Here is a 960,797-nt window from a genome sequence, read left to right as displayed (position 1 = left end):
CCTGAGTGCTAGAATCTAGTATAATGCTGGACGGTGCTTACTATTAGGAGAAGCAGGTCAAAGTTAATGTTGTGCTGAAGGGGGCGCCTCCCAATGTAAGGACTCAGAGAGAAGGGCTGGTGACTGCGGCTTCAGAGGATGCCTTTGGTAAGAGGTGATAAGTCTGGTGCACTGGGGAGATTGCATGAGAACACAAACTTGCATAGGACCAGGCTTTAGATAACTAGCAATGACCAGCTCAGCCACTTGTAAGTAGTTTGGCTTCTTCCTGTTGATTTAATTTGTACAAGCCCTTGTGTGGGAGTTTTGTATTCCTTACTGAATGAAGGGGACTTCCATTCGTCTTCCTGCTGGACCTGTTCCTTCTGTCCATGAGACTCATGGATAAAAACCATACTAGGTGGGTCATATATCGGTCATAATACATGTTCCAGTGGGTCTATTTATTTAGTAGTAAATATTAGGTCATTTGAATTACAAAAACTAGCCCATTGCTGTTCACATAAAATATACAGCATACGACTGCCACAGAGATTGGGGCATAACACCATATCCCAGTTACACACAGACAACAAACATGGGTGGGGAGTGATCTAGGGAGGCTAAACCATGGTGACATCTGACTTCCAGTGACAATGCCATTAGCAGTTGTAATCTCTGGGCTGCATTTAGTGTACTATTTATCATGGCGTGGGTGATTTGTTCCATAGGCTGTGGAGTGAAGAGGCAAATTGCGCACAGCTAGACAGAACTATGGTTGCCTTTTTATGTGAATTATGTTCACACAGCATGCAACAAGTGTGCTGCCTAAACTAGCAGCACAGCCTTTCAAGTGGAAAGTTGGGAATGGCCAGTGCTAATGACTAATAGAAGACAAACAACTGTTCGCATTCTTGGATGACACAATAGCTGAACCCACATCTGGTGAAGACAGACTCATATGCAGTTTCACTTCCCACCTTCAGCAGCTAATATGAAATGTTATGTTGGGGGCTGGGTGAAACTTTGATAGAGCTGATGAAATAACCAGCCACCCTTCCTCCAGGAGAAATGCAAAAGCAGTTATGCTCCTTTATGGACTAGAAAGCTAAAACAATAGGAGCCTCTGCCCAAAACACAGGCCTCAGGCCAAGCTGGTTAGGAGTCTGAGCTAGGTGGGTGGAGGGCTTTCTCTAGGGGCTCACCAGTGGCTGGGTATTGTCTGGTGGAGCTGTGTGAGTGGGAGAGAGCAGCACCAGAAACACCACTGAAGGCAGTGAGGTAGCACCAAAGACTGCTTGGAAAGCACTTGTAGCAGGCCCTTGAGAGAAAGTAAAGATAAAAAGCTTTTTAAGAAGAGCGCTGGCTAGAAAGAGGCATAGAACAGCGAGCAAAGTAAGTGTTTCCTGATATTTTATTCCTACTGTGTTCAGGGAAACAGGACTTTGTACATTTTTTGTAGATAAACAGGATTGCATAAAAAAATAAAATGACCATCCTCAATCTCCCCTCCTAACCTGCCAGACCCCCAAAACTGCTTGGTTTATAAGGGGTGACAGAAGCATAATCTTGACACCTCAGCTAGATATAGTAAAAAAAGTCTCCAGTGAAGCAGATCAGTTGCTAAAATGTATTGCTTTATTTGGTACATTAGTGACAAGAAATTCCTCTGCTTTGTAATTCTAGTGTTGTACAATCTGCTATAAAATCAGCTTTTCATCCTGAAATATTTTTACTTCTTCCTCCCTTGCCCCCTCAAATAGCTTCAATAAGTGATTTGTGTCATTTCCATTCTCACCAGTGTGATGAATAGTTTCTATGGGTTTGTCTACACTAGAATTTTTTACCAGCAAAGTAAACCGGGGGATGGAAGGTTAATTGGGATGCATTTAAAAGATGAGTGCACTCACCAAATTGTGAGAGGGAGGAAGGGAGGGTTGATGGAGAAGTGATGGAAGGAATGGGGTGGAGGAATGGCATGCTGAGTTTCCAACCCACCTCCCTTGGTTTATTTAACCAGGGGAGTGATGAGAAGTTGCACCTATCAGAATCCATCAGTTCCACGTGTCCTCCTGGGATGGCACAGTTGCCACCAAGAGGCAGTCAGGTTGGGTCTGGATTGACTTGGTAAGCATGCCTCTGTTCCTTCCCCTTTGCCCAGCCTTGGACTTTATCTCTGGCATACTCCAAGTTTTTCCTCGCTTTCAAAAGGCCACCACCCATACCTTTCTGCCAGCAGACATGCTAGAGCTGTAGACACATACACTCCTCTCTCCACAGGCCAAGAAAATCCAGACTCTTTCTCCAAGAGCAGGGATTCTCAGCCTTTTTTTTTTTTTTTTCCCCCTGAGACCCATCCCTCAAAAGGCTATAAAAACTTCACGGCCCACCTGTGTCACAACAACTATTATATAAAAGCCAGAGGCTACATTAGGGAGTAGCAAGCAGGACAATTGCCCAAGGCCCCACACCACTGGAGCCCCTGCAAAGCTACATTGCTCAGGCTTCAGGCTCAGGCCCTGGTGATGGGCTTCAGGGCCCCAGGCATCAACCCTATGCAGTGGGGCTTTGGCTTTCTGCCCTGGGCTCCAGCAAGCCTAATGCTAGCCCTGATTGGCGGACCCCCTGAAACCAGCTCGTGGCCCCCCAGGTGGCCCAGGACCCCTGCTTGAGAACCACTGTCCAAGACCACAAAGTAACACAAGGATGAGAGGGAGCCATGCTTGCATCACTTGTGAGAAAGGTAGCTGGTAACAGGAACACATATAGCTGCAAATGTGCTAGGTATTTCAAATAGGAGGAGGGGTTTTAGACACTGCCAGCAGAGTTCAAAACTTTGACCAGACACGTCACAGCTGAAGGGACAGTTGCATTGTGAGGTTGTTGTTGGAGGAATGTTTATAGCAGTAGGACACAAAATTAAGCGTGGATGCATGCCAGGTTGTACCAAACACAAGGCAAGTTTTGCCAATCAAACTTTCTAGCGTAGACTCTGCCCCTCCCTTGGACTGCAGGCTAGGGCTCTAACTCCCTCTTTCTGAATACACTGCTATTTTGGGTTCACTTGTACTGTGGATATTTTCTGAGTGATCAGCTTAGATTTTGATTTAAATCTTATAATCCAGGCCACGTACACTGTTATCAATCTTTTTTCTTGTGTGGCCTGAGGTCACATTAAAAGTACTGTTATTTATGTTAGTTACCACAGGCACAGACTCCATTAGGCACACACTTTCACACAGAGTCATGTTTCTCCAATAGATGTTTCTCTAACATAAATGACACATTCCTAGACTACTCACTGCAGGCCCCTACTGTATAAATAAAGTGTTCTCACAAATAGGAACTCAGGCTAAAATGTTCCAACTTGGGTTCCTCAAGTCAGGCACCCAAAGCCACATCCGCCCCTAAATGAAGATTGGCCTGATGTTCAGAGGTGCTGAGCAGTTGCAACTCTCATTGATTTCAGTGTGTCGGGTCAAAGTACCCTGATTTGGAGGCCTGGTTTAAGGGTGAAAGTATGGGGTTAGCTGGCAGACTTCAAGCACCCAAGTTTGAAAGTTTTGACCTCTTTGTGTTATTTGATTGGTTAATGTGTGAACAACACTATGAAAATATGGTTATGGCTTTCTTAAGGAAGCACATAGATCACTCAGGTACTAGTGTCTAAACAAGTTTAACTCAGTTCACCTTAGTATTCACATTAATCAAACCTCGCTTTAATTTGGGAGTATTTTCCACAGATATGCTGCTTGTAACGAATTCATGAAGGAAGGGGAGACAAGAAAAGGACCAGGGGATTTTTAGATACACCAGGAAAGAGCTATATCATATTCAGCTTGTATTCTTTATACAATTTGGAGAGTAATGCTTTGGGAACATGTCTACACCATGTGTTTACACATCTGTTTTAGCCCATATGTTGACATTAAACAGTTTCCTTACAGAAGAGACTCAGCCAAGAGGAAACTCCTTTCCCCCCACCCCCCGCTCCCTTTAAAGTCTGTTTCCAGACCTCATTTTCATGTTTTGATTAAAGGGAGATTTACGTAACACACAGGTTTTAATTAAATAGCAAAATGTCAATGCACTGACTTTTCAGCCTTGGAAACAAAAGGTAAATAACATAATTATCAAACAAGCATGGGAAAAATTCATATAAGTTTTAAAATTTTAAATACTGAAGCTCAATATACTTTGGCTACAGGACAGAAATTTTGTAATCAAATTGTAAAGATATCAAGTAACTTAATGGAACTAAATGGGTATTATTTACTTTATAAACTGAACCAAGACAATAAACTAATCAGCTGGAAGCACAAGGAATATCTGAGAAAGGTACAGAATTAGAATTCTGATAACTCAGGGTTCTGACTGAGAATAGTCTGTGTGACAATTTTCTTTAGGGTTGCCACCCATCTGATTTTTACCTGGACAGTGTGGGTTTTGGCTTATGTGTCTGGGTGCCATTTAGCATTGCCAGGTGCACAGTTTTCAGGGATCTGGCAATCCTAAATGGCACCCAAACCAAAAACCTGGTTACCACGAGGCAGGGGGAGGCGCCAGATCATTAACTCACACCAGCTCCTGCTCAGTCAGGGCTGCCTCCCACCTGCAGGGCAGTTCCTTGAGATGATCCTGCAAATAATTGGGGGGCTCAGGGAGAGAAGTGCATGACAGGGGCAGGGCCTTGGAGGGGAAGTCAGAGAATGGGCTGGGCCTTGGGAGACGAGGCAGAGAAGAAGGCAGGACCTCAGGGGTCCAGTTACCAGGAATTAGAAAGGTACACTGGCAACCCTAATTTTCTTAGGAAATGCAAGATTGTACAGGAGTGTTAGAACCTTCAAAGCCCATTGAGAATCAGGCGCTTTCATCTAGAAATGTTAACAAGAGGTGAAGAAGAGGAAGGGCCAAATAAAATGGCAGCAAACAGGAGACACTAAGGAAACTAGGAAATCCAGCATTAATGTTACAAGGACCTTGAAAGAACACTAGTCTTGCAAACATTAAAACTATAGGAGCGAAGTTATGAAAATCATTCCAAACGATTTGAAAGTAAGGAAATGCACAGCTCAGCTCAAACAGCCCGAACTCTGCTCCCTATCTTCCCTTTATATTGGCTTGGTAAGGGTGTTATTTTTGGATCCAGGACATTTCCCTTACAGAAGTCTATATCCGATGGCCAAGATGTGCAAAAGTTAGTATTGGTTTTGGCTTCCTCTAATTTTGGATGTCCAACTTGAGACTTCATAAAGGGGCCTGATTTTCAGAAAGTGCTGAGTACCAGTGCCCACCCTCTGATAATCAGGTGTCAATTTGGGCAACCACAAAGGGGAAATACCTATTCACTGTTGAAAATCTTGGCCACAGGCTACAGCCATCTTACATCTGGAGAATCATTGTACTGTATAATTTGTGGGTCACGCTTTTCAAATATGAAGCCATTCATTGCTTTTAAAATTGGCTTCATTCATAAATGTATCTGATAATAAGTGATATTTTAGCATGTAAAGATGAGGACAGTAAGTTCTGTAATTTCCTGATGCAGGTTATGGTTCCATTAATGCACTAGGACCATGAATGACGACACTTGTGTAATTGGTGGCACAGGCTGTTTGGATGAAATCTTGCCCCCAGTGTTTTGCCATTGACTTCAATGGGGCTAGGATTTCACCCTTGTGAAAATTTATAACAAACTGAATTATAAATGATATTTCTAAAATGTTTCACTTCAGAGTCAGAGCTGGTAATTTTGTAATGCGACATTTTAAAATATAAGAATTATAATCCATGATCCAAAAATCACATGGCAATTATCACTGAGTCTCATTATTCAAACTCATTGAGGGTGCTTTCAAAATTACACTGTTGGAAAAAGGGTTTCAGAGTGAGTTGGTTCTTTGAATGTAATAATAATGTGTGAATTCAACTATATCATGCTGTTCAGGTAAATGTCACCTCAGAGCATGATGCGGAGATAAAATTTCTATCCACCCATAATGACGGCTTCTTGAAGCAGCTACTCTTGGAGTCCACAAGGGGAAAGGCAATTCTTGATTTAGTCCTAACTAGAGCAGAGGATCTGGTCCAACCGGTAACTATAGTTGATCTGATCGATAATAGAGACCATAAAGTAATTAAATTCAGCATCCTTGTGGGGGAAGGAGGGGACCAAAAAGACCCATCACAGTAACATTTAATTTTAAAAGGGGAACTACACAAGAGCGAAGACTCTAGTTAGATAGAAATAAAAAAGAGCAGTCACAGGGGTTAAATGCCTGCAAGCAGCATGGAAACTACTTAAAAACACCATAATAGAGGCTTGGACTAAATGTGTACACCAAATCAAAAAGAAATGGGAGGACCAAAAGAATAACACCATGGTTAAACAGCGAACTAATGGAGGCCATTAGAGGCAAAATGGCATCCTTTAACATTTAGAAGTCAAATCCTAATGAGGAAAATAGGAAGGAGCACAAAGTCTTAACCAGTAAGATATAAAAGTATAATAAGGCAGGCCAAGAAAGAATTTGAAAAGCAACTTGCGAAAGATGCAAAAATGAACAGTAATTTTTTTAAGTATATCAGAAACAGGAAGCCTGCCAAAAAGGCAGTGGGGCCACTACACATTAAAGGAGAACTCACAGATGACCAGGCCATTGCAGGGAAGTCTAATGAATCCTTTGCAACAGTCTTCACTGCAGAGGATGTGGGCGAGATACTCACATCAGAGGTATTCTCTTTGTGTGATCAATCTGAAGTCCTGTCTTAAATTGATGCATCAATAGAAGAGGTGTTAAAACAAATTGATAATCTAAACAGTAATAAGTCACAAGGACCAGATGGTGTTCCCCCATGTGTGCCGAAGGAACTCAAATATGACATTTCAGAAACACTAACGATAGTAAGTGTGACATGTAGTATGAAAACACCAGATGACTGGACAGGAGCAAATATAACGCTGATTTTTCAAAGGGGCTCCAGCGGCGATCCTGGCAATTACAGACCAGAAAGCCTAACTTCAGTACTGGGCAAATTGATTAGAAACTATGTAAAGAATAGAATGAGCAGACACATAGATAAAGATGATTTGTTGGGGAAAAGTAAATACGGCTTTTCTAAAGGGAAATCATGCCTCACCAATCTATTAGAATTCTTTGAGGAAGGCAACAAGCATATGGACAGGGGTGATCTGATCAATATAGTGTACTTGGATTTTCAGAAAGCCTTTGATACTGTCCCTCACCAAAGGCTCTCAAGGAAACTAAATAGACATGGGGTAAGAGGGAAGGTCTTCTTGTAGATCAGTAACTGCTTGTAAGAGAGGAAACAAAGGTCAGTTTTTACAATGGAGAGAGATAAACAGTGAGGTCCCCCAAGGATCTGTAGTGGGTGGGACCTGTGCTATTCAGCATATGCATTAATGAAATGGGAAAAGGGATTAATGGTGAAGTTGCAAAATGTGTAGATGATACAAAATTATTCAAGATAGTTATGTCCAAAGCCAACAGTGAGGAGTTAGAGAGGGATCTCACAAAACTGGCGGACTGAGCAACAAAATGACAGATAAGATTCAACATTGATAAATGAAAAGTAATGCACAGTAGAAAAACTAATCCCAACTATGCATATATAATGATGGGTTCTAAATTAGCTATTACAACCAGATAAGGAGATCTTGGAGTCACCATACATGGTTCCTTGAAAACTTCCGCTCAGTGCATAACAGCGATCAGAAAGATTAACAGTATGTTAGGAACTATTAAGAAAGGCAGAGAAAATAATACAGAAAATTTCATAATGCCACTATATAAATCCATGATGCAACCACAGCTTGAGAACTATGTTCAGGTCTGACCACCCCATCTCAGAAAGGATCTAATGGAATTGGAAGAGGTTCAGAGAAGGGCAACAAATGTGATCCAGGGTATGAAACAACTTCCATAGGACGAGACGCTAAGGAGGGATATGACAGAGGTCTATAAAATCATGAATGGTATGGAAAAAGTGAATAAGGAAGTGTTATTAGACACAGACACAAAGAATGGGGTAGATTAGCTTGATTTTGCCAAACAAAATCCATGAACTACATAAAAATAAAACTTTATGCTAGATCAGACGAGTTGGAAAAAGCTTTCTGGGAAAAACAGACAGATGGCCCATCCCCTGAAGGGTGAGCTCACTCTACAGAGCCTGCAGCTGCAGTGCAGCTTCTCAGCCATCACTGAAAGAAACCTGCAGTTGAGCAATTCGTGGTGATCAGTCTCTCAGGCAAGTGCAGAGTTGTTAACTCGTGCAATTATATTAAAAGTCTTATGATACTTGGTGTTGGGTGTTGTCATGCCCCTGCACTGCGTATGGAGGGGCATGCATGCATGCATGACATGCATCTGAGGAAGTGGGTATTCACCCACGAAAGCTCATGCTCCAAAACGTCTGTTCGTCTATAAGGTGCCACAGGATTCTTTGCTGCTTTTACAGATCCAGACTAACACGGCTACCCTCTGATAATTGTGTCATCTGGTTGTCCATTAGCTGCAATGACAGGCTGTGATCAGTTTGAAATCTGAGTCATCTCGTTCTGCATCTGCCAGCTGTAGAGTTTGCTCTGTTGATTGTTCTTTCTGAGGAACAAACTGTAGATGCCAACAGTTCCTGTTGGACTCTCCACTGTAGTTCTTGCTCACAGATGGTGCAGGCACTGAATTCTTTTTCTTCACAACAGTTGGAATTGTCCATCCCTTTTCTCCATCCAGTTTGACACACGCAGTCTCCAGGTTCTAGACCCAACAGTTCTCTGAGTGATGTCTGTTGTAAAAGCTCTTTCAGCCTTTTTATCCAGTTTGGCTTCTCTCTTCATGTCTGGCTACTTTGCACTGAGGGAGGGGCTCCTCTCCTTGGCAGCTTTGGCAGGCCTGGGCCGGGCTGAGGCAGGGGCTCCTCCCCTGGCTGAGGCAGGTACACCCTGGGGCCGGGTGGGGGGGGGGAGGCATCTCTCTCTGTCACGGCCCTGAGTGGGGCTTAATAGGAAGCTGCACAGCCATGCAGCTTAGAGGAAACTTAGGTGCCAGGTACGAGGACAGGTGGGTCCGTCCTGGGGGCCCAACTAGGCATGGAGGAGTGGAGAGCTCTGGAAAGGGAAGGTCAGGTCAATCGGTTACACCCCCTGTGTGAGAGAGGTGTACAAGAGAGTGTGTGTCACCTCTCCCCATGTGTGTGCATGTGTGGGGGATAGGGACGCGTATGTCACCCCTCCCCATGTGAACCCTAAAGCCTTAAAAATAAGAAGGTAAATAAAAAGAATCCAACTGTGCAATATTTCTTTTTAACAGGGGCTCAGTCAACTTTATGCTAATTTGAACATTTATACGATTGATTGCCATTGAACTTGCTTGAATATGAGTAATTTTACCGGGTGTCCTGCACTCAGCATAGGGAAATATGGTCACTCTATCTTTAATACTCTCCCAGGTATGGCCAATGTTTATTTGAATAAGATATTTTACACAAATAATCACCACCACCAAGTGGCCAAATAGTATAATACAGTTTAGCATTCTATTACAGTTTGAGGGTTTGCTTCAAGTTTCACAAGAACTCATAGTTGCTGAAGTCAAACTCAAAATATTTCCTTTAGTTAATAATGGCCATCGCCCATTACTTTCAGTGGGATTTAAGCCAAGCTGCCCATCAGTTCCCTGGTCTTTACACAAGGGAATGAGGGTGCTCTAATCCAATGGTTCTCAACCGGGGTACACATAGCCTGGGGGTACACAGAGGTCTTGTAGGGGGTACATAAACTCACCTATTGGCCTAGTTTTACAGCAGACTACATAAAAAGCACTAGCAAAGTCAGTACAAACCAAAACTTCACATAGATAATGACTTGTTTACAGGACTCTATATACTATACACTGAAATGCAAGTACAATATTTACATTCCAATTGATTTTATAATTATAAGGTAAAAATGAGAAAGTAAGTAATTTGTCAGTAATAGTGTGCTGTGACACTTTTGTATTTTTATTTCTGAATTTGTGAGCAAGTCATTTGAGTGAGGTGAAACACGGTTTACAAAAGACAAATCAGACTCCTGAAAGGGGTACAGTAGTTTGGAAAGGTTGAGAGCCACTGCTCTTATCAAGACAGGTCTCTGGCTACATCTACTCTGTGAGCTAAGAGAGTGATTCCCAGCTTACGAAGACGTAACTGTGCTAGGTCTCATCTTATCCAGTATGCTAAAAATAGTCAACATGATTTTTTTCAAATCAGCATCTTTTTTTCTCTCTCTCACTCACTCACTCACACCCCACTTGCCACCTCTGAGGTTCTCCAAGACTGGGAAGAATCTCAGGGGGGTAAAGTCACAAATGCATATTACAAAAATGCTATCGTGGCCTCAGGTCACCAAGGACAGGGCCTTTATCATATATGGAGTGCCTGGCCAACCTGAAGGGGCAAAAAAGAAAGTCTGGATGAGACATTTTCAGACTTCATAGCAGTGTCTTCCCCCCAAAAGCAAAGCTGGGTGAGAAGTGGAGGCAGTACTGAGGACCCACAGGGAGAAATAAATGGAGCTCACAAACAAGATCGTGACAGTGGCTGAGGACAGCATTGCAATCACCAGGGAAAGCATTACCATAGCCAAAGAGAGCTTGGAAATGGACACAGAGATACAGAGCTCATGGAGGCTATATCAAGCCAAAATTCACTGCTTCATCAGAGGCTGATGCTAGGACAGCAGGCGCTGCAGCCCTGTGTACTGGGTGCTAGGCATGTTCTTCAGCCCCTCAACAATACAATAGTGGGACCACCCCGCAACTCCTCCTCGACCTACCTCTGCAGCAGTGGTCCCAGAGGCCATTCTCCTTGTAGAGTTAACCTCTGGGCACGGAGGACAGTTGCACCTGGGAGGGACCCCACCACCCCTGATAACTTTGCACCATGCCACTCAATCCCAGAAGTTCTGTGAAAAACAAGAGGCAGAACCAAGGCACGTACTCCCTGTGACTTTCAGGCCCTCCACCTCTTAACTGTTGTTCTGCCCTGTATTGCATCTTCAATTTTAACTGCACTATTATTTCTTAAATGTATGTTTGACTACAAGTTGTTTTAGTATTGGTTCTATAACAACTTTATTTTTGGTCTGCTACATCACCGTTGTTTCATAATAAAAAATTTAAAATTCATACATTATGACTCATTACTGCATGAAAGTCAAACACTTTTAAACAAAGTTAAAATAATGTACAGGGTTTTTAAAAAGTTCTTGAACAAGACTGCACTTGCATCACCCATAAGCACTGCATACAGTGAACCCAAATTCCCCCTCCATGGGCTAATGGCTGATTGTACAGTCACACATTTTCAGGGATGAGACTCAAAATAAGAACAATAGGTATCCCTAACAATATTTCCCCTTGTGTTTCCATTTACTTTGGGACATCTGCTGTTTTCACCACCGAGCAAATATCTGGACAGTCCCCAGCAGTAAGACTTTTTTCCCCTTATTCTCAAGAATATCGTGCAGAGTACAACACAGTGATATAATGGTTGGCATGTTTTTTTCTGGTGCTTCCAAACTATTACACAAATAGCACCATCTCCCTTTTACACAGCCAAATGCATACTCGACTATCATTCTGCAACTACTGAGTCCGCAATTAAAAAGTTCCTTCCTTCTATCCAGATGGCCTGTGAATGGTACATTAACCAGTAGGGACTAAGTTAGGTCTCCTAGAATAACTGAAGGGACTGGAGACACTTAATTCAAACTCATATGTCCCGCCACTAAAACCTGGATTCTCAAAAACCATCAGTACAACTACATTTCTCATGAGAAATTAATGCTACTTTATATTTGACTTAGCACTTTTTATCCAAGGATCAAAACATGCTTTAAAATTTAGTCTCGCTACACATTTGACAAACAGGCATTTTACAGAGGAGGAAACTGAGGTATAGAGAGAGTCATCCAAGATTACACAGAAAGGGGGACAGAGCCAGGAAAAGAACAACCCTAGTCTCCTAATTCCCGTGCCTTTCTCACTAAAACCCTCACTTCTCATTGCTTAGAAAATTTAAGGGTGTGTATTCACATGCTCTAACAGTAAAAACAATGAACCAAACACAAAATCCTCACTACTGCCATAAAATTCTTACTGATTTATTTTTTCAAATAACCAATACAGAGCAGATACATTCAAAACTAAAGAAAAAATCTGATTAAAATAGTGCATTAGATATGACAATTGTGTGACTGCAGTCACACGGCATTTTTATACACAAGTATTGGACTGTATGGAAAGGGTTGCAGATTATTGGTCTTGTTCATGCAGTACATACATTAGTACATGCAGTCCAGTATTTAATAAAGATTATAGTGTAGACTCTCCTATGTTTTAGACCAGTTTCTCTAATTGGTCCATGAACCAATGTTGATCTGTGAAGCACTTACTGGTGGTTTGCAGAAAGCAGGTCACAAGTTTATGTCTCCTTATTTCCAGCAGCTAAATTGCATTAATACTTCCCTAATATTATTTCTCCATGTAAACAATTGATACACATGCCACAATGATACTATTTGATGGTCAATGGAAGGGAGGATGTTTCAGGAGACAATCTCTGCATTCACAATGAATAAATTTGAGCAACGTTCTAGGCAATTTCGTGTTTGCAGGAATATGTTTTCAAAGTTTTTTAAAATAGTAGATGTTAGTATTCATTAATAATACTCAACAGGCAATGCACACCTTCCCCCAGTCTCAACAAGCAGCCTCAGCTCTGATTTGGAGGGATCCTCCCTAAGAGTAAGAGGACTAAGTTGACTCTTCATGCACATTCAGTACCCCAGACCAAGATTGCCAGCAAGGATGATGATTATGATGATTACTGTTGTGCTTAGCAGTCTTAGGATGCCAATTAATGCAAATTCTGGTAGCCAGCAGACCAACAATTCATTTCACACTGGTCTCCCAACCCTTTTCCCATTGTAACAACTTCTGGGTACTGCTAATGTGGGCTACATTCAGTTCACTCATTTCAGAATTAATGGCTTAATAGCCCATTACCAGTCCCTGGCACCATTTAGAATTTATCTGCACTGCAGCTGGGAGCATGCCTTCCTGCCCAGGTAGACAGACACACACTAGCTCTGCTTGAGCTAGCATGCTAAAAATAGCACTGTGGACACTGCAGCACAGGATAGCCACCGAAGTACAAACCCACACAACTCCTTGGGTCTTTACTCAGGTGACTAGCTCATGCAGCTACACCCACGCAGCTATTTTTAGTGTGATCACTCAAGTAGATCTAGCACATGTCTATCTGTCTGTCCGTCCGTCTGGGCTGGGAGGAACATACTTAGCGGCAGTGTAAACATACCCTCAGTCAGCTTTGTTGTGCTACTGGGATAAAATTCAAAGAAAACAAAATGGTTAGTATTATCCTGAAAATAATCAAAGGACAAGCCACGTATCTCATTAGGCCCGGCTGCCCAAACAGTGAATGGGGACTTGAACACTTGTCATTTTAAGTTTGATACTTTTTACTGAGCTCTGTCAGTGTGCTTGGATCTATACAAATATAGAAGCCAGCTTGGCCTTTATTCTAACGGACTTTTTGATTCAATTTTTCTCGTCTATAAAGAACCAGTCCCCTTATGAACATTTTTTTTTCTTTTGAATATTAATATGCCTCTGGTGTAACCACAAGAGTTTCCCTCTTCCTTGCTCAATAGCTTTGCTTATTTTGATTTGTCATTTTTAAAATATTTTTGCAAATCATGTAATTATCATCAGACTTCTCTGTGGGACTGATTCTGATCTCATTTCAAGAGTAACACTACTGAACTCAATGAAGTTATATACTGCAAAATTGAGCTTCAGGACTGAGTCCTACTTGCCTGGACACTTCTAAAGATGGCATGCTCAAAAAAAGATTCTAGGATTTCCAAGTGTAATTTCCAGAAATTCTAAGTTTAATGCGATAATCTTCAAGGGACTCCTTTGACTACTCAGTTTGATTCAGCATTTTCTTTTAGTTAGAGGAGAAGCACTGCCTTAAATATAGATTCAGTGCCCTTTTCTACAGAAGAGGCTGTGTTCAGTTAAGCCATTTCAGTCAAGGAAGTCAATGCATCAACTGGGGAAGCAGCTGGACGGCCAGGAGAGATCTACAGTGACAAAGGAGTAAGATGATAGGATGGGGCACACGGAGTGACAATGAGTGACAAATAAACAGGAGAAATGAAAAACAGAGTAAAATATAGAAGATAAAGCCAAGAGAAAATGAAACAGGAGAGTGACAGAGAATCCAACCAAACCTATGGCCATAGACAAAATCTTGTCGACACAAACAGGAAGCACAATATCCAAACCAGATGACCGAAGTGGCAAGAGGAACAGCGAAGCCTCCAGTTACTTGACAAATGGCAGGAACATCACAAATAGAATTGAAAACAGAAGTTAAGGGAAGGAAGAATGGGAAAAGAGAAGTTCTATTTCTTGTAACTTTACGAAAGAAGAAAGGAAGGGATTTGAATATCCTGGCGATGTTTGAGTAAGCTTGCGTGGCCTTAGCAACAGCCTGCTTTGGAAAGAGACTGTCAAGAAGGAAATCAGCATCCTGTCTGCACTGATGGATACTGTCATGGTAAAGAAAAATTTGTTTAATAAACTGGAAGGGGAGGGATAAAAAGAATTAAGTGTGATTCCTTTGCCTGGCTACTGGCACATATTTCTCTATGTCTGTTAAAGAGAACAATAATATGAAGTCAAAATTAACAGATGATGAAATGCATTAAATTCCTTCAAACAAACTGGTAGTTTTCAGTCAAGTAAGTGATGCTAAGAGAAGTTGAATGCATGTATGTATGGAAGGCAACACTCCCTCCAAGAGAAAGACCAGCGGAACAGTACAATACCTCAAAATGACTTTGCAGGTATGCACTGATCAGCTGTGGTCAGTCCAAACATGTCCAGTGTCACATATGGTTGCACTATAGTGTTTCACTGGAAAGGGGCTAAGACAAGCAATTGGTTTTTGGCTTCCTTATTGTATTCTGGCAAATTCTCAGAAATCAGAAATTCCCTTGTATTAAAGAATTCTTCAGATATGGATTGATTTTAATTTCTTCTTCAAAATCTGTATGTTCTAGAACTTCCTCCTTTTCATTCTCTTTGCAGTTCTCGAATGAAGAATGCAGGGACTCACATAAGCCTTTTTTTGATATTTCTAGATGCTGATGTTGGATTCTCCTGGCAGGCATCAAAGCTGAAAGCAGCATTTGACTCCTGAAGTCTTGTTCTGTAACTATATATGGAATTGATGGTGATAGTGGTTTTACAACTTCATATTCTTCACCATACAAAATCTTTTTATGTCCATTACCCATGTCCTTTTTACAAACATTTGTATGTTTAGAATCATAGTTCTCATGACGCTCTACTAATAATGCAGTATGGTCTTCAGCAGGAAAGCATGATTCCAAAACATAGATGCCTTCAGGATCTACTGTCCCATCCTCAGATTGTACTTCCTTCAGAGGCGAATTATTCTGTCAGTACAAAAAGGAAACACTTGAAACTTACATCAGTACAAAGGAACATACGTTACAAAAATCTTTTAAAAACACCCCCACCACTTCAGCTCTGTTCAAGTCTGTATGTTTAAGAAGCCACTTAATGAAACCTTGAAATGCATTTCTCTTGAAATACAGTTTTCTGAAAAGTGACTATGAAAATGGCAATGTAAAGCTCCACATTTATTGTCTCAATGAATCCATATCAAAATTTTCTCAGTATACTAGTAAAATGACTGTTTTCTAACTCACAAGCCCTTCAAACTCAATCTGTGCCAGGAATCACATTAGAGTATTTTCATTTTGCATATGACGACCAGTACATTCTACAGGAAAAATTTTCCCTAAGTTATACCTGCAATCCCATTGTTTTTAAATTACACTTTTAGTGACATCTGTCCAACTCTATTAGATTTCAATAAATGAAAATTGATTCAGTGACAAAACTGAAGATATCATATGATAATCTGATAGGCACTAAGAAGGAACAGGTAAGTTGGACTTACTCTACTCTCTATGCCATTGGGTGGGGAAGGTGAAGGCTGAGGATAAGCAAGGCACAGACACAGCTCAACGGACACTGCTGGCCAAAAGATTCTGATCTCAAAAGAAAAATACACAATGACAGGCACTCAGAGAAGAACCTTTATCTTAGTCCTCCACAGAAAAGCTGAGAGGGGGCCTGGGAAATTGAAAACTGAGAACTAAGGGTGACAGAGAAGCACACTCAGACCCTCTCAGAGACAGGAATACAGACTCCTGCATATCTGTCATCTCCTGTGATGGGTCAGGCTAGGGGCCGGTCTACACTACGCGTTTAAACCAAATTTAGCAGCGTTAAACCGATTTAACCCTGCACCCGTCCACACAACGAGGCCTTTTATATTGATATAAAGGGCTCTTTAAACTGGTTTCTGTACTCCTCCCCGACGAGAGGAGTAGCGCTGAAATCAGTATTGCCATGTCAGATTAGGGTTAGTGTGGCCGCAAATTGACAGTATTGGCCTCCGGGCAGTATCCCACAGTGCACCATTGTGACCACTCTGGAAAGCCATCTGAACTCAGATGCACTGGCCAGGTAGACAGGAAAAGCCCCGCGAACCTTTGAATTTCATTTCCTGTTTGCCCAGCGTGGAGCTCTGATCAGCATGGGTGGCGATGCAGTCCCAAATCCAAAAAGAGCTCCAGCGTGGACCGTACAGGAGATACTGGATCTGATCGCTGTATGAGGAGACAAATCTGTTCTATCAGAGCTCCGTTACAGAAGCCGAAATGACAAAGCATTTGAAAAAATCTCCAGCCTATGACAGACAGAGGCCACAGCAGGGACTCAGCACAGTGCGGCGTGACAAGCGTAACGGAAAGCCAAAGAATCAAATGGACGCTCATGGAGGGAGGGAGGGGGACTGAGGACTCGAGCTATTCCACAGTTCCTGCACTCTCCGAAAGGTATTTGCATTCTTGTCTGAGCTCCCAATACCTGAAGGGTCAAAAACATTGTCCAGGGTGGTTCAGAGCATATCTTGTCAGTTTAGCCCCCCCTCCACCCCCGTGAAAGAAAAGGGAAAAAAATCATTTCTTGCCAATTTTCAATGTCACCGTATGTCTACTGCATGCTGCTGGTAGACGCGGTGCTGAACAGCACCATCCCCTTCCCTTCCTTTCCTGATGGCAGATGGTACAAAATGGTGGAAAACTGTCATCAGCCCGTGAATGCTTCTGGCTGGCCTTGGTGAGGTCAGCTGGGGGCGCCTGGGTAAAAATGAGAATGACTCCCTGTCATTCCTGGAAGACAGTGCAAAATGCTGGGTAACCATCCTCATCATAGCAGCTGGAGCCTGAGCTCCATCAGCCCCCCTACCTTTCGTGTCTAAAGAAAAGATTCTGTACTCCCTGGACTATCATGGCAGCTGGAGGCTGCGCTCCTCTCCCGCCCACCCTTTAATGTCCTGCCTGGACTATCATAGCAGCTGGAGGCTGCCTCCCCCTCATTTTATCTCGCTAAAAAGTCAGTGTTTCTTATTCCTGCATTCTTTATTACTTCATCACACAAATGAGGGGACACTGCCACGGTAGCCCAGGAGGGGTGTGGGAGGAGGGAAGCAACAGATGGGGTTGTAGCAGGGGACCCCCTAGAATGGCATGCAGCTCATCATTTCTGCGGGATCTCTTGGGCTTTGATCCGGAGCAGCTGTGCTCTCTGGCTCTCTAGTAGACTTGCCCCATATTCTAGGCAAGACTGACTCTATTTTTAGACAAAACATAAAGAAGGGAATGAACCGGGGAGTCATTCCCATTTTTGTCCATGCGTCCCTGGCCAACCTCAGCGAGGTCAGCCAGGAGCACCCATGACAGCAGCAGACGGTACAATATGATTGGTAACCGCCATCACCACTTTCCAATTGCACACGGTACAAAATGATTGATAACGGTCATCTCATCGCCAATTTACAATGGCAGTCGGTGCAATAGGGATGGTAACCATCTCTGCTACCTTGCAAAGGCAAATGAATGCTGCTGTGTAGCACTGCAGTACCGCCTCTGTCAGCAGCATCCAGTACGTATACGGTGACAGTGACAAAAGGCAAAACAGGCTCCATGGTTACCATGCAATGGCGTCTGCCAGGGCAATCCAGGGGAAAAGGGCGCGAAATAATTGTCTGCTGTTGCTTTCACGGAGGAAGGATTGAGTGATAACATTTACCCAGAATCACCCGTGACACTGTTTTTGCACCGTCATGCATTGGGATCTCAACCCAAAATTCCAATGGGCCGGGGAGACTGTGGGAACTATGGATAGCTACAGGATAGCTACCCACAGTGCAGAACTCCAGAAATCTATGCTAGCCTCGGTACATGGGCGCACATCACCGAATTAATGTGCTTAGTGTGGCCATGTGCACTCGACTTTATACAATCTGTTTTACAAAACCGGTTTATGTAAAATCGGAATAATCCCGTAATGCAGACATACCCTAGGACATTTTTCATGGGCATTTGACAGTTTTTTGTTAAGTTTATCTTTCTCTGCAATACAACTTCCCAAAGTATAAACATCTGTCAGTTTTTGTAATATGTTTTTGTTTACATCTATTCTGTATGAATTTTATCTTGTAAAAAAGAGTAATAAATGCTATAATTTTAAACATGCTACTCTGACTCATATTTTAGGATGCAAACTCTTAAAATATGTTGTAATCTAATGAGGATGGGTGAATTACTTTAGAGATGACTGCCCATTTAATTGGGCAGATAGATGAGCATCTGGAACATAGGCCACACCACAGGCAGAAACTCATCTCATTCAAGACAAGTTGGGGAAAATGAACTACAAGAGTACAACATATCGTGCTATATAAAAAGTAGTAAATATAGGTGCCTATGGAGGTATCTATAAAAGAAGGTTACATTTGGTCAAATTCATCCCTGAGAGAGCATCATTATAATCATCACTGATTTAATGAATCTAGCCCACCATGCTTCAATTGTTTATCAGAAAATTTACTCACATCACATATTTGTTTTTCTTAATAGCAATCTGATGTTACCTTAAGCATGTCAGTAGGCCAATCCACAGCAATGCTCTCTGCAGGATTTGGTATATCAGGCCAGCAAACCTTTTTCAATCTGCAATTCAGAAAAGAGATTTGGCCTTCTGATGTAGGAATCAGATGACTGACATGATGAATGCTGTAGGAATACTGTACCAGTACATGAATGGATTCAACGCAGAAAATGTTTAACCAGGAATAGAATGACAAACATTTATCAAGGGAAGTCCTTTCCCTGTATTCATTATCTAAATTATTATAATGAGGGGAGCTGCTTTCCCTCAAGTCAATTCTTATGGGCTAGAGAAAAATCGTTTAAAAGCAATAGCAGTGTGTTACCTGGGACCGGAGTTTTTGGTTTAAACCAATGTTTACCATTAAATACAGAAAATAAAGCTGCAATTATAACTATTCAAGCTACATAAGCCAAAATTTTATTATGACATGCCTAAAGTAGGCTTGGAATGAAGAGTGTCTGAGTTACTTTATAGAGTATGTCCTCATTGTAAAGTTAACTTAACTCCTCTGGAGTTAACCTAGCTCAAATGACAGCAGCTGCAGTGCAAAACAGTACAGGAACTCCACACTGTGGTTTTATTAGCAGCTTTATGAGTTGTGCTGACCTGAGCTGAAGCCAATACCTAAGGCTATGATTCTGTCACAGATTCTGTGCAGGGTTTGGGCTTTGGCTTCAGCCTCGGGTGGCGGGGCTCAGGCTTTGCCTTCAGCTGAAGCCTGAGCCCCACCACCCTTAACTTAGCTTCACAGGGTCCCCTGTGGTGTGGGGCACCAGGCTATTGTACTGATGTAGTGGAAACTGCATTACTGTGTGTACATTTCTGTGATTTATTGTTTATTGCCCAGTAAGGCGTTTGACACGGTTCCACATGGGGAACTGTTAGTTAAATTGGAAAAGATGGGGATGAATATGAAAGTTGTAAGGTGGATAAGGAACTGGTTAAAGGGGAGACTCCAGTGGGTCGTATTGAAGGGTGAACTGTCAGGCTGGAAGGAGGTCACTAGTGGAGTCCCTCAAGGATCGGTTTTGGGACCGATCTTATTTAACCTTTTTATTACTGACCTTGGCACAAAGAGCGGGAATGTGCTAATAAAGTTTGCTGATGACACAAAGCTGGGGAGTATTGCTAACACGGAGAAGGACAGGGATACTATTCAGGAAGATCTGGACCACCTTGTAAACTAGAGTAATAGTAATAGGATGAAATACAATAGTGAAAAGTGCAAGGTCATGCACTTAGGGATTAATAATAAGAATTTTAGATATACGTTGGGGACGCATCAGTTGGAAGCGACAGAGGAGGAGAAGGACCTAGGGGTATTGGTTGACAGCAGGATGACTATGAGTCGCCAATGTGATACGGCTGTTAAAAAAGCAAATGCGATTTTAGGATGCACCAGGCGAGATATTTCCAGCAAGGATAAGGAGGTGTTAGTACCGTTTATAAGGCGCTGGTGAGACCCCATCTGGAATATTGTGTGCAGTTCTGGTGTCCCATGTTCAAGAAGGATGAATTCAAACTGGAACAGGTCCAGAGACGGGCTACTAGGATGATCTGAGAAATGGAAAACCTGCCTTATGAAAGGAGACTCAAAGAGCTTGGCTTGTTTAGCCTGGCCAAAAGAAGGCTGCGGGGGGATATGCTTGCTCTATATAAATATATCAGGGGGGTTAACGTTAGGGAGGGAGAGGAATTATTTAAGTTTAGTACTAATGTAGGCACGAGGGCGAATGGGTACAAACTGGATATTAGGAAGTTTAGACTTGAAATTAGACGAAGGTTTCTAACCATTAGGGGAGTGAAGTTCTGGAACAGCCTTCCGAGGGAAGTAGTGGGGGCAAAAGACTTATCTGGCTTTAAGACTAAGCTTGATAAGTATATAGAGGGGATGTTATGATAGGATAGTTTAATTTGGGCAATTGATCTTGGATTATCACCAGATAAGTCTGCTCAATGGTCTGCGAGGAGATGTTGGATGGGATGGGAACTGAGTTACTGCAGAGAATTCCTTCCTGGGTGCTAGCTGGTGAGTCTTGCCCACATGCTCAGGGTTTAGCTGATCGCCATATTTGGGGTCGGGAAGGAATTTTCCTCCAGGGCGGATTGGCAGGGGCCCTGGAGGTTTTTCGCCTTCCCCTGCAGCGTGGGGCATGGGTCGCTTGCTGGTGGATTCTCTGCAGCTTGAGGTCTTCAAACCAATTTTGAGGATTTCAATAACTCAGTCCTGGGTTAGGGGTTGTTATAAAAGTGGATGGGTAGGGTTCTGTGGCCTGCCTTGTGCAGGAGGTCAGACTAGATGATCATATTGGTCCCTTCTGACCTATGAGTCTATGTCCTCTTCATGCCTTTTATTAAAAATACCCAGGCCAAAATCATAGCCTTACCAACACCCCTGAGAGGCAAGCCAACTTGAGTGAAGGGTTTGTGTGTGTGGATGACATTTGAGTTAACTCTGCAGCAAAAATATGCCTATTGTTTTTTTTTGTTGTTTTTTTTAACTGCAACACAATTATCCATCTATTTAACAGAAAAGATTGACTGCATTCAAGACACTGTCTCCAAATCAATACTCAGCAGACTGTGGCAGTCAGAAAAAAAGTTTAAAATTAGAATTTATATGGGAACACAAGCTGAACAGTAGGATCTCCCAGCCAAAATAGGGCAGAGCCAATTCCTGTATTTATATATAAAAAAGTGCCAGAATGATTTTACTAATTTTTATTAATCAAAATTAGCTTTGTGAATGCTTTAAACAGAATTGCTGCCGGTACCAATTCTATCCTTGAACTCACAATTATTTACATGTGTGCATAACTTTACTCACATGAGTAGTACCTTTGAAGCCTGTGGACTATACATATGAGTAAAGTTATGCAAGTCTATAGGTTTTTGCAGGCTCAGGGCCTCATAAACATATTAAGAGAGAGTGCCAAATATAAAAGATAAGAGAATACAACAGCTTTGAGGCTATAGAAATTATATGTTACAGTGGGCATTATAAGTGGAGCTGGAATTGCTACCTATTAACATGACTCAAAGCTTCCTATTTTAAGACCTTGTTTTCAATCACATATAACTTTAACAAATTTTAACATTTGGGGGCTGAAATTTTCCACATCACGTGTCTGCCTTAGGCAGATTTTTAAGTTTCAGCCTAAACAGCTCAGCCTTTTCTGACAATAAGTTTAGGGGGAAAATATGGTGTTTTCCAGTGTTAAGAAGTCTTAGGACCATTTCTTTGAGAAGTTCTAGGAATCCTATGCTTTGGAGCAGGGACTTGAAATTTGGCCAGGGATGGCCTTTATGTCAGGAATATGTTTTGTGCTCTTCATATGAAAATCTGCCCAAATTTGGCTAAACTGTAACCATTTAAAAAAAATCAGTTTGCACATGCTCAGTAGAGACTTCTAATGGTTTAGTAGCTAAAGTCTCCAAAGATTTTGTCATCAGAGAGATGTGCCACACCTCACAGCATCTACATGTGACCAGACTGCGCATGCGCCAGTCTCACAGAACAACTGAGCAGGTTCCAGCCCAGGACTTCAGGCGCAAAGCCACACTTTCCTTGTAATTCTGGTCTAGGCCAGGGCTGGGGCAGGCACCAAATATGACAGTAGAGAGACTCTCTTCTGTGCTCTCAATGACATTCTCATCAGCAGTGTGGAAGAGGACAGTGCCTAACGCAAATGCAGAGGACCAAGAACCAGACAGAAGGTGAGAGAAGGAATAAATTGGGACAAGAAGTGTGAGGCAGGAATAACTGGGATTGAGGCTGGCAGGGGAAAAGAGAAATTGGGACTGGGAAAAGTTGCAGGGGGGAGAACAAAGGAGAGGAACGTATCTGATGAGAGGTGTGGTCCAGGCCAAGAACTGGGACTGGCTGGGCAGAAAGATTGGGACAAGGAGCTATGAAGAGAGGACTGGGAGCCAGTGGAGGGAGAAATCAGGGACAGGGAAAGAGAGACTGGATAAGGACCCAGGAGGGGGAAATTGTGATTGACTGGGCAAAGAATCTGGGACTGGGATGAGGAACCAGGGGTGGAAAAAGACTGAACTGGAACAACAGGTTGGAGGGGATGGGGCAGAAAGTGTGACATGTGGTACGAATAGGCAAAAGAGTCTGTGCCGTTTAGAGAACACTCCCATTCAGAGACTGGAATGGAACCCAAGATTCCCAAGACTCAGCCTTCCCCTGCTGTCAGCAAATACCTGGGAAACCCACTGCAAAGGATGTGGCATCATATTCCCCTCTAGTGTTGGTCCACACAGAGGATGACAGCCTACTACTGCTATCAGTTATTCCATTAGCTGACGTGGCAGAGATGGAAATGTTCCTACATTGCTTATGAATCATATGGGTATCAGTATGATGCCACATGGTAGAATCTCTGCTTTTTCCATTTGCTTTTTTAAAAACCTAGGAAATTGTACAAACTATGTTAAAAGAATATGCCAGAATTAAGGTTGCCTGTGTAACCTTAATCTAATACGTTGTGTGTATGAATTATGTTACAATTTTAATCACATGATCACTTACTACTTTCCCCCACACACACAGTTCCCCAGTCTCATTTGGTCCATAGGATGGAGAATGCTCACTTAATAAGGCGGCCCATTACAGACAGTTGACAAGAAGGTGTGAACTTCATTTCCCCAATACTAATTTCTCCCTACGGTTACTTGCACCTTCTTGTCAACTGTCTGTAATGGGCCACTCTCTTACCACATCAAAAGTTATTTTTCCTCCCTTGGTATCCTGCTGTTTATTGATTTCTCTCATTAGACTGACCTAACACTTGGTAAAGCACCCCCATCCTTTCATGTATTTATACCTGCTCCTGTATTTTTTACTTCATACAGCTGATGAAGTGGGTTCTAGCCCACGAAAGCTTATGCTCAAATAAATTTTTTAGTCTCTAAGTGCCACAAGGACGCCTAATTTTTTTTTTTGGTGGGGGGGGTTTAGATAGAAAGTGTGAAAAATCAGGATGGGATGGGGGGGGTAATAGATGCTTATATATAAAAACAGCCCTAAATATCGGAACTGTCCCTATAAAATTGGGACATCTGGTCACCCTATTCAGCAGATTGAGGAAGTTCAGGATGAGACTTGAGGGCAGGATGACATGTAGAAGAGATTGGAAAATCAGAATTGTCTGGGAGCGACCAAAATGTCCATTGCTCTGCCTCATCGGCTCTTGTGCATCACTCCAGGCAAGAGTGGTAGTGGAGGGAAGGCATAGATGACTTGGTCTGATCAGGAGTATCACCCTAGGAACAATGGCTGAGGGCTCCCCAGAGCATTAGGTGGTGCATCTGGGAAGAAAATAGGTCTCTGGTCGGAGTCCCCCATCATGTGAACATGTCATATACCACTGAATTGTGAAGTTCCCACCTGACAGTCAATAGTGTGTCTGATGAGCAAAACGTCTGATGAGCGAGTCTTTGACTATCTTCTGCATCCCAGGGAGAGAGGCTGCAGCCAGGAGGATCTGGGGATTGATGCACCAGTTTCAGAGATTGACTGCTCTATATGCAGAGGTGATCAATCTTGTTCCCCTTCTTTGTTGATATAGAAAACAGTGGTGGCATGGGTGTGCCACTCTATCCTGGCTGGCTCCAGTATGGCTTCATTAATCAGTAATGCTATTCTTGCCGGTTCCGATGACACTCATTGAAAAAATAATGCATTAATTAAATTTGTGACTGCACTCCTTGGGGGAGAATTGTCTATCTCCTGCTCTGTGGTTTTACGCACATTCTGCCATATATTTCGTGCTATGGTACTCTTGGATGATGACCCAGCACATGTTGTTCGATTTAAGAACACTTTCACTGCAGATTTGACAAAACGCAAAAAAGATACCAATGTGAGATTTCTAAAAATAGCTACAGCACTTGACCGTAGGTTTAAGAATCTGAACTGCCTTCCAAAATGTGAGCGGAATGAGCTGAGGAACATGGTGTCAGGAATCTTAAAAAAAGCAACACTCCAATGCAGGAACTACAGAACCCTAATCATCAAAAAAGAAAATCAACCTTCTGTTGGTGGCATCTGACACGCTCATTTTCATCTTCTGTGTCAGTCCACGCTGCTTTGGACTGTTATTGAGCAGAACCTGTCATCAGCATGGACGCATGTCCCCTGGAATGGTGGTTGAAGTATCAATGGGCATACAAATGTTTAGCATATCTGGCACGTATATATCTTCCAACACCGGCTACAACAATGCTATGTGAATGCCTGTTCTCACTTTCAGCTAACATTGTAAATAAGAAGCTGGCTCCCATAAATGTAAACAAACTTGTTTGTCTTAGCGATTGGCTGAAGAAGAAGTAGGACTGAGTGGTCTTGTAGGCTCTAAAGTTTTACAATGTTTTATTTTTGAGAACAGTTATGTACATAAAAAAATTCTACATTTGTAAGTTGCACTTTCATGATAAATAGACACACTACAGTATTTTTATGAGGTGAACCGGAAAATACTATTTCTTTTGTTTATCTCTTTTACAGGGCAAATATATGTAATCAAAAATAAAGAAAGCACTGTACACTTTGTATTGTGTTGTAATTTAAATCAATATATTTGCAAATGTAGGAAACATCCAAAAATATTAAATAATAGAATACTATTTATTTAAACAGTGTGATTAAACCTGAGATTAATCTTGATTTTTTTAATGCAATTAATTGTGATTAATTTTTTTAAATTGTTTGACAGTCCTAATCTTAACGCATACACACAAGTAGGCCAAACTAAGGAAATCCTAGTTCTGACATTTCCTAACTTTTGATTGTCTGACTTTGCAACCTACACGGTCTTTAAACATAGGGTGAGTGTGTGTGAGTGAGAGTGTGTGTTAGTAGGCAGAAAGCCATTCAATTTCTCTTAGCTCTTTTATTCTGGCCTATCACATTTTATATAAATAGTATTTGTTTTTGCAACTATAGTGAAGAAATACATCTATTGGCTGAAGTCACAATAATTCTAAACATATGGCTATTTATTTAATTTCAGCAAATCAGGACATTTTCTTATCTCCATATAGATTTGAGTCTAACAAGCCAGCATTGTTTTTAAATAAAGATACTAGCCTTTTATTTGTTAAAATGCATTATTTTCACCTTTAACAAGCACACAAAAATTTACTTACGTGTGTTTTTTTAGAGTACAGGTTATCCCAAGGATTAATAATAAGAGCATACAGAATCCAAACGATATTGTTATAAAAATAAAGTCTTCTTTACCTTTAGAGAAAGAACAAGCACTGAAATATTGCTCAGTACTGTATATTGCACTACAGAGCAAATTTTCACTTTTAGACTATATAATTAAAGCCATCTTATTAGCCCAAGTTAGAAAAGCTCTGATTGTCACATCCTTGACCAACTGACTAAGGTACTGTATGCCACTATACAACACATGCTAAGGCCTTGTCTGCACTACAGGGGGAGATCGATCTAAGTTATGCAACTTCACCTACATTATTCACGTAGCTGAAGTTGACATATTTAGCTCTACTTACAGTGGGGTCCACACTATGCTATGTTGATGGGAGATGCTCTCCCATCGACTCCCCTTGCGCTTCTCATTCAGATGGAGTACAGGAGTTGACAGGAGAGCAATCTGCAGTTGATTTAGCGGGTCTTCATTAGACCTGCTAAATTGACTGTCGATGCATCGATCGATGTGCATGGATCCCCAGGTAAGTGTAAACAAGCCCTAAGTGATGTGTATTTTGCAGATCAAACCAGTCACGACTAGAGTTGGGCAAACAACTGATTTTTTGGTTTGGCCAATGAAAAAAACAAAAAAACAAAAAAGCAGAAAAAAATATTTGGTTCATTTCCGACAAATGTTCAAAATCTGTCATCAAATCGGAAAAGTCTGGGTAGCTTCAGCAAACTGTCTCTCGGCATATCCATCACTCATAATGTTTAGTCCAGTGGTTAGGGCCGTTCCCTGGGATGCTGGAAATCCAGGTTTGATTCTCCTTGCTAGAGCAGTAACTCAGACTCAGCATTCCCCACTCCTACATGAGCATCCTAATCACCAGGCTACATGCTATTCTGCAGTTGGTTTCTCTCAGTATCTCCTGTTGAAGCTGCTCAACATTGTATAAATACTTTAATATTCACAAGACCAAAGAAAGAGAGAGTAAGACTGACTCTATAGTCTGGTGATCATCTGGGAGGCAGGAGATGTGGATTTAAACCCCTCCTCTGAATCAGGCAGAGAGCAGCCCCCAAATAGCCTTTAGCTTTGCAGTTAGACTGCTCACCTTGGATGGGGGAGATCTGAGTTCAAGTCCCTGCTCCAGAATCAGGATTCAAACCTGAATCTCCTACATTCCAACCAAGCATTCTAACCACTGAGCTAAAGGTTCTGAAAGGACAGACACACTCACCCCAACAGTTTACTGAAGCTGGCCCTGTAAACTTCCTCCCAGCTGCAACTAACTGAATCAAATTTGAGAAGTCAACCAAAAAACAACATATTTTGGTGAATAATCTATTTGTCAATTTTTTTTTGCCTAGCTCTAGTCACAACTACAGAGCTACAGACAATACTGTGTAATGGGGCTTTCCTAGGATCTCAAAACAGCTGCTTCCAATTTTAGCTGCTGCTTTATTCCAGGAGCTGATCCAGTGCCAACCCCCTTCACCCTATGAAATGAACAGAAAGTCAGATACAGGGGACATGTCTCAGAGTGTTCTGTCAGGAAATGTTGGCATTCATTGTTTCTTCCATTTAACATCTTGATACAACAATTTTAACTTCAATTCATAGCTATCCTACGATACCCCTAGGAGAAAGATACAAATATAGACAGTAAGAAAATAAGAAAAAGATTATTTTATATTAACCACAAGTGTGTATTGAGTATCCTACTGGGCATGTTCAATTCAGAGGAATATGTGGTTTGTTAGCAGGGAGCTTTTCCATATAGGGAGGGAAAAAAAAAAGACAACAAGAAATCACAATGCATAATTTTGAGCCCAGTTCCTTAGGGTACGTCTATACTACCCACCGGATCCATGGCCAGTGATCGATCCAGCAGGGGTTGATTTATCGCTTCTAGTCTGGATGCGATAAATTGATCCCCAAACTCTCTCCCATTGACTCCTGTACTCCACTGCCACAAGAGGTGCATGCAGAGTTGATGGAGGTGTGGCAGCAGTCGACTCACTGCAGTGAAGACACTGCAGTGAGTAGATCCAAGTACATCGCCTTCAGTTACGTTATTCACATAGCTGAAGTTGTCTAACTTAGATCGATTTCCCCCTCCCCCTGCCGTGTAGACCAGGCCTAAGATAGACATTTTACCCCTTCTGGTGACATAGTAGGCCCCAGTCCTGTAATTAACAGCACAGAGGCAGACTACTGCATGTGCACAGAGCCACAATCTTCAGTGGCGATTCATGCGAGCACAACTGTCTGCCTGTGCATCGTCACTTGCAGTATTGGGACCTTAGTTTTTAAAACTTTTAATCTATTGTAGATTTGGCTTACAATGTCTTCCAATGAGCTGAATTAAATTTAAATTAATTTTTGATTATTCTTCTTTGTTTTGTTCAAAAAGTCAAAGGCAGAGTAGACTAGGATTGGCCTAAGAAATGCCTAAATCAAAAAACGATATTTCTTACACAAAAATATTGTAACAGCAATCACAGTTAACATGGAAAATTACTTACTGAATTTCAAAGTGCTGAAAGTTATTCGGTTTCCATGGGTTCCGCCAGCTTTGGTGGCTGCCATGACATGAGCAGTATACTGGGTGTTTGCTTGCAGAGACTTCAGTCTGTATTGCAGAACATCAGAGTTCACAGTTTCATCTTTTCAGACAAAGATATTATATATATATTAAAAAAAAGATATACATATTAAAGAAAGGTAAGTGTTAACTATTACAATTTTACATTTATATAGCACTGGTCACATTGAAAGATCCCAAAATGCTTTAGGGACAAGCTGAAATACAATATAATCAAGGGGATCATCAGTGTGCAACACTGAAATTGTTAAACAGAGCATAACAATGCAACATCACAGTTCAGGACAGAAAGTGCTTAATTCTATATCCAACTGAAAATTCACTATTGAGTTGAGATATGTAAAATATAATAACCAGAGCCAATATTTTACCCTTAATAAAAGTATTATGGCATCTCTATTATTGCAAGCTGTAGAACGTTGGTTTTCTGTCTGAATTAAAAGACAGCATTACCATCCCATATTTGTTCAGTATAGCACAGTCCAATCCAGACTCAGAAGGAAGATTACCACCCTACCTACTTGACAACATCATTATACGCCACACCTACGTGTTTCTTGGATGTCTTCCATCCAAGTACTGACACAGCCAAAAAAGTTTAGTTTATGAGAGCTCAGAGAATTACAGAAAAATGGTAGGGCTGAAAATATTTAGACCCATTAACACAAGGAAGATCAGGCTGAATTACAGAGAAGAACTCAAAGAACTACAAAAATAATGATCTTTCATGTTTGTATAATTTCCTTTGTTAGACTATCCACTGTCTAAACATTAATTAGAAATGCAAAATTAAATTGTTGTTAGGGACAAGTGAATTGGTTAAGAAGCTAAGATTTCTAAATATTTGGTAAACTATGTGTTGTATAATTTTCACAGTCCTGCAATTTAATTGTTTCTGTGAGAGATTCTGCGGTCTGCCACTGAACCACCCACAAGATGAGAACTCCAGGTCTGAGTAATGAAGGATGTGAGACATAGGTGCTGACTCCATGGGTGCTCCAAAAAAATTAGTGGGTGCTTAGCATCCACTGGCAGCCAAGTTCCTCGTCCCCACCCCCAGCTCCTCCCATCTGCTGTGGATCAGCTGTTCTGCAGCAGGTAGGAGGCACTGGGACAGAGGGGAAGGAGTGGGGATGGGACATACTCAGGGGAGGGGGCAAAAAGAGATGGGGAAGAGGTGGAGTAGGGCCTTGGGAGGAGGAGTGGAGTGGGGACAAGGCCTGGGGCTGAGTGGGGGTTGAGTACCCCCAGGGAAAACTGAAAGCCAGCACCATTCATGAGAGAGTAACAGAATTGTCTTGAAAGCTGAGTGGTCTTCAGGATGGCAGAGAACATACTGCGTAAAACCAGACAGGAAATAAGATAGCAAGAATAAGTATGGAGAAATCTACATCATACAGTAATAGTTGCAACTTCCTTCTTCCATTTACATATTGGCAAGTCTACTCTTGGCCCATACTGTGATTTGGGCATCCAGAAGCAAATGAAGTTCGAACAGGACCCACTAGTTTGAGATCTTAAAAAAAAAAACAAAAAACAAAAAAAAACCCCTAGAATGCCTTATGTGGCTACAGATCAAGAGAGAAGCTTAAAGCAAGAAGAGGAAAGAACGCTTAGCAATTCAAATGGGCCTCGACATAATAAGCATTTCTGAAATATGGAATGACAAAAAGCAGTGGGATTCAGCAATACCCATCTACAAAATAGGCAGGAAGAACAGGCTGGGTCATAGAAGTCAGAGAATAGCACTATACCTAAAAGATTCCATTTAAGCTTACGATATGAAAGTTTGAGTGGACAGGATCATAAAGACAACTCTGTAGGGATACAAATCCCAAGTGAGAAAAATATGAATATACTAGAATGGTTGTACTACCAGTCTTCAAAACAGGAAAATGTACTGAGTGTGTAACGTTTAGCAAGAGGGAAAAGGCATGTAAGTCTAATAAAAGAACTACAATTGGGTGACTAGTTCAGAAAAGCAACTTTTTGACAGCTTAAATGATTGCTTCTTGGATTGGCTAGTTATGAAGCACACAAGATGACAGGCTATTCTTGACTCAGTCCTAAGCAACACACAGGAGAAGGTTCAAGAAATAGCTACAGTTGACCACTACTAATACCGAACACAATATAAATAATTGCCACATCCTCAAAAACTGATATTGAGACACCAAACTCTAGAAAGGGGATTTTTAAAAATAAGGAAGATTCTATACTGAAACTACAATATATATAGTTTTTCATTAAATCGTTACTGTCAATTTTTCATTTATTTATTCGTTCATTCACTCTTGTATTTATAATATCATCTTAGAAGCTTGAAAATAAGTTTGTTCCCCATTTAGCTAACATCTTTTTCTATGTTACATTGCTGCAGGGGCCACTGACCCTTTTGTTGACTTCTGTGTCTGACTGATGCTAGCAGATGTGTAGAATTCTGAGTATAGCATTGCTACTCATCTGTTGTCATCAAGCTGTAAGACTTGAGCAATCTGCTTATAGCTACTTAGTTTTAATGTGTCATGTTAATGACTGGAGGTTTGGTTGGCTGGATTTTTTTTTAAATACCTTGGCAACAGTCAGATTTGTTTATAGAAAAATTTACCCTAATTGTGAGTTCAACTGTAAAAAATGACTAAGTTCATGAGAGAGCAGCAAAGAATCCTGTGGCACCTTATAGACTAACAGACGTTTTGGAGCATGAGCTTTCGTGGGTGAATACCCACTTCCTCAGATGCATGTAATGGAAATATCCAGGGGCAGGTATATATATGTGAGCTAGCAAGCAAGCTAGAGATAACGAGGTCAGTTCAATCAGGGAGGATGAGGCCCTGTTCTAGCAGTTGAGGTGTGAAAACCAAGAGAGGAGAAACTTGCCAATTACAGAACCAGTTTCTCCTCTCTTGGTTTTCACACCTCAACTGCTAGAACAGGGCCTCATCCTCCCTGATTGAACTGACCTCGTTATCTCTAGCTTGCTTGCTAGCTCACATATATATACCTGCCCCTGGATATTTCCATTACATGCATCTGAGGAAGTGGGTATTCACCACGAAAGCTCATGCTCCAAAACGTCTGTTAGTCTATAAGGTGCCACAGGATTCTTTGCTGCTTTTACAGATCCAGACTAACACGGCTACCCTCTGATACTTAAGTTCATGAGAGGTTACAGTAACTTAACAACAAATGCTGATGGGAAAAGTTACGAAAGGGAGACAGAAAGACTGACCTAGTCCAAACAAAAAGGCCTGAAAAAAAAATCAAGGACTGTTTTAAGATCATGTTTAATAAAAAAAGAAAAAAAGTGTGGAACCAGACATCAGTGAACTCAAATTGGTGTGTCAGAAACAAGGCTTAATTGGTAGACAAAAGAATGAGGGAATGGGCTCTTCCACTCATCATTCCCTCTGTGGAAAATGAGACTCTGGCTAGAAAAATTGGCTATTGGAGCAAGCTTCACCATCATGGCTACCATTGCCTGCTGGAACCCTGGGGCTTTGTCATCCTGATTCAGAAAGAACCAAAGAGAGAGGGAGCCAAATGACATTGCCACCTCCACTGGCTGAAACCCAAACACTTCCTGGGATGTGAGACTTTGTCTCCCTCTTTTTTTCCTCTCCCCTCTCCTCTCTATTTTATTTCTTCTCTTTCCTTTTTCTCCCCTTTTTCCTTTAGCCTAATAAGATTCTGGCTTAGCTGTCCAAGACAGCGTATTTTGCAACATTGCTGTAAGCCTGTGATCAGAGAGGCAACTAAAAGCAATACACTAAACAACTGGTACAAGTTTGCCAAGTCTCACAGTGGCTGGTCAGACCATGTACTGTGCCTGTGTATTTCCAGCAATGCGGTTCCAAGTCAGAGTCAACACCAGAGACAGAAGCTGCATTTTCTATTGTTGCTGTTTCCCCCCGCCCTTTTGTGGATGTTTGTCTTGCTTTGTATTCCAGGAAATGGATCCAGACTTTAACAGCAGCAACCCCAGTTCCAGCCCATCTCTACTCATGTCTCTTTCCCAAAAGGACAGTTACCAGAATCTTTGCTAACAGGACCGGCTCTAGGCACCAGCAAACCAAGCATGTGCTTGGGGCGGCACAATTCCAGGGGGGTGGCATTTCAGGAAGTTTTTTTTTTTTTTTTTTGCTTCAGCAATTGCACTCTCGGAGATTGTTTGTTGTTATTTTTTCACTTGAGGCAGCAAAAAACCTAGAGCCGGCCCTGCTTGCTAACACCTAAAAGACTGTCAAACAAGAGTTTTTTCCCTTCTAAAATCTCTCTCCAACTAAACGGAACAAGGAATGTTAAAATTAAAAGCTTATTCAATACTTTACTGTATTTTTAATAAAAGGTTTAATGGATTTTTAATGGTGTGTTTGCCATGGTATACAGCAGGCTGAGGTCTCTGTATGCCAATCACCGAATCTTGTTTAAAACTAATATTGGACAGCGACCGGGTTATGTTAATGCTTTTGGCCAATATATTCCATCTAAATTAATATAACAAGTCATATTCTTCAACAGAAAAAAAAAGATTCAATTTGGGTTTATATAAATTGAGTAAGTGCCTTTAATGAATATGTAGTTTAATCTAGAATAAGTAGCTAATCATACCGGACTAGATCATCCACTATACAGGAAAAATCCACAAAGTAGACAGCAAAAACCACAAGTTCTGACTCACAAACTTTCCACCATATTGATCCAGAAACTAGGAGCAGCTTCCAAGAACAGGCAAGAAATTTCTAAACCCACTATTCCCAAGAGCCACATTAGATTCCTGAAAGCAAAGAGGGTCTATGCCTCTGCAACACATTTTGGCTCTAACCTTGAGCCATTTTACTGCTCTCATGAACATCTCCACTAACTGGGAGATGGACGGGGGGTGTTAATAGTGGTCACGCACATCTGAGAAAATCTGTGAGGATCTGTATGATAATGTCAAGTATCAGAGGGGTAGCCGTGTTAGTCTGGATCTGTAAAAGCGGCAAAGAGTTCTGTGGCATTTTATAGACAAAGTGGGTATTCACTCACGAAAGCTCATGCTCCAATACGTTTGTTAGTCTATAAGATGCCACAGAACTCTTTGCCACTTGTATGATAATGTTGACTGAATTAACAAAATCTTAAATAATTGATCCTTTACAGCTGTGCGGGTGAAGTTGCCACCAAAACCTCCCTAAACATGAGCTTCCATAGGTCTGGGGAAGGGAGGGAAAACGCTTTAGAGCCATCACACCCTACCACCACATTGCACATCCATTAGATTTAGGTCCTCTCTCCTTATGGAAGCAAAGAGGATAATCTGAACAGCTGTAATTATTGTACTACTATAACAGAGATTCAGGTCCATTTCACCAGGATCAAGTGAAACTATGGAAAATGAGACAAACTAAGTAAGTAGAACTAAGACAGTCCTACATAAAGTAGTATTAAAAGAAAGAAATTTAAAAACAAAAACAAAAAACTGTTTACAGCAAATATTTTCCAAAAATTCTTCATAAATGGTGATTTTCTTTCAGTTACATCACTGACATACATGGAGACCATAAAATATGCACAGATCCTGTAGGAATTATTTTGTTGGAATACCCTATTGTGAAGTATAATTCTAAAAGATATCATATCCTATAAACTTTGGGTATTTTAGCAACAGATACTTTCAGATATATAGCTGTGACATATATCAGCAGAGAGACTAATCAGACAATTTACGTAATGCTCACCAGTGCAAGCTAGGGTTCTATTCTATTCAGGCTCTGTCTGAATCAGAGGCAGGATTTGAATCCATATCCCTTACTTCCCAAGGCGAGTGCCTTAATCACCAGGTTAGAGCGTCATTTCACTCGCTCTCTGTTTTGCCAAATGAAACAGCTTCTGCAGGAGAGACTGAGATCAAAATAGTCTATAGCCTGGTGATTAGGGCACTTACTTAGCAGGGAGGTAAGGGCACTCACCTAGCACCCAAATCCCTGTGCCCATGAAATATTTAGGTAGTTTAAGTAATATTTAAGAACAAAGTGCAACAGCTTCAACAGGAGAGACTGAGAGCAATACACCCAGTTTAGCCTATCAGCTGATGGTTAGAATGCTCACCTGGGAGCGGAGAAAGCAGAGTTAAAGTCCCTGCTCCAGAGTGGAGATTCAAACCTCAATTTCCCACATCCCAAACAAGTGTGTACGTGTACACACACACACACACACACACACACATACATATACACCCCCTCTGAAGCCAGCCCTGATAAACCTCTTCTCAGACAAAATGTGTTGAGTCAAACTCACTGATAATAAACTATATTAGTCAAGAAAATTTCACACAGCTTTAGTCATCACTTTAATATCTGAATGCCTTCCAGAAGTGCATTAAGCAACATGACAACCTCTCTCACATTTTTGTTTGTTTCGGGTTTTTTTTACTATGTAGACATACTTTTAGATATTCTGGGCCTGGGTTCTACATAACTGAGCACTTAGCATTATATAATTGTGAAGAGAATGACAGAGAACAGCAAAGCGCATTCGGTGACCATGATAAAACACACAAATCATAGATAAACTCTGCTGCTCCCCCACTTGAAACATATAACATTATCTGGAAAGTGACCAGTCACCACTTTACCCTACAAAGATGTGAAATTCTCTCTGGCAAAACTTCCTGGTGTTGTAAGCGGCAATAGCTATTGTATGCTAATATCTTCATAAAGTAACAGACATCCTGGGTCAGCACGCTGGTGTAACAGAGTAGAGAACTTTTGCTTACTTAATTCTTTTCCACCTTCAGGTTTATAAAATATTGTATAGTTAATGATAAAGCCATTTCTTTTATCTTTTGGAATCTTCTTCCATTTTATCATAGCCTCATTTTTTCCCAGATTGTTTGTTTTAGCCACAGGACCAACTGATGGACCTACAAAAAAAAATACAGAAAAGTAATAAATGTACATAAAGTATTTTAAATGGCACAACTTTACTAATCCATGCAGAGCAGTGATATAAGGGACAGGCACTATTTACTTAATATACCCTTTATCAAAGACCAGACACTATTCCTAGCTTTTCTCAGCTTTTCAGAGATGCCATCTACTTAGGTGATGTTTGCACCTTCTCTCTTGTTACTTACTGTGGTGATGATGGTATGTATCTGAACACCTCACAATCACTGAAGGATTTTATCCTTAACACTCATGTGAGGTAAGAAACTATTATATCCATTTTACAGATGGGAAACCAGGGCAAAGGACAGGTTAAGTGACTTGCCCTAATGGCACAGGGCATCTGTAAGTGCGGAATTGAACCCAGGATTCCCAAGTCCCAGTTCAATGCTCTGTCCACAAGATCAGCCTCTCTACCTATGTAATCTAACCTCTACATGCACAATTCAAAAACTATTTAGCAAGATCTCTGTATGTTCCAGTCCACTCAAAAGGCATAACGTCTCCTCTCTCTCTCAATCAACCACCACTACCATCAAAGCATCTTAACTATAACTAAATTGCATTCAAAACCAATCAGCGATTGTCCCTTCATAAATAAGCCAATACATCTAGGTTTCCTTAACAATTATGTGCTCTATCATCATTGTACTGCACCCAGTTCCCTGGAGTCTTCACCAGTCCACAGCCTGAAATCTTGAGTCTACTACCAAACTTGGTTCTTACAATTAGCTGTATAATTCATCCAACGTGAATTGGATGAATTATACAGAATCTGTGCGGAAATCGTGCATTATGTGAAATGGCAAGATTTTCTACCATTAAAAAAATATTAATACCGCAGGAATGTATATTTTCCATTACACCGTAAAAAGAGAACAAAACTCAAACTTTTAAAACTAGCCATTTAGTCTGTGCCCCAAAATCACCCTTCCACTAGAAAAAGTAAAATTGAACATAAAAAAGTTCAGTCAGTTATATCCTTGAGAAATAGCATAAACTATATCTAAACGAGACTGCAATTTTTAAGACTTGACCCATATTTACAATAAAAAAAAACAATTTTAATACATTTTGTGGCAGCTTTCTTCTGGTTCTGAAAGTGCTTTACAAACATTACTCAAGCCTACAACAACCCTGCAAATTGAGCTCTATATCCATATCACAAAATGGGAAAACTGACACATAGATTAAATTACTTTCTATGAAATACACAGCAAATCAATAGCTGAACTGAAAATAAAAACCAGGAATCCTAATTCATAGTTCTATGCACTAAACACTACTTCCTTCCCTTAACAACACAGGTCTTAAGCACATTGCACAGATGCTATTACAAGACAGAGAGTAATACAGAGGGTTTGACCGAATTGATAGTTTCATATACGTACGTCCTTCTTGAACATAAGCTTGTATGGAATGTGGAGTTCCTATTTTATTTCCATAGAGAGGATACACTGAGATATTATAGCATTTGAAGGGTTTAAAGGCATCTGTAAGAAAAAAATATTTTTCAGATACATGTCCTTCATTTAAGATTTACATTTACATAAGGAAAATAAAGTTGTATTTTCTTGCTAGTATTAGATGAATTTAGGAATGCTCCTTACTGGTATTTTCCCTCAGTTTTGATGAATGCAATCTATGCTTATTCTTTTGCATACCCATTGATGTACTTAAGCATGGAGAGAAAACACAGAATGAACTTTATTTGGCAGCTTTTCTAAAAGCATTTGAATTCAGACTAATTTTTCCACTAGAAATATTTTGATTAAGGAATAATAATTATACTTTTTCTTATGTTGCAATTTACATGTTCACAGTATCTTACCATCACTAGCATTTGACAAGGCTAATTATTGCACATTTATTGGGTAGGATTGAGGATATCGAGTAGCTGATGATCCTTCAGTTCTTTTTCTGAAACTACTTCTATTTTTTTATTTTTATTTCTAGTCAAAAAGAGGTATTCTTTAAGATGTAATAAAAGCTTTTAAAAGTAACAAGAGAGCTCCTGCTGGCTCCAGCTGTGCAGAATGCAGCTGCTCATCTTGTAAGTAGCTTGACATCAGGACACCTGTAACTGAAGTCTCTACAGTGGCATCTTATTTCCAGGTATAATTCTTGGCAATTATCATTCAAACCCTGATGGTCTAGCAACCAGTTATGTGAGAGGGCATCTCCCTCCCCAACCCCTATTCAGTCAATTGAAATTTAATGAGAAAGGCTTACCCCTGGAATTAATGTTTGAACACTCTGGGCCAGATTCTCTAGTGTAGCCACACCACCAACCTAATCTTATCTAAATCTACAACCAGTTTATTCAGGTTAAGGAGGATCACCCCATGATTTATCATCAGTTGTGTAAAGCCAGAGCAGAGGCTCTTGCTATGGTGCCACTCCATCTCTGTGACTAGTATAGCAGGGAAAAGTGGACATGGCCAGACCCTCGAACTATGTCAATTCTCCACTGCTTTTTCAGCTCATTGAATTCATTGCTGACCATCATAAATTAGAGCAGTCTCATGCTGCTAAAATGGTGCAGGGAGATGTGACTTTAAAGAGTAGCACCAGACTCAGGGCAGTGCCAAGATGAACTTTAAGCCACCTTTGCATACACAAGCTGACTTGTGCTCTGTGTATTTCAGCTATATGCACAGTTCTACCCCATATGCCTAATGGTAGGGTCTTTTTAACTGAGAGCCTCCCTTCATGACATTTGCTCTTAACTGGAGTCTGTCAGTCTGAGTGTAGCAATCCTCAGAACAAGAACTAAGCCTCACTTAGCTTGTTTAACATTTGATTGACTGTTCTTGTTTTGTGTTGTTTTCTGTAATGGAGGCATCTAAAAGGACTTTATAAACTAGTAAAATCAATCTATTGCTTGGTCAAAGTGCTTCTCTGACAAGTCAGTGATGTCATTTGCAGTTGCGTGTTCTCTCATACTTTTAAAATCTGAAGTGCTAGTTTGCTGAAAAGAGTTTGCTATTTTTAATTGTGCAATTTTATATAATGGAAATCAGAAAAGGACCCACTGATCAATTAACAGATTTCTAATTTCAGTTTACCACCAATGAAGAAATGTTTAAAAACTAAGGAAGAATAACTTAATTTAATGATAACAGATCATATTCTTTCCACTATACTTCCCATACATGTAAAATAAAAGTACAGCAAGATTAGCAAGAATCTCTGTGCCCCTTTTTGCACCCACTTCAGTGAAGTAGTGGTTTTTAAAAATTGATTTAGTTCTCACTTATTGTACATAATATGAACAATACTGGGGAAAGATTTAAACAGTCACAAATATATACACTAGACAGACAAACTTCCATATCTGCAGATAAGGAGCACGAGTTATTCCAGATAAGACTGACATTAACACGGAAGATTTCTCCTTCATATGTTGGTTGAGTTCAAATCTAGATACTATAATACAGTTTAATGTTTTATGAGGATTACATATACTTATAACCAAGCCGTGATTGTTTGGGGAAACTGCTCAACAAAAATTATGAAATACAGCTCTGTTGAAGGGATAGATCACATCGGATCTTAATTCTTATCACAGCTTTGAGCAGCTCCTAAATGCGCTAAAACTTCTGAGATTTTTCATGTGGATCTGCTGGTGTCATATGGCTTTAAGTAGCAGTGTACCAGATGGACCAATAATATTTCTTTGTTTCTTCTGGTCTTATTTTCACCCTGTAGCAGTAGTTTGTGCTGTATTACTACTTCTCTTTCCTTCTTTGGGTTCTATTTTTTAAATCTCTTTGTTATTCTATTGTATATGGTTGTAACTTTCACCATTCACAATTTCACTTTTGAAAATCAGGCCTAAACATGAACTTAGGAGTCTAACTTTAGGAACCCAATTTAAAAAATGTTGCCCTTAAATCACAGATGGATAAATTTTCAAGTGCATCTCCTAATGTGCATTAAAAGTACAATCTTGCAATAAGCATGATGTGTAAAATTACAAGAGACAATAAATTATTTTAGAATTATATGTACAGACTTCAATAAAACAAGGCAAACGTTTTTGTAGTTATTTCTTTTTATAAAAAGACCATATGACAAGCTGCATGAGCTCAAACCCAATCAGACAAGCTTGTGAAAAAATGTAAGATCTTTTAAAATTAGTCCTGCTTCGCTTTAGTGTTGAATCTGCATTAAAACCTTGATCCAGCAGAGAGATTTTCAAAACCACCAAGTATAGTTAGGTGCCCAACTCCGACTGACTTTCAATGTTTTGAAAGTCAATAGGAATTGAGCACCTAAAACCCCATCTGAAGAAGTGAGGATTTTTACCCACGAAAGCTAATGCCCAAATAAATCTGTTAAGTCTTTACGGTGCCACCAGACAACTTGTTTTTGTGGATACAGACTAACCCGGCTACCCCCGATACTTAAATCCCCTTTATGCCTTTGAAAGTCTCCCCGCTCTTAAGTACATGCTTAACCTTAAACATATGAATAGTCAGTGGAACTACTCAGTTAAGCATATGTTTAAGAATTTTGATGGATTGGGGTTATTAATTACTTTCTATTTGACATAATAATGTGAGTTTTGTTTTCAGTTTGACAGTTTGGAAATTCATTCTTCTTGATTCTGTTTCCTAAAGTTCTTTTGACATTTAGATTAAATAGTTGTACTTTAAGGGTGAAATCCCTGCCCCACTGAAGTCAATGGGAATCCCCTGGTGTTACTGAACTAAAAGACACCAAAATATTTTTCATTTCTTTAGAACAGAGACAAGTATACAGACAGCAATAAAACTGCAGAAGCAGTTTACCAACTTACTGAAAGGAAAAAGGGAAACAGACACTCAGACCTGCTTAAAAAGAATCTTTTCATGCTGAGAATTCTGAATCACCATCACAGGAAGGCAAAATATTGTGTCAAAGGATTATGTCAAGTGAACATATTGAATGGGAGGAATATTACCACAGCATTTATGAAAGTAGTTCAAAACAAATGCCTCTTCTCAACCTAATAATGAGTTAACATAGAAAACACTGTATCAATGGATTTTTTTCACAAAGCAGCTTTATCAAATCTTCCACTTTTATAAATGTTTCTTTACCTCATTAAAAACACAATATAATGTCAGAGCATATGAAATGAAAGCTGTAGATAGGTCTTCTGATCCTAAAATATGTCCTGTTTTAACTCTAACATTCCCAAGAATTCCAGCAAGGCCTGAAGAGCAATGGGGAAAGCCTTTTAGGAAAGCCCCAGAGTACAAGTCTTAATTTCCTCATAACTCCCCTATGGTGAGTTGGAGAAGACCAGTAGGAGCGGTCAATTGGAACTGCCTCAAGACTACCTCAAGACACTTTTAGTAACTAACATATTTACCATCTGACGTGCTACTTTACCAATTCACCTCCCAAGCCTAAATCTATTTAGGTGGGGTGGAAGGGCAGCCCATTGGATTAGTAATACATTGTCTGACAGTTGGACACCAGGATAAAAGTGGGATGGGTGAGATTTTAAGGAAGTAAAAAATTAAGACTAACAAAATATTTTCAGGTTTTATATTTTGCTTGCTTGTTGTCTGCCTATTACTGTTTGTCTGTCTTGTCATATTTTCCAGATTTAAGATATGTGAGCAGCGCCAGATTAGTGCAGGGGCTTTAGGGGCTGCAGTGCAGGACCCCAGGCTAAGGGGAGCCCCAGCGCATGAGGGCTCAGGTAGGCTGCCTGCATGCTGCGGCCTCAAGCCGCTCCCGGAAGCGGACGGCTGCTGGCACATCTCTGCAGTCCCTAGCAGCGGGGGAGGTGGTTCCACGCACTACTCCTGCCCTCAGCACTGTCCCCCCAGCTGCCACTGGCTGGGAACCAGCCAATGGGAGCTGCAGGGGAGGTGCTTGAGGCACAGGCAGTGCGTGGAGACACGCTGTCCCCCTCCTACCAGGGGCATACAGAGATGTGCCAGCAGCCAGCCACTTCGGGGAGCGGCTTGGAGCCACGGCATGCAGGCAGCCTGCCTGAGACCTGCTGCGCTACCGGCCGAAAGCCGCCTGTGGTAAGCACCTCCTGCTGGGAGCCTGCACCTTGCACCCCCTCCTGCACACCAACCCACTGTGCCAGGTCAGGATCCCCTCCTGCACCCAAACTCCCTCCCAGAGCCCACACTCCTCACCTTCTCCTGCACCGCAACACTCTGCCCCAGCTGGAGCCCCCTCCGGCCCCAAACTTCCTCCCAGAAAGAAACTAATAGAACAGCTGTTTTAAGGTAAGTTAATTAAAAATAGCCTACTTCTTAGCTATATTCTACAAGTTTTAAGACTGAAATGTAACCACAGAACAGCTTTATGTTAATTAAAAGGCAAGTTTAGTATAGTGTTAATAGCCTCGATGCCATAATTGTGATCATCTTGTTTTAAATTAGGAAAAAGACTTGTATACAGGGACCCCACAATTTCTAATAGCCCCAGGCCCACAGGAGAGTTAATTTGGCCCTATATGTGAGGCAAGGACCATATCTTCCTATATATTTGTACCGAATCTAGCGCATGATGCTTTTAGATCTGCTTTTATATATAAGGAGGAAAAAAGAAAAAGGATTTTTTAATTTGAACAACCTGAAGAATCTTGAATATTTAGTAAAAAGATAGAATACTCAGTGTCATATTGTAGTTCTTGACTTGTGCAATTATGTTTTTATGTTCAATAATTTCCTGCTGCAATGTGTTGCCAAAGAGATTCAAAAATATGTTCATTTCTCTTTAACTAGAATACAAATTTCCACTCCAAAATTACCTGTCTTCATTTTCCAAGAACTGGCAGACATTCAATTTTGTATTTTCTTGTTGCACTTATGTGATCACACCTAAAGAACTATATATTTTGTAATTGGCCCTAATAGTACTGAAGTTGAATTTTTATTAAATATCTGTTTTGCTGCTATTTTAAACTACTTTCTAGTGATGTCAATGTTTTGTTTATGTTTTCAAAAGATTACTTCAAATTAAAATTATTTATAAGTCACTACTTGTTTATATTAGTCAATTTATATGCAAAATAGCTGCTCCTACAAATACTGAATTGAAAGGTTCAAAGGCTACTATCCATTTCTGCTTCTGATTACAATTTTGTCCACTGTTTGCTGTCATGCACTGGTGACTCTCAGGCATATCGTCTTACTAAGCAGTGAAAAAAAATTGTGTCTGTGTGTCATCATATTTTAACTAGAAACAAGAGTATGTTGCCCACATCTCAGAGAAAGATAGGCTGTATTTTATACTGTGCAATGTTAAATAGAGAAACAAAATACTTTTTCTTGAACAAAAAATCTGTGTTCTAGATTTAGGTTAAGAAGTAACTGATAGAGATGTGAAAACTATAAGGTCACGCAAGCATAGTAAACTTACCTTTCTGAGCTGTCCACTTGGTAGTATTTAATATATATTGCCATGATCTACCCAAGAGGTCAGTCTCCAACTCCTCATACCATTCAATGACATATCGGTTTATTTCTGAAACTGATGCTTCCCATTCCACAACCATTTGTTCATTTAAATTAAGTGTCCTCACTGTATCAATCCATTTGGGAGCTGCAAAATAACAAGACGTAAAAATTAAACAGAAATAGTTATAAAAATTTTAATAGAGCAAACAACCATAATAGTATAGCAATTCAGTGATGAGAGATTTAGATTTTTATTTACAGAACAGTATTTGACTTAGCAAAAGTCAAACAAGAAATGCAGCTTAATTGTGTAAAGCATTGTTTTATTTATTTATACATGTACACACATACACATAGAGAGAGTATCTGATAACACAGCAAACAATAATGGAATTGTTACAATAAGATGTGAAAGTAGATGGGGTGCGTACACAAGCAAAGACATGAAGAATTGGAATATATATCCATACAGAGACCTACTTTACATTTTATTGGTTGAAGTAACAAAGAAAAGTAGGTTTTGACTTGTGTTTTAATAGGAAATAAGGAATCCATGACAGTGGCCAATTAGTTATAATAAATAACATAATAAACAAACATAATAACATAATAAAACAGTGACTCCTATTAATGGCCTTATAAACAGGAAGCACTATTACTAATAGGAAAATATATGACAAGCTGATGTACAATGACATACCAATGCTTTAATACATTCTCTTCCATACCAGAGTATGCTGTTACATTGGTCTATTGTACTTGTGTTAAATAAAGTAGTGAAATTAGACAATCCTGTACTGACATAGTCAGAAGCTAGATGACTTAGTACGTCTTCTCCACCTGTAGAATCCAGGACAAAAAAAATCTCTACCACAATTTCACTTTCATTGCAACAGTACTTAAGACAGGCAAAATGAATTATCACATGGATACAGAAAAGGCTGTTTCAGTGATTCAAGGGAATATCTACCAAACCATTTTAAAAAAACGTACTTTTTTCACCAATAGATGGAATTCTTAGAGTAGCCTCAGGAGACTCTCCAACAGAGTTATATGCAACAACAGATATCACATAGGCTTCCCCCATTAAAAGGAGTTTGGCCACCTTGTCAGTAGTGTTGTGTGTCATTTTAAAAGAAGCATTATTTTCTGGACAGTACTGTATTTTGTAGCCAAGTAGACACTCCGAAGATGGATATTCTTTTAACACCTGTTTAAAAATTAATACAAAAGTTGTGTGTGTTTTGTAATACTGCTTCTATAATCAAAAGCACATTGCCAGGACTCCAGAATATTTCCCTTCTCTACCTCTGGATTATTTTCATGCAAACATATTTCAGTTTCTCGGTAATCTGTTTTCCAGTTTGCCTCATTTGGTTAATCAGAAAAGATTCCTGAAAAATATTTGGTGAGCCCATCAGAGGGTCAACATCCAGAATGTCTTCCAACTGCTTCACAACAGAAATTTTGGAAACAATTTGAAATGTTTGAATATGCCAGTGGGTATATTGGATTACTTTCTGGATAATTAACAATGTTGAAGTCTAAAAACAGATTTTATTGGATTCTAATAAATGTAAAGGCTTAAAAAGTCTGTTAAAATTACAATTGGTCAAATAATAGCTGCTAAAAATATTTATACTATGAATATTACTGTTTTTCCATCAAATTTCTTCAAGGAATTCAGTTTTTGGAATAAATTATTCAACAGATAACTGCAATACTCAAATTATTCATTTTTCTTGCATTTGACCAGCTCAAATTAAAATATATTTTATTAGTATTTCAATCAAGATTCTAAAAGCACAATGTTACCATTCAGTTCTTATCTCCAGCTTAGTCAAATGGTGATAATTTAATGGAGGTTTCAAAACTGCAAATTAGACTAGAACCATGAGAAGTTATATTAACTAACTAGTTATATAGACTATTGACCATCATGGCTTAGCAGTCAGTTTTTGTAGATCATGTTGAATATGATGTCAGCATGGTCATAGGGTAAATTCTGACTGCAAAGTTGTAGTCAACATCATGTTACTTAACAGAAAACTTCTGTAGGTTCTGTTCTAGCTTTGTATGGAGCTCATCTGAGCCACACTTGACAGACCTTTATGTCCTATAACCACAGATAATAAAATGCAATTTCTACTGTAAGAGGCAGTTCGGATTTTAAAATCATGGATGTATATACCTTCCACATAAGATGTACATATCTATTTTCAGCTGACGGTGAAGATTCAATTACTCTCCACAAATCCACTTTTCTTGAAGGAGCTAGTAAAACAAATGATAAAAAGTAGAAAACTTCCTGTTGTTTTTTAAAGAAGATTAACAGCAGTGTTGAATTTTTTTCCCCCTTATTGAGCCATATATACCTTTGCTCTATGTCTCTTATTTCCATTCTTTATGGTCATTTCGCAATTCTTTCCTAGCTCTAGATTTTTATTTCTTTTAAACAATCCCTTTTTTCCTCTTCCATTCTATATTCCTCACTGATCAGATCTCTCTGTCCCTTTCAGTTAATCTCTTTTTCTGCCCTCCCCTCTTCTAGCCATCTTTAATTGAATGTATTTGTTTTCACAGTTTCAAAGCCAAACTATGACATCAACTAAGTGATAATATGTTGAAAGTAGTCTGCTAATATTAACTTCTGTGCCAAAAGATTCAAAATTAATCCTGCGAAAAACTACGTTGTAAACAATTAGCCTGCCTTGTTGTTCTGTTCTTCCTATTTTCTCTTCACTCCATTCACTCCAGATTTCTGATTCAACACCAACGCATTGAATGGCAATAGCATACTCTGTAAAATCCCATAGATCCGTGAGATTAAATGATGATCTTCTTTCATTTTGATTCATAGTGAAATTAACTGTTACCTAAAAGTGAAAATATGAACACAAAATATGTTGTCTTTATTAACAAAAAAAATAAATCTCAGCAGATACTTTATCTACTTAAAAACCTCAAAGACTATATCTATCATGCCTCCCAGATCACCCCTCCATTATAAATAAAAGGGAAAGCTACTCATCTTGTAAATAGTGCTTCTGAGTGTAGCTTTCTCATTTCTGGATCTTTGCAATTGTTCTTAAGGTTACATTTTACCCTTAATGACAGTAGTAATGGAGTAGAGAGCATAAGCTAGGCTCTCTGTTGGCCATTGCGCCCTGCCCTCTCTGAAGCATCAATGCTGCCCTACAACTGTTTCAGTCATCTCCAACTACATGAGAACCAAAGGTCCCAGCAATAAGACAATCTAAAGATAATCAACACATGATCAAAATATCTGTACCAATGAAAAAACAGAAAAACCATGTGCCAAAAGAAACTCTCCCTGAAAAATTATCCTCCAAACTCTGAGGGGAAACATGTAGATGAGTGGCAATAATGATCACTTTGAAGAAGAAGAATTATATGGTTTGTAATTTTCACCTACTCTAAAGAGGTGATCAGAACAAGAGTCTCAGCCCAGGAAAGCAAGGAAGTTCCATGACTGTCCCACAATAAAAATGAGAGCAAAGCTAAAACATGCAGTAACCACAAGCCCGACACCAACAGTGGGAATAAGGTGGATTTTTTTTTAAATGTATACTGAAAGGGGGTAAGATAACCTCTTAAATCAACACTGAAGAAGATAATGAAGTGTGACAATCAATAAGGAAGGAGGGAAACACTCAAATCTCAGCCAACTGAAAAGAGAAATGTATAAAAACACTTTTGGGGTGGAAGTGGGGAGTTTGGCTACCGCTACGTTGGAGACAAGCTTCAGAGTACAGAGAGTCTGAAATCAAAATTACCACCTGGAAGGAAAATCCAAGAAATAATGCTTTGTAAATGTGTGGAGAGAGGACCAGAAATCTATGACGGCACCCCTGGTGCTGCCTTGTCTCTGATTAAGTGAGCCTTGATATGGCTTCTTCGTTTCAGCTCAGCCAAATAATAGCAATACAATCAGACATCCCTGAAATGGTCTCCAAAACAAAGAAAGTTTTGTGGATCTTCTACAAATTTTAATTCACTCCAGACTTAACACTGAACATATGAAAAAGCACTTCCGTGGGGAAGGACATGTGATTATAGGAAGAATGTTGGATGATAGACTCATTAACAAGTGGCACTTCAGACTACGTTGGAGAAGAATGTCAGTTAAGTCCACAGCCCCATCTCAGTCCTATAAAATCTAGTTAAGGTAGATCCATCACTAGGGCATGATGCTCACTCATTGTGCAGATTGAAGCCACTGCAGCCAGGAAAATGACCTTCTGTGTAACAGACTTAAACTCACAGGAACTGGGTGGTTCAAAGAGCTTTCTTTCATCAGCTCTGTCAGGACCACATTCATAACCCCATGACAAAAGGGTGGTTTTTTTTAAATGAAAGGTTTTAAAAGTATCAAGCCATACAGAGACCTTCAGCTAGTTTATGATAGGCTCAAACAGCTGCTAACTGTATCTGGAGTTATTTTTATAAGTTGGACTCAGACAGGTGGACAGCATAGACAAGCTATTTTTGTGAAGGGCAAACAGAGGGGCCCACAGCGAACCATTTCCACTTAGAATTGTAGGTCAGATGGATTATGAGATGCCAGAAAGACATAAGCCCCCTTCTCGAACACACTGCTTACACATTTCTACCCTGCCAGGAGCCAGGCTGTCAGAGAACCATCTCCTACTTTTGTTCTAATCTAAATCTAGAGTAAACATATCTACTGTATTTGCCAGAAAGTAATAGGAAGAAAAACATTTTTGATTGTTGGTCTGACTGAGGGTACCTCCACTGAAATTTTCCTAGGACAAATAAGGAGTAAGATGGCTCTGAAACAGACAGAAGGGCAAGAACAATTTACCATTGACAGTGAAACAGAAGGTCTTATCCATCTCTATTTTCTAATATTCCAATATCATGCATGCTTATATTACATTTGATATGTTACTAATACATGAGTTATTAGTGATCTTACATCCTTGCCTTTTGTGATCAGCATTTAAAAGGATCAACATTTACGTCAGTGACAAATGATCTAATATTCTGAAAATAATGATATAACTTACCGAAGTATTTGAATTTGTGTTTCTGTATCGAAGACGACAATTTAAATCTAGTATTGTTGGATCAGGTTTGTCCCAGGTTACGTTAAGCAATTGCTTTACACCAGGAATTTTTTCTACTGAAACTATCTTAGGAGGCTTAGTTTTCACTGAAATTGAGAAAAATACTCATACTTTTAATAGAAAAACATTCTACAACTTGACTTCAAATAAAAGTTTAGAATAGTCTGAGTATGTAAATTCTAGGAATAGTTACTTTATTATTCTAACAACGTAAGTTGTAACAGATTTGCACATATCAATGCATATTACATATATACCAACTGTAATGATGAAAAACTACATATAGCACAGAGATTACATACACAGCTAACTATACTGTTTGTAGACTAACTTGCACACAGATGTGCAAGTTTCTTTCAAATTCAATACATGTACATATGTTTCTATTTCTAATGTGACCACCACAGTTTCCTCTCAAAGATGGGGGACAGAGAAAATAATAGAGCTGCAGCTGAGTCCTACCTGGAGAAATAAGGGAGAACTCAGCTGGAAGATGTTTCAGGGGTGACAGGAGTTTGAGGGAAGGGCTGGCAGAACTGTTAGGGAATGGACAAGTATTGAGAGGAGAGGAGAGGAGAGGAGAGAGTAGGCTAGAAAACTGCTGCTGATGTAATGGTGGATGTTACAGCTGGGAAATACCCACTGAGGAGGTTGTACTTTTTTTCCTCAGCAGGATCACTACACAGGCAGAGTTTTCACATGAATAAAACTGAACTGTAATTCACGAGTCTTTATGTAGAAATAAACATGTGGATTCTACCCTATTCAGATTCTAACCTAGCTAAGCTATGACAAAGCAAGAACAGAGGAAGAAGTGGAATCAGGCAGGATGGAGGGAGGAAGAGGTACACAACATGTTACAGTTGCTTGGTTTTGTGATATGCATAATGGATTGATTTATTTTAAATAATTAACTAGAAGAATGGCACAGTGGTGTGAGCAATGTAGGTATTCTGGGAAAAGAAAAATCCATCTGTTTACTTACAGCCAAATCTTAATCCTTTTGGATGCTGAACAGCACTTCAAATCATCCAATTTAAGTCAAAGTGCTACTTAATATGCCTGATGGTTGAAGAATCTGACCTTCATTTAATAATCCATAAAAATTCAGTAATTTACACTAGTTCTCCCAGCCATTAGTTTAAATATTGCAGTAAATAAATGTACTGCATTACATGTACAAGACTGGAAGGGCGTTTAATCACACATTGGTAATGCACTAATGAAAGTAAAGTTTTTCAGCACTGCTCTGTGCAATATGCTGAGAGAATTGATATGGAAAGGCAAGGAAGCACAACAATAATCAAAAACCTTTTTCAATTAGAGACATACAAGTCTTAAAACAGTTGATGAGCTCTCACTGGACAAACCTGAACATCAGAGAACCACAGTGTTCTTTGACACAACTGATGGTTTCTGTTCAGGAGACACTTAAGTTAGAGAAGTGTTGAGGTGATTGGGTAGGCAATATAGTAAGAGTCAGACTGACACAGCTTGCATGTATCTGGTTACAAAAAGAGCTTTTGCCAATATGCTAATCTCTTCAAATATATAAATACATTTTACATGAAAATATTATTTACAGTATATATTACACTTTAGGAGGGAACAGCAAGGTAATGTACTTTGATTAATAAATTTTGTAAATGTTCAAACAGTAAGGCAGATTCAATTCTGGCTTTTGGGTGGAGGGTACATGGGAAGGGTTTGTTTCTTCTTTAAATAGCATATTCTTGCCATCAATTGAAGAACATGGCTGCTTTGATTCTGCTTCCCCACTGAATCATCCAAAGAGCCCTACGCAGATACAAAATTTGTATCTACATCCAATCTGCAAAAATGATCCATGGATATAAAGCAGATTTGCTGGGTTCTAATAATCCATATCAATGTATTCCACTGCTAATTTTTTAATGGTAAAGGTGCAAAACCAATGCAAGAGAAAAGAGTGGGGCTTTTGCGGTATTTCTTTTATATAGGCCAAAATTTTCAAAAATAAAAGACCTAAACTTTGGTACATAAATCCACATTGAGGCACTCCAAGAAGTAGCATGATTTTGAAAAGTGCTGAGCACCCACTAACTTCAATCTCCTGGCTAAGGGTCTCTTTCTCTGCTACTTCTCCTCTGTGCCTATGCCCTCGAACCAGTAGTCCAGCTGTGGACTGCTGACCAAGGCTGAAATCTGACATGTATATCCCCTAGTGCTGTTCCCCTTTCTCCTCCAGGAACACCCACAGTTGGTAGTGCTGATCCCCTCATGAGGAGCACAATTACTGAAATGAGGACATTTCTGGAAGGGAGAGGTAGATATACATGCAGGGGCACATGCCTTGGAGTATAACTTAGGGAAAGTATGGTCAGGATCTTGGGTGTTAATAATGTGGAGATGGGGTACAAAGGGGCAGATATTGCAGTCTTAGCCAATAAATCAGCTGCAGAGTGGGCGTGTTGGTGGGGAGGGCAACTATATAAGTGTAGAGAAGAGGGGAATATCTGTTTATAAAGTTAAGGAGGTTTACTGGCTGAAGAAGCTGTCAAAAGACACAACAAAATCAGCGTAAGGCAGCTCCAGAGTGGATGTTAGGGCAAACCATACACCAGTTCAGGTGCATAGTGTGGACTCACTCAAATCAGTGCAATGCAATCAACGAAGAACAATTATTCAAGTGCTAAGACAGAAAAGTCCCAAGAGGCAGAGCCCTCTACCATTCTCCTTGTAAACTGGTTTCTTATAATGCTAGAGTACTGAGTGACACCAAAGTACAGTCTTTGCAGCCAGGATTTGAATTTGGTTCTCCCACATTGTAAGAGAATACTCTAACCACTGGGCTAGAGGGTAGTATGGAGCCGGTCTCTGTCAATCTCTCCTGTTTAAACTGTTCCACTATGTGTAAATACTTAAATAGTAATGGGGAAAGAGAGAGAGAGAGAGACTTTATAGCTTGGTGGTTAGGGCACTCACCTTGTTCCAATGGTTAATTATTTAAAACAAAGTGGAACAGCTTCGATAAGAGAGATTGAGATCACCAAAATATCCCACAGCCCACTGGCTAGGGCACTCACCTGCAAAATAGGAGATGCAAGTTCAAATCCCCTGCTCTGGCGGAGGGGGAAACGACCTTGGGTCTCCTGCATCCCACCGGGCTAAAAGGGAGGCATCACTACCATCCCATTTGGCAAATGCCACTCCTCACTCTCTCCCTTCCCCTTCCCACTTGCCCTCCCCCACCAAAAAGTTGGCCAAAACGATTCAGCAAATTCACGAATAGCTTCAATCAATCACAAAGGGCATTTCTGGCAGATAAACTATTCATCCAAAAAATATTGCTCACTTCTAATCTAAAGACCTGAGACCCTCAATTCTTTGCAGGTAAGTAAGATGGAATTATCAGGAAAGACACATGAAAATTGTTTTGCATAAAATTCATTATACCTTTGTGCAAATGTGAATTTATTAAGTTAAGGTTGAGAAAAATAAGCATCTATATAATTTGAATGATTTTTTTTTTCAGTTTAGGTATAGTAACAATGACAAAAAGTTGTTAAGAAATAAGAAATTCTTCAGAAGAACATTCACTAATTCAGTTACATTAAACCTGACCATGACGACAGACTACTGAAATATGCAACAACATTGTCATTTAGTAATAATCTACCTTTCCACTTGATATTTTTGATACATATTTCCATGTGTTGCAGAAAAATATGGTATGACATTCACAAGTGATTTAGGAAGAGAAATTTAAATTAAAAAGCCTTTCAGCAGCTCTTCTTACACTTTCAAGTTATGTTTGTTCAACTGAACTCTTCAGCACATATAAAATCCTTACCACTCACGGTACATGTGTTAACCAGGTCTGCCTTAAACTTAAGTGGGAAAGAGACATAATATTTAATACTCAAATTGTAAGCTCCTTCTGGCAGGGACTGTGTTTTTTGTTATCTGTTTGCACAGCATCTAGAACCAAGAGGTGCTTCGTCTTTGAATGGATCCCATAAGTGCTGCCTTTTTACAAATGAAGAACATACAGAATGTAATCAGGCCTAGAGAGAATTTCTAAAGAAAAATACATTGATATAGAAAGATTCCTTTTTTGGCTGATATACAAGAAACTCAATAGGTTATCATCCCAATTACAATCTGAGGAAGCAAGGTAGAATGCCCTAGATCCAATGTATACCAAAGAGACTCCCTTTCAGTCTATTTCACACTTGCAAACTTTCCACACTTTCTCAGGATTCAGTTAATCTTTTCCCAGAGCAAACTGAGGACCATTATGTGCTTGCTCAGAATGAAAAGCTATAAATATGTGGATCACCCCATTTATTTCCTATTCTAAAAAGTATGCTGTATCCTCAATTTGATATTCTATTTTTATTTTTTGTTGTAATGTGTTTCACTTGATTTTTATAAGAAAGTTATTTTGTGTAATTAAATGTCAGCGTGGTTTTATTTGATCTCTTGTTATGTAGTACTTTATCTTTAAGTATTTTACAAAAGAAATTACCTATTTTATTCATATTTATAGGAACGCAATCAGATATGCCTACACCCAAGACATTTTCAGCTTTCACCTGACAACAATAGTCTTCAGCAAATGGAATATATGGGGGGAAAAACGAACATGATCCGTTGTTGCTTTGACAGGTATCTTCTTGAAATGCATCCATCAAATTTTGATCCCTGTCAATACAAAAAACAAAGAAAATTTAATTTGCAACCCTTTCTTAAATCAAGGACAACTAAATGAGTTAATGAGCTTAGTTTTAAATAGAGAGGCAAGGTGGGTGAGGTAATATTTTTTATTGAACCAACTTCCGTTTGAGAGACAGAGAGCTTTCGAGACCTGAAGAAGTGCTTTGTGTAAGCTCAAAAGTTTGTCTCTCTTGCCAACAGAAGTTGGTCCAACAAAAATATTACCTGACCCATCTTGTCTGTCTAATATCCTGGGATCAACACCACCACAACACTTGTTAGATTCTATTAGCAATTACAGTTTAAAACAAATATTCACTAAATTCCATACAACAAGCTATGTTCTTCTAGTGAACTTCTCTTAAAGGAAGCTTAACTGCTAATAAATGCCATTCCCTTAATGTATTGCCCCTATAAATCCATACTGTATGATTTTGTTCAAGTCTTAGTACCATTTAAAAGCTGTTAACTGTTAAGGAGGCATATGTGCAGCCAGCACGGATCCAAACAGATGTAATTGCAGTGAAAACAGCCACGTTCAAGGAGCAGCAGTGAACAGAACAATCAATTTAATGGGGAATCCATAAGCCTAGTTAATACCAGGTTAAAATCCTAAGCAGGAGTATTACAGACAGATGTACACACACAGCACCCCTCTTGAAAAGCATTTCATAGCAGGATGCATGAACACAGAAGCATCCTCCATAAGAAAAAGGCAAAAAGCAATGAACTGCCACATACATTTCAAGTATGGAAAAAGACAAGCCCAACTGTACCAGTGACAAGATATACCATGGGAGTAGGAAACAAGAGAGACTTTTTGAAAGAGTTTGTTCCATTTCAGCACATGCTTTCCTCATAGATAGTATGTGATGTGAGACTAACAAAACCTATTTCATTTCATCTGACCATAAACAAAATTCTTCATCAACTACAATGCCTCTAAATCTACCCACTTCCTCTCTCCCAGTCCCAGTTTCCTTGCCCAGCCAGGCAGGACTGGCGCTAGGGATTTTAGTGCCCTACGCGCACGGCAATTTCGCTCCCCTCCTGTGCTGGTCCCGCAGCTCCAGTGGAGCTGCCACAGTCGTGCCTGCGGGCGGTCCACCGGAGCCGCGCGAGGAGCCGACCGTCTGCAGGCACAATTGCAGCAGCTCCACCGAGCCGCAGACCAGCGGACCCTCCGCACGCACCACTGCGGCAGGTCCACCGGAGCCGCCTGCCGCCCTCTCCGGCAAAATGCCACCCACCAATAATCCTGGTGCCCTAGGCGATTGCCTAGGCCGCCTGAACGGAAGCGCCGGCCCTGCAGCCACTACCAGTCTTCCCCACCACCTCCACCAGTTCCTTCTGACTAGAACAGGCTGCTTGTCCTAACCTACTCTTTTCCCTTCCACTAGATCCAGCTCTCATCTCCTCTGCATTTAAATGAAGTGGCTTCCTCCTCCATGTTGCCTGGGTAACAGCAAGGGAATCACTGAGAGCACAGAAGAGAAAGGCTCACTGCCCTTCATTCTGGTGTCCAGTCCCATCTTGGCCCAGAGTGGACAGGAGCAGCAACTACATGTCCAGTTTTTCACTCCTGGGCTGAAGAAGTTTGCAACACTGTGTGAGGGTAATGCAGGTACAGCCCAGTTAGACCAATGGGAACTGTGGGGGAGATGCCTGGAGGCGGGGAGGAAGGGTGCAGAGCCCCCTGTCCGCCCCTCCACCTAAGATCCGGAAGAACATGTCACCACTTCCTGGGAGCTGCCAGAGATAAGCGCTGCCTGGAGCCCACACCCCTTACTCTAACCCCCTGCCCCAGCCCTGAGCCCCCTCCTGCCCCCAAACTCCATCCCTAAGCCCACACCCCCTCCCACCCCCCAAACCTCTGCTGCAGCCCCCTCCTGCATCCTGAACCCCTCATTCCTGGCCCCACATCAGAGCCTGTACCCCCAGCCCAGAACCCATACCCCCTCCCACACCCCAAGCCCCTGCCTCAGATTAGAGTCCCCTCCCACACTTCAAACCCCTTGGCCCCACTCACAGCCTGCACCCTCAGCCAGAGCCCTCACCCCCTCCCACACCCAAACCCCCTGTCCCAGCCCAGAGCCCCCTCCCATACCCAAAACACCTCATCCCTAGCCCCACTCCAGAGCCTGCACCCTCAGCCAGAGCCTTCACTCCCTCCTGCATCCCAACCCCCTGCCCCAGCCGGAGGGTAGGGGAGAGCAAGTGATGGTGAGGTGGAACAAGTGTGGGCAGGGCCTTGGAGAAGGGGCTGGGCAGGGGCAGAGCTTTGGAGAAGGGGCAGGGTGAGCGTGTTCAGTTTTCTGCTATTAGAAAGTTGGCAACCCTAAGCCCAGTAACAAGTGAGCTGGTGAAACATGCTCAGCCACTCTGTGGGGCTGGTGCATGTGCAGTCTGGTCAGCACCAGAGGATGGAGCACACTTGGTGAGGATGGAATATTCAAAGATTTTAGCTGCTAACCTCTAACATGCCTATTGAGACTGTGTAAACGGAGATTTTTCAAATTCTTATAATTTAGCCACATTTGGAAGATTTTCATAGGAACAGCAAAAAGTTACATCTCTGACACAATGGTCATCCCTTCTGCCAAATTTGGAGTCCCTGCCCAAAGCATGGGGACACTAGAGAATCTCAAAGAAAAGGTCACTAGAATTTTTTTAACATTGCAAAACAATTTATTTTTTGCTAACCTAGTTTTCAGAAATGGCTGAAATGTTTTTGCTGAAATATTTCATAAATAATAATAATAATCAGCCCAAGGCAGATAACTAACAGAAAATTTCAGCCCAAACGGTTAAAGTTTGTCAAAGTTAGGAGCAACTGAAAATAGGGTATTATGTGAAGTGTTGGTCAACCTTTATAACAGGTGTTGCTACCAACCCTGATTATATGTTTTCATTATATAAAAATGTTCAGAGAAAAAAATCCCAAATCTATCAACACAAAAGCTGAATTCAATGTCAAAGCTGCAAATACAAGAGAAAGGGTGAAATGTCAGGACTACTGAGAGAAAGCAGGATATCAGGTAAAAAATACTGATTGGTGTCCCTCTATACAAACCCTGACATTAACCCCCTCAATAGCACTATCCAGTGCTGTGGTGGGGGTGGTGGCAGGCAGAAATTGGCCTAGCTAGCCAAAAAGAGAACTGAAAGGATGGGCCGGTCAGGTTCTCATATATGGTAAATGTCAGTGTTTTCAGAACCCACAGCAGGGGCAACTGAACTATTGCACTCCAGACGGTGTCAGGAATAAATCAGTGGGAACAGAGCAATTCCATCTGATAAAAGATTAAAGCAAGTAAGCATGCTCTATCTAAAACTGCAGTTTATTAGATTCTAGCACACAGACATAAGCAATAGGTTTAGAACAGGGGTTGGCAACCTATGGCACGCGCGCCAAAGACAGCACGCGAGACGATTTTTAATGGCACGCTGCTGCCTGCCAGAGCAGCGTGCCATTAAAAATCCTGCCCAGCCTGGCCCAGCCCACTCTTCTTCGCCCTCCGCCCCCCCAGCAGAGGCAGAGCATAGGCGCGTGCACGGGGTATGCCCAGGCACACCCTAATGCAGGGGTGGGCAAATGGCCCCACTCTCCTGGTGCGGCAAGCCGCAGGGTCTGCACTCCTGGGCCGGAGCGCCGGCTGAGCACAGCAAGCTGCCGGCCCCTCCCCTGCCTTCCCCCCTCCCCTGCAGCCATGTCGCCATGTGCAGCACTTTGAGGGCTGGGGCTGCGCGCTCCTGTGGGGCAGTGTTTGGCTCCGCAGGGAGGCAGACACACTCCCCCCTCCCCTGGAGCCATGCCGCCTTGTGCGCAACACTCTGGGGGCTGGGGCTGCATGCTCCCATGGGGTGGCGTGTCTGGCTCTGTGCCGAGCAGAACATGCTGCTAGGAGCCTCTTGGTAAGGGGGCTGGGGCTGGAGGGGGTTGGATAAGCGGGGCACAGACAGGGGACGGGGAGCTGGGGGGGGGTTGGATAGGAGGTGGGAGCCCGGGCGGAGTGATTAGGGGCAAGGGGTCTCTGGAGGGGGCAGTCAGGGAGGTTGGAGGGGGCATGGGAGTCCTGGGGTCTGCAGAAAAGATGTGGGGGCAGAGCCAAGGGGCGGAGTGGTGGTGGAATAGGGGCATATCCCCTCCAGCCCCTTGCCCTGACCCCCCCACAACACACATCCAGCCCTCTGCCCTAAGCCCTGCGCCCCGCACACACCCCAGGCCCCTGCCCTGAGCCCTGTACCCCCCTCATACACACCCAGCCCTCTGCTTGACTCCTTCACCCTCCCTCCATGACCCCAGCCCTGACTCTGGCACCCCCGCACATACTCAGATGCCCCTGCCCTGACACCTTCACCCCCCTGACATGCCCTCAGCCCTGACTCTTGCACCCCCAATATATCCAGCCCCCCCTACTCCCTGCACCCCCCCCACATCCCCACCCCTACCCTGAGCACCAAATGGGAGCTGCCCAGGTAAATACCCCACACCCAAACCTCTTGCCTCAACCCTGAGCCCCCTCCCTCATTCTAGCTCTTGGCCAGACCCTTCACCTCCAGCCCTGTGCTCAGTGCACTCCCACCCTCAGCTCAGTGCAGACAGAAGAAGAGAATGGGCCAGAACCAAGGAGAAGGTAGGCACCCACTGTATGTGGGCAGGGCCGGGACCGCAGACTGGCAGCGGTCTGAGCTGGTCCAGCTGGCAGGAGCCAGCGGATGGAACCCCTGAGCGGAAGTGGGCTGAGCCACTCAGCCCACTGCCGATCTGTGATCCCGGCCACCAGCCCTGCACAGCCCGCTGCTGGTCTGGGGTTCTGGCTGACGGACCCTTGCCAGCCAGGGTCCCGGCCACAGGCCCCACTCAGCCCGCTGCCGGTCTAGGTGAACAGAACCCCAGACCAGCAGCAGGCTGAGCGGGCCAGCGGCGTAATATCAACATTTTAATTTAATTTTAAATGAAGCTTCTTAAACATTTTGAAATGTTTTGAAAACATTTAGAGACCTTCTAAAAAACATTTAAATGTATTATCAGCACATGAAACCTTAAATTAAATTAAATAAATGAAGACTCAGCACACCACTTCTGAAAGGTTGCCGACCCCTGGTTTAGAATATTCCAGATATTTAACAAAGCTCGGGATTGGTATTGAGTAATTAACAGTGGGTACACAGTGGCAGTTGCTTACCCACCGGGGACATAAGGTGTCAGGAAAAATGTCTCTCAACATGGCTTCAGAGGATTGCTCCAAAGTACACTGTATTAGCTAATCTTTTAAAACAAATTTTTACAAAACACACAGGTCATAATGACCACTACTAAATCATCATTTTTTTTAAACTTTCAAGAAACTTTTAATATCAGAGGAACTGAGACTCAAGGTCTTCCAACCACTAAGATTTTCAGTCTTACTTGTTTACTGTTCTTTCCCCTCTTTCCATTCTGCTTAGCAGAAACTGCCAGTTAGTTTTGACCTTGCAACTAAAAGCCTACTTTCCAATTAACCCTTAACTATGTGGTGTTCTATTTTATTAATTCTTGATGGCTGAATGCATGTAACATAGTTGCAATTGGCTTAATTATATGCTGGGGTACACACACCCCTCAAATCCAGGTAACACAAGCACAAGACTTTTGCTTTTTTTCCTGTCCATCTACTAGAAGGAGGAATTATACCCACTACACCTGGGTTGGCAGAGAGGTACGCTGAAAATGTGCCTAGTATTGACCAATAATTTTTTCCTTCTTTGTACTTAAGCAAATAACGGGGATCTTACTGTAAGAATTGCAGTACTAATACTGAAATTAGGCTTGTTGGCAATTTCCTGCAATTTTTTTTCTGGTTTTAAGGACTCTAATTTACTGACCTGAAATCCTATGTAATATATTTAGTGACAGAGATGGCAATGTCCTGCCACATCCTTGGGAGACCATATTGAATTAAGTTTAAGTATCTTTGGCGTACACTGTATTAAATGAAATGTGATAGATGTGAGGCCTGGGAATTTAAAAGTCAGGCAAAAAAACTGACTTTTCGGACAACAAGCGTTCAGTGGATTTCCTGGGGAGAACTTAGAGAGGTTAATGCAAATTCCTAATCTCTGGTTATTCAAAAACCCAGCCTTTTGGAGCTACACCCTGAGGAGATGGCGATGGGCTGCTGATTACTTCTTGACAGAGACTGGAAATTAAAGGCTGTAGCTGTATAAAGAATTGGCTGAACTGCCCAGGGGGCAGAGAGCTATGAACTTATAACCACAGAGAGAACCCAGCTGTGGGTTTTGAAGGACTGACACCTACCGGAGGTTGAGATTGGAGTTAGGGGTGACCTTTGGTAAGCTTTTTAGTATGCATACAGATTATTTATTGTTTTTTCATATTTTCTCTGTAACACTTTCACTTTAAGAATAAATGTGCTTACTTTTATAGATTATTTTAGTTTATAACTGGAAGCAATATACTGGAGAGAATATTATGGAGAGATAGCAAAGTGTAGATGCTAGCCATTTAGGCAGTCTGGCTTGCTGGGGATATCACACCTTAGGAAGGCAACTGTGCAGTTTTAAAGATTGCCCAGTAAGGAGGGACTGAGATGAAGGTCTCTGCTCTAAGGAGGTGGTGGCTGGAAGCCAGAAACCTAAGCAGGTGTCCTTGGTGGATCACGGATGGGTTAAAAATGATCTCTAGTGGTTTCTCAGTTTTCTCTACTAATTCTTTACACTTATATCATCCACCTCTGCTATTTCATTCAATTTATTCAGGAACTGTTTCACTACTCTGTCACTAATCTTTTCAACAGAATTCTCCAGCCATTCACTATCAATTCTGCGCTTCTCATTCAAAAAAAAAGATATTAGCTGCTGTCAGTGTCTGTTACTTCCATGTCCTCTATAAAGTGGGTTCTTTACTTATTTAGTAGTGATCCTACCCATTCTTCTCTTTTTCTCTTAATCACAAACTCTTTGATTACTAGAGACCTCAATATTAACAGCATAAACTGACCTTTGCTATACCAATGCAAGTACCATTGAAGCCAAAAGACGTTGTACATGCATATCTGAAGGCAGAATTAAGTCTATGGTATTTAATTTTCCAACTATTTGTATTTATCTAACATAAAACATTAAACATAGTTGTAGATTTACCAAAGCAAGTATAAAACTGACTACTAGGAGATTTGTACTGCATTTATCCTTGATGCCAGCAGTTTTGTTCTTTTATCATTCCAAACAAATCTGCATTTACATTGGACGTGTTGGTGTTCATTTCTCAGCAACCTCAATTCCAGTTTAAACAGATAGGATTAGGGCATGGAAATATATTGCATAATGAATACCAGAGAACTGGAAAGAAATGCATAAAGACACATGAAAGACTGCAAAGGAACAATAAGCAGCACTGTTTCATTAGCTGTGCAAAGTGCTAAGAACTAGATAGTTCTGAATTCCAAATTTAGCTTTGCCATTGATTCAATGTGTGCTCTTGTCAAACCATTTTATCCTTCTGCATGTTTGCCCATTTTATAATGAGGATAATACTTGCCAATCTACCTCCCAGGTGTGTTGAGGGTTAATTAGTTAATGTTTTACAGCAGTCTGAAAATGTAAAGTGTGTATTAATGCCAAGTACTGTTACTGCAAATTAAATATGTACAGTTAGTTTCAACTTCAATCATTCCAAAACTTTCTTATGAGAAAGGTATTAGATACTTACTGAATATTAACCTGAGCGTATTTTGTGTTATTAAGATAGGTAACTTTTCTTGCAGTCCATCTGCGAACACAACAGCCATCATAAAAATAAACGCAGGTAATATTTTTTATCTTGTCTGCGGAGACTGTAAAATGAGATAAAAACAAGAATTGATCTTCAGAAAAATAGCATGTTGTTGTAGTACATTTAATTTTTTCTTTTAGTACTTCTAATCTTCTGTAGATAACTTCCATAACGGCTTTTCTCATCTTAAGCTAATGGATTTCATTCTTCAGTTGAACCAGCAGAACATTTACCTAGGAAAACTCTTAGTTATGTAGCGAATGAAAACTATTAAGATAAAAAACAATCTCTGCCCAAACCTGGTATAAAAAAACTAACCAATGATGCAACGTAAACTGCATCTACTCTGCATCTAAGTTCAGTCTATGGCATTAAACAAACAAGTCAATTTCGGATTTGGATATTGTGGCATAGCCAGTTCTCCAGTAGTGGGGAAAAAGAAAAAAACAATTACTCACCTTTTCATAACTGTTGTTCTTCGAGATGCATTGCTCATATCCATTCCAATTAGGTGCGTGCACGCTGAGTACACAGTCATCGGAAAGTTTCTCCCCTAGCAGCATCCACTAGGTCGGCTGTGGAGCCCCCTGGAGTGGTGCCTTCATGGCATTCAATATATGACCCTGCCAACCTGGTGCCTCCTCAGTTCCTTCTTGCCTGTTACTCCGACAGAGGGGAAGGTGGGTGGCTTTGGAATGGATATGAGCAACATATCTCGAAGAACAACAGTTACGAGAAGGTGAGTAACCTGTTTTTCTTCTTCGAGTGATTGCTCATATCAATTCCAATTAGGTGACTCCCAAGACTTACCTAGGTGGTGGGGTCAGAATTATGGAATTGCTGATTGGAGCTCTGCTCTGTCAAAAACTGCATCATCTCTGGCGTGCCGGACGATGGCGTAATGAAAGGTGAACTTATGTACTGAGGACCAAGTTGCTGCCCTGCAGATTTCTTGTATTGGGACCAAGGCCAGGAACACCACTGTTGAGGCCTGAGCCCTCGTGGAGTGTGCCGTAAGAGCCGGGACTGGTATTTTGGCCAGCTCATAGCACATGTGGATGCATGATGTGATCCAGGAAGATATTCTTTGAGATAAGACCGGGAGCCCTTTCATCCAGTCTGCCACCGCTATGAACAACTGGTTGGACTTTCTGAACGGCTTAGTGCGCTTGATGTAAAATGCTAGTGCTCGCTGAACATACAGAGAGTGCAGCCTCTGCTCATGGCTACTGGCATGAGGCTTAGAATAAAAAACAGGCAGGAAAATGTCCTGACTAGTGTGGAAGTCTGACACAACCTTAGGAAGAAAGGCTGGGTGAGGTCTGAGTTGCACCTTATTCCTGTGGAAAAGCATACAAGGTGGGTCTGAGGTAAGGGCCTTTAACTCAGACACCCTCCTTGCTGATGTAATGGCGACCAGAAAGGATAATTTCCATGACAGACAGAGAAGGGAGCAAGTCACCAGTGGTTCAAATAGGGGGCCCATTAGCCTGGAGAGGACCAGGTTAAGGTCCCACATGGGTACAGGCTGTCTGATCTGGGGATGTAGGTGTTCCAGACTTTTGAGGAACTGACCAACCATAGGGTTGGTGAAGACAGAGCATCCAGATGCTCCCGGGTGGAAGGCTGAGGTAGTAGTGAGGTGTACATTTATGGAGGATGCTGTTCCAGCTGCAGAAGGTACTCTGAGAGGTACAGGTGCCTGACAAAAGGGTGTACAATGCTGGTCGCACCAAGTAAATTTTTTCTACTTTGCCAGATATGTGGCTCTAGTGGAGGGCGTCCTGCTGATGAGTAGGCCCTCCCTTACTCCATGGTTCAGCCATGAAGCTTCCAAGCCATGAGGTGCAGGGACTGCAGGTCAGGGTGATGAAGGCAACGGTGGGAAGGAGAGGGAAGGAAAGGAAGGGACTGCAGGTCAGGAGAGGGAGAGGGAAGGGACTGCAGGTCGGGAAGGAAAGGCAACGTGACCGGAGAGACCACTGATAGTTCCAGGAGCGTGGTGTACCAATGTTGTCAAGGCCACGCTGGTGCTACCAGAATCATCTCTGCCCCATCCCAGCAGACCTTGAGTAGGACCTTGTGCATGAGAAGGAACGGGGGAAAAGGCATAGAGCAGGTGGCTTCACCAGGGTAGCAGGAATGCATCTGTGATTGAGCCTGGGCTGTTGTCTCTGGAAGGATCAGAACATTGGGTGCTTTCTGTTGCTCTGGGTGGCCAACAGATCGATCTGGGGAAACCCCCACCTTTGGAAAATGAGGTGTATGACATCCAGCCGGACGGACCTCTTGTGACTGCGGAAGGACCTGCTGAGGTGGTCCACCAGTATGTTCTGAACTCCTGGTAGATAGGATGCTTCCAGGTGAATGGAGTGGGCTATGCAGAACTCCCATAACCAGAGGGCTTCCCGACAGAGGAGAGAGGACCGGGCTCCACCCTATTCGTTGATGTGAAACATGGCAGTGGTGTTGTCTGTCAGAACTGCTATGCACTGACTTTGTAGTCGAGCCTGAAAGGTCTAGCATGCTAGTCAAACAGCTCTCAGCTCCTTGATGTTGATATAAAGGGAGAGCACATCCTGCGACCAAAAGCCCTGCATTTGGAGATCTCCCAAATGCACACCCAGTCCCAGAGCTGACTCATCCATTACTAGGGACAAGAAAGGCTGAGGGCTTTTGAAGGGGACTACGAAGTATAGGAATCACCTGCGTGCAGGCTGAATAGCTATATGGAAGTATGTGTCTTATGTCGGGGCAGCATACCAGACTCCCAAATCCAGAGAGGGAATAATGGTGCCCCAGGAGACCATGCAGAACTTCAACTATACCATGAACTTGTTGAGTCCTCGCAGATCTAGAATGGATCAGAGATTAAGAAGTATCAGGGAATAGAATCCCTTGCCCCTGAGCTCCTGAAGAACCTCCTCCACTGCTACCCTGCTGAGAAGTGCCCGCACCTCCTGGATAAGGAGTTGCTCATGAGAAGGATCGCTGAAGAGGGATGTGGGAGGGAGGGTAGGAGCAGAATTGAAGAGAATATCCCACTTCTACCATATGGAGAACCCAGCAGTCCAACGTTATTCGGGACCAAGCATGGTAGAAGTGGGACAGATGATTCAAGAAAGATGAGGAAGGATCCGGAACTGAGGCTGGTGCACCATCCTCGGGCGCAACTCCAAAAGGCCTGCTTTGAACCCAACAATGGGTTAGTCGGGACCTGGCCCTGCCCGGGTGGAGGTGTTGAAGGCTTTTGTCTGCCATTCCTGCCCCTTCTCTTATAAAATTCCTGCCTCGGCTGAGGAGGGTAGAAGCGCTGCTGCGGCTTGAAATGCTTACATTGGGTTGCCAGGGTGTGCATACTCAAAGATTTCATGGTAGCCCTGGAATCCTTTAGGCTATGCAGCCTAGAGTCAGTCTGCTCCACAAACATCAAAAGGCAGGTCCCGCATGGTCTGTTGAACCTTGGGCAGGAGTCCCTAGGCCTGCAGCCATGAGCTATGCCTCATGGCGATGCCCGAGGACAAGGTACATGCTGATTCCGCAGCATCCAATGAGGCCTGTAAAGAGGTTCACGCCACCGCCTTGCCCTCCTCCACTATCACTCCAAACTCCTCCCTAGATTCTGTTGGCACCAGCTCCTTAAACTTGACCATCGAGTTCCAAGAATTGAAGCTGTATCTACTCAGAATTGCTTGCTGGTTGGCAATCCTGAGTTGCAACTCCCCCCATAGAATATACTTTGCGCTCAAATAAATCTAGGCACTTGGCATCCTTGGACTTAGGTGCTGGGGCTTATTGTCCCTGCCTCTCCTTTTCATTTACTGCAGCCATTACAAATGAGCAAGGTGGGGCTGGGAAGGAGGGCAGTCTCTCCTCAGCAGCTGAAACCCTGGAGCTGGGGAAAGTCACCTCCATCACATTAGAAAGGTAAGACTACTGATATTATTATATGATTTGTGTGCTTTTATTTGTAGAATAAAAAAATGTTTACTTCTTTTTATATAGTGCTTTTGTCCAAAGCGCTTTACAATAGTTAGCTAATGGTACAAACTTCATTTGGAAAGGTCATTACATGGTTTGCCGAGATGCTCAGCAATTTTCAGGTGTTCCACACAAAAATAAAAAAGTTCGAGAACCACTGTTCTATATTAAAGAGCCCATTATCAAATTTATGTTCCCCAGGTAGGTACTTATTGACTAAGCAAATCCCATTCACCTTTTCTTTGGTTAAACTAAACAGATTGAGTGCCTGCAGTCTTTCACTAATAAGGCATGCTTTTTAATCCTTTGATTGTTCTTATGGTTCTTCTCTGAACCTTCTCCAGTTTATCAACATCCTTCTTGAACTGTAGACAACAGAACTAGAAATTGTATTTCAGAAGCAGTCATTACAGAGCCAAATCCAGAGATAATATAACCTCCTTAGTCCTACTTGAGATTCCCAGTTACACATCCAAGGATTATATTAGCCGTTTTGGCCACAAAGTTGCACTCAGAGCTCACGTTCAGCTGATGCCAAATCTTTTTCAGATCACAGCTTCCCAGAATAGATTCCGCCATCCTGCAAGCATGGCCTGGATTCTTTGTTCCTAGATGTCTGACTTTATATTTGACTGTATTAATAGCCATATTGTTTCCGTGCACACAATTACCAAGCAAACCAAATTAAATGAAATAGTAAAAACACTCCAATTGCCCAACGGTCGCAGGTTTTATTGAATGTGTGTAGTCATCCCAAAGACATCCAAAGACTGGACATCAGGAAGTTGGTTTCAGAAAAGTAGTTCCAGTCTTAAATAGCACATTTTGTCTTGGGCTGGTCTTTAAAAAGGTGCTGGGCAGATTTTCAGAGGTATTGGGCACCAAAAGCTCCCACTGATAGTCAGGATGTGCATACACTTATGATATACATTATTCTATCAACAAAATAGAACTGCACATTAAATTGCCCAGTCAAAACACAACGGTTATGGATTACTTTTAACATAACGATTAATATATGGACACAGTGTTTGCAAGAAGTGCCTTACTGGGTATTTTTCACTAGAGCTCAGCAGAGGATGGAATTTCCATTTCACAAAAGATTTTGAGATTTTAAAGTTTGGTTTCATTCTGAATTGGAACAAAACCTGAAAATTTCAAAATTCTTTTGCAAAAGAAAATTCTAGAAATAAAAATTATTTCAGATTGACTTAAATGTTTCATTTTGACAAAAATTAATTGTTTTGATTTTTATATAACATACAATACAAAATTTTAAAAAATTCAAAACAATCATTTCAAAATGAAATATCAAGATGTTTACATTTCAACATTTTTGGAAGAAATGTTTCAATATTGTCAGAACTTTTCGTCATATTTCTCCCTAACCAAATTTTGGCAAAACGGACGTGATTTTGCAAAGCATTTCAATTTCAACCAAACTATATATTCCAACAGAAAATGGTTCAAAGTTTTTCCAACCAGCTCTAGTCTTATCTTATCCTGTGTGGGTTCCTTTTACCTGTAACCTTAACTGTGAATTTCCTGCATTAGTAATACTTGGTTTTGGGTTAATAACATCCCAGTAACTTCTTTTTTTTTGCCCTTAAGGAGCTTATCAAATATGTACTTTCAAAACAGGCTCCATCTTAATGTAGTTTTTGTCTAGGAATACCCAGGAAATGAAGTTATTAATAACTTAATGAATTTACTCTATGGTCATCAAATACTGATATGTACATCAAATTACCTGATTTTATATCTTGCATAGAATGAAAATCCAATTTGTCTTCAACTAAAGCATCTTCCTCTCTCACATTAATATAGTCTGGATCAAGGAACGGATAAAAAAAATAGCATATACTCTGATTTGTTCTTGGGCAATTATCATCACAAGATGTCGCCATAAAAATGGGTCTGTTACCAAAAACAAAGAGCAGAAAGAGGAAAACACTTAAAATCATTCTAAAATATAGAAAAAAATATTTAGAGGCTATCTTCAACAGCTCTTCATTAAAATTAAAATATATACTACTATATATTTTCTCTCTAGATAATTTAATCTTGACAGCCATAATAGGAAGCATTTTATAAAGGTACTTTCCTAATTCTTCTGCAGAATTTATTGCAGAAGTTAATGGATTACTTTACCAAAGAAGTTTTTCCACTCACTCTGTTGTGTGTTTTCTGTATATCTATATTTTCTAAAAGTCACCATGTTTTTCATTATTTAAAACATGTTAATCATCTTCATGTTTAATACTCTCAGTTCTAACTACTTACAATTCAGGAGGCTTATTAGAAGACCAATTAAAATTACTTAATTACTGGACTAGACTAGACCAGAGTATCAAGACCCATTTTAGACACAGAATCATAGAAATGTAGGGCTGGAAGGAACCCCAAGACTTCACTTAGTCCAGTCCCCTACACTGAGGCAGGACCAAGTATACCTAGGTCATCCTTGATAGCTGTTTATCTAACCCAGGGGTTCTCAAACTGGAGGTCAGGAACCCTCAGAGGGTCGTGAAGTTATTATGTTGGGGGTTGCGAGCTGTCAGCCTCTTCCCCAAACCCCGCTTTGCCTCTAGCATTTATAATGGTGTTATATATATTAAAAAGTGTTTTTAATTTAGGGGGGGGGGCAGTCACATTCAGAGACTTGCTGTGTGAAAGGGGTCACCAGTACAAAAGTTTGAGTCTCACTGGTCCAACCTGTTCTTAAAAACCTCTAATGACAGGGTTTCCACAACCTACTTTGGAAGCTTATTCCAGTTCATAACTACCCTTATAGTCAGAGTTTTTCCTAATATCTAACCAAAATCTCCCTTGCTGCAGATTAAACTGATTACTTCTTATCTGACCTTAAGTGGACAAGGAGAACAACTGATCACCATCCTCTTTATAACAGCTCTTATATTTGAAGACTGTTCTCAGGTGCCCCCTCAGTCTTCTTATCTCACAACTAAACAAACCGAGATTTTTTTTAACTTTTCCTGATCAGTCAGGATTTCTAAATCTTTTATAATTTTTGTTGCTCTTCTCTGGATTCTCTCCAATTTGTCCATATCGTTCTTAAAGTGTGGGACCCAACACTGGATATAATACATAGTACTAACTACAGCAGAACAATTATCTCTCGTATCTTAGGGCTGGTCTACACTACCGTGGTAAGTCGACCCAGGTTACACCACTTCAGTTACAGTAACTCCTCGCTTAATGTTGTAGTTATGTTCCTGAAAAATGTTACTTTAAGCAAAACGACATTAAGCGAATCCATCTTCCCCATAAGAATTAACGTAAAGGGGGGCGGGGGTAGGTTCCAGGGAAATTTTTTTCACCAAACAAAAGACTATTATACACACACACATACAGTATAAGTTTTAAACAAACAATTTAATACTGTACACAGCAATGATGATTGTGAAGCTTTGTTGAGGGGGTAGAGTCAGAGGGTGGGATATTTCCCAGGGAATGCCTTATGGCTAAATGATGAACTAGTACTCAGCTGAGCCCTCAAGGGTTAACACACTGCTGTTAATATAGCCTCACGCTCTACAAGGCACCACGAATGGAGAGAGGAGACACAGCATGGCAGAGAGAACCAGAGACACACACCGCGTGCGTGCGTGTGTGAGAGAGAGACACACACCCCGCGTGAGAGCATGAGAGACAGAGACACATACCGCGTGTGGGTGAGAGACACACGCAATGCCCTTTTAAGTACACTGACTCCACTCTACGTACACTGCCTTTTTAAGTAGATCAGCAAGTTGAGACAACAGCTGCTGCCCGCAAGCTCCCTGTCCTGAACCCTGTCATGTCCCCCCACTCTCTGTGGAGATGAGGTACAAGACCGGAGGCAGGAGTTGGTGGGGGTCTTCCTGCAAGCAGTGGACAAAGCAGGTGACTGCCAAACATCATCATAAGGAAGCACTGTGCAACTTTAAACGAGCATGTTCTCTAATTGATCAGCAACATAACAATGTTAACCGGGATGACATTAAGTGAGGAGTTACTGTACATAAATAACATAATTGAAGTCGATGTAGCTTAGGTCAACTTACCGCAGTGTCTACACTGCGCTGTGTCGACGGGAGATGCTCTCTCGTCAACTTCCCTTACTCTTCTCGGGAAGTTGGAGTACACCAATCAATGGGAGAGCGCTCTCATATTGATTTAGAGTGACTTCACCAGATCCACTAAATTGACACTCACTCCATTGATCGCAGCAGTGATAATCTACTGATAAGTGTAGGCATGGCCTTACATACAATACTCCTGTTAATACACCCAAGAATGATATTAGCCTTCATCACACTGTTGGAGTTACAATCAAGAACTACACTATGTGTTCTAACAAAATACAAATGCATTTATAGTACTTATAATAAATAGTGGGGTTTACACTAGTTATGCTCCAATGTACCCTTCTTATGAGTAAGCCCACACAAGTTCAAGGCTTGAAATTAAAGATTTGTTGGTACGGCTTTGAGCAGGGGATTGGACTATATAACCTCCTGTGGTCTCTTCCAACCCTAATCTTCTATGATTCTATGACTTATTCCAAAGCATTCTTATGTGTAAGACATATTACTATAAAGTAATCTAATTTGGTGTAGCCAGACAGGATGGTAGGGAGCATGTTTTAAGTGATTTTCAGTTGAAAGCCTTGAAGAAAAAAATCATTTATTTATTCCCATAATAGATGCAATGACAAGGAAAGTTTCTTCACACTACTCCACCAAAATGCCTCCACACTGACTTTGAAGCACAACGTTTAGTGTGAAAAGGTGTTAGGTCTCCATATACATTCAGTTCTTGATTTCTTTGGTGAGATTGCAAATAAGGATATAAATGCCAAATTATTATATGGATATTTGCCCATTAAATAGTGGATTAAAAGCATTAATTCATTTCACAGAGGAGACTAACAAGATAACAGAGTAGAATAACTTTTCTCATTAAAGGCCTCAAGTTAAATGGGTGACCAAACAGTGACAGTCTTCATCCACCATAGCCAAACTCATATACTTACAGCTTTCTAATAAGAGTATATTTTGTTGTAAGATAGGTTTCGTTTCCTGGAATCCAACTGCAAGTAAATTTAACATTGTAATGGTAAATGCAGGAAATATTCCCTGGTGTGCTTGGTGGAACTATAATCAGATAAAAAAAAGAGAATTAAACTCTAAGACAAAAACATATAATTGAATACTGTACAGAAATAGTATGATCTCAGCCAGTCAAAAGGCTTAGGTTCATGGCAAATTTCAGTAGATTTACAATATGCATATCCCTTCTTTGACTCACTACTGCCCTTAGAACTCAAACAAATGTTTTAAACCAAATTAATTCTCAAAAAATATATAACTAACCATTTTGGTATAACAAAAAACAGCAGGCTTGAAAATACTTTCAGTAGCAATCTTATCTTGGGCCAAAAAACACATAGACCTTCAGTCTCAAAGTTTATTTTTCTCAGATATATATTTGTGATTATCTCTCTAGATATAGATATACAGATAGATATAGATATATCTTACTTGCCTTGTAAATAAGATGCACCCTCAAGTTTTCTGCTATATTACAAAATCAAACCATAGAACCAGTGATAATATGATGCAAAGGCAGGGAATTAACTCCCTTCTTAGACTTCCCACACGCGTACTGAGTTGGGGCTGAAGGCCAAATTAACTGTTTGGAATAAAGGAAGGAAACTCTTTAGAAGTGTAGTAGTCAGAGAGAGAGGCAGCCAGCTTCTGAAAAGGCAGAGTTCCTACTGGTTCCTTCTCAGCATTTTTGACTCCACATTAAGTAATATCACTGATCTAATGACCTTGCATGAGCCTCTGAGGGTTGGGAGAGTTACCTATATTATTTGTCAGCATCTCACACTAAAGAGATCACTGATTTCCTTCATCTCCTAAGAGCTAGGATACCCCTCCCCTAAAAAGGAAACCGGCTGTAACCTTTACAGTCGGGAGGTATCTAGGATAATGAGACTCCAAAGAGGTTTCTGTGTCAAAACCAGGCTCCCCATACAGAGGAATGGGAGCTGGGTAGGATGGAACTAGTCTCAATGGAACAACCCAACTGAAGTACCCCTCAAACTAAAGCTGTCCTCCCCCACCCCAGATAACAAAAGCAACGAACCTCTCCTTTAATAAAGTGCTTGTGGCACACTGGACTTCCTGCCTTCTACTCTCCTCTCTAGTGGTGGACTTCGCTGCACTGATCCTTGGATCCAAACTTGACTGAAGTATTGGCCCCCTCCAGTGCTTAATTTGTACTGAAAGAGGTGCCAGAGTTCAAGCAACTAGATGCCAGGTCTCAAGCAACCTTTTCACTTTCATAGCTGATGCGGCAAACCCAGAGGTGCCATGACTCAGCCCCAGCAAGCCCTGCCAGAAATTAAGCACTGGCCCCCTCTCACCCCTAAGCAAAAATCTGTAGATCCTGCCTTAATTCATCCCCAGTCACAGGAGCTTTAGACTGAAATGCATGTTTGTGCAAACGGTCATCACTTTCAGACAGCTTATAGGACAATTATAATTTGCTGGACAAGAGTAGCTTACTCAGTATCTTCCCTGGAGATTGTTAGGGTAGGGTAGACTAGATGCAACATTTTAGAATCCAAGAGCTTGAACAAAAGCCCACAGAAGTCAAGAACTATGAACACGCATCAGCAGGGGAAGCAGGTATTCTTCTGTCGTTTCAGAAAAATAGAAAAAATGCTTGTACGTAGATGTCCTAAAAATACAACAAACTAGCAAATGGACTAATAATTTTAAAACATTTAAAAGTTGTCCACTATAACTATTAAAGGTATTGTTTACATTAGTATTTTTTAAAACCATTTAATTTCAAAATCATGTATTTCTACTTACAGCCAGATTTAACTTCAGTGTGAACCAGCAATTGTTCTTTATCTGGATATTTAATGAAGCATTTCACACATGCACTTTCATGGGTGAAATTATGGATGGTTACACCAGCAACAGTTTCATTGATAATGTTGTAGTTTTCTTGTGCAATCAAATTCTGATTCAACTTCCAGATAATATGACTTGCATTTCTGTAAGGCATGTCGTAGTTTCCAAGAATGCAAAGAAGTTTTAAGGTTGAACCTCTTTCAATTTCAGGAGACTCAGGAGAAATGCAAGCATTTCTCATAGAATTTCTATCTGGAAAGAAAAAAAGAAGTCAGACTATGGGTATGTCTACACTGTAATTGAACACCCATAGCTGGCCTGGGTCAGCCAACTCAGGCTCGCAGAGCTTGGGCTAAGGGGTTGTTTAGCTGTAGTGTAGATGTTTGGGCTCTCTGGGCCCCCACAAGGGGTGAGGGTCCCAGAGCTTAGGCTCCCGAACATCTAAACTGAAATTACAAACTAAATACTTCATTAGTTTTATTCTTCCATGTATGTAATGGCTGTAGTTGCCACTGGATCATTAGATGATCCTGAATGGGAGAACAAGCAATTCACATGATAATCTCCATTAAAATGCATTCCTTACTACAGTAAAGCTTGAGAACTCCTGGTGTTAAATTTACACAGTATCCTACTTCAGTTCATTCGAACAGGTGGAGCACCTTGTAAGTTAAACTATTTTTCCACTCAAATGTCATTCCCAGATCTCAAGGAACAGTTGTCACCACAATCAGCAACCAGGTCCTGCATTAAGATAATTCATTCATTAAAAGGTGAAATACATTTCTCATACTAACACAGAAGTGAAAGAAAAAACTTGAAACCCCAAACTAAAGTAGCAATAAGTACAGAACCATAATACATTGTTGAAATAGTATGTCCACAGTCTGATTCCAGAAAATCCTCTTAAATATATCTCCTATCCCTCTGTTCTGGTCCTATTTGACAATTAGGGATTCAATTATGTGCAAAGCAAAAATTGCCAGAGCACTAGGTGGCAGGCTGGAACATACTAGTGCCTAAGAGCCATGTGGACCAGCATTCAAGACCCACAGACCCTGACATCACCTGCATCCTCAATAATTGTCTACATACTAAGATGGGTGAACTTGAGTGCCTGGTATTAAATGAGGATATTGATATAACAGGCATCACAGAAACTTGATCTAATGATGACAATCCATGGGACACCATAATATCAAGGTACAAAATATATAGGAATAACAGAATAGATTGGGCTACGGAGAGAGTGACACTATAGGTGAAAGCAAGCATAGTGTCAAATATAGTAAGTATCTTAAATAAATCAAACTGAACCACAGAATCTCTACAGCTAGAAATTCCATACTTTAAAAGTAAGAGTAGAACAGCAGTAATATACTACTGACTACCTCATCAAGATGGCAATAGTAATTGTGAAATGCTCAAGGAGATTTAGAAAAACTACAAAAATAGAAAACTCAGTAATAATGTGGGATGTCAACTATCCCCATATTGACTGGATACATCATCTCTGGATAGCATGAAAAAATAAAGTTTCCAGACACCATTAATGCTTCTTGTAGTAGTTAGTCTTGAAACTCACAAGGGGAGAGGAAATTCTTGGTTTAGTCCCAAGTGGAACACAGGATCTTGTCCAGGAGGTGAATATAGCTGAACCACTCGGTAATATATATAATTAAATTTAACATCCCTATGGGAGGAAAAATACCAAAGAAGCCCATCACAGTAGCATTTAGCTTCAGAAAGTGGACCTACACAAAAATGAGGAAGCTAGTTACATGGAAATTAAAAGGAACAGTCACAAGAATGAAATGCCTGCAAATTGCATGGGAACTTTTCAATAACACCATTATAGAATCTCAAATTAAATGTACACCCCAAATTAAAAATAATAGGTAAGACGACCAAAAAATGCCACCATGGCTAAACAGAGTGAAAGAGGCAATTAAAGATGAAAATTTGAAGTAAAATCCTGCTGAAGAAAATAGAAAGGAACAAACTGGCAAATCAAGTGTAAAAGTATAATTATGCTGTCCAAAAAGAATTTGGAGAGCAATTAGCAAATGACTCATAAACTAACAGCAAAAAAAATTTTAAGTACATCAGAAGCAGGAAGCCTGCCAATCAGTGGAGCCACTAAACATTCGAGATGCTAAAGGAGCACTCAGGAAAGACCAGGCCACTGAGAAGAAGATAAATTACCATAAATCTTGCACAGGTATTCACAGCAGATCATGTAGGGGAGATTCCCCACCGGAGTCATTTTTAAGAAACAAATCTGAAGAACTGTTTGTAACAGAATACACCCCTATATTCACACCAGACACCTTATTGTAATAATCTTTGTGCAAAGCATGCTTTTCAAGATATCATTTCAAAACTCATAATTTGCTGGTCAGTATTGTTCCAGTAAATGTGTGGCAACATTGTATGTGAAGTTATAAAATTCCCCTGCATGGTGTTATTAACACATGTTCCAAATGTCACAGCCCTGCACAGATGGAAGTTGGCAAACAGATCTGTCGTAAACAAAGGAATGGGTGCTCTAAATTTGCATTTAAGCAGTAAACAGAGTCATCAAGCAAGAAGTGAAGATAAAGAAAGTTCAAACAGGTGAAAAAACCAGCAGAGAATTTCCATCCACATCCTCTCTTTGGCTCCTGTGTCTCAAGTGGAAACGTTTTTTAAGAGGGGTGCCTGAAACTGTACAAAGGAGGGACAAACACACCAAGGCATCCCTCTTTCTCTCTCCCCCCTTACCTATCGCACTCACTGCATCTGAAGAGACAAAGGAAGCAGGAAGAGGGGTACAGAACAAAACCATTTGTGATCATTGTATTACAGCTAGCTGAGCCATGCATCCTGCCCCTAGAGGTTGCCATATATTTCATATCTCATTATAGGAGGGGTTGGTATCACAGTGTATTATTAAGGTTGCCTGATACTTCCTATTATTATATCCTGTTTCGATTGCTTATAACTTTGCCAAACTAACTAATTTAAGATGCACAGACAATCTTAATTCTGACAATTCCTAACTTTTTAGTGCTTGACTTTGCAACCTCAATAATGTCCTTTTAACATAGCTGATATTATAAACACACACACACACACACACACACACACACACACACCCCTTCATTAGAATGACCAGCTCTATGAATATGAAAATAACAAGCAGATAGGGTGGTCGTCTGGCACTTTAAGAAGTGCTCATTATCTAGTTCATTCAGTGAAATAGTCAAATTTTGTTCCAAATGTGTGTCATTTTCCTCTATACTACACACTATTAACCAGCTCTCCTCTCAAACACCCTGTTTGTTAGGGAAGTTGCAGAAAGCAAATTTCCTTTGCTTTTCAGTGGTGTTTGTGCTCCATGGTACAGAACAACACTAATATGACTAAAATGCAAAGCTTCCAAAACTGCTTTCATATGTAGGTGATCTTTTATTCCTTTTTACTTCTGCACCCCAACAAAGAAACTCATCTCTTCCATGCTTTCTGCTGTTTTTCTCTAATGCCATATGTTAACCTACATGTATGCATTTAGGTAGGTTGCATCATCTATTTACTTCTTTTGTTACACAAGTGTCCAAATCAAAGATTTTAAATACTGGTTGCATAGTGATATATGTGATAGGTTACTGTTCAGCTATATATATATATATATATATATATATACACATACATTCTGTATCCCTTTCATAGAGTGTTCTGGCTTCTGAAGACATTTGTATATTTCTTGCATGCAACTCAAAGCCAAAAAGAGACAAAAAATCCTTTTAAACATGATCTTGTTGCCTGTCTTGTGATTACTTTAAAATCTTTGCAAAGTGATGCATAACAATTTGCATGTGAACTGCCAATTTAGCCACTAAAGACTCCATATTTTGCCAAATTAGCAGTGTTATTTCCTGTTCTAAGGATAAAGGAAAATTGGAATCTCAAATACTATTTTGCAGTGACGACAAATACCAACTCTTTAAATTGGGGGCAATATATGAACATTAAGGTTTATTAAATTTGTCTCTGAATAGGGAATATGTGGCTGTACGCATCTTCCCTGTAAATTAAATACTGTTAGTTCACATTTGTTTAGTCTAAAATTCTCCAAAAAAGCTGCATCCTGACTGGCGGACAATGAGAAGCTCTGTCATGGCTTTTCAATACAGATGCCCTCTTCTTCCCTAAGCAACAGGGAAAGAATTATCTAATTAATGTGGTTTGGTCTGTGAGTTTATAATGAGATTAAGCAAATACTGATATTATATTTATTGTCTGCTTTCTAACTGTAAATTGAGATCAGCTACAATATTTGTGATTACTTCATTTGTTGCTCTATGCTACTCCACAAGTACCATTTCCAATTAACTGGGAGACAGCTGAATACAATTAGATATTTAATCGAAATTCTAGTGTTTTAAATGTACTTTTTCTATTCAATTACTCTTGAAAAGATAGCAGTTTTTCCTTTTCTTTGGAAAGATTTCTTAAAATAAGACACAAGTTAGTAATACAGAAGTGTTTCATCCTACCTGCTTTATAGATTCTGCAAAGCACAGTAAATATCCAAAGCAAACAGTAGAACATTTTCTTTACAATAACTGGGAGCAGGGAACACTGTAATAAAACAGACATAAAAAGTTATCTATTTCAATTGATAGGACACCTCCTCCACCTCTCTCAGTGCTGTACACCAATACAATAATCCAAACATAAAATAAATACAAAGGTAAACTAACATTTATTTTTAAGTCTTTTTTCCAGTTGACTGTATTTCCCAAAGGAGGAAGTCAAATTAATAATGTTTTGCCTTATTGGAATCCCTAAAGTTATGCCTACTAATTTAGAAACTTCCTCACATCATCTTACCAACAAACCTCACCTCTGTTCAGAGAATCATACTTTAACAGGAAGGATGTGGTACATGTGTCCCAATATATGTATTAATAAGCATTATGAAATCAGTTACTCTATTGGGTGTTATAGATCAACACTCCAGTGTAGTTACTGTATAGTAATAAGCTTAGGATAGGCACTTTTTAGGAAAATATAACTCAAAATAAAATCTCTTAGAAGGATTTTCTTTTCTTTCTATAAAGGGGTTAGCTCCATCTATTAAGGTCTTAATTCAGCAAAGCACGTTACCATGTGCTAAACATTAAGCATAACCCCCAAAATCCCACCAAAGTCAGTGGAGCCATTCATCTTCATAAGTGCTTTGTTGAAACACAACTCAGATGAGTTACTGATGGACAGTAAAAGTTCAAGTGTAACATCCTGATAACAATGTTGTTATTTCCATGTTATTTATTTATGCATACACCCAAGTTATCCTGGATTTTAAGGGGCATATGTTATTTCCACTCTCTCCCATGTCACTAATGGACAATTTTTTGCCTTGACTATTTCCTGTCTACTAAATCCTCTCATTTTTTTATTATTCATTCATTAGCATTTTCATCACTGATGGAGCCAGTCAGAATCAGGGCCCTGTTCTGGTAGGGGTCATACAAATGCATATGAAGACATAGGGAGTTCACAATCCAAGGGCTTGCAACTATGCCCATGTGAATACAGGTCACTGTGGATCAATTCAATTTTAGATGCATATCTACAGAATTTAGTGACAGATCTCTGTAGCAAAGAAGAGTTGAGTTGATTTACTGAAAGGCTTGGTACATTCTAAGTAAGAAGCCTTAAGACGCCTCTCTTCACTGGTTTTATGCAGTTTTGGGACAGAATACCGGGAGGAAGATGTCTTGGTTCATATGGATGGTGGAGACCACCTTTGGCAGGAAGGCCAGGTAAGGCCTCAACTAAACCTTATCTTTATAGAAGACTGCGTACAGAAGTGCTGACATCAAAGCTTTAATTTCAGAGACCATTCTCGCTGACATCACCCCTACCTGGAATGCAACCTTCCATGACAGGCGGGACTAGGAGCAGGAACCCAGCAGCTCAAAGGGTGGCTCCAGTGACCAAGTTAAAATCCCACTGCAGGACAGGAGCCTGTACCTGCGGGAAGAGTCTCTCAAGCTCTCAAGAAACTGACCATCATGTCATGGGAAAACACTGTATGTCCTTGGATCGGCGGATGAAAAGTGGAGATGGCTGTGAGATGCACTCTAATGGAAGAATGTGCTGGGCCCCGATTCCTCAAATGGAGCAGGTAGTCAAGGACAACCTGTATGGAAAAACACAAGGGAGAGATGCCACCGTCGGACACCCAGCGGAAAAACCTCAGCCATTTGGCCAGGTAAGTCAGTCTAGTTGAGGGCTTCCTACTCCCCAGGAGGACCTGTTGGACTCCTTCTGAACAGGTCTGCACCTCCAGGCCGAGAGGTGGAGGGACTTGAGGTTGAGGTGTAAGAGCCGATCGTGGTCCTGTGATAGCAGGTCTAGTTGGTTGGGCAGGGGCTGCTGACAGGTTCCTGAGCGTGCAGAACCAATGCTGGCGAGACCATGCTGGGGTGATCACAATAACATATGCCTTGTCTCTACTGATCTTTGTCAGGGCCCTGCTGATGAGCGGAAATCGGAGGGAATGCATACATTAGGCTCCCTGACCATGTAAGGAGGAAGGCATCAGAGATAGAGCCTTTGCTCAGACCTTGCCAAGAATAAAACCAGTGGCATTTCCTGTTCTATCTGGTAGCGAACAGTTCCACTTGGGAAGTTCCCCACCTTTGGAACTTCATGCAGGCTACCTCTGGATGGAGCGACCACTCATAGTGAAAGAAGTCCCTGCTGAGCTGGTCTGCCAGCATATTCTTGACATAGGGGAGGTGCCAAGCTTCCAGGTGGATTTTTTGGCTGATGCAGAAATCCCATAGATGGGATGCCTGCTGACAGAGAGCTGACGAGCACGGTCCCCCTTGCATGTTGATGTAGAACATCAATTCTGTGTTGTCTGTCAGGACTCATGCCACCTTGCCCGACAGGTGGGGCAGGAAGACTCCGCACACCAGCCAGACTGCTTGGAGCTCTTTGATATTTATGTGCAACTGTGCCTCCTCTGGGTACCACATCCCAAGTCTGGAGGACACTGAGATGCGCACCACAGCTGAGGTCCAAGGTGTCCGACACCAACTCGATAAAGGAAGGCTGTCGAACGGAACCATCTTCAGGACTGTCCTGTGGTCGGTCCACCATCGCAGTGAGGGAAGTATCACCTGGGAATGTTAACTATCTTCTCCAGGGGGTCTCGGGACTGGGAATAGATCATCCTCAGCCATTGTTGCAGGGGCCGCATCCAGAGTCCGGAATGGCAGACCATGTAAGTGCACGCTGCCATGAGACCCAGCAGGTGCAGGCAGACCCTGGCTGTAGTCAGAGGAACAGAGACTTCCATGATGAGGTTCGTTAACATGTGGAACCTTTCCAGTGGCAGGAACATTCTGGCACAGCTCGAGTAGAGAACTGCTCCGATTAACTCTATCCTCTGCACCAGCACTAATATCAACTTTTTGTTGTTTACCAGTAGGCCCGGAGAGCAGCACGTGGCTTGAAGCACTATGACATCCCTTTGGACTTGAGATCTGGAGCTGCCTTTGATGAGCCAGTCATCAAGGTACGGGTAGATCTGGATACCCCAACACCTGAGGTAAGCAGCCACCACCCACATGCACTTGGAAAACACTCTTGATGCTGTCACCAGGCTGAATAAGAGGACCGCAAACTGGTAGCGGTGGCGTTCCACCGCAAACCGGAGGAAACATCTGTGCCCTTGAAAGATGGCTATGTGGAAGTATGCATCCTTCAAGTCAACGGTGGCATACCAGTCTCTCAGATCCAGGGAGGGGATTGTGACGTTGCATGCTATATGATTTTTGAAATTAGTTTGAATATAATGTAACTGAAATATGGTTCATGCAAAAGGTCTCTTGTAAGGTATCATTACAAAGCTTATAATCTATGGAGTGTGGTCATCCTGTTTGTATAAATGGAGGAGGTATAGCTCAGTTGTTTGAGCACTGGCCTGCTAAACCCAGGGTTGTGAGTTCAATCCTTGAGGGGGCCATTTAGGGAACTGGGGTAAAAATCTGTCTGGGAATTGGTCCTGCTTTGATCAGGGGGTTGGACTAGATGACCTCCTGAGGTCCCTCCCAACCCTGATATTCTATGATCAATCCTGTATCAAACTAGAAATATAACTCTGAGGGCCTATTGTAATTATGCAAAGTGTGGGTCATTAATGGTGGTTTGGAATCTTGATGACTCCCATTAACCAGGACAATTGTCTTTAGATGGCTCTGTTTTATTGGTAAGTCTTCCTTTATACATGTGTGCTGGCAAGCAAGTAATGAAGTCTTACAGTGACATGTGATCATGTCACCTGAACTGGAATCCATCTTTAACCTGGTGCTTTTCCATTGAGAAGGAGGGTTGGGAACCCAGAGGGACAAAGGATTCCCACCTTATGCAAAAGATATATAAATTGGTGGAAGAGAACAGAGAGGGCAGCCATCATGAGAAATCCCCTAGCTACCACCTGAGCTGGAACAAGGGCTGTACTAGGGGAAAGGACTGTGCCTAGACTAGGAAGGCATCCAGTCTGTGAAATAATCTTATTGAAATATCTCTGAGGGTGAGATTTTATCTGTATTTAGTTTTATTATTGTATTAAGCTTAGATTTGCATGTTTTATTTTATTTTACTTGGTAATTCACTTTGTTCTGTCTGTTACTACTTGGAACCACTTAAAACCAACTTCCTATATTTAATAATCACTTTTTACTTATTAATTAACCCAGAGTATGTATTAATACCTGGGGAGGCAAACAGCTGTGCATCTCTCTCTATCAGTGTTATAGAGGGCAAACAATCTATGAGTTTACCCTGTATAAACTTTATACAAGGTAAAACAGATTTCTTTGGGGTTTAGACCCCATTGGGAGTGGGGCATCTTAGGGTAAGTCTACACTACGGGATTATCCCAATTTTCCATAAACTGGTTTTTTAAAACAGATTGTAAGAAGTCAAGTGCAAGCGGTCACACTAAGCACATTAATTAGGCAGTGTGCGTCCATGTACCGAGGCTAGCATCAATTTCTGGAGCATTGCACTGTGGGTAGCTATCCCATAGCTCCCGCAGTCTCCTCCACCCATTGGAATTCTGGGTTGAGATCTCAATGCATGATGGGACAAAAACAGTGTCACGGGGGATTCTCAGTAAATGTCATCACTCATTCCTTCCTCCGTGAAAGCAACGGTAGACAATCATTTCACGCCCTTTTTCCCTGGATTGCCCTGGCAGATGCCATAGCACGGCAACCATGGAGCCTCTTTTGTCTTTTGCCACTATCACCATAGGTGTACTGGATGCTGCTGACAGATGCGGTACTGCAATGCTACACAGCAGCATTCATTTGCCTTTCCAAGGTATCAGAGATGGTTATCATCCCTATTGCACCATCTGCCATTGTAAATTGGCGATGAGATGATGGTTATCAGTCATTTTGCACTGTTTGCATTTTGAAATTGGTGATGACGGTTATCAATCCTTTTGTATCGTCGGCTGCTGTCATGGGTGCTCCTGGCTGGTCTCGCTGAGGTCGGCCGGGGGCGCATGGACAAAAATGGGAATGACTTCCCGGGTCATTCTCTTCTTTATGTTTTGTCTAAAAATAGAGTCAGTCCTGCCTAGAATATGGGGCAAGTGTACTAGGGAACCAGAGAGCACAGCTGCTCTGGGTCAGAGCCCCAGAAATCCCGCAGAAATGATGAGCTGCATGCCATCTCTAGGGGGTGACCCTGCAACAACCCCTCCCATTGCTTCCCTCCTCCCCCAACCCTTCTGGGCTACTGTGGCAACGTTCCCCCATTTGTGTGATGAAGTAATAAAGAATGCAGGAATAAGAAACACTGAGTTTTTAGTGAGATAAAATGAGGGGGAGGCAGCCTCCAGCTGCTATGATAGTCCAGGCAGGACATTAAAGGGTGGGCGGGAGAGGAGCGCAGCCTCCAGCTGCTACGATAGTCCAGGGAATACAGAATTTTCTTTAAACATGAAAGAGGGGGGGCTGATGGAGCTCAGCCTCCAGCTGCTATGATGAGGACGGTTACCAAGCCTTCTGCACCATTTGCCGGGAATGACCGTGAGTCATTCCCATTTTTATCCAGGCGCCCCCGGCCGACCTCACTGAGGCCAGCCAGGAGCACTCACAGGCTGATGATGACGATGGATACCAGTCATTTTGCACCGTCTGCCACCGGGAAGGGGATGCTGGTGTTCAGCACTGCAGCACTCCGTCTACCAGCAGCATGCAGTAGACATTGGGTGACATTGAAAAAAGGCGAGAAACGATTTTTTTCCTTTTCTTATGGAGTGGGGGAAGGATGTAAATTGAATACATACACCCTGAAACACCCGGGAAAATGTTTTTGACCCTTCAGGCACTGGGAGCTCAGACAAGAATGCAAATGCTTTTTGAAGACTGCAGAGACTGTGGGATAGCTGGAGTCCTCAGTCCCCCCTCTCTCCCTCCATGAGCGTCCATTTGATTCTTTGGCTTTCCGTTACACTTGTCATGCAGCACTGTGCTGAGTCCCTGCTGTGGCCTCTGTCTATCATAGCCTGGAAATTTTTTCAAATGCTTTGTCATTTCGTCTTCTGTAACGGAGCTCAGATAGAATAGATTTGTCTCCTCATACGGCGATCAGATCCAGTATCTCCTGTATAGTCCATGCTGGAGCTCTTTTTGGATTTGGGACTGCATCGCCACCCGTGCTGATCAAAGGTCCAGGCTGGGCAAACAGGAAATGAAATTCAAAAGTTTGCAGGGCTTTTCCTGTCTACCTGGCCAGTGCATCCAAATTCAGATTGCTTTCCAGAGCACTGTGGGATACCGCCCGGAGGCCAATACCATCGAATTGCGGCCACACTAACCCTAATCCATCATGGCAATACCGATTTCAGTGCTACTCCCCTCGTTGAGAAGGAGTACAGAAATCGGTTTAAAGAGCCCTTTATATCGATATAAAGGGTTTCATTGTGTGGACGGGTGCAGGGTTAAATCGGTTTAACGCTGCTAACTTCGGTTTAAACGCGTAGTGTAGACCAGGCCTGAGTGTTAAAGACAGGAACACTTCTGTAAGTTGCTTTCAGTTAACTCTGCAGCTTTGGGGCACGTGGTTCAGACCCTGGGTTTATGTTGGAGCAGATTGGTGTGTCTGGCTCAACAATACAGGTGCTGGAGTCCTAAGCTGCAGAGGGCAGGAAAGCAGGAGCAGATGTAGTTTTGGCACATCAATAGGCAGTTCCCAAGGGTGTTTCTATGATCCAACCCGTCACAGGGATGATAGAGGCCAGGGAGACCAGGCGGAACTTTAGCTTCGTTAGGTACTTGTTGAGGTCTCACAAGTTGAGGATGGGCTGTAGACTGCCCTTGGCCTTTGGGATTAGGAAGTACGGGGAATAGAACCCCTTGTTCTTGTACTTGAGAGGAACTTCTTCCGCTGCACCCAGCTATAGCAAACTCTTTACCTCCTGTGCAAGGAGACTCTCTTGAGAGAAGTCCCTAAAGCAGGATGGGGAAGGTCAGTGGGAAGAGGGGGTAGAAAGGAACTGGAAGGCATAACCTGCTCCACTCTGCTGAGGACCCATCGGTCTGAGGTTATAATGGTCCAAGCAGGGAGGAAAAGGGAAAGGCAGTTGGAGAACAGTGGGACAGATGGATCCAGGGAATAGTCTGTTAGGTCGCCCTCAGGCATACTCTTACAATGACCGTTTGTCCCCTTGCTTGGTACGGGTCAAACCCGACTGGGAAGAGGATGGGGGCGGGTGACTTGGACAGCACTTGTAGCCCTTGGCTCGTTTGTGGGGCTGGCCCTGAAGAGGCAGTCTGGCCCTAAAGCTGCTGCGGTTTGAACTGCTTACGCAGTGGGGCTGGGACTAAAAGACCCAGAGTTTTCAGGGTAGTGCGGGAGTCCTTGAAGGCCATGCAACTTGCTGTCAATCTGCTTCACCAATAGGGCTCAGCTGTTAAAAGGCAAGTCCTGCATAGACTGCTGAGCCTCAGAAGACAACTCAGAGAGGAGCAACCAGGAGGCTCACTGCATGGAGATAGCAAAGACATGGCGCTGCATGGAGGGCCACCCTGGCCGCAGTGGTGCCCTCATCAAGGATCACCCAGAACTCCTTCTTGGAAGCCTCAGGGAGCAACCCTTCAAACTTGGCCATTGCTTGCCACATATTAAAGTTATATCAGCCAAGGAGAGCCTGGTGGTTGGCCACTCTCAGCTGAAGGCTGGAAGATGAATAAATCTTATGTCCAGAGAGATCCAGACTCCTCGAGTCTTTATTTTTGGTAGGTGGCCACGGGCTGTCCTGGTCTCTCTTTATGGTTAACTGCCTCAGCCACAAGGGAATTGGGTGTAGGGTGGGAGTATAAATACTCATGGTTGGCACAAGGTACTTGCATTTGACCCTCTTGGATATAGAGGCCAGGGAAGAGGGGGTCTGCCACAGGGCATTAGTGATTTGGAAACCCCTTCATGAAGGGGTAGAACCACTCTGCCAGGAGCCAAGGAGCAAAGGACATCAAACAGAGTCTGAGGGCCAGAGTGAGTGCCGACTCCATTAGGAGTGCTTTCAGATGGATATCACACTCCTCCTTTGTCCTAGGTTTAAAGGATTTGCAGATACGGCACTTGTCGCTTATGTGCCCTTCACTTAAGCATAATATGCAGCGGGTGTGTGGATCTCTGACAGGCACAGGCCTTTTGCAGCAATAGCAGGGCTTAAAGCCTGGGGACCGAGGCATGTCCTGTTCCCCAGCTGAGTCCCGTTCAGGACTAATGAACAGTTGAGAACTACTCCTAAGGATAACTAAGAAACGACAAACTATATACAATTATATTACAGGTTTTCAAAGTTCACAAGAACAGACAATGAAACAACACTAGCCAAAGCAGCAGATGTTCAGGCACCGCCACTGGCGGCAAGAAGGAACTGAGGGTGGGGGAGCTGGTGGCGCCCCTTATACCACACCATGCGGGTGCCAATCCGGGGGACGCCAGAGTCAGTCCCTTACTGATTCTGCTGAGGAAAAACTTCCAGCACTGGTGTATGTGGCGAGCACACACACCTAATATAGAATGGACATGAGCAAGCATTCGAAGAAGAAACAGACACGATTGCTATCAAAAATGCCACATTAATGTTTAGAAAGTAATGTGGCATCTTCAGGAGTGGTTCAAACAGAGGACCCTACTAGCACTGAGAACCAGGCAAGATCCCATAAAATAACTTTATGCACTTCAGGAGGAGGATACTTTCACAAGAAAAAAAACACTGGATATCTGGGTAAGATGAAACTCTACTTGTCTGCTCCACTAAGGATGCTAAACAAAGCACCAACTTGACTTTTGAGAGTCTGAACTGCCAGGCCTAGCCTGAGTCCATATTGAAGAAATGTGAGAATCTGTGGCACCTATGTAGTAGTGGGGGGTAAGAGCTTTGTCCTAGTACCAAAGGGTAAGCCTTAACCTGGCCCTTGAATACACAGAAGATATAATAAATAGTAGATTTATTTCTGGAAGGTAAAATAGGGGTTATTACCTCTCTAAATAACCTTTTTGACTTAAGAGGCTCTGATTAAGCACTAGGCAGCTACATTCAGAGTGTCTGGATTCTGATGCGTGATTGGACTTTGTAATATCTACCATCTGTTTTCTGTCCAGAATGGAGATGATATTTGTACCATGTCAAGGATATCAAAAAACTAAGATCTCCTTAGCCAGAATGAGGCTACCAGAATTACCAGTGCTGCATCACTAATAGTCTTCAGTAGCATTATGGCAAGGAGAGGACAAGGGAGTGAAAGCATATAAGAGTCCCTTTTGATCATCTTTGTAACAAGGCACCTGTTGACTTCGCTTTATGATCCCATCAGCAAGAGCAGAACATTGAAATCTTGTCCATTCAGGTAGGCAAACAAACATCTGTTGCTAGAAGACCAAATTTCTTTGCCAGGAAATGGAACACCTCTGTGTAGTTCACATTCTGAATGATCCAACTTTTGCCTGATGAGCCAGAAGGCCATTAACATTCCATTTTCCCACAGAAGTGAAGGGAGTGAATTGACTGCATATTATTCTCTGTACAGTCAATAGGAAGTGAGCGTCTCTCTGCAGAACTGTAGACCTTATTCTCCTTTGTCTGTTATGTAACATGGCTGGGTGTTATCAGTCACGATCAGTGCATGCGGGGAATCAAAACACATGAGTAAAGCCTTGAGAACAAAGATTGCCCTGAGCTCTAGCCAAATTATGCTGTGCTTGCTCTACTGTTTGATCAGATCCCTTACACAGTTCTTGATCCTGTGTGAGTGCCCCATGCCTGCAGGCTTGCATCTCTGATCTTTGTCCTGACTGGTTTGCCTATTTGAAAGCCTGACTTTAATCTACTTGGACTCAATCACCATCTGAATGAGCTGAGAATCCTCCTGGCAAGAGATACCTTTGCTGAGGCATGAATAAGAGATAGGTGAGAGAGTTTGCATAAGGTATAAACAACAAGGAGTCCTTGTGGCACCTTAGAGACTACCAAATTTATTTGGGCATAAACTTCCATGGGCTAGAACCCACTTCATCAGATTCATGGAGTGGAAAATACAGGAGCAGGTACACATACATGAAAAGATGTGAGTTGCCTTACCAAGTGTGAGGTCAGTCTAATGAGACAAATAAATTAACAGCAGGATACCAAGGGAGGAAAAATACTTTTGAAGTGGTAATGAGAGTGGCCCATTTCAGATAGTTGACAAGAAGATGTGAGTAACGGTAGGGGGAAATTAGTATTGGGGAAATTAGGTTTAGGTTTTGTAATGACCCAACCACTCCCAGTCTTTATTCAGGCCTAATCTGATGGTGTTCAGTTTGCAAATTAATTCTAGTTCTGCAATTTCACGTTGGAGTCTGTCTTTGAACTTTTTTTGTTGAAGAACTGCCACTTTTAGCTCTGTTACTGAGTGATCAGGGAGACTGAAGTGTTCTACTGGTTTTTGAATGTTATGATTCCTGATGTCAGATTTGTGTCCATTTATTCTTTTGCGTAGAGACTGTCCAGCTTGGCCAATGTACATGGCAGAGGGGCATTGTGGCACATGATGGTATATATCACATTGGTAGATGTGCAGGTGAACAAGCACCATGATGGTGCGGCTGATGTGGTTAGATCCTATGATGGTATCCCTTGAATAGATACGTGGACAGAGTTGGCCCCGGGGTTTGTTGCAGGGTTTGGTTCCTGGGTTGTTTTTTTTGTTGTGTGGTGTGTAGTTGCTGGTTAGTATTTGATTCAGGTTGGGGGGCTGTCTGTAAGCGAGGCCTGGCCTGTCCCCTAGGGTGTGTGAGAGTGAGGGATCGTCCTTCAGGATAGGTTATAGATCCTTGATGCGATGGAGAGATTTTAGTTGGGGGCTGTAGGTGACAGCTAGTGACATTCTGTTACTTTCTTTGTTTGGCCTGTATTGTAGTAGGTGACGTCTGGGTACCCTTCTGGCTCTGTCAATCTGTTTCTTCACTTCAGTAGGTGGGTATTGTAGTTTTAAGAGTGCTTGATAAAGATCCTGTAGGTGTTTGTCTGTCTGAGGGATCAGAGCAAATGCGGTTGTATCTTAGAGCCTAGCTATAGACAATGGATCATGTGATGTGGTCTGGATGAAAGCTGGAGGCATGTAGGTAAGTATAGCAGTCAGTAGGTTTCTAGTATAGGGTGGTGTTTATGCAACCATCACTTATTAGCACTGTAGTGTCTAGGAAGCGGACCTCTTGTGTGGACTGGTCCAGGCTGAGGTTGATGGTGAGGTGGAAATTGTTGAAATCTTGGTGGAATTCCTCAAGGCCCTCCTTCCCATGGGTCCAGATGATGAAGATGTCATCAATGTAGCACAAAGTAGAGTAGGAGCATAAGAACTGAGGAAGCATGGTTCTAAGTCAGTCATAAAAATGCTGGCATACTATGGGTACCAACAGCAGTTCCCTGACTTGAAGGTATAAATTGTCTCCAAATCTGAAATAGTTATGAGTAAGAACAAAGTCACAAAGTTCAGCCACCAGGTTTGCTGGGATGCTATCGGGGATGCTATTCCTGATGGCTTGTAGTGCATCTTTGTATGGAATGTTTGTGTAGAGAGCTTCTACATCCATAGTGGCTAGGATGGTGTTTTCTGGAAAATCACCAAAGGACTGTAGTTTCCTCAGGAAGTCAGTGGTGTCTCAAAGATAGCTGGGAGTTCTGATAGCATAAGGCCTGAGAAGAGAATCTACATAGCCAGACAATATTTATATCTGCTCCTGTATTTTCTGCTCCATATACCTGATGAAGTGGGTTCTAACCCACAAAAGCCTATGCCCAAATATATGTGTTAGTCTCTAAGGTGCCACAAGGGCTCCTCATTGTTTTTTGCTGATACAGACTAATACGGCTACCACTCTGAAACATGTATAAGGCATGCAAAGGAATCCACATATTGCAGTATTTGGGATGGCAGACACTGCACTGAAATACAAACCAAAAAACATTGTTGATTGCTTTTACAGAAATAGTTAACAAATCTTAATGTTAGATGGAGGGGAAATATTTGCAAAAGCTGACAAAATCTATGTTTTTGTTGTCCTAGCTCAAAGTCTTACATTAGCACATACAGTACTGCTGCTTTAAAGAGAAATCTGCAAATGAGGAAGAGAAACAATGGGCTTGTAACCTTTTTTTTTTGCTTGTTAACATTCTCTGATTTTTAGTTTGTTTCTAAATAAGAAATTAAGGTAATCTGCCCTGGAACACACTACAATGACAGGAGAACCTCACAAGAGTCAAGAGAACTAAATTTGAGCAATTGCTTAAAATTCTTGGTTTGATTTTTTTAATACATATTTAACTTCAATTACTAACATTTTGGATACAGGATACTCTTTTGTAAAGAGTAAAGAGTTAGAGCTCAAAATAAACATACTTCAAAACCCTCAGAGGTCATTTAGCAAAAATAGGAAGTTTAGACATGACGTTGCTGATATTTCTAAGATAAAAAACAAGCAAAAAGAAAAAAAAAGTTAAGAACCTTTCAGGTTTTCATTTTGCATCATGAAGAGGCAAAAAACCCCGCATCCTTTTAGTTTTTAATAGACCCTTTGGATGTCAATTTTACAGGTTCTTTTTATAAAGGTGTTGGTATCCTGGTCAAATTCCCACTTGAGTAATTATCTAAATTCTTACAGAAATTTCAGCTAAATACCACTCTTTACTTCATGTTAAACTACTCTATAATGATAGTAGTGTTATCAAACAGTTGTGTTCTACATCAGAGGCTGTCTTTCAATAGTAAGTGGGGTGGTTCCTGTACCATGTGCTCAAATATTATGAAAATAACTTTTGATTCCTTCAATTAGTACTAAATAAATAGGTTTATAAACATTAGAAATGCTTACCTAGTTAAATGTAAACAATTTTCAAAATGCTCGTTACAATTATTGTGGCACTAATCTTGCAAACATTTATATACATGAGGGGATGACTCCTCAGTGTGATGTTAAGTATGTGTGTAACTGTTTTATACGAAAAAGCTTGATAAGCAGCCAGTATTCAACAATGAAGAGAAGTGTAGCTCTTTTCTAGTTTTTGCTCTTGCAAATTCTTAATCACTAACAGCACATACAAAAATGTGGGGAAAATTTTGTTCTCAATTTACTGCATTTGCTTTTCCAGTAAATTAAGACTTTTCAGCTAAATACGTACAACAGATTTTTGTATCAACTGGGTTAACCGTTTGAATTTCACAACCTTTGACTAAAAGAAATAAAGTTGAGTAACCAGATTTCCCCCTGATGTTTTAAGTCACTGAATAACTATATTTAGTGACAAAAAGGCATTTAAGAGCTACAATAAGATTAAGAGTTAATGACATGCCAGAATCAATTACCAAATTTATAGGAGAAGTTCAAAAATATGCAGGTATATAAAGGGGGTTCTGAGAGAGAGATTAAAAATAAAACAGAAGGAGCAACACCATGTGCAGGAGACAGTTTTTGTACCTACTGCTCCAGGGATAAAGTGTTAATTGAATTCCCTACCTCTGAAAAAGCCACCCCCAACTAATCAGAAAGTAATGACTAACGGCCAGCCCAAGGAACTTCAGATGCTCGGCTCTCCCTGTGCAGGATATAAACAATCCTCACTGAAGTTCTAGGAGTGGAAGAATTTGACCTCCCATACCTTGGAAACAGTTTCAGAAGCATGAATCAAAGGGTACGTCTACACTATGGGATTATTCTGATTTTACATAAACCGGTTTTGTAAAACAGATTGTATAAAGTCGAGTGCATGCAGCCACACTAAGCACGTTAATTCGGTGGTGTGCGTCCATGTACCGAGGCTAGCGTCGATTTCTAGAGCGTTGCACTGTGGGTAGCTATCCCATAGCTATCCCATAGTTCCCGCAGTCTCCCCTGCCCACTGGAATTCTGGGCTGAGATCCCAATGCATGATGGTGCAAAAACAGTGTTGCGGGTGATTCTGGGTAAATGTCATCACTCAATCCTTCCTCCGTGAAAGCAACAGCAGACAATCATTTCGCGCCCTTTTTCCCTGGATTGCCCTGGCAGACGCCATAGCATGGCAACCATGGAGCCTCTTTTGCCTTTTGTCATTGTCACCGTATGTGTACTGGATGCTGCTGACAGAGGCGGTACTGCAGTGCTACACAGCAGCATTCATTTGCCTTTCCAAGGTAGCAGAGATGGTTACCATCCCTATTGCACCATCTGCCATTGTAATTTGGCGATGAGATGAAGGTTATCAATCATTTTGTACCGTCTGCTGCTGTCATGGGTGCTCCTGGCTGGCCTCGCTGAGATCGGCCGGGGGCGCATGGACAAAAATGGGAATGACTCCCCGGGTCATTCCCTTCTTTATGTTTTGTCGAAAAATAGAGTCAGTCTTGCCGAGAATATGGGGCAAGTCTACTAGAGAGCCAGAGAGCACAGCAGCTCCAGGTCAAAGTCCCAGAGATCCCGCAGAAATGATGAGCTGCATGCCATTCTAGGGGGTGCCCCTGCAACAACCCCATCCGTTGCTTCCCTCCTCCCACACCCCTCCTGGGCTACCGTGGCAGTGTCCCTCCATTTGTGTGATGAAGTAATAAAGCATGCAGGAATAAGAAACACTGAGTTTTTAGTGAGATAAAATGAGGGGGAGGCAGTCTCCAGCTGCTATGATAGTCCAGGAAGCACAGAATCTTTTCTTTAGACACAAAAGGGGAGAAGGGACTGATGGAGCTCAGGCTCCAGCTGCTATGATGAGGATGGTTACCCAGCATTTTGCACCGCCTGCCAGGAATGACAGGGAGTCATTCCCATTTTTACCCAGGCGCCCCCGGCCGACCTCCCCCAGGCCAGCCAGAAGCACTCATGGGATGATGACGGTTTTCCACCATTTTGTACCGTCTGCCATCAGGAAAGGAAGGGGAGGGGATGCTGCTGTTCAGCGCCGCAGCACCACGTCTACCAGCAGTAGACATATGGTGACATTGAAAAATGGCAAGAAATGATTTTTTTTCCTTTTTCCTTCACGGGGGGGAGAGGTGGTAAATTGACGAGATATATCCTGAACCACCCAGGACAATGTTTTTGACCCTACAAGCACTGGGAGCTCAGACAAGAATGCAAATGTTTTTCGGAGACTGCAGAGACTGTGGGATGGCTGGAGTCCTCAGTCCCCCCTCTCTCCCTCCGTGAGCGTCCATTTGATTCTTTGGCTTTCCGTTACGCTTGTCACGCAGCACTGTGCTGAGTCCCTGCTGTGGCCTCTGTCTATCATAGCCTGGAGATTTTTTCAAATGCTTTGTCATTTCGTCTTCTGTAACGGAGCTCAGATAGAACAGATTTGTCTCCTCGTACAGCGATCAGATCCAGTATCTCCCGTACGGTCCACGCTGGAGCTTTTTGGATTTGGGACTGCATGGCCACCCGAGCTGATCAGAGCTCCACGCTGGGCAAACAGGAAATGAAATTCAAAAATTCGCAGGGCTTTTCCTGTCTACCTGGCCAGTGCATCCAAGTTCAGATTGCTTTCCAGAGTGGTCACAATGGTGCACTGTGGGATACCGCCCGGAGGCCAATACCGTCGATTTCTGGCAATGCTAACCCTAATCCATCATGGCAATACCGATTTCAGCGCTACTCCTCTCGTCGGGGAGGAATACAGAAACTGGTTTAAAGAGCCCTTTATATCGATATAAAGGGCCTCGTTGCGTGGACGGGTGCAGGGTTAAATAGGTTTAACACTGCTAAATTCGATACAAACGCGTAGTGTAGACCAGGCCAAAGAGGCGTATGGAGATTATGAATGTCGACAAAAGTTAGTTCAAGACTTTCAGCAAGCCCACGAAATGTGGTAGGTGGACGCTGACACCAAAGATGACAAACTAGTTCATGCAGAGGATGACCTCTCCTGGCAGCATATGCCCTTCTTCATCTGGGAATCAAATTACTCATTCTGCACAGGTCTTTGATAAAGTGTTGCAAAAAAAACAAAACACCACACACGCAGCCCCATGGCTGGTACCTGAACATGGGAACTGTCATACTGGATCAAACCCATAGTCCTAGTCAAGTACCCTCTCTCTAAGAATGGCCAGCACCAGTTGCTTCAGAAGAAGGTGCAAACAACTTTGTTAAAGACTGCCTTAAGCACTGAAGAATGAAGTTTAATATCCAATTAAAATCTATTTTATTATTACAGGCTGGGCTGCTAATACTATTATTAACGCAGCCTGACATTTCTCATTATAAAACTCTATTTTCAATTGGTTATACCTCTGCCAAACTAACTGTTTGGGCTGAAATTTTATATGCTAGTTATCTACCTCAGACTGAATTATTCTGGAAAATTTCAGCTAAAACAGTTTAGCGATTTCTGAGAACAAGGTTAGGGATATGTAATTGTTTTGCATGTTAGAAAATTCTTTAGGGATCTTCTTTGAACAGCTCTAGTGTCCCCATACTTTGGATCAGGGACTTGAAACTTTGCAGGGAAGTGGCCTTTGTATCAGCGATGTGCTTTGTGCTGCCCCTGTCAAAATTCTGCCCAACTGGCCTGTAGCGAGGAGTAGGGTTGACAACTTTCTACTTGCATAAAACTGAACACCCTTGCCCCGCCTTTCCCCCGAGGCCCTGCTCCATGCTCGCTCCATCCCCCCTCTCTCCATTGCTCATGCTCCCCACCCTCACTCACTCATTTTCACCAGGCTGGCTCAGACGGTTGGGGTGCAGGGAAAATCAGGAAACTAGTTGGGTGTTGAACAAGTATGAGAGTTGGTTTACCTCTTCCAATCTATGAATAAGAAAGAGGTGTAACAGGATGAGATCTACAATTTTTAAAATCTTTGAAGGACATGGTGACCAGAAATAATCAGTTCAATTCACTAGTTACAGATAATATTTCCTTCATTTAATAAATCTGTTAATTTTAAATGCAAAGCATATTTTGATAACTTCCTTTTTTTTTAATATAGGACATTTAAGATTATTTTTATTAGTTAAAACTATTTTTAAAAGCTTCTGTGCATTTTTAATTGAATTCCAATTTCCATCCAAATGTACTTTGACAAAATATCACAAATAAAATATTAAATCAGAGTGCATAAGAGATATGTCAGTCACTTTTTTCTAACATAAGAAATGTAAAAATTAAGAATCTGAATAATTATATATTTTAAACTATATGACTGCTTAAATAAATGTATACAGAATAACATAATGTACCCTGGTCATCAAGAAGTACCACCTAATTTAGTTTAAAGGCTATATTTAGTTGCAGATCAACATGTTTCAATGGATATAGCCACCAATGAGAATCAACCAATCTTTAGGAAGATAACTAAAAAGTACAAATGCAAAACAAGATTAAAATTATTTAAATTAAGATTTCCCATTTGATTTAAATCAATGATTTAACTCAATCCACTCTGCCTGACACTGATGATGCTGATCCTACAGAAGGCGAAGGTGCCAAGGCTACTACACTGAATCACAGAAATGTAGAAGTGGAAGGGACCTCAAGAGATTATCAAGTCCAGCCCACTGTGTTGAGGTAGGACCAAGTATACCTGGATCATCAAATAATTGTCCTGTTCTGTTCATTCCCTCTGAAGCATCTGGCCCTGGCCACTGTCAGAAGACAGGATATTAGGCTAGACACATCATTGGTCTGACTCAGTATGGCTGCCTTATGTATGTTGATCATTTTAGACCATCCCTGACAACTGTTTATCTAACCTGTTCTTAAAAACCCGCAATGATGGGGATTCCACAACCTTCCTTAGTAGCCTATTTGTCTTTAACTATCCTTACAGTTAGAAAGTTTTTCCTAATATCTAATCTAGGTCTCCCTTGCTGCAGATTAAACCCATTACTTTGTGTCCTACTTTCAGCTGATATGGAGAACAATTGATCGCTGTTCTCTTTATAACAACCCTTAACATATTTGAAGACTTAGTCTTCTCTTGGGCTTCTTTTCTCAAAATTAAACATGCCCAGTATTTTGGTTTTTTTTAAGCTTTTCCTCATAGGTCAGGTTTTCTACATAACATTGTTATGCTACTACAGAGTGTCATGAAACTCTTATCTTCATTGTTTCCTCTCCTTTATCTATGAGAAGGAACAATATTGCTGAAAAAGAGAGTCTTACGAATATGTCTACACTGCAATTTGACACCTGGGGCTGGCCTGTTTCAGCCAACTTGGGCTAAAGAACTGTTTAATTATGGTGCAGGCTTGGGCTGAAGGACCCTGCAAGATGGGAAGGTACCAGAGTTAGGCTACAGCCTGAGCCCAACAGCAGGGGAGCCTGAGCCAAGCAAACTGGCATGGGCCAGCTGTGGGTTTTCAATTGCAGCAAAGACTTAAGTGACATGCGGATTTTATGTCAGTGTTCAAGGGGTGCTTGATCTTGGAGCAAACCCCTTCTTATTCACTGGGTTGAACTGGGGGGAACCACATGTTCAAAGGACAGTGTAGAATGACTCTCAGCATTGGAGTCTGTGCCATAAGATAATTTAATTAAGTCCTTGCACATCATGCTTCCTTTGTGCATGAAACCCACCTGGCACTCAGTAGCTGGCTATAGATTGAAACGGAATCTAGTCATGAACTCTTCTAGGCAATCTGCCTCAGGAGACAACACCCACATAGCCAACTCTAAAAGGAAAGTTTAAGGATGTTTTACTAGGTTCTGCATGTGGTGTTTGTGAAAGCCTTATATACAAGCATCAACTCATTATGTGTTCCTCCGCTAGGCAAAGCAGCACCAAATATGTTTTTCTGCTCTAGACACTGTATCGTTATAGAAATGAGTTGTCTGGATGCTCCACAACAGCCAGAAGCAGCTCAGTGGAATCAAGAGCAAAACCACAATGCCCTAAACAGCAAACATCTGGCAAAAAGCCTACACTACATAAAAGTATAGCAATTAAACTTTTTAGAAAAACAGTGCTCAAAAAGAGACTGACAATTAGTCTGAATTTCAACTTTTACTGATATAGGCAGTGAAAAAACTGAATAGATGCTTGAGCTGCAACCTTCTTACATATCCTCTGGTCAGAACTGAAGATATAATCAGGCTGCTCAGCACCAATGGAGACTGCTATCTATTCTAGACTGTTCTGAACTCATGCAGGCATCACTTCCAGCAAAAATCAGTTACTCTTCCACACCGGACATCCTAGAGATTTAACAGAAACACCACTATTCATACGATAAGTCTAACTTATTGTAGCTGTACAATAGGGATTTCTCTTTAAGCGAGTGCATCCTCTCTCCCCCTCTAAAGATTAAAGGACGCTATAATGAAATAGGAAGTTACTAAGCAAAGTACAAGTAACACTTTTTCCTGTTTGGACCCAAAGATAGTTAAAAAAAAAAAAATAAAAGACAAAGAAGGAATGTCTGGGCCCCTGGGGAGCAGAGTGTATTTAGGAAACAAAATCCCACAGAGATTCTGTGTATTGGGGGTTTGGGCATTTAGGAAACTAGAATTTTCCTCCATATGTGATGCAAGTTCAGATTGCTTTCCAGAGTGGTCACAACGGTGCACTGTGGGATACCGCCCGGAGGCCAATACCGTCGATTTCTGGCAATGCTAACCCTAATCCATCATGGCAATACCGATTTCAGCGCTACTCCTCTCGTCGGGGAGGAATACAGAAACTGGTTTAAAGAGCCCTTTATATCGATATAAAGGGCCTCGTTGCTTGGACGGGTGCAGGGTTAAAACTTTCTAACTGTAAGGATAGTTAAAGACAAATAGGCTACTAAGGAAGGTTGTGGAATCCCCATCATTGCGGGTTTTTAAGAACAGGTTAGATAAACAGTTGTCAGGGATGGTCTAAAATGATCAACATACATAAGGCAGCCATACTGAGTCAGACCAATGATGTGTCTAGCCTAATATCCTGTCTTCTGACAGTGGCCAGGGCCAGATGCTTCCAGCCTTAGGAAACAAACACAATACAACTAGCATATATACATCATCTTTCATATAAATTACATCCCAAAGAGATTACAGAGTTAAATAACTGGAAGAGAGAAATCCAGAGTTCGTAGGAAAGATTTTCAGGTGAGATTTGGAGAAGTGACAAAGTGTCAGTGTGGTGACAAGACAAAGAGGTTCTTCCCCAGGACAGGAGCTAGTGCCAAACCTGGTGTGCCCACAATGTTACAGGAGCACGGTAGACTGGTACTGGACATAATGAAAGAGGGGGAAAGTAGCAGAGAAAGAACAGGGTAGGTGAAGCAAGTGTACAAGCACACTCCACAAATCACACTCAGACCTTATAAAGATCACAGTCCCCGTGCATTCCTCCAACCTACTCGACACACGCTGTCTCTAACTGAATCCCAGTCCCCCGTGCATCCCTCCAACCCACCCGAGACACGTCGCCTCTGAGTGGATCCCAGCCCCCCGTGCATCCCTCCAACCCACCCGAGACACGTCGCCTCTGAGTGGATCCCAGCCCCCTGTGCATCCCTCCAACCCACCCGAGACACGCCGCCTCTGACGGATCGCAACCCCCGGGGAACCCTCCAACCCACCCGAGACACGCCGCCTCTGACGGATCGCAATCCCCGGGGAACCCTCCAACCCACCCGCCGCTCACAAACCTGCCAAGCCCCGCAACAAGCACCAGCCTCGCCCCCGAGACGCGGCCCGGGCGCCTACCCGCCCTGCGCGGAGAGAGGCGCTTGGAGCCGCCGCGCGGGCTGAGGGGCGGGGCCACGCGCGCTCTCACCTGCTGATAGCGGCCAGGGAGCCGGCCCTGCGCGGGGCAGACAGCGCCCCTCAGCCACAGTTCCTCAGCTCGGCGCCCCCTGCGCGGCCCCCGGCTCCCGCCCCCTGGGGAGGGGCAGGACCCGCTGCCGGGAGAGAGACCCGAAGGGCCCAGCCCGATGCCGCCAGCTCAAGAGACACGAAGCAGCTGCGGACGCGGGTCTTTCCCCCAGGGCGCTTTTCTCCACGCGCAGGACCAGACGAGCTGTGAGTGCCGTGGCCCCGCGCCCTGAGACCCCAGCGGGGGGGCTTCCCTCCATACCTCCCCTTCCGAAAACGATCAGGAGAGGGGGTAGGGCCAGGTCCCTTCCCCCGGCCATAGGCTGGTATCCCAGCCAGGGATAGGGCCGGGGGGGGGGGCGCGCTAAGTACTTCCGAGGTAGTTAAGGCATCAACAGTGTAAACCAGAAACGATCAAAAACGATTCTAAGCTGAAATAGTTTTACAGTAAAACCCTTCATTGTATGAATAAGGAATCACACCAGACCCCGCACAAGTTGCAGAGTGCTTTCTTCCCTTTGCCGTACTACTCCGGAGATTTCAAATGCATTGAAACAATTAGAATGGGAAAGGATGTTAAGCTAGTCTTCCTCAGGAACACTTGGTGATTTCCCCACCACCACGCCCTGGGGAAAAATGATTCATACAACGAGGCGTGCATAGGAGTTATGCTGATAAAATTGAGGTTGTAGGGTACTTTTTAGAAGGCTTATGCCCTTGATCTAGGAAAAGGATCCCTCCTTCAGTATCACAAAACAATGAAAGGCATAATATGACTGAAGCAGACGTACAAAACAGGGGAGGAAAGGACTAGACTTGCAAGGATGTAGATATTCTTACCCCTTTTTAATCCAAGCGTTTAGCACAGCTTCAAGGCCCCGTGGATTGTTTCCATTAGGAGGAGAAATTGATAGAGTCCTGCTTATTTACCAGGATGGTTGAATTGTTCAATGAGACTGAGGATTCAGAAGGCTCTGTCTATACACCAGCACTAACGATAGCCTACTGAACCTTCAGAGTGATTGAACTACTCACCCCTCCCACCAGATTGTCAAGGGGTGTGGTTTTTGTCACTTCCAAGAATCTCACAACCTTCTTGAAACACTCTGGATTCAAAGTTTCTCCCTTGAGTTGTGTGTAATTCACCTAGTAGGAGGAACCCCAACTCTGATGAAATCCTTCACTAGAACCACTTATGCTTTTACAGCCTCTTGGTTTCTTAGGATATGGCTACACTATGGGATCATTCCGATTTTACAGAAACTGGTTTTTGGAAACAGACTGTATAAAGGTCGAGTACACATGACCAAACTAAGCACATTAATTCAGCGGTGTACATCCGTGGACCAAGGCTAGCATCAACTTACAGAGCATTGCACTGTGGGTAGCTATCCCATAGTTCCCGCAGTCTCCCCCGCCCATCAGAATGCTGGGTTGAGATCCCACTGCCTGATGGGGCCAAAAATTTGTCATGAGTGGTTATGGGTAAATGTCATCAGTCAATCCTCCCTCAATGAAAGCAACAGCAGACAATCATTTTGAGCCCTTTTCCCTGGATTCCCCAGGCAGATGCAATAGCACAGCAACCATGGAGCCCATTCAGCCTTTTTTCACTGTCACCATATGTCTATTGGATGTTGACAACAGATGATATATTAGCAACACATGATTGAGCCTCCCACTGGTCCTTGGGTGGGTTGGAGGGATGCACGGGTCATTCTCTTTTTTAAGCTTTGTCTAATGGAGATTCAGTCCTGCCTAGAATTTCAGGCAAGCCTACTAAAGAACCAGAGACGCAAACGGCCAATCTGAGTCAGAGCCTCAGGCATCCTACAGAAATGATGAGCCGCATGCCATTCTAGGGGGTGCCCCTGCAATAACCCCACCCATTGCTTCCCTCCACCACCACCCCAGGGCTACTGTGGCATTTATCCCATTTGTGGGATGAAGTAATAAAGAATGCATGAATAAGAAACTCACTTTATTGCCTCTCTAAGCAGAGATCAAAGGAGGGGAGGGGAGGGCAGCCTCCAGCTACCATGATATTCTAGGCAGGAATGAATCTCCATTAGATAGAAGAAAAGGAGCTGGAGTCATTTCCATTTTTGCCCAGGCACCCCCGGCTGATCTCACCGAGACCAGCCAGAAGCACTCACAGGACAACGATGACGGATACCAGTCCTACTGTAGTGTCTGCCGTCCACCAGGGAAGGGGATGCTGCAGTGTAGTGCTGCAGTGTAGTGCTGCAGCACTGCATCTGCCAGCAGCATCCAGTAAATATATGGTGACATTGAAAAACGGCAAGAAACAATTTTTTTCCCTTTGCATTCATGGGGGGGATGAGGGGGGGGACAGGCTGACAACATATACCCTGAACCACCTGCAACAATATTTTTGACCCTTCAGGCTTTGGGAGCTCAGCCAAGAATTCAAATGGTCTTCGGAGAGTGCAGGAACTGTGAGATAGCTACAGTCATCAGTCGTCCCTCCCTCCATAAGCGTCCATTTGATGCTTTGGCTTTCTGGTATGCTTGTCTCAGCTTCTTAAGTTTCACGCAGCACTGTGTTGAATCCCTGCTGCAGCCTCTGTCTATCGTAGCCTTGGAAATTTTGTCAAATGTTTTGACATTTCGTCTATTGGAATGGAGTTCTAATAGAACAGATTCATCTCCCCATACAGAGATCAGCTTCAGTACCTCCCGTATGATCCATGCTGGAGCTCTTTTTTGATTCTGGGACTGCATGTCCCCTATGCTTATCAGCTCTCCATGCCCGGCCAACAGGAAATTAAATTGAAAAGTTCACAGGGCTTTTCCTGTCCACGCATCCGAGTTCAGATTGCTGTCCAAAGTCACAATGGTGCACTGTGGAATAGCTCCCGGAGGCCAATACCGTCAAATTGCGACCACACTAACCCTAATTCGAAATGGCAATACTGATTTCAGCACTACTCCCCTCATCGGGAAGGAGTACAGATATCGATATTAAGAGCCCTTTATATCGATATAAAGGGCTTTGTTGTGTGGACGGGTGCAGGGTTAATTCGGTTTAACGCTGCTAAATTCGAGATAAACTCATAGTGTAGACCAGGCCTAAGCCGGCAAACTTCAGTTGCTTTTGTGAAGTCATTAGGAACTAGCAAATATTCATTGTCATCCTCAGTCTCGCAGACAGAAGCCCAAGCACATAAGTAGCAATGCACTGCACCAGTGCACCCAACATATGGCTGCATTTGGGCTCTTCCTGTCTTACGGGAATCCTTCTTTGAAATTCCAGCATCACATTGGTGCAGGGAATTAATCTCTACATCCTGACAGCATTTTCTCAGTAGAAATCCTCCCTTAGCTTGGCTAAAGTTTTTGAAACTCCAAAATGTTCAGCAGTTTTAAAATCACAACAACCTCAGAACCTCTCTTTTCCTGTTACAAGCTGCTATGCCCCTGTCCCCGCCCCATACAATATTTCATCTTTAAAGTCCAAGCTTTCTCACTGTGACCAGAAAGCTTTTATTTTATTTGAGGTGATGCTACCTTCCAAGATAGTTCCATTTGTTAAATGATTTTCCAATCATGCAGTATGTGGATATCAAGTTCCTCCCTTTGGGAAGCTTTTAGCTGTTCTGCAGTCCATTCCTGCAACCTCCACATGCATTGTCCCAGTGGAGGAACCAAGAACGTTTGCACTTCTACAAATTATGTGAAGGGAGACAGACATCTTTTCCTGAGTACACACATTCCCTTGAGCAAACAAATTCCTTGCTCTTTTTATTACAGTAGTGTCTGTAATTAGCCTCCCATCAAAGTAGTCTGGACAAGGCATCAAGCACCAGGTCTGTGTGCGACAGTGAAATCATAGCACTACAGTTCTTCCAGTCACCTAAAATCGAAAGAGGTGTGGCAAGGGTGCATTCTCTGTCTTAACCACAAACTTCCCCTATAAATAATAATATTGTAAGCCTTCTACAGATTTAGCCACTTACAGGAATTCAGTTTTGATGGTGCAATAATTTAAATCTGGAGAACTTAGACTTTTGATGTAATAAACCACTACCCTCTTAAGTCCTTTGTGTTTGTCACAGGTTCTGCTCACCACTTGTTTCCTGCTGGTTGTCCTGGGAATTAGCTCTGCCAATTTGTACTCTCCCTCTGGTGGCATCTTCCCCACATCCTGTCTCGGTCTGCAGCCCCACTCACTCCTGGATCTGCAGCCTCCTCTTCATGGCTTGGCTGTCCAGCCAGGTCACCAAAGTCCTCCCCTTCCAGGGAATTCAGTCTTTCGAGACCTGCTAGCCGGCATTCCCCATGCCCTGGCCTCCCCAGTGGTGGGTAGGGGAACCCAGGCCCACTATCCACAGTAGGTTCCAGTCCAGGGACCCTCAGCTCAGCAGTCCTGGGCTTTCCCCTCTCAGCCCTCACTCCTCCTTCCCCAGACTGCTTCCTACCACTGTACAACTCCTCCCCCTTCCCAGGGAGTGTCTACCCTTTCCCAGTAGCCTCTGTCTGTAGCCCACTACCTGGCTTTATAGACCAATTTGTTCCTGCACAGGTGAGCCTCTTTCTAATTAACTGCCTCCTAAAACTCTTCTGTTTGCAGCATAATTAGCTGACTGGGCCCTCCTAGTCTAATTCAGCTCCTGCAGGGAGCACACCCCATCAAAGTGTTGTTCTTTCAAAACTGCCACCACACCACAAATACAAGCATCTGTGTCAAATATGAAAGGGGATTTGTAACACGTAATTGTAAGGTAAAATGGGAGCAGTTACAAGAGCCTTTTTTTAAACTCTGAAAATGCTAATTTGCACACTGTTGACCACAGAAATGATTTTCCTGTCTCATGCAACCTATGCAGTGGTTTTGCAATTTTGCAACAAATAAGCTTCTTGTAATAGGAGCAGAGTCCTATTCTGCACAGAGTGGGGAAGTGACCATTTCTGTACAATTTCAATTTTCTCTTTCCTCAGTGGAAATTACTCCTTCACCGATTGTGTGCCCACAGTAAATATTTTTGTAATAACTTTTCTTTGGGTTCAGTTTCAGATTGCCAATCATAAATTTATCAAAGATTATTTTTAAGTATTAGCTCTTGTTCAAAGGTTTTAACATGCACCAAGGTCTCACCTAGGCATAGCAAACCAGCTAAGAGGGGCATGCCATGTAATACCCTTTCCATTAGCCTTTCAAATGTGTCTGGTGCGTTGTACAAGCCAAAAGCCAGCACTTTATGTTCCCACAAGCCGTGAGCTGCTGTGAAGCAGTTGTTTCACTGATCTTTGGCTCAGTTTCCACTTGCCCATGCTCACTTTTAAGATCCAGTGTGGAAAACCAGATTGGATCTGTAACAGCATCCAGGGTATCCTCTGTTTGTGGCACTGGATAAATCCTTTAAAGTGACTTCATTTAATTTTCTCTATTTCAGAGTCTGGTGCTGCCACTCTTTTTCTTTACCAAAACTATAGATGAGACCCAAGGACCAGTGGGAGGCTCAATCATGTGTTGCTAATATATTTCCTCAATGACTTGCGATGCCTCTTCCCTCTTAGTTATTGGTAAACAATAAGGTGGCAGTTTAATTGTCCAGTGTTTCCCAGTATCAGTCTTGTGCTGGACCCCTGCCATACAACCTATATCTTTCTTGGATTGGGAGAACAACTCCTGATTCTCAGCCAGAACATTTTGGACCATTCTACTGTTGCTCATTTAAATGAACAGCACTGCACTGGACCAAGTCCAGTAGAAACTCTAGGAACTCACTTGCACCCCTCCCCTTTATAGTTTTACTCTTAGCATTTATTAGATTCATTGGTTTACATTTTGTAAGCATGGTTCTCCCCCCCCCCCGCCCCTTTTTTTCCCCAAAACTATTTACAGCTGGTCAAAAACCATTCAGCAAATGGTCAGGAATCTGTTCTGGATCTGAACACAGAATTTTAGCAGCTAAAAGTTGCCTGAGCTCTAGGTGGCAAAACGGATTACAACTACTTGCCATGTTACTTTTGCTAGAAAGCTACCACAAAATGCCTACAAATCATCTGCTGCATCTCAGCCACATTTTTAAAGGCAATATCCACACATTTGTAAGACACTATTCCTGGTATTCATTACATTAGCCATAATAAAATCCAAACCAATTATTAGCTAATGCACCATCTTAGCTATCCAGACTTCTATCTAAATTCCAGAGATCCAGTTTTCAAAAAAGTGCAGGTTCCCCAGTCAGGTTTTGGATCCCCTATTCCCTAGCTTTTTCAGCAGGTCTTATGTCTTAAGTTTACGTTTAACCACCATCCACTATCTCCATACCTGTCACAGATCCTATTACACACTCAATAGTTAGGCTCTCATTATTGTTTAACTGCCCAGATCTAAAACTGTTGGGCTGATCCTTGTACCTCCCTACATCCCCCATTTCCTGAACTGGATGAAGGATCTTCATAAGCACTTGTGTTGCTCTGCCCTAGCCAGTCTAACTTTATAACAATCCTTTCTGTGGCCATTTTCCACAGTACCAGCACATTTAACTCAATCGCTTCCCTTCATTTTTGCATTATTGCCAATTTCCCTTGCTTAATAGAAAAATTCATTACTTCAGCTTAATCCTTCAAAAGCAAACCAGAGTAGAATCCCTTTCCCCCCCATCATGCATATTAGACATGGAGCTGTATATACAAGGCTCATGGCAATCAGATTTCATCTTCCTAACTAGAAATGCTTACTCTTCCGGTGCACTGCTGCAAGGAGAGTCAAGTTCCACGGAAAATTCTACAGTCTTTCAAAGTGCCTTTGACCACCTTTTGCTGAACCTGATCTGCAAGTCTAAATCCAGCTGAGTGTCTATAAATCTGTCCATTGCAAATTAATCCTGGAAGTCCTTGGTGGAATCGGGATATTCCAGGAAAACAAAGTCTCCTCCAGTCGTCTGCCAGTGCAGGTATCTTCTTTCCCTCACTTTGTATCTCAGTTGAACCCCAGCCAGCTTCAATTGATGGTTGGCCCCAAACTGCGTATCAAGAGTTGGTACCAAATCTAGATAACAAGAACATCAATTTCACTCTGCAGCTGCCCAAGCTCCCAAAGTCTGCAACTCCAGAGAACTCCCATCATGCAGATTCAGACTTTGCAGAAAGTGAAATTGACAAGAGTTGTCCTGGCAAGCAGTCAGGGAGCCATTATCCTGATTTTTTTGTTGGAAAATTGAGTATTTTTGGCAAAAGTTGTTTTCTAGTACAAAATTTCCATTTTGCGAAAAGGACATTTTTCATCAGAAAATCATTCAGATTAAATTTTTTTGACCAGCTCTAATTCCATGATTCTACTGCAGGGCAGAGTTAAGTTTGTTTGGGTGCACTAAGTGGACATGTTTGGGTCACGTGCTCCAGGAGATACTCTTGTTGTGTTTTGTTTCTGCATTAAAATATATTAAAATACTGCTAAACAGTATTTTAATATGATAGTGTACCCCAACATTTTAAATTTCTTAGTTTTTTTAACTATTTAGATACTTTGCAAGCTGTAAACTCTTGTGAATCAATAATTTAACAATCAGTGCTGACCAAAATCATGGACTAAACCTGAACTCACTACTTATTCAGACAAAACTCCCCTAGATATCACAAAGTTTTGTCTGAATGAGGCATGAGCAAGTAGTTCAGGGTTTGGTCCTATGTTTTTATTTTTGTAGCATCAGCAGCTGTATCCTGGATTTTGTCTAATGATTCCCTGTGCTGACAGACAATGTATTGTTTTTAGTTAGTACCATCAACTCAAAAATGGCTCAGTCCTGCAGAGTGCTGAGCACTCTAACCAAATCTAGCAAAGTTTTTAAGCATGTGCTTAACTTAAAGGAATGCGAGTCATCCGTTGACTTCTATGGGACTACTTAGATTCTTAAAGTTAAGCACATACTTAAAGGTTTTGCTGGATTGAAATAGGGTTCTTATCACATGACAGGATAAAGTCCAGAAGCAGTTAGTGAAATCAGCATAAGTTATCGAGGCTGTTAAACCTATTTGTAATGATTCAATGGGAAGAAACTAAGTCTTTTTTTTTTCTTTTTTAAAGTGTCTTATGTGATTTATCAAATGGAAGCACTATTATGTATCAGATTGAAGGACATTTAGAAACAAATAGACTCAAACAATAAAATTAAATAGCAAATATAGAGAAAAAGTGTAGTCATTGAAATCAGTACCAGAAACATGTTTTCTGGTCCACAGTGTGCACTTTGCATTTAGGGCACAGCTACACAGTGACATGTGGGAATCCCCTCAAATGGGCAGACATCTCCTCCCATCCTGAAATTGTCCTAGCTGCACAGTGGGCAGTCAGGCAGGAACTGTATTTGCTAGGTTGCTGCTCCTGCAATGAGGGAGAAGAGGGTAACCTTGAAGGAGAAGGCCCAACACACAATCTCCTTCTCTCCACTACCCCAGTAATGTCCTAGCTGGAAAGTAGGGAGTGGCTGGGCCATAACCATGTTAGTATGGCTGCTGGATCATGGCTGCTGCTTCCCTCTCCCAGTTACGACCTTTAAAGAGGGTAGACCCCATTTACTAAAATTGGCTCTAATAGGTCAAAATCAGTGTCCGCTTGACAATTTTTATCCTAAGGCCTGGTCTACACTACAAGTTTAGTTCGAATTTAGCAGCGTTAAATCGAATTAACCCTGCACCCGTCCACACAACGAAGCCATTTACTTCGACATAAAGGGCTCTTAAAATCGATTTCTGTACTCCTCCCCAATGAAGGGTGTAGTGTCAAAATAAACATTGCCATTTCAAATTAGGGTTAGTGTGGCCACAATTCAATGGTATTGGCCTCCAGGACCTATCCCACAGTGCACCATTGTGACCGCTCTGGACAGCAATCTGAACTCGGATGCACTGGCCAGGGAGACAGGAAAATCCCCGTGAACTTTTGAATTTCTTTTCCTGTTTGCCTAGCATGGAGAGCACAGGTGACCACGCAGAGCTCATCAGCACCGGTAACCATGCAGTCCGAGAATCAAAAAAGAGCACCAGCATGGACTGTACGAGAGGTACTGGATCTGATCACTATATGGGGAGAGGATTCCGTTCTAGCAGAACTATGTTCCAAAAGACGAAATGAAAAAACATTTGAAAAAATCTCCAGGGGCATGATGGAGAGAGGCCACAATAGGGACTCACTACAGTGCCGCGTGAAAGTTAAGGAGCTCAGACAAGTCTACCAGAAAACCAAAGAAGCAAATGGAAGGTCCGGGGCAGAGCCGCAGACATGCCGCTTCTACGTTGAGCTGCAAGCTATTCTAGGGGGGTCCGCCACCACTGCCCCACCCCTGTCCGTGGATTCCAAGGAGGGAGTAATCTCAGCCACGGCTGAGGATTCCGCGGACGGGGAAGATAAGGACGACGATGAGCTTGCAGACAGCACATAGCACTCCATTCTCCCCAACGGGCAGGATCTTTTCTGAGCCTGACTGAAGTACCCTCCCAAGGCATTATCCCAGACCATGAAGCCATGGAAGAGACCTCTGGTGAGTGTACCTTTGTAAATATAAAACATGGTTTAAAAGCAAGCTTTTTTTAATGATTAAATTGCCCTGAGGATTTGGGATGCATTCGCAGTCAGTACAGCTACTGGAGAAGTCTGTTAATGTGTCTGGGGATGGAGCGGAAATCCTCCAGGGACATCTCCATGAAGCTCTCCTGGAGGTACTCCAAAAGCCTTTCCAGAAGGTTTCTGGGCAGGGCAGCCTTATTCCATCCTCCATGGTAAGACACTTGACCACCCCATGCTAGTAGCAAGTAATCTGGTATCATTGCATGACAAAGCCTGGCAGCGTATGGTCCCGGTGTTTGCTGGCATTCAAGCAACATCTGTTCTTTATCTTGCTATGTTATCCTCAGGAGAGTGATATCGTTCATGGTAACCTGGTTGAAATATGGGAATTTAATTAAGACGACAGAGATGGCCATTACTACTGGGCTGTTTGCCTGTGGCTGAAAAGAAATCCTTCCCTGCAGTTAGCCAAGCCGGGGGGAGGGGAGGGGAAATTGGCACTGAGCTTTTCGCGTTTGGCTAGCAGGGATCTTCTCTGATACCAGCCATATGGTGGTGGGAGGGGTAAAGCGATCATCCCAGAGAATTGGATGGTGAGGGGGGTTAGTTTAGTTTCTGCTGCTGCATGTTAACAGGAAAACCACAGCACTCAAGGGGCTTTGCTTGGTATGTGGGAAAGACGGGCGCTACTTTTATGAAGGCTGCAGAAGCCAAAAGACAATGGCTTACCATGGCCACATGCAAGCCAAATTCTGTTGCCCGGACCTGCGTCTGTGATCTCTAACACCAAAGCCGCAGGCACTCAATATTAAGATGCAAAATGCAACCTTGTACTGAAATCACATATGCTATGTAATGTGAATAGCGTTGCTCACCATGAACGGGTATAAGCATTGTTCTGTAAAATGTATCTTTTTAAATACTTCTTTCCCCTTTTTTCCCCTCCCTCCAGCTGCAAATTTTTCAAGTCTCCCTCCTCCGTCCCGAAGGCTCTCTCAGATACGGCGGTGGAAAAAAAGGTTGTGACACGAAATGTTCTCTGAAATCATGGAATCAACCCGCAATGAAAGAGCTCCTCTGAATGAGTGGAAGATGCAGTATCAAAGTACAGGAAAGATGCCAGTGAACGTGAGGACATGAGGGACCAACATGAGGACATGAGGGATGCTCGAGATGAGAGGTGGCGGCAGGAAGATCAGAGGAGGCATGATGCAACGGTAGGGCTGCTGCATAATCAAACTGATACTCCGGCGTCTGGTGGAGTTTCAGGAACAGCAGCAGGATCACAGAGTGCCACCGCAGCCCCTGTATAACTGCCCTCTCTCCTCCCCAAGTTCCATAGCCTCCTCACCCAGACGTGTAAGGATGCGGGGGGAGGTTCTGTGCACCTGCCCACTTCAGCCCAGTAGACAGCCCAAGCAAAAGGCTGTCATTATTTTGAACTTTTGAAGTGGCCTTTTCCTTCCTTCCTATCCTCCTCCCAAACCCTATCCGGGCTACCTTGTCAGTTCTCTCCCTCTTTTTATAATTAATTAATAATGAATATGTGATTTTTAAAGGATAGTGACTTTATTTCCTTAGAAAGCAAGCTGTGATCGAAGGGGGAGAGTGGGTGGCTTACAGGGAATGAGTCAATCGGGGGGGCAGGTTTTCATCAAGGAGAAACAAACAGAACTTTCACACCGCAGCCTGGCCAGTCATGAAACTGGTTTTCAAAGCTTCTCTGATGCACAGCGCACTCTGCTGTGCTCTTCTAACCACCCTGGTGTCTGACTGCACATAATCAGCGGCCAGGTGACTTGCCTCAGCCTCCCACCCCACCATAAATGTCTCCCCCTCACTCTCACAGAGACTGTGGAGCACACAGCAAGCAGTAACAACGAGGATATTGGTTTGGCTGAGGTCTGAGCGAGTCAGTAACGTGCGCCGGCGTCCCTTTAAATGTCCAAATGCACATTCTACCACCATTCTGCACTTGCTCAGTCTTTAGTTGAACAGCTCCTGACTACTGTCCAGGCTGCCTGTGTATGGCTTCATGAGCCATGGCATTAAGGGGTAGGCTGGGTCCCCAAGCATAACTATAGGCATTAGAACATCCCCAACTGTTATTTTCTGGTCTGGGAAGTAAACCCCCTGCTGCAGCCGTTTAAACAGTTTAGTGTTCCTGAAGATGTGATCATCATGAACCTTTCCCGGCCATCTCACGTGGATGTTGATGAAACGTCCCCTGTGATCCACCAGTGCTTGCCGCACCATTGAAAAGTACCCCTTGCGGTTCATGTACTGGCTGCCCTGGTGCTCCGGTGCCAAGATAGGGATATGGGTTCCATCTATCACCCCATCAGTTAGGGAACCCCACTGCAGCAAAGCCATCCACTAGGACATGCACATTTCCCAGAGTCACCACCTTTGGTAGCAGCAGCTCAATGATTGCTTTGGCTACTTGCATCACAGCAGCCCCCACAGTAGATTTGCCCACCCCAAATTGATTCCCGACTGAGTGGTAGCTGTCTGGCATTGCAAGCTTCCACAGGGTTATCGCCATTCGCTTCTCAATTGTGATGGCTGCTCTCATCTTGGTATTCTAGCCCTTAAGAATGCGAAAGTTTTGCAGCCACTGGGAATCGTCCCACACCTGCAACACTGTGGTCCCACCAGTCTGTGCTTGTTTCCCAGGCCCAGAATCGGCATTCCACGGCTAGAACCTGCCTCATTAAACAGCATGATCTCCAAAGTGCCAGGGCCCATGGTTTGAGAGAATTCTATGTCCATGTCCTCATCACTCATTGCTGCGCTGCCATAGCCACTGCCTCCTCCCCTGGTTTTTAAGGTCCTGGTTCAGCATAGACTGCACGATAATGCATGAGGTGTTTACAACGTTCATGACTGCTGTCTTGAGCTGAGCGGGCTCCATGCTTGCCATGGAATGGCGTCTGCACAGTTCACCCAGGAAAAAAGGCGTGAAATGGTTGTCTGCCATTGCTTTCACGGAGGGAGGGGTGAGGCTGTACCCAGAACCACCAGTGACAATGCTTTTTGCCCCATCAGGCATTGTGATCTCAACCCAGAATTCCAGTGGGTGAGGGAGACTGCAGGAACTATGGGATAGCTACCCACAGTGCAACGCTCCGGAGGTCGACGCTAGCCTTAGTACATGGACGCATACCGCCGAATTAATGTGCTTAGTGTGGTCGCATGCACTCGACTTTATACAATCAGTTGCCCAAAATCAATTTCTGTAAAATCGGAATAATCCCATAGTGTAGACATAACTTAAGTGGTGATAAGTCAATGAGAAGTTAAGCCAAGAAGCAGGAACAGACCTCAAATGTCACAAAAATGTACGGTAGAACCAGGAATAGAAACCAAGTCTCCAAGTTGTCGTTTAAAACAGTTTTAGTTGAGTAGGCCTGATGGGGCCAAATAGTGATTTTTAAAAAGCAAAGGCCATTGCCCAACATATTGTGGGGTGAGTGTGCTTGTGGTCACATACTTTTGAATCATAGTTGCTAATCTCAAATTAATGTTGGGTTCCCTTTTCCTTTGAATAAAAGTACTCTCTTATATGCAAACTCGTTGCTTGTGAGTGGGGAAGTACTGCCTCTTAGAGGTGCCCAGCGGTTGGTATTTAGTTTTCCCGGATTATTGGGTGGAGGCTTGAGTTGGTTTGGTTTCATATGGTTAAAAGGTACTCCTGGATATTGAACCAGGCGCGTGTTGCTATCAGCTCTACCTGGCAGAAGGGTTACACAGATTGAAATACTGCTTTCCCAAACTTGGCATCAGACCTAGCTTCCATGTCAAAGGCATAATGTTTCACAAGAGTCAGTGGATTGCTCCACATTGCCATTTTACAGATCTCACATACTGGCATGTTCCTGAAGCAAGCTGGAGGTACTACCTGATTCCTGGTGGAGAATACCGTGACATTCAGAGCAAGATGCTCACCAGCTGATACGGATCATGCAATGTATCTCCGCATCTTGGAGATTCTCTGTGATGAGATGGCTTGGTGTTTCAAAGAGCTCAATATAGCCACAAAGACAAAGAGGCTATCTGTCCCATCAAGGTAACAGAGCAGGGTAGGAAACATCCAAAGTACATAGCTGCTTCTCTTCTGGCATCAAGTGTAGCTTTGGGAAGAAGACTAGTAGGTTAATCGGCTGAATGAGATGAAAGTCTGACACCACCTTAGAAATGAACTTAGGATGCAGTCTCAGAACCGCTCCGTCCCAGTGAAAGGATCTCTACAGAGACCTGGCTTGGAGCTCACTGACCTCCACACTGAAGTGATGGTAACCAGAAGGATCACGTTAAGGATGAGGCAACATATTGAACAATCCAGTAACAGCTTGAATGGAGGCTCCAGGAGTTTCAAGATAACTATGTCACAATCCCATGTAGGAGTTGGGTCTCTGACAGCTGGGTAAGGATGTAGGAGGCCATCTTGGTACTGTTGGATGTGAGAATACAGAGTATGACTGCACTGAAGCATGACAAGTAGATATTGCCACAAGGTGGACTGTCAGAACTGTTAGTCCAATGTGTTTCAAGTGCAGTATATAAGTCAAGGATCTTTAACTGGGTCCAAATTACCTTGGACTGTCCAAATGGAGAACTGCTTCCATTTGGAGGAGTTAGGTCTTCTTAGTAGATGGTTTCCTGCTCTGTATGAAAATTTCTGAGCCTGTCAAGAACCTCGTCAATAAGACTCAACCATCCAACATCCAAGCCAACAGGTCAATAACTGTGGTTTTGGGTACAATAGATAAGTGTGGTATTGAGATATCATGTCTGGGAGCAGTGCACTAGGTGGTAGGCCAAGTGGACATTTGCAAGATGCCTGGCAGCCAAAATGCCTTAGTCAGTTATCAATGTGGCTCTGATGGGGTGTATTGGGTCCTTTGAGGCCCCTTACTGGAGTCCTCACAGTCCTACCACATGGTGCCCAACATAGGGAACAGTGAGTGGGTCCCCCAGGACTGCTTAGAAAGGCTGCAGGAAAGCAGCCAGAGTGCAGCAGGCTCAGTTAAAAGAAGCTTCAGGGGCTGAGCACATCAGCTTCTGGCTGGGACTAGAAGGGTGAAGCAGGACTAAAAGACTGTGAAACTCCACAGGTAAAGAGACTGGGGAGAAGGGACAGGACTGTGAAGCTCTCCAGGCATATAGGCCTATGAGAGAGAACCCTGACTAAAAGGGGACAGACAGTAAAGAGGCCTGAGACATGACCCTGAGAAGTCAGGTTAGAGGCTGAGGAAACTCTCCAGGCAAGGAGGTCTGGGAGAGATCCTGCACAAACAGGGAATAGACAGAGGATCCAAGGTGGTGATGGGACAGAGTGGGAATCAATCCAGGGAATGCAGCAGCAGCAACTATTAAAGATAGCAGCAAGGGACTTCTATTTGTAGGGTCCCTGCGTTGGGACCTGGAGTAGTGGGCAGACCCAGCCCCCCCTAATCAGTCACTGTGGAAGTGGCCCAAGCCCCAAGAAAGGGGCCACAATTTAAAGCTGACAGAGAATCACTGAGGACAAGTCTCCAGGGAGAAAGCCCTGGGGGACTGCTCTATACAAGGGCAGGCACAGGCTTACAGTTAGCCCAGAAGGGGCTGAGAACTGAGCCCAGAGACAGGGCTAAAGACATCAACAAGGGTTCAGGGACAGACCCTGTTTGGACCCTTCACCCTGGAAGGGGTACCTTCATGCATTTAGACTATGTGCAACTTAGCGGGAGGCTGAGCAACTGAGGACCTACCCGATAAGGTTAACAGCCAACAGAGAACACCGGGAGTACTCACGTTCATGTGATACTTGGACGGAGTACACTGACCTCAGCCAAAGTTGCAAGGCTGACAGGTAAAAGTCTGGCAAGCAGCATCATATACATGCATGCCATGTGGCCTAGTAGCCTCATATGTATGAACCGCTGCTGTCAGATTTGATAATAGGACTTGTGTCATTGACTGGAGACTACAGAACCTATCCTCTGGTAGATAAGCGCTCACTGACTGAAAATTTGATCATGGCTCCTATAAACTCTGCTTTACATTGTCTGATGACGCAAGACAAGATTTCATATAGTTCACAGGAGTCTTACTTGGGAGAAAAGGGAAAGGATGTATTCTAGGGCTGTTGCAGTTTCTTTCTGGAACCTACCTCTGACCAGCAAGTCATGCATGTATGGTAGACATAGATTCCCTTTCTCCTTAAAGGTACTGCTGTCACGGGCAAGCATTTTGTGAATACTCATGGTGCCATGGAGAATCCAAAGAACAGTACTCTGTATTGGTAATAGCCAGGTCCCACTGTGAATCTTTGGTACTTTTTGTAGACTTGGTGGATGGCTATGTGGAAGTATGCATCCTGGAGGCGGAGAACCACAAACCAGTCTTGAACTTCACGAAGTGGGGTCAAGCATTACCATCCTGAACCAGAGATGGTATGATGCATTTGTTTAGTCTTCGCAAGTCTAGGATAGAACAAAGATCTCCTTCCTTTTTTGAGATAAAGAAATACCCTGAATTCAGGAGGCACCTTTTCCCTGGCTCCTAGATGAAGCAACAAGGCCACTTCTGTTTGCAATGGTCTCTTGTGAGACAATCCCTGAAGAGAACTGGGAAAGCAGATGGATAGGGAGTAGAGAGAAACTGGATAGGGGAGCCACGGCAACGATCTATGAGCTAAGGTTGGCTTGCTTAGTATTGACTAGTCCAATGCCATTCCTGACAAGACAGTGGCTGTAATGGAGAGCCAGCAGGCTTTTCTGTGGTGTCATCCACCAATCTCAGAGGAGAGGGTTCTCTGTTTAAAGGTGGTAAGAAGATTTGCCTCCACAGTCTGAGGGGGCTGGAAAGAGATCTTCTTTAGGGCTGGTGCCAAGGTATATGATGCTATTGGTACCAGTAGGTGCCTGGGTAGCAAAGATCACCCTATCTCTTCCAGAGATAAATTTTCAGCTTGGGTGTTGATGCCAAAGGTTTATCGCCAGAGTTGGGGTCTGTATGGGAGGAGGTCTTCCTCTATGCCTCAGGCTGCTCCTTGTCACCAACCCTTGACAGAGCAGGGCTTGGTGCTTCTACCACAAAGCCGTAAGTAGTTTGTTCTTATGGGATTACATAGAGGTCTGCTTGGAATGTCTGCCTGTGTTTGGAGTAAATTTCATTCCAGAGGTAGCAGCAGCAGTGCTGGGGAGTCTGCTTTGGTGCCAGGTCTTTTCTTACATGAAGGGCCAGCTCTAGCTTTTTTGCCACTCCAAGTAAAAAAAAACAAAAAACCTGTGCAGCGGCCGGAATAGCAAAGGGGGTGGGGGCGAACCAACCTACTACCCAGCTGGAGAAGTACAGTGGTGGGTCTGATCATCAGTATTAAGTTCAGACAGGTAGATATTCATGGCTGTCATAAACCAATAAACTGGAGAGTTCGGAAGGTTTTTGAAGAGTGAGGTTTAGCCAAAGTTAAGAACTAGTGGGTCATACACTCACCAGTTTCTGCCCTGCTGCCATGGGCGGTAAGAGGGAACAAAGGGAGGAGCATGGCTGCTCTGCCATTTATACTTTTATACAAGAACACAAGGCTCACATGCGACCTCCATGTGTACAACTATGCAAATGACACCAATCTTATATATATGAGCACCTACAATGGAATTCATGACACATACTCTAAAGAGAATATGCTTACCTACATCCAAACTGCTCAAACTGTTTGAAACTAAATGTTTAGCACAATGGTACCAATTAAGCTCCAAACACTTGTCACCTGATTATCTTTTTACACGCAATGCTGTATTATTACAATCTTTCAATGAATAAAGATATGACCTGAATCCTGAATAGTTAATGTATTTCAGTTCATATAAAATATCTTCTTTAAACAGAGTAAACATTCAATGTACATAACTAAACACTCTGTACAATATCTTACTGGGTACTGCAAACAGACAAAAATAAGTCAATTTCTTCTGTTTCAGCATATTTTAGAAAAAAATTACATGAATAAACCATCACCCCATCTCTTAGAATAATGTGTGCATCCTCCATTGTGCTGATGGTAGGAAAAGCAAGATAAACAACATCACTTAAAGTTCACAGCTATTAATAGAGATTAGATTAGACGTATTTAAATCAGTTTTAGCTGGCTTAGTTAAAAGGAAGGACACAGAAAAACTGTAGTGCAAGGAAATTCCAAATTTATGGTGTAAATCAATCACCAAGTAGTGCTGACAATTTAATGATCAAATTGCTTAATCAGTCACGTATTGCAGTTTTCTCACCTAGTACTATCTCTAGCAGGTCAGGGATAGATTTGGGGAATTCCACATATAGCATGTTTGATACAGGAAGGAGAGATCACTTATCTGTACAGTAATTTTGAGTTTGAGATGTTTTGTCCCTATGGGTGCACCAATGTATGATGTGCACATGACCATGGGCTTTTGATTGGAGACTTCTATTAGTGTCCTTAAATCAACAACAGCACAACAGAATCTGGCTGCCTGTTTCACTTCAGTGTTTTTCCCCATTCACTTAAGTTAACTTTTGAGATTACACAGAGCTCTTCCTTCAGGTCATTTCTTAATACCTGAAGAAGAGCTCTGTGTAGCTCAAAAGATTGTCTCTCTCACCAACAGACATTGGTCCAATAAAAAATATTACATCACCCAACTTGCTTAATATCCTGGGACTTACATGGCTGGCTACAACTCAATGTATTATCTTGAGTATTTCTATGCCTCATTGCTGTTGAATCTGAGCACTTCATAATCTTTAGTGTACGCATGCTCACAACCCCATGTGAGGTAGGGAAGTACTATTATTTCTATCAGAGGGGCAGCGACACCAAGGGCCAGATCTTTAAAGATATTTAGGTGCCCAAAGATGAAGAAAGGTGCTTCTGAAAATCCCTATCGGCATCTTTAGGTCTCTAAAATATCTTTCAAATATGGCCCCAAGTAACTTGCATATGGGCAAATAACATCTGTGGCAGAGCAGAGAATTTAATGTCAGTTACCCACAGGCCAGACTAGTTCCTCCATCTTTTGCCCTCATTGTAACTTTTTTTACTTCTGTTCAATGAAAGGAACAAAAACATACCTATATTTAAGGGTACTACATAACATACTGTAGTTTTGAAGATTAATAATATGACCCATGAAACAATTTTAGTAACACCTGGCACAACGTCTTTGTATTTGTCTGTGCTTGGAAACAATCACACACTTTATTTTAATATTTCCATAAACTTGGAAGATAATTAGAAAGTTACAGGGAACAGAGCTGGGGCTCAGTTTTAGCAGAACGCCATTTGTATTCAGAGGACGATATATTCCTGGTAGTTCACAAAATGTGGGTGAATAGCTGGTTTGGTCTCTTACTGCTATTTAATACCTACTGCAAGTTATAAAGTAAAATGCAACTCCATCTCATGCAGAAAATTCATTGAAAAAAATGCAAAATCAAGACTAAACATAAGTAATATATTCTAGGGAAAGCCAAATCTACGGCAATAGAATAACTACTAGGTAAAAACACAGTCCTCGTGGTAGATCTGGTAATATTCGATGATTTTTAGCACATGTCCTTGCTTCAAGAAGGGGATGTAATTCCAAGCTCAAGGAAACATACCTCTGTTAGCATGCTAAAAATAGAGTGCAGGCATGGCATTTTAAGAAGCAGGAGGGGCGGACCAGCCTACCCAACTAGATACCCATCCTAGACACTAGTCATGTATACATATGGGGGTGGGGGCTAGTCCCTCCCACTGATTGCAGCTCCCCAAAGTTATACTATTTTTAGCATGCTAGCGCAAAGCTAGCACAGGTATGTCTCAAACTGGGTATTATAACCCCAGCTTGAAGTGCAAACATACCCTTAGTGGGCAAGATCTGAGCTAAAGAACATTCACACAGCTCAATGGTCTTGCTGAGAACTACTTACTTGTGACAAAGGGATAATTTCATCAGTTCTATGCCATCAAGGGAATACACTTGTTCCTGGTGGCCAATTCAGGCAAAGCTAGGGTAAAGAGTACACAGAACGTAGAATGAGAGCCCTGTATTGTTCTCTTGTGATCCAGTATTTGCATGCTGACGGGGTGGGGGGAGGGGACGAGAAGCTGACTTAGAAGCATATTTTGGAGGAGGGAAAATATATAAATATAAATCTCTTTTTAATGAGTTTACAGAGAAAGACTATAAACATTCCCTGCTGAAGAGTGGTTTTTAAGAGAATTGTTTATTTTATTAGGGGTTGCTTTCCTGTGCTGCAAACAAATAGTCATGGAATAGACAATCTTCAAACAGTGAAATGAAATGTTGCCAGGCAAGACACTTTGAAATTAAGCAACAATTTTAAAATATTTATATTACTTTATTCCGTATGCTTTTAAATAAATCTTCAAGTCTCTTACCTCAGTAAACCAAATTTTATATCCAAACACCAGAATTATCCAAATGGTGCAATTGCAGATCTCACACGGGTTCAATCAGACCTGGCATTTTCACTCAAGGCTGGCAAGAGGTTGCAGCATTGACTGTGCTGTTGCAGTAGATGCGGATGACAGCAGTTAGTAGTATTCCATGTGCTGCTGAAGCACAAGTAACATTTTGCAAGTGACACAGAGAACTCCCAACCCAACCTATGTGCTTCAGAATGCAGGCCTCTTTGCAAAAGCAGCAATTTCAGTGTAGCTAGAAGAGCTGGAGTTAGCAGCACTTACTGGTATTGTTTCAAAGAAAACCAGGAAAAGAGCATGCATCATTCAACATATTACTGAAGCGGGCCTGGTAAGACTGTACACAGCAGCCAGAGAGGTGCATGCAATACATCACAGAACTACTTTGTCAATGAAAATGAGGAGGTAAGAATTAGCACAAGTCACTGGATGGAGCAGAGTCGACATAAGAGTAAACCAATTATTGTATTGTACATAAGTCTTCATTGAAGTTGGAAACTTGGTGGTTGAACTTAAAATTGGTCTAAATAAGGGGAAGGCAAACTATGGCCCACAGGCCACGTCCATCCCATCAGACCTTTTAATCCAGCCCTAAAGCTCTTGCCAGGGAGCGAGGATCGGGGGCTTGTCCTGCTCCGGTGCTCCAGCCAGGGAGTGGGGTTTGGGGGCTTGCCCCACTCCACCCGCCTGGCACCCCGCAGCCCAACTCACAAATTCCTTGATGCGCACCTGTCTTCACACATGCAAAGCCACACTGCACGGGCGCAACCAGCACCGCTTACCCAGACTTCACCAGGCTATATCTGGGATTGGAGCCCAACCCTTACACGGCAGCATGCCCAAGCCCTAAAGTGCCATCCTCCTTGCACCAGCCTCCACCTAAACTAGCCCATGATCAAGTCCAGCAGCATCGCGGGATAGCACCCCTAATAGAGTCCAATTAGGAATCATGAGCTCCTTTATCTATCACTCCCTGAGGCACCACTCCTCCCAGAGACTCTCCTCATTTCTTATCAGCCAATCCTCTAGGCCCAGACCCTCCCCGTCTCCTATGGCCCCACCCTTGAGACTCTTGAAACTGCCCAGGCACTGCACACATCCCAGCTAGGGTGCCTCCACCTGTGGTGGTGCCTTGGTGTCACTGCTGGCAGGGCCCCCTAGAGTCCCTGGTACTATCCCTGTAGACCACTCCGCCACCCCACCCCCGCGCCACACCCCACGAGTCCCCTTTCCCCCACCTCGGTAATCCTGTGAGCTTTCATGGCCCGCCATACAATTTCCATACCCAGACATGGCCCTCAGGCCAAAAAGTTTGCCCACCCCAATCTAAACCCTTTGAAAAAAATACCATCCTTACTCCCATATATGGGCCAAATGCTGCCTCCATTATACCCATGAATAATAGCCCTGTGAGCATATGACTCTAAAGGAAACGATACGTTTAATCTGACAAGAATTTGTGATAGCAAGACGATTCATGCTTCAAGTAAAATATCTTCTTCTTAGCAGAACTCTTACCTCACTAAGATTCTGGGAAATTATTTTTACTAGATTGGACACAAAACTAACAGCAAGGAGGGATTCTTCAAAAACAAAACTCACATGCTGAAGATAATACTTATTATACCAGAAATAGAGCTTTAGACATGTCAGTTTTTCCTTTTGTTCAAAACACCAATCCTCCTCTCCTCCCACTGTTTCCAAGAAAAAACCCAAACAGGCAAATGTGTTTAGAAATAATCAGCAGCTACTAGTTTCTCCATAGATGAGAAACTAAGTAGTTCTATAAGGGGACAGAGCCAAAACCAGTGCAAACTCTCTCAGTACAGAGGAAGGTACGGTCTATGTAAGGGAATACCAACTATTAAAATTAATAAAAATTGTATTTCCTTTGCTAAAAGTAGGATAATCTTCAAATGCTTATGAACCCTGTTGCCTCTACAGTGCTAGCCAGACAGATGCTCTACCCTGCTCTGGACTCTATAACGTCTCCCAATTTGTTTATTTTGTAGAAGGTTCCTGGCTTTGACCAAAGGGAAAAGTACAAGACATCTCTAATAATCAATGTGGGACCAAGTATGCCTCCAGGTAAGCGGCATCTTCATCTAGGTGCTATTTTTATATTTCTGAAAAGATCCCTGATGTTTGGTTAATGCCTCTGATAAACTAGGTATTTCCTTTAAAGGTATGTGCCTATTTAGGGAAGAGCAGTGAAAACTGAATGCAGTCCACAAAACCTTGAAGATTATCTTGGTTTTAACAGAGGCGGCATGATTTATTAAAGCATCATGTGTGAACAATTTGCAGTTTCAAAACAGAATTTTGTGTCCTGATAAGACATATCAAGAAAGTTTCTGCAACACTGAAGCAATCCCGAAATAAACAGGACAAAAAAATTAGAATGCAAGTGTGCAAGAGAAAACCAAGTTACAGCTAGTGATTTGGAGCTGAGACACTAAAATTAAGGGTACAGGACAGACATTCCTTCTGTAATGACATAGACGAAAACACACATACAATCTCATGTCCCTTTACTTTTCAAATACTCGCCTCTTTTAAATTGGCAATAAAAAAACCACGCATTTGATTAGGATAAACAGAACAAGATAAAAGAAAAAGGTATAGTTATGGGGAATTGCCTTTTTCTGGCTGCTCATTTAGTCAGCATTTTTAAATTCATACATGAAGCCAAAAGAGACAACAGTGACCATACTGCCTGATCTCCTGCATAACACAGGCCACAGGACTTCCCTGAAGTTATTCCTGTTTGAACTAGAGCAATTCTTTCAGGAAAAGATCATTAAAACAATCTTGTCTGGCAGTTAAAGCTCAGGTTCTTTTATACTGCAAAGCAACTGGACAAAAGGAGGGTCTACACTAAGCCTCACCTTTCTAGGGTATATGGTCTTGGTGTCAGATAGTGTGGTATACCCAGCAGCTGAGTGCATGAGGCAAGGGAGGAAAAATGGGAAAGGTTTGTTAAATCAGATTTGAGAGAGAAAGAGGCCCCAGATAGCTGTTCCTTGGGACAGGGCAATGTTGCTACCGTCCACTAAAATTACATACATTTAGGTCAACATGAAGGCAAAATGTTGTTTAACATCTAGTAAAATCAAGATTTAAAATGTGAGTCTTGCTATTTTAAGAGAAGTTTTTTTTTAAAAATCCCTGTGATTAGCTGTTTTGTAAAACGACTTCAACACAGCCAGACTCAGGATGGACCCCACTGCCCTTTTGTTTTGTACGGAAATAGTGTGCTTAGAATACACCATGTGATGTTTGGTATTTAGCTGACAGACTTCATGCGTCGGAAGTGGATATCATAAAAGCCTACATCATAATAAAGTCAAGATAAAAGCAAAGAAGACATAATCCTCAAGTTTTTATTAAGTATGTTTACAACCAGTAATCTGCAATAGCTCTTTACAGGCTAACGTGACATGTCATCTGGTGCATACAGTATTTTACCTTTGACATATTTGAGAAGTTAAATTATTTTGCAATTCCAATTTAAATATAAGTAAGCACTTTATAACGGATTCTATATTCTCAAAGCGTCTTTTTGCACGTTGTGTAGTTCACATACAGACTATGGACTTGTAACTGGTAACTTGGACCAATTTACTAGTTTCTTTTTAAAAACAAAAAATGAGAGAAAAATGTAAGAGGAATTTCACACATTCTGCAACAAAGAATACTCAGTACCAAAGTATCATCAATAAACATTCTTAATGATACTTTTTGTAATATATTTTCAAGAGTGGAAGTCTTGGACCAGGACATACGAAGCTTGTTAAAATGTCTTTCACAAAGTATACCAAAGTGGCAAGCAACTCTTGGAACACTGTACATTTAGTAAATCCACATTTCTGATGGAACCACCACTTTTCAGTAACACCAACAGTTTTTTAAACATTTTAAGTATTTTACTTAACTAGCCAGTAAAGAATTTAGTTATGTGAACATCTCTCACTTTATAAGTCTTTAAAAAACAAAAACTTTTGTATCAAAACCAAAATCTGTAACTTGGTACTGTTTTAGTCTTAATCCCATGACTCATCAGCTGCACTTGTAGTATATGACATAGTAAATCCTCCTGTGTTCATACTGTCTTTGCCTTGGTAAATCTAGAAAATAAAGTTGATACTAACTTGTAGACATTTTAAACTTAAAAAAAAAGTTTATTTGTTTTATTCTGAGTCAAAGCAATATAATATCTTACCCTTACCAGGACTGTGTGTGTGTGTGTATATATATATATATATATATATACACACACACACACACACACATATATATTATATATACACACATACACGCACACACACAGAGTAGAAAATTTGTTAGTGATTTATTTCCCTTCTGGGACTGATCTCTCCCCCACAGTTAGACAGTTGGGCTGTGGCTGCCTCCCTGCAAATACAGACAGTTCAGATTTGTCCATACGATTATGGGGTTTGGCCATGTCCATTTTGCTATTAGACCAAATAAATTCTTACAAAGTTATATGGAAACAGTGAATTCCTGAGCTCAAATGCTCCCCACTGCAATCCCCGAAACAGAATACTGACATTTCCTGGTCTAGTCTGTAGCAAATAGGTCTATTCTTGGACATTCCCACCTTTGAAAGATGCTGTTCAGGATCTAGTTGTTGACAGAACATTCATGATCACCTGAAAATTGCCTACTGAGCTGATCTTCTAGGACATTCTGTAAGCCTGGTAAATATAGAGCCACTTGATGGGATTTTATGATTGTGCCAATTCCAGATATTAAAACCTTCTTTATAAAGGGAAAGAGGCGAACTGTGTTCCTTCCTGACATAATTCAGTGCAGTTATGTTGTTTGTCATTGTTTGACTTGTCTAACCCTGCTGCATGGATCAACAACTACTGTGCACACTGGACAAGTGGCTCTGCATTCTAGAACATTTACATGGAGGTGACTTTTCAAGTGAATCCAGAAGCCTTATGTCTGAGGGTGGCCTATCTGAAAGGAATTCTCAGGCAACCTGTATCCTCATGTCCATATGATATCTGCTGGGTAGATACTGATTTCAGCTTCCTTTGAATGGATTGTAAGTGAAGTCTGATTTGTGGTATGATAAGTATATAAGTCTGAAGTATGCTTTTACAGATGTCTGTGGGTAAGCATGTAGATGGCTGAGGAGGTCTACCAAAGTCTGGAACCTCTCCTGCAGTAGATAAATTCTTGCTGTTCTCAGATCTAATCTGGCTCCTATTAATTCTATCCTTTAGGCCGGCAACAGTGTGGTCTTCTTTGTTGATCCCAAGACCCAGTGTGAAAAGAAAGTTCTAGTATCAAGTGGAATATTCACCTATTGTGGTGATCTCCCTTGAGTAACCCAATCATCGAGATTCGCGTATACTGTCCCTTGTCTCCTTAGGTGAACTGACAACTGCTAAACATGTGAATAACCACGGTGCTGTTGAAAGGCCAAAGGAAAGGTTTCTGTTCTGGTAGTAGGACGATTCTACTTTGAATTGGCGATATTTCCTATATGCTGGATGTGGAAGTAGGCATCTTGTAGGTCGAGAACCATAAAACTGTCCTGGGGATCTAACAAAGGAATTATCAAGGCACGAGGTATTATTCCAAATCCGAAACTTGAAATGGCTCCAGATTAGCTCTTGAAAATGACATCAAACTTGCTGCTGTGAGGCTGATATGGGGTGTGCAGTAGAGGAAGAAGTCAGAGGACCCGCTTGTGTTGAAACCTCTGCATTTTCCTTGACAACTTCAATTCTCTTTGTGGATTACAGTAGTAAGCAAAGGGCCTCTATTTGGGATCTGGCCTGCCTTATTTAAAGAGCTGGCATAGAGGCTCCAAACAAGCAAGGCACAGCTCTTAAATCTGAGAGAACCAAGGGTTACCTCAGTAGGGACCTTAAACAGGTCACAACATTCAAATGGGAAGTCTTCAATGATTGTTTGGACCTCTTTTGGTATTCCTGAATATTGCATCACGGAGCCCTGTATGGGCAACAGAAGAGACCATTCAGTGTGACACTGTATCAGAAGTGTTTAATGGTCTACAGTAATATTTGGACCATTAGCTGTCCATCAAACACAATGGATTTCAGTTTTTCCCTATGTTCTTGTGGGAGTCATTCTATAGACAGTGATACCTTGTCCCGAATGAGGTAATATTTTGACAGACGTGTCTGGTGATTTGAGATGCACACCTGTAGACTCAAAGGCCCAGTTATTTAGTATGGAAGTCTTCCTGCCAAACAAATCAATGTTTTGCTGAATCTTTGTCTCTTGGAGTCATCTTTGGAAGGCTTTGTTGTTTGTACAATCATCACTACCAGTAATCCAGGAACCGGATGGAAACATAAATATTCAAACTCCTTAACCAGGACTTGATAAGGTCTACCTAATTTTTAGATGTGTGTGCCAAAGATGGGGGGGGGGGGACGGACTTCTATTTGCTGGTTCCAGTAGCCCTTTGTTAATGAACATGGCAAGACTTCCAGGCCTTGAGGAGTGCATGATGTCCAATCTTCAGCAGGATTTTTCTTGCACTATCTCCACAGAGATCTCCAAGGTGTCCGCCATATGATGTAAAAAATCTTGAAAGATTTAAAAAATGATACAGGTAACTAGAAGAAGAAACTATAACCTTTTCTGGTGAGGAAATGGATATTGCTTCTAGAATCACAGGCTCTTCCATTTCCTGCAGGTATTCTTCCTCACTGTCCTGTTTTTGCTGATGTAGGTTGTGGAACAGTACTAACAGACTCTTCAATCGACTCATGCCACTGGATAAGGGAGGGAGACTGAACTCTAAAGGAAGCAAGCAGAAGTTTTCCTAGCTAGTTACACATTCAAAGAAGGCCAATAAGGCCAAGACTGTATATTGTAGGGGTAAGAGGCTGGGGCCATGGGAATGGATATCAAGGTGACTGCTCCCCATGAAAACCTTGCAGTCTGCTGCAAATTCCCTATGAGACCAGTAATGCCCATTTAGAGTGAGTTCTAAGTAATTGGATGGAGCATTCCTCCCTGCTGCGTTCAGACGGGAAGGAAGAAACAAATACTCTTTCCCTAAGTGGGGACTACTCTTGATGGTGTCCTAGGGAGTTCTTGAATCCCCACCACAATCCGAGCAGCAGCATTCATCGGTACTGTGGTGTATGCAAGATAAACCAGACTCCTGAAAGGGATACAGCAGTCTGGAAAGGTCAAGAGCCACTGATCTAGAACACTTCTTGATGAAAGAGCCATCCTTAGTTATCTACTGATAGTTTATTCAGCCTACTGTTGTTTACTTGATCCACTTGACGTTTGGATGGCCTCCATGGAGTTAGCCAACCTTACATTCAAGGGAGATCATTTAGATAACTTGGGAAAGGACACTTGTAAGCCTATGTCACTGTGTTGTCTGACTGAACCCAAATGGGCTGCTCTCTCTGAAAAGCAAACAAGGCCACTTGCATCTCTAGAGTATTAATGCTTCAGTCTCTCAGAGTTATGCCATGCTGCCTGTATATTGTGGTGTCCCAAATGTATCCCCCCATTCTGAAAAGCTGTTCTCTCTTCAACATTGAGGAGATAATCCTAGCATGTGGGCTACCCGTTTACAGCAACTATGGGACTGCATCACCACAAACTCTAATGTACAGTCTTGCCAATGGAGTAATCCCTGTTTGTGAGAGACCAGAAGACCTAGTAGCTGCAGGTACTGATAATGCTGTTACATGCTAGATCTTTTAAAACTTTGCTATATGAGAAGACAATGGTGCCTCCTTATATGTCTCAGACTCAGATATTAGGCCAACAGTCCTCAGAGGTAAAGAATAAGAGCTCTTCCTTAAATCACAAATCCAAGTGCCCAGAGCACTGTAGGCAGAAGGCTTTTGGCTTGCTTCCTGAGAGGTCCACAAGCATGGTGTTTTGATGAATATGTTGTCTAAAGACGAACTTCTCACTCAGTACTTTTGTGAAGACACTGAAACAGACTCGAGTAATATCTTTTGTACTAGTAATGATGAATTTCATGAGAAACCTAAAAAAACTGCTTTGACAAGAGCCACACAGAATATGCAGTTTCTGCCAGATTCATGGATTTAGCATGACTCCATTCTGAATTTTGTTTTCATTGACTTGTCCTGTCTTTTGACCCACTTTTACTGACTTTTTAAAACTATGTTCGAATACAGAGCACTGCCTTGGGCATCTCTTCTTGAGTGATAGGTTCTTGCCCCTAATTCTAGAAGAAGAAATCTTTCAGGATTGTTTGATCTTTCCATCCTTAAAAAAAAAAAAAAAAAAAATCAGGAACCTGAAGCTGCAGAAAGTGCTTCACAGATACCATCTTCTGCATCCACCTATTTGAAGTTGACAGGAACCAAGTGTTTGAGAAATGAGACTCCTGGCTCCGCACGCTTTTTCTGGATGAAGATCTGGTTGTGGAAGTGGGGAATCTGATCTGTTCCCTGGTTTTACTGTACGTCATACTGCATGTAATTAATAACTGTATATATAACTAGGAAAGCCGCAAGACGGAACATCCCTAAAAGATATCAGACCTTCCACTGGAGAACAAAGGGGATCCTGGAGCTTCTCCGTTAGAAGTGATTGGACCAGGAGTTTGAGAGGATCTTTGGACTTACCTCTTACAAGACCTTGTTCAGTGTGGTTTGTTGACTACCAAGAAATGAAGAGGACTGGTCCCCCATCCCTATAGAAGCATCACCAGGGGCATCTCAGGAGATAGAGAGGTCCCAAAAGTCCATGATCAGAACTATGGAAGAGCTCCTTTTCTATGGCTCCTGAGGTGCTCTCCAATCAGCTGTTATTGTCCTTTGTTTTCCTTTTTTGGCCTGCCATGCCACAATCAGGAAATGAGCAGATGTAAGCAGAGCAAAAAAAGTGGGCTCATTTGGTCAAAAAATCCAGGATATTTTGGTCCCATAAGCAAGATTTGCGAGGGGGGGGGGCAGATTTTGGCCACTGCTGCCCCAAAGTTATGCTATGGAAATGACAATAACAATGGATGAGATGGGAACACTGAACCACTACTTCATTTGCACAGCTGGAAGTAGAAATCTAAAGCAAGGGTGAAATGAAAGGTGACCAAGCCCCGAGTCCCACAGACAAGTCTGAACTGCTCCCGTATGCACGGAAAGACAGGCATAGCCCAAATGTCTTGAAACCAGAAGAGATGTCAGGATCCAGAATATGTTCTGCAATGGCTTTTCAGCATGATCATGGAATTATTTTGCTCCCATAAATATCATGTCTGGATAAAGAGCACAGACAATGTGCTCACTTCTACATATAATCCCCTTCCAGCTCAGACTGGTGAACATGTGACCCATACCAAAGCAGCTGAATGAAACTCAGCATGCACCTCCTTCATGGAAGGCAGATGCAACACTTTCACAAATATAGGTGCCTCTGCTTCTAGATTAGAAGCTTCAGTAAAGCTAAATGTCAAAGAGCAAAGGAATGAGAGAAACAACTAAGGGGGGGGAGGTAAAGAAATGAGAACACCAGGCAAAACTAGGAGATTGAAACAGAGAATAAAAATCCCCCCAACACCCAATCAGAAATGGCACTGTCAGTTAAAACACAAAGCTGCCTTGAGAAAGGCAGATTCACACTTCTAGATGTCATAGAAGCAATTGGAAAACTTGTCTCCTCTAAAGGCAGAAAAATCAACAAAAAAAGCCTCTAAACAGGGAACAATTTTTGGTTTTAATTAGGATTGTTGATTAATCGCAGTTAACTGATGCGATTAACTCAAAAATATTAATCGCGATAAAAAATTAATCATGATCAAGCGCAGTTTTAATAGCACTGTTAAACAATAGAATACCAATTGAAATTAAATATTTTTGGATGTTTATCTACTTTTTCAAATATATGGATTTCAATTACAACAGAATATAAAATGTACAGTACTCACTAATTTATTACAAATATTTGTACTGTAAAAATGATAAAATACGTACTTTGCAATTCACCTCAGAAGTACTGTAGAGCGATCTCTTTATTGTGAAAGCAGCAAAGAATCCTGTGGCACCTTATAGACTAACAGACATTTTGGAGCATGAGCTTTCGTGGGTGAATACCCACTTCCTCAGATGCATGTAATGGAAATATCCAGGGGCAGGTATATATATGCTAGCAAGCAAGCTAGAGATAACGAGGTCAGTTCAATCAGGGAGGATGAGGCCCTGTTCTAGCAGTTGAGGTGTGAAAACCAAGAGAGGAGAAACTGGTTCTGTAATTGGCAAGCCATTCACAGTCTTTGTTCAATCCTGAGCTGATGGTGTCAAATTTGCAGATGAACTGAAGCTCAGCAGTTTCTCTTTGAAGTCTGGTCCTGAAGTTTTTTTGCTGCAGGATGGCCACCTTAAGGTCTGCTATAGCTTGCTTTCTAGCATATATATACCTGCCCCTGGATATTTCCATTACATGCATCTGAGGAAGTGGTTATTCACCCACGAAAGCTCATGCTCCAAAACGTCTGTTAGTCTATAAGGATTCTTTGTTGCTTTTACAGATCCAGACTAACACGGCTACCCCTCTGATACTCTTTATTGTGGAAGTGCAACTTATAAATGTAGATTTTTTGTTACATAACTGCACTCAAAAACAAAACTATGTAAAACTTTAGAGGTTACAAGTCCACTCAGTCCTACTTCTTGTTCAACCAATCACTAAGACAAACAAGTTTATCTCCTGTAAATGTAAACAATGCTACCAGCTACTTATTTACGTCACTCAAAAAAGTTAAAACAGACATTCCACTTTTGTAGCCAACGTTGCAAGGTATCAACATGCCAGATATGCTGAGCATTCGTATGTCCCTTCACGCTTCAACCACCATTCCAGAGGACATGCTTCCATGCTGATGACTCATTAAAAAAATAATGTGTATTAAATTTGTGACTGAACTCCTTGGGGGAAGAGTTGTACATCTCCTGCTCTGTATTTTACCTGCATTCTGCTATATATTTCATGTTATAGCAATTTCTTATGGATGACCCAGCAAGTTTTCCATTTTAAGAACACTTTCACTGCAGATTTCTCAAAACGCAAAGAAGGTATCAATCTGAGATTTCTAAAGAGAGCTACAGCACTCAACCCAAGGTTTAAGAATTAGAGGTGCCTTGCAAAATTTGAGAGGGAGATGTGGAACATGCTTTCAGAAGTCTTAAAAGAGCAACATTCCGATGCAGAAACTACAGAACCCGAACCACCAAAAAAGAAAAAGTCAGCCTTCTGCTGGTGACATCGGACTCGGATGATGAAAACGAACATGCGTTGGTCCACTCTGCTTTGGATAGTTATTGAGCAGAACCCATCATCAGCATGGATGCATGTCCCTTGAAATGGTGGTTGAAGCACAAAGGAAATATGAATATTTAGTGCATCTGGCACGTAAATGTCTTGAAACTCTGGCTACAATGGTGTCATGCGAATGCCTGTTATCACTTTCAGGTGACATTGTAAACAAGGAGCAGGCATCATTATCTCCTGCAAATGTAAATAACCTTGTTTATCTGAGCGATTGGCTGACCAAGAAGTACGACTGAGTGGACTTGTACGCTCTGAAGTTTGATATTGTTTTATTTTTGAACACAGTTATTTTTTGTGCATAATTATACATTTGTAAGTTCAACTTTCATGATAAAGAGATTGCACTACAGTACTTGTATTAAGTGAATTGAAAAATACTATTTATTTTTACAGTGCAAACATTTATAATACAAAATAAATATAAAGTTAGCACTGTGCACTTTGTATTCTGTGTTGAAACTGAAATCAATACATTTGAAAATGTAGAAAACATCCAAAAATATTTAAATAAATGGTATTCTATTATTAACAGTGTGATTAACTGTGCAATTAATTTTTTTAATCGCTTGCCAGCCCTGGTATTAATATTTGTCACAAAACTGTTCTTCAAGAAACCTCCCCTTCCAAACACAGAATTTAAGTTCAGCCTCTTTTGGCAACTCCTGATAACCAGCTGTAGTACAGATGTGTCTCCCTTCACTTTCTCTCATCCTTGAATTCTACACACATTGCTAACAGTTCTTATTTCAAGAGCCGTCTTGACCAGACTGTCCTACCCACTCAAACTACAATATTAAAGGACATCAAAAAGACATTTTACACTGGCATGGACTTAGCTTAGCTTATAAAACATTTCCAAAACCAACAATTTAATTTCTTTGTTCCAAACATACCTTTCGAGTATCAACAGATGCAAAGATATTTCCTCTTGGATTGCTAAAGCCAGTTCCCTGAGCACTAAACGCAATTTCTTCCAGCCATGATGGAACTTCCTGCTGAGCCTACAGAAGAATAATTGCAAATTTAAATACTGACGATTGCCAAATTATGTATTAGGAGTTTTTCAAGTGCAACGCAGGACTAATGGCTAGTCTATGCATTAAAATGAAGTCTTAGTAGTATATGAAATGAGAACACATTTAATTTTGAAAAAACTGGTCAACATACATCTGAAAGCACTTTAACCAGAGGTTGGGCTATGTGGCTGTCTGAAACAGAATCGAAGAAAGAAATCGCTTTTCCGATGTTCCCACAGCGTCCAGTTCGCCCAATCCGGTGAACATATTCATCAATAGTGGAAGGAAGATCAAAATTAATAACATGTTGAACTTTTTCAATATCCAGGCCTCTTGCTGCTACTGAAGTAGCAACAAGAACAGGACATTTTCCAGAACGAAAGTCCCAAAGAGCCTCTTCTCGCTCTCTCTGTTCCCGATCACTGCAAACAAAGAAAGCATTGGTTAGAATACAGATTTTTCTCTAAAGGCAAGTGAATGCTACAGATTAAGATATTGCAAGTCAAAGATCAACAAGCTATAGATAGGTTTCAGAGCAGCAGCCATGTTAGTCTGTATCTGCAAAAAGAACAGGAGTACTTGTGGCCCCTTAGAGACTAACAAATTTATTTCAGCATGAGCTTTCGTGAGCTACAGCCCACTTCTTCGGATGCATAGAAGTGAACACACAGACAGGAGATATTTATACATACAGAGAACATGAAAAGGTGGAAGTATGCATACCAACAGGAAGAGTCTAATCAATTGAGATGAGCTTATCATCAGCAGGAGAAAAAAACTTCTGAAGTGATAATTAAGATGACCATAGAAGGTGTGAGGAGAACTTAACAAGGGAAATAGATTCAATTAGTGTAATGACCCAACCATTCCCAGTCTCTGTTTAGGCCTGAGTTAATTGTATCTAATTTGCATATTAATTTGAGTTCAGGAGTCTCTCTTTGGAGTCTGTTTTTGAAGTTTTTTTGTTGCAAAATTGCCACCTTCAAGTCTGTCACTGAGTGGTTAGAGAGGTTGAAGTGTTCTCCCACTGGTTTTTGAATGTTATGATTCCTGATGTCAGATTTGTGTTCATTTATTGTTTTGCTTAGAGACTGTCCGGTTTGGCCAATGCACATTGCAGAGGGGCATTGCAAGCTATGGATAGTAAGACACATGGGCAATACTGGTATTTAAGAAAAAAGAATGTTTCAAATTTTATAAAACCAAATTGGCAACATTTCACTGAGAAGTAAAACTATAAAAATATACAGCGGGGATCCGTAACTTGCACCTCCGGATATACATTCAGCTCTGCAGACCCCTAGCATGATGTTTTGATAGGACCTCCTCATTTCTGGCCCAGGAGTGCAGTGATCATAGGAGCACTCTTGCAAAATGGTCAGGGGACACAAATGTGATGGGTGGAAGGAGGGGTCTGAAGTAAATAGCCAGAAAAGAAATGTGAATGAGAAAATATGAGATGCTGGAAATTGCAAATCAGTTTTGTGCTTAGAGACACAAAAGTCTGATATGTTTCTATGTTCGTACTAACATTGCTTCAAAATACATTTGCAATATTATGCTGCAGTGTACTGCGGTGATGAAAAGCTTTACCTAAGACTACAGACATCTAGTCAAGCATCAGTCTACCAAACACACTATTTCTCCTTGTTACCAGAGCCCCAAGAGAAGATGTCATGGATTCCAGCTGAATGCCCCCTCTTGATCACTCATTACACTGTAGTGAAGGAACCCATCTGCTCAGTCCTTGGGTATTTTATGCTTCCAGAGGCTGAATGGAGCCCAGCTACTGCCCCAAGTCTTGGGGCCTAAATACACTTGGTACACTCAGGGCACAGACCCTTTGCTTAGAACATGGCAGCTGGACAGCGGATTCCAGCTTTCTAGTCCTTGGGCTCATTGCTGACCCTTCAGACACCACCATAGTTTCAACACACCATCTCTCAGATCTCCACCCCAACATGTGAGCCTTTTGGATTACAAAAGCAGCAAAGAATCCTGTGGCACCTTATAGACTAACAGACGTTTTGGAGCATGAGCTTTCGTGGGTGAATACCCACTTCCTCAGATGCATGTAATGGAAATATCCAGGGGCAGGTATATATATGTGTGCTAGCAAGCAAGCTAGAGATAACGAGGTCAGTTCAATCAGGGAGGATGAGGCCCTGTTCTAGCAGTTGAGGTGTGAAAACCAAGAGAGGAGAAACTGGTTCTGTAATTGGCAAGCCATTCACAGTCTTTGTTCAATCCTGAGCTGATGGTGTCAAATTTGCAGATGAACTGAAGCTCAGCAGTTTCTCTTTGAAGTCTGGTCCTGAAGTTTTTTTGCTGCAGGATGGCCACCTTAAGGTCTGCTATAGTGTGGCCAGGGAGGTTGAAGTGCTCTCCTACAGGTTTTTGTATATTGCCATTCCTAATGTCTGACTTGTGTCCATTTATCCTTTTCCGTAGGGACTGTCCAGTTTGGCCGATGTACATAGCAGAGGGGCATTGCTGGCATATGATGGCATATATTACATTGGTGGATGTGCAGGTGAATGAACCAGTGATGGTGTGGCTGATCTGGTTAGGTCCTGTGATGGTGTCGCTGGTGTAGATATGTGGGCAGAGTTGGCATCGAGGTTTGTTGCATGGATTGGTTCCTGAGCTAGAGTTATTATGGTGTGGTGTGCAGTTACTGGTGAGAATATGTTTCAGGTTGGCAGGTTGTCTGTGGGCAAGGATTGGTCTGCCACCCAAGGCCTGTGAAAGTGTGGGATCATTGTCCAGGATGGGTTGTAGATCCTTGATGATGCGTTGGAGGGGTTTTAGCTGGGGGCTGTATGTGATGGCCAGTGGAGTCCTGTTGGTTTCTCTCTTGGGTTTGTCTTGCAGTAGGAGGCTTCTGGGTACACGTCTGGCTCTGTTGATCTGTTTCCTTATTTCCTCGTGTGGGTATTGTAGTTTTGAGAATGCTTGGTGGAGATTTTGTAGGTGTTGGTCTCTGTCTGAGGGGTCAGAGCAGATGCGGTTGTACCTCAGTGCTTGGCTGTAGACAATGGATCGTGTGATGTGCCCGGGATGGAAGCTGGAGGCATGAAGGTAGGCATAGCGGTCGGTGGGTTTTCGATATAGGGTGGTGTTAATGTGACCATCACTTATTTGCACCGTGGTGTCAAGAAAGTGGACCTCCCGTGTAGATTGATCCAGGCTGAGGTTGATGGTGGGGTGGAAGCTGTTGAAATCATGGTGGAATTTTGGATTACAGTTTAACACTCTCAGGAGGCCTCTGGTAATTGTAACACACTACACAAGATTCTCAACATCACTGTCCTTTCAGTTAAGAGGGCACAGATAATTTAGAAGATAAATATCCTAGATGCCCCTCACTAACTCTCTCCTCCCTTGGGAGTCCTTGGGAGCACCATGTGGTCAGGAACATAGACAGGGTCCCCTGCCTCATCATGTCCCTACATACTGGGCTGCTACTCCGTCTTGCGCTGGAGAAAAATGTAGAGGTTTTTTGTTTTGTTTTTTTATAACCATCCAGTCTCCTCTGTCAGGTGACCAGTGCACCTACTAGGTAATTCTCATTGCTACAGTATTTATATTACAAGTGATTTATTTTATAATTAAATGCTACAGTGACCTGCCCCGAGTTCAGACTTGAAAAATGGTTTGCCTTGGCAACAGCCATCTATCATTTAGATGGACAGTCAAAGTTTAATTACTGTTTAATTAGGCTTTTGTCTTGGAATTTCAATCCAACATAGAAACAATTGCACAAGAGACATGACAACTAACCCCACATTCAAAATGGAGTTTGCAGCTTGGTAAAGATACAAAGAGAGTCAATCTCAGACAGAGTTAATAAATTGTAAAGATTCTCCAAATGCTCACAGGGGAGATATGCAGGCATCTCTCTGCCATTCCCAGATGCAGGTACAACTGTTAGTCAAAGGCAAGTGAGTGGTGCAGTACTCACCCTTAACCTCTTGACTTTCTACAGCTAAAATTTTTGGCAACTTGATTGACACAGTAACTATTTATATATGCTAGGCCCAAGGAATAGGGCTTATATTTGCATTTCTGTTTTGTCCAAATCAAAGAAAAAGAAAGCAGTCCGGTAACAAACACAAAAATAGATGTGGAAATAAGATAGGAGGGCAAAACTGAACTAAAAGGAATAAAGTGGAACAATTAAGGGAGAAGGCAAGTTAAAGAGTTATTGTAGGGCAGATCTTCCTGCCAAAGATGGCAATGGCTTCATTTATAATGGCTAATAAACTTGTAACTTGGCCACTTTGGACATTTATTCTCATGCTATAAATGATTTCTAAGATGCGGGTGTAATAGATCTGGAAGAACCTGTGCTGATGTCCTCTTGCATCGGTGTCATGCAATCTCTTCCAGCTGTAGTTCACCCACAGATGTGGGCCATGTTCTGTTCTCAGTTATACGGGTGTAAACTAAACATGACCCCCTTGAGTAATAATTATTTACACAAGTATTAAATTAGAGCAAACATTAACCTAGGGTCTGTGCGCATGCCTTCTTTGAATCTGTGGGAAAAAGGAGAATACGGCACAGATTTCTAAACAGCCCAGATGTCCCAACGTATATTACAAATGCTTTCTTTATTTCCAAAGAGTATCTTTTTTCTGTGTTCAGATAGAGAGTCGAAAGATGGAAGATCTCTACATTGGGTTGTACAGTAAACTGTACTGCTCCTCAGGATGAATTCTTCTATTGCCCTACATATTAAAAAAATGCAATACGTGATTCTGTAAAGAAGCATCATGAAATTCTTGGCCCGCATTATAGCTCTTCATCCTCTGCCACCATGACACCTTTTTTCAAGACTGTACCCAAGATTGGTAGTTTCTGAAGTCTGTAAATCTCGTCTGTTTCTAAATTTGTGAACAGTGATGAGAATACTACAGATTAAATAGGACAGATTAAAATAGGGTTGGGCATTTGACTTATCCAAAAATAATTGGGCTACTGACCAGTCAAGTATTGGTCAAATATTTTGTAGCACTAATTTACTAGCTCAGTAACAACAACAAAGAAGAGGAAGACTTTATGGTCTTCAATATGCTCAACTTTAGATACATATGCCTAATTACAAAAAACAAGTTATTTAACAAGTTGTTTTAACTTTGAAAAATACAGCACACAATTAAATGAAATTGTAAAAAAAAACCCAAAACACTTTTTAGCAGTTTAAGTCAGCATTAAAATGTGAACGTTATTCAAGACCAAAACAGTTACAAAAGAAAAACTAAATTAATCAAAAATAGAACAAACAGCAGCTATAAAAAATTTTTAATTGTAAATGCACTTATGCTATATAGGCAGCAGGCCACCTCTTCAAACAGCTCAATAGCTGTGCATCTTCTGTGTGTATTAGGTGCAGAAGTTTAATGACTGAACCCTCCTCTCTCTCCCCTCCACTCCCTTCTGAGTTAATTTCTGTATGTTTGTCTAGTCAGTTTAGACTGTAAGCCTTCAAGGCAGGAAATGCATCTTTAAACTTGTTGAATGTTGTTTGTAAACAGCCATGCACGATGACGGCCCGGTTTACAAGTAAAGGCATACATAATGTGTTTGTTCTAGAAGATTCTAGCCAGTTAAGATGCTCAACTTTTGATTAGTTCACCTTCTTCCTAACATGTGGCATTACCATGTGGTAAAGAGAGTGCAAGAAATTTAAGCAGGTTTGCTAACAGATGGCACCATGATGCAACAAAAAAGGTAGGCCATCACCTACAATAGGGTATTCTTGCAGAAATATTTGCCCATGGTCAAACAGGCAGTCAAACTGACTGCCTTACCAGCCTAGATTAGAAGCACCTTCTTTTCAGACTTGATCTGTGTTCTATGCCTGCTTTAAAGGAGGTTCCTGCTTTTTTGCTTTAAGGTTTCTTGTTGGTTATACTGCAAGGCTGCTCCAGACCCAGTGTAACTTATCAGATCATTCTTGCGGGGAGTCCGAGCATCTGCATTGGATTTTACTGAACTTAAAACCAGACAGGTCCTCCTTCTCCTGAGATTTGTCTTAAGAGTCTGAAGATTTGGCACATTTATGCTGCTCAGACTTCTGTTTTCTAGGCTTGTATTTTGTCTTCAAGGAATTCTTTGTCCCCGGAGATAAATAAACTAGCTATGAATAAAACAGATGTTCTAAAACTGCTATGAAAAATTCCTAAAAAGGCAGGAACTTTTGACCAGAAATGTATGGGACAGGTCCTAAGATCTTTACTATTCCTGAGAAATCTAGCTTTAAATGCTGGGAAAGATACTAATCCTCGAAGAGTCCTCAGACATAGCTACTCATGAGAAAACTTTAGCACTGAGTGGGGAGTGAACAGAGATATTCGGACATTGAAAATCGAGGAAAGAAGAGTGTGGGAATCAGGAAAAGAAAAGGAGATAAAGGTAACAAATGTAGCTATATTTGGTATTTCAGTGTTTCCTCCAAACCACTGCTCCTAACTTCATTTTAATTTGTTTGGCTACAAGTCTAGCTATCTGAGTCTCTTGGGTCTGTAACCCACCAATATGAATTTGGCCCAGGCTGCTACTGCCCAAAAGTACTCCTGGAAAAATTCTGCACCACTGTGCACATGCAGAATTCGTATTCCCCACAGATTTTTTATTCTTCTCTGCAGAAAATACATCCTCCTGGGAAGGCAATGCAGTTACACCTCTCACCCACCAGGGGCTGCTGTGGTGCCAGAACAGAAAGCAGCCAGCCACAAAAAGGAAAAGAAGATACTCCACTCCTCACAGTGCCCTGCCCACGGGGCCAGGTGATGAGACATTGGATATGGGGGGGACAGAGAGGGGCACACAGGGCTGCTAGGAGGGTCACAGGAGCTAGTGGGGTGACAGCATTGATCCAGGGGCTGAACGGAAGTGGTGGTGCAGGGACAGATGGAGACGAGGAGATGGGGTGGCTGAGTGAGGTGCACAGGGACACAGAGGGAGAGGGGCAGATGTGCCTGACTGAATGGGAGAGGCTAGAGATCAGCCTAAGTCTGCATGGGGAATACTCCAACTTCCTAACACTCCCTTCCCTCCCAACAACAAAATGTTCCATACTTCTCCTACCCACACCCAACAACCCTCCAGGTTCACTCCCCGGCTCCTTCCCAGCAATTCTTTCCCTCTCCCTCAGCTCGTCCATTACCCTGGACTCCCCCAAGCCTTTGCATTGCTTTGAGGGATGCAGGAAACATTTCCGTATTGTAAATTAAATGCATTATTACTCAAAATTCTGTATTAATATGCCTAGTAAGGGATTTATTTGTCAAAAAACATTTCCTGAATATTTTGTTGTCTGTACCGTTATAAAGATACTTGCTGGCATGTATTTTAAAATAAATTACCAAAATAATTGAAAATGGCATGATTATATTGTGTTATTATGACAAACATGCAGAATTTTGCAGAACTCTAAAATATTGTACATAGAATTTTTAATTTTTTGGTGCACAATTCCCCCAGAGTACTGAAAGGTAGTCAGACTCATAAGAGGAGTTTCTGAGGACCTGTAAAATTAGCTGGTTCTCACTCCAGGCCCTGCGAGGGCGTTGCTCTGCACTGAAAATGTCACCATCATAAATGACAATCTTGACAGAAGCCAAGGATTAAATATGTAAGATGACTACATTACCCTTTCATCCTTGGAGCAAAGTGAGAATCCAAGTATATCTGGGGCAGTAACTTGCCCCTCTATTTCTCATGCTCTACAGATCTCCAAGCAGGCCAAAACATTTAGCCACAGAGCCAGAAAATAAGACCCAAATCCCATGAGCTTCCAAAAAAGGGAAATGAAAATAAAACATAAAAACTCTCAGCAGCAAAATGCAGATGGTAAAAAAAACATATTATTGCTCTCACTTTCTCACGTATTCCTGCTCCACCTCCTTGCCACGTGTTTTTAACATGAGAAGTGAATGCTAGTGTTGGAAATGCCAACTCCAAATGCTTGTGCTCCCTCTCTATTTTCTTTCATTGCACTACCACTATCTGAATTAAAGCACACCACATGGGGAAGTTATGAAGTTATCCATGTTCCCTCCACTGAGAGACACATCTGTAGGCTTTAATTTGACCAGTTCTGATTTCCTTCTTTCTGCAGATAAACAGGACTTGAGTCTCAAGGATGGAGTCTGGTACCTTTCAAGAGTTTTAAATTCAATTTAAGTCAATATATTGAAGCTGGCCAAAGCAATTTGGCTAAATAAAGTGTTCTACAATGTGACAGTTCAAAAAAATTGGTAGCTAGTTATTACAAAAAGTTTACTTATAAAACCATATGTTTTTATGATACAGAGTAAAAAGCTAATCAAATAAGTTATAACTCTGTAATTCAAGTTTCATTAAAAAGTCAACCATTTTCTCTGTCTATAAAATTGTATTTATATGGTAAAAAAGGCCACAGCATTATGGATTAGATGGACACTATTACCTCAGTTGTGCATTGCAGTAAAGATGGGGAATCAGTGTCTCAGGACAGCACCCCAGTGGTGCAGTGTACAAGGAAAACCACTTTGTACATGCTCTATGTATAATTATATGTCGATAGGGCCCTTTGTTTTCAGTTTATTTAAATTTTCCCCAGGAATGTATCAGTTTTTATTACAACAACAAAAACAGATGAAACTCAGTGCAAAAAACTATTAATTTTTCTGGGTAAATATTGGGGTTTATTTTGGTGAACGGAAAGACAGGAGGGGAAAGCATTCAGTAGATTGATGTTTTGAATTCCATTAATCAATGTGGTTTGCTGCAGAACTAAAACCAAACTCAAAACACAATGCCACCTATGAGTTTAAGAAAACAATACCCTAATACCCAAATAAAACTTTTCATTTGAACAGCTTATTGTTGTAGCTTAGAACTATTAGTCTATAAACATTTAAATTTAATAATTGGCCACACCATTTGCAGCATGTACATTCAACTTCAAAAGTTTAAAAAAACAAAAACAAGAGAAAAGAATCAATATTTCCTTGTGCTCTGAAATGTATTCTGATACAAATTTTCGTTTTCTTCCCATTTTAGTGTGTCAAATTTTTAAATCGTTATCTGCTAACAGCTTGAAATCTTTACATGATGGGTGTGAGATTCATCAGTACATTCAGATGCGCACGCACTTCAGAGCTTGCGTGCATGCCTGTTTGTTTATTATGCGCATCTTCCAGACTAATACATAGCCTTACTTCAACAGGCAGCTTTGCATATTGTGATAGACCCAGGCCAACTGGGTACAGCAGAGAGATAGAAGGCAAATATACTGGCCACTGGATAAGCAGTTTTCTGTTCCCTGATTGACCAGAGTGGGGGCTGCTCCAGGCTAGGGTGGACACATGACTCCAATTAGCCTGCAGGGAGTCAGTTGAGGCCCTTAAGCTAATCTGAACACCTGACTCTAATTAAGGCCCCTCTGATACTGTAAAAGGGCTCACTCTGGTCAGGCCATGGAGAGCCAGGAAGTCAGAGGAGAGGAAGTGTGGTTGAAGGGCTGGCTAATGAAGACACCCTCAAGCCACTGGAAAGGGAGCCCTAAGGTAAGAGTGAAGAAGACGTTAAGAGAGAAGCAGGCGAGCTGTGGGGAAGTGGCCCAGGGAAGTGTAGCAGCTCTGGCCGTGAAAGGTTGGCTGCCAACAGCTGCTGCCACTAGGGTCCCTGGCCCAGAACCCAGAGTAGAGGGAGGGCCTGGTTCCCCACAACCCGCCACTACAGAAACAGGTCCCTGTCAGGACAGGAAACTAAACTGTTCTTGAATATGCCCGCAGGGAAAACAGAGACTGAGAATTGTCTCACCAACCTCCTTGCTGGCTTATGATGAAAAAGGCTCAGCAGACTGTAACCCTGGCCCTAGAGTGAGAGAAGGGCTACATGGAGGGTCACAGTGAACCTCTGAGGCTAGTATAAATCACCTAGACGTGCAGGACCCACGGGACAAGGTTGGAGCTCTGCCACAATATACAGACTGATGTATTATCATAATACATACATCTCATGCAATGTATTGTATTTTCCTAATAAAACGTTATTTTTTATATATTTGAATGATACAAAAGGAGGGTGAAAATTGGAAAAAACTGAGTAATACTTTTTTTTTTTCTTTTTTTTACAACCCCAGAATTCTTTGGTAAAAATCAGTTTAAACTTAAAACAAAGAGGCTTGTATGTACAATTTATCCCAGGGAAACAACTGAAAAATATTTAGCCATTTAGCAAGGGGGACAGGATTCCTGCCACCCCCAACTCTTACATTGCCCAGTAAGCACTGAGATTCAGAATCCTGGTTCCAAGTGTTTTGGTCCAGTAATGGTTTTGCTCATGACAAACGAGTTAACAGAAGAGATCATTTTTAATTTAAATAAACCACAGCAGACCAAAAGAATTTATTCAGTAAAATACTTACCCATGAATACTGGTGGTTGGTATTTTTTCTTGACAAAGGAAGGTTGCAATGAAGTCTGCTTTCTTCTTTGTTTCCACAAACACCATAGTTCGCTCATCTCCTGCAACAGATTAAAGACACACACTGGTAAAGGAGGAACATTACAGACTTCCTACACTCTCAAAAGCACTAATGTGTTTTTATCATTTATACCATGAACATATTGCCATCATTTAAATAGATTCCACGTTTAAGACCACAGGGAACCAGTCTGATCATCTTGTTTCACCTCCTACACAAACAGGCCACAGAATTTCACCCACTAGTTTCTGCATCAAGCCAATACCTTTGGGGTAAAACATTCTGTATTGTATTCGCCAATTCCCTATGCCCCATGATCCAACATCTGCAGCTCCTTTCCTATCACCTTAATCTTTGCTCATTAATAGCAAGAGTAATAATTAGGGTTGTCGATTAATTGCAATTAACTCACTCAAATCAAAAAAATTGATTACGATTAAAAAAATTAGTTACAATTCACTGAGGTTTTAATCACACTTAAAAAATAGAATACCAATTGAAATTGGGGGAGGGATAGCACATTGGTTTGAGCATTGGCCTGCTAAACCCAGGGTTGTGAGTTCAATCCTTGAGGGGACCATTTACGGATCTGGGGCAAAAATCTGTCTGGGGAGTGGTCCTGCTTTGAGCAAGGGGCTGGACTAGATGACCTCCTGAGGTCCCTTCCAACCCTAGTATTCTATTAAAAATATATATATTTTGGATGCTTTTCTACATTTTCAGATGTCTTGCATTCTGTCCTGTAATTGAAATCAAAGTGTATATTATTTTATTATAAATATTTGCACTGTAAAAATGAAAAACAAAAGATAGTATTTTTCAATTCACCTCATACAAGTACTGTAGTGCGATCTCTATTGTGAAAGTGCAACTTACAAATAACTGCACTCAAAAACAAAACAATGTAAAACTTTAGAGCGTATAAGTCCACTCAGTCCTACTTCTTCTTCAGCCAATCGCTAAGACAAACAAGTTGGTTTACATTTACAGGAGATAATGCTGCCCTCTTGTTATTTACAGCGTCAACAGAAAGTGAGAACAAGCATTTGCATGGCACTTTTGTAGCCAGCACTGCACACTCGACACCAGCAGGACAACACCACCTCCTCACTTCTCAGAAAAGATTTAACAAGACATGTGTTGGGGCCTAACATTAGTAAGAATTTATTACATTTACAAGATACAGAACACATTTAATAATGTAGTATGAAGTATCACATAATTGAACAACACCTATCAATTAGATAAAATCAATTTTGTGATAGAAGTATTTGATTGTATCTGTACTTTGCATTTCTACAAGTGGACCAATGATCTGGAAACTGGGATGTTCTTGCTTCCGATAGCTTTCCCAACCAATTGGCAGAAACCTTCAGTGCCTTTTCCCCCAACTAACAACTTGCCATCACTAACTAGTGATCAATATTCCCCCACAGAATTCCAGTTCCAAAGAATAAACTAAAATTGGATCAGGGTACAAAGTAAGACTCGCAGGTGGAATTGTAGATTGCAGAGTTCCTTCACAGAAATTACCACAAATCCTTATTTTTGCTCTGGGGGTGCCAGCAACCTGGAAAACTGTTTTTTGTCTAGCAGTACCCAATACTAGTGGACTATCTAGAGAACACCTATATACAACATAAATATGTTTAAAACAAAATTTATTACATTAGGAAAGGTAGTGAAATTTGCTAAAGAAAGAAAATACTCTACTGAAATGGATATTGTCTTCTACTAGATAACAGTACAGTGCCTAGAAAAGTGGGGCCCTGGGCCTGACTGAGTAGCAGAATCAAGCGCTAAAATAAATTCCTATTAACTTGATTCTCTCTCTCACTGGAAAAGGCAATTTAAAAAGGTAACAAAGAAAGTTACTTATGCTTTGTAGAATTTCAACCAGTTTCTCTCTCTTGGAATATTGGGAAACTTGAAGAATGGTCTGCTGAACATCACTGCAGGCTCCACCTACTTGTCCAACAGCAACAAATAAGTAATCAGGTTTCAAAAATTCTCCAGCCAGCCTTCAAAAAGAACAAGGTTTAGATTATTGCAGTGGCTCTTAAAACTACTTATAATTAGCACAATACAAATCAGGTAAGTTGCATAAAGCTTTTTATTATATATAAACCTACTCACCACAACACAGCAAAAGAATATACATTTAGACTTAAAAATTAGAGCTTTCAGGCCAAATTATATCCTGGAATATACAGTACTCCCATTAATGTTACAGGAATCCTGCATACATATTCCAGGGCAGAATTTTTGCCTTAAGTTTTTAAAATAATCAACACATTAATCTTTATTAAGAAAAATTAGCAGTAAGTGCTTTGCATTCTCAAATTGCAGGATTAGAAGTCAGGATTCCTGAATCTCAGCAAGCTCAGCAGTCCACCAGACCACACTGCTTCTAGCACAAGTCAGCATCTCCTCTGCTTATGTGCCAAGGAGAGACTGACTTATGCAGCAATAATTGAAGTTAACTCTTTTACATAGTGAACACAAACCACACAAAATGAGCTCAACTTGGGGTCTTTACAATAATAAACTTAATATCTTATTAAGTTTGTTAAATGTTAGCGCTCAATTTATTATAATAGTACTAAGTAGCAACTTCAAATATTTTTATTTGATTGTCCAAATAAGCAAAGTCCGATCACAGATCTTAAAAACACATTTTATCAGCTACATTTCCAGCTTCATGCAAACTGTCACACACCTTTGAATTTCTCCTGGGAAAGTTGCACTAAACATTAGTGTTTGACGCCTGTCTTTTGATGGCATGCCTGGGCAAGAGATTAATTTCTTCATCTCTGGACCAAAACCCATATCGAGCATACGGTCAGCTTCGTCTAACACCAAATATCTCACTTTATGTAGTCCAATCTTTAGTGGATTTTTATTTAAGTACAATAAAGAAAGAAAACAGCTTTAAAATATTTCAGTAAAGACACATTCAAAACAGAACAGGCTAAAAAGAAGAAACTTTTCTGCCAATGCCATTTTCTGAGACTCTTATCAGTGATAATGGTAAGATACCTCCCCCCCTCTCAGATAGCAGGTCAGTCACATTTAAAATAATTCCTGTTCTCCCCAGAATCCCCTTATTCCTGTTCATTTCTATTCAGTACACAACTTAAAGATCTTAACTTACTTTACCTCCGCACTATCTATCTACTCTACAATGTGTGTCAGGGAATTTCAGTACAAAACTGTTTCCTGATCTAGTTCAGCATAGTTAAAAATTTTAGTCTAGTTGGAACACATCCATTTTGTCATAACCATACCTCTAATGTTTACTAGTGACAGGCACCCAACACACCCTTTGTTCCCTGATATGATCCCTTGGTGTCACTAATGCAGACCTCCACCAAGTCACAAAACAAATTAGCAGCTACAGACAGAAGTTATTTTGTGACTACTGTCACCAATCAGGAGTGAGGTTCTGACAAGTAGTCCTAGGAAAATGGATGGAAAACCAACACTAGATGCTTCCTTGGTAGGAAGGAAAACACAATTCTGTAGGAGGGACTGAGGTATCTTCACCTGCCCAAGGGCCCATTTACTGTGCACTACTTTAACACTACACCATAGATTTTGTGTTTTTCTGCCAACATAATCACCAAAGTGCAAATAATAGTCAAATTTACAAACTGATTAATGGAAAAAATAAGCTATTTTCAAATATGTTAATTTATTTCATATTAAGAAAACAGTTCCATAAAGACAATAAAAGCTGCTAATCCTAATACTAAGGATCTTACTACCAACGGAACACTAAGCCAGTGCAAGTCAGATGGAGATTTGCCCCAAACAGAGACACCACTAGGGAGACTTGAGTTCATGTCCCTGCTCCAAAGTTTTAATTTTCTGAAAATCAAAACAAAGAAGACTGAGCCCATAAACAAACAAGACTGTCATTATCTTTCACTTCTGTAATCCTTTTCTTGCCACATAACCTTCCAAACAGTTGCCTGGATCCCTGGCTGGTGATATGTCCGACTCCAGTTTCTTAGGGAAAGAATACTGTCACAACTAGATGTCTTAAAGTGCTCTATATATTTATGGTGTTACAAAAGAGTCCAAACATAAATCCTGCTAAGTGCTCTAAATATGCATCTATTTACAAACGTATATATTTTACACTGGCTAGTTATACTACTGCAACAAATTTAGCATTTATTTAAAAATGCTACCTAGTTAGGTCATGCAAAAGGAACCACTGCAACCTCATCTGACTGCCAAATTCATCCATTCTAATCGATGGTGACAAGTTTGCAAATCTGTCTTTGCTTGCATCAAGTTAGACTGATGCACTGATCTGTAAAAAACATGCTGCAAACTGTTTTCAAGGAATTCAAGGTAAACCATATTCTTAAATGTAATCGAAACTTAAGGTAAGATCTTACCTTTTCTTTACCTATGATGTCCATAAGCCTTCCCGGTGTAGCACATAATATATTACAGCCTTGCATTATCTGACGAATTGAATGACCTGTTTGCGTACCTCCATATATCACAACTGGCCTTATGCAAGTTCTATTAAATTGGCAAGAAATTGTGATTATGTTCACAAGTCAATTCTTAGTTACACAACTTCATTTATAAACTCCCCTCCTTCTCAGCCCAGGAATTACTGTCCTGTTTCATAGTTACTGCATTTAAAGCTTCCCCACAAACTGCTCAAGTCAGGAACTTACATAATGGGTGACTGTGGCTGATGTTGAAAGAATCAAGATTTTGTGAGAGGATGTAGTATGACAAGCACTACCATTAAGTAATTCTGCATCTCTCAGTTATTTGTTAATTAATCCTCCGTACAATTACTATAGAGCTAAGACTAACAGCTACTGTTTTTAGAATCCTGATGCCAGTCCTCTGTATTTTGTTTGGCCTGGTCTACACGGGGAGGGGGGGAGGACGACAGTGAGAACCTGCTGACAGATTTACTCCAGACCGATGCTATAATAATTGCAAGTAGAATTTACCCACAAAAACGTAGATCCCATTCATTATGTCCTTGCTTTATTCAATATGCACCAACAACCCACAATCTGAATGAGTTAGGCACTCTTCAAAATTTTACCCAAGACTCCTAAGTAACCTTGCAGCTGAAGTCCCACACATGCTTGAAAAACTGTACTCCCTTTTAACAACATCCATTATACAATTATTTACAACTACGGTAACAAATAAACACAAAGGACAAGTTTAATGCTGAGGTTTAATGAGAGATTTAATGCTGAGGTTTGTTTTTTAAAAAAGCATTTAAAATTCTATTTAACTGTTACGCACACATATATATGTAGTGCCAACTGAACTTTGGAAGATTACAAAATTGAAGTGGTTGTGTGAAACATTTTTCCAGCTATTCCATTTGCCAAGACATGGGACTTCATTTTACTAAACAAACACACACACACACACCCCGAAGACCCTTATTCAACCTAAGAGCTGAATTTCTATCCCTCTCCTTTGAGGCAACAGAACTGCTGTTAAGAAAAGACTGAAAACTTTTAAAAAAGAAATAGCAAGAGTGTTTTGCCTCAAAGGATTCAAACCAAAAGAAATATTAACCATTTTTGCTCAGACTTTCAATCAGATCTCTCTTTGAACCTTAATTTAGAGTTGATTAGAAACACTGAACCGTAGCTACTTTATTTTTATAGTCAAGATGAGTGAATGCCAAAAAACTTAACTATAAATTATGAAAGCAAACTAGATTTAAATTAATTACTTCATTTCACTAACAAATTGAAACACATTTCATAGGAAGACTCTTTGTGCTTCTATAAAGATTTGTCACAAATCACCTTACAAACTCCTTTTGCCCATTCCAACTTCTTATCCATATATTAAATGTCAACTAGACTTCAAAAACAGTCTTTTGTGGCCTAAATTCAATTCCTTGCTGAAGTGAATGTAGACAAACTGAATTGGATAAAACGTGTGTGTGTTTTTAAGGCAATACCATTGCAGCAATTCTTTGATTTTACAGTCATTAAATTAAGCTTCATACTTTTGCAATGTAGCCTGGTTGTATTTTTTTTTTTTAAAAAGCTTACCCATATGAAAACTTTCTTGCTTCCAGAAAGATCTGGTTTATCAGTTCTCTAGTTGGAGCTACAATAATACATTCTGGTTCCTGCTGCTCTCTGAAGTGACTGGCAGTTACCCCATCTTTCATCATGTGAGCCAAAATTGGCAAAAGAAAAGCTGCCTGGAGAGCAAACATGAATGCTTTATTAGCATTGGGTTTGAAACATTTGTTTCAATAGCATGAGCAATTTGTGAAGCAATGAAGTTAAAGGAAATTAAGTTATCTGAAGACTGAAAAGTTATAATAAACCTAGCAAGTTCTACAGAAATTCAGAGATGGGGTGATGCAGGTGGGTAGCAGCCCAGGGGGCGCCACAAGCTGCTTGGGAGGGCTGCAGGTACTCATCAGTGCTATTCGGGGGGGGAAGGGACATGTGTGGGGGGTAGCAGCCTGGGACAGGCACTGGTGCTGGGGGCGCGGAGTTGGCAGGGCTGGCAGGCTTCCTACCCAGCTTCTCGGAAACAGCAACTTATTCCTTCCTACGCTCCTCACTCCGTGCGCTGCTAGCTCTGCAGCTCCCATTGGCTGGGAACCGCAGCCAAAGGAAGCTGCAGGGTCAGTGCCTGACGCTAGGAGCTGAAGGAGGGACATATCTGCCATTTCTGGGGAGGCCCCCAACAAGGTAAGCACCACCCAGATCCCTCAACCCCTCCCATGCCCCAACCCCCCAGCCCTGAACCTCCTCCCACACCCCAAACAACTCCTCCTGCTGCGGGGGGGAAGGGAAGAGAAGGGGGTGGGGCAGCGGCATGGACTGACACTGCTCGGGCAGCTCCAGAGCCAGCCATGCCAGCCGCTGCAGAAGTCACGGAAAGTCACAGAATCCATGACCTCCATGACAGACTCTCAGCCTTACTTGTCAGGTATCAGTTGAAAACTAAACTCACTGATCATTAATATTCTTGAAAGATGTATGCATGCAGTGGGTAATGAGTTATGGACATATGCTGGAATGATAACTAAAATGTATTCAAGCCAAGCATGTCAGAAGAGTTAGTAAACAGGCCTGCTTAGACACAGGAATGTGTATTTGAGTCTGACCAGCCCAATCTTCAGGCAAAGACACCGAAAGTCCATATTTACATATAAGCAAAAACAGGACCATCAAGACAGCATGAGGAGGAGATGGAGGACACTGATCAATTTGCATTTCAGCAAACACAAATGGGGGAAGAAAGAGCATGGAGCTTCCTTCACCACCGGATTCCATGTCGCCTTCCTCACAGCTTAAATAAACTTTACTTTCAGTGGTAATTGTCAGAAGAATCCATTTAAAAGGTTCACTGGTCTATAAATACATCAGGTCTGAACCTCAACCAAGAAGCAACCGAGGCAACTTATTGTAAACAATATTACTATATTAATCAGAGTGTACAGAGTGAAGTCTTTTCTCAAAGCTAATTACACTGGTGATTAGTATAATTGTGAAATGTATGTATTAACACTACGTAAGGAATTATGGATACTCATTGATATTAGGCTGTACAATCTGCCCAGACAGGAGGGAATGTCACAGCTATCTTCCTGTCTCCTGTGTAAATAAAGCATTGGGACATTAGAAACAATGGAAGCCCCCTTGATACAAAGGGGTGGGAACTTACCGTTTTTCCAGATCCTGTCTGGGCACATGCCATTAAATCTCTCCCTGCAAGTATAATAGGAATACTATACTTCTGCACTGGCGTAAGTTTCAAATATCCAGCTTTAGCAATGTTCTTGTTTAATGTTTGACAAAGATTAGCTTCTTCAAAAGTCTAGAAAAGAGAAAGAGTCTATAACAGTATAGGACCATACTAAAATTATTCAAATTCAGAAGTTGAGAAATATTGGTGGTAAGTAGTCTAGATGCTTGAAACACCAGAACTACTCCACTGCTCCTCAGGATTCAGAACTTTTAATGTCTATAGGTACTTGAGTGTCCCATTACCTATTTAATTTCCCTCCACCCCCTGCAACAATATATTGCAACTACTGCAGTGACTATTCCTTCATATGAATGCCATTCACAAAAAATTAAAAGGATTGCCAGAGTGACATGGAGCGTTTCAATGGCTGAACAGTTAGGGATTTCAGGACAAAATTCAGATGCCATGTTGATTATCTGAATAGGCAGAAGCTCAACTGCTGTATGTGGCTTCAGAAATCTACAGACAGATCTGAAAGCAATTTCTTCAGATTACAGCACTTTACTGAATTGAGAGATTTCCCACAGTGCACATCTCATTGCCCCAAGTCCAAATGAATTTATGCTGATTCTGTCTTTTGAATCTGATCAACATTCCCCAGACTGATAAATTGCCTAGTTCCTCCAGAGTCCGTCAGACTGGCTTCTGTAGTGGAGTATCAAAGCAATTTCTACGACAATGTATGGGAGCATATAAATTACCATACTGGATCAGTCCAGGAGTCCATCAAGTCCAGTATCCTATCATCAACAGTAGCTAGCAAAAATATTTTAGAAGAAGTGCAAGAAACTCTGAAGCAAGCAGTTATGGGATAACCTGGCTCCAGGGAAAGTTTCTTCCTATCTCATCCACCACCAACAGTCAGAAGCAGCCTTAAAACCTGAAGCATGAAGTTTATATTTCTTCCAAACCTTATTTAATATTTACAACAACTCTGGATTATTCTGGTTATCTCTATCAATGTCTAATCCCTTTCTGAACCCTACTACACTTCTGAAGCTCTTGGCCTCTGTATCATCTTGTGGAAATAGTAGACCTGGTGTCTTAGCTGGTCTAGAACCTTGTCTGTTCTAGATTTAAACAGCCCTTCAACATCAAGTGGAGTCTTTTACCTGCATTCTTGTTTCTACAGGAAGTACTGACAAACATAGCCACAAGGGGTACTTCAAATTGATCTCAGCTGCTACTTCTAGAGGCCTCATCAGAAGCACTGAATGATGCTCTCAAGGTACCCTTAGCAACTGACTGACCGACCTTCAGAAATAAAAGGTTTGGCTAGTCTTGTATTGTCTTTCAGCAGTGACTGGGTGAACAATGCTATTTTCTCCCATAGGTAATACTGGCAATTGCATAGAATGGTAAACTGTCAGGTGATTATAATGCCCAGAATGACAGAAGAGAACATATTTCTGCCTAAGATTCTTATCTTCTCTATCAAAGGATTAGAGTGGATTTTATCTGCTTCAACACTTTGAACTGCAGTCACATCACTATCAATGAGGCAAGAAGCAGCCAATATAATGGTAATAATGAGTGACTTACAACAGATGTCAGGGTAGTTAAAGTAGTACAGCAAAACACAAAATTTCTAACCACCATTCCAGAAGACGTATGTCCATGCTGCTGATGGGTTCTGTTCGGTAACTATCCAAAGCAGAGCAGATCAATACACGTTCATTTTCATCAGCTGAGTCAGGTGCCACCTGAGGAAGGCTGATTTTCATTTTTGGCGGTTTGGGTTCTGTCGTTTTGCATCACAGTTTTGCTCTTAAGACATCTGAAAGCATTCTCCAAATCTCGTCCCTCTCAGATTTTGGAAGGCACTTCAGATTCTTAAGCCTTGGGTTGAGTGCTATATCTATCTTTAGAAATCTCACATTGGTACCTTCTTTGCATTTTATCAAATCTGCTGTGCAAGTGTTCTTAAGTGAACATGTGCTGGGTCATCATCCGAGACTGCTATAATATGAAATATATGGCAGAATGTGAGTAAAACAGAACAGGAGACATACAAATCTCCCCCAAAGAGTTGAGTCAATTTAATTAGCGCATTATTTTTTTAATGAGCACCATCAGCATTGAAACATGTCCTCTGGAATGGTGGCCGAAGAATGGGGGGATATATGAATGTTTAGTATACCTGGCTCGTAAATACCTTGCAATGTCAGCTCCAAAAGTGCCATGCAAATGCCCGCTCTCACTTTCAGGTTGACATTGTAAATAAGAAGCAGCCAGCAGTATCTCCGGTAAATGTAAACAAACTTGTTTGTCTTAGCAACTGGCTGAATGAGAAATAGGACTGAGTGGACTTGTTGGCTCTAAAATTTTAGATTGTTTTGTTTTTGAGCCCAGTTATGTAACCAAAACTACATTTGTAAGTGACACTTTTATGATACACAGATTGCACTATAGTACTTTTATGAGGTGAATTGAAAAATACAATTATTATTTTTACAGTGCAAATATTTGTAATAAAATAAAAAAGTTAGCACTGTATACATTGTATTGTGTGTTGTAAGACATCGATATATTTGAAAATGTAGAAAAACATCCACAAATATTTAATACATTTCTATTGATAGTCTGTTGTTTAACAGTGTGATTAATCACAATTAAAAAAATTAAGTTGCAGTAAAATTTTGAGTTAATTGTGTGAGTTAACTGCGATTAATCCACAGCCCTAGTAGAAATGTACAACTTAAAAAGGGAGATATAATAGAATGCTAAACTGTATTATACTGTTCAGCCACTAGGGGGCGTTGGGTGTAAAATACCTTTAAACGCTAACCTCAGCCATACATGGGAGACCACTGAAGGATCTTATGAACACAGCAGGTGTGTGTACAAGCAAGCTCTGTAGCCACTCCACATCTGGTACAAAAGTACATGACAGGAAAATTACTACTGTACATCCTACATGAAGAATTAGGAAGAGCTTGGGAAAAGTGCCATGAGAAGCTTTTGGATGCTTTCTTCCAGCAGATGCATCCTTATCAAAGGAGAGGTTTCCTTGTTGGAATTGACTCTACTATCTAATAACTGCAGGGGAGGAAACTGGATGATACTGCTTAAGAGAATGCAGAATCAACCCGTCACAATGAAAAAAAATTGAATTTAAATAAGTTAAGCATCTGACCCTTCTGCTAGCATACACCTGTAACAAATTCCATTTATGACATGTTAGTATGGGAGCCCTATTTAAGATGAAGCTTTTGTCCAACCTGCTTAAATAGTTGAAGAGATTCTTGCATAGGGCGCTCACACTGCTGGTTTGTTAAATGAGGCAACTTTTCAGCACTATCATCAAATCCAAATACAGACTCAAATGCCAGTTTTAATTTTAGAAGTGTGTTTAAACATTTATTAATAGTGAGAATTGTAATCTTCAGCTCTCTTGTGGCTAGCCTGAGCAAAATGGGTTCAATCTTTTTTCTTAACCTAATGAAAAGTTACTCAGAGGAGTAGTTTACTAAAGATATTTCTCCAAAACATTTTTACAGTTTTTACAGCCTTTTCAAGCTTTTCATGGTTTATAATTTGGGTTATAAAAATAATCTTCCCAGAACACCTGGACCTTCAAGTAGAAATTTTTTTTCAATAAGCAATTTTAAAATCCAATTCTTTATGCAATTATGAAGTGCATGCAACATCAAAACCAGAAGAGAACAAGACTGAATAAATACCAAACAAATTGTTATATAACTGTTACCACATTTATTGACCGAAATATGAACAATTTTTAAAAAGTCAGTTCCAGTGGTGTCACTTGGAGCTGTGCTGGCTTTTATTTATTTGTTGTTGTTTTTTTAAATAAACATAAAATAAAAATCAGGTATACTAATTGGCTCCACCATGGGGGGGGGGAACTCCACAGCAACAAATAGCCATAAAGTTTTTGGCCAAAATGTTGTGAGTTGTACTATACTAGCAAGGTCTGGACCTCACTCTCAGTTCTCTCTTTGGTATCCCTACATAACCCTCTGAAGTTCTGGAGTTTTCTCTTTCTTTCTTTTAAATTAAACACACACCTGTGACATAGACAGATTAGACCAGTCTTAAGTATCAGCCATCAGTAACCAACTACAAACACCTACTTCAGTGGTCCCCAACGCAGTGCGTGTGGGTGCCATGGCGCCCACCGGGGCATTTATGTGCTCCCACCTAGTGCCTAGCAGGGGAGAGAAGCCACGGCCCCGCACCTGCCAGGGACCGAGAACAGGGCTGCAGGCTGTGGGTGCCTGTGTTCTCGATCCCCGGCAGGTGTGGGACCCACCTAGTGCCCAGCAGGGGAGAGAAGCCAGGGCCCCGCGCCTGCTGGGGACAGAGAACTCCTGAGCTGCAGGCTGCGGGCGCCAGTGTTCTCGGTCCCTGGCAGACATGAGGCAGCAGCTTAAGCTGGAGAGAAACTGCGGCCCTGCGCCTGCCAGGAATAGAGAACTCCAGGGCTGCAGATTTCATTCTACGTTAAAGTAAGAATAATAAATATATTTGGACCAGCAGTTCAACAATGTTTTACTTTTTTAAAATAAATAAGATGAAAACTGTTTGATATTTATTTTGTAAAAACTCCTTAATTTTTTTTACAGGTAGATAAAGTGCAAATTCACATGGTAAGGTGAAAGCGTAATTGCCAAATAATTTAATTAATACCTTTTACATGTAAAATTACCCTTTTTATCTTATGGATCCATATATTATGTAATATTTAATTTTTTTGTATTATTTAATGTGCAAATACAAAATAAGCCTTCAAAAAAATGTTGGCGCCCCCCACACTCCTCCTGAAAATATCAATGTGCTACTGGCCACAAAAAGGTTGGGGATCACTGACCTACTTCATTAACTTCTTACCAAATAAGATGTATCTACACATTGATTCTCTTTCTAATGCTGGGAAGACACACAGAGAAAGAAAGTTTACTGTATTTCACACAGCACTGCATTTGCTCCCACAACATAAGAAATATCCAAAAGAAACAAAAAACTGCTCCTTAAGCAACATCATTTCTTGAAGTTGACGGATCATGCTATCATATGTAGAAAAATAGTTTAAATTATATTTACTCTTCCCAATTTTCTGTAAAAAACTATATTTTCTGATCACAAAAACTCTTATGCTTACTATTTCCATTCTTCAGTGTTGCAGCTTTTTATATATGGTATCAATTAAAAAAAAGTAGGTCTCCTCAGGTAGCATATTGAAAGTATTTGATTTAGAGAGAAATTAGTAGTATGTATTTATTTTTGAAGAGCAAACAAAACAAAATTTTAAATTTATATAACGTGGAATGTTAAAATCACCACTTCCAGAGATCTAATACTGACAACTGTACATCATCTTTACTTTCTCAAAACATGCTATTTTAGTTTTTTCGTTTCTCTCATTACGGACAATGGAAACAGACCATCAAAGGTGAAAAAAATACTAAAATGTACTCTAAGGATTCTCATTTGCTTTAAAATGAACAGATTTCAGAAGACCTTTTACTAAAACGTTCCTAATGATTTTCTAGAGGTCAGTATTTTTTTTTAATAAAGAAAAAATTATTGCAAAGGGAAAAAAATTGGGTTTTACCTTTTGCTTCTTTGTAGTGTCTAAAGAAGGCCCCAAAGGTTGCTTTGGTTTTTTACTTTAAAAATTAGAGTCCTATTAAGCATGGAAGAATATTATGGAGGAGGTGGTGAAGTTTCACAACACTCAACGGACACGACACAGAGCAATTGAGAGGTGAAAGGATTTTCTTTAAGTCAGGCTTTGGTGTGTTTGACAGTTATTTAATTTCACAGTAATTTGGAAAAAATTAAGATTCCACGCTTCCGTTTCTGTCACCCTTCAAAGTTGTGAGAGCTAACAAAATAAGTCCTTGAAACTCTGTCCGTTAAAAGACATCACCCTACAAAAAATTCAGAGCTCTATTTTGCCATTTGTTATATTTTTAATCAAAAGAAAAAACTTTTTATATATCATAAAGCAGCAAAAAAGGGAACAAACTCATTTTTAAAATACCTTTTGCCAGTAACTTTAAGTAATAGAGGACAAGAGTTCACTAACCAGTATTGCTGGTGGAGGATCAAGCCCTGACACTTCCACAAGAATTGTGTCATATTTATCAAAATTAATTCCTGTCTGGTAGTGTGCAAAGATGGCTTCTTCATTGTCAGGTGGAGGTGGAGGCACATAGGTCACCTTTGGACCTTTAGAATACAAAAGAAAACCAATGGTTCAGATACATGAACAATAATCTGAGGGAGCATTTTAGTTAAAGTAAAGTAATTTGTTCCATTCGGAGCAGCCAGACAATTGAGTAGAACTTCATTAACCTGCACTTTATAATCCAGGTATGAAAAATCCCTTCTCATTTCTCAGCAAAGATTCAATAGTGTGCTACAGAGGTTATCTAATACTACATCCTTTTTTTAAAAAAAAACACAAAATATACTAGTGTATGTTTATTGCACAAATATTACAATTGAAAAACAAAAAAACAAAAAACTTACCTGTAGTTGTCAAAATCCAAGTTTTTGTGAAACATTCTATTTGCTTAGCATTTGTTCACTTCTCACAAATGGCTCTTCTAATCAATAGGAGAGAATTAGCAGAGTTCTACTGGGTAACTAAAAAACTAGAAGCTCAATTTTACACCTTTACAGTCTTGTTTACACTACAAAGTTTACATTCTGCTGAAATCAAGTCTAGACCAAAAACTCTGTCTGGCACATCAGTAAGCCATATGGAGAACTTGTATGTGGATGTGAGGTGTTCTTCAAGTGCATTAGAAACATGTTTGCGTGACAGAAGGGAATGTCTTCCCTACAATTAATACATCAGGAAACGCACACATAGCAGAATATTTACAAAGAAGTAGCAGTAAACGCTATAACTGTGAAAAAAAATTCCGATGTCTAGTACCCAGCTTGGTCACTGATAACGCTGCAAATCTATCCAAGATGAGATGAAATTATTTAGAAGAGAGTTCCAAGCTAATAACATGGTTGCAGTGCTCATTTGATGCACCTCCTAGCCAAAGACGTCAGTGTTCCATAAATAAAGGGTAATGTTGTTGAAATTGCAAAATACTTCCCTAACAACCACTTTGCAGCAGCTGCTCTGAAAAAAGTGGGAGGAACTACACTAACTCTCCCACAAGACATGCAATGGAACTCCGTAATGGACTGTTTTGAGCACCATATCAAGAATTGGTCTAATCCGATTACAGTTTGTGAACAAAACTGTGAAAAAATAGATGGCACTGTCACAGCCAAAAGTTCTCAACATTGGGCTTAAGAGAAATGTTGAACACATGTTGAGCACCCTGAAGCCTATTTCTGTAGCCTTGAACAAAATGCAGGGAAATAGCTGTTTTATTGCTGACACTGTTGAAGTTTGGAAGGAACAAAGTGAGATCTTAAAAACAGAAGCATGCAATCATAGAGTTAAATTACAAGCATTAAAAAAAAAAGAATGGGACAAGACCTATCTCCAGCTCATTTTCTTGCAAACATTCTCAATACTCAGTACCACAGTCAATCCCTAACTGCTGAAGAGGAGAAGTTGGCTATGACATGGACATCAAGCAATCATCCCTCCATAATACCAACTACCATATATACTTGTATACTCGGGGGAGGGATAGCTCTGTGGTTTGAGCCTTGGCCTGCTAAACCCAGGGTTGAAAGCTCAATACTTGAGGAATCTGTGGTAAAAATCTGTCTGGGATTGGTCCTGCTTTGAGCAGGGGGTTGGACTAGATGACTTCCTGAAGTCCCTTCCAACCCTGATATTCTATGATTCTAAGCCACATTTTTTTAGTAAGAGGGAAGCTACTAGAGAAGAGTGTCGGTTTATGAACAGGTATAGAAAGGGAGAGGTGGGACACAGCCCCTCTCCCCAACAGAGGAAGGAAAGAGAGAGGCAGCACAGCCAGAAGGGAAGAGGTGGGGCCAGAGTCTCTCTGCTTCCAGCCACGCTGCTCTCCTCCCAGCCTCCAAAGCAGCTGCAGCTCCAGGGCTGGCAGGCTGCAGCAGTGCCGCTCGGCCTCGCCCCCCAGAGCAGGCTCTGGCCGCACCACCCGGCCCACTGGAACATGCTGCATCCATGCCACCCAGCCTAGCCCGCTGGAACACACGGCAGCCGTGCTGCCCAGCCTGCCAGAGCAGCTCCAGCCAGGTCAGAGCCATCCTCCCTTGGTCCTCCCCAGATAAGGAGGGAAGGGATGGGATGGGGAGAGTGTGAGGTTCCCAGGCTAAGGATGGGGTGATCACAGCGGTTACTCTCCTAACCCCCAGCTTCTTCTTTCCCCCCACCCCCAAAATTTCCCCACCAGTTGCTGTCCCACCTTGTCAGGGTAAGCAGCTGGCACGCTGGGACACTTGGTTTACTTAGGTTTACCTCCGTGCCTGCAGACGCTGAGGTAAACAAACCATCTCTACCTACCAGCAGCTCATCCTGATGGCCCAGGAGCCAAAGTTTTCTGAACCCTGAATTACAGGGTCGGCTTATGAACTGGTTATAAAAAATTTCCATTTTTACTTATCCATCGGGGAGGGGAGGGGGGAGAGAAGGGTGTGTGAACCATTCAAGAAATACATGTTTGCTGATGATGTTTTAAAGAAAGTCACACCAGTGAACTGGTGGAAGCTGCTTAAGCACTTGGATTCAGAGACTGTTGAAGTGATAATCTCACTTTTAACAGGAGTAACTTTTTCTGCCAGTGTAGAAAGAATATTTCTCTCTCTTTGGACTAATTCATTCCAAATTGAGAAATTGTTTGGGACCTGAAAAAGCAGGAAAGTTTCTTTTTCTTTTCCAGTTTACGAACAAACAGGAAAATGAAGGTGAGGAGTTAGCTCCAGAAGCCAATATTTTAAGTTTCTATGTTGACCTGGCTGACATAGTCGATTTATATTTATTAATAATAATAATAATAATAAAAAAGCCATTTAACTATTTTAGTTAACAATTTTAACAAAAACAAACCTGATTTAAAAAAACTTGAATGTTTAACTACATTCAAGTATCAGAGGGGTAGCCGTGTTAGTCTGGATCTGTAAAAGCAGCAAAGAATCCTGTGGCACCTTATAGACTAACAGACGTTTTGGAGCATGAGCATGGAGCATGAAATTTCCACTACATGCATCTGACGAAGTGGGTATTCACCCACGAAAGCTCACGCTCCAAAACGTCTGTTAGTCTATAAGGTGCCACAGGATTCTTTGCTGCTCTAACTACATAAAAAAATTCATATGCCTGTTTTGTTAAATTATTATATGCTTGCTGTTGAAGAAAAATATCCAGAATACATAACGCTGTTGTTTTAGTTAAATAAAACAATTTAAATGTCTGTCTGGTGATGTTCTCCTCCTAATGCAGCACGGCAAGAAAATCCTCTGAATATTAATGATTAACCTGTTGAGTTGGTGATAGTTTACCTCCCAATGACTTCATAAATATCTGCTTCAAATAACTTGGGTAAATTAAATAACCAATCATTCATTTTCTGATATAGCTGTAAACTAATTTGAAAAGTCTTAAAAATAAATCACCTGTGTAAAAACATATGTGTATCTTCTAAAAATGAAAACCTACATCTATCTCTGAGTTGTGAAGAATATGTATTAAGGTTGTAACAACCAACAAGAATGCGCTTTTATGTAGAAATGCATGGATTAAATAGCATCTTCCTGACTAGTGATTTAAATCAAATCCACCCTGAGGATAAATATAAAATTTAAAGTTATTTTAAGTTTCCATAGCCAACATATATATGTATTGTAAAGAAATGCTCTGACTAGCAAGTAGAAGAAAGGCCTTGAAAATAAAAAGCGATAAGGCCAGAAGAAGTAAAGTAGGAAGGACGTCTGGTTCAAAGAATAACTCATGAGATAACGATAAGTTTCTGGGGCGGGGGGAAAAAAAAGGGCCTCTGACTGACAGGGGCAACTACAGATGGTTTTAAATCAAATAAAGAGAATCTATCTTAAAATGAGCCAACACAGCTCTTTCCACCCCACACTCCAATATTAAAGCTTATATGAAGCCAAGTGCAATGGGAAAACTGTTGGACAGCCAGGAGGAGGGGAGGAAAGGCAATTGTAAATCCTGTCTAGATTAAGACTGGAAATAAGGGTGAACTGTCTCCAACTGGTTTTTAACTAAAATCAGTAATTGGCAGTGTGACAGACCCAGACCAGTGGGGTACAGGAATCTGGTAGAGGGCAAATATACTGGTCACTGGCTGAATAGTTTTCTGTTCCCTGAGTGACCACAGCAGGGGCTGCACTAGATTAATCAGGAACCTGCTAGAACCAATTCAGGCAGATAGGCTGATTAGAACACCTGCAGCCAATCAAGGCAGGATAATCAGGGCACCTGGGTTTAAAAAGAAGCTCACTTCAGTTTGTGGCACGCAGGTGAGGAGCTGGGAGCAAGAGGCGCAAGGAGCTGAGAGTGAGAGGGTGTGCTGCTGGAGGACTGAGGAGTACAAGCATTATCAGACATCAGGAGGAAGGTCCTGTGGTGAGGATAAAGAAGGTGTTTGGAGGAGGCCATGGGGAAGTAGCCCAGGGAGTTGTAGCTGTCATGCAGCTGCTACAGGATGCACTCTAGACAGCTGCAATTCATAGGGCCCTGGGCTGAAACCCAGAGTAGAGGGTGGGCCCGGGTTCCCCCCAAACCTCCTAACTCCTCCTGATCAGACACAAGAGGAGTTAACCCAGACTGTGGGTTCCACCAGAGAGGAAGATCTCTGAGGTGAGCGCAGGACCCACCTAGGTAGAGGAGGAACTGTGTCACAGCAGTGACATCACTTGTTTGTTAAAGGGTATAAAAAGCAAACTCTTAAAAAGAGTTCATTGCTAACACAGTAACTCCCCACTTAACGTCCTCTCACTTAACATTGTTTCGGTATTACATCCCTGCTCCATTACAGAACATGCTCGTTTAAAGTTGTGCAAAACTCTCCTATAACGTCGCTTTTACTCCCCCCCCCCCGATCATCTCCCCTATGCCGCCCCCCGCTCCCGTGCCTCATGCCCACCGGACTCCATGGATCAACACCTTCCCCCTGTTCCCCTTGCCTCCCACCCATGGCAATCAGCTGTCTTGTGGCATTCAGGAGGCGGGGGGGGAGGAGTGAGGACGCAGCACGCAGCACCCCCGTGGCAATCAGGTGGTTTGTGGCATTCAGGAGGCTGGGAGGAAGACATGAGCCACGTCCTCGCTCCTCCCCCCAGCCTCCTGAACATCACGGGCAGGAGGCAGGGGGAAAACGCTGATCTGCGGGGTACACCAGTGGTCGGGAGGTGCTGGAGGAGGAGTGTAAGGGAGCTGATAGGGGGGCTGCCACCCTGTTTAATACCTGTATTAAATTGCTTGTTTAAAACTGCTTAAAAACTATATAATGCCTTTTGTCTGGCAAAATCATTTCCCTGGAACCTAACCCCCCTATTTACATTAATTCTTATGGGGAAATTGGATTAGCTTAACATCATTTTGTTTAAAGTTGCATTTTTCAGGAACATAACTACAACGTTAAGTAAGGAGTTACTGTAGCTGCCTGACCACATTGGAGCTGATCAATATGGGTCTAAGCACCCTGCGTTTAGCCCATTTGTAAGTATATTGATCAAATACTTATAAATGTTTTGTTATTATTTGGATGTAGTAAATTGCTTATTATTTGGGCTTTTTAGGCATGTTATGAGCAATTGTATACCTTGAGATTTAATAAATGAATTTATGGTTAAGTTAGTGCTTGGTATTTTCCCATATTAATAATTTCAAATATTAATAATTGAAACAAATCCCCTTCCTCCAGAGAAGGAATTAATTGCCAGAGGCACCGTTCTGAACTCTTGAGGATTCACAATTTTGTTCAGTCTTAGCTCGAAGATCTGCACGCAAAAGCCATCCTTTTTTTGTACTAGGAATTATTCTGAGTAGAACTCTCTGCTCCTCTAAAGGGAAGCTTGTGAGAGGAGTCCCTGAAGAGGGACGGAGAAAGGGATGAAAGGGACAGAGTGGCAGATACTGAATGATGTAACCTAATATTATGACCTTAAAGACATTCGTCTGAGGTGATCTGCTCCCAAGCCTGATGGAAATGGACAAGACATTCCCTAAAGGAAGGAAGGTGGATTAAAGGATGCAACCTTAAAATCAGAAGAGTGAAGGCATAGGGACTGTGCATGGGCCAAATGATAACTGCTGGCTAGAAATCTCCTATTGGGGGATCAAGAGGCATATGTGCACTTGAAATGCAGCATCCCTAGGGGGGGCTAATCAAGAAGAACTTCAGCCTTGTGTCTTCCTTTGATCATGGGACAGGAAGGATCTCAGAGAAGATACCTTAGACTTCTTTCTTCAGCATGCTTTAGAGTTCCCTGAAATCATCTACTATCTCTAAAATATCCTGTGATGAAGTGTCATTTGTGCCAATGTGACCCAGCACCAGTGGATCCTTGCCTATCAACTTCAGAAACCTACCCACTGTAAGAGTGATGTCTTTCGTCTTGGTTTCAGGAAAGCAGCACATTGTCCAGTAGTCTGTCTGTAGCTTGCAGAATGTTCTACTCTTTTCTTCTGAGTAGAATCTCCAGCAAGGATCATGTGTCTTCCTTGAATAGTTGGAGAACTCTTTATGGGCAAGCCTGATTTTCTTACAGGTTGCAACAAGCACCACATGTGTCCTAGATCTCTTTCCAGGACACATGGACCTGCTGGATCGCACATTACCAAATCTTGCATCACTCCTATGCTCATCTTTGAGTCTGCCTTTCTCAATAATGTATTTTAAGCCTGGAATACCTTTACCTATCCTGTACAGCAACTTTCCTACCTTCTGTCTTTCAAGTAAATTCAATACACTTAAGTGAATCCTATTAATCTAACAACTAGAGAAATAATACTTAAAAAATGTCACAAGAACTTTGCACCAATGTGACAATTCCAAATTCTGGTCACACGGTACTCTGTGCAACTGAAATGTTTTGAAAAGTTAAAAAAAACAAAAAACCAGTCTGTGGATTGCCTTAGATTATAAATTCCAAGATGGGCACTCCGTGTACGTTGAGGCATTTACAGTATGTTTTTATATTATTTGCTTAGTACTGTTCATTGTCACTCAACTACATTTATAGATTAATGAAATCTAAATCAGAATTAAACTTTACAAGTTGCATCTTCTTGCCTTACAAGTAACCCTACATACATGTATCCCAATGAATTCCTTAATTTACCTTGATTATCACCATTTTCTGTTTTGCCGTGTGATTTACAGAAACCTTAAGTGGAAAAGAAATTGATTAGGAAAAAGAAATAGAAAAGTCAGGCAATAAAAAAAAAAAATACCGAATTCTTGACAATATACCTTATAGAGAATCTACTTACTTCTTCCTGAACCTGCAATTACTTCTTCGTTGTAACCTCTGTATCCTCCTGTTAAAATGCGTCACATTTATTTTATTTTGATTTCCAAAATAAACGAACACTTCTCAGGCTCTACTGCTTTTCAAAAATTAAAAGTACAGTCACAACAGACAAACATGCATGAGGGACAGCATGGAAGATTCTTAGGTCCTTGTAGAAGTAAATAAATGGGTGATAGGGCTGGACAGTTGGCAGAGTAAACACAGTGAGCTAAGGGATCAAGAAAGTAAGGTGAGTTAAGCTACTGATGACAAGGACCAAAACTTTAACACAGTGGATAAGGGAGAGTGACTTGACCAAAGCACTGAGTTGAGAAAAAGGATTCTGGCAGCAGCAGTCTGATCAGACCTGAAGGAACAATGTTGCAGTGATGATGACCAGAGGAGAGATGGATGCAATAATCAAGAAGCAACATGAGGGCATAAATGATAGTTTGCTAGTATGGTCAGAAAAGAGACCAGATGTTGATCATTTGACCAGAGGTGAGGAATCACCCACATAGTCCAGTATGGGGAAACAAACCACAGAAAGGAAAAATCTATCTTTGGATACCTCAAGGCCAGGGTGGATAAAAATCAATGATTTTTTTTAAAAAACCCTGACTTCTTTTATTTAAATTGGATATTCTTGATAAAATGCTTTTTGAGAGAAAAAACCTTTCTAAAGGATTGTTTTAATTAAGATCCATGAGGAGCTCTCTTTTAGCTATAATGTAATAGGAATTATAAATTCAAATTCTTTAGTATAAGACAATATATTAATGTAATATTTAAGAAAAGTTTTGTAAATGAGTTCCAATAGTTCATGGATTAGGGACCCAATCTTATCGCGTTCCACAGGCTTCTGTATAGATTTAAGGTTAATCTTTCTATCTATCCAATAGGACTCGGCGCTAGACTACAAGATACCATCAGAGATGCTTAGTTTTGCAGTTCTCAAACTGAGAATTTGTGTCTCCAAAGGTAACATGCTTGTTAACAGCAAAAATGTTTTTAAAATAAATAAATAAATAAAATATAGAGAGGTGAGAAACAGACCTTAACTTTATTGTCCCTCTGCAAATTTGTGTACACACAATCAATCCCTTAACTCTCGGGCCTGGTCTACACTACGGGTTTATACCGAATTTAGCAGTGTTAAACCAAATTAACCCTGCACCCGTCCACACAATGAAGCCATTTATATCGATATAAAGAGCTCTTAATATTAATATCTGTACTCCCCCCCCCCGACGAGAGGAGTAGCACTCAAATCGGTATTGCCATTTCAGAATAGGGTTAGCGTGGCCGCAATTCAACGGTATTGGCCTCCGGGAGCTATCCCACAGTGCACCATTGTGACCACTCTGGACAGCAATCTGGAGTTGGATGCATTGGCCAGGTAGACAGGAAAAGCCCCGCAAACTTTTGAATTTCATTTCCTGTTTGCCCAGTGTGGAGAGCTGATCAGCACAGGTGACTATACACTCCGAGAATCGAAAAAGAGCTCTAGCATGGACCACATGGGAGGTACTGGATCTGATCGCTATATGGGAAGAGGATTCCGTGCTAACAGAACTCTGTTCCAAAAGACGAAATGAAAAAACATTTGAAAAAATTTCCAAGGCCATGATGCAGAGAGGCCACACCAGGGACTCAGCACAGGGCCATGTGAAAGTTAAGGAGCTCAGACAAGCCTACCAGAAAACCAAAGAAGCGAACGAAAGGTCCGAGGCAGGGCCGCAAACATTTCGCTTCTATGCTGAGCTGCATGCAATTCTAGGGGGGGTCCGCCACCACTGCCCCACCCCTGTCCGTGGATTCCGAGGTGGGAGTAATCTTAGCCTTGCCTGAGGATTCTGCCGACGGGGAAGATGAGGAGGAGGAAGAGGAGGACGAGCTTGCAGAGAGCAGACAGCACTCCATTCTCCCCAACAGCCAGGAGCTTTTTCTCAGCCTGACAGAAGTACCCTCCCAGCCTTCCCAAGCCACTATCCCAGACAATGAAGCCATGGAAGGGACCTCTGCTGAGTGTACCTTGTAAATATAAAACATGGTTTAAAAGCAAGCGTTTTTAATAATTACTTTGCCTTGAGGACTTGGGATGCATTTGCAGCCAGTACAGTTACTGGAAAATTCTTAACATGTCTGAGGATGGAGCGGAAATCCTCCAGGGACATCTCCATGAGGCTCTCCTGGAGGTACTCCAAAAGACTTTGCAGAAGGTTTCTGGGCAGGGCAGCCTTATTCTGTCCTCCATGCTAGGACACTTGACCACCCCATGCATGTAGCAAGTAATCTAGTATCATTGCATGACAAAGCCTAGCTGCATATGGTCTCGGTGTTTGCTGGCATTCAAGCAACATCCGTTCTTTATCTCGCTGTGTTAATCTCAGGAGAGTGATATCGTTCATGGTAACCTGGTTGAAATATGGGAATTTAATTAAGGGGACAGAGATGGTTGGGCTGTTTGCCTGTGGCTTAAAATAAATCCTTCCCTGCATTTAGCCAAGCAGGGGGACAGGGGAGGGGCAGATTGGCGCTGAGCTTTTTTGCGTTTGGCTACCTGGGAACTTCCCTGCTACCAGCCACGCGGTGAGGGAGAGGGTGGCTAGCAGCAATCTTCCATGATACCAGCCACGCGGTGCGGGGAGAGGTAAAGCAATTATCCCAGAGTATTGTAAGGGGGCGGTTCTGGTGCTGCATGTTAACAGGAAAGCAGCAGCACTCAACGGGCTTTTCTTGCTATTTGGGAAAGGAAGGTGCTGCATATATGAAGGCTGTAGAAGCCGAAAGACAATGGCTTGACATGCAAGCTGAATTCTGCTGCCCAGACCTGCGTCTGTGATCTCTAACACCAAAGCCGCAGGCAGTCAATATTAAGATGCAAAATGCGACCTTGTAGTGAGATCACATTTGCTATGTAAGGTGAATAGTGTTGTTGACCGTGAAAGAGGATAACTATTGTTCTGTAAAATGTATCTTTTTAAATACTTCTCTTTTTCCCTCCCTCCTGCAGCTGCAAATTTTTCAAGTCTCCCTCCTCCGTCTCGAAGGCTATCTCAGATAAGGCGGTGGAAAAAAAAGACGTGAGAAGAAATGTTCTCAGAAATCATGGAAGTGATCCTCAATGAAAGAGCTCATCTGAATGAGTGGAAGGACGTGGTAGCAAAGTACAGGAAAGATGCCAGTGACTGTGAGGAGAGGAAAGGAGAGACGCTCGAGATGAGAGGTGGCGGCAGGAAGATCTGAGGTGTTGGGATGCAACTCTGGGGCTGCTGCGTGATCAAACGGACATGCTCCGGCATCTGGTGGAGCTTCAGGAACGGCAGCAGGATCAGAGTGCCACTGCAGCCCCTGTATAACCATCCTGCCCCCTCACCATGTTCCTTAGCCTCTTCACCCACCAGACGACTAAGAACGCATGGGGGGAGGCTCCGTGCACTCGCCCATTCCACCCCAGTGGACAGCCCAACCAAAAGGCTCTCATTTTTAGTGGCCTTTTCCTTCCCTATCGTCCGCTCAAACCCCACTTGGGCTACCGTGTCAGTTCTCTCCCTCTTTTTATAATTAATTAAAAAAGAATACATGATTTTTAAACGAGACTGACTATTTCCTCAGGAAGCAAGCGGTAATCGAAGAGGGAGGGTGGGTGGCTTACAGGGAATGAGTCAATCGCAGGGAGGGGAGGAGGTTCATCAAGGAGAAACAAATACAGCAGTCACACCATACCCTGGCCCGTGATGAAACTGGTTTTCAAAGCCTCTCTGATGCGCACCGCTTCCTGGTGTGCTCTTCTAATCGCCCTGGTGTCTGGCTGTGCGTAATGAGCGGCGAGGTGATTTGCCTCAGCCTCCCACCCCACCATAAAGGTCTCCCCCTTCCTCTCACAGAGATTGTGGAGCATACAGCAAGCAGCAATAACAAAAGGGAAATTGGTTTGGCTGAGGTCTCAGCGAGTCGGTAATGTGTGCCAGCGCACTTTTAAACGGCCAAATGCATATTCTACCATCATTCCGCACTTGCTCAGCCTGTAGTTGAACAACTCCTGACTACTGTCCAGGCTGCCTGTGTATGGTTTCATGATCCATGGCACCAAGGGGTAGACTGTGTCCCCCAGGATAACTACAGGCATTTCAACGTCCCCAACTGTTAATTTCTGGTCTGGGAAGTAATTCCCTTGCTGCAGCCGTTTAAACAGAGTGGTGTTCCTGAAGACGCGAGTGTCATGAACCCTTCCTGGCCATCCCATGTGTATGTTGGTGAAACGTCCCTTGTGCTTGCAGCACCATTGAAAAGTACCCGGTGCGGTTTATGTACTGGATGCCCTGGTGCCAAGATAAGGATATGGGTTCCATCTGTCGCCCCACCACAGTTAGGGAATCCCATTGCAGCAAAACCATCCACTATGACCTACACATTTCCCAGAGTCACAACCTTTCGTAGCAGCAGCTTAATGATTGCTTTGGCTACTTCCATCACAGCAGCCTCCACAGTAGATTTTCCCACTCCAAACTGATTCCCGACTGACCAGTAGCTGTCTGGCGTTGCAAGCTTTCAGAGGGCAAGAGCCACTCGCTTCTCAACCGTGAGGGCTGCTCTCATCTTGGTATTCTGGCGTTTCAGGGTAGGGGAAAGCAAGTCACAAAGTTCCATGAAAGTGCCCTTACGCATGCAAAAGTTTCGCAGCCACTGGGAATCGTCCCACACTCGCAACACTATGCGGTCCAACCAGTCTGTGCTTGTTTCCCGGGCCCAAAAATCGGCATTCAATGGCTAGAACCTGCCCCATTACCAGCAGGATCTCCAACATGCCGTGGCCCGCAGTTTGAGAGAATTCTGTGTCCATGTCCTCATCACTCTCGTTGCCACTCTGCTGTAGCCGCTGCCTCCTCGCCTGGCTTTGCAGGTCCCGGTTCAGCACTGACTGCACGAGAATGCGTGAGGTGTTTAAAACGTCCATGATTGCTGTCTTGAGCTCAGCAGGGTCCATGCTTGCCGTGGAATGGTGTCTGCACAGTTCACCCAGGAAAAAAGGCGTGAAACGGTTGGCTGTTGCTGCTTTTACGGAGGGAGGGGTGAGGCTGTACCCAGAAGCACCAGCGGCAATGTTTTTTACCCCATCAGGCACTGGGATCTCAAAAGCCAGCATTCCAATGGGCAGGGGAGACTGTGGGAACTATGGGATAGCTACCCACAGTGTAACGCTCCAGAAATCGACACTAGCCTCGGTACATGGACGCACACCGCCGAAATAATGTGCTTAGTGTGGACGCGTGCACTCGACTTTATACAAAGTGTTTTAAAAGAACAGTTTCTGTAAAATCGGAATAATCCCGTAGTGTAGACATACTCTCTAAAAGTGCAAAGTTTCAAAAAGTTCATTGAATAGAAGATTGTTGGGGGTGGAACAGATCTGGACAAGGAGAAGAAGTCTGGACATAAATGTGAGAAGTGAGGGACATATGCTTGTTTTGTTAAAATATTATGTTTTCTGATGAAGAAAAAAATCCAGAATACTTAATGTTGTTGTTTCAGTTAATTTTAAATAAAACAATTTAAATGTCTGTCTGGTGATGTTCTCCTAATACAGCATGACAAGAAAATCCTTCAAAATGTTAATGATTAACCTGTTAAACTGGAGATAGTTCACCTCTCAATGACTTCATAAATATCTGCTTCAAATTACCTTGGATAAATGAAATAACCAAAACAATCATTCATTTTCTGATATAGCTGTAAAACTGATCTGAAAAGTTCTCAAAACAAATCACTGTTTAAAAATGTATCGTGTGTACCTTCTAACAATGAAACCTACATCTATCTCTGAGTTGTGAAGAATATGTATTAAGGTTATAACAATCAACAAGAATCACTTTTATGTAGAAAACCATGATTAAATCTAATCCACCCTGCTCAAGGCAGCTATTAACCTAAAAATTCTAAGAATGTAGATAATAGTCTGCTTTTGTCTTATGGTCTCGAGGGCAAGGAGCTCAAAAACTTACCTACTAGAACACTTATGTTGCTTACTGTAAAACTCTGGGCTCCTCCAAAGAAACCATCACAATCGAAGTGAAATTTAAGATACAGATTAAAAAAACAGAATACTCTGATCCATCCACAAGTTCATATTTTTTCAATTGAACATTTTAAAAACGGTAAGTATGATGTCCAGCTTGGCACAAATTTAGAATTTGTAGAAAAAGCTTTTATATATACACAAGCCATAAAAAACAGTTACTAACCTTTCCTAACTGTTCTTCAACATATGTTGCTCATGTCCATTCCAATATAGGTGTGCGCACGTTACGTTTCCCATTGCTGGAAGACTTCCCCCCTACTCAGTATCTTGGGGCTCTGGTGCCTCCTGGAGTGGCGCCTCCATGGCGCAGTATATAAGCACTGTTGGCCCGCCCCCTCCTCTGTCAGAGTTGCCAGCAAGAAGGAACTGAAAGGCAGGAAGGTGGGTTGTGGAATGGACATAAGCAAACATCTAAAAGAACAACAGTTATGGAAATGTTAGTAATCATTTTTTCTTCAAGTGTGTGCTCATGTCCATTCCAATACAGGGGACTCCCAAGCAAACACTCAGGTAGTGGGGTCAGAGTTTCTGTGAGACACGGACTTGAGGACTGTTGCACTGAAGGTTGCATCATTCTTTGGCTGCTGAGTAAGGGTGTAGTGTGCCGTAACCGTATGGCTAGATGACCAGGTGGCCACCCTGCAGATGTCTACAATTGGAACATGGGCCATGAATGCCACTGATGAGGCCTGTGACTGTGTGGAGTGTGCCGTTAAACATGGAGGAGGAACTTTTCCCAGTTCATAGCACATGCTCATGCAGGACTTCATCCAGGAGTAAAACCTCTGAGATCGGGCTGGCCTTCATCCTTTCTGCAACAGACAGAAATAACTGGGTGGATTTTGGAAGGGTTTGGTCCTTTCTATGTAAAAAGGCAAAGCACCTCTAACATCCAGAGTGCAGCTTCTGTTCGTGGTTAGCCGTATGGGGCTTAGAATAGAAGACGGAGAAAGATGTCCTGACTGTTGTGGAAATGGGAGACCACTTTTGGAAGGAATGAGGAGTGCAGTCGCAACTGCACTTTGTCCCTGAAGATGACTATGTAGGACGGCTCGGAGATGAGGGCTCAGATCTCCAAGACCCTTTGAGGTGATAGCCACCAGAAAGATGGTCTTCCAGGACAAATAAATGAAGGGACATGTTGCTAGCAGCTCTAACGGTGACCCTGTCAGTTGTGATAGGGCCAAGTTGAGATCCCGGGGGGCAGAGTTTGGCATACCTGTGGATACAGGTGCTCCAAGCCCTCTAAGAACTAAGAGCTAATTTCTGTGAGCACGGAAGGTAAGCAGCCTCCAGGTGAATGGAGTGGGCTAAGCAATAGTCCCAAAGTTTCAATGCCTCAAGGCTTAAGGTAGATGATCAGGCTCCCGTCCCTTGCTTGTTTATATAGAACATTGCCATGGTGTTGTCTGCGAGGACTGATACAGACTTGCCCCGGAGGTTGCGGCAGAACACCTGGAAGGCAAGATGTGCTGCCCTTAGTTCCTGGACTTTGATATGCAAGTGTACCTCCTCTGGTGCTCACAGACCTTGTGTCCCAAGGGGCTCCAGGTGGGTTCCCCATGGATGCCTCAGCATCCGTGACCGGTTCCATTGACGGTGCAGGCCCTGCACATACTATATCTTGATTTAGCCACCACTGAAGGGCATCTTGCGTCGCTTGGGGAAGAGTAAGCACACTGTCTAGCAGGTGACACCCTGGTATGTACACCAATGCCAGCCACAGCTGTAGAGGGCAGAGTCCGAGGCATGCATGCTGCACTATATAAGTGCAAGAGGTCATATGCCCAAGGAGTTTTCGGCAGTTTCTTGCCCTGGTGGTGGGGCATGCTAGCAGGCCTTGAATGAGCGTTGAGATGGTCCTGAAGCACCTTTTTGGCACGGAGGCTCTTGCCTGGTTTCCATCGAGGATATCCTCTAGATGGGCATGAGCACGGACTTGTGCTCAGGTTCTCGAAAGTGGACTGCACAATCTGCACATGCTGTTCCACTAACTCCCTGGATCGACCTCTCACCAACCAGTTGCCCAATTATGGGTAGACCTGCACTCCTCTCCTTATGAGGAAGGCCGCCACCACTGCCATATATTTTGTGAAGGCTCTCCAGGCCACCAATAGGCCGAAGGACAGAACCTTGAACTGAGAGTACTCCTGATTTTCTACAAACTCAAGGTATCTTCTGTACCGCTGGAAGACGGCTGTATAAAAATATACAACTTTCAAGTCGAGGACGGCATACCAGTCCCCTGGATCTAGGGAAGGAATAATTGAGGCCAGAGAGACCATGCAGAACTTCAGCTTCTTCAAGAACTTGTTGAGGGGTTCCTGAGGTCTAGGATAGGGTCTGAGATCCCTGTTGGATTTTGGGATCAGGAAATAGCAGAAATAAACCCCTTTGCCTCTTACCACTGTGGTAACCTCCTGTACTGCTCCCGCCCTTAGGAATAACTGCACCTCTTGGGCCAGGAGGTTTTTGTGAGAAGGGTACATGAAGAGGGATGGGGAGTGGGAAGGAGGGGAGGAGAAACTGCAAGGTGTATCCCACTTCTACTATGAGGAGCACCAATCCGTCAGACATGATGTTGGCCCACGCCCAGTAAAATTGGAACCAACAGTCTAAAACCATACGGGTATGAACGTGAGCATCGCCCTTGGGCACATCCTCAAAAGTTTTGTCTGTTGCCCGATGATTATCTCATGGGTGCAGATGTTGAGGCTGTTGAGAAGTGAGGGCTCTGTCTCTTTCTGAAACATCTATTCCTCCTTTGCCCAAAATCCGACCCATAGGCTGCGGCTTAAAATGTTTCCAGGAGGGGGAGGGGAGACCCAATGATTACAAGGTTATCCTTGAGGCTGTGGAGCCGGGAGTCGATTGTTCTGAAAACAAGGACTGCCCCTCAAATGGGAGGCCCTGAAGCATTTGTTGGACCTCATGAGAGAGGCCGGACGACTGTAGCCAGGAGCTCCTCCTCATTACCACACCTACGACCCTTGCCCAGGCCGCCACATCCATGGCAACTAGAGCCGCCTTGGTTATTGCTCTGCCCTCTTCAGCCAAGGTCCCAAATTCCTCCCTAGAGTCTGCTAGTAGGAGCTCTTTGAACTTCTGGATTGCCAACCAGGAATTAAAATCATAACAGTTAAACAGGGCCTGGTGGTTAGCAATTCTAAAATGAAGGCCCCCTGTGGAGTACACTTTTCTCCACAGGGACCGATCCTCTTTCAGAAGGGACCAGAGGGGGAACCCTCCCCTCTCAGGGTGCCGAAAGACAGCATCACTCTGTGGGAGACCTAGACCACTTGCGGCCAAGGGGTCTACACTAGCCACTGAGGAGGCATCTGCCATTGGCCAGACCCCACCCTGTTGGGACAGGTTCCTGGGTCCTGCCTGCAGGGCATCTGTCATCCACTCTGGATCCAGTTCCTCATGAGGCATACAACTCTGCCTGCGATTCTGAGCCAGAGGACCCACCCCTAGATGACCAGGGTGGTGCCGTGACCTCTGGTGACGAGCAGTGTCTCTGAGGAGAGTAGTGCTACAATGAATAATGGTGCCACCATGGGGAGCTTTGCCGTGATGTAGAGCAGTGTCTCAACAACAAGTGGTGCAGACAGCGAGCAATGCCATGGCAAAGAGAGGCATGGAGATTGTGATCAGCGCCTGGAGTATGACAGGTGCCAGGAGTATGACCGGTGTCTAGGTGGGGTCCCACATCGCTGCGGTGAGTGTGGTCTCCGTGCCAACTCTCCCAATGATGAGCGGGATGGACAGCAGTGTCCAGCCATCATTGTGGGCTTACTCAGGGCTGGTGCTTACCCTTTTGTGGCCGGAAGCAGTGGTACCTGGTTTATTCCCTGCAGCCCTCAGCTTGGGGACAGCAGTGCCTGGAGAGTGAAAAGGTTTTGTGCCTCCTCATATGCCTCTAGTGTCAAGGGTGCTGCTAGGGTCGTGTCCACTTCTTAGCTCACCCTATGTGAGGAGCCTCTTGATGCCAGACTCAATGGTGCCGGTTGAGCTGCCTCCAAATGAAGAGTGGTCTGCCACAGATGACACTCTCTCAGCAGTTTCTCACAAGGGGGAATCTCCCCGATCAGACGTTTTTGACCACTTCTTCAGCACTGGTGATGGGGATCGGTGCCAAGTTGTCAGCGCCTGAGAAGCATGCCAGTGCCAGGAGGATGGTACTGGGGAGCCCAAGCCATGCTGGTGTCCCAAACAGATACCTGCACATTCCTGGTAGAAAAGATGCTTGGTACCAGGTCTGGTTGCTGCTCTGAAATGGGACTGAGTGCTGCCTCTGTAAGTAGGAGCTTCAGACCAAGGACCAAAAAAGGAAGATGATCAACTGAAGCTCCTACAGATCTGGCACTTACCCTGAATATGACCATCTCCCAGGCACTTTAAACAGCTCATGAGGGCCACTGACTGGCATGTGCTTGCTGCACACCGCACACAGTTTGAAGCCCTGGGACCGAGGCATGACCCGAGTCCTGGGCAGGTGCTTACCGACTATCTATCATTATATTTATGCTAACAAACTAGTTACAATTATTTATAGGAAGACTACCACTACGGGGATCACTTGCTGAGCAAGAGAGAGGAGTGTTCCAGTGATGGAAAGAAGAAATTGAGGAGGGGACGGGCTAGTAGGTGCCTATATACCGCACCACGGAGGCGCCACTCCAAGAGCTGACCCGACAGATAGCACTAGGGGAAAAAAAAAGTGTTCTGGCGATGGTGCACACAACGCACACATGCCTACATTGGAACGGACATGAGCAAGAACCATTAGAAATCTCTTTCTTAAAAGGTAAATAAAGGTATTCCAGCAAGTTCTAAAAACAAAAAACGAAACAGTGCTCCATAGTTGCTAGTGACAAAGTGATCTGGTATGCTTGGGATACTAAAACTATCCTACGCCTGTTTGGAAAGCAGTCTATATTCCTTTGTCAGTGGGATTAGTGACTAGCTAAAAAGTTAAATTGTGAAGGAATCTTGATGGACAGAACTAAACAACATTTGGAGAACTAAGAATCATACCTTTTTTAAATTACATACAGTGGCTAATCCTAATGGTTTGATGGAAGGAAAAAGATGGATGACAGCCAGGACTAGAGATTAAGCATATGCACAGTACCCTGTACTTTTAGCGTAGTATCTATTAAATAGCTAGTTTGCCCTGCCTGCATACCAAACACTACAGCCATATTGCAAACATCGGTCTAGTGTTTGAAAACCTAAAACAGAAATGGACTGATTAGAAATCAAACTGGCTACTATATTTTCATTATCCAAGATGAGCGAAATGCAATAGTAAATAAGTAAGAGTGAAAAGTAAATTTACCTTTTTTAAAAATGTTTCAGTTTTAACAAAGTTATTTGGTACAAAGTGGACAAGGAAATTTAAGACACCAGTGAAATGTAACTTGACGATGTCACTTTAAGATGCTTCTGCTAAATTCTAGCAAATGCATCTTAATATTTTCATTTTTCTGCATTTAAGCAGCTCACAAGCACTTCCCAAAAAATGATAAAATAAGTCTCAGTCTCTCAAGATAGATATTATCCCATTTATAAACGAGGAAAATGAGGCATGGAGTGACATATGATTTGCCCAAGTTGTCAAAGAAAATGAGTATCAGAGCTAGGAATACACGACTCAAACTTCCTGACTCCCTCCCCTTCCTTTCAATTACTAGTTAATACACACAATCTTTGTATAATCAATACATAAGAAGCTGACCTTTGCTTCCAAATCCTCTGCTTCTATTACTGTCATTATCACCTGAAAAACAAAGGCAGAATTGTTTACATGTAATTGGTTGTAACAGTGCTTCACAGATCTTAACACAATATCTTAAAGCTGTTACGACTACAGGTAACAGAAAGTAGGATCCCTTCCCAGTAAGAAAAATCTGGCAGTGGTTTTGTCAGTCGTTCATTATCCATCCATCCAGTAATTCTTTATGTAAGAATGTCAACTCCTGCTTTCAAGCAGCAAAGGCTAAAAAAAGAAAAATCAGTAACATGCAGTCCATAAACTCATTCCATGCCTTCTCTATTATAGTGTCTTTTAGGTCATAGTATCAGAGGGGTAGCCGCGTTAGTCTGGAATTGATGCATCCGACGAAGTGGGTATTCACCCACGAAAGCTCATGCTCCAAAACGTCTGTTCGTCTATAAGGTGCCACAGAACTCTTTGCTGCTTTTAGGTCATATATAGTTATGGGACATCAGAGAGGACTTAACAGCTTGTCCAAACTACAAAGCTCTTCACAACACAGTCATTCCAGTAGAGCTCTGTAGAAGAGATGCAGAATAAGCAGACAGGAGTTGTTGTTCTGCTGGCATAGCTACACCACATGCCAGACTAACACCAGCTAAGCTGAAAGAAACACACTATTGGTACTGTGGTGTCTACACTGAGGGTTTTGCCAACATAGCTATGTAATTTTTTCACACTACTAGCAGACATAGCTGTGCCAGCAAAACTTGTCCTTCCTTTCCACTCAAACTTTGTAGACTATGATTAAAGTAGTTCCAATTTTTTGTCTCCAGTTGTCCCATCCTATAAGGAATACCTCAATTCACGTGACAAAACAAATCCCCACCCAAAAAGCAACCCTGCATTTAATAATGGCACTTTTTTTCATTTTGTTCACTAACATTTTTCATCCCAAAATGTCATTGAAGAGAACCAATGGTCCATGCAATTGTTAAATGTGTGGCAAATATCATGAGGGTCTCTTACTGAGAATGGAAAATACAGTACAACAATCATTAACTTGAACACCTACTAGAGTAGGGACCTCCCACCATTCTACTTCTACTACATTAAAAACTACTTTGATTATCCAAAGCATTTCAGATTACTCAACATCAAACTCCACAAGACACATGAATAAACAATTCTAACATGGAGAGTGGGTATAATAGGCAGCCAGGCCCCCAGTTGCAGAATTTTACGGGAAAATTTGTGTTTTATTATGCCCCACACAGGGTGGCTCAGGAGGTGGTATGTGCTATTCAGCTTCCCTAGTTTATCAGTAATCTCCCTGGACTCCAGAGAGGTTACTGATGAATCCAGAAAACTGAGTAACAAGCACTGCCTCCTCAGTCATCCCAGACCGCTTGCTTCAAATATCCAGTTGGAAAATAAACTGGAAGCTACAGCAACAGCTTGCCTTTCCATGCAGAAAGTTGTTCTACAAGTTAAGCTAGATCTCCCCACCAAGAAGTTTTGCCTACTAGTATCCATACCAAGAATCAGTGGAATGTTAAAATAACTGTATAAACTATTTAGGAGAGAGTAAGCAGAAGCAGAGGGGTGGTGGTAGTGCATCAAGGATGCCATTACGTGGTTTAGTTATTGACGATTAAAGACAGACCCTAGAATATTTTCCTTCTACCTGATAAGTCCCAAGATGGGGTTGTAGGCAGGAGATCTGTCACTGAACACCAAATCAGACACAGGAACAGTACGTGAAACTCCTTAAATAAATCTATCTAAAATATATAAAAATACTTCCATGATCATGAGGGACTTCAATCTAGGAAGCATATGCTGCCACTTCTAAAATATCACTGGAGTGCCAAAAAATTATAGGAACATGAGTACTTGGGGCACCTTGAAGATTAACAAATTTATTTAAGCATAAGCTTTCGTGAGCTACAGCCCACTTCATTGGATGCATGCAGTGGAAGATACACACACACACACACACACACACACACACACACACACCACATGAAACAATGGGTGTTACCATACACACACTAACAAGAGTGATCAGTTAAGGTGAGCTATTACCAGCAAGAGAGCGAAAAAATTTTTGTAGCGGTAATCAAAATGGTCAACTGCTGCAAATGGACAAGAGGTTGTCAGGATCAGTGAGGGGGGGATAAATATGGGGCAATGGTTTTACTTTGTGTGATGACCCATCCACTCCCAGTCTTTATTCAAGCCTAATTTAATGGTTTAATGATAGCTAGGAGTGCTGGTAGCGCAGGGTAACCCAGGAACCTATCCTTGCAACAAAGCCCGTTGCCAACTCTGTCCACATATCTATTCAGGGGGCACCATTGTAGAACCTAACCACATCAGCCACACTATCAGAGGCTTCTTCACCTGCACATCTACCAATGTGATATATGCCATCATGCGTCAGCAATGTCCCTCTGCCATGTACATTGGCCAAACCGGATGATGCCACAGCACAACTGGCTGCTGAGCTCTGTGCCTTTATCCTCACACACAACTATTTCAAATTTGATGACAATATATATCTCCAGATCAGTGGCACCGCTATGGGCACCCGCATGGCCCCACAACATGCCAATATTTTTATGGCCGACCTGGAACAAAGCCTTCTCAGCTCTCGTCCACTCACGCCCCTTCTCTACCTACACTACATTGATGACATCTTCATCATCTGGACCCATGGCAAGGAGTATCTGGAAAAATTCCACCACGATTTCAACAGCTTCCACCCCACCATCAACCTCAGCCTGGACCAATCTACACGGGAGGTCCACTTCCTAGACACCACGGTGCAAATAAGTGATGGTCACATTAACACCACCCTATATCGAAAACCCACTGACCGCTATGCCTACCTTCATGCCTCCAGCTTCCATCCCGGGCACATCACACGATCCATTGTCTACAGCCAAGCACTGAGGTACAACCGCATCTGCTCTAACCCCTCAGACAGAGACCAACACCTACAAAATCTCCACCAAGCATTCTCAAAACTACAATACCCGCACGAGGAAATAAGGAAACAGATCAACAGAGCCAGACGTGTACCCAGAAGCCTCCTACTGCAAGACAAACCCAAGAAAGAAACCAACAGGACTCCACTGGCCATCACATACAGCCCCCAGCTAAAACCCCTCCAACGCATCATCAAGGATCTACAACCCATCCTGGACAATGATCCCACACTTTCACAGGCCTTGGTGGCAGGCCAGTCCTTGCCCACAGACAACCTGCCAACCTGAAACATATTCTCACCAGTAATTGCACACCGCACCATAATACCTCTAGCTCAGGAACCAATCCATGCAACAAACCTTGATGCCAACTCTGCCCACATATCTACACCAGCGACACCATCACAGGACCTAACCAGATCAGCCACACCATCACTGGTTCATTCACCTGCACATCCACCAATGTAATATACGCCATCATATGCCAGCAATGTCCCTCTGCTATGTACATCGGCCAAACTGGACAGTCTCTACGGAAAAGGATAAATGGACACAAATCAGACATTAGGAATGGCAATATACAAAAACCTGTAGGAGAGCACTTCAGCCTCCCTGGCCACACTATAGCAGACCTTAAGGTGGCCATCCTGCAGCAAAATAACTTCAGGACCAGACTTCAAAGAGACACTGCTGAGCTTCAGCGCATCTGCAAATTTGACACCATCAGCTCAGGATTAAACAAAGACTGTGAATGGCTTGCCAACTACAAAACCAGTTTCTCCTCCCTTGGTTTTCACACCTCAACTGCTAGAACAGGGCCTCATCCTCCCTGATTGAACTACTTCATTATCTCTAGCTTGCTTGCACATATATATACCTGCCCCTGGACATTTCCACTACATGCATCTGACGAAGTAGGTATTCACCTACGAAAGCTCATGCTCCAAAACCTCTGCTAGTCTATAAGGTGCCACAGGATTCTTTGCTGCTTCTAAAAATTATAGGTAACTTTCTAACATAAGAGTATTGAAACCATCTTGTGGTCATTCTATAATAAACCTGATAGAGAGAGAGAGAAAAATAAATTGATCACGGGAATCAAAATTGATTGTTGCCTACATACAAGTGATCATGATCTATTTATGTGCAAACAGAATATAGTCCTACCCAAGAATAATTACTTGCACTTTAAAAACAGATTTCTCAAAGCTGAAAACAATCATGAGCAAAACTGAACGGGACAAAAAAAATAAAACAAAGGCATAGTAATTGGGAACTGTTTAAGTATGTTTTCAGTGCCTACAAACAATTCCAAAATAATCATAAAACCAGCCACCTTTGGGTAAAATGACTAGTCTATTCAAAAGGGGAAGCAAAAGCAGCAATAATAAATCAAAAAATTATAATACATGGTAAAATGGGAAGCTGATACCAATGAGTACAAATCAGCAGTTAGGATATGCGGACAATTGGTAAGGGAAACTAAAGGTATCAATGAAAAAGGTACTGCTAGTATATTTAAGGAGGAGGAATTCTTTAAATACATCAGTAAACAACAAAATTCTAGCAATGGTATAGGTCCGATCCTAGATAAAGATGGTAAAATCATCTATCATGATAAAGAAAAGAATATATTAAATTCACATATCTGTTCTGTATTTGGAAAGAAGGATAACAAATTAGTATTTTATAGGAGGTAATGAATATTACCTATTCCATCAGTGACCAGGGAGGATGTTAAACAGCAATTAAAAAATTTTTTAAATGCAGTAATTTACATCCAAGAAAGAATCAGTAAGTTCTCTGAACCAATAATATTGGTTTTTAACAAATCCTGGAACATTGTGGAAGTTACAGAGCACTGGATAAAAGCAAATGTCATATCAATATTTAAAAAGGGTAAGCCCAGGTTAACTATAAGCCAGTTAGGGTATGTCTAAACTGCAATTTGACACCTGTGGCTGGCCCATGTCAGCTAACTCAGGCTTGCCCGGCTTAGGCTAAGGTGCTGTTTAACTGTGGCGTAGACATTCAGGCTCAGGCTGGCACCTGGTTCTAGGACCTTGTGAGGTGGGAGGGTCCCAGAAGTTGAGCTGCAGATGGAGCCCAAACATCTACACCGCAACTAAAAAGTGCCTTAGCCTAAGCCTGGCAAGCTTGAGTCAGCTGACCTGGGCCAGCCGCAGGTGTTAAACTTCAGTGTAGACATAACCTTAGCCTCACTTCTATCCTAGGCAAAGGCTCGTATGGACACAATCAGTAAAGAATTAAAATACGGCAGCATAATAAATATCAATCAACAGTTTTATGGAAAAATAGGTCTTGTCAAACCTGTTTTTTTTTTCAAATGAGATCACAAGCTTAACTTTATCAATTAACTCTTGACACAATATACTTTAATTTAGTTCTTCTGCATGACATTCTGATGAAAAATTATAACTCTATAAAGTCAATATAGCCGATATTAAATAGATTAAAAACCGGTTAAACAATAGTTTCCAAAAAGTAATCATAAAAATGGGGAATTCTCAACCAATGGTGGTGTTTCTAGTGGAGTCCCATGAGAGCCATTCCTGGCCCAAAGTCAATCTATATCTTTATCAATGATGTGAAAGAAAATATAAAATCATTGTGGGTAGGATTTACCATTTTACCAATTTTTGTCATCTGCAAATTAATGATGGGGACAGGTCAGTTATACTGGCCGACCAGGACTGCTTGGTGAGATGGATTCATCAAAATATCAGGTTTTTTAAACACAACCAAATACAAGGTAATCCATCTAGGAACAAAGAATATAGCCACACATGCAAGATGGTAAAGAGTATCCTGGAATGCAGAGACACAGAAAAGGATTCCAGCCAAGAGAGATAAACTGAACATGAGCTCTCATTGAAATGCTGTAGCTAAGAAGGCAAACACAATCCTTGGTTGTATAAGCAAGGAACATCAAAGAGGAGTAGAGAGGTGTCATTTGCTCTGAATAGCAGGACCATTACTGAATACTGTATCCAGCTCTGGTGTCCATGCTTCTAAAAGGATGTTGAAAAACTGGAAAGGGTTCAAAGGCTGGTTCTATAAGGCCCATCAGAATTACATTAAAGCTACAGGGCAGGAGACACTCCCAAATGCAGAGGATATACATGAACTAGTCCTTTTAGAAATTTTCAATCAAGAGGAATGAGAGACTGTGGTATATATTTAAGCAAAGGTGTATAACTATCAGACAATAGTTTCCAAATCCAGTCACTGTCACGCAAAGTAACTAGAGTCCCTGGAGGACAAATACTCGAGCTCCTTGTAAAATCTTTTCTTTGGCAACTAGACTAGAACCAGGAAAAATCTAACAGAGGTGGGCCAACTGACTGGGCATCAAGGAACTCCTGAAAACAGAAGATGACCAGGGACTCAAGCAGTTAAGAGACATATGGTCAGGATGTACAGATATTATCTGGTACAAATGAATTATCAACAAGTAATTTCTGACCCATAGTGAACTGGCCGTCAGATACACCACTGCATTGGTGAAGAAAAACAACAGAAGTCAAAGGGCATAACCTGGAATTGAAAATGGGTTTGCAAAGTTGCAGGTTGGATTGGCGGCACAGACACATGGGGACAGCCTTTGTTGTAGGACAATGAAAAATGCTGACACAAATCAGAAAGGCCAGGCCTCAATGCAGAAATGACCCTTGCACACAGTCAGCTTAGGCAGAACTAGTATTCGGCTAAACTTGTCCGCTCTCTTTCCCCTAGGATAAGTCTTAACTGAAAACTCCAAAATGTCCTCAGAAAAAGGAATAATTGTTTCTGGTGAAGTGAGCCTTGCAATGCTGTTCTTCACTAGCTTTTACCTAGACCAAATGAAGGAGGGCAACAAGATGGATGACAGAAAGGAACTTAAATCTATGGGAAGACCGTTCATTTTGAGAGCCAAATTTGTCCAACGTGGATTTTTAATTTGATGTGGAAAGCTTGAAAACTTTGACAAAGTTCTGTTCAAAGGGGGTGGGGTGGGGTGCACAGGAATAGAGCAGCCTAACGGAGTGTGGGAAATTTTTGTGTTTTTTTATTTTTCTTTCCTTTTCTCTTCTTGTTTCCATCCTAGGATGCTGATGTTGTGTGTGTCATGGTACACCAAAGCCTCTTCTTGAAAACATGAACTAATCACTTCAAATGTGGTAGAAACTCCCCTAACCTACTGGGCTATCCAGCCTCACAGTTGCAAAGTCTCTGCTGCTTCTGCAGCAGCTACAGCTTTGTTGCTCTTGCAGTCTATGACTTGCTCCTTGAAGACACAGAGGAATGCCTTTTTATTTTAATCCTATGTCTAGAAATAGAGGTGATACGTAGAGAGGGGAGGAGAGCAGGGCTAACCATGAACACTCACGTTTGAAATCACTTCCTCAAAAAGCTCTAAGCTTAAAAGCCTTACTGAAGTAGCACACCTGTACCACAAAATGATATACTCTCCTCCCTTAATGGCCGGACTGGTACTCTGCTGCGTTTTCTCCTAGAACATAGGTTTTCTACAAGCTTCTGTCCTCCAAAACTTGTCTCCTTATTGGTCAGGCACCATGAAGAGGGATAAAAATTAAAAGTGTAATGGAAAAAAGGAGTGGGCCAGAGGAACCGCATGCTTCAAGTGGAGGCAAGACACCAGGGAGTTAGCAAGGCAGTCCCAGTTCTCTGAACAGCTTCATCAGCTAGCAATAAATTTTAACAGCTCACAGAGCACTTAAATAAATAATCAAATCTCACCCAAACTCTGGCTTGTGTATTTCCAAATATTGGAATCTTGCACCACTGTGACGCTTTTTCTTGGCAAATTGTTCTATGATACTGTTCCGCTTCAATCCTGCAGTCTCATCTTTCTCAGGTGCAAGGAAAGCAAGGTCACTCAGCTGTGTCTGACACAGTGTTGAATGCATTGGTGAGAGTCAACACAACATTTCCAGAAAAGCATCAAGAAAACTTGACATTATGAAATTCAAGTAGCTTTGGACTCCAAATGACAAACTAAAACACCTCCACGGCATTTGCAAAGTAAGACATCTTGAAAGACTCATGAACCAAATCTAAAGAAAAATATGACTATTTTCCCATGAGTTTAAGAATTTCCTCCTTTGACTCTTCTAAAGCTATATTTTGAAGTCGCCAGGGATGGAGGAACCAAATAGTGTAGCTACCTGTTGAAATCCCTCACATTCAAATGTTAGTTCCCCAATCTTATTGCCAAAACCTTGAAGCATTTCCTTTGATGGTTATGCTTGACTTAACGCAGAATCATGTGAAATTTTGTCATCCTTGCAGCATACGTATCTATTCCTGTGGCTTGGATAGTTTGCATTTTCAAAACCCATTGCTTCCCACTGTTCTGAGATTCTTTTACAATTTCCTTCACATCTGAGTTTGCTGAAATCGTTCACTATGTTCTCAAATATTTGTAGGACTTAGAAAAAGGTAAATTTTCTTTGACTGCAAGATTCCAGAGACTGCAGTCCTGATAACTAAGCTCCCATGCCATAACAACAGATTGAGGAAGAACATCAAATCCAACAAGGACAGTTTGCTTTTTGCTCAAGGTGTGTCCTCACTCCTCCTGCATTGAGTGACAGTTCTATCTTCTAGGCATTCAACTATACTCTGAAAATTTACTATCATTGCCTCAGCGGCTTTCATTTGAGTTGCCCATTTAGTCTTGCCGAGTACTTTAGATGTAAAGTGTAAAACTGATTAATTAAATTGTTTTTAAAATGTTCACTTTATCAATATAACTTCTGTTCACCATTACACTTGTCTATATTGTAACTTCTGTTCACTGTTTGCCATATTGTAATTCAAACCCCATTTTAAAACGCTCACTCCATTTTGTAAAAGCTTCCTCCAACCTTCATTTTTGCAAATCCTGCTGTAATCTTATTAGTTTAGTTTAGATGTATGAATGAGGTATGTATGGATGATGGAATCAACCTCCAGCCCCAGCCTGTCCTGATGAAAGAGAGTTCAAAACACCACAAGCTGAAGATGCAGACAAGAGCCCTAATAAAGTAAAAAGAGTCCACCCTAAAAAGAAAAAAGGTACAATAGAAGGAAAATCAAAGCCAAGTCCTAGGCTGAAAGTCACGCCTGCAATTGACGAGCGATCAATCACCAAACCCAGAGGCAGCGTGACTGAGCAAGACCTATAGCCTCTGGATTCAAACTAAAGCCTACAAAATAGATGGGTGAGATAGAAGATTTTGGAAGGTAACATTCTGCTGTCAACATGGAAGGGCATCGGTGCATGTCCAAGAGACCCAGCTCGTCCTTGTACCCGGCTTTCCTGGCCAGTTAGCCGCCACAAGTTATGAACCCAAGCCGCAAACTCAATCCATATTCAGGACTGGTAACTATGCTGCAGCTGCAGAACGTGTGTGTGTGTGCGCATGTACGTGTGTGCGCGCGTGTGTGTGTGTGGATTAACATATTAGTTATCATAATAAAATTTGGCATCTTTGTTTTGCCCCCGAAAAGATCCTGTGTAGTTTTGTCTGTACAACAAAAGGTGGTCTTTGTTCTTCAGAAGCCTGTTCAATTTATTCTGCTACATCAATCCTGTCAACTTCTTTAGAGGCCTGAAGTACATCAAGTTCCTTTATTCTTTACAAAACTGTACTCTCTTGAGTAAGAGTTTGAAGATAAAGATGATTTTTAGGCTTCATTAGTTTTTGCCCATTGATAGAGTCTGAAATATTCATATATTTCCTGCAAAGCTATGAAGAAAACCTTCAGGTCTATACTGGCTTTACGTTCACCAGCATGAATCAACTAGGTTAACCTGATGTCTGGGCAATGGTTATATGGTGCATACACTATCTCCCTTGCCTGAAAGATATTCTCTCATATTTGCTTGCAATCCCCCATGAACTCTGGCCATAACACTAGCCATGATATCCCTGGTCAGACATGTATTTGAGGTTTAATCTGTATTTGCAGAACAAAACATTAGTTAACTGATCAAACAAGGATTCAGCATCTGCCTGCCTCACTGCTACAACGCGCTCTTTTACATCCACTTTTCTTAAGTTAAGCAAAATGGCTATTTGATCAACATGGCTAATATCCATAGTTGCATCTGCAATGACAGTAAAAAGAAAACAGAACCTCTTTGCAACTAATAAGTATGTGTCTCCAAATATCTGATGTTAAGAGACTTAGTTCATCAGCAATTGTCTTGCTCAAGTACTTGATTCTCTTGGCATCACTGATATGATGGGCAAAAGTTGTATTAGGTCTGGCAAGCAGCTTAAGGATGCTCAAGTAAACATCACAATTGTTGCTCTCCAGCACTCCGTGGTGGCTGTGGAAGGACTAAAATTTTGACTGTGTCAAGCAATATTTTAAGTATTTCTTGCCATTTCCTAATATTTTCAGATCTTTGTTTATCAAAACATGCATTGATACTATGATCCTATGAATATACTAAGCCACTGGATATGCAAACCTTCAAGCAGTGCATTTTTCATTCTGTAAATGAAAATGAAAAGTGGCAGTTTGTTTGGGCTGGCAAGGACCAATCATACAAGGATACGCAATCCTTCAGATTATAAAGCTGAATCTTTAAAGTAACTTATCAGATGGGGACTTGAAACCTATTTCAGCAGGGAGACTGGTTTGTCCTGTTTCATTGCTGACCTGCTCATCTACAAGGCCTTTGGTTTTGTTCCCTTCAAGTTTGTCTACACGTTTTAAACAATTGGCCTACCTATCAGCTTTCAAATCTCACACCTGAGGCTTCAAATTCTGTAACAGGAATACACAAAGACACAGGAATATACAACACTTCTTAGAGAATCAACACAAACATAGGAAAATTACCAAAAACAGCTAATTCAAGATGGGAGTGGGGGAGAAAATCTTTCAGAAAAAGAATGTAGGGACTGGGGGGGGGGGGGGGGGGAAGAGTTTGTAGGCCCCAGATATCAAACCTGTGAAGTGCAGCCCTGGAACAGTAGCTAAAGACTATGGCTGCCAATTAATCACAGTTAACTCAAGCTAATAACTCAAAACAAATTAACTTGATTAAAAAATTAATCACAATTAATCGCAGTTTTAATCACACTGTTAAACATAATAGAATACCAACGGAAAATTATACATATTTTTGGAGATTTTTGTACTTTTCAAATATATTGATTTCTACTACAACGCAGAATACAAAGCATACAGTGCTTACTTTATATTTTTTATTTAAATATCTGCACTATAAGGAAGATAAAAGAAACTGTTTTTAAATTCACCTCATACAAGTACTGTAGTGCAATCTCTCACGAAAGTGCAACTTACAAATGTAAGTTTTCTGTTACATAACTGTACTCAAAAATAAAACAATGTAAAACTGCAGAGCCTACAAGTCCACTCAGTCCTACTTATTCAGCCAACTGCTAAGACAAACAAGTCTGTTTATAGTTATGTGAGATAATGCTGCCCACTTCTTATTTATAATGTCATCTGAAAGCGAGAACAGGAGTTCACATGACACTTTTGTAGCCGGCGTTCAAGGTATTTACATGCCAGATATGCCACACATTTGTATGCCTCTTCATGCTTTGACTTTTTATCTTGTTACAGTGCAAATATTTGTAATAAAAAGTGACCGCTGTACACTTTGTATCCTGTGTTGCAATTTAAATCAATATACCGTATATACTCGTTCATAAGCCAAATTTTTTTAATAAAAAAAGGAAGCACCAGAGAAGAAGGTCAGCTTATGAACAGGTATAGAGAGGGAGAGATGGGACACAGCGCCTCCCCCAACAGAGGGAGCAAGGAGAGGCAGCACAGCCAGCAGAGACAAAAGGGAAGAGGTGGGGCCAGATTCTCTCCACTTCTGGCCACATTGCTCTCTCTCCAGCCTCTAAAGCAGCTGCAGCTCCAGGGCTGCAGCAGTGCCGCTTGGCCCTGCCCCTCCCAGAGCAGGCTGCGGCCGTGCCGCCCAGCCCAGCCCGCTGGAATATGCTGCTGCCGCGCTGCCTGGTCGGAGCAGCCTACAGCCGCGCTGCCCAGCCTGTCAGAGCAGCTCCAGCCAGGTCAGAGACATCCTCCCTTGGCCCTCCCCAGATAAGGTGGAAAGGGATGAGATGGGGAGAGTGTGGTGGTCCCAGGCTAGCGGTGGGGTCATATGGGGGGTGGTCACAGGGGTTACTCCTGACTCCCAGCTTCTCCCCAGCCAAAAAATTTCCCCACCAGTTGCTGTCCCAGCCTGTCAAGGTAAGCAGTTGGTAAGCCGGGACACTTTGTTTACTTAGGTTTGCCTCCATGCCTGCGGACGCTTGAGGTAAACAAACCATCCCGGCCCACCAGCAGCTTAACCTGATGGCCCGAGAGCCAAAGTCTGCTGATCCCTGAATTACAGAGTCGGCTTATGAATGAGCTATACAAATTTACTATTTTTACTTATCCATCTTGGCAGGGTCGGTTTACAAACGAACCAGCTTATGATTGAGTATATACGGTATTTGAAAATGTACAAAACACCCAAAAATATTTAAATAAATGGTATTCTATTATCGTTTAAACAGTGCAATTAATCGTGTTTTCAATCTCGCAATTTTTTTAAATTGTTTGACAGCCCTACTCAACAGCAATGCTAGTAATAGTTCTATTGTCTGATAAAGAATCAGACCACCAGCTCAGATATCCACCACCACCACAACCAATACACCCTGCTGAACAAACAATCTGAAAAACTGAATAAGCTAGTTGCCACCTACAATTTAAAGGCCTGAAACACTGATTCTTGGAGAACCCATAAATTTCAAGTACTAATTCTAAACCAGTGATCAGGAAGGTGCTGTTTCAATCTTTATAAAGTGTTGAGTAGTTAAAGGAATCCAGCCTGCTTTTTTGAGGGTTGAGGACATCATCATTCCAATGAGTGATTCATGTATTCTAGTAAATAGAAACCAGCAGGGCTGGGAGTATACATGTAGTTGTGTAAACATATCCAATGTCAGTAGCAACAAAATAATTCTATAACCTGGCTTCTGCATGTGATACCCCAGTTGCAGACACCCGGCTTTTCTCTTTAAAAAGAGGTAAGACTAAAAGCTTTGCAGACCCCTCCCATGTCTGTTAGTTTATCTCTACACTCAAACACAGAAGAAACTTAAGTTAATACAACTGTAAGAAAGAATGTTTAGGGTTAGTGAAGAGGAAGAGAATGAGCCGAGGAGCAAGCAGCCCCAAATAAATCAAAAAAAAGATTTAAATACTTTACAGAAAGTCTAGTCTTACCTCTAGGACCTCCAAACCCTCCTCTCCTAGAGATAAAGACGTTGCCAGATTGCTGTCCTCGTTGCTCATTTTCAGTATCTGTAGTAATTTATACCCAAAGTAATCAGAAAGTAATTATACAAAGTGGAAGTGTTCAAGCCTGAATTAGCAATTTCAACTCAATGAACTAAAAAAAAAGTGGCAATACCATCAAGTTATCTTTCATAAAACTATATTATTCCTAAAAAACTCCCACTCCGCAATACCAGAAGTGAACCTGTTCATGTACATTTTAAGTTTCCATATATTTCTGAAGCACAAAGACCATTTCATTAACTTGTACCTTCCTGTATGCCTTAAATCTTCTGGGAAAGCCCTCTGTCTGCTCAAGCAGTAACTGAATTTAATTTTTGCTCCATGATGAATACAAAAATCTGGATGCCATACAACTTACTTTGACTTTGTCCAAATCCTCCATGGCCACCTCTGACACCACCTGCAACACCTCTTCGTGTGCCAAGACTTTCTGAATAGCTTCTTTCCTGAAAACCTACAATACAGAATAATAGCAATTTACCACCTTAGTTTACACTATTATTTTGCATCCACAGACTTCAAAGCACTTTTTAGAAAGGAGAATAAACATCATGATCCCAAAATTATAAGTGGGAAACCTTAGGTATAGTGATTTGAAGTGACTTGTCCACAGTCTCAAGAATCAGGTCCTTTTCAGTATGCTACTCTTTACATTCAAGCAAATTTATATAAAAGCTATTCCAGGAGAAAACTGGTTCATTTTAGCCTCTAAGGATAGAACAAGAAGCAATGGGCTTAAACTGCAGCAAAGGAGGTTTAGGTTGGACATTAGGAAAAAGTTCCTAACTGTCAGGGTGGTTAAACATTGGAATAAACTGCCTAGAGAGGTTGTGGAATCTCCATCTCTGGAGATGTTAAAGAGTACGTTAGATAAATGTCTATCAGGGATGGTCTAGACGGTATTTGGTCCTGCCATGAGAGCAGGGGACTGGATTCGATGACCTCTCAAGGTTCCTTCCAGTCCTAGAGTCTATGAATCTATGAAGCAATTATTACAGTTCGCAAGACAACAAAAGTGAAAAGCTACCTTTTCTGTTGGTATTCCTTCTTGGTACTACACAGTGACATATATACAAGAGGAAGGAATTAAGACCTTGGACTATTCTCCCACATTGCACTTCTACATTTGTGGATTAAGATACACAACTCTCTACCCTCCAATCTTCCACTTTAGTACAGATTCTCCAATGGTTAAACCAGAAGACTGAGCCAGATCAGGATACTATACCTATCTCCACCACAGCACATGACACTTCTAATGAATCGCTTGTCTCAATGCACCAATAATGTAATGAAGTAGTCTCAGTTTAACAACTGTCTAATCCTGTGTACCTGTACTTTTATTTGATTTTACTCGTGAAAAAACGGCTAAGAATATGGAATACAGTACAGCAGATAATTTCAGATTTCTGGTACCAAAACTTCTTGTCAAGTTAGGGTTTCAGCTGACACTTATCAAGAAAACCTTGCTCCACTTTGCAAGGTTAAGTGTGTCTGGTAGTCCTTTCTGCTGTTCACTAGAAAATTCCAGACAGGAGAAGAGTACAACTGCAGCAGATGAGCTGAGAGAAGAAGGAATTTGAGATCCCTTCACTCTGACACAGTACACATAAGAACACAGGCAAGGTCTTTGGCTGGGAAACCAAAAGGTTCACAACATCTGGGAATCAAACTGGATCACGCAGAAGTGATCCGTATCAGCTTGGCAGAGTCCTGAATAATCTTGAAGAACACTCTAGAAATCAGTGGGACCAGTGAGTAAGCATAATCATGTGATCATCTCTGATGTAAGAAAGCATCAGACAGGAATTCTGAACTCAGACCTCTCCCTCAGGTCCACTCAAGCGTAGCCCACTCAAAGGAGATGTCCTGGAGAATGGAGTTTGATCTCACACCTGTGACTGGAAAAGAAGAGCCTGCTTAACTGGTCTTCTACACTGTCCTACAGGCCAGTATGCATACTATCAAAAGGGAGATTTGGTATATGATACACTAGATCCATAGTCTGATAGCTTCTTAATTTAGGGTGAAAAATCTCACCCAGTGCTGCAGGTTGGCACAGACCATGGTATGCATAGTGTCCATTGTTATTAGTATAGAACAAGTGATGGAAAAAACTCAAGCAGCTTTGTGCATTGCTCTGAGTTCCCACAGACTGAAATGCATCTGCGTCTCTCATGCAGTTCGAAGGCCCTGCACTTGCAGACCTTTCATGTTAATTCCCTACCCCAAGAGCATGATCACTAGATTCTTGGATGGGAGGGAGAGGTGCAAAGGAGACTCCTCTTTTCAGACGTTTTGGGGTCTACCATTTCAGGGAGAACAGAAAGGGACGTATCCACATGATGCTTGGTGGGGGCATATACTGACCTCAGCCAGACTGACATGCATCCAAAGGCATAGTCTAGCATGTAGCACAACAAAGGGCACAAAGCCATGTGCCTAAATGTGAGAAATCCTCACTGTGGTCTCTGGGTTAGATTCCAATTGTGCTAAGATATTCAGGTTCTCGAACCCATCCGCAGGCAGAAAGGCTGTGGACTTGTTGAAATCCAACACTGGAATCTTTGAGCAGTAGTTAGGTTGGACTTCTGCATGCTGACTTTCAAGACCAGATGCACCGTAACTGCTAACACCTTGGTGAATGCCCTCAATGCAATCAATAGTCCAAAGGTAGCAACTCAATACTGAAAATGTTCATGACCTGCCACCAACCCTTAGGTACTTCCTGTATCATGGAACAGATATATGGAAGCATGCATTTTGGAGGTCAAGAGATGCAAGTCAGTCCCCTGGATCCAGGGAGATAATCATCAAAGCAAGCATAATCATCCTGAACTTGATTTTCAATCTAGGAACATGTTAAACATCAAGCCCAAGACGGACTGTCATCCCCTTTTCTTCTTTGGGGATGACAAAGTATTTGCTGTAGAATTCCCTCCTTAGGTATTGAGGTAAGACCCTTTCTTTCACTCTAAAAGAAGCAAGAGGACCTCTTGATATAGCAGATCTTCATAAAACAGACCCTTGAAGAGAGATTGGGAAAGAGGGTTGGGAGTAGGCACAACATGAACCTGGACAGAGTATTCTGTTGTAATCGTATCCATAACTCATTGGTCTGAGGCGACACAGGAACACGTGTGCCTGACAAGGGCTAGATGGTCCCTAAAAGAAACTCCGTGGTTCTGGATCAATGGGAGTAGGTTTGAACCTTCTGATAGTCCTATCAAAACAAAAGTAGATATAGAACATTGTGGGTTCTATATTATGTTTTGCTGGGATGGAGACTGCAATGAGTGAGCTGCAAAGGTTGTCTGTGTCCTCTGGAAACTGGAGAGATGTGTTTCTGGAAGGGTCAGCTAGTCTCTGGTGACAGGAAGAAGATGGAGCTGATCTTTATGAGATGTATAATTGTGGTCTGATGTGCTTTCTTTTAGGGACTAAAGTGAAGATTCTGAGGGATCTAAGTTGACTTGGAGTGCTTCAGTGTGTGAAGGGTTTCATAAGTTTTGGAGCTGAACAACACTGATCCTTCAAATGGCAAGTCCTCCACTGTAAATTGCACCTGCAGATTAAGCCCCATCCTTGCAGCCACAAACTCTTCCCAACTAAACCTCTAGTCACCGAGTAAGACACTGTATGTAACACATCCAGCCCAGCCGAGAAGCTGGTCTTTGCAATTAGATGGCCTTGTCTTCCCTTTGCATCTACGAGTAGCTTGTTCATAAAACACATGAATTTTTCAATTCAATTCAGGAATTCATACTTGCCCATCAGGCCTGGTAATTTTTAATACAGCATTGCAAACTAGTGGCCAAATAAACCATCTTTTAGGATCACGGTCTTTTATTCTGATGTGTATGATGGGTTGATATACTGATTAATCAATCTGAGACCACAGTGATCAATAAAGGTTTGGTCTCCCGAAGGCTACAACATCCGGAGTATCATCAATATCATTAAAATGAGAGACCCTAAAAGTACACGAGAAACTGCAATTTCTCATAAGTCCCTTTATTAACGTATCTACCAAGCAGATAAACAATCCCACAAACAAATATAGGAGCAGAGAGAGAAATAAGCCAAAAAGTGTTCAGCCCTACAACTGGCATCCATTACATCTCCTGCTGGGGGACCCCAAGTATGAGTCATTATCTTCCTCGTTAGTCATCATTACCATCCTCACCTGTAGTTGTCATGCTAGCATCTTCCCAGGTGTTCCCCCACAGCAGAGAGGTTGGGCAACACCTTATCCTGAGTTACTCTTATGCCTACAAAGGCTCATACATATGTGTAAGGGTTCCAACCCTCTTTTTCTTATCTATACTTCCACATACCACTCATTTAGGAGTGCCCCATTTTCATAGGCTACCTCCTGAGTTCCTTCTTTGCTCATTAACATCAAATAGTTACCATTGCAACTTGTGGTCAAGCTAAAATTCTCAAACATGTTACTATGGATCATACTGGGATATAAAATGGTTACTTACCTCTCATAACTATTGTTCTTCGAGATGTGCTGCTCATGTCCATTCCGATAGGTGTGTGCACGCGCCACACGCACGATTGCCAGAAAGCTTTTTCCTAGCAGTATCCGTCGGGTCAGCTGTGGAGACCCCTAGAGTGGCATCTTTATGGCGGTGTATATACGTCCTCGCCGACCTGCTCAGTTCCTTCTTGCCGGAGTACTCCAACAGAGGGGAGGCGGGCGGGATTTGGAATGGACAGGAGCAACACAACTCTAAGAACAGTTATGAGAGGTAAGTAACCATTTTTTCTCCTTTGAGTGATTGCTCATGTGCATTCCAATAGGTAACTTCCAAGCAGTTACCCTGGGGGAGGGGTCGGAGTTCACCTAATCGCCAAGTGCAGGACAGCTCTACCAAACCCAGCATCATCCCTCACCTGCTGGGTAATGGCGTAGTGGGAAGTGAAGGTATGAACTGAAGACCAGGTTGCTGCCTCGCAGATATCCTGGATAGGGACGTGCGCCAGGAATGGTGCGGATGCCACTTGAGCTCTGGTAAAGTGCACCATAAGCGGAGGGGCTAGAACTTTAGCCAGGTCATAGCAAGTCCTGATGCAAGACGTGATCCATGATGAGATGCGCTATGAGGAGATTGGGAGCCCCCTTGTTCTTTCAGCGATAGCAATAAAGAGCTGCGTTAACTTACAAAACGGTTTTGTGAGTTCAATATAAAATGCTATGGCAAGTATAATATTCAAGAATGGAACATGTGCTCCCTGTTAGTGGCATGGGGTTTAGGAAAGAACACAAGCAAAAATATATCCTGGCTCATAGGAAACTGGGAAACAACCTTAGGCAGAAACGCAGGATGGGGGCGTAGCTGCACCTTGTATTTATAAAATACTGAGGTTGTCGGCCAGCTTGTTCTGCGCTCCCGGAAGGTGCGACACCTGCAGGTGAATGGAGTGGGCGATAAAAAGGTTCCACAGCACGAGGGATTCCCAGAGGGGAGAGGAGCAAGCACCACCCTGTTTGTTTATATAGAACGTTGCTGCAGTATTGTCTGTGAGCACTGATACGCACATGTCCTGAAGATGGGCCTGGAACGCTTGGCATGCCAAGCAAACCGCCCTCAGTTCCCTCACGTTGATGTGCAGTGATAGCTCTACATAAGACAGAGGCTCTGGGCTCTGATATTGCCCAGATGCGCTCCCCAACTAAGCACCAAGGCGTCCATGACCAGGAAGAGCACAGATTGGGGTTTTGCAAAGGGTACTGCCACATAAACCAGCTGTGGTTGCAGCCACCAGTGGAGAGTGGAGACCCCGAGGCAGGCGGGTCACTATTGAGTCCATTGAGTCCCTGCCTGGTCTGTACACCTGTGCTAATCACACCTGGAGGGGTCAAAGGCACAGCCTGGCATGTTGTACCACGTATGTATAGGCTGCCATGGACCCCAGTAGTCCCATACAATTTCTGGCCGCGGTTGTAGGGAAGTGGAGTAAGGTCTTGATAATGTCCATGAGCACTCTGAAATGCAGTTCTGGAAGGTACACTCCTGTGTGCATGGAGTCCAAGAGAGCGCGGATGAACTCTATTCTTTGTGTGGGAGTCAATGTGGATTTGGGTTCATTCAATACAAGTCCCAACCTGTGAAATGTAGCCCGGGCCAGAGATACGTGCTCTGCCACATGTGCTTGGACCTCGGCCTTTATGAGCCAGTCATCCAAATACAGGAAAACCTACACCTGGTGCCTGCGGAGAAAGGCCACCACTACCGCCATACACTTGGTGAACACCCGGGGGGGGGCCACTGAAAGGCCAAAATGAGAGCACCCTGACCTGGTAGTGCTGGCTGCTGGCCACAAATCTGAGAAAGCGTCTGTGGGCTAGGATAACAGCAATGTGAAAGTATATGTCCTTCAACTCAAGGGCGGCATACCAGTCTCCCGGATCCAGGGAGGGAATGATAGTGACCAGAGAGGCCATGTGAAACATCACCTTTTTAATTAATGTGTTGAGGTCTTGTAGGTCCAGGATAGGCCAAAGCCCACTCTTGGCCTTGGGAATGAGGAAATAGTGGAGGTAGAATCCCTTGCCCCTGAATTCCTGAGGAACCTCCTCTATTGCCCCTAGAGCTAGGAGTGATTGCATCTCTTGTACAAGGAGTTGTTCATGACAGGGGTCCCTGAAGAGGGACAGGTAAGGGGGGGGGGGGTCAGATGGCAGAAGGGAACAGAATTGGATAGAATATCCCACCCCTACCATGCTGAGGACCCAGCGGTCTGATGTGATCTGAGACCAAGCACAGTAGAAGTGGGAGAGCAGATTCACAAAGCGTGGAGAAGGATCCAAGATGGCGACTGATGCGCCGTCCTTGGGCACATCTTCTAAAGTTAGGCTTGGAGCTGGGGGGCTGTTTGGCTGAACCCTGGCCTTGGCCCAAGGAGGACTGCAGTGGGTGCCTCCTATTACATATGCCTCTTCTCCTAGGTGGCTCTCATCAAGGAGGCCTCAGGTAGAAGCGGGACAGGGGCTGAGATCTAAAGGGCTTTCTCTGAGGTGCGGAGGCGTGTAGCCCTCGAGACTTTAGAGTCGCCCGAGAGCCCTTTTGGCTGTGCAGGCGCGCGTCCATGTTCTGAGTAAACAGGCCCTCACAGTCAAAGGGGAGGTCCTGTATGGGGTTCTGGACCTCTGGCGGGATACCCGAAACCTGGAGCCACGCACTGTGCCTCATTGCTATGGCGGTGGCCATGGTTCAAGCTGCAGAGTCCGCTATGTCCAGTGCTGCCTGGAGGGCGGTCCTAGATACCGCCCTACCCTCCTCCAGGAGCACACCCAACTCCTTGCGAGAGTCAGCCAGGATAAACTCCTGGAACTTAACCAACTAACTCCAGGAATTAAAGGCATATCGGTTAAGAACTGCCTACTGATTCGCTACTCGAAGCTGGAGCCCACGAGTCGAATAGACTTTATGGCCAAAGAGATCCAGCTTCTTGGTGTCACATGACTTAGGTGCGGGTCCTGCTTGTCCTTGCCGTTCCTTGTGGTTTGCTGCATCAAACCACCAGAGTCCCCAGTTGGGGGTGGGTAAAAAGGTGCTCACAGCTCTTTTGCGGCACAAAAGAGCGTCTCTTGACCCCTTTAGCCATTGGTGCTATAGAGCCTGGGGTTTGCCAGAGCACCTTCGTGGTGTTCTGAATTGTCCTTATGAGGAGCAAAGCTACTCTAGAAGGACCCTCAAGAGTGAGACTGTCCACCATCAAATCGGAGTTCTCCATAACCTCCTCTGCCTGGAGGAGAAGGTTAACTATCACCAATGGATACCAGGGGCCACCAAGACCTGCTTGGGAGGGCAGCAGAGTGGTGGAGGTGCCCGCCCCCACCTCGTCCGGTAAGGAGGAGGAAAAGGTTTCCCCGCTGGGGTCTTCCTGCCCCTCAGGTTCTCTGGAGGTCGGGTCAGGTACTGTGGAGCTCCCTGTGACTGGAGGTTCAGGTGCCACCAACATCGATGGAAGAGGGGCTGTGCTTGTCTGTGGCTGTTCAACAGCCCTGTCCCGTATTGGGTCCCCAGGGGCCCTAGAGATGTAGTGTGTCATTGTTGTCGCTGATGGAGGGACACAGGAGGCCGATACCACCCAACACTGGCCTAGAGCCCTGACCCTGAGCCTGGTGGTAGGCCCAAAAAGTCCAAAAGGGTCATTGCACTGGGCCCTGCCACTAGGCAACTGATGGCTGGTGCTGGTTGTTCTGCTGGCCTACAGAGCCGGGATCAGTTCTGGGACACGGAGTGGTAGTGGCTGTTATGGGACACAGATGATTCTGCTTCTGACGAGTATTCTGTACCTGACCATGGGGGAGCGGAGCCAGACAGTGCTGGGGAGCCCGAGATTGGCGCCGCAACATCATGAGTTCCCCTCCCGCGTGAATCAATGGTGGTGCCACCATGGGTGCTGCCCTGGTGCGGTGTCGTAATCGTCCACGGTGCTGGGCATTACACCGCAATCGGCGCCGGGGCCGGTGCCACTGGTGGTGCCTGAGTTTGCGAAGTCAGGTCCTGCACCTGCAGGGCCGGGTACTACGCTGTCATGGCAATGAGGTCTCGAGCTGCCTCATGTGTGTCCAGAGTGGAGGGGAGATCAAGCTCTTCCTCCAAATCATCCCAGGTAGGAAAGTCCATTCTCACCGAACTCAATGGCTTTGCAACTGGAGCCGGAGTCAATGGTGCTGGTTCTTGGGGTCTAGATCAAGGGTGTCCTGCTAGAAGATACGCCCCACTGGAATCCCTCCTTGGCTTCCTGACAGGGAAACGTCCCATCTGGTTACTTTTTCTTATGCAGCACCAGGGACTGTAAACAGTGCCACTGCGTAGCACTGGCCTTCTGGGCCAGGGAGCGGTGCCATTGCTCCCTGATGAAGTTCTTCCTCAGTGCTGGGACGTCCCGCACTGAGGCCGGTGTGCTACGCACCGAGGATGCTGGTGTCAGCTCAGGCTGTGGCTGAAGGGCCAACTCCATCAAGAGGTGCTTCAGATGGTAGTTCCGCTCCCTCTTAGTCCTGGGTCTTAAGCTCCTGCAAATAGAACACTTATCTGTCTGATGGCCCTCTCCAAGGAATTGAGACAGGCAGCGTGCAGATCACTTGTTGGCACAGGTTTTGCACACCTCTTGCACGCCATAAACCCCTGCGACTGAGGCATGCCCGGGCACTGGGGAGAGTAAAACGGGGGGAGGGGCAGCCCCTCGAAGTAAGCTAAACTAATCTACGACAACTAGCAACTATCGAACTATTTACACAGAAATAAGGGAACCACTAGGTAAGGCACTTGGCAGAAGCAAGAGACTGAGCTGTTCTAACGACCGTCATGGGAGGTAAGAAGGAATTGAGCAACCGGCAGGTTGGCAGGGACGTACATACACCACCATGAAGGCCGCACTCTAGGGGTCTCCACAGCCAACCCGATGGGAAAAGATTTCCGGCGATCGTGCACGCGCGCATACACACCTATCGGAATGCACATGAGCAATCACTCGAAAAATAACTGATACACTAAGACATTCTCTAGTCTATTGTTGCACAGTTTCCAAAACCTCAGCACTTCATCCTTCACTGTAATTTTGTATTTTACTGGTACAGGGATCTCAGTAAACTAGTCATGTCAACCTGTTTCAGCCCTGAGGCCTATGGCCAAGCTACATCTCTTACAGATCTAACGCCTGTAGACCTTGTGTTACAGACTTGTATTACTTACACAACTAATATACAATCATCAGTGACACAAACTTATTGGCCCTATATCCCTGTAGTGAAAGTCAAATCTAATCCATTACTCATACATTGATCACATATTGTATTTAGCTGCAGATATGACTTTTCATTAGCAGTCATCACTACTACTGAGGACAGTGCTGCATAATTATAAAAATAACTCAGCCCCTTCCTCTCAACATTTGAGATTTTGTCTGCTTTGTAGGCAGCAGGGGCACTATAGATGTGTCAGCCAGATCACTTGTGCGGGGTCCATAATGGCCTCGTTCATCAGAAGTGCTATCCTTCTCTGAAAAAACAGATTGTTGAATATCCATTAGTTTATGCATAGTTTCCTGGATCTCCTCCACTGGGATTTGTAAGGAATCAGACTGAGTCCTGAAAACTCTGAAAGTCATCCCACTGAGGCATACCGGGGATGAAAAGAAAACATAGTGGTTCCCAACAGACCCACCAAGGAAGAAACTGTGTTTGGTACATCCTAACACTGGGAATAAGGCTGAGCAGGTGGAAGTTCAGAAGCAGACTGCATAGCCAGGGCGTTAGGAAGAGTATCAGAACTATCCAGACCAGCCTTTTATTACCCTTTATGCCAGGGAAAGACCAAGGCCCCCCAGTATGGCACATTGACAGATGGATAAGGGCCTGGTGGATACGGTGTTAAACTACGTCGCACATCCAGGACCTGCTGCGCAAGAGTATTTGTCTCACAGTGAGTACTTTGATCCCTTATTCAAAACCAAATAAAGGTGGAAGAAAACTACTAGAAGAATACTTATGGGAGTTTTCCATTCCCTGCCTACTGTCTGACACCAGAGAGGAAGCTGACAAGAAGGAACACATCTACTCTAAGTAGGCCCCACAGACATGGGCACTGATGGCAGCACCATCAAGGCACTCTGGGCCACAGGTTGTGGAGCCTATGAAGGTAGTTCTGGCATCAATGGAGATTCCAGCTCCGGCAGCACACCAAGGTCCATCGGTGTCATAAATGTCAATGGTGCCCCATGGTACTGAGGCAGAGACAATGCCATGGTGTCCCCCAGGCCAGCATAGATGCTGAAGCCTGTGGCACTGGATGCAGTGGCATCAAAACAGTCTTTGCCCTCCAAAGAGCCTTCATCAGTCTTTGATAAAGCAGCTTTCAGCAGTGGCACTCTCAATAACAAATCCAAGTATAGTCTGCTTGGGTCAAGGACTTCACACCGTCATGAGGTCAAGCTTCAGTATAACCACATAGGACCATGAAGTCTCAGAACTGGAGAAAGAGGGTAAAGCTCTTCTTTAAGCTCTTTGTTTGGAATCTACTCCTGGGGCTCCTTGTGACCTATTCAATTTCTGAGAGTGTCTTGTCAGATTTGGTTGATCTTGGAAACAGGACTGAAGATGAAGCCCTGTGCATCAGCACCCACACTCTTCAGAACAAAGATCATATTTTCGGGGTTTAGTGGGTTTTTTGGGGGGGGGTGCCCTTTTGTGATTCAGGGTTCAATGCCAGCCTCAGGGACTTGCCCATTAAGTGGATTTGCAACTGGGTTGTGACGATTTTCCTTGGATCAGCTAGTTATTCCTTGTTTTCTGAGGCAAGCAACCACCACTACTAGGCATTTGTTGAAAACCCTTGTGAATGCAGACAAACTCAAGAATCAGACCCTAAACTGATAGTGGTTTTATCCTTCTTGAAACTTTAAGCATTTTATGCACGGCATGTATGGCGATATGAAAGCAAACATGCAGGTCAAGAGCCGCAAACCAGTCCTGTGGCTCTAATGAAAGAATTATGAAGCCTAGAGTTACCACTCTGAACCTGATGCAGCAAATAAAGGCATTAAATGCCCTCAGCTCCAAGACAGGGCAGCATCCTTTTTTCTTGAGGATTAGAAAACAACTGGAATAAAACCCCTTCCCTCTGCACTGAAGCAGTACTTCCTTTACTGCTGCCACAGAAAAGCAATTTCACTTCCTGCTGAAATAGTCTCTTTGAAAAGGAGTCTCTGAACAGAGACAGAGAAGGGAGCGGGCAATTGGGTTAGAATTGTAGGAGGTATATCCTTGTTTCTATAACCCAGAGATCTGATACTACTACGTTCCATGTTGAAAGACTGCCTCCAAATAGAGAGTGGATGAAGATTAAAGATCCATCTCCATCGTTGTACAGCAATGGTTTCCAAACTTTTTACGCCCAAGATCACTTTTTGAATTTAAGGGCAACCCAGGATCTAACCCACCCCTTCCCCAAGGCCCTGCCCTGCTCACTCCATCCCCCTGCTTGCCATTGCTCACTCTCGCCCACCCTCATTCACTTTCAGCAGGTTGGGGTAGAGGGTTGGGGTTCAGGGGGTGTGCAGTCTCTGGGCTGGGGCCAAGGAGTTGAGGTGCAGCACGGGGTGAGGGGTGCAAGCTCTGGGTTTAGGAGAGGGCTCCAGGCTGGGGCACAGTGCTGGGATGAAGGAGGGGGTTGGGGTGGCACTTATCTTGGGCAACTCCTGCTAGGCAGCAAAGAGGAGCTGCCACTAAGACAGGCTCCCTGCCTGGCCAGGCCCCAGGCCGCTCCTGGAAGGGGCCCAACACCCCCCTGAAGTCCCAGGCAGGGGGGCAGGTGGCTCCACACACTGCCCCTGTCTGCAAGCACCGCCCCCAAAGGCCACAGCTCCCCGTTCCTGGCCAATGGGAGCTGTAGGGGCAGTGTCTGCAGGCAGAAGCAGCATGCAGGAGACCCCTGCCGCAGGGGCTGCATCGGCCACTTCCGATAGCAGCTGGACTGGGGCAGGCAGGGAGACTGCCTTACTGGCAGCCCTGCTGTGCTATCGGAGATCGCGATCAATTGGGAGGTTCTCTAGGATCAACCAGTTGGTGACTACTGTTGTAGAGCACCTCTAGACCAATCGTCAAAATGATTACTTCAAAGTTGTGACAGGACGGGGTGTGGATGTTGAGGCCAAAGGACTCCTCTTTTGAAAGCATAATCTCCTTCCATGGACGGTCAGTGGACCTGATGGAGGCTATTACTCAGCATCTTTTATTATGTGGTGCAGGGCAGCTTTCCCTGCTTCCTTCTAGGAGTTAGTGTATATATTCCAAGAGAACAAAGTGCAGCCTAGGAGTCCTTCAACAAATGAAGAGCCTCATCTTTCCTTGCAGTAAAAAGAGCAGGACCCTCAAAGAGAAAAATTTAAGTAGAGCATCCTGGCTCCAAACAATTGAAATTTTCATCGAATGGAATGTGGTGTCAGAAGCATCCAGAGCTTCTTGAAGCAATGTCCTGGTTATCAACTGTACCTCAGAAATCAAAAATTTAAATTCTGTCATGCCTCTTGCAGTAGTTTGTCAACAAAATCCAGGAACTTATAATAGCAGGATATGATTATATGAGCTAAAAACACTTGGTAGTTAGTGATCCTAAATTATATGCTGGCTAATGATTAACTCCTAACAAATCAAACTGTTTTGGTTCTATATCCCAGTGGTTCTCAACCTTTCCAAACTACTATACCCCTTTTCAGGAGTCTGATTTGTTTTGCATACACCACATTTCACTTCACTTAAGAACTACTTGCTTAGATACTCAGATATAAAAATACAAGTGTCACAGCACACCATTACTGAAAAATTGCACACTTTCTGATTTTTACCATGTAATTATTTCAATTTTTTTATTTTATATAAATATTGTACTTACATTTCAGTGTACAGTATGTAGAGTAGTTTAAACAAGTCATTTATGAAATTTTGGTTTGTACTGACGTTACTAGGGACTTTTACGTAGCTTGCTGTAAAATTAGGTAGATATTTTAGATGAGTTCATGTACTCCCTGGAAGACCTCTGCGTATTCCCAGGGGCACATGTACCCTGGGTTGAAAACTACTGCCATATTCCAACATTAAAAGGGATAGCTCCCTTTAAGAGGGAACAGTTTTAAATCCCAGGGATTTAGAATCAGACAGGGCTAAATCCCCAGGAAAAACAAACAAACAATCTTCCTGTCAAAACAAAACCAACTGAACTATACAAAATATTAAACTCATAAGCTATCCTATGTTAAACCTAACCACACTATTATATTCACATCTATCTACACATCTACACTAAGATTAGAAAAAAGTGTGTTGTGACATGGACACTGACGGTATGTCTACACTACGGGATTATTCCGATTTTACAGAAACCTGTTTTTTAAAACAGATTGTATAAAGTCGAGTGCACGCAGCCACACTAAGCACATTAATTCGGCGATATGCGTCCATGTACCAAGGCTAGCGTCGATTTCCTGAGTGTTGCACTGTAGGTAGCTCTCTCATAGTTCCCGCAGTCTCCCCCGCCCCTTGCAATGTTGGGTTGAGATCCCAGTGCCTGATGGGGCAAAAAACATTGCCGCTGGTGCTTCTGGGTACAGCCTCACCCCTCCCTCTGTAAAAGCAGCAACAGCCAACCGTTTCACGCCTTTTTTCCTGGGTGAACTGTGCAGACACCATTCCACGGCAAGCATGGACCCTGCTGAGCTCAAGACAGCAATCATGGACGTTTTAAACACCTCACGCATTCTCGTGCAGTCAATGCTGAACTGGGACCTGCAAAGCCAGGTGAAGAGGCAGCAGCTACAGCAGAGTGGCAATGAGAGTGATGAGGACATGGACACAGAATTCTCTCAAACTGCAGGCCGTGGTGTGTTGGAGAGCCTGCTGGTAATGGGGCAGGTTCTAGCCATTGAACGCTGGTTTTGGGCCCGGAAACAAGCACAGACTGGTTGGACCGCATAGTGTTGCGGGTGTGGGACGATTCCCAGTGGCTGCAAAACTTTTGCATGCATAAGGGCACTTTCATGGAACTTTGTGACTTGCTTTCCCCTGCCCTGAAACGCCAGAATACCAAGATGAGAGCAGCCCTCACAGTTGAGAAGCGAGTGGAGATAGCCCTCTGAAAGCTTGCAACACCAGACAGCTACCGGTCAGTCGGGAATCAATTTGGAGTGGGAAAATCTACTGTGGAGGCTGCTGTGATGGAAGTAGCCAAAGCAATCATTAAGCTGCTGCTACGAAAGGTTGTGACTCTGGGAAACGTGCAGGTCATAATGGATGGTTTTGCTGCAATGGGATTTCCTAATTGTGGTGGGGCGACAGATGGAACCCATATCCGTATCTTGGCACCAGGGCACCCAGTACATAAACCAAAAGGGGGACTTTTCCATGGTGCTGCAAGCACTGGTGGATCACAAGGGACGTTTCACCAACATCCACGTGAGATGGCCAGGAAGGGTTCATGACGCTCGTGTCTTCAGGAACAACTACTCTGTTTAAACGGCTGCAGCAAGGGAATTACTTCCCAGACCAGAAATTAACAGTTGGGGACGTAGAAATGCCTGTAGTTATCCTGGGGGACCCAGCCTACCCCTTGATGCCATGGCTCATGAAGCCATACACAGGCAGCCTGGACAGTAGTCAGGAGTTGTTCAACTACAGGCTGAGCAAGTGCGGAATGATGGTAGAATATGCATTTGGCCGTTTAAAGGCGCGCTGGCGCGTATTACTCACTCGCTCAGACCTCAGCCAAACCAATGTCCCCTTTGTTATTGCTGCTTGCTGTGTGCTCCACAATCTCTGTGAGAGGAAGGGGGAGACCTTTACGGCCGGGTGGGAGGCTGAGGCAAATTACCTTGCCGCTCATTACGCGCAGCCAGACACCAAGGTGATTAGAAGAGCACACCAGGAAGCACTGCGCATCAGAGAGGCTTTGAAAACCAGTTTCATCATGGGCCAGGGTACAGTGTGACTGCTGTGTTTGTTTCTCCTTGATGAACCTCCACCCTAGCCACGATTGACTCATTCCCTGTAAGCCACCCACCCACCCTCCCTCTTCGATTACCGCTTGCTTCCTAAGGAAATAGTCACTCATTTAAAAATCATGTATTCTTTATTAATATATTATAAAAAGGAGGGAGAGAACTGACAAGGTAGCCCGGGTCGGGTTTGGGCAAAGGATAGGAGGGAAGGAAAAGGCCACCAAAAAAAATTCAAAATAATGACAGCCTTCTGGTTGGGCTGTCCATTGGGGTAGAATGGGCGAGTGCAAGGAGCCTCCCCCCACAGGTTCTTAGTTGTCTGGTGGGTGAGGAGCTAAGGAACATAGTGAGGGGGCAGGATGGTTATACAGGGGCTGCAGAGGCACTCTGTGATCCTGCCGCCGTTCCTGAAGCTCCACCAGACACTGGAGCATGTCAGTTTGATCACGCAGCAGCCCCAGAGTTGCATCCCACCACCGCTGATCTTCCTGCCGCCACCTCTCATCTCGAGCCTCCCTCCTGTCCTCATGGTCACTGGCATCTTTCCTGTACTTTGCTACCATGTCCTTCCACTCATTCAGATGAGCTCTTTCATTGCGGATCACTTCCATGATTTTCGAAAACATTTCTTCTCGCCCCTTTTTTTTTTCTGGAGATAGCCTTCGGGAATGAGTAGGGAGACTTGAAAACTTTGCAGCTGCACGAGGGAGGGAAAAAAGGGAGAGAAGTATTTAAAAAGATAGATTTTACAGAACAATGGTCATACTCTTTCACGGTGAACAATATTCACCTTACATAGCACATGTTTTCACTACAAGGCCGCATTTTCCATCTTAATATTGAGTGCCTGCAGCTTTGGTGTTACAGATCAGGTCCAGGCAGCGGAATTCCGCTTGCATACGGTCATGGTAAGCCATTGTCTTTCGTCTTCTGCAGCCAAATAGCAAGCAAAGCCCATTGAGTGCTGCTTCTTTCCTGTTAACGTGCAGCAGCAAAAACCACCCCGTGGCTGGTATCATGGAAGAAAACACCCCCCTTTACTCCCCCTCCAAACCACGTGGCTGTTAGCAGGAAAGATCCCTGCTACCCAAACGCAGAAAAGCTCAGTGCCAATCACGACCCCCGTCTTTCCCCCCACTTGGCTACCTGCGGGGAAGGATTTCTTTTAAGCCACAGGTAAACAGCCCAGTAGGAATGGCCATCTCTGTCCCCTTACTTAAATTCCTGAATTTCAACCAGGTTACCATGAACGATATCACTCTCCTGAGGATAATACAGCGAGATAAAGAACGGATGTTGCTTGAATGCCAGCAATCACCGGGACTATACGCAGCTAGGCTTTGTCATGCAATAATACCAGATTACTTGCTACCTGCATGGCGTGGTCAAGTGTCCTACCATGGACGATGGAATAAAGCAGCGCTGCCCAGAAACCTTCTGCAAAGACTTTTGGAGTACCTCCAGGAGAGCCTCATGGAGATGTCCCTGGAGGATTTCCTCTCCATCCCCAGACATGTTAACAGACTTTTACAGTAACTGTACTGGCCGCAAATGCATCCCAAGTCCTCAGGGCAAATTAATCATTTAAAAAATGCTTGCTTTTAAACCATGTCTTATATTTACAAGGTACACTCACCAGAGGTCCTTTCCATGGCTTCATTGTCTGGGATAGTTGCTTGGGAGGGCTGGGAGGGTAATTACGTCAGGCTGAGAAAAAGCTCCTGGCTGTTGGGGAGAACGGAGTGCTGTGTGCTCTCTACAAGCTCGTCCTCTTCCTCCTCATCTTCCCCACCAGCAGAATCCTCAGCCATGGCTGCGATTATCACCCCACCTCAGAATCCACGGACAGGGGTGGGGTAGTGGTGACAGACCCCCCTAGAATTGCATGCAGCTCAGTGTAGAAGTGGCATGTTTTTGGCCCTGCCCTGGACTTTCCGTTTGCTTCTTTGGTTTTCTGGTAGGCTTGTCTGAGCTCCTTAACTTTCACATGGCACTGTACTGAGTCTCTGGTGTGGCCTCTCTGCATTATGGCCTTGGAAATTTTTTCAAATGTTTTTTCATATTGTCTTTTGGAACGGAGTTCTGTTAGCACGGAATCCTCTCCCCTTACAGCGATCAGATCCAGTACCTCCCATGTGGTCCATGCTGGAGCTCTTTTTCGATTCTCAGGAGACTACATTGTTACCTGTGCTGATGAGTTCTGCGTGATCACCTGTGCTGATGAGCTCTCCATGCTGGCCAAACAGGAAAAGAAATTCGAAAGTTCGGAGCTTTTCCTGTCTACCTGGCCAGTGCATCTGAGTTCAGATGGCTTTCCAGAGAGCCGTTACAATGGTGCACTGTGGGATAGCTCCCGGAGGCCAATACCATCGAATGGCGGCCACACTAACTCTAATCCAACATGGCAATACCGATTTCAGCGCTACTCCCCTCGTTGGGGAGGAGAATAGAAATTGGTTTTAAGAGCTCTTTATATCGATATAAAGGGCTTCGTTGTGTGGACGGGTGCAGCGTAAAATCGGTTTAATGCTGCTAAATTCGGTATAAACTCGTAGTGTAGACCAGGCCTGGAGTGCCATCTCACAGCCCTGGGTAGTAACAAGGAATGAGCAGTAGGAGGGCTTTTAGAGCGCATGCGTGGCCTCAGACTCCAATAGTGAAAAGACTGAAATCTCTAGCACATGGGAGCATGTGCACCAACAGTTGAATTTATATGGTCACTCACTCAAAGAATGTTAGACTCCCTTGGAAATAGAACAAACAGATCTGCTATCAGTGTCACTTCATCTTTGTACCTTACCTCCTCTCCTTGAAGGTGCTCTTGCTTGGCCATCTTCAGTAGATTCTTCAAGAAAAATGCATTAAAATTAAAATTTAAACAAAACTTTTTTTTATTATTATTATTATTATTATTATTATAATAAATAGGACTGAGCTCTTACCTCAATATGAGAAATTGGGGCTGTACTTGTCTTCCTGAAAATACTAAAGGCAATTCAGGCCATGGCTACACTGGCGTTTTACAGCACTGCAACTTTCACGCTCAGTGGTGTGAAAAATACAGCACTGTAAAGCCTCAGTGTAATCAGTGCTGCAGCGCTGGGAGCGCGGCTCCCAGCGCTGCAAGCTACACCCGCAAGGGATGTGGTTTACATGCAGCGCTCTCCCAGCGCTGACGCTCCGACCACACTCAAGTTCTGTATCACATTGCTTTTTTCCCCTCACAGAGTATAATAGAATAATTTAGTAGAGCTACCTGGAGGACTTAGCTGGGATGGATGGTGGAAAGATCAGCCCCCAGGAAAAACAAGTAATATATTCTTCATTCTGGATCTTGAACTCTTTCCACTTCCAGGTGTCTGACTAACAAAATGCATAAGGAAGCAGAAAGAGAAACCCACATTCCCTCCTTTCCCCCCTAAAATCAGTAGCAGTATTCTATTTTGGGACCATCCTTTGAAGTGCCTTTCTCCTAAAGGATGCTTTAGCAAAGCAGTAATGATCAAGCCTGATGGATGATCAGCTGAGAATTTTAGTGATTTCAACCCTGATGGCTGACACCTTTTCTACAGAGAATGATAATGTGAAATATACTGAATGGGTTCTAATAGCTTCTGGAATTGGTTAATTAGGGGCTGAATATGCTTTAGTGACAGCATTTAACTCTTAGCTTTGGAGAGTTGGACGCCATCAGGCACTAGATTTAAGGTGGATGGAAATAAATAGAGGTGATGTTCTTGTGAACTTAATAAGGCACATTTCAACTTTTTTACATAGATGCTTTTTCTTTCAGATATTGAAATTCTGGGTAACAATGAAAAGTGAGATGAATAAGATCAGAAGACCTAGGAACTTCAAATGAAAATTGATGGAGACCCTCTCCCACGACACTTAAGTAATCAGTGATAGGATTTGGCAAATTTTACCTAAGGAATACTGGCTCTTCCATCAACTCAGAAACAAGGTGCAACTATTATTATTTATTCAGAATAAGGGTAATTAACCACTGGAATACCTTACCAAGAGATGTGGTAGATTCTCCTTCCCTTTAATCTGTAAAGCAGGACTGGATGTTTTTAACTAAAAGATAAATGCCTTTGACTCAAACAAGTTACTGAGTTTGATCCAGGAATTACTGTATGAAATTCTATGACTTCTTTTTTGCATAAGGTCACACTAGATCAGTGGTTCTTCAACCTATTTACCATTGTGGGCTGCATATGCAGTTCTCTGTGTGTTATGTGGGCCACATCCACATAATATTATACATACACACACACACAACCTATATGGATGTCACATTGGTTGCAACTGTGTGCTGATTGGGCTGCCAGTGGCCTGCAGGTTGAGAAACACTGCATTAGATGATCACAATGGTCCCTTTTGGCCTTAAAATCTATTAACCTATCTTGATTCCTAGGACAATCCTGAGAGGGGAATCACAGAGCTATTTTAAGGCCTTGGCTACACTGGCACTTTACAGTGCTGCAACTTTTTGCACTCAGGGGTATGAAAAAACACCCCCCTGAGCGCTGCAAGATACAGCACTGTAAAACCTCAGTGTAATCAGCGCTGCAAGCTACACCTGTAGAGGATGTGGTTTACATGCAGTGCTGGAAGAGCTCTCTCCCAGCGCTGGCGCTCCGACCACACTCACACTTTGAAATTGCAAGTGTAGCCATACCCTAAGTTACCCAACGAGCACACATGCTAAAAGTAAAGGTCACTTTCTGCAAGGTTCTTGGGGACAGTGCCTTTGACTAATAAGTTGAAGAATATGTATAGATCATTCCCTGAAGTCCTATCAATGTCTTGTTAAGGATCCTGGGAATTGACAGTATCTTGTTTTCTATGGATACTGGCAATTTTCACAAGTAAACGAGGCATAAGCAAATTATTTGAAAACTCCGTATTAGACCTAAACTTCTATCAGATCCACCAATACCAGGCAACCTCTTTGAGAAAGTGCAGAGAGAATGAAAGCTGGGGTCTCCATCTTGAATTTAACCTTCACTGCTCTATTTCACTTCTTTTGGTCTTAGGCAGCCTAAGGAAAAGGCTATCCCTTAGGTCTATTTTTGTAGGGAGACAGACACAAATGGAGTCATGCTGTTGGCAGGGTTTGAAAGTAGTCTTGGATCCATTCTCTGATCAAAGTTTTCCCATACAAGTTTTATCCCAGACCTGATAGCTCTCTTGTGGGTATCTATTTAAGATACATATAAGGCCACCATTACCATTCAACTGCTTCTATCTTTTTAATATATTTATGCTCAGCAACCTGTGAGATGGGCATAATAGTTCTTCCCTATTTTACAGATGGGGAACTGAAGGCAAAGATCAAGTGATTTGCCCCTAGTTGATCAGAAGACTCTGGTGGAACAAAAAATTCAACCTAGAGCCATGGTGTCTCAAGCTTGCACCTTAACCACTGGACTATTCCTCTCTCAGAACAAAAAAAAAAAGCAGCTTTTGCCCATATGAGAAACCCTAATTCTTGGATTTCATCAGAGGTGACAGAATGCTTGGGTCCTTGGTGGTGGTAGCTACCACTTTATGAAGCTTCTCTCCAAAGAGGATTTTACCTGACAATTTTGAAGCAGAGGGTTTGATGAGAACAATTATCTACTGTCCACAGTGGCTATGGTCTTTGCTGCCAGCCTTGAGTCTATAAATTCAGCAGCTAGACTTAAATTTGCCTTGGTCCAGAAAGTACAGGTTCTTTTGGCTGTCACACCAGGACAACGTGGTTCTAGTCAATGAGGTGGTTGCCAAAGAGTCCCTGACAAAGCTTTTAAGTCCATCAAAGGTGGAAGGTGTCTATTTTTCTGTCTGCAAGGCTTTTTGCAAAGATATCACCCTTGGCATGAAAGATTTTGCTTGTTGCTGCCACAAAACCAGATTTAATAGCTAGAACAGGAATAAATAAGTTGCAAGTGCTAAACAGTCACAGACAGAATCTGGCATAAAGGCTGAAAGAACGTGGCTGTCTGAGCTACACTGTTATTTGCAGGAAGAGAGGTACTATCCACATGTCTGGAGGAGAGTCCAGGACCTATAAAAATGACTGGACAAATCCTGAAGATAATGGCATACAGCTAATTCAGTTACAGAAGGAAGCTACAATTATTCTATATTTGATTCAAAACAAGACTATAGCTGACTATCACACGGAACTTCCTTTGAACCACAACCTCCAGAGTTCACTTTTAAAAGTTAGGAATATTCTTTTCTGATAAGCATTAGCTTAAATTTTATGCTTTTCTCCAACCAGCAATTAAGACATGTTTTTGCTAAAAGGTTACATTTTATTCCAGTGTGGAACAGCAAGTTCTTTAAGTTCACTGCTAAACTGCACCCTCTGCTCTGACCATATTAACCTTTTGTCCAGATTAAGAATACAGTTTTACACTTAAGATTGGTACTATGAAAAACTGCATTTTTAGCATTTCTAAAAATGTCCCAGTCTTTCAGTTTAAAAATTTAATAGACATGAAAACACTGTCAAAGAAGTCTCAACATGAATGCTTTAAGAGGGAACACTGACATACTTTTAATAGGAATTACAAAACACACTGCATAAAACAGCTCAATAATTGCCCTGCAAAGTATTTAACACATGATCATATCTACACACCGAAATAATGTCAGGCACAGCCATATCAAACCACCTACCACACTGGAAAGAGACTGACTGAAAGTTATTATAATTTAACGTGACATCTCTACAATACGTAGACATGTACTGATGGTGAATTATGCTACAAAATACAGACTGGAAGAATCAAGCTTACCTCTCTCAAATCCAGAGTTTCTTCTTTCTTCAAATTTATGTCCTAGTGCAATTACAGGGAATAACAGACAAATAAGCTATAGCAGAAGAATCAACATATGTATTACCATAGATTCATATTGATAGTGTTTAAGAGTCAGACAGGACCATTATGAACTAGTCTGACTATCCAGATAGCCCAGACCACAGAACCTCATCCAATAATCAGAATGGAATATTAGGATCAGAGTAACCTGTACTTGAAGGTCTTTATCAAACCTTTCCACATCAGAGATACTGAAGACAAACCAAACAGAATTTTGGCCTGGCAATCAAGACTGCAGCCATCCCAACATCTTGTGTAAAAGTGATGGATGTTTTGTTTTCTTTTCTTTTTGGGGGTGGGGGGTAGGGGCGGGAGAATAGACAAGTCTATGGCATGTCAACTCCATTTTTGGAGACCAACTCTAAAATCTTTGTCCTTCAGAGACCACTCCCCCAGGTACTCTCTCAATTTACATACTCTAGCTTCATCCATGAGGTCAGCAATAGTCTCCCTACAGGCTTTTGCAGCTAGCAACTTCCTGGCAATTGATGCATGCCACTACTACTGTATTGACCATTCCGAAGAACACATAACCACCTTTTTGCATGGGTCGTTCAGGGTAATCAGGGCTAATAGCTGCTTAAATTATTTACCACAAGTCTGAAGGGGACCTAATTTCACACATGAAACTAACATTTGTCCATTTCAATACCTCTGGGTTCAGCAGCAGTTGTGAAATTTAAAATTGTTAATTTAATACTGTTGCTTACAGTTTTGCCAAGACAGCAGTCGATGCAGCCACTGGATTTAAAGAACTCAGTTTATTCTTAAGATTTCAAAATACTATGAGGAATTTAAGTTGCAGTAACATTGCACCCACCATTAAAAGCCATAAAAATTGAATGAAAAGCATTCTAGAAAGCTCTTTTCACCCCCACTTTATATTTTACAAAATTTCCACTAAGGCTGAAGTTTCTTACATAGCCTCAGCCCTAAAAGTCTTTGGAATAAAATTTCAACGAAAGGTCAGTCAAGTTATTTTGGTCTTAGAGGAGTGCGAGGGAAAATGCAACATAAAAGACACACACACACCACAAACCCACCACACACCTCATCTCTGAAGGACAAGAAAACCAAGGATGGAACTCTATCTAAATCATACATCTTATCAACGTAACCTGTTCTCTGTACACTGATCCCTCAAAGCTACCTCTACCCTGGAACCATCCTCCCTTTGGCCAAATTCACATCTTGGCCTGACTTTCTGACATCTCCTCATGAGTCTTTCAACTCAGCCTCCACATCACTGACACCCTCAATTCACTCATCCAGGCCCACATTATGGGTGTCAACTTCAATGTTGCACCCTCTCTCTACATCTACACACAACCAGGTGTCAAAACCTTGTAGCTCTGTCTTACAAAAGATCCAAGACATATGCCACATGCAGCATTTAACAGTCAGGTCTCAGTAGATGCCCATACACCTAATAAAAAGGAAACAAACACAGCAAAGTACCTTCCTCTCTCCATATGATCAAAACTCTTGGCCATGTCATCATCTTATGCCTAGACTCCTAATCTGTCCCTGAGTACGGCAACCTTGTCTCCACATTTAAAAAATTGCCATTAATCTCTTCCTGGCTACACTACCTTCTTCTGAATCCTTCCACTCACTCCCTATCTCCTCCACATCAGACACCTGCTTCCCTTCTTTTACCACTTATGGCCCTATCCTAGCTAGCTGTTCTATTAGCTTACTGCTACTTCAAGCACCTTTCCTCCAACTGCATGGCTACACTGGCGCTTTACAGCGCTGCAACTTTCGCACTCAGGGGTGTGAAAAAACACCCCCGAGCGCTGCAAGATATAGCGCTGTAAAGCCTCAGTGTAATCAGTGCCGCAGCGCTGGGAGCACGGCTCCCAGCGCTGCAAGCTACACCTGTAAGGGATGTGGTTTACACGCAGCGCTGGGAGATCTCTCCCCCAGCACTGGCGCTCCGACCACACTCACACTTCAAAGCGCTGCCGAATATCAAGTGTAGCCATACACTTAAGATTCCAGCTTTCACTAGACATCAGTTAGCACAAAAGCATTTGAGGGAGGAACTTTCCCCAATATAGCCCCAATGCATATTTGATGCTCTGTACCTCAAAGCAGAACCCTGGAACCTCCATATTCACCACTGTCATACAATTATGATACATTTTGTACAAAGTATGCCTTGTGAGGCATCATTTTACAAGATTTATCTGCTGAATATTAATATCCTGTTGGATTAAATGTGCTTTCATTATATGCGAAGTTATGAAGCCAAATTGCTGTATATGTTAGGTTGGGGAAATGCCCACAGCCAACTTTTCAATTGCAACAAAGAACCAGCTAGAAATACGCTGACAGCCCATTAAAGGAATCCACTCTCCCAGTGGCCATCGCTGAGACTTCTTAGAGAAAGCACATATGTAATGGAGACTGCTTGAGGGATCAGGCAGTCCCGATTGGTCATCAGAGCAAAGATTTTTTTCCAGCAAGCTGGAAGAAAATATGAAAGAGGGGAAGTGACAACACTTAGCCTCTTTCCCCCCCCCCCCCCCCACTCCATTTCAAGGCCTGGAGGAAGGTCTGGAAGAAGGAAGAAAAAAGACCTTGAACAGGGGAAGGGTGGTCCCAGGCTGGAAATTAGTTCCAGTCTGTTTATTGAGAAACTGTAATCTGCTTTGTAACATCAGTCAAGGTGAGAAAAGCTGTTCAATTCAACTCTTATGTAGACTAAAACTTTAGGATTTAGAAAGCATGATTACTTCTTATTTAAAGGTAATGTCTCTAAACTTTATGCCAATAACGTTAAAACACAGATTTATTAACTATGAAAGATTTTTATTTTACCTAAAACAGCGTGTTTTAGTTGCAGTGCTTGGGAATCTCAACTCAGGGCTTGTCTACATCAGAAAGTTGCAGCGCTGGTGAGGGAGTTACAGCGCTGCAACTTAGGAGGTGTACACATCTGCAGGGCACCACCAGCGCTGCAACTCCCTGTTTGCAGCGCTGGCCGTACTCCCGTTTTGTCTCGGGTGTAGAGGATCCAGCGCTGGTGATCCAGCGCTGGTAATCAAGTATAGACACTTACCAGCGCTTTTCTTGACCTCCGTGGAATAAGCAGGTATCCCAGCATACCTGAGGAAGCCTCTGGTAATCAAGCTGGTCTCCTTCCCCGGCTTGCTCTCGCGTTCCCCGAACCCCGAGCAAGCAGGTCTCCTTCCCTGCGGTTTGCAGGGTGGTTCCGGGAACGCGAGAGCAAACCGGGGAAGGAGACCAGCTTCGCCGCGGTTTGCTCTCGCGTTCCGCGAACCACCCTGCAAACCGCAGGGAAGGAGACCTGCTTGCTCGGCGGTTCGGGGAACGCGAGAGCAAACCGGGAAAGGAGACCAGCTTCGCCGCGGTTTGCTCTCGCGTTCCGCGAACCACCCTGCAAACCGCAGGGAAGGAGACCTGCTTGCTCGGCGGTTCGGGGAACGCGAGAGCAAACCGGGAAAGGAGACCAGCTTCGCCGCAGTTTGCTCTCGCGTTCCCTGAACAAGCAGGTCTCCTTCCCTGCGGTTTGCACGGTGGTTCGCGGAACGCGAGAGCAAACCGCGGCGAAGCTGGTCTCCTTTCCCGGTTTGCTCTCGCGTTCCCCGAACCCGAGCAAGCAGGTCTCCTTCCCTGCGGTTTGCAGGGTGGTTCGCGGAACGCGAGAGCAAACCGCGGCGAAGCTGGTCTCCTTTCCCGGTTTGCTCTCGCGTTCCCCGAACCCGAGCAAGCAGGTCTCCTTCCCTGCGGTTTGCAGGGTGGTTCGCGGAACGCGAGAGCAAACCGCGGCGAAGCTGGTCTCCTTTCCCGGTTTGCTCTCGCGTTCCCCGAACCCGAGCAAGCAGGTCTCCTTCCCTGCGGTTTGCAGGGTGGTTCGCGGAACGCAAGAGCAAACCGCGGCGAAGCTGGTCTCCTTTCCCGGTTTGCTCTCGCGTTCCCCGAAACCCCTTGAAGCCGCCCAACAGCGCTGCAGTGTGGCCACATCTAACACCACTTGCAGCGCTGGTTGCTGTAAGTGTGGCCACTCTGCAGCGCTGGCCCTAGTACAGCTGTACTAATACAGCTGTAACAACCAGCGCTGCAAAATTTTAGATGTAGACATGGCCTCAGTTTACAAAGACTACTGTGTCTCCTCTCCACAGTGAAGGAGTGGCAAACTACTTAATGAACTTCCACTGCCCAAGGGAGCCTTGAGTAGCCTAAGACAGTATAGCCCTGGGGTGAAAGACCAGGGAGCTAGGGGGGGAATGGCCAGAGCCTCTCTATTGCTGGCTCTTGAGTGGCTGGGAGGTCATTCATGTAACTCAGCTGGGTGTGTCCCTGCCTGTGGATGTCTGCATAAGTGCAGTGCTCATCAGAGGTTTGAAGCTCGACATCAGCATCACAATGTGAGGGACAGCCTAGGCTGGTGGGATAGAGGACTCAGCAATCCCACAATTCAGGTTGCACCCCAGGGCCCCAGCCACAGCATGGGAAAACCTCCCTGAGAAACAGTGTAAAACAATCACCTCATCGTCCTTCAAATCCCAGTAGATCTCTCTGCAAAACCCTGCTTAATGACCATAACTCAACAAACGGCAAACTGAGGGCTTGTCTACATCACAAAGTTGCAGCGCTGGTGAGGGGGTTGCAGCGCTGAAACTTAGGAGGTGTACACATCTGCAGGGCATCACCAGCGCTGCAACTCCCTGTTTGCAGCGCTGGCCGTACTCCCGTTTTGTCTCGGGTGTAGAGGATCCAGCGCTGGTGATCCAGCGCTGGTAATCAAGTGTAGACACTTACCAGCGCTTTTCTTGACCTCCGTGGAATAAGCAGGTATCCCAGCATACCTGAGGAAGCCTCTCTGGTAATCAAGCAGGTATCCTTCCCCGCGGTTTGCTCCGGTGTTCTCCGAATCCCCCCCCAAGCGGGTCTCCTTCCCAGCGGTTTGCAGGGGGGTTCGGGGAACGCGAGAGCAAACCGCGGGGAAGCAGGTCTCCTTCCCCGCGGTTTGCTCTCGCGTTCCCCGCACCCCCGAGCAAGCAGGTCTCCTTCCCCGGTTTGCTCTCGCGTTCCCCGCACCCCCGAGCAAGCAGGTCTCCTTCCCCGCACCCCCGAGCAAGCAGGTCTCCTTCCCCGCCGTTTGCAGGGGAGTTCGGGGAACGCGAGAGCAAACCGCTGGGAAGGAGACCTGCTTGCACGGGGGTTCGGGGAACACTGGAGCAAACCGGAGAAGGAGACCTGCTTTCCCGCGGTTTGCTCTCGCGTTCCCCGAACCCCCCTTGAAGCCGCCCAACAGCGCTGCAGTGTGGCCACATCTAACACCACTTGCAGCGCTGGTTGCTGTAAGTGTGGCCACTCTGCAGCGCTGGCCCTATACAGCTGTACTAATACAGCTGTAACAACCAGCGCTGCAAAATTGTAGATGTAGACATACCCTGAGACTCTATGCTGGTGCAAAATATACTTATTTCACTGTAACCTCATCCTCTTTCTTCACCCCAATGCTTGTTTTGACCACCTATGTTCTGTTACATTTTGTCATAAACCAAGACTGTAAGCTCTTTGAGGCAGGGACTGCAATTCTTGTCTGTACAGCATCAAGTACAACTGAGTTCTTATTCCCAACTCGGGCCTCTAGGAACTACTATAATACCATAACTAATTTTAGTTTTCCTGCATTAAATATTTTCTGTCAATTTGATGTTCGTCCACTTGCCCGATCTTCCCCATACCCACCAGTAATTTGTTTCTACTGCAGCAAAGATGGACTCATGAAAAAACACTACATGGGAAAGGAAAACTTCTGCAACAGGAAGAAGCTATTTATATACTTCCCTGCATATGTACAATAGCACTTTTCCAGCAGTGTGATATTACAAGCTATTACGCATTTATGATTTTTTCAGATGACAACAAAACTACTATTGTGAAGAGTGCAAATGTGATCACATTGATTAAAATAGACATTTATTTTGAGTCATACAGTACCTTTTAAAGGTACAGAGGCAATAAAGACATATTAGCTCCTAGAGTAATAAAACATACTGCAATGTTAGTGATCACTGTACTCTGTATGGAAAGGTAATACCCGACTTTGCAACCAACCAATTTTTAATAGCAATGAGTGTAAATGAAGTACCTGAGAGCTGTACTACTCTGACAGAAATATTAAATTAACCTACTTGAAAAGTGAACCAAATGAAGGAAGCAGATACATTGTCTTGTGACAAAATCAAGGTAATTAAAGTTCTCAAAATGTTTTCACATTAAGCTACAACTATTTCACAGACATCTGTATTAATAAGTTATCAGTTTACAAAATAAATCAAATTTCTTCAGCTCTCAGTAAACAAGGACCAATTTATTTAAACAAGTACAAAAATCAATTAGTACAAGCAAAAGTTCTGGGGCACCAGTACCAAGGCCTTGGTTTTTAATTACTGTGACAAAGGAGGGAGGGAGCTCTCTTTTATGGATATCCAGCTAGTCAGTAGCTATAGAATCATCCTTAGCAGCTGTACCCTAACTGCCTTAACTGTAAAGGGTTAAGAGAAGCTTAACCTGAGTCGGCACCTGACCTGGGGAACCAATAGGGAGGCTGTACCTTTTCAAATTGGAAAAACTGCTGTGTATGAGGTGAGGGGTCTTTATCTCTTGACTGGAGAGAGGGGAAGGCAGCAACAAGCTCTAAACTTTAAGACGGGTATGGAAAATCATCAGCAGCATACTTAGAAACTCCTCATTTGGAACCGCAGATATGCAAGTAGCACAGGAAAAGTTAAAGAGATGTGATTAAGAACCGTTTTGGTTTGTGGATTCCTCTGTGCTAACCCCAGGTGCTTTTGTTTTGCTTGTAACCTTTAAACTGAACCCCAAGAAAGTTATTTTTGGTTTTTAATCCCCAAAACGTGAAAACTCTGCTTGTTTCTTTTTTAATAAAATTTATCTTTTTTTTTTAAAAAGAATTCTTTGATTCCAAAGTCCTTAGACAAGCGGTTGGTCTGTGTTCACATTGTTAAGGCAACTAGTTAGTATTTTATTCTCAAGCTTCCTTAGGAAAGGGGGTGAAGAAGCTTGGGGGATATTTTGGGGGGATAGGGATTTCAAGTGACCGTTCCCTGAATATTTGTGAAAATCACTTGGTGGTGGTGGTGGCGGCAGCAACATCTGTCCAAGACAGAAGACTGTGCCTTGGAAGAGTTTTAACCTAAGCTGGTAGAAGATAAGCTTAGGGGGTCTCTCATGAGGGTCCCACATCTGTACCCCAGAGTTCAGATTTGGGGTGGTATACCCTGAAAATTACACATTAAGAATTTACGTGACAACAACAGGACTTTAAACGAACGTTAGATAATACAAAAACTACCTCTATTCCCAAAACTCCTTCCAGTACCAAAGTCACCCCGCATGAGTTGACTTCTGTTAGGTTCCACACCAGCATCTATGGGAAAAACAGAAAGAATTATTGATTCAGATATCAATACATTGTTTTTCCTATTTCAAAATATCCATGTTAGGACTAAGCTATTTCTACAGCCATTAGAGATATACCAACCCTCAACTCAAAAAATAATCTACCAGCAGTTACTAGCCATGCTAAGAGGAAACTCCTCCTTTCACTTGTGTCACAATATAGTAATGTATAATGGGCTAGGTCTCAGATTTCGGTTTTGTGAGGCATCAAGCAGATCACTTTTGATATAGAACACCAGACCAGATGGACCCATAGTCCATTCTAATAAGTTTTTTTTTTGTTCTGAACTACCAAATCCAAAAGTTGTTTAAAGTTCTCACTGGAGACATTTACTTTGAATTGCCATGTGTACATTCCCAGGCAAGCTATACCAACAAATATGAGTTCTAGTTGGAGTCATTTGTGTATGAAAGAGTGAAAGAAAATTAATCTTAATTTTAAAAGATGCAAAATGCGCATAACCAGAGCATTAAAAACTACATTCTGTTATGTGTTAAGCTGCCCTATCACTAGGTGTTTTTATTAATTACCTCAACACTGCTCCTAATATATATTGCCTTAGAGTATGGATAGGGTGGTGTGACAGACCCAAACCAGTGGGGTACAGGAGTCTGGTAGAGGGCAAATATACCGGTCACTGGCTGAGTAGTTTTCTGTTCCCTGAATGACCACAGCAGGGGCTGCACTACAATAATCAGGAACCTGCTAGAACCAATTCAGGCAGACAGGCTGATTAGATCACCTGCAGTCAATCAAGGCAGGCTAATCAGGGCACCTGGGTTTAAAAAGGAGCTCACTCCAGTCAGGCAGGGAGGAGCCAGAGGAGAGGAAGTGCGTGTGAGGAGCTGAGAGCAAGAGGCACAAGGAGCTAAGAGCGAGAGGCTGTGCTGCTGGAGGACTAAGGAGTACAAGAGTTATCAGATACCAGGAGGAAGGTCCTGTGGTAAGGATAAAGAAGGTGTTTGGAGGAGGCCATGGAGAAGTAGCCCAGGGAGTTGCAGCTGTCACGCAGCTGTCACAAGAGGCACCAGAAGGCCCTGGGCTGGAACCCAGAGTAGAGGGCGGGCTCAGGTTCCCTCCAAACCTCCCAACTCCTGATCAGACACAGGAGGAGTTGATCCAGACTGTGGGGAAGTTCACTGAGGTGAGTACGTCTGCCAATAAGTACAGGACCCACCAAGGTAGAGGAGGAACTTTGTCACAGTGGATAAAGTATAATGTTGGTGTAATTGCTGCAAAATATTTTCTAAAGAAATCTTGTATGAATCTGTACATAATTTTTTAAGAAAAATAAAGCAGAACAAAAATCTCGTTATTTCATTAACAGAATGGAGACTCACTGTATGCTTTAAACCACAAGCAAGCATAAAAAGAAAGCTCATGACTGCATTATAAGATGTATTTTTTCCATTAGTAGTTTAGCTTTACAGTAACAGCGCACATACGCAAAAAAAATCACTACATGCTGTGGAAGTAATGAAATCATAGGGTCTTCACTACAGACACCACTATTGCAGCTGTTAAATTTTGTTTTGTCCAGGTTTCTCACTTCACTAGTTGAATTATAACATGGTTCCACTTATTAAATGGAATGCAACTTGAGAAACTGTTTTAGCTACTACATCTATTCCAATCTCTCTGAAGATGATGTTTTGGAAATGATTCTCTTCCCTGTACTGTTTGAAAAAAAGACACAGAAAACTAGCAACTGCCATAAGAACAAGAAGAAGAATAGCCATACTGGGTCAGACTGAAAGTCCATCTAGCCCAGTATCCTGTCTGTCGACAGTGGCCAATGCTAGGTGCCCCAGAGGGAACGAACAGAACAAGTAATCAAGTGATCCATTCCCTGTCACTCATCCCGAGCTTCTGGCAACCAGACGAGGGATGCCATCCCTGCCCATCCTGGGGAATAGCCATTGATGGACCTATCCTCCACAAATTTATCATCTAGTTCTTTTTTGAACTCTGTTATAGTCTTGGTCTCCACAACATCCTCTGGCACAGAGTTCCACAAGTTGAGATAGCAGCGAGGTTTACCCTGTTAGGTGACCCTGCCAGGCCCTGTTATTTCAGATGTAGGAGGTACTCCAGGACAAGTATAGGCACCTGGTATAGGCACCTGGAGCGCAGGTGCTGGTGTGCCGAGCATCGCGCAAGTGAATCTCTTCCACTTATCTAGTTAAGTGGTGCTGGTGGATGGTTTTCTGCTGCTGAGGAGAATCTCCCTTACTGGTTCCAAGCACAGGAGTCTCAGTGGGTTTAACCATAAAGCTTCCAAGCCATGAAATGGAAGGACTGGAGGTCTGGGTGGTGAAGGCGACCATGTTCCTGGGTGATGAGATCTGGGTAAAGTGGTAGCAGAATCAGGGTGTCCACGAACAGCTCCAGAAGCGTGGTGTACCAATGTTGGTGGGGTCATGCTGGGGCCAATGGTTCTACCTTGTCTCTGCAAACCTTGAGCAGTACCTTGTATACGAGTGGGACTAGTGGAAAGGCATACATGAGGCAGGCCCCCCAAGATAGCATGAATGCGTTTGAGATCAAGACTGGGCTGTGCTTCCAGAAGGAGCAGAACACTGGGCACTTTCTGTTGCAAACAGATCTACCTGGGGTAACCTCCACCCTTGGAAAATGCAGTGTAGGACATCTGGACAGATGGACGACTTGTGGTTGCAGAACCTCCTGCTGAGGTGATCCACTAGTTCATTCTCCACTCCTGGGAGACACAACGCCTCCAGGTGAATGGAACGGGCTATGCAGAACTCCCATAGTTGATGGCTTCCTAACACAGGGGGGAGGAACAGGCTCCGCCCTGTTTGTTGATGTAAAACATGGCAGTGGTGTTGTCGGACATTACTGCCACGCACTAGCCTTGCAGTCGGGACAGGAAGGTCTGGTAGGCTAATCACACCACTATGAGTTCCTTGATATTGATATGGAGTGAGAGCTCATCCTGCGACCACAGGCCTTGTGTTCGAAGATCTCCCAGGTGAGCCCCCCAACCCAGAGCTGACGCATCTGTTACTGGAGACAGAGGGTTTTGGGCTGTTGAAGTGAACTCCTTCACAGACTGTCCTAGGGTTGCACCACCAACAGAGGGACTTGGTTATGTGCTCTGGCACAGACACCACTGACTCCAGGCTGTCACACCCTGGGCAATAGGTCAAAGCAAGCCACGCCTGTTGGACCACGTAAGTGCAGGCTTCCATGTGGCCAAGGAGACTCATACATCCTCTTGCTGTCATGGTGGGGTATTGCCTGAGGCTTTGGATCATGTATGCCATTGCTTGGAATTGGGTCTCTAGCAGGAATGCCCTTGTCTGTAGTAAGTCCAGCGCTGCCTCAATTAATTCTATTCTTTGGATCGGTGACAAGATCGACTTGTTTACATTGAGGAATCGTACCAGTCTCTCAAAATTAACTCTCACTAGTCAGACTTGAGACTCCACCTGCTCTCTGTAGCGCCCCTGTAACAGCCAGTCATCAAAAAAAGGGATAAACCTGTACCTGCCTTCTGCAAAGAAAGGCTATAACCCTCGACATACACTTGGTGAACTCCTGGGGCCCTGTCAAGAAACCGAACACTGAACTGATAATGTTTATGGTCGACCACAAACCGCAGAAATCGTTTGTGCTCAGGCGAACAGATATGTGAAAATACATGTTGTTCACGTTGAGGGCGGTGCACCAGTCTCCCGGATCCAAGGAGGGGGATGACTGTGGTCAGGGATTCCATGCAGAACTTCAGCTTGACCAAGAACTGGTTGAGTCCTCGCAGATCTAAAATGCGTCTGAGACTCCCTTCTGCTTTGAGGATTAGGAAATAACAGGAGTAGAATCCTCTGTTCCTTAGCTCCCGAGGAACCTCCTCCACTGCCCCATGGTGAGGAGCAATTGATTGCACCTTCTGGATAAGGAGTTGCTCATGAGAAGGGTCCCTGAAGAGGAATAGGGAGAAGAGGGGGAGAGAGAGAGAGAGAGAGAGAGAGAGAGGGGAGGAGCAGAATTGGAGAGAATATCCCACCGCTACCATGTGAAGGACACAGCAGTCCAATGTTATTTGGGACAAAGTGGGACAGCAGATTCATGAAGCATAGGGAAGGATCTGGTGCAGTGGCAGGCACACTGTCCTCGGGTGCATCTTCAAAAGGCCTACTTTGAGCCCGACGAACATTTAGTCGGGACCTGGCCCTCACCTGACTGGGAGTGCGACAGTCTGCGCCTGCCATTCCTACTCCTCTTTCTATAGAAGTCTTGTGTGGGTCAAGGAGGGTACAACCACTGCTGTTGAGGCTGCAGTTTGAAGCATTTACATTGGGTTGCAGGGGGGTGCATAACCAGCGACTTCATGGTCGCCCGGGAATCTTTCAGGCTGTGCAGCTTGGAGTCCATCTGCTCCAAGAATAACCATGCCCTCAAATGGCAGTCCTAAAGGGCTTGCTGCACGTTGTGGGGCAACCCATATGCCTTAAGCCACTCAGTCATTGCCATGACAGCCCTGCCCTTCTTGGAGGAGGGTGGTGGTTGGGGACTCCTCCTCAGGGGAACTGAGTCATCTATCTGTCGCCCTGACCGAGAAAACCAAGAGGTCTGCTGCTTGTTAGGAGCTAGGATTCACAATGTGACAGAAAGACAGCTAAGATTCATCAAGCCCTTGGATCACTACCCCTTCCTGCTTCTCGACGTGGGCACCAATGATACTGCCAAGAATACCGTGCTCCCCCTCAAGGTCAGACTACGTGGCTCTGGGAAGAAGGATAAAGGAGTTTGAGGCACAAGTGGTGTTCTCGTCCACCCTCCCTGTGCAGGGAAAAGGCCTGGGTAGAGATCGAACTGTGGAAGTCAACGAATGGCTACGCAGGTGGCACTGGAGAGAAGGCTTTGGATTCTTCGACCCTGGGATGGTGTTCCAAGAAGGAGTGCTAGGCAGAGACGGGCTCCACCTAACGAAGAGAGAGAAGAGCATCTTCGCAAGCGGGCTGGCTAACCTAGCGAGGAGGGCTTTAAACTAGGTTCACCAGGGGAAGGAGACAAAAGCCTTGAGGTAAGTGAGGAAATGGGATACCGGGAGGAAGCACGAGCAGGAGAGTGCAAGAGGGGAAGACTCCTGCGGGACAATCAGCGAGTTATCTTAAGTGCCTATACACAAATGCAGGAAGCCTGGGAAACAAGCAGGGAGAATTGGAAGTCCTGGCACAGTCAAGGAACTATGATGTGACTGGAATAACAGAGACTTGGTGGGATAACTCGCATGACTGGAGTACTGTCATGGATGGATATGAATTGTTCAGGAAGGACAGGCAGGGCAGAAAAGTTGAGGGAGTTGCATTGTATGTAAGAGAGCAGGATGACTGCTCAGAGCTCCGGTATGAAACTGCAGATAAACCTGAGAGTCTCTGGATTAAGTTTAGAAGTGTGAGCAACAAGGGTGATGTCATGGTGGGAGTCTGCTATAAACCACCTGACCAGGGGGATGAGGCTTTCTTCTGACAACTAGCAGAAATTACTAGATCGCAGACCCTGATTCTCATGGGAGACTTAATCACCCTGATATCTGCTGGGAGAGCAATACAGCAGTGCACAGACAATCCAGGAAGTTTTTGGAAAGAGTACGGGACAATTTCCTGGTGTAAGTGCTGGAGGAACCAACTAGGGGCAGAGCTCTTCTAGACCTGCTGCTCACAAACAGGGAAGAATTAGTAGGGGAAGCAAAAGTGGATGGGAACCTGGGAGGCAGTGACCATGAGATGGTCGAGTTCAGGATCCTGACACAAGGAAGAAAGGAGAGCAGCAGAATACGGACCCTGGACTTCAGAAAAGCAGATTGACTCCCTCTGAGAGCTGATGAGCAGGATCCCCTGGGAGAATAACATGAGGTGGAAAAGAGTCCAGGAGAGCTGGCTGTATTTTCAAGACTCCTTGAGGTTGCAGGAAAAAGCAATCCCGATGCGTAGAAAGAACAGTAAATATGGCAGGTAACCAGCTTGACTTAACAGCGAAATCCTTGCTGATCTTAAACGCAAAAAAGCAGCTTACAAGAAGTGGAAGATTGGACAAATGACCAGGGAGGAGTATAAAAATATTGCTGAGGCATGCAGGAGTGAACTCAGGAAGGCCAAACCACACTTGGAGTTGCAGTTAGCAAAAGATGTTAAGAGTAACAAGAAGGGTTTCTTCAGGTATGTTAGCAAAAAGAAGGAAGTCAAGGAAAGCGTGGGCCCCTTACTGAATGAGGGAGGCAACCTACTGACAGAGGATGTGGAAAAACCTAATGTGCTCAATGATTTTTTTGCCTCTGTCTTCACAAACAAGGTCAGCTCCCGGAGTGCTGCCTGGGCAGCACAATATGGGGAGAAGGTGTGCAGCTCTCTGCGGAGAAAGAAGCGGTTCGGGACTATTTAAAAAAACTGGACGAGCACAAGTCTATAGGGCCAGATGCGCCGCATCCAAGGGTGCTAAAGGAGTTGGCGGAAGTGATTGCAGAGCATGGCAATCGGGTGAGGTCCTGGATGACTGGAAAAAGGCTAATGTAGTGCTCTCATAAACAGACAGTCAAGGGTTAATGTCTCTTTTACCTGTAAAGGGTTAAGAAGCTCAGTAAACCTGGCTGACACCTGACCAGAGGACCAATAGGGGGACAAGATACTTTCAAATCTTGGTGGAGGGAAGTCTTTGTTTGCGCTCTTCATTTGTTGTTGTTGTTCGCTCTCGGGACTGAGAGGGATGGGACATCAATCCAAGCTCTCCAAATCTTTCTGAATCAGTCTCTCATGTTTCAAACTTGTAAGTAATTCAGACAGGCAAGGCGTGTTAGTCTTATGTTTGTTTTTCTCAACTTGTAAATGTTTCTTTTTCCTGGAAGGATTTTTACCTCTGTTTGCTGTAGCTTTGAATCTAAGGCGAGGGGGGGGGGGGTCCCCTCTGGTCTATATGAATCCGAGTACCCTGTAAAGCATTTTCCATCCTGATTTTACAGAGAATTTTTACCTTTTCTTTCTTTAATTAAAAGCTTTCTTTTTAATAATCTGATTGATTTTCCTTGTTTTAAAGATCCAAGGGGACTGGGTCTGGACTCACCAAGGATTGGTGGGGGGAAAGGAGGAGGGATGGTTAATTCCTCCTTGTTTTAAGATCTGAGGAGTTTAAATCTGTGTTCACCAGGGAATTGGTGAAGCCTCCCAAGGCAACCCAGGCAGGGGAAAGTCTGGGGTGGGGGTCAGGGAGTGCGCCAGACACTGAATTTCTGGCTGGTGGCAGCGTTACCAAATCTAGGCTAGTAATTAAGCTTAGAAGTGTTCAGGCAGGTCCCCACATTTGTACTCCAAAGTTCAAAGTGGGGGAAAAAACCTTGACAAGTACCCATCTTTAAAAAAGGGGAGGAGGAGGATCCGGGAAACTACAGGCCAGTCAGCCTCACCTCAGTCCCTGGAAAAATCATGATGCAGGTCCTCAAGCAATCAATTCTGAAGCACTTAGAGGGGAGGAAAGTGATCAGGAACAGCCAGCACGGATTTACCAAGGGAAAGTCAGACCTGAGTAACCTAATTGCCTTCTATGAGGAGATAACTGGGTCTGTGGATGAGGGGAAAGCACTGGATGTGTTATTCCTTGACTTTAGCAAAGCTTTTGATACGGTCTCCCATAGTATTCTTGCCAGCAACTTAACGAAGTATGGGCTGGATGAATGGACTATAAGGTGAACAGAAAGCTAGCCAGATCGTCGGGCTCAGCGTGTAGTGATCAATGGCTCCATGTCTAGTTGGCAGCCGGTTTCAAGCAGAGTGTCCCAATGGTCAGCCCTGGGGCTGGTTTTGTTCAATATCTTCATTAATGATCCGGAGGATGGCGTGGACTGCACTCTCAGCAAGTTTGCAGATGACACTAAACTTGGAGGAGTGGTAGATACACTGGAGAAAAGGGATAGGATGCAGAGGGACCTAGACAAATTAGAGGATTGGGCCAAAAGAAACCTGATGAGGTTCAGCAAGGACAAGTGCAGAGTCCTGCACTTAGGAAGGAAGAATCTCATTCACTCTTACGGACTGGGGACCGAATGGCTAGGAAGCAGTTCTGCAGAAAAGGACCTAGAGGTTACAGTGGACTAGAAACTGGGTATGAGTTGACAGTGTGCCCTTGCTGCCAAGAAGGCTAACGGCATTTTGGGCTGTATAAAAGTAGGGGCACTGCCAGCAGATGGAGGGACGTGATCATTCCCCTCTATTTGACATTGATGAGGCCTCATCTGGAATACTGTGTCCAGTTTTGGGCCCCACACTACAAGAAGGATGTGGAAAAACTGGAAAGAATCCAGTGGAGGGCAACAAAAATGATTAGGGGGCTGGAACATATGACTTACGAGGAGAGGCTGAGGGAACTGGGATTGTTTAGTCTGCAGAAGAAAAGAATGAGGGGGGATTCAACAGCTGCTTTTAACTACGTGAAAGGGGGTTCCAAAGAGGATGGATCTAGACTATTCTCAGTGGTACCTGATGACAGAACAAGGAGTAATGGTCTCAAGTTGCAGTGGGGGAGGTTTAGGTTGGATATTAGGAAATACTTTTTCACTAGGAGGGTGCTGAAGCACTGGAATGGGCTACCTAAGGAGGTGGTGGAATCTCCTTCCTTAGAGGTTTTTAAGGTCAGGTTTGACAAAGCCCTGGTTGGGATAATTTAGTTGGGAATTGGCACTGCTTTGAGCAGGGGGTTGGACTAGATGACCTCCCGAAGTCCCTTCCAACTCTGATATTCTATGATTCTTCAAACTTTCCTTTGCCAGGATGCCTACAAAAAATGTTAAGCCATTAGTGCACTGATGCCACTGCCTGCCATGCTGACTAATACTGTATGATTATACTCCCCATTCTTTTATCATACTCCCATTAGCCTGCCTGTATCAATCTTTTGTCTTATACTTAGCCTGTAAGCTCCATGGGGCAAGGACCATCTCTATTCTGTGTTTATAAACAGTAAGGTCCTGGTCTATGATTAGAGTGCCTAGGTACTATGGCAATACAAACAATAGAACCTCTAATCCTTTTAATGAGATCTGAACTAGAGCTGGGCAAATAATGGATTTGTCAGGTTACTAGCCATTTTGCAAAATAGAAAAAACATTATTTTGGCTCAAACTAAACATTTTCTGAAATTTTTGGAAAAGCAAGAAATCTAAAACATGTTGAGTCAAAATGTTTAATTTCTACTTTCAGGCATTTTGAAAAGAAGCAAAGGATCTACCATATCAGGATAGAGGGGAGGTGATGGCTTTTATAAGCTTTAGCCCTGTGGTCACGGCATTCACCATCATGGTGTGTCATTGAACTAGGGAAAGCATAAGGATGACTCTTATCGCCTGGTAGTTAGTATGCTCACCCAGGATGTAGGAACTCCCTGTCAGCTAACCCGTGATGAGCTCACAAGGATACCCTACTACACAAGAACTTGTAGCGAGCCACGACAGCCTGGTAGCTGAAGCTATAGCAGCTGCTAATTAGCAAATCTTTCTGTACAAATCATTCCACTATCAGAACTCCTTGCTGCCTGTAACAAAGATTATCAATCGTCTTGGAAATCATCAGTGAACCAACTGCTGGGTGTTAACATAATAGATCAAACCTTTCTCTTGGAACCTAATGAATAAAATTTCTAAGCAGTCCACAGAAGTAGGGTGCCTCCAAATACGCTTGCCCAGGTCCAGTAAGCTCTTAATGGGGCGGGCTGCTCCACCCTTTTCCTAAAGCTCTAGAATGTCAGAGATTTTATGGGCCTTCCTCCTTCAGTGATGTCAAAGAAATTTTCCAGAGTACCTGCCATCATACACACAATTGTATGAGGGTGAAAAGGAAGCAGTGATGACTTCATCTGGGAAAGATTTAAAAGAGTAGCCTCAAAAGATTCTCCTCGCAATTCTAATCCCCTTCCAGAGAGTTATGGTGAAGAATCATAGGTGATCCTGACCAATCATGTGACTAGGCACTACCACAAAAGCCCTCCCAAGCAGTGAAGAACTTGTCCTAACCCTAAGCTTGCTGATTGACAGAGAAGATGTGGGGTACACCTAAACAGTGGAGTGCCAGAGCCGAAGGAGTCTGGGCCTTCTAAGAATGGACAGCAAAAGAACATCAAGACACAGATTTTCCCAACCCCAGTCCTTCTTGGCATCAAGCCCAGCACAGAGAACACCATCAAATATCCGAAGGCTCTCACAGAAGAGGCAGACGTTCAGAGGAGCCTTAAGGGACAAAACTCCAAAGGGGAATAGTTCTGGCTCAGCATCAAACAGCGCTAAAACTTCAGAGATTCCCCCCTTTTCCCCAGTATGAAACCTTGTAACATGATTCTTAAAGATCACAGTAGATGAATCTGAGAGAGACCCTGGAGTATTTCAAAACAGCTTGGATCCAAAGGACTGCTTTACTTGCCACAACTCCTGATATGCGCAAAGGTTGACACTGAGGCTCAGATAGATCTTTCCTGCAAACAGCTCTTGGAAGCCACTGGTAACTGAGTAGAATCCCCTAGCTCTAAAGGAGATTAGATTTCAGAGCCTCCAGCTTTTTTTTAAGAGGACTCTTTTCAGGGCATTATCCCCTCCCTACAAGAATGACTTTGCATCCCCAAACTGAAGAAAGCAGGCTAATCCCATTTGATTCTGTAGCAGTGCCCTTATGCCCTAAAAAATCCTCTTTTCCAGATGTTGTCTCTGAAGCTATACTTGATAACCACCCTCACGAGGAGGGTTTGGAGATCTTTTTGCACCCTCCAATGAGAAGCCATGCTTTTTCCTGCAGTTTGCTCTACTAGACAAAGAAGAAAGTGTTCATGGGCACATAAAAAAATTAGTTACCTCACGAGGCATGCTTGTTAAACCTATTTCCTCAATGCCAGGTTCTCCACAAGGCAGGAAGAAAAAAAACAACCTACCCAACTGATTCTAATTTAATAAAAAAAATGAATACTAACTATTCAAACTATTTAAAATGGAAAGTGTTTGGCAATCTTGGACTATAGCACTGCATAAAAGTTTTTAAGGTCAACACCACACAATAGAGAAAGTAGTATGGGGTACTCCTAAACTGCTTTGTTTGAAAGAAAGGAATTACTACTGGCCAACTGCAAACCCCTCTTTATATACTTAGCCCAGGGTGGGTACAAGCACACATTTCTCAAAGTTTCACAGCCATCTCCCTAAGCATATAAATCCTAATGTAGCTTTGTGGAGGGCAATGTACATAATTAATTTTATGGTCATTTACATTAACTAGTGCAATCTGATTTAATGTGTCAGGAAAACATTCTTATCCATACCACAATAAAAGGAGGAAGAACGGGCACCCATATCTGCTGCATTTTATCTGCCTTTTTCATATTCAGATTTATGAACATTTACCATCTGTCACCCAGGATTCTAGATTCCTTGAGATTTTAAAGAACAAAAGTTCTGATATACTACCTCCAAGCAGCATCAAATGTACTGTGCATGACTTACTTACCAGTCACCAAAAATAACCTCAGAATGCCATCTGAGCAGTTCCCTAACTAGCACTTTACAACACTATGTACAGGTCTTGCAGTCATCTGTTTTAAGATATGCTAATACAACATAACCAATCTTCAAAGGTTTTTCTGTTGAAGAGACTTCAAACCCAGCTTAAATTATCAAGCTGATATGGGGTAACACCATTTTTCTAGCCACATTCACAATTTGGCCCTATCCAACAACTATCTCAACATGTAAAATCATGTTCGTTTTAAGCAATTTTTCAACTGGGCTTAATTTTTCTTCAACGAACAATTAAAATACAAATGTGAACTGGAGACAGACAATGTTACGAAAAAGGTCTAGAGGGGTAGAGGTGAAATTTTACACCAGCACCAACTAGAAATGATCTTTCAAAATTCTGTCATTTCTAGCAGGGGAGATTGAATGAATGAATGAATGAATAGAGAACAGGAAACTGACAACTAAGCACTACTCAGTACCTTTCTATCTCACAGTGCCTTACAACAAGAGAATAAGCAGCAATTACATGTCAGTATGGCATGAAGATGACTGCTACAACGAAAGCAAGAAAGTTAAATTCACTTAGAATTGTTTCTATGAGTATTAAGTTCAAAGCCGCGTCTTGCTTCAGTAAGATATGAGCCATATAAACATAACTATCATGTATAGACCGCAGCACATTTCATAATGAAAGAGTACTTTTCAAAAGATGCATACAACAGCCACCTAACCACTTAAAAGCTCATCACAAAAGCAGGTTGCAAACAGCTGGTACACGATATACTGCACAACCAGGAGAGAGGAAGTTGATTCAGGGAAGTTGTGACATGGGAAAATCTGGCCAGCTGAAAGCAGCAGAGAAGAAGACTGCTGGAGGATGAAGTAAGTATGCCTGAATTTATATGGGAGTTTTTTCTTTTTCATATGAAGTGTGTCATTCCCATATTTTGTCAGTTATCTACATCAAGTCATTCTATTATTACTGTCTTTAAAATTGCATAAGTAGACACACTCAGGTCACATCTACAATATGGGGAGTAAACCAGCAGAGCTACAGCACTGGAGTGATGCCGGAACAATCTCATAATGTAGACGTAGCTGACATAAATAGAAGGGATTTTTCCCATTGGTATAGCAGTGGCACCTCCCTGAGCGACAGTAGCTAGGCCAACAGAAGCATTCTACTATCAGCCTAGCAGCATCTACACTTTATATTTAGATTTGCATAGCTACATCATTCAAAAGCGTGGATTTTTCAGCACTTTGTGCATAAATAATTTCTCTCTGAGGATATTTCACACAGCAGCAAGAGAGAAAACAATTATCATTAAAGAAATTTCTAAAAAGGAACACTAATGTCTCTTACAGCTCTCTTAAACATGGTTCCACTCAAAGTCACCTCCACTGAAGTTCCACAGAAATATAAAAATCATCACAGTAACTCAACTTTTTCATCTTTTCTCTTATTATGTCCAGTATCAGAAGCTTCAAAGAAGGATACAAAAATCTTAACACCTGAAGGGGAAGATTTTTCAAAAGCACCTAAGGATTAGGAGAATGAGTCACACTGTTTTAGGGATAGATTTTTCCACAATTTGGTCTCTCGGAGTATGTCTACAATGCAACTGAAAACCCGCTGCTCGCTTGTGCCAACTGACTCTGGCTCACTGGGCTCAGGCTGTGGGGCATTTTAACTGCGGTGTAGATTTCCAGGCTCAGGCTGCAGCCCTAGGCTCTCGGACTCTTCTACCTTACAGGGCCCCAGAGCCAAGGTTCCAGCCTAAGCCCAGAAGTCTACATTCCAATTAAACAGCCCTGCAGCCTGAGCCCCGTGAGCCTGACTCAGCTGGTGTGGACCAGCCACAGGCATCTAACTGCAGTATAGACATACCTTAACAAGTCTTGACCCTAACAAGTCCTGACCTACATGTTACCCTGTGATATTAATTCTCTATACCTATTGTAATTCCTTGTCTGTTCAGTATTGTTACATGCTAGTACAATTTTCAGAACTTTTAAATCCTGTTGCTTTTCAATGAGAACATTGGCCTCCTAAGTTAGTCAGGTACTTCTGAAAATGCCAATGCTAAGCACAAATTGACACAATACTGAAAAGTGGTTGAGACCTCTACTAAACTATACTAGTGAACAGTTTTTACTATGCAATTTTCAAAAGTTATACCATCAACTCTTCTTGTAGAGTTCAAATGATATCTCTTGAATAATGATGTAGTTTTTTAGGAAGTCAGGCAAGCACAATTAATCCTTAAATAATGTTACTTCTGTTAAAGTACTTTAAGCTATTATGTACAGTGCCTTACAGACTTAAGCACTCCAGACTAAGTTTATCTCTGTGCATCCTTTTGCTACTGGCAGTAGTTAATTAGGTGCTTAGCTATTGCTTTGGGAAAAATTCTAAAATGCGCAATATGCACAAACTGAAAAATAAATGTATTTTTCTCTACTCTTTCACTTAAAGCAATCTTAGACATTACTTGTTTTTACTGTCTAGTGTAACAGAGTGAAGTGCAATTTTTAAGCTGGTTTCTCTTTGCAATAGTGTTAAATGTAAAAGTTCCAAAATGGGAAACATGAATTTATACTGACTAATCCCCAATATGTTACAACATTTACAAGCAGAACTTCTTTCAACTTCCAAAGTCATGCCCTATTTTATGTCTTATAAAATAAACACTGACAAATATTGATGTTTCCTTTAATTTCAGCTCTTAAGAAAAAGAACCAACCCAACCTCACTGCATCTGTTTATATTCTTTAGAAAACAGATCATAAGTTTGCAAAATTACAGATGAATGGCTGGTTTATACTGAATTTTCTTTACTATATCATCATGTACTGAAATACACTCATAGGACTGTATGGCTGAAAACCTCCTGCATCTCTTAATCCACTGAAGTGATCTAAAACACAAGTGCTTTCAATTAGAAATTCTGTAACACATACCTGCTGAATTTCTGCTTTGATTGCAACTAAATGAGGGGTTATTTGCTCTTCCAGAAAAGTTATCCTACAACAGACAGCAAGACACATTAGACATATAATAATAGTTTTGGACCAAGCAAAAAAAAAAAACAAAAACAACCCATACTTCAGTTGCAAATGCATCAATGAGGAAGTTACAAGAACAAATATTATAAATGCTCTTTTGTTTAACAAAATCATGTTTCGAGTCAAAATGTTCTGCATTAATATATGCTAAACCTATTAACATCTCTTTCAAAATTTTTATCTTCTATAGTTGTTAAATGATTAAACTGAGCAACATTTTACTTTTCACACACTTCCAGGACACAATGTATAACACCCGAATGCATATTTATTTTTAACATGTCCCTTTAACACAGGAATACTGTCAATTCCCCAGAACAAGTGCTACTTTTTTTTTTTTTTTTTTTTTTTTTTTAAATGGGCCTGTACTCTGCTTTTTGATGCACAACGTTCTGAAAGTTGTTTGGATTTTCTTCTTTTTTTTTTTTTTAAATGAACTGGAAGGAAGTTCTTACTTTTACTGTTTAGACAGATTAGAAACATTATGCCTGATCGTCTCTGGTTCTGCTGGATAACATTATGGAAGTATGTTTATTGGGAGCTTTAACAATTTAATTGAAACAGCAGAGCTGTTGAACATTAACACATTTAATCCAAACTGAATGTTTGCTAAAACAAACCAGCCTAAGAAGTCTAAACAAAAATCCAATTAATCCTTTAACATTCAATCTTGATTTCTGTGATGTCATCACTGGCTGTACCTCCACTGAGAATTCTCTAATTATACCACCTCTTGTCAAGCACAGTGCAGTTCCAACAATATTAACAGTGGCAGTGATAGAATAGACTATTTTGCAGGGCTAGGGTTTGTTTTACAGAGTGGATTGATTTAAGTCAAAGTAATCTAAATTACAGAGTTTAATAATGATTTATATCATCAAGCAGGAAACCTTGATTTAATATTAATCTTGTTTCACCTTCAGAAAAATAACTAAAAATACAAAGAAAAACTGGTCAGTAATCATATTAAACTAGTTCACTGGCAACTACATATAGCCTTTACACAAAATTTGGTATTACATCTATATACATTCAATACACATTTAATCAATTATACAGTTTAACATACATTTATTCAGAAACTTAGTTTTTATATCGTTAGAAAATGGTGAATGATGCAATTCTTGTTTACTTGATTCATTTTTTTATTTATGATTTGCATTAAGCTGTATTTGGATGGAAACTGGAACTCACAAACGGACAAACACAGCATTTTAATTTTTGTATTAAATAAAACTGCCTTAAGAGTGCTGAATACCTAAGAGAAATTATCAAAACATATTTAAAGTTAACGGATTTATTAACACAAGTATTAGCTGTAGTTAGTAAACTCGGTTTCTGTTCATCATGTCCTTCAAGATTTTAGAACTAACAGATCTCATCATCCCACACCTAGTTTTTATCCATAGACTGAAAAAGGAAAAACAAGCTTTTGTCCTTTTTCCCCTTTAACTTTCAGTTTCTCAATAAACTAGTCATTGAACTGAACTCAATGCATAAACCGAAACGAAGAAAATAGTTCTGCACTTGCAGAAGAGATTACTGATGTCAAAAGCTGGTTTAACACTTCACCAGCTTAGAAGTTTGGCCCTCTAAAACTTCAGCAGCAAATATGTTCTGCTTAATGTATTTTTTATTTCATACAAATTATTTTAGTATATTATAGTAAATTTAGGCCTTAACCAAAGCTATCATAATTTCAATTAAATTTTAAAATAATATTTATAACTAAAATGTTTAAAATTAAACTATTTTCAAGATCCATTTTATCCTCCCTGCTTTTCTACCATATCATCTAACCCTTCTCAAAGCAGACTTAGTGCTGATCACTAAAGCAAAACAAATTTAAGATGTAATTGCTATTTTGAATGTCAAATTACTCCTGGGGGAATTCTGCATCATTGTGCAATGCAGAATTTTGCAGAAATTAAAGTTGTGCTTGCAGAATTTCCTCTCCGCCCCCATCCCCCACAGAAATGGGCAGCCGAGCTGTTGGCCACCACGGGAGCTTGGTGGGAGGGTGCTGAGTGTGTCTGGGCCAGGGGGGCCTGCAGCTGGCCTCTCGGGGTTAGGAGATGTGACTGTCTGGGCTGGGGGGGCATGGCTGGGCTCTGGAGGAAGGTATGAGTGTCTGGGCTGGATACCCTCCCAAGCCTCCCCCTTCGGTTAAGGGCAGGGCGGCTACTGTACTGGTTGGTCCCAGGGTGGCCTCCGTAGTGATCGAGGGGGGAGGTGTTGAGGTATCTGTGGGCAGCCAAGAAATCCCCACGGGAGATGTGTGTGTTGCACCTGTCCTGTCCTGACTGCTGTTCCTTTCCCTTGTCCAGGGACCTTCCCCCTCCCCAACCCCTATCACACTGCAACACTCCACCCCCCTCAGGCTCCCTGCAGCCCCTGTTTGCGTGTTGGACAGCCACATCCAATCCCTTCACACAGCCCCTCTTTCCCCTCCCCAGCTTAGTTCATAGCCCCAAAAAATCCCTTCAAACTGTCCCCCTTTTCCCCTCCCCTTATTTCATGGGGGGATGACAAGCTGGGCAGGTAGGCAGTGGCAGCAAGGCTTTATACTTGTGGGGGGGGGGAGTGAAGAAACGAGCAGCAAGTTGGTGGCTGGAGGGGGCATCCATTTTCAGCATTTTAATTTTTGGTACTGCTGTGTGCTGTAATATAGTGATCCTATAAGAGGGGTGTGATGGTGAGGCCGAGCGAGGAAGGGTTGGGTCCTATTTTACTGCTGTGATCTGGTCACCGTATGTGCACCATTTCTCCCCCCGACCCCACCTTCCTTTTCAGCCCACAGCTGTTTCACCAGGGCAGCGCTGGGGAAGGAAGGTTTGTTTCCATGGGGCAGGGGCACTGGGGCAGGGTGTGCGTTTTGGGGGGGGGAGGGCTGTTTCGGCGGGGACAGGGGGTTTCGGCCCTCAGCTGTTTTCTTTGGAGTAATATGGCCCGCGCCGCTTTACGAGTTGGGCAGGCCTGCTGCAGAGCATGCATGTTCATATTTTGAACATTTGCACCAACTACTGTACATGGCATCTTTGTGGGTAGAAGCTGGAAGGATACAAGGGATTTTTCCCACCTATTCAACCCTGCTTATAAAAAAAGAGCTTTGTGAAGTAAGAAGTTCACATGTGCCAATTCGGCCTAAAATTCTAAATAAAACCTGCCCTGGAACAGATAGTATAAAGCTTCTCTAGCTCAGTTCATGAGCCTCAACACAACCCATTCAAAGCCCAGTCGTGTCAAAACTAGGAGAATTGTAATCACAGTCCTCCAGATATAACTAAGACATCGCAAAGGCTGAAGTTACAAGACAAGGGACTGAGCAATCAGGGTCACAGCTGAGACATCAGAATCATTAGGCAGTTTATAGGAAGCTCATCCAATGGCCAAAGTCCAAATGGAACTATCAGGGTAGAACCCTCAAGATGCCTATAGGTCAGGGGTCACATCCCTTCAGATGTTTTAATCCAGTCCTCAAGCTCTTGCAGAGGAGCAGGATCTGGGGTTTACTCAGCTCCATGCCACGGCTCAGCACGGCTCCCAGAAGGAGCAGCATGTCCCCCCCCTGGCTCCTATGCCTAGGAACAGCCAGGAGCTCCGCACACTGTCCCTGCCCAAGCTCCACCCCCACAGCCAATGGGAGCTGCACGGGTAGTGCCTGAGGATGAGGCAGTGTGTGCAGCCCCCCAGGTGCCCCTATGCATAGGAGCTGGAAGGGGGACATGCTGCTGCTTCTGGGCAGCGACTGAGGTAAGTGCTGCCCAGAGCCTCCACTCCTGACCCCCTCTGGTGCCTCAACCCCCTGCCCTAGCCCTGATCCCCATCCTCCCCTCTGAACTCCTCAGTTCCAGCCCAGAACACTCTTCTGCACTCCCAACCCCTCACTTCCAGCCCCACCCCAGAGCCCTCACCCTCTTCCACACCCCAACCCCCAATTTCACGAGCATTCATGGCCCACCATACAATTTCCAAACCCAGATGTGGTCCTTGAGCCAAAAAGTTTGTCCACTCCTTTTATAAGTGCTTCAGAGGATCAAAAATAATAAGAGCTAAAGGATTTTCCTCAAAGACAAGTGCTAGAGGCACAAAACTCTAAGGTAAAAATCCTGTATACATTATCTTTAAAGAAAAATGCTCATCTGGTGTTTCTCCACTTGTGCTACAATAATGTGCCCTGAAAAAAAAAGTTTGATTATTTACAATCTGTTTACAGAACCCCAGGCAGAGAACGTACTTTACAGACAATAAAAATTCAAGTCCCTACCTAAAACATCATATATTTACATAAAGCTTTATGGAGTAACATTTCCCTATCTCAAATATAAGGCTGTATACTATTCTCATCCCTAGGGCCCTACCAAATTCATGGCAAAGAAAAATGCATCACGGACCATGAAATCGGGTCTTGTGTGTGCTTTTACCCTAGACTATATAGAGTTCACCAGGGAGACTACCGTTTCTCAAAGTGGTGGTCCTGACCCAAAAAGGGAGTTGCAGGGAACTGCAAGGTTATTGGGGGGAGGGGGCGGGAGAGGCTGTCGTGGTATTGCCACCCTTACTTCTGTGCTGCCTTCAGAGCTGGGCAGCTGGAGAACAGTGGCTCTTAAGGCAGCGCCCCGCCAGCAGCAGCGCAGATGTAAGGGTGGCAATACTATAACACGCCACTCATAATTCTGCACTGCTTCTTTCAGAGTTGGGCAGCTAGAGAACAGTGGCTGCTAAGGGCCTCTTTCTGCAGGCAGCAGCACAGAAGTAAGGCAATACCATACCATGCCATCCTTACTTCTACGGTGCTGCTGGCCGCAGCTCTGCCTTCAAAGCTGGGCTCCTGGCCAGAAGCCACAGCTTTCCAGATGCCCAGCTCTGAAGGCAGCACAACCACCAGCAGTGCAGAAATAAGGATAGCAGTACTACTCCCCCATACACACACAATAAGCTTGTGACCCCCCAAAAAAACTCCTTTGGTCAGGATCCCTACAATTACAACTCTGCGAAATTTCAGATTTATATAGCTGAAATCATGAAATTTACTATTTTTAAAATACTATGACTGTGAAACTGACCAAAATGGACCCTGAATTTGGTAGGGCCCTACTAATCACTATGGTGTCCAAGTGCTGTGAGCATACAGTGAAAATCTGAGACACAAAATTCACTGATTGAAGTAATGAACAGTGAGAGAATGGATGACAAAAATGAAGGCAAGGACTTTGGGAAAAGTGGGTTTACAACAAAGAAAAGCAGAAAAGAATCCTGTGGCACCTTACAGACTAACAGACATTTTGGAGCATGAGCTTTCGTAGGTGAATACCCACTTTGTCAGATGCATTCGATGAAGTGGGTATTCACCCATGAAAGCTCATGCTCCAAAATGTCTGTTAGTCTATAAGGTGCCACAGGATTCTTTGCTGCTTTTACAGATCCAGACTAACACGGTTACCCCTCTGATACTTGACAAAGAAAAGACACTTGCGGTGGATGGAAAGAGAGACTGTTCCAAGTACAGAAGTAAACATCTCTGGAGAAAAAGCTGAAAAATCAGAAATGAAGGGAACAGTAAACTGGTATTATTGGGAAGGATAGCCCAAGAGAGAACAGAGGAACTAAAACAAAAGATTGAGCGAGCAGGATTGGATAGGTACCCTGCTTATAGACAAAGTCAGGTTGTTAAAGAAACAGGAATCCAACAGAGATCAAAGGGAAGGAACTTGACCTGCTCAGCAGGAACATTTTCTCAGCACTTCTGAGAGACTGGAAGGATAAGAGTATTTTATTTACACAAGTCATGGCAAACATGGTATAAAGATTAGAAAAAGGCTCTCCTTACTAACACACTTAGGAAATCTAGATAAATATTCCTTTGTCGTTCCATAAAACCTTGGCCTCTAACATAGTCATCTACCACCAGTCTATCTCTGCAATGAAAGGGAAGAGGCATATGTGATCGTATTTGTCTCCTCCCTGGCCAGGGTTTAGGTTAAAAAGAGGTTGTGCAAGGCACGTTCAAGTGTAACCAGGACCCAGCCTCCCTTTGCCCCATTTCATGGTCTCGTACCAGCTGCTGGAAGTCTGGTAGGAAGGATGCCACGCGGTCCTGGATCTCGGTGTCCCAGTCCTCATCTCCCATGCTGCAGGCTCTCAATCTGCGCGGAGGGGCAAGAGCTTGTTACTGGCGGCCGCGGGAAGCGGCCGCAGCCAGGCAGAACCGACAGAGGGGCCGCGAGGTCCCTGAGCCGAACCAGGACTGGAAGAGCCTGTAAAGCCCAGACCCGCCACCACCCGCAGCACCGCATGAGTCCCACACCTCCTCCAACCCGGAATTGCCCTTCCCGGCCGCCCACGCCAGCAACAAGCTCTTCTCCGCGGTGTCCCGTGTCTTCTACTCTCTCTTTCTGGACTTCCCATTAGTTACTGGCCCGGGCGGGCAGCCGCCCAGCTCCCTTCCGCGGGGCTTCCCACGCAAAGGCCGCCCGCTGCCTTAGGCCAGCGCTGCGCAGGGAAGCCATCGACCCCGCTCCCTCTCACCCGCTCCGCTCCACGCCGCACAAGCCGTCCCGCGCCACAAACACTGCGCGCGCCCCCACAACGAGGCTTCTTCCACTCAGCAGCCGCAGCACGTGCCGCCACCTACCAACCGCCGCGCAGCGCCCCGTCTTTGTGTCACGTGCCACGCCCACCCACCAATGGGAACGCAGCAGCGTAGCGCCCTGGGTGCGGAGCGCTACGAGAGGGTGTGAGTCACTCTCAGCCCTGAGCTTGAGCTGGTGCACGTGGTGCTGGCTCTGTGTTAGTCTAAGGCTGAGCCGCGAGCTGGGAGGGCTCCAGGGCCGGTCCAGGGGAGTGGGGGCTGTGTGATGCTAGGCGCAGTGTCTGGTGAGGAGCTCGGGGGCGGTGGGCAAGCAGAGCTGTGTGTCTCGCTGTATAATGGGCTACGGATCACCGTACTGTGTTATTTGTATTAGCATCGAGCTATAGCCCCAGCCAGGGACCAGGACCACTGTGCTAGGTGCTGTTCAAAGCAGAGAGACAGCCCCTGCCCCGTATGACACTGCAGTGCTGGTGGTCTGGAGAAGGTCATTGTACAGTTTGAGAGAGAGAAGGAGAGAATGTGCAAATACAATGTTTTTGGGTGTATGTGTGTCAGAGGACAAGAGATTTCTATCACTAGAAGTAGAAAAGTCATTACAAATAGCTGTGAATGGGTTACTGTACAGAGGTTGCGTGGGCAGGGGGAGTCATTGTCCAAGGAGCATTATGTGTGACAGTGTCAGTGCACAAGTGGTGGAGGGGATCACTGGTCAGCTCTGTATATGCTTCTGCTGCAGAGCATGTGCAACATGTTGGAAAGATTACTGCAATTATAGACTCTCAAAGTTCTTTGTCACTGTGCAAGGAGCTGTTACTGCACAAAGACCCCTCTGCATCACTGTGCAAGAAGTAGTAGGGAGCTCATAAGGAACTGTAGCCCTGATCCACAGAGTTACATAGGTGCCTAAACCTCAGACTTAGGCATCTAAACCCCAGCTTTAGGCTCCCCTGACATCCACAAACCCCCCACAAAACTTTATAGACATCTAAACTCTCTCAGTGCCTACATTTTCAGGGTGAATTTCCCATAGCATCAGTGTTTTTGCTCTTGGATGCCTACCTCCTGCCCAAGCCCCAGAGCAATCCACAAATTGGGGGAACATTGGCAGACTAATCCCTGTCTCACATATAGGGTTGATCAGTGGATGTTCTCTCAGAGACTACCTACCAGATCAAGTCCCATTCAAAATCTGGGGGGAGGTAGCAGAGCTCATGAGATAATTTTTAGCCCAATGGTTAGAGCACTCATCTGGGATGTGCAAAACCCAGGTTCAGTTCCTTTCTCTGCATAGAATGGAGAAAGAATTTACACAGAGGTTTCCCACACCTTTTAAGAGAGGTGCACTAATCCCTGAGCTATTGGATGGCCTGATGCAAGGTTACCTCATTCTCTCCCTAACCAGCAAGCTTCAGTATCATTTCCCTTTCACTCTTTCTAGACCAATACCTATTTAAGTATCCACAATGGAACAGTCATTAGGCAAGTGAAAGAGGGGGAATGACTCTGTAACCTGCTGGTCAGGAAACCCTCCGTGGTATTCTCAGGATTCCCTCCCCCGTTCTAATAACTTTTTTGTTAGTTATCCACAGTGGAATAGCTTCATCAAAATATCCCATAGCTGGGTGGTTAGAGTATGCCCCTGCGAGATAGGAGAACTCCGTTTAAATCCTTACTCCCCATCAGGCAGGAAAAGAATTGAACCTGGGTCTCTGACATCCCACGTGAATGCCCTAACTATTGGGCTAAAGTTAACAAGATGGGTGCTGCATCCTCTAGTCATTTTGCATCAAGCAAGGCAAGTGCCTTTATACATCATAAGAATTAACAACAATAACAACAAAAACACCTCGGCAAAAGCCTAGTGTTTTGCAGCTGACCTTTGAGAAAACATTATCAACCACAGGCAGTAAAAAAGGTACTTAGGTGCCTAAATCCCAGTTACAGGCTCCACTGGAATCCACAAAACTACTGCTCAGTTGTTGCCTAACCCTGCAGGCGCCTAAACTCACTCAGCACCGACATTTTTACAGTAAAAGTTCTCTAGGTATCTACATTTCTGCATGTGGGCACACACACTGGTTCCTCTCTACAGGTATCCAGATGCCCATCTCCCACATAAGCCCCCAAGTGACCCACAAACCAGAGAAGATAGGTTCTCCCACAGGTGCTGACTTTCCAAAGTGCCAGGAGGTGGTTGACCCCCAACTCTGCTTAGCGTTGCCAGGTGTCCGGTTTCCGACCGAAACGCCCAGTCGAAAAGGGACCCTGGCGGCTCCAGTCAGCACTGTCGATTGGGCCGTTAAAAATCCAGTCAGTGGTGCTGCAGGTCTAAGTCAGGCTAATTCCTACCTGTCCTGGCACCGCACTGCACCTCGGAAGTGGCCAGCAAGTCGAGCTCCTAGGCGGGAAGGCCACGGGGCTCCATGCGCTGCCCCCACTCTGAACACCGGCTCCACACTCCCACTGGCTGGGAACCATGGCCAATGGTAGCTGTGGGAGCTGTGCCTGCGGGTGAGAGCAGTATGCAAAGTCTCCTGGCCCCTCTGCCTAGGAGCCGGACCTGCTGCTGGCTGTTTCTGGGGTGCAGCACGCAGTCAGGACAGGCAGGGAGCCTGCCTTAGCCCCATTGCGCTGCTGACCAGGAGCTGCCCAAGGTAAACCCACGCCCCAACCCCCTGCCCCAGCCCTAAGCCCCCCCAACCCCCCAACATCCCAAACCCCTCATCCCCAGCCCCACCCCAGAGCCTGCACCCCCAGCCTGAGCCCTCACCCCCTCCCAAATCCTTACCCCAGTGAGTGGGGGGAGGGAAGAGCGAGTCACTGAAGGAGGGGGAATTTAGGGAGCAGGGCCTCAGAGAAGGGGCAGGGCCTCAGGTAAAGGGTGGGGCTAGGGTGTTCGGTTTTGTGCAATTAGAAAGTTGGCTACCCTAGCACTGCCCCAGGCCTCACTCCCGTCCACCTCTTCCCCCTAGGGTCTGCCCTGCCTCTTCCCTCCCAGTTCTGTCCCCTCCCCTGTGTGCAGGGGCGGCTCTAGACATTTTTCCGTCCCAAGCAGGGTGGCATGCCGCAGGGGGCGCTCTGCCGGTCGCCGGTCCTGCAGCTCCGGTGGACCTTCCGCAGGCATGCCCGCGGAGGGTCCACTGGTCCCGCAGCTCCACTGAAGCCATGGGACCAGCGGACTCTCCGCAGGCACGCCTGTGGGAGGTCCACCAGAGCCGCCTGCTGTCCTCCCAGCGACCAGCAGAGCACCCCCCGCGGCATGCCGCCCCAAGCATGCTCTTGGCTTGCTGGGGCCTGGCGCCGCCCCTGCCTGAGCGTACCCCATCCCCGCTCCTCCTCCCTGCCTCCCTCCCCCCAGCCACCTGCACACCATGAAACAGCTGATTGTGGCAGACAGGAGGCACAAGGAGGGAGGGAGAAGCACTGATTTGTGGGGCCCGCTGGCAGGCTGGGGGTGGGGGAGGAGCTGATAGCAGGACTGCGGGTGTGTGCTCAGTACCCACCATTCTTTCCCCATGGGTGTTCCAGCCCTAGAGTATCCACGATGTCAGTGCCTATGAGCTCTCCTCCATCTGTGTCACCCATGGGGCGCAAACCTATAGCCATACTCAAAGGAGGTGTAATACTGTTACCTACCTTATAATTTTTAGCCCACTCAGCTGGTATGGGGAGACTCAAGTTCAATTCTCCTCGCTTCCTGAAAAGAAAAAAAGATTTTAACAGGGGTTTTCCCCTACCTGCAAGGAGAGTGCATTAACCACTATAGGATTATTGAGCTATAGGATACTATAGTCTGATATGGGTATCCCTCAGTCTCTCTTGCTGAAGCTGTTCCACTGTGTATAAATAGGGGGAGTAGGCCATAAGCCTTCCATCTCTCCAGTGGGTACCCTAACCACAGGCTATAAAGTCATTCTCACACTACTATCTCTGTTCCAATGACTATTTAAATATTTATACATAGCGGAAGAGCTTCAACAGGAGAGACTGAGGAAGCTCGCATATCAGAGTTGCACATAGCTCAGTACTTAATACACTCACTTAAGAAGTGTGGGAGACTGTAGCAGGGTGGTCACCCACTCTTGCCCTGAAAGGGCTTGAAGCTAGTCCTGGGAGAGGGCTGGGGCTGTGAGTTAAAGACTTGCTGACTGGAAAAGCAGCTGCAGCTGGGCCATGCCCCAATCAGACCATAGCTGGCCTTATAAAGGCCAGGGACGCCAGAAGCTAAGTGAGTCTCTCTCTAGTTTGCTGAGGGAGAGGGGCCTGGCTACTGAACAGAGCACTGAAAGTGGAGTAGGTCTGAGGGAAGACTAGAGGAGCTGGTGGAGCTCCAGCCTGGAACCACCCCAGCCTGCAGTCCCTGTTAAAGGCTGGAAAGGGTCCTGGGGCTGCAGAGGGACAGCCAAAGGGTAAGAAGAGGCAGTAGGTCCAAACTCCTCCTTGCTGGTAATGAGTGGCATTTACATTGCAGTCTGCCCCAGAGAATGGGGGCTAGATCAAGATTGGCAGTAGCCATATACTGAGGTGAGGTGGGGAGAGGGAAGGGGAGACCCAGAGACTGTGGGGGTACTGCCAGGGGGCAGCACCCCAGTCTGAAAGAGGCATCGGTTTCCAGGAGGGACTCAGGCCCAGCGGCAAGTGGGATACTGGCCTGCAGAGGGTGCTCCAGAGCTGGAAATGTTAATTCCCTGGATGACCAGCAGGAGGTGCTGCAGGGGTGACTCCTGCCCTGTGCCAGAGACCCCTGTTCAAATTCTTTTTCCTTCTCGAAAGAAGGGGATATTGGACTTGGGTCTCCCACATTGCAGCTGAGCACTCTAACCCACCTACAAAGTGGGCAGTGCACCTCTTTCTTGGGCCATTTTTGTGGAGTGAGGAAGGTGCCTGACTTATTCTTACAAGAAATAACTTAGACTAGTGGTTCTCAAACTTTTTTTTCTGCAGACCACTTGAAAATTGCTGAGGGTCTCAGCGGATCACTTAATGATCTTTCCAAATGTTGTTTGTACCGTTTAGCTATTGTGAAGTGCTTTGGATAAAAGCGCTATATAAAAAAAAACTTAAATGTTTTTGTTCTACAAATAAAAGCACACAACTCATATTTTAGAAAGGTAAGCCTACTGATACTAATGCGAGGGATGGGTCTTCTCTCCCCTGCCATGGCAGCCCCCAAGCTGGGGCTGGAAAGGAGGGGGGGTCTCTTCCCCTGCCGCAGCAGCCCCCGAGCTGGGGAAAGCCACCTCTTTCTTTGGCCACCACAGCCTTGCATGTCCCAAATGTCCTCCATCCCTCTCTTCTCACCGCACTGCCCCCTCCCATCTAGAACCATTCACCCTCACCTTACATGTGCATCTTCTCCAGAGTCCAGGCACCTAATTAGTGGAGCCACATCTGGATGGCTTCACTAAGTAGGTGGGCGGCTCTTTATTCTCTCATGTGCAGCCACCCAGGCATGCACCTAAAAGGGAACTGTCTACGGACCACCTGAATGGAGCTCACAGACCACTTGTGGCCTGTGGACCACAATTTGAGAACTTCTGACTTAAACACCTAAGCCACCTGACTCCAAGAAAAGGAGTTCCCACTAGTGAATCACAAGCATCAGTAGGCATCTCCCTGCAGCCTGGATTTCAGTGCCTTTCTCTGTCAGAAGGCTCAGGACACACCACTCTCATGGACATCTCTCATTGGCTAGTTTAGGCAGATTCCTGACTAGCATGCTGGCTTTGTGGATTTCATTCTAAGTCACCTCTTTCTCCCCATTCATTGTCTAGGGAGCCTACATGCCTAATTCAGGCTTTGTGGATTGCAGTGTTGTCCCAGTGATTTTTCCTAGGTGTCTAAGTCCATTTGTGGATGCAAGCCTTCAATGTGAAGTGGTATAAGGGAGATTGGAAAACTGGAATGATTTTGCTCTCAAAGCCTGACTACATTAGAGCACTGCACCATTTCAACATCACAGCTAGACAATTATAACACGATTTGCTCATGAAATAGTTCAGTGCATCTGCATGCATTTACTCCAACTATCCACTGTGAGTTATCTATTCCACAGTTCTCAACACCACACATCCCTGAAATCCCTAAAAGGCAGGGCTGCCCAGAGTGGGGGGGGGCAAGTGGGGCAATTTGCCCTGGGTCCCACAGGTGCCCCAACGAGAATATAGTATTCTATAGTATTGCAATTTTTTTAATGGAAGGGTCCTCCAAAATTGCTTTGCCCCGGGCCCCCTTAATCCTCTGAGCAGCCCTGCTAAAAGGTATTGTGGGACCAAAAGAGTATTTGAGAAAACTAGGTGTTTGTCCCAGAATTGTCTAATCATTGCCATTTTCTTCAATTATCCCAACAGGGGATAATAGCTCCTCTGTATTGCAGAGGAACTAAGCCATCTCTTTACTGTTTTCTGATGGAAAGATTAGTAATGCAGAACTGAATGGCTGTCAAGGCTGAGAGACAATAGTAGAGGGAGTTGCTGCTGCTGGAGGGCAGTCACTGAAGAAAAGGGATTCTGGCTTCTGCTGCCTTGTTCAGAACTGGCTCGGATGCCTGCTCATTATGGACCATTATTGGATTTTTTCCTGTGCTCATGCCAGGACCATCCTCCAGTAACATGGAACAAGATTTTGCTGAAGTCTAGGGATGAGGGTAAATAGCAGCAAAGCTTATGAATTAACTTTTCTACCTCTGTGAAGAGCTTACTGTAGCACCAGACAGTGCAGGTGAGAGCTCTGCTCACTATGAATAATAAAGTGGATATTACTCTATGACAGCTGGTAATTCTAAGCAATTATCATTCAGTGAGATATACTGTATGTATAAGGTTGAGAAATTCACAATGGCAGCTGGCATGTGGGCAAAGGCACAATGCACCTGAAATTATTGAGGGCTTTTTCAAGCTATATATCCAAACTGTCCTGGTACAAGGAGAGCACTGATAGTCGTATTTTGTGCCTACCCAAGGAAGTAGGCAGAATATGTCAACCAAAAAGGCTGCTAGCCCTGCAGCATCAGTTATGCTATTTCCTGGACATTTATAAAGGCTAGCCAAGCAAAGTATGTGTCATATGCATTTTCAGGAAGCCGGTGTTATTCAGGAGTAGACAGACTAGCACATTCTCCCTACCCCATCCCTAGATTACTCTGTCCATGCTGTTTGAAGGCTATCTACATCCTTATTTTGCCCTCATTACATCAACAGAGACAAGTCTCACACTTTAACCACTGCTTTGGTAGAAGCCAGATGGTGACTGAGTGTTGTTAATACCAAAACACTAAAGTGTAGATGTGGCTAGAGAGTTCAGCCACCAGAGAGGAGACAGGATTTTTCTAAGGGTATGTCTAAACTATGGAGACTATAGCTATTTCGGCAAGGCATAACTATGCTGGCATAGCCCCATAGTATACACAGCCTAATCCAACAGAGGGTTTTTTCCTATCACTATAGGAACACCACCTCCCTTAATGACATTAGCTATGTTAATGGAAGCAGTCTTCTGTCAACATAGCTTCATTTACACTGGGGGGTTATGTCTGCATAGCTAAGTTGTTCAAGGGGGTGTTTTTGTCACATCCCTGACTGACTTAGCTCTGCCAATATAACTTTCAAGTGTAGACCAAACCTAATACCACTCACCTAATGTAAGCAGTGGAGTTAGAGCATAGGTTCCAGGAGATATTTTCTGGGAGTGAAGCTTCCTGATGTTCTGAAATAAGACCTATTATTGGGTACAGATTTATACTAAATTGTAATTTTAAAAATAAAAATATAGGGCCAGATTATCTTTTATAATCAGCAATGCTCAAGTCCTTTTTTTAAAAAAAAAAAGAATGCCAGAACTCCCCAGACCCATCTCCCTGCTCTGGAAGGAGAATTGGGTCCAAACTCTGAGGGGCACCCTCTGGGCACAGCTACCTGCTCGGGAAGGAGAGTTTGTTACTGAGCGATCATCTCTTCTTCTGGAGCAGACCTGGAAGTAGAAGAGGTGGAGGAAGCAGTGTGAGGAAATGCTGCCCTTGCGTCTTCGACCTCTTCTCCTTCAGGAACAGGGAGGCAGAATGCTATGCTGCCACTCAAAAAGGTGCTGGAATGCCATTCCAGCATTCTGGCATGACTCGGTCACTGATTATCAGGTTCAATAGCACCAATTAAGCAGTGCACAGGAAACAAAATCTGTCTGTAATTGTCCAGCTGGGATATCCGCCAGCTGCCCTTAGGCTACTTTGAGGGCGTGGCTACACTTGCAAATGTAGAGTGCTTTGAACCAGCCTCCGTGAGCGCAGTAGGGAAAGCGCTGCAATCTGTCCACGCTGACAGCTGCAAGCGCACCGGCATGGCCACATTTGCGACACTTGCGGCGGCCACACAAAGCAATGCATTGTGGTAGCTATCCCAGCATGCAAGTGGGTGCAACGTGCTTTTCAAATGAGGTGGGGTGGAATATGACAGAAAGTGTGTTGTGTGTATGTGGAGGAGAGAGAGTGGATTTTTAGGGGGTTGAGAGCATGTCAGCATGCTGTCTTGTAAGTTCAGACAGCAGCAGATCTCCCCTCTTCTCCACCTCTCTCTCTCACACACAGTAGTCCACAGTAATGGTTTGCTTTGATATCTGCATTTCTGCAGCGATTCCAAAACAATGACTAGAATGGCCACTTGACTTAAAGGGATTGCGGGACATTTCCGGAGGCCGATCAGAGTGCAGTAATGCAACACCTTGTTCACACTGACGCGTGGGCATTTCACCCAAGGCACACCAAGCCTTATGCTTCTTGCCAAGGGGGATTACCAAGAGCGCTGTAGCCATGGAATCAGAGTGCTCTAAGTGCCTTTCCAGTGTGAACGGGTCGTGAGTTAGGGCATCCGGGGCTACTTTAATGCACTCTAACTCACAAGTGTAGCCAAGCCCTAATTTATGACAGTGGCTTGAACAGCTGTGAACTAAGAAGCATGGTCCCCTTTACCTCCCAACTGTTGCACCAAGTGGATCTTGGTGCATGAGAAAATGTAACCCACGAAGAGCAGCTTTTCCCTAAATAACGTATTACAATACTGAAAATTAGCATACTTTAGGAAAAATGTGTAGATATTGTAACACTAAAAAGGAACTGAAAGTTTTGTATGTTCTGGAATACAAAATCAAACTGCCTTATTTCATAGTAATTAAGATAGTGAGATACAATTTATATGTGATCAAAAATGAACTTTGTTCTCAGTTTTGTTTTTTCATGTCAGTTTTTTTTTTTTTGGCATCTGCAAACACCCTTGATCCTTTCACAGGCTCTAATCTAGAATAACTCCTACAGCCTCTATCCCACATCTCTCTTCCGACCACAGCGCTGAGTATGCAAGAATTGATGATTCAGTCCAACTTCTCTTTTTCTTTTGTACCACCAAAAGTTAAAGTAGTAAGAATCATTGAAAAAAAATAGTGTCAGTGATTACATTTCCTTGGGGACACTAGATTCAGCCCAGGTTTGAAGTGAGCTGGGTCAGTCTAGAAGTTCTTTCTAACACTTCTCTTGCAGTACCTGGAGTGTCAGTTTCCCTTATTGTTGCAAAGAAAAATCTTCTTAATGCTCTAGTGTAATGTTGAAACATCCCAGGCACTAGCCTCGTTACAATAAGATGGTTAAGTCCTGTCCATGCTAAAAAAGTTAATATTGTAAATGACACCTGATTCCATTATATTTATAGCGTAGCCTAGGCCTTCCTCAGTCTGCAGAGATATAGCTCTAAAAAGGGTTTATTATTAATTATTATTTGTCCAATCTACTCCTTTCCGTCCCTGTTACATGTAGAATGTGTGAAGGGGCAGAGTGTAAGGGGCCAAGACATAGGTGGTCTGGCCTAACGGTCACTGCTGGGCTGAGGTCTGCACACCAGGGACAGTAGTCATCAGGCTAGAGTTGGAAGAATTGCAAGAACCAGGTTCCGTAAGCGAGAGTCAGGCCAGGGTTGGAGACCACTGGAGATAGTACCAGGATGGAATCAGGATGCAAGAAACAGAGTCAGGCTGGAGTCCAGAGACCAGACGCAGTACCAGACTAGAATCAGGGTCAGAGTCAGAGACTAGAAACCAGGAGATCAATAAAGTCTGATGTGCCAGTTGACCAAAATCTGTGTGGTTGCCCAGACAACTTCCTGGGCCAACCCTGGAGGTTAAATAGGGCACATAGCCAATCAGAGGGCTGCAGGGTACTGTCACTCTGGTTCTCTTGGGTGGTGCCACTCTGGTTCTCTTGGGTGGCAGCCGCTTCCCCTCAGCACATTTTCAAAAAGCTGCCAGGCCAGCGCTAGTGGCAGCACGGACGGAGGAGCCATGGGCTGGGGGGCGGACAGCAGGCGCTGCTGGAGGAGCGAGGGGGCCGGCTCCTCGGCCATCGCGCCCCACGCTCAGCACGGCCCAGGGCTCAGCAGCCAAGCGTTCCCCACCCCTTGCTAATGCGGCGGGCAGGGGGAGGCAAAAGGATCCCTGTGCCTTTAAGGCCGCCTGGTTGGAGAGCCCCACATGGAGCACACTGAGCGCCGGGAGTAGGCCGAGGACAGGCAGTGGCACAGGGCGGAAGGTGAACAGTGGGGGTCCGGTGCCTTGCACTGGGGGGTTCGGGCGAGGGGCTCCCCGGGGCCGGGTGCGCAGGGCAGAGGCGCAGGCCGCGCTGTCTGGACGGGGGACCCTGGCACGGTGCAGGAGCCTGGGACGGGGGTATGGGATCCCGCAGGTGGGGCTGGGTGGCGCAGCCTGATGGGGAACACCTGCAGAGCGTGCTGGGCAGGAGAGACTCTCACGAGACCGCAGGGGGACGGGGGTATCTGCACCCCCGGGAAGCCCGCAGGAGTCCTGAGCCGGGCCCGGGGTTAATCTGGGGGGGGGAGGGGGGAATGGGAAGAGCCATGGGGGGTGTGGCCAGAGGAGGAGCCATAGAGGGGCACCTTTTTTTAAATGTTTGCTCCCCCTACACGTAGAATCTGGCTATGCCACTGGGTGGTGCTATTTGTGGTGCTTACTATCCATAGTGCTCTCTGGGTATGTCACCTGGTGGCACCTTGGGAATATCAGCAGTCTCAGGCTCTTGCAGTCCTGAGTTTTAGTTCCGAAGTCCTTACACAGAGTATACTCAGCACACATAGAGGCCTTCTCAACACTACAGATCCTTTGCCAATATTGCTATATTAGTATAGCTTTGCCGGCAGGACCCCCTTACCCTCCACCCCCAAGTGTAGATGCATCTTATGCCAGCAGAAGGAGTTTTTCTGTCAGTATGGTAATGCTGCCATGCCCCCCTCCTCCCAAAGGAAAAACAACATTATCTAGGCTGCTGGAAGCACTCTGTCAGCACATCTGCATCTAGACTGGGGATAGGAGTGGGGAGGAATATTTGTTTCACACCCCGACCAACATATCTATGCTAACAAAATTTTGTAGAGTAGACCTGGATGGAATCACTGGGTATTTTAGGTGCTAAACTAGAAGCCTGTACTGAGAATGTGAAACAGATTTCTTTCCAAAGGCTTATAACTTGTTCAAATCTGGGTGCATTTTTGCAAGAACAGCAAAAGATGCTTCTCTGACACAAAGCAAATGTCAAGTCTTTTGTTTCAAAGCACAGGAATGCTGGAATATCTCAAAGAAAAGTTTACCAGAATTTTTAAGTGACAAAACAAGATTTTCTTCCCTAATTTTTAGAAATGGCTGAACTGTTTTGGCTGAAATATTAACAAATTTTAGTCTGAAGCAGACAACTGGCATGGAAAACTTCAGCCCAAACAGCTGAAGTTTGGCAAAGTTATAAGAAACTGAAAGCAGGTTCTTATCATGGGAAATACAAGGCAACACTCATAATAGGTGGTGATAATGGTTCCTCCTATAACATTAATAAGATTTTTATTTAAAAACCTCATTGGAACACACACAGCAATTTTTTTTAACCTAACAAAGAATTAGACACTACTTTAAAGTTAATTTATAATGAGGGAGTACTTACACACACTCATCCAAGACAATGAGATTTTGCAGCAGGTCTGCCTGTGCTCCTCAAGGAACAATAATTAGGCAGGACTAAAGACTTTGGCAGTATGTCTCTAGTTCACAGTGGAGATATCAGAGTTTATAACATAGAGACCACCATAGTTGCCTTTATTAGCACTCTCATAATTAGGCTTTGATGGATTAGATTTTTATCAGTAGAATCATAGGGTTGGAAGGGACTGCAAGGGTTATCTAGTCTAAACCCATGCCAAGATGCAGGATTTGTTGTGTTTAAACGATGCAAGACAGATGGCTATCCAGCCTCCTTTTGAAAACATCTAGTGAAGGAACCCCCCACAGCAGTCTGTTCCATTGTCCCACAGTTCTTAAAGTTAGGAAGTTTTTCCTAAGATTTAATCTAAATCTGCTATGCTGTAGTTTGAACCCTCCATTGCCTTTTGTCCTGCCCTCTGTGGCAAGAGAACATCTTTTTTATGGCACTCTTTCAAGTATTTGAAGACCGCTATCATGCCCCCTTAATCTCCTCTTTTCCCAAACTAAACATACCCAATTCCTTCAGCCTTTGCTCATATGTCTTGCATTCCATCCCTTTGATCATCTTTGTTGCTCGTCTCTGAATCCTTTCCAGTTTCTCCGCATCCTTTCCTTTCTATACGTTGGTGACCAGAATTGGACACAGTATTCCAGCTGAGGCCTAACCAGTACTGACTAGAGTGGTACTGTTCCTCCTGTGACCTGCATGCAATTCTTCTGTTATTTCAACCTAAAATTGCATTTGCTTTTCTTGCAACAGCATTGCATTGCTGACTCACTTTGAGGTTGTGATCCACCACAACCCCCGGATCCTTATCAGCAGTGCTGGTGCCAGCCCAGTTATTCCTCATTCTGTATTTGTGCATTTGTCTTTTCTTCCCTAACTGTAGCACTTTACATTTTTCTTTGTTGAATTTAATTTTGTTGTCTATAGCCAAATTCTCCAATTTATCAAGATCCCTCTGAAGTTTAGCTCTATCTTCCAAAGTGTTGACAACCCTCCTCCAGCTTTGTGTCATCTGCAAATGTAGTTAATGTCTGTAAATATCAATTCACCATACACACACAAACCAATGAAGAAATATTGTCATTGGTAATAACAGAAATTACAGATAGGCTTAGTAAGGAAATATTGCTTGCGAACCTTAGAGTTTGATTTAAGGATATTTATTTAATATATTTTGACATGTGATGTTAACAATTTGTGTTTTAACAGTTATAAAGCTTTAACTTGTTTTAATCTCAGCATCTACTGTCATTAAATAATTATTGAAGGATCCACCCGTGATTTCCCACAACTGTGCAAATTTAAATCAATATAAATAAAAATATGCTTCAAACCCAGACTTTTGTAAAACTGTAAATATTTAAATCAATAATTTTAAAATGCTTAAAAATAAACATTTATATAATGTATTGACATGATTAAAAAAAAATCAGTTTCTGTCAAACCTACTCCTAAGAAAGACCCAGACTGCACAGTTATGAACATCCCATTCTTTCAGTCTCCAGCCTATCATACATTAGAATATGTTGTACCTGTTTTCCAGCCACAATGCATCTGAACTAGTGCTAGCAATAGTCTTTGACATTTTTATTACTCTATCATGAAAACCTGCAGATACTCCCTCATGGTCGAGGCACACGAGGAGAATCTTGCACCCACTGATTATGCCATGGATGCTCTTCTATGGATAGGTAAAAGTAACTTCACTTCCACAGCTATGCATTGAGCACATCTCACTATCTCTAAAATCACATGAAAACATTCAAAAAATGTTTCTAAGTGGCCCTTTCCCCACTCAAAGATTTTCTTCCCTGCATGAAAATGCCAGTCACTGAGAATTACTGGAGTTTTCCACCATGTGTTATTCTTACTATTAACGCTGCTGCCCCCCTAACATGGAACTCAACAACTTTCCTAAACACTTACTAATTAGGTTGCCAACCCTCTAGCATTGTCCTGGAGTCTCCCAGAATTAAAGATTTTTAATTAAAGATTATGTCAAGTGATGTCCAACCAAAATTGGTAACCCTATTGCTAATACTCTAAATATTGGCCTCTAGAGGTATATCTTGGCAAAGGCCTTGTCTTCACTATGAAATAAGGAATATTCTACCTTGAGTTATCTAACATCTTTTTTTTTTTTTTGTTGTGGTGAAGACAAGAGCTAAAATAAAAAACTGGGCTTTTGTGTGTTAACTAGCACATCCTAACATATTCTAGAACACTAGTGTACCCAAGGCAAGTTTTACTTTAGCATAGAGTGAGCCTAGGGTTCCTAGGCCGATCTTAGAGGGGGGCAGGCTGGGCCCCTGCCCAGGGTGTGGTATTCAAGGAGGCGTTGCCCATGCTGGTACCTCACAACCACCTGACCTGCCAACAGCCAGTGAGGCTTAGAGACAACCAGGCAGGCACAGCAGCATCTGAAGAGAGCAGACTGACTGAGCTGCGAGGGGGAGCTGGACCAGTCAGGTGGCTCCTCTGAAGCAAGAGTGTCCCTCCTCTCCCGCTGCCCTGCTCCACTGCCATCTGTATCTGCTGCTGCTGCTCCTGCCCTGCTCTTCCCACCCATGGAGCCACTCAAGGTCAAGCTGCTCGGGAGCTAGAGGCTGGTTCCCGTCTGCTGCAGAGTGGGTGGGTGGGTGCATGGGGTGTCCCTCTCCCTCCACCTGTGTGCCCAATTTCTGCTGCTCTTGGGTAGGGGTCAGGGAGAGCGTGTTTGTGCTGGTGCCTCTGGGTCTGAAGTGGAAGCTGCCAGTACTGCTGTTCAGGCTCCCTGATCATGCTGACATGATCACTCATAAGCACCAACTTTTCCCAGCACCAGTGGGTGCTTGACCCCCACCCCCACCCCCTGCATTCCAACCCCTTCCCCAAAGTCCCTCCTCCAACTCCGCCCCCTCCCTACCGTTATTGGACTCCTTCCCCAAATACCCGCCCCAGCCCCACCTCTTCCCTGAGTATGCAGCGTTCCCCCTCCTCCCTCTCCTTCTCTGCACTTGCCGCGGGGAAACAGCTGTTTCATGGCAGCAAGTGCTGGAAGCTAGGGGGAGAAGTGGGGATGTCACATGCTCAGGGGAGGAGGCAGAGGTGAGCTGGGGCAGGGCGGGGAGCTTGGCTGCCGGTGGGTGCAGAGCACACATCATTTTTTCCCCATAGAGGCTCCAGTGGGTGCTCCAGCCCCGGCACACCCAGGAAGTCGGTGCCTATGTGATCACTGATCAGTCAGACGCACACTCTCTTCCATCCACACACACACACACTTCCCCCAAAACTCAGTGCTGGGCACCCAGCCAGTGCAAATTAAACACTGTGGGAAGGGAGGAAACGTCGGGGCCTAGAGGTGATGAAGTGAGCCTTGGGGGTCAGGGCAATATGGGAATGGGTTGCTGTCAGGGCCAGGGGCATAGGTGCTGGAACTAGGGGTGCTGCCACACCCCCTGCCTTGAAGTGGTTTCCATTATGTATAGGGTTTATGGTTTGGTTAAATGGCACCCCCACTATAAAACTTGTTCTAGCACCCCTGGTCAGGGGCACCAAAATATGTTTGCCGAGGGTACCATTTGCACTAAGGCCAACTCTATTCAGCTCTACCAGCTACCTTGTGCTAAAGTACACTCTACCTGTAGAGAAAAAAGGCAGGGCACAAAAGTGTGTGTGTGGGAAAGAGATCAAGGGGTCATAGACCTAGCCCAAGAAAACCCACTTAAAAATCAAGCTAGGCTGCGGAGCAGCACACTTTATATACTGTTTCAAAACTACTGCTACCAAAATAAGACAGATCTTCACCCCTTTCTTCCAGACCATTAAGCACTGAAAAAAAAGGTGCTTTTTCCAATCAAGTTACCTCAATCCCGCTAGTTTAACTCATTGAAAACACCACACAGCAGAGAGTTGAATGGCTTCAGCTTGACTTTAGCACAGGTAAAACTCAACCTTACTACAATCGAGCTATGAGTGTCAAACTGTGTCTACACTGGCCGTACGCATGGAGCAAGTCCATCAAATTAAATAGTGGTTTGAGATAATCTAATGGAAATAAAACACCCTCGCCTTCTCCCTAGTCAGCAGGAAGCAACAGAAAACAGGCGTTACGGTAGACACACCCCGTGTGCGAGGCCTGACACCGCGTGGGAGCGCTCAGCTTGCTAACAGGTCTCAGCAAGAGTGGGGGAGAAGGCGGCTTAGCGCACAAGTCACACTGGGGAATGTATCAGAGTAGCAGCCGTGTTAGTCAGTATCAGCAAAAAGAGGAGTTATTTTGTTAGTCTCTAGGCCCACGTCCACACTACAGGGTAAAATCGATGTTATTAAAATCGATTTTATAAAGCAGGCTTTATAAAATCGATTTTGCGCGTCCACACTAGGGCTACTTACATCGATGTTGAGCGTCCATGTTCCCTGGCGTCCATCTTTTCCCTGAGCGTTGCACTCTGGGTACCTATCCCACAGTTCCTGCACGGGTCCCTGCCCTTTGGAATTATGGGTTACTAGCCCAGTGCATGATGGGATCAAAGTCCCCGTCCTGGGTGGTTCTGGGTACAGCCCCCCCCCCCCCGTAAACGGCACACAGTCAGTTCGCGCTGTTTTTACTGGCTGCAGTGAGGGAAACGCCATTTTGCAGCAAGCATGGATCCAGGTCTGCTCTTGTCCTTGATCGCGAATGCTGTAAATAATTCACGCATTCTCGTTCTATCACTGCTGACCCATGATGCAGAAATGCAAGAGAGAATGCTTGAATGCGGGGACGACAGCGATGACGAACTGGAGAACGAGTTTTCTGACTCCCCGGGCCCCTGCACGTTGGAGCTCCTGACGGTTATGGGTGAGGTTCTACCCGTTCCGCGCCGCTTTTGGGCACGGGAAACAAGCACTGACTGGTGGGACCGCATAGTCCTGCAGGTGTGGGACGATTCGCAGTGGCTGCGAAACTTTTGCATGCGTAAGAGCACTTTCTTTGAACTTTGTGACTCGCTTTCTCCTGTCCTGAAGCGGCATAATACCAGGATGAGACCAGCCCTCACAGTGGAAAAGCGAGTGGCAATAGCCATATGGAAGCTTGCAACGCCAGACAGCTACCGGTCAGTCGGGAATCAATTTGGAGTGGGCAAATCTACTGTGGGGGCTGCTGTGCTGGAAGTATCCAAAGCAATCATTAAGCTGCTGCTTCGAAAGGTTGTGACTCTGGGAAACGTGCAGGCCATAGTGGATGGCTTTGCTGCAATGGGATTCCCTAACTGTGGGGGGGCCATAGATGGAACCCACATCCCTATTTTGGCACCGGAACACCAGGGTGCCCAGTACATTAACCGCAAGGGGTACTTTTCGATGGTTCTGCAAGCCCTGGTGGATCACAAGGGACGTTTCACCAACATCCACGTGGGATGGCCAGGAAGGGTTCACGAAGCACGTGTCTTCAGGAGCACTACACTGTTTAAACGGCTGCAGCAAGGGACCTACTTCCCTGATCAGAGAATAACAGTTGGAGATGTCCAAATGCCTATAGTTATCCTTGGGGACCCAGCCTACCCCTTGATGCCCTGGCTAATGAAGCCATACACAGGCAGCCTTGACAGTGCTCAGGAGTTGTTTAATTACAGGCTGAGCAAGTGCAGAATGGTGGTAGAATGTGCATTTGGCAGGCTTAAGGCGAGATGGCGAACGCTTCTTACTCGCCCAGATCTTAGCCAAACCAATATCCCCTTTGTCATTGCTGCTTGCTGTGTGCTCCACAATCTCTGTGAGAGCAAGGGGGAGGCCTTTATAGCGGGGTGGGAGACTGAGGTAAACCACCTGGCCGCTGATTATGCGCAGCCGGACACCAGGGCAATTAGAAGATCTCACCAGGATGCTGTGCGCATCAGAGAAGCACTGAAAAGTAGCTTCCTCATGGGCCAGGGTACAGTTTGAATGCTGATTTTCCTTTCAATTGATTGCTGCCCTCCCCGTCTATGCGGTGTTGCTGCTGCAAGAAACTTTGCCTGCAGCATTCCTCAATTGCTTGCTTAGGTTACTTGCGAGAGCTGTCCATTGGAAAACATATAATTCTGTATTTCCCAATTATTACCTACCTCCACCATTAGCTGCTTCCGTCTGCTGCTAGGCACAGTACCTGCAACCTTCCTTAACTGCTTTTTTATTGAAAATAAAGTTACTACTATTTGTTACAAGAATTGTGTTCTTTATTTAAAATCAGACCCTTTCATCAATCAAGCATCATGCTTGTTGTTACAATACTGTGCATGAAATTTCATAACTCAGCGTTCTATGGGGGACGGAGCGAGGGAGGTTTGGAGGAAGGGGGAGGGAGGTTTGAAAGAAGAAAGTGCATCAGAGAAGACAGAACAAGAATTCTCATGGACCAGGTTACGGTATGGCTGCTTTCTTTGTTTTCCCTTTATTACCCATATCCCCAATTGTCAAATCCTGATGCTGATAACTAGCTTCCGTGCAGCTTTCCAAAGCTGCTTGCTTTAGTTCATTACCGAACTACAGTCACACTGCCTTAATAGCATGACCTGAGAGTAAAAATAGGCAAAGGTGCCATGGGAGAAGTTTGGATCATTAGAGTAGGGAAAAAACAGGACACAAAGGGCTTTTCAATCTAATGAAAGCCTTCTGGTTGGAGTGTCCGCAGCAGTGGAGGGGGCTGGTGCAGAGAGCCTTCCCCCACGCGTTCTTACACGCCTGGTTCTGGAAGGTGTGGGACAGGGTGAGTACTGAGGGAGGTTATACACGGGCTGTAGGGGCATTCTGAAACCACGGAGCTCTTGCAGCATATCGCGGAGGATGTCAGTCTGATCACGAAGAAGATCCAGAGTTGCTGCTCGCCAGCGCTGATCTTCCTGCCACCTGACATCATTTTTGGCGTCCCTCCTGTCTTCGCGTTGGTCCCTCCTGTCTTCGCGTTGACTGGCAGCCTCCCTGTACTTTGCGACCAATTGCTTCCAGTCTCCCTGCAGAGCTCTCTCTGTACGGGTTACTGCCATAATTTCGGTGAACATGTCCTCACGCGTCCTCCTTTTCCTCAGTCTTCTTATGATACCCCCCCCCCACGTAGATGAGAAGCGAGAGGGAGGCTGGAGAAATGTGCAGCTGTGTGTGGGGGGGTAGGGTTTGGAAAGAGTGATAAAAGAATCATAAGAGACACATTTCACACAACCATGCATACAGTCTTTCTCCTCACTGACCTGTGCCTGTTACCGAACCTTGAACATTTTACTTTACCACAAGGTCACCTTAGGATTCCTTTAGTACTTATTGCTTGTGGCTGAGGACAGAGAGTTCTGCTCAGACGCAGGTCAGGGGAGCACACAGACCGTGTCCGGAGAAAATGGTAAGTTAATAATGGCTAGTAATTCCTGTAGTAGATTGTACTGGTAATCAAGCTACTCTCCTTCCCTGCTTTGCTCTCGCGTTCCCCGAACAAGCAGGTCCCCTTGCCTGCGGTTTGCTCGGTGGTTCGGGGAACGCGAGAGCAAACCGCGGCGAAGCTGGTCTCCTTCCCTGCTTTGCTCTCGCGTTCCCCGAACAAGCAGGTCTCCTTGCCTGCGGTTTGCTGGGTGGTTCGGGGAACGCGAGAGCAAACCGCGGCGAAGCTGGTCTCCTTCCCTGCTTTGCTCTCGCGTTCCCCGAACAAGCAGGTCCCCTTGCCTGCGGTTTGCTCGGTGGTTCGGGGAACGCGAGAGCAAACCGCGGCGAAGCTGGTCTCCTTCCCTGCTTTGCTCTCGCGTTCCCCGAACAAGCAGGTCTCCTTGCCTGCGGTTTGCTCGGTGGTTCGGGGAACGCGAGAGCAAACCGCGGCGAAGCTGGTCTCCTTCCCTGCTTTGCTCTCGCGTTCCCCGAACAAGCAGGTCTCCTTGCCTGCGGTTTGCTGGGTGGTTCGGGGAACGCGAGAGCAAACCGCGGCGAAGCTGGTCTCCTTCCCTGCTTTGCTCTCGCGTTCCCCGAACAAGCAGGTCTCCTTGCCTGCGGTTTGCTGGGTGGTTCGGGGAACGCGAGAGCAAACCGCGGCGAAGCTGGTCTCCTTCCCTGCTTTGCTCTCGCGTTCCCCGAACAAGCAGGTCCCCTTGCCTGCGGTTTGCTCGGTGGTTCGGGGAACGCGAGAGCAAACCGCGGCGAAGCTGGTCTCCTTCCCTGCTTTGCTCTCGTGTTCCCCGAACAAGCAGGTCTCCTTGCCTGCGGTTTGCTGGGTGGTTCGGGGAACGGGAGAGCAAACCGCGGCGAAGCTACTCTCCTTCCCCGGTTTGCTCTCGCGTTCCCCCAACAAGCAGGATGAATCCGCCCTGTTACAATGGAGACTTTTCTAAAAACCACCTAATGGGTCACTGTTTTAGGAAAGGTTTTTAATCTACTTGGTCAGTGACTCTAAGTACAGGTAGTGATTTGAAGCACCCAGTAAAAAAGGCTTACATTAAACCGAAGCTTTTAGTAAAAAAAATTACACTCACCAGAGGACGGTCCCTCAGCTTCAAGCAGGAAATGGAATTTCAAACTTCCCGGGGCTTTTCCTGTTTACCTGGCCAGCAGAAGAGTACCTTTACCTGTGTAGAGCGGCCACTGGAGCACTGTGGGATACGTCCCGGAGGCCATTAACTTCGATGGCCGTCCACACTATCATAAAATCGATTTTAAAAAATCGATTTTGGGGTTACTCCTCTCGTTTTGATGGAGTTCCAAAATCGATTTTAGGGACCCTTAAAATCGATTTTATGCACTCTGTAGTGTGGACGGTTACAGCTTTAAATCGATTTGGAGCTCTTAAAATCGATTTAAAGCTCTAGTCTGGACCTGGCCTAAGGTGCCACAAGTACTCGTTCTTTCTGGGAAACGTAGGCAGTCGCTCTACGACTATTGAGTAGATTATTCAAAGGAAATTAGCACATTGCTATTTGCCCTCCATCGGGACGAGTCCGCGGAAAGAGCCTGACGCAAGGATCTCTGGGAGTTGTAGTCCGCAGTAGGCAACCGTTCCCTTCGCTCGCCTGAGCGACTCACCCACTGAAAACTTCCTAGCCCATGCGCCCTATGGGCGCCCCGCCCTTCCTGTTTGTGCCGGCGAAGCGCCGGGCTCCCGAGTTTGGCTGGCCGGGCGAGAAGGGGCTGCGGCGGAGTGCAGGTCTCGGCTGCTGCAGGTACAGCTCTGCCATTGCTTGGTGCTAGGGCGGGTGCTACCGTTCGCGGGGCGAGAAGAGCTACATCGACACGAACTGGCTATTAATGCTGCCCCCAGCCCTCCTCAGGCGGTGCTTTGGGGCGCAGGCTGCAATGTTGTCGTTAAAATCCTGTCTCGGGGGCCGGGGGAGATAGCTAGGAGCAGCGTAGTAAGTAGCTGTTTCCATATGCAGAGATTTCTGTAAAACAGCGGGTGTGAAAGCCGAGCCCCACCGCTGTGAATGGGAGTTTTTCCATTGAGTTCGATGAGGGCACACTTTCACCCTAGCTCCTTATTTCTCTTCCTTGGCTGCTGCGATTCAAGTGACAGCCACGTTTAATGTTCACAGTGAGAATCTTACAATTGTAGGTAAGAGATTATATCTTGCATCAAATGGAAACGACAGAGTATCCAAGCTTTGTGCCCTCGAAGTATTTCTAAAAGCAGCAATGCTCAGCATGAAGCTGTTTTAAACGAGTGAACTAGGATATAGCCAGAAAGCTGGGGATAGTTATAGATTTTATGGTTTATAAATGATTAGATTTATTTTCTACAATCTAGCTTCACTGATGTGCAGTACAGCACATATTGTGATTAAGTAGTGCAATGCTTTGATCAGACTGATTTACAGCATTTGATTCATCTCTGTTATAGAACGGCCCTTTTTTGTAAGAGTTGTAGAGATCACGTGTGGTTGTAAAGAAAATTAATGTAATTTTCTTTACTACATAAAATTAATTCTAAATAACTGGAACAGCCAGCTTAAAGTGATTGATAACATCCTCTACTTCTAGTGTAAGAATTGAGTTGGAAAGTTTAAAGGAAGTGTGCTGTTCTGAAGCCTAGAGGCTGTGGCTAGTGTATTTGCTGGCTGTCTCACCTCAGATCCCAAAACAGAACACACATTGATGAGTTTAAGTCAACCTTAGCATCCAGCTGCTTCCTATTCTAGTATTCCCCTTCAGTCTAATGAAGGTGGTAGAACTTGTGAGTTGGTCCAGGGACAAGATAATTGTTTTTAATTGAATATAATTTGTAAAAAATCTTTGCAGATACTGTTCAGTAATATCTGCAAAAGCTTGAATTTTTTTTGTAAATGTTAAAGCTTTATTTGAATGTGGAAATTACTTATTTTAGGTTAAGGTATATTGGCTGACAACTGCTATATCTATTGATTTGTTTCAGATGCACTTAACTTGGAACCTGCACCATCTTTATGTAGTATTGTCTTCCACCTATCCGATATATTTTAGCAAGATAGTTTCTGTTTTGTGATCAGTGAAATGACATGAAGTGGTTTAGTTAAGAGTAGGAAAGATTCATCATATTTTGGTAGTAGTTCAGTTTCCTTTGAGTAGATTATTCAAAGGAAATTAGCACATTGTCATTAGCATTTAAAAATGACAGTTTAATTATAAAATGTTTAAATAAGGGTTTTATTTATGCAGACTAGGCTATCTGTGGTTGGTTCCCAGCCAAATAAAAAAAACTGGTTAGAGAACAGAGTTTAGGAAACTTGTTTAAGCACACTAGCTAAATTGCTAAAATCCAACCAACCCACCCAAACATTCTAGGGCTAGAATACCAAGTCTTGCTTGAACTGTGTTAAAGACATGCCTTACATTTGTTTTTAAAGTATGGTTCTGATATTCTAGCTTTTCATAATGGCTGGACAAACCATAGTGAGCCTTCTTACATTAGGGAATGTTACAAAACTGTTGCTAACAAACTCAGTTGCAAGAGTTTTTGTAATAGTGGAAACCCTAATGGAGACACGTCTCTGGCTCCAGCAGCTATTTTTCAACACTTCATGTTGAGCTTCACCAGTTACTCCTGGGGGAATTGTGTGCAAAAAATTAAGTTCTGTACACATTGTAAAATTCTGCAAATTTTGTTAAGCACTACATAATCACCAGTTTCAATTATTTTGGTGACTTATTTCAAAAACACCTGTCAGCAACACAAAAATTCCCTCCAGCTTAGAAAGTTGAAGAAACCCATACAACAATCCAGTTCTTATTTCCCCCCCCCACCCCCCCTTTCCAGCCCAGACACACACACTCTTTCCCCCAGAGCCCAGCCATGGGCTCCTGCCCAGCCCAGACACTCTCCCCACCCCACCCAAACCCATAAGAACCACCATACTGGGTCAGACTAAAGGTCCATCTAGCCCAGTGTCCTGTCCTCTGACAGTGGCCAATGCCAGGTGCCCCCAGAGGGAATGAACAGAACAGGTAATCATCAAGTGATCCATCCACTATTGCCCATTCCCAGCTTCTGTCAGTCAGGCTAGTGCCACCATCCCTGCCCATCTTGGCTAATGGCCATTGAGGGGACCTATCCTCTATGAATTTATCTGGTTCTTTTTCAAACCCTGTTATAGAATCCTGTGGCACAGAATTCCACAACTTGACTGTTATGTGAAGAAATACTTCCTTTTGTTTTAAACCTGCTACCTATTAATTTCATTTGGTGACCTCCTACTTCTTGTGTTATGAGGAGTAACTAGTGCTTCCTTATTTACTTTCTCTACACCACTCATGATTTTATAGACATCCATCATATTCCCCCTTAGTTGTCTCTTTTCCAAGCTGAAGAGGGCCAGCCAATCTTTCTTCATACAGCAGCCATTCCATACCCCTAATCATTTTTGTTCTTTTTCCAATAAATCTTTTTGAGATGGGGTAACCACATCTACATGCAGTATTAAAGATGTGGGCCTACCATGGATTCATATAGAGGCAATGAGATATTTTCTGTCTTATTTTCTATCCCTTAATGATTCAACATTCTGTTCACTTTTGACTGCCACTGCACATTGAGTGGATATTTTCAGAGAACCATCCACAATGACTCCAAGATCTTTGACTGGTAACATAACTCCATCATTTTTTTTATAGATATAGACAGAGATAGAGATAGTTGGGATTGTTTTCTAATGTGCATTGCTTTGCATTTATCAATATGAAATTTCATCTGCCATTTTGTTGCCCAGTCACCCATCTCCTCCCCCAGAGCCCAGCTGTGAGCCTCCCCTAGCCAGACACACTCATCCCCTTCTCTCTAGAGCCCAGCTGTGGGAGCTCCCCCAGCCTAGATGTTCACAGCCCTTCCCTCCCTCAGACCCTCACACCCTCTCCCCTCCAGCCCAGACAGTCACAGACCCTATCCTCCTAGAGCCCAGGGATGCAAGGGGAGAAAGCCTCATGCTGCCTCCTGCCTTCAGGGGATGCTAGGAACTGCAGCTGCTAGGAACCATCCAGTTCCCTCCCCCTTCCCCTGCCAACAGCTCTGCAGACCATGTGTTGGGGAGGAAATTCTGTACACCCAATAGTAATTTCTGCAAAATTCTGCATTGCACAGTGTTGCAGAAATCCCTCAGGGGTAACCCATTGTTAATGGAATTGTTAAAATTCTCTAGGGAACACAGGGCCATTAAGTTTAACTGTTGCACTGTATGGTTGTATGACAGGTTGGATATCCGTGTTCTAACAGTTGTGTCTGCTGTGGATAACATCTTAGGGAACAATATTACATGGCTTAGGGCAAGGCTGTAACTCTATTCCCTAGAAACAGTTCTATAAAATGGTTGTCCCAGCCCTACTACTAACAAAAAAAATTAGAACACACCTCTGTCTCCCATGACTGACATGGCTAAATTCATAGTGTAGACAAATCTCATAGTCCTGTCATTCATTGTGGAGAAGGCCAAACCATGTTAACTATGTTCGCATACAGAATTCAAGGGTTTAGACTTAACACTTTCAATGTCCTTAAACTTAAATGCTTCTCATCACAGGCTGGCTGCTTTTCAGTCAGGCTCTCCCCTTTGCTCAGCATTTCAGTCGCTTGGTGGTGGTGGCAGCGGCAGCTGTAGATGTAGGTGGAAAAGAGACAGCATGGCACATGTCTCACCCTTTTATCATGTCCTTTCTTTCCTCTTGGCTTTGTGCCCCTCTCCCCCACTTTAGTCAGGTGAGCACTCTCTCATTGTGGTTCCAAACTGACTAAAGGAAGGGGGTGACTGCCTTGAGGGAGTAAGATTCTTCTGTTGCTGCCTAAGCCAGTGTCCATTGGTCCTGTGAGGCTGCGCTGAGCTGGTCCCATCCATGCCCTGACAAGGTGTGAATTGCTGCTGTTCTTAGTTTTTGCATGGGTTTGCTTTAAGTCATGAGGATACATTTTCAACCTCAGCTATATACATGAAATTATAAACCTATAACATTACTGTAACAATTATCACTACTATAACAACCGTGCTCAGTGCATCATGAGCCTTCTGAAGACACCCAACATGACAAACTTTGTATTGATACCACACAATCATTTATAAAGATGAACATGGGGGTGTAGGGTGCTCAAGATATAGAGTGTCATGCTTTGTACCCAGGTCCATTTGGGGCTCCTTCAGGAGCACAGAAGGAAGAGGCGTTTCAAGAAGCTTCCCTTTACTTTAACACATTTATAGTGGAGCGTATGGCCTAGATCCAAGGTCATTCAGCTCCCCTGCTTTCCAGTCTTGTCTGCCTCATGTCTTCTCTGAATTAGACAAGCAACAGGGACCCCTCGGCTGGAAAAACACTGCTTTAGTCATTTCTTAGCACTAAGACAATTCCTGCATTATTAGTATCGGCAGCAACAGTTGCACATTTATCCTTGAACTTTGAGCTTTACTTTTCCTCCTAACTCAATTGGTTCTATACAGCTTTGGCTAAATTAAAGTTGTCTTTCTGTTTTAGTCTTGGCAGTTTTGTTTGTTTTTATAGTGCATTTCTTTCCCATCTATCTCCCTTTTAAACTGCAAGTATTCACTAGTTTCACCTGTGGAAACCTACACTAAAAGGACTCCACTCATTTTCACATCAGTTTATAAATGACAAAAGTTTAAGCCATTTGATGATCAGGGTCCTCCCTGACCTGCCCCCAAATAAATGTTTTAAAATGTTCTGCTAAAGTCACTTTGAAAAGGCTGCAAGGAGATTGCTGGGCAACAAAACCTACTAAACTGAGTAACTTTGTTTCTTGAAAAAACAACTTCCTGGTTTAATATAGAGAGAGTCCTATATTGTGTGTAACTATTGTAGGACTCAAGTTTAGTGTCCATCATTACAAAATGTAATATGTCTGGATCTGGGGTTATAGTTTAAAATTCATCTCTACTTTAAAAACAATTCTGTAAAAAGGAAGAAAGATGGTCTTAGCTAAAAGAGAGGACCACAAGGCATAATTAGTCTACTAATAACTCCTCCAGAGACATCCTGTGTAGCTTTCAGCTAATCAGGGGTTCTCAAACTGCAGGTCATGCCCCTCAGGGGGTCATGAGGGCGTTACATGGGGGGTTGTGAGCTGTTGTCCTCCACCCCAAACCCTGCTTTGCCTCCAGTATTTAAAAACACTTCAACACTATTATAATGTATAAGGGAGGGGTCACACTCAGAGGCTTGTACTGGTGACCCCTTTCACACAACAAAAGTCCAGGGCCACCCGGGGGTGGCAGGTGGGGCAATTTGCCCCAGGCCCTGCAGGGGCCCTCTTGAGAGTTTCAGGGCCCTGGGAACAGGGGCCTTCACTCACTCTGGGGGCCCCACAGCTTCTTCTGCTCCTGGTCTTTGCCGGCAGGGGTCCTTCTGCTCCAGGGCGGAAGAAGCCCCCCCACAACCACCACATTACCACCAAAGTGGGACCTGCTGCCAAAGTGCAGCCGGGTCTTCGGCAGCGGGGGGCCCTTCTGTTCTGGGACCCGCTGCCAAAGTGCCCCAAACCTTGGTAATATAGCAGGCCCCTAAGGTAGTATAATTAAGGTAAAAGAAAAATGTCTTTGCTAGAAGTAGAATAAGATCTTCCGCCAACTTTGTAATCAGTTGCCCTGTTGAATGAATAAGGTGTGAATGAGGAATGAATAAGGTGTGAATGAGGAAGGAAGGCAGGTACCTCTAGACAGCTGCAACCCTTGGAGAGGTGATGGGAGCCAGACCAAATCAGTAGAACAGGTCAGCCACTGACTTCTCACTCGCCTCCTCAGCCCTCACCACTGCCTGCCTCACCTGCTGCCCCCCCCTCCACTGTCCACCTGCTTTCCTCCTCAGTCCCCCACCCCTGGCTTGCCTCCTCACCCCCTGCCACTGCCCACCTACCTCTTTAGCCCTCCTCCCTCACCCACCGCTTGCCTACTCACCCCCCACAGGCCGCACAGTGAGCCCACCTACTTATCCCCCCATGGGCCACATAGTGAGCCCATGCAGGCCACATGTTGTGCAGGCCTGCATTACAGCAACTGAAGGGATTCTTTATCCCTGTAGTTAATCTGCCTCAGAGGGGGGTGGCTAGATTGACAGAAGGATTCTGCCATTGACCTGCCCGCGTCTACACCAAGGGTTAGGTCAGCTTACTTATGTCACATAGGGGACAAGATTTTTTGTAGTTAAGCCAACTTGACTTAACAATTTAGACCAGCCTGTAGTGTTTAAAAAAGGATAAGAGGAAGGAATTGGAAGTAGTAAGGCTGGGGAAACTAGGGGTCCTATATTGACATGTGCTGACACTTTGGGGAAGTCAGAGAAGAGACTGTATGACAGGGTGCAATAGGTGAGGTGATGTCAGATGGGAGGAGTCAGGTTTCAGGGGATACAAGAAGAGAAATATTCCTGCTCCATCTACAAAACTTACCAATTCCAGAAGCAGCCAGGGAAGGAAGAAAGGAGGCAGAACAGAGGAATAAGTACAATCAGATTGGTTAGAACAGAGCCAGTGGGACAACAGTGGTAGCACAAAGCGATTCAACAGAGGGATGACAGCGAGCATTAGGGCAGAGATTGCCAGAGGTGAGGAGTCGTCAGAAGAGGCTGCAGAAGTTATACATAGATTTAAGAGGGTGAGGGGAAGAACTGCTGCAAAGGAGAGGTGGGTTCAAGGAATGGGAGATGCTGCTTTTGGAAGGGGGGGGAAGGAAGGAAGGAGAAGGAAAATTTGATGGAACAGGCGAGAAGTATGGTGAGCACTTTGGGAGAGTCTGAGTGGAAGTGGTGCAAGGAAGGCTAATCAGCAGTTGTGGCAGAATGCCGCCACAATACACACACGTAGAATAGATTCTTATTTGTAAGAAGAGTTGCATGTTGCTCTCAACATTCATATGTACATCTGCCAAATTCTGAGATGTCTGTGTGTAAATTATGCACAGTATGTGTTACCTAAGTTCTTAAGCATTTAAATTTGATGATTCAAGCAAATATTGCAAATTCTGTGCAATATAAGCATAAAGAGTATGGTTTGTATTTAAATTGTACCCTCAGGGATTCTCAGGTCATCTTTGATACACCACCAGAATTCTGATTAACTCATTGTCAAAAGATTCTCTTGCCTCCACATGAAGACCAAAATAAAATCTTGTGTGTGTTTAGAGTTTGATTCTGATACCAGATATTAGTTTCAAACTAGTGAAACTCATTTGAAGTTGGTGGCATTACACCAATGTATGCCAGATCAGAATCTAGTCAGGGTTCTTTTCCAAAACTATCACACATTTATAATCCATTATAAGTAGGAATTTAACAACTGATGCCTTTTAGTTTGGTGGTGGCTGAACATAAAATATTACAATACTGCCATAATCTGATCTTTATTTTGGGAAATATACAAGAAAATAAATCTTTGTGCAACTTTTAGGATGTATTTTCTAGAAAGTTTGTACTAGTGGAATGAAACAGCAAGGCATTTAGTCCACTGAACAGGATAAACTCTGTTCTCATTTACATAGCAAACTGAAAGTAATTTCATTGAAATAAGTGAATTTATTTCAGTTACACCAGTGTAAGCTTGAAAACAGAAGAGAGTGTTATGAAGGTCTGAACATGACAAAAGCTTAAGAGGAAGTCACCCTATTTAATGTTAATTTGAATGCTGTTGGCCTGATTTTCAATTGTGATCAGCATAGCCTGGGAAAGGGGAAGAATGGTGGCTGTGGCCCCTGGATTCTGAGACCAGCTAGAGAGGGACCAGTCCCAGTCCTCAGCAATGGTGCACCAATTTATGCATGGCTATTCCAGCAACTGGAGAGTACTGGTGTTCTGGCAGCATCCCTACACTGGTAGCAGAAGCATGCTGTAGAGGCACACTATGCCACCTATCCACCACCAACCAAGTTCCTTTTATGAAAGAGGAATTACCAGGTAGCTAGTTAAGTTGGCTTTCTGCCTCCCTTGTACACTTGGACTCTATATGCATGCAGGCTTCTGCCCATGCCAAACTGATAACTCATTACTAATTATAATTGTCTTATTTCACTTGTTTAGGTCAGAATAATTTACAGGATCTAGAAGAAATGCATTCTTCAAATCTGGAAGAGGATACCAAACCTCTCCTGATCCCTGTTGGAGGTGATGAAAGTGATTATGGAATCATGAGCATTCAGTTTAATCCAGCAGACCTAAAATGCAAGAGGTGAGGGGCAGTGTAACCTTATACAGTGATCATGATAGTAGGGTGATCAGATGTCCTGATTTTATAGGGACAGTCCCAATTTTGAGTTCTCTTATATAGGCTATTACCTCCCACTCCCTGTCCTGATTTCACATTTGTTGTCTGGTCACCCTACATGATAGTGACTCTCTTATCTTTACCTTTAGAACAATTCAATAAAGATAAAATAACCAGACCCAAAAGGTTTGGCTTCTAATAAAAAACCTCCTGAGCTAAATTATAACGATTCATTTTTCTATTCTAGGAATAGACAGGTCTATTGAGTTTGCTTAAACTTTGACAATTCAGGGAGGGCAGTGAGAACTTGTTAGAAAAGTTATATTGGTAGCTTTCCAAATCTATGTTAAACTGAATAGATGTAGTGAGTACATATTGATTTCCGTGTCTTAAAATTTTTATTCTTAGACAATTTAAAACCTCAGACTTAAATGGTGAGTATGCAAAAGATTGAATGGCTTGTGTGAACACAGGTATATAAATAAATGCTGTGTGCATGTGTATATGTATATGAATTCAGAGGCATGTGTAAGTTTAAAAAAATGTGCGCATGTAAAGAAGGAAACCCACTGTGACATGATGCATGGAGTGCCTACAGAAAATTATGCTTCAGAAATAGGCAATACTTAGTAAGATTATAGGTGGGGCTTGTAACACAACCTATTAAGGCAGCCTGACACTTCCCTTTAAGACTGCAGTTCACAATTTTGCCAAACACCTCAGGCTGAATTTTTTTGAAACTAAAAATGTTGAAACTTTTGAATTGAAGGAGATGTGGCGGGGCGGGGAAGGGGACAGGTCTGACAAAGAGCTGGAGTGCAGAGGGAGAACTGGAACTGGCTAGGCAAGTCAACTGGGACTAAGCTGTGGGGACAATTGTCATGACTGGAGCTTGGGTGGTCAGGTCCAGTGGTCAGAACAATAGCAGTCAGAGGGCAGGAACCACATCAAAGGTTGGAGCTGGAGTCAAGAACCAGGAGTCAGAGCCAAAGGTCAGGTACCAAGAGTTTGCTCTTTGACTTTTGACCCCAGCTCTGTCTGAGAGGCAAGTCCATAACTATAGCTGGCAGAGGAGTCCACCTCATTGCACAGACACTTCCTGGAATTCCTCCTGGGCTTAAATAAGGCACCTGGACCAATCAGGGGCCCCAAGGGAAGCCTTCCAAGGTATTTGTCTCCACAGGGTTCAAGTGATGATGTATACTGCCCTATCATAGCTGCCAGCTAGTGGCATGGAGGTGTTGCAATCCTGCAGACCCCAGCTTCTGGCTTCCATAGAACCCAACAGCAACACTGGAGTTAGGACAAGAAGCCCAGGAAGAGACATTGGGACTAGTTGTCTGTGTGGACAAGGAACATGGGTAAAGGGAGTATATGATGGGATGTCAGTGATGGGGCAAGAGACCGATCAGATAGGAGCTAAGGGCAGGGAGAACTGGAACTGGCTGGTCAAGGAGATTGGGATGGAAATGTGTGGGTTGGGACTTGGACACGGAGCCTGGACTGGTGAGACTAGTGCAGTCAAGGAGACTGGGATGAGAAGCCTGGGGCAGGAGCAAGTATGATTATGTAATAAGTAATCATAATCCATACATACAAGTGGGCTGAATTAAGGCTGTGCAGACAGCATTAATTCTGTCATTTCCTAAATTAAGGGCTTGACTTTGCAACCTTAGTAATATTTTTAGTAGAGTTTGTGTGTAATTTCCTATGTCCTTAAAAATGCAAACTAAAACACAGATTGCATTATGTGGCATCATATTCACACTCACATGGTCAGCAGCAGGTTGGAATCTTTAGATCTGCCACACAGAATTGTGCTAACAGAGTAACTGATAGCAGTAATAGGTTGTCATCCTCTATATGGACCAGCATTAGAGGGGGGGATGGAACACTGCCAGTTTTACAGATATTTGCTTACAGCAGAGGGATGGTGAAACTCAAGAATCTTAGCTTCTGTTCCAGGCTATAGAGAGGAGCAGGCTCTAATGGGCTCAGACTTCTACCCATTCCCCCCAACCTTGACCCCTTTTGCCTATATCCCTCCAACCTGTCCTTGTCTCAGTCCTATCACTTCTCTACCCTAGGCTTCTTATTCCAGTCTCGGTCTCCTCACTTAGAAATTCCTGGTTTTTATTCCTCAGGTTTCACATCCCAGGCTCCTTGTCCAGCAAGTCCTCATCTCCCACTCCAGACACCAAGTTACAGTCCCTCCCTCACACCCAGTCTTCACTGCTCCCAGTTTCCTTGCCCAGCCATTCCTAGTTCCCTTCCAGCCCTCCCCAGCTCCTTTCAACCTGTCTCTTTGCCCAGCCAGTCCCAGTTCCTCCCTCCCAACTCATCTAAGCCAGTGGTTTTCAAACCACAGGTCATGACCCAGTACTGGGTCATGGAATGTAAGGCACTAGGTCATGGCAGCTCCGGTCAGCACTGCCAACCAGGACATTAGAAGTCCTGTCGGCGGTGCTGCCCAGCTAAGGCAGGCTAGTCCCTACTTGTTCTGACACCGCACTGTGCCCCGGAAGTGGCCAGCAGCAGGTCCAGCTCCTATGCAGCAGGGCCACAGGGCTCCACATGCAGCCTGAGCACTGACTCCACACTCCCATTGGTTGGTTTGGACAGTGCCTGCAGGAGAGATCCACATGGAGCCGGACCTGCTGCTGGTCACTTCTGGAGCTCAGTGCAGTCTGTGGTGCTAGGACAGGCAGGAAGCCTGCCGCTGCACCACTGACCAGGAGCCACTGGAGATAGATCTGTACCCCAGTCACCTGCCCCAGCCCTGAGACCCCCAAACTTGAAACCCCTTCCTGCACACCAAACCCCTCATCCCTGGTCCCAGCCCAGAGCCTGCACTCCCAGTGCACAGCCCCCTACCACACCCTGAACCCCTCATTTCCACACCCTGAACCCCTGCAGCCCTCACCCAACCTTCTGCCCCAGCCCTGAGCCCCTCCCATACCCCAACCCCTTATCCCCAGCTCTGTTGGATCAAAGGCAGTTTTCTTCAACTGGGTCACCAGAAAAAAAAGTTTGAAAACTCTTCATCTAAGCTGTCTCTCCCCTTCCCCCCATATTCCCCATCCTCACTGGTTCCCAGTGCCAATCTGCCTTCCTCATCCAATCTCAGTGACTCCTGCCTCAGGCTCCTTGTCCAGCCTATTTCAGTTCTACACCCACCCTGTCTCTCACTAGCAAGTATTTCTCCACTCCTCTCTCCGCCTCACTGATTCCTAGTCCCAGTCTTTTTGCCCACCAAGTCCTAATCACCCCCGTTCCTCATTTTTGCCAAGGATGCTTCCCCCAGCCACCAGTCCATCCCTGGCCATTTTCATCCTCATTTCCCAGTCTGAGACTCCTTTTCCAGACAGTTTCCACTCTCTACCCTCACCTTAACTCACATTTCAAATTTGTGATCCCTGGCAGCCTCCAGGGTCTCTCTCAATCGGCTTCCCCCATTCTCCCTTCCCCCTCATCTCCTCCCACCCCAATTCTGATACTTTGCCCTGTGCACTCAAATAAAACAATTTCCTCTTTCCTGCTGCCTGGATCCAGTGGGGTATTGTGCCCTCAATGACAGGAGAGGCAGGCTCCCTATTCTCAGTTATGGTGCCTGGCCCACAGCAGCCCAGAGCTGTGATGGCAAGGGAAATTTTGCTCATCCTCAAGTAGGAGCATGCTCAGTGCAGCTGGATTAGTCAGGGAATTTTAGTTGCAAAGCTCTAACAAGTCTGAGGATCTGTAAGCTTCACATTTTTGAAGGTTTATAACTTGGACAAATTTGCGCAGATTTTCATTGAGACAGCAAAAGGCACATCCCAGACACAAAGGCCACCCTGCTGCCACATCAAGTTCATACTCCAATGCATGGGACAGCAGAGGGTCTCAAAGAAAAGGTTGCCAGAATTTAGTATGGGCAAAACAGCATATTTTTCCTTTAGCCTCATTCTTGGAAGTGGCTTAACCATTTTGGCTGAAATTTTCCAAAAAAGTTTAATTTGAAGGAGACACCCAACATGAAAACAGAGCCCAAACCCAAACTGTTGGCAGCACTGTAAGCAACTGACAAGGTCTTATAGTGTGAGGTGCTGGGAAACCTTAATGTTACATGGTGCTACTAGCCTGGCCTATAACTTACATTGTTAACATTCAAAATTATTCTGCAGTTGAAAATAGAATATGCCAGGTACCAATGCATCCCTTTAATACTAATTGCAAGACAGTAACATTTAGTAAGTGGGAGGGAAAGCGTGTTTCACTATTAATGGATCCCCTAACCTACTTTCCAGATGGAGGGAACAGCACCATGCTCCCTCTTGGACATTTGGCTCTGCTACTTTATCTTTTCACCAAGCACCATATCTTTGGGATGCAGTGTGCACAAAAGGACTATAGAGGGCAAAGTCTTCTCCAGAAAGCCTTATTTCTCTGGCAGAGAAATGAGGTCTGCATAGAAGAGTGGACTAGGGTGGCCAGATGTCCCAATTTTATAGGGATAACCTCAATATATGGAGCTTTTTCTTATATAGACACCTATTACCCCCTCCCCATTTTTCCACACTTAATCTAGTCATCCTACCATGGACACTAGTGCAGGAGCACATCTGTGGGCTGATTTCCTGCCATTCACTTTTGCTGAGACTTCAGTGACTGAAAGGCTTCAAGCTTACATGCAAGTCAAGGGCATAGAGCCTTCAAGACATGGGTCTCTGCTTACCTTCCCTGGGCAAAGCAGGGAAGGAATGAGATGGAGGATGTTTGGCTGAGACAGCTCACAAAACAGGGGCATGGCCTGTGCAGGTAGATTAGAGACAGAGTACTCCGGGATGAAGAAAGAGGAAGTGCAGGACAAATTCTTGCCATGTACTTAACACTGAGAAGTGTCTGGGGCCCTTGTGGCCCAGCTAGCACAAACTGGGCTACAATGTAATACAACTGTACAGAGCTGCAAGTGGCAGAGGAAAGATTTGCCATATGCTAAGAATGGTGGGTGAGAGGGTGACACACATGCAACAAGTGTAGTTTATACTTCCCTGGTGAGGAAGATACTATGGTTAGGAGATTGGTTTGTTTATGCTTTGGTTCATCCATTGCACTCCAGAAGCACTGACTATCCCATATTAACAAAAATCACTCAACTGTGTCATTTGTGATCATGAGGGGGTTGTGTTTATGCTTTTCCTTGGCATTTAGTCATCCACAAAGAGAAACTAAAGCATGAGCTCTGTTAAGATACCTGAGCAACAGAAACTAAACAAGAAAGCTTAAAGGTGCCTGTAGGCTTTTCCTGCTCCTGCCTTCCTGTTTTGTTTCCTTCTCATTGCCTGTGCAGGCCTGCTGTTTTCCGATCCATGCTTGGCCTTTCAGGGCAGCACTGTTTTTCCATACAGCTGTGCCTATAGTAATGACAGGCTTGCTTCCCCCTTGGCTTGGCTGGTAGTGGATATGTTGACAACCGTGGCTGGAAGGTGAGATTCCCAGTATGGGTGGACAAACTCACTACCTCAGCTCAAGCTGGCATGCTAAAAAATAGCACTATGGATGTTGTTTCATGGGCAGCAGCTCAGCTAGCAGCCTGATTCTAAGGCCACCTGGCTGCTGGTCCAAGCTTAGCGGCTAGCCTGAACCACTGCCCAAGCCACAATGTCTATGCTGCCATTTTTAACAAGTCTGTCTACCTGTGCTGTGAATCACACCTCCCAACTGCAGCATAGACATATCCTGTAGGTCACTGTCTTTAGGGTTGTTCCTCCTCACTCCCCAAATCTCCCTACCTGGCCTCAGCCCAGTGGTACTGGAAAAACTTATTCTGGGGGGTGCTAAAAGCAGAAGCCATGTATTTGGGTTACTACTACAAGCCAGGGGGTGTAGCAGGACCCCCAGCACCCATCATTCCAGCACCTATAGTTAAGCCAGTTCTCTTGATTATTTGTCCTTACTTGGGTCTAATCTGTAGGCAGCAGCTGCAGCAAAGGAAAGGATTTTGGTTAGAGAGCTACAGAAAAGTGCTGGGAGCACACTGTTTCTCTCAGAACTAGCTGTTTTCATCTTAAAATAGATAGAAGGCTACCTGTAAGAGCACCATCTGGTGATTTCTGCTTCTGTTACAAGATTCACTTTCTTGCCTTCCCTGGCAGCTGCAGCCAGTGCTGCTAGAGCAGAAGGGAGGGAAGGGCAAGGCCAGATGCTCTGACCCACTTCAGCTAAAGGCAGCTTTGAGAGAAGTGTAGTCAGTGCCCCTGCTGCCTCTCAATCACCCAGATTGAGTTTTTCAGCCATGCTGCCTTTCTGACTACCAGGCTTGTGTCTGTGAGGTGCAGTTTGCATAAAAGACACAGAGATGGTACTGTTGTCTTTGGAAAGTTTTTTTCCTCTTCATCACAGATTTAAGATTGATGAATAGTAGTATAGCAGGAGTTCTCAAACTGGGCATCAGGAACCCCTCAAGGGTCACAAGGTTATTATATGCAGGGGTCATGAACTGTCAGCCTCTACCCCACTCACCATTAGCATGGCATCTCCTCCTAGTCACTCTGGCAATTAGGTCTCAAAGTCAATGCCCCTTCCCATGGTTGCATGCCATTACCACCTCTCTCAGGTCTAGAGTTGCCAACTTTCTAGTTGCACAAACCCAAACATTCTTGCCCCACCCCTTCTGAGATGCCACCCCCACTCATTCCACCCCCCCTTCCTCTATTGCTTACTCTCCCCACCCTCACTCACATGCTTATTGTCACTGGGCTGGGGCATGTGAGGGCTCTGGCTGGGGGTATAGGGATGAGAGGTTTGGGGTGCAGGAGGGTGTTCCAGACTGGGATGAGGGGTTCAGATGGCAGGGAGGAGATCAGGGCTGGGATGTATGCTATGGGCAGCAGTTACCTTAGGCCACTCTCCCCCACAGCTCCTATGCAGAGGCACAGCCAAGTGACAGTGCATGCTGCCCCACAGCTCCATTGGACACAGTTTCCAGCCAATGAGAGCTAGTGCTGAGAAAGGGGCAGCATGTAGAGCTCCCAGCTGCCCCTAGGCATACTGACCAGAGCCACCAGGGTCCCTTTTTGATTGAGCATTCTGGTTGAAAATTGGACACCTGGGAATCATACCTGAGTTAGGTCTATAGGTCCTCTCATCTTAGAGAGGACAGTATTCTCTGCATGACTTGCCTACCAGCCAGGTCACTTACCATTCCAACTCCCAGGGTATAATAAAGTCTTCTCTTCACTAGTCATAGACAATCTTCCTGTTCATTGTCTTAGAGGCTCCTCCTTTGGCATCTGGTAGGGGAACCACAGGTCTATGCCTTACTCCAGGAACCTTTAGCCTGTCAATTTACTTCTTTCATAGACTACTTCTCATAATTCCTGATAGCCCTCCTTGCTCTGGGTACAATTGTAGCTTTTCCCAGCAGCTCTTTTCTAGGGCCAGTTTCCTGGCTTTATAGGCCCCAGCTATTCCTGCCCCGCTGAGCCTGCTTTCAATCTCCCCGGCTTCCCCTTCAGGTGTAGCCTATGGAGTTAATTGGCCTGCTTGGCCATCATAACTTCTTCTAGTTGTGGGGGTGGATTGACTAGTACAAAGAAGAGTACTTGGTTGTATGTTTTTAGGAGTCATACCTAGAAGGAAAAAAGGTTTGCCTTATACTAAGAGTAGGGGGTGAGAGGGAACAGTGCAGGTGTACTAACAGAAGGCTTTTTTAAAAACCTGTTCCTGTTAATACCATGATCAGAAACAGGTTTGTGATGTTTTCTAGTATCCTTTGTTAGTTGGTTCTAGAATGTTCTTTTCTTGTGTTTAAAGACATAATGTTGTAGTTTTATGTTTAGTATTTGTCTTTTGTATATTGTGGAAGGTTATTGTTTGTTCGTTTGTTTCATAGTTGACTCTTTTTTCCTAGTTAATAAGTTCATTATTCTGAGTAGCCTTGGATGGATTTTTAAAAACTATATAAGGTGACTGATTGGGTTTGTTGGTTTATGATGTGTTGTTGAATTGCCCCAAAAGTAGTTTTTTTTATTAGTATGTAATTATGTTTCTTAACCTAGTAAAGATTTTTTTACTTTTTTTAACAAAAAAAATACACTAGAGATGTAAATGGTTTTAAGTAACATAATACAAGTCTATTAAAGTAGATACTTGCTTTTTTATTCCTTTAGAATTTCTAATTATTCAGTATGAATGATTTGCTAACTATGTAATTCTTAGGTTGTTGATAATCTTAGTATAGTAATGTTGTACACATCTTAATTTGGGGATGTCACCATGTAGTTGCAGCAACAGCACCTGTTAAATTGAAGTTAGGGTGGGGTTTTTGCCTTTCAAGCTGTTTGATTATAACATTTTTATGTAAATAACTTCTGTAACTGTCTTAAGGAATATTTTGGAGTTGTGAGGGTGATACTTAAAGGCATTTGTGTTAGAAGGAATTCTCCAATGTAAAAGTGTTTGAAAACCACTGTAGTGGATGTTCCTGGCCTTCAGCTACTCACTCACTCACACACTCACTCACGCCAAAGCTGTGAGGAAGGCCTTCAGTTACAGGGGAAAATAATGGAAGAAAAAGGCAGGAATTTAAAAAGAATAAAAGAGTGGAAGTTAAGATGAAAGAAGATTCAGGAGCAGTCAGTATGAAAAATAAACATCTCTAAATTTCACTACTGAAAAGAGTAATAGCATGGGGGGAGGGAGCTAAGGAGTTTCTTTCTTCAGAAGTGGTTCTTTTTACTTCTTTTTAAGTTTTCTTGTGAATTTAGAGACAGTGAAGGATGCTGGATAGATATCTTTGGAGTGTAAAATCTTCTAACCACAGAACAGATGTAGCTCAGTGCCTAGTGCAAAGAAATAATAGACTATGTAACTGAGCAAAAAGGTTCTTCTCAGTGTTTTTCTTTTTGCAGGAAGGGATTCATTATTTCTATAGCTGGGTTAATATCCATAGTATTGATTGACGAAATTATTACAGAACTCAAATATTGGGGCAAGAGGAGGTCCATGAAATTTAGCATTATTATTTGTCAGTTTGTACAGCATTTTGTAGAATAAAAGCTACATTAGTGTGAAGAATTACAAATAACCAATATAGGTGCACTGATGTGCCTTCATCAGTATAATATCTATCAATCAGTGTTCTTATAACTGAACATGATATGCTTTCCAGAGAAAAATATGCTAAACAAATAACACAATCCCTGCCCCAAAGAGTTTGTCTGGCCCTGTTCCTTCAGTTGGATCTGCATGGGTAGATAACTGATCCCATGCAGATCTAGTTGCAGGGTAGGGGTCTGCAGACACAAACATGTGAAATATGCACAGTTAGGACTCAGAATAGCCTATGAACAGTGCTGCTGGTGAGTTTCATAGAGCAGATTGATTTCCATGAGTGAACTGGAGAAGAGGGAAGGCCCTTACTATCATCTACAGGCCTGAACCAGATTGAAGCCCCATTGTGCTAGGTGTGCCACAGTCCTACAGTGAATGGCCGTGCTGGTCAAAGGACCTTTTTCTTCATTTAAACACATTAAATGAAGTCTGTTTTTGTTGTTTTTTTTCATTTTTCTTCAGCCCCAAAGCATTTAACACATTAGGGAGCATACTGACAGCTCACACATTATTTCCCTCTTCAGCTTTGTAGCAGCTCTAAAGCTTCATATATGAAAGCAAGTAAAATGTCTTCAAGTTGAAATGTTGCAAATGTCTTTGAGTAATAGTGAGACAGTATAATTTGAACAAGAAGTAAATGTTTCTATGACTTGAAATGTTAAATAGTGTCATGGAGGAGCACTAAAATAATACAGGAAGTAAAAAAGGTCTTGTTTTAAAGGCCTCATTCTGAATATTATTCAGCAGATGTACAGCACTGGCTATTCAGTAGTAAAAAGTGTTTCAGATCCAAACAAGGCTATCTCTATGACATGAAATAGTATGTTCTCCTTCTCCACAGAATGGTCCTAAGTTTTCCAGTTGTTTTGAAATGTGCATTCCATTTTGTAGGACTTCTAAAATATTACTCATCACTATTTTCAGAAAAGCAGAATATGTCAGTTTTTCAAGATAATGAAAATTCTGGCAGATTTCTGCACACAACTAGGCTAGCCACATTTATGCCATATTCTGCCCTTTTCTGTGGGTGCAGTTTCTATAGCCACACTTTTGCACATAAATAAATAAATAAAAATCCATGTTTAATCTACATTTACATTCATATATGGGACTTCCCTTACTCTTTTTGCCCTGTATATCTTTCTGGCAGTTCCATCCAGAAGGATTTCGGAGGGTTTCTTTTCCTGGACCTAATGCAGACTATCATAGTATCTGAGATTATGATTATAAAAGAAAGAAGAGATGTATTTCTGAAATGGCAAGGTAAAACCCTGAGATATAGTAGGTCTCAATAAAAATATGAATGAAGGACTGAATTTTTAATATGTGCCTCAGTTGTCCTGTGATCCTTATAAACGTTAGTCACAAAATGCATATAGCTCAACCACTGAATTCTCCTGACCAGTGGTACTGAAGCCTCTCTCTCTTTCTTTTAATTTTTATTGTTTTATGTATATATAAATAAGAAATTTCCCAGTCCTTTGTATTGTCCAAGATGTGATATTTGGAAATAAAGACAATGAAAACTAACATGTCTGATTAGTATCAAGGGTTCCTTGCATTAACCATGGACCAAGTACATAATATTACTAAGGAAGCTGGGGAGGAAGCAATTCGGTTCCCTGGCAGTGGAGCTGCAGTAGCTCCACGTTTACTGTGCTATCGTGCATTGGAAAGAATAGCTAGTGGGTAAATGTAATAGCAAATCTCATAGTCTCCTCCCATTGCATGTCCCAAGTGAGCTGTTGGCCTTGGTGTCCCATGCACAGAACAGTTCTGTTGTGCAGGAGATGTAAATCTCAAGTGTGGGGTTCCAGCATCCTGTCTATACCTACCATTCAGTGGTAAACACACTGGTTCCCCTGTGGTGGAATTTCTGCCCCTAACTGAAGAATATTGTCAGCTGGATTAATATTTAAATGTAGAGTATAATAGTACTGTTGTCCTGAAAAAAAGCAGATACATTGAACTCTGCTGGCCCTCCATTTACTCTTTCAGTGCTTAGGTATCACCCACACTATTGTTTCTTTAATTTAAAATTCATAGTCATGCCAATTTCCTCCCCCCCCCCCCATTATGCCTCTTTTTATTCCTATTGCTTTTTTGACTGACCCCATGTGAGTTCCCTCCTGAGAGTGAAGGATTCTCAGTGATCTGATAGAGCTGTTGAGCTTTATGTTGATGGAGTTGCCCAGCTTCCTTATTCTATACGTGGTCACCACCAAAAGCACATCTCCCTGATACTCTGCTCTCTATAGAATACTTGGTCAAATTAATGGTCTCTGTTCTCCATCTGTAATGTGCTCTTTGGCAGAGGTTCTCAAGCTGTGGTCCGTGGATTACCAGTGGTCTGTGAGCTCCATTCAGGTGATCTGTGGATAATTTCCCTCTAAGGTGCGTGCCAGGGTGGCAGCACATGAGAGAATGAAGGGCCACTCACCTAATTAGTGAAGCCATGCAGACGTGGCTCCACTAATTAGGTGCCTGGACCCTCGAGAAGATGCACATGTGAGGTGGTGGCCTTCAGGGGAATGAGGGTAGGTGGAAGGGGGAAGTGGAGTGAGAAGAGGGTGTGGAGGGAATTTGGGACATTCAGGGCTATAGTGGACCTGCAAAAGAGGCTACTTTCCCCAGCTCCAGGGCTGTGGCTGCCAGGGAGAGACGGCCCTCCTTCCCACCCTCAGCTCTGTGGCTGCTGTGGCAGAGGAGGGAGGAAGAGACCCCTCCCTCCCTCCCAGCCCCAGCTCAGGGGCTGCCATGGTAGGGGAGAGACACCCCCACCTCTAGCAGGGGAGAGAGAGAGAGAGAGAGAGACACTCTCCTCCTTCCCAGCCCAGCTCGATGGCTCCCAAGGTGTGGGAGACAGCCCCCGCCTTCCCAGCCCTCGCTTGAGGACTGCCATAGTGGGGGAGAGAGGGAGAGGCCGCCCCCTCCTTCACAGCCCCAGCTTGGGGGCTGCCATGGTGGGAAAGAGAGGGCACATCAATCACATTAGAAAGATAAGACTAGTGATATTAAAATGAGTTGTTTGATTTTATTTGTAGAACGAAAAAAGTTTTATTTATTTTTTTTAAATATAGCACTTTTATCCAAAGTGCTTTACAATAGTTAGCTAACAGTACAAAAACCAGTTGGCAGAGCACTTAACGATCTTTTGGAGACTCTCAGCAATTTCCAAGTGGCCCGCAGGGGTTGGGGGAGAGTTTGAGAACCACTGGTCTTGGGTATTGGCCCAAGCTGCTTTGTCTCAGAACCTGATCTCCTTCAACAGCTTAGTGCCACATAGCGAAGGGGAGAGCTTTCATGGCAGCTGGTCCAAGATTATTGAGCGCCATTCCAGAAGAGGCAGACTGCCACAGCTCTCAGCACATAGAAGTGAGACTTACACTCCACTTCCTTAGTGTAGCTTTCCCACAGGAACAACAGAGGAGATGTGCCAACAGTATTAATTCTGGGAGAGGCAGAAGAAGCTAGACCTCATTGGATCTTTATACTGTGCATTCAGTCTGAGTAAGGTATAAATAGATGTACACCTCTCATGCCTCCATATCCCATATGTGGAAAGCAGCATGTGACAAAAACCCAAATGAGAAATGAGTAATTTGTTTCTCTGCAGGTCATTTTAAAAAAGACTGCAGATTTCATCCCTTTATTATGAGTAACTTTCACAAATCTTGCTTTTGTTGTTGAAAGTTATTTACATTAGAAGTGCAGGGAGACAAAATGTATAGAGTATCAATAACTTCTCAACTAAAATGAGCGTGCCTTGAAATGAGATTTGTGCATAATAATGTCCTTTCTGTACCTATGTTGAACTAGTTAACTCTTGGTTTTCCACACTTAACTAAATTCAGCAACTGTTTTACTTCATGATTATGTTCTAATATATTTAGTTAAGAAAAAATAAATCCTAATTCATACAGGTACACCTCCATGACCGAAATATAGATAAAAATAAAACCAGTACTTTCCCCCTTCATATTTTTACAGTCGAAAAAAGTAATCTTGATTGGGAGTACTTAATTTTTTTTCTCCATTTTTAAGTGATGAGATGTGGGAAAGGATCTAGTGAATTAAACCCTTTTTTCAAGAGGGAGAGAGAATGTGGGGCATGGAGGGAATGGCTCAGTGGTTGGAGCTTTGGCCTGCTAAACCCAAGGTTGTGAGTCAATCCTTGAGGGGGCCACTTAGGGATACGGAGCAAAAATCTATCTGGGATTGGTCCTGTTTTGAGCAGGGGTTTGGACTAGGTGACCTCCTGAGGTCCCTTCCAACCCTGATAGTCTATGATTCCTTTAATACTTCCAGATGGACAAACTATTTGCAACTTGTACAAAGTACCATGCTTTTCCTATCTGCTTACATCAGCTCAGAGAAAAACATGCATTTCTGTCTTCTGTCTTGTGCTGTTAAGAGTCGGGGGGTATTACAGAAATGATTTTCTCAGCATTCAGGGCTTGGGCAGCAAGTTCCATCTCTCAGGTGTCTTCTAGCAGCCAGTGACTGAGATGCATTGCAGTTCCAGATCAGACTTTTATTAACCGCCTGATGCAAGTTTGTGCTGTGATATAGATGCTTAATTTTGTAGCTGGGAGGAGGATGGGAATTTGGTCAGGGAAGATGGTGTCCCAGAATGAAGGCGGAGTTGAAAACCATGCAACCCTTTAGAGATCATCCTGTTACTGGGAGCTGCTGTGAAGGGAACTGGCCACCATCTTTTTTTATGTGTCTTGGCTCAAACTCCACACATTCAAATAGACCTGGTTCTTATTGCAGGAAAAATAAAATTTTCTTCATGACTCAGTTTTTACTGCTCTTGCTGTCCGTAATAGCTGTTTTGGTTGATACCCCCCCCCAAATTACAGGTATTTTTATAACTTTTTTGCCTTGTGTGTGTAAAGTGAATGAACAAATATGAATGTTGTTGTTTGTAAATCTTAATGAGTTTAGCCAATAAAAGCGCAGGTGAAGGGAATCAATAAAAGTTTTTAGTAAGGTTTGCAAGCAAGTAGTACAACTATTATTTGTTACCTTGAGGAATAAACCTTCATGTGACTGTCTAATGTCTTACTAAGCCAATGAAGTCCTGTACCTATACAGAAATAAAGAGTTCTTGACAAAGCGTTCAGACTGTGTCTCTATATTGCTATGATTCAGAAGTGGAAATTATCATTTTCCTTTACCATAATTGGGATAAGATTCTGTCTATCTCTGGTAAATCTAGCCCTGTATTAAGGGCAGTGAAGAAGCAGTCCAGTGAAGGAACTGAGCCCACTGCCTACCCCTCTCCACCTAATCCCTACATGCCTGTCTTTGGGGAACTACTGGGTGTGGAAACTCTACGTCTGATGCTGGAAGGAGAGGTGGAGATATTATTCTGTACTATGTATGCTGCCGCATGACTGCTTAGGGATGGGCCATTATCTGTCCCTTGGGATTTTTTTGTTTCCGAGAATCATGTTCATATTCCTAGTGATTAATCAAATGCCATTCAAAGGGAAATAGTGAGGTAAATGAGAACTAAAAATTGACTTTTTAAAAATATACTGGGCCAAATTCTGGTATAAAGCTAGAACAACTGTTAACCTAATTGAGCTTTGGATTTATGCTAGTGTAACACAATGCAATTTGGTCCAGTATATTTAACTAGGTACTGGTCACCATTCTGCTCTCAGTTATGCAGGTGCAACCTCACACATCAGACTTTGGCCCAATTCCCTTTTAAAATGGATTATATAAGGAGATACATACTGCATTCGTGTTGTGTGCCTTGCCTTCTTTCAATTAGAAAGCAGTGCATTAAGCATTTGCAATATGTTAATAGATGGTAGTCTATTCCTGAGTGATACAAAATCATTTTCTGAATATCTAATTTATTTCTGTTCTGTTAACAGTTTCATAAAGGTGGTTTGTTTGTACCTTTTCCCTTTAGGCCCTTCCACGTAGAGCCTTCAAATATTGTTAGTGTGAATGACACACAAAGAGTTACAGATGAAGCCTCAGCAATGAATAAGCGGATTCATTACTATAGCAAGCTCACTTCTCCTTCAGATAGGGCACTGGTAAGGAAAAGATGGTTGAAGATGCCATTAATTAATGGACATGAAATGCAGGGTGTAGTGGGTATTGTGAGTGCCTGACTTCTGCAATTTACATCTGAAAAACAAAAAGGGAACCCCCACCCCCGTTAAAACAAACCTAGTTCATAGACTTTAAGGTCAGAAGGGACCATTATGATCATCTAGTCTGACCTTCTGTACAATGAAGGCCACAATCTCACCTACCCACTCCTGTATCAAACCTGTGTCTGAGCCACTGAAGTCCTCAGATCATGGTTTAAAGACTTCAAGGTGCAAAGAACCTTCCAGCAAGTGACCCATACCCCATGCTGCAGAGGAAGGCAAAAAAACTCCAGGTCTTCTGCCAATCTGCCCTGGAGGAAAATTCCTTCCCGACCCCAAATATGGCAATCGGCTAAAGCCTGAGCATGTGGGCAAGACTCACCAGCCAGACACCCAGGAAAGAATTCTCTGTAGTAACTCAGATCCCACCCCATCTAACATCCCATCACAAGCCATTGGGCATATTTACTGCTAGTAGTCAAAGATGAATTAAGTGCCAAAATTAGGCTATCCCATTATACCATCCCCTCCATAAACCTTGAGAATTGCTTCTAAATTAGGTTTTACTGGCTGAGCATGTTTGAATTTACATAGAACCACAAGTCACAACTGCCTTCTTAGGTGGTGAAAAATATGACTAAGATATGCAAACAATCCTGAGTCTTACAATATTGGCCCAGTCTTAATATTTTGTCACCAGAACTCTCATAAATGCATATTTAAGTTGTCAACATGGAAATCTATGCACCTAAATTTAGGTATCCAAGCTTGATAACTTAGGGCATTTTCTGTGTATAGCTTGTCACTGAGAAAATATTTTCATAAAGTAGTTGGTGGATTGTGATGTGGATGAGAGCAAATGCTTTATTCTACAGAAGAATAATTCAGCCATCAAATTTTCTTTAAAAATAGAAAATATCTGCTTGAAAATGTACTTTTCATTAAAAGTTTCATGGTTTTTCATATAGTAAATAGTATGCTTAGTATAACTGGAACATCAGAGATTCTTTGTAACTAATACATCTTGTTTTATCCATCTATTAGATTGCTCCTGATCATGTACTTCCAGCTCCAGAAGAAATTTATGTGTATAGTCCATTAGGAACTGCTTTCAAAATCGATGGTTGCACTGATGGTTATGGCAAAAACTCCAGCGTAGTGACAATGTAGGTTAAATACTTTCTTGTATAGTAGCCCAAAATTGCATTATATTGGAAGTTGTCTATTGAAATTTAATAACTTTTATGTTTGTTTCTAAAAAGGTGGAATGAAATAACAATGCTCCTTAATTCTCTGTATTCTTCAGATTTATGATCTGGAATACGATGATGGGCACATCTATACTAAGTATGCCATGGGGAATAAAACAGGTAAGATGAATGTTTATTCGAAAAAAATATTTGCATGGAAAACCATTTGCAGTGTTCTTTTGTTCCATTTGCATCAACATCTATTGTTAATGAGAAAAAATATAAATGTATTTCTACTCTTAAACAGGCAGGATTTACCACTGGACTCTGTTTGATCTTGCTAATGGGCAGCTTGACACTTTATTGCTGTTACAGAGTTGTGAAATCACGGACAATGATACGTAAGAATCTGTTACATTACACAAAGTGTTCTTGTGTAAAGTGTGAGATCTTGAATGGGGATGATTTTTATTATTACTGTTTGTTTCTGCCAGTGTTTGAATATTTCTTTGATTTACTGTTCATTAGATATGGAACTCAAACAAAAACTCCTCATTTGGATGCCCCTGAACTTTGGGGAAGTTTGGGTTCTGGATTGAGACTTTGTCTTGGGGCCCATCTCCATTGTCATATTACCTCCTTTAATTTATAGGGACCTGTTTCTTTTTTAAGCAAATTTTAACCACATCTGAACTCCTTCAGTCAAACTCCACCAACCATCTAATGTGATAGAAATCAAGTTATGGAACAGAATGTTGTCCCCTGACAAGTGTTGTACTTTAAGTTGGTGGCATTTATCTAACAGTAGAAGGAGACTTTTACTTTGTCAGAGTTCTATGTAAACAGCATAATCTCTCTTAATCAGAGTATTCTCATGTTTAATCACTCTTTTTTTTTTTTTTTTTAAATTTGTATATTTTTGTCTTTATTCAGCTTTAATAGATACCTCAAACTGGGAATTCCCAGATGTTTGCAAGTACTATTTTGGATCTTTTGGTCAATGGTCCAGTCTTTTATTTTCAATGGTGTCTCTTGTTGGAGCCATGGTTATTTACTGGGTACTTATGTCCAACTTCTTGTTCAACACAGGAAAATTTATATACAGTAAGTATCTGTTTTGTCTTTTTTTCAATTTGGTTTGAATCAAAATTCTAGGTACTGAAACACAGGAACAAATTATTAAAATCAGCTTTTTTTTGTAGCACCAGAGAAATTTAATTTTGGGCACCATAATTGTAACCTCTCTAAAAGTTAAGTAATTCTCCAGGTGCATGCCTTTCTTTGAGTGATTTCCAGTTAGACTTTCTTTAAAGATCATCACAAAGAAGGATGACTTTTTTGTTGCATCTTCTGCTTGCTCTGTGTGTGTGGTCTATTGATATACATACACACAACAGATTTGGCAATACAGACTTGTTTAATTCAGTGAATCAGTGTGAGTTTTTCAGAGGCATCTTATACAAAGAAAACAATGTTATGATGTTTATCATGAGTTTTATAATGCCCTGAATCACTGGAGAATCACTGGAGAATCTCTCATAGCTATGGGAGAAGTTCAATGTGTATATGAGAACTCACACCAGTAAATGACCCATGTCATCTAAAGCTGCTTTTAATGTTGTGGAGCTAGACAATCAAGCTGCAAGTGAAATAGTCTGGTATCTTTAGATGGGATTGAGACTATTCATTTGGAAATTGGTGAGAAACTGCAAAACTCTATTCTACTTCTCTCATTTCATTTCCATAAATTTACAGAAAGAAGGAACAGGATAGCAGCAGGAGTAGAGCAATCATAGTAAGATTGTTTTTCTTATTTTCAGATTATGTTCATGACATTAACATAACAGATCTTGTTCCTGGTACTAATGGGAGTAATAGAGGTAAGAAACGCACAATAGTACTATGTTCCACAATAAAATAACTCTAAGGGATATTATATGCAGCGTTGTTGTAACCATGTTGGTCCAAAGATATTAGACACACCAGGTGGGTGAGGTATAGTAAAACCTCAGAATTACGAACCCCTCAAGAATGGAGGTTGTTCGTAACTCTGAACAGAACACTGTGATTGTTCTTTCAAAAGCTTACAGCTGAACATTGAGTTAATACGGTACAGCTTTGAAACTTTACTATAGAGAAGTTTCTTCTTTCTTTTTATATTTTTAGTAGTTTAAGTTTTTTATTTGTTTTTTGTTTTGGTCTCTGCTGCTGCCTGATTATGTACTTTAAGCTTCCAAATGAGATGTGCAGCCCAATCAGCACAAAGCTGTGGCCCATGTGACGACATTCTATGGACCATACAGGCAGTATTGGATGTGGGCCACAATGGTAACTAGGTTGAGAACCACTCTTCTACTGTAATATATTTTATTGGACCAACTTCTGTTGGTCAGAGAGACAAGCTTTTGAGCTTACATTAAGTTCTTCTTCAGACTTTCAGGGTGAAAACTCAGACCTGAAGAAGAACTCTCTGTAAGCTCGAGGGCGTATTTCCCTCACTAGCAGTTAAGAGGGAAATCCTGGAGTCTTCTGTAAGGACAGGAGAGGCTGAGGGAACACTCCACCCTGCTCTGGGAGCCTTTGATCATAAAATCCAAATTTATCTTGAATTTGAATGGGTTTTTGTATTCTGCAAATACTTTACTCATCCCTACACTAAAAAACCACATTAACTCCAGGTATGTCTAAACTGGTAGAGTTATAATGCCAGCAGTTACAGCACCACTCGGAGAGCTCTGAAGGGAAACAGCTGTTGTGTGTTCACACTGTCAGCTGCCTGAGCAATAGTATGTTCACACTTGTGGCACTTGCATCAGTGTTCGCAGCAGTGCACTCTGGGCAGCTATCCGACAGAGCATCTCTTCCACTTCTGCTAAGAGTTGTGGGAAGGCAGAGGGGGTCGCAGGGCATCCTAGGTCCTATCACAATGCCCCATGATGCATTGCTTTGCATCCCAGCAATCCCTGTGCTTCAGTCCACATCTTCCAATGGTCTGTGTACTGCACACTCTGCCTTCTTGGTCTTCAGGAATGGATCCTGCGCTGTTGACCAGTATGCTGCTTTCTCTGACCAACATGTCACAAGTGGCAGTGGCGTTATTCCTTAAACTACAAAGGCAAGAGGAGTGCAATATTGGTCTCACCACATGTAGTAGCTACGACAAGAGATTGCTTGTGTCATTCACAGAGGTGCTGACCACAGTAGAACACTGCTGTCGGGCTTGGGAAATAAGCAGTGAGTGGTGGTATCACATAGTCATGCACGTCTGGGATGACGAGCAGAGGCTGCAGAACTTTCGGATGAGGAAAACCACTGTGTGATGAGCTCACCCCAGCCTTGCAGTGCAAGGACATGAGAATGAGTGCTTCCCTGTTGTTGAAGTGCATGGCGATGACTATGGAAGCTGGCTATTCCAGACTGCTACCGATCAGTCGCTAACCAGTGGGGAAAATCTACCTTTTGACGTGTATTGACGAAAGTGTGCAGGGCTGATAATCGCATCCTGCTCCGAAAGACCATGACTCTGGGCAACATGTGTGACATTGTGGATGGCTTTGCACAAATGGTCTTCCCTAACTTGCAGAGGGACAATAGATTGCGTGCCTATTCCAATTCTGCCACCAGACCACCTAGCCACCAAATACATTAATCACAAGGGGTATTTCTCAATGGTTCTCCAGGCACTTGTGGATCACTGTGGGCATTTCAAGGACATTAACACAGGCTGGCCCGGAAAGGTGCATGATGCACACCTCTTTCGGCCTGTTCAGGAAGCTGCAAGCAGGGACTTTCTTCCCGGACCAGAAGATCACCGTAGAGGAAGTTGAAATTTCCACTGGGATCCTGGGAGACCCTGCCTACCTCTTAATGCTGTGGCTTATGAAGCCATACACATGGCACTTTGACAGCAGTAAGGAGCGGTTCGACAACAGGCTGAGCAAGTACAGAATGACTGAGTGTAATTTTGGCCATTTAAATGCCCAGTGGCACTACCTATGTGAGAGGCTGGACCTGGATGATGACAATATTTCTATGCTTATAGCTGAGTGCTGTATGCTCCATAATATTTGTGAAGGGAAGGGTGAAAGCTTCACTCGGGGTAGGCCGCTGTGGCCCAGCACTTGGAGGCTGAATTTGAACAACCAGAGACCAAGGTTATTAGAGGGGCTCAGTGTGAGGCCATAAGGATCATGGATGCCTTGAAGCAGCAATTTGAAGCTGAAAGCTACTAGTTGCTATGCTCAGGAGTGCAGTGCTTGTAATGCGAGGAGGTGATTGTGATTGGTGCAGATGATGCACTATGAAGGTGTAAGAAAATTGCCTGTTGCTTTGCAGGGCTCTGTTTGCTTTCAATTAATGGAATAAAGATTGCCTTCAAACCAAAACAATTATTTTATTTAAACCACAACTGGAGGAGAGAAAGACAAACAAAAAAAGGACATCAGCACTGAGGGGGATGGGAGAGGTGGGGTCCCGGGATGGTTAAAGATGTGGGTATGTCCAGGTATCATATGCAGCCTTGTCCTTTTGAAGTACAGTGCAGTGGGCACTGGGAGTACGGGGTAAAAGTGGAATGCAGCCAGTACAGATTGTAGCCAGGAGGTTAAGAGTGTGTGGGCAGTGTGTGGGGGAGGGGGCATGAGAGAGGTTTTCGTGACAGCGGCTGCGGGGGAGGGCAGGCGCAGAGCTCCTCAGTTTGCAGTGCTAGTAGCGCCTGGAGCATGTCCACTTGGTGCTCCATAACGTGTAAGAGCCACTCAATGGCTTCATTCTGACACTTCACATTCTCCTCTCACTGTCCCACCACTCCTTCAATTCTTGGTTTTTTGGCCACAGAGTGCATCATGACCTCACATAGAAAGTCTCTTTAGTTCTTTGTGGCCACTTTCTAATTCTGCTCGGCTGTTCAGCCGGTGATAACAAAGAGGGAGGCTGCGCTCCCAAGGTCCCATCTGTGAAGCCAAAATGCAACATTTTACAGAAGCAGGATTGGTTTCAACGTGCAGACCACTGATTTTAAAACACAGCCACTATTCACATACCTGTCACTAATTGGCTGACCCCAGCCAAGCACACATGAGCCCTAAGACCCCCAAAATGGTGAGTAACCGCAGGGGCAGGGGAAATCCAGGAATGTTCTGTACACTGGGCACGTCACTCTTGGGGAGAGCCAGCACTGTAGAGGGAGGGCCTTATAATCATTACTGTCCCCACATTTTCCACAGGCTTTGTTCATTAGGGAATATATCTCGCTGCTGAGAATGAGTAGGGAATCAAGGGAAGGTCTTCTCCAAGACTGCAGCTTCTGCCATGGCCCTTATGTGGCTTGCATATGCGCAGCAATGGTTCCACCCCACAGTGACGGCAGAGTGGTGCGGGAAAGTTACCCTTAATGGGGCAAGAAACAAAGCAGCTCTGCTGAAGAACCTGTGGCAGCAGATTGCTCAGTATCTCCATGAGAGTTTCCTGGAGATCTCTGAGGCAGATTCGTGTGAAGTGAGGGAGTCAATCAACACCCTGTTCTGCTGTTCAGACTAGGCATGTGGTGGGAACTGGGGTCTCTCTGGGAAACTGGTGGCTGGAGTGTCTCTGGGGAGGAACGTCTTGGAGTCAATCTGGGAAGTGTCTGAGGCACTTCGGGGCTCTGTCACCTACTGTCCCTGCCAGTGAGGTTACTCACTACTATTGCTGCCACCCTGGTTGCTCCTGCACTTTCTCTCACTATTGCCACACCTTTCCCCATTCAGATCCAGCAGAAGGTGCAGTCAGAGGAGAAGCAGACATTCTGTCCGGCTGCCTGAAGCCATGTGCCACAATCTTCTCCAGCAAACAAAAGATGCAACTGCAGCTTCTGAAGGCAGGCAGGATAGGGCTGTCAGATGCTTGAATGTCACTTGGCAGCCCTGAATACTTCTCTGCTAAACAGAAAGGGTTCAAATCAGTAGTGACAAAAGCATTTTTCAAGGGTTTGTGAAACAATGGAGAGAAAACCAATTAGAAAACAGTAATTAAAATTACTGTCTCTTTAAATTTCAGAAAAGTCAAAACACTGTCTAGAGTTTTGTCTTTAGGTTATTGTAACCTGGCAGGCATGCTGCCAGTGTGGGAGGAAGAGATTAACAGGGTATAAAGCATTATGCAGTACAAAGGTGTAAATGGAGACTAGGAGAACATTAGGACAGGGTCATATTTCAGCATATAAGACAGGAATTGCTGTTTACGTTTTTCCACAAAAAACCCCAAGTACACACCATAAGTTAAAATGTTTACATTTTAAGGGCCTTCTATTCTAGGAGTCTCATCCTCCCTAATGTTTGGTGACTGTGGTTGGTACACCAACAATATGACACTGTAACTTATGTTAATTCAAGAGTTTTAGAACAGCCACTGATTGTATTTATTCTCTTGTTGTGCACAAAACCATGTGTGCACTACTGTTAATGCAGGCACCTATGCACCCATTTACACGCACAGCCAGATATGTTCACTTGTGCACTCAGACATTCATTCAGCCATGTATTTGTTTATATGCACAGAGGCAGCTTTGCAGACACTGCTATGTGTACATGCACTGCAGCACAGGCAAGCTGCTCAGACATACAGGCACACATGTATGCACAATGGAGTAAACACAGCTACATGCACACACTCCTGCATACAGACAGCTATGCATGCATTTCCTGCATCCATGCTCCTGGATGTTGATCCTGTGCAGCAGTCAGCTGAGACTGCAGGCCTTGTTGGTATTGCCTGTCCTCACATTCAGCTGTTAAGTTATGTCAAGTCTCTGCATTCAGTGCTGAGGTGAAGGAGGTACCAGCTGAGAGTGCAGGGAGAACTGGATATGGCCCAGCAGTGACAACTTAGGCTATGTCTGCACTTGGAGCTGAGGGAATGATTCCCAGCTCAGACAGACATGCTCATGGTAGTTCTCATCAAGCCAGTATGCTAAAAATAGTAGTGTAGCCATGATAGCATGGTCAGTGGTGGCACAGGCCAACTGCTCCAAGTACAGCCCTGTGAAATCTAGTGGGTTTAAGCTCAGGGCAGTTAACGAGTGCCACTGCTTGCCGCTGCACATGCTGTAGGGGCTACACTACTCTTTTTAGTGCCGTAGCACAAATATGTTCTGTTCAAGCTGGGAATCACACCTCCAGCTCCATGCATAATGTAGCCTTAGTGGTGGGCCCTAATGGATGGAGGCAAGCAGAGGAGCAGCAGCTAGGCTGCCAGAGTCCTGCTTCTGAATGCTCCTAGGCTCCTAGTGGTAAACTTTACTTCCTTGGAGATTAAGTACTGAATTTGTTGATTCATTGCATAGCTTTTGTGTAAACAAAGCCCTGTTATTTGTTCTTTCAGTCATCTGTCCAGGTACTGCCAATGAGGATCAACGGGTCAACAAAAGTGGGCTGTTTCCTTTTGTCAACAACACCACAGGTTTTGAGCTGTTTGAGGAGTGGTGGAGCAAATCACGAACTGTACCATTTTATCTGATCGTTGTTGTTCTGCCCCTTCTAAATCTTAAGTCTCCCTCTTTCTTTGCCAAGTTTAACATCCTAGGTAGGTAATAACATTTCTAGATTGTTCGTTTATTATTGGTAAAATATATAGCAAATACAGTGAAACGTGTAGTAATGACCCCACCTCTGGTGGCCAACTCCTTGTCTTTAGCAAACTCTTTGAAATATCTCCAAGGTTTCCAGTACTGTTTTGTTTGACCTTTAGAGAATGATCAGCCTCTGCAAGGGAGTTGGGTATTGCTGCTCCCTTGGGTAACCCTTTTTAAATAGGTTTCATTGTATTTAGGGTATATATGAAGTGGTTAAATATACACTGTTCTTATTAGCATTCTACATAGAAAATAATATCAGCACAACAGCGTTCAGCAGAATCTCAACCCTCCCTTGTGTTCGTGCCTGAAAATATTTTCCATTATCTCATTGTTAATTATTTAACAATTCAAAACTAATACCATATAGAATACTAAAAACTGAAATGGTTTATGAAGCATTATGTATAATAACTTATGGTGTAGTGCATCTGCCTTTCAGTCTTGGCTTTATTTTTAAGCCCCAAGGAGAGCTGCAAGCTAAGGCTGAAGAAAATTGTTACTGTGGATTTTAATTTTTGAATATTTAAGTCAGCAAGTTGACAGGGTATTTTTGGTTTGTTTTTTGTTGTTTTGTCTTTAGACATATAGAAACCTAGGCCAGTTTAGAACACTAGGAGATTGTGCAGCATGTTAGCTTTAAATTGATCTTCATGTTCAGAACTTTTTTCCTTATTTCATTCCTTAACTTGTTATTTATATTCAGTGAATGAATAATTCCCTGCATTTATTTTGTTACCCTGAAGATAGTTTTCAACTGAAATCCTGTCTTCCCCTCCTAGCCTGTTTTCTAAACTGTTCGTGTATACTCATTCATAAGCTGAATTTTTTTAATAAAAAAGGGAAGCACCAGAGAAGGGGGTCGGCTTATGAACAAGTATAGAGAGGGAGAGGTGGGACGCAGCCTCTCCGCCCAGCAGAGGGAGCAAGGAGAGGCAGCATAGCCAGCAGATACAAAAGGGAAGAGGTGGGGCCAGATTCTGGCCATGCTGCTCTCGCCCCCAGCCTCCAAAGCACCTGCAGCTCTGGGGCTGTGGTCACGCCACCCAGCCGCAGCCCACCGGAGCACATTGCGACTGTGCCGCCCAGCCTGCCAGAGAGGCTCCAGCCACGTCAGAGACCTTCTCCCCTGGCCCTCCCCAGATAAGGGTGGGAAGGGATGGGATGGGATGGGGAGAGTGTAGGGGTCCCGGGCTAGGAGTGGGGTCAAATGGAGGGTGGTTTTGGGAGGTCCCAGGCTAGGGATGGGGTCATGTGGGGGGTGGTCACGGGTTACCCCCCGACTCTCAGATTCTTCTCCCCCCCAAAAAAATTTCCCCACCAGTTACTGTCCCAGCCAGTCAGGGTAAGCAGCTGGTGTACCAGGACACTTTGTTTACTTAGGTTTACCTCCGTGCCTGCTCTCGAGGGAAACAAACCATTTCGGCCACCTGCGGCTTACCCTGATGGCCCGGGAGCCAGTTTGCTGACCCCTGAATTATAGAGTCGTCTTATGAACGGGTCATAAAAATTTTCCATTTTTACTTATCCATCTTAGCGGGGGGGGCGGCTTATAAACGAACGGGCTTATGGTCGAGTATATACGGCATATAAATCCTGCACTTCCCCCTACATATATTTATAAGCTTTTCTCTGATGCTTATCATTGTAGCATCAGGGTACATCCCAATTTTATAGCATTCAAATAAATGGACAGATTATCTTTCAGTCTCTGAATAATTTTCTGGGTTTCTTTCCATCTATTCTTAAACCACAGGGGCCAGAACTGCACACACTCTCATGCAGTTGTAGTCAGACTAAGACTGTAGACTTAGTATTGTTACCCATCTGTGACTTTGTATGTGATCCTCTGTGTCCCTGTGGGAGCGTAATTTGTGGATATTGTATGACTCCTGGGAGCGATATAAAAAAAAAATGGGTCCTGTCATGACTAAGTCGCTAGCTCAGATGAAGTATAAGTCTGAAGTGACCAAAAGTAACTGCAGCTAGTGTCAATCCTGATCTTACTGGAGAGTTCACAGTTGCAGTTTGCATTAATTGGCATCTTGGTGAATTATTTCACCTAAAAGGCCAACAACTAAATCGGTCTGGAGGAAGCTACTTTGCACTACTAGTGATAGTCCCTGCAGGTACGCTGGAGGAAGTTGGTTGGGAATCTCATTCTTCTGCTGCCCATGCTCAACCAGTGCTGTGGATAATAGGGGACATTAGTTTCCTGGGTTATTAATCCAGCACCTATCGAGGGATCTAGACTCACTTAAAATTTTAAATAAATGGATGTAGCGCAGCAGCTCTCTCTTGCACACGCTCTCTCTCTTTACAAAGAAAAAAGGTAATTTAGGATCACAGAACTAGTGTTTAAAAATTGGGATTGTCCTGCAGTCTTCAGGACGACTAGCACTCCAATTTCTTTGGGCTGGTGGCAACTAACTAGAGGGGGGCCAATGTGGAATGGAGCATAAATAAATTTTCTGTCACAGTTTATCCTGATGATGATGGATGATTGTCTCCTTTGTGTGTAGGTACTGTTTCAGTTGTCTACTTAGTTTTTCTTGTTACTCTGAAGGCTGCACATCTGGGATTCCATTTAGAATTCAACTGGTTTACAGCTAATGAATTTTTTGTACCAGGTAAGTTAGCTAAAATTAAACAATGATTAATTTTAAGCATGTATATTGTGCTTTTAATCTTTAAAGCACTTTATAAACCTTCATTTTTATCCTCCCAACATCCCTTTGAAGTAGAATAGGTAAGTAAGTGTGCTTATTAGTGCCTTCTGAAGGTTGAGTGACAAAGGTACAGGAAACCCCTTTCTTCCTCCTTCCCAGATCTCCTTCACAGGAGATAGTAGTAATAACATTGCCTGGGATCCAGAAACACAGGGGTTGAAGGCTAGTTATTGCCTGGTATCTCCACTATGCACCAGTTCAGAGAAAACTTGTCTGTGGATAGGCAAGGTGAGGCCATGATCCCATCACGCCTGTGTGCTGGCACCTTTTTCCATGCTTCATTATTAAAGTAGTGCTCATTATCAACAAACCTAAGAGAGACTGATTTATAAAGTATAGCAAGTACTCCACTAAGTTTTTCTGTGGTACCCATCACCATGTGTCCAAGTGCACCTCACACCTACTCCCCACTTTCTCGTGGTCCTCAACCCATAATTTAGCCCTGTAGTTTTAAACTCTGGCATATTTTTAAACTTTAACTGGCTTATACCTTTCTCTGTCTCTTCTTGGCAGAATTGGTTGCCAGTTGTTTAAGAGATATTACAGTTCAATATATAAGGTGTCACAAACACAAGAACTTACTGTCACCAGAGGAATGGGGTAGGAGAATAATCATAAGAGAAAAGATTCTGGTGGAGAAAAACAACTTCTGTTTCTTTTCTTTCTTGTGGAAGACTTGGGAAGAGATACTAAGGTCATCCCTCTCTTTATAAGAGGCAGCATTACATTGGAGCTCTGAAGAGATGTATGCCTATAGTATCTAATTAGATCGTTCTGACTTCGTCTGGGAATGGGGGAGTAATTTTACCCTTCATTAATGCTTTATTATTGACTTAAGCATAATGTGAAGCTCAGGGACATTCATCCATCTGGTACATTTGGTTTCCCTTGTGAGTTTCCATCTTCCTTCTAATGTGCTGCTTTTCAGAAGAAAGAAAAATATGTAGGTTTCCCAGTCATGATACAAGTTACAACAACTTTATAAACATGACACTGGCTATTGTTACAACAAAGAACGATGACCTGAAGAGGACAACTAGGATAATTAAATATGTGAAGAAATTTTAAATGGATATAGTAAAATAGGACTAGAAGGTGGATAGTTCCACAAATGATGGGCAGTGGTGGAATCTGTCTAATCAGTGAAGTTAAATGTCCACCATTGCCACAGAGTGTCACTCACTTCCTCCATTAGGACTTCGATTAGAATCAGTTAGAGATCAGTCAAAAAGCCACAATCGAGGAAGAAGACTATTGTGTGTGTTTTTTAAAACAAACAAAAAACCCCCACACCTGGTGTAGAGGGGAAGTGAGGGCAACTATAAAAAATATAGCACAGATGGGAGAAAGGGGAAGCTGATGATAATGAATATAAATTTTGGAAGCTAGGAATTGTAGACAATTGGTAAGGGAAACATGGAGAGATCTATGGCCAGCAGAGTTATGGACAATAAGAAGTGCTTAATTATGTTAGGAACAAAAATAATTAACAATGATATTGGTCCATTACTAGATGGAAGTTAGAGAATTATCAATAATATTGCAGAAAAGGTAGAAGCGTTCAATAAATATTTCTATTCTGTATTTGGAAAATCAACATATGATGATTATATCCTTACATTCTCCTGAGAAACTAGTGGAATGAAAAAACAGCAGCTACTAAAGATAGACATTTTGAAATCGGCAGGTCCAGAGAATTTGTGTCCAAGGGTTTTAAAAGAATTGCTGAAGATCTCTCTGGACTATTAATGTTTTGTCAATAAGTCTTGGAACACTGGGGAGTTCCAGAAGTCTGATAGAAAACTAATGTTTTGCCAATATTTAAAAAGCATAAATGGGACGACCTGGTTAATTATAGGCTTGACAGTCTCTGATAGGTCCCTGGCAAGATACTAGAATGGTTGATATAGGAAGCAATTAATAATTACATTACCCTCCTTTAATTCTTTGTTGCCAATTAACATGACTGTATGGAAAACAGATCCTGTCAAACTAACTTGATCTGTTTTGTAATCTCAAGTTTCATTGATAAAGCTAACCTTGCTGATGTAATATACTTAGACTTCTACAAGGCATTTGACTTGATACCACATGACATTTGATTAAAAAAACTAGAACAGTATAAAACTAGCCTGTCATATATTAAATGGATTAAAAGTTGGCTGATAGGTCTCAAAATGTAATTGCAAATGGGGAATCATCTTCGAGCAAGTGTGTTTCTAGTAGGCTCCCTCAGGGATCTGTTCTTGTCCCTATGCTATTTAACATTTTTATCAATGACCTGGAAGAAAACATGAAAATGTCGCTGAAAGTTTTTACTTGATCCATAAATTGAGGAAGTGGTAAATAATGAAGAAGACAGGTCAGTCTATCTGGACAGAGCTATCTGGATCGCTTCATAAGCTGAGTGCAAGCAAACACAATGCATTTAATATGGCTAAATGTATACATCTGGGGGGGCAGGAAATGTAGGCCATATTTACAGAAGGGGGGCTCTCTCCTGGAAAGCAGTGACTTTGAACAACATTTTGGGGTTGTGGTGAACAGTCAACTGAACATGAGCTCCCTGTGCAATGCTGTGGCCAAAAGGGCTAATGCAATCATGGCTGCATAAACAGGGAAATATCAGGTAATAGTAGATAGTATTTGGCGTTGGTGTGACTACTGCTGAAATATTGTGTCCAGTTCAGGTGTTGTAACAGGGTGTTGGCTAGGAGAAACATGCCAGGCCCCTATTACCCTTCTTCCTCTGGAACAGGGCTATTAGTTAGGCTGACTGAAGGACCATGCCCTAATTACCAGAGTGGATGATCCACCTGCAGGCCTGGGTAGCCAGCCTGCCCTGTAAAGCTGGCTGAGAGACAGGAAGCAGGGGGAGACAGGAAAGGGAGGAGTGTGGGCTCTAGTTAGTAGTCTCCCAGAGTGTTGGTATCTGTAAGTAATAGGTGGTGGGAACGGACACAAACAATAAAAGGACACGGGTGCTGCACTTCAGTTGGTCTCTGACTGCATTTGTGGAGGGGCTGAGAGAAGGCACCACCACAGGTGTCCATGAATCAAGAAGAAGGTTGATAAAATTGGAGAGGGTTTAGAGAAGAGCCACAAGAATTATTAAAGGATTAGAAAACCTTCCTTATAGTGATTAGACTCCAGGTTCTCTATCAATTTAGTTTTAACAAAGAGAAGGTATGACTTGATTACAGTGTAGAAGTACCTACAATGGGAACAAATATTTGCTGTTGCGGGTTTTCAGACTAGCAGAGAGAGGATATCACGTAATCCAATGGCTGAAATAAGACAGTTCAAGTTGGTAATAAGGCGTACATTTTTAACAGTGAGTAATTCATTCATTAGAACAATTTTACCAACAGTTGTGGTTGATTCTCCATCACTGTCAGGTTTTTAAATCACGATTGGCTGTATTTACTAAAAGATCTGCTCTAGAAGTTATTTTGGGCAAGTTCTATGGCCTGTGCAATTTGTGTGTGTAGCTTGGCCTATCTCTGGCTGGGGTGATGTCTCTTGGGCAGCTACAGGTGGAAGTGGGAGTCTTTTTTTTGTTGTTGTTGTTGTTGTTGTAACTCTAGGTTATTAGGCATCTAGCACCCAACAGGCCCAGAGCTAGTGAACCAATTTATTAATCTGTAGCGAGACACTCTGCATAGAGGGGGATTAATAAATAGGCAAATGCTTCTAAAAAATACATACTTGTCAGTAAAAGCCAAATAAAATCACTATATTTATTTTACTGTAACATGAGGAAATAAATGTTTGCCATTACCATGAACGACAGCTTGACACCGCAGGCTGTATTTCCATGAAATTTGCTGCAAAGTTCTCGGCAATGTTTTTCCAGCTACGTTAGCTTACTCATTGCTGGAGGTGATGAGTCTTGCAAAGAAAGCTGAAATAAGACCGAGACATTATCTGAATATACTTCTCTACCACCGACAAGTATTATGTAGGTATTACACAGCCACAGTTGTGTGGTGGTGTTTTTTGTGGGAGGAGGGAGAGTTGTGTGTGGATTTAATTTTGTTAAACTCAAATTGCACTGGTGTATATGGTGAGAAACTAGACAGACTGGCCAGTGTGTTCTGTGTATTCTTGGCTAAGAATACTGCTTTAAAATCAGTTTTCCAGCTAGTACGTAGCCTCTGATTTTTGTTCTTTTAACGTTTTCATGAATGGAGGTCAGTGGTGCCTGTTCTTGGAAAGAGGACCTCAGTACTAGGCAACAAGGGGGAATATGGATAAAGTAGTTCCTTTATCTCAGCCAAAATAACTTTTGTTTCTGGTTGCAACACTCATCATCTCAAAGGCAGTAAATTCTTGCTGAATACAGCTGTACACAAGACCAGAACATATGCCTTTAGGGTGTATAAGGTGCAAGAATGTGATTGGTAGGTCCCTAAGGATCCTGCTGGGCTAGTGATCTTGAGATTCTGAGATCATCAACACACAAAGCGTCATGTCAGTGCTATCTAACCTTCTCTCTAAATGCAGCAGAGGGAGAAGACTGGGAATGAAGAGGAGTATTTTAGGGACAAGCCAGTTAGTTTTATTTGTTGTAACAATTTCCACTCAAAGCATTTGATGCCTGACCTTTAAAAAGTGGAAGTCAAATCCTAGTGAGGCAAATAGAAAGGAGCACAAACCCTGCCAGCTTAAGTGCAAGAGTGTAATAAGAAAAGCCAAAGAGGAGTTTGAAGAACGGCTAGCCAAAAACTCCAAAAGTAATAATAAAATGTTTAAGTACATCAGAAGCAGGAAGCCTGCTAAACAACCAGTGGGGCCCCTTGACAATCGAAATACAAAAGGAGAGCTTAAAGATGATAAAGTCATTGCGGAGAAACTAAATGGATTCTTTGCTTCAGTCTTCACGGCTGAGGATGTTAGGGAGATTCCCAAACCTGAACCGGCTTTTGTAGGTGACAAATCTGAGGAATTGTCACAGATTGAAGTGTCGCTAGAGGAGGTTTTGCAATTAATTGATAAACTCAACATTAACAAGTCACCGGGACCAGATGGCATTCACCCAAGAGTTCTGAAAGAACTCAAATATGAAGTTACGGAACTATTAACTAAAGCTTGTAACCTGTCCTTTAAATCGGCTTCAGTACCCAGTGACTGGAAGTTAGCTAATGTAATGCCAATATTTAAAAAGGGCTCTAGAGGTGATCCCGGCAATTACAGACCTGTAAGTCTAAGGTCGATACCGGGCAAATTAGTAGAAACAATAGTTAAGAATAAAATTGTCAGACACATAGAAAAACATAAACTGTTGAGCAATAGTCAACATGGTTTCTGTAAAGGGAAATCGTGTCTTACTAATCTGTTAGAGTTCTTTGAAGGGGTCAACAAATATGTGGACAAGGGGGATCCAGTGGACATAGTGTACTTAGATTTCCAGAAAGCCTTTGACAAGGTCCCTTACAAAAGGCTCTTACGTAAATTAAGCTGTCATGGGGTAAAAGGGAAGGTCCTTTCATGGATTGAGAACTGGCTAAAAGACAGGGAATTAATGGTAAATTCTCAGAATGGAGAGGGGTAACTAGTGGTGTTCCCCAAGGGTCAGTCCTAGGACCAATCCTATTCAATTTATTCATAAATGATCTGGAGAAAGGGGTAAACAGTGAGGTGGCAAAGTTTGCAGATGATACTAAACTACTCAAGATAGTTAAGACCAAAGCAGATTGTGAAGAACTTCAAAAAGATCTCGCAAAACTAAGTGATTGGGCAACAAAATGGCAAATGAAATTTAATGTGGATAAATGTAAAGTAATGCACACTGGAAAAAATAACCCCAACTATACATACAATATGATGGGGGCTAATTTAGCTACAACGAGTCAGGAAAAAGATCTTGGCGTCATCATGGATAGTTCTCTGAAGATGTCCACACAGTGTGCAAAGGTGGTCAAAAAAGCAAACTAGATGTTAGAAATCATTAAAAAGGGGATAGAGAAAAAGACTGAGAATATATTATTGCCCTTATATAAATCCATGGTACGCCCACATCTCAAATATTGTGTACAGATGTGGTCTCCTCACCTCAAAAACGATATTCTAGCACTAGAAAAGGTTCAGAAAAGGGCAACTAAAATGATTAGGGATTTGGGGAGGGTCCCATACGAGGAAAGATTAAAGAGGCTAGGCCTCTTCAGCTTGGAAAAGAGGAGACTAAGGGGGGATATGATAGAAGTATATAAAATCATGAGTGGTGTGGAGAAAGTGGATAAGGAAAAGTTATTTACTTATTCCCATAATACAAGAACTAGGGGTCACCAAATGGAAATTAATAGGTAGCAGGTTTAAAACAAATAAAAGGAAGTTCTTCTTCGCACAGCGCACAGTCAACTTGTGGAACTCCTTGAGAAGGTTGTGAAGGCTGGGACTATAACATTGTTTAAAAGGGAACTGGATAAATTCATGGTGGCTAAGTCCATAAATGGCTATTAGCCAGGAAGGGTAAAGAATGGTGTCCCTAGCCTCTGTTCATCAGAGGATGGAGATGGATGACAGGAGAGAGATCACTTGATCATTGCCTGTTGGGTCACTCCCTCTGGGGCACCTGGCATTGGCCACTGTCGGTAGACAGATACTGGGCTAGATGGACCTTTAGTCTGACCCGGTATGGCTGTTCTTATGTTCTTATGACCTCTATAATAATGATATACCTCTGATGGTATGGCATTATTTCCGCTGACAGATGGAATTCAGAGTAACTTGGTAGTCTGGGCCACTCAGAGTCAGCTAATGAGACAAAAAGATTGTCTCTGCTCTGATGCATGACTTGTATAGGTAAAGCGGACTGCTATCCACACATCCAGAAGTTAGGTCTTGGATCCTGGGAGCTTTTCCCTTGCCAAAATCCTATAGTAATAGGTGTGATTAAAATGAGTCCTAAAATAATTTGGTTTCCAGTTAATGGTTGGTTGGTTTCCAGCAGTAGATGGTTTCCAGATAGCTAACGAAATTATGAATGATGAAGTGCTACTGTTGGCTGCTTCTTGACAGTCTCAGGCCTGATCTATGCTAGAGCAGGGGATCGATCTAAGTTAAGCAACTTCAGCTACATGAATAACATAGCTGAAGTTGACGTACTTAGATCTACTCACCGCGGTGTCTTCACTGTGGTGAGTTGACTGTTGCCGCTCCCCCGTCGACTCTGCCTATGTGTCTCGCGGCGGTGAAGTACAGGAGTCGATGGGAGAGCACTCAGGGGTCAACTAGATGTGATAAATCGACCCCCGCTGGATTGATCGCTGCCCGCTGATCCAGCAGGTAGTATAGACATATCCTGAGAGGCTAGGGTTAAAAACATGTATGGTGTATCCAGTTGTATCAGGAAACTCAGCTAAAATACAGCCCTCCTGCCCCCTCTCTTTGAGAAACCCCAAACTGACCTTTGTCTGAAAACGTTCCTTGATATTTGAATTGCACCAGCAAACTGTCTCAGAATGTTCAGAGTATTTATGAATATCCAAATAGGTAGAAAAAAATTTAATCTCCAAGTTTGCTGAATAGTCTGGATGTGAACAAAACTTAAGCAGACATACCCCAGGGCTGCTAACCAGCAGTCATGTGAAACTAGACTGGTTTCAAGTGCTCTTGAGGTTCAGACCCAATGTTCTATTGAGCAGCCTTGGCATAGATTGATTTACAGCAATGCATAGTGCTAATTCTGTCTGCAAGAAGACCAGTATGCCAAAGATATAGCCAGACTTATGTACGTAGAACTTGCATCTATGATATATACAGCATAGCTTCAACTGATGTCACTATGGTGGGAAGGATACAGCACAGAGTAATGAGTGATTTTGAATCTGCCAGTGTGATTTATGTTAGGATTACAGTAGTGGGAACTAAGCCTAAAGTGAGACCTTTTTTCCCTCTTTCAGTTAGCATTGGTACTGCTTCACTACTAATAAGATATTAAGGAAAGACAGTGAAACCAGCATAACGCCCTAGAGATGCAAAAGTGCTCTATTACTTTAGACCAGCTATCTGTTTGCTAGTACTCTGGTACTACCTGCCACAATGGTGCTTAATGATGTTCTAGCATAAGGAAATGCGCACGCCTGGCCTAGTAGTAGCATTCCCAGAACTACTGGCTGGAACACTTCTGAGAATGGTGCTAAAAACAGCAGTGCTGTTTTTGGGGGGTAAAGACATTGGTTGGCTGGTGCCTGTTATATTCTCCCATTTAAAGGACAGTCGAGATGGTATCTTGAGGCTTTCCTAATCCTTTATTTTGTAAGCAATCATTTGAATCCCCTCTTGTAAACAGCAACAGATGTCTCTTGTCCTCCTAAAGTGAGGGTCAGCAGCCTCCTCAGAGTTTGACTCTTGTTGACTAATCCAGAGAGCATCACCAGAGTCTATCACACAGCAAACAGCTTTTCCTGTCGTCCCCCCCCGCTGGTACACGCGCAGTTTCTCCAAAACTGGTTTCCCCCATCAAGGCATTGGGATGTCCATGAACTGCAGTGCTGAGAAGCAGAAAAGTTTATTGTTCAAATCATGGAATAACAAGACCTTTAAGTACTGTGCATTAGTAGAAAACTTTCCCTGAGAGCAGGTTTTTGCTCCTTCTGCTGAAGCAGCTGGAACTGGTTGCTGTCTGAGACAAGATACTGAACCAAATGGACTGGACTGATCCAGAATAGCAATTTCTACATTCCTAACATCTAGAAATAAACTTTGAATGTCACTTTGGCAGCTATTGTTTATTTCACTGATGCAAATATAAAAACAAATGTTTATTTTCTTTTGTTTTCCTAGAGTTTAGAACTCAGTTTCCTCAGCTCACGGGGGTCCTGACACTTGCTTTCTTCATTCATAACTGTGTTATCACGCTCCTTAAGAATAACAAGAACCAGGAAAACAATGTAAGTAACTTCATGAGAAATCGTTGGTTTTGATACAAAGATGGTAGACCACGATAATGTTTCTCTGGATGGACATCTCTCAGAATAGGTCTGGAGGCTGTAACAGCTGCAGAACACAGATCTCTCTTGCTTTTTCAGATAAGAGTGAGGGAGTCATTTATACCGGCTTTCCACTGGCCACTGGTGGACCAAAAGTGCATATAAATAATTTACACTCCAGTTTCCCGTTCCAAGAGCTATTTATCCAAAAATTGTAGTTATCGGAATCCACAGTATGCTTCCCTTTAGCCCAGTGTTAGTTAACAACTTCTCAATTATTGTCTTAACATTAGTGCTAATTAATACAAAGCTGTTTATTAGGGCTAACCGACTCTGAGAGGTTTGTTAATTGAGAAGCTATTAGCAAGTAATTAACTAATATAGAGATCTGGGGGACACACTGGATTCAGATAACTAGGATTTCTACATCCATGAAACTGCAGCTCAAAATAGCACTTCTGTATATTCAAATGTCTGGTTCTCCAAACACTTCGGCTGTCCCCCAGGCCGTTTGGATAAATGGAAGTGTGCTGTAACTCAAATGTAATCAGGCTTTTCAAACTTATTTGCTGTCAAATTGACAACCAACTTGCCAAATTTCAGCCACGAAGGTGCAAGTTTGAAGCTGTAAAGGCCCTGAAAAGGACCATTTAAAGTGAAAACACTTAAGCAGCCTTAACTATGATTATTACTGTGCCTAAGGGGCTGAACTATAATATTCAGATCTAGATGCAATTTTTCCCAGAGTTTAGAAGTGTTCAGATTCAGGGTTCCAGCCCAGGCTTATCAAGATCTTCAATGAAAATGTAATTAGACTTATATCACAAAGTAGATAAATGTTCAACTGTGGTTGAGGTTCTCACTTGACAGCTCAAAAGTGAGGTTCAAACTGTCCCTAGGTGTATATGATACACAATAAAATCACCCAGTATTTAATGATCCTGTCAGTAACTTCTTAGGCATGTTGTGGTAACTCAAGGATGGATGGCCAAAAAGTAAACTCCTTTAGGCAGGAACATGCCGCCTTTTCTGTTTGGAAAGCATCTTGTATGTTATGGGTGCTACTGAAAAGAAATTAATAGGGCGGTCAAACAATTAAAAACATTAATCACACTGTTAATAATAGAATACCATTTATTTAAATATTTTTGGATGTTTTCTACGTTTTCAAATATATTGATTTCAATTACAAAGTGTACATGCTCACTTTATATTTTTGATAACAAGTATTTGCACTGTATAAAAACGAGAGAGTATTTTTCAGTTCATCTAATACAAGGTCTGTAGGGCAATCTCTTTGTCATGAAAGTTGAACTTACAAACGTAGAGTAATATAACTACATTCAAAAATAAAACAATATAAAACTTTAGAGCCTACAAAGTCCACTCAGTCCTAGTTCTTGTTCAGACAATTGCACAGAGAAGTTTGTTTACATTTGCAGGAGATAATACTATCTGCTTCTTGTTTACAATGTCACCTGAAAGCAAGAACCGGCATTCTCATGACACTGTTGTAGCTGGTGTCGCAAGATATTTATGTTTCAGATGCACAAAAGATTCATATCTCTCTTCATGCTTCCATCACCTATCCAGGGGACATGCGTCCATGCTGACGACGGGTTGTGCTTGATAACAATCCAAAGCAGAGCAGACCATCACACACTCATTTTCATTATCTGAATCAGATGCCACCAGCAGAAGGTTGATTTTTCATTTTTGGTGGTTCAGGTTCTGTAGTTTTTGCATCTGAGCATTGCTCTTTTAAGACTTCTGAAAGCATGCTCCACACCCAGTTCCTCTCAGATTTTGGAAGGCATTTCAGGTTCTTAAACCTTAGATTGAGTGCTGTAGCTATCTTTAGAAATATCACATTGATATCTTCTTTGCATTTTTGTCAAATCTGCAGTGAAAGTTTTCGTTTTAAGAACATGTGCTGGGTCATCATCCGAGACTGCTATAACATGAAATATATAGCAGAATGCAGGTAAAACAGAGCAGGGGACATACAATTCTCCCCCAAGGAGTTCAGTCACAAACTTAATTAACCCCCTTTTTTAAACAGGCATCATCAGCATGGAAGCATGTCCTCTGGAATGGTGGTCGAAGCATGAAGGGGCATACGAATGTTTACCATATCTGGCACATAAATACCTTGCAATGTTGGCTACAGAAGTGCTATGCAAACACCTGTTCTCACTTTCTGGTGTCATTGTAAATAAGAGGGCAGCATTATCTCTCGTAAATGTAAACACACTTGTTTGTCTAGCGATTGACTGAAGAAATAGGACTGAGTGGACTTGTAGGCTCTGAAGTTTTACATTGTTCTGTGTTTGAGTGCAGTTATGTAACAAAAAGATCTACACTTGTAAGTTGTACTTTCATGACAGAGATTGTACTACAATACTTGAATGAGGTGAATTGAAAAATACTATTTATCATTTTTACAGTGCAAATATTTGTAATAAAAATATACACTTTGATTTCAATTACAACACAGAATACAATAAATAAGAAAATGTAGAAAAATGTCCAAAATATTTAAATTTCAATTGGTATTCCATTGTTTAACAGTGTGATTAAAACTGATTAATTACGATTAATTTTTTAAATTACAATTAATTTTTTGAGTTAATTGTGTAAATTAACTGTGATTGACAGCCCTATAAATTAAGGATCGGGCCCTGGAGAAGGAAACTTGCTGAGCTTTCTCACATTGTTCTGTTATGGAAAGAAGCAGGATTTCCCCACCCATCACCAAAAGATATTCAGTAATTTTGTTCAGCCAACACTGTGGATCCCTCAGGAAACCAGAGTCGGCTCTGTGGAGGAGGCCTGATGCCTTCACGCCAGCTTCAAGGCCTCTTCTGTGTGTTTCCCCCGCCCCCCCGCCCCCGAAAGTGAAGCTCTGCCTGCTTCCTCTGCTGACAGCAGCATCTGGAATCCCTTCTTTGACTGTATAATAAAGCAGGGACTGTATTAAGTTTTTTTCCATGGGATTTGAGGAGGAGAAAGGGGAGTGTGTATGTAGACCAGCCACCACATTGATCTCAGACCCTCTCTCCCAGGGCTATTCTAGGGCTCCTGGGAAGTGATGAAACAGCAGATAGTGGAGGTGACTGATGCCCCTCCTTTCATGTATGTTGTGGAAGATGTGCAGTTGGAAGCCATCACCATACATGGATTTCAGGGGCATGATCTGGCCCAGAATCTCTCCCTAGGTTAAAAATTTCCTTGCTGTATAAGTTCAGATAATATCCTTAACATGTCAAGGCTGTATTCTTAATTTCCTTTCTGATATAATACTTCTACAACACCTTCTCATCCAAAGATCTCAGAGCACTTTTTAGACCTTAATTAAACCCAAACGCTTCTGTGTAGCTGATGCATCATTTAATCTAGTAAGTGATCAACAAGCAGAAAGTATGCATCTGTTAACAAGTGCTAGCTTGTATTAGATGCTCCTGGGTGTGATGGTAACTTACTCTTACAGATTTGCACTGAAGAGATTTTGCAAGTTGTCATAGAAGTTCCACTCTAACCTGTTTTGGGACCAAAATTTCATGGGCTCATGTGGAAAGTTCTTTTTTAACTCAGCCAAAAAACAGTGTTTGTTCTTCAGTCAGTCATCTTTTAATGAGGAGTCTGTGAAAAGGCACAGAAGTGCATAAAACTGAGAGTATATTACAGCCTCATAAAATCAGAGAAATGTAGGGTTGGACTGACCTCAAGAGGTTGTCCAATCCATTTCCCCCTTGCTGTATCAGGACCAAGTAAACCTAAACCCTCCCGACAGGTGTTTGGCTAACCTGTTCTTAAAAACCTGCCATAATAGAGGTTCCACATCCTACCTTAGTAACATGTTCCAGTACTTCGCTAAACTTAGTTAGAAAGTTTTTTCCCTAATAACTAGCCTAAATCTCCCTTGCTGCAGATTAAGTCCCATTACTACTTGTCCCACCTTCAGTGCACATGGAGAACAATTTAAATTTGTGAATAGTTTCTTGTACTTTCAAATCTCTCCATAATCTAACCCCACCCCACCTATCCAACCAGTAACCCAGTAAGGATGGGCAGGTGGCAAACAGTAACCACTATTATTGACCAGATATGAATAGTGCTCATCTTGTTATATTTATTCATTAGCACATCTTCTCCAGCCTGCTTGTTTTTCTCATGCATCTGCCATGTCTTGTCTTTTAGACTGTAAACTCATTGAGGCAGGGACTGTAATATAGGTACAGTGCTTGGTACAATGGGGCCCAACCTATATGAGGCTTTTTAGGCAGTACTGCAACAGAAATATTTTAAAATAATGCAACTGCATGCCTATGTTCCTAGATTTAATCACCTTTGTGTCTCATTACTCATAATCCCTTCTTAATTTTATCTGGAATGATGCCTTCTAAAATCTGTTCTTACTCAGTTTTCGGAGATTGTTCTGAGGCTGGCTTAACAGTAATCAAAAAAATGTACTTGTTTGAACAACATACGGTCATTATTTGCAAATGTAATTGTCCCAGATTGTTTTTCCTGACTCAGATTGTAACTAGGGAACTATGTATGTGCAGCCTGCACCACCAAATGAACCCCTTTTTTTGGCTTGCAGAAAGTATTTAGAGTTAAGGGTTGCTTTCTTGATTTCTCTATTTTTACTGATTGATTTTGTATTGCAGTAACACCTGTAGACCAGGGTCCATTGTGGTAGGCACTGTAGAAACATATAACAAAGAGATTGGGGCAGGGACACTCTCAGTCTAGATAAGAGACACAGGTGGTACAGGATACAGCTAGAGGGAGCATAAAGGGAACAATGAGAGATGATATTGGCTGGAATAAGCAGTGGTCCCAACAACTGTCTAAGCATTATTGAGTCTAGCTTTAATAGCCATCTGTATGAAGGACAGTCATGTTAGAGTTGTTCCCCTTCAGGACATTTTCCCTCAAAACTACAAACAGTAGTCACAAGAAAGAGTCTGTTAAATATAACATTTTCTGACTACAGGCAAAATGTAAATAACAGAGAGGGAGAACTCAGGAGAGGAACTATATACATATTTTGCAGAAAAACTACATTACTTGTATATGGGAAAACCACTTCAAATAATTCTTTTTAAACTACAGTGAGCACAGGTACTTATGTCCCATAGAAGATCTAGAATAAAATGTTAAAAATCACCTAAGCTTCATTTTCAAATATAACTTAGGTGCCTCAGTCCCACTGACTTTTAGTGCCACAGTCACTTTTGAAAATGGGACTGAGGCTCCTAAATTACTTGGGAGCTTCTGAAAATGTTATCCCTGATCTCATACATCTTCTCTGATCATTCAAGAAACATCTTCTGGTTGTCGGCTCAAGTAATTTTTTGAGAAAATTCCGATGGTCAACCCTTTCTTCTACTATGTAGTATCAGGAAGGAGGTTCCAGCTTTAAGACTCCACCTGTATTTAAAGGCTATCTGGCTGTCCTACTGTTTCAAGAAACTCCTTCCAGAACACAGCCTGTCAGTTACACCTTCTCCCAACGGGTGTCTTGCCCTCAAAAGACCCTGGAGAGAGGTGCATAGAATTAGTATGTTACCTAGACCTTAGAACAGAGGTCTTCAATCTGTCACGTGTGCCCCCTTAGGGGGGCACAGACAGTAGCGTAGCTGGCAGGGGGTGCGGCCGCTACCCCTGAGGACATGTCCCAAACTCGGCGCCTTGCTGCAACCAGCACTGGGAGTCCAGAACCGGGTTTTGCATGCGGCCAGCTTTTGGCTCCACACCACACACCCCAATTTCCAGCCTGACTCACTCCGGGGCTGCAGGTGGTGGTGGCTAGTTGCCTGGCTCCCCGGTGAGGAGGAGGAGGAGGTGGCTCCTGCCCGCCTGCAGCTGCCCAGCTCGCTAAGCTGAGCCCCAGCAGGGGTGGGCTCTGCTGGGAGGAGAAGAGGCGGCAGCGCAGCCCCCCAGCTCGGCGGTGGTGAGAGGGGCTGAGGAGCAGCAGGCTTGTGGAGGCGGCTGTGTGCCGCTGCAGGGTCACCCCCTGCCTGCCTGCCCTGCAGCCTCTGCGCTGCCTGCTCCCCCGCTCACCCTGCTCTGCCTGGCGGGGGTTTCAGACGCTCAGCCGGGACCGGGGCAGCTCGGGTCCCTGCAGCCCCCACACACGCTGCACTAGCTCTTGCTTTTCCGCACAGCTTGTATCCTGGCTTCCTGAGCCATTTCAGTCTCACATCATCCAGGTCAGCTATGTAAATATAAGTCAGCTCTAGCTTTTATTCCATAAACAAACATAACATGCAGATCACACAGGACATCAGTTACCCGATTTCCCCCCTCCATATTAAGCAGGTCATATTTTGTCATTTGTCTGCTGCAGGATAATTAAAATAAAAGGCTTTCAGTGTGATTCACATAGCAGAGTCTTCTGTCATTAATGTATTATTATTATTTTATTATTGTGAATCACTTCAGAACAGGAGAAAATACAAATAGGGGAAGCTTTCAACAACCTGGCACAGAAAGAAATAGACTTAACAGTCTCCAAACAGTAATAGGGGACTTGCAGGTTTAAGGCACAGGGATGCCAGTTTTGGCTGCATATATTCCTGCAGGTTTTATCACATGACATAATCTTTAATACAAGATTAATATTTAATTCCTGGAGATTCCAGGACAATCTTTGAGGGTTGGCAACCCTAAAGCTACTGGGTGTAAATCTGCCTCATTTTTCAAAGGCTTTTAGGTGATTGATTATCTTTCAGTGTCAGAGACATGATTGATTAACTTTTGGTCCCAGGTTTTTTAATTCTCCTGGTTCGTTATGCCTGGTGGGAGAAGGGAATTGATGCCAATTTTTTGCTTCTAACTCACATCCTCACATGACCAATCCTGGACATGGAAAACAACTCCACTATACAGACTGTCTGAATTAATGCTGATCAACAAGGTCACCAACATCTGTGTGTGGGACAGAGAGAGAGAATGAGAAAGCAAGAGTGAGAGAAATCTGTGTTGCTAGCCCAAGTTCTCTGAAGCAATGGACTCATGTATAAATCATCATCGCATAGCGTTAGAACCTGCTGTGAAGGGTCTATCCTGTAACTCCTTGACTGTACTGTTGATATCAAATCAGTAATATGCAGAGCCATAACTGCTAAGTGCAGCAGCACAAAAGATGTGCTGCCACGTATACCTAGGGCATTCGTTTATCAGCAGTCAGGTGGTAAAATGATACTACGGTTTCCTAAAAAGAGACTTCCTTTAAATTGCACTCCCAGGTAGGTGATGAGAGACTATTTGCAGGGACTGAAAGTGCAGGGATTCTGTACTAGGCAAAGTGAGACTCAGAAAGAACCAGAGTACCTCACTGTTATCTCTGCTCAAGGCAAATTGTTTAGTGGAATTTCTAGGGTGGGCAAACTGGGGGGTGGGGGTGGGAATTGGAAGACAATCTTTTCAAATGGGAATTGGCCTGCCTACAACAATACTACCTTTGGCTGCCATCCTGTCAGCTCTCACAATCTTAGCATGGTTTGGCCAGGTTCAGGACTCGCAGGGGAGACCTCCAGCAAATGCCTAGCTTACAGTAGGTGCTGCTAAATATGGTATTTGGTTATTCCATAGGCAAGTACTCTTCCATCTGAATAGATATTGACCCAATGTCCCGCACTACAGCCTCCTTCCTGCCCCCGCCCGAGCACGTTCCCCGGCCTGTCCCCACTGGAAATAGCTCCCGCGGTGCTCGGTTCTGATCCGCGGGGGGCTGACAGGGCCATGCGAAGGATCAGTGGGGAGGGGAGCTGAGCTGACTCCGTCCCCAGGCCACCTGGCCTGTATTAAGGGATTCCCTTTGGGGCCCAAAGTCCTGCACCAAGGTGGTGCGTTAGGACCCTGCTGCCCATCAAGCGTTTGACCAGCTCCAGCGCTTGGAGGGAGCCTGTCTCTGTCTGTGCTGATCAATGCAGGGTTTGCCCTTGACTTCAATAGGGGAAGGGGCAAGATTTCACCTTTCCTGGTTTCCGAGCAGTGCCTGTGACTTACCACACAATGTCTTATGGTGCCAGGTCTCCCAACAATAACCTTTGTCCTTGATTTTTTTCATAGGGATATATCCTGGGAGAGGGATAGCTCAGTGGTTTGAGCATTGGCTTGCTAAATCCAGTTTTGTGAGTTCAGTCTTTGAGGGGGGGATTTGGGGTTTGAGCAGGGGGTTGGACTAGATGATCTCGAGGTCTCTTCCAACCCTAATAATCTATGATCCTGAATGGCCTTGAAAAGCAGGTAATTCCCTTACTAGTGCTAATGCCAAGCACTCAAAAAATCATGAGGCAAGCCCCCAATTATCCCGAGATTGGCTTAAAAATCATGAGATTTAAAAATATAATACAATGAGAGGTTCTTTTTATTTGCCTTCTGGTTTTTGAGCTTTTAGAGTTCCTTTTTTCCAGCTTTGCCCTTCTCCCGTGAGGGCTCGTATCTTGTATTTGTTGTTGTTAATGATAGCTAAGATTCTTACATACTCACAGGCCTCTTCGAGGCAAGGCTCTAAAAAGAATAATAAATGTTGCTAGATCAGTGCTTAATTTGTAATGAAAGGTGCCAGGGCTCAAGCAATTTTTTTACTTTCATAACTGATGCAGCAAGCCCAAAGATACCAGGGCTATGAATTGCCAAGCCTACAGGGGCTGAGAATGAGCCTTGGCAAACCCTTGCACAAACTAAGCAGTGTGTGTACAGCTTAAATTGGTTAAAAACCCTAACTTTCAGTACTCAGTGTTTCAAAAATGTTAGACTGCCAACCTGTGTCGTAGAGATGTCTTGTGTTTAAAAAAACAACCACCCCTGAATAAAGCTACTTTAAGGGAAATTACTGCTTTGTCCAACCCCGAAGAGCCGTGAGATCTTTGCTTACCAATTGTCATAAAACTGTATTTGTCATGCCTTTTTGGTGACTTTAGTATTACAATCTATTATAAATAAAGTGCATTTCATTGATGGATTTTAAAATGAAATTAGTAACTTGAAAAAATGGCCAGTATTTTTTTAAAACAGTGTTATGAGTGTTGGTATTTTTGCTTAAAGTACCCATTCTACATGTGTGTGATTGTTTGCGTCACATTTAGCAAAATATCTCTAGGGGTTAAATTTTCAAACACAAGCATGAAAGTTGACTCTATATGTAATGTGTGCATACAGAACAATTGCTGAAGGTTACAGTTCTAATTTTGAATATGTTGGCTGAGTTTGTAGTGGCTAGATTGGGAATCTAAACAGCTGCAAGCCTAGAAATTAGATCATGATGTACTGGTTACAGAAACTTAGTCAGCAGAAGTAGGTGTTCTGCTGATACATCCTATAGGGGAAAAAATAAAAACTGAAAACTAGAGAGGATCTTCCAGATATGTTACTAAAAAGATACGGTACCACTGGTGTCGTGCACACTGGCTTGATTCTCTTTGGGTGCTCAGTTGGTAGTGTGTGGATTTTCATTAAAGAAAAAGACATTAAAGTATTTGATTAGAAGAAAAACATGTACGTACATGGACTTTGTGAACAGATATAAGTGAGGAAAAGTAGGACAAATTTGGAGGCCTACTAATCCTGATCATGTCACTGTAAGTTCTAGTAAAATAAGGTTGTGTCAAAAACGTTACCAGTAATACTTTAAGAAGCTGATTTACTAGCATCATCTGAACAAATTGTTAGGTAAGTGGTAGTGAATGTCCTGGAGAAAGCATGCGGACAAATAACACAGTATCTAGCTAGTTAATAACCAAAAACAAATGGTGTCCTAATGCAGTTCCAAAAAGAGTGATTTGATGTAGGAAATTTAAAATAGCCTAATAGCAACTAATGTACTGAAAAGGTTAATGTGTCAGTGAGTTCTGCAGCTTGGAAAATTTATTTCAAAAGGGGATGTGATTGCTTTTCCATTAATTAATATAATTTGATACAAGTGTAGTCCACACAAATTTTACATGTATTAAATGAATATACATTTTAGGTCAAGGTCAAAGTTTTCAGAAGTCATTGCCTAAAGTTAGATTTCTAAATCTGTATTTAGGTACCTAAATTAGTGATTTTCACAGAGGCTGTGTACCCAGCAATTCTCGTTGACTTAATTGGAAGCTTTTGGGTCTTCAGCACATTTTGGAAATTTCATCACTTATAATTAGCTACCTATATATGGATTTAGGAGCTTAACTTTAGACACCCACTTTTGAAAATCTTGGCCATAATTTAATGTAAAATGCTTATACAGAACGCTATAGTGAAGGCAAATAATTATAGTGAAAAGATTTAATATAAGAATATGTTTCTAAAAGCATATAATGCCTCTGGGAGGTATGGAGTGATTGAAATGGAAAATATATGGTTATTCTGGATTGCTGTATCTGGCCTTTAAAAATAAGTACACACACTCAAAACCAGCAATCTTTCCATGTTGTGTTCTTACTGCATATGTTTGTTTTTTTTGGGGGGGGGGGGGTTGGGTGTTCTCCCCCTCATGTATAAGATGTTAGATTATGCTCTTCGGTTACATCCATAGGAACTAACATGATAAATGTGTGCATTTTGAAGATTTCTCTGTAGACCATATTCTTGGGTTTCAAAGCACATTTTTAAAAAAGATCATTTTCATTATAGCTTGGATCTGGCCTGCTGATATATGCTAGCTGCCATTTTTCAGTCCTGACAACAGACTTGACGTGGTATCAATGGACTCTTTGGCTATCACTGCTACTTGTGCTGAATGTGTCCTGAGGCTTGTTAGTGCGTGGGTATATGAAAAGGCTGAAGAGGCTCTATTTAGTCTTTATATTCTTTGCATGATTGTGGTGGTTAGCAGTAACACCCTGTATCTGTCGAGGAAGCTGTTTCTGGGATTCTTTTTGTTATCTGGATCTAAATATATCTATAATACCTGCCTAGTGACTGCTTTTGTGTACCTTCTTCCTGCTTAAAGGACCAAATTTGCCTTCACTCAGGCAAATTGCCCATTTAACCCCATAAGAATTTAACAGATGTGACAGAGTTCCTCCTCTACCTTGGTGGGTCCTGCACTTACTGGTGGATTTGCTCACCTCACAGATGCACCCTGTGGATCGGGAAACAGCCCAGAGACCTTCCCCTCTGGTAGAAGCCAAAATCCAGGCCAATTCCTCCTGTGTTCGATCAGGAGTTAGGAGGTTTGGGGGGAACCTGGGCCCGCCCTCTACTCTGGGTTCCAGCCCAGGGCCCTGTGGACTGCAGCTGTCTAGAGTGCCTCCTGGTACAGTTGCGCAACAGTTAAAACTCCCTGAGCTACTTCCCCATGGCCTCCTCCCAACACCTTCTTTGTCCTCACCACCGGACCTTCCTCCTGATATCTGATAACGCTTGTACTTCTCAGTCCTCCAGCAGCACACCCTGTCACTCTCAGCTTCTTGCACGCCTCTTGCTTCCAGTTCCATGCACGCATTTCCTCTCCTCTGGCTCCCTTCTACTACTCTGATGTTCCCAACTGACTTGGGTCTATTACACAGAGTAAGGACAGCAAGATTTGGCTCATATTGAATGTACTAGGCTTCATATTTTTTGCAGAAGAAGGGAGCATACTTCAAAAATCTGTGCATGGGGTCCAAATCCCAATGATGTCAATGGGATTCTTTCCATTGACTTCAATAGGCTCAGACTCCAAAGCTAACTTTGTCATTGTCTAAGCTAAGATTATCGGTGTCTTGTTCAGAATCTTGCAATGAATTATTTTCATGTAGTTGCATTAATGCACCACATTTTATCAAATAATTTGCTTTACGAAGAAACTAACCTAGTATGGTATATTTAGTATATTGTCAACCAGTAAGTTAGTTCATCAAATTTGTACTTTGCTGTGTATGTTAATGCCAGAATAAAAAGAGAATTTTATTTTTGCAGGTGAGAGACCTTTCCATTGCTTATTTTCTGGTGGGATTAACATATCTCTATGTTGGACTGTTAATTTTTGCTGCATTTCCCTCTCCACCATTGTCCAAAGAGTGCATCGAACAGGTAGAGAAAGACACTTTACTGCACTGTTTCCATCCCTGCCCTTCTAATTATTGTGTGTAAAAATCCATACTTGTTCCTCATCCACTGACTTCTGTCTATCTCTGTGACTGGCTCTTTGGGGCAGGGACTGTCTGTTCTTCAGTGTGTGGAAAGTGACTAGCATGTTGTGGGCACTTTGACAAACACATACTGATGATAGCATTGACTCACTAATCTACCGGCCACTACTTGATAAACATGGTAAAACAGATGTCTAACCGTTGTGACTGGGAAAACCAAAGTGTTCTCAAAAACAAATGAAATCAAACTTGTGAGCTGGCTGGGTTTTATTAATTTGTGGGGGAGGGGCACTACACTAGCTAACTTGTCTGAGGGCATATTGACTATGAGCTGAACAGTTCAGGCTTCCTTAGGCTCTGATCCTGCAAAGACTTATGTATGAATTTAAGTTTTATGTGCAGTGACTAATCCCACTGAAGTCATTGGGGCTATTCACAGCTGCTAAAATAAAATACCCGCCTTAATCCATACACGACTGGTGGTTTAGACAGTAAAATATCTGGGGGCAGGAACCATCTATGTTATGTATGTACAGTGCCTAGTACTGTGAGGGGCCCTGATTGGGGCCTCTGGGCACTAGTGCAATACACTGGCAGGAAGACTATCATACCTTCCATTCCCTCATCCATCCATTAGGCCACCCTGATCTCCTTGCCTCAGGCTGCTTCGAAAAGAGTTGGTCTTTTAATGAATCATTTCATGTAAGATGCTGTGCATGTCCTGTTGAGAATTTAGCAGTGGAGCACCACATGGAGGGAAGCTTATAGCCATATTAGGACTGAAGATGATGTTTAACCATGAAGCTCTTCTGTGAGCCATTTAAAAGAATTTCATGGGCTGAAGAGCTATGATTAAATAATGGCGGTCAAACACTTCTTTCTTTTATTGTTAGTAATTATACAAAACAGTTATGGAACGGTTTTATACATTTAACAGATGTTTCAAATTGTCGAATCCATCCATTCCGTATTATCTGTATAGGATCCAGCTTGAATTATTACAAATAGGTCCCCAGAAAGGTGGCTTTGTCGTGGAGCTGCAGTTTCCGAAAACAAATAAGGTTTTATGAATTTTCACAGGGAGGAAGGATTCTTTCACTTGCACCAAGAGCTGTTTATGCAATTTATTGGGCAATTAGATGCCTGCTGGAATATCATGATTCCCAAGGTAAAGGGATCTAGAGCTGTCATAAACAGATAGCTAAGGGTTAATGTCACTTTCACCTGAAAAAAAAAGTAACCTGAAGCATCTGACCAGAGGACCAATCAGGAAACAGGACTTTTTTCAACTCTGGGTGGAGGGAAGTTTGTGTCTGAGTTCTTTGTCTTCTGCCTGAATCTCTCTCAGCTAGAAAAGGATTTTTCTATTTCCTGCTTTTCTAATCTTCTGTTTCCCAGTTGTAAGTACAAAGAGATCAAATAGTGAATTATATGGTTTTCTTTATTTTGTATTTACATGTCTATAGTTGCTGGAGCGCTTTGAATTGTATTCTTTTTGAATAAGGCTGTTTATTCAATATTCTTTTAAGCAATTGACCCTGTATTTGTCACCTTAATACAGAGAGACCAGTTTTATGTATTTTTCTTTCTTTTTATATAAAGCTTTCTTTTAAGACCTGTTGGAGTTTTTCTTTAGTGAGGAACTTCAGGGAAATTGAGTCTGTACCCACCAGGGAATTGGTGGGAGGAAGAAGTCAGGGGGGAAATCTGTGTGTGTTAGATGTACTAGCCTGACTTTGCATTCACTGTGGGTGAGGGAGGAAGAGAGATTGACTCTCGGTAATTCTGTTCTCCAGGCTGGGAACGGGGAGGGTGGAATCCCTCTGTTTAGATTAACAGAGGTTGCTTCTGTGTATCTCTCCAGGAACACCTGGGGGGGGAGAAGGGAAAAGGTTTATTTCCCTTTGTTGTGAGACTCAAAGGATTTGGGTCTTGGGGTCCCCAGGAAAGGTTTTTGGGGGGACCAGAGTGCCCCAAAACACTCTAATTTTTTGGGTGGTGGCAGCAGTACCAGGTCCAAGCTGGTAACTAAGCTTGGAGGTTTTCATGCTAACCCCCATATTTTGGACACTAAGGTCCAAATCTGGGACTAGGTTACTGACAAGAGCCAATAAAATATTCTTAAGAGTTATCAGTAGTTACAATTAATTATGTAAATGTGGATAATAGGAGCATTTGAAATCCTTTGCATATGAAGTCAAGTGCCTGCTCCATATTCTGTACTCAGGGATGTGTGCTGTTTAGAAAAATAAATGTCATCTAGTGAGGGCAATACACAAATTAAATCACTGACCTTTCATATTACAAACCTTAGGTTATGTTTAGTTTGTATACAAGCTGCACAAGAGAGAGTTCAATTTTTTGTCTTTGATTTGAGAAGCACTATTCAGGCTTCGTTTTTTCCCCTTGGAACACTTTTTAGGAATCTAATACAACTGTTGTCAATCCTGCCTAATTATCTTTTCTTATCTTAGAATTTTTTAGACAATTTTCCCAGCGATGACATCATGTCATTTGTTGCAAGATTGTTCCTGCTGTTCCAGATGATAACTGTGTACCCACTGCTTGGCTATTTGGCACGAGTTCAGCTATTAGGACATGTCTTTGGCAATGTTTACCCAAGGTAAGGACTCTACCCTGTGTCAAGGGGTTGACATACCATGTGCCAGATATTCTGCTAAGGTTCTGGATTTTGCAGTCAGGGAGACGTATGTGTTTCAAAAACTGCCCCTGCAGTTTTACCCTGACTTATTTGATGGCCAAGTTTGTGAAGGTTAAAGATTGGATGAGCATGAAAAAATAAACTATGCTCTTGCCTTCAGAAGTGGGCTCTGCAGGTCAGGGCAGAGACACATTTGTTGGGGCAGGATGAGAAATCTTGCATTTCAGCTGCCTGGTCTATGCACCCCTTAGGTGGAGGTGGGGACTTCAGATGTAACCAGGCTTGTGCCCACCCACCCCAGGAACTCAATAGCACCCACTCTGTTGGAGGGGCACCTCTCTGGGGTTCTCTGTTCAGTGTCCCCCTCTGACTCCCTGCTTTTGACCCTCATTCCTATCCATGTGTTTTCACGTGTTGTTCCCCGTATTTGCTTGAGCCCTTGGTTCGGTGGTTCCTCCCCTTAGGCTGGGGGAAGTGCCTTTAGATGTGGGCAGGTTTGCACACTGCCCCCCAGAATGCCGTAGGTACCTGTTCTGTGGATAAACAGTCAAAGCCAAAAGTCTGAAGCCAGAGGGGAGCAGAGATAGGAACAAGGTTAAGCACAGCTGCAATCACTTTATGCCTTGAACAGCCACTAAACTGCTGTGAGGGCTGGGCTTTTGAGTAGGACTGCTAAACCAGCAGCCAGCTGGGCTGTGGCCACTCTGACAGTGCTAAGGCAGTGCAGCTGGCTCATTAGTTGCCTAGCAGTTAGGGTTGTCAGTTTTGGTTTAATGTATTCCTGGAGATTTAATCGCATGCCATAATTTTTAATTAAAGATTAATCTTTAATTCCTGGGGACTCCAGGCCAATCCTAGAGGTTTGGCAACCCTACTAGCAGCAGTTAGTCAGGGAGCAGACCAGCAGCTGTTCCTAGCCATTCTGGCCCCTGACAACATATAACTGTTTCTTCCCAGCTGCAATCAGGAACAGAGGTTAGACAAAGGATAAGTATCCCTCTCTGGGCAGAATTTTCTCTCGTGTTGACTCCACAACTCAAATTGGTTGAAGGGGAATTTTTTGCCAGTTTACATTCCAGCAGATTCACTTAGACAAACCAACGCTAGTCAATTAAACAATTAAACAGCTATAGCTTACTTGACCTCCTAAGGAAACAAAAAGCTCTGTGAGTCTTACATAGACAAGTCTGCTAACTCTTCATGGGGGAAGGAAGGGAATGCCTCACTGCTCTAAGGGTACGTCTATACTACCCGCCGGATCAGCGGGTAGTGTTCAATGTATCGGGGATCAATTTATCGCATCTCATCTAGAGGCGATAAATCGATCCCCGAATCGACGCCTGTACTCCAACTCGGCAGTAGGTGTAAGCGGAGTAGACGGGGGAGCTGCGGTGGTTGACTCGCCGCCATGAGGATGGCCAGGTAAGTCGAACTAAGATACTTCTACTTCAGCTATGCTATTCGCATAGCTGAAGTCGAAGTTGCGTATCTTAGTTCAAACCCATCCTGCTAGTGTAGCCCAGGCCTCAGTTCACCTTTCACTAAGCGAGAGTTAGATCTATCTCACAGATGCTCCAAGGAAAAACTTGATGTTTGGAAGAAAGGGTTCTCCTCCCTGCCATGTTCCAGTTCCTGGTAAATAAGTGAAGGATCTCCACCAGGTATAGCTCTGCTAATGTGGGGAGTGTCCATCTCAAAAACTTCATTCCAAATACATTAGTTTTCTGGCAGGTACCTTCACAATTCATTGTGCTAGCGTCTTTTTGCACATATTTGCCCCACTGCTTTTCTTCACAGGTAGTTGAAGGCGTTAAGTCAAAAGGGCAGATAATTTTCTTGTGGTCTTCTCATTGCCAAGATACGTCCTGACTTTGTAAATCACTAGCATAGGAATTGCTATGTTCTGTTCATTCTCAGAAGCATCTGGCATTGACCATTGTCTGAAGACTGGATACTAGGCTAGGTGGATCATTGGTCTGACCCAGTATGGCCATTCCTATGTTCTTAGAGATTAACTCTCCAACATAAAACATCACTGAGACTTTATTAAGATCCCAATGCTCCTCTGTTTCCTGTTGCTGTTAGAATAAAAGGGCTAGAATTGCTGTTTCTTCAAAGTGCCACTCAATACAAGGGTGGAGTTGGGGGTGGAACATAAATGGCTTTCAGCATCTTTGCTGCATCAAAATTGTGGGACCATCTTGGGGCCTGCTTTGCTTCTATTGAGCATGAGGCTACTCCGAACTTATGCTTGGTCGCAACATCTTTTAAGGGGCTGTTCTGGCAACTGAATATAGCTAGTGGGCCACACTCCCATCTAATCCTCCAGGCTTCCTCTACTATTTTCTCTATGGTGGAGGCTGTGAGAGGGAGTGATACAACTCCCTCTCCCACTGAGTCAACTATGTCCCACCAGGGGAATTCCCCAGTAAGCTGGCTACGGGTTAAGGGACTGATACAGAATCAGATTTAAGGTCTGTGAAATCTTATAAATGTATTCTCAGTAAAATCCTAGACTTTTCTAGAGAGAGTAGCACCATCAAGACTCTGTTTTTGCAGTGATTATGGTGATTAGGGTTGTTAAGTGTCCGTTTTTTGACCAGAACACCTGGTTGGAAAAGTACCCGGGTGGCTCTGGTCAGCACTGCTGACCAGGCCACTAAAAGTCCGGCTGGCTGCAGCGGCCAGCTTCACATGGCTCCTGGAAACAGCCAGCTGTTTCCTCTGGTTCCTAGGGGTAGGTGTACTGGGGAGCTCCACACGCTGCCCCTGCCCGTGGCACAGGCACTACCCTGAGCGCTGGCTCCGCAGCTCCCATTGGCTGGGAACATGGTCAATGGAAGCTGCGGGGACAGTGCACATAGCCCACTGGCTACCCTTCCTCCTGGGAGCCAGAGGAGAGACATGCCAACTGCTTCCAGGAGCCGCCTGAGTTAAGCACCAACCAGAGCCCGCATCCCAAACCCCCTCCTGTACCCCAACCTCCTGCCTGAGCCCTGTCCCGCACCCAGACTCCCTCCGAGAGTCCACTCTCCAGCCTGGAGCCCCTCTTACATCCCAAACTCCTTATCCCTGGCTCCACCCCAGTGCCCACACCCTCTGTCAGAGCCCTGACCCCTTCCCACACCCCTGCCCCAGCCTGGTGAAAATGAACAAGGGTGGGGGAGAGCGAGCGATGTAGGGATGGGGGATGGAGTGAGCAGGGGACGGGGCCTTGGGGAAGGGGCAGGGAAAGGGGTATTCGGTTTTCTGCAATCAAAGTTGGCAACTCTAATGGTGGTCATTCAGGGGTTCACCATATGACCACACCCCTCTAGTCAGATTATATCTGAATATATTGTACCTACCATAATGTTGAAGGTTCTATGTAATAACTATCCTCTTGTTGAATGTCTCTTGCCTCCCACTCCCCCCAAGAAAAATTCCTAAGGTTGGGGGGCCTTTTTCTAGCAGCTGTTTGTGTCTGACCCCTGTGCTTGAGGTAGCAGCCCTGCCTTACAGACCTCCTTTCTTAGTTATTTGTAAGTATAACTTTGTTATAGAGATTTTGTTTTCATTTGTTCGCACATGTCCTCCTGAATTGCATCAAAACTAGGAAATTGTTGTCCTTCCTTGTGCCATTCACCCTAAAGTGAGGATGAGGTATCCCTATAGCCTGGAGGTCGAATGGGCTGTGAATTTGTACTTAAACAGAAGAAGGGACTTGCAGGTTAGAAACATAGCAATTGCCATATCAGATCAGACTACTAATCCATCTGGTTCAGTAATCTTGGCCAATAACTGATATCTCAGAGGAAGGGGAAAGTGGGGATATAAGAGAGAGTCTGCCTGTAGGGAAAGTTTCTTGCCCTGAAACAGAAGGGTTTGTATCTTTCATTGTAGCTGTTGTTTAATCCTAACAAATATGACTGCTCAGCTCTTGGTTTCAATGATATCTTCTGGCAGTGGGTTTCACAGGCTAACAGCATGTTTCCTTTTTATTAGCTTTAAATTTGCTGCCTTTGTACATAGTTGAATGTCCCCTTGTTCTTGTGTTAGGAAAAGGTAAACAGCAGTGTTCAGTTTACCTTCTGAATGCCATCACCAGCATTGCCAGCTCTTGCGATTTTTATCTCAAGTCTCACAATATCTGGTGTTTTTCTTTGGTCCTGCACATCACCCAAGAAATCACTGGGAATCAGTGAGGTCAAAGAGCCAGAACAGCTCAAAAAGATATGTCACCAAGACAAAAGGAAAGACATGACAGCAGAAGAAACAGTCCAAATCTAGAGGAACAAGATTAGTATATGAGGTGAGATATCATGGCAAATAATGGATATTACGTTCAGATGGTTTTAATGGTGTTGGGATAGAGTTAAATGAAAACTGGGCTCTACAGCACCCAGGGCATTTTAGGGCATGTTTATGCTGCTGTGTAGTCCAGACTGTGGGGTGTGAGTAACAGTGTGCACCAAAGTGCTGAACTGAAACTCCCCCATGTGAACACTACAGGCACGCACTTCAAGGTCCCCAGTTCACACTAATGCAGTCTAGTTCACACTTATGCAGTCCTGTTTGAAGAAGAGACTTGCAGTTCGTGCCTGTAGTATCCCCACAAGGGATTTACAATGCAACACTTTGGTACACATAGCTATATGCACCCCCATAGCCCAAACTATAGGGCAATGTAGACATATCCTGGGTTCTGTACAGTCCAGTTTACATTTAACTCTCTTTCTTTCTTTATCTTTATCACCACATGGATATAAAATTCATTATTTAGTGTAATGTCTTAGTCCATATACTATTTGCCCAATTTAGAAAATGAGGATCTGGTAGATGTCTAGTGGGAGATGTATAGTCTCTGACATCCAGATTCATATTGTTCTGCTACTCATGGGTTTTACGTCAGATTGATCTGATTTCTGTTTCTTGGCTAATTTGGTTTAAAAAGGTAGTTTGGGAGGTATAACTTGGTCTGATCATTCCCCTGCATGTATTAGATTCAAAGACTGGGACTCAGTGGAAAAACAAAGGGCCTGGTTGAATAGAGCTTTGTTATATGATCCCCCTTAGAATTCAAGATCTGGAAGAAAATGTCCAGAAATCTATAGAAGAAAATGATAAGGATGGAATCAGTAAGTACTCACTGGGATGCTAGAAAGACAGTAATGATGGGGACTCTCATAACTAAGCGTCATACCTCAAAAATATGAGCGTCTGGTAGAAGAGTTCAGTTAAAGAACTGTCAGATTTGGAAGGTAGACAGACATAAATCTACAGGATCTAAAAGAGTATACAAGAAAACAATTGAGATGAGGAAAAAATAACCTGTTACAAACAGGTAAGGCTCAGCAAACAGTTAGATGTATTAAACAAAAATATTATGAAACAGGCAATAAAGCTGATAGGCTTTTAGCCAGAAAGTTTTAAAAGAAACAGGATAAATCAGCTATCCCTCTGATTAGAAATAAAACAGGAGATTTAGTAACTGACATCACACAGATCTCTGAAATGTTTGCTAACTTTTTCCATACTTTGTACGCTTCAGAACAGCCAAATTCTGAACTCATGAATAGATATTTGAGAAATGTGAAACACCTCAGCTCTGAGGATAATGTGGCAGCTCTTGATAGGCAAATTGCTGCACAGGAAGTTGAAGATGTATTTAAGAACTTAAAATCCACTAAAGCTCCAAGTCCCAAGGGGTTTTCTGGGAATCATTACAGAGCTCTAAAGCAAGTGTTAACCCAGTTAAAATAAGGCTATTTAATGGTATATTGCAAGGGAATGAGATTCCAGATTCGTGGAAAGAGGCAGAAAATATGGTCATTCCTAAAGAAGGAAAAGATCTTTCCAATTGTGCATCATACTGACCTATTTCTTTAACGTGGATGCCAACATTTTATGTCAAGGTGCTAGCAAACAGATTGTGTCATTTTGCCCAATTGTATTCACCCAGACCACTCTGAATTCATTGCTGGCAGGCACCTATCTGATGTATCAGAACTCTGAATTTGATTCGTAATGTTAATTCTTATAATTCTTTCTGTATGCTGCTTTCACTCAACACTGAGAATGATTTTGACAGGCTGGAATTGGGAGTACCTCAGCTAGATTTTTAGGAAGGTTTGATTTTGAATATCAGTTTTATAAGGGCATATCAGCCCTGTATATTCATCCTCAAGCATCTTCTTCGGTTAATGTTCATCAATCCCCTCCTTTTCCTTTTATCCAGGGGTACAAGCGCAGGCTTGCCAGTTTGATGGCAAATAGCTCCATAGCCAAAGCAAAACAATGTGAGAAATAGCCGCTTGATAAACATCTCATTTACAACACAAAGTAGCTTTGTATGTTGACAATGTCCTGTTATATTTGCAGGATCCAGAAGCCTCATTAAAAATGATAGAACAATTGACTTTAGAATTTGGGCAGGTATTGGGCTTCAAAATAAACAACGATAAAACTGAAATTCTGGGAATTAATGTTCTTGAAAGGATCAAAATCAACTGCTTCAGTTAGATAAATTTAAATGGGTAAGGGAATCTTTACAATATTTTAGGAATAAATATTGTGGAGAAACAAATCTTTTTAAAAGGAAATTAGCCTCCAATGTAGAATAAAATAACAAAACAAACAGAAAATTTCTTGGCTAGATAGAGTAGCCTCGGTAAAGATGAATGTCCTCACAAAGTTGTTACTGTGGGTGCCATTTATTAGCAAACTTTTTGTTCCCAGCAAAAAGTTGCTAATAACAGAGGGTTGCCGATAAACAAAAGGCTGGTTTGCAGGGCAGTAGCCAGGGAAGTAACTGCTGGGCCACACCAAGCCCAGGCTATGGTGCTAGGGCAGGGCACAGCCTGGAGAATGCAAGGAGAGGTACCATGCAGGCCCACCGCATCCCCACTCTCTCTGAAGAGCCCTGGCATCCAGACTGCAGCCTCCCTCCCTTCTACTGCCTTCTCACAGCCTCCTGTCCTAGCAGGGACTCCTCGGCTGGGCAGGGTTGCGGGCCCTTTACCTCCTGTGCAGGCAGTGGGACCCCAGCTGCTGGCAGGTTTGCAAGGTTGCAGCCAGGAAAGGAAGTGCTGAGCCCAGAGCCCTGGTACCAGGGCAGGACACAGCCCGAGAGCACAGGGAGAGGTATCGGGAAGCCCTATGTGCTTCCTTCCCTGGCTGCAGCCCCGCAAACCTGCCTGTGGTAGTGCCTTTCTTCCCAAGACAGTTGTTAATAAGTGGTATGCATATTGCCGCTATCCAAATCCCATTAACATTGAATTCAGTGTTGCTATTAACCAAAAGCTGTTAATTTTGGGAGCACTGTTAACTGGCAGCCTTTGTTTGTTTGTTTGTTTTTTTCACTGCATCCCTATTTTATCCCTGACATTAAAAACATGGCAGGATGCACTATTAAAACCATATGTAAACATAGAAGACAAAGGGGTGAGTTCTAAGTTCTGTCTAAGCCTACAAAGTAAGGTGGACTAACATTCCCTAATTTGGTTTATTATTATGTATTAAAACGTCATCAGTTGGGCTAACAATAGACCATCCAAACACTAGGTAAAACTTGAACAAGACTGGAGCCTAGATACAGCTATTCACAGTAATTGTGAGATTAAAAAGAAATTTAGATCACCAAAAATAAAAAATCACCCATTCCTCCAGACCATCGTAGCAGCTCTGGACCAATTTTTAAAATTCTTGTCACCTAGGCCCATTCCCTTCGCTACTTTCATTAAAAATCAGGAGTTTATCCTTAGGAAGTATGTGATGATTTGTTGTGGGTAAGAGCTGAGATTAGTGAATTGGGACAGCTCTTCCTGGGTTCTGTTCTGAAATCCTACCAATATATATGTGATAATGTAAAGGTCCCATATTTTCAATATTTACAAATCAAACACTTGATTGTGAAATCTGGATATGAGGTGGCTCTAACTGGACGTTTAACAACATTTCAGGAATTAACCCAGGAACAAGCTGGACAAAAGGTTTAATTTCTAAGATACAATTTAGAATGAAAAAGACGTTAATAAAACAACTCAGATGAAAAGGATGGGAGAGGGATTTGGACAAAGAAATTGATCTGGATAAGTGCATCCCTTTTATGGGAAAGAGAATATATATCTTCAATTTGTGCAGCTCATAAAGAACATTTTTATAAATTACTGCATAGATAGCATTTGACTCTAATTAATAATATTCTCCATATTTTTGCTATTAGGGAGGTGCTTTGTTGGAGAAGCTGCAGGAAAAGGGGAACATAGTTGTACACGTGTTGGTTGTGTTCCAAGAATTAGATAGTTTGGGAAGGAAATTATTAAGAAGAGTCATCTTATGATATGATATCATCTTATGATAAAATCTTCCTAGAGGTCCCCTGACTTGCTTGCTTAATGCTTCAGTAAAGGATCTCCATTTAAATAGAATGGCACTTTTTTTTTTTTTTTTTTATTGTTGGCAATAAGACTCTCTCTATATTGCACATTACTGGAAATACATGATCCCTCCTCCTGTGGAATTGTGGTAGTAAAATATGGACTGTCCTTGTAATGGAAAAGCTTTCACACCAAGTATGTACACAAGAGAAGTGCTAAAAAAAAGGATGGGTATTTAGAAATTTGGTCACCCTTTCTAGTGTACTCAGAGAAGGAGGGCCTCCCAGCCAGCAAGCCAGTATCTTAACCAGGTTCTCTGAATACGAACTAGATGATGAATAAGTAATAGATGATGTAGTACGTTCATGTTTTATTGTAACTTTGCCTTCATATAAAGTTTCAAATATTCAGTGTTTGTCTTAAAGCCGCATCTGGTATTTCTCCAATGGACAACTTAAATTTGATACCCACCTTTTCTTGTTGTACTATTAAAATGCTAGTTGTGTGATTAAGGGTATTCATTTTACTCTCCTTCTGAAATGTTCCTTTAAGAACAGTTCTTAGTGCTGTCCATCTTAGTTTGTTCTTTTAGGTAGAAGTTATCCATTCTTCCCCATAGTTTTATAAAATCCCTTTATTAAATTAATAAAATTCATTAAACTTCCTACCTTGTAAATTAGCACTTAACATTTCAGCCCTTAAATTGGTCACTCATGCCAGTTCAAGTATGATATAGGTAGAAGCTCTTCTATTTAGAGATTGACCTTTTCCATCAGAGAAATACCTTTGATGGGTAAGAAAAAATGATGACTTCAGTCAAAATGAAATAAACCCAACAGAAGAGTAGGTAAACAAAAGCCATAAGTATTTGTGTCTTTTCTGTGTTTGGTATTTTTCATTCCCAGATGAACATCTGTGTGGTTAACATATCCCAACATTTTCTAAGTCAGATCTTTCCTGATATTTAGATGTAAAAAATTTTACAGGCCCTAAAGGCAGGTGACATTTAGGTATTTTCTGAGTCCAGAGTCCATGCACAGCCCTTTCACTAGTATCTAAACAACGTTAATGCTTTTGTGCATTAGAAAGTTCATTCAGAAAGCAAAACCTGTTCAAGTTTACTCACTCAATACAAAACATAAGAGTAGAAAATACACTGTTTATCCAAAAAAAGCAGTCTAATGTAAATTGTAGGTCACGTATTACGTGAAGATCAGAAATGTAAACATTGTCTTATCCATCAATCAAAATGTGACAAGTAATGTATTAAGATTTGTTTTTATGTATTCTATATAATGCTTTCCATTATGTGATGCATCTTTCTCTAGTATCTATTAGTTAGGGTGACGAGCTGTTAAGGGGAAAATATTGGGACTGCCGCCAGGGGGGCGAGGCGGAAGGGGAAGAGCTGGGGTGTTTTTACACTCACCCATCTGGGAATTCGGCGGAGAGCCCTTCAGTCGCAGATGGTGTTCGGCGGTATTTTGGCAAGGGGTAATAAACCTTGCCGCCAAAGACAGAAGCACCCACCACCGAAATACTGCCGAAGACTGTCTGCAACTGAAGGACTCTCCACTGAATTGCCGCCAAAGACCAGGAAACAAAATATCGGGACAAATGGCATCCCGACTGTACTCTGGTTGGGACGCAGGACAAACTCCTCAAAATCGGGACAGTCGCGATTTTATCAGGAAGTCTGGTCACCCTACCATTAGCCCACTCGTATAGCTCAGTTCATTCTCTGGATCCAGGCACTTCTTTCATGTGGGAATTCAATTATACAGTCTTGTTTCTTTGTGTTTGGATGTTTCAGATGGATTTTCATATGCTAGAGTATTAAGTATGTTGTTTTAAGGAGAAATGCCAAATTATACATAATCTCTGCTGAAGAATTATTTGAGTCCAAACATTTGTGTCTGTTTAGAATCTGGTACTTGATATATACAGAATATTGCATGTTAACTGTGAAATTAATTAGCTCTGAGAGGATGAGTCATGCTAGTAGAAACACTCCTACTGGATGTACATTTAAGTTGTAATACAATAAGTGAACGATGTTCTTATTTCATAGTGGTGTTACACATATTAACTGTTTTTTCCTCTCCCCCCTCTCTAGTATTTTCCATGTGTTGGTTCTAAACATAGCAATTGTAGGACTTGGAGTGACAATGGCCATATTCTATCCAAATATAGGAGGTATCATAAGGTAGGTACCCTTTGTACTCTGAACTAGTCCTGAATATTAATAAAATTTACTTTTTGGTGTCGGACAATTTCTCAGAGATAAATCTGTTTTCTTTTTATTATTGTTTATAATCAATATACAAAAAATTAGTGATATCAGAGGTTGACATATGGAGCTCAGTTTAATCTTAGTTCTTGGAAAGGGACATTCAGAGGGTTAAGATGATTGCCAGACAGATGGGAATTGGGAATAAGTTTCCTTCAGATCTCATCCAGGGTCACCATAATTGACCTGCTTATTCTGAATCAGATGCATCATTTTTCAGCATAAAGTCACTAAGTTACTGTATGGCCCTATGTGTATGTTACCACCAATGGTTTCTGTGGAGGTGTGTGGTTGTTTTGTTTTTTTATCTTTAAAGACTGTCTCTTTTAAATCAGTTTTTAAATTGTGATTAAAAACAGCAAAAATGAATAAATAAAAAATCAGAGGCAAAAGGAAGGCCAAAATAAAAATCACACGTCTAACTGATTTTTATTTAAACCTACTATTGCAATTAACTCCTGTGATTCCTGTAATTGAGAGAGATTGAGAAAATATGTTGTCAGTTTTTTCCAGAGGGTTTACTTTCAGCATTTGGAAATGCTTTGGAAATAGTCAGTTTCCCCTGTTAGTCTGGGTTTTTACACAACAACCAGAAAAGGAAGGCATTAAAAAAACAGGAATATGCTATTATAAAACCACAGCAATTGGTATTGGGGCCAGTGTAGTCACTATAGCTACTCTTCACTCATTTTCTGAAACTGGCGGACTCAGATTTTTTTTTTTAACACTCCTTTTGTCTATTTTTTTATAATCTCTATTTAATTTATTTTTAAGGAAAACTTCTATCCTCCGATAATAGAACTAGTCAGATTAGTCACTGAACATAAATTACATGGTGTGTTCGGCATGTTTTTCTGTTTGCGAATTGATCCTGATTTTTGCTAATGTGTTCATTACTGATAGTTGCCAAACAGTTTTGGGCAAACAATTTTCAGCCTGTGGGTGGTTCATGAACTGTGTAGTTCAACTATTTGTTATTCTTTGGCATGCGATTGGTCACCTAAGTAATATGTTGTTGTTTCTGCTCCCTGATTGGACAACTGAAACTTGTTGAATAGGAAAAAATGCCTGTGAATAATGAATACTTGGTAGCACCAGGGGTTTGATAGCTGTCAAAGAGCCAGACTGGCACTGGGAGAGGGTAGTGAGAGCGCTTTGGTAGCTAGCAGAGAGTCAGGCTGGGAGTCATCACTGGAAGGAGGAGTAGGAAAGGGTTTAAATAGCTATGGGTTGGTCCTTTCTGGTGCTTGTCTCACTTCATGCTCTTGCAGTACCAGAGAAATGCTTTTTAGAAGCTCATACATGTTTTGTTTAAGCCCCTGGGATGTTACCAGATTCATATCTTCGATTATTACATGAAACAGTAACAAAAGATATTGTCTGGCCTTGTTCTGACATATGTAAACAGATTCCTCAACCAAAAACAAAATACATCAATATCAAAGTTAGGAAGTCTGTCTCCAGAAGCATCTGGCACATGTGACAGTGGGATTACTCTGGGGGGAAATGCTTTATCAAGTAACTAAATGCCATTGGAGGAGGAGGCAGATAACGAGGAACAGAAAATGATGTTTTTTTGGCTGTGGCAGGAAATAATCATTATTCAACAAGACTGTTTTGGGAAAAACCCCAAGGAACCAGAGTTAACAGAAAGCACTTTTATTTTTTTGCAGATATTCTGGAGCAACGTGTGGTCTGGCCTTTGTATTTGTGTATCCATCCCTCATCTACATGATCTCCTTGCATCAGTCAGGGCAGCTGACGTGGTCAATGCTCATCGTTCACATCTTTATAATCATCCTAGGACTGGCTAATCTGACCGCACAGTTTTTGCTGTGAAAACACTTATGCTGGCTTTCACAAGTAGTATTTTGAGGTTTGACAACAGACTTTAGCAACTCTATCCTAAAAGCTGAGAACCTCCTGTCTGTCAATTTCTTCCTGAGAAAATCTGCTTCTTTGAAAGCAAAGGATAAGTGTGTCTTAGTAACAGTTTTCAGGGGTTTGTAAGGAATCACATCTTTGGAAATGCTACATCACAATAGATAAAGTGGGCCAAATTTGTAAATGGCCCAACTCCACTGACTTTGAAAGTACATCGGGGATGATTTTGGCCAAAATGTTTTTATTTTGTAGAGAGAAATATTTCCATGTGGATAAAACATGCCGCCCTTCTTCACTTTTAGTAGTTACTTTTCAGCTTTATGCTACCGAATTCTTTTCTTCCTGCCCTGATTAGCAAACAAACCCTCGCAATATTCTACAGTGACAGTTGCACTAATTTTCCTATGCTGTTTGGGACTGTTACTGACAAAAGGGTTGTATTTGTAAAGCTAATTTATAGCCAATCAGATGACAGCATACTGTTAATATAATTTTGTGTAACCTTTTAAAATACATATGCAAGAAACCTCAGCTATGGAAACAGCATAAGAAATCAATACCACTTCTACCTGCAACCGGGATGCTGCAGGCACACTGTCTGGCCTTCGAGAATAGGTCAAGTAATGAGGGGTGTCCAAAGTTACAGAGCAAGTTGATGGTCCAACTGGCAGTTGGACCAGGATCCTCCTCGTTCCAAGTCCTATAACTGTTACCATTAGAATAGAGATGTGTTGTGTATTTTCGTGGGCAGGTGTACTTCATATCTGTACGTTGGACACAAGTGTGCAGAGCATTCCTGTATGTCCCGTATAGTTCTTGTGCCCCTGCAGGATTTCAGACTGTGAAAATTCCTTGCTGTAGGAAAACTGTGCTTTTCAAACATCCATTCTATACGTGTTGTGACAGTATAATCAGAGGGCTGTACAATACAGGCAACTGACAAAAATAACAAATTAAGATTGTGTGAAAACTTAAAAATCATGTTTCAGTGTAGCTGCTTAATATTCGGTATTAAAATGCACTATAATCTAATACACAAAATACACGTGCTGTATATTTTATGCAATATGGTGCAGTTTCAGAATCACAAGTGCAAAATTGCAAATGCATCATCTGTATATGCAATCACCATGCACAACTGTGCCCGCAGATGATCAGCTAGGTGGCTAACTGGTCACATGTACTTAGAATTACTGTGACTGAAGGTACAGTTGCACATGTGCAACTCTGAAAATCTGAGTCTATCAATGTCCAGTGAGACATAACAAGGCACTACCTTGTAGGGATGCCCCTAGGCCTTTATGAAAGTATGCACATAATTGGAAATGCACATATATAAACCACAAAGACTGAGGAGATCAAGTCCACAAAGGGTCCATTTCTGCTCCCATTGAAGCCCGTGGCAAAACTCCCATTGTCTTCACTGGGAGGAAGTTCTGAATGAGTAATCCTCCGTTTTGGTGGGAGAAGAGTGTCTCTGAAAAGCAATTGCCCCATAGCCAGTATCTGTTAAATGCCACATGATGCAGGTGTAATGCTGGTTTCTGAGTGACGGAACAGTAACTTCTCTGAGAGAGCATCTAATGGAATCACAGTCTCACACTCGCAGCACACAGAAGTGTGAATGCACATATTCAGAGAGGGAATTGTTGGTGTGATGTTTCTATATCAGACAATCCTAGCGCTCCATCAGCCAGGTGATGGAATTAAACAAATGTCAGATTTCATTGCCTCTTGCCAAAATGAATTTAGAGGTGCTTTTGGTTAGAAGTATCAGAGTGTGGAAGATTGGTGAGGAAATCGGAGTCTGAGTTGGTGGAAGAGAACTTGGATACCGTAAAGTCTCTGCGTCAGGTTTGGGCCCATTGTGGAAACAGCCCAAAACAAGCAATCAGTGCTATGCAAGTAGTATTATTGTGCACTCTTGTTGTGAGGACAGAGTATGCCCCAGCCCCCCACATATCCCTGCACAGATGATTCTTGTCAGATGGGCACATGCATATGCACACATCTGACCCAAACACTTTTGTTGCAGGGTGGCTGGGGAATGTTTTTTCTTTGCAGGTTTTGGGGGAAGCATAATGCTCACTCTCTGCCCAGAGCTTTCCTGTCATATGCCTATGCGCACCTAGTAGCCAAATTTTGAGGCTATAATAAAAAATTGACAGGTGTAAATTGAGTGGAATGGTGTTCTGAGAAACTGAATTCTAGAATAATTAAAGGGAGAAAAGTTGAATGTTTCAATAGTTATAATGATGTGGGGGATTGAGAGAAGCTGAGAACTGGGAAAAGAGAATTTAATTGGGGGTAAGAATTTTTGTTCTTTTATCTGAAAGTAGAATCGAAGGCATAGTCTAGAATAATTTTATTGTATTTCTCTAATAAATAACCTGAGATTTTAGAGGTGATCAAGGTCATATTAATGTCATGGCCGGAGGTCCTCAAGCTGTAGAGGGCCCAGGCCTTCCATAGTATTGCTTAATATACAAGAATTATAAGAGAGTAGGTCAGGAGTAGTCACTGTGGAGTGAAAGAACTGCTTCAAAGCAACTACTTTTTTTTACCTTGCACAACTCTTCGTGCCTTTCAAGCAGGACTGCTGTGTACATGTACCATATGTCCTATACCAGAGAGAAATGCTTGCCCATGCTTGTCATTCTCCTGTGTGCCCTTATCTTTGGTATTTCTTACTTCTCTGCAGCATTTTTTACCCACCCTTTTCTCATTGGTTCACAATGATCTTGATCCTGCAGTATTTTATGCAGTCAGCAAGGGTGTTTGCCTACAGGATTTTTTGCGTGTTTACTGCAATATTGAACCCAATCCATCATCTTAGAGCATTTGCACTACAGCATTACAGTGGTGCACCAGCATTGGTGCAGCTGCACCGATGTAAGCTCGGTGGTGTAGCCAGGGCCGGCTCCAGGCACCAGCGCAGCAAGCAGGTGCTTGGTGCGGCCAAAGGAGAGGAGCAGCACGTCCTCTTTGGCGGCAATTGGGCGGCGAGTCCCTCGCTTCCCCTCAGAGGGAGGGACCTGCTGCCAAAGAATGAAGCAGCAGCAGTAGAGCTGCTGCCGAAGTGCTGCAGATTGCGATCGCTGTCTTTTTTTTCTTTCCTCCCCCTCCTGCTTGGGGCAGCAAAAACCCTGGAGCTGGCCCTGGGTGTAGCCTTAGCCTCGATATTTGAGGACTTCTCATCTAAAAGGACAGAGACTGATGTGGCAAGATGCCTCCTGCTAGGTACTGAGAGCCCTTTAACTATTGTTGAAGTTAATTGCAATTGCAGATGCTCATTACCTCTGACTTAGGTTGCTAGTGGGCCATGTTCAAAGCAGGTGTATATGGGGACTTCAGTGTTAATGGTGTTGGAGCAGGTCTGAATTTGACCCAGTGGGTGAGATCTTGGCTCCGTTGAAGTCAACAGCAAAACTCGCATTGACTTCAATATGGCCAAGATTTCACCCAGCGTGATTTACCTTTTTGAAGAATATTGGTGGTTTAAACGCTTCCAGTATAGACGGTTCTTTTTGCAATTATTAAAAAACCTATAAATTGGTTTGATTCTGTACAAGTTATGATAAGCAAGTTAAAGCAATTATTTCTAGCATATTGGGGGTACATTATCAGAAAAAGGGAAATAGCATAATGAAATATATTTAAAGGTGAACATACCACCTTGTTTTCTTGCTCTAGCCGTTCTTGGGGAAACCAAATGATTGCTTCAAGTATATACTTTCAAACATAGCTCCAGATTTTTAAATCTAGAGACCTCCCATTTAAAAGGAGACTGTCAGGTATATGCTGCAGCTGATTTTGCTGTTGTGTACAAAGAAAGATGGGAGTTGGGGTAGGTCTTATAAAAACTGATGACCCTGACATAGATACGGCCTCTTCACTTATCTGTTTTCCCAAGAATTAGCAAAATGCCTGTAATCTTTTGACTGAGACGTCTAGTAACTTGGCTCATAAGCAACACTGAAATGTTACCATTCAACAAAAAACTCCTGAAAGAGGAGTCCCTGGCAAGGCATCTATCTCTAGTCTATTTCTTGTTCTACCTAAATATTAAAGCCCAGTGGCCTAAGATGGGTTGTTAGTAATTGGTAACTGATTGTATAGTGCATTTAAAATCAAAAAGAGAAAAAGCCCAGCTTAGGTCAATATTGCAAAGACTTTGATGTTTTATTTAAATCCCTTTGCTGAGGAGTTTAATTATTTGGGCCATAATGATATCAATAGGCATTATAAGTTGATTTTAGTACTAAATGAAAGTGGTGATTTTAAATATCTTCTCGCAGTGCCTCCACCTAAAATATAGACAATAAAAACCAAAGCCTAACTTTTAGAACATTCTAAAAGTTGGATTTTCAGAAGTGCCTAAGTGACTTAGAAGCACAAGTTTCCTTGAAAGTCAATGGGGCTTGTGCTCCTAACTCACCTAGGTGCTTTTGAAAATCTCACTTGACACCCCCCCCTTTTTTTTTTTGGCCACTGTTTAAACACAGCTTAAATTATGAGTATCATGTGCAAAGTTAGACAAAAAATTGATTGTTTATACTTGTCTGTGTGCCAGGATGAAACTAATTCCCCCATACATGCACACACTTAATACTAGTGTTGACCCATTTTGGAATTTACTGTATGTAACCGTGGCCAGCTAAATCTGATACTCTACACTGTATAATCACATATTTTTAACGGAAGAGCGAGAAGAACATCCTGACCTAAACACTTTTGTGAAATGTAATTTATTGTCTTTTTATAGGAAAAAAATTAAATTTGACTGGGGAAAAAAACCACAAACCTGTATGTTTCTTAGCTTTGTTTTTTGTTTAAATATTTTTGGCAAAACAGGAGTGCTCTGGAAGGTAAGAGGCTGATAGGTATGGTATAAGCCAAGCATTGAGTAACAGTGCAAGCTTTCCCACAGTTTTGCCAGGCTCTCTCTCTCCTGAACTGCAGAATTCCCAGCTCTTTGCAGTCTGGGAATTCAGTACTTCATATTATGTGGTAGTTTTGTGATGCAAACTGAAATACCTATTGCACAAGCTTAAAGCCACTGTAATCAGTCTCTCACGATACAAGTCACATTGGAATCCAGGTCTCTGGCAATGAAAGACATTAACCCAGACTTCCACTTTGGCCCAGCAACATCATTACCACTGCTGTGCTAGGAATACCTGGGGGCTGCCCAGTGCTTCAGAATGGGACGAGTGGAGAAAAGATGGATCAGGCTCCCCCACCCCACATCCACCACATGACCCAGATATACATATCTCACTGGGGCCACCACAGGGGCCATAAGGTTCCTCACTTCCGAGAAAGAGAGAGAGAGACTTGCAGAGCTCCCATTCCAACTGTCTAGTTCCACCCATGAGACTCAGTACATAACCCCCGCAGCATTTCCCTCTGCCTTCAAGGGACCACATGGGAGATTCTCCCTCCCTGGAACCTGGGGACGGAGGGGGAGCACTGAGCAGCCCTTATCACCACTCTGCCTCCAGTGTCTGTCCCTGCTGGTTCACCTCTTTCCCCTGTTTGGAATAACAGTCTTTGGGTGCTCTTAGGTAATGTAGTTAGTTTTGTAGCTCAAGTGGTTGAAACCTGAACCTTCAGCTCTGCAGCACAGGGTTCTAACACGTGAGCTATAAGCCTAACTACGTTATCTGATAGCAGGGAAAGGCTGTTACTCCAAATAGGAAAAGGGGGTGACCCACTAGGGACAGATGCAACATCGACTCTTCCCCTTTACTTAATATTTTGTAACTGTCCTTTGGGTTTATAAATGAAGCTCAGTTTCTGAGTCTGTTGAGGAATGGTGGTCCAGAATCATTTCCTGGTGAAGCTGAGCCAGAACAAGTATGATTTAGCCAGTCCTCCACTTCTTATACTTCAGGTTTTGAATTAAATGGAACCCAGATTTCATCGTATCACAGTTGTTTTACAGCTGATGTTTTGAAACACCAACTGATCTGAGGTTTTGTTAACTCATCCTGTGGTAGCTTTGCCCCTCTCTCTTTCTGTAATCTATAAATAGATTATACAGTCTGGGTGAAAGCAGCACTGTCTGAAACATTTTTCAAGCTTTCTATCCTGTGTTCACCAGCTTGGCTAACGCATATTTAAATGTGTCCAGTAGTCCCAAAGAATATTTTAAAACTGCTGCCCATGTGTGTGTTTTCATCTTTATTTGAATGTTGTTGTTCATGTTTGACATTTAGTCAAAATGTTAAGAGGAAACTGAGATTAATCAGTTCATTTCAAATCGGCATAACAGTATCATTCAGCTACAATGTGTGGGGAGGAGAAATGTCTTCACATTACATTCCAGATACTAAATGCCACACAAAATAGAAACATTGTCCCTGCTGCACAGCTGGTTTGATCACAAAACAAACTAAGCCTAAATAATAAAATTAAAACAAGGGAATCAAAATATAGATCAAGTTTAAGGGATTAGCATTTATGACTTGTTAAGTTTTATATTTTTGATGAATTTTCAGCTGTTTGCATAGAGTAACAACAATAGCCCAGATTCTGGTCTGTGTCCCCCGTAGGCAGATTCTGGACTGAAAGTTGGTATAACTGGACACAAGAAGCTCACCCCAGCATAGAAGGATACTCTGCTCTCAGAGCCAGGGGCCTAGACCAGCATAGGATTGAGGAAGTGGGAAGGACACCTTTACGCCAAGTTTCTCTGATCTCTCACATCCATAAGTTGCTCTGTGTTGTCCCTAGCAATAGAAGACATTCTGGGCCAATTGCTTTCATTTATATAACACTTTTCTTTCTGAAAGCGCGCCAAGTTCTTTACAAACTATGGGCTGGATCTTGGAAGCCCTTGCTTGCATGAGTAGTCTATTTGACTTCAATGGGGGAACTTGCCTGAGTAAGGATTTCAGAATCAGCTTTGCATTACAATCTTCAGTGGTTATTGATGTAACCCCATTGGGGTTTAGAGACCATGGCCCCTTTAAATCTTTTTCCCAGGGAGGAGGGGAAGAGTAAGAAAAAGGAGGGAAACTCCAGGGAGTAGCACTGGAGCTCCAGGGAGAGAGAGGGGCAGGCGGCAGGCCTTGGAAAAGTGAAGCAAGGAGAACCTGCCTGAGCAGGACAGGGCCAATTGGGGACAGCCCAAGACAGGAGCCAGGAGGAGCACTGTGCCAGGGAGGAATCGCCCAAGGAGGACAGGCCGGAGCTGGACCCAGTATCACTGCTGCCCAGATCTGTATGGGGCTGTGACTACTGGGGCCTGTGACTCTGCACTGGGAGTAAGGAGGGAGGTTGTAACTAGTTTAAGTGGGGAGGTGGTTGCTCTGTGTGGCTTTGCAGAGAGCAGCAGAAGAGGGCACTGGAGGGGTTTGCTGGGGAGAGTTCACTAGCGACGAAGACGACCAGGAGCACCCAAGACACCATTGGACTGGAACTTTTGCTCAGGCCTCCTCAACTCTGTGTGCAGACACATTGCTCAGTGTCTGCCCTTCCAGACTCTGCTACCATCGGGCCTGTGGGGCCTTGGCTTGGATGCAGCCCTGTTCTACTACTACTCCTCCTATATTTTCCCTTGTTGTATTTCTCCTCTCATCCCTCTGTAAATAAATATTTCCCTTGTTATATCCATTGTACTTTTCCTGTGGGTGTGTGCATTCACTCTGGGAGGTTTGGAACAGGTGCCCCTGGGGTGGAAGGGATTTCTCCTGCTGCATTCCTGCGTATGCCTTCTCTTGGCCAGAGCTGCCTGCAGAGCAGACTCCATCTTGGCCACGGGGGCGCTAAAGTTACATTGAAATGCAGCTACATCTTGAACAGGGTGGTAGCCAAGCTGATAAACACCACATTGTAAGCTTCACAACAGTGGGGAGCTGAAGGGGCACTTTTGGCCACAGACGTGGGAAAGTTGTGGGAGATTTACTCTTGTCATGGATGCTACCTGCTTCTTATAGATGAAACTAATGCTAATGACCAATGGATGTAACTTAGTTTGTTTATGATGCCACTTAACTGAAAGACTATGGACTATTTCAGGAAGTGAGTGATTACAGTGATCACTGCTAAACATAGAGGTGCTCTTGCTGTACATAACTTTCAGTAACTTTTAAATAGGGATAAAATGTTATAGACAGAAGGGATTTACTGAGGTACATCCAACATCTCTGGTTCTTCAGGAGTGTTGACCTAGTCGTGAGCAGCGTCAGGAGTGCAGTTTCTCCCTCTGCTTCCCAGGCAGCGGTCGCTCTCCTTCTCCCTGACTCTGGGGAGCTATCCCCTGAAGTAGACCAAATCTGTATTAAAAAACTAGGAACGTAGCAAACCTAAACTATATTTAAGGACAAAGTTGCATCCGGACAAATATCATGCACCTAAAATGCATGTAAATAAGGCATTAAGGGAAAAGACTTGTACATTCCTTTTCACCTCCATATTGCTTACAACATTGTGGATAGCACAGTCCAATGCACCAGAAGGCTTTCATGTCCATCTCCAATGGATACCCATATGTAATACGTACACGAGCCTCTTCAAACTGGCACTCAAAATGCAAAACCTTAACAGTGACCTCAGTGCAGGGCTGCCCGGGGGGGGGCAAGTGGGGCAATTTGCCCTGGGTCCTGTAGGGGCCCCCATGAGACTTTTTTGGGGCCCCTGGAGAGAGGGGGGGCCCAAAAACTCTCAAGGGGCTGGGGTCCCTGGAGCTTCTTCCACTCCAGGTCTTCGGCGGCGGGGAGTCCTTCTGCTCCAGGACAGAAGGACTCCCTGCCTCCGAATTACCACCGAAGACTCAGCACTTCAGGGGCGGGCCCCGCTTCATGGCACTTCGGTGACGAGTCCCGGAGCAGAAGGACCTCCCGCCGCCAAATTACTGCCAAAGTGGGGGGCCCCTGCCACCGAAGACCCCAGGCCCCCTGAATCCTCTGGGCAGCCCTGCCTCAGTGTTAAGGCAGAATGTCTTCCCAACTGCAGGGAATGAGCAACAGTCAGATGTGCCTATCTGTTGATTATAACTGATATAAAACCATCTGAGGTCACTGTTAATGTTTTGTGTTAGAGTGCAACCCTTATGGAGTGTTGGAGACCATTATCTAGCTATAGTATTCCAGCCAATATGAAGGTAGAAAGCAATGCACGAGTCTCTCTTTACAGCTTCTAAGCTTTTGATGGTTGGAGTGTGTCTTACTGCAGCAGGTAATTTTTGTTTGCTGATTTAAAATGAGTCTTGGAGCAACAAAAGATTTCCTTTCACACACCATCCTGAAAACCCTCAGACTGACCCTGCATTAAACAACTAGACTGTCACATGATTTTTTTTCTGTTGTGAAACAAATACTATTATAGACATGGCATTTAGAGTTTCTTTAAATTTCGAGATGACCAGATTGTTCCAGTAATTTCTGATCTCACTGCCAGTTTATTATTAGTGCCGTTGGCTATAAACAAATTGATGTTGGTTTCATAATAAAGAATGACAACGCTGGACAAGGGGCCCATGGGAAGTAGAAGGAGTTGGAGCAAACAATTGTAAATCTGACTATGAGGCTACAGGTTCTTTGACAAGATGATTTTCTGCGTTTTATAGCAATAATGATCCAAAAGGTTTTTTTCCCCCTTGTCCAGCATGTGTCTGTGCAGCTCTCGCTTGCTCTGTCCTTATTTCAATATAGTACATAAATATGCTTATTTAGCATTACCAAATACACTATTTAGCATGACACAAGAAAAGATTCCTCAAGATAAATTATCAATGGAATTACTAGCTACACTGCCAACTGGTATTTCAGATTTCCTCCTTGTGGTTATATAAATTAATATTAATTGTGAAATAATCTTTGTCATCCAAGACTTCAGCTGCAGTCGATTCAGCCATCCTGTGTACAGCCATAGCCCTGCACCCATACAGAGACCTGTTGACTTCACTGGAGTTCAATGGGCGGAGTCATTGGCCAAGTCATCACTCCGGGAGCCCCCCATTGTCCTTCTCTCCCAGTTTTCAGTTAGTTCTGTTCTCCCATTATACCCTGCCCTGTCTGTCACTGAAACCCTTTTTAATAAGAGCCTTTTCCAATGAATGTCCTTGCTCGCAGGGTGCTGCTATAGTTTTCCTGGTCAGTGCAGACAGCAATGAACAATATTCTGAATTACTTTACATAGACTGGTGAGTGCTTATGGATAAAACAGTTACAGTACTTGTAGACAGGGATTTAGGCCTTAGGTCCTGAGCTGCCAAACATGTGCTTGCTTAACTTAACTCAGCCTTAGTGAGACTTGACCTCAGTTGCTCTGTTCAAAGCCTTAAGGTTAAATACATGTGTAAGTATTTACAGGATTGGGTCCTTAGGGATAACTGTTGCTGTAATGTCTCTGCACGCTGTGGCGGGCTACTAACAAAGCCATATTGTTAGTTATTTTTGATGCAAGGTACATGTGGAATGTACCTTGATATTGAACATTTCAATAAAAAGTTTATGGATAAATACATAGCACAACAAAACCATTCTTATTCATCCCAGTACACTGAAGTATTTTTATTTTAATTCAATTCAGAGCCAAGCTCCAAGTGAGTAATCTTGTGATATCTGGACCTACAACTTTGCCTTAATTGTGAGCTCAGCTGTGAAAAGTGAGTGCAAGTTCATAAAATGCCACAATAACCTATAATGATAAATGTTAATGGGAAAAGATGCAAAAGGGAGACAAAAAGACTAAAATAGTCTAAACAAAGAAGACCTACTATTATAACTCAAGGACTGTGTTAAAATCATGTCTCAAACAAGAAAGGTAGGCAATTGGAAATCAATGAACCAAAATTGGTGTGTCGGAAATTAGGCCTAATTTGTGGACAAAATAATGAGAGGATGGGCTATTCTGCCCATCATTCACTTTTGGGATCCTCAGGAAAAAAAAAGAGGCTTTTGGGGGAAAATGCCAGCTACCACAACGCTGGCTCCTGGCTGATTGAAAGAAGGGACAGGAGCCAGCTCTACCATCATGGCTGCCACCCCCACTATCTCCTGGGACCCCAGACCTTTGTCTTTGTCCTGAGAGATATCCTGACCAGGCCAGACCAGAGAGAGGGGCACAGATGACACTGCCATCAGCTCAATCCCGAACATCACTTGGAATGTGCTATTTTGTCTCCTGCAGGGTGTGTCTTTTCTCTTCCCAACTTATTTCTTCCCTTTCCTATTTCTCTCTGTGTTCCTTCAGCCTAATGAAGGTCTGGCTTAGCTGGCCAAGACTGCATATGTTGCCACACTGCTCCAAGCCTCTGACCAGAAAGGCGGCTAAAAAGCAAAACCCTAAACAGCAGAATACTTGTACAAGTTTGACAGGTCTCGGAATGGCTGATCAGACCATGTGCTGGGCCTGTGTTTTCCAGGTGCAAGGCTGCAAGTGAGCATCAACAGCAGAGACGGAAGCTGCATTTTCTATCTTTGCTGTTACTGTCTCTCCCCTTGTGTGTTTGGCTTGTTTTGTCTTCCAGGAAACAGGAACAAGCTTTAACAGCATCAGCAGTGACAGCTCCAGTCCATCCCAGTAACTACTCTTTTCCTCAAAAGCACAGTTATGACCATCTTTAATACTATCTAAGAAAGAGTCAAACAAGGGGGGGTTTCCTTCTAAAAATACTCTAAAGTTAAAGTAAAAGGGAACAAGAAATGCTGTTAACACAAAAAAAATTTAATACTTTACATTTCAAATGCTTTAACCTCTATTTCCCTTTTTTTCCCCTGTGTCATAAATAAAAGGTTAACAAAAATGAACTATGTGTTTGCCATGGTACTAAGCAGGTTGGGGTCTCTATATGCCAAACCCCAAACCTTGTTTAACACTATTTAACACTGGGCAGCGACTGGGTCATGTTAACACCTTTGACTCTTTGGGCTAATTTATTTAATCTAAATTAGTACAATAGCATCAGAAAGAAGCAAAGTTGCCTAGAAGCAATGATGAGGTGAGGTGAAGGGATCCCCTGCTGTCGCTGGAGATGAGATGAGCGATGAACCAGGCTGCTTTCTGTCTATCAGAGCTGACAGCAGCCTTAGAATCATACAGTCATAGAATATTAGAGTTGGAAGAAACCTCAGGAGGCCATTTAATTCAGTCCCCTGCTCAAAGCAGGACCAACACCAACTAAATCACCCCAGCCAGGGATTTGTCAAGCCAGGCCTTAAAAACTTCTAAGGATGGAGATTCCACCACCTCCCTAGGTGCTTCCAGTGCTTCACCACCCTCCTAGCAAAAACATTTTTCCTAATACCCAACCTAGACCTCCCGCACTGCAACTTGAGACCATTGCTTCTTGTTCTGTCATGTGCCACCACTGAGAACAGTCTAGTCCATCCTCTTTGGAACCCCCTTCAGGTAGGGGAAGGCTGCTATCGAATCCCCCCTCATTCTTCTCTTCTGCAGACTTAATAACCCCAGTTCCCTCAGCCTCTCCTCATAAATCATGTGCACCAGTCTTCTAATCATTTTTGTTGCTCTCTGCTGGACTCTCTAATTTGTCCACATCCCTTATGTAGTGGGGGGACCAAAACTGGATACAATACTCCAAGTGTGGTTTCACAGGTGCTGAATAGAGGGGAATAATAACTTCCCTCGATCTGCTGGCAATGCTTCTGCTAATGCAGCCCAATATGCCGTTGGCCTTCGTGGCAACGAGGGCACACTGCTGACTCATATCCAGCTTCTCATCCACTGTAATCCCCGGGTCCTTTTCTGCAGAACTGCTGCTTAGCCTGTTGGTTCCCAGCCTGTAGCAGTGCATGGGATTCTTCCTTCCTGAGTGCAGGCCTCTGCACTTGTCTTTGTTGAACCTCAGGCCTTGGCTACACTCACACTTTACAGCGCTGCAACTGGGGTGTGAAAAAACACCCCCCTGGGCGCTGCAAGATACAGCGCTGTAAAGCGTCAGTGTAATCAGGGCAGCAGCGCTGGGAGCGCGGCTCCCAGCGCTGCACGCTACACCCGTAAGGGATGTGGTTTACATGCAGCGCTGGGAGACCTCTCTCCCAGCGCTGCTGCTCTGACTACACTCACACTTCAAAGCGCTGCCGCGGCAGCGCTCCCGCAGCGCTGCCGGGGCAGCGCTTTGAAATTCCAGATGTAGCCATACCCTTAGATTTCTTTAGGCCCAATCCTCCAATTTGTCTAGGTCACTTTGGACCCTATCCACACCCTCCAGCGTATCTATCTCTCCCCCCAGCTCGGTGTTATCTGCAAACTTGCTGAGGGTGCAATTAATCCTATCATCCTGATAATAAATAAAGATGTTGAACAAAAAAGGCCCCAGAACTGACCCATAGGGCACTCCACTTGATACCGGCTGCCAACTAGTCATCGAGCCATTGATCACTACCCATTGAGCCTGACAATCTAGCCAGCTTTCTATCCACCTTATAGTCCATTCATCCAATCCATACTTTTTTAACTTGCTGGCAAGAATACTGTGATATATTACATCCATCACTTTCCCCATATCCACAGAGCCAGTTATCTCACCATAGAAGGCAATCAGGTTGGTCAGGCATGACTTGCCCTTGGTGAATCCATGTTGACTGTTCCTGATCTCCTTCCTCTTCTCCAAGTGCTTCAAAATGGATGCCTTGCACTCACAATCCTGCTATTTCTAAAGAAGGGGAACAGGACACCACCGGTATTATCCCATAAGCCAACTGTCTTCTGAACCTTGATAGCAAGGACCCCCTCACCCCAACCCTGCTGTTGCAAGGGGGAGAAAGGAGCTGGGGACCTCTGAAGAGCCTGATAGATGAGGCCACTAATCAGGGGCGGCTCCAGGCACCAGCACGCCAAGTGCATGCCTGGGGCGGCAAGCCACGGGGGACGCTCTGCTGGTCGCCACAAGGGCGGCAGGCAGGCTGACCTTGGGCGGTATGCCTGAAGAGGGTCCACTGGTCCTGCAGCTTCAGCGGACCTCCCGCAGGAGTGCCGCCAAATCTGCGAGACTGGGGATCTCCTGCAGGAAAGCCGCCGAAGGTCAGCCTGCCTGCCGTGCTTGGGGCGGCAAAATACCTAGATCCGCCCCTGCCACTAAGCATACTTTTTCCCTTGCAATAGCATAGACTGTCATAATGACTGATATATTTATCATAGCACCTCCTAAATATGTATGTTAGCATGTAACTAATCATTTTATTCTCCCTTTCCAGACTGCCTAGACATAATCTGCAATTAATATTGGAGGAGAGCTCCTGATATTCAAAAAAGAAGCAAAAAGGAGCCTTAGTACTCTTTCATGTCTATTTCCTAGTTCATTCATTGTCTCAGCTCACTCCATTATATTCCTGTATAGTCTTAACAAAAGATCTGGAGTCTGGTTAAAGTTTGTAATGCTAGAAAATTACTTTTATTAAATTTTTTAGTTCAATGTTTTATTTAAATTTTAGGCACTGATGGGGAGAAAAGAAGAGAAAAAAATCAGCAGTGAAGGACATAGAAGGGTAAGCTTATGGGGTGTTTGATGAATGAGGAACATGTACATTATTACATATCGAAAATGAGCAAGCATTATTGAGTAAGAACAGTTTAAAAATGTTACAGTAAAGGAACAATATATTTGTGATGGTGCTATGAGCAAGGAGAAATGGAGAAGTCTGAAAATATCAGATATCAATGCTTGCAACAACAGAGATTAAATGATGTTCATGAGCTTACTCTGAAGCCACTTTCAATGAAAGGAAGGAGGGGGAATAGTTTGAGTTCAGTAATGATAGTACAGTACTGTACTTTGAATATTTTATATTTATATGGCTCCTTTCTCCTTGTAGATTGTATTAGTATTTGGCTAAAGGGAAAGCCTAAAGGAAGATGACAAAGATGGGTTATAATGGTCCACTGTTAAAATGCTGGATAAGCTAACTTTGCAGACAACCTTTTATGCTTTCCAAAGTAATTACACATCAGAGTATCTAGAACAAATATATGCAGAAAAGGGTCACAAATTCCAGAAGGGTCAAATGAAGTGACTCATTTATTTCCAAAACAATAAACCCTAACAAATTACTGTCCAGATTTTCCACTGTGCTATATCTGATGCATAAACCATGCCGTACTGACACTTTTCCCTCTGAGTCAGTACTGAACCAAAGCCCCAGCTCAACGTTAGAGTTCGTGCTGGAGTCTGACTTATGAAAGGATGAAAAAGAAATGTCTTGATCACCTGGGCTCATTACTATTCCATGGCCCATTTTACAAAAGTGAGAGTGCTAGCTATCCCCTCAGTTATATCTACAGAGAACCTACACAAGTGGCAAGTCACAAGGGAATATGGGGCAGTGTATATGGTAGTGTCCTCATTTGCATGGCCTCAAATCCATAAAAACATTAGAGGATCCACAGATTCCAAGGACCAAGTTACTTGTTCATTCTACAAACACAGACACCTGAAATAATACTCTGTGGGTACCTTGCAGCTTTTCCCTGTTCTCTAACCCCCTTTCTCAAGTTTTACTTTGGAAGAGGTGCTCTGGAAATCCTGCACTCCATACATTTAATCGGAAGGGTCAGAGAGTTGTTACTACTACTGGATGATCTGGAGATCATAGATATAACATGGAATTAGAAGTGAAGGGTCTTAACTGGAATACTTGTAAACTGGAGCAATAGAAATGGGATGAAATGTAATAGTGCAAAGTGCAAAGTTGTGCATTTAGGGACTATCAACAAGAATTTGTGCTAAAAACTGGTGACGTATCAGTTGGAAATGACAAAGGAGGAGAAAGACCTGGGTATATTGGTTGATCACAGGATGACTATGAGTTGCCTATATAATGCAGCTGTGAAAAAGGCTAATGCAGTCCTAGGATGCATCTGGCAACATATTTCCAGTAGGGATAGGGAAGTGTTAGTACCATTATACAAGGCACTGATGAGACCTCATCTGGAATACTGTGAACAATTCTGGTCTGCCATGTTTAAGAAAGGTGAATTCAAACTGGAACAGGTTCAGAGAAGGGCTACTAGGATGATCTGAGGCAAGAGTGAAGGAGGGATAGCTCAGTGGTTTGAGCATTGGCCTGCTAAACCCAGGGTTGTGAGTTCAATCCTTGAGGGGGCCAGTTGGGGATCGGTCCTGCTTTGAGCAGGGGGTTGGACTAGATGATCTCCTGAGGTCCCTTCCAACCCTAATAATCTATGATTCTATGAAGAGTGCCATAATCTTGGTAGAAGTGGGGAGGCCATAAGGGTCTGCCTCACCCTGCTCTTCCTCTTCCCTCAGGGCCCTGCCTCTCTGTGGTCCTACCCCATGGCTCCGTCACCTCGCCAGGCTGGAAGCTGGAGCTGGGTCTTGGTTAGAGCCATCCAGGAAGCCTAGACTGATCTAGGGAGCCCCGAACCCTCCACCTGACCTGGGCAGCACATTCTGGGGGGGTGGGGTCACAGGCTGGGGGCTGCTCTCGGGCAGTCTATGAGTCTATTGAAGTTGGAGGAAGTAAGAAACCAGGCACAGTTCCAAACTTCGTGGTTTGGGCCCATCTCTAATTTTTGGAATCTTCCACAAATAATATGAATGAATCTCTTTTCTTTTCTGAATGAATTGAGAATTGTATTAGAGACTTCCCAAGAACTTATATGGCTTCTCTAGAAAACATTAGCCTTCTGTATGCAGAATTATCCTGCTTTTCCCAGAATTGTTTGATAACATGTTGAACTCTGGAAACCAAGCTGAACTCTTAAAGCCAGTAGCGGAACTGAAAGTTTACTCTTTGATGATTCAAGGCTCAATTTTTTCTAGATTGCACTATTTGTCTATTGAAAAGTGGGAAGTTTTGCAAAGGTTAAGTGTTGCCTCAGGTGCATTGGGAAATTAACTTTGCAGGTTTGGCCTGTACTAGGATGAGACTTGAATTGTCAGAAAGATTTGCATATTTACATTGCCCAAAGGTTTGAAAACTTTTTATCACTAGCAAAGCACCATAGACCACAGAAAATATACAGAAGTCCAGGAAAAAAAAAAAAGCAAGTGAGGACACCGATTGTGACTGAATTTTTCATTATGTTATTTTTGAAAAACGGAGGGCCAGATCCTCAGCTGACTTCAGTGGAGCTGCACTGATTTACACCAGTTGAAAATTTTGACATAATATATTGAAGCAATGAAGGTCCCTTGCCTAGCAGAATAGATCTCTGTTTTTAAATGGGATTCTTCATATTTTTATAGTGTACGCATAGCTGATGCTAGTCTCTTCTGGATTCTTGCTGGGATATCATGTTCAATAAGAAGTTAGGACATAGGGCTTGATTCACCTTGATTTATGCCTATGTGAGGCCACTGAAATCAATGGAGCTACAATACTAGAGTGTATGGAGTGCAACTGGAGTAAAGCAGTGAAGACCCAAGCTTTGTGGTCTTTAATTGACATTTAAGCTGATTAATAGGTCTGTACTAGAAAACTGGTTCAGTTGCTATGTATGCTGGAGACCTATTCCCAAGTGCACCTTTGATAGGGCAGCTCTAATTTCTGATTTGTCAAATCTCTCTTGGGGCTGAGATGCCAACCAGGGATTATGCTCTGGACCTTCATGTTGGGGGAATCCTCAGCTGCCTGTTTCGACCCTTTCATGGCTATAGTGATGCAAAAGGCCTATAGTGTGGGCCAGAATTTGGCCCATTAATTTGTACAGGACTCTAGGATTAGGGTCTGTATACTTGTTCCCAGAAACCCAGTACCTCAGAACAATCTGAAACATGCCAACTGCTAAGTGCCAAAAGTGCCAGCTGCTAATTATAGCACTGGCACAGATCTATATCAATATTCCCTGTTTTAATATCCTTACAGAAGGGTTCCTACAAGTCCCCCCTATAGGAGAAATCATGACAGCTCTTCATTATTGATATTGCTACAATGTAGAGGTACGGGCAATCCAATGAAAATGGTTCAGGTTCTTTATCTGAAATGTAGAGACAGTGCTTATCCAAGGGAAGAGTCTGACCTAAAACCCATTTCTAAAACCCCACAGTTAATGGGTGTTTGGAATTAATATACAACTACTAATAATTTTAAATAGTAACATTTCCAAACACCTCTTAACTCTGGAGGGGTTAAATACTAATTCTAAATTTGAGGCTTGATCCCATCGTTAGTTCATTCCTTTCCTCAGCAGCACCGGTATTTATGAGATCACTTTACACATATAATGTGTTTGTGTTCTCTTCTGTAATCACAGAATAATATTTTTTAAATCTGTAAAGTTAAAAAGACCAGAGAGTGGTTTTACAACACTATATTGCACATTGTTTATATCATGTGAGAACTGCTTAGCTGTAGTCCATTTCGGAAGCACAAGTGATTGCAAAATTTGGAAGTAATTTTAGGAGTCCAAGGACTTTGTGGGACATGGACTCACTCCCTGAAAACTCCCCAGATGTGGAGCTACTAAGCAGATGGTGGGAAATGTGTTTTTACATATTGATCTGTTAATGCAAAGGTCCCAGTGCAGATATTAGCACTCAAAAGTGTTATGTGGATTTGGAACAATCCCTGGAAGAGTTGTGTTCCATAAAAAATGATTCTGACAATCTGTAACAGAGATAATCCTGTCCTATTTCCATGCCAAAAGCCTCGCTTCCAATCAAGAAGCCAGATCTAATGAGCCAGACTCACTCCTGTACCCACACCAATACTGGGGTGCTGCTTCTACCACTCCAGCCACTCTTCATAGCAGTACCTCAGCCCAGTGAGGACATTATTACTATTCTTTTAATTTTTGTTCATTATTATTTTAGGTCAGAAAGAATCAGCAACAATGATGGGAATGATAAAGTAGTAGAAACATATCTTGCATTTTTTCAGTTGCAGAGATGAATGATGATGATGATGATGATATATTTGTAGTACAGTAATGCCTAGAAGCCCCATCTGAGATCAGAGCCTCATTATGCTAGGTACTGTGCAAACATAGTTAGAGACGGTCTCTTCCCTTAAGTCTAAATACAAGGCAGATAAAGCGGGGGGCGGGGGGGGGGGAGGAAACAGAGGTGCTTGATCCACCCCACTCTCTGGGTGAGCCAGGAATAAAGCTCACATTTCCCAACTTCCAGCCAGGTGTCTAGTCACTGGACCACACTGGCCAGACACAGTCTACAATGTTTTTCAAGTGCTCTCAAACTATGACAATTTAAAAGGTATACAGAAAGCCTGCACTTTTTTTCTTTAAAGGGAGGAGGAGAAGAAGGGGAGAGAAGAAAGGAGGTTCTGCTTGCTTTCATTATTAGAAATTCAGGTCTCGCCTACATAGTTATTTTTCAGAAAGACTCTATGAACAACTTGAGAACTAATACACTTATGGTAATGACGTCAGAGACACCAAGTGAGTGAAATCTGGATCCTCCAAGTTTAGAGGCACACCCACTTGTCATTACACAGAAGACAAATCCTGTTTCTCTGATAGAATGAAGTAGGGGAAATTTGGTATGAGGATCTTTTCAGAGCTTTCCTTCCCCTTAACCTCCTCCTGCAGTTATTACTGCACCCTAAGGATGACAGAATCAGACTCTGAGTGCACCAAAAGTCCTAATTAATTTTAATTTTGCATGTCTAGTATAATTGCTGACTAGCCTTCCACTAAAGCTAAATCCTGAAATGGGTAGTTCATCTGTAAGCTTGGGAAAATCTCATCATATACTGAAGTCACTCATCTATTTGGTTACTAATTGCCTTTAAGAGTCCTGTTTGGCTACTCCTACTCAGCAAGTAAGTATCACCAGAGAAAGATAGTAGATTTCCTAAGACGTGGGAAGTAGCATAAACAAAGCTATTAAAGGGGATGGGGAAAACATTATCGATAATTTCTAGGGTAACCAGTAGAGGCAAAACAAATTCAGAGGACATTAACTTGGTCATAAACATTCTTTATTGCTCAACTGCTCCACAAGAAAATACAGGGGGAATGGAGAAAAGAAAAGAAATAAAGAAAGAAGGAAAGAGAGGGTATTTTGTGGTGTCTGGGACAATATGTCTTTTGAGAGTATCATCTCCTGCCTTCTTCCAACCTTCTACTCCAAAAGGAGATACATAGATTTTGAGGTCAGAAGAGACCATTCTGATCATCTAGTCTGACCTATATAATATAGACACGACAACATGAGATTAATTTGAACATAATGTGATTTCACTGCTTTACTGGAGATTCCTAAGAGGCAGATAAAGTCAAAGACAACCAATGCACATTGGAGGGACTGAACATTTCAGCCACACTCTGTGGTCCCAGGTCAGCAAGGCACTTTAGCATGTGCCTGACTTTAAGCAGGTGGGTAGTGCCATTGATTTAAATGGGACTACTTCTGTGCTTAAAGTTAGGCATGTGCTTAAGTACCTTGGTAAATAAGTACCTGGACAGGAAAGTGTCTCTTTTTTTGTAGTCAGGGTCCCAATTAATGGTTGCTCTATGACCCTTAACAACAGTTCTGCCAGTGTACATGAGACACACAGTCACTGTAACTGATCACTACAGAATGCTCCTGGCACAGGGAAAATTGGATTGAGATTTGGAAGTTCTGATGTTTATTTTGTATGTATTAAATGTTTAAAAAAACAACCTTGATGTTAAACATGATTTCTGCTTCTGCTAGACATCTCCACTACAAGCTATATATCCAATGATACAGCTCAACAACAGGGATAGTCAAAGAATAGTTAATGTGGATAATATAATTGATCACAAATTACAACAACAATCATATTGGTCTTTATGTGGGTGTGCGAGGAAGCAAAATTGCTTCCTGAGCATCCCCAAAGGCAGGGCAGAGAAAACCCACCCCTAACATGAACTATAACTAAAGCATCGTGGTTCACCTCCTACCTTCTGTGGGCTGGCTTCCATAATGGTGCAAATAAGCCATGTCCCACAAAGACATGTACAAGTGGGAAGCGCTTTACCAGTGCACTGGAAAGCTTGGAGCTTTCAGAGACTGATTTCTGACCCAAAGGCTCTTGAGATAGTGCAGAGCTTCCTCCTCATCCCAATGCAGGTTTTACCTAACTGGCACAAATGGCTTCTAAGTCAAAGGATTTAATTTGAGGGATTGACACAAGGATTTCAAGGTAACAAAGTACAATTAATTTATCCTGTGTGTTAGGCTGCTAAGCCCCCATTTTGAGGTGTTTTGTGCTGCAGTGCCACCACTATTGCTAATGACATTCATCTCGATAACTTTTTTCCATTCAAACTAGACGAAAACTACAGGAGTGTGGATGAGAGGAGCTGTCTGAAGTTTGATCTGGACAAGACAAAGATAACGTGGTGGGTAAAAGATAAAATCCACAATACTGGTGGGGGTATCTGTTTCCCTCTTCTCTTGATCAAATAGGTTTGCAACTTAAAAGTTCTTTTGGACCATTGTCTGCTTCTGAATTACAGGGTAGAAGTAGTGGCCATAACTCCAGTTACCAAAGTGACTGCAAACTTTCTTTTCAGAAATGGACCTCACTATGAATAGTCAAGTCTTTGTCACTTCCTGTGATTCACTCTACTTGGGGATATGCTTGAAGACCACTCTAAAGTGTTACTTAACGTAGAATATGTCAGACCAGTTGCTTAGAGTTGTGATTTCTGCAAAGCACATTACATCCATGCTCTGTATGTGGTCTTGACTTCATATTTGCTTTTGAGCACAATTCAAGGTGTTTGTGTAGGCCTCATCTACACTTAAAAATTAGGTCAACCTAGCTACATTGCTCAGGGCTGTGAAAAATATGCTCTGAATGCCGTAGCTATGCTGAGCTAACCCCGTGTAGATGCAGGTAGGTCAACAGATGAATTCTTCAGTCAACCTAGTGACCACCTCTTTGAGGGGTGGATAAACTACATTGATGGAAAAAAACCCTTGCATTGATGTAGGAAGCATCTATGTTATTAATTGCATAGCTGCAGAGCTGCTGCTGTAGTGCTTGTAATGTAGATAGCGTCAATCTTTAAAGTCATTTTGGCTCTATTGCTAGCTGTTCAAGACACCTCCTCATATGTATTACTTTGAGAGATGAGATCAGCTAAACTGCTTATTGACAGTCTCTAAATTTGAACTCTAAGGGATTGGAGATAGAGCATCTTTAGAAAAGCATCTTCAACCCTGGAACTTGTTTCCCTTGTTGATCTGCCAGAGCCTGTTTTTCAACCTTCCAGGCATAGCACAAAGCCCATCTGTTTACTGACAAATATAGTAGAAGGTAGGTAGGATACATGGGAAATCTCAGTATAGTTTGGGTCTAGTGTTTCTGCGTGTAGTGTCAGTAAATCTGCCTGCAATTTTATGTTTCTTACAAATATATAGATATGCTCTGGGGCTTGAATGATGGATTTTTGTTTTACATTAGTATTAAACTAGTGATTTTTCCATTAACATTTTGCTGGAAAAAGCCATTTCAACCAAAACAAAAATGTTCACAAAAGGTTTTCATTTGGGTGAAAAATGTTAGTTTTTCAATGAAAAGTTTCTAAATTAAATATTCTATTTTGGTGAGGGGAAAAAAGTTTCTCTGACTTTTTTTACTTTCCAGTAGCTTTTCCAGTGATGGTGGTGGTAGGGAAATAAGTAAAAAGTAGTGTTCTAAAAAATTGCACCGGCAACCTTACTTCTGGAATTTCCTGGCATTTTAGTGCTTGATGTCACCACATCAATGTTCTTTTAATGCAGTTTTGGATGTAATTTCCTAATTAAAAGAAAAGAACCCTGAAAAACTGAAATTCTATCAAGTGGAACCATATATAGTGACCCCCTCCCAACTTGGGTCATCAGCAGGGTTTGGACGGCTAGAGCCACAGCACAGGCTGCTAGGGTCTGCGCTAGGACAGTGACTGATAGAAGTAGTAGGTTGTTATCCTTTATGTGGTTCACAGCTCCTGGCTGCCAGTGGATGACTGCAGAGACTTTGGACTCCTGGGTTCAAGAGGGGAGTAGTGCCTGGGGTTACAGACCACTCCGCCCCGCTGTCCCCCGCCACTGCCCAAGGTGCCCACGCAGCCAGCTGGGCAGTGCCCTCACACCTGGTTCTCTAGGGCCTGGCCCAGCTGGGCGGTCACCGAGAGGCGGGCGGCAAGCAGCCTCGCTCCCACAGCACAGCCGCAGCTGAGGGCTCACGGCCAACTCCCGCCTTCCCTCGCGGCCGCCAGGGGGCGGGCCTTGAATCTCGGTCGCCGGGGCGGGGGCACGTAGCGCGCTGCGGTGCGAGGCGATTGGCCGGCGGCCGTTGCGCGGTCCCGGAATGGAACGTCTGCACAGGGGCGGCTGCACGCGCGCCGCATCCCGGCAGGGGCCCGCCCCTTCCTTAAAGCCGCAGCCCGGGTAGGAGCCGCAGTGGCGGCAGCGGCCAGTGCCAGGCGCCGTTGGCTGGATGCGGCAGAGCCCCTCCCGCTATCCCCAGACACCAAGCCCCGCCGGAGCCCGCGCCCCTCGCAGCGCAGCAGCCGTCGCCGGCGCCCCGGGCTGGCAGGATGTTTGACAAGACGCGGCTGCCCTTCGTGTTCCTGGACGTGGTCTGCGTGGTGCTGGGTACGTCTGCGGCTGCTTCGGTGCCTTGCTCTGTCTCCTGCCCCGCTTGCTGTCCCCCGGGCGGGCTGTGCGGGGCGCGGGGCTTGGCACCCTCCTTGCCGCGGCGTGGGGTGCGCTCCTGGCTGCAGCGGGGCTCCGCTCGGCTCGCGGTGCGGGTCACACGCTAATCACGGGCTGTCCGTCCTCCGCTGGGACGGAGGCTGCTCCAGCTGCCAGCACAGGGGCAGCCTTCTCTGGCTGACTGCTTCCACTGCTTTCCCATCCCCTCCCCGCCGGCTTGCTTCTCCCTCCGCCACTGGGAGCCTCTCTCCCTCCTCTCCCCTTCCCGTCATCTGGAGAAACCTGGTCGCTGAGACTGCCCCAAATCAGGATGATCAGCAGCTGGCTAACGCAGTTAATGGCTTTAAACAGAAAGCACATATATAGTCCTACCGCGGTTCGTTACCGGCAGAAGTGAAGTACTGGAGGGGGTTGCCCTGTGGCAGAGCTAGTTCCGCTGGAAAGCAGATGGCTTGGGCTATTTTTCTGTAGGTTTTTGAGGTTCAACAGGATTTTGTTCCTTTCTTTACCTAGGTATGTTAATGTAGTTGACGAGCTTGTGACAGTGGTGATGAAGAGGAAATGAGCGTTTGTTTCTAGAAGGCTAAGCCTTACTAATTTTGTCTTGTGTAATGTGATGCAAAACTGCTCTCTCAACTTCTGCCAGGTCTCTAACCTTATTCGGTTTTTTATTTTTCATCTGCTTTGACAGTCAGTGAGTAGCAAACCCATTCTGGTTACAGCCCAGGAAACTTCTGTATTTTGTAGGCTTTGTCTGTTTTGGAGATTTGTTTTTCTTTCCTCCTTGGTTTAGGTAGCCCACTTTCTTCTGCAGAAAAATCAACGAGAGGGCTAGTTGGGAGAATGTTTTGTTCTTTGTTTTGTGGCATGAAGGATGGGTACACAGTAGTAATGGTGCAATAGATGAACTATGCAATAAATTCGTTTCTACTTAAAATAAATAGACTTATCCAAAATGTATTTGTCCTCATCTTAATATGTTATATCTGGTTGTTGTCCATGTCCTCCACTCTCCAACCGTAGGCACTTGTAAAGGTAACCTCCAATTTACATAGCTAGTAGTGGGAAAACCACTCTCTTTAGTAAAAGCTGATACAAGTAAATGGATGGAATTCCAGGTATAACTCGTAATCTCAGCAGCATGCTTGTGATGATGTAGCATCTTCTTCCATAAACAGATGTCAGTATAGGACTTTGTGGAAACTAATAGGAATGTTTAAAGGTTTACAAGTTCTTTCACTACTGTTTTCTAATGTCTACTATCTAGCATGCCCCAGCCCTGTTAAAACTGTTAACAGCATTTAGTATGACTTCCCTGGCATTAATACTCATCTTTCAATAATAGTGCAGCTGCACTGTTGGTATAAATGGTAAAGGGCTATTGGATGGTTTTAGTGTCATGTCATCAAAACCTTGCCATACTGCTGAGAGGATCACACATCCGGTCTGTGGCCTGTAGATGAAAACATCCTTCAGTTGATCCAAAAGACAGATTGATTTTTTTTTTTAAATTGGACATTTAATAAGAAAGCATAGTTGTGATCTTGCTCAAGAAGCAATTTCATGTTAACAAATAATAAAATGCAGTGGAATATTTTAATGTCAATTTGGAACAACCCCTCCTTTCATTATTTATATCTAGGTCTGCATCTAATGATCACTCACTTAAAAAAAAAAAAACAACAAAAAAACAAAACAACCACCATCACCAACAAAAAATGTATGCATGCAGTGAAGACATTTCCAAAATGGCCACCAGCATGCAACCATCTCATCAGTTTTTAGTGATATACTGCCAAAGCAGTCAAGTCAGATTATAATTGATGCTGATTGGCCAACTTGGAACTATAGTATTCCCTATCTGCAGCTCCATTAGTCATAATAATACATAGACATCAGTAGGACACTGCTTTTGGAAAGCAGATTTGGCTCCATGTAGCCAAGTGGCTGCAAGTTGTGATCAGTTACAAAACTTGAAATATTTTTAACAGCCTTGCTATATTAAATTTGATACCTTTTTTTTGTGGCGTTCCAATCTGTTAAGACTTCATTTTATATTGGGATTTTTAAATGCCTTTTTAATGGGTCAAGTATTTAGCATTACACATACATTTTAAATTCAAGACAGTAAAATTTTCTTTATATATCTTACATATTTTAAATTAAACACTTCACAGCAAGTTTAAAATTAAGGGAAGGTGACCAAAAAAATTACACAAATCTTAAATTTCCAGTGATGGATACTATTAAAATCTGAACTTGTTTCTCTGACCATCCCTTAAGTCTGTCGGCTCAAACTTAACATAGATTAAAATTTCTGTTTTAGCATTCTCCTCCCCACTATCTCCTTTATTGATCACTGTGGACAACGCTACCATTCTGCTTGGTACTCAGGCCTGGGCTTTCTCTCTGACTCAGACATCTCTAGGTTCTCTCACTGAGGTTTATATCAAAGCCTTGCAGATATTTGTGCATAACATCCCTAAAATATGGCCATTTGAATCCACCCACATAGCTAAACTTCTCATCCTGGCTTTGCAGTAATCAATATGAGAAATGTCTCTTTCTCTGGCCTTGATAAATTAATCCTGCTGTGCTCATTTCCATTCAGAATGTTGCTGCAAAGATTGTTTTCCTACCCTGCTGTTTTGACCATGTCATTCTTCTCTTTGAAGCCCTCCACTTGTTTGCCTTTTGATAAGAACAGAATTAAAAATTTAATTAAAGCTAATGTTAAAAAAAGCTATGTAATACATAGGTTGAGAAAAGAGTGCTTGTACATCTGGGTGTAGTGCTTAGATTATCCACAAATACAGAGTTCGTTTTTAAAAGTCCTACGATACATAGAGTACATAATCAGCAATAACTCAAATTTAGGTGAATAAATTTAAGAATACAGTTTAGATATTAGCATCCAAGTATTCAGGTACATCACTTATGCGAAGTTGTACAGAGATTTGGTTGTGGAAAGCAAAGTATATCAATGAGTGGAGATTGTCCCTCAGTACGTGAGACCTAGGGTAGGCTGTCCATTTAGGGAATACAATCTATCAGGGAAGTCTTTCAGTTACTTACCTTACTATGCTTCTCATTGGCACTATAGCATCAAACGTAAGCTGCTTGTCTTCACTTTCCAGGCACTTCACAATCTGTCCTTATCCTACCTATTCTCTCTCATTCAATATCTTATAAAAAAGTTGGCACCTACCTCTGGCTCACAGCATCATCACCTTTATGCTTTCTCCTATGCTGCCCCCCATATTTGAGAGAAGCTTCTTGTAAACATCTGCAAAACTAATTGATTATTCTCTTTCAAAATCCTCCTTCGCCATGAAGCCTACAGAAAACTTGACAACAGCTAGGCTATCGATGTGCTGACACCATAGCCTAATCAGTCTGACCAATGCTATCTCATTGTTTCCTTGTACTTTTCCCCCATCTGTCTGTATGCATCTGTTGTCATCTTTAGACTGTAAACTGTTTGGGGTAGGCATGGTCTTCGTTCTGTATGCAGCAGTTAGCACAGTGGGGTCACAGTCCGTGACTGAGGCTCCTAGGCAATAAAAATTTCTATTAATAGAATGAGCTCCTGCATGGCCCTTGAGTGAACACTCCTCTTGCCCAGCATCAGAATATTCTTCTTCTTTGCATTCTTGGACCCCTCTAGAGAAAAGAACGCACTTAGGTGCTTTGCTGATTGGAGTTTGACTACTGAATAGCTGAGAGTCTTTTACAAATGCATCTTCTTTAGCCTAAGCTAGTTAACAAGATGGGGTGGGGGGCGGGGAAGGAAGGGAGGGAAATGTGACCAGTGTATCACATAAAGAGAATTGTTCCATGCCCATAGGCTTAAGTGCATTAACCAAACCTGACAGACAGGTAGGGGAGGTGATATCTTTTATTGGACCAACTTCTGTTAGTGTGAAAGCTTGTGTCCCTCACCTACGCAGAGCTCTTCTTCACGTCATCTCTAAGTCGTTAATATATGTGGGCTGTACTATTTGTAAAATTAGAGAATGGCTTAGTTTATAGCTGAAGGGGATGGGACCGGAATAGACTTTGGTGCTAGATTGTCTGTCTTGAATGAGGTGAGCGAATCCCTGGGAAGAGCACCTGATTTTAGTTCAGTGTATTATGGAGAGTGTGACTTTAGCCTCAGGTCTTCATGAAAGATATTTACACTTCTGAGGGAAAACTCCTCCCTGATATGAAATGCTTCTAGTTCTCCAAACATCCTTGGGTCTCACCTTCTGCTACTCAGATCTGTGGGACTAAAGATATCCACTGGTCCCCTACTGGGAATTAAGATTAATGTTTAATGAATGTGACCAGTGGAGAGTGTCTGATATGTCAGGGGAAACCCTCCTTAGCAGTGTCATTCAAAACACTTCTAGCTTGATAGACCAGCCAGAGTCTGGAACCAACCTCAAATTTTGATACGCTGTCATAAAAAAGGTTGTTACACCATTGGGGGGTGGTGGGTGGTTTGCTAAGACTTTATCTGTAAACTTTCTTTTTGGAGTCTACTACAAAATTATTTGAATTTCACTGTATCTTGTCTTTTTTTTTTTTCCTTTTTCTTTTTTTCCCTTTCTTTTCCCCGTAGGGTTTCCTGTACTGGTCTGCAAAACTGTGGGCAATAACCTATTTTCAAGGTTATTGTACTGTATATCTTTGCTTACAGGGAAATACTTATTTTTCTCCTCTAAAAAATACAGGTGGTCTGAACTACAGATTACCTCCTCTTCCTGCATACCCCAGAACTTCCCTCTATTCTAATGGAGAAATGTGTGTGTATAGGTTGTCCAGGTAACTTGCAGTTGAGCCCTCACTTATATATTAAGATTACCATAGAGGAACACAATGCTTACAAGATAGTAAGATGCAGTCCTTGCCCCAAAGAATATACAGTGTAATACAAACAAGGCAGAGTGAAAATGCAACACTGGCTGTCAAAGTGCCATAGAAACTGGTCAGTTTGTTTTCTAATTAGACAAGCTTGTATTATTTACAGGGCTTTTTATTTCCTGACTCATGTCTTCCCTGAAGATCATAATTGTTTGCACTCTGGGCCCACAGGTAAAAGCACATGACATTTGCCTACAAGATTTGTTGACTTATTGAAGAAGGTGAACAAATTCATCTGTTTGAACAACCGAAAAAATAAAACCCCTTAAACCATTACTTAACCCATGCAGAATAAACTATTGACTTGACAGTTGACAGTTGTGGGGTAGAAATCCCTGACTGTAGGTACAATAAAGCTGTAAGCTATGAGGAAATAGAATTTTTTTCTTCTTCCTGTTGATGATGAATTATTAACACTGCTGATGTCTTAACATGGTTGATGAAACACCTGTGACGCTGTTAGATGAATACTCTTCCAGCTAGATAGTTTTGTTCCTCAAGTTATTTACAGAAGGAGAGGATTACCTAACATTTTTATTGTGTTGTGTACCTCTAAAAAGATAAGTAAATTCTTTTATAGTTCAGATCATCTTGTCTACCTCCCATAAAGCTGGTGCAGTGTGGCAGAAGCAATGTACAAATATCAATTAGTCACTGACTATAATAATGCTTTTGTGTTTAATAATACTTAAGATAAGAGAATGCTGACTCTGTTAGATTTAAATCAGCTTCATTTTTAAAATATTGGAAGTGATGGAATTGTGAAAGTTGCAGAAGAGTATTGGCTCACACAAAGCATTGTGTTATAATTTGTCTGGAACAAATGTGGGCCAGTATCTCTCTTCCACTCTGAGTGGATCGGAGACTAAGGCGATGTCTCTACTGCCAAAAAAAGATAGTGGTGTGGGTCTACAGAAGGATAGCTGAAGTGTTTAGTCATAATCTTGCTGTAAAATCCTAGTTAATGCTCATTAACTATCTCTGTTTTTAAACCCCCCTTCCCCATATTTTTCTCACATGGAGTGTCTATACTCCATGTACTCTATGCTGCACGCTTTTTTTGGTGAACATGTAGCCCCTGCCCCCAGCACAAATAGCAGCATAGCTGGTGGGGCACAGCTTAGGAGAGCAGCGAAAAGATGCCCTGAAGGGAGTGGGCATGTATGTGAGTACATACCCTAGACACTTCCTATTATCCCAGGCATTGCTTCCTGTCTACACTGCTATGTTGAGCAGCATAGTGTCATGCTGTTCCTGTGCTGCTGGAGCCCTTCCCTGCTGTAGGGAGATGCTCCAGCAGCAGCAAGGTGCTGTTCTGTTTTTTGTTCCCCCGCCCTGCTATGTCTCCTCCCCACCACCAAAGTATTTTACTGATGTGTAGCTACACCAGGGTTGAGCAAACTTTTTGGCTCAAGGGCCACGTCTGGTAATAGAAATTGTATGACGGGCCATGAATGCTCACAAAATGGGGGTGAGGGTGTGGGCTCTGGAGTGGGGCCAGAAAGGAGTTCAGGGTGCAGGAGGGGGCTCTGGGCTGGGGAGGGGTGCAGGGGGCGAGGGCTCCAGATGGGGATGCAGGCTCTGGGGTGGAGCTGGGGATGAGGGTTTGGGGTGCAGGAGGATACTCTGGACTGGGATTGAGGGGTTCGGAGGGCGGAAAGAGGATCGGAGGTTGAGATGCAGGGGGAGGCTCAGTGATACAGGCTCCGGGCAGCGCTTACCTCAAGTGGCTCTCGGAAGCAGCAGCATGTCCCTTCTCTGGCTCCTATGTGGAGGCACCTCCCCATCCGAAGGCACTACCCCTGCAACTCTCATTGGCTGCAGTTCCTGGCCAATGGGAGCTGCGGGGGCAGCGCTTGGGGCAGGGTGCAGAGTGGAGTCCCCGGCTGCCCCTACATGTAAGAGCTGGAGGGGGGCCATGCTGCTTCTTCCGGGAGTTGCATGGAGCGGCCCCTGACCCTGCTCCCTGGCTGGAGTGCTGGAGCCCCACAAGCCCCAGCCGGAGCTTGAGGGCTATAGTTTGCTCACCCCTGAGCTACATGCTGCAGTGTGTGTGTGTGTATTGTAGATATAGCCTCAGGGAAGGCAAAGCTTTAAATAACAGTTGAGGTGTCAGTGCTGATCAAACAATGCCTATTTCTGTGTGTTACAGTTCCTGAATGCTGTGGTTCACTAGCCTTGCCACCTTTACCTTGACTTATTGTGACTCACAAACATACTGTTGGTACCACTTCCAAGTTTCTCATCATGTGGATGTTAAACTTCTAGAATGCAAGTTGTTGTTGAATCTTCAGAGTCAGGTGAAAGGGGTAACTTGTCTTCAAAGTAGCTACAGCGCACGTGAGAGAAGCATTCTCTTCTAAAATCTGCTGAGAACACAGGTAACTGAACAAAACTGCAAGGCTTTTTCCTCACGCTGTTTTTGTTTTTCCTAATCCCTGAATGCTTTTGCTGCCAAGAATAGCACCCAAAAAAACTCCCTTAGCTTTGCATAATGTGATCCACCTCATGCAGAAGCTGTCACTTCTGCCATATTAGGAAGCAAAAATCCAGAGTTAGTCTTAATCTAGCATTTACTAGTTAGTAGCTATTGTCTTAAGATGCTGGTCTTTCTCTTATTTTTTAGATGGAAGCACCTGGGTTTTAGTAGCTTCAGTTCAAACTGTGTATATAGTGTACTTACTGTAGTTGTTTGCCTTCATGGAAAACTTTTATTTTCTCTGCACTACCTATATTTTTAGGTTAGTTCTCTATATTCCCCATGTCTCCTGATGGATTAAATTTTAAAACCTTATCAATCTCTCCTTGGAATAATGTATGAAGATGCTGGTGAGCGCTTCAGCTGATCAGTGAACATCTCTACCTATATTAGGTGGTTGCAGGGGGAGGGGAAGGATGGAGATCAAATGAGATAGTCAAAGGAAAGTAAAAGAGGTTCTCTTACACAATCAGTTAGGGAGCAACTGACTAAAGAGACCTTTTACACTGGTCAAACAACATAGAGGGTTTTAGCCTCCTCCTGCCCCCCCCAGCTCACGACTGGTGGCAGCACTTATGGGTGGAGGTGGGAAGAGTGTCTACAGGTTTAGTTGAGCTGGATCGAATATGTGAAACCAACTATCAAAAGTGTGATGACTGGAAGAACACAATATATAGCTACAAAAGGTGTTTTTTTTTTTTTTAATTCCCTACTAGTCACAAAAGATTAAGTTCACAAGAGTCTCAATAAAAAGTAATCAATTAGCAGATTGTTAGAATTCTAGACTCTACTTACAGAAATCAGAGATGGTAAAGACCCATAAGTACAAGCAGTCCATTCTCTTGGTCTGCCAGTGTGGTTTGTTCCCTTTCATATGGTCTTGAGTGCTCCATACAACCTGCTTTTAACTGCCCATTTAAAAAAAGAGAGGGGGGGCTTCCCCTCATCTTTGCTGGGAGTCTGCTTCAATAAAATAAGTTTGGACCTCATTCAAAGCCTGTCGAAGTTGGTGGAAAATACTGACTTCAGGAGACTTTTTTTTAAAACAGTAATTGTCTGGATTTCAGGCATCAGTGTAAAATTAAAATAAAACTCCCAGTTTTGCCAATTCCGTACAGTCTATTTATAGTCTGTAATGAAGCATGGAAACCTTAATGTAAACTTTTTCACCATCACCTGTCTAACTCTTGCTGAAATCAATGGCAAATCTCCTGATTGACTTCAGAGGGAGCAAGACTGGGCCCTGTGAGATTAATATGAAGACATCACAGTGGTGCTGAGTATGAGAAATAGGACACTCTTAAAATATACTTTAACTTCTTGGGATACATTGTTACATGACCACAGCATTGCAACTACTACGCATTAACTGATGTGTGGGTACAATTCTGACCACAGAATAAACTTGCAGCATAAAACCAAATTGTAACTGCAAAGATTCTGACTCAAGGGAGATGTTTGTAAATTGTAATGAGAGGATATAGTAACCCCCTATGGCAGCGGTGGGCAAACTACGGCCTGCGGGACGCATTTAATCTGGCCCTCAATCTCCTGCTGGGGAGTGAGGTTGGGGGCTTGTCCTGCTCCCTGCATGCTGTGGCTCCGTGCGGCTCCCGGAAGCAGCAGCATGTCTCCCCTCCAGCTCCTACATGTAGGGGCAGCCAGGGGGCTCTGCATGCTGTCCCCACCCAAGCAGTGCCCTCACAGTTCCCGTTGGCCAGGAATGACGGCCAATGGGAGATATGGGGGCGGCACCTGTGGGCGAGGCAGTGCACAGAGCCACCTGGCCGCACGTCTGCATAGGAGCCTGAGGCGGGACATGCTGCTGCTTCCAGGAGCTGCTTGAGGTAAGTGCTGCCTGGAGCCTGTACCCTTGGCCCCCTCCCATGCCCCTGCCCCAACCCTGATTCCCCTCCTTCCCTCTGAACCCTTCAGTCCCAGCCTGGAGCATCCTCCTGCACCTCTAACCTTGCATCCCCAGCTCCACCCCAGAGCCCGCACCCTCAGCTGGAGCCCTCACCCCCTTGCACCCCAGCCCAGAGCCCTCACTTGTACCCTGAACTCCTCCTTTCTGGCCCCAGCCCAGAGCCTGCACCCCCAGCCAGACCCTCACACCCTCTCTCATAGCCAGCCCCAATTTTGTGAGCATTCATGGTCTGCCATACAATTTCCATGTCCGGATGTGGCCCTCAGGCTAAAAAGTTTGCCCACCCCTGCCCTATGGGATATTATGTTTGTGCCCTTTTCTAGGGGGATGAAGGCTGGCTCTTTGAGCTAGTTTTTATTGTACTGTGTTTTTTTTATATAATTTTTTTTTAAAGCAGGGGGGAGGGGGACTTGTCAGCAATTCTTCCATCTTCTTCTTCTTGGTCCAGATATGAAAACTTTTGACTGTTAATGATCTAAAGCAGGAGAACCCCTTAATGATTTGGGGAGTGCTTATACTCCCAGTGTCTGTGTATGTTCTAAGTTATAGGTACGGGGGTGTGTGTGCGTGTATGTGTGTGTGTGAGTAATTGTGCTCAGGTATCGCTTCAGAAACTCCTATGCAGTCCTAGTGCAGATATTCAGAAATTGGCCCCTTTTCATTAATTGTGGCTATGCTGTTTCCTCCTACTGCAGACTTACTCATGGGAGACCTAGCCATTCTTCCAGGATGACAGGGAATGAGCTCACCATTTGATTATAACTGCTTTCCAACTTTAATACTGAATTGCTTTATTGCCATTGCTTGGGTTCCACTCTGGTTAACTTCTCCAACTAATATTAATCTGAAAACTAGTTAGATGCTGTCACTTGTATTCATGAATTTTTTTAATACTAAACTTTTGAGCTGTGTAAGTCATTGAAGAGCTTTAGCTTGTGATATTAAGATACTTTTAAAAGTGACCTACAAAAGATGTAAAAAAATTTAATTTTGTGCCCCTTGTGCTGCTTGTATAATCGTCTCCTTCTTGACATAAAAATATCAGCAAAGGTTTGTTCTGTTGTGGTTTTTCTTGAAGATGTTTTGTGGGCCTCCAATGTTCACTGCACCCCTCCTATTAAGCTATAAGAATTTAATGTCAGCTCTTTAACTGACATCTCTTCTACCAAGTGACAGCAGGTATTGGCCTCAAATGGGGGGAGGGATAGCTCAGTGGTTTGAGCATTGGCCTGCTAAACCCAGGGCTGTGAGTTCAATCCTTGAGGGGGCCATTTAGGGATTTGGGGCAAAAATCTATCTGGGGATTGGTCCTGCCTTGAGCAGGGGGTTGGACTAGATGACCTCCTGAGGTCCCTTCCAATCCTGATATTCTATGATATTAATTTAAATTTTTTTAGACAAGTTGATTAAAAATGGCTCCCCTCCTTTGTTCTTAGGTTTAGCTTTCCGCATCCTGTGATGTCATTTTACGAGCTCTCCAGTTACCACAGAATCGTCTTAAAAAGACAGATCTGATTTTTTTTCTAGTTAAAATTAATCTTTCAGACCACCTGCCTATTTTGTGGGTGCTTCTTTATATGCAAAAATCCACTTCTTCTACTTCCATCCTTCCCAATACACACATTATTTGCTTTCATGTTTACAGTTCTTTCTGTGGCCTGTATTAAAATCAGAATTTCATTCAAACTCAGGACTCTGTCACCTCTTATTCTCTTCTTAGATCTGTGATCACATCAGCATTAGAAATGGAACTTTCTTCCCAAAGGGAAAGTTCTTAATAGCGGACATCTAAAATATATGGCAGGACAGTTGTCGATCTGTATATAGCTAATGGTTCTATTATAAACTTCAACAGGGCAGATAATACCTCTACACACATGAAATATTGTGGTATCTAAGCACTTACTTCTCTATATCGTCTAGCTTCCTTCATACAGATAACAGTTGAGAAAAGTTAGATGAGATGTATCTGAACATACTGTAGAACCATTCTGTGTACTCAAATGTCACAGTTACATAAAAAGCATATTACTTTTAAACTAACTCTGAACAAACTTGTCCAGCTTCAAAAGTAGAAATTTTTTTGCAAAAACAAATACTGTGTCTAATTACTTAAATGTTCATTAAAATGCAGCTTATTTTGAAACACTCTAATGACAGTTTAAAGACACAGCTGGTGTGCTCTGGAAACAGTTACAAGTTACGAAAACTCCAGTTTGCCAAGAGAATGCCTGGCTCTGATTTACTAAAATAGTTGTCTTATTTATATTCTGATGCATGCTATTGTGATACAGTATGGAAAAATGGCATGGGCTTAGTTTGTTATGGAAAACCTGTAGTTTCTCTGACACTGCCATCATAACCTGGATCTGTTAAGAACCTTGTTTGTTTAAGTAGAACACTGCTGTGCTACATTCTTACTAAGCTGCACAGGAAAGGAGAACCTTTGCATCTTTCCATAGTTAAAAATCAGTCATGTGTACAGGGTTCATGGTCATTGACTTGAAATTACTTTCAGCAGTTGCAGTCCAATGTATACTAGCTTGGGGTGGAGAAATGGTCAAACCACCTAACTTGACAGGCTTTGAATAAAACCTGAATCACTAGATTCAATTTACACACAGACTTTTAAGCAGAAAATCTGAGATTGTAGCTGCAAAACTTCTCCACTCGTTTGACAGCCTGCTTCCTTTTTGGAAATAGTGAAGGCAAGATAAGAGTGGGCTGGACAGCTACAAAATCCGGAAAAACAGGGTCTTGACCCTAGGTTGACTTCCTTTTTAATAATTTTATGTGATCACGCTAGTGCAGCCAGATTCAAATTCACTGTATATTCCTACCTGTATTACTGTGGTAAAATCAATTATTCTACTATGTGCTGAATATTTGCAGCAGAATGTACAGGTGGAGTTCAGTAAGATTTACAGGCAGTCAGCAACTCTGAAAACCAGGCCACTGACCTCTCACTGCCTGTTTTCTCCATCTGTAAAACTCAAATTGTACTTGTTTGCATACTTAAAACAGGGGCGGTGAAGATTAATGAGCTCATGTTTTATAAGGCACTTCAAAGATGTTATGTGTAGTTCATTTTTAAGTGAGGTGGATAATGTAGATAATGAACTAGAATCTCATTTCTCATAGAGCTAACCTTAATTGGAGGTGAGAGAATAGCTTTAATCCTTACAATAAATGATTTAAACAGGAATTTCTATCCCCTCTCCCCCTTTCCACTTCTGCACTCCTGAGCAGCCACAGCCATCCTTATCCAGTAGGACTGGCGCAGTAAATGACTTCCTCTTTGAGGTATCATGAGTATCACACCACAGGTGCATTGTGGTTATTACTCTTCTTAATCTTATTCCTTCTCAGTCACCCAGCAAGTTATTGGCATGTTCTCACCTAATGAAAAAAGTTGCAAATAGTATGAAAGGAACAGGAAGAAATGTTAACTCAGTTTTATTATAGCTAGTTTAGTTTTAATCAAATGTGTACCCTCTTTGTTTGCCAGGGGGCTTTCTGAAATTATGGTATCAGAATCATTAGATTAGTATAAACATGATTTGTTAGCTGAAGCATTTTTAATACTATCTTAGGCACTTACAGTCAGGGCAGGAAAGATGTACTAGCTGGGTGTAAATAGGAAAGACAAGGTAAAGGGAACCTGCCAGTGAGGTCCAAGGGCAGCATTCTGGCAAACAGCCCAGTTTTTCTCCCTTCACTCATTCCTGGCTGCTGGGAATAAAGAGGGTGCATTGATCTCCACCTTCTGTATCTGCCTCTGTCTAGCTACTAGATGTTTTTTGACAAATTCTAAGCACCTCTTTCCCTCTTCTGTTTCAAGGAGCTTTCTGTCTCTTCTCTCTCCCAGTCATTGCAGAACCCCCTGGCTGTTCTGAGGGGCTCTCTCTCTCTATTGGTCTATGCTTTGTGCCAGCCTCCTGGCTGCTCTGGGTAAGGTGGTCAGGGAAGAGGGCTCTGATACCTCTACTCCGCCAGCTAAGGTGTCTTTGATGTGGTCTTCATCCAAGTGAATAGTCCCAGCATCTTTCTTGGTGGCAGCTACTCACTGACTCTCCTCAGCAATGTGAATGTGACTTGACTTAGTTTCATTGCTGGCCATAGGATTCTGATATGCTGTGGCAAAACTCCCACTGATGGCCAAATTGAATTTTTAATAGTCTTGGGCACTCGCTTCGCACAGAATCTATCCTTCCATTATCCTATAGGAATGTTTGTATAACACTTCTATATTTGCATAGTTGATAGGGAAAACTCAATTTTCCCTGTAGCTTGAATCCTGAGAACCTATGGTTATAAGATTTGTGATGGAATGTTAGCTGAGTGCTGGATTAGGTCACAGCATAATTCTAGGAATTAAAATACACTTTTACAGGTCACATTCTTAATTTAAAAACATCACTAAGCTTTACTAATGGATAGCATTCAGTTGGAGACTCCTTGTGTGGAGAGGTGTGAGCTGCCTGAGTGATAAGATGACATGATTTTTGCAAAGCAAGAATACCAGCTCTCCGGCATAACTCTAGAAATTAGCAGGTGTGGCATTTTGAGTTTGACAAACAAGTTCTGACTACATTTAAAGACAAGTTGAAGGAAGACATTGGTGTGGATTTGACAGATTGCCAATCTACTTATATTACACAGACTGGATACAAATCAATTTTTTTTATATTAGGATTTTTAATACATAAATCTATTTGAAATTACGGCAACCTCTGTTAAGGCCAAAACTTACTCTAATCTATTAATCACTTTGCTTAATTTTTTAAAAAATAATAATTTGTATATGTTTACTGACAATGTTTTAAAAAAGAAATTAAGACCAATAAACTTCTGGAAGCCACTGGCTAAAGACCTGGAACTAGAGTTTGTTGAATGCTAAGACAGCTCTGTCCTTTTTGCAAGTGCAGAGAGAATATTTTCTTCATTTCAGTTTTTTTTAGCTAGTTTACTCAACGATTCATTCATTTAAAGTTTAAAAAACTGGAAAGTTTCCTCATCCAGTCTATGAATAAAAGAATGGATGTGGGAGGATGAGATCTACTAATTCTAAAACTTTGAAAGGGTGACAAACAATCCAATTCATGACCTGCTGATAATACTTGTATTGGTTAATAAATGCCAAATGTGCTTTGATAAGAAGAACTGTTTTTGATGCATTTTTATGTATCCAGCAGTTTTAAGTAGCCTTCCTTAACTAATCAAAAGAAAACAACCAACTTTAAAATGCTGTTTTTGTGGATTTTAATCGCATTTGTATTCCCTTCCAAATAGACTTGAGACAAATCACAAGTAAAAAATTAATTCTCTTTTAAATGGAAAATGATGAATAATGCATTTCTTTACATAGCAACATAAAAACTAAGAATTGGAATAAATGTAGGGTCAGCTGTATAATTGCTTGAATAACTATGTATAGATATACCCTCCTGGTTTTGAGGAGAAAAGCACCAAAGACAATGTAAAGCAGGGATCTCAAACTCAAATGACCCCGAGGGCCACATGCGGACTAGTACATTGGCCCAAGGGCTGCATCACTGACACACCACCCTGCTGTCTCTGGCCCCGCCCCCACTCCACCCCTTCTATGAGGCTCCACTCATGCCCTGCCTCTTCCCACCCCTTCCTCAAATTCCCCACCCCAACTCCGCTCCCTCCCTGCCCCGCCTCTTCTCTGCCTCCCCTCCTGAGCATGTGGTTCCTTGCTCCTTCCCCTCCCTGCTGGAAAGCACTGCCAAACAGCTGTTTGGCGATGGGAAGTGCCTGGAGGTAGGCAGAGGAGCAGGGACGCAGTGTGCCGGAGGGGGGAGGGGCCGGCAGGTGAGGGGAGCTTGGCTGCAGGAAATAACTTGGGGGAGGGGGTGCTATGGGGAGGTTGGTAGGCCACAGCAAATAACTCCATGGGCCGTGTGTTTGAGACCCCTGGTGTAAAGTATATACTTATTTGCGAATAGTAAACTAGGAAAAAAAAATCATGCCATTGGGTCCCCCCCCGTGATGTTCTTACAGAATTGGAGTTTCCCCCCTTATTGAGCAACAAAAATGCTCCTGAAATAGAAGAACGTTCTATCTTGTGTATAAAATCTAACTACAAAAGAAACCTTCAAATTTGTAAGCATAATAAAGGGGTTGTGAAAAGAGCTGACTGGAAATCTTCCAGTAAAACTAAGTTTTGCTGGACAATGCCGATTCGGTAGGATGAAATGTTTAGTGTAATCTATACAAGATTCACTGAAACTTTGTTGAAACACAGCAGGGTGCTCTGGCTCTGCTTCCCCACCAGCTCTTGAGAAGTGAGGGACAGAGTAGCTGAGTTCTCCAGGAGCTGGCCTGAAAGCACAAGTGAAATTGACAAAACCCTGAGAGCAGCTGGAAAACCATAAAATTTAGTTTTCCTACAGTGAAATCTTGCTTGAAATGTGAAAATTTTCACTGTATATCATTGCATTTCAGGATGAAACTTTCTCAAAAACGCAAGTTTTTAATGGAAAATGTTTCCTCCTTTTAGGTCAGCTCTAGTTTTGAACACTGGTGGAGCCTGGTTCTGTTTCCTGTCAAATAACGTTCTTGTCTATGGGAAATACTGTAGCATTTCAGCCAGCTATAACACACTCCTGAGTAAAAGCAGATTTTAATCTTAAATGGCAAATCACTAGTTAATAAAACTGTATTCTGGGTATCCCCTTGGTGAAGCCCCTTCACTGTCAGAATGAGTTCCCAGAGACCCTCAGACAATATTCCAGAGTTAATACTCTTGTGGTATAAGAAGCTAGTTTAGCGAGCTTTTTCTTGGCCCTGATCTCTGTTGCTGCTTCTGCTGGCTAGCTTGGAGGGGAGCAGAGTGTGTCAAAGAGAGGCTGGCTTCTAGGCTAGCCCTTCTGTCACTAGCTGCCTTTCTCCGTATTGCTCAAAGGTAGTGTTGCCAGGTGTCCAGTTTTTGACCAGAACATGGTCAGAGCAGCAGCACCGCTGACTGGGCCATCAACAGTCCAGTCGTCAGTGCAGCAGGGCTAAGGCAGGCTCCCTGCCTCCCTTGGCTCTGTGCAGCTCCTGGAAACAGCGGCATGTCCCTCCATCTGGCTCCTAGGCATAGGGGCAGCCAGGGGTTCTGTGCACTGTCCCCGCCCCAAGTGCCAGCTTCACAGCTTCCACTGGCCAGGAACCACAGCCAATGGGAGCTGTGGGGGCAGTGCCTGCCGATGGGACAGTGCGCAGAGCTGCCTGGCTATGCCTTTGTGTAGGAGCCAGTGGGGGGTATGCTGCTGCTTCCAGGAGCTGCCTGACGCTAGTTAATAAGAGCCTGCACCCCCTCCTGTGCCCCAGCCCTGATTTCCCCTGCCCTCTGAACCCCTCAATCCCAGCCCGGAGCACCCTCATACACCCCAAACCTCTCACTCCCAGCTGGAGCTCTCACACCCCCTGCATCCCAACTCCCTGCCCTAGTCCTGATCCCTTTCCTGCACCCCAAATATCTCATCCCCAGCTCGGAGTCCCCTTCTGTGCGCCACCCTGGAGCCTGCCAAGTATTACTCTGTTTGACTTCTCATATTCAGGTTCCCCATTCCCAAGTTGTGTTAATTTAAAATATTTCATTAGGTCCCTACAAAGTGTTTTCAGTTTTGAAGTGAAAATAAACTGTCTTGTTTTTCCTCTTAAATTTTGGGGGGCTATGCCATTTTTAGCTGCAGCCAGTTTCTTTTTTTCTGTTAGACAAGAAGAGTAAGAGTTTCAGGAACATACTTATGTGCTTAACTTTATGCTGTGGTGCTGTGAGTAGTTCCAGTGCATATGCATAACTTTTTTTTATTTTTGTGAATAAAACAAATGCACGAGTATATGTCTGCAGCCCAGACTATGAAACATGTGCCTAAAACCACTTTTGTTTCAGATTCAGTTAAACAAAAGTGTGTTGTGTCCAAAACATTTCCCTACAATGTTTGCAAACCAAATACTATAGCGTGACTTGTATGTGAGAACCAAAAAGTGAGATCAGTGATGGCTAAGACTGAAAAGAGCTACAGTAGGTTTCTGGCTACCCAAATTGAGGAAAGGGGAGAAAGAAGGGTAAGTAAGAGCATGATTAGAAGTAAACTAGATTCTTAACATAGCCAGTTTTAATATTGGCTGCATGAATAAGGAAATTAGACTTAGAATCTGAGATTTTAAGTTCTTGATGATGCCTTTTTAAAGAACAACTGTCACCAAACTAAAAGAGTAACTTGTGATTTTTTTTTTAAATGAACTGTGACTGTTCCTAGAACATTACAGTAATGCCTTTGTCCTTTACCCCCAGTTCAGGGTCCATTACGTAACTGCTACTACAGTAATAATCACTTTGGCTTATTTTATAAATAATGTTGAAGAATATTAATGCCTATATTTAACTTTATATTCTGTCATAACCTCTATAAAATAAAAAAGAACAATAAGTTAACAGAAGGTATGTAATGCTGTGGCTGCAATAAGAGACAGTTGCAGCCTATTATTTTTATTTTAGATTGGTGGTACAAGACGCTCCTGTTGCACAGCCAGGAAACTTGAAGATCGCAGCTGTACATGGAGTAAAGACTTTTTTCCAAGAAACTTCTAATTCTCATGTAGCCCAAGGGGCTACATATGAGCTGAAATATGGAGCATGTGTGACCTCATTGTCACAGTGCCAGTGTAGTGTGGGCAGCATGCATCTGACATAGAGTTGCCAATTTTGGTTGGATGTGTTTCTGGAGGTTTCATCACATGTAATCTTCAATTCAAGATTAATCTTTAATTCCTGGAGACTCCAAAACAATCCTGGAGAGTTGGCAACCCTAATCTGAGCCCACTCTGATTGGGGTGCCTTAGTGGGCCTTATTAGGAATTAACACTTCTTTTTTTCTGAATGAACATTGACTGTTTTTTCTGGCTGGAGGGAAACAGACTGGAGAAACTGGTGTACTCTTCAGGGCAGGAACTATTTGCCTCTGCAGATGTGTGCAGTACTTAGTTTACTCTTGGTGCTGCTGGAATACAAGTAATAAATTATTATATAAAGAGCAAGAGGAGGAGAAAAGACAGTCTTTTCCTGTAGCAGCAAAAGAGGCTTGTTTTAGCAGATGCCATCTTACTGGGTGTATGCTCCACTGTCTTTTGTGATCTAAAATTTTTCAAAGATAGAACTGGGTATTTAATAAGTAAGCTGTTATCAGAGTTGACCTCGGTTGGAATTAGGATGCTCTGTGATTTGGACTAGACTTGAGGGGGCTTGAAATAGCTGGAGATGGGGCAGGGAATGAGCAAAAACTGGCTGACTTGCCTCTCATTCCAGTTCTTCAACGCCAGACATGATGCCCATGTCTCAACATCTCCTGTAGAAGGAGACTTGACACTTGGCATTTATATTAAGGAATCTCTCTATTTGTCTGGTTATCACTAATAAATAGGTTTGGCTGATAACAATTTTTAAAATAATTTACATGGATATTATACATGTTCTATGCATTTTTAATTTTATAATTTATTTTGGAAATCTTTAGTTGTCCAAAATTTTGGACAATGTGGGGGGATCAGACAATTATTTAATAACAGATGTTGAGATTAAAGAAATTAAAGCTTTATAGTCATTAAAACACACACATTGTCAATATCACATGCCAAAATAAATATAGTAAAGATCCAGAAATCAAACTCTAAATTCTCAAGCTGCATTTTTCTTACTCTGCCTATCTGTAAATTTTTCTTATCAATGGAAATATTTGTGTTTGTGGTATGGTGAAATTGACGTTCACTGGCACAGATAAAAATCGAATCCTTCCAAATCTAATCTACTTGTAAACACTTACTGTGATCGGAAGTCTGTTGTGCATACCATTTTGTAGTTCTGGTAGACAAGGGGCTCTACAAGGATGCAGAAAGGAAGGGGGCTCATCTCTGAAAGTTGAAGGTGTCTGGAAGAGAACTACAACACACTGAGAACTCTAGATTAAAATTTTGGAAGTGGAGTGGTTTTGAGGATGAAAGTGACTAACAGGCAACTTAATATGGGGAACACCAATTATGTTTGTATATTGATAAGGTGACTAGTGGATTATTGAATAGAATGTTAGCTACTTTGGAAAAAACGAGTTCAGTGAGAGCTGTTCTAATTATATGAATCGCACGATGCAGAGATACTACAGCAAGTTGAGAAATTAGTTGGTAGAAAACCAATAGAAACTAAAAAAATAAAGAAGTTTGGTAGATATCTATATAAATATAGTTTAAAGATATCTATATTCTGACCACAAACAATCTTAATTAATGAATCCAGGAAGATGTGGGTTTTCAAAAACAAAGACTCTCTGAAGTGTTGTGCAAGTCAAATGAACTGAATTTGGGGTCTGTTGCATGAATGCACAAACGTTGATGTCAAGGTTGTACTCTTCTCCCACCACACTGACTTTTTTCTTCCTCTATTTCAGGTTGCAAAAGCCTCAGAGTATCACTACCTTTCTGTGCCATTTGTCTGACTTCCTCTGCTCCTACTAATCTGTGCCTTAGAGTTGTCTTTTACCCTGTTTCTTCTTCAAAATCAGGTCCTTTTCTGTGAAGTATGTTGTTGATAGTGGGCACATGCCTCTTTGACTTTCTTCAAGGCACAGTACTCTTCAATATTTTGAATTGTAAGTTCTTTAGGGCTAAGATCTTGAACCCATTCTATGTTAGAGTATTTTACTTACCGGCAAGTGTTGAATTTCCTTTTACTGCTATATAAAGAAAAATATGGAAGACTGGACTCCTTAGATTAGAAAGGAGTTTTGACTCCCTCTGTGCTTTTAAAGTCTTGTGTAAAGGCTTTTGAAGGAAATCACTGCTTCACTTGAGAAGGAGAGATGTCATTCAGCAATGGATAAATGAGTTGGTGCTTCGGTTCTGAAATAGGTTTAGGCTAGGACATGGGGTGAATCAGGATTATACCTAAAGTCTGAAGGTGCTGAACTCTGAGCTGTCTTCACAAGGTTTGGGTCTTTTCCATACTAAAATATGGGCCCCATCTGGTTTTGGCTGTGACACGAAACCAAAACTGCAGGGCTGGTTTGGATTTGGACCTTCTGAGACTCTTCCCCCACACTTACTCGAAAATATGTAGGGATTTGGATTCCAGGGTGTAGCTTTTGCCCACCTCCATCTTCGGTCTCTGAATTATTCAGTCTGATCTTTAGGAGTGCAGAGCTCTTGACAGCATTACTCGAAACTTTACAAATTTGTTAATTGAAGAGGATGGAAGAAAATCAATTAGGAATTAAGGAATGGACACAGGTTAAGAAAAAACGACTTGATATGAATCTTTAATAGGAATTAATATCTCTACAAATTTGTGTCTGTTATCATAGCTAACGTTCAGTAGCCCTACTGGAGTAAAAACAACAAGGAGTCCTTGTGGCACCTTAGAGACTAACAAATGTATTTGGGCATAAGCTTTTGTTGGCTAGAGCCCATTTCATCAGATCATCTAAAGTGCCACAAGGACTCCTTGTTGTTTTTGCTGATACATACTAACATGGCTACCACTCTGAAACCTACTGGATTAGTTTATCACTGAATTCAAGTGGCTCTTTAGCCAGTAGAGGCATGTCCTTTGTTCTTTAGAGGAACTGAGTATTTCTGTTCTGCTTTATGTAAAAGTTGTATCCAGGCTTGTAGACACTGCAGAGAAATAGTGAATCTTACAGTAGAAATCCATTTTTGTAAACAAGCTCTCTGTTAAGCCAGCCCTGAAAGCCTCGATGGTAAGGGGATTAATATAAATGTTATCTTCACGTAAAAAGATTATCAATATTTGGTTATTTGTCTCACAGCTACTTTTTAGAAATGATACATTATTAAATCGATGAGATTAGTACTGGAAGAGCTCAGATATAAAGGGCCATATCCTATTCACTTTATGCATGTCCTATTTAAAGCCTACAATAATTGTATATAAAATGAGGCAAGCACATTTTTTGTCACAATGTTTTAAAAAAAAGTTATAAACTAGCTTATTCCATTCAGGATGTCCAGTTTCCTGATGTCTTTGAAATTCCCCTCCTCTTCCCATTTCAGAACTATGTTTTTCCCATCATGAGACTTGGTCCCTTTTTCCCTTCTCCAAAAAAAGTTTGAAAGGTTCTCCTTCCTTTTGGTTTCGAAACTCAAATTTTTAATGAGATATTTAAACTGTTCTACACACTGTTAATTCAATGAAAGATCAATGTCATCTTAAAAAAAGAATAATGGGGCCATATTCTGCCCTCCAGTATTCTTGTTAACTAAAATTGGAGTTGAGTGGCACCTCAGTTTCATAGGCTAGAACTTGGCTCTGTACCTGGCAATGTTTTCATCAATTAAAAAACCCAAGACTTTGAATGCCTTTATCTACCTCCAATTTCTGTGATTATTGGCAGGTGACATTATGTATTGTTCCTAACTAAGAGGCGCAGCCTTTACATTGGCTATAGCAAGGGTTGGGCAAGCGTGTGCATTGCATGGTATCTAATATCCTGCACTGACTCAAGGGAAACTTAAGTTTTGCATGTTGTTTTGAAGCTTTCTCCACGTCTGATACAGTGAATTTTAATTTAACCCTTTGTGTCTTTTTTTTTTTTTCCCTTCCCCCAACAGCTGGCTTACCCCTGGGTGTTCTAAACTTGGCCAAAATAAAGCCGTATCAGAGAGGCTTTTTCTGTAATGATGACGGCATCAAGTATCCATTCCATGACAGTACCGTCACATCCACTGTCCTCTATGCAGTGGGGTTCACCCTGCCCATTTGCTCTGTAAGTAGCCAAATTTCTAGCCATCTGTATGCGGGTGGTGGGGAAAGACTTAAGAGGGTTCCAATAGGTTAGCTGTAGGCAACCTATAGCATGCGTGTCGAAGGGCAGCACACAAGCTGATTTTCAGTGGCACTCGCACTGCCACCGGACCAGGGCACTCTGCATTTTAATTTAATTTTAAATGAAGCTTCTTAAACATTTTAAAAACCTTATTTACTTTACACTGTACTGCATATTATACACAGTTAGAAAGCTAGATCTTATGACTGCCTTCTGAAAATAAATAGATGCACATGCCATAAAAATGGTTAAACAAAAGCTCTACAGATGTTTCAGGGAGGGAATTAACTAGCATAAAGCTCCAAAACCAGAAAATTAATATATTGGTTTTTGTCTTTAAAATATGAAATTTGGAATTCATAGAGTAAACTAAAATTTTCATCTCAGTAATCAAGGTGAAACTTCATATTATATACTTTCATCATGCCTTTTTGCAAAGAAAAGTGTAACACATTTCAGGACTCTCACAAAGATGCAGGCTTTATCAAGCCTTAAGGAAGCCTACTGCAAACTGGCCAATAAATATTAAGTTTTTCAGGCACAGATGTGAAATCCACCACTGGCGTGGGCACAGGTGAACATGGTAATTAAATATCTGTCTAATTTCAGACATGTAGATTAGATGTACTTGCACATTTTTCAAGTGCAATGAAGGATAGCATCAGAAAAATGTAAACTATGCACGATAATTTAAAACATCTCCTCCTTTTCTTTTAGACTTCAACTTAAACTAAAAATGGTCTCTCCATCCCCGGCTTACTTAGGCTTAAACTTTGTTGCCTTTCAGAGCGGGGGAATCATGTTTGAGCCTTCTATGACAGCTAGGTTATAAAGGACCTTTTGTAACTTTTAATTAAGAGTAATAAATATATATGGGTATTTGTGTATATATACACCCATGTACTGCTTTTCAGATCGAGTGCCTGAAATATCCTTAACTGCAAAGATTTTATTGTTGACTAATAACAAACCTGCTTCTTGAAACCAATACTCTGATCAACTTCAGAAGACTTTGTGTAAGCTCGGTAATTCTTGGCTTTCTGTGCTCTTGTGTTTTTTTCTTTACTTCAAGAGCACATGACATTACTATGTTAATATTCCAGATCTCTGATAAAGCAGACAGATTTGTATATGCTGCCTGATACCTTCTACACAAATAATTTAACTAGCATAAGGAATTGTGCCAAAAAATAAGCACATTAGTATTGTATTTGAACAACTCAAATGAAGAGTTTCTCAAGTTTTTGTTTATTTTTAATAAAAGGATGGACTTAAAGCCAGAACTTCAGGCACTGATTGAGAGCATACACTATGTTCCTTTGTAGGATATGCAAGGGAAAAACTTTCTGAACACATCTTACCTACTTCATATCAGATTAAGGTCACTAAATCTGTTTACAGTTTTTTCCAACTGAGTCACTGGATTTATTTCTTTGTGAAGTCAACCGATTGATTCTTCTAGATTGCCACTGACATGGATAATTAGTTCACAAACCCTGAGGTGCAACCAAGTGGCCTTAGAAAAAAAGATGACTTAGCTTTACTATCTGAAAGCTTTTTGTGCTAATATATGATGATGCATTCAGATTGCAGGCAAAACTGATATTATATATTGGCTGTCGTGTGTAGGTCCTGCTTCTAGGAATTCAGAATATAGGCTTTGCTTTCAGGATGGGTACTGCTTTTTAAAGCAGAGACACTGTTGGGAGTTTCTGGTGGATAACCAACTTGACTCGAGCTTGTAGTGTGATGTGATAGATTAGATCTCAGCCAATCCTTGGATGTGTAGGTAGGGGGAATGTCAAATAGAAGCAGGGAGGTGGTGATACTGCTGTGTATGACAGTGTTCTTCAATTGCAGGCATTACATTGGGCCTATTGGGCATCAGCTGTTCCCATCCTGCTCCCCTCTAGGGGCTCTTTTGTAAGAGTAGCACTACTAGCTGGGGCTCCTGACAGCTCCAACCCATGCACTGCCCTACTGGTCCTGGCTGTAGTATCACTGTAGTGGCCTGCTTTTCAGACGCCCACCCAAGCCTCTGCCCAGGCCAGCACCTGCCAGCTCAGAGGATGCCCTGCAGCCGGGCAGGGAAAGGGACCAGAGTTGCTGAGATTCCAAGCTGGATAGAAGGGAGGGAGGGGGCAGCAGGGAGTAAGATGGAACAGCTGATGCCCAGTAGGCCAAACAGAAAGCCTTCATGGGCATCTCCAGTCCCTGTGGTCCCCTGCTAGGCGGCACCTTTTCCTTCCCGGCTGCAGAGTATCCTGTGAGGGAGGGAGGGCACAGAGGCAGGTCAGCATGGGGATGCTGCAGCCAAGATTGGCAGTGACTGGAGCTGCTGGTACCCCAGCACACAGCCAGAGCTGATGGGCAAGGCCATCCTTGGTTGGAGCTGGAGCCAGGTATCAGGGCCAACCTTAGAGCAGGGTCCCCAGGTGCTGGGCAGGCACTTCATGGACATGAGCTGGGCACAGGCAGCAGGAGAGAGGGGTGGGATGGGTTCTGAGGGGGAGTCACACCTGCTTCAGGTCTTTCCCAGCTTCCCCATTCTCCCCCTCTTCCTCCTATCTTTCCTCATTCAAGAAGTACTAAGCAGGCTCATGCCTTTTGCAGCAATCCCCTTCCTCCTTTCACCCTCAGGACCATAAATCCTGATTACCCCAATGAGCATCAGGGAGACACTGCTCATTCAGATTACCCAAATTTCAACTTATTGAAAACCCTGGTTATCTATATCTATATATATATCTATATCTATATATATGGAATGATAGTGAAAAGAGGAGAAACAAACTGAAGTTCATCCCCAGCTGTGCACTTGATTGGATTAACATTCTGCGTGCTATTCAAAAATCAACTAGTGTGACATCTTTGGCATGCATGCCATAAATTCTCAATCCCTGCCAACAAGGCGAAGAGTTCTCTTGGTTTCACTAGAGAGCACACACCTGAAGAGCCCTTTGGCCTGCCAAAATTGGGACATTGCCTTATCTGGTATCTCAGAAAATGTTGTTTAATGTCATTGGTCTATTGCATTAGTGAGATGGCTACTGTAGCCAGTTCTGGTACTACTTCAAAAAAGGGTTTTGAGAAATTGGCAAGGGTTCAAAAAAGTTACAAGAATGACTTGAGGTCTGGAATACCTGTCTCACAACAAGAGACAAATATTTGTGTTGAATCTATTAATTTGCCCAAGAGAGTGTGAAGAGGTAAATAAGTAAGTGATGACTTGCCTATAAGCCTCTACATGTCTAATTTAGCAGACAAGGGGATAACATCCAATGGCTGGAACCTGAAGCTAGACACATTTAGACTAGACACAAGATGCAAAATTTTTAGTGAGGGTAATTTAACGACTGGAACAACTTCCTGGGATATGGTGGACTATATACAGAGTTACGTGGTGATGCAGGAATTGCTTGGTGAAGTCCTGTATCAGTGTTAATCTAATATGACTCCCTATAATATCATAATGGTCCCTTCAGGCCTCAAAGTGTGTGTGAAATTTTAGTTTGTACTGACATTTAGTGCTTTTTCTGTAGTCTGTTGTAAAACTAGGCAACTAGACAAGTTGATGTATCCTCTGGAGGACTTCTGCATACCCCCAAGGATACGTGTACCGCTGGTTGAGAATCCCTGAGCTACAAGACCTGGAGGCCTAGGGCCATGCAAACAGGAGTAAGTCACTTCAGACAGTCAGTTCCAGTAATCTGAGTGGCTCATGTCCATGAGGTGTCTGCTATCATGTATCCAAGTAAGAGGAGCCTTTGACATACCTATCTCTCATGTAAAGATTAGATCTGCAAATGTCTGGCTCCATATTATCTAATAAATGTCTTGATGTCTGTCAATATTTTTGTAACTTCTAGTAATAGAACAGATACACAATAAAACAGCATCGCTGATGGCTTTCAAAATCATTTAAAATATTGATAGGTAACAACAGTTTCTTGTTTGTAAACAGTGGAAGTATGAAGCATTTTTGAACAGTTAGGTATTTCAGAAGTGACAACTCTTTATGGTATAGTTTTTTTTCTCTCCTTTTCATTTTTTTCCCCTCTTCGATTTTTTCCCCCTCTTTTCGTTTGGATTTTGGCAGGTGGGTCTGTTAAAGGTCTTATAGTAGTTTAAAATTCTCCTTTGCTTTGAAGGCATGTAGAATGACATGTTTAAAATATGTAAAGTTTGGGTGGTCGTGTAGCGTTTTGTCTGCTGCTTTTAAATTAAGACTTATTTGACTTGGCAAAACTGGTCTGTAAGTGGCATGTTGTCTGTCTAAAGGGCATCTACTACCTTTGTTCCTTTGCCAACTTTAACATACTAGGTATGAAGCTTAATGATACATGTGGTAAGAGAGAACTTAATCAAAACACCTAAAGGGAACTTTCTGAAAATAATACTCTGACTCAACTTTTTTTTTCCAGCAAACTGCTGTGGTGCATGCTTTGGAGGCCTCTTTGTCAAGATCCGTGGGGAGATGCCTTCTTAGGCAAAGGCTCGTTATTCTATAATGTGGAACAGTAAAAGTATATTGCATTTCTGCAAAACCAATGTAAAATAGAACAGGTTTTCTCACATACAGTAACTACTTACTTTTTTTAATTGTAAAAATGATTAACTTTCAAATAAAACCTACCTGTCACCCCACTACTTGAAAAAGAATTAATAGCAGAGTGCTGTAGTGAAGCCTCTTACTATCTAAATTTTCATTACATTGGCAGAACATGCCATTGCCACCGTACACATTTTATCAATATTTTTGTAATTAGTTTAAACATGTTATAAATATTTCTAATGCTGTATCCTTTGTGAATGAACAAACTTGGTAATGTACAGAAGGTCAAGTATTAGTTAAAATAGCAATATTCTATTAGGAACTTACAGTACACACACGCCACCCCATCCCAGAGAAACCCCCTCTTTTTTTTTTTTTGTAAAAGGGTCATGAGCTTTGTATCTTACAGAACTTTGGTCTGCTCCTCCCCCCCCCGCGTGCGTACCCCCCCCCCAAGTTTGCTATCTCCTGGGAAGCTTTCTGGGCAATGCTAGTGAGTTTCATAACCTAACAATTTGATTGCACATCTCAAAACAATCATCAAATAGCCTCCATTACATTTCAGATAAGAATGGTTTATCAAAGTGTTTGAACTGTTGCACTTGTTAGCTGTTTCCTCAGAATGGGAAATCATGCCTTTGCTATGCTCTGCTTAATGCAAGTCAGATACTGTAATATATTATCTCAAGTGAATATCACTCAATTGTTTTGATTAAAGGGTGAGGTTTGTAAATTGGTGATTAGAGTTTGTAAGAGGTATTTAAGCTTAGAGAAATGGTGGTGATTGGGTGGGTTGGCTTTTTAAATGTGCTCTACAATTGGCAGTGGCTGGAGCAACAAGGGTAGTTTGTAGTACTACATATCTTGTAAATACTATGATTATACCTTTTGCTTGAAGAACAGGTTTTATGGATATGTATTCTCTCAATAGTTAAGGTTGCAGCCTGCTTCGCTATAGATGTAACTGAGGAAGAGAACTTAAGTACCTTTCCAAACTTTACATTGGCATTGCTATATAAGTCAATGGATATGCGCTGTACTGATCAGCTCAAAGATCTGTCTAGTTAATTATATTGGCTCCAACAATGGCCAGTGCCAGATGAAGGTGTTTGGAAACCTTATAGTGCACATATTAGGAAGAAGTTTGCCTAACTTGTCAGTTACTAGTTACTTTATGCCTCGAAGCTTGAGGAATAATACCAGTCTACACTGATGTTCTTGTCTGTATCTAGTTATCTGTTGGCCTCGTTACCTTGTGATGATGAATTCAGTAGCCTAATATATTATGCTCTTAGTTTTTTTTTCCTCAAGCCATGTCTACACTTCAAAATTGTCGACCTAACTTACCTCTGCATACGATCACCATAGTTATTAAATTGCTTGTGTGTACACTTGGCTTCTTGTGTCAGCAGTGCATGTCCTCACTGGGAGTGCATGCATAGATTGTGTTGTCAGTGTGGGGTGTTGTGGGGAGGCTCCTGAAAGGCAGTAACAGTCGATGTATGCAATGCAACATTTACACAGATGCTGCATCGACCTAATGACATTGACTGACTGTGCTGGTACGCTGCTTGGGGAGGTGTTACTAAATCGGCATAGAGAGAGAGGCACTTACCTCAGTGGGAGCCAAATTTAAGTGAATGAAGATCCTTCCATAGATAAGTCCACATAAACTGTCTTGCATTGACCTAACTGTTTAGTGTAGACCAGGCCTTAGTCTTTTTTTTAAATATTTCCTTCTTTTGACTCTTTCTATAACTCTCCCATAGAACAAAAGGGATAAACTGGCACTCCCATTTACTTCTTTAAACATCAGTTAGTTTATATAGTTGTCATAGTCCCCTTATTGTTTCTTCTTGCTAAATAGTCCTGGTCTTCAGTCTCCCTTTGTATGGCAATTCCCCTCCCTCCCTCCCCCTGCCTTATCTCTTTATTAATTTGCATCACTATAATTTTAAGACTAATACAGAGATGACAATGTGTTACAAGATTAAATAATTTTGCCACCTCATTGCTCACTTCCCCCTAGCCCTCCTCACTACTCCTCCCACCCCCAGTCCTAGTATGGAGTATTGGACCACTTTACCTTTTGAACTTTTTTTGCAATAATAAAAATTTATGGCATATTCTTAGTCGGCTGGTGGAGTCACAAATAATGTTAGGTTTTTCAAAGAGTAGAGGAAGTCTCGGTACAAATTCTTCAATTCTGTTTTCATTCTTAACACGTGCTGTAAGTAAATCTTATTTAAGTGAGCGTCTCTTATATCCTGCAAATTGCATTTTAAAACCAGCCTTTAGTTAGTGAAAGAATTCTGTGCATGCAGTAAGCTATTAGTAAGGCTAGAGAAGTTTGAAGGGGATGTGTTCACAGTAGCTGAATGCAACTTTCTGTACCTTCTGATGGAGAATGCCCTTAGGTTTTGTCAAAGGAATATTTTTTTATTTAAATTTCATAATGCAGGAATCTTCTCCAGGAAGGCTGGAGAGAGTCCATATGTACTGTTATGAGTGGTGTTTTTTTAAATAATAAGTATATACCAGATGCTCCACAGTACTTATGAGGGACTGTAATACTTCGTTCAGTTCTGGGTACCCAAGATGATTGATACCATACTGATGAGTTTGTGGTATAAGAACCTGAACAGAATAATCAGGTTGGACTGAACACAGAGTGGAAAGAAATCGGGAAGAGCAAGACTCAAAAATACATGTCATTTTCTCCCTGCTCTTCTTACCTCAGGAATCTTCATAGAGGCTTTTAAAATATCAAGTAAAGCTTGGCAGTAACCAAAAGAAGGTGAAATCGTATTGCAGCTTGATTCCTGTCTATTGTATGTTCTTGGATGGCTCTTCCAGTGGAAGTGGTGGAAGTCCCATCCTTAGATGTTCTTAAAGCTGAAAGCACACACTGCAGGGAACATGCGTAGTATAGTGACGGGAGGATGGATTAATGTCTTAGACTCTTCCCTTTCTAAATTTTGTATAAATCATAATGAGTTACTTGATCACTAAATTCAAGTGGAATGAGCTGAACATCTTAAAATTCATAAATATGAAATACTGGATTGTGTACAGCAAGTTGGTTATAACGTGAAGGGGTCTGAGTCAGCCAAGTTCTATAAAATGCTTTGGGTACACACGTTTCACCCACCTGAATTCTTTATTGTTGCTGCACATAGTGTATGTAATAGCTGGAAAGAAACATGATTTCTTTACCTCCCTACGGCTGCACGTGGGAAGCAAGAGTGAATTCCCAGTATAGTCCTGTTTCATTGTTTGTTTACAAAGGAACATGGGGGAGCTCTTTCTTTGCTGTGTATTACTGTACTTATGGGATTAGGTTGTTCTTGCCTCAGCATCTTTTTCAGATCGTAGCTGTAGGCTTGTCATTATAGCGAGAGTGGTGTTTGGCGACACTGCAGTCTGCTTTGCATGCCAAAATTTCCAGATCTCTGGTCTGCAGGACTTGTGAGCGTTTATGAAGCACTGCAAAACCTCCAACTTTGCATGTTGAGGTAATGTCACTTCAGTAGTGCTTCTGTGATGAGTGTAGCTACAAGCGGAACATGGAGTTTTGGCTGAGGCTGAAGACTAAGAACTAGAGAGAGAGATTTGGGAATGTCCAGGGCATTACACGTACAGCAGTAGCTGGCATAGATTTTAAATCTTGGAACAAAGCGATGCTAGGCCTGATCAGCATTAAAGTAAAAACTGGACTTGCTCATGGAAGGGAATGGTGGAAAGGTGGATTGTGGGGGACTGGGAGAAGGATGAAATGATCTATTGAAGGCAGAACATTTTAAACTATACATAGCTTTACTCACATTGCAGACTCAAAGCAAAGCAGCAGCGTTGCAAGGTGTGAATATCTCATTTTGATACCTTAGTTTAGTAAAACTACTTACAGGTCACTGTTGGCAATCTAGATGACTGGCCAGATTCTCTGGAAAGAGAGAAGATTTTTATTGGGGAGCAGGGGTTGGGAGAGGATTGGGGATGGAGAGGAGAAGAACAAGTGAGTAAAATCTACAGGGTTTAGTTAGTGGCAGGAGAAAGTGGAGAAAGAACAAATAGACACTTCCTTCTTCTGCACCTCCTTACTGACGATTGTCCCATACCTCATCACCCATCTTAGTCTTAGTCATGCCTTCTGTACCCAGTATTCCTCCTCCTTATTGGTTTCAGAGTGGTAGCCTGTTTGTCTGTATCAGGTTGAACAACGAGGAGTCCTTGTGGCACCTTGGAGGCTAACAAATTTATTTGGGCATAAGCTTTTGTGGGCTAAAACCCACTTCATCAGATGCATGGAGTGGAAAAATACAGAAAGCAGTATATGTAGTCCATCTTTTCATGTGCTGCAATATATACTACTTACTGTATCTTTCACTCCATGCATCTGATGAAGTGAGTTTTAGCCCACAAAAGCTTATGCCCAAATAAATTTGTTAGCCTCCAAGGTGCCACAAGGACTCCTCGTTGTTCAACCTGATACAGACAAACAGGCTACCACTCTGAAACCAATAAGGAGGAGGAATACTGGGTACAGAAGGCATGACTAAGACTAAGATGGGTGATGAGGTATGGGACAATCGTCAGTAAGGAGGTGCAGAAGAAGGAAGTGTCTATTTGTTCTGTTTGTCTGTATCAGGTTGAACAACGAGGAGTCCTTGTGGCACCTTGGAGGCTAACAAATTTATTTGGGCATAAGCTTTTGTGGGCTAAAACTCACTTCATCAGATGCATGGAGTGAAAGATACAGTAAGTAGTATATATTGCAGCACATGAAAAGATGGACTACATATACTGCTTTCTGTATTTTTCCACTCCATGCATCTGATGAAGTGGGTTTTAGCCCACAAAAGCTTATGCCCAAATAAATTTTAGTCTCTAAGGTGCCACTAGGACTCCTCATTGTTTCTCCTCCTTACTGTACTACTAAGCAAGAACCTGAAGCTAACTGCCTAGTTAAATCATTTTTTTTTCACCCCTTGCTTTTAGAGATTCTTAAATGGCAAAACAAAATAATAAACCTTGAGTAATTAAAAAATCCATGTTTTGACAAGAAGTGTTGAGTTTATTTAAAGTTAACTTTTTGTACTGGAAAGCCCCTTTAAAATACCCAGGGTGGAATTCTTCTTCTCAGGCCCAGAAGAAGCTGAATTCTGTTGATCAAGTGAATATTATAACTTTCAAAAAGTGAGAAGGGTTGAACAGCAAAGGATTATGATTTGGTTAAACTTGTCATAACTAGTAGTAAAAACATTCTTTCATCTAGGGTTCTCAGAGTGCTACACAAACACAAGTACACAGTGGATGTACTTGCGGAGCTGGCAAGCATAAATAAAGAACCTTCAAAGGCAAAAAATTGGATTTGTGCCTGGAGTGTTCTTTTTGGTTTATGTATGAAAGGTATATGGATTTCTACAAAATTTTCTGCTTAATGTTTACATTAGATATTCAGATATTCTCCAGTCTAAGACCAGACTTGTAAAATTATGACATGAGAGAAAGAGGACGAAAGATGAGAAGGAACAGAATTCATAGACCTTGCCAAATTGGAAAATTGCCATTATTGGTTACCAGCTGGTGCAAACCATAGTGTGGATTTGTAAAGCTGCTATTTTTTGCTAGTGGGAGTCACGCACAGTGTGTGTGTTTGATATGCCCTCTTTCTCCCCTGTTCCCCCCAATGTATAGAGGGGTTTACACCACTACAACTATGATCCTGTAGGTAGCACACTTTAAAACTCTAGTGTAGTTGGGGAAAGTTGTGCTTTACTCTGTTAGCTGGGTCAAGGTGAATTCTACAACATGCCCTGTCTATTAATTTAAAATTGCACTTGTTAAATACACTTTTTTTTTTTAAAGTTAAATGGATGTTAATGATTGACATCAGCAAAACCAGAAGAGAACGGAATTAACATTCGTGTGTGTGAGAATATGTATCTGGTCCTTATGGTGGAAGTATAAAGAATGTTAAGTTGAGTTTGTGCCCTCTTTAATCCTTTCACAAGTTCTTTTTTAAAGAGCCCTTTTGCATAGCCAATTTCTCTTGCTCCCTGAAAATAAGTAATCAAAAACCCTTAAACACAGACCCAACTTTTTTTTTTTCTTTTAAAAATTGTCCTTAGCTGATCATATCTTCTAAGTAGCCTACCATCTAATGATCCTGGCTGCAAGCAGTCTGTCACTGAATATCTAGTGCTGATCTAACGCAGAGCAGCAGCTGCTGCTGACAAGCACACATTGCCCTGTAGCTATATTGGGTATATGCTTCAGACTTTGAGCCTGGCAGTGGGTTCATGCCAAAGACTTCTGCCTGCCAGACTCAATACAGATCAGGCTTAGGTCTCTAATCTCTTATGCTAGACCCTGTCTCCTGACAAATCTGAGGGAAGCCTCTGATTTAATACCTTGAGAGCTGTGTGAGGACTTTGTAGTAAAGTGCTGCTGGCTTCTCAAAAACACAATAAGGCTCTGGAGTACAGAAGGCCATATTCAGGACTTTTTTTAAAAAAAGCTTTAATTCTTCAAGCATTATGTGAGTAACCATGTTGGTTCACTGTAGACATCACCTTGCAACTATTCATGCTTTCAGTAGCCCTTTTGGTTGCTGTTGCCTTGGCACGTTGAGTTGGAAAGCTGAACAATTTGATAATTTAGCTGCCTGTTTTTATATCAGGTTACTCAGCTATGGAGCTATTTTGCCTTTCAGATTATGCCTCCTCTTGCACAAAAGTTACTCATTAGACATGCAGGTTAGAGAAGGGCTTTGAGTTTAGTAAAATTTGTTTTACTGTGGACAGGCATGTAAAAGGTCATGAGAACTTTCCAGACATGCAGACCATGTCTGTACTAAAAAGCTTTGCAAAAAGTTCCCCTAGCCACTGACACCAGTTCAGCTGTATGGGTGGTAGCACCTACTGCAGACAAGGCTCTTGCAGCTACTGGTCTTTCCTGCTCACTCAGTTAACCCTGTTATAGCTGAACAAGTGTTAGGCCTGGTTCTGAGCTCTGCTTCTGAGATTTTCCAGTTTAGACACAGCTTTACATGCTGGGAGGAATAGCAGCCTTGTGCTTAAGGTACTGGAGAGAGAAACTGATTTATATATTCTAGATATTCACTTTTTATCTCTGCCACAGACTTAGTGTGTGGCAGTGGGCAAGTTACCTAACTAAACTCTCTGCCTCAGTTCCCCTCTGTAAAATGCTTCTAACTCAGGAGAGTAGTGATCACCAGACGCTTGGATTGCACAGTAATGTGTGGGGTCATCCGTATACATAGATCATGAATGACTGAAACCTATCCTGCAAATGAACCTCTTACTTGCTTAATAGCCAAACTTGGTTTTTGTCCTTGGAGGCAGATTTTGGCTATCCCCTACAACCTATTATTTAAACCCAATCCTTGCTTATAGTTGTGTTTTTACCTCTCCTAGTCCCCCTCCCCCATATGTGTAAAGACCCAAGTTATAGTTCTTCCTCTGTCCTCAGTTCTTTTCTTCCCCTTGTCTTTGATATCCCCCCCATCCCACCCCCACCTCCACCTCTGGTTCTCTTTGACTTTGGAAGTAATTCTAATTGAGAAGAAAGCAGATGAATAGAAAGGCAAGTTGTAAGAACTTCTATTTTACCTTTGTTTTACGCCTCCCTATTCTATTAACTCTACTGTCCAGAATATGACTTTCTTCACTTGTGATGTGACCCAAACATGGCTAAATAGAACCCCGACATCAGCACTGACAACATTTGAAGTATTTTTGTGTGTCCGCCAGCACTGCTGGAGAGAGACCAGACCAGTTTTTATATGAAGACTCCTTCAATCTTCTGGACTAAATGGAATGACTCTTATGAGTGCTATAGTCCAGATGTAGCACTGTCAGCACTACAGCCTTGATCAGGTTATTTTCTAGACAGCAAAGTGACTTCAAGAATCTTACCAGGTGGAGACATGGAGGAGCAGCTGTCTGAAGTTTATAATGTCTATAAGCGTGGTGATGAGAGAGAAACTAGAATCTCTTCTTGCTCCATTTAATAAGCACAGAAGGACATTCAGGTACTTTGACTACTTATTTGCATGTGCACTCATATTTTTGAAGAAGCGTTGCTCTCTGAGAACACGGTCAGTATCTTGACAAATATCCTCAGTGATACAGAAGAGGAAGGCTATTCTTACAGTTTTTGATTTGACCTGTGGTGTGATTTCCTCAGGAGACTTTTCCCCAAAAATTATCTAGAGTGCTGATTTGTGACTGGATTGATGACCTGTAGATGTATTCATGCCTTCTGCCATTGCATGGTGGGTATATTTGAAGTAGATTGGCACTGTAAGTTTAGTAATTCAACATCTCATACTTTTTTTTTTTTAAGACTAAGACTTCAGATGGCTTCTCATACGCATTAGATAAGATTGAGCACTGCGAGTTGAGCATTGTTTGAGTAATGTGACATCTGAGCAATCAGAGAGAGCTTATATTCCCCTAACACTGTAATAGTGAATACATACTTGCCACAGAGAGTGAATATCCATTGCCGTAATGGTGATGAGGGCTTGTGCTCCTCCAGTTGACTTGCCCTCTCCTAATATCAATTTATGCTTGGATGGATCTAGGTCTGCCAGCCATTTTTATAAACTTCATTAAATAAAAATCTGTCTCCCAGTCTGGTTCTAAGCATTCATAGGAAATTATCAAAGCCATAACAAGGCATATTAGCACCCAGGGCAAGCAAGCATATTTTCACCCCCTAGAGGCGGAGTGCGTGGGTGTGTTGGTGGTGGTGGGAAGGTATGCGAGGTCATATGCCCCACTCCCAGATTTGTACCTCCCGTTTAGCATAGAGGTTTTCAAACTATTGCCTCCTGCTAGGAGCCAGTGGATTGGAAGCTGGTGGGAGCTGCACAGGCCCCTGACTCTCAGCACTGTGGAAGCTGGAGCACTGACTGGCAGCTCTCCCTGCTCTGCTCCCCAGGCAGGGTGGGTGGCACAATCAGCAGCCTGTTCTTGCCTCTCCCCGACAGAGCCCAGCACTGCCCACTGGAGCTGGCCCCTGTCCACGAAGCCTGGCTGCCATGATGATCTAAGCAATCATTTGCTGCTGCCCTGGGGCTCCTGGCTCTGCTGCTTGGTCACTGGTGCCATGGCACTCCTGGCTCTGCTCTCTGGAGCAGTGGCAGAGCCAGTTGCACCAGGGCAGTGGGAAGTGAGCACATCGGGGAGTGTCTCATGGCAGCCAGGCTCAGAGGCCAGCTCCAGGGGCAGCACTGGGCTCCTTTGAGGAGAGGCAAGAGCACGTTAGCATGCAGCTCAGAGCTGCCTGGGGAGCACGCAGTTGTGGAGAGGTGACCCAGCTTGGGGAGCAGTGCAGGAAGGGTTGTCAGGCAGCCAGTCAGAACCCCAATTCCCACAGTGCAGAGAGCCAGGGGTCCAAGGAGGCCAGGTGGCTCCCACCAGCTTCGGATTCACCACCTCCTGGCAGGAGGTAACAGTTTTTAAATTGTGGGACTTTCCACCCCATTTTTCTGCCCCCGCTACTTTGTGCCCTGGGTGGCTGCCCTGCTCGCCCCACCCTGTTTGTGGTCCTGGAAATTATGGCAATGGAATATAATCAAGTCATGAAAAACTGATACCAGTAGCATAACACCGTCTTGATAAGGCAGTGTCTTTGTTTTGGTTAGTGTGACACTGTAAAGGGTGGAGAACTAACCAGAGGCAAATTCATAAAGCTAGGGCGTCGAACTTACAGTCAGCAGAAGGGTAATTAAATTGTAATTGTACGTCTCATCCAGAAGCTAGACTTTTTATTCTCAGCATTCCTAGAATGTATATCCTTTTGCTGGAACATGTTAAAGGCAGGAAACAGTCCATGGCAACTCTTAGACTTTTAATCTTCTTGTATGCTGGGGAAATTTCGTTGTCTTGCAGTAGAGCATTGTATCTCTTTTTGTAGACACTGCTCTAAGTATATTTTAAAAGTAAAAAGTAAAGCTGAAGTTTAAAAAAAAAAAAAAAAAAAAAAAGAAAACTATGTAAATATTTAGAACTTCCTCCACCAGAATGCAACAGTTTTAAGGTAGATTGAACCTAAAACTTCTTACCCATTGAGGCAAAAGTCAATTTTCTTTTCTAACGGTTTTGAGATTGGTGCACTCAAGCTTGCATTTTTGGTTTCTACTGGATGAGATTGTACAGCACTAAACATGAGAAAATGTGAGAAGGCTGTGGGACTGGAAAAGTATACCAATTGAGCCATTTTAACCATTAGATCATGAGGAGGAAAAGGTGGTGGTTGTAGTTAACTTTATTCAGCTTAACTTTTCCATACTGGAAGAACATCTGAGTGGAGGAAGAATACATTGGTCCCTGTCTTCAGGCATAAAGGACATATGCAAGAAAGTAGTGGTCACTGACCCATTATGTTTAATGTCATGTCACATGAAGAAATGGTTGGAAAGAATTGAGAAAAAGCTTTGGGAGGAGCTGGAACATCAAGTAAGTGACAACCAATTCAGATTTCTGTCAGGAAGGTCAACAATGGATTACACTGTTTGTAGCCTGAATATTGCAGGAGAAGTACAAGGAGAATTAAAAGTAATTGCACTTAGTGTTTGTGGATTTAGAGAGTTTGGTGGGTTTCCTAAGAAATTGTTCTGGTGGTGCCCGTGGTGCAATCTTCCTGAAACATTTTCAGACTATCATGGACATATGTGAGGGTAGCACAATAGTAGTGAGAAACAGCTGTGGCTACGTTGAAACCTGTGAAGACTGATCCTTTACATAGACCTACCCTAAGCCCATTCCTATTTGTGATATAATGTCTACCTTAACACAGGAGTTTAGGGGACAGGCTTCATTGGAGCATGCTTTTTGCTGATGTCATTGTGCTGTGAAGATAAATGCAAACTGAAAAGGGACCCTATGGAGGTCTGCATTAGAGGTCTGTGTGCTATGGAGGTCTGCATTAGAAGAAAAATGGCTTACAAATCAGCTCACAAAAAAATGAATATATGCAATACTTCATTGAGAGGGACAATGAGGAGCCAGTAAAACCAGATGGTATAGTGTTAAAATCTGTACAACAATTTCAGTATCGAGCCATAATGTGGCTCCTAACATCCACATGCCCATGAAGAGCACTTTATGGAAATACAGGGAGTCAACAGGAGTTCTCTGATGAGAATATGCTGAGCAAACTAGAGAGGAAAGTTACAGATACAAGGTGTGTGAAGTAATATCTTTTTATTGGATCAACGTCTGTTGGTGAGAGAGACTTTTGAGCTACGCAGAGCTCTTCTTCGGGTCTGGGAAACTTATGCAGGCCTAGTCTACGCTACAGAGTTCGGTTGACGTAAGGCAGCTTATGTCGACCTAATCATGTCAGTGTACACATTACAGCAGGGGTAGGCAACTCATGGCATGGGTGCCGAAGGCGGCACGCAAGCTGGTTTTCAGTGGCACTCATATTGCCCAGGTCCTGGCCACCGGCCCGGGGGGCTCTACATTTTAATTTAATTTTAAATGAAGCTTCTTAAACACTTCAAAAACCTTATTTACTTTACATACAACAATCGTTTAGTTATATTATAGACTTATAGAAAGAGACCTTCTAAAAACGTTAAAATGTATTGCTGGCATGCAAAACCTTAAATTACAGTGAATAAATGAAGACTCGGCACACCACTTCTGAAAGATTGCTGACCCCTGCACTACAGTCTTGCTCCTGACAATGTAAGTGCCTTACTGCCCTGACATCATAACTCCACCTCCATCAGAGGGCTTATGTTGGTGTAGTTAGGGTGATGCAGTGTCCGTGTACAGCGTTACTTACCTCTGCTGTTTGGATGTCATTCTTGTCAATTTCATGGTTCCCTACTGGAGCCTTGAAATTGTCGAAGGCTGATAGGCTCCCTGCTGTGAACCTTGCACCTGCTCGCAGCTCTGGTGGTCACCCGTGTGTGTGTGTGTGTTTGTGTCTCTCTGCTCCAAGCACGGCTGCTGCCCAGAACTCCATGCACAACATCTAGGGGTTCCTCTTAATACAAAACGGAATCATCTTGAACTCCCACCTAGTGACGGGAAAACTAAACACCAATCTATGGCACTTCTAAAAGGCTTCCCCTCTCGCCAGCACTATATTTGTTTTTAAGGAGGGAAAAAGGAACCCATTATTGGTTTGGGAAAGCACCACCAGAACAATATGAAAGCATATGACCATGAGTATACATCCACCCAGAGTGTGGTGGGCAGTGTCCTTTTGGTCTCAGTTTCTCACCTTGCAATGTGAAAGTCCAGCACACCACTCTCCTCTCTCTCCACTCTACCCCACTCGCAGCTGATGTCCTTGGCCAGCAAAGACCCACTAACGTCTCCCCTCCCACCTGCCTACCCCATGTCTGTCCCCCCACTCCCCCAGTGACTGGAGAGGTGTTAACAGGCCACTTCACCTTGAATGGTTTATTGAAATATGTATTAACTAGTTATGCTAAACCAGTGGGCTGCATGCAGTCCAATTAGCACACTGCTGCACCCAGCTCAGCTGTGTGCTAAAGGCTGCCCCAAGTGGCCCAGGTAACACATTTATGGGCTGCATATGCAGCTCACAATGATAAGTAAGTTGAGAACCACTGTGCTAAACAATCTACTCCACCTTGTATTTAGCTGTGACACTGTAAGTTTCCCAGACCTGAAGAAGAGCTCTGTAGAGACTGTGTAAGCTCAAAAGCTTGTCTCTGCCCAACAGAAGTTGGTCCAATAAAATGTTACCTCACCCACTTTGTATCCCTATCTTGGAACTGACACTGCTACAACAACACTGCATAAAGAGCAAAGTGCAGGATAATTAGGTCTGCCATAATGTGTGGATTGGAATGTGGCCAACGAGGAAGAGAACAACTACTTCATGTTGTCACAATGAGCGTGCGTATGTGAACGCTGGGTAAAATGAACTGGTCAGCTTTGCAATGAAATAGTACGAGCCATGATGCTGATACTACCCCCGACCACGGAAAAGCTGAGGGAGTATGTGACCTGACAAGATGTGGTGGCCAAAGAGGACAAAGACTACAAGGAAGATGTAGAGAAAAGTGGTTCAACATACTGAAGGAGTACATGAAGAAGGCTGGTGTCGGTTTGGAAGCCACACTGGACAATATATAGAGTTGAACAGGAGCCACCAAATATGATTCAATGGGACAAGGCAAAGAAGATTTGGATGAGTTTCTACATGGGTTTTCTCAGTATCTGCAAGAATTGTTTGTTGAAAATAAAATGACTTTCAGATACTGACCGCTCTCATTCCTCAGAACTCTTGTCTGGAACAGATTTACTCCATAGTTCATCTAACTTGGCTGTCATAGCACTCCACTAATTGTAGGCTGTCATACCACACAATACCACTTGTGGTGGTTTGGTGCTTCATGTTTTCTCTGTGGTGGCTTTTATGCCAAAGGATTTTGAGTGTCATAAGATGTTTGTATAAACAGGAATTCTTTCATTCACCAATGCAATGCAACTACTTCTGGGATGAAACAGCAGCTGTTTGAGACACAACCATGCTGGACAGTCTTTCCTGGGCAAAAGGTGAATAGTGCATCAAATTACAGCTACATGGGAAATCTTAATCAGACACCACCCTCCTTGGAAAAGTGCCATAACCAATTCGTTGTCCCCAGATGACGATCAGGGCAAGGGCTTTACCTCTCAGCTGAAAGGGAGCACCTTCAGTAGTGTTCTCCTAACACCCCCAAACCTTTTACTGAAAGGGAACAATACTAATTGAAGGTCCTCACTGGAGAACTGACCAGGCTTTATGCCACCTGGCGATGATGATTAAAAAAACAAAATTGGAAATAGTATATCTCCTGGAACTGGAACAGAGCTCGAAAGGTCATTGAGTCCATCCCCCCTGCCTTAACTAGCAGGACCAAATACTGATTTTTTTTGCCTCGGATCCCTAGGTGGTCCCCTCAAGGATTGAACTCACAACCCTGGGTTTAGCAGGTCAATGCTCAAACCACTGAGCCATCCCCTCTCCCCAATCTGATGTATGTGCTTGCCACAATGATATGGCCGTGGACAATTAAAATTAAAGTACTCTTAACATGACTGGGATAAAAGTACACTTAATATGTTAACTTGCAGTCTTTATTATCTGCCTTTTTTTTTTTTTACTAGCACCCAAAAGTGTGCTAACATCTCCTAATATGGACAAGCTTACAAAGAAAGGGCCATATCCTGCAGATACTTATATGCCTGAATAAATAGCCATGTGCAAATCTTATGGGACTGTTGGTGAATAAAATTAGTCATGCATATTCTGTGTATGATCAGGGTGTAAGTGCAGATAAGATATGGGAGGAGTAAGGGAAAAGGAGAAACATCTAGTAAGACCGTCTGGGTACTTGGTTACTAGTGCACAGCATGATGAAGCAAAAAAATTGACACACAATGAATAATTGCCTACAAGAAACTTGCCATTGCTGAAGTGGGTTCTGGAGGAGGGGGAGTATAGCTTTGGAGACTGCCTCAAGGAGGATGTTCATGCATAGGCTTTGACAGTGAAGAGAATGAAAATGACTTTGGGAGAAGTGGCCAAATAGGCATTCTGGCTGCCCTCTCCTAGGCGGGATGTAGAGCGTGTGGGTGAGCATACAGAAAGATTGAAGTGCATCTGTAGAGAGAGATTTTGTTTCATAGGGACCCGACAATGGTGAGAGACAGCTTACACGTAACACATTGGAGAAGGGGGAGCCATTGCAGCAATTCAAAGGGATTTGTGGATGATGATGTCAAATATAGTCTGTTTGCGTTTGAATTTGTAATCCCTTTAACTTGGAGTTGCATTTTGTGTCCCTTCTCATTAATGCCTACAAATCATTCTGGGGGCAGAGATTCATTCTAACGAAGCTAAACAGGTGGTAAGTTAACTGAATCTTGTTGGGTTTTGGTTGCTTCATGAAAACTAGAGCATCTGTAACATTTTGATGTGAATTAAATGCCATGTTATAGCTGTGTTTGTCCCAGGAAATGAGACAAGATAGATGATGTACTATCTTTTATTGAATCAACTTGTGTTGGTGGAATTGGATGGATTTTTGAGCTTCACAAAGCTCTTCCTCAGGTCTGGAGAAAGTAACTGGAACCTCTGCTAATTAAATGCATGCTCATCATGTTAAGTCTTACACCTGTGCTCTGTTACATTTTAACTTGTGCTGTACTTTCTCTTAGGGTTTTGCACACTTGTCACTTTCAGCTGCTAGTCACTAACCAAAACAATGAGGTCAACATGGCTCGTAGCCCAGAAGCAATTAAGAATGGTGCGTGGAGAATTCCTGACCCGAGAGAGCTGAGTGGTGGTGGTTCTGTGTAGCAGTAGATGCATGTTAACTAAGCTTTTACCTTTTGGAAGGCCTGCTTTGAAATATTAACCAATAGCTGATGCTCCAAAGACAAACGTTTCACCCTTACAATACAGCTAGCCAGCTCTACAATTCTGTATGCAGGCCTGGAGATTAAGTGTTCCTGTGATCTCCTTGTTTATATCTTGAATTATGTGGAGGAGACAAAAATAAATCTGCCTGTAAGCAACCTGACTTATACTTTTTTCTTTAGCTAATGAGAGTGCTACTCTGCTACATCCTCATAAGTCTTTCTTAGAGCAGCAAAGGTTGGGGAGTGGGCCCTAGGTTGCATCCATACACTTGCTATGCTGGTGATCTAGAAGATCCCAGGGTAGCTGTTGGTTATAGACAAGAAATTATCTATCCTGCTAAAATACAGCTCTTCACTGAATCTCTGCCATGCATACAGAAGATGAAATGGCACAGTTTTTTTTTCTCTTTTGATGTATATTATCTTAGACTTTGGGTTTGATCTAATTAATAGGAGTAAAGGGGTGGTGTTGGGGGGAGGGAAGAGCATGGTTTTGAGTAATGATGATGTAGTTAGTGGGGAGGCAAGAGACTTGGTCTTTGACAATGTTGGCTTACAGTTACTAGAGTGCTTGATTTTGTATTTGTCTCAATGCCATTATTTGTTTGAATCTTGCGGGTGTTTCCTGTTGACTAAAGTACTGATAAGAAGCTCAGTGTTGTACAGACAAGGTCTCATAGGTTTGTTAGGATGCTTGGATACCATTGTGATAAGCACAGAACTATTTGGTTAAGTAGATGGAAAAACATTATCTCAGACAGACCTCTTCAAGGCAGTACTTTTTTAGCATCAAAGGAATACGTTCATTATCAGTGTCCCTCGTGTGTGGTTTTTGCTTGCCTATTCTCGTAAGCAGCACTCTCCTCTGTAACTTGCATGAGGGTCTGTAGTTTGCTGCAGTGAGCAAAATTCTTAAATCAATATATTGGGCACTTAAATATTCTTCACTGTGAACTTAATGACTTCTCTAGCACAAAGTGTGGGCGGGGGAGGGGGAGGAGAGGCGTCCAATCTTCCACCCCCAGCCATACAACTTTGCTGTCTTCCAATGTTCTGTTGTTGGCTTCTTTTCTTCATCTGCCCCTCCCATGCCTACCTGCCCCTCCCATGCCTACCTGCTGTCAGTTTCCTCCTTCTGGGCCCTTACAGAGGGATTGGAGGTTCCTTCCCTCTCTCACAGAGGAGGGATGTTTCTCTTGGCGGGGTGGCAAAGTTCTTCCTCCTCTCTGATTGGAAGACTGGGAGATGTCTGACAGAAAATTCCCTCCACTATTTCATTCCTTCATGGTGAGGGGACTGAAGAGCAGGATTGCTGCTGACCTGATCTGTTGCCTCATGCTAGATCAGAACATCTGTTGTAAATGTTGCTTGGAGTCTTGGTCACAGCTTTATACTGAGAAACATCCAAAATGGAGCATAGAATAAAGTGCTCTCACATCACCAGCTGGGGAGTCACTAGGTCTTTACATGGGACCAGGGTAAGGGGAGAATTACCCTCCTCCTATTTTTAATTTGTCCAGTTGATAAGTTTAATCTTCCATTTCCATTGCTTAATCACTTCTCTCTCCCGCCGCTCCCAAATTCCAATTCATCCAATTTTGGGGTTTATTTTACTACTTGCTGTTTTACATACTGGAAGAAGAAATAATTTCTATCCCCAGACAGCTAAAGAGGGACTAAGGTGACTTAGTGTTCTTGAGTTTGAACCTATTCTGAACCTCTGTAGAGCCAGCTGATCAAAGAACTAAACCTAGTAAAAATGCCACCCTGGGCTTTCGATATGACTGCCTAAGCTTCTGCACACCTCTGACCAGGCAATTTCTGTAGATCATATCATCATGATTAAGGTGATTTTAAAGGTGTTTTTTTAGTAAATGTTGACTCCTGAAGGCTTCCAGCACAGATAATGACCGTGTTTGTTCCATAGCTCTATCCAGTATGCATGAACTGGGGAAAGCATGTGTAAAAGCATTCTTTCCTCCTCTTCCACCCCACCCCCCAGCTGCTTTACCTCCCCTCAACCTCCCTGCCTTGGTGAAAATAAAATGAAACAATTTGCACTCTCTGGAGTTGGGGAGTTGGCCAGAGAATAAAGGGCCAGTTGGACCTTGCTTAAGAGTAGGATCAGCGCTGAAGAGGCACACTGGTCAACTTAACAGATGCCTCAAAACTGTTCAGAGTCCTGTTTTTGGAATATTTTATACTGGATACACAGCCAGTACACTGGTGAGGGTGGAGGGAAATTCTGATTATTCTGTCCTTCTCTGCGCTTATGAACATGTACACTAGCAATTTTCAGCTAAGGGCCATGAAGCCTAGAAAACAGCCTTTTGGTAAAAACCCCCAAACCTATAACCTTCTGACTTGCTGCATGTTTTTTCTTTCCTTTTGAGCACATATTTCTCTCTGATGGAAAATGCTTGGATAGTGTTTCTGATTAAAATTTCTGAATTTTCCTGTGTAATATTTTAATTTTATTCCTTTTGCTAGCGGGCCTGCCTTTTGCCATTCTCACTGCGAGGCATATCCCCTTCCAGAGAGGAGTTTTCTGTAGTGATGAATCTATCCAGTATCCTATCAAAGATGACACCATTTCTTATGAGTTGTTAGCAGGAATAATTGTTCCTTTCAATGTAATGATTGTAAGTTAAACCTATTTTTCTCCATTACATTCAATTTTAGTAGGTGGGAGTGGGGGGGTATAAATGATTTATTACTAGATTAATATATTGGTTAAAGCAGTGCATTCGTCTTGAAAACAAGGACAAACTCCTCTGTCCTTACCCCAAGTGGAGTTAGAGTAACGTGTTTGTTTGGGTCAGGATACCTAAAGGTTTCTTATTGGCTCCAATTAATAAATTCCATCAGAAAGTGAACACCTTGTCATGACAGTGGCGCATATATTTTGATTATAGATGTCTTATTCACATTTGAGGCATTACGGGACTAATGGCTCCTTTTCCTAGTTACAAGTATAATCTTAAACCAGAAAGTAAAATGTACTGCAACCTTGTATGTTCTCTGAGAGTGTCTCTAAAATATAAGAGCTTGAGACAACTGCTTCAGTTTAAGTACTAATTTGCCACCCAATGGTCTGATACTTCCATATAGAGAAAACAAAGCTGTAAATTCTGACTTCTGAAGAGTAGAACACGGAGGCTACCAGTCAGAATTGATTGCAAACAGTAGCTTGTAGCAGATGTAAAACTTAATTTACACCAAATAAGCAGGAGTGGTGAATAAGAGTGGGTTCTTCACATGCTATTGCATTCGGTATTTTGTTTACATCAAGGATAAAATTTGGCTTGGTGCAAAAGACTACCGTCAGCATCAATACTTATTACCCTGGTTATAGTTAATGCTGCCTGCTCTAGAAGCAGTTCAATGCTTTTAACAGTTTTAAAGCAAGTATCGTGGAACTCCCTCAATTTTTTTTGTACAACTTTGAACGTAGCTGTATAGTCACGGCACCAGGGCTGGGAGAGAGCTCTCTCAGCGCTGTAAAAAACCCAGCCCCATGAGGGGAGTAGCTCCCAGCGCTGTCTATGCTACCACTTTACAGCGCTGAAACTTGCAGCACTTGGGGGTGGTTTTTTACACCCCTGAACGAGAGAGGTGCAGCACTGTAAAGTGACAGTGTAGACAAGGCCGTAGCAATTCGCTGAACAAGAAGTAGGACTGAGTGGACTTGTAGGCTCTAAAGTTTTACGTTTTTGAGTGCAGTTTGTAACAAAAAAATCTACAAGTTACACTTCCGTGATAAAGAGATTGCACCACAGAACTTGTATGAGGTGAATTGAACAATAGTATTCATTTTTACAGTGCAAATATTATAAAAATATAAAGTGAGCACTATAAACTTTGTATTCTGTGTTGTAATAGAAATCAATATATTTGAAAATGTAGAAAAACACCCAAAAATATTTAATTTCAATTGGTATTCTATTGTTTAACAGTGCTATTAATTGAGATTAATTGTTTTAGTTAATCGTGTGAGTTAACTGGGGTTAATCGACAGCCCTAGTCTTTTTGTTCCTCTGTAAAGCACAAGTGTTTTCTTGAAATGCTTAAATTTAAAACGGCCTATGTCTGAGGTGCTCTAAGTTAAAATCTGAAAGGTTACAGATAAATATTAAGCTTAGAATTGTCAAACTCTCACTTTTTGGGGGATTGATAGATTTTTTTTAAAGGCAAAAGGGACCCATTATAATCATTTAGGCCTTGGCTACACCTGTGAGTTACAGCACAGTAAAGCAGCCCTGGGCACCCTAGCTCACTCCCCATCCACACTGGCAAGGCATGTAGAGCGCTCTGACTCCGCGGCTACAGCACTGCTGGTACTCCATCTCTGCAAGTGGAATAACGTTTGCTGTGCCCCCGCTGGAGCGCCACGGCGCCAGTGTTAACGAGATGTTGCGTTACTGTGCTGCTATCAGTCTCTGGAAACATCCCATAATCCCCTTAAGTCAAGTGGCCACTCTTGTCGTCGTTGTGAAATCAGCTGCAGGAATGTGGAAATGCCCTTTCAAAGCTCCGTTTCATAGAAGCTGGCCGCTTATTTACTGTTTGCTTTGAATGAGTGAGAGAGAGGCAGGAGGAGGGGAGTCTGAACTTACAAGACAACATGCTAACACACTCTAAGCACCCCAAAAATCCACACTCTCTCTTCCCCCCCCCCCCCACATAGACACAACAGACTCCCTGTTACACTCCACCCCCTCCCATTTGAAAAGCATGTTGCAGTCACTTGCATGCTGGGATAGCTGCTCCCAATGCCGCTGCAAATGTGGCCATGCCAGTGCGCTTGAAGCTGTCAGTGTGGACAGACTGCAGCGCTTTCCCTACTGCGCTCTACGAAGGCGGGTTTACCTCGCAGAGGTCTAAGGGCATGGGTACACTTGCAGATGTAGTTTTATAGCGTACATAACACAGGCCATAGAGTTCACCCAGATTCCTGCAGAAAACTTCACTTGTAGTTGCCCCGGCACACTTTTTTTTTTTGGTAATATAAAGATCTCCAGTCTTCATCTTTAAGCTAAGTGTCAGAGCTGGGACTAGTAGCCAGGGCTGCCATGTCCCAATCTGGCACCTTATCCCCTGGACCTTTCCTGCTGCTTTAGGAGCAGACCTTTTGCGTATGGGACCGCTCCACGCTAAACTTTAAGCATGTGCATTTGTGGGAGTGTGTTGTGTTTTGTTTTTGTTTGGTTTTTTTGGGGGGGGGGATGGGGGGTAAGCCAATTGATGAGAAGGACTTCTGGCCACAGATAAAACGTCAACATTTCTGAAAGTGAAGTGCTCAACTCCTTTTCAAATAACTAGGATAACTCTAGGCTAATAGTAAACTGGCAAACTTGAAAAGTAGCAGTTTTTTTCTGATCCGCTTGCTGGTGATGTCAGCAGCCATCTTATAAGGGGGTGAACAGACTTCCAACCAGATTTTTTTTAAAGCTGGCTTAGGAGGAGGAAGCAGTAATGTTAAAAACAAAGTATCATGTCTTGTTTTTTTTTCTGGTTCTGTTAATTTCTCCTCAGGCTGTGTACACCATTTACTAAAGGAGGAAAGTGGGTCCAGGGCTCTGCTCTAATTTCTCTGTAAACTGATGTAGCCCCATTGACTTCAGTGGGGTTCTAGTTCTCAGCAGGATGAGATCAGAATCACAGCCAGTGTCCACAATAAGAACTTTTTACTTGCTTTCACAGATAAAGTCACTTCTTGGAAGCCACTGCCACCGGCTGTTCAAGAACTGCTAATTGTAATTTAATTTTTTTTCATATGCAACTTGTTGGCTGTGTGAGGAGAAACTTTTCACTAAGAGCTTTCAAAACCCCGACCTCTGTTTTGCTGGTGTAAATCGAAGTAATCCCTTTGATTTTCATATCTTTTAGTGGTACAGGGAACAGAATTTGAGCTGCCAGCACAAAGCAAAATGAATACAGCTTTCATTAAATACAAACTTCATCTTTAATATTAAAGTCTTCTCTGTGTGTGTGTGTTTGTTTGATCCTAACTTAAACGAAAGGGGGTTGTAAACCTATAACTGGAGTGCCTTTGTGTACTTGTATGTAATATATCCTGTGCTTCGCTCCCTCTTCCCTGTGGACCCTCTGTGCCCCATGCTCACATACTTGCACACACAGGCCACCAGTCAGTCAACATCCTTCCAGATGAAAATGGGATCTCTGAGGGTCTGATCCAGCACCCATTTGAGTCAATGGAAAGGTTCCCAATTGACTTCAGTGGTCATTTGGATCAGTCCCCTAAACAGCACTACTGGGCCTTTCTTAACTGGGGCCCAGAATCAGTCGGGTTCGCAAGTATGTGTCTGACTTCTAGCATAGGAGTAGTCCTATTTCTGAAGTTAAACACTTGCTTAAGTACATTGCTGAAGTGGAGCCTGTTTAGGGAAATGCTGCTTAGCATTTCCAGATCAGGAAAACTAGACAGCAAGATATCCAGTCTCGGAATTGCAATAATGCTTTACTTGTATTATAGCAATTTGAAATATATTTTATTTTAAAGGGTGATGATACTACTACAATAGTAATGTGATTGGCTTCTGAAATATTGGGGCTACAATTCACAGATGTTAAAATGTGAGGGGAAAAAACAGGTATGGCTTAATACCTTTTACACACAGGAACGGTCTTGCAACTGAACAACCTGTTTATAAAGAATTTTTAAAATTTTGGGTAGAGTAATGTGAGCCACAAGACTAAGTCCACTTGCACCTTACTGAATATCTTCCACCCAGGAGTCTGTGTTTTGATTTGGTTGTTTGGATGAGGGTGGCATGTGACTGTATGCTCTGCAGCAAAATTGATACAAACTCCTTCTTTCCTACCCATCTATCCCCGAAGCTGTTAACTGTCTTGTTCCACAGAAGTGGATAGCACCTGTCCTATGGGATAGATAGTAGGAAAGAGATTACTAACCTTTTTGTTGTGCTAAAAGTAATGTTTCACATTCAATGAGTTCACTAAGTGTATGTCTACACTATGCACCTTTTAGTGACACAATTGTGCAGCTACAGCTCTGCTGCTACAGCCACACTGCTAAAAGGCACACATGCGGCCTTGGCTACACTCACACTTTACAGCGCTGCAACTGGGGTGTAAAAAAACACCCCCCTGAGCGCTGCAAGATACAGCGCTGTAAAGCGTCAGTGCAATCAGGGCAGCAGCGCTGGGAGCGCGGCTCCCAGCGCTGCACGCTACACCCGTAAGGGATGTGGTTTACATGCAGCGCTGGGAGAGCTCTCTCCCAGCGCTGCCGCTCTGACTACACTCACACTTCAAAACGCTGCCGGGGCAGCGCTTTGAAATTCCAAATGTAGCCATACCCGCAGTGTAGCCACTGTTTGTCATCAGGAGAGAGCTCTCCTGCTGACAAAACGCTGTTCACACTAGCTCTTTTTGTTGGCAAAATTTTTATTGTTTGGGGAGTAGAGGAGTGCCGTTTCACACCCTGGAAAAACAAATGTTTTGTCATTCAGGTTCCATGTTGACAAAGCCTAACTTACATCTTGCTCTGATGCTGAGTGTAAAAATTGTCAGTCCTATACACATGGTTGATCCATTGCCTTACACCTTGTGGCTGCTTACGTCTGTAAAAAGTAAGTGTAAATCAGAGTGGCAGCATTTTACAGTTATTTTGCACAGGTCTAAACAACAAGACAAAGTGCAAAGCAGTAGAAAATCAAGCCCTGCTTTTCTTGATCCTTAAAAATATGTCTTCAGAAGTAGAACAATACTGTGTTTTGTTAATTAGCATAATTCAAACTATTTTCAGTCATTTCTAAACAGCTTTCCATGTCTGCATGGAAGGAAAAAACTTCCCATTACGTTAGTTGCCTTAGTGGGATGGGTCTCTTTTGTTCATCGGATTTTTTTTCACTAGGTTGACTGATTTCAAATCCAACATTTCTGCTTCTTTCTCACCTGTAACTGTGTATATAATGACAGTGGATTAAGTAGTTTTATATTTATAACAAAATTACTTTTTACCCATTTCCCACAAGAGACTGAAGTGAAGGGAGAAAACACTGAAAACCTCTTGGTTTTATGAACACGAGAATACTTTGTTCTACCACTACGATGCCAAAAATAGAAAAATATCAGATATGTGAACATTCTCAATATTTTTATTAAAACTTAGCTTCCTAGAGGAAACCTGTCTTTAAAGATTATATTTAACTGAGGAATAGGAGGTTCCCATTTTACAGAATTGGCCTTTAGCACCTCTGGCACAAGTATTCAGATTCAACCTTTTCAATTAAGGTTGTTACTTCCGAAAACCGTGCTTCTGGCATAGCTGATAAATTCTGTTCAGAAGAAGGCTAAGAATGAACGGAAAGTTCACTTAGAATTAAATGTCTCTTGGGAAGGGGCTACTCAACAAATTGAGTGTGAAGTAGTGTGGGAAAGGTGGGGTTTTTTTTTGTTTTTTTTCTCTGAGGAAAAAGACTCAAGTTTCCAATGTTTCTATTAAAACCATCACCATTACAACTGAATATAAGGCAGAGAATGAGAACAAACTATCCTGTTTATATTAAAGCTGTTTAAAATTACGTTGGCTCAGCCATTGGAATTTATACTTCTGAGTGACTCCCAGAAAATTTTTGCTTCCCCCAGCTTAACAATTGTGCAAGATTTAAAACAGGAAATTACACAAATATTGATGAGATTTACGACAACTGTTGATTGTTTGTGTGGTTTTTTTAGTTTTTGTGTTGTTTTTTTCCTCTAAGGAGACATAGGTGTGTCTCTCTATTTAACTTGTCTTTATCTCTGTTTTTCAGATAATCGTAGGAGAAGGCCTATCTGTCTATTATAACTGTTTGCACTCGAATTCATTTGTCAGAAATAACTACATAGCCACTATTTACAAAGCCATTGGGACCTTCATTTTTGGTGCGGCGGCTAGCCAATCCCTGACGGACATTGCCAAGTACTCCATAGGTAGACTGCGGCCCCACTTCCTGGCTATATGCCAACCAGATTGGACACGAGTCAACTGCAGTCTAGGTTACATTGAAAACTTCCCATGTCAAGGCGACAAAGTACAAGTTAATGAGGGAAGGTGAGTAACTTAATGTATTTTGGTCTTCAGGGATGTTATCTTGTATTGTAAATCCCTGGAGTCAATGAGGGTTTGATGGGTTGATTTCTCCTACTACATGCTCCAGGAGTCCATTGGAATGGATTTAGTGATCTAATAGACATACAGTGAACCTCAAAGCACATGCTCAGGCACTAGACTATCTTCTTTTATCTCTCCTCCTCTTTCCTCTAAACCCACAAATTTATTCTTTATAAGCTATAGGACAGGGGTCACAACCTTTCAGAAGTGGTGTGCCAAGTCTTCATTTATTCGCTGTAATTTAAGGTTTTGCATGCCAGTAATACATTTTTACATTTACAGGGGCCATGGATGGAACCCCAGACTGGCAGCGGGCTGAGTAGGGGCAGGACCCCAGGCCGGCAGCGGACTGAGCTGCTCAGCCCACTGCCGGTCTGGGGCTCTGTCTGCCAGCCGGGGTCCTGGCTGCTGACACCGCTCAGCCTGGTGCTGGCCTGGGGTTCTGTCCATCCAGGCCGGCAGCGGGCTGAGCAGGGCTGTCGGCTGGGACCCCAGGCTGGCAGCAGCGTGCCACTATAAAATCAGTTCACGTGCCACAGGTTGCTGACCCGTGCTATAGGAACAGGACTTCAGCTTATGCACAAAGTACCGTTTTTTTTTTCAGTAGTTACCTTCATCAATTTTGGGTGACCAGAAATGTGCACCAGCCCTTTAAATTGGTAGTTTTGGGGGCAGTCAAATAAGAACCATTTGGAAAGGAAACCACTGTATATTCTTCCTGAATGAATAAGTCTGAAAGCTGCCTTCCCAGGCTTTTCTGGGGTGAGTTTGAGGAAGGGAGAATAATTTATTCATATTTAAAATAGAAGCATAAGTTAATCAAAAACAGATGTATCTGTATAAAATGTATAACTGGCAAGAGGACAGTGTTGTGCATTTTGTCCATTAAAAGCCCAAATAACTAATTTTTAACAAACGTTTAATATCCATTGAACCTAAGAGGTGAAAAGGGAAATAAATTAATAGAAACAGATGTGCTGTGACATGCTTCAAAAGTGACCCGTATTTGTTCCCCCTTCTGCCAGTGTCCTGTAATCCGATATCATCTGTCTGAGGAATGTCCTCAAACAGCCAATAATGTTAAGTGTTGAAATTTTAGATTTAGTTTGAAGTATTTTTCAGAATAAACAATCCTGGTATTAAATCCTGGTTGAACTCCCGGCAAGTTCTTTTTGTTCTATATACTTGGACTGCTTGCAGTTAGGAAACTTTACCAACTGACTTCCCTTTTTTAAAAAACAAACAAAAAAACTGGAAAGTTTTTTAATAGGGAGAATTTCTTCAGATTGAAGAACTTCTACATCTCTTTAGTTCCATCATTCCACTTCTGCATTAGCCAGTTTTCCCAAAATCTCAGTCCCCTTCAGAGCTCTTATAATACCCATAGGGTCCCTTATAACCAGGGAAAAGTGTAGTGACTTGAATACATTTGGGACCAGGTTCTGCCCTTTGACAAATGTACAATATCCATTAAAGTACCTGGAAGATGTACATACATTAGACAATAGTACTTGGTCCCTGACTTGGAATATTGTTTTTGTCTATTACAAACAAAATTTATAATAGTGTTGATAGCACTTCATTAAATACATACTCCATAGGTAAACCACAGCTTACTCTGTTGAATGAGCTGTAGAGTAGATGACTTTTTTGCTTTCTATTCAGGGCTTTGTTTTTTTCCTGATTGTCTTTGGCCACAATATATTCAATCTTTGCTCAGTTAACTTGAGTTCATTCAGACCATAATTCTTGGACAGGCTTCTCACGTGTGGGTAGCTGTGTTTAGTCAGAATACCCATTCTTAAATGTTCACCCCAATATCTCCTTCTAGAAAGGTAAGTGGTCTATTTTAGTGTGTATGGGGGTGTTTTTTTGGGGGGGAGGGGAGGGTTGGTTTGTGTGTGGGTGGTGTGTGTGTTTTTGTTTTGTTTTTGTTTTGTTTTTTAAATCGTAAAGTACTTCCTCCATGACTGCCTACTTCAGGCAGGGAAATGGCACCAAAATCCTATTTTCATGAAAATTGTTGTCTTTGAAACTTTTCATAAGGCATTGGCTTCTTTTCCAGGAACACTGACTAAGCAACTTTCCCAAAGAATTCTGACTTACAGTAGAAGTAGCTCAAAAAGCAGGAATAATTTAAAAGGAATTGTCTTTTTCTTGAATTTTCTGCCCAAGGGTAGTTTGAGTGTGTATTTGTATTTAACTTTGTTACAATGGACAGTAAAATGGAGGAACAGAAGTGTCTTAAGGTTAAATAGGAGCAGAAGCAAGATCTTGGCAGTGTGGTATCTTGTCAGCTTTGCTTTAATTAAATACAAAACTAAAAAATTGCAACAGCCAAAAGTCTCAAGTTCATATCAAGCAAGGGAAGGTAAGTGATATATATGTAATGTGTAGGCTCTGCAAGCTCACTTGTTCTCTAGACCAGTTTTGTCCTTCTTATGACCTTCTGTGACTTGAGCTATTTTTGTCTATAGTTGTAACATTTGACCACTGTTGCTCAGAATAAGTTTTGTTACACGGGACACTTACTTTTGGTATTATACATCTATACAGAAAAACAGACGAGTTGTGTTTGAAACTTTGACTTAGAACTCTGGTATCTTTCCAGGTAGAAGGGGCGGGGGGAGCTGCACAGACTCCGCCTGTTGAAGGAGACTGTACTAAGGATTTAGTTACATTCAGCACAGACCAGGGTCTAAATGCAGCTTTGGTAGCACTCCGTTAACTACTTCAGTGGGGTTTGCTCAGACAGTGGCTGAACCGGCCTCTCCTTTGAGAAATCTCACTTGAGTGGGGAGGTTTGTTTCTCCTTTCACTCTCCTCAAACTGTTTTAGATTAACATCTTCATGGGGGAGGGGAGTGGGAGATGCAGAATTAGCTGAGTTGATTGTAGCACATAAAAACCCATATAATCTGGATTCTGTGTGTCTTGGAGTTGGGTGGATGGTCTAGTGATTATGGCTCTAGCCTAGAATTTAGGAAACCTGGATTCAAGTCCCTGTTCTCCCATGGATTTGATTTCCTCTGTGAACTTGGCATGTCTGTGCCTCGTTATCCCCATTTTACAGATGGGGGAGGGGGAAATAGCACTTCCTTACCTCATAGGAGTATTGTGAGGATAAATACATTAAAGTTTGAAGAGCTCCGATACAGTGGTACTGGGGGCTGTAAAAGTAGATACTTAACAGATTTTATTTTTCCGCACTAAAGATGTTGATCTTAAAATATTTGTGGCCTATGACTAGCATTCAGGAATCTTGGCTTACGTCATCGTTCCATCCCCACTTTCTCAGGAGCCGTGTCATTATGAACGCTTAAAAGCTACTTTCAGAAGTGTGTGTGTGTGTGTGTGTTTGGGTTTCTCCCATGCAGTACAAGATATCAGTGTTACTGCAGGTATTTTCTCCATTAATCCGGATCCTAGGAACCCTACTTAGCCTCACTCTGATACCGCGTGATGAGATATAAGGCCAAATCTTAAGTCAACTGTATGTTTGCACATACACCTTCTTGTGTATGCCAGTGGCATGGGGGAGCAGGCAGGTTTGGGCTCCCATTGCTAAATCACGGTTGCTGCTGAATTAATTATAAAACTGCAGTCTGCTTCCTACATAGTTTTTAATGAATTTATAAACTCTCCATTTTAAGCAATGGAACTGATGGCCTGCAGGCATATGTGCTCCAGTGTTGTTGCAGTTCATGTACAAATGGTCAGTCATGGATCCAAGTATAGGCATTTGTGGGGGCCAATAACCTTAAAAATCAGATCCTAGCAAGTCACTAAAGCGTATGTCTACGCTACCGCAGCTCAGCTATGGCGCTGCAGGTGCGCCATTGTAACAGCATAGTGAAGATGCTTCCATCCATGTGGTTAATCCAACTCTCGGAGCAATGGTAGCTAGATTGACAGAAGAATTCTTCCATTGACTACTTGTGTCTACACAAGTGTAAACCAGGCCTAAGACTTTAGGAAGCAGACTGTGTGGTTATAAAAGCCCTACTTGCACCCACCTCTGTGATTAGACACACAAACATAGCCATGCAAATTAACCTAGGCTTTGTAGAAATTTGCCGCTGTACGATTTAGTTAAGTGAGTGACTGAAATACCAAGTCTTGGGGCTGTCTGTGCTTGTGAAGTTTGTAGTCGTGGTGTGGGTGGGACTTGAAAGCCTTGGTGCGCGCAAAGGCCAGATACTTCAGACAGCTGAACTGAAAAATCTGTTCTCTTATTGAGCCCAAAATATACTCCAGCTATGAAATACACCTGACCTGTATACTTAGTGAGACACTCCTAAGCATTTTCCATTTCAAGTATTTTAACTAGCTTGTTGAAAGGTCATGGCAAATAGAGAGGGTTAAAAGTTTAACCATGTAATCCATTCACTATTCCAGGTAGTAAGTCTTTGTGACTGTCATAAATATACATAATATCAGAATCCAAGATATTTATCTTTTGGACCTCTAGCTGTTTGAGGACATTAGATATAGGACTTGGTTACTACCTATTGCATCTGCCTTGATAGCTCATACTATTGATCTAACCGTGCTCATTGTTAAGTGGAGCTTTAAAGATAGCATAGCTATGGGAAGTTTTCCAAAACTGCTATTATTTTATTCTATTTTTCAAACTCTTATCATATTTTATTAGGCGTAAGGGCCCAGTGGTGTTAGAAGTATTGTGAAATATATAATTTCTCTTTGGGGGGAGAGGAGGAAAGAATAATCTCTGTAGACTGAATGTCCTTTCACTGACATTGCATTTCCAGGACTGAAAAAAGATGTAACTGCATTTTGAAATCTTGTCCATACTTACAGGTATCTAGAGTTAAGTTTAAAAGTCTTTAAAACCACATGGAGTCCCACATCTCCTTTTTGGCTTAAACATCTGTTTGTTCTAAAACTCTATTTGAATGCAAACCTTCCCAGGAAGCTAATACAGCATACAAGTATAATAATACAGGCTTACCCAATGGAATCTTTACAAAGTATGTGTATTTTTAGCATATTTAAAACAATATTGTTTCTCTTGCATAGAAAACTGAGTTCTATACTTCCTTTTTTTTTTTTTTTTTTTTTTTTTTTTTTTTTTTTTTTAAAGAAGAGCTAATCGGACCCTTTTTTAGCATTTTACAGTCCTGGCAGGTTCAATAAATAGAACTAGTATAACAGGATGTTGTAGTTACAAAATGCTGGTTTACAAAAAATAAAAAGTCTGACTGAAAAGTGTCTAATATGCAAACTTTTCACAACATACACAAATTATACGTGTGTGCCTATGCACACCATTGTTTTCATGCTTGTATGTGTGTGTATATACTGTACTGACAAGAAAAAGGAAATAAGGGTGGAAGCTCTTCTTTGGACTGTAATTTTCTTAGTCATTTACTTTGTTTTTGGTGTAAAATGTTGATCGTTTCACTAGAGTGAAACCATCATAATGGAGTGATCATTTATGGCATATGTTCTGCTCTGTGCAACCTCAAAATCAGCAGCCAAATTCCCGTGGAACACCATGATGTCTTGAGAGGTTCTGCTCAGCCTTGTCTTGGATTCCCAGCTGCTATTTCTTTTCCATATTTGTGATGAGTGATTTAATGGTCTCAATCTTCAAAAATACATAAGGCCTTGTTCTCTCCTTTGGTTAAGGAGCACTGGTGAGGTATAAGATTGCTGTAAATCTCACGTTTGTGCTTCCCACTCCCTCCCACTCCTGATCTTGGGGCTGCCACGTTCACTGGTGGTCCTTAGATGCATATTAGAGGCACTAGTGTAAACTGAACTGCTTTAAATGCAGATGAAATCCTGGCCAGGGATCAGTTATGTGGGCTGGGATTGCCCCTGGTCTCTCTATTGATACTGGCAGAAAAGTGAGGGTTATCGTAGGAACCTCTCTGCCATCAAAAAGAACCCATAGCCAGCAGAAGTATTTGTAGGGCTGGATTCTTCTTGAAGCGTGGGCACCCTGCATTTGTGAATCTGCCACAAGGCTGCTATTGGACTGTGCAAATTTCACACTGCCTGCCTGTTTCTAAATGCATCCAGTCAAAGCTAGTGGCCTGAAATAATGTAACTTTATAATATAAAGGACCTCCTTGCCCCTCCTGTTGAGGAAGCAGTGTAAAGGGATAACATAAGGCAAAATAAATATGGGTTTAGAAACTTGGCCAATGCAAATATAAGAAGATGAAAAGGATTTGGAGGACATAGTAACAAATAAGCAACTGCTGATCTTTTCCAAAAAATGTTTAAAAGTGGAGAGAAGTGGCTGGCAGGGCATATTGCAGCTGAGGAGACTGCTGCTGTTTGACAAGACATGACTGAGACTGTTAAAAGGTGGGTGAGGATCCGTACTCAGGTGACCACTAAGACACAGCTCAAGGAGTTCTTAGATGTAGCTTAATCCTATCCCATATCGGCCTCAAAAAAAAAATTTAAGTGGCAGCCTAGTCAGTCCATCCATTTTATAGCAGGGATCCTTATGTTATGTGACTTAGAGGCAGAGCTGTAACTAGCTATTTTTGCGCCCGAGGCAAGAATATAAAATTGTGCCTTCTCCCCCTCCATATAACTTCATAGTAGTTACTTTGTTTACATTTGTTTAAATAACAAGAACAATGATGAAGGTTCTATTTATTTTAATCCTTAAGATCTGCGTACAAAATCAACTAATACATATAAGGTTTGCATCATGAACTGTGGGGGTTGGGGTCAGGGCTCGCAGCCACGTGCAGGAGTCCGGGTCGGGAGTTGGGGCTCGCAGTCCGGGATTGGGGCTCGCAGCCCGGCGCAGGGGTCGGGGGTTGGGGCTTGCAGCCTAGCACACGGGCTGGCAGCTGCGTGTCCGTGTCGAGGTTGGGGGCTCGTAGCCCTGTGCAGGGGTTGGGGCTTGTAACCCCGCAGCTCGACACAGGTTGGGGCTTGGAGCCATGCGTCGCGGTCAGGGCTCGCAACTTGCAGCTGCGCGCCGGGGTCAGGGCTCGCTACCCCCCACATAACTGGGTCGCAACCGTCAGTTTGAGAACCAATACTTGATGATTACTGTAGGGTGTATTCTGTTTATTTTCCATTTGTTGTACATTTGTCATGACACAATGTACATATTATGTGCTTATAATTTTTCATAAAATAAGAATTAAAAAACTTAATTTGTCTTTTTCTGCGCCCCTCAGCTTTGCGTGCCCGAGGCAAGTGCCTCACTAGCCTCGCCCTCGTTATGGCACTGCTCAGAGGACAGGGATGTTGCCACAAAATCTTCCTCTTACTGTCGAATTGTGCTCCAGAATCTAAACTGTCATTTTAAAAGAAATACATGGTTTTTAGCCTTTATGGTATCTGAGGGAGTATTCAAACAAACTGAACGTAAACCCATGCAGCAATGTTGTCTGGAATCTGCAGCCAACCTAAAATGATAGCGCTGAGAGGTGTGAGCCACTCTATTCAGCTTTGCAAGGTGTTTTTGGCTCCTAAAATGAAAGATGACAACTTAATGTCAACATGCAGCCATTCCACTCCTAATGACTTGAGCAGAAATATCTATCTAATGTGCTTACCCCAAAATGGCCTCAGATGCACGGTAGCTTACTGAAAGATCCAGCTGCCCCCGATCCAGCTGCCAAAATCTCCAGCCTCCTCCTGACAACTTCTTCAATGCATTTGTGCTGTCAATGCTAATACCAAATAGGGCACTGGAGAGCTAGAGACCGAGGGACTTTGCATAGGTTACCAACACTGGGTGGGATTTTCAGAAGTGCTTATGAGACTTAGGAGTGCAAGTTCCATTTGGTGGTTCTTAACCCCTTCCCCAATGGAACATATGCTCTTACTTCCCTTCGATGCTTATGAAAATACGCTGCCTGCGCGCTTGATAGGACCTCTACCCTTTTCATTCACTGCATTCCTTTGTTTGCAGGAACTTACTACAGGACCCTATTTAGACAGATCTTTGGTATTTCAGAAAGCTACATGCAAAAGTTAGTTAATCACTCTGGTAAAGCTGTGCGAGGCTACTTTGACTTATTTTGGGGGGGTTTAGAGATGGAGTTTGGGTTTTTTAAACTGAATTATTGTAGAAATGAAGGACTGGAATGTCATAAACAGATAGCTAAGGGTTAATGTCTCTTTCACCTATAAAAGGGTTAACAAACAGTAACCTGAAACACCTGACCAGAGGACCAATCAGGAAACAAGACTTTTTCAAATCTGGGTGGAGGGAAGTTTTGGATGTGAGTCCTTTGTTCTTGGTCTGTTGTCTTTTTTTCCCGGCTCTGAGAGTGACCACAGGAATCTCCAGGCTTTCTAATCTTCTGTTTCCAAGTTGTAAGTACAAGGATAGTAAGACAATAGGTTTATATTGTTTTTTTTGTATTTACATGTATGTAGTTGCTGGGGCGTATTCTTTTTGGATAAGGCTGTTTATTCATTTTTCTTTTAAGCAATTGACCCTGTATATTGTCACCTTAATACAGAGACCATTTTATGTCCTTTTTCTTTCTTTTTATATAAAGCTTTCTTTTTAAGACCTCTTGGAGTTTTTCTTTAGTGCAGACTCCGGGAATTGAGTCTGCAGCTCACCAGGGAATTGGTGGGAGGAAGAAGTCAGGGGGAAACTCTTCGTGTTAGATTTACTAAGCCTGACTTTGCATAGCCTGTGGGTGAGGGGAGAGGGAGAGTTGATCTCTCAGTATTTGTGTTTCAAGGACTTGAAGCAGGGAATCTCCTAGGGTCGTCCAGGGAGGGGAGCCTGGGAGGAAGTAACAAGGAAACAAGGGGAGGGAGTTATTTCCCTTTGTTGTAAGACTCAAGGCATCTGAGTCTGGGGGTCCCCCAGGGAAGGTTTAGGGGAGACCACAGTGAACTAGGCACTGTATAATTCCTGGCTGGTGGCAGCAATATCAGATCTAAGCTGGTAATTAAGCTTGGAGATTTTCATGCTAACACTCATATTTTGGACGCTAAGGTCCAGATCTGGGAAGAAATGTTATGACATGGTGGGAACGGTGGGATAGACAAGAATCCAGAAGCCAGTAGGAATATTATTTTCTTTTTCTCTGCTAGGGCTTTTATGCAGAGAGAGAGGGTGGTTTTAAACAGAGCCAGAGATAATTTTTTTTCTGCTCTCTCCTGCAGTTTTTGGCTTGCATATTAAGAAAGGAACCATTAAGGATTGACAAAGGGTCTTTTGTTAGACAATAGCACTCCGATTGAGAGTCAAGTACCCAGCACAATACACATGCAAATAAAGTGGTTTTTCTGGTTTACTTTACATTTAAAAGATTAGCTAGAGGGAAAAAAAAGGCACTGTTGCTAGGCAGACCCCAGGAGGCAACAGAGAACCTGCATTTCAGGCAGTAAACAGCAGAGGGCGCCTCAGCACAAGAAAGCAGGAACCATGAGTTCCAAGGAAAGCCTGAGACAGGAGCGAGCACGGCAACAAGCCATGGACAAAAAAAATGAACATAGGAGACGGATGGAACTAATTAATGCAGAGCTAGCCAAGCAAGAGGCAGCCCACAAAAGAAAACAACAAGAAGAGGTGTCCCACAGAAGGAAACAAGAAGAAGAAGAGGCAGCCTACAGAAGACAGAACTCCAGAGGGAGACCCACCGACAGGCCATGGAATTAGAACAGGCTAGGCAACAGAACACAGCCAATCCTAACAACCCTTCACCAATACTTGTTCCACAGCACAGGAAATTTCCCACCTACAAGGCAGGTGATGACACCGAGGCCGCCTTTGAAAATTTTGAAAGAGCCTGTCTTGGGTACAGCATCTCTGAAGACCAGTACATGGTAGAATTGAGGCCACAGCTCAGTGGACCTTTAGCAGAGGTGGCAGCTGAAATGCTAAGGAGAAAATGAACGATTATAAACTGTTTCAAACCAAGGCCAGATTCAGAATGGGGATAACCCCAGATCATGCCCGTCGGCGTTTCAGAACCCAAAAGTGGAAACCAGATGTGCCATTTCCCAGACACGCCTACTACGTTGGGAAAAATTATGAGGCCTGGATATCAGGAAACAAGGTTAAATCCTTGGACAAACTGCACCTCCTCATACAAATGGAGCAGTTCTTGGATGGTGTTCCTGAGAACATAACACGGTACATACAAGATGGAAAACCCAAAAATCTCACCGAGGCGGGGGAGATTGCAGGGGAGATGGATGGAAGTGGCAGAAAGCAAGAAAGCTACTGTCAAGGGGAATAAATACCCCAGGGGGCACACCGACGACAAACCCTACAACTGAGGGCAACCCAAGGAAAGCCACAGACACCCTATTCTTCCACCTCATCAGTCTCCAGTAACCCACCTCGACCCAGTGACCAGTCAGCTGGAAGATGCTTCAAGTGTAATGAACTGGGACATATAAAGGCCAACAGCCCAAAGAACCCCAACCGAGTGCAGTTCATTACACCACCATCACACCAAAGATCCCCAGGCCCAGATGCCTCTCAAATACCCTTGGAGCGAAGGGAAATTTTGAGAGTGGGCGGAAAGAAGGTTACTGCGTGAAGAAACACGGGGGCACAAGTGTCAGCTATCCACCAATCCTTCGTAGACCCCAAATTCATCAACCCAGAGGCCCAAGTGACAATTTACCCCTTCATGTCGCAAGCTGTAGACTTGCCTACAGCTGAACTGCATGTCCAGTACAAAGGCTGGTCAGGAATGTGGACTTTTGCAGTCTATAACAATTATTCCATCCCCATGCTACTGAGGAAAGATTTGGCCAACCAGGTAAAGCGGGCCAAGAGAGTGGAAATGGTTACACGTAGCCAAAGCAGGCAAGCTTCCAGACCAATTCCTGTTCCTGAGCTGTCCACAGGGGCCCTGTCTGTGTTACCAGAGACCCAGACAGAGGTAGTGGACCCGGATCCCATGCCAACAACAGACACAGGCACACTGCTTCCAGTCCCAGACCAGGAAGGACCCTCGAAGCCGTATAGTCAGTCTCCCTTCCCTTCCCCCTCTCTGCCCCTTGGTACTGAGGCAGGACCAGGCATACTTAAATCAACCCTGACAGGTGTTTTGCCTAACCAGTTCTTAGTAAGGATTCCTCATGATGGGGTTTCTACAACCTCCCTTGGTAAGTTTATTCCAGCGCGAACTATTATTATAGTTACGTGTGTCCCCCCAGCCCCCTGAATATCTAACCTAAATATCTTACTGAAGATTAAGCCCATTGCATCTTGTCCTACCTTCAGTGGACAGGGAGAACAAATAATCACTGTCCTTAACTCAATCATCTTTTCTCAAGACTAAATATGCCAATTTTTTTTAACCTTTCCTCCATAGGTCAGGTTTTCTATTCTAATAATTTTTGTTGCTCTCCTCTGGACTTTCTACAACTTGTCCACATCTTTCTCTAGGGTGGTACCCAAAAATCTGAGATTTCACCAGTGATGAGTAGAGAGGCCCAATTACATCCTGTGTTTTACGTATGACACTTTTTTGTTATTACATCCCAGAATATTAGCCCTTTTCACAGTTGTACCACGTTGGTGTCTCATGTTCAATTTGTGATCTACTGCAACATGCAGATCCTTTTCTGCAGTACTAGTGCCTAGTCAGTTATTCCCCACTTTATGTTGGTGTATTTTTTTTTCCTTCCCAAGTGTAGTGCTTTTCACTTGTCTTTACTGAATTTCATCTTGTTGATTTCAGACCAATCTTCCAGTTTAAAATTCAAAGTTACTTTGATAATGTTTTTGTAGCCATTTTAATTTAAAAAAAAATCCTCTGAAAAGCCTTGTTGCTACTTGAACTTTCTCATCTCAACACTTTACTAGAAAACTATATATAAAAATATGCAACTAATTTTAAACCAACTTCATTTTAGCGAAAGAAAGGAAACTACATAGCTCTGAGTAAAATAAGGAGAAACTTGGAAGCAAACTGCAGTCATTTTCCTAAAGAGAGAAAAGCCACCTTTTTGTAAGCCAATCTAGAGCGAGGAAATTTTGTCTTTTGGATGGTAATTGTAGTTTGCTTGATATAGAGACTGTTTGTTTGTTTTTGAGATGGTGTTTTGCTTATTTTGACTGTCCTAATTAAAGATAAAGCATTAGAACCAAAATAAACCTTCAGTTAAGGAGTGAATTCAGCTTGTAACAAACACTGTCTACACAGATGAGCGCAGATTGAGCCTTGGTAATGGATCATAGATTTTTGCAATGGGATGAGATGAGTATGCAAAGAAGCAATATTATGCAAATTGACTGCATCCCAGTTGGGGGAATCTATTGCAGGATACCACATTTCATATACAGAAGTAACCTTTAAGATCCTATTTGCAGATTCCGTCTTAATTCATAGCCACTAAAACGAATCCACTCAAATGGTGCTCAGTTGCAGTTTTAGTGTTAACGCTTTTTTTTCATCAGTAGATCTGAGTGCTTTCTATCAAGGGTCAGCATCACCATCTCTGTTTTACAAATGGAAAAACCGAGGGACAGAGAGGTGAATGACTTGTCCAAAGTCTCAATGTGTTGCTTTTCAGGTAGGCAAGAGTGGCTGTTGCAATATGTGGCGGGGACCAGATGGTATTCACCTAGGAGTTCTGAAAGCCCTCTTGAAGAATGTAGAGACGCATAACGTGCATCTCGGTTTGTTGGAGAAAGCTTTATTTTCAGCTGAAAAGAGCATTAGAAGTTAAAACTACACTGTAACTCTATAGCATGTACTATATACAGGTTATAATATTTATAGAATTTAATATAGGACTTGTGCTGCCAATTTTATATTATGTATTATAAACTTGGCATTGCAAACATTACATTAAAGTGTTTTTTGTTTTTTTTGTTTAAAGGTCAGGTATACTGAGACTGCCATTATTAAATGTACTGTTCCCATTTCTAAGAATCGCAAGTGTTTGTTCTATAAAAGTGCACAGCATCATTACAACAATCTGTCCTGAATAGACTCACTTTGAATTTAAAGGAACAGTAACTTAAATCAAACTTTTCTCTGAATGCTTAGTGCAGGTGATTCCTGTGATACTATAATTAAAAAATTTACAGGAATTCTTAATTTTACTTCTCACTTAATCCATTTCTCTGTTGCCTGTTATGGCTGCACAGTCACTTTGCTCTTCTGTTTGTGGCCTTTTCCCATACTAAGGAGCGGGAGGAGGAGGTGAACCTTTTTAAACCACACACACACAAAAGGCAAATGTGATTGTGAAACCACAAAAATTGGGGCTCAGTGAGTCTTCCTCTTCCAAGCCAAGCAGCCCATGATTGTAAATAATTTTGGGTACAAGAAGTGATTTTTTTTTTCTCAAGATTATCTAGGAGTTGGTTATCTTTTTCACAGTCCTATAAACAATGATGGTGGCGCACTTCATTTTAATACAGTTGACTCTGCTGTTCTGTTTCAAATCTTCAAGGAAAATGTTAGCATTTATTATCTGCACTGTTGAAGCAGCTGGACCATCTGACCATGCTAGTGCCTTTTTACATACATCTCCTCAATAATTTTCCTGGCCATTCACTGCAGGCAAATCTCAAATGTATTCAAACTCCCATGTTCCTTCCTCTTTGGTGAAATTGCACCAAATCTTTCCTTTGACTTTTAGCTATAGTATTGATTTGATACTTTCTTTATACCATGTATCATAAACAGGGTGTATATGGGGACCTGACAAGTGTCTAATGAACGTGCTTAAGAACAGTTTAAATGCTCTGGTCTTGTGATCAGATTGGGTCTTAATATGAAGCTAGGTAGCGTGAAGAGAGACAGGCCATACGAGACTAATCCATGCTCTAGCTTGTTGTCTAGGTAGACACTAGAGCCCAGATCCTCCCAGGCATTTAGGTGCCTAATGTCCCTTTGATTTCAATGGGAGTTATCTGTCTAAATACCTTTTGAGCACCTGGGCCAAAGATCCTCAGCTGTGGAGAGCATAGTGCAGGAGTGGTGGTGGAGGTCAGGTTGGTCCCCTGGTGCAACCTAGAGCATCTCAGAGGCTACTCTCGCACCAGGTTCTACACTAAAAAGTTAAATTGACCCAGCAGCGTCACTTGGGGTGCAAAAATCTATACCCATGAGTTATAGTTATGACGATCTAACACCTGGGGTAGACAACCTTAAGTCCATGGAATAATTCGTCCATTGACCTAGCTACTGCCTCTTGGGAAGAGGGATTAACTACTGCGACGGGAAAACTCCCCCTGTTGCTGTATTAAGTGTCTACATTGAAGCGCTACAGCGGTTCAGCTTCAGCGCTGACACTGTGCTGTTGTAGCAATTCCAGTGTAGGCATAGTGTAGCTTAAGCTATCTGTCAATGGCTCCAAGGAGCCTAGACAGCCATAAGGTATCATATGGGCATGGGGAAGTCCTGGTCAAATTCTCTTACCTCTAGATATGCCCATATCCTGGCAGCAGAGCGGGATGATGGTGTGTGTAGAAGCTGCTACATAGTTAGTTGCCCCAGTTTACCCAAGCCTATCTTGTAGCTTGCTTCGGATTAAAAGTAAGCAGGTGGTGTGCCTAAAGCCCCCACACTGTATCCCAGGGTCTGGCTGGAGGCTACAACGTGTCTGAATACAGTTAAACTTGGTTGTCTGGCCACAATCAGAATATAGACTCTGCTTCATGCCCATTCTCTGTAATACTTGTAAGATCTGCCCCTAAGGAGGGGCAGTGTCTTGGTGTCTGCCTCTGCCTTAATTTTCAAGATATAGGTGAAAGTATAAAATCATCATTGGTGACTAGCAGTCAATAGGCTCGTTATTTTAACTGAGATATTGCAAAGGCTGGTTTTACTCTTTCACAGAATAGCTGGACATACTTGCTGTGCAAATCAGTGTGACCAAGCAAAATGAGCTCTCCGTTAAACAGCCATTAAGTTCAAGCTGTCAAAGGTAGTTTCTACATTTTCTCTTTGCTAGGTGGGGGGCTAATAACACTTTTAATCACTGAGCTCTCATTAGTTAATCCCCTTACATCCCCACAAGGTGAGTACTGTCATTTTAGAGATGTGGGAGGAACACAGGCTGAGAGGATAAATGGCTTGTCCAAGGCCTTAATGGGTGGCTATTTTCAATGTTGGCATCAAAATGCAGGAGCTCCTGGCCTTGAGTCATGTACTTGGATCACTGCACCATGCTGCTCTGAGGGTATGTAGTCCTGGTAAATGCCCAGCCCTTTGTTCTGTAACTTGTCATTCCTCCCTAATTTCTATTGTTTCATCTGACTGCTATTGCAGTGCCTTTCTTCCTAAAACTGACAAACAGCCTTTTGTGCCACTGGCATTAATCTTGCTCTTTATCTGCCAATCAGTGGAGCAAGAAAGTATTGGGGTCAGCACATCCTCTCCTAGTGTTCAATCTTATCAATCCCATTATGCATCTGTCTTTCACTGGTTATCGATAACAGGAATCCTGAAGTCCTTTTAAAAAAAAAAAAAAGTGTTCTGTTCCATAGCAGTCAGATGCCACTGACATTTTACCAGGCTGGCAACAAGTAATGCTAAGTACTTTAAAACAATAGATTAATTTTGGTCCACATCCTCTGTTCTGTGTAAAAGTTTTAGCATGCAAAAAACCAATTTATTTTTTTTCTTCTGCCTTGCTTTGTAATTTCTATTGACTTCAGCTCTTCAGTTGTTTCTTAGCTGGAAACCTGAAGCCTGGTCTAAACACCAATTTTTGTACTCATATAACTTGGGTTTTTTTGTGTGTGTTATGGGTGTGATTCGTTTTTATACCAGTATAATTATGCTGGCACAGCCCCTAATATGAATTCAGCTGTAGCAATATAAAGGTACTTTATACAGGTGGAGCTTATTCCCCTTCCTGTGTGTGAATAGCTGTCGGTGTAAGCACCTTTATACTGTAGAACTTTGCCCACACTAGAGGGTTTTATTGTTTTAACACTGGCACAGTTAAAGCTGTACAACTTCTTGTATGTAGAGGAGCCATAAATCTTCATTCTTCTGTGTAGTCATGGATTTTTCTTTCAGGTTGACACTTGGTGCTCAGTGGTGCCCTCTACTGTCCTGAATAGAGAAGAATCGGAGTGAGGTGGGTGGAAATGGACCTGGGGTAGGTGGTGTTGGTTTTGTGGCATTGATCCTCATCACCTCTAGTCCACCAGCCTTTTTCTGGAGGGCTTGTGTTCACCCCTCCAAATCTGAGCAACCTGAGATCTGTACAGAGCTATGTCAGAATTGCCATGTCGTCAGTCATCCCCCGTGTCCGTCGTCCCCCCTGCCTTGCAATGGAAATTAGCTTATCCAGAGGATATCATCAGCATCAAGATATAAGCCTGGTTCCAGTTTTTGTAAAAATTTAAAATGCATTCAGGAAAATGTTATTAAAAGTGCTTGCGGGAACACTTTCTCCTGAATATTTGTTTTTTAACTTGTGAAAAGTGGCATACAACTAATTCCTCAACTAAAATGTGGGTGAATAGGGGCAGAGGAAAAAGTAACTTAAAGACCTAGTTCATGAATAAGCTCAACTAATCAAAGCATATTTTTCTCATATTTTAGTATATAAGGAAATGTACACATAACAATAAAGCTGTTTTTCATTTAAAATTTGATATGGTACATTAAACTAGCAGATGCAGCTATAGTTTATATATGTGCTTCTGATTATAACATAAACATTTTGTAAAGACATTGTGCTTTTCATTCCAGTACCTTTTATAAACACTAACTCTTGCTATCCCTTTGGGATAGGTAGGTTATTTCCGGTGTACAAATGAGGAAAACTTGAGGCACAGACTTCCTCTGGTATTCTCCCCCCCCACCCCCACTCTTTTTTTTTTTTTTTTTTTTTTTTTTTTAACACATTGGCAAATGTGGGAGTGCAGAACCCAGATGTCTTGGTTCCCATGGAGGATGTAATCATTAAATTCCAAATGTGGCACTCATGAGGAAGCACTGGGTTTGTGACAGACCCATCCATTAAACATATTGCCATAGCTAAAATTAAGTTAATTATACATTGAAAACAGAGCATGGAGGGAAGAGCTGTGAGCTGAAATGCAGATCACCTACCAATTAATGCAATAGTTGATGCGCAAGGTACCTAGTTTTTTTGTTTCAACCCTTTGAACGAGCATGAACCAAGTCTGAATACTAGAACTGGCTGACTTATCTTTGTCTGCTCTGGGAGTGCAAAATGTACTACTTTATGGAGAAGCTGTTGTGGGTCCATATTTTCTTTTGCTCTTGAATTGGGGCATAGGTACCCCAATTTAAGCCTAATTCACAAAAATCCATATCAAACATGGATTATTTCAAGGGCACAATTTAGTTTTTTGGATACTTTCTTACTCATTAGGGCTACCCTTTCAGAGTCTTTAAGACTTTTTTTTAAACTGCTAATTTTATACTCTTTCATAGGGATACTAAAATTTTTCAGGCCCCTAAATACACAACTATTCAGAGGTTGCACTCGTGGGCTTTTTTATAGCATGAAATTCCAACATAGAGAGACTTTTTTTTTTTTTTTTAATAATTCAAAATACAGTTTAGCTTCTTCATTACAACTCCTGTATAATGCTGGATCTTAGCAGCAGTTTTATGTTCTATGATGCTGCCTCTGACTCTGTAGCCCTTGACTCTCACTGCCTGTCTTACACACAGCTGCCTTTAATGGGGAGGGCATGGATGTTGGAAGGGGGACCGAGAAACAGCATACATCTTGCTACTGATACCCACTTGTCCCAGTCCTGTTGCAGAGCCTTGTTCCATGTTCACTTGCACATGATTGCCAGGACTTGGTTGTGTGCATCGCTGTTGGTTCTGTGTTTGAATTCTAAGTAGAATTGTGCAACTTCAGTCTGGGTATTAAGGCTTGTGAGCTGAAATGTATGTGTGTGTGAAACTAGTGCATTAATAAATGCATCTGAGCATACTTACCTCTAAGTTGTGAAGGCTACTGGGTGTGTACAACGTCCCTCCGGTGTTAGTATGCAGCATTTCTGCATATTAAAAGCAGGGGCTATCTTTTAGTTCTGTTTATACATTGTCCTAGCATGATGGGCTTCCAGGCACTATAGTAATGCCAGAAATGCACAGATTAATATCACAGCTCATAAATGCTATGTGGGCAAATGGAATGAGTTCAAATAAATCAGATATTAATACCTTTTACCCCTTTAGTAATCTTGTTCATAAATATTTGTATCTGAACAGTAACAAAATTCTTAACTTACAAAAAAGTGGTAGAGCAGTCCACAGAGAATGTCATTTTACATATGACAGACTTTGATAGTGTGTTTGAAATGAGGCATTATCCTTTGCTGTACACTTGCCAGGAGTTTAATGTTTCAATTTTTGTCATGAACCTGTTTTGGCATATCTGTAGATGTTTCAACACATGGCCAGACTTTGCCCACTGTTATGTGCACACACAACACCTATAAAAGTTTATCAGAGCTGTGCATATGTATCTGAAAGCTGATTTTTGGCTATTAGAGTGGAAGAACAGCGGGGAACCCATCTACATAGGTTCCTTTGAGTTGGAAATCCTTTTGAACGCTTTAAGTTGTATATAACTTGTACTTAGTAGTATTGTGGTTTATGGGGGAATTTTGAGTGTCTAATGGTACAGACATTTAGCCCTGATGTATATGTATATGGGTTATATAGAATCTGATTACTTTTCTGTTGCATAGTGTTAATGGTCTGTCTCAAATATCTTATCTTATACAACATTTTGCTACTGAGGCAGTATCCTCTCTCTATTTTGGAAACTGTTTCATGCAGAAGCCAGAGGATAGAATTTCATTTAATATAGAGCAGAGTTTGGCATTCTGAATTGTCAGCGAATGGAAAATAGGTCTCTGATTTAAAGGTAGAATATTGTTTATCAAAAAAACAAATAACTTAATAGCAATACACTCTAGTTTTTGAAATTTAGTTTTGCAATTCTGTCAGAGTTCATACTGCACTTAATCATTCGAGCATAACAAAATAGTTTACTTATCCAATCTGGCAGCGTCTATCTGCATCATGCATCAAAAATGTCTCCAGAGATGTTTCTACAGCATTGTTTAACTAAATGGCATGCCAAATCTGACTGGGAAGATGAAGTGCTGTGTTACTTCTGGCATTTGTGACCAGTTCAGCTTCCTAAAGGGCTTCTATAATTGTAGAAGACGTGCAGTGTAGGAACAATGCCTTCAGAAAGCACAGCCATGTGGCAGTCTTGTAATGTTTGTGATCACACATATGACTAAATCAAACACAACAACTGATTTAGGTGGAAAAACCCAATAAATTTAACTACAGAATTGTGACCAGTGTCTGTTTAAACAGAACAAAATTAACTGGCCCTTCCTAATATGCTGTGGCTCAGATTAACCAGAGCATAACAGGTAATTGCTCAGTTGAGAATGTCGTTGTGCATGCGGAGGGCTCTGTGGACTCTTTTGAAAAGCATTCTACAGCTGTGGCTGTGGGTAAAGCTGAAGCACTCAACTGAGAAAAGTAACCAGGCTGTAGAGCTGGCACTTGTTGCGGATGGAAGCACTGCACTGTCTTATCGTGCCAAAATATTATCAAATTTTGCCATAAACATCGGATTTTTGGATCTAATTTTAGGAGGTGCAGAATGAACATTTTGCCAACTCCCTGATGAACAGAAAAGTTTGGAAAACTTTAAAAGAAACAAAAAAAGCTTGCTTTCTTCATGTTCACTCTCTCTCCTTTGGAGCCTGTCATCTTAAATAACTCAAATCACTTGATCAGCTCTGCTACATATATGCTAGTTCTTGCACAACACTTGGCACAAACACTGAGACTGCCAGTAAGATGAGAACATGTTGTAATGATGGTTGAGTGGGAGGCTTAATTACCTAGCATACTGCAATTATGGGTAGATGCTGACACCAATAATGAAAACTATTGATGAACTACCTATGTTGACTGAACCTGATATAATAACTTGGAAGATTTTATGGGTCAATGTGAAATCCTCTCCTGCTTAGGAGCATGGTGCAACTTGGTCTAGACTCTACATTCATCTACACCTATCTGCATAATCACAAAATACAGATCAAGTAATTATGTATTCACGATCACGGTCAGTTTTATAAGCATGTAACCTTTCTATTACCCTAAAGATTTTTTTGCAAATGTTGAACTCAATATGGGGGTGGAATGGCAATCAGTTATTACTTCTTTGGTAGTTGAAGAGGCTAAGTTGCAGTCAAGACCTCTCAACCGAGGTAACTGCTTTGATTGTGGTCCTGAGCACTACTTGATTTTAATAATGTGTAAAAGAATGGTCACTAACATGATATGTGATTAAGTGGCACCTCTGCTCTAGTGAAGGATTAAGAAACATGATGAAAAAGCAGCAAGGCTGAGATTAGATAAACCAAATCCAAACAGAAGGCTTTGTGATCATGTAAATCGCTTTGTAACATTGCATGTCTGAGCAGTCTTGGTAACTTGATGAAATGTTTTGGAATTGTAAGAAGTCCATTACTTGGCAATTTCTTTTCCTTCCATCCATGTTCTTCAGCTTTCTTCATCATCCTTCATATAACTGGAATATAAAAAGCATCTGTATCTGCAGAGTCTCCATGCTGCAGTTTGCATGTTGGTAATATATGCTGCCTCCAAAGTTACAACCCAGTCCTTAACAATAAAAAGTTGAGGAAGTGTCTCAAACAATAGCTGTATTTATCAATCTAATGCAAAATTTCCTTGAGTGCTTATGAAACTTTCTGGAGTAGATGATAAATTGAGCAGTGATTAAACTGTGCACTCTAAAATCCTGTAGCTTTTTATGTAGATTGCAGATAACTGGGTCTGAAGCAATAATCTGGAACTAGTTTTTAATTCATCCATTAGACATGGCGCAGACACTCACACACAGGTTCTTCAGGACTTGAACAGGTTGTGAAAGTAATAAAATGTTACTTTACGAAACAGTGGGTTTTTTTTGTTCGCTCCATACAAAAGAGGGGAGGGGAGAGAGAACTTCTGCCTTCCTCTTATTCAAGGTATAACTTAATTCCTATAGATTCTTCCTGTGGACTTAACCTGTTTATCACTGTTATGTGGGTGATAATGTTGCTAGTCTTGAACACACATATGAAATGTTTGATAGGAGTGAGTTTGGAAGGAAGAAGTGACCTGTAGCAGTGACCCATTACTAGGTAGGTAGGAAAATTTTAATAAGGGGCTGGATCATGGCACCAAGCCATATGAACCCATGAGTATTAATTTTTTCTGCTGGAACAGTGATTCACTAGCAGCAAATGGAAATGGGAACACACGAAGCTCTTAAACTATAACAAATCAAGATGCGGTTTTGAAATCTGGAGCCAGACCCATCCCTGGTATAAGTGCCTCCATTGACTTAGTTATTTGGTCCTTAGTCATGAAAATTATGTCCAGCAGCACTTTGTGAATAGTTTAGTTAAGATACTCGGAACAGCCTCCTGAGGAATGCTGCTGCTTCCAGCCATTTGGCCTTTGGTTTGAGGCTGTCTTTGGTGTCATCCAGGCTCCAGTGGGGAACTGTGTAGGTCTATGCTAAGCTTTATAATACCTTCAATATATGATATAGTTTTTAACTGCAATATGCCATTTATGTCAGTTAGCCTTGTCGTTTGATATTCTGGTGTGATTAAAGAGTTGCAGTGCCACTAAAAGGCATCTATATCTTATAAGCACACTTTTGCCTTTTATAAATACAGATAAATGTCAGGCTTACTGGAAAATGTGAAAACCGGTTTATGCTGTGGTTGTTTAACAGGTTAACATGTTCTCAGTCCATTAGAACTCAACACAATTACCACTTGCATTCAGAGGCCCCCTGAAAACCATTTGGAAACAACTTATGGATGCAGTTGGTGAAGTTAGGGTATGTTTACACTACGAGATTATTCCAATTTTACATAAACCGGTTTTGTAAAACAGATTGTATAAAGTCAAGTGCATGCAGCAACACTAAGCACATTAATTCGGTGCTGTGCGTCCATGGTCCGAGGCTAGCGTCTATTTCTGGAGTGTTGCACTGTGGGTAGCTATCCTGTAGCTATCCCATAGTTCCCGCAGTCTCCTCCGCCCCTTGGAATTCTTGGTTGAGATCCCAGTGCCTGATGGGGCAAAAATCATTGTCGCGGGTTATTCTGGGTAAATGTCGTCACTCATTCCTTCTTCCGGGAAAGCAATGGCAGACAATCATTTTGCGCCCTTTTTCCCTGGATTGCCCTGGCAGACGCCTGTTTTGCCTTTTGTCACTGTCGCTGTATGTGTACTGGATGCCGCTGACATAGGCAGTACTGCAGCGCTGCACAGCAGCATTCATTTGCCTTTGCATGATAGCAGAGACGGTTATCAGTTGTTCTGTACCATCTGCTGTGCCATTGTAAATTGGCAATGAGATGATGGTTATCTGTCATTCTGTAATGTCTGCTGCTTCATGGGTGCCCCCGGCTGAGGTCAGCTGGGGGCGCAAAGACAAAAATGGGAATGACTCCCCGGGTCATCTCCTCCTTTACGTTGTATCTAAAAATAGAGTCAGTCCTGCGTAGAATATGGGGCAAGTGTACTAGAGAACCAGAGAGCACAGCTGCTCTGTGTCAGATCCCACAGACATGATGAACTACATGCCATTCTAGGGGGTGCCCCTGCAACAACTGCACCTGTTGCTTCCCTGCTCCCCCAACCCTCCTGGGCTACCGTTGCAGTGTCCCCCTATTTCTGTGATGAAGTAGTAAAGAATGCAGGAACAAGAAACAGGGACTTGTTAGTGAGATAAAATGAGGGGGAGGCAGCCTCCAGCTGCTATTAGTCCAGGCAGGACATTAAGCGGTGTGGGGGAGAGGAGCCCAGCATCCTGCTGCTATGATAGTCCAGGCAGTACAGAATCTTTTCTTTACACATGAAAGGGAGGGGGCTGATGGAGCTCAGCCCCCAGTTGCTATGATGAAGATGGTTACCAGCCGTTCTGTACCATGTACTAGGAATGACCGGGAATCATTTCTATTTTTACCCAGGCACCCTCGGCCGGCCTCACCTGAGGCCAGCCAGGAGCACTCATGGGCTGATGATGACGATGGATAGCAGTCATATTGTACCCTCTGCCACGGGGGAGGGGAGGGGAGGGGAGCGGATACTGCTCTTCACTGCCACAGCATCGCGTCTAGCAGCAGCATGCAGTAGACATAGGGTGACTTTGAAAAAAGTCAAGAAATGATTTTTTTTCCTTTTTCTTTCACGGGGAGAGGGGAGGGGGTAAATTGACGAGCTATACCCTGAACCACCCTGGACGATGTGTTTGACCCTACAGGCATTGGGAGCTCAGCCAAGAAAGCAAATTCTTTCTGGAGACTGCTGGGGACTGTGGGATAGCTGGAGTCCTCAGTATCTCCTCCCTCCATGAGCGTCCATTTGATTCTTTGGCTTTCCGTTACGCTTGTCATGCAGCACTGTGCTGTGGATTCTGTATCATAGCCTGGAGATTTTTTTCAAATGCTTTGGCATTTCATCTTCTGTAACGGAGCTCTGATAGAACAGATTTGTCTCCCCATACAGGGATCAGATCCAGTATCTCCCATACGGTCCATGCTGGAGCTCTTTTTGGATTTGGGACTGCATCACCACCCGTGCTGATCAGAGCTCCACGCTGGCCAAACAGGAAATGAAATTCAGAAGTTCGCGGGGCTCTTCCTGTCTACTTGGCCACTGCATCCGAGTTCGGATTGCTGTCCAGAGCGGTCACAATGGTGCACTGTGGGATACCGCCCAGAGGCCAATACCGTCGATTTGCAGCCACACTAACCCTAATCCGATATGGTAATACCGATTTTAGCACTACTCCTCTCTTTGGGGAGGAGTACAGAAACCGATTTAAAGAGCCCTTTATCGATATAAAGGGCCTTGTTGTGTGGACTGGTACAGCGTTAAATCGGTTTAAGGCTGCTAAAATCAGTTTAAACGCATAGTGTAGGCCAGGCGTTAATCTTGAAGAAAATTTGAACAGCAGACATTTTTGCTAATTAGCAGAGTTCCTTTTCCTGGAAGCAGGGGAAATGCTCTGCATCTAAAATCTGGGAATCTGCATACGTTGTACGTTCCCCAAACAGAAACCTTTGAAATGCTGTGTCAAAACATTGACTGACTATAAAATGGCCATCCCCATACTAATCTGATCAGTGACTGAAATTCCATGTGATGCTGATGCAACACAATCTTTAGACTGCTGAATCAGAAGAAAATGTGTTGCTTTTGTCCTCTACTACCATTGTTACTAGCTGTTTGTTTGATACCTAGAAAGTGTTGCCTGAGGATGGGATTGGCACACGAGAGCTTCTGAGTGCTAATCTTTGCTCTAACATGGACACTCTGGCCATAGTCAAATCATGTAACCTTTTATCCCCTTTTCCTAATCTGTAATATGGGGATAATACTTGCCTAACTCATAGGGGCGTTGTGAAGACTGACTATAAAAATATAGCTCATCTGAGACATATAAGGGCTTAGTATTTGGTCTCTTTTTAAATTCTTGGCTTATCGAATTTACTACATAATTGCTAGATAAAAGATGGATAAGACGGAACATGATCAAATATACAAAAGGACAAATCATATAGAGACGGTAGACCTGGAACTTCTATTTCACCCTCATAATACAAGAATAAGGGGATATTTAATGATTTTGAAACAGCAAATTCAAAACTGACAAATGAAAATACTTTATCACAGTGCTTGCATTTAGATTGAGGAATTCATTGCAACATATTAAGCTCTTGGTCTCAGTGATATCAAAGTTCAAAAAAGTAGTAGATCTGTGTGGATAACAAGAATATCCAGAGTTGTGAAAGTAAAGATTAAACACACACAGTCAAAGTTTTGAAGGGATATAAACTCTTAAGCTTGGGGCACAAACCAGCCTCTAACTATGGCAGGAGTGATTTGGGCGAAATTTTTTTCTGGGGGTAGGTTAACCATAACTGCAAGATTTATTCTTCCTGACACAGCTGGTACTGGCCAGTATTAATGAGAGAACACTAGACTAGATGGATTAATCGTCTGAGCCAGTCTGGCAGTTTCTTTATTTTTTTCATTAAAACAAACAAAAAAAACAAGACCACTCCCCTCCAAATGTACTTGTTTAACAATGTTGTGGTGGCAGCTTTTTTGTTTTGTTTTTGATTGTTGTTGAAGGAGTGGGTGATCCTTTTTTCTGGAGCTGTTTGGCTTGTTGCCCGACACTTAACTACCACTTCCTGACCTCTCACACGTATATCCACCAACCAACCATTCACCTTAGAGTGGGAGAACCAGGAGCAGCAGAAGCTATTTCTGCAGTGCAGTATCTACCATGAATTGACAGGGGGGAATTGCTGCACCGTGGGGGCAACTGTTAGCTATTCCTACTGGTGTGTCTGCACTGCACATGCCTTTTGGTGGCATGTAGAGTAGATGCACTACACAATGTGTAGCTGGTGAGGCATTGCTGAGGAAAGTAGAGGAAAGATGCACCTAAACTCATATACTTTAAGGTCGGAAGGGACCATTATGATCATCTAGTCTGACCTCCTGCACAATGCAGGCCACAGAATCTCACCCACCCACTCCTGTAACAAACCCCTAACCTATGTCTGAGTTACTGAAGTTCTCAAATTGTGGTTTGAAGACCTCAAGCTCTGTGGATGTACACAGCGCTCTGTTCCCCCAAGCAGTGCCTTCCCTGTCTGTATTGCTATTTGTAGCTGTATTGTTGTGCTGCCAAAGTCTCTTCCCTCTGTTGCCTCCTCCCGCCAGAGCCTTTCACTATGCATATAGCTACATACCACTGTGTGAACACAGTCTGTTTTTCTCTGTAACATGTAGCTACGTGTATGCTGGTACAACTGGCGTGCAGTGTAGACATAGCCTAAGGATATGACTTGAGTGATGGTCACCCCACTGTGGGCAGCCATGCTACAAAGCCACACTTGAGTGATTCCACTCAACTGTATTCATACTTGTGCTGTACTCTCATGTCAGAAGCTATGCTTCTGTGATCACATTCCATGGTCCTTAGTGCTGCAGGAAATCGAGACAGTGAATTGTGGGAGAACTTTTGGGCACTTGGGACATTCAGAAGACTGTCAGCGCTCGGGTGGTATAGCCTGCGTTCTTGCTGAAAAGTGGGCATGTTTACCAGTTTGACTGTAAACAGCATAATGGCTGTATCCTAGCCCCAGGATTGGCAGACTAGCCCACATGTAAAGCATCACCAGACTCAGGTCAGAGGCTCTTGTGTGTGGATGGGAGCTGTGTTGGGGCAACACGTGAGTAAGAGTTACTTCTACAGTGAAGACAAACCGTATAGCGCACATTATTGTGGTACTTAGTGGCAGCTTCGTGTCCACTATGTGATGTTGGGGGAAGGGTTCCAGCCGACTCCCCACGTGCTGAGCCTGGCTGCTTGGGCCTGGCAGGGAACATTGAGGGGAAGAGAAGGCTAATCAAAATGCAAAATCTTTTCTAGTTCATAATTACCTGACTCACTAGAACATACTGTCTCTCTGCCCTGTAAGTGGGTTAGCATGAAATGATACTTTTCCTGATGGATTGATTGATTTGAGATAGAGAGAGAGGGGACATAGGACGAGGGAAAGATTTTTATAGTAGCTCTTCAAATATGTAGATACCATATTTGAATCATCAGGTACCTTGACACTTGAAAAGATCCCTGCTATCTGCCAAGCTTCGTAAAATAGAGCCATGTTCAATTTTGTATTTTGTGGGGGAAAAGATTTACTAGTGACAAACCTACCCTAAAACCCCTCTGCAAAACTTCAGCTTATTGAGTTGAGGTGCTTCTGGCATTGTCTACCCTTTTTTCATCTTATTTATATGGCTCTGGACTTGATTTATAGTTTGTTTTTGGCTGCCTCTTTTTTGGATCTCCAGTTTTTTTCAAAATTGATGCCTTTTCAGAACTCTTCCAAGCTTTTTTGAATAGTTGCAGATAACTGCTAAGCAGATGGTCTGTTTTCTGTATGCGATTAGGAATGATTTATAAAACTCTTCACACTTCACCATATAATTAATATATATAGTGTGTGTGTGTGTGTGCGCGCGTATTTCTACTTGTCATTTGAAATCTTTCAGAGAATTTATGTGAAATAATAATCCAGTGTGCTGGTTAGAATAGCATTTGTATCAGCTGCTTAATGCCTAGATTTTTAACTGAAAGCATCTATGTCTTGGGTACATTTCAAAGAATGTTTGTAACATGTCTGAACTCTTTTTTTTTGTCGTCGTCGTCGTCGTCTGGAGGAGATTGATCTAAGCCCTATTGAAAAAACACATTGGCTCCAGTCGAACTGCCACTACTGTGTCTCCTTTTAAAGCCTGAAATCCTTTCTGGAGTTCAGGGTTGTTTAAAACTCATCAGAAATATTAATGTTGCTCAATATCCTGTCGGGGGAGGGGAGGAGGAGGAAAGGGGGCCTAGTCTAAATCAATGGTTTTTAACCACTTTATATCCCTATTTGTCTCTTAATTCTTTTAAGAGATCTTTCTACAGATGAGGAGGAGTAAAGGTTGTTTCTTGTGTGTCCCTCCTATTCTGTGTATACAAAAATTCACAAGCCTTGAACTCCCATTTATGTTCTTAGAACCTGTACATGCAAGTACATGGTATATCAATAGAAAATAGAGTTTATAAAATAGATCTAGATTTTTGTTGCCGAATGGTAGTTTGCTTGCTCCTTTCTAGCTTCAAAAAAAAGTGAGAGATTCTACACATGTAGACTAAAGTATATAATTTGTTAGATCATGTCCTGACAATTTGAAAATGTTAGGGATAATTCCCTGCTTAATATACAGAGCTCTTTGGCTTTTTTAAATATTTGATTAAAACTGCAATGTGTAGCTTGTTTTGTCTAAATTTATTTCCATTCTGTGCTCATCTGGTCCTCTTCCCTACCATTTTGGGGTTGTTCCCTGTTGTAGATTTGCTAGTCTGTTAGACTGGACTAGGTTTAATGTTCCTAAGTGAAGGGGCTTCCATCACCTGTCCTTACATCAGTCTAATATACCTCTAGGTCAGGAAAGTTGCCTTAGTATTCAGTCTCCATTATCCCTTTAACTCATCCCATGTCTCCTAGTTATAACCACCTTGTGCCACACTAAACTCTTCTCCTCCTTATTTATGCCCTTTTGATATGTTTAGACTACTTTCTCCCCATTACTCATTGTTTAGCCAACTTATACAAGTCTGGCACTTTAACCTCTCCTTCCTTAAATCAGTTCATTCGGTCATTTGTTAAATTTTTTTCCCCCAGAGTTGTCTTTGGTTCCTCCCCTGCCATGGAATATCTTTCTGGTGATGGGATCCCAAGAAATATAGTTGTAATGCAGGTGCAAGTGTACCAGAGTCATAGAGAGTTCCCTGTTATGTGAAGTCTGGCATATTTAACCTAGAGTTGCTTTTGTCTTGTTTATGGCCAATATATTAAGACATTCAAATTTAACATGCAGTCCATTGTTACCTTTCATCTTAGCATTGCAGTTCTTTGTATTCTGTGATCTTGTTTAGTGTGTGCTAGATTATTTTTCCTAGATCTGTTACTTTGCCACCCTTCCCCCATTTTCACCCAAGCTGAATCTTCTGTTTTCAGCCCCTATCTTTTTACTCTGTGTTCACTTGTATGGTTTCTCTGTCCTCACTTGGGTTAGCAATTCCTCCTTTGGTATTGTCTGCAAATTTCTTAACACTTGAATTAGACTAGCTCTATTGCTGATCTTGGCAGTACCCTACTAACTGAACTTCACATGACTTGCTCTGGTTTAACTAAAATCTATTTTAATCAAACAGGTTAGCTTAATTGGATTAGCTTAATTTGGTAAGGAATCAACTTAATTTAATTTAATGTCTTTTATTTAAGAGTTTCCACGTGGCATTTTGCACCAGTTTACTGGGTGATTTTTAAAAATTTTTAGTTGAACAGCAATTTTGTGTGTAGAATAAACTTTACTTTCTTGACTATTTTTCAGCTTCCTAACCAGTCTTCCATCCACATGAGTATTTCTAGCCACTCAAACTGAATTTCAGTTTTCAAGAAAATGTGTGAGACGTAGTATGAAATGCTTTACTAAACTCCAGATACATGACATACAGTGTTCCTCCATACACTAATTTGGTAGTGCTCTTAAAAGAACAAAGCTTTTTATCCGGCAAGATTTATTCTCTAAACCCATGCTGCTTCTATCAAAGGGACCTGTAATGTTGATGTTTTTTTCCTCTGATTTTATTCCATTATCTTACTAATGCTACAAGACAGACCTACAGGACTGTAATTGCTAGGATCACTCTTAATTTCTTCTTTGAAAATTGGGGCTACATTTGCTTTTCTCTAATGTTTTCATAACACTACATTTCACTGTAGCTTTAGCGTCCAACCCCAAAATCTCTATGTAGGATCACAGAAGTTAAAAAGGCTTTAGAATAAATTATACTTTGATCATTCGTTCTCAGTAAAGTTCGTTGCAATGGCTCTGGGAGTGGCTCTGATTCAGAGCTTGTTTTCTGTTAAACAGACTACAGAAGTGCCAAAGGACCCCAAAAATATTACTGACTGTTTTGCTGTGAATGACTTAGATCTAGGTATGCTTCCCATTTTACTTGAGCACCCCCAAATCTTCTCTTGCCACGGTAGAGAGCTCTGCAGCACTGTACAGGAGTTGGGGGCTGTACTGGAGAAGCACAGTGCAGATCCTCAGAGTAATACCATCGGCAGTGGGAAGCTACATTTTCCCCCAGCCCTTGCAAAACTTCCTTGGGCAAAATCTCTTCAGCCAGGCTTTGCACAATGTGGAATGTTTCAGTTCTTGTTATTGGTGTCAAGGGTTGATAGGAAAAGGTAACTCTTTAGAATGTGTGATAAGCCTATTGTAGGTTAAAATGGGTCTTTTGACTCTCAGACAATGTGTCAGGCTAGAAACTAAGCATTTTGAAGGGATTTGATTATTGTGAATAAAGGAAATATGGTTAAGTATACACCTTTACCCCGATATAACACTGTCCTTGGGAGCCAAAAAATCTTACCGCGTCGTAGGTGAAACCTTGTTATATCGAACTTGCTTTGATCTGCTGGAGTGTGCAGCCCCGCCCCCCTGGAGCACTGCTTTACCGCGTTATATTCAAATTCGTGTTATATCTGGGTCGAGGTGTATTTAAAATAGCTCCTTACAAAAGTCTCCTATATTTGGAAGAACAATTCAAATACAATTCTGTGAAATGTGAGTTTGTATTAACAGGCTGAAGTAGTTATTGTAACTTTGGTTGCACTGCTAACTTGGAAAAAGTAGCTGTCAAATTTACTCTGACTTTTAACACAAACCATGTGAGACTTATGGCACAGTTATTGTGATGGCATTATGAAAACGCTGTAGCAGTTGATTAAAGCTTATGAAAACTACGTTGTCTGACTGTATTTTACACAGTGTGTTCTAAAATCTTACTTCTGATATAATTAGCAATTACAGTAAAATTGACTTTGCTTTTTTTGAGGAGTTTTTCAAATGGGTAGGAGTGGATAAGTTACTTTGAGCCTGCATTGCCCAATTGAAAAGAACTAATGTTGCGTTCTTTCCTGGTTAAGTGAAGCATTGCAGTGTATTTTGTTGGAAGTGATCCATTTACTCGGTGGCCTTCTGTGGACTAACTAGCTTATTGCAAAAGCAGGATGTCAGTATTACACTCAGCGGCCAGAGTGGAGAGAGTGAAAATAAGAAATGCCATGTGTTTGTATTATCAGATTTATTGAAATAAACATCTCTAGCAAAAATATATAAAACCAGTTGTCATGAAACAATAACATACATCCTGACAGCTACTATGCCTGATGCATGAGTTGTTACTGGAGTGACTTGCATTTATTTTAAACTGTTTTTAAAAAACAACCAAGACTGATGTTTCAGATACGGGGGGTGCTGCTGCTGCTGCATGTGTGAATACTTGTCTGTGGTGAGCTAGCACTCATAGCTAGCATCATGAAGAAGCCTGGAATGTTCAACCACTTGGCTGGCTTGACAGATGGAATGTTCTGACAGCTGCTTTTGGAAGAGAGAGGTTGTGCACAGGGGAATGTTGAATAGACCTTTTAAACGGTCTCAGTTAAAACATGGCAAAGGCTTCGTTTAGTAGAAGGAAGAAAAACCTTCAGCTGGGTGCCTGTTCTGTTCAGAGACAAATTCTACCTGGACTCATCAGTGATGTTGCCCTTTGAGCTTACATAGGGTATAAGTTGGTTCGTGGTTTGGTCCCAGACATATGTCTGAAAATATTTTGAAATGGCAAGCATGAAAAAGAATATACATAGGATATTTCTGACAGGAAGAATGCAATTCTTTGACGTGATCTGCGGTAATGAAGTAGTAGTAGTATCTTGTGGTAGTCTTATCTTGAGACAAAATAATAGAAATGTGCAATATCTCTTTTTCTCTGAGTGAAAAAGCATTCTGGAGTATATTGGACTAATCCATGCATTTACCTGTGGAATATCTAATGGAAAAGAGTGCAGACTGTCAACCCTACATAAAACTACAATATACTGGGGGGTAGAAGGTGTCTTGGAAAACTAGGGCTCTCTACAGTTTTTCCTCTGTCCCCAATCTGAGTAGACAGCTGGTTTCTTTCTCAACTTAGTTTCTTCATTCTGTATGTACTGCATGCAGGAACCATTGACCATTACCTTAGAGCAGGGGTGGGCAAACTACAGCCTGGGGGCTGCATCCGGCCCTCCAGACGTTTTAATCCAGCCCTCGAGCTCTCGCTGGGGAGCAGGGTCTGGGGCTTGCTCCACTCAGCGTGGCTCCCAGAAGCAGTGGCAAGTCCCCATTTCCCCCCCCTACTGGCTGCTATGTGTAGGTGCAGCCAGGGATCTCTGCACACTCTCCCCACTCCAGTCGCCACCCCTGCAGCTTCCATTGGCTGGGAACCACGGCCAATGAGAGCTGCAGGGGCAGCGCCTGCGGACAGGGCAGTTTGCAGAGTTGCCTGGCTGCACCTCCACGTAGGAGCCGGAGAGGGGACATGCCGCTGCTTCTGGGAGCTGCTTGAGGTAAGTGCTGCCTGGAGCCTGCACCCCTGACCCCCTCCTGCACTCCAACCCTCTGCCACAGCCCTGATTTCCCCTCCCATCCTCTGAACCCATCGGTTCCAGTCCGAAGCACCCTCCTGCACCCCCAACCCCTTATTCTCTGTCCCACCCCAGAGCCCATACCCCCAGCCGGAAGCCTCCTGCCCCAGCCCAGAGTGCCCTCCCACACCTTGAACTCTTCATTTCTGGTGCCACCCAAGAGCCTGCACCCCTAGCCAGAGCCCTCACCCCCCCCACACCGCAACCCCCATTTTGTGAGCATTCATTGTCCACCATACAATTTCCGTACTCAGAGGTGGTCCTCAGGCCAAAAAGTTTGCCCACCCCTGCTTCAGAGGATTGTGAATTGTGCAGTGGACTGGGTTCTGTTTTCATTTCTGCTACTGGCCTGCTGTTCTTTGTGCCTCACTTATCCCCATTTTTCAGATGGGGGGACAAGGATACTTGCCTTTTTTCGTAAAGCTTTGATGTTTCATCCTTAAATTTCAATGTACAAGTTAAGAATGGGTACGTCTACACTGGAATAGAAGACCCGTGGCTGGCCTAGGTCAGCTGACTCAGGCTCATGGGGCTCAGGCTGCAGAGCTGTAAAATTATGTAGATGTTCAGGCTCAGGCTTGAGCCCAATCTCTGGAACTCCATGAGGGTGGGGCTCTGGTACCCTCACCCCTTGCAGATCCGTAGTCTGAGTCCTATGATCCTGAGTCAACTGACCTGGACCAACTGTGGGTGTTTAATTGCTGCATAGACATATCCAATATGTTTACACTATGGGGACTATACTGATGTACTATGGTGCTGTAGGTATACTTGCATAAAAACAGCCTTCAGTGACGGAAGGGTTTTTTCCAGCAGTATAGGAACACTTCCCAAGCAATAGTAGTAGTAGTAGAAGCATTCTTCCAACAACTGAGCTGTGTCTACACTGGGTTAGATTACCATAATTGTCGCTCAAGGGTGTGAACTTTTTCACTCTCCTGAAGCTCATAGCTATGTTAACCTAAATTTTTAAGCATAGACTGGGCCCAAGTATAAGGTGTGATAGGCAAAGAAACATAAAGGAGTGCTTTCCATATTTGAGAAGGAAAAAATGATCTGGTTAGTAATGAGTGGAATTGGTTTTGAAACCCTTGACTAATACATGGATTGGCTATGATAAAACTCCTAAATTGGTAATTTAACACATTCTAGATAGAGGAAAGGAAGTAACTATATTTGAAAATTTAAAAGAATCAATGATATGTCATTTTCCCTCCTCCACCCCCCCCGGGAAAAAAAATCTCCATTCCCCTACCATTGTCAATATTACGACTACTACTCTTAGGATACTGTTTTCAATAATATCCCTCCAAGAACGGAAAATTACTGACAGTGCCATGAATCATCTCTAGTCTGAAAACTAAGTAAATGAGAAATGAGCCCCACCCCTTACAGGACAGTTCACATATAGTAAATACACGTTGACTGATTCAGGATGCCCTGATATCTGCAGTCAGGCCTTTACTCTTTCTTTCAGATGATATTGTGTACAGATTCCCCCCAGGTTATGCAAACCCAATTTATGCAAAAATCTGCACTTCCGAAAAAAGTGCCGTAAGCTAGAAACAGGAGGTGGTGGGTTGTGTTTTGCATAATGGTCAGGTATACGTTTCCGACCTATGCAAAATTCGAGTTAAGCAAGGTGTTCCATAACAACACTTGCCTAAGTCGGAGAGCATCTTTATTTGTTCTTTAGGTTCTGTCACTCTTTCACAGGATTAGATTTAAACTTCTTTTGTTAATAACATGCAAGTGAGAGTAATGGCTCTTTTGTATTAATCTGGGAGATTAAAAAACAAGTCTTGTCAAATTGCTTTAAAAAGCCACCTGAAATATTTACGTTTCAGGAGGCACTCCTTTTCCACTTATGTTTTAATCAGTGGATTGTTATTGGCAATTACTGCCTGAGTAGCTGTCTTGGTTTGAGAGATAATCCACCAAAGATAATCCAGTGCAGCTATTAGATAATTTAATCCATTCTATAGTTATAGATCCTAATATAGAAGTTTGCATTGAAAGAACCCCTTTCTGGGGGTGGGGTAGAACTCATTGCAAAGATAGTGTCTTTGAATAAAAAAACGTGAGGACATCTGCATTTTACCTGCTCACTTTCTAGAGAGACTGTATATTATCCTGCAACACATTATTGTTGTTTTGTAAGTGAAAAGTGATTAATATGTCTATAATTTTTCTTTTCCAGACTGTCATTTTACTCTGGGCATTCTTCATTCTCCATGTACTGCATGCTGTTCCTAGCAGTAAGTATATTCTGCCCATCTAAACTGGTTTATGTTGCAAAGCATGAAGTTGAAACACTTGCTGCATCAGTATTTTCCTTTGGCTTGTCTTATGTGAGAGATGCATTAAATCATAATGCTTGGAGGGGGTGGTGTTGCTCTGAATTGATTTTTGCTCAGTGGTGGGTGAGGGCCAGCATGTGTTTGGGGTGGGAAGGGAGGTGGCAAAATATTAGAGAGAACAGGTATTCAAGTTTTAGTAGGAATAAAAGGCATTTCACAAGGTAGCTGGCTTTTATGTCCTTTCTCTCTATTGAACCAGATGACAGTGGGTTTGGAAAATATGTAGTTAATTAAGTTGGTGGTTAAAGTATTGCAGGGCATTAAAAACAGAAGACCTCTTTCCATAGGATATGCCTCATATGGGATAGGAAATGTCCGCTTTCCTAATGCGTGTAAAGCCTGTAAGGAAACTAAATTAACCTTAACTGAGCATTAGCCGGTCTGTAAATATAGTGTAAGAGAAACACCTAAATGTAAGTTGTTCTTAAAACTACCTATCTGCAGAAAAGCTCAGTGGTGAGAAAAGCATTATGTGCATACATAAATTGTTTACAAAAATATTCTAAAATCTGGCTATGTAAGATAAACCCAATCAGACTGAAGACCGTGACTCAGCGAATGCTATGTATCTCCAGTCACAGGGTAGGGCAGCATGCTAGTCAACTTCACGGCATCACAGGCCTGATTGGCTGCTTATAGGGCAGCACTTAGATCACTTATTCATATATTTTAAAATAAAAAGTGAATGCACACAGCCATGAAATGGGCTTGAGCTTGCATCTTCCTTCACAGATGAATAAAGGATTGTTTTCTCTTGAATTCCCCAATATAAAAACCTGCAGTTTGACCAGCTTTGCCCTCTTGCCCTGTAGTTAGAGGAAGGTTGCAAGCTGCTATGGATTCTTTTTGAGCTGTATTTTGGGCATCCACTATCCTTAATTTATACTGAAAAAAGGGGAAAATGAGTTAAAATGCTTTTATTACTTGCTTACAGCCAAATTTTAGAACTCTTTCTGAGTAAGAGATTAGGTTAGATAAACCTCTTCACCTTTGTAGTTGCTGATTCAGAACTATGCTAGTTTTACTCTTAATGGAGTACACATCTTTTGTTTCTATTCACTACAGGCAGATGATTCAGGGGGCCTAGGGTCTTCGGCAGCGGGGGGCCCCTGCTTCGGTGTTAATTCAGCGGCAAGGGGTCCTTCTGCTCTGGAGTGAAAGAAGCTCCAGGGGCCCTGGTCCTGCAAGAGTTTTTTCCAGGGCCCCCAGAGTGAGTGAAGGACCCTGCTCCAAGGGCCCCAAAAAACTCCCTGTGGGACCTGGGGTAAATTGCCCCACTTGCTCTCCCCCCCCCACCCTGGGCAGCCCTGAGATGATCTCTGTAAATGGATAAATTTCTTGAGCCATGAAACAAGGCATCAGCAAATTTGAAAATTATTTAGCAGAAAAACTTTGCAGGATAGGGTAGTTTTTCTATCCAATCCAGTGAACAAATAAAGCTGCCCAATGAACTGCTTCATATCTTGCAGTGTATGGGGACAAAGAGGCTGTGTCACAAGATCTGTAACTGACAGAGTGGCTAGCCCAGGCTCCTTTGTTAAGTAGCTAAGAACACATCTAAACATACAGTCTCAGCAGCAACTTCCACCATATGCAACAGTAGGCAAAATCAATCAGATCTTTTAGCAAAGGGAAAAAGTGGGTGAAATGACCACACCCTCTCTACAATGTGAACCCCCATCTCTACCCTTGCATGTACAATGTGCTTCTCTCCTAAAGCCTCCAGGAAAAGATGACCCAGAAGGCCTGGAAATGTGGACTGTTTCTGATTGAGTTCCAAAGCTGAGGGACCCTCACGTACTCTGTGTGCCCTGCCAGCAGCCCCCTCACTTCTGTACTGAGGGGGTTGCAGCTTGAGCACATGTACTGATTTTAACTACAGCAAAGGGACATGATGAGGAGAGGTGAGCTCCAGAGTTTACTGCCACAAGAATTGAAGGCACACAACTTGCCTATTTAGACCAGTAATCTTATACATTGGCATCAAACCCTCATGGCAACAGAACTGCTAAACTGTTAATGTAATAGGATTTTCTTGAGTTTAGGAAGCATCTAGACACCTCTTCTATGGCCATCTCCACACTCGGACCAGTACCATGGCGGCTATAGCCATGTTTAAAGATGTTGGTTGGTGGGAAGATCCTACCACGGTTGCCAGAATGGGCCAGAAATCTTTGTTAGGATATTCTGTGTGACATAGACTGTTAAAGGATTATCCACCCAATTTTAAGGGTGATCCAATCAGTCTTCCCACCACAGAATGATTACTCCTTATTGCAAAACTGAGTGCTTTTCCCAATCTGGTTTGGAGTTAATCCAAATGAGGAGCCCTTGATTAAAATCCAAAAGGCTGAATGTTGGGTCTGTACTACTGTGGATTGGCTTCCTTTTCTCTCCTTACCCCTGCTCCAAACCATTGACTCTCTTTAGTGATACGTGTCTTAATTTTTTGTAATTAAGTACTAATGCAAAAGGAATTTTAACAGCTTGTTTTAGAGTCTTGTTTACCTGCTCAGTAAAAGGCTTCAATCTTGGGTGTAAATTTGTACATTTGCAAAATCTTGATTTGCTACACAGTATTTGAAGTTTAGGATTACAGTTTTGCAACTCTCTGATGAAATTCACTTCTCCATTTTGGCTGCATACCCCAAGGTTTTCATCTTGTGTTACTTTTCTTTTGGCACCAGAATAACCTCTGCAGCAGTTGGATAGTCTATTCAAAATGGAAGCTTGAGATGCATTTTTTTTTTAATCTTTGTAAACACTAAAAAAAACGTGAGCACACTTTTCAATGAGGCATGAAGAGGAAGTTTTTAAAACAGCATGGTTTCCTGGACTTTTTTGTGTGTGTGTGAGCTTAATAAAGCCCCCAAAACTCCCATTCCAGAGACACGGTTCCAGCCTCTAGGTCAGAATTGCTCTATGGGGAAGATTGTCTTTAGATTTGTTTTTCATTTTTATTTTTTGCCTCTTCCCCCCATGTACCCTACCTATCTGTATGTGCAGGCTACTTTTTACCAGCTTGTAAATCAAGTAGTGCGGTGAAGGGGTTTTTTTTAATGTTCAAGTTGAGAGCAACAGCTTCCTCCATATATCAGCTTACAACAACAGAGGTTAAGTGCCTTATTTTGTTTGCTGCACACCAGGACTGAGTCTGTCTCAGTAGTATACGATCACTTCTTTGTTCTTGGAATTTTTGAGTCATTTTGGTCAAAATCACCATTTCTGTAGTGGAATGAAGTAATTGATTACTGAACTTTGGAAACAGAATCCATAGATTTTCTTCTCACTGAATATTTGAGCTACTCAACCTGCTTTGTACTACGAACAGAAGTTAACAGAAAATGTCTATGCCCAGCCTGTTTATCTGTAAGCTATGCAAGAAAAAGTGATGCTAGATGTGCCTCATTGCCTGACCTAACCAAGACCATATCCCTAACTGAGGTCTATATGGTATGCTCACTCAGTTGTACAACCACATAAACTAGAGAGAAGGGAAAGGCCTGTTAGGTGATATATTCCCTCAGCCTGCCAATAGTGAAATTGCTTCCCTCTGTGTGTGTATGCATGGATATGTACGTATTTGTCTGTATAAAACTTCCAGTCTTGTGCATTGCTGTCACACTTAACATTTAAATTGGATGGAGTCGTGAGAATTGCATCACCGCAAATCCGTATGAGACTCTGTACTTAGGGGTTCATTGTGACTTTGGATGTGACCTACCAGAGAGCACCACACTCCCCCCAAATGTCTGTCTGCACATCTGGTAACTGTACTTCAGAAGATCACGTTGCTTTATCAGGTTGCTTTATGTTGTAGGGGGGTCCAGAAGAACATGTTACCTTTTATTTTGTTCAAAACTGCAGTGCAAGCGGATTCATGTGATATGCTGCAGTGAGGCATTCTAGCATTTCTTCTGTGCTGCTGCCTTGTTCTCTGTGAGCAGACTTTTCTTTTTAAAATGGAAGTCTCCAGCTGTAGTGGTTACTGAGATATTCTGCTCATGCTGGAAAAACTGGCAGAATTTATATCTCTGCACACCAGTTACAGTTGGATGTGGTGGTAGATCCTGGGCTGCTGCTGGATGCCTGAAAAGTGGCTCTGGCTGGGAGCATTTTCTCAGATTGTGCTTGGTGAGGAATTGAGCCTTTTTTCTCTTTGATGTGAGCCTGGCTTTTGTTAACCACACCTTTTGTCATTTTGAGATTAGCTTGCTGTAATGTAGCTCCCCACTGGAGCCACACCTTGAGATTGCTCTGAAACTGAAGCTAGTGCAGAATTCACTGGGTCAGCTTTGGAACTCACCCTGGCCAACTTGGTCCATCAGAGGCTAGGTTTGTTGATCCTTCTGGTGCCTCTGGAAAGACCATATTTACTCCTAGCTTTTGGTGAGGTAGTGGGCTGAGGTTGAAGGGGTTTGTGTTTCTTCATCTGTCCAGGTAGGATGAGCAGTCGTTTCTACGTATGATGTATTCATGAACATTATGAAATGAGCTCCCACAGGATCAGATGAGCAACAACAAAAGTTATTTTTTATATCATATGGGAGATATTTTGAGAACTATGACCACATTCTGTACAATAAAATATACAAACAGGGTACATTCTTAGATGCACATGTCTAACATTTTGAAGAAATTATACATTTAATTGTGGGAGATATGGTAGTTGTCAAATAGCTGACTATTGCATTAATTTCTTTGTAGAAGTATATAACTAAAATGTGTACCAGTTTGTAGCCCTGTATATTAAAAGGGTATAAGAGAGATTATTACAAAATTTCAATAGTAGTATGAAATAGAGTATTACACTGTTATAAAAATGGAAGTGTGTGTCGTAACCTATAGGACTGTTTAAGACACATTTGGATGGTATGTTTAATTCATTCTTAGTATAAAGTGACTATTTTAATACCTGTGTGACTATATTAGCAAGCTGTAAATAGTTAAGAGCTGGAAAGGTATACAGCTATATTGGTTTATATGAAAATGGATCTGAATTAATGTGTAACCTTTAGAATTAGTTTTAATGTAATTGTTTAGTAATAGCAGTCAGTGTAATAGTTACTTGTAGTTATTTCATACTAGTTTTAAACATCAAGATGTTGCAGTAGTTTAGGAATATAGTAGAATATAGTTTTACTGACTGAAGTACATTTTGGAAGAGTTTGATTTTAAAATTTTCTATTTAGTTTTAGGAGTTGTTATAATTGTATTAACAGTAACACTTACTGCAGAAATACCTGTTGGAGTATTTAAACATTAGAGGGGTGCCGCCCTCTATTAATATTTGTGCAGTTCTTTACATATAGTCTAGCACAGGGGCAAGAAACATGTTACAACATCTTGCACATATGCATCAACTGCTGTAGAAGCGGTATGATATTGTTTAATTTGAGAAACAACATGACCATGAAAGAAAACACTAACTCATAATTCACTTTCAGGAGTATGAAGTTGAGTGTGCAACCACAGCTCTTCCGTGTGTGTGTGTGAGAATTTATAACTTAGCTTAATGTGCAGCTCTAGACTGAAACTCTTTGGGCAAACCCATTCTCTTTCTGCCCCCTCTAGCACCTGTGTTACAGTATGAAGGGAGGACACACTACTTGTCATGGAGCAGTGTTGCAAATCTTAGCATGGCCGTGGATAATTATACATGCCAACTGAGAAGCAGAGATGTTCCAGACTGCTCCTGCATCACAGATTAACAAACTGTGGCTGAGCCATTTAAGGTTTCCATCTTTGTTCCTAATCTCCAGCATGTATTTATAGGAGCATAGACAACACATTTACAGGGAAGAACATTGTGGTGGTACATAAACATGACTTCTAGAGGGGTCTGACTGAAATGGACTTTTTATTGGTGGTCTCCTATCCTAGCTGACAGGCCTTCAGTGAAATATGGTAATAGGCATGTAGCCAAAATTCTGATGATTTTGATGTTCGCCAAATCAGTTTTTGTCTGTTTAACTAGAAGCTGATTAGTAAGGAAATGGCACCACTACACTTCCGTCCCAGTACCTGCTGCATGTCTCACTTGGCTGCATTGCTTCTCTTATGTGTGGTCAATTGTAATGGTCGCCCAGTACAGGTTAAGGAGGTTTTGAGGAAGCTCTGCTTCCTTCCTTAGTTCTGATATAAGTTTAGTGGTCCAGAAAGTTCTGAGAGTATTTCAGAGGGATTTTTTAAAAAGGTTACTTACAACTTCAGTGCTGAATGCAGTCTGTACTTGCTGTGTATCAGGTCTTGCCTTGCATTTCTTATTTAAAAGAAGCAGATACTCCTATCATGTAGGCAGTCAGGGCAATGGTATAAGCAAAAGAACTATCTAACCTTTCCCATGTGGCGATGCAGAGTGCAGCCACAGGCCCTGACCCAATCGCCCTGCATGCAGTAACCTGTTTAACTTTCAAACCTGGCTTCCTTTTACTGTGTGCATACTTATTCCAAATGCAGTTTGAGTCACAAGCAGCACACAGGCTTTAACATGTGGCATTACTCAGTGTTAATCATAACCAGACCCTTGAAATCTCCTGCTCCTCTGAAGGAACAGAGGAATCTGCTGTGTATTACTGTGTTGGGGAAGGCAGCCTAGCACAAACTGCACAAAGCATGCAATAAATGCTGAATATCTGCCAGCTGAATATCTGCTACCTTGACAGGATGTGTGTTTCAGAAGTAAATAAGCATTTGGTAGGTGGGGGGAAAGGTGATAAAACCACTTCACATCTTCCCTGCTATTTCACCAAGTAGCTTAATCTTTCGAGCCAAACCTCTTACCTTCCCCTCATTTTAAGGGATACATTTCTTTCTAGGTGCAGTGTTTGCCCCATCCCACAGACAGTTGCCACAATTTGTCAGTTAAAACTTGGTATTGCAAGTCTGCTGTAAGTAGCTGATATTGTCTGTGTTAGAGAAGTTTTAATTTTGACAGTTTAAACTGTCAGATTGAGGAAAGTAATGTAAATTTTTTCTGCCTCTGTTCATGAATTGCTTAAAATATAAAGCAGTTTGGTTTGTGACCAGTTCTGTAGTAGGAGGCTCTGTATGTTCATAAATCATACGTGGCTGATGCTGACTCTTACTGGAGCACCAAGTATTGTTTATTAAAAATCTAAGGTTGAGAAATGGCTCAGTTTTTGTTCAGAGATTACGAAGAGTAGCTGCATGATCTTCTCCACTGGCACAATAACTCCCTTACACTCCTGACATGCTTCTGGGAGGGACCATCTTGGTGATCAACGTCGGTGTATCTTGCTAGTCTGCCCTTTTGCCTTTTTGAGTCAGGCCATTCTCATCACAGCTTTCCCTAGATTATCAACTATAACTGCTTGTCACTTTGTCACTTTTTGTTTTTATTGTATATGCCCATAGCTATGGAACTGGCCAGACCCTCAGTCAGTGCCCTTATCAACGGCAGAACAGCTGGCATACCTGAGGGGGGGAAAACAAACATTTTTGTCATGAGTTTTTCATGTACTTTGTTAGTGTCGTGTCTTCCCTTCCCTCCCCCCCCCCCCCCCCCAAAAAAAAAAACAACAAAAAAAAACCCTTAAATTTGTGATTAGGTGGAAGCAGTATCTGAGGATTGAGTGGGAATCTGAAAAAGCTTTTCAGGAAGATAGTTGCGGTGGCAAATGACAATGTGGCCAAAGACAGTATGGAAAAAGACAGGGGAGATGCAAAGGCAAATCCTGGAGGCAATACAAAGCAAAAATGTCCTGTTGCAGCTCATGTTACTCTGAAGGCATCAGGCAATGCAGTACTGCAAACCAGCACTCAGCTAGGTTATACAGCCTCTGGATAAAAGAGGCTCCTGGGAATAACAATTTCTTGCTGTGGTGATGTAGCACTATTCCCAGAAGCTATTCCTCTCTTAGACTCCAGATCAGGGCAGTGAGTACAGTGGCACTTGGGACCCCAGCTCATTTGAGTCCTCTATCACCCTCCAAAGTCAGCACTCCATGCCAGAAGGTCCATGAACCAGAAGAGGGAAATCCCAGATGCAGCCTTGCCTGTGACTTTAAGCTCCCCATCTCCTTGTGTTGTTTCCTAAACTGTTGCACTTTACCGTTTTTGTTTCACTGTGGGTATAATGAGAATTCTTTGTAGTTAATACATTTATAATATATTTCATAATTAAAAGTCACTTGCATTTTTGGTTCAGCTGAAGGTTCGTTTGTTACATAATCGTTTATTCAATAATCTTTAATATATTCATCAGGAGTTGACAATTCACTTTACGCAGAAAATAATTAAGTTTGCAATGATTCATTATGTCTTACAAGCACATGTAGACAAACTTTTTTTGTTCTGCTTCATGTCAATGCAGAAGGTACAATAAGAATTGCTGCAACGTTGCACTTTCACTGCCCACAAACGGCACTGAACTGCTCCTTCCTCCCTCTGGTAACAGCTGGATGTACAATTGCACAAATTCAGCCTTGAGACTCAAAAGAAGAGCAACAGGCATCCCTGGCAATATTGCCTTGGCTATTTTGCATTTTATATTGGACGCCTTGCTGGCTAATCAAACTACTGCGAAAGTCTCTGCACTTCAGCCTTCCATCCATCTCTGAGGCTTTCTGCCAGAAATACTGTGCCAAATACATCATGCTGCTATAATTTTTGGGATATCTTTTTTTCCTGCTGCTTTCAGCCTATTCCACAAACAGTGCTATCTCCTTCTCAGATGGCCAAATGTACATTCCACTGTCATTCTGCAGTAGTTTAAATTTCCTTCCCTCTATTCAAGCCCCCTGTGAATGGGTTCGTTAACCAGAAAAACAGCAGGTAAGCAAGGATATCGACCAGGATGTCCATGGTGTTGATGTGCATAGTGTTCCCAGGGACAACCAGCCCTTTCTCCATTAATTTAAATAGAGCTGAATATTGAAAGATCCTAGCATCCTGGACCCTTCCACATCCACCTGGCAATGATTGATCAGTTACTTGGTGTCTTCCTCATCTGTATCCCAGTTCTACTGTAGCCGAATACCCTCCTGCTGCTGAAAGAGCTGCTGCAGCCGTGTCCTCTGCTCCATGGTGAAGCAGGTGAAGTTCCAAGACTCACTCATTAGGCTTTGAGTGCTGATATACAGCCGAAGCAGCCTCTGCATATTTGAGGTTAGCAGAAAAGTGGCATGGAGCATTGTTGGTCCATGCTGTATAATAGCAATTCAAATATGGTGCTGGCCCACCCATAAAGGAAGTATGGGATGGAGACAGATGAATCGGGATTTTTTAAAAATTAACACTGGCTTCTGCTATGCATCTCACAATTTACAGTGAGAAAAATCCCAGCATGCCCACAACTCAGCAACAAAGGAGTATTGGATACTCTCAAAGAATACCATGCCCTCAATTTGCAGTAAACTACTGCCGTCTGTACACAGTGATGTTCATTGACAGACTGGATACCATCCCATGTGCACACTTACTGTGGCTTGCTTAATGCATGCTACCTGATGTGTAGTAAAAAGCTGCGGATTAACCCCCACTGCCCACCAACATAGACAAACCTGGAGTGTAGCTGAAGCAGTAGTGTCTGCAGAAAGTATGGAAACAAACTCTGAAATGCGTAACATCACTTAAATAAGTGGGGCAATTAAGATGCCAATGATGCTTATTTTTCTACTCCTCAAAACACAGAAGAGGCAGTATTATTAATTGCAGTATTATCAACACCCAGCATATAGGTTTGGTTTACACGTGTTGTATGAGCATACCTGTGTTGGTCAGGGGTACAAAAAGAACACTTCTTGACTGACATGGCTTTGCTAACACAAAAAACCCAGTGTAGATGCACCTGTGTTGATGGAAGAAGGTTTCTGTCTATTTGTAGCTAATGTTATTTGGGAGATGGTGTTCCTGTGCTGACACTACTACTTCTGTTGGTGTAGGCTCTGTTTATGCCAGGGGGCTATGCTGCCATAGCCCTTTACTGTAGACTCCGCCTCAAAAATGCATAAGTCACATCCCCAAAATCATCAGATTTGCCTAAAAATCATGAATTTAAACCAATATTTTAATCTTCTGCACTCTGAGCCTTTAGAGTGCACTTGTGCTTGACATTTTCAAACTTTCCCCACAGCCATGAAAGCTAGAAGCATGGATTCTTTTTAAATTGAAAACTGAGATCCTCATATACTCACGACTCCAGTAGTTGGGGCTCTAAATACCAAATATCACAGTTCTGACAATAACATTGCAAGAGTTGGTAACACTGCAATGTTGTATGAATCTAAGATCTTCTCTAAATGCTCATTTTGGTACAACAAGTGTCTGGGCTTGGGAGAGTATCTGTACTTTCTCCATTCCCCCATCACCAGCAAGGAGGAGCCAAACACAAGAGCCCTAACGGTGTCTGAGTCCCACTGAGGGGAACCAAACCCTAAGGAGTTCAGCAGAGCCTAGAGAGCATGAGTGAGCAGATATTCAAAACCTGATCAATGTACTGACAGAAGTAACTCCATGTTGGCGTTGCAAGTATTTTGGAGCTTTTAGTAGACAGCGCTTCAAAGAATACCTATTACCTAATAACACTCCTTTTGACTCTTGGAGACCTTAGAAATGCCACAAGTTTCCCTGGAAACTGTATTTTTGAAGTCCCAGCTTCATGCATTATGTAGCCTTTTCAGAATCAAGAGGATTTAAGAGTGGAAAATTTTAGAACTTCTAAGGCTTGGGCTACACTAGTGGGAGGGTTCGAACTTAGAAACTGCAACTTTAGCTATGCTGTTTGCGTAGCTGAAGTCGAAGTATCTTAGTTCGACTTACCTGGCCATCCTCATGGCGGCGAGTCGACTGCCGCGGCTCCCCTGTTGACTCCGCTTACTCCTCCTGCCAAGGTGGAGTACGGGTATCGATTTGCAGATCGATTTATCACGTCTAGATGAGATGCAATAAATCGATCCCCGATAGAACACTACCCGCCGGAAAGGATCTGAAAGTTACAAGTGGATCAGAAATTGAATGAGTTGGCAAAGTGATGCAATTGCAAAAAAGGGCTAATACCGTTCTCAGAGGTATTAATAGGAGTGTTATATGCAATTGTCCCACTCTAATTGGCACTTGTGAGGCCCTACCTGGAGTTTAGAACCTGACCAATGAAGGACAACCTAAAAAAAAGTGCATGTTCAGTCTTGAGAAGACGACTGAAGGCGGGGACCTGATATATACAGGATGTTAATCAGTTGTTCTCCATGTCCACTGAAGTACAACAAGAAGTAATGGACTTAGTCTGCAGCAAGGGGCATTTAGGTTAAATATTAGGAAAAACTTTCTAACTAAGGGTAGTTTAAGCTCTGGAACAGGCTTCCAAGGGAGTTTTGGAATCAGTCATTGGAAGTTTTTAAGAACAGGTTGGATAAACTTCTATCAGTGATGGTCTAGGTTTATTTGGTCCTGCCTCAGCACAGGGGACTGGACTTGATATCCTCTCGAGGTCCCTTCCAGCCCTACGTTTCTATGATTCTGTTGTTCTAAACTTGCATGTTGAATGATCATATGGTATAGTGAGGACAATGTACAAAGAAATATATGCTGTAACTCAGCTTTTCATGTTTGCTTTATGTATTATATTCAGTGGGAGAGAATGTTTAATTTCCTAACTGTATCTGCTAAGTAGTTGCTATTTTTCCCGTTGTGGTGCTTATTATTTTAATGTAAGAAAACCTTTGACTTCCTGAAGACCACAGAAAAAAATGTTCTGATTGCGGGGCCTAGTAATAGGACAGCTTGTCACATTGCCCTCAAACTGCAGGAGCCTACAGAGGGATTGCACGAGTTTCCAAGAAACTGGAGAAAGAGAACAATGTATAAGCATTCCCTATGGACAATTAAAGAGTATTACTGAGTTCCAAAAGGAATAGTCTCTCACGTTGTCAGGCAAGATAAAGGCATTGGTGTAGAGCCGAGAAACGGAATTTGATGAGCTCAGAAAGGGAGTGGGAATTGCTGGGGGGATCTAAAGTTTTTTTTGATTGAAAAATATAAATTTTGTGCCTACGAAGGGCTTTAAAAAAATATCCTGAGGCTATTACCTAGCCTCTAACGTCCTTGAAATGAATAGGTTTGTTTGAAAGCATGTGTTTGGGAGCTTGAGGCCGTTCTCCTTAGTTTAACTTCTGGTTAGTAGGACAGAATTGGGCAGCTGTGCTGAGTTTTACTTGCTCAGGGAAAAAAAATATTTACTTTGACATGTGAGTTGGACTTGTAGGCCTGTGAATACACAGCTGTCCTCTTGCTCTCTAGCATTTGTATTTATTCAAAGTCTCTTTCCATGAGAAAAAAATCAAGTTCTATACAGATGACTCATTTCTTCTCTTGTATCATGGGCAAGCAGTTCTCTGCCATCAACCATCTAATCACAAGTGTGGTATGCAACAAACTGATACGTCACCAAAATGTAGGCACATATCAGAGGGAATACCTTTTTCAGAGTGTCTCAAGCACTATGGTAACTTGTCTATCTTTATAGCACAGGTGGAAATTGCTGTTTCCTTGGAGTAAGGACTGTCTGCCCCTTGCTCCAAAGCCCTTTGGGGTTTGTACACTAACAAAATAGATTCTTTACGCTTTCCTGTTATAAAGTAGATCACACAAGTAGAGCCCTGCGTGGATATAAAATTTGTATCCGCATCCGATCCGCAAACATGGTCTGCGGATATCCACAGATTTGCAGGACTCTGCGCAGAAGTCAGACTTAAACTAGTTTTGTGTCCAAGATTGCTGGAATTTTAAAACCCATTAAGTACAGCAAATCTTTCCTTAAACTCATATAGCTTCTAATATATCTGACATGAGAACAAACCTGTGAGAATAATGCCTTTTACTGCAGATTGCTCCAGACCACCTGCTGTTCAGGGACTCCATTTTCAGTTATCTCTAATCAAGGAGAAAATTGGTTAAACAAATTTTACTATCATGTTTCCAATGTTAATGCATTAAGGATGACCAAGTGCATTATTTGATGTTTCCTTGGTGGAAACAAAGACTTTGAAGAACCCTCAATAAACATTCGGTAAAATAGTTCATATAATCCTCCAACATAAACTAGGCAAAATGTAAACAGCACTGGAGTGTATATTCTTATCTGATAAATATACAATTTCCTAACCATAGACTAGAGAAAACCGCTGTTAAAAACTGGAGTTTCTGTTCAACGTATCTGTCAGCCAGTGAGGCTACTTGGCAGAACACGCTGCACTCCAGGCATCAATTCTAGTTCTAGGGTTAGATTAGTTTGGTCTCTTTTTTTTTTTTTTTGGCGGACATTTGTCCAAATTGCTAAAGCAGTTGTTGCTGACTTTGCTTAATTGGTTGTGTGCCAGAATAGGTGCCTGAGTTTCATTGGTGGAGCTGTGTGCATAAGTTTGGCTCTAGCAGCGGTACTAGTCGTTGAATTGAGCTATTATCTCATACTGGAACTTCTTTGCCAGCAGCAGAGCATGATGTGGACTCTTTAGGGAGTTGGAGCTGAGGCAGAGTCCATGTGAACCATGTGACCTGATGATGTAAGCAGGACCACAACAGCTATTTTCCCAGGCTGTGTGTCTCTAGCCAGCAGGGAAAATGGGCCTGCATTCTTCTCCAGCAAAACTGGCTTTGCTCCTGCATGAGAGAAGGGGTGGAAAAGAGAGCCTCTGTTCTCTTCTTTCTATCACCAATATCTGTTTTACTGAACCAGCACTTTCTCTTTCTGATGTGAAACCTGGTGCAATGAACCATTCGTTTTTATGAATTCCAAATTCAACCATAATGGTTTGGTTATCTTTAAGAGGATTGGATCTGAAAATCAGTACAGATTCTTAAAGATTATGGGCTAGCCTCTGGCCCGTAATATGCCTGCTCTAAAAATTCAGTATAATCAGTTGTGCTGAAGAGGGAACCCCTGCAGTGGTGTAGAGCCAATGTAGGGTGGTATGTCTCACTTTCTCCCCAGTCCTGACACAGGAGTGTTGTAAGAGTTCTGCTGTGCACCAGCTGCCCCAATGACCCTTTCGGGCCTGTTGTAATTGGCAGAAATTAGAGCAGCCCTGAATCTGTTGTAACTTTATCCTCTGGACCAGCCTGTGGTTTGAGTATCAAAGAGCTATAAAAGGGTGTATCTTCACTACAGAGTTACCCTGGATGATCAGCACCCATCTTATCCTATCCCAGGTGTGTGCTGCCATACTGCCAAGCCATATTCAAGTTATTGCCTCCTTATGGGAGCTGTACTTGCCCGTGTGTGTCACTAGGACTCCTGGGGCATATCCTATGGTTCTTTGTGCTGCAGTAAGCTGAAGTGCTCTGATTTTTCTCCCAGTCACAACTGTCCTTTTGGGTATACAAGGGCAATGGTGGGAAGATACTGGATGACTATCAACACTTGAGTGATTTTTTTTTTTTTTTTTAAGCCTGTGTCCTTGCTGCAAAGGGGGTGGGTTCCAACCAGAGCAAAAGCAGAATCCATGCTCTAACCCATTCCCCCAGCCGTGCAGGCTAGCCCAGGTTGAAAGCCTCATTAAAATTGGTGAGACGGTTTTGTGTGTGGATAGGAGGGAGACTAGAGGTACACCCAAGTAAGAGCCGTGGTTTACTGTAGTGACAACATACCCAAAGTGGCTTACAGTTCTGCTGCCCCACCCCTGAGTTTTGCTAGCAAGAGAAGGAAATGATCCCCAGAATGTGGCCCTATGGCTGCACAGTATTTGAGGACCTAGCTGTCCTTGACAAATCAACAGACATTTCTTGGTGCAGACAGCACAAAACAATGTTGACTCCCATTACCGGGTACTGCAAAGGCCTGTGGCCTGGTTCTGGAGCACAGAGGAAAATGTAAATATTTACATTGGAGAGGGAACCAAGTATATGTCAGCAGGCTAGGTTGACATTTGTCCCCCAAATGGTAGTCATTAACATAGGTACATTTAGATTCCTTATATTGGTTAAACCGCTGCTGTCTTCATATATCTGATCCAGATTAGTCGAACAGTTACTGCTCAGTCACTGTCCTGACTTGACTAAAAGAGGAGTTTATTTGCAGGTCTTCTGGAATTGTGGTTATCAGCGATGATGGGGATCTTGTGAAGTGACCTGTGGTGTTATGAAGAAAGGAATGCCTGCAGTGCTCTCCTCCCTTTATTTCAGGGCTCTGTGACCTGATGGACACAATAGAAGAGTTTATCTCCTTCAGCCACAAATAAAATGTGGTGTTTGTTTTCTGCTGTTAGAAAATAGCCAAACCTTGCATTTGTAATTAACTAAGTAGCTCATGTCCATTGTATTGTTTAGAGAAGCAATTTCTGCTTTGCACAGACAGTTGAAAAAAAATTTCAAGCATTTTTAGTTGGACTTCCACTGTGAAGCTATTTCACCTTCTATTGGTGGAGCTTTTTTGAATGAGTCCAGTCACTAGCTTAGTAACAGAAGTGGTTTGTGTGGTATGATTCACACCCTTAAAAGATGAGAGAAATACTGAAATGTGTTCCAGCATGTGTTGGTTGACACAGAATCTATCATCTGGAGTCTGTCTCTTGCCTGTGTGGTCACGATGACTTACTACTGCTCTGACATATAGGCTGATATACTTACTACTCCTTTCTTTTTTTTTTTTTTTTTTTTTTGTGGTTGCTTCACAGACAAGAACAAAAGCTGAGGCAAACTAACACTGAAGTGTTGCAATGCATAGTTGTATCCCCCACAAAAAAAGATGAATCTAACTCTGCAGACACCTAACAGTATTCTGAGCATGGAGCATTTCAGGAATGAAGTTTGGTTTTTTAGGTAGAAAACCAGGAGCTCCAGTTAACTGTCACATAGGGCACTGACTCACTCCAGTCAGTCGATGTTAACTCTTCCCTGTGTTTTTACAACATGGTGTAATGAAACACTAATTCTTGTGCCTCTGTGTTTTGTACTTCCGCTATGAGTGTAGTACTGGTGAAATTATAGGGGGAACAGATGATGATGATGTTCTATAGGTCAAGGTATCTGGCTAAATACACTCCTGCCTACCCTCCTGTGGTGAGGTCTCTATGCTACAGACACTTTAAGGTCTGCAAGAAGGAGTCTCACTTTTTTGCAAACCCTTTGTGGACCCTCACTATTACAGCTTCCTTCCTGCAGAGCCCAGGAAATGCCTAGGAGTGGAGATCTTTCCTGTTACCCTCCTAATGCTCATAGGAGTGGGGCTGTCCTCTTAAGGTCTGCACCAATGGCTATTGGTGGGGAATGCAGCCAGCAGGAGACTTGAGGGTGTTCAGAAGCAAAGAGGGGTGCATAGAGATGAAAGAACCTCTGCTGCTCTGCATCCTCTGGCAGGAGTTCTAGGGAAGGAGATCTGTTTGCTCTCCCACCTCCAAAAGTTTTACAGGCTGTTCAGCCCCCTGTGACCGCTTCAGTTGCTAGAGAGGCTAGAGCTCAGCTGCTCCATGCAAGATGAAACTAGAATAGTGATGTAAGTGGTTACAGAGATGCAGCAACCATAAGCTGCTCAGCAGTAGCAGTTCCAACAATAAGTGCTGCAGCAGTGAACCACCTAGCAGCAAATTTAGATCACACTACTACTGTTGAGGGAACTGATGGCCCAGCAGCAGGTGATGATGCAGCAAATGTGCCACTCCTACACCTCCAGAGAGTTCCAGCGGGTCATGTATCCACCGAAGGGGTTCCTCCAACAGTACCAGTAAAGCTAACTAAGATGGGACCGGCCGATGACCCAGAAACCTTCCTAGTTCCATTTGCAAGGGTGGCACTAGCAGTCCAGTGGCCCCTGAACAATGTGCTTTGATCCTGGCCTCATACATAATGGATCTGGTCCAGGTAATCTAGTTTTGGAGAGGGCAGAAGACTACAAACAAGTAAAGTCCACCACTTTTGGACTACTTGGATATTTTAGGAGACACACCATCAGCTGTTCAGAGCAGTGAGCTACCCCAGGGGGGCCATACAGTTGGGAGAGCACTGTTGGAAGTGGCGCCTTCCAGAGGAGTAATTAGGGGCCCAGGTGACAGAGACAAGAACAATTCATAAAGATATTACCCATGACAGGCAAGGAGTGGGCACTATGGCACTGCCTTGGGATATTATCAGAAATGGTAAGGCTAATGGAGGACTCTGAACAAGCCAAAGGATTACAAGAGGTAGAATTACTCCAGGCCTCAACAGGGTGGGAGATGGAACAGCAAGAGACCTGGGGACAGGGGCAGTGAGCCAGAATTAGCAACAGTCTCTGAGGGGCTCAGCCCGAAAGCATCCTCCCAGATGATCAGACTACCCCTTGGAGCATGGGTAGTCCATGCTAGGCACCTCAAACAATGCGAGCAGGGTGCAGCTGCCACCACCCCACAATAGGGCCCACACTCACCTAGGAAAGATGCTGCTGGCGCCAGCCCATTAGTGTGCTGTTCTTGTGGTCAGGGAGTGCCCTCTTTATAGAAAGTGAATGTGCCGAGGGCTGGACGTTAGAAACCTGGGCACAGAAAAAGGCTCCTCCTAAGTTGATGGTACTGGTGATTGGTCCAAGGGAAGATGGTTTAAGAACTCTAGGACTCCAGTTAGTGTGCCAGTTAGAACCAGACAGTGGTTCTGGCCTCCATGGTGGGAGGTGATGACACACCTAACCATGCAATCTGCCTGCAGTGTATACATGGTGATGTCAAAACATACCTCAGCCAGTGACTACATCTGACAATGGGAGCCCATACTGCAGTGGTAACAGCAGACCTACCTGAAAAATTGGCCTACCCCATAATCCTAGGCTGAGGCTGGGACTGATCCTTCTGGCAAGTCATTAATGTACAAGCCTGAATAGTGAGTGAGAATCCAGGCCATAGGTACAACCAGTTCCCCAGAGCTTGGTGAGTCTTGGGGAAGCCACTGACCCTGAAGAAGGAACATCTAGAGCAACACAGCTGTTGACACCCACAGGGGGAGAAGAGGTAAGCAGCTGGGACCTGGAAGCCTTCCTGCACAATGGGGAATTTTGGGCAAGGACAGAGGACCCACCCTAACTTGGCCTATGTGGTGTGAGCAGTATCTGCTCTTCATTTTCAAGGAGGAATGCTTGTATTGAATTGAAAGGGGTCAGAAAGCTGGGGTGGGTGAGGGTCCAGCTGCTGGTGCCATGCAGGTACCGCTGGATGGTGTTGCAGCTTGTACGTGATATCCCATGTGTTGTACACCTGGGGAGAGAGAAGACATTATATTGGATAATGTTCTATTGGCCTGGTTCTACTGGCTAGGGGTGCATCATGAGGAGAATACTGTTTCTCCTACCTGGGATGTCAGCAAGGCAACAGCAAAGGTCCCTGACCTTGATCGAGTCACCCTTTGGGAGAATCAGTGGAGATGATCAGGCTCCTAGAAAAAAGTGCATTGGGGCATCTGTATATATTAATGATCGACTATGGACACTTGGTTGCAGAGGCTGTTCCTCTGCACTCCATGAAAGCTACAGCGATAGCTCCAGAACTCTTGAAACTCTTCTCACGTGCAAGATTGCCCAAAAAATATTAACAGATAAGGGACTAACTTCATCTCCCAGCTGACGAGTGAATTATGTTCCCTTCTGAAGATCACATCCCTGAAAACCTTGGTGTACCACCAACACACTGATTGCCTAGTAGAGCAATTTAATGAAATGCTGAAGGGAATGTTGAAAAGCTTTGTCAGCACCCGAAAGCAGTAGGACCAGCTACTTCCATCACTCCTGTTTACCATAAGGAGGTATTGCAAATGTCTACAGGGGTCTCCCGTTTGAGTTGCTTTGCAGTCATCTACCATGAGGAATCTTGGACTTGTTGGGAGGAACAAGACATAGGTGACTTAAGCGTGACCCAATGTGCTTTACAATGAAGGAAACAACTTGGAAACATAGGGGTTTTTGGTAGAGCGAATTTGAGAGAGGCCCAGCTCATCAGGAAAGAAATTACAATAGAGGGGCATGACTACAGACTTTCCGACCAGGTGACTGTGTTCTCCTGCAGCAGAATCTAAATTAATGGCCCAATGGCAGGGTCTGTTTGAAGTGGTCAGGCAGGTCATATGAGATAAGACTACCAGGAGGGGGAAAGGAACCAAGCTCTATCAAGTGAATCTTCTCAAACTTTGGAAGACATAGGATAATTCAAATCCCTTTGGAGAGGGAGTTAGGGTCCCAGATAACCAGCAGCCAAGAACCGACAACAGTACGGGGGGGGGGGGGGTGAGGGGCTCTGCTCTGCTCAAAGGAAGCAGCTCCTCTAATTTGTCGGATTTCACAAAGGTATTTTCCACCTGCCCAGGAAATGCAGTTCATCCAACATCTATAGACCACACCTGGCCAGATGGTCAGGGAGAGCTCTAGATCATTACCATGGAGGTTGTGGGATACAGTCTGAGAGGAAGTGCGAGCGATGCTGGAGATGAGGATAACTGTGAAATCCAAAAGTGAATGGAGGAGTCCTACAGTTCTTGTTCCCAAACCAGACAATTTGGTTTGAGTTAGAATTAAGCTTTCTAAAGTCAATGCAATCTCGAAATTCAACACCTACCCAATGCCAGAGTAGATGAGTTACTACAGCAGAGTTACTGGTGAAACACCTGAGTACTACTGACTTAACAAAAAGGTATTGGAAGATCCCTTTATCCCCCTTCCTCCGAAGAGAACACCTTTCTCCACTCCTTTTGGGTACTTGCAGTTCAAGACTTTTGCCTTTTGGCCTCTGTGGAGGTGCCGCAACTTTCCAGTGGCTTATGAACAGGATCCTCAGCTCTTACCATCAATATGCTGCAGCCTACATAGGCAACATCTTCTATAGTCCTATCTGTGAAGACCACGTACAGCACTTAAAAGCAATATTAAAAGCCCTACAGGATGCAGGACTTACTTTTCAGGGTTGGCCGTAAGTTAGCAATAGATGAAGTAACCTATTTGGGATACTGCGTTGGAGGCAGCCTTATGAAACCAGTGGTCAACTAGGTATAGGCCCTAACAGCATGTCGCATTCCCCAGACAAAGAGGCAAGTAAGGCATTTTCTTGACCAGGTTTATCCCCGTTTTTGTCTCGATCACAGCCCTTCTTACAGACCTCATGAAAAGCAAAAACTCTGAGATGACCCAGTGGGATGAGAAATATGAGGATGCTTTTAGTGAACTGACAACATGACCATGCCAAATGCCTGTGTTCTTCAGCCCTGATTTTTCCTAGGAGCTCAGATTGCACACTGATGCCTCAGACATCAGGCTTGGCATTGTACTGTCACAAGGCTTTGTAGGAGAAAAGCACCCAGTCCTCTACTTGAGTAGGAAGCTCTTTCCTAGAGAAGAGGCTCACTCAAGTATTAGTGATTAAGTGGATCATGGATTCCCTTGGGTATTACCTGTTGGGTAGCCCCTTCTCTCTGGTAACAGATCATGTTCCTCTATGCTGGATTCACACAATGGAAGACCTAAACCCACGTATAATGCTATTTATACCTTGCACCACAACCCTACAGTTTCAGAGTATACCACCAGGCAGGAAAGGACCATACCCAAGCCACCCTAGAACAGCCTTTCCAGCTTGAGGTGTGGGGCATGTGAAGGGACATGCCCTCACACTGACAGTGAGAAGACTAACAAGCTCCTCTGGACCTGTTAAACACCAGTGAGGCACATCTGCGAGGATTGTTCTGCCTGGAGGGTGGGGAAGCTTTAAAAAGGCAAATTGCCACGGGAAGGGGTGGTGAACAAGAAGAGAGCTGCTCCATCTCGGGCAGCAGAGACAGACTCGTCAAAAGGGAGATGGTGGCAGGCCCCTTTGCTCCCAGAACTGCGTGACCCAGTCTCTTAAAGCAGTGTGTCCCAAGAGGAGGGACCCCATTTTAAACTAAGCCCAGAGGGCTGACCCAGGAAGATGGCCTGATTTCCAGGTCATCCTTGTCTCTGTCTGCTTATGGACCCTCAGGTGAAGAAAGAGGGAAGAGGACTTTTTTTCTTTTGTTTTCTTGAACTTCCCATTGAGTGTCTGCTGGGTTGGGGAGAAACACAGACAGATATAAAAGACCAGAATTTGGGAATGTGGGAACCCTTGCCACCAACATGGCTGCTAAAGAATGTGCTCTGCTCTTTAAGAGGAGAAAAGCAAATTGCATATCTTTTTTTTCCCACCTCCCTCTTTACTCTTGTGCAGGTGTCATGAAACATACCTTAGAAAAGTTAAATTACTTCCCAGCAGGCCGTGTCTGAGCCTATTTGCTCTCTGCCACAGTCTGTAGCAAACTGTTCTGGTCTCTCCAAACCTCTTCTCTTCAAATATGGTTTATCTCATACAGGGAAATTCATATTTGTGGTTTTTCCTTCTATATACTCAGTTGCGTTGGTCTCATTTTATTATCTTCAGCCCATGTTTGAGGCACGTTCAAAGGTGTTGCTTCAAATCCTCCAGCTCTTGGAGTCTTCCTGTCTAAGAAACCTGCAGTCTCTCTCTGCTGTGTGTTACTGTAACTACATGAGTCTATAGTTATGGCTAGACATGGGTTCTCAGGAAAAATTTTTGGTGGCCTCAGAATGTGGCCAGCAACTCTTGCTGATGGCCACTCTCACACTTTTCCCCCTAAGATGCTTAATTAGCTTTAGGAATATCAAATAAATATGCACATATACATGCCCAAATCATTGCAATTTATTTATTGCTAGCTAGTCTGTTGTGAAAGTGATATTAGAAAACATACATGTATCACTTTGCGCAGCAGATTTAATTAGCCCTGGCAAACCCTTGGGACAAATTAAGCCCTGGATGGAGGGTTGGAGAAGGCGGTGGGGGTCAAGGGTGATGTTGTGGGAGGCAGTGGGGGGATGGAGCTTGAAACCCTGCAGTCAGAGGACATGGTTCAGGGGGCCTGGGGCCTGCCACTGTGCAGCTGGAGACCAAAGCGCCATAGCCAGAGCTTGCTGCCCCGCCACCCCAGGGCTGAAGCCCAAATCCTGAACCCACCATCCCTGGGAAGGTGGGGAACTCACCGGCTCCCTGATCCTACAGTGTCAGTGACTCCAGAGTAGGGCATGGCCCAACCTCTGCTGCTGGCCCCAGCAGCCAACAGCAGGACAGTGCATCCCGGAGCAACGGGGAGCGGGAGGAGGCTGTACTTTGCCCTCCCCTCCACCACAGCCCAGGAGGTTGTGGCTGCAAGAAAAGCCTTTGGTGGCTGCATTTGAGAAATGCTGGGCAAGAACTAGGAGTAATGGGCTGAAATCAAGGGGAAAATAGGGGATGCCTATTGAGAGCAACAAACTAGGAGTCAAGGTACAAGGGCTGAGAGTGTAATAGAATACATGGCTATGGAATGACCATCCCAAGGAATCTGTAGAATCTCTGTTGCTTGGGACCTCCTGAAGTTGAGCTGGAAGAAACACTATAGTAGGGAATAATTCTGTGTTTGCTGGGACATTGACTTGATGAGCTAATAGGCTGTTTCTGCAGTTAACTCACTTAGTTGTCCAGGTTAACGTTGTTTTGTTGCTGATCAATTAGAGAACATGCTCATTTAAAGTTGTGCAGTGCCCCTTATAATAGTGTATGGCAGCTGCCTGCTTTGTCCACTGGTGGAGGCTTGGAACCAGGGTTGACTGGCAGCCCCCTATCAGCTCCCCACTCCCCTAAGTTCCCTGTGTGGCAGCTGCCCAGCAGGCTATCAATTGCCAGGCAGTTCAGCTGTCCCTCCCCCAATGCTGTGTGCTGCTACTGCTCTCTGCCTTGGAGCTGCTTCCAGGAACCTCCTGCTTACTGTGATGGGGTGGGGAGGGGCAAAGAGGGATGGTAATATCAGCGTGTCCCCCCCCTCCTGCCCCTCATCTCCACAGAGCAGGGGGGGACATGACGGGTTCAGGACGGAGGGAGCTTGCTGACAGCAGCTGCTGTCTAAAATTGCTGATCTACGTAAAAAGGCAATGTACTTAGAGTGGCGTCAGTGTACTTAAAGGGGCGATGCATCTCACACACATATGGTGTGTCTCTGTCTCTGCCATGCTGTCTCCCCTCCCTTCATTTGTCCTGCCTTGTAGTGTGTGAGGCTACATTAACGTGTTAACCCTTGAGGGCTCAGCCGAGGGCTAGTTCATCATTTAGCAGTAAGGCATTCCCTGGGAAATATTCCCCTCTCTCTCTCTAATGTGACCCTATATAACACGGTAAAGCAGCGCTCTGTGGGTGGGGGCTGTGCACTCCGATGGATCAAAGCAAGTTCAATATAATGCGGTTTCACCTATAACGCGGTAAGATTTTTTGCCTCCCAAGGACAGCATTATATTGAGGTAGAGGGGGAGGGGTGTGTGTGTGTATATATATATATATGTGTGTGTGTGTGTATATGTATATAAAAATAAAAAATTTCCCTGGAACCTAGCGCCCCCCCCCATTTATATTAATTCTTATGGGGAAATTGGATTTGCTTAACATCATTTTGCTTAAAGTAGCATTTTTCAGGAACATAACTACAACGTTAAGAGAGGAGTTACTGTATTTCTAATTGGTATGATTTTTTTTTAATTGATGCTGTTTCTGCAAACTAGGGGAAAATCCAGAGATTCGATTCGATTCAATTCAATTCTGAGATTTCTTTTTGGTGTAAATTTGTATGGAAACAGTAAACCTCTTGAAGACTGACATCTGAAATAACTGAACTCTGCCAGGTGAAATGCATGATTTGACTTAGGTTTTGTTTGAAAGCAGTGTTCAGTGGCAGAGTATCTGTTCTGTTCTGCAGATTCTTTAATTAATGTTTGCAAAAGGCTTTGAGGAATACTGTAGAAGCACCAAGTATTATAAGCTAGCTTTAAATACATTACCTGGATTTAGTAGAGTTAGCCTTAGTGGCCAAGAAAGAACACTGTGTCCTAAGGGCAAGGTTATAAGGCAGCTGGGAGGGATTGCACAGTTAATGATTTCAAGTAACATTTGTATAGCAAAGTAAAGTTATTATAATATTTTTCTTTTTTTGGCTGTATGAAGTAACTGTACTTGTGGCCTGAAAAAATAACATTTCAGTCTTTTGAAAAGTGTTTTTCTCAAAGGATTTCTGAATTTTCTTATGTAGAGCTACAGAATTCCATCTTAGCAGTTTTTGCTCTCTGGGAAACAGAAGTCACATCTTAAAATAAACTTTATAAATACCTAATATTTTTAAAGCCCCCCTCTTTTGGGGGGGGAGGGGACAATTTTTTTAACAGCAGCAAATAATTCTCTAGTTGCAAAAACCTTTCCATTTTGTGTCTGTGGCTTCTAGCAAAAACCTCAAAGTGGCTGTTTTTCAGCTCCGACCTAGTATTTTTAGAAATGGAGTATTAGACCATAGGCTGGGAGGAAATTTGTGTTCAGCATGTCTGTGGTATTTTCATTATAGGGTAAGCATTAAGTGAAAAATGGCTAAAAATTCTTTAATCATACTCTATGAAAGCTTCTAAAAAGTGTGTGTGTGTGTGTGTGTCTCAACTTAGTAAATCAAAAGCACTGTGGGGGAGCTGACCGCTGTTAATGACACCTACCATTTCTAAGGTAACTTAATAATGACAGTTTACATAGGGACAGAAGACAGCAGGAGAGGGAGGATGGACAAATCAACACCTATACATGCTGTTTGTGAAACTACTTAAGATATCTGAATGGCATCCTGTATTTTTAAGCATTAGTTAGTATTTTTTCTCTTACAGGGATCTCTCTCAGATATAGTGATACCTCCCTAATAAATCATAGGGTAAATCCTGTTGATCTAACATACTTTCTGCAGTAATGCTGTGTGAAATTTACTGACAAGTTCCACAGTTTGTGACAGAATGTTTAACTCTGAAATTCAGTCTGCTTCCAATTATGCAGGAAACTTTTCACCTCACTTTAAGGAAAACACAGCAAAGGGAGCAGGATTATCAGTTTTATCAGTGACTTTAAATAGGAGCAGGATTGGGCCCTAAATAAATCAAAAGGGGACACGTCTGCATGTACAGATACTCCACGTGTCAAGCCTGCATTTTATATATGTATTTGTAGGTTACTATAACCATGAATGTAATAAAATTCACACCTATGGATGTATATACAAGGATAAATATTTTATGTGGTACTGGCTTTAACTTTCATAGACCTGTATATTTATGGGACTACAGGGGAGAAGTTGTATTCCTTTCATGCTCTGTAAGAGGATTATTTTATTGCACTAAGCAATGTTGTTCATCTGTTTTAAACTGTTCATGTCAACCAGGTCTTGCTCCTATTGCACAATTCAGTTTTTAAGAGTGATTGATCAGAAGGCAAAACCCCCCAAACCACTGGCGAAGTCTATTAAGTGTAAATTCAGTTAGAAGCAGCCTGATAAAAATAACATGGAATTCGCCACTGCAGCAGCTGGCTTACGAAAAATAACTATTGCAAGCACTTTAATATCAGAAAATGCACTCGTGATAAACAGCAGCAGCTGTTACTCTTTGAAAGTAATTACTGCAGTAGATAGTCATTTCAGTGAAGTGATTGAAAAGAAAATGCTGTGTGGGATGACTTCTCCCTCCTTCCCAGGTTGTGAACCTACTCTTAGAAAACTGTGGGACTCTGTCCTCTTTGGCTATGGAGTGTGGAAGGGCTCAAGGGTTTTACGCTTGCTGTAGGTTTCACTGTGCAGGCCCTTCAGAAAGGCCTTAGGATGGGTAAAATATATTTATCTAACTGCCTCCTACATATTGTTATAGGATATTTCCAAATCTTGAACCGCTAGGGCTAGTGGTTACTTTCTTAATGTGGAATCAAAGTCTGTTTAAACATAAAACCTGCGCTTCATGTTTGCCAGCTGTCTGTTACACAGAAAATGGCCAGCATTTTCTTTGGGACTACATTCTGCTTGAGGGAGGTTCAAACAGCATTTTACCATTAGCTCAGCTTTCTGTAGGCTGGCAGTGAAAGCTCTTACCAGCTAATCTGCAGCAAGGTCTCTCAAAATGTTCTCTAGTATAGAGCACCTTTTTGAAGGAAACTGTCTCAATCCCATAGATTGCCTCCCATCCCATTCATGATAGTAGAATGTCCTTCTGCCAACTACATCAATGACCTACATAGGAACGTAGTATTCAAGTACATGTAGCTGTCTTCAGGGGACTTCAGCAGCTGGAAAAAAAAGGAGTTAGCACTGAATGACCAGCCAACTCTTTGTAGGCCACCATGTGCTGTATGGACCCCTAGTGGCCCATGTAGAACCACTGAAGCTATCCTAGTGTGAAAGCTAAGGTAACATAAAACATGTGCCGGATTGAAGATGCAGACCACAGCTTTTCACCCTTCACTGCTCTAAACTATACTGTCTGGCAGTTAATATACACAGTAGCAAAATAATGGCAACGTGGAATGAAGTCACGTTTTGAAACAGTGCAGAATAAGCTGTGTCCTAAGAGGACCTGTCTGGCATTTACACTCTGATTAAACTTTTTCTGGGATTGATTTCACCCTGACCCTGCTGTGGGGGGGAGAAGTTGGTTGTGTATAGGCTTGATCTTGTGACATGCTGTTTATAGCAGACTGAAAATACCAACATGATGATGTAATAGTTACTTTGACAAACCAGTGGAGCATTCCCCAAATATTTACCTTTGGAAAGTAGCACCTTTGAATATACAGTGTGCACACTGTACAAGTATTTACACAATAAACTTAATGGTTATAATAGATGCACGTGGTTTTTGAAGTTGGCTGTGGAAGCATTGACCATAGGTGGTTTGTGTATCATGGTAGCACATGAATCCTGTGTGGCTCAGTTGATAGCCCTTCAGATTCTGGATTGCAAGGTTATGAATTCAAGTTTTATACCAAGATTTAAGCTGTTGACCAGTGCTGCTGCTGTAGTTTTGAGACACTGAGCATGCATCCCAGCTCCATTAGCTCTTGCTTGTATAGCTCTTGTACATGATAGGGTAATACTAGTATGCTTTTTTTCCTGGGAATGGATGGGGTTCAATATTGCAAACTGACCTATTGCTGAGCTCCCAAATGGCTGCTGTTCACTAGCAGTCACTATTTAAGTTGTACCACAAAGCAAAGTCAAAACTGTCCCTATTAAATATATTGTAAAGCTTTTAGCATTTGGAAGAGGCTCTATAAACATCTTGTGAACACTGAAGACACAAAACACAGTACAGAATAGTTGGGGTAAAATAACAAAGTTTTGCTTAAAACAGCATCACTACAAAGCCACTCTGTAAACTTTTTGTGGTGTATATTAATTACTAATCTCTATAACATGTTCAACTTATTGCTTACATCCAGTACAAGATTTCTAAAGCGTGTCTAGGGATTTTTAGTCGTATATTGGATGGACCAAGGAAAAGCTCCCCTCAGCTGGAACATGGGGTCTCTAGCCTCTCTCTGTACTGGAGATAATAGAGTGTGATAGACAAATAATGTGGATTATATGGGGAAGGTAAGATATAAGATCTTGTGACCTGTGTTTTGTACTCTGAAGGGGGTTTGTAGGAGAGAGCACAAAAGCTGTGATGGAAGGACAGGCTGATATGAAGTTAGAAAGTTTGGTTATGCTTTAAAATAGCTCATGTCCTATCTGAGTATAATATATTTTAATATGAATCTGGCAAACCTCTTCCACTTGGGGGGATTTCCACATTCTATAGAGTAAAACATCAGCTGTTCAAAGGCAATAACTAGAGCCAAGACAGGTTAAAATGCATTTCAGTCTTACTGCTGGGACTTGGCTTTGGCTCACATCAGATGCATTTGTTTATCGCAGGTCAGGCCTCTGGATGTGTTGTGCTTTTTAAAAAGCTTTTTTAAAGCAGCAGAATGCAGAGCAAGGCAGCTGCTTCGCCAAGAGGCAGGAAAGAAGTGGGGGGAGGAATAAAACGAGCTAGTGGGGAAGGAAAAAATGGCCATAAACTTTTAGTCCCTCCCGCCCCCACACTAAAAGTCTTTTTCCAATATCCCAGGACTTTTGGGATGCAGTCTGTAGAGTAACAGTTTAACTCCAGTGATGTAAATACACATGTAGGTGGCCACATTATAGAAACTTTGTCAAAACATCTTGTGAACATAGTTGTAGTTTTGTGGTGACAGCTGATGAATGTTGGTAACCTTTGTTGGAATAGCTAAATTAGCTTTCTATTTTTCAGTTAGAAGCAGAATTTTATGCTGAATTTATACTATTATATGGGCTTTATTTATGTCTACACTAGCACTTATGTCAGCCAAACATTTGTTGCTCGGGGGGATGCTCTCCTGCGGACATAGCTACCACTGCTCATTGAGCTGGTTTTATGTCTACAGGACAGCTGTCTCACAGCGGTACAGCTGTGCTGCTGGAAGCTTGTATGTGTAGACATGGCCTAAGTGGCAGGCTGTATTTAGCCCCATTAGTTATTGCAATCATGTGTAGACAATTAAAGGCTTGTATACTCCTACTTATACAGTCATTGTATAACTTATGTATTCTATACTCATGCTGTTGTCTTTTGTTGCTTCCTGTTTGGAGTAAAAAGTGTTTTTTGAAACCCTGTATGTTACATGTGATAGCACTTTAACAGCCTAAGAAGATGGCTTAGCAATGAAGGAAGAGCTGGCTAGCTTTAATCAGTAAAAACAGATATTGATCTAATCTCCACTGTTCACTGAGATCTTTCTTCCACTCCTTAAATGGCTTTAGTCTGGCACCAGCATCTTATAATTCTGAAACAATTTAGCCCTTTGTCAAATCAGTGCTAATGGACTATATTCCTTTATACAACAAACTAAGGGTGGGGAGTAGCATAACTATACAAAACATTAAGACAATAGTGGAATTAACACTGAAATCTCTGTATTCATGTTGTACTGAGCTGTTGGGTATTTACACTAGAGTAACACAGCTTGGATTTGATATCCTGGAACTACTACGCTGTTTCAAACTAACTTAATATTCAGGAGTATGGAGCATATTATACTTCTGAAATGTGAATAATGAATCATATAACTTCTGATTAAACTTGAGTAACCTGGGGCCATGACTTCTCAGCTGAGCAGTTCCAGATGAAAACTGCTTCAGAGCTGCTTCATAACTTTTCCTGTCTTTCAGCTTTATCTTCAGGCCAGAATGAAAGGAGATTGGGCAAGACTTGTACGTCCCACAGCGCAATTTGGTCTCATTGCCGCATCTATCTACGTGGGTCTCTCCCGGGTTTCTGATTACAAACATCACTGGAGTGATGTGTTGACTGGACTCCTTCAGGGAGCGGTGGTAGCTGTACTCATTGTAAGTTCATAAGTAGTTCACTAAGCCCAAATCAAAACTATTTTAAAAGTAGGTTTCATGCCATGTGTGGTAAGCATAGGCTCTGTTCAGGGGGAAATGTACAAACCTTCCACATGCTCTGAAAAGTAGCAGGGTTGGGTAGGGAATAGAAGAAAACTTTGTACAGAATTAAATCACATTATTACCACCATAGAATGTAGAAGCCACAGTAATGGACCTGGAACCTAATTGTGCTAGCCTCTGTACAAAGAGAGTAAGATCTTTGGGGCAGGAACAATCTTTTTGGTTTAAGACAGATGAAGACAGACAAGGGAGTACCAGGAAAGCAGGGGAGTGTATTGGCCAGTCGGATAAGCAGTGATCTCAACACACCACCACTGTAACTGTTAAATTATTGGTAGGCTTAATGGGAAAGGAGGTTTTAAAGATGAATTTGAAAGAGGATTAGGTAGTTTCCCCCCCCCCCCCCCTTCAGGGAGCTCCTCCCAAGTACAAGGGGCAGCATGGCGGAGAGCATGAAGGTGCCTGTTTGAAAATTTAACAAGCGAGCAATGGAGGATAGCATCATGGGTAGATCAGAGGCAAGTGTCACCTCAGTCATGAATGAGAGAGAACAGGCAGGGTGGTGATAAGCAGTGAAGGGCTTTGAAAATGAGGACATAACTTATGGAAGGTATGTAAAGAGGGGTGACAAAGCCAAAGTGACAAGCTAGGAAAATTTTATTTTTTGCAGTAGCATTCTGAATTGAGAGTGTGGAGGAAGGCTGCGTTTGTCAAGACCAGAAAAAAGAATGTTCCTATAATGGACATGAGTCTTAGCTGTATGGAGAGATAGGAAAGACCGTATCTTAGATGTTACGTGAAAGAATCGGCAAGATTTAAAAGCCTGGATATCAGGACCTAGAGAGAGGTCAGAGTTGAAGGGGATGTCCAGGTTGAGGGCCTGAGTGACAGACATGATAGTGGTGTTGTCCTGTGCTTAATGAGGAGGGAAGCGCCAGAGAGGAGATTCAAAGCTGTTAGCCATGTTGAGCTTGATCCACAAGATGTCAGAAACGGATAGAGATTTTAGTATGGACAGAAGGCAGGCTTGGAAAAGGGTAGATCTGAGTTGTCAGCAGAGAGATTACCCAGGAATATGGTGTAAAGGAGACCAAAGACAGAGCCCTGTGGAAAGCTGGGGGTAGCGGGAATGAGGAGGATCCCCGAAGGACATATATGGGGACAGCTAGGGGTCACCAAATGAAATTAATAGGCAGTAGGTTTAAAACAAATAAAAGGAAGTGTTTCTTCACACATCAGTCAAGCTGTGGAACTCCTTGCCAGAGAATGTTGTGAAGGCCAAGACCATAACAGGGTTCAGAAAAGAACTAGATAAATTCATGGAGCATAGATCCATCAGTGGCTATTAGCCAGGATGGGCAGGGATGGTGTCCCTAACCTCTGTTTGCCAGAAGCTGGGAATGAGTGACAGGGCATGGATCACTTGATGATTACCTGTTCTGTTCATTCTCTCTGGGGCACCTGGCATTGGCCACTGTCGCAAGACAGGATACTGAGCTAGATGGACCTTTGGTCTGACCCAGTAAGGCCATTCTTATGACACACAGAGAGCAATTTGAGAGGTCAGAGGAGAAGTGGGAGGACATTCATGGAAGCCAAGAGAGGACAATTTCAAGAGGAGTAGAGTCCGTTTGAAAGGTGATTGACAGGTAAAGGATGAGGATCGAGGAGTACTGCTGCCACTGACATGGCTAGGAAAGGGTAAGTGAAGACTTAAAGTGGTTTCAGGGGAGCGCAAGGGGCAGAAGCTGTGTTTCAGAAGGTCTAAGACAGAATTGGAGGAGGAGAATGTTGACAGTGATTTAAACTGGTGTGCTCAAATTTAGAGATTAGAAGGAAAAGGGTTGGTAGCTGGAGAGGTAAGTGGGGTCAAGGTTGGGTTTAAGATGGAAGAGACTAAAGAAGGTTTCTATTGTGATGGGAAAGAGCCAGAAAAGAGGAGACATTTAAGTAAGGGAGGGGATAAGTGGTAAAGGAGAGCAAGAGCTGGCATTGGGTCATTTGGGACAAGTGGAGGGGTTAAGAGAAGGACGGAAGGAAGATCATGTCTTTTTACAAATTTTCTCTTGGTAGAAATCTGTAAGACCCTTTTGCAGAGAGAGGAGGGGAAGGGAAGGTTTGAGGAGTGAGTCAAAGGTGGTGAAAGTGTAGCTTGGATTGAGGACATGAGATTCAATTAAGCTGGAGAAGTACATGTGTTACTAGGCCAATGTGAAGGAGTAGAAAACAAATTGTTGAGGAGGAAGTCAAGGGATGGGGCAGATGTCAGAGGCAAGGAGATTTGTGCTGGGTGAGAATTGGTATGGGGAGAGGGCAGAATGGATAATTTTAATCGTGTTTAAATTGTCAATTTTATGTTGAGGCCTACATTTACTATAATCTAGCGTTAAATTAAATGGACAACATTCAGGCATTACCTGTGATGCTTTAAAGAAGGGCCAACCACTGGATTGCTGGAAGGCACTGGCTAAGCCCCTGACAGCAGAGTTTGCTAGAGTGCTGAACTAGCTTTTGGATAACAGTAGCCTCTTCTACATGGTCAGAGAATATTTCCTCTTCAGTTTATTCAATGTTGAGACTCTGACTGGGAGTCAGAATTGCTTGTTTTCCCTTTACATTTGATTTTCATTCATAAAGGAACAGAATGAGGCCTTCCAGTTCTAAAGTCTTGGACATAGAATCATAGAACTGGCAGGGACCTCAAGAGGTCATCTAGTCCAGTCCCCTGCTAGTGTTTGTCCAACCTGCTCTTAAAAATCCCCAATGATGGAGATTCCACCACCTCCTGAGCACTTTATTCCAATGCTTAATGACTCTGACAGTTAGGAACTTTTTCCTAATGTCCAACTTAAACTGTCCTTATGGCATTTTAAGCCCGTTGCTGCTTGTCCTATCCTCAGAGGTTAAAATCAGCAATTTTTCTACCTCCTCTTTGTAACAACCTTTTATGTACTTAAACTGTTAGTGTGTGTCTGTCTTCTCCAGACTAAACAAACCCAATTTTTCAATATTCCCTCATAGGCCATGTTTTCTAGGCCTTTAATCCATTTTTGTTGGTGACCAGAAACATAATTCAGTTCACTACTAGGGGTAATATATTTAAAAACTGAATTAAACGATTTGTCCAGCCATCAGTAAAAAGTTAATCTTCCTCTAGAAAATAAGTCACCATTTTCTAACATGTAAAAATTAAGGCTCTGAAATGCATGTTAAATTATGCTGGTTTAACTGCTTTTCCTAGCAGGATGATTTTCACTGGTTGTCTTTCTTTAGGAAAATTTAAGTACAAATACAAAACAAGATAATCTAAATCATGATTTCCTACTTTATTTAAATCAGTCCACCCTGGGTCAGTATAATGAGGGGAAATGGAGCTGAAAAGAGGTGTGGTGAGAGCCATAAGCGAATGGCAGATGGGCACACTTGTACAAAATTTGAAAAATGCTGTGAAGGGAAGCTGGAACCAGATCTGCTGCTAGGCAGCTAGAGAGGGGAAAGTGGCTGGCATGGGAGGCTCTGGGCATCAAGGACTTTAAAAGCTAGGTGGAAGGATGAGATTTACTAGTTCTATTAACAGATTGGAAGAGGACAATACTCCTTCCTGGTTTCTCAACTTTTTGAATTAAAACGAAGAAAATACACTCTGCACGTGCAGAAGAGGCAAATTCTCTCAAACACTAGGTTTAGCATTTTGGTTCCAGGGTAAAGGTTAGCTAGTGCCTTCTAGCAGTTCAGTGTTTGACTGTTTAAAAACTGGCAGCAACCATCTGCTGCTTAATATTTTATTCAGTAGATAAACTTACTTTTAACAAAGGTTGTCAATTTCAAATAGGTTTTGAGGATGCTAATAGGCCTCTATGAATATTTTGCCCTGCTTGGGTTGAGTGCACAGTACATAAATGTCAAAGTTAACCACAGATACTCCTAATGAAGTATTTGCAAATTGTTATACATATTCTGCTTTATAATGTAACTTATTTAAATATAAAATTATAGGAATGCTTTGAACTGTGAACTTGGAAAGCAGTAACACCCACACTGGTGCGTGCAACTTACACCTTCAGAATGTCCACTGATAAGGAAGGTTGTAGTGATTCTCCAGAAACTAGTGTGTGGCATTTCCTTGATTGTATGAAACAATCTTAAATTGAGGTCAGACAATAAGTAGACTGAGCTAAACTTACTTTCACCATAAGCAGCAAAGAGTCCTGTGGCACTTACAGATCCAGACTAACAGCTACCCACCCCTCTGATACTTTACTATCACCATAAATACATACATCCTTTTTTCTTTTGCATCCCAAAATACTACAAAGGAAAATTAATGAGCAAGCTGTCATCTGGATACATTTGACAGATTTTCTGGTAGTTGATCAGAGCTTTAATGTAAATAGCTCTTCTAGTCACTTTTCCTCTCAGAACCAGTTAATTTAGTGTCCTGGCTCCATATACCACTCCAAATGCATAAGAACTTACAGTGTAGGACTACCTCCTTTAATGTGGATAGTTTTAGTTGACAGACAATGGGCATAAGGTTTTACAGGATTCTAACAGTGTATAATTTGTTCCCTTAGGTGGTGTATGTATCAGATTTTTTCAAAGTAAGGGGATGTACCTTTAAACCCAATGAAGATTCGCATACAACTCTACATGAGACACCAACAAATGGAAATCACTATGGCAGTAATCACCAACCATGATCCTGTGAAGTATCCTGCTTTCTAAAAGAAAAATGATTTAATGAGTCTCCCTATGTAAAATAAATAAATGCCTTTAAGGGACTGCTGCTGCTATATATATATATATCTCTTGGATGCTCACTTTACATGTGTATATAGTAACATAACAGCATTATGTGTATGTAATAGCTTTAAAAATCTTTAAATTCTATTAGTTCAAGCTTACTGCTTATAAAACACTTAAATGTAATTTTTTTATTAAAATAACATGATAACACTTATGTACAAACAGCACTGTGTATGTAATATGCTTTGCTAGAATGCTTCCTGTTTTAAATACGTACACCATTAAATGTCTGTCTTGGGGGTTAAGATGGCAAACTGGCCTAATGCCACCAGTCTAAAATTATTCTGCTCTGTGAACAAGTCTCAGATTGCTCCCAATCCATAATGGTCTTCCAGAAAATAGATTTCTTATAGGTAGAGGCTTGCAGCAAACACAATGTCTCTCTTGATTTTGGTAATTCCTATCAAAAAGGAAAAACAGATCAGTATTACTGTCATACAGGTAGAAGCTGAACCTTGGGACATTAGATAATGTGGTACCTTTAAGAGGCCCTGAGACTTGTCTCTATGTGCACAGTCTAAGTTATGACTTCAGACCCATCGATAAAGTACAGAGAAACTCTGCCTTTGGAAGGGTAGATGAATTATGCTTTTAAGCAGTTATAGGCATAAATCTACCAAATATTTATGGAGGAAAAAAAGCTAGCTTTTACTCCTATTGCAAATAAACTCTCTAAAGCCAAGTCTGACTTTCTAGCACCCATACCTCTACAGAAAGAATCAAGTTGACAATGTGTTAAATTAAAATAGTGCTTTCATCGCAGATAATGTAGCATTTTCCATAATTCAAGAAGGAAAAACTTGGCTTGAATATTTTCTTTAGAAGCTGCAATGGATTTAGTTCATAGGCACATGCTTTCACCCCTTCTATTTATAACCATATTCTAAATACATACCTTCCGCAAACTTATTTTCCAGCTCTGTGTTTCCAATGGCCTTTGCTGCTTGACACATCTGTCGAAGCAATTCTTCTAGCCGCCTCATACAACGAATTATGCTACCTAGATAAAATATGAAACTTTTTTAGCTGTCACTTCACTTAATGGCAACAAGAAAGTTGACTAAATTTGTTACATGACATATTAATGTAATTATAGGATGTAACTTGAGCTTCTACATGAAGGATATCCTTAAAACAGTTTAAGTTCAGGCCTACTTAAGTACAATGCTTTGGATTTGTAACAATTCCATTTTAAAACCACTGACGTTATGTGCCAACTTCCATTCCCACATTCCAGCTTTCATTTCTAGAAATTAAGTTTATTGGCCATGTCGCCACTTACCTCACTCAGCTGCTCAGGAGTTTTAGAAAGCTTGACTATTGCACAAGAAATTGTGCCTGTAGTACAGTCACAAGAGCTAGAGCTGCTCAAAGTATCAATACCTCCTTCGACCCTAACCCTGCATTCCAAAAAACTCCAACCCCATCCCCAGCTAAAGTAACTTTTCTATGGAAAGGTGATTGTCACTTGTCCAGACAATCTTTGCAGCTAGAGATGTATAAAATAGAATAAAAGCCATGAACAGCTGAAACAGAGATAGACTTGAAAGGAACAACTACTAGGCATTTTACACATAACTAGCTCTTTTTCCAGAGCCTTTCCTTCATTACCTGAAGTGGATTCTGTTGTCTGATTGTAAAAGCAATGGGATATAAAGCAGGGAAATTACTGAACAGATGAGCTTTGCATGTAGGTGTCAAAGACTTTGCAGCAGAGAGAGTGAGCTGGCAATGGGACAATGAATGGGGCTAGTGGAGACTGCACTAGATTGCCGTGCATGACATGTTCCCCATCCTGTACAGGTGTGAAGCATAATTAAGTATATGGAAGCACAGTACTTGATATACCTAAAACAGAAGAGATGGTAAGTAAGTAGTGTGTACTATTAGACAATTTTTACTGCTTTGTTACAATCTAATTTAAAGCTAGTCTATGGTGTGGAAATATCTGTCCAGTATAGATTTCACCTTTGAATAGTTTGACTGTAAATGGCACTGAAGTGATAGCTATATAGAGAACAAGATGCATCAGTGTAATTTTTCACCTAAAATTTCTGCTGTGCACAAGCTTCTGTTTGATGAATTTTTTTCAGTCAGAGTTGTGACACCACAGACAACTGACACTACAAAGCAGAAACTGGTCTGTAAGAAGACTGTAAATGACAGTTCAGAGTAATTCATCTCTGCCACCCAGGCCTAAAGAGAGAGACTCACTCTGTGAAAATAAAGCCCTAATTCCACAATTGTCTATAGTCAATGAAAGCCTGTGCACATTTGTTTTGTTAAGGCATGGGCATGCATATGAACACAGTCATTGCTGCCATTATGTCATCTACTACAGCAGGAATAACTCCTGTGAGGAGACAGTATCTGTAAAACCGCTTGCCGCTATTATAGATTAAAAACCATATGGAGTCAATTACTGAGACAAAGCACCAAAATAAGTGAACCATCAGCAGTTCCCCTGAGCATAGCCACGCTGCATTTTGGCAAACATCGACTCAGTTTTCTGGAAGTCCCTGCTACAGTCTGTTTACAAGAATATAATTCTACCAAGCACCAGCTTACACAGACAGGTTTCATTATAGCTGGGATTGTTGCAGACAGGCTTTTGTACATTCAAAACAAAGTTGTTACCAGCAGCTACTTACTCCTAAACTTACATTATCTTCCTTTTAAAAAACACAAGTCACTATAAATGTTTAAACACATTACTGCTTGGCAGTTTTCTTTTTCAAAACTCTAGGTCCCTTTTCTGTCCCCTCCACCCTTACCCCACCATGGCTTGTAAGTATAAAACCCTGTCATGGCCACTTTACCTCTGATTGATAGGGACTAGGTTGATTTCTATTCACAAATCAATGCTGCTGCTATTTAGCAAGAAACCTTTCTTTGGGAAAGATGCACAATACTCCACCCCCATTTTGGAAACAGCTTCCTGCACTCAAAGGCTCAGGCTGCAACAGGAACATTAGGAACCACAGTTGGCAGCTGTAATGTAGGACAGAGCTGCTCAGAAGTGTTCTCCAAAATCTATGTCAGATTTGATAAAACTTGTTCAAACACCAGGCAGGTTTCGGTTTCCACTGGAAACCTGCAAGTGTTCCAGCATCTACAGCTTGTGGCAGGGAGCCTGCCAGCCACTCGAGTACTGGCAGGAGTCAGGCATTCAGTTTATAGTGAAGGAAAGGCTCTGGAAAAAGCTAATTGTGTGTAAAATGCCTAGTGGTTGTTTCCTTCACGGCTTTCATGACTTTTATTCCATTTTATACATCTCTAGCTGTAAAAATTGTCTGGAAAATTGACAATCATCTTTCCATAGAAAAGTTACTTTTGATGGGGTTTTTGTTTTTTTTTAAATGCTTGCTATGGCTATGGCAGTAGCGGTTAGTGATATTTTGAGCATCTCTAGCTATTGTGCCTGTAGTAAAAGCTAGATTTCTTGTGGCTCAGGTCTCTGGTAACTCTGGGGATTCCCAGCCCCAGGACAGTCTGCATGGCAGGTCTGCCACAGACCCTCAAACTGACAATGTCAGTTTCATTTATTCCCCCCTCCCAAAACACCATATTTCACTATTTCCAAATCAACATTTTTGTCTTTCTGAAAAGTTTCAGCAAATTTGATTTTATTCCAATGGGGAATTAACCCAACTTCTGAAAATCCAAAATTTCTTACACACCAAAAATCTCGAGTTTTGACCAGCTCCAAAAAGGGGGGAATCAATTTGTTCTTTTGATTGATTGTTTTTACCATCACTGTTAAAGTTTTCCAACCCCCATCGACCCTACAGCTTCCCTCATTGCTACTGTTGGTGATGAAGCTATACTGCTGATGAGATGCAAAGCCTTATTTTTCTACCAGAGATCCTGCCCTGGTGCCTGCTGGTCCAGAGCACAAAAAACCTGGAGCAGGATGGAGTTGTCTCCCATGTAATAGTGAAGAAGATACCCACTAAGAAAGCCCTTCCTCTAGCCACGTGCTGTGAAGAAAAAAACGGGGGTAGTAACCAAAACATCATTTTGCAGCACTTTAACTCAGTACTATTTGGTGTTTTTGTAATGAGGAACAAATTAAGTATGCAAATATTTATGCTCTCCCCTTCCCCCCAGAATGTCAGATCCTCATGTCTACCCCTGCCCATAACGCAAAGGGGAACAGAAGGTATTAATCCTGTCCTCAGTGCCAAATGTCTCCTACCACCATGCCAAAGTTTCTAGTTCTCACCCTATCCTATCCCACCATATTACACGTTGCTTTCAGTGTGGAAGAGAATCTGTAGTATGGGGCAGTATTAAATTAGAGTTAGGGTTTGTCCAGACAAAATAGTTAGTGCGAGGCATGCCAGGGCGTAAATCTACAGCTCACTAGCAGGCCATGCTCTGCCTACAGGGACATTGCTAACGCATTAAAAGTTCCCTCATATGCACTGGCCAACTGCCAACATCTAGACAAGCCCTTCAATGGAGACTTGTATTTAATATCATAACAACAACAGTGTTCCTTATTTTATTATTCATTTTCATATTCAATAAAAGCTTGTTTTTTAATTTACTTGAAACCCTATGTCAATGTACCACAGGATTCAGTGCCACTATGCTGCAGAAACTCAGGTGCTTCGATATAAAATGTAGGTGCAGTGTGGTCCACAATGCTCTATCTGGGTAAATCCTCAGAGTCGGCATTTATTTTTGGACAATTCTGCAGGAATTGTCTCCTTTTACAAACCCTCTAAGAGCAGAATCATGCATCTTCACCCTCACAAAAGATGAAAGATAGACCTGTATGGTTAGAGGAGAAGTCTGCTGGCTCCACCATTGCTAGGATAGCCATAGCAGCTAATAGCCAACAACCTGGGCTGTGACTCTGTTCCCCATTTGCAGCCAGCAGTCCTCTTATTCAGAACACAGGCAGTATGTAACAAATGGGAAAATGGTATTTTTAATTTTTGTGTGGCTTATTCAGCCAAGAGTGACCTGGGAAACACAGGAAGAACAGATAGCTGGGAGTAGCTCTTGATTTCCATCATCTGTTTCCTGCTGCATTCCTTTGGAGCGTATCTCCAAGGAACACAATTTCTTCCAGTGGTCAGAAAGGCAGCCTCTCAATAGGAGGAATCTGCTGAGTCCAGAAGTACTGATTGCCAGGTTTTCTGTTGGTCGCAGGAAACCCAGCTTAGTAGGTTTTTGGCACCGCACTACACATCAGATTTCCCGCATAAATTAATGATGGCCAGGAATTCAGAGTAAATGAGCAAGAATGTGTCAATTTCCTTATTTCAACAATTACCAAATCCGATCGAACATGGTAACATCGTGTAGTGAAGAAAAGTGCTAGCCAACACAGAGTTGGCCATAGCGCTGCTGGCAGGGCAGGCTAGCACACACGTTTCAGCATGTCACCTAATCATTATTAAAACACTGGTTCTTAAGATCAAAGGCAACACAAACTCCCTCCGTTTTTGATCTTACGATGAAGAAATAATAATTAAACTGACACGATGCTGAGCACCATTTTGCTTGGACTGGTGCCTGAGATGTCATAGTCATGCTGGCTAACTTGAGTCTCCACAACCACCTTCAAACATGGAGATTCTGCCGTACAGACCAGCCCCTAGAGCTGGGGAAATTCTGTTTTCGTCCTTTTGCTTTGGAGGAACCTGCTGTCTCTTACCTGTGTATGTAGGTGATGTAAGCCATAGGAGTGGAATCCTAGGGCAAGATAATGCAACGGTAGAAGTTTTCCTTCTTCAAAGAAGAAAAGGGAAGGAGTGAGACAATTTTTGGTTTGAGGCCCAGTTTCTTGCAGAGGCCTGGGGGTTGCTGCCTTCACTGTAAGTGTATTACACCATTAGAAAAGAGGCAAAGGAATTAGGTAAGGTTCATGCTGGAAGCTTTATGTAACCATGAAGTCACATCAAGGACATAATGGCTCACAACCCTCAACCTCAGTGGAATTAAGCATTAGAAATGATCTAACTCCTTAAACTCCAGCTGCCCTTCAGACTCCTTGATGAACAAAGAACAAAAGCCACCAGGGCTAATGATTCAGCAGAGATTTCATAAGGATAAGATGTGGCAGTGGAGACGCTGCTTGCCTGGAGAGTATTGAGTATTACAGTAGAGCGCTGGCTCTGCCATAGTTAAGATCAGCCTAATAAAAAAGGGCTACCTGAGTACAATTAGCATAAAAAGAGTCTGCAAGTGAGGCCTGTTGGATGCATATGCACACAGTGCACTACACTGCCCAGAAAGGCTATAAATGTATATGTGAACTTTCCCCTCCGTTGTGCTGAATCCTTGAATGAACATGAGACAAGAAGATTCCTTTCACTGACACACATGCTTCATATCATGAAATGACATGACCTACTGGTAGTACAGGCAAGCAATCGCCTTTCCTTGTGTTCTCAACAGCCCCAGAAGTTCAAAAATATCTACAGGCCTGTCTACATTGAACAGAGCCCTAACAGGTAACCAAGCAAGGTTACAAAGCTCGTGAAGTATTTATACTCAGCACAGGATGTGAATCCTATTTGCTCTCTCCTTACCAGTAACAGTCTAACAGTATGTCATTTAAGAATTTGCAGAACTTAAGTCTTAGACTTCTCAGCCCAACTATTATCACTGCCAATACCTTTGTGAGTATCACAGGGCAGAGGACAGACCAAAGTGCAATCTTTTATTTTGCTATTGACTATTTCTGCTGGCAAACCATAAACCGATGATGACAGTGCTAATGGGAAGGAGCTTCTAAATCTCTGCCAGATCCACCATTGTTATTAGGCTTCGTGCAGAAATTTTGATAAGAGTATTAGCTAGTGCAGTGGTCCCCAACCTTTTCGTCTGGCAGGTGCCAGACGAAGGACTGTGGCGGCGGTCGAGCATCCGCTGAAATGTCGCTGAATTTCGGTGGCATTTTGGCGGCCACGCTTCTTGATGACGTCACTTGGCGTCAAGCGGTGTCATCCAGAGGTGTCACTGCTGAAATGTCATTAAAATTTGGCGGCATTTCAGCGGATGCTTGACCGCCAGCCAGTAAGCGGGCACATTTAGATTCCCCCGTGGGTGCCACGGTGCCCACGGGCACTGCGTTGGGGACCTCTGAGCTAGTGTCTTCATCCCACTGTTCTGGCCTCCTTATGATCTTAAGGTGGCCCAAACTCCTCTCCATCTTCTTACTATGAAGATCAGGGCTACAGAGTACTGAGTACCTTTCCTGAAACACAAGTTCTACTGGCAGAGCTTTAGGAAGTGAGATATAGCAGCCAGTATTGTGCGTTTCTTGACATCTTGAGATCTGTGCTGAACTTTATACTGAAGTGCATTGACTCCCATCTGCTTGTGACGAGTGATACCCTGTCCTTATTTCTAGGAACCCTACTGCAGACACACCAATGGTTTGGAGTGGAAGGAGGGACTAGTCCCATTCCTGGGTCCAGGCTTCCCCTTGGTGATCCATACCTAGGTTTACCCCTGGAGTCAGGAGTCTCTTCTCTGGTACCTTTGCTGTGGCTAAAACTAGGAAGGTTTGTAGCCTTTTGGGGGTTTTGTTGTAGGGAGCGAAATCTTTGGCTATTGTCAATCACCACTTTCGTAGCAAGCCTCTCCCCAAACAAGATTCTACCTGAGAATTTTAAGGCACAAAGAAGAAAAGGGAGAACAAAGAGCAAGAATGCAAAATCATGCAGCTGTTTTGAAGGGGGAACATCATTGGGAAAACAAATAGTTGGGAGCTGGGGAAGGAATAAATTCTCTGAAGTGGCTGCACCTAAGAAACTACCAACAGCTTAAGAGGGTCTTCCGCGGATTAATATTTGTATGGCACTTTGCAAATTATTATTAATATTTAATTCTCACTCAGTTCTTTACTCATTTTTCCTCCCATAAATTAAAGCTTGGATCATGGTGCATCATAAAAAAGTAATAAAATAATATTAACAGCCTTACAATGTTATTGAGGAAGAAGTCAATTGTAACACTATAAAAGTTAACATTTTGTATAGCACCAAACTGAGCTTAGTAAGCAAAAAGTAAACTAAAGAATCTTCTAGTGTTCAATTTTCAAAGGAAAATAGTTTTTGATAACCCATGTAGTTTTCTGAGCTGGCAACAGAACAAACAAAACAATAAAATACAAAATAGTATCAGTAGGGATCAGCTTTCTAAAATGTTGATAGCTGAGACTCTGGCATCAAGTTAAAAGGTTTGAAAGAATTCCCTACAAGGCTTTACAAAATACAAATTTCACATTTTGTGCTCTCCACTAAATCAAACTGCATGCAGTGTCCCTAAAGTATTAACAGAGAAGAGCTAGAAAATTACACCACCACATTTTTACTTGTCAGTAAGCAATACGCAAATATTCCTGAGTGCATTAGACACTGAACTCAATCTAATTGATTCTCTCATCAGAATACAAATCAAGTCCCTTTGCATCTCATATTTTAAAAATCAAACTGTCAGGAAAACAACTTTGCTCCTTTAGATGTCAAAATGAATCACCTTTGTTGACTTTGTTATGGAAACAAACAACTGATTTTACTATGGCAACTCAATGAATTGCGCGGGGGATGGAAGGGGAGGGGAGAACTGACCTTCTGTAATCACAATTGAAATTAAATCAGGATGTATATTTATTAAAGCTGACTTAAGTAAAGAATCTTCCCTATCTAGTACATTTTTAAGACTCCCTCCTAGCTTCTTTCCAAAATATTTTCTCCTCTGACTTTGTAATTAAGTGCTAACGACTTAACTTCTACAAAACTGAAGTTATGAAGCAAAAAACTCTCCACTTTTCCTTGCATTCTATTTTGCTAGTCATCATTAACTGATGTAACGAGTTATAGATTTGTTGAGGCAAACATTTCTGCTTTGAATAAGAAAACAGCATTAAAATTCTTCTTGTAAGCACAATATACTGCAATGTTTAGGATTTCTGTGTTTTATAAATGGTACTCTTTTGGGTTAAATAAATTGGTTATTTATTATCAAGGGGTCAGTCAAATATTTTATAGTTTCCAAATTACCAAACAGTTAAGTAGACTTGAAATGATTTCTACACAAAGAAAAAGTTTGTGGTTTTCTACTACAGAGAAAGCAAATACTTGAAATATCTGGCTTGAGTAATTTACTTTCAGAAGGATAGTCAGAACCAGCTTTGGGCTTTTCAGAGTCCTAATTTTTTCCCCAACAGAGGAATGCAAACTTGAACTACATCACAAAGAACAGAAGTCAATCACACAGAATTTGTGAACTGTTACCACACTAACATTTCATAAAATGGAAGTTTTAAAGCAACATACCTTCAAAGACATCAGTCATTTTGCAGATGTGAGCAAAAGTAGCTCCATTTGCCCACGTGTATACTACATCCATCAGGTTGGGTCTGAAGGAGTTTAGGTAATTTTCTTCATCAATTTCCAATTTAGCTTCTGCTGAAACTTTGGCAATTCTTTTAGCACATTCCTTTAACAATAAAAGGTTTAGTTTTAAAATCAAGTTGCAGTGTGACAAATTCTTCAAAATCAGAAACTAACTCATCATTTACACTAGAATTTGAAATCTCATTAGAATAAATGTAACCAAGCAATTTACAGTGCAGTTATTAACTTATATGTAAAAATCTAAGAATGATGCATGTTAATTGGCCAAGCTCATGAAGGCCTTCCACACAACTTGATGGCATTTCTCCGTTTACGTATGTCTGAATGTAACACGGTAACTTTTGAACTCTGCATCTGATCAATTTCAAAATGTCAGGTAATGTGTTCTAGGCCATCAACAGCCAGAATCCTACAGATGTCAAGGAAAACTGGAAAACCAAAAAGGGGAAAACAAGGGGCACATGAAGCCAATTGCATCTGATTAGCAGAGACACAGCTTCAAGGATCTCTTCAGTTGTCTACAGCTGTGGCTCTCTACCAGGGGTATGCGTACTCCTGGGAGTACGCAGAGGTCTTACAAGGGTTACATCAATTCATCTAGACATTTGACTAGTTTTACAACAGGCTACACAAAAAGCACTAGCGAAGGTAGCGCAAACTAAAATTTCATACAGACAATGACTTGTTTATACTCCTCTAAATACTATACACTGAAATGTAAATACAATGTTTATATTCCAATGTATTTATTTTATAATTATATGTTAAAAATGAGAGAGTCAGCAATTTTTTCAGTAATGGTGTGCTGTGACAGTTTTGTATGTTTATGTCTGATGTTGTAAGTAGTTTTTAAGTGAGGCGAAACTTGGGGATACACAAGACTAAACTTCTGAAAGGGGCACAGTGGTCTGGAAAGGTTGAGAGCCATTAGTCTATAGAGCAAACATGTCATTGAAGGCACCCAAATAAACACCTTACTGCACTCCACCACCCTGCTCATCCTCCCAATAGAATTTAACATGTTGACACCTTGGAATGACTTTTATCCCAGACTAACAATAATAGGGTGGTGGAGGGAATGGGGGCATGCATATAGCTCCTAGCATGGGGGAAGAATAGGGGACCCTGTTATAGGATAGGAGAGAATCCGAGAGACACAACCCCTAATGAAGGGGTGGGGGAGATTGGAGGATCCTGGTATGGAGAAGGGGCAAACAGAGTCCCTGGCCAGGGGGAAGGGAGAGTGGAGGGCACTGGAATTCACAGCAAACCCCTGGCTGTGGGGAGTTGCAGGGAGTCCCAGAAATAGAAGGGGATGGGAGGATGGCACACAGGGAGCCCTGACAGGGTGGGAATGAGAATGGAAGAATTCAGAGTCCCTGGTGTGTGCAACAAGCTTGAACTACAGAAGCTACAACCCTCTAATTTGCACAGGCCTCAAAAAAGGAATGTATAACCAAGAATAACAAAATCCACTATTATGATGGCAAAGTCTTGTGCTAGTATAATTAGACAAAGAATTCACCAATTTTACCAGAATTAAATCTCACTCCTGCGCTTACGCATATGCATAACTTTGTGCCAGTGAGCTGTCCCACTGAGTTCAAAGATTGTCACTGGAAAACTACCTGCATTTGGCGAAGCGGTCCTGCCAACTGCTCTGTCAATCTGGGCATTTCGCTGGACTAAAAAAGAAAACATTAGACAAGCTCATGAGCTCCATATTCCCAGTTTAAATCAAGTTAAATGCAAAATCAAACCTGCAACATTACCAGATATGTTAGTGCCACATTAAACCTTTCTAATGCACCTCACACCTGTTATCACAAATACTAGAATCTTCTGCAAGTACGTTTATTTAAAAATAGAGTATCTATCCATTTCTCCAGGTATCCTTAACATGAAAGTTAAAATATAAATTAACTGAACACAAAAGAAAGACTTTCAATACAGAAAGCATGCTAATGGGAATAAAAGGCATCCTTTTTCTGTACTAGATACACTAAAGACAGTCCCTCTGTTAAAACTTTTGTTTGAATTGTCAATATTATAAATTATTCTAGAATGTACCAATCAACAGCCATTTTATTATGAATTTGAAGCTTCACTTTTAGTTAAGAATGTAGAAAAATGCATAAGTGGAATTTTTATTTTTAAAAGAATGATGTATAAAGTGTCAATGGGTATGAATAAGAATCTCTAGGCTAATTAAGTGCAACAGCCTTGTGTGTCCTGCTTTGAGCCTGGGTTCACTGCTGTTACTAATCAATTTTACAATCTATAATATGTTATTATGTGTTCTGCTACTTAACTTTCTATTACACCAGAGAAATGGCGTACATAGGCATCACTCTCATTACAGTAAATTATTAGCATCTGCGACTCTTCACTTCTAGAGTCAACACAGGTGCCACATTTTGCTATCCATCTGTAGCGATCTTACATGAATGATCTTTTTAAATAATGTTCACAATACTAAGCATCACTACACGAAAATACTTAGAATTTCTTCAAGTATCAGCTGCGAAAATAGTGAAGTATTCAGCACCTAGCATTAACAAACTGCATCACATTTACAGGAACTGGCTTTACTACTGTAGGAATATTTATTTTGAATTTCAAAGGCCATAAATCCTTGCCAACAATTAGCACTATGAAATGAATTAAAAATAAGATGTGTGATCTTGATACATCTTTGAAAGAGGCACTATTAAAATTCTGAGTAACTCTTACTTAAGTCCATCATATACAGTCATTACAATGACTTGCCTCTAATCCTCCTAGTGAGGATTCCCCCCCACAAAATACTGGAGTAAAATTAGAAAACGTCTTTCAGTTCTAAATGGGAGAAGTCTTTGTGAAATTAGTATAATTTTATAACCAGTAAACACAGAGATACTGTTTCTGACAAAAGCTGTATTTACTCCTCTCTCACAAGAGATGTCTTCTTAAACACTTCAACAATAAAAAGTTCCATGACTAGAACATTTTTTTTTATGTTGGAAAACACAGAAACAGATGACAGCATTGCAGATTATGTCACTGAGCTTTATTTATTGAATCAGAAGCTAGTATAATGGGGCATCCAGGACAAGCTGTATGATTTAGAGAGTTTGGCAGGCAGAGGCTGGGTATTTCAAAGAGGTGACATGGGTCAGCTGTTATAAGAGGTGTATTTATATTTGCATCACATTTTAAAAGATGGCAAATGTGCCAGTACAAAAAGTTTAAAAGGGCTAGGACCCTCCAGATTGCTATACATCTCAGACTTTTAGATTTTAACTGAAAAACTTGTTCTCTGCATTGTGTTTTCTGCTTTTCAGCAGTTCTATTGGTGTCCACAAGAGCACAGGTCAGGATTCTAGACTTGCATGTAAAAAGTCAGAAATACCCTGCAGTTTTCAGTAGTGGCAATCCTAATTCAAGTTTTGCTGTAAATCCAAATTTGCTACCTACAGTGTCTTGGCTATGGCAGTGTCTTGACAGTTAAAGTTTTCAATGTAGGTATGATTTTTCCCTCAAAACAGAGAGTGCATGCTGATGTGCTGCTCCTCCATTGAAATCTTCACTCTAGCTTCTTGGGAGGGGGGACTGTATGCGTGTGTCAGGCTTGAGGCTCTTCATTAATAGCCCCATTGCATGGGGACCAGATACCAACAGATTAAACTCCTTGGGGTGACTAGAGTCCTGAATCTTCATGAAAATATTTTAACAAAATCATTCATGTAAGACATGCTAACAGATATTTTCAATTCCAATTTAAAAAAAAAAACTTTATTGGGGAAAAAAAAGTCCCTCTCCTATGGGTTGACATGAAAAGAGCTTCCACCCTTATACATGAGGGGGCCTGTAGACCTAGTTGGAATTTTCTTGAGTAGGGATCAAGTGCTTGGATTCTCAGTGTTAACTAGGACCTCATTAGGCATCGCCCTAAATAGGCTTACACCTGACAATTTTGAAGTATGCAGCTTTGGCTTTGCGGTTTATGTCAGTGTTTATGCCTGGCCACTGAGCTTGCTGCCAGTCTCATGGAGTCCATGGATTCATCCTTAGCTTCAGTGGTGATGGTGCATATTTCCTTTACTATCAACTTGAATTTACCATGGTTCTAAAAGTTAAGGCTTTTTAGGTCACTGCACCAGAACATTATAGTTCTAGCAAAGTCTATGGCTGCCAATGAGTCTACAAGGGCTGCTGAAGAAGTCCTACTTAGGGTGGCTTCCTATGTGGTGTTCTGAGCAAGGCAGAAATTAAAACTGACACGCAAAAGGAGGGAGCCCTAGAGAGTGGGAAAATCTTGGATGTGACTGGTCATCATTCTGCATGTCTGAGTGAGAGAGGAGGAATTTTACATGTATGCTATCCCAGAAATTATCTTCATTAAAACAAAAAAGCCAACTCTCCCCCAAAAATGAGACACTTCCACAGAAACTCAATTTATGTCATCCAGCCTACTTATTGGCTGCTAACTGCCATCACCCGTCTCCACTGACACCGAAGTTGTAAGAATGCTCAGCACTCCCAGTGATACTCACAGAGATTAGATGAAGGCATAACCAATTGTAATTTGTATTCCGAATACATGGTACACCCACTTCCTTTATACTACTTGCTCCTATGTAATTCAAAATAGATTGTTATACTTTCCAACCACTCCCCGGGAGAAGCAGTCGTTCCTAAAATATAGTTTAAACCTTGTCCTGTAGCTTCAAATCATGATCATGTACAATGATTCTGCTAGTATGTTTCACTTCAGAGTCTTATGTCTTTTTTAGATATGGTACCCATGGCAACAGGCACCTTGGAAGTACCCAAGTTAGATTATGTCAAGGAATTGAAGCTGTTGCTCACAAAGAATGAGCGAGTGTGCGTGTGTTAAAGCAACTCCAGGAGAGGGATGGAAGTGCTATTGTCAGAGAGAAGAGGGATTGCTAACATTTGATTTTATCACAACTTGCCAAATACTACTACTATTTCTTTAGTTATATAAAAATTACTACCATAAGATAGTCCAAGAACCTTCCTGTACTTTCCCCTCATTCATGGATATCTTTTTAAAGACCGCTTTAGGCAAACAAAACAGACCACAATATTCCAGATGCAGCCTGACACTTTCCATAGGAAATATCATTGTTTCTTTTCTTTGAAACTTATTTTCCTTTTCATACAACCTAATATGCTGCTAGACTCAGTTTGTGGAGCTCGGTACTGCAATCATCAGGGTACTGCTCATCACACAACTCAAACACATTTAAGTGATTTTTTTTCAGTTGTATTTCACCATGTTTATAATTACCTAATTTTCTGGCAGTAAATACTCACTTCATACTCCTCTCCCCCAGGGACTTACTGTTACTAACTTTACACCAATCAGCTTTTGATTTATCCTGCTGGGTTGATAATGATGCCTATGGTTTCAAAATTTACAATTGTCTTTGCAGTACCCTAAAGACTTTATCAGAAATGCAGGGAAGACCGCCTACTCCTAGGTGAATACTGTGACAGTTGTAGCGGAGGCAGGAGAATGGTCAATGCTGGACTATAATTGGACTATTCAGCAACCTTCACTGGTCTGTACTTCAGTAAAGTGGAAACCTGGAAATCTGATTTCAGTGTGGGCCTGGCATTTACTGGAACATGAATTTGGTTGTTCTTCTATAGCTTTGATAGAAACAAACAAATCTATGACTTCCGAAAAGTAACTCACATTCTCTTGAAATACAAAGCAGCTTAGTAATGCAGTTGCTTGTTCTGCAGATAAGTCGTTGAAGAGCCCATTAAACATCATTTCTGTCAGGAGCAGTTCATCAGCACTATAATGGGAGAAAACGAGAAGGAAGCTTAGGTAAAAGACCTCTTAAAGTAGTATTTCTAATTAAATACATTTTGCATTATAAAGTACATTGCGTGCACAAGAGAGGATAGCTTTTTATTTTGACAGTTTACTGGAAAACTGAAAATTGATTTTGATTTGTTGGGGAAGGGAAAGGAGAGGTGAGAAAAGATGTTTCCGAAAAAAATCAAGTCCTTCTAAACCAAAAAAGCTTTTACTCAGCCACAAAGAATCTCTTGCCAGTTTACAAGTGAATTGTTACAGCAGCTATGCCCAGTGTTAGTTACCACTTTGACAGCTAGGACATAAAGGAGATTATACAGATCCAGAGAAAGGACAACAGAATAATAAAAAGGGTTAGAACATTTGGTTTGTGATAAAGCCTTGAGAAACTGGGATTGATATTGTTGGAGAAGAGATGGTTAACAGGATACAATTTACATTTTGGGGGTATTATAGGATATAATAAACAGTTCAGTGTGCTTATAAAATCTAAAGCAAACCTGGTCATGAGCAATATAAAAACAGATCTGCAGACAAATCATGAATTTTCTTTGATTGGGCATCAGTTAAATACTGTTGCACTTTTACTTCAGGCTTTTTCTAGGCAAAACTCAAATGACAATCAAAATGTAAAAACTCAATACAGCAAAGTAGACAATTAGCAAACAATTCCTAAATTACATGGAAGTATGGAGTTTCATAAGCTACTGACCAACTCCTGTTATGTACTGCTCAATTCTACTGTGTTATTTGATGTAATAAGATGCATCAGAATAGCAAGAAAGAATTAGGGCAAAAATTTCATGGAGCAGACACAAAAACAGCACCCACTGTGGTGTTAAGTTTTAAAAAAGAATTGTATTTACCAAGAATTACAAGTTTTTAGTAGATATAGCCACTTGCACAAAATAAATCTGGCAAATTTTCTGAGATATTGAAGTTTGATTTAACTGATACAGTTCCCATCTGAATCTTTTTTGAAATACCTGTTCTAACATGGTACATGCCTAGTAAATGCATTACCTTCTTACAATCACATTTATTGTTTTTCACACATCTATTCCTGCAGCCCTTTGGCATCAATTAAATTGTACTCTTCAGTAGTGTCAATAAACAGACATTAGAATAACTGTTGCTACACCTAAGAGTTTATGGGCAATCTGGATTAATGGAACACAAGGAACTGGGCTATAGAAATTTAGGAGGCCCTAATTGTCATGGCATAGTGCAGGATATTTGATAAAGTAAATATTACAGGAGACTAAGGCCTAGGCTTTGTAAAGAAAAGCCATTGACTTGGCCTTTTAACAGAACATTTTCTTATCAGTTCAAATTTCCATTACATTTTATCTTTAAGATATTAGAATCTTATTGCTTTCACTAGCTTATTTCTTTTTCTTTGGAAGGGATTAAAGAAAATCACTGTTCTTTATAACACACAGAAAATGGATTTTTAACATGTGCATTCCTATTAAAGGTTTTTAAAAGTGGCCTCTACCATGCTGTAACAAGGATTAGAAATATAATATGTTAAGCATTAGTAGGGTTCAGCAAGGCATATGTATGCATAACACGTCCATAGGAACTTTCAGTTACCTGCTGATTTCACAAGCAACTCGTCCTTTCATCTCTATGACATCAGAAGATGTGGCAAAACCCAATCTCCTCAATACACGTTTGCGGCACTTGAGCTCATCCATTTGTAAGACAGTTCTGGCTTTCTTTAGTTCTCGCTTTGCTGTTCTAATATCCACTGCAATCTGTGAACCCAGAAGTGTACAAACATTTTCAGACCCTGTATTCGTAACATAGACACTTAAGACAACTTCAGCAGAATACAAAGATACAGACAGTTGTCTTTTAAAGACATGTACTAACAATATGGCCTCCATCATCATGGTATATCTATACCCATAAGAGATGGGAAATATCATCCCCATTTTACATCCAGGGAATCGATGGAGAGAGAGAGAGACAGGACACACACACACACACACACACACACCACAAATGACCTGGTGAAAGTCACATAAGAAGTCTGTTGAAGAGCTGGGAATTCTGAGTCCCAGGCTAGTGCCGTCACCACAAGACCATCCAACAATAATCAAATATAAATAAATTGTGTCATAAAACTTGTAACAAACTGCTCCAATAGGATGACAGACGCCTTCTTGATGATAATTGTAGGGTAAGATAATCAGTTTCAAAATGCATAAATTTAAAAAATCCTTTGATTCCAAGAGCTTTCCAACACAGCTGTCCCCAGCCCTCTTGGCACCACACAGTTAAAGAAGACTAGACTGGCGGCCTAATTCTAGGTTAATTTACAATCAGAGCCAGACTCCGATACCCGGTCTAACTGGAGCTAAGCAGCACTTTACTCATTAAAATGAATGGGACTGTTGGACTAGACTCACACAAAAAGGGTGCTATTTCAGCATGAATAAGAATGGAAGAATTGGGCACTGAGTGACTTCTGTGGGATTACAATGAATGTAAGGCAGCAGAGAATTTGTCCCAGTGTATGATTTCACTTATTTTGATGATCAAATATTTTATATGGATCAGTTTTTAAAGTCTTTTACACCAAGCCTATCAATCTTTTTGGAATTGTTTTGGGAATAGTCTGAAAGTGTAGAAAAACTGGTCACTTTAAAGTGTATCTGTGACACCGCACATTATGTGTATTACGCACATTGCTACTTAATTTTTCTTAATGATTATGATTAGTGACAACTGAGCAGCCTTCTGGTCCATGTCAATTTTTCCAGATAAATCTTTTTCAGATCAGATTTGCACACTTTCTATCAGATACCTCAAAGAGTAAAGTCTATGCCATGAAAGCTCAGCCAGACCTACTGAGATTCTGCAATATTGCTTTTTGGGGGGAGGGTGACTAACATTTCGCTTTCCAGATAAAAAGTAATCAATAAGAGGAGCACACTTATTGGCTGTGCCTTCAGCTAATTGCTGATATAGTCCATCTCTCACCTGTGCTTTTCTTTCACAAAGCTTATATACAGTCTCCAAACTGGAATCATTGTGAAGTGGATGTGAATACATCCTATGTTCAAAAGCTTCTATTTTTTGGATGACTTTTTTCAGTCCTTGCTCTTTGATGCCCATGTCATCAATGGGGTCCAATAATGGTACTCCATCAGGGAACCGCTTCTGTACTTCCTGCAAAAAGATTTAAAAATGCACTTTCGGGAATGCAGACATTAGTAGCAACACAAGATTTTATAGATTAAAATGTACATTTAAAAGACAGACTGAAAAACAAAACAAACAGCACAATTAGACTATTTAAGGTATAGAAGAAACTTTTATTGACGTTTCATATACGCTGAAACTAGGCACATTAGATTTCAGTTTTTAAAATAATCAGGTAAGTCATTTTGTTTGAAGGCAACCAATGTTTTACGTGTATTCTGTTTCTAAAACACTAAATCTCAGATGACTGAAGACATGAAGCAAACCTGAACGTGAATGTAAGAAACGGTGTTCTCACGCCCTATTGTGTCTGGCTGTTCAGAGTATACTGCTTGTATTGTTTTTTTAAATTATTGTGGAAGTTACGTACCTGTATAGATTTTAACACACTTTGCCTATTGTCGACAGGCCTCAGGTCTTTGGGTATGTAAAGTCGGACACTGCTGATAGCTGAGAGAAGATGCACCAAAACAGGAACAACCTGACAACAACAAAAGAGTGCGGTAAATGACAAAGTAACAATACAGGAGATTTTTATTGATGCCTTTCAATCATTGTAAAATTCATTTTTCATTGATTTCTATCTTCTTAGCAGAAAGCAAGTTGTGATTTCTTCTGCAGATTATTCCAGATTTGTAATAACTGTACATTGTATCTGGAACAGAATTAATAACCTATGTTGAAATGCTGGCAAAAGAATTCTTCCTACCTGATTTTGTAACAGATTTTCTGACCACATGAAACTAACTGAACAGTCGTGTCATGCTCAAATTATAATTAACTGCATGATCCTTCAGTGTTATGTTAATTACTACTTTAGCAATAGTAGAAAAAGGCCCAGATTTTAAAAGGTATATAGGCTTGGCTTTGGTCAGCGTTGCAAGGCCTACGTGATTTAGGGCCTATCTGATTTTCAAAAGAGTTTTAGACACTTGGGATTTAGGCTAAATGCTTAAAATCCCCTTAAAAAAGATTTATGCTCCTAAAGCAGTTAGACTTTGCAATGCTGAGCACAGCAAAGCCTGTACACCTTTAAAAATCTGAGCCAAAGTCCCTTAAGAAAAACTGTACATAAAATAAAGCCTACTTAAAATTCATTCTGTTCCTATTTTGGAGTCTTGACTTTTAAACTTGCAAAACACACTATCATACAAATATGAATATGTGCTGTTTCACATTTTTTAAAATAATGTTCTAAATATGCAAGTAAGATGAGAAATGGCTTGCTTACGTAATAACTGAAAACTTTTTTCCCAAGGTTCAGTACAAAAGTTAAAGTATTAGTCACTGCATGTTTTTAGTCTTCTCTCTGTTTAGCACACCTTGTTTCATTCTATTTTAAATAGTCCAACCAATGTCTTTATAAACAACTTTCTTCTGGATCATTACTAGGCTTGAGAGGATTGGCTTTTTATCCGTAAATGTCAATTTCACCACACAGGGATGAACAACAACAACAAATAATAATAATAATAGTAATTTAATCTACAAATAGGTGAAGAAAGAAAAAATGCTGTCTGAGAACGTATTAGAATTTAACGATATAAACTCTACATTTTGACATGTGACATTGACAATTTGTGTTTTATGGTTATAAAAAGCTTTACATTTTTTGAAACACAACATCTAGCATCATTAAATAACTGCCTGATCCCTCCCTTATTCTGACTCCCTCCATAATTTCCCACAACTATGAAAATTTAAATATCAATAAAATTTGGAAAAAAGCTTAAGAATAAACAGATATTATCTACTGAAATTATAAAATAAAAATCAAATTCTGCCAAGCTTAATTAAATAGTGCTTTAAAAAACAGAGGTTAATATGTCCTTGAAAGTCTATAAAAAAATAAACAGCACAATCTTTTGAACTGTAACTAAGTCCAGTTAATCATTAGTCTCATGCATTTGCAAAACTTTTCACATTCTTCAGATCTGATGTACAAGTATGACTACCAACATGCCTTGCTGAGTCAATCCTGTTAATACCTATCAAAATGTCTTTTGTTTTACATGGTTTAAGAGCTTGTGTTGCATGTGGTGACAAACGTCCATCTTTCACATTACTGTAAACACTTATGTGACTGTTTTCAATGCAATACCTGAGAAAAGGGCATCCGTATTTTAGCGTGTATATTCTCAACTTCTTTCATGGCTTGTTTATACTCTGTTGCAATCGCCACTGCATGTTTATTAAGCAGTTAGAAATAATCTTACCATTATGCAAGTGACAAAGTTCAATGGGTATGACAGAAGCATGAAATATCATTAAGAAGTTATTATGAAGTGTATCCGATACATGTAATGGACATTATACGTACTATTCAAAAGTTACTAGATATTAAGTAACCAAATCTTTAGAGAGTTTTGTAAGGCTGCTTCTGTTTCAGAAATCTGAACGCAAGGATATCAGAGTGAGACGTACTGTACATAAATTTTAGAAGAGTAACTTTAATACCTAAAACCACTTGAACACATGCTTTGCTGAGCTGGGGCCTATATTTGCATTATTCTCGTCAGCAAGCATTTAAGCACCAGTAATTCCCAGTCTGTAAGTGTGAAAATGTTGTTAATAAGCTAACTCTGAACATCATCCCAATTCTATTTAGCAAATTGTGACATGCTTTTGTATTTCAGGGAATAGTCTGTTATAGCAAAGTAGCAGCATTAAATTGTACTTTGTAGAAATATCATTAGAATTTGGCTTTAGGGATTTTGAAGAAATTAGTTTACCAAAGCAACTTCTACAATGTCGATTACAATAGCTTTATGGGCAGATAAGCTGAGTTCTATGTTCTACCACATATAAGAAAAAAATGTTTTCTGTCTGCAGCTAGATAGTTAAACCTAACATTCTACAAAACTCATTTACTCCTAACTTAATAAACATCTCTGCAACTATTAGATTATTTTCCACAGTAGGTTATTTTTTTTTTTAATAAAGGGCAAACGTTAAAGTTAAGACGTACTTCTCTGAAGTACATCAAAGATAAAGCATGCAATGCAAGCTTACTTGGAAAAGGACCAAAATCCTTGCACTTCAAAATAGGGTTCTGGCAGAATAAACACCACAAAACAGATTTTGCAGGTTTTCAGATAGTTTTCAGTATACAAAGAACTATGATACTGCAGTCTTTTAAAATATATATCTTTCAGATTTCAGACAATTTCATTAAAGTGACGAACTAATAGTGCTGACTTCAGCCACACAGTTTGTGGGCAGATGCAGTTCAAATTTCCCTATCGTTTCTCCCCATGTTTTCTATCTGCCAATGCACCTCAATGTTGAGCCATAACTCCACTGAAACCCAAAAAATGAAGAGCAAAACCAAACCAAACAAAATCCCTGCAAGAGTAAAATAATGCAGGCAGAAGTCCATCAGCAGAATGGGGGCCATCAAGTTTATTTCACTGCATGCAGCACATATGATTACCTGCCTTGTGGGCAGGTGGCATATGGAGCGGCAGCTCCAGGCACCAGCGCTCCAAGCGCATGCCTGGGGGGGCCTGCCGGTCCCTGCAAGGGCGGCAGTCAGGCAGCCTTCGGCAGCTTGCCTGCGGGAGGTCCGCCGGTCCTTGGAATTACTTTAAGTCAAAGTTGCAGAAACTATCTGGAGCCTGCATTCCAGGCAACAGGAAAAAAATTGCAGGGAAAGGTTGCAGACCAAACTGGATGAACAAGCATCTCAAACAGGGTATTAGGAGAAAGCAGAGAGCATACAAGGAAAAGACGACGACCACCTTGCAGGATCCTAGAGCCCCAGGCTCCAGCCCAGGCTCAGACATCCATATTGCAATTAAACAGCCCTGCAATCCAAGCCTCACAATCCCAAGTCAGTTGGCACAGATCAGCAATGGGTTTTTAATTGCAGTGTAGACATACCCAAAAAATGCTGTCTTTGTAGACACACATAGATGGCCTATTACCCAACTGAGGAGTTGTAACATATCAGACTAACATTAATATTCTAATCTATTAGAACAGGGGTCGGCAACCTTTCAGAAGTGGTGTGCCAAGTCTTCATTTAATCACTTTAATTTAAGGTTTCGCGTGCTGATAATACATTTTAACGTTTTTTAGGTTTCTTTCTCTAAGTCTAAATATATTATAACTAAACTACTGTTGTAGGTAAACAAGGTTTTCAAAATGTTTAAGAAGCTTAATTTAAAATTAAATTAAAATGCTGATCTTAAGCCGCCAGCCTGCTCAGCCCGCTCCCGGCCTGGGGTGCCGTTCACCTAGGCTGGCAGCAGGCTGAGCGGGGCCGGCAGCTGGGACCCAGGCTGGTAAGGGGCCGGCAGCCAGAATCCCAGACCAGCGGCGGGCTGAGCGGGGCAGGCACCCCAGACTAGCAGTGGGCCGAGCTGCTCAGCCCGCTGCTGATCTGAGGTCCTGTCCGCTGGCTCCTGCCAGCCAGGGTCCCGGCTGCCAGCCACGCTCAGCCTGCTGCCAGTCTGGGGTTCTGGCTTCTAGCCCCTTGCCAGTTGGGGTCCCAGCCACCAGCTCCGCTCAGCCCGCTGCCAGCCTGGGGTCCTGGCCCTGCCCACAGAGAGGGTACCTACCTTCTCCCTGATTCTGGCCCATTCTCTTCCTCTCTCTCTCTGTGCACTGAGTTGAGGGTGGCGGTGCACTGAGCACAGGGCTGGGGGTGAAGGAGCAGGTTGGGGGTTGGGGTGCAGGGTCTGGCCAGGAGCTAAATGAGGGAGGGGGCTCAGGGTTGTGGCAGGAGGTTTGGGTGTGGAGCGCTTAAACGGGCAGCTCCCATTTGGTGCAAGGGGTGCAGGTGGGAATGTGGGTGGTGGTGGTGCAGGAACTCCCATTTGGTTCTCAGGGTGCAAGAGTCACAGCAGGCGGTGTGTGTGGGGGGGGCTGGGTATGTGTGGAGGGTGCAGGAGTCAGGGCTGGGGGCGTGTGAGGGGGTTCAGGAGTCAGGGCATGGGGTGTCGGGGGTGGGTATGTGTGGAGGGTGCAGGAGTCAGGGATAGGGTTGTGACGGGGATGCAGGGAGCTGGGGTGCAAGGGGGGTGCAGGGGTCAGGGCAGAGGGCTGGGGGACTGGTGCTCCCAGTCCCCTGCCCTGAGCGGCTCACAGCAGGGGACTGGAGGGACACGCCCCCGCTCCTGCCCACCTTCCCCAAGGCCCCATTCCTACATCCCTTCCCCGTTTCCTTACTGGCCTGAGCAGCAAGGGCACTGGGGCTGCTCTTTTCCCCTCCCTCACAAGAGCCATCGGTGGCAGAGAGGGAGAGGAGGTGGGGCTCGACACAGCATGCTGAGGGAAGAGGTGGAGAAGGGGGAAGCTTGGCTGCCGGCGGAGCCTGCCGTACAGCAGCAGCACCAAGCTTGCTTCTACCCCCTGCCCCCGCAAGAGAAAGCGGTAGGCGGGGGGTGGGGGGGGTGGAGAAGAGTGGGCTGGGTCAGGCAGTATTTTTAAATGGCACAGTGCTGCCTGCCGGGGTCCGGCTCATGAAAAATCGGCTTGTGTGCCATCTTTAGCACGCGTGCCATAAGTTGCCAACCCCTGTATTAGAATATACTGAATATGTTTTAAAAAATCTGATCAAAAAGTCTTTGACACCAACACAACTGTCCAAACACCTATGGAAGGAGACTTGTGATGCAGTAACTATTCTGGCCTTTAAAACAAGATTTCTATCACTTTTTAAAGTTTCTTGCTTAACCACCTCTTCTCAAGAGCTAACAGAGATCTAACTGTTAAAGGTGCAGTAGTAAGAATAGCTGTTAAAGTAAAAGATCCTATATGGCAACCAAATAAGCACATGAGCATTCCTGAGTACTAACAAGACAACATGGGGGAATCAGAGTTAAATCTTCAGCTTAATCAGAATTTGTAGAATAAAGGGGCAAGGACATAAAACATACAGCAGGCTGAACACCCACTTCTGCAACCTTGAGATTAAATGGTAGATACCATTTTATGGGGTTGAAAACTGCCAAGTCTGCCTGAAGTATCATCATGTTTTCTATACAATTTTGCTACGTATTTTCCTGAGTTGTGGTTCTTATCTCAAAATCAGGCATTGCTTTTTATTATATTACAAAATGGAAAATGGCTAGAAGTGTAAGTGTTTTAGAATAAAACGCTAGGTTAAAGTGAACTGGCAAGGCTTAGAGGCTCATAGAAAAAAGAAAAATAGTATTTAAATTAAAAAAAATGAGACAATCATGATATTCAAAGATGAACAAGACCCACAAGATGAAATCAGTATGTGTAGAACTGTATGATTAAATCAACTACAGTGCTTGTGATTTTCAAAGCAGTGTAGGGAGTTCAGTCACACATTTTTCATTACACTTAAAGAAAGATGTGTAGCTGTCCTTGAAAATTTAACATTTCAACTAGATATCCTAGAGAAACCAATGACATTTCTGCACCTGGAGGCAATATCATTCTTAGCACACTTCTAAAATTTATAAAGTACTTTGACAATTTAAGAGTGTTTCATCCAGGGATTTCAAAGCACTTACAAAACATTAGCTACATCACACAACATTCCTTTGAGTTAAGTAACTGATAGAGAGGAACCACTTCATTCACCACTGAAAAGCAGATTCCTCTGAGGTGAAACCTACCAGCTGTTTAAGAATGCAAAGCTACATCAATCAATGTACTTCCCTTCACTTTCTTAGAGAATAAAATTCCCCTCTTTTCTTAATGTTTACAAAGGCTTTTATGATATACTCTGAAAGATGCTATATAGCTGGTAATCAATTATTTTTTGTCAAGGTCCAAATTTCTTGGTCAAGGTATGGTTAAGGTCCAGATTCCACAGGGGAAAAAAATATAATAATAAAAATAAAAACCAAATGAATAATAATAATAAAATATAAAGATTTCTGGATCCATTCAAAAGCATCAGGCGAATCGTGGATCAAACCCAGACCACCAACTGACTACCCCTGCTATATAGAATATATTTTAACACTATTGATATTTGACAATGAAACTGAACTACAAACCTGCATCTCTCCTTTCTCATCAGGCTTTGCTGGCTTTGCAGCCTCAGTAGCAGAGTTCTTCAAACTCTCTTTGCTGCAGTGTAATAGGACTTCAACCACATATAATGGGTCCAGCTCACCAGAATTAGGCTATTGTGGATAGAGAAAGTCAGCAATAGTAAATATCAATTGTTCAAATACTGGTAGCAGAAAGGAAAATGTGACTTAACTGACATTCAAAAATTTTGAGAGGTACTGCCCCTAAACTTTAACAGTTCAGTACTTTGGTCCTGAAAACCAATACTACAATTAAGTATATTTTAATATACATATGTCTCCCATGTGCGTGCGTGCACACACACACACACACACACAATATATATTATATAACGGCTTTGCAATTTAATTACATCCACCTCAACCAAAACCGGCCCTAGATAGAATCGCTTTCAAAGGAATGTTTTAGCAATGTCAACATTTCCCTACAGTGCAAGAATTACTAGCTGTTCCAAATCTATATAGCCTTCTATACTTCCTGAGAGAAGCGGCTGAAAGTGGGAAGGGGCTCTTGACATCCATTTTGGAATCCAGATCTCCCAAATTCTTTACTTTCCCAGGCTTCTGCATCCCTTCTTCTGGCAGAGAACTGAACCCCATTTGATCCAATCAATAATGGCACTCAGTTGGTCAGGCAGCCTCTGTTGTCCCACATGTGATGCACACACTCACCACTGGGTGAGAACACCTGAGAACTCCTAACTCTTGTTAGTCTGGGTACTGAGGTCTGGTCTACACTGGGGTGGGCGAGGCAGCAGGAAATCAAACTAAGTTACGCAACTTCAGCTACGTTAATAACGTAGCTGAAGTTGAAATACTTCGATCTATTCATTGGAGTGTCTTCACTGCGGTGAGTCGACAGCCGATGCTCTCTCGTCAACTCTGCCTGCACCTCTCGCTCCAGCAGAGTACTGGAGTCGACTGGAGAGCACTCGGTGGTCGATTTATCATGTCTAGACTAGATGCGATAAATCGACCCCCGCTGGATCACTCGCTGCCCATCGATCCTGCAGGTAATGTAGACAAGCCCTGAGAGACCAGGCTTAGTCAACAAACCAGCATCACTCACATTACAGCACAGAACACTTGCATGATACTACCAAGCAGCATTTGTATTTAACATTGCCAAGGGTTTTAACAAGAAAGTTAATCTACAGGGTTGCAAGTCAGCATTTACCCCCACAACAGAGGTCATTCAACAACAAATCTTTGCAGCATAATAGCATTTATTTTGGGAGAGAGGGGACAAGGATGGAAAATGACATCTTGTGGGTCAAGATTTCTTATGATTGTGTAAGGGGCACAAATATCTGGCTTATATTTGCACAGGACACAAGTCTGGTGTTCCAACAAAGTAGTATTCTTAAAACAGTGATAATTGTAATGCTCTAGTTTTCTTCAAAAAATTGCAACTTGTATCGAACAATTTGCAGCAGTGTTGTTTCCTTGTCGTAGCGCTGCACTGAAACATTTCCTTTTATTTGGCAGTAGACCCAAAGTATAGAATCACAACAGAAGCTCCATCTTAAACTATCATGTACAAGCTTTTTAAAAGTACTAATCACAGATTAACGTAAGATTTTACAAAAAACAGTGTAATCAAGATCAGCTATAAAAGTGTTTTGTATTGCTGTGATGAAAAGAAAAACATCAAGGGATTTCATTTTATAGGTACCTGAAGCAGAATGTAGGCAAATAACATTCAATAAGAGATTCTCAGTGCTTTGTACACAACTTAATTTGCCCACTGGAAAACATAAAATATCAGGTTGTCCTGTCCCACAACTAAGTCGTTTTCCAATAATTTAAGTCTTCATTTGTGAAAAGACTGTTTCTCTTAATTCTGTCCTATTTTGTGAAAAAGGTACTTGGCAGCTGTTTTAATTTAGATTTACAAACCCCCTGTGACCATTGCCATCATCTGAACTATATTTGAAAATGAAATCCATGTGTGGTAAAGCAGAGTCTAGCCAACATTTTTTAAAAGTATGGTGCTTACTTGAGCCTAGAACACACTAACATACATTAAAATAAACTGAATACAGTTTAAGCACTAGAAAGCCATGTAGCAGCAAATGTATGATTAAATCATCTTATATAAATCAGCTATATTCTGAAAAAGATTAAAACTGGACATGTCATATATTGCATTAGTTAGCTGCATTTTGAGGTTTTTACCCCTTGCTCTGAAGCATCTGATATTTGATATTGCTGGAAACAAGACAAGAACAGATGGACCACTATATTTCCAATAAAGAAGAGTTGCAAGGATCTGAAATTCAGATTCCTGGATACGTGTATCAGAGGGATAGCCGTGTTAGTCTGGATCTGTAAAAGCAGCAAAGAATCCTGTGGCACCTTATAGACTAACAGACGTTTTGGAGCATGAGCTTTCGTGGTGAATACCCACTTCGTCAGATGCAACAGACCAAGTGGGTATTCACCCACGAAAGCTCATGCTCCAAAAACGTCTGTTAGTCTATAAGGTGCCACAGGATTCTTTGCTGCTTTTACAGATTCCTGGATAGATGATATTCAGGTTTTTTTTTTTTTTTGTAAACCCCTCAGATCGTGGCATATCTTGTTGAAAAGGGCTCAAATCATCAGTCTGGAAGGGATCGCAAGGGTCATACAGTCTAACTCCCTGTCAAGATGCAGGATTTGTTCAATCAATCTTTATATACCATAAAGGTGTATTCTAAATGTAGCCTTTTGAGATAGGGAGAACTAAGAAGGTGTAAGGGAGAGATTACATTTTAGTTGACGGCACTGACAATGTTATCAAGACAAAAGTTTGAAACCCACCCTGCTCTGCGTGCTATCAGGAGTCTCCAAATACCAAATGATAGTGTGGACTATAACAACAGTGTGACAGGTATACAAACTCCACATCAGTAAAAAAGGGGTTAAGCAGCTGCTCTGGATACAGGCAGCCTCACCACACCACACCTACAAAGTATGCATTGCTTAGAGCGGGAGTTCATAAGGAGGGCAGGACAGATCAATACGCAGCAGATAGTGGAGGTGAACTGACCTACACTCTGAGCTCTTGCTGCCCAAGGTCTGACTACAGTGATGTGGCCAAACCCAAAGGGAAGAAATTTGGGATTCTCAGAAGGTCTGAGACTTTATCTTTGATTTCCAGTTATTTAATGTCTTGTATTTACTTGTTGGGAAAGAGGGGATGGATAGGAAGTGATCCAGGGCGGCAGCTGTATAGCACTTCAGTAGTGCAGGACTCAGCTGCTTACACTGGGTCTTGGCTCAGAACCCAGTGGAAAGGGTGGGCTTGGGTTCCCCTACTAACTCCTAGGGGTGTCAAAGGCTGAAGCTGACCCCTGATATGGGGAGTCTATGGGAGAGAAGGCCCTGAGGACTGAAGAGTCAAGTCCTCAACCCAAGGGGAGACTCAGAGATCCCTGCTTAACCCAGAGGGCTACCCTGTTGCTGGATTCTTTATATATTCTGAAAGAGGAGGAAATAAAAATACATGACCAGGCCAGAGGGCTGAGTCACAGAACAGACAGACCACTATCAAACCAGAATGGCTGTCAACAGGGATGCCAAGAAAAGAACGAGGGCCTGCTATGCCCTGCCTGACCACTGGGTGATACCCGCAGTGAGCAATCCCTGTCACATATGGCAGGGGTTCTCAAACTAGGGATCAAGACTCCTCATGGAGTCATGAGGTTATTATATGGGGCGTTGCGAGCTGTCAGCCTCCACTCCCAAACCCTGCTTTTTCTCTTGCATTTATAATGGTGTTAAATATATTTTTTAAAGTGTTTTTAATTTATAAGGGTGGGGGGAAGGGTCACACTCAGAGGCTTGCTATGTGAAAGGAGTTACCAGTACAAAAGTTTGAGACCACTGACATACGGCAATATGTAGGCATTGCACAGTGTATTAGAAATAAAGCTTCTTAACCAAAAATAACTACTCTTTGATTTTATGAGCTCCAAAGCAAATTTTTACAGTCTGCTATATATTTATATAATACAGCACATGGCATGCACAATTTGAGACAAATTCTTCTTGATATAGTAATTCAGCAAAAAGATCATTTGAGCAAGAATAATTTGAACTTTGATTTTTAATGGAAACACTTTCATCTGAAATTATACTGATATGATTGCGAAGTGAATATGAAATCAGAAAACTGATAGCTAATTAAGCACCTGACTAATTATACTAGAAGGTGTCTAGTATAATTAAATAAGTCAGATGCTTAATTTTCACCTCAATTTGATAAATTAATAATAGTATACTCTTTATAGCTATTTTGCTATAATCCTATTATAAAATTCATATTTCATCAGCATGACATTTTATAAGTTTACAACTACATTCCCAAAAGTTCTCAGTGGCTGAGTATAACAATGTGCTACTTGGAACGTCTATGAAGTGCCATGAAAACGATTCCATGAGTTAGATGGGGGAAGGAAAGTGTAATAGAAATAAAATGTTTCTGTAATGGAGAGAGTCAAGAACCAAGTTCAGTTTGGAAGGAAAGTTTCAGCTTTTCAGGTCAAAAAAGACATGTCAGAGATTTGTGTTTGTATGACGGAATCTTTACATTTTATGTCAGACCTCCAAGATTCCCCTCCTCCACAGGAAATCACATAGAAGCCAAAATCATAAGGGGGTAACAATGATCAAATAAGTTTCTCAATTCAACCCATTCCCCAAATCTTTGTTTTAGGATTTGGTGTAGAGTCTCTATATTCACTAATGAAGTACATTAACTCTAACACAATACTTCACTAGAGAAAGAACATTAGTCAACTTTCACACAGGGAGAAAGCTGACTACTGAAGAAACTAGTAGTATTAATGATATTCACCAAGGATATTACTGTGGAAACAAATAGAAAAGAATTCAGCTGGAACAGTTCTATGATACAAGTGGAGGAAGGAGTTAGAACAAAAGTTAAAGAAAATATTGTTGAAGAAACTGAGTATATATTAAAATGACAAATCTGTGAAAACTATTATATCATCAACATCTATATTCCAGGACAAACTCATAAGACAAGAGGCACAGTGGTTTTCACTATTATGTGTTTTAAAGCAGCTGTTAATTATCTACTTTTAGAAGATCATTTGTCTTGCATTGGCCCACAGATTTAAAGAAATCCTCAAAGAAACTAGCTTTTGCATATGAATGCTAGAAGTGGCATAGTTCTAAGTCTATTCCATAATTTTCAGTATCTGTTATACTTTCCGCTGCACTCTGAAGGAAAAATTTAGCAACTGTCACAATGGCTCAACTAAAAGTTGCTGTTCCAAGTGGAATTACCCTTTCCAGTACAGATCATTATTTCAATAGTAATATTAAAACCTAAAAGGCTTGTAAAAGATTGAGATGGGCAAAATAGGAGGCTTCACATATATATGGGAATCTGTTTTACTGCTCATCAAATGGTTCATAAGAAAGCAGTTTAAGAAACAGCACTTCAGTGTACAAAGACTATTTTCCAGTCCACTTTCTTAACTTGAATGAGAATGGAATAAAAAAAAAAGAAAAATAGAAAAAGCAACATTCAAAAGGACAAAATAAAAGCTCCACAAAAAGTTTTGTTTCTGCATCCACATCTGCTGTCTTTTCTCTACTATTAAATATTCCTATTTAGTAGCACCGAAAGGCCTCAGTCATAACTGAGACCACATTGTGCTGTGCAAAGAGAGAATCTTCCATATAAGTACAGTAGTTGGATCCTTGTACTCACCCACCATAATTACAGAATCTCTGTGTTATATGGCCATTCCTATACTCAGCTACAGAAAATCTTTTTAAACCTATTTTGAATGCAAAGATTAGAAATATCTCAGTGTCAAAAGTTTCTGAAATGAAGGTCAAAATGTAAGACCGAGCTGTGCAAACACCAGCTGCAAAAAGAGATTTCCAAAGAGGTTACTTACCTTGTACAGTAATTGGAGTTCTTTGAGATGCCTGTCCCTAAGGGGGCTCCACTTGAGGTGGGCATGTGCTCTATGCGCCTTTAATTGGAGATTCTCGATAGCAGTGCTCATTCTGTGCACGTGCCTAGCTATCATGTGCCCTGTACTATGGATATATGGAATGTAGATAGATGGACTGCCCTCGGATTCGTCTCCGCTACAAAGCCCTAAGAAAATGAGGCTCCAAAGCAGAGGGAAAAGGAGGGTAGGTAGTGAAAACCATAGGGACATCTCAAAGAACTCCAGTTACTGTACAAGCTAAGTAACCTCTCTTTTGAGTAGCGTCCCTGTGGGTGCTCCTCTAGAGGTGACTGCCAAGCAGTATCATCTGAAGGCAGTAGGAGTGTCAGAGCTTGATGCAGGACTGACTCTAAACTGCAGAACCAAAGGCATCATCTGCCCGAGAATCAGCAGCCATGGCATAGTGTCTCAAGAAGGTGTGGACTGACGCCCATGTAGCAGCCTTGCAAATCTCTACAATAGGAACATTCCTCAACAAGGCAATAAACAGACTTAGATTTGGCAGAGTGGGCTATAATGCTAGGCACTGTATATTAGCAGCTGTATACCAAGAGAGAATACATCCAGAAACCCACTTAAAAAGTCTCTGTGCAAACACTGGGAACTCCTTTAGCGCCGTCCACAATAGAAACAAACAAAAAAAAAAAAGTGTCCTGGAGGCTCAGAAAAGGTCTAGTCCTGTCCAAGTAATAGGTCAGCCCTCTCCTTACATCCAAAGCGTGAAGGGCAGCTTTCTTCCTAGGCAGATCGGGTGCAGGATAGAAAACTGAAGATGAATGGACTGGTTTATGTCAAAATCTGATACAACTTTGTAAAAGAAACAGATGTGTTCATGGAGATTCCTTTTCTCTGAAAAACAGTGTAGGGAAGGAGAGCCAGCCATGAAAGCTGCTAGATCTCCAATTCTTCAGGCAGAGGTAATAGCCACTAAGTAGGAGAGTTCAGAAGCAAGCAGTTAGGTAGCGGTTGAAATGAAAGCTTCATCTGAATGTTGAGAACTAAATTTTAAGCAACAGAAGGTGAGGGGTATCTAACACTTGGGAAGCGATCTGCTAACCTTTTGATGAATCTAGAAGTTGCAGGACAAGCATATTCAGAGAAACCCTCCACCAGAGAATGAAACACTTATGGCTGCTAGATTAAATGCAATGGAATTCATAAGAAAAATTTCCTTTCTTCAGAGGGAGAAGATATTCCAGAACCTCCAAGATGGAGGAATCAGCAGGAGTAAGGTGACAGCAGGTACACTAGTGATGAAAGCTTTTCCATGTCTGAAAGTAGGTCCTTCTGGTGGAATTTTTGCTACTAATAGGCAGGATTTCTTGAACCTCTCCTGAACAGGAGAGTTCTAACCCTAAGAGCTATTTAAGTATCAAGCCTTGAGCTATAGAGAGTTCAGGATGGAATGAAGAATGGTCCTTGAGTCTTGACTGAGAAGACTGGGCATTCACTGAACATTGACAGCTGGATGGGAGGAGAGGCAAAGGAATCACACTTGTCTTGGTCAAGTTGGTGCAGTCACGATGACAGGCCTTGTTTCCTCTGATTTTGTTTGAAGCCCTGAGTGGGCGGCTTTGGGGGAAAGGTGTAAAGTAGACCCCTATGAGAAGGTGTAAAGTAGACTATGAGAATAGAAAGATGTCCTACAGAAGGATGACCCAGACTTCCTCTTGAACAGAACTTCACACACCTCCAGTTGCTGTGCAGCAAATAGCACACAAACTTTTGTGAACCCCCTGAGGGGCAGTAGACAGTCTAAAGGGAACGACTCGATCTTAGTAATGTTCCTGATCTATCATGGAGTTTAGGAACCTCCTGGAAAAGGGTGTATCCTGATATGAAAGGACACATCCTGAAGAGATCAAATGATAGCTGCAAGTGTCACCATCTTGAATTTCTGTATCTTGACAAAGGTATTCAGCATCCTTAGATCTAGAATCAGTCTCCACTCTCCCTTCCTTTTAGGAACCAATAAGTATCTGAATTAAATCTTCCCCTGTACTCAGTGGGAACTGGTTCAATGGCTCCTATGCAAATAAGGGATAGAACATCTTGTTTTTGAAGAGGTTTGTGAGAAGAGTCCCTGAAAAGGGAGGGGAAAGCACAGTGGAAGTGGATGGAATACCCAACACTATACCCTCCAAAACCTGTTGGAGGTAATTTGCCCCCATGAAGTGTGAAAGTGAGAGAGAATTCCAAAATGTGGGAGACAGGACGGTGCAGTATATCACATCTGGATCAAAGCAGCATTCATGCACCTTAACCACTGCATCAAAAACATTTTGTAGACAATGACTGCTGTGTCAGGGTAGCAGTAACAGTTGAGAACTTTCCCTCCTGCAACCTGGGTTTTTTCTTAGGTGGCTCCAACGACCTGCAGTACATGGAGAAATGGGATGTATGTGATCTCTGTGCTGTCGGAGACCAACAAAATTTCTTCTTATTCACAGGCTTATATATGCCCAAAGAATAAAGACCCGCACCCGAGTCTCTCAGAGAACACATCTGTGTTCTGTAGTGCATCATCTCTGGAGTCACTAAACAATTTCAAACCATCAAAGGGAAGTTCTTCTACTGTGCTGATGTTCTGCACAGAATTCCCTCCCTACCCCCACCCCAGAAATGGGCTGCAGAGTTTCTGGCTGTCACTAGGGTCTGCTGGACCCAGCAAAGCCCAGCTTGCACATAGAAGACACTGCTGAAGGGAAGGCGAGAGAGCCGGAGGGTTCCCTGCTGCTGCAGTTCCCGGCATGTCCTGAAGGAAGGAGGCAGTGTGCAGGAAACTCCACACAAGCCCGGGACTCAGCATCAGGCTGTTAGTCCCTCTGGGTCCCTGGGCTGTGAGCATCTGGGCTGGTGGAGAAGACTTCCTGCAGCTGGGCTCCAGGAGATAAGGAGTGTGGGTTTCTGGCCCCCCAGCTAGGCTCGAGGGCGGAGTGGGGAAAGAGCAACAGAGAAACACAAACTGGATTGTCATAGGGGTTTCTTTAATTCTGTACTTCTGGGAGAATGTGTGTGTGTGTGGGTGTCTCTCTCTCTCTCTCTCTGCATTGCTGCTGACAGGTATTTTGAAATAAATTACCAAAATAACTGAAACTGGTACAGTGTTATTTTGATAAATAAAATTTGTAGAATTTTAAAATACTGTGCACAGAATTTTTTTTTTTTGGCCACAGAATTCCCCCAGGAGTATATTTTTGCCAGAGTCACCTGACAATTAGCAATCCAGCATTCCAGAGCTGAAGACAAATAACTTTGGTAACCAAAAAGGTCTAAGCACTTTTGGTCTTTATAATGTGGAGTCATGTTTGAATGGTGTTCCCCATTACATTCACTCACTGCATCCACGACCAGTGAACTAGAGGCAGGATGAGAATGTAAGAATTCTGAACCCCTAGCTGGGACACAATATTTTTTACCTGCTCTTTTAGCTGTTGAGGATAGGGAGAGTTGGGGCAAGGAGCATGCAAGGGCAGTAGAAGGAGTCTGTCAGATCATCTGACAAGTTCTAATAGTTCCTTATTTATGGGAAAGCTATCTGCGCTGATGATAAAGTATCAATTTACGTTGGGTCTCTTGAACTACTTCTAATGGAATCTGGAGAGTGTGTCTACTACTCTCTTCATCAAATCCTGGAATCGCTTGATGTCATTCACTAAGTTGGTGAGGGTATCACAGCCTCATCTGGGGAGGATGAGGATACATTAGTCTGTGGAGTTTCACCCAGTAGCTGATGAGGAAGCATCTGTGCAGACTCTTGAGTCCTGGATGTTGAAACTTGCAGTACCAAGATGTGTCCAGGACACTAACTCTGGCTGTACTGGCACTCTTGGTACCAAAGAAACAGTGGCAGATGGTACCAAATTCTTTGAAGCCAACTGCAGGGACCCAGAAGCACCTCATCAGGCTCTGATGGTACCAAGGACTTGTGTACCCAATGATGGGTATTGTGTGTCTTTAACATGAAGGGCATCTTGGTACTGAGGTCGTTTGAACCCTTCTCAGAAGCCTTTAAGGGGTACAGGGTCTCCAGTACAGAAGGCCTTGTAGAAATACAGCCTCTCTGAGGATATCTAGCACTCCTCTTGGATGAGGCTTTCTCCATTTCACCCGAAAGTCTGTCTTTCAAAGATCTAGAAAGCGAATCAACTGTTGAGACTGATGGGGCACTGTGGGAACTTGAAGGCTGGTGTTTGGACAAAGTGAACATTCCATTCTGAGGAGCTTAAGTTTTGTTTTTGTCCCTCTTGGAGTGACTCTTGAAGTTCATGCAGATCTTGCACTTTGAAGGCATGTGCGTGTCCCCAAGGCAGTGGATACAGTGCAACTGGCCATTACTAACTGGGAAGGATTCCAGCAAGTGAGGCAATGTTTAAAGCCTAGGGACTTAGGCACACCCCACAGGGAAAAAAGAACAAAACAAAACAAAACAAAAAACTACACTTTGAGAGGACCTCCCCCTACAATGGGAGGGAGGGGAGGCAAAGCCTCGATCAAATGAGAGAAAAGAATTCTCAAAGCTAACGAAGTAAACACTAAACTACAAGAGCTACAAAGAATAAAACTGGAATAAAAGAAATTTAATATCGAGAACTAAAACTTGACAAGGTGAGAAGCTGCACAGGCAAGCACTACCAACTGCTCCGTCTCAGGTTGCGGGTGGTCAGTCTGTCACAACCCTATGTAGCCTCAGCATAGAGCATAAGGATAGCTACAACATTTGTGAAGACTGAATGCACGTTGCTGTGAAAAATCTCTAACTGAATGTTCATGTAGCCTCAAGTGGAGCACCCACAGGGACGCTATTCAAAGAGGAACTAACATTTACTGCTTCACGGTAATTTAGGAATTGCAGATGTGGTGAAAATTTGCACCCAACATGGTGGAAAAGTGTTTGCAAGAATCTCCTCTAGGGAGGTCATGCAGCTTGTGGCAGTGTTTCCCTCCACATTTTCCAAGCCTATCTGGCCCTTTTGGTATGTCTTCTTTCCTTGCCTCCTCCTCCCCCATCAAACTCTACAGTGAGCTATTAAAGGAGGATGTTCCTGTGGTTAGGGACTAGCCTAGCAATTCGTAGACCCAGATTCAATTCCCTGCTCCACCAGGCCTCCTGTGTGACCTTAGGAAAGGTTACTTAGCCTCTCTGTGCTTCAATAACCCATCTGTACAATGGAGAGATTTATCTTCAGCGGGCAGTTGTGAGGCTAAATAATACAGTATCTATATCTTGAATGCATCTCAAAGTCTCCTTCCTGACCATGGATTGCTTAGGATGAAGCTGTAGTGCACCATGGCTCTCAGCAGCCAATTCGAGTAGCTTAAAAGGTCTGGTATTATTCAATACACTGTCACAGTGTCCAGGATAGACTCAAACAGGACACCACAGATAACTCCATCAGTTAACAGGGGACCAGCTAAAATAAAAAGATAGATCTTCACCTAGCTCCCAACTACCAAGAACTTTTTTCTTTCCTCCTTCAGTGTGAAGAGTTTACAAAGGCCTGGGCCTTTTGTAGCTTTTCTAGCAAAGGGGCCGACTTTTTTTTTTTGCCTGTGAAAAACAACTAAAAATGCAGGTTTTTATACCTCCATTTCATCTTTCTACACATTTAGTTAAAATATGCATCTTTTGCCAGTGAAGGAAAAGAAAAAAAGTGTATTATTTTACCTTAACATTTGATTTCTTGGAGAAGTTAACAACCACTCCCCAACCAAAATCGTCATCTTCGTTTTTTACCTGAAAAGATGAAAGCATGTTATAAAAATAACCCCTAGGAAAAAAAAAGCACAATGACAAGTATACTTTATGGATTGCTGTTTGCAGTGCTGTAGTCATGTTGGTACCAGGCTATTAGAGAGACAAGGTGGGTGAGGTAATATCTTTAATTTAACCAGCTTCTATTGGCGAGAGAGACAAACTTTTGAGCTACACAGATCTCTTCTTCACTCTGTTTATGGATTGTTGTGATTTATAACAAAGCTGACTTTGAAGCAAACCTTATTAAACACTCAACCCTAAAGGAAGGTTAGAGAACTACAATTAAAGTCAAATTTACTATTCACCTGTGATTAATAAAATTTTGCCAGAGAATCAATTGGCAAGTAGACACAAGCCTTGAAAGTTTACTAGGCAGGGGAAGATGATAGAAGAAAAGCAATTTACCTTTACCAGCCTGCCTGGCTGTAAAAACGGCAAGCAGTATTTTGGCTTGTGAATATATTCTTCAATTTCTTTACCCAGTTTAGCAAGCTGCTGTCGGATTTTATAGTAGATGACCACACTTTCCTCATTTGGAATTTCTATTTTGTTGTACTGTTCTTCCAATTTATTTACCTCTGCAAATAAAACAATCTTGTGTAAATGTACAGATTCACACATTATCTTAAACAATATTATAGCAAAGACTCATTCACAAAAATACGTAGTTAAATAGTATTTGAATATCACTTTCAATACAAGTTTTCTATTTAAAACAAAACCAAACTAAAATATAACCCCTTTTCAGAAAGCTTGATATCCACAAGTTTGTCCTTTAATATTTAGCTGCAAATACAATGAAAGTTATAGACCAAGAGGTCATATTTAAAACACATTCATCATTATGGTCATAGAATATTAGAGTTGGAAGGGACCTCAGGAAATCATCTAGTCCAACCCCCTGCTCAAAGCAGGACCAATCCCCAGATTTTTTACCCCAGTTCCCCAAATGGCCCCCTCAGAGATTGAACTCACAACCCTGGATTTAGCATGCCAATGCTCAAACCACTGAGCTATCCCTCCCCCTGATTTATGAACTAGCTTTGTAGAAATGAGGGGATTTTGGATATTATTTTCCCTGCAATCCCTGGCTAATGGCTGCACAAGTGTCCTGTTAGGACCCGAGATGGCCAAATTCATTTGCAAGAGGGATCACTGTTCAGCAACACAAAACACTCCCTTCTACCTCTCACCTACATACAGGAGGCAGCTGCAAGGTTGGTTGCATAGTGCTTAGAACAAAACACAGGACCAGGAATGAAAAGCCTGAGTCTGTTTCCCATTTCTGCTAGCCCTGTTGTGACCTAGTAATACCCTCTCTCTGTGCCTCATTCCCCTCCCCTCCCCTCTCTGTAAAATTGGGGGCGGGGGGGGGGGATAGGGGGAAAAATACTCTCCTGTCTTTGTAAAGTACTTTGAGATTTACAAGCCTCAGCTGACTGGGCTGCTGAATATTGAAGAGGTTGTGGGACTACAGTGAGTTCTGGGCTTAAGCCCTAAGTTAGTGGTGCCAACAGGTTCCTGGAAGGCCTACATGCCACCAGAGGGGAAGGAGCTGGTGAGGTACTCACAGACTCATCTGGTGCAGATGAGGATGAAGGTGTCCTCTATGGCTCACCAGTCACTCATCTTCCTCTATTACTGACCTCTCAGACTGAAACAACAGCTATGGGTTGTTTCCAGTGGAAGGCCAGTAGTACATGCTGATCTCCATGAGACCCCAGGGATAGGGTACAAGGTAAGCAGATGCCAGTCCAAGATAAGGACTTCTGTGGCAGACATACTCATACTGGGATAAAGTCCTAAATGGGTCACAGAAAAACCAGCATGAGCCTTAAGCTCCATTCTTGATGACACTGGGACAGTGACTGGGGCCTCAGGGAGCCAAGGAATAACCACTTCTAGGGAACATTTATTGAAACCTATAGTGAAGTAAGAGAGACAGAGTGACACAATATCAATGGAGACCAACCAGAATAGATTCCTCACTCCTCCCGGGGTTAGAGGGAGCATCGGCAGAAGCTGATGTCAAAGGAGCCAATACTGACAGATTGGGAGCAAGGAAAACTGCTGGTGCTGTGCCTTTTCTGCTTCCTCTCCCAGCCAAGGGATAAAGAATCCTGACATGAAGAAGCCAAAGCTCAGTGAGAGTATGGCCTGTAATATACATCCATAGAATGGACTGCATCTCCAGCCTTAGTAAGCCGTACTCCACTTTATAGAGTTAATTGAAGTTAAGGTGTCTACAAAATTCTAAAGCACAGTATGGTTTTCGGTATAATAATTTCCAGGAAGCACCCAGATTGCTCTCCAGCATAGTTTTCTGAAGCAATGCTGGACTCTAAACTATGGGAACAAACATTTGTGCATGTCTATGGGTGTGAACTGTTCTCTGAGAAATGCACATCATATGCAAATACTGTCTTAAATGCTACCCCTGCAATCCAACACATACAAAGTTCAATGGGGAGCCAAAAATCAAATTCCAACCCTGGTGTGGATCTACTATTTTCCCCATTTAATGCCACTGAAGAGGTAAATTTCTCACTCTTCACCGGTAGATGAAGTAGATACATCTGCTGTGGTTTTGGGATTCCACTGGGTAAAGCTCCTGGAGAAGTTTGAACTGTCAAAAACTGATTGACAAGAAGCACTTTGGAAATTAATCTTGGCTCATGGAAATATCATTTAAAGCAGGCAGAACATGGCTCACAAGGCTAACCACTCAAGGGAGTAGAAAACAAAAGCCTTGTTTCCATCAGGATTTTGCTTCACAGTTGACCAATTTTCCAGACTATTTACAAAGCCTTACTAGAGTATCTTTTTTTTTTTTAAGGTGTTTTTGACACCATAGGACTTAATTCTTTTTTAGATACTGAAATATGCTATTAGGATTAATTCAGTCTCACTTATCTATGTTTTGAACATGAACAGAAACCTTGTTTGCATCTCCAATGAGCCCAAATACACTTTTTTGTTTTGCTCCTCTTCCTCTCCTAGACATTTGCAATATGGTGACCATCCTTGTATAACCTGTTCACTGGATATCTCCAAAATCAGTAAATTCTGTTCCTAAAATAGACTCAGGTGCTATCACAGAACACCCTGAAAACTCTCTCCTGTACATAACCATAACAGCAAGTGCACTAAGCATTCTGCTGCCAAGGAAGGTGAGGCTGTACAGTACTAGAATCTCTTGGTGGATTCTCATTATAAACATAACACTCTCTCAGCTATCCAATCCCGCAGTTAAAGTATCCTTGACACAGTCTCTCACATGGTTAAGTATGCGATACACATAATACTTACTTTCTACTACTCCTGGAATAGCTCTGTAGTGTTGAAACTGGTAGAAGGATTTTTCTAACATGTATTCAGGGTTAATTTCCTCTACTCGGAGTAAGTTCAACACCATGTTGTATGTCAAGTGAAAAGCACTGTTCAGAGGATCAGCTGAGCCCTAAAAAGAAAATATTCCCCCACACAAAATATTAGTTATAGCACAAGCTATGCAATCACAATATATTTGATACAGTGTCTTATGTGAAAAATTATTAAACTGGTGCTTTGTATATCTTTGGATAAAGGTTTTATAAACTCCATAATATTTTTCTAGATCTCACATCAGATCCTAACTAGCTGTATGATGAACATCCAAGAAATGTAACAGTACTTTACATACCATTGTGATGCAGGTAAGCTTGCCAAGTCAGTGGCAATCAGAACCCTTTAGATAAATTGATCCTAATAAACTCAGGAGAATGATTTATTTTTAAAAAATATAATCTAGTGTCTCTTAACTTCTTTAAAAAAATTATATACATACATACACACTGTTTTTTACCTCCCTACCATATCTTTGTAATTATTTAGATACAAACAAAATCTTTATCACAGCACACCATCTAAGAAAGAATATTTCCTCTTCACTTACCAAAAAAATCTAACAAGATAAAGCCTGCGGGATTGGTCCCCACATTATACACACACACAGGCAGCTCTGATATTTGCTCTGTTATGCTGCTAGGGATTACTTCTATAATAAAGAATAGGACCCTTTTAGATGGAAGGTACTTTTGTGCCACATGCAACGCCTATGTTTTGGAAGGTCTTCACAGCTTGTTTCACTAGGCCAGTGAAGTACGGGCGTGTTATATCAGTAATTCGCTTGTTTGTTAGGCAGGTCCAGAGAGGCATTCTTGACTCAAAGGCTGAAATTCACAGAAAGCCAACTTGCGAGCTGTGTTTCCCTCTGAGGAATACCCCATTTGCCACTGAAATTGATATGCAGCCTACCAACCATTAAAATAGCATAATACTTTTAAGCCATTTTCCGTTTTAATCTCCTAAGCAGGACCGCACAACTGATGGCTCTGCAGCACTTGACAGGTGTCTCTCTCAATTTGTAAGAGACTGAACAGAAATTACATACTCATCTACACACGCGCGCACACACACACACACACACACACACACACACACACACACACACTTTGTGAAAGTGAAATATGAGGTCATCTGATTTGATGAAAAATATTCAATGGCTAAAAACAGACTGGCAGTGACAAAAAGCAATGCTTTTAAATGAATTTATTTGTGAAAGGAAAATGAAATGAAGACAAAAACTAGAAGACCACTACATTTGCTTTAATACCATGGTATCAAGATTTAATGGAAAATTATGTTTCCTCCAAAAGTATTAACTGCACATTATACCACTGTAGACTGTTACTTATTGGCTTTCCATAACTTAATTCTAGAAGCTGCAACTAGAAAATTCACATAGGAGTCTGATTTTTGCATTCATCCTTTGAAGATTTAACATTTTCTGCCAACTGGTATCAGTATCTATTCTGAATTTCCTAATAGCAGCATAGTTGCTGTGGAAACTCTGAAACAGGCCATCTGAGTATGTTCAGCCCCATTCTAACTAGCCATTACTGTAATTCAAACTCCTTATACATTTTAAGAAGAATTTGAGCATCAATGAGTAAATCATAATACTTACTAGAACTGACAAAAATATTTATCATATTGGTGAGAAAATAATTAGAATCTAAAACAGTGTTACACATTTGTGAAAACCTCTATCTATATCTCCTCAGAGACTTCACTGCCATAAAAAAGTAAAGGTTGGTCAAGTAATTCCTATCAACAGAGTAAACATGCAGGGACTCAATAGTTAAACCAATGTCCACATCCATGGCATCCTCAAATGATATGCTTTTACCACTGAACCATCAAGAACACACATTCACAGACTCCTTTGCTCCATAACTCTCTTTCAATTCCAACATGTCATCCATAACGCATCTATCCATTTCCTTACAATCACACAAAATTCACAATTTCAATTCCCATCTCAGGTAGGTTAAAATATTTTCTTTATAGTCGTAGAGTGTATAAAAAGTCAGTGTATATGAAAAGTATAGGGATAGAATTAAGGTTGTACATTGATGTTTGATTGTGACAAATTACACACATGCACTGGGGTACGTTACACGTTGGAATTAAAAAGGAATTTTGTTGGGCATTTCAAGTAGGCCTGCCAGTAAGCTTGAAGTGTTATGACTGAACACTTTAACCTTTGCTGAAACAATAAAGTAAGCTTCTCAGAGCTGAACTACAAGTTTTAGACTGGCACAAAGGAAAGAGAAGTAGACGATTTCAAGATCTAAGTTGCCATTGCACCTAAATGGGTTATTTTGATTCGTTTCATTCATTCATGCCAAAAAAGAATGGAAGACTAATTCCATTAAGCAGGACACTTAAGCACATTCTTAGCTGCTTTGCTAATCGGGACGTTAATAACAGTATATTAAAACAATTTTCATGCAAGTGTAGTAAGTGTGGACAAAAACTGAAGCTATAATATATATATTTAAAAATCAGATTTTTTTAAACTTTAAATTGGATTTTTTAAATTTAAATTAAACACATATTTTAAAATAAACCTATTTAAATTAAATTAAAAATTATAACTTATGTTAATACCTAAACATGCTGAATCTATTAAAATAATTTAAATTGATTTTTAAAGATAGTCAGACCACTGAACTGGTGGTAATCATTGGCTAAGGACCTAGAGCCAGAGTTTACCGAAGTGCTAAACCAGCTTTTACCAGCAGTAACCTCTTCTGCAGGTGAATATTTTCTTAATTTCAGAATTCTAAAGTAGTTCAGTTCAATAACTAGATCATTCAAAGTTAAAAAACCAAAGGGAGTTGAAAAAGCAGAAAAGATGTGAGAATGAGATCTACTAATTCTAAAATCTTGAAGGACATGGTGACCAGAAACAATTGGTTCATTTCACCAAATACAGATAATACTTCCTTTGTTTAATAAATCAGTTAGTTTTAAATGCAAAAGTTTCTGATAAATGTACTGAATACATACAAAAAGCTTAAGAGCTTCATTTAATAAAAAAATTAGAATGCTATTTTTGTGCATTATAATTTAAATTTCCATCCAAATAAAGCTTGATACAAATCTCAAGTTAAAAAAAAATTTCATAAATATTAATTACATCATTCACCATTTTAAAGCAAAATAAAACACAAAAATGAAGAACCTGAATAAATGTAAGTTGAGCTATATAACACTTAAAGAAATGTATATATATATGGGTACTTCCTGAAGAGCAAAAAAGAACCAAATTTAGCGTAAAGGCTATACGTAGGTGCAAATCAACGTTTTAATGGTTACCAACCAATGAGAATAAACCTTTCTTGGAAAAGAATTAAAAAGTACAAATGCAGAGAAAGATTAAAACTGATTATTTAAATCAATCTACAGTACTCTCTGTTTTACTATTTTAAGTTTATTATTTTGTTTAATGTTAATGTATGCTAACAATATTTAACAACTACTGTAACAGTCCTTTTAGATAAAAGATAAAAGTCATCTTAATCTAAAAACAGTTGAACCTATGTCTTGTCTCATCTCCTACTGATTCAGGGTTCAATATCCACAAAGACATATTTTCACCACACATTATAGTGAAAATGAATGATACTTAAAACTTAACTGATAATAAACAGGATTTATACAAATTACAACTGAAGCGTGACTGTCTTAGCACCAAAATATAAAGACAAAACTTGCTTATGTGCACTATACAGAACATCCAAAGTCAACAGAAGTACAAGGATTTTGACATTAAAATGTATCAGACTATGTTTTTGTTATTCATTGCATAAGATTTAGTCGGAAGAAGCAGCAAGGCTCCAAGATGAATCTGGAAACAGTGGATCTAGACTTATTTTTCCACATCTATTTAATACAAGATCAAAAAATTTCTAACACATCCCAAAAACAAAGCAATAGTAAGAACCTTACAGAAATTTCCCAATTAGTCACTGCCATCCTATGGGAGAAATATCCTCCACCTGATCAAAGCAGTTCACTCAGAGGGATCCAGAATACAGACGCTCCTCGGGTTATGCAAGATCTGACTTACGCAAATTTGCACTTACGGAAAAAGTTCCATAAGCCAGAAATAGGATTTTCGAGTTGTGGAAATATTTGCATAACGTACGGGTATACGTTTCCAGCTTACGCAAGAGTCACACAAGGCTTTCTGGAAAGGAACGATCGTGTAAGTCGGGGGGGTGGGGGGAGTGGCATCTGTACATTGAGAAGAACGCACATGCAGCTCTAGGCGACAACAAAATACGTTCTAACCAAATCAAGTAACAATACTTTGCCTTCCAAGCAAAGACTCATTTGATTGTGTTAACCAAATTCTGGGACTAGATCACAGTGGTACATACGTAGTTACTTCTTTTTAAAAAGGAGACATCAGCCTCCTAAAGTTCAGAGAAAGAAGTACTACTTAAATAAGACTACAAATTGCATATTTAAAATAATTAAAACTGGCAGTTTAGAATCACCTGCAAGCTGCTACCACCAGCAACAGCGTGTCACTGTGTGAAATGTCATCAGTATGGCCAGACCAATGACAGCTAATGATTGCAAGGCAAGCTTTATAGACTGAACTCCTGGGAGAGGAGCTGGAGCTTGTACAGATTTCTCTCTTCTGAAATAGTAGACAGAGAATGGAATGGCTAGAGAACCCCTGATGGAGAGGCCAACAAATCTGCAACAGAATATTCTTTAACTAAGGGTTTGTTTACACTTGAACACCACAGCCACCCACAGCTGCAACTGAGCTGCTATAGTGCTTCAGTGTAGACACTTCCTATGCCAATAGGAGGGGTTCTCCCATCAGCAAGGATATACACCTCTCCAAGAGATGGTTTCTTCTGTCACCATGGCTCTGTCTACACCAGGGGCTAGGTCAGCCTAACTATGCCACTCAGGGGTGAGGATTTTTCACACACCTGCTTGATGAAGCTGGGTCAACCTAACTTTCCGGTGTAGACCAGGCCTAATTAAGGGCTGATCTACACTAGGAATTTACATCAGCATAGCTATGTACCTCCAGCATGTGAAAAATACACATCCCTTAGAAATATAACTACGCCAACTGAACCCTCAGTGTAGACACTGCTAGGTCTTCTATCAACCCAGCTACCTACTGCCTCTCGGGCAGGTGGATTACCTACAACGATAGGAGAACCCCTCCTGTCAGCATAGGTAGTGTTTACACTTAAAACTCTACAGCAGCGCAGCTGCAGCTGCAGCTGTGCCGCTCTAGTGGCTGAACTGTAGACATACCCTGAGTAATGAAACAAGGAGGTTACACCAATATTAAATGCAACAGGGCCAGATTCTCTCCTGTACTGAAATTCCCTGTGCTGGCTTTCTCATTGTTAGAGAAGTCTAGGGACTTACACCTGCGGGCTGTGGGTCCCTAACGGTACATCTGACTTGCAATTCAAAAACCCGCAGCTGGCCCAAGCTCCTGCTCACGTGGCTTGGGCTAAGGGGCTGTTTAATTGCAATGTAGACATCTGGGTTCAGCTGGAGCCTAGGATCTAGGTCTCTCCGAGGTGAGAAAGTCCCAGAGCTTAGGTTGCAGCTAGGATTGCCAACACTCCAGGATTGGCCTGGAGTCTCTAGGAATTAAAGATTAATCTTTAATTAAAGATTATGTCATGTGATGAAATCTCCAGGAATACATCCAACCAAAACGGCAACCCTAGCTGCAGCCGTGAGCCAGAACATCTACACAGCAATTAAACAGCCACGCAGCCAAAGCCCATGAGCGTGAATCAGGAGGCATGGACCAGCCACAGATGTCTAACTGCAGTGTAGACCATAACTTGGGGGACTCACAGGCCATCTGAGAATTAACAGAGGGCTGCTTTGCTCTACTCTGCCCTCAGCATGTCTTCTCCTGCCCTCTCCCACAATGCAGGGGGGGTGTTGAGGATGGGGTAGAGGTTGGCTCTGCTATTATCTAAGCGTGTTGCTCACCCACTTAAGGGGAATTATCAGATGGGCAACTATAGCCAGAATAAATCTACAGATTACAAAACACAAGTCAACCAACAGCACTGCCAGATTTACTGTCCTGCTCAAAAAAACTGCCCTTAATATAGAGTACTACCTTTGTCTTACACTCTGTAAAATGTAACTTGTCCTAACTTGGTGAACACGCGCTATCTAAAAGGAATAACCTCAGCGCTCTCAAATAAACTATTCCTTTAAAAAAAAGGCAGGAAAACAAACCAAGATAGTTTGCCACCACAATATAGTATTAAAATAAGGGTTAGAACATACCAATATATATCTAGCACATCTGCATATTTACTTGAAAGGTTTTTTAAAGATCTTTGTACAGAAATATACAGCAGAGTGGTATTTGATCTACACCTTTTCAACTAAAACCTGAAACAGCAATATTTTGATCTTTATGATTAATGACTAGTGTTAAGATCTTTAAATAAGGTCATTCATTTAATTCATACATTGTTTATGAATGAACAGAAAGAATGAATCATATTCTGGGGTAAGAAATTTCTTTTCGCCTCTCTCACAAATGTATCTCTCCAAATTTTAAAAATCTTTGGTTTCTCTATATTTTAAGATTTAGCCTTGTACTAAGTGATGATAGAGCTTTAAGTTTCTAACTAAAGCTGCCACTTCTTAAACCTGAACATGTAACTGTAGAAAATTTAATATTTTTCCTCCTGAAATTTTAATAAAAACAGTTTTAAAAGAGCACAAAGTATTTCTTAATTTTCAAAAAAAATACATTTTACAGTACCATTTATAATAATTTCTTGGAAAAACTAATTGATTAGTTTTTACCCTAGTTTATGGCTGTAGACATCTCACAAGCGATTGGCTGGGGCACAAATTTGTTTTGTGTGACTTTTAAATTTATTTAGAATAGTTTTTGCACCCCAATCCTTGACGGGGGCCACTTAGGGATCTGGGGCAAAAATCTGTCTGGGGATTGGTCCTGCTTTGAGCAGGAGGTTGGACTAGATGACCTCCTGAGGTCCCTTCCAACCCGGATATTCTATGATTCTATGTGGATTAAACTTCAGGCCTACCTAATCTTGCTAACACAGCTTTGCTGCCCATTTTTAAACAAACACACACTTGAGAATGAACAAATATGAAAGTTTGTCCAGTGCCAAATTCTTTTCCATCAGTGAATGCAGCTTAAAAAAATTAAATATATTACTCAATATTTATAAATGATAGCTACAAAAACATGTAAAGTAACCACAAAGACAGGATAGTAAGATCAACAGACAATATAGCAATTCTGAGAAAAACAGTATTTCCAGAACAGAGAGCCAAATTTTTGAACCACATGGCCAGAAAACTGAAGCAGACTGGTAATCTTGGTTTAACTTTTTAGTGTTTCTCTTTTTTCCTTAACGTTCTATGAAGGCAAAGTTACAATAAAAGGTTAACATACTACAGTGTACATCAATTGTTCTTGATTTACCAGTGTTAAAGGTCACCACAGGCCATCAACTCACCTAGAACTGGTGGGCATCACCTGTTAAAATGCTAGCTCAGATGCATCCTTGCTAAAAGACTGATCACTCAACATCTGCAGCAGCCAAGCACAAACAGATGCAATCAAGTGAGCCTAAGAGCCAGCTAACACTGGACACTGAACACCTTTAGGAAAATATAGTCTTCCAAAAACACACTTGCAAGTCTGAGAATAGCATCTCAGAAATTAACGACCTAATTGAACTGACTTAAAAATTCTTAGGACAAAAGCAGTTGTCAACATCAGTAACAGTCAGCTAAAGTCATTATGTTCATGTTTTCCTGATAAAGAATGCTAAAAGCCCAGAACATAGCAGCATACAAGATTTTCTATAGGAACAATGCAGTCAAAAATTATCTGAAAATTATATCAGCTAATTGTTGTACTGCTACTATGCATCTCAGGGTTTTGAGCTGGTGTCCATCTGTGGCTCTAGATCAGGCCTGCACAACATACGGCCAGCGGGCCGCGGGATTCAAAAGGCTCTGAGCTGCTCGCAGCGGTGGGGAGCTTAGAGCTCTTTAAATCCCAGCTGCGGCCAGGATTCAAAAGGCTCTGGGCTGCCCGCAGCGGTGGGGAGCCCAGAGCCATTTAAATCTCAGCCACGGCCGGGATTCATAGGGCTCTGAGCTGCCCGCAGCGGCGGGGAGCTCAGAGCTCTTTAAATCTCAGCCACGGCCGGGACTCAAAAGGCTCTGAGCTGCCCGCAGCGGGGGGAGCTTAGACCTCTTTAAATCTCAGCCGCGGCCGGGATTCAAAAGGTTCTGGGCTGCCTGCAGCGGCGGGGAGCCCAGAGCCATTTAAATCCCAGGCACATCAGGGATTCAAAAGGCTCTGGGCTGCCCGCAGCGGCGGGGAGCTCAGAGCTCTTTAAATCCCAGCCGCAGCCGGGATTCAAAAGGCTCTGGGCTGCCCGCAGCGATGGGGAGCCCAGAGCCATTTAAATCTCAGCCGCGGCCGGGATTCATAGGGCTCTGGGCTGCCCGCAGCCGCAGAGAGCCCAGAGCCCTTTCAATCTCAGCCGCCAGGGCCGGCTTTAGGCCAATTCATCCAATTCCCCTGAATCAGCCCGCCCCTAAGAGGGCCACATGCCCAAGCCCCAGTACGGTGTACCGGTAAAAGCCAGTGCGCTGTAGCGGGGTGACCCAGCTTCCCCAGGGGGCAATTTAAAAGGCCTGTGGCTCCCAGGCCCTTTAAATTGCCACCAGAGCACCACTGCTGGAGCCCTGGGGTAGGGCTGTGGGGGCTATTTAAAAAGTCTGGGGTTCCCGTTGCTTCTACTGCCCCGGCCCTTTAAATAGCCACTGGAGCCCCACCACTTCCCCAGGGTTCCCGTGGCTATTTAAAGGGCTGGGGCGGTAGAAGAAGGGGAGCCCCGGGCCTTTAAATACCCTCAGAGCCCTGGGGTAGCAGGGTGCTCTGGGGGCTATTTAAAGGGCCGGGGCTCCAGCTGCCTCTGCCGCCCCGGTCCTTAAATAGCCGCTGAAGCCACACCACTTCCCCAGGGCTCCCTCGGCTATTTAAAGGGCTGGGGAGGTAGAAGCAGGGGAGCCGCGGGCTCTTTAAATAGCTCCCAGAGCCGCACCCCCCTGCCTGAAGCCAGCCAGTCCTGCACTCCTTTGTCTCCAGCCCTGCCAACCCATGCCACACCCCCCGTGGCCCTGCCTGAAGCCAGCCAACCCATCCCACATGCCGTCTCCAGCCTGCCCCACACCCCTTGCCCAGCCTGCAGCAAGACTCTACCTCCAGCCACCTCCCGCCCACCTCCAGCCAGCCCCATAGGCACTGGTGCCCTGTAGTTCCCAGGGAAGTAACCCTGCACACCTGCTTCAATGAGGTGGGCAGGGAGCAGCTGGGACCCACACGTGCACCCTAGCACACCCTCAGGGAATGGTGGAGCTCATTTCTAGTTCAGATACATCTTTTTAAAATAGAACTTTAGGTAGGGTTAACATACATCTGTACTTTCCCGGACATGTCAGGCTTTTTGGATCTTAAATCGCCATCCAGGAGGAAAATACGGACGTATGGTAACCCTGTTGGCACAAAAAATACATACTGTGGCAGAACTTTTTACAGGGAACCGGTTGCTCAGAAATGAAAGGCTTTTTTTTTTTTACGTGTTTTTTTTTTTTTTCAGTCATCCCTGCTGGGGCCCCGCCGAAAATGTTTGAATTGGGCCCCGCACTTCCTAAAGCCGGCCCTGCCAGCTGTGGACGGGATTCAAAGGCTCTGGGCTGCCCACAGCCGTGGGGAGCCCAGAGCCCTTTAAATCTCAGCCGTGGCCGGGATTCAAAGGGCTCTGAGCTGCCTGCAGAGATTCTCGGCAGCGGCTGAGATTTAAAGGGCTCAGGGCTCCCCGCCGCCACAGGCAGTCCAGAGCCCTTTGAATCCCGGCGGCGGCTCCAGCGGATGCGCTGGGGCTGGGATTTAAAGGGCTCGGGCTCCCCTCAGCATCAGGAGCTCTGGGCCCTTTAAATCCCTGCCCCAGCCCCACAAAGCTCCGGTTTCCCGCAGCCGCCGGAGCCCCGGGCCCTTTAATTTGACCCTGAGGGCTCCCAGCCAGCTCTTCGGCTAGGAGCCCCTGGCTGATTTAAAATCAAGCCTGCGCTAGATTCACATGCGGCTCTTCAGAAATTAATATGAGGCTCCTTGTATAGGCACCGACTCTGGGGCTAGAGCTATAGGCACCAACTTTCCAATGTGCTGGGGGTTGCTCACTGCTCAAACCCTGGCTGTGTCAAAGGCCCAGCCCCTACTCCACTCCTTCCCATCCCCTCTCCTCAGCCTGCCACGCCCTCGCTCTTCGCCCCCAGAGCCTCCTGCATGCCACAAAACAGCTGATCAGGAGGTAAGAGGAAGGAAGGGGAGGCACTGATCGGCAGGGCTGCCGGTGGGTGGGAGGCGCTGGGAGCGGGGAGCTGACGGGGGCTGCTGACATATTATTGTGGCTCTTTGGCAATGTACATTGGTAACTTCTGTCTCCTTCTCAGGCTCAGGTTGGCCACCCCTGATCTGAGCACTAAATAGGCTGTTAAGCATTTATTGTTAATAAAATATAATTAACTGGGTTGTGTTTTTACTGGCAAACAGATGTAAACCGAAAGCCAAGTTAAATAAAACTACAACCTTTCAGGGCTAGGGAGTTCTCACCATCTAGATTGAAATGGGAGAGGTCTCCCAGTTTTTCATCTCTTAGAGTGACCCCTTATTTTCAGTGCTAGAGCTTTTGTTTGTTTTAAAAACTGGAGCCTTGCCTGACCCACAACGTGAGAACTGTTGCTCTTGCATTACAGTACTAAATATTGATCAAGCCTACATTTGCAGCTCTGCCAGATCTCCAAGGCTCAGTTACTGGACTAGTTTTCTCTCTCATATATATATCTGAAAGTGAGGGAAAGGGCAAAACAAAAGCAAGTCACCAAATTTCCCCCCTCTGACCATGTGATACAAGAGTAAGAACTCGGCAGGCAGCTTCCCTGAAAATTATCCCTAGTATCAATCTTTTAAAATGCTTTCATGGAGAATGTAAGACATTATCTGGAACCAGCTTACATACATACTAAGAGCTCTTCAAAAACACAAAATGAAGTAGGTCTGATCTTTTGAGTAAGGGCATGTCTTCACTAGCCATGTTAAAGTGCTGCTGTGGCAGGGTTTAACGTGGCTATGTAGTCACAGCACCAGTGTTGGGAGAGTGCTCTCCTAGCACTATTTAAAAAAAAAAAAAAAAAAAAAAAAATCTCCTCCAGGAGTAGAATAGCTACCGGCACTGGGAGCGTGGTGCCCAGTGCTGGTGCACTGTCTACTCTGGCACTTTACAGGGCTGAAACTTGCAGCGCTCAGGGGGGTGTTTTTTCACACCTCTGAGTGAGGAAGTTACAGCGCTGTAAAGTGCCAGTGTTGACAAGCCCTAAATACACTTATACGCACAAAGATGTGCCAAATACTTAACAGAATGTGTTTTAGCCCATAATTAACATGCTAGGCTGCCACTACTTCACACTGTTGATTTTATTTGACTTCTCAGTTTCTAGACATAAGCTAGATAAGTTAGCTTCCAAAAGTAAAGAGAGCAACATCACTATAAGACAGAACACTTTCAGGAAGTTTAAGATTATTTGTCATTTTCATAATGAGGGGACACAAGTATGCGACCCCACGTTCTGGGTGTCCCTAAGCCTCTGACTGCCAGATGCTGGAACTGGATGACAGGGGATGGATCGCTTGATAATTGCCCTGTTCTGTTCATTGCCTTTTAAGCATTTGGCACTGGACACTGTCGGAAGACGGGATACTAGGCTAGATAGACCATTAGTTTGACCCAGTGTGGTCATTCCTATATTCTAAGTATGATGCATGTTTCACTGTGCGCAGAGTCATCATTCTGGGTTACTAATTTGTACACGATGGAGGAGAAAAATACTTTCATCTTATGAAAAATGGTGAATGACCCCTATAAAAACATGAACTAAAGCCACTAACCATAATGAATTCACTGAAAGGTAGAAATCACCAAAATAATGCGAGTTATGAAATCCAGCAGGCAGTTTTCCTACACATCAGTTATATTCTGTCATAACACTAAGAACAAGATCTTAGGTGAATTCAAAAAGAATTGTTCTTTTATACAGGTAACAGGGACACCCTGAATTGCATTAGCAAGGATTACAATCCCTTTCCTCCCACCTCCATCCCCAAAGTAGGGTGACCAGACAGCAACTGTGAAAAATCGGGATGGGGATGGCAGGTAATAGGAGCCTATGTAAGAAAAAAACCCAAAAATCGGGACTCTGGGTCACCCTACCACAAAGAACACAACAAAAAACCCTCCAGGGTCACTAAAAACAAAAACCCTAAAGCAAACCTCTAAGGGGGGGGGAGAGAGGGGTGGGTGAGAGTAATAAAAGAATTTCCATATGGGCAAGTGCAAGGTTTCTTACTCCTTCTTCTGAAGCATCCCAGTACCAGCCACAGTCAGGATACTAGACTAGAAGGACAAATGGTCCAGTCTGGTAAATCAATTTGTACATTCCTATGGAAGATGTTAAAGCTCTTGTGTTTAACCTTTAAATTGTCCCCAGTGAGTAAAACATGGCAAAAAAGTAAGTTTAATGTATAAACATATCAAAATCCACAAAACAGGAGTTTAAAAAAAATGTGAAAACTGAGTTCATTAGAATAAAACAAAACCCCAGTGACTGAGGTTAAGTTATGATCAACAGACTAGAATCTTCTTAAAATGAACAGAAGTCTCTCTCTCTTTTTTATGCACACTCCCCACCAGAAACTAATTTTTATTATAAAATTATGATTGGACAGATTTGCCAACATTTTGGCCATTTAGTTCTTCTGAGGCACATAGCTCAGAATAACAGGTTTAATTAGAGCAGCAACAAAACAGTTAACCATCCAAATTCCACCTAATGTGCTATATGCTGTCGTCTAGCAACTTGAGTGCAAGCACCAGACACAGAAGCTGCATCACTAGCTTTTGGTTGTCTTCCTATTCCCCACTGCATATGCATTTGTCTTGCTTTGTCTTTAAAAAAAAAAAAAAATTGAACTTCAATTAAAAATAACCCTGAGAACTAAAATATTTTATTTAACTGACTTTCTTCATAGACAAGAATGCCATTTAACAAAAAAACTATGAGGCAATAATTCTCCCCTTATTTGTTGTGTTTAATAATTGTTTAAAAAAACAAAAACAAAAAAACTTGTTTTGTGACAAATAACGAGCAAAACAAAAGACCCTAGCAACAGAATTTCAAACTCAAATTTGTTGTAGCTTTGGCAGTAAAAACAAGTAAATATGGTAAATTTAAAATTAAGGCCTTGATTTAGAAAGGTATGTAAACATGTGCCTAACTACTTTAGGCAATTGAGCAGTGCCACTGAAATCAGCGGGACTACTCAGATACTTAAATGTGTTTATGCAGCTTCCTGAATTGGGGCCTATTACATCCTCCCTATCTAATGAGCATAATGGACATAAGCTCAAAACAGTACTGCAAATAAGCTTAGTAGTATTTCATCACAATAAAAATACAAGAAAAATTACAAAATCAAAATTTTTGAAGAGTGAGTAAACATTTGTTATTTTACCAAGAACTGCGTCCTTGTCACTCCAGCTTGGGCAAATTGTTGAGCAACACCCAAAGCAGTGGAGATGTTACCCCTTAACCACCCCAGTGGCCCTGTCACTATGTAATTCATGTCAGCCTCTGACTGGCAGGTCAAGTTCTCTAGCAAATTAGGATATGGTACATTTTACATATCGTGCCATCAAAAGTGGTTTATAGTTAAATGCGCTACATGTCAAACCAGACTTCAAGGCTGCAATTAAGTTGGTGTGCTCAGCAGATGTTTATAAATGGACAGTGTGCAGTTGGAATGGTTCTGCTCTGGCAGCTTATGCCTCACTTGAAGTCTCTTGGTCTCGCATATGGTTGCATCACAAGCAGTGAGATCAAACACAGATAATTCATATTTATCACTCAAAATCAGGAGTAAGGAGTAATGAAGTACAAATGCTATTCCTCTGTAAACACCCTTAAAATATTAGAAAAAAAAATAAAAAAATAGAAGTGTACTGTTTTAGATGGGATGGAAAACCAAGGACATTGAAGACTCCACAACATTTTCATCAGAGTAAAGATGTCAGCCATAATGTTCTATCCAAAGTCCAATTCAGATAATTACATTTTGCCTCAGAAAATTCACTACAAATTCCAAACAAATAACATCTTTCCCTTCCTGGACTACACTGCCACATAGTACTGCTGTATGCTGTTAAACAATTACCACATACCATCGGAGAATTGGCTAAACCCCACGATCACTGATTAAGGGAATGGAAAGAACAATATTGTCCTCGCCTTCAGTAGCAGCCGTGTACAGTAAGGAGGCGCACTAACTCCCCACTTCAGACAACACCATCTGTTTTGTGTTTTCAAAAAGAATTTGTACTGGAGCTATAATCCCAGGTTTTAATCCTTACCAGATAGCAAAGACTGCAGTACAAATTCCTGAGCCGTTAGATAGAACAGATATTGGGAAATACTATACTGGAAGCAAAGAACAGGAGAAACCCCAGTATAATTACATGAACCCCCAAGTCCCAAAATTAGGAAATCCATTTATTTTTGGAGTTTTCCCTTTATGTTGCTACAAATACTGCAGAGATGTCAAAATAAAACCAAATTATTTTAAAGCCCAGACCAAATATTTTAAGAAGGAAGTAACCAAAATAACAACCAATCACCACTTAGGAGTCTCCCGGATTTACTTAGTACCCTGAATAGTTAATTATACTTGCCCAGGAGGGTTATCAAATTAAAAACCAGAATCCATATCCTGCTCTAATTCGTGAGAGCACATTTACAAGTTGTTGTTGTTTATGATTTAGTCCAATTTAAAATCGTATATGTGAGGAAACACGCTTATGAACATAAGAAGTGCCATATGGGATCAGACCAGTGGTCCAGCTAGTCAGTTTTGTATCTCTGACAATGACTCATACCACATTCTTCAGAGGAAGGAACAAGAAAACCCATAGGGAGAAATTAAGGAATAACCTGGGCATAAGGGAAGATTTTTTCCTAACCCTAGTTTGTTTGAACCTTCATGATTCAGGGGTATACAGACATTTTTTTTCGTAGCTAATGTAACTATAGATAATCTCAGTATCCACCCCATTATATTAAAAATAACACTTCTTCCCTTAGTAACCTCTTGGCCCCAATGACATTTTGTATCAATCTGTTCTGCAGATATGCTTTATGTAAAGAAAAAGTATTTCCTTTTATCAGTTTTAAATTTGCTGCCATTCAATTCAATTGAATGTCTGTCTGTTCCTTCCATTATTGAAAAGAATAAACAGGAGTATCTCAATTACCTTTTCTGTATCACTCATTTTATATATCCGCATCAACTCCCATCTAAACTAATTACTGCCAATGTTTTAATTTAAAGCCAATGATCAACTCAGAAAATAAAGTGCTTATGTTCTCATGTTTCTCTAGATCAGGGGTAGGCAACCTACGGCACATGTGCCGAAGGCAGCACACCAGCTGATTTTCAGTGGCACTCACACAGCCTGGGTCCTGGCCACCAGTCCGGGGGGTACTAATTTTAATTTAATTTTAAATGAAGCTTCTTAAACATTTAAAAAACCTTATTTACTTTACATACAACAATAGTTTAGTTACATATTATAGACTTAGAGAAAGAGACCATCTAAAAACATTAAAATTTATTACCGGGACGCAAAACCTTAAATTAGAGTGAATAAATGAAGACTCGGCACAGCATTTCTGAAAGGCTGCCGACCCCTGCTCTATAGATACACAAGAAAAAAAAAGTTTTAAGTCTAATTGCTCCTTCTCAAATCACTGATCTATATCATTTGTAGTGATCCATAAAGTGGTTTGTGAACATTGCCTCAGGTTATGTAGGAAGAATAAATTGGGCCCCTTCAATTAAGTGCACAGAGATACCATAAGAGAACTTTGTGGGTGGTGAGTAGAGGGATAGAGAAAAATGTGTGATTGTGCAAGGCTTCTGTCCTGGGCATTTTGCTAGAGTAATAATATGTGAATTAAAATAAAATTAAACAAAAGAAGACTAGACAGATTTCTCGGCTGCTTCAGGATGAACAAGCCCTGAGCTGCCAATTGAATCACTGAAGATTCTGCCAGGGAGCCAGATGCAGCCAATGGTATACCGCCTACAGCTTGGCATTACAGCTCTGAACATTCCATACACAAACAACAAAGAAAGCAAAATACTGGATATTTTATCTGGCTAGATTTTAAAATAAATAAGAATGTTTTCTTTCAATTTTTCAATCCATGTAATTTTTCCCACGAATAAGTAAGTAGATGCTAAACACTGATCCACTCAAGTCTGAGTCTTTCTAGTATACTTACATAAACACGTTTTTATTACAAAATTAGTCATTTTCCTCCTATAATTATGCTAGGATTTTCAACTTTCATGAGACAAAAAACAGAAGTCCTGATTGCTTGAGTTCAATAAATACCACAATGCTCTTTGTGAGAATACTTGATAAAACTGGTGCCTTAGCTAAATTTCAGCTATGGTAATTCCACCCTGCCTTCAACTGCCATTTAATCTAGAAGAAACATTTTTCAGTTCCTACTTAAATTAATGCTGCATTTCTCTATTAAATAACTGCTGTAATTCACCCCAGTAATGGCTGTATTTCTATGGTGGATGAAGCAATTTCTATGCAGCTGGTACAACAGTTTGAGTTTATAAAACATTCTGGAATTTTTTGGGATGAGACACAATATATAAATACATGATTATTATTTAATTTATACTACTTAGAAGTTCTCCAACTACACTGTCCACATTTAGTTTTATTAAACTGTGTTTGTTGATCAATTTGACAACTATCCACTGGTCAAACATGCTCTGGATAAATAACATTAACTATATTACAACTGACTCATTCTCCTGCTACTGAGTTTAAGAAATAAACCTCACAAATGTTTATCATAAGAACATGCTCAAAGATTTGGACTGTTTTTGAAAAAAAGTCATTCAAAGTTTATGGTTTGTTTTCAAAAAAACAGCAAGAAAAATATTTTACACAGTATTTACTCCCGACAGAATTCTGTGCCCATGTGGGGGCACAGAATTCATATGGCCCACATGTTTTTGTGCCTTCTGTGCAGAAAAACACAACAGAAATCTGCGGGAGGACACGGATCTCTTCCCTAGCAGCCCAAGCAATACGTCTGTTCCAGTATGCCTGGAGCAGCTTCAGAAACGCAAATCACTGTGGGGGAAAGGGGGTTTGTGTGCATGCCTGCAGGGGAGATATTGATCGCCGTCAGGGCATGTGGCTGACCAACAAGTGAGAGAGACTCTGAGCTTGTCTACACTGGCAACACTAAAGCGCTGCTGCGGCAGCACTTTAACATGGCTTGTGTGCTCATGGCGCAGCGCTGGGAGAGAGCTCTCCCAGCACTCTTAAAAAAAAAAAAAAAAAGACGGTTATTCACCTTTGTAACTGTTGTTCTTCGAGATGTGTTGCTCATATCCATTCCAGTTAGGTGTGCGCGCGCCACGTGCACGTTCGTAGGAAGACTTTTACCCTAGCAACACTCGGTGGGTCAGCTGGGCGCCCCCTGGAGTGGCGCCGCTATGGTACCGGATATATATCCCAGCCGACCCAGCCACCTCTCAGTTCCTTCTGCTGGCTACTCTGACAGTGGGGAAGGAGGGTGGGTTTGGAATGGATATGAGCAACACATCTTGAAGAAGAACAGTTACAAAGGTGAGTAACCGTCTTTTCTTCTTCGAGTGATTGCTTATATCCATTCCAGTTAGGCGATTCCCAAGCCTTACTTGGGCGGTGGGGTCGGAATGAGATGTGGCAGAGAGCAGAACCGCTGAGCCAAAGGCTGCATTATCTCTAGATTGTTGGACCAGAGCATAGTGTGAAGCAAAGGTGTGGACTGAGGACCAGGTAGCTGCGCAACATATTTCCTGGATTGGTACATGGGCCAGGAAAGCGGCTGATGAAACCTGAGCTCTGATAGAATGTGCAGTGAGATGGCCCGAGGGAACATGAGCCAAGTCATAGCACGTGCGGATGCACGCCGTCACCTAAGAGGAGATCCTCGGGGAGGAGACAGGTAGGCCTTTCATCAGGTCAGCCACTGCAACAAAGAGTTGGGAGGATTTACAGAAGGGCTTCGTCCAATCGACATAAAAAGCGAGCGCCCTACAGACATCTAAGGAGTGTAACTGCTGTTCCCGTCGGGATGAATGAGGCTTCGGGAAGAAGACCGGAAGGAAGATGTCCTGATTGGTATGGAAGGCCGACACCACTGTAGGGGGGAACGCTGGATGTGGTCGCAACTGTACCTCGTCCTTGTGAAAGACAGTATATGGTAGGTCCACCGTAAGCGCTCGAAGCTCGGAGACTTGTCTGGCAGATGTAATGGCTACTAGGAAAACTGTCTTCCAGGACAGGTATAGCAGCGCGCAAGTTGCCAACGGCTCGAATGGCGAAAGCATAAGCCTGCTTAGGACTAGGTTGAGGTCCCAGGTAGGGGCAGGGTGGCGTACTTGGGGGTAGAGGCACTCCAGGCCCTTCAGAAATCTAGTAACTAAAGGGTGAGAAAACATGGAGTGGCCACTCTCTCCTGGATGGAATGTGGAGATGGCCGCCAAGTGCACCCTCAAAGAAGATACCGCCAGGGCCTGCTGCTTAAGGGACCAGAGGTAGTCCAAGATAGTGGGGATCGGGACCACAGAAGGAGTAGCATTCTGCGTTTCACACCAGTAGGAGAAACTTTTCCACTTGGCCAGATATGTTGACCAAGTGGAAGGCTTTCTGCTACTCAGGAGTATATGTTGTACCGGAGTGGAGCAGTGTAACTCCGACCTGTTTAGCCATGCAGTAGCCACGCCGTGAGGTGAAGGGTCTGCAGGTCCGGGTGGTGGAGATTGCCGTGGTCCTGCGTTATGAGGTCTGGGTGGAGAGGCAGGGTAATTGGGCTGGCTATGGACAGGTTGAGCAGTGTGGTGTACCAGTGCTGTCTGGGCCACGCTGGCGCGATCATGATTAGGTGTGCTCTGTCCCTGCGGAGTTTTATCAGGACCTTGTGAACCAGTGGGAACGGCGGGAAGGCATAGAGCAGTCGGTGCTTCCACGATATGAGAAATGCGTCCGAGATCGATCCCAGTGAAAGACCCTGGAAGGAGCAGAACGTTTGGCATTTCCTGTTCGTGTGAGAGGCGAATAGGTCTATCTGGGGAAAACCTCACTTCTGGAAGACCAAGTGAATAACGTCTGGTCTTAATCGACCATTCGTGACACAGGAAGGATCTTCTCAGCTGATCCGCCAGAGTGTTCCGAATTCCTGGGAGAAAGGACGCTACCAGGTCTATCGAGTGGGCTATGCAGAAGTCCCAGAGTCGGATGGTCTCCTGACAGAGGGGGGAAGATCGAGTCCGTCCCTGTTTGTTTATGTAATACATGGCCGTTGTGTTGTCTGTAAACACTGAGACACAACGGCCGTGTAGATGTTGCTGGAATGTCTGGCACGCCAGACAGACCGCTCTCAGCTCTTGGACATTTTTGTGAAGGGCTAGTTCCTGCGATGACCATAGGCCCTGAGTACGAAGGTGTCCGAGGTGAGGCCCCCATCTGAGAGATGACGTGTCTGTCATCAGGGACAGTGAGGGTTGGAGCAGATGGAACGGTAACCCTGCACAAACCAGGAAGGGGGTTAGCCACCAGTTGAGGGAGTGTAGGGTGCTCGGGGGAATGGTGACTATTATGTCTATTGGGTCCCTGCCCGGACGGTATACCGAACTGAGCCACTTTGGAGAGGTCGAAGGCGGAGCCTGGCATATTTGGTCACATATGTGCAGGTAGCCATGTGACCTAGGAGACCGAGAAAGGTGCGAGCTGAGGTCGTCGGGAAGTTCTGCAGACCTCGGATGATTGTTGCCATTGCCTCGAACCGCGGTTGAGAGAGGTAGGCCTTGGCTAGAATGGAGTCCAGTGTAGCTCCTATGAAGTCTAGCCTTTGCGTGGGGACCAGTGTGGATTTCTCCGTATTGAGCATCAGGCCTAAGCATGTGAATAGGTCCCTGACAATGCCTACATGCTGCGTGACTTGTGTCTGCGTGACTGATGAGCCAGTCGTCCAGATACGGGAATACGTGTATCCGACGTCGGCGGAGGTGTGCGGCGACTACGGCCATACACTTTGTAAACACCCTTGGGGCCGTGGAGAGGCCAAAGGGAAGGACCGTAAATTGGAAATGCTGACAGTTGGCTACAAAGTGAAGATACTTCCTGTGCAGAGGAAAAATGGCGACGTGAAAGTATGCGTCCTTCATATCGAGGGCAGCATACCAGTCTCCAGGATCCAAGGACGGGATAATGGTCCCCAGGGAGACCATGCGGAACTTCAACTTTATCATGAACTTGTTGAGGCCTCGCAGGTCTAGGATAGGCCTGAGGCCTCCTTTCGACTTGGGGATCAGAAAGTAACGGGAGTAAAACCCACTGCCCTCTTCGTCCTTTGGTAACTCCTCTATCGCTCCTATGGCGAGGAGCGTCTGCACCTCTTGCAGGAGGAACTGCTCGTGAGAGGGGTCCCTGAAGAGGGACTGGGTTGGAGGGTGAGAAGGCGGGGTTGAAACAAATTGGAGGTGGTATCCTTGTTTCACCGTGTGTAGGACCCAGAGGTCTGAGGTCAATTGGGACCACGCCGGGAGGAAGTAGGAGAGGCGGTTGGAGAAGGGAGGAAAAGGATCCTGTCCTGAAACTGGTACTCCGTCCTCGGGCATACCTTCAAAAGGCAGACGCTGGTGGTTTCGAGGGACCATGGTTTTGGCCCCCTTGGGGTCCTGACTGGCGTCTATGCCCACCCTGCCCGCGCCGTCTGCTAAAGTCTTGCCTGTGTCTGGGCACAAAGTACAGGCGGTGAGTCTGGGGACTGAAAGGTCTGCATTGGGTCACAGGTGTGTGCATGCCCAAAGAACGCATGATGACTCTATTGTCTTTCAGGCTTTGTAGCCTGGGGTCAGTTTTCTCAGAGAACAGACCCTTACCATCGAAGGGCAAGTCCTGGATGGTATATTGTAATTCCGGCGGGAGGTTGGCAACTTGTAGCCATGAGAGGCGTCTCATGGTGATACCGGAGGCCAGAGTTCTGGCTGCCGAGTCGGCCGCATCTAGTGAAGCCTGGAGGGAGGTTATGGCCACCTTTCTCCCTTCCTCCAGGAAAGCAGCGAATTCCTGGCGGGAGTCCGGGGGGAGTAGCTCTGTGAATCTACTCACCTCCGCCCAGGTGTTGTAGTTATATCGGCTCAGTAGGACCTGCTGATTTGCCACCCGGAGCTGAAGGGTGCCTGCCGAATACACCTTGTGGTCAAGTAGGTCCATTCATCTAGCCTCCTTTGACTTTGGGGGTGGCACCTGTTGGCCATGGCGCTCCCTCTCGTTGACCAATTGGACAACTAGCGAGCAGAGTGGACATACAGATACTCGTACCCCCGAGAGGGTACTATGTATTTACGCTCGACCCCCTTTGCCGTAGGGTGGATGGAGGCTGGGGAGTGCCATAAGGTGTCGGCATTGGCTTGAATGGTCCTGATGAAGGGCAAAGCCACTCCAGTGGTGGTATCCGCCGACAGGATGCTCACTACAGGGTCCTCGACCTCCAGGACCTCCTCCACCTGGAGGCTCATGTTGAGCGCTATCCTCCTGAGGAGGTCCTGATGGGCTCTTAGGTCTATTGGAGGCGGCCCCGAGGAGGAAGTCCCTGCCACTGCCTCATCTGGAGAGGAAGAAGAGGAAATGCCGGGGACGAGTGGGCCTTGTATGGCCTCTTGCTCTTGCCCCAGTTCCTGCTCCAGTGGTACTGGGGAAACCGGCGGGTGGACTAGCGCTTCCTCCGTCCCAGGTGGAGGAGGACAGCTAACTGCGGCCTCTGGTGCTCCGATGAAGCAGAGTGAGCCAGAACTAACGGAGCACCTTGGGCCTGGTGGCACGCCCAAGGTGTCCAAAAGGACCACTGATGAGGTCCTGGGTCCTGAGACTGGGCTTCTTGGAAAACTCCGGTGGGCACATCCGACTCGCTGTCTTGGGCATAGTAGCTGTCCATGTGGGACGATACCGAACTGTGTCTGGATGGCCATGGAGGAATGGAGAAGCCTTGGGCAGATGTTCCAATGGACCTCGCTCCAGTACATATTGGGGACCGGTGCCAGGAAGCATATCGGTACCGGGAATGAGGTCGGGACCTGCAACCAGATCGGTGCCAGGAGGTCGACTGAGATCTCGAATCCCTACGTCGTGAATGGCTTCAGGAGGCACAGTGCCTGGAGCGGTGCCGAGATCTGGAGCGGTGCCGTGAGTAGCGAGCCGGCGAACAGGATACCAACTGGCGCCGCAAGTCTGACCGGTACCATGTAGCAGAACGGTGCCGGGACTGCAAGCGGCGTTGAGAGCGGGAGCGCTGTCTGGACCTGGTGCGTCTGCGGGACCGCGATCGTGAGCGGTGCCAGTCTGCTGTGCCAACAGAGGGTGGTCTATTTAAGGTCGGTTTGCCTATGGATTGAAATACCCGCACCGGCGGTGCCAGGGGTAGACGCAGTGCCGAGTCTGTCAAGGTGATCAGGTCCCTCGCCGCTGAGAACGTCTCCGGCGTGGACGGTATGGTGAGCTCTACCGCGGCACGCGCCGGTGAGCTAACAGGCACCGGACCGGAATCGACGGTGCCGACTTAGTTGGTGCCGCGGCGGATGTCAATGACGGGCGATCCGACTTAGGTGCACTCTCTGGCTGCGGTGCGGTCGGTGCCGAAGCAGCAGGAGTCTTGGCCTTCCTCAACCTCGGGCAGAGGGAGCGTCTTGGAGCTGACTTCGGTGCCGGTGATATCCGGTGCCGAGAGGCTTTGGCCGTACCGGTGCGGTCCGGTGCCGAGGAGGCGCTTCTGCTTACCGACTGACCAGCGCTCGGTGCTGAGGGTGGAGGGGTGAGAGCCGCCTCCATGAGGAGCTGTTTAAGCCTGATGTCCCGCTCCTTTTTTGTTCATGGCTTGAAAGCCTTGCAAATGGGGCACTTAGCTGTCAAGTGTGATTCCCTGAGGCAATTCAAACACGAGTTGTGCAGATCTCCTGTTGACATCGGCTTGTGGCAGGCCGAGCACGGTTTGAAACCCGGTGAGCCGGGCATGGGCCCCGGCACTGGGTGTGGGGAAGGGGTAATCCCCGAACCCTAACAAATGAGAAACTACGAGTAGCTAGGGAAGTGGAGGTCAGTTAAGCCGCACTCCACTGTTCCAAAGACCGACACAGGTGGTAAGAAGGAACTGAGGAGTGGCTGGGTCAGCTGGGATATATATCTGGTGCCATAGCGGCGCCACTCCAGTGGGCGCCCAGCTGACCCACCAAGTGTTGCTAGGGTAAAAGTCTTCCAACGAATGTGCACGTGGCGCACGCACACCTAACTGGAATGGATATGAGCAATCACTCGAAGAAGCAGCATAGCTCCCAGTGCTGAGGCACTGTCTACACTGGCGCTTTACAGTGCTGAAACTTGCTATGCTCAGGAGGGGTGTTTTTTCACAGCCCTGAGCGAGAAAGTTGCAGCACTCTAAATTTTCAGTGTAGACAAGCCCTCAGTCCCTCTCTCTTGATACTGCGGCTGGAGGGGCTGTAATAACCTTAGTCCCAGATTTGGACCTTAGCGTCCAAAATATGGGGGTTAGCATGAAAACCTCCAAGCTTAGTTACCAGCTTGGACCTGGTACCTGCTGCCACCACCCAAAAAATTAGAGTGTTTTGGGGCACTCTGGTCCCTCTGAAAAACCTTCCCTGGGGACCCCAAGACCCAAATCCCTTGAGTCTCACAACAAAGAGAAATAATCCTTTTTCCCTTCCCCCCTCCAGGTGCTCCTGGAGAGATACACAGACACAAGCTCTGTGAAACTACACAGAGAGACTCCCCCTCTCTGTTCCCAATCCTGGAAACAAAAAGTACTTTCCTATTCCCCCAGAGGGAATGCAAAATTAGGCTAGCCAATTCAACACACACACAGATCTCCCCGATCTCTTCCTCCCACCAATTCCCTGGTGAGTACAGACTTAATTTCCCTGAAGTAAAGAAAAACTCCAACAGGTCTTAAAAGAAAGCTTTATATAAAAAGAAAGAAAAATAAGTACAAATAATCTCTCTGTATTAAGATGATACAATACAGGGTCGATTGCTTAAAAGAATATTGAATAAACAGCCTTATTCAAAAAGAATACAAATCAAAGCACTCCAGCACTTATATTCATGCAAATACCAAAGAAAAGAAACCATAGAACTTACTATCTGATCTCTTTGTCCTTACACTTAGAAACAGAAAATTAGAAAGTAGAACTACTTCTCCAAAGCTCAGAGAAAGCAGGAAGACGACAAAAGACAAAAGACTCAGACACAAAATTCCCTCCACCCAAAGTTGAAAAAATCCGGTTTCCTGATTGGTCCTCTGGTCAGGTGCTTCAGGTGAAAGAGACATTAACCCTTAGCTATCTGTTTATGACAGGGGCATGGAAGAGGTTAGGTCTTTTTGTTATGCTGGAGGAAGGCTCTGTCCCCGAGGCAGAAGTGCAGCAGCCTGCCTAGTAAAAATGTAACTTCTTGAGAACTGAAAAAACAATTAATTAATTAGTATCATGTTACTGAAAATTGTTTGTTTTTAAGTTAAAGAAAATAGCTTTTGTTTAAAAAAAAAATCACATTTTGTGTTGCTGTTGATGATTAATTGATCTCATTCTCTGAGGCAAAAATTTGGCAACCTGTCTGCATAGTAATATTGTTAATTATTCTATTGTCAGTTAACTGTTCCCATTCTCAGTCAATTCCCACAGGAACATATGCACTCTCTCACTTTTTTCTTGTACCAAAGTGGCACAATGGGATTAGATTTTTATTTACCCATTTTTAAAAAAAAGATGACGACTTTTGAGGGCAAACAAAACATTTACCAAGCAGTCAATTGAAAACGTCAGGATAATCAGAACCAAGCACTTCCCAAAGTATCCAGCTAAGTCGAGGTCAACGATTAGCAAAACTGTATGATTTTCATGTGTGAAAGTCTGAGCACTTCAAAATGTTCTACCTCCCTCCTCTCCCCCCGCCTTCTCCTGTTTGGTCTTCTGTGATGTAATTTAAATGAAAATCCAGGATTATAACAATTGAATGGTGTGCATATACTGCATTATTTTGACAAATAAAATTTGCAGAATTTTTAATTTTTTAGCGCAGGATTTTTAATTTTTTGGCGCAGAATCCCCCAGGGAAACAAATATTAAAATGAATCATGTTTCAGTCAAATGCGACTTCTGCAATATTAAAAACTTATTCCTGTCATACTCCCAAGTGCAGTCTCACAAAATGCTTCCCCCATAAGCCAATCACTTCTTGTGTTAGCTATCTGGGATTAGGTCCTCCAGGGTTCCTTTGTGTCACCAGTGCATTTGAAGAGTTAAAGTGAGAATTTCATACAAAGAAACTTTTCAGATGCATCAGATTTAATTCCATTCACCTTTCACATTCATTGTATTTAAATAATCGTAGTCTCAGAATACCTTTAGAAGCTGTTTGCCAACTGTTGGGCTCATCTTCTCATCCACCATAAGAATTACTATTCCTCTGTCATCCATACCTCGACGTCCTGCACGACCAGACATCTGAATATATTCACCTGAGGAGATCTGGAATTGTAACAGAAAAACCCTCTAACTATTGCTGTAACTTAAGCAACAGCAGCACATTGATCCAGTTGCATGTTACAGTGACTGAGAACCGCATTAAAAAACATGAAAAGGGTGGTATAACAGATATGACCTTTTCATGGAGTTAAAGTAACCATACTATTCACAAAGCCACAAGTCCATGACTAAGGGTTTGTCTACACAGCTCCACAGTGCAGACTCCCAGGGGAGAACTTAGGAGGATGTGAGCTGCCGGGTGCAGTAAAGTGGCGTGCTATAAATGCAGCTAAAATTTTAGTGCATACTGCAATTGACCCTTCCTGCAGTCCACACTGCGGGGCCATGTAGACAAGCCCTGAAGCACTAACGGCTTGTCTATACTGGGGAAATTCAGGTAAGTTTTCCAAATTTACTAAAGGTGTGAACTAAAAGTGGATTAGATAAACTGTATTAAACCTCTTGTGTGGATGCTCTCATTCAGAATTAAAGTGGCCTTAATTTGGTTTAATACAGTTTATCTAATCAACTTTTATTTAACACCTTTAGTGAATTTGGAAAAACCTTCTTGAGTGTCCTCACATAGGCAAGTCCTTAGATATCACTGGAGGTTTTTTTATTTGTTTGTTTGTGGGGGCTGCAGCTAATGTACCATGAAACTGCTGGGGGAGGAAGAGGTTAGTGAAAAAGTACAAATTCCAGTGTCCTCTGTATACTGGTAATAGCGAGTGCTGTATTTCCATCTCAATCAACTCAGAAATTGTAATAGAGAGTGTCTCCTAGTGCCTAGTGAGTATTTGGTTTTGGATTAGGCACTAGAAAACTACTTACCCAGGTTTTTTATATGAATGGGGAACAACCAATGATTAGTTGGGAAAGATTCTGACAGGAAACATGGCTTCAGAACTGCAAAAAAAGTTGTGTAGAATCTTTCAAATTTTTTAGACATACAGATCTTGCCTGTGTTTGGGTGCCTTTTTACTATTTTTATTTAAAAAAGTGCATCTTTATGAATACTTTATAATGAATTTTATTTTCTAGAATTTTAAAGAGGGAAGTTATAGATTTGAACATTTTAATATGAATTGCACATTATTTAAAAATTACATTGAGTATGAACGAAGTAAGAGCTTTGAAGTAAATATTTTTACTGAAGTGGGTAAAGTGTCTCAAACAAATTCGTTTCTCAGAACTATCTTCTATATGAATTTAAACAACTAAATTCACAATTATTCATCCCTGCATATTGAATTGCACTTACCCATCTGAAATCTTTCCCATCAAATTTGCGGGCACTCGTGAACAGCACTGTTCTGGCTGGCATATTAATTCCCATAGCAAAGGTCTCAGTTGCAAATAAGGCCTAAATAAACAGGCAACAATATTAGACAACAAAATACAAATGTGTAACTTTATAACATTTAAATGATTAGAAGCAGCTACCTAAGACTTCTCCCTTTTTAATCAGATTTAAAATGTACAATACATACCTGAAACTGGAAACACTTATTTACCTGAACTGTGCATTACTTTAGATAAAATGCTGCCAATATCTAGGTACTTAAAATACTTCCCCACCCCACCCACCAGACACAGGTACATCCCAAATACTAAAAACTGGAAACAGAACAATCTCTCCCCACCATTTTCCCCAACAGAAGAAACATATTAGCTAGTTTATAGTTATATGTTCACATGGGCATGTGAAAAATGAACAGAAAACAAGTCTAAGTGGTGAGTTTTGCATTAAATACTGATTACAGTGAAGTTAGTGGTCATTCTAAACTATTTTGATAGTAAGCCTTATAGTTTTGGCCCAGATTCTGGGATCATTTTGTCACCTGAGCTCACATGACATGGTTTTTTGTTTAGATTAAATGCCTCAGAAAGTTCTCTTTATATTTCATCTCCTGATCAAGCCGAGAATTTAAATATACAGAGAAGGAGCTCATAAAAAGATGGATTCAGGGGGGAAACATTTGACTATAAAGAATAGAGCGCTGACAATTATTGTTTCCACCTTTCTCATAAAAGTATACTTTTCATTATCTTTAGAACTTTATCACATCAAAGACAGTTAGCCAAAATTACTGCAGATCAAGAAAATTATATGAAAAATTATTTAAGTTTTAAAACACTATTTGCCCCCTCCTACAACGACAGCAATGGTATTTCAGTAATGAAAAATAAAGAGTGTTAGTGAATTACAAGCAGTATCTGGTACCAGCTCTCAAGGTAGTGTTCTCATAACAACAACAAATTATAATATGTAGATATACAGTTGTGTCCCCTGCTGGGAATGTTTGAACTCCCCACTCCACAGTAAACAGCAACTGATTTCATTTCTTGAAAGCACTTATTGTTAATTTTTAAGGCTTTTATTTAAACTAAAACTCAACACTGAGAGCTGAACTCTGCCTAGGATAAACCTACGATATGTGTGGAGTATATAGATTAGCATATACAAAGGTGTTAAATAATTTGTTTGCAATGTTGTTGTAGATGTGTTGGTCCTAGGTTATGAGAGAAATAAGGTGGGTGAAGAAATATCTTTTATTGGATCAACTTCTGTTGGTGAAAGGGTCAAGCTTTCAAGCGTCACAGACCTCTTCTTCAAGTCCAGAGAAGGAAACTAGAGTGTGTAAGCTAAATACAAGGTGGGACAGGTTGTTAAGCATAAGGTATTCAAACATGTTGTAGGAGACCACTTTAAATGAAGTGGGCAATTAATACTTCTGCGGTTGCAGGACAATGGAGGGTTAGTAGGAAGCAAGGTGTGTTACAAGTTGTTGTAATGGGCCACAAACCCAGCGTCTCTGTTAACTCCATGTTTTTTAGGCCTGGTCTACACTAGGGGGTGGGTTCGATGTAAGATACTCAACTTCAGCTATGGGAACAGCGTAGCTGAAGTCGATGTATCTTATTTCGACTTACCTCCCGTCCTCATGGCGCAGGATTGATGGCCGCAGCTCCCCCTGTCAACTCTGCTACCGTCACTGGCCCTAATGGAGTTCCAAAGTTGACGGGAGCGCGTTCGGGGATCGATATATTGTGTCTAGATGAGATGCAATATACTGATCCCTGATAAAACAATCGCTATCCACCGATCCGGCAGGTAGTGTAGACATACCCTTAGGTGTCCAGCAGAGTTATGTTCCCAGCTTGTCTTTTGAAGATGTTATGCAGTTTTCCTTTGAGAACAATCTATCCCACCTTTATTTAGCTTCAACACTCTAGTTTCCTTTTCCAGACCTAAAGAAGAGCTCTGTGAAGCTTGAAAGCTTGTTCCTTCCACCAACAGAGGTTGCTCCAATAAAAGGTATTTCTTCACCCACCTTCTCTCTTTCAGGTAATTTGAGTTAATTGGCAATCAATCAATTCAAATTACAAGAGGAGCAAGAACTCTAGTCTAGACATACCATTATTCAGTTTATAACAGAACGGAGGGTTTGGCAACTGGCTACATTCAGTCTGGGGTTATGTTTACACAGCAATTTTCTGTGTTTGGAGTTTGTGAAAGTATAGTAGCAGATGGAGGCTCACAACAGAGAATTTAAAAAGTTCTTCTTCTGAAGCAAGATTCCCTGAATTGCTATCACTTTGGGCTGCAGATGAAAAGGACAGGAAATGGGAAAAATTTATATAGATGAAATTCTATAATGTACTGCAATTCTGATATTTAACATGTTGTTTATTTTTTGCATTTAAAAAAAAAAAAAACACTGAACTTTTACAATTGGAACTATAAAGCACCCAAATAAAAAGATACCTAAAGCAACAAAATACTGGTAAATATACTGACTTTCATTAGGAGACCTCCCTCCTCCATTGCCATGCCCAGCTCCCTTAAGGAATAGCTGGTGCTTGGAAAAAGTGTTTCTAAAGTGGAAAAAAGGCACAGAGTTTGAAGCCTGATACATTTGTTCTCTCTGGAAAATGAGTCATCTAGTCATGAATAATTAAAAATAAAGTAGTGCCTCAGAGGAAGAAATTAAATGCCAATTGTGTTAGTTAATCCAAATTAGTAGAAAAACCTCGAGCTTTCCCGAACTGTTGTATGGGTGTTCGAAGACACAGGCCTCTAGAGACGAAGCTTCACAAGCCCTTCTCTTCTCTGGGGCTGAAACCAGCGCTCCCCTAGTAACTAAAGCCCCATTCGTTCCTCCCCCCCCGGCTGAAACTGGGATCAGAGAGCTCAGATCCCCAACCCATCCCACCCCCCGCTGAAGATGGGAATGGAGCTGCGGAGCTGAAGCCCCAATCCCTGCCCCAAGCTGAAACCAGGAGCAGAGCTGAAGCCCCAATCCCCAGCGCATCTCCCTCTCCCCCCGCGGAAGCTGGAAACTGGGCCGCAGGGCTGAAGCTCTTGAGCCCCAGTGGTGGCAGCTCCAACTTCCCAGTCACTGAAGCTCCGACACAGTACAGTATTTCTTTTTTTTTTTCGGTTTGCGCTGCTGCCTGATTGAAGACTTCTAGTTTCACATGGTGTTGGTTAGACTGGTAAGTCCATAACTCTGGTGTTCATATTTTTGAGGTTCTAGCACCCCACAATCAACTACTGTACATTTCCAAGGGAGTCAAAGCTAAAATGATCATGAAAAATACACAGACTTGCACCTAAATACATAGGTATGAACTACATACCTTTATCAATCCTTCAGAAAAAAGAATTTCAATTGTTTCCTTTAAAATTGGAAGCAAACCACCATGATGAATGCCAATTCCTCGCTTCAAAAGAGGAAGCACATGCTCAACCTGTGAATACAGAGGGTAAGTGAATACATCTATTTTGAAATAGTTTTAAACAAAAACATAATTATGTGTAAAACATTTAACAGCGTGCTCTTACAGTTTTCATATTATCTGACAATTTAAGCACAAACAGCTAAACAGACCTTTGACTTGTTAAAGATTCACCCCCAACAAAAAGTGACCAAAGACAGAGGTCTGGTTCTGGCTACTAGGTCTAGCACCTCAGATCACATATAAGAGGAATCTCCAATCCACAAGCTGTAGTAGCGTTTAGAGTTCTATTCAAGCATTCAAAGTTAAACAGGAAAATTCTCTAAACGCACTGTGAAAGAGCATATAAGAAGTGACACTGGAAAGAAACAGAGGCTCTACTTTCTTGTGACCCTTGAGCACTTCCTGGAAAGTGATGCATTTATCTATGAAAGTAGAATGAGAACATATGGGATGTTTTGATTATTTCCTCTCCCAGTCAGTCAGTGGAAACAGATATTTCCAAAGCCATGAACAGCATCCAGTGAAGCGAGCCTGACCTTGCTATTATGACCAAGCAGCGCTTTACCTATTGCTTCCAAAGGAGAAGGTAAACAGAACTGTTGACTTGATGAACATATATATCAAGACTCAGAAATAAAACAAATTTGAAGACCATAATCATCGCATTAATTTCAGCCAATCACATCCCTCAGTTTGTCAACATTTCAAACTCTCATAGCTTTGTTCAATATTCATAACAATTCAGCATTTCCTTACTGCTAAGCATGTTTTAAGTAATTTTAAAAATGTGAATATTTAAATTTGTAAGTTTACTTGAGAGTTTTTCTTACCCACATAGGGCGTTTTTGGTAAACCAGACATAAAAAAAATGGTTTTGGTTGGCTGCAATTTGATCATAAATTTATAGTCTTGAAATATCTTGCTCTGGGAAAAGCAGAATGTTTTGTTTGCAAACACTGTATAGTTCAAATTCTGAACACTAAGTTCTTCTAATCAAATCTAAAAGTCCAAAATTATTTTTAAATAAACACATACTTACTTGATTAGCTTTGTTAACTAGAACTTGTTTTGTTCAGTTTCAGTGTCAAAATTGATGCAAGATTTCAGAATTAGATTTAATTATTCACAAGAGGCAAAATATCAACCTATTCCATATACTATGAATAGGATTCCATCGTTACAAACTTACATATCTATATCTGTGTGTGTATATCTATACTATATATAACACACCAGGCTTCAAAATAGTTTCAATTTTTTTCCATTCTGAATCCTGATTTTCAATTGCTCTGAACATTTACAAAAACTCAAAGGCTGAACTTTCCAAGGCTTGTCTGAGAACAAGTACTTTTTTAAGACCTGGGTAAACTGCATTAAGTCATTATATAAGTTAAAAGGAATGAAAAAAATTTTTTTCCCGTTCTTCTGTCCACTGTTCTCATGCAGTGAACTCCAAAATGGCTCCACTCCGAAAGCTGTAACTTTGCATGCTAATAGTCCTTAATGGAGAGTAGCATCTTGGTTAGGTTTTGAGGAACAGAGAGAAGTATAAGTGATTGAAAAATAATTTCTGAGATGCTTACTGGTTATCTACCAAGATTTTTTAAACAGAGCCTCATGAAGCGACACCATAAACTGATGATTTCAGAACTTAAAAGCTCCCTGTTCTGCCTCAATGGTTTCATCTATGCTAGAGACTTTTAGGAGAGATTCCTGCCATCAATGAAGCTGAACCGGCGGTAGCACTGGTGAGATGTTTTCCCTAACACAGGTATGGTCAAAAGCACAAGGGCTGCTACTCCTGTGGCAATTTCCACCTCTCTCTGAATCACAATGAAACTCTCCAAAAGGCTAATCAATAACAGGACAAGAAAAAGTTGTGCATATAGAGCAAAAAACAAAATAAAAAATATAACCCATAATTTTAGCAACTGTTACAAATTTGTTGCCTTTTTACTATTCTGCAACTCTAATTTTTTATATATTTATATTTTTTCCATTGTAAAGATGCAACCATTCTCCTATAAATTGGTATGCAGCTGCTCTGTTAACTCGACTTCACAAAAAATGACAAGACAAAATTTGATAAAGAACAGAGAATCAATATCAAATAGATTTAAGCAACTTTCAATTACAAAAAAATTTCCACCTATTTGGAGATGTACACTTTATTAAAAAATAAGTCATTCAAAGTTACCCAGAAAATTGAGTAGAGCTATGGTTCAAAACAGCAGTAAAGTAACTTTACCCTCTAAGTTTTAATTTAGCCCTCACTTTCAATCAAAACAAGCTACTGACATTTTCCACAACACTGTTCAAAAACAATCCATCATATATTTATCTAAAATACACTGTATCACATCAGGTAGGAATTTTAGTATATGTTAACTGAAATTATTTTTAAGCAACCTCCACACTCACCTGAGGAAGTTTCTTGTCTTCATCAGACAGACAGTCAATTGCATTATTAAATACTTCTTCAACCATCTTTTTTTCTTCATCTAAAAAAGGAAACATCTACACATAAGCAAATTTTTTCCTGCAAATACCAACATGTTGGTATTGTAAACCATGTCAAATATAACTAACTATTTTAAAGGTTACATTATAAAAAGTAGTGCTGAAAGTTAGGAAGTCAGCATACATACTCGGCTAATTAAAGAAAGTGACGTCCTAAAGCTACCTGCCTTGTAGAACCGAAACACATGTACGAGTTACCAAAATAAAGGGTATAATTATGCAGCTGTACACTTAAGCCATTTAAAAAAAACGTTTGCTTTATTTACAAACAAGTAGAGGGCAGAATTTTTAATTACAATTACAGTCTGACAGTTGTACGTGGATTATGAGAACAAATATCCCGCTGCATGTGACAGTGAATGTTACAATTAATTACACTGTGCCAGCACTGTGCAAAGACATTCTGTTGACGAGCAGACAAGGTCCCTGCCCTGAAGAGTTCACAATCTATGACGACTTCCATTACAGCTCCCTCTCTACACTTATTGCTAAGATTCTCAAAAAATCTTAAATTAATCTTACTCTTTTCCCAAGTTAAGATGAAATGTGGGAGGGCTTTTGGGGGGGGAGGGGAGAACTGAGCAGCTGAGGAAGATCAGTTTAGTTATGTTACATGAGCACGAAAAAGATTTTTCTGCTTCTGAGAAATTACTCAGATGCCAAACTCATAACTCAAAAAGACAGGGAAGCGAGGTGGGGAACAACTTGGCATGTGGCCTGTCATAAACAGATAGTTAAGGGTTAATGCCTCTTTTACCTGTAAAGGGTTAAGAAGCTCAGTAAACCTGGCTGACACCTGACCAGAGGACCAATAAGGGGACAAGATACTTTCAAATCTTGGTGGGAGGAAGTCTTTTGTTTGTGCTCTTTGTTTTGGGGGTTGTTCGCTCTTGGGACTAACAGGGACCAGACCTCAATCCAGGCTCTCCAAATCTTTCTGAACCAGTCTCTCATGTTTCAAACTTGTAAGTAACAGACAGGCAAGGCGTGTTAGTCTTATTTTTGTTTTCTCAACTTGTAAATGTTCCTTTTTGCTGAGAGGATTTTACCTCTGTTTGCTGTAACTTTAAACCTAAGGCTAGAGGGGGTTCCTCTGGGCTATATGAATCTGATTACCCTGTAAAGTATTTTCCATCCTGATTTTACAGAGATGCTTTTTACCTTTCTTTTCTTTAATTAAAAGCCTTTTTTTCTTAATACCTGACTGATTTTTCCTTGTTTTAAGATCCAAGGGATTGGATCTGGACTCACCAGGGAATTGGTGAAGGAGTCTCTCAAGGCTACTCAGGGAGGGGAAGGTTTTGTGGGGAAAGGGAGTGATCCAGACACTGAAACTTCTGGATGGTGGCAGTGATACCAGATCTAAGCTAGTAATTAAGCTTAGAAGTGTCCATGCAGGTCCCCACATCTGTACCCTAAAGTTCAGAGTGAGGAAGGAACCTTGACATGGCCAATCATTTCTTGACTTGTGCAACTGTATCTGAAAGCAGCTGTACTATTACTACTGTTCCAAGATACACTGCAGGTAAAACTAAGGGCATGTCTACACAAACACTTACTTCATGGCAAACCGGGATGTAAATCTTCAGTGCTCCAGTGTGCTATGCACTAATTGTCTGGGTAGGCCTTGCTCTAATGGGCACTAAAAATTTCCTAGGTCACATTGATATATTGCTCATTCAAACCATAGAACATCACTGTGCACTAGGAAACACAGAACACAGTAGCAGAGTCTACACAGACAGTTAGTGCACTAGAATACTATAGAATTACCGTGTTTATGTACCCATGCCCTATCTAAGGTTCAGAATGAAAAGCCATCTCAGCATTGTAAGCTCATTAGATCCTCTAGTGGCACCAGCAATTTCAACGACAATTAGCTTAATTTATTAAGACTACATATAACTGAAAAGTTCTGCATTTCCATATCTATGCATTGTAGGTCTGCTTTTTTCATATTAGATATAAAAAAGTCTGAAATAAAGTAGAGACCTGACTAGAAAGGTCTCTCACATAATTTATGCAAACCTGCATTTAGAAATAAAACCACACTACAACTTATTCATCTGTACCTGTGTTGAAGTCTAATTTTGTCATTTGAAGTGCGTAGGCTTCACAATCTTTCTTACTGAAACTGAATATAATTACAGGCTGGAAATTCCTTTCCATGATCATCTTCACTATCTTAAATACATTTGATGGTCCTGCAAAGACAAAACATTAATTTAGAAGTTACATCAGCAGAAAAGTCTCTTAATCTAGACACACGCACTAACAGCACTCTTGTTTTCAGTTTTAAAATAACTTAATTCATCCTTGTATTATCTAAGAACTATTTTTAAATACAAGGTTTCAAACTCACCTTTTGTTCCTCCTTTCCTGCCCTTCTGGTCTCCTTTGGCTAAGTCACCTGCATCTCTAAGTACTTGCATCGCTGTGTTAAAGTTATCTTCTCTGAAATCGCCCTAGAAATTAATGTGACTTTTGTAAGCAATTTCACTTCTCCAATTAAAACTTTATAATGGGTCAGAAATAAGACATTTTAAGTCAGATACAAAACAAAAAAAAAAAGAAATTATTTATAAAAAAATAAAGTATTACCATAAATTAGCCTGCTTCTTTTATTGGGGGAATGTAGAAGCATATCTGCATGCAAGAATATGAACTTATAGAGAAATTAACAAAGAAGGAGCATACTATGCTGCCTTTATTTGGCTCCATATTATGATACTAATATAACTGCTGGACCTTGAATTATGAATAGCCTGATTTGAGTCTAGTACTGCTCTCAGTGACAATAGCTGTTATGAGTAGCATCCTACCAAATTCACGGCCGTGAAATCTGATCTCCCTCATTGAAATCTGGCTGTTGTAGAGAAGACCAGATTTCAGAGCTGAGTGGCCAGAGAGCAGCGGCTGCTGGCTGGGAACAGAAGCACAGAAGTGAAGGTGGCATGGTGCGGTATTGCTACACCCTTATTTCTGCGCTACTGCTGGAGCTAGCACTACCTTCAGAACTAGGAGCCCAGCCAGCAGCTGTCCTCCGGCCACACAGCTCTGAAGGCAGCAATGCAGAAGTAAGGGTGGCAATATTGCAACCCTCCTGCAACAGCCTTGAGACACACCCCCATAATCCCCTTTGGTTTGGTACCCCCACAATTACAACACTATGAAATTTATTATTTCAATAGCCGAAACTGTGAAATTTACAGTTTTTAAAATCCTATGATCGTGAAATTGACCAAAATGGACCATGAATTTGGTAGGGTCCTAGTTATGATGTGTATTTTAAGATTTTGTATTTCTGGATCACGAGTCGTTTTTTGTTGTTTTTTAAATGCAGGAGAGAAACAGTGTTGACAGAATAAGGAACAACTGCAGAGATAATCAAGTCAGCATCTCATGAGGGGGAAAGTTCCTACTCAAACCCTTGAGCAACTCAATGTGGCACATCATACCCACCTGAATTTTGGGACATTAAATAAAATAATTGCTGTGTTCCATACCACTGTAACGTTTAACAGCAATCAGAGCATCATGGTTAGAAGTTTGTTTTTCTTAAATGAAGAGAGAGAGGGGGGTTATCCCACATAGTGCTACTTTGTCTGTCAAGCAGTGTAGGGATAGGTTGAATTAGTGGTCAAAATTTTTGCCACAAGTTTTAAAAACGACAGTCTCATAATTATTGAAAGCACAGACAATCTTTCAAACAAACTAAATATGTCTTACATTTTCATCAACCACAAGGTGGAGTCCATCCCCTCCTGCTGGGAAGATATAGTGTTGCAGAGGAGTAGGTCGATAATCTGTGTAAATCACGTGGCAAGGCTGGGGGGGAGAAACAAAACAATTTACTTCATTGCTACTATAAATATGGTATTTATTCAAACAAGTATACCCCCTTGACCACAGTCTGGAGACAGCACTTTCCAGAGAAAAATAAAAAATATTTTAAATCTCAAGACAATAAAAGATTGTGATCAGTCACACTTCTCTTATTAGAGCACAATCAGGAATGCAAAACCATGTTTGCTTTAGACACTCATACATTACTGTCTGAACTGAGAGTTATTCTGTGGCAGGCTAGGATGTGACTATACAGCGCACAAGCTTGTGTGCAGACACTGCTACAGTGCAGTCAAAGTCCCAGAGTAAACTTAGTGTACTATGCTTTCAAGCAACATTATTCTAAGGGCTAGTCTACACTGGCAACCCTAAAGCATTGTCATGGCAGTGCTCTAACGTGACTTGTGTGGTCGTGGCAGAGCACTGGGAGAGAGCTCTCCCCAGTGCTCTAAGAAAACCACCTCCATGAGGCGCATAGCTCCCAGCACTGGTGCACTGTCTACACTGGCGCTTTATAGCACTGAAACTTGCTGTGCTCAGGGGATTGTTTTTTCACATCCTTGAGCGAGAAAATTGTAGCGCTGTAAATTGCCAGTGTAGACAAGCCCAGAATGAGTCTGTCTCATTCATTTGCATGCAGGCACGCACCCACCCCCACCCTCTTAACACCTCTCCATGGACACATGCACACCTAGCCTGCCCCCTGCAGTGATCTGCTCTCTGTTGCTGGCTGCTCCAAGCAGACATGCCGTGCTGCTCAGGAAGGGGCATGTGTTCCCCACAGATTTCTTCGCTCCCCCATTTTTCTGCAGGGCACAGAATTCCCCCAGGATTAAGATTCAAACCCTGGCTTGCCATATAGTAACTTGCCATGTAGACAAGACCTGATAGAAAGTTAGGCCTGAAACATATTATCCAAAAGAAGATTTATATAGTACTAACAGTGTCTCTTGGAGAAAGAAAAAAAAATACAAATACTTTTCAGGAACACACAATTACAAGCTCAGTGTAAAAGCCTCAATTATTGGAGGGCTACAGCAGTAAATAAGTCTCTCTCCAATTTTAACGGTTACAAAGAAAGCCTATGACTTAAATGCTGAGACCTACCAGAATATAAAAATCAAAACAAAACAGAGATTAAAAACTCCTAATTTCATTTCCACTTACTGTTACACATTGCGAAGAAGTTTGTACTGTACCCCCTCCCCAAAAAACACACAAAATATTCCCTTTATATAAGATTAAAACGTCACTGTGAACTTAATTTTATTTTATACCAATTTCCTTTCCTATAACTGGATTATTTAAACTGAGCGTTTTGAAATCCAACTCATGTTTCATGATTTATGCTTTTTACATTTTTATCCTTTAGACAAATGATAAAAAAAATGTAATTTTCTATTCTCTCATACACACTCCCACACACAATCTTTTTGTTCATGTTCTCTGTGCTGCATTGTTTGGGATGCAAACACTACAGGGGAATGTTTAAAACAACTCCTGCCATTAGGATTTTAAATATATAAAAACATTTATATTGTTTTACAAAACAGTATATTTGTTTTTACATAGTCAAAATTTTGTGCCAATTTTGAGTTGACATCTCTTTAATTTAAACTGTAAAAGCAACACAACCTATCTAGGAATACAGTTCCCATACACTTATCAGATCTTCCACTTTTTAAGATGGAGATGGACCCCATCCAACAATCACTTCAGACCTGTTTATGAAGATGGCAAATCCATTCAGCAAACTGGCGGGCATTCGGAATAGTGGCAGAAAGAAACACATAGTGAACATTGTCAGGTAGCAAAATAATGGTCTCCTCCCAAACCACACCACGTTCTGAAAACAGAAGATGCACATGACAAATTACAGGAAGGCCGCACAACCCCACTTCCCACCTACTGAGTTCCAGGAGCAAGCACTCTGGTCACTGCAGCTCTAATTAATTATTCCAGAGCAGACCTCACTAAGAAGAGCTGTGCCTAATTGATGGGCTGAAGAGCACTAAGAGGCTAATTAGGCCATTAGGCAGATGATACAAAAGGCACAGCAAAGACGCAGGCTGAGGGGAAGCAGACAGACACATACTGAGGCTATGTCTATACTACCGCGGTAAATCGACCTATGCTACGCAACTACAGCTATGTGAATAACGTAGCTGGAGTCGACGTACCTTAGGCCGAGTTACTGCAAGGTCTACACCGCAGAGGGTCGATGGGAGAAAATCTCCTGTTGACTTACCTTGCTCTTCTCGTTGGGCGACAGGGGTCAACTGGAGAGCGATCTGCAGTCGATTTGGCAGGTCTTTACTAGACCCGCTAAATAGACCATTGGTGGATCAATCTCAAAGCCTCGATTCTGGCTGGAGTGTAGACCTTCCCTCACTCTGCTCTTCAGTGATGACTCCCCAGGACTGTAGGTGTAAGGCAGTCCAGCATACAAGATGGTGGCAACCATCATTGTAAATAAACCATATAGGGTGTTTTACCAACAAAAAGGTCTCTGAGCTGTTTGTGGACTTGAGCAGAGGCAGGAGCGAGCAGGCCATGCCACAGACAGGAAAAAGAATATACCATTTATTCCATAGCAAAACTGTAAACACACCATACCTGCGTCTCTCATATAATGGATTTCATCAAATACAACCCAGGCAACTTCTCGCATAACTTCAGAACCTCTGTAGAGCATACTTCTCAAAATCTGAAGAAAATAAAAGGGTGCAAATGATGCATCTAGCACTTAAGTAACAATTACTATTACTGAATGTACTCTGTTTTCAAGGATCTCCTTAAGAAAGTTTCACAGAGATGTTTGGCTCAAATTCATATGGTAATATGAAACCTTAATTTGCAATTAAAAAAAAACCTACACATTTAGAATTAGACTATTAAGAAGAATATCAAAACTGTAGCAAGCTTCTCCTAGAAATAATTATAAGATACTCTGCACAATAAACTCTAATCATGAAACTCAACAACATGAGTTCAACCTGTTCCTCCTGAGATACAGTGAAGGAACAAGGGGCTGAATTTATTGCCATAACTCTGATTATCCATTTGATAGTATGTTATCACTAAATTTCAGGACCAGTTCAGCTTAATGTTCTTTTAAACCTTCATTTACCCAAAAGATGCCACATAGGTAATTATTAAGGGGGCAATCCTTTAAAGCCTAAGAGTTCTTCCCACTCAAGTTTTTCTCCTAAAAATTATTTACTTCTTTAAAGTGACTTTTGCTTATTCCCACCTGTGGGAATCTATTGAGCAGTACAGCCACTCCCAGGAAGGTAGGCTGAGAAGTTCTAACTAAACAAAGGTTGCAGAATTGGTTCCAGAATAAGTATCTGACCTAGATGCCAAGCTGAGAGAGCAATGCTAAGTAAATGTGTATAGCAAACTGCAGGTCTGTGTTCCACCAACTTCTAAGATGGAAACATGACAAAGACTTGCTATCAGTGCTTAACCACAGTGGGGTGAGTCATAAGATCCTGAGGAACTGACTCCCAAGCTAACGTAATATGCCAAAGTACTCAATCTAATCTACTGATACAGGGGATGAATGGAAGTAGCATTCCTTTTAAAAATTGATTCCCAAAAGCTATAAAAACAATCTTGCTAACTTTAAGTGCCTCAGTCCTACCCAAATAAAAACTTAAAGTCCTCAACATATAGAATATGGATTCCTAATTTTGCCCAGGTAATAAAGAAATTTTGGAAAGACCATCAGGAGAGCAATAATCTGAGTCAGGTGGAATTCAAGACACCATTTTTATATAAGCTTGGGCCACTTTATCCCTGTGGTATATAGTAACAAGAAATCAGCTATTAGAGTATGCAATCATTCTTCTTGCAGATGTAACTGATTAAAAATACTGTCTCTAATAACAGGTGGACTTTCCAGAGGTCTCAAAAAGAAGTCTATCAACCCTGTCAGCACCAAGAAGTAATTGAAGTACCATTTTGCAATAGCTTTTCTGACTAGTGGGAAGATTCACATTTCTGGAGTCTTGTGACGACTGAAAACAATAGAACTTGTTTACTGACAGATATGGTGAGAGCGTACGCAATTGCACTTTCATAGAAAAACAAGAGAGGATGAAAGGCCACATACAATAAATAACCTAAAAGAAATTATATGGATGTAACATATGGATACAAAGTAGCTGTTCAAAGAGAAAGCCATGTCAGGGCAGAGGGCATTTTGGACTATAATAAAATTAGTCAGCCTCCTGGGAACAAACAGCGAGGACAACTGAGATGTTCAGATATTCCTGAAAGAGCTGGTCTGATGACACCACTAAGAGAAACAGAAGCTTCCCTGAAAGATCCACTCATTCATCAGCACAGTCTAGACCAGTGTTTCTCAACCTTTTTGTATGGGTGACCCTCTCTGGTCTTAAAAAAAAGTGTGACCCCCCTCTACTTGAAAAAAATTGCAACCCCTTACCCAGAGGGGAAGCATTTCACATTGCTGTTACCCAACAAAGTCTGAAGACAGACAGCTCCATTTCTTGAGTCAGATCTACCATGGTCTAATTCAAGGACCATGCACATCATCTCAAACCTGAGTAAGTCAGGCACCAGCCCCACAAAGCCATTGCCTCCTGATAGAGTTGTAGGGAAATGAGCAACACCTTAACTGCTGAGGATGACCTGAAAGTTCTGCTGCCTACTGGTTCAAGCTTGAGATGTGAAACCCTTACACAATGAGCAATGATCTATTCTAGACTTCCCTAGGCAGAGGAAACAACAGACATGTGAATCCACTTCTGGAACTACAGGGAAGCATGAGACAAACTACAGAAGTAAATCCTTAGTGACTTGACTGGCCATGAGAAACAGGTCAAAGGACCATACATTTAGAATAAAAACGTAATGTGCAATGGGGCACACTACCTAATATTTACTAACTAGCTAAACTACTAGAGAACAGTAAATATGGAAGCATTTTAATTCACCTGCAGCTAGCTGAGAAAAGGAAGAAACTGCAATGTTTGAGGCCACGTCACCCTTTTACAATCTGGTTCCAAAAATTCAGTACTTAAAAAGGGAAAACATGCAGCCCTAACAGGCACTGCTTTCCAGAAGGTTCCTGAGGCACCACAGTGCCTGGGACACATCTCAAAAATGTGAAAATAAAAAAGGTCATTTCAAAGTAGTTAATTCTCACCCCCGCCCCCAATCAGAGACTAAATTGAAGGCAGGGGAAGTTGTGAGGGCAGAGGGAACTTAAAATGTTGTGTTATTTTTAAATGTAATTCACCCAGTATAATCTTTGTTGGACATCTTTCTGTTTCAACCACTCTCAACAGCATGGGCCAAAAATACTCCCACAGAGACAAAAAGGAAAAGCAAAAGGACTAAGTATTACCTACTTAAACATACCTCTGTTGTCATCACAAGACAAGAAGCTGTGGGATTAATGGTGACATCCCCAGTCATCAAACCAACATCCTGAAATTCTTCATACATCTCACGATACTTCTGGTTACTCAGAGCTTTAATGGGACTGGTAAATATCACACGCTGTTTCTCCCTCAAAGCCAAGGCAATTGCATATCTACAATATAATATTAAATACATGTGAGACATTTACACCTTTCTACCCTTCCATGAAAAGTAAAAATCTAACATAGAAGACTGGTAACAAAACAGGAATCCTTTCACCTGTTTGTTACCAGCTTCAATTTAATCCACGCTGGTAGAACTTATATATCATTGCACAGAGACCTAAAAGTTACACTTGGCAAATTAGATTTGTTAAATAGGTTAAATAGTGACTGTGATGGGTTATCCCCCACTCCGGGGTACCACTGAGCCAACCTGTTCCACCAGTCTGGGCTCTCTTACACTGACCTGCTGAGCCAGGCCCTCAAGCCTCCTCTAGTACACACAGGTAGGGGGACACCCAGCTGCAGAAAGACACAGACACTGAGATCAGCTCTGCATGGGAAGACTCAGTTAGGGAATTGCCTAGCACTCAAGTGCACACCTCCTCTGGAATGTAAACCCAAAATTCTATTGTCTTGCACTGCACAGGGAACTGTACAACGTAAGCTAACTGAAATTCATCTCCTCTCTCAATGTGGAGGAAGATATGCATAGCTTTTTGCCCCTCCCCCCCAGTTATGAATTTCACAAACTGGTTTTAGAGAAAACAAAGCCAAGTTTATTAACTACAAAGGTAGATTTTAAGTAATTATAATGGATAGAAAACAGATCAAAGCATATTACTGAACAAATAAAACAAACACCAAACTAAGCTTAATACACTAAAGAAACTGGTTACAAGCTGTGTTCCCTGTAAGCTGCGCATTTGGGCGGCCACCCAGGAGAGATTCAAATACCACCCAGCTGATTAGCATATCACACACAGCAGCAGCATGTGCTCTGTCCTACAGCTGCTCCCAGGACCCTCCTGCTGGCTGTGCAGAGCGGAAGGGCGGGGGAAGAGGGAAGGGGAGGAGGGTGCAGATCTCAGGGTGTCCCCCTCCCCCCACCCTATACCCCAGCTCCGCAGAGCAGGGAGAGCAGACACAGCCTGGCTCAGGACTGAGTCAGGACTTGGAGCTGCTGCAGTGAATTGAGAATGCCTTCTTAAAGAGACAGTGCACAGTTTGAGATTTCCCCAGCAGCCAGTTCACAGTTTCTGTCTCTCTCTCTCTCATACATGCTCTCTGTCACACACACACACACACACACACACACGCTCTCTCTTTCGCACTCACCTCCCAACACATTTTTTAAATTTTAACACACCTGAAGTGGTCAAAATATTTGTAAGTCATTAAGTCACACTGTACCACTGGCAACAGACTACTTTAGAAAGTGTGACTGATGCTACAGAACCTTTAAAAGTTTTCCTCTTGAGTCTGACATATAGTTCAGAAGAATGAACAGGGGAAACACCACACTATTCACTCTTAAAAAAATCTATCACAAAATTACTTACTCCGCACACACAGTTTTGCCAGCTGATGTATGAGCTGACACTAAAACAGACTGATTGTTATCCACACAAAGAATGGCTTCTCTTTGAAAAGCATCGAGAATGAATGGATATTCCTAAAAAGAAAAAAAATGTATTTAAAAGAAACATATTTTATAGCTTAAATTTTCAGCCTCGAGTGAAATTTTGTGACTAGTTACCATCTCATTCCACTTGAAAATAGTATTTTATAATAGTTTTTTTAATTTAGATTTTGAATTAACTCACTTTGAGAGTCTCAGCCAAATCCGTAACTGATCTAGGCCTTTATATGTTTAGATTTTGTATGGAATCTATTACAAAAATAAAATAAGAATAAACTCACAGTTTATACATCTGGAGCCACTGAATGATGCTGCCAAATGGGCAGTGGAAACCAAACCAGAGCAATCTCTCCATCTAGCTCTAACCAAAATTACATTAAAGACAAACATTCATCTACTCATTCAGTGCAGAGACTGTTTTTTAAAGGTTTCCCTTTACTTCACTGTTGCTGATAGGGCCCATTTATCCTCATCTATCTAATTATGGTTTACAAGTTATACATCTGTATTTTTTTTCTTTTAAATCTATAACACACCTTTGCAGCTTTTCCGGTTCTTGGCTTGAGGGCTATGAAGTCTTCATTTGCAGGAAGTGCAACCTGACAATACATATTTTAAACAAAAACAGAAAAAAACCATCAAGTTTTAGAATGCTTTGTGTTTATGGCGATTCTTAATTATAATGCAGCCACTTTGGTTCAAACTACTATTTAATCAGTACTATCAAGCTAAACAGAGCAGGTCAGGATTCAGGAGACAAACAAAATACAGGGAATTTACTTTTGACTTTTCAACTTTCATAACACTGCTTCTTATGTTTTGTCAAATGCTCCCTTTTTTCTTCAAATCCATCTTTTCAAGCTATCACTAATAAATTCCATTCCCTCCTTTTCCTGGTGTATTATCTACTGTTTTGTCTTCTCTTAGATTGTTAGCAATTCAGGATAAGGAACATTGCAATATATGACTGTAAGCTACTGTTTTACTACTCCTAGAGAAATTCTGCATCAAAAATTAAAAATTCTGCACACATTTTAAAATTCTTCAAAATTATGCATATGAGTCAAAATAACACAATATAATCACAACAGTTTCAATTATTTTGGCAATGTATTTCAAAATGCCTGTCAGCAAATATGAGTGTAACAATTCAGACCAAAAAAAAAAAGATTCAGGAAACATTTTTTGATAGATTCCTTACTAGGCATATTAATACAGAACTTGGATGTATCTTTGTTGACAGTTATCGTCTTTCTCAATGACTTTAAATATTTCATTTAAACAAAGTCATTATACAAAAGTACTGTAATGACCAGAGGCCACTAGCGTCTGTCACGTCTTGTCGAAGTTCAAGCTTCTGCGTGTATTGTAAGGTTTTTGGGTCACACCACTGTAGCGAGAGGGGGATTGGTGAGTTAGCAGTAGTTTAATTGCAGGATAGGAGGTAGTTAGCATGGGGAAGGGAGACCCCAGGTAGCGTTTATATGTCGGGATAAGTGCATACATGCACATTTGTGTGGGTTGGGTTGTGTGCCTGGTTCGCCAGCCAACAGCCCTTTGTCTCCGGAAGTAGTAAGTGTGCCCCGGTGCCAGGCACGGGCAGGAATGTTGGGGAGGCAGAGGGCAGCGATAGCTGGGAGGGTTCAGGCTGACAGAGACTAAAAGAGGAAGGGCGGCGCCACTAGAATCTGATGTGCAGAGTGATGCTCAGGATGCACAGTGTGAGTGAGACTGCTGCACCCATCAAGAGGGCCTACGGTTCCAGCCTGCGTGTAAGCGGAGTTATAGGGCTAGAGCAGGGGTCAGCAACCTTTGAGAAGTGGTGTGCTAAGTCTTCATTTATTTACTGTAATTTAAGGTTCTGAGTGCCAATATACATTTTACATTTACAGGCACCAGCAGACAGAAGCCCAGACTGGGGTTCCATCTGCCAGCCGGAGTCCCAGCCGCCAGCTCTGCTCAGCCTGCTGCTGGCCCGGTGTTAAATCTATCCCGGCAGGCAGCTAGCTGAGCAGGGCCGGTGTCCCTTGTACGAAGGCTGTTCACATTGTGCAAAAGAATGAATATCTCTCCACACTTTGGTAACTTCATCCGGACCCAGCTGGTTGCTTTGGGAAGTACTTTGTCCTGACATTTTATCGACTGCTTCATAAACACGTGATGACCAACTTAACTTAATAGTACACTATGAGGTTTTTACATCAAGCCTCGCAGCTAACGCAGCAGGCGTGCTGATGTGCATGCAATGACATTAGGGGTGTATACATAACTAATATTTTGCATTTGAAACATGCAAAACTGGGAAAAGGAAGCATTTTAGTGGAAATCACAAATTGTGTGTGAAAAAATAAAATTCTATGGGGAACATTATTCTGCACAAATTCCGAATTGTGTAGTAGTGCAGAATTCTGGGAATAGTTTACATTCACAGCACTACACAGTAGTCATATTTACAAACATACAGCTATTTTCATAACTCCAGAGATGGTTTTAAACATGATGTCTTGGCTAAATACCAGATCAGGTAAATCTATTCCATCCACTTTACACCCATTTTAATTAGAACTAGATTATTAAAGGGACATTAATGTAAAGAACAATTATATATTTTTAAAAAGTCACCAGCAGTACCAATAATCTTTATTAATAAAGATTTTTTGTAAATCTAATTAACTTTGTTCAGCATTAATGACACTCAACCTAAACAAACAGTGAAAACAGATTAGTTTTTTCCACTTGCTGCCTATCATGCACTACCATAACACTGTTTTCTACAAAAGCCTTATTTAGGTGTACAATGATTTGATGAGCTATTTTCATTTCCTGTACTATTCTGTAGTATCATCATGCACTGTTGAAGAGCTGCACTGCATTTCATTGCTAGGTTCAATTATCATTACAGCATCTATAATCTGTTAGGCACTTTCCAGACACAGGAAATGAATGGTAGCCATATAGATATATACATTGGACTGTAGAGATTTAAGAGTTTCTATGGTCAGCTGCTTTCTTACAAGTTTAACAGCAGAAGTGGGTTGAGTAAGCTCTACATCACTGAAATGGATGTTGAGAAGCTTAATTGGTGATATCAGAATGCAAGTCTGAAAGATATAGCTAATTCAGAATGTAAACCCTTCACAAGGGCATTCTTTCTATCTTTTACAGAGAACCAAAAATATTATGAGTATTCAGTAAGTGTTAACATAAAATGCTTTGAGATTTACAGATGAAAGGCAGTGTAGAAATGCAGCGAGTACAAAAAAAAACCAACAGAAAATTAATATAGTAATGATTATAGTAAAAAGATTACAGAGCTTCACTGGAAAGTTGTAACTCAAAAAGGTAAAAGACAAGACATTCATATGAAACAAAATTTTGCACACCATAAAATAAATGCTCTTACAGTGCTCACCTCATGTGTACAACCTTCAACAGTCTCAACAGCTTGCACCTTTACTTTCGGCATCAGGTCTGCCAGACTAAATAAAGAAATGTTAACTAATACTATCAAACTATACTGAGGTCGTATTTCTACATCTCATTCCTACATCAATAAGTTAAACTGTTAAAAAGATTACATTATGATAGAGGGAACTACTACCAAAACTATTACAGGGTATCAAAATTGCTAACAAATATACTTTAACCACCATTTTTGGATTTGCAAGACAATTTTTAAAATGACTTATTCTATCAACACCACCGTCACAGCAGTCAGCATATGCTGAAAGCCTCTTAATTCCAACTGTCTTCAAAACTGATCAAAGCAAAGTATAAGCATGGTGCATATACTATTGTTTTCAGATCCCCCTCACAAGACTTCCCCCTCTTGATTTCTGAAAGTGCCTGTACCTCAGAAATTAGACTGCCTCTCAGGCAGCAGCCTGAACTGAAGCTGGCAAGCTCCTCTGCTATGGAACCAGTCCCACTTATGACAACAAGGAGGGAACACCTCAACAATGTGACAGGTCATGTAGCCTAGCACAAAAGGCAGAAGACTAAGAACAGAGAACTCCTATATTCTCCCAGCTCCAACATGGACTTTTTGCCCTTGGTCAAATCACAGGCTTTCTGCCTTAGTTTCCCATCTGTAAAATGCAGGACTCATTATCTCCCTGTGATACTGCAGCATTTAATTAATTTTTGCGAAGAATAAAAGTTAAAAAATTCCCCAAAATGCATGCAAAACCCTCCATTGACTTAGTCTACTGGAAAAAAATTAAAATGTACAAAGACCATAGCACAAGTGGCTAGGTGGTTCTTCCACTGAAGCAACAGGCTGCAGAGACCAGAAACCTCTCTCTAAGTTTCTGAGGCCAGCACTACACAAAGTGGTTTGATCACTGTAGGCAAGAATCCATTACACTTAAAAATTCTAATCTTTTCAGAATGCTTTGACTAATTTTACCCCTAACAAGCACAAAGAAACTTCAGTCTTAAAAGACCTCTAGCCACTTCTAGAGCCACAACAAGATCACAAGTCTTCAACACTTTTCATGACCATACCCCATTCACTATCTTGTCTCTATAAACTCCCACAGCTCCTTCCACTGTCCATCATTCAAAGACAATGGTTTGTTTCAGTGAGCTGACCAGCAGCTGCCTCCTTGTGCATCTCTCATTTTCCCATTCCTTTCTATAAAACACAAGCCACAAGTTCATCACTTTTAAGGTGGTTTCAGCCAATAACCCACTGACCAATTCCAATGGCAACACTTATTAGTAGCCATTCACACCACACCAGCCCTTTTTGTTTGTTGTAGTCACCACTTTTACATCTCTTTATTTTAAAATCTCCAATATTGTAACTACTCTTTCCTGTATGACTACATATCTCTTTAATAACATCCCCAAGCTTTCTCATTCATTTAAATAATCCTGAACTTGTGATATAATTCAGACCATCATAACAGTAAACACTCTGCCTATACCAGATAACAAACTAAGTCTTACTTAATATCTTCTGAAACATCCTCTAGCTTGGATTTCTTTCCAAAAATGGCACAATCTGTGCTATCAAGCTCTGACTCTCTTTTGGTTTTCCCTGGGATGTTCGTAGCACCTGCTGGAGATTTGCCATCTGAGCGTTTCCTGTAATTCAAACAAACAGATTTGCCATTAAAATACACCACTACCTCAATATAACGCCACCAGACATAACACAAATTTGGATATAACGCAGTAAAGCAGTGCTGGGAGCGTGGGGGCTGTGCACTCCGGTGGATCTAAGAAAGTTCAATATAACACGGTTTCACCTATAACACAATAAGATTTTTAGGCTCCCAAGGACAGTGTTATATCGAGGTACAGGGGTACCTCTAAAGGGGGGAAACGGTTCTGCTATCTACAGTGGACTATAGCTTGGGAACCCATGTTTGTAGAAAATGCTGTTTACAAAGCATAAAAAAGTCTCCCAGATGGCTTCTGGAAAATGTCAAACCCACCTCAGCCTCACGCTCTTGAAGGAGATCACAAGCTGTCTTGGGGAGAGACCGTGTGTATGTAAATCTCCACTAACCCCACAGCGCAAAGGGCCGCCTCTGCCCCAAACGGATATAAACAAGGCCTGTGGCCAACACTGCCAGTACCCCCATGGGGGGAGGGGGAACAGCAGCGCTGCATCCCGGTAGCCGGACTCGCTGCGGCCCTCGCCCCGCCGTGGTGACGAGCGCAACCCCCGTCCCCACGCGCGCGAGCCGGCGTTGGATGAGGAGAGAAAGAGGGTTATACCGAGGGCAGAGCCTCGCCCGCGCCGACCAGCCTCTCACCCGGCCTTGCTGGCAGCCTCGGCCGCGGCCGCTTTGCCCTTCTTGGCCGCAGAAGCGGCGGAATCGTCCTCGAACACGCTGAAAAGATCGTCCCCGAAGGCGTCCGCCATCGCTGCAGCCTGTCCCACCGCGCCCCGCGCGCACCACAGATCTGCTCCTCCTCCGACTCTGCGCTGCGCCGGAAGGGGAAGGCGCGCGGCACTAGCCGGCCTGCACCGGGACGGAAACCCCGTAGGCGCCCAGCGCACGGGTGGAGATAGAAGAGATGTTCTCCCACAATACAGCGCGCTCTCAGGCGCAAGCATGCCCGCAATACAGCGCAGTGCCACCAGCGCCGGAAGTCACCATAGTTTCAGCAAGCGCGCGGTGCTGGCCAGTCAGAATATTGCTCCTAGCGCGGTGTGAGGCTCTGTGGTACCCGGATGTAAAAGGTCCGGCGCTGTGGCTGCGGGGCCGGCCGGTTGCTGTGCGGACTCGGAGGCGGCGCCCCTGCTGCCGGCGCTATGGGCGGCAAGAACAAGAAGCATAAGGGGGGCGGCGCCGGGGCCGGGGCCGGTCACGCCGCTGTGTCCGCAGCCGCCGCTGCTGCCAGGGCTAAAGCGGCTGCCGAGTCCGGAGCCGCCGGGGAGGCTGCGGGCAAGAGACCCGCCGTGAGGCCGGCCCTGGTATCCAAGGAGCCCCGCGTCAAGCAAGGTAGCGCCGGCGGGGGTCCCTCTCGTCTCATTTATCTCCCCGTTCTCCTGCCCCTCGGCGCGCCGTTCCCTGCCCCACAGGCCGCTGCGCTTAGCGGGAGGCTCCGGCGCGGATCCCCAGCTGCAGTGGCCGGGGACTGGTCTGGCCTCTCGGGCGCTGCCCGCCCCGCACTTTCCTCAGTGCTAAACCCCCCCTTTCAGCCGCGGAGACGGGCGCGGTCACCCTCCGGCCAAGGGCACAGAGGTGCAGTCGGGACACGCATTAGGACAGGTTTAGTCAGGGTTGCTGGTGGGAACTATCTGGGCACTGGCAGCTGGCCTGGGACCCTGCTTTTTCAGCACAGGCAGCCCCAAGGGTTCCAAAATCGTGAGCTGCACCCACGCGGAGCAGGGGATTGACTGAAAAATCAGGACACTTTGAAGATGGGGGTTGCCTTTATGGTTTAGATTTCCACCCACAACCAGGGGGGGCTCAACGCTGTTGTTCAAAGGAGAGTTGAGACTGAGTTTTAATCAAAGGAGCTGGAGTTTTAGGAAGAGCAAAAGCCTTCCATACCATATGAATTGCCAACACTGTGGTTACCAGTAATGGGCGTTCTGCAGTCAGCACCACTCTCAGTGATACCTCTGCAGCCACTTTGTCTTCTGCAGCATTACACAAGTGTCTTTGTGGGCAGAATTTGGTACTGACGTAAACATTTCTCATAAAACATAAGAAGGAATCGTATCCAGCTCGCTTACCGCCAACTATGCTGGCTTTCCAGAGCTCATAGGAATAAAAAGCAATAAAAACCTATTTTATTCAGTTAAATCTGCAGAGTCATAGATTCAAAGACTCTATGACTGGAAGGGACCTTGAGAGGTCATTGAGTCCAGTCCCCTGCCCTCATGGCAGGACCAAATACTGTCTAGAATATCTCTGATAGACATTTATCTAACCTTCTCTTAAATATCTCCAGAGACAGAGATTCCACAACCTCCCTAGGCAATTTATTCCAGTGTTTAACTACCCTGATCTATTGAGCTGGATAGTTGTAGGGCTTCTATTGTTGTAGTATTTGAGCACCTTCCAGTTAAAAATATAAACAATATCTTGTGTTTTTCCTAGCCACTAGAAGGTTAATTTTTTTTAAAGAGCTTTCTGTTAATAGGACTATTATATGTCTTTATACATATGAAGAATATGATTGAACACTAAACCGACCAATTGGACATTTAGTTCTGTATATAGTTAGCTCTGAGGTCATTCTTAGCCCTTCATGAAGTGAGTTCCAGTCAAGTTCCACTACTTGTGAAAGTTTTGTAACCTACACACATGAGCCTCTCTTTATTGGTCAACGTGGAACATTACAAAAGCAGACTCCAGTGGAGCTAGGGCTAATTCCATAGATGGCTGTGGTTAACAAGCATGCATATCTTAAACATAAACTCTCTGCTCAATAGATTTAGAAAGCAGAGCATTGGAGTGGTGATCCTGGTAGTTTGGTAGACTGCTGGTTTTTGCATTTGTAATGGAATAGGTACAGGGAGCAGATCTAAGTGAGATGTCTCAGTTTGTGTAGTCTATATGTAGGACTCTACAAAATTCACAGTCCATTTTGGTCAATTTCACGGTCATAGGATTTTTAAAATTGTAAATTTTATTATTTCAGGTATTTAAATCTAAAAGTTCACTTTGTTGTAATTATAGGGATCCTGATCCAAAAAGGAGGGGGTTGGGGTGGGGGTGTCTGGGTTGCGGTATTACCACCCGTACTTCTGTGCTGCTGTTGCTAGCAGCAGCATTGCCTTCAGAACTGGGCACCTGGAGAGCAGCAGCTGCTGGCCAGGAGCCCAGCTCTGAAGGCAGAGCTGCCACCAGCAGCACCTCAGAAGTATGGATTGCATGGTATTGCGACCCTTACTTCTGCACTGCTGCTTGCCGCTGCCTGGCTGACCAGGTCTGAAGGCAGCAACGCATAAGTAGGAGTGGCTTGGTATGGTGTTGCCACTTCTCTGTGCTGCTGCTGGCAGAACACTGCCTTCAGAGCTGGGCACTGGGCCAACAGCTACCGCTTTCCAGCCGCCCACCTCTGAAGGCAGTGCAGAAGTAAGGGTGGCAGTACTGTGACCCCCTTAAAATAGCTTTGTGAAACCCTCTGCAATTCCCTTTTTGGTCAGGACCCCTTATTTGAGAAACGCTGGTCTCCCCTGTGAAATCCCTATAATATAGGGTAAAAGCACACAAAAGAGCGGATTCATGGTGGGAGATGAGATTTCATGGTCCGTGACGAGTTTTTCCATGAATTTGATAGGGCCATGTCTATATGTAAAGTAAACTCTGGAATAGGGAGGTGAACAGAAAGTATAATCCAGAAGATTATATTACTAGAAAATTTTGCCAGAGTTAATGTGTCTACCAAATACTATGGAATCCCAATCAAACCATATGCCACAAGATGCTTAAAAATTTCAGTTACAATAAATCCTATACCTGAAAAATGTATTAATTCACAAGCAACTCCTGAAATAAAGTAGGTAGTTAAGGATTGGATATGTCCATCTACTTATCAAAAAATGTTATATACCTTCTCTTACACTGTAGGTAGGCCACTGCTTTAGGTCATTTAAATTATATTCCTATCTGCTTTGCTCGTTTAAATAATATTTATTTGGAATTTGCAGGTCCAAAAACCTACAGTTTTGGTTCCACACCTGATTCTAGTGCTGCTATCTGCTTTGCTCGTTTAAATAATATTTATTTGGAATTTGCAGGTCCAAAAACCTACAGTTTTGGTTCCACACCTGATTCTAGTGCTGCTGCAAATCTGGATAAATCTATCCTTAAAGTGAGTATGTCTTTCAGGAAAAAACAGCTTCATTTTATTTTTAATACCAGGCTTGGAAGGGACCTCAGGTGGTCATTTAATCTAACTCCCTGCTCAACGCAGGACCAATCCCCAGACAGATTTTTGCCCCAGATCCTTAAATGGCCCCCTCAAGGATTGAACTCACAACCCTATGTTTAGCAGGCCAATGCTCAAACCACTGAGCTATCCCTCCTCCTTTCTTCCTTGTACTTAACTCTAACAGGAAAAAAAGAATCTTTCTTGTTATTTAGTCTGTAGCTCATGAAAGTGTACTGGACTCTAGAAATCTGCAGGCATCCTTTCTGTTGAGTTTCATGTGACGAGTGGAGCAGCTTCAAGAAAACAGTCAAGACATATTAGTATTTTCATCATGAGGAAACTTTATCTGATTTGAAATATAATTCTGTGAACTTTAAAATATTTGATCTCTGAAATTAACTTTGGTGTATTGTAAAAATATATTGCATGCCAAAGAGCTCTGCAAAACCAGTTTCTTTTGGTGGTGGGTTTTTTGTAGGATTTTAGTCTCTTATTGATGTAAACTTTGTGTCCATGACAGGATTTTGCTACCTATGTAAGATCTAATCCTTTTACATAAGCAGTTTCAATAAGATGGACATGGGGATTAAGGGCAAGCAGGATTTGGTCAATAGTCTATATATGACAGGTATTCAAAGGATGTTGAAGATAGTCAAATATTGTGGCCTGATCAAATCACTTGTTTTGACTGTTTGGTTTTTTTTTTCAGTTTAGTATTGTCATATGTCAAAGATCATGTTACAACTTGTCTTGATACAAAATTAATATAATATGACTTGAGCAATCTGGTTGGTACAGGGCATTATTTCTTTACGAAAGCCATGTTCCATGTTTTTTTGGAGTGAGAGTATAGGTTTTTTTCTACATCCTTTCAATTCTTTGGGTCTGCAGAGACCGCTAGCAGGAACTGAACCGGGAACTGAACCAAGTCCATCTGCTTATTTCACAGAGCCAGTCACAAAGTAGTTATCTGCAATATTCAGTTGCTGACAGCTCACTGTTTTGGAGCTGAATATATGTGTTTTGGTTTAAACTAAAACCAAAACTTTAAATTTAAGATGGCCCAGGTCTCACTTAAAGGTTTCAGTGGTGCTCAAGCAGATCTATATATTTCTCTAGTTTAGACCTCTCTAAGGGTTACTGTATGTTCAGATAGCTGACAGTTTTTGTTGTTGTTTTTTTTAAGTCCTAGTCCTTTATCTTTGGGTTGTTTTTTTTCTCACCTGGTCAAAAAGATTTATTTGGCTCCCGCTCACGTGAACAAATTGCATTTCCCTAAAAGCAAAATAAGCCCTCTCTTTAACAGAGAGAGCTTTCTCCACAATTTAGGTAAGAGAGCATCACAGCTTTGAATATTCTCCTTTTTTTTTTTTTTTTTTTTAAATCTTCTGCTAGTATCTTGCCCAATAGTATACATAGGAGGTTTCCTAAAGTAGGCGAGAATTGGAAAAATAAAGGGTTTTGCTGGTAAGGAGTCTTCTGCCTTCCTATCTCTCTTTTTTTCTTGTCTGTCTCTGATGTTGGAATGTATCTTAGTTCATGTTTGTAAGATTTTATTTAGTTTATAATGACTAGGATCTGTCTCCACAGGTAGTGATTAACAGTAATTTGGAAAAAAGGATTATTGGAGTAATCAATGAGCACAAAAAGCAAAGTGGTGACAAGGGAATGATTTCTAGACGACTTACTGCCAAAAAATTACAGGTGGAGTATAAATCTTCCCCTCCTCCCCCCCCCCCCTTCTAGATCAGAGTTTCTCAAACGGGTCGCCGCTTGTGTAGGGAAAGCTCCCGGTGTGTTTACCTGCCCCGTCCACAGGTCCTGCCAGTCATGGCTCCCGCTGGTGGCAATCGGCCGGACCTGCGGGTGGGGCAGGTAAACACACCAACCCGGCCCACCAGGGGCTTTCCCTACACGAGCAGCGACCCCTGTTTGAGAAACCCTGCTCTAGATCAACATTTATTCAGTGATTGTAAATAGGTAACTTTTCTGTCATTTTTACTTTAGTATTTGGTGTAAGCCAAGTTTTCTCATTTTACAATACAACATAATTTTGTTAAAAACTCTTTAAAATCTCAGATATCAAATGTAATTGGCCAGTAGGATGTCCTCGCCAATTTAAGTCAATAGTTGAAGATGCTTGGGTGTGAGATGAAATAAGTAATCATTTGAGTGGAACATGAGAGGGCTTGAAAACTCCAGTGGTGAATGGGAAGTTCTTCTTGGCAAGTGTTACTGTAAACCACTTATTTTTCCAGAATTTAAGGTTTTATTTTAGTTCTTATGGTGACAAAGAACCTTCCAGACTTAAATAGCTGCAGTGTTTTCCTGAGCATGCATATGGCTCTAGTGCCTTTGTTGCTGCAGTTCAACTCCCTATGGGGAGCCATAAAACTGTCAAGTAATGTCAGTTTCTTGCTTGGGAATCCAATTAGCACGTTAAGCTTACTCTGGAGAAGGGGGCTGAAATTGAGGCTGAGGGGAGGGACAGATTACCGGAGACTCTTCCTCTCTCCAGCCTCCTATCTGCTATGAAGAATAGAATAGTTGTTTCCTACTCCCCATGCTAACCAAGAAGCCCTGATGTGAGAGTGAAGAAATACAAACACCTCTTCCCTTCTAGCAGGTTGATGGGAGTGATTCTCCACTCTCATCAGATACCTAATAACAAAAAGCTGGAGTCCCCATGCAGGATCTTTTTCTAAATTGGCATTATTTCTACAACTTAAATCAATTTCTTTCTTAAAATGTACTAATTATCTTTATTTGTAGGATGTATATATGGCTTTGCAAGGATTTTCTTTTAAGACTGAGGACATTGAGGAAGCTATGAAAAATACAATTTTGTATGGTGGTGATCTTCACTCTGCACTTGACTGGCTTTGTTTAAACCTTTCTGATGGTAAGCGTTATACCTGAGAAGTGACTTTTAGGTACCAAAGTTTTTTGACTCTTTTGTAACTGATTTTTATTGAGCAAGTTTTTGTCTTGCTTTTAGTGACTGACAGTGTATGGTACCACTTATTCTTAAGAGCAGGGATTTCACTTTTTCCATCTTCTTTCACTAGCAACGCTATTAGGTATTATCTAGAAAAACTGATTCCATAAAAATATGGTGTAGAAAAAGACCAAGTGGGTGAGGTATTTTTTTTTTTTTTTATTGGACCAACATCTGCTGGTGAAAGAGAATTTGGTCCGGTGAAAGATATTACCTCATGTCTCATATCCTAGAACCAACAAGGCTTTGACAACACTGCAGATGGCGTGGAAATATGTTCCTCTTGTAGACTGAAGGAGCACTCTGAAGCAGAGAAATCTTAGCACCACAGTGTCCCTCAGAAGGCTTAAAGGAAATTCATTAAATCATATATAAAGATAGAAAATCCCCAAGGCCTCATATTCTACTGTTGCCTTTAAAGATGTGAATTACAGGTGGTTTTGTGTTAATTTGACCCTGTTGTACAAGAGCAATAGCAATCACTGTGGTGTGGAAATGCTACATAGTAGTAAGTTTATTTCAGTAGGATTAGTAGCAATTAGAACCAAGTGCAGAGTTGCTACTTTTTCTAGCTGTGTTTTGGACTTTCTGCTTAACTTTGGACAAGTCATTTAATCTCCCTGCCTCCATTTATGCATCTACAGAATGGGTATAATAAGCGGAAATCAGTATCTGCTCAGGTGAATATCAAGATCGGGGGTTGATTCAGTCCTACATGGTGTTTATTTCTTATTTTTAGTTCGTACCCAGTGCCACTGAAAGTTATTTTTTTCTCTTACTTGGAATTATATTTTATTTTAAAGATGCATTACCTGAAGGATTCAGTCAGCAGCTTGAAGAAGAGCAACACAAACCTAGAGCAAAATTTCGTTCTCCTGTGCCACAAAGTGAAACTCCTCAGATATCAAACAACAAAAAGGACGATGGACCTGAAATAAAGGTAATTTTGAGGAATTGTGGGAAGGAGTTTTCAATGGTTTAACTCCCACTGACTTTTGTAGGAGCAGAGATATGTCAACGTAGAACATATTATTGAAAATCCCATCCTGTGTGTTCAGTAATTTAAAGTACATAGAAGGATTTCTATTCTCTGGAGTAGAATGGTTGTAAAGATGTAACTTTTTTCACCTGACGCTCAAAAAATGAAAGGTTTATGAAGTTTTGGTGGTAACATTTGACTTGCTGGAAAAAATACCAAGTCCCAATACAGTTAAATCTCCTACTCTCCAGCCTCCACTACCCATTAATTCCATTTACCACTGCTGTATTCTATAGAACAACACATACACCTGGATGCAATTTTTATTGATTTGTGCCTATATAAGTTTGCCTCTGTGGTTTAGAAGTCCAGTACCACAAGTTATCAAATCTTAATCAAGATTCCCCACATAATCCTCTCTCCCTCCCTTCCCTGTTCCCCTGCAGTGGTTGTAAAACATTTATCTCGCCATCAAAAAAAGCATATATATAAATTGTGTGATGTTTTGCAAGATCTGAGAAGCATCTTCATTTTTTTAATTGTTTTGAATTTTAAGCAACATTTCTCAAATATTGACCAAAACAATAATTAAACCTTTTCAGTTTCCTTTACAGTTATCTTTTTAATCCTGGCTGTTCTTCCTAATAGAGACATACTGTGAAAGACAAAGAAATGAGTATGAAGGATTGGATTCTGCAGTATGCTGAGCAACAGAGTGATGATGAGAAAAACGAGTCTGTGAAAAACGCAGAAGATGAGGAAAAGTTTGACCCTGTAAGCCAGAGAGCGATTTGTATATGGAGTCTTTCTTTCAATGGCAGTTTTCATGTGGTATTTATCTATAAACTCTGGCTCTACTGTATGTATGTATTTTTTGAAAATCAAGGGCTGAATAACTGATTTAATCATTGTCTTAGTTTTTGTAGATATGACAGATTTGCAGGCAGAAGGAGAAGGGTTTAAAAGAAAAGAAACTTCTAGAAGTAATGCTTCCTAAGTCATTCTCCCTTTTGTTTTTTGTGTTGAATGCAAAACTTTTGCTGCATAGTGCTAGAAAGGAAAATGCAGTCCTTTAAGAGACTTAAACAAGTGGGATAATTGTTGTTTTCCATTCCTGCCCTTGTGAAGAGAAATATTTAGCCTTTTTTTTTATTTGTGAAATTAGAATTGTTCATTCTCCCGCTAAAGGATTTCTTTCATATAAATATTGTGTTTGGTGTGGATGGGGTTTGAGAGGGAATATGCTTTATTATGTAGTTTGTAATTAATTTCACCTGCAAAATATCCAGGATGTAACTAATGATCTTGTTTGGAACAGAATGAAAGATATGTGCATTTGGCTACAAAGCTCTTGGAAGCAAAGGAACAGGCAAGTTCCTCCAAGCAGGATAAAGACAAGCAAAGCCAGAAGGTGGCGCAAGAAAAAATAAGAAGAATTCAGCATGGTATGGACATTCAAATTATCTGTACCTTTTAATAAACTTAAATTTTTAATTGTACTATCATACTTTTGCTGGTAAATCTATCAACTATTAGGAAAAATCTCTTTAAGATGATACTTAAGTACTTTTTAACTGGTTTCATAACACTGCATGAATTGCAGACCTTCATAAATTTCTTTTTGGTGTGACCCAAGATATTGAAAAATAACTGATTTTACTGGATGCATTTCTGACTGTCCAAGCTGTCACATTTTCAAAGGATGAATGGTAAGCACATAAGAAAAAACAGCTCCTGTTTTCTTTTGCAGAAATGGCAGCACTAGAAGAACATCCTGTGTTTAATCCAACTATAAAAATTTCAAACCAACAACAGAATGAAAAGAAAAAACCTTTGCTTCCTGAAGCTCATTTGAACCTGAACTTGCTTGAAAAATCTGGAGCTGCTGCAGAGGAAGAGAAGGGTGTGATTGAAATTAAGAACAATACAAACTTCATTTGCTGTACTCCAATTAACTAAAGATTTGTAAAGGCCCCTGGATTGTGCATTCTTCTGTATGGTGTAGGACCCTGAACCCTGGATTACAGTGAAGACAGGATAAGCCAACTTAACTTCTCAGATGGCTTTAAAGCAATATATTAATTGTAGCACAGCAGCTTTAAAGCTTTTTATTTTCTTTTTCCACTAATTGTCACTCATGAGTCAGATCATGATTTGAATACATCTTTTCTGTAGATGGAAAGCTAATATTCTGATTCACTGCGTCACCAGTCAGATGTTAATTTCCTTCAACAAAGATCTTTAATTGAAACCTTTGACTATTGTTCGGGATGAGTGGTATCCTATATTGGTCCTGAACCACCAAGATCAAATATAGTATTCTTCTTAACAATTATAGCTGTATGCCAGATTTGCTATAATTAAAATTTAAGTATAGATGTCGCCATACTGAACCAGGCCAGTATTCTGTGTCTGATATTAGCTAGTATCTGTACTTACTAAATATAAATGCAGAATCTTTCTAAAAAAATTTACTTTCTACTAAAAATGCCTAAGTCAAGAGAAAATTACTTTGGGTTCATTCAAGAATTAAGAAAGTTTGGAGCCTCCATGTGAACATCTAAAATAATGTAAATTTTGTTCTACCATTTCAGTGAAAAAGAGGGAGCCTCGAGATGTAAGGAATTTTGACTACACTGCTCGAAGTTGGACTGGTAAATCTCCTAAACAGTTTTTGATCGATTGGTGCAGGAAAAATTTCCCCAAGAGTCCAAATCCTTCTTTTGAAAAAGTTTCGGTGGGTAGATATTGGAAATGTAGGTATGTACTTCTTGTAAAGTTGAATTTTCTACTGATTCACGTAACTATCTTAAACTCTAGCTGCTCCATTTAATTGAATGACTCTAAACATACATATTGTTACTTTTTTGGGAATTGACGCAAGTTGACAAATTTTACACACATTTGTAAAATCAGTGTAATTGAATATGCATTTTTCACTGAAAAAAAGTGTTGGCTGAAAAATTTTACCCAGCTCTACATATGGTAAGTTTCATACAATATTTTGCAATAATGCCCGCATCATCTAAGTACAGTAACTCCTCGGTTAGTCGTCCTGGTTAACGTTTTGTTGCTGATCAATTAGGGAACGTGCTTGTTTAAAGTTACGCAATGCTCCCTTCTAACATTGTTGGGCAGCCTCTTGCTTTGTCCACTGCTTGCAGAAAGAGCAGCCTGTTGGAGCTGGCTGGTGGAGGCTTGGAACCAGGGTGGACCGGCAGCCCCCGTATCAACTCCCCTCCGCCCTAAGTTCCCTGTGTGGCAGCTGCCCAGCAGGCTATCAATTGAGACTCAGTTCAGCTGTCCCTCCTCCCACTGCCATGTGCTGCTCCTGCCCTCTGCCTTGGAGCTGCTCCTAGGAGCCTCCTGCTTGGTGTGCAAGGGGGGTGCTAATGTCAAGGTGTCCCCCTCCCCCTGCAACTTCACCCCATCGGGCCATCTCCACCATGGGGGATGACACATGACAGGGCTCAGGATAGAGGGAGCTTGCTGGCAGCAGCTGCCATCTCAACTTGCTGATCTACTTAAACAGGCAGTGTACTTAGAGTGGAGTTAGCATATTTAAAGGGGCAATGCCTGTCTGTCTGTCTGTCTCTCTCTCTCTCTCTTTCTCTTTCTGCCATGCCATCTCCCTTCCCTCCATTCGTGCTGCCTTGTAGAGTGTGATGCTACATTAACAATGTGTTAACCTTAAGGGCTCAGCTGAGTGCTAGTTTATCATCTAGCAGTAAGGCATTCACTGCGGAAATAGCTCATTCTCTTCCACCCTCTGACTTCACCACCTCAACTACGCTTCACGATCGTCATTGTTGTGTACAGTATTAAATTGTTTAAAACTTATACTGTGTATATGTGTATGAAATATAGTCTTTTTGTCTGGCGAAAAAAATGTCCCTGGAATCTAACACTCCCCTCCCCCCATTTACTTGAATTCTTATGGGGAAATTGGATTTGCTTAACATCATTTCGCTTAAAGTAGCATTTTTCAGGAACATAACTCCTCACTTAATGTTGTAGTTACTGTAAATGTTTGTTTCCACAAGTAGGTCACTTTAAGTTTTATCAAAGGTGCTTTGGGTCTACTTGTTTTTGCTTTTTCAAAAAACAAACAACCCTACAGGTTACTGTAATCTCCCCTAGAGATCAGTTCCATAAACCTGTTACTACACTTTTTTTTATTTGTTTTATGTTGAACCCTTAACAGTTAACGAATTTTTTTGTGTAGTGTTCTTTATCTGATAACCTTCAGTTTCCAATTTTTTGAATGTTACATATTATTAAGCAAAAATAATAGGTTTAGTGCTGCACCTACTAGTAAATAGAAATGTCTGTCTGAAATATGATTTTATAGAACTGGTTTTTCTATCTTTGAAGGGTTAAGATTACCAAATCAGTTGATGTAATGGCAGTGTGTCCTACAATTGTGACAGAGGATAGTATGCAAGCTCAGCATCTGGCTGCTACATTGGCTCTCTATCACTTAGTCAAAGGACAGGTAAGATTTTCACTACACTAGATGCTTAGGATGGAATGTATTTTCACATTTAAGATTTTATTTGCTGACATAATATCCATATTCATCTTTTAATAATCTGAATCAGTAACGATTTTCCAGGCTCAAATTCTCCCTGTAAATTAAATGTTCACTTGTCCTAACTGAAGGTGCCAAACATAATCATGTGAGGCCGCAATGCGTGGCAAGACTTCATGGTGTGGAATAGTTAATATTGTAAAAAGTTAAAAACATTTTCTACCAGATGCAGTACCCGTAGGTAGAAACATGCTCAACATGGTGACAAATATATGAACCTTCAACTTGCTTTCTCCCCCTTTTTACTTGTTGGACTTGCTCATTTAGAGAGAATTAGTGAGCTCTGGTATTTCAGTTGTTCTTTGGAGTAGTTTTTGATTATGTGAGAAATTATCTTCTGTCTACTGTTCAGCAGTATAGTTGTCAAATAAATAAAACAGCAATAATTCTGCATCAGAGTACAGAAGACTTAATATTTTCATTTAATGAAACAGTCAATTAATTGATGTACAATCCTTGTGACCGTGTAAGAGCAAAAGGCCTTTAAACATTCCTATTATACATTTTTTAATATGGTCCGTTGAAATAACTGATACTCCTCAAGTTTCATATATACTTTTTTCCTTGTTTTTATTTTTTATATATCTTCATTCTAAATGTAGGATTTGGAAAAACTAATCATTCCTTAGCTGCAATCAAATACTAGCAACATATTTAAGGGAAGATTTGAGGTCTCAGATAAAAATGTTGTCATAGAAAGTACCCACACAGGCTCTGAAGACAAGTGATTAAAATCTGCATCTATAGAGAGGAAGTTTTTAAGTATTTGGATCAGTGGTATAGTCTTTCATTTCTTAAAGATTTTTTAAGGTAACTTCTAGAATTTTTAAATTGATTTATAGGTGAAATGTCAATGAAGCTACAGAATAATACATATTGTCACTTTTTCTCTGTTTTCTCTAAAGTCGGTCCATCAGTTGCTGCCTCCCCCATATCGAGATGTTTGGTTAGAATGGAGTGAAACTGAAAAGAAAAAGGAAGAAGAAAGCAAGTTAGAAATTAACAAACCTCGTGATAACTTTATTGCTAAGTTATTAAACAAACTCAAACAACAGCAGCAACAGCAGCAATCTGAAAACAAACCCAAAGTATCAGAAGATCCAGAGGACTCCTGGGAAAACTTAGTTTCCGAAGAGGACTTCAACAGACTGTCTCTTGAGACCACAAGCACAGATGATTTGGAACCTGTGAGGATCCTGTTTAAAAAACTTCAAAGTTCCTCCAGATACCAGAGACTTTTAAAGGAGAGACAACAGTTACCTGTGTTTAAACACAGACATTCAATCATAGAAACTCTTAAAAAGCATAGAGTAGTTGTTGTGGCTGGAGAAACAGGCAGTGGCAAAAGTACCCAAGTGCCCCATTTCTTGTTGGAGGATTTGCTGTTAAATGTTGGGGGATCAAGTAAATGTAATATTGTCTGCACACAACCCCGAAGGATCTCAGCAGTGAGTCTGGCTACCAGAGTTTGTGAAGAAATGGGCTGTGAAACTGGACCTGGAGGAAGAGTAAGCTACTACTTGATTCGTGGCTAATGGCTTAGACAACTGGTTTTATAGGAAATTTATTTTTCTGTACATAGTGGAAGCTACATAATGTTTAGCATGATTTTACTTAAAGACCGCTTTCCTTTGCCTTAAAATGCATTTTCCTTTGCTTTTTGTTAAACACTGGATTACTAATTAATAGGACTGTCAAGTGATGGAAAAAAAAATAATCGCAATTAATCGCGCTGTTAAACAATAATAGAAGGCCATTGATTTAAAATATTTTTGGATGTTTTCTACATTTTTTAATATATTTCTTTAAATTATAACAGAATAAAGTGTACACTCCTCATTTTATATTTATTTTTTATTACAAATATTTGCACTTTAAAAAAGAGTATTTTTCAGCTCACCTACTATAAGTACTGTAGTGCAATCTTTGTCGTGAAAGTTGAACTTCCAAATGTAGAATTATGTACCAAAAAAACTGCATTCAAAAATAAAACAATGTAAAACTTTAGAGCCTACAAGTCCAATCAGTCCTTTTCTTGTTTAGCCAATTGCTCAGGCAAACAAGTTTGTTTACATTTGCAGGAGATAATACTGCCCACTTCTTGTTCACAATGTCACGTTAAAGTGAGAACAGGTGTTGCCATGGCACTGTTGTAGCCAGTGTCACAAGATATTTACATGCCAGATACACTAAAGATTCATATATCCCTTCATGCTTCAACTGGTATTCCAGAGAACATGAATTTGTGCTGTGACAGGTTCTCCTTGATAATAGTGTAAAGCAGTGCAGACTGATGCATGTTCATTTTCATCATCCAAGTCAGATGCCACCTGAAGAGGGTTAATTTTCTTTTTTGGCGGTTCAGGTTCTGTAGTTTCCTCATTGGAATGTTGCTCTTTTAAGACTTCTGAAAGCATGCTCCACACCTCATCCCTCAGATTTTGGAAGGCACTTCAGATTCTTAAACCCTGGCTTGCGTGCTGTAGCTATCTTTAGACATCTCACATTGGTAACCTTTGCGTTTCGTCAAATCTGCAGTGAAAGTGTTCTTAAAATGATAGTAGTCTTGGATGAGGACTACTATAACATGAAATATATGGCAGAATGCAGGTAAAATAGAGCTAGAGATGTACAATTCTCCCCCAAGGAGTTGAGTCACAAATATTATTAATACATTATTTTTTTAACGAACATCATCAGCATGGAAGCATGTCCTCTAGAATGGTGGCCGAAGCATGAAGGGGCATGTGAATGTTTAGCATATCTGCCATGTAAATACCTTGCAATGCCGGTTACAAAAGTACCATGCAAACACCTGTTCTCACTTCCTGGTGACATTGTAAATAAGAAGTGGACAGCATTATCTCCTGTAAATGTAAACAAACTTGTTTGTCTTTAGCGATTGGCTGAACGAGAAGTAGGACTGAGTGGACTTGTAGGCTCTAAAGCTTTGCATTGTTTTGTTTTTGAGTGCAGTTATGCAACCAAAAAAAATCTACATTTGTAAGTTGCACTTTCACAATAAAGCGACTGCACTATGGTACTTGTATGAGGTGAATTGAAAAATACTGTTTCTTTTGTTTGTTTTTACAGCGCAAATATTTGTTATGAAAAATAATATAAAGTGAGCAGTGTACACTCTGTATTCTGTGTTCTAATTGAAATCCAATATATTTAAAAATGTAGAAAAACATCCCAAAATAGAAGGACTGCAGCCCAGGGTCTCAAGCTAAGGAGGGCCCTGCAAAAATAAATCCATAATTATATATGATTCAGTGGTCACCAACCTGTGGATCGCGATCGACTGGTTGATCCTGCAGCCTCTGCCAGTTGATCATGATCTCCAGGCCACGAAAACTCCAGTGGCGCAGCAGGGCTCAGGTGGGCTGCCTGCATGCCGTGACCCAACGCCACTCCTCTCCGTACGCCATACCTGCCCCCAGAACCATCCCCGCAGCTCCCATTGGCTGGCTCATTGTCAATGGGAGTTGTGGGGGCAGCACTTGCAGGTGCGGGCAGCACACAAAGACACGCTGCCCCTCTCCCCCCAGAGACACGCAGAGACATGCCAACAGCCAGCTGCTTCTAGGAGCAGCATGGGGCTATGGCATGCAGCCTGTCTGAGCTCTGCTGCACCGCTGGCCAGAAGCCACCTGTGGTAAGTGCGTCTTGGCCGGAGCTTGCACCTCACACCCCTTCCTGGAGCCCAACCCCCTGCACCAAACTCCCTCCTAGAGCCCTCACCCTCTCCTGCACCCCGACACTATTCCCCAGCCTGGAGTCCCCTCCTGCACCCAAACTCCCTCCCAGAAAGAAATTAATATAACGGCTATTTTGAATTAACTATATTCTACGTGTTTTAAGACTGAAATGTAACCACAGAACAGCTTTTTGTTAATTAAAAGGTGTTTAGTATTGTGTTAATAGCCTCGATACCATAATTGTGATCATCTTGTTTAAATTAGGAAAAAGACTTGTATACAGGGGTCCTACAAAATCAAATAGCCCCGGGCCCATAGGAGAGTTAATCCAGCCCTGCTGGGAGTGGGGTCAGTCAGTGTGAGTGACACTGATACAGTTGCACTGAAAAAAAATCATTGCCTTAATTTCCCCAATATGTGGGCTTTGTGAGGATTTATTAATTGATCACAGTAAACTTTAAATATGAGCTGTACAAGTGCTATTCTAATTGTCTCATTGGTGACCTGTCAATATTCTTAACTTTCTAGTCCAAGACCTCCCTTAATTTATATCAAGTAGAAACTAATAATTGTTTCAGATTTTGTTTGGATCTGAAAATAATCCACCATGCTATTTTACTAGTAGTTTATGCAGTGCCTGAATCCAGTGTTTAATCTTAATTTTAATATTTTTGTATCTGTGATATATCTAGTATTTTAAACCACTGCTATACATTTAAATACTATCCTATAAATTGTTTTGTAGAATTCCTTGTGTGGATATCAAATTCGTATGGAATCTCGAACGGGAGAAGCTACTAGATTATTATACTGTACAACAGGAGTTCTGCTTCGGAAACTGCAGGATGACAATCTTCTTTCAAATATATCTCATGTTATTGTAGACGAGGTTAGCAATTCTCTTCTACTTTGCTTTTGCACAATTGTATCTTTCATAGGAATTATTTGTATTGATACATCAGACTAATTCATTCTTTACATCCTTTTAAATCAAGGTTCATGAAAGAAGTGTCCAGTCTGATTTCTTACTAATCATTCTGAAGGAGATCTTACATAAACGTTCAGACCTGCATTTGATTTTAATGAGTGCTACTGTAGACAGTGAAAAGTTTTCCAGCTATTTCACCCACTGTCCCATTCTAAGGATTTCAGGAAGGAGTTACCCTGTTGAGGTAGGTAAATGTTTCTTTATATCTACCCACACAAATAAGCTCCAGTAATATGTCATCCAGTTGTATCTGCTACAGCAGCAAGAGAAGGTAGTCTTTCATCTGAATTTAAAACCATTTTAGTTCTTTTTATCTTTAAAAATCCTAAAATGGCATCAGTGGTCCTAAGAACAGAACTCTATATTTGGATTTACATCATATTTCGCCTCTGACAATTCAGACCATCCACAGAATAATTGAGACCATCCACAGACATTCTAGAACACCATTTTTATTATTGTGCTTTTTTTTTTTAATGTGCAGTATAAATGAAAATCAAATTTTGAGTTCCTTCCATTTCTGTGGCTTGCCATTTTGTGGCTTGCCCTGAAGCTTGCCATTTTCCTTTGGTGTGTTCTGTTGTGTTAGGCTCTCATGGTGAGGAAAATTTGAGCATTTCAAAATGTCTCTCCTCTTACTATTTATCTTTCACCTTATAATTTTTTTATCAAATACTTGGTAACTTTGAGATGCCAGGTAATGTTAAAACAATATTTATGGAGTATTCTATGCCAATTGCTGCACATCAGTACTGACTGATATATCTCTGTTGCTGAAGTAAGTGCACCAGTCATCTAGTATTAAATGACCAACTACATTGATTGGTTACTTGTTATTGTCTTCATTTTTATTTGCGGAAAAAAAGGTAAAATAACTAAAATGCTGCTTGCAGGGTTTCTAATATACCACATTCAGTGCACTAAGTACACAATCCATCACAATTTATTTTTATAATCCAGCATTGTTAAAGCTGTGATACACAAGGACAAAGCCTCTAACGCATCCTTCTTGCTGCTTTGTTAATTTGGTTAATTTGGTTTACTGACTTGCTCAGCTTTTTTAATATGCGTGTAAAGTAATAAAGTAATAGCATGATTCACTTTCTGTTTCCATATAAATAAGGAAATAAGTGAAAAGGGAAAGATCTCCTCCTTGTGATTTTTTTTTTTTCTCCCACCCCATCTCACAGACCTCTGGGCTGCTGTTTGGGTATGGGAGTGGATGCAGAAGGGGGTTCCTTAACACTGTTATAGATACTTAACAGTTGTATATTGCTGTATATTTCTTTGCCCTTTTAGAGGAAGGAGCAGAAAAAGGGAGTGGCGCTATATGTTGAGGAGCAACATATAGCGCGACTCAATATTTCTGCTATTAAGGAGCAGCATATAGTTTACTGTAGAAGGTAGGATCGTCTTTCTTAGCTAGCATTGTAGGAAATTCCCTTTTCAATCCTACGAGTGTGTGCTTTAGAAAGACAAAAAAGATGTAAGTTTATTTTTTGTACTTACCCCTCTCAAACTAATTCTGTAGGTTTTCCATGTGGAAAATGTTATTGAGGAAATTGGTTATGTTCTGGAGAAGGACTCTGAATATTGTCAGAAGTTCATGGAGGAGGAGGAGGAAGAAATAACAATAAATGTTACTAGCAAAGGAGGAGGAATTGCAAAGCATCAGGTAAAACATGTATTTTCTGTTTGGACAGTCTTGTTTAAGAACATAATAGTGGCCATGCTGAGTCAGATCAACGGTCCATCAAGCCCAGTATCCTATCTTCCAACAGTGGCCAGTGCCAGTTTTTTAAAGGGGCATGAACGTAACAGAGCATCTTATCAAGTGAGCCATTTCCTGTCATCCAGACCTAGCTTCTGGCAGTTGGAAGTTTAGGGACATCCAGAACATGGGGCAGGGGAACAACCCATCTTGGCTAATAGCCATTGATGAAACTATCCTGCATGAACCTATCCAATTTTTTGTTGAACCCAGTTATGTTTTTGGCCTTCACAACGTCCCATGGCAACAAGTTCGACAGGTTGACTCCATTGGGTGAAGTACTTTCTTTTAAACCTGCTGCCTATTAATTTCTGTAGATGATCCCTAGTTCTTGTATTATGTGACTGGGTAAATAACCCTTGCCTAGTCATCTTTCTCCACACCATTCATGATTTTATAGACCTCTGTCATATCCTCCCTTAGTCAACTCTTTTCTAAAATGCATAGTCCCAGGCTTTTTAATCTCTCCTTGTATAGAAGCTATTCCATACCCCTGATGATTTTTGTTACCCTTCTCTGCACCTTTTCCTATTCTAATATATCTTTTTATGATAAGAGGTGTCCAGACCTGTGCATAGTATTCGAAGTTTGGGCATACCGTGAATTTGTGTAGTAGTAGTAGTAGTAGTAGTAGTAGTAGTAGTATTTTCTGTTCTTTCTCTTTTTTTCTTTTTGACAGCTGATCCATTTGCACAGTGGTATCAAATCATCACAATTAATACAATACTAATTTAGCTATATACAATTATGATATTTCCAATGGTTATGAAACCATATATTGAGCAACTTACTGAGTCATCAACTGAGTGTGTTCTGGTGGCTTCATCAACAATTATTTGCGGCTGCCCTGCTGTCACTACCTTTTTTCATGTTGATTCCCAGTTAAATTGTACCTTTAATGTCTTGAGCACACTCCCAACTCTTGATACATTTAAGCAAATACTGGGCAAAGCTCTTGAATATACTCAGGAACAATTCTGCTTAGTTATGAAGATGAACTAAGGGGAGGGGACAGAGAAAAAGTGATGTCCCTCTTCCAAGCTGCTTCCTGCCACTTGGGATGCCAAAATGAGACACTGCTTGCAGTGAATTATCTAGATGTAAAAAATATATCACATGTTCTGCTCCCCACTTCAAGTTTAGCTCCCCCTAAGTGTGGCTCATATGTCTTACAGGGCTCTGTGGAACTAGTTCTCCTTGGTGGGGCTTAGATGCCTTTCTGGGCTTCACTCTTCCCCACTAGCTAGTTGGCTATATGTTGCACGAGAAAGGGAGGAATAAGTGGTAGCACTCTCCTGAGCACCACCCAGTCACTGCCCAAAATGATAGTTGGTAGGGCAGTAGTTAGGGCAGATCTTCATACATTATGATTGTCCCTCTCCTTTCTGAATACTTTGATTAGCAGTGAAATAGTTGATATTCGTGGCATTTAAATTATCATTAGACTTTTAAGAACTCTCAGATTATTGAGATGGATTATCTACATCAACAGAGCTGTCCCTATCTATCTCCCTGAGAGGTGGTAGGTAGATTGATGGAAGAATTCTTCTGTCATACTAGCACTGTCTACACTGGGACTTAGGTTGGCTTAACAACGCCGCTCAGAGTGTGGCTTTTGCACACCCTGACCAATGTAGTTAAACCAACCACATTTTCTGGTGTAGACCAGAGCTCAGACAAACATGACTGCTTCAGTTTACATTTAGTTCACATTTTCATGGTTTCTTTTGCAGCCATAAGGGCTAGAGACTTGTTTGTTACTTTTTAAATTAAAGCACAGGTTCTGGAGCACAGGATAGCAGCCTAATAACAAAAAGTATCAGCTTGCCAGGCCTTTGGGAGATGGTCCGGTGTGGATGGACAAGATGGACCTAATGGAACTTTTTTATTATTATAAAATGGACTATATAGTGTCCATTTTGTACATATTTTGCCTTGCAAGACAATGACGCTAAAACACTTAAAGGGCATAAATGTCTACGTTCTCCTTTCTTGCATTCCTCTTGCATAAAGTTAATGTTACCAATTTCTTTCCCTTTTAGGAATATATCCCTCTCCAGTCTGGATCAGGTGTTGATTTGGATCCTTACTATCAGAAGTATAGCAATCGTACACGGCAAGCAATCTTCTACATGAATCCCTACAAGATCAACCTTGACCTTATCTTGGAATTGCTTGCCTTCTTAGGTACTTTGTCACTTCCTAAAATGTTTCTGGACTTTCAATTGGTATAAAATTCTTTCAATGCTCACTTTCCGCATATTTTGAGACCTCCACTTTCATGGATTTCTTATCGTTGAGTAATGATGCTTGGTATTAGTAAGGATATTTGATTTCATTCCGATTAATGATGCCTCCCGGAAAGGGCCCAGCTCAGGAATCATAGTAGTATCTCCTATTTCAAACAGGGAAATGTCAAATAGGATTTTTTCTATCTTTTTAACCAGGTTTCTATATTATATTCCTACAGATAAAAGTCCCCAGTTCAGAAACATAGATGGCGCTGTATTGATCTTTTTACCAGGGCTTGCTCACATCCAGCAGTTATATGATCTCATTTCAGCTGATCGAAGGTTTACAAGGGACAGGTAATGAAAGCATTCTCGTTGAGAAATGTGCAGTGTTCTTGTCTTAGTTTTTAAGACTAGCTGTTTCTGTTATAGGAAAAGATAATTGTATTTAGCACATAACTTACTTTTTTTCTCAAAACACATTTTCTCAATCTGTTTTCATTTTTTTTTTTCTATTTCTCTTTCAAATCTGAGCATAAGTGGTAAATATTTAGGTTCTTTTGCAGTCAAAATTGCCTTATTTTTCCTCCAAATAAACTTATTTGCTTTAACAGTGAAGAGCTTCTGGATATTTTAATTCTGAAATAAAAACTGACATTTTCTTCCTTTTTTGCTGCACCTGCCAAATACTATCACCGTAGTTTAGCGTCCAATATAAAATTGCATAACAAGGGTAGAAACTTTTTTTTTTTTTTTTTTTTTTTTTCACCTATCTCCACCAAACTGGAGACTAACCATATCAAGTATTATCATTTCACACATTTTTTTCCTTTCATATTTTACTATCATTTATTTTTACTATTATGTAATCATAAATTAGTAATACAAAGTCTTACTATTATTTATGTGTATTCTCTTTCCTTCCTCTAACCCACCAGCATTACCTCAGATTTATTTAAACATTTGTTGAATAGTGTAACTTAATTGTTGAATAGTGTCTTCTTCTTTCAGGTATAGGTTAATAGCTCTGCATTCTATTCTTTCAACACAAGATCAAGCAGCTGCATTTACATTTCCCCCTTCTGGAGTTAGAAAGGTATGGTATGTTTAAAAATGTAAAATAAATCACCATCTTGCTCCCTCTACTTTACATACTTTTTGTGTATATGAATTCTCAAATAGAAAATTTATGAAGTTATACAACCGGGAGTTGTCTTTGAAATTCTCTTGCTGAAAGCAGAGCATTGTACTCTATTAACAAGGGATTCAGGGCCATATAAGAGTTAACTTCAAAAGATTGTCAAGTCATCATACTAAATCATTTATATAGAACAAAAACATTTAGTTTTTAGTATTTTTTGTTTTACTGTTTTATAAAAAAATGGATTCCTGTCACTTTTTAAAAAAAACTTTTTTTTAGGAATTTTTTCCCTAGCGGGGTTTTGTACACCTTTATACACACAAGCTTGTGAAATACTATTTTACTTAATGACAAATTGTTCAGTGGAAAGTCAAGCAACCTTTGCAAGTGCAAGCAGAAGTTTATACCAATTATACAATAAAAAACTAGTACAAAAAACGTGAAGATTCCCTGTAACTCTAGCCCTCCCAGATGTTTCTGTAGGGATCACTTTTTATCAAGTTCTCTCCAAATCTGAGTTTAAAGGAATGAAACTTACAGAAGGACTGTTTCCTTAATTCATTTATCTGACGATATGGCTATTTCATTTGCAGATTGTTTTGGCTACCAATATTGCTGAGACAGGTATTACGATACCAGATGTTGTCTTTGTAATTGACACTGGGAGAACAAAAGAAAACAGGTAAGGGATGATCTTCTAAGTCTTTGTGTATGGTTTTGGAAATAGATTCCATAGGGGCTTTCCACTAGGTCTGTACCTCTTCAGATCTAGGTTTAAATTCAGGCTTTGGCCAAAGTTAGTTGATTGGTCTAATGATAATGGCCATATGTCCAAATCACAGAACCATGCTACAGCTTGGTACAAGTCTGCTGATTTCAAATGGTGGTGTTGTCAGAGATCCACAATATCAGTGCTGTGCTCCTAGCTTCATGAACTGTCTCTTGGAGGGGATCCCTTTGGTGTGCCAGACCCCCCAAGGGGTCACACTCTTCTTTTAGAGTAGGCCGTGCAACATTGTCGCCTCCTGAGACTGAGCCTTTGGGCTTTAGCCCTCCTGCTTCTCACCGTGAGTTCGGTTCAGAGAGTCCAGCTGAGCCAGACTCCTGATAGAGACTTGTACACTCTTCAGGGATTAATGTACTCACCAAATATTACAGTAACACACAGACAGCTTTTCAAAATCATAGGGTTTATTAGTCAACTAGAACATAGGATAAGGATATCCTTAGGGTAGCACATTCAGAAACTAAGGTTAAAGCATAGTCTGTTCTGATCAGCCCAGAGCCCCAGTCAAGATGTGAAACTCCATTTTCAGGCTCTCTCTCTGTCTGACCTCCTTAATTGGTTCCTAGAGGAGAGAGCTCCCAAGCTTCTGCCAGAGCTCCCACTTATCCCCTCACCTCATACCTCTCAATCTCTTTTTCTGGAACTGAGAACTTTTCTTAGTTTCCCTGCTGAGAGGCAGGGAAATTGGTGAGTCATTGGAGCTTGCATTATGTCTTTGGTCCCCTCGTTTACCTAAGATAGTTTCAACCAGTTCCTTAAGGATTCTTCTTTCCACCAAGACTGGGAGGTGACACCCACCTATGTATCCTAGTCTGTCCTGAGAGCAAATTTAGTCCCTTTTTCATCTCCACTTGGTAACGATGCATCAACAAGGGGAAACTGAGGCACACAGAATTCATAAAAACATTACAAAAATTCCCACTTTGTCACAGTTATGAACAAGAGGGAAATTATTTAGAAGTGATGGAATGCACAACTAGAAGTAGTGGGATAAAATTTTAGGTAGATTACCTTTTCCATAACTTCCTAACACTGAGATGCTGGGCTTTGGTCTACTTCAAATGTACAAAGTACTAGAAAATGTATAGTAAAAAAACAATTCAGCATTGGCAGGAAGATGGACTTGATGGACTTGATGAACTAATACAGTAGGTCTCTTTCACCTCTATCGTCTACATCTGATTAATTCATTAATCAATCATGTGTAAGGCTTATAAAATAGGACTTTCAAAACCAAGTTTTATAACTTTTTATAATGAGTGATTTTATTTTTAAAAATCAACTTTAAATTAGATGAAAATTTGAATCTGACAGTAGTCCTTATCTGCACATTCTGTGCAAATGCTTTTTCAGGTACCATGAAAGCAGCCAAATGAGTTCTTTGGAAGAGACCTTTGTCAGTAAAGCAAGTGCTTTGCAGCGTCAAGGGAGAGCTGGACGTGTCAGGGATGGATTCTGCTTCCGAATGTACACAAGAGACAGGTACAGTAGCTTTAATGAGCAAGATTTTGTAAGTCAGGCAACTGTTACAGTATTAATTGCAAAAGCCTGTGTTAAAATGCAGTGTAATGGTTGCAAACTAAACTGAAGTGAGGAAATACAAGAGTTTGGGATCTCATTAAAGTACTTACATGATGTGTGTAATATGGATAACTTTATAGTTCCTAGCTTTTTTCAAATTGAATTTATAGCCTTAATGTTTCTTTAACAGAGGTGACTCAAATTTTTAATTTCCTGTTTAATAATGCTTCAGTTATGATTCTTTTCCCCACAGTTTTTTAAAACTGTAGAATTCTGTTTTAAACATCACCATAAATTTGTCCCTGTGTCAGATATAAACAAACCCTAGCTCTGGAATCTTGAAGTTTAGCTCCTTACCTTCCAAATCCATAGATTTAAAGTGGGCTGTCTTTGGATGTGGGGCAAGGGAACTAACTATGATAGGTATCTCTATACATACATACGTACATACACACACATACAGAACTGGAAGGGACCCTGAAAGGACATCAAGTCCAGCCCCTTGCCTTCACTAGCAGGACCAAGTACTGATTTTGCCCCAGATCCCTAGGTGGTGTGCTCAGAGATTGAACTCACAACCCTGGGTTTAGCAGGCACGTGCTCAAACCACTGAGCTGTCCCTCCCCCCCCAATAGATTATACTGCTCCATAGTATGGAAAGCAACAATATAACTAAAAACCTAGAATTCCTTTTACTTTGAGGGCTTAGTCACATGTAAAATTTGAAGTTCTATTATTTGAATTAAGCATGAGCAAAATATTAGAAATTATTTCAAAATAGTGCCCCATTGTCCATCACCCCCCACACACACACACACACAGAGTAACGTATGCACATGCTTAGCTCACAAATGGGAAGTATGTTCTACTCACTTTTTACTTTAAAACCCATGGATGTACCCCAAAAAAGAATGTCTAACTGAAAAACAAGCATATGAAAATGAGGGATTGTAATTTAAGATGAGTTGTAACCTTAAGTCAAGGCTTGTAGCACTGAAATTTGTAATACTGTGTGTCTTTATTATTGTGGTATTGCAGGTTTGAAAGTTTCATGGAATATTCTGTTCCAGAAATACTGCGTGTGCCTTTAGAAGAGTTATGCCTTCATATTATGGTACAGTCTTGTTTCTTGAATTCCTTTAGAATCAGCCAGAAGGGTGTGTGTCCTGCTCTAGTGCTACTATTTGGGTTGTGTGGGTCTATGGAGATGTCTGTTTCCTCTCTTAGGCCTGGTCTACACTACATGTTTATACCGAATTTAGCAGTGTTAAACCGATTTAACCCTGCACCCGTCCACACAACGAAGCCCTTTATATCGATATAAAGGGCTCTTAAAACCGATTTTTGTACTCATCCCTGACGAGGGGAGTAGCGCTGAAATCGGTATTGCTATGTCAGATTAGGGTTAGTGGGTTAGTGTGGCCGCAATTTGACGGTTTTGGCCTCCGAACGGTATCCCACAGTGCACCATCGTGACCGCTCTGGAAAGCAATCTGAACTCGGATGCACTGGCCAGGTAGACAGGAAAAGCCCCGTGAACTTCTGAATTGCATTTCCTGCTTGCCCAGCGTGGAGTGCTGATCAGCACGGGTGGCCATGCAGTCCCAAATCCAAGAAGAGCTCCAGTATGGACCGTACGGGAGACAGATCTGTTCTATCAGAGCTCCATTCCAGAAGACAAAATGCCAAAGCATTTGAAAAAATCTCCAGGCTATGATAGACAGAGGCCACAGCAGGGACTCCACATAGTGCTGTGTGACAACCGTAACGGAAAGCCAAAGAATCAAATGGACACTGAGGGAGAGAGGGAGGGGGACTGAGGACTCGAGCTATGCCACAGTTCCTGCAGTCTCCAAAAAGTATTTGCATTCTTGGTTGAGCTCCCAATTCCTGAAGGGTCAAAAACATCGTCGCCAGTGGTTCAGGGAATATTTTGTCAATTTAACCCCACCCTCCACCCCCAAGAAAAAGGAAAAAGATAGTTTCTCACCTCTTTTCAATGTCACCGTTTGTCTACTGGATGCTGCTGGTAGACGGGGTGCTGGAGCGCTAAACAGCAGCATCCTCTCCCCTCCCATCACCTCTCTGATGGCAGACGGTACGGTACAAAATGACTGACAGCCGTCCTCCTCCTCATCCCATGAGTGCTCCTGGCTGGCCTCGGTGAGGTCAGCTGAGGGCGCCTGGGCAAAAACGGGAATGACTCCCGGTCATTCCCTTCTTTAAGCTTTGTGTCCTGGAGATTCAGTCCTGACAGATGGTGCAATAGGGCTGGTAACAGTCCTCATTATAGCAGCTGGAGGCTGAGCTTCTCTCCCCCTCCCCGCCCCTTTCATGTCTAATGGAGATTCTGGACTATCATAGCAGCGGGAGGCTGTGCTCCTCTACCTCACCACCCTTTAATGAATAATGGAGATGTCCTGCCTGGAATATCATAGCAGCTGGATGCTGCCTCCCCCTCATTTTATCTCACTAAAAAGTCAGTGTTTCTTATTCTTGCATTCTTTATTACTTCATCACACAAATGAGGGGATAACTGCCACGGTAGCCCAGGAGGGATGTGGGAGGAGGGAAGCAACAGGTGGGGTTGTTGCAGGAGCACCCCCTAGAATGGCATTCAGCTCATCATTTCTGTGGGATATCTGGGGCTCTGACACGGAGCGGCTGTGCTCTCTGGTTCTTTAGTAGACTTGCCCCATATTCTAGGCAGGACTGACCCTGTTTTTAGACAAAACATAAAGAAGGGAATGAACTGGGGAGTCATTCCCATGTTTGTCCATGCGCCCCCAGCCGACCTCAGCGAGGTCAGCCAGGAGCACCCATGACAGCAGCAGATGGTACAAGATGACTGGTAACCGTGATCGCCAATTTCCAAAGCAGCAGACGGTGCAATAGGGCTGGTAACTGTCTCTGCTACCTTGCAAAGGCAAATGAATGCTGCTGTGTAGCACTGCAGTACCGTCTCTGTCAGCAGCATCCAGTACAGATACGGTGACAGTGAAAAAAGGCTAAACGGTCTCCATGGTTACCATGCTATGGCGTCTGCCAGGGCAATCCAGAGAAAAAGGGCGCGAAATGATTGTCTGCCGTTGCTTTCACGGAGGAAGGATTGAGTGATGACATTTACCCAGAATCACCCACAACACTGTTTTTGCTCCATCATGCATTGGGATCTCAACCCAGAATTCCAATGGGCAGGGGAGACTGCATGAACTATGGGATAGCTATAGGATAGCTTCCCACAATGCAATGCTCTGGAAATCGACGTTAGCCTCGGTACATGGATGCACACCGCCGAATTAATGTGCTTAGTGTGGCCGCATGCACTCGACTTTATACAATCTGTTTTAAAAAAACGGTTTATGTAAAATCGGAATAATCCCGTAGTGTAGACATACCCTTAGTGGAAAATCCACTATATGTATTCACTTTAAAAAAATCCAGAGCATGTTGCTAGGGGAGTAACTCATCTATTAGAATATAATACTATCTAATCTTCAGAATGGAATCATTCACATTTCTTCCCAACATCAATCTGAAGGAAATGGTTTATGAAGAAAGGTCCCGTTAAAGGGCCAAATCCCAGTCCCTGTCCATATTACAAATATATGGAATGTGCATGAGGGAATAAGCAGAGGGATGGAATCCTTCTTTCCCAACCCAGGAATATGGGGTGCAAGGCATGTGCATATCTTCTACATATAAATTTGGGCTAATAATCATGGCGTTCCAGACTCCCGACCATTCCAATGCATCGCCACCTCTGTAGTTCTGCCGTAAAGGCCAGATTGAAGCTGAAGCTGTGCATGATAGGTGCATAATCCCTTCACTTTCTCTACACTCTGGCCCTCCCTCTACAGTGGAGCCATCCTTATGTCACTGTGTGGGCCTGCTGCAGTCCTGCATCAGGGAAGACTTGGCATGTATGAGGAAGATGAATGAGGGGGATGTGGGAAGAGGAGGATGGTTGGCCTCAGAATGACTGAATAGGCAACATGCCTTCTAGATGTCTTTGCAGCCCATCATTTAAAAAATATCTGTTATCTTTTGGTTAACATTTACCAGATAGGTTTAGATTGAATTGTCTATCCAATTAATTCACAGAAATGCAGTCTTGGTTCTCCTGAGGATTTCCTCTCCAGAGCATTAGACCCTCCACAGCCTCAAGTAATCAGCAATGCAATGAACCTGCTACGGAAAATTGGGGCTTGTGAATTAAGTGAGCCCAAACTGACTCCATTGGGCCAGCACCTTGCAGCATTACCTGTCAATGTAAAGATTGGCAAAATGCTTATATTTGGTGCCATATTTGGTTGCTTGGATCCTGTGGTAAGTTGATAGGTATTGCAGTTTTCATCTCGATGGTTATGATAAAAACAATGCTGATAACCTTGAGACAGTGAATTTCTATGGGTGAATGTCTATGAAATTTGCTTTCTTACAAAAACTCTTGGAATAAAATATAGGAAATGAGAACACAACACATTGAATTAAAAAAAAATCACTTGAACGCAATTTTTGGTTAGTGCTCTCATTTTTATGCTTATTTTTAAGAAAGCAGACTGGTATTTTTATTTATCGATATTCTCCCTCACCCCGTCCCTGCGCACACAAAAGAAAGTGACCAGACTCAGTGCTCTAGTCACTCTTCCAGTTCTGTCTACTAGTGAGCCTATGAAATGCAGCGTTAACATAAACTATCTTCTTTGTGGTTTTAAAGGGACAATGACAATCAAAGTCACATCTGTCTGAAACTTTGACCGACGGTTGTTACAAGCAGTACTTAAGATGGTTATTTTTCAGTTTTACTTTGAACATTTGGCAGCACTTGGGTGTACTCATTTTCAGCCTGTTTTTGTTGTTTCACAGAGCAACAGGGATGAGAAAATACAGTACTTACAAAATCTGAAACACCTTATGATTTATGTTGCACTCAGGTGCTGATGTGGGACCTGAAACTGCTTTTTAAGTTGACAGACTTCAGATTAGTGTCCTTTTAAAATTTTATTTAAAAACAAACAGTTCATGGTAGCGTCAATATGCAGCCCACATTCTTCCCTTCAAAAGCAAACCCATTTCACCCGTTTTCACCATATCCAACTACTCAGTGCTGGAAACTGTCCCTTCTTCCCCAGCAAATATAGCAATAGCTTAAATGCAATTTAGATCCTTTGCATCGTATACAACTTAATCTGATTCCCCTGTGTAAAACAGAATCCCACTAGTTGCCAAAAAATAGTTAGCAAAATCCAACAAATGGTTGTGTATAGGTTTTGTGTTTAGGGAAAGTTTTATATAATAAAATACTCAGGATGCAAACAAATATTCAATACTTTTTGCACTATAACAGCCTGTAGTTCCCATCTTAAAGACCCAGGAGTGAATCTAGCTAACTTTGTAATCCGTTTATCAAAATGCCTCTCTTCACTACTGAAATATTACTTCAATAATTTTCAAGTACCATCACTCAGATATCACTATACTTGATATAGAAACAGTGCGAGAGGAACATCACTATTACAAAATTCTACTAAATCAAGGAACCTACCGTGAAGTGCAGATCTGAGACAAGGATTTGCACTTTATTCTACTATTACACCTGGTCAGGTCTTGTTATGACTCAATCCAACCTTAAAATTATCATTATACAATAGACTCTTTACACTTTTCATGTATCCTAGTTGCCTGTACATAGTAAGAGGAAGTGTGAGCCCTTGGTTGGAAAAAGGAACTAGGAGTTCAGATTCCACTGTTCTAGTCCTATTTGTACCACTGAGTTGGTTTGATTTGGGGCAGGTCACTTATTCTCTGGGTACTTCATTTTACCTATCTATGAAAAGGTATAAAAATACTTACCTGCTTCACACAAGTGTTGAGATTTAATAACTAATGGTGGGAAAGTACTTCTTAAAATATTTCAAGGTGCTATGTAAGTACAATGTCTTCAGTGAATCTTACACTGTAATACACTATATAAAATGCAATCACTCTGTCCTTGTGACTTAATGTGAAGCAAGACAGGGAATATGGTAAGTCTTGTTGAAACAGGAAATCTAGATTTTTATTTATTTAAGTGTGGTAAAAGCCTGAAGCCTACTATTTTAAATTTTGTTTATATTATGTCGTTTATACTTTAACTTCTTAATATCTTGCTATTGATTACAGGCAACTTTAGCTGCTGTAATGACAGAAAAATCCCCTTTTACTACACCAATTGGTAGAAAAGATGAAGCAGATCTTGCAAAATCTTCCCTGGCATTGGCAAACTCAGATCATCTGACAATTTACAGTGCATATCTAGGGTAAATAATCTTTTCTAAAATATTAAAACTTAAAGCAAATAGAACCTTTTGATTGACTGTCAGTAATGGTGTATCCTTTAAATATTGCTATTAAATATATAATCCTAAATGGTTTTGTACATTTCCTTTTAGAATAGCAGAAATTTCTGATAAGTACTATGCTACTTGAGGATTAATAAATGGCCCAATTGGTTAGTCACTTGGCCTTCTAACACCACTTATGGCAAGCAATGCAGAGGCCTACTGCCTGTGGTGTCCTAATGCTTCAGGTATTTCAGTAGCTGTTTTGTAGTGAGCTACACTTTAAAACAAACACACACAAAAAACCCAGCAACTACCTATTGAGGTTACATTCTTTGTGACTTTCAGCTAGGAACATTGCCATTCTATCTCCAACTGTCAGAACATACAATCATCTGTCAGTTTATAGAAGAAACACCTTTGTTTATTCATGGGCATCTAATTTTACATGCTGTGAAATGCTTGTCCTCTCCTGATCTCTGGTAGACATACATTACTGATCCAGATGATACCAGTTAGTGTTTTATCATTAAGTCAGTGGAGGATCCTTTGTAAGAGTCATCATCACCTTTTTTATGTATTTGAACTTGGATTCCTCATCTCTTTGTAGATAGCCATGTACATACTTTTGTAATTGTAGTAAACCAAGACTTTTTGTCTAGGTGGAAAAAGGCTCGTCAAGAAGGAGGGTATCGCACTGAAATGGCTTACTGCAGAAGGAATTTTCTTAACAGAACCTCACTGTTAACACTGGAGGTATATCAAGATACAAGCCATGTGATTCTGCCCAGGAAGGATGACTGTTAATTTTCCTCAGAAAATTCAGCATATAACTTTAAAGCAGTGATATACAGTACTCATGTTAGTATACAGACAAGATAACAAATATGGGCAAATAGAATGTTGAGAATCGATGAATAGCTTAGATTCTTATTCAGACTGGCTAAATCTATCCTTTACACTTTTTGAGGTGCAAGCCCCATTGATATACGTGTTTGCCTAGAGTTGCTCTGACGAAGTTCATACTACAGCACTTTATACAAAATAAAACTTGTAAAGTAAAATATTACTTAACAAGGGTAAATAAAATAACACATGGTTAACCTGTATCATTCCTTATATTTACTAAGTACTTGTATTTCACTGTCAAGCTTGGAAGATGATAGGTATTAGAATAGATTACTTAAGAGAGATTGTGGAATCCCCATCATTGGTGGTTTTTTAAAGACAGGTTAGACCAACACCTTTCTGGGGTAGTCTAGGTACATGTGGTCATGCTTCAGCATGCAGGGCTGAAGTAGATAACTTTTCAGAGTCCCTTCCAGGCTGAATTTCTATGATTCTGTGATGCCAAATCCTGACTTTTCTAAATGCATTTTTGCCTCCAAGATGAAGGCTCCAATAGTCTTTTCCCAGACTAATCCCCAGGAAATAGGTGAAGGATGCGTAACATAAATGTGTGAATTTTTTGCTGTCAGTTTGTCTTCTAAATAGCTGGGAGACAGAGACATACTTGCATCACTTTCAGCCCCACGTTCTCAGTGCCTGAATCCTAGAAACCTGATTTTTGTTTTGGTTACTCATCCAAACAGCCAGGATTCCAAGGCCTCTGCAGATATGACTAATTTTTTTCTAGATAAGTCTCTGAGTCTCTTCACTGTTAGTTGGGAATATTGGGGAGGAGTCTGCGTGTGCTGGTGGCTTGATAGTGTCCCTTTTTATAATCAGTATTTTACTATTAAGTTATTAATGTACCTGTTTTGATCAAAACTGATTTCAGGATGTGAAACAAGAGCTAATAAAGGTGGTCAGGGCAGCAGGATTTGCAGCACCTACAACTCATCATACGTGGGAAGGAAATGGAACCACGCAATCCCTTTCTCTTCAGGAAATAGCCCTTCTTAAAGCTGTGCTGACTGCCGGGCTATATGACAACTTGGGGAAGATAATGTACACAAAGTCTGTAGATATCACAGAGAAATTGGCGTGCATGGTGGAAACTGCTCAAGGTAAAGCACAAGTGCATCCCTCCTCAGTAAACAGAGATTTGCAGACATATGGATGGCTGCTCTACCAAGAGAAGGTAAGGATCTTGTATTTATATCACTATCTGATTAATTAGAGGCAATTACGTGACAATCTTGAAAGCAGTTGCACATTGGTGTAAACCTCATTAGACCAGGACTTATCAATTTGCAAACACCTTACATGCCTGTAGTGGTATATATGTGGAACATAATGTGAAATATACTTGGATGTGCAGTTCATCTCAGAACCATCAGTGCCTTGTCCATGAAATCAGTGTGGTTTAAAAAAAAAAAATGCACCAGGTCCTAAATAAGGCATACAGAAATGTGGCTAGAAATGAAGGCCAATAAATCTAATATTGACTAAACTGACAAGCTTACAAATGAAAGTACCCTACTCTTTATCAGTCAGCTTTTCACAAAGGGTTAATGTATTGTGTATAGTACTGTTTATTTAAAAAAAAAAAATTCTGCTTAGTGACTTAGTTAGAAAGAAGTGTCAAATATGTAGTCAAAGTAACAGTCGTACTTTGACCTGTACTATGCTATCTGTCCCTATTCACCTCTACGTCCTTAAAACACGTTTCAGCAGAGGCTTTTTAAACCCTTGCATGCCCTCTCTCAGGTCTGAAGAGATACTAACTAGCTTAAGTTAAAACATATTCACGAAAATTGTGAAATCCAAGATACGCTGAACTTCAAAACTGAACTGCATTTTGTCGCTCACCTTTACCCAGATACTTCCCCATCCTTATCTGTGTGTTGTCTCTTTAGACTGTCAACTCTTAGAAGATGTATGTTTTATCTCGATGTAAAAAATTATACAGCAATTCTTTTCAAGTGTATGTTGTCTTACCAGTGGACGTTTTATTGTAAGGGAATACTAAGCTACCTATTGATATTTAACGCTGTACATATACAGGGCTCTTCCCAAACAGAGCAGACAACATTCCCTGCCCAAGGAGCTTGCAGTATAAAGCAAGATGTAGGACAACAGCTAAAATTAGAAAGGGAATTGACAAACTGCTGAGAACAAATTAGGAATAGTTATTGAAAGTAATAGATTTCAAGAAAAGAGGGAAAATTACTTTAACAGGAAATGTAAGATTTGCCAAGCCTAAAATCACAGATGATGAAGAAGAAGAAGAGACAAAAGGAGCAAATCTTAGGGAGGGAGAAGGGGGGGTCCAAGCACGTCAGTGGGAGAGGGATTATCAAGGGAAGAAACCTTGTTCAGTAAATGTTGTTTAATAAATTTTATGCAAACAAAATACTGTTTCAATGTTAATACATTTCAGACCTTTTAATGCATGTATAGTCCCCTCGGTTGCTCAGAGATTAAAACAATCTACATTATGACTGCTTTTATAAAAGCATTCTAAAAGAAACTTTGTTTTTGGTGTATATTATGAGAATTTCAGTATTGAAAACCCTTGTTGCATTAATTCTAATAAGAGTTTTTTACACTGAAAATGTTCACTGTGTCAGGAGATAATTTCTGGCAAGCAATATTGATCCTGGCTTGGCTGAAAAAAAAACAGTAGTGCAGTGCATATAGGCTGCATGCATCTCTAAGTATATATGCATTAAACTAATTTTCTGACTGTACCCACTTAAATTTTCACGTTGCAATAAATGTTATTTCCCTTTCAAACACTTCAGCTGTATATTCATAGCCTTTGTACAATCTGCTGTAGGCTACCATTATCTTTTTGTTTATAATCTTAACGACATAATTGTGGTCTTCCTATTCATCCAGTGCTCTTTAAAATTCACCTCTGAGGGAACACGAAAGGAAAATTTCTCCTAGTAGCATAAGGCGTTTTCCCTTCCTTTAAAGACTAAGATTTTTACATATCACACAAAGTATAGGGCAGATAATTGGGCATAGCCTACATTCTGTCACTGTTTACTAACATAAGTAGCATATGTAATGATGTCTCAGAGGGGGAAAAAATTGACCACTTGCTTCATGAAAGTAGCATTCCAGTTCAGTGTTATCGTTTTTAAATGCTTTTGTTTGTGTGTTTTATATGCAGATAAGATATGCCAAGGTGTACTTGAGAGAGACGACTTTAATTTCCCCCTTTCCGGTTTTACTTTTTGGTGGAGACATAGAAGTTCAGCACCGTGAACGCCTCCTGTCTGTTGATGGCTGGATCCATTTTCAGGTACACATATGTTCTGGTTATTTCTTGTGCCTTTAAATGGCTGTGCATTTTGTACCTGAAACACACTGAAGTGTGAGTTTAAGGTAGTTAAGCGAAATAATGGGAATTTTGTTAAGTGTGTAATAAGGTCATGTGCTTCCAAGCGATAGCAAGAGTAATTTAATACTATGCTATCTTTTAAAAAGAATGTTTGCCTTTGTTCATGAATAAAGACTGAGGTATTATAAGAATAGATACTATTGGAGAAACACATTTACCTGATCTGGGGTAAGAGGAAATACTTGCTTTAAGGAAGTGTCATAACTGAAAATGTATTTAATTGGAACATTTTGAAGTTATAGGTCCCAATAACCATGTAAACATGTAGGCACCTGCATAACTTTAAACTCTTGAGTAATCTCATTGATTTACATCTCAGATGAGATTAGTCTTGCAAGTGAAAGCTGAGAGAAACATTGAAGACTTAAAGCAAATACTCTCGCGCTCTCTCTTTAGAAACAGAAGAGATTCTAAATGCATTTTCTGAATGCATTTAATCTGAGGCTGAAAGTGAAAATTGACCACCTGCTCTTTTTCTTGGTAAATGCTACCAAATAACAGAAGAAATGTCAGAGTTGCCCACCTGCTGTCAAATTGGTTACATTTTTTCTTCTAGCTCTGTTCATTTACACCTCATGCTACACTCTAGGAAGAATGCATGTTGCTAATTTTATGTAAGCATTCCCTGAAACTCAGAATGAGATACCAATATTGTTACAAGGAAACACCAGTTAATGACTGAATGCACTTGTTACTCAACACACACAGAATTTTTAAGATCAGCCTTTCTTTGGGGGAGGGACAGGTAACACAGCTTTCTGGCTGTGACACTGAAATGAGAGAGAGCCATATGTTCTTATTAGCCAATTCAATTTGAGATCCTGGGCAAATCAATGTAAGTTTTTTAACACCTGCAGGTGATAGTTTGAGTACAGGGGATATCAAATATCTACCATGTCTATTATGTCTGGATGGTTTTTTTTCTCACACCCCCTGCCCACCCTATATTCTGTTGGTCTGTAATCTACAGGCAGTGATAGTAAATCCCTGGTCAACACTTTGAGTTACTTTTAGGCCTTGTTCCTAATCAGGGCCGGCTCCAGCTTTTTTGCTGCCCCAAGCAACAAAGGGGGGGAAAAAAAAAAGCCCAATGGAGTGGAGTGATTTAGCTGCTGCCAAACTGCCTCCGAAGAGGAAGCAAGGCACTGAAGGACCCGCTGCCGAATTGCCGCCGCAGACCCGGACGTGCTGCCCCAACAATGGACAGACTGCTGCCCCTTTCTATTGGCCGCCCCAGGCACCTTCTTCCTTCACTGTTGCCTGTAGCCGGCCCTGCTCCTAATGAAGTCAGTGGGACTGCTCACGTGCTTAACTTAAATGCATGCTTAGTCCCTGTCATGGTATAATCCCTCACTCTGAACCTTAGCGTCCAAAAGATGGGGTACCAGCATGAATTCCTCTAAGCTCAATTACCAGCTTAGTACTTGTAGCTCTGCCACCAACCAGGAATTCCAGTGCCTGGTACACTTTGGTCCCTCCCAAAACCTTGCCCAGGGACCCCCAAGACCCAGTCCCTCTGGATCTTAACACAGGGAAAGTAAACCCTTTCCCTCACCGTTGCGTCTCCCAGACTTCCCCTCCCTGGGTTACCCTGGAAGATCACTGTGATACAAACTCCTTGAATCTTAAAACAGAGAGGAAAATTCACCTTCCCCCCCCTTCTTCTCCCTCCCCCTCCCAGACTCTCCCTGAGGGAGAAAGTAATCCTAACACAGAGAGAAATTAACCTTTCTCTCCCCCTTCGCTCCTTTCTCCCTACCAATTCCCTGGTGAATCCAGACCCCGTCCCCTGGGGTCTCACCAGAATAAAAAAAAATCAGGTTCTTAAACAAGAAAAGCTTTTAATTAAAGAAGGAAAAAACAGTAAAAATTATCTTTGTAAATTTAAGATGGAATATGTTACAGGGTCTTTCAGCTATAGACACTGGGAACACCCTCCCAGCCTAAGTATACAAATACAAATTAAAATCCTTTCAGCAAAATACAAATTTGAACTCCTTCCAGCCAAATACACATTTGCAAATAAAGAAAACAAACATAAGCCTAACTCTCTCCTTATCTGCCTAGTACTTACAGTCTCATATATGTCCAGAATAGTATCAGAGAGATTGGAGAGAAACCTGGTTGCACGTCTGGTCCCTCTGAGCCCCCAGAGTGAACAACAACCAAAATCTAACAGCACACACAAAAACTTCCCTCCCTCAAGATTTGAAAGTATCCTGCCCCCTGATTGGTCCTCTGGTCAGGTGACAGCTAGGCTCACTGATCTTGTTAGCCCTTTACAGGCAAAAGAGATATGAAGTACTTCTGTTCTATTAACTCTTACTTATCTGTTTATGACAGTCCCACTGACCTCATTAGGAATACACAAAAGTTAAGCATGTGCATAACTGTTTGCAGGATTGGGTCCTTAGCCTCTTATATGATGGATAAGCTTTAATCTTGGGTTTCCTCAATATGAAACTGCTTTGAGAAAAATGCAAATATATTAATCTTCTCTTATCTTCTTTCTACAGGCTCCTGTAAAGATTGCAGTAATTTTCAAACAACTGAGGGTTCTCATTGAGTCTGTTTTAAAGAGAAAACTTGAAAATCCTAAAATGTCACTTGAAGGTAATTGTATTGCTGTACTATCAACATAATGTGTGATAAATATACATTGTATATGTACAGTGTGTGTATAGTTCTTTAAACAAATATACTAATACACTTCAGCCTTGCTCAAGAGACCACATTGTAGCCATGGTGTGCCTAATTCAACTCTCATGAGAAACAGAAACCCAAAAGGTCATTACTGAACCTAGGTCTCCTTCGTGGCATCACCCCACATAGCTGTAAGACAATGTGCAATGTACTGATAAACTTATAGATAAATAGTCTGGGAGGGATTACGTGACAACCCCAAAAATAAGGGATAAATGGGCATACTCCACGCTTCTAAAACTTGAGAGAAGTGTCAAGAAATAAAATCCTAACTAGAGGGAAACATGTTAAAATGTATCTGTGAAAGTCCTCTTCACTTCTCTTTTTCTCCAGTTCCCTTAGGAAACACTACTGAAATGGCTGCAGGCAATTTATTAGTAAACAATATGCAGTATAACAGTCCTTAGTGTGTATAAGGATAATTTCTTATCTGCATATTTGGGGGGTGGGGTTGCACTCTGCCTCACTATTGAGTCTGATACCGCCTAGCTAATTAAAGCTTTCCTTGTTAAATTGCCCATCTCTCCCATTTTGTTAAATTTAGGCTTTTTTTCCCCACTAACTTCTGTTTTTTCTTCCCTAGATGACAAGATTTTACACATCATCAAAGAACTCATAAAAACAGAGAATGCCACTTGAAACTGGAGTTCAGTAACAAACTACAAAGCTTAAAGCTTCAATAGAGGCAGGAAAACAATTATGCTTAAAGACTTCAGCTAACGTATTTCAACATTTAAAATGTGGTTGATACCAGCCATAACTTGGAAATACTGCATGAACTTGACATAAAGTAATTTTGTAGGTCATTTTTAATTATGAGCATAAATGTACTATGTTTACAATAAATTTTGGTGCCATTTGTTTGAATGTATAAATGATGGTAGTAATTCAGATCTTTTCAACATAAAAATGAACATGACCAATTCACATTTGCTTTGTTTCAGTTTGAGGTATTTATTAGTAGTGTACTAGAAATTCAAGATCAGGTTCTAAATCTGTGTGGAATAGCTTTTAACTGCTATACAAAATAGCTTGTCATGTTTAGATATGTACAAACTGAAAACACAACAGATTTTTGTGCATTTGCCAAAACATTACTTCACTGCTTTTGTACCTTCTGCTGTAGATTTTTATTCTGTAGCAGATTTAAGCATTGTATTTTAAGAACATTGTCATTTTTTTATAAGGCTCACTGTGGTGAGATGAAAACATGGGGACACAAACTGCAGATCAGTAGTCTTTAGCTTGGGAATTTCATTTAGATTTTGAAGTCCTAACTCTGTTGGGCCTGAACAGACAGAGGACTAATGCTGAAGTTTTCTTCATTTAATAAATATTCCTATTTCCAGGGGGTTAATAGTATTTCTTTCCACCTGAAAAAGAGGCAAGGAGGAAAACCCAACGTGGTCTTGAAAGATCACGCTATACAAAATAGACCAGAATATGCTGAGCCATCTAACAGACGTTCTTTGGTACACCTCTACCCCAATATAACGCTATCCTTGGGAGCCAAAAATTCTTACCACGTTATAGGTGAAACCGCGTTATATGGAACTTGCTTTGATCCACTGAAGTGCGCAGCCCTCCCCCCTTGGAGCGCTGCTTTACCGCATTATATCCGAGTTCATGTTATATCAGGCCGTATTATATCGGGGTAGAGGTGTAGTAACAGTACAAATTTACAAAGCCATGCTATAAGAAGAAAAAAATGCTGCTATTAAAGACCACTAAAAGAGGCAAAATGATCAGCCAAGTGTGATTTAGTAAGAATTCTATAAAAGTAGCCAAATTCTCCTCCCAACTACACTTCCCTAGGTTGTGGAAAGGTTATTGGTGTTCTGAGCTTCTAGGGAAGCTGGCTGGTGCTATTTTTTTCCCCTTTCACCACTATAAAGTGTACTAAGTTGCCTTTTATAAAAATCAATGGCTTATTCAATGTCCCACAATGAAAATATCACTTCTAACCCTTTAATTTGGAGCCAGAATCATTTTTTTGTTTTCTAGGTGTATTCATACTTTTAGTATCAGAGAGGTTTTTCAAACCTGTATGCAGATCACTTTTTATTTAAAGGTGATGTCATGCACAAAAAAATTAAATGTGCAACGGTACTGATAAAAGTTCAAGACCATAAACCATTAAGCTTAATAGTTCCTATTGATTGATTTGGTGTCTTACCTTTTACATCTTTTTTCCTGTTGAAATGCAAATAAGAAATTGATTTCAGTAGTCTGATTACAGAAAACATGTCTTCTCCCACACCTGTCTATAATGTGGCATGTTAAATGTAAATCAATCTTATTTTTAAATGACTAAACTCTAATGAATGTCTTGGCTACAGGGCTGGCGCTTCCATTTAGGCATCCTAGGCAATCGTCTAGGGCGCCAGGATTATTGGGGGGCAGCATTTTGCCAGGGGGGCAGCAGGCGGCTCCGGTGGACCTGCCGCAGGCGTGCCTGTGGACGGTCCGCTGGTCCCACGGCTCCAGTGGACCTCCCGCAGACACACCTGCGACAGCTCCACTGGAGCTGCCGGACCATCGGACCCTCTGCAGGAATGCCTGCGGGAGGTCCACTGGAGCCGCGGGACCGGCGAGCAGGGCGGCGAAATGGCCGTGCGCCTAGGGCGCCAAAAACACTGGCGCCGGTCCTGCTTTGCTAAACAAAAAAACATAAAAATAATGATTTTTGAAGAATACAAGTTTGCCACTTATGTCTGTGAATGTTGGTGAGATTAAAAATTCCACAGCGGTGAGTGGAGAAGGTCCTCGTCCATTGGTGTGTTTGCTGTAGTATGTTTTGAGAGAGAAGGTGGATGAGGTAATATCTTTCATTGGACACAACTTGTTGATGAGAGACAAGCTTTAGAGCTTACAGCCATCATCTCCACCTGCATAAGCTCTAAAGTTTGTGTTTCTCAACAGACTTTGGGTTAATAAAATACATTACCTCACTCACTCTCTTTCTCTGACGTCCTGAGAGGAACACTGCACCAACATTATAGATAACATATCTATTGTCATATTTAATCAAGGTTGCAGTCTTCGTATTTTTTTTCAGTGGGGGCTAGTGAAATTTCTAACAAGGAATCTTAGGGTACGTCTACACTACAGGATTATTCCGATTTTACATAAACCGGTTTTGTAAAACAGATTGTATAAAGTTGAGTGCACGTGGCCACACAAAGCACAATAATTCGGTGGTGTGCGTCCATGTACCAAGGCTAGTGTCGATTTCTGGAGTGTTGCACTGTGGGTAGCTATCCCATAGTTCCCGCAGTTGTCCCCGCCCATTGGAATTCTGGGTTGAGATCCCAATGCATGATGGTGCAAAAACAGTGTCGCAGGTGATTCTGTGTAAGTGTCGTCGCTCATTCCTTCCTCCGTAAAAGCAACGGCAGACAATCATTTCGCGCCCTTTTTCCCTGGATTGCACTGGCGGATGCCATAGCATAGCAACCATGGAGCCCGTTTTGCCTTTTGTCACTGTCATCATATGTGTACTGGATGCCGCTGATAGAGGCGGTACTGCAGCACTACACTGCAGCATTCACTTGCCTTTGCAAGGTAGCAGAGACGGTTACCAGTCGTTCTGTACCGTCTGCTGTGCCATTGTAAATTGGTGATGAGATGACGGTTGTCAGTCATTCTGTACCATCTGCTGCTGTCATGGGTGCTCCTGGCTGACCTTCGCTGAGGTTGGCCGGGGGTGCAAAGACAAAAATGGGAATGACCCCCCGGCTCATTTCCTCCTTTATGTTGTATCTAAAAATAGTCCTGCGTAGAATATGGGGCAAGTGTACTAGAGAACCAGTGTATCAGAGAACCAGAGAGCACAACCGCTCCGTGTCAGCTCCCAGAGAAATGATGATCTGCATGCTATTCTAGGGAGTGTCCCTGCAACAACCCCACCCCTTGCTTCCCTCTTCCCCCAACCCTTCTGGGCTACCATTGCAGGATCCCCCCATTTGTGTGATGAAGTAATAAAAGAATACAGGAATAAGAAACACTGACTTTCTAGTGAGATAAAATGAAGGGGAGGCAGCCTCCCGCTGCTATGATAGTCCAGGCAGTACAGAATCTTTTCTTTAGACATGAAGGGGGGGGGGGCTGATGGAGTTCAGCCTCCAGTTGCTATGATGAGGACGGTTACCAGCCGTTCTGTACCATGTACTGGGAATGAGCGGGAATCATTTCTATTTTTACCCAGGTGCCCCCGGCCGACCTCACCTGAGGCCAGCCAGGAGCACTTACGGGCTGATGACGACAGCTACCAGTCCTATACTGTACCATCTGCCACTGGGGAAGGGAGGGGAGAGGATGCTGCTGTTCATTGCCCCAGCACCGTGTCTACCAGCAGCATGCAGTAGACATACGGTGACATATAAAAAAGTCAAGAAATGATTTTTTTCCCTTTTCTTTCATGAGGGGGAAGTAAATTGATTAGATATACCCTGAACCACCCCAGACAATGTGTTTGACCCTACAGGCATTGGGAACTCAGCCAAGAATGCAAATGCTTTTCGGAGACTGCGGGGACTGTGGGATAGCTGGAGTCCTCAGTCCCCCCCTCCCTTCCTCCATGAGTGTCCATTTGATTCTTTGGCTTTCTGTTACACTTGTCACACAGCACTGTGCTGTAGACTCTGTATCATAGCCTGGAGATTTTTTTCAAATGCTTTGGCATTTTGTCTTCTGTAACGGAGCTCTGATAGAACAGATTTGTCTCCACATACAGTGATCGGATCCAGTATCTCCCGTATGATCCATGCTGGAGCTCTTTTTGGATTTGGGACTGCATGGCCACCCGTGCTGATCAGAGCTCCACGCTGGGTAAACAGGAAATGCAATTCAAAAGTTTATGGGGCTTTTCCTGTCTACCTGGCCAGTGCATCCGAGTTCAGATTGCTTTCCAGAGCAGTCACAGTGGTGCACTGTGGGATACCACCCAGAGGCCAATACCATCGATTTGCGGCCACACTAACCCTAATCCGATATGGTAATACCAATTTCAGCGTTACTCCTCTCATCAGGGAGGAGTACAGAAACCGGTTTAAAGAGCCCTTTATATCGATATAAAGGGCCTTGTTGTGTGGACCGGTGCAGCGTTAAATCGATTTAATGCTTGCTAAAATCGGTATAAACTCGTAGTGGAGACCAGGCCTTACCCATGCAAGCTATTGGAAACTATCTACTAAAAAAGAGGTCAACCTGCTACACGGAAGAGCAGAGGTACAGAAACTACAAATGATTACAGTGGCCTTCAGCTCCTATAATGCACTGTAGCTCAGTTCTGATCCTTGCTCCCTGGGTAGAGACAGCCTGCTTCCTGTGATCTTTGGATAAACCTTCTATTTCAGGCATTTAGCAGACATAAACTAAGTACAACAAAGGTGGTGATCTCAAACAGAAATCATCATGTGGCTGTTTGGAGAATGTATTTTATTGTAAAGGTAGTGCTGTGCTTTGTTCTCCAGGAAAATCGCTGGCCTCATGTCTCAACCTGGGGACCTATCTCCTCCTCCCTCTCTCCTCGCTGCTTCGGAGCTCATTCGTTGAAGTTATTTATTCACCTCCCGGGAGCCCTCCTGCGCGCCTTGCCCGGCCCACGGCAGGCGTGGTCAAATCCCATAATCCGGGTACCTCTGATAGAGCAGTTGCTTGGCACCCAAGCCTTCGTCGTGGCTCCCTAAAAGAAGACGCTGCAGTTAATTTGGGAATGACGCGAGTCGGTCCGTGTCAGTAGAAAGTACCGCTGGTGATATGTTTTTTTTCGGAGATTCGTGTGTCCTGGATATTGCTTCTGTATCGTCTGCAGTAGGAAGTAACTGAAATATATGAGATCCCCTCGTGCAAGTTGGCAACAGGCGAACCTGAAAAACGGCCTGACAGAAAGGTGGTAGGCCGCAGAAACTTGCCTTAAATCTCTATATAAAGTAACGCTCTTACGTAATTCCACCAGTGTTATAGCATTTAAACAGTTCTCTGGCCAATAAAAGATTGAATGAAATAGTAGGTTTTAATAAAAAATGGAGAAAATTTGAAGAAATGTTATTTCTGGTTATTTAAATTATTATAATTCTAACGGATAATTGATCTCTTGTATATGTATACAAATACGATCTACTGGAAATCTGGAATAAAGATGCTAATTCAGACAGAGCAAGACTGGCTGGATTCCCAGCTGTTAAACTCCCGGGAGTTTTTGTTTGTTTGTTGGCCTCAATCATTCCCTTCCGAAACAACACAGAGGAAAAGTCCAACAACTTCAGCCGCTGTGTCTAGTTCCCTGCCACTCACGTGTTTAAGTCGCTCGCCACAACAAGGCGCTGAGGTTTTGCCGAGAGTTACCGATGATACTTTCGATTCCTAAAGCGAAACAAACCCCAGTTCTGGTCACAAATCCCTCCCTCTCTCCCATCGCTGCCTGCACACGTTTTACTGCTGGGGCAGGGATTTAACTACTAGACTTCAGCCCGGGACAGGAAAAAAATCCTCATTCTCATCTAACTCATGCGATATGTAGCGCTGACCTGGGCGACTCGTTCTCCAGCCTTGTCTGGAGAGGTCCGATGCTACCAGACCACGGAAGTCACGGGCAAAATACACTGACTTCATGGGCGCAGGCCCTGTGTGGTAAAACCAGCCCCCGCAGCTGTATCCCTGTGTCCAGCCGCCTGTACAGTGTTTATTACCCAGAACGGTCACCCTCATCCTGGCCCCACCGTCAGCGCCACCGCGTGGCCAGCTCATTGCCCAGGGGGTTTAGGCGCTTCAGTGAGGGAGGGTGAGCAGTGCCCTCCCGAGGGCTTTCCCCGACAGGCTGCGCCGCACGCTGACAGCGGCGGGCTCGTTACTAGCACCCAGCGGCGCTGCCGGCCGTGCTGCTCAGCCTGGTGCCGGAGCCGCTAGTGCTGGCGGGGTGGCAGCGCCTGGCCCCGCCTCGGCTGGCGGCTGGGCGATGGGCCGGGGCAGCGAGCGGCGCTGGCGGCCGAGCGGGTCTTTAGCCGGGAAAGCTCCGCGGGTGATGTCAGCAGCAGGGGCTGGGCGGCTGCTAAATAGGCGGGTGCCGCGGCAGCCGCCTCACACTGGCAGGGCAGCGCCATGGTCACGCACCCGCTGAGCCCCGAGCGCCCCGGCCGGCCGCGCAGCCCCCCCAGCAAACGGCGGCGGGCGGCGGGCGGGACCCCCGAGGAGCGGGCTCAGCCCCTCTGCCGCGGCCTCGGCCTCCGGGCGCCGGTGAAGAAGAGCAAGTGCCCGAGCTGTCCCGGGGAGCGGCCGCTGCAGGGCGACGCCGCGCGGCTCTGCGCCCCCGGCAGCCCGGAGCCCGCCGCCCGGCTAGAGCTGCAGGCCTTCCGCGAGTACGGGGCCAGCTGGTACCGCTTCCGAAAGGGGCTGGAGAGCAAGTTCCACCCGCGCGAGCCTCTGGCCCAGCAGCCGCAGGTAGGACAGCGCGGGCGGGGGGCGGCACAGCCCGCTCGGACACCCCACGGGCCCCCGCGCTCCACCCAGCCCGGCCCGGACACCCCACGGGCCACCGCGCCCCGCACAGCCCCGCCCGGACACCCCGTGCCCCGCCCAGCCCGGCCCGGCAACCCGCAGGCCCCTGCGCCCCGCACAGCCACGCCCGGACACCCCGCGGGCTTTAGCGCTCCTCCCAGCCCGGCCCGGACACCCCGCGGGCCTTAGCGCTCTTCTCAGCCCGGCCTGGACACCCCGCGCCCCGCCCAGCCCGGCCCGGCCACCCCGCGGGCCCCTGCGCCCCGCACAGCCCTGCCCAGACACCCCGCGCCCGGCACAGCCCGGCCCGGACACCCCACGGGCCTTAGCGCTCCTCCCAGCCCGGCCCGGACACCCCGCGGGCCTTAGCGCTCCTCCCAGCCCGGTCTGGACACCCCGCGCCCCGCCCAGCCCGGCCCGGACACCCCGGGCCCCTGCGCCCTGCACAGCCCCGCCCGGACATCCCGCGTCCTGCACATCCCGGCCCGGACACCCCACGGGCCCCCGCGCCCCGCACAGCCACGCCCGGACACCCTGCGCCCCGCACAGCCCGGCCCGGACACCCCACGGGCCCCCGCGCCCACACAGCCTGGCCGCGACACCCCGCGGGCCTTAGCGCTCCTCCCAGCCCGGCCTGGACACCCCGCGCCCCGCCCAGCCCGGCCTGGACACCCCGCGGGCCCCTGCGCCCCGCACAGCCCCGCCCGGACACCCCGCGTCCCGCACATCCCAGCCTGGACACCCCACGGGCCCCCGCGCCCCGCCCAGCCCGGCCCGGACACCCCGCAGGCTGTGCTGCTCACGCTCCACAGAGCACTGTCTGAAGCACGCAGGTCCAGTGCATTCATGCTGTGCTGCCTCTCCATTGACACGTCCAGGCCATATCCCGGCACACACAGTCCCCTCGCCCTCTCTCTCTGCTGCACACATGGAAACTCGCTCTGACACCCAGACATCGCCTCTCTCCATGCACTGTACTCACCCTCACACTGTACATTACGTGCATGGGAATCCCTTTCTGTACCCTGCACGTCCCCACCTCTCGCTCTGTACGCAGCAGCGAGTCCTGCTGCACCCTGGACACATCATGTGGCGCTGCCCCGTCCCGTGTCCCTGCTCTTTGCAGTCCCCCGCCTTCATCTCACCGCAGTGCTGGCACATTCCCATCAGTGTCTCCCTGGAGCCCGTGCCCATTACTCACAGGTGCTCTCTGAACTCCGCACATGCATCACTGTTTAGCCTGTACAGCATAGACACGTCCAGGCTACGCTGGGTTTTGCACACGCCCCTCTCCCGGACTCTCTTCGGTCTACACATTGTATATTGCCTCGTGCTCTATTGCATGTGCCTAGATCCTTATCCTAACTAAACACTCGGGCTAGAGCAGTACAATGAAGGGCCCCGCTTGTGGCCACTGGGAGGAAGAGTGAATAATAACGTCTTATATCACTGTCGTTATGGCTTAGCTGGCTGGACAGTATCCAGGGAAATTGTAGCCTAGCCTGTGGCAATTCCCAGCTTGCAGAGGTGTCATGTGGCTTACTGAGCGCTTCTCTCTCTTGCAGGTGACTGCAGAGGCACGGTGTAAGTTGATCAGCTGGCTGATCCCTGTGCACCGGCACTTCGGCTTCTCCTTCGAGTCCCTGTGCCTGGCAGTGAATACCCTGGACCGATTCCTCACCACCACCCCGGTGGCTGCTGACTGCTTCCAGCTGCTGGGAGTCACTTCCCTCTTCATCGCGTGCAAACAGGTACTAAGCATGAGACGCGGCCAGCGGGGCCCCCTTTCTCTTGGGTGCACATGGTGGGAATGTCAGGCATCGTCGGGGAAGAGAGAATGAGTGCAGGACAAATGCTTCTCTCGTCCCAACTCTAGAGGTGAACTGAGCTCTGTGAACAAGGGTGATGACACACGAGATCTCTGGGGAAACCGCTCAGGCAGGTAACCCTGCTTGAGTGGCGCAAGTTCGGCTGCTTTTTAAAGAAGGTTTCACGCCCACAGCCCTGGGTTTGTATCATTTCACTACGCTCTGCATGGCGCTTAGGTAGTGGCAGTTTAGCTCTCTAATGCTGTGGCCTGCCTGCAGCTGATGCACTGCAGGGCCTGCGAATGCAGGGCCGGCCTCATGCTCAGAGCTGCCTTCTGCCCTGTTTGGATCGGGGGAGAGCGGGTTGCTCTATGCCTGTGTAGCAATGCTGTATTTGTTTCCTGGGTCTGCTTGCACTTCAGTGATGTTTCTGCTGGCGTATCTTGCAGGTGGAAGTGCATCTGCCCAGAGTGAAGCAGCTCCTAGCCCTTTGCTGCGATGTCTTCTCCCGTCAGCAGCTCTGCAACCTGGAATGCATCATCCTAAGCAAACTACACTTCAACCTGGGGGCACCGACCATCAGCTTCTTCTTGGAGCACTTCACCCACCTGCGTGTGGAGTCCTGCCAGGCAGATGCCAGGGAGGCAAACAATGCCAAAGCTCTGGCCAAAGGGATGGCCGAACTTAGCATGGCCGACTATGCTTTTAACGAATATGCCCCCTCCCTTCTGGCCATTTGCTCCCTGGGACTGGCAGACCAGATATTGCACCACCAAAATCCATTGGACTTGCATATAAGTGGCTACCCGGAGGAGGTTTTACAGGACTGCACGGACAAACTGCATTTACTGGTGTCTTTAAATGGAGATTCTTTACCGCATGTACTACCCCCTGGATATTTCTGAAAAGTGCCTGCAGCTGGGAAGTTAAGCTAACTGGACGAATACACTTAAAACCGTCTTATGGCATCCAAAGCATCTGTGAATTTTAAGAGCAATTTCGTTCCTTTTCATCAATGCATTGTATTTTTATAAACTAATAATTGCTATACCTCTAAAGATAACAGTATTGGCCTTATTTTCTTACTTAATTGACTAATCAATGTATTATATTTGTATTTATTTGAACTCTACAGTGTTGGTTTAGGGTTTTGAGAGATGATGAAAATTAAATCACATTATGCACATTTAATTACTGTATGTTAATTGCACTGACAGATTTTATATATCTACATTCAATGTGTAAATAGTGTATATAATCCAAGTACTGTACAATTTATTTATTTAGAAAATGGTTCACTAAGCACACCTTAACAGAAGCCACAGGAAGAATAAAAGAACTGTATAAGCATTTCTTAATACACTGTTTGTCACTGATCAATGATGGTCTGTTTCCTTGCAATGTTGTACATATTCCACAGAGGAAATTCATTGCTAAAGAATTAACAACTATGACAGCTCTTAAAAAATACCAACCAGTAGAAAATAATGGTGCATTATTGTATTATTTTCCATTCAAAATACATTTGCATCATCTTGCTTGTATTCCGGATCTGAAAAATTAGATGATGTAGCACAATGAATTAGCCCCATAAATACCCTCCTAGGGGTACTATTCCCCCTTTTCCTCTGGGCAGTGCAAGTCCATAATATGGGAGCATAAAGTATCCCTGACTCTTATTGCCTGGGTGCATCCAGCTCCAGGTGTGCTGGGGCACTTTCTGGCCGAGGGTACCAATTCATTGGCCTTTCAGTGCCATAGGTCCATTGGGGGAAATGGCTTACTTCTGGCTTCACAAATATTGTGAAGAGAACAGCATGATGTGGACAGTATTAATGACACTGCCATCTAAATGGGTTTGTAGACATTTCCAATGAGCTTTCAGTCTGCCAAAAGCACATTCAACAATCATTCTACACTGTCTGGGGATGTAATTAAACAGTCTTTTGTCAGGGCCTCTGAAATCATGGTACTGTTTGATAAGCGGAAGTGCAGGGTTCCCAAGAATAACGGTGAGGATAGTAACTCTGTTTATTACAATGTCATTTGGTGGGACTAGTGTCCCAGCCTGTCCATGGATATAGACACCAGATCAGCAAAAAATAATTGCATTGTGAATTTTTCCAGTGCATCTCACACTGACAGTCATAAACTGACCTGTGTGCTCCACAAGGGCTTGTATTACAATGGAGTGTTACCTTTTGTGCTTTAGGTACTTATGTGCTCTTTGAGGAGGGCAAACTATGGGCACCCGAGTCTCATTAAGGCCCCTGGTGCAGTTTGGAAGCCACATTCTCTGACAGCCAGCAATTGCTTTAGGAATATCTTTTATGCCCACCACCTTGGGGTAAAACACTGGTCTGATTGCCTCAGAAACATCTGCCACCATTTTACCCATCGTCAACTTTCCCACACAAAACTGGTTTGCAGTGGACCTGTAACAGTCTAGGGTAACCAGCTTTCAGGCAGCAACAGCAACCTGCTTCAGGACAGGCAAGGCACATGTATCTTTACACTGGAGTGTTGGGACATGCAGATCACAAAGCTCCAGAAATGTAGCTTTCTTCATGAAAAAGTTCCACTGTTGGTCATCCCAGGTCTGCATGACTATGTGATCCCACCAATCTGCATGTGGCCCTGCATCAGAAGCACCAGTCTACCTGGGGTGGGGTAGGGGCATCAGCAGCTATACTGAGTGTCATAAGCAGCATCAGCCAGTTCAAGTCTGTTATGACTCTATTCTCCTCCTCCAGCGCCATTATAAGCTCTGTCAGGTGCCTTAGGTGGCTCAGAAAACACCACAGAAATGTCCATCAGCACTCTTGGAAGCTCTGCCAATGTCCTGACACAGGAGTAAAAGTGCTGCACAAGCAAAAGAAGTTCTTGAAAAGGCATCTCCTCCATGTCACTGGCTTCAGTAGCTGGGAGTACAGCAGACCAAAATGACTCCTTGGTGGGCTGTTCAAACTCCTGGAAACCTGCAGCGTGAACAGTCAAGTTTTCCCACAGTGCACCACAGTCAAAGCACTAGAGTGGCCACATTGCACAAAGGAGTCTGTGTTGTGGCTGGTTTGACTCAAGTCTTTGTGCTACAGTGTGCATAACAGAGCCCCAGGTTCAAACCCTGGGGTCAGGAAAATCTTTATTTAGGATTAACAGTCAATATGGATGCTCAAGCTCTGGGGTCTGTAACCCATGGTCAGCTGACTCATGTCCCACTAAACCTGGGCTTACGTTGCACTGTAGACATCATTGTGTCTCCTTTATTCTGCTATCAACCTAGTTTTTAAAAAGTTTTTGATCAGTCCTGGCCCTAAAAGGTAATGAATGTACTAAGGCATAAATGGACAAAAACAGGGCCAAGCAAAGTCAAACCTATAGCTTGATTTTGGAAATGCAGTCCTGCAGATACAGTTTTAGATAAGGACCTAAAATGCTTCCAGGAGGGATCCAAATGTTTCAGTCTTTTAAGGCACCCTTACCTGATGCACTTGTAATGTTAGGAGACTAGAAAGATCACCTGTGTAGAGAGTGCAATGTATTTAAATGTGTCACGGTCATTTTAAAATGTATACTGACACACCCAAACAGGCTTGTTTGCATTTATTTCTCACTGTAATGTATAGTAAACCAAAAGTAACAGATGGCTTGAAAAATCTCACTGCCTGCTTTTTGCTAGGGTCCTCTCCTATTTTATAGGTAATTGTGGAGGGTATTAGTTATTAATTATTATTATTTATTTATATTATCATATGGTGTAGGAATCTCTGTCATGGACCAGAACCCCTTTGTGCTAGGCCCTGTACAAACACAGTTGCTACCTGTCTTCTCTTTAAAGTGTGAGCCACCTGCTTGCAGGTCCAGGTTGTGCATTTTAAAAGACATCATATGCCTATCGGTCATTACAGCTAGTTGATCTCTGTACACAGGATTGTGTCCCGCTTGGGGATATTGCTGAAGTTTGTGCTTCAGAAAACACCGTCTTTTTCCAGATACTAATGATTATCTGTAGCACTTACACCCAAGCATGTCTGTACACAGCACTCTGCAGACCAGAAAAAAACAGACAGGTGTATACAATCTAGATGAGCGGGATAATGCAAAGAATAAAGACAAGAGGCCTTGGATTTAAAATTCCTCTGGACCACGCTCTAGACAATGTAATAAAGGGAGGTATCCTGCTTTGGTAGAAGGATAATTTGGATGAACTAACGCGGTTTCACCTCTGATGTCAATAATTCTGGTGGAGTTACATATTTCCCCTCCTTTTTGTCAGAGTCATGTTTTTAATAACCGCACTTATTGCATGATGGTGTCCTGCATGGGGAAGTCTCTAGCCATGGCTCAGGTAAGTTCTTCTCTCGCCCATCACCGTGCTGTGTGAGCCCTTAGCCTGTGACTCCCCAGCTCTTTGCTGCGCCCCGTCAGATCCCTGGCACGCTGGAGCCAGCGAGTCCAGCCGAACAGATTCTGGTTCGGGGCTGGGCGTAAGCCCGCTGGATACGGCCCTGTGCCGGCGCCAATGTGCGCTGCAAGGGCGCAATGCTGCTGCTGCTGCGCGACCCAGGCGATGCCCTGTTGCCAGGTTGACTGTTAGCGCCTCTGCAGGGCGCAGATTGTGCCAAGGCGAAGGCGCCACCTCTGGCGCTCACTCTGCAGCCAGCCCCGCCCCCGCTCTCCATTCAGCCCCCTTCTCTACTCCCCCTGGACCCGCTGCCCTGGAGACCGGTCGGGGCCCCTCCAACGGTGTCAAAACCAGCCCCGTAACGGCCATGTGCAGCCTCTGGGCAGGGTGCTGGACGGGTTTCCCTGCAGAGAGCGGGGCGGAGAGAGCTGCGGGCGGGGAGAGCCGCGGGGTCCCAAAAGCCAGAGCTAAGCTAAGGCCCCGGGTCCAGCCTGCACCATGCAGAACCGCAGCGGCAGGAAAGCCTTCGACAGCATCTGTCCCAACAGGGTGCGAGATCTGTGCAGCCGGCTAGGCAAGAAGCCCGCCAAGCTCGAGAGGAAGGTGCGTTTGGGAGACGGTCCCGCGCCGCGGAAGAGCTTTGCCAGCCCCACTCCAGCGGCGGTTTACAGTGAGCAGCCTCCCGACACTGTAGAGCTAGGTGAGTTGTGGTGAATGCGAATTCTAACTGGTCGAACCCCCTTCCCCTCTTTGTGAGAAAGCAGGAGTCCCCGGGCTTGTGCCTAGCCTCTTCTGGCCACCCGTCTGGGCAAGGACCAGGGCAAGAGCGGAAAGGGAGTGTCAAAGGAGCTGCTGCGCTCCTCTGCACCTGTCGCCTCCAACGAACATTTGTTGTAAATGTCTGTTTCTCTCTCTCTTCCCTCCCCCCCAGCACTTGTCACCTACAACGAGCGTTGTTGTAAATGTCTGTTTCTCTTCCCCCCAGCACTTGCCACTATCGACTGGCAAGATTTAGCAGACTGCACCTCGGTCTTTCAGCAGGAGCCTTCTAGTGCTGCAGCTGCTCCGCAGGTAACTGAGTCCGAATTGACACCCCCTGGCCTCCCCGGACACCCTCCCCCACGAGGCAGCCTCTGAGTATCCCCCAGTTTAATTCAGATACACTTGTTCCTCTTCATTCGGCGCACGGGCGTTCGCAAAGGAGGAGGAGGCATTTCCACGCACGTTTGAGCCGCTTCTCTTACCTCCTTCCTCACTCTTCTTAGGCAAGCTGCGGTTAACCAGCCTTCAAATGAACGGGCAGGTAGCTAGGATGGCTACTTGCTATATCCAATCCGTTCAGAAATAGTGATGGGTGGGGTTTGTAAACTTCAGCTTCGAAAAGATAAGGCATTCTGGTAGCTATCAGTGCAAGCGGTGGATGAGTCTCTGCATGTATTGAAGTGCTTACCCTTTTATAGAGCTCCCTTTGGCAAGTCTCCTGCTGACTTCTGGGGCAGTTCATAAGGGTTAAGACGTAGCTATCCTCCCAAAGCGCCCTTGAGCAGTCCTTGCTTCCCTGGCTGCTGCAAAGGGAGGGGGGCTGTTTAATGAGCTCGCTGTGCATTTGGTTTGGAAGTATCAGCTACAGGTCACTCATGCCCCGAACAGCAGGCTCTGCGCGTATAGCAAGGCGAGCCTATGGACAAGCAAACAGGGACCAAGCGACCTTCGCTTTGCAAATCCAGAGTCAGACAGGACCATCTTCCCCCTGGTTCCAGCTCGGAACAGGTGTTGGTGGTTCCACCCCTTCACAGAATGCCGCCGGCTTCAAGCTGAGTGTTGGCTCAGCTTCATCCTCGTGCTCTCCCATCTGTCCCGCCCTCTCTTGTCGGCAGATGGGTTGATTTAGGGACGACTCTAGGCTGTATGGCGAAGACGGAGGACCCAGTGCGGGAATTGGCGAAGGGGGCACTCAATGCCTGTGTTCTGGAAACAGCTAGGTACTAGAGACAGACAGTGGTCTCTTTCTTACTCATCCTGGTGCTAATATGGAGCATACGCCAAAGCCTGTTGCAATCAGTGGAAATACTCCCAATGACATCAGTGAGCTTTGGATCTGGCCCATACAGGCCCTCCAGCGAGTAAAGCAGAAACCTCTAAAGCAAAAGTTCTCAAAGTTCATTGCATGGGGACCCCCTTCTGACAACAAAAATTACTACAACCCAGGAGGGGGGCCTGAAGATGGAGCCCGCCTGAGCCCTGCTGCCATGGGGGTGTGTGCAAAACTGAAGCCCAAGGGCTCCTGCTCTGGGTGGGAGGCATGTGACCTTAGCCCTGGGTGGTGGAGCTTGGGCTTGGGCTTCAGCCCCGGGCAGTGGGGCTTGGGCTTCAGACTTGCTGGGGCCCAGGACCAACACCAGCCTGGGCAACCCTATTAAAATGGGGTCATGACCCACAGTTTGAGAACTCCTGTTCTAACAGAAATGCACCACCTTGAGTTTCAAAAGGGTCAGAAGTCAGTCACTCCTGAGGCTGAGACTCTTCCTGAAATGGAATAAGAAATGTGTAAATCAGAATAAATACTGCCTAGCATTTTGGAAGCAATCCACAGATGGGGTAGGTGGAGGGCTAGTAGGGACCTCTGTTCTCTATTGTTTATTCCAAGCCATTTAGCCCTGCTAATTTATGCCACCATCTCTTTCCTCACATGATTGTCCTGTGGGGAGGGCAGGGGGAGGATGTGTCTCTTGCAGTGTTTGTACCACTCCTAGCACAATGGGGATTTGATTGTGATTGGGGCCTCTGGATGCTATTGCAATAATATATTATAGCTAGCTCTTCTAGGAGACTTTTCATCAGTAGAGCTCGAAGTGTGTTACAAAGGATGTCAGTATCATTACCCCCATTTTAAAGATGGGGAAACTGAGGCACAGGGCAGGGAAATGACTTGCCCAAGGTCACTCAGCAGGCCAATAGCAAAGGAAGGAATAGAACCTAGGTCTCCTGAGTCCCAGTCCAGTGCTCTATCTACTAGCCACTAATAAAATGAATGAAAAATCCTATACTACTGTTTCAAAGCTCCCTGCATTAGCTACACCGTTTGAAAAGTTTTGCAGCATGCTCTTTTTTCAAGCTGAGCTGAATTACAGAGCCTGTGTGAATAGGCATTTAGCTGAATAGCACTTTGCCCCTTTACTTGTCAAAACATCCCATTTTGGGAGATTGAAATGAAGATAAAATTACTGGGGTTCACTCCAAAAGTGTGGGAGATCAGAAAAAGATAACTCCGGTACCAATGTAGGGAAAGGGGTTATTGATAGCAGTGCATGCTCACTGAGAGGGTGAGTGGTGCTGTAGGTATAGTACAAGACCACTAGGAGTCAAGTAAGCTGAGTTCTAATCTATCATTCCCAACTGTGACAGACATCTCTTTGCAGGTCACTTACCCTTACTGAGCTTCAATTTCCCCATCTGTAAAACGGGAAAAATTTCTGCCCAAGATCTCTCCCTCCTTATGTTGCTCTCTTGAGTGAGGTTATTCTTTATTGTGTCTCTTGCACGAACGGGGCTATTTTGCAGCCGTCATTGTTGGGGCAAGGCTTGCTGAAAGAGAGATACTTTTGCACTGCACCTTAAAAGTGACATATATTGCTTTCATCCTGATCTCCATTTCTAAGGAGGGTCTCCTACCACAAGAGTCGTGTCCCTAGGTCATGTTTTTCTATGTATTTATGATACATCCAATGACTTTGGTATCCAGACCAATAAAGCTAGGCTCTGAGCTTCATTAATAGCAGCATCCCCGTTGATCACAGTTGATGGGTGATGGAAAGGGAGATGGTTTCAAAGATAGCTAGACCCAACCCAATTCAGGCCTTGAAAGATTAGGATGAGGACCTTTACCTGGATCCAAATCTGAGAATGAGAGCAGAGTGGTATCTCCTGGTTGCTCTGTCTTAGCTAGGAGTCTGGCTGCTGCATGTTTAAAAGATGAATACATAAGATCTGAAATAGAAACGGGAAATGTATATATGAAAGACACATATACAGCTAGCTGTGTCCTCTGCAGTACCAGCTGAATCTGCGAGGGAGGATGCCAGAGAACACAAGTGGGGCGTTTGTTGTGTCTAGATCTTTTTGTTGTGTAGTGGAGCAGACAAATAGATGACAGAATGTAGCAAGAAGAAATTTAAAAAAGATAACCGTGCACATTTTTTTTGCACAAATTTCTTTCCCCTCGGTGTAGTCAATACCTGCGTGCAACTGCACACGAGCTAAATTCATATTTTAAAGGATTGTTATTTGCCAGGATGCTCTTTGTTCACACCGTGCTTCTGACCACGATCACAGATGTACTGTTCATTCAGAATGCTATATGGGTGCACAAGAAAGTGTGTTTTCTTCCATCCATCCAAAATCGAGAGAGAGAAAGAGATTGGAAGAGAGGAGAAGAACTGTGCAGGAATAAAGCGATCCGTAAGAAGGCAAGAGGTTCTCTGTGAAAAGACACCTGCCTAGGCGCACAGTATCTGAGGGCGAGGTGTGGGAGAAATGCTGTTGTAGCAGGACTGCTCAGGTTAATCGTTCACCTAAGCTGGAGGAATGCGCAGGCTGGACGAATATGGTTGGCTCGTGTTGCTAACCAATGAGAATAGAATAAGCACCCTATATGGGGCCCCCAGGGCAGGCAGGCTGCAGCCCAACGCGTGCCATCATGGTTAACGGATCAGAGATTGCTCTTTTCTTCTATTACTAGTCACCTGCCACATTTACCTTTATACTGGTAGAGACACAAAGTGCTGCGCATCAGCTTTTACACTGACCATGGCAGTGCAAGCTTGCCCTTTCCAGTGTCCAGCTTGGGGACTAGAGTTCCAGGTATGTGAGTGTGTGCACACTGACAAGCAAACTGAAGCAGCGCTGGAGACCCGTCATTAGCGTGTGGGCAGATTTGATTGACGAATCTGAATGCGCTGATTAACTTGTATGTTTCCTTTACATGTTTCAGAGCCACTGCTTGCAACCTGAACCCGAGTTCGACTTCCAGGAGTTCAGAGATGCTGTCGATAGTTTTATATGTGGCAAGTACTTTTCTTATTGTATGTTAACACCATTATTCATACAGAGCAGCGGCTGCCTTTGGTCCCCTAGCTTCATACACTGCATTTTGGTCCCCTCTCGTGCTTTTGTCTTTTTGGGTACCAGTTTAATTTGCTATCAGTTTAGTCATTGGACATGACATAATTGAATGCACCAATGTAGCATTCGTTAAGAAAAGTTTGCACCGACATATTGATTTTGTAAAATATTGTCCAACCCCAAGGAGATGCAAACGAAATATGTGTGTTTGGTACATACCAACGCTGTGGTACGTCAGTAGCGTTCCAGACTTACGCGACTGAATTAAACACCAGTTCAGATATTTACGATTTTTCCGCGTAAAGAGACATGATCTCACTCTTGTGATTTCCTCCATAGACCCATCCTCCTTAATGCCACCTCCACTGGACACTGCGGATTTCACGTTCCCTCTCGGCAACGGATCAGCCTTTAGCCCTTGTATTCAACGGTCACAAAACAATCCTCTTCCGCACATGAACTTGCAAAACTCCGCGGAACAGTACTGGAAAGATGTGGCAGACCAAAACCAGAAAGCGTTAGGGGATGCACTGGTGGAAAATAATCAGGTATGAAGGTAGAACGAATGCTCCTAAAAGCATCCTGATCAGGTATTGCAGATTACTCAGACGGGGTTGTCTACTTTTTATATTCCTTCCAAACTAACTGGTCCTGGCTCGATAGTTGAGTAATTGCAAGTGTCACATATTGCGCCCCACTTGCTAGCTTTGCTGGGCAAAGTCGTTTCCTGAACGGTCCTTGGGTTACTGATCAATACTGTTTGCAAAGGTAAAGAGCCTAAATTGGTTTGCGTACGGTGTGTGCACACTACAGCGCCTGTGCACACGTGTGAGCTGTAACCTGACTTTCTACGGTAGAGGAAATGTTTGATTTCAAACTCACACCTTGTCGTTCAACAGCTGCACGTGACATTAACCCAAAAGCAGGAAGAGATCACTTCCCTGAAGGAAAGAAACGTGCAGCTGAAGGAGCTAGCCAGCCAGGCGAAGCAGCTGGCCTGTGTGCTCGATGTAAGTGCTCCGGTTTCCTCCAGGTTTCTTTTCCAAAGCATTACTCACCATCCTCATGGTATAAAAGTGAGCGATAATGGGATACAGGGCAGGCCAGCGATTCCTTTCGCTGCACGAGACTTGCAGCCCGGAGACCCCCAGGGGGCGCCCTTAGGCCAAAAACGCGGAGCTGGAGCCAAAGCTAAGCTCCCACCCGTGTGTATTGCAACTCCCCGGCCCACGCGATGCGCCCAGTGGGAGCCACGGCGATCGGTTTAAAGCAGCCAGTTGCATTTTGTTTCACCTACAGAAACTGATGATCCACCAGTCCAAGGAGGGGGCCGACGCTTTCCTTCCCAGGAGCTCAGCTAAGAGAAGCCTGGAGCAGCTGTACGCGGCCAGGCAGGAGGACTGCGCAGAAGTGGATGAACTCCTGAGGGAAATATCAGACACTTGTAACGCGGCGCTGCAGACTATTGATGAGAACCGAGAGGCGAAGCGCCCTCGGCTGCAGGCGGAGGCAACAGGCGCCCGGGACAGCCAGAGCCGGGCTATTAATATGTACGGGGCGTTCAGCGGACTGCAGACTTGCAGCAGTCGCAGCTCGGTGGATCTCAGTAACAGCGAGCTGGAGGAAGGCGTGTCTTTCAGGACCTCCATCACAGATCACTGCACGATCCGGACACTAGCTTTCCCCCAAGGAAATGCTTTCACTATTAGGACAGCCACCGGGGGCTACAAGTTTAGATGGGTTCCCAGCTGAGCCAGGAAACGATCAGCTAACTACACTGGCCAAGGTCTCCAATGAAAACTTCGCACTGCCTGCACTGGAACTTAGCACTGTTCCGCCTACCCTAGCCCCCCAAGGTGACTTCCACTTACAGGACGTGGTCTGTAGCAGAAACTGGAAGCGATTTTTTTAAAAGGAAAGGATACATTTACCACAATACAGTTGTGGGTTTTTTTTTTTTAAGCCATTGTTGTGACCCTTCCAACTTCTTAGCAGGTTTTGAGAGATACTTAAAGGGACAGTGTCCATTTGGATTTTTTAAAATCTCTGTAAAGAGTGTGTGTGCCTTGAAACTTTTAAAAAATTAATTAAAATGTGAATGAGGGGTTCTCTGCTCCCCTGTTGACGTTTGCGAGGGTCTTTTCAGCAACTAACTAATTACACAGGGGAAACAACAAAAATGACTGTACACACTAGTCAAATACACACCCCAAACGAACGGAAAAAAAATTGCCTTAGCAACTTCCTTCAGTTATAGTGATCGTGGGTATTGTAACTAGAGCCAGTAGAACATTTTCAGACAGAAATGTGACTTTCAAATTGTTAGTGTCCCTTCACAGACAATAATTATTTATTATCGGTAATATTACTGTTGTTGAGATATCTTTGAAAAATATATTGCCTGGTTTCTCTCACAGCAATTTTGCTAGAACGAATGTGAGGTTATAAAATAGTGATTTTATATAGCATCTTTGGAAATGCACACACTATCTGAAGTATATTAAGCATACAACACTTTATTATTACTGGAATTTTAAATCCAGGAAGTTTACAAGATCACATTTAGACACTGATTGACTTGTATACAATTGTAAATGTATTTTTACAGCTACTGTGAGCACTAAATGGTTTTGTACATTAAATTATAATGGATTTTAAAAAATAATTTCAAGTAAACATTGTTTTGCATCAGGCATGTTCGTTTACTTGGGTTTGTGCAAAAATAACAGTGTGTTCAATAACAGTAGAAGAAGAATATCTTTCTTACTGGAACTTGTTCTGATAAAGCAGGCAGCCTTAGGAAAAAGAGACACTGCCTGTTAACAAGCAATAGAATCCTGTCTGGGAAAGAGAAGTGCAAATAGCAATTTCAAAGGTTAAACTGATACATTTAAATTGCAGCTACCTGTTCCAAGCTGTGTGGTTAGCTTGTGAACCGAATAACATTGTAATTAATATGTCATATAAGAAGTTTCCATTTCTATGGTACATAAGAGAATGAAGATCACAGTCCGGGACTCCTTTGCACATCCACTGGTCCCTGCCCAGCATGGCTTAGCTGAGATTTTAAAGGCTCAAAGTCAGGGACTTCTCAGTTAAGGTTACAGTACCTGCCTGTTGCACAGGGCCATGCACACCAATAGAACTTTATAAATACATAGCATGATGATGAAGATGTGACTTGCAGACAGTACAGTTTCCTGTGAGCAATGCTTCATCTGATCCGAGTGGCAGGCTGCTTAGTAAAGGAGCTATCTTGCATCCACCAGAGACCTGTGGTCTTTGCAAACCACACCATTGTCCTAAAAATTAGAGTAGATGTGTTCTCCTGCATTTAATGCAAATGAATTCCAAATGTGACCCTAGGACGGTTAATCACATTTTGGACACTGTGATTTTTTCCAGGCACCTCTAGAATTATGAGGGCTCAGCACTGGCACAATTCCGAGGGCCGGCTCCAGGCCCCAGCATGCCAAGCGTGTGCTTGGGGCGGCATGCCGCGGGGGACGCTCTGCCAGTTCCCAGGAGGGCGGCAGGCGGCTTCGGTGGACCTCCCGTAGGCATCCCTTCGGAGGGTCCGCTGGCCCCGCGGCTCCGGTGGAGCATCCGCAGGCACGCCTGCGGCAGGTCCACAGGAGTTGCGGGACTGGCGAGCGGCCCCCGTGGTGTGCCGCTGTGCTTGGGGCAGCGAAATGGCTAGAGCCGGCCCTGACAATTCCAATCTGGTTCCCTCCTCAAAGGAAGCACTTTGCCATCCGAACTGAAATGCCTGGGCACAGTAATGGCTCTGCTTTGGGCAGCAGAGGCAGAATCTGCTACATCTGTTTTCAATGTGTTTAGACATCACTGTTACCATAGTTCAGTAGGGAATACACTGATAAAACACACCAAATTGCACCTCCTCCCTCCAAGTTTTTATTAAAATAAACACAAAGCCTACCAGGTAAATACATAATTTCATACTCAGTGTTTATTCCTAAAATATAAGAAGGTCCAAATGAAAAGCATTTAGTTCTATAAATAAGACACAATAATATAATAATCAGCTCCCCAGACTACAAGCTAGTGATGTTTACTTCTCTTTTGAATTAGCCCAGAGATACCAATATTCTTTTACTTACTTACTTTGTTTTTTTAATACTTGTTACAGAGTTTCCATCAAACCAGTCCAGATGTGATGGGGTGGCTCGGCAGATATGCAGGTCTTTTAAGCATTGTCAATATTTTGGATTCAACGGTATTGTCTTCCATGACTTTATTTCCACTTGCTCCTACCATTCCGATATAGTGCACTGTGACACTGTCTTCTCATACGGGTTTAAAAGTAGAAGTGTAGGTCTTCAACTGGAAATACTAGAAGAAAAGGCAGGGACTCAACTCCTTTTCATCAGCTCCCCTGTTTTGGGCTCAATCTATTACTTTTTCTATTTGGGATCAGGCATGCTGTCTGTCTAATGGAAAAATTCCCCAGCTCTCTGAATCATTTTTCCATTTTGTCCTTCTGGTGGCTCCAGGTCTTTGTGGTTAATTAGATCAAGCCAGATTCCCACTAAGATTATGACAGTAGCGTCATCAGGCCCTGGTTCTTTGCTGTGGCTGAGGGGCACTTGATACAAATCTACAGGGGTATGTGTTTGCAAAGGAACCTTAAAGCCACCTTTCTGCCCTCTGCTCCCATACAAGGATTAGCCAGGAACTGGGCCAGTCCTTAGCACAAATGAGAACTGCTTGAGAGCAATTCTCACCTACACCAGCTGCCAGCAGCCCTCCATGCCCATTCTGGCAGCCTGTGATTATTCAGGCATCAGAGAGCCAACCCACCAGCACCTGGATGTGGGGTGAGGGTGGTTGAGAAGTCACTACATTAAGCCTACATCATAAAGGGTACCTATATATGTTGGGAATCCTCCTGTGTCCAAGCAGATTGGCCTTTGGGCTGTGCTGGTGCACAGGGTAGGATCTAGTCCATAATGCCCCTGAGAGTTGCATCAAGAGTCACTGAGAAGTAGATGTGTCTACTTTCCTTTTTAAATTAACCAACCATCTGGTTGCTGGTGGCTGCAGAGGGATTTTTGAACTTCTGTAATGTGTGTTAGGACTTTGTTAGGTGTTATTTCTTTCTCAGTGAGCTTTAAATAGGGTACCTCTCTTTCAGAAGTTTATTATGAATGCATCCGGGAAATAGCTTCATCTTTTTCATTTTATTTTTATTGTTTGAGCAAAAGAGTATCTTGTCCTACTTTTGCATGTGGATGTCAGTTTCATTTTGCATGTCAATGTGGATTTTTCACTTTTTTCCTTTAAAATTGCCCTGTTTATTCACCTGAAATAGCAAGTGAATTTACATCAGCCTGGAGGAGTAAACCTAGAGTGAAATGCTCCACTCCTTTGTTTGGATTCTTCATTTTGTGCTACACTGAAAATGATAGCATCAGCCCAGTAGCCTGAAGGCCCACAGAATTGGGAGCTCACTGTTGTCACCCATTGATGAAATGGGAGAAGAAAGAGCAGCTCAGAGCTACTTAAGATTTGCAGATGGGCAGGGGCTCCATTGGCAAGGGAGAGTTATGGGAACTACAATTACACACTTACCCAAGGTTCCTTCCCCTGCATCAGCCTTACTTGTTGGGACCGACTGGACTGCCGTGGAATCTCAAAGAGGTCCTGGCTCGTAGCATATCTGAATCCCCCTCCAGTCACATGTCCTCCGTTCTCTTCCTCCATCTCCTGGTTCTCACTGTTCATGCCAAGGGCCTGTGGTCTGGGCTCTTTGGAGAAATCCATGATGGTGTGCAGAGTGGTGGTGGGGTCTCAAAAAGTATGCCAGGCAGATCTTTGTAGAAAGGGCAGGTCTGTAGCTTGGCACCAGATCAATTGTTGGACTACCTGGCCTTCTATATGCTTTCATGAGGCAATTCTGCTGGTCCTGGTTGTATCCCTTCTCCTGCATCACCCGTGCAATCTACTTATAGACATCTGTGTTTTTATGGCTGCTCCATAGCTGTGCTTGCACAGTCCCTCCTCCACACAGGCTCAGGAGATCCAAGATCTCCTGTCTACACCAAGGTGAAACATGTCTGGAGTGTGTAGCTGTGGTGGTCAGCTGACAGTTGTACTCAAAAATGGAGAGCTGACAGGTGTGCTTCCCATGCTGGACAATCAGGAAAAAGAATTTAAAAAACCAGCAGGGTATTAAAGGAGAGGGGAATCATCTGGTCTCCACGACCCCGGGCAGTCGAGTTCACAACTATGACCAGAGTAGTCAGTGTTGGGCATTGTGAGACAGCTGCTGGAGGGCTGTGAGGATTGAGACAAGTAGCACAGTGTCTACACTCATGCTGTGTCAACCTCAGTACATCAACTATGGCTCAATGCTGCAAGGCTGTGATATGTGTTGCTGTAATGAAGCACTTACATGAGTGGCAGACAAATTTAAGTGTAGACACACGCACAACTAAGTCAACACAAAGCGGCTTATGTCAACCTAACTTTGTAGTGTAGACCAGGCCTAAAGCCCAAATTCTCGAAGGTATTTAGGCTCCTAATTTTCACTGAAATATCAAAATACCTTTGAGGATCTGAGTGGCACTATATGTGAAAGAAAGTGTAGAATCAAATGAAGTAAAAATCTTAAATGAACTAAATTGTACTATAGAATCTCTGTAGATAGTAATTCCATGCTTGAAAAATAAGAATATAGCAGTAGGGCTATGTTACAGACCACCTGACCAGGACGGTGTTAGTGACTCTGAAATGTTCAGGGAGATTAGAGAGGCTATTAAAATACAAAACTCAATAATAATAACGGGGGATTTCAACTATCCCCATATTGACTAGGAACATATCACCTCAGGAAGGGATGCTGAGAAAGTTTCTTGACACCTTAAACGACTGCTTCTTGGAGCAGCTAGTCCTGGAATTCACAAGAGGAGAGGCAATTCTTGTTTTAGTCCTAAGTGGAGCACAGGATCAGGTCCAAGAGGTGAATATAGCTAGCCCGCTTGGTAATAGTGACCATAATATAATTAAATTGAACATCCCTGTAGTGGGCAAATTGGTTGAAACTATCGTAAAGAACAAAATTGTCAGACACATAGATGAACATAATTTGTTGGGGAACAGTCAACATGGTTTTTTAAAGGGAAATCATGCCTCACCAATCTACTAGAATTCTTTGAGGGAGTCAACAAGCATGTGGACAAAGGAGATCCAGTGGATATACTGTATTTAGATGTTCAGAAAAGCTTTGATAAGGTCCCTCACCAAAGCCTCTTAAGCAAAATAAGCAGTCATGGGATAAGAGGGAAGGTTCTCTCATGAATCGGTAACTGGTTAAAAAACAGGAAATAAAGGGTAGGAATAAATGGTCAGTTTTCAGAATGGGGAGAGGTAAATAGTGGTGTCCCTCAGAGAACTGTACTGGGCCCAGTACATATTCATAAGCGATCTGGAAAAAGGGGTAAGTAATGAGGTGGCAAAATTTGCAGATGATACAAAATTACTGAAGATAGTTAAGTCCCAGGCAGACTGTGAAGAGCTACAAAAGAATCTCATAAAACTGGGTGACTGGGCAACAAAATGGCAGATGAAATTTAACATTGATAAATGCAAAGTAATGCACATTGGAAAACATAATCCTAACTATACATATACAATGATGGGGTTTACATTAGTTGTTACCACTCAAGAAAGAGATCTTGGAGTCATTGTGGATAGTTCTCTGAAATCATCTACTCAATGTGCAGCTGCAGTCAAAAAAGCAAACAGAATGTTGGGAATCCTCAAGAAAGGAATAGATAATAAGACAAAAAATATCATATTGCCTCTATATGAATCCATGGTACCTTGAATACTGCATGCAGATTTTGTCACTCCATCTCAAAAAAGATATATTGGAATTGGAAAAGGTTCAGAAGGGCAACAAAAATGATTAGTGGTGTAGAACAGATTCCATATGAGGAAAGATTAATAAGACTGGGACTTTTCAGCTTGGAAAAGAGGTGACTAAGGGGGAATATGACAGAGGTCTATAAAATCATGAGTGGTATAGAGAAAGTAAATAGAGAAGGGTTATTTACTCCTTCTCATAATACAAGAACAAGGGACCACCAAATGATACTAATAGGTAGTAGGTTTAAAACAAACACAAGAAAGTATTTTTTCATGCAACACACTGTCAACCTCTGGAACTCCTTGCCAGAGGGTGTTGTGAAGGCCAATATGATAACGGGGTTCAAAAGGGAGCTAGATAGATTTATGGAGGATCGGTCCATCAATGGCTGTTAGCCAAGATGGGCAGGAATGGTATCCCTAGGTTCTGTTTGCCAGAGGCTGGGATTGGGTGACAGGTCATGGATCACTTGATGATAGGCTGTTGTGTTCATTCCCTCTGGGGCACCCAGCATTGGCCACTGTCAGAGAACAGGATACTGAGCATGATGGCCCTTTGGTCTGACCAGGGCCGGTGCAATCACTTAGGCAAACTAGGCGCCGCCTAGGGCATCTAGTGGTTGAGGGCACCTAAAAGCCTGCTCAGGCGAGGAGGTGGAGTGGAGGTGATCTGGGGTGGAGTGGGGTGCATGAGGAGGGCCGCCCGCAGTAATGGGGGAGGAGGGGTGTACAGGGAAACCACTCCCCGCCCCAGATCACCTCCACTCTGCCTACTCTGCTGAGCACACAGCCATCGCTCTAAGTCTCCTCCAATCAGCGCTGCAAGCCTGGGAGGGAAGGAGAATTACAGCCTCGCCAGCGTGCTCAGTGGAGGAGAGCTGGGGCAGGCTCCCCAAGCGGGATTAGCTGCCACGAAGGGGTCAATGTTAGCTTCCGCAGGGGTGAGGGGGCTCCCTGGGAGGTGTTAGCTTCCGCGGGGGGAGGAATCCCCAGGGGGGTTAGCTGCCACGGACGGCGGGGTTAGCTGCCATGGAGGGGGACGGGGTTAGCTACCATGGAGGGAGGTCCCCAGGCCAGGTTAGTTGCCGTGGAGGCGGGGGGCTTGCAAGGGGGAGTAGCTGCTATGAGGGGGGGCTCCCTGGTTGGGGGGGTGGGTTAGCTGCCACTGCGGGTGGGGTTAGCTGCCACAAGGGGGGCTCCTCAGGTCGGAGGGGTGGGTGGGCGTGGTTAGCTGCCACGGAGGGGGCGGTGGGTGGGGTTAGCTGGGTGGGAGGGTGGCGCAAGGTGGAAGTTTTGCCTAGGGCGTAAAACTTCCTTGCACCGGCCCTGGGTCTGACCCAATATGGCCGTTCTTATGAGCCTAAGTGAAAACTGAGACTGGATCTCAGGATTTGGCCAAAAAGGACTGACTCTTAGTAGGCGTGTGTGTGTTGGGTCAGGGGCCTAAGCCTCCCTCAAGGTGCCAGGACAAGCAGGGGAATTGAGAGGATGTGGTTAGATGAGGGGTACAACATTATGGCATAATAACAACTTGTGGATGCTTCCTTTATATGCAGTAATAAATCTATCTTGAACTAGTGACATATTGGCTTTTGGGGTTGTAATTTTCTCTCCCAGGATACATTTATAGCCTCACAAAGAGGAAGCACCTTCAGTTTAAGTAATCTAATTAGTTGTTACATATGAGTCTTTGTCTCAAATAGAAGAACAAGGTGGTTTTTTTAAAATTTCATTCAGCCGTATGGCAGTATTTAGGTTTACCATTATTATCCAACATTTACCAATTCATATACCATAGAATCTCAGAGTTACACCACTGTGGGAATGGAGGCTGTTGGTAACTCTGAAATATTCGTAACGCTGGACTAAATGTTATGGTTATTCTTTCAAAAGTTTACAACTGAACATTGACTTAATATGGCTTTGAAAATTGAATATGCAGAAGAAAAATGCTGCCTTTAACCATCTTAATTTAAATGAAACAAGCACAGAAACAGTTTCCTTACCTTGTCAAATCTTTTTTTTTTAACTTTCCTTTTTTTTACTAGTTTACGTTTAACACGGTAGTGTACAGTATTTGCTTTTTTTCGGTCTTTGCTGCCTGATTGTGTACTTCTGATTCTAAATGAAGTGTGTGATTGGCCAGTCAGTTTGTAACTCTGTTGTTTGTAACTGAGGTTCTACTGTAACTACTTTTTCTACTAGTAAGAGGTTTCTTTCTATTTAAAAGTATTCTCCCTCCACCCTCAAATTATCTGGTTTGCTGTAAAGCCCTACATTTTGACAATTAGGCCCTACGGTGGCCTTGATGCATGCATATGGAGGCCAGTATACAGCCCAGTGAGTTATTCTGTGTAAAGCAGCCGTTGTTGGTTTTGGCTCTTCTCTTTAATGTGACTGTAGAGAAATGGAATTTTGCTGAGTTTCCCCCCACCCCCTTGTTTTCCTGAACATTTTTATGAAGTAAAATCGCACATAGCTCTAACAGTGGAGAAAAATAAACATTTTACAGACAGTTTAATATGACAGGAGCAGCCCTCTTCATCTTTTCTAAACATTGACTTACTGCTGGTCAGTGGCCGTTATTTACATTTTGCATTGTACATTCTTGACAAAAAGCTAAAGCTAGTGAGGTCAAAAGAGGTAATAGTTTGCTTTGGCAGAAGTGTTTCATAGGTGTACTAGAAATAGGTGCAAGGGAGACTTGAAGGCTAACACCTGTTCAAACTCTTATAGCTAATGACTATTTATTTTCAATATTTGCTTTATACTTTGCAACAAAACAGTAGGGAAATCAGAATTAGTAAATGTCCTCAAGTTTATTCACACGGCTTGAGCTATTTTAGTAAAGAATCAGGATTGTTTAGTAGGGATTGGCATGGGCAATGCAGTTGTAATTAGAAATCACTTGCTTTAAATAACAGCGTTTGGAAGTTTCGAAGCTGACTCTTTCTCAATCTCTCTCTCAGTCCAGGAAGCTGACACTGCAATGGTGTGAGCCTTTACTACCTAGAGTGTATAGGAAACTTTCCTCTGTGTAAGTCTCTTTAAAGCAAGAACAGATGCATTTTGCCAGAGATGATCTTGCCTTTTTTCCTGGTGACTGAAGGCACAGTCCAAAGGCAGTGGAGTAGCCAAATGGAAATAGAGGCAGGATCTGAAGGCAATGGAACTGCAAAGAAGTAACCGAAAGCAGAGTTTGACCTGCAGAATCTTTATTACTGGTGATGAGACACAAGTCAGAAAAACTCAGTTTGACTTTCCAATCACGGAGAGAATTTGCAGGCCTAGCAATTAATACACACACATTTATCTAGCTAGATGATATAATTTAGAAAGTTACTTTTCAGAGCCTAACTTTAAACATTTATTATCTACATTCACATGAGAATGAAGTCTTCCTACTCTTCCAGGAACTGAAGGACACAACATGCATATAGTATGCATGTTTCCTGGGAACTTGTACACAGCATACAGGAGATCACATGTACTTGAGTTTATTAGACTATAGAATGATTATATAAAGGTCAGTGTCTAAACATTTTACTTTAAATAATTTATTTCTAGTAATAAGAATCTTGGCATGTCCACTTAAAGTGGAGGGAAACTTGTACATTTGTATGTTTGCCATGGATATAGATTCCATGAGGGATTATAAAGGAGCACCAGCTCTGCTACAGTTAAGGCTGAGCATAGCTTCTTTTGTAGAGGTGGACCAATCTAAAAACCATATGCTCTCTCAGATTGTCTTGAATCTGCTGTGCCTCCTGGGGATGTTGGGTAGTGCTAATGAACCAGATTTGGGGTCATGGAATAATAGGGTCCTGAGAGACAGCTCTCTGAACACTATTTTAAAAATAATTTGTTCTCTGAACTTTTTGCACAAACCTGGGGATCGAACTGGCCTGATCCTCCCCAAACAGACTTCAGTTTCTCAGGATTTATCTCAGCTTGTGTCTAGCACCCTTGTCCCTTTGGAGAAGCAATATTGAAAAAGATTAGATAAATTTTAGAACTCCAGGTCAGCATGTGCTGAACAGACATGCCTAAAATAGTGAAATACATATTTATATCCAAGACTAGAGTGCTGTTTAGGCAAGAGGGTTTCCCTGCAGTCTTTTGTCATAATAATGGGGTGGCTCAAGGTGACAGGCTGTGGTCAGTAAATGTGCACTACACCCAGGCACTGTGAGGTTGAGCCCATGAGCAGTTTTCAGAAAATGTGTGTTTTGCACATTCCTTGCATCTTACAGGGGCTCCTTGTAGAAGCTTTGCCCTGAGATCCAAATTTCTGGTTTAAGAATGATATTTAAAGTGCTCTAAAACCCACAGGCAGAATCTTATTTTATTTGAGAAGTATTTTCAAGGAAATTAGCACTGAATAGCCAGAGGGAAGATGAAAGACTAATAAGTAGTTAGGATAATATTATCATGTTTCCTGAGCAATGGAACTGAATGTGATCAAAGGGAAGCAAGTCTGGGTCATTTGATCAAGGGTTTCCTGATACACAGACCCCCTATCAGGAAGTCATAGAACATTTTCAGATTCTTACAACTTTTTTGGGGCAGAGCTAAGGAATGTGGGGGGTTATAGCAGTAGAGATTGTGGGGAGGGTGTTGGAGTCATTGCAAGGGGTGTGAAGGTTGGGGCAGGGAGGAGAGGAGGATTAGGGGCCGGAGGAATGGGAGAGAAAGGAATGGGATTAAGCAGAGGGGGATAAATGAGGATGGGGAGGAGATTAAGGGGAGAGAGAAGGAGTGTGTGCGGTGTTTAGGACAGCAGGCAGGGAAGGAGATTAGGAAGCATGGGAGGAATCGGGGTCTGGGAGGGAGGAACATGGAGGAGGGTGGCAGGGGAAATTGGGAGGCTTCGGGGTGAGGGGCCTGTCAGCCCCACAATCTTCAGAGCCACCCAGACGATTCAGGGAGCCTGGGGTCTTTGGTGGCTGGGGGGCTCCCGCTGCCAAATTGCTGCCGAAGACCCGGCACTTCAGCAGCGGGTCCTGGGGCAGAAGGACCCCCCCACTGTGGGTCTTTGGGGCACTTCTGTGGTGAGTCCCGGAGTGGAAGGACCGCCCCTCCCCCCCGCCGCTGAATTGCCACCAAAGACCCGGAGCGGAAGACGCTCCGGGGGCCCGGGCCCCATGACAGTTTTCCGGGGCTCCCAGAGCGAGTGAAGGACCCTGCTCCAGGAGCCCCAAAAAACTCTCATGGGGGTCCCTGTGGGGCCCGGGGCCTGGGGAAAATTGCCCCACTTCCCCCCCCCCTCTGGGCAGCCCTGGCAATCTTTCTTCCTGTTTGAAGCTGCTGACTCTTCCCCACCCCTGATCCTGTTGTCCTGGCCAGCTAGTGGTGTGAGATGCCTCCCATTTGAAGTCCCATCTCTCTGGGGAAAGGCAAGAGGGGCTCAGGCTTCAAACTAAGAAGGAAGGGGAGGAATGGAGCAGCTGCAACCCCTACCCTTGGGGATGGCAGAGACCTCCCCCGAGTGTGAAAGAGGATTTGGTGGTCTCTGCCTGCGGGAGGAGGTAGGAAAAAAATCCACTGAGACGAATGGAGCAGTTCACACCTCTTAGAGCTGTTGTTTCAGGCTATATTCATCTAAATGGGGTGGTCTCATTCAACTGAGAACATCACATTGAGATACAGGGGCCACTTCACATCTCTCTGAGCCTCTTCTGCTCCTGTGGATGTATAGAGCCCCTTCCCCATATATTAGGTCCAGATTATGGGGAGGGATTCTGCATCTCCACTCTCCTGTCCCTTTCTACCTCCAGCTGCCACATGTACTCCTCAAAGACCTGCCACCTTTCCATAGCCAGTCTAGGCTTAGTAGAGGCATGGAATGGCAAGAAAGAGGGTGGAGCTGTGGGCATGTGGTGGTGGAGGACTTGAAGAAATGGGGATGTTGGGGTAGTCAGAGCAATGGCCAAGATAGAGGGAATATTGGAGGAGTTGGAGCAGTGCCAGGGCTCAGGGAGGGGGGAAATCTGGAGAGCTGAAGGGGAAATGGTGGGGTTGAAGCAGTGAAGGACAATATGAGGGAGTGTTGGAACAATGCTGTGAAGAATGAGGTGGAAAGCAGGCATGGAGGCAGAATTGCACAGTGGGAGATATTGGGGTGGCTTTATCTTTTTCCCTCCCAGATCCCTCATGTCTCTCAATGTCTGCCCCCCTGAAATATCCGCACTCACTCAATGCTTGTCACTGCACTGTTCCTGTGCCCTCTAACTCCTCAATCTGTGGGTCCCATGCCAATGCCTGTCTCTCCATGGAGAGGAGGGAGAACTGGGCTGTGCTGGAGAGGTGGAGAAAAGTGCACTGAGGAGATGATGCTGTGGCAGTGAAGGGCCTCACATACACCCAGTATATTCTGTGTTCAGGCTAATCATTGTCAGTGACCCAGATGCAATGGAAGGGCTGGACTGTGATACCAATGGTCCATCTAACCCAGTAACTTGTCTTCTGACAGTGGCCAGTGCCAGGTGCTTCAGAAGGAATGAAGAGAACCAACAATCATGGAGTGATCCAGGCCCTGTTATCCACTCCCAGCTTCTGGCAATTGGAGGCTAAGGACACCTCAAGCATGGGAGTGCCTCCATTATTATCTTGGATAATAGCCATTGATGGACCTATCCTCCATGAACTTACCTAATTCTTTTATGAACCACATTATAGTTTTGGCCTTCACAACATCCCTTGGCAATGAGTTCCGCAGGTTGACTGTGCATTGTACGAAGTACTTTATTTTGTTTGATTTAAACATGCTGTCTATTAATTTCATTAGGTGACAGCTAGTTCTTATAGGAAAGAGTAAATAACACTTATTCACTTTCTCCACACCAGTCACGATTTTATAGACTTCTATCACATCTCCTCTTAGTCATCTCTTTTCCAAGATGAAAAGTCCAGTCTTTTTAACCTCGTCTCATATGGAAACTGTTTCATACCATTACTCATTTTTGTTGCCCTTCTTTCTATCTTTTCCAATTCTAATATATATATATATATAGAGAGAGAAATGGGATGACTAGAATTGCATGCAGTATTCAAGATATGGGTGTACCATGGATTCACATAGTGGCAGTATGATATTTTCTGTCTTAATAGCTATTTCTTTCCTAATGGTTCCTGACATTCTGTTAGCTTTTTTGACTGCTGCTGCACATTGAGAAGTTGTTGTCAGAGAGCTATCCACAATGACTCCAAGATCTCTTTCTTGAGTGGTAACAGCTAATTTAGACCCCATCATTTTATATGTATAGTTGGGATTATGTTTTCCAATGTGCATTACTTTGCATTTATCAACATTGAATTTCATCTGTCATTTTGTTGCCCAGTCATCCAGTTTTCTGAGATCCCTCTGTAGCTCTTCACTGTCTGCTTTGGACTTAACTATTTTGAGTAATTTTGTACCATCTCTGAATTTTGCCATCTCACTGTTTACCCCTCTTTCCAGATCATTTATGAATATGTTGAACAGCACTGGTTTCAGTAAAGATTCCTGGAGAACACCACTGTTTACTTCTCTCCTTTCTGAAAACTGACCACTTATTCCTACTCTTTGTTTTCTGTCTTTTAACCAGTTACTGATCCATGAGAGAACCTTCCCTCTTATCCCATGACAGCTTACTTTGCACAAGAGCCTTTGGTGAAGTACATTGTCAAAGGCTTTGTGAAAGCCCAAGTGCACTATATACATTGCATCACCCTTGTCCAAATTTTTGTTGACCCCCTCAAAGAATTCTAATAGATTGGTGATGTATGAGTTTCCTTACAAAAGCCATGTTGACTCTTCCCCAACAAATCATGTTAATCTAAGTGTCTGATAATTCTGTTATTTACTATAGTTTCAACCAATTAAGATTTTTTTTAAAACAAGGAAATTAAATGTCCCCAAACTTTGTTAATGCAGAATTAAGATTGCCTCATGCCCTTCCAAAATGTGGAGAATGGCTGAACGTAAACCTCTGGAACCCAGGAAATATAAAGTTAAGGTACGTGGCATTCCCATGATCCAATGATAACTCTGCTCTCTTTGAGCAATGCCTCAGCATACCAATAACACACAGATCAGCACTCATCCAGCAAAGATGCTACACTCTGGCAACAGAGCACAGGAGCACTGTAGGACAAAATCTAACACCTTCTCTTTGCTAAGGAAGAGCTTGGGTTTAGGTCAGGTATAGCAAACAGGAGCTACCTACACCTGGCCTACACTCAAACACTGAGCCTACTCTACACAAACCATCCCAGATTTGCTAACTGTTACCACTCCTTCACCCTTGTCCAGAGGATTCCTTTTAAGATACTGCCTTTACTTACCTCTTATTAAGGCCTGGAGGCCAATGCCATATATGCCACCAGACTGCTGACAATCCTTTGTGCACCTCTACTGATACAACCTACCACATTCAGCACTGAAATGAGGCTTGCTCTTAGGGTACACTTGCACCTTTCTTCATATCACAGCCACATGACAGATCACAATCCTTCTACTTTTCAGTTATAGTTACATCTAGCACTGTCAATGCAGATGTAGTAAATGCAGATAAATGCTGAAATTCCAATCTATGGAACATAACACAAACAACAGCATGTTCTTTTAATGCTTCCTCATGTCTGCTTACTATAGATACATAGATTTTAAGGCCAGAAGGGAGAATTAAATCATCTAGTCTGACTGACTTCCTATATCACACAAGCCATAGCATTTCATCCATTAACCCCTGGTCTGAGACTCATAATTTGTGTTTGGCTAAAGCATACCTTCCAGAAAGGCATCCAGTCTTCATCTGAAGCCATCAAGAGATATAGAATCCATCACTTAACTTTGCAGTTTGTTTACCTTTGCACCACACTTACTTAACTATTACCAGGGGTGCAGAATTAAGGCTGTGTTGTATGGGTGGTGTGTACCTTAACTTAGTATTTCCTGGATTTCAGTGGTTTAACTTTAGCCACTCTCCACATTCTGGAAGGGCATGAGGCACCACGGGGCACTTTAACTCAATAAACCAAAATTATGGACCATTGTGCTAGGCACTGTGCACGCACATTGTAGAGGACAATCTGAAGCTATTTGACTGTAAATAGACATGACTAGCAAGGAAGCAACACTATACCCATTATACAGATGTGAAACAGAGGCACAGAGGGGTGAAGTGACTCGCCGAAGGTCAGTGACAAAACTAGGAACGGTACCCAGAAATTCCAAGGTCTGGTCTACACTGGGAAGGTGGAGGGGAAATTGATCTAAGTTACACAACTTCAGCTACGTGAATAATGTAGCTGAAGTCAACATACTTAAATCTACTTACCGTGGTGTCTTTACTGTGGTAAGTTGATGGCTGACGCTCCCCCATCAACTCTGCCTACGCTTCTCGCTCCGGTGGAGTACTGGAGTCAATGGGAGAGCACTCAGTGGTCGATTTATAAATTGACCCCCACTGGATCGATCGCTGTCCATTGATCCAGTGCTTAATACAGACATGCCCTAAGTCCCGTCCAGTCCCTTAACCACAAGATCAGACTTCCTCTTAACCCCTCCATCAATACACACAGCAGTTCTGGACATATTCCTGGTTGCCCCCTGGGCTTTAACTCCTTCATTTAGCTGGTGTAAGAGTTTGGGGCATGTGTGCATGTGTGTGTGTGCACGTGTGTGCGTGTGAAAGAGAGAGAATGAGAGAAGGCAGGGAGGGAATCAGATTGTATATAAAATTGTGTACTTTGTAGCGGGTGGCCAAACAAATAGCTTTGGAGAATTCTAGACATGTTTCAACTGGATCTGCATATGAGACACTGAGTCAAAAATCAATTTAAAAATTATTTCTGCAAAGTTTATTCATATTTACCCTTCTATTCACAAATCTTATTTGCCTAGATTCCCTGATTTTTTTCAAATTCCTGTGGTATTGTATTCCAAACTGGTTCTTCTTGTTAGTTCATGTTCAAAAAGATACTACTAATAATTAAAACAGCATTTAGAAAAACAGAACATATTACTTTTCTTTTAATTGACAGAATATTTTTGAAAAGGGATATTTTTTTCTTTACTCTATGCAGTATATTTGTTTGTCTGATGTAACCTACCTACTACTGGGAAACAATTCCTAGGACACTTTAATTTTGTTCTTTAACAGCATTATTAAAATGACTAAGCAGAGGAATTGATAACGGCTGCAGTTGCTTTTGTGCAGCATTATAGAACATGCAACAGCTGGGGTAAAATATATGAAATAGCTTTATTTGTGAACAATGTACCCCTGTCTGTCACACTTTCAGGAAAAATAAATTATATGGGAGGTCACAAGGGCAAAGCAGACAGTATCCTCCTCTTGAACTTCACTGGCGTTTCAGTTTAGCTTCACTGGAGATTAAAGTGAATATGTAGAGCAGAAAATAGAAGTGAGTGGGAGAAGAAGTCTTCTTATAAACCAGCTGTATCAAAGGAACTATTCCCCCCCCCCCAAAATGGGGAGAGGGAACAACCATGAATAAATGAGTTAAAACAAGTCAATAGGTTGCTTGCTTTTACAGTCTAGACTGGATTCTGTTGCATCAAGATTTTAGTATGCATTCTTAAAAGCTGCAGAACACTATATGGTAAAAACATTTATGAACTGTAAATTTGACACTAAAAATATCTGCTTCTCATGCTGCATCATGAGGGGCCTCTGAGCAGCTGGACAGGGGAAGGATAAAGGCTCTTTGCTCTTGTAGAGCCATACAAAGGCTGCTCACAATGAGCTGAACCTGCATCACTGATTTAAATGGTATGGGAGCAAGATCAAACCCAGTAGAAGTTGCTGTATTCTGGGGAGCAGAGGGGCTTCTTGCTCCAGTGCTCCTCTGAGGTATAAGTCTCCAAAAAGGGGTGGGTGGATAAGACCAGGCAATGGCCTTGTTCCCCTCCCTGGCCTGTGAAGTGGGACTGATGAGCTAGGAAGCATTGTGCTGCATCTTAATGCTCCAACTGCCATTCACAAGAAATAGTCTCAACTGAGGCTGAGAGCCTGCCTCCTTGTGGGGTGAAATGGTTTTGCGCTGCCTCCTCTTCTCAGGGCACTTGCCTAAATACCACACTCTGGTCCTATATGCGTAAGCCACATTGTTCTGGGAAAAACAGAACAAAATAACTATTTGTCTTCATCTCCCTTATTTTTCATGGTGTTTTAAAAGAGTAATGCAAATATTTTCTTTCATAATCTTTAAAACTAGAATCAGCCTTTGAACAATGCCTTTCACAGCTTTTCTCGGGTCAGGTTCTGGCTCTGTTAGCACCATGCTATTGAATATACCTAGGGACAAATCCTGGCTCCATTGAAATCAATAGCAAAACTCCCATTCGCTTCAGTGGGGCAAGTCTTTAACCCATAGTGTTTAGACGTTATGGTGATTGGTGCATTAGAAATCTCTAGCTATCTCCATTCTCTTAGGCCTTACACAGGTAAAACTCCCACTGACCCCAAGAGGAATTTTACCAGAGTACAGACTTCAGAATTGTGTCCATTACATGTACAAGATTATATTATCTATATAGTATTCAAAGGTACCTGACTTAGTATTTACATTTTTGACCATGTAGTTGAGGAAGGTCAAAGGTCTTGGCTTATGGTTTACTAAAAACTTAGGCCATATCTATATTAGTGAGCTTACAGTGGCACTACTGTACCGATGCAGCTACGTCACTGTAAAATTGCTCATGTCACCACTCTGTGCAATGGGAGATACCTCCCCTGTCAAAATAATAAAATCACCTCCACAAGTGGCGGTAGCTCTATAGGTAAGAGAAGCTCTTGTGCTGACATAGCGCTGTGTACATGACCATTTATGCAGGCAAAACTTATGTTCCTCAGGGGTGTGGTTTTTTCACACCCCCACGCCACATACGTTTTGTTGATGTAAGTGGTAGTGTAGACATAGTCTTAGTCATATAGCTTTGGTTTTGCAAGGCCAAAACCAAAGCCTTGGATTCATGGCCTATAAGAAGCAGCAAAAGGTCCCAGACCCCACTGGATATCCTAGAAGCACTATTATTTTCTTATATTGTTGTAGATTCCACATCTAGGTGTTATACAGACCCAGAGGTAGATGTAGTTACTTCTCTGAAGAGTTTATAATCTAAAAGACAAAGAAACACCGGCAGTGAAAGGGATGCAATATTTTGATTTATTAAAGCACCCCTGGCTCCTTCAGTGGCTGGGCCCTAACTGAGTTCACCAGCCCGTCTTTTGTACTTCCTGTCCGCCCACTGACTTCCGGGTTGAGAGTGGAGTGGCTTTGCCCATAGGGTTCAGTGAGGGGCTCCTCCCCCTCTGGGTCTGTGGGTGGCCAATCCGCCTCACTACAACAATCAATCTGTGGAACTCATTGCCAGGGAATGTTGCGAAGGACAAAACTATAATGGGGTTCATAAAATAATTAGATAAGTTCATGGAGGATAGATCCATCAATGGCTATTATCTAAGAGGGTAAGGGATGCACCCCCATGCTCTGGGCATCCTTAGCCTCTGATTGCCAGAAGCTGGGAGTGGATGACAGGGGATGGATCATTCAATGATTACCTTTCCCTCTGAAGCACGTAGCATTGGCCTCTGTTAGAAGACAGGATACTAGGCTAGATGGACCATTGATCTGACCCACTGTGACATTATCTGATTAAAATATGACCATATAGAGCATTGTTGCATTGTTGCAACCACTGTTATATATTTGCAGCAAACCTTGTACAAAGGTTGTCAAGTGTGGTGTCTATGAAAACGTTATGATTTGCTGGTTATGATTATGCTGTCTGTATGCATGGATCATTTTTGTATTTGAAGTTACGAATCTTACCTTCATCTAGCTCTATACCTGGATTTCAAATGTTTGCTCTTGGCGTGACACCTATGAAGTAGGTAGCCAGAACATCTTGGAGGGAGTATTCAAACTGAGTGTCCCATCAAAAGGACACTTAACTCACAATGGGAGACACCCATCTACACTGAGTGGACTGTCATGTAAACGTGCTGTCTGGAGTATAGGTAATGGCTTCCTGCGATGACTGAGATTGGGCATGAACATGTGACTTGCCCATGTGACTCCAAACACTGTCTGGTCACCTGTGATTTTCCAATAGCTGTGCTGAGGTTTTTGTTTGAAACAATGGGCTTCCCGTCACATGGCAGAGGATATAAATGGCCCTGGAAAAACCTCCATTTTGCCTCTATCCTGCTCCATCATCACGATTATGGACTTATAGGTGCATTTTAACCAAGGGACTGAGGTCCGTCCAGTGATTTGGAAGCAACCAGAGACTTATTAAGCCAGCAGTTTATTCCATCACTGCTACAAGCCTGAACCAAGAATTTTGCAATTACTGTATATATTTGATTCCTTTAACCAATTTTAACTCTCACCTTTCTTTCTTTTTATGAATAAACCTTTAGATTTTAGATACTAAAGGATTGGCATCAGCGTAATTTTTGGGTAGGATCTAAGTTACATATTGACCTGGGTGTGTGGCTGGTGATCAGAAGGCCCTTTTATTTGATGAGACTGGTTGTAATGAACCACTCACCTTTAAATCCAGTGTTTTTGGTAGTGATACAAAGACTAGAGTGCTGCAGGAAACTGCTTTTATGACTTCTTGTTAGCCAGGGTGCTGAAACAGAAGTTTAGTTTGTTGCTGGTTTGGTATATCCTATGGGGGGTTAGCCACTAGTCTTGGGGTGTATCTGCCCTATTTCTCAGCAGTTTGTCCTGAATTTGGCATCCTCATTGAGGCACAGTTACACCCACTATGGCCATCCTTATGTTCCTCTTATTATTTGTATGGTGGTAACACTTAGAGGCCCCAATCAGAAATTGGAGCCCCTATGGGCTAGGCGCTGTACACAATAAATAAAAAAAAAAGACAGTCCTTGCCACAAAGATCTTACAATCTTGGTGTGAAATAAGAGACAAGAGGTGATAAAACAAATGAGGATGAGAAGAAACAAGTGAAACAATTTTGAACCATACTGAATTTCTAACACACGACAGAAATAATCAGTATTTTCATTGTGAATTTTGATGCACTGAAATTGGAGGAGAGTATAATTGTAATGTTAGTTTTAATTCCTGAAGTACTCTACTGCCTTCTGAAATGATTAAATAGAACAATATTTCAAGTTCTTCATATAATATTAATTCCCGTTTAAATTATTAATATATCCCAGAGCAGGTGGAATCTCAGATTCAGGACCAGCAGCTAAGTATTTGTTTTACATTAAATATTTGCTGTAAGTAGAATTCACGCCCAACAACAGACACAACTACTTCAAAAATTCTACGTTTTTTACACCTAATTTGGAGGTTTGGGGCCCAGGCCAAAGTAAATCCTGGTATCAAGAACAATGGAAGTGCAGTGTGTATTTATAAGTACTGTGCTGTTATTTTTATGTGAACTGTTTAACTCTTACACAATAAGGACTTAGAAAAATTGTTGAGCGTACCAGTACATCAGAAATAAAGGATGTAGAAATGAAGGTTATCTAAGTGAAAAAGGAGAGCTGGCAGTTTCTAAAAGTGACAATATGAAAGGCACAACAGCAAATTATCCAGATGCAGAGGAAAGACAGAAGGAACAGTAAGAGACCAATATGCTGGCATCAAGAGCTCTTTTAGGGCTCGAAAATCAAAAAGGAATCAAACAAAAAATGGAAACAAGGACAAATTGCTAAGGATGCATATAAAACAATAGCACAAGCATGTAGAGACAAAATCAGAAAAGGTAAGGCATAAAATGAGCTATACTTAGCAAGGGTCATAAAAGGCAATTAGAAGAGGTTCTCCAAATACATTAGAAGTAAGAGAATGTCAAAAGAAATGGTAGGTCCATTACTTAATGGGGAAGGGAGGAGAGCAAATGACAGAAGACATGAGACTGAGCGCTTAATACCTTTTTCAATTCAGTCTTCGATAAAAAGATTAATTGTGACCAGATGCTTCACACAGTTAATATCAACAACTAGGGGAAGGAGGATCTTGGACCAGAATGGGAAATGAACAAGTTAAAAAATATTTAGATAAGAGAGATATATTCAAGTTGTCAGAACCTGATGAAATTCACCCCAGAGTACTAAAGGAACTAGCCAAAGTAATCTCTGAACCATTAGCGCTTATTTTTGAGAACTCATGGAAGATGAGTGAGGTCCTAGAGGACTGGAGAAGGGCAAACATTGCACCTGTCTTCAAAAAGGGGAAAATTCTAAAAGGAATGCTCTCAGAGTCATTTTGGGGAAGTTCTATGGTGGAGAGCATTCCTTTTAGAAAACTCATAGACTCATAGACTTTAAGGTCAGAAGGGACCATTATGATCATCTAGTCTGACCTCCAATCTTGTTTTAAAAATTGTCAGTGATGGAGAACCCACCATTGACCCTTTGTAAATTGTTCCTCGCTGTTAAAAAAAATTACATCTTATTTCCAGTCTGAATTTGTCTAGTTTCAACTTCCAGCCATTGGATTGTGTTATACCTTCCTCTGAGAGATTGAAGAGCCCATTATTAAAGATTTGTTTCCCTGGCATGTACTTATAGACTGTAATCGAGTCATTCCTTAACCTTCTCTTTGGTAATCTAATTAGATAGAGCTCCTTGAGTCCATCACTATAAGGCATGTAGTCTAATCCTTTAATTATTCTCATGGCTCTTCTCTGAATCTTCTCCAATTTTTCAACATCCTTCTTAAATTGTGGTCACTAGAACTGGACAGTATTCCAGCAGCGTTCCCACAAGTGCCACACCCAGAGATAAAATAACCCCTGCTCCTACCTGAGATCCCTTATTTATGCATCCAAAGGCATTAGCCCTTTTGGCCACAGAGTCACTCTGTCAGCTATGTTCAGCTGATTATCCACTGCGATCCCTAAATCTTTTTCAGAGTCACTGCTTCCCAGGATACAGTCCCTGATCCTGTAAGTATAGTCTACATTCTGTGTTTCTAGAGGTATCCATTTACATTTAGCCTTATTAAAATGCATATGACTTCCTTGTGGCCATCTTATGGAGCTATCCAGATTGCTCTGTATTAGTGACCTGTCCTCTTCAGTATTTACTGCTCCCCCAATTTTTGGGTCATTTGCAAACTTTATCAGTGTTGACTATATGTTTTCTGCCATGTCATTGATAATGTTAAATAACGTAAGGCCAAGAACAGACCCCTGCTAGATCTTACTAGAAACACATCTGTTCAATGAGTCCCCAATATTTACAATTACATTTTGAGATATATCAGTTAGCCACTCTTTAACCCATTTAATGTGTGCCATGTTAATTTTATGTTCTTCTAGTTTTTTAATCAAAATGTCAAGCAGTACCAATTCAAATGCCTCATAGAAGTCTATTACATCAATACAAATACTTTTAGACACCAAACTTATAATCTCATAAAAAAAAAGACATTAAGTTAGATAGGAACTTTATTTTTGCATAAACCCAAATTGATTGACATGAATTATGTTACCTTCCTTTAGTTCTTTATTAATCGAGTCCCATATCAGTCGCTCCATTATCTTGCCTGGGATCGATGTCAGAATGATAGGCCATTACCCACGTCATTCCATTTACCCTTTAAAATATGGGCACAACATTAGTTTTTTTCCAGTCTTCTGGAATTTCCCCAGTATTCAAAGACTTATTGCAAATCAAGATTAATTGTCCAACGAACTCCTCAGCCAGCTCTTTTAAAACTGTTGGATGCAAATTATCTGGACCTGCTGATTTAAAAATGTCTAACTTTAGTAGCTGCTTTTTAATATGCATCTACTATGATATTAGTGGAAAGGATCAAGTGTTATTTGATGAGACTACATCATCTGTCCCCATACCACCCCCTAAGAGGACCTGGGAAATTACAGACCATTCATCTTAACTTTGATACCCCAAAAGATACTAGAACAAATTATTAAACAATCAATTTTTTCAAATGTAAGGGATAAGATAAGCAATAGCCAACACGAATTTGTGAAGAACAAATCATGTGAAACCAATCTAATTTCCTCCTTTGAGAGGGTAATTGGCCTGCTAGATGGGAGAAACAGTAGATTTGACTGGACTTTAGTAGGGCTTTTGACAGTCCTATATGACATTCTCAGAAGAAAGCTAGGGAAATATGGTCTAGGTGAAATTACTATAAGGTGGGTGCACAACTGGTTGAAAGACTGTATTCAAAGAGTGTTATCAAAGATTTTCTGTCGAGAGGATTAGTGAGGTCCTGCAGGGCTCTGTCCTGGGTCTGGTACTAGTGAATCCTTTCATTAATGCCTTGGATAAAGGGGTGGAGAGTATGCTTATAAAACTTGCTGCTGACCCCAAGCTGGGAAGTGTTGCTAGCACTTTGGAGGGCAGGATTAGAATTCAGAATGTTCTTGATAAATTGGAGAATTGGTCTGATATCAACAAAATGAAATTCAGTAAAGACAAATGCAAAGTACTGCACTTAGGAAGGAAAAATCAACAGCACAAATACAAAATGGGGAATAACTATGACCACTCAGAGTGATGGTGGTGGGGATTGAAGATAGAGTCTTCTGGATCCCTCCCACCTGAACTAGAGGGATAACACTAATGAAACATTGAGAGTGAAGCAGTACTGCAGAGAAAGATCTGGGGGTTATAATGGATCATAAATTGAACAGGAGCAACCACTGATGCTGTGAAAAAACCCAAATGTAATTCTGGGATGAATTAACAGTAGTGTTGTATGTAAGATGTGAGAGGTAATTGTTCACCCTACTCGGCACTAGGGAAGGCTCAGCTGGAGTACTGTGTCCAACTTTGGGAATCACACTTTAAGAAAGATGTGGACTGTGATGGGGTATACAAACCCTACACTGGGCTGGAAAGGGGCTAAAGGCCTGTACTAGGCCCTGATAGCCTCACCCCTCCAGCCCTGCAGAGCATGCTCCAGCTGGAGACAGGGTTGAAAAGGGAGCAATCCAGCTCAGAAAGAAGAAAGCTGGGGAGGAAAACAGACCTGGGATAGCTGCCCATAATGCACCACTCCCAATGACGCTGCAAGTGCTGCAAATGTGGCCACACCAGTGCGCTTGAAGCTGTCAGTGTGGACAGACTGCAGCGCTTTCACTACTGCACTCTATGAAGGCTGGTTTAACTCAAAGCTCTCTACGTCTGCAAGTGTAGCGTCATTTCCTCTAGCTCAGGTGGGAGGGATTCAGGAGGCTCTGTCTTCAATCCCCACTACCATCATGTCATTCTGAGTGGTCATGCTGTGCAGAAGAGCGATAATTGTAAAGTCCTAGACAGTCATGGATTTGCAAAAATATTCTATTCATGATCACTTTAAGGTTATGTAAATCATAAACCTTGATTAAAATTATAGGTTAGGCATGTTTAAATTACGCTTAATCAAAAATATTCCTTACAATTTATTGAACATTTTATAGCTGTTTATTTAAAGCAATAAAAATCAGGGTAGAGCCTTAAACTCTTTCTATATAAAAGAGAAATTCAGACAAGATTAACCTGTTTACTGTACCAGAGAACCACTTAGAGTAGATTGTTACACTGTTTTCAGTCAACAATTACAACATAAGTCCTGAAAGCTTATGAATGCATTTGAATGATGTTTCAACAATAGATGTATGCTTAATCAAAGTGCTGAAGTTTAATTTGCAGGTTCTGGAATGCATGAAGTTATTAAATAAAGTTCATGTCTTTTGTATTTACTTTTCTTCCTGGATGTAATATAAACACCTATAAAAGTTCAAAAGAAGACTATATTCAGATAGTAGAATTGCTCTATATTTTTGTTTGACACCATTGTCACAGTTCAGGGCAACTTCCCCTGTATTCCCTGCCTGTGGTCCAGCAAAGGTTCCCTAGGCTCCGGCTCTTCAACCATCACTTTTTTTATGTCGAGACTCATGCCTCTCTCCTTCTGACTGGGATTTTTCCAGTCTGTACAGTTCCCTATCTACTCTGTAAATTCTCAAGCAAGTCAGACTTCCTAAGCAAGCCTGTTTTGCTTTCTCCTCAGAGGCTATAAACAGTGTAGTTGCTCACAGTTAAGTTACCACACACAGCCTTTCCTAAGCAAGCAGATTTATTTTTAAGGTGAAAGTATTAGAAAAACAATAAAAACAATAACTCCCCCACCTTACACACATTATAATAAGCTTACCAGAGATCACCCCCAACTCCAACAAGGGCTCTGGTAGGAGTAAGTCCTTCAAACCTCACCAAGAAGTTTTCTGTGGGTACAAATTCATAACCACTTTTGCTGAGAACAAGAAGTCTTGTGACTCTGTGAGTCACTCCTTTATACAATTTATGACTTTGATCTTAGGACCAGGTAAACAGCAGACAAAGGTCCAGTCCTCAGGGTGAAGTGTCAAAAGGCTGAGTTCTTGCATAATTGGAGGAGGCACTTTTGCATACACCTCCCCTACAGATTTCCTGAAAAACCCACCTAACATTGTTTGTCCCATAAATTTATTCTTGTCTGGACCATTTTTTCAGATAGTCCTTTGAAGCTCAAAACACTTTGCAATGTTTATATGGGTCATGTCTCCCCCTATGGAAATTCCATACAATTCCACAGTAATACCATAAACTTTGCATTTTTAATACAATTGACTCCAATGCTATTTACATTAATTCAATAAGGTTTTATGAGGATGTCATAAACAGATAAGAAAAGTTAATAGAACAGAAGTGCTTCATATCTCTTTGCCTGGAAAGGGTTAACAAGAACAGTGAGCCTGGCTGTTACCTGACCAGAGGACCAATCAGAGGACAGGATACTTTCAAATCTTGAGGGAGGGAAGTTTTTGGGCTGTGCTGTTAGTTTTGGTTGTTGTTCACTCTGGGGGCTCAGAGGGACCAGATGTGCAACCAAGTTTCTCTCCAATCTCCCTGATACAGGTTCTTATAAGTTCAGAATAGTGACTACTAGATAGATAAAGCGAGTTAGGCTTATGGTTGTTTTCTTTATTTGCAAATGTGTATTTGGTTGGAAGGAGTTCAAATGCGTATCTGGCTGAAAGGAGTTCAAATTGGTAGTTTGCTGAAAAGATTTTAATTTGTATTTGTATACTTAGGCTGGAAGGGTGTTCCCAGTGTCTATAGCTGAAAGACCCTGTATCTATTCCATTTTAAATTTACAAAGATAATTTTTACTGTTTTTCCTTCTTTAATTAAAAGCTTTTCTTGTTTAAGAACCTGATTGTTTTTTTTATTCTGGTGTGACCCCAGGAGACTGGGTCTGGATTCACCAGGGAATTGGTGGGGAGAAAGAAGGGAAGAGAGAGAGAGAGGCTGATTTCTCTCTGTGCCAGGATTACTGTCTCTCTCAGGAAGAGTCTGGGAGGGGGAAAGAGAAGGAGGGAGGAACGTGAATTGTCCTCTCTGTTTTGTGATTCAAGGAGTTTGAATCACAGTGATCTTCCAGGGTAACCCAGGGAGGGGAAGTCTGGGAGAGGTAGCAGTAGGGGAAAGGGTTTACTTTCCTTGTGTTAAGATCCAGAGGGTCTGGGTCTTGGGGGTCCCCGGGCAAAGTTTTGTGGGGACCAGAGTGTACCAGGCACTGGAATTCCTGGTTGGTGGCAGCGCTACAGGTTCTAAGCTGGTAATTGAGCTTAGAGGGATTCATGCTGGTACCCCATCTTTTGGACGCTAAGGTTCAGAGTGGGGAATCGTACCATGACATGGTAGGCAGCGTGTGGGATAAGATAGAATTCAAAAGCCAGTGAGGTTTTTATTTCTCTCCCTGCTAGCTATGAGTGGTTCATCTTGCCCAGTATCTTGTCTTCTGACAGTGGTCAGTGCCAGAAGCTTCAGAGGGAATGAACAGAACAGGGGAATTTCTCTCTGCATAGGCTTCCCATTCAGCGCAAAGTCCATTGCAAGGTCTGTGTCCTGATTTTAAAAGCCCTGCATTGACCTGGTTTTACCCGTCTGAGAGACTGTTCCTCTCTCTCTCCATGACTATGACCTCTCATGACCAGCTTCATTCCACTGGAGCAAAGAATTGTCCACAATAAAGGAGGCTCATGACCTTTAGCAACATAACCTTCACATGAGGCAAACCCAGACTGTGGAATCAGTAGGCAAATGAGAATGATCACTTCCCTCATAGCATTCAGAATAAAATACAAAACCCACCTCCTCCCCCAAGCTTCCCTGCAACAATACCCTCACAAGAGTTAAAAACCAACAAAAACCCTACACTCGCCTTTTCCATCAGGGAAGGAAGGGATATAATTATTGCCATTCTTACTGTTAGGCAGAGTTCAATTACCGTGGTGAGATGTTCCAATAAAAGAACGGAGTGATAGATCTTTGCTTGCACAAATTGAATCAGGTAATCACAGTAACAGGATCTAAGAGCATAACAGAATATAATAAATTGACTCATTTTCATGCTGAGACTTTTTAGTTTTAGTACTTAGTTTTAGTACTTTTTCTTGACAGCCATGCCCTGGGTATAAAACAGGATGTTATGACTGTCATGATACCTAACGTGGCTATATCTCACCATCCAATGCAAAGGTCAAAGTAATTATTAGTTTCTCTCTTCTATAAGAAATAATATGCAATGACATCAGAAAGTAGGAGAGTGGAGATGATTGTCATGGAAATCATTCCACACCTTACTCCCATTCAGTACAGTGACTGAATTTTAACAGAGAGCTCCTAAGATTCGTCTCCAACTCATTCTTGGAAAATATACTAATGACCTTTTATTGGCCTATTGTGAAACATCATCTATAATTCAGACTAAATAAAGCTTTCCAAATAAATAAAGTACATTTCATAATGTATTATCTTTACTTTTAAAAAAAGTTTGCTTGCTTCCTGGCCAATTATTATGTTGGTTATGTGTCAAAAGTGCCCAGAGACACTAGTCAAATCTGAGTCCCATTGTACTCAGTGCTATACAGAGTTTAAGTCTCTGCCCTGAAGAGTTTACAATCTAATTTAAGTCAGTGTGCAACATATGGACGTAACAATCAAATGGCCAGTGAGGAAATTTGGAGAGCTTAACACTTTTCAATGGTTCTCCCAATTATTTGTGCAAATTAGCAAGTTCTACTCTAGTGCCCAAATTCTTTAAAAAACTCCTACTATTCAAGGTCGAGCATGAGAATTATGAAATATTTAATACAACTGTGACTACTGAGGAAATCAAACAAGCAATTAGAACATTAATAATTTGGAAATCCTCTGGTGAGGATTAATAACTCTGGAAATCCCCTGTCTAAGTTCTATAGTATTCCTCTTACTTTGCTCATATTGGGCTCAGTCTATTGCCTATTTAACTCAATAGAAAGACTCTCATTGACTATAGTGAGCTTTGGATCAAGTTGTGGGGGGGACAGGGCTCCCTGGACTCCCCAGGTCCCACTGACCATCACTACCCTCTCTTCTCCCCCAGTTGGCAACCACAAGCAGGGGGCAGACTCCTTTTCTTCCTTTCCCCTTGCAAGAGAGAAGGATCTGGCTGGAAGAGGACCAGCCTCTCAGGCAGCCCCTAGTGAATCATGGGGTTTACTTTCTACCACTCTTCCCATGGTGTCTTGCTTTACTGTCAGTCAAGGTGGGTTTGGGAACAGTGTGTCTCACAGCTGTCTTCTCAGATGGGAGACCTCTCTTACCAGCCATCTCTGGGTGGAGCAGCCTTCTTCCTGTTCATCCCTTTTAAGATCCTCCCCCTCCTTCCTGAACAAGCCTTGCAGGTGCATCTCCTTATCATGGAACAGGCCCAGAGGAGCTAGTTAGTCTCTCTATACCAGGGTGAGGGCCTGTCCCTTCATACAGGCCCACTGCCAGCTGCTGGGTTAAACTCTCAATGGCTGGTGGCAGAACATCCTCATTAGGGGCCTGGGCTTCTGGTACTCTGGCAGGTTTTTGGTGGTATATTGATAAAACAAGTTCCTTACGTTGCTGGAGTTAGCTATATTTAATTCTGATCTCACTGTCACTGATATAAATCAGGAATAACTTCACCTAAGTTCATTGAGTTACATTGATATTATTGAGATCAGAATTAGGTCCATTGAGGCAGATTCTCCACTCCTCCTGAGCTCCACTTGTATGAAGTGTAGAAAGGGGGTTTCGTGCAGTTAGTGTGACTCTCTGAGCCTCAGCCACCTAGCCTTAGCACAAGCTAGAGCTGCACACGAGCAGTTCTGATTCATAGAGGAAAATTGGGTGTAACGGATCTAAGCTCTTCCATGCCACCTCTGCTCCCTATTCCACCACCCCACTCCCATAACATGCACCTCTCCTGTGCTTTCACCCATGCGAGGGGGATAGCTATACAGGAAAAAGCAGAGCCATCTCCTGCAGAGATTTCTCCACTGGCCATGTCTGGTTGCTTTAAAGCCACTTTATGCCACTTACATGGAGCAAAGTCGCCTTAGTGAACTGGAGAATCTGGCCCAGTGTGTTTAATTTATAGTGACGTTGCCTACTGGCCATGTTAGTGCAATCATAAGGCATTGCCAGAAAATGATTGTTGTATGAATGAGCGAAACACCAGGACGGGGGCTGTGATAAGAAAAGAAAAGTACCTAAGTATCCAGTGAATATTTTCAGCAGGGAGATGCAAACACACAGGATGACTGACATAGTTACCTTCAGTGCCATGAGAGCCAGCCTAAAAATAAGATGAATGCGTCATTTCAATACTATTGCACTTATAGATGCACCTGTTAAAGGACAGCGACTCTGAACCACCTGAACGTTGGGAAATTTGGATCTGATTCAGCAAAACTGTACTCTTGTTTAAAGTCACTAGCCCTCCTTTCTCTTCCATTCTGTACAAGTGCATGTACATGCACACACCTGCAGAGGACACACACACAAACTCTCTAGCTCTTCAGGATTACTTTAATAACACAAGCAAAAGCAAAAACATGTATATTAGATCTGAGCTCTTGTCGCCAGCCAGAAGTTTTAGCTAAAGAGATGCTTAGAACTGTTATTAAGTCTTGTAGATTCTTTATACTCTCTGATCATCAGCCCAAGTTTCCACTGTTTTGGAGAATGATAGTCTCCTCTCTCATTTGCTACCACATTAGGAGTCTGATTGTCCTCTTGCTTGCATCGATTTTACAAGTCTGAAACTCCATTGACTTTGACAGACTCAGGCCTGCCGACAGCAATTCCGGGCCCTAGGGCAGAACAGTCAATGGGCCCAAGCTGCTGCCGGCTGTGCTGCTGGTGCCCAGTGAGCTGCCGACTGTGCTGCTGGGAGTGCTCTTCTGGCATGGCCAAGGCTTCCACATGCCTGCGCAGCTGCCTTCACCACCACCAGTACCACCCTGCGCTCACCTAGGAGTCCTGCGGCCTGCCTGAGCGATTTAAAAGGGCCCAGGGCTCCCAGCAGCGACAGCAGATGGGGGTCCCCGGGCACTTTTAAATCACCAAAGCCCCTGAGGAATTCCCCCCATCATTGGTAGGCCTCGATGGACTTACTCATTTTCTATGTCAACATCAGTAAGAGAAGAATCAGGCCCTACATCTTACAATGTGCTGCTTCTCCGTCTTTCAGTATGGTGTGGCAGGAGTGAGTGAACTGACACAGTCTTACAATAGAAAATGCTTTTCTAAACTAGTTCATAATCTAATCATATCACCATGTTTAAATGAAACACGTCCAAGTCTGCTTTATCTAAAAGCAAACATACCTGTGTAAATAAGGGGCATTTTGCTGACATTCAGTACAGTACAAATTAGCAAGTGGGTCATAATTTCAACATAATGGATATTTGTCAATTATGTTTGCATTACAGTAATACACAAGGGCTAGAATTAGGAGTGAATACAACAGCAAGTAAAAGCTCTTAAGTAAAACCCAAGGACGGGAGACAAAGCAGCACGCGAAGAAAAATATTGAGGCACAACCACTGATTTAAAAAAAAAAATTCAATTCTCTTCAAAGATACAACAGTAAAATAACAAGACAAAGAATAAACAGCGCAGCAAGACAATACCCAGTAACCACAGAAGTATAGCAGGGTTTCTTGTCATCATGGCAAATTGAATGAAAGCAGAAAAAGTTAGAGACAAATGGGAGGTCCACCAGTATGTCAGGAGGAGAATGCAGTTGTATGTAGTATAAGAAAGAGAACGCAAGCAATAATCTTTATCCAGGGTATAGGCTGGTTTAGAAGAATTATTGTGCACCACATGCCATTAAAGCGGCATATCACGTTGCAAGGAAACTGTGGTTAGAAGTGTAAATCCCCTGACTGCTTATGCTGGGGATGGATTCCATGGAACAGTTGGCAAGAGTCGAGGGTTGGAAGGGTTTGATTTTGTTTTGCACTTCTGTAGTCCATTATTGTATGAAATTCTAATTGCAAAAGGCTTGATAAAAGGAAATATACCAAAACATCCACCCTCTCTGAAGGTCAACAGGTAACTCCGTTGCTTAAAGGTGTCTGGGATTGCTAACTTTAAATGAATTCTAGAATGTATACATACATGGAAGTCTTGGTTTGCTTTTATATAACATACTGCAACAAAAAATCTGCTATGGTCTTGATCTGCAAAAATGTGTAGATGTGAATGGCATTATACCTGGGATTAGTGTGGCCTGATTGCTGTTCAATTCAGACTGGTTTTGGAAGGAAGTTCTAGCATCAAAGCAATACATTGATTGGATTAGAGAAAGTTTGTCTGCAAACATCTCTCTCTTAAAGCCAGTCCATATTGTTACACATTCCTGGGGCAAACTGACTGGTATGTGGCAACAGGGAAGCAAATTCAGAATTCACTAACTCACGTAGGTGGCTTTTTTGAAGTTTGCCAGTTTTTCATGACCAGAATGTTCTAACTTGTAACTTTCCATCTGATTGAAAGGAGCTCAACTTTAGATAAATTGGTCTGTTATTTTTGAAATATATTATATGGATCTAAGTTTTCTTTGTCTTTCTGATTCCTGTTCTCCTCACTCTGTCCTTCCTCTGTTTCTGGTTCCTATAATATCTGATCTAATGGTAATTAACAACACAAGAAATGAATGCTGTTAATTAATATCTAAAACTAAATCCAGCATGAAAAATGCCACTTATTTCTCCATGGTGCCTGTTCTTCGTGTTCTTACGATTTATAACAGTGGTTCTCACACTGGAGGTACCGACCCAAAAGAGGGTCAAGAGACTACTGTGGGGGAAGGGGTCACAAAAATGGTGGCTGCTGATTGAAGGCACCACTGCAGCCAGCAGCAATGCAGAAGTAAAGGTGGCATGGTAAGGAGGAGGGTCATCACAGCCTGAAATATTTTCAAAGGGTGTCTCAGGAAAAAAAAGTTTGGGAACTCCTGATCTTTAAATTGGGAGGACATGACTTTCCCAAATTCACCCCTCCCTCGAAAGGAGGAAGAAAAGGAGGAGGGGGCCTTGACTGTAGGATCATTTCTGTCTTTCTCTCACCAGGATTAAAGAAGGTGATAGCTGCTGTGATCATAAAATATTTTCATGAAATTAACATAGCTACTGTAAGAAACAGATGTGGAGTAAATGGGACCAGTTGCTTTGAAATCAATGTTCCATAGTCCTCAGGGCTCCATTTAAGCAATCTGTGAAGGCAAATATCCATGAAAGTGAAGTGGAAAGGCATTCCTTTCTCACCATATATTCTGCCTCATGTACCGGAATAAAGTACAGCACACATTCCACAGGTAGGCAATCTGTAGGACAAGGGTGGGTGTGCACAAAGGAACGAAGAGAAAACTCTGGCTGAAATTCAAAAATTGCAGTCCTGTGTATTGTTATCCTAAAACCAGCCCACCAATAGATTCTGGTGTTGGAAGAACCTCAGCAATGTTACTTGGAGAACAGGCTCTTAGTAGCAACACAATTGAACAAGTTCTCTCCTAGTGTAGCTCCACTAATTACACCAGGGCAGAATCTAGCCTTAATTTTATATATTCCTGGGCCAAAGTCTGCCCCCGTTTCCTCTTTGTTGTTGTACTTTTAATTCAGGAATAAAATGTAATGGAGAGAACAATCATGTACAATACATATCATCATACTATACAATTGCACCATCAGTAGAGCTGTACAAATAATTTTTTGGCTTGCTGGCCAAACTGAAGAAAAAAAATTGGATTAACCTGAAGCAAACATGTTTTGGTTTCCTCAGTGAAGAAAGGGGGGGAAAAATAGGTTGGACAAAATGTTTCCTTTAGATTTCAGGGATTTTTAACCTTTTATTTTTATTAAAAGCAAAAGAAATTTGGAAAAGCCATTTACAAAATGGCCACAGAAAAAGGTTGTGGTTTATTGAGCCTGAGAAACAAAACGAGAATGACTCTGTAGCCTGATGGTTTGGGGACTCACCTGGGAGCTGGGATACTCACATTCTAATGTCTGCTCCAATGATTAGCTAATTATTTATCCAAAGTGGAATAGCTTCAACAGGAAAGATTGAGAGAGACCCACCCCTGACAACCTAATAACACGTTTAGGCACTTATCTGCAATATGGGAGACCCAGGGCTTGTCTGATATGTCTACACTGCAATTAGACACTTGTGGCTGGCCCATGTCATCTGATTTGGGCTCGTGGGGCTCAGGCCCAAGGCTGTTTAATTGCGGTGCAGACATTTTGGCTTGGGTTTAGCCCAAGTTCTGGAACTCTCCCACCTTGCAGGGCCCTAGAACCCAGACCTCAGCCGGAATTCGGACATCTACACTGCAGTTAAACAGCCCCTTAGCCCAAGACCTGTGAGCTTGAGTCAGGTGTCATTGTCCAGCTGTGGGTTTTTAATTGTAGTGTAGACATGTCCATAGTGGGCAGCAAGCCAGGGTGTGAAAGGACAGTGCACTAGCCCACTGTGCAATAGATTGCTCTGTGGACCCTGCTACAGCATATGAAAAGGTCCATAGTGAGTTTTGATGAACTGGTGTTTCAAATAGCAGTACATCAAAGTGCACTATGAAACTTTTATCATGCAGTAGCGTAGCAGGGTCCACACATAGTGTGCGGCAGGCTAGTGCACTGTTCATTCACACCCTGTCTTGCTGGATATTAAGTCACCATTGACACCACCCCCCAGGTCAAATCCATGCTCCAAATCAGAGTGGGGACTTGAATGAGATCTCTCACATCCCAGGTGAGTGCTCTGATCATAGGGTGTAATGGAGGTGGGCGGGAAGGAGAGGATACTGAAGACATTTCCTCCTCCAGTGGTTTTGTGAATGGTTCCTAAGTCCCTTTGTGACTTGAGCCTGAAAAAATATTTTTTGGCTGGAACTACTGGGTGAATTCTCAAATAGTTTCAATCAACCTGAAATGGCATTTTTTCAGCAAATAAACTATTTGTCCAATTTTTTTTTGCCCAGGAGTTGATCCTGCAAAAGCCTGAGCACCCTCATCTCACTGGAATTTGTGGGTGCTTAGTACTGTGCTGGATCAGACTCTAAGGGCCAGATTCCAGACCCTATTACAATTGCTGCAGTGGTGCTCTTCTGGCAGAGGGCTGTATTGGGGGTGGATGTGAAAAGGGAAGTGATCATGGATCTCCAGATACTGGAATGACCTGAGAGGCCAGAGTAGGCCATATGTGATATAGAGCAGCTCTGGGGCTGCTGTATATCATGCTGGGGACCAGACTAGGGGCCAATAGTTACACAGGGCAATTCACCCTCTCCCAACCTCTCCAGAAATGCATTTACTCTGGGCCATGTCCTGCTAGCCTAACTCCTTACTCAGGCAAAATACTCATTGATGGCACTGGCGTAGCAGAGAATGCAATTGCCCCTAGGAGATTTAATATAAGATAATGTATATAAATGAAATTTAACTTGGGATCAATTATATGACAAAATGACCTGTCACACAAAGAGCTGCTAATTGTGTGGAGCGTTCCTGTGAAATAGTTGCTTACACTGATGGTGTGCAAACAGTGAAAGGTTTAAAGCACTCATGCTATCCCTGCACTCTCTCTCACTGTCTCTTTCTCTTTAAAGTGATAAGTACCCTATCAACTGGGCATGAAGTGCTGTTAACAAACAGAACACATTTTATTTATAGATAGAAATATGATAACCAGATTACCGGATCTGTTTGACACAATCCATAGACCTGACCACTCCAAGTCTTTTCTTTAACAGTACAGTGAAAGAAGGAAAATACTTATTTGTGATGGAATGTGTCTATAAAAGTTCTTAAGGTACTGAATTAATTGCTTGGTGACAGGTTTCAGAGTGGTAGCTGTGTTAGTCTGAATTAATTGTGACCTTCAAGAGAAAGCTCAACATTTCTTGAAACAGCTAGAACCTTTGAATCTTTAAAATAGAAATCAATAGTAGTTTTGCTTGCATAGGTGCAGTGCTTACACGGGATGATCTCTGAGTTAACTAATGAGAGTTAGTTCTGTATGTCAAAGCACAAATCTTTTAAAAGAGATTCTAGATTTTATGGCCAGAAGGGATCATTATGATAACCTAGTCTGATCACCTGCATAAAACAGGCCATAGAAACTTAATACAATAATTTTTGCAACAAGTCATAACTTCTTGTTGAGCAACAGCATAGCTTCTAGAAAGATATCCAGCCCAGGTTTAAAGACTTCAAGACTTTGTATTCCCTCTGGTAATTGTGACCTCACAAACCTCAGCATAGGTCTTTTCATGAAGTCAGGATCAGATTACAAGGAAACAAATTGCAAGTGAAGTGAAGTGAGGAGCCATTAGTGGTCTCTCTCACCAGCTGCTCCTGTGATGGATGGGACTGAACTGCAGTAAACCAGACACTACCATACATTCCCTCATGATGCAAGAAAGGGATTTCTAGTTAGGGGAATTCCTATTCTTCAGTAAAATATAGAAAACATTTTCTCTGCTCATCCTAATACTTCTCCTAGTTCAAGGGATTTCAGGGAAGTTTCCCCCTCACTAATTTTCCTATCTATTTATATCTTTCAAGTATTGGTAGATATAAATGAACTGTTTCTATCAATGGAAGGTTTTTTTGGGGGGGCACTGTCATGGTATAAATCCCCACTCTGAACCTTAGCGTCCAAAAGATGAGGTACCAGCATGAATCCCCCTAAGCTTTTTACCAGCTTAGATCTTGTAGTGCTGCCACCAACAAGGACTTGCAGTGCCTGGTACTCTCTGGTCCCGCAAAACCTTCTCGGAGGACCCCAAGACCCAGACCCCCTGGATCTTACACAAGGAAAGTAAACCCTTTCCCCCACCGTTGCCTCTCCCAAGCTTTCCCTCCCTGGGTTACCCTGGAAGATCACTGTGATTCAAACTCCTTGAATCTAAAAACAGAGAGGAGTGCACCTTGCCCTTTCCTCTTTCTCCCTTCCCAAGAGGTAATACAGATTCAAGCTCCGTGAATCTAAAACAAAGGGATTCCACCTTTCCCCCCTCCCTTCTCTCTCCCTGTCTCCCACCAATTCCCTGGTGAGTACAGACTCAATTCCCTTGAGCCTCAACAAGGGGAAAAAATCAATCAGGTCTTAAAAAGAAAAACTTTTAATAAAAGAAAGAAAAAAAGTAAAAGTTGTCTCTGTAATTTAGATGGTAAATGTTACAGGGTCTTTCAGCTTATAGATGCTAGAGAGGAGCCTTCCCCCCAGCACAAATACACATTAAAATTATTCCAGCAAAATACACATTTGCAAATAAAGAAAACAATCAAAAAGACTAAACTGCCTTTGGTACTTATACTCACTATTTGAACAGAAAATTAGAGATTTGAAAGTATCTTGTCTTCTGATTGGTCTTCTGATCAGGTGGTCCAGGTTCACTGCCTGTAACCCTTTACAGGTAAAAGAGACATTAATCCTTAACTATCTGTTTATGACACTTACTGCTGTAAAGGCCCTGATCCTTCAACTGCATATGTGAGAGTGGACTCCATTCGAAGTCATTGGGAGTTTTGCTTGCATAGATACAGTGTCTATATGGGAGAACCCTTGGTTAATTAATGAGAGGGAAACATGCAGTTGCAGGAGGATGGCCTTAGAACTAATAACCTTTGGCTATTTGCAAGATATTTTTCTTTGTTAGAAGGAATTAGTTTTCACTGCTGAATATGGTGCTTTGAATATGCAAAGAACTATATGGGTCTGTTAAGTGCTCTTGGGGCAGTTTCCCTGAGGTCTCGGATTCTTTCCTAACTCGCCTCCTTCTATTCACCTCCAATTAGCCCGGTCCATCAACTTGTCCTAAAATGAGTCAATCAGCCTTTAAACTCCAAGGCTTACAATCATTCTTTATCTCCTTGCCAGTTTCTTAGGGTGTGTCTACACAACAATAAAACACCTGTGGCTGGCCCATGTCAGCTGACTTGACCTAGCCGCGCTCAGGCTACAGGGCCATAAAATTGCAGCGTAGACATTTGAGCTCAGCTCTGGAGCCCGACGAGGGGGGAGAGTAGAACATAGAATGTTGCACATTCCATATGAGTGTTTCTGGATCAGTTACATATTATTTTACAGAGAGAACATAACTACCAACAGAACTGCCTTTTTTGGAAACAATTTCATATTCATAGATTTCTTTTCTGATTGTGTATGATACTAAAGTTTGTGAATTAATGGCAAATAGTTACAAATACAAATAGAAATTGGTGATAAGAGGTTTCCTTATACAAATTTCAACCTGCCTTCCCACAGTTCTTTGCACCCTTAGGGCATTTTATATCATGTTGAATGGTGGGAGGTTAACACAGAGCTGTGATGAAAATCTTTAAACCATGACACATCAGAGCTTGTGCTTTTAAATGCCCTAAAGCAGTTCTTTCTACTTTGGGATACTCCTTCCTATCATTCACATTGTAATTAGCTGGCTTTCCAGGCATGACTGCATATCTGAGGGAGAATTATACTTGGTATATGTGCAATAGATTCTTCTAGAACATTTTAAGCAAAATGTTCAAATATGCACTCAGTTTAGATTATTATGGTCATGTGTTATGTGTACTCAAGTAATGCTCACAATGCTCACTGTACAAACACACACAGCAAGTCCCTGCTACAAAGAGTTTAAAATCTAAGGACCCAAATAAAATGTGAAGGGGGAGGGAGACAATCAAAATATATAGCTATTTTACATAAGTTTTAATAGTATTAATCTCATAGACTCATAGACTCCAGGACTGGAAGGGACCTCGAGAGGTCATCGAGTCCAGTCCCCTGCCCTCATGGCAGGACCAAATATTGTCTAGACCATCCCTAATAGACACTTATTTAACCTACTCTTAAATATCTCCAGAGATGGAGATTCCACAACTTCCCTAGGCAATCTATTCCAGTGTTTAACCACCCTGACAGTTAGGAACTTTTTCCTAATGTCCAACCTAAATCTCCCTTGCTGCAGTTTAAGCCCATTGCTTCTTGTTCTATCATTGGAGGCTAAGGTGAATAAGTTTTCTCCCTCCTCCTGATGACACCCTTTTAGATACCTGAAAACTGCTATCATGTCCCCTCTCAGTCTTCTCTTTTCCAAACTAAACAAACCCAATTCCTTCAGCCTTCCTTCATAGGTTATGTTCTCAAGACCTTTAATCATTCTTGTTGCTCTTCTCTGGACCCTCTCCAATTTCTCCACATCTTTCTTGAAATGCGGTGCCCAGAACTGGACACAATACTCCAGTTGAGGCCTAACTAGCGCAGAGTAAAGCGGAAGAATGACTTCTCGTGTCTTGTTTACAACACACCTGTTAATGCATCCCAGAATCACGTTTGCTTTTTTTGCAACAGTATCACACTGTTGACTCATATTAAGCTTGTGGTCTACTATGACCCCTAGATCTCTTTCTGCCATACTCCTTCCTAGACAGTCTCCTCCCATTCTGTATGTGTGAAACTGATTGTTCCTTCCTCTCTGGCCCTTTGTATGTTGCTTGTCTTCTTAGGTCCCCACCCCACAGTCAGCTTCATGTAGAGCTCCATTTACTTCGGTTTGTCTCCGTGTGTGCTGAGATTCACTCATGCAGAGGTCATTGCTGGTTTGGGGTCTCAGACTGTAAACTCTTCAGAGCAGAGACCAGGGGTGAAAGTAACATTAAGCACTTACCAGTGTGGGGGCTTGGCTCCAGGCCACCAGAAGGGGTGGGGCTTCAGGAAAAAGGGGTGGGGCTGAGGGTCAGCCTGGGGTGCCTAGGGCTCCTGAGGCAATTTAAAGGGCCTGGGGCTCTGGCTGCTGCCATGGTAGCAGTGGTGGTAGCGGGGCATCCTGGGTTCTTTCAAATCGCCAGCCCCTGGGCAGCTGCCCCTTTTGCCTTCCCTCCGATGGTGGCCCATGGCAGTGCTTTAAGGAGGGTCCCTTGCTGCGGTAGTGCTTTAATGTCGCTGCCCCTTTCGCCTCCCTCCCCCTGTCGGGGGCCCTACCGGCAGGGCTGCCAATGGGGAGTGGGGTTAAAGGGGCAGCGATGTTCATGCGTTGCCACGGCAGTGCTTTCAGGAGGGTCCTTAAAGCTCTGCCATGGTAGTGCTTTAACGTCAGCTGGGTATGGGCCGGTACCAGCAGCACTTCTTACTGATACACTGTACCAGAACACTTTCACCCCAGCAGGGACCAAAAGCACTTATATTTTCCTGGGTGTGTACTTAGCACATTGTGGGTGAATACAAATAAGTTAATATAGTGCTGTGTATGGAATATTATTATTAATTATTAATTATTATTATTGGTATTGTTATTTGTGGAAGGATTATTAGAAGCACTAAAAACTGGAAAATAGAAGTATATCTATTCCATAGTTAAATTTGAGTTACATGCTATAACTACACTACTAACTAAATGTGACGCCTGATACTTAAATGCTAATCTAATGTATTGTTTCAATTTATAAGATTGACCTGTCATTGACGTCTAGGTGTATTTACAATAAAACACCACCACAATACATCAGCTAACTAATGTTATTTAATGTCATCTAATACTAACCACATAACTCCTTTACCAAACCAAATCAAAAATCTCCACTCAAGCCATGCTCCCCCATGAGAAAAATCTTGGGTTGTTAGACAGGCCTTGCAGTTCTGAAAGTCAATAAACTTCAGATTTGTTGGAACTGTGGCCAGCTGAATGCCAGGAATATAAGATTTATGGAAAATTAAATAAGTTCCATTTGACGATTGAAGTTCTCAATCAAGGTTGAAGAATGATGGATTTGAGATGAAAACGTTGTGCAGTTGTTTAACTTCAGGCTTGCTATTTTACAGGTACTGTTTTTAAATTTGTCCCAAACTTCCATAATTAAAACATAGTTTTGGGCCTGATCTTGTAAGCCTCCTGTTTGCAAGACAATGTGCAAGTTAATGAAAGTTCTTAAACTAAAACCCAGATTTGCCAAAATCTAGTCCTGTGATTTCAGCTTGTGTGCGCAGGCCTGGTTAGAAAAATTTTACCTGTAAATAGAAAGCAAATTGGATATAGAGTCCCTGGAACAGTAAACCCTACTATGCAATATTTTTTTACATTGCTGTGGCAGTTAGAACCCTGAATTGGCCAGGGAAGAATTCCCTCTGGTGCAGATTTTGCATGTAACTCTTCTGCCAGACGTTGTTAGCAGCAATAAGGCCTGGGTTCAAATGTTTGAGGGGTTACTCTGAAAATTAACAATCATCACTGGCTTAAACCCCCACCTAGAAACCTAGGAAAAACTAAATACCCTCCCTCGGTGTTCTTAACACAGTATTGCCCACTCTCAGGATTTTAACTGGGCCTAGAGCCAGCCTTTGATGGCACGTCAAGCTCCAGCCCTCTAGGGAATTTGAGCTATGCCTGGTTGAAGATCCCTCTGATTGACTGCCTGCCTCATTTGCCTGCCTGCTGGGGAAGAGAAACCAGTGAGAGCTGCTACAGGAAGAGCTCTCTCTTAATCCCCTTCCCCTCAGCCATTCTCACAGGATGGAAGGGAGAGGAGGGCAAGGAGCAGGAAAAGCCCAGCATCTCAGGACAGCTCTGTCTCTCTTCCTCTCCCCTCTCCTGCCCTTCTATAAGCAATGGGATTGGTTCCTCTTCTCCTTTCCCTTTCGTTCCCTCCCTGTAGCATCTGGCCTAAGAAGGGGCAGAGAAGGGTGAAGAACCCCTAGAATTGCCCCCCCAGCCTGTTCAATATCTTCATTAATGATCTGGAGCAGTGGTCCCCAACGTGGTGCCCACAGGTGCCATGTCGCCCGTGGGGGCATCTTAATGCGCCCGTGTCCTAGATCCCGGAAGAACACCCGCTGAAATGCAGCAAAATTTCAGCGACATTTTGGTGGGGACGCCTCTTGATGATGACGCTTGTCACCAACAAGTGATGTCATCGAGAGGCATCGCCCCCGAATTTCGGCGGGGACGCCTCTCGATGACACTACTTGCTGTCGACAAGTGACGTCATCGAGAGGCATTGCTTCTGAATTTCGGTGGGGATGCCTCTCGATGACGTCGCTTGTTGACGACAAGCGGCATCATGGAGAGGCGTTGCCTTCGAAATGCCGTCGAAATTCGGCGGCATTTCGGCAGGTGCTCCCCAGCTGCAGTGGTCCTTCGTCTGGCGCCCACCAGATGAAAAGGTTGGGGACCACTGATCTGGAGGATGGCATGGTCTTCACTCTCAGCAAGTTTGCAGATGACACTAAACTGGGAGGAGTGGTAGATATGCTGGAGGGTAGGGATAGGATACAGAGAGACCTAGACAAATTAGAGGACTGGGCCAAAAGAAACCTGATGAGGTTCAGCAAGAACAAGTGCAGAGTCCTGCACTTAGGATGGAAGAATCCCATTCACTCTTACAGACTAGGGACAGAATGGCTAGGCAGCAGTTCTGCAGAAAAGGACCTAGGGATTACAGTGGATGAGAAGCTGGATATGAGTTGACAGTGTGCCCTTGTTGCCAAGAAAGCTAAAGGCATTTTGGGCTGTATAAGTAGAGGCAGATCGAGGGACGTGATCATTCCCCTCTATTCAACATTGGTGAGGCCTCATCTGGAGTACTGTGTTCAGTTTTGGGCCCCACACTACAAGAACGATGTGGAAAAATTGGAAAGAGTCCAGCGGACGGCAACACAAATTATTAGGGAGCTGGAGCACATGACTTCTGAGGACAGGCTGAGGGAACTGAGATTATTTAGTTTGCAGAAGAGAAGAATAAGGGGGGATCTGATTGCTGCTTTCAACTACCTGAAAGGGGGTTCCCAAGAGGATGGATCTAGACTGTTCTCAGTGGTACCAGATGACAGAACAAGGAGTAATGGTCTTAAGTTGCAGTGGGGGAGGTTTAGGTTGGATATTAGGAAAAACTTTTTCACTAGGAAGGTGGTGAAGCACTGGAATGGGTTACCTAGGGAGGTGGCAGAATCTCCTTCCTTGGAGGTTTTTAAGATCAGGCTTGACAAAGCCCTGGCTGGGATGATTTAGTTGGGGATTGGTCCTGCTTTGAGTAGGGGGTTGGACTTGACGATCTTCTGAGGTCCCTTCCAATCCCAATATTCTATGATTCTATGAGGCAACACTGTTGCACCCTCTCCAGCCTGGAAAGGGGGCTGAAGAACTTCTGGAAGAGCAGAGGTGAGACTGATGGGCTGAACTGATGGGGGGGGAGGGGTGGCAGTGGGCAGGACTGAGAGACAAGATTGATTTGGAGGTTGGGGCAGAATTAATTGCAGGGATGGGCAGATGTGGGGAGTGGGATGAGAGCTCCAGCGGCAGAGGCCAAAATCACCTTACTTTATAAATTTGGGACAGTGGGCAATGCTAACTGTAATATACACACTGGGGATGGACAAGGAGAGCTCAAATCAAACAACAGAACTTCCCACCCCAGTATAATCCTTTTAAAAGTCTCCTGATTTTTGATGTCTTGAGATTGGCAATACTGTTAACAGGCAATCCCTTCTAGCTCACAAGCATTAAAACAAGGAAAGATAGGTGAGAATGTGTGATAAACAAATGTCTGTAACACAACCCCATTCATTCTTTGTTACACCCCACTCATGGTTTGATGTCAGTGGGTAGAGTCTAGAGTGCACTTTTGAAGGCCTGTGTGATGGTGTGTCCACTCCACAGAAGGCCTGAAGGGATTAAGGTGGCTAGTTGGGCCAATTAACTTCCCAGGCTGCACCTGGAGGAGGACCCAGGGAGCAGAGATTAATTAGATGAGGCTCAACTGGACAGTGACAGGTGGGGCCCATATAAAGCCCGGGAGATGAGAACAGAAACAGGCTGTAGGGAAGTAGTCTGCAGTCACTCCCTGGGAGAAGGGATGTGTGTTTGGGGCTATAGAAAAAAGTGGCTTACAGTTACTCCCTGGGAGGAGGGAGTTGTGGTGGGCTGGCAAACCAGGGGCGCAGGGAGAGTCAGAAAGGTAGGAAAGGCTCAAGGAAGAAACAGCAAGGAATGGGATAGGATAGTGCAGACCTTGGCTGCTGAAGAGAGGGCCCCTGAGCTGGAACCTGGAATAGAGGGCGGGTCTGGGTTCCTCTACCAGCCACTGGGGAAGTGGCACAGAACAGGTAGTGGAGAGTAGACTGCCTGGACCATTTGCCCTGAAAGACTTTGATACCCTGGAAGGAGAGGACCATACTGACTGGAGGACCAAGTCATGAAGAAGAAGAAGCTGCAGCTCCTGAAGCAACAGGAGCCAATGAGTGAGAGAGGACTATGGATGGAGAGACTGACAGAGGAGTGCGCAGCACCTGGAAAGAGTTAATCCTCAGAATGGCCAGGAGGAGGTGACCCTAATGGTGAGTGCACTCCATGACAGCCTGTCTCCAGCCCCTTGGGGAAGTGCTGCCTGCTATGGTCCTCAGAGTCCACCATCTAACCCAGCTATAGTTATTCCAGCTTTATTGGTGCCTCTGTAGCAGGACCATCACCAGAATTCACTCAGCTCTATTGCTGTCTTCTGCAGCTTAAGCAAAGAGCCATCTCTTCACAAAGTCTTCACTAAAGAGGATTCAATGGCATTAAGGACCCTTAAGCAGTGTCCTTGCCACGAAGACAGGAGCTCCTTTCTTTCTTCTCAGTTCAGTCCCACGACCCCACCAATTCAAAGTTTTTTTGTTTCTTTGTTTTGTTGTTTTTTTCCATAGTTCTGGTGAGAATCTGATTTTAACTAGAGACAATGTGTGCCTCTGATAGTGGGGGAGGCGGGCAGAGTGAGGGCAGCTGGCTTCAGCATGCTACCTCTATAGTTCCCTTCTTCTGTAGCTGTAGTTCCCAAACTTTTTAGTAGTGCAGCTTACCTATATTTTTAAACGTACTGGCTCCCACAGTCATACTGTGGTGGGTGTGGGTTTTTTTTGTTTTGTTTTTACTGACTCAAGACCCTAGAGTCAAGAGAGACACTACAGTTCAGATGGTTTGCAACGTTACTTGTGCTGCAACCCCACTGTTCTTTCCAGTCATGGCTACTGCCCCATCAGTATACTGCCTCATGCACATAGCCCAGTTCAGACCATTGTCCACTATGAGTTTATTGAGGATCTTGAATATTTCCTACCACTTGTTCAGATTGGGATTTCTTTGCAAAATAAAAATTCTTCAACTATTGTACCTGCTTTGATAAATCTCACATAACACAGAAGCTGATCCATGTTTTCTACATCTGTGGAGTAATCAAACTGCAGTGGAGAATACTGAATCTTCTTATCTTGTTCTATCAGCTGATCCTGGATGTTTTCTGTAAGGTCACCAATCATAATTCTACATGACTATTGCTACTGGAAGTAGAAGGGTTTCACCACCGGCACATGCCTGCTTGTAATTCACATGGCTTCTGAGGCTTTTTGAGGAACAGTTGCTTCTTTAGACATGACTATTTTTTGTTTTTGTTTTTGCTGCTCTCCTTTTTTCTAAAGGAAAAAACCACACCTCTTGTTTACAAATTGTGGATGTTTGGTTTCTAAACGTTTCCCTGACCTCATACTTTCATTTTACTAGCACTTGAAAACGAATAACAAATTGTGGCTGTGGATTTTCTCCAGTGATGTGGATACACACAAATCCAAACCCAAAGTAACTATCATCATATTGTCTGCTTTTCTAACTTTGCTGTGTACCTTCATTAAAATCTTCTTCTTCAGCCAAACGTTTGCTGCTTGCTTAGCACTTGGTAAAAATAGTTCCATTGTAAAGATAAGCCTTCTCCTATCTCTCCCTTTCTTGCAGTCCTCTTCCCCTTTCTGCTAGAGCTGATGTGCCAGAGTATCTCCTCTGAAAGCCCCCCAAAACACTTATGGCTCCCCCATGAACCCTTCATGGCTCCCTAAGGAACACACAGCTCATGATTTGGGAAACATTGCTCTGTAGCATCAGGCCATAGGGCTTACATGCACAAGGAAGGCTATACTACCCTACAAGGCCCCTCTGTGAGCCCTGGCATAAGGAGCCATGTTGGGGATGAGGCCTGGCATGGGAAGGCCATGCTGGGAGGGAGCTGTAGGGACACAGTACATGGGGCCAGGGTGCCCCTTGGGGTCTCAAACAGGGGACATGAAGTCTAAAATATTTATTGAACATTTCCCAAAATTTTACCCAACAGAATTAGCGGTGGAGGGAGGAGATTGGGATAGAAACCCCCAGGGGGCAGAAGGGTTTAGGGGCTGGAGTTTAGCAGATCAAGGAGGGCAGAGGACAGGTCTCACCATGCGTGAGCCAGAAAGTTGAATTGCTGAGTAGGATTGGTGCTCTTCTGTGCCTCTCCCTGACACTGCATTAGACTGGCTGGACCCTTCACTCCAGCCAGATGCCTGGGACTGAGTCGAACCAGTCCAGCCCCACCTGGCGCTGGGCCCACCTCAGGTGTTACTGGGAGATGATGGTGGAGTTTGGTTCATGGGTGGGGCCTGAGCAGGTTGCACAGTAGAAAAGGCCTGGCAGTGGCAACACTGCAGGTCACCACTTTGATCTCCCCAAAACCAGCACCCCCAGAACCAGCTGTGAGTCCTTGGCACCCCTCCACCCACACAGGCAGCATGTGGGGAGTTCCAGTGAGGCAGCACTGCCCCAGTCAGCAGCAGTCATAGCTGAACTCCTCTGTGGTCCAGGGGTGGAGGGGAGGAGACCTGCTGGCTTGGCACCATGCTGGCTCTGAAGCTGCAGCAGCAGTACTACCGGGGATGAGAGGGACACAATCTTACTGAATGCGTCAGCAACAGGTGTGAAGGCCTTGGCTCCTCTCTGCCCCTTCCCCCCCTTTTTGGCACCCCCTGTGTAGCGCCATGCTGCCACTCTTTGCAGTCTGTCCCCAGCTACCCATAATTTGGTCAGCAGCTCAGAACTGGGAAGGCACAGAGATCGCTTAAAGCCATGTTAGTCCTGCCTACCCTCTGGGTTATATGTTTTATGGCCTCTAAGGAGGGCAATACAAAGTTGCATGCTAGGTATATGCTTTAAGGTGCCTATGTTTGAAAATGAAGCTCCCTCCCTTCAGAGGTGTGTAAATGTATGTTCTGAGGAATAATAATGGCTGAGTTACATTTTTTGGACAATTTATTTTATGATATGTGACAATGATAACAAAGTTCTGTCCCCGTGTGTGCCTCACATTAGAAAACATGTCCAGTGAATGATTGAAACTGCATTTCCTCATCGCACCTTTACAATGGCCATCATTTTTAACTGTCATAAAATACCAATGAGTCATACCTTATTTGAAATCACATGAGTGCACATGAACAATTTAGTGATAACAAGTACACACAGAAAAAAATACTCCCCTTCAAAAGTGAAGGATAAACGTTAATGTTGTTAATCTGTAATAAGCCATTTTGACCTCTGACTTTCCACACTCCAACTTGACCTTCTAGGCTCAGTCATGAGTGCAAAAGTGGTCATTAAGCACCCACTGTAGATATACAGATGTTTACTTGGAGTTGATTTTTGTAGTGATTAAGTGATTTAATCCTATTTGATATGAGAGCTCACTATTAACTATAAATTGGATACTTTTTTTAGATTACCTTGCTTTTTAAATTTCTACAGGGCCCAATACAATGGGGGCTCTGAACTCCGTTAGGGACCCTGGATGCTACTATAATACAAATAATAATAGTTATTTGTAATACAGACTGCAAAGGGGCAATCCCTTGTACAATTCCCTTCCACAGACAAAAGCAGTCTGATAGAAGAAATCTGATTCACAAATTGATAATTTTATGCAGCTGTGTACCCACTCACATCTCTCTCCCAATCAACCCCAGCATGTTTGGCAGGAGCTCAGCATAATAATATTTGTTTGCTGTAACTCATATTCTATAATGGCTCTCTATGCCCACCCTCTGATGCTGATTAAGTACCATCAAAAGCAGTGTGTACTATCAATAATAATTATTTGTTTAAAGAGAAAGATTAGGGATGCTGTATGGATTCCTGCACATGGAGTACATGCAGGTAGTGCTTTCCTAATGCACAAAGTCTGATGCTCAGGAACAAATACCATAAGAGAGTAGTACTAGAATGTGTGGAATATCAGTCATTAATGGCTAAGTTTTCAAAAATTGGTGTCTGTTGTGTCTGCAAATATGCTATGACAGAAGCCATTGGAATCAGTGGATACTGATCAAAGCTGTGAACTGGGTTCAAACCTTGGTGGGTTTGAGGCCATGAGCTGGGAGGAATGTGATGCATGGGCTGTGGGGAGCCCCCTGTTTATGTGAGGACCCATAGGCTGGCTCCCCTGAGTTACAGGATGTGAGGGGAGGGAATTAAATTGTGGAAGGTCCATATGGTCTTTCTGTGGAAGCATTTGGGCTGTGACCTCCTGAGATGCAGACTGTAAATGGGTTGTGTGTGCCCTGAGCCAAAGGGAGTCCTTTTTGGTAGGACCCTGAGCCATTGCTTCCTGAACTGGTAGGCTGTGAAAGCATGCCTTGAGACAGTAGGATGTGGTGGTTCTCTGAGTGTGTGCCATTGGGAGACATCCTGAACCATGGAATATATAGTCTGGTGTGCCAGGTCCCCCTGAACTGAAGCTCATGGGAGATGGGGCGTGGGGGCACATGCCATATTGAATGAGCCAATGGGCTATATTCTATTGCAGGGGTAGGCAACTTATGGCTCACGTGCCGAAGGCGGCACACGAGCTGACTTTCAGCGGCACTCACACTGCCCGGGTCCTGGCCACCAGTCCGGGGGGCTCTGCATTTTAATTTAATTTTAAATGAAGCTTCTTAAACATTTTAAAAACCTTATTTACTTTACATACAACAATAGTTTAGTTATATATATAGACTTTAAAACGTTAAAATGTATTACTGGCATGCGAAACCTTAAGTTAGAGTGAAGAAATGAAGACTCGGCAAACCACTTCTGTTCTATTGGGTTGAACAGTGTGGACAGCACCCTCAGCAAAGGGCCATGTGATCTCCAGAACTATGGGCAATAAATGAATTGGGCATTGATCAGGTACCTTGAGCTGTGGGCTGAAGGGGGTCAGGCCCCAGAGACTGAGTTTTCCTTGGACACAAATTGCTCATGTGCCAAGAGGCCCAGTCTGCCTTAATCCAGCATTTTCACTGAGGACTCCTCATGTACTGCCAATTAGGAGTTTTTCGGGGATGGACAAGGCCTATGGACTTCTAAACAAGTTGTTGTGATTGGAAATCCAAACCCTCAGCAAGAACAACACTCTGTAGAGTAGCTAATTCTTTGCTCCACCCCAGCTACCTTTTGCTTCTCCCTCAAAATATCATACAGCTCCAATCCTTCAGAGCTACAAGGGTGGGGCTTTTGTGGGGATCTGGAAGCTGGAAATGATTCAGTTGAGAAAGTTCCTTCTTGCTACTCTTTGATCTTTCTACCTTATTCACTAGATCTGAGCCCCCCTACCTCCACTCACAAAGTGCAGGGAGAAATCTGATCCTAAAGAGACGTGCCCATGTTAGAGTGTCTTCACTATCAATGTTAAAGAGCTGCCACTGCAGCACTTTAACATGGCTTTGTAGTGGTGTAAAAAACCCACCCCCACGAGGGCAGTAGCTACCCGCGCTGGGAGCAGGGCTCCCAGTGCTGGTGCATTGTGTACACTGCCACTTTACAGCACTGAAACTTGCATCGCTCAAGGGGGTGTTTTTTCACAGCCTTGAGCGAGAAAGTTTCAGCGCTGTAAAGTGGCAGTATAGACAAGGCCTTAGAATTTATTCATTTTGTCATTCCTGTAGCCTGTGTAGTTCTCAGTGTGACAGCTGTCATACCAACCTTTCTGTATGTTACAACAACACACTCGATCTGAAATGCCAGACAACATTAAAAAAAGTGACTAATTCAGTTTTTTCATAGGCCAGGGTTCTTAAGAAAAGTGATTAAAAGGGATGCAGCCTCAAATGCCAGCTTCCGTGAATCAGTTTTGGCTCTAGACTGTTTATTGTTTTATACACTGATATGGGTGAAAGGAATATTTTCATTCTTCATCAACATCTATATATCCCCCCACCCAACACACCTTTCAAGATCCAGGGGTCCACATGTGCCTCATCCAGTGCACTAAATGCCCCAATAACGACTATGTTGGTGAAACCAGACCATTGCTACACTTCTGAATGAACTCGCACCATATCACCTGTAGATGAACATTTTTCCCAAAGTGATAACTCCACATCTGACCTCTTAGTCCTCATCCTCAAAGGAAATCTGCAAAATATCTTCAAAAAGATGAGCCTGGGAACTTAAATTCATAACTTTGCTGGCCACTAGGGGCTTGTCTACACCACACAGCTTTTAGTGACAAGGCTGCCTTGTTGCTAAAAATCAGCATGTGTAAACGCTCTTTGTCGGTACTTCGTCGGCACTTTTACCAACAAAATACTTCTAGCTCCATGAACTGCATTAGCTTTGTTGGCAGAAGAGTGCGCCTGCCAACAAAGCCGCATTCAGACTGCCACTTGCATCGGTAAAACTTTTGTCTTTTGCGGGGAAGGTGGGGGGTGCTAAGTACCCGTGAAAGACAAAAGTTTTGTGGACAACTTCACAGTGTTGACATACCCTGAAAATCATGGACTTTATTAGACACTGGATTTGTAGCTTATTGCAACAATCTGTAACCCACTAACCCCTCTTTTTCTTCCTGTGACTGCAAAGGTGTTAACTGGCTACTTCATCTTGAATAGTCTCTTGCAATATGTGTTAACTACTTTTGCTAAACAATCTATTCCACCTTGTGTTTAGCTGCGACACTCTGAGTACCTTTACCAGACCTGAAGAAGAGATTTGTGTAAGCGCAGAAGCTTGTCTCTTTCAGCTACAGAATTTGATCTAGTAAAAGATATTACCTCACTCACCTTGTCTCTAATATCTCGGGATGGATATTAGATGGGGCTACATGGATGAATTTAGTTGGGGCTGGTCCTGCTTTGAGCAGGGGGTTGGACTAGATGATCTCCTGAGGTCCCTTCCAACCCTAATCTTCTATGATTCTATGGCTACAACACTGCAGTGAACACATTCACATTTAAACACCTTTTGTTGTTGTTCACCATAGTTTTACTTAGTGGTAAAGCTTGATGAGCTTGAATGGCTCATCTATCTGTTCTATTTGGTATTGTATGAAAAGCTGGAATTGGGAAGGGTTTAATAGGGTTTATTATCCAAACTCTGGCCAAAATTCACCTTTCAGATTCATATGGTAGATTTCAAATTTGATTTTCTGCTTGCTGTTTGTAAAAAGAGCAGAATACTATAGCTCGGATTTGGCATGCTGAACAGAGCAAAACTAGCAACATGGACCTAAATCCATCAAATCTTCAGATTTTAATCGTTTCTGGCTTTATGGGAGGGTTACTCCCGAGTACCCTGAATTTGTGTGGCATAAGCTATTTAATTTGATTTGTTTTAGTAATTAATGGCAAGGATACCGGGAGCCCTAGATGCCCATTCTTAATCTTTGTATAAATCTAAATTATTAATATTAATACTTATCCTGCCTATTGCTGAAGAGACAATGGAGAGGTGGTGTCATATGTTCACGTGTAGTGGTGGCTATTCATTAATTCAGGAGGTCTGGATTTCAGTATGAAATATTGTTGGACAAGGTAACTAACTCGGATATCTCTAGCCAGGAACCCAAAGGTTTTGTTGTTGTGGTGGAACCACCAGGTTAATTCCTTTAAACAGAGTGGAGGTCTTACATTGTATATAGTCCACAAAATTGACAAATGATTGTTTTGATTTTGAAACCTAGGCAAGATTAAGAAGAATTTTTTGATAAAACAACTAATGCTACTGGTTTGGAATAGCTGACTATCAATGTGCACAGGAGAAAAAAAAAAGCAGATGATGAACAATGGGATCAATTGGAAAACCCAGGGAAGGATCATCCACTATTATAATTTTTGTCATACAGACTGAAAGATCTATAGGGATCCCCCCCAAAAGTGGGAAATCAGGCATTGGATCAGGAAACAGATCTTTCTCTTCTAAAAGAGTTTCTAACTCATTGCTTTCATTATAATTGCTATGTAAACAACTGTATTGTAAATTGCAACTTTTACCTTTCAATAAAGTGGTAAGTTAAAAACCCACTATGATTGTGAGCTAGCTGTGCAGTATATGTACCCCTGAAATCCTCAGACTGTTTGTTTACATACTAAATGATAATTTTCTGGGGTAAGGGTTTTAAATAGCGTACTAATTTGTTTTGTTTTTCATTGTTTTACTTTTTTACTGTTGTTTTAAACAAATAAGTCATAATTTATAAACTACAGACTGACAACTGACGCAAATCCTGTCCCATGCCAAAGTATTTCTTAGTCTACTTACACACACACCTGCCAACTATATTAGTCATTATTGCTAAATTTAACATGGGAAATAAAAGGAGATTAAGCAATGTTAAGGTGTGGTACAAATTGACAAAAGCCTGAAAAAGTTGAGGACGAAACTCCATCTTTCATGTGCCAGTTTGTGCCTACATAATGCAGCACATATACTTGAGGTTAGCTATTTCCTGCAATGTCTGTAATACCTCTGCACAATAGAGCACATGCAGAACAAAGCTCCTGCTTCAGCTTTGTATTTCCTGGTTTGTATCCATTTGTGTAACAAACGTAATGTTTGACCTCTCAACTGCTGCATGGACATAATGGACAGTCACCTTCAGTTTTTGTTGCTACAAGAAGGATGAAAGGTTGTCCAGTGGATGGCAATTGAAAGACCTGGGTTTTGCAGCTTTACCGGTGATCTGCTATATGACGTTGGGCAAGTCATTTTACCTCCATGGACTCTGTTTCCCTTCCAATATCTTTTCTGTCTTGCCCATTTAGACTACTCTTTGGGGTAGAGATGGTCTTTTACAATGTGTTTGTACGGTGCCTATCACTGTGCGGCTGGGATAATGGTTGGGGCTTCTAGGTTAGTGCCCAGGGAGAAATGTTAGAAATAAAGGGAGCGTATCCTCTTCTTCCATGGTCCTAAACCAGATACATCAGATTGCATCACTTTCCACTCACTCGGAAAACAGAGCACTGTGTATTGTAGATGTGCTCTTTGTATTTATTTATATTACAGGAATCCCCAGAGACTCCAGTCATGATCAGAACTACTTTATTCTCGGCACTGTAGAAGCACAGTAAGAAACAGTATCTGCCCCAAAGAACCCACATTTTAAAGACAGAATGTTAGCAGTGGGTGTAGTACACAACAAAGGGTGTTGTAGTAAGTGGAGGACCAAAATGGTAGTTGTAAAGTATGGTTACGTAGAGTAGTTACATGTATGATTTGCAATGTCACAATAGGGTGTGGAGGGAGAGTCCCCATCCAATATTTTTATTTGCATGGAATTTAGCAACATGACTGAATTTACTGTCAACCTGACTGTCATCAGCTAATCAAACAAGATTTCTTGAAACCCTGCCACACTTTCTACTCTCTTGAGTAGATACAGGATATTCAGATACCTGTCATACTTTCCAGAGCCCAAGTGTTTGGGAAATGGTGTCATATGAACTCCTTAAATTTAGCATATACATTTCTATGGAAGAGGATTCTGGTATTCCTATGCAATTCATCTGAAACCATTACAATACAGTTCTTTGAACCATGAATGTTCTTATGTTTTTATTCTCTGTGAAGAATTTCACACAACTGCTTTACAAGCATTCAAGAAAACATAGAATGGAGAATGCGCTAATTCATCCATTGTATGCAGTATTGGTCCCAGGATATTAAATAGACAAAGTGGGTGAAGTAATATCTTTTATTGGGCCAACTTCTGTTGGTGAGAGAAACAAGCTTACCTAGCGTTTACTCAGAGCTCTTCTTCAGGTCTGGGATGAAGAGCTCAGTGTAAGCTTGAAAGCTTGTCTTTCTCACCAACAGAACTTGGTCCGATAAAATATATTACCTCACTCACCTTGTCCCTCTAATCCACTCAGACATATCTGAACAGACAAGGGAGGGGGGAAGAAATGAGGAGCTCTTCAGTGAACTAAGAAGTAATAGAGACAATAGTGGATGTAAAATTAGCATCCTTAAGTGTATGAGTCCACAAGAAAAGGTAGGTCAGAGCGGGCACTACATAAGTCATCCTCCAAGTAACCAGGCAGCTGGGAGCCCTTCAGATGGATCTGTTTGTCACAAGAAAAAGGCTCCAGCTAAGAAAAGTGAAAGAGATCTGGGAGTTATATTGACAGATACCCTGTCATGCAAGTGATCCAAGATTCTGTTGTACATATTGGGGCATGGGTCACTTGCTGGAGGATTCTCTGCACCTTGACATCTTTAAACCACAGTTTGAGGACTTCAGTAACTCAGACATAGGTTAGGGGTTTGTTACAGGAGTGGGTGAGAATCTGTGGCCTGCATTTGCAGAAGGTCAGACTAGATGATCATAATGGTCCCTTCTGACCTTAAAGTCTATGAGTCTATATTACCTCTCCTACAATTGACAGAAGAATGATTCAGAAGGTAAAGAAAGAACAAGGTGAAGTAATCCTTGTTACCCCGAGATGGCCAAGAAATGTGAATATGACTTTCAGTGACAAGAACAAGGACCAATCCTTCATTTACATTCCAAACCTCTACAGTTTATAGCCTGGACTCTAAAAATGAATAAATGGATGAAAGCTCCTGGGGTTTTTGAGTTATTTAGACCTCATTTTCTTCACAACATCTACTCAGCAACTTATCCTAATGCCTGGACTGTATTTTCTTTTTGGTGCAAGGATACAAACTTGAACCCCTAAAATCCAGACATTCCAGCAAAACTTAATTGCGGAAAAACAGGAAGGCAATTGTGGAAAAATATAGTCAACGTATTTTCTTTCAATTTTTTTGTAGCAATTCAGAATCTGAGTGAAAATTTCACTAAACTCTAAAAAAGGCCCACTGTCTTCAGTTATAGTTAAAAGTTGCCTGGTTATTTATGAAGTTTTAAAAGTTATTAAATTTTGGAAGCGCTAGTTTAGGCAGCAAGTGGATGGGCTATGGAACGTTCTTACTGGGCAACAAGTCTTCAGCTGCCTCTAGTTCTGCAGAAGGGATGCAACCTAGAAGTCAGGACTAGCCGTAATGTTATTGAGAGAAAACTTTCAATGTCTCTGTAATTGGATAACAAATTTTCTATTCCATGCACAATTCATGTGAAACTCCAGTTAAATTCAACAGGTCTGACTCTCATTTATACCCAGGTCACTACTGCCAAAGCAAAGTAATCTGGCCTTTGTGTAAATAGAAATCAGACCCAATGGGATTTTTGCCTGAGTGAGGCCTGCAGGATTGGGTCCTATGACTATAAAACTAATTGAGATGGTAAATAATTAATTGCATTTGGTTATATGACAAACTCTGATGTTTTCATGTTATTGTATCTTAATTATTTCTGTTAAATACAGAAATTAATTCTGCAGAAAAGGTAAGGATTTATGCCTATCTTGAATAAAAAAGTCTTAAGCTAATGGGTTAAAGTTGAATTTTCTTAGCATTTATGGCACCTGCATCCTGAATGGATAGATCTTTCTTCTCTAGGATAATTTGACATCCCCATATTAGAGAGACAAGGTGGGTGAGATAATATACCAGCACCATCTAGAGCTAGTAGAGGCAAATTGCACTGTTTTCATTTGTAAGCCCTGTGTTTTAGGAGTTTAGTCTGTGCGGCAGAAACTTACAGCAGACTGAAAATTGGAAGACCATGTTTTTAGCAGTAAGTAAAATAATATTTATTTTCCAAATCACTGGTTTTTTGGTTGTTAAATAGAGTCAATGTAATATGTAAGAGGCCTCCTAATTAAAATGGCTTTTGGTCTTTCTGTTTAACTCTGAAGAAACTTCAGTTTAAAAATACCATGGATTGATTCCTTAGATGCTCCAAATAAGCCCTGAGAACAACAGAAACTGTCGGCTTCTCCCTGATCTTCAGGCCAGTTTTCTTCTAGTCCGATCCCCAGAGAAATATAAAGCAGCCTCAGAGCTGCTTAAAACAACACCAGCTTACAGCAGGAGCTGATCACTAGCTCACAACATGAACCCAGAGTGATGCAAAGAGACCAACATGGGATCAAAGATTTGATTCTATCTGTGCAAAGTGAAGCTCACAATCCAATTGATTCTCAACTGTTTTATACAGTTGTCATGAGAGTTGTTCTTTCTTTAGTTTTAATAAATCTGCTTTAGTGAGACCCAAAACAAAATGTGTGTAATGTATGGCACAAAGGAAAATCTCCCACATGCCTATCGATTTAGTAGGATTAATACCTAGGGGAGGTTGGAACCAGGGAATGAATTAAAGGGGAACTTGTTGCTGAGACTGTTTACTCCTTGGCTCCATCTGTCACTCTGATATGGCTCCCATAAATACATGCAAAATCCCCAACTGCACAGAGTTGTCACAGAGAAGCTGCGACAGGCTCTAGGGAATGTCTCTGTTACCCTCTCCTTTGCAAATTTAGTCCTCTCACTCCTTTCTTACTGTTTCATTCCCCTTTGCACCTCACAGCTCCTAATGACACACACAAAGCAGTGAACAACTGGATGGGGCAGAGAGACAAGCAGGAGTGCTGGCAGCCTTTTGTGCGCCCTAGGCGGTGGAAGGTCCCGCCCCCGAAATGGCGCCCCCGATGGAGGCAGTGGAAGATCCTGCCCTTGAAATAATGATGACAACGGCAGTGGCTGAACATCCGGGCACCGCGGTTGCTGCTCCCCAAATGTTAGCGCCCTAGGCGACAGCCTAGGTTGCCTAATGGGCCCTGGAGACAAGAATCCTCTGTGTATACTGTTCTGCCTGGACAGTGGTTCCCATTCACTCCTAATGATCTTTCTGGGCTTCTTCTCCTATGCTCACAAGTACTTTACCGAATATATGCAGCAATTTTCTAACACTTTCCCGCTGACGGTTTCAAACCACTTTACAAAGGTGCATGAGCAGCCACATCCCTATTTTATAGATAGGGAATATGGGGCAGAGAATTTAAGGCCAAATTTTTATATGTAGGTACCTAAAGTTAGGAAGTTAAATCCAGATTTAGGAACCTAAATAAATTGCCTGCTTTTCAGAGGTACTGAGCACTACAGCTTTCATTGACTTCTGATGGGAAGGAGGGTGGAGGAAGGAGCAATGGGAATGTGAAAGGTATCTTTTTCTTGGTAAAGAGGCCTGTTTAAGTGTGGTAATGCTGCTGATGGCTGTCAGCCTATCGGAACTTTCTCTCTATCTCTTGGGCAATCGGAAGAGGCCTGGAAGAGCTCACCTGACCCACCTGTAATTGTAGGAAGGATGTGTATGTGGGGCAAGCTTCTCTCAGATCCTCAGGCAAAAGGAAATGCCCAATGGAAAATATGTTGCAAAGGCAGCTTAGTGGTTTTATGCCCTATGTCAGCAGGTTCTCAGCCCCTAACTGCTATTCTAAAAACAAAACTCTTTGTTTCAAAATTCAGTTAAGGTTCCTAAGCAACAACATTGTACTTACCTATCACATTGTTTACAAACCCCCACACACTTAAAACAAGGAAATGAGTATTAAGGCACATGATAAGTCTTACGGTATTTATCGGTAAACACTTTTTTTCTGACCAAGTACAAATAAATCCATATTTTACAACAACTCTAACTCCTTTTTTTTTTTTAGAGTGGTTTCTGTGTGGTGAGTGTTTTTTTGTCTATTTGGATTTCATTATTGAAATATGTTTAAGATATACTGGTAAATGGGTAATATTTCATCATACATTCTCCTTTGCTACCCAACAAGCATAGGACATTTACAAAAAGTTCCTCCCAAATCCACTACATTATCTTCCTTCAAATTTCTCCTTAAAAATCACTCCTAATATCTACACGTAACAATGACTAGAAAACTGGGGTGCTCTGATCACTGCTTAGTATTCAAATCATAATCGTTTCACAGTTACACTGTGCTTCCCTCCTCCACTTTTTGTGTCCACCTCTTTTCTCGTCATATATATAACTGTAAGCTCCTTGTGGCATATTTTCAGTATATTGGTGTATACTGACTAGCATTACGGGCCCTTGATTGGAGCCTATAGCCACTAGTGCAATACAAATAAATAAGTTAAATTTATCAACCAATGATGGATTTTTGGCAATGTATTTATAACAGGATTCTTGAGACTGAAGTCTTATATGTAGTTTAATAGGAAGGTGCAGAACTATGTATCCTTGAGAAATTTTGCTATGACTGTGGACTTGCATTTGAGGCAGATGAATACACTGGTCTACAATTTTTGAGAAGTCGTCTGCTCCAGAGATAAAATGTGATATTTATTATGTATTTTGATGTGCTGAATTCAAATATGACAATTAAAACAACTGATTGGCTACTGTTTAAGATATTTAAGTTTTTACATTTTATGTCTTGTATATTGTGTAGATAGTAGAGTTTTAATCATAAATTGTAAACCTAGGTCTTTTCATGTGTTTATGGTTGCTTTACATGATAATATTTCACCTGTCCTGTTTATGGAACACTTTAAAAATCAGCAAAAGGGTTATATAAATAAAATTTAGTATGAAACAAAAGGCAAAAAACAATTATGTACATAGTTTAGTCCTATTCAGTGTCTACTCGGCGCTTCTTGACTTGTCTCTTGTATTCATTAAATGGAGCATCCCATCTCTTGTCACTGTCCAGCAATAGTCTGCAAGCATTGATGGGCTCCATTTGCCCTGATAGCCTGCCAGGAGATTCCACTGCTGTAGTCTGGAGCCCAACAGCTCTGCCTTACTCTTGGGTAGTTCCAAATCCCTGACAAGGTCATTCAGTTCACCTTGTGTTATGAGGTGTGGTTCAGAGGAGGAGGATGGGAGAAAAGGTGGGTCCTGTGACATTGATGATTCAGGACCAGAAGTTTCATCCTCTTCCTCTTCCTCGTCTGACTCAAGTGAGACTGATTCTGGTGCATCAGGAACCGGCAGTCCTTCTCCGTGGGGTACTGGGCGTATAGCTGATGGAATGTTTGGATAATGCACAGTCCACTTTTTCTTCTTTGACACACCTTTCCCAACTGGAGGCACCATGCAGAAGTAACAATTGCTGGTATGATCCGTTGGCTCTCTCCAAATCATTGGCACTGCAAAAGGCATAGATTTCCTTTTCCTGTTCAGCCACTGGCGAAGATTTGTTGCACAAGTGTTGCAGCACATGTGTGGGGCCCACCTCTTGTCCTGATCTCCAATTTTGCAGCCAAAAGAAAGGTGATAGGCTTTCTTAACCATAGTGGTTATACTGCGCTTTTGTGATGCAAAAGTCACTTCACCACAAACATAGCAGAAGTTATCTGCAGTGTTCACACAAGTACGAGGCATCTCTGCTCACTTTGGCTAAACAGAAATGGGTCCCTTTGCGAAATCAAACACTGACAAATAAGAGAGCACCACACTGTATGATTTCTAGAGCTGATATAGGGCAATTTGTTCAACAGAGTGATGTAAGCTTTGTTATGATTGCATCATCCATGACTTCTAGGAATAACATGATGCAATTCATATCATATATGATGCAATACCAGCTTCAGATTGCATCATTCATTGTTTTACCTAAAAAGCAAGTACTGTCCAAACCCAGTCATATATTTATTCATAGATCCAGTCAAAGATGTATTTTAGTCATTTCTGGTTTAAATTGAGATCCCTTCCCTTTATAACTCACTTACCCTCCGCCATTCCCAAGTCAAGGGTCGTATATACTGACCCAATAGCATATCTTGAAAACTAGAGCCAATCAACAATTTTAAGCATCATTTTCGTTCTCAGTGACCCAGAATTAGTAAAGTTGGACTACATTTATTTCAGAAGCATTTTGGCTGTAGAGCAGTGATATATATCATTCATGTGCATGTGTATGGTTTTTGTTTCTTCTTCTAAAGGGTTTTTATTGCATTTATATTTTGACATGATTGTTGAATGAATATTATTTATTTTGGATTGGTCTTAAGGTGGCTGTGTTGTGATGAAATATATATTTTAAAATCTTCAGAAGGCAAAGAAAATTGGGATCAACGGAAGCAAAGTTAGGCCAAAGCTGAGCACTTTTGAAAACCCCACACATTACATTTGTATAGATCGTAATTCAAATTGACAAACAAAGGCCAATAATATTATTTCAGGATTTTACTCCATTTCAAATTCACTGAAGAGCTCACAAAGGACTACACTGTGAACCTCTTGCTCACATTGTTGAACACTTAAACATGACTAGTCCCATTCCATCCATTTTAATGAGGCTTCTCCGGTAAGGAACTGCTCACCTGTGTGAACAAGAGGTTCACAATCTAGTCCAAAATGACAATTCCAATTCCCTATGCATAATAGTTCATAATTCTTGCTTGGTTATTGCTTATTCATCCACCATATTGGTGGTTGCACATGCTGTGTTGCGTGCCAGCATTTACTACTGTCCAATTATTGTGCACTGTAATATTATATGACAATGTTTACTGAAGAGCATTATTGTAAGAGGAATTAATATTCAGTTAAACAACCATCTGAAGTGTTGCAAATGCAGCCGTGTGTGGGTGAAATGCTTACAAAACCTAGTGTATTATTTGTTTTGAAAGAAATCATTTGAAACAAGGTTAAATGACTCAGACACCTTGTATTTCACAAATAAATTGTGGGATTATGAAATGACACACTTGAAATAAATTAAGCAGAAAGTATATTGTATTTCTATGGTGTGGTATTCATTTAAGTATTCAAAGCTAAAGTGCTAGCAAACGTTCTCCTTCATGATCTTGCTTCCCCAGTGCCTCCTCACTCTAGGAGTTGTGTGTACAGCCACACAGCTATAAAACAAAAGCTGGTTGTGAAACTGGGATTTTTTTCCTGCAAAATAATTTAAAGGAAAAATCCCCTCTTAAAAATTTCTCATCAGAATAGTCTAGTCTTTCCACAGGAAGTTTAGAAAATGTGGGAAAGTTTTTTTACCCACTTTACCACCCTAGAGGTAGTGGCTCATCTGCCTCCTTCAAGGCATACTTTGGTCTTGTCCTTGAAACTGGTCACATAGATGCGTAGCTTCATGCATGTGAATATTCCCAGAAGTTCAAATCAAATCTGTGAGATATTTTTATGTGGTGTGTTTAATGCTATTGGCCAGCAGTGTTTCTAACACTGCTCTCCACATACCGTACACAAAATACGAATGACATACATTTTAAAAAATAAATCAAGGATTTTTTTTCTTACAGCATTAGAGATATCACATATAGCATAGTACTTGCCAATGACAACACAGATTATGCTAATGACAGCGCACAGATTTCCAAATAAATCAGTATATCAAGGATTAATTAGATCATTTAGATGAATGGGACCATTTTTTAGGAAGAGAGGAGAGGACTTGTCGATGCCACTTATTTCTGGAGTAAAGCAGACACATCCCTTCCCCCCCCCCCCCCCCCCCCGCATTCATTTTAAGAGACTAAACAGGCCTGTGATGACGGATTTGCATCCAAACCGGGCTAAGATTCACACTTCCAAAGGGAAAACAGACGTTTGCTAAAAAGGTGGCATAATAAAATATTTCGCTGGTTTGTCATTTCATTTCAGGCACTTTTCCTCGGTCTCCCCTTCTCTGTCCCGCACCCCCCAGACGTTTGGCATAAAGTGAAATGTGGGGAGGAGGGAAGGGAAGAAGAAAGAGCCCAAGGTAACGTTTGATTAAAGACAGAGCGTGGCTTTCAGCTCCGTAGCTGCAGGCTCGGGAGATTCAGCTTCCCAGAGCCTGCAGCCCCGATCGCTGCTGCTGCCGAGCGATCCTCAGCCCCGCAACTCTGCTATTCAGCTCCAGCGAACGCGCCCCCGGCGGCGGTGGGGCTGCAAGCAGGCTGGGATGGGGGCAGGGCAGCTCCGCCAAGTCCGTTAGAGTGCCTGGCGAGCCAAGCCCCGCTTCTTTGCCCGCCATCCGTGGCAGCAGAGGGACCCCCGCGAGCCTTGGCGCTGCTGCCAGCAGCTCCGCCCCGCTGCAGACAATGCGGAGGCTCCAGCCGCCCAGCCACCGCGGGCCCGGGAGCAGGAGCCTCCAGGGAGGGAGCGGGCAGACCCCGCCGCTTGCCCGCGTTCCGCGCCCCAGCGTTCCAAAGAAGGGAATCCCCCCTCAGTCACAGAGCCGGGCGGCCAATCAGCTGCCAGGGCAGGGGATTCCCGCTTTGCCTGCCGCGCGTGCGGTCTGTTTAAATGGCACGCCGGTCCCTCTGGGAGATCTCATCAGGGCCAGGCGGGGGGAGGAGCTGGGGAGACAAGGGGTGGACAGGGGATAAGGGGGCTCCTGCAGGGCAGACTGTAGGGCAGGCAGAAGGCGCAGGAAAGCTAAGAGGCTCATAGGGAGTATAAATAAGAAGGGTGGCTGTTAGGGGCATCAAGCCCATCACTCTCTCCTTGAAGAGAGGCAAAAAGACAGATTGGCTCAGGACACTGGTGTCTCAAAAGTGAATGGTGTTTATTCGCATGGGTGCACATAAGTTAATATAGCTACATTATAAATACTTTTTAAGGTAGATAATCGTGGCAGGAGCTTATCTTCAGAGATGGAGTGGAAATTAGAAAGATCTGCTTCTAGGAAGGTCAAGACAGATGAAGAAATGTTGTGGGTAAATGTCGTTCATTTTTCTTTTTATTCTAACTCATCAGTGCTTTGCTGGAGTAGAGTAAAGTGATTTATCTTCTCACAGTTACACAGTACAATAATTATGGAACAAGTCATAAAGATCATACTTTTTCCTAACTCAGACAGAACTCATGAAGTCAGCTGAGAGTTTTAGCTTAGCAAGAATGTAGAAAAGGACCCCCAGAGTTCAATAATTTTGCTACAAGAAGGGGAAGAACTGCAGAATTTGATCTTCCACAAACATCTGGTTTCATGTGACCAGTGATTTAGACTGGGGATAAAAGTTGTTGTTGGTCAGATGACACCTGAACATGTAATAGCATTGTTTGTACTTCTGTATTTTTTTAAGGAGAAAGTAATGAAAACACTTGGGAAAGACCTTACACAGATGAGAAAACAAAGTTTACAGAAGTTCACTAAGGTAAGTACATATACAAAAAATCTGTTTTGTATATTTTTTAGGGGCAGGGAGGAAAGGACAGAAAAAATAGAAAATCTATATAATTCTGAACACAAAAATAAAGTTTTAAGAGATTTTTTTCCTGTGTTATTAGAGTCACTACAAATGAAGTTCATTTAAATGCATAATGTGAAACATAGAAAAATGTACATAAGCCATGCTAATGGCAAAGTGGCAGTGGTATAATGAAAACTTCAGAAGTAGATCCTGGGATTCTTTCTTCATAGGGTTATGGGGACTGATTACTGAATAGAAGCTACTTGATCTAGTTGAAGTGGGTGCAGGCATGTGAGGAGATGCCTGTCCATGCAGCATCACAAGCCAGCTGGCACATACTTGTGTTGTTGCATGGTAAGGAATAGAAGAAACAATGAAGAGTGAAAACATAGTGGATAGCTGTAAACGTATACTTTACTTTATGTGTTAATCACAAACAGTGTGCTTGGCAATTTACAAGATGCAAAATACAGACAGCCCTTACCTCAAAAGCTTACAATGTAAATCTGGTGAGTCACTTTAGTAGAATCCTACGTGAGATTCAATTAGGGATGGAGGTAATGTAAAGGGCGACGCCTAGACTGGAAATTTTAGAGCAGAAAATAAGCAGGGTGCATTAAAGACAGAACATAGTACAGAAGTGTAGTCACTGACAAGTATATTACATAACTGTTAACATTCATACATGCAATACTGTTGGGAAGGCACAATGCTAGACTAAACACGTTGAACAATAGCTGAGCTATAGAAAGCTGTCTGTGGGGCACAGCAAATGGCGAAGAAGCACGGATGGAGCACAAGAATGTGACAGTTTGGCAGTGCATTGCTAGCTGTCTGTTGAGAACTTGATATAGGAACAGTTGCTAGCTGCACTCCACATTGTTGCAGTCAAAAGCATCTTGGAAGTCATGGAAACATCAACTTCTTGTGGACTGTGATGGGAATCAGATCCATATTAACCAGCTCATTCAAATGGCTGATGCCTAGCTGTGGCAACTGGACAACTACTTGTTTATATAGGTGGCTGTTGTTTTTTTTTGATAATTCAGGAGTATTGCAAGATAGAATTTCCTTTGAGTGGCATAGGAGCCTGGTTTTGAAAAGCAAAGAGAGAGGACCACAATCTGCGCTTATTTACATCCATGCAACCTCTTTGATTCTGCCTTCAGTAACATCCATACAGATCACTACCATACGAGTCCTAAGATCCAAACTTATAACTCTGTGAACTTGGAGGTGATTTTTTTACCTGCAACATCAATTTTGCTCATTATGGGCCTGATACAAAAGCCATTGAAGTCAATGGGACTACTCACATGCTTTAAGTTAGCCACATGCTTAATTGCCTTGCTGAATCAGGGCATGAGCTAGAATGGCTACCAAAAAATGGCAGAATTTGGCTTGATTCTGATTTAAATTACACCAGTGTTAATCCAGGGTAATTCCAGTTAAATCCAGTAAAACTGGTATGAATGAAAAGCTAATCTAGTCTAACACTTTCTGAAATTTTGGTTGACAGTTTAGGGCCTGATTCAAATCTCACTTTACACTGCTTTACACTGTTGTAACTCCACTGACTTCCTTGGAATTAGTCTTTATTTCCAGTAGTGTAACTAAGATCAGAATCATGCCCTTGATATTTATTGCATCTAAGTATTTACATTTTGTGTTGAAATACATATTGAGTTAATTTTGAAAGAGGTTAGCAATATTGAAATTAGATGGAAAATGAAGTGATTGCTCAAATGGATCTTTAACTTTACCATCACTCCACTTTGCAAAGTTCCTGTTATGAATAAAATTCAGTCATGCCGTCTTTAGAAAGCAAATATGTTGCCTTGCTTAGACTCCCTGTGTCTGGTAGGCAGTGTACTGTTAGCTGGCTGCTTTGTGTGAATCCAGCAGTCTCTACTACACTGTCACCTGCTGCAGGGCCAGCTCCCTGTTATTTTAATGAGATGAACTAGGAAGGCATCAGGACACCAGCTTGTGAGAACATTGGTGGTAACTATATGTGTGTGCTAGGAAGGCAGTGTATTGTTAGCTGGTTGAAAATCTGACATCAGCTAACTTACATCTGCTATCTTATTGCACATACTATGATCATCCAACTGCGGCAAAACTTGTTTTACATGGTGCATCTTGTAGGCTCTTTTTGTTTTCTGCTGTAAACGGTATAATCAAACAATAGTGAAACCTCATATTTACTGTTATCACTGTTTCACACACTCCTGTTATCCAAAGTACAAAGAGAAAACTTTTGTTTAGCTCTTATAATGTTTAATTTTGATCAGCACTTAGAGACCAATATGATAGGAGGCCTTGTAAATACTTAAGTCAGATAGACAGATAATAGAATTGAAATCATATCAAATAATCACAAATTAACTGACAGCTTTTTTTTAAGCAGGACAAGCAATGACTTTCCTAAATTCTTTTCTTTGAAATTTTCTTGCTGTTTTATATAGAATGTGTCAATCCATTAATAAAACAACATTAGGCAAAATTTACTTCTTTTTTCAATGAGCAATTAAAAGCTGATAGAGTTTAAAAACTGACAAGCCCAAAGGTGTTCAATCAAGTGTCCTACCAAATACCCCAAAATTATATTTTAGTGTCATCATGACGTTTCCACTATTGTATTGGTTGGCGGGTGGGGGATGATGACAGTGTCTTGAAAATGATTCCCGTCTTCTCCAAGTGCCTTCAGATTTGTCAACATCTTTGTGGTTCTGAAGTACTAAAAATGTATGTAGTGTTTCTAGGTGTTCTCACCAGTTCCAGAGAGAGAAGAATTCTAATCTGAATGTTAAGATCCTGCATAATGAAGACCAAAGAGATTGACTTTTTTCATGTTGTTAACAAATATATATAACATGCAGCTACAATCACCGCATTGCTGCCTTGCGAGAAGTATCAGCCTCATACTGAATATTGTTTAATTTTTTTCCCTATCTGTATGTTAACACCCTTGATGGGTATAATTCCATTAGGTTCTGAAAGCCACTCAATTCCCACTGACTTTCATGAGTGTAGAAGGTGCTTAGAACTTTGTGGGACTGGTCTCTTTATCCTTGTGTATCATTCCTCTGTTCTCAGTGATTTTTGCAACATCTCCTAATGTAGCATTACTTGTCAATATTATTAATGTGCTGTTAACTCCTCTTCAGGATCATTAATTCAGATATTCAGGAAAACTGGGGTTATTGTCTTCTGCAGCACACTTATTGGATGCTCCCTCAGATCAATGCACTGTCATTTATCATTCACATTGCTAGGCATACTGTCAGTGTTCCGTTCAAGGGAAATGGATCATAGCCAGCTAATTTAAATTAATTTTAAAAGAAGTAAAGTTTGTTTCTTGATAGGAGTATTTCAGTATTAGCTTAAGGCATCTATCACCCTGGTGTCCAAGTGCTGGTATTCATCTGATGAAATCCATGCCTTGTATTTGTATCTAAGCAGTTCTTATTTGCAAAAAACAGACAATTTCATTATATGAACTCCCAGATAAGCCGAGTAACACATATAGCCCATCTTTCTTGCAGACTCTCTAAGTGAAGACCTCCCAGTGAAACAGCATGTGTGTATATGTGGAGGGTTTGCAGCATTAAGACCCATAACAGAGCTAGTTTTGTGTATGTGCTGATTAGGCAGTGTATTGTTAGTTAGCTGTTGGTCACATACCAGCAACTAAATACACTTCCACATTAGCACACGACCTTGCGTCAATGTTTAGAGAAGCGGATTACAGCTGGTTATTATAAGCCTCTCTCTGTAAAGATAGTGGGCCAGATCCTCAGCAGATGTAAATATGTGTTGGCATAGCTCTGTTGACTCCATTGGGGGGAGGGATAGCTCAGTGGCTTGAGCATTGGCCTGCTTAAACCCAGGGTTGTGAATTCAATCTTTGAGGGTTCCATTTAGGGAACTGGGGTAAAAATCTGTCTGGACATTGGTCCTGCTTTGAGCAGGGGGTTGGACTAGATGGCCTGCTGAGGTCCCTTCCAACCCTAATCTTCTATGACTTCTACAGTGGCTAAGCCAATTATACCAGCAGAGTATCTGGCCTATAGATATTGTGGTTTGTTTGACATTAGGAGTTAATATGTTTGGGTCTGATCCTACAAAATTTTACTTATATGAACAATCACAATCCCTTTGACTTCAAGGGGACTACTTGCACATGTGAGTATTGCTTTTAGGTTTGGGTCCCATATAAAAATGTACATTTCTTACAATATTACATAATGTAACTTTATAAGCTTGAAACATTCAGAGAGGATATCAAAAGATTCCTAAGGAATCCAGAGACACAGTTCTGGAATTGTTTCATTTTGCTTGACACTACTTCTGTTGGTCCTTTTGGGGTCAGAACATCCAACAGAGAGCAGGTGAGATTCTACAGCTCAAGTCAGATTGGTTGAAATATGTTTGGAAAATTTGTTTTCCTGGTAGCTCTTTACGAAGGAAAGGAGTCCCAGGTTAAACCATTTCCTCTGTAGATTATGGGGAAGAAGTGAAGATCTGTAGAAATGGGTAATCATTTGATTTCCAAGATATGCCCAGACATCAGCGCTTAATTTGTGCCAGGGCTTGCCAGGGCTGTGCCCCAGCACCTCTAGGCTTGGCAGTTCATAGCCCTGGTACCTCTGGGCTTGCTGCGTCAGTTATGAAAGTAAAAAAATTACTTGAGCCCTGGCACCTAATTGCTTGAGCCTTGGCACCTCTTTCGTTACCAAACACACTTAAAGGACTCAAGACACAAGTTTTCCTTCATGTTTCCCATTGGGGAGCTCCTTGCTCTCTCCTGGGTCTTTTCCTCAGCCAACTCAGCAAAAAAGGCCTCTGGCCCTCAGGAAGAAACCATCAGCCCACACTCCTCCCCAGTCACCCTCAGACACTGCTGAGTTTTCTCTCTTTTAAGTCCCACTCCCCGCCAAGGTGTGGTAGGGTGGTACTAATTGAATAGGGCTGCCAGGCCCCATGCCCTCTGAGCCAGAAAGGAGCAGGCTGCCCTGTCACAATGTCCCTTACTGTCACTACCAGCCTGGATGGAACTACTAGTCAGATTAATGACTCTGAGGTGAATGCCCCATATGCCTATCCTTCCCAACTCCCAGCACCTTTGTGTAGATTACAAAGGATATGCGGCAGTTTGCCTCTTACATAATCTCTGTGAGATTAGTATCCATCCACACAACTGTGAATAATCAGATTTTTTTAAATTCTAGGTTGACTCCCCCCACCCCAATTTTTTTTACTTTATTTCATTTTTGGGTTTTTTAACCTTTAAAAAAATAAATTTGAAGTAAAATTTGAAACAAAAAGTCATTTCAAATAAAAGAATTGAAACATTGATTTTTTTCAGATTTTTTTTTGTGGGGGGGAATTCTTGACTGAAACAATTTGACACAAATGTTTTGGTCAACCTGATTATGCATTTTCTGGTGAAAAACAGTTTTGTCTGGAAAATTTTTCCCAGCTCTATCCATCAGTACATGTAGTGCACACTTGGACATTTGTAAACCTACATCAGAGTGTACACAAATCCAGAATGGCATACATAGGTGGAGACTGGGAAATGAAAATCAAGCCCATGACATAGGAACATAGAAACTGTCATACTGGTTCAGATATGAGGTCCATATAGTTTAATCTCCTGTCTCTGACAGTAGTTAGTACCACTGATATATTAGAGGAAGGTACAAGAACTCTACAGTAGACAGGTATGGCCCCCACAGAGGTCTCCCCCTTATGTCTAAGTGTTAGAGGTTGGCTTATACTCTAAAGCATGAGGTTTAATATCCTTTCCAAAATTATTGTTGTCATAGATGAGACAACTCTGGATATTCTTGATATCCATATAACTATCCTATACCTTTTAATATCTTAAATTCTTGGCCTCGGTGTCTTCCTATGGTAAGAAGCCGCACAGTTTAATCACACATTATGTGAAAAAGTATTTCCTTTTATTCATTTTGAATTTCTGGCCTTTGAATTTAAATGAACATCCCTTTGTTCTTGTGTTGAGAAGAGCGACAGAATTCCCAATCTACCTTCTCTGTATTATTCATTATTTTATATAATTTTATTATGTTCCATTTTCGTCATGTCATTTCTATGGGAAGCAATCTCAATCTTTTCAATCTTTCTTCATATGAGAGCTTTTCCAAGCACTTGCTCATTCTTGTCACTCTTCTCTGCATCTCCCCCCACACTACTAGACTGGCCATTCAGAGCTAAGGTTCCATTTAAGAAATGCTCCCAAACGTGAAGGTTTGGAAAAGCATAATTTATGTCTCCTTCCCTTCCCTGCTCATTCACATGCTGTCAGGTCATGCTGCAGGCATTTCTGTCTGCTCCCCTCCCTAGCAGAAAGAATCTGCTGACTGACACTAATTTTGTGACTAAGTGGTCTACTTTGAATGAAATAAACAGGCACAAAAATATAATAGTTCTACAATATAATATATTTTTGATAATTCCCTGAGAATGACAGTGAGATTAAAAAAACAGTTTGATTCAACTACAAAATTACATTAAAATAATCTTATGGCTTTCACTTAGACCCAGGAAAATTATGGAAATTCACAGGTAAAGGTTAAAGTCCCAATCCTGATTCCACTGAAGTCAATAATATAACTCCCATTGATTTCTGTGGGAACAGCATCACACCTTCTTTTCCAATCTCAGCTGCACCCAATCGGACTGCACTCTGGTGCCTACATGCATAGAATCGTCGGACTGGAAGGGATCTTGAAAGATCATCTACTCCAGTCCCCTGCACTCATGGCAGGACTAAGTATTATCTAGACCATCCCTGATGGCTGTTTGTCTAACCGGCTAAGTCTTAACAATCTCAAATGATGGAAATTCCATATCCTCCCTAGGCAATTTATTCCAGTGCTTAACCACTCTGACATGTCCAACCTAAACTGCACTTGCTGCAATTTAAGCCCACTGCTTCATGTCCTATCCTCAGAGGTTAAGGTGAACAATTTTTCTCCCTCATCCTTGTAACAACCTTTTATGTACTTGAAAACTGTTATTGTGTCCTCTCAGTGTTTTCCTCTCCAGACTAAACAAACCCAATTTTTTTAATCTTCCCTCAGTCAGAGGTCATGTTTTCTAGACCTTTAATCATTTTTGTTGGTCTTCTCTAGACTTTCTCCAATTTGTCCACATCTTTCCTGAGATGTGGCACCCAGAACTGGATACAATACTTCAGTTGAGGCCTAATCAGCATAGAGTAGAACGAAAGAATTACTTCTCTTGTCTTGTTTACAGCACCCCTGCTAATACATCCCACAATAATGTTTGCTTTTTCTGCAATAGTGTTACACTGGTCACTCATATTTAGTTTGTGATCCACTATGACCCCCAGATCCCTTTCCTCAGTACTCCTTCTGAGGCAGTAATTTCACATTTTGTATGTGTGCAACTGATTGTTCCTTCCTAGGTGGAGTACTCTGTATTTGTCCTTCTTGAATTTCATCCTATTTACTGCAGACCCTTTCTCCAGTTTGTCCAGATCATTTTGAAGTTTAATCTTACCCGCCAAAGCACTTGCAACCCCTCCTAGCTTGGTATCATCTGAAAACTTTATAAGTGTACTCTCTGTGCCATTATCTAAATCACTGATGAAGATATTGAACAGAACTGGACCCAAAACTGGTCCCTGTGAGACCCCACTCAATATGCTCTTCCAGCTTGACTGTGAACACTGATAACTACTTTCTGGGAACAGTTTTCCAACCAGTTATGCACCCACCTTATCGTAGCTCCATCTAGGTTGTATTTCCCTAGTTTGTTTATGAGACAGTCATGCGAGAGAGTATCATAAACCTTACTAAAGTCAAGATATACCACATCTACCGCTTCTCCCCATCCACAAGGCTGTTACTTTGTCAGCCCTATTAGGTTGGTTTGACATGATTTGTTCTTGACAAATCCATGCTGACTTTCGCCTAAGCTGCCTTCCAAATTCTCAATCAGTTCTTCCCTATTTGTCCAAATCAAATCTAGAACAGCCTCTCCCCTAGTAGCTTTCTTCATCTTCTGAAATAAAAAAATTGTCTCCAGTATATTCTAAAAACTTGTTGGATAATCTATGCCCACTGTATTATTTTCCCAGGTGAGAAGATTGCGATTTCCAACCTTACAGCAGAAATTGAGCTCATGCCCCAGGCAGACACTACAGTACAAAAGTATAGGGGTGTCTTGTACTCCTGCAGCAGCTGTTGTCCCCATGAAACCTTAGGCAGACACCTTTACTGCTTCTCTCTAGTGTATGATGTAGACCCTCAAGTATTTTTGAAAGGCTTTTGGATAACTCCAGTACCGTGGACAACATCCTTCTTCTCAATGAAACAAAATGGTTTTAATATCTGAAGCTGTGTGTAGCTGCACATTAATGAGCGCTGTTTACTTGTACCTACATTGCATTATTTGTACTAACAGTACAAGGGCCAAATTCCTCCCTCTTGGACCAGCCTGGCACCATGTGCATTGGGGGATTCATTCCTAGTGTTTCCTGTGCTGCTCTCCCTCCAGGTTTCTGGCATCGAGAACAGCTTCACGTTCCACTTTGGCAGTTTTGGCTATGCCCCTTCCCTCCCCAGCAATGCCTTCCTTTGGCCTGGGGGCTCCCCAATGAAGCCACTGCCTCCAACCAGATTCAGCTTCAAGATCCTCACAGTTTCTCCCCTCCCCCATTGCAAATAGTGAGAAAATGTGAATACTTTACTAACTTTGGTTTGAGAATGTCACACATAAACAGCCATCTTTATTCATCATTACACTTCAGCTCTTCCAGATCTGCTCTGAGAATTATTCTAGTAATTTATCCTTTGTCTCTGACTGTAAAATCCAGCCACCAATGCCTGATGAATCCCAGCTTGTCTGCTGCTTGAGTCACAAAGTTTAGCAATCTAAGTTTGCCTAGCTCCAAATAAATAGGGGCTGATCTTATAATTGCTTTAGTGTTAGATTCTCCTGAATGCTCTCAGTGTGTATGACCGCACAGTGTCACAGAACATTTTGTGAAATATATCCAAATACACGCAATGTAGGCTAGGAACCATTTTGTAATTCTTCTCTTTTTTAATAAACAATCTTCATAGAACTATCTATTTACAATTTTTTTTAAACTTAGTTTGTAATTTTCACAATTCATCAGCCTTCCCTTGTTAATGTAGCAAAGCTAGTATTTTCAGTGGCATTCAGTTTTAACTACTCTGGTGTGATGCTTCTGGATTGATACAATGGCCCTAAAATAATTCAGTCACAGAAGTTTCATGTTTGGCAATCAAATATAAAAAAAACCCTAACACTTGTTACAAATAGCTGGGAAACAAAGCTCTTAGCTTGATAAATTAGTCAACATCATATTCATACAAATCCTCTGTCTTCTTTTTTTAAGCATTTTCATGTTGGTGACATTATTAACCATTGGCAGCAGTGTGAACTTACAGGGAACATTAGCAACTTTATGCCAAACTAAGGGTCTGATCCTGCAAAGTGCTGAGTGCCTTGCAACTCTCATTGACTTTATTGGCGCTCAGCATGTTGCAGGATTGGGCCCTATATTACTGCTTAAATAATTTATAATCATTCTCAGTACTGCCATTAAAACCAAAGAGAAATTAAAACACTTGATGGTCTAGCTTCTAGCATCATTTAACAGGAATGTATTAAGATTGTCTATACATGTGGTAAAATGGATTCACAGACTGAATGGCCTTTTCAGAGATCTTCTTTCTTTTTCATGATGATCTGCCTGATCAGGGATGCTACTTCTGGCCTGATGTTTTCTATTGGCTCTTCAGGTGTCCAAAATTTCACAAGTTTACCTTCTGGGTTGACAAGATACTTCCAGAAATTCCACCTAGGCTCTTTCTTTGAAGAATCTGCAGAAAAGGCATCAGATACTTTTAACGGTCTCAAATACTGCTATCCTTGCAATTGCTTAGCCACAGAGCAGCTATTCTTTAACAGTCTTTTGAAAAAAGGAAACTCCTATTCTGTGTTAAGTCTCTTGATCTGGACATTTGGATGGTTCTATTGATCTAGGAGGGTGAAATGAAAGAATTTTCCCCTTCTCTTTGAAGCAGTGTAAGAGCCAAATACTCTCTTCTGCTTCCTGGGGAGCATGACATGAGAGAGTGCTGCCACCTCTGTGGTTAAACCTCTTTTCCCTGCCCTACAGATGTCCCTCAATAAGGGCTCCATAGTATTTCTAGCTCTATGGGCTGGCAGAGGGCAGGTGGGTACTGGAGATAGGGATGTTGGGGGTGATGGCTGGGTCAATTTCTGCTTGATTCTAACCCCTCAGTCTCATGGTACAAAGCCTCAGCAGTTACTCTGTCCTATGGAATTTCTGAGTGGGGGTTTCTGGGGACGACAACAGGCTGCTAAGAAACACCTGGCAGCATGGCCCCCAAAGGCAGCAACAGTAGAGTCCTTTGCCTTTGCCATGTCCCTGGAGACCCTCACAGATCCTGCACGTTTAGTTGGTGGAGCCCCTGGCCCTTTCTTGGGGGAACTCATAGCCTGATGGAAGAATTTAAAGAAAATTGTGAGTTCACAATTGTGGCTTCTATAGGGGAATAAGTCATGTAGTGGAGAATAGGGTCCTACATTAATTCATTAAAAGTAGCTTGGCAGAATTTGATGGTCTTTTTTATCATTTTGATGGATAATATCAATGTTTATTTTTAAGTAATTTTAATTTTTTTTCAATTAACATTTTCACAGTTGCACAAAACTATGGGTTTTAGGTATTTTTTTCTGATTTTTAGCAACTTACATTTTCACAGTTGCGGGAAATTAGGGTATATGAGACAATGGGGGTGTCAGACAATATTTATTTAATGACAGCAGATGGTTAGATTAAAAAAGTTAAAGCTTTATAACCGTTAAAACACAAACTGTCACATCGCATGTCAAAATGTACAGATATACAAAGTAAATATCCCTAAGTAAGCACTTACACTGCACTTTTCTTACTTTACTTATCTGTAAATTTCAGTGATCATCAACTGAAATATTTTTTCATCATTTGTGTGTATACTGTGAAATCGATGTTTACTGACATTTACAGATACAAATCTAATCCTTCCAAACTAACTAAAAGCCACTGGCCCAAGCCTGCCATTGAACCATATTCATAACTTCCACAGCCTCAACAGGAATTTTCCTGCCAAGGGATGGTGGGATATGTTCCATGTCATGTTGACCCTTTTCTGTTTAATAACTGTATCTTGATTTAATTGTTATATCTAGGATCAAGCTGAACTGCACACAGTGCAAGTCAGAAGAGGAAGTCTTGAGGTGGTATAAACTCACCGTTGCTCTCCCCCTGATTCTGGGTTAGAATGCAGAGCTAGACTCCCAGTGTAAGTTAGAGCAGCTTGATGACTGCTCTAATTTACAGCAGCTGCAATAGCTCCCATGGTCCAAAACTACTGCTGGGGATCAATGAGATTTAGCAGTGTCCTGGGCACAGGCCAAACGCCCCTTTTGCTGTTACATTGGGATGAAGGAGTGAAATGGCAGTGCTTAATTTGTGCCAGGGCTTGTCAGGGCAGAGTCCGGCACCTTTAGGCTTGGCAGTTCATAGCCCCGGTATCTCTGGTCTTGCTGCATCAGTTATGAAAGTAAAAAAATTGCTTCAGCCCTGGGACCTAATTGCTTGAGCCCCAGCACCTGTTTTATTACAAATTAATCACTTCATAAGAGTCTCTGCACCCATAGGTACCAACTTTTCCCAGCGCTGGTGGGTGCTTGCACCGCCTCACCCCGGCTGCGTCCCGACTCCACCCCAGTCCCACCCCTATTCCAACCCCTTCCCCAAAGGTCCCGCTTCAACTCCACCTCCTCCCTGCTCCTATTGGACTCCTTCCCCAAATCCCGCCCCGGCCCCGCCTCTTCCCCAAGCACGCCGCGTTCCCCCTCCTCCCCTCTTCCTCCCAGCACTTGCCACCGCGAAACAGCTGTTTTGTGGCAGGAAGCACTGGGAACTAAGGGGAAAAAGTGGCACATGGTGCACTCAGGGGAGGAGGTTAAGGTGAGCTGGGGGGGGCAAGCCAGGGAGCTGCCGGTGGGTGCAGAGCACCCACCAATTTTTCCCCATGGGTGCTCCAGCCCTGAAGCACCCACGGAATCAGCGCCTATGTCTGCACCATCTCTATGCCGCTGGAGGATCCTCCTTACACTAGGATGATTGCTCTGGGGCTGGATATGCTAGTTGTATGGTCAGAATCAGCTGGTGGTGTAGTACAAAACTGTCCCAGTGTGGCTGAGAATGTGACCTAGAAAGTATTAAATGTATAAGAGAGTGAAAATATCATTCCCTTTGGGCAGAAGCTGCACAGTAAATTCCTTTGAGGCAGGGGCTGCAGGAAGGGAAAGGATGACTTTCATAAAATACTTTCAAAATATACAAATAGAAAATAAAGTTATGTTTTGTCTATGTCAAACAAGGTATTATGCATTTTAGAACTGAAAGAGTGAATGTGGTATCTCTCTCCATCCATGGGTATGGATAAGTATTTATCTAATATAGCAAATGGGGCATAGTCCGCAATAATCACACTGTCTGTAATGTAACTGAAGTCAAACGCTCCCCTTGTCTTCATGATCATAATGCACGAGCATCTGTGGGTATATTAGGACTGAAGAGAGTATAAATTAGTGCAAAATTTGATTCATTGTCTTTAGTTAGGTGAAAAGAAAACACGTTTGAAATTCAGACTGGTGAAAAGATTTACAAAATCTGCAGTATCTTGTTGTTTTGCTAGTGATATGGCAAGTGGTTTTTCACCCTTATCTTCTTTAAAAGTTCATAGCTGGCCCCCATCACCAAAGCAGCTGAGCACCCCATGCTCATGGTACCCTGTGAGGCTGGGAAGCATCACTATCTCTGTTTCCCAGATGAGGAACTGAGGATAGGTGACTTATTCAAAGTCACAGAGGAAAGCTGTGGCAGATCATAGAATTGAACGTTCTCTCTCCCAAGTTATGTTCCCTAACAACTGGACCATCCTTCCTCTGTTATACAGAAATTCAATAGGAACCAAAGACCTGATACAAAGCACATTGAAGTCAGTGGAAGTCTTTCAGTTGGCTTCATTGAGCTTTGATTTAAGCCCTAAATATATACAGCCTCATTCCAATTTGTGAGAATACAGGGCCCATCCCTACAAACCCCTACTCATGTGAGTAAGTTCCAGTGGCTTCTCATGTGAATGAGGCATAGTTGTGTGAATAGGTTTTGTAGATTGGATCCCAAAATTTACAAAATGAGTTAATGTAAACCAGTGATTATTTCCCACTGTTTATGCATAACTTGCCTCTGAGTCAATAAGATATACATGTCTGGTAAGAGGGGAATTTGCTGATCTACATGTTTGTATTAACTGTTGAAATATTAAGAAATATAAGACAATAATGGTGATACTTCTGTATTAAATTCTTTCAGAATGGTTAATATAGTTATTTGAACAACTTTTGAAATAAAATATTTTTGTAATTATGATAAAAATAGACAACAGCAGGTAAATCAAGCCATTACATGTTTGCTTTAAAATTAATATTGTAAAGAGCAGGTAACATTTTGGAGAAGAGGAACCTCATATAAATTTGAAAAGATTTGGTTTAATGTTCTAGAAACCTTTGATTAATTCCTAGCAGATGGAAACTGAGATGTCTCTGTCCCTGTTCCTTCTCCTCCCTCCCCTCGCATTCCTTTACCTTTCTGTTCTTCTGCCATTTTTTCTGTTCTCCCCTTACGTTTTGGGGAAAAAATCAGTACAATATAAATGAAAAAAAATTGCAATTATGTGCAGCATAATATGTAATAGGCAAATATTTACCTATCAGAAATTTAAATGCAGGTTCTGTTTCAGATCCCAGAATCTTAATTTTTTGGAAAATAGGGAAAGTTGCTCCATAGTTCCTCTTGGCAAAAGATTCTATTTCCTGGCTTGAACTAGGCTCCAATTCTCCAAACTGATTGCAGGGGAAGGCCAGCACAGTGAAGTGGGATGGACCAAACTCTCTGTGTAATTCCTGCAGTGCGATGTAATTTTTGTCTGTGTGCTGGCAGTAACTGGCCACGTTTACAACCAAAGACGCCTTCAGAGAAATAGAAGGTGGAACATTTAGAAAGAAACTGCAAGTTCCTAAATTACTTCAAGTCTTAAAGATATAGCTTCCAATAGCATAATCTTTCCTGTTTTAATACTATCTGTAACCATCAGAGCATAATCTCATTAGATATAGTAAGAATATCAGAAGCTGAAATCAGGTATTCTTAAGAGACATTCTTTTAATAAAAATCATTAGACCCTTGAAAAGGATAAAATGTTTTTTAATTACAGTTATGTTTTAAAAGCACACATGCAAAGTCAGACATTTAAGGTTTGTGCATAATAAATAGTCTTACATTATATATGTTAGATCAACCTCTAAAATATAATCGCAATATACTGACATTCTTAGCTACTGTGATTAAAATATATTTGTTCCATTGTTAGAACATTTCAGTTATAACAAATCATATTAAATGACCATTTTACATTATTTAGTATCACTAAATTTAATATAGCAAGTTAAAATTCATCTGTACTGCTAGCTTAGCACTAAATACTGAAGGAACAGGGAATTTTAGAAAACATCTCTATCTCCCCATAATGCTACAGTGTTTTTACCGTATATAAACTGAGTATATCCATTGCCCTCTAAAGATTTAGTAACAAAGAAATAGTGCTTTGAAGATGCAACTTACTTTGCCTCTGTACTTCTCCAGAGAAACGGTCCTCCCTCTGGAATCCTTCACTTCAAAAGAATAAAAATCTTTGATTTTAGGTTTTAAGAATTTGAGCTGCAACAGGTAAAGCATTACTGTACACAAAACCATCGACAGGAAAACAACAAACACCTTTGCTTTGGGCACTGAACATTTTAAAGGATAAGTTGTGAGAGGCTCCATTTTGGAGAATTTTGAGGGAAGCCTCAGCAGGCCTGGAATGTGAGGAGGAGCTGAAACATGAAACCTGGATCTGCCCTACACAGACCAGTGTAGCTGCTCATTTTGTCCCAAACGTAGGAGAAATGTTTCAGGGTTTGAAAGCTGCTGCTGATTCCCCCAACGAGTATGAAACACTAGTTTGATAATATGCATAAATGTCTCTCAGTGAGATAGAGATAAATTAAAACTCAGTGCCAATTACATTAAAAAATAGTTCCACTTAACTGACCCACACAAATAGACTCAGAGAGCATGTTCTCTTGTAATTGACATTATTACACCCATATAACACCACTGACTTCAAGGGAGGTAGGGCCTGATCCAAAGCCCATTGAAATCAATGGAAACACTTCAGGTCTGTTGTGCAAATGCCTCTGCTCTAAGTTGTCCAAGGTAACAAAAGATTAACTCAGTTTGTTACATAAAATTGTTCATAAAATTCAGCAAAAGTGAAAGACCAAATTAGTCCAGACAAAAATGGTCTATTTACTCCACCCCAGGACTGCGTTAAGACTGTCAGTGGAAAAAAATGGAGAATAGAACTGGAAATTAATAGACCCAAATTGGTGTGTTGAAAATTAGGCCTAATTGGCAAACAAAATAATAAGGGGATTGGCTGTTCTGCCCACCACTTCCTTTTGAGGTCCTTAAAAAGAGACTTTGGGGGGAGGTGGGGAGGATCAAAATGGTAGCGAGAGGTGAACTAGAAGAAGTGAGATTTACCATCATGGCTTCCACTTCCATCTTCTGGGACTCCAGAATGTACCACAACACTGTTGGACCTTCACTGTCCTGATCCTGAGAGATGTCCTGGCCATACTGAACCAGAAAGAGTGACCCAGGTGACATCACTGGCTCTGGCTAGACTTGGTTTCCTGCTGTCTTACCTTATTTATTCTCTTTCCTATCTCTCTTCAATTTCTCCTGTTTCATAAGAATCTGTTTTCACCAGCCAAGACTGCATCTTTTGCAACACTGCTGGGAGACCATGACCAGCTAGGCAGCTAAAAGCAATGTATTAAACAGCTGGATGCTGGTACAAGTTTGCCAGGTTTTGGAGTGGCTGATAAGACTATGTGCTGAGCCCATGTTTCTTTAGCAATGAGGTTGCAGGTGAATGTCAGCACCAGAGACAGAAGCTGAATTTTCTGTCTTAGCTGTTCTCTTCTCTTCCCTTTGGTACGTGTTTGACTTATTTTGTCTTCAAGGAAATGAGACGGTACTTTTAACAAGAAGTCCAGTCATCTCAATTTCTTTTCATTTCACCAAAATAGGCTAGTTATTACCATCATTAATACCATCTAAAAACTGTCATACTGAAGGATTTCCAGATAAAACTTGAAAGGGAAATGGAATGAGGGATATAGTTAAAATCCGTAATTAATATTTTACATTTCAAGTGTTTTAACTGTTTGTTTCTTTTCTGTATGTTTAGTGAAAAGTTAAAAAGATCTTGAATGATGTGTTTGTCATGGAACAAAGCAGTGTCTGTACCGAAGCCCCTGAACAATGTTCAACTGTTTAGTGTTGTACAGTGACAGGGTCAGAGTAACACCTTTTGCTCTCTGAGCCCATTTATTCCATTGAATTTGACACAATAGGTCCCAATGAGCTTTGGGTCCTATTGACTTCAATGAGCTTTGGGTCAGGACATTAATCTGAATTTACCTTTGAGAGAAAGTCAAGCTCAAACCATTTTTTTGGAGTGGGCATGGTGCGTGGAAAGCTGGCACAGATGATGGGCATAGTTTTGCTACTGTATATCTGGCTTCTAATTCTGACTGAGAACGGGAGAGGAAGAAGGGAATGCATCAGAAAGAAGTGAAGTTGCTGGAGGGTTGGAATCCCAGATATAGGCAGGTTAATTCCAGGGTTGCTTCTCAAGAAAAATGTGAAGATGCTGTACAAGTATTTTAATGACACAATTCTGAAATCCTCCCACTCTGCCTTTGTTGTATTTTTTTTAAAATAAGTCTTCCTCTGTGTCATTCTGGATCACACCTGTCAATCCCCAATACCTGAATTGACATTTTTGAAGGCATCACTATGTACATGTGGCAAAAGTTGCACTTACTGGATTTTTTCTCTTTTCTTTTATTGTGTTGGTTTTCCCCTTCTTTGGTTTTTATCCTTCTTCATCACTTCTGACCTCATGTCCCCCGACATTGCCTCTTCTTTCTCTCTGTTCTTTCATCTCCTTATTTTCTTCCTTCTTTCCACACTCGTATTTTCAGCCTTCTCTAAACTATCATTTGTCTTTCACTTCATTCCAGCTTCCAATTTCCCCTTATTCCCCTACCTGCCCAGTCCTTAAATTCCATTCAAGAATTATTCCTTTCTTGGTAATTTCTTGCTTCTCCGTCAGTCTATCTCTTTGATTTACACAAAAAACTTGCTACATCACCTGCTCAATATGCTACATCTGTATTGCGAAGGGGTGATCAGAATGGAGTGCAGTCTTTCAAGAATGAAATCCTGGCCCCATTGAAGGCAATGGGAGTTATATAAGGATTTCATCCCAAATGAGGGCATATATTGGCTTTAGATAATAGCATAATACTGTTTCCAGTATTTTCTATCATATTCTTTATACAGCTACACATTTTGTTTGCTGTTTTTGACTGTCACTACCAGGGCCAGCTCTAGGTTTTTTGGCGCCCCAAGCAAAAAAAATTTTGGCTGCCCCCCGTTCCAGCCCTAGGCTCCCCCCTACACCCCGCTGCTGCCCCAGCCCTGGGCTCTCTTCCCGCCACCCACGCCCCCTGCCACCCCAATGCTGGGCTTCCCCCTTTCCTCCCCACCAGTGTCCTCTCCCCACCCCGCTGCCGCCCGAGCCCTGGGCTTCCCGCTTCCCCCCCACCAGTGCCCGCCCCCCACTTCCTGCCGCCCCAGCCCTGGGCTCTCCTCCCCCCACAGCCTGCACCCGCCTTCCACTGCAGCCCTGGGTGACTGGTAACTCGCTCCCAGGGCAGGTTATTCAGCAGGAATTTTGGATGTGCACAAAACACAGACAGAATTGGTTCCCATATGGTTACAGAGCTGCAGTAAAGTGAAACAATTTTCAGCTTGTGTGATTGGAGGACATCTGGATGCATATTATAAGACTGTCCTCCATAAATGAGGAAAAGTTGAGGTGCCTTTATTATTCTTTTGTTCCACTCTTTCTTTCTATGGGGTATTTGCCAATGCAATATCACTGTCTTCCTTTTAAACAAACAAACAAACAAACAAACAAACAAACAAAAAGGCAATGGCTGTTGAAAATAGCAATTCCACTCCTAATAACCCCTGGGAGGCATTTCTTGCTCAATTTTATCCTACTTTTTCTACAGCAAGTTACAGTGGATCAGTATATTTGATTTGGGAGAAATGAAGTAACAGCTGCCCAAATTGAGCTTGAGCACTCCTGAATTTTGAGGTGTTCAAATCTGGAAGGCAGGTGCTGTGTGTGTGCGTGTGTGGGGGTGGGGGGTGCGGGAGGGGCGGGCTGTGGGCTCCGTGGGGGAGCACGGCAGCATGTATGCAGCAGCGTGTCTGGAGCTGCGTGGAGCCAGACACGCTGGCCTGAGTGGCACGGTAAGGGGGCTGGGGGGTTGGAGAAGGGGTAAGGGGTTCAAAGGGGGCAGTCAAGGGACAGGGAGCAGGGTGGGTTGGATGGGGCGGAGGTTCGAGGGGGCAGTCAGGGGCAGGGAGAAGGGAAGGTTAGATGGGTCAGAGGTTCGGGGGGCAGTCAGGGGACAGGCAGCAGTTGGATACGCATGCTAATAAAGTTTGCGGATGACACGAAGCTGGGGGGTATTGCTAACACGGAGAAGGACAGGGATACTATTCAGGAAGATCTGAACCACCTTGTAAACTGGTGTAATAGAAATAGGATGAAATACAATAGTGAAAAGTGCAAGGTCATGCATTTAGGAATTAATAATAAGAATTTTGGATATACGTTGGGGGCGCATCAGTTGGAAGCGACGGAGGAAGAGAAGGACCTTGGGGTACTGGTTGATAGCAGGATGACTATGAGTCGCCAATGTGATACGGCTGTTAAAAAAGCAAATGCGATTTTGGGATGCATCAGGCGGGGTATTTCCTGCAAGGATAAGGATGTGTTAGTACCGTTGTATACGGCGTTGGTGAGACCCCATCTGGAATACTGTGTGCAGTTCTGGTGTCCCATGTTCAAGAAGGATGAATTCAAACTGGAACAGGTTCAGAGACGGGCTACGAGGATGATCTGAGGAATGGAAAAACTGCCTTATGAAAGGAGACTCAAAGAGCTGGGCTTGTTTAGCCTGGGCAAAAGAAGGCTGAGGGGGGATATGCTCGCCCTATATAAATATATCAAGGGGGTTAACGTTAGGGAGGGAGAGGAATTATTTAAGTTTAGTACTAATGTAGCCACGAGGACGAACGGGTATAAACTGATTATTAGGAAGTTTAGACTTGAAATTAGACGAAGGTTTCTGACCATTAGGGGAGTGAAGTTCTGGAATAGCCTTCCGAGGGAAGTAGTAGGGGCAAAAGACTTTCCTGGCTTTAAGACAAAGCTTGATAAGTATATGGAGGGGATGTTATGATAGGATCGTTAATTTGGGCAATTGATCTTGAATTACCACCAGACAGGTCTGCTCAATGGTCTGCGGGGAGATGTTGCATGCGATGGGTACTGAGTTGCTGCGGAGAATTCCTTCTTGGGTGCTAGCTGGTGACTCTTGCCCACATGCTCAGGGTTTAGCTGATCGCCATATTTGGGGTCGGGAAGGAATTTTCCTCCAGGGCGGATTGGCAGGTGCCCTGGAGGTTTTTCGCCTTCCCCTGCAGCGTGGGGCACGGGTCGCTTGCTGGTGGTGTCTCTGCAGCTTGAGGTCTTCAAACCATTTTTGAGGATTTCAATAACTCGGTCCTGGGATAGGGGTTGTTATAAAATTGGATGGGTGGGGTTCTGTGGCCTGCCTTGTGCAGGAGGTCAGACTAGATGATCAGATTGGTCCCTTCTGACCTATGAGTCTATGAGTCTATGAGTCCCAGGGGTTTATCAGGGGACAGGCAGGGGGTGGGGTCCTGGGGGGAAGTTGGGAGGGGTCTCAGGAAGGGGCAGTTGGGGACAAGAAGGGAGGCTTAGATAGGGGGTGTGGTCCTGGGGGGCAGTTAGGGGCAGGAGCCCTGGGAGGGGGTGATCAGGGGACAGCGAGCGGGTTGGGGTTTCTGTGGGGGGGCAGTCGGAGCGAGTAGATGGTGGCAGAGTGCGGCTTCCCTCTCCCTGGAGTGTCCTGTTTTTTGAATGTTAAAATATGGTCTGTCTACCATTCACAGCACACTGCCGCATGAGGTCCCCCTCCTTCCTTTCCAGTTGGTAGTGTCCAAGGGAATGCTGGGAAATGTAGTTCTTTCCCTGCTCCAGGGCTGACTCTATAGGCAGGGCGCTAACCAAGGAACTACAGCTCCCGGAGGCCCCTGTTGGTTCTCAGCTCCCATGCTGCCACTGCAAATGGGCTGCCCCAAGCAGGTGCTTGCCTTGCTGGTGCGGAGAGCTCCCCCCCCTGCCCGCCACTACACAATGAACATATTTCTATCAAGCTGTCGCGATGGCCTGAGGCCTTTTCCTGAAAGGTTACAATCTCCTTTGGATTTGTCGGCACTGATTTTCTGCTACTGTACTGCTCATTCACTTTGCTGGATTAGTTTAACAGAAAGATTGAGCAAACATTGGGTGAAATCAGATATTTGTGTGTGTGGCTCCTCTTAGAGTGTGGTAAATGGAGCTTTGGAGTGCTGTCTGGGATCAGGTATTCCAGCAGCATGTGTGAAGAAGGGGTCATATGTGTCATTGAAAACAAACAAACAAAAAATCAAAAGGAAACATATAAAACCAATATTGACTTAAGAAAAGTTTGAATTTGTCTTTAAAGTCTGGGAAATCCATGCAAGAGTTTAGCCTTCTTGGGATTTGGCTTCATGATTAAAAAAAATTAATCTCAATTTTAATTGCAGTGTTATTACTATTATTGTTAAAATCTTCTAGAGCTCTCTAAAATGCAGAAAATCGCATCTGAAATTTCAGAAAATTTCTGGGGGAGGAGCTTTAGATTCTCCTGTTTAAATATTGTTGCTTCCCTATTGTCTCTCCGCAGCTTCCCCATTCTTGTTTGCATAGTTGCACAGCTGAGTGTAGCCATTGAGTCTTAAAGTTTTCTGCTTCCAATATAGTGAGACTTTCTGGAGGAAAGATGATTTAAGGGTTACGGGTGCTAGTCCAGAACTTGGGTGACTCAGGTTTAATTCCCTGACCTATCGTAGACTACCTGTGTCACTTAGCCTATCACTTAGCTTGTTTGGGCAAGTCACTTAGCTTCAGTTCCCTGTTGGTGAAATGGGGGTAATAGTTTTGGCCTACTTTGGAAGGATGTTGTGATGCTAAATATGTTAATGATTGCGAGATGCTCAGCTGCTATATAAGAATCTAAGGGTATGTGTACACGTACAGCGCTGCAGTGGTGCAGCTCCTATCTATTGGCTTTATTTGGGCTAATTTCCATTTTTTGAAGGGTGCTTGTTTGACTTGGAAAACCTCTGTACCTTACCATTTCACCATGCTTTTTTTTCTTCTTGCTTACTGTTTCCTTTTGTTTTTAGTGCTATACATATCTTCTCTGACTCTGTAGTTTCCATGCAGAGTTTAAGGATTTTAATTTCCTTATTTCAGGTACTTTGCAACTAGCATAATCACTTAAAAAAAATCTCCCTGCTGAAAGTTAAATATCTGAGTGCTAGATTTTGGTACTATCTCTCCTCACAAGGGTGTTAAATTTAATTATAATGTGGTTGCTATTACTTAGTTGGTCAATGATAGTTACACCTTGAACCAACACCTGCGTACTACTTAGTACTTTGATGAGAGTAGCTGCTTATCTTCTGTGCTCCAGAACTAGTTGATCCTGTCAAACTGTCCTGCAATGAAATGAGTAGCAACTTCAGAGCAGCCTGTTAAGAAGCAGGGCACAAACCCCAAAATTAGTTGTGAGTTCCATACTTTAATTTCACAAGCCAATTATCAAGTGTAAACTCCTTAAGCACTATATGAGCCTTAACATGTCACAATCTCCTTGGGTACTCTCTAGTTGCACCCAGGTAAGCTCGGCTTTGTGGTAGATGGTCCGTTCCACCAAAAATCACGACAATATTCAAATTACTCCCAGTCCCAAAGGACCAGTCATTTATCCCAGGTCAGTAGCATTTTAGATCTCACACCAAGACAATACTTGTAGTCAATCCTATAATAATCTACCTAAAGATTTATTAACTAGGGAAACAAAATAAGAGTTATTCACAAGATTAAAGCAGATAAACATACACACACTCAAATGAGTTACAGTCATAAGTTTCAAAAGGTAGTTGCTTCTATAGTAAGCAAGCTTTATATGTCCGTTAGGGCTAACCCAGCTAAACACTGGGGATTTCTTGCTTATGCCTGGAAAACCTTGGTCTCGAGAGTCCAAGCAACATAGACATACAGTTTCTTCTAGCCAGGGATATTTATTTCTTTTCCCTCTTCTCTGAGCTGCCACTTCAGCTGATAGGAGGAATTTATTTGAACTTATCCTCTTCATGAGCGGGGAGTGCAACCAACAAAGTCTTTTGTCCTCTGATGTTCCATAATTTGTCTGATGTTGATGGCCCTTCTCTGTTGGGTAGGCTTTCATTGTAGATCTTTCATTGTAGATCAGCATTTCCCACTGATTAACATCTCACTCTGGTCTGGTGATTTAGAGTCACGGTTAGAGGCTTACAATGCAAATGCTCAAATATTACCTTACAATATGGGATACAGATGTTATAAGTATGGGTGGCGGGTATAAGAGCTAAGCCTTCCCAAACGGAGCAAGAAATGGCAGATGTGGTGCACCCTCCTTTGGAGGCCAGCCGGTGCCTTTGGAGCACCGCTGGTGGAAGCTTCTGAGAAGTGTGGAGGACAGTGGCACCTGGACTGTGGCCCTGCCCACACTCTGCCCCAAGGCCCCACTCCCTGCCAACCTCATTCCCCATTACTGCCCTGCACTACGCCTCTTTCTCCCAAGGCCTCCTCTTGGTCTGCCTCTTCCCACCCCTGCTCTGCCTCTTCCCCCAACCCTACCCCCCAGGCCTGCTGCTTGAGCCTCTCTGCCACCACCCCTGAGGCCTTGCCGCTTGTGACTCTCCGCTCTCTCCCCGGAGGCTCTCCCCCAGCCTGCTGCTCACTTCTCTCTGCTCCCTCCCCCAAGAGGTGCGCTGCTTGGAGAGGAGGTGCAGAGAGGAGAGGGCTGAGGGGCCTCAGGAGAGATGCCAAGCAGGGCAAGGTCATGGGGTAGAGTTGGGGGGGGCACAGTCCAGGCACTAATGGCCCTCCCACTTATAAGGATCTTCTGGCCCAGCCACCCAAAATGCTAGAGTCACACACCACCTATGGGTTATAATCCATACAGCAATTTACAAGCATTCAATAAAGTCTGAACTAAGCACATTTTTACAACCTTAATACCTATTTTAACAACAGTAATACATATAGATGAGTCTGACTAATTCCAGCTATGTATTTGTCAATATCCAAGTGAAGCTTGGCATAAGCTGACACCTGGTTTGCCAGTGTCACAGATCCACAAACCATTCATTTAAGGTGTTAAGAAATTGTGTCCTGAAGTGACCAGTTTTTATGTGAGAAGTTGAAATGACCCATTATTGCTTTATTAGTTGTACTTACCTCTTTGGTCTCGCTTAGCATTGCACACCCAATGTTTTTCCCCTGATCTGGGTGTCAGTATTATGTTTTATATTCTGATGGCTTTGGAATTGTATACAGTGGTGCTGTATTGTCCTTTGGGGAAAAACTTGCCCCTTTAAGGATCTGGAGGACCTTGTTAGCACTGATGTGCACCCACATGCCAATAACCATCGGAGTTCTGAGAGGGGTTGAGGGAGCAGGGATAGAACACTTGGATTTGTGACCACCTGGATCCACTAGCAATTTCTCTTCATAGAGCAGAGGCACAGACACTGCAGAGACTGCAGTTGTGTTCACAGAACAGCTGTGCTGCTGCAGATTTGCAGGTCTTGGGGAGGAAACTTCCTTCCAGGCAGCTCCCAGAGATATCCCCTGCACAACCTGAAGTTACATGGGCTACATGCTGGGAGGCAGGATTGCCCATATGCATTAACAGTGAAAAGCCTTTCCTAAAGATATAAAGTGATATATGTGTCAACGCTATATTAAGTTACAAGATCTTGTGTCAGTCATTTGGATTGTTTGACAATCCATGGGTTTAATAACCATTTAACCTTCCTATCATATAATTATGACAGCTTAACTCTCTACTTTTTTAAATAGATGCCTGATTCAGGAAAGCCCACCTATTCAAGATTTAAAAGTTGCATTGTGAAGAAACTGACGTGCAGTGTCCCTGTTGCTAGTAGCCCTATCGTCACAAGATGGCAGCAGACACATGCAAGAAATCATGCTGAGCAAACTTTCACAGAGTGTCAGCCTATTAATCTCTTTCCAGCTGATGGATCTGAGCTAGTAAGGACTCCTGAGAAGATCTCAACAATCCCAGGTCAGTCTGCAAGTAGAAGAACAGCATGGAAACTGGATCACTCTGGAGATTCACAAAAGCCTCTAAAGCCCCCTGTTAATCTGCATCCGGCCAAAGCTGGTAGTGACCAAAAGTGGTAGGCTCAGTGTCTCACCTGAGATGTGTGCAGGGGCGGCTCCAGGCACCAGCGCAGCAAGTGTGTGCCTGGAGTGACAAGCCACAGGGGGCAGCCTGCCAGTTGCTGTGAGGGTGGCAGTCAGGCTGCCTTCAGCGGCTTTTCTGTGGGAGGTCCGCCGGTCCCGCGGCTCTGGCGGCAATTCGGCAGTGAGTACACTGAAGGCGTGGGACTGAGAGATCACCTGCAGACCCACCACTAAATCTGCGTGACCGGCGGATTTCCTGCAGAAATGCCGCTAAAGGCTGCCTGACTACCATGCTTGGAGCAGCAAAAAACATACAGCTGCCCCTGGATGTGTGTGTTGATGTCAGTCCAGTTCCTGGTGGATAAGTATTATTAGAGAGACATGGTGAGCAAGGTAATATCTTCTGTTGGACCAACTTGTGTTGTGAGAGAGACAAGCTTTTGAGCCACACAGAGCTCTTTTTCAGGTCTGGGAAAGGTACTCCCAACATCACTGCAAAATGCAAAGTATTATCATTTGTATATAGCAGCATAGGTGTGCAGGAGCTTTAGAGGGAGAATAAAAGTACAGGCCCTGATTCATCTTAGTGGAATTACACTGCTCTTAAACTGATGTAAAAGGAGAATCAGGTCCATGACCCCATCCTGTGGAATGTACAACCTAGCATAGATAGGGCATGTCATGCTGGTAATGCAGGGAGAGGTGACATCAGGGAAGGCAAAGGGGGAAAAAAAGAGCCAGATCCTTGTGTCCAGACAAGCTGCTTTCAGTGTAGGACCACTTTGGGCCCCTGGTTCTGGGGGTAGATGGGGGCTGAGTGCTCTAAGATGCATTGGTTTGTAACCTTAGGTGGTTTCACACCAGCTGAGATTGCCTGGGGTGCTCCTGGTTTCTTGGTGGGGGAGATGATACTCCCTCACTACAGGTTGCAGGTTCAGATATCTGTCAGATCATTTCCTGGCCTGGCTTGGCCCAACTCTGGCAGCCAAAGGTTGTGTGGTGTGTAGAGGGACTTGGGAGGAGACCCAGGCTTGTGTCTGTTGTCCTTGTGTGTGTTGGCAGAGAGGAGTTATGAGGGAGCAGGCAGTGAACTGGCTGGACCTATGGTAGCTTTAACTGAGAACTTGAGGCTGTGTGGGTCAGGTGAGCTCAATGCTGGCTCACTGAAATAACCATGAAAAGGGGACACAGTTTTCTTGCCTCTTCTGGGGTGCCTGAGATTTGGTTCCCATATACAGCAATATCGAGGACAGATGGGGAAGTTGTTCACTCATTGCATGCACACAGTTGACCGAGTTACGGGACAAAGTGAGATCTATATTTACCTGATTCAGGATGCAGATCATTAGATACCTAATAAAGGTTGGTCCTAAAAATAGAGAGTGGGTTGTCACCCTGTTCCTACCAGCCAAAGACTGTTAGGGACACTTGCAATGTGTACCACTTTCCTCTATTGAATGGAATGTCACAGTTGCTCTAGAGTGTGATCCTAACTCTCTAGTCTCTGGCACGCAAAAAGTATAAGCCCTTAAACAAAAGGAGTTCTACCTCCTTTAGCTTTAATGGTAGGAGCTTGTCTTTATGATGCAGAAATCCCTGTGTTCCAGTTCTGATGGCAGTGGTGAAGTCGTGTGTAGCCATGGAATCCTTGCCAACATTCCTAGGAGACATTTCCTCTGGGGCTGAGTGCAGTGTCCTGCTCCTATCAGCCATGAAGCTTGGGATCAAGCTATCAACATAACATTTGGATTCTCTGTGTGATAGTGCATTGTTCTACTGACAAAGCATCAGGCCAACCCTCAGGATTAGTGTTACCAAAGAATTTGCTCTATAATGGAAAGGAACAATACAAGCACTGGGCAAATGTGCTAGTATTTTTTAAAGGAAATGTATCAATTAAAACCTTTTTTGCAGTATCCTTCCAGGTGCCTATCAAAAATTCTGCCAGTGAACCTTATATCATTACTAATGCCACGGCCAGATGTCATGAGACAACTTACTTACAAGGAAGAAATAAAAGGAGAGCTGAAATTGTAAAGAAGAGGGTGAGTAATGTAACATTGCATATGTGCTGACAGGATTTATATTAAACCTTTTTCTGATGTTTGCATTGTTAGTATATTTTGTTACCTTGTCCTCTTCCCAGAATCTCCTGCTTATTTTCTACCTTTCTAACATGTAAAATAGTGACAAGAACAGCGGGCTCCAGAGCAGCCTTGATAAGTGTAATTAAAAATTGCTCTGTCACTTGTGGTTAACTTACATTCATGTGTCTCTGCTTCTCCAGACTATAGAGAGACAAGGATGGTGAGGTAATATCTTCATTCAAAATTTTATTGAAAACTCACTTCTCCCATGAAGAACATGGTGCTGATCCATGTCAGTAAAAATTATCACATCATTAAACACAAACTACACTTTCTCTTTCTCTTCTGTCTTAGTGCTATCTGCTTGGACTCTCAGTACAATCTTCTGTTGTTCATTTGCTCAGTCTGTAAGCTGTTTGGGTCAGTGACAGTGTGATGGCTGCCATCTTTGCTGATACACCGGGGTTTGAACCAGGGATCTCCAGAGCTAAAAGCATGAGCTGAAGAGTCAAGGTTGTACAGCTAGAGGCTGGAGCAACTGCCTCTCGTTGGCTTGTACAGCACCATTCACATGGTCAATATTGTCCCAGGGTAACTAGCCCTCTGAAGAGGTCAGGAACCCAGCCTACCTGTGACAGGCTCTGCTAAGGAGAATGAGCCAATGCAGATCGACCAGTGAGTAACTAATTGCCTAGGGTGGAAGTTAATTAGTTAAGGAACACCTGGGTCTAATTAGGGTCATGAGAGCTCAGTCAGGAGGTCCTGGAATACAAGAAGCTCCTGAGGAAAGGGACTTCTCAGGGGAGCTGGTTAGAGAGTTCACCAGGAAAGGAGACCTAATTAGGGTTGGAATAGTTGTGGCACCTTAGAGACTAACAAATTTAATTAGGGTTGCTGCCTCTGAGGAACAAAAAACGGAGACCACAAAACTGGACAGCTCACAGTGTGTACTGAGCACCCTTACAAATTTCTACCTCAAAAAAAAGAAAAGGAACAATCCTGGGGAAACCTGGAGGAGTGGTAACCTGAGACCTATGGAAGGTGCTCCTAGGAGGAAGACATTCAGAAAGGGAAGCACTACAAGCATCAAGTCCTACGAAGATCTTGACCTGGAGCAAGGACAGCAGCAGGAGGTCCAGAATGCAGAGGAACTATACTCTGCTCTGGAAAAGAGTTGCAGTAGCTTGATCGCTGGGGTGACTCTGAGCCCAGAGAAGGAACCCTTCCCCCAGGTCATGGCAAGAGGCCTGACTCCAGAGTGGGTCCTGGGTCAAGAGGATCAAACTGGTAAGGAGACTTGATGGAGGAGATTGATGGACCCAGGTGGGCACAGGTAGATTAAGACTAACTTGGCTCATTGGCTAGAATGTTTTGGCAAAGACTTGCTTGTGTGTCTGCTTGATCTTTGGTTAAATAAATCAGAGACCTGAAGGGGCACTGTTCACTACATAAAAGCTTTGTTGAACTCACTAAAGTCCATTAAGGGAAATTGATGCAGGTACGTACCCACGGTTTGGTACTGGGCTACCAGAAAGTGCTCCAGGGTTGTGTCTACCTTAATAAATAATACATATGAATAATAATAAAGAATAATGATGTGCCATTTTCAGTCTTTTTTGTGACCATAACCACACTTTAAGGACAGAGCACAGTTGTTAACTCTGAATGTCCTTGCTTCTATTGGTTTGTGTCACACTGTTAACATTATTTAAACATAAATGTTTAATTATAACATGTATAGTGTGTCAGTCTTACCATATAAGTGACTGGGTGGGTAATGAATAACTGACCTGACAAACTGCTGATTGGTATCCTCAACTGCTTGATCTCCCCATGAGTGCATCAGATATTGTGGGAAAACCATGGTCTTATTATCATTTAGGAAGCATGGTCCCTGAAAGCTATCTCTCAGTTGGCTAATTAGAGGTACCCATTCTGGAAATAACACATTTTCAGGGCAGTAATGTTTTTCATGACTCATGGTAGAGGCTACTGATTTTGAGGTAGACTCGGCATTCAAAATTTACAAACTATGTGACTTTAGCAATTTTGTTTGATCCAGCCATATGGAGAAATATAATACAAATATTTGTATTTTGTAGGTACCTTTTATGACATAATAATACTACTTGTATAGCACTTTTCATCCTTAGATCTCAAAACATTTTACAAAGGTGGGTAAGCATCATACTCCTCATTTTACAAATGGAGTTCTAATGCACAGAAAGGCGAAGTTACTTGCTTAGGAGCACACTGCATGTGAGTATCAGAATTTAAACTAGAACCCAGGGTGCTTGACTTCTAGTCCAGAAGCCCGTCCTCCGGACCACACAGCCTCCTTCAAAGATGATGCCTAGAAGTTATTTATTATTTTTCGTATTACCTCAGTGCCTACATGCTCCAGTCACGGACAAGGAGAGCAAGGGCTGCACAAACACAGAGCACAAAGATAGCTTTTGTCTCAGAGAGCTTACATTCTAAGGTCAGGCAAGAGAAAACAGATGGAGACAGACAGACAGGCTGATGGGAGAGCACTAGAAAATGAGACAATATCGGTCAGCATGATAGGCTCTGGTCTCAGCACATGAGCAGCTAAACTGTTGTCAAGTTTTTAGTAGGTGTCATGGCAAAGGAGAGTTAGTGTAGGTGACTTCTCTGTTCTTCTTTCAGTCTAATATAAAACAGTGGTCAGCGCTGACTGGAAATGTATGGAAAGATGCTCTAATAATTTTCTACAGGTATAGTAATGAATAAGGCAGGGGTCGGCAACCTTTCAGAAGTGGTTTGCCGAGTCTTCATTTATTCACTCTAATTTAAGGTTTTGCGTGCCAGTAATACATTTTAACCTTTTTAGAAGGTCTCTTTCTAGAAGTCTATAATATATAACTAAACTATTGTTGTATGTAAAGTAAATAAGGTTTTTAAAATGTTTAAGAAGCTTCATTTAAAATTAAATTAAAACGCAGACCCCCCCCCAGACCGGTGGCCAGGACCCAGGCAGTGTGAGTGCCACTGAAAATCAGCTTGTGTGCCATCTTTGGCATGCATGCCATAAGTTGCCTACCCCTGCAACAAGGCTATGATTAAGTCACGGGTATTTTTAGTAAAAGTCATGGACAGGTCACGGGCAATGAACAAAAAATCACTGCCTATGATCTGTCCAGGACTTATATTAAAAATATCTGTGATTAAATCTTGGGGGGAGCACTGAGGCTGCTGCTTGGGGAATGGTTGGGAGGATGCTACAACGTCACCAGCTGCCCAGGCCAGTGAACCACTCCAGCCAGCCAGGGACCACTGCCTGGGACTGCCGGAGCAGTGGCTGCTGTGGCTATCCCCCAAGTCGCTCCAGCAGTGACTGCTGTGGTTGTCCTGGGGGCCACCTGAGCAGCTGGCCCTGGAGCCAGCCGCTTGGGTGGTCCTGTGGTCAGCCACACTGGAGGCTGCAGAAGTCCCAGAGGTCACAGAAAGTCACGGAATCTATGACTTCTGCAACCTCTGTGACAGAAACGGAGCCCTAGTAATGAATGATCATTTAATGTGATAAATAGTGCTCATTCTGCCTGGTAGCATAAGGGGGTGGTGCAGATCAAGAATGAAAGTCTCCTAGACATTCCAGTGAGTGTGTGGTCCTTTTATGGTCCAAAAGACTATTTCCCTATGTATATAATATGTTTTCCATATAAATGTCTGCACTAGTTTCAGAGACATTCAGATCCAAGTAATCTGATTAGCTTTTTGCCAAGTTGTCTTTATAAGTCATTAATAAAATGCCTCTGAAAGAGGGCATGGTTTAGAACAGCCTCTGGGACATGCAAAGAAGAAATATTTTCCCAGTGATCTGTTTGTGAGACATTTCTTGTAATTATTCAAATAGGATTTAGAAGAAGAGTAACATTTGGTCCATTTGGAGAGATTGGATTTCATAAACATTGTTTAACTAACATGTTATTAATCAAGAGTGGTTGGTGAAAGCATCAACTATATTTCCATCTGTCTGAAAAAAAAAATATTACAGACCAAACTGACATTTCTTTGACCTCATAAAAAGCCCACAGAGAAGCTGTCATAATAGTATTCAACACAATATGAATAAACGTTTTGGCCTCATTACCATCACGTATTAACAAGAAATGTGTTGTTGTTAGGGATAGGTGAAGAGGTTAGGATCAAATAAAAACTGACTCGAGCCTTTGCCCAACTCTTGACCATAATCCTAAAAAGGTCTTTTCTGAAGACTTAAAACGTTCCAATAACAGTTTGCTTTCCCTCCTTACTTTCTATTATCACGTTCAGCATTTTCTAGTTATATCTGAGACCCAACACAGGGAGTATCAGAAATCTCATTAAAGAGATTAGCAGTCCTGATTTTCAGCACCAGGAGATTCAGATAGTTTTGACAAGGTTTGGATAAGCATCTGAACTTTTGGGTGGTAAGTAGATGTTCTATGGAGGGAGGATGGTGTTAAGATTAAGGCACATGGTTTGGAGGTTAGAGACTGATATTCTACGCATCGCTTTGGTATAGACCCACTGTCTGATAGTAGCCAAGCAACTCAACCTCTTTGAACCTCAGTTCCCTCATCTGTAAAATGGGGATGATAATACAGGGGTAGTGTAAAGGTTAATTCCTGAGTGTTTGTAAAGTGTGAGTCCCTTAGATCAGTGGTTCTCAACCACGGGTCCGGGGCCATCTAGGGGGCCTCAAGCCTGTTTCAGGGAGGCCTCCAAGCAGGGCCAGCATTAGACTCACTGGGACCCAGGGCAGAAAGCCAAAGCCCCACCACCTGGGGCTGAAGCCCAGGTTCTTGTGCCCTGCCACCTGGGGCTGAAGCTGAAGTCTGAGCAATGTAGCTTTGTGGGGGCCCCTGTAGCACTGGGCCCTAGGCAATTGCCCTGCTTTCTACCCCCTAATACTGGCCTTGGTTTTTATATGCAGAAAATCAGTTACTGTGGCATAGGTGGACTGTGGAGTTTTTATTGAATGTTGTGTGGGTGGGCGGGTGGCGGGGTGGCGCTCAGAAACAAGAAGGCTGAGAACCTCTGCCTTAGATGGAAGGGGCTATCGAAGTGCACATAATGATGTCATGCATAATACTTCTAAATTCCTCCTCAATAATGTTTTCATTTGAATATGTTTGTAGAAATGTCTTACTCAGCTGTTAATGATCCAAGAAGGTGGATTCGGCATCCCAGAAAACGACAGTATAAAGATCTGTGGAAACACTGAGTGTATTTGGAAAGGTATGATACTGGGACAGTGAATGCTAGTACTATATCTTGGCAAGAAGGACAATATAGGGTGTTACCTGGGCACAAAGAGGATTCTTTGATTATCACATAAGTCTTGTTTTATCTACTGTTTATGAAATATGTTAATTTGTTTTGATGGTCTAGTTATTTCTATGCACCTCAAATTCTCAGCAGTTAGGTCCTGATCCAAACCCTTGTAATCAATGGGGGTCTTTCCATTGACTTCAATGGGCTTTAGATCTGGCCCTTAGTACCGGACTGCAAGGATACTAATAGCCATGCCGATCAGCTGAATACTCCATTGCTACTGACTTTATTTATGAGTCAAAGCAACAGAAATATCTCTCAAGAGTTCTTTTAGACTAGCTGGATGGAAAGATTTCCTCCTCTCTGTGGTTTCTTCTTCACTAATTTTAACTAGCGAGAGGCTCAGATATCGGATTTTTGTTTCAGGGACCCTCAGTATGGAAGTTGGAATATGTGGGATGGAGGGTACCATTTAGGTAGACAGCAGTGGACAGTTGCTTGCCTCCAGATTTTGGTAATCCTCCTTGGTATTCTGACTGAGAGAAATTTTTAAACCTGATCACACATGTTGTGACTGCAGGAAAAGAACAAGAAGCCCTGCCTCACTGGAGTTTTACATGTCATTATGGAACTTTGGTAACTGCCCACACAAATGACTACTTATGTATGCAATAACCTCATGTGCCTGCAAAAATATAGGTGTGTGAGCTCCCAAAATATGTGTATATAGTTTTGAATCCACAATTTAGGCAGCCGCATGAGAATACTTAGCTTGCTGGATCAAATTGTAGAGGGAGGTAGGAGGGTCAGAGGCTCATCCTTCTCAGGGTGCCACCCTGAGCTTTCTTCTGTTGTGTGTCTACAGCCAAAATCTTTAGGCATTAGGCCCAATGGTGACTGGGGAGAAATTTTTAAAGGCATAAATGGCAGCTAGGTGCCCAGTTCCCCTAGAAAGTCAATGTGAGGTAGGTGCCTCGCAGCCATGTGTGCCTCGGAGAACCTGATTTTGGTCTCAGTTACTCCAGTGTAAGTAAGGAGTAATTCCAATGAAGTCAATGGTATGAGAACAATTCAGGCCCTGGGTGGTTAATAAGGTGTTATCTAGTGGTGGAACAGGGGACTAAGTGTCAGAAATACCAGGTTTTATTCCTGTCACACACTTGCTATGTCATCTTGAGTAAGTCACTTAGGGTGAAATTTTCAAAAGTGTCTAAATCCCATTTCCAGAAGTGGCATAGGCACTTGGGCCCAGTTTTTAAAGGTATTTAGGAGTTGCTCTACTCATCTTTGCAAAGCCTAAAACCCAGATGCTAATCTCCCTAGATTAGCACCTAACTCCTTCTGGGCCTAAGTGATTGAGATAGCTTAAATCCCATTTTAAAAAGATTTAGAAGCCTTAAGTCTCACTGCAAGTCAATGTTAATCTGTTAATACATCTGTAAAGTAACACAAAGGAGTGCAATGTGGCTTCAGGCAGCTCCATGATGTAAAAAACTCACACGTGGAATATATTAGAATGCTGTGATTTTATCAGCATGCACTTTGGGTGGGTACATTAATCATGAGAGGAGGAACCACAAGTGTGTTATGCTGACCATCCCATCCTTCATAATAGGCTGTGCCATACCATACTCTTTATATGCTACAGAAGAACTGTTTTAGGAATGCTTTAAAGAGCTTTTCAATTTTTATTGTGACTATTTTATTATATTCCTCCCTCTGTAAAACCAGGTGTCTTAATTGTTACTGTACTGGGCTGAGAGAGTCATACAGGTCCCTAAAAATAACCTAAAATAACTTTTCTGTACCCATATATGTCACACTTTATAGTCAGTTATTTTGGGCCCATCCAGGGTTAGAAGTGCTGTGTGTCCCCCTAGGCATGAAGGTATTTCCCTTATCCAGTGATTTTTACAGGACTGCAGGATATTGGACTTCAAAGTCCAATCATGTTTATGCATTGAACAAGTTGTCACTGACCCAGGGCTGACTCTTTCCCGTCTTCGGTCTAAGACAAGTGTCACCTCTGGGAGTAAATTCCATACTTGAGAGAGGAGAAAATGTTTGTCTGGCAGTTTGATTTTTTTATTTTAATGGCATCTGTTTGAACCTGCTCAGTGATGTTGGAATGCTAGGATAAATCCTGGGAAGAAGAATAGGTGGTAAAGCAGGGCATCATGAACAGAATTTTTTATGAAAAAGCAGATTTGTCCTAAGCAGCATCAAGTTCTCATCACAGACACATTGATTAGGAAATTATCTGTTAAAAGTCTAGGGCTATTAACTCTTGAAACCCACATACACTGCATCTAAACTGGGGAAATTTACAACCTAATCCTGCCATGAGCTCTGCCCAGATGGGCCCCACTGGCATTCTGCTCAGAGCTCCTTGCAGGAGCACTGTCTTAGTCTTAACTTCATATGTAAGAAAGAAGAAACAAAGAAAACTCTTTAAGACGAATCCTCGAGTATGGCTCCAAACCCTGCATTTCCCACAATCACACCTCACTTACAGACTCCAGTGGTAATGTTAAAGGGTATTCAGAAACTCAAATACAGTGAAAATGGCTTAGAGTCAAGTGATTTGAGCCCGACAATCAGCTTTGCGGAATTTTCATGAAATGTATTAAAAGTTTTCATGAAATCTCTCTATAAATGTGGAAGGAAAACTGGCAGTTTGGATTTAAATCTTGCCCTGAAGTGACTGAAAAAAGAACGAAATGTTTGGGTTGCAAAATCACAAAAATATGCTAAATTCTGCACAGAACAAGTAGAGACATGGCCCCTGCTCTGAAGAATTTACACAAAACACTGAATTAATGCATGAAAGCTAGAAAGCGAAACCAGCTAGAAAGAAAAAATGAACCATTTACCCTGTTTTCCATGTCCAAGTTGAGAGAAGTACAAAAAGGTAAAGGGTGAAAAGAATTTTTAGTAGTGAAGGTATTTAGCCATTGGAACAATTTACCTAGGGATGTGGTGGATTCTCCATTACTTTAAAACAAGATTGGATGACTTTCTAGAAAATCTGCTTGAGCTCAGCAAAAAGTTGTGGGCTTGATGCAGCAATCACTGGGTGAGTTCTGTGGCCTGCACTATGCAGGAGGTCAGATTAGATTACCCTAACGGCCCTCTTTGGCCTTCACATCTATGAATCTAGGTAATCCAAGGTGAGTGCTAATTTCATTGATCATATGTCTCTGCAATTTATGACAGATAGGACTTTCACAGGTGACGTTTGTGTACATATATATGCACTGAGGTTATAGCTTTGTGATAGACAGGGTCACCCGGGGGGGGGCAAGTGGGGCAATTTGCCCCAGGCCCGGGCTCCGCAGGGGCACCCAAGAGAACAGGTGAAGCCCCGGCCCAACCCTGCATCTGCCCCTCTTTTGGAGCCTCAGCCCATCCAGGAGCGTCCCTGAATAGCAGCGCGCCGTGACTCCGGCGGGGCCTGAGCTCCTCCCCGCTCAGAGCTGTGTGGTAAAGGGGCGGGGCTGGGAGCTCAGGCCCCACTGGAGCTCGCATCCCTGCCCTACCACGTGGCTCTGAGCAGGGAGGATCTCAGGCCCCGCCAGAGCCATGCTGCTCCGCTGTTCAGGAACAGTCTTGGATACGACGCGCTGAGGCTCCGGGTGATGGGGGAGCCGGGGGGGTTGGATAAGGGGCAGGGAGTCCTGGGGACAGGGAGGGGGCAGAGGCTGGGGGGCTGGTCAGGGGACAGGGAACAGGGGGGTTGGATCATGGGCGTTTTGGGGGTCTGTCAGGACTCAGTGGGGGGCTGGATAGGGGTCGGGGCAGTCAGGGGACAGGGAGCAGGGGTGAAGTCCTGGGGTGGTGGTTAGGGGTGTCTGGAGGATGGTGAAGGGGCAAGGAGCAGGATGGGTCGGGATTCTGAGGGAGACAGGCAGTTGCGGGGCAGGAAGTGGGTGGGGGTCAGATAAGGGGCAGGGCCAGGCTGTTAGGGAGGCACAGACTTCCCTACCCTCAGGGGCAGCTCCAGGCACCAGCACACCAAGCGCGTACCTGGGGTGGCAAGCCACGGGGGGTGCTCTGCCAGTCGCTACAAGGGCGGCAGGCAGGTTGCCTTCGACGGTATGCCTGCAGAGGGTCCGCTGGTCCCGCGGCTTTGGCGGACCTCTCACAGGCGGGCTGCTGAATCTGCAGGACTGGGGACCTCCTGCAGGCATGCTGCCAAAGGCAACCTGCCTGCCATGCTTGGGGTGGCAAAATACCTAGAGCCGCCCCTGTCAACCCTAAAGCTCATTCAGCAGTTTGAGGCTTTTGCAGAAGAGCCAAGCTGTTAGCTTTTCCATCAGGGCTACCATCCCTTTCACTTCTCAAATGGGAAATTCATGTCAGGGGAGGGTAGCTTCATTTAAAACTAGCCACTGGGGGAGGGATCACATGAGAAGACCAATATCCTACACCACCTACCTCCTTCCCAGCCCTACCAAGGCAGACCCCCCCCCTGCATTCCCTGAGGCTTCACAGGGGTTACTTCAGTGATTCTCAAACTTTTGTCCTGCTGACCCCTTTCACATAGCAAACTTCTGAGTGTGACCCCCCCACCCTTATAAATTGAAAACACTTTTTTAATATATTTAACACTATTATAAATGCTGGACCAAAGCAGGATTTGAGGTGGAGGCTGACAGCTCACAACCCCCAGTAATAACCTTGTGACCCCCTGAGGGGTCCCGACCCCCAGTTTGAGAACCCCTGGGTTAATTTAATTTGAGCACCCTGTGTCCATTCATATACATGTGCTATTTTGAGCATGTCAGTTTTCACAACATAGGCTTATCCCAGATTCTGGAACAAGCTCAAATGCTCAGCTCTTGGAGTATGTACATAAGCTATACTAAAGACAAACCCGCAGTAACCAGCTCCAGTTTGTGAGGGACCCCATGGAGCCAGTCTCTAAGAAACAGATAGTTAAATGGTGGGGGAGGAGGGCTAGCTCAGTGGTTTGAGCATTGGTCTGCTAAGTTCAATCCTTCAGGGGGCCATTTGGGCAACTGGGATAAAAATCTGGGGATTGGTCCTGCTTTGAGCAGGGGGTTGGACTAGATGACCTTCTGAGGTCCCTTCCAACCCTAATCTATGGCAGTTAAGTCCATTAATGGCTATTAGCCAGGATGGGTAAGGAATGGTGTCCCTAGCCTCTGTTTGTCAGAGGGTGTTGATGAATGACAGGAGAGAGATCACTTGATCATTACCTGTTAGGTTCACTCCCTATTGGGCATTGTCAGTAGACAGGATACTGGGCTGGATGGACCTTTGGTTAGACCCAGTATGGCTGTTCTTATTTTCTAAGCTAAATGAACCCAAAGTTATGGAGATAGATATGAGTCAAGGAAGCCAGCAGAGTATCAGAAACCTGGAAAAATCTGACTAGATGGGCTCAGGCGTTTGGTCACAAGCTGAGATGGTTCAAAAGTTTTGGATTTTTATAAGCAGATTTTTTTATTGTTTCTTTAAACAATCAAACACAGCAAGCAGCAAATATTTGGCCACACATTTCTGAAGCCCAAACCATATTCAGGTTTTGGCAGAATAATTTCAGCTTTTCAATTAAAAAAATCACAACAAATTTTGAAGGAAAGCAGACATTGTCCATGATTTTTTTCTGCTTTTTAAAAACCCCTAGTGTTTGATCCAAAAAAAGTTTTGACAGAAAATATTTGTCCAACCCTTTTAATGAGCTTTAGTGACTTTTAGCACTAGCTGATTCAGAGAACCAGTGATACCTTGTAAATAAGTTTTCTCAAAACTGGGCTTATGCTGAGACGCGGAAGGTTTATTTTTCCCAGGGCCGCCGGTGGGGCAATTTGCCCGGGCCACGAGACTATAGTATTAAATTTTTTTTAATGGAAGGGGGCCCTCGAAATTGCTTTGCCCCAGGCCCCCTGAATCCTCTGGGCGGCCCTGGTGATAGATTGCAGAGCCAGGTGATAATACAGATTTGTTCTTGACAAAGTCAACATTTACCAATTTGAAAACTGAAAATTAATTATCCTTGTAAATCAGTTTCCTCAGAATGCCTGGAGCATTCCTTATTCATTCTGAATATCTTTAGCTAAAGAATTTGACAAAAATATTGCTTGTAAAGGGGGGTTTCAAAATGACACAAGGCAAGGCGCACAGATGCGAATGCCCATCATGCTGCTGCAAGACAATTTCTGAAGCGTAATAAGAAAATAAAATCTTGTTGCAAATTACATAGCTCTTTTCTGCAGGACGTGGGGTCTTTGCATCAGAAAGCAAACAGTGACCACAAGGCTGACTGTTCTGCTTGCTCATACTTGTGTTTTACTGCTGTTTTTTTTTCTGTTTCTCACTTCTTCCTCATCACATACCTAAAATGGAGTGATCAAAGACATCAAAGGCGGGCCTGATGTGAAAAGTCTTTTCCTGTGGTTTTGCACTGGAGGGGACTCTTTTGATGGGAACTTAAAACCAAATAGCAGCATTTATTTAGAGAATGAATTAACTGCTTCATTTGGGGATTTTGTGGTGACCAAGCATCTAAGGAGCCTTCGAAAGTTAAAGGCCTTTTAACAGAAAATGAAAGCAGGAGAAAAAGGCAAAGCTAAATTTTAGGGCTGTGGATTAAACACAGTTAACTCATGCCATTAACTAAAAATCATTTGCGATTAAAAAAATTAATCGCTATTTTAATTGCACTATTAAACAATTGAAATTTATTAAATATTTTGGATGTTTTTCTATATTTTCATATATTGTATTCTGTGTTGTAACTGAAATCAAAGTATATATTTTTTATTACAAATATTTGCACTGTAAAAATGATAAAAGAAATAGTAGTTTTCAATTCACCTCATACAAGTACTGGAGTGCAATATCTTTGTCATGAAAGTGCAGTTTACAAATGTAGATTTTTTTTGTTTCATAACTGCATTCAAAAACGAAACAATGTAAAACTTCAGAGCCTACAAGTCCACTCAGTCCTATTTCTCATTCTGCCAATCGCTAAGACAAACAAGTTTGTTTACATTTACAGGAGATAATGCTGCCATCTTCTTAGTAACAATGTTACCAGAAAGTGAGAACAGGCATTTGCATGGCACTTTTGTAGCTGGCAGTGCAATGTATTTGTGTGCTAGATATGGTAAACATTTGTATGTCTCTTCATGCTTTAGCCACTATTCCAGAGGACATGCTTCCATGCTGATGACACTCGTTAAAAAATAATACATTAATGAACTTTGACTGAACTCCTTGGGGGAGAATTGTACGTCCTCTGCTCTGTTTTACCCACATTCTGCCATATATTTCATGTTATAGTGGTCACGGATGATGACCCAGCACATGTTCATTTTAAAAACACTTTCACTGCAGATTTGACAAAATGCAAAGAAGGTATCAATGTGAGATTTCTAAAGATAGCTACAGCACTCAATTCAAGGTTTAAGAATCTGAAGTGCCTTCCAAAATCTGAGCGGGACAGGGTGTGGAACATTCTTTCAGAAGTCTTAAAAGAGCAATAATCAGATGTGGAAACTACAGAACCTGAACTACCAAGAAAGAAAATCAACTTTCTGCTGGTGGCATCTGACTCAGAGGATAAAAATGAACATGTGTTGGTCCGCACTGCTTTAGATTGTTATTGAGGAGAACCCATCATCAGCATGGACGCATGTCCCCTGGAATGGTGGTTGAAGCATGAAGGGACATATGAATCTTTAGTGCATCTGGCACATAAATATCTTGCAATGCTGGCTAAAACACTGCCATGTGAATGCCTGTTTTCACTTTCAGATGACATTGTAAACAAGAAGTGGGCAGCAGTATCTCCTGCAAATGTAAACAAACTTGTTTGTCTGAGCGATTGGCTGAACAAGAAGTAGCACTGATAGGACTTGTAAAGTTTTACATTGTTTTATTTTTGAATGCAGTTATTTTTTTGTTCCCAATTCTACACTTGTAAGTTCAACTTTCATGATAAAGAGATTGCACTACAGTACTTGTATTAGGTGAATTGAAAAATACTATTTTTGTTTACAGTGCAAATACTTGTAATACAAAATGTAAAGTGAGCACTGTACACTTTGTATTCTGTGTTGTAATTGAAATCAATATATTTGAAAATGTAGAAAACATCCAAAAATATTTAAATAAATGGTATTCTATTGTTTAACAGTGTGATTAATCAAGATTATTTTTTTTAATCGCTTGACAGCCCTACTAAATTTGTTCCACACTGGCCTTTGATATAATTGAAATGGAATATAATGGGACTGATGCTTTATTCTGGCTCAGGTACACTTCATGAGGGGATGAACAGGGTAGAGACTTTAATCAACACTTCATATTTATATCTAATATTTTGAGTCTGGCTGGGTGTGTGGCCAGCCCCCACTGTAAATTAGAGCACCCTCCGGGTGCTGTACTTTATGCCTGGCTTGCCTCTGGCCTCATAGGAACCATGAATAAAACAGTTATTGTCTGAAGAAAACTAGTGGCATTTTTTATGAGTGAATCACATACTTTGAATCTTTACACGCAGGCTGCCAGAATGGAATGCATAATGAATTTACTGCTCACACAGTTTCCACTAATAGTGAATCTTTCATGCCATTGGAGCCAGAGGTCAGGCTTCATATTACTGGCTTACGCAATGATTACTGTAAGTTTTTATTCTCTTTCATTATTTGGGAGCTTGAATTTGTGGCAGAGAGTGGGAACTTTTGTATCTTATGTCTTAAGATGGGTAGCTGCAGCGTGGCCCTTACACCAAAGGTAGCCCATGGAGTTCTACAGTGAGGCCTGTGGCTAATCTCATTTTTCTTACAGGAGTGCAGCCTGTGAAAACTATAGGTCCTAATATGTAATCCCAGGCTGCTTGGATGAAAATGGAGCAGACTGCTTGCTGGGAATTTTAGTCTCTGTGGGTAACACCTCTGTAGTCGTAGTAATTATAATAATACCTAGTTCTTATATACTGCTTTTCATCGGTAAATCTCAAAGCATTTACAAAGGGGATAAGTATCATCATCCCCACTTAAAGTCAAGTGTAGAAAAGGTATTATTCCTGGGCTCAGAGCAATTTACCTGAGGGCCAATCCTTCTGTTGGGCAAAACTTGAAATCTGGTTGTATTCTCAGATTTAACAGAGGTAGTTTGCTTTTCATGATATATACATTTTGGGGCAAATTTTCTCCCAGACCTTTAGCAGATCTTCAGTAGTGCATATGCAAAATTACACAGGAATGTACATATGCTTGCGCTCTGCAACTGCAAATACCTGGGCAATAACTTAAAAAAATACTAAAAATCATGAATATACAAGTGTTAGAACTTGCACTTGCAAAACTACCTTGTCACTGTGTTTTTTCTGTGGATGAACATGAAAACATTTGCATGTGTGTATTAGACTAGTTCACTTATATCTGTGAATGTGCACAATTTTGCTGCATAAGTTGAGTTTGGAATTCTACCCTGGTTATCTGCACCTATTTCACTCAAGCTGCATGCTCTCTGAGGGTGACAGCAAAAGCACAGCTCTGTTCCTGGAAATAATTCCTTATTAGTGTTGGTTTATATTTTTGATGGCAGCAAATTTGGTTTATAGGCAAAGTAAAGGAATGACAGATTTAATAATTCTAAAGGGTAACAGCTTTGTTATGGAAATATTAAGCAAGATCCTGCCCTACAGAATGGTCACTCCATACTGCTGGAGCGATGCAAAATGACGTTAGAGTTGTACTAAACAGGCAGCTGAGAATTCCCCAGTAAGTGGAGGGAATCCTTGGCTGGTGTAGCCAGCTATAGAGTATAACATCAGACCTAGAGTATAGCCAATGCTACACTGGCCCTTCCTGGTATAGGTAATGTTTTGGAGGTCTGGCCAAGGTATGTAGTGATCTGACTTGCCAGTGTACAAGTCATTGCAAATTAGAGCAGCTCCTGACCATCATACCATCAGAAGACCTGGAAATATTGCCTGGAGCCATCTTTGCCGGCCCACTCCTGGCCCGAGCTCTGCAGCTGAGGATGCAGCTCTTTGTCTGATTCTTTTTTGCTTGGTTTCTATAGTGCAAGGTAAATTTAAGGATTAGCCCTGATGCCTACAAAATAGGGGAAGGATTATAATCCCTTCAGGTAGGGATTTTTTCTTTCTGTGATTGTACAGTGCCCATCACATTGGGACCTTTGGATACTACTGTAATATATATTTAATAGTAGCCTGCAAATAAAGGCTTAAGTGGAATCATGTTTGGTGTACTAACTGTGAATCTGGGAAAATAACATCTTATACTCATTCACAAAAGTGGACATGAGAAGGATCCTGGCACTATTAAGAGTAACTTGATTCATTTGGTTCTCTCTTTAGCGTCCCAATTGACTAACATTCTGACAAAGCTGCATAACTAAAAACTATCCCCTTACAGGCTTATTAGTAATTTTAACTAAATTTCTTCTAGATCTAAACATACTGGACTGGAACCAGGAAAATCTCATTGCCATTGCTCTAGGATCTGCTGCACACATTTGGAATGGGGAAACCCACCGAAGCACTGAAGGAGTTAATTTAAATTCCAGTTTAAAATATATTTCTTCTGTAGCCTGGATAAAAGAGGGAACTTGCCTTGCAGTTGGCACCAGTGATGGAGAAGTGCAAGTACTGGATACTTTATTTTCAGATCCCTTTTTCTGTTTAGATAAAGTGGCCACAAGAAAATTAATAAAAACAGTTATGTAGTAGTAAACTATATAAAATTCAGAAAATCTGAGAGAGATTTATAGCATCTCCTTAAGTAGTGCTGCACCTCACTAAATGCCTTAGTATTACCCACCATTACCTAAAGGTAATGGAGCTCCAAGAGCCACATAAGAACTAGTAGCTGGGTAAATGATTCAGTCACCCGGGGCCTTGTGACATGGTTGGGACTCACCACCGCAGCGCCTCCTACTGGTTGTGTCTGGGAATTAGCTCAGTCCAGTGGAGTGCCCACTCCTGGTGGTGTCTTGCCCATTGTCTCCCCCTTTGTTGATGTCTGAGCCCGCATTGCTCCCAACTTGTGGTGTCCTCTTCGAGCCACTGCCCTCCGGCAGTGCCCCTCAGACCATCCCACCTCCTTCCAGGGGCGGAGAGAGGGGCAACCAATCAGCTGTCTCTGTGCCCCAGCCAATGTGGGCAGCTGCACCCCCAAAGTCACACCCCTCTTGGCAGGGGGTTGGTGCAGCCCCAGATGGCCACTCCCATTGACCAGGTGTAAGGCAAGGGGGAAGTGGAGGACCCAGGCCCACCCACTACTCTGGGTCCCAACCCAGGAGCCCTCTAGTGGCAGCCATCCTGCCCTCCTTCGCTCCCTCCATCTGTCCACATGTCTGGGCCACTTCCCCTTCGGCCCCTTGCACCAGCTAGGCCCTTCCCCTCAGGGCCTGCAGCCTGGCAGACACAGGGCTGGAGTTCCCTTCTGCTCCCCCGGGCCTGCCCAGCACTGCTCTGTCCTAGGTGCTAGTCTCCCAGCTGTGGAGATAGACCTTCCCCTATCAAAGGCCCTGGACAGACCACCTGCCACCTCCCTGAGCAGCCATTTTATAGTGTTGAGCCTGGCCCTGATTGGCTGCCTCCGATCTGGGCCCTGATTGGCTTCCAATAAGCCCTTTTCTTGGCTGTTCATCTGCGCAGGCCCACTGGCCTGCTACAGCCTAAATTCTCAGGGAGTGGGGCAGCTGCCCCACTACAGGCCTTTAGAGATTTTGCAGCCACGAGTTGGAACCTCTGCACATGATTATTTTCTCCAGGATGCATAGTTTTTTTTTACCATGACTTTCTAATAGATTGCCACATGATGTCTGCTGTGATGACATTTGCAATTAGAATCCAGGGCAAAATTCTCCTATCAGATTCACCGAGCAGATCTTGCCCTCAATATTCTACTGTCCTTATATGTATAGAACTCCTAGTGCTGTACACTCCATCCAGAGATCTTGGGGGATACCTGGCTGAAACTGTCAGATAAAGGGGATAAGCCAGGGGAGCCAGCCCTCTGGGCTTGGAAATCGATAATCGAAAGTGCACCTAAGACATTATCAAATGTGGCTTTCTAGATAGAGGCACCTAAATTAATGGCTGTAATTTCAGAGGTGGTGAGTAGCTGCACTACTTTGGGAGTGTTGATTTAGGAACCCAAGTGTGGAAGTGTTGTCCAGAGAGCCCAAAACTGAAGTCTTTGCGTGAATAATGGTTTTCAGGATTGAACTCTTGACCATCAGCATCATGTCAAACTAAAATTGAATGGTGGAAGAGGCGTGGCAGTAAAAAATCTTTTTTTACTTGATTTTAGAATTGTATTTTGTGTTTTGTTTTGTAAGTTATGGGACATTGAAACCAAAAAGAGGTTGAGAAACATGTTTGGTCACCTGTCTGTGGTGGGAGCCATGAGCTGGAATCATTATATACTTAGCAGGTGAGCAGTTCAATATATTCATAGGATGCTTTGTCCCACAGCTTTTACCTATGCTGTCTACCTATCTGCCTACCTATCATCTCAGATACCAGGGTGGGAGGTGCTATTATAACACTCTGGATATCTACCTATCTATGATCTCATGAGGTGAAATTCACCCTTATGCAGAAGGCCAGCACAATGCCTATCCACCAACTAGGTCCCATTTTGAGGACTCAAGTGATACATAAATGATTGTTAGGCTATTTTCTGGCCCTCCGCACAAGGGTAAATTTCATCCCAATTGCCTAACACTTTGTATCTAAGCACTCTTTCAGTACGGAGGTTGAGATAAGTCAAACATATTTCTCAGCCATTTTGGATTTACAGTCTGCTTCACTTTATTTTCCCCATTCATTTTCTCAAAGTCTTGTAGGGCTGAGGAGAGACCTGCCAAAAATTGTAATTATATTTGATGTTCTATACTGTGCTATGTAAATCCATGTGAAATTCTGATAATTTGGGTTAAAAACAGAAATAAAAGCTGTGTTCCATTCATACTTGGTTTACAGCCTTGAACCTTACAGTAAAACTCAAAATGAAACTTTTTACTATCTCTGAACAGGGACACATTTCTGGAGAGTTTTGTGGTTTCATTTTGATTTCACAACAAAACTTTATCACTGTTGATTGTAATACATCTGCTGGATAGCCTACCTACACAATATTCACTAGTTTCAGTTTGCATTTGAACTTTGCCATATGAGACAGACGAAACAGAAACCTATAGGTTACAAATCTGTCTGAACAGAAAATGACAGTAAGATTCAACAATGCACGTATGAACAAACCCTAACAATTTGATCAGTTTCTGTGGGTTAAAATTCACGTAGGAGTGCTCTGCTTATCATTTCTTAGGAAATTCTCCATACCAGTTCCTCACATATAAGGAGATCTTTGTGCATGATGACATACACCCTCCATACCATGTGATGTTGTTTGACATATGCTACCCAAATTTGCCATGTGGAGCCAGTATCATTCGATAGAATATTAATAAATTAGAGGTCTTCTAATTACTCTTAACGTATCCAGAAGAAGGTATCACCCCAAACCCACAATACACAGAAATCTACCATTTTGTAACCATGTACTTACGCTAAAGTGATGGCCTATCTTGTTGGAATCTATTCAGGTATTTGGGGGCTTCATTAATTTCAGTAACTTAGCACATCAATATAAAACAAGCTAATGAAATACTCTCTCTATCTTACAAATCAGTCATTTCTTTTTGCATTTATGTTAACAAGAGGCAACAAGCCAAAGTGATGCTTGACTTGCATATGAAAAACCTAAGAATGAAAGCCTTTCTTGAAAGAAAAGCTCAACACTAAGTGGCTTTGACAATATACTCTGTGGATAGTTTGCTATAATTATTATCTTAACCAGATCTTCTTGTAATAATGTCAGATGCCTGGGTTTACCAAGTAAGGAAAGTTATTATTAATCTAGATGGTAATTTTCCATCTAGTTTTGGTCAGAATGAATTTATGAATTTCCCATGGAAGGATCTCTCATTTTGCCACTGATTTGCTGTAGATGGAATCTTTTGCTGGGTAGAGAATGGTATATCTGCAGCAAGGTATTTTTAAATATTATTAATTTGCCTGGTATTTTTGTGCTGTCTAACAACCACGCCACCAAGAACCAAACTGTGACCTGTCTGTGCTCCCAGGGTAGTAAGGGAGCCCCCTTAATTCCCTGGGGGCCATTACTTGCCTTCCTATAGGAGGATATATCAGGGTTCAGAAGAGGGTGCAGCCTTGGATCCATTCCCCAAAATGCCAGTCAGCACAGCTGAGCCAGCATGGCAGAGAAAGCAAATGGAGCCAGGTTTGGGGTTGGTATTGATTACCTCTCACCCTACATGAGCTGGCGAACCAGCGACCTGATGGTGACTCTGTGAGTCAACATCTGGTTCCTGATCTGTTCCTGGGGCTATGCAGCTATGTACTGTCCCTTAGCTGGGAGTTGTGGCAAAGCCACAATTGACCTTGCAACATTTCACAATACAGAAAAAAATGGCTGAGTGCTTTTCTTAAGGATAATGTAAGTGATTGAATTGTCTATAGGGGGAAATTGGTAACATACACTAGACTATCTCTTCAGGTAAGTGCAATGTGTAATGGAGAACAATTAATCTCCCTGACCTGGGCTGGGCATCCACTTATCTCTGATCCATTGTATGGCAGCATTAAAACTTGAGTACACTTTTGACACTGGCTTGTTTTTGCCTTTGGTTTGTCATCTTGTTATTTGACATACATGATCCCCCTCCCCCATTGTTGTGTTTTGCTTCTGAAACCACAGAAGACTTGTGAATTTGCAAATAATGCTGTCTCCTCTCATCTGCAGTGGTTCAAGACTAGGATTAATTCATCATCATGATGTTCGGATTTCTCAGCACCATGTAGGGACCCTTTGCCATAACAAGCAGAGCATTTGCAGCCTGAAATGGTCCACAAACAACAAGCTGCTGGCAAGTGGGTCCAGTGATGGTCTATTGAATATCTGGCCTAATGACCCCGGAGCAACAGTGCATTGTAAGCCATTGAAGGCCATACCCCATGCCTCAGCAGTAAAGGTACAAAGGAAAAATGCTCTAATATTTTATTTCATATATAGCACATTTAGCAGAGAGAATTGATATTTTTCTAAACATATTTACATGCAGTATTATTGCTGATGCAGTAAAACTATGACCTGAATAAAATGTTTTCAAGATAAAATAGTATAGCCTTTTATTTTATTTAAAGTGAATTTTGTAATGTGGTATTATACCACTGTGGATTCAGCTCTGGTGGCTACAGTTTCAAGCTTAACAGAGTGAAAGTCACCTCTACTACTTGCTTTAGATTTAGAGTGTCTAGGAACATATAAAGACCAAAGGTAGTGACCACACAGACATTCACAAGTAAACTAGATGAACCCTTGTACACCTCTACCCCGATATAATGCTACCTGATATAACACGAATTCCGCTATAACGCAGTAAAGCAGTGCTCGGGTTGCGGGGGGAGGCCGGGCTGTGCGAGGTTTGATATAACGCGGTTTCACCTATAACGCGGTAAGATTTTTTTGGCTCCCGAGGACAGCATTATATCGGGGTAGAGGTGTCCAAGTTTTATTAAAGTTACAATTAAAGTTATGATTGCCCAAGCATATAGAATTTTCTACAGACCTATGCACAAGTCACAAACATAATTATACTCGTATCCTTAACAATAGTGTTAGGGTCTGGGAGTTTCTCATGAATTGCTCATCAGTAGAGGGATGGTTCCTGCTGGAGTTTCCCAGAGGGAGCTCAATTTTCCTGCTCTGGGCACCCTCTTTTTATAATGTAATTCTGACTATACCTCATTAGCATTTATGCACATAGTGCATTCTATGGTTAGGGCATGTGCTAGAAAAATGTGATTACCAGATATTTTGTAAGCAAAAATTACTCTTACTGTTAATTTCACCCATCGGTACATCTTTTCCCGTAATGTTAGGGCATAGGATTATCATATTTTATCTCTATGGACTAGTATGGCTAAGCTAAAATCTTACAGGCCTCAGTCTGTAGGCCTTGGGCTTCAGCCCTAATTACTTAGATACCTAATGCATGATTGTTCCTTCTAACTACTGATCAATTTTATACTTCTATAATCCTACAATTTAGTCTGTTTAACATACAGTGATTATATATGACATGTTAGTTAGTCATAGCCACACAATAAATGAACAATAAACTAAAATCATTGGCTACAGTAGTATTTCTTCCATTGCTGTACATGGTCTTTTAAACTTTTAGGGTTGTCTGAATGGTCCTTCTTAACTTCTGCTACCAGAATGCACTAAAGTTAATTTCAGACACCAGTTCCCCTAATGAATCATTCTAGACCACAAGTAAGTTGTTAGTACTTTTTGCTGGTGCTTTGGTTTCTCTGGTGTTTTTTTTTTTCCATTTAGGAGCTATATTAACTATGATACCAAATAAAAATAAAATGTACAGCAACAAAATCAGTAGCTCAGCATAAGAGGATTAATACAAAAACTTTCTGCTACTTCTAGAAGAGAAGCATTCGAATAAAATAGTAGCTATTTCTCCTGGAATTTTTAAAAACAAGGTGTTTTCCTCCCCCTCATAAGCTTGCTTTCCTTCATGGGTGTGACATCTGGTGACAGTGCTTATGATGGGATGAGTAATGAGGGGAAGCATCAGATGATTGAAAGTGGGGGACTTACATTTTATGGGCTCCTTCATCTTTAAAATACTGGAATCTGTGGAATAGGAAAGATGGCAGAAAGCAGAAATGGGAGTTGGGGGAACCCAGGTTTTATGGGCTATGTATCCCTGGAAATAGTCTGAAACTGCAATGGAACAGCAGCAGTAAAAGGTACTGGCAGGCAGCTGAAATTGGTGGAACCTGGGTTTTATTGGCACTCCACTAGGTATAGTCTACAACTCAGGAGTAGGCCAGAAGCAGTCTGAAGAAGTCCTAGAAGCCTGGAAGCATATAGGTCATATAGAGTGAGGTGCTGCAGTCCTGTCTGGCCTTAAAATGTATGGATCTATGAAACACGAGGTATAAGCAACAGCTGGAGCCAAGAGAACCTAAATTTTATGGGCTTACATGGAAGCAATGAGGCCACAGTGAAGCATTGGCAATGGGGGCCTGAAGCAGTGGTTGGAGCGGAGTTGAACCTACATTTGTGATTTCCCTGGAAGCAGCCTGGGCTGAGTTAGGTATGTGTGCATTGGGATGCACCTCGAGTTCTGACCCAGGTGTGTTCTGAGTGACTGTGCTTCATTTCTCCAAGCCATTTTATAGGCAAAATCAGTTACATTCCCCATTTCCCCTCTTCCAACTAACCACCTTCTAATCCAGCGTCTTATCTATTTACTTTTCTTTAGGCTATGAACTGGTGTCCATGGCAGTCAGAAATCCTTGCCACAGGAGGTGGAATGAAGGATGGATTTTTACGTGTCTGGGATGTAAGCACTGGGAAAACCATCGAAACCACAGACACAAAATCTCAGGTGAACGCATAAAATATCTTCATACTTAAGCTCTGTGAGCGGAACTCACCTCGTACAGCTATATTCTTCCGGCATAACTCCCATTTGACTTCAGTGGAAGTTCTGTGTACAGAGTGGCTGCAGGGTTCTGTCTATCTGTATATGTATTTCAACTACTCTCACTGCTATGTAATCTTGTTGGGCTCAGGATCATTCATTCATGTGCCAGTCATCACCATCCCTGTTTCCTCACAACTTTTAATCTGGTCAGAGAAGAGGTAACAGGCAAGTGGTTTCATAGCAAGGCCATGTGCTAGCCATCAACCCTGGTATTGACCAAATGCCTAATGAGGAGAGGAAGATGTGAGAGAAGCAGGGTTCCCAGGAAGCACTAGAGTGGGGAGAGGCATGAGGAGCCAGAGAACAACAGTCAGTCTCCATAGATTGAATATGAGGAGATAGTCGGACAGATTCTGAAGTGGTGTAAACTGTCATGGCCCCATTGATTTCTGTGAAGCTATACCAATTTCCATGAGCTAAGGCTCTGGCTGAGGATTTTGTTTTTAGATCTGGCAGGATGCCATCCTTTTTAGAAAGGATAATAATGCAGCTGCACTCAGCAACAGTCGCTATAGAGGGCAATCAGATAATCCTTCCTACATGAATATGGAACTATTTTTCTGTTGTTGCTCAGAAACTTGTACATTTTGAGCATTTACTAAGAACATTGTCAGTCTAAAACAGTTGAATGGTACATGTAGATCCTTTAAAAAGATTACAATGATTTTTTAAACTACACTAGATTTGCTCCCTGTTCTGGTTACCCAAAACCAATGAATTAATGACTGGACAAGGTCTCCCTAAATATCAGATGAAAATATGGAAGTATCCCACACTTACAAATTCAACTGATCTCTATGGTAAGTATTTCAGTGAACCAATTTTTATCTCCTTAGTTGCACTTCCTCTCTACATATATGTAATCTATGTATTTTTATGTATATATACACATACACACACTCACATATAGTTAAATAAAACAAGCTAAAAAAGCAGCTTTTCCAGTCACACAAACTGGTGTGATTGAATATACTTTGAATATTTTATATTGAATATACACATACTCTGTGTGCTGATGAATGAATATCTATATACAGTATATATACATACTATATATGTGCATCTAATTATCCATGTGCACGCGTGCACATACAATGGATGTCTATGTATGTGATTGGAAAGGCTGTTTTTTAGCTTATTTAACTTAACAATGAACTACCTCTATAAAAATACTTTTTTGGCAATGGGATCCCTTTACATCAGTATATATTATGCTGGAGGCCATCTAAGACCCAGTGTGAGGGTGCCCACCATTTCTTCCTCCTCTGTAAGTCCCACAGTACAATTTCACTGAGCATGGAGGACTGGACAGAACTCTTGTTTCATCACAGTTTCTCAAAAATTAGCTGATATGGACAATATGAAGCTTTCCCTTCTTCCTTCCGTGGGGTTGAGTGTACTAATGCAAGACTGCTCCCATCCTGTTCTGGCCAGTCCACAAGCTGAGCGTGGATATTGAATCTAGCGGCTCAGAGTGCTACCTGTAGAACACTGGGCCAGCAGCTGCTTCCAAAATAACTTTTGAAATAATTCTTGCCACATGTCCATTTGCTAATTAGCTTTTTCTTTGTTTTAATGAATGACTTTGACCTCATAGTGCAAAGGAATGTGTGTCATGTACTGTAGTGACAATTACAATGAATGTGTTTTCCTTTCTGTTTGCGAATGGTGTTTCATGGGGCTGTGCTGCAGGAATACATCATATTAGAGTCTTTTCTTGCAATTTATGCTTGTTTTAGCTGTCACTTCCATATGTTAAGTTACAGACCATCACTTGTTTCAGCATAATCTGAAACAATTCAGCACAGGCATCCAAAATTAAATTAAGACACATGTCCAGTTTATGTACAAAAATGCACACATTTGTATACCTAAATTGTGTAAGTATTTACTGCAGTTCCATTTGTGTGTCCTATATTTGCCTGCTCAATGGCAAGTTATCGCTAACGTGGCTTTCTATTTTTTGTATCATAAGAGTGTCTGTTCATTTAAAAATACTTTTTATGGCACCTTTTTGGTGCATTTTTGTGCAGTGTTTAATCACTGATACACAGTGTCTGGCTTTCATACCACTGTATGCATTTCTACTGTGGTACTGATAGTAAATCTTAATCCGTTTCCATCCATTAGGGTTGCACTGGGTGAATTCAGTCCTGAGGTGAAATTCACCCACCATGAAGCATCTGCATAAAGCCTGTGGAACACCTAGATCCCTCTTTAGACCTATTTTGAGGAGTTAAGAGGAACTCTTATGGTGTATACTCCACAGAGTCTCTGGGGAGGGTCCAGCCAACCAAGTGGCTGCACAAATATATTCCTATGCTTCTCTTGTGTGCCAGCAACTTGGTCCCAACACCAGCCTATGGGGGACTGGCATCAATGGTCAGATTGAGGGTAAGTGGGGGAGGGAACTGATGCATACTTATGCATATGTTATGGCCACAGTATTCTTGTGCAACTGGCAGAGAAGGCTGAAGAATGACTTGTTATATTTGTGGCACTATCAGTTTAAACTTTTGCTTTACGTTCAGTCGGTAAGTACAATCTGAGACTTTTCATGTGTTTGAATAGCATGTGTGTAAGAAGCCTAAATGCCTATGGAAATTAAACCTACTTTTGATTAAAAACTCAGCTCTCATGCTTACAATGAAACACTCAGCACACAAGTGACATTTGCTACAGCAGCATAGTTACCCAGGGTCACTCCATTTCCTCTTCAGTTTTATCTCTTCACAATGGAAACTAATTTTCTTAACTGTGAAGACCAGATAATTATGAACCAGAAGATGTTTCTACTGAAGGGGGCTCTGCCCTGTCATAAGCATATGGGGTTAAGAGAGAAAATTGATATATATATATAACCTGAGAAACCCTTAGTCACATGAGTTTCACAAGAAAGAAAGTAACAGATGAGTCCTTTTTGGATTTCATTTTTTAGAGGCTGGATGGAGCACCTCGCTTGAGGGGCTAAGCTCCCGCAGCTACCATTGAATTCAATAGGAGTTGAGATTGCTCAATACCCTGCAAGTTCAGAATACACCACCACTGGAATAGAACCATCTTTTTAAAAACATTGAGTCCATTCTTTGGATATTCCTCGTAAGTCTCTGACTCTTTTCCTTCTGTGTTTATTATAGCCACCCAGAGGAGACTGTGTTAAGAATTCTTTGCAATGCAGACTTATTCCCACTCACATGCACTCAGCATAGGACTGCTCATGCTGCACTATTGCTTAATGACTCAGTAAGGAAGCAAAGCCTGAAAACTAATCCACAGTGGTAATAAATTAGTGACAGGGTTGCATTTTAATATTAAGCCTAGGGCAAAATTTCAGCCTAAGGATATATCTATACTGCAATTAAACACCTGCAGCTGGCCTGGGTCAGCTGATTGGGTCTCATGGGCCCCAGCTAAGGGGGTTGTTTGATTGTAGTGTGGACGCTGGGGCTTGGGCTGGAGGACTGAGCTCTGGGACTGTCTCCTCTTGTAGGGTCCCAGAACCTGGGCTCCAGTCTGAGTAATTAAACAGCCCCTTAGCCCGAGCCCCGTGAGCCTGAGTCAGCTGACATGGGCTAGCCACGGGTTTTCAACTGCAGTATAGACATACCCTTAGAGCCTCTGCCAAGTGACACATTAATCAGTATCAGGACTACCCTCATTTGCTCTAAATCACAATGGCCGCAAGGTGCCATTCCAGCAGCCTGGCAGTATTAGGCCACTCTATCTAAGAGACTCATATGGCCCTCACTGCCATCTGAGCATCTCACCTATTTAATGTAGTTATCTATTAAACATCCCTGTGAGGTAGGGAAGTGCTGTTATTCCCATTACAGATGGAGACTGAAGCACAGAGAAATTAAGCAAGTTGCTCAGTGTCACACAGGAAGCCTATGGCAGCCCAGGGAACTGAACCAGCTCTCCTGAATCCCAGTATAATACTTGTCCATCTTTCTGCTACGGCTCTGTCTGAATTTTCTCAGCTATGCCTGTGTGCTGGGGGAATCCTTGTGTAACCAGGTAAGCTAGTTTTGCAGCTTTGTGCTGGTGGACTGGTGCAAAGTGGCCACAGCAGGCAGCCAGAATAATTTTTTCTATAACTACACTGCTCTACAGCCAAAATGCTTCTGAAATAAATGTAATCCAACTTTACTAATTCTGGGTCACTGAGAACAAAAATGATGCTGAAAATTGTTGATTGGCTCTAGTTTTCAAGATATGCTATTGGGTCAGTATCTACGACCCTTGACTTGGGAATGGCAGAGGATAAGTGAGTTATAAAGGGAAGGGATCTCAATTTAAACCAGAAATGACTAAAATACATCTTTGACTGGATCTATGAATAAATCTATGACTGGGTTTGGACAGTACTTGCTTTTTAGGCAAAACAATGAATGATGCAATCTGAAGCTGGTATTGCATCATACATGATATGAATTGCATCATGTTATTCCTAGAAGTCATGGATGATGAAATCATAACAAAGCTTACATCACTCTGCTGAACAAATTGCCCTATATCAGCTCTAGAAATCATACAGTGTCATGCTCTCTTATTTGTCAGTGTTTGATTTTGCAAAGGGACCCATTTCTGTTTAGCTAAAGTGAGCAGAGATGCCTCGTACTTGTGTGAACACTGCAGATTACTTCTGCTATGTTTGTGGTGAAGTGACTTTTGCATCACAAAAGCGCAGTATAACCACTATGGTTAAGAAAGCCTATCACCTTTCTTTTGGCTGCAAAATTGGAGATCAGGACAAGAGGTGGGCCCCACACATGTGCTGCAACACTTTTGCAACAAATCTTCACCAGTGGTTGAACAGGAAAAGGAAATCTATGCCTTTTGCAGTGCCAATGATTTGGAGAGAGCCAACAGATCATACCAGCAATTGTTACTTCTGCATGGTGCCTCCAGTTGGGAAAGGTGTGTCAAAGAAGAAAAAGTGGACTGTGCATTATCCAAACATTCCATCAGCTATACGCCCAGTACCCCACGGAGAAGGACTGCCTGTTCCTGATGCATCGAATCATTCTCACTTGAGTCAGACGAGGAAGAGGAAGAGGATGAAACTTCTGGTCCTGAACCATCAATGTCACAGGACCCACCTTTTCTCCCATCCTCTTCCTCTGAACCACACCTCATAACACAAGGTGAACTGAATGACCTTGTCAGGGATTTGGAACTACCCAAGAGTAAGGCAGAGCTGTTGGGCTCCAGACTACAGCAGTGGAATCTCCTGGCAGGCTATCAGGGCAAATGGAGCCCATCAATGCTTGCAGACTATTGCTGGACAGTGACAAGAGATGCTCCATTTAATTAATACAAGAGACAAGCCAAGAAGTGCCGAGTAGACACTGAATAGGAATAAACTATGTACATAATCGTTTTTTGCCTTTTGTTTGATACTAAATTTTATTTATATAACCCTTTTGCTGATTTTTAAAGTGTTCTATAAACAGGACAGGTGAAATCTTATCATGTAAAGCAACCATAAACACATGAAAAGACCTAGGTTTACAATGTATGATTAAAACTCTACTATCTACACAACATACATAGACATAAAATGTAAAAACTTAAATATCTTAGAAACAGTAGCCAATCAGTTGTTTAAATTGTCATATTTGAATTCAGCACATCAAAATACATAATAAATATCACATTTTATCTCTGGAGCAGACAACTTCTCAAAAATTGTAGACCAGTGCTTTGGGTGCACTCAACGTACAACTCCAATAAGTTATTGTGTAGGAGTTTTTTTGAGAGTGCTTTATAGTGCAGATAACTCAGAATTTGGAGACACTGTCTCATAACTGCTGGATCAGTGGCAAAGGGTCGGAGAAGCATGTGCAGCCACAGGAGAAAGATCAGTAGTGAGACACATTACCAGTCATAGATTAGACACAGATTTTGACTGCAGTGAAGAATCAAGAGTTCAAGTTTAAGGCAAAGTGGCATAATATTCTCCTTTGAGAGAAGCCTTGCGGAGCTTTTGTAAAGTCCTGATATTTCAAATGTGGCCTCTAATAAGAGGAAAATTTTGCTTTCAGCTTTTTCTTAATGTAAAACTGCTGTAAATCTTAGGCTTGCCCAAACCAAGCAGCACATCCTATGCAACATGTTGTGCAGCTGTAGTTGTAGTAAACCAGGCCTTACCATGGCTGGGCAATTTTCAAAATGGCAAAGATTTCTCATTTTAAAATCATGACATCTCCCTGATCTCTGTTATAAACATTGTGGTTTTGTTTTGTAGGTCATAAAGGAAGAGTCTTGCACTTAGCACTGAGCCCAGATCATAGCAGGATCTTTTCTCTTGCAGCTGATGGAATGGCTTGTGTGTGGAAATACTGCTAATCTGGTGAAAGCAAGCACAGAAGCAGGGATTTTCAGTAGGATTATTCTAATTAGTTGTGACAACTTTTTTCCATTGACTTTTGAAAGTAAGTAGTTAAAGGTTTTTTGGCAATGACAGTAATACAATGACAGTAATACAACAAATCTGCATTCTTTCCAAATGAAACATGGAATAAAGATAACACCTTAGTTCATTATCACATGGAATGTGCTTGAGCCCTCACTGCCTATGCTTTAGATGAAAAACATTCTAACTTTGACTAATAATATCAGATTTGTTTTCCTTAAACTGATAACCATGGGTGGAATTCATACATGCACTGAGAGCCAGCGCGAGGACCATGCACCAATTCAATCTCAATGTCAGTTTTGAACCATAGGCCTAATGAGAAGTTCTGCATTGCCGATTCTCAGGAGTACAGTCCCAGGGCATGTATACACAGTCTACAGAAGCTAGCCTCCCAGCCTGGGTTGACAGACTTGAGTTAGCAGGGTTTGTGCTGGCACAGTAAAAATAGCTGTGTAAACAGTACTTTGAATTTGGAGCTCAGATTCTGAAACGTAGGGAGGTTTTTATTAAACCCCACCCCTCTGTAGTTCAAAAAGTTTTTAACATCTAAAATAATAAATGCATAATAATCATAATTATATGGTCTTTTTGTAACTTGCTAGTCAGTTACTTGTCTATGTCCAGGAAACAGAGGCTGTGAGACTGTTGCAGCCAGGATGTCTTTTGCTTTAGAGGTCACCAGTTTGATCCCCTGCATTAGCAAAGATTATAGTTGTCGTAGTTACATGGGTTTTATTTCATACTTGCTGGGGCAAATTCTCTTTGATTTTTAGTAAGACTTTGCCTGAATAAGGACTGAATACTGACATAAGTTAAATAAGGACTGCAGGATTTGGCTCAGTGATCAGCAAGCTCTCATTCAAAGCTTTTTAAAGCATTTGCAACTCCACGAATGTCTTGGCATTCTCCTTCCATCATCTGAAAGCAAGAGAAACAGCGGACTTGGAATGGACTAATGAGAGACAAGAGAGAAGGAAAGGCTAGCTTCTGTTCCCCAAAAGACCCTTGAAACACTTTTTGTGTGATAAGAGCACCGTAGGAGTAGAAACTCATGGCCCTTTCGATCTGAAAAATATTAGAATGGTTCTTGTAACTCAGCTGAGGAGGTGAGAGTTGCGATGAGTGATATAAAGTCAGCCCATGGTTTTCAGAAAGGAAAATTCAGCTCTGGCTGAATGGGTGACGAAGGGCAGACAACGTTACGGGGGCTGCAGAGGCATCTGGAAATGAATCTATGATGGTCACATCTTTTGTTCTCATCCATTATTTTAAACCACAACTCTGCTGTTTATAAATCATGTAAGAACTGACTTTAGGGCCGGAGAGCAGATACCACTAGTTGCATTTTCTCAAATATCACAAGCACATCGAAAGTTGTTCATTTACAATAAGTGTGATACAGCCCAAAGTCTCTGGTTTCGCGGCCACCTATTGTGGTCTTACTTCAAAGCAGGCTGGAAAATAAGAACTCTTTGGTGGTGCATGTAGAAATAACTACAAAAAAACTGAGGTCTAAGAACAGGAAATTATTAATTCAGAGTTTGTCTTCCAGTATGAACATGGTTATTGCAGCTGAATTTAACAAGCATTTAAAATCTGTGACCAGAATAATGATTTTTTTCCCCTCAGTTGCAGGGAAAGCAGAGGGAACAGTAAATTGTGAATTTGTTTATTTTCTCCTTATTTCTGGGATTTCCCCCCCTTTTTCTGTTGGGGAAGTTTGAACATCATAACCTCACCAACTAGATGAGGGGAGATATTTGTTTTGAATCTGATCATACGTTGCTTGATAAATTGGAAGGGGGTTCTCAGAAAATACAGTGCTGTGAGGCTGATCCTTTCTCCCTCTTGCAGAGGTCCTTAAAATGTGAAATCTTGATTAATTCTAATTTTTCCTTTGGCATTACGTTTAATGGTGGTGTGGGAAATTACTCCTCTCCTTGGGCTGTCAGAGTTAATATTTGTTAAGCTTCTGAGCACACAGCAAAGACCATTTTTTCCCCCTCTTTGCTAAGGCTGTTGAGGATGAAGTAGATTGAGATGGATACATTTATGGGTAGTCCTTTTTCTATGTGTATGTTGTATTTTTCATTTCTAGGATCGGCGCCCAGAACACTGGATGGGTACCTAGAGACTTATTTAAATAAATAATTAGATTACATTGAATTAATGCATTAATGAATGCATCCATCTTAAGTATTCATGTGTTAAAAATACAATAAAAAAGACTGGATTTTTATTTTTTACTGCCTTTTGTGACATGGACATGATATAATTTAGCACTTCTGCCATAAATGGAACACTATAGAATGAGTATCAGAATAAAGAGCTGCACAAAAATTATGTCTACAAATAGCAGTCTCTTGAACGTTTGAATAATCTGTTCAAGGATTTCATCGTCCTGGGTTCTCTAGAATATAACAAGGTTGTTCTCAGAGTGCTGCATGACTGAAGAGATTAAAAAATTTAGATCCATGGAGTTCTTCTGTTAACTTACAGTATGACTTACTGAAATGTCCACTAAAGAAGAGACCAGAGACTTTCTTGCTTGACTTCATCATCTTATCTTACGTGCATCAGGCCTTCACTGCTACAGGATGGTTTGCTGTGATGATTCAATGGTTAAATAATTATGCCTGTTCATTTATCACTGGCTACCTCATTAGTAAATGGAAATCATTGCATCCTAGATGGCAACACATCATTAGATAATCATGGTCATTCTTCCCTATCTATCCAATAAACTTTTATTGGCCTTTCCCTAGAGGGGGAGATCTGATGGGAATGGATAATGTAAGAACGGCCGTACCGGCTCAGACCAAAGGTCCATCTAGCCCAGTATCTGTCTACTGACAGGTTTCAGAGTAGCAGCCGTGTTAGTCTGTATCCGCAAAAAGAACAGGAGTACTTGTGGCACCTTAGAGACTAACAAATTTATTTCAGCATGAGCTTTCGTGAGCTACAGCTCACTTCTTTGGATACATAGAATGGAACTCATGCTGAAATAAATTTGTTAGTCTCTAAGGTGCCACAAGTACTCCTGTTCTTTTTGTCTACTGACAGTGGCCAATGCCAGGTGCCCCAGAGGGAGTGAACCTAACAGGCAATGATCAAGTGATTTCTCTCCTGCCATCAATCTCCATCCTCTTTGACGAACAGAGAGGGAAACCATCCTGGCTAATACCCATTTATGGACTTAACCACCATGAATTTATCCAGTTCTCTTTTAAACACTGTTATAGTCCTAGCCTTCACAACCTCCTCAGGTAAGGAGTTCCACAAGTTGACTGTGTGCTGTGTGAAGAAGAACTTCCTTTTATTTGTTTAAACCTGCTGCCTATTAATTTCATTTGGTGACCTCTAGTTCTTGTATTATGGGAATAGGTAAATAACTTTTCCTTATCCACTTTCTCCACATCACTCATGATTTTATATACCTCTATCATATCCCCCTTTAGGCTCCTCTTTTCCAAGCTGAAGAGTCTTAGCTTCTTTAATCTTTCCTCATATGGGACCCTCTCCAAACCCCTAATCATTTTAGTTTCCCTTTTCTGAACCTTTTCTAGTGCTAGAATATCTTTTCTAGATAGATAGATGGATGTTGTTTTCCTGATCTGAAGATATTTCTAGTTTAGGTGACAGGGCATTTCAGTACCCAGGTTCACTAGTGTCTTTGCTGTACATGCCAACAAGTTTAAACAGCAACAGAGGTATTTAGGTTATTTTTACTATGTGAGTCCTGAGCCACTGGGAATGATGTCCAACTGATTGTACTGAAGCTGTCAAACAACATTCAGGTAAAATAATTGCTAGCCACCAGAATCAAAACTTGGTAAGATTTAAGACATTGCCCTAGAGAAGGAAGGCTTCATATTATCACCTCTCTTCTAGCCCAGCATATCTCTTAGAACTTTACTTTGCCAGACCCACTCTTTCCTAGTCTCTTGGGTTCTTTTGTACTAGGAGGACCATGAACATTTTCTGACTGTGAAGTGGAGAAAGGATGAATCTTTGGTTCAGAGCAAATTGTTGTTTTTAACTGATAATTATGGTGTCTGTAACATCCAAAAGGAAGGTAAAGAGAAGGAGCAGATTAGAAGAAAAGAAGATGGAGAAAATGCTACAATTAGGTGAAAATAAGACAATGACAACAAAACAGAGTGAACAGAAAGAACAGAGAGGGAATTAAAGGGAGTTTGTGGGAAGAGGGCAACACAAGGGAGAAACAGTCGCAAATGGCAAGTGTCTTTAAATATTAACTACATATTTTTCATTACATTTTACTTTAAAAATCTTTATATCTTTTTCTGTCTACTTGGATTTTTAGAATCACTTCACCACTAACCACCAGCTTGGTGCTGGTAAGAGAAAAAGAAATTATTCAGACTTTTATTTAATAGAGTACAATTAATTTTATTCCCTCTGCGTAGGCAGAATATTTTGGGTGTAAATTCCAGTCACTGGGCCAAATTCAGCTCTCAGATACCTTGGTGTAATCCCATTTGGCCTGGTATCCTTCTATCCTCTCTTATTTACCCACTATGTGTGTGTGTGGTTCTTTTTACAGAAAAAAGATTAAATAATTAATAGCAGGAAATATGCTTCCTAACTGAAAGCCGTGGTTAAGCACTGGAATAAATTGCCTAGGGAGGTTGTGGAATCTCCATCATTGGGGATTTTTAATAGCATGTTGGACAAACACCTGTCAGGGATGGTCTAGATAATACTTAGTCCTGCCTTGAGTGCAGGGGACTGGACTAGATGACCTCTCGAGGTCCCTTCCAGTTCTATGATTCTATGCAAAACTATTTTTAGGAGGAAAAATACTGAATACTGAAATACTGATCTGGTGCAATAGAAACACTCATGAAATATTGAACAGAGATTTTTGTCTTTGGAACTTTTAGTAAGAAACATGTAGTTTGGGCCCCAGATGCTATTGGGATGACAACACTTTTTTTTTTTCTAACTTCAGCAATATGTCAGTGACGCTATATGCATAGTCTGCGTTTTGCTACGTTGTATATCATCTGCAATGTTTAATGGCTCACAAAAAATGCAACAAAATGACTTTTAAATTAAAATCTTATGCAATATGTCTCCACTCATTCAATATTCTTTTCCCTCTCATAAATCTGTTAGCTATTTCCTATTGCTGGAGAAAAAAACTCTGAAGATATTTATGGAGCTGAAAGTGGCTGAGTTTATCAGTACGCACATGACAATACATCATTTTGGATCACAATCCTGTTGCTGGAAATGTTGGAAAAGTAGTCTGATCATTTCATGGCTAAGATATACCTGAAATCTAGCCAACTACTGACACTGTAGTTATGAAATAGGACTTTTATATTTTACCAGCTAGTATTTATTATACTAATATTTTATCTAACCAGAGAAATCATCTATCATTTCATTTGAGGGTTTTATGTAGGTGTGACACTCTGTACCTCCAAGAAGCACCCTGGAACCTCCATATTACCACTGTCATTTAATTATGATATGTTTTGTACAAAGTATCCCTTAAAAAAATAAAAAAAAATCAAGCAATGTCAGATGGTACAAGCAGCTTACAGTTCCTCAATACATAGACTAGACACCCTTCCAGCCTGGAACCACTCTTCCCTAATTCAGAGTCTTTTTCTTCCAAATGTTCTCACTGTTCAGATGGTGGGGGAGAGAAGCCAATTAATGATGTCATGTAAAATTTTTTTTTTATTTTACAGTGACATCATCAATTGGCCTCTCTCCCCCACCATCTGAACAGTGAGAACATTTGGAAGAAAAAGACTCTGAACTAGGGAAGAGTGGTTCCAGGCTGGAAGGGTTTCTAGTCTATGTATTGAGGAACTGTAAGCTGCTTGTACCATCTGACATTACTTGATTCAAATCTTGCTTAGTCTGTTAGAGTTAGAATTTAGACTAAATTTCTATTTTATTTTTAGGTAAGCAGATTTGATCTCTTTGCCTGCTATGTATAATTTAATTTCTATCTTTCTGTAGTTAATAAATTTGTTTATATTTTATCTAAAAATAGATAAAGTGTTTTGGTTGAAGTGCTTGGGGGAATCTAAACTCAGGTTAACAAAGTCGATACATGTCCACTTTCCTATGAAGAAATGGCAAACTAAGTGATGAACTTACACCGGTCAGGCTTCTGACCAGTGCAAGATGGTACAGTTCTGGGGTGCAAGACTGGGGAGCTGGAGAGCATTGGTTGAAGCCTCCCTATTGATGATTCATGAGTGGCTGGGAGACCATTAATGTAACTCATTTGGGTGTGTCCCTGCCTCTGGATGTCTGTGTAAGTGCAGTGCCTGTCAGAGGCTTGTAACTTGATATCAGCATCACTTGTGAAAGGTGGCTTGGAGGGTTTGGAGGGCTCAGCAGTCCCGCAGTCTAGGTTGCAGCCTGCAAACCCCGTCACAATACAGTTTTCAGCTGAATGTTTAACATAATGTATGTTATAAACAAGTATATACCCTGAATTGGTTTGCAAATAGTTTACATGTTCAAAACTGTACATAGTATTTTTACTGCAAGAGACAGGATGTTCCAGATAATTGCATATTTCAAGCCACAAACTTTATTGCCTTTTCTTTATTAAATGCAAAAAATTATAATGTAATGAAATGGTTGAAGTTCTGAAATATATAGAAGTTAGGAAATCCAAAATCATTAGATTTCACAGTCAAATAAACTCTCCTATGAAGTATTCAGTCTTTGAAACGCCATGTCCTCAGGCTGCCTAATAGCCCCCTTCAGAGGGTCTTCAGAAGGCGGGGGGGCAAACATAAATCATGAGATCATCAGAGGAAGCAGAGGCATCAACAGTATCTCCAGGATTCTGGGATTATTCCTAGACTCTCAGTGACTCTCTAGGATTTTTACGGAAATCCAGATCTAGGTATGTGTAGTTATTCTCAATATGCAATAATGGCCAAATTCTACTCAGTTCAATGGGAGTCGGATTGGACCTTGAGCTGACATGCTCATTATCTATGCAGAGATCTAGTAAATGCACTTTGTAAGGGTGAAGTAATACTTCTTTCCTTAGCCATGAAGCACCTGTTTAGCCCCTCTGTGGCTGAGACTACAGGGCATATACTGTTATAGGTGAATACTATGTTCATGTTGTGCTGGGGTTAAGGTCATTTCTTTGCTGGAATCACATAGATGAAATTTGTGCCCCAAAGTGAATTCTGATGGGAAAGTTACAAGCCATTGAAAGGGCTTATAGTGAAATTACTACTTCAACCATAGTATGTACATGAAGCTACTGAATAATACTCTGGTCATACTGACTGCATAATTCAAAAATAAATTTTGGTACAGGTAACTGTATATCAGAGCAACAGAAAATCAGTCCGTGACTAACTTAATCTATGTCACCCCCTATGGTTTGCTTTATCCAGAGAAGATGTTTCTTTGTAAGACGAGCGTAGACACCAGGGTATTGAGGAGCACCGCACTTCTTTGCCCTGCCAAAGGAGGTGATGCCTTTCAATTCACCGTTACATATCAAAGGACCACCAGAATCCCCCTAAAGAAGAGGAAGACAAACTTTACATCAGAATTTACAAAGATTTGAAAACACACTGCTAATTAAACTGGTGCGTGCGTGTGTGTGTGTGTGTGTGTGTGTGTAGACAAGGTCTGAGGAAAGTTTTCAGAAATTAATTCTTACTTCTATTGGTCTTTCCTAAGAATATGTGTTCTGAATTTAAAAAAAGAGAAAAGGTTTGAATCTGATCCATTCATTTGTGAATTAAATAGAGAATAAATCTAATTTAGTAGTAATGAACATGTACTTTTTTTATAATCTGAAATAAACTGGAAACTTTGTCCTTTGAATGCAGAAAGTTTCTGGAAATAATTAGTAAATCTAATCAAAAAGCAAAACTTATAATTTGGTTAGAAAATGAATCATCTAGTAATGTACTTGTCAGGATGTGTATAAAAGAGGTAGTACAATGTGTTAACCCTTTTATTGCTGGACAGAAAGGCTTCTATAACAATGGAGAATTGGACAAAACCTTTGAAATCATCAATAAATCAAGCCGTAATATACTAGACAAATTTGCCAAGAGGTGTGATTTCCCCGCATGTCCCCAGTGTATGTAAATGGATGGAATATTCTGCAGCAGACAAGGGTTAATTCTTTGTCTTTTTCTACTCTTTCTCCTGATTTAGATTATAAGTAAAGTGGATTTGAAGATCTATGTTAGGAATTTTGATAATGCCCATCAAAGTAGTATTTCATCTCCTGATCCTTCAAACCCTCATTGGCACTACTCATGTGATTAACGTTATAAATTTCTAAAGTATATTCAGGATCAGAGACTAAGTGGTCATAAACTAAATCAGACTTTGTTAAAACTAGGATCAATTTAGTGTTTAAAGATGATGTAGAATAAATTTTTTAGACTTTCTCAGATATATTTTTAGAACAACAGGCTTGAATCATTCCTGATGACGGACTGTATGAGAGAAAGATGCAGGACATGAAACGAAGGAATGGGTGTGACTTGTTAATGCATTGTAAGGTATAAGCCATTACTTCTGGATAGGCTGGACAACCTCTTTTTGAACCCACCAAATGCACTTGGGTGTTCCTTTACTGTATCAGACATGAAATGATACAAGGCCCTGAAATGACTCATGAGAAATATAAGCAGGACTTGGGTCTTGACTCTGCTTCCATTGAAGTCAGTGAGTTATACAAATAACTTTAATAATAGCAGAATCAGACAACTGGGGCCACATCTTGTAAGGTCTTGAGCAACTTTTGTAGACTGTTTTTTGAGTGCCCTCTTCTCTTCAGAGAAGGGTACTGACTGCTCCACAGGACTGGCCTACAGACCTCAATGCAAACTTGTACTTATTTTCTGTTGGAGTGCAAGCATATTAAGTTCTTAATTATTAAATGAGTGTCTCTGCATTAAATTTTAGGGTACCCCATTGCTTTTACTATTAGAAGTTATAAGGCTAGCCGTGAGCTACTGGGGTGGGATCTGCAGTGGGTACTCATTTATTACCTGCCAGAGAATGTGAGTACTAACGTTTTTGTAAAATTCAACTCTTTGATGGATTATTCCACTTACAGCAAAAAAAATGATATAATATTTATCCTGACCAATTACATATTTAAACATTTTAAAAATATGGCTGTTTATGTATAGCTATCACCACTTGATATGGCTGAAATTTGTTTTATCACTTGATTTATGTACATATGAAATGTATTAGATCATGTAAAGCCTGTTCCAAAGCTCAGTGGAGTCAATGGGAGTCTTTCCACTGATTTCAGTGGCTTTTAGAATAGATCCATGTAGGTTAATCTGAATTACCCTTGTAAAGACTGGTCACTTCCACTGTTATTTTTCCATTAAGATATAAATATAAAATATTTTCCTCTTCTACCTTCTCAGAAAAGCATAGAAGTCCAGTGGCCCTCAAGATAGTTTACAAATCAGAAGCTTTGATTTTAAGTCTTGGGAAATCAGATCAGCACAGTCCTTTATAACTCTCAGACATACTTAGTACACTTGTTTTGCAGCTGAACTAAAGACCTGAGCACTCTGATGGGTCCATCATACCCATTTTTCTACATTTGATTTCTAAGGGCCTCTAGATGGGTACAACCAGTATATCTACTTACATCACATGAGTCTTTTCCTCCATTCTCATCGCCAGCACACACCATGTTCATTGTTATCATGGGGTTATAATTATAGTGATTCTGATCATTGCAGATTCTTCTGTCGATGATGGTGATGTTGACTTCCCTCAGGATATCAGAAGGTTTACGCTCTTGATTCTTAGTTATTCCCCATCCTGCTACTTGGCACTTTGTTCCTGGTTTGGGGTCAGTGTCTGTGTTAGGTATCTTAATGGTTTTCACAGCTCTATTAATTTTTGCTCTCTGTTGAAGCTATTGGATAATAAGAAGACATGGTTATTGCAAGGGTAGCTGGTAGTAACCCCTGTCTTTAAGTTGCTCAATACTCTCCATTATGATTATGAAGTATTTTTGTGACCTTCTCTTTGAGAAGCTCTCAGACCTTTGGTAATCAGCAGCAGAATACTCTTGAGCTAGCGAAGTGCCTTTCGTTTGCCCCATGAAATTTCATTTAGCTTTCCAAAAGATACTATGGAAAATCATAATTTCTCTTCTCCGGCTGATGGTTGTCAGAAAATTTTGGGCAACTTGCCAAAATAGCTGAACACAGGAACATTCCAAAGTGCTGGACTTATGCCTCTGCCAAAGCAGCAACAACAGCTGTATTGGGAACATTTGGGACTAGGGATGGTCAAAAATTTCCATTGAAACTGTTTTTTGACAGAGAATTGGGTTTTCATTCAAAAAAATTTTGTGTGAAACGTGTCTGCTTTCTGCAGAAATTTCTGTTTAATTGAAAAACTAAAAAACAAAATATTGTGGCTAAACCCAGGTATATTTCTATTTGGAATGACTTTGCAGTGCCTCATGGGAACTATAGGTTGGGAGTTTTATGCTCCAAATCTCTTCTGTGGTCTGGGCTCTCTGGCTGGCCTACATTTCACATGATGCATCATGGCCAAGAACTCCTATGATTCACCTTCTTCCAATACCAAAATGGGAGAAAATGATACATTATGGGAGTTGGAAGTAGAAATGACCACATCTAAGGTGGAAGTCAAACTCAAACAGATAAATGGGACCAAACTGGGGCCCCTGGATAATCTGCATCCAAGAATATTAAAGGAACTGGCACATGAAATTGAAAGCCTAACAGCAAGGATTTTTAATGAATCTGTAAACTTGGGGGTTGTACCCTATGACTGGAGAATTACTAATATAGTACCTATTTTTAAGAAAGAGAAAAAAAGGTGATCTGGGAAACTACAGGCCTGTTAGTTTGACCTCAACTGCATGCAAGGTCTTGGAACAAATTTTGGAAGAGAAAGTCATTAAGGACATAGAGGTAAATGGTAATTGGGATAAAATACAGCATGGTTTTACAAAAGGTAGATCTTGCCAGACCAACCTGATCTCCTTCTTTGAGAAGATAACTGAAATTTTAGACAAAGAAAATGCAGTAGATCTAATCTACCTGAATTTCAGTAAGACATTTGATACAGTTCTACATGGGAAAGTATTAGTTAAATTGGAGACTATGGGGTGTAATATGAAAATTGAAAGATGAATAAGGAACTGGTTAAAGGGGAGACTACAACGGGTCATACTGAAAGGTGGACCATCAGGCTGGAGGGAGATTACTAGTGGAGTTCCTCAGGTATCGGTCTTGTAACCAATCTTATTTTACATTTTTATTAATGACCTTGGCACAAAAAGTGAGAGTATGTTAATAAAATTTACAGATGACAGAAAGCTGGGAGGTATTGCCAATATGGCAGAGTACCAGAATATAATACAAGAAGATCTGGATGACCTTGAAAACTGGAGTAATAGAAATAGGATGAAATTTCAATAGTGCAAAGTGCAAGGCCATGCACTTAGGGACTAACAACAAGAATTTTTGCTATGAAAAAGGCTAATACAGTCTTAGGATGCATCAGGTGAGATATTTCCAGCAGAGACAGGGAGTGTTCATACCATTATACAAGGCACTGGTGAGATCTCATCTGGAATACTGCATGCAATTCTGGTCACCCATGTTTAAGAGAGATTAATTCATAGTGGAACAGGCGCAGAGAAGGGCTACTACGGATAATCAGAGGAATGGAAAACCTGTCATATGAGAGGAGACTAAAAAAGTTGGCTTGTTTAGCCTAACCAAAAGAAGGCTGAGGGGAGATACGAGTGCTCTCTATAAATATATCAGAGAGATAAATACCGAGGTGGGCGGGGGAGTTATTTAAGTGACATGCTAATGTTGACACAAGAACAAATGGATATAAACTGGCCATCAACAAGTTCGGACTTGAAATTTGATGAAGGTTGGTTTCTACCATCAGAGAAGTGAAGTTCTGGAACAACCTTCCAAGGGGAGTACTGGGGGCAAAAAAGCTAACAGGCATAAGACTGAGCTTGGTAAGCTTGTGGAGAGGATGATATGATGAGACTGCCTACAGTGGCATGTAGCCAATCTGTGACTGCTAGTAGCTAATATTTCCAATGGCTGGACGCTAGATGGGGAGGGAGCTGAGTTACTACAGAGAATTTTTTTCCAGGTATCTGGCTAGTGGGTCTTGTCCACATACTCACGGGCTCATTGATCACCATATTTGGACTTGGGAAGGAATTTTCCGCTGGGTCAGATTGGCAGTTTTTTGCCTTCCTCTGGAGCATGGAGTATGGATCACTTGTGGGTTTAGACTGGTGTAAATGGTGGACTCTATGAAGTCTTTGAATCATAACTTGAGACTTCAGTAACTCAGCCAGAGGTTAGGGGTCTACCACTGGAGTGGGTGGGCAAGGTTCTGTGGCCTGAAATATGGCAAGGCTAGATAATCATGATGGTTCCTTCTGGTCTTAAAGTCTAGGAGTATATCAGAGAACTATTGGAGAGCTAGTCCTATAGAGGAGAATGGGAGCATAAAGCCCCTGACATAGAACTCCCATGAGGGACCACAATGCCATTTTGAATAGCAATATTTTGGTTTTTGGCTGAAAATTTTTGCCAAAAAATTGAAAATTTTAATAGAAAATTCAGAGTAAAACAAGCAGACGAAAAAAGATTTTGTTGAAATTTTCTATGGAACCACCCACTCACTCTATTTTCCAACCAGCTCTACCTAGGTGATGTCAGAGCAGCTGACGGGGAGGGGGGAAAAAAACTGGACTGGGCTCAGTTCCCATTCCATGGCCCTGTCCCTAGCACATGGCCTCAGTGGCTCATTCCCCCACCCAGAGGGGTACATGGAGCTGGGGCTCCTCTATCTCCCAAGAGTGGGCAGAAAAGAGAGAATTCGGCCAGTCCTGGTGACTGCTCCATAGACTCAGCACATGTCCTCTGTTGCCCACTGCTTCCTTCTGGAATAGTAGCCTTTCCTTTAGCCACTAAGGTTGTTAGTCCTGTAGCTCAGGTGGTAGCAATCTGTACTACAGAGCTCAAGATTCAGGGGTTTAACCCTACTGTTGCATGATAGAGGGTCTTTTGTAGTTGAATAGAACACAACATACTTTTGATTTTTTTCCTTTAAAAAAACCTAGGAAACTATAGATACCCCTCTCGCCTCCCCCAAAAAAAACTATGTTAAAAGAATGTTATTTAGATTGCAAAGTCAAGTGCTTGAAATTTAGGAAATAGCAGATTTACAGTTGCTCATGAATTTTATTATCACATAGTCTTTAATTATATGATGATACAGTATTTTTTTTTCACTGGACCCCTGCCTCATTCATGGGAATGGTGCACTATCGGACAACTGTAAGTTGAGCTTTTCCTAATTTCCTAAATAACATTCTTTTAATGGATTTTTAAAAAAATCTAATGTATAGCTTAAGAGAAGTCAAAATATTAAATGGAGTCAGATATTTGACTAACAACACTCCCTATAACATTAGATTATGCAAGACTTTGCACAATATCTATTTAACATATTCAGATGTCATGTTATAGGATATTATGTGCACAAAGATAAGGATAAGTGCTCCTTATAAGAAGTCAGAAGTCTGCACAGGAAGTTTGGGAATGTATAAAATGACAAATGAGTGTATGAATAACAAAGTCAGAAATATTATAAAGCTAAAGATTTTTGTCTGGAGTCTTTCTAAGGCAGGGGGCATGGCATCAAATATCCATACAGGATAGAAAGTTGCATATTCTTAAAATTATGTTTAATAAAAATTCCATACCTGCAGAAGCATAATGTCATTTTCTTTTGTCTGATTATTAAAGCATGGGAAGCTAATTGGTCTTGCAATCTTAAAAGTCTGTTGTTCTTTCTCTTTCTTTGAAAGTGAATGAGCTCCAAGAACAACTTTGCTTCTTCTATCACTGAAAAGAATAACATCGTTAACTATATTAATCATACAAAACTATACATGTGTTCAGCAGTGTTCATTTCTAGTAGGTACTATACTCTCTGATAAATACACTGCTGTAAGTTAAATAATAAGAAACAGCACATTGTTATAATTCATAATTATAAATAATTAAATGAGCTAAAATCATACAGCTATGTCTGTACCTATATGAATTTCACAGGGTCTTGGAGAGATTTCAGATCTCAGGATACAAACCTGCCCCTACAGTTTCAGTTCTGGGATTGATACAAAGATGGCAGAGATCTATTTTCTGGGTTCAGTTTGGATGCATCAGAAATGTGATGAGGACAGCTATTCTGGGAACAGAAATCTTATAAAAACTGACCTTTGTGTGATTTATGCCATTTTGGGCTGAAATCTCATGAGGAGAACTTATGAAATCTGTAAAAAGCAACAAAGAATCCTGCGGTGGCACCTTATAGACTTAACAGATGTATTGAAGCATGAGCTTTCGTGGGTGAATACCCACTTCACTGGATGCATGTGATGAAATCTGGATGCTGTTTGATCTGAAATCAAATCTGAATGATATCATTGCTTTGATCTTGAACCTGAATCCCAAACCTTTGAAATATTTCCAATCAGGAGCTCAATACTGTCTCTTCAGCCCACATCTAATTCAGCTCAATTGCCTCTCCTTAAGTGTCCTGCCTCCTCACAGACTCACCAGACAATGGAAGTGTCGCTTACTGATCTGTGCTTGCTAGGGGTTCCTTGAATGGATGCCTAGGATTCTATGCTCTTCTTGGCCAATCAAGGACCAGTTTTATATCAGACCATGCCACTAATTGCTCCAGTGACTCTAAAGTACACTGTGATTGCATGGGAGGAAGTTGCACATGCATTTATGTTTAGTTGGGATATAGGACTGGAGGACATTCAACCTCTCTTCCAATCTCAGCAAGATTTGCCCTTCCACTCATTCATGCACTGGGGGCAAGGCTATGGGGAAATGGTCCTTTTTTCTTAGGAGGGTATATTGGTGTTTAATTGCTGACTGAACTTTATGCTGGCTAGCTATTGCATTTTCTCTTTGTTCAGGTCAAGTCAGAATTGCTTTCTGTTTTCTATATGTTCTTGTAGACTAATATTGTAACTGTGGGGCCCGATGTAGTCTTTATAAGGCGCTAAATATGTTCACCTGTTTGGGCTGTGACAGTAGGAATTAATCTCTCTGTCTCTGAATTGTGAGATCCAAGTTTCATTGAGACTGAAAGACTTGCCAGGAGAGAGTGTGTGGGGTCTGGCTCAGTGGGAGCTCTAACCCTCTTGATGGGGGTAAAAGGTAGGACTTGTGTTTTAAATCTCATATTCATGCCTGAGTTGGCCAGATAGATTATTTTGGCTAGGTAGCCTGTCACTCAGGAGAGAGGTTGACTCACAACCTAAATTATTAAGGCAACCCAGAGGTGACAGGTTTGTATAATTTTTGGTGATGCCCAGAATGGGTCCAAGTCCCACTCGCCCTCCCACCTGCCTAAGGTTCTGGGAGGGAGTTTGGGTGCAGGAGCGGTGTGGACTCTGGGAGAGAGTTTGAATGCTGGCTCTGGGCTGGGACAGGGGGTTGGAGTGCAGGAGGCGGGGAGGGGTGTGGGCTCTGGGAGGGAGTTTGGGTGCGGGCTCTGGACTGGGACAGGGGGTTGGAGTGTGGGAGAGGTGAAGGATGTAGTGCTTAGCTTGAGCAGCTCTGGAAAGCGACCCGCATACCCCTCTGGCAGTGGCTCCTAGGCTGGAGGGCTAAGGGGTCTCCACACATCGCTGCCTCAGGCACTGTCCCTGTAGCTCCCATTGGTCACAGTTTCTGGCCAATGAGAGCTGCAGAGTCAGCACTTGGGGTGGGGGCAGTGCACGGAGACCACTTCCCCACCCCTGGGGCCATAGGACTGTTCTGGCCACTTCTGAGAGTGGTGCAGAGCAAAGCCAGGCAAGAAGACACCTTAGCCCTGCTGTGCTGCTGGTTATGGCAGCAGTGGCTGGAGGCCCCTGGGCCCTTTTAAATCCTCCAGGGGTGGAAGGCGGGGCCAAGAGACATTCTGGGGGAGGCACGTGGGGGTGGCAGGTGGGGCTGAGGGAGAGACCTAGCCCCAAACTTTGGTGAAGCCGGGTCCCCAGGCCCTGAATAATCCTGGAGCACGGGCACCACGGGCCCATATAACTAGCCACCCCAACCCTAGCTGCAAAGAGTTTTTTCATCCTCACCTTCATTTGTTTATGTTGCTATTTCACAAAGTTAATTCATAAAGAAAATAATTTAATTAATAAATACATAAATTAATATATAAATTCAAGGCCACCCAGAGGATTCAGGGGGCCTAGGGTCTTCGGCGGCGGGGGGGCCCCGCTGCCAAATTGCCACTGAAGACCCAGCACTTCGGCGGCAGGTCCCGGTGTGGAAGGACCAATGAAGATCTGCAGTGGAGGAAGCTCCCGCGAGAGTTTTCTGGGGCTCCCAGAGTGAGTGAAGGACCCCGCTCCAGGAGCCCCAAAAAACTCTCGTGGGGGCCCCTGTGGGGCCTGGAGCAAATTGCCCCACTTGTCCCCCCTCTGGGCAGCCCTGCATAAATTAAAGAGCTATTTTAGCATATCCTCAGGTAGTGAACTGCATTCATCTTATACAATGAAATGGCAAATTTCATTCCACTTTTGTGGGCAGCTATTTTGGATTGTTTGGAACTTTGTTCAGCAAAATTGTGATTGACTAAGAAAAGAGTCAATAAGTCTTTCCTTTAGTTAACTGCTGCTATTCTATGCCTGCGTCCAAATAGTAGTTAACAAAATATCTCTGCATATAGATTGAAGGTTAGCGCACTTTATTATGGCCTTTGTTATTCATGAAAGTGTTGAAATGGAGACTACAATTGCTTGGTTGCCAATGTAAACGTTAAAATGTAATAATAAGATTAGAATCCCAATTACACTAGCTATACAAAATATGAGAGAGACAAATTTTCATGCTTCAGGAGATAAGCTACTAATTGCCTGGAGTTGGAAGAAACCCTCACCGGCATATTATTGCATAATTATCTATTATGACAGAATACCAGACTAAATGGAACATAAGTTTTATTTGTTAAAGCAGTTTCTAAAGCATGCTAGATCTACAGCATCAGGCATTAGCTTTGGTTCATATTGGGTGTTATTTACTTTGCTGTTAAACTAGTAAGAACATTCTATGAGAGAGAAATCTTTAGAAGAACTTACATTTTACAATGGGCTGCTGTTAACACCCAGTTCTCTTTGATCAAAGCTCCTCCACAATATTCTTTCCCTTTGATTAGGGCCATATATGGTCTTGAATGTGGAGTCACTGCATACCCTCCAATGATGTCCACACATGAATCTAAAAATAAACCAGGCTGCACACAGTTGGGCTAGTATATAATGTAAAATAATTCCATTAATAGAGAAAGGGTTAGAGTAATTATACAATATAATACATATAAATATATGCACAGACTTACAGTGCTGGATGTAGCTGTATTAGGGGTGAGATTTTTAAAATGCGTCTGTGTTGGTCTAAATCTGCTTCCATTGGTTCAATAGGAACAGCATTAGGCCACCCCTGATTTTGAAAATCTCACCCTAAAATACTAATGGTCTTGTGGAGCTTTACTTGACTGAGCTGCAGTTGTTTCCATTGCTAGGTTCATCAGCTTTCATTATGCCAAAGAACCCTGGATCTGATACTGTCTAAACATTATGCAGTGTGTTTATAAGTATACTCTGAAAAAGTGGATACACAATTCACTACATAATCAGATAAAGCGTTAAATGAACAATATTTTTTCAAAAAAGGTTGGAAATGAAGTGATTTATGCCAATTACAGCATCATTTCTGATGGAATTTTCTGACTCCTGGATAGATATACATCTTTTGAGAAGGGAAACCAGGCAAGGTTAATATAACTCTTCTAGACTCCAGGGGCCTACACTCTCTGTAGGTTAAGTTAAGATTTTCCCTTCATATATTATTTTTAGATTTGTCATAGACCTAACTTTTACAATCAATAGAAAATAAGTATCTCTTACTTACTGATAACTTCATTAGTTCAATATATCTAGCTACATCTTGCTCTACACACATCATGAATTACAATGACAGTGGATAAAAGCAGCACTTACCTCTTGGAATTACCAGGAGAATAATGGTAGCAGAAGCAAACAAAGTGAAGAGAAGCCCCATTATTGCTGCAGTGCTTTCTTGCATAGTAAGTGCCTAATATATATTGAAAATGAAAAGGATGTGGGTTTTTTCCCCTTAAGGACATCTGCCATTCTGTAACTGTGAAACAAAAAAAAAACCACAATATAACTTCTATGACATCTTGAGGAAGGTGTCATTTCTAGGCACAGCACCTGTATCATGTAATTGATGAGACATGAAGCTAGGAACCCCTGAACAGGGCTGGCCAGAAAAAAAGTTTAGAAAATTCAACAAATTGGCATTTGCTGACAAAAATGTTTGGTTAAAAATTTTCTCCACCTCTACCTCTGAGGTCAAATTCCAGGCCTAATATTAGCTCACTGTGTGTTCTTGGGTGAGTAACTTAACCTTGCAAGCCACTGAATATCAGTTTCCTCATGTTTAAAATACCTCACTAAAGTGCAATGTGCTAGTGGGCTTAGACTTGCACATTTCTGGAAAATGTAATGTGCTAACTACTATTATTCCGAGACAAGTGTCAGATCTGATGTGGTATGATCACTCCTGCTGAGGCACAGTACTGCTGGTCTTGAATCAGCGTGGGCAGAAAAAGAGACTAAAATGTGTTAGGAAAGTGAGATGAAACAAAGATTAAATATCCAAAGAAACTGCTAAAAAAGTATTTTATTTCATCTGTATCTTATTTAAAGAGGAATGTGCTTAACTGAGAACAGAGGATGTTTAAAAAACCACTGAGTAGGGGAGTGACCATTATTCATGTGCTGCATCTTCATACTAACTAGAATGAGTGAGCAAGATTTTCTTATATTGATTTTTCTGAACTATTCTGAATGTACATTGTGTCTAAGATTTTGGGTGATAGGAACAAGAAAAGGACATCCAGCTTTCATTATGCAGCATTTTTTTGTGAATCTTAATCCTACATTTGGGCTTCTCCACACGCTGGCCCTGCCCCTTTACCAGCAGAAATTGAGATGTCTTTTGAACCCTCTTTGTTTCACTTCATTTCTCTGATACTAGTATCTTATTCCATATGTTGCTTATCCTTTCTGCCCAAGTTCTCTATTTGCTCCTCGATTCCTTATTTTTGATGTCTCTTAATTTTTTAAGCTGTTTCCTGTGTGATTTGTTAAGTTTTGTGTGGCTGTTAGGGGAATTGATTCATGTACAAATATGATACATCTAATACAATTAAAAAACCCGAAGACATTGTAATGAATCTGTGGCCACCTGCATTCAGACACCACCTTTGCCAAAGCCACATATATCTGACACAGAGAATAAAATGGTAGACACTGTGTTCTAGAAGCGAAGGCCTCTTCTGCTTGTGCAGAAAGTGAATTTGCCATTAGTTTCTTCATTAGCATTAAGACATATACTCTTTGCAGGCCAGCCACTTGACTAGATCCATCAGATCAGAAGCCATGGAACACATGAACAATAGCTGTGTGTTTAGAGCCCTGTTTGGCAAAGCACTTATGCACATGTGTAATTTTAAGCAGGTGAATAGTCCCATTGAAGAAGATAGTTTTGATGAGGGAAAGATATTTCAGGGGAAATAGTTTGATGTAGTGTCTGCCCTTGCATAGCTGCTGATCGGATGTAACAGAAGTGTGCTTTTGTTTAAAGAGTGCTTTGGGTATTTCCTCTGAAAGTAAAGCTACCCATACAATTTGAAGGTCCACCTAAAGATAGGATATAGTGTCAAAGATTTACTGATATTGAATATACAGATGTATATATTTTCAAATTGGTCCATAGCTAGTAATAAGTCTCTATTCTTGGTGTCATAGAAAAACATTTCAGTACTGAAACCTCATTCAGCAGAGTTGTGGTTCTCTAAGCTATTATTAAAAATAAGAGCTACATGGTGTTAGAGCAGTTATATTTCGGTTTCCTTACACTGGTATTTTAAGATCACTGTAGGTTTTCTACATTCTTCGCACTAGGGTCAGACCGTTTGTTTGTAGTGGTTTAGCAGATGACGTGCCCAAGATCAGTGGAAACACAGGTGGGTCTGAAATACAGATTCATACCTCTAACTGCTGGGCTTGCTTTAACGGTGCAGTCATTTTAATGGCTACTGACACTGACCTCCCTTAGTTATTTTGTTCGCATATGATGCTTTTATACTGTAGGGATCCTGAATCTGAATCTGGATCTTTCCTATACTATCAGATACGTAGGTCATGAATAAGGCTCTGCCATCCCTGACTATCCTGGGCTTCTCTTTGCACAGCTTCTGTGTTGTTAAGTCCCATATGTTTCCCCTCTCTGACTAGTGTTTAACTGAGGGATTCTTTAGTCACTTTTGTGTGTTCTACAGCTGCCCAATGCCATGCCTGCCATAGAATCATAGAATTGTAGGCTGGAAAGGGACCTTGAGAGATCATCTAGTCCAGTCCCCTGCTCTCATGGCAGGATTAAGTATTATCTAGACCATCCCTGACAAGAGTTTGCCTATCCTGCTCTTAAAAATCTCCAATGATGGAGATTCTATATGCTGCATATGGTGGCAATATCTGTCACATCATCCATAAAGAAGGTAGTGTAACGAGAACTCTTGACTGGCAGCCTAGAGGGATCCACAGCTTTATTCCCAGTTGGTGTGACAGCCAAAACCTTTTATAATTTCAAATTACAAAAGTTCATATAATAAACATTCTTCCCTATCTCCCAATTCCTTTCTCTACCCCTCCTTGGAGGTCAGGGCCATGGGTTCCCTGTGGCATAACCTCAGCTTCTCGGGTGGGGAAGAGGAAAAGTTATTGAACCCTCCTAACACATACACAAACACACTGGCTTAGTCTTTTGTTCCCTACACACTGAATCAAGGTGAGCAACATTTCCCCTCCCACCCAGTTCATTGTCCTTTACATTTTCACAGACCATTGCACCATCAGATTGAAGGGAGATGTTTCCCTGTCTTCCTTGCTGTCTAAGGTATCCGTTTCTTTGTGACGTGCAGAGGGATCCAACCCCACTTCTCACTCTCAGCTACTCCATTTGCATTCTGGCTGACACTTCCCTCTGCTTCTCTGGAATCCACTGAGGGAGTTTGATTCACCTTTTCTGCCTTTCCCAGAGGAAAAGCTGGGTTTGGTTTGAAAGCCCCAGTTTCATTAACAAAGTAACACATCACACAACACAGCCTCCTGTATTCCCACAGTCAGAGTCCCAGAACCTGCTTTGGTGTCAACAGTGACTCAGGCCACAAGCAAAGCACTGGGGTTCAGCACACCCATATCTGTCTGCCTGTCAGCCCCTGAATAGGTATACTCTCAGGTCCTCCCTTCTGGGTATGACTTGACCCTCTTCTTCTATTCGAGCCAATGGCATTTGTCCTGGTCAGCAAGCTTCTGTTGCTCCAGCTCTGCCTCCAGCTCCTCCCATCCTTCCTGCATGAGCAGCCTTTTCCACTCCAGTTGCCATGTCTCTGGATCGCTAGCCATCACTGCTACTTCTGCTGGACACTCTGGTATCATCTCCTCAATCTCCTTAGGAGGTGAAGGGTGCTCTCCTGACCCCTATATGAAAGAGCTGTGATGCTGTGTGGAATATGTGGGACACTTTATGATAAATTGCAAGGAATCTGACCAGATATGCCATGTGAGGTATTTGTGAAAATGTTATAAATTGCCAAGTATGATAATCTTGTTTATATGTTTGTATCACCTTTGTATTGTGGGTTATAGATATGTACAGTGTATCTGTATTTCCAAACTTGTGCTGTGTTTCTGGGTGACGCCCCCAGACAGATTGGCATCAGCACTGCCTAGCCTGTTCGATGGTCCATCAGGGATCATCAGCTGTACAATGAACTCACTGAAAGGCTAGGGACTACAGCTTATGAGTCAACCAGGCATGTAGGGGTAGGCCGGTGGACAGATAATTCTAAGGCTTTTCCATGCCATGTGCTGTGAAGCTTGTGTTTAGAACAAAGGAAGTACAAGCCACATGGCCAAAGGAATACAAGGGGCAGCTGCATCTTCTCCATTTTGTCTTCCATCCTGCTTCTTATCTCTGCAGTACCTGTTCTACAAACTGAAGCTCGGACCAAAGGACTGAATGACCCATCCAAGCTGTGGATGTGTTCCAGAGGAACTTTTAAGCCAGCAAACTCACCAATACTGCTGATATACGGACTTTCAAGTCTTTGTATGTATGTGATTGCTTTACCATTTAACAACTCTCTTCTTGTTCTTTCTTTCTTTTATAATAAACCTTTAGTTTAGATGCTAAAGGATTGGCTGGCAGTGTGGTATTTTGGGTAAGATTCAAACTAATATTGACCTGGTAACATGGCTGACCCTTTGGGGTCAGAAGAACATTTTGTATAATGAGCAGAGATTTTTTAAATAACTTCTTACTGTACAGGACCTATGTGGTGATTAGGAGCCGGAGAGCTGGAATGCAATAAATGGAGGTATGTGATTTCTTTAGTTAACTTCTTGATAATCAGTGTGAGGAATCAGCAGTACAGTTTGTGACTAGTTGGTGAGTTACTTCAGAGTTAACCACCAGTCTTTGGGAGAATCTGGTCTCTCATTTGCAGACTGCCCTGATCCTGGCATTTTCAGTGAGAGCTGCCCCAAGCACAGCAGGTCAAGGAGGTACCCCATCTTGTCTCAAATCAGCTGAGAGCAGCATGGCTTACCTCCAATCTCTTCAGATCAGCAACAGACAAATCTTCCAGCTCATACAAGGCCAACAACTGCTGTTTCTACAGTGGTTCCTAATTCCTGCTCTTTTCTCTCTTTTTGCTATTCTTTTCCCAAAAAGACTCTGAGAACCCTTTTTCTCTGTGCTTTTTCCTTCTGTAGTGTTTCTTTCACTGCTGTTGGCACTTGCGGCAAATCACATTGTCACAGATTCCAGCACTGACACCATATTGTAACAGTTTCCGGGTAACTTCACCTGTATCCGCCCCCACCCAGTGTTTTTAGTTCCTGGAGGAGCTGCAGTAACATAATCATACAGAAACTATCCATAAATGTAATACAATGGCTCCCAAAGATATTGCAATATCTGTCACAGTCCCAAATAGTTTCATCTTCTTTTCTGGATAACTCTGGAGACAAGGTATTATTGACCTCTAGCATTTGTTATAAATTCATTCCATTGATTACCTAGTGTTTTTCTGACACATTTGCTGTTGGAGGTAGTTATAGGTCTGTGCCAGTACCTTTGCATTTTCAAGTTTCACATCCATGTGTTAAGCTGGGGAAAACCTTTGAGTTGAAGATTCATAGTCTGTTCTTTAACTTGTAGATTTATGATAACCAAATCTTGTTTAAGATGCCCTCGCCTTGCCATTTGGTGACATTACTTCCTTCTGGACTTCCCCATTTACTTGCATCTTACTGCCAAAGTCTGGGAATTGACTCACCTCTAGTATTCCTTTGCCTTCTAAAGCAATGCTTGAAATGGGAGTTGCAGGGGTTCTCATTAGATCAACCTGTTATCCGTGGACCCCTGAGAACTTCAGACTATATCTTAAGGGGTCTGCAAAAGGTTCTTATTAGCATAGAACATCAACCTGTGGTCTGCAGAGCCTTGAGGGGTCTGCCAACTATGTCTAAAATTTCCAAAGGGGTCCGCAAATGAAAAAAAGATTGAAAACCATTGCATTAGATTAAACTACTAAATTCCTTAAAAGATGCAGGGGGGATTCATGAAGTGGGCTGATTTTAAATAACTTAATAGAACAGCTGTAAGAGTAATGCAGTGTCACTAGCCCCATCTTTGATCACTCTAAATGAGAAACTACAAGGGTGGGTGGTGCTCGGAAGCACTCAGCTTCTTAAAGTAATGCAGCCAAACCACATCTTCCTGCAACAGGTATTTAAATATCAAAGGTTATGTATCACAATTTACAGCCATTGTTCTCAGGTGGAAATGGTGTCAATCATGGTGAGATGGCTGTCAGTTTTACTGTTCTCTGAAACAGTTGCTAATTTCCTCTGAGGTGTTAGCAGCCTTCCCAAGATAAATACATACCTTCCTTCTTAACATGGATTATGCATATATGACATGGTTGTGCTTTTTCTCTTTTATTTCAGAGGGCTGCATTGAGATAATTGGAGACACACAGTAATTCTACTTATGGCTGCTATACAGAAAGGCAACTTAACTTTGTGTAGAGGAGCTCTAATTAAAAAACCCTGGGTTTTGACAGTAGCACACTGCAGAAAGTATAATTTGAGATGCCTTTTATACTGTGGCAATTAAGAATTAATACATGATATAATAATATCATGCTAATAAAGAAGGCTTGAGTGCAGCATTTTTTTAGTAATAAAAAAACCAGTATTTTTTGTCAATAAGCAGCTGATCTAGGACATTTAAATTCTGCTGTAAAGTATTTTTTTAATTCCAAGATTTCCTTACATACAATAGTCACTATGGGCTAGATTCTGCCATGCTTATTCATGTTGAGGAGTATCCTTTGCCATAAGTAGATTTTCTGAAATCGAAAAGAGTCTCTGAGGAGTAGGGCACTCCTCAGTGTGAGTAAGAATGGCAGAATCTATCCCAATGCAAAATTAAATTCCCTAGATAGTGCAATGGGTTGAGAGTTACCATACAAGACTTTCATCTCTGGAAACTTTTAGCTTAGGTCTGAAGGAAAAACATTTGTAGCGGCCATAGCATCGCCTCCAGGCAACTTTATCCATATTGCAGAATAAGAATGGCCCATCCTGATATCCTCCTTGCTCCTCTGCCAATACCCCCACTGGAGTCAACTGGAGTTTTACCTCAGTAAAGAATATTGATGTCAAGATCTGGCTTACTGATTATACTTTGCAGTTATTGCACCTTCCATCTTCATGGCCCCCACATCAGAAGATCTGAAAGTGCTTTGTAAATGCCAATGAATTAATCCTCAAAACATCCTGGTGAGATAGGGGAGTTTATTATCCTCATTTTCCAGACAGGGAAACTGAGGTGACATGGAAGTTAAAGAATGAATAGAAGAGCTGGAACTAAGACACAGATTTCTGGACTCTCAGTCCTGTACTTTAGCATCCTTCACCAAGACTGCTTCATAGGTCTGCAGAGTGGGGAATAGAATAGAATAGGTGCCTAATTAGTTAGAACAACTCACTCAAAGTAGAGGAGGCATCTATTGTCTGTGGCAGGGATTGAAATTTCCATCTTTTTCTCTTGGTTCAGTTACTGTTTTGGGGTGGAGAGGAAGCTCCTTTATTTATTTTTCTACTTGTATAGTAAATTTAATAATAAAAATAATTTTAAGTAATTTTAGTGTTGATCCTCACAATCTGACTACCCTGTAGGCTGGAGTCCTCCTCAGATAAAGCATGAGCAGCTGCTATGCAAGCTTCCCCATGCTGTGCCTTCCCTACTCGCTTAAGGAATAAATTGAAGAGGAACATAGCTCCTTCACTCCTGCAAAAGCAGATCTCTCCATTTTTCTTGCTGAATGCATCTGGCTTGGAGTTTTGTAACTACTGTATGAAATATTCACATACAGCATGTTTATTTTCAGACAGTTTAAAAAAATATGCTGCATAGGGGATTAGATTGTTTAGGGATTTGCTAAAGGATCTGGAGCCTTTCACCTACAGATACCGCATCAGATCTGTCCTCAGTCAATAGTCATTGAAAGCAGTTCAGATATGACAGCTGTCCATTGATCTATGTGAAAAGATGAGTGGTAGGGGGATGGTGTGCCTAACCCAACACAAAGCCTGAGTAGAGAGAAAGGACCAATTAACACTGTGACAAGCTGCAACTGGGGTGGAGTTAGGGCTGATAAGCTTCTAGTGGATGATGAAGCACAGCTGGATAAGAGGCAGGCAAAGCTGCTATAAAACCAGAAACTAGCACCTAATAAAGGGCTCTAGCAGAAAAGGCCTGCAGTCATTTTTTGGGCTTGGAGTGGGAAAGAAGTAAGTCAGGGGAAGCATTGTGGTCCTGTGATCCTGGCTCTGAGGGAAGGGGGTACCCAGAGGAAGATGAAGATGGAGCCTGATAGATGCAAAGTAGAAAGCAGCCTAGGGAAACTGCAGCAAGATTTGGGACAGTGCAAATCTTGGTCATTGGTTGTAGTGTCCCTGGGCTGGAGAAACTACAGTAGTAGGGGAACCCAGATCCACACATCAGCCACTGGGGAAGTGGCACAGTGTAGGCAGTGGAATGGAAGATTGCCTGAGACAGATCACCTAGTGGGACTTTGATACCCTGAAAGGGGAGAACTGTAGTGACCTGGCCAGAGAGCCAAGCTGTGACAAGGGAGCACCCTGAGTGATGGAGAGGGAGTAACCTGATTCCAGAGAGAAACAGGGTGAGTGGCTGAAGGAGGGGACAGTGGATCTGTGGTGAGCTAATCATTAGATGAGCCACAAGGAAGGGCACCAGTGTTGAGAAGAGAACCCTGTGATGGAGTCAGTCTAAATTTTACTGAAAAGGGATGGCTTCATGTCACAAAAAACACCAGCACAATTAGCACTAATAGGTATCTTGTAGCAAATACACTTAGGACTGAATGGACATATAACAATTCTGCAACCGCAGAGGTAGTACTTCCAGATCAAAGTTCAGGTAGTATTTATTTTTGGTAAGAGAAGAACAAAGAAGAAAATAAGACAGCACAGGGATAGGGTAGCAGCAAGAACTGTATGGAATTGTGTGATGAAACTTGCATCACTACCACTTGAGCTGTGACTGTTTGATAGATTAATAGAGAATTCAGGTTCTAGTGCTGTCTAGCTGGCAACTTCCACAAGTGTTAATGAAAATAAAATAATTGTTCCTTAGTGAAGAGTTGCTGCTGGAACAAAGAGTGCCTCTTTTTTTGGCTCCGCACAGTCTTCACTTTGCCGTAAATAAAATATCCTGTATGTATTGAGGTTGGGGGTCTGGAGGTGAAACACAGGAACCCAACAAAATTTTTATTGGCAACTTGTTTTTATAGGGTTGAATTAAGTGTAGAGGGGACAACACACAAAGAGGAACATGAATGAATATGTTTCTGGCTATGATTTACTTGCTCAGAACTCTTGGGGAGATTTTTAAAGGCAGAAAGCTCATCTAGGTGTCCAGGTTCCCCTGGATGTCAATGGGAATTAGGCACATAATTGCCCTTTGAGTTTTTTGCAAATCACTCCCTCTCCCCTCTACAATAGTCAGATAGACATACATTGAAGGTGGAGAGCTCCTGTCTTTCTTCCTTCCCCTCATTAAGGGCCTGATTCTGAACACATTGAAACTAATGGCAAGGACCTATTGACTTCAATAATGCAAGATCAGGTTCCCAGGCCCCAGTTTGGCAAGGTACTTAAGCATATGCTTAACTTTAAATGTGTGTAGTCCTAATGATTTCAATGAGGCTACTCAGGTGCTTAAAATTAGGCACCTTTAAGAACTTTGTGGAACTGGGGTCTCAGATCTGTTCCAAAGTGAAGATAACAGAAAGATTCCCATTGACTTCAGCGGGCCTTATATCAATTCCTGAAAGACAGATCCAGCAGTCCTTACACAGGCAATCCTTCCATTGAAAGTCAGTGGAAATTTTGCCTGAGTAAGGACCAAACTCTAAATGTATAGTTACCTGAATGTCAGCTATCAAAGTTTAATTTCACAGAGTTGGATCACAGTAGTGAAAAATGTGGGTGACCCAAAATAGGAAAATAAGTTTTCATGTAAAAATTAATAATACTATTATGCTTATTAAGGATCTTACTCCAAGGGGCAAAGTAGTCCATGCAAACAGGGTGAGCCTCAGATAGCATAGACCTAACAATCTAACCTGCTACTTGGAACAAAAATATGTGCAATTTGTAACCCTGTCCTTATATATAAAATTTCCACCACAGTATATGTATATGGAGAGAGTGAGTACTGGAAGGAATATAAACTCCTACGCTTCAGGGTGCAATCCAGACTGTTACTAATGGGGTCTAGTAAGAAACTTTCCCTATGGGAAGCTTATTCCATTACTGTCTAATGAATATTTCCTCTTGCTGCTGCTTCTTCTGCAGCATTTGGTGCTAGCCGCTGTTGGAGACCGTATGCTGGATTAAATGGACTACTAGTCTGATCCAGTATGGCAATTCCTATGTTTCTATATATTTACTAATATATGAATGAATATGTAAATAGCCCTTTTCTCATGTTGCTGTCCAACACACACCTAATATATATAAAAATGACATAATATTCAAGTATGTCATATTTTCATATAAAGGATTATTTATATATGTCCATTTCACATGGAAAAGCAGATAAGAATCTACTCAATAAACTTCAAGTGTATCTAAGTATCAATCATTTTGCATAAAATAGATGTATTTCTTTATTATACGAGGGATACATTTAAAGGTACATTAACTTTTAAAATCCTGCCTTCTGAAAAGGAGATTATGATGAAAATGTGACACGGCTCTCCGTTTCCTGAGGGTCGTTACTCATTCTAGTAGTGACTTTCTCTTACTGGATTTTGTTTGAGATACAGATGAAGAAAGTCAGAAGTTAAAATTGTTCTTGGAGCCCATCAAGCATCCACAGATGAAAAAGAGCAGCAGCTATTTAAGGTAATGTGCTACTTTTCCAATCCCCAATTTAAGTGTTCTTCCAAGGAAAATGACATAATGCTCCTCAAGGTATTCTGCTAATTACTGATATACTGTTACAATGAGAATTTTGCAGATGATCATTTTGGCGATCCATCTGAATGAAAGAAAACATTCTGAACACTTAGCAATGTCATGGAACACTCCATGTCTGGTTCTATTCATGACAGGAACACGGCACTATCAACACTGATGGGATTTGATGCCCGTTCTCTGCTCTATAGCTCCATTTAGTTTACTCAACTCAGCAACCTTTCAAAACCCCTGCAATTGCTTAGTCATTTCATAGTATGCCTGAAAGGAAAAGCTGAGGCATTGTGTGTAGATGAATCTGACTGTATTTGAGACATCCATCACAGAGGACTGAGCAAAAATAAAGATATCTCTTTTGGATGAGAGAAGAATCTGTAGGCAGGAACTCTGTAGATGGCAAAGTTGCTCAGAGCTGGACTGGTGGTTCTAGGGCTAAACCAGTGTCCCTGGGAAAGATGGCCTTCTAATTAGACTAAGCCTAATATCTCCCTTGTGTTCACCAGGAAGTGTTTTTTGTAAACGACTAAAAAGCATGTTTAAAATAAATGAGAGCACATGAAGGGAATTCTAGGCCTCTGAAATAATTGTCTAGAGTTATAGGAAAAAAATAGCTGGATAGCATTTGAAAATATTTAACCCTCAAATGTTAGGAACACAGTAATATGGCAGTGACCCTCTGAGGAGACTCAAAGTAGAGTAGTGACCAGAACCGGTCATCAACTCAAAAGGAAAACAATTGTGCAATGATTTCAGAGACTGGTTGGTTGATGGCAACACGTGCAAGTTAGAAACCATGAAAAGAAAGCCACAGACCAGGTGCTTGCTGCTGGAAAAGTACTGTTCCCAGCTTGTGACCTGGAGCTGTCAGCTGCCAAACTCAACTGGTGATACACTACGCTCTAAACAAGCCTGAGGCATTTTAACAGTCTTTGAGAGTGACCATCATCAGCTTGAGGAGGAATGAACTAAAGTTATTTGTACAGCTGGAGTAGTATTACAAAATGGATCAAAAGAAAAGAATTCTTAGGTGGGATGTTATTGACAAAACTCTGTGTTCTGCAGTTACTGGGACACGATTAGCATTGTCAAAGTTAGAATCAGGACTCACAATTTGTCAGACCACTCTGTTTATTAGCGCAGTGCTCCGCCAATAACATTCAGAATATGTGAGTGGCCATGCAAGGCCCAAACAGTCTTATTTATACAGATAAAAGAGCGGGAATTTAGACAAAGGGACAAAGAAATCAAAACAGTAAAATTCACCTGGGGCACAGCATGCATATCCTATTTCCTTACTAACTGTTATTGATCTAAGGCTAATGCTTCACCAATTGCCCTTAAATGGTGCAATTGTTCTATGTTAATGTCTGTATTCCTGACACCTCGTTGCAACATTCCAACAACTTTGCTTAAAGGTACAGACAACATTTCTTTAATCCTTTCTATTCTTACTATATAATTCATTCTACTTTCACAATCCCTCCTTTTGGTCAGGCGTACGCCATGACCAACCCTTACTGAGTTCCACAAATTAACCGTTCCTTATCTCTTAGTTCATCAGCGATATTCAAAATCATATATTAGCACTCTGTTTTGGGGCAGCCATCTGGGTGACACAATTCTGGATACAACAGGAGATTAACTGAAAGCATACAAAAATCACTAAGATTCCAAACAGGATAGTTAGGGCTCCCTGAAACAACCAGTTTCCTATGCCAGAGAAATTGAACAGGTTACTTAGCCACTTCCATAAAGAACTCAGCTCTTTATGAGGAAGACATGCGATTTGTTCTAAGTGGCTAGCGTGATCTATTACCTCATTGGTATTGTCAGGTATAAACACACAACATTCTTTTCCAATGAGAGCACAGGTCCCTCCTTTGGCCGCCAGCACTCTGTCTAATGCTTGACGGTTTTGGAGGGCAACCTGTCTGATCTCCCCTGTTTCTTTGGCCAGGGTTTTTAAACTTTCTCCGGTTTCATTTGCCATTATTTCAACCACTGCTTGTAACCTTAGGAGTCTTTTTGCGTGGTGTATTACTCCCCCAAGTGGGATAAAGGAACTGTCAATAGCCTCTTCCCAGGTGTCATTACTGTTCCATATTGTGTTAAACAGACAAGGTCCTCCAGTGAGGTCTGGGGAATTGAGTGGGATAGCCAGGACAGGAACACCAGTTTGAGAGTGGGCTGGGATGTGGCTGCAGACCCAGCATTTAGAAATAATAAGGGTCTGAGCTATCCACACTTGCTGCTGGATAAAAGAATTGTCATTGTGGACTCCCCAGACCTTAAGACACCAGCAGCTGAAGAACAGGCACCACCAGAGGCACATGTTGGAGGCAGGGCCCTTCTGGTTCTGACAACCTCAACTGAGGGAACTGCAGTTACAGTTTTATGTCCACCAGGCAGCAGGCGCTAGGCTCACTACTGCTTCTTCTTGGGCCTTGCTTTATGTAGTCATCTGCTTCTGGCAACCCTTACGAGAGCGTAGATTGTAAGGTATTGCAGGCTGTTCCTCTACGTCTTCTTCTGGAGTCAAAAAATTGACTCTGCATGGTCCTGAGGTGGTGGTTGGTTCACTGGGGGTGGTGCATTCTTACACTGCAAAGCATGTATCCACTCTGAGATGCCAGACAGTTTAACAGCCGTCCCGTGACTCTGGCTATAATAATGGCCTTCACACCTTATCTTTTCCTGATGCATACATTCCTCATTCACACAAATAGATTGAGAATACAAACAGTAGTATTTTATATCGAACAAAAAAGCATTGCAAATTAAACCTTGCTAAGTTTTACAATTGATAACTAAGACAATGTACATTGAGACCCAGGCCTTCAATGTTTCTCTAATTTACTTAACATAGACACAATAGAGAATCCTGTCTCTTACTATCTAAATTTTCTAACAAAGAGTTAGAGGGGGCCCAATTTGTAATGCATATGGGAAAACAGAATCTTATAGTCCCAGGGGGTCATTTATTTCTGCTATTTAAAAAAGTGGCTAGCAGGATGAAATCAAATTATACTTTAATTCTTATGGGACATTATAAAATCCTGCTCCTACATATCCCCCTTTTGACACTAAGATTATTAATCGCCAGTGTCACTTCTTCTTTAGTCCACATAATAGAAAATACTGGGAGGTGATCTGGGCCTGTGGCTTTAGCTTTGCATACATTTGTTTTATCCACCAGCACATTGTAAACATTTCAATTACACACATACCATTTAAAACCAAAAACACAATTAGGGGTAGTAACATTAGTATGCCAGTAGTTGTGGGAAACCATCCAGAAAATATGTTATACCAATGGTAAGCTATGATGTTTTTCTGTAGTGGTAATTCTTAACATGTCCCCATTTGTGTGTATAATATGAATGGTCCAGTAAGTTGCTAACACTTTTTAAACACTTTTCCCCAAGAATTAACACATACACATAGGCCATTATACAGTACTTTGTTTTTACATAGCTGTATATATATTTGGATGATTTACAGGCATTCTTCTGGAAAAGGGCCCATTTTCCCTTCAGAATGGCTGCAAAGAAACCAAGAATTCTCTCTCTTTAACATGGTCCTTTTTTAACATTTTCACAAAGAACTGCTTAATTCTCTCCAGCCTCTGTAGAGTTAACTTTTCACTCTTTTTCCTTAAATCACTTGTTTATGTCCCAAAATGACACCTTTATCACCTCAGATTTCACCATTTTAAGTATTGTTCCAGGGATTCATGCCTGCACTTACTGCTTTTCTTACTCCTGACACTATGCCCTTAGGGCTTCCAACCTGTTTTTCAGTTTCTTTATCTGTTGCTTGCCTGCTTTTCTGGGCCCGATCCTGCTTTTTTTTCCAATGAACCGTTTGTGAGTGCTATTGTGGTCACTTCACAATTTTGAAAGAAGTGTTCAAGGAAAGGGACCAGGAAGGGTGGGGGCTAGTTGAGGAGTCCCCCCTCTTGCTAAATTGGTAGTGGAACACTAACGAATCAGTTTTTGAGGCAGACAACAAAGGGGAACAGAACAAGGGGCTTTTTGTCCTTTTTACAATGAGATGGGAGTATGAAAGGGGTTGGATCGATCCGGGGTTTGGAGAACGAGGTAAAGGGGAGCGCTCGGTCTGGTGGTGGGAGAGGAGGCTTTTAATAAAGCTTTTAACTTATTATTTGAATAATTGAGAGGCGAGTTTTGATTTTGTCCAGCTACGATTTGCTTCTTCCCACCACTGCATGAAACAATTAACCTCTCCTATAGCCAATTTAGTTTTAGGATGGCCGAGTTTGTCTTTTAAGACGTCCACTCAGTCTTTGTTCCAAGATTTTAACAGTGGCCACTGAGTTTTGGGATCCCCCTGAGTTAGCCTAGACCATTTTCCCAGAAATTTACAGGAGTCTGGACCCTTTTTGCAGGAGTCCGGACCCATCCTAAATACATAAAATGAGCCGGCGTTCATTTAGGGAACTGTCCCGACTTAGACGTCTGGTTACCCATACAGGAGGACTTCACACACCAATCACACAAGAAGGAAATTCCAGTTCGTCAGAGCGATGCCCAGTGCAACACACAAAAGGAGCCCACAGACTACTGCCTCAATCGCCCTTGCTTTCACACCAGGGGTTTTACCCAAAGTGCGGTGCGGCTGCGATTGTGCAGATTCCACTCACTCAGACCGCGGGGATAGGAACCCCTTGGTCGGCCGATCCCCAGACAGAGACGGCACCCAGACTCAAACACTCCACAAGAGGACAGATAGACACAGAGACAGGACAGTCCTCAGTCCGGACAAAACACAGAAATAATTACCTGACCAGATTCCTGATGTCAGATCCCAGGATCCCTACCAGAACAGAGTGGGAACCAACAGGTTCGATGGCGTAGACCTCACTGTGGCTGTGCGCCTTTCCGCTCTAGTGGGGGACCGCTTGGGCCAAATGCCCAGGTGCCGGCTGCCACGGTCATCCTACAAAAACAGTCAGGAATCACACAGCCCCAGTGAAGACGGTTGCCATCTCGGTGGAACCTCCAAATTGTCAAAGTTAGAATCAGGACTCACAATTTGTCAGACCACTCTGTTTATTAGCGCAGCGCTCCGCCAATAACATTCAGAATATGTGAGTGGCCATGCAAGGTCCAAACAGTCTTATTTATACAGATAAAAGAGCGGGAATTTAGACAAAGGGACAAAGAAATCAAAACAGTAAAATTCACCTGGGGCACAGCATGCATATTCTATTTCCTTACTAACTGTTATCGATCTAAGGCTAATGCTTCACCAATTGCCCTTAAACGGTGCAATTGTTCTATGTTAATGTCTGTATTCCTGACACCTGGTTGCAACATTCCAACAACTTTGCTTAAAGGTACAGACAACATTTCTTTAATCCTTTCTATTCTTACTATATAATTCATTCTACTTTCACAGCATCCTGCCTCTTTATTTTATATAGCAGCAAGGATACCACTATAACTGAAGCCTCCCTAAAATGCTCACATCTATTGTTCTCACTGTAGAGGCATATTATGATTAAGTTGGGGTATTTCCAACACACAAATATTGTGGGGTTGGAAATTTCCACATGAAGCAGCCACACTTTATGGCGTATACATTTGGTTTATTGGACAGTCCATTTGAAGCTACCAACCTGCCAGAGCAGTTTAACTGAGAGTTCATTCCTTCAACCCACCACAAAATATGTACATCCTTGTTCAAATGAGATCATGGGATGGTAATTGTGTTTGGAACACTGAATTTCCTTTTGGCAGCACTGTCAAATCCTCCAGTTTTCACTACCAACAATCTTAGTGGGGTTATGTCAGTGTTTTCATTACTTTTCCATTTGGAAGTCTGATAGGCTCATGCGGGCATGTGATGAAGAGTGAGACTGTCAGATAACGGAAAACTTGTGAAATTTGAATATTCAAATCCTTTTGAATTTTCCCAATTTCAGAACCCTGATCAGCAGTTTACTACTGCCCTAGGAAATATTTTGTCATTATGGAGAGTCTAGGAACTGATTTTTCCCTATATACATCTCTTTTGTAGCATCTGATCATTCTGGGCTCTTTCTTTTCACAAGTGTTTTCTAGGCACATTGCATCGTCATTACGAGTTTTTAAATTTATCTATTCCTAGACCAAAGACCAGATTCTGAACTCATTTACACTGCTGTAGATCTGGAGTAACTATGTTGACTGCAGCGGAATTCCTCTGGATTTTTGCTGGTGAAATTAAGGTCAGAATCTGTCCTTAAGAAATGTGAAAAGTATTAATTATTGGAAGGGAAAACATTTTTAAAGAGTCTAAATGGCTGTTAAAAATGAGTGACTATGTTTTCCTTCCTCTCTGTATCACTGTGCAGTTTTTCTCTTTTTTTCCAGTTGAATGGTAGCGCAGACTGAAACCAGTATATTGCACTTCTGCCACTACCCAAGTCCAAAGAAGATATCAAAGCTGTAGAAAGTGCCAGGTGACAGGATGGGAAATCACTTCTTCAGGAACTCATACAGGGTCGTTAGGAAGCAAATGTTATGATCGTTAACAGGAAAACCTGCAACAGAAACTATAAAAAAACAGGAAAAAAAAAAAAACTAACAGCATGTAGTGTGATGGAGGGAAAAACAGATTTTCAAAGAGAGATATTTGTCAGGTGAGAAGTAAATTTACAAGGCAAAGTAGATATATATTTAACTGCTGATTTCTTTAACTCATGAAAGCATGCTGAAACTGACTTCACAGAGAGAGTTTGTGCTTTTAACCACATTTAAATCAGCTTTATCACTGCGTGTTATGGTATTGCAACCACAGTTAAAATGATATACATGTTTAGAGCTAACCCCATCGACTCCACCTGCATGTCTCGTTCTGGTGGAGTACTAGAGTCGATGGGAGAGCGCTCGGGGGTCGATTTATCGCGTCTAGACTAGACGCGATAAATCAACCTCCACTGGATCAATTGCTGCCTGCTGATAGACATACCCTCAGGAAGGAATTCTTAGAAGTCAGCAAGCTGAGCAGGAGGGAGCCACTTAAGCTAGCCAGGGTGAAGGACAACGCTTAGGCCCAGATCCCCAAAGGTACTTAGGTTCCTAACTCACACCGATCAGGCTGTAGGTGCTTGACTACCAGGCTGGAGGGAGGTGCTTCCCGATGGTCAAGATTCTCATCCAGAGACTCTGTCCTGGAGTTAGTTGCCAAAGCAGGTCACCCCTTTCTTGCCCCGTTCTAGCCAATAGTTCAGTGGTTAGAGCATTTACCTGGGATGAGGAGATCTGACTTCATGTCCCTGGTCCAAATTAGGCAGATTTGGGGTTCAGACCTGAGAATCTCACATCAAAGATGAATGCCCTAGCTGTCAGGCTACTGCTAGTGGGTGTTGCCAGCTGTCTTTCATGGAAACCTGAGACTGCAGGAGTGCTCTGAGAATGCTGGCAAGGTATGCAGGGCATGGGTAGTGGGTGGAGCCTCTCTTTGGGGAGGCTAGCCCCCAGCTCCACCCATTCCGCTTGCGACCTCCCTGCGTCCAGAGCCCCAAGATCCCCTCCTGTCCCCCGCAGCCAGAGCCACAAGCCCTCCCTGCCCGGAGCGCCCACCCCCTTGTCTGCAGGAGCCCTGGGCTGGCCTGAAAGGGAGTTGCAGGGGAGGTCACAAGATTGTTTTAGGGGGGTCACGGCATTGCCATCCTTACTTCGGTGCTGCCTTCAAAGCTGGGCGACTGGAGAGTGGCAGCTGCTGACTGAATGCGGGAGTAAGGGTGGCAGTGCTTTACCAGGCCATCCTTACTTCTGCACTACTGCTGGCGGCAGCTCTGCCTTCAGAGCTAGCTCCCAGCAGCACCACCGTCTGCAGAAGCACAGAAGTAAAGGTAGCACTCAAACTCCCCCCCACCCACACACACAATAACCTTGCAAGCCCTGCACCCCACTCCCACAACTCCTTTTTAGATCAGAATCCCTGCAATTATAGTATCATGAAATTTCAGATTTAAATAGTGGAAATCACGAAATTTATTATTTTTAAATTCTGTGACTGTGAAATTGACCAGAATGGACTGTGAATTAGGTAAGGCCCTACTGATAGTGTTAATGAGGGCCTGAGAGGCCAATTAGGCTACCTGGTGTCACTTGCAAGAGGAAGAGTGAAGCCCAGCTGGGCAAGGGCTGGGACAGCACTATAAAGCTAGGAGGCTGAAAGCAGAAGGGAGCTGAGTTTGAGTGCTGGGATCTGGCTGAAGACAGTGAGGCTGGGCTGTAGGAGCAGGCTAGATGAAGGGCTGTAGCTAGCTTCATCTGAAAAGAGGCTGAACATGGATACTGACAATGGAAGTGGAGGGGGTGGAGAGAATGTGGCCTTGGACTATGAAGGAGAAGAAGCTGGGGATGAGGAATGGCCTCGGATCAGGGAAAAGAGAAAGAAAGACTCGATATATCAGAAGGAATGCACAATAATGAAAAACAGGAACAGTATAAAAATCAACATTTTATAATTGTCAGATTAGTGACAGAAGATGTGAAAAAAGGAGCTATTAATCCCCTGAAAATGGTGAAATAGATAAAGTGAAGTGCTGGTGACATACAAGGAACTAAAAGAATGCAGGGTGGAGAGCTATTGATAAGAGTGTACACATAAGGAGCAAGCTGGAAAACTTCTGAAAACTATAACCTCAGGGAAAATGAAAGTTACTTGTCAACTGCCTAAATTCCTGATGGAAACAAGAGCTGTACTCATAACACTTCCAGATTGGATTCAAATTGGGGTATCAATCTTTCTGGGTTAAACCATATATTTCTTCCCCCTTGTGAGATACTATAATTTTCAAAGGTTTTGACATGAAGGAACATTGTAAGGGAGCTATGAGGTTCAGTACATGTGGAGGAAATCACTCATATTAAAACTGGTGTAGAAGGAATAGAATCTAAATTCAGCAATTATGTGGGAAAGCACATTGCAACATATAAAGGATGTGCAGCAACAGAATGAGCTAGAGAAACAAAAAAAAATATTCAAAAATAGCATATGTGGATGCTACCAAAAAGTACCCACTATAGAAAAGAGAAAAATTAAAATCCACAGGTCAGAGAAATGCACGGGGGCAGCATAACACATCTTATCAGGGAGAAGAATATGAGAGGAATGGGAGCTGATGTATTGCTTGTAGGTAAAGAGATGTTTATAGCATTCATTATAGAAGTCGTTAACTGCACATTGCAGATGGGAAATAAAACAGGATTAAAATAATAGCAAAAGCAGCAGAAAAATGTCTAAAGATAGACAACTTCTCAATGCACTTCATTCATGGGATTGTAAACAAAGGGATTGTACATTTATGGGAGATAATCTTGCCCACTTCTTAATTACAATGACACCTGAAAGTGAGAAGAGGCGTTCACATGGCACTGTTGTAGCTGGCATCTCAAGATATTTATGTGCCAGGTGCGCTAAAGATTCATATGCCTTTTCATGCTTCGGCCAACATTCCAGAGGCCATGCTTCCATGCTGATGACACTCATTTAAAAAAAAAAAAGCATTAATTAAATTTGTGACTGAACTTCTTGGGGGAGAATTGTATGTCTCCTGCTCTATTTTACCTGCATTCTGCCATATATTTCATGTTATAGCAGTCCAGGATGATGACCCAGCACATGTTGTTTGTTTTAAGAACACCTTCACTGCAAATTTAACAAAATGCAAAGAAGATACCAACGTGATTCTAAAGATAGCTACAGCACTTAACCTAAGATTTAAGTCTGAAGTGCCTTCTTGAGAGCGATGAGGTGTGGAGCATGCTTTCAGAAGTCTTAAAAGAGCAACATTCTGATGCGGAAACTACAGAACCCACCAGCCTGGGACCACCCTTCCCCAATTCGAAGTCTTTGTCATCCAGGTGTTGAGTTGGGGGGAAAAGAAAGGCCAAGTGATGATGTCCCTTCCCATCTTTTATATTTTCTTCCAGCTTCCTGGAAAGATCTTTGCTGTGATCTGGGGATCAGGCAGTGTCCATTGGTCAAGCAGTCTCCATTGCATACATGCTCCTCATGAGAAGTCTCTGAGATGGCCGTTCAGAAAGTGAATTCCCTTTAATGGGCCATCCATGGGCAGTGGGTGAACCCCCACTTTAGGGAGGCTAGCCTGCTGGCTCTACGGCCGCCCCTTCTGACTGAGGCCCCACCCCCACATGCCAGAGCCTCGAAACCCACCCCCCCATAACAGGAGAAACTCTGAGCTCCCCCCATTCCCTGCAACCAGAGGAGTCCCAGCTCGCCCACCCCAGCTACCCTGGGCCAGCCTCCCCAACCCCGGTGCCAGGCTGAGCACTATGCCAGGGTGCTCCCAGCACTGGGCTGGGCTGATCCCGCCCAAGTGCTGAGCCAAGCCGCTCCCACTTTGCCCCCCACCTGAGTGCTGGGTCAAGCCGCCCCCTGCCCAAGTGCTGGGCAGAGCCAGTGCCCTCCCTGTCCAAGCTGGTGGGCCCCCCTATCTCAGCCTCCTCACTCCCCCGCCAGATCCCCACACCCGCCGCTTGCTTGCAGCATCCCTTCTCATTTCCCCATGGTCCACTGCCCGAGGAGAAGCAATACTGCGAGCAGTGGGGATCTGGGGAGGGGGGAGGTGGAGTGCAGGTAGGCAGGCAGCAGCAGCAGCAGCAGATGGTGAGGAGGAACCTCAGGGAAAGGGTGGTCCCACCCCAGCCCAGGTGTCCCTTGCAGGCGGGACTGCTCCAGGAAGGGCTTTGCCTTCCCTAGCCTATTATACCTCCCGCTCATGGGGCCATCAGCACATCTGCCTGGTCCTTTGTTGCAATTGAAAGGTTGGTTGTGGGCATCTCCCAGCCTCACAACATATTTCAGTGACTCATGTAGCCATGCTTCATAACTTCATGTATAACAACAGCATATACAATCCACCAGGATATTAAAGTTCAAGAGATTAAGACTTTCACAATGATACCTCACATGGTATACTTTGTACAAAATATATCTGAATTATATGACAGTGGTGAATATGGGGGTTCCAGGGTGCTACTTTGAGGTACAGAGCGTCAAAACAACATAAAGCGAATTACAGCAGCAACTGACCTGGCCATCTATAAAACATCAAGTTGCCCCGACTATGTCTACACTGTGCACCTTACAATGGCGCAGTGGTGCAGCTGCAGCCACACTGTTTAAGGTGCTCTACCTGGCCACTCTTTATTGCCGGGAGAGAGCTCTTCCAGTGACAAAATAAAACCACCTCCAATGAGGGGTGTAGCTTCATTGCTGGAAGAGTGGCTCCTGCCGACAAAGTACCAGGGGCGGCTCCAGGCACCAGCACGCCAAGCTTGATCCTGGGGCAGCAAGCCATGGGGGGCGCTCTGCCAGTTGCCGTGAGGGCGGAAAGCAGGTTGCCTTCGGCGGCATGCCTGCAGAGTGTTCACTGGTCCTATGGCTTTGGCAGACCTCCTGCAGGTGTGCCACCGAATCCGCGGGACCGGGGATCTTCCGTAGGTAAACTGCCAAAGGCAGCCTGCCTGCCGTGCTTGGGGCGGCAAAATACCTAGAGCTGCCCCTGCAAAGCACTGTCCACACTGGAGCTTTTTGCTACTAAAACTTTTGTCATTCAGGTGGTGTTTTTAGCCAGTGTAGACAAAGCGTTCTTAGAAATCCATTTCCTTGGTGGGTAGAGGCTTGCAAATTAGCAGTTGAGAAAAGAAATAAGGCATGCATGCAAGCAAAACACACAGTGAATAGTAAAGACTAAATGAATTATAAAAGATGCAAGATGATGGCATAAAGGATTATTAGAAAGACAAAGAAAGTTGGAGAAATTTCTGTGGGAAATGGAACAAAGATTCAAAGCTTTCAGAAACATATATAAGTAAATTCAAAGAATGACTGGAATTTGAAGTAAAAGTAAATGTATACCTAGTCTTATTGTAATCAATGAAATTCAGGTGTCCAAATTAGGAAAAGCAGATGTTTTAGCAAAAGAATTCCAACAGATCAGTAGTGATAAAACAATGAGTTTTGTGGGGATAAAAGGAAGTTTACTGAGGATAACTGAACTATAAAGTGTCTGGATGGAATATACTGTTATGTTAAAGAAAAATGTTAGTACAGTATGTAGGAGTTTATTGCAGCCATTAGAAAAAGGAAAAATACAGCTCCAGGTAATGGTAGGGGGGTGTGTCTGCATGTGTAATGAAATCTAAAGATGCTATTACAGTTATATAATGATTCATGTGGAAATGGACAGCTATATTCTAAATGCACTAAATGTTGAAGAAGGAAAGAATCCTCACTGTACTCGTCTTATACAGGGCCTAAATGAACATACATCAGAGTTAATGGGAGTCTTTTCATTCTCTTTAACAGGTTGATTCCAATGCAAAAATGCATAGAGGGTGTTTATTTTCTCCCCCTGTAGCTGAAGAGGAAATTCAGCACCTCACTGTGGGAGTAGCCAGTGACACAGATTAGTGTTCTAAGAACAGTCAGGAGCTCCCTGCAGAGGTGATTTTAGTGCACCAGGGACCTGACCTTAATCCATAACTGGCAAACCCTTTAAATCAGTTATTTTGCAAACAATAAAGCCATCTCTTCCGAGCACAGGCAACAGTTCCAGAAATTTCAGTTATTTCTTAGGATTTTGGTCACCCTGTAATCACTATGCTAACTGAGTACCCAGGCTTGTAATATAAACTGTAACCTCCTCACCCAAAGTGGGAACCAAGTAAGAATAACAACTAGGAGGGTTAAAAAGAAATAAGAAGAGGTAATTGGAAACCCACAAGAAAGCAATGTATAAAATGCAGCCTCCACAAATATAGCATAAAAATATCCTCTCTCTCTGCCTATGTAGAGTGGGTGCACTTAAAGAGATCCTATTGGTTTGAACAGTACTACTGGTTCTACTGCTATTCCCCATTTTAACATTGGGGGATCTCTCTGAAACTAGCAGAATCTTTCAAAACAGAAGAAACTTTTAAAGTGACCATTGTATAGATACATAAAATATACCTTTATAATGTGTGTGTATATGGCTATTTATATTCTAAGGGCTGTACCCACACAGTGTGTTAGACGGGGATTTGATTTGCAATAAGTAAATGCACACCCAGTCTGGCTACGTCTTCACTACATACCACTGATGGCAGTGTGTGGCAACATGCTGCAAGGCTGCATTCGCACTGCGCTGGGTAGCTACATGAGTCAGAGCAAGGGTCTGGCAGAGGGGCAGCAGTGGGGAAAGGACCAGCAGCTCCCCACTGCTGGAGCATTTCACTGAGGCTTGGCATCTTTCCTTGCAATGGGAAAGGGCTCTAGTGGCGGAGAACTGGTAGAGCCTTTCCTTACTGCAAGCACCTTTTTCCGCTTTTGGAGTCTTTTTCTGCAGTGGGAAAAGACTCCAGCAGCAAGGAGGCAGTAAGACACTACACAGCTATGGATATGTATGCCTGTACCCTTCATTCATGTTTTTATTTGCCTAAGCTGTACTTCATGGTATACCCACTGTTTATACCCATGCTAGGGAGGCTACACAAATATGTGCACTACGTGCCATTGAGAGAAGCGTGCAGTGTAGCTGTACCCTTTGTTTAAACATGACTGATGTATGTGCACTAATACCTGATCAGCATGGGCTCAGTGGTAGACTAGCCACTGGGCCAACAGGGCCCGTGCCTGGTGTCCCAGACAATTGGGGGGCCCTGGAAAAATGGGTGACCCTGCACCCTGACCCGCTCTGCCCGTCTGGTGCTTCAGCCAGGGAGTGGGGTCAGGGCACGGGGGCTTACCCCACTCCACCTGCCCAGTGCTCCACTTGGGGAGCAGGGTTGGGGCACAGGGGCTTGCCCTGCTCCACTCGCTTAGCATTCTGGTCATAGTGGGGATTTCCCCCTTTCTTCCTGCCTAGCGCTCCAGCTGGGGAGCAGGGGAAGCCCCTGTGCCCTGATCCCATTTCCACAGCAGGAGCACTTTGGGTGGAGGGGGCAAAACCCTAATCTTCCCCTGCATGGGCTAGATAGGTGCCTATGTGCATCTGTGGATTGCAGGTGTGCATCCAGGAGTACTTACATCAACTATTTGCATATTTGTGCATGGTCAAATTATACCAATCTACTTCCTGAAAAGCAGACCTTGTATATAATTGTATAAAAGTTAAATCTGCAATACAACAAAGATACAATAGAGTATCAATCTAACCATGGTTGTCCATGGAAATTCATGTGGAAGGGCAACCAAATATGCAATAGAGACTAATTCACAGCTCTAGTCAGAGAGGAGTGCTTGCCATAATATGTGATCTAACAGTAAACAAAATATATGTTTTTTTTGTTTGTGACTATCCAGACCACATTAGAGCAGAGCTAAAAGTGTCACTACCAGGAAAGCCACATAAAGTCAGTCTTAATATTAAACAAATTTAAAACAACACCCTGCCCCTTGCAAAGTCAGATAAAATACAGGTAGAAGAACATCCTCCTTGTAAAACTGAGACGAGCTAATATCAAGTCCAAGTCCACTCAAGACTTCAGTTTCTAACAGCGGATAAACAATTGTTTACGCTATTGCAACTCTGGTCTCCTTCAAAATGAGAAATCTAGTTCTGTTTCCTTTAACCTGTCACATTTCAGTGATAAACTCCAGCTGCTTCTCAGGTTTCTTTTCAGCATTATCCTCTCTCAGTGCTTAATTTGTGGCAGGGCTGAGCCGCAGTACCTCTAGGCTTGGCAGTTCATAGCCCTGGCACCTCTGGGCTTGTCACATCAGTTATGAAAGTAAAAAAATTGCTTGAGCCGGCACCTCTTTCATTACAAATTAAACTCTGGCCCCTCCCCTCAATTTCCAAACATCACAGCTTTTGTAAAACACTTGTGTCTCTCACACACTCTTTGCATCTGTGTCTGAAATTCCTGTGCTGGTTATAGAGGTGAGCACGACAGGTACTATTTTTCTGAGTTGCCGGGGGGAAGGAGGGTGCTCGACCACTCCCCACTCCAGGCTCTGCTGCTACTCCACCCCTTCCCCTGAGGGCATCCTGCCTTCTCCCACCTCTTTCTGCCCCTGCTCCTCTCCCCACCCCCCAAGTGCCTCCAGCACACCGCTGAACAGCTGATCGCAGTGGGCGGGAGGCACTGGGAGAGAGTGGGAGGAACTGATCGGGAGGGGCCGCTGGTGGGTGCGGCGCACCCACTATCTTTTTCTCATGAGTGCTCCAGCCCTGGGGAGCACCCACAGAGTCGGTGTCTATGGTAATCCCCACACTAAAACACCCCTGAACTTCATGAAGATCTGATCCAGACTTTACATCTGGGGATAGTCTTTGGTTGGTTTACTCCTTTGTCAGTCACCATAACTATTTCAGGCTCTATCATGGTTTTCAGTTAAAGTGATAGGTGCTTAGGAAATACATACCAAGATTGTCTAATCAGTGGTAAGTTGCCATACATTCCCATTTGTGGAGTAGACTGAGATTTTATATCTGTGGGCCACTCTGACATTCCATCCAGTAGAGGGCATGGGTAACTCATACATTGTGAAAGGATACAGACACTAGTCAGCTACTCAGTTTCCTTAAACTTATTATGCTAGTTCACTTTTGTGCGTATTGCAATACAAGTTTCCATATTCCACTGTCTCCAGAAAGTGTAGTGGTATATTTTGATTATGGATCCTATCTGCAACTTTTAGTCAAATTCTTTGTTTAATCTTCCAACTACAAAGCCACCAGACTGTGTAAAAGAGCTCTCAAAGGGATATTCCTTTTTGGTAACTTGATCTGACATTAGTAAGTGTCTTCAGAACAGAGTTTAAAATGCAAACACAAGATAATTTTCCTGGATACCTAACAGAGGGAATTAAAGAAACTCAAATGGCTCTTTCGATTTTTGAACCGATTACAAAACAACATACCATACACAGACAAATCAAGTAATTGTATTATGGCCATTATATCTTTTACTAATGGTTTACCAGTTTCTATAATTTAGCTCCATCTTATATAGATTTATCAGGCAATTCAGATGCCTCCATTTCAGTATGTTTACAACACAACACCACTGTATGTTGCAGATGACCTTGGACTTAGTAATATTTGCTAGCAACCTCTTTTTCTTTCTGTAATAAATTGTAATTGGTTACTAATAGCTCCTTCATGATCCAAGATATTTTTGTAGCTGATTTAAAAGCTTACTGTGCATTAAAGAGTAGTCATCAGTTTTACAGGACATGATGCACCAAGTGACAATATCAAAGCTCCAAAGTGGTAGCCGTGTTAATCTGTATCAGCAAAAAGAATGAGTTGTACTTGTGGCACCTTAGAGACTAACAAATTTATTTGAGCATAAGTTTTCGTGGGCTAAAGCCCACTTCATCAGATGCATGCAGTGGAAAATACAGTAGGAAGATATGTATATATACACACACACAGAGAACATGAAAAAATGGGGGTTGCCATACCAACTCTAATGAGATTAATTGATTAAGGCGGGCTATTATCAGCAGGAGAAAAAAAACTTTTGTAGTGATAATCAGGATGGCCCATTTCAAACTGCTGACAAGAAGGTTTGAGTAATAGTAGGGGGAAAATTAGCATGGGGAAATAGTTTTTAGTTTGTATAATGACTCATCCACTCCCAGTCTTTATTCAAGCCTAATTTAATGGTGTCCATTTTGCAAATTAATTCCAATTCTGCAGTTTCTCATTGGAGTCTGTTTTTGAAGTTTTTTTGTTGAATAATTGTGACTTCTAGGTCCGTAATTGAGTGACCATGGAGACTGAAATGTTTTTGAATGTTATAATTCTTGATGTCTGATTTGTGTCCATTTATTCTTTTGTGTAGAGACTGTCCAGTTTGGCCAATGTACCTGGCAGAGGGGCATTGCTGGCACATGATGGCATATATCACATTGGTAGATGTGCAGGTGCATGAGCCTCTGATAGTGTGGCTGATGTGATTAGGTTCTATGATGGTGTTCCCTGAATAGATATGTGGACAGAGTTGGCTGATAATAGCCCACCTTAATCAATTAGTCTCAGAGTTGGTATGGCAACCCCCATTTTTTCATGTTCTCTGTATATATCGTATGCTATACTACTGTATTTTTCACTGCATGCATCTGATGAAGTGGGCTTTAGCCCACGAAAGCTTGTGCTCAAATACATTTGTTAATCTCAAAGCTGTACCAAGTCCTGCACACTTGTGAGGACAAAACAAAACAAATCTATGGAAAGAAGAACAAAATAATACTTAACTATTGTAATGAAAGTCAAATGGAAACAGTGCTAAACTTCTGCTACTTCAAAATGAAATGATGTGATTCTTGTAACTAGTTCTGCCACAGACAATCAGTAGGATTGATATATACAAACAACACATTCTTTAGTGCTTATTTCTGAGGTTGGCATTCTTTCTTTGTAAAGAGAGAGTCTTCATAATATAAACGGATCTACTTTTTCTCTGTTAACACACTCACAAAACGCTCATTTCAATAATACCAAGGTGCTTTGGTAGCCAGATGATGTTCACCCTATAAATACATAAGACAGGAAACTAGCTAAAACAGTCACAGCAGAAAAAGTTCAAATTCTTTCCTTCTCATTCTGTTCACTTCCAACAGTTCTGCCAGTCAGCATCCTATTTACCTCAGTAAAGTGCTAGCTTCAAAGCCTTGCTGGAACTTGTGATGTAGAAAAAGTGTCTAAAATAAGGCATCACAGACACTTAAAGAGTTAGGAATGATAATTTTAAAAAACAGAGAAAAATAAGTTGAGTATCTTTGACAAGTCTTGAGACTGAGTTACTGTCTTCCTTGAATTCTAGTAATGACCAAATAACTGGTCAATTCTATTTGTATGAGTAAATTTCATGAAATGATAAAGGCATAAAGGTGAATGGTATTTATAATCCATGCCGGGCACTTCTCATATAGCTAGGGTGATCAGATGTCCTGTTTTGGCTGGGACAGTCCCTTTTTAAAATCCTGTCCCATCCGTCCTGACTTTTTTGGCAATAGTGGTCATTTATCACATTTGCTCTTGCCAACTTGATGTGTTAGTAAGAGCAAACAGGACAGAAGCCAATTTTTGTCAAAAAAGCAGGGTGCAGAGGAACATGTGAGGGGAGGGGCAAGTGGCTCGGGCCAACGCTGAACTGGGAGGGGGTGGGGCCTGGGCTAGCCCTGTGTGGTGTCCTCTTTGGGAAATATGATCACTCTACATTTAGCAGTGTGTAGTTTTCAGGTTTCTGAGGATCTCTGCATCCATAGCCACACAAACAATACCACAAGACACCATTACAAATAAAAGGACCACTGAAGTGTCCCTGGGAAAAGAGCAAAAACAGATTTTTTGTAAGAATGGAAACTAAAGAGTGGTGAACTAGATGGTTTAGGGGATTGGCTTGGGAGACTGAGCCTTTCACCCTTACATGGTTACTAGGAATCCAGCCAATGTTTGTAGTGGCTAAAAGTTGTTACCATCTAACTCAGGGGCTGGCAACCTTTCAGAAGTGGTGTGCTGAGTCTTCATTTATTCACTCTAATTTAAGGTTTCGCGTGCCAGTAATACATTTTAACCTTTTTAGAAGGTCTCTTTCTATAATAATATATAACTAAACTATTGTTGTATGTAAAGTAAATAAGGTTTTTAAAATGTTTAAGAAGCTTCATTTAAAATTAAATTAAAATGCAGAGCCCCCCCAGACCGGTGGCAAGGATCCAGGCAGTGTGAATGCCACTGAAAATCAGCTTGCTTGCCGCCTTTGGCACGTGTGCCTTAGGTTGCCTACCCCTGATCTAACTGCTGTGAGTGGTCTATGTGAAATGAGTTTGATGCTCTCAAGCCAATTCACAATGGTGGTCTTAGCAGAGGCCAATAAGTGAATGGTCCTGGAGACTGAAAAATTATCCTTTCACTGCCAGTTGAGGGTCAAGACATATTGGTGGATCAACTTGGGGGAACCTGTACTATCACAGTCCACCTGTTCTGTAGATAATAAAAGGCATCAGCCTCTGGTGCTGACAACCCCAAACCTTTCACTGACGTAAAAAATAAATAAATAATAATAATAATTTAAAGGCAGGAGTTATATTTCTAGCAGCAATGATCCTACGCCTTCAGCAGTCATGAAGATGGAATGAATTTATGATGCCATAGATGGTACTGTTGTATGATTCATTTTCTATTGTAGCTATTTCTAGGGTGTGTATCCACTCTATACTTGAATGCGAAGCGTAGTATTTGCCTTGTTAAATAAATCTGACTGTGCTTATCCAGCTTTTAGAACAATGGAGCGCGAATATTGGTTCTGGCATCTGATCTGTACCGCAAAGCAAGTAAACAACAATAGTAATTGTCTTAGGCAAAAGAATATGTTTTTTCTCTGAATATAGTATTTTCTCAGAAAAATCTGTCCAATTTATACATGATATTTAAATTATTCATCTGGTATGCATCTTTTCACCCTCTTGCATCTCCTGCACACAGCATAGTCTTTGTTACTGGAGGATCAAGGTTATAATAATGTTTCCCACTGCAGAGATGATGATCTATTACAGTGACTTTGACTTTATGAATGGTATCTGGTGCTACTAAATGTTTTGGGTTAGTTGCTCCCCATCCTGAACCATGGCACTTGGTTGCAGCTCCAACATCTGCTGTAGAGTTTGGTTGTAGCAAATGCAGATATTTGTTTAATGCTTTATAAAGCTGAACATTTAAAAACAGAACAAGCCATTAAACAACCCCATATAATAACATTATTAAAGATACTAAGCCGCTATCCAGCCCGAGTTGTCCTCTGTGGATCTAGCTCACCGAATATACCAAGTGCTGTAGCTTTGAACACCGCTTCCTACTACAAACAACTACCTCGTGTCAAAGTTAGACTCAGGACTCACAGTTTGTCAAACCACTCTGTTTTATTAGCACAGTGTTCTGCTAATAACACCCAGATAATGTGAGCACCATGCAAGACACAAACTATCTTATTTATACAGATAAAAGGGCGGGAACTAAACAAGATAACAAAGGAAGCAGAATCTGATAAATTTACCTGAGCTAGGCATGCATATCTTTTTTCCTTACTAACTATTACCGATCTTCTGTTAATGTTTCGCCATTAGCACCCTTGTTTATGCCTAATGTTTCTTTTCCTGGCACCTGCATTTCTACATTTCTTATTTCTGCTTAAAGGTACATACAACATTTCTTTAATCCATTCTTATTTTTACAATATAATTCATTCTCCTTTCACACTCGGTAATGGCAGGATCAAAGGTTTTCCATTGCTGTGTGAGCTTTCTTCCCCCTTTCAGCTGTCCGAGGACAAAGCTGAGAGCTGGGGTGTGTTTTGCTGTGGCAGGTTGAGGTTATTCATAAACCTGATATAGAGCCAACATCCATAGCTTTCAGGGGCTTAGTAGTGTGAAGTTCTAGGCTGACAGGTTTCAAAGCATAGTACTGTTTAAAATGGAGCAACAGTGGTCATTATGTATGGCATTCAAATGGATAGTATTCAAAACAGTAACTACACATTATTTATTAAAATAATCTGAGAGTGTATGTGCAGTACTTTTACTAGCATGATATAATTCAAATCAAAGTTCTTCATAAAGTCTGGGTGTTGTATAAACTGTTTGATCTTAAATACTTGTCTAAAGCTTTCATTCTTGGCGAGAGAGTGAGTGCCTAGATCTGCCTTTGTTTGACCTGCACAAAGAAAGAAAAAAACAAATCAGTGGATGTTGATATGTATGGTATGTCACAGTCACTCTGTCAAACTAGCTAGCTGAGCAAATGACTGCAACATTTAGGCATTTGGATCAAATGCATATTTTGCTCAGGCATTTTGACTTAACTGTCCGAAGCTTCCAGGCATTTGCTAAAATGATTGAAAATTAGCACCAGACATTTGATCAATGAATGAAATAGGCAAAAGAATAAATACCTCACATTTTGTTACATACTCTCAAATACAGTAGAAATAGTATAAATGGAATTTTATCAAAGTTCATAAGAATGTTTCACTGTACTTGCTCTGCATCTTTCTGTGTAATTAGCCTGCTATGATGTTAATTATTATGGACCAAATCCTGACGTCTTTACTGTTTTTTCTTACTTTCTAGTCAAAACTCCTATTCATTCAATAAGAGTTTTGGCTAAATAAGGACTCAGGATTGGGCCACATTTAATTAACTGCTTAAAAAACTCATGTACCTGTTAGGTAAAAAATGATTATACAAACGTTGTGCGTAGTAAATCCAAGAATTACCAAAGTTCTTTGTTTAGCCTTAAACTCAATCCTAAAAGCCTTACTGAGAGAAAACTCCCATTAAAACCAATGAGAATTTTGCCTGAATACAAATTGCAAGATGAGGCTTGAGGTTAGTAACATTCCTTTAGCTTATATCTGGTAAAATAATATCCTTGTAATTTTTCCCAGAATATATTAACGATATAACAGATATTGAAATTTGAACTAGAAATTGATTTAGAAGTGATTAAGACAAACTTTTTAGATTGTTTATAAACTCATATTCAGGTGTTTTGGGTGTTTTATTAAGCACAGAACTTATCAGAAGCAACAAGCATCATTAGCACCCACTGATTTTTAGCCAGAACTCCTTCACAAACATACTTTTCATTACTTTGAATGGGAACCATAAAAGGATTTTAATTGTTTTTGATTTCTTTACCTCTGATAATTTCAGCAGAAAAACTTTCAAGGATAGACAGGTATTTGTATAAAGCATGTGATAATTGTCTCATATATTGTGCATCATAACACACTCAGGCATCATAACGTACTGAAGATATAGGGTGAAATTCTGACCCATTGAAGTCAGTGGCAAAACTGCCATTGACTTCAACGGGTAGGATTTCACCCACAAAGTATGGAGAAACAAAAATATCTGGATGTCCATGTGATCTGTGAGGTGGAGGACAAAGAACATAGAATGGGTCTGTAGGCCTCTAGATAGATACCTTGCTGACTCCTTGGAGGAACTGATAGACTTGCTGCCCAATATGCTATTAGAATCCTTCAAGTGCATTGTTCTTAGAGTCCTTCACCTTCCATGTAGACAATGTCAAGGATACACTAGCATCCAATCCCTGTTTTTCATAGCAACCAAAGAGTTCATCCAGAGCATGTCCACACCCATACACTTAGCATGTCCACACCCATACACATCATTATTATGGCAAGGTCTTCGCTATACTGATCTAATTGCTTGGGAAGCAATTATATATCACAGTGATGGGTGCTACAAAGACTCATAGATAGATAGATATATAGATAGATAGATACATTTAAAAAATGCAAATGACAGCTGGAAACCTGATAATTTTTCTTATGTAGATAAGTTACGACCAATTGTTTCTTTTCTCTAACCACAAGGGTTATGATTTTGACAATATATCTCAACATATGTTTGGAATTACTTTAATCATAACGATACCTAAACCAAACAAGTATCAAAATTTCAAACCTATGACCACAAACACTAATGTTAGCATTCCATTGAGTAAAGCAAGACCTGAGCTCTTAACAGCTTTGTCATAAACTACAGAAAATAACTACACAGTCATATCTAAAGTGTATAAAACACAACTAGAAATAAGGAACTAAATGCTAGATTCTTATGATGCAATATTTTAATCAATCTTTTGTACTAGTGGGATTTTCAAACCAATGCTTTAGTGCAGAAGAGTACAAGTCACATTCCTATTGAAGGTATGGTTCTATTCTGAGAAGTGGCTGTAACAATGGCATTGCTGGTTTCCATGTTCATTGTGTCTCAAAGATTTGCAGCAAAATATGTTTTTTTCCTACTTCCAACCCAACAAATATCAACGAGGGGCCTGAAAATTAAATTGTGTCTCACTTATTGTCAACGATAATGATTATTGATTCAGAATTTGGTTTATAATTCTGTTGATGACATGAGTGAGAATAGAATTCAGATCATGGTCCCATAGCTTTTGCTGGTCAGTAGAAGAGTGCAATTTACACACATTAGGCTTTGTTCTCCATTGCATTACATGTTGTGCTGTCATTTATACTAAGCAAAATGAGTATAAAATGCTTAGGTATAATTTTAACATTATTCTGACTTGGAACACTATCATTTCTTAAAATGACTATAATTGCTAGTCCCTGTCACTAATTGCAAATAAACCACCATTAACAGTGATTTATATAGAAACTATAGGGCTATTTCCTTAGCATCAAGCTATTTAGTCTGTCTAAAGAGGAAGTAAATAATCTGCAATTATTTACTCTGCTTCCAATGAGTAGGAAATGTCCAAAACCATCTATTTTTATCAAATAAAAATTGAGCCACAGTGCTATATGGAACAAAGGGCACTGAGTAATTCATTGAAAAGATACAAGAAAAGAAATAATACAAAAGGGAGTCCTTGTAACTATCACACTTTCCTGATTCTTATTGTTTGCTTCCTACTTCTGACTTCTTATTTTGGACTTTGCAGCTTGGCTTCCTTTTGTAGCTTCCCTTTAAATCTTGCTTGTTTCATAGCATTGTGCTTATGGCTTTTTGTAAAGGAAGCCCGAGGAAGGATTGGCTAGTTCTGGAATGCACAGAAAAATATGTTTAGTTTAGGGACTACCCATCAGAAATGAACAATAATGATTTTCATGTATCTGAACGGATGATAATACTTAATACTTGTGCAAAACTTTACATATCCAAAGTACTGAGTAAACACCATGGGCAAAATGCTTAGGTGTTGACCCAGTTTTCACTTGGTCCTTACTGAAGTTAATAGTATAATAGTATAATATCTAAGTAAGGACAGAATAAAAGGCAGAATAAGGGTCTTCAGCTTTAGGCTAATGAATACCTAGTACTGTGATGCATTGATTAAATTATTTTGTATGGTGAGGGGTCTATTTCCTCTGGTTCCTAATGCCCAATAAGAATTGGAACCAATCTTTCAAAGTGGTAGATATAACTGAAGAACTCACAAAAATGACCAGGTACCTGCTCCACCCTGGAAAACCCTGCATTTACTTGAGAAAATGAACATTTGCAAAGGTATTATCTATTCACCTGTATGCACAAGTCCTAAAGTTGCATGTGCACACACACATACAGAATGCAGGATGCTTTGTTCAATACAGAAGGTTGAATGCTAGGTCTTGTAACCTCTTTTTTTCAGAAGAGGGTACCAGTTGTATATGTTGGCATTGCTGTGATGTCTGCAAGGTGGTATGCATGGCAATGTGTACTGTAAAGTACTAACAATGATGACTATTTTAATGCATTGGGGGGTTGATCTTGAAAACTCTTCCTCTGAATGATATGAGTGCTTCCACTTATGTCAGGCTTGATTCTCTGCTGCTGTAAACTGGCTCAACTTCTTTGACTTCCATTGTGCCAATTTACAACAGAGAATTTGGCCCAGGATTTGCAAGCTCTAGCCTCTAACAACTGGGTGCAGCTCAGTAGGAATGAAACACCTAATGGATTCATCAGATAAAAACAACGAAGCAACTATTAAAGCCACAGGGACTGCTCACTGCATTTATTTCACTACTCAATCAGTGGACAGTTTGGTAGCTCATAACCAGTGTATTTTTCCTGTCTTTCTCATTATTTTCTCCATTGTTTCTAACACATTAGCTCTGTATTTGCTCATATTGTTTTCCTCCTTATATGTAATTGTTGATACATTGTTATAATTTATTTTGGCTCCTGACTACAAGTGCAGAGTACTGGTTCCATTCTATTCCAAAAAATATTGGCTTGTTGCTATGGGAGTGCGTGGCTCTCTTTTACAATTTCTTTTTCCTTCCACATCTGTGTGTAATTTTTGATTTATCATCTCTCTGAGACATTTTCCTTGAGGAAGCCCAAAAGTGCTAGAAATCTTTCGTTCTTTTAGATTCTGTTCAGTGTTTTACATGTGTGATGGGTTGGGTCACAGAAACTCCCTTGGGAACTGCCAACTGATGTGCCAAGACTACTTCTGCCCCTGCTTTCCTTGCCAGCCTGGGACTCCAGCACCCTGTTTTGTTGAGCCAGACACGCCTGTCTGCTCCAACACAGACCCAGAGTTTGAACCACATGCCCCAAAGCTGCAGACTTAGCTAAAAGCAACTTGAGAGAAGTGTTCCTGTCTTTAACACTCAGATGCCCAACTCCCAATGGGATCTAAACCCCAAATAAATCCATTTTACCCTGTATAAAGCTTATACAGGATAAACTCATAAAATGTTCGCTCTCTATAACACTGATAGAGAGATATGCATAGCTGTTTGTCCCGTCCCCCCGCCCCAGGTATTAATACATACTCTGGGTTAAGTAATAAGTAAAAAGTGATTTTATTAAATACAGAAAGTGTGATTTAAGTAGTTACAAGTAATAGCCGATAGAACGAAGTGAATTACCAAGTAAAATAAAATAAAATGCACAAGTCTGAGTCTAATACAGTAGAAAACTGAATACAGATAAAATCTCATCCTCAGAGATGTTTCAATAAGTTTCTTTCACAGACTGGATGCCTTCCTAATCTGGGCACAATCCTTTCCCCTGGTATAGCCCTTTTTCCAGCTCAGGTGGTAGCTCGGGGATTTTTCATGATGGCTGCCCCCTTTGTTCTGTTCCACCCACTTATATATCTTTTGCATAAGGCAGTAATTCTTTGTCCCTCTGGGTTCCCACCCCTCCTTCTCAATGGAAAAGCACCAAGTTAAAGATGGATTCCAGTCCAGGTGACATGATCACATGTCACTATAAGACCCCAAGCCTTCATTCCTCCCAGCCTGACTCACAGGAAGGCCTGCCTGCAAACAGAGCCATCCACAGTCAATTGTCCTGGTTGATGAGAGCCATCAAGATTCCAAACCACCATTAATGGCCCACAGTTTGTATAATTACAATAGGCCCTCAGAGTTAAATTTCATATTTCTAGTTTCAGATACAAGAGTGATACATTTATACGAATAGGATGACCACACTCAGTAGATTATAAGCTTTGTAATGAGACTTTACAAGAGACCTTTTGCATGAAGCATATTTTAGTTACATCATATTCACACTCATCAGCATATTTCATAAATTAATATAGAGTGCAATGTCACAACATGAGTACTGCCTATATTTACTCACAAAGAAGGACTTTAACAGCATGCTATCGAAGAGTAGTAGCAGCGTATGCACATGCACACATACTTACACCATTCTGCACACTCTTCTACTATTATTTTCTCCCAGAGATGTATATCTTTAAAGATATTGTGGCCTTGTGGATAGAGTTAGGAAACAATACTCGGTATTTTGGGGGACTAGTTCTGGCTCTACCAGTGACTTGGACTGTTTACACAATGTCTCTGCATCTCAATTACCCATCTGTATGATAGAGCTAGCAATAGCTACAGTATTCACCTCAAAGGGATATTATGTAGTTTAATACATTGGTGTTTGTAAATCACAGCAACATGCTGTGATGAAAGGTGTTATATTTATTGGTGTGACAAGATTTTATAGATTAAAAAGAGCACATTAGGCACACAGAAAATGAATTCTGTTCAAAGTAACCACAGGGCTCATGACTGCGTGTGGTTAAACTTGTGCTTCATTTCTGCAATGATAACTTGTTCACTGGAGAGTTGTGGGTGTCACATTTGGAATGGGGAGAAAGGTTTGTTTGGGAAGTACTAAGGTCTCTCTAGAAAATGTTGCTGAGTTCCTAGAAGGCAGAGAAGCCTTCAAGAAATCCTTCTGCTTTCCTTTGCTGTATGTTATGATCTCTCCTTTTCTCAAATCAGGGACAGTGTGCCTATTTCCAGTTTGTTTGTTCACCCTAATCTTGCACTTTCCCCCCTCACCTCTCTGGTTGCTAATTTCATTACTCACTTCCCTACTTGAATTCTTCCTTTCCTTTCCTGGGGTGGTTGTGTTGGATTCTGAAGGCCAAATTCTCTACTGTTATCAATTGGTGTAGCTCCATCGCAATCAGTGGAGCTGTGCCAATTTACTCTAGCAAAGATTTTGGACCTGATGCTTATGGATTTGCTCTTAAATTAGATGTTTGCAGTCCCAAATCTACTGGTGAGACAGACCTGAGAGTGCATTTAAAGAAACATCAACTGGCACTTGTAAATGGAGCTTCTGTTTTGTGTTATTGGGAAACTTATAAGACAGACACGTCACAAGTTCAAACCTTGTGTGCTGTCTGAAACTCCTCACTGCAAGTGTAACCACTTCTTGGGCATGTGAGTCATATATTCCCATTATATCATTAAAATGTATAGCTGTCTGTCTAGTTCTTACTGTGTTAAAAATGAACAGCAAAATTCAGATATGAAAAGACCAGGAGCGGAAAGTTAAAAGACTCAGAGCATCATTAGAATTAGAGATAGGTAAAAAATATATTATGTCCTCTATCCCCTGTTCTTGCCAATGTGAGGTTGCTCCTTAAAAGGCTGAATGGAGATTTGGATACACACCCCAAAACCAGGTGTATCTTCTTAACGTAGCTTAACCTTTGGAGGTTTTATAAAAATGTACAGAAAATCTTACAAGAACAAGCTTTCCTAAACGATTCCTAGTACTCCTTGCTTCTGGTTGAGCCAGAAATTGTACCATCTTGACACGTTCGGGTGTAGTCCTGTTTGGAAGCTGGAAGAGCAAAGATGCACAAAAGTGAAAAATAATGGAAAGGGAAATTAACCAAATCTTTCTGAGACTCAAAAGAGTGAGGTGAGTTTTGGGTGAAAGGTTATGTGAGGGGGAATGTTCTTATTTTATCTGTATCTGTTTTCACATCCCTGCTCAGGACTGATATTCATCCACTCCAAGAGCTGTCCTGCACTGTAACAAGACCTATTACCCTTCAGTTTCTCAGTCTCATCTGCCTACTAAGTTGCAACATTCAGCATTTAAAGTTTTTTTCTTAAACATTGCAAAGTAACATAACATCCAGAAATTTGGGCATTGAAACATTCTACTCTATGCTATTCTGTTCCTTATTGCACTCATCACGGTAGTATCTGAGTGCCTTAAGTAGGGCCAGCCCACAACATTGTGGCACCTGAGGCGGGGAGCTCAAATGATGCCCCCATGCCCCCTCACTTGGGCCAAAACTTGGAAAGATCTCAGTTCTACCTTCTTCCTGTTCTACACCTCTCATTGTACTGCTCTGCTACCTACCCAATAAAGGAGAACTAACAACTTAAAATGCCTTGTTCAAAAATGTTAAGTAACACTTAACTTTCAAATGCCTGAACGGCAAATGTAACTTTCTTGTCTGCATAGTAAACACTGGCATTTTTATCTGTTTGAATAATCAAAGCGGTGCTTTCTGAGCCTTCTTTGTTGCAAAGATTTGAACTGATTCCTGAAGGTCCACAGTCTGGGACAGCTTATGCACTATTGCAGTGGTCCGCAACTTTTTTGTCTGGCGGGTGCCAGACGATGGGCCACGGAGGACTAAAGTGGTGGACGAGCATCTGCCGAAAAGCCGCCAACAAGTGGCATCTTTCAGAGGCATAACCACTGAATTTTGGCGGCATTTCAGTGGCGACGCCTCTGGATGACGCTGTTTGTCAGCAGCAAGCAGCATCATCCAGAGGCGTCGCCACTGAATGCTGGCCAGTATGTGGGCACACTTAGATGGCCCGTCAGGTGCCTTGGGGACCCCTGCTCTATTGAGATGGTTGCAAGGTGCCAGCAATTTCCTGGTACCCTATGCAGCTGCGTACTTTGCATATGGGTAAGGATGGCTCTGCTGGTGTAGGTCTTCTTCAGCTATAGTGAGAAGTTTTGAAATATCATGCAACATCCCAAATACACTGCTGTGTTCCTTGGGCTGCATGAAATGTTCTTCAACTGACTGTATTGAACAATCTAGCACCTGGGTAAAGAATTCAACTTTGAATTGTTGTATGGGATTATCCTGTTCCTCGCAATCAAAATGTCTTCTTCTCTGGTGACTCTTGTATTCTTGAATGGGTGAGAAAATAGCTTCAGTGTGCAGTTCCTCTGCCAATTTATGTGCACTCTTCAGAATGTTTGAAATCCCTCATCTGATCGGTAAGACTTTAGGTATGACTTTGCTTTGTCCAGTTTTTCCATTGCTCCAGATATATCAAGGTCAACACCTTGGAGTCTCTTGCTTACAACATTTATTTCAAACAGTATGTCATGCCACGACATAAAGCCACACAGAAATTTGAAGCTATATATGTTTCTGGTGATTCCATTTCCCTCTGTCACTGTTCTCCCTAGAACAGTTCCTGCATTATCCTCCATAATGGCAAATATGGCATCATCTATCTTCCCAATCTGGTGTTTGATACGCTTTATCGCCTCCATTCGACTTTCCCATCATGTGGCACTCAGTGGTTTCAGTGTCAGAGAGGATGTTCCCAGATGTTGCTACAAAATTTTCCATCGATGAGCTGATGCAGAGAAAAATACATAGATGCTTTGAATTACATTAAAAAATTCAGCAGCCTCACTAGAAGCTGATGCTGTATCACTGACCACCAAGTTCAATGAATGAGAACATCATGGGACAAAAAAGTCTTGAGGGTTTAACTCTCGGATTCCTGTCTGCAATCCTCTGTTCTTTCCTCTCATGTTGGCACCATTATTGTAGCTCTGACCTCTCATGTCAACTATAGCAATTCCCGTATCTTCCAGCTTTTTAAGAAGCACATTTGTCATACCAGTTCCTGTAGTATCACCAATGTCAATAAATTCTAGAAAATACTCTCTGACAGTCACCATTGCAGGAACATTTTCACTAGGTTCTGTTGTTGTTACAAAACACACCATTAAAGTCATTTGTTCCGTATGGCTGATGTCAGGTGTGCAGTCCAGAATAACAGAGTAATATCTTGCTAACTTCAGATCTGCCACAATCTTTTGTTTGACCTTTGTTGCCAGTAATTGTATGATCTCATTTTGAATTGTTTTTCCAAGGTAGTAGTGTGTGTACATTTCTTGAGTGGTGACTCTTCTTAGATGCTCCTGGAGTACAGCATCAAACTCAGCCATCAGCTCTACAATTTTAAGGAAGTTTCCATTGTTTGGCACATAAAAGTCATCTGAAGTGCCATGCCATGCTAGGTTTTGGGTAGCAAGCATTCTCACAATGGCAATGAGCCTTTTCAGAACATTTTGCCACTAAAAAGACTCTGATGTAATCTTCTCTTGATGCTGATCATCTATGGTGGCCTTTAACCTTAGTCTAATCTCAAGCTCTTTACACCTATGGAATGGTCTCTGGTGATTTGCTGCCTTCTTATGGCATGCCAGATTTCTAGCCAGATTCTCCCAGTCCTTTGTTCCTGTAGGACCCAATGTGGCTGGAACATTAGGCTGGAAGAATTTGCAACAAAAACAGTAGGCAGCATTCTGGGTTTTTGAGTACAGAAGAGAACTGGATAAATTCATGGTGGTTAAGTCCATAAATGGCTATTAGCCACGATGGGTAAAGAATGGTATCCCTAGCCTCTGTTCGTCAGAGGATGGAGATAGATGGCAGGAGAGAGATCACTTGATCATTGCCTGTTAGGTTCACTCCCTCTGGGGCATCTGGCATTGGCCACTGTCGGTAGACAGATACTGGGCTAGATGGACCTTTGGTCTGAGCCGGTACGACAGTTCTTATGTTCTTATGTTCTCTCCTCTTTGTCACCATTGGGGATTTCATGCCAGTAATATGTTGGATGGAAACTTCTATTTTCATTGTCTTTGGGGAACATGAAGTTTTTCTCTTTCTGTGGCCCATGCAGGACAAGGAAGTCCCTCTGGTTACTGCTCAAGTGGGTCCACAGTCCTGGATCATCTAGACTTAAGGAACTAAACTCAGCAGCAGCTGTTTCTTGCACCTCCACCACATTCTTCTCTGATCTACATTTTTCTTCAGGTATGTGCATGGTTACAACCATTTGAGATGGAGATATGGATGCTGCAGTAGCTGCTAGGTCACCTGCACTCTGACTAACTGGAAGATCAGGCATCTCCTCACCACTGACTTCCTCACTGGGGCCGAAAGGCTCACTGTGAACATTTGTGTCTATGTATCTCAGGAGAGCTCCTTCCTGCTTAGATAGAAAAGCTTCCTTTGCTTTTTTTTTTTTTTTTTCTTTCTGAATGTTGCCCCAGAGGGGCGCTTTTTTCTTTCACTCATGACTGCTGTTCTGTGCCAGCTATAGTGGCTCTCAACACTCAGTTGAAGGGGACAAATAAGCAGGCTGGTAGCAGGGCCTGAATGAGGGAAGGTATCAGTGTCTTAAGGGTCTAACTGGCTCCTACTACTTCAGTTGACTGCCTGTTCTCCTCAAGTGGGTTCAGGAAAGCGGGAGGAAACAGGAAGCTCCCCAAGAAGCTGGTGTTGATCAGTCCAGGCTCCTGGAGGTGCTACATAAGAGGCTCCTCCTCCTCTCTCTCCCTGCAGCTCCTGCTGCTTTCTGTTATTCCCTCTCACCTTTTCCCCTGCCTGCCTGTTATGTCTCTTGTGCCTTCCTTCCTCCAGCACAGCACTTCACCATTTCTGTGCAGCTAGAGCAGAAAGAATACACATGCACCACCAGCAGACACAATTTTCTACACTCTGGGTCCTAGTGGTGCCCCCCTACAGTCTGGCACCTGAGGTGGCTGCCTCAGTTCGCCTCATGGTAAGGCCAGCCCTGGCCTTCAGCAATGTGACTAACAGCTGTCACGTGTTTGTTCTCTCACCATCTCTCCATGGGGGAGAAGTATGTGTACTGGAGTGTTTCGGTTTGAAATTTTTGTTGCTATATGTTTCTGTTAGAGAAGGCAAGGTTTACAACATAGAAGGATAGGTGGCCACGTACAGATTTAGGGCTTGATCCTGTTCCTGTTGATGGCAGCAGGAATTGGGCCTTAGAGATTTGTTTAATGATTATATTGATTTTTAACTCTTCTGGAGATTTTTCCTTTGCATCAAAATGTTTCTATCCCTCTACTGATTCATCTGTTTTACTGAGTTGCTGGCCTGTTTGCCATTTCTTGTCATGGCTCTGACAGTTGGAATAAACCTCAAACTGGGGAGGAGTAAGGACTTTGGGCCTAATTTTCCTATCAGCTACCCTGGCGGGACTCAGGAGTAACACTGCCTAAGTTGATAAAGTGAGATCAGTGTGAAACTGGAGTAGGTGGGAGGAGAATTACTTTGGGCCTGTGTAGACAGTGATGGTGAGAGGCTGAGCTTTTCCCTTTGATCTTTAGGTAATTTTAGGAAATTGATCATTTTCTGAAATTTCTGGAGTGGGACCTACAATGTACGACTTCTGTCTGACTCATTTAGTAGGTTTAGCACTGATCTCTCTGATTGAAAAATATATCTAACTAAATGCTGATGAAACTGATCTTTTGTTTTTATGAGTATCCTGTTCAGTGCAAAGCAACAAAAGTATCACTCACATTTTTTTGCTCTTATGTTAGCTAAATGGCATAATCACATTTTCTTCTTTAAAGTAGCCATTCACTTACTTATTGAGGAGACAGTAAGGACTTATTTTTTTAAAATGAGCTTCTTTCAGCACTGATACAGTTGGACACGATTTTTCACCTGGCCTCATGAACACTGTTTGTAGGACAAAGTGGTTCTGTAAGTGATATGTTCAGCATCAGAACAATTCCTGTCTGAAAGAAGGTATATAACCTACTGAATTTTTTTGTTTTTTGTTTTTGGCAGATGTCCTTGAGCATTTGAGACGGATGTGAGAGCGTTTTTAGTCCTCATGCAAAACAACCAACTAAACATAACAGATTACATCAGCTCAGGCTTTTCAATTCCTGGATGGCAGCAGAGTGCTAATCCAACCTTCATCCTGGATTTCACAAACTAAAACAAGGGAGGCTGGCAGGAGGACAGCACTGTCAGACTGAGGAAACTGACGACGGTGAAGCATGTGGGCAACACACTTTATAAAGCTCATAAACTTGTAGGTTGATGAGCAGCTACTACTTTGGATTCCTTATTGCTGCTTTCTTCAGCACAAAAAACCAAGGCTGAACATTAAACCTGCTCTTTGGAACTGAGCATTTATCACTGTGAGACATGAAGAGCTTCCTGTTTTTCACCATCCTCCTGGTACCAGTGCACATCGGAACTGCTTGGAGTGCAAAATATGCAGTTGATTGCCCCGAACCTTGTGACAGTAATGTGTGTAAAAGTACTTTGCGCTGTAAGCGAACAGTGCTTGATGACTGTGGCTGTTGCAAAGTCTGTGCTGCAGCCTTGGGGGAGACTTGCTACCGCACTGTCTCAGGTATGGATGGTGTCAAATGTGGGCCTGGGCTGAAGTGCCAGTTTTACACTGAGGAGGATGACTTTGGTGATGAATTTGGTATCTGCAAAGGTAAACATTATTCACTTGCATGCATCTACTATCTAAATTTACTGCTGGCATTCTGCTTGCAGAAAGTTAAAATTTAAAAGTGGGATTTTTTCATTTCAAACAACAATATTATCCTTTGCAAAGAGGAGAGTGGAAAAAATCCTCTCTTATTAAAAGAGCTTCCATTTCCGCTCTTTAAGGGTATTTAAAATGAAAATATCTCTTCAGATTGGATTGGGAGATTTGTGAAGAAATATTTTGGTGGGTGACCTGGGAAGACCTGGGTACTAGTCTTGGCACTGCCGTTGATTGGCTGTGCAGACGTGGACAAATTATAAAAGCCCTAGTCCCGTAAGCAGATTGATGCTAGTGGATCTCGGCACCTGTATGGAGCCCCACTGGGCTTTGCAGAGACACAGAAGTTCCCCCAAGCATTGTAATTTGCGGGATTAGGGCTTAAAGTGTCCACCAATAATTCTATTTTACCTCACCGAGGTGTTGTGAGGATTAATTCATTAGCGTGTCTGAGGTAGTCACATACTACAGGTATGAGGGCCCTGAGTTTACACAGTCTGATAGCATGAATACCAGTAAAAGACCCCTGGGGGCCATATTCATCATTGATGTAATTTCAATGGTTTCAATAAGGTTATACCAGGATTTTAAAATCATCTGAATGATCAATAAGCGATTCCATTTTTCCTGTGGAACCTGCACATTGATTTCCTTAAGCACAGAGTAGGATGGCATCCCTTCATCAAATACATACTCCAGTCATATTAAATAGGAGATGTTCTTAAAGGAGAAAAAGTATTAAACTACAGAAAATTATGATGTACAAATTTTCAAATAAAATAAATAAATAACTTAATAGGGCACAAATGCAGTGAATCAGTGTCTACCATGATTCCTGTGCCAGTTAAATTTGTAGATACAGACTCTTTTCTGAAATAACATCCACAAAACCTAAGAAATCTAGGCGGTTGTTAGGTGTCTGTGAATGTGCTGAGAAATAAATGGGTTAGGGTCAGATCCTGCAAAAACACATGTAAATAGATTCACATATAATACATACATGTAACACACAGGCAAAGTTACTCACATGGATGCTCGAGGAGGAAGCCCTTCATCTTTAAATGATTCCTGACCCAGTTTTATTTTCATGGACTATAATTTTATGGTCTAAAGATCCTAGTTTTAGGTGCAGTCAACTATAAAAATGTATGTTACTGAGTTGGTTGATGCTACTTGATTTGTAGTTTATTGATTGTATTGTAGTGCAAAACACCATCTATAATTTATACAAAAAAATACCTAAAACAAGTATATACTTTTGCTTGCTCCTGAAAAGTTCTTTGTAATTGTACATTTAAGACTAGGTTAAAAGAAATGCTGAGTAACAGGAGTTCTGAATCTCTGGAGCAGGATGAGGTTATGCTGCTGCAAGAATATGTAGGAAATGCAGGGTGAAATCTTGGCCCCACTGAAACCAATGAAAATACTCCCATTGACTTCAAAAGAGTCATGATTTCTCCCTTAGTTTTATAACAATACTCAGGAGCTCTTTTCACATAAAGTCCTTTGTGCGATGTTTTATCAGTCTCATTCTTAATGCACTTTTTTCTCCTTCATCTCATCCTCTGACATAGTACAGTCTCCTTTTAGCCATCTGTGAATTTTAATATGGAAAGCTGAACAGTTATTGTACCTATGACTATTTATAGGTTTGGTAGCAGATCACATTGCTAGCAGATGTGGGGATTTAAATATTTAAAATATATCATGGGTCTCAGGGTTCCTGGGTTCTGTCCTAAACGGTGTCATTGACCCACTTTGCAAACTGGTAATCTGAGGTTAAGTCACTTGTTCAAGATTTCAAAGTGTTAATCAGTCTTTGTAAAGTTCTTGGAGATCCTTAGATGAAAAGTGTTATGTCAGTACATGGTATCATTATTATTACTATTTTAATACCAAATTAGAATAAACACTCCAGGGATCTGATGCTTTGCTCTTTTACTAGGAACTATAATTTTAATATTTTTGTTATTTTTGTCATAGTGAAGGCCTGCTCCTGCTCCCATTGAAGTCAATGAGAGTTTTGCAATTGACTTCAGTGGCAGCAGGATCAGGTTTTATTGTGCATAAAATTCTAACAGTTAACAGAAAAAATTACTCCAATTTCTCAGTCTTTTAAAACCTGCACAAAAAATTGATAAACTCATAGATTATTCCCATATGGACTTGTGTGTGTTTATTATTATATTCTATTTCTATTCTGTATAAACTCCTATACCTCCCTCATCAATGCAGTATCCGAGCACCTTCCAGTAGTGCATTAAGCAATATGCCTAACATCTGTCATGTGATTATTCTTCCCTTCATCTTCTCCCTTAGATGAGAATTGCGTGAACAGCGTTTGCTTTTGATGGGGTTTTATTGTTTTAATTGTACACTGCTATGTGAGTGTCGCAGTTCAAGGCACCTGCACCTGTATTCCCCCTCAGTGATCCACCAAGGACACCCACACTAGGCTCCCAGCTCCTCAGCTGTCACCTCTCTTGGGTAGAGACCCATGTCTTTCTCCTGACCAGGGTTTGTTCCAGGCTGCACGGTTTCCTACCTACACTGTAATATTTCCAGCAAGCCAGACTGTCTAAACAGGCCAACATCTGCGCTTTGCTTTCTCTTTGAAGGCTATGAACAGCTGTAATTGCCAGCACTTATACATTACTACACAGCTCTTTATGAGCAAGCACATTTATTTTTAAGGTGAAAGCATTACAAAGAAAACATATTAAAAACATCGAAGTTCCTATATCCTGCCAAAAGCTTACCAGAGGTCACCCATCAGTCTTATAGGGCTTCAGTTGGCTGCAGTCCTTCCAAATCTTCCCTCTAAGGACTGGAGCCCCACTTTGGACAGAAGATTCTGTTCATTTGCTCAATCAGAAAGAAGGTCCTGAGTCCATTTAATCTCAGTCATTTCTCCAAAAGTCCTTTCTTTCTCTGTTGGCCTCTGGAGAATCTAGTTTGAACTAGAATATGCGAGCCTCCCCAGAGATGGTTCCGCTGTATTGGGGGATTACAACATGGCTGATTTGCTTTAATCATCACCCACTGTTTTTAGTTCCTGGAGGAGCTGTGGTAGCTCTCCCACAATGCAGTAGAACACAATTATACACAAGCCATTTATTTAAAACCATGGACCTTTAAGATACCTTCATAGGGTTGTAAGATTTGTCACATCTCCACCATCAAGAGGTTACATACAATCCTGACCCAAAGTAATACGTAAACTCAATACCATGAGGTCTTTCAGGAATAGTGCAGGAAACTGCCATATCTGTCACAGTGTTTATACTAGAGAAGGCAGGTTGAAGAAGTGAGTCTTGCACTTGGAGCAGAAGGTGGCAAGGTTTGTGATGGTCTTTATGTGCTGTGGAAGTTTGTTTCACAGTCTCAGACTGACCCCTGAGAAAGCTCTGTCTCTTATACAGATAAGCCGTTCCCCTACCATAGGAAGTTCCATTGTACCTGAGGTTGTCCTGAAGCGTTAGGCAATCTTTTAGATATGCTGGGCCCAGGCCATTGAGCCCCTTGAAGATAAGACTTGAGACTTGTACTTGACTTAGTGGTTAGATGAGCTAGTCCCTGGCCTTTGGTTAGCTTGTCTGTAAGCTTGCTCATAAACAGGAGGCTTAATTTAGGGTGGTAGTTGGTTAGAAACAATGTATCCAAGGTGAGTTTCTTTTTCTTTTTTTAAAAAAATTTTTAATAAGACAAACTAACAATAAATCACACTGCATCATACATTATTTATTACTTATTCAGGATCAAATTAATGTTAGAAGAATGTGTCTAAAGATCCTGACTTCTTGTCTGGGGGAGCCCTCCTCTGAATATGCTAAAAAAGGGTGAGCAAATTTCTAAATACCTGTCCTCTTTTTGTCACTTTCACATTTGGTTCATCACAAGGACAGTCCCTTTTTTACTATATGACAATTTCATAAGAGAAGTCACATATTTTCAAAAAAGTGCGATACAAAGTGTTGCTGCTAACTATAAAAAATAAATTAATTTGTTGTTCTGTTTAAAATGTTGATTCTTTTCCAGAGTATTAAGCAAGCAGGTCAGGGGATCTCTAGGAAGCTGGCATTTTGTCATAAGCTGAATCTCTTCAATAATTTTATCCCAAAACCTTCCTTCTGGACATAACTACCACATGTGCAAGTATCTTGCCCTTTCCCCACAACCCTCCAACAGAGCATTTCCCTAGAAACAAAAATATGCTGGATATTAATTGGAGTCAAATGCCATCTATGCAGTAATTTATAAAAATGTTCTGAGCTACTCATATGGCAGATGAATCTCATCTGTCCCACATAAATCCCTCACCCATCTTTTCATCTGGGTTATTTTCTTAATATCTTTTCCAATAAAAATTTTACATATCTTACAAATTAAACCTTTTATTCCAGCTTGCTCCTTGGTCAGCTCCTCAAATGTTGTTAAAGGTCTAGATAGAGCCAGCTTGTATCTGGATTTCAAAATAAAATCTTTGACTTTAAATATTGACAATTTAGGATCTTTACATTACTGCATATTTCCTTGTATAATTTCAAGTCAGAACCCAGGAGCAGCTGTCCAAACTGAGTCATCTCAGCTCCTCCCCACAATGAATACTCACTTTGATATTTCTTGGGGATAAATTCCAGACTAATGAAAGTAGCTGAAGGAGCGGGCCCAGGGTGAATTTCAAACTATTGCATGTTGGAAGGAGGAAAGGAAGATTCCAACTCTGAATGAGGTGTTGGCACCAGTTGCTCATGGCTGTCTTTCAGAAGGCAGGAAGGGCATGGGTCGGATTCACAAATCTTCCACTGAGATTCCTTTACAGTGTCCAGTATTTCTTTAGAAGTGCATGTTCTGGACTCCAGACATGCAAGGAGCTCTTTGTTGGCTGGCACAGGGGAAGCAGATACATGTTGTTTAAGAAGCCTTCCCAAATGAAAGTGAGCTTTTCAACAAAGTTGGATGATCATTCTTCACAGCACTTGGTGCTGGGTTTTCTTGTGGGTTGTAGGCACTCAGGATTGATTAAGAGGTTTACCATGCTGGATAGCTCCTTAAGGCAGGATTTGGCAGCTTCAGTGGAGGCTGATAGGAAGGTTCTGTTGTCCTTAATACAAATTAATTATAAATTTACATAAATTAATATTGAGCCTGGACTGTAAGTTTAAGAAACTCTGAAGTATTCCTGTTGTTAAGGGAGATTATTTGTGTGAATTGGATTAAAGGAAACATCAGATACTGCATATATTTTTAACTATACATCCAGTATAATTGCATACTTATGCTCAACATTTACATTGTCTTTAATTTGCAGTATAATACTACAAGTGCTTCAGGGAAATGTTAATCAGGATAAATTTTTAAATAAATTTGTGATTATTGCGCATACTATTGGAGAGGAAAGCTGTATAATGGAAATTAAAGAATAATTATAATCAATAAAGTGGAAACTATTTGAAACAAAAGTTGGCATTTCAGCATGCTTAAATTCCAATGAAAGTTCTTTTACTTTTAAGAACCTGTGCAGACAAGATATTAGGAAAACTAATAGCAAACCACTACTGGAAGGAATTCAGATACTGCAGTGATGAGTGCAGTAAAAGAACCAGGATAGAATAGGAACTGCACCTTTTGGGATTACTTTGGTATATAAGGCTTTCGAATTTGTCTTCTTTCAGAGTGTCCTTATGGTACCTATGGAATGGAATGCAGAAAAACTTGTAACTGCCAGTCTGGTATATGCAACAGAGTAACTGGAAAGTGTTTGAAGTTCCCATTTTTCCAACTTTCTGCTTCAAAGCCACCAAACAGACGAAAATTAATCTCACATACAGGTAAGACTTGAGGGGGGCACTTCATTTTAGTTGCTCAACCAGCACATTGTATATTGTGTATGTTTACACTGATGGTGCTATGCAAAAAAGTAATAATGCAGGTCTTATTTTTCCCCACTGAGAGCTCAAAGTAATGTGTTACTAAGCTTGTTATAGACAAAGAATTACATATACGTGCATCTACATTAGGAAAAAGGGTGTAAATAAAATGTGTTTAAATCCTAGTTTGGAAAAGGCAGTTTGTAGTTTTGGCATGTGTAAGCAGGTTAAGGTAAATTGTCAGGGGAAGGGGTAGGCCAGGTTTACCTCCCCAGCTAACATGTGAAAATTATAATAGCCTTGTCCACACACATGTTAGTTGACATATGGTAATAAAATCATCTTTTTTCCCAGTGAAGACCATGCTTTAGTGAACTTTACATGTTCTTTAATTCTACAGCAAATTGCTTTTTGCATCAAATTAGCTTAGTTGCTCATCACATGGAAAACTATTTTGAAATAATAAATTAACTGAGATTGAAAATGATTTTTTTATAGCTACACGCATTTATTCTATTTAAAGATTACCCATCTAGCTAAACCTACTTACATCAGATGTTTCCAGAGTTTTAAAGATTTACTGGGGATCTGGGTGTATTTGGTGGGAGGAAGGAGAAATGTATCTTTGAGATACCCTGTTTTCATGAGCTTTCCATTTCTGTTTTCTCACCTATCTTTGATCCAAATGTTTTGCAGACCCAAAATTTGAAGGAAATGGGAGCTTTATCATTGGCTTTAATGTGTCCAGGGTTTCACCCAGACCTTGAAACCTCTAATATTCACTCAGCACTTGGACAGACCAATTAATGACAGTAACAGATTTCATATTAGTTCATATGAGGATCCCAAAGGACTTTGCTTAATATTAATGAGTCTTCATGAGCCAGGTACATACTGTGGACCAATATAAATTCACCTGTTTTCATCGGCTGATGATCTAGCCCTGGTTGTTGTTATTAAGACACGGAGAGGTTTAGCAACTTGCCCAAACTCACACAAGAAGTCTGGGCGAGAGCTGAGAATTGAACCTAGATCTCCTGCTTCTCAGTCCTGTGCTTATTAGATCACACGTCTTACAGGCTATAATTTTGGGGAAATAATGTAACTAGATGACACTGGAGGCAAACAGGTAGACTAATAACATGGATTATCAACAGAGATTTTTCAAAACAGTGTTTTCCAGCCTAGAGATGTAGATGTATAAAAACATTGTATTTAACCCAATTTATGTGATATTCATTTTTGTTTTTAACTTTCAGAGAATGACATGGCATCGGGGGATGGTAACTCTGTAAAGGAGGAATTTGTCAAAGAGAAAGTAATTAGCTCTCCAGTAATGAAATGGTTAAATCCTCGCTGATATTTACTTACATTGGTAGGACTTTCAAATGACCGCATTTGTCACACATTATTGAATACGCAACAACACACTTTAAAACAAAGTGCATCTATAACATATGAAAATGTAACCTCTGAAGACCAATTGTGATTGTGTGCATCGTCAGAAAAAATGTTTACTTACAAAATAGACTGTACAGTTTATATGATTTTTGATGCTTGTTTTGAGAAGTATTTGAACACGAAAATGTATCATGGATGGCTGAATGTATAGTAATATTGAAAACCAACACCTCCCCCCACTGGCATTTGAACAATGCGTAAGGGCCCGTTCCTGCATTCCCCATGCAAGGAAATTCCTTTTGAATTCAATGGATGTTTTGCGTGAGTAAAAGCTGCTGACGTGGAGCCAACGTTAGGGTGATGCAAGTTGACAAAAGCTTGGAAATGCAAAGTTAAAAACTGATGCCCTTGAGTCACCGCAGCAAGAATAATACTACTGGAAAGGGCACAATGGTGTGAATTCAATAAATCCACCTTAACTTTGAATATTCTGTCTTTTGTTAGTTTTGTGACAATTAACAAGATGTAAACATTACTTTAAGCCAGCAGTTCTCAAACTGTTGGTTGGGACCCCAAAGTGGGTTGCAACCCCATTTTAATGGGGTTGCAGAGCCAGCATTAGACTTGCTGGGACCCAGGGCTGAAGCCCAAACCCGAGCTCCATCCCCACCCAGGGCATCAGGACTCGGGCTTTGGCCCCTTAATCCTCCACCCAGGGTGGCGAGCTAGGGCTCCACCCCCCCCTTCCAGTCACATAGTAATTTTGCTGTCAGAAGGGGGTCCTGGTGCAATGAAGTTTGAAAACTGCTGCTTTAAACTCATCATTTGAACTTATACAATGTGCATTACTTACCTGGCATTATGTAAAAACACATACAATGTTAAAATATATTCCCAAGAGTGTTTTTTGTGTTCAATAGCCTGCAACGGCCCTGGAGGAGTACTGGAGCATAAATGTGCATTATAAATAACCCATGTCAGAGATTCTGGAGACACTAGGACACTTTAGTGCCTAATTCTTCATCCCCTTCTTAGTGCCTAATCCTTCACCCCCATCATCCCCTTAAGGGGTTGCAGAAGTTGCCAACTACTCAGTCAGTCCATATATGGTTATGTATCAATATGGCATAAAACAGCATAATGTTTATATAGGCTCACCTTAAGACCTACTTATATAATAGCCATTACTGCCTGTGTCACAGAAACCCATTTGGAAAAATCAATACTTTGTGGTTTTACTTAAAAAAAGAAAAAGAGACAGATTCTTAGATAGTGTAAATTAATCTAGCTCCATTTAAATCAAAGGAACTACTTTGATTTACATATCTGAGAATCTGGCTCATAAAATAAATTGGTCTAATTGGAAACCCGGCCTGGTTTCCATTGAAATTAATGACAGGTTTCAGAGTAGCAGCCGTGTTAGTCTGTATCCACAAAAAGAACAGGAGTCCTTGTGGCACCTTAGAGACTAACAAATTTAGTCTCTAAATTTGTTAGTCTCTAAGGTGCCACAAGGACTCCTGTTCTTTTTATTGAAATTAATGGTAGTTTTGTTATTAACTTCAGTGGGAGAAGGTGCAGGCCATACTGATGGCAATTTGGTGCAGGATCTGAAAACGTATGTAAAAGAATCTAGTAAAAGAAACCCAAAATCGTTTCAGGGTTATTAGGGACTGATCACAGCCTATTAAAGTAAACCCGAGTCTTTCCATTGATTGCAATGGATTTTGCATTAGGCTCTAAAAGAACAAAAATTTTGTCACAACAGGGAATGTCTACAAATTAAAAGTGGTTAAATAGACACTAGCTACAACAGTCAAAAAAAGAAACAGAATACCATGGCTGGCATACAACACCTTTTAGACTGGGCTGAATTGTTATGATTGAAGTAGGGATTTTAATGGAAGTGCTGTCACAATCACAACTACAGTGGCACAAACAGTTCCTCTGTAAAATGCTGTATTGCTTTGAAACATTTACAAGCATTAGGGCTGATCCTGCGGCTACTGAGGTCAGTGACAATTCCTACATTGACTTCAATGGGAACAATGTCAGAGCCATATTCTTTATTGGGCCAGAGACAGTTATTTAAATGTCTTGAATACTTACAGTCTTTTTTTTTTTTGTTATTTCCTACAGTGTCATGAATGACATTATAGATTCTTGAATGTAAATCTAATAAGCTGGTTGGTTTTAAAAAGGTATATGTTTATTATTGTTCAATAAATCCCCTATAAACCAGTCTTCTGTATCTGTCCATGAATCAGGCTGTAAAATTGATGATGATGTCATAATGATTGCGGGTGCAGCAAATAAATTGCATATTATGGCCAAAATTCTTCTTTCAGATCCACACAGATTATATAAATTCTGAGGGTTCAATTCCAGTGAGAAAATAGGAAGGAGGAGGAGTTTGTAAATATTTTACTAAATATTTTCCCCTCATTTTTTGTCAAATTTATGAAATTGCTTGAAATTTCCTCAGAGCTCTAGTTACCAATAAACCAATACTATAAATCAATCCTCAACATCTCAAATTGGTTCTAATGTGACACTGTGATGTGAACAAAGTTCTATACTGGTGGACGGAACAGTGCAGACCCTAGTGCAGACATGTGCAACGGCTACCACTTCTACCATTTTGTTGCCGAAACCTGGAGAGTTAGACATTAGCACTCCTACCACGCTACCACCAATGGAGCTGCATCAGTGGTAGTAACAGTGGGCAATTTAAAGCCCAAAGGTAAGTGCAGAGACAGCCATTGGCACATCAGTGTAGTTTCTGTTCGGCAGGCTAGATCACACCCAGTTTGGATTTTCCCTTGAATTATGCGCCTGACCCAAATTCTGTTGCCTCGGAAAATTCTCACTGCCAAACTGGAGCTTTTATCAGATGGCATATTGTTATGTTGGCTTCTACTTCTACTTGAGCTTGAGATTTACTAACACATTTAAAAAAACAGCACGAAATAGCCATTATGCTCTTAAAAGAACACACTGGTGTGCTACTGAGAGAAAAAATACCAGGTTCCTTTCATTCCTATGTCATAGTAAAAAATACAAAAGTGATATAATAAGACAAACCTGAATTGTATGTAGGATACATGAAGAAGGAACAACAGGTTCTTAAGAGTTTCCGTCTCTTTGGCAGACAGTATTCCCTTTGTTGGGATTAAGATGGATGCTATGTAAATGACCAATGTTTAATTGAATGGACTGAATAATTTTGGAATTACTGTCTTATAGAAAAGAGAACTTCAAATCCTTCTGACTGCTACGTGTTTGGGTCATTATTCCTAGAAGGGATTATGGAAATACCAGCAGTGAAAATCCTGGGGCACATGAATTGCAGAATAAAACCCAAATCCAAACCAAAGAAAGAAAGATTGAGATCAATATTCCAGGTCATTGCTTCAAATTTGACTGTAAGCACTACTGGTAGCAGGAAATCAGTGATTTTCAAATTACTCTAGTAAGAAAACATATAGTGTTGATTGATACTAAACAAGCACATTACCAATGAACTGAAACTAAGGGCGCATTTCTGGTCCTTGTGATGTAGCAGTGTGCTGGGTAGTTGGAAAAAGTACACTGCTTGGCAGAATGGTTTGAGACTCTGGGCCACTGAAAAGCATAATGCCACCTGGACTCTAGGGAACACTTCGGGAAATGCCCCTTCTTACACCTGTATAAAATGTTTACACTGGGCTCCCCACCACTTCAGTCATCCATGTGTGCAAAAGAAGTGGGGCCAGAGCCCTGTGTATTAGAGTTGCCTCCTCTGAGGGTTTGGCTACACTTGCAGGTGTGCAGCGCTGGGAGTTACAGCTGTCTTCGTACAGCTGTGTAGGGAAAGCGCTGGAGTGTGGCCACACTGACAGCAACCAGCGCTGCAGTGTGGTCACATTTGCAGCATTTGCAGAGGTGTTGGGAGTGGTGCATTATGGGCAGCTATCCCGCAGAGCACCTCATCCCATTTTGGCGCTATGGGTTGTGGGAAGGGGGCGGGTCATTCTGCTTCCCAATGCCCCGTGATGCATCGTTTCACATCCCAGCAGCCCTGTTTTTCCGTCCACGTTTGGCGCCATCTTGACTCTCTCAACAGTTTCTTGCAGTGCGATTTTTGTGGAAAATGGAGCCCGAACTGATGAGGAGTATGCTGACGAGTCTTGCCAGCACATCACGTTTGGCAGTTGAGCTATTCCTTAAGATCCAAAGTGATGAGGAGTCCGACGATGATAGCGAGCCGCCTGACGCGTATGACACTAAATTGCTTCTGGCATTCACGGAAAAGCTCAGCACCATGGAATGCCGCTTTTGGGCTCGGGAAACAAGCACTGAATGGTGGGATCACATCGTCATGGAAGTCTGGGATGACGAGCAGTGGCTGCAGAACTTTCAGATGAGAAAAGCCACTTTCATGGGACTGTGTGCTGAGCTCGCCCCCACCCTGCCGCACAAGGACACGAGATTGAAAGCTGTCCTGCCGGTGGAGAAGCGGGTGGCTATTGCAACCTGGAAGCTGGCAACTCCAGACAGCTACCGATCGGTCGGGAACCAGTTTGGAGTGGGAAAGTCAACCGTTGGGATCGTGTTGATGCAAGTTTGCAGGGCCATTAATCGCATCCAGCTAAGAAGAACTGTGACTCTGGGGAATGCGGAGGACATTGTGGATGGCTTTGCACAAATGGGTTTCTCTAACTGTGGAGGGGTGATAGATGGGACGCATATTTCTATTCTGGCGCCACCCCACCTAGCATCTGAGTACGTTAATTGGAAGGGGTATTTCTGTATGGTTCTCCAGGCGCTTGTGGATCACTGTGGGCATTTCATTGACATTAACACAGGCTGGCCTGGAAAGGTGCATGAGGCACTCATCTTTCAGAACACTGGCCTGTTCAGGAAGTTGCAGGCAGAGACCTTTTTCCCAGACCGGAAGATCACAATAGGGGACGTCAAAATGCCCATTGTGATCCTTGGAGATCCTGTTTACCCATTAATGCCTTGGCTCATGAAACTGAATACAGGGAAGCTTGACAGGAGCAAAGACCAGTTCAACTACAGGCTGAGCCGGTGCCAAATGACTGTGGAGTGTGCTTTTGACCGTTTAAAGGGGTGCTGGCAATCTCTGTATGGGAAGCTAGACTTGGGGAAAAGCAGCATCCCCACAGTTATATCGGCATGCTGTACCCTCCATAATATTTGTGAAGGGAAGGGTGAAACATTCAGTCAGGCATGGACCTCTGAGGTTCAACGCCTGGAGGCTGAATTTGCACTTCCAGAAAGCAGGGCTACTAGAGAGGCCCAGCACAGGGCTGCAAGGATTAGGGATGCCTTGAGGAAGGAATTTGAGGCTGAAAACCAACAGTAATGTTTGGTGCCTTGCACGGGAGTGAAGTGCAGTGGTTACAATGTTAGTAGGAATCTGTGTTTCCTAAGCTGATTTGCAGTGCCTGTTTCTTTCCTGGGCTATGGTATCTTTGACTTTCTGCAATAATAAAGACTGTTTTCAAAGCCAAGAATTCATTTATTGAAAAGAAAATAACTTTATTGACAGACACACAACATTTTGGGAACCTAAAAGGGCAAGGGGGTGTGGTGGGAAACTGTACAGTCACAGGTTTGAATATGTCCTGTCTGGAGTGCTGTGCAATGACTGCTGCACTTCAGTATGAAAATACTGCATGGTGATGGGGGTTGAGTGCAGAGGGTAAGGGTCGTAGTTCTCAGGGCTGATTGGTGAACAAACAGGTGTTGGAGGCAGCTGGTGGTGGTAAGAACATGGATGCTGGGGAACTGGGTTTTGAGCTGACATTGGAGCACAAGGGAAAGAGCTTTGGGACTGGGAGGGGGACAGCGAGGTAGTGCTCTGCCTGCATGGCTGCGAGCGCCTGGATCGAGTCCGCTCAGCGCGCCAGAATGCTTATCAGCTGCTTTATGCTTTTCTTCCTGGCCGCTGCGTTTTTCTGGCAGATCCTGCTTTCCCTTTCCCTCCAGTCCTTCAGTTTTTGATTCTCTGTGACAGAGTGATCCATAACTGCATGCAGCATGTCTTCTTTGCATTTCCACGGCCTCTTCCGGAGGTTTTGGAGTCTTTGAGCTGTTGATAACACGGGGAGCCAAGATCTCAAGGTTGCTTGTGGAAAGGCAAAAAAGGCAACACTTATCAGAGGCAGCATTGTTTATATCAGACAGTTATTCCCACACAGTGAAGGAGTTTACAGTCTTCACAATGGCATAATTTTCCCATACCAAAGAAAGCGCACATAACCCACAGGAGCCCCGAAATGGTGAGTAAGGGGGACTGATTGCTTCAGGGCAGTACTGTCCTTGGGGTTTCTGTGCGTTGAGGAAAGCAAACAGCTGCAGGGGGCACCTACACTGAACACTCTCCCAACATTTTCCACAGGAGTTGATCCTGGAAGATATCTCGCTGCTGTGGGTCACCTGGGAAAGGGGAATGATTGCTTCAGGGCTCTGCTGGGGTTTCTGCACATTGGGGAAAGCAAACAGCTGCAGAGGGCACCTACACTGAACACTCTCCCAACATTTTCCACAGGAGTTGATCCTGGAAGATATCTCGCTGCTGCGGGTCACCTGGGAAGAGAGGGAGGGTCTTCTACAGCATTGCAGATTCCGCCCTGGCCCCTGTGCAGCTTGCCTGTGTCTTGCAATGATCCCCTCATCACTCGCAGCACAGTGGCGCGGACGTGTTAGCCTGACTGGGACAAGAACCACAGTGGCTCTCCCAATAAACTTGCACAAGCGCATACCCATGCTCTGGCTGAAACTTTTGAAGAGATTACCGAGGCCGATTACCGCGACGTGATAGACCACATCAATGGGCTATTCCACATCTAGGCATGCATGTATGCATGCAGAACCCTCCCTTCTCTCCCTAAAAATTTCCATCCTGAAAATAAAAGCTGCTTACCTGGAACCAGCTCCTCTATTTGTTTTCCACCACCTACCGGCTGCTGCGACTGGCTACCTTCCTCCTGGCTTGAGAAGAGCTCCTGGCTGCATGCCTCCAGGGACTCCGGGGTGTCTCCCTCCACCCCAGTACCCTCACTCTTGGTTTCCTCCTACCTCCCTCCTCCTCCTCCCCACCCGCTCTGAAGTGTCCATCGTGGTCCTCGGATTGGCGGTGGGGTCACCCCCAAGTATCGCGTCCAGCTCTTTGTAAAAACAGCAGGTCGTGGGGGCAGCACTGGAGCAGCGGTTTCCCTCGTGGGCTTTGCAATAGGCACTCTGCAGCTCCTTCACTTTAACGCTGCACTGCAGCACATCCCGGTCATGGCCCCTTTCCAGCATGGCCCTTGATATCTGCCCATAGGTACCATAATTCCTACGGCTGGAGTGCAGCTGGGACTGCAGAGCTTCCTCCCCCCAAACACTGATGAGGTCCAGCAACTTGCCGTTGCTCCATGCTGGGGCTCGTTTGGCGTGTGGAGGCATGGTCACCTGGAAAGATTCAATGATTGCACTCCACACCTGGCTGAGCAAACAGGAAAGGGATTTTTAAAATTCCCCGGGGCATTTAAAGGGCAGGTCACCTGAGGCCAGGGCAGTAAAGTTTGAACTGATGAGCAGAGTGGCTGAACAGGCATTCTGGGATACTTCCGAATACCTCTGGAGGCCAATAACAGCACTTTTGGTGGCCACACTGGCAGAGCAGTGCTGCATCACCAGCGCTGCAGTCGTTATTCCCCAGGCCGAAGTGGAGTACAGCCAGCACTGTAGCCAGGGAGATACAGAGCTGTATGTGCCTTGCAAGTGTGGACGGTGAGTGAGTTGCAGTGCTGTAAAGCCACCACCAGCGCTGCAACTCTCCAGTGTAGCCAAGCCCTGAGGCTGCTAATGCTGCCAGCAATGTTAGCTGCCTTCCACCCTGCCTTCCACTCCCCATACATACTGTGATTATGAAATGGCCTGATGTTGATATTATAAAGGGAGAAAGAAAAACTATTTGGGTTTTTTAATATAACTTTAACTTTTATTAATGGGGAAAACAACAATTAAAGTGACCCATCTAATTTGGGGGTTTGTATAGTGGCCATCACTACAGTATCTCAGTGCTAATGAAATGCATATCAAATTAATTGAAAATACCTTACTTTACATTAATCATTTAAATTAATTAACTGCTTTTTCGTCCTGATTTGCAGGTTCTCTGCTAGTTCATTTCCACCTCTCTGGTTTTCTGTGCCTTGCCTTCTCCTGCCTTTACATCTGTCTGTATCCTTCCTCCACCTACCTTTTCCTTGTCCTTTTCCCATTGCCTCCTGTTCTATCCTTTAAATGTAGCCATTCTGATTGGGATGGTTTTTTGGCATTTGTTTAATTCCTAGTAAGCCCTATGTTATATATTTCTTCTGCTTCTCTGTATTTTAAGTGGTCTTCTTTTCAGCTTCATGTCCTTCCTCACTTGATTCAGAAATTCAATCATGAACACTTTTTCACTCCTAAAATATAAAGGGTTGGCATGATATTTTATAAGATTAATTTTTCTTGACATTTAATGTATAGAACAGATGTTCTCAAACTGTAGTCCGTGGACCACCAGTGGTCCATGAGCTCCATTCAGGTGGTCTGCAGACAGTTCCCTCTAAGGTACATGCCTGGGTGGCCACACGTGAGAGAATGAAGGGCCACTCATGTGTAATTGAGGTGGTTGTCTTGGAGGGAATAGGGGGTAGGTGGGAGGGGGCAGTGGGGTGAGAAGAGGGAGTGGAGGGAATTTGGGATGTGCAGGGCTGCAATGGCCAGAGAAAGAGACAACTTTCCCCAGCTCCAGGGCTGCGACTTCCAGGGAGAGATGGCCCTCCATCCAGCCTCAGCTCTGTGGCTTCTCTGGTGGGGGAAAGACCCCGCCCCTTCATCCCAGCCCCAGCTTGGGGGCTGCCGCAGCAGGGGAAAGAGGGCATATCCATCGCATTAGAAAGGTAAGACTACTGATATTAAAATATGAGTTGTGTGCTTTTATTTGTAGAACAAAAAAACTTTAATTATTATTAGGGTTTTTTTGTATATAGCGCTTTTATCCAATATGCTTTACAATAATTAGCTAATGGTACAAACAACATTTGGAAAGATCATTAAGTGGTCTGCCAAGACCCCCAGCAATTTTCAAGTGGTCCATGTAAAAAAAGTTTGAGACCCACTGGTATAGAATTTTAATTCTTCAGTGATGTCAGTATCTGTATATCAATGCTAATGTGGGTGAGACTGTTATTAGAAATTCGGATTCATATGTGGTGTTGTGCCATTGTTATCACAGTAGCTGATCCATCAGCAAGCAGGGATTCTTAGTTCCATAGTCTAATATTTAAAAAGGTTTACCCTCTGCATTGCCTTATATATGCAGAATGTATCATATATAAATAATTGAGACTATCTATTTTTATCTCTATATGCACTTTAAAGCAAAAGGGCCAGATTATGTTAAAACTTACTTATGTGAATAGTCCCATTGTTTTAATATATTAAGACATCCTGTTATATCAGACATCCATACAAGCAGTGTATCCACACATGATCATATAGGGGCTACTTGCCTGAGTAGAATTTACCCAGATTAGACCCTAAAATTGTTGATGGCTTGGGGATCCTCTTCAAATGGATTTTGATGTTTTAAAAATATACAATTTATTGTAAACACTTTTGCATTACAAATATATCTATAATATACATATACCTGACATTTTAGATTGTACAATATTCTACAATATGTCCAGATATAGTATATGATAGTATATCCTACTACATTTCAAACTTGTCTTATATGTTGTTATGTCTAAAATACATAGCTAGAAGAACAGAAAAGTCTGAAATTTATTGGAATACTCTGTCCACGTAGATACATTTCCAATATAGATAAGCTTTCCTGATAAACCATTGTATCAGCTTTAACCATACAGAGTTATTGATACCTTTTTAAAAATTACTTTGGAAGTCTATAAATATATTAACACAAGTTGTGTGAGACATATTACTGTCTAATCTCTGCCATCAGAATTACTGTGTAAATACACCGTTATAGGCTGTTGAGGAGCACACATTAAGGAAAACATGTCAAGTATATATTTTTAACAAGAATACAGTTATTAGCATCTGTGTGCCTGCTTGATAGCTATTTAAATGGAGCTATTTAGGTCTCCACAGTGTTTTGAAAGCATTTCCTGACACCTGTGAAGTTGGTAAATATTTCCTGTTTTTGTTGTTGTGTCTGAAGAAAATAGGAATTTTACAGGTTGGAACTGGTCTCTTGACAGAGCCCATGATAGCCTCCAGTATGATACTTCCCAATGTGGTTTGCATTGGATTTATGTCTATCTACGCATCTGAGTGAAGTTTAGGGCGTAAAAGGCTTTTGGCAATAAAAGGCGACAGTACTGAAACATCACTATAGTTAACAGTATTATCTTAAAGATTATACATATGCATTGTATAAGTTCTGTCTACCTTTGTTTTCCTCTCGAAATAGACAGCATCAGTACTGCAAAACTGCTCCTGTATTCTGGACAACCACAGAGCTGTGCACATTCCACCTGCACAGTTTATTTTTGCCAGGTGTAGAATGGGTGCGTGTCTGGGGCTCTGGCCAGGTGCTTAAACAGTCAGCACTCATGCCTAAATACTAGAACATCCCTCCATATCTCCTCTTAATTAATGTCTGCAAAAGAACCATGGACCAGCCTAACAGCTGGTTTCCACGGAGTCAGAATTGTGGTGGAATACTTCTACCTTGCCATACTCTATGACCAAGGCCTGTCCTGTGTGCTCATGGCCACTAGCATCATCAGGAATTTGGCTTTATATGTCCAGAATATAAATAATGTCATAATCCTGTGACTGCAGGATTTTCAGAGAACACAAAAGGGTCTAACTGTAAATAAGTATCCCAGGATACCGCTAAAGAGAAAGATTTCTTTAACTGTATTAGTATCACATTCTCCCTTTCCTCACTGATCCTGATAAATAAATTGGAATCCCAAGATATCCACAGCTCAGATTTATGTTCTGGCGTGCTCTTTGCCTTTCAAAGTTTTTACATAAAAATGAAACCTAAATAGATGGCAACATTTAAGAATGTTTAGATTTCTAATTTCATTGATGCTCAGCACTAACTGCATTATTCAAGAGAGCTTTCCTGTCCTTTTAGTTTTGAAATATGTCATTCATAAAAACCTTTGCCTTTTACAAACCCATGGGAAATGGATTTTTTATGTAATAAATTGGGATGAATGAACTCAGATTAAAATTACTTGAAAATATTTCACCTTCCCATAGGAGAAACATCTATTTTTGAAGAACAAATAACGAACTAGAATGCTATTGAAATCCAAACACAATATTAGCATGTTCCTGAAAAAATAAAAACAGGTACAATACCAAAGGAGAATTCAAGAAAGCCCTTGCAGCTCAGTCACATTTTCCTGTTTGTTATTTTTAGTTTTCTATTCCTGCTTTTTATTTTGGGCTTCAATTCACTTCCTATGCAGCTTCCCTTTAACTCCCGTATAACTTTTTCTTATATAACATATTTCAAGCATTTGTTTTGTTTTTTTTTCTCAAAGGAAACCCAAACAATGTTTGCCAGTTTCAGGAACTGGTGTTTGTCTTGGCACTCTTTGAGTTCTTGGTTCACTAATACCATTTATACGCAGCATTGTTATAATCTGTAACCTACTAAATTCCCCCACTTTTTTTTTGTTCTATGACTAGAGAGATGTTAATAGAGCCACTCCATCTTGAATGGTCCCTCAGAATATGTGCTAACTATCTATGCTAAATAATCTGTTCAGCTTGTATTTAGCAGTGGCGCTTGGAGTACCTTTCTCAAAAAGAGGAGCTCTTTGTAGTTTGAAAACTTGTCTCGCTCACCAACAGAAGTCGGTCCAATAAAAGAAATGACCTCACCCACCTTCTCTCTAATAGTATTTGGAAATTTAGCTTCACAGTTTTCAACTTTCTAATGTTATAAGGCTCCATGGGCATAAAATGCACTGAATCCAAAGAGAAGACATATCTGAAATTCAGCACTGCCAGTATTTTTTCCAGTTGGAGAAACCAGAGGAATTCTGGTTTGCATTCCAGCAACTGCACAATGGCTGGCTTTAGCAAAATGTTCAGAAGCAGCGTTTAACAAGGATATTCATAAAACGATATCAAGGATATATTTGGTGGGAAAAAATAGAGAAGGTCAAAAAGATCCATGCAAACCAAAGTTTTACCATCTTCACATTTCCCGGATATCAAAACAGAAACTTCAAGATACGAGTGGTAGTAAAACACCAAGGCTCATATGGTGAATTCCCATTAAATACATGTAACTTACACCTATTCATAATTTGGGCCCAGATCCTCAAAGCTATTTAGACTCCCAACTTCTATTGATTTTAATGGAAGGAGCATAAATACCTTTAGGGAGCTGAACCAAAAATATGAACAGGCATAAATTATATGTATTTAGTGGGTATTCACTATATTGTGAATATTTATATATCAGGTTTATAGAATAGTTAGTGTTGCCAACTCTCGCTCTTTTGTCACAAGACTCATGTTATTTGGTGTTTGTCTTAAAGTTCCAGCTCCTGGACTGTGGTGACTGCTTTAGGAAATTCAACTTTTCTTTTTTCAATAAGTTTCTAGCCCTCTTGATTGTAGAGAAAAGCTTGCAAAAATGGACTCAAAGGCTTCAAAGCCAGAATGCAAATAAAAAGGATGCAAATGTTATTATTTTAACAGTCTCATAATTTTTAAGCCAATCTCACTAGTTTAGGGGCCTGACTCCTGACTTCTGAATGCTTGGGGTTAGCAATGCTGATACTATCCAGCGTAAGTATATAAAAAAATGTATACAGATGCACCAGAAAAGAGAGAGTGCTTAAGGAGCTTATTTCCCCTATCAGCTCCCCTTAGTGAACCTGCTCAGCTTTGGCTGCCTGCCACTCTTAAGAAGACATGTGACGAAGGTTGGCTACTGCTGTCAGCACCATTTACCAGGTCAGAGGGAGCATGCACAGGAGTGGCAAGGGCTTTATCATGGTGGCTATTATGTACTAGAAAGGGGAGAGCTTGGGCAGCCTGTACCTTTATACAGACACAACCTGCTCCTCAGTCTGCTCCCCCATGTGACATTGGAGGCTTTAGCCCAGATCTTCAAAGGTATTTAGGTTCCTAACTCCCATTGTTTTCAGTAGGAATTATGCACCGAAATGCATTTGAGGATTTGGGCCATTATGCTTTGTACAGGCATAATGCCTTCTCCCACCATTCCTGGCACTCTCCTCTCCCCATTGCTCCAGAGGGTGATAGGGTGACAACAGGAGCTGGAGTGGGCTTAATCTCTAGATGCCATTTCTGTTATGTTCATATGACACGTAATGTGTTACAAATGGTACCCATGTGCAGGGGCCAACACGTGATGGCATTTCAGGCCAAACACTGCCATACGTGCAACTTGAACAAAACAACACAACTCTACTGAATATAAAGTAACAATTAATCAAAACACTGCACAGATGTGTTAAGCATTTAAATAATTAATTATAATAAATATATATAATAAATTGTAAGTAATTAATAATAATAAATAATTAATTACTAGAGAAGGTTGCGAACAACACAAATTACATTCATGTCCAGATCGTCTCCAGAGTTTGGGGATGTTCAGGTCTGCAGTGTTGGTTTGACTGTATCTCTAATAATTATTGGGGTGATAGGTGGGCTGAGGGCTGCAGGAGCAATGGACTACATTGAAACACACATTTTTGGGCCTTCAAATTATTAGTCATGGTTCAGAGGCTTGCAGATTTTCTTTGCTACTGCCACACTCAAGTGATGTAGTTATTCTCATTCATGACAACTTGTGCATTTTTCTCCCAAGAAATAATCCCTGTTTTGCATCGACAGTTACATGGAATGAGAGGGGTGCCCAGATTTTGCCCAGATGTGTACGGGGTGGGGTGGGGAGGGGGGAAGCATTGGGAACTTGCCAGGTAAGTTCCCTCAGCAGCCCTCAGCCTTAATGTGAAGTTACAGCAAAGAACTGTTTGAATACAATTGCTCAGTTCAGTGATGAGCACCCGTGCCAGGACCTGTAAGTAGTTTCAATAATAAAAAGAGAAATGGCCACATCATAAAATTTAGAGGCCACATTTAGTTCACTGGCAACACTTTGGAGGAAAAAAATAGAGAAGGTCAAAAAGATTCATGCAAACCAAAGTTTTACCATCTTCACATTTCCTCATTTCTATTCCATTTGTGTTTTTAGTTAATTAACAGCCCCAATCCTGCTCCCAACAAAGCAAATATCCCATGATTTTGACTTGATGAGCAATAGGCCTTCTACAACAACTGACAATAATAACAATAATGTCAATGGAAGCATGAGGGCTGGGTGAGTGTGAAGTTGTTCAGGAATTTAAATGATGTTTAGAAGTAGTTGGTGCAGGAATTCAGAAATAAGTCTGGGTTAGTAGACTCACAAAAGGGAAATGCCCTTTATTCAGACACTTCTTAGATGTGAGATCTAGTTTATGATATGTTTCTAGATATATTTATTATGAATGTTTTTCAGTCATCCTCTTTCTTTGGAATTATGCACTCTTGTGCTGGGAAAAGACTGTTTTTTATTGATTGAAAACGTGTTCTCTATTTAGAAAGAGCACAATATATCCGCATTCTGCGTAAACAATATGACCTTCAGGTGGAACACAGCCAAAGATCTATAAATAGCATCCTTAATGAAGAAGGAGACAGAAGCATTTAGAGTTCAACAGGCTATCCTAGCAAACTAGGCAAAAAGAAAATTAGCTACCTGTAATCTATGTATTCAAGAAATAATGTTTTTTGCTTATGTAGCATTTTTCATCTTAAAGAAATTATAAGGAGATCTATCTAAGGCACATATATATGGCCCTATCACCGTTCTGTGAACACCTCACAATCTTTATCCTCATAACACTCTTGGGAAGTATATTTTACAGGTGGAGAACTGAGGGACAGAGAGGCCATGTAACTTGCCTAATGTCACACAGGAAGTCTGTGCAAAAGCAAGGACCTGAACCTGAATCCCAAGTCCTAAGCTAGTACCCTAACCACTGGACAACCCTTCCTCTCTAAAAGTGCTTTCAGAATTTCTTGACTTAATGCAAAGCCCAACTTTCCCAGGGCTTGACAGAGGAAGAGATTATGATGGGAAGAGAAGCCCCACACTGGCAAGGAGAGCGTTAATGAGAGTCTGTGGGCCCAACTGGCCCAGCCCCCATACACTTTCAGCAGATGTCAGGCAGGAAGTTAGAGTTTAAAGGAGGAGACCTAGCCTAGCTCAGGCTTGACCTGGAAGGAGAGACAGGCCTGGTTGCATCTCAGAGACTGAGGTAGCTTGCTGGTCTGATGAGTCTGCTGGTAATGATTCCACTAGCAGGTAACATGGGCCTCCTCTGACATGTTTTAATTCAGTTCACAAGGAACCCAGTGCTCATATAATTCACCAAATGGCACCACTGTAGCATTCACAGCAGCCTTCTGGTCTTCTCTTCTCAATAGCTCTTATTTTCTCCCTGAAAACCAGAGTTCTCTCTCTATTTATAAAGTAACCAATATAAAATAAAAACAAAAACAAAACCACCGATAGGCCAGTTTATCAAAGTTGTGCATGCAAAATTTAGGCAAAAATACCAGAAGTGTGGATGTAGATCAGAACATCAAATATTTATTAAAAGAAATTATTTGTTTCCATTGTGTTGTAGGTATAGCTAACCTATATAATCACATGATCATATTGTCTTCACTCTCATCCTCCTTCTCCACTTCCCTTCAACTGTTTATCATTTTGTCTTGTTTCTAATTAAACAGTCAATACTCTGACATAAAGGCCATGTCTTCCTGTGTGTTTGTAGAGTGTCAAGCACTGTGAAACCCTAATCATGACGGGGCCGTTGCGTACTATTGTTACACGTATAATATGAATGCTAAGGTATCTGTAAACAGATGGGCAGTTAAGCATGCAAATATGTGCACATGACTAAATTTCAAATTTAGGTACGTATAACTAAGTATGTTAATATACTACAGCTGTAGCTCACATGTAGCATTCTATATTCCTACGTATTTTGCTGGTATATGCATAGTATGTGCATCTTATGTGTGTTACAGGAACCAAACTTAAATATTGCACCCTTCCGATCTTGGGCTGCTCCAGAGTAACCTCTATTTAACTTAGACAGCCCTGGCAGTCCAGTCTGCTAAGCTATGGCAGCCTCCCAGTGCTACAGTACTACCTGAATTCTCTGAAGTGGTGTATGCTGCACTCCTGCTCCCACATGTCCCTTCAGCCCTGTCCCTGGGATATTCCTTATGCCAAGGCTTAAAAGCCGATCTTTGGAAGATAGACTTATGGCTGTCTTGCAGGACATCTGCAACGGAGGCCTCAATTCAATCAGGCACTTAAAAGTGGTTTATTTTAAGTAGGAGAATTATCTCATTGATTTAATTGGGCACATTCTGGACAGGGGTCCTTGCTGGTTCAGGGCCCTAGTTCTTTATATTTAATTTCCTTGGGAGATTTTTTCGAAAGGCAAAGAAAAACAGTGAGTGACTGTGTGTTGCAAGATTCAGATGAGTGCACATTGATATAATTGTGCATGGTATAACTCAAGTAAACAGAGGGAAAGAGCTCCCCACAAAAAGAATCAAATTAGATTACAACTTTATGGATGCATGTTATTAGTTATAAAGCCCAGAAGCCTTATTTGGTTTCCTCTTCTTGCCTTTCTCTTGTTTAAAAATAAATACAGTTTCTACCACTAATTTGGTTCTTCCTCCTTGCATTTTTTAAAATTCTTATTATAAAAAGATCTTCTCATCTCTCCTCTTACCACAACTATTTTTCCAAGATGTAGTTGAAATTACTTAAGAAGCCAAAGGCATGTCTTATTTGACTGAGTTTATGTAAACTGGATCCGTGTATTGTTCTTTACCTTGTTACATTTTATATCCCCTCTCTCTCAGTCACACTCCCAGCCACGTTTAATTTTCTTAATTATATATATTTTTTTAACTAATATTACAGTTTTACATTTCCATTTAAGGGTCCAATTCCTTGAATTATTCAAAACATGAAATAATGCGAAAAGAAAAGGAAAGTAGAGATTCTGAAGTAGTGTTTGAAATTGCCCTGCATTTAACTAGTGGTGAAATGACTATAGCCCCTCCACCAATGGTAAAAGATTACAACACCTAGCTCTTAAATACTGCTTTCATCCATAGATCACAAGGCATATTACATTATTCTCAATTTAAATGGGGGAAAACTGATTCACAGGGAGGTGCCAGGACTAGTTCAAAGTCACTAAGCAAGCCAGTGGTAAGTAGGAAATCAAATCAGGACTCCTAAATCATAGTCCAATACTCTATCTACTAGTGACACTGCATTCCTTAATTATAATGAATTATTTGTTAATGAAAGAAACTCAGATACGCATACTTTGCCACAGGGAGGAGGTGGAGACACCGTCCTCTTGGTAATTTAATATGATTGAACAAAGCATTGCAGAATAGGATTCAGGGAACAATTCCTCATTGACGGAGGCATAGACTAGAAGTCTTAATCCAGTAATGTGAACTCAGACACGACCCTGGCACTGTCATTCATTTGTGACCTGGTTTTAATTGTCACGCTCACTCTTTCCTACCGCCATTCCACTGGTATGTTTCAGTTGTTTACCTTTGTTAAATATCACAGTCCAAATTTTCAAAAGTCACTTTGGGTATCCAACTTGACAGTCCTTAAAGGGGCCTAATTTTCCAAGGACAAGGGTTCAGCATTCTAAAAATCAGACTCCTAAAAATAAGACTCCTCAGGGTAGGCACCTCAAAATGGCACCAAAATTAGTCATTCAGTCTTGAAAATTTAGGCTACATATTTATATATTCAGGATTATTCTTCTCAAGGCAAAGTGGGCCTATAAAATGCTTGGCCAATTAAATTTCCATGGAAGCCAGTGGGATGTTTGTCCGAGTAAGGACTGCAAAACTAGGCCGTCAAGAAGGTTTTGATGCCAGGTTTCCAAGGAGTAGCTGAAAAGGTCTCCTCATCTTTCTCTATCATCATGCGTTCATGAAAGGTAAACATTTTTCTTTCTGACTTACATACTGTAGGGCTTTGAAATGTTTTCATCAGTCACATAGATCTGTCCTCATGATTGAAATGAGTTACTCAGTTTACGATTCTATTTGAATAATAGTCTATTAATAATAAAGTACATTTAAAAAACCCTTTTTAAAAACAAAATCACCCAGCGTAAAGCTAACAGTAAATCCACTTGTGTTCACAACCTTTACTTACTGTTGAGTTTAAGACGATACATAATTTTCTAAAAAGAACCTTCCTTCTGTCTCACAAGATTTGGCATTAGAAATATAGGTGTTAGGACTGTGGAATATTTTTAGGGTTATTCTCCTCAAGAGAAGTCTGAGCCATAGAATTCACATTCACGTCTTCACAAGATTTAGGGGGGCAGGGGGTTAGACCAGATCATCCCAAAAACCATTTAATTCCTGCCCCTGTCTTGTTTATCAAGGTGAAACTCTGCCTTTCTGGACCTACCTTTCTTAGCCCTTTCTCCAGGGGTGGCTCTAGACATTTCGCTGCCCCAAGCATGAAGGCATGCCTGCGGAGGGTCCGCTGGTCCCACGGCTCCGGTGGACCTTCCGGAGGTCCACCGAAGCCGTGGGACCAGCGGACTCTCAGCAGGTATGCTGCCGAAGGCTTCCTGCCTGCTGCCCTCCCGGCAACCGGCAGAGTGCCCCCCGCGGCATGCTGCCCCAAGCACACGCTTGGCGTGCTGGGGCCTGGAGCCGCTCCTGCCTCTCTCTAACCTTTGTACTTTCCTGACATCTTCATTCCACAAAGTGCGCCTGCCTGGGTGTCCCTTTGTTCCCTTCTTCCACTCGTGACTTCACACTCAGGCAGTAGCAGGTATAGTCTTCCCTAAGCGTATGCCTTAAACTTGCTCTCTCATTGCATCCAAAACTCTCCTGAAAACTCACTTCTGGTATCCCAGCTTGTGAAAGGGGTGTGTGCGTGTGTGTGTGTGTATACATTTAAACACAGGGGTCAAATTAGGCAGGCTTGTGAGGACTTGGAAACTCACAATTATTTCTTAAATCTGCCATCTTTTATCCGATGTGAAATGCCAGAACAGACTTTTCATTTAAACAAAAGGACTCCAGTCTTTACAGATGTGAAAATAATCTTTCGAATGTGAATTAGACCCAAATCAATACAATGTCTGCCTGAGACTACAGACAGCTGGAAACAAGGAATCGGTGAAGTGTAAACTTCCCCATGTTGATCAAAGTGGGGTGTTAACTGCTAAATCTAGTTACCATAATTTAAACGTCAACATTAACGCAGTGGCGGATTAAGGTCTCCTGGGGCCCTAGGCAGGAGCAAGTGTATGGGCGGGATGGGGAGCTGGTGCCAGCATTAAGGCCCTGCCCCACCTCTTCTGCCTGCAGCCCTACCCTGGTTCTGCCCCTTTCCCTGTGGCTCTGCCTCCGTTCTGCCTCTTCCCTCTGTGGCCCTACCCCCATTCCGTACATGGCCCTGCCCCATTCCGCCCCTTCTCCCATGGTCCTGCTCACTATGTTCTGCCCCCCCCCCCCGCCCCCTGCTATGGCCCCGAGACTGGAGAAGCTCTGTGTCCCCTCTGCTGCTTGGAGCAAGAGCTTCTCCAGCCCTGGGGCTGCAGCAGGGGGAGATTTTTCTGGGGGCCCAAAGTTGGCTGGGACCCCTGGGCACAGGCCCTGTTGGCCCATGCTGTAAGCCACCACTGCATTGACTATTTCACTGCTGATCAAAGCAGGCAAGAAAGAAGAGGGCAATCATATTATGAAGATCTATACTATCTGCTGTGAATGGCATGGGCTGAGTGTGGGGAAATTACTTTTCCCCCTCTAATATAACTCTGGTTAAACAAAACAAAACAAAAAAAAAGGGGGAGGGGGAAAAAAGTAATCCTGAATATGTGTATTTGCCTGAGTATCACTGTTACCCATGTTCTCCCTGTTTCCTCCTCCTTTTCTGTGCTTCCTCCCCCAGTTATGATCCTCAGTTTGTGTCATGTCCCATTTAGAAGGTACACTCTTTAGTTCAAGCATTACAGACATGCTTTTTCATTCCATTTACCAGTTTTACTCCAGATTAATGCCATTTATTGCAGAGAAATTACTCCACCTTTACACCAGTATAAGTGAGAGGCGAATCAGGCTCCCTCCCTCGGTTTGTTCTGTGAGGTGCTTAGCACATTTTGGAGTGCGCCAATCCCAAGGCATCAATAAAGGCAATTGGATACTTGCCTGGTGGAACTCAGGTCTGAAACTGCAAGGTGCTGGGCACTTCCAAAGTGCCCAGCACCACCAATTCCCAGTAAAGTCAGTGGAGGTTGGAGGGTGCAACTGGACACCTACCAGTAGGTGCTCAGCAACTTGCAGGACTGGGCTCTCAGTGGTGACTGTAATACAAGGAGCCACGTAAATAGATGAAAAAAGCCAAATGCAAAATCCCGCCTTCTGCTAGGAAAATATATTCTTACCTTGGTGGCCGTACTGTATATACCCAGGCCACCGCTCTAGGCTCAGCTATAGGAGGAGGAACAGCAACAGTGCAGGAACCCTAAGCTACATCCTCAGATTGCTGATGACACAGCATCAGGCAAGCAAACACCTGCCTTAAAGAGGTAGCCACACATCCCTACAGATGCAAGGGGTTTAGAGTGGTATAGACCTGGCTTTATGCCACCTGCTCTCCCTCGCCTTGCTGCCCCATTTAAGAGGCATGTTGGGAGATAGAGAGAAATCTGCTGGAGATAAGAGTGCACGCAATCTGTCTGATCCTCGGTTGGCACAGCTTTGTAGGGGAGCTAAAGGTGGAACATAGGATTCACTCAGCACATTATTACCAAGCGTTCAAGGGACAGATGTTTGAACTCTAATAATGACTTTTGTTATCTTGTTGTTTTAAGTAATGATTGTTATAGTTCTCTATGAAGACAAACTTGTCTGCATCTGTTGTATGCATCTATGTTAAGAATGATGATGTGTCCCCCAGCCAGGGTGTACTTCAAATCCTCCTGCTGGGACTAACAATTTTCATTTATTGGCTTTTATTGGATGAAACCACAGGAGTCCAGCATGAAAGCAAAGTCAGATAACCCAACAGGGACTATATGAGTAAGCAACAACCAATGTAGCCTGGCTCCCCACTTTAAACAGCCATGAGGCTATTTTGTCTTAAACACGGCATCCAAGCAGCATGGGCCCATTGAAAGTTTGGACTTGGTAGTATGTTCTTTTGAAGATGGCATGTTGGATTTACTCCACTACCTGGAATCCAAAGAGTAACTCATGAAACATTTCTCCCACATGTTTTAGATTAGTTTAGGTTCATTAGCAATTTTCCACATTAAACTCAAGTTCTGTCAATAAAATCAAGTACTTAGTTAACTTCTAACTATATACATTAAATATTTTAAGACTTAAACCCATGTAGTGGCATCCGTATAGTTCTCCACTTTCCCCAGAATGTTACGCTGGTAACATTCATGAGTGATTTGTGGTTACAATTGGTTACTATTTACTTTTGATAAAATAATAATAATCAACAGATAAAGGGTTTTCTGTTTCTCTTTTTATTTGTTTGCTTTGTGAGGAGAGGAAAAAGTGTAACATGTCATACTCTGAGCCAAAATTATTGTAAAATGACATTGGCACCAATGTCTGCAAAATGCTGCAGAAAAACAGAACTCAGAAGCAAAAATAAATATTTGTAGGAGCAGCACTAGTGATTTTTTGCAATGTAAATGATATTCTATTTATGAGAGACCTAAAAGAGAGACTCGCTCCTACAGTAGCTGAGCATCTTAGCCTGATCTAGTGAAGCGCATAAGCATGTATACCTCTACCCCAATATAACGCTGTCCTCGGGAGCCAAAAAATCTTACTGCGTTATAGGTGAAACCGTGTTATATCGAACTTGCTTTGATCCACCAGAGCATGCAGCCCTGCCCCCCTGGAGCGCTGCTTTATCGCATTATATCCAAATTTGTGTTATATCGGATCGTGTTATATCAGGGTCGAGGTGTGAAGTGCATGAGTAGTCCTTGAAGTCAATAAGATTTCTCATAGGCTTAATGTTAAGCACACGAGTACCGTGCTTCACTGGTTAGACCAGAGTGCTCAGCACCTCACGGGTTAGAGTCCCAAATCTGCAAGTAATTAATCTCTTCAAACAAATAGCCTTTAAAAACAACTGAGAACAAGCAAAGGTGTGTTTTCACATGAGCACTGTCAGTTAAGTCCCAATCTCCTGTTTGCTATGACTTCTAATTAGCTAAATAGAACAGCCTTATGGGGGACACCACAATGACTGAAGATCCTCCCTCATTTCTGTTACAATAGACCTACATGAACCTTTTACAACTAAAGCTAAAACTATGTGAAATTCATCTGATTAGGTTCAAATATGGAAATAAAACAGATACCTTCCATGGAAACAGTTGTTGGGCCCTGAAACTCCAAGTAAAACACTTAGCTGTCTCCAGACATGATCCTGTGAGGTGCTGACTACCTATGACTCCCAGGGACTTCATTTGGAAGAGAAGGTGCTCAGTGCATTCCAGAATCAGAACCTAAGTTTGATTGGTTTCAGTTATTTATTTTCCTTTTACAAAGCCCCAAAAGCTTGAAGGCTGGTCAAATGGCAAGTTGACCCTTGAGAATCCACATGCAGTGCATAGAACCTAAACAAAATGGGCCAATTTTACACTGACGTTCACTTCTGTTGTGTTTGGGTCCAAACAGGTCTGAAGTGAAAAGTCCTGGGAAACCACGTGAACCAAAAGTGTCCATAATGTTTGCCAATAACCCTGTGAACCAAAACCAGCAAGCTCTGCGCAGCTGTAACTTGGGTGCTTACCCATTGCTTTCAGCTTAAACTTGGCATGCAAGTACTGAAGCCACCACTTATTTTTAAATCACTTCCGTTTTCATATTGTTACGTGTACAATTCTCAATTTTTTCCATTTGTGTGGAGTGTAAAGTGATCAATTGTTTGGAGATAGGGGCATGGCATATATATGTGCACGCAAGTGTATTTCCCTGCAGTATGTTATGTGTGACAGGCCCTTCAATAAGATGTTCTACTTGTTTGTTCTTTGTTCATGGCAAATCTGGGTCATATTTGAAAATCTTAAAACAGGCCAAAGTGCGTCTGGACCTGACTCCTTGCTTGTGGTATGAATGCTAATGTATAATAGATCACATTTTTGGGGAATGGACCTTATAACATTGTTCTATAACCTGGTAAAAAACTTTGTGGAAAGATGCATTAAATTACATTGTGTGTAGCAGTGTATATCAGAACACCTGAGTTCTATGTAAAATACTGTTTTATCAGTATAACAATGCCCAAACCCTGGCAATAAATAAACTGCCAGATTGAAAAGAAGCCAGGAAATCAAATTAAAGCCAGCACTCTGTCTTTACCCGGGCCTGCTGTGGCTAAATACTATAGCATTACTCTGGAAGCTTGATTTTTAAAATGCCATCTCTTTGAAGCTAACAGAGGTTTGGAATGTTAGCATAAGCCCCTGAGAGATGATTCAGTGGGCAGGAGGGAAGGTGAAATGGTGAAAGGAGCATGATAAATTGCAGCTGTTAATCTAATGAACAAAGAACACAGGAACAACATAAGAACAAAAAGATTGTAAAATGACTCAAACTATGGAAACTTTCCGTTCCTAAATCCAGATGCCTGACAACAACATAACCTAAGAATGTCCATACCAGGTCAGACCAATGGTCCATCTAGCCCAGTAACCTGTCTTCCAACAGCCGCGAGTGCCAGATGCTTTAGAGGAAACAACAGAATAGGGCAATTATTGAGTGATCCACCCTCTATAGTCCAGAACCAGCTTCTGGCAGTTAGAGGGTTAGGGACACTCAGAGCATGGGGCTGCATCCCTGACCACCTTGGCTAATAGCCATTAATGGACCTATCCTCAATTATCTAATTATTTTTTGAACTCAGTTATAATTTTGGCTTCACAACATCCCCTGGCAACAAATTCCGCAGGTTGACTCTGTGATGGGTGAAGAAGTACTTCCTTAAGTTAAATGTACTGCCTATTAATTTCATTGGGTGACCCCTGGTTCCTGTGTTACGTGAAGGACCCAATAACACTTTCCTATTAATTTTTCCACACCATTCATGATTTTATAGGCATCAATCATATCCCCATTAGTCATTTCTTTTCTAAGATGAACAGTCCCAGTCTTTTTAATTGCTGCTCATATGGAAGCTGTTGCACATCCCTGATCATTTTTGTTGTCATTTTCTGTACTTTTTCCAATTCTAATATATCTTTCTGGTGATAGTTGACCAGAACTGCACACAGTATTCAAGGTGTAGGCATACCATGTATGTATATAGTGGTAGTATGATATTTTGTCTTATCTACCCCTTTCCTAATGGTTCCTAATATTCTATTAGCTTTTTTGACTGCTACTCATACTGAAATATGTTTTCAGAGAATTAACCATGATGAATGCAAGAGCTTTCTTGACTGGTAACAGCTAATTTAGACCCCATCATTGTGCACGTATAGTTGGGATTATGTTTTCCAATGTGCATTACTTTGCATGTATCAATACTGAATTTTATCTGCCATCTTGTTGTCCAGTCACTCAGTTTTATGAGGTCCCTTTGTAACTCTTTGCAGTTAGCTTTGAACTTAACATCCTTGAGTAATTTAGTATCATCTGTAACTGTTGCCACCTCACTGTTCATTCCTTTTTCCAGATCATTTATAAACATGTTGAACTGCACAGGTACCAGTATAGATTCTTGGGGAAGCATACTATTTACCTATCTCCATTGTGACAACTGGATTGCATGGAGCAGTGTTCATATCACACTCCCAGTTAGTACCTAGCCCGGGCCGGGGAAGCTTATGATCTGACCAGTAGACCAAATTCAGTAATTAATCCTGGTGACATGCCACCTGAGGCATGTAGCACAAACGCTAAGAAGAAAATTCCAAAAACTCACCATTTATTTTTACCTTTTGTTTTCTAATTTTTAACCAGTTATTAATCCAAGAGAAGACCTTCATGCTTATCCCATGACTGCTTATTTTGCTTAAGAGCCTTTGGTGAGGGACCTTGTCAAAAACGTTCTGAATGTCTGATCACCCTTGTCCACATGCTTGTTGACACCCTCAGAGAATTCTAATAGATTGGTGAGGCATGATTTTCCCTTCCCTAAGATATATCATGTTCATTTATGTGTCTGATAATTCTGTTCTTTATTATAGTTGCAACCAATTTGTCTGGTACTGAAGTTAGGCTTGTAATTGTCAGGATCATCACTGGAGCTTTTTAAAAATTATCTGTGGTACAGAGTTTCCTTTAAACAATAGGTTACATTCCACAGACAGTAGTTCTGCAATTTCATACTTGAGTTAGTTCAGAACTCAGAAGTCCTGGTGACTTATTGCTGTTTAATTTATCAATTTGTTACAAAACCTCCTCTACTGACACCTCAATCTGGGACAGTTCCTCAGATTTGTCACCTAAAAAGAATGGCTCAGGTGTGGCATTCTCCCACACACTCTGCAGTAAAGACCAGTGCAAACAATTCATTTAACTTCTCAGCAATTACCTTGTCTTCCTTGAGTGCTCCTTTAGCATTTTGATTGAGTAGTGGTGGCACTGATTGTTTGGCTGTGTTCCTGCTTCTGATGTACTTATAAACATTTTTGATGTTAATTTTTGTGTCTTTTGCTAGTTGCTCTTCAAATTATTTTTTGGCCTGCCTCATTATACTTTTACACTAGATATGTCAGGGTTCATGCTCCCTTCTATTTTCCTCAGTAAGATTTGATTTTCAATTTTTAAAGAATGCCTTTTTGACTCTGACTGCACCTTTTATTCTGTGCTTTAGGCATGGTGGCATTTGGTCCTACTACTGTTGTTTTTTTAAATTTGGGGTATACATTTAGTTAGAGCCTCTATTATAGTGTTTTTAAATAGCTTCCTTGCAGCTTGTAGGCATTTAACTCCTGTGATTGTTCCTTTTAATTTCCACTTAACTAGCTTCCTCATTTTTGTATAGTTTGTCTTTTTGAAGTTAAATGTTACTGTGGTGGATTTCTTTAGTATTTTTCTCCCTAAAAGAATGTTAAATTTAATTACATTATGGCCTCTTTTACCGAGTGGTTCAACTATATTTACCTCTTGGACAAGATCCTGTGCTCCACCTAGGAGTAAATCAAGAATTGCCTCTCCCCTTGTAGGTTCCAGGATTAGCTGTTCCAAGAACAGTCATTAATGGTGCCTAGAAGTGTTATCTCTGCATCCTGTCCTGAGGTGACATGTACACGGTCAATATGGAGATAGTTGAAATCTCCCATTATTATTGAATTTTCTATTTTTTGTGGCCTCTCTAATCGCCCTGAGCATTTCACAGTCACCATCACCTGGTGAGGTGGTCAGTAGTATATTCCTACTGCTAGGCTCTTATTATTCAAGTGCGGATGTCTATCCACAGAGATTCTATGGTACCGTTTGATTCATTTAAGATTTTTATGATATTTGACTCTGTTTTCTTTCACATAGATTGTCGCTCCCCCACCAGCACGACCTACTCAGTCATTCCTATATATTTTGTATTTAATATTACCATGTCTCATTGACTATCATCGTTCTGCCAAGTTTCTGTAATGCCTATTATATCAATATTCTCATTTAATACCAGGCAGCAGACGGCAGCAGAACAAATGTGCCTGCCTCATTTTCCCTCCTGTAGAGCCCCTGGTAACACTGTGCAAACTTTCCTGCCTCAATAATACCCCTTTTTGGGGCCAGACGATTACGAAAACATTGTGCAAGCAGTTCATACCAAAAGTCCAAAAATTTACACCATTTATTATCCCAGTGCATGTAGTTCTTAATAATCACATGACACTTAGTGCCTCAACACCCCGTATACCACACTCTAGCATCTTCCACCTCACCTAGGCTTTTTAATGGTCCTCACATGTCCTTCTGCAGGAACAGCCATCCCAGCCCTTCCAGCTGGAGTGCAACCCCGCTCTTCCCAACAGGACCCCCACAGCCTCTCTCTTGGGAGCTCATCCTCACCAGGGGAGCATCCCTTACTCCCCTGGATCCAGCTCTCCAGCATGGAGACATCAGCAGGTAAACCAACCCATTGCTTTGCTGCCTTTAGCCCTCTCTGGCCCTTGGCTTTGGCCCTATGGATTAGAAGTCACAGGTAACCCCTGCTGCTGCTCTCTGATCTTCAGCCCTGGCTGTCTGGTTTGAAGAGGTGAGCTGGCAACTGCCTTCAGCTTTTCCTCAGGGACCTCCTGCAATCTCCTGGCCCCGGGCAGCTCTTCCTTTTTCCTGACTGATCTCCTGTCAGGCAACTCTCACTTGCTCCACCTCCCTCTAGGGTCCAGGTGTTTTCTTATAAGCCTAATTGGGGGGTAAGATGACCAGCCACAGGTGCATTGGCCTCGTCTCTCTTAAAGGGTCAGGTCACTCTGTGACTAAGACAATCCGTTAATTTTTTTGTGTTTCATTTAATAAAATATCCATCTCCCCACCCCCACACAAATGGAGTTTCTCAGGAAAAGAAGGCCATTTTTGTTTGTTTTTATTTTTTGTATATTTAGGCTGTAAAAAATCACAACAATCCTGTTGGGAAAGGAAGATTCCCAGTTTACCAATGAGGCCCATCCCTTGTTTGTACTCCTGGAAGGCCCCAAGATAAAAAGTCACAACTTTTTAGTCTTTTTTCCTTCGAGATCTCCCATCCAGCAATTAGCCAGACCTCCCCTAGCTAAGCTTACAAATTATGATCAACAAGTATTCACTGGGAACAGCATCAGGCACTTTATGTGTATGAACATAAAAGTACATTTACATTAACATTTTTTATACAACTTGTTATGAAGTTCAAATTTTATTTAAAAAAAAAAAAAACCACTTACCAAGCAATGAAATCCCTCTAACGGATGAAAGAACATAATTAAAACCATATACATTAAAAAAATTTGCACTGAATTTTCCTTATATTATGCCAGATGTGCCTTTTTCATACCTGATATGCCTAGCAACTCTATGTTCACACATTATTAAAAGGGCTACATTTCCACAACATAGCAATAAGGACTGAATACACACCAATCTCTAAAAATTAACAGGATGTGGACATGTAGCTTTCATGTTTAGCATTTGAGGAAATTAACTAAGTGTTTTACTTAGATAAGATTACTTAGGGTAGGTCTATACTAGAAACACTATAGCCACACAGCTGTAGCTGTACCACTGTAGAGCTAAAGTGTAGATACCTCCTATAGAGACGGAAGAGGTTCTTCTGTCACTCCAGTAAATCTACCTCTTTGAGAGGTGATAGCTAGGTCAATGGAAGAATTCTCAATCAATCTTGTGGTGTCTACAGAAGGAAAAAGTCGGCTTAATTACATTGCTTGTGATGTGAAATTTTTCATGGCCCTGAGAGATGTAGTTAAGCCAACTTAACTTTGTAGTGTAGACCAGCCGTTAGGTAAAATACTACCTACAATATAGGAACCAAAACCATTGACCATGGAGATTGTAGTGTTAAGGGTCTGAAACACTACTGCGTTACTCTTTTTTACACTAGTGCAATTCCATTAATTTATATGGTGTTTGTGAGCGACATTCTAGCCAGGAAATCCAGCAGTCTAGATTCTTACCACTGTGGTATCTGAGCAAGGGTTCGAAATCATTTTCCCACATTATTTCTACAGTGACTCACAACAACAATGCCACATCCTCAAACAAAGGTTTGACATTTATAGGTGTCAGGTGTCTCAGAGCAGCTGCTGTTTGCAAAGGAAAGGTGTTATCAAAAGGCAGCTATCTAGGACTGTATCTTGTATCTGTAATGGCAGAGACAAAAGATAGATAGCCAAACATAGTTTAAAAATTTCTGTGCCATAATGGCAGGCAGATTTTCTGTCCTGAATTTAATACCCCCAAAAAAGCCTCATACAACCCAAATGCGTATGTCTGCTTCTACATAGGTTTATTATTATCTATCTATCTGATTCATGCACTGTGGAATGATTTGTCTTTAAAGGAAGCTGAGAGTAGTTGTACAACAGTAAATGCATATGAAAAAAGTTCAAGGTTGTCTTGATAAACTTTTGAACTCTTCTTGCTTCCAGAAAGTAATCACAAAAGAATTTTTAAAATTATTTGAAGCATTTTTGGGGGGTGAGAGTGTAAATAATAATAAACAATAACCTGTCATGGTAGTTTGCGAAATATCCAGTCCTAGGCTAGCACTCCACATATAAAGTATTTGTAAGACTCCCAATATGATAGTCTAGGACTGTGATTAATGTCATGTGCCTGTTTATTTTTCCCCTGAGAACCTGAAAGGGTAAAAAAAAGATCACAACTAAACAAAAGCATATCAATAACAGGAAACTGTTGGTGAGAAATACCCCGATCTTCCTGTATATTCACGTCACCACATTCCCTAGGGACAAAGGTGCATGAACAGCATGGTAAATAATTATGATTTAATATGAGGCCTTGCAATGCTGTTTACAGTTTAACAACAAAAAAGAATTGTTTCTTAAGGCACAAAATAAGCAAATAATAGAAACACATATCAATCTAATCAGGAAGTGATGATGTTATGTCTGAGTCAGTTGCTGAAAACAGATTTTAATCTATCAGTATCAACTTGATATCTACACGCAGACCAAAGAGAGACATCAGTGAGAAGATAATTCACTCTGTTTTGAATGTTAATGGTTTGTATTTGATCATTTTACAAAAGGGCAGGAGACAGAATTGTCCGAGAAGAATCACCATAGCTATTTGTGCTCACTAATGTTTAGGGAAACCGACACCTGTATTTGTTGAAAACATCTGGGAGTGTTTCTTGGTGCATTTCATTTTCCCCAACTAAAAATAAGATAGTGAGGAGCAAGTAGTAGCAACAGCTGGATCTTTTCCACAAGATTATATTGTTGAATCCAGCCATCAAATCAGAAGCAAAAATTAATTGGTGCTACATGCACAAAGATGTACATATACTGTATATTTCAGCGAAGAGTAGTGAAAACTCTTAATATTGTATTAAATATATTTAATAAGAAACAGAAAAAGAATGATGTCACTTTTGTAGCCACAGAATATATATTGTTTCTATTGAGTGTGACACCCACATTTTATTGAACTATCAAAAAGAGAAAAGAAAAAGATAGTTAGGTAAAGCCACCCAGAACAATGCATTCTTTGTGAAGACTGCCATTTACAGCAGAAAGCTTAAAGTTTTAAATGTGCTTTCAGTCCTTATATACAGAAAATATTTCTGTATAATGGCCTGTCAGATCTTAAAACTAAGCAAGGTCAGGTCAGTGCTTGAATGAGAGAACTTTTAAGAAATTGCTCGGTGTGTCTGGAAATAGAGCCAATAATTTAGTAGGTGGCACTTTTCTCTCTCACTCAATAGCGAACCAATGAATTAACACTTTGATTCTATTAAGTACGAGCTTTTGGATGACCTACAAACCTTCATTAAAGCTCATATGAATGAATATTTATAGAACATTGCTTGCATTTACCTAGTTCTGCTATGGGATTGTCAAGCATAGGAAATACAAAGCAAGCAACTGCACTTCAAAAACTTTTCATGCCTCTCCCTGAATTACAGGCTGCAGTTTGTGCTTCTTCTAAATCACACCTCCATCCAATTAAAGCAAACATTCATTTTGTTTGGGGTTAACTTTGGATTGTGTCTGCTTACCACCCCATGACTCAATCCATCTTCAAACTGTAGTCAGTGCAATGCCAAGCATCTTAACAGATGCTAGTGCTTTTATCTGTGCTCTGCATCACATTCCTCAAAGAGAAGGTTGCCAGAAATGAGAACATACAGGTTTCCCAAAATTACTGGTGGGAACAATACACAATAGGAGTTGTTTTTTTAATCTTTGGGGATTTTGCCAAGAACAAAATCCAATTCCAGTTAAATGGAACACATAGGGTTTATCAAGATGTAGGTCAATTGTTTGTAAACTGTGAACGACATCCTGGAGCAGATGCAGCACACACATCTAATTTACAAATACCCTAGGACTGACCAGTTCTTAAACTGATGTCAGTGCTTCCAGTAAAACAAGCACAAATAAATAATTTAAATTATACTGGGCCAAATACTATTCTCAGCTGCAGAGTTTATTCTAAGCTATAAAAACAACAACTCTTTGATAGCACCTTTCGTAAGAATGTCTTCAAAATCCTAAGCTAGGACTATAACAGGCTTTAAAAGAGAACTAGATAAATTCATGGAGGTTAAGTCCATTAATGGCTATTAGCCAGGATGGGAAAGGAATGGTGTCCCTAGCCTCTGTTTGTCAGAGGGTGGAGATGGATGGCAAGAGAGATATCACTTGATCATTACCTGTTAGGTTCACTCCCTCTGGGACACCTGGCATTGGTCACTGTCAGTAGACAGGATACTGGGCTGGATGGACCTTTGGTCTGATCCAGTATGGCCATTCTTATGTTATGTGCTTATGATCCCTTGTGAACTTTAACTAAGTCTGAGAACAACTCTGTGAGTTAGACCAGAATAGTATACAATTTCCATTTTGCATATGGAGAAACCAAGACAAAGAGAGATGACAACAAACCATTAGAAGAAATGGAAATAAATCACATATGCTCCAATATGGGCTCAGATACTGCAGACATGAACACAGTATAAACCCCTAAGATTCCCAGTCCCTTGCCATGACAATTAGGTAACATTCCCTGCTATCTTTAACTTGTTGAAAGTGTTATATGCAAATGAATATGATGCAGCTTATCAAGTTGCAAAATTAATATTTCCTTATTGCAACAAAATGCAAATTTGTAAAGGTTAGACACATAATTGAATTGCTTAGTGTTCAGTGAGCTATCACTTACAATATTAACATTAATGAAAAGTGTTTAAATTTCTCTGGACAGGGATTATATCTTTTCTCTATGAAAAGTGTCCACTGTGGGTAGTGATTTGGAACTAAAATTAAAAACCATGTTGTGTCATCTAGAAAGCATATAATTCACTGATGTCTTTCTTCAATTACATTGTGGTAACATTAAAATACCAGGCCAAGGCCTTAGCTGGAGTCACAAGTTTAGTCTTTGTGTTTATAGTGTTTTAACTAATGGAAAATTACTTTCAAGTCTCAAGAAAGTTTTCTCAAACATTATTCTTCACAGTGCAAAGGTTCTCTTAGCCAGTCATTGTTACAGTGGTTGACATTACAAGGCCAACATTTGCCAATGGTGACTGTGTAGTTTCGCGAATGTAGAATGATAATCACTGTATTGAAGGGATTAACATAGGAAGGAAGAATTTAATAGTCCAACTACTGTATCTGCTTAATTTGGCCATCCAATATACACACACAATTTGGGTGTACTAACATATGAGGTGCATATAGGATGATAAACACACTGGCCAAATGTTACCGTGCCTTCATGGGTCACAACTGAGAATTCCCAATTCAGGACAAACTGCTGAGAAATAGGGCAGACACACCCCAAAATTTGTGGTTATTCTCCTATAATATATACCAGACCAGCAACAAAAGAAAAATTCTGTTTCATCACACTGGCTAACAAGAAATCAGAAAAGCAGTCTCCTTGGGCATTCCAGTCCTGGATTAAACACCCAGACACTAGACTTAAAGATGTGTGGTTATTTAAAACCAATTTAATCAAACAAAAGGGTTCTTCTGATCCCAAAGGACCAGCCGCATACCTAGGTCAATATATAACTCAGATCTTACCCAATAATCATGCTTTTGGCAATCCTTTAGCATCTAAAATCTAAAGATTTATTTATAAGAAAGAAAGAAAGAAAGAAAGAAAGGTAAGAGTTAAAATTGGTTAAAGGAATCAAATACATACAATAATTCCAAAGTTCTTGGTTCAGGCTTGTAGCAGTGATGGAATAAACTGATGGCTTATTAAGTCTCTGATTGCTTCCAAATCGTTGGAAGGTCCTCAGCCCCTTGGTTAGAATGCTTCCATTAGCATAAATTCATAGACCAGAGGTTTGAGCAGGAACAAGGCAAAATGGAGATGTTTCCAGGGCCTTTTATAGCTTCTGCCATGTGGAGGGAAATCCATTGTTTCAAACAAAGCCCTCAGTACAGCTAGTGGAAAATCACAGGGAACAAGAGGGTGTTTGGAGTCACATGGGCAAGCCACATGTCCATGCATGATTTTGCTTAATCATAGCAGAGGCCATTACCTATACTTCAGATGGAACAGGAAAGTCCATTCAGATAGGCATCTTCCATTGTGAGCTAAGTGTTCTTTTGATGGGCCACTTAACTTGAATAGTCTCTTCTAGACATGCTGGGCGTTACCACAGGAGCTAACATATTTGAAATACAATGCTTATAACTTCAAATACAAAAATGATAAATGCCTACAAATAGCATAATTTTATTCAGCAAATCATAACCTTTCCATAGGCACCTTACTTAACAACCTTTGTACAAGATATGTTGCAATTATATAACAATGGTAGCAACCATGACCTACATGGTCATATTTTAATCAGATAACGTCATGACAAGATTTCAAAAATAGGTGCCTAAAGCTGGCTCTTAACTTCATACTTAGGCTCCTGTCATGGGAGCTGGCTCTTTCAGGGAAGTCAAGGATTAGCCTACCTGTGACAGGCTCCTGTAAGGCAGAGTGAGCCAACTGAGGCCCACCTGGAAGTAATTAAATCCCTGGGTGGCTGGTTGGCAGCTAATGAGCCTGATAAAGCGTTACTAGGGGTCAGCTGAGGTGGTTTCTAGAGATAGGATGCTGCGGAGGAGTGGCACTTAGGTGCAAGGAGAGCTCCCCAGAGCAAGATGCCTAGAAGGTGTGTTTCTAGGGACTAGGAACTCCCAAATAATGGCTGGAAGCCCAACCTGTCAGAAACTACATGCTGCCCCACAGAAAGCTGCAGCTGACAGGTCTCGGCAGACCCTGGCTCTGGGGAAGGATTCATTCCAGATTGTGACAAGAGGCCTGACTCCAGGGAAGGCACTTGGGGTGAAAGAACTCTGCTGGAGGGGAGTGGTGGACCCAGGTGGGAATTGATAAACTAAAGCTGGCTCTGTCTCCCATCTACTAGGCCATGTCTACACTACCACTTATAGTCGGCAAAACTTATGTCACTCAGGTATGGAAAAACACACTCCAAAATGATATAAGTTTAGTCAATCTAAGTGGTGGTGGACATAGCTACTGCTGTTTGTGAAGGTGGTTTTATTATGTTGACGGGGAGAGCGCTCTCCTGTTGGCATAGAGTGGCTATGCAAGCGATCTTACAGCGGCGCAGCTGCATCGGTACAGCTAGTGTAGACATAACCTCCACCCCAGCAAAGGCCTTCTTGTATTTTCATTGGGCCTTTGGTTAATAAAGTAGATTTCTCTGAAGCGGCATTGTTCTGTATGAAAAGCCTCACTTAACTTGTTGATAACATTAGGGGATCTAAGGAAGGGAGCACCTACAATGCCACAATTGGCCAGTGGGGGTGCTATAGGTCAGGCCCATCCAGTGAAAACTCCTGATTAACTGGTCTGATTTTCAAAAGTAGAATGTAACCAGAAGCCTCCACTGAAGTTAGTGGGAGCTGCTGGGTGTTCAACACTCTCGAGAAAAATTTAAGCAGTAGGGACGTTCTGTGTTACACTGGAAACTTGAGACCCTCAGAAGTGGGTATCCTGTGAGATAATACCTTCAAAGGAGTAAAATTACCGGGTAAGTCACTTTACCTTTTGTTTCATTTCCCTTTGAGCACTGTTAGAGCATTGAGAAGGGGATTATATGTAAAGCGAAGGAGTAGCCTAAACATGGCTGTTCCTGAAATCATGCTGCAATTCAACAGTTATGAATGGTCCAAAGAAAGGCCTGATCCTGCTCACATTGGCAAAACTCACATTGACTACAACAAGTGAAGGATTGGGCCCTAAAAGCCATAGTTTATCACCCCAATCATCAGATCTCATCCATTATAAGGGAGTTCTTAAAATATCAGAGAGATGTCCATAACGGTGTGTATCTGTGAAGTCAAATGGCCTTGGGTTACTAGGAGCTACCAGATAGTCCCTTTCTAGTTTTAGTTATTATCATTGGACTGTGTGGCTGAAAGCAGCAGTCTATTTTTTAAAAAACTGACACATTTTAATGGAAACATCGCTATCTGCAACATAACACTATTCAAATATCAGCTATCAAATGACTAATTTTTCCCTAAAACCTCATCCCCACAAAGGAAAACTAATGCTTTTTATAAACACTGTCCTCTTTAAGAATTACAAAAATATCATGCTTGGTCTATCAAATGGCACACATCATGAATGTCTGTTTTGCAGTTCACAAACAGAGTCAGGAATGAGTTGGAAAGAATTACATATGCCTGCAAAACATACTATGCAGCCTAGAACTTCAAACACAATGGGGTCAGTTCTTCACTCCGTGTCATCTGTTTTCCAGCAGCATGCCTCCATTGACTTCAGTGGCTTTATATGAGTGTGACTGAGAGGAGAATCAGGCTCTCCAAGAGCAATCTATCTTTTCTTCTCCTTCAGGGAAAACATACGCAAGCAGTTAGGCAGGAGGTCATTTCTAAAGAGCAGACTCAGAACTGGCACTAGCTTCTACCACCAATCATGAAGAAAACAGAACTGCAGAAACTACTTCTAGTTTTAAGATGTTTGGATAATATCCACCTACAATAGGTTCCTCGGGCAGCAAACAAATCAACAGCAAAGAGAAAAGAACCCAAGAATATTCCCAGGTGAAGGTATATACAGGATTCAATTGCCATTCAGTTCTATGTCCTGTGAATATAGAATTTAGCAATGCTCGTTGAGTTCTGTTTATTAGAGCTAAAGAGAGTGGCAAGGCCAAAAATACCCAGATATCCCCTTGCTTAAAAGTTAGTGTTTGCACATGTTAGTTAGAACATGTTAAAAGAAACTTACAGTTCTTCAATAATAGAAAACAAAACTAGTCTCAGGAAAAACTCTTTCCTACCGAATCTTATTGCAACAGAAAAAAAGAAAAAAGAATGATTTTTTAATGGGTGCAGCCATTAGGTCCTAAGGGACAGCTACAGAAGAGTCGGCTATCTAGGAGGAGGTGCAGGTAATAATTGTATTATTATAACTTGCTCGGTGGCCAATAGAAAGTTCACTGGGTTTTCAATCAGGTTAAATAATTTTCTTTTCTTTTCTTTTTTTACCCAAAAAATTATTTTAATCAAAGTTGTGACTGGCATTTTAAAGTTCTGCCTGTAAAATAAATGTAATCCCTCTAGCTCACCCAGGCCTTAGTGAAAATGCTTGTAGGTGTGTGACAGTATGAAAAGCCTATGGCTGACTCTCCACTCTGTGCACTTTGGAACTGTCCCCATGTGGGGTAAACTGACAAGGTAATAGTTTCAGTACTATAGGATTAACTAATTAGCTAAGCAACTCAGCTTGTCAACTGGAAACAGTTAAAAGAGAGGCAGGAAGAGCCAGCAGGAAGGGGAAAGGCTGGAAAGAAGGGCCAGAGATACTCAAGGTCTCAGAGCCTCCTATGCCTTGATCGTAGGTAAAGACTTGGGAAAAAACCTTATGCTATTGGGAACAAACATATAGAAAGCACTTGGTAAATAAAGCACTGGGTGTTGAAATTGCCACAAGTGTGTGAGGGCTGTTTGTAACAAGGAATTCAGGGTGAGGGAACCCTGCTATGTGACAAGGTGCTAAAATAAATGATATGGGGACCGATTAGGGGTTTATTGGCTAGTTACTGCTTTTCTGATACATATCAAAGTCATATGGTAATCAATGCCTACCTGAAATGCAAGCATGACACTACATGTAAATGCAATGAACAAACTATTTCCCTTCTCTCTATTCAGTCTTTGTGTTTCCCTTGGACTTGTCTCCCCTAGTTTGTTTTCCTTGCCTCCCCACCTTCTCTTTCTCCTTCTCTGTATGTCTCCTTTTCCCATAATTCCCTTTTTTCCTTCTTGGTCCCTTGTAGCAGTCAGACCTAACCATTGCTTAGCATCCAGGTTCTCTATGCCTCAATTAATCTTCTTGAGTTTGGCTCCAGTGATGCTGCAGTGAAGAGCTTTCCACTTTGAAACTGCTTCACAGAGTGGGCCCATCTTCAAAGGACTCAGAGCAGCCTGGATACAGTTCAGCAAGCAGCCTTGGAACACAGTATGTTTGGCCCTGTCTCCGCTTGCTGTTAATACTAGATCAGTTACACTGGTGTTATGCTAGGATTCACAGTGGAGGGGATCTCTAACTGCAACCATTATTTTTAACACAGTATGAGAATTGCTCTGGGCAGGGTACAGAACATGATGTTCTGAATGCTATTGATAGCCGGACAGCTGTCAACATGTGGAGTATCAATGGTGCAATCATTGGTAGAGCTGAACCTGTGGCCAACAGTGGAAAAATGTTAGAAAATATCCCTGGTATCAGCAAGACTAAAATCTGCCTATATCCGGGATGTGTTCTTCCAATAGTGCATGGTGGAGGGAGAGAAAAGCAGAATGTGGCCAGCTGAAGAACAGAAGCATTACAGTGATTTTGAGACCACCACACAAAGGAAGGGAAAGATGCCTCCAATCGTATTTAGATACTTATGGTATCATAAGCATGAGAGACAGTTGCTCCAGAGCAACTATCTTCTGCGACCAGTCATCATCTGGACTCCTATTCCTCTTGTCAATAGCAATCCTCTAGCGAATGTGAGTAGGCTGATGAAGCTATGGCAATGGTCAGGAGAGACACTTGGTGACCATCTAATCCCGCAAGACCTACGAACTATGTTATATAGCACAGGGCCAGACAGTAGAATTGGGTGTAATTTACAATCAACTAAATTGCGGAGATCCAGTGATCTTTCACCAGTAATGTCAACAAACAACTACTACACAAAAGCTGAAAAAGAAGCTAACAAAAGATATATGCACACATTGATCAGCTTCTGATGTAAGTCCACACATACTGCAACTGGAAGTCTGATTGCAGCTAGTATAGGCATCCTCCCCTAGCATTAATCTAGCTAGTATGGGCTATAAATAGCAGTGAAGAGGTGGTGACATGGACCCCACTGTGGGCAAGGAATGTGAGTACGAACCCAGGGTTCTGGGGAGGGACTTGGAGAGCCCACACTGAAGCATGTTGTCATAAACAGATAAGTAAGAGTTAATAGAACAGAAGTACTTCATATCTCTTTTGCCTGGAAAGGGTTAACAAGATCAGTGAGCCAGCTGTCACCTGACCAGAGGACCAATCAGGGGACAGGATACTTTCAAATCTTGAGGGAGGGAAGTTTGTGTGTGTGCTGTAAGTTTTTGGTTGTTGTTCACTCTGGGGGCTCAGAGGGACCAGACGTGCAACCAGGTTTCTCTCCAATCTCTCCGATACAGGCTCTTATAAGTTCAGAATAGTGAGTACTAGGTAGGTAAAGCGAGTTAGGCTTATGTTTGTTTTCTTTATTTGCAAATGTGTATTTGGTTGGAAGGAGTTCAAATGTGTATTTGGCTGGAAGGATTTTAATTTGTACTTGTATACTTAGGCTGGGAGGGTATTCCCAGTGTCTATAGCTGAAAGACCCTGTACCTATTCCATTTTAAATTTACAAAGATAATTTTTACTGTTTTTCTCTCTTTAATTAAAAGTTTCTTGTTTCAGAACCTGATTGTTTTTTTTATTCTGGTGTGAGCCCCCATGGGACGGGGTCTGGATTCACCAGGGAATTGGTGGGGAGAAAGGAGGGAAGGGGGAGAGAGGCTAATTTCTCTCTGTGTTAGGATTACTTTCTCTCTCAGGGAGAGTCTGGGAGGGGGAGAGAGAAGGAGGAGGGGAAGGTGCATTTTCCTCTCTGTTTAAGATTCAAGGAGTTTGAATCACAGTGATCTTACAGGGTAACTCAGGGAGGGGAAGCCTGGGAGAGGCAACGGTGGGGGAAAGTGCTTACTTTCCTTGTGGTAAGATCCAGAGGGTCTGGGTCTTGGGGTTCCCAGGGCAAGGTCTTGGGGGTACCAGAGTGTACCAGGCACTGGAATTCCTGGTTGGTGGCAGCGCTACAGGTTCTAAGCTAGTAATTGAGCTTAGAGGAATTCATGCTGGTACCCCATCTTTTGGTTCAGGAGGGGGAATTATACCATGACACATGTGCCACTAGCTGCACTGCTATTTTTATCCAGGCTAGCTAGATTAAAACCTACATGAGCTGCAATCACCCTTCTGACTGCACTGTAAACATATCCTCAAACATCTATATTTTTTTTCATAAGCTGACTTTTTCTAGCAATTATAAGAATTTTATCAAGCCAGTTAACAAATATATTTCTACTTAGCTCTTATATAATATTATTTTCAGCCATAGTACTCAAAATAGTCTACAAATGGAAAGTAAGTACTGTAGAACCTCAGAGTTATGAACACCAGAGTTATGAACTGACCAGTCAACCACACACCTTATTTGGAACTGGAAGTATGCAATCAGGCAGCAGCAGAGAGGGGAAAAGGACGAAAAAAGCAAATACAGTATAGTACTGTCTAACACATAAGCTACTAAAAAAATGAAGGGAAAGCAGCATTTTTCTTCTGCATAAAGTTTCAAAGCTGTATTAAGTCACTGTTCAGCTGTAAACTTTTGAAAGAACAACCATAATATTTTGTTCAGAGTTACGAACAACCTCCATTCCCAAGATGCTCAGATCTCTGAGGTGCTACTGTATCATTACATCCATTTTATAGATGGGAAAACTGAGGCAAAGCCTTGCCCAAGGTCACATCACAGGTCAGCAGTAGAGCTTGGAATAGAACCCAAAGCACCTCACTCCCATTGCAATGCTTAGCTCACTGGATCACCATCCCATTTCATGGGGGCAACTGAAACTGAACTATATAAGTATGGAGTATGGTTTGGGATGAAACAACCATACTGCTATAAAAATGTACTCATAGTGTCAAAATGCAACAGCCCAGAACGGAGTGTTCAGGCTAGGGGGTAGGATAGTAAAAGCTCTGCCAGATTGTATGAGTCAAGTTCGCCCCTGAAATGTCAAGAGGAAACTCTTAAAATTGATGCCAGGCCTCTCAAGAAAATTAAAGGAATCAAAAGATTAAAAATTACATTGCTCTTCCATAAATAAATATGCTGGAGGGAAAATTTTCAACTACAGGAGATGGTAAATTAGCCATGGCCAACAGTGAATAAGAAAGTAAAGTCAGGAAAATTGATTCTCACTAGCCCCTGCTGTCTGGCAACAGTACGGCTGCTAAAAATCAATTCCTGCCCACTGCTATGTCCATGTCACCTCAAGGATCTGCATGGCTTTCCCATTTTTCCGTGTATTAAATTCAGACTTCTTGTATTAAAATCTGTCCCCACTCAAGCCAATGGCAAAACTCCCATTGACTTCAGTGGGGCCAGGGTTCTAACTCCTGGCTTTACATTCAAGACCATACATCACGCAGCTCCAAAGGAGTGTCCTCTTACATTCCCTCATCCCTTCTATTTGACTAATGATGCCAGTTTTAATAATTCCTTTGACTCCTCCTCATACAAATTGTCAGTGTATTTTTCCTGCCACTCTATGTGCCTGCAATGATCATTCAGAACCTATTTTCCAAGCCACCATCTCAGTCTCATTTAAATCCCTCCTCAAGATCCGTTTATAGAAAAAGTTAATTACAAATATTTTAATGGCTCTCTATGGACTCTGTTCTGTAATCCCAACCATCCTACCTCCTCTCTTGATTGTGCTGCCCTCCTTGGTAATGTCATCATGTCTACATTCTAGATGATTAATGCTTTGGGTAGAGGCCTTGTCTAATGATCTGTTTAGTGAGGTGCCTAGCATATTCTTGACACAGCTGGGGGACCTGCAGAGAGTCATCATGAAAAGTATAGCATAAGGTGTCTATGGGAAAAGGTGAAACAGACTTTAAATTAGCACAGGATAAATGAAGATATCCAAATCTTAACTGCAATACAGAGCACAGCCCTAACAAGAACAGTTGTGCCTTTCCCCAGTCTGGTGGATCCCTGAGTGGTGTAAGGCCAACACACTTCCTACCTTGCTGTCCCCCCTGCCACAGAAGACATGCAGGGCAGGGATGTATGTGATCACAGCATATTCTACTCCAGCAATCACCAAAAATGTAAACTGTCTTCAGGAGCCCCCAATGTGCCATCACAAGCTAGAGAAAGCCTCAGGGCCAAGGAACAGTCACTTTTTCCTCTATCACCAGTTCCTACTGTGATGAGCAGAGCTCACCTACACTTGAGAATTTGGGCCCCTGAGTAACACACATACAAATACTTCCTCTGAAGTTAACGTGAGAAAGGATGACAGAATCTGTTCTGCAAAGGGCTAAGAAGGGAAAAAAATAGAGGGTGATTGCTCATTGGTGTTAATCTAACCATTTTAATAAATCCAAAACAGTTAATGCCAGGAAGGCATATAACTACCCACAAAGACGTTCAGAAAATGCCACAGACACATGTCTAGGAACATCCGCCCAAGATCAGCACAGGATAAGCGTGCAAAGCGGTCACTGATGTGCTCAATAACAGTGGCTAGTGATAGCAAGGTTGAATTTATAATAGGGGACAGTTTCTACACAGCAATGGTGAGAAATTATTGCAGCTGCAACGTGATAAGCAACCTCAATTGCAGAGCAGAAAGCAGCTGCCGATTTAATGCTAATGGCAGGAGCCACATGACTTGCAGAAGAACAGTTTCAGAAGCTTTGTTCACTTCTGGAATAATGTGAGAAGCAGGATGTGAAAAAGCAGCATAGGTTCAACCAGAACAGAAGCTATAATAATAAAGGCAATTCTTAAGGTCCAAACGGACGTTTAATTACAGGAAAAGGATCTGTAACCAGACTCAAAACGATTTGGATTGTCTGATGGCTGGTCAGCAGATGAGAAATGCAGTTCAATGCAGGGGCACTGGAACAATTTGTATAGTGGGGGTGCTGAGAGCCATTAAACCAAACTGTTAACCCTGCGTATGACAGAAACCACTTCAAGCCAGGGGGTACAGTAGCACCCACAACACCTCATAGTTCTAGCACCTATGTTTCAATGTGAACAAATGTACATTAATTAGTTTGAATGTAAGACTAACAGTTCGCCGTTCCAGGCCAATGGGGGCTATGGGAAGCAGCGGCCAGCACATCCCTTGGCCCACGCTGCTTCCTGCAGCCTCTGTTGGTCTGGAACGGTGAACCTTGGCCAGTGGGAGCTGCGATCGGCCGAACTTGCAGATGCTGCAGGTAAACAAACCATCCCAGCCCACCAGCAGATTTCTCTGGCGGGCCATGTGCCAAAGGTTCTGATCCCTGCTCTAAGCTAAGAAAGATGAGCTACAAACATCCATCATCAAACTTCTCCTTCATGACATTGCCCCTACAGATCCCAGGGCCGGCTCTACCATTTTTGCTGCCCCAAGTAAATAAATAATAAAAAAACGGCTCGGATTGTGCTGCCCCAAAAATGGACAGAATGCCACCCCTTAGCATGTGCCGCCCCAGGCACGTGTTTCCTCTGCTGGAGCCAGCCCTGACAGATCCCCACTGTGAGACCACGTGCCCTGCGACGGAACCCAGTTGGCAATAGTTACCAACTGGACAATGTGCAATTCCCTTCTGCTCCACCACTCTAGAACAAAGGATGTAAAAGCCTGTTCCTCACAACTGTCCCTTTCAGGGACCCTGATCCTTTTGGCCTGAGCAGAGATGCAGTTCAAATCCTCTGCCTATAGTTTTAGTTTAAAGTATGTGTCTAGTAACAAGCCAATAGCTTCTTACTTCTGTGTTGGCCTTTGACTGCCTGCCAGGTTCTCTCTGCCTTGGCAGATGAGGAAGACGCCAGGGTCAAGGGTCCTTGCCCTATCAAATTATCTCTAAAAATAGGGGAATCCTTAGGGACTCAGGCACTGTAGAAGTGCTCTCCTGCAAAAGGTGACATGGGACTGGGATGTGGTGCTGAGCGGACTTAAGCACATGCTGAACTTGAAACATGTGCTTTAATGCTTTTGAAATCAATGGGACTAATACGAGCTTACGTTAGGTACATGCTTAAGTACCTTAGAGAAGTGATGCCTGAATAAACAAACTAGAACCAAAGATGCCAAAAGTAACAATCCAAGTCTGCTGCATCACAAAATGTACTTTGCTCATTTATTTTCGTAAGTGTAGTTTCACTTTAATAATACTCCATGTCCTTGGTAGTAAAAGCTATAAAAATAAGGAAGACTTACTAGTATCAGAATACACTTTGCTGTTATACTCTTGTTAAGAAATGCAGAGAGGTTGATGTCAAGATTTTCCAAAATTGGGGCCTAAAGGTAGGCTCATGTTCACATGCCTAAATCATAAGTGGCCTGATTTTCAAAAGTGTGCTGTACCCAACAGCTGTCCTAAACTTTCCTTTGATATAGATGCCAGAATATGGATTTAGAAACCTAAATTAGCCATCCATTTTTGAAAACATTGGCTTATAGTTTTAAAAGTGTGCTTTAATAATGTTCTATGGCACTAAAATTGATTTCCGTGTGAATCACTATGACTAAATTGCGGCTTTGTCACAAGCCCTGAGCAAGGGTCAATGCATAGTTGCATTGCCCCAGGAGCTGCCCAATAACCAAAGTTTGACCATAGAATCACAATCTGGACTCTGGTTCCCTTTTGCTCTAGGTGTGTGGGGAGGGGAAATAATCTGTGCCATGCTGACTCTCCTGGGCTGGTCAGTGCATTGAAGTGGGGTGAAGGAAAGCTCTGCTCACAAGTGTGGGATGGGAAATAACCATCTAGCAGAGGTTGTTCTTCCCACTTTGGGAAGCAGGTGTAAGGGACCATGGGGGCTATATACACCCCTGTAACTCCTAGTGTGGGTCTCAGTTCAGGCAACTGCACCTATATTCCCTATATTGTATACCAAAGGCACCCACTTTCAGGCTGTCAGCTGTCTTGGGAGGAGACACGTCTCACTCCTTCCTGAGTATTTCCAGGTTGCACAGCTCCCTGCCTGTGCTGTGTTGTTCCCAACAAAAGACAGTCTGCCAAAACAGGCCTGCTTGCTTTCTCTTCAGACTAATAGCAGAGTAATTACCAGCAACTAAGTTACCACACAACATTTCCTATGCGGGTCTATTTTATTCTTAAGGTAAAAGCACTACACAGAAAACCTATTACAACAATAGAAGAAGCTATGCACATGCTAATAAGCTGACCAGAACTTCCCTCATCTCTCTCCAATATGGGTTCTGGCAGGTGAGTCCTTCCAAAGGGATGTCTTTTGTCCTCATAAGTTCATAACAGTCCCAGTTCTAAACTATCACACAGTCTTATGGAGCCTCAGTAGGCCAAGTCCTTCCAACCCTTCCCTAAGGACTGGGGCCCTGTGTGGACTGGAGGTCCTGTCTGTTTGCAGGATCACGAGGAAGGCCGTAAGTCTCTTTAAAAACAGGCTATTTATTCAAAAATCCTTTCTTTGTCTGGAGAACCCAATTTGAACTGGTATACATGCATCTCTGCAGGTGGTGGCTTCATAAGGTTGGTAACCAGAGGAATTGTATTCACGTATCTTCCCCTCCTAGAGACCTTAGATATAATCTCACAATAACACATCACCAGTTGCATTTTTCAATTCAGTGGACCCCAAAGGTATTAAACTCCACTCAGTAAGGTATGTTCGGGATACTGTTATATCTATTGCAATAGGCCTGTAGCAAAGGTTGCAATCTGGCCCTAAGGCAGTTATACTCTTGTCAAAGAATTCCTATTAGCCATAAAACGTTATGAGACAAATCCAGGGGTGGATGTAACCTCCCAATTCAATGCGTGCACTCCGCTAAACTCCCCTTCAACATGATTTTGAGCTATAATCAAGGGGGGTTGGGGAATGACTATCTGCAGCAGCACCCTCTGCACCAGCACTACAATCCTAATTCCATCCCAGTGGAGAGCAAGCCAACCCCACACTCAGCCTGCGGTGGTGGCAGCGGCTCCTGTCTTGTGGGGCTTGGCCTGGCTCCATGCTCTGGATGTTGTGACATAGTGCATGGAGTTGGAGGGCCACTCACGTTTGACACCCTTGGTTTCATGATTTCTGTGGGTGCAACTGAATCCAGGAACCCATATTAGAGCCACCCCTGGATGAAACAGAAGTTTGTATTTTAAGATGCACAATGTGTACATAATTACAGTCTAATGTGTTTTTCTCTAATGAAAAGATTAATTAACTAGGACTGAAACATCCTTTTTCACCTGTTCACCTTTTTCACCAGCAGCTTCGTTATTCCTGATAAAAATTGGACATGAAGTTATACATCTAAATCAATTTTACGAAAACTTGTAGAATTCACATCATATGATTTCTTAGGCAGCTGAACTGCATTTATGTGCATTTCTGTGAAAAAAATGTGATTTATTTTGACAGCAAGTACATGTAATAGGATGAAATAAAATATTTCTGTTATAATATTATAGAACAGGGGTCAGCAACCTTTCAGAAGTGCTGTGCCGAATCTTCATTTATTCGCTCTAATTTAAGGTTTCGCTTGCCAATAATACATTTTAACCTTTTTAGAAGGTCTCTTTCTACAAGTCTATAATATTTAACCAAACTATTGTTGTCTGTAAAGTAAATAAGGTTTAAGAAGCTTCATTTAAAATTAAATTAAAATACAGAGTTCCCCGGACCATTGGCCAAGACCCAGGCAGTGTGAGTGCCACTGAAAATCAGCTCGCGTGCTGCCTTTGGCACCTGTGCCATAGGTTGCCTACCCCTGTTATAGAATAATTTGAATTAGAGGCAGGAAACAGCGGCTATTGGCTTTGATTTTTTTTTCCCCGCTTCAGACATAAATGAAACAGAAATATCCACTATAGTTTACATTTAAGAACCTATAAAGTAGAAAGCAGCAACAGATGTAGAAACATTGATGATCTTACACTGACTTTGGTTACTGCATGATTTGGGAATATTAGCTCAGAGAAAGCATGGTATAATATTTACTCTTTTAAAGTAAATTACAGTAAAATTCTCCTTAACAGTACAATGAAAATCTTCTTGAAAGTAATTATTTGAACATGTGAACTATAGATTTTTAGCCCACATTTTCAAATTTAGCTGTCTAAAACCAGGCTATTAAATCATATTTAGTCACCTCAGCAAGAGGACTGCTAAGAGCCCGATTTTCAAAGGTGCTGACTTCATGGGAGCTATGGTGGCTTAACACCATTGAAACTCAGCCATTTTAAATATAGGCACCTAACTCTAAAATGTTAGAATAAAAGTGCTCTGGGCTATTCGCTTTGGCACCAAAAGTGTTGCTCCTAAATGGGCCACTAATGGATTAACCTAATTCTTTCCCTTTCCGTTCTTCCTCTCCCACTCGCAGTCACCCATTGTTGCACTTGCACATGGAGTGGAAGGAGGAGAGGTTTGTTATGGTCTTTACTTCCTGTGTGCATTCGTTCCACAGTCTTGGACCAGCCTCTGAGAAAGCATGGTCTCCTGTGTAGATGAGATTTACCCTAATGGTAGAATGATCCATTGTACTAGAGGACTGGAGTTATCAGCCACAGGCTTCGTCCCAGAGATGTAGATGATCTTTTACATATGCTGAGCTCAGGCCATTGAGCACCTTGAAGATAAGGTTGAGACCTTGAACTTGACTCAATACTCTCTAGGGAACCAGTGTAGTTTCATTTTAAGTCACACAGCAGACTGCATGGCACTCAATTATCTACTTCAACAGGATAATGCATGCTAGGTGGAATCTGTCCCTGTGGTGCTAGGGAGTCTATGGGTTCTGCTTCTATCATGCTTTAAATACAAAGTTTGTTGAAGAGTTTGTCAAAAATGTGAAAAGCCAGTTTGTGTCAGGGAGTCTATGAGTTCTGCTTCTATCATGCTTTAAACACAAAGTTTGTTGAAGAGTTTGTCAAAAATGTGAAAAGCCAGATTGTGTCAGTCCCCTACATCTGTGGGCAAAGACGTGGGGGCAAGACGCCTTTCCCCGTTCTTAGGCCTCTATAGGACCAATTGCTTAGCTGACCACAAAGACACTGTGAAGTTAGTATGGTTAATACTACTAGCCACTTAAAAATGTGCAGGGAAAGTGAGAGGGAGACATGGTAATGCACCTACTCCTTGCTCTACACCAGGCAGCAGATTCAAGTGCATCTTTTGTTAATTAAAAACAGGCCCTGTGCTGAAATTGTATATCCTAAGGTACAACGTGGCTTGGCGCTCCCACTGAGGCAGTGCACTCAGTCACCCCTGTGCAAGGCTGTGTTTAAAAGGCACAGTAGAATCCCAGGATATTTAGGTCAATTGTCAAACTTAGGTGCCTAATGTCAGGCACCTAAATCTATATTTAGGCACCTATGGTGGGAGTTTCAGAAGTGCCTGATTTAGGAGCATAAATTCCGTGGACTTTCCATGGAACTTGTGCTCCTAAGTCACTTAGATACTTCTAAAATACCATGTCAATAAGTAGCCTAATTGTTAGAGCTGCTGAGCACCCACAGCCACCTCTGACTTCAACATGAATTTAGTTGTCCAAGTCTGAAAATTTTTGATGGAATCCATTACCTTTTAATTTTTGTTAATGGGAGTTGAGGATGCTAAATCCTTGCAGGAGATGCACAGAATTTGCAGGATCGGGCCCTTAGCAGTATTCCAGTTTAACTCAACAAAAGATTTTCTCTACTTCATTCCTGAATGCTGGCTTTAAACAACTGTCTTTACTATAAAAATAGACAAGGCTTCCATTAACGCAGTATCCTTTTTCATTTTCTTTGGCTTGTTCATGGAATCTTTGTTAAACTGGGACTTTAGAACTTGTGAATAAAAGATTGGTTGATCCCATTTGAACTGAACAATACTACTTTACTGTTTCCTTCAATTTTCTCAGAAGCTGGAGGTAAGCATGATTGTATTTGATAAGAAATTGTTTACTTAAGAAAATGTTACATGATTCTTTCTGTTCGGCAACCTAATGGCTCCATCTAGTGGTGTTGGGGCCCAATTTTTTTTTAAGGATTGATTTGGGCCAATACAGTTTTTACATTTGTTTTAGTGAGAATATAGATTGTATATGAAGAAGTGCCTGTTGCTGGTACCAGAGGTTTCCTGAATTATTAACTCAGTCATAGGTGAGTTACTTTACCTGTCACTTCATTCACAAAATACGAGTACCGTTCCCAGACCTCAAGAAGAACTCTGTGTAGTTCGAAAGCTTGTCTCTCTCACCAAGAGAAGTTGGTCCAATAAAAGATATTACCTTACCCACCTTGTCTCTAAAACATGAATAGGACCACTTGCCATCTGATAGCAGAAACAGGTAACATGGTATCGAAGCTGTCAAAGGACAAGGAAAACAGAAGCCACATGAATGGAGGAAGATTAAAAAAGAGCAATAAGAAATTAAGTCCATGCAGTAGTAGTAAGTAGTAAAGATGAAAATCTCATTTTAATGTGATCGGTGCAGTTGCTCTTACATCCACTATTTTGTAGTGGAGCTGTTAATTTCCTCTTGCCAGTGTAGGACTTTGCATTTATTAGCATAGAATATTTCCTGATTGCTTGCAGCCATCACTACTTTAATCTTTCCTGGTTAGTTGGTAGTAGTTGGGTCTGTCCCCCTGTATGTTTGCTACATTTCCAGTGCTGGTGTTGCCTGCAGGTTTAATCACCGTTTAATCTGAACCAAATAAAATTTGACATGAAGCAGATGAACAAGGTGCAGAGAGGTTTTTGGACTTTGAGGTGATCTATAAGCTACAATCCTGGTCCAAGAAGCAATTGTCAGGAAGTCTCACTACTTAGAAACAGATAGAGAGCATCACCATTGAAGCAGCTCACTGGACCAACAGGAAATACTCCACAGTTTATGGTTTGAGCCACTGGCAAAATTGGCACATAGTATACAATATTGCACATGGATCAGTCATAGCACACATTCAGCTCTAAATAGTCTTTAAGTGTCTGATGTTATATTTGGTAGCTACCCACAAGCAGATCTCTGACAGTTATGGAAAAGAGTCCACTAATTCCTTTCCCATGGAATCAATGGTTGATCCAGCATTATCACTTTCCCTATACTCTATACCAATATCAGATTCTCAAACATGGGCTGCTGTGAATGAGAGATATGTAACTGAATGGGTACCAGCACTGTATCAATCAGTGACTTTATTCACATGAGAGCTGCTGTACATTCTTTAAGCCTTTATATCTTTGCAAAAGTTTGTTTAGTGCATTGGAGAGGGAATTGAATTTTTTAATAGTATCATCACTGATTACCTTACATAACACCCAGCAATTCTTAAATAGGTGGCGTTTTGTTGGGTAGTGCTATAGTAGCTCTTGAGGTAGAAAAAACAGTCACAGAGAAACGGTAGCAGTAATGGCATTAATTAAGCTTTGATTTGCCAAATAAGCAGGAGTAAGAACTCCCGGAGTTTTCACTATGTTTAAGACAGTATTGCCTAAACTACTGATCTATGGTAGTAGGCTAAGGCAATGAAATGTCAATTATATGTACAACTGGACAAAATGTGTGACACATTGCAGTGATAAGACTGTTGGTAGCTAGTGACGTATTGGAGTGAATTAAATCCTTGATCAGAAAACACAGAGTATTACACAAACTGTTCTATAATGATCCCCATAGCTCCTGTGTCGGTTAAAGTGAAATCAAAATTATAATTCTTAATTTTACTTACCTCACAGCTCAATATTCTCTTCCACCCCCTCAAGACTCTAAGGACTTTGGGCCAGCTTTGTACAGGTATTTAGGTGCTTAATTCCTATTAAAATCAGACCCTTCATGCTTTGATGCTCTTCTAGCTAGCTCTGATATTCCTCTGCTATTCTAGCCCCTGACATCTCTTCTGCTTTCCATGCCTTTCTTATAGGCTCCATCCTGCAAGTTACTGAGTACCAATGAGAGTTGAAGGCACTCAGGTGTAGATCTTCAAAAGTATCTAGGAGCCTAACTCCCATTAATTTCAGTGGGAGTTTGAGGATCTGGGACTCGGTACCTCTTAGAGTCTTCACCACCTTACAGGATTGCTTCCATCTGCTCTAGCCTCTTCACTGAACTAATCCAATAATAATACTAATACAAATAAATGAAACATTCAAGATTTATTTTTGCATTTCCTTCTGTCCTAATTTCCTGCAGGGATTTTGTTCCAAAGTCAATGAAAAACAGCCTTTACCATCATCTAACCAACTTCCCTGCAGTAGCACAGGAGACAAAGTGACACAGACAGTTTGAAGTCTGTATTTGAACCTGTGCTGGAAATATGGGTATACTATATTCCTTTTCTGAATTCCCTTTTTATCACTTGTCTTTGCACACCCTTCGACACTAAGAGATAGGGTTAAAGCATATATCTAATTTGGATTGTCATTTATGTGATATTTGCATGGTTTTTTCTGCTTTAAAATGAAGACTAGCAATTATGTTCCTCATAATTTTGAGTATCTGCTGAATAAACGTGGCAGCATGGCAAGATTATGATAAATGTGACATGAGCTTGATCATTAGGTCATTCCTTATTTCATTAGGCAAGTCAATGCAACCTTTGGAATCTGCAGCATTCTGAATACTGCAAGAAGAAATCAGATGTTAATAATTTCCAGATATCTATTCCAGAATGCATAGACTTAACAGGACTCAGAAACAGTCTATTTCATATGTTTTCTTCATATTTCTATCAGTCTCTTTCTATCTGCATTGCTATATTTCTTTTAAGATTATCAGTGCACTAAAAGACTCTGTTTTTAAACATATTAGTCTAGTTTGTAATTGCAGTAATGAAACATATTATCTTGGGTCTAAAGTATTTCTCTCTGTTTGTTTATTTTATACATTTAATAGCACTTAGAGAACAGTCATTTTCACTGTTCCCCCTGCACTCTCAGTCTGATTATCGGACAGAAAAAAGTTGAATTAATAGTAATATGGTGTTGTAAACCCACTAACCTGTCAGAGGGACTCAGAGCAATGTAGCATCTGACATCACTTGTAACTCACTTTTGTCATTAATTAGATCGGTAATTTATTAGTGCTAACAGAGGTAGTGTGTTGAGAGCAGACTGCTGAGCAAAAGCTGGTCTCTGAGCCCATCGTATGGAAATATGTCTAAAAGGGAGAGCAAGAACAAAAAACAGAATTTTTTATACTCTGGATTTCTGCCTCACAGACCACACAACAGGAATCTTTGAAGAAACAAGTCCTGCCACCAGTTCAAACCATGAGGGATACTTGGGCACTAAATATGAAAAGAGACCAATTATAAATAGATCTCAATTAATTGCAGTTAACTCAAGCGATTAACTCAAAAAAATTGATCACGATTCAAAAAATTTAATCCTGATTAATCACAGTTTTAATTGCACTGTTAAATAATGAAATACCAATTGAAATTTATTAAATATTTTTGGTTGTTTTTCTACATTTTCAAATATATTGATTTCAGTTATAATGCAGACTATAAAGTGTACGCTGATCACTTTATATTATTATTTTTTATTACAAATACACCTCTACCTCAATATAATGTGACCTGATATAACATCTGAATTTGGATATAACACGGTAAGCAGCACTCCGGGGGGCTGGGGCTGCACGCTCTGGTGGATCAAAGCAAGTTCGATATAATGCGGTTTCACCTATAACACAGTTAGATTTTTTTGGCTCCCGAGGACAGCATTATATTGGGGTAGAGGTGTATTTGCACTGTAAAAATAACAAAGGAAATATTATTTTTCAATTCACCGTATGCAAGTACTGTAGCGCAATCTCTTTATCATGAAAGTGCAACTTACAAATGTAGATTTTTTTTGTTACATAATTTCACTCAAAAACAAAACAATATAAAACTTTAGAGCCTACAAGTCTACTCATTCCTACTTCTTGTTCAGCCAATCACTCAGAGAAACAAGTTTGTTTACATTTGCAGGAGATAATGCTGCCCACTTCTTATTCACAGTGTCACCAGAAAGTGAGAACAGGCTTTTGCATGGCACTGTTGTAGTCAGCATTACAAGGTATTTATGTGCCAGATACGCTAAACATTTGTATGCCCCTTCATGCTTAAGCCACCAGTCCAGAGGACATGGTTCCATGTAGATGACGTTAAAATAAAAAATGCATTAATTAAATTTGTGTCTGAACTCCTTGGGGAGAATTGTATGTCTCTGGCTCTGTTTTACCTGCATTCTGCCATATATTTTGTGTTATGGCAGTCTTGGATCATGACCAAACACATTGTTCAGGGTGGAGCATGCTTTCAGAAGTCTTGAAGGGTTAAAATCCATGTGCATTTTATATAACAACCTGGTATATGGATTGTGCCAGCTCTTTCTCAGACCCAAAGTCCAGAGTTTGGTCAAGAGACCAGAGGCCTAGCAAATAGTGATTAGCTAAGAGAAAACTGGGGTAAACAGATAATCTTGTTTTGCTAAAATAGACCTGGTCAGCAAATTGCCAGGTGTTGGAGCTAAGAACTAAATAATTGTGTCTTATTCAGAGTTGCAAATTGAACAAAGGATCCCTGTTCCTATTGTGTCAGTGTCTTCTGTAGGGAATGTTCTTCCCACAGATCCAATCTTGAGTTTATGAAAAGTTAGCATCTTATACATGTCAGTATAAGATATGGCATCCTTCCACCTCTGTTCCCAGGGACCAATGCCTGCCTTAAGACATAAAGCGGACAATCTTTATTGCCATATACTTTCACTGTTTCTTTGCTTTAACCCCTAGGAATGTACATGTTGGACAATCAAAGGAGTTGCTCCATTCCTATGGACCCCAAATCAGAATTCAACATATATATTTTATACTAATAACATTTTATCAAAGTATTAATTAAATGTTAACTTGCTAACTTGAGACCATGGGCAGAGACATTATGTAACCTTTTAACCATTGGCTAATGTGCTATCTTGTCTTGCTGCAAAACCTATCCCGGGGTGTGGAACTGCCTACCCCGTTACCTTCCCCTGCCAAAGGAAAATCTATATATTCTATTGTAATCAATTGCTTGACAGCATCTCTGAGCCTAATAAGCAAGGTGACACTCTGCCAGTGCTGTGTGTAATAAACTCCTATGCTTGGCCTCTACACGGTGTGGATTTATGTCCTTCAAGTCTTAAAAAAGCAACACTCTGATGTGAAAACTACAGAACCCGAACCACAAAAAAGAAAATCAACCTTCTGTTGATGGCATCTGATTCATATGATGAAAATGAACGTGTATAAGTCCTTACTGCTTTGGATGATTATTGAGCAGAATCCATCATCAGCATGGACGCATGTCCTCTGGAATGGTGGGCGAAGCATGAAAGGACATATAAATCTTTACCACATTTACATAAACATTTTGTGACACCGGCTACAACAGTGCCATGTGAATGCCTGTTTTCACTTTCAGGTGACGTAAACATGAAGCAGGAAGCATTATCTCCCATATATGTAAACAAACTTGTTTGTCTGAGCAACTGGCTGAACAAGTAGGACTGATTGGACTTGTAGGCTCTAAAGTTTTACATTGTTTTATTTTTCAATGCAGTTATTTTTTGTACATAATTCTACATTTGTAAAGTCAACTTTCATGATAAAGAGATTGTACTACAGTACTTATATGAGGTGAATTGAAAAATACTATTTCTTTTGTTTCTTTTCTACAGTGCAACTATTAGTAATAAAAAATAAATACAAAGTGAGCCCTGTACATTTTGTATTCTGTGTTGTAACTAAAATCAATATATTTGAAAATGTAGAAAACACCAAAAAATTTAAATGGTAATCTATTATTAACAGCCCAATTAATTGTGGTTAATTTTTCAATCACTTGACAGCCCTAATTATAAACCTTCAGAGCTGCAGAGACCAGGCTGAAGAGCATGGCAGCTCAGTTACTGAATTTTGATCACTGGGTGACTTTAACTACACAGTGCAGTCCGCAGCTTCTCAAAAATCACAAAATGGTGGCCACAAATCTTATGGCCACAGAAATACAGGCAGAGATGCCTGGAAAATTGGATGCACTCCCAAAAATATTTATGTGATTCCTGAGTGCCACCAGGAGAGAAAGGACAATGAAGATTCTTTAATGGATAAGCTTATTTTGAGTTCTAAGGCCTGTCCCTACCTGGATTAAGAAAGACTTAAAAATGCTATTGAATCTCTGTGTTGAATCTGATAAAATAGGCACTCTCAGTTTCTAGATTATTGGATGTTCAGAATTCTTGGAACCTTTTAAGGTTTTAAAGTGACCCCCACTCATTAACCCTATATCACGCAGACAAGAGGAGACAGCCGGAGTAACAGACATTTCAGGAGAAAGCCACACTAGCAATCATATTATATTCCATAAAGTATTTAATTCCACAAATGATTAATATTTGTTCTAGGATACAACAACAGAAATTAAAGATGTAAGCGACCTGCTAGGTTGTGTTATTCCCAGACATGCTCCCATTCTCTTTTATGGGCTGGGCTCCCTGTTGGTCTATATTCCCACAATGCACTGCTGTCTCCCCACTCCTTGGTGCATCATGATTTCAATAGGAGTTAGATACCTAGGTGCTTATGAAAATTCTACTACATGCCTATCTGCCTCTTTAGGTGCCTAAACACCTTTACAATACGGGTCCTCAAGAATTTAGGAGCCTAAGGTAACGTATTTTTAAGTGTCTAAGGCGATGTCTAACTACAGCCTATGTTGGCAATAACTTATGTAGCTCAGGGTATGAATAAATCACCCCCTGAGTGACATAAGTGACACTGGCATAAATGCTCACAGAGGTGGGGTTTTTTATGCCAATGGAAGAGATCTCTCCAGTTGGCATGGAGTGCCTTCACCAGATGTGCTGCAGCAGTACAGTTGCATCTGTACAGCTGCGCCACTGCAGTGCAGTATGTGCAGATATGGCCCCAGGTACAGATATTCAGAGATATTTATGTGCCTAAAGTAAATGGGAGTTAGGCACCTACCTTAGGGACTTAGAAAATCCCACAAACTGCCTATCTGCATCTCTAGACACCTAAATACCTTTTGTAAATCTGACCCTAGGAGTCCATTTTCAGAAGTTACTTAGCCGCCTAAGTTGCACTGAAAATTAATAGGATTTTAGGGTCTGAAGTGCTTAAGCCATTTTTGAAAATGAGAAAAAGTAGGGATGTGTGGATGAACTTGTACAACTCCCACTTTGTGATGGAGCCAAGGCACAGTTTTCCCTATTATTCTCCTGAACTGTGCAGATCTGCTTTGCCACTTCCTGTGCCTTTCCATCACGCACTAGCCCCAGATGCATTAATCTGCATTATTCCAGGTTACATTTCATTGTGGTATTTCCTGTCCACATTTGAGATCCCTTTGTATCATTTCTCTGTCCATGCTGCCTTTCACAAAACCTCCCACCTAAGTGTCACCAGCAAATATAATTCACATGCTGTTTACCTGGTCCGCGCCTTCCAGATCTTTAATTAAGATGTTAATTAATATCAGGGTGAACACCATTCCCAGTGGTTTCCCACCGGATACTCTCTGCCCAAGTCAATACACTGCTATTAAAAACATATAAAAAGGACAAAATCTGCTAAAAAGTTGCTGAAGAAAATCCAGTCTGAATGATATTTGAAATCTCATAGGAAGAAAAGGAACCAGACAGATGACCTAGAAAACAGATTTATGGTATTGCAACTTTATTTCTACAGTTCTGGATCCTTATTGAGGCTACTTGCTCTGCTTACTCAGTGTCTGATTTCAGCACCCAAGCTCCAGTTCCACCTGTAAGAAAAATAACAATCAACAAAGCTGCTTGGGACACGTTAAAATACACCTTGTCAGATGATAATATCAGTTAATGTTGTATGATTTCAAATCTACTCTTAGCACAATTGTCGTATGCAACTTTGCAGTGTAGGCCTGAGGCCTGATGAACCCTGCACCCCCATATGAAACCTGCCTTGGGTGAAACTCAGGGAGTTCACCACTAAAATTGGAAAAAAAAAAAAAAAAAAAAGAATGTTCTGCTGCTTATAAAGCACCCCCATCTCAGGAACATCCCTAACGAGAGTTATAGCCACCAAGGTTGTAAAGACACTGGGAAATTAGGGAGGATACAGAAAGAGACTCCATAAATGGTAAGATAAGCTCTGACTAGCATTCTAATGCATAAACAGAGAAGGTCACAACTAAATTACAATCTAGGCATGAAAAATAAAATGTAAAAACTTGGGCAGGAAGGAGGACACATAAGTGCCAATTTTTGTTATTTAGGAGTGGGATCATGTGATAGGTTTAATAAATTTGAAGGAGGGAGCTAGTTTTACCTGTATAATGTAAATGAAAAACAATGTTCTTTGGGAACCATTTCTGGACTGTGGGGCAACATCAAGCTGCAGGAACTCTGACTACTCTGCCTGACTGTGATGTGCAGAGACATCGCTAGGAACCTCCAGATGAGATGATCCTGACTGACTGTAGGGTGAAATTTGTATATTGGGAGCGGTGAGCATAAGAGATTTGCTTGGTATATGTATTCTGTGTGCGTTGCTAATAAATAGATGTTTAGAGCACAACTGTTTAAGGCTCTTTCATTGGGAAAAGGTTCCGCAGACCCGTAGAGCCCTGAGCCCCGAGGGAAAGGCCAGGTACTTAAATTGAGCAAGTTTCTTCCTGAGTTGTGTAGGTAAGAATAGGTGCCTTACACCCTGAGCCCTAGGAAGGGAAAGGGTGGGGGTGCCCTAAATTGACCAGATCACGCCTTGAGCCCTCAGTAGGGTGTAGGCTGGGTGCCTTAGATTTTGCAGGTAACAGTAGCGTATGCTTGCACCTTTGAAAAGACTATGTTGGGCCCTGTGGCCAGCTTGTTCCAATGGGTTCTGTTTAACATTTAAATCTTGTTTAGTGCTTTGAAATAATGGGCACAAGGGAAGAGCAATCACAAGTATGGCACTTCCTCTGGATCTGGCTTGGAGCCTGTGCCAACCATAATCATCTCACTGTTAACTTGTGCATCCTGTCTGTTTTATCCACCTGTTATCATATATATAGGATGTAAACTTCATTATCTTTTCATTATATGTATGTAGAGTATCTAGCATATAGTTTACTAGTAATAGCAATAATAATGTGATAAAGCATGTGGATCCAATTTTTCTTATTTTCAGCTGTTTATCACTATTTCATTGGTACTGTTATTTCCCCTAGTTTTTATAGACCCTTTTTATAGACCTCAAGACAAATTTAAGCCTTTATTTTAGTGTCATACTGATGTTTCCCACCCTAGAGAAAACACAGGCACTAAGTTTAAAATGCCCTTTTTTGCTATGTTTTCCTTAACTGAATACAAGTCAAGCTAAAGTTTACAAAAGTCTCAGGGAACACCCACAATTTTAAAAAAAATCAGAGGGCTATGCTGTGTCCTGCACAATAGCTTACTAAACAAGGCTAAGAGATAAAAAGGGCCTTTTTGGATTAAAGAGAGTTTAATAAATTATGACTTTATATGTATCTTTAAATACTGCTGCAGTCCCTATACAGTCATGCCAAAAAATTATTGTAGCCATTTGTCTAATATGTTTTACTGGTAGTTGTCTTTTATAGGACACAGAGTGAATCTAAACATTAATTTAAAAAAATGAAATCAAATGTAATTATTAAAATGGAAAGGAATTGTTTGAACTTCTGCCAGAATTTCATACTGTATATTATTGCCATATTTTACTTTAGTATTTATCTACGTTATCTTTTTTATTCTTCTTGGTGACTCTTTGGTTAGACTTCCTTAAGAAATATTAAATAAACTTACTTTTGTAAAATGCAAGAACACATGACCATTACTAAGCAGATCCATAGCAATACTTGATAAATCCCTGTTTAGTACAAACTGCCCTCAAAACGGCTCCAAATATCAGACACATAGGCTATGTCTACACTGCAAGGAGGTGTATGATTGTAGCAAATGTACACATACCTGATCTACCTAAATCAAAGCCAGCTTGAGTAACAAGAGCAGAGAAGCAGCAGCAGTACAGGTGGCTGCATGGCTAGTCCAGCACACCCAGAACCCTAGGAACGTGCTCGGGTTGCCACTGCCCATGCTGCTGCAGCATCCTCCTATTGTTACTTGAGATTGTTTAGATCTACCAGATGAAGGCTAGCTTGGGTATGCCACACTTCCTGAATGCAGATAAGATATACCCATGTTATCAGATATCATGGTTATCAGTCACATACAGTTACCATATACTTCAGAGTAAGGTATAAAACCTCACGGAAGATAGGTGTGGGATAATTTTCCCCTCACATTGGGTCTCCTCCTAACCCCTAAAAGTTAGAGATTATTTCAAACCCCAAAATATGAGGTTTTATATCCCTTCCTTAACTTTTTAATTAGTATTAACGGCACTAACTTTGGATATTCTTGTTATCCATATAAATCATGGAAACATAGGGCTGGAAGGAACCTTAAGAAGTCATCAAATCCAGCCTGCTGCGTTGAGGCAGGACCAAATAAACCTAAAACCACCCCTGACTGGTGTTTGTTCAAGCAGTTCTTTAAAACCTCCAGTGACAAGGATTCCACAACCTTCCATGGAAGTCTATTCCAGAGCTTAAGTGCCTTTATAGTCAGAAAGTTTTTCCTAATATCTAATGTAAGTCTCCCTTGTTGCAGATTAAGCCCATTACTTATTGGCCTACCTCTAGTAGACATGGAGAACAACTGATCACAGTTGTGATCAGTTGCCCTAGAACAGGGCCTCATCCTCCCTGATTGAACTACCTCATTATCTCTAGCTTGCCTGCATATTTATACCTGCCCCTGGAAATTTCCACTACATGCATCTGATGAAGTGGGTATTCACCCATGAAAGCTCATGCTCCAAAACGTCTGTTAGTCTATAAGGTGCCACAGGACTCTTTGCTGCTTTTACAGATCCAGACTAACACGGCTACCCCTCTGATAACTGATCACGTTCTCTTTATAACAACCCTTAGTGTATTAGGTCCCTCCTCAGTCTTTTCTCAAGACTAAAGATGCCCATGTTATTTTAGCCATTCCTCATAGCTCAGGTTTTCTAAACCTTTTATAATTTTTCTTGCTCTCCTCTAGACTCTCTCTCCAATTTGTCCACACCTTTCCTAAAGTGTGGTGACCAGTGGATCGATCGCCGCAGCATTGATCCATGGTAAGTGTAGACATACCCTTAAACTACCATCTCTTCTAGGGCAGAGACTATGGGTGAGAGCCTGGCCCCACTGAAGTCAATGGAAGTTTTATCGTTGACTTCAATAGGACCAGGATTTCAACTGCTGTTTTCCTGAATGTGTGGACAGTGCCCAGCACATTATGGGAGCTGCTGGGATATGAATAATTATGTAATCTGCTTGAAAGACGCAGCTATGGATTCATACATAAAATGACCAGTCAATCACAATAATTTCTGAAGGTGTTGTTGAGTTTTTCCTGCAGATGGTACCATAGGTACAGGAGCATTAGTCAAGAATTCTGAGCAGGTCTAGGATTTTGGTAGAGCAACATGCAGGAGAGGAAATTGCTCAATACTTTTTTGTACCTGAAAAATGAAGATAAGTAATTTCTGTGGGGGAGTTTGGCTTCTGGCTTCTTATAGACAGCATACCTTTCTTTCATCTTGCAATGGTGAACACAAACAAAATCTGGTACCAAACAATGACCAACATGTTGGAATGACCTGTTGTAACTGTATACACCAAAAAGTTGATGGAAGTCAAGCACTTTATTTTTTTCTACATATATAGCTTACAAGGTTTAAGCGAATATTGTTCTGGTTATAAAGAGTACAATTTTCAAAAGGGCCTGACTAAGTTGGGCACCCAACTTCCATTGAAAGTCAATGGGAATCAAGGCCCAGATCCGCAAAGGGATTTAGGTGTTGCAACACTCAGTGTGGCAGTGCCTGACTTTCTAGGTGCCTAAAAAGTCACAGGTGCAACACTGGGATCCACAAAGCCTGACTCGGGTGCCTAGCTCCCTATACAATGATTGGGGAAAGATAGGGGGTGAGTCCCAGGGTGGTGGTTGGGGAGGAGGTCTCGGTGGGGGGCAGTGAGGGGACAAGGAGCAGGATGGGTCGGGGGTTTTGAGGGGGGCAGTCGGGGGACAGGCAGCGGATGGGGGTTGGATAGGGGCAGGGCCAGGCTGTTTGGGGAGGCACAGCCTACCCTACCCTAAAGCTCATTCATTAGTTTGAGGCTTGCAGACAGCTATTTAACACAAAGAGCCAAGCTGTTATCTTTTCTATGGGGGAGGGATCACATGAAAAGAGCAATATCCAGCACCACCTACCGCCTTCCCAACCCCACTAAGGGAGACTCCCATCCCCTGAATCCTCTGGGAGGCCCTGCCTGGAACAGCCTACAGGGTTAGACATGAGCCAAATGGGCGTTTTGTGGATTGCAGTTTTAGGCACCCAAAACTGGCACCTAGTTACCTAAGTGGCTCTGGACTTAAATGTCTAAGCCACTTAAGCACTTTTAAAAATCCAATTTAAAATGATCCAAACAACTGTTTTTAAATGGGTTTGGGTGATAACGGGGAGAAGCTGGGAAGGCGGGGGGGGGGGGGTGATGAGTCACAGAGGGCACAGTGAGTGGCGCAGCGGCTGGGGGGCCAGCAACGGGCGCAGGTAGCAGGGAATGCGGGCTGGGAGCTGCCTTGTAGCCTCTTCTCCCCAGGGCCAGGCACCCCGAAGCCCCGCCCCGGGAGCAGCCTGCGCCCCCCCCACTCCCCCAAGTGTAACCCGACCGGAGCCAGCGCGACAGCTGCTGCTCGGGCGGGGCTGCGCTGCGGCCGTGCGCCCCGGGGCCGCTGCTGCCTCCTTCGCCGGAGCTGGAGCGGGCGGCCAGCGCAGGCGGCATGGCCCCGGGCTGGAGGAGTCCCGGCGGCGGCCTCGCCAGCGCCCTGCTCCTGCTGCTCGCCCTTGGCCTACGGGCTCTCGCAGGTAGGCTGCAGAGACCCCTGGCCGGGCCTCCCGGCCCCTGCTCGTCAGGCGGGGCTGGGCTGCTGCCGGGCGCCGGAGAAATGCTGCCCCGCCCCTCTCCGGCCGCTTTGCGGTGGGCTCGGCGGGGCCTGCCACCGCGGCTGCGAGCACCTGCCCGGCCTGGCCAGCGCTCTGCTGGGCGGGCGGGACCCTCCGGCTCCGCTCCCCGTGCGGGGCCGGGGCCACTCGCAGCCCGACAGCTGGAGCCGACAAGCGCGTGGGCTCCGGCGAGCGCTGCACTGTAGCAGAGGGGAAAGGCCCCGAGCACCAGGCACTTCGGGCCACATTCTGCCTGCCGGGGCGAGCGCTTTCCGCTGCTCCCCAGCTACAGTGATTGCGGGGGCTCAGTGCCCCAGGCGCGCTGTGCTTACTGGGTGTTTGTGTGCGGACCTGCAATCGAAGTCAGACTCATTTGACAGGCACTTCCTTCACTTCGTATCCGTTTTAAGCCAGCGCTAGCCCACCGGGAAGGGTTGTGTGGGCTTGTTCGTAATCAGTGGCCCAAACCTCCGTTCTTTGGAAGGAGAAATGCAGGATCAGAGGTCTGAATTGGGATTTCAGAAATGTCAGGCCTTAAAATAAGTGCTGAACTTTTAAACTCTTTCTTTGTTTATTATTTGCTTACAGTGGATTGAAGATTTAGCAGCACATTAAAGTTGTATACCAGAGGACATTGCTTGTTCTATTTCCTTACGGTGCATAACAAAAACCTTAAAAGCTTTGTTGTTTAAAGATTTTTTTCCTGCTCATTTTTTTTTTGTCTCCTGAAATATTAGGCATTGATTTCTGGTTTTGTTTTTGTTTTGTTGGTTGGAGGACTGTCTGGAGAGTTAGGGGGACAGTGATACCACAAGAGAGACCCTTTACATTTTCACATAACTTTATTCATGAGAGTAGTGCCAAGAGTGAGGAATTCGGCACATACCTAAGGGCTTGCAGGAGCAAAGCTGAAAATATGAGCTGCAGCTGCCCTGTCCCTCAGTAGAAGGGGAGTTGGTGTTCAGTCAATTTTTTTTACTACTTTTTGTTAAGACTGGTTTAACTTAAGCTCCTGACAAACAGGATAAACGCTTTTTGTGAAAGAGTCAACATCTCTTCCCTTTCAACCGAGGGCAAAGAAACGTCCGGCTCAGGTTTTAGTCTATTGTGATGTCTCTATTTCACTGAGGTCTGCAGTCCTCAGGAGGACCCCCCTGGAAAACTTGACATGTCCCATCTCTGTAATAAAAAAAAAAATTAGAAAAAAGGCTTCCCTTTCCTTTTAAAAACTGTAAGGGGTCATGCTACATTACAGAAGATAAATAAAAGACACAAGCAAGACTCCCCCCTCCGCCCTTTTTTTTAAGTTCACTTTTAAAGTAGTGATCAAAATGTTCAGAAGTAGCCCTTAAATTTGAGACCTCTCATGCCTGAGCACCTGCAATTCTTCTAGACAAAGAACTTTAAAGTCCAGGCCCTTATGCAATCATTAAAAGTAAGAAGGGTGACCAGATGTCCCGATTTTATAGGGACAGTCACAATTTTCAGGTCTTTTTCTTATATAAGCTCCTATTAGCCCCCACCCCCATCCTAATTTTTTACATTTGCTGTCTGGTTACCTAAGTAACAGTGCAACTAAAATCTCAAATCTTTTACTTCTCATTATAATACATAACAGCATCAAGGGCTGTAGTTTTTCTTACTACCTATATTCTAACAGTGGATGTGATTTGGCAGTTTGAAATAGCCATTTAGAGAGTGATACATTAAGTAGCTGTAGAAGCGTGCATTGTAGCAGAGCCACAGCTTTCTGGAACCCCATAGCCCATGAGTGAATTGCAGTGGAATTCTCCTTGGAAGTTGAGGGTGCTCATCATTTCAGAAGCCCCATGAATGTATAGATGTCTTAATTATCTGGGATTAAGAGATAGTGGGTCTTTGTAAAGACAATACAATTTTCTTTTAAAATAAATGTGCAGTACTTCAGATATTTGGTAGTGTTCCCTCGAGAACTATTTTCATGCATTCTGCATTATATATGGGGCTTATATTGCAACATGGTAGCTTGACCTGTGGTATGCAGTCCCAGATGGTGTTCTCACAGGTTTTCATGACAAGAAATCCCAGTTACAGTTGGGAGTGGTTGTTACTTTTAGGTATAGTTCTGTAGTGTGATTTTCAGAAGTGCTCACTTTGGCCCAAGTGCTATGGAAGTTTATGAGAATTTTGTCATTTACTGCAATAATGGTAGAGTTGGGCCCATGCTGAGCACACTTGAAAATCCCTTGAGTTTTGAAGCCTCTCTGTGAAAGTGGTTTCTTTAGAGAAAGCACTGGTGTGAAACACATATTTTATACTAAGACACACAGTATAGATGTAAGAAGTCTATAAAGAGCATTGAAACTATATTTAAAAGTTAAGAAGTTTTCAGACTTCTGTGTTAGGAAATTCTTTGATGGTTTTAAAAAAAATATGTATTAGCTGCAAAGGATTAGATCTTATATTAGTAAGATCCCAGCAGAAGTTGATTTATATTAATGACTAAAAATGAAGCACACAAAATGGACTTCTCTTCAAAAGATATTTTTGCTGTGGGACTGTCTTTATGAGCCAGGTCCTGCAAATCTCTGACATTGACCGGAATTCAACATATTTTGGGGTTGCAGGATTGGGACTCAGGTTTGTCACCGTTTTTTCTTTCTGAATATTATTTTATGTTAATGAAGTGTAGTATATGTATATAGGTTTTAATATGATTTTGGACCCAATCTAAACACGCACACATGGAATTACACTCACAAGTAGTTTCAGTGACTTCCATGGACCACTTTATGTGAGTAAAGATATACATGTACGGATCATGGTCTTTCTTCTGAACTGGCATAATAGATGAGTGTTTTAATTGTTTTACTTCCTGGAAAACAAATATACGGTCCAGTAAGTTGCATTTTTAATTAGCTAGATTTTTGTCTATTGACTTATATTTATGAAATATACACGGCAGAAGATCCCACTTTAATGTAGATTCATACATTCCCACATCATTGTAAACATCATTAAGGAGGTTTGACCTTTTTGGTATCAGCAGTTACCGGTGATAAAATACCAGATTTCCTTTCTTCACCCTCTACCTTTAGGGCAAATGTGTTTCCCTAACACATGTTGATGTTAAGGGTATTTAATCTTTAATGGATCATTTGTTCTCATCTCAGTGTGCAAGAATTACACGTGAAACTCTCCATTCACCAAGATGATACAAGATCAATTAATTTTAATCTCAGCTCAATAGTTTGAATAAATAGCCTTCTGTATGATTAACATGCATAGTCACTGTCTCCAAATCCCTTCAGGATTGAATAGGACTTGAAATTCTGTTTCAAATGAGTCCAGCACTCGTATTTCCTGTATAAAATGCTTTTGCTGTTAAATAGCCTGTTTAATTTAAATGACTCTTAGAGAGTCTCTAAACATAATGGTTATTAAAGATGGCATTGTCTTTCCTTTTACCAGTCCTTAGAGAGGTGACTCTTGTCTTTCGGAGTCTGATAAAGAGTCGTTTATGATTATAACAAGCAAAAATTTTAATAAATATTTTAGTAACTATTTTTACATCAATATTGAGGTCTACTCCCTACAGCTCCGTTGTGCTAGTCAGTTTACAAACAACACAATAAGAGACAAGGTCAGGTCAGTGCTAGAAACTTTTTCCAGTATAGCAATGTCACTTGGTGTGATTTATTTGTTTATTTTATAACATTTCTATATTGGCAAAAGCCATAGTATAGACACAGTTATACAAGCAAAAACATGCTTTTGCTGGTATAGCTTATTCACTTGAGTTGGTATAAGCTATACCAGCTAAAGCACTCTTGTTCTGGTATAAGCTGTGTCTACACTTGGACAGTTTGCCAGTTTAGCTATACTAGACAAGCTTTTCTAGTGTTGTCTAGGCTTGAGAGACAGTTCCTGCCTCCAAAAGCTTAACTGAGATTCAGAAGTGTTAAATAACTTGCCCACATTCTCAAAAAGAATATGTAGTAAATCCAGGATTTGAACTGGGGCCTACTAAATGGTAGTCAAGTACCTTAATCACAAGGCCACCTTTCTTCTTGAATTGTGGTAGGTGAAGGATTTACAGATAAAGCATATTTCATATATGCTGTGCACACTGCTGGTGAGGGTTATTTACTTGCAAACTCATTTAGTATTTGCTTTTCATTGTACACAAAATAACTAAGTGTTATAGTGGGGAAAGATTGGATAAACAGAAGATTTACTTTAGATTAAAGGTTAGACATGCTTTAAAATGTCAAAAGCTAATGAAGCAAAACTCCTTCCCAGCTTTTGCGCTGTCAGTGTCATTTAGCAACAGTTTGGCACATAATATTGTTTCTGCCATCTTTTTCTCCTCCTCCCCTAGTTCCTGCCTCCAAAAGCTTATCTTCTCCCCAAGACTCACGTGCTCCCTCATTTTGGGGCTCTGCTCCTAATTTACCATTATATTGCTCTGCTTCTGCTCTTTGTACTAGCAGTCAAGAATAATTCACTAACATTCTGTTGTGAAAAGCCCACATTTCAAAGAGCTTTAAAGAGCCATAGTTTAGACCCTTACTCTTGACTTGTGTGCACGTAGTCAAAGCACAGTAGTGTTGATGGAGAAAGCAGTGCAAGGAGGAATTTGGAATTGTAAAGTGCCACAAAGGACCTGACCTTCTAAAACAGAGACCTGTTAACTCAACATCCCACCACAGAAGCTTTCAAACCTTGCCAGTGCTTTTTGAAACTTCTTGCACTCTTTTAAAACATTTTTTTATATAAAATTGCATTTAGGAAAAGCAGCTGCTGAAGATGAGTAAAGAAATGTCTAGGTACATATGGCTCCCATCATTGTAAGAACTAAGAACAGCAATACGAGATCAGACCAGTGGTCCATCTATCGCAGCATCCTGTCTCTAACAGTGGCCAATGCCAGATGCTTCTGAGTGAATGAACAGAACAGGGCAATTTCAAGTGATCCATCCCGTCATTCTATCACAGCTTCTGGCTGTCTAGGGACAAGTGGAGCCTGGAATTGGCTAATAGCCACTGATGGACCTATCCTCCAGGAACTAATCTAATTTTTTTTTTAAGTTATACTTCTGGCGTTCCCAACATCCCCTGGCAATGAGTTCCACAGGTTGATCATGCATTGTGTGGAGAAGCACTTCTTTTTGTTTGTTTTAAACCTGCTGCCTATTAATTTCATCAGGTGACCCCTGCATCTTGTGTTATATAAAGGGGTAGCTAATATTTCCCTATTCATTTTCCCCATACCATTCGTGATTTTGTAGACCTCTATCATATCCATGTCTCTTTTTTAAACTGAACAGTCCCAGTGTTTTTAATTTCTCCTCATATGGAAGCTGTTCCATACCGCTTATTATTTTTGTTTCCCTTCTCTGCATCTTTTCCACTTCTAATATATCTTTTTTTGAAATGAGGCAGCCAGAACTGCACACAGTATTTAAGGTGCTGGCATATGATGGGTTTATGTAATAACATTATTTTCTGTTGTATAGCTCTATCCCTTTCCTAATGGTTCCTAACATTGCTTTTTTTTTTTTTTTTACTGTAGTTTTGGAGCATCTCATAATGAATTTATCCTTGCAACACCTTTGTAATGTAGAGAACCATTATCCTTGGTTTAGAGATTGAGGACAGTGGAGTCTCCCTCACTGGAGATTTTTAAGAGCCGGATAGACGAACACCTGTCAGGGATGATCTAGATAATATTTAGTTCTGCCATGAGTGCAGGGAACTGTACTAGGTGACCTCTTGCGATCCCTTCCAGTCCTTTGATTCTATGACTTGGAGTCAGAGAGATTTCTATGATAGCTAGGAAAGTAGTCTCAATTTTGAGTCCTTATCTAGTGCCTAAACCAAAAAGCCAAAATTCCTCCCAGAAAAAAGGTATACAACTGAAAGGAAGGCTTGGTCACTGTTTATGAAAACTGGAAATATCACTGTTAATTATTATACTGTATTACTTTTAGTATGTCTACTATAGCAAGCAGATGTGTCTCTGCAAAAGAAATTCAATAGGTGTCTTCTGTACTTTTGTTGCATTAATGTGAACTCTGCTATTGAAGTTTTATATCATGTGAGTCAATCATTTCATAGATACCAAGGCCAGAAGGGACCATTGTGATAATCTAGTCTGACCTCTTGTATAACACAGGCCACAGAACTTCCCCAAAATTTACTTTCCCTGTAATTTTTTTTGGAGTAGTCTTACTTCTCACTGTAAATATATTATCTCATTGTAAATATCATATCATATCTGAGTCTTCTCTCAGCAACTCCACTGGCTGTTGATTTACACCAGTGTGAGAACAAAATTAGGTGCATTATCTATGCAGTAGATGGAAACTCTGGATCCTATTAATGAGTTCCAGAAGCCAAGTTTTTGTTTGTTTGTTTGGTTATTTGTTTATTAAATAAAAGGAAGCATGGGGATCTCTACAGGAGCACACTTGGGGCCAAATGCTGCTCAACATACATAGACCTAGCTTTGAATTCAGTGTTAGACCTGATCAGACCATATTAAAATCATTTAAAATATGGGGGAAATCTTGGGTTTTTGCTGTTTTCTCTTTTTTAATAAAGAGAAACAAGAAGTTTTGTCTGGATGTAGCTCTGGATTTGAATGAAAGCTTATTTTGTTTAATGTAAAGGTACATAAAATATTGTTAATGGCTTTTCCCCTTGAGGCATTTGTTATTTTCAGGGAATATAGCTCTTGTAACTTATTCAGTGACTATGACAAGCAAAAACAGAATCTTTTCCTTGCAGTATGTTAAAATGTTTGGCCTAGAGAGCAGTCTCCAAGAAGAGAACCTGCAGAAGGGGGTGCAGGAGAACTCTGTGAGAAGACCTTGTGAAATTATCCATAATTAATTCTCATAAGCACCAAAGCCTGCAGGGGCATGTGCTGCTCCCTAGCAGTATGGCTCTATTGTAGCCATGCTGTCAGAGCCTTCCCTATGTGCAGCTGCCCCAGGCATCTGAGATACCCCTGCGCAGAGGAGGGCTCAGGACAAGATAATGCCTTCCTAGGTTGTGCTACCTTTGTCTGAGGAATCTGAATGAAGGGATGATGATTTCATGGCCTGTCCAGCTTTCACTCCTCTTCCCTGCGGAGCCTTCCATAGGATTCTAGGAAGTGGGGTACAGTGTTATTAGCCCACTAGCTCCCTCACTCCTGTTTCTGCTCAGGACCTGGGAAGACTGTCCATGAATGGGCAGGGAGTGGAAACCATCTGAGCCTTTATTTCAATTGGTATCACTGCTGGTTATGTTTGTCTTACAGTAACGGAGAGCTACCAAAACATTTCCCATGTAAAAAAGGTGAAGTCAGGTTAGAAAATAAACAGTTCAATTATATAAATGTGTGGTATTGGGTGTGCATAAGTATAAAAGAATACCACAGGCATGTGGGAACACTACCGGAAAGGCTAACGACTGCACATGATGGCATATATTACATAGGTGGACATGCAGGTGAATGAACTGATGATGTTGTGGCTTCATTCACCTGCACGTCCACCAATGTAATATATACCATCATGTGCCAGCAATGCTTCTCTGCCATGTACATTGGCCAAACTGGACAATCGCTACGTAAAAGGATAAATGGACACAAGTCAGATATTAGGAACGGCAATATACAAAAACTTGTAGGAGAACACTTCAACCTCCTTGGACACACAATAGCAGATTTAAAGGTAGCCATCCTGCAGCAAAGAAACTTCAGGACCAGACTTCAAAGAGAAACTGCTGAGCTTCAGTTCATTTGCAAATTTGACACTATCAGCTCAGGATTAAACAAAGACTCTGAATGGCTAGCCAACTACAAAAGCAGTTTCTCCTCCTTTGGTATTCATACTTCAGCTGCTAGAAGAGAGCCTCATCCTCCCTGATTGAACTAACCTCATTATCTCTAGACTGATTTTTGCCTGCATATTTATACCTGCCTCTGGAAATTTCCACTACATGCATCTGACAAAGTGGGTATTCACCCACGAAAGCTTATGCTCCAATATATCTGTCAGTCTATAAGGTGCCACAGGACTCTGTCACTTTTTACATTTGTCAATGTGTACATGTATTTCCCTAAACTTGGAGGAAACAGTTATGTTTCAGATACCACTATGATAATTTAGTATGTTGAATTTATAACAGCAGTTAATGTATATGCAGATAACCACAATATTGAAGTCATAGCAAAAACTTGCTTTAATTCCAGTATCTGTTTTATAGTGTGAGACATGAAAGTGTTTTACACTACTGCATCAGGATCTTCCTCTATAAAAAAGATATGGTATTAGGTTTAACCATACAGTAGCTGTTGTCATCAAATATCTAGGTATTCCTATCTTCTAGTGGAAAATTACTTGCTTTGTTTTAGCAATCCGACACATGCATAGAGGCAAAGTCTCAATTTTATAAGGATGGTGAAGTTCTACTTAGCACTTTAAAGCCACATCATGGCAATCTAGTTCTAATTTCCAGACTGTAATTTTTACTAATCTGCAAAGAAATTGTGATAAAAAAATCTTTCCTACTTCACAAACTTTAGAAAAATAGGTTATTTCTAATCTGATCCTCACAGGGGTTACTTATCAGTATAATACAGTACTATTACCCAACTCTTGTATAGCATTTCCTAATCATAATGTTACTTGCACGCTCTAGAGAAGTGGTGGGAAACCTGCGTCCTGCCAGATAATCTGCTGTTGGGCTGCGAGACAGTTTGTTTACATGGACCATCCGCAGGCATGACCGCCTGCGGCTCCCAGTGGCTGCAGTTTGCCACCGGGAACAGCAGCCACTGGGAGCTGCAGGTGGCTGTGCCTGCAGACGATCAATGTAAAACTGTCTGTAGCCCGCCAGCAGATTACCCTGATGGGCCGCATGCGGCCCACCACTGCGCTAGGGCATCTCATCTCTACTCTTTTGTGTCATAACCCAGTTAATTTAGGCCCCCCACCATCTTACCCAGGTTCTAGGGCTTGGGGCAAAAGGCACCTACCTTTACCCAATTCCTAGGGCTCAGGGCATAATCTTCTATGGATTTGCAGGGCCTTGTCCTGGTTAAAGAGCCTTACACAGTAATATCCTCAACCTCTATTTATTAACAATCACCAAGCAGAATACACATGGGAAGCATACAATGCTATGCTCACCAATCCTGATTACACAGGAGGACTTTCCCTGTTGGCCATGCAAGGTCAGTCTCATCTAGGTCCTGGTTGCTGCGTGTCACGGTCGTGCATATGATTTTAGCAGCTCTGATCTTGGGCTGTGTCTTGGAGGTGAGTTCTTCTTCTTCTAGGTCTTTTCTTTTTATTCTTTTTTTCCTTTTCCTTTCTTTCCCCCCAGTCTCCTTTTTGGACCCCAGTTTATATAGTGAAACTTGAGTCCTGCTTATGTGGCACCGAGACTGCTTAGAGTGAGAGATATAAAATAAGTCTTCTCTACAGCCTTAGCTAACTGCCAGTTGGCTTTTAGCTCATGCAGTACAGGCTCATGCACTATGCTCTAGAGGTCCCAGGTTTGATCCCACCCACAGACAACTGAGGTCTGTTTGCATTACAAGTAGGGGCTCATCCAGGATTTCAGCTGGGAAGTCTCTGAAGTTAGGGATGTGCTTCCTCAGCTAGGGGAAGTATGTAACCCACACACCTTCTGGGTGTGGTATTCTGTCCTATCTAGTGGCACTGAGACTGCTTAGAGAGAGATATAAAATGAGACTGTTCTACAGTCTTACCTAAGAGCCATTTGGCTTTTAGCTTATGCTGTAGAGGCTCATGCACTAAGCTCCAGAGGTCCCCAGTTCGATTCCGTCTGACAATGACCGGGTCTGTTGGCATTATACTTAGCTTTATCCTGACCAATCATTTGGTTAAAGTATTACAAAATAATTCTTTGACCAGTCCTAATATATTGCAAAACAATTCTTTAACAATCATACCCTGCCACCTTAGTTGATTTAAATCTTGCATTATTAGTTATGCAACAGACAGAAACAATTAAAGAACCAGAGACTATACAGATAAACAATAGAGAAGTAGGGACCATAAAGTCAAAACAATAAAGTAGTATTGATTTCACAATCACAACTGTTGGTAAGTGATTCCTTGCCAGACAGAATGCTGTCAAAGAAAGTTTTCTTAAAAAAAAAAAATGAAGATGTTTAAATCTGGTGATGGTGGGTACTTTTAGAACAGAAGTGCCTTCTTAACAGCCTGATATTTCATTGTTTTAATGTAATTTAGATGGAATGTGAGACTGACTTTCTGCTTTTTAGCTCACGGCTGCTGCTGTCCTAATGTGGCTGCAGAAAAAGGCCTCAGACCTCACAATAGGTCTCAAAGCGCTTTACAAAGGAGGTCAATATCATTATCTCCATTTTAAGCAAGAGGCAAATAAAAGGTTACCTTTAGAAAGTAATTACAAATAAATCCCAATTTTTCCAAATGCTGATTCAAAACTCAAGTTATCTGAAATTTATTCCCTCACTTCTAAAGTCTTACAACATCAACATTAGTTTGTTCAAAACTATATTAGAAGGGTTTTGGAGACCTTCATAAAATCTGGGGTTTACCTGTAGTAGAATGAGCAGTAAAGCTGAATTCCACAGTATCTCATGTTAAAAAGATTGCATCACATTCTGCAAAAGAGATCTGACCCTTTTGTTGCTTTCTATATAAAAGTAGAAGCATATCTCAAATTAGTATTAATCAGCATTGTAAAACAACCTAATCAAGGATTTCTCCCCCTCGCCCCCCCCATGTTCTCACAGTTTATTATGATCCCTTTGAATGTTTAAAGGGCAATCTCTTTACTTTCCAAAACTGTGTTTCCCTCCATTATGCATATACTTAGGTGTATTTGGGTTACTCAAATTCTTGGTTTCTGTGACTGGTAATCTTAATATCTAGCACTGTTCAGTATACACAAACCTTTACAAAAGCATCAGCAAAAGAGTTAGTTGCACATGAATATTGCATAAAAGCCCAAGTTTATTTCCATAGATAACAGCTTCTAACAAATAGATTTTCTGTATTAATGAGGATACTACCATAGCCTCTTATGCAGAATGGGAGAGTATTATTTTAGAGGTTTTAGTACAAGTTAGTCACTACCAACAGACTAACATTTGTGTAATAGACTTAGGGCTAATATTTATCTTTACAGATTACCTCAAGCATTCTGTATATACTCTGGAGTTGCTAGGGATAGATTTAGAGACTCTCCTTCTATTACAGTCTGAATGACTGTTTCAGAGAACAAACCTGCAGCCACAAGGTAAAGGAAGAAAATAAAACAACATTTGTAAATAAATCTGTAGATCATAACATTTTTGTTATAAATTAATCTAACAGAATCACTTTGGTTGAGTTCTGATGAATAGTGCTGGAAGTTTTCCAACAGAGCATTCTAGCTGAAAACACATTTTCTCTAAAGAGAAGAACTTCACATGCAGATAATTATCTGATCATTTCCCTAAGAACGGAGAGGCTATGTGCTGCCCTCTTGTATGGGATGCACCTGTGGGTGGCCCAGGGTCCATCCCTGATAGGGATGAGGTTATAAAAGAGGTCCTGAGAGTTTACTATGAGAATGTGTTTATTAGCAGTGAACTGAGTTACTCTAGGTTACAGAAATAAACTTATTTATTGGGGTTTGTAGGAAAGTGGAGTTTTTCATTGTGCTCTATGGGCTGCCTTTCAACAAGTGCTTATAGGACATGTAGTGAGAGTCTGGGATGCTTATGAATTTATAATTGAATTTTTACACTTTTTTGATGTAGTGCTGTTAAGAGCATCTTGAGCTTGAGAAATAGAAGTAGAAACATTTGTTTCCTACTTGTTCTCTCTTCTTGAGCTGGCACCACAAATGTTGGACAGTCATGAAATGAGTGAAAATGAACCAGGCTTTTAAAAGTTTTTAATGTGTCAAAACAAACAATCAACACCCTGAAGAACTAGTTGCATGAAAGGGAAAACCATCTTTATGATTAGAAAATTAACATTTATTTTTCTTTCTAGACTAAAGAAGATTTACACTACCTTTTACTGAAGGGTCTTATATTCTGAAGACTGAGAGCACACAGCTGTGTAGCTTGGATCTATGTAGTTAATATTAGAAACTTCTGATATGTCTCATAATTGATTAATTTTTTTATGAACCTCAAGATCAAAACCAAACATCTTAAAACCATCTAGTCATGCACACATCTGGCCTATGTAAAAACATGTTCTTAGTACCTTTTCCTTCATTCTTCTGCCTCAGTTCCTTCTGATATCTTGTCTTAGTTAGAGTGTAAGCTCTTTGGGGTTGGCGCTGTCTTTTAGTGTGTTTGCACAGTTCTATCACAATCCAGCCCTGATGGGTGTTCTCTGTTATTCACTAAATACTATTCCATAAACACTCTCAAAAGTGGGCACCTACATTTGTGCCATACAGATCCCACAACATCTTTGTCTACCACCAATCCACCTGTAAAAAGACATTATAGGACAAATGCCAATGCCAGCAGTGTCAATACAAAAAGCACTTGACTGTTCCGCAGCTGAAAGAAAAAGAAGTTTCTTAGCACACAGGATGAATTCTTTCAGTTCAATTTCTGGAGGGTTTCAAATTGTAGTCCCACACAGAGTATATTGCAGTAATCTAATCCCAACATGGAGAAGGCAGGGATAAATTGCAGTGACATCTGCATCCAAAAGCAGAGGTTGCACCCTTCTCAACAAGTGCAGATGGGAAAAAACTGCTCCTGGGCACAGCTGCTAGCTTAGCATCCATGAGCAGCAGAGAATCAAAAGTAAACTCTGCCAACATGAGTAATAAGTGGTAGGCGCACACTCTCATTCTGTGGAGTCAATAGTAATCTCCCTTATTTATTGTGATTGAGTCCCCAGTCTGTTTCTATTAGCTTTTTTGTTTTCGCCTGGAATGAGCCTTTGGTAGTGAGCCTCTGGTGAGTAAACTTCCTCAGAGCCCCAGTCTTAGCCAGACACTGGATAAATTACTCAGCTAGTGCTCAGGGCACTTAGCCATCAGAACAGAAGAACACTGTTATGTAATCACTCACTATTATCCCCAGAAATCTCTCAGAGAAACAGAACTTCCTTTCTTGAGCATATATGCAAGATTGTAAGCTTTTTGGGACAGGGACTATATATTTGTTCTGCATTGGTACAGCACCTAGCACAATGGGGTCCTGGGCGCTACTGTAATACCAATAATTAGCATTGAGAGGTAGCAACTTCAAAACTGATAAAGGGAAATAGTCAGTACATAATTAGATCGTAGAACTCACTGCCACAGGATATCATTGAGGCCAAGAAATTAGTAACATTCAAGAGGGGTTGGACAGGTACAGAGAACAAGAATATCCGGAGTTATAACAATTAATACATGTGACGTTGCACTCTGTATGATTTAATAAAAATATGCTAATGAGTGAATATAATGTAATGAATATGCTTCACGCAAAAGGTCTCTTGTAAGGTATCATTACAAAGCTTGTAATCTACTGAGTGTGGTCATCCTGTTTGTATAAATGCATCACTCTTGTATCTAAAACTAGAAATATGAAATATAACTTTGAGGGCCTATCGTAATTATGCAAAGTATGGGCCATTAATGGTAGTTTGGAAGCTTGATGGCTCCCATCAACCAGGACAATTGACTGTGGATGGTTCTGTTTGCAGGCAGGCCTTCCGTGAGTCAGGCTGGGAGGAATGAAGGCTTGGGGTCTTACAGTGACATGGCATCATGTCACCTAAACTGGAATCCATCTTTAACCTAGTGCTTTTCCACTGGGGGGGGGGAAGGGGTGAGAACCCAGAGGGACAAAGGATTCCTGCCTTATGTAAAAGATATATAAGTGGGTGGAACAGAACAAAGGGGATAGCCATCATGAGGAACCCCGTAGCTACCACCTGAGCTGGAACAAGAGCTGTACCAGGGGAAAGAATTGTGCCCAGGCCTGGAAAGTGTCCAGTCTGAGGGAAAAACTTACTGAAGTATCTCTGAGGGTGAGATTATCTTTATTCAGTTTGATTAGACAGATTTGCATGTTTTGTTTTACTTTGCATGGTGACTTACTTTTTTCTGTCTGTTACTACTTGGAACCACTTAAATCCTACTTTCTGTATTTAATAAAATCACTTTTTACTTATTAATTAACCCAGAGTATGTGTTAATAAACAGCCATGCATATCTCTCTGTCTGTGTTACAGAGGGTGAACAATTTATGAGTTTACCCTGTATAAGTTTATTACAGGGTAAAATGGATTTATTTGGGTTTTAGACCCCATTGGGATTTGGGCATTTGAGTGTTAAAAGACAAGAACACTTCTGTTAGCTGCTTTCAGGTAAAACTACAGCAGTTAGGGGACGTGATTCAGACCTGGGTCTGGGTTTGCAGCAGGCTAGTGAGTCTGGCTCAAGCCAGGCAGGGCACTGAAGTCCTAAGGTGATAGGGCAGGGAAGGCAGGGGTAGAAGTAATCTTGGCACATCAGGTGGCAGCTCCCAAGAGGGTTTCTGTGATCCAGCCTGTCAAAATACAAACAAAGAATTTTGGATGAGATAATAATTCAGGGTTTAAGGCAGTCTCTAACTTTGAGGAATTAGGATCAGACCTTTATGGAGGCAGATTATCCTATAACTGACTACTGTGGGGGTTTTGCACCGTTCTCTGAGGCATCATACTGGCTATATAGACCATGGGTCTGATCCAGGGGTTCTCAAACTTCACTGAATTGAGACCCCGTTATGACAACAAAAATTACTACAGGATACCAGGAGCCTGAGCCTGCCTAAACCCCGCCCAAGCCCCACCGCACCGGGCGGGGGGTGGGCGGAAGTGAAAGCCCAAGGGCTTCAGCCCCGGGTGGGGGGCCTCTAACCTTTTCCATGCCATCCAGGGCTTCAAACCTTGGGCTTGGGCTTCAGCCCTGGCAGTGGGATCAGGTTTCAGTCCTGGGCCCCAGCAAGTCTAACTCCAGCCCTGGTGACTGCATTAAAACAGAGTTACAACCCATTTTGGGGTCCTGACCCACAGTTTGAGAACCGCTGGGTAATCCAATATGGCAATCCCTATGTTCCTAACTTTCAAGAAGTGACTCCTTCCTGTCCCTGCTAGGGACAGCAAATGTGTCCCCTCCTGAAGTAGCAATCATGAAATTTAGATACTATAGCAATTAAAAAAGATTAGAAACTGTTTGACAAATCCTCTGCCTTTTATGTTTTGACCTTTAATAACTAGATAATTTACTAGATTGCATGACATTTCACACTATAATAACACAGAGGTTGCATCTGGCTGTGTTCTCTAACTGCATGGAATGTTACCAGGCTACCTTAGTGTAATTAATCTGAGCAACTGTTGTCCTGTGACCTAATTCTGACATTTCTGTTTTAGTGCCAAAAAATAAAATCAATAGCTTAGTTAGCATATTTTCATTTCCACATCAGAAGGGTTCAGCATTTCTGGAAGTACTTTCAGTGTAAGCTACATTGTTTTTGCTTGCACTATGGGCCTAAAGCCAAAACATTATTTTATCTTTAAAGAGAAGCACTGATGCCAATATCTGTTAAACACTTTGAAGACCAGAAATGTTCTGCAGCTGTTCTGCCATGTGGGAGCTGAGTCTTGCATTGTGTAGAGGAGTGGGATGCACATTTATTGCTTTAAGAGATGGAATGGTGTAGTTCAATATTGGCATATAAAAAGACTACCAATTCTAAACTCAGAGGATGAGGGAATTTAGTAAAGTCTTATTCTCTTGTACCTTGCATGGATGTGAGGGACTCTCCTGGATTACAAATCCAGGCATAGTAGGGAGAACAGGCTTCATGTGGCTGCTGCTCCCCCTTGGGAGTGAGTTGGGGACACACAAAGTAAGGGAATAGACAGAGCCTAGGCTTCTCTCTCCCCAGTGCACTGGAACTGTGAAGACGTGGTGGATGGTGTAAGGTGCGCCCTGTAAAGGACTACATTAAGTTATTTCCCCTCAACAGCAAGGGAGGAGCACGGAAGGAGTTGTGACTACGAGTTCACCATTCCTTCCCAGGGTTCTTCCTGCGGCAGTAAAGCTAGATGCCACCCCTTTTGCAGGGCTTAATCTATCCCAGAGTGAACAATTTTGATAGAACAAATTGAGTTGCTAATTTTAAGTAAAGTCTTTGATCCCAATTTTGTTCTCCAAGATGCATGCACAGCTCCTGGTAACTGCACAAGTGGATTTGGGTGCAGAATTAGGCTTCGTGTGTTTGATAGTTACATGTTTTGGGTGTTGCTTTTTAAAATTAGGGAAGAAAGAAGGCATTTATTGTTCTGTATTTCAGATAGAAAAGGACAAAGAAAAATCATTTGAAAAACAGTCTTCAGTGGGACTGGAGATGCTTAAATAGCAGTGAACTAGAGCTGAAAGTGGACAATAATTTAAATATGATTTTGTTATATGGTGACAGTGAAAGCCAGGATAATTATGTTCTGCATACAAAGTCCGCCAAAAGAGCAAGAGATGCCAGGCTGCCCTAGAACTAAAGCAACCAGCTAATTACATGATATGCAGAAGATTTAAAATGAGAACTCACTCATTCAGTTTTTTGCATCTATAGAAATATAGAGACAACTAGTAGCAGTAACTGTAGAGTGAGTGAATTTTAATGTCACATACTTACATATTAATATACCAACTTCCCAAGACATATTTAAGAAAATAGAAAATTCTCATTGCTTAAGTGGATTGAGCTTTTACAAAAGAAGTTGTTATAGGTGGTATCTGAGTTAATGGGACAAAATACCCACCCCCTACTATAGCTAAATGATTGACTGAAAAAAGCCCTCTTCTATAAGTCTGAGCACTTTCTCCATATCTGCTCTTGTTTATTACAGAGACAAAGTGGGTGAGGTAATATCTTTTATTGAACCAACTTCTGTTGGTGTGAGAGAGAAGCTTTTGAGCCTCACAGAGCTCTTCTTCAGATCTCAAGAAAAGCTCTGTGTGGCTCAAAAGTTTCTCTCTCTCACCAACAGAAGTTGGTCCAATAAAATATATTACTTCACTCACCATGTTTCTCTAATATCTTGGGACTAACATGGTTACAACTACACTGGTTTGTTATAGTCATTTTCAAGAAAGATGCTCTGACTTTGTCTAAGGACCTTTCCTCTCTTTCTTGGGACTCTGTTTAGTATTATGGAATGTAATGTCCAGTCCCAGAGAGAATATAAAAAACAAATTCCTTAAATGATGTGCTAAATTCACATATTCTAACAGCAAGAGACATTCTAATGTTACTGGCTTGACTCCGTTCGTATTCCTTGATGATATGATGTAACCAGAACAAAAACAATTTCTCTTTAAAAGATCTGGTCCCAGAGACATTCAGAAGGTCATCTCTAATGTGGTTTTAGCCAAAAAGCATACTGAAGAGGTTCGTCTAGAGGAACCTGACTGCTGCACTATAATAACATGCTTCTTTCACTGGTGAAGAATCCAAACACAGACAATGCCAGGACACTGTAGGTGGTCCTGGCTCGAGTAGTGATTTAGCCATGGATAAATGCCTAGGTTGATAGATCCGTTTGCCGAGTTAGCTGCCCCACCCACAACTGTGGAGTCGAAGGGTTGGCTTATAAAAGGCAAAATTTATAATCCCAAGGATTCTTTTGTCAATTCTTCTGTTATTTCCACTCAGATATTTCCCCCCGGTGGTTCACTGTGAGGCATTTTTGATCCTGTGCTACCTCTAGCCTAGTTGTTCTCTAGTTCATCCAGGAAGATCTAAATAAAGGTATTGCTCTGTGCACAATAAAGCTTACCCCAAGGTATGTGGTGGATTCTCCAAGACTTGGAATCTTTAATCAAGATTGGAGGTCTCTCTAAAATCTCTGTTGTTCTGCCACAGGGTATCAGGCTTGGTGCAGGAATCACTGGGCAAAATTCTATTGCCTGTGTTAGGCATCAGGTCAGACTAGATGATCGTAATAGTCCCTTCTGACCTTAAAATCTGTGAAAGATTCAAACTTCAACAATAGATTTCCTAAGGGAGTTCATTGGTAGGACTCTAGTCAAATCCCGTACCATTGCTCCTATTCATTAGGGGTTGTAGGATCTAGCGTAACAATAGAAATATAACTCCTCAGAATCTTAATACAGAGATTGAAAGCCTCTGCATTTCTCCAGCTGAACTTCTCGTGGCCCATGATATTATATTGCTTTCCTAAAATCTAGCGTGGCCATAGTGGAAGGGAGTGATCTTGTGATTAAGACATGGGAGGGGACTCGAAATAATCTAAGTTCATTTTTCATCTGTTGCATAGACTTCCCATGAGTCTGGGCAAGACACTTAATTTCTCTGTGCCACAGATTGCCATCTGTATAGTGGGGTTGATAGTATCTCTTTTCTCCATCTCTCTTGTCTGTTAGGTAATAAACTCTTCAGGGCAAGGGCCGTGTTTTACAATGTGTTTGTACAGTGTATAGCACAAAGGGTTCCTGGCCTTGGTTGCTGCCTCTACACACTACCACACTACAACTACTACTACTATTATAGTGATTAAGAACAGTTCCCTCATCCATCCGATTCTCTTGACCTAATATTTCCTTTGAAAAAGGGAGGTGCTTACATTCCTCTATTATTAGAGCAATAATATTTTATCTGTAGAGAACAACAAAAACCAAAAGGTCAGGAAAACTGCTTTTGATTTTTCAGGCACATGTTGTATGAGAGACTCTAGTCTAAGGCATCTGAATCTATTGTCCATTTACTTGCCTTCTGTCTACGGCGTGTTTATGGGAAGAGGAACTCCTGTCCATTCAACTCCAAAACTTATTTGACTCAATCAGTTGTTTTTCAACTCTTTTATTCTGCGGATTATTTCATTAGAGAAAGAGATCATTTAGTGCAGTAATTCTCAACCAATGGTCTGGGGCCCCCTGCAGGCCTCGAGCAGGTTTCAGGGAGGCCTCCAAGCAGGGCCAGCATTAGACTCGCTGGGGCCCAGGGCAGAAGGCCGAAGCCTCCCCACATGGGGCTGAAGCCCAGGTTCCTGAGCCCTGCCACCCGAGGCTGAAACTGAACCCTGACCAGTGTAGCTTTGTGGGGGGCCCTGTGGCATTGGCTCCCAGGCAATTGCCCTGCTTGCTACCCCCTAATGCCGGCTCTGGCTTTTATATGCAGAAAACCAGTTATTGCGGCACAGGTGACTGTGGAGTTTTTATAGCGTGTTGGGGGGAGGCCTCAGAAAGAAAAAGGTTGAGAACCTCTGCTTTAGAGGACCACATAACTTCCTGAACTCCCTCCTTACTACTAGAATCTTCTCTCTTTTCTGGAGATTTTTGTACCATAGATTGAGAACCGCAACCGTAAGTTTATGCCCTCTTCGGTGTTGTCTGCTTTTGCTGTAGAACTAAGTACAGTGATGATATAAAAGTCTTTCCACTGCTTCTCTAAACATTAGACGTAGGGCCAGCAGTGTGTTTAGCTGCTGGCCACAAGGTTCTCAGTAGCATTATTTCGCGGATATAGTATGAGCTAAGATCAAGTGTAGTATCTACCTAGGATTCTATTGTGCACTGCACCAGTTGTCTGGGTTGGTGTATTCTAGCACGCAAAAATGGAAATTTAATTCTTACTATTCATTTTCGGATATAGTAGATACCCAGTGTGTGTGTGTGTGTGTATGGTAAGGAGGAGGAGGCATTTTGCAAAAGTACATATATTGTAAGTCTCTCTTTCTTTTTTTTCTTTTAGTATCATTTTATGGTGATAGCTACGTGGAGTTGAACATTGCAGAATCATCCACTCGAACATCATTGCAGTTACGATTTCGAACCAGCAAGCCACATGGATTGCTTTTTCTTGCAGCTGGAAACGAGGATCATTTTTCGGTGGAACTGCACTCAGGATATTTACAGGTGTGATTTTTTAATTATAAAAAATAGAGAGCACAGGTACTGGTTTGCCTAGTGTTTGTCTTTGGAGTCATAGCGGGACCACAAAGTCATCTAGTCTGACCTTCTGTATATCACAGGCCACTAAACTCCATGCAGCCACCTCTGCACCTTGCCCAACAACCAGAATTAGACTAAAGCACTACAGTTCTCAGGAGACTAAACCGTTGTGTGTTGCAAGCAGAGAAGAGGAGGGACCAAGGTGTACCAATGCCTGAGGCCCGTGCAATGGCAGGAAATTGGTAAAGTAAGATATATTGTAAAACCTCAGAGTTAAGAACATCACAGTTATGAACTGACCGGTCAGTCGCACACCTCATTTGGAACCAAAAATACACAATCAGGCAGCAGAGACAAAAAACAATAACAAAACACAAATACTGTACAGTATTGTGTTAAATGTGAACTACTGAAAAAATAGAGGGAAAGTTTAAGAAAAGATTTGACAAAGTAAGGAAATTTTCTGTGCTTGTTTCATTTAAATTAAGATGATTAAAAGCAGCATTTTTCTTCTGCGTAGTAAAGTTTCAAAGCTGTAGTAAGTCAATGTTCAACTGTAAGCTTTTGAAAGAACAACCGTAGCATTTTGTTCAGAGTTACAAACATTATAGAGTTACGAACAGCCTCCGTTCCTGAGGTGTTTGTAACTGAGGTTCTGCTGTACCCAGATAATCGTGGCAAGTGAACCACATCCATGCTACAGAAAGGCAAAAATTCTGCAAGGTCTGACCAGGGGGGAAATTCCTTCCCAACCCTGAATATGGCAGTCAGTTAGACCCTAACCATGTGAACAAGAACCAGTACGCCAAGCATCTATGAGAGAGAATGCTAGGTGCTACCTCAGAGCCCTGATCCTGCCTATCTAATGTCCTGTCTCCAGCTACGGCCATCTCTGATGCTTGAGAGGAAGGAGACAATCCCTTCCCCCCCTCCCAGAATATACTGAAGTGAAAATTCCCTTCCTGGCCCCACAGGTGTCTAGCTGAAGCATGAGATTTTAGGAACATAAGACATAAAGGGACCCCCAGAACTGTCAAAGGCAGCCCCCACAGCACTGCAGGCAACCTTGTTGTACAGTCCCATTCATACTTTTATCAACAACTATCTTAAAACTGATTGAGTTGTTTGCCCCCACTACTCCCAGAATCTCACTCCTCAGGTGGCTAGCAACCTTTGTCAAAGTTCCAGCCTAAATTTATTCATAGCCAGTTATTACCCGTTTGTTCTTATGCCATGCCAACATTGTTCTTTATCTTAAATAGCTCTTCTCTGCCCTGATGTTTATCTCCTTGATAAACTTATAGAGAGCAATTAAATCCCTTCTCAGCCTTCTTTTTGCTAGGCTAAGCAAGCCAGGCTCTTTTAGTCTCCTGTTATAAGATAGGTTGTCATTCCTCTGATCATCCTAGTAGCCTTTCTCTGCACCTGTTCAAGTTTGAATTACTCTTTCTTCAATTTGGGTGAGCACAGTTGTACACAATATTCAAAATGAGATCTTACCAGTACCTTGTCCTATCGCTACTGGAAATATCTCACCTAACATGTGCTAAGACTGCATTTGTCTTTTCCACAGACGCATCACATTAGTAGCTCATAGTCATCTTGTGATCAATTTATATACTTGTGTGTCTTTCCTCCTCTTTCACTTTCAACTGTTGAGCTCCCAACTTATAGCAGGAATTCATGCATGACCTTGCACTTTATGCTCACCTTGGGCTCTTGTAAATTTTGGTCATATAACTGGAAATAGTCACTTCCTGGGTTTGCATCTGACCAAGACTAAAATTGTGTTGGCAGGTAAACCTTCCCAAAATGTATAATGGGTTTGGGTTTGGATTTGATGTGGTGGTGTTAGCAAATCCATAAAAATAATAAATGCATTTGTGCTCATAGTTTGAAAATGCAGTGATTGAAACTTAAGTTGAGCAGCTGCTAAAGCATTAAGTATTACTTGTTTCTTTGAGACACACACAATTAGTTTAATTATCATCCATGCACTTACTGATATTCATCATTAAAATTTTGTCTCTTACAGTTGAGAATGAACTTTGGAGCAGGGGAACGAGTGCTGCATTCTCAACAGAGCTCCAGGCTAAATGATTTAGCCTGGCACCTGGCTGAATTATATCATGAAAATGATAATGTCACACTGGTACTTGATAAACATTATAGAACTAGTACAAAAATGCCTGGGATTCTATATCAATTAAATATTGAACGTGGACTTTATGTTGGTGGGAGCGGTACCCTTGATGTTCCTTACCTTGATAGAGCACTAACCAATTTCCGAGGATGTATCGATGATGTGTTATTCAATCAGCATGAGATCTTAACGTCCCTCAGACCTTATCCTGGGTTCAGAAATGTTCATGAAGTGTCACTGGGATGCAGTGATGAATTCTTTGCAAGTGAAGATGAGCCTATCAGTTTCTTTAGTTCCAAATCCTATGTTTCTTTCCAGCTGTGGAATGTCCAGGGTGAAGGATGCTTAGAGTGTGCAATACAGACCTCAGCTCAGCGAGGCTTGCTGCTTTATCATTCTGGACAAGCAGGAGATTTCATTGCAATGGAAATTGAGAGTGGACTAATTAAGGCCCATATTGGAAAGAGTAAAAGTAGAATGCAGCTTTCTTCTCTTAAGTCAGTCAGTGATAATAAGTGGCACTCCATTGAGTTAAAATTTACCGCACAATATTTGCAGCTGATGTTAGATGGAGAAACAGTGAAAACATCACTACCTTCCCACAGCAAGATACCCCTTCTTAAAGGGCCACTCTTTGTAGGTGGTGTAGATGACAGCACACGGGTAGAAGTGATAAAGTTAGAGCTAACCTCAGTTTCTGGAAAATATGCCAGAGGAGGATCCTTCAAAGGTTGCATAAGAGACCTGAAAGCCAATTCAGAAAAGAGATCATTAAAGAATGTTCTGGTTACAAAGGACATTTCAGCTGGATGCAAAACAGAGAATTCTTTTAAGACAAATTCTTTTGTAGTGACAACAGAAAAGACTCCTCTTGTAACAGCAGCCTCCACTTCTGTCAATTTTCCTGAAATCTCCAAACCCCAAGGCAAAGAGGATAGTGGCCATTTCTTGGTTCTAAATAACTTGATTGTCTCAGAGGGTGGACAAGCTCCACTTGAATCTAAACATATTAAAGTAAATTTAGAGTTTAAGAAATTAGGGGTTCGTCAGTCACAGATCTTTTTTAAAATAAAGGAGCAGCCCTCTCATGGTTACTTGAGGTTAGGGGTTGAACCAGAGCAGGAGAAGGGCACATTTACAATGTTAGACCTATGGCAAGGAAGAGTGCTATATGTCCATGATGGTTCTGAGGACACTTACGATAATTTTACTTTTTCCATTTCTGCCAGTAGTAAAAAGGACATACCTCCATATCTGCAAGGACATGAGCAATATGTTTTTAGGATTACCATCACTCCGACAAATGATGTTCCTGAACTTATGCTCCCTGTGGGAAACTTATTTCTTTTGTTTGAGAACTCAAAGAAACGCTTGACTGCTGATGTAATAAAGGTTTCAGATCAAGACACAGACTCTGCCAATCTCAGTCTTTCAGTACTTGGAAATGTGAATACAGATGCAGGATTTTTAGAAAATTCCAAGAATCCCGGGAGAGCCATTATTACTTTTTCTAATGAGGACTTAAAAGAAGGCAACATTTTCTTTGTCCACACTGGGGTCAAGAACTCGAGAATTGTGCTGCGAGCAAGTGATGGAGAGAAAATGAGCAACACAGTTGTGTTGCGTGTCATGGCTGTTCCTTTGGATTATAAAGTGGTCAATAACACAGGAATAAAAGTGCTACAAGGCAGTGCAGCTTTGATCACACTCAGCCACTTGGCAGTTGAAACAAATGCCATCCAGCAAGAGATGGAGATACGATATGAGATCACAGAATCACCCCAATTTGGTGAAATTCAAAGGCAGCATTCTAGCAGAGAGTGGAAGCAAGTAAACATTTTTTCTCAGCGCTCTATTGAGCGCAGCCGGGTGAGGTACTGTAGTATTTTCAAAGCATTGCAGCTGGAAAACGTTACAGATCACTTTAAATTTAAGGTTCACATTGGAAACACAATCAGTGATGAGCTTATGTTTCCAATCACAGTGAAATGGTTGAGGTATAATTTATTGAAACATGTTCCTCTAGAAATTGAAAAAACAAAAAAGAAATGTCTGAATTCAGATAATCTTTTTGCTGTGATGATGGATATAGAAATACCTGAAAATGAACTTAATTATAAGTTGTTGTCCTTACCCAAGAAAGGGCAAATGCTCCTTAAGAACCAAGCTTTGAAAAAAAATTCAACTTTTAGCCAAAAAAGCATTATAGACCATGAAGTAGAATATGAATTAATTAACAGACCCCATGAGAACACTCAGGATTCATTTAGATTCCTAGTTTTTACAAAGTATTTGGAGTCAAATGTGTATGATTTCAAAATCAACATTAAAGCAGAGCTGACAAGCATTATTTTGACAAACAATGGCTTGACCATAACTGAAGGTGAAGGAGCGCTAATAACAAAAAGCAGATTGTTTGCACAAACCATGGATAATAAGGCCTTTCAATATAAAGTTACAAAGAGTCCTCAACATGGGAAATTAAAACTCATTAATTTTTCAGATTCACCAGAGAGTAATGATAACCTCACCACTTTCAGTAACCAAGATATAATGGGTGAACGCGTTATGTATGTCCATGATGACACTGAGACCATGTACGATGAATTTCTTGTCATAGCATCCACCAGAGAATCAGGAGAATGGATGAGCTCTGCTGCTGGAACAGAACCTTTATCAGCAGAGATAAGATTTAATATTTCTGTTGAGCTGAAGAATGATGAGAAACCAGTACGTGTGGTTGATAAGGTATTTCATGTGGTTAAGAATGGGCAGCGCTTATTGACCTTGGCAGACCTATGCTACCATGATCCTGATTCTGATTTTGATGACGGGCAGTTGCTGTACACTAGGCGTGGCATTCCTAATGGAGACTTGACTCTAGTGAATGATAACACTCATAGACTCTATCAATTCAAACAAGAGGACCTGGAGCAAAAGCGAGTCCTGTTCACACATAGTGGTGCAGATTATGGGCGCTTTGTGTTATTTGTAACTGATGGCAAACACTACACGTCTTCTCTTCTAGAAGTGAGTGCTTCAGATCCCTATGTTAGACTAGCAAACAATACAGGCTTATTGGTCCAAAAAGGAAAAGAGAGAACTATTACAACAACTAACCTTAGTGCCATCACAAACCAAGACATTAGAAGGGATCACGAGATTACTTATGAGTTATTCTTATCTCCAAAACATGGAAGAATCTTTGTAAATAATCTAGCAACAGATTCCTTTACCCAACTTGACCTAAAAAGGGGACATGTGATTTATAGGCATGATGACAGTAACAACCTGGTTGACACATTTAACTTTACAGTTTATGCTAAGGATATCCACCAGGATGCTGGAATGCATGTTCGTATGTACTTGGAAAGCCATCAACGTCCACCAAAGATTGTACACAATAACAACCTCTTAGTTGAAGAAGGAAAACCAGTTAAAATCAGTAAGGGGAAATTGCAGGTGAGTTAAAATTTAGCTTTAATCTTCTATCTGTAATGGATTTTCTTCTTTATTCCTGTTTCCCAGACACAGCAAGCCCTTTTAATGTCTCGGTTCCACAAAACCGTCATCTTTAACGTAACTAACTTGAATTATTGCTAGATATTAATTTTGAAGAGTAACTCCAATTATGGTATCCGCACTTGAGAATCTGCTGGCCTCAGTGCAGAAAGGGTTATAGACTTCAGGTAGCCCCGCACTCTGACACTAGCATTCCTCCATCACTAGAAAGAAAAAACAAATCTATCTGTTAAAATAAGACAGAGACCATAGGCTTCGATTCCCTGCGTACTTGAAAAAAATTAAGCTGCAGAGACGCTGCAGAGACACTGTATATATCAACGCTACAAGAAAACCAGACAGTTTTAAATACATTTATCAATGTATTTGCAGTTCACATTTAATGGTAGAAGAACCAATAACAAATATTGGGGGGGAAAACTTAAACTGTATCCAAAGTATTTGCTTAAATACAAAGAGTCTGATTGGAGCTATACCAGTTACACAAGCTGAGGATATGGCTTGGAGTTTTAAAAGCATCAGTTCAGAAGCATTAGCTTTGGCCTATTCTGTTTAATATTTTTCTCTGCACCTATTGGGATCATTTTCATCATTAAAGTAACTACCACAAGGAGGCTTATGTTGCACATTATTGTGCTGATTGTGAAATCACATTCCAAGCAGCATTCCACAGTTCTTAGATAATTAACTCATCATGTTTTTTGTTTTTGTTTTTTCAGTTGAGAGATCTTATGGGACATGTTTTGGGTTTTGAAACACTTTCTCATGCAGTATTACCTAACATACTCAACGTAATACTGGAAATGCGTTGTGCTAGACATTTGCAGATGTTTATAAATGTTTATAAATAGAGAATTCCAGCCAAATGGGTGGATAAATAATCCATGATTTACTGTCCCAGGATTAAAAGTGAGAAATTCAGAATAGAATTAAAGACAAAATTGGCTTGTTTTTACTTTAATGACTTTTTGTGTGTGTGTAAATTTAAGGTTGTACATGAAAACAGTTCTCCATCAGAGATAGTGTTCACATTAAGGGCTCTTCCAGTGCATGGATACATTCGGAAGTTTGCATCAGAAGAAGGTTACCTTGGTGCAGAACAAAAGCCAGTTTTGACCTTTACCCAGCAAGATATTGATGATGGCAACGTTCAGTATGTGCAGACAGTTTCTGACCAGCTACAAGACCATTTTTCGTTGGATGTGACCAATGGCATTCGAGTGGTCAGTGGAATAGAAATCTCTGTAGACATCATCCCTAAGCTGATTCCATTAGAAGTGCAGAACTTTACAGTAATAGAAGGTGGTTCTAAAGCTCTGGTGGAAGACTATCTAAAAATTTCTAATCAGCATTTCACTGGACTCAGTTGTGAATTTATTTTAGTTGAGCCACCAAAGAATGGGCATGTTGGAAACTCTCGCTTTCCTGGAGTAAAGTTAACCAAATTTACCAAAAAACAGGTAATGTGACTATGGTAAGCTTGATCTAAATGTCAGTCCTTTTTTGTTTGTGTTTTTTTTTTTAAATGCTGATAATTATTTGTATTGCAGTCACACCTGCAAGTCAGGGTTCCTTTGTGCTAGGCACTGTACAAGCTCAATAAAGGACAGTCCTTTACCTGAGGAGATTACTGTTGAAGACAAGATGAAATGGGGAAGGGAGAATGAAGGAAACAATGACAGGTAGACGTGTTTTTATATGCCTGCAGCTGCAAGATACACATAAGATATGTCACAATTCCCTAATAGGCCCTATTTAGCCATTATTAGTTGGCAGTTTCCTGCAAAAGTCATGGTAGAAGTAGCAGGATTGAGGGGGAGGACATTGTTTTTCAGTCTAGTTCTGAGTAAATGTCAAACTAGTGGCAAGGAATAAACCTTGGATGTGCTTTGTGGGGAAGTGGACAAATATCGGCGTTGTTGGTGGAGCAGAGAACGTGGAGATTACATGATAAGATACAAGTGGAAATAAGTTTTGTGTAGCCTTAAAAGGCTATGGAAAAGGTCAGAAAGCCAGTTGAGGGTCTCAAAATCATGTGTTTTTAAGGCCAGAACAGACCATTATAATGTTCTAGTCTGGTCTCCTGCATAACAGTGGGCACATTATTTCACAAAGTAATTCCTACATCAAGCCCATACTTGTGGTTGTGCTGGAAGGTGTTTTTAAGAAAGACATTCAATCTTTATTTAAAGACTTCAAGTGATGTAGAATCCACCCCATCCGTTGGCATGGGGCATGAGCAGGAGTTATGGCAAGATGTTTTGTGATTCACTAGTTTCAAATAATAATGGTTTCATACTGCAAAATAAAGTACTGATGGTTTGCAAAGTATTTTCTCCTTTCAAAAATCTACACCAGAGTTACGGGAGTTAGATGCACATAAAAACATATATATTCCTTAATATGCTTACTTGAAAGTAAAGATCCACATTATGTATTATTTTGATATGTCATATTCCAGTGGGATAACTGCTGCCCAAATATGAATATATATGATTTTATACTACTTTTCAGACTCCTGAATATAGTAAATTGTCTTAAATGGCATGGGATGTAATAAGCCAACAATTCAAAATGAGCAGAAGCCTGCCAGGTATCTTACACTGCCAACGTAATTGAGGGTCATTTTACATCTGAATGAAAACTCTCTAATTTGAAAGTTTCAATATTTAGCTTGTTTCAAAATGCATAAACTGAAATGTGTTAACCTTTGAAAAATGTTAATGAATATAGATTTTTAATTTTTATAGCCCAAACACAGAAATTTGACTTTCAGCTGCAGATAGTGATATCTTAAGTCATTTTTCCTCTTCTATATAAAAATGAAACACTTAAGAGGGTTCACTTTTGAAAATCAGTTAACTGTGCTTTAGCTGTTTTTATATGAGTTCTTTGGGATTTATTGGTTTGTCTTTGACCTTCTGATACAGTTGCATATGTGCCTCACTATATCTGAGGTTATTTCAGAATAACCAAATGCCTATATGCAATCTGATATGCTAGAGATAGAAGAGTGTGCATCAGTGGGAGAAGAATGGGGTCATGAAGGCTGAAAAAGAATTATTGCAGAGCTGGAATGGTTGAATGCTTTTTGTTTAAAATTTCAAAATATTTTTTGTTTTAATTTTTTTAATTTTCAGTCCATTTATTTTTCAGGTAGAGCAAGAATTAATCTACTATATTCATGATGACAGTGAGGGGGTGAGTGACAATTTTACTGTCATAGCAAATAACACAGAACTGTGGAAACAAAGTTTGCCCCAAACTATATTTGTGACCGTTACGTCAGTAAACGATGAAGCTCCTGTTATAAGTACAAACAAAATACTTAGGGTAAGTTCTTCACACTTTCATCTTTATAATTTTAAAATCTTCATTTTTAACCTAACGTTATTGTATAGGACTGTAATCACACACAGAATAGAGATAGATATGTGTAAACCTGGAAATATATGCTATGTACTAGAAGCCAGTTGTGGTGCTTAAATACCATGGTGATAGGCTCTGTAGATAGAGTGGATACTATGACAATTGTTTGTACATACGGAATCGGATCCTGGCTCTTGCTAAGTTTGTGTTGTGCTGTCCTGATGGTGCAAAGCAGACCTTAAGCTCACCTAAGAGGCTGGCTGATGATTCCTTTTGTCTAAGAGGAATCCCTGAGTGGCCTAGGGCCTTATAGCTGGATCTGTGCCACTACCTCCTCTTGGCCTTGACATGAGACACATGGTGGTGAAAGGTGTATGGGTGGAGCACTGCTGTCTTTTAACATTCCCTGCCAGAAGTAATGGCAACTTGGATGAAGTTACTAGCCAGCATAAGTCAGAGGAGTCCTGAGGCATTGGCCTTTGGCAGGCTTCAGGATTGAGGGACCATAAAGGTGGCTTCAGATTATTTTTGCACCATCCCTCGGATTCTATGCCTAGCACCTCTGAACTATTCCTGAGGATCAGGTCCACTGAGATTAATTCTGCTCTTTCTGTCTCTGCAGCCCCCACTGAAGTCAGTGGAGATAGCATAGGTGTAAGAGAACAGAATTTCACCCACTTACTATGCTTTAGGGAATTGACTAAGAATCTGATATTTCTAATAGGAGACATGAAAGTTTCTCTCAGAAAACGTATGCAGATCTTTTAAAAAGTCCTAATAAAAATAATAATATTGTATTATACAGTGAGGGTCCAAAATAGAACCACTCCTCACAATATTACTAGAGAGACTGGAGCTACTACTGTCTGTTACTGTAGGTTTGTTGGGTTGTGGTTGTTAAATATGAATTAAAGATAATATTCTGAAACACCCAAAGCCTGCTTTCTTTGCATAGTTCCCAAAGAACTTGTGGAATTGAAGATTGTAGAATTGGTCTATTTTTTTCTCGTAGTAACCATATATAGCATTTAACCAACCATTCTATATTGCAAGGAATAAAGGATGGTTTCTTCTCATCCCTATTTTGTATTGGTGTGGCTTCATTCGCTTCAGTGGTATAATTCCAGATTTACATAAATGTGAGAGGATTATTATCTATATTACAACAGTGCCTGCAGGCTGGAGCCCTCTTGTCCTAGGCACTGTAAAAACATAGGAGACGGTCCTGTCCTGAAGACTAGATGACTGGTGACTAAAACAAACATAAAGGGGTGAGGGGTGGGAGCACAGATCATAAAATGATATTGATTGTCTTGAAAAATGGTAGTCAAGGCCTATCAGCTGTCTAACAGTACATGAGTTGCAAGTTTATTGTAGGCATGACACCAGAGAAGAGTTTTTTAAAGGAGGGATTTGAAGGAGGATAATGTTAGATATTTACATAGTGCATCAGCCCTAGTATAGTACAGTGCAATTTACAAATTACAACTTTTAAAACATGTTTGCATTTAATCCTGAGTATGAATGGTATTTGAGTATTGTGTAGACAGATTGAGTACTGTAGGGATTACCACATTTTACCATCATCCATAAACCTTTTCACAGAAGAAAAAAGAATATAATCAGTTTTGGCAGTGTTGGACTTCACAGTGATGGCATTTACCCACTGCAGGCATCCATCCATACCACAGTGCACCATAGATATTAGGCTTTTACACCATGCTGAGTCCTGACAATTTGGCAGTTTTCTCAAAGAAGGAGTATTACACAATAAACTCCTGCTGGGGAGCATAATTATCCACTGGTGGGGTTCTTCAGGCGTCAACACAGTGGGTATTAACTGTAATCTAGTAATACACCCAGGGGAAAGATGTCCACCAAGGCTACTTCCTGATTTCTCTTTCCATGCATATAATTGCTTTGAAGAATTATCCTTTGACAGAATTGAGACCCAGCAGCACAGCACATTGATTTTTTTATAATGATTCTTAGGTCCCGGCTTCATAGGAACACATGAAGTTGGTTGGCAGACCCAAAATTTACCTTTATTTTAAAACATAAATAAATGACACAACTTTTCAATCTAATCCTGAAATATGTCAGTCGTTCAGAACATAGATAAAATGCTATTCACTCAACTGGGCAGCCTGCCTACACCAAACCCACGGTTCTTGTATTCATGACTGTTGTTTTGCTTGTCCCACTTGACCCTTTACTGTGCTTACATACTCTGTTCTTGTGCAGCAGTAGGGTACTAAAATACAGAACTACTGCATTTCTGATAGTTATGTGCACACTATACAAAGCTGGAGATTATGATTTATTCCAAACAATCACTTTAAACCAAGCTGAATGCCTAAAATAGATGGGGAAAAATTGGATTATAAAGATTTTTCTTGAACCGGCTGCCTGGTTCAGTACTGACTGACTATTATCCGCTGGGAGTTCCAAGGCAGTGCTTACCTAGGGTGAAACTTGCTAAATTCTAGGTTCCAGCCAGGCTGTCCTTGCTCATCCAGGTATCTCGTATTGCTAGCTGTTGAATTTTAACCTGCTTGTAGAAATCTATGTATTTTAAATACAATAGCCCTGGCTTAATTTATACCTTTTTAGAGATAAAGAAGTAAATTTACAAAGCTGAATGAAAATCCCTGAAAACCACTTTGTTGACCTTGTTGCAAGCCCTTGTCTAGAGGATAACCTTTCTTGGAAGAAACTTTTGGATTTCAAGCAATAGATTTGGTCATGTTGCCTACTACAGACTATGGTCCTGATCCTGCAAACAGTTGTTCATATTATAACTTTACACACTGTTTACCTCAGTAGGATTCCTCACAGTGCATAAAGCTAAACACATGAGCAAGCTTGCAGGATTGGAGTGTAACAAAGCTCTTAAAAGAACAGCTAAGTCAGTAACAAAGCAGAACAAAAACGTTAAAAGTATCAGTTCCCTTTATTAGCAACAGAGGGCCCCTATGGAAGTAAGTATTATACTCTTGGTGGTCTCCAGGTGGATACTGAAGTTAAATTTTTAATCTTGTAATGGGACTTTTTGCCAAACACAACAAACTGTCACACTTACCTACTCAAATGTAAAGCGATTTCTTTGACTCCATTTCCCTCACTTCTGAGGCCTCCTCAACATTCTTTCTTTAAACCACAGTATTTATGATTGTTATCAGGGTGGTGAACAGAGCAGGTTTTTCCCCCTTCAGTGTTTGTGTGGGGTGCTGTTTTGTTTTTAAAGGGATGAAGTCTATTGGATTTTCCTTTTTTTGAACTTCTGTATCATTCTGCAATATTTGCATGAACATAACAGATTTGAAAAGTTTTATTAATATGAGAAACATTAGTCTTTAAAAAACAGGAGTACTTGTGGCACCTTAGAGACTAACAAATTTATTTGAGCATAAGCTTTCATGGGCTACAGCCCACTTCATCGGAAGCATGCAGTGGAAAATACAGTAGGAAGATATATATATCACACTCAGAGAACATGAAACAATGGGTGTTACCATACACACTCTAACGAGAGTGATCAGTTAAGGTGAACTATTACCAGCAGGAGAGAGAGAAACTTTTTGTAGTGGTAATCAAAATGGTCCATTTTCAGCAGTTGAGAAGAAGTTGTGAGGAACAGTTGGTGAGGGGGGGAATAAACATGAGGAAATAGTTTTTATTCAAGCCTAATTTAATGGTGTCCTTTTTGCAAATTAATTCCAATTCAGCAGTCTCTTGCTGGAGTCTTTCTGAAGTTTTTTTATTGTAATATTGTGACTTTTAGGTCTGTAATCGCATGACCAGGGAGATTGAAGTGTTCTCCAACTGGTTTTTGAATGTTATAATTCTTGACGTCTGATTTGTGTTCATTTATTCTTTTATGTAGAGATTGTTCGGTTTAAAATGTCATACTCTCATAAAAAACCAACCTTCCACACAAACTTCCTCCTGGCTGAACTTTACAAAAACTGGACAAGTTTACAACACACACTTTGCTTCTCTGCAAAGAAAAAAGGACACTAAACTATCTAAACTACTACATACCACAAGGGGTCTCAACAGTGGTTCCCTTAACCCACCCAGCAATATTGTTAATCTTTCCAGCTATTCTGTTAGCCCAGCAGAAAAGTCTGTCCTATCTTGGGGCCTCTCCTTCTGCCCCTCCACCCCCACGAACATGATACAGTTCTGCGATGACCTGGAATCCTATTTTGTACGTCTCTGACTCAAGGAACATTTCCAGCACACCTCTGAACAACATACTAGCACACAGAGACTTTCCTACCAACACTACAAAAAGAAGGATTCTGGGTGGACTCCTCCTGAAGGTCGAAACAACAGACTGGACTTCTACATAGAGTGCTTCCGCCAACGTGCACAGGCTGAAATTGTGGAAGAGCAGCATCACTTGCCCCATAACCTCAGCCATGCAGAACACAGTGCCATCCACAGCCCCAGAAACAACTCTGGCATCATAATCAAAAAAGCTGACAAAGGAGGTGCTGTCGTCATCATAAATAGGTCAGAATATGAACAAGAGGCTGCTAAGCAGCTCTCCAATACCACCTTCTACAAGCCATTACCCTCTGATCCCACTGAGGGTTACCAAAAGTACCTACACCATCTGCTCAAGAAACTCCTTGAAACAGCACAAGAGCAAATCCACACCATTAGAACCACGAGCAGGGATATTCTATCTGCTACCCAAGATCCATAAACCTGGAAATCCTGGATGCCCCGTCATCTTAGGCATTGGCACCCTGATAGCAGGATTGTCTGGCTATGTAGACTCCCTCCTCAGGCCCTACGCTACCGGCACTCCTAGCTTCTTCGAGACACCACTAACTTCCTGAGGAAACTACAGTCCATTGGTGATCTTCCTGAAAACACCATCCTAGCCACTATGAATGTAGAAGCCCTCTACACCAACATTCCACACAACGATGGACTACAAACCATCAGGAACAGTATCCCCGATAATGTCACGGCGAACCTGGTGGCAGAACTTTGTGACTTTGTCCTCACCCATAACTATTTCACATTTGGGGACAATATATACCTTCAAATGAGTGGCACTGCTATGGGTACCCACATGGCCTCACAGTATGCCAACATTTTTATGGCTGACTTAGAACAACTCTTCCTCAGCTCTCATCCCCTAAGGCCCCTGCTCTACTTGTGCTACATTGACACATCTTCATCATCTGGACCCATGGAAAAGAAGCCCTTGAGGAATTCCACCAGGATTTCAACAATTTCCACCTGACCATCAACCTCAGCCTGGACCAGTCCACACAAGAGATCCACTTCCTGGACACTACAGTGCTAATTAGCGATGGCCACTGTGACAGACCCAGGCCAGTGGCGTACAGGAGTCTGTTAGAGGGCAAATATACTGGTCACTGGATGAGTAGTTTTCTGTTCCCTGAGTGACCAGAGCAGGGGCTGCACTAGAGTAATCAGGAAGCTACTAGAACCAATTAAGGCAGGCAGGCTGATTAGAACACCTGCAGCCAATCAAGGCAGGCTAATCAGGGCACTTGGGTTTAAAAAGAAGCTCACTTCAGTTTGTGCGTGGCGTGTGAGGAGCTGGGAGCAAGAGGCGCAAGGAGCTGAGAGTGAGAGGATGTGCTGCTGGAGGACTGAGAAGTACAAGCCTTATCAGACACCAGGAGGAAGGTCCTGTGATGAGAATAAAGAAGATGTTTGGAGGAGGCCATGGGGAAGTAGCCCAGGGAGTTGTAGCTGTGATACAGCTGTTACAGGAGGCACTATAGACAGCTGCAATTCACAGGGCCCTGGGCTGGAACCCGGAGTAGAGGGCAGGTCCGGGTTCCCCCCAAACGTCCCAACTGCTGATCAGATACAGGAGGAATTGACCCAGACTGTGGGTTCCACCAGAGGGGAAGATCACTAAAGTATGCAAATCTGCCAATAAGTGCAGGACCCACCAAGGTAGAGGAGGAACTTTGTCACATCACATAAACACCATCCTATACTGGAAACCTACTGACCATTATACTTACCTACATGCTTCCAGCTTTCATTCAGACCACATCACATGATCCATTGTCTACAGCCAAGCGCTATGATACAATTGCATTTGCTCCAACCCCTCAGACAGAGACAAACACCTACAAGATCTCTATCAAGTGTTCTTACAACTACAGTACTCACCTGCTGAAGTGAAGAAACAAATTGACAGAGCCAGAAGAGTACCCAGAAGTCACCTACTACAGGACAGACCCAACAAAGAAAGTAACAGAAAGCCACTAGCCATCACCTACATCCCCCAACTTAAACCTCTCCAGTGCATCATCAAGGATCTACAACCTATCCTGAAGGACGATCCCTCACTCTCACACATCTTGGGAGATGGGCCAGTCCTTGCTTACAGACAGCCCCCCAACCTTAAGCAAATACTCACCAGCAACCACAGACCACACAACAAAAACACTAACCAAGGAACCTATCCTTGCAACAAAGCCCATTGCCAACTCTGTCCACATATCTATTCAGGTGACACCATCATAGCACCTAATCACATCAGCCACACTATCAGAGGCTTGTTCACCTGCACATCTGTCAATGTGATATATGCCATCATGTGCCAGCAATGTCCCTCTGCTTTGTACATTGGCCAAACCGGACAGTCTCTACATAAAAGAATAAATGGACACAAATCAGACGTCAAGAATTATAACATTCAAAAACTAGTTGGAGAACACTTCAGTCTCCCTGGTCACTCGATTACAGACCTAAAAGTTGCAATATTACAACAAAAAAACTTCAAAAACAGACTCCAATGAGAGACTGCTGAATTGGAATTAATTTGCAAAATGGACACCATTAAATTAGGCTTGAATAAAGACTTGGAGTGGATGGGTCATTACACAAAGTAAGTTTATTTCCCCATGTTTATTCCCCCACCCTCACCAACTGTTCCTCACAACTTCTTGTCAACTGCTGAAAATGGACCATTTTGATTACCACTACAAAAAGTTTTTCTTCTCTTCTGCTGGCAATAGTTTACCTTAGCTGATCACTCTCGTTAGAGTGTGTATGGTAACACCCATTGTTTCATGTTCTCTGAGTGTGTATATATATATCTTCCTACTGTATTTTCCACTGCATGCTTTCGATGAAGTGGGCTGTAGCCCACGAAAGCTTATGCTCAGATAAATTTGTTAGTCTCTAAGGTGCCACAAGTACTCCTGTTCTTTTTGCGGATAGAGACTAACCCGGCTGCTACTCTGAAATTAGTCTTTAAATTCACTCTGTAACTTAAAACCATAAGTATTCTAAACAATTACAAGGGAATTGCTAGGACTTTTAGTCCAGTTGAACAATCAAAAAGAGAAACCTTCTCAGAGAATAGCTAACAGATGAGAGCTCTGATTCAGAAAAGCTCACAAATATGGGCTTAAGTTTGTCCCTATTCATGACAGCTCTTGAATACATAGTAAATATTAGGCACATGTTTGAAACCCATTTACTTCATTGTGTCTTAAACAGAAGCCTTTAAACTTAAGCATGTTTTAAGCAGCATTTTTTGAAAAAATCAGGGGGATTCAGGTTGAAGAAAATAAAAATCCTGACTCTGCTGGTCCCGTTTATCTATGCATTTAAGTAAGATTTATTAGTGGTGAGGTCTGGCTGTACCTCAGTGTAGCCACAAGGTGGCTATATTTTTGTATATGTGGAATTTTTCATGAAAAAAATCTTAACAGTTATTATCCTTGTTAATTAATTCTCCTTAACAGGGTATCTCTAAAAGCAGAGCACTATGGATTAGGTCAACGGGGTATTTTTCATTTCTCAGCAAGAAAGGTCGTGAACCTTCCTGCGTACTGTAATAGTGGAATGTTTTAGGCAAATGCAGAATATTAATGCAAAACTAACATCTCGGGAATTCTGCATATTTTTTTCGTTCTTCTGTTCTTAAGAAAACCTTGATCTCCACGCTATGTGATGCAAATAGATGTGGGAAACAAGTCACTTGTACTTGTAAAGTATTTGCAGTATTTCAAGTGTTTGCCTCCTTACATTCCATTTCAGCTCATGGATCTCCTTTCATTCCTCATGTATCACATTATATGGCACACAGAGAATTTTAACACATAGCGTGCGCACAAAAAGGCATTGTGTGTAAGTGTGCTGGGGAGGCATGGAATAAATAATATCTTTATAGCTAAAAAGCCCTATTATTTTTCAAGTTTGAATGAGGAAAATTTGTAAGTCATACAGAGGTTTAGCACTGGAGTTACACATGGGTACATATTTGCATACTCCTTTGTAAATATTCTCCCTAGTGTTTTACCATTTATATGCAATATATTATATTTTTCTATATACAGGATGATGCGATATAAAAGTATTGGCATGAGTTTGGGGTAGCCACAAGTCATCAAACAAGTGGCAATAAAACCTTTACATAGTGGTCATTTTTTAGGAGAAGTGCAATAACTTTTGTCAAGCATATTTTCCCCCCCATTAAACTGCTAATGTAACCTTACCATCAAATAACTATTGATAATGAATTAAAGAGCAGGAATTGGGCAGAGGCAAGAAAAGCCAATGGAATCAAATGCAATAAGATATTATTAGTAATAAACTAAAAGTCAGAGAGGTACATTATGATATCTGTTCTGCACTTTAACTAGAACTGTTGATTATCAAAGATTTTATATTATAAATCAACTCTTCGTGGATTGAGTTGGTGTGCATGTGTTGCATGTCTATGGACTTGATTTCAGCTTATAATAGATATGTCCTGTCCTGAGCTCTAGGCACCTTAACCCATAATTAAAAATGCAAACAGAACAAAAGTAAAGCCAACAGTTGCTCTTTACTTTCAAAGCAGAAAATAACCACGAAAATTAAATGAAGCCCACAGAATGCTCTCATCCTGGGATATCAGTACTTACGGCCTTATCACTGCCCTGAAGACAGAGAGACATGTGTCATGTTTGCACTAGAATTGCTAGAATCAAAGTAGTGGGTTTTATGCTGTGTTCACAAATGGTAGTTTTTTGTCTTAGTTTAGGCTTTGATTCAAAGTGCTGAGCAACTGTCAGTAATGCTGAGTACCTTCATCTTCCATGCAGTCAGTACCTCCAAGAACTATTCAGTCCTTTACAGGATTGAGCCCTTGGTGTATATTGTGAGCAGATGGGAATTGAAAGGAAATATTTAGTTTAAAAAACTGTTGCCTTTTTATTAGAAGTTGTATTGTATTTAATCTGTTGTCTTTCTTATGGCCCAAATCTGTGACATCTCCAGTGCCATTTATTGCAGTGGAAGTTGAGGGCACTGAGTGTTTTGCTCACGATAAAGGACATGGCATTAACACTCCATGAAATAAACTGCTGCATTTGTCAGAGACAGAGTACAGACACTGTCAGACATTTGCATTGCCCTCTGAAATACTGATTTATGCAGGAGGTGATTGATGGACACAGGTCTGGAGGGATCTTCCTGGTCCAGTTCCCTGCTATTGCAGGTAACCACATTATGTAATCCTGTTCGTAAACAGGATTATATAACGTATCAAGCTCCATCTTAAAACTAATTAGGTTGTTTGTTGGTGTTGCTTGATACCTTGAAGTTTTAAATAATTTCAGAATGTGGGGGAGAGATAGCTCGGTGGTTTGAGCACTGGCCTGCTTAAACCCAGGGTTGTGAGTTCAATCCTTGAAGGGACCATTTAGGGAACTGGGGTAAAAATCTGTCTGGACATTGGCCCTGCTTTGAGCAGGGGGTTGGACTAGATGACCTTCTGAGGTCCCTTCCAACCCTAATCTTCTATGAAACACTACAGTCAATGATCAGCAACCATATTGGATTACAGGGTTACCTGTTTTAGCAACATGAGATACAGTGAATCAATCCAATCCATGTAATTTTTTCTTCATCTGTTTTTTGTTTTTGTTTTTTAAGGTTTGGGTGGGCTCAGTTACGGAAATAACAGTTGATGACCTTTGTGCCGAAGATAAAGACTCCTCAGCATCAGAGCTAGTGTACTCTATTACTCCACCTAGCAATGGCCACTTAGCTCTTAAGTCTTCTCCAAACAAAAGCATCCTTAATTTTACCCAGGCTCATATAATGGAAGGACAGCTGGTGTTTGTACACAATGGTAGGTAGTTCTAAAACTACCATGTGGGAATATTCTGTTATGTAATCCTATGGGGATATTCACAAATGTAATCTCATGGAGATATTCTTGTAACATGATATAATTTTAGAAGCACTAATTAAGTGACGTATGATCTCACAAGCAAAACAGGGAAGAGTTCAGGTGTTTACCTGAGTAGGTAACTTCCAGCAAACACCTAGGTGTTGTAGGAAGTAGTATTGGTAATTCAGTGATGTATTGATTGATTTGTATTACCATAGCACCTAGCAGCCTTAATCATGGATCAGGACCTCATTGTGCTACATGATGTACAAAGACAGAACAAAAACCAGTTCTGTCTCCAAAAAGCTTACAAATTTAAGTATAAGACAACAGCTGGATACAGGCAGACTGTCGGGAATACAATGAAACAGTGACACAGTATTGGTCAGCATGATAGGCATTGGTCTCAGCACAGCAGCAGCCAAGCCACTGTCACGCTTTCTTTAGGCCTCACAGCAAGGGAGAGTTTTAAGAAGGGTTTTGAAGGTGCATAATGAGCTCGTTTTGAGGATTTTAGGAAGCTTCTTCCAGATGTGAAAGGAGGCATGGGTGAAAACATGACGATGCCTGTTTGAAAATTTAACAAGTGACCAATGCAGGCTGACATCATGGGCTGATTGGAGGTGGAAGTCGATATCTCAGTATTGAATGAGAGATGATATGTCAGGTGGAGATAGGTTGTGAAGAGCCCTGAAAGTGAAGTCAAGTTTGATAGAGAAGAGAAGAGCCAGTGAAGGACTGCAAGGAGAGGGGTAACATGATGAAAGTGACAGGCTAGGAAAATGATCTCATAGCAGCATTCTGAATGGATATGAGCGGGACAAGATTTCATTTGTCAAGGCCACAGAAAAGGATGTTGCAGTAATTGAGATGTGAGATGGAAGCCTGATGAGTTTTAGCTGTGTGGAGGGATAGGAAAGGCTGTATCATAGTACATGGTACTTTTCCTTCTGTGTCAGTAGTGAACTGATGCCCACGTATTGTGTTAGGGAACAGGGTGATGCTGAAGATGCCATCTTTTGAATGAGACGTAAAACTGAGTTTCTGACCACTTCTTGTTAAGGATCTCAAGGGACTTTTTGTAAGGGAAGGGTTCTTAACTCTAGTGTTTCAGCTAGAGGTCAGTTTCTGTATTTACCTACCTTAATTTTCTCAGCAGTTTCTACTGGATATAGCATTCTTTAGTGTGGTATAGTGTTCCTTAATGCCTCTTCTAAACTCTTGTGTAGGGTTGCTGTGTGCTGTTTGTCAGTTGCTGCATTTCTGTAGTGGGTGAAATGATTTTTCTGTATTTTTCATATTTCAGTGTGTATTATAATAAAGGGTATAAAACAAACCTTTATTAAGCAACTGATTACCTGCACCACCTGACTTAGGCTTCTTTGATTTTAACTGCTTCGCTAAAGAAAAAAGATTCAATTAGTTTTATAGAGGTTACTAAACATCTTTAACAACAGTATCTAATAGTATAGGATATAAGAAGACAAAAATGATATTGGACTGTGATTTGGCTACAAAAATTAGAAAATTTGTTGATATTTAGATTTTCAAAATCAAATTACACAACCACAACCCAAAATAATACTTACACACAGTTACTCTATTGTGAAGGAGACTGTTTAGATTTTTGACTTTTTCCTTCAGGATAGGGCCTCACTTGTGCCAATTGGTTATCAGTTCCAGTGTTGCTAAGACAACAGAGGAAAAACAATCCAAAACTGAATCATAAGAACATAAGAATGACCCTACTGGGTCAGACCAAAGGTCCATCTAGCCCAATATCCTGTATTCTGATAGTGGCCAGTGCCAGGTGCCCCAGAGGAAATGAACAGAACAGGTAATCATCAAATGATCCATCCCCTGTTGCTCATTCCCAGTTTCTAGCAAACAGAGGCTAGGGACATCGTTCCTGCCCATCCTGGCTAATAGCCACTGATGGACCTATCCTCCATGAATTTATCTAGTTCTTTTTTGAACCCTGTTATGGTCTTGGCCTTCACAACATCCTCTGGCAAGGAGTTCACAAAACTGTTTGGTCAATTATTATACATGCCAATTCACCAAGGTCTCCTTCCCAATAAATCTATAGTAGTCAACCCTTTTAACCTATTTCCCAATGAATGATATTAGCTCCAGCCTAATGGGGCTGACTAACAGTCCTATCTACCTAAAATAAACTTCTGCATTTATGACAGATTGTATAGACTGAGTACAGTACAAGAAGCTCACTCACCTGGTCTCATCTTATGTCTATATACACCTAAAATTTGAAGGATGGTATGAAACTGTTAGCTATGATAGACACGTGTACAGTTCTACAATCTTAGTTACTAATTGTAACTTGCACAGTTTTAAAGCTACTTTACAAAAATTTTGGTTGGAGCCTGTTCCAAAACAAAGAGAGAGAATGTAATTCTGACAATCTTTACAACACATACACAAGTATGTACACTTACTTATTAATTAGATACTCAGTTTCAGGAAGTGGTCAATTGACTGATTTGAGTCATTATCCAAGAGAAATTCTATATAGTACTTATCACTGGATCTATGCTCAGCCATCAGCTTTCAGCTCAGTTAGTGTTCACAGCAGGAGTTGACATGCAAATGCTGGTGAAGCAAAGGATGCACATGACTGTAGTCTTTTCCTAATACGCTACCAGGCAACTCAACTTGCTGGAAATTAGTAAAAGACAGTTAAAGATGCCTATCTAAGATAGGTTCTTGCTGTCACCAGGAAGACTCCAGGTGGCTGGTCCAGGACCTCAGTCTTCTCCTTTCCAGGTGTCTTTGGCTTTTGGGAAGCAATGTATTGAAGAAGACAGGCCATTTTATTCTATATCTGCTGTGTGGTCCAACTTGATTTCTCTTCTTGGAAATGGTGGCATTGACCAATCAGATCGTGACCCATCTCCTTCCAAAGATTTGAATTGTCCAATCAAAATGAGAATCATCCCCTCAGTCAGGGACAAGACATTAACTTTTGAGTTCTTGTAACTGGGACTGGAATTTTGCAGTCTTTTTGTGTAACACACCTTATTGCACCAGCGTGTGTAAGAAAAGTTAGGCCATAGCTGTTGCAGTCATCTTGGGCCATACCTTGAACACTGACTGGTTTGCTCCAGTCAGCAATTTACCTCTGCATGTTGCTTTCCATGGGCCCCTTTCAGTGCATCCCTTGGCCAGCATTGCAGTTATGCTTGGTCAAATTGCAGTTTCTCCATCAACACTTGCCTAGCTGCTGAAATGTCCAGTTTAAAATTCATATCGTTTATGCAAGGTCTCTCCATTTTCTTTTATGCTCTTTAAATGTAATAGTCCATTATACAGTGCAAAGTCAATTCAAAAACTGTTGTTCTCCAGCCAATCAGAATAGCTTTACAAATCTTCCATTTCTGTTCTTTTAACAACAGTGGTAGTCTGTAGGGCTAATCTAAGTCTGTGCATTATTACTCAAACCATTACATTTCTGATTATTCTACTCTGGGCCAAGTATCTTTATAAACACAGTATTTGGATTCAGTTCCTTTTTTTTACTGCCTCTTTCAGCAGAGATGTATTTCACTAACTTGACAGCATAAACATGTTTGATTGCAAACATTAGCCTTACTTCTTCTCTTTATCACTTAAACGAAAATAAACCAACATGAATGCAACCTCTTTCTTTTCTAACAGAATTGCCCATGAAGTGAACTCTGTCACTAAAGTTTATAATATTTTGCTCAAAGCTGTATTACTTATAGTTGGCTTCCCTTTTGTACGCATTTTATTTATAATAATAGATTCCAGGAAGTTCCCCATTTTGCTACTATATCTGGCACATCGTATCATATCTGTGTTTGTGTCAAACTGTCATGCAAAGCTCAAGTGTGAGTAGCAATTTCAGGGAAGACTAAGAACCAGGGCTCAAACCCCAAATTGGTTATGAGTTCTCACCAACAATTATCAAGTGTAAACTCCTCAAACACTGTAACAGCCTTGCCATTAAGTCATAGACAGTGCCCTTGGGTACTCGGATCTACCTTGCCACCCAGTTACTTACCAGCTTACTTTTGTGATAGATGATTTCTTAACCTGAATATTGCTGTGATTTTTAGTATATTTCCAGTCCCAAAGGACCAGTCACTTAGCCCAGGTCAAATGCACCATAGCAAACCAAAAACAACACTTGTAGCCAATCCTGTAATAAACTATCTAAAGATTTATTAACTAGGAAAAGGAAATAAGAAGGTTATTTAGAAGGTTAAAGTAGGTAAACATATATACACAAATGAGTTCCAACCCTAAATTTCAAAAAGTAATAGAAGCTTCTATAATAACTCAGGCCAAGCACTGTGGATCATTTGCTTATGCTTAGTAATCCTTGCCCCTCAGAGTCTAAGCCACATAAAAGATATAGTTCCTCTTTTTAAGAGCTTTTTATTCCTTTCCCTTCTGCTTCACATTGCCAATTCAGCTGTTGGGAAGAATTCACTTGAATGTCTCCTTTTCATTGGGGTGGTGGTGGTAGCAATCAACAAAATCTTTTGTGTCCTGATGTTCCACAATAGTTCATCTGATGTTGATGGTCCTTCTTTGTTGGGCAGGAGCAGGGCCGGCTCCAGTCACCAGCCTAGCAAGCAGGAGCTTGGGGCAGCCAACGGAGAGGGGTGGCACATCTGGCTCTTCGGCGGCAATTCGGCGGCAGGTACCTCACTCCCTCTCAGAGCGAAGGAGCAGCCGCCGAATTGCCACTGAAGACTGAAGCAGTGGCGGTAGTGCCGCAGATCGCGATCACTGCTTTTTTTTTTTGCTTTTTTTTTCTTTTTGCTGGTTGGGGCAGCAAAAACCCTGGAGCTGGCCCTGAGCAGGAGACGACACATCCTGTTGGAAATTAGTCCTTTCATGCTCATTAATGCTTCTCTCCTGACTGGTGATTTACAGTTACAGAGCAAACACTTAAATATTACCTTATAACATGGGATACAGATATTATAAGTGAGATTAATACGTGCAGCAACTGACAAGCATTTCATAAAGTCTAAACACATTCTTATAACTTTAATACCTGTTTTAACAGTACCAACACACAGGTGAGCCAGACTGGTTCCAGCTATGCATTTATTGTCAGTTGAGACCCAGGGGCCTTGGCATGAGCTGGCAACTAGTCTGCCTGCATCACAGTTTGATGTTAATGTAATATGATTTTTAATTCATTCATAGACAGGGAAGAAGGGGAAGTTTCTTTAGCTGCAACAGCAGAACACTTCTGTGAAAAGCTGTAACAACTCTGAGTTTCCTCAAACTGTTGAAGAAATGTAGCCGTTAGACCTTGGGTTTTTATTCTTTCAACACTCTGTTCTAACTTTACCAGCAGTCCTTTATGCCTGGGCAATTCTTAAATAGAAAAAACTCATAATTTTGGGGCCTTAGTTACCACAGTATGTTAAGTGTGTAGGTTCCTCTCTGATGAAAGGTGCTATATGTAGTTCCTAATTTGTGTGCTGCTTAACCACAAACCCTATCTTAAAAGCAGATTTCCAGGAATGCAGCTTAGTGAAGAACAGTTCAATGATATTCTACCTCATACTTCCCATGGGTGACGTCAGCTTCCCATGAGGCAGTGGAGGACATCCACTTCATCACTTGGCTTGTTCCTGATACTGGATAAAGCCAGAGACGGGGTCATTTTCTCTGTTTGCTCATTCCTGCTACTGCAAAGAGAATGTATGTGCAATGAGAAAGGTGCAGGGGTCAGTCACAGCTCCCCAAGTGGCTGTGGTGAGAAAGCTACATGAACATGTCCCATAGCTAACTTCACCCATAAAAGTAGGGTGGGCTTTAATAAAGCTATTATCACCTCTCTTCTCATCCTTCTCCATTCCCATATTACCTCAGCAGCAGAAAGGAAGGGTACTAGGAAGAATACAGAGCAAAGAACTGTGTCTTAGAGATTATCCAGGATGCAGCAAAAATGAGTTCGTAATTTTAACAATAGTGACGCTGGGAAGATTTTGACCTTTTGCTAAATCCTTGCAGTTGAGGTAGAAGGGTGATGTCGTAGGTTTGAGGCACTGAATCCTTCATCACTTGGGTCTGAGAAACAACAAATGCACATCTGCAGCCATAGGAAATTAACATAAAGATATTTGCACCCATTTAGGCTGTGAAACTCAGTCTGTTATAGTTCATTTTCCAGTGATCAGTGGTGTGGAACCTACTCTCTATCTGACCTGTAATGCTGCGCAACTCTCCTCTTGAGTCTTCCTCTCAGCCCAGAATCACACCAGTTACCTCAAAGAGAAAAATGAGCCCTATCTGGCAAATATTTCACCCTTTCTGCTTTCTCTCATTTTGGTTCCCCTTCCTCCTGCATTTTTCTCTCCTTCAACCTGGCCTATGACTTGGAGATGTTCTCCTATTCTCAAACCCTAACCTCGTAGTCTGACCCTGGAGCCTGTCCACACTTGGCTTCCCCTCAATATCTCTCACTGCTTTCATCTTCCTCCCTTCCCTTTGCGTTCAGATATTCTGTTCTTGTTCCAGTCTTCAGAGCCCCTTTCTTGGCCATGCTTGGCTTGCCAGGTGTTGCTTAACTTCTCTCTGTTCCTCATTTCCAGTCATCTACCACTGCTTCTTTGGCTTCCTCTCCACTAACCAGCCCCTGCAATCTGTCTTCTGCTCCCTCCATTCCCTGGAGCCTCTCTTACCAAAGGTGACTAATGACCTTTTCCCGGCAAAGGATCCCCTTCTTATTCTCTTCCATTCATTACGCCATTTTTTATACCGTTGATCATTCCATCCTCCTGAAAGTTCATGCACCAGTGACTTTTGTTATTCTGGCTCTTGGTTAGTTTCTCTGACCACTCTTTCAGTGGCTTATCCTCCCTCTGGCTTTTTTTTATGTCCTCCAGGGCTGTGCCCTGGGCCCTCTATGCTTTTCTCTTTTCCCTGTGGTATCACACAGGAATGGGTTACCTAGGGAGGTGGTGGAATCTCCTTCCTTAGAGGTTTTTAAGGTCAGGCTTGACAAAGCCCTGGCTGGCATGATTTAGTTGGGGATTAGGCCCTGCTTTGAGCAGGGGGTTGGACTATATGACCTCCTGAGGTCCCTTCCAACACTATGATTCTATGAACTCTTACATTGTAAGTCGTAAGCAACTTCTTCATCCTCACCTTTTCCCTCTCCCTTCAATGTTGCATCATTATCTGTCTCTTCCACATCTCATCCTGGTTGTCCTGTCACCAGCTCAAATTCAGCATAGTAAAAACTGAAATTCTCCTTTCCATATCTGTCCTAGCCCTCTCTTCTCTGTCATGATAAGCATTCCACCATTTGCCCTACCCAGGCTTGCAATCTGTGTTATTTTTTTCTTCCTTTCCCTCCACAGAATCTGCCACTAAATCCTCACATTTTTTCTCTCCAGCATCACTGAAATCAGGTTATTCCTTTCCATTCTCCCAGCCCAACCCTTTCCCAGAGCCGCCTCATCTCTTACTGCAACAATTACAATCTTCTTCTCTGTGGCCTTCTTTCTTTTCACTTCACCTTTTCTTCATTCTAATCAAACTATTCAGTGGCCCCTTTAAAATCAGTTATGATAGAAATAACACAATACTATAATAATGTTAGTCAGTGAATAGGAGCTGGCTATCCAGTCCGCTCTTTATGGCCTACTTCTGCTCCCACAGTAAACTTCTGTTTACTTCTATCAAGCACTTGATCCACATTAACCAGAAAGCAAGTGAAGCTAAATAAGCCTTTTTCTCCTCACCTGAGGCACATCCTGTCAACCCTTTAAATCAGCAACCGGCTGTGCATTTTTATCAAGAGAAAACATTGGGAAAGCTAAAGCTTTAAAAATAAATATGATGCTGCTTAAGCTTCTAGAGCTTATATTCTGTTTAGCTGGTTCTGATGGTACTCCTTGGGGAAGTCATTAACTATGGTCTCAGGCCAACATTAATTCTTCTGATATGTTAATTTATAACTTGTCAAGAAGTGCTGATCATTATATGAAAGTGTGTAGTGATCTCTTCTGCTTACAGGATATACATTCATATAACAACATAAAGGAGTTAAATTAAGTATAACAGGCAGATACTTATAAATGTTAATAGCTGTTGATAGCAGTTAATATTTTTAATTTTTCATTGACCTTATTCTTAAAAAATAATCTTAGTGTCCCCTACTCATCACTTGTTCAGCAGTTTACCAGCAGTGCTATGAGCGTCGGAATAGTAGAGTGTGGCAGTATAATTTTACAATATTCCAATCCCCATGCAGTCACTGGAACATATTTTGCTGACAGTCAAGCCAGAGTAAATCCAGGCTTGGAGATTTTAAAAAAGAAATGTATTTCTTTCTAGCACACACTGGCTGTGTAATAGTTTAGTCTGAGGCTGCGGGTTCTCTTAGTGAAGCTATCTTGAAATGAAATATTTTTAATTGCTGCAGAATATTTTTAGTTTGCTTAAACTCAGAGTCAATTGATCTCTACAAACATATTCCAAAGTAATGCCATTATAGTTGTTTTGCTGCAAAAACTGCATCTGGGCCAGATTGCTACTTCAGTGATGGTGCCACTGCTAAGGTAAAAAGCAGGGAAGAATAAAGAGGTTAAGTGACAGATATTCCTTTAGTGTAAATTGGTGTAGTTCCATTGAAGTCAAATAGACTCTGCTGGTTAACCCAGTGGAGGATCTGGCCTTAAAAATGCAAACAGAACTCAGTACTTTTCGTTGTTTATAATTTCTTCCACATCATGCTTTAATTTAACTCTTCAGTGTTCAGGTGCAAAAGTACAAGTTGGAAGTGACTTCAGTGGTATTACTTTGGTTTTACTGTGGTGTAAGTGAGAACAGAATTTGTCCCAATATGTTTTCCCACCATATTCTGAATAAATAACAAGGGATTTTTAAAATAATATTTGAATTTACAAGAAAGTGATTATTTTTGTTTTCTTTAGGAGCAATGTCTGGAGGCTTCAATTTTCAGGTTACAGATGGTCTGAACTTTGCACCTCGACAAATTTTTAGTATCACAGCTCGCACTCTAGTTATCAGCCTAGAAGTTAACAAAGGACTGGGAGTGTTTCCAGGTATGGCTTCGTCTATAAAATTATTTTGATTCAGTTTACTTGAAATAATTGCATAGGAAATAATGTGTACAATTATATGATAGATATCTGTCAGGCTATAAAACAGCTGTAGATGGACACACATCTACATTTGTTGTATGCAGTGTTATAGTCATGTTGGTCCTAGGATATTAGAAAGAAATGGTGGGTAAGGTAATATCTTTTATTGGACCAACTTCTGTTGGTGAGAGAGACAAGCTTTTGAGCTTACACTGAGGGTATGTCTATACTACCTGCTGGATCGGTGGGCAACGATCGATACAGCGGGGGTTGAATTATTGTGTCTAGTCTTGATGTGATAAATTGCCCCCCGAGTGCTCTCCCATTGACTCCTGTACTCCACTGCTGCAAGAGGCGCAGGCAGAATTGACGGGGCAGTGGCAGCAGTTGACACACTGCAGCAGGGCCACCCAGAGGATTCAGGAGGCCTGGGGTTTTCACCGAATTGCCGCCGAAGACCTGGCACTTCAGCGGCAGGTCCCAGGGTGGAAGGACCCCCCGCTGCCGAATTGCCGCCGAAGACCCGCCCCGGGACCTGCCGCCGAAGTTTTCAGGGCACTTTGGCGGCTGGTCCCGGAGCAGAAGGACCCCTCCGCCACCGAATTACTGCCGAAGACCAGGAGCAGAAGAAGCTCCAGGAGCCCAGGCCCTGCGAGAGTTTTCCAGGGCCCCCGGAGCAAGTGAAGGACCCCACTCCAGGGGCCCCGAAAAACTCTCGTGGGGGCCTGGGTCAAATTGTCCCTCTTGTTCCTCCCCCCAGCCCCGGGCGGCCCTGCACTGCAGAGAAGACGCTGCAGTGAGTAGATCTAAGTATGTCAACTTCAGCTACGTTATTCATGTAGCTGAAGTTGCAGAATGTTATTCATGTAGTTGAAGTTGTAGAACTTAGATTGACTCACTCCCCACCAGTGTAGACCAAATCAGAGACCCAAAAAAGAGCTCTGTGTAGAGCAAAAGCTTGTTGCTCTCACCAACAGAAGTTGATTGTATTATGAGGCTTTATTTATGAGAATTCTGTTTTAAAAGGTAAACAAACTTAAATATTTCTCTCATGCTAGCTTAACACAACATATATAGATGAAGAGCTGCAGTGCAAACTTCCCCAACACAGAGTCCTTCTCTGTGTTGATAGATAACCTTCTCTGAAAGACAAAGGTAGTTCAGGCAACACACTATCTGTATGAAAGGTGTAACACACAGAAGTGCTGGTAAGAGACATCTTTATTTCTTAGGCCCCAGCAACAAGATGTGAGTCAGTTACAGGTATTAAACCTGGGACCTTTCCAGAAGTCAGTGTCTGGTGTTATACTACTGTCTCATCCAGGAATCACTTCTGGGCAGAACTGTGCTACAGCAGAGCTTGAAACTTGTCTACTTGCCAGTGATGAGTACAAAACATCTCTGATGAGTGTGGCTCCTAATCCATCAACTCCTTCAGGACTTAGGCTTTCATTTAAAAAGTTAAGATGTTGGCTCTTATGGTTGGAAGCATAAACTTTCAAATGTGAACCAAAGCAATTCTGTCTTCCCCAGTCATCAAAAAGACAATTGTAGGTCTCTGCTGCTTTTCATAACTTTCTCAAGGAGCAACTAAGTGAATCAGTCCACTGGTTAGTATCAATGTTGCTATTCAGAATCCTGAGGGCATTAAACTTTACTCTGTTCCTATAACTTATGAGCAGTCGAGAAAGGCTCAATATTCTAACACATACTTTATGCTACTACCTTCTATGAACTTACAGAAGAATTTTGGAATTAATTCAGTTTAGTAATCTCGTGCGTTTAGAACAGTACAAGTCATACTAATGTGCATATATATCAATACCCATATCACTAAATTAAACATTTGACAAATGAATTCAACTGTGGTGTTAAAAATTACAAATTTGGATATGTGAGAAACAAAGTGGGTAAGGTAATTATTGCAGCATGGTCTTGTAATTCAGTCAGTATAAATGTGATTAAAATAAATCCATTTACAAGCCTTATTAATCTGTATCACGCCTGTCTGGTGTTTTTTGGTTTGTAAGGTTGCCTCAGGCACAGGGTTTACAGGAATTTCTACTGTAAGCCAAAGATAATTATAAAAAAAATATTCCTGACACATTTTTGTAGGAAGAGTCTCTAGACTTTGACAGCTTTCCAGCATGGAAAATATATTTCCTTCACCACCTGCTCAGCTTGGTCTGTGGTCTTTGCTGAGCTGTTATTTTACTTTGAGTTAGTAAATATATATATATGGAAAGAGAGAAATTGTGCTGAGTTTTTTCACACTTTGGGTAACCTTAACTCTTCTTTTTTTTTCTCTTTCTCTCTCTTTTTTGCCACTTGTTCTATAAAAATGAAAAAGCTTGCTCCTAAACATTGAGATTAATGTGCATCGCTACACAGGCAAACTTGTTTCATTCAGCTTTTCTGAACTGCGGCACTTTGACTCTCCTGAAGGGGTTGTGCCTTAGGTAATGGCACTGTTTTTTCTTCTTTTTCAGTAGCCTCTCACCCACAAATATATAATAGTCACTGTCAGGTTACATTTTATGGGATTGAAGGAAGCCTCAATGTTGAAGCAAACTCTGGAATTTTGTTCTATGGGCAGGTGAAGCCTGGACACACTATAGAGCATGTGTCTGTCTTTGAAGTTGGGCATAAGCTACTCTACCCATGCTTTATGACTAAGGCTCTGTTTATGTCATGGAGGTCATGGAAGTCCTGGAATCCATGACTTCCAGAGACCTCTCTGCTTCAGTCCCAGGGGCTGCAGGACTCTGGAGCTGACAGCCAGTAGGGCCCTGGCAGGGTTCCAGCGACAGGTGACAGCAGCAGCAAGTGACAGAGGGCCCCCTGCAGAGTTCCAGCAACAGGTGACAGACTCCTGAGGGTGCCCTCCTCGGGGTTCCAGCGACAGGTGACAGCCTTGTGCGAGCAGAGGAGGATGCCTTGGGCAAGCGGCTGGGGTGTCCCATTTTCTCTTTGGGAAATCTGGTCAACCTGCAGTTCCCAACCGCCGTGAGTGGAGGGGGAGCCTCCAGCCACCATGGTGGTGGGGGAAAGCATGGAGGCGCAGCAGCAAAAGTCACAGACAGGTCATGGCTTCCATGAATTTTTGTTTATTGCCTGTGACCTGTCCATAACTTTTACTAAAAATAACCATGACAAAATCTTATGTATGATGTATGGTACATATCTACTAGCTCTGGGAGGAGGGTTGCTGCAGGGGGAGAAATTTCAAGCCATAGAAAAGTGTCTTCACGGAAATATCTGGAATTGGGAGGGTTTCCTCTCAAAAAATAAATATTTAGGAGAAGCAATGTCCTGAATAATTGAGTGAGTCTGAGTTACTCTATGAGATGAAAACAAGTTTTAATAATAGTTATACAGAAAGAGAATTACCTTTGCCAGTCAGTGGTGGGTTGGATCATCCACAACTCTATAGCTATTTTCTGGTCCGCAATTCCCTACTGTTTAAATTGGCTAGGGAGTGGGGGAATGAAGAAGGAGGGAACATTTAAAATACACATAATTTAAAACACCCTATCTTTGGGGGCCTGGCTAATGTTTCCTGAGCAGTGTGGATCTTGAGAGGCACAGAGGTGATAGGAGGGAGAAGGACGAAAGAGGACAGAACCGGAAGATCTCATTTCAGCATAACAATAACTCAGTTTCAGAGTATAAACAGCTTGAGCCAAGATACAGCTATTGCCTTGTAAATAAGGAGATTGCTTAAGGTACTATCTGATTAAAACATTCCCATTCTTCATATATTATTCTGCATTACTCATTTGCAAAGATTATGTTTTACAGGAGACTGGTTGATGATTCAGGCTCCAAGGATATATATTACTAATGTCCAAAATGTTCTATGTATACCCATAAATGCTTGTTGTTCAAGGGCAAGCTAAACCTGGAGGGGAAGGAGACGTGGGAAATTCATGAGACCATTCTTTATTATAATTCGTGATAGACTATTGCACTGTAGGTTTTAAGAAAAAAATAATTTCCTTTCTAGCAAGCTGAAGTGTTAATGTTCTTAAATTTACTGAAAATGATTTGCAAAAAGAGGTTTTGTCAAAAAGAAAATGCTATAAGGAAGTCTTAATGAATAGATTAGTTGTTTCAGAAGTATTTATTCTGAACTAGAATAAAATGTCTAACACTGCATGGTAATGTTCCGTGGACAATGCTGCATGCATGGCATTTGAAGATGATGTACTTTTTAGTGTTACATTCACTCTTTTAGGAAGTCACTAGCTTTGTTCTGTTGTCACAACTATTGTATACATTGTCTTGGTTTGGCTACATTCCAGGGTGCCTTTTGGTAGCCCCTAATCCAGTGAGCATCGGTTATTATAGTACTATGTATGCAAAGGATTTTTGGCCTCCTCTATAACTATGCATATGCTTTAATGTTAGTGAAATAAATCATTATGAAGATACATTTTCTATTTCACAGCACTGTGGTGATTGTGTAGTGCTTTTTTGGGTTTTTCACTTTTCCAATGTTTTATGTCTAATTGTTTTGATTTAACTTCAGTGCTCTAGTAATATTGGTATGAATGAAGTGCAGTACTGGCTACTACAAAAATACCTTCTGGCACTTTATTTAAGTCCTCTGGGCTGCAAAACCTCTGGCTCGGAGGAAGGCTACACCTACACCGCCTTACTGCATCACTGGGCTCATGGCCTACTATCAGGGGAATCAGTGGTTAGTGTCCCAACCCTTCTAGCGGGCAGAACAAATAAGCAGTCTCTAAACTGTAGTCCTTAGGCAGGGCAGAGCTGATGAGCGGTCAATAGCTCTAACCCTTAGGCAGGGGTGTGCTGGCCAACAGTCTAGAGCACTCGCCCTTAGGCAGGGGAGCACTGGCCAACAGTCTAGCACCCTGTCTCTGGCAAGCGACAGACAAACACAGGCTTCGTGGCTTATGGTGGGGAGGCCTCTGCCCCAGAGGTAGGGTTGCAGGGGAAGGGGGACGCAGGCCCACCCAACTCCACTGCGTCCTAGCCCAGGGCCCTAACAGTGGCAAAGTGTCCTGCCACTCGGTCAGTGAGGATCCTCCCGCAACATGCTGACTGGCTATTAAGCCGCAGTACCAACAAACTAAAGTCTGGTTTCCCTGGGCTCCTTCCTACCAGAGTTCTGGATCAGGCTCCGTGGTCTCAGGCTCCTCTGTTTCATCAGGGCACTCAGCCGGCAGCAGTCCCACCAGCTCCTCCCCAGCCTTGGTCTTCTCCAGGTCCATGATGCTGCCTGGCTTTGCGGATGGGTCAGCAGGCAGCAGCAAGAAGGACACATCTGTTTCCTTCCCTGGCTCTGTTTCAACTGAGCTAGGGGTTCCATCTTTTGTACTTCTTGTCTTGCCCCTCAACTTCCAGTGGGAGAGCCAAACTCGGTCTGATTCCGCCCACTTGGGCAGAGAGAGTCGTTCCTCCCCCTTTGGCTCAGAGGGAGGCCGCACCACCTCACTACAGTATAAATAAAAGCTACTGTATGTGAACTTGTCTAATGACAAAGATCTGCATTTGTTGGGGGTCACCCTTATTCTTTAAGTATTGAGATATGAGAATTAGGAGATAGTCAAACAACTAATTTTATAAAGTGCTATATAAATGAAAATATACTTAGATTATGGGCTGTGTGGTACGAAAGTTTGAAAGGTATGAAAGTTTTCCTGTGGTGAAATATTTACATTGTTGTAAACTTGTATTATTTTTAATTATTATTTAGGGTCTAGGAAACTTATTACAGCTCATGATCTGAAAGCTGTAACCAACGATATGGCCAACACAGGAAACAGAACTATCACTTTTACAATTGTCAGAGCCCCAAAACTTGGAAGACTGATCAGAATAGATACTGACAACACCACACAGGATATTTCCACTTTTACTCAATCCATGGTAAGCATTCACATTACAGAAGGTCCAGTGGCAGACTGTTATTGTAAAGTGAATCCTAGTTATTCATTCTTTGCCCAGGCCTTTTACACTTGTTTTAGTGCCAGCCATTTGTCCCATCACAATCATTGCCCAAGTTAGCTGTGTCATTCAATATCTGGCAATTTGCAGTGACCACTAGATGTGAAGCCCCTGCACTCCCAATTGGAAATTGGTGAAGTCTGAATAATTTTCACTCTCTTGTTTTGGTTATAATGGTATTTATTTAACTAAGGTGGAGATTTCCAATGTCCAGTGCTAGTCCTCTGATCTAGTTTCCCTTCCTGATTTTTCTTTCCTCACTAGTGCACAGGTTGGAAGTCATTGGTCCTGGGTGAAAAAGTCATCCAAGAATCCCTTGGAGTGTTTAACACCAAATATCATGATCACTTAGGCTGGCCCCAGTCCTCTTGAAGTCAATAGGAGTCTTTCTGTTGACTTCAGTGAACATTAGATTAGGCTCTTAAAGAGCATCCCCCTGAAGGAAATGCTTGGATAGAAGAATCTTAACCATGATGCAGGACGTTGAATTTGAAGGGTTAAAAAGAGGGAACTTCATTTACCTTCCATGAAGAAAGTTATAGGGGTGGCTGCTACTAAAAGAGAATTACTGAGCCTTTGTGTAAAGCATCTGGATATAATTGTGTGTTCCACAAAACAAATTACTCTCAGAGAACATTCCTTACAGCGAGACTTAAGGAGTTCAATCTCTGTAGCTTATAGAACAGAAAGTTAAGAAGTGATTTAGTCATGATCTGGAAATACTTACATAGAAAAGAGATATCTGATAGTAGACAGCTACTTAATCTGCAAACAAGGTCATAACAAGGTCCTGTGGCTGGAAGTTGAAGCTTGACCAATATAAAAGTGGAAATAAGGGGAAAATTTTAACAGCAATTACCAACAACTTACCAAGGAATGTGGTGGATTCTCCATCACTTGAAATCTTTAGATCAAGACTAGATGTTTCTCTAAAACATGTGCTGTAGTTCAACCACAGTTATTGGGTTTGATGCAGGAATTACTGGGTGAAATTCTGTGGTTTGTGTTATGCAGGAAGTCAGCTCAGATGGCCATAGTGGTCCCTTCTAGTCTTAAAATCTATGAATATATGAACATAAGGTTTACACAGTTATGTACGCACATCAGGAAATGCCATAGCTTAGGTCTGTTCTCTTGTGGATATGATACAGTCTCTAAATGTTATTTATCAAATAATACTTTGAAATGCCTTGCAGCTTCTTCCTATAACCTTAGATCTTACAAACTCTAATGCCTTTGTCCAAATTACAAAAGTACTCAGCCAAATTTTGTGTGTCTGTCTCCATTTTAGGCCTTGTCTGTCCTTGGGAGTTTTTGGACCCATAGTCTCCATTAGTGGTAGCTGTATTGTAGATAAGGCTCAGGTATTTTAACCATGGTCCTCTAACCTTACGAGGGAAATGGGAAAAGAGAGAGAAAATTCTCACTTGGCTTAGTTCAGTGCGTATTAGCCGTATAGGAGCAAGCTAAACAGCAATGAAAAAGGTAGCAAATATGGTTGATGATGTATATTTGGAGCTAAGAATTGTGCAAATATTCAGTAGGAATTTGAAGAATAAGAAATTCAGGTTCTGTTTGTTAATAAAATTCTTGTGAATCAAGTTTGAACTGGAAAGCATTTTGGTTCAGTTTAGTTTTTCAGTTTCTTTGGTCTTATAGTCAGTACTCAGAAATATATACTTCTCACTGCAAGTGAAACTCATTTATCTTGACTAAAGAAGAAGTTAGCTAATCTCCTTCCTTATATCTGTGTTTCACTGCCTCAATAAAGTCATAATTATCACCCGCTTTCCACTGAACTTGTCCAAGGCCAGCTGTTTTGCAGCCAGCATAAAAAACTAATTTGTGCATCTTATTTTCCAAGCCTGTTAGATTAATTTTGAATACAGTGGGTTGTTTTCTTGGCAATCTTTTCATGATATCTCAACAATCTTTTTTCTCATTCAACTAGCCACTTGCTTCCTCCCCAGACTAAATCCAAATGTGTTTATTTAATTAAACTGAATACAACTCATTCAATTATCTTCTAATTTTTAATCCTATTTGAAACAGTTGCATAAATGGACCAAAAAAATCCATGCCAGTGGCATCCTCTTCTTATCCCAGAGACTCGTATGTGCGTACAGTAAAAAATACCCCAGATAGATTTTAAAGAAATAGTAAAAATCATAAATTAGCTTTGTCCGGCTTTGTCCAGCTTGGAGCTATGCTTACGAGAGTGATCCTGCCCTTGTATCTACATGGACATAAGACCTTTTTGCATCATTTTGGGGGATTCTGGCAAACATCAGTCACAAAGAGCAGAGTTTAGCAATAACTATATTTTTGGGGCAACACACATTACGTTATTTTGGATGTTGTTTTGGAAGTTTGGCCCGCAGGGCTCAGTTCTCCCATTAATGTCAGTGGAGACTTTTCCATTGATTTCAGTGGGAGCAGGGTTGGTCCCGTTCATAGTTGGAGCTTAGATTCCATAATGCTAAGTGCTTTAGAAACACTAGAAATGCTTTAGATAGATAGAATTAGTCAATCCATTCAAAAATATGTCATGGAAACCTGTGCTAGGTCCATGAGACAACCTCAAGCTGTGTAAAGAAATATTTATGGGTTCTAAATTTAGAAAAAATACCATCTCAGCAGCGATCTCATTGGCAATCACAAACTAACACAGGTTAAGCCAAGTCAGTTAGCTGAATGAGAGTTCTCGAAGGATTCGGTATGTAACACTCTTCTCTCTAGGCAGTGAACCAGTGCTTCAGCATGAGGATAAATCTGTTGGATGAGACTTGAAAACAAAGTCCTGACCTCTTATGCTTACTAGAGATACCACAAAAGCAGCAAAGAGTCCTGTGGCACCTTATAGACTAACAGACGTATTGGAGCATGAGCTTTCGTGGGTGAATACACGAAAGCTCATGCTCCAATATATCTGTTAGGGCTTGGCTACCCTGGCGCTTTACAGCGCTGCAACTTTCGCGCTCAGGGGTGTGAAAAAACACGCCCCTGAGCGCTGCAAGATACAGCACTGTAAAGCCTCAGTGTAATCAGTGCTGGGATCGTGGCACCCAGCGCTGCAAGCTACACTCATAGAGGATGTGGTTTACGTGCAGCGCTGGGAGAGCTCTCTCCCAGCGCTGGCACTGTGACCACACTCACACTTCAAAGCGCTGCCAGCAGTGCTTGGAAGTTTCAAATGTAGCCATACCCTTAGTCTATGAGGTGCCACAGGACTCTTGCTGCTTTTACAGATCCAGACTAACACGGCTACCTCTCTGATACTAGAGATACCACGGCACTTTCACAAGATTATGGGTATTAACCCTGAGATTCTGACCAAATTCCAGTGCAGGTAATTGATTTTTGTAGACTAGAAATTCAATTGAAAATGTATTCTTCATTTCTTGCCCTGACTGATGCTTAGTTGTCTTCCTGTGTGCTATTGAATAGATATGCATTCCCAGGGACAGATACACTTCAGTGATGGGAGAAGTGGTGTGTGTGTGTTTGTGTATATATGTATACTTTGTATCATTTCTACAAAAAGTGTTGTATGTAGATATGTTTATTTCTCTGAAGATATCCTACTGGACTCTCACTCCTGAGTCTTAACTCCTTATCATGAGACTGGCAGAACTCTATTAACTCTTAAGTTTGTTGATCCTCAAAGGCAACAATAGCAGGATAGAGTGTGAGATAGATTCCTTACTGGCTGTTGTGTGCCATTCCCTGCTGAGTATACAAGCTCCCCGCCGTGGACTCCAGTCAGCTCCTTATGGACCAGAGTTGGTGAAGGAGCTGCCCTAGAGAGAGCAGGACTTAACAGTCATTGAACCAGCTCCTTCAGCTCCCAACAGTGTCTTACTAGGTATTTTTTATTGTCTTACCCTTTTGAGGCCCTGCTCACTTATTTCTATGTTACTTCTACTTCTACAATGAAGCAAATTTAAGAGCCTGGTGAGTTCTGCCAGTCTGGCACTAATGACTTGAAGATTGCACAGATTATATATTCAAGGCAGTAGAACTACAAGGTAATTTCCCCACATACATTATGTATACAATCATTAAGCATTGTCATGGACACTGTTCTGCTTCAGACTGTTGTGCCTATGAATATTCTCCAGTTGTACCTCTATATTCAGATGACTGACTCCCTCTACTTTGGACAGGTGGATGAAGGCTTGGTCATCTATGAGCACACACATAATGAGGCTGTGGGCTGGAGTGCAGAAGATTTCTTTACATTTACAGTCTCCTCCCCACCAGCAGCTCTGGATCTCCAGGTGTTTCACGTTGCCATTTCATATGAAATTAACAGACACGATCAGAGTAGTCGCCTGCTTGCAAATACAGGTAAGGTTACTGTGCTCTTTGAGACTCCTAATGTTTATGATCACATGTGGGATCCAACGAGCAAATTAGAAAAACTGCAGGGCAAACTTTTCCTCAATAACAAGTGGCCAAAATATTTATAGCATAGAGTGCAGTGTAGGTAATATTTTGTAAATGATTTCCAATTGTTTTAGTAAACATTTAAAGGGACACTGGTGAAAATGTAGTTTAAGTCCAAAACGTATGTTTTGCAAAAACAGAAAGGTTTTTGAGTTTATTATTAATGAAAAGGTTTTAGTGAATTATTTCTTTTTTCCCTCTTTCTCATGTCTGGGCAGAAGACTAGCCTGGGAAACTAAAGTTTACTAAACTTTTTTTTTTTTTAAGAGACCTTAAAATATTAAAGCACTTTAGAAATTCAATATATTTATTTGTTCCTCTTGAATTGCAAACACAACGTTATCCTTTTTTGCTGTAATGATGTGGTAGTAATTTCTAGGGATAATAATAGAGTGTCTTCTGTAGCTGTAAGGCATTGCTACATCTTTAATCCAACACCCATCCATCAATACAGGAATTTATCTGCTGAATTTTAAATCTCTACTTTTTAAAAAAGTGTGGTAATAATTTTCTGGATTTGACAGACGGTAATGTGGGATATAAATATACCAGGAGAACATTTGAAACATTGACTCCAAGTCCATCTTCCCTGAGCTCCATTAGTATTGCTGGTGCACATGTGCATCTTATTTCTGAATTGTTGCAATGACCAAGTAATAGTTTTTAAATGGCTCTTTTTCTTTCTGCAAGGTGCTATTGTTCAGGAAGGAGGTAAAGTCCTAATCAACAAAACAAATTTAGATGCTTCAAATCTATTGGTTAAGTTACCCGAGGTGCAACGTTCTATATATGAAGTCTGGTATCAAGTTATATCTTTACCTCAGCATGGCATAATTGTGGTTGGAGAAAGAAATATTACTGAAGAGAAACCTAACTTCTCACAGTACATACTTAACAAATTTGGAATCATTTACGTGCATGATAACTCTGAATCACTTGCTGATTATTTCACTTTTGCTGTTTGGTTAAACCTGAAGAGTAAGTCTGCAAAAAAGCCTGATACTGATGTTTTGGAAGAAATGTTTAATATCACCATTGTTCCAGTGAATGACCAAGTTCCAGAGTTGAAGACTAAAGGACTGCGTTTGAAAGTTCTGCAAGGAGATACGTCTGTGCTAGGACCAGAAAATCTGAAAGTTGAAGACTTAGACAACAGTCCAGGAGAGATCAAATACACAGTCATTAGCAATCCCACCAATGGCCATTTAGCAATGATGAACAATCTCAGTACATCCATACAAGATTTCACGCAAGCTGATGTTGATAGTGGCAGAGTTTGGTTTGTACAAGACGGAAGTTCATCCTCTGGGATTTTTTACTTTAGTGTGACTGATGGCAAACATCGCCCATTATACAAACTTTTCAACCTTGAAGTCACACCAGTCTCTCTCACCCTAGTCAACCTTACTGATGTGGTACTTCCACAGGGTCAGACCTCTGTCACTATTACTAATGTACAGCTGTCAGCTACAACAAATGGAAAAAGTACTGACATTAGTTATGAAATAACAGTGCCCTTCAAATGTGGCCATTTACTGATTGGAAATGAGCAGGTTACTAAGTTTGAGCAGGCAGACTTACACTCAGGAAGACTATCTTATCTTATGACAAATCTCAGTGCATCCCGGGATATATTGGAGTTTATGTTGTTCACCTCAGAAAGTAATCTTACGGGACAAGTATTCAATATCATAGCAGGGCCTTTGGTGAAAGCTGCATCTGACCTGAAGATTCCAAACCAGATGGTTTATAAATTAAGGATCAAGGACCTGGATGCTACAGAATTAGCAAATCTGACAAATAGCAATCCCAAATTTGAAGTGATAGTGCCCCCAGCTCATGGAAGAATTGTAAGAAGAAGGTCAATAAGTGATGCTACATTTGTAGGAATTAATTTGTTCACACAAAATGACATTGACAGAGGTGTTGTGCTGGTTGATGTACATGCTAATCTGACAGGTATTGATATGTTAAATGATTCGTTCACATTCATACTCATGGCTGATGATGTGCAGCCTGCTGTAGGCTATTTTCAATATGTCATAATGCCATATGATCCTTTACTTGTGCAGAGTTTTACAAGTCACGTGCCTTTCTTAACCCACACTGACACTTTACAAATTCATACTACTTCCAAGGATGAGCCACCAGTTTCCCAACAGGATGAGGGACATACAGAAGCACTGGGAAAGACTGTGCAGAGCAGGTGGCAAAACCGAAATCGCTGGGGAAATCAAAATGAGGAAGATTCATTGCTTAATGGGGAACCAGTTGAGAGCAGATCTGCAAGGACCGAGACTACAGTTAAAGCAAATGCCAAAAGTCCCAGTGTGAAGCCACGTGAAAGCAGCAACCCTTTGTCCATCATTATCCCACTTACCTCAGTGGCTCTTTTACTCATTGTCGCTGTTATTTCCGTGTGTTTTTTTCTAATGTGTCATAAGACAGAAAAGGCAAAATCTCTCAGCAAAAATCAAACACAGACAATTCCCAGCACTCCAGGTCTCAGTCCAGAACGGAGCCTGACCGTACCCATGGTCACAGTGACGCCTCTTCCAAAAGGGGCTGAAAACAGCACAGCCACCCCATTCGTGGCAGTCAGATGTAAACAGCTTCTTCCCACACCAGTTGCTTCAGCTGAAAAAAATTCTGTACAAAACAGCTGGTTAAACCTTGATCCTGAAATGCTCCAGCACTGTCGAAAAACAAACCCAACTTTGAAACGCAATCAGTATTGGGTGTAGAGTGTGGCCATTTTGGGTCATGTGGATTAATGTAGTTTTTTTTTTTTAAATATATAATGTTGACATTTGATCATTCTTTATTATACTTATTTATTATAGGTCAAATTCTGCTCTCTTTATTTTGAGCATGACCCAAACCTCAGTGAAGACAATGCGCTGACTCCTATTGACTTCAGTGGGCTTTGGATCAGACCCTTAGTTATTATAATACCCACTGATTTCAGTGCCTTCTTTATCCTTGCGTATTTTAAATTAACTCATTATTTGCAATATTTTTTATTACCCTTGAAAGGGATAAGGCAGCATCAACATTGTGTCATTTACTGTATATTTTTATAGAATATCACTTTTTAAAGAATCAAATTTGATACAAATAATCTGTATCTTTTGTCTGAACCAGCTTACTTTAAAGAAAATGCAACTGTTTTCATAAATAATTGCCAAGATGCTAATCTCAGGAACGTCAGTTAAACCTGAATGCTGTTCAAAGACCAGTGCTAAAGCAACAAAGCTGTGATTATTTTGACAATTATTCATCAAGATCCTTGGGCTGGAAGCCTAGGATTCTTCTCCACAAGGATACTACAGCAGTGATAATAGATATGTGATTCTGGTAAAACACTTATTACTAGGAGCTTTTGTTTGTTCTTTTTGTCATTTATTTTTAAAGTCTAGCCTCAAAGGTCTGCTGAATGTCAGAAGGCATGTCTGACCTCTAATCCACATGGCAAAAAACCATCAGTCAGCCTGTCTACAGCATTATCTTTAAGCTCTGGGTTTTGTCTGCAGAAACATATCAAATGTCCCACTGCTGTCTAAGGGCTGAATTCTGTCCTCAGTAACACAAGTTCTGCTGTGTTTGAAGTCAGTGAGGCCAATCTATGAGACAGCAGAATTTAGTCCTCTACTGTACAATAGAATTTGTTGTTAAACTACTGAGAAAAATAAATCTGTGTGAAGTTGAGAAAATGAATATACTATGGAAGAGTTTCATAATTTAAGCTTAAACTACAGCAAGGGAGGTTTAGATTGGACATTAGGAAAAAGTTCCTAACTGTCAGAGTGGTTAAACATTGGAATAAACTGCCTGAGGAGGTTGTGGAATCTCCATCTCTGGAGATATTTAAGAGTAGGTTAGATAAATGTCTATTAGGGATGGTCTAGACAGTATTTGGTCCTGCCATGAGGGCAGGAGACTAGACTCGATGACCTCTCGAGGTCCCTTCTAGTCCTAGAATTTATGAATCTATCAAGGAACTTTGATTGTTTGTGCCTTAAACACTGTGAAATAAATTACTTCAATTTAGCAACATTGATAAAATGTGCAATAATTTCTCTTTAAAGGGAATATTTCGTTTGTATGAAAGTCCTTGCTAAACAGTGATATACAATCCAGTTTTAAGGTCCAATCCTGCCTTCAGTGAAGACTATGGCAAAACTTCCACTGACTTCAAAGAGAGCAGAACTCAACCTTAATAGAAAATTGCTGAGATTTTAACTGGTCCCATTATATATTGCCTGATCTATTTTGAAAATTTTATTTGGAAAGACCATTTCCCAGCTTCTAAACCAGCTTTTATGTGATAATCACGTACCTGATGTGGACTCACCACAATACTTTACAGAGTTCATACTAAAATGTCATTGTAATTTGACATCCAAATACTACCATTCTTACTTTAACATCCAGGACTGTAGTTGTATAAATGTTCTCATTGCCATTTCCTTCACATCATAAGGAACTGTTTAACCATAAACTGTATTCCCCCATTTATTTATTCCATTTAGGTGAAATTCATCCCAGTGCAGGGGGCCTTGCCAAGGCCTGGGTTACCACTATGCCTTGAGTGCCAAATTATGGATGCTTAAGCACAGGAGTGCTGGGGAAGGGAAAGGCACAGGGCGCTTTCCTAATCCCTCACCTCTCCCAGCCATGGACAGTTGTAATTAAGATGCTTTATGATATGTCATATGGTATAGGGATTCCAGAGGGTCCATTTCTACTGGAAAGCCCCACAAGGGTACATAAACACTCAGGGCCAAATCCTTAGCTGGAGAAGTCAGTGGAGCTACACCAGTTCAGACCAGCTAATGATCTAGTCCATAGGTTAAGTATTCCCAAATTAAAATGTGTTTGATGACTTAGGGCCCAACCCTGCAGTCCTTGTACAGGCACAACTTCCACTGAGTCCATAAGGATAATGGGAGTGTATCCTGAATCAGAATTACAGAATTAAACACTGGTCACCAGTGGACTATTGTGATTTCAGAAACTAACATTTTACAGTCAATGTCCAATGTATTGTTTTTACTTCATCTTATAAATGTATTTTTGTTTTGTAAAAGTGGAATTTTTTTAAAGGGTCCTTTTGTGATGTTGCACTCCATATGTTTTATGGAAATATGCTTATGAGTATGAATATGAAGTAACGGGAATATGCTTTATGCAAAAGGTCTCTGTGACCGAAGCCATCACAGTGGCATAGTCGAATAGGATATGTGCACAGCTGATTGCTTTGAGACACCGGTAGTGAGTTTTAAGAGTTTTAAGGCTGGAGAACAGACAAAGTGGTTACTGGTTGTTATTTTCTGTTTCCTTATTTTGGGTTAGGGAAATAGAGACAGAACAGTATGCAAAATAAGTAAGAGTGAAGCACAGAAGAAGCTAGAACTGCACAGGTTGCAGATTGCCCAAAAAGGCTGAACACTGGGCACTGGGAAAGTCTGTATTAACTAAGAAGCCCCTGAGCTGAGTGTATCACAGTTTCAGTGACCCAACCTCTGGGTCTGTGCTGAAGCTGACTGAAGTGTCTAACTCAGCAAGATAGGAGTGGAGGGGCACCTGTTTTGGCAAGAGGGTTGTTCTCAGTGATATCCGAGCTCATTGAGTGACAGTCTCAAGGGAAGACAAATGGAAATTGATGTGCAATTTGCCTTGGAAAAGGCTGCCATGAAAGCAGAAGCAGCCAGACAAAGAGCTGCACATCAGCAAGCATTGGACTTAAAAGACAAAGAGATTGACGCACAGAAAGCTACCCAGAAGGAGAAGGAAAGATAGAGGCAGCATGCTCAGGAGGAGAAGAAAAGAGAACTGGGTAGCAGATGCCCTGTCCAGAAAAGAGGAATTTTAGACGTACTGCCTCCACCATGGATGGTGTCATGGCAGTAAATTCAGGAAGAGGGTGTGATGTTGCACTCCATATGTTTTATGGAAATATGCTTATGAGTGTAAATATGATGTAACTGGAAAAGGTCTCTGTGACCGAACCCGTCACAGTGGAGACTGAACCCGTCACACCTTTCATTACCAAATAGATTTCAAAATTGCAACATAAGATTATGATGAAAAGATTTGTAAGAACAACAAAGAATTCAGTTTTATACATTGCAACATGTTTTTTAAAAAGCTATAAAAAGTTGAATTATAGAGCAGAAATACATCACTTTATCCTGCTACAAATAAAATCCTGTTTCCCAGTTTCCCAGTGTTTTTTTTTTAATGGTATATATTTCATTGGACTATAAATAGGCTTTTCCGCACAAAATCAGATCACTGGTGCATCATATCTGCTTCTAACAGTGGTTGGAACTTGATGCTACAAAGACAAATGTGAATTTATTCCACCACGCACCTAACTGTTCAGAACAATGTAGTATCGAGCTATATGTAGTAGTTTGCACAAGTTCACAAGGTACTGCATTTGATTTATTTCAACAAGTTTTTCCACATCCAGTTGCTCCATAAACTGGGAAGAAGATATTTGGAATTCTTGATCTTGACTCCTAATCCATTTGTTTCTAGATGTATTTTGTTATTTAGAAAATATGTCTCACATCCTTTGATCTATCATGTCTGATCTTTTAAAGTGTAAAATCATTTTGTGTTTAGTAGCCTGGAATACATATCTAAAAGTTACTTCATTTAGTTTGCTAGGGATGTCTTACACTAGTTACTTGACAGCATGCTGACAAGCTATGTGTTACATTAAGCAGTAGGAAGCAAATCTAGCACCATAGTGAAAAGGGTATTTTGTGAAATGCAAGTACAATAAACCTCTATCCAGCTACCATTCAGCCATTTGAAACTGTCAAGCTGCATTGTTGAGCTGCATTTTTGTATTTGTATTATCATAGTGTCTAGAAACCAAACAAGAATCGGGGCCCCATTGTGCTAGGTACCGTATAAACACAGAGTAGTCTGCAGTCCCTGCTTTGGAGAACTTAGAGTCTAACTGCTTATTTGGGAAAAATATGAGGTGCTGAGTGAATTCAATTCTCCCTGGAATCATGAGGGGTAGGAAGTGCTCAGCACTAGAACTGCTCAGAATTTGTAGACAAAATGTTGTTTTGCTGGGAAGTTAATTTCCAATAAAAATGGGAAATTAAATAAATAAATGTAAAGGTCAAAATGGACAAGAAAGGTTTCAGAATTATTGAAATGAGAGGTTTCAATTGACCCAATCTGATTTTTTTCCCCAGATTTTCAGGTCATGATTTCCACTGTTCAATACAGGGAGTCCTCAGACTTATGACACAATTCGTTCCTCAGAATTCTGTTGTAAGTTGAAACTGCTTTTCCCATAGGAATCAATAGTATGAAGGGAGGATCGGTTCCTGATCCAAGGCTTGATACACTGTTTTTACGACAATAACCCAGTTTTTTGTACTAAATGAATTATAGATGACTAATGTTGCAAGATCACTGTATTTTCTGTACACTATTTTGTAATAAGCATTCAAATAAACATATAAATTCCCATATGCTGCTCAGAATGCCAGCAACACAGGTTCAGAAAGCCAGGGAGAATGGCTCACATGCTGAGCCTCAACCAATCACTGTTCAAGTTTTCTGATTGGCTGGGGCCAGGAGCCAATCAAAAACAAGCGGCAACTCTACCCGGCAACAAGCTCCCCTGCTGCCTCGAAGCCTGTCAGGGTGAAACAAGCGTTGTGGGGTGAAACCAGGACCAGCGCTAGTATTTTTAGCGCCCTAAGTGCACGGGCATTTCACCGCCCCGCACGCTGGTCCCGCGGCTCCAGTGGAGCTGCTGCAGTCGTGCCTGCAGGAGGCCCACCAGAGCTGCGGGAGCAGCGGACCATCCGCAGAAATGCCTGCGGCAGCTCCACTGGAGCCGCGGGACCAGGGGACTGTCCTCAGGCACGACTGTGGCAGGTCAACCGGAGCCGCCTCCCCCCCCCGGCAAAATGCTGCCCCCCCAATAATCCTGGCACCCTAGGCGATTGCCTAGGGCGCCTAAATGGAAGCGCCGGGCCTGGGCGAAACGGGCAGTCAATTGAAAAGCCTCATAAATGGCATGTGACGTAAGTCGGGCGTCATAAGTCCAAGGACTCCCTGTATATGTGATTTCCACTTTTTGTTCCTATTCAGTACAGGAAAAAAAAATTTAATTCTCAAAAATTTGAATGGGAAAGAGTACAATTTCCTGCCCAGCTCTATTCAGCACCTTGCAGTACTGGGCCTAAAATCAGGACATCAATATCAGTAACAGCATTCAGTTCTCCCCTTTTCACATGCACATACTCTTGCTCTTCGTTAAGCATCTAAGAATGTTGTGCTAAAAATGTGTTTCTTCATGTTTTTTGCTCCCCGTACTTACAAAGCTTTTGCTTCTTCCATCTTGGTAAAATTAATAGAAGCAACATGAAACTAGTCACTCATTTCTGCAGCAAGTTAAAAATGGTATAGCTTCTCTTGCAATGGCCAAACCCAACAGTGAGACTGGTGCAGGGCTCTAAAATGCAAGCTGCTTCCCCACACCCAGCATCTTTTCAAATCTATCCTGTTATTGTTTGAAGTGTAGTCAATGAATATTTTTAAACATACTGAAAATAATTGTCCTGGCAAATGCAATTGAAACTCTATTAATTTATCTTAACTTGATTCAGAGTAAAATTAAATGTTAAATTCCTGCCAGAGCTGCATATCTGAAATTCAATCCCAGCAGAAAGTATTTGTAATTTGTGAAATCCCTGGCTTGGAAGCTGTTCACAGACTCTGTAATGAAGCCTTTTCTTCAACATGCTCATTTTCCCCATTTCTAGACTTGCTTCTGTGTTTCTTGGTACTTTTATGCACCTGCTGAAACCACTACCAACTGATTAAGTTGTTTGTTTGCAGTCTGAGGTTTTAGCTGAGTAACATTTTCTTAACCTCAGAGTGAGAGAGGCATTAGATCTCATAGATTAGCTGGAAAAGTAGAGACTGAGCAGATTAAGTATTGAAATCGTGCTGTATTGAATATCTCAGAACTATTTGGACAGGAAACAAAAAATTAGATCTTCATTAAATGCATAGCATATGATTGATGATAAAGTCCATGTACTGCATTTAATGTACTTTATTTTGCATAGCATCTTTCATGTATGTTGCCAGAAAATACTTCACTGAGTGAAATAACACAGTAACAAAGATCACAAAAATGAGGAGAGAAATTGAGATGAGATATATTTCAGCTAATAACTGGAATGAGATGGAGACTCAGGAAGGCAGAGTTTTTTTTCCAGGCAACAAAAGATGCATCAATATCAACAAGTGAGCCCTGTAGAAGAGAGAGAGGCAAATTGTAGACAAGCAGAGGGAATGAGGAGAGCAAGAGCGAGGCAAGTTCTATGAGGTAGGCTGGACTTGTCTGGATCCAAGTGCATAGAAGGATTTAAGAACAAGGAGAGCAATTTGGAACTGGATCCAGAAATCAGTGATGAGCCGGTAGAGTGTGGATAGCAGAGGCAAAGCAGCAATGCTTCTGTGTATGTGCAAGAAGCAGGTAGTAGTATTCCACATATACTGGGCCTTGAGAATTGGCTATGTGCCACAGAAAATGGAGTTGCCGAAAAGAATCAGGGTGAAAGGAACGAGTTTTCTTGACTGAGTGGCTGGTGAGATGCTGTAGTTAAAAGATGTGTGTCTCTGTGTAACTCTATGCCTGTTGCAGGAGATTGAAAAGGAAGATTCATTTGGCTATAAGGCAAACATTTTGAATGTTTTCTCCATTTACATGAGTAGCTGGCACTGTCACAAACCCCATTTCAGGGGACTCCTTAATGAGCGAGTCATTGAAATCTTAACTTATAGATAGGAATTACTGATTTGTTTTCAGACTAACACTTGTCCAGTCTGACTCAGCTGAGTATCATATAGTGTGATCCAGATGTTGCAACAACATTCTTTGATGAATGAAAAAAATTGTTAGTTTATTGCTTTAAAAATAAATAAAAATAAATCTTGTAAATGTCTCCAGTAGTATAGTAAGGAAAGGGTTAATGTGAATTCGTATGGAGTTTTAACTCTCTCTACTAAACAGAATTTGAAAGGTTTTCATATTTAAAAATACATGTTTATTTGCAAACATTAAAAGGCATTTATAATTTGGCTCTAGAGGCCCTAATTCTAAGATGCATCTGCTCAGTGTGAGGAGTAGTACAGTGCAGGATGGAGAGTAGTACAGATCCCTGAAGACTGCTTTAATTTACCCCTTGCTTCCCACAACAACCTCAAAGGGCTGTTCCAGAGACTAAGGAGAACCAGAGTGCAGCGGTGACCAGGTTACTACCCCTTTGAATCAACCCAAAGTAGAGCAGGGACCAGAATCTGGCCTAAAATGCAATGCTCTATTCCTGTATCTAAAAACTGGTATCTGTGTATCTAGGTGGATATTTAAGATGTCCAGATAGAAATTGGTACATAAGATAAAAAGGGGGCTAGTCTTGTGAGTTGTGCAGCACTTCACGAAAGTATGTGAAGAGGTGGTGGTGCTACAAAGTTTCGATGTACACATGAAATCATGAGAGTAGTTGTGTGAATAACTTCCATCCCATCATACACCTATAGACAACTACAATCCATGAAAAATAAGAAAAATGAAATTCTCTGTAATTTTTTAAGTTACAGCAGGGCTATCGCCCCTATCAGAGTCTCTAGGAGATGGACTTTTAGAGGGCTCAGGGGCCTAGATCCCAAGATCAGATCTGGATGATAATTGATTATATGTACTCTGATGAGGAGAGATAAAAATCCATACAATTTTTAACAGTTTATTTGTGGTCTGGCCAAACTCTCTGGAAACACATGTCACCTGTAAAGACAAACATCTCATTTGTTCAAATGGCGCCAATTTAATACTTATCTATGCATTGGATTGATGGCCCTGAAGTTGGCTGTCCTATTGATTAATATACAAAGACCAGTGTGACAAATACTATCCTACCACAACATTTCATTCCTGGCTTGGGGGAAATCAGCTGTAAGGCTTAGACTAGTGTCTATGCCTATTCCTTCCTCAGAGGCTCTGCTGACTTTGCCAATTGGTACCCATTGTGCTGGTGGGATTTTGTCCCCATGGGAACTGGACTAAACACCAATTTATCTTACACAGGCCTCTCCAAAGCCACCAGATGGTACTAATTTTGTCACTACTGATCTGGATTCAAACCACCTATTGACCTGAAAGCAAAAGATGCAATAGAAAATCTCTGGCTCATTACTAAAGCCCGAGATAGCCAAACCTATAAGTATCTTTAATCAGAAGGTTCATTACACACAAATTATTGTTGTTACTGTATGGGAACTCATCATTTTGTTCCCTTTAGATACACAGTTCAGCTGCAAGTGTAAGCCAGGTCATAATTTTAAACTTCCTGTGGTCTGGGTGAAGTTGTGTAGTCTGAGTAAAGTTATCGGCTAGTCTTTTCCTAATACGGATAGGCCCCTTTTATAGATTAAGGGCCAGGTCCTCAGTGCATTAGGAAGCATTGCACAGCTTCAGACAATACGGGGGCATATTCTCTCCTGTGTTTTGATCTGCTCAGAACCTGAGAGGGGATGGGGACTGTTGGAAGCTGTGAATTAGTGGAGGGAGCTGTACTCTGTTTCTCTGCATCTCTCATCCCGCACATTGAGGGACTGGTGGAGGAGCTGATTCTGCCAGGTTCACACCGTCTGAGAAATGGTGGGGAAATTCTCAGATTTACAGACCTGGCCAGATCCCTGCTCCTTGAGAAGATATGCAAACATACACAGCTTCCACTTTAACTTCTGGTTTTTTGTAATTTTTTTTTTAATCACAGGAAAGGCCCATCACAAAATCTTGACATCAGTATATATAAACTACATATTTGGGTTAGATCTTTAGCTGGTTTAAACTGGCATACTTCTGTTGAAGTCAGTGGACCACATTGATCTATACTAGTTGGGGATCTGGCCCGTCATCTATAAAATGTTGATTTTCATCATGCCATTGTACATGAAAAACATATTATATCATGACCTCAATTGTGTATTTTCTCCTATTTTGTCACCCACGTAAAGTTAAATTTTCTCCATTAAGGATCTGATATTGTTTCAACCATTTGTAATGCAGTGGAGTTGTTAGAGTTCTGTTATCTGATTATGACATGTTTTATTATTAACAAAATCATGAGTACTCGTTTCATGGTGTTAACTGCAAGATTTAATTTACCTAGGAATCCACTACACAGATTTTTGGAACAGGACAAATTTTAATATTTAGAACTGTGGAAAGACTTCTGTAATCATTGTTCCAATGATCTTATAAAAATCATGTGAGACAGGATATCCACTTTTTTGGCAAGATTTCCAGTATTGACTATGCTGAGATAAACCTGCATCATGTAATCTGGTTTCCAATAAAATCCATTCAAATTAATGTGTTAAGGATAATAAGATATATTTCTGTTTTTCTGTGATATTGCATCACAGTCTTCTGACTATATGATACATAAATCAATTTCCTAATTATCTTTTATCTCCTGTGTCAATGGGTGTGACAAAGAATTAAGCCCTTTGCTTGTATTGTCTGCAGGGCCTCCTTCAGTTATCTAACATGAAAAAGTCCTTTTCCTTTAAAATGCCAGGCAGCTATGACTGAAACATGCTTTGAGTACAGTGTAAGAGTCATATTGCCAGATAAAGTTAAAGCATATGTTTCAAAGTGCCAAAGGCGGGTAAAGTATTTCACAAAGATTCTTTACCGTACATCACTGACCTCAACCTCTAACCCATTACAGAAAGAGAGAGATGCAAACGACTAATATCTTCCACAGGAATATATGATTAAGACCAAAGAGGATGCCTGACTCTGTCTACAACCTATCTTTGAAGGTCCCTTAAAAAAACTAGAAACAGGAAATGGCCTGGTTTTGTTTCACCCTCTTTTCGGGGGAGGGGACCGATAATGAAGAACTTCAAATGACTCTTTAGGGCGGCTGTATCTTTTGGTTGGATCTGACTTGCCTGTGGTAGTTTTTACCACCTAAACCAAAGAGCTTTGTGTACACATGGGATGTGTAGTGATGAGAGAATGTATCTTTGCAATAAGATTTAACATGAAGTATAAAATCTAGAGCATGAGGTTGCATTACTGCTGTAAGAGAAATGAGCTGTAAAGAGAAATGTTTTTTCCTGTAGCCATTTCTCCCAGTCTGACATGTAGTAAGAACTCAGATTCTCAATGACCAAAGCCTTCTGAATGTCCTTCCTCAAGCATCCTACACTTAGAGAAGGATAGCCTGGATTCTTTATCATTGCTGTTTACATGCTCTTCTTGCCAATAAGCAGCACTGGAATCTCACACCTTTATATCAATCAAAGCAATTTTGCCTACACATTATTGTCAAATATTTCACTAATCCTATGGGTGCTGGACAGTGGTGTTACCTCATTGCTTCTGTGACAGTGCTTGCTTTGACTTCAAGCATTAATGAGTTGCACTCTGCTGTGTCTGCTCAGATCTTGAACCAAGGCTGAATTAATCTTTTGTGGGCCTGGCGCCAAACATATTTGTGCGCCTCCAGAGGGGCAATGGAGCATTGGCACGGGGAGGTCAGTCCCCGGAGCGAGGGGCTGGCCAGGGGCATGGTATGGCAGAGGTGGCCCTGCTCTGCCAAAGCCCAGTGCAAGGGCACTGTTTACAAACTGGCAGTTGTCAGATGCACAGTGGCCCACCCTGTCGGGGGTTGGTCCATGCTATGCCACACAGCCCTGCCCAACACCCCCCAACTCCCTAGGGCCAGAGGCCCCCCAGACTCCCCGCAAAAGCACAGCACCCTGCACAACACCACCCCTGCCCACAGCCCCACCACAACTGCCCAGCATTCTCCACAGAACCCCCACTCCCTAGTGCCCCAACACACACATCTTCCCTGCCCCCTCACAGCCCAGCACCCACGCAGGCCTCCCAGAAACCCACTCCCTGCCTTCCAGCCACACTCACCAGCACTGCTGGGAGGTGACTGTGTCTGCTGGGCTGAGTCAGCAGAGCATCCAGGGCTGGTCCCGGAGCCAGGAATTGTTCCGGCCTCTCGGGAGTGGCGCAATCATCCAGGCCGGCTCCCTCAGGACCCACTTTACTGGAGGGGCCCAGCCAAGCCCCCCACATTGTCCCCCAACCCCCCACTACTGGCTGAGACTGGCCAGGCTTCTGCACCAGTACCAGACAGCACAGCTCCAGGGAGACAGGCAGGTGGTGGGAAGCAGAGACTGCATGGAGCCAGAGATGCACTGGGGTCTGGCCAGGGGGCAGAGAGGAGAAGGGGAAGGGGGCCAGGAGGAGGAGAGGAGCCCTTGGCAGGCAGGCTGAGAGGAGCAAGTGGTGGGCGGGGGTAGCCAGCGGGGTCTCAGGGCATAGTACAATCGGAACAGGCCAGGGCCCCTTCTGAGCATGGGCCCAGCTCCATGGAGCCACTGGCACCATTGTAAACCAAGGACTGTCTTGAACAAGTTTTCCTGATCCACTTAGGGTTTTTCTAACACCGCTAAGTTGGCTGCAGAGTTGAAGCTACTGTGCTTTCATCAGAGGTGTACAATATAAAATACAAAATCAAATTTACTGGTGCAGAGAGTCTTCATTCCTCAGCATTTTGTAATTGGGTAGGCTGAATTTAAGACCCTCCCTCCTTGCACTTTTTTCCAGTCCAATCTGCCTTATAAGTATTGTGGGCGCCTGCTTAAAAATCCAGAACTGAGTTTTACATAACAGTGTTTCAATTAGTTTCCTATCAAGATAATCAGAAATGCTGGTTTTATGAACCTAAAACTAGAAACATAAGGCTGAGATAATTTTGATTTAAAACATCTACAGATTTGACATTATTATCCTTAAGTCAGAGAATTCTACAAGCAAGTAGTGTATTAATCTTGAGATGGCATGTGCAAGTGCTGTATGCATATGAATGAGACAAATATTAGGATCAGTCTGGCTAAGTGCAGAGTAAATAACAGCCCAGATCATATAAGTACAGGTATGTAATGAGTTTGCAATTTAATAGGAACAGCTAAGAATCTTTATAGTCAGGCCAAGCATTTCATATACATTAAGCACATATTTTACAGCACGTTGCATTAGCACCATTGTCTGGTAGTGGAGAAAATGTGTATTGGAATAAGATGGTACAAAGAGGAATATTAACGCAGTCACCTCTTCAATGGTTTGAGTTTAGTGAGATGCTTTCCAGGTTTCTTCATCTCCTCACAGTGTTGTTTTTCCTGATTATATAATATATCACTAAAAACCATCGGTGGTTTGATAAACAGAAAATCTCTGACAATGTACCCATAGTCACCTTTGGTTCTTTTCTTGTTTTCCGAAAGTCTGGTAGACACTGCTTCATGAAAAGGTAGACAAACATATTTGAAAAAAATGTTAATATTAAAAGAGGGAGAGAGAGAAATTAAAACTGTTTCAAAAGGAGTTTTCAATGGAACATATCTTGGAAGGACTCAAATAACAACTACATTTAGCTGAAGTGACATAGTATGTTTTGTAGATATACCAGTAGAAAGGGAGATTTTTAAAATTATGTTGGGTGAAAATCATAGATAAACTTTGTTACCATGCATCTGAGCCAGCCATAGTTAAGAGGATGGACTGAAGGCATTTCCTGTTTACCCAACACATACTTTTTCTCCTGTGGCACCTTATAGACTAACAGAGGTTTTGGAACATGAGCTTTCGTGGGTGAATACCCACTTCTTCAGATGCATGTGGTGGAAATTTCCAGGGGCAGGTATATATATGCTAGCAAGCAAGCTAGAGATAACGAGGTCAGTCCAATCAGGGAGGATGAGGCCCTGTTCTAGCAGTTGAGGTGTGAAAACCAAGAGAGGAGAAACTGGTTCTGTAGTTGGCAAGCCATTCACAGTCTTTGTTCAATCCTGAGTTGATGGTGTCAAATTTGCAGATGAACTGAAGCTCAGCAGTTTCTCTTTGAAGTCTGGTCCTGAAGTTTTTTTGCTGCAGGATGGCCACCTTAAGGTCTGCTATAGTGTGGCCAGGGAGGTTGAAGTGCTCTCCTACAGGTTTTTGTATATTGCCATTCCTAATGTCTGATTTGTGTCCATTTATCCTTTTCCGTAGAGACTGTCCAGTTTGGCCGATGTACATAGCAGAAGGGCATTGCTGGCATATGATGGCGTATATTACATTGATGGATGTGCAGGTGAATGAACCAGTGATGGTGTGGCTGATCTGGTTAGGTCCTGTGATGGTGTCGCTGGTGTAGATATGTGGGCAGAGTTGGCATCGAGGTTTGTTGCATGGATTGGTTCCTGAGCTAGAGTTATTATTGTGCGGTGTGCAGTTACTGGTGAGAATATGTTTCAGGTTGGCAGGTTGTCTGTGGGCAAGGACTGGCCTGCCACCCAAGGCCTGTGAAAGTGTGGGATCATTGTCCAGGATGGGTTGTAGATCCTTGATGATGCGTTGGAGGGGTTTTAGCTGGGGGCTGTATGTGATGGCCAGTGGAGTCCTGTTGGTTTTTTTCTTGGGTTTGTCTTGCAGTAGGAGGCTTCTGGGTACACGTCTGGCTCTGTTGATCTGTTTCCTTATTTCCTTGTGCGGGTATTGTAGTTTTGAGAATGCTTGGTGGAGATTTTGTAGGTGTTGGTCTCTGTCTGAGGGGTTAGAGCAGATGTGGTTGTACCTCAGTGCTTGGCTGTAGACAATGGATCGTGTGATGTGTCCGGGATGGAAGCTGGAGGCATGAAGATAGGCATAGCGGTCGGTAGGTTTTCGATATAGGGTGGTGTTAATGTGACCATCACTTATTTGCACCATGGTGTCATGAAAGTGGACCTCTCGTGTAGATTGGTCCAGGCTAAGGTTGATGGTGGGGTGGAAGCTGTTGAAATCGTGGTGGAATTTTTCCAGAGTCTCATTCCCATGGGTCCAGATGATGAAGATGTCATCAATGTAGCGTAGGTAGAGAAGGGGCGTGAGTGGACGAGAGCTGAGGAAGCGTTGTTCCAGGTCGGCCATAAAGATATTGGCATATTGTGGGGCCATGCGGGTGCCCATAGCAGTGCCACTGATCTGGAGAGATATATTGTCATCAAATTTGAAATAGTTGTGTGTAAGTATAAAGGCACAGAGCTCAGCAGCCAGTTGTGCTGTGGCATCATCAGGGATAGTGTTCCTGACAGCTTGTATTCCATCTGTGTGTGGGATGTTTGTGTAGAGAGCCTCTACATCCATGGTGGCTAGGATGGTGTTTTCTGGGAGGTGACCAATGCATTGTAGTTTCCTCAGGAAATCAGTGGTGTCACGGGAGATAGCTGGGAGTGCTGGTGGCATAGGGTCTGAGTAGAGAGTCCATATATCCAGACAGTCCTTCAGTGAGAGTGCCAATGCCCGAGATGATGGGGCGTCCAGGATTTCCGGGTTTGTGGATCTTGGGTAGTAGATAGAATAACCCTGGTCGGGGCTCTAGGGGTATGTTGATTTCTTCTGGTGTTAGTGTAGGGAGTGTCCTGAGTAGATGCTGTAGTTTCTTAGTGTATTCCTCAGTGGGATCTGAAGGAAGTGGCCTGTAGAATTTGGTATTGGAGAGTTGTCTGGCGGCCTCCTTTTGGCAGTCAGACCTGTTCATGATGACAACAGCACCTCCTTTATCAGCCTCTTTGATGATAATGTCAGGGGGGTTTCTGAGGCTGTGGATGGCATTGCGTTCTGCACGACTTAGGTTGTGAGGCCGGCGTGCACAGGCAGAAATCGTGGAACAACAACATCGCTTGCCTCACAACCTAAGTCGTGCAGAACGCAATGCCATCCACAGCCTCAGAAACCCCCCTGACATTATCATCATGGGAATGAGACTCTGGAAAAATTCCACCACGATTTCAACAGCTTCCACCCCACCATCAACCTTAGCCTGAACCAATCTACGCGGGAGGTCCACTTTCATGACACCATGGTGCAAATAAGTGATGGTCACATTAACACCACCCTATATCGAAAACCTACCGACCGCTATGCCTATCTTCATGCCTCCAGCTTCCATCCCGGACACATCACACGATCCATTGTCTACAGCCAAGCACTGAGGTACAACCGCATCTGCTCTAACCCCTCAGACAGAGACCAACACCTACAAAATCTCCACCAAGCATTCTCAAAACTACAATACCCGCACAAGGAAATAAGGAAACAGATCAACAGAGCCAGACGTGTACCCAGAAGCCTCCTACTGCAAGACAAACCCAAGAAAAAAACCAACAGGACTCCACTGGCCATCACATACAGCCCCCAGCTAAAACCCCTCCAACGCATCATCAAGGATCTACAACCCATCCTGGACAATGATCCCACACTTTCACAGGCCTTGGGTGGCAGGCCAGTCCTTGCCCACAGACAACCTGCCAACCTGAAACATATTCTCACCAGTAACTGCACACCGCACAATAATAACTCTAGCTCAGGAACCAATCCATGCAACAAACCTCGATGCCAACTCTGCCCACATATCTACACCAGCGACACCATCACAGGACCTAACCAGATCAGCCACACCATCACTGGTTCATTCACCTGCACATCCATCAATGTAATATACGCCATCATATGCCAGCAATGCCCTTCTGCTATGTACATCGGCCAAACTGGACAGTCTCTACGGAAAAGGATAAATGGACACAAATCAGACATTAGGAATGGCAATATACAAAAACCTGTAGGAGAGCACTTCAACCTCCCTGGCCACACTATAGCAGACCTTAAGGTGGCCATCCTGCAGCAAAAAAACTTCAGGACCAGACTTCAAAGAGAAACTGCTGAGCTTCAGTTCATCTGCAAATTTGACACCATCAGCTCAGGATTGAACAAAGACTGTGAATGGCTTGCCAACTACAGAACCAGTTTCTCCTCTCTTGGTTTTCACACCTCAACTGCTAGAACAGGGCCTCATCCTCCCTGATTGAACTGACCTCGTTATCTCTAGCTTGCTTGCTAGCATATATATACCTGCCCCTGGAAATTTCCACCACATGCATCTGAAGAAGTGGGTATTCACCCACGAAAGCTCATGCTCCAAAACCTCTGTTAGTCTATAAGGTGCCACAGGATTCTTTGCTGCTTTTACAGATCCAGACTAACACGGCTACCCCCCTGATACTTTTTCTCATCATTCTCTTTTCTCTGAAATCTCTCTTTTTTTTGTCCCCTTTTCTTTTGCTGTCATTTTGTGGCATTTTGAACCTATGGTCTGGAAGTGTCCATAAGTGTGAAGACTCCCAGAGAACTAATTGCTGCAGAGGTATTACAGTAAGGTTATGCTACCACAACTGCTGATTTAACTATTCAAAATGGGCCTCATGACAAAAAACATTGCCTCATACTAAGGGAGGTGAAAGACAATGCTGTGAAAATCTTCAGTTAAGGTCACAACTAGTCACAGGTACACCCAGTAAAAAATAATGTATGTCATACTTACAAAATGGGGAAATTTATCCTGGAATGCAAAAAAAACTGAAAAGGACTCCAAGCAACAGCAGATAATCAATGGAACATGTTCTCAGTGTAATGCTGTAGTAGGAGGTGTGTACACAGTCTACAGATGTATAAGCAGAGGAATATCAGGTAGGACTAAGGAAGTGGCAGTACCTCTCTATATGGCATAAAGGAGACCATTGCTAGAGTACTGTGTTCAGTTCTGGTGGCTACACTTATAAAAGGATGCTGGAAAACTGGAAAGGGTTCTCGATGAGGGGCATTGCCAGCAGATCGAGGGATGTGATCATTCCACTCTATTCGACATTGGTGAGGCCTCATCTGGAGTACTGTGTCCAGTTTTGGGCCCCACACTAGAAGAAGGATGTGGAAAAATTGGAAAGAGTCCAGCGGAGGGCAACAAAAATGATTAGGGGGCTGGAGCACATGATTTATGAGAAGAGGCTGTGGGAACTGGGATTGTTTAGTCTGCAGAAGAGAAGAATGAGGGGGGGATTTGATAGCTGCTTTCAACTATCTGAAAGGGGGTTCCAAAGAGGATGGATCTAGACTGTTCTCAGTGGAACCCGATGACAGAACAAGGAGTAATGGTCTCAAGTTGCAGTGGGGGAGGTTTAAGTTGGATATTAGGAAAAACTTTTTCGACTCAGAGAGTGGTGAAGCACTGGAATGGATTACCTACGGAGGTGGTGGAATCTCCTTCCTTAGAGGTTTTTAAGGTCAGGCTTGACAAAGGCCTGGCTGAGATGATTTAGTTGGGAATTGGTCCTGCTTTGAGCAGGGGGTTGGACTAGATGACCTCCTGAGGTCCCTTCTAACCCTGAGATTCTATGATTCTATGATTCGGTTCTATGATTAGAGGTGAAACATTCAAGGAAATAATTGAGAACATGTCTTACAGTGAGACATTGGGACTGAGACTTGCCTTATGATGAGACATTTGAGGAAAATGTGTTATACTGAGAGAGTTAAGAAACGCGTTATATTTAGTTTATGGAAGAGAAGGGTCAGATGTGACTTGATCATGGTCTACAAGTACCTACAGGGGGGAATAGATTTAATCTAGCAGGAAAAAGATATAACTAGATCAAATAGTTGGAAGCTGAAGCTGGAAAAATTCAGACTAAAAATAAGGTGCACGTTTTTAGGAGTGAAGGTACTTAACCATTGGAACAACTTACCTTGGAACATGATAGATTCTCTATCACTGGAAATCTTTAACTCAAGACCAGATGTCTTTCTAAAATATATGCAATAGCTCATGCAGCAGTTATGGTCTTGAGTCAGTCAGGGTCTATGGCCTATTATGCAGGAAGTTGGTCTAGATCGGTGTTTTTCAATCTGAGGGTTGGATTGCAGCATGTAAGGCATTGGGTTGCCTTGCTCTGGTCAGCACCGTTAAAAGTCCCGTTGGTGGTGCTGCCCTGCTAAGGCAGGCTAGTGCCTACCTTTTCTGACACCGTGCTGCACCCCGGAAGTGGCCACAGGGGTCCAGCTTCTAGGCAGGGGGGCCATGGAGCTCCATGCGCTGCCCCTGCCCCGAGCACCGGCTCTGCACTCCGAACTGGTGGGGGTGGTGCCTGCAGGCAAGAGTCATGAAGAGCCACTTGTATGCCTCTTCCTAGGAGCCAGATCTGCTGCTGACCGCTTCCAGGGCACAGCACAGTCCACAGTACACCCCAGCTGCACTGCTGAGCTACCAGAGGTAAGTCTGTGCCCGTGCCCCAATCCCCTGCCCTAGTGGTGAGGCCCCCCACAAACCTGAACCCCTCATTCCTGGCCCCCCCCCACAGTCCTGACCCCTGCACCTCAACCCTTTGCACCAGCCCTGATCCCCTCCCACTCCCCAGACCCCTCATCCCCAGCTCCGTTGGGTCATGGGCATCAACAATTTCCTTCAACTGGGTCCCCAGGAAAAAAGTTTGAAAACCCCTGGTCCAGATGTTCATAACAGTCCCTTCAGGCCTTAAATCTGTGAATCTATGACCTAAAAATGAGGCAGATTCTACCTTATTAAGAATGAGGTACACTAAAGTTATACTCCAAAAATGTCAATAGAGCTGCTGTATGCTCCGTAGCTTTGAAAATCAGGCCACTATTAACATGTTTAAATATGGATATAGTAGCCTAAATGTAGGCAATCCAGATTTGTAACTCTTGCCCTAGAAGAGGCTCCTTTGCTCCTATGCAATACAGCCCAGAGTTTCTCCCTCAGAGTTTCGTACGGTTCTGACATGGGATTAATACAGGTAAAAAGTGTTCACTAAGGAATTATGCCAGGGAAATGAGCAGACTCTGGAAGTGCTCTCTTTGTCTGACACTAGTTTTGACTTTGTTAGCTGAAACTTTTAATCTAAAAACAGCCAAATAAATCTCTGGTTGGCTCTTGTTGCCTAAGTCAGCTTCCATCCCTTCTCGTCAATCACAGTGCAATGCTTTGAAAGAACGACATTCTCTCAACCCCCTACGTGGAACCTTCAGGGGGATTTACTATTTCTAAACAGAAGAAATTAGTTTACATTTTAAAAAGGAACAGATACTGGTGTTTTTTTAACTGGGTGAAATGATTACATCTTTAAAAAGAAAAATATGATAGACATTTTGTATTACATTTTCATACTGTAATATAGTCAAGGTCCTTCATTTTTTGATTTTATTTTGTTTTAAAATTCCTGGAAATTTATTGGTGTTCCTTACAAAAAATAAATATTGGTGCAAAAAAATTACATTTTGGGGTTAATGTTGGGGGATGGGAGAACAGATAAAAAGCAACAAATTGAGACAACTAAGCATATTGAAATTAAAAGCAGTTTAATTCTGTGGTTTGTATCACCACTAACAATATGTGCATGAACGCATGGGTGCGTGTGTGGTGGATGTATTCACACTGCAAAAAAACCCAACCCACAGCAGCAAGTCTCAGAGCCTGGCTCAACTGACTGGAGTTTGTGTTACAGGCAGGGCCGGCGCTACCATTTAGGCAGCCTAGGCAATCGCCTAGGGCACCAGAATAATTGGTGGGCACCGTTATGCCGGAGGGGGTGGCAGGCGGCTCCAGTGGAGCTGCCACAGTGGTGCCTGTGGAGGGTCCGCTGGTCCACGGCTCCGGTAGAGCTGCCGCAGTCGTGCCTGCGGACGGTTGGCTGCTCGCGCGGCTCCGGTGGACCGCCCGCAGGCACCACTGCAGCAGCTCCACCGGAGCTGCAGAGCACCGGACCCTCTGCAGGCACCACTGCGGGAGCTCCACCGGAGCCGCGGGACCAGCGCGCGGGGTGCTGAAATTGCCGTCCGCCTAGGGCGCGCAATCCCCTAGCGCCGGTCCTGGTTACAGGGCCAAAAATAGCAGTGTAGACATTCCCTCTTGGGCAGGAGACCAGGCTCTGAAACTCTCCCCCCTTGCCATGTTTCAGACCCCAGGCTCCAGCCCAAACTGGAATATCTATGCTGTTATTCTTGGCCCCATTGTGCAAGCCCCAGGAGCCTAAGTCAGTTGACCCAGGCTCAGAGACTTGGTGCAGCAGGGTTTTTTGGGTTTGGTTTTGGGTTGGAATGTAGATGTACCCTGTGTATCTTCCGCTACGCTGCCTTTCTTTGACAGACACCCTTGCCTTTACACAGTGACTCATTTATGATTAACATAAGCACATCTCCCTAATGTAATGTATTGCATTTTCTTAACGGGATCAGTATTTTCATATATGTGAGTGGTCCAAAATTTGGGTGAAAATTCATTTAAAAAATACTTTTTGTAAAACTTGGGAAACTTTAGGTAAAAACTGGTAAAATCTGAAAACAAAAGGCCTTGAATGCAGTTATGCTGTTGGAAAGAATCCAGAAAAAGAAAGAAAGCAGGGAGACTGGATGGCTCAAGGAATTGACAGTCCTTTAACCTTTCAGTTTCAGGTTCAGTGCCACCCAGGCTATTAATGATAAAAGTGTACAATCTGACTATACTGTAGGGGCCTAAATGAAGTAAATTTGGCAGTCTAACTGACAGGTGGACTTGTGTCCATATCATGAAAAATTATCAAAATAATTGGCAAAGAGGCCAGGTCCTGAATGGGTCACGAAGACTGAAATATCCTCCCACAACCACCAGAGTTCAGGAATTCATAGATTCATAGACTCTAGGACTGGAAGGGACCTCGAGAGGTCATCGAGTCCAGTCCCCTGCCCTCATGGCAGGACCAAATACTGTCTAGACCATCCCTGATAGACATTTATCTAACCTACTCTTAAATATCTCCAGAGATGGAGATTCTACAACCTCCCTAGGCAATTTATTCCAGTGTTTAACTACCCTGACAGTTAGGAACTTTTTCCTAATGTCCAGCCTAAATCTCCCTTGCTGCAGTTTAAGCCCATTGCTTCTTGTTCTACCATTAGAGGCTAAGGTGAACAAGTTTTCTCCCTCCTCCTGATGACACCCTTTTAGATACCTGAAAACTGCTATCATGTCCCCTCTCAGTCTTCTCTTTTCCAAACTAAATAAACCCAATTACTTCAGCCTTCCTTCATAGGTCATGTTCTCAAGACCTCTAATCATTCTTGTTGCTCTTCTCTGGACCCTCTCCAATTTCTCCACATCTTTCTTGAAATGCGGTACCCAGAACTGGACACAATACACCAGCTGAGGCCTAACCAGCGCAGAGTGGAGCGGAAGAATGACTTCTCATGTCTTGTTTACAACGCACCTGTTAATGCATCCCAGAATCATGTTTGCTTTTTTTGCAACAGTATCACACTGTTAACTCATATTTAGCTTGTGGTCCACTATGACCCCTAGATCTCTTTCTGCCATACTCCTTCCTAGACAGTCTCTTCCCATTCTGTATGTGTGAAACTGATTATTCTTTCCTAAGTGGAGCACTTTGCATTTGCCTTTATTGAACCTCATCCGGTTTACCTCAGACCATTTCTCCAATTTGTCCAGATCATTTTGAATTTTGACCCTGTCCTCCAAAGCAGGCTCATTTATTGTCTTGAAGGGTTGGTTAATTATGGAGCAGGGTTAATTATGGAGGAGAGTGGCAAAAAAATACCTTGAGAAGAGTCCAGAAAATCATGTTGTTATATTTATTACTTTATTATATTATATATTTTATATCTGGTTGTGTCCATAATGTCAATTGCTGTAAAAACATAAATGAAGGCTCAGTACCTGCCCTGAAGAGATTAGAATGTGGAAAGTCCACCAAATGGCAAAGCATAAGGAAAAGGGGGCAAAATACAAGTGAAGTCAAGGTAATGACTCCTTATGTCTTAACTGCTCATTTTTAAAAAAAAAAAAAATTCGATATGCAGATTATCCCCAATTGTCTTTCAACCCTTCTACTTTTAATCAGATAATTTCTTAAAAGGTTGGAGTGGTGATGTTGATGATGAGGATATATGTTACAATGAAATGAAGCTTATGGGTTATAGCTAAGGAGGTTGATCCTTCACTAAGAATAAAAATAGATGCTAATTTAGCAAAAATATTAGTAAAATAAATAGTCATTATTTAAAAATCTTTTCAGCATCATAAATCCTCAAATTAACAGTGAGCTCTTAATTTTAGCAAGAATAGATTGATAGTGTTTTTCCATCTGTTTGAGTGTTATTTAAAGCAGATTCAGCAATACGGTATTTTTACACCTCTCAGATACTTTAGTTAGTGCATCAGTCTCTCCAGAAACCTGTCTGTAGTTTAATTAGAGAGAAAATAATTCCATATTGGGTACTTCTCCTGAAAGAAACATTTTATGTACCTCACTAATGCAAGCACTGTGTATTTTAATGTAATATTTTTAGCAGTATACATTCTAGACTTGGATTTTCTAGGAGATATAAAATGTTTACGTTTACTAGTGATTTGGAAAACACTTCTGATCTGACCTTTACTTACAAATGTCAAAGATAGATGAGCTCTTCCCCACAATTGTGTATTGTGGTGCTTTCTGCAAGACTGAGTGCCCTCAGTTGTGAAACTGACACTAGTCACTACCCAGAAGTCTGACATAGCAGATGGTCAGTAGCTTTTACAGGAAAACATCAGCTCTAGTTCAATATTTCCTTCAACAGAATATAATGTTGTGATGGTAATGTTAATTATCCCTTTCACAAGAGAAAGGAAGCATACATCATTTACTAGGCTCACTAGCATGAGTTTGTGATTCAAGCCATCAACTTTTTCAGAGCAGCTTAACTGTGTGCAGGTTTTGAAGATGAAAGGCACAGCTGTAGTGTACACGTATCTTTGTAACATGCCAATACAAAATGAAATCCATAAATCGTGTTCTTTTAGCAACAGTGTTTATGTGTAAAAAGTTAACACCTACAGTTTTTCTGCAAACACTCACTCTAATAAGGGATGAATGCATGCTGTGGAATAGTTCCTTTCATAGAGTTTAAGACACCTAGCCTGACCTCCTGTATATCAGAAGCCACTACATTTCACTCAGTTACCCCTATACTGAGCCCAAAGACTTTAGTTAGACCAATGCATTTCAGTTTTCAGGCTACTAGACAGCATGCCACAGGCAGAGCACAGGAGCAGCCAACCCACCAGTACTGGAGGTCCCTGTAATGGCAGAGAACTGATTTGGTGAGATATACACAGTTGATCCATATACACTGCTGAGGAAGGGAATCCCCCTTCCCTCCCCAATAAGGTCCTAGCCAATCTGATGGGGAGATGGAAATTGCTTCTTGACCTCCAATCTACTAAGCAGTGTGACACTGAGCATACAAGCAAGGGGCATCTAGAAAGAGTCTGTTACATTTGAGCAGGGCTCAGGAAGTTAGCAGTCCTAGGTTCTAATCACAACTACAACTGATTTACTGTGTGACTTGGGGTGAATTATTTAGGCTAGATTTTTGAAAGATGGCCCAAACTGAGATATGGTGGGGCCACTTTTCACAGGTTCGCTGGACCTACAACTCCCTTGCCTTCAACTGGAGTTTTGAGGCTCAGCACTTCTTGAAATCAGACCAAAGTTGGGTCACAAAAACTAAGTCATCAAAAAACAGTGGTTACTTGAAAACTTTACTTTTCTGGCCTCATCTTCCCCATCTACAGATCATATTTTCCCTCCAATGTAAGAAAGCTTTATTTATACATGTTTTTAAAGGGCTTTTGAGATCTTTGGATGAAAAGTGCAGTGGAATTTACACAGTATTATGTATTTTGGTGGGAAGGAGAGAGCCCATAGGAAATAAATTGCCATTAACAGAGGGACATATGGATGGAAATAAAACTACTGTCTGGGAAAAAAAGCTTCCCTAAGGGAGGTCTGGCAGCAGTAGTGGAAGTAGATGCATAAGCTACAAACATCTGTGCTTCAGCATATCTGAGGTTAAGGGCCACTCTGACCACATCCAGCCCTCCTCAGGGGCTTGATCCTCTTACATGTTGAGTACTCTAGCTCTGATCCAGAGAAGCACATAAGCACCTGCTTAACTTTAACCATGTAGATAACTCAGTTGGGATCAATAGGACTGTTCCCCAAAGTCATGGCTTGCCTTCATTTTCCATCACCAAATCTCTACAAAATCTACCTCTCTGCTCTTATCGCTTTTCATTCCCTTCTTTGTTTTACCCAAGTAATACAACTAACGGCGCCATTCCTATCTTCTGCCTGTTCTTATCTCTGAGCCTTTCCATATACCCAAATTCCAATCCCTGATCCAATCTGCTGTGCCCCCCCAACTCTTCCTTCAAGTGATGTCTTTCCACCAGGTCTATTAACCCAAGGGCTCCCCTCAAACATGTTAAATTTTTTGTTGTTGTTGTTGTTTTTTAATAAAAATAAAAAAATCCTGGAACACAGAGTTCTTGTGGTGAACCATTTCCTCAACCTTCCCCAGCCCCTCCGCCTTAGAATTGCTTCAGGATCATTTTACATTCTATTAGAATTGTAATAACTATAGAAATTAGAGACAGAAAATACCTGTTAAGTCTTTGAATCCTTGCCTGTGGCAATTTGCTACAATACATTGTTCCTTACAATAAGCCCAATCCTGATTCACAAGCTAACACTGCACTAACAACTGAAAAGCCCCTTTTCACTGAAGTCATGGCATACATAGTATCAATTCATGCATTTAAAAAAATATCAGGAGCTCATTTTATAGACTCTGTTCACACACACACACACACACACACACACAAAACATAGCGAAGATTGTTGGAGTAAGTCAAGTCCATAGAATCTGTCCTGTAATACATGCAATATGCAGAGTGACTAATGTTCACGAGTCCTTCAATTGTGTAAACACTTCCTGATTGCAATAGTCCTGGACGTCTCTTTCAGTCAGACATGCACAATTGTGCAATTTGACCTCTTCCAGTGAGTTTGGAACTATTATGTTACAGATTGCTGTAAATTACAGAGGAGATGCTCCCTTTTTAAAATTTTCTTTCTTTTATTCCCCCGATGTCTAACTGTTGTTTTTGTATGGTATGATGAAGATACATTTGCAAAGGGAATGAAGGGAAGGGAGTGGCAAATAAAAAAAAAAAAAGAAAAAGAATAGAAAATGAGCAGAAGATTGCACAAGAGGTTAAGATAAATAAGGCCTTTCCCAAGCATATTAGGAACAAAACAACTCATCCTTATTTAATGCTTTTTAAAACTATTTGTCTATTTCTAACCCTGTTAATTTATATGAATGATGCAATTGCTAAAGAAATAATGCCTAAATTCTACTCCCTTTTTAAACAGCTGAGCAGCAAAATGGAAAAGAACAACTTTTATTAAAAGTGATGAAATTCAGCTATATACAATCAAATGCAGCTCCTGCTTCTAGCCCTAACAAGACTCCCATTGACTTGAGCAGGATCAGGCGTTTATTGACTATTTTATCCTTTGTTCTCTCTCCATCCTGCAGTCTCAGAAATTAATTTTACATTTGTTCCAAGGACCCCAAAGCGCGTTGTCACTCCTATCTCTTCCAGAAATGAGTTCCATAATCATGGGTCAGTTGCCAAGAAAGATGTTTCCTGGAAAGTTAACAATTCCATTGTTCCAGTGTAATGTAGTTACTATGGGAGGTTATGATCAGTGGTGAGCTGGAGCAGGTTCCCACAGGTTCCCAAGAACTGCTTGCTAAAATTAGATCTCCGTGGAGAACCAGTTGTTAAAGGACCAGGAGGTGGGCAAAGAACTCCAGTCCGCAGGCCGGACCATCCTGTTGCTCCCAGGATTCCCAGCTGGGGAGGCTGAGGCTCTCTGGGCCCCTCCCCCGCTTTCCCCCAGCTGCAGCCTGGCCAACTGCTGGCACCAGCTGCGCAGCTCAGCTGAGCTCACCAGTCGTCCTGCTTCCACTTTTTGAGAGGCCCGGCAAGGTGTGGGGGGGCTGCTGCAAGCTCCAGGGCTGGCCAGAGGGGAGGGGGCAAGTGGGGCAATTGGCCCAGGCCCTTTAGAGGCCCCCGGCCCCACAGGGATGTCTCTCTTAGCCCCTTCCCCGCTCCCCGCTCCCCCGGAAAGCTGCAGCATGGCCAGCAGCTGGGCATCTCAGCTGAGCTCCTGAGTCGTCCTGCTGTTTTGAGCTGCCGGCAAGGTAAGGGGCTGTGAGCTCCAGGGCTGGAGGGGGGACAAATGGGCAATTTGCCCCAGGCTCTGCATGGGCCCCCAGCCCCACAAATATGTCTCCTCCCCGCTTCGGCCCCTCCCCCCCTTAAATGAGAACTTTTTATAGGGAACTGGTTGTTAAGATTTTGGCAGCTCATCACTCGTTATGATCACAGGAGTGGGGTGGTTCCTCAAGTAACTTGAGTCACTTTTAGGGAGAACTTTGCAGATTGAGGACTGAAACCTTGAATATGACATCTTCTGTGCAAAACAAAACCCCATAGCAGTGAGTCTCAGAGCACAGATCAACTGACTCGGGCTAGCACTATGGGGCTAAAATCTGATTCTGAAACCAGGCATGGAGGTTTGGTCTCAGAGCCTTCCCCTGTGGAAATGTCTACACTGCTATTTTTAGCTCCATAGTGTAAGCCCAAGTCGGTTAACCTGGGCTATAAGCCTCACTGCCTCTAGGGGGCTGAGGTGGGTGGGAGAGGTTCAATGTAGACATAATCAGCATTCAATGGGGAGCCAGCCAGTAAAGACAGCAAAGCATCAAGGTAATATGTTCTAGGCAGCATGCACTGTTCAACAGATAACCTGCTAGGTTGTGAACCAGTTGAAGCAATTTTAAGGTACAGAGTATAGTAACAATAAAATCTAGAGGTTGTAAATATGGAGATTGTCATGGTAAACTCTGGATTTGATCTCTTCTCAAAGCTTTCTCAAGAACTCCAGCTTTAAGAAGATTCTGACCTCAACACACTCAGCTCATGAAACAGATTAAACCCTACAGGTAATATTTTCAAAAGTACCTAAGTGACTGAGGAGCCTAACTCCCATTTTCAAAAGTGACTAGAGTCAAAGTGACTTGCCTTGGAAAGTATGGCTTACTCCAAGTCCCTAAATTGCTTTTGAAAATGGGACATAGGCACTACACCATTAGAACACCAGTGTGGCTGCAAGCTATTTTACTACCCTAATAAACATGCCCTAATAAACAATACACCCACTTTTTGATGGTGTATGAGAACCTGAGCCATATTTCTTTATGCAAAGTCAGGCTGGAACTCTGTTTATGGCCAAAAGGGGGGAAAGATTTATTCATGTTTGAAATACACAGCAACAAAGTTCTTGAGCTGAGCTGCATAAGGTAGAGAAAAATATATTGTCTCCTGGGCTTCCCACTTTCGCGTAGCTTCTTTTAATTTGTTATACAAGCCACCATTTTACCAAAATCTGTAATGCCATGGTACCATATAGCTCCCCTTACCAGGTGCTAAACTACAGGTTTCTGAAGCAAAATGTCCTAAAAATTAAGCTCTTGCATCTCACAACTGATGAGTGTTGTTTTAATTTCCTATATTTCTGAAGCAGTGCTGATCTCTGGGTAACGGGGAAAGCTTGAAAAGGCTACCAGTCTGCAGGAAACATGAAAAAAAAACACATGAGCAGTGCCGTGAATTGAAGAACAAGGACGAGCAAAAATGACTCATGCCCTGCCATTCATGAAAAGTGCAGTGTCTAAGAAAAGTGTGTCCTGTACAACTACACATTTTTACAGACCAGATGCTGACTCACTGAAAATATTAGGAGTACATAAACAGGAAGCTGAGATTGTGACCACAGACAATCAGCATCTGATATAAAGTGCTGAGTAAGCTTTAAAGTATTTCTGTGCCAGCAAATAGGAACTCTTCAACTAATCTAATGTCATTTCTTTGGATTTAGCCTGTAAGTAAAATTTCTTAATGTTTGTTTCCCCCGCCCCCTGAAGTGTTGCAGAAGGGCTA

General features: G+C 42.1%; 13 protein-coding genes and 2 long non-coding RNA genes across 43 annotated transcripts; 10 read left to right on the top strand and 5 right to left on the bottom strand.

Moving 5' to 3' along the window:
• Positions 1-8,977: 8,977 nt before the first annotated feature.
• IL31RA (interleukin 31 receptor A) lies at positions 8,978-97,107 on the bottom strand. 4 transcript variants are annotated; one of them, XM_050946910.1, is made up of 19 exons: positions 97,052-97,107; positions 92,998-93,096; positions 76,298-76,382; positions 71,715-72,011; positions 69,863-69,983; positions 66,575-66,741; positions 60,781-60,904; positions 52,879-53,054; positions 48,309-48,454; positions 45,968-46,133; positions 45,449-45,531; positions 44,251-44,467; positions 43,220-43,402; positions 37,231-37,332; positions 35,668-35,814; positions 28,828-28,968; positions 26,286-26,379; positions 19,108-19,186; positions 8,978-15,535 (listed from the first exon to the last, which is right to left on the bottom strand). In XM_050946910.1, exons 3-19 carry the CDS (start codon positions 76,350-76,352, stop codon positions 15,059-15,061), a joined length of 2,775 nt encoding a protein of 924 aa, XP_050802867.1. In that variant the 5' UTR covers positions 76,353-76,382; positions 92,998-93,096; positions 97,052-97,107; the 3' UTR covers positions 8,978-15,058. The 4 variants fall into 4 exon arrangements, with proteins under 4 accessions (XP_050802867.1, XP_050802868.1, XP_050802869.1 ...); XM_050946911.1 differs by lacking the exon at positions 97,052-97,107 and adding an exon at positions 96,909-96,984; XM_050946912.1 differs by lacking the exons at positions 92,998-93,096; positions 97,052-97,107 and adding an exon at positions 96,909-96,940.
• A 23,355-nt stretch (positions 97,108-120,462) lies between these two features.
• DDX4 (DEAD-box helicase 4) lies at positions 120,463-237,278 on the bottom strand. 2 transcript variants are annotated; one of them, XM_050946952.1, is made up of 21 exons: positions 237,212-237,278; positions 236,742-236,829; positions 230,579-230,642; positions 216,004-216,078; positions 208,563-208,604; positions 204,569-204,613; positions 186,614-186,709; positions 186,181-186,258; positions 172,931-172,972; positions 161,086-161,133; positions 160,935-160,979; positions 153,751-153,893; positions 147,615-147,767; positions 145,979-146,133; positions 144,323-144,452; positions 142,633-142,799; positions 141,789-141,934; positions 139,854-139,953; positions 129,582-129,852; positions 129,308-129,415; positions 120,463-121,204 (listed from the first exon to the last, which is right to left on the bottom strand). In XM_050946952.1, the coding sequence occupies exons 2-21, from the start codon at positions 236,811-236,813 to the stop codon at positions 121,121-121,123; spliced, it is 2,064 nt and encodes a 687-aa protein (XP_050802909.1). In that variant the 5' UTR covers positions 236,814-236,829; positions 237,212-237,278; the 3' UTR covers positions 120,463-121,120. The 2 variants fall into 2 exon arrangements, with proteins under 2 accessions (XP_050802909.1, XP_050802910.1); XM_050946953.1 differs by lacking the exons at positions 230,579-230,642; positions 237,212-237,278 and having other exon boundaries at positions 236,742-236,793.
• Positions 237,279-256,449: 19,171 nt separating this feature from the next.
• Positions 256,450-257,640, top strand: LOC127048061 (uncharacterized). Of its 2 annotated transcripts, XR_007773536.1 has the most exons (4): positions 256,450-256,730; positions 256,836-256,940; positions 257,151-257,255; positions 257,466-257,640. It is a non-coding gene; the product is annotated as an uncharacterized LOC127048061 (long non-coding RNA). The 2 variants fall into 2 exon arrangements; XR_007773537.1 differs by lacking the exon at positions 256,836-256,940.
• Positions 257,641-258,357: 717 nt separating this feature from the next.
• Positions 258,358-334,666, top strand: SLC38A9 (solute carrier family 38 member 9). 13 transcript variants are annotated; one of them, XM_050946973.1, is made up of 17 exons: positions 258,360-258,431; positions 259,637-259,669; positions 266,494-266,616; positions 266,740-266,887; positions 281,949-282,078; positions 283,183-283,304; positions 283,445-283,508; positions 283,636-283,729; positions 284,262-284,432; positions 285,149-285,208; positions 290,688-290,888; positions 293,460-293,567; positions 302,454-302,560; positions 314,498-314,611; positions 317,145-317,293; positions 327,806-327,895; positions 329,653-334,666. In XM_050946973.1, exons 3-17 carry the CDS (start codon positions 266,598-266,600, stop codon positions 329,816-329,818), a joined length of 1,743 nt encoding a protein of 580 aa, XP_050802930.1. In that variant the 5' UTR covers positions 258,360-258,431; positions 259,637-259,669; positions 266,494-266,597; the 3' UTR covers positions 329,819-334,666. The 13 variants fall into 13 exon arrangements, with proteins under 13 accessions (XP_050802938.1, XP_050802931.1, XP_050802930.1 ...); XM_050946971.1 differs by lacking the exons at positions 258,360-258,431; positions 259,637-259,669 and adding an exon at positions 264,453-265,272 and having other exon boundaries at positions 266,377-266,616; XM_050946974.1 differs by lacking the exons at positions 259,637-259,669; positions 266,494-266,616 and having other exon boundaries at positions 258,359-258,431.
• Positions 334,667-334,710: 44 nt separating this feature from the next.
• LOC127048066 (uncharacterized) lies at positions 334,711-352,879 on the top strand. Of its 2 annotated transcripts, XR_007773543.1 has the most exons (4): positions 334,711-334,731; positions 340,403-340,478; positions 344,269-344,322; positions 351,055-352,879. It is a non-coding gene; the product is annotated as an uncharacterized LOC127048066 (long non-coding RNA). The 2 variants fall into 2 exon arrangements; XR_007773542.1 differs by lacking the exon at positions 334,711-334,731 and having other exon boundaries at positions 340,036-340,478.
• A 331-nt stretch (positions 352,880-353,210) lies between these two features.
• Positions 353,211-473,443, top strand: PLPP1 (phospholipid phosphatase 1). Of its 2 annotated transcripts, none has more exons than XM_050947117.1 (6): positions 353,211-353,369; positions 398,065-398,216; positions 404,376-404,656; positions 439,041-439,098; positions 468,244-468,420; positions 473,058-473,443. In XM_050947117.1, the coding sequence occupies exons 1-6, from the start codon at positions 353,312-353,314 to the stop codon at positions 473,181-473,183; spliced, it is 852 nt and encodes a 283-aa protein (XP_050803074.1). In that variant the 5' UTR covers positions 353,211-353,311; the 3' UTR covers positions 473,184-473,443. The 2 variants fall into 2 exon arrangements, with proteins under 2 accessions (XP_050803074.1, XP_050803073.1); XM_050947116.1 differs by lacking the exons at positions 353,211-353,369; positions 398,065-398,216 and adding exons at positions 373,314-373,398; positions 375,377-375,531.
• On the bottom strand, positions 473,398-563,823 carry MTREX (Mtr4 exosome RNA helicase). The gene is made up of 27 exons (XM_050946889.1): positions 563,583-563,823; positions 562,768-562,905; positions 561,227-561,293; positions 558,351-558,413; positions 557,735-557,847; positions 556,168-556,342; positions 553,393-553,483; positions 552,498-552,622; positions 550,660-550,758; positions 549,293-549,395; positions 549,003-549,134; positions 546,832-546,911; positions 544,309-544,419; positions 540,926-541,027; positions 539,542-539,667; positions 513,786-513,936; positions 510,882-511,054; positions 510,387-510,455; positions 498,702-498,830; positions 492,092-492,202; positions 491,500-491,688; positions 490,105-490,268; positions 488,380-488,485; positions 484,301-484,357; positions 482,592-482,754; positions 474,185-474,289; positions 473,398-473,689 (listed from the first exon to the last, which is right to left on the bottom strand). Exons 1-27 carry the CDS (start codon positions 563,690-563,692, stop codon positions 473,637-473,639), a joined length of 3,105 nt encoding a protein of 1,034 aa, XP_050802846.1. The 5' UTR covers positions 563,693-563,823; the 3' UTR covers positions 473,398-473,636.
• Positions 563,824-564,002: 179 nt separating this feature from the next.
• On the top strand, positions 564,003-602,545 carry DHX29 (DExH-box helicase 29). Of its 2 annotated transcripts, XM_050946866.1 has the most exons (27): positions 564,003-564,275; positions 567,029-567,102; positions 568,753-568,866; positions 569,935-570,064; positions 570,964-571,100; positions 571,788-571,913; positions 572,458-572,584; positions 572,890-573,042; positions 573,734-573,899; positions 575,514-575,634; positions 576,636-577,238; positions 580,177-580,320; positions 580,427-580,603; positions 581,951-582,094; positions 584,233-584,377; positions 584,661-584,778; positions 585,433-585,517; positions 586,156-586,244; positions 587,703-587,831; positions 588,909-588,984; positions 591,975-592,199; positions 594,036-594,172; positions 594,856-594,949; positions 595,974-596,276; positions 598,260-598,391; positions 601,007-601,103; positions 601,777-602,545. In XM_050946866.1, exons 1-27 carry the CDS (start codon positions 564,086-564,088, stop codon positions 601,830-601,832), a joined length of 4,092 nt encoding a protein of 1,363 aa, XP_050802823.1. In that variant the 5' UTR covers positions 564,003-564,085; the 3' UTR covers positions 601,833-602,545. The 2 variants fall into 2 exon arrangements, with proteins under 2 accessions (XP_050802823.1, XP_050802824.1); XM_050946867.1 differs by lacking the exons at positions 564,003-564,275; positions 567,029-567,102; positions 568,753-568,866; ... (3 more) ...; positions 572,458-572,584; positions 572,890-573,042 and having other exon boundaries at positions 573,734-573,793.
• A 5,749-nt stretch (positions 602,546-608,294) lies between these two features.
• Positions 608,295-611,893, top strand: CCNO (cyclin O). Its single transcript, XM_050947086.1, has 3 exons — positions 608,295-608,633; positions 610,256-610,441; positions 610,948-611,893. Exons 1-3 carry the CDS (start codon positions 608,295-608,297, stop codon positions 611,401-611,403), a joined length of 981 nt encoding a protein of 326 aa, XP_050803043.1. The 3' UTR covers positions 611,404-611,893.
• Positions 611,894-615,296: 3,403 nt separating this feature from the next.
• Positions 615,297-622,676, top strand: MCIDAS (multiciliate differentiation and DNA synthesis associated cell cycle protein). The gene is made up of 6 exons (XM_050947067.1): positions 615,297-615,603; positions 615,889-615,974; positions 619,894-619,966; positions 620,364-620,572; positions 620,924-621,034; positions 621,324-622,676. The coding sequence occupies exons 1-6, from the start codon at positions 615,402-615,404 to the stop codon at positions 621,774-621,776; spliced, it is 1,134 nt and encodes a 377-aa protein (XP_050803024.1). The 5' UTR covers positions 615,297-615,401; the 3' UTR covers positions 621,777-622,676.
• Positions 622,677-683,576: 60,900 nt separating this feature from the next.
• On the top strand, positions 683,577-750,106 carry CDC20B (cell division cycle 20B). 6 transcript variants are annotated; one of them, XR_007773526.1, is made up of 13 exons: positions 683,577-683,900; positions 684,267-684,338; positions 708,764-708,989; positions 711,026-711,156; positions 716,343-716,442; positions 725,012-725,131; positions 726,930-727,126; positions 728,827-728,921; positions 731,316-731,544; positions 733,861-733,986; positions 734,768-734,885; positions 740,336-740,522; positions 747,922-750,106. XR_007773526.1 is itself a non-coding variant. In XM_050947019.1 (12 exons), exons 1-12 carry the CDS (start codon positions 683,838-683,840, stop codon positions 740,434-740,436), a joined length of 1,578 nt encoding a protein of 525 aa, XP_050802976.1. In that variant the 5' UTR covers positions 683,577-683,837; the 3' UTR covers positions 740,437-743,473. The 6 variants fall into 6 exon arrangements, 2 of the variants coding, with proteins under 2 accessions (XP_050802976.1, XP_050802977.1); XR_007773527.1 differs by lacking the exon at positions 747,922-750,106 and adding an exon at positions 746,233-746,466; XR_007773525.1 differs by lacking the exon at positions 747,922-750,106 and adding an exon at positions 745,649-745,839.
• GPX8 (glutathione peroxidase 8 (putative)) lies at positions 693,458-699,391 on the bottom strand. 2 transcript variants are annotated; one of them, XM_050947164.1, is made up of 3 exons: positions 699,166-699,391; positions 698,252-698,513; positions 693,458-694,285 (listed from the first exon to the last, which is right to left on the bottom strand). In XM_050947164.1, exons 1-3 carry the CDS (start codon positions 699,367-699,369, stop codon positions 694,122-694,124), a joined length of 630 nt encoding a protein of 209 aa, XP_050803121.1. In that variant the 5' UTR covers positions 699,370-699,391; the 3' UTR covers positions 693,458-694,121. The 2 variants fall into 2 exon arrangements, with proteins under 2 accessions (XP_050803121.1, XP_050803122.1); XM_050947165.1 differs by lacking the exon at positions 698,252-698,513 and having other exon boundaries at positions 694,123-694,285.
• Positions 746,562-758,709, bottom strand: LOC127048023 (granzyme A-like). Of its 2 annotated transcripts, none has more exons than XM_050947120.1 (5): positions 758,625-758,709; positions 757,704-757,842; positions 754,311-754,452; positions 750,168-750,440; positions 746,562-748,049 (listed from the first exon to the last, which is right to left on the bottom strand). In XM_050947120.1, the coding sequence occupies exons 1-5, from the start codon at positions 758,707-758,709 to the stop codon at positions 747,885-747,887; spliced, it is 804 nt and encodes a 267-aa protein (XP_050803077.1). In that variant the 3' UTR covers positions 746,562-747,884. The 2 variants fall into 2 exon arrangements, with proteins under 2 accessions (XP_050803077.1, XP_050803079.1); XM_050947122.1 differs by having other exon boundaries at positions 757,704-757,873; positions 758,625-758,681.
• Positions 758,710-802,197: 43,488 nt separating this feature from the next.
• On the top strand, positions 802,198-811,369 carry ESM1 (endothelial cell specific molecule 1). Its single transcript, XM_050947168.1, has 3 exons — positions 802,198-802,639; positions 808,369-808,524; positions 809,823-811,369. The coding sequence occupies exons 1-3, from the start codon at positions 802,339-802,341 to the stop codon at positions 809,921-809,923; spliced, it is 558 nt and encodes a 185-aa protein (XP_050803125.1). The 5' UTR covers positions 802,198-802,338; the 3' UTR covers positions 809,924-811,369.
• A 59,697-nt stretch (positions 811,370-871,066) lies between these two features.
• On the top strand, positions 871,067-934,605 carry LOC127047925 (chondroitin sulfate proteoglycan 4-like). Of its 2 annotated transcripts, XM_050946852.1 has the most exons (10): positions 871,067-871,157; positions 890,995-891,158; positions 893,230-896,799; positions 897,849-898,319; positions 900,016-900,192; positions 910,168-910,366; positions 919,357-919,488; positions 925,253-925,425; positions 929,670-929,853; positions 930,643-934,605. In XM_050946852.1, the coding sequence occupies exons 1-10, from the start codon at positions 871,073-871,075 to the stop codon at positions 932,694-932,696; spliced, it is 7,209 nt and encodes a 2,402-aa protein (XP_050802809.1). In that variant the 5' UTR covers positions 871,067-871,072; the 3' UTR covers positions 932,697-934,605. The 2 variants fall into 2 exon arrangements, with proteins under 2 accessions (XP_050802809.1, XP_050802810.1); XM_050946853.1 differs by lacking the exon at positions 897,849-898,319.
• The last annotated feature ends 26,192 nt before the right edge of the window (positions 934,606-960,797 follow it).

The sequence above is a fragment of the Gopherus flavomarginatus genome, chromosome 3 (genome assembly GCF_025201925.1).
Source record: "Gopherus flavomarginatus isolate rGopFla2 chromosome 3, rGopFla2.mat.asm, whole genome shotgun sequence".
In the NCBI taxonomy this organism is placed as follows: domain Eukaryota; kingdom Metazoa; phylum Chordata; order Testudines; family Testudinidae; genus Gopherus; species Gopherus flavomarginatus.
The sequence above is the reverse complement of the archived record's forward strand: the minus strand, read 5'-3'. Positions and strand labels throughout refer to the sequence as shown.

What these genes read in the sequence shown, in the direction of transcription:
- PLPP1 (XM_050947116.1), top strand. Translation starts at nt 373,329, where the DNA reads ATGTTGTTGATAGTGGGCACATGCCTCTTTGACTTTCTTCAAGGCACA. An exon ending in TCACCCTGCCCATTTGCTCT is followed by an intron (nt 375,532 to 404,375) that starts GTAAGTAGCCAA and finishes TCTGTTTTTCAG; the next exon opens with ATAATCGTAGGAGAAGGCCT. An exon ending in ACTGCATGCTGTTCCTAGCA is followed by an intron (nt 439,099 to 468,243) that starts GTAAGTATATTC and finishes CCTGTCTTTCAG; the next exon opens with CTTTATCTTCAGGCCAGAAT.
- IL31RA (XM_050946910.1), bottom strand. Translation starts at nt 76,352, where the DNA reads ATGTTCTACTGTTTGCTTTGGATATTTACTGTGCTTTGCAGAATCTAT. An exon ending in TACGCTCAGGTTAATATTCA is followed by an intron (nt 53,055 to 60,780) that starts GTAAGTATCTAA and finishes TTGTATTGACAG; the next exon opens with GGATCAAAATTTGATGGATG. An exon ending in AGGAAGAACAGAACAACAAG is followed by an intron (nt 45,532 to 45,967) that starts GCAGGCTAATTG and finishes TTGTTTTACTAG; the next exon opens with CTCCTTCAAGAAAAGTGGAT.
- MTREX (XM_050946889.1), bottom strand. Translation starts at nt 563,692, where the DNA reads ATGGCGGACGCCTTCGGGGACGATCTTTTCAGCGTGTTCGAGGACGAT. An exon ending in GATGTTTCAGAAGATATTAA is followed by an intron (nt 561,294 to 562,767) that starts GTAAGACTTAGT and finishes TTCTTTATTTAG; the next exon opens with TCTGGCAGACCTGATGCCGA. An exon ending in CCAAGAAATCAAATGTTAAG is followed by an intron (nt 498,831 to 510,386) that starts GTAAAATAATAC and finishes TATCCACAATAG; the next exon opens with CCTAATTCTGGTGAGCTGGA.
- LOC127047925 (XM_050946852.1), top strand. Translation starts at nt 871,073, where the DNA reads ATGGCCCCGGGCTGGAGGAGTCCCGGCGGCGGCCTCGCCAGCGCCCTG. An exon ending in AGGACTGGGAGTGTTTCCAG is followed by an intron (nt 919,489 to 925,252) that starts GTATGGCTTCGT and finishes ATTATTATTTAG; the next exon opens with GGTCTAGGAAACTTATTACA. An exon ending in CCACTTTTACTCAATCCATG is followed by an intron (nt 925,426 to 929,669) that starts GTAAGCATTCAC and finishes TACTTTGGACAG; the next exon opens with GTGGATGAAGGCTTGGTCAT.
- GPX8 (XM_050947164.1), bottom strand. Translation starts at nt 699,369, where the DNA reads ATGGAGCCTCTCACAACTTATCCTTTAAAATGTTCAGTGCCCAAAGCA. An exon ending in TGGAGAAGTACAGAGGCAAA is followed by an intron (nt 698,514 to 699,165) that starts GTAAGTTGCATC and finishes ATTTCTCTGAAG; the next exon opens with GCGTCTTTGGTTGTAAACGT. An exon ending in TGCATTTAAATTTCTGATAG is followed by an intron (nt 694,286 to 698,251) that starts GTAAATATTTGC and finishes CCTTTTCTGCAG; the next exon opens with ATTCTTCAAAGAAAGAGCCT.
- DHX29 (XM_050946866.1), top strand. Translation starts at nt 564,086, where the DNA reads ATGGGCGGCAAGAACAAGAAGCATAAGGGGGGCGGCGCCGGGGCCGGG. An exon ending in GGAATTGCTTGCCTTCTTAG is followed by an intron (nt 584,378 to 584,660) that starts GTACTTTGTCAC and finishes ATATTCCTACAG; the next exon opens with ATAAAAGTCCCCAGTTCAGA. An exon ending in TCCTAAAATGTCACTTGAAG is followed by an intron (nt 601,104 to 601,776) that starts GTAATTGTATTG and finishes TTTCTTCCCTAG; the next exon opens with ATGACAAGATTTTACACATC.
- ESM1 (XM_050947168.1), top strand. Translation starts at nt 802,339, where the DNA reads ATGAAGAGCTTCCTGTTTTTCACCATCCTCCTGGTACCAGTGCACATC. An exon ending in TGAATTTGGTATCTGCAAAG is followed by an intron (nt 802,640 to 808,368) that starts GTAAACATTATT and finishes GTCTTCTTTCAG; the next exon opens with AGTGTCCTTATGGTACCTAT. An exon ending in AAAATTAATCTCACATACAG is followed by an intron (nt 808,525 to 809,822) that starts GTAAGACTTGAG and finishes TTTAACTTTCAG; the next exon opens with AGAATGACATGGCATCGGGG.
- SLC38A9 (XM_050946971.1), top strand. Translation starts at nt 266,481, where the DNA reads ATGGCTATTCCAGCAACTGGAGAGTACTGGTGTTCTGGCAGCATCCCT. An exon ending in CTCCTTCAGATAGGGCACTG is followed by an intron (nt 282,079 to 283,182) that starts GTAAGGAAAAGA and finishes TCCATCTATTAG; the next exon opens with ATTGCTCCTGATCATGTACT. An exon ending in ACAAGAACCAGGAAAACAAT is followed by an intron (nt 302,561 to 314,497) that starts GTAAGTAACTTC and finishes TTATTTTTGCAG; the next exon opens with GTGAGAGACCTTTCCATTGC.
- LOC127048023 (XM_050947120.1), bottom strand. Translation starts at nt 758,709, where the DNA reads ATGCAAGAAAGCACTGCAGCAATAATGGGGCTTCTCTTCACTTTGTTT. An exon ending in ACAGCAGCCCATTGTAAAAT is followed by an intron (nt 754,453 to 757,703) that starts GTAAGTTCTTCT and finishes TATTCTTTTCAG; the next exon opens with TGATAGAAGAAGCAAAGTTG. An exon ending in ATGACATTATGCTTCTGCAG is followed by an intron (nt 750,441 to 754,310) that starts GTATGGAATTTT and finishes ATTATCCAATAG; the next exon opens with CTTCAACAGAGAGCAAAAAT.
- DDX4 (XM_050946952.1), bottom strand. Translation starts at nt 236,813, where the DNA reads ATGGGAGATGAGGACTGGGACACCGAGATCCAGGACCGCGTGGCATCC. An exon ending in ACATCATAGGTAAAGAAAAG is followed by an intron (nt 142,800 to 144,322) that starts GTAAGATCTTAC and finishes AATCCACTAAAG; the next exon opens with ATTGGACTACATAAAGTGAG. An exon ending in TGGTTAAAGTGCTTTCAGAT is followed by an intron (nt 129,416 to 129,581) that starts GTATGTTGACCA and finishes ATTCTTCTGTAG; the next exon opens with GCTCAGCAGGAAGTTCCATC.
- MCIDAS (XM_050947067.1), top strand. Translation starts at nt 615,402, where the DNA reads ATGCAGAACCGCAGCGGCAGGAAAGCCTTCGACAGCATCTGTCCCAAC. An exon ending in GTGCTGCAGCTGCTCCGCAG is followed by an intron (nt 615,975 to 619,893) that starts GTAACTGAGTCC and finishes TACATGTTTCAG; the next exon opens with AGCCACTGCTTGCAACCTGA. An exon ending in AGCTGGCCTGTGTGCTCGAT is followed by an intron (nt 621,035 to 621,323) that starts GTAAGTGCTCCG and finishes TTTCACCTACAG; the next exon opens with AAACTGATGATCCACCAGTC.
- CCNO (XM_050947086.1), top strand. Translation starts at nt 608,295, where the DNA reads ATGGTCACGCACCCGCTGAGCCCCGAGCGCCCCGGCCGGCCGCGCAGC. An exon ending in CTCTGGCCCAGCAGCCGCAG is followed by an intron (nt 608,634 to 610,255) that starts GTAGGACAGCGC and finishes TCTCTCTTGCAG; the next exon opens with GTGACTGCAGAGGCACGGTG. An exon ending in TCTTCATCGCGTGCAAACAG is followed by an intron (nt 610,442 to 610,947) that starts GTACTAAGCATG and finishes CGTATCTTGCAG; the next exon opens with GTGGAAGTGCATCTGCCCAG.
- CDC20B (XM_050947019.1), top strand. Translation starts at nt 683,838, where the DNA reads ATGGAGTGGAAATTAGAAAGATCTGCTTCTAGGAAGGTCAAGACAGAT. An exon ending in GAAGATCTCAACAATCCCAG is followed by an intron (nt 708,990 to 711,025) that starts GTCAGTCTGCAA and finishes CCTTTTTTGCAG; the next exon opens with TATCCTTCCAGGTGCCTATC. An exon ending in TGGCTTACGCAATGATTACT is followed by an intron (nt 725,132 to 726,929) that starts GTAAGTTTTTAT and finishes AATTTCTTCTAG; the next exon opens with ATCTAAACATACTGGACTGG.